The following is a 910,561-nucleotide window of genomic DNA, read 5'->3' on the forward strand; positions in this document are numbered from 1 at the left end:
CTGGGTGGGATGTCTGGTGAACTGGATTTATTCTTCATCAACCTGAGTCAAATACTTGAGCTTGGAATGAATTGCAGCCATGCCAGGCCACTTCCTCCACCTCCATTGTGATTCCTGAAGCTTCTACCCCCACTGCCAACTCACCCTGTCACCCCAGGGTTTCAAAAATGACAACAGTAAACATCATCTGGCCTGCTTAGATGTTAAAGCCCATTTGAAATGGATTAAATAAGTCAATGAAAAACCAGAAAAACACCCAAATTAAGTTCAAAGAAAGGCTGAAGAAAAAGCTTATTTACATCACTTGTTCTTTATCAGCCTCAAATGAAGCTACGTCAAAATCACAGCCCTGGCATGGCGGGCTGTCGGAAGCAGCAGGGAGCGGCTTGGTTGCAAAGCTTTTCTCGAGCGCTGGCACACCATTGGGAGGGCACCCCTGGAGGGCAAGGCATTTGCCATTCTGTCTGGTTATTGAGGTGCAGGCCCATGCAGGGCTCCCAGGATCTCAACTTCATTGGTGAGAAGATTTCACAAGAAACATCCTCCCAATTGAAGAAAAGCCAAAACTGATTTAGACTGAGAAAAACAGAATGTGGGGGAGTTTGCTTGGCATTGCCTGACCTAGCTGGGAGACAGGCAGAGTTCATCTCAAAGGGAGCTGGGTTTGTGATGTCTCCTGGTCGAAATGGGAGGCAAATACTTGGGGATTTGTAATCAGGAATCACGAGGCAGCAGAGCTAGTTGGACAATGGCTGATTTGTGGGTAAAAACTGGTTACTGCTAATTTGGGGATTGTCAAAATCAGACATTAGAAAAAGCCCCTCTGTGCCACTTCAGATCCAGACCAAGTGAGCCCATTCTCTGCAGGTCAACTGGCAAATGAATGTATTGTGTGGTTGGTCATTAAATCCCTTACTCTTCAGAAGTTTCCTCTTCCTTCTTAAAATTCATCTCAGAAATTCTAGGAAACAAGGATAGGGGATCAACAGCCCAGTGGTCACATAAACTGAGTTGACAAAGGGGAAGTTTGCAGTGCAAGGATCCTGGTTTTGTTGGACTCATAACTCACTAGGAAAAGGAAAAGGCAATTACCCAATTACTATTTATGGAGAGCTGGCTTGCTTTCCTTTTCTTTTCTTTGTAAAGAAAGGGTCTCACTCTGTCACCCAGGCTGGAGTGCAGTAATACAATCATAGTTCACTGCAGCCTCGAACTCTTGGGCTCAAGTGATCCTCTGACTTCAGCCTCCTAAGTAGCTGGGACTACAGGCACATGCCAATCACACCTGGCTAATTTTGGTATTTTTTTGTAGAGATGGGGTCTCACTATGTGGGTCAGACTGGTCTCAAAATCCTGGGCTCAAGCAATCTTCCTGCCTCAGTTTCCCAAGGAGCTGGGATTTCAGGTGTAAGCCACCATGCTGGGCCCATGGAGAGCTTTCTGGATGCCAGATATTTAACATATTTCTTTCCTAATCTTCAGAACCCAGGTGACTTGAGTAACATCTGTCTGAGAGATGAAACTGAAGCTCAGACAGGCATAGTTACTGTTTTTCTTTAACGACTCCACACAGTTAGTTATGGTATAGCCAGGACCCCACCCCAAACCTGCTGGGCCTGCTCTCTACTATATCCAGCAGCCTGATTATCAAATAATGTGTTTTTGCCACAATTAGAATAGGGTACTTTTATCATTTAAGCTTCCTGACAATTGTCAGTCTGGGGAAGCAGTGGGAAGCCTAAAGATCCCTGCACAGGAAGAGAAGGTAGGATGGGAAGTAGCTGGAAATGTAAAAGTGGTACTAAAATCCACCTGGAGGCAGTGCAGTGCAGAATTAACATTGTAGAAAATTTAATCTCTGATGGGGAAAGGACAGATGCAAGAGCTCTCCTAAAATACAACAGAAAAGAAGGGAGAGATGAAAACAATAGGCGTGAGAATACCACAGGAAAAGCAAAGAAAAATCAAACATTTATAGCTATTCCCGACGAAGAGAAAAGCTAAATTCAAACAGATTATTTAAAGATACAGTTGTAGAAAACGTATGTTCTAAAACAAAACAAAACAAACCCTGTGAATTGCAGCCTGAAAGGAAAGCATTTACCACGTTCTGGATAAATATGAAAGCAAAGAGGCCCCATGGAAACGTATCCATGCATAACACATGCATTTGTGTCTTCTCTGTCACCAAGTAGCAGGAGCCTGAAAATCCGTGTGTATGGGCCATAAAACATGTTTGGACTCCAGTGCATTAAGAAAACAGCCTTTACAAAAGGTGGCAATTGCAAAACTTGAAGCCATAATTTTTTTTTTAATCTAAAAGATTTCATGTCATATTAGCAAAGGATGCTTAATTCCAAAGCATTAGCTCAGATAGGCAATTTTGGGTGGAAATGTCCTGGAGGTATTTTTGGTGACCTGACTTCTCTGATCTTTTTTTTTCCTAACTTACCCTGTGTTTTCTCACTTTTTAGGGTAAGCTCTGAGCCAGAAAGCATGTTTGTTTGTTTGTTTGTTTTAGTAGAGACTGAGTTTCGCCGTGTTGGCCAGGATGGTCCCAATTTCCTGACCTTGTGATCTACCTGCCTTGGCTCCCAAAGTGCTGGGATTACAGGCATGAGCCACCGTGCCTGACCAGAAAACACTTCTTGAGACTGCCTAGCTAGCACTGCTGGTGACACTGGGGGCCAAGTGACCTTCTTTGTGCATCGTACTGCAGCAGGGTAGGATAGGAGGCCAGAAGCAGGGTCCTTGCAGGTGACCTGATGCATCTGTGAGCATCTGGCAATACGGTGGCAGCCAGAAAATCTTACATGACTGTGGGAGGGAGATTCCAGAATTGTGGGAGAGAAGAATCTAGATGGGCAGGGAGTAGCATTTGGGCACAGGCCCAGTGAGTCAGGGTATGCAGACCAGAGCCCCTAGGCTTGAGAACCAGGACAGTAACATGAGGCCAGCATTCATAGACCCAGAAACCTTGCGCAGGCAGGTCAAGGAGCTGGGCTTGCGGAGGCAACAGGAGGAGACCAGGATCGATCAGAGTTTGGACATCTTCACCTTAGACCGTAACTCAGGGTAGATGTAGGCAGGACTGAGACCACAGCACAGCTCGGATGACAGTTCAGGCCTCCAGAATCCCATTCAGTTGAAATCAGTTTCTGAAATCTGTAAACCATTCTCCTTCCCTAAGAATTTCAACTATCATTCATGCCATCATATCATCCAACAGTGACAGTGTATTTTTCTGTCAGCAACAAATAGGATAAACTAGTCCAGAACCCACATCTACTCCCCTTTGTAGTAATGGGTTAATTCAGTTGGGCAACTTCCTGTTTTCTAAATCTTCCTTTAGTAGGATGTTGCTTTGTGTAGTTATAGCTGGATATGGGCACACTTATTTCCTACAAGATAACTGTAGGCACAGGAGGGTACTGGATTTCTTTTCCCCCCCAACACAGAGTCTTGCTCTGTAGCCCAGGCTGGAGTACAATGGTCTAATCTCTGCTCACTGCAACTTTTGCCTCCCAGATTCAAGCAATTCTCCTGCCTCAGCCTCCTGAGTAGCTGAGATCACAGGTGCACGCTACCGTCCCTGGCTAATTTTTGTATTTTGAGTAGAGACGGGGTTTCAGCATGTTGGCCAGGCTGGTCTTGAACTGCTGACCTCATGATCCACCCATTTTGGCCTCCCAAAGTGCTGGGATTGTAGGTGTGAGTCACCGCACCCGTCCTGTACTAGAATCTTACGTCTTCCTAATTATTAGTGACAAGGGGGTACTTTCCATTCATTCCAGTGAGAAGCACTGGAAACTTAAAATTTCAGAATTGCATGAAAATAATAAAGATCACCCAGTTAAATCATATTTTGTTGTTCAGAAGCAAAAACTGAGGCTCAGAGATAAAACGTCCCGTCCAAGGTTACACAGAAAATGGTGGGAAGAGATGAGAAGTTTCTCAATAATGCCATGATTGTTGAGTAATAGGAACAAAAAGGAGATGGATCCTTACAATAGTTTAACAATATAAACCACATGGAACATTTCAAGAAAGAGTTAAACAATGATCTGTGTTTCAAAGCTAGCTCCACCTGGCATAGTATCTCACATCTGTAATCCTAGCACTTTGGGAGGTTGAGGCAGGAGGATCACGTGTGGCCAGGAGTTCGAGGCTGAAGTGAGCTGTGATCGCACTACTGCACTCCAGCCAGGGTGTCAGAGCAAGACCCTATCTCTAAAAATAAACATCATCCTCTTTCTCATTAGAACACACATGCCAACCATCCCCTTCTCTGTCAGTGCTGGATGCAACCAACAAGCTCATAACCACACTGTTGTATCATTCTGCTTTTATTAAAAGGCAATGTAAAAGAGTGTTGACCTACAGAGTTAGGCCAGAGGTCCTAGCCAATTTCCATCCTCCCAGAAAAATGATCTCCAGTGGCTCAGAGCCACCTCAGTCCCTGTCCAGAGTCCATTCCCGGACTGGGAGTGGACCAAGGTGGGTGGGGCGTGCAGCAGGGCATAAGATTCCTGATAGGACAAATACATGTCCCAGGGCTAAACAGAACTGGCTGGAATGTTTTTCTTACCTCCCATTTCTACTTCATTATGAAAATGGTGGACTGGGCAGCAATTAATGGGTCAATCCTGTGTGTCAAGTTATGTAATTACATAAACGACTGTATTAGCTTTCTGGTGCTATAGTAACAAATCAGCATGAACTAAGCAGCTTAAAACAACAGAAATTTATTCTCCCGGTTCTGGAGTCTGGAATTCCAAAGTCAGGGCCATGCTTCCTTCTGAGGCTTGGGGGGAACCTGTCCCATGCGTCTCTCCTGGCTTCTGTTGGTGGCCAGCGATCTTGGTGTCCCTTCCCTTCTGGCTGCATCACTCCAACTTGCCTCTTGTCCCCTGGTCGTCTTCCCACTGCATTTGTCTCTATTATCAAACCTCTCTCTTCTCCTGAGGATGTAAGTCATTGGATTTAGGGTCTACCCTAATCCAGTGTGACCTCATCTTAACTTGACTATATCTGCAAAGACCCTATTTCCAAACCAGGTCACATTCACGGGGATGGGGGTTAAGACTTCACTATCTATTTTGGGAGAACACAATCCAACCACAAGTAGCATCCAAACAGCCTGCTTATTCTGTTCTGGTCTATGCACTACTGATAAAAAATAAAAATAAAAATACATGTGCAGATGCTTTGTCCTTTTGGTGCACTCTAGAGCCAGGGGAGGCCAGGGAAGCTGTGGCCCCATTCTCTAGAACAAGAAAACAAACTCAGTGACGTGTGCTCACTTTCCTGCAAGTCCATCTGTATTTTTATGCATGTTAAGCCGCTCATCCTATGTTTTAAAACTTCTCATTCCATTTACATTCATGACTTCTGTTTTTCTATGTCTCTCGTATCCTGGTTCCAACATGTACAGTAAGTGAGGTGTGTTTTAAGCATCATCTCAGCCAGGAAAAGGTTGTTTTTTTTTTTTGTTTTTTTTTGTTTTTTTTTGGTTTTTTTTGCCAGCATTCCAAAGCCAGTGTGAAACTTGACAGGCCCCTGAAACCTCCCGAGATGATACAGAGGGAGTACAGGGGTCATATGATACTTCACAAAGATACTGGTTTTCAAGTACACCTTCATTTCTAAAAGGTTTCCATTTCTTCGTTTGTTTTATATATATCATTAAGGTCATACCCTTCATGACAGATGCTTGCTGAAATTGAGACTCTTCTCCCTTTACTTTTGGAGTGAATATGAGCAGAGGTCATTTTCTCTTGACACTGAATTCCAGTATTTGTGCAGAAGAGAGGTGTCAATGAGGATTCCATGGACGCTTTCAGTTGATCAGTACTGGCTCTGCCGCAGGGTGCTTTTGGCTTCACACATAAATGTTGCGGTGGCGTTTGTCCAGGGGAAAACTCAGCTGGAGGCTGTAGGATGACCCTGATGGAGGCTGTCACTCAAACAGCTCCAGGTAGTCAGGCAGCTGGTCCTGCTGACCGCAGGGATAGAGGAGGAGCTCCTTTCCCCGGGAAGTGATGGGTTCCTCCTGTCAATCAGAAGGCACAGGGTCAAACAGTGTAAGTAGCAACCACATGCTCTTCCTACTTCCTCAGAGGACATCACTAGCTGCCTAGCCAGGATTTACACAAAGCTTTCGTGGTTTATGATCATCTTAAGAGGCATTTTTCTTATCCACATGTGGCCAGGGTACTCTCTTTCCCTCCAGGGCTTGAGTTCTAACTTAAGACTGTTCTCATAGGTCAGGGGTCCCCAACCTCAGGGCCATGGACCTAGTACCAGTCTGTGGCCTGTTAGGAACTGGACTGTATAGCAGGAGGTGAGCAGTGGAGTGAAGCTTCATCTGTATTTACATCCGCTCCCTGTCGTTCACATTACTGCCTGAGCTCTGCCTCCTGTCAGATCAGTGGCAGCATTAGATTCTCATTGGACACCAATCTTATTGTGAACTGTGCATGTGAGGGATCTAGGTTGTGTGCTCCTTATGAAAATCTAATGCCTGATGATCTGTCACTGTCTCCCATCACCTCCAGATGGAACCGTCTAGTTGCAGGAAAACAAGTTCGGGGGTCCCACTGATTCTATACTTGATTGAACTGTATTATTATTTCATTACATATAACAATGTAATAATAGAAATAAATGCACAATAAATGTAATGTGCTTACATATCCTGAAACCATCCCCCAACCCCTAGTCCGTGGAGAAATTGTCATCCATGAAGGTTAGGGACTGCTGTCATATGTGATCCATGTGGCTACAGCTTTTATTTTTTCTTTTCTTTAGCATTTCCTGTATTCTCTGCCCCAGTGGGGTTCCCTGAGTATTTAAGGAAGAACTAGGTTCTAAGATAAATGAAACGCAATTAACAATCCTGATTATCAGGAACAATTACCAAAGACAACCCCCCCGCCCCACGTACTTGTCTCAGTCCTTTTCCTTGTCATTGTCATTCACTGTTAGAGCTGCTACAGGACAGTAACTCAGAAGGCAAATTAAGTTTATGCATTGCTTCACCTTGTGATATTCCACCAAATCCGCCAGGGTGGCGTGCTGCAGCTGGTCCACGCCCAGGAAGCTGTAGGAGTCTGCAGAGGCATCGATGAGGAAATGTTTACAGCTGTCCTCTGACAGGTGGGACAGGGCATAGCCTTTGATCCTTTCACTGACTCGGATGAGAAAACTGCCGGGCATGCCTGTGCTCAGAAGAAGTTCATTTGCTTTCTTGAGTGTGAGAATTCCTGTGGCAAAGCAAAAAAAGGCAGGTATTTCAGCCAAATCATTTCCCAAACTCTCCTCTGTTAAATCCAGTTGCATGGATAGTCAGTGACAAATAAGACACAGTAAGCGCAATTTTAAGTCTGTTTTGGGCTTCTTAGGAATATGGAATATTCTGCGGGTATTTGCTAATTAGACATGAATAGGTTACAGAGGCAAACTGTATAAAAACCATGTATGGAGGTATACATGAGAGCTTAAATGTCAACCTTAAGAGGAACATATTTCCACTTTATATACCCATTTCACGCAGGTGTTAGACAGTTTATGAGGGTCTAGCGGGATGCATTGATGCTCATCCTGGGAATGTTTGATCTGGGGGGGGGATTTTAAGATACTCTCCCTAGGCCACCTCAGTTTACCAACAAGGACTCAATGGCCTGGGGCGTGATTTGACTTGGTCTAGGACAGTGGTTCTCAACCAGGACAGTGTCTGAGAGAGACCTTTGATTGTCATGGATGGAGGATGCCACTAGCATCTAGTGGGTAGAGGCTAGGGATGTTGCTAAACAGCCTACGAGACAAAGAATGATCCAGCCCCAAATAGCAGTAGTGCTGAAGTTGAGAGTCCCTGGTGTGGGAGGCGCAGCAATTTAGTGACAGAGCCAAGTCAGACTCAGTTCTGTAAAGTACCTTAGACTGTAGCTACTGCTGAATGACACTACACTGGCATTTAAAGGAATAAAACTATATGTGTATCTTCATATACATATATGAAGTTATATATAGACATCATGAATTCACACTCTTACTCCAGACCAGCCTTTTCCCCAGTTAGTCCAAACTCATGAGGTGTGACTCATGTTCCAAATTTTTTATTCCCATCATAATTCGTCGATGAATAGATAATGCTGTAAAACTCATAGAAAGTGCAGAAACGCATCTTGGAAAGATGGGGAAGTCAATGAATTATTCAGTGAGCTGTGATCTGGGAGGGAGGAACAGCGTTCTACGCGTGCCCTTTTTCATTTCAACAGATAAAACTCTTGCCTTGTTGGCTCCCTGTTGATACTCAGTACCTTATTATTAGGAAAACAAAACAGTAACAGAACCACCTTAGGAAAAGGCAATCGGCTCCCAGAGCCCTTTTGTCTTGTTAGTACAGTTAATGGGGAAGTGAACTCCCTCCAGAGTAAAATAAAACCATTTCTGTTCTCTCTTCTATAAACAGACCTTGAATGACAGGAGGATTTTAAAAATTGTTTTCTCCTAGCCAAGATCATCCGACCAGCCCTTCTCCTGCCTCCTCTTCTCCTGTTTCCTATTTGGGAGGACATAGACCCCAGATGTCCCACTGCAGAGTCCCCGTGTAGGAAGGTCAACCCAGTGTGAGCTCCAGGTAAGAGCTGGGAGTGGATGAAAAGGCCGGTCTCCCCGACGTGCAGATAGTCAATGTCCTTGAAACAGACCAGGGCCTTGCTCCTAGGGGCTCTGGCTCTATTATACCCATTCCCAGCAGATGACTGATGCACATGCCTTGTACCCATCACGTCCAGTGGCTTTTTCACCCCTTCCCCACTGAGACAGACCCACTGGACACTGCAGGCACCACGGACACTGAGGGAGCCTCTTGGTTCAGATGCTCCACTATCCACATGAGGTACTCAAATCATGGCTATCTAGTTCCATCAGATACGGGCTGCTGCTTCTGTGTGTCTATTTCCCCTTCCTAAGCATACCTGGTCCCACTGATAAATTACAAATGACAACCATACATTGAAACAAGGCACCAGGTACCAGCCCATGTGGGGACTGCACATGGCAAATCTCTGAAGACACTGTATGAGGCTGTCTCTGAAACCCAGGGATGCTTTTCAATGACCCTGAAAAGTGCCCTTCAGAAACAAGAAGCCACGATTGGAGGAGAAGCAGCATTCTGGAGAAAGATTAGTCTCTCCTCCTAGACTGATGGCTCACTATGAAATTCCAGGTTGTTTCAACAGATGGGGCAGATGTTATAATTTATGACATCTGGAAATTATCCAGATGAATCTGAATTCCTAAAATAAAAGCTATTCTGGAAAATTATCACCAAACCTGGGCTAACTAAGGTCAAATGCCTTTTAAGATGAGGTCGTAGTTACTATAACTGAAACTTTCCAAAAGCCTGTTAGCCTTACGCACAGATCTTGGTGCCACCTAATCTCCTGGGACACCAGGACCCAATCAAACGTATTGGTGGCAAAGCACAGGTCATAGCAGAGACTCCTTGTACACCATGGGATTGGGCAGGTTCCAAAGGGAAGTGCCCTGGAGACTAGGCTTTGAATGATCCAAGAGGTAGTTTGTCTTTGCTTCTTTTGCTTTGTAAGAGGATTACTATTCCTTAATAGCAAACCAGCTTGGTGCAGCTAAATACACAGGTCAATGTACAATCTGTCATGAATCCATCAGGGGCAGCGTGTGCATTTGGGGTGTCCTGGTTGTGATTACTGGCAAGCAGTTAGGTTTATCTGCTGGGATAGGGAATTCTTGAGCACAAAACCAAAATCCTAGGTTAGATACTGATCACTGAGGACTCAATCAATGTTTTCTTTTTCTTTTAAACAATCACTCAAGCTGCAGTGCAGTGGTGCGAGCTCAGCTCACTGCAATCTCTGACTCCTGGGTTCAAGCGATTCTCATGCCTTAGCCTCTTGCGTAGCTGGGGTTATAGGAGCCCACTACCATGCCCAGCTAATTTTTTGTATTTTTAGTAGAGACAGGGTTTCACCATGTTGGCCAGGCTGATCTCAAACTCCTGGCCTCAAGTGATCTGCCCACCTTGGCCTCCCAAAGTGCTGGGTTGGCCAGGCTGATCTCAAACTCCTGGCCTCAAGTGATCTGCCCACCTCGGCCTCCCAAAGTGCTGGGATGATAGGTGTGAGCCACCGCACCCGGCCTCAGTCAACCTTCTCATGGTACTTATCCCCCAAGCTGCCCTTTGCACAACTCTAAGAATTCTGAAGCAGGGGTCTTCCCCCCAGCCCTAAAGGCCATGACATTGGTGCTGCTTCCCTCTGACCTGATCTCTCTCCACACAGCTTAAAAGAACCAAACCTGAGGTCCTAGGAGGATTTCTGTGCTAGTGAAAAGGGATAAATAATTTTTTTTTAAGACAGGGTCTTACCCCATTGCCCAAGCTGGAGTGCAGTGATGCGATCATGGCTCACTGCAGCCTCAACCTCCTGGGTAGCTGGGACTGCAGGCACGTGCCACCGTGCCCGGCAAATTTTTGTAGAGATGGGGTTTCGCCATGGTGCCCAGGTTGGAATATTTTAGTCCATCAGTTTAGTGAACCAGATTTTCACCCAGGCAACAGTCTGTTGATTTTACAGTTGAATCCAGGCCGGGACTGGCAGACCTCTGGCAGCCCAGAAGAAAGCAGATGTTACTGCGTGAGGTCTGATGGGCAGCGTCTGGCCCTCAAGAGCCTGGGGCAGAGCAGGAACTGAAACTCCTGAGAGCCTACACAAGAGCACCAGCACAGGGGTTCGTCACAGCTGGAGAAGGTCCTACTCTGCTCTCTGTGTGATAATGCAAATAGTGCCACATGTGCTACTGAGCACTGAAATAGGGCTTATTTCTGATTCATTTTGATGTCAAAAGCCACCTGTGTTTAGGGGCTACCCTAACTGGATAGTGTAGCTCTAAACCTCTCTAGAATGAACATTTTGCCCAGGTAAAGGCCCCAGGGAACTACTTTTTGCATAGGAGAGGGTAAACATACCCAAGAACCTGAAAGTAACTCAAACTCCAGTAGGCTCCAGTTGGAAATCCAAGTGGTAATAACTGCCCCACAAAGCGGTTCAGTGGTATCTTTCTCCACAGCTTCCTCCTGGAAAACTCCTACTCACTCGGCAAGCTTCAACTCAAGAGCATGACACGTCCTGATCCTAGCCTGGGCAGTCAGTCTCAGTTTCTCCTAGACCTGCTGTGCACCTGCTGCCACCTCCATCTGAGCACTCAAGTGGTCAATGCAGGGTCTCACCTGTACTGATCTCCATCTGTGTACTCAGCTAGTGTTCGCTTCTATCCAAGAATTCACAGAACTTTCTGCCATAACTGTCCTGCCCTCCCCGACTTCCTTGTGACCTCCTCGAGGCCAACTACTCCATCTTATTTATTTTTACACACTCAGCACCTGCCACGTAGAAGATGGCCAGAAAAGGGTTTAATGAATGCTTGTGTCTGATAATCAAGTCAGAAACTTCCTTCTCTGGGACACTTCGGTGCAGTCACTTCCTATAGTCTAAGAATTGTGATCACAGGGACAAGAGATGCATTTCGTCTTCCTATGAAGTGCCACCAGGTCTAAATATTATTTGGGTACATTTGTACAACTCCTGTGTCTGGAAAATGTGTGTTTAAAAATCAAATGGAAGACAGCCAAATAAAGCTTGTATTACTTCCTTTCATCTTCACAGCAACCCTACATAGACATATTGTTATTATCCTCAAATAATGGATGAGAAAACTTGCATACCCTGCTGAAGGTCATTCGGGTAGGTCAGGAGAAGCACTGGGATTAGACCCAGGCTGGCTGACCTCAGGGCCCACGCTGTCACCCATTCTCTCAGACAAAACATCTGCTTTGCACTGGCGTACCATACTGTTCAGCGTGCTTCCACTGTATTTTAGAGTTGTTTTCTCTAAAAAGCAGAGCTGATGTTATCATCCTCTCTATTTTATAGATGAGGAAATTAACGCAGAAAAGGCAAGTACCCAAGCTTGCAGGATTAGCAAATGACACTTCCAGGGTTTTTGTCTCCTATTGTAGGGTTTTGCTTTTTAACCCACCAGGCTTATGGAATTTCCGTGGAACGAACTGAAAATAAAATGGGTCTTTATTTCACAAAGCAGTGTTCATTTCTCACCTTGGCAACTTAAAGAAGATGCATTTTTCACTGGTTACAGATGTGTAGTATGCCTTGCTGTGGGGACAGTGACTCTTCCAAAATCTAAGCTTAGCATTCATGCTGCTGAGGACTGAGAAGCTCCTTAGTAAGTCAAGGATCAGAACTATTAGCATTATTCATCCTCACTTCATTATCTTAAATGGCTAACACTTGTTAACTAGGGCTTATTATGTGCCACACAGTTCTTCATGCTTTACAAATATTAACAACAAATTACATCCACATACTGAAGCAGGAACAACCCCTAATGATCTGCATTATACATATCAGGGACAGAAGGAAACAGTCATGTGACTGCCTGAAGCCACACAGCTAATTAACGGGGGAACTCAGATTTTGAAGCCAGGCACTGTGGCCCCAGGGACATGCTCTTAACCACTATTTACTTACTTTCCCTTGGCATAAAGAAGTGAGGTGGCATCACCTGGCTGTGTCAGAAGAAACTGTCAAGAAAGCATGTGATAGTACACAAATAAAAATTAAGGCATTTGATGGTCATGGCCAGGTGCCCTGTCTCACACCTGTAATCTCAGCTCTTTGGGAGGCTGAGGTGGGAGGATCACTTGAGACCAGGAGTTTGAGACTAGCCTGGGCAACATGGCAAGACCCCATCTCTACAAAGAAAAAAACAAAAAATATTAGCTGGGTGTGGTGGCACACACCCACATTCCCAGCTGCTCAGGAGCCTGAGGTGGGAGAATCACCTGAGCCCAGATAGTCAAGGCTGCAGTGAGTTGTGATCACACCATGGAACTCCAACCTGAGTGACAGAGCAAGACCTTTTTTTTTTTTTTTTTTTTTTTAAAGCATGTGATGACAAAAGTTTGAAGACAAACACATGCCTTTTAAAATACTAAAACAGTAGAATCCCTTTTCTATTCAAAATTCCAGGTGAAACCCCCAAAACAGAATCTCTCTTCTTAGGTTCTCACACACCCACTGTACCTGTCCCTTGCCACTGAGGCCCCTTTAGGCAACCTCAGGACTCCAAGAGCACGACAGGGAACTAGAAGGGTCCAGTCCTGGGTGTGTGTAGTGGGAAGCTTGGGGCTCCCAGGCACAGCCACTGCCATCCTGTCATAGTGTCAGGATGAGGACTCCAGTGCATCATCGGCAAAAACCCAAGGAAGAGCTTGGGGCCAATGGGCTATTCTCCACATTACTGGCAAACATAGTGGCATTTTTGCAGGAAGCCTGCTGCACTGAGTAATTTATGAGAAAAGTCAGGTTCTTCCAGGAAAAAGCCAGCATTGCAAAGAATGTTCTGCAGAAAGCTAACTCTTCCGAAATCCAAATTAATGTGTGTAGTTTTAGCCTCTTTGTTTCATCTTCTCCAGCTGCTTTACAATCTGAACAAATACTAAGCAATTTTACAGGGGGACGATGGAGAATAATTTGGACAAAATGTGCTTTGCTTTAATGACATTAATGTAGGTGAAGCCTTCATGCCAAAAGGAGCCCTGCCCGGGAATGGACTTCCAGCTGTCCTTCTCCGCCACACACAAGCAGTGATATACTGTTGCTGGCCACAGCCTATCTACTCCATAAAATGTGTGAATCATCCATGTAAATGAGGCAGGATATATATGTCATCTGAGGTTTAAGAACAAAGAGGCTTTAAGAAATCACATAAATAACTACTTTGTGCTCGGTGAACACAGAAGCTTGAAAATCCCTTTGTGACAGGTGGGCAGAATATTGATGGCCCCACAATTAAGAAATCTCCATTCTTCAGCAAAATAGTCAAAGGACAGATGATCACTGAGAAGCTCCTTAATAAGTCAAGGATCAGAACTACTGACTCATAGGTCTGCTAAGATCTTAGACTGAAAGAAATTTTGGGAAGCCTCCATGAGCCCTTCTTAATGCAACCTATTGAGTGATATACGCTCTGTCTGGGGTGGTATCTGTCCCCGTTTTGAAGGAGCTGTGCGTGACAAACTGTCAGGAGTAGAAGGGAAGTGGGGAGGAGTGGGACACAGGATTCTACCTTAACAACCATCTGTAGGGAACAACAATTCCAGAGAATAACTACCTCCAGGAGGTTCAGAGTAACCCTCTAAAGAGTCAGTGGAATGTATCAAAAAATGGAAGAAATCAAAATAGCTGGAGTGTGGCCAGGCGTGGTGGCTCAGGCCTGTAATCCCAGCACTTTGGGAGGCTGAGGCGGGTGGATCACTTGAAGTCAAGTTCGAAACCAGCCTGGACAACATGGTCTCTACAAAACTTAGCCAGGCGTACAAAACTTAGCCAGGCATGGTGGCACATGCCTTGTAATTCCAACTACTCCTGAGGCAGAGGCAGGAGAATCGTCTGAACCTGGGAGGTGGAGGCTGCAGTGAGCTGACATGTCACTGCACTCCAGCCTGGGTAGCAGAGAAAGAGTCTGTCTCAAAAAAAAAAAAAAAAAAAAGCTGAAATGTGAACTATATTGCTATTCCACCAAAGTAAAAAGGATGTGCTTGCTAAGTAGCTTAAAATATATATAAAGTACTGGTGGGACCAAATCACCAGGAGGGCAGGTTCAGTTGTATGCCATGACAGCAAAAGACAGCTAAAAGAAACAAATCAAGATGGAGAGATTTCATCAAAAATCTAATTACATCTACATTTGAATAAGAGTGTTCATTAAATTTCAGAGGAATAATGATCAACTATTGATACATAAAGCAAATGTGTACAATTTTGTTTAAAAATTGTTTATAATTGGAAAATTTCTAAATCATAAACTTGTTTATACACAGATTTCTATCTTTTTACCCATCTTCCCACTCCCAGTCCCTGCCAGTTTCTCGGCTCCAATATATTGCTTTATTTTTAGCAGAAATAGGAAAATGTTGATAGAATGAAGAAATGAACCTGTGGTGTTCCGGACAGAACTTCAGATCTCAATTTTATTTATTCTTTGGCCCTGTCTTGGGGAACTTTAAAAGCATATTAGTGGGTAAAATGAATTATGTATCTACATACTTTGGAGACTCATAATCTGAAGCCAGAATAACTGGGATGACTCTTCAGTCAGCAGGATGTTAAGTTTGGCCAGAAGGACTTTCCAACATTATTTACTTAGTTTACAGATATTACAGACTATAAGGTCTTTCTTAAAGAATGTTGGAATCTGGCTATCAGATGCAAGAACCAAATGAATAAAACAAGCATTGCATTTGAAGGTCAAGACAGTCCCGACCTGAAAAAATGGTCGTTCAAGGACAACGGGATAAGAAGAGATAAAGGATGACAAAATTAGGCAGATTTAAGCAATAACAATATTTAGAAGATCACAAATCCAGAAAATGGGAGCTATTACTTTAGAAACGCTAACACTAACCCCCGTCTCTTTGCGCCTTCCCTCCCAAACCCAAGCTCAACCTTAACCTGCAATGTCCTGCCAAACTTGCCCAAAAACCTTCTTTCTCTGTTGGTGAGGGTGTTGACCCTCTGTCCTTCCAAATTACTGTTTGCTTCTGAGGTGGCCTCCTAGCTTTTAAAGCCAGGCCCCAAATAAACACTTGTAGAAATAGCATAGGGCAGTTTTTGCAGTAATTACAATCTATTTTATTGAAGTGCTGCTTACTTACACTGTTACTCAAAATGATAGGAAAAGAAAGGTAGGGGAACAGGAACGATGAACTTAAACTGCACAATTCTGATAAATCAAAATAACAAACACCAGGTATTAGGTACTATTCCAAGCACTTTACATAATATTAGCTGATTTACTTTATAAAAACAACCCTATGACATAGATTAGTATTATCCTCCTCATTTTACAGAGAAGAAAACCCAACTCAAACCTAGGTAATCTAGTCATTACATTTCAAAATCCCTCCCCCTTAATTTTTTCCCCCTTTTGGGAGCCAGACACTAAAGACTAGGACATTCAAAAATAATTGCATATATGGAGAAAATCACAACATGACTATTCATGGCCATGGAAAGGTACAGGCTCAAAAAGGAGCTGTGAAGACCTTAAGTTTGTATCTCAGGCTGATCCTTAACATAGAGAAAGCCTATAACAATAGAAACAAAAAAATAGAAAGAAAAAAAATAGTAAGCCTTGGGGAAGAGGAAGAATCAGATTCCCAGAGTTACCACATTATTACATTCAAATACCCAGTTTTCAGCAAAAAATCACAATGCATGAAAATCCAAAGAAAAATATGGCCCATTCAAAGGAAAACAAATCAGAAACTGTCCCGGAATGAAAAAGGCCCGATGACAGATCTACTCAAAGACTATGTATGCACAAAATGTAAATATAAAGAGAAAACCTTAAAAAAAAAAAAAAAGGAAAAAATCCTAGAGCTGAAAGTATAACTAAAATGAAAAATTCGCTAGAGGAATTCACAGGCAGATTTAAGTGGGCAGAAGAAAGAATCACTGAACTTGAAGACAGGACAATGGACATTATCGAGTTTAAGGAACAGAAAGAATAAAATGAAGAAAAGTGAACACAGCCTAAGGCACCTATGGAACGGCATCAGATGACCCAATATATGTTTTGTGGAACTATCAAAAGGAGAAGGGGGCAGAGAGAATATTTGAAGAAATAATGAAAACTTCCCAAATTTGATGAAAGACATTAATATAAATATCCAAGAAATTCAATGAAATCCAAGTGAGATGAACTTAAAAGAGACCCACACTGACACACGGTACAATCAAACTGTCAAAAGACAAAGATTGGCCAGGTGTGGTGGCATGTGCCTGTAGTCCCAGCTACTTGACAGGACTGAGGCAGGAGGACTGCTTGAACCTGGAATGTCGAGGCTGTAGTGAGCCGAGATCATACCACTATACTATAGCCAGGGTTACAGAGTAAGACTCTGTCTCAAAAAAAAAAAAAAAAGAATCTTCAAAGCAGCAAGAGAGAAGCAACTCATCACATACAAGGGATGGTCAATAAGATTATCCCCAGATTTCTCATCACTAGTTTTGGAGAACAGAAAGCAGTGAGCCAATAAAGACGCTCCTCAACTTATCTTATGATGGGGGGTTTACATCCTTATAAACCCAGCATAAGTTGAGAATATTGTCAGTCAAAAATTCACTTCATACATCTAACTTACTGAACATCATAACTTAGCCTAGCCTACCTTAAACATGGTCAGAATATTTACATTACCCTACAGTTTGGCAAAACCATCTAACACAAAAACCATTTTTAAAGTGAATATCCCATGTAATTTATTGAATATTGTACTGAAAGTGAAAAACAGAATGGTTGAACAGGTACTTGAAGTATGGTGTTTACTGAATGTGTATCACATTCACACCATCATAAGGTAAAAAAATCGTAAGTCAAACCATTGTAAGTTTAGGACTATCTGCATATTCAAAATACTAAAAGAAAAAACAACTGTCAATCAAGAATCCTACTGATTCTTGATTCTTTTGGCCAATCCTGGAAAAATTGTCCTTTAAAAGTGGGAGACAAATTAAGACATTCTTGGGTAAACAAAAGCTAAGGAAGTTTGTTACCAGTAAACCTGCCATGCAAGAAATGTCCAAGGATGCTACATGGTGAAATGAAAGGATGCAGACGGTAACTCAAAGCCAAATGAAGAAACAAGTAACTCAATAAAGGTAAACACATAGGCAATTATAAAAGATAGTATTACAGTAACATGGTTACTATCAAAATTAATGCAGCAGCATATCAACAGGATCATATACCATAACAAGTAGGATTTATTCCTGGAATGCAAGATGGTACAATATATGAAAATTGATCAGTGTCATACACCGTATTAACAGAATAAATGAAAAAAATACATGCTCATCTCAGTGCAGAAAAAGTATCTGACAACATGCAACACCCTATCATGATAAAAACTCAACAAACTAGGAAGAGAAGGAAACTACCTCAACATAGTAAAGGCCATGTATGAAAAACCCACAGCAAACATCATAGTTAGTATTGAATGACATTTCTTCTAAGATCAGAAATAAGGCAGGGATGCCCACTCTCGCCATTTCTATTCAACTATTCCTGGAAGTTCTAGCTACAGCAGTTAGATAAAATAAATAAAAGGTATCCAAATTAGAAAAGAAGAAGTAAAATTATCTCTGTTGTCAGATCATACAATCATCCATGTAGAAAACCAGAAAGATTCCACAAAAAACTGTTAAAACTAATAAATGAATTAAGTAAAGTGGCAGGATACACAGTCAATACACAAAAAATCAGTTGCATTTCTATACACTGACAATGAACACGCTGAGAAGGAAATTACAAATCAAATTCCATTTACACTATCATCAAAAAGAATACTTACGGCTGGGCGCCATGGCTCACGCCTGTAATCCCAGCACTTTGGGAGGCCGAGACGGGCGGATCACGAGGTCAGGAGATCGAGACCATCCTGGCTAATACAGTGAAACCCCGTCTCTACTAAAAATACAAAAAATTGCGGGCGCCTGTAGTCCCAGCTACTCGGGAGGCTGAGGCAGGAGAATGGCGTGAACCTGGGAGGCGGAGCTTGCAGTGAGCTGAGATCCGGCCACTGCACTCCAGCCTGGGCGACAGAGCAAGACTCCGTCTCAAAAAAAAAATTAATTAAAAAAAATTTAAAAAAAATACAAAAAATTAGCCGGGTGCAGTGGCGGGCGCCTGTAGTCCCAGCTACACGGGAGGCTGAGGCAGGAGAATGGCGTGAACCCGGGAGGCGGAGCTTGGAGTGGAGATCGCTCCACCGCACTCTAGCCTGGGTGACAGAGCGAGACTCCGTCTCAAAAAAAAAAAAAACCAGAAAAAAAGAATACTTAGAATTAACCAAGGAAGTGAAAGACTTATACAATGAAAACTACAAAACACTGATGACTGGGCACAGTGGCTCATGCTTGTAATCCCAGAAGTTTGGGAGGCTGAAGCAGGTGGATCACTTGAGGTCAGGAGTTCGATAACAGCCTGGCCAACATAGTGAAACCCTGTCTCTACTAAAAATACAAAAATTAGCCAGACATGATGGTGGAAGCCTGTAATCCCAGCTACTTGGGAGGCTGAGATGGGAGAATCGCTTGAATCTGAGAGGCAGAGATTGCAGTGAGCAGAGATCACACCACTGCACTTCAGCGTTCCAGCCCAGGCACCAGAGCAAGACTCTGTCTAAAAAACCAAAACAAAACAAAAAAAACAGCAACAACAACAACAAAAAAACCAACCACAAAACATTGCTGAGATAAAGAAGACATAAGTAAATAAAAACACATCCCATGTTCATGGATCAGAAAACTTAAGATAAAAATACTATTCAAAATGATATACAGATTCAGTGTAATCCCTAACAAAATCTCAACGACATTTTCTGTAGAAGTAGAAAAACCCATCTAAAAATTCACGTGGAATCTTGAGACCCCAAATAAAACAATCTTGAAAATAGAAGAAAAAACTGCAAGACTCACACACAGTCATTTCAAAACTTAACACAATGCTATAGTAATCAGAACAACGTGGTACCAGCATATACACAGACTTATAGACCAATAGATTATAATAAAAAACCCAGAAGTAAAAATGCTTAGATGTGGTCAAATGAATTTTGACAAAGGGGCCAACACCATTCAATAGGGAAGGGGCAGTCATTTCAACAAATGGTGCTGGTAAAATTGGATAACCATGTGTGAAAGAATGAAGTTGGACCCTTATCTAACACCATATATAAAAATTAACTCAAAAGGGATCAAAGACTTAAATGTAAGACCTAAAGCTGGAACACTTTTTGAAGAAGACAGAGGGTCAAATCTTCACAACATTGGATTTGGCAGTGATTTCTTAGATATGACACCAAAGGCACCAGCAACACAAGAAAAAAATAGGCACATTGAACTTCATAAAAATTAAAGCATTTTATACATCAAAAGACACTCTCAACAGATTAAAAAGGCAACCCATAAAACAGGCAAAAATATTTTTAAATTAGATATCTAATAAAGGATTGATACCCAGAATATACTGTATAGAGAACTCTTATAATTCAACAAGAACCCAATCCAAAACTGGGCAAAGAGTTCAAGTAAACATTTTTCAAAGAAGATATACAAATGGCCAATAAGCAAATGAAAAGGTGCTTAACATTACTAGTCATTAGGGAAATGTAAATCAAAACCATGACAACATATGACCTCCCATCCTCTAGGATAGTTGCTATGAAATAAAAAAGAAAAAAAACAGTCATAGTGACTCATGCCTGTAATCTCAGTTCTTTGGGAGGCTGAGGAGGGAGGACTACTTGAGGCCAGGCATTTCAGACCAGCCTGAGCAACAGTGAGGTCCTGTCTCTACAAAAAATTTAAAAATTAGCCAGACATGGTACTGCAGGCTTATAGTTCCAGCTGCTCAGGAGGCTGAGGTGGGAAGATCACTTGAGCCTAGGAGTTCGAGACTGCAGTGAGCTATAACTGTGCCACTGTGCTCCAGCCTAGGCAACAGACAAAGACCTTGTCTCTTAAAAGGCTCACGCCTATAATCACAGCACTTTGGGAGGCCAAGGCGGGTGGCTCACTTGAGGTCAGGAGTTTGAGACCAGCCTGACCAACAGGGCAAAACCCCATCTCTACTAAAAATACAAAAATTAGCTGGACGTGGTGGTGCACACTTGTAACTACAGCTACTCGGGAGGCTGAGGCAGGAGAAATGCTTGAACCCAGGAGGCAGAGGTTACAGTGAGCTGAGATCACGCCATTGCACTCCAGCCTGGGCAACAGAGTGATACACTGTCTCAATAATAATAATAATAATAAAAACAAATCTCATCCAAAAAATTTTTCCCAGAAACATCCAGAATAATTTTTGACCAAATATCTGGGACCATGGCCCAGTCAAGTTGACCCATAAAATTAATCATGGAGGCATCTTTCTTGGTGAGACTGTGCTGGTCTGCTTGCAATAGACAACATTGAGTTGAGCAGTTAGTTGTCTCCTTAATGAAGCTAGATTGAAGTTCTCAGTGTAATCAGGCAAAATAATCTCAGAAATCCTCAAAACCACAGGCATGAAAGAGATCATACAAATTTTAATTTTTTCCCTTCATTAAAAAATGATTTTTCTTATGAAATATTTTAAACACAAAGAAAGTACCAAGAAAAATACAACACCAGTGATATAACAAATGTTATATCTATTCTCCAGGTACAATGAATATTAACAGCCATATTTACTTCCTATCTGTTTTTCTTAAGAAATAAAACTTGCCAGGGCAGGCATGGTGGCTCATACCTGTAATCCCAGTGTTTTTGAGAGGCTGAGGTAGGCAGATCACTTGAGGTCAGGAGTTTGAGACCAGCCTGGCTAACAAGGCAAAACCCCGTCTCTATTAAAAATACAAAAATTATCTGGATGTGCTGGCAGGCACCTGTAGTTCTAGCTACTTGGGAGACTGAGGCAGGAGAATCGCTTGAACACAGGAGACAGAGCTGGCATTGAGCCTAGATGGCGCTACTGTACTCCAGCCTGGGCTGGGCAGCAGAGTAAGACTCCATCTCAAAAAAAAAAAAAAAAAGAAAATCCTGCCATATAGAATTAAGGCCCCCTTTGTTACTTTTTGATCCCATTTCCTTTCCTTGTCTCCTTCTCCAAGGGTGAACTTCTCTTCTGAAGCTGTGATTTCCATCTATATTTTATGCTGTAAACGTATATATTGTAATGAAAACATACAGTATTGTGCTTAACATTTAAATGGGATCCTGTTACATGTAATGTTTTCTTCCAACGTTGTTATTGGGATTTGTCCTTGCTTGTACATATAGACAAGCTCATTCATTTTACCTATCATGCGGTATTTTATATATATATATATATATATATATGTATACGTGCATATGATGCACATGTATCATTATTCATCTCTTCTACATTTGCTGTAACTTTTTTACTATTACAGAAAATGATGTGGTGTACACCCTTGAACATGTCTCGCTGTAAACATGATCATTTCTTCAGAGTATATATCTAGAGGCAGAATTACTAGGAGGTAGGCTATGTGCATCTTTAATTATACTGCATATTGCTAAATGCCCATGAAACTGATTATACCAGTATATACTCCTACCAGCTGTACTTGAGAATGTTTCCCTGTGTACTTGCCAGTTCTTGATACTGCCAGATTTTGATTTTCCATTCCTCTTATGGGTGCACAGTGGAATCTTATTTTAATTTGTACTAATTTATAGTGAGATTGAGCTCATATTTTACTGGCTGGATAAGTAGGTCTTCTGTAATTACTTACACAGATCTTTTGACCATTTTTCTAGTGAATTGATTTTTTATATTGACCTGTAGGATTTCATATATTGTAGATACTGATCCTTTGTCAATTATATGAGTTACATATGTATTCTCCTAGTTTGTGACTTGTCTTTTGACACATTTTAAGGGAGAGGGGTTTTTCATTTCAATGAGGTTAAATTTAGCTATTTTTCCTTTATGGTTTTTGCTTGTTGTGTCATGCACAATCCACCCATAATTTATTTTTGCATATAATATGAGACATGGAGACTTTATTATGTAAAAGTATGTACTATATAAAATTTACCACCTTAACCATTTTGTTGTTATTGTTTTGAGACAGAGTCTCACTCTCGTTGCCCAGGCTGGAGTGCAGTGGCATGATCTTCGGCATACCGTAACCTCTGCCTCCCAGGTTCAAGCAATTCTCCTGCCTCAGCCTCCTGAGTAGCTGGGATTACAGGCATTTGCCACTAAGACTGGCTAATTTTTGTATTTTTAGTAGAGATGGAGTTTCATCATGTTGGCCAGGCTGGTCCTGAACTCTTGACCTCAGGTGATCCACCCGCCTCGGCCTCCCAAAGTGCTGGGACAACCATTTTTAAGTGTACTATTCAGTGTTAAATACATCCATAATATTGTACAATTGGCCACTTGTGGTGGCTCCCACCTATAATCCCAGCACATTGGGTGGCCAAGGCAGGTGGATCCCTTGAGGCCAGGAGTTTGAGACTAACAACTCAAACCTGGCAAACTCCATCTCTACAAAAAAAAAAAAAAAAAAAAAAAAAAAAATTTGCCAGGCATGGTAGTGCATGCCTGTAGTCCCAGCTGCCTGGGAGGCTAATGCAGGAGGATCACTTGAGTCTAGGAGGCAGAGGTTGCAGTGAGCCAAGATCACACCATGCACTCTAGCCTGGAAGACAGTGCCAGATCCTGCCTCAAAAAAAAAAAAAAAAAAAAAAAAAAAAAAAAAAAAAAAAAAAGTTGTACAGCTATTATCACCATCCATCTGCAGAAGTTGTTTCACCTTGTAAAACTGAAACTACCCATTTAATAATGCTCCATTCACCACCAACCCCCAGCCCCTGGCAACTACCACGTGCTTTCTTTCTCTGTGATTTTGACTATTCTAAATACCTCATATATGTAGAATTGTACAGTATTTGTCTTTTTGTGACTGGTTTATTTCATTTAGTATCATGTCCTCAAGATTTATTCATGTTGTCATATATGTCAGAATTTCCTCCCTTTTTGAAGTAGAATGATATTCCATTCTATGGATGGACCACATTTTGCTTTCCCATTATCTGTTGCTTCCGTGTTTCAGGTATTGTGAATAGTGCTGCTGAGAACACAGTTGCAGAAATATCTCTTGGAAAGTCTGCTTTCAGTTCTTTTGGGTATTTACCCAATGGAATTGGAATTTCAGGATCATAGGGTAATTCTGTGGTTTTACTTTGTAGAAACTGGCCATACTGTTTTCCATAGTGGCTATGCTGTATTATTTTACCTTCCCACCAACAGTGGCTATGCTATACGATTTTACCTTTCCACCAACAGTGCACAAGAATTTCAATTCCTCCCCATCCTTGCCAGCACTTGTTATTTTTCTTTTTCTTTTCTTTTTTTTTTCTTTAAGGTCTTAAAAGAAAAGGTCTTTTCTTTTAAGAGACAAGGTCTTTGTCTGTTGCCTAGGCTGGAGCACAGTGGCACAATTATAGCTCACTGCAGTCTCGAACTCCTAGGCTCAAGTGATCTTCCCACCTCAGCCTCCTGAGCAGCTGGAACTATAAGCCTGCAGTACCATGTCTGGCTAATTTTTTAATTTTAACCTGGCCTTGGATGAGATTTAAATGGGAGGACTTGGAGTAAAGCAGATTACCCTCCATAATGTGTGTGGGTTTTGTCCAGTCAGTTGAAGGCCTTACTATGACAAAGGCTGACCTCCCCTGAGCAGGAAGGGACGCTGCCAGCAGGAGGCATTTGGATGGAAAAGGCCATTCCTCCCCACATGTCCAGCCTTCCCTCCTACCCTGTCAAATTCGGGACTTACCAAGCCTCTATAATCACGTGAGTCAATTCCTTAAGAAGTCAGCCAAAGGGAGGCATGCAGGAAGAGCAACTGCAAGAACCCTAAGGTAGGGACAATGTGGTGTGTCTGCGGGATGGAAGGGAGGCCTGGAGAGGTGACCAAGGCAGGGACGGTGGCTTAAGATGGGTCTGGAGCAACAGACAGGGGCAGATCAAGTAGGCATTGTGGATCACAGGGAGGAGTTTGGAACTTTTTCATTGTAAATCTTCAATTTACAATTGTGTAAGTTTATGGGATACCAGGTGATGTTATGATTTATGAACCCAATGTGGAATAATTAAATCAAACTAATTAACACATCCATCACCTAAAATACTTAGCATTTTTTTTTTTTTTCTGGTAAGAACATTCAAAATTTACTCCTTTGGCACTTTTGAAACATACAATACTCTATTAACTACATTTATCATGCTGTGAAATAGAACTCTCTGTTCTCTTCTCTGCTTCCCTAACCCTCCCCATCCCCTATGTTCCTTCTCTCCATTGATAGCCCAGCCACCTTCTTCCCAGCCACAAAAGCCAGAAGTCCAATAGTCTTCAATCCCTTTGTCCTCTCCTACTCACTCCCATCCTTATCTCGAGCTTAATTGAGAGAAAAAGATGAAAGTATAAAACTTTGTGGGATGAAAAATTAGGCAACCAAAATAGCATCTTACGAAGGGTAATTCATGGTGGATGTGACAAAGGAAAGAAGATAATAAACCTACAAAGGGCTACCATTTTAATATTTCAGAATAGGTTTCCTGGTGATAATTATATTTCAAGGAGATAAGATGTGATGCATATTCTCTTTATCCTGAAAATGTGAAATTGTATCTTCTTGAAACTGAAAATAGAGATGTATACTGACTATGTGGCTATGTCCTAGTTATTAATTATATAGTTTTTTTTAATTTTGCTTATGACTGAAAAATATGTGTATAAGTAAAAATAAATCAAAAATAAGCACACCTGAATGAGTTACTTTATGTAAAACTCAAGAGTCATATTTTTTAACCAAAGCTCCAACTCGATTTTTAGTCTGTGTCTTCCTAGCTTTCAGCCTTTCGAACAGAACTGCCTGTTAAAGTCCCAGGGTTTTTAATAACAACTGACATTTTCCATTTCTTACTCCCTGCTGTTAAAAAACTACCAATCTTATAATCAGAGATGACAGCCTCTTCTGTCCAAAGACACAGAAACTACAAAGTGGCTGATTTCCTCGGTGCTTATTTTAAAAAGGAAAGCAAGGCATTATCAGACAGCTGAGACAGCCACGGCTAATGCATAATTGCCCCACGTTCTTTTTGTTCATCTCTGACACCATCATCTCTTCCCCAGTGTCTGAAAGCAGAAAGGAAGGAGGCTTGCAACTTCATCCTGGGAAGGAGAAGGGACTCCTCTGGGATGGACACTTAACGAAGTCTGAATCGCCAGAGAACAAATACTTCCAAGAGAAGCCAGACAGTTCCGCTGTGACGGCAGACAGACAGTTCCGCTGTGACGCCGGACAGACAGTTCCGCTGTGACGCCAGACAGTTCCGCTGTGACATTCTGACCTCACAAGCAGCCCTTTAGGAGAAAGCCTATCACAAATAATTATTCCTTTTAGAAAGTTTCCCATGCTATGTGTTTGGGAGTTTACTATTGTGGTATATTTATGTGTGAGATGACACTACTTCAAGGAAAGATGTCTTAAACATAATTCAAACCAAGACATCCTGAGGACAAACATAACTCTGGGAGGGGACCGTATTTTTGTTTTAAAGCACCTTTTGTTGCCATATAGCCAATTAGTCCAATTCAACCATGGACCTTATGGAAGTCAACTGAGCCAAGAAGCCACTCACTTTTCTTGAGATCCAAGAAACAGAGAGGTCCATGAAGTATCCGCTAGGTGGAAGAGGGGCGTGAATCAAGTTTCTTGAGTCAAATACAGAAAATGTTTACTAACTGGTATCTGCTCAGGATCCAACCACCTATGTTGCACACTCAGCTACATACTGGAAACAAGGTGATCAAAGCCAGTTTTCACTTACAAGACCACAAAGTTCAACTCCTTCATTTAACAGATGGGGAAAATGAGACTTAGATAAATTGGTTTCCTACAGAAAAAAACAATGATTTGTTCAAGGTTGCTCAGCCAGCGTCCTATCCAGCTTCCCACCCCCATAACTGTGTCTCCCTCAATGGAAGGAAAATGTGGCCATTTGATGGAAGTTGCAATCAAACAACCGAGTGGTAAGTCACCAGGAATATCACTTTTCCCTCCCGTCCTGTGGGTTTTATTTGTGGCGATAAATCTATCCCACAGTGAATACAGTGCCCGTGAATGCTGACTGCCTTCTAAACAGTCATGAGAATGCAGCTTACTGAGGCGTCTTTGAAACACTGCTTTGTGAAAATAATCTGAAAGACTCTTTTTGGGCAGCACCAATAAATGGAAGCTTTTATTCTGTCTTTCTGGTGGATTAGCACAGCTTCATCCGCCCTGAGACGAAACACCATTGAGGAAATCTCTGCACTCACCATGGAACCAGGGGGCTATGGTGTCTGAAGTTTTCTGGTAGCCTGCTCGAAGTGGTAGCTGCTCCTCTTTAAACCACCGGATGATGTCCTCTTGGGCAGAGCTGGACACTGTCCTCACCACTCCCTGATTTCTGTTATTTATAAAAGTTTTTCAAGTTAGATTTAACTAATTTGAAAATAATGCCCTCAAAAGTCATATATATATATGTGTGTATATGTACACACACACACACATAGACATGCATATATATACATGCATGTCTACAGACACCAGAGGTGCTTTATACTTACAAATATATATACATGCAAATATATATACGTGTGTGTGTGTGTAGAGAGAGTGAGAGAACGGGAGGGAGAGATAATTACATACATTTCAAGATCTAATTCAATGACCTCAGCTAACAGGAGGCTGGACCCCCTACACACCACCATTATACACCTCCTCAAGGGCAGAAGAGGAAGGAATATAAATCTGTCACTTGTCCTTCCAGTCTTAAAGGGCTAGTTATAAGAATGATCCACTGCTGTGTTAACACATAGATTTAAATTCATTTGTATAGGAATTAGAAGCTCCATTAACTTTCAATTAACATCTGAAAAAAATAAGCATTAAAAGGCAAAATACACTTTTACCCCAGCACATTTTCCTGGAAAGCATGTATTTGCAAACAAAAGAAATCAAATGCAGTAAGACAGATTTCTTTCCTCATGTTTGCATTATTTGATTCACTCTTGTTTCTCTTTCCACTAACCTCCCTGACTTGCTTTCTCCTTTTCCACCCTTTGATGACATTTAGTTCTGCTAAAAAAATAAAGAAAGAAAGAAATATAAAGTAAAAGGAAGAAGAGTATTTGAAGTTTGGTAAGACAAAGATACAGGCAGCAGAATCATTCTGAAATAGATTCAGTAGCAGAACTTAATTTCTAGGATGTAAGTCAATTTCTACTACAAAGAGTAGCCTTACAATGTAATAAACAGACTTCCAAGTCCTACTCAACAACCTACTAATTTTGAGCATAATTCAATTTAAACACAACACAACCACCATTGCAGTCAGTGAACTATCCTGTCTGGAGAGGCACCTGCTGGGAGACAAGCGTCTATTTGAGCCAATGAGATGGGCTCTCCAGCCACCCTCCATAAACAGATACTGAGGGGGTCCAGTATCAGCTCCATCCCCTGACACTGAAGTCAAGGAACTACCCATTCCCTGCTGGGATCCACTAGGAGACTAGGAGACACACTTGTCTGCGTCATTAAATCAGTCTTCTGTACTGGAGTCCCTGACCAGCTTCCCCACACAGCCCCTGTACCCTCCTTGAGTTCTTCCTCAGGTCCATCAAGGAAGGAGAGCTGTGTAAATCATAGAGCCCTTGGGAGACTGGCAGCAAGCCTGGGCTTGGAGCGCCCTCTAGCGCTAAGATGGCTGCATTGGTCACAGGCTCAGGAAACATCAGTCGGCTTAGAATTTCTGGAAGGGCCTCTGTAAGACAGGCACAAATAAAGCCAGGCTGTGGAGAGTGGAATAAAAGCCTAATCCTTAAATGTGCAGATATTGTCACACATACACAAGCATCAAGAAGATTCAAGAAAATATGACCTCACCAAATGTACAAAATAAGATACCAGAGGTTGAGCCTAAAGTCATAAAGATGTGTGACCTCTGAAACAATTCAAAATAGCTGTTTTAAGGAAGCTTAACAAACTTCAAGAAAGAACAGAGAGTCAATTCAAAAATATATCAGGGAAATTTAGCAGAAAGACTGAAGTAATTTTAAAAAATCAAATCCTGGAGCTGAAAAAGGCAATGAATAAAATGAAAAATGCAATAGAGGGTTTCAATAGCACACCTGATCAAATGGAACAAATAATGAGCCAGAAGACAGGCTATTTGAAAATACACAGATCATAAAAAAGAAAAGAATGACATGAAGAAAGCTTCTGGGGTCTGTGGGGCAACATCAAAAGAGCAAATATTGGAGTTATTAGAGTTAAAGAGGGAATTCAGGAAGACAAAGGGGTTAAAAGCTTATGCAAAGAAATAACAGAAAACTTTCCAAACCTGGAAAAAAATTAATAGCCAAGCATAGGAAGGTCAAAGGTCACCAATCAGATTCAACCTACACAGGAATACCCTAAGACATACTATAATGAAACCCTCAGAGTGCAAAGACAAATACAGGATCCTAAAAGCAGCTAAAGAAACAAATAACATTTAAGACAGATCCAATATACTCGATAGCAGACTTCTCAGAAGAAACCTTACAGGCCAGAAAGAAGTAAGATGATACATGCTGAGCACTGAAGGAAAAAAAAAAATGCAACCAAGAATACTGCACACAGCAAAGTATTCCTTCAGAAAAGGAGAGATAAAGATAGTTCCAGACAAACAGAAGCTGAGGGAATTTACCACTACCAGACATGTCCTATAAGAAATGCTAAAAAATAGTTCTTCAAACATAAACAGGATGCTACCATGATTTTTGTTCTAATACTATCATCATGATGTGTAAACCACTTATATCTTCAATATGAAGACTAAAAAGTGAACTACCAAAAATAACTTCAATAATTTCAGATACGTAATATAAAAATGTAAATCATCACATCAAAAATACAAAATGCTAGGAGAGAATGGAGGTAAAGTATACAGTGTTTTTGTTTCTTTCCTTCACAAAGTTAAGTTTGTAAGTCTCTAAATTAACTTGTTATAACTATAGGATGTTTTCTGTAAGTCTTATAGTAACCACAAAGCAAAAACCTATAACAAATACACCAGAAATAAAAAGCAAGGAACCAAAACGTACTACTAAAGAAAAGTGCCTAACCACAAAGACCATAAGAGAAGAAAGGATCTACAGAATAACTAGAAAATAAGAAAGAAAATAGCAATAGTAAACCCTTACGCATCAATAATTACCTTGAATATCAATGGATAAATTCTCCAATTAAAAAGCATAGAGCAGCTAGATAAAAATAAAACAGGACCAAATTATATGTTGCCTACAAGGGGTTAACTTCACCTGTAAGGACATGCATAGTCTGAAAGGGAAAGAATGGGGGGAAAAAGGTTGTATGCAAATGGAAACCAAAAGACAACAGGAGTAGCTACATATATATCATATAAAATAGACCTGAAGCTGAAAACTGTAAGAAGAGACAAAGAAGGCCAGTATACAATGATAAAGAGTTCAATACAGCAAGAACAGTTATAAATATATATGTACTCAATTAACATAGAAGCACTTAAATTTAGAAAGTAGATATTAATAGACCTAAATTGGGAGAAAGACTGCAATACAACAATAGTAGAGGACTTCAATACCCCACTTTCAACAATGAACAGATCATACCAACAGAAAATCAATAATTATACCACACTCTAAAAGGTGCCTAACAGACATTTACAGACTATTCTGTCAACCAGCTGCAGAATACACAGTATCTCAACAGCAAATAGAATACTCGCCAGGAATATATTAGGCCATAAAACAATTCTTAAATTGTTTTAAGTTAAAATTTATCAAAAAATCAGTAATAGGAGGAAAACTAGAAATAAATATGTGGAAATTAAACATGGTCCTGAACAACCAATGGGTCAATAAATAAATTTCAGAAACCAAAACTTTTCTTGAGACGAATGAAAATGGAAACAACATACCAAATCCTATGGGATACAGCAAAAGCAGTTCTACGAGTGATGTTTATTCCAGTAACCACACATATCAAAAAAGTAGAAAGATCTCAAATAAGTATTTATTGTCGAACCACAAGAACTAGAAAAACAAGAACAAACTTGACACAACATTGGTTGAAGGAAATATAATAAAGGTCAGAGCAAAAATAGATAAAATAGAGACTAAAGAACCATACAAAATACGAATGAAATGAAGAGTTGGTTTTAATAAAATCGACAAACATTTAGCTACACAAAGAAAAAGAGATGACTCAAAATCAGAGATGAAAAAGGACACATCACAACTGATACCACAGAAATAAAAAGATCACTAGAGACTATTATAAACAACTATATGTCAACAAAACGGAAAACTTGGAAGTAAATAAATTCCTGGACACATACAACCTAGCAAAATTCAATCATGAAGAAAAAGACAACTTAACAGACCAATGATGACTAATGAGATTGAATCATTAATAAAGTATCCTATCAAAAAAACCCCAGGACCTGATAGATTTCACTATCAGTGTTTTTGTTTCTTTCCTTCACAAAGTTAAGTTTGTAAGTCTCTACCAAATCCTATCAATCATTTAAGGAAATACTAATACCAATTCTTCTCAAACTATTCCAAAAAACTGAAGTTGGAGGAATTCTTCCAAACTCATTCTATGAAGTTAGCATTACCTTGATAGCGAAACCAGACAAAGAGACAACAAAAAAGAAATCTAGAGGCCAATATTCCTGATGGTGATGAACACAAATACAAAAATCCACAACAAAATACCAGCAAACCAAATCCAACAGCACATCAAAAACATCATTCACCATGATCAAGGGAAATTCATCTCAGGGATGCAAGGATGGTTCAACATAAACAAATCAATGAACATGACACATCACATTAACAGAATAAAAGACAAAGACCACAAGATCATCTCAATAGACACAGGTAAAGCATTTACTAAAATTCAATATCCCTTCATGATAAAAACCTTTAAACACATTAGGTATAGAAGGAATGTACCTCAACCCAATACAGGTCATATATGACAAAATCACAGTTTACATGCTGAAAGAGGAAAAATGGAAAGTTTTTCCTTTAAAACCTGGAACAAAACAAGAATGTCCACTTTCATCACTTTTGTTCAACATAGTACTGAAAGTCCTAGTCACAGGAATGAGTCAAGAGAAAGCACTGAACACATCCAAATTGGAAAAGAGGAACTCAAATTGTCTGTTTGCAGATGACCTGATCTTACATACACAAAACCCGAAAGCCTCCACCAAAAAACTCTTAGTCCTGATAAAATTCAGTGAAATTGTAGTATATAAAATAAACTTACAAAAATCAGTAGCATCTCTACACATCAACAATGGACTAGCAAAAAAAAAAAAAAAAGCAATTTTATAATAAAATAAAATAACTAGGAATAAATTTAACCAAGGAGGTGAAATGTCTTTATAAGAAAAACTATAAAACAGTAATGAAAGGAAACAAAAAAATAGACATCCCATGTTCATGGATAAGAAAAATTAATATTATCAAAATGGATGTACTACCCAAGAAGATCTGATTCAATGTGATTCCTATCAAAATACCAATGATATTTTTCACAGAAATAGAAAAAAACTTTAAAAATTTGTATGCAACCAGAAAAGACTACTACAAATTGCTAGAGCAATTTGTAGCATAAGGAACAAAGCTGGGAGGCATCATAGTAAATGACTTTAAAATATACTACAAATCTATAGTAATCAAAACAGCATGGTACTGGCATAAAAACACACACATAAACAATGAAACAGAACAGAGAACCCAGAAATAAATCCACACATTTACAGTCAACTGATTTTCAACAAAAGCACCAAGAACACATACTGGAGGAAGGACAGTCTCTCCAATAAATGGTGCTGAGAAAACTAGATAGTGACGTGTATAAGCATGAAACTACCTACTCTCGCTAGGTAAAAATCAGCTCAAAATGGATTAAAAACTTGAATGGATGAGACCATGAAGCTACCAGAAGAAAATATTGGGGAAACACTTCAGGACATCAATCTGAGCAAGGATTTTTATTTTTTATTTGTTCATAGAGATGAGTGTCTCCCTATGTTGCTCAGGCTTATCTCAAACTCCTGGCCTCAAGCAATCCTCCCACCCCGGCCTCCCAAAGTACTGGGATTATAGGTGTGAGCCACCATGCCTAGCCCCAGATTTTTTAAAAAATAACACCTTAAAAGCACAGGCAACCAAAGAAAAACAAACAAATGGGATTATATCAAGCTAAAAAAGATTTTCCTGCAGCAAAGGAAACAATCAACAGAGTAAAGAGACAAGTTACAGAAAGGGAGAAAATATTCATAAACTGTATCTGACAAAGCATCAATATAGGAACTCAAACTCAATAGCAAAAAAAGAAATAATCCAAATAAGAAAAAACCTCAAGAGGCATGCCTCAAAAGAAGACATACGAATGACCAACAAGTATATGAAAAAATTGTTCAATACCACTAATCAGGGAAATGCACATCAAAACCACAATATCACCTTGCCCAGTTTTGTATTTTTGGTTATCAAAAAGACAAACAAAAAACAAATGCTGGCGAGAATCCAGAGAAAGGAGAATTCTCATAGCCTGTTGGTAGAAATATAAAATAGTATACTATTATAGACAACGGGATGAAGTTTCTCAAAAAAATTCCAAGTAGAACAAAAGCTCCAACAATCCCACTACTGGGTATATGTCAAACGGAAATGAAATCAGTATGTCAAAGAGACATTTGCACTCCCATGTTTATTGCAGCACTATTCACAATAGCCAAGATATGGAATCAACCTAAGTGTCCAATAATGAATGAATCAAGAAAATGTGGTGTATATACACAATGGAATATTATTCAGACAGAAAAAGTATAATATCCTGTCATTTGCAATAAAAAAATGCTGGCGAGAATCTGGAGAAAGGAGAACTCTCATTGCCTGATGGTAGGAATATAAATTAGCATACCATTATAAACAGTATGAAGTTTCTCAAAAAATTAAAGGGAACAAAAGATCCATAAAAAGAATAATACCCTGTCATTTGCAACAAAATGGATGAACCTAGAGGACATTATGTTAAGTGAAATAAGCCAAACACAGAAGGACAAACACTGCATGACCTCACTCATATGTGGAATCAAAAAGGTTGATCTTTTTTGTTGTTGTTGAGACAGAGTCTCGCTCTGTCATCCAGGCAGCCTTCGCCTCCTGGGTTCAAGTGATTCTCCTGCCTCAGCCTCCAGTGTAGCTAGGATTACAGGTGCGTGCCACACCAGGCTAATTTTTGTATTTTTAGTAAATACGGAGTTTCACCGTGTTGGTCAGGCTGGTCTCGAACTCCTGACCTCATGATCCACCCACCTCGGCCTCCCTAAGTGCTGGGATTACAGGCTTAAGCCACCACACCCGGCCAGGTTGATCTTATAGAAGAATAGAACAGTGGTTAGCAGAGGCTGGGGAGAGTAGGGGGGATGGTAAATGAGGAGAGGTTGGTCAACTGGCGCAAAGTTACACTGATACAGCAGAAATAAGTTCTGCTGCTCTACTGCACAGCAGGGTGAACACAGCCAACAGTAATGTACTACATACTTCAAAACAGCCCAAAGATAGGATTTTGAATGTTCTCACCACAAAGAAATGACAAGTGTTTGAGATGATGGCTATGGAAGTTATCCTGATTTGATCATTACACAATATATATATGTATCGAAACATCACACTGTATCCCATAAATATGTACAATTATTGTGTGTCAATTAAAAACAAAATACAATTTGTGAAACACAACCACCACAATCAAGTTTGGATGAACTACTAGAATTTCTTGTAATTAACTTAACGGTTCTTTATGCTTTTTCTAACACGTGCTTCTGAGTTATGTGTGACATACTGTCAGATATACATATATAGATGTACATATGCATGTATGTGCATATATTATCCCTAATGATTTTCAGAGCCTTTTGGAGAAAATATCCTATAATATTTGACTTCCCTGGGAGGCAGACACTGCACACATACGAAGTTATATTATACATTATCTTACTAGCTGCCAAATTAGGCTCTTTTTTGGGAAGTCCTTGGAGATGGAGCAAAACTCCACAGACACTGGAGGGGCTGGTCTCTTGTCTTTTCCTGGGGTGGCTCCGAGGTGACCTCTGCCATCCCTGTGTCAAGTTCCAGCTCTAAAACCACCCAGTCTGACTCACAAAAAGCACTTCATGCATTGTCTTAAGTTGCAAAAAATGAGGAATTGCCTTTTTTTTTTTTTTTTTTTTTTTTGAGATAGAGTCTCCCCCTGTCGCCCAGGCTGGAGTGCAGTGGTGCGATCTCGGCTCATTACAAGCTCCGCCTCCCGGGTTCACGCCATTCTCCTGCCTCAGCCTCCGGAGTAGCTGGGACTACAAGCGCCCGCCACCGCGCCCGGCTAACTTTTTGTATTTTTTAGTAGAGACAGGGTTCACCGTGTTAGCCAGGATGGTCTCCACCTCCTGACCTCGTGATCCCCTGCCTCGGCCTCCCAAAGTGCTGGGATTACAGGCGTGAGCCCCCGCGCCCGGCCAGGAATTCCTCTTTTTTAAAGACCACCTTCATTGCTGTCAATCAAATATACTACGCTTCAGAATGCTGTGGGCAAGGGACATCTATCTACAAGTCGTTTCCATGCTACCCTTGGAAGAGATGGAGAACAGGAGTTAGCTGCGAAAACATCCCTGCCGAGGCTCTGTCACCAGCGCGCACACAGACAAGCGCCAGCGCTTAGAGGGCCGTGTGCACCTTTGTCGCCTGTTCACACAATTAAGGAGACTCCTATTTCCTGACTACATTTCTTGCTTTGTTGTCGATAAGAAAAGAATCATTACCCAAACCATCACTTTGGAGATCACGGTCTTTACTGTAATTATTTCCACTTACCCCACTGAGTTCCATGTTGGTTCCCATTTCCCAAAATGGGACTTTCCAGTAGGGTAAGTAGAAATAATTATAGTAAAGAAAAAGGTCTGCCTTTGTGTTTCTCCTGAGGTCATCATTCCTGTTTAAAGAGAACCTTGAAGATAACTATGACTGCAAGCAGGGGAAGAGTCTCGTTTTTGATTTCTCCATAATCTTAAACCGAGAAGTATTTCCAGTTTTTTTTTTTTTTTAGTTTTTATTTCAGAAGGCAAAGCTTTAGACAATTCTGTTTCTTTCAATCAAAATTTGATTTTAATACTTCTTTCTAAATACTAGGATGTTAAAAATAAGATCAATACCAGAAAAAAAATTATAATCAGCAAACATCAGGGATGGGGATTTCTGTCATAGCATCATTGCACTTTTCTGCAGAGTTTTTCCAGAACAAATGGTTCTTCCTAATTCTTCCATAGCCTAGGAGACAATGGGATCACCACCACCCAATAGACAATTCACTAAAAACAGGAGCCTTTCCAAATTCTCAAAAGATGAACTGGGCTATGTATCCCAGAATGAGAATTACCATCAAACCTTCAATCCTTGGCAGTGAAAATGTCCTGTGAAAGTCAGCAAGCCTTTGGGTTCCTACTTTGATCATCTTTGACTAAGGGGTGATCTTGGGCATTAGTGAAACCCCACTTGTTTCCTGTTGTCCCCTCACTGGCTCACCAGCCGCCTTTGGGGGGTGAAAGGGAAGAGGTGCTTAGGGGCATGGGAAATTCTCTTACTCCATGCACAGCTTTACTATTTCACTGGGTATACTAAGTATAGCAGCTACGGATATTTGACAGCTAAGAAGGGGAGGAATGCCCGACCAGATAACCCAGGAAGAAGGCTTAGACAGGAGCCCGAGCTGCTTACACAGGCTGCCAGTTGGCCCTCCACACCCCATGGCAGCTCATACAATTTGCCTTTAATTTCAACGCTTATTCAAAGCCCATTGCAATACTGATGCCTAAACCCATCTGTGTGGCTTCTTACCTAAGAGGTTTTTGAGGATACGCCGCCGGGTTTAGGAACTGAGGCTTGGGTGGAAGGGGAGGTCTTTTGGGTTTCTGTGGAACACGCAGAGGGCTTTGCAGCCTCTCACCGCCTCGTCCTTTCTGGGCCCCGAGGGATAACCTCTTGTAGTCTTCTCGTGCTTGTTTAGCCAAGGAGCGTCTCTTCTCATCAGCTGCTTTGGATTTTCGCACTAGAAAAGCAACGGGGTTGGACAAAACCCTCATCAGCCCACAGAGCAGGTGAGAAGGCTCAGCATTGCACAAAGGGCAGCAGCGCAGGTTCCCAGCAGTTTGTTATCTGCTTGTAATAAGGAACAATCATTATCAACACCTAGGATCCAGGTCATTAGGGCTTGCCCAGCGTTCGCTGCAGGATTCCTCTGTTCATACAGGAGTGGGGATTTTCTGAGGGAGAGAAAAGGAAGAGGAGGAAGAAGGGATGAGAGAGAAGTAGAGAAAGTGTGCAAGAATTTCCCGCAGTTGGCAAGACCAAGTGAGGCGTCCCCGCCTGGGCATGGGTTCAAGCTGGCAGGGGTGCTGAGTAATAAGAGACAATTGTCACATCCTGCGTAGACTCATGTTCAGATGCAGTGTGCGTGGCTCACTAGCAAAGGTCAGGACTACTCAGTGGCACGGGCCTGTGCACAGGGTTAAGGAGCAGGGAGCAGGACGAAATGAGAATCAGCCCGACAGGCAAAAGATTAAAGGGATGCTTAACCACAGGTAATTATAGAACACATTAGTACACGAAAAAGTACCCCAAGCCTGCCTTTAAATATTACAGTCACATAATGAGAGGAATATGTTCTGAGAAATGCATCATGAGGCAACCATAACACAATAGTATTTGTGTATCTAAATACCCCCAACATAAGGCCGGGCACAGTGGCTCATACCTGTAATCCCAGCACTTTGGGAGGCCAAGGTACATGGGTCACCTGAGGTCAGGAGCTTGAGACTAGCCTGGCCAACATGGCAAAACCCCAACTCTACTAAAAATACCAAAAAATTAGCTGGGTGTGGTGGTGGGCGCCTGTAATCCTAGCTACTAGGGAGGCTGAGGAGGGAGAATCTCTTGAAACTAGGAGGCGGAGGTTGCAGTGAGCCAAGATCATGGCATTGCACTCCAGCCTGGGTGACAAGAGGGAAACTCCATCTCAAGAAAAATAATAATACCCCCAACATAGCAAAGGTGTGGTTAAAAATATGGTATAGAGGACCAAAAAAACGGTGCCTCTACATAGGGCACTTACCGTGAATGGAGCTTGCAAGACTGGAAGTTGCTCTGGGATGAGTCAGTGAATGAGTGCTCAATGAATGTTAAGGCCTCGGACGTTACTACACACTAACGTTAACTTTATAACACTTTACACTTAGGCTACACTATATTTTTAAAATGTATGCGACCCATTATTTTGGGGTTTTTATGATTTTTTTTTTTTTGGTTTTGTGTGTGTGTGTGTGTGTGTGTGTGTGTGTGTGTGTGTGTTTTGAGACTGAGTCTTGCTATGTTGCCCAGTCTGGCGTGCAGTGGTATGATCTTGGCTCACTGCAACCTCCGCCTTCCTGGTTCAAGCAATTCTCCTGCCTCAGTCTCCTGAGTAGCTGGGACTACAAGTGTACACCACCACAACCAGCTAATTTTTGTATTTTTAGTAGAGATGGAGTTTCACCATGTTGGCCAGGCTGGTCTCGAACTCATGACCTGAAGTGATCCACCCACCTTGGCCTCCCAAAAGGCTACGATTACAGGAGTGAGCCACAGTGCCTGGCCTAAGAAATATATGCGACCCATCATTGACCAAAACATCATTATACAGTGCATAACTACTTTGTAAAAGAGAATTTTTCATTGTAGCAATGAGACTCTAATGCAGAATGTAAAAATGATTTTTATTGAGGATATTTACACTTCAGGCATTATTGGTCAAATCCTGTTATACTTGACTTCAAAGAGATACCCAAAATATTCCCTTATACCAGGATTTCACTGCATAGTACAAAGAGGCCACTGGATCTTGCAAATATTTTCATTTCACAGTAGTTGCCATTTAAATAGCATTGGTTATAATGTAACTGCAGATCAGTGTGGGATCTCAACATCCTGCAAATATAGCCATACCTGCTGTCTTCCTCAAGCTACCTCAGGATGATCTAGCAGTTCAGACTTTTCTGAGTCAGATGGAAACACTAATTCTTTCTCAAACCTAATCCTTCTAGCACTCTGGAGCACCCTCTCCTCTGCCTTCAGTTGTATGGACTTATTCTTCCCCTATGAGCTTTCTCTCCAGCTCTGCTAACTCAAATAGGAGTCAGGGCTGGGTCACAGGCATAAGCTGGATGCTAACACATCTGGCCTGGTAATCCTGTGTGCTTCTGATTACAAAGTTAAAATGTATTCACTATCAAAAACTTAGGGGAAAAAATCCAAAACACAGTATTAAATTATCAGAAAAGCATTCAAATAACTAATCTTGAATCTCACCTCTCCAAGAAAACTAATGTTTACATGTTATTATAACCTTCCAGTTCTTTTCCTTCAGATATTTAGACATTTCTAAATAGCGAAGCTTTTCATTCTATTTCATGGTGTTTTTTCTTCCCCAAGCTAATGACATGTAAACATAGTCTAAGATCATTAAACACTCTTCCAAAACCTATTTTCCATAGCTATATATCACGCTATTTGATAAATTACATCATAATTTTGGTGATACAGAAATGGAGAACCAGTCCACTGTTCAAAAGTAACTTGTAAGCATTTGAGTAATAAGTTAGTAATAACATTTGAGTGGTCACTTACTGTGAAGATCTCTCTCAACAACCCACATTAAGTGCTTTCTAGATTGATCACATTATTAAGTGAGAGAATCAGCTGAGAGCCTGGAAGGTGCTACGGAGACCTCTGGGTACTCACGAGATGCCTGCCATTCCGAGTCTTCTTTCCAGTTCTTACAAATCTGCTTCGTTCTCTCTTCGTCTATTTGATTTATTTCTTCTTCTTGTTTTTTCTTCATGGATTCTTTCTTCTGTTTAAAAACAAAAACAAAAACCAAACCAACGAAAACGAACCTTGGTGAGCAAATCCAGCAGTTTCCTGAAGGACGGGGGTACCCGGCACAGCTGATTTCTAACTAACTCTCTGGCCCACTAAGGAGGATCAAGTGTGGACTTTGGAGTCAGTAAGACCTGAAGCTGGATTGACCATTGCTAGCTAGTGTGTAACTCCAGGAGCAACAGCTGAACCTCTCTTGGGCTGTTTCCCCATAAGAAAGATGAGAAGAAAATATTTCTCAGGGTTATACTGAGGATTAGATAACTTAAGAAGTCCCTGGCACAGAGTATAACATATAATAAGAAAAAATATTCCTTTTCCTCACAGTACTTAGCTGTTTCAAATGGACTCCCTGAAGAAGCATGTAAACACACTATTACATAGAGCCAGCGTCAACCTACTTTATAGTAGCTGACAGGCCCCATGGAAGAAATGCACATTTCCAGAGCAATCTCAGCTCAGCTGAATCTCTCCCCTCGAATCATGTGTCCCAGAATGTGGTACTTACCACATGATTTTACGTGGTTTAAAAGAAATATATATTATTATTTTTTAAAGACGGAGTCTCACTCCATCGCCCAGTATAGTGGTACAATCTCGGCTCACTGTAACCTCCCCCTCCCAGGTTCAAGTGATTCTCCTGCCTCAGCCTCCCGAGTAGCTGGGATTACAGGCACGTGCCACCACACTTGGGTAATTTTTGTATTTTTTGAAGAGGTGGAGTTTCACCACGTTGGCCAGGCTGGTCGCAAACTTCTCACCTCAAGTGATTCACCACTTCAGCCTCCCAAAGTGCTGGGATTACAGGCATGAGCCACCACACCCTGCCAGAACATGTATTTTTTTTGTTTCAAAAAAAAAAACAACCAGAAAAATATTTTTCAAAAGCATCTTTTGAGAAAGGGAAAAATATTTTTAAAATGTGAATATTCCTTTAAAAGGCGAATTAGGTTTTTAAAAAAATTGCAGTAAAATTCCATATAACAAAAGTATACCACCTTAACCATTTTTAAGTGTACTGTTTTCCGGCATTAAGAGCATTCAAGGAAAATCATTTTAAACGAAAGAGAAATGAACAAACCAAATCACTTAGACCTGAAAAGTACTCTGTTTATTTGGACACAAGCTTCTGAGTGCTCACAAGAAGACTGAATTTACAACTTGGAGAACTAATAAAAGCCTTGGTTAGCTAAGTAATAAAACAAACTGAAACAGCCAGGAACGGCTGCCTGTGCCCACCTCTCTTATCACGAGTGACAGGTTTTTTTCTTTTGTGCTTTCCCATAGAAATATAAAGACTTCCTTGCTCTAATGTCACCACAACGTAAAATATAAACGTTAATGTTGTGAAACTTGTTTCTGATCGCTGTGGGCAGTCATAAATCGCAGTTTAAGTAATCATCATTCATAAATTGTGCTTCACTGCAGATGGAACTAAACCTCTGTGCATTTACTGTTTTTATTTTTTTCCTTACGTTGTTTTCCTGCCTAGAGCTAGCTCCTTTCGTTTGCCAGCATTTTAAAATCCAAAGGACAGCTTTGATGTTTGAAAGGACTGTTAAGATTTGCCATCCTTTGATTGAAGCTGTCTGCAAGCCCAAGATACATAAATGTGCTGCTAGCAATTTCTAAGCTTAAACAGAAGAAGCTTAAAAGTGGAGCTTTGTTCATCCTTCCACATGCGTACGTGTTTATTTTTAAATGATTAGGAAACATATAGTGAAAACATCAAGCTATGATCATCACAGATATTGTTGCTGAGGATCAGCAAGAAGTTTGGAACATGATTCCACTAAGAAAAAATATTAGTAACAGATGTAGTACTTGGTTGATGTTACTCAAATGTCTAACAGTGCTGTATTTAATAAATCTACTCCTTTAATCTGCATGTAATTATGTACAGGCACAGTGGAAAAGAAGAAAAATTCATGAGTTTCACAGAGTAATAGCAGATGACATCTGCTGTTACTCATCTATATACGGCCCTGACCACCGTATTTATTCAAGAAAGCCAGAAAACGTAAGGAACTTGTCCTGAGTCCCTCAAACAATTTGACTTTTAGCAAAATCTGTAATGCTTTACTTTCTCTATTCAGAAGACCATCATTTCCTTTTCAGCAGTGTTTTGCTGGAAGCATGCTGGTCCAGGACTCAGGACTCTGAGCCAGGCATGGGGAAATCCAGGTGATGGCTTGAAGTGGAGGGGTAGAGGGGCCAAGGCTGGATGCTAATCCAGATACCCAGGGTGGAGGGTGTGGAGACCCAGATGTGTGGTGTGAGCTATGAAAATGTGCTCAGCTAACAGGACCAGAAAATGAGGCCACGCCGGGCCCATACAGAAAGCCACGGGGCCCATACAGAAAGCCTCTTATCCAGCCTGTTGATGGAAGCACTTAGAGTGACTCGCTACCAATTCCTTCATCAGAGCCTCACAACGCCTCCAAAGCAGGATGGCTCTGTTTTATCACCGTTGTTCTACAGAGAAGCAAGGTGGCTCATTCATTCTCTCAAATGATCAGCCCTTTCCTGACCATGCCAAGTGAGTTCCTGCCTCTGTGTCTTCGACTTGCTGTTCCCTCTGCCTGGAAGAGACGTCCACATGGCTTAGACATCCACATTGCTCCTTCCCTCTTTCCTTCAGGTCTCTGCTCCAATACTGCCTTCCCAGAGTGGCCTTCTCTGACTACCTGTCCCATCCCAATTCCACCCTCCCAGGATTCCTCAGTTCCCTGGTACTGCTTTATTTTCCTCTGCAGCGCTTATGATCACCTGACCTCACAGATATGTTTATCATCTCTCTCTCCCATGAAGAATATAAGCTCCCTGAGGGCAGGAATTTTATCTAATTTTTTCATAAAATGTGTCTCCAACTCCCATAATAGTGCTTAGTGTATAGTAGATACTCCATAAATGTTGCTTGGATCAATATACGATCCTTTGTCTTCCTCAGCTGTCCCCATTTAAAACGACATAGTGAGATCTAAGCAGAATTAATGAAAATGTCCTTTAGATCGCCTATTGCTGCTATTTTAGAAAGAAGTACATATTATATCAGCAGTATGCATACAAGGACTACAGTTCCACAACTTCGTCCTGATTTCTTAAAGTCTCAAAAAAGCAAGTTCATGCATGTCCCTGCAGAGGAATCATGGAATTCATGACATGGTCCACAGGAAAACAGGTCCCTGGGCTGACCTCCGCTGTAGCCCGATCTCAGGAACCTTCTCTTCACAGGCTCACATCTTACAATGCTGTTTCAGACTCTCTGTAGGTCAAATCCTACTACAGCTTCCAAGTACCAGTCTATGCCTCATTTATTTTGAGCAATTTATGACATGATAGCAAGCTCACACGATGGAGGAAGCAGGGGTTGGCCTGGAGGAACAATGTCATATCTGGATGGATGTGAGAGAGGGCTGAGTGCCAGAAGGGGTTCCAGGAGTGGTGGATGTGGAGGACACAGCAGCTGCTCACCCTCAAGGGACAGGTTCAGAAACAATGAGCACAGAAGTGACTCGATCTGAATTCACTCTTTCTGCCAAGTTTAATGCTCCATTTATCACTGTCTGAATCAGTCTTCCCTCCACGTCTGCAGCAGCCTGGGATGCTGCCTCTATGTTAGATCTTCTGGGAGGAGTTTAGCTGATACATCTTGGCATCTCTGTTCTTTCCATGACATTCAACACTTCCCGAACTCCAGATAAATGGGTAAAGATGAAGAACTGTGTTTGCATCTTTTAGGACAGATTTCCCATTCTGCTGCTTAATTTCATTTCTGCATGAGATTAATTAACTAATCTGTGAAACGTTAATGGAAATGCCTAGGTATGCAGCCCCCGGAGGACAGAAGGGAAGTCTTTTACCTGGTGAAATCCATGCGCCTTCATACGATTGATTGAATCTGCCAACATTTGTTGAATATTTCTTGAAGAACTGGAGGGTGACTAAAAATTAAACACGAAACACATTTATGGCATTTGGACCTACAGTGCAGTTTCATAAGATAATCTGTCAACGTTTCCCTGGTTTCAACATTCCCTAATGCTGCCCCCACCCCCACAGCTGGATCCACCCCCAGACTCCCACTGGCACCTGAGTTCCTGGGCTGATCCTGACTACAGCAACGGGCATGTGAATCCTCAGTATTCCCACTCAATAGGGTTTAAAAAGGAATTGTTGCCCAAGAGCCAGGAGCTGGTGGTTTGGTGTATTTTGCTCCCATCTGGTTGGCCCTGGAGAGCCCTGGGATCACTTCTAGACATCAACATTACCCCCTATTTAAATTCTCTTCTTGCTTAATCTCTGCATACCCTGTTTTAGTGCAGGCCAAAGAAATGCCTTAGTCTCCAGATTTAACTAAATGATGTCTTGCAGACACACCTGGAGCACCAGTTTGGTGCCTGGGACCCCACCCAGTTTCCCTGCCTGGGCTACACTTCTCCTCTCTTCCCACCCTTGTCACCCGGTATCTATGTTTCTGCTGCTCTAGATGGATTTCCCACGAGGCAACTTCCCCAGTGGGGCTCCCAGATGTGTTGCCTAGATTCCCTGGTGTCATTCCTGCCTGCCACCGGCCAACCCTCTGGCACTGCAAGTACGCCAGCAAATCACAATGGGTGCTTCTTAAGACACAGGCCCCCATCAGTCCCTGGCTGGAGTGCAGAGCCTAAGCTAAGTCCCAACATGGGTAGTCACATGCCCTGAGTAGCAGGATATACCTACCCACAACCCATATTACCACCAAGTGTATGCCTTGTGTCTGAGTTCTTAATTTTGGCATAGATTGGAAATTGTCAGCAAAATTTCAACAAAAGGTTGGTGCCACCATTCAGAAGGAGCACAAGGGATCATGACTACGCCATGCAATAAACCAGTGGCTTTCTTGGTCTTCCCCTTTTCTCACAGCAGGTGGCATGTGGCCACTCCGCTGTACTGCATTTCCCAAATGCCCTAGCATTTGTCTCAACGTAAAGCGGGTGACAGCAGGCATTGGCCATTTCTCCCCAGGCCCACTCAAAACCTCCTTCACACACCCCTCCAGGCCACTTCCACCTTCCTTTGGCTGGAACGGTGACAGCAGCAGTGCTACTACTAAAGATAGCAGACACTTAGACTACAAAAGCCTGAATCCCTGACTGACTATGTGCAGCAGAGCCCTCCTGAACTAGAACACCTATTCTGGACGGTCGGAACACAAATACATTAACTTCCGTTGTAGTTTTGGCCATGGCGTTTGGGGTCTATTTGTTTCAAAAGTTTAGCCTATCAGCTGATCAAACTGGTCACAACAGTTGCTGGTGGCATGTTTCAAGCTCTCTGCTGAGGGTTTATAATTAATCACAGGTGGTGAGATTAATGCTAATTCCACTGATGAGCACTCCTGAATACCGAAGACATATTATGACCCGGCACTATGTTAGTGTCTTAAGTGTTATTTTCACTCCACACAACACCTGTGATGGACGGGAAACATACTGGGCAATTTTCAGATGAAGAAACCAAGTCTCAGACGAGTTGTGGAGCTTGCTCAGGACCAGACAGCTGGTTTGTGCCAGAGTTTATGCTTTCTCCACTATGTCGACATTGTAGTGATAAGAAAATGAGATGCGAGTCAACAGATATCTAATACTTATTACTTGGCAAACTAATGAATAATGTAGGTTTCACAATTGCTACTGACCATATTCTCATTTTAATATTATAAAAGTATGCTTTGCTGCTCTGCATCTAAACTTAGAACAGGAAACAGTTCCTCTGTTTGGGAACAGGGTGAACCGTTCCTACAGGTTTCATGTAAGCATCTCTGCTCAAAAGTCCAAGATGACTTTGAAAGTCTCTGAGTGCATTTCCACCACCAGGAATGAGAGCTTTAAAAACAGGCCCACTGTCCCTTTCTTTGATGATATAAGATCTTTGGGGCATCGTTTTGCAAAAAGGATCAGTTTCTTATATTTGAAAATTAGGAGGCAGGTAGCCCTTCTTTCTTAATACTTCCTCAAGTATTGCGGAGAATGTTTCAAATATGCTGTGTTTATTACTTGGCAAACTAATGAATCCTGTAGGTTTCACAACTGCTACTTATCATACTTTCATTGTTTTCTCATTTGAATATTATAAAAGGACACTTTGCTGCTCTGCATCTAAAACAGAACAGATGCAGAGCAGCTGTTCCAGAATCAGACAGATCTGGACCTGTCAGACAGATCTGAAACTGGAGTTCTGGACCGAGGTTTTGTCAGCAGCACATTTGCTGTTCTTAGACTTTGAGCTTTTAAACACACTCTTACTTGTGTCCTGAATTAGCATTAGGCGAATAGGCATCTGATGGTTATCTTCTAATCCACATATTCAAAAGTGTTGTCTATTTTGTCAGTTTCCCCTTAATCTCCCCCCCCGTTACTATCATCTGCATGGGTACAGTGCTTTGAACATAATGTATGAGTTACCCTCCATCCCTCAGTTATTCCTTCAACCGAACAGTTCATCTCATGTACACATGAACAATGTTTTTTTACTACTTGCTTTCTTTAAACTATCTTATACTTTTTCCTATCATCATTGTATGCCTTTTCTTACTAGTACTTTCATCATGCTCACTGCTTTTGCATTTGTCACATCTGATGCGGTTATGAATTATGTTAAAACAATAAGACGCACAGACACGTGCTTCAGACAGTGTGCATGGAAGCGATGCCACTGGGCACTAAAGTGACTGTGGTGTCCGCCAACACCATCCACTCATGGTAGTTGGAGTTGATGATCTTTCTTTTCTTTGAAATTTTAGGTTTTGTCTTTAGTCTACCAAAACTCACAAGCTTGTTCTGGAGTAAAAGAATTTTAGCATAAAAACTCATTAGGCCCACACATGATGGCTCATGCCTGTAATCCCAGCACTTTGAGAGGCCAAGTCAGGCGGATCACCTGAGATCAGGAGTTCGAGACCAGCCTGGCCAACGTGGTGAAACCCCGTCTCTACTAAAACTACAAAAATTAGCTGGCATGGTGGTGCGTGGTGGCACATGCCTGTAATCCCATTTACTCGGGAGGCTGAGACAGGAGAATTGCTTGGACCTGGGAGGCAGAGGGTATAGTGAGCCGAGACTGTGCCACTGCACTCCAGCCTGGGTGACTGTGAAACTCCATGTCAAAAAAAAAAAAAAAAATTTAGCTGAACAACCACTCCAGAGATGAATCCTTCTATTTAAACATTTCTAGTCAATGTGTCTAAAACATACTGTAAACTCTAAAGCTATTCACACATACTAAGAACCACATTTATAAAAATTCTACTTTTCATGGTGAACCAAGATTTTGCCATTATTCTAACATGTTAAAATAACATGAAAAGCTTAAAACTTGCAGAAAGCAGGCTCATTTAGATACATTTACACGTTCTACAAACCCATGAAATGCACAAGTAGAAAGCAATAGACTGAAAACAGTGGGATCCAAAAGGTATTTTCCTTATGTTAAAAAAAAAAAAAAAAAAAAAAAAAAAAAACAGCTAGAGGCCAGGCGTGGTGGCTCATACCTGTAATCCCAGCACTCTGGGACGCTGAGGCAGGCAGATCACAAGGTCACGAGATCCAGACTATCCTGGCCAACATGGTGAAACCCCATCTCTACTAAAAATACAAAAATTGGCCGGGCGTGCTGACATGCACCTGTAGTCCCAGCCACTTGGGGGGCTGAGGCAAGAAAACTGCTTGAACCCAGGAGGCAGAAGTTGTAGTGAGCCAAGATCACACCACTGTACTCCAGCCTAGGTGACAGAGCGAGACTCTGTCTCAAAAAAAAACAAGAAAAAAAAAAAAAGAAAAGCTAGATGATTAATGGCCTCAAAAGTGATGATTTATGATGGCGATATCAGAGGGGAATACCTCAGCGACACCACTGCCTCTTTCAAGCGCTCCTAGAGGCAGGATGAAGAGGCTTTTCAAAGAGGGTACCACGCCCTCTCTGAAGCTTCCATATGCTGCCATGACCCAGGAAATACACTCTTTAGTTATCTCTATACCAAAGAAGGGAAGAAAATGACCCTCCTACCTGTATAATTTTTGCTTATAAAGCACTTTGAAGTCTAATACATCATTTGACCTTCATATCAGGTGTCAAAATAGGTCTTATCCCTTTACCAAAGAGGTAACGTGACCTGTTTTATTGGTCGTTGTGTTTTTGTTCTTGAGACAGAGTCTCGCTCTGTTGCCCAGACTGGAGTGTGGTGGCATGAACAGGGCTCACTGCAGCCTCGACTTCCTGGACTCAAGCGATCCTCCCGCCTCAGTCCCCCCAAAGTAGCTGGGACTACAAGCGTGCACTACCACACCTGGCTAAATTTTTTTTTAATTTTAGTAGAGATGAGGTCTCACTATGTTGCCCAGGCTCATTTCAAACTCCTGAGTTCAAGCGATGCCCCCCCCTCAGCCTCCCAAAGTGCTGAGATTATAGGTGTGAGCCGCCACAACTGGCCTAAGTCGACCTGTTAATAGGTAGGAGGACAGGGATTCAAACGCATGTCATTTGCATGTCTGAAGCTTGCTCCTTCCTCAGGGTCTCCCAGAGAGAACATATGTATGCTCTCACGTGTAACAGCCACTGCGGTCATCATCCATCTGCCACATTACAGAAATTCTTGCAGCTGCTAGAGCTCTATGAGCAGAGTTAAAGCAATCTTATCTGCCTCATATCTGCTCTATTTAAACATAAAAACTGCCATGAATATTTATGCAAAAGTTTCCAAAAAAGAAAAACTGAATGCTAATAACATCAGAAGCTAGTGGACTTCCTACAGACATCGAGTCAGAATAACCCTCTCTAATCAGTGAAGATCCCAAATACATCTGGGGGTGTAGCGTATCTGATTGGCCAAAGGACAGTATGAAAAATAATAGCTACAGTTAAACTTAGAAGTATGGCAGTTCAAATCTACATAAGCAACTGGGTTACGACAAGATGCTGCTGACAACATCAGTATTAATTACATGGTTGCAAAATACGCTTCCTCCAAAGTCTATCTGTCGTACGAGAAAAATTATTCTAATTATGTTCACTTTTTAAACTGGTTTGAGAAACAGTTGATTCTAGCTTCTAACTTAATATTCCCTTTGTTTATAAGTAGGGTTATAGGCCAAACGCGGTGGCTCAGGCCTGTAATCCCAGCACTTTGGAAAGCTGAGGTGGGCAAATCACCTGAGGTCAGGAGTTCAAGACCAGCCTGGCAAACATGGTGAAACCCCACTTTACAAAAATACAAAAATTAGCCAGGCATGATGGTGGGTGCCTGTAATCCCAGCTACACAGGAGGCTGAGGCAGACGAATCGCTCGAACCCGGGAGGCAGAGGTTGCAGTGAGCCAAGATCTCGCCACTGTACTCCAGCCTGGGTGACAGAGCAAGACTCCATCTCAAAATAATAATAATATTGATAATAATAATAATAATAAAAGTAGGTTTGTACAATCAAATAAATGCCAAGTGTCTTTCATTCCCAATAAACCAGAAAGCTCCAACAAACAGAACATTGTCAGGACTCAATTTTTACGGTAAAGATGAAAATGAGGAATTAACAGCATAAAATCAAGAGTTGTTTTTTTTGTTTGTTTGTTTTTGTTTTTGTTTCTTTTACAGAGCTTGCTCTGTCACCCAGGCTGGAGTGCAGTGGCACGATATGAGCTCAGTGCAAGCTCCACCTCCCGGGTTCACGCTATTCTCCTGCCTCAGCCTCCTGAGTAGCCGGGACTACAGGCGCCTGGCTAATTTTTTTTGTAATTTTAGTAGAGACAGGATTTCACCGTGTTAGCCAGGATGGTCCCTATCTCCTGATCCTGTGATCCGCCCGCCTCGGCCTCCCAAAGTGCTGGGATTATAGACGTCAGCCACCATGCCCAGCCAAGAGTTTATTTTTTAAAAGAAACTACTAAGTATTGACTCATCCTGTTCTCTTATACCTCTTAAACCATGGTATTCCTGAATAGAATGACAGAATAATAACCTCGATGAGGGCAAAGACCATGCCAGCAAATTCACCACCATCTGCAGCAAACAAAACAGTGACTGGCACTTAGTAGGCTTCCTAAATATTTGTTTTTGTTTTTCAGACAGAGTCTCGCTCTGCCGCCCAGGCTGGAGTGCAGTGGCGTGATCTCTGCTCACTGTAATCTCTGCCTCCCGGGTTCAAACGATTTCTCCTGCCTCAGTCTCCCCAGTAGCTGGGATTATAGGCGCCTGTCACCACACCCAGCTAATTTTTGTATTTTGGGTAGACATGGTATTTCACCATGTTGGCAAGGCTGGTTTCAAACTCCTGGCCTCAAGTGAGCCACCCACCTTGGCCTCCCAGAGTGCTAGGATTACAGGTATGAGCCACTGCACCCAGCCAGTAGGCTTCATACTTATTTGGTGAATGAATGAACACACAACAAATTCATGAAATACATTCTAAATCATTAAAAGATACTCAATCTAGTTTCACTTTTTTTTTTTTTTTTTTTTTTTTGAGACAGAATCTTGCTATGTCACCCAGGCTGGAGTGCACTGGCGCTATCTTGGCTCACTGCAAGCTCTCCCTCCTGGGTTCATGCCCTTTTCCTGCCTCAGCCTCCTGAGTAGCTGGGACTACAGGTACCCGCCACCTCACCTGGCTAATTTTTTGTATTTTTAGTAGAGATGGGGTTTCACTGTGTCAGCCAGGACGGTCACGATCTCCTGACCTTGTGATCCGCCCGCCTCGGCCTCCCAAAGTGCTGGGATTACAGGCGTGAACCACAGCGCCTGGCCGAGATCTAGTTTCACTATTAATCAAGAGAGACTGAATTCAAATACTCTGAGAATCAATGGTCTATAACTCATCCATTTTGCCAACCAGGTCATTGAAATAATCAGACCAACCTCTTTTCAGCCATTTTAAACAAAAAGGCAATTTCCCAATGATGACTATAATATTAAGTTTCCGAGCATACAGGGATTTAGCTTTTTGCTTCAAAAATAACGGGAGAGGCAAAATAATGGAACTCTGCTTCAATAAAGTTAAAAAGCATAATAATAGAGAGAGGAGAGATTTTCCTAAGGCCAAGGAGACTAACAAGATAAAAAGCGGGACAATAAATTTTATTGCTAAAAATATGGTACAAACTCCATGTAGAGTGATTTTACTGACACATGAATGAGGACAATGGAGACCCGAGCAAATCTTTTCCTTATTTTCTAATATTGTTCCAAGCAAAATCCATGCAGAGACTACTGAATGCCCCGACTTGAAAGTACAGCAGACTCTAACATGATGTGAGATTTTATGGCACATCTTTCACTAAACATTGTCAGCTGCTGCAGTGGCTCAGACCTGTAATCCCAGCACTTGGGGAGGCCAAGTCAGGAAGATCGTTTGCACCCAGGAGTTTGAGACCAGCCTGGGCAACACGGTGAAACCCTGTCTTTACAGAAAATACAAAAGTTACCTGGGTGTGGTGGTGTGTGCCTGCAGTTCCAGCTACTCAGGAGGCTGAGGTGGGAGAATCACCCGAGCCTGGGGAGGTCAGGATTGCAGTGAGCCACGATCTCGCCACTGCATTCCAGCCTGGGAGACAGAGTAAGACTCTGTCTCAAAACCAAAATGAAACAATAAAGAACAACAACAACTAAAAACATTGTCTTTGGTGTCCAAGTTTATTTTGAGCATGTTAGAGCACAGAACGTCAGTCATATTAGATGAACAACATGCTCACTCCTATTGCACCATCCCCTAAAACACCATTAAGCAACGCACAAACAACAGAACTGGGCAGTAACATCTTTGGAAAATGCAGTGATGCAGAGCTGGTGTAAGTTGCTAGGGCAAAGCGTTCACAGGTGAGAGAGTTTCAAAGGCCACTCTTACATTCTCACCCAAGGAGATGACTGAAACAGGATCCATGAAGAAGTAAAAGACAAGCAAGAGAAATAAAGGAATTGTGAAATATAAAGTGTAAACATAAAATAATAAAGGATTGTTTAGAAAATATTCAAAGAGTCTTAAAAACATGATTTAAAAAATGATTGATACAGGAAGTCCTGATGAAATGGAACATAGAACTACAAATAATAATAGAAAAATAATAGACGGGGGCAGTGTCTCACGCCTGTAATCCCAACACTTTGGGAGGCCAAGGTGGGCAGATCACTTGAGGTCATGAGTTCGAGACGAGCCTGGCCAACATGGTGAAGCCCCGTCTCTACTAAAAATACAAAAGTTAGCCGGGCGTGGCGATAGGCACCTGTAATGCCAACTACTCAGGAGTCTGAGGCAGGAGAATCACTTGAATGTTGGAGGTAGAGAGTGAGACTCTGTCTCAAGAAATAATAATAACAATAATAGAAAACGATATTCATATCATACATCCTTTACAAAACACTTTTATGTGTATTATTTCATTTGATTCTCACATTAACCCAATGACATGTAGCTACTTTAACGTCTCTTTTATAGATTGGGAAACTTAGCCTCAGAGAGATTGAACGACTGACCTTGAAGTGGTCAACACGTCTCCCGACTCAGGATTCTAGCATACTACTTTTAATGAGTTCAATAAGTGAATCAATGCAAATATCTCCTGCAATGAAGTTATACACTATGAAGTTGGTAACAAAATTAAGTTGAGTAAACACTTATGACTAGAAATCTGTTTTTCTCTTTTCTAATTTATATTAAGCTTTTCATTTTAGAAATTTTGATTATTTGTTTGCTTTTAAGAAGCACAACAGCTTAAGTGAATTTTAAGGTGCTAGTATTTCGTGATTCTATCTTATATAAGATTTTATTCTACAAATTACCTACCATGAAATTCTATTACAGTTATGCAGAAACTACTTGGGGAATTGTGTAGCCCTCTGATTAGGGCTCCACTCTTGAATTAATAAGATATGCACAATTAATTCATTATCTGTTTTTACCTGGCATGTAAAATGCTTTATCTCTCATAAAAATTACATTGAAATGCTTCCTTCATGTGTACTAGAATGGAATATACGTCAAGGCAAATGACTCCTAGCTTGGAATAGGATTATTCCTCTTTCGTCTCTATATCCAATTTAAGCCTCAAAATTCTAGCTTGTGTTTCGGAAGCACATGTTCTCTACTTACCATGGTGGTCCTTGATCTAAGGTGTGAACCCCCTTGCCTCCCAGAGACTGGTGACATGGCTGTCTGCAGCCAGGAATCAGGCAATGCCACGCTGGTTCCACTAACCCCAGGCATGAGGTATCTACTCTGGGGTGGGGTGCACACTTCGCGACCCAGCCTACTCACCAAGCTCAGTACTCACCTCCGCTTAAATCACATGAAAGCGTTATGCTGCTAATACTGCTTTTCCCCCTTAACCTGAGGCACAAGTGACAGAAAACCCAGAACTTTTGTTGCTATGCAATAGCACTTTGAGATGAATGAGAATCCCAGAAATAATTCAGCATATTCTTTTCTATTCTTTTGAAGACTTGTTCGGATCTCAGTAACTCTCTTCCGAATCTCTCCTTTATCAAGGCAAACCACTGAAGCCCAGTTTTAGAGAACTGATCATTTCAGAGTGGACAGCACTCTTAATTTTAGTTTGAAAGAAAGGTATAGAAGAAGGAAAATCTAAGTGGAAGCTTCATATTATATCTTAAAATCATTTTACAGGTAGCTACTTAACTGTTCTCTACTCATGGAAACATAACACTATGAGTTACAATAACACTTAAAAATAGAAGTGAACTGTAATCTCAGCACTTTGGGAGGCAGGGGCAAGAGGATCACTTGAGGCCAGAAGTTCAAGACCAGCCTGGGCAACATGGTGAGACCACTGTCTCTACAACGAATAAAAAATTAGCTGGGCTTGGGAGCATGCATCTGTAGTCCCAGCTTCTTGGGAGGCTGAGGCAGGAGGATCACCTGAGCCCAGGAGTTTGAGGCTGTAGTGAGTCATTATTGCACCACTGTACTCGAGCCTGGGTGACACAGCAAGATCCTGTTTCTAAAAAAACACACACACAAACAACTAAAAACCACCATAGTTTTAGTGTCAAGTTTACAACTAAAATGGACGTTTTAGTGGCATGGTTTTGTGATCATTAGTTGTTATAGAAAAATGACAGACTTAAAAACAGGTATCAGAGCCTTGGGGCAGTGTGGAAAGCATGCATATGTGTGTTGTGTGCGCATGTATGCATGCAATGTGTGGCATGTGTGTGCCTGTGTGGTGGAGGTGGAGAGGTAAGAGGCCTCATTTGTAACTCCACCTGGTTAAAGAATATATCACAAGGAAGACTTTTGCTCAAGGCTCTTTAATCTGCCAGCTACAAGGTCTTCTTCTTTTGTGTGTGTAATGCTTTGAATCCCAGATGTTTGGTTGTAATTTTTTTTAGCTCCTGTTTTGCACTGTGGCCCACTCTGAAGGCCATTTCTGTAAAAATAATGAAGAATTCTCTGGAGATAAAATCTAAAAGTGAGCAGATATAGTTTCATTCAAGGTCCTCTTCAGGGGCAAGGACAGTTGGTACTGATTAATGAGTTCCAAGCCTAAAAATTACATACAAGCGGAGAAACACAGAGGAGCTTATCTTTGAGTTGGCAGAATCTGCCATTCTCCCAACCAGGCGCGGAATGACTCTGACTGGGGGCGGGGGACATCACTGCATTTAGATGGCTGTCCACACAGAGGGTCCCCTAAGGGTCTCTTCAGCTGCAGGGGACTCGCAGTTCATACCCAAACTCCCCTAGGTAGGGTGAGTCTGTTCACACAGCACGCCACTGTCTTTTTCTCTGAGTCCCATTAACTCCCCATGACATTCATCGTTAACTGGGAATGGCATCTGCTCTGAACCTGCATGTCTCAAAACGTGGCAGAAGGACAGAGAAACCCAGCTATTCCCCAGCACCTCCAGTTCAGTGTAGGCACCCAGTAACCCTGCGTGTTCGCTGTGATCCATGGAGAACCACAACACTGACTCGGTATTAAGCAGAGCATCACTTCAGAGGTTCCTCAGCTGCATCACCACTGCCAAAAAATAAGGACAAGCCAGCGATTTTGCAGAAGGCAACAGCTTTGCAGAATAAAAACCATATACTCAGTTCTAATCTAGATGTTACTTCAGCCTCCTCAGCTTGGAAAACGCAGCCAGACAGCCTTCTTTGGCCTCCAACTCTTCATCTGAAGAATGGGAAGGACCAAGCCTGGGCTCCTGATAAGAACATCTTTTATTGCTCTACATACTTGCCAGAGGATGTGGGTTGGGGGTGAGAGAACGGCATCCTGTAATTCAAGGACTTCAGGAGGCAATTGTTGCTGCTTCCATCAGACAATACTGGGCAAGCTGCTTTCTCCTATTTATACATTTTATCAGCTTCCTTTGTAAAGGGTCAGTGTTGCTAAATTTAACATCTACAGAAGAAACTGATCCCCAGTCCCCCGCTTTTTGGCATCGGGGACCGATTTTGTGGAAGACAATTTTTCCACAGATAGGGGGCGCCAGAGGGATGGCTTTGGGATGATTCAAGTGCATTACATTTATTGTGTACTTTATTTCTATTATTATTACAAACTCATCATAATTCACAATGCAGAATCGGTGGCTTGCTTTCCTTCAACTATAAAGTCCCATCCGAGGGTAATGGAGGCAGTGACAGATCATCAGGCATTACATTCTCATAAGAAGCACACAGCCTAGATCCCTCACATGCGCAGTTCACAATAGGGTTTGTGCTCCTATGAGAATCTAATGCTGCTGATGATCTAACAGGAGGCAGGGCCCAGGGAGTAATGCTCGCTTGCTTGCCTGCTGCTCACCTCCTGCCATGTGGCCCGGTTCCTAACAGATCACAGACCAGTGGTACCCCAGGGATACAGGCTCCTGCCTTACAGGATACTGCCCCAAGTCTCAGAGCTGCCTGTAAGGACTGAAACTTCCATTCCCTAACTAGAGATCTTCTACTGTGTTGGTGCTATGGTTTCCAGGTATCTGGTACTTATTCAGGCCGTCTTACTTTTGGATATTTTTTTGGTATAATAAAAATTTTAAACCAACAAAAATGTATCCTTAGAAAATCTTTTGTAAAGACTGTCATGCACGTGTAGAAAGATACTCTGAGCCTGGACCTTAAGGTTTCCAAAGCCTGTAGCAGCCACCAAACAATTCTCAGATTCTCAAGATTTGCTTGTCATGGCTCTCAGGGTGAAGCAGAAACTCTTCACTCTTAGAACTGGGGCAAGTCTTCCCTTGTTCTGTAAGGGATCTCCTTGAATGAAGCCATTTACTAATGAAGATATAACTTGGGTTACGTTGGTATAAAATCATATCCAAACGCAAACCTACAGATTGGGTGGTTTGGTGTTCTGGTTAAAACTATAGAAACTGTTGCATGGCAGGAAGGTACAGCTCTCTACATTTTTGTATGTGAGAAGATTAGCTGTTACCCAGGCGGACCAAAAGATATGTTTTGAGTCTTGGAGGGGAGGGCTGCAGTGAAAACCAGCTCAGGAGAGGAATGCCACTTGTCCAAAGAATACATCGTTTGTGCCTTATTTACAGAAATAAAATTGAGTTGACCTTGCCACATACCACCGGCTTTGCCTATCACACCCCTGCCTAACTGCTGCTCGAATACAAAAGTCTAGACCTTGTGGTGTGGCTTATTCCTTGAAACAGTATGGCAACCCTCCTTAACAGCCAGTAGTGACAGGAAAAAACATTCTTCCTGTTGTACAGGCATCGACTGTTGCTTTAAGATCTGCATGTTTAGAGCTAGACTGAAACTTCTGAGAAATCATCTCAGCAAACAGAGTCCATCTGTGCCGTTAACTCCTAGGGCTCCATTTGGCTGCCTGCAGCCCTGTTGACAAGGATGTGAGGTCCTGTCCTGGCTCATCAGGAGAGAGTGCTGCGATTGATTAGTGATGTCTCTCCCAGGGGCAGCACTGGAAGTACCTGCACCTGGGCTCTATCGTCACTAAACAATTTAAAAGTCTCTCATTTTATAGATTACGAAAACAAAAGTCCTGCAGAGACAAAGTCAAAATGAAAATCCAGTTCTTTTGACCACTTGCTCTCATTATATTACCATAGCTCAAAAATGGACTGGAGGCCCACCCTCCCTTATCAACAATTCTAAAATCCAAAAAGCTCTGAAAATATGTAACTCATATCAGGGAGGATCCTAACTTGAACATGAGGCTATTTACAGTATTTACAGCATTTGTTTACAGAGTATTGCCCCAGACCTTGCTGGGAGGCATTATATATTACATAGTACCTGCTCAGTATTTCTTTTATAAAATCTGGAAAAAAGCTGAAATCTAAAGCACGTCTGGGTCCAGATGTATTGGATAAGGGGTGGCAGGCCTGTACTACTGACCCGACAGCCTACAGGGGTGTGGTAGGTGTCATGGCTTTAAAAGATACCCACGCCCTAATCTGGAACTTGTAAATCTGTTATTCCTCAGACATTAATTACTAGCTATGGACCTTAAAATGAGATTATCCAGGATTAACTGTGGGCCCATTCTAATCACAGGTGCTCTTCAAAAGCAGAGAACTTTCTCCAGCTGGAGTCAGAGAGAGACAGCAGAAGAGGAAGTCAGAGAGAGTTTTTAAGCAGGAGAAGGACTCAATCTGCCATTGCTTGAGGGACCACCTGGAAAGCATAAGGAATGCAGGCGGCTCCAGGTACAAAGATTGGCCCCTGGTTGATGCCCAGTAACCAATCAGGGCCTTCCGCTGGTTCATTTGGCCAACGACGTGAATACACCTGGAAGCACATTCTTCTCCAGGGCCTCCAGATGAGAGCCCATCATGGCTGACATCTTGATTTCAGCCTCATAAGACCCTAATCAGAGAACCCAGTCCTGCTATGTCAGATTTCCCACCTGAGGAGCTGGGAGACAATACATGGGTACTAGGGTAAGTCATGATGAAAACTAATACATGGAACAAGCCTGACTCTTCTTCCATAAGGTGTCCTGTTAGCATCTCCTCAGACTTACCTTTCTGCATCCCAGTCAAAGCCCTTTACCCCCATCAGACTGTTCCCCTGCATCCTCCCTCCCGGACACACGAGGCTTTGCACTTTCTTACCCATGACATTTCACCGGCCAGGACTGCAGAGTCCTTTCCCCCAGGCCTCTCTGCGTTTCTCTGCCACGCCCTCCAGCCCTGCCTTCCACAAACCAGTGAACAGGCCACTGGCCTCCTGGAATGGGATTCAATCCTGCCCTACAGAGCACTCACTACCGCTCTTTTCAGGGCCTGAGACTCTTGAAAGATGAAAACCTTGTCTTATGCCTCCCTCGTGGCGCCGTAATGCCTGTCATTACACAGATTAAACCTTGATGGATATTTGCTCAGAGATGCAGCCCAACAGCGCTGGGCACTGAAGTGTGCAGCCCCTGGGTAGGAGGCGGTCACACAGGGGAGGGGCAATCTCTAGTGTTCCTAGTTAAAATAACCCCTTAGATTTGTACTGGGATTTGCAGTTTTCAAAGAATTTCCAAACATATTATCTCATGTCATTTTTTACTATGTCAACTTTTTTTTTCACCAAAAACCCATGACATAAACAAGGCAAGTCTTTTTAAATTCCCAGTTTTTGCTTGTTTGAGACAGAGTCTCTCTCTGTCGCCAAGCCTAGAGTGCAATGGTGTGACCACAGCTCACTGACGCCTCAATCTCCCAGGAACAAGCGATCCTCTCTCCTTGGCCACTGGAGTAGCTGGGACTACAGGTGTGCACCACCATGTCCTGCTATTTTTTTATTTTTATTTCTGTAGGGACAGTGTCTTGCTATGTTGCCAGGGCTGGTCTCGAAATCCTGGGCACAAGTAATCTACCCACCTTGGCCTCCGAAAGTGCTGGGATTGCAGGCATGAGCCACCACACCTGGTTTTAATTCCCCGTTTTGACAGATGCAAAAACAGAGGTTCTAGAGGGTTATGAGATTTGCACAGTCAGCATAGGTAACAAACCCAGCAGTACAGACGCAACCCTCTCGCAGTGCAGGGCAGAGAAGCTGCTCTAAAAATCCAAGGCACACAGACAGGAGCAGCGTGCTAGAGCTGTGAGCTCTGCAAAAACACCACCCAGGTGAATGAGACTGGCTCAAGGTGTCCAGGAAGGTAGATTTAATCCTGTCTGTTTGTCCAAACCCGACTCCCTCCTCTTTCCCCTTCTCCATGTTTTCCTAAGGAAAAAGCTTTTCTGTTTAATTTAAAGCCAAGAATATCTGGTCTAAAGTATCACTGCTAGTGGAGGGGAAAAGCCCAAAAACTCTAATCCCAGCAGTGTGATCATTAAGATGCAGACGAGACTACCTTCCCTGGGGCAGATAACAAGAAGGACCTGAATAAGGTGGAAGACCCAGCTCCACCTGGGAATCAAACCATTGCCCTGATCTCCCCACTCGGAACAGGAATAAAAATACCTGTTTCACACCTACAGTTGTGAGGATGAAGTAACATCGCGAATGTATATCTCTCCAAATGTGTACGGGGCTACCTATATCTAACCACTATCAATGACCAGCACTAAGGCAAATCTGTCTGTTTCACCAAATAGCATCCGGGTTCCCAGCTATCCTCTTACCACGTATTGCTTTCTTCCCTCGAGGCTGGCCTCGGCATCCTATTAACCTGATTTCATCCTATTCAAAATACTAGTGAGTAAAGAGGAAGGATAATGAAGAAGTAACTGTAGGATTTACCCCAAGTTCTACATAAGCTCAAAGGGGACTCTGACTACATGTTTGCGTCAATCCTTCCTTCCATGAGATAATCACAGCAGAGTTGAAAAAACACTACTGATACAAATGCAGAAATCCAGTGTACCCTGACGTGCATAAGACTGAATACTCTCATGCCCAAGCCCAACCCCGATATTTTTCCATTATTTGGACTTCTTCAGGCAGCAACTGATAGATCAGTACAAATAAAAAGGGTCCCTGTTAACCAGAAGCACTACCTCCTAAAAGAAACTGACTCCTCCACAAGAGAGTCTACAATGCTGAATACACATCAATATTTGGGTTGAATTTAATTTTCACCCATTCTCCACAGCCCTCGGGAGATTTTAGATCAGACTGGTAAGAAGTGCATTCTGATTCAGGTCTGGAGTATTTTATTGGAAAATGGGGCACAGTTTCTAGTGACGATCTTTTTTTTTTTTTTTTTAAGACAGGGTTTTGCTCTGTCACCCAGGCTGGAGTAGAGTGGCGTGATCATAGCTCACTGCAACTTCCGCCTGCCCAGCTAAAGTGATCTCCCATCTCAGCCTCCCAAGCAGCTGGGACTATAGGTGCACGCCACCATGCCTGACTAATTTTTGTGTTTTTTGTAGAGACAGGGTTTTGCCATGTTGAACTGGTGTTGAACTCCTGGCTTCAAGTGATCCATCTGCCTCGGCCTCCCAAAGTGCAGAGATTACAGGCGTGAGTCACAGCACCTGGACTCTAGTGATGATCTTTCATTGGAAATTTACTACAAATCTAACAAGACAGCTTTACTTTAATAAATTTATAGCTGATTTCCCTTGGATATTGTTGATAATCCTGGAAGACTGATTGTTCTTTAAATCCCCCCAGAGTTACTCAGATAAGGATTATGGTCACTAACTTCAATAAAAACTGCTTGAAGATTTTTTTTATAACAGATGTTGGGCCTTGTGTATACAATGCAATTTTGAAGACATGACAATATGCTTTTAGATATTAGAGTTAAAATAAATTATAGCAGAAATTTGGAAATCTTTAATCCTTACTGTGCAAAAATCTGAATTGCATTTTGGAAACACGTGGGATGCGTCCTAAAGCTCCAGTCTTGGTTTCTCACCAGAAACCAGAGTTCCCTTCTAAAGGAGAAGGCCTGGGGGCAGTGATGCATTCTGTTTTAAATACATCACAGTTACAATGAGAGTGGAGATTAAAGTAGACATACAAAAATGAGGGCATTCTAACTGTAATTTTGGGGTTAATCACTTAATCTCTTCGAACATTTGTTTCTTCATCTGTACAAAAGAAATGGTAATGTATTGTCTGTTTCACAGGAGTGTTGTGAAAAGACATAACTCGATGAGAAAAAGTGTTGTGAACTCTAAATCACATGTATAAGATCAGCCTGGCTGGGTGCAGTGGCTCACACCTGTAATTCCAGCACTCTGGGAGGCTGAGACAGGAGGATCACTCGAACCCAAGAGTTCAAGACCAGCCTGGGCAACACAGTGAAACTCTGTCTCTACAAAAAATTTAAAAACTAGCCACGCATGTGCCTGTAGTCCTAGCTACTCAGGAGGCTGAGGCTGAAGGATAACCTGAGCCCAGGAGTTGGAGGCTACAGAGAGCTTATGATTGTGTCACTGTATTTCAGCCTGGGTGATAGAGCCAGCCCCTGTCTCAAAAACAAGAAAAAGAAAAAGAAAAAAATCAGCGTGTATCCACCACGACTACTGCTGCAAGTAGCCTGGGAAATCCTGATGCATCTCAACTAGAATAATCTTCTCCTTTAACATCAGCTCTTCCTCCAGACACACCTGTCCATCCTGATGACACCTCATTCTCCCAGGCATCTAAGCTTAGAAACCTGGTCATGCTACCTTGTTCCTCCACCCTCCCTGATGCAAGAATGATCCCTCGTTTTCAAAATATAAACCTGATCAGCTCAACCCCTTGCTCGATAATCACTGACAATTTCCAATTGTTCTTGAAAAGAGTCAAAACACGTAAGTCGCCCCCAAGACCCTGTCTTGTCTGGCCCTGCCCTCCCCCCACAATGCTTTCCCTGCTTCTGCACTCCAGTCACACTGGCCCCTTTGGCTCCTCCAAAGCCCGCTTTCCCGTCAGCTATGGAGCCTTTGCCACACTGTTCCTCAGCTGGAACTGCCAGCCCTAGGGGCTATGTCCTCTGCAAAGCCATCCTTGGCTTCATGGAGCTGCCCAAGTGCTAATGTAACTGGTGTGAAGAGAAACCTATCCCTCATGTCGCAGCACTTGTTACTGTTTGAAATTATATGTTATGTGATGTCTCCCTCTCCCTCCCCAACTAAAACGTCATGAGAGCAGTGATGCTGTTTTACTCCAGTATCATAACTTCAATACTTAGCACCTATTGGGTACTCAAAATATGTTATGAGTAAATCAGTCAACCTTGGGATCCTCTCCTCACTGTCAATATATTTAAGCTAAGAAAAATATATAAGGGCCGGCCACAGTGGCTTACACCTGTACTCCCAGAACTTTGGGCAGCTGAGGTGGGAGGATCACCTGAGACCAGGAGTTTAAGACCAGCCTGGGCAATGCAGCAAGATCCCATCACTATAAATAATTGTTAAAATTAGCTTGGGGTGGCGGCCTGTGCCTGTAGTTCTAGCTACTAGAGAGGCTGAGGGAGTATTGCTTGAGCCCAGGAGTTCAAGGCAGCAGTGAGCTATGATTGTGCCACTACACTCCACCCTTGGGGGAGAGTGAGACCCTGCCTCAAAAAGAAAAAAAATAATAAAATGTATAGGGAAGAGGAAAGTGAGCTAACTAAATATCTGATATGTGTTTGGAGGCACTGAGATAAGTGCTCAGTATTTAATATCTGTGATGGTTAATAGTGAGTGTCAACTTGATGGATTGAAGAATGCAAAGTATTGTTCCTGGGTGTGTCTGCGAGGGTGTTGCCAGAGGAGATTCACATTTGAGTCAGTGGACTGGGAAAGGCAGACCCACCCTCAATCTGGGTGGGCACCATCTAATTAGCTGCCAGCATGGCTAGGATAAAAGCAGGAAGAGGAACATGGAAGGACTAGACCTGCTGAGTCTTCCAGCCTCCATCCTTCTCCTGTGCTAGATGCTTCCTGCCCTCAAACATCGAACTCCAAGTTCTTCAGCTTTTGGACTCTTGGATGTATGCCGGTGGTTTGCCAGGGGCTCTCAGGCCTTCAGCCACAGACTGAAGGCTGCACTGTTGGCTTCCCTACTTTTGAGGTTTGGGGACTTGGACCAGCTTCCTGGCTCCTCAGCTTGCAGATGGCCTGTTGTGGGACTTTACTTTGTGATCGTGTGAGTCAATACTCCTTAATAAACTCCCTTTCATATATACGTTTATCCTATCAGTCCTGTCCCTCTAGAGAACCCTGATTAATACAATACCTCACTTACTCATCACAAAATCCTAGCAGATTGTATTGGTTTTCCACTGCTGCTGTAACAAATTATAATAAACTCAGTGCTTTTGAACAACACAAATTAGGATACATTTCGGTAGGTCAGAGACCCAACCCTAGGCCAACATCAAGGTGTCAGCAGAGCTGCGTGCCTTCCATAGACTCAAGGAGAATCCGATTCCTTGCCTCTTCCAACTTCTAGAAGCTGCTTCCATTCCTTGTTTCATGCATGGTCTCTTCCTCCATCATCAAAGCCAGGAACATCACATGTCTCTTGTCATTATCCTATAGCCACATCTCCCTCTGACCTCAACCAGGAAAGAGTCTCTGCTTTAAGGACTCATGCGATTAGCTGGGCCTGCCTGGATATTCGAAGATAATCTTCCATCTCAAGGTCCTTAACCTCGGTCCCAGAGGCAGAGTCCCCTGTTCCACGTAAAGTAACGTGTTCGTGGGTCCTAGAGATCTAAGTGTGGATATATTTGCCATTATTCTGCCTAACAAATAGATGGTTTATCCCCTTTTTATAGCGGGAGAAACTCAAGAGCTAAAAGCTACAGCACGAGGAGGTGAGGGATGCAGGATTCAACTTTTTTTTTGGTTTTCCAGAAAGCAGGTCTGTCTCTCTAAAATGGTTGCTTCTCCATTTTAATAACTATTTAATAATTAGGGTAGCATAATGAAACATTTCTGAGAAAGTCAATGAGAAGTAACTGCATTCACTATGCAGGGCTGCTGCAAGGAATGGCCATAAACTTGGTGGCCTAAAACAACAGATATTTACTCTCTCACAGTTCTGGAGGCTAGAGTCAGAAATCAAGGCTGGGCAGGGCTGTGCTCCCTCTTCCAGCTCCTGGTGGCTCCCATCTTGTGGCAGCATAACTCCACTTTCTGCCTCTTTCTTCACTCGGCCTTCTTCCCAGTGTTTCTGTCTGATAGGGCTTGGTTGTGTCCCCACCCAAATCTCCTCTTGAATTACAACTCCCACAATTCCCATGTATTGTGGAAGGAAGCTGGTGGGGGGCGGTTGAATCATGGGGGCGGGTCTTCCCCACGGTGTTCTTGTGATAGTGAGTGGGTCTCATGAGATCTGATGGTTTTATAAAGGGGAATTTCCCTGCACAAGCTCTCTTCTCTTGTCTGCTGCCATGTTAGACGTGCCCTTCACGTTCCACAGTGACTGTGAGGCCTCCCCAACTAGTCCAGTAAGCCTCTTTCTTTTGTCAACTGCCCAATCTCGGGTACGTCTTTATCAGCAGCGTGAAAACAGACTAGTACACTCTCTCTCACATTTCCCTTGGCTCTCCTCTTATAAGGACACCTGTCGTGGGATTTAGGGTCCACCCTAAATCCAGGGCGATCTCATCTTGAGATCCTTTACTTTAATTACATCTGGAAAGATCTATTTCCAAATAAGCTCACATTCTGAGGTTCTAGGTGGACATGAATTTCGGGGGATAAATATTCAGGCCACTATAGTGACATATACAGAACTTACAATAAAAATGTAAATGTACCATCGAGTCAATTGTCTAAGAGGTAGCAGACACCTCTTTAAATGCTCACACTAGCTGTGAAGATCAGCTTCCTCGCTGCGTGGCCCGCTGTCACAGTGAACTTCAGCAAATATCACAGGAGCCCCTGACAGCATCTTCTCTGACACAGGGAAAGATAAAAAGCAGAAATATAAAAACCTGTCACCCATCTATTTCTGTATTCCTTGTATCTAATTGTTTCTTTCTCCACTGCCCCCATCTCCTTCCATATGACAGTTTAGCAGGCACCTAAGGAATGGAACAGTGCCACTCTCAATATAATATTTATGAGATGGTTAAAGAATAATAACTGTGGTATCTATTTTAATTTCCATTTTAATCTTCTGTCCTACTTTTGAAAAAAAAGATCTAAAAAAGTACTGTAATTCAAGCACAGAGATAAGCATACACACTTAAAACTTTCTTTTTTTCTTAAGAGTCAGGGTATCACTCGGTCGCCCAGGCTACAGTACAGTGGTATAATCAGAGCTCACTGCAGCCTCAAATTCCTGGGCTCAATCGATCCTCCTGCCTCAGCCTCCTGAGTTGCTAGGACTACAGGCATAAACCACCATGCTTGGCTATTTTTATTTTATTTTTTGTAGACATGGGGGTCTCACTATCTCTACAGGATTGTGCCCAGGCTTGTCTGAAACTCCTGGCCTCAAAAGGGATCCTCCTGCCTCAGCCTCCAAAAGCACTGAGATTACAAATGTGAGCAACCACACTCAGCTCCATAATTAATACTCTGGAAGGAGCTTTCTTGTTGTTCTAGCTTTCTTGTTGTTGAGCTATTGTTCTTGGTTTTATGGGTGTGGAAAAGGGAGCCGTGTTGGGGGAGTCTGGTGTTACGCATGCTGAGTGCAAAGCATGCCTGGGGAGGCATGGAGGCCTCACTGAGGATGTGGGAAGCATGCCCAGGGCTGATCCTGAGAGGAAAAACCAAATTTAGAATTTTTTCTTCTTAAATATTTTGAGCCTCATATTTGTAGCCCTTCATAAAAAGCTTCTTCATAGCCCTCATATTAAAGACACAACCAAATACGAGAGTTAAGAGTTAAGGAGTTAATAGTTAATATTTAAGGAATAGCCTGGGGGTCCTGCAGACCTCGGTTGGAATAAGACCTTGGGCAGGTTGCTCAACCACACCTAGCCTCAGTTTCCCCAGCTGTAAAATGGACAAATGTCTCTAGTTCATGTTATTGTAAGGATCACATGAGACACTCAGCAGTGTGCTTTGCTGTGGAATAACCCCCTGACCGTGTTAGTTATCAGAGTCTCACTAGGCCCTAGAAGGAAGCAGGAGATATCTGTATTCCCATTTGATAGCCTCAAAGAAGTCAAAAGCACACACAACCAGTGCTGCAGGGCTGGAGACACGAATGGAAATCAAACAACTGTAAATCCCTGTTAATTCTCAGTTGTAATTAAATTCCTGGCAGAATAAGGTACTTCATAATATAGTTTTATTGTTCTCCCAAACTATAATCCAACCAGCAAATTATGTTTGAGTTTTTTAAACCACCTGAACCATAAGAGAATTCATACCAATTCTGAGCATAAAATTTCATTATGTTGGGGAAGTAACTGTCCCCACAGTCACAGGCAGAGCCAATGAAGCCAAACGAGCACTGATACTTAGAGTCGGCAACAAAAAGGTGGAGACTCGGTAGAAAGTAATCTACATCGTGAACAGGCCAGATCTGCCCCTCTGCCTGTCCTTGAAAATAAAGTTTTATTGGAACACAGCCATGATCATTCATTTGTGTATAGCTGTGAGAAAGACGGCATGGCCCATAAAGCCTAAACCATTTATTATGTTGCACTTTACAGAAAATGTTTGCCAACCTCTGCTGTAACGGAAGACATATAATGGGGCAGCAATGGGGAGAACCTGAAAATATCTTAAAATGCCAAGTTGCATTCCTAGCGTTCTCGCCTGGTACTTTCAGTCTCACGAAATAGGGGTGCTTTATTTTTCACGAAGTAGCAGGGAAGGTAAATCCCCCAAGGGACATGAGCAAGAGGACCTTAAAGTTAGGAGGAATTTCTCCCAGCAAAGCCAGTGGAGGATCCTGACACTCGGCCACAGTGGTCTCAGTGGCCTCAGTAGCTTTTTCTCCCCCGTGATGAAATTCCGCACACCTACAGACAGGAAGGACTCACTCGGATTTTCTCATCCTCCAGGGTTGGGGATGGGCTAGATCCTTGCTCCAATTCCTCCTTCTCTGTCACTGTCTTGCAGATGTCTTTAGTCTGCTGGTTATCTGGAGGCTGCAGATCATGGTACTGTGATTTTGTTTTCAAGCTATTGGTGAATTCTTCAGAGTGAGTTTTTCTGAAGAGAGACAAAAGTAACATTCTCAAAAACCATTCTGCAACAGGAAGAGCTTTTACAAAGCAGATGTTGACATTCAAATTACGTGAGAACCAGTAACAGACACCACTTACTGAGTGCTTCTAACATGCTGGGCCCTGTGCCATCACCTGCCTCAGTTTCCCTCAGTGTAAAGACGTTAACTTCATCCTCATCACAACCCTATGAGGAAGGCATTGTCATCCTCACTTTGTTATAAGAGCTCCAAGAAATTTTGTAATTCACCCAAGACCACATAGTGGTATAGCCAAAATCTGCATCCTGGTCTGCCCAACTCCTGGTTTACAAGTTAACCTATTAGAACATACCATCTCCTTCCAATCGATCATTAAATAATTCCTTTATCTTCATATGTCCATTGATAGTTTTAAAGTTACAGGCACTAGTGGGCAGCATCCCAGCCCTTGAAAGTCCAATGCACCATCCATTGTGCCACAGAGTCGGCTTTGCATCCCTAGCCCTTGGGAACCAAACTGTGGTCCTCATGTCTGTCCCAATTTCCACTTCAGCATCTCAGAGTAATGCTGTCAACATCACTGTGCAGAGCCAGAGAAGGACACCCAGAGCACCCCAGCTACCCAGCAGAGGAGTGCCATCACCTGCCTCAGTTTCCCTCCGAGTTACCTTCCTACATCTGCAGTTGATATCACTTCTCTATTGAAAACCCTCACTGTCCACAGAATAAGGTCCAAACTCCCAAATCTGGCCTCTGAAGCAGTTACCCAAGGGTATTCCAAATGCTCAGAAGATCTCATCATTCCCCAAAGAACCATTCGTAGTCAAGTCTAGGGGCCTTGGTTAAGCCCTCTGCCTGCACTTTCCTTCTTGGCCTTCTGTAGCTAGAAAACCACTCCTTTCAAGGTTTGGTTCAGATTTCACCTCGTCTGTGGATCGGAATGATAGGTTCCCACCTATGCTTGGTAAACTCTGTTTATACCTTCATTATAGCCAAATCACAGCCTGCACTGCCCGTAGTGAGCTGTGCATCTGTCTACTTCTCCTCCTAGACTGGAAGCTCCCTGTTTCTCTTTGAATTCCCAGTACCTTGCACTGTGTAGGCACCTAAAGAGCCTGATTATCCAGCCGCCTGTATCTGAGTGATCTCCTTGAAAGACCTGAAGCTTGCACAGTCACTGCATTTCTCACATATGTTCCAGATACTCAGCTGCGTCGGCCTGCACTGCTCTCACATGACTCTAGTGCAGCCACGGGTGATCACTGGGGAACTCACACACTCATACAGATCAGAACTGGAATGACAAGCAGGCAGAGGAAGCAGCGGATTTGACAGCACTAAAGACTTTCATGAGGTCTTTAGTGCTATCAAAGACTTGAGACCAAAAGCCTAAATCAACCTTCTAAAGAGATCCAAAAGGTCTTTAGACCAAAAGCCTAAGTCAACCTTCCAAAGAGATCCAAAATGACTTTCGTGACCCTCCAACCCAACCCCACTCTCCCACCAGATACTGGGAACAAGGGGCGTGTTTGCAATGTTTTCTAACGTCTGGAGAGTCTTTAAGTCTCTGGTTGGTTTGCAGATCGCATACCTGAGCTCTTCTGCCTCCTGTTCTGCCTTCAGCCGGGCCCTCTCAGCAATAATTTCATCACAGAGCACATCATAGGGTTTATCTAGATGGTGTTCGCCCATCACCCACACCCAGACTTCCTTATCGGCTCCCAGCTTCCAATGAACGGATTTGCCATTCTCTGCAAACAAACACACACACAAAAAAATTCAGATTGGACAAATAACTTTAGTCATAGATTACTATTTCCCTATATTCTCATCTAATATATATATATATTTTCAAAGACCCTAATATTAGATGAGACAAGGAACTTCCAACTGCTCAGGAACATCTGTAGGTGGCAATGGCAGTGGTGGCAGTGAAAGGCAGCTTCAGTGAAAATATTTGTTTTAAAAATATTAGGGGTATGTTTTTTGCACGTGCTTTTTTTTTTTTTTTTTGACACAATCTCGCTCTATTGCCCAGGCTGGAGTCAGGTGGCATGATCTTGGCTCATTGCAACCTCCGCCTTCTGGGTTCAAGCAATTCCCTGCCTCAGCCTCCCAAGCAGCTGGGATTACAGGTACCTGCTACCACACCTGGCTAATTTTTGTATTTTTGGTAGAGACAGGGTTTCACCATCTTGGCCAGGCTGGTCTTGAACTCCTGACCTCATGATCCACCCACCTCAGTCTCCCAAAGTACTGGGATTACAGATGTGAGCCACTGCACCCGGCGGCACATGCCTATTTTATAAATGAAGAAACTGAAATGGAAAGAAATCATTCATTGTTTGCATTACCCTTTAGGGTAACAGAGCTAGCACTTCACACCATAATCTCTTAAATCTAACAATCTCCCTGTAACCCAGAATTCCATAGCTGCTCAAGGGTGTGGTATTTGTAGTATGTTCACAAGCTTCACTGGTGGGTAAAAAGCAGGTTTTATCATTTTATTTTACTTTTATTTTTATTGTATTTTATTTGTATTTATTATTTTATTTTAGAAATAGTGTATTACTCTGTCACTCAGGCTGGAGTGCAGAGGTGAGATCATAGTAGTTAGGACTAAGGCATGCACTACCATGCCCAGCTAATTTTTAAAATTTTTTGTAGAGACAGGGCTTTGCTTTGTTGCCCAGGCTGGTCTCAAACTTTGGCTTCAAGCAATCCTCTTGCCTCAGATAAAGAGGCATTTTAGATTCAGACCAGCTTGAGTTCAAATCCTAGCCCTGCCACTTATGAGCTATGTGACTTGGACAACTTATTTAAACTCTTTAGATTCAATTTCCTCATCTGCAAAATGGGAATACCAGTATCTACTACCTAGGGTTGCTGTGGGTAGGCAGGTTCCTGTGCCAAGTTCTTCCCCCAGTGCCTGCCACATAATAGGAGTTCAATAGAGGTTAACTGCTATCATTGCTAGCCTATTATTTACTTATATGGCTGCCTCAGAGATTCACACCAGCCTGTGAGAAGATAATACGACCAGGTAGTGTGATACTTGGTGAAGCTACTTAAATAACCCTTGTTTACAATTGGCCTTACAGGTTAGATTACACCCTAGTGCTCTTGAAATGCGGCCACATGGGTCATGCTCCCTTAAACCGGAGGCAGGTGGAGCATACCTAGGAGAGGCCAACAGAGATCATCCCTGAGTCTGTCAGGCCTACCCAGGGCAACTGTGGGCCAAAGGTGGACCTCTAGTCAAGACCCCAAACTAGCAGTGGTGCTGACTGCATGGAAGAGGGCACCTGGCTGGTGCATGTGCTGGGCCCTGTTTGATGAGCGAAACATCCACACTGGGATTGTGTCTTGTCCTCTCACACTAAGTCAAAGGAAGTTTCCAATTAAGGTGTCTTCTGTCCAATGTACTGTTGACTTTTGTACTGTGGCATCGGAATACATTACCAAAGCAGGCTGCTCAAAGCCAGGCTTGTGCTTTCTTTTGACCCTTTCTACCCTTCTTGGTACAATGGATACTCCTGCAGTATGTTCTAAACAGAGATACTGGGCAGAGGGAATAGACTCAGACTCTGCACTACCCAAGAATTCCCATTTATTGAGTTCACTGTGAAGAAACAGCGAATGTGGCTGCCAGGTAAGGAGGGGAAGGTCAATCCCTCCATGCCCAAATGGGGCTGGGCACCAGTGCCAGCTCCTGGCAAGCTCGTTGTCTGTTTGACGTAATGCCAGATGGTTCATTAACTTTAGAAAGCTGTCATACCTCATAAAACTCCCTTTATTACACTCTCTCAGGCCAACTAATAATATTTTTATGGTGTCAGCCTCTCAGCCTTCACCTAAGTAGTTCTCTGTCGGTATTTTTTTTTTTTTGACAGCAAGAGGAAGATGCCCAGAAAGGATGGCAGGTGGCACTGTGCCAGGGGAAGAAAAAGGATGAGCAGAGGGATTCCAGCAGCTCAGCTAGGACAGCCCAGAACAGCCTCCAGAGAAGCCACAGCCTACAGGCAGGGCAGGAACTCTTAGGGAAAAGGGGCATGGCTATAGGTGGGGAGAGATACCCTAGAACTGCATGTGAACAGTTGGGGCTTCAAAGCCAAACACCAAGAAGAGAGCAAATGAGAGGAGCAGAGTCAAGAAAGCTTTAAAGGAGGGAACGGAGGGAACATGGTGACCATAAAGAAATAGTGGCTCTTGGCAAGAAGAAAGAGAATGAGATGTGAAATGTCAGAGTTAGCAAGATGCTGAAAAACGGGCTCTTGACAGAGTGGCACTGACAATGGTCTCTGTGCTGACTCCTCACCTCTAAGAGCTCTTCAATAAACTCAGAGAGCAGGGATACTGGAGGAGCTTCAAGTGGTTCCATGGAACTCCCTGAAGCTGTAGGAGGAGGGGGAACTTGTTCTAGTATAATGAGTGTTAGCTGGGATACCCTTGGCTTCACACCAGATGAGGAGATGACTCTCAAGGCCTTCAATGTAGTTCATTCTACAAGCCAGAAAATGAGTTTTTGCTATTAGCAAGATGTAGAGCTAGATGCTGCAGGTGATACAGGAAGGAAAGGGATGAAAGAGATGTGCCCATTCTCCTGCAAGTAACCTAGAGTCTACAAGAGAAGGAGCAAGACATTAGGTGATTCATTTGATGAATTTTCATCACAGATCTGATACGTGTCAGGCACTGAGGTAGACACAGTGTATTAGTCCATTTTCACATTGCTGAGAAAGACATACCCAAGACTGGGCAATTTACAAAAGAAAGAGGTTTAATTGGACTTAAAGTTTCATGACTGGGGAAGCATCACAATCATGGCAGAAGGCAAGGAGGAGCAAGTAACGTCTTACGTGGATGGCAGCAGGCAAAGAGAGAGTGAGGAAGATGCAAAAGTGGAAACCGCTGATAAAAACCATCAGATCTCATGAGACTTATTCACTACCATGAGAACAGTATGGAGGAAACTGCCCCCATGATTCAATTGTCTCCCACCAGGTCCCTCCCACAACATGTGGGAATTAGGGGAGTACAATTCAAGATGAGATTTGGGTGGGGACACAGAGCCAAACAGGTGTCACACAGGTGAACACTTAGGACAAGACAGCCCAGTCCCTGTCCTCAGGAAACTAACATTCTAGTTATGGGAAGCAGACATGGATACTTAACTAATTATAAAATTATTAGAACTTCCAAAGGTGGTAGGGTGCAGTGCTAAAGGATGCTACGGGAATGCTTAAAAAAAGGAATTAAGTCCCTGCAGGGCCAGGGCAGCATACATTATAACCACAGGGGATTTTCTACTAAGTCCAGTGACGATTCAGGGGATGGAGAGATTGTTCTGGAAAGACAGAGGAGAAATAAGACAAGTTCTTTGTACTGAGTATGGGAGGATGGATATGGAATTTAGACAGAGAGCAAGGGTGTGTTTGACACTGGATGCAAAGAACAGCGTGACAAAAGAACAGAGAAGGGAATCAGCAGGCAGCCATGGGCAATAGGAAATGAGGGTCTCCACCAGGACTGAGAGGGACACCAGAAGTCACCTGCACGTGTGTGGCATAGGCTGACCATCACACAGGGGAGCAGAGGGCCACGTGGCACAGGGTCCCACACACCTGGCTAAGGGACTGAAATTTAGGCCCTGTACTGCAGTTGAGCCAGAAAGCTATAGCAAGATCCCAGTTTTACCCTTGACAAGTTATGAGACCATGCATACCTCAATTTATGTCTCCAAGCCTGAGTCCTTCTATAATAAACAGAGGTAAGAAAGTCCTACTTCACATGCCTGCTAGGTAACAAATGCTCAGAATGTATCATTTCCACATTCTTTATCTGGGTGGCCAATGAAGAACGCATGAATATTTCTGAGCAGATGGTGCCAGGATCAGAAAGTGATTGAGGAAGCTCTGCTCCGCATCTCGGTATATACAGGACGGACCAGGGTGGCACGTGGTGGGTGTTCAGTCAGCATTTGGAGAGCGAATGGGGAGAGACTAGGGGTGAAAAGACCAGGAGTGAGGCAGTCAGGTCCTAAACAGGGCAGGCATAGGAAAGGACAGTGTTCAAGAATATAGGAAGGTTCAGGCCACTGGATTTAAGGAAGGACTCAAAGATGATGCCAGAGTCCTGAAACTCACTAACTGGGAACACAGCAGGGGACAGGCAGAAGTAGTGACAAGAAAATTAATTTGCTTAAGGAGTTAGAAAAAAAATGAGCTGTTTTGGAAGCGTAGACTATGTCACTTTTACTCTTACTAGAAATCCGTAGGAGGACATTCAATCGACATCTAGAATCCAGAACTGGAGTCCAGAAGTGAGGCCGAGATCAGCCACGTAGACGTGGGAATGACTCTATAGATGGCTTCACTGAAGCCGCTGATACAGATGAGCTCATAGAGGGAATGAAACCAACAAGAGAACCTTGGAAAAGCAGGTGCTTTATTCAGAGGGCGGAAGAAAGGGGAAGGAAAAGACAGTCCTGACTGACAATAAACAAATGAAAAATGGAGGCTTCTGATGCCCCAAATAACCAAACAGTGGAGGAGACCAGGGAGAACGTCCTGCCATGTCGCTGAGACAGGAAAGGGACAGGGCAGTGTCAAGCTCTGCTGAGATGAAGGGGAGGATGATGCAGACTGAGAAAAGTCTCAGGCAGCCTCGGACTTCAGAGAGACTCATTCTAGGGACACTGGTGGGGACAGGCGACAAAGGCGGGATGGAAGAGATGGTGAGAATTGGTGCCGGCAGTCAGCGCGTGCTCTGGAGTTTATTGTGAAGAGGAAAAGGAGGATTCCGTTATTGGTTCAGCAAGTATTTACAGAGTGTCTGCTACATTCCCGGCACTGCTCCATAGACCTGAGGAACAGAAGGAGCACTTGAAGAGCACAGATAACTGAACGATTTATTTAAATGGGGGAAACACAGGCAGGGAGTATACTTGGGGTGTGGGAAGAGGTGAGAGAAAGGATGTCAAGGATGATGCCCAGGGAATGATGGACAGAAGGAGGTGCAGGCGAAGAAGAAAGTGTTGACAAGGAGGTGAGGGAAGCTCCAGTCTGGTAAGAGAAGTTGAAAATGGAGATACACAGAAGCACATTTCTGCACGCAGTGTACCTCCTTAAGTGTGCTTCCTTAGGGTACATTTCAGGGAGCCTAATGGGACACGCGCGTGTCTGTTTCTACTTGAATACCGCCCAGGCCTTCTGGATTTTCTGTCTGCTTCACCTTAAAATTACACGCACTCTTTAATCAGAGGTGAGCGAAGGAGGGAGCTTTTTATAGCACTTCCGTTTAATTAGAGGGTTTTTCTTCCCAGTCCTTGAATCATGTTTATACACTGCAGGACTCTTCACGTTTGCTATCTTGGGGGTTTCTTGAAGAGTTTTTCTAAAACCAACTTTTCTAGAAAGGCAGGTCAGTCCTGCTCAGAACCAGACCACAAAGGGACGGCCAAGTAGAGATATATCCAACTTCATTCTGCAGAGAAATCTCTAAGATCTGAGAGACGTTTCCCCCTGGGGCCTCCTATAACTAGGCAGTGTTGAAAAACATCAGATAAAAGCGGGGTGACACATGTCCCCGGCAAGGAGATGGCCGGGCTTGGTCCAGTCCTAGGCTGCAGTGTGATGCCACTCACAACACTGTTGTGTTGGATTAATTCCCAGGTGATGGGTACGACAGGGGCGCCTGAGGGGGAGACGTGGGCATCAGTGTGGATTAGCTCCTCAGGGGCGGTGAATGCCAGCCTTAGACTCAGCTAAGGTGGAGATCAAGGGCTAAGACTCACCTTTGCGGAGTCAGCCCTTGGTCTTCACCCCCACTGGATACAACCTGAAGGACAATCATAGTAAAAGATGTATGTGCGAGAGGGGGGAGAGGCACACACACACATTGTCACACATACTATACACACACACACAGACACACACACACACACACACACGATGCAGGGAGAGAGAACAGAGAGAAAGCGAAGGAGAATCATGTACTTTATCCCCACAAAGAGAAGACCAAGGACTGAGCCAACAGCCGCAAAAGAGAATCAACACCAGGGCCTCCTATGAGGTAGAGGGGACAGTGGGAGCAATGTTCCCTATTAACTACAGCGGCGTCTCATCAGGGCTGATGGAAACAAGGTGCCCACCAACACCAAGGTTGTTACCATGCTGGCAGACTCCCAGAAACCACGGCCACATTGTCCCAAGTGGATCTGCCTTCCCTCTGGCCTCTCCTTTGGAACACCCCAGTTCCCCTCAGCTGACCCAGAAACCAGAAGACAAATGCCTGACTGGCAGGGGCCACATCCCTTCCAACTGGTTAATGCCCAGGCCCTATCAGTCACTAAATATCAGCTCAGGTGATTACTCACCTATTTTACAATGAGGAAGTTGAGGCTCAAGGAAGTTAAATAACTTGCCCAAGATCTCAGAGCCAGTAAACACTGAGACCAGAATTCAAAACCGTTCTGCATGAGTGATGGCAAGACCTGTTTCGGCCAGCTTACCTCGTACAGTCCAAAATGAAATGCTTTCGAGGGTGAAAATGGAGCAACTGAAAAGGGACGCTGGGGTGGCAACCACACACAGGACCCCACTGGGCAAACGAGCATGTGAAGTCGTCATCATGTACTTTCCTGGCGCCACAGAGCAGCGGGGTGATGAAAACGCTAGGTCTAGCCCTGTATTCATTTTAATGAAGGCCAAGGCCGATTCCTATCAGAACTTCCTGAAACGATTCAAACTGTTGCTTTCCCCATTATTTCCTACATTTGTTAGCATAGGTAACAGTCCTGAAGTTATTAATATCAAACTCAATTTTTAAACATTTTAATAAATGTTTATGCTTAGAGACGAGGACAGAAAGAAAGATGGGGAACTTGCACGGCACTACAGCCCAAGGAAGCAGGGGGTGGCATAGAAACGAGAGAACCTCCATTGGAAAAGCAGATGGAAGAACTAGAAAATAGAGAGGAGATCAGTGAAGCCTGCGGCTCAGGGAAGGTGAAAGGGTTCTGACAGTGTTACCCAAAAAAGATGTTCACCACGCAGCTAGGAAGTCTCCCAGTTAAATTATAAAGCCCAGGGTTGGGAAAGCAGAGAAGTGAGGCGCAGGGCCCGTAGTTCGGACAAACTTGGAGTTGAAGTGGACCTGAGTTCAAATCCTAACTCCACCACCGACTCACGCAAATTATGTCTCTAAGTATGTTTCCTTATTTGTAACAATAAAGGGGGCAAAATTTACCTGACCAGATTCTTGTGAGGATTAAATGAAATCATATGAATACAAAACTTATGCTTGGCACATCCTAACAGACCAGTATCTTGGTAGCGGGAAATCGCTATGGAATGGGACAGATGAAGCAAAATCCAAGACATCAGTGACTCGGCGGGTGGGTGAGGGTCAGGGAGGAACCAGCGTGGCTCCTGGAGTTCTGGTTTTGGTGACTGGGAACAGAGCAGTACCACTCATCATCACACAGAGTAAAAGGCAGGACCAGCAGATGCTGGGGAGAGCTGGAGTGATGCTGCTGAATTGGGTTTGGCATCAAGCTTGTGCGGCTTACAGGTCTTCTGAACGGAGGTGCTCACCAGGCAACCGACACTCCGGTGAGAGGTCCGGCTTGGCAATCTGGGTGTGAGAGTCACTGGCATAAAGGTGATGTTTCACCTTTAAAGGTTAGAAGAGTTGCCCTAGGAAGATAGTAAGAACTTTCACCTTACCCTAGGATCTGTGAACCCCTGAGAGTCTACGAGCTTCAGGGAATCGTGAACATTGTGAGATTATACACAGAATGGTGTCTCTGTGCATTTTCCTAGCTCTAAGCTTTCAGTAAACTTTCAAAGGCATCTATAAGCCCCCAGCCTCATCTCAAAATCACAAACCACCAGTGCAGTGTGAGGCACCCCCTGGGAAATACAGACATTCAAGGAGCAGGCAGAGAAGAAAAAAAAAACAGGAGAGAGCAAGAGGCTCATGACTGAGCAGCAATTCCAAGAGAAAGACACCAAGAGACATCATCTAGATCAGAGGCGGCTGAGGAACTGATCAAGATAAGGATGGAATCCGGCAGCTGACGTCCTTGCGCTACCAGCCCTACTGCAAGCAGTGAGTTCAAGAGGGAAAGGCAGGGAGGCAGACACTGTCAATGGCACGAACCAATGGCTTTAACATTATTTCACAAAAATGGAGGGAAGCCTTTACATAAAGGATCTGCCCCTTGGAAATAATGAGAATGCAGCAAACAAAGCTGTATGAATCCAAGTCTGTTTCAAGGGCACACAGAGGAGCCACTTCAGCACCATGCACAGCAACCAGATCCCAGCCCATCGCATTAGGTTTCCATCAACTTGACACAGACCCCATGAAACAAGTGCTGGGAAACACGTTGCTAAGTGAAGGCGTCTTCTCCTTGTGTTACCCAATAAAATCACCCAAGAAGAAGGCTCTGTGGCAGATTCCCAATGCGAGCATGTTTTAGATGTGTGCAAGGCACCTTCAGATAAAAGTCACCGTCATTAAGCTCCAGTGAAGTCACCTTCAGACAAAAGTCACTGTCATTAAGCTCCAGTTAAGCTCTACATGTAGTTGATTTGTTAACAGTGCAGGCTTTGGGAGAATCAGATCCAGGATCTATTCTAGCTCTGTCACTTACTGTTTGCCCTGGCCAAGTTAATGAATGTCCCTGAGCTTGACTTTCCTCATCTGTGAAATGTGAATAGCAACACACACTTCAGGCGTGGCTGTGATTATTTAATGAGATAATATCCTTAAGCTCAATGCTCAGGGTCTGATACCCAGTTAAGCGTATTGAATGCTGGCTGATGCTACCATTATAGCACTGCAGAAACGTGTACCATATCCGTAACTATCACTTTTCTAGTAGCCACATTAGAAAAAATCAAAAGGAGGCCGGATGCAGTGGCTCACACGTGTAATCCCAGCACTTCGGGAGGCCGAGGCAGGTGGATCACCTGAGGTCAGGAGTTTGAGACCAGCCTAGCCAACATGGTGAAACCCCATCTCTACTCATAATTGCAAAAATTAGCCGGGCATGGTGGTGCACACCTGTAATTCCAGGTACTCAGGAGGCTGAGAAAGGAGAATCGCTAGAATTCAGGAGGCAAAGGTTGCAGTGAGCTGAGACTGTGCCTCTGTACTCCAATCTGGGTGACAGAGCAAGAGACTCTTGTCTCAAAAAAAAAAAAAAAAAATCAAAAGGAACAGATGAAATTAATTTAAATATTTTACTTTACCCAAGATATACAAAATATTATTTATTCCATATATAAGGAATATACAATTATTAATGTGGCATTTTCTTTTCCTTCTACCAAATCTTTGAAATCTGGTAGTTTACACGTATAGCACACCTCAATCCAGACTAGCCTCATTTTCTATGATCAAGAGCCACATGTGGCTGGTAGTGACTGCACTGGACGGTGCGGCTGTAGACCTCTAGCTACCCCAGCAAGCGGAGTAGGTCCATAGTTCTCTCCCTAAGTATCACATTCTCCCACTACAGAAATCAGAAGTGATCTTCTCATATAGAACTAAGTTAAATTCACTTGCTGAGAGTTTTTCAGCCCCTTCTACTTCAGTCTTCAGATTACTAAAAAGTAGACAAGCTGGACGCGGTGGCTCATGCCTGTAATCCCAGCATTTTGGGAGGCGGAGGTGGGTGGATCACTTGAGGTCAGGAGTTCGAGATCAGGCTGGCCAACATGGTGAAACCCTGTCTCTACTAAAAATATAAAAATTAGCTGGGCATGGTAGCAGGTGCTTATAATCCCAGCAAGTCACTCAGGAGGCTGAGGCAGGAGAATCGCTTAGAATCCGGGAGACGGAAGTTGCAGTGAGTTGAAATCTCGCACCACTGCACTGCAGCCTGGGTGACAGAGCGAGACTCCGTCTTTAAAAAAAAAAAAAAAAAAAAAGAATATAGACAAGTTCCTGTGATGCACAATATACGACCATTTTAGTGAGGATCCCTAAACACTAAGCACAGGGGTCTGTGTATTTATAGTGAAAAATGACCAGATGGCAATGAAAGAACTTCTAAGTGGTAAGGTAGAGGGTGTCAAGAAATGACAGGGGTGGCATATGATGCTTTTAATGAAATGAACAACCTTCAAAACCACCGTGTGGCTAAGAACTGCTAAGGAAAAGCAGCACTTAGCCCAGTACTAGCCAGAAAGACAGAAGAAGGGAGGCAGGGAACACAAGCCTTCAGGGAACAGATGCACAAGTGACCTCTCAACCCATAAGGGTCACAGGCTTAGCAGGTCTGCAGCACAGATAAGCACCTCTGGCAGCACCAGCCATGACAGCATTGCTTTGGACGGTCTATGGCTTTGTATTCAAAGACCGCGCAAGATGAAAGAGAAGTGATGTGATTTTAGGGGAAGTGGGAGAAACTTTTTCCTTTTCTGTAGTCAGAAGAGGAACTAATTTAATGCAAAATATATTTTTCCAAGTTTTCAATTTAAGGGGGTAATACACCTTTGACGTGAGATATTGATAGAACTTTCACCACGTATATTAACATACTTTTCTCATGATCATTTGACTAACAAAGTTAATATAGGGTTTCTGAGAGGTAGATTCAAAACTCTACAATTGAGAAATTTAAACAAAGAAACTGAAATGATTATTTTAAGTTATCACAAGGAGACCAATTCAGCAAACACGAGAATTCCAAAGTCTAACAGAGTCTGAGTCATTGACTCTAGTGGCAAGCACCCTTTGGCTGCCAGTCCCCAAGGTCACCCCGTCACACTAATATATGTTATGTTCACAATAATCATGGTGCCCAGAAGAGACCCAATTATATCTGAAATACTCTGACTAGGGAATCCAAGAAGGTGCATAAACCACTTCAGAAAGACAAAAGAGTTATGTTTCAGTTTGGCCATGTTATTTGTTGGAGGAAAAGTTATATTTTGGATAGTGCAGAGTAATGTAAACTCCAACAGAACTGGGCATCTATTGGTGGTATAATCTTGCATATATTACTCAACTTACCTAAGTTTCACGGCCAGGCACAGTGGCTCAGGCCTGTAATCCCAGCACTTTGGGAGGCCCATGTGGGTGGATCGTTTGAGGTCTGGAGTTAAAGACCTGCCTGGCCAACATGGTGAAACCCCATCTCTACCAAAAATACAAAAATTAGCTGGGTGTGGTAGCACATTCCTGTAATCCCAGCTACTCAGGAGGCTGAGGCAGGAGAACTGCTTGAACCTAGGAGACAGAGGTTGCATTGAGCCAAGACTATCCCACTGCACTCTAGCCAGGGCGAGAGAGTGAGACTCCATCTCAAACAAACAAACAAACAAAAACGAACTTCTCGAAGTTTCATCATCTATAAAACAGGACTGTCAATGTTGACTTTGCAGAAGTTTTGTGACGGTTAGGTACTATGTACATAAACGTGCTTCATATACTGTCTGAAACAGGAGGTGTTTCATAAATAGTTGTATGGATCATAACAAGAGGAAATGATACATTTATGTTTATTTTCTTGTCACAATAAAGGCATCACTGGAAAAAAGTTTTAATAAAAGACAGGAAAAGGTAAAGGATATTACACTGACTTCCTTTTTGAACCTGGGCATATACCAGGCATGCAAATGAGATTCATTTTCTCAATCTTTGAAACCATATGTGAATTTAAAAAGTTTTATTTGCCTGGTTTAATGAAACATGAAAAGAGATTGGTCTTGGATGCCTCTGCAAGTGACCTTGAAAAGTGTGCTGTGTTTTCACAACTTCGGTATCCACCCATGACAGATTTGGCATGTGAACAGCAGGGCGGGATGTGGGGGTTAGTGAGCATGCAGTGAGGGAGGTGGACAATGTGTGTTTTTCTGTGTCTATATGTGTATATGCTTTAAGTATTTTTTTTTTTTTTGAGACACAGTCTCACTCTGTCACCCAGGGTGGAGCCCAGAGGTGTGATTTCAGTTTAGTGTGGCCTCGACCTCCTGAGCTCAAGCAATTATCCAACCTCAGCCTCCCAAGTAGTTGGGACTATAGGCATGTACCACCATGCCCAGCTAATTTTTTATTTTTCCTAGAGAAAAGGTCTCACTATATTGCCCAGGCTGGTCAGAACTCCTGGGCTCAAGTGATCCTCCCACCTCGGCCACTCTAAGTGCTGTGATGACAGGCATGAGCCACTGTACTTTGTCTGTTCTAAGTCTTAATGTACAAAGATTTCCTCCCTCATGGTCTCAAAAGAACTCTCTCAAACTACCAGAGATTCCTTTGGTAATGAGGAAAAGTTTACATCTGAAAAACTCATTCACACTAAAAAAAGATAGTATTATGATTATTTTCCTTACAGCAGTTCCTTACATTTTAAGAGAGGGTGTTCCCTAAAAAGATACCTCAAAGAAAAATCTCTGAGGTCTAAGAAATGTAAACACAATTGCTATAAATATATTGATATAAGAACTTTGTGTTCTGGTAGTAGAATATAAGGAATCAGTAACAATAAAGGAGATAGAAACCTTTCTTAATACCCCTCAAATCAAACTCCATAGGTGACTTTTTACTACAGCTTCAGGTTAGTCTCATTTCAAGTAAGAGATTTCCTCACAGTTATGCAACTCCATGGTGAATGCTGTGTGTGTGTAGACTTCAAGCAGATATACTGCACTACTGGATTCTCAGTAACATTTAGGATTCATCTACCAAACTGGAACTTGCACTTGCTTTGCTTGTGATTAGTTTGAAATTGTCAAAGCCAGCCAGGAGTTATTCTACCAACACGTTCACAAAAGAAACGTGGCTAAGTTTACCTTTCTTTGGTCTGGGTTTCACTGGCAGGGACTCCTTTCTTTCCATAGCTGCTTCTCTTTCTTTCCATCGTCGGATCTGTTCCTCTCTCATCTTGAAGAACAGGATCTGTTTCTGTTCTTCGCTGAGCTCTGCCAGTAGATCGGGATCTATGTACATCTCCGACAGTATCTGTTTCAGCATCTTTGCAGTTCTGGAGTCTTTTATACCTGTGGCAAAAGTTCCTGAAACTGGCCTCCAGGTGTCCCTCCACCTGTGCTGGCACTTGGGCGTGTCCACAAAACTTCCCGAACAGCTCACAATCCTGGCTGACTGGGGCAATAATTCAGCAAACTGGCTCCTGAGACCTGGCACCAAATGTCCGGTCCAAAATGCTGTTCACTGAACCTACAGAGAGAAAGAGCCCGCATTCAGGTGGCATGTTAAAATGTGTGGACGCTGGCTAGGACGGGTTAAAAAAAAAAAAAAGCCAGGAGGAAATACAGTATCACTTTTCATTTCAGGGAGAAAACAGAAAAAGAAAACCTGAGGCACACTTTGTTAAGAGTTTGTGTAACTTCTATCCTATAATTTCTAAAGATACTTTGTCAAAAAAAAGAAAACAAACCCTAACTTTCTACAGGTCAATCTCAGGGAAACAAAAAAAGTTCACAGAGGTTTGTCCTGCTCCCAACTAAGCAAACACATGATTACCCCAGAGCCTAACAAACCACCAACTGTGTGGCTGAAAAAAGAAAGGCAAAAAAAAAGGTCACAGGAAGAAATTAAAAGGCTCTCTGCAAAGTACCTATTTCAAAAGAAAATACCATTTTTGAGATGTCACAGAGTAACTCACCCCAAACCAAACCAAAATAGAGCCATGTTCAAGGAAGAAAAAGGAAGAAATAAAAACTAGACCACCATGCAATTTCTGCAATTTCCCTCAAAAGTAGCATTAAATAAACATAATTATGTACTTTCCTCTTCACAAAAGGATAATGTAATTTCCAGGCAACCTACTAGAGCCATGAAAATCAGGGCAGGTGCAAGAGAGAACATCCGTCTACATTCTGGAAGGTCACCGAGTTTTAGGTGTGCTTTTACTAGATAACCTAGTTTAATAAAATCTAAATGGACAGACCAGATAAACTAGCGGGATGAAGAGGTCATTAGGTTCGTAACAAAGGATCCTTGATTTATATGAGTTTACTGCATGGCTCCGTGAAAGAGAAACCATAAATCGAGTGTGCACAGTGGCCTCCTAGAGGTTCTCCTGAGGTTGGAAATCCCACTGAGGTTTCATTCTGCTTTCCACATTTCTATTTGGTTGGCTTAAAAATATTACCACACTGTCATACTTTTTCTCTCTATTTTTAAACAATTTCTAAGTCTCATAAACCATCATACTTTTGTAATCAGAAGGAAACTATGTAAATATTTCTATTCTGGAAAACAAGACTTTGGATTCGATGTAGTACGATGTAAGAAAAAAAACTTACTACAACTTTTCAGAATCACATGTGTCCTAAGAAATTCACCAATAGACTAGGCATGGTGGCTCACGCCTGTAATCCCAGCACTTTAGGAGGCCGAGGTGGGTGGATCACGAGGTCAGGAGTTAGAGACCAGTCTGACCAATATGGTAAAACTCCACCTCTACTAAAAAAACAAAAAATACAGAAATTAGCCAGGCATGGTAGTGGGCACCTGTAATTCCAGCTACTCGGGAGGGTGAGACAGGAGATCGCTTGAACCCGGGAGGCGGAGATTGCAGGGAGCCGAGATCGCGCCACTGCATTCCAGCCTGGGTGACAGAGACAGACTCCATCTCAAAAAAAAAAAAAAAAAAGAAAAGAAAAAATAAGAAATTGACCAATAATTTGTTGTTTACAGTAACACCTCAATAATCTTACCACCTTGCCATGTGCTCTCAAATATCTTGTTTCTCCATACTATGTTCAAACACTCTTAAACTTTAGACAAGTCACTTAGCTATATTATGGCCATCGTAGTGTTGGTTTCTCTTCATTTACCTTGTCATTGATACAGCTAGATTTGTAATGCTTCTCTCACCACCTGGGGGCCTCCTTCAGCTTCGTGTCTTCCTCCTCTTCCTTGCAAAGTTGTTCCTTGATGTACATCTGTCTTTTGAGACGAGCACGCTCAATAGCTAGGCTACCACAGAATGGTGTGCATACGCAGCACTCAGATTCGCTGACTGTTCATTGCAAAGCCAGACCCTTGATGAAACTACACCTATCCCTACTGACTGCAACCTATCATCTCAGCAGCATTCAACCACCGGAATTCAAATGGAACCAAATATTAAGAGAAAACTTTTAAAGTACTAAAAGTAATGTCACGCCCCCTGCCAGGTCCCCTTGCTAACTTTGTATTTTGCATGGAGATACCCTTAAAGGCTTGAACAGTCAAAAAAATGGATGTCTTGTAATGATTTCTTGACTGTTTCTAGCAGCTTCTGAAGGGGTGGAGCCAATGAAATCCACAAGCTCCAAGATAAAGTGGTAAGAAACGACACGGAATGACTCCTTGACATTCCAGTAAATGTCTTTATGTTCTGTGGTTGGCTTTCGCAGAAATCACACATGGCAGAAAATGAACAGTTCAGTTAGGGTTGAGACTTCCGCTCTGTTCCCCATTTTCAATGTGGTGAGTCCTATTCAAGGCGTGGGTAGAGCCTAAAATCTAAAACCCTTAAAGCGCCAAAGTCACATTCCTACTGTCTTCCCCACCCTGCATATTCCTGATAACACAGCTAACACTTCTCGTACCAGGCACCATCTTAATTAAGCACTTTACCTGTGTTAACTCGCTTAATCTTCATAATAACCCTTCGAGTCCAGCCCATCACTGTGCTCATTTCACAGATTAGGAAGACAGAGCACAGGTCAGCAGCTGGTAAGCGGCAGAGCCGGGCAGTCCAGCTCTAAGTCAGCTTCACTGTAATCCACAGCACAGAGGCCTTTTTGTGAGTTTATTTGTGTGCCCAGAATCAGAACAGCAGGATGTGGCGCCATGTATGAAATTTCAGAATGGAAGCCAGCAAATTCCTGCAGGAACAGAAATGCTGAACTGATGGTGCTTGACACAGGGCAGAAGCCTCCTCCTGGTCCGCTGTAGCTAAGCTTAGGGGACGCCAGGTGAACACAGCCCAGCCAGGAAGGCCAGAAAAGAACCGACTGCCACACTGGCCCAGGTGTGGACATTGTTTACCCACGTATTCACCAGACACCTAGTCCCCTCCATTTCCCCTTGCACTTAGTCATCCACTTCGTCTCCACAATTTCCCCTTCCAAACAAATACTAAGAACAGTGCAAACAGCACAGCCTCTCACATGTGCAAGGAGGTTCACGGCACCTCTGTGATGAAATGCTCATATTGTTTCCACTTTTATGTTGTTTTGTTTTGCTTTTTATAGCAAACGTGGATTTCTAACATTAAAATTAACTAGTTCATCTTGAAGGAAAGACACTGGCTGGCTTCCTTGTGCCTCCCAGAATACTTGGGAGGCCCAGCCAACAACTATCTGTGGTCAGGTCGTTGAAGATGTGACCATTCTGCGGCTGCTGAATGGTACTGGTGTAAATCACCTGTCCCCTCACCCCCAACTCCCATCCCCTAACCCCCACCCCAAGGCTTTCTCAGACTCCAACTCAAGCTCAGCATAGTGCACCCGAGACACCCAGAGGCACTCCAGCCTCAACTCCTAGCTCCGCCTCTAATGAGCAGTGTGGCTATCACCTCGCCTTCTCGGGACTCAGTTTCCTCATCTGTGAAATGAGGGCTGGTTCAGTCTGTGACTCCTAATGCGTCGGTATGTGACATAATCTACTGTGAAGTGAAGGAGACTGGTGGAGCCACGGTAGAAGAAATAGAAATGAGGAAATTAACTAACCAGGGTTTTCCCACTTTCATTCCCTGACGAGAACAAATAATCATTGCTGATACGGATTCAAATGCTGAGGACTTTCCCATACTATATCAAGGGCAGCAAACCTCCAGTTATTCAAGATCCAACAAAGGAATAGCTCAGCTAACACAACACCTTTCTTAAAAGAGAGAAATGATAAGAAGCAAGCCCACACCTGCGATTTATTCTGAACAGCAATTGCTAAAGGATCAGAGAATCTGTTGTTTTCCATGATACCATAGATTTGACCTGATTCTCACACCTTCACACTGTTCTACCATACAACTGTCTTTTGGATAACTCTGATACCTAAACAAAATAAAAAATTTTAAAGGCCTAAGATACAGCCTAAATCATAAAAATAGTAGGCCAGGCACAGTGGTTCAAAATGTAATCCCAACACTTTGGGAGGTGAATGTGGGTGGATTGCTTGAGCTCAGGAGTTCGAGACCAGCTTGGGTAACATGCCAAAACTCCATCTCTACACAAATATAAAAATTAGCCAGGTGTGGTGGCCCACACCTAGAGTCCGACCTACCTGGGAGGCTGAGGTGGGAGGATCACTTGAGCTGGAGAGTTTGAGGCTGCAGTGGGCCAAGATCGCACCACTGCACTACAGCCTGGGTGATAGAAGGAGACCCTGCCTCAAAAATGAAAAACATTAGGTCGGTGCAAAAGTTATTGTGTTTTTTTATGGCCTAAATAAATAAATAAATGTGGTTTTTGCCATAAAAACCACAACTACTTTTGCACTTACCCAATAAAATAAAAAATAAATAAAAGTATTGTGGTATGGACAGTGTAACTATAACATTAACAATACAGCTTGAATTCTAATTCTTTTAAAACAGCCAGCTCTGTGGTCGAGCTTTGTTTTCTTATTCAAACTTTATCTTATTCATCTACCAGCAAAAGAGCTGTTTTTGAGGATGAAACAAATTACCAGAGATGACAGCAATTTGGCAAGTTTTGTAAATATATACTATTCTTCAGAAATTTGAAGTTACTGTACACACAGATTTAGTATACATAGAAAATTCCACTCCTATGCCAAATCTATGCCCCTGTATGCTTTCCACTTATTTATTCACTATTTTAAAATAATGGTACCCAAGTCGTTGTTTCCATTAAACCAGCAATCAAATAAAAGCCTTTTGGGCGATGAGGAGCATCTGTTTGGAAGGGGGAGGTGCCACGCTTGCTGTTTCTCTAAGCTCCCTGGGAAGGGAAAGACAACTCAGAAAACCTACAAACTGTAGCTCCTTCCGGTGCCCGCGTAACCCCCGAGTCCAGGAGCGGGCAGGGGCGCCGCTTGGTTGAGCCCAGTGGGCACCCGGTCTGAGTCTGGGCCAGCCCCGCCGCAGCAGCCCCTGGGAGGCGGCGCTGCACGGGCCTCCGCGCGCGCCCTGACCCCACTTGGGGGCGCCCCTGGGTGCCGGCGCGCGGGGAACGCGCTGCCGGGGTGCTGCGCCGGCTGCCACTGTTTCCCGGGACTTCCCTCTTGGAAGATCTCCAGGCGCAGGTCCAGGACGTGCTCCTGCTAGGAGTCTAGAAACTCCAGTCCAGCCCGGACCCTCCCGGGGCCTGCACTCCCTGCGGGTAGAAGCACGCGCCGCGTGTCCCCGCCGGATCCCAGAACTTCCCCGAAAGTCCTCAGCTCCGGCAGACCCTCTCCCTCGAAGTTCCCCCCGCCACCCCTTGCAAGCCCCCAGACCCCGGGGACAGCCGCTCACCTAGCCAGCGGCTCCAGTCACCGGACACCGGACACCGGACACCGGATACCCGCCGCAGCCGCTCTATCCGCCTAACCCCGCACCTGAGCCCGCCCCGGGCGGCGCGAAGGGGTGGAGGCGGGGGTGAGGCTTCCGCCCGCCCCCTCTGGCCCCTGCGCCTCCCATGCACCCCTGCAACCCCCGAGGAAATTCCCTTCCCCCTACTCCCACCCCATGCACACTCTCGCCAAAGCCTCTCCCCAACCCCAGCACCTACCAGTACTGGGCGCCCCTGGGCAGGGTGGCCCGATCACCCGCCACATCCACTTGGCCGCCAGAAGCCGTCAGGGAAGGGAGGGAGGGAAAGGCAGAAGCGTCCCAAGCGGCGCAGGCGGGCTGAGCAAATACTCTGACCGGGACGCCAAACAGCTCCTGCAGCCGGCCCGCCCGCGCCGCCCCGCCGCGCCCACATGCCGGGTGACTGGCGGGGCGCGATCGCGGCCCCACCCGGGCGCCTGGAGGCTCTCCAGGGACAGTCGTCGGCCAGGCTGCGTGGCCTGCGCATCTCGGGCCGCCTGGTCTGCGCGCTGTCCCCGAGCTGCGGTAGTCCGGGGTAGCCTTGCTCCTCTCCTCTCTTAGTTCGTGGGACTGGGATCTGCAGTCTATGATCTCTTGGGGACTGCAGGACTTAGATTAAATCAGCAGGTCTGGGCCTTTCCATGTTTCAGAGTTCGGGGTTCCATGCGAGGTGGAGGGTGGGAGGGTGCGCGGGCCCCACTTGTTCACTCGGCTTGGGTGCCGCAGGCCAAGGCGACTCTAGAGCTTTTTTTTTCTTTCTTTTGTTGACATTAAGTAAATGATCAAACTCTTTGGCACTTGTCGGTACAGGTGTGGCTTTGTAGGACAAGATGAAGGACGGAAAAGGCTGAGAAGGAGACCGCAGTCAACACAGACCAGGAGAAAATGAAAGAAAACTGGGGAAAAAGTTAAGATGCTGAAAGGAGTCTTGTGGATTGCAACAAGAACAGGTTGGGTTGGGGCCTGAAGACATCAGGGAGGAGCTGGCAGTCCACAGTTAGAGGAAATCTTGGAGGAAAATTCAGCAGAAGCAGAGTGGAAAGGCATTTCCACTGGAGGGCATTTTCCATCCTAGAGGAGTATGTGGAAGAAAACCGCCTGCTTTGGTGAACCCCAGATTTTATGTGTTGGGAGAGATGTAATAAACAGCAAACACCAGTAGTCCTCTCCACAGACTACCTGACCTCTTCAGGAGCCTGACCTGCTGGGTTCAAACATAAAACGTCATTCCCCGCCTTTACAAACGGCAGAAGCTATGCAGTCACATCAAGCCTCGGGGCAGGCGGCATTGTCAGGAAACAAGACCCAGCTATTTAGGAACCATTCCAGGGATCCCTTCAGGGAGGAATTTCTGGTCTAAGGCTTAGTTCCTACTGCAGTTTAAATGATAGCCTATGGGGTGCTTTAGGCTGGAGTGGGATTGGCCCCTGGAAAGCTACTATGGCGAGGTCGAAATGAATCCTAGCCCTGCATGGATGGATCGGTTAACTATACAGGGTGGTTTATCTGGAAAAATCCCACAGGACACTGTGACAGCCACTTACCTTTCTCATACCCAGTCTCTCTCCAGGTCCTGACAAGTCCTTCCTTATAATAGCTCTGTCACTGTGCTACTAACCTCTGTACCTCAGTTTCTTCTCTGGATAGAGAGTCTGCCTCCGTAAGTTGTTAAGAGGGTTAAATGAGATACCGCATGCAAAGGGATTAGAACAGCTCTTGGCATGTGGTGAGTGTTCAAACACATTTGCTCAGATCAGTTCATATCACATTAAGGTACTATAATTCCAGGTTCCTGCTATCTCACCCTAGGCTATGGGTTCTGCCCACCATGCCACTTACATTCCAAGTCATTCCCAGGGATCCCGTCTTCCTGTTATTCACACCCTTGCATAGCTCCCCGCCACTTTGTAAAGGTTGGTTTGCTTGACCAATAGAACCCGGCAGAAGTGATGATGGCATGCCACTTAGGAGATTAGGTAAGGAAACATCTTGGAGCTTCTATCTTGAAAGAATGTTAACAGCCCAAAGGAACACACACTGTACACAAATAGCACAATCAGCTCAGAACCCAGACTCTTCCCTTTTCTCTCTGCCCCTTTCCATCCTTCTTGTCTCATGCCTCTTTCCTGTATTTGGCATGATCTCTTCTTCTCTTATTTCTATAGTTTCTTCTCCATCATCTTTACTTGGTCTACCCTCGCCTCTACCACATTCTCTTTTTGTTCCCTTTCTCCTGACTCCTGGAATTTCCTTTTAATTGGCATGGTCTGGAAGAGAAAAGCTCGATGTTTTTCCCTTAATTTCAAAAGTAGACAATAAGAATTTGTGTGTGTGTGTGTGTGTGTGTGTGTGTGTGTGTGTGTGTGTGTGATGGAGTTTCACTCTTTTTGCCCAGGCTTGGAGTGCAGTGGTGTGATCTTGGCTCACTGCAACCTCCGCCTCCTGGGTTCAAGTGATTCTCCTGCCTCAGCCTCCTGAGTAGCTAGGATTATAGGTGCCTGCCACCACTCCTGGCTTTTTTTTTTTTTTTTTTTTTTTTTTCAGTAGAGACAAGGTTTCACCATGTTGGCCAGGCTCATCTCGAACTCCTTACCTCAAGTGATCTACCAACCTTGGCCCCTGCAAAAATGCTGGGTTACATGCATGAGCCACTGCGCCCGGCCAAGAATGTTTTATAATCCTCTAAAAAGAATCGGGTGGCCTATTACTTGTGGGACCCTCAGTTACTTTTTCCCCCGCTTTGGGCCAGTACGCTCAGAAGAAAACATTTCCCCCCTCCATGATGTAGGATGTGTCATAGGGAGGAATGTGAGGAGGACTACTGACAGGGGCTGACTACTCACTACTCACAGACATGGAACGTGGTGGCACTAACACATGTGTTTAGGAATGCCCTGGTGCAGCGTTCACTGCCAGAACTCAAAGAGAAAAGCTAAATATCTATTTATCAGTTACTAATATTTTTAATTTGTCATTTACTCGTAGTAATGAATACCATGAAACAAATAGCCTACATTTTAATGGATGTGTTCCTTGGCCTTCGTTTTAGAATGTTGCTTAGGAGCCCTGCTGCCCAGGACTGTCAAGGAAAATGGCATAGCATGGCACTTGTACAACTATGGGTGGGCAGAGGACAAGCGGGATATCACTATGTGTAAGGTGCCCCCTGGAGTTGTGTAGCACTGCCAGCCCTATTGTTGCCAGAAAGACAAGATAATCCACTTTACACTTTTTCTAAGTTAAAGATTAATCTTTAAGTTCTACAGACAATGAAAATTACCTTCATATGTTTTCTTTATAAAATAGAATATTTTTCCTGTCATATTTTATGATCAGCATCAGAAACCTCAACCACTTTTTAACTGTTAAAGCAGTTATTTACTTGTTCCACAATGAATGTAATGTACATATGAAAGAAAAATACAAAAACATTTAAACTCTACTAAAAACTGATCCAATCTCAAAATAAATCTCAATCAGTTCATCAATCATTAAAAATATATTGAGGGTCTGCTATGTTTTCAGCTCTCTGTGAGCAGTTAGATTTGATTTTGAACTATTTTCATTTGTGTATGGTTCTGTATGGGCCTTTATTTCTTCATCTTCATAAACACCAAAATAAATTATTGGTCTTTACATTCATCTTTGAATCAATTACATTACTGTAATTTTTAATGTTTTTCTAAGAGTTACCTTTATGGAGTTCTTTCTTTAAAATCCACACTCTGAGTTGCTAATTAGACATTTCTGGTTTCATATATATATATATATATATATATATATATATATATATATTTATTTATTTTAGACGGAGTCTCACTCTGTCACCAGGTTGGAATGCGGTGGCACGATCTCGGCTCACTGCAACCTCCGCCTACCGGATTTGAGTAATTCTCCTGCCTCAGTCTCTCGAGTAGCTGGAACTACAGGTGCGTGCCACCACACCTGGCTAATATTTTTGTATTTTTAGTAGAGACGGGGTTTCTCCATGTTGTTCAGGCTGGTCTTGATCTCCTGACCTCGTGATCCGCCCACCTCAGCCTCCCGAAGTGCTGGGATTACAGGTGTGAGTCACCATGCCCAGCAGTTTCTTACATTTCTGTAATACAGTGACAAGCAGCCTGTGGCTCAGAGAACTGCTGACTTAAAACTTACAGGTGAAATTGGACAGTCACTATCCAAATGATATGGGACATCTGCAGTGGCCTATGGTAACCAGTGCTTTTTGACGGGTCAAAGCTCCGAGAAAGGAGCAGAAGCAAACTTTTTCTAATATTCTGGTGTTCCTCGGATCTTCCCAGGCAGTTTTGAAAAGGTCTACTAGACTCATAAAATCAAATTTCATCTCTTTCTTGGACCAGATTCAGAAATGGGTTTCCATTTCCTAGCTTCTCTCTTATATGAAATCTTTGCAAAAAGTGCACAAATCCCATTTAGTTTTATAAGGAATTTTCCGCAAATGAGTACAGCAATTCTCAAGTACATATTAAAATAATCCAGGGAGATTTTCTTTGTAACATTTGCCTCTTTGTCTGCTCCTCCAAGGAGTTATTTGATTGGGATGGGATGGAGCGCAGATATCAGCATTTTTCAAAGCATCCAAGGGGATACTAATGTGTGGCCAAGGTTGAGAGCCACTAAAATATATGGAAATAAAGTTATTTGGCTATGAGAAATGTTGAAAAAGTAGTAATAGCACTTCCTGGACTTGACTGAAACATACATAAGGCTAGATAGTCATCTTCTTGGTTCTGGTCTTTGAGTGAGTTCCTGAAGTTAGTCTGAGATGGACTTTCCACCAAACCCAGCCTGTCATTTAATAGGATTGGAATGAAGTGAGATGCATAAGATGACAGTGTCTGGCTTATTATTGGAGGCCCAACATATGTAAGTTTTGCTTCTTTCCTTCCTTTCACTTCTTCCTGGTTTTGAAACCCCCAGCATTCCCTCTGGCCCTTTAGTTGAGGAAGGCATTTCCTTCTTTGGTACCAAAGTCTCGCCCACTCCCACATATACCCCATGCATGGCTCCAAGTGTCCTCCAGATTTCTCTAACTGAAAGTTGAAGTTCATTCTGCCCTTGGGTAAAGTAAGACACTTTGTCTCTTCCCCTAATTGTATGTTTGAATAAGAGCCAGCTTATGGCCTCTTTGATAAGTGCCATTGTTTAAGTTTGAAAGAGTTGGTTTTGACTGGTGTGTTGATATTTTAAGGATAATTAAATGTGTACAACCCCCAGTATAGTTTCTAGTGGAAGGGCATGGCCCATAGGTGACTGATCATTCTATACAAATAGAGAAATATGAAAGAGAGTAGCTCCCTGAACCCTTTGGAGAGAGGGTTCTAGATTCATAGAAATTATATAGCCACATTCACCAATTTAAACATCACAGAACTAGTCAGTGGCATACAGAATCAAAATAAATACTTTCTGATGCATAATCTTTACATAGTTACTACACTACATTCAGTTAACTAGTTCATTTACCTTACTGAATTCGGGAATGAAAGTGAAGCAAGCCACCAACAGATCTCTCCCCTAACAGACAGCACCTATGTCTCCTGATGGAGAGCAGATGGGAGCTACCTCCAAGGCTGCACTGGTTCGTGGCTGGCTGGTGTACAGGACTCAGCTCTAGTTTCTACTCTCAGTCCTGGGCTCAGAGTTGAAGACCTGCAAGTCACACACAAGCTTTTGAGCCTAAACAAAGCAACTCCTCTTCTTTTTTTTTTTAAATTATTTTTATTTTTTTTTTATTTTTAAGACAGGGTTTTACTATATAGCCCAGGCTGGAGTTCAGTGGCTTGATTACTGCTCACTGTAGCCTCAACCTCCCAGGCTCAAGGGTTCCTCCCAAGTAGCTAGGACCACAGGCATGTGCCACCAGGCCTGGCTAATCTTTTATTTTTTGTACAGATGGGGTTTTGCCATGTTGGCCAGCCTAGTCTTGAACTCCTGGCCTCAAGTGATCCTCCCACCTCAGCCTCCCAGAGCACTGGATTACTGGTGTGAGCCACCACGCCCACTGTGTGACTCATCTTAAGTACAATAAGAAGGTATTGATGGAACAATCAAACAAATTCCAAGTGGTTTTTTTTAGATCAAATTCTGACCCAGAGAGGAAACATAAAGAAAAAAGGAATAAGAAAATGAGAAGAGACAGAGGAATCAATACCAGTAGGATAAAAAAGAATAGAGGACATATTAAAAAAGAAATGTGTAAAATAGTTGATTTTATAAGTGAGCTTCACTTTGGTACGTTCCTGTGGAGTCTCAAATCCACACTTCTTTTTAATGGAGAAATGGTTCACACAAGAGAGAAAGGAAGAATGCCTCTGGGCTTCAGAAATTATCTTGAGAATCTTCAGTGAAAGAATTCCTGCCCAATACTGAACTTAAAAGCATGAATTTTATTGTTAGTTTTGCTATGTAGCAAGCAGCGTTTTCAAATTGTTGGAATAAACAGTCTCATTAAATGCCCAGGAACAAAAGACTCCAATCTTACTTTTTTTTTTTTTTAAGTCAATATTTCCTAGTTAGATTCCAAGGAAGAAACATGTCACTAAAGATTTAGATGACACTTAATGCTCCGATACTGTTTCTGGTCCTCTGAGTGAGCTATAAATGATAATGACACCATAAATCTGTGCAGATTAACTTTGCAAAGAACTTTCAGGCTATTACTTCCTTCTGTCCTCATAATACGTTTGGTGAGGTGGGCCCTTGTGATCGTCAATTGACACACAAGGACACTTGGGTACAGGGAATATCAGTGACTTGCCTAGGTTTACATAGTAACTTGGGCAGCGAGGGAACCAAGGTTGGGACTCACGACCTCTGACGTGCAGTCCAAGGCTCTTTCTGCTACACCATGCTGTCCCCAGCACACCCTCATTTCCCCAGTTACACTGCGTGTATCAGGAAGGCTGGAACTTAACCTCATTATCTTTCTGTTCCCAGAGCCTAGCTCGGTGCTTGGTATACAGTAAGTACTTAATATATGTTTGTTGAACAAATTAATGCATCTAAATTTGGGTTAGCCCAGAGAGAGCCAGAGCCTTCCTGATTAACTTGAGTAAGCTCATTTTTGGAAATTAAGCCTAAGTGGCTTTGTAACTTAATAGCTATCAATATGTTCTATAGAATACCTTAACTTCAGGCATGGTTCCTGTAGCTTAAGTGTTCTGAGATGAGATGCTATTCTGTATGAAAGGAGGAGGTGATTTCATGGAGATCAGGTTATTATCCTGTCACAGAATCATATGCTTTTATTTTATTTTTATTTTTATTTTTTTTGAGACTGAGTCTCACTCTGTTGCCCAGGCTGATGTGCAGTGGCACAATCTTGGCTCACTGCAACTTTTGCCTCCTGGGTTCAAACAATTCTAATGCCTCAGCCTCCCAAGTAGCTGGGACTACAGGTGTGTGCCACCATACCCAGCTACTTTTTGTATTTTTGGTAGAGACAGGGTTTCACTATATTGGCCAAGCTGGTCTCAAACTCCTGACCCCAGGTGATCCGCCTGCCTTGGCCTCCCAAAGTGCTGGGATTACACACGTGAGCCACCGTGGCCAGCCTGAGCCACTATGTCCTACCTATTTTTAATTTGTCTTGAAGTTTCATTATTTTTCAAGTTATCATTCATTACATACAGTGATATATATATCTTTTATACCTAAAATGTGAGTGATACTGATTTGAGTAACCATTGTGTTGAAATATAGCATTTCTAGAACTCTGACGCAGTGATTAGTGTTTACATGATTCATCTTACAATTTTAGTAATATACCATCTTGAATTATTATTTGGTCGTTTCATTATTCTTGATTCCCCAACTAGATTGTAAGTTATTTTAGACCAAGACTGGTGTATTTATTTTATTTATTGTATATTCCCCTCATGCCTAATGAAGGACTGACTGCACAAAGATGAATTTCTGAGTGTCTAAATCAAAGAATGTAGAATTCTCTTGACGCTTTAGAGTAGTTTGAAAATGTTTGTAAGAATTTTCTTTTCAGTTTATATTGATCCAACTTAGCAAATACTATAGTTAGAATGAAATGTTTTATTAAATTCTTCATAGTCTTTCATAAGAGTAATATATATACATACACATATATATGTATATGTGTGTGTGTGTGTGTATATATATATAGAGAGAGAGTTTTGGTTTTTTTGCTTTGTTTGAGACAGAGTCTCACTCCTGTTTCCCCGCTGGAGTGCAGTGGCACAACCTGGGCTCACTGCAGTCTCAACTTCCCAAGCTCAGGTGATCCTCCCACCTCAGCCTCCCAAGTAGCTGGGACCACAGGCATGTACCAATAGGCCCAGCTAATTTTTGTACTTTTTGTAGAGACGGGGTTTCACCGTGTTGCCCAAGCTGCTCTGGAACTCTTGAGGCTCAATGGATCTGCCTGCTTTAGCCTCCCAAAGTGCTGAGATTACAGGCATGAGCCACCGTGCCCGGCCAATAGTTACATATTTTTATAATAACACTTTTTTTTTTTCCTAGGGCAAACAATATTGGCAGAATTGAGGGTGCTACTTCTAGGATGTTTGAGTTAAAAAGTCACACGTGGCTCTCCTTTTCCTTCCCTTCCTGCATTTCTTCTCTTCTAGCTTTTCATATCTTCCTACTCACATGATATGCTTGGAAGACACAGGGGTGTAGTTTCCATGGATAACGTGAAAGGAAAATGAATGAGTGCTTCTACTTGTTTATCAAACATGAGGTAAGCCTCTGTCAGTGCTGGGGGGAAAAAGAAAGGAAATAGTCCCTGATGGCAGCGAGCATAATATCTAAAAAGGTAAAATGTCATGAATGAAAATAATTATAATGCTTTAAACAAAGGAGTAGAAAGTATAAGTGCCACAAAGGCCACAGAGACAAAGTTGTGGGCATTCAGAAGAACGGAGATTACATCAACATGGAGGGATCGGTAGTGTTTTCATGGAGGATGTGGTATTTCAGATGGGTCTTCAAGGAGGAATCTGACAGAGACAAGCAGAAATGAGACAAAAAGGCATTCCAGGCAGAGATATTCTAAGAGCAAAGTCTTGGAGGTAAGAAAGGCGGCCTTATATGGAGAACTGTGATTCTAGGGTGATAAAGAGGAGTTAGGAATGATAGGACCAGTGGAATTCTTTGAGATTAGACTGAAGGGAGCCAGGAATGCAGGACCAAAATTACACACTTTTCTCATTGACTGTCGGTGAGCTTTTAGAGAGGAGTACTGTATCTTAGGAAGATTAATCTGGCAGTATCTGAACAAGGAGAGATTGAAGGCAAGGTGAACAAGTTCAAAACAAGGACTTAAATTCCAGTGACCATAATAAAAAGGAGGAAGAAAATTGATTAATTTAGGTATTTGTCCCCACCCAAATTTTACGTTGAATTGTAATTCCCAATACTGGAGGTGGGGGCTGGTTTGGATCATGGGAGTGGATCCCTCATGACTTCGTGCTATCTTCATGATAGTGAGTGAATTCTTGCATGATCTGGTCATTTAAAAGTGCGTGGCACCTCCCGCATCACCCCACTCTCTTCCTCCTGCTTTCACTGCCATGTGATGTGCCTGTGGTCCTACTTCACCTCCACCATGAGTAAAAGGCTCCCTGAGGCCTTCCCAGAAGCCAAGCGATGTTGGCACCATGCTTCCTGCAACGCCTGCAGAACGCTGAGTCAATTAAACTTCTTTTTGTTAAAAATTGCCCAGTCTCAGGTATTTCTTTGCAAGAGCGGTCTAATACAAGGATACAAAATAGATCGATAAATAGAACTGCAGTGCTTCCATACTAGTGAGGAATGGTGAGCGAGGGCCAGTGCTAGGAAGACCACAGAACCAGTTTCAGCTCCCATACTTTAAGTTAATATGGTGGAGAACTCTACTACAATACCAAAGAGCCGCTGCATTATCTTGTCATTTGGGCTTATGGGAATCATTGAAGGCAAAACACAAGTGAGCTGGCCTGTGACCAGCTGCAATTATGTCTCCTTCTTTTGCCTGAATTTCTAATTTCTTTGTTGGCTGGTGAAACCATCTCCCTCCAGAACATTAGGGGCCTCTTACAAAGCTACTCGATCCTGTATCAACGCTATTGCTAAATTTTTTATGTAATCCTATGACCGCTGTTTTCCAACTCAGCCATCTCACTTATGCAAACGCAGAATAGTCTCAGGGGTCCTAGAAAATCCCAAGGTCAATTGAGTCAAACATCACAGAGGCTGGCATGGGGAGAGACCAGTGGAGGAAAATGGAGCCTCAATTAGAAGGTCATTTTATGTATCTGCTTGTGCTCGCCTTCTTTGAGTCTATGACTGAAACCTCCACTTCAACTCTCCAAATACACAATGTTCTGGAAGGAAATCTAATCTGTGCACCAAAAGTTGTCCTGACATTATATTTTATGGCCTCTTCGTCTTATAAATGGTAAACTTAAATGGTTATCATAAAATTTATTTTAAATTCCCCTTCTTCACATACCTTCTTATGGGAATGGGAGAAATTCATGGGGCAGAGTCACAGAGTCACAGAGACAGTTGGGGTTGTGCATGAGGCTGAACACATACAATTTTAAGGCTCTAGGATCTGGGGAACTTTTAATTAGAACTTTTTAGTAGTCTGCCTGATCTTTCCAACTTGGACAAGTCATCGTTTGCTGCATTACAAACACTCAAAACATAGTGGCTTTAAATGGTAACACTGCACTGTTTCTCATGAGTCTATGGGTCATCTGAGTGGTTATTCTGCTGGTCTTGCCTGGGCTCAGTTCCGTAGCTCCGCTAGAAGCTGGGACAGGCTGGAATTATTGGGCCATTCCCTGCAAGTGGTCTTTCATTCTCAAAGAGTCCAGACTGGCTTCTTCATATTTTCACATTGTAGTGGCAGCATTTCAAGAGGACAAGCCCCAAAGCAACACATGTACCAACGTCCTCTTGACTGAGGCAAGCCATGTGGCCAAGTCTAGAGTCAGTTAGGAGAGGACCATATAATGACATAGATGCTGAAAGGTGTGATTTATTGAGGCCTGTTGGTGCAACAGTCTGCCACACAGTCTAATATAGAACTCCCCAGCATTTGAACAACATGCCCTGGGATGCTCAATTTTTATAAGAATTTATTCTCCTGTGTCCTGGGATGATTTTTTTCTGCAGATGTGGAGTGTCTAGACAACTCATAAATTAGACAAACTATTGTGGGGCTTTCTGCAGGGATCTGCCTATTCTTCTCCTCCCTTCCCTCCCTCCCTCCCTCCCTCCCTCTCTCTTCCCTTTCCTTCCTCCTTTCCTTCCTTTTATTCCTCCTTTCCTTCCTTTCCTTCCTCTCTTCCTTCCTTCTTTCCTTCCTCCCTTCCTTCCTCTCTTCCTTTCTACCTCCTACCCTCTCTCCCTTCCTTCCTTCTTTCCTTCCTCATTCCCTTCCTCTCTTCCTTCCTTCCTTTGTTTTTTCCTTCCTTCTTTCCTTACTCCCTCCTTTCCTCTTTCTTTCTCCCTCCCACCCTTCCTTCCTTCCTTCATCATTCCCTTCCTCTCTTCCTTCCTCCCTCACTTCCTTCCCTTCTTCCTTTTTTCTTTCCTTTTTTCCTTACTCCCTTTCTTCCTCTCTTCCTTTCTCCCCCCTCCACCCTTCCTTCCTTCCTTCCTTCCTTCCTTCCTTCCTTCCTTCCTTCCTTCCTTCCTTCTTTTCTTCCTGTTGGTTTTTTTTATGGAATCATTTGAATATTTGAGCCAAGTTATTAGGTTTAATCCCTCAAATGCTTTATTTGACAAATATACAAAATGAGGACCAAGAAAGCCATGACTTGCCGGGCTAATTTAGGGGACATTAGTGACTAGAATTCAGGTCTTTCAAGCATCACTCTAGTGAACTTTGCACAAGTAAATTACCTCCCTCTTTACATCCTGTGCATACCTGATCTCCAGTTATCTTTGTTTATGTTAAATTATACATCTGAGGACTTCTTATCTAATGTTTCTAATTAGTTTTCCATGTTTCTAATTATTTTATTTGGCATTTCCTCTACTTCTCAATACTGAGAATGATCCTTTGTTAGTTCATAATTTTGAAATAATTTCATTTTTATCACTTCTAACATTAAATTAACTAGTGGAGACACTAAAGGGAAATGGCCCCAAACCTGATTTTGTAGCACTGAACCAGCTGTGTTCCGAAAACTATGTACCTTCCTGTTTATTATTAACTTTTATTTACCTTGTTTTAACTGCTATTCTGACTGCAAGACTGTGGTCTAATACTTGATAATTTAGGATTTTTTTTTTCCAGGAAAAAAGTTATCAGTTTGCATCAACCAAACCTCAACTTGTAACTGTAAGTAAATTCAAAGTAGCATTTTTTATTGATTTTATTTTTCATCAAGCCTAAAGGTATAATTCAACCAACAATGGAATGCCATATAGGAGCTAGACTTTTAAGTTCTTCTTTCTGCTGTGTCTTTTGTATGAGTCAGAATTTCCCAGTACATAAGACATTATGTGGGAATAGGTTAGCCATCTTTGGTAACCACATCAACACCCTTAGCTTGTGCTACCAAATTTAAAGCAGGAAGTAACCTGGGCATTAGAACAGCAGGTCTCCGAATAAGTCATATATTTATATACATATATGTACATATACATATGGTTCAGGTTGAAAACAAAACAAAACACCCTACTTATTACCTACCTCCTGAGTGCTAATGCTAGTTCCATGAGGAGCCTGTCACCCACAGTTTGCTTTGAGTTTCATCATGATCAACATCATCATTGATATTGTTTGAATATTTGTCCCCTCCAATCTCACGCTGAAATTTACCCAGTGTCGGAGGTGGGGCCTGGTGGCAGGTGTTTGGGTCATGGAGGTGATCCCACATGGCTTGGTGCTGTCTTCACAATCCTGGGTTCTAAAGAGATCTGGTTGTTTGAAAATGTGTGGTACCTCCCACCGCCAACATCTCTCTCTTCCTACTGATCTCATCATGTGACATGCAAATTTCTGTTTCACTTTCCGCCTCGTGTAAAAGCTCCCTTAGGCCTCCCCAGAAGCCAAGCAGAAGAAGCTTTTGCCATGCTTCCTGTCTGGCCTGCAGACAGAACTGTGAGCCAATTAAATCTCTTTTCTTTATAAATTGCCCAGTCTCAGGTATTTCTTTGTAGCAATGCAAGAATAGCCTAGGGCAATCATCATACTCATTATTAGCCACAGAATTCTCCTTGTCATCAATAACAACATTTTTGTTCAGGCACAAGTACATTTGAAGGGAATGAAGAGAAGAAAGGGGGCTACACTCAGAGTGATGTCAGGGTGTTTCCTTGGCTCGCCTGAGTCAATTTCAACTCATAAGAAATAAAGGTTGGCTATTTTACCATGTTCTCCTTACATCTGATTATCTTTGGAAAATTGTGCTTCATTTTGAGTGCCACATTTTAAGATGACATTGATCATAGTGACTTCTTATGAGACCTGGTTGGTTGAAAGTGTGTGGCAGCTCCCTCTGCCAACACCTCTCTCTTGCTACTGCTCCCACCATGTGACGTGCAAGCTTCTGCTTCGCCTTCTGCCATGAGTAAAAGCTCAAGAAAAAACAATCAAGTGGCAATTTTTTTTTTTTCCAGAGAAGAATGAATGAGTGAAGTGGGGGATAGTTAAAGGAACTAAGGGTGTCTAGCATGGACGAAATAAGTCTTGTGGGTATGTGGGGACATCTCCAAGTATCTTAAGGAGTCTCATGTGGATGTGACTTAGTTCATTTTTGCTCTACAAATTCCTTGGACAAAGTTAGGACATTGGAGATTTGAGACCAGTTATTGCTCACCAAGCCTGTCTTCTCACTTTGAGGCGGTCATTACCTAGCAAATGAAGGACAAATGAGGACCACACTGCCATCTTCACCCTCTCCTGGCCCTGCACTGAGTTTTACCATCCTTAGCTATTAGTGTGCCTTCTTTCTAGATCTTTTCACCCTCTATGAACCACTGCTGCTTCTAGTCTATCACTATTGAACTATTGTACTAAAGCTCATTCTGTGATGCATTTGAGACCAGCAGGCTTTGTCATTCATTTCCTTCACCCACTGCCACCTGCCTGGCTCCCAAGCACTGTCCCTCACTCAAAAACTTTGCCATCTGATACTAAATCTTCTTCTCTCCAACTCCTACCATCATCCTAAGAAATTTCACCATCCATGTTGATGAACAACTAATCCTACATCTTAGCTTAGAGGTTCCTGAGTTTATTTAATGCCAGAGACATTCTTTACCCCCTTGAATCTCTTCAAGACCAGGATCTTCTCTACCTCTAAAATATAATATTTGAAGATTACAACTTCTGAAGACAGTCTCTTATGCTCTCAGCTTTCTCATGAACTCACTCATACTACACTTGCTCTTTTAATGCAAATGTATTTTTAATCCCTTGATTCTTCCCATTTTATTGGCTTATCAGCTCACTTCTGGCCTTTCCTTCTTTTCTCCCCAGAATAGACCTCCCTGGTTGATTTCTTACTGTCATTTTCACTTCCCTTCCTCCCCTACCTAATTATTCTAGGAAAAGAAAATCAAGCAATCCATGAAGATAAAGTCTACTGCAGATTCATGGGTCTAACTTCAACTTGACCTTCAGTACCAGACCCTTGGGTTTCCCATTAATTCTTCAGTTATCTCTGGGTCAGATTCCTCTCCCAGTGATTTCATCAGTGACTCCAACCCATTATCATTCTCTTTATGCCCTTTCCCTCTCAATTTCAGCAGATGACCTTGCCTCCCTTCTTGAGAAAATTGATGCCTTTACACATGGTTGCTGTATCAGTCAGCATTCTTCATAATGAACAACAGAACCCAGTCTGCTGGCCGAATGCCACAGTTGTTAAAGGAATCTCCAGGAAAGCCAGAAAACCAGCTTGGGAGCTACCCAGCCCCAACCATGCCAAGAGGGCTGTTGTAGTGAGCACCACTGCCAGAATCCAAATATTCGCTAGAACCATGCATTGCTGATGCTTAGAACTGGAAACCAGAAGTTCTGTCCCTATTGTGTCTGAACAGAATATGGAGTTTCCATGCACCTACCTCCTCACATTGCTCCCTTCCAAGTCAGCATCTCATGCAGAAGCATCTGACTGATGGAAGTGAGCTCACATGCCTGCACTTTAGTGGCAAATGATGCCAGGAGAATGAGTTCTGGTTTCTACCTTGGGGAATCAGGATTCATAGTGTGGAAAACTCTTCAAATATAGGAGGAGTGTTCAAGAGATGTTTCAGAGCTACAAACATGATAAACGTCCCCCATTATCTCTTAGCTGCTCATTCTTTGGCCACAAACTTTATCTCCTGCATACCCATTCCTGCCTCCTTTCCTCTCATCGCAATGCCTTCTACTTTGAAGTTCATCCTCTTAATTTCTATGCTTAACTTCATCCCTTTTGGCTTTTGTGTCCTCTATCCTCTCACTACTATATTCTGAATCTTTCCCCATTTTGACATTTCTTAGTTTATGAATATATTCAAGCTTCTCCTATCCTAGAAATCCCTCACTGGACTTCCTTGGTACACTCTCATTTGCTTCTCAAGTGAACTTCTTAAAATAATAGATTGAACTAACACTGTCCACGTCTTCATCTATAATTCACCACCAATCCATTGTTATCAGATTCTGACCCATGATTCAGTGTCCCAAACCTGTTCTACACTGAAACTGCTCTTACTCTGGCAAACAAATGACCGTCAGCTTGTCACATCTAATGAGCATGGATTAATTCCTCTAACTCACAGTGCCTATCTGCTTGTTTTGACCCTGGAGATGATGCCTGTTTCTTGAAACTTACTTCTCCTTTAGCTCCTGTGAGTGCCCACTCTCCTGGTCTTCTGAACTTTTCTAATCAATGCTTAATGCTTCTTCCTGGAATGCTCATCTGCCTCTTTACCTTTAAATACTGGAGTTCCTAAGAGTACTACCCTCCCTCCTGACTCCTCTGATTGTAATGACTCTACGAACTCTGCTTGGGTGACTTCATCTGCACACATTTTTAAAATCCACATGTCAATGCCTCCTAAGTCTTTACCTTTAGTCCAGATCTCTTCTATGAAATTGTGACTTGGATAATGAATACCTGATCATATGTCCACACAAGCATCCCATATGAGTGTCGACTCAACACAGCACAAACAGAATTCATATTTTCTCTTTCACTCTAATCTCTTTTAGTTGGTTAATACTAACCAGCCCCTTAAGCTGTTCTTGGCTTCCCCTCCCCTTCACTACCTGCCATCTCATATCAATTCTGACTGGGTGATGTGAATTCTAATGGCCAAATATTTCTTGAACTCTTCCCAGCCTCCTCAGCTTTGCTGTCATTGGACCAAGGTCTCATTATCTATTGCTGAATTTCTAACTTGTATGGTCTCCCAACTGGTCTCCCTTTTTTCATCTTATCCTCTCCAAATCCATCTTCTACAGAGCCAAAAAGAATATGCTTTAAAAAAAAATGTTAAGCCAACTGTGTTTACAGCACCTCAAAACCCATCACTGAGAGAGTAAAGTCAAAGCTCCATAGCCCCAAGGCAAGCTCTTGTCTCTCTCTCGAGCTTCATCCTTTAATCTGTCTCTCACTTTTGGCTTCAAAACACTAAATAATGTATCCAGTTTCTTGCACCTCCATGCTATTTTTGGCTTCTCTGTCTTTGTACATACTGTTTTGCCTTGAATCCTCTTTCCTTTTTCCTTTCTACACCGCCACCCTCACTCCACAAAGCAAAAACAAAACACGAGCTAACTCCTTCTCATCCTTTAATACTCAGCTCAGTCATCAGCTCCTCCACAAAGCCTTTCCTGACCTCTTTTCTCCTCCCTGTAGAGATATGCCCCTTTTGAGAGCTCCCATGGTACCTATTACGTACTCTTCAAAGTACTTACTCAATATTGTATAACATCAAGATATAATAGGCCTGTATGCCCTATTAGACTGTAAATGTCTTTTTTAATGGAGTGATTTTATTATATTATTTTAAAAATTGACACATCATAGATTTACATATTTTCCAGGTATCTGTGATAATTCAGTAAATTCATATGTAATTTATAAATATCAAATCAGTGTAATTAGATTATTCATCACCTCAAGTATTTGTCTTTTCTTTATATTAGAAACACTTGAATTAAGACTAAATTTCTTATGAGCAAATTTTGTTTCATTCCTTGTTGTAACCCCAGAACTCGGTAAAGTACTCGGCATCCAGTGGACACTTTATGCATGACTGACAAATCGATAAAATGATAGATTAGCTTTACAAACCCTGGAGTCTAATTTTGGTACCTAGATGCTGATCCTCTCAGGGTCTCTTGTATGAAAAATGGCTCTGTCATTTAATAACGTTGTATATATTTAAGACTCACAAGGCCACCAAAACACATTTCTAATAGCACTTTAAAAGGTGTTTACACAGTTGTATCATCAGTATCAGAAGCCAAGCACAGTGAAGACTACCCTTTATCTAAAATTAAGAAGCAGCCCTAACACTGACCCATGAGCCCCACTGGATGGATGATCAGAGCATGTCCAAGGTTGGAAGGCAAAATGAGAAGAAAGACTACACCAAGAGAAAGTCAAATATCCAGCGCGTTTGCAATCTTTGGGCTGAAATTAGAGCTAGTGAGAGTTTAAAAGATCACTTATTAAACTACAAGATAAATGAATCATTAGGAAGGGAGAGCGGAATAAATAGTACAGTGAAGTAAATAGATTTTCTTTAGACACCCAAAAAAGAAAGAAGCTCTTATTGCATGCAATGAAAATGGCACAACATTTAAAGTCTTGTAAGTTCCCGGAACTGACACGCTCAGTCCTTAAATGGTCTAACCCTTAGTTAAGGGGCCATTTTGAAATCCACTTGTAGGCAATTGCTAAGCAGAGCTGAAGGCCACTATGTAAGTTGCCAGGATGCCAGTATACCAAGTAGGATTCACAGGGACCCACGTGTTCCTTCCTTCTGTGAAGTGAAAATGGGACAGTGAAGACCACTTTATCAGCTGCTAAACAAAGTACTGTCAGACCCCCGAAAGGGCCAAATAGCCAGAAACCTTGGGAAGTTACTTGTGTATTTATTTTAATAAAGGAAAGTTTTGAGTTCATGTTCATTAATTGTCTGTATTCATGCGAGTCCCCAGGGAAACTTCTCCCAAAGGTAGAATATGGGTTCTCAGAGCAAATGCCACCAAGTAAAAATATTTTTTTCCTCTTTATTTAATAAACTGTCCCCTTCCACAGGCTGCAGGCTATAGACATTACAGCGTAACGAAGATGACAAAAATGTGTTACAGTGCAGTAGCATAAATTTTTGTAGGCACAAATGCTAGGTTTGAATAACAAGCATATAATTGACTTTCATTAAGATAGAAAGGCTTGGTGGGCTGTTTTTATTTCTGAGTTGTGTAGTTCATGATAAACTGGTCACTCTCAATGAGAGCCAAGGCACTACCCATGAGCCCACAACTGAGGGAATCCTGTGGTCTTTCTAGGACAGCCTATGGACTGGTTCCTGCTGTTCTGTTAACTTTGTTGGAACCCCTGTCCTGGGAACTGCTGTCCTGGGTCATGCCAGCTGTTCGCCTGAGGCCACCTTCCTCTCCTGCCTGCACTGTCAGGAGATCCAACCCTGTACTCTTCCTGGCCAGGGATCCTCCCCTTCCCTATGTGGGTCTCAGTGTGAGAATAGGCAGGATCAGGACTGGTTTCTGTTCTCCCACATTTAGGGGGTGGCTGTGTTTTTGGCAGGGAACTAACTTCATTAGAGAACAGAAGAAACTTTTTCGCAGCTCCATTTTTGGAAGTGGTGAATTAGTCATGAACTAAAACACCGATGGTTCTGGAAGTGAGTCCCTGTAAGCTAAACACAATTATCTTGTAGAGATGGCCTGGAATTGAAAGATGGGTGGCTGTTTGGAACAGAACAAAGAATACTTGAGGAAAGGGAAGAGGAGTGAGGATGCCTGGAGGCTATCTTGGCTCTAACAGAACAAACAAGGGGCTCAGTCACTCCTCTCTCCAGCCCCAATGTCCTCATCTACACAATGAAAAACTTGCAAGGAAAAGAATCTAAAAGTCCAAAATTCTACCCTTCCATGACTCTTGAGAATCAGACAAAAAATTAGCCTGAGAATCTGAGTTATGTGTGATTAAAATCATATTCTATACATTTCTAAATTCCAGCAAATATTTACATTTATAATAAAGAACAAATGAGAAATGAAAAAGAGCAATAAATGAGAAAGATTTTAACAATGCCAACACTCTGGTTTTTCCAGCTCCTGACAAGGTTTATCCAGTCATCAATCTATGTATTTTAATCTCTCACAAATTAGGCACCTAATGGTTTGAGGTTTAAGGGAGAAATGACTCAAGACTAAAAATTCTGGTTCTGTCAGTTGAACTACAGGCATTTTCCTATAATCACTTAACTTTTAATTTTCATTCTTAAAGATCAATCTGAAATCCACAGGCAGGCCAGTTATATGTAGCATCGATGTGTCATGGTGATGGCAGTTTGCTGGAGCCTCACAGGAATAAGGATCTATCTAGCCTGGGCAATGTAGTGAGACCCCAACCCTACAAAAAATGTTCTTAATAACCAGGTGAGGTGGATCGTGCCTGTAGTCCCAGCTACTGGGGAAACTGATGAAGGAGGATCACTTGAGCCCAGGAGTTTAAGGCTTCAGTGAGTTATGATTGCACCACTGCACTCCAGCGTGAGTGACAGAGCAAGACTCTGTCTCAGAAAACACACACACACACACATACACACACACACACGCACACACCCCCCAAGGGTCTGGAAGGATATAAATGCCCTCCTGTGTTTCTCATGATGCAGCATCTAGATGAATTTTGAAACTGCCTTGCAGTCTACCAAAGGTCAAATGAGGTCTGACCCACTGCCCATCGGCCAGTGGTGATTAGTGAGAGCTGACGCGGAGGAGGCTTTGGAGATTAGACACGGTGATGGGAGTCAACACCTGTGCAGCCTTCCCAAGTCCTTCCTACATTCCCAGCTTGTTGTCCAGCACTCTCTAAATAAGTATTACAAATGCATGAGCACCCATGTAGAGCTGAAATGTTTGAATTTTTTCAGTGACAAGTTTCTAACATCAAATTCAACAGTAAAAAAAAAAAAAAAAAAAATACATGTCGAGTGCTAGTATGTTCTAAGCACAGTGCTTGGTCGGGGAATATGTAAAAAAGCAAGACAGAGAAGCTTCTGCCCTCAAGTTTTTAGTCCAGTGGGTAAGGGACTAAAAATCGATTGATCAAGCAAAGATTTTAATAGGTTTCTCCCAGGCTCCGATTGCAGAACACAAGGATTATTAAGGCAAAAATATCACTCAGATGTTAAGCGTCCTGCCCATCACCTTCTCTCCCCAAAGTGGTTACCTGAAACCCCACACATGACAGGGTGGATTTAAACACTCAAAACACGAATGAGGTATCCTCTTCCCTTGTCTCCCTGGGAGTCTGCTCCCTCTTCTCTCTTTGCCTGGCTCTAATTTTGTCCTCTGATTACTGTATACTTTGAAATTAAGAAAATGAACAGAATGGGCCAGGCGCGGTAGCTCACGCCTGTACTTCCAGCACTTTGGGAGGCGGAGGCAGGCGGATCACAAGGTCAGGAGACTGAGATCATCCTGGCTAACACAGTGGAACCTCGTCTCTACTGAAAATACAAAAAAAAAAAAAAAAAAGTTAGCTGGGCGTCGTGGCAGGCACCTGTAGTCCCAGGTACTCTGGAGGCTGAGGCAGGAGAATGGCATGAACCTGGGAGGCAGAGCTTGCAGTGAGCCGAGATTTCACCACTGCATTCCAGCCTGGGTAACAGAGTGAGACTCCGTCTCAAAAAGGAAAAAAAAAGAAAAAGACAATGGACAGAATGATCATAGTTTATTACCTCCAACCACAGTTTATTACCTCCATCTGCCTTGAGATGTAGGCGGTTCCAGATTCCATGTAATAGACAACACAATGTCGGCTTAGATGCAGGTGTAAGTGACATGTAACTGGTGTGCAGCACATATCCACATGGACTTTCTCATTCCTCACCCTTTTTTTTTCTCTCCAGCTGCTTCATACAACTGGATATGGGATCGAGGAAAAGAGTTCAGAGACCACTGCTCTATGTGAATTGGTGTATCCTTTAAGAAACAATTCAAGACCGGGTGCGGTGGCTCACACCTGTAATCCCAGCACTTTGGGAGGCCAAGGCATGTGCGTTACCTGAGGTCAGGAGTTTAAGACTAGCCTGGCCAACAAGACAAAACCCTGTCTCTACCAAAAATACAAAAATTAGCCGGACATGGTGGTGCCTGTAGTCTCAGCTACTCGGGAGGCTGAGGCAGGAGAATTGCTTGAACCCAGGAGGCAGAGGTTGCAGTCAGCTGAGATCTCGTCACTGGACTCCAGCCTGGGCAACAGAATGAGTCTCCTTTTCATGTTGGGAGTGGGGCAAAGAAACAATTCAAGTAGCCTTCCGTGAAATGAAAAAAGCTTACATTAATTGAACACTTACAATGTGTTGGACACTGAGTATCTTATGTTTTAATTCACTTAACCATCAAAGTAAACCTTTTGTTATCTCTGTGTTACAGATGAGGAAACTGAGGCAGAGCAGTTACGTGCCCAAGATTACACAGTTTAAGAATGGAAGCGCTTGGATATCAATCCAGGTTGTTAGATTCACATGTTTGTGTCCTTAACCATTAAGCATTCCGCCTCCCTGGAATGAAAAATGGATTAGGAGTCTTCTTTGTCACATTTCACATTCCTCTTGAATTTGTGTCAGCCAAGTTGCAATCCTGAAGTATGCTCGGCGTCCACAGAATGTAATCTATTTGCAAAGCTGGCCTCCCTGCCATGAAGCAACAGCATATCTCTGAGTCACTGTTGGCGTGAGCATCTGGCTAGCACTTACCGTCTTCAAGCCAGCATGCCTGTCTGAAAGTGAAGCTGTCTAACTGGCTTTTCAACTGACGTCTCATGGGGAAATAACTTTTCAAGGCGACTCTTTACTTTTATAACTTCCTTGGATAGTGGTCTTGTTTGAATGCTTATGAAACACAACTTGAAAAGTATTCTTTGATTTAAACACTTAGAGATGTAGTGAATGAAGCATATCTATTTTTAGTCATTGCAAAATGTTTTGCCTTCATCAGGTGTGCTTCATAATTTGGATTGTTGAATGGTCAATCAGCATAATGCTTTTGAAAGGGAAACCATTCTCTGAAAATCATAAGCATACTTATTAATAGTAATCGTTTCCTGCTTCTTGACCTTCATGGAACGTAAATCTATGCTGTCTTAGGTCATTTGATTGTTTCACATGTGTAAATCTTGCCTGTGCATCTAGATTTTAAATTCCTTAAGGACATATCAAGACAGCTAGGCACACAATAAGTGTAAAACCTAATAAATATTGTTGCTAAACTGAATAGAAAATATACAGATACTGGCCGGGCGCGGTGGCTCAAGCCTGTAATCTCAGCACTTTGGGAGGCCGAGACGAGCAGATCACGAGGTCAGGAGATCGAGACCATCCTGGCTAACACGGTGAAATCCTGTCTCTACTAAAAAAAAAATACAAAAAACTAGCCGGGCGAGGTGGCGGGCTCCTATAGCCCCAGCTACTCGGGAGGCTGAGGCAGGAGAATGGTGTGAACCCGGGAGGCGGAGCTTGCAGTGAGCTGAGATCCAGCCATTGTACTCCAGCCTGGGTGACAGAGCGAGACTCCGTCTCAAAAAAAAAAAAAAAAAGAAAGAAAGAAAGAAAGAAAATATACAGATACTAAATTATCATTAGGTGCTAAAAATTAAATTTGGTGTTTATTGTTTTGTTTTGTTTTGAGACAGGGTTTCACTTTGTTGCCTAGGCTTGAGTACAGTGACACGATCTTGACTCACTGCAACCTCTGCCTCCTGGGCTCAAGTGATTCTCCTGCCTCAGCCTCCAGAGTAACTGGGACTATAGGTGTGTACCCCCATGTCCGGCTAATTTTTGTATTTTTAGTAGGGACAGGGTTTCACCATGTTGGCCAGGTTGGTCTCAAACTCCTGACCTCAGGTGATCCACCTGCCTCGGCCTTTCAAGGTGCTGGGATTACAGGTATGACCCTCTGTGCCTGGCCTAAAAATTAAGTTTTAAATGAAGAATAATGTTTCAGAATTTATTTTGGAAAAAAACTCTTTAATCCCCAAGTGAGTGCAGCCTCCTTTTTTATTTCTGTTGTAGTTAAAATTAAATGACACATCTTCATGAGTATAATGGAATAGTTATATTTAAAGGGCATTAAAAAAGGTATAACATGAGTTTCTGAAAGACATTCAATTCCATAAACAAATATACTAGTCTTTCTTACAGCAGAATTTAAAATAAAATTCTCAGCCTCTATGTTTTTTAGATTATTTTCCAAAGAAGGCCATTTCTATCCCCACCCGTGTTGCAGCCTCGCTTCCCAACCTCTGTGGACCTGGAAGTCTTTGAGAGTGGCCTTTACAGGAGGAGTGTCTATATCCAATCCAGTTCCTGTCCACAGCCTTACAAAGGGGCAGACCTGCAAATAAAATCTAAATCTTTGAGCCAGAACCATCGGTGATCACCTTCTATTATTACTGAATCCAGATCAAGGGTTTTAATTTGGGGGATTTTGGTGTGATGTCTGGCAATATTAACACAGATGATAAACAGTTTTATGTTTTAGTATTAGTTTTTTTGTTGTTGTTGTTTGTTTGCTTTGAGAGAGAGAGTCTTGATCTGTCACCCAGACTGGAGTGCAATGGCACTATCATGGCTCACTGCAACCTCTGCCTCCGGGGCTCGAGTGATCCTCCCACCTCAGCCTCCCAAGTAGTTGGGACCACAGGCATGTGCCACCATGCCCGGTTAATTCTTGTATTTGTTGTTGTTGTTGTAGAGACAGAGTCTGGCTGTGTTGCCCAGGCTGGTCTTGAACTCCTGGGCTCAAGCAATCCACCCACCTCGGTCTCCCAAAGTGCTGTGATTCAGGCATGAGCCATTGTGCCCAGCCAGTATCATGTTCCTAAACAGTGCTTTTCACATAACTGGACTGGATGGCTGTGGAAAGACAAGGGCAAAAAGGCCAAAAAGGCAATGAATGTTTTATATAATGACCCTCTCAAAACAGGTGAAGAGAGGCTTGAGATGAAACATACAATGCTATTAGGGAGTCCAGGCTGGGTGCCAAGAAGTACATTCTCACCAGTGTGCAAGCAAGGTGGTGAGGATATAGGCACGGAGAGGGACAGAAAAGAGGCGCATGACAAGCTAGCAAGAGAGGAAGGACATATACTCCCAAGGTAACCTAAAGAAGGCTACTCCGGGCAAGTCATCTCCCGGCCTCAGTTTTCTTAGCTTCAAAATGAGAAGAGTGGATTATTTCTCAGTTTTATAGCAACCCATAGAAACTAACTCTAGCCGGCCACTGCAAAAGAAAGAATGTACTGGAAAGATTCTGGAGCACGTGGAATCCATAGAGAAGTGGAAAACCAGGCCTCAGAAGCAACAGAGACCAGGAAGCTCCAGAAAGTTCAGCAGCTGAATTTGTGGGGTTTCTTTAGAGCACCTTGCTTTGCACAAGATTCAGTCACAATCCCATTCCCTCCCTCCAATTCCCTTCCCTCCCTCCAATCCCCTTCCCTCCCTCCAATCACCTTCCTTCCCTCCAATCCCCTTCCACCACCTCCAATCCCCTTCCCTCCCTCCAATCCTTTTCCTTCCCCCTGTGTCTTTCAACTTGGAATTTTCAATTTCTGCGACAGTTACCATGCTCAGCCCAGGGTGGATCTGCTGTTCACACCTGGATTCATCACTATGACCAGGCAGATTGGATCTTCAAGTACAGCCATAGCTGTTGGCTCGCTCTGTGTTTTGGGTAGGAATGGAGCTAGGTGACAATTTCCAGAGAAAGGCAAATAGATGAGATCCAGGTGGCCATACCAATATGTTTTCAGTTCTACCTAAAGTTCAAGTAAAAATAATGTAGTTATGAAAGTATTTATAAGTAGGTAAAAGAAATGCTTTAATGTATGACTAAAGCTGAATAAGGTTGATCAGGAAGGGGTTCTTGGAAGCAAGAGGGTTTACGAATGGAAACTTAAAGTTTTGATGAGTCACTGTCTATTCCAGGTAGAGGGGAACAAAATGCACACAGACTCAGAGAGTCATTTTTTGGGGAGAGCAACCACTTTGCTTGAGTAACCCAAAACATTAAAGTCAGAGAACAAAGAGCTTTAAAGTTAATTAGATTAGAGGTAAGATAATTTGCAAGGTCTTATAGTTGGGAGACAACTCAGAGGAGCAGCATGTTATAATGGAAAAAGCATTTTAATAACATCCAGGAAGCCTGGATTCTGCCATGAATTAGCAGTTTCTGTTTGGGTGATCAAGTTCCCTTGGCTTCAGTGTGGTCACTTGTAAAACAAATCTGTAATTCCACCACTGTCAATTGCATTTTATTTGTTTATTTAAAAAATGTTCATTGACAAACTACTACATGCCAAGCAGAAAAAATTCAGCAATGAAACAAAACAAGCTGCTTTCCCTCTTGCAACTGTATTGATACCTAATCAATAAGGTAGTGATCATAACAATGATTAATTCAGACACGTGATGATCATGAGTCTTGACTTATTTTCTTTTTCCTGCATTTCCTGTATACACTTCCTTTCCAGAGCCTCCTCTTGGGGCTACATGATTCTTTAGATAGCTGTCTCCCTGCTCTATCAGATGGTAGTTTCGTCATCACAAAATACTTGCCAAAATCTTAAATTGGAGCGCTTGAGGTGTCCCCCCAAAATAGTGCACTCTTTTTATTCCCTCAAGTTCTGAACAAATTGAAAACTAACACAAGAGGAAAATATTTTGTTTCCAAGATGGCGGATTGGAGACGTTGTTAGTCTGCCTCTCCCCTTGGAAAGACAAAAGAGTGTGTAGAGATTTATGCTGCGAACTTTTTTCCAAGAAGCAACACAAGAACTTAACAGAAAAACTGAAAGAAACTACAGATCCTCTGAAAGCAGCAGCAGGCAGCAGCCTACACCATGAATGAGCCAGGCAGAAAACTGAGTCCCCACAATGTGAGGCGGGAGATGCTGCCTCCATGGTATTCACTCCTACTGGGGGTCCTGGAAATCCAGGCCATGGGGGGAGGCCTTGACCCTGCCCAGTGCTGATTTTGTAAGCGGTAGGGAGTGTATGAGAAGGAGCAGCATCGGGATGTGCTTTTTGTGCATTCCCAGACTCCAGCAGGGACAGAAGGAAGCCATTCCTGATCCTACCTCATAGGGGACGTTGCAGAAATCGCTAGCTAACTCAGGTGGTGGTCACAGGTTGAGAGAAGCTCCCAACTGAGATTTGTGATATGATCTTGAGTGGTGACGAACCCCCTTGGCCAGAACTGAGGCACAAGCAGTATGTGTGCTATAGCCACAGGTGCAGGAGCTGGGTGCGCTGATTCACAGGCAGACCAGGAGAAGTGTAGTTGGAAAACCTCCGTTTCTGTCTGGATAGGGAAGGTTGACAGCCTGGGGCAGTTTTGAGTTCAGAGTACAGGCTAACTGGAACCCAGCCAGCTGCTGCTGGTGGAACATTGCATGTGCAAGAGCTGTCTTGCCACATGCATGGGAGCTGGGTAGTGCTTACTGCTGCCTGCTACTCCCCACTCCCTGTGCAGATTCTTCTGTGCAGCAGATGCAGCTTTGGTACTCCTGGATTATTACCCCAGTGGCCAGGGAACTGCCCTCCAATCTCCACTGGGGCCGCTGCTTGCAGCTGTACATGGGAAACTAGGGTACAGCCTTGCCTGACCCAGTGCCACCTGACTTTATCCCTCTACCTACCCTGGTAGCTTAATTAAAGGACAGGTACTTTTGAGAGCTCCATGGTAGCACCCATTGTCTGAGACACAAGAATACCTCCCCTGGATAACATAAGGCAAGCACAAATCCCACCAGTACCACTGCAACTGGCATTCTTTGTAAACACGAAGCACCTCCTAGCTGGAGGCCAACCAACACATTCTATTACAATGCAGGCACAGTAACACAGTGCCTATGAAGGAGAAGACTTTTGCACAACCTTAGCTGTTACCCAAGCCTGCATCACCGTGCCTAACCAGGAAGTCTCGACTCTGTCTACATGACCTGTGCATTACTACTACAGCTGGCATTTGAGAAGGCCAACACACTAAGGTGATTTATAAGGAAGGAAATCTCACAGAGTCTACATCATTCCTATTCCAACACCATCAGACCTGTTGCTGGTACCTGATGCTGGCTAGAAGAGAGGTCACATCACTGGATCTTTTGTGGACATCCTCTAGCACCAGCCTGAAGTGTGGCAGACCCACTGTGCAGTTAGACCCAGAGAAGCAGCAGAATTCACAGTAGTCCGGCTCTCAGAGATTCCTACTTCTAGGGGAAGGGAGAATGCACCACATAAGGGAGCACCCTGTGGATAAGAGAATCCAGACTGTAGGCCTTGAGTCCTGGAGCTTTCTGTTCACAGAATGTTTCAGCAGAGGCACAAGTGGAATGCTGGGCTCAGTGGGGAAAGTCTGCAGCTCTACCCCAACATTCAGGCAGCCCCAAGGCTCATGAAGCATCTTAGCAAAGGAGACTTCTTCTTCCCCTCACCCACCACTGCAGACACAGCGGAGGCTTTGCCCATGCGAGCTCAGCATGGGTGCACCTGTAGACAGCCTTTCTGTAACACTTCAGGCTGACTGCATCATCATAAGAGGAGTGCCATCCAGGTTTAAGCTTGCATGAGGGGTAGAGTACAAGCCCCCTCCAAATGGAACATTGGCATTCCTGCAGATAAAAAGAGGTGCCTCTTTGATTTGAATGGCTAGAACACTGGGTAAGAAGTGTGACTGAGAAGTGGATCACCTTCCTGCTCACCTGGTAGGGGAACTAAAGTGGCTCCCATCCTTCCCCCAAAAACGTCTCAACACATGTCACTGAGAGCTTCCCCAGCTGCCTCTGTCAAGGCTGGGGCCTCTGCCCACCATTGGGTGTTGTGTTTACCCACCTGCTTTAGCCGCAACTGGTTTTTACCCGTGGAAATCTCCTACTGGCCTGAAGCCTAAACTATTCAACCCAGTGAAGAAATAAGTGGGGAAAAATTAATAAATAAGTGCACACCACTGGGGAATGAGATAAGCTTCATGAGACTTCTGCCATTCCAGCCTCACAGGAGACAGTGAACTCACTCACACACAGCATACATTGTTACTACAACTGGCACCTGAGAATGTGATCACACAGTGACTCTCTATAGCCGAGGAACTCATACAGAACCTTTGCCACTGAAAACACCCAGAGCCAAATTAGGTTACAATAAACTATAAATATTAAAGCCACATCCTTAAGGGAAAAAAAACCTGAATTTTTTAAAAGCACAGTCAAATGAAAAATAAATTCCAAAATGATTAGAAGAAATAGTCTACTCAAATGAGAAGAAACTAGAAAATTAATTCTGGCAACATGAAAAAATAGGGTTCTATAACACTCCCCAAAAGATCAGCAATGAATCCAAACCAAGATGAAACCTTTGAAATACTAGATAAAAAGTTGAAAAGGTTGATTATTAAGTTATTCAAGGAGATAGAAAATAAATGTGAAAACCAACATAAAGAAATTAAAAGAATTCAGGATATGAATGAAAAATGTTCTAAAGAGATAGATATTTTAAAGAAAAACCAATCAGAACTTCTGGAAATGAAAAATACATTTAGAGAATTACAAAATGTAGTTGAGTTTTAACAATAGACTAGACCAAGTAGAAGAAATAATTGTAGAGCTTGAAGACAAGGCTTTTGAATAAACCCAATCAGACAAAAGAAAGAAAAATTTAAAGAAAGAAATAAAGTCTTCAAGAAATACAGGATTATGTGAAATGGCCAATTCTAAGAATCACTGGTGTTCTGGAAGGAGAAGAAAAAGCAAAAGGTTTGGAAAACGTATTTGAAGGAATAATTGAGGAAACCTTCCCTTGCCTTGCTAGAGATTTAGACACCTAAATATAACAAGCTCAAAGAACTACTGAGAGAGTTATGCAAAAGGACATCACCAAGGCCTATAGTCATCAGATTACCTAATGTCGACTTGAAGGAAAAAATTCTGAGAGCAGTGAGACAAAAGCATCAGGTAACCTATAAAGGAAAACCTATCAGACTGACAGCAGACTTCTCAGCAGGAATTGTATAAGCTATAAAGGATTGGGCTCCTGTCTTTAGTCTCCTTAAACAGAATAACTCTCAGCCAAGAATTTTGTATCCAGCAAAACTAAGTTTCGTAAATGAAGGAGAAATAAAGTCTTTCTCAGATGAGCAAATAGTGAGAGAATTTGTCACTACCAGACTAGTCTTACAAAAAAAAAGTGCTAAAAAGAGTTCTAAATCTTGAAAAAAAGGTTCACATGTGCTGGAGTATAAACTCTTGAAAGCCTAAAATTTACAGGGCCTATAAAACAGTAACAGATGAAGAAAACAAAGTAACTAGATAAAAATCAACATGATTTTGGGAACAATACCTCACATCTCAATATTAACAGTACCTCACATCTCAATATTAACAGCATTAAATGTAAGTAGTCTAAATGCTCCACTTAAAAGATACATATGGCAGAATAGATTTTAAAAATCACAAACTTAATATGTGCTCTCTTCAAGAGACACATCTAACACATAAGAATTCTTACAGATTCAAGGTAAAAGAGTAAAAATAAATTCTATGCAAGTGGAAATAAAAATGAGCAGGAGTTGCTATTCTTACATCAAATAAAAGAGACTTTAAAACAACAATGGTGAAAAAAAGACAAAAATTGACATGACATAATGATAAAAGGATCAATTATATGGGAAGATATAATGATAAAAGGATCAATCAAACAATGAAATAACAGTGGGGGACTTCAACACTCTACTGATGGCACTAGACAGATCATCAAGGAGGAACGTCAGCATGGAGACACTGGACTTAACCTGTACTCTGGGACAAATAGACCTAACAGATATTTACAGAACATTTTACCCAAGAACTGCAGAATATACATTTTTGTCATCAGCACATGGAACATTCTCTAAGGTAGGCCAGATGATAGGCCACAAAACAAGGGTCAGTAAATTTTTAAAAATCAAAATTATATTAAGTATCTTCTCAGTCCACAGCAGACCAAAACTAGAAATCAGTTCTAAAGGAAGCCCTCAAAACTATACAAACATATGGAAATTAAACAATATGCTCCTAAATGATTTTGGGGTATGAAATCAAGATGGAAATTTAAAAAATAACAGTGAGGCAAGTTATCAAAACCTCGTAACATGTAGTTATAAATGTCTACATTGAAAAGTCTGAAGGATCACAAATTAACAACCTAATGTCATACCTCAAGGAACCAGAGAAACAAAAACAATCCAAACCCAAAAGTAGCAGGAGGGAGGAAATAACAAAGATCACAGCAGAACTAAATGAAATTGAAACCAAAAAATATAAAAGATCAATGAAATGAAACATTGGTTTTTTGAAAAAATAAACAAAACTGATAGATTATTAACTAGATTAACCAAGTAGAAACAAGATGTAAATAAGCTCAATTAGAAATGAAAATGGAAACATTGCAACTAAAACCATAGAAATGTAAAAGATCCTTTGAGACAAATATGAACACCTTTAGGCACAGAAACTAGAAAATCTAGAAGAAATGAATACATTTCTGGAAACATACAATCCTCATAGCTTGAATCAAAGAAAAATAAAATCCTGAGTAGATCAATAACAAGTAGTGAGACTGAAACAGTAATAAAAAATTTGCCAACAACAAAAAAAAGGCCCAGGACGGATGGATTAACAGCCAAATTCTACCAAACATTGAAAGAAGCTTGGGTATCAATCCTACTGAAATGAATCCAAAAGACTGAAAAAGAGAGAATCCTCCCTAATTCATTCTATGAAGCTAATATAACCCTGATACCAAAGCTAGGAAATAATATAACAAAAACAGACAACTACAGACCAATATCCCTAATGACCATGGATGTGAAAATCCTCAACAAAATACTAGCACAGTGAATCCAATGACACATTAAAGAGATAATTCACCATAATCAAGTGGATTTCATCTTAGGAAAGAAGGGATGGCTCAATATACACTATCCAACAAATACGGTCCACCACATAAACAGAGCTAAAAAAAAATCCGTCTGATTATCTCAATAGACACAGAAAAAGCATTCAATAAAATCAAGCATCACTTTATGATAAAAGCCCTCAAAACACTAGACATGGAAGGAACATGCCTCAAAATAATAAACGCCATGTTTGACAAACCCACAGCCAACATCATACTGAATTAAGAAGAGCTGAAAGCCTTCCTCTTAAGAACTGGAACAAGACAAGGATGCCCACTTTAACCACTTCTATTGAACCTAGTACTGAAAGTCTTAGCCAGAGCAGTCAGACAAAAGAAATAAACGGCATCCAAATTGGAAAACAGGAAGTCAAACTATCTCTGTTTGGTGATGATATGATCATATACCTAGAAAACCCTAAAGACTCCTCCAAAAGACCCTTAGATTTGATAAATGAATTCAGTGAAGTCTAAGGCTACAAAATCAATGTATGCAAATCATTAGCATTGCAACACACCAACAATGACCAAGCAGATAATCAAATTGAGAATTTAATCTCTTTTATATTAGATACAAACAAAAACAAAAATAAAAAAAAAACAAGCCTAGGAATATACTTAACTAAGGAGACGAAAGATCTCTACAAGAAAAACTACAAAATACTGCTGAGATAAATCATAGATGACACAAGCAAATGGAAATATATCCCATGCTCATGGATTAGAAGAATCAGCATCGTGAAAACGACCATACTGCCCAAAGCCATCTACAGATTCAATGCAATTCCTATCATAATAACAACATCATTTTTCACAGAACTAGAAAAACGATACTAAAATTCATATGGAACCAAAAAAGAGCCTGAATAGCCAAAGCAATCCTAAGTAAAAAGAACAAATCTGGAAGCATCACATTTACCCAACTTTAAATTACACTACAAGGCTATAGTAACCAAAACAGCATGGTACTGATATAAGAGCAGATACGTAGACCAATGAAACAGAATAAAGAACCCAGAAATAAAGCCAAATACTTAAAACCAGCTGATCTTTTAAAAAGCACACAAAAATATAAATCGAGGAAAGGACACTGTATTCAATAAATGATTCTGGGAAAACTGAATAGCCACATGTATAAGAATGAAACCTGATGCCTATCTCTCACCATGTACAAAATCAACTCAAGATGGATAAAGACTTAAGTCTAAGACCTGAAAGTATAAAAATTCTAGAAGGAAACCTAGGAAAAACTCTTCTAGACATTGGCCTATGCAAATAACTTAGGACTAAGACTCCAAAATCAAATGCAACAACAATCAAAATAAATAAATGGGGCTTAATTAAGCTAAAAAGCTTCTGCACAGCAAAACAAATAGTCATTAGAGTAAATAGACAACCCACAAACTCGGTGAAAATATTTGCAAACTATGCATCCGACAAATGACTAATATCCAGAATCTACAGTGAACTCAATCAAATAAGCAAGAAAAAAACAAATAATCCCATTAAAAGTGGGAAAATGACATGAATAGACATTTCTAGAAGACATACAAATGGCTAAAAAACATATAAAAAATGCTCAACATCACTAACCTACAGGGAAATGCAAATTAAAACCACAGTGGGATACCACCTTACCCCAGCCAGAATGTCCATTATTAAAAAGTCAAAAAATAGTAGATGTTGGTGTGGATGTGGCAAAGTGAATATTTATACATTGCTGGTGGGAATGTAAATTAGTACAACCTCAGTGGAAAACAGCATGGAGGTTTCTCAAAGAATTAAAAGTAGATCTACCATTCTATCCAGCTATCTCACTACTTGGATATCTACCCAAAGGAAAATAAGTCCATCATTACAATAAGAAAGACACCCATACATGTATGTTTATCACAGCACAATTCACAATTGCAAAGATATGGAACCAACCTATGTGCACATTGACTGACGAGTGAATAAAGAAAATGTATATATACACTATGGAATACTATTCAGACATAAAAAAGAATGAAATAATGTCTTTTGCAGCAAGTTGGAAGGAGTTAATTATTATCTTAAGTAGAGTAACTCAGGAATGGAAAACCAAATACCATTTGTTATCACTTACAAGCGGGAGCTAAGCTGTGGGTATGCAAAGGCATATAGAATGGAATAATGGACTTTGGAGACTCAGAAGTGGGAAGGGTGGAGAAGTGAGGGATATAAAACTACCTATTGGGTACAATGTACACTACTCTTGCAACAGGTACACTAACACATCAGACTTCTCCACTGTATAATTCATTCATGTAACCAAAAACTACTTGTACCCTTAAAGTTACTAAAGTAAAATTTTAAAAGATTAGGCAAGAGGAAGACAGATGGAACACCTAGATGACTCTTTTATTACTGATAAATGCTAGGGCCCAGTTTGTATCTGCTGAGCAGAAGGCATTTGGGCACTGAGCCCCTGGATCAGACACACCTACACCTCAGTTCAGTTCAGGCTGTCCACGTGGCAGCCTTCCTTATACTGTTTCCTGATGGAGGAGAAGAGCTGATTGCCGGCTTCCTACAGACAGCTGATTCCTAGGAGGAGGAGAAAGCCCATCCTGTGCATGTTCAATTCCCCTTCCTAATTCACTATCGGCAGGTCAGTAGCCCCCAGGAACTTACAGGCTACTGTGATATTGTTAGCTTGCTGCTGAATTCTTTGCTATTGGGATGAAAGGGGAAAGTTTTGTTCCACTTCTCCTACAGAAACAGGGACCCCATGAAATAGTTTCCTGTGTAACACTGTTCTCTTGTTTAACTAACACTGTCTTAAGTATTGTCATGCAGCCCATGCTGGCAAGTTGCTTCACGTCTCTAGGCAATATTGTTGTAATTCCTGGGGGCTACAGTGAGTTTTCCACCAAAATCTTGGAAATTAGGAAGACTGTTCCCATAAATGACGAGACACAGATATGTCATTTGAAGGAAAAATAACTACCGGGTCAACAGTACTTGACTGATGACATGGCCAGACCTGCATCATCTAGTATGGTGGCCACATGTAGCTATTTAAAATAAAATTGAGTAAATTTAAACAAAGTTGAAAATTCAGTTCCCCAGTCTCACCGGTCACATTTTAAGTGTCCACTAAAAATGTGGCTAGTGGGACAATGTAGATCGAGGACATTTCCATCATTACAGAAAGCTCTGTTGGACGACACTGCTCAAGGAAAGCACTAGTTAATTCATAGACAAGTTGGTGAGTTGATTAATCTTTGAAGCACAAACAATGGAAAGTCCTCAAGTCAATCCCTGGCAGTGACATTGCATCAGTCTGGGTGCTGGTAGAAAACAGACAGCACACTTAAAGGTGAATTGAAGCGTTTCATAAGGAGGTTATTAACAAAGATGTGGATAGGGCTAAGAGAACCAACAAGAGATGGTGGAACCTCGAAGGCTTTTGCACAGTTGGGAGCTATCACCTCCTCTTCCACTGCCCCAAGCTTGGAAGGATAAATGACATCGCTGGACCTGGCTAGAGAAAGCTTGGCTGTACATGAAAATAACCACCGCCAAATTGATGAGCCTGCAGTGGGAAGTTGGGGAAATATCCCAATTCCTTCTCTTACTGTTCGTCGACTGTCCTGCTGGTGCCTCCCACTGGTGTCTGACCAGAAGTCAAAAGAAAGGAACCCAGGAAGCAAGCTGTAAAGGCCGGGGTCTTGGGGCACAGAGCAGTACAGAGAAGCATGGAGAATGAAAAAAGGAGCAAAGGAGATGAATCAGCTCTCTCTCCAAGCTCTGCCCAAAGCAGAGGGAGCTTTGACCTGGGCTGAGCTTTGGGTGGGAGAGTCCTAACGTAGAGATGAGTGCTGGAGGCTTGCGGTGGTTCTGTTGTTGGGTTGGCTTCCCGTGTGGGTCTGACTTCACAGAAAGGAATATACTCAGCACGTGGTGTCCATGTCTGTTCATTGGGCAGTTTTATCTCTCACTGTTAATGAATACGTTGGCAATCTGAAAAGTGTTTCTGAGCCAGCAAGGCCAAAGACCACACACCGTGGTCCAGAGTAAATTTACCAGAGTGAGGAGCACTACCCTGTGAAACCTTCTGGGAAACATCCAACCGACCTTGCCCTGATGAGGACTCTAAAACATTGCTGTGGGCCCAAGGACACACATTGTAATTCCTACAAATAACATCTGCCTCATGGACTCGCCAAGAGCGTTCAAACACACATCTTACATAAAGCGCTTCGCACAGTGCAAGAGAAGCAAGAGGCAATTAGTTCATTCATTTGAGAAATATTCAGGAATGCCCACCATGTGTTGGTCACTGATCCAGGCTGTGGAGATGTAGCAGTAACAAAGCAGATAAAATTTCCTGCCTTCAGGAAGCTTTTATTTAAGAGACGAACCAGGATAAAAAGCAATATGGCTAAGTAAATCATGCATTATCTTAGACAGTAGTAAGTGCTGACAAAAATAGAGAGTGGGACTTGGAAGGGGAGTTGCAAGTATAGATAGGGTGGTCAGGGAAGGCTTTTCTCAGAGGGTGAAATGTACATAAAAGCCTACAGGAAGCGAGAGAGAAGTCATATAGACATCTGGGGAAGAGCTTTCAGAAAGGGGAGAGCCTGAACAGAGGCCCTTGGATGTGAGCCTTCTTGACATGCTCCAGGAACAGGGAGGTGGCCAGAGTGACTGGAGCAGAGGGAAGGGAAGGCAGAACTGGAGGAGATTAAAGCAGAGCTGATGGTGGGGGCTGGGTGGCAGATCAGGTGGGGCTTGCGATCAATATATTTTAATGACTTTCCTACTCTCCAGCTTGAAATTATTCACATTGCCTCCTCATGCCGTTATTGAACTCTTTTGTTCTTACGTAAACGTTCTGTTTGATCTCTGTGAGGTGCTCATTGCCAGCATCCTGGAAGCAGGCCTCATGTCATCTGTATATATCTCTTTAACTCGCCTTATTTAGCATAACACCTCACATCAAGTTGATTCCCAATGGATGCCGATTGATTGATGCAGAAATTCCCATCTGGGTCTTCAATTTGCTGCAACAAAATTCAGTGATGTCCCTGTCCCAGCATCGTGTGAGCTGATAAAAAAAAAAGAAAGCACAGCTTTCTAATTTGACAGCAGAGTGAAATAACCTTAGCTCATCTGCATAGCAATAAAAACCCAGGCCATACCCTTCAGGAATAATAACTCAGTTCATCATTCAAGCAATGAAAAACAGAATAATTTCAGTGTCTGTTTAAGCTTTCACATAATCTTTTGACCGGTACCTAAGCCATATTCAGCAGCCTCTAACAATAGAGGCTGAATGTGCCAGCCAAGGACCAAGATTGATAAGCTTAGTAGCTGCCAGGGCAGCCGCAAAGCCCAGCACGCGGAAGACCCTGCGTCAGTTGCACCCCTACATCACCTGTCTTTTTTAAAGGAATGACAGCCTGAGTACTGTGCTGTGCTAAGAGACTTGATTGAAATTTCTCAGATAAATCAAAATGAACAAGATGTGTTGCACTTGAATCAAAATGAGGTTCCCCAGTACCTCAACCAGAAAGCAGAAATATGAAGCCAAACCAAAACTCAATTTATTTCATAGTGGTGCTATTATGTCTTACGTGTTCTGTGGTCCACAAGGCAACCTGTCTTCCTTGGGATGTCTTTTTTATTTTGGTATCTCTCCCAGACCTACGGTTCACTGTTCCTTCTCTTTTCTTTTCTTTTTTTTTTTTTTTGAGATGCAGTTTCACTGTTGTCGCCCAGGCTGGAGTACAGTGGTATGATCTCTGCTCACTACAACCTCTGCCTCCCGGTTCAAGTGATTCTCCTGCCTCAGCCTCCCAAGTAGCTGGGATTACACGCACCCACCACCGTGCTCAAATAATCTTTGTATTTTTAGTAGAGACGGGGTTTCGCCATGTTGGCCAGGCGGGTCTGGAACTCCTGACCTCAGGTGATCCACCCGCCTCAGCTTCCCAAAGTGCTGGGATTACAGACATGAGCCACTGTGCCTGGCCTCCTTCATCTCTTAATTTACCTTCATATCTCAAGGCCCCATTTCCCCCCATATCTCCCTGACTAAATGCTTGGCTCTTGTGTGAGAGGCACCATGTCTGAGAATTCTAACTGCTCACCCCTCATCCCATATGCCTTCAATAGTGCTGCACGTAGAGTTGATTCTCATGTTGTTTTAATCTGTTTTATTTATGTAGATAATCATCTCGTTCCAATATAAATTTCAGATGGCTTATAGAAATACACATAGTTCAGTAGGATATTAAACCAATGTCCTAATGGAGAAATTGTAGGGAAAGGGTGATATGGTTTGGCTGTTTCCCCACCCAAATCTCATCTCGAATTGTAGCTCTTAAAATTTTGACGTGTTGTGGGAGTGTCCCAGTGGGAGGTAATTGAATCCTGGGGGTGGGTTTTTCCTGTGCTATTCTGGTGAGAGTGAGTAAGTCTCGTGAGTGCTGATGGTTTTATAATGGAGAGTTCCCCTGCGCATGCCCTCTCTTGCCTGCCACCGTGTAAGATGTGACTTTGCTCCTCCTTTGCCTTCAGCCTCAATTGTGAGACCTCTCCAGTCATGTGGAACGAAGTCAAGTAAACCTCTTTCCTTTTTAAATTACCCAGTCTTCAGTGAATATGTCTGTATTAGCAGCATGAGAACAGACTAAAACAGGGAGATTAAAAACAGTGGCCTTTATCCCATTTATGGTTCCTTCTTGGGTTCTTCCTGTACTGTGTCCTCTTGTGATGCAACAAAATCACACATTACATGGGCCAGGTCTCATTATAGACACTGCCCTCCACTGAGCCCACTCCAGGACGAAGCCAGGTTGGCCCAGCAGCTTGACTAACTGCCAGTAAAGTGTGCACCCTGGCCGGCTCTGTGCAGGGGCCACTTTGAGATAAAATATTTATTGTTGTGTAATTGGTTTAGTTTGCAGGATTAATTCTTTTCTTCTTAGGGACTGTGTCCACAATTAAGGAAAAAGGCTACCAGGTGAGTGATATTTGGCAGGTCAAATATGGGATGTGGTTAGTTGCGTCACAAAGAATAAAGTACACCTTTCTAACTCAGTTTTGTTCTACATTTTACTCGTCTCTTATTATAACAGGAAAATTACAGAATATTTAGAAATGAAAGAAGTTACTTACTATCCAAATCAAAGAGGCAACTTTTAAAAACATTTACTTCTACGCTTTTTGCCAGTTATAACCATAGAGACTTATGTTGTACTTTGTTCCTCAACATTATTTTCTGTGCGGTAATTTTAATATCTGCATAATATCCCTTTTATGTTTTTCCATAACCATTCTCCATTAGTTAGCATTTAAATTCCTTCCAATTTTTCATTATTAGAAGTACCGTACTGAGCATCTATGAACATATGGTTTTTTAAATATTTTGAATTATTTCTTTAGGACAGATTCCCAGAGGTAAATTATGGCCAATGGGTTTTCATATTTTTATTATTCTTTACACATATTTCCAACTTGGCTTTCCAAGTGTTGCACTGATTTATGAAGCCACTCCTGACGTAGCAGATAGTTTGCTTCCTAGAGCCTTTTCCAGCTCTGGGATTGTGTCGAATCTGTAAATTGAATTGGAAGGAAAATATATGTTACTCTATTCAGTCTTGCAGTTAAATGTATCTATTGTTCTATTTGTTACTACTGCAGTTATTATTTTGATATATACGTATACGAATTACAGGTATTATACATACCTACCTATATAAGTTAGATGCAAGCAATAAGAGGATTCCTTAGGCCACAGCACCCTTTCTTTTCTCTTTGCTTTTTATGTTCTCCCTTACCTGCTTTTCTGCCTTCTCCCAGCCCGGCATACCCTCCAGGCCTCATCTGCATGTACACCCACATAATATTTTAAAAATTCACAAAGGTAATAATAAAACACAGAAACTGAGTGGCAGAGATAGCAAGTGCACCAAGGCTGGAATAAAACTCTGTGCTAGAGACCAAGTCACTGGATTCACATGGGTGTCGATGAGATCACATCCACCTTGGAAGTAGATTAATGAGGTTGCTGACCCCCTGTCCACTGGCCGATGGTGAGAATTTTGAAGTGTCCTTAATGAGGCTGTCACGTAGAACCTGAAAAGACTCTCAGTGCTTTCACTTCCTGTGTACGTGTGCGTGCGTGCCTGTTTGTGTGCGTGTGTGTGTGAGTGTGAGCGGCTGAGAGGGGCGTTCCCAGCACCATTCTTTGGCACCATTCTCTAGTTTTAGGGGCAAGTGCAGTGTGTACTGTTTGCTGTTTGCACAGTGACGCTTCACTGCTCCAGGGCCAAATGATGACAGAGGTAAAGTTTGAGATGCTTCGACGCTGCTCCCATGTCCCTGTGCTGTGTCCTGGCTCTCCTCTCTTGCTCCCAGCCATTGGTAGAGGCTAAATGCCTGGGTCTGAACTGGTCCCAACATCTGAACCGTAGAATCTCAGAGCTGGAAGACATCCCGAAAGTCACCTGGCCCAACCCTTTCTTTTTCTATACACAAGGGAAGTGAGGCCAAGACAAGTATAGTGGCTAACTCAGGTTGGTTTGTGGTAAAACTAGCACTAGAACCAAGGTGTCGCCGGCAAAAGGTTAAAAGATGGGGCCACTGGCCCTTATCTACCTTGCGGGAAGTGCGTAGATTTGGATAAGTCAGTCACACAAGCTTTCTCATTAACATACTTTTTAAACCACATCAGCCTATCCAAAGGGCCACTGCAAGGAATAAATTGAAAAATGGATGTGAAAGAGGGCTTTCGAGACTGTGTTCTGCTCGTGTTAGATGTTTAATATTCACAGTCAGTAATGGACTAAGGATGGGACAGTGGATACCACCAGCTTCCTGTGCAAACAATAAGAAGCTGTATTATCTGTTGAAAATGTAAAAACAGTTATAAAACCGACTAAAAATTAGGTTGCTTTTTGTTATTGTTGTGTTTGGCAGTTTTAAATCATGTCAGTGATAAAATACTCTTTCCTGAAAAATTATTTTGTAGGTCACCATTGCAAACAATTGTCATGGTTACTATTGAATTTTAACGATATGTGTGAAAGCTTCAGCTTAACACATTGTTGTTACTTAACCTCTAATAAGCCTTGTATTCCACATGAAACTTAATTCCGAGATCTCCCAGCTAGAGATACCAGATTTAACAATAAAGATGAGATGCCCAGTTAAATTCGAATTCCAGGTAAACTGCAAATGATTTTTAGTATAAATATGCCTCATGTTTATTTGGGACATACTTATACCAAAAGAAACGTTGTAGTTTGCTTGAAATTTAAATTTAACAGGTGTCTTGTATTTCATCTGGCAAGTCTACTAATTATACCTGAGAATACAGCCACATGCTTTCATTCAGGGAACAAGTTTATCACAGTTGTGAGTGATTTGAACTGACTTGAGGCGCAGTTTGTGTCTACAACCTTGGTAGTAATACACTTATTTGAATTTAAACAGTAGATTCAAAATAAAGCTAACATAGGAATTGTAAGGACAAAGAAACGGAATGTGTCCTTCAGTTTTGTCATTCTTCAAGTGGCCACCTGAAGATTTTATATGGTTTTTTAAAAAATTTAAGATTGAAACAGAATATGAGGTGCAAGGTATCATATTTTTGTTTGGTAAGAGCATGTTTTAGTTCACGTGACACATGACATATTTTACGGAATGCTATGGGTTCAATGGTGGTTCCCCAAAAAGATATATTGAAGTCCTAACCCCCAGTACCTTCCAGTGTGACTTCATTTGCAAAGAGGACAATTGCAAATGTAATTAGCTACATTAAGATGAGCTGATACTGGAGAAGAGTGGGTCCTTAATCCAATACGGCTGGTGTTCTTAAAGGAAGAGGAGAGACACCCACAGGTAGATGAATGCCAGGTGAAGACACAGGCCGCAGAGACAAGGCCATGTGACAGCAGAGACAGAGATTGGAGCGACGCAGCTGCAAGCCAAGGAGCACCAAGGATTGCTGACCCTCACGGGAAACTAGGGAGAGGCAAGGAAGGATTCTCTCTTCCAAGTTTCAGAAGGTTTCTCCCAGGTGGGTTTCCCCTGCTGACACTTTGATTTGGGACGTCTGATCTCCAGAACTGTCAGAAAATCAGTTTCTATTGTTTTCACCCACGCAGTTTTTGGCACTGTGCCCAGGTCCACCATCTACTAATTGTATGACTTTGCTTATGTTTCCGAATCTCCCTGAAGCACAGTTTCCTTATGGATAAAAGTGGGGCTAACCATGCCCACCTCAAAAGCTGTTGGAATATAATGAGATAATGCACACAAAGGGCTCAACACTGTGCCTGGCATAAGATAATGATATGAATGTGCAAATGATATTAACTTCTCTTCTTATGCTGCTGCTATTATAATGGCACCTTCAGGAGTGGTTTTGCTAGGAGTAGTGCCATGTGATAACGCTCCCTGGAAGACCATGTTCTCCAGATGCAGAAGGAATGACTCTCTGAGGGCTGAATTTTAGGCTTAACAGAAAATTTCTACACATGGAAGCCCCTTTTCAGAAGGTGTATTTAATTCCCAGCCCCTTGTCAGCCACCCCTGACTGCACAGATAGTAGCTTCAGTTCAATTTCAGCCCTCAAACTCCCAGTCTGTCCAAAAGACATTCCACACATGGAGCAACCTTGAATAAACATGACTTTGTAGGAGAGGGTCACTACCTGAAGAGGGCATCCTCTAACCACAGGATTCTTTTTATATGATTGATTGACTGATTGATTGATTGATTGATTTTGGGATGGAGTTTTGCTCTTGTCCCCCAGGCTGGAGTGAAATGGCATGATCTCAGCTTACTGCAACCTCCATATCCCAGGTTGAAGCGATTCTCCGGCCTCAGCTTCCTGACTAGTTGGGATTACAGGTGCCTGCCAACATGCCCAGCTAATTTTTGTATTTTTAGTAGAGATGGGGTTTTACCACATTGGCCAGGCTGGTTATGAACTCCTGACCTCACGTGATCCACCTGCCTTGGCCTCCCAAAGTGCTGGGATTACAGGCCTGAGCCACGACACTTGGCCATATGCTTTCTATTGGGAATCCCACAAAACCACTTATTGGCAATGGAGGAAGCTCAGAACAGTGATAGATGCCACTGCCCTCAACAAGATTGATTACTACCTTTGGGAGCGACCTGAAATTGGTGACTCTGGAGCCAGAAGCCAGATTCTAGAATAACGTAACAATCAGCATGAAGCCAGAATAATAACGCTAGTAATAACACCGTGATAATGAAGATTGGAATTTAAACAGCTGGCTTTAAGTTTTTACTGTGTGCTAGGTACTGTAAGATGTGCTTTTTTCAGCTTATAGTTTAATCCTATAAACAGCTATGTGAAATTGTTATCCCCATTTTGCAGATTAGCAAACTGAGCCTCAGGGGGGTTACTAATCTGCCCGGGATCTCAGGGCTGGTAAGTGGCTGGGCCAGGGCACAGATAGCACAGAAGCTACTGCCATCCTGAGTGGTCAGATACAAAGTAAGCAACAGAGTTGCCCAGGGCCTGGCTCTCTCTGCTTATCCACATGCCTGGGGCCAGAGGATCCATTCGATAAATATTCATGCAATGCCTACCATGTCCCACACATCGTGCGAGGTGCCAGAAATGACATTGAGGATGCAGGTGGTACGGTGCAGGTTGTGAGGTCCCATCCTTCATCATCGTGCTGGGCCTTTCAAACATTGTTCTTTTGGAGCCTCAGTCTTTCCCCCCACCTCCTAGTGGCTGGGCTGGTTAACCCATGCAGGGCAGAGGCCAGGTTTTAGGGCATTTAGGTCATTTCCACCCTAGAAGGTGGGAGAAAAGCACTGCCAAGTTCTTCCCTCTTTCCGCATGAACATCTCATCCTCAGCACCATGGTCATGCTCATTCTCTGGGTTCCTCCGAGGACGCTGGCACCAGGCTAAGGGGATCACACACTTGCTCATTTCTTTTCTACAACCTCTGAGGAAGAGCCTATGAGATAGGCCCGTTGTATTCCTATTTTATACATGAAGTAACCAATGTTCAGAAAGGTTAAGGGCTGGGTGTGGTGGCTCACGCCTGTAATCCTAGCACTTTGGGAGGCCGAGGCGGCTGGATCATGAGGTCAGCAGATTGAGACCATCCTGGCTAACATGGTGAAACCCCGTCTCTACTAAAAATACAAAAATTAGCCGGGCGTGGTGGTACACGCTTGTAGTCCTAGCTACTCAGGAGGCTGAGGCAGGAGAATCCCTTGAACCCGGGAGGTGGGGGTTGCTAAGGTGAGATTGTGCCACTGCACTCCAGCCCGGGTGACAGAGTGAGACTCCGGTCTCAAAAAAAAAAAAAAAAAAAAAAAACGTGAACTAAGTTTGCCTATGCTGCCCAACTGATACATGGCAGAGCTGGGATTGGAACTCAGGTCTCCCTGACTTCAAAGCTCATGTTCTGTATATTGCCCAAAACCGACTTTTAGAACCAATTAGGCTGAGAGTGGCAGAGGAAGGAAATAAATACAATTATACATAGAGTCAACTTTTAAAGTTGTTTTCAGCCATCTGCCCTGGTCTTTTCTTTCAAGGCTGGAATTGCTCTCGCAACACGACTAAATGTCCTCAGATGTTGCGTGATGCTGAAGAACCCAAGGGAGATTCCAGATCCTTCTAAACGAATCAGATGGCTTACTCTTTGAGGCAGGGGACATTACAGAGACAACAGGAACTTTAGAGGAGTCTCAGTCTCTGACCCTTTTTCTAAATAACACTTCACCTGAGGAGCCTTTATTTTATTTATTTATTTATTTATTTATTTATTTATTTATTTATTTATTTATTTTGAGACTGAGTCTTGCTCTGTCACCTAGGCTGGAGTGTAGTGGCGCAATCTCAGCTCACTGCAATCTCTGCCTCCTGGGTTCAAGTGATTCTTGTGCCTCAGCCTCCCAAGTAACTGGGATTAGAGGCCTGTGCCACCACGGCCGGCTAATTTTTGTATTTTTAGTACAGAAGAGGTTTCGCCATGTTGGCCAGGCTGGTCTTGAACTCCTGGCCTCATGTGATCTGCCCATCTCGGCTTCCCAAAATGCTGGGATTACAGGTGTGAGTCACTGTGTCCAGCCCCTACGTGAGGAACCTTTAAAGGACCATTGAAGGACTTTAGACTTTCCTGGTGTGTCACTGAAAGCCAAAAATCCTTCGTTAAGGAAACATCTATTACAATATTCCCTTCCCTAAGCCACTCCATTCTCAATGGCATGATCAGTCTTATCTGTAGCAATTTTGTTATTGTTGTTCTACTTAGAAAATCTCTGCTACTGAGAAGAAAAAACAGAATGAGTGACTTTATGAGATGTAGGATGAGAGAGTCACATGTTTTCAGTTTTGAAAGGTAGGTTTGAACCTTCCTATATCTATACCTATACACAGAATAATCATTGCCCAAAAAATCTGCTGTGGGTGGCAGTGGTGGTGACAAAGGGGCTTAGTGACCCCGGGCCCCACACTGGGACTGATACCAACTTTTACTTATGTTCAGAGAACTGAAAAACTGCAGCTTAAAATACCCAGGATCTTCATTTGTATGTTATTTATGGTTTCTGATGGATCCCAAGATTAAAATTCTCCTGGGTATAAAGTAGCTGTGTTACCAGGCTACCCTCCTGAAATAGTGTCTTTCTATCCTCCTTGTCAAAACTTGCCAGAGCCCTTCATATGTGCTTCTAGCTGGAGTAGTTCCTAGGATCCTATGACTTCCTTGTAGTTATTTGACGGAAGACCTATTGAGTTGAAAGTTGTTTTGATTGGCTTAGAGCCCGTGTTGGCATACAACGTAATATTTATTCATTGTGGATCAGGTCCGTGGGTTCTCATATCTTGCTTTTGCTGTTTGGGGGTATATGTTTTCCATATGATATTGATATTGATATTTCTAGGCATCCCATAAAGCTGCCCCGCTGTGCATTGGCTTAGAGATAGAGTGTGTAGGGCAGCTAACCAGGTGACTGCCTAGCCGAAGAAGAGCAACTTATTTTTTCTTCCTTCCTACTTCCCTCTCTCCAGCCCTCTCCTCCCTCTCTCCTTTTTGCAGAATCTCCCTTTGGGGTGGGCCTCTATCTGCTGACAATAAGGGAACATGAATTGGATGGCTTACAGCTTTTGTCTTTTTATGAGAATTTCCAAGTTTCCCGGGTTCACCGCTTTCGACCTAGTAAAGTTGCCTGAAATAAAACGTTCTTCCAGCAGGCGGCACTGGAGGCTTCTGGAGGCTCTGGAAGCCACCGGCTCTGGGAATACACAGAAGTCCTCGGAGGACTACAGTCAGAAAGGAGACCTGCTTTCTCAGTTTGTTCAAGGACAGAGAGGCATGCCCAGGATTTTATCCTGGAATCCAACAGCGTTGTCATATGATCCTTTTACAGACAAGACTCAATTGAGGCCATGCAGGAAATTGGTGAATACAGCCTTCTTAAGCACTGCAATCCTGTATAAATAAGAATGAGTTCGCCAAATGCATGCATTGAGAATAAGCCTGGCAAAACTCCAAATGTTGGTGGTTTCAGATATGCTGTGTTAACAGAAACTGGGCTGACTAAAGGGGAGAAAACAAACCAATGAACCAAGTAAACCAAACAATTTAAGTATAAATAGAGCATTTGATGATACAGTGAAATTCTTTTTTTTAAAAAAACTTTTAAGTTCAGGACTTCATGGGCGGGATGTGCAGGTTTGTTACATAGGTAAACATGTGTCATGTGTGTTGGTTTGTTGTACAGATTATTTCATCACCCAGGTAGTAAACCTAGTATGCATTCATTCTTTTTTCTGATCCTATCCCTCCTCCCACCCTTCTCCCTTTGGTGGGTCCCAGTGTGTATTGTTCCATTCTATGTGTCCATATGCTCTCATCATTCAGCTCCCACTTATAAGTGAGAACATGTGGTATTCGGTTTCCTGTTCCTGCATTAGTTTGCTAAGGATAATGCCCTATGGCTCCATCCATGTTTCTGTAAAGGACGTGATCTCATTCTTTTTTATGGCGGCATAGTATCCATGGTGTATATGTATCATATTTTCTTTATCTAGTCTATCATTGGTGGACATTTAAGTTGATTCCATGTCTTTGGTATTGTGAATAGTGCTGCAATGAACATACACATGTGTGTGTGTCTTTATAATAGGAGGATTTACATTCCATTGGGTATATACCCAATAATGGGATTGTTGGATTGAATAGCATTTCTGTCTTTAGGTCTTTGAGGAATCGCCACACTGTCTTCCACAATGGTTGAATGGTAGGATTTACAATCCTACCAACAGTGTAAAGCATTCCTTTTTCTCCACAACCTCGCCAGCATCTGTTATTGTTTGACTTTTTAATAATGGCTGACTGGTGTGAGATGGTGTCTCATTGTGATTTTGATTTGCATTTCTCTAATGATCAGTGATGTTGAGCTTTCTTTTCATGTAACTGTTAACCATGCGCATGTCTTCTTTTGAGAAGTATCTGTTCATGCCCTTTGCCCACTTTTAAATGGGGTTGTGTTTTTTTTTTTTCTTGTAAATTTAAATTCCTTATAGATACTGGATATTAGACCTTTGTCAGATGCATAGTTTGCAAAAATTTTCTCCCATTCTGTAGGTTGTCTGTTTACTCAATAGAGTGGTTCTTGATCAGAGATACGCATTAGAATCATCCTGGTTTAAAACAGGAAAACATTCCTCGATCCCACTTTTCAATGTTTGGGTTGGTTAAGTCTGAGTAGGATCTGGGAGTCTGTAGTTTCTGAAGTTCCATAGATGAATCTGATGCATTGTCTTAGCATCTAGTGTAGAGCTTTGTATTACTCTACCCTCCAGTCTGTGTGATGCAATGGGAAGAACAGGTCATATTTATGTGAGCTTTCGTGTTTCTGAATCAGTTTGCTCATCCGTAAAATGGGCCAAGTTGCAGAAATGGACTAGTTTTCCTAATCCAGTGTCCGAACATTGGCTATGACCAGATGCCCAGTCTCCCTACATCCATGCATTCCCTCCCTGGCCCTCCAAAAAGTGCATTGTGACTATGCTGAGTGGAAAGACATCAGTATTCTTCACATCTTTGCCTTTCCTCAGTAATCACTTATAATATAGTCAGGTCCTTGCCAGGATTAACTTGGTCCTTTCCCTAAGGTTTATAAGTGTTAGGAAATTGAGCCTCATTCATTTTGTAGTCTAAGAAGTAGCAAATGAGTCTTAAAACAGTGCTCAATCCAGTCACTAATTATTTAATGATTTGGGAATCAGAGACTTCTCAAAGGAATAATTAAATCTGTTTAGGAGAAAAGTAATATATGGATGTTAGTGATTTCATTTACTTTTATTAAGAAAAGAGACTACTAGAAGAAAGACTCCCCAAAAAGACATTGAGCCTCTGAACACTCAGGGTAGACAGTCTCTTAGGGAACACCCAACTGACATCTTGTCAAACATGACAGCCCATCCTTCCACTAAAACTGGGCACCTCTGTTAAGCTCTAATAGTTCCCTGCCTTCCCTTAACTCTCCTTACCTGACACCCTCCTCCACGCCCTTCAAGAGGAAATCAAACGTCGGCTTCTCTGTGGTGCCTCCATGCCTCCACCTCCTCCACATTTTGATACTGCCTTTCAGGTTCACTTATGCTATGAGTATCTGTCTTTCCCTTAAAGTGTGAGCTCCCTGGAGTGGGGACTCTGGCTCACTCGAAGTAATTTGAATATCTGAATGAACTAGTTAGTGATGCAAGATTAACATACAAATAGAATTTTCCTTATCTGCAGGGAATATGGGTGGTCACTTAAGGAGTATGTGTTGCAACACACCAGACCTCCCCCACATCCCATAGATCACTCAAGCAGGTATTTAATTTTACCAATAATTTATTTCATCAGCTTAAGTATTGTCCATGCCTAAGGGCCTCTTTGACAATATGAACATCCCTAAGCAGGGTGGACCAGTCCCCTTAAAATAAGTGTGATAGCCAGATATTTTCTTCCTGGGCAGGAAGGAGTCAGAACAGCTCTATGAACCATGCCCTGGGAACTCAGGGTGTAAAAGACAGTGTCACCTCACAATTCTGCAGAGGACGACCCCTAGGCAAAAATGTTCTACTAAATAGGACAGGTTTGAGTAGAAGGGAGCACTGGGTTACGAACTAGTAGAATGTCCAAGTTGGAAGAAAATCCAACCCTTCCTTTTGTAGAAGCCGCGGCAGAGGCCAGGGGCGGGAAAGGTTCTTGGCCAAGGTCAATGTGGGGACTTCATAATCCGAATGCAAAATGGTTTCAGTAGTGACATAAACAATGCCCTTGTGTACTCCCCTGTGCAATTGTCAAGGCCACATTCCCCGAAGCCACAGCTTTGCCCAGCGCTCAGCTGGCTGCATGTCAAAATCCTCAAGAGGTCTTTTTTTCAAAACAAATGGACTGTATTTTGAACACAAACCTGCATTTTTATCAAGTGTTTGAAGGTGATTCTGATGCATAGGCAGGTTTGGGAAGTACCTGGTTATCAAGGTTGTTCGTATAGATAAGCATAGAGGGATTTTAGTGCTAAATAAAAAAGACCTTAGATATAGTCTGAATCCTCATATTTTCTTCCTTTTTAATTCAAGCGAAGTTATACATAACTAACTACACTCTACTTTCTGAAATAAGTACAGAAGCCAAAAAAAAAAAGAGAATAAAAACAAAAACAAAAAACCAGACTATGTAAGAAAAAATAAGCTTACTAATGCTTCCTCTTATTGTTCATGACCCTTGAAGGAGAAAACTAGACCTAAAGAAGTCAGTGATTTTTCTCAAAGTCACATAGGTCATTTGCGGCAGAGCTGGGACTGAATCTGGTCTTTCTATCACCACTCCCTGAAACACACGGGTCTGCAAAATATAAAGGAAAAGGCTGATGGGGAAAAAGACCGCACTGTTCCCACTGGTTAGCGCTGGAGACTGGGATGACCGCCCTGGGCAGGAGTACGCTTTTCTTTTATGCCCATCTATGTAGCTAGAATTTGTTCCAGTTACATGCAACAGAGAAGGCAGGATTACCTGAAAAATCCTCCCACTTCAAGACTTTTACAATGCTGTTTGGTATATTCCAAACATCCCTTTCAATGCTGAGCTGAGGTTGCGGGAATAAAAGGGGGAAGTAATCAGGTGCTAAGAATTACAGGGGTGCTGAAAGCCAGAGCAGTGTTGCCTGTTGCCACAGCTGCCTTGGGGTCCGAGGGTTGGAGAATAAGTGAGCTGCCGTGCGCAAACCAGGTTTGGGGAGGGTCGACTTCACCCGGGAAGAGATCAAGGACATACATGGTTTCTGCTGAGGCTCTGGAGATGAAGAGGGAAAAGAAACTGTCCCTGAGAACTTGCAACTTGTAATTTATTCAAGTAGAAATTGTAGTTTACTCAGTAAAATTAGACGTTAGTCACAAAAGCGTAACTCTTTTAAAAAATCCCGTATGTTGGATATCCTATGTTCTCACTCATAAGTGGGAGCTAAGCTACGAGGATGCAAAGGTATAAGAGTGACACAATGGACTTTGGGGACTCAAGGGAGAGGGTGGGAAGGGGATGACGGATAAAAGACTACAAATTGGGTTCAGTGTATACTGCTGGGGGGATGGGTGCACCAAAATCTCACAAATCACCACTAAAGAACTTACTCATGTAACCAAACACCGCCTGTTCCCCAAAGCCTACGGAAATAAAAATTTAATAAATCCTCCATATGGGAAGATTAAGTAAGTCTTGATTTTAAGGGGAAAATCAAGTAAATTAATAGATGCTTATAATTAAAGGATAATGATAACATTATATGTCAAAATGTGTGGAACCATATAAAAAGTAATGTTAAGTAAAATTATAACTTTAAATATATTTAACAGAAAATTTTTAAATGTCAGAAATGACAAGTTTAACTCAAGGGTTTGGGAAAAGAGTGACAGAAGAAGCCAGACAGGAAGAATGGCCAGTGCAAAGGTCCTGGGGAAGGAAGGCCCGCATGGCTGGAGCAGAGCAGAAGATGCAGAATGGAGGAGGAGTAGGTGAAGTCAAGGATGTAAGAGGGCTCTGTCCACCAAGGACCAGATTCTGCAGGAGTACATAGGCCATTAAAAGGAAACGGCTTTTAGTCCCAGTGATGTGTAGCCACTGAAGGGTTTTGACTCATATTTTGCATGAATCACTCTGGCTACGGTGTGGAGATTCGCCTCTAAGAGGGCAAGGATAGAAGTGAAGAGTTAGGGTGACTCTAAGGCTTTGGGTCACAACAACCAGAAGGATGAATTGCCGTTTACTAAGATGGGAAAGAGGCTGGGTGCAGTGACTTACACCTGTAATCCCAGCACTTTGGGAGGCCGAGGCGGGTAGATCACGTGGTCAGGAGATCGAGACCATCCTGGCCAACACGGTGAAACACTGTCTCTACTAAAATACAAAAAATTATCTGGGCTTGGTGGTGCGAGCCTGTATTCCCAGCTACTCTGGAGGCTGAGGCAGGGGAATCGCTTGAACCCGGGAGGCAGAGATTACAGTGAGCTGAGATTGTGCCACTGCGCTCCAGTCTGGGTCTCAAAAACAAACAAACAAACAAACATACAAAAAAACGGGGAAGACTGTGCGAAGAGCAGGCTTGGAAGGAGGAAAAGAGCAGGGGTCCGGTGTGTGAGATCTGTCAATATTAGGCATCCAAGCAGTGATTTCCATGGGCAGGAGGACATCACAGCTTGGAGCTCAAGGGTGAGGTCTAGGCTGGAGATGTAAATGTGGCAGGAAAGGGCAAACAGGTGGTATGTAAAGCTATGAGACTACTGTGAGTATTGTATCAAGTAAATACACAGAGAGAGAAGACGCAAGGTCAAGGGCTGAGCCCAAATGACCTCCAATGTTAAGAATACCAGGCAGAAATGAAGGAGCCAGTAAAGATGACCAAGAAAGGCAGGCCACTGGGGGCCAGGCATGGTGGCTCATGCCTGTAATCTCAACACTTTGGGAGGCCGAGGTGGGCGGGTCACTAGAGGTCAGGAGTTGGAGACCAGCCTGGCCAACATGGTGAAACCCCGTCTCTATTAAAAATACAAAAATTAGCCAGGTGTGGTGGTGTGCACCTGTAATCCCAGCTACTCGGGAGGCTGAGGAAGGAGAATTGCTTGAGGGAGCGAGGCAGAGGTTGCAGTGAGCTAAGATCACACCACTGCACTCCAGCCTGGGTGACAGAGTGAGACTCTGTCTCAAAAAACAAAACAAAATAAAACAAAAAAACAGAAAGGCAGACCAGTGGACTCAGAGGAAAGTACACCACTTCCTGGAAGTCAAGTGAGGAAAATATTTCTTAATTTTCATTTTAATTTTAAGGGCTGTAATATGTTATCCTTTTACAGGATGTTTGCTCTTCTTTTTTGTTAATCTATATCACTTTTATATATTTCTTTTGTTCCTACTTAGAGTTTTTATTTGAAATTACCACTGGATTTTATCAAAAGCCTTTTTAGACCATGTCAATATTGTTTCTGTTGATGTAATTCGTTGATGTAATACATTTTTGTCAATGATTTCCTAATAATACCCTGGAATAAACCTTTTCTCATCATGATGTTTTATTATTTTAATATATTATAGGGTTTGCTTGTCTAATATTTTATTTATAATCTTTACATATATATCCTTGAGTAAATTTAAGTTATGGTAGGTTTTTTTTTCCTCTATTTGTCAGGTTATGATATTAGAATTGTTGACTTTTAAAATGAATTGAGAACTTTCTTACTTTTTTCTTTTCTTTTCTTTTCTTTTTTTGAAACATAGTCTCACTCTGTCATTCAGGCTGGAATACAATGGTGTGATCATAGCTCACTGCAGCCTCAAACTCCCAGGCTTAAAGCCAACTGTCTGCCTCAGCCTTCTGAGTAACTGAAATTACCAGCCATGAACCATCATGCCCAGTAAATTTTCAAATTTTTTGTAGCGGCAGGGTCTCCCTATGATGGCCAGGCTGGTCTCGAACTCCTAGATTCAAGGGATCTTCCTGCCTCAGCCTCCCAAAATGTTGGGATTACAGGTATGAGTCATCATTGGCAGCCCATAGAGCTTTCTTTTTTTATGAGCTGAAAGAGTTCAAACAATGTTGAAATTATTATTGCAAAACTAACTGAAGGTGCCTTCATTTTTCTCCAGCTATTTGTTCAACTTTTCTGTGTCCTTTTGAGAAAATTTTATTAATTTATTTATTCTTACAAAATGTTCCATTTCTTATTGGTTTCTCTTTATATTTCTGGAGTCGATGTAATAGTTTTTAACAATTTTTTTTTTTGAGATGGAGTCTCAGTCTGTCGTCCCAGCTGGAGTGCAATGGCGCAATCTTGGCTCACTGCAGCCTGCGCCTCCCAGGTTCAAGGGATTCTCCTGCCTCAGCTTCCTGAGTAGCTGGAATTACAGGAATGCTCCACCATGCCTGGCTAATTTTTGTGTTTTTAGTGGAGATGGGGTTTCACCATGTTGGTCAGGCTGGTCCCAAACTCCTGACCTCAAGTGATCCACCCGCCTCGGCCTCCCGAAGTGCTGGGATTACAGGTGTGAGCCACCGCACCTGGCTGATAGTTTCTCATAATTTTTCTAATCTTGTTTGAATTTGCAGGCATACCTTTTCTCTTTCTCAAAGTTGATATATTTGTATTTGCTTTTTCATATTTTTCATTAATGAGATGTAATGGGAATTATCTATGCAGATAAAAAAGATTTTGGTTCTATTACCCCTTTTACTAGTTTTGTTTTGTTTATTTTTAATCACTTCTGCCTTTTATCCTTTTAATTTCCTGTATGTACTGTCTTAATGTTTATTTTCAGTGTTTATTTCCAGTGGTCACCAGGGGCATACTTAATGTATTTTTAGTCTTCCTTTTTAAATAAAGCAGCAGATAGATATAAATCTGAGTCCACAACTCAGGCATGTGAGAAATATAATGATTTTAAAAATAAGTCAACTTAATTTCCATACCAAGCCTCCTTTCTACCAGGGAGCAGAATCTTAATCTTTATTAATTTGGAGTCTTTCTCTTCCCAGGGTTATCTGAGTTTTAGAACTCTTTTTTTTTTTTTTTTTTTTTTTTTTGAGTGGGAGTCTCGCTCTGTTGCCCAGGCTGGAGTGCAGTGGCGCGATCTCGGCTCACTGCAAGCTCTGCCTCCCGGGTTCATGCCATTGTCCTGCCTCAGCCTCCCAAGTAGCTGGGACTACAGGTGCCCACCACCAAGCCCAGATAATTGTTTGTATTTTTAGTAGAGACGGGGTTTCTACTAAAACCAGGATGGTCTCCATCTCCTGACCTTGCGATCCACCCGCCTCGGCCTCCTAAAGTGCTGGGATTACAGGCATGAGCCACCGCGCCCGGCCTAGAACCCTTACATCATTAAGTTGACAATCGTGTGGTTCTCAGTGGAATCTCACCCTGCAGTGATCACTGGATGTAGAATTTCAGGCTTACTCTTATTTCATTTCAGCATATTGGAGACCGTGAATTCAGGTCTCAAACCATGGAAGGCTGGCTTGCAGTTCTGAATTACCAGAAAGATTTTGTTTGTTTGTTTGTTTGCTTCTAATGAGAACCAAGATCAAGACAAGCAAGATTCTTCCTCTTGCCTACTGCATAATAGTTTTATTCTTCACCATTACGTGGAGAATGTAACCTTTTAGGGTCCCTGGCCCCTGCTTTATACAGGAATCTCCTTTAGGATGTCCGATCTCAAGAAGGCTCTGGGGTTGCTGGCTTGCAAGAGCCCTCAGATGGTTCTTTAAGCTCTCCAGAGTTCAGCCCCACTGCCTAAGGCCGTTGTTTTCCTCTTGTTTTTAGGCCTCTGTGGAATCCTTATTTTCAAATTGTGAGATTCATTTAAAAACATGTTTGTTGTTATTTTCATCAGGAGGGTTTTTCTGGGAATTCAGTCCATCATAAATATCAGAAATAGAAATCTCACCCATCCCTTTAGTTTTTTCTGACTCTTGTAAACAATATAAAACTAGATTTCGTTTATTTTCCTTTCTAATGTGAGACTTCAGGTTTTAATAGAGAATTGACCCCATTCACACTTTTTTGGTGAAACGAGTTCATTTTGGTTTTATTTCATGTTTATTACATTAAGTATATAATTGTTTCCTCTTGCCTGTTTTCCTTATTTTTGCTAGTTTGATATTTTTTCTTTTTATTCCCTTCTGCCTTCTACCAGTTATAATTTCTATCATGCCTCATCAACTGTAGTGGTTATGTTATCATCTTGAATCTATGTTTAAACCTCAAACTTACTACTAGCATAAAAACTAATAATAAATATTAACTGTGCTCTTTTGCCGATATGTTTTACTCATCTACAGTGCCATTTCCCCCACATCAGTACAAGACCTTTGGATGTTCGTATTCTCAACTTCCAGCTCTCTCTGCTGTACCCACCTGATATGGTTGGCTGTGTCCCCCGCAAATCTCATCTTGAATTGTAGCTCCCATAATTCCCACCTGTCATGGGAGGAGCCCAGTGGGAGGTAATTGAATCATGGGGGTGCGTCTTTCCCATGCTGTTCTCATGATAGTGACTAAGTTTCACGAGATCTCATGGTTTTATAAAGAGGATTCCCCTACACAAGCTCTTTGACTGTCGCCATGTAAGATGTGACTTTGCTCTTCATTTGCCTTCCACCATGATTGTGAGGCCTCCCCAGCCATGTGGAACTGTGAATCAGTGAAACCTAAATTACCCAGTCTTAGGTATGTTTTTATTGGCAGTGTGAAAACAGACTGATGCACCACACCACCCCTATCTACCCACCCCATTCCAGGATTTTCTGAGAGGTTTTTTTGTTTTGTTTTGTTTTTTAATGGAGTCTCACTCTGTCATCCAACTGGCACAATCTTGGCTCACTGCAACCTCTGTCTCCTGGGTTCAAGCAAATTTCCTGCCTCAGCCTCCAGAGTAGCTGGGATCATAGGCATGTGCCACCATGCTCAGCTTATTTTTGCATTTTTAGTAGAGACAGGGTTTCACCATGTTAGCCAGGCTGGTCTCAAACTCCTGACCGCCAATGGGTGCCTACCTTGGCCTCCCAAAGTGCTGGGATTACAGGCGTGAGCTCCCACACCCAACCAAGAGTTTTACTGAAGATGTTTTTGTTTGTTTATTTAGTCTGTGTTTTTCTTATTACTCAAAGTTCATAGTTTACTTTAAAGTTCACTTTTGGTGTTGTATATTTTATGGGTTTTGACAAACGTATAATGACATGTATTGTCCACTGAAGTATCATACAGAATATTTTCATTGCCCTAAAAATCCATGGTCTGCCTGTTCATTCCTTCATCCCCTCTACAACTCCTGGAAACCTTTGATCTTTTTACTATTTCCTTTTCCAGAGGACCATATACTTGCAATTATACAGTATGTAGCCTTTTCAGATTGACTTCTTTCACTTAGTAGTTAACACGTATTTAAGATTCCTCTTTATCTTTTCATGGCTTAGGACTCATTTTCAAAAATAGACTTTATTTTTTAAACCTATTGAACCTATGAGTTGAAGAGTTCAACTCTTCAATGGGAAGTTGTATTACAGAGAACTCCATCTCAATAAAGAGATAGGGCTGATGTTGGAAATCGTTAGAGTCCGATTCACAGTGGAAATCAGGAAGTAGCCATTAAGGTAGATGAGAATAAAGCTAAGGAGGAAAGCTGTTTGAAAAGAATTACAAAAAGAAGGGAGGAAAGTCACAAGACTATAATTGTCAATAGTATCAATAGTATTTTTTAGAATGATTTGTAAATTCACAGCAAAATTGAGCAGAAGGTACAGAGATTTCCTATAGAACCCCTGCCCCCATGTATGCCCAGCCTGCCTGACTATCAAAATCCAGCACAAGAGTGGTCGTTACGTTACAATCAATGAGCCCGCATGGACACATTATTCTCATCCAAAGTTTGTAGTTTACAGTAGGGTTCACTCTTGGTATTGTTTTAAAGACATTGTATGGGTTGTGACAAATTAACAATGGCATGCATCTGCCATTACAACATTGTACAGAGGGGTTTCACTTCCTAAAAATCCCTTGGATTTTGCTTACTTATCCCTCTATCCCCTTTAACCCATGGAAACCACTGAACCATTTATAGTACTGTTTCCACAGTTTTGCTTTTTCAAGAATGTCATATGGTTGGATTCATACAGTACGCACCCTTTCCAGACTGACGCCTTTTACTTAGCAATATGTATTTAAGGTTCCTCCATGTCTTTTCATGGCTTAATAACGCATTCCTTTTCACTGCCAAGTAATAGTCCATTGTATGGATGTACCAATGTGTATTTATCCATTCACCTACTGAAGGTCCTATTCATTGTTTGCAACTTTTAGCAATTATAAATAAAGCTGCTGTAAACATTTATCTGCAGGTTTTTTGGTGGACATAGTTTTCAATGTAGTGGTAACTTGTTTTAATTTGCAATTTCCTAATAACATATGATGTTGAATATCTTTTTATGTGCTTATTTACCTTTATATCTTCTTTTGTTAGTATCCTAAGGTGAAAGCTTAGATGGTTAATTTTAAAGCTTTTGTTTTTTCTAATATATGCATTCAATGCTATAAATTTCACTCTAAGCACTGCTTTCACTGTACCCTGCAAATTTTGATAAGTTGTATTTCATTTTCATTTAGTTAGAAGTATTTTAAATTTTTTCTTGAGAATTTGTCCTTGACCCATGTGTTATTTAGAAGTATGCTGTTTAATTTCTAAGTATTTTGAAAATTTTCAGCTATCTTTCTGTTACTGACTTTCAGTTTAATTCCACTGTGGTCAGAAGGAGAATATATTGTAAGATTTATGTGTTTACATTGATAATTTGTGTTTTATAGCTCAGTATGTGGTTTACATTAGTGGATGTTCTATGTGAGCTTGAGAGGAATGCGTACTCTGCTCTTGTTGGATAAAGTAGTTGATAGATGTCAATTATATCCAGGTGATTGATGGTGCTGTTGAGCTTGACTATGTCCTTACTGATTTTCTATCTGCTGGATCTTCAGCTATAAGTATGAATTTATCGATTTCCCCTTGCAATGCTATCATTAGGCTAGGCTCTGGTAAAACAGCTTCTCTTGAGGGCAGGAGGCCTTGTTAACAACAAAGCTCTGTTGGATTTCAAAATGGCGACCTGCCCTCCCTTCCTAATGGAAGCATGAGGGATTTTTCTTTGATCTTCACTCTGAGAACCTGATAGATCTCCTGATGTAAAACACACAAAAGCGTGAGAAGCTGTCCCGGGACTGGGTCCCCTGGAGTTTTTAACTTTCAGACTTGTCCATATTAAGCTTCCTATAATTCATAAATTACAGTTCAGGTTTTCCTACCCCAGTACTGGTTCCAGTGAGGGTTTCTGGTTATGGGTTTCCGCCTCAGTAAGTTGTGAATCTCTGTGTCTAGCCTGTCTGTCTCTCTAATTTTGAGGATAGTGGTTTGCCCTGAGAGCTCACTTTTGTAATGAATCTAAGAAAAATTGTTGGTTTTCCAGTTTGTTTGGCTTTATACGTGTTGTTGTGATGGAGAAATGACTTCTATACTACTTACATGCCCAACTGGAAACTGGAAGTCTCCTGTTCTTACTATCCTAATACATGTGTTTAACATCAAGAAATTTTACAGTCATTTCCTTAGATGTAGCCACAGGTACTATAAAATTCAATTCTCACCAGTGTTTCTTTTACTCTTTAGCTTCTCTATTTTCTGATTTAAGGTCTTTTATTCTGATTTTGTGTGTGTGTGTTTGTGGTTAGGTTACTTCCTGAAGTGCTTTAGTTGGATAGGATATGTGGACAGTGTGCTTTCTGAGAGCTTGAAAATGTGTAAATGTCAAGAATTATGTCTTCACAATGTATAGGACTTTTGGACTAAGCCCCATTCCCTTGGCAGCCTAAAATAATTGTTCACTCTTAGCTTCTGATACTACAGAGGAGAAGTTGAATCCACTTTTCTTTAGAGTATTCTGCTCTTTTTGGCTGGAAGCTTTACAATGCTTTTAAAATCAACGAGGTTCAGAAATCTTGTATGTTTCTTTCCCTCCTGCCCCCAATCCTACTTGAGACTCTGCTCCCATTCAATATAAGTTTTTGTATTTTTATACTTGAGAACATTTTTTCCTATGTTTTCCTTTATTGTTACTTGTCTGTTTGTTCTGTTGTTTCCTGAAAATTTTATTTGCATAATAGGTTTCTTAGGTTTGCCTTTCAAGTCTTTTACAATTTCTCGCACGATTTGTAATTGTTTGTTTTTACTCTGTGTTGTGTGTTGAAAATTGTTTATCCCTTTCAGTCTTGTGCCATCAATTTAGTTCTTACCACAACCATAATAGTTTTTAGTTTCTTGTGAACTTTTGAACCCAAAATTGTATTTCGTACTTATAGTGAATCTTAAAAAAAAAAAAAATCTAATTGTATCTATCTGAGATTCTAATTTTTAGTAAATTTTCTTCTGTCTCTTTCAGTGTTTTTGCAGTGAGATGCCCTCCCCCTTAGACTTGACATTAATTTTCTATCACTGCATAATAAAGTACCCCAAAATATAACAGTTGGAAATACAAGAATTTCTTATCATACAGTTTCTGTGGGTCAGGAACCTGAGAGTGGCTTAGCTGGGTGGTTCTGGTTTAAGATCTCTTACAGGCTACAATCAAGATGCTGGCCAGGGCTGTAGTCATCTCAAAACTATGGGAGGATCTATATCCAAGCTCACTTGCGTGGCCTTCTCCACAGGACTGCCTTAGGATCTGGCAGCTGGCTTCCCCCAGAATGAGGACCCAAGAGAGTGTAAGAAAAAATACCTAAGGCAGAGCTACAGTCAATTTATAACTACTTCAGAAGTGATAACCCATACTCAAGGGGAGGGAATTACATAAAGATGTGAATACCAGAAGGTAAAGACTTTCCTCCCCTAAATTATTGAGAACCCTCCCACCCCTTTAGAAAGAGTGGTGAGTTTCCCTGCCTATTCATGAATATGGTTTATTGCTAAGCCTGTTCACGTCAAGTTTATGAGGTTCTCTTGGGCACTGGAAAAGTGAAGAGGTTAAAGACATTATTGTCTTTGTTCTAGAGGCTACAGGCAAATAAGCTGTCCCTTAATTTTGGTCAGCCAGAAATTTTGGTCTCCTATACAAGAAGACTAGAGCTGTCTGATGCCATACGAAGCCACTACAGAACAATACGACCAGATTTGCTTTTAATGAAAAAAATTGCTTTAGTAAAGATACAGCGAGTGATTTGCAGAAGAGGTAGAGGATTCGGTTATGGATCGTTGGCAATAATGCAGGCAGGGGATGATGTGGGCTGAATTAGAGCAGTGGCATTTGCAATGAGTAGATTTGATACTTAGAAGAAAGCGTTTACTAAATCTGATTCTGGATACTGGGATTCAGAGAGAAAAAAATAATAGGATAACTCCCAATCATGCGGCTTTAGCAGTTATAGAGGTTTAAAGGAGCCATTCCATAGAATTAGGAACTATAATTAAGGGAACTTATTTTTTGTTATAGGCTGTGGGAAAGATAAATTCAGTTTTTTAAGTGCTTTGCTTTAGGTGCCTGTGGGACATCCAAATGGAACTCTTCAATAGGAAGGTATATTACAGAGAACTCCATCTCAAAAAAGAGATAGGGCTGATGTTGGAAATCGTTGCAGTCCGATTCACAGTGGAAATCAGGAAGCAGCCATTAAGGTAGATGAGAATAACGCTAAGGAGGAAAGCTGTTTGAAAAGAATTACAAAACGAAGGGAGGAAAGCCACAAGAATATAATGGTCAATAGTATCAAATATTGAAGGTGTTCAGTGAAATCAAATTGGGAAAGTATCTGTCTGACTTGGGATGGTGAAGACTGTTGGTGGTGTGTCAGGGGAGTGGTACAGGGGCAAGACAGACTGTAGTAAGTCGAGGAAGTAGATGGGAGGGAAGGACAGAGAGTCATGCTGCTATGGTTTCAGTACTTGTGTCTCTTCTCAAATTCATGTTGAAACTTAATCCCCAGTACAGCAGTATTAAGAGGAGGGGCCTCCTAGAAAGTGACTAGGCCATAAGGGCTCACCCTCATGGGTTGGTTTAACACTCTTATAAAAGGGAGTGAGTTTGGTCCACCTTTTTGCCTTCCATCCCTGCCACCAGGTGAGGACACAATGTTTGTCCCCTCCAGAGGACACAACAATAAGGCACCTTCTTGGAAGTAAAAATCAGACCCTCATTGGACATCAAACCTGCTAGTGCCTTAATCTTGGACTTACCAGACTCCAGAACTGTGAGAAATATATTTCTGTTGTTTATAAATTACTCAGTTTGTGGTATTTTGTTACAGCAGCATTAATACACCCAGACAGATGATTAGCAGGGAAGAGGGGTCTGAACTCAAAGTATCTGAGACAGGTCTCAGTCAATTTTGAAGGTTTATATTGCCAAGGTTAAGGACATGCCTGTGACACAGCCTCAGGAGGTCCTGATGACATGAGCCCAAGGTGGTCAGGGCACAGCTTGATTTTATACCTTTTAGGGAGACATGAGACATTAATGTTTGTGAGATGTATGTTGGTTTAGTCTGGAAAGGCGGGACAACTTGAAGTGGAAAGGGGATTTCCAGGACACAGGTAGACAAAAGACATTCTTTTGAGTTTCTGATTAGCCTTTCACTGAATACATAATTTACAAGAATAGTCACTTATGCCTTAGTCTGGCTTAGTGAAACAATAGGGCAAAGGAAGCAATCACATATGCATTTGTCTCATGTGAGCAGAGGGATGACTTTGACTTCTGTCTGTCTTTGGTCCACAAGGAACTTCCTTGTGGGTGAATTGTGAGGGAGCTATGTAGCCAGCCAGCCTGCCTTCCTTCCTTCCTTCCTTCCTTCCTTCCTTCCTTCCTTCCTTCCTTCCTTCCTTCCTTCTTTCCTTCCTCCTTCCCTCCCTCCCTCCCTCCTTCCCTCCCTCCCTCCCTCCCTCCCTCCTCCTTCCTGCTTGCTTGCTTGCTGTCTTATTCAGGAACAGAATGGGAGGCAGGTTTGCCCAATGCAGTTCCCAGCCTGACTTTTCCCTTGGGCTTGGTGATTTTGGAGTCTGGAGATTTACTTTCCTCTCACAGGGGAAAGGAGGGAGAGGGAAGGCAGAGGATGATGCTAAGAATTTGCTTCAGCTGGGACAGCAGTTGATATTATTATCATCATTACTATTCCTACTATTGACCCTTGTTGAATATTTATGTGCCAGGCATTTGTGTTAAGTACTGTTATTATTATATAACATATGGCAATGTCAGTAGAAGAGTTTGAAGATATGGCAATGAGAAGGGCTGCTTCATGAGTTCAACTCTTAGGAAGGCCAGGAAGGGATATGCAGTGTAAGTATGATAAGGCTTTGTCTGTTGAGCATAGTTTTGCTCAAGAAATGCCACTTTCCCACCTGGTAAGGCTGTCACTCGCATGTCCCCACTTCCCTCTCCACTCTCTGAATCCTGGGATGAGCACTTGACCCAGGGTAGCTGCCCATTTTCTTGGTGATGAGATGGATGTGTGACTCAGGTTTGGCAATCAGAGTCCTTCCTGGTGCTTTTGTTTCAGTTACCAAGAATATGAAATTTTATTTCCTGTGGTGTCATTATTTGTAAAGACAACAAAAGCTAGAATTGCTGGTGGCAATCTTCACCATCCACCTGGAGGTGACCTTCCTTGTGCTGAGGGATGGAGGAAAGAAAAGCTCAGAGGGAACAAGAAAAAGGCAAAGTCCTGAAAAACGAATTTGAACTCTTGGAACTGGTTGTGGTTAAAACCAGTCTCATCCTTGGGGTTATTTGCCTATGTTAGTTTGAATTAGGTGTTTATCACAACCCAAACTATCAAGGATAATATAGGGGAGACAAAACATGCAAGGAGGGAATTAAAATAGGATGGGAGTTGAGATGTCACTTCTATTGAGGCAGAAAGGAAACAGTGAAGGAGGGTAGAGTAAAGTCGATGGAGGGGAACCACAATTTATAAAGGTTCTCCTATGATTACTTCTGTTTTCTCTATCATAAATAAGGCTATGTTACCTTCAAATTGTGATGGCAGAAGTGGCAAAATCTTCAGAAATGTGAGAAAAATGTAGTCACTCAGGAGGAAGAGGAGTAGAAACTCACCAAGAATGCACACCAAGAATGGCCGGGCATTGAGAAACCATAGATGTGTGTGGCAGCATTCATGTTTTTCTTTCTTTCTTCCCTTTGCTTTGCCCTACAGCACAAGTGTAAGAATAGAAAAGAGAGATCACTTGGCTCATCTTGAATTTTATAGAATGTGTACAACGAGTGGACAATAGGTTAAGGAAATTAGAGTTAAGATATTACAGAGAAAATAACTGAAATAATAAGCTGTGGAATCCAGGCAATACATAAAAAGAAATAAAGCCTGAATGAGACCTAATAGCCCAAGAGAAATGAAGATGCCAAGGTTATTGTGACATTAAATAGATACATGGTATAGTGGTACCAAGTGGATGAAAATTTGAATGATAAAGGACTATGGTTAGAGAGTGGGATATTGGAGTTTAAATTTCATAAGTAGAATAGATGTAGAGAAGTCAAGATATGAGTTTAGGAAGTGAGTGACTGAAGTGAAGAAGAAGGCACTTCTTGAGCCCTCCTTCATAATACGTCAATTATTTTTTATTTCATTAAATTTATTTATTTATTTATTTTTGAGATGGAGTCTCACTCTGTCACCCAGGCTGAAGTGAGATCTCCACTCACTGTAACCTCTGCCTCCCAGGTTCAAGTGATTCTCCTGCCTCAGCCTCCCGAATAGCTGGGATTACAAGCATGTGCCACTATGCCCAGCTAATTTTTTGTATTTTTAGTGGAGATGGGGTTTCACCATGTTGGCCAGACTGGTCTCGAACTCCTGACCTCAAGTGATCTATCTGGTAGCCTCCCAAAGGACTGGGATTACAGGCATGAGCCACTGCGCCCAGCCCCTTCAATTGCTTTTTGTTTAAATCCACAAATATCAAACTGGCCTTCAACACTCTTAGGTAATCCTCCTCCTTTGCTGTAGTAAATTTGCCTTTTTACTTTTTAAGATGATTATTTGACATTTTCTCCTTAAAATTCTCTCATCTCCTCTCTTCATCATTCAATTTCTACAGAATTCTCTTCTATTCTCTCTCCCTTCCTAAGGACCATGTTCTACAAGTATGTCATTTTTCTCTTGCATCATCAGTTTCCATTCACTGGGTCATTCCTATCTATGTATACATATATCTCAATATCACCCATCATTGGAAAAGATCCTCCATGATCTCGTCTCCCTTCAGCTGTCACCATATGTCTCTATTTCTTTTCACAACAGAATTCCCTAAAAGACTTGTATTCCTGGCCGTCTCCACTTCTTCGCCTCTTATTTTCCACTCCACCCACACCAACTGGGCTTTTATTCCTACCACTTCTCTAAAATCCTAGGCAAGATCACCAGTGACTTACATTTCTCCAAAGCCAATGATGAGTGCTGTCTTCCTATTTCACTCACCCTCTCAGCAGCATTTTGCATGATTGACCATCCTTTTCTTCTTGAAAGACTTTCTTCTCCAGACTCTGTGACACTGGTTTTACATTTATCACATCAATAAATCTGCAAGCCCTCCATCTTTTCTAGTATTCCTCCTGTTAACCTGGCTTCCTTTCTTTGTCTGTTTGTGACCTGCTCTTCTTCCCATCTTCCAAATAATCTTTCTAGTCTGAAGGCTTCTGTATGTATGCTCTGAATCTTGGAAAAAGAGGAAACAGGGAAAATATTTATTTATTGTACTTTTTTGCCCAGATTAATGAATGGACTCAGGGTTTTATTTTATTTTATTTTTTTGAGACGGAGTCTCACTCTGTCGCCTGGGCTGGAGTACAAATGGCACGATCTCGGCTCACTGGAAGCTCCGCCTCCCAGGTTCATGCCATTCTCCTGCCTCACCCTCCCAAGTAGCTGGCACTACAGGCGCCCACCACGATGCCCGGCTAATTTTTTGTATTTTTAGTAGAGACAAGGTTTCACCATGTTAGCCAGGATGGTCTCAATCTCCTGATGTCATGATCCGCCCATCTCGGCCTCCCAAAGTGCTGGGATTATAGGCGTGAGCCACCGCGCCTGGCCTGGGGACTCAGGGTTTTAAAGAGAGCCTTTGTCTGCAAAGATAAAAGAAAACAAGAGTTACATTTGAAAATGTTATTAGCATATTTAAAAAATACATTCTCTGTATTTAAGATATTTAAAATCCTTTAGATACCCATTAATTTTCAGTTTATTCTTACCTTATGACCTGAGCTCCTGACTTCTGTAGCCACTGCCACTTGGATGTCCAGTAGTCATTTCAAACTTAACTTGGTCAAAACAGGCCTACTTATTTGCCTACTCCCCCATTTCCATGTCTTTTTAAGTTTAAATGTGCCTATTTAAGAAAAGGGCATGAGAAAAATAAGAACTGGTTCCAAGATGGCCGAATAGGAACAGCTCCGGTCTACAGCTCCCAACATGAGTGATGCAGAAGATTGGTGATTTCTGCATTTCCAACTGAGCTTTGAAGAGAGCAATGGTTCTCCCAGCATGGAGGTTTAGATCTGAGAACAGACAGACTGCCTCCTCAAGGGGGTCCCTGACCCCCAAGTAGCCTAACTGGGAGGCATCACCAGTAGGGGCAGACTGACACCTCACACAGCCGGGTAACCCTCTGAGACGAAGTTTCCAGAGGAACGATTAGGCAGCAACATTTGCCATTCAGCAATATTTGCTGTTCCACAGCCTCTGCTGCTGATACCCAGGCAAACAGGGTCTCAAGTGGACCTCCAGCAAACTCCAACAGACCTGCTGCTGAGGGTCCTGACTGTTAGAAGGAAAACTAAGAAACAGAAAGGACAACTACACCAAAACCCCATCTGTATGTCACCATCATCAAAGACCAAAGGTAGATAAAACCACAAAGATGGGGGAGAAACAGAGCAGAAAAGCTGAAAATTATAAAAATCAGAGCGCCTCTCCCCCTCCAAAGGAACACAGCTCCTCACCAGCAATGGAACAAAGCTGGACAGAGAATGACTTTGACGAGTTGAGAGAAGAAGGCTTCAGACAATCAAACTTCTCTGAGCTAAAGGAGGAAGTTTGAACCCATTGCAAAGAAGCTAAAAAACTTGAAAAAAAGATTAGACAAATGGCTAACTAGAATAACCAGTGTAGAGAAGTCCTTAAATGACCTGATGGAGCTGAATAACATGGCACAAGAACTACGTGACGAATGCACAAGCTTCACTAGCTGATTCAATCAACTGGAAGAAAGGGTATCAGTGATTGAAGATCAGATGAATGAAATGAAGTGAGAAGAGAAGTTTAGAGAGAAAAAGAGTAAAAAGAAATAAACAAAACCTCCAGGAAATATGGGACTATGTGAAAAGACCAAATCTATGTCTGATTGGTGTGCCTGAAAGTGATGGGGAGAATGGAATCAAGGTGGAAAACACTCTGCAGGATATTATCCAGGAGAACTTCCTCAACCTAGCAAGGCAGGCCAACATTCAAATTCAGGAAATACAGAGAACACCACAAAGACACTCCTCAAGAAGAGCAACTCCAAGACACATAATTATCAGATTCACCAAAGTTGAAATGAAGGAAAAAATGTTAAGGGCAACCTGAGAGAAAGGTCCAGTTACCCACAAAGGGAAGCCCATCAACCTAACAGTGGATCTCTCGGGAGAAACTCTCCAAGCCAGAAGAGAGTGGTGGCCAACATTCAACATTCTTAAACAAAAGAATTTTCAACCCAGAATTTCAAATCCAGTCAAACTAAGCTTCATAAGTGAAGGAGAAATAAAATCCTTTACAGACAAGCAAATGCTGAGAGATTTTCTCACCACCAGGCCTGCCCTACAAGAGCTCTTGAAGAAAGTACTAAACATGGAAAAGAACAACCGGTACCAACCACTACAAAAACTTGCCAAATTGTGAAGACCATCGATGCTAGGAAGAAACTGCATCAATTAACGAGCAAAATGACCAGCTAACATCATAATGACAGAATCAAATTCACACATAACAATATTAACCTTAAATGTAAATGGGCTAAATGCTCCAATTAAAAGACACAGACTGGCAAAGTGGATAAAGAGTCAAGATCCATCAGTATGCTGTATTCAGGAGAGCCATCTCACGTGCAAAGACACACATAGGCTTAAAATAAAGGGATGGAGGAAGATCTGCCAAGCAAATGGAAAGCAAAAAAAGGCAGGGGTTGCAATCCTAGTCTCTGATAAAACAGACTTTAAACGAGCAAGGATCAAAAGAGACAGAGAAGGCCACTACATAATGGTAAAGGGATCAATTCAATGAGAAGAGCTAACTATCCTAAATATATATGTACCCAATACAGGAGCACCCAGATTCATAAAGCAAGTCCTTAGAGACCTACAAAGAGACTTAGACTCCCCCACAATAATAATGGGAGACTTTAACACCCCACTGTCAACATTAGACAGATCAACGAGACAGAAAGTTAACAAGGATATCCAGGAATTGAACTCAACTCTGCACCAAGCGGACCTAATAGACATCTACAGAACTCTCCACCCCAAATCAACAGAATATACATTCTTCTCAGCACCACATCGCACTTATTCCAAAATTGACCACATAGTTGGAAGTAAAGCACTCCTCAGCAAATGTAAAAGAACAGAAATTATGACAAACTATCTCTCAGACCACAGTGCAATCAAACTAGAACTCAGGATTAAGAAACTCACTCAAAAGCACTCAACTACATGGAAACTGAACAACCTGCTCCTGAATGACTACTGGGTACATAATGACATGAAGGCAGAAATAAAGATGTTCTTTGAAACTAATGAGAATAAAGACACAACATACCAGAATCTCTGGGACACATTTAAAGCAGTGTGTAGAGGGAAATTTATGGCACTAAATGCTCACAAAAGAAAGCAGGAAAGATCTAAAATTGATAACCTAACATCAAAATTAAAAGAACTAGAGAAGCAAGAGCAAACACATTCAAAAGCTAGCAGAAGGCAAGAAATAAATAAGATCAGAGCAGAACTGAAGGAGAGAGAGACACAAAGAGCCCTTAAAAAAATCAATGAATCCAGGAGCTGGTTTTTTGAAAAGATCAACAAAATTGATAGACCACTAGCAAGACGAATAAAGAAGAAAAGAGACAAGAATCAAATAGACACAATAAAAAATGATAAAGGGGATATCACCACCGACCCCACAGAAATACAAACTACCATCAGAGAATACTATAAATACCTCTATGCAAATAAACTAGAAAATCTAGAAGAAATGGATAAATTCCTGGACACATACATCCTCCCAAGACTAAACCAGGAAGAAGTTGAATCCCTGAATAGACCAATAACAGGCTCTGAAATTGAGGCAATAATTAATAGCCTACCAACGAAAAAAAGTCCGGGACCAGACAGACTCACAGCTGAATTCTACCAGAGGTACAAGGAGGAGCTGGTACCATTCCTTCTGAAACTATTCCAATCAATAGAAAAAGAGAGAATCCTCCCTAACTCATTTTATGAGGCCAGCATCATCATGATACCAAAGCCTGGCAGAGACACAACAAAAAAAGAGAATTTTAGACCAATATCCCTGATGAACATCGATACAAAAATCCTCAATAAAACACTGGCAAACCGAATCCAGCAGCACATCAAAAAGCTTATCCACCATGATCAAGTGGGCTTCATCCCTGGGACACAAGGCTGATTCAACATATGCAAATCAATAAACATAATCCAGCATATAAACGAACAAAAGACAAAAACCATGTGATTATCTCAATAGATGCAGAAAAGGCCTTTGACAAAATTCAACAGGCCTTCATGCTAAAAACTCTCAATAAATTAGGAATTGATGGGATGTATCTCAAAATAATAAGAGCTATTTATGACAAACCCACAGCCAATATCATACTGAATGAGCAAAAACTGGAAGCATTCACTTTGAAAACTGGCACAAGACAGGGATGCCCTCTCTCACCACTTCTATTCAACATAGTGTTGGGAGTTCTGGCCAGGGCAATCAGGCAGGAGAAAGAAATAAAGGGTATTCAATTAGGAAAAGAGAAAGTCAAATTGTCCCTGTTTGCAGATGACATGATTGTATATTTAGAAAATCCCCTTGTCTCAGCCCAAAATCTCCTTAAGCTGATAAGCAACCTCAGCAAAATTTCAGGATACAAAATCGATGTACAAAAATCACAAGCATTCTTATACACCAGTAACAGACAAACAGAGAGCCAAATCATGAGTGAACTCCCATTCACAATTGCTGCAAAGGGAATAAAATACCTAGGAATCCAACTTACAAGGGATGTGAAGGACCTCTTCAAGGAGAACTACAAACCACTGCTCAACGAAATAAAAAAGGACACAAACAAATGGAAGAACATTCCATGTTCATGGATAGGAAGAATCAATATCATGAAAATGGCCATACTGCCCAAAGTTAATTTATAGATTCAATGCCATCCCCATCAAGCTAGGAATGACTTTCTTCACAGAATTGGAAAATCTACTTTAAAGTTCACATGGAACCAAAAAAGAGCCTGCATTGCCAAGACAATCCTAAGCCAAAAGAACAAAGCTAGAGGCATCATGCTACCTGACTTCAAACTATACTACAAGGATACAGTAACCAAAACAGCATGGTACTGGTACTAAAACAGAGCTATAGACCAATGGAACAGAACAGAGCCCTCAGAAATAATACTACCCATCTACAACCATCTGGTCTTTGACAAAGCTAACAAAAACAACAAATGGGGAAAGGATTCCATATTTAATAAATGGTGCTGGGAAAACTGGCTAGCCATATATACAAAGCTGAAACTGAACCCCTTCCTTATACCTTATACAAAAATTAATTCAAGATGGATTAAAGACTTAAATGTTAGACCTAAAACCATAAAAATCCTAGAAGAAAACCTAGGCAATACCATTCAGGACATAGGCATGGGCAAGGACTTCATGTCTAAAACACCAAAAGCAATGGCAACAAAAACCAAAATTGACAAATGGGATCTAATTAAACTAAAGAGTTTCAGCACAGCAAAAGAAACTACCATCAGAATGAACAGTCAACCTACAGAATGGGAGAAAATTTTTGCAATCTACTCATCTGACAAAGAGCTAATATCCAGAATCTACAAAGAACTCAAACAAATTTACAAGAAAAAAACAACCCCATCAAAAAGTGGGCAAAGAATATGAACAGACACTTCTCAAAAGAAGGTTTTTATGCAGGCAACAGACACATGAAAAAATGTTCATCATCTCTGGCCATCAGAGAAATCTAAATCAAGACCGCAATGAGATACCATCTCTCACCAGTTAGAATGGCAATCATTAAAAAGTCAGGAAACAACGGGTACTGGAGAGGATGTGGAGAAATAGGAACACTTTTACACTGTTGGTGGGACTCAAACTAGTTCAACCATTGTGGAAGACAGTGTGGCGATTCCTCAAGGGTCTAGAACTAGAAATACCATTTGACCCAGCCATCCCATTACTGGGTATATACCCAAAGGATTATAAATCATGCTGCTATAAAGATACATGCACACATATGTTTATTGCGGCACTATTCACAACAGCAAAGACTTGGAACCAACCCAAATGTCCATCAATGATAGACTGGATTAAGAAAATGTGGCACATATACACCATGGAATACTATGCAGCCATAAAAAAGGATGAGTTCATGTCCTTTATAGGGACATGAATGAAGCTGGAAACCATCATTCTCAGCAAACTATCACAAGGACAAAACAACCAAACACTGCATGTTCTCACTCATAGGCGGGAATTGAACAATGGGAACACTTGGACACAGGGCGGGGAACCTCACACACCGGGGCCTGTCGTGGGGTGTGGGGAGAGGGGAAGGATAGCATTAGGAGATATACCTAATGTAAATGATGAGTTAATGGGTGCAGCACACCAACATGGCCTGTGTATACATATGTAACAAACCTGCATATTGTGCACATGTACCTTAGAACTTAAAGTATAATTTAAAAAAAAAAAAAGAAAGAGAAAGAAAAGGGCACATCATTCACCTACTTGCTTTGACAACACAACTATGCATCATCCTTGATTAAACCTCTATCATCTACTCTTTCCATCATTATTAGGTGATAGTTTTGCCTCATGCATTACGTTAAAAATAGACACAAATGACAACTAATCAATTTCCTTATCACCAAACCCAGTAACCTACTTGTAACTTGATCCACTTACTCTTCTTTCTTTCCTGATACAAAAGTCTCTCATTCATACCCCACATTTGTTTTATTTCCAAAATATGTACAACCCTAGTCCAAGCTGCCATTATGTCCCCTGGTCTCTCCAAGCAGCCGCCCAACTGGCATTTCTGCCACCATTTTTCTCTCTCAATATGCATCTGCTCCATCTTCCACATCTCAGCCAGAGTGAGCTTTTAAAAATTTAAGTGGTGCCTCATGCCAGCACTTGGGGAGGCTGAGGTGGGTGAATCACCTGAGGTCAGGAGTTCGAGACCAGGCTGGCCAACATGGTGAAATCCGGTCTCTACTTAAAATACCAAATAAATTAGCTGGGTCTGGTTGCGGGCGTCTGTAAACCCAGTTACTCGGGAGGCCGAGGCGGGAGAATCACTTGAACCCAGGAGGTGAAGGTTGCAGTGAACCGAGATTGCACCACTGCACTCCAGCCTGGGTGACAGAGCGAGACTCTGTCCCAAAAAAAATAAAAAATAAAAATGTAAATCACATTGTCAACTTCCTGCTTAAAATCCTCCTTTGGCTTTCATTATTCCTAGAAGAAAATCTGTCTCGTTTTCTGCCTCAAAATTTGCTACCTTTTCTGTCTGAAAAAGTGCTTCTTCAGCAAGTATTTATGAGGCTTTCACCTGAAGGTCCCAGCTTAAGCAGTCCTCCACCCCAGGTTCTTTACTTTACCCTGTTTTCTTCATCATAATGATCAACACTCATGTGAAATTACTTACTTATTTGTTCCCAGGTTTATTCTTCTAGTTTCCATCCCTTCCCTATACCTACACACTTGAATGTAATTTCTTTGAGGGTGGGGACTTTGTCCTAGTCGTTCTCATATCCCAGAAGCCTGCACAGGATCTGACACATAGGAGGCACTCAATAAAAGTTTGTTCACCGACTGACTTTGCCTCCATTCCTCCCTCCTCACAAATATGTACCAGGGAAATCACACTAAACTGTACATCATATTGTTTTTCTCCTTGCATGCCTTCACCCTGCTTCTAAGCCTAGAAAAATCCTGATTTTTCTAAACTTAGCTCCAAGTCCTACCACTGGAAGATTCTGAATTCAGACAGTAGTATCCTTAATGGAATCATCTTTGCTAAATTACATTAATGCAATATACTTGGCTTTTATCAACAAATGTTTTAAGAAACTGCCATATCAATTTTTCTATTATTTTGTTACAGGAAAATAATTGTAACAAAATAATAGATTTTGTTACAATTGTAGGGGACATGGTTTCTACTACAGTTCTCAGTAACAGTAATACAACTCCCTCTTGAAAATTTTATTTTAGAACATACTTCTAAGGAAGGCTTGTTTTCTTCTGTGATAAACTGGTTTGCTTTTTCCTTTATGACAATAAACATGCAATTGAGCTTGACTTGCTTTTCTCTTTGACTACCAGAAAGTTCATAGCAAAATTAGATGCTAAAGCATGGTGTAATGGTGTAACTAAGCTATTCTTTTTTTTTTTTGAGTTGCAGTCTTGCTCAGTTGCCCAGCCTGGAGTGCAGTGGTGTGATCTCGGCTCACTGCAACCTCCGCTTCCCGGGTTCAGGCAATTCTCTGCCTCAGCCTCCTGAGTAGCTGGGATTACAGGCGCCCACCACCACGCCCAGCTAATTTTTGTATTTTTAGTAGAGAGGGGGTTTCACCGTTTTGGCCAGGCTGGTCTTGAGCTCCTGACCTCGTGATCCATCCACTTCAACCTCCCAAAGTGCTGGGATTACAGACATGCGCCACCGCGCCTGGCCAACTAAGCTATTCCTTTAAGAAGAAATTTACTTTTCCTCTGGTTTTGATTTTCTTACAATATTTACATTTTCCCTGGGCCTGACTCCTTATTTCTCTTTTATCATTACTTTAATGCATACTTCTCCGAGTGTGAGCTGTCCTGATTCCTTTCCAAGAGGTAGGAGTATATATAAATAAGGAATAGAGCAAGATTGTCTCTGTGACACCGTTTCCCATGTCCCCAAGCTGAATGAATTGCATCCTTTCTGTTCCTGTAGACTTTGTTCCATTTCCAGTACAGCTCTCTTCACAATATCTATATAAAATGGTGGTTAAGGAAGTAGGTTCTGTAGCCAGATTGTCTGGATTCCGTTACTGATTTATTAACTGTGTGATCTTAGAAAACAACCTCTGTGGTTCAGCTATAAAATGAGGATACTGATGATACTATCTAATAGGTGTGTTGTGAGGATTAAATGCATTGATATAAAATGCTTAGAACGGTGCCTGGACTATATGAATGGGCTAAAAAAGTTAATGATCGTTATTATTATTATTATATTATAGCTACATTTGTGTTAATTCTCCTGATGTGTCATGAACTCCTATAGTGCAGGGACTTTGTCTTATTTATTCCTAGTACATAGCAGTGTCTGGGATCAACTAGGTGCTCAATGAATATTTATGGAAATGATTCCAATTGAAATGAGAATTTACTCAGGATTCTGGAGCTTTAGGAAGTGAATTTAGAAAGACATGGTGGAGCTGGATTTTGAAAGGCTTTGAAAGCCAAGTAACAGTTACATTTAATCTCATAGCAAATACGATCCACTGATAGTTTTTGGAAAACAGGTATGGAAAAGCACTTATGGAGGACGATTATTCTTTTTTTTTTTTTTTTTTTCCTCTTTCTTTTTTTTTTTTTTTAATTTATTTATTATTATTATACTTTAAGTTGTAGGGTACATGTGCATAACGTGCAGGTTTGTTACATATGTATACTTGTGCCATGTTGGTGTGCTGCACCCATCAACTCATCATTTACATCAGGTATAACTCCCAATGCAATCCCTCCCCCCTCCCCCCTCCCCATGATAGGCCCCTGTGTGTGATGTTCCCCTTCCTGAGTCCAAGTGATCTCATTGTTCAGTTCCCACCTATGAGTGAGAACATGCGGTGTTTGGTTTTCTGTTCCTGTGACAGTTTGCTAAGAATGATGGTTTCCAGCTGCATCCATGTCCCTACAAAGGACGCAAACTCATCCTTTTTGATGGCTGCATAGTATTCCATGGTGTATATGTGCCACATTTTCTTAATCCAATCTGTCACTGATGGACATTTGGGTTGATTCCAAGTCTTTGCTATTGTGAATAGTGCTGCAATAAACATACGTGTGCATGTGTCTTTATAGCAGCATAATTTATAATCCTTTGGGTATATACCCAGTAATGGGATGGCTGGGTCATATGGTACATCTAGTTCTAGATCCTTGAGGAATCGCCATACTGTTTTCCATAATGGTTGAACTAGTTTACAATCCCACCAACAGTGTAAAAGTGTTCCTATTTCTCCACATCCTCTCCAGCACCTGTTGTTTCCTGACTTTTTAATGATCGCCATTCTAACTGGTGTGAGATGGTATCTCATTGTGGTTTTGATTTGCATTTCTCTGATGGCCAGTGATGATGAACATTTTTTCATGTGTCTGTTGGCTGTATGAATGTCTTCTTTTGAGAAATGTCTGTTCATATCCTTTGCCCACTTTTTGATGGGGTTGTTTGTTTTTTTCTTGTAAATTTGTTTGAGTTCTTTGTAGGTTCTGGATATTAGCCCTTTGTCAGATGAGTAGATTGCAAAAATTTTCTCCCATTCTGTAGGTTGCCTGTTCACTCTGATGGTAGTTTCTTTTGCTGTGCAGAAGCTCTTTAGTTTAATGAGATCCCATTTGTCAATTTTGGCTTTTGCTGCCAGAGGTACAAGGAGGAGTTGGTACCACTCCTTCTGAAACTATTCCAATCCATAGAAAAAGAGGGAATCCTCCCTAACTCATTTTATGAGGCCAACATCATCCTGATACCAAAGCCTGGCAGAGACACAACAAAAAAAGAGAATTTTAGACCAATATCCCTGATGAACATCGATGCAAAAATCCTCAATAAAATACTGGCAAACCGGATTCAGCAACACATCAAAAAGCTTATCCACCATGATCAAGTGGGCTTCATCCCTGGGATGCAAGGCTGGTTCAACATTCGCAAATCAATAAACATAATCCAGCATATAAACAGAACCAAAGACAAGAACCACATGATTATCTCAATTGATGCAGAAAAGGCTTTTGACAAAATTCAACAGCCCTTCATGCTAAAAACGCTCAATAAATTCGGTATTGATGGAACGGACGATTATTCTAATAATGGGGAACATAAAAGAAATGAGGTGGGATGAGGTCACTAAGCAAGTTATATCCCATTTGTCAGAAAACCCACTAGTACTATCCTTGGTGTTTCTGGAGTTCACTTTTTTGATCCCTTAACTCTATTGGCAAAGACTTGGCTATAGAGTACTAATTGTGATGCAAGCAAGTTCTTTTGCCAATGGCAACCAGCAGAGCTTCCCCAGAAGATTGGAGGGGATGAGTCAGGGGCAAGGAAGGATTAACAGATTCTGCATCAAGGCCTGTTGAACCAAGTCCTCTCCCCAAGACAGACACATACTAGTCAAATAAATTAGATTTAAATCATCACCTGAGGCAATCCTGAAAGAGAAAAGCAGTCCTAGAAAAGAGTGGAGGAAAAGAGGACAGCCCCATTCTCTTTGTGACCACGAAGACTGCCGCCATGTGGATGGGAGCCACATGACTGCTTTTAGCACCAGCTGAGATTCTTCTGCCCTGGAACTAGTTCCTCCGAGTTATTCCCAGGCCTGGAGATTTAATTCCTGCACCTGGAAGGTGAGGAAAGCGTATGGACAAATGAGCTATGAACTTAACAGGCTAACATCCCAGCTCCACAGGGCTGTGGCCAGAAAGGAATTCTCCCCTTTCAAAGCTGACTCTGGATTGTTTAGAGAAAGAAATGAATAATCATTGAGTCAGAATGAGAAGTCCTTCCTTCCTCCTCAGGAGGATGTCCTGTTAGCAACCTCTTTGGACACAAGGAGGAAATTAAGAAGCATCATTACTGTTAATATCAGTTTCTTTTCCAGAACGTTAACAGCCCTGATATCATGCAAAGTTTGATAAACATACGTTTCGTAAGTCAATTATTGCATCATAATTCAAAAAAAAGTAGCAAACGTTGTTTAGAAACCAGAAATAAATAATAATCACTCGGATATAATTTCCCCATAAATTAAAGCATATCCCATTGTATGATATCTGAGACATAACAATTCTCCAAAACTTTCAAATATAAGCTCTATTACAGCATTGGTTTTTTAAAAAATCACTGATTATTTTAAATGTGTTAATCAAAGAAAGCAGCAAATGAATTTTTTTAATCCATTGATTCTTTTATCAGGCATTCAAATAATTCAGAAAAGACGTGTTTCTAACTTTTACGTTAGAATAAAAGTAAGCATTTTCTTAAGAATCTTGGGGTTTTGGCTCATCAGATTACTAGACATGTTTAGATGGTTCTTGTCATTATGTCCTCATAAATACAAATTGCAACTGTGGTCATGAAAAGAGATTCCCTCCTTGTTAGAAAATAGCAATATCCATTAGTAAAAGTCTGAGGCTTGTTGTAACTGACAAACAAAAGAAAAAAAAATCAGAAGTGAATAAGAAGCTTTTTAAACTTTGGGAAGCCTGAATTCTTATGGGGTTCTCTGGTGCATGTGAAGTCACTAACCGTAAATTCGGAAGTTAGTGGGTTCTCCAGTAAGTAAAATAAGCATCTATTTAAGTGTATTCATGCTTTATGAAATTTACCACTCAAAAATTTGCTCTAAGACGGAGAGCATGTCTCTATTCTCCCTACCACTCTAAAATCTTCCGAACAGTGCTGTTCACACTGGAGCTTTCAAACAAATGCCTGATTTATTGAAAGAATCTATAGACTAAGAGGTAAACACACTACAGGGCCAAATTCCCTGGCTCATTGTGTATGTGTAGTAGACCTTATATTGTGAAATCATTTCAAGCTTGGTATGCAGAACAATTAAACAGAAATATGGAAAGGGATAGAGTCTATTGTTCCCCATAATGGATAATTAAGAGCAAAATTTGTAGAGTTTAGTGACAAACCCAAACATGAAATCTCCCAAATGTAACCTTAAAGCTAAATCTTTAAGGCAAAAGTGTCCAAACAGAAGATGACTCACATTCCAATTATTAAATTGGTCACACAAGACCAGGTGTGATGGCTCACGCCTGTAATCCCAGCACTTTGGGGGACCGAGGCAGGTGGATCACTTGAGGCCAGGAGTTCAAGACCAGCCTGGCCAACATGGTGAAACCTCATCTCTACTTAAAAAAAAAAAAAAAAAAAAAAAGCAAAAACAAAAATTGACTGGGCACGGTGGTGCACGCCTGTCATTCCAGGTACTCAGGAGGCTGAGGCATGGGAATCACTTGAACCTGGGAGGCCAAGGTTGCAGTGAGCCAAGATCATGCTAATGCACTCCAGACTGGGCAACAGAGCGAGACTCTGCTTCCCCCCCTCAAAAAAAAAATTGTCACACAAGCAAAAAGTCCATTGCTTACCTCAGTTTTCCCTAGTCTTATGGTTCATTTTCCTTAAGACTAGGAAGTCTTAGGAATACTAAGACTAGGAGTTCCTGTATTTCCTTGGAAAATACAGGTATTCCCTCTTCATCCAGGATTTGACACCCCTGTTAAATGATAGTTCTGAGACTCCCTCTTTGAACAACCAGAAACCCTCATCAGGCAGTTTGAAGACAGTAGACACAGATTTTTCTCTCTGAGTTGAAGATATATGCTAATACTTGGTATACACTCTTATGTGGTACGCTTTTTTTTTAATTTTTTTATTTTTTTATTGAGATGGAGTCTCACTCTGCCACCCAGGCTGGAGTGCAGTGGCATGATCTTTGTTCCCTGCAAACTCTGCCTCCCGGGTTCAAGTGATCCTCGTGCCTCAGCCTCCCAAGCAGCTGGAATTACAGGCTACCACCAACACGCCTGGCTAATGGAGCCCTTGTTATGTTTCAGATGCACTGCAAGGACCCAGTTTCAATGGTAGCTTGGCCAGGCAACAGAGAAAATATGGTTCGGATTTTCTCTCCTTTTCCTTTTAGTAATCATGAAGGGTATCTGTACTTAAAGAACAATTTAATTCAAAAGCCATTACATTGGACCATAGCTGCCTGTATTTTTTAGAAGCAACTAACTTGCCTGTGTTTTTATAATAACATGTATCCTTTATCTACACTATATAATATCAACAGTTTCAATAAGGTACTTGGCCTTTTAAACATGCCTTTGTCTCGTGTAATGTAGATAGTTGATTTTTATTAATAGCAAATATTAATATATTAACTTATTCATAATTTTGTTCTTGCACTTCTGCTAAAAGATGAAAGGAAATACGACAGAATATTTTTCTCTTGTCCATGCTTTAGTTATAAGGAATTCTCACATTATCCTTCTATCTAAATACAGGTCTCTGTGTATCCCTCACTTCCAAAAAACAGCTTTTAAAAGTAGCAGTGATGACAACTCAGTTCATGCATTTATTATAAAAACAAAATCTAAGATTTTAGGAAAAGGATAAAATGAAATTATTTAAGGGATATTAGGATATTTTAAGTATTTAAGATAAAACGTGTGTAAATTTGGAACGGGTTCCTTTCCTTATACTGGGTGACCTGATAAAGACAGTGAATGAATGGGAGAAATAACATGCTTTTATCTTTCTCTTTTTTTTTTTCTTTTGAAATGGAGATTCACTCTGTTGCCCAGGCTGAAGTGCAGTGGCGCGATCTCAGCTCACCGCAACCTCTGCCTCCCGGGTTCAAGCGATTCTCCTGCCTCGGCCTCCAGAGTAGCTGAGACTACAGGTGTGAGCCACTGTGCCCAGCCATGCTTCTGTCTTTCTAACTGGATCTCTGATTCTACCTCAGCACAGCACCCAAAAAGGACCTTTGCTTTGCATTTTTAATTCTGACACTCACGTATCTTTAGTAAATTCAGTAAAAATCTTAGAAAATCTTTCCCCCCAGTGAAAGTCTTATGAAGGGCTCCATACAGTTATTGGGAACTGTAGTTAAGAGCTGAACCCCCAGTAACACTCATACTCCTTGGAAAATGCACCATGGCCACATGTCTGGACTAAGATTTGTACAGTGGAACACTTGTCTCCAATATTGCACCATACCACATGATACAGCAAATGTTCCCCTGACCATTAGACAAAAGATATTACTGAAAAGTCTCTCAAATATGTTTGTTTTGCAACGAAGCTTCCTGGCATTAATTTCATTAAAAAGTTGGCCGGGTGTAGTGGCTCATGCCTGTAATCCCAGCACTTTGGGAGGCCAAGACAGGCGGATTACCTGAGGTCAGGAGTTCGAGACCAGCCTGCCCAACATGGCAACACCCTGTCTCAATTAAAAATACAAAAAATTAGCCAGCCATGGTGGTGGGCACCTGTAATCCCAGCTACTCAGGAGGCTGAGGCAGGAGAATCACTTGAACCTGGAAGGCAAGGTTGCAGTGAGCCAAGATCATGCCACTGCCCTCCAGCCTGGGCGACAATAGTGAAACTCCGTCTCAAAAAAAAAAAAAAAAGTTTTAAAAAAGTTGCATCTAACAGAAGTACTAAATTATAAATATATCATTACAAAATAGGTAGAAGGAGAGAAGGAAGAGCATGTCGGATGGTATTTCTTCCACTGTCAAAAAGGAGTTTATTAACAAACATAAGACCAAAAGTAACTATACACTGTATATAAAATTGTTATATACCAATTTTATAAATGAACAGGAAAGATTTTTTTCCTACCATAAGGTTTATAAAGCAAAAGTGACACCATGGTCTTTTCAGTTGCCAGAGCGAAGGAAGCAAAAGCATCCATTATGAGATTCACCAGAAGGGTATGACCAGCTTTAGAAGGAGAATCCTGGACAACAACACACGCAGCTGTGAAGGCCACAAGTGTGACACCCAAAGCCAAGTGAAATGGAAGGAATGTGAAGATGCTGTCATAAACATTTCTACCTCATATGACAGCTTTAACAATACTTTCAAGGTTGTCATGGGTAAGAATGATATCGGAAACTTCTTTAGCTATATTTGTTTCTGTTAATTCCATTGCAGATCCAACATCTGCTGTCTTTAACACTGGGCCATCATTAGGACCATCACGAGTAACTGTTACAGTTTGCCTCTGTCTTGAAACTTTATTCATTACACATTTTTACTGAGTAATATTATATTTAACAGTAAGGCCAGTGTACCAGTCGGGGTTCTCTAGAGAAATAGTAGCAACAGGTTATATAGGAGGAGATTTATTATAGGAATTGGCTCACGTGATTATGAAGGGTGCCAAGTCCCACAATTGGCCTTCTGCATGTTGGAGAACCACAAGAGCTGGCAGTGTAATTCAGTCTGAGTCTGAAGATCTGAGAACCAGGAGAGCTGCTGATATAATTCCTAGTCCAAGAAGGCCCGAGAAGTGCTGATGTCTCAGGGCATTAGAATACAGATGTCCCGGATGAAACAGGGAGAATGTATTCACCCTTCCTCTGGCCCTTAGTTCTATTTGGGGCCTCAAAAGATTGAGTGGGGGTAATCTTCTTTAGTCTACTGATTTAAATGCTAACAGTCCCTCCAGAAACAGCTCCAAAGACATACCCAGAAACAATGTTTCTACCCGTTAGCTGGGCATCCCTCAGCCCCGTCAAATTAACACAGAAAATTCACCATCACCAGCTGGATCTTGCAAGTACATGAAATTTTGATCATCCCTTGTTTTTGAGCCTTTGGTTTTTTTTTTTTTTCAAGTTCTTGATTTTCATTTTTATGCATTAGTTTCTTGAAATCTGTACCCTCTAAACATGGGTAACCTTTGGAACCTTTACAATGCTGTATTTCAGGGCAACAGCCCTTACAATGTGGAGATTGTCGCTAGAATCACACACGCAGTGAATCTAATATGCTGGCATTACGAAACTGCATTTGGTACCTCAGGTGTTGAGGGTTGAAATAGGTCTCCCAAAAAGATGTGTTCAAGTCCAAACTCTGGTTCCTGTGAACATGACCTTATTTGGAATAAGGTCTTTGTAAATGTAATCAAGATGAAGTCACATTAGACTAGGGGGGCCCTAATCCAGTAAACTGCTGTCCTTAAAAAAAGAGAGAAATTTGGACACAGACATACAGAAGACAGACGGCCATATGAAGATAGAAGTTCCAAGTCAAGGAATGCCAAAAGTTTGCCAGCAACCACGAGAATCTCTGAGAAAAGCAAGGAAGATTTTTTTCCTAGAGCCTTCAGAGGGAAAATGGCCTCTGGGACCTCTGGGCTCTAGAACTGGATAAAAATACATTGCTGTTGTTTCAAGCTACTCAGGTTGTAGAGTTTTGTTGAAGCAGCCACAGGAAACTTATGCCTTGGGTCTTATAGCATCTTCAATGCCTACAAAAGCAATTCATGCAAGATCTGTAGTAATATCTTACACATTCTCAGCCGGGTTTGTTGTCAGTATCTGCAGAATTTCTGAATGCCAGGCACGGTATTCTTAGCCCTGCACAAGCCATTGGTTTCACACCACTTTGGAAAATACAGGTATTCCCTCTTCATCCAGGATTTGACACCCCTGTTAAATGATAGTTCTGAGACTCCCTCTTTGAACAACCAGAAACCCTCATCAAGCAGTTTGAAGACAGTAGACATAGATTTTTCTCTCTGAGTTGAAGATATATGCTAATACTTGGTATAAACTCTTATGTGGTATCCTTTTTTTTTTTTTTTAATTGAGATGGAGTCTCACTCTGCCACCCAGGCTGGAGTGCAATGGTATGATCTTTGTTCCCTGCAAATTCTGCCTCCCGGGTTCAAGTGATCCTCGTGCCTCAGCCTCCCAAGTAGCTGGAATTACAGGCGACCGCCAACATGCCCGGCTAATTTTTGTATTTTTAGTAGAGACGGAGTTTCACTATATTGGCCAGGCTGGTCTCGAACTCCTGACCTCAAGTGATCTGCCCGCCTTGGCCTCCCAAAGTGCTGGGGTTACAGGCATGAGCCTATGGTATGCTCTTTCCCTTCCTTCTCTCTCTTTCCCTTCCTCCCTCCCTCCCTCCCTTCCTTCTTCCTTCCCTCCTTCCCTCCCTCCCTTCCTTCCTTTTTCTTTTCTTTCTCAAAATCTATTCTTAAATGATGATGAAATCCCAAAAAGGCACATTCTATTATATTGCCAATCTGTTGGGGTGGACCCTCAACAACTAAAATATTGTTATAATTATAAGAACAATGAACAGCAATACTTGTCAAAAAGGTATTTCAAAATGGGTATGGGAGTTATACAATGAGCTTCATCAGTGGAAGCCTGGACTCCTGGAATAGTAATGTGCTTGCTTTATCAGAACAAAAGACTGTTGCATTTCCCATAGTTTTACAAGCACCCAAATGTCTCACAGAGTGATTATCTTTCATTTTCTTTACAGAATAAGCCAAGGAAAGGGGAACTGCAAAAGAAAAGCTTTCAGGAACAGCCACCACCAAGATTGTTATTCTGATAACGAAAAACTGAATAATACATTTGGTATAAAGTGTAATGCAATCTAAAGTTCATTGGTTGCACCAAGTCCCAAAAGTCTGTATTGCCAAATTTGTCATTAAGGAGACAAAGTGAGGGTAATAGCCATAAGCCAACGACACTTGCCAATCATTATGGATAATTTTATAAGTTTGTCTTGTAGAATTATTATATTTTTTGGTGTATGTTTGAATCGGCCGCATTTTGCTTTCACCCTCTCGGGCTGTTGTGTCCACGCTGGTCCCGTGAGAACCTGTTTTTGTTTTGTTTTAACTCCCTCTGTTCTTAGTTTCAACAAAAAAATCAGCAGAGACACGATGAGGCCTGCTTGTGAGTTATAACCAGAGCCCTCCCTTGCCTAGGATGCCGACGGCAGGCTGGGATCTGAGGTCAGCGCCTTCCTCCTCTTCTCTGATCCTCCCTGAAAATGCCGTGGTAGCAGGCAGCATGGTACCGTGGGGGATCTGCGCCACATCGCCACCACGAGGTTCACCAGCCGGACTTCCTCCCCTTGGCCGCCCGGCAGCTCGCAGATGTCCTCTGGTCCTGGCTAATGCGCTTCTCCAGGCCGCATCACTATTTCTCCCTGCTGCAGTCTTGACCTTGGTGTCCTGCACCAGCTGGCAGATCTGGCTCCCGGGCAGTCCTCGGGCACGTAGCACAGGACCAGTAGGGTGATGGCGGCCAACTCCGTCGAGCAGGTCACCACCGGCTCCGCACAGCGCCCTCCCGCGGTTCGGCTCCCAGGGACAGCCGCGGCCAGCGCCCCGGCGCTCTCCAGGCGGGCACGGCCCGGCTGCCTCCACAGTCACCGCCATCTCAGCGGCCGGGCCGGGGAGGACCCACCAGCCGCGCACATCCCTTGTTCCCGCGGCCGGCGCAGGGGACCGCCGCAGGGAGGATTTCTTTGCTTCCTTCCTCCTTTCTCCAGCTACCTCCACCTCCTGGCCTGAGGCGTCACCCTGGGCTTTCTACTTGCACCCAACTCCTCCCACCGAACTGGAAGGTGCCCCCTTTCAATTCCAGTTCCCACCTACCCAACCCCACCAAGGGCGAGGCCGCCTTCCATCACAGTAGGCAAGTTCCCGGTGTGCTCCACAGACACCCAGGTGGAAATCCACCAGGGCCACCGTAGTGGGAGGCTGTTTATTCAGAGCTTGCGGTGGCAAGACTCAGAGGCAGGCCGCGGCGTGGGGACGCTTCATCGTGGAAAAAGGAAGGCTTCAAGGTGTGCCCCGACTGAAGGCTGCTGGCGTCTGGGACCTGGAGGCAGGTATCCCATGTGATTAGGTTGGTAAACGTATTTGGCTTTCTTGGGTTGCTCCTGAGTTGGAAGGGGGAAAGGGAAGGGCAAACCTTAGGGAAGTTTGTGGTTATTGATCAAGTCCTGACACTGTGGGTCAGGTTGCTGCAGGGGTCATGGGTCAGAGTTCTATTTTTATATATGGTCTGGCCGTGATGGGTTTGTATATTGTCACGGGCCGGTCCACCTCTCCTATTACCTCTGGACACATACACCTTTCCAGGAGAGAGCTGCCAATGGGAGTTCTCAATCAGATCTAACCTTCCAAGGTGCTGGGTTTTAACATTATGTTTGTGAGAAGTGCTTCAGGTGGGAGGCATCTGCTCTGGGCAGCCTGAGCCCAAGGCTGCGCCTTTTGGGCCCTCAGCTCTGTAATGAAGACGGCAGCTGAGCTCTTGGATTTTAAAATTGTGAAACCAGCTTCCTCAGCCTCGTCTTAGTTCCACACAGTGCGGACGGCTAGTAGTTACAGAAAACCATACAGAGTTGGCCCTTGAATGCCCAGGAAGTTAGAGGCAGCCTCTCCTACCCCCACATCCTGCCACCCTCCTCGAAGTGGAAAACCCAAGTATAACTTTTGACTTATAACTGTTGTTATAACAGTATAACAGTAGCCTACTGTTGACTGAAAGCCTTATGAAAACATAAACAACACACATTTTGAGTATACAATACTCTATTCTTATAGTAATGTAAGCTAGAGAAAAACTATTTAGAAAATCATAAGAAGAGAAAATATGTTTACTATTTATTAAGTGGAAGTGGATCATCACAAAGGCCTTCATTCTCTTTGTCTTCATGTTGAGTAGGGCGAGGAGGAGGAGGAAGATAAGGGGTTGGTCTTGGTGTTGCAGAGGTGGCAAAGGCAGAGGAAAATCCAGGGTAAATCCGTGTCTCGTCTATGTATTCACCATATATTCTCATGAAGAGTAACTTAAAAACTGAGTATATACCTCTTGCAAGGCTGTATGTTACACAATGGATGAAGCAGGGTGTGGTAGACATGCTGTGGCCACAAATTTGGTATTTATCTGGTGTCTGTATTCACATAGCCCTCCAAATTCATTTTTGCTATGGCTTTTCTCTCTTCCTGAATTTCCACTACAGTGTAGGAAAATAGGCATCGCCCTGATACCCAGGGCTTTCAAGTATCTTTGCAAAATCTTCCCATCAATGGGGAATGATGGTTTGGGCCCATTGTCGCTCTCCCTGAATTTAGTTAGCAGTTGAACGGTCCCCTGGTGATTCACTGGATGCTGTTTAGTTTGTTCCGTCAGCTGTTTATTAATCTGTAACTTCCTGTTAAGATGCAGGGTGTGCTTTTTAAAGAAGCCTTACACAGCATAAGTTTTATTTTGGGACCGGACACACTATTATATAAAGAGGATCTGTGAGCATTACTTGGTCTTGTAAGCTATTTTTTTTTTTTTCCAGCAAAATGTTGTGAGCACCTACCATATGCCAGGCACTGTTCTGTGAACTGGTTGTACAGGAGTGAATGAGATCATCTTAATTTTGAGAAGTTTATCATCTACTCAAGGGAAACACGTGTAATAAACTATGGTAAGCACAACCATAGATGTACAAAGTATGGGAGGGTGCAAAGAAGGAAGTGGAAAATTCCAGGCCAACAGAGGAGTGAGAAGGTTTTCATGAAAGAGACTCTAGAACAGAACCTAGCATAGATTTTCAACTGGTGGGTGGTATAGCAAACATGGCACATTTTGGTGACAGTGTGGGGAGGACAGATTGGACAATGAAGAGGCTGGAGGTAGGAGAGTTATTTGAAGGTTATTTAAGAGGCTGTTGCAAATGGTTTAGGCAAGAAATAATAGAACCGAAGAGAGGGGCAGAAAGAAGGTTTGAGGTAATTTTCACAACAGGATGGGACAGGGGAGGTGAGGAAAATGAGTTGATGAAAAGTTTCTGGTTTGGAGTGCTTGGTAAATGGTGCTGCCGTTAAATCAAATGGAAGAAAAGAAGGAGAAGCAGGTGTGTTGGGTGAGGGCTGTGGAGACCTTGTTTGGACCTAGTGAAGTTCAGATGCTATGTGAGGACATCGTTCAATCAATAGACATTCAAGTTGTTGGAGAGTGAGGTCTGGCTGAAAATACCTATTTGAGTGACATCTAATGATTTGGAAACCTTATTAAACAGATTGTGTTTTGGTTTATGGTGCTTGACAAGTGACTGATGCTCCAAAAGTGTATAGATGATAGATAGATATAGATAGATAAATGTTTTTCAGGTAAAATATTAGTGCTTTTCAGATCACAGCATTTTACTTTAATGGTATCAGCTTTTATGTTGGTGACCGGGAATGTCAGGGGAAGAAGGTGGTATAAATTGAATACCATTGACAAATTGACCTCTTGGGAGTTAACGTTGACATTAAAGGTGTTGCTTGCCTTTTCTGTATTAGAGATTTAAAAAATACTCTGATCAACTCTGGAAAACTGTATAGTTGTTTCTAATTGCGGAATACTGTAAAATAGGCATTCTACTACAATGGTGTTTTTGCTAGTTCCAAGGAAATAGGCAAAAATGTGGACGATGTGTTCTTTTACCATACAAAGTAAAATTTGCAAGAATATCTTTTATAAAAGTGCCCTTTGTGTCCTGGAATCTAACTTAACCCTAACCTTAACACTAACCCTAACTAGTATCCTTGAGGGTAGAGTTAACACAAACACCCTAGCATAAATGCGAACCCTAAGCCTCAACCTAAATCTCACCATCATCCTAAACTGCACCCTAACCCAACACTAACCATAAACCTAATCATAACCTTAACTCTGAACCTAAAGGTATTGCTAACCCTAACTCTAGCCTTATCCCTGTCTCTTGTCATTAGTCCTAATCTTTACCATAGAACTTTTTTCAGAGTAGGCCTGTTAGGAAAAAATATTCTTTAGGACTCTAGAAACTAGATAATTAAAGCTGAGAAGTAAATTTCAAATTAAATGAATAATCTATAAGCAGATCATCAGGAGACCATGTTTAACAACGTATCAAGATTGGGTAGTCTGACCCTTCTGATTGGGGTAACCAAAGGCTGGGTTAGATGTCTGAAGGATATTCTTGCTTCTGCTTTCCAACAGTAAGCATGCCTAATATGGGTTGCTATAAAAATTCAGTGAATATATCCAAGAAACCCAATCTAAATTGAGAGTACATAGACTTCACAAGGTGTATGCTAACCTTAATCCCAGTCTTCTTGGACTACTGAAGTGTAACACTTTTCTACTTCAGAAAAATTCTGGAACACTGATGCCTCACTAACTTATCCACTTATATCTAAATCCCATTGTGACCCCATCCAGACCTTACCAGCTAGGACTTATCTAGATTAGACTATTAGTCATTACAGCAATGCCCCGGTTAGGGAGGTAGTATTAGATACTGTATTTTACACTGAGAGACTTCACAACCAAGCTGAGGAAAAATGACTAACATCCATAAGACAATGAGAGAATGTGATGGGATGGAACATAACTCAGTGCTGTGTTACATGTTGTACAGACTTGGATACTGAAATGGTTTAAAGTGACAGCTATGGGTGGACACGGTGGAGAATATTGTCCCTCATTTGTATACCAGTTAGTAGCTCACCAAAACTTTGTAATGCATATCCAATCCTTCCTAGGATCTTGGGAGGTTGATAGGACAGGTATTACTGTAATTATTCTTATTTTTCGTATGCAGAAATAGGCTCAGCAGAGTTAATTATTTGCCCCCACATTTTCCAGTGAAAGTGGTTCATTACAGACTAGAACTCAAGTCGAACAATTTCAGACACAGTGGGAAGTTCATTCTATTTCATGGAATATATGAGACTCACACTGGGCTTTAGAGGACTGCGTGAAGTTAAAGAGATGAGGAGGAACAAAGGAGTATTCTGATTGGTTAAGAAATCTAAGGAGAAGGCTGGGTGTAGTGGCTCACACCTGTAACTCCAGCACTTTGGGAGGCCAAAGTGGGCAGATCTCTTAAGGTCAGAAGTTCGAGACCAGCATGGCCAACATGGTGAAACCCCGTCTCTACTAAAAATACAAAAATTAGCTGGGAATGGTGGCATGCACCTGTAATCCCAGCTCCTTGGGAGGCTGAAGCAGGAGGATCGCTTGAACCTGGGAGGTGGAGGTTGCAGTGAGCCAAGACTGTGCCACTACACTCCAGCCTGGGCAACAGAGCGAGACTTTGTTTCAAAAAAAAAAAAAAAAAAAGAAAGAAATATAAGAAGAAGGATAGGGAACAGCAGACAAGTGGGAGTGGATGAGGAAAGACTGAAGGGAAAAGTGGGGCTTTGGGAGTAAGGCAAGTTGTTTATATTTCATGCAGGGTTTCACTAAGCGGTCAATGACATTTTTGAACCTGATAGTAATATTAGGAGGATAATCTGAATCACCTGATAGTGGTATGCAGGGCAAATGGAAAGAGGGAAGCCCTAGGGACCAGGCAGGTGGCTTTTGGGTGGGGCTGCAAGGAAAGGATGGGAATGCAGTGGCAGGAGTTGTTATAAAATGGAATGAAACTGGTTTTAAAAAAGACAATTAAAAAGCCTAGGGTTTGATCATGATAGACAAAGAAACTGAAAATATCAAAGAACTCCACACTTCCAATAAGTAGTTATATGGCCTCAGGCAAGTCATAGAGTCTCTCTGGGCCCCTCATTCCCCCTAGGTCACTGAAATTATGTGTATAGAATTACTGGAATAATCAGTTTCTCTTAATGAAGAAGGATAACTTGAAAATTACAAGAAAGATGCTCTCAATAACATTATTTAAAATAATGAATAACTGGAAAATAAATGGGGGAAGAATGAAACAAATTATAAGTATTATGTAGAAATTAAAATCACATTTAAGAATATGGAGACATAAATGCTTATAGTGGTAGGTGGAACAGGACACAATGCTATCCAAATATTACTAAAAATAAATATGTGAATAGGAAAAAAAGAACTGATTGAGAGAGATTATCTCTGGCTGATGGTAATGTGATCTGTATTACCATTTTTGTACTTTGTACATTTCTGGAATTTCCAAATTTTGTACAATAAGTCTTTATCATGAAAAAAATTAGGAAAAAGGAAAAAGACATGAGATTACTACTACTTAAAATCTTTAGATGTGTCCCTTATAACTGTTGCAAAATAAAATATCACAATGAAGAGAGACGTAGCATCCTTCTCTATCTGACTTAGAAAATATCAGAGAAGTGGAATAGATTCTGAGACATGGCTAAGAGAGAGAGGTGACCTTCATCGAAGAGAGAGAGCAGAAAAGAGAGAAGAGGAAAAAATACGGCAATAACAAAGCAGAGATAGCTGCCTTAACTGAACGGAAATCAGAGTCCTTGTCAGTGAAGTAGGCTGACTTTTGGGAGCTGTTTATATATAGCTCCGATAAATACAAAATCAACTCAGGAAGTAGATAAGAATGAATTTATGTCACAAATGAAAACAATGTTCTATTGTACAAAATATTTCAATTAGGTTTGCTAACTTCAAGGAGACCTTTGCTAGGATTCCTCTTGGTTTTCCATTAGGACTGCAAAATGTTTTCAATGAATGTGTATTGAGGCATAAATGAAGATCCACCATCCAGTGACATTATGAAACATCCATGTTTTGAGAAATTTTCATGAATTTATATAAAACTACATAAAATATAGCTAGGAAATGAGACCACAAATGTGCGCTTGAGGAAATAATAATTAAAAACTCAATAGAATAATTATCTTAATATCTTGATATTGATTCATGGTCATTTGTTTTTGTGCTTAGACAGCAGATAATATAACACAACAGGCCTACTCGTTTGAGGAAATATGGAATAGTAAAACTGCCTTTGACTCAGTTCCTTGCTAAATGTATTTTTCACATAATTTTGTACTATTACTTAAAATGAAAACCATGGGAACTATCTTTAACAGGTAGTTTCTGGCAAATGGAACCTTCCACTTTACTTATCTTTGATTTTATTCTGCTTTTACCTGTGTGTTATTGTTGTTATTCCACCAAATATATGCTACTCAAAGTTCAAGAAACTCCCCCCAAATGTTTTCTTTTTCCTCCCTTCAATTTGCATTGACCTTGCCCAAGTTCACCATCACCGTCTGTTCTGGGTGTTACCCCACCTTATCACGAGATGAAGCACACTAGAGGTCTCTGCAAACCCAATAAATACCAAATCTGGAAAGAATCAGGGTGATAGAGGCAGAAAGCAGAGAAATCCTAGGCAGACAGGAGTGGTCAGGTCCCCAGTGAAACCCCACCTTCAAGTCAAAAATAATTTAAAGCCTGAAGGCCAAGCTACAAGCCCAATCCACGGACTGGGTTGAGAACCTGTCTTCCGTTTAGCATACTTTCCTTTGACTGAGCCCCGGCCTTCAACTATTTTACATATACCTACCCTTCCCTAATTGTTTTTACACTGTGCCCACCTTTTACTGGTGCTTTTGTTTTAACCTTTTTTTTCATGCTCACAAACCAATCAGCATGCACGCCCCTAGCCCCAGATTCAGCCACATCAAGAAGAGATGACCTGACTTTGGCAAAGACAACGTGACCTTACCGTCCCCTCTCCAGTTCCCCTCTCTGCTGAGAGCTGATCTGTCACTCAATAAAATTCTCTGCCCTCATCACCCTTCAATAGTTAGTGTGACCTCATTCTTCTTGGACACTGGACAAGAACTTGGGACCCACCAAGCATGGGTACCCAGAAGGGCTGTAACACTTGCCCTTTGCCCTCGCTGGTAGAGGGCAGCCACCCCACACAACAGAAGCAGTGGCAGGGCCAAGACAGTCCCAGAGCCATGGGCCAGAACGAGTCAAAGGGCCGACTGAGCTTGCTAACACACCACAGTCTGTTGGGCTTCAGATGGCAGAACTAAAAGAGCTAATTAGCAAACTAAAACCTCCTCTGGCACTTTGGAGTCACGGGGCACCCCTGCCTGGGAGCCACTGCGTTCCCCTCAGGGTGATACGCCTGGTCTGGCCGTGGGCCCTGCATGGAGTTTGCTCCGTGTCAGCACTCAAAGCAGCCAACTGGGCCCTGCACTCACTCACTCACATGCTCCTTCCCGCCAGGGGCTGAGCACGTTAGGCCAAGTAGATGACACTCCCCCTGCTGCAAGTCTGACAAAGGGGCCGAGAAAAATCCTGTATCAAGGGTTCAGTCTTTCTGTCTGGTTTTCTTGAGGATCAGCTTGTCATTAGTCTTTGGGTATACCCACATGTGCTAATTTCCTTGGCTGTACTCATATTTGTAAAAACGGCGTAAAAGAAAATAAGTGGCCGGGCGCGGTGGCTCAAGCCTGTAATCCCAGCACTTTGGGAGGCCGAGACGGGCGGATCACGAGGTCAGGAGATCGAGACCATCCTGGCTGACACGGTGAAACCCCGTCTCTACTAAAAAATACAAAAAATTAGCCGGGCGAGGTGGCGGGCGCCTGTAGTCCCAGCTACTCAGGAGGCTGAGGCAGGAGAATGGCGTGAACCCGGGAGGCAGAGCTTGCAGTGAGCTGAGATCTGGCCACTGCACTCCAGCCTGGGCGGCAGAGCGAGACTCCGTTTCAAAAAAAAAAAAAAGAAAATAAATGAACATAGTACTTAGAGGAAGAACTTGAGCTTCTCATTACCCAGTGTCTGTAATTCTAGCCTATATTGTATGTGCCCAGTGGGCAAAACTGCTCCCTACAGAACAGGAGGATTTTTCCCAGTTGTAACATGTTTGTTCAATACTGATTATGAAAATAAATACTGTAAGATTGTTTGCTTATATCAACGTAGAAGAAGCCAGAAAACAAAAATTTCCATTTTGATACAGAATTGTTAAAGATGAACCTTGTTAAAATATGTTTGCATCTTTAAAATAGGAGACGAAAAATAAACCGTGCTGGGAAGCAAGGACAGAGGATAATAATAAAATGAGACCTTTTGACCTTGTTTATAGAAATGAAACAATTAGGCCTAAAATGGCTTTTCTCTTGCACCCTTCTCATCTCGTGTTTTAACTTGAATGACTGTCAAAATAAACTGCAAGTTTCTGTACCATAAGTAATTGATGTGACATCTGGGGCTCCATCAGAGGCCACTGTTTTTCTAACTTTAGCTAACCAGTGCACTTCCTGTGGCGTGCTTTGGATCAACTGTCAGAGCCAGAGTCCAATTACCCTCTGGCACCTTTTCGAATCTTCTCCTCTTCTCTCTCTCTGTTTGACTTGCAGAAATGTCCCTTCCTGTACTTATATCATTCCTGCACTGAAAAAGCTTATTCTCTTGCCAAATATATATAAGCAGAGAGCTCATAGGGTTAGCTATGTCTATTTGAAAAATTTTAAATCATTTTGCAACTGTCAATTCCTTGTTTGCTTGATTACATGTACATTTTACACCTTTTCCTTAACAAGTGAGCCAAGATCGTGTGTTTTTTCATCCATGGCCTGGAGTCTAGGAGAGAAGGAGGATGAGGAAGAAAATAACTTGAAGATTTTACAGAGAGAAGGGATTGAAATTTTCACTGGAATGGAATGACTGGAATAAACAAAGTCAATCATGCCGGACAGCTTAACTGAAAGTATTTTATATTTTAAGTTTCAGACATAACCCCTCAAAACCAAAGCAAAACCTCTTCAAAGAGCTGACAGATGCAAGCCTGGTAAGTCACTGCTTAGGATTTAAACTTCCATCTGAAGCGGAATACTAGCAAGAATATATTTTAGGAAAAAGTGTTTGGGTCCTTCAAAATTCTGTCTTTGTTATATCCATAACTGTGCAAAGGAAATTCTTGCATAATAGCAGAGGTAATTTGGGGTATTTTGCTAGGCGGCTTTGCGGCATGTTTTCCTTTGGAGGCAGGAGAATCAGGAAAACTTTTTTTGTTTCACCATCTAAACCTACTCTAGCATAAAATCAAGTGACCAGTGGCACAGTATTTGAGGACTTAGGCAGGTTAATGACCTGTGAGTTATGCTTTCTTTCAATATATTCTGAAATATTGGCTGGTTGAATACACAGTTTTCATGAACATACATTGAGGGATGATTTTTTTTAAATAGAAAACTCAAGTTTATCTTGATTCAGATCTAGTTCTGTTTTAATAAAATGGAATAGAAACTTTGATTTTTGCCCTTCATTTAATATCTCATGGTTACAGAGATGGAATCATGGCAAAAGCATTGAGTTGATGACAAATGGATTTCAAAGAAAATTGTGACCAGTAAAAACATTAAGATGCCATGTGTTTCCAAAGAAAGGCTGGACATTGAAACTTCGAAAGACAGAGTTAGAAAAAAAGACCTTTTATTTTCCACTTATAAAAATCTCCTTTGTTTTTGTAATCAAATCTACTAACTTAGCTTCTGTAGAGCCCTTTGCCCTCAAGTAAGTAGGGAACTACCTGAATGTGAAATCATTGCAGTTTATTAAATGTGAAAGAGAGATTTGTTGACCAGACATATTAGATAACCAATTCCATGCAGAGCAGTTGCTAACAGAAAATGTCAGTGTTCCCTTTGAAGGCAAATGATGACCACACAGAATGTGAAAGTTTATAAATAATTGGAAAAAAAAAAGATTAGAAAGCATGCAACCTCATGTCATGCTATACATTCTTAAAGAGCATAAACGTTACAGTTAGTGTCATTAATAACAATGACCAAATATCAGTGTGTTAGAGACTGGGTGGAATGTAGACACGGTTTCAGCCTAATTCCATCATCACAATTCTGTTAATGAGCAGGATATAAGCTAGGAGTGAGATTTTAAAAATGAATGTGGGCTGGCAAGGGTGGAGGTGACGAGGTCATAGGACTGTCTGGGGAATATTTGATGTACTTTTGTAGATATGAAGAGATAAGCGTCTCAGAATAACTCCTTCAGTCATGAGAATGGGATATGTTTTGGGGGGGTGAGGGGGAGGTGGGGTGTAGAGAATAGAGAATTCTACTTTTTTTCCTTACTCATAACAGGATATGCTAAGCCTAATAGTTTCGATTTTGCCAAGGATCAAGATGTGATTTTCCCCCGATCTCTGTCCTTGGAATTTCATTTTCCTGAGATGGGGAAAGGAATGGAGCCTTTCCACCCTCTTCTGGGTGCTCGTCTTCTCTCCAAAAAGGAGAACATGAAATCCCCATGAAGAAATTCTGGCCAAATCAGAGAAACCGTAAGATGTCTATGGGATTTTAAAAGATCCCTCTTTGGATGGGTCTAAGAAAGCCTGTGAACTTCCTGCAATATTATGCAGACTCGCTAGCTGAGGAACCACTTCTTGCATCAGTAGGCTGTTGGAAGGAAAAGCATTGGCTCAAGAGAAGGAGAGAAAAGTCTTTGAACTAAGACTGTCTTTGAAACTAGGGCTGCTTCTGTTCCAGGGCTTACACCCTGTATCTCAGGATATTCATGAACAGAGCCTTTCTGCTTGTGCTTGGTAAAGGGTGTCTGTGTTTGGAGAGAGGGAGACTTCCCTCCCTTAGTAAACAAATACAGGTCAGCCAGGGAGATTTCAGAATGTGGTAACTGGGTTAGTCTTGCCCAGGCTGGGGTAGGGAGTGTCTTGGCTGTGGAGGAACTGAGGTTTTCTGGGGTGACTCTGGTTGGATCCAACAGGGATGAGATGAAGACTCAAGTGGAGAATCAGAACCCTGGACCTTTACAATCATAGTAGGGAAGAGAGATGTGTGCAGAAAACCCAATAATCAAGGCAAGGAGAGAAGTTGGAAGCCAGAAGTAAAGTTGGTACTAAAAGAGTCAGAAGCAAAATGAGGCAAGTTGAAAGGAAGGAATGGCCTTGAATGACTCTGACTTGGCTTTGCTTACAGAAAGTGTGTACAGTACATATTGGGGGAGCTAAGCATAGCTATGTTGGCCTAACGGTGCTGCTGCAGCAGATTGGGCAAGTCATTCTCCTGATACCGTGGCTGTGCAAACTCTGCCTAAAGTCTTTTTTTTTTTTTTTTTTTTTTTTTGGAGACACCTCACTCTATCCCCCAGGCTGGAGTGCAGTGGCACAATCTTGGCTCACTGCAACCTGCAACCTCTGCCTCCTGGGTTCAAACGATTCTTATGCCTCAGCCTCCCAAGTAGCTGGGATTACAAGCAAGTGCCATCACGCCCAGCTAATTTTTGTATTTTTAGTAGAGATTAGGTTTTACCATGTTGGCCAGGCTGATCTCGAACTCCTGACCTCAGGTGATCCACCTGCCTCAGCCTCCCAAAATGCTGAGATTATAGGTGTGAGCCACCGCACCCGACCTAAAATCTTGTATTATGGGCTAAAAGGTATCTATGAAATCTTCTATTCCGACTCCCTCATTTCACACACACAGAGAGTGAAACCCAGGTATTAATTCAATATTTAATAAATAATAAGGGACAGAGCCGACCAGACTGTCTCTTTCTCCCTATCCATTAAGTAGTCAGCTTTGCCACCAGTATCCAGTATCCATCTTGAAACCTTCATGCCCAACCTCACTGGATCTTTCATCCTTGTTTGTGTCTGTCATCACGAGAAGCCCCAGATCCCTGGGTCACCAGTTATCTCCTGTAACTGCTCACCATATAGTTTTGCACGTCTCTCTTTCACCTCATCTTTCATTCCTCCCAACTCCTAAAATCCTTCTACTGTGTGCCCTTGGAACTCACAATTCATCATCAGCTGACTTCTCCATATCCTCACAGTGTTTTTCCGAATGCTCCTTTCACTGCTTAACTCAAGTCTGCATCTCCTTTGAGGGCTCTGCTTCTCCTGCACCTGTCTCACATTGTGGGTGGGGAAGGTGTCCTCTGTGCCCTCATTACTCCTTGCACACTTTCTCCCTTACCCTAAGATCTCCCACTTTTGAAGTCCATGCCATCAGACTGCTTTAAATCCCATGCCATCAGACTGTGTCACCCACCACCTCTCGTTGTTGAAGTCATCAACCTCTGTCAAGTATATTGTAAGGTGTAAAATTTCAAGTGCTGCCTTGATGTCTCTGAGTCTCACAGGGCCCCAAAGGCCTGACCATGAATGAACTTACTTTGACCAGATATACCCCTCCCCCAGTGGGAAAGGTTCCCCATCCACCTAGTTCCCTTACCAGCCAGACAGCTGCACTCCACCTGTTCAACCTTACAAGTTTCATTTGCCTGCTAGTCTGTGAAGTGATTCAAATAAACCAGTTATGTCCTCCCATGAGAATAAAGGGGTACCTCATCCTTCTGTTACTACAAAACTTGTCTCCCACAGTCTGCTGGTTCACTCAATTTCTGAGTGCGACCCCTGTGTGACCCTGTTCTGGAAGGCATGCAGTGTCCGGCGCTGTGAGTATATGTGACGGATAAAGTGCTACCAATTCCATCTGTCCAGTGCTGGGTATCTGGTGTTCAGTCACCTCACACTATTTAAGGCAGGAGAGCCCTCTTTCATCAGTGGAGTGAATAGGAGGTTATCAGAACAGTCAAGCTCCCCTATTTTTGGATCACTTTTAGCTCCTGAATCACTATCACTCTTTTGAATACTTTTCCTACATTACTTCTTGTTGATGTCAATATATGCATAGGTGATTCTTGCAATGTCCTGGTTTGTCAGTACCTTTAGTTACTGGTCTTGTCCTCAGCCCTGTCTCAGCCATTCACTTCCATATTGTTACCAACAAATCCAGATCTCCATGTATCTCACACATGCCATTCTCCAACCTCCACCTCCTGTGTTTCTAGTTCACTCCTTCTAGCACCTTCATTCCAAAGTGAAGACCCCCCAGTGAGACCTCCATTCCATTGATTTTTGTCACCTATTCTCTTCTTTATTTATTCCCATCTTGTCTTCCCCACCAACTTACCCAATTAAAATTCTATGGCTAGTTGTTACAATCACTCATTTGCATAAAGCCTCCTCTTCACTTGCGTATTCTTCTCTTTATTCATCTTATTTATGAAAATCATAAGTCTGGCTAAACACTCCCATCACTCTACTCTGCTCCTGCATTTGTGCAGCTGAGCCTGGCTCACACATACTCACATTACACGGTCTCACTTTAAATTCATGACCACCATCCTCAAGCAGGCCTTTAATACTACCGGTCATTATACTGTATTTCCCTAGTTCACATATTCTCCTTCTCTCCTACAGAACTGTTTCCTGCCTTTTCTCTTAAAACCTTCATTTTTTTTCCCCTAAGCTATCTCTCAGTTGATGGCCTTGTTTTCTGTATTGCTGGAAAACTGAGGCCAGTAGCAGAGACTTTCTGAAATCCTTCTACTCATCTAACCGGTAAGCATGTGAACCCACACTCCTTGCTCCATGAGGTCCCCATGCTTCTTTCTAAAGATAACACCTGTCCATATGAAGTAGATCCTATTACCTACCACCATTTAAAGGTATTTCCACAGAAATTATTCTCCTCTTCTCCAATTTCACCACTATTCTTCTTTACTGAATCCTTCCCATGAGAAAACAGGCTTTATCTCTCTTGTTTTAAAAAATCAATTCTTAATTGACCTCATTTTTTCCTCACCAGTTCTCTGATTTTCTTTACAAATTTCTCAAAAGAATTATCTTCTCCAATCCTTATCCTATGTCCTCTTGAAGTCTACTGCAATCAGACTTTTATTCATACCACTTCAGCACACCATTCTTGAAAATATCAGTAATAACCTTGGTATTACCAAACACAGTGATCAATTCTCAGTCTTACTCAACAGTTGGCAGCATTTGACCCAAGTGATCACTGCATCCTCCTTGATACACTTTTTTCCCTTTACATTTTCTGTACTCTTCCAATTTTCCTTCTATCTCATTGGCTGTTCTTTCTCAGTCTCCTTGGCTGTTTCCTCCCTGACATCTTTACTACGAGTGCCCCGGGGCCTGGTTCTTATACCTCTTCTTCTGCTGCTTATATGCTCTCTCTTTGGGTGACATAATCCAGCCTCATGTCCTTAAATACCAGTTATACGTTGATAACTCTCAAATTTATACATCCAGCTGGAAACTTTCCCTTGAACTTAAGACTCTTTTATCTAGCTACCTACCTGACATCTCACTTGGATGTTGTATTGCTTAGGGTTCAATCAGAAGATCAGAACCACTATGAGTGATAGGAAGTGAGGGAATTAGTTCAAGGATTAGAACCTATCTAGGTGTCAGGGGTGCTGGAGAAGTTTATGAGAAGCTATTGGCTTGGCATCTGGTGGTGGACCTGAAGTTGTTGTAGGTCACCTGGACAGGTAATTGAGAGGGAGGACTGGACCTGAAGTTGAAGAAAGCAGGATAAACTGGAATCCACAATGATAAATGATAAACTAAAACCACATTTGTCTCCCTCTGCATCCATACATGGATGACCTGTCAAACTCACTGGGGACATTCCAAACTTAGAGCTTTCATAAGGCTGTTCCATCTGTCTGGAACTCATTACCTCAGCTGCTAACAAAACTTTGTCTGTCACCTAATTCAGGACTTTGCTTAATAGCACCTCAGTAAAACCTACTCTGACTACTCCATTTAAAATTACAGTTTCCCTATTCCCCATGCCCCAGCTAGCCCTATTTCCTAACTAGCTGCATATTTTTTCAGTAGCAATTACTACATTTTAAGATATGCTTTACCTATTATTATGTTTATGTCTGCTTCCTCCAACTAGAAATGTAAGCCCAACAAGGGCAGGGGTTTTGAAGATTTTGTTTCACTGATGTATTTCAGTGGCCAGACCCTGGCAGAGTAGATGCTCAATAAAAACTTGTATGAACTGAGTGTTATCAGTTTATGCCTCCCCATTAAGTTGGAGAAAGAAGATATTGAAAAAGTTATGTTGTACATTTCTTCATTTATTGGAAGCAACTCTTTCTTCATCATTCCAGGGAATTTCTGTAAGGAAGATAACCCTCTCCATTGTTTAAAGCCTTTGGTCATAGCATGTTTTCTTTTTACCTAACTAAATTTTAGCTGCAAGTTTTCCTTCTTTTTAGTCACCCTGGGGGCATATATGTATTGTAAATCTAAAGAGATTTATTGGTCCACTTTCTCAGCCTTGGAAATGCTGTGTTCTGGGTTTGTTTAACCTAATTTACAGTTTCTAGAGTTTCTAGCCCTTGAGAAAGGTTGTGAAGAAGGGAAAGGCAATCACTTGCAGGAGAAATACTACACTGTTTTCTATCTCTGTAACAGAGAGGTTGGAGGAAAGAGAACAACTGCAATTTATTGGAACAAGAACTTCCTAGAAAGTAAGACAAGCAAGTGCTAATGATCCCTAGCAATAGTTGCAAATCCCAGAGACAGTATCTGATATGGTTGGCTCTGTGTCCCCACCCATATTTCATCTTAAATTGTAATCCCCATAATCTCCATGTGTCAGCCTGGTGGGAGGTGATTGGATCACGGGTATGGTTTCCTCCATGCTGTTCTTGTGATAGGGAGTTCTCACGAAATCTGATGATTTTATAAGTGTTTAACAGTTCCTCCTTCACATGCTGTCTTGGCTGCCACTACGTAAGACATGCCTGCTTCCCTTCCACCATGATTGTAAGTTTCCTGAGGTCTCCTCAGCTATGCGGAACTGTGAGTCACTTAAACCTCTTTTCTTTATAAATTACCCAGTCTCTAGTAGTGTCTTTATAGCAATGTGAAAATGGACTAATACAGTATCCTTTGTCAGTGGAAGGCACAATGAGGACAGGCTTATTCGGGAGAGTTTGTAGCTGAAATCACATGTTATTAAAGCCACTTAAATATATCATATGACTATCCCATGGCGTGTTGCATCACATTATACTCTAGTGACTTATGTGACTGTTTCTTTCACTAGACCAAATACTCTCCAAAGCTGGGATGAGGTGTTTTTTCCTCTTACCCTCCCCATGCCTGGCCAAGTACCAGCACCTGGAGGCAACTCAGCAGGGACCTATTGGGTGAACAGCAAATAAATAAAGTATCTCCTTGATTAGCATTTGGCAAGAATTATCCATTATCATGCAACATGATTCATTCAACTAGGACAAGGAAGGATGCTGGAAAGGGAAAATAGTATTTTTTGAGGGTCTATTGTGTTATTCATGTAAAATAGCTTGCATGGTACCTTTTGCATGCCTGGAATTCTTTACATGGTGGCTGTTTTTATTTTCTTATTTAATTTTTACTAACTTCAAGAGGTGGGTGTTATATCTCCTTTTTGACAAGTAAGGAAATGTTGGCTCAGAGGAAGGATATATCCTTTAGGGCCGCTTAACCAGGGAGCATCAGAGACAGAATTCAACCCCAAGGTTACGTACTTTCCCCAATCCTATTGTTCCTCTGTGGTCTCCAGGAGGGACCATGGGGAGCACATGACAGATGTGTATGTGGATATGTGAAATACATATTATACATACGTGTAGGCAATATTCACAATAGACATGGAAAGGAAATGCAAAAACTCATCTCTGGTATCTTTTCACTTCTTATGACCCAACTCCTGGGTCCTTCGCCTTACTTCTGGACACCTGGTGCCTCATCCTTTTCTGATGTCCTCACCCTCAGCAATCATTCCGTTATTCAACTTCTCTGAGCTTCAATTTTCTCATCTGCAAAATGAAAATAATTATATTCCCCTCACAGATTCATTGTAAAGACTAAGTAAGAATAAAAAGCTAACATCTATTGAGTGCTAGTTATATACCAGATGCTATTCCAAGCATTTATAAGGACTAATGTATTTAGTTTTCACAACAACCCTGTGACTAGCTGTAATTACTGTCATCATAGTCACTTAATGAGTGAAGGAGCTGAATGCCAGAGATTAAGTGACTCTCCAAGGCCACCTAGCCAACAGAGCAAAGATTTGAACCTGGGCAATCTGGCTCCTTGGGTCATCATACCATTTCATCTATGCCGTATTAATTAAAAACATATTCTGTCTCTTAAAGATAGCCTCTAAGATAATAATAAAAATAGCTATCATTTACTGAATGTCAACTTAGGCCAAACATGGTGCTCACTACCACACACGGGTCTCCCAGTAGGTCTCCAGTTTCTCACAGCATGATTATAAGTGTTAAATGACATGAAAAATACCCACATATAACAGGAGATTAATATATACTAGGTCTAATTTCCACCCAGAGATAACCAGTATTAATATGTTTTTATAGAAACTTCTATAAGTTTTTCTATACCTATTTACAAATACGTGAAAATAGATTATTTTGTATGCTCTAGTTTTTTTACTTCCCAAAATACCATGAATGTTTTTCCATGTCAATATTCATCAACAACATGCATTCTCAATAGGTTTCATATCATCCCCAAGTTGGCAAAAAGGTATTGTTTGGGGTGAAAAAACTTAGATATTACAATGATCTGTGGCTCCTCCAAAGGGCCATAGTACATAACAGATATATATTTGTGGTCTTAAAATTTCATGGGGAAGAAGGGGTTGGTGGGTGACAATTAGGAAAAAAAGAGTCCAAAAAGGCTCAGATATGGTTTGGCTATGTCCTTACCCAAATTTATCTTCAATTGTAGCTCCCATAATTCCCACATGTTATAGGAGGGGCCTGGTAGGAGGTAATTGAATCACGGGGGTGGGTCTTTCCTATGCTGACTCCTGATAGTGAATAAGTCTCACAAGATCTGATGGTTTTATAAAGGGGAGTTGCCCCGCACAAGCTCTCTTTGCTTGCCTCCATGTAAGATGTGACTTTGCTCCTCATTCATCTTCCACCATGATTATGAGGCATCCCCAGCCATGTGGAACTGTGAGTCAATTAAACGTCTTTCCTTTATAAATTACCCAGTCTTGGGTATGTCTTTATTAGCAGCATGAGAACAGACTAAACCAGGCTCTTTAGAGAGATAATAATTTTTAAAATTTTGAAAAACACTGATCAACAACATCATTTTACATAACAGGGCAGCATTCATTTGGGATGAATACACTATGATTTATTTATCTGAAATTCTGTTATTGAAAATTGAGGATGATGCCAATTTATAGCACTGTAAACAATACTCCAATAAACATCCTTACAGTAAATATTTGTTGCATCTTTTCAGTTATTTCATTAAGAGCAATTGCCGAAAGAGGAATTGAAGGTTGAAGGATGTTTCAAGGCTTTCAGTATGTAGTCAGGCCTCTAATTCAGGCATTTTTCAGAGAAATTTTCAATTCTAGTTATACTTACAACTGGAGAAAAGAGAAGACATTTTTTCATACAACCAAGGTTAATAAATTCACTACTAGTGTGAGATTGTACTTTAAAACGCCACTACAAACAACTGTCTCTCAAAATGCTTTTCTCTGGAATGTTCTGAAATATCGTCACTTAAAATATTGCATTATCAGTAAGAAGAACTTCCTGTCTCACATAACCTGATGGTGATATATTTGTGCGTTTTTGTTATGTAACCAGAGCCTTCAGTACGCTGAACTCAAAATGATTCAAGCTGAAAACAACTTGATCCTTTCCACCCACTGTATCCTTCAAACTTACTGTTTCTTCCCAGAAACTTGCAGACTCAGATGGATCCTACAGCTTTTCCATGCCCTTCTATTTTTCAAGAACAAAAAGTCTTCTAAAACTATTAGTTTCCAGGACAGTCTCATGTCAGTAGTTGATTGTCTCATCTGACAGTCAAATCTGAAGCCTCATTCAAAGGGGTAGCTCCACCAAGATGGTGCCACTGCACTCCAGCCTGCCTGACAGAGCAAGACTCTGACTCCAAAAAAGGGGGGCTGGGTCTCAGTTGGGGGGAAAGCTTCTTATTCTCCTGAGCCTGCTTCATCTGGAAAGCCTACATTGGGGTGGCTTCCTGTTAGTAGGGTACCAGGATTTTGATTTACTCGAGTATGATAAGATGTGCAGATGCAGACATGACTGTCAGGCAAGAGGAAGTGTTTACTCTCAGTTCCCCAAAGGCAGGAGTCAGGACAGGCCATGCCAGGAAGCACCAGGGTTGGTCCGAAGGCAGAGGGAGCGAAGGAAAAATGTGGACAAGCACCTTTGTTCTAGTTTCTGTGGAAATGGGCAAGGCAGGGTGGGCAGGCTTAGGCTGGCTGGTTTGAGCAATTTCTGAAGGCTCTGGGGTGATGAAGGCTGTCTCTAGTTTTCTGGACCCAGGCCCTGGCGTGATTAGGGCAAGGGCTAGTGGCTTGGAGTGTGAAAGTCTGATAGAGAAGGTGATGGGCTGAGGGCTTTGGATTGGTTGCTTTGCACATGAAAGGCACGTTCCCATATGAGTCATTTACTATCTTTTTGTTGTTGTTGTTAGACAGTCTGGCTCTGTCACCTAGGTGGGAGTGCAGTGGAGAGATCATGGCTCACTGCAGCCTCAACCTCCTGGGCTGAAGCGATCCTCCTATCTCAGTCTCTTGGGTAGCTGGGAATATAGGCTTGTGCCACCATGCCCAGCTAATTTTTGTATTTTTTGTAGAGATGGGGTTTCATCATGTTGCCCAGGCTGGCCTCAAACCCCTTGGCTTCCCAAAGTGCTATGATGACAGGCATGAGACACCGCACCCAGCCTCATTTACTATTTTTAGGAATTGGCTAACCCTGGAAGAGGCAGTCAGCAAGACCCCTGGTATCAAAACATCAGAAATCTAGATGAATGCACGTCTGTTCTTTGTTCCCATCTTGCTGTCCTGCTTGATCCCTGCCCAGACCCCTGACTCCCCCCACCCTAGACAGCTCATCACTTTGGCCCTGGGAAGGGGAGATGAGGCACAGCACAGCTCCTGGTGGCCCAGCCCCAAGCTCATCCGTGTGAGCACTCTCTGAGTGTGGTGGATCCCCACAACCCACTCCTTTTCTGAGAGGTAGGGAGGCTTTTATGAGTTTTTAAGGAATCCCCTTTGGGTACCTCCAACTGAATTCCTGCCAGATGAGGTAGATCTTGACTTTCCTGGATGGCCAGTTTCAACCTCTTTTAACCCTGAGTTCCTTTGACAAAGGTCTACCTCCAGTCCTTTCTGTGGGGGGTGCTAGGCTTGCCCTGGATGAAGGCCTTTGAAAAGCATCCTTCTTTGTAAATGACAATGTCCAGCTGTGGGCTATCCCCTTGGCCCAAGGGAAGAATGTGTTCCTGAGCCCGCCACTGGTGGAAGGTACTGTACACCAAGGCACCATGTCAGGCTGACCTGGCCTTGCCGTTGCGACCCACTCCTTATGCTTGTGCCAAGCTCTCCACCTGGTTCTGATGCAGAGCAGGAGAGCCCCGAACTTGGGAGGCTTCACCCTGGAAAGAATTCAAGGGTGAGCCAGTGGTGTTAGGCAGCAAAGTTTATTGAAGCGGCAGTGTGCAGCAGCAGCAGAGGTCCTGCTCCTTGCAAAGCAGGGCTGCTGCATGGACAGTTTCTCCAGAGTAGCACCTTAGAGGCGGTTCTGCAGTCATACTTATACCCACTTTCAATTATATGTAAATTAAGGGGTGGATTATGCAGAAATTTCTCCAAAAAGGGTGGTAACTTCCAGGTCATCAGGTTGTTGCCATGGAAAGGGATCGTAACTTCCAGGAGTTGCCATGGCAATGGTAAACTGAAATGGCATCCTGGTAGGAGTGCCATGGAAAGGTACTTCTGCTTCCTCTCTGTTTTAGCTAGTCCTCAATTTGGTCCGGTGTCTGAGCCCCACCTCTGGAGTCAAATCCCACCTCCTGCCTCAGCTCTACTGCAGCTGCCTTCCCACTGTGGTGGGGTGAAGCCCCCCTCCCCCACCCGCACGTGGGACAAAGGTGGGAGGGGAGGCCCCGGCACATCCCCACATGGCCCAGAGAAATCCTCCCTCTCTTCCTCTTTGCATTCAGTCCTTTTGCAGCTCCAACTGGCTGAAGGTTAAACTTTGTAAAAGCTGCCTCTGGCTCTTACATGCCTTGTGTAGGTGCTCTTTGGAATTTGACAGTCCCTGGAACCCCTTATTTCTCAGTCTTTGAGGCAATACTGAAACAAAACAGGTCACATCCTGATATCCTGTGAAAATTAAAAATAAAAACCACTAAAGAGAAAGGGAAACAGCCATTAAATATGATGAAATGTGCTGAGACTCCCTAAGCTTTCAGAGGAAAACCACATTTACCATCTAAAAGGCAAGTCAAACACTAATTTTTCAATAATCAAATTACAGCAGCAGTTATGCCTCATTGGCTCAGTAATTCAATGCCACACCTACACTCACCAATCAGCTTAGATAGCTCTTCTGTATCAAAAGTATATAACTCAATATTTTTATTATTGGTTGCTACTTCAATCAAGGCGAGAGTTTGGTGTTATTTATTGGAAATCGTATCCAATGGTGATGCTTTGGGCCTTGGCAATATCAAATGATAAAATTACGGTTTTCAAATGTCTTTCAAGTCCCAATTTTCTTTAGATAAATTTGATTGTTCAGTTGTTCTTAAAAGGAACACTGTTTTGACTCACAGAGTAATTTCTATCCAATGAGTTCTTTGACATTTCCATTTAGAGCCAAGCTACAACAACTGATGAAGAACTGAGAATCGCAGCTCCATTTTTATTCCCAGAGTGTGTTTGCTTCTGGTAGTATGGTTTTTTATTATTATTATTATTGATTATCTTCACTTGTAGCGACTAGATTTTTTAAAACCTGGATTAATTTCATGGAAATTCTCGTATTGGTTAAGTAATTGTTGGCTAAAAATGCAGGCACTGTGTCTCGTTGTTACAAATTACAGTATAAAGAGGCAGCCAGGTAACTTGAAATTACAAATGATTTGTATGAAATTAAACAACATCTCTTGAGTTCTAGAATTCATTTCCAAAACTTAAACTGTTTTTCAACTGCTATTCCTGAGTTTCTTTTTGAGTTACATTCAGTAGGAAATTAGATTTTTTTTCACTTCGTAAGGATCGAAATCAGTCTCAATTATCTATTGTTGCATAACGACCCCCAAATGGTGTTTCAAAGCCACGACTGTCATGCAGTATTCCTCTTGGTTTTTGTGACCAGGAATTTGGAAATGGCTCAGTGGAGTATTTCTGCCTCACCTTCGCTCTGGAGGTTGTAGTGTGATGGTGGCTGCCGTGGGATCAGCGGTGTGCTGGCTGGCGCATGCAGGCATGGGTGAGGCATGTCTCTCTTGGTGTGGTCTCTCTTCCTGATTAGTTTCTGTTTCCTCACAAGCAGGACAGCCTCAGCTTCTTACATAGTGGTTCAGAGCTCCAGAGGCTACTTCTTCTCAATCTGAAGACTTGCCAGCTAAAGAGACAATTTATCTGCTCTCACATGTGCAACCTGCAATAGGGGGGATGGCATAGGATAGCTGCTATAGATGCCACCATTCCAAAAGGCAGTCAACCAGGAGTGGTGGTTCACGTCTGTAATCCAAGCACTTTGGAAGGCAGGAGGATCGCTTGAGACCAGGAGTTTGAGACCAGCCTGGGCAATATAGCAAGACCCCATCTCTACAGAAAATTTAAAAATTAGCCAGATGTGGTGGCATGCGCATGTAGTCCTAGCTACATGGGAGGCTGAGGTCTGCAGAAGTCTGCGGGCCCAAAGGTCTCATTTTAGTTTATAATGTTTCCATCCTTTTCTGCCCCAGTTGATGTTTCTGCTAGCACAATTCATCTAAAAACTCTGTGACTGTGTAATAAACCATACTGGGATACTCAGTATGGAAATGCAAAAAAGTCCTGACATATATGAAAAGGAGCTTACCTTTGCTCAAAGTAAGAGAAAGACACTTTACAATTTACTAAGAGAGCCTGTAGGAGGTTCTAGATGTCTGATAATTTTCTGTTTCTTCATCAGTGTGCTGGTTACACAGATGTGTTTGGTTTGTGAAGTTTCTATCTGTGCGCATATATATACTTTTCTATGTGGATATTACGTCCATAAGAAGTTAAAAAAGCAAACAACACTGAGATACCATATCTCTGCTTATCAGATAGGCAGACATCCCAAAGTTAGATAACATATCCTCTAGAGGAGGCAGTGGGGAAACAGGAACTCAAATATCCAATTTGCATAACCCCATACAGTGGTATTTTACAATATCTAGCAAAATTATATATACATCCATCCTTTGGCCCAGCAGCCCCACTTCTAGAAATCTCTCCCAGACACATGTGCAAAATTATGAAATGACCGCGTGCCCAATGCTGCTCACTGCTGCACTATTTGAAATAGCAAAGGACTGTAAACAACCCAGTGTCTATCAATAGCAGTCTGATGACTACAACTTTCACAACAAGGATTATTACGTAGCCATAAGAGGAAAGAGAAAGATCCTGTACCCTGCCATAGAGTTCTCTCTCCTGGATATTGCAGAGTTTAAAACTGCGAGCTGTGGAATCGTGTTAAAAGAGGAAGCAAATGAAACTCAGATGAGTTAATTCACAGTTTCAAAAATAAACAGATGAAGAATAAATAAAACCAGTAAAAAATGGTTACCAAAGGGAGGGGAAGGAACGGGATAGAGAGGACAAAGGTGAATCTTGTTTTATAATCTTCAGAAATATGAAAACAGTGATCGTAACATTTGTCATTCTAACTGGGACACTTCTGAATGTGAAAGGAGTGATGTTAATAATTACTCCAGGACAGCAGGTGTAAACTGGATGGACCTGGGCCAGCCAGGACCTCTGACTACCATAGGTTGGATGTTATTAAGGAATTACTCGTAATTTTGTTGGAGGTAGTAGTATCAGTTATAGAGGCTGATATAGAGGAGTTTTCACAGATGAAAACTCCATCATGTGTGGAATTTGCTTTCAAACTTCACTTCTCAAACTTGTGCATGCATCAGAATCACTTGGAGAGCCCGTTAAAACACAGAATACCAAGTCACACCCCCAGAGGTTCTGATTCAGAAGGTCTGTAGTGGAAATGAGGATTTGCATTTCCAAAGGGTTCCTGCTGCTGCTGATGTTGCTGGGTTTCAGACTGACCTTGAGTAGCGCTATTTTAAAACACTGCACTTCAAATCTATGTGTGTATGCCCCCATATACAACTACACATATGTATGTAGGTACACAAACACACAGACATACATGGACACGTATGGTCTCTGCCTCCATCTGTGTGTGTGTGTGTGTGTGTGTGTGTGTGTGTTTAAATAAGGGAATAGCTGCAATGAGACTGGCAAGGCATTGATCAATTTTGAATTTGAATGGTGAGTGCAGTCAGCGCTCCACTACTGCAGGTTCCGCATCTGCAGATTCGACCAACAGCAAATGGGAAATGTTCAGAAAAATTAAAAAATAACAATATAACAACAAAAATAATACAATTAAAAATACAACGTAAGAACCATTTACATTGTATTGGTGTTACAAGTAATCTAGGGGATGATGTAAAGTATACAGGTGTTCGTAAGTTACATGCTAATACCATGCTATTTCATATGAGCGTCTTGCGCATCCCTGGATTTTGGTATCCATGGACTGTCCTGGAGCTGCTCCTCCCTCATACTGGGGGGCAGCTGTACATGAAATTATTTTACTATTCTTTTTACCTTGGTGTTTATTTGAAATTTTCCTTAATAATAAATTTGTTTTGCTTTATTTTTTCAATTCAGGAGGTTGAGGTCCAACTCAAATGAGACCTCATATATTCCCTTAATCCCTTTGGTTAGAACAGAGTAAACAGTGTAAGTTTTCTTTATTTCCATAAGAATCTTATTTATACTTCCACTGCAGTGAAAGCCAATAAAAATGAAACATAAAAAATTTACCCTAAATATTATTATCCATGATCCAAATTTAATAATTATGCATACACCATTATGACACAATGTGATGAAAAATCTACAGAATTCGATCAGAGGGTGAATCTATATTTTAAAATAGATGTTGAAATTTGAAGATTAATATACAAAAGCTTTTCCCCTCCAACTTCTTATTTAATGTAGATGGAGCTCTTTTAATTGTTCCCTGGAACCACTATGCCTCTGTTATAACTTTCCTGAAGTTACATTCTCTTCCCTATTCTGGGCAGTATTTCTGTTCCTAGACCTCTTCCCTCCTCTTCTTCCTCATAATTTTTTTTTTTAACTTTTAGAGACAGATTCTCATTCTGTTGCCCAGGCTGGAGCTCAGTGGTGCAATCATGGCTCACTGTAGCTTCTACCTCCTGGGCTCAAGGGATCCTCCTGCCTCAGCTTCCCAAGTAGCTGTGACCACAGGTGCATACCACCACACCTGGTTAATTGAAAGAAAAAATTTTTTAGAGACAGGGTCTTGCTATGTTGCCCACGCTGGTCTCAAACACCTAGCCTCAAGAAATCCTCCTGCCCTAGTCTCCCAAGTGGCTGGTTTTACAAGCATGTACCACTACAACCAGCTTATTTTTATTTTTATTTTGTAGAAAGAGTATTGTTATGTTCCCCAGGGTAGAAATGGCCTCAAGCGATCCTCCCACCTTGGCCTCCCAAGGTGCTGGGATTACAGGTATAAGCCCCACCCCAAGCCTCCTTCTCTTTGATTGATTCAGCCCCTTTGTAGGTGCTTAATCTTTTACACCATCCTTTCTGCCTTTCTAAATATATATTTTATTACATTTGTGAGTCAGGTTTTACATCATCTGTTCTTAGTTTACAAAGTGATTGGGGTATTTTACTTTTCTTCTCTTGAAATTAATTTGAATTTATGTAAAGCTTTTAGATGGTCTTTTTAAATACGAGGTATGATCAGTAGATTTTTACAGAAAAAAAAAATCCCCACCATCAACATGGCAGACCCCATCTTTAAGCTTCTGTAAAGTTTCTGGTTTCTTACATGTAGTCCTGGTGATAGCTTGTCATTTGCTGGAAACATGAACTTTTACGATAAACCATGCAATTCCCACTTAACAGTTTCATTCCTCATTCCCCACATCCTGAAGACTGTATAACCCAGCACACTATGGTAAAATGTGGCACTACTTTATGATTGTTACAGAAATTTATATTTTGTGACAATTACAAAAGAGTGGACCATGACTCACAGTTTTTACTGGAGCCTCACTTCAGGGGAATTTATGAATAACAGGAACGAAGCAACATTTTGACATATGAAACCTCAACAGAAGCTTCTTAAGTTCAAGAGATCTATTTAGGAAATGAAAGCAAACATAAAGTTCCCCTACAGTTTCCATCTCATGTTCAGCTTTGCGGTTCGTTCTTTTCCAATATACATTCATATGTCTGAAGTTTTAATGGGAAATTTTTGGTTAATAGTAATCCCTACACACATTTAAACAAGGAGTTTAATATCTTTACAATGCTGGCTTTCACATGACTTCTCTGAAAAAGAAAACCACATCCCACAGGTTTCCTAGGCAGAAGATATAAGCCAACTATCAGAGTAATCAATCATTATTTGCTTAATCACTCCTAAAATGACAATAGCAGCAGCTAACATTTCTACACTACTTGCTTTCTCATAGACACGTTCCTAAGTGTTTTATATTACATGTAATTTATTTGACATTAATCATGTAACTTTCACAACTATCTTTTGAGGTAGAGACTCTAAATAATTATCGGAGATAAAAATAAATAAATTTGGAGAGAAATAAACTTGCCTTAATATGCTCATGTGTAAAATGAGTATTTCAGCTAATCTGATGGTGAGACAATAATGGAAGGCATAACAAAATACCTTAAATTTTTTTTCTGAACAGATTTTTTTTCTATATCGTTTATTTTTTGAATGAAGAAACTAAAGGTTGCTATGGTTATATAACCCACTGTAAGCTCCAAGTGGCAGAGATAGGTGCCTCGGCTCTGATTCATTAATTATTTGGCCACTGCCATATTTATGAATCTACATGTGCTTTTTTAACAGCACATGTCATCAAAAGCTGAGATCACAAGATTTCCTGCCCATTAAAATCTCAGAGTGAATGTATTTCCTAAATTGGCTTTTCATAACCTTCTATTTGTGCCTTTTTCTTTTCTTTTCTTTTCTTTTTTTTTTTTTTTTTTTTGAGATGGAGTCTCGCTGTGTCGCCCAGACTGGAGTGCAGGGGCACTACCTCGGCTCACTGCAACCTCTGCCTCCCTGGTTCACGCCATTCTCCTGCCTCAGGCTCGCAAGTAGCTGGGACTACAGGTGCCCTCAACCACGCCCGGCTAATTTTTTTCTATTTTTAGTAAAAATGGGGTTTCACCGGGTATCTTTTTTATTTTAAGTTCCGGGGTACATGCGCAGAACATGTGGGTTTGCATAGCTAGGTAAGCGTGTTACATAGGTAAATGTGTACCATGGTGGTTTGCTGCCCCTGTCAACCCATCACCTAAGTATTAAGCCTGGTATGCATTAGCTATTTTTCCTGATGCTCTCCCTCCCCCTACGACAGGCCCCAGTGTGTGTTGTTCCCCTCCCCATATCCGTGTGTTCTCATTGTTCAGCTCCCACTTACCAGTGAGAACATGCGGTGTTTGGTTTTCTGTTCCTGCAGTATCTAAACAGATATTTTAAGAAACTACTGTATTGCTTGGCTAAAAACACATATTGGGTGTGACATGATCTCAAAATATTCAGGAATAAATGGTTTCACCCATTTAAGAAGTCTCTTAGGACTAAAATTTACAATGTTAAGCAAACAAGTTATTTGATGCCACATAAAAATTGAAGTTGAGGGAAAGCATTCAAAGGAAGTAACTGAATTGCAACTCTTTCATGATAGAACGAAAGGAAGACATGTGAAAATGCAGTTCGTGCCATGGTTTTTATCCTTTTTTTTTTTTTCTGCTACCCATAAGGAAGAGAGCACTTAAAGTCTTGGAGCACAGAGGAAGAAAAGTAGCTTCCTCCTACAGCAGAAGATTCAGGGAATTCAGAGTCCCGGGGTAATGAGAAGATAGAGAAAGAGGAAGTCCTAGTCATTAGAGTAAGGAGGTAATGAAGGGTCTGACAGCTAAAGCAAGCCAGGTTATTCTGTATATATAATGTATATATATAATGTTTCCTGTCAAGTCAGATTGTTTTGTATAAATAATGTATATGTCTGAGATAGTTTCTGATCTTTAGGCTTAGTGAGTCTTTTCTTAAAAGCCAGAAATAGTAAGCATGAATTCTACCAAAATATAACCTGGGTGTTTGAGTTTCTTCAAGGCTTTCTCTATATCAGATTTTTAGTTATGCTTTCATATAACAAAGCTTTTTTTTAAAAAAAATAATTACAATTTTTATTTTAGATTCAGGGGGTACATGTGCAGGTTTGTTACCTGGGTATATCGGGTAATACAGTGTCTATTGTTGTCAGCTTTATGTCCGTGAGTACCATTGTTTAGTTCCCACTTATAAATGAAACATGCAGTACTTGGTTTGTGTTCCTGCATTAATTTGCTTAGGATAATCAGCTGCATCCATGTTGCTACAAAGGACATGATTTCATTCTTTTTTATGGCTGCATAGTATTCCATGGTGCATACATACCATATCTTCTTTATCGAATCCACCACTGGTGGGGGCGTAAGTTGATTCCATGTCTTTGCTGTTGTGAATAGTGCTGCAGTGAACATATGAGTGTATGTGTCTTTTTGGTAGAATGATTTCTTTTGGATATATCTGTAATATCCAGTAATAAGATTGTGGGGTCTAATGGCAGTTCTGTTTTAAGTTCTTTGAGACACCTAAAACTGCTTTCCACCATGGATAAACTGATTTATACCCACCATCAGTGCATAAACATTCCCTTTTCTCTGTAGCCTCACTAGCATCTGATGTTTTTTGACTTTTTAATGCTAGCTATTCTGACTGGTATGAGATGGTATCTCATTGTGGTTTTGCTTTGCATTTCTCTGATGATTAGTGATATTGAACATTTTTTCATATGTTTGTTGGCTGCTTGTATGTATTCCTTTGAGAAATGTGTTCATATCTTTTGCCCATTTTTAATGAGGTTATATGTTTTTCACTTGTTCAGTTTACTGATAAATTCTGAATGTTAGACCTCTGCCAGATCCATAATCCGTGAATATTTTCTTTCATTCTGTAGATTATTTGTTTATTTTTATTATAGTTTATGTTGCTGTGCAGGAGCTCTTTAGTGTAATTAGATCTGATTTGTCCATTTTTGTTTTTGTTGCAATTGCTTTTAAGGTCTTAGTAATAAATTATTTCCCAAGGCTGATGTCCAGAATGGTTTTTCTTAGATTTCTAGATTTTCTTCTATGGTTCTTACAGTTTTAGGTCTTAAATTTAAATATTTAATCCATCTTGAGTTAATTTTTGTATGTGGTGAAACTTAGGGGTCCAGTTTCAATCTTCTGCATCTGGCTAGCCAGCTATCCCAGCACCATTTGTTGAATAGTGAGACTTTTTCCCATTGCTTATTTTTGTTGACTTCATAGGAGATCAGATGGCTATAGGTGTGTGGCTTTATTTCTGCGTTCTCTGTTCTGTTCCATTGGTCTATGTGTTTGATTTTGTACTAGTGCCATGCTGTTTTAGTCACCATAACTTTATAGTACAGTTTAAAGCTGGGCTATGTAGTGCTTCCAGCCTTGTTGTTTTTGTTTAGGATGGCTTTGGCAGTTCAAGCTCTTTTTTGGTTCCATATGAATTTTAGAATAGTTTTTTCCTAGTTCTGTGAAAAATGACATTGTTAGCTTGATAGGAATAGCACTGAATCTGTAGATTGCTTTGGGTAGTATGACCATTTTAACAATACTGATTCTTCCTATCCGTGAGCATGGAATATTTTTCCATTTGTTTGTGTTATCTATAATTTCTTTCAGCAGTGTTCTGTAGTTCCTTGTAGAGATCTTTCACTTTCTTGATTTGATGTATTCCTAGGTATTTTATTTTATTTTATTTTATTTTATTTTATTGCAGCTATTATAAATGGGATTCCATTCTTGACTTGGCTCTCATATTGAACATTGTTAGTGTATAGAAATGCTAAAATTTTTGTACATTGATTTTGTGTTCTGAAACATTACTGAAGCCATTTATCAGTTCCAGGAGCCTTTTGGCAGAGTCTTTTGGGTTTTCTAGGCATAGAATCATGTTGTCAGCAAAGAGAGAGAGTTTGACTTCTTTTTCTGTTTGGATACATTTTCTTCCTTTCTCTTGCCTGATTCCTTAGGCAATGACTTCCAGTATTAGGCTGAATAGGAGTAGTGAGAGTGGGCATTGTTGTCTTGTTAAAGTTCTTAAGGAGAATGCTTCCATTTTTACTCATTCAGCATGATGTTGGCTATGGGCTTGTCATAGTGGCTCTTATTATTTTGAGGTATGTTCCTTTGATGCCAAGTTTCCTGAAAAAAAACTTACCATGAAGGGATGTCGAATTTTTATCAAAAGCTTTTTCCTCGCCTGTGGAGAGGATCATATAGTTTTTGTTTTTAATTCTGTTTATGTGTTGAAACACATTTATTGATTTGCCTGTGTTGAACCAAAGTTGCATCCTAGGAATAAAGCCTAACTTTTTGATGTGCTGTTGAATTTGGTTTACTAGCATTTTGTTGAGGACTTTTGCATCTTTGTTTGTCAGATATTTTAACATGCAGTTTTCTTTTTTGTGTCTTTACCAGGTTTTGGCATTAGAGTGATGCTGGCTTCATAGAATGAGATAGAAGTTTTTAACTGTTTGCTTTGTACTTCTTATTGCATGGTTGCTTTATAGGGTTTGTGGGCTATGTACTTAAGTGTGTTTTTGTGGTAACAGGTATCATTCTTTCATTTCCATGTTAGACCTCCCTTAAGGATCTCTGGTAAGGTTGGTCTAGTGGTAACAAATTTCCTTAGCGCTTGCTTCAGTGGAAAAAATTATTTGTCCTTTGCTCACGAAGCTTAGTTTGGTGGAATGTGAGACTCTTACTTTGAATTTCTTTTCTTTAAGAATGCTGAAAATAGTCCCCCAATCTCTCCTGGCTTGTAAGATTTCCGCTGAGAAGTCCACTATTAGCCTTGTAGGCCCTTGTGTGTGATCAGACCTTTTTCTCTAGGTGTCTTTACAAATTTTTTCTTTAGTGTTGACCTTGGACAGTCTGATGGGTGTATGCTGTGGTAATGTTCGTTTTGTATAGTATCTTGTAGGTGTTCTTTAGATTTCTCGTATCTGGATGTCTACCTCTCTAGCAAGATTAGGGATATTTTCTTGAATTATCCTCTCAAATATGTTTTCTAAGGTTGTTCTTTTTGTCTCCATCTCTCTCAGGAATGCCAGTAATCCATTCATTTGGTCTCTTTACATACTCCCATTAAATTTTTTTTTTTCCGCCAGGGCGTGGTGGCTCACACCTATAATCCTAGCACTTTGGGAGGCCAAGGTGGGTGCATGGTCAGGAGATGGAGACCATCTTGGCTAGCACGGTGAAACCCTGTCTCTACTAAAAATACAAAAAATAAGCCAGGCGTCATGGTGGGCGCCTGTAGTCCCAGCTACTCGGGAGGCTGAGGCAGGAGAGCGGCGTGAACCCAGGAGGTGAAGTTTGCAGTGAGCTGAGATCGCACCACTGCCCTCCAGCCTGGGCAACAAAGTGAGACTCCGTCTCAAAAAAAAAAAAAAAAAAAAAAAGATTTTTTTTCCCTTTTCTTTTTTTTCTTTTTTTTCTAAGATGTTTATCTCTTCCTTCATTTCCTGGATTGCTTAAGAAGTTTCTTTGTGTTGATTTTCAACCTTGTCTTGGATCTTGTTCAACTTCCTTGTAATCCATGCTCTGAATTCTTTATCTGTCATTTCTGAGTTTACATTTTGATTACAGACCGTTGCTGGGGAGCTAGTGCCATCCTTTGGTGGTGGTGCCACATTCAGATTTTTCATGGTGCCAGAATTCTTGCACTGGCTCCTTCTCATCTGGAGATGTTGGCAGTTCTAGTCTTTGCAGTTATTTTCATGCGAGTACCATTTTTTTGTTTTTTTATTTCCCTATATATATTTTCTTCTTTTCCTTTCTTTTACCCCTCCCTCCCCCCAATGTGACTGTAGAGAATGCTGGATAGCGTCTTCTGGTTTTGCTTCTATAGCCCTGTGCACTTCTGTTGACAGGATTTATATTTAACCAATGCTTTCATATAATCAGAATTTCATGGTTATGATTTTCCTGTGTTAATATATTGCTAGTAAAGAATAATTGGCTAAATTTTGATTATTAGGTGCTTGCCTTCTTAGCTGGAGAGTATACACAGTTCACTTGTGTATCCAGTCTTCAAAGCATCACTCTGTTGGAAACATAATTAGCGTTTTAGACTGATGTTTGTTAATTTAAACATTTTGGAGTATCCCCCATTTTTGGCCAACAATTTTACGAAGAATTGTTACATATTGGGTCAGTGTAAGCTAAATATTTTCCCATTTCTAATAAAACTCTAGTTTCTTAGAACTTACTGTTTTCTAAACTTGGGAAGCCACCAGAAAGCAGTCTATGTTACTTGGTGCTCTGCTGATGCTATTTTATTTCCTTCAGCTCCCAATGTTGTTTGGCATTGCTTTTCTCTTGCCTTGACAGATGCTGGCAACTAGAGCTGAGGAAGCGATATAAATGCAGCATTTGGGGTAACACTCTGCTTCCCCCTTTTGTGCCAAACAGGCAAGTCAGGGACACCTGGGGTTATGAAGGCACCTCTCAACAGTTCTGCCTGAGAACCCAAGAATGAAAGTAATAATTACCTTGCCTTGGGCTGCTGCTACCTTTCTCCTTTATGAGAGCAACTGACATGCTCCGTGTTCAGATCTCAGGTACCAGTCAGCTGTACTTTCTCTTTCAGACAAAAGTGGTGCCAATGTTTCTACCACTGCCCGAGTATCACTCCTTATCTTCTTATTTTAAAGTGCTATTTTTCCTGGAAGTGTAATGGTTAGAGAAGTGACTGCAAATAAGTAGGAATTATTATTCCCTTTTCTATGCTTCTGTCCTTAGAGACCAATTTGCATAACATCTCTGGAAGTCTCCATGTAAAATCAGTCCACTCTAATTCACATCTCCATTAGTTATGTCTGGTTTTGGCAGAGAGCCTGGCTTCCCAGGTTATTCAGAAGAAAAACCTATGAAATATCTTAATGCCTCCATTTCCCTGTTGTCCACTTTCAGAGTTACCATATATTCATCCATCTTTTCTCCCTCCTATCTGAGGGAGAAGGAATCTACTTTATTCAAAAATCAATTTTTTTCAACTTTGCTAATGATCTTCCTTCTTTTCCACCTTCTCTGGGGGTTTATTTCGTTAATTTTTCTACCATATTTCTCTCTTCTCTTTATTCCTTTCTTCCTTCCTGTAATCATGCACAAATATTACTGTCGTATAAAAACCTTCTCTAACGTCACACTCTCCACCAAGTTACTTCCCTTTTCTTCTCCTCTGTTTCATTGACAAGCTTCTTGGAAGAACTATTTCATCTCTCACTTAGTTCTCAATCCTGGGAAACGTGATTTTAGCCCTCACCAGTTGGTCGAAATTGGATAGAAGAGGTCATCCATGTCCTAACTGCCAAATTCATTATATTTGGGTGGTCATCTCACAGAACCTCATTATAGGCCTCTCTTCTGGGGTTCCTCCCTTGGGTTTGTGAGACAGCCCTCTTCTCCTTGTTCTCCCACTCCTCCTAGTCTCACCCTCATCTTTTTAAATGTAACCCAAGGTTCCTTCCTGGGGTTGATGTTAAGCAGGGCTGGGGAGGTGGGGTTGGCGATGGCTCCATTATATTCTCTTTGGTGACACATGTAGACATGGGTCATCACTTGGTTTTCATTTTCCCCTCTTCCCAAGAGCATGAGAGAAATTAAAATGCTTCAAAATACCTGAAATTCAAGTGCAGAAATTGCCATTTTTGTTTCCTGTCTTAGTCCATTTTTTGTTGCTGTAAAAATACCTAAGGTTGGGTAATTTATAAAGATAAGTTTATTTGGCTCATGGCCCTGCAGGCTGTATAAGAAGCATAGCATCAGCATCTGCTTCTGGTGAGGCCTCAGGAAGCTTCCACTCCTGGCAGAAGGCGAGGGGAGCAGACATCACATGGTGAGAAAGGGAGGAAGAGAGAAGTAGGGGTGTCTTGCTACTTTAAACAACCCACCCTCGCATGAACTAATAGAGCAAGAACTCACTAATTACCAATGGGATGACACCAAGCCATTCATGAGGGATCCTCCTCCATGCCCACATACCTCCCACCAGGACCCATCTCCAACATTCAGGATCACATTTCAACGTGAGACTTGGAGGAGACAAATATCCAAACTATATCATTTCTCTTTTTGCCTTGTCCTAATAAAGGAAGGAAGTTACTTGTGGGGATAAAGGCCTTGGTTTTCACTTTGTTGTCTGCTGCCTGTTGAAATGGGTCAGAACATAAAAGGGTTTTTCTGAGAAAAGGTAAATGCTTGGAAAAGTGCTTGTTACTGGGCCTGTTCGATTAGTTCACAATGAGAATTTGAGCTACACTGTTCTAATAGAGTCCATGACCCCCTGGTGTCTCGTCTCTCAGTAGAGGACAGGGCAGCATATTCCACTCCAGTGAGTCATTGTATAAAATATATTTGAAGTACAACTCTCATTACAAGGTACACAATATATCTTTAGTGTGTCATTGAGAAACATCCAGGAAATCACTCAGAGAAGCTTTCCTGTATTCTCTGAGCATATTCCCTTTAAAGGCTTCTCAAAGTCAGATGACTCATTTATGCTACAGATTTGTGTGTGGGGACCATAGTTACTTGCCTACTTCTCAAATTAGCCAAGTCTTTCTTCCTTCCTCCTCCTCCCCTTCTTCTTCTCCTCCTCCTACTTCTGCTTCTTCTTTCCTTTTCCTTTCCTCCTTCCTCCTCATGTGACTATTTATGGGAAACTATTAATAACTCTTGCAAAATTATACATTCAACTTTCTTCTAAAGAAGAAAAGGCAGTTGTACAAATACTGGACTGAAGAGGAAAAACTTCTTGAAAAGTAGCATACAAGCTGGAAGTAAGACTATGTGCATCTCCAGACCCTGAGGGAGAAGAAAAGTAGAAAATGCATCAGAGAAGCCCTGGTAGCTCCAAAGTCCTTTGTGGTCCCCATGTTATCTATAAAGAAAGAAACGCAGCAACCCCAGATAGGTAGTTGAGAGTTGACAGTCTTAAAATTAATTTAATGTGCTGATCACATGTCTTAGTGAAGTTTATTTCCAGTACTTATTAAAAGCCCAGTTTACTGGTTTCTTTTTTTTTTTTTTTTTAGCAGAAGTAAATATTTGAATTATATAAGGCTTAATGCTCTTTGGTTTTCCTTTTTGTAGACTTAATTTTTAGAAAAATGTGAACCCTTGATAACTTTCCAAGGAGCATGTACTTAGTCATGCTTTTAGGTTTTAAGAGATTAATCTGAAGACTCTTCCCTTGCTTTGCCTTGTTTTCTACTTTGTGTATTGGAGATGATTTCAAGGGTTTACAATAGAATAAAACATAGCTCTAATTTAAAATGGAAGTGCCTTGGGTGGGAACGGGTGGGTCATGTTAATGATATTGTATAGTGTTTGTTCTTTCCATCAGTCTTCCAAATATTTCTACCCGTTTATATCCAAACATAAAGTTGTTGTTTATTTCTTTGTGTTTAGTTTTGTTTCACATCCCTTTTTTTGGTCAGAGCACTCACTAATTGCTGTGGGAATTTAACTTACCCAGTCTAGTCAAATGCCCCTGAGAGTCTGAAGCCACATAACATCCATCCTTTAGAATAATTTACAATGTCAACAACATAGACGCAATGTCTTTTTTTTCCAGAATCAAATATTTCTTCAGAAATTGGTGGCAGACAGCAGAGAATTTATCCTTTCTGAGTTCTGTTTTCGGTGGAATTAATTTAAGATTTATGTTTTAAATACCTGTGGACATAGCAATTTCAAAATTAGCTATCTTGCTGAATAGCAGATCTGAGAACAGACCAAAAAAAATGTAAAATTTGGTGGTTTTCGTTTGCTTAATTTATAATGATGTTACTGTAATCAGTCATAAATAATGACAGTGTTTTCTTAAACTTGGCCTTGTATCAGCATTGCCTGGAGGGCTTGTTAAAACACAGATTGCTGGGCCTTGCCAGAGCTTCTTAGTGGTTCTAGGGAAGCCCGATAATTTGCATTTCTAACAAGTTCCCAGGTGGTGCTGATGCTGTGAGTACAGAGATTGCATTTTGAGAACCACTATTCTAATTACAGTGTTACAGTGTGATAATTATACAAGGTGCTTTAAATCAGTTTCTGTTTTCATTCTCTACTTCTGCAAGAGAAACTGAAAGATTAATGTGGAAATTTACAGTTTTGATAAAGAATATGTACTGAGAAAAATTAGATTTTTAAAAACCTAGTATCTCCTATGACTTCAGTATATCCAATACACCTGAGGCTAAGAAGCCAAATCATCTTTCGCTCACTGACATGCTGCTAGAGGATATATTCTTGGTTTCACCTTTGCTAATAGACCGAGAGATGGCTATTGCTGAGGCTGGAGGCGTTGATACACAATCAGGAGTCCAGTTGCATCTTCAGTCTGGTGGGTCTATTTAACATCACCATATTTAATGAACCATCATCTACCCCAATGAAAGGATTGCATCAGTGCATTCTGCTCCAGCTAAAGTATGGGACACTATGTGTCTTTCTTGGACATGTTACCTTTGGAATTCAAACACAACTAGGATCCCCTGTGTCACTATTTAAAGAAGCAGTGCCAGAGTGACCCAGAATGTGTTCTTGGTTTGTTTGTTTGACTTCACTTTTTAAAAAAATGTTAAGTATTTATGGCTTTCAAAGTACCTTAAAGGTGCCAGTCTTCTTTTTGTTGGGAGAATGTTAACTACAAACAATGTTTCAGCTTTTTCTTAAAAGAGATTAGAGATTTAGGAGCTGTCCCAAGTGCAAGCTCAAACACAATAAAAAGAGAAAGCAAACAGTGCTGCAATAAACGTATATGTGCATGTGTCTTTATAGTAGCGTGATTTATAATCCTTTGGGTGTATACCCAGTAATGGGATTGCTGGGTCAAATGGTATTTCTAGTTCTAGATCTTTGAGAACCAACCCAAATGTCCATCAGTGATTGACTGGATTAAGAAAATGTGGCACATATACATCATGGAATACTATGCAGCCATAAAAAAGGATGAGTTCCTGTTCTTTGTAGGGATATGGATGAAGCTGGAAACCATCATTCTGAGCAAACTATCACAAGGACAGAAAACCAAACACTGCATGTTCTCACTCATAGCTGGGAATTGAACAATGAGAACACTTGGACACAGGAAGGGGAACATCACACACTGGGGCCTGTCGTGGGGTTGGGGGAGGGAGGAGGGATAGCATTAGGAGGAACACCTAATGTAAATGACGAGTTATTGGGTACAGCACACCAACATGGCACATGTATACATATGTGACAAACCTGCACATTGTGCACATGTACCCTAGAACATAAAGTATAATTGAAAAAAAAAAAAGAAAAAGCAAAGACAGCATCAGTGTAATTGAGCCAAAGGGTGTGGCTGTGGATTGCCCATCAATCAGTCTGGTAGCAGCATGTAGCAGTAGGAAGATGTGTCACACCTGTCGCATGTTGATTAAGCAACTTAAGAAATGACAGTGTCACTTCTGGCACTTGCCTAACTGGGCTGATGGACAACAGTGGAGCTGGTTTGAATATGAAATGCACACAGCAGCAGATGTACTTAAATATAGTTTTTTCCGATCATTTTCTGTCACATAATCTGTAACAAGCGTTTAAAAGAGCGGCGTAGTTCCTGGGTCTATGGTAGCAGAGTAACCTGAGGTAAAACTTGGGGAAACAATTCAATGTTATTACATTGGGTTATGACTGTCAAGCATTTTCCTTCTTTGACCTGCCCCATCTGGATGGTTTTCTTTTATTTTTCAAGTAGGAATTGAGTGCAAAGGTAACAACTGTCCTCAAGAAGAAACAACGCAAAGGAAGTTATCTTAACATTATTCTCTTTTCTTCATCTTTTAAATCTCTTTTGTTCTGCCTTCTAACTCTTCCTTTCACCACCTGCTTCCTCTTCTAACATAGAAAATGACTACAAAGTCATACACTGCTCAAACCACAAATAAGAAACAATCCTTTTCTTTTATAGCTATCATTAGAATGGATGTATTCTCAGTGTTTTCCAGGCTTAGTCTCTATCTTTTTTCTTTTTTCTCTTTTCTTTCTCTTCTGTTTCAAACTGGACTGTTCCACAGTTTTCCAACACACTCCCAGGTTACTTTCTTTGTTATACAACTGTGTATGCTCAAATAATGTGACTGTTAAAACTAGCCTCTCCAAAACATAATTTAAAAGTTAAATTATCTACAAACATTGCAAACAAAAGCCAATACTTGTGGATGATTTTCTTTTCTTTTTTCTTAGAGACAGAGGTTTTGCTCTGTCACCAGGTTGGAGCACAGTGGCACAATCATAGCTCACTGTAATGTCCAACTCCTGCACTCAAGTGATCCTCCTGCCCTAGCCTCCTGAGTAGCTGAGACTACAGTCATGCACTGCCATGCCCAGCTTTTATTTTTTTTAACTCTGTTTTTAGAGATAGGTCCTCACTATGTTGCCCAGGCTGGTCTCAAGCTCTTGGCCTTAAGCAGTCCTCCTGCCTCAGCCTCCCAAAGTTCTGGGATTACAGGTGGGAGCCACCACACCCAGCCCTCCTTCTAGTTTAATGTAAAAACTGAAAGATTGTGAGTGTATTTTTACATTTGTTCTTAACCCAACGCTTTATTTAGTAAACCACATTATAACAATATTTATTGAGCTTGACAAAAGGATAAATTATTTTTCCTTACAAGCTCTAAGGCTACGGTTTTGCAATTTTTTTAAAACAACATCCTTTGAGTGTGCCAAGACTAAAAACTAGTAAACAAAACCAGTTGAAAACTGAAATAACATGGATTTGATTTGTTAATAAGCTATTAACAAATAGAAAATAGCCACCAGCTCATACATATGGGCTTCAAGTAGGAAAGACAAGGCAAGGAATTCTCTTTCTTTTGTAAGCATTTATATGTGGAATTACATAAACATCCCATGACAAATTCAGCTTGTCGCCACATAATCTACAGTTCTGTTCTGGCTTGACGTGAGACCTAAACAGCAAATGTGTAGAAGTAATTACTCAGGAAGGAGACCAGCCGTGGCTTTCTATCCTGTTCTGAAAATCACTCTGAACAATCACTGTTGGGCAGATGCTTCTCCTAAGACACACTGCGGGAGGTGCAGGTGGTGCCGTCCTCTGTGGCCAGTTAAGACTCATGTCACACTCTCCCACGTGGTAAAGGCATCCTTCCCACGTTTGTGGAAAAGGGGCTCCTGAGAGCTCTGAAAGGTGATGGAGGGCAATTTAGGAATAGTTGGAATTTTATAGAATATATATTTTGAGGAAACAGGCTCTCTCTCTATATGTGTGTGTATGTGTATACACACATCTATAACTATCAACTATATACACACACACACACACAGGTGTATATATATACACACACACACACACCTATAAGCTATATATAAACCTATATATACCCATCAGCTATATACACACACACATACACACACTCAGGTATATATATGTGTGTGTGTGTGTGTGTGTGTGTATATACATACCTGTATATACCTATCAGTATATATATATATACACACACACACACACAGATACATATAGATACACATACTCACACACACTGAAGTGTATATGTAGGGCTCAGGGGTTGAGATCTTTTGAGCAAGTCTTTCTCCAGTCCTGCTGGCTTAACTTAGAAGGCACTGCTTGTCATGCCAGCCTTTTGGGACACTGGCTTGAGATCTTCATAACTTTGTATATAACTTGTCAGAAAGAGATAGCATGGTGGCAATATATCAAACATGAGTTTTTCAATAGAAATAAAAATGAGAGGTGTTTTTTCAGGGGTGGGGGACACACACAATTACTCAACAATGACATATTGATTGATTTAAATGTAACTTTTAATCAAAAAAAAAAAAAAAAAAAAAAAAACCAGGCTGGCCTGGTGGCTCATGTCTGTATTCCTAGTGCTTTGGGAGGCCTCCTAGTGCAGGAGGATTGCCTGAGGCCTGCATTTGAGATTGGCCTGTGCAACATAGTGAGATCCCGTCTCTACACAACAAACAAACAAAGTTAGCCAGGCATGGTGGTGCATGCTTGTAGTCCCAGCTACTCAGGAGGCTGAGGTTGGAGGATCACTTGAGCCCAGGAGTTCGAGGCTGCAATGAGCCATGATTGTACCACTGTACTCCAGCCTGAATGACAGAGCAAGACCCTATCTCTGTAAAAGAACAAACAAAAAACTGCGCCATTGCACTCCCGCCTAGGCAACAATGTGAGACCCTGTCTCTAAAAACAAGTTTTTAAAAATCTAGCATTCACTGGTTTGATGGCTACTTCAAAATGGAAAAATTAGAAAACCTGTTTTTGTTTTTGTTTTTGTTTTTCTGTGGACTTAAGAATTGGAAGAGCCTGTGGGGCAGGCTGGTGGTAAGGAACACAGAAGGAACCAGGTAACCGAAGAACCCCAAATCCTTCAGAACATTCCCATTCTGTTTACCTATAATGCAAATTTCTGATACTGAGAAATACTGAGGGTGGAAAGGAAAGAGCAGATATTACACACTCACCATGAGAGAATGTCACAGACCCGGAAGCTGTGATACCTGCTATTTCACAGGCAAAGAGCAGCTGTAGACTCCAGCAGGGAGGCAAGTGAGGTTCTCACCATTGGTGCCACCTTCCAGGAGATACCAAAAAATTCAGTCATCCAGATAAATAATATTTTAACAGATGTAAAATATATTTAAGAGGGTGATGAAAACCCTCGTCATTCTTCTTTATCTTGACGACTAAAATTTTTGGCATGCCCTTAAATTCTGTGTCCAAGGCATATGACTCATTTGCCTCTTCCTAGTCCCATGGATGGACTCTCGACATGGATTGGACTCATGAGAAGAAGAGAATTAATCTACTGTGAAGAGGGTTATAGAAAGCAGCATTCTCAGACCGGGCACAGTGGCTCACACTTATAATCCCAGCACAAAAGCCTGAGGTAGGCGGATTGCTTGAGCCCAGGAGTTTGAGACCAGCCTGGACAACACAGCGAAACTCTGTCTCTACAAAAAAATACAAAAATTAGCCAGGTGCAGTGGTGTGTACATGTGGTCCCAGCTACTCTGGAGGCTGAGGTGGGAGAATCTCTTGAGCTTGGGAGGTGGAGGCTGCAGAGCTGAGATTGCACCACTGCCCTCCAGCCTGGGCAACAGAGCAAGACCTTGTCTCAATTAAAAACTAAACTAAACTAAAATAAAATAAAAGCAAAGCAGAGTCCTCAGAGAGGGGCCAGAGAGGCTGTCCTGAACTGGTTTTTAATTTGTACTGGGAACATCTGAGGTGTAATTATGTCAAGTATAAGTGACTCACAGGATCTTTGAAAATGTAAAACAGAAATTTCATACATTCGAAAATATGACTAGGAAACGTAAGCTTGACTTTATTGTGGATAGTGGGTGGAAGGGTGGCCTCCAGAAAGATACGTCCATGTCCTAATTCCTGGAACCTGTGAATGTGATCATATTTTTTAAAAAAATACTCTTTGCTGGTGTGATTGAGCTAAGGATCTTGAGATGAGGAGATCATCCTGTAGGGCAGTGGTCTCCAACCTTTTTGGCACAGAGACTAGTTTCCCGGAAGACAATTTTCCTTGGATGGGGAGGGAGATGAGGGGATGGTTTGAGATGAAACTGTTTCACCTCAGATCAGGCATTAGAGTCTCATAAAGAACACATAACCTCTATCCCTCGCATGGACAGTTCACAATAGGTTTCACGCTCCTAGGAGAATGTAATGTCGCTGCTGATCCGACAGGCGGTGGAGCTCAGGCGGTCATGCTCGCTCACCTGCTGCTCTCACCTCCTGCTGTGCGGCCTGGTTCCTAACAGGCCATGGACCAGTACGAGTCCTCAGCCCAGGAGTTGGGGACCCCTGCTATAGCCTCTGGGTGGGATCTAAATACATTGACAAATATCCTGATAAGGCTGAGACAAAGGGAAGTTACACAGACAGAAGAGGCGGTGGCAACATGACCTAGAACATGGAGATTAAGATGAGGCTCCAGCAAGCCAAGGAATCCCAGTGGCCACCAGAAGAGCAGATGCATAGATTCTCCCCCAGAGCCTCTACAGGAAGGCCATGCCTTGGTTTTAGACTTCTGGCTTCCAGAACTGTGAGCAAATATTATTAAATGTCGGCTGTGTTAAGCCAGCAAGTTTGTGATAATCTCTTATGGAATCCATGGGAAACTAACAAAATATGGCAATGAATTGGCAAATGATAGCATGGATATTGTAACTTTGACGTTAGTGATGGTACTGCTGCAGAAGTGTTGTCATCTCCATATTCCAAAAGTCCTGAAGATGAGACCGAGGCTGGGCCTTATGTAGGATTACCATATATTTTATTGACCAAATCAGCACACTTTTGAGAAAAGAAGCAGGGAGTACCAATGAATACACCTGGACCGCCCGCACAAACCATGCCTCTCCTAGGCCGGCTGCCCTGTGTGATTAACAGTAAAAGCCATAAATTTTCCACAAATTAGCCACCACTGGGAGTTAGTATTGGAGCCACAATCTCAGCTTATTAATCATAGATATTCAAGGAGTTTGAGTGTATGATGCAGACTTTTCATGGTGTTTTATTAAAAGAATCAATTAGAAAATTGAATACTGAGTGGCCTTTGAAGCAAGGATTTTGTGTTACACTCATCACCTTCCTGAGATATTAATAAAAGCAGTGAATCTGACTGCTGGGGAAAGAGAGCTATGGAAACCTGGAGGAGCGGCAGTGTCTGTTTTGGAACTTTGGCCGTCACTGTTCATAATCAGGAAGCCAACTCGCCAGTTTCTTCAGAGATGGCATAACTAACACACACGTCCACATTTATCATTAGCTGCAATATTTGCCATTCACTCTTAAGTCTCATGTTGTTTTAATTATTAAACAGGTTGAAGAGCCTTTGCATTTGAGTAAGAAAAGTAGAACAAAAATACATTTTTCTCATATTGAGGTGTACACAAGATCTTTAACTGAATGAAGTAGGAAAGAATTATAACTTCATAATTATACAGTAGTCTATATTTTGGCTATGACATTCCTAAATAGAGCAGTTAGCTTTATGTTTTGGTATAGAAATCTGAGTTCGTCACGACAGTGCAACGCTGGAAACTTTGATAATATGTCTGGTATTTCTCTGGCTTGAACTGTGCTAAACATGTAGCAATGAAAAAAAAAAGCTTTCTTTATTTCTAAGGGATATCAATGAGCAATATCTAAGATTCAGCAATTCAATTAAAAATATTTCTGTGCACCAATGATGTGGTTGACATTCTGCTGCATGCTGGGAATGCAAAGATGTGGGCACATTCTCCGTCTGTCCCATTTCTGCCTCTCCCTGCTCTGCACCCAAGGGGGATGACGCCACTGACGACTCCCTTGCCTTCTGATTTCCAGTCAGCATGGACCAGCAGACAGGAACTCCTAGCTGGGGATCTCATGGCCTGGCTGCACCCTGTAGACAGGTGTCAGGGCCAAAGTAACTCCATCTTGGATGTTAATCCACCATGTTGATTTCTGGTTAACCCCAGTTCTGGGAATCTTCTGAGATTTCCAGTTTATCTGTTCCTTGTGTAAGAGCAGGTACTCACTGTAAATCCTGCCCTTAGGTCAGACAACCTTGATGTTATTGTACTTCAATTGTCCCAGGCATCCCTTCTGAATCACCCTTGCCCTATGGTATATAAGCCGTGGGTCTGAGGGTTGATAGCACAGGAATCCACCATCTTGTCTCACTGCCACCTGACACACAAACATGGCTTCTGTCTATAAGTTCCTAGTAAATATTACTATCTAAGAATGATTTGTCAGCCTTTTTTTTTTTTTTTTTTGGCCTCTTAGCTTCCTTGGACTGTAGGAATAGATTTGCATAGACCTGCTCACTGCGGAACATCAGGGCTCATCTCCTATGGTTAGCAGAGCCCCATCCACCCTGCTTTTTGTGATTGTGGAAGGGTTCCAGTAACTGCCTAGGTCTTGAGGTTGGTAAATAGGTGGGGGTCAGTGGGGCTGAGGGACAGGTGAGAGAAGGGAAGGGAGAACACTCTATGATTGCTTTCATTTTCCTAATCCCAGCTCACATCTTTGTAAATAGTCCCTTTATTAAACTCTCTCCAAATTACTAATGTGTGGGTGCCAGGACACTAACAGATGAAGAAGACATGGAGATGATATGAACTCAGCATCCAGGAAATCAATTTCTAGCTGAAAGAGACAGCCATACGAAGAACCAACTGTAATACAAAGTGAAAACTTTACAGTAAAGGCCTGTGCAAAAAGATGTCGGAGCACCAAGGAAAGAATAATGAAGATGTCCTTGGAAAGGTAGCGGTGACAAGGGACAGAGTAACCTCCACCTAAAAGGTGGCGTTTGGGCTGTTGGGGATGTTGGAGGGGGTGGGATTCCCTTGCATCTTTGTAGATCTCAAGACCTCAGAGATCTTGGGCTGTTTAGGTGAAGATGGTGGCACAGGTTCAGGAAGAAAGAAGAAACTCCTCGAAAACCCTTTATGTTGGAGTTCCCACTTTTACTGTTTTAAAATAATGTTACCAAATGAACTGAGCCATGAGCCCAAGTCAGAAAGCTAGAGAGCCCTGAAGTTCTCACCAAATGTACAGACATAGACAAGTTTCCTCATCACCTCAGTCTAAATCACCTCATCTACCAAATGGAGAGGATAATTCTTACCCTTCCTCTTGTAGGAGGGCTTTGAGGCTCAGAATGAAATCGCATTTGTGAAAATGTCGCAGGACTACAGCCCCATATCGGTGTGGAGCATCAGGTATAGGTAAAGATGGAATAAAGGCCAGGCATGATGGCTCATGCCTATAATCCCAATATTTTGGGAGGCTGAGGTGGGCAGATCACTTGAGGTTAGGAGTTCAAGACCAGCCTGGCCACCATGGTGAAACCTTGTCTCTACTAAAAATACAAAAATTAGCATGGTGAAACCCCTTCTCTACAAAAAATAATTAACTGGGTGTGGTGGTGCATGCCTGTAGACCCAGGTACTCAGGAGGCTGAGGCATGAGAATCTCTTGAACCCGGGAGGTGGAGGCTGCAGTGAGCCAAGATCGTGCCACTGCACTTCAGCCTGGGTGACAGAGTGAGACTCTATCTCAAAAAAATAAAAATAAAAAGTAAAAAATCCTATAGACCATTCGTTTGTTTTAAATGTCCTTCAATTTAGGTTTGCCTGATGTTTCTTTTTATTCAACTCAGGTTATATATTTTTGGGAGGAACACTGAGTGATGTTGTGTCCTTCCCAGTGCATCTTATCAAGAGTCATAGAAGATCTGTTTGTCACATTATTGGTGATTAACTTTACTTGACTAAAGTTATTTATGCTAGGAAAGTAATATTTTATCTTTGTTATCAATAAGCATCTCAGCCTGGTCAACATGACAAAAACCCATCTCTACTAAAAATACAGAAATTAGCCAAGTGTGGTGGTGGGTGCCTGTAGTCCTAGCTACTTGGGAGGCTGAAGCAGGAGAATCACTTGAACCCAGGTGGCAGAGGTTGCAGTGAGCTGAGATGGCACCACTGCACTCCAGCCTGGGCAACAGAGCTAGACTCTGTCTCAAAATAAATAAAAAATAAGCATCTTGTGGGGAGATAATTTACTTTCATATGTTTTTGGATTTATAAAATGGGGAAGGTGGAGGTCAAGAGTTAAGTTTTATACAAGTTAAATTTGGAATTCAATAGGCAATCAGATGTATCAATTTGAAGCTGAGAGAGATTCTCTAAGATAGTATGGTATAAGATAGATGACAGATTGAGTGAGTTGAAGAGAAAATAGTAGGTAAGGAAGTCAAGACAGCCTTTGTAAAAATTTATAGATTTAAGTTGTGATAAACAGCAGAATAATGGGATTAGTAGCTGACAGAGGGTGTAAGGTCAAGAAAGCATTTCTTTTAATGTTGGGAAATACAAGAGCATTATGATATGCTGATAGGAATGGTCCTGTGGAGAGGGGGAGGTGGCTAGTGCAGCAGAGAGAGAAGCACAGAAGCAGTAGGACCTCTGAGGCTCATTGTACTGTAGTGAGGGTGGATTACTGGCATCCAACCCAAGCTCTGCCACCTCCAAGGTTACCTGTGTGTCTTTGGTAAGTCAATAAAACTCTTTGTACCTCAGCTACATTTGAAAAGGAGGACTGTCAAGAGGATTAAGTTAGATGACCTTTGTAGAGAACAGGACAGAGGCTGCCCACATAAGTGCTGTGTAAATGTAAAGTTAAATATGATCTTGAGCTCACTGTCATTTAATATCTTAGAATCCTTTCGTCTCTTTGAACTGAATTCTGGGAGATTTCCTCAGGTCTTTCTTCTCTTTAATTGGATGTAGGTCTGTCATTTAACCCATCTTCTGAGTTTTTAACTTCAATAGCTATATTTCTATTTCTAATTCTGTACAGATTCTCCTTTCTTTACTGGCCTGATTTTTCATATTGATTCTATTCTCTCTCAGAATTTTTAATCATTTAAATATAGTCCTTATGTAGGCCCCTTTTAATAGTTTCTAAGAAACTAGATTTGTCAGCCTTGTTTCTGTTCTCTCTCAGAATTTTTAATCATTTAAACATAGTTATTATATAGGCCGCTTTTAATAGTTTCTAAGAAACTGGATTTGTCAGCTTTTTCTTTGGCCTCTCAGCTTCCTCAGAATTTGGGGGTAGATTTGCATAGACCTGCTCACTGCAGAACCTCAGAGCTCATCTCTTGTCAATCGGCACAGCCCCATCTGCCCTGCTTTCTGTGATTTTGGAAGGGTTCTAGTAACTGCCTACATTTTGGGGTTGGTAAATAGATGGTAAATAGGTGGTTTAGACTGAGGAAGTGAGGAAACTTGCCTATGTCCATACATTTGGTGAGAACTTCAGGGCTCTCTAGCTTTCTGACTTGGGTTCATGGCTCAGTTCACTTTGGAACATTATTTTAAAACAGTGAAAGTGGGAACTCTGACATAAAGGGCTTTTGAGGAGTTTCTTCTTTCTTCCTGAACCTGTGCCACCATTTTCACCTGAACAGCCCAAGATCTCTGAGGTCTTGAGATCTACAAAGATGCAAGGGAATCCCACCACCTCCAACATCCCCAACAGCCCAAATATTTCAGTTTGGTGGGGAGCAGCTATTTTTTTGTGTATTTTTGTATCTGCTGACTTCCCTTATGTGGTTCAGTTTTTTGTTTGTCTTGTGGTTTATACGTTTTTTACTGTGAGCTCATCCTCAATTGAAGTCGTTTGTTCCTGTGGGTGTCCCAGGAGCCTGGGCAGGGGAAATGTCCGTACAGATTTGTTTCGCATTTTCTTTTGCCAAATGTTCTGCGGGTTTCACTGGTTTGGGAACCATATTTGTGTGAACTTTGCAGCTATGATTGAGTAAATCAGGACTCTACAGTTACAAGTGTCTTGAAACTGGTGTTTCACTTCTGTAGGATAATTTTTGTTTGTTTGTTTATCTGATGTTTTACCTTTAAATCAGAGCCCTAATCAGTGATGGGCTAATAATAGCTTTTCTAGTCCTTTGTAGGGACTTAACTGCATACAGAACTTTCCAGTCTCAGTTCCCTACTTTGCAGAGGCCTGAGATCACACCAAATTCCCCTCTTGACATATTAAAATCTCACCCTTTTGGATCTGTATTGTGGTTCCATGTCTCCCTGGGCCACGAGAGGTGGTCAGTAAGCCTAATCCCTCTGCCTGAGATCTTTCCTGCTGTTGGTGACACCTGGAGACTGTTCATCTGTTCTTTCGATTTTGACTATGTGTTTTAATTTTATGTGATATTTTAAATGTTTCTAGAAGGGATGGAGTCCAGTTTAGTTCAAATAACCATGTTGCTGGAGCCAGAACTCTGCTACTTAATATAGTAGGTATAGATCTATAGATATTGTAAAGAGACCCAGCATGGATATTTTCCTGAAGAATATGCAAACCATCCTTTTGTCTACAGTCTCTGAATTCCACTCCTAGCTTAAGCCAGATGAAGAGCTGTATACCAGGAATGCATCTCCCCAGGGCTCTGGTAGAATTGCTTTTCCTGACTTGCAGTTTGGCACAATAACCTCAGCTTATATAGGCAGATTTTATAAGAAATAACTCCATAAAAATTCCCTCTTGGCCTTGGGAGTAAGGATATTGAAGACGACATTATGCCATTTGTCAAGACTACTCCCAAGTAACTGGATTGTTTTTATTTTATGGAAACTCTGATTGAGTAACTACTGATGTTTTCCTCTTTGAATGGACTTACAGCCAAGTTTGTGGCCAACTTCTAATAAGAGTATAAGATTCTTGGCATGTGTTAGTGGATTTCAACCCCAGTCTTGGCTTCATCTCATTTTACTATGCTTATGCTTATTTTCTCTTTTACTCTCATATACTTTAAGTGTATGTTCTCTTGCTATATTTTGTTTATCTCTGTAAACCATTTAATGTCTTTGACAGGGTGTGGTGAATGATGTGGCTTTGAATAAATGACATTAATGTGCAAAATATGAAGCTAGCTGAATGGCAAATTGGCTTCTATGAGTATCTTCTAGGGGCGGAAAACAATTTATAATCCAAGTGCCGTAAGAGAGTTATAAATATCATAGAATAACAAGCAGCCATTAAAAATTACATTCTTGAAGAATGTTTAAAGAAATGAGACAGATGACAACAGCAAGCTATTTCTATAAGACTCCTCCATCACATACACCCCAATAGGAGATAACGGGTCAATAATGGTGATCTTTTGGTAGGATTCAGGTTGATTTTTTAAAATGTATTCTTTATTTTCAAAAGTTTCCACAACAAACATGTATTTCTATTATAATTATAAAATGGAGAGAAGGATGAATATTGCTATGTCTCTGAGTCTCAGGAGGAAACATTCACCCGAAAGACTCAAATGAAGAGGCTTGAAGGATGGGATCATTCAGGTGTGTGCTGGGTTAAAGAATCAACAAAGGTTGCTCAGGTGCCCAAAGATTAATGAGAAAGGGAACTATTACCATGGTAGCAAATGAATAAATAGAGCTGGAGCCTGCAGTGGGGGCTGTTCCACTGGATCTGTCATCCTAGAGAAACATGGCCGCTTTCGGAGATGCTGCACCCAAAGCAGGGAGGCAGAAGGAAAGAAATGCTGAGACCTTTCTGTCCTTTACCCTCTGTGATGACTAATTTTATGCAGTAACCTCATTGGGCCATAAGGTGCCCAGATATTTGGTTAAACATTATTCTGAGTATTTCTAGGACGTATTTTTACCCTCTGTGATGGCTAATTTTATGCACTAACCTGATTGGGCCATAAGGGGCCCAGATATTTGGTTAAACATTATTCTCAGTATTTCCAGGAGGGTGTTTTTGGATGCAATTAACATTTATATTGGTAACTGAGCAAAGAAGGTTGCCCCCCCCCCTTTTTTTTTTGAGACAGAGTCTCGCTCTGTTGCCCAGGCTGGAGTGCAATGGCGCGATCTCTGCTCACTGCAAGCTCCACCTCCCAGGTTCATGCCATTCTCCTGCCTCAGCCTCCCAAGTAGCTGGGACTACAGGCGCCCACTACCACACCCAGCTGATTTTTTATTTTTTTAGTAGAGATGGGGTTTCACCGTGTTAGCCAGGATGGTCTTGATCTCCTGACCTCATGATCTGCCCACCTCGGCCTCCCAAAGTGCTGGGATTACAGGTGTGAGCCACCGCATCCGGCCCTAGAAGGTTACCTTTTCTTATGTGAGCAGGCCTCATCCAATCAGTCAAAAGCCTGAAAAGAACAAAAAGTTGGACCCTCCTCCTAGTAAAAAAATATTCTTCCTGCCTGATGACCTTTGAGCTGAAACATCGATATTTCTACTACCTTTGGACTTGAACTGGGATATTGGCTCTTCCTGGGTCACTAAGCTGCCAGCCCTCAGCCTAGAAATCCACCATCAGCTCTCCTGGGGTTCCAGCTTGCTGACTTACTGTGCAGATCTTGGGACCTGTCAGCCTCCATAATGAAATGAACCAATTCCTTTTAATACATCTCTTCATACTAGTTGTGTTTCTCTGGACAACCCTGACTGCTACATCTCTAATCTCCGGCTGGTGCCTCCCAGCCAGCAGGGGAGCCTGGGGAATGTCACTTCCTGGGGCTCAGAGCAGAGCAGAGGAGGAGAGGGTGTAGTTCCCAGGGCTGTGTGTGTTAAGTGGGGGAGAGGGAACAAACAGAGGCAAATTCAGTGCTGTGGTAGTTCAGAGAAGGAATAGATGAGAACCAATGGAGAAAATTGTATGTAGAGGTGCAGTTTAAGCTATTTTTCTGAGGATTAAGTGGAATTATGATTGAAAATTATTTAATAGCTATAAACTTCTATAGTATGCCAGCTCTTATTAAGACTAAGCTATATAGTACTGCACACTATAGCATGGTGCTACTTACACAATAAAAGTTATAATAATTACATGAATGGTTAACTGTACTGAACGCTTACCATGTGCCAGATACTGTGGTAAGTGCTTTACATGAGAAGCTGGATGTATCCTTTTTGACTATTGGATAACGACACAGTAACACAGACCCCTTCACAGAGGCCTAGGTATATACGTGCAAATCCAACAAGCTTTGGAAGAATAGTTGCTGTTTTGCTCAGGAACTCTGAAAATAAGAGGCTCTAACTCATTTATGCTTGAGGTTGCAATTTTTTGAAATTTTGCAATCAGACCTTGGCGATGACCTTGAGCAGTAGGATATAAATAACTCCCACATGTTTAGTGTTCCAATAATGGAACACTAGGCATAAGTGGGCCAAGGATGGAGAGGACCACGCTGCCGTATTGAGTTTCATGTTCATTTGGTACAATACCAGTTATTGCCAGAGCAACACTGTCCTTGTAGTCAAGCCAAAGCTGCTTCATGTATTAAGAAAACAATGTCTGAAGTTTTGCACCAGGAATGGTGTATATCCTTGCAAGAGGGGAAAAGCCGGGCAGCATCAAACTCCTCCCACTGGGGCAGCCTGCTGAGCATCTCCCTGGCCTTGGCCCTTGGCCATGGCACACAAGTAAGTAAAACCAAGAAGAAAATTTAGAAGGGTGTATGACTAAACATGTCAGTCCCAGAAAGAAGACAGGATTTGCTCGGCTTTCTGCTGATGTGAAATTCTGTTTTGTCTGGGTCTTGATGAACCTTAAGGTGGTTGTCATCAGGCTGTCAGATGTCCTTAGGAGCCTTGATAGGAAGAGGGGAAAAAAAAAAAGCACAAATGAAAACAAGTCAAGTTGAAAGGGATTAGATTGTCCTCTGCAAAGTGATCATGCCCAGAGCAAGGCAGCGGAAGCTTCTCTTTGCTGTCCCTGGGCCTCTAACAGGCAGAGCAAGGTCAAGGTCAGCCTGGGAGGTACCTGACACCAGAGTCTGACTCATATCTGCCCTTGGCTGGCTCTTGTTACCAACAGACCGGAAAGGAATATTGAGGCTCGTTCAGGGTTCTCTAGACCCAAGTCAAGCATGTTTTGTCTTATGGCTTTTACATCACAAAGAACACTGTAGCCCACATGGGCTTTGATGGGGCATTTCAGGAGCCACCATTGTTGTTATCTCCTGAATTAAGGTGTCCAGTGAGCCACTGATCCTGAAGAACAAGAGAAGACTGACCACAGACCCCAAAAGGAAGCAAGAATACAACCTTTGAAGTTGGTGGCCAACAACAAGTCAGCGATTGACAAGTACCCACACAGCTTTAAGACTAGTATCATGTGGCTACCCAGGACCTGGGAGCAGTGCTGCAGAGCAGGAGAGAAAGGGACCAGCTGCTCCCACAGAACTTCAGGTCACAGGTCTGGGAGCCAGGGGGCCTTGGTTCTAGTCCCGAGTCTCCCTCTAAGTTGTCTTATGGCCACGGATGGGTGAAATAGCTTCTCTGGCCTCAGCTTCCTCATAATTAAAATGACACGGTTGTGCCAAATGGCCTCCAAGAGCGTTCTCAAAATCCAGAGGGTACAGTCATAACCTTCACAGACTAAGAGAGAGGGCCCTTAAACATGGCTTCCTAGTTTCTTTGATGCTGGCGGAATCTTTTAAGGGAGGAGCAGAAAGCCTCAGCTCCAGGGCTGTGTCTACGCTGCCTGGGGCCTCTTGGATTCTGATGAGTCTGTGGTTAGCTGACCTCTAGCTCTGGTCTAAGAGAGTTTTGCAAATGGCACACAAGTTGTTGCTGGCTTATCCCACACCATAGCAGACATCACTGATGGATCATGACATTATTTTCCTCAAAACCCTTCTCCCCTCACAGCCCCGAGCAAATGCTATTAACTAATTAGAGTAAGCTTACTAGATGAAACCTGTTTTCCCTGCTCTTGTCTCTTTCTTTCCAGTTTGACGGGCTTCATTGTAAGCATCAAAATGAATTGGCTTTTATGGGAAATTCAGTTATTCTATGAGATGACACATTTTTTTTAAAAAAAAGTAGGGCTTTAAGTGATTGAACTCTTTAGGCAATAGTCTTTGTTTTTAAGTATTATATTAATGACGAAATTTGTGCTCATAATTTAGCATTGGGTAAACAAGGACCACAGAGAAACAGGAAACATGTGTGGGCCTCCGGTTAGTTCCCTGGAAGAAGCATCCTGAAGTTACTCATAACACGTTCAGTGATAATACTATTTTCTTGGTTCTGAGTAATGATGTTACTTGCATCTCTTCTGGGAGATTTCCATAGCCTAATGGAGTTTCACAACATCTGGCTCTCATTATCTTTTACTTAATTCGACTTAGTTGGTTTAATTTAGATTGCTTTGCGCCCAGCTACCTTATTGACTCCATCCTTGTAGGTACACATAACAGTTATTGAAAGGCAGCTGTCACATCCCCACCCAAACTGAGCTAAAAATTCTTCTGGGTTTGTAAGTCACAACTGGGTTAAAAATTCTCCTGGGTTTGTCTTACGTCATCAACTCTGATGTTTTGATACTCCTTCCAGAATCCGTTCCAAGTTATCCATGCTATAATTAGCATAGCATCCTATACTAGGATGTTTTTCTATCACTGTCAACATACAAAGTTTTGTGTATTCGTGATTCCCATTCACTGCCACTTTGATTTTTGCCTAATAAAACTGGTTTAACTTTTCATATTCTTTACTCACTCAAAGATAGTTTCTTCTATAAGTCACAGCAAGGAACCGAGACAACGAGAAGTAGGGAGTACAGGTGAGGAAGCCTTGTCTCAGGAGGAGACAGGTTTTCATGAGGACGCAGCAGATCATCTGGGAGAAATTGAGAATGAGGAAGGACTTGATAAGAGGGCATCTCAGTTCTGCTGAACACTCCTGAATAAAGGGGAGGCCACAAGTGCCCACATCTGGATAAGGAGCCTAGTTGGTGGGCATGGAACAGACCTTGACACAGAAGAGAATGGAGATATGGGGGCCATGTCCTGGAACCCTGGCTTGGTGTTGAAATAAATTAGAAGCTGACTTGCTGTGCAGCTGATAAAGCTTCTATTTCAGGGCCCTTCAGTTGCGTGGGCCTTTCCCAAGACCCCAGGAAAGAGCTTAGCAATGTGCTCACATGGTCTGATGTTCTTAAATGCAAACAAGTTTTTTAGAGATATCTTAAGCATGATTGCTTAACACCTCTGTCTCTGTCCACTTCTGCCTTACCTCCATCCTTCTTCTTGCCTTGAGTGTGTTTGGAGATCATGGGGGTTTTGAGGCTCTATCTAAGAGGAAGTTAAATGAAGGATCCAGTTAGCTGGATTTCATGGCATATATTTGTGGGGTTCGCAGTCACTGTTGTGTAGGGTTAAGGTACTGCTAGCTGTCCCAGTATGGAGTAGATTCCAGGAATACTCCTGTGGCCCCCATGCTGACCTGCCCTGCAGTGATGTGATTGTGCAGGGCCAGGTCATGTTGTGATCAGGACGTGGCCTGTGTACTGGCACTGTACGGCTGGATAGTGGAAGAGAAGCTAGTATACAACATGTGGAGACCAAAACTGGTCTGTGGAAAATTCTCCCTATCATCAGACATGTACAAAGCTAAGTAGAGGATTCTATTTTCAACAACTCCTGCTCAAAACGGAAGAGCTCCCCTGTCAGTAGACTCCATCCCATCATCCACTGTCTAAAACAATAAAGGTCCCATACAGTATTTTTCTTTGTTAATGGACATCAGTGAAATGACTTGTTCAGGCTTCTCGTGTGTGTAGAGCACAGACCTATGCCAGTACTACAAACAGGGAGTGAGTCTGTGTGCAAAGTTATGTGCCTTATGGCCGGGCGTGGTGGCTTATGCCTGTAATCTCAGCACTTTGGGAGGCCAAGGTGGATGGATCACTTGAAGCCAGGAGTTCGAGACCAGCCCGGCTAACATGATGAAACTCCATCTCTACTGAAAATACAAAAAAAATTAGCCTGGCGTGGTGACACGTGCCTATAATCCCAGCCACTAGGGAGACTGAAGCAGGAGAATTGCTTGAACCCAGGAGGTGGAGATTGCAGTGAGCCAAAATCACGCCACTGCACTCTAGCCTGGGTGACAGAGTGAGACTCTGTCTCCAAAAAAAAAAAAAAAAAAAGTCATATGCCTTACACAACTTAGCACATTGCATTGTATCTCAGAATAGCTTAATTCATCTTGTCTTAACAAAGTCTGGTGGTTCCAGAGGAAACAATGTGCAAAATAGTTACTGACACAAATGATCCAGTGATAAAAACTCCTGAGCTCGTTCATAATTAGTCAAGGTGTATAGCAGAAGATTTGATTAAGTGGTAATGCAGCTTCGTACAGCACTGCAACATTGTAGCCATTTAAATACATTCAAATCGCTCTTCTGTGTGCCTTAATTTCAGATGAATTTGGGATATTTCTTCAGATCTATGTTCATGTTAAAATTCAAATAATAATAAGGAAGTAGCCTAGTGGAAGCTCAAATTGTAAACCGAAAGGGATAAGACTGGCAGAACTGAAAATGTCCCACACTCTCCTATATGTCACAGTAGAAACTTGAAAAGCCAAAACAAACACATAAAAACTCTGCTGGTTAAAACTCATGAGGATACGGAAGAAAGTGAAGAATGGCAAGAATATGTAGGTAATCGAAATGACACAGAAGAATTTAAAAAGATGATGATGGTCAGGACACTCTTAAATGGGAAAGAAAAATACCAGAATAGTAAATATTAAAATAAAAGTGAAGTAAGACACAGTTTGTACAAACAATACGCAGAAGCCAATAGCAGCTTCATTGGACGAATTCACGTACCTTGATAAATACTGTGATCTCTCTTTACAGCTTGTTACACCATTTAATGAAAATATGGTAGGTTTTTCCCTCCAAAATTATTATCCCAATAATACAGAAAATTAAACAACATACAGGCATATTTTTGAAAAGAAGTTTTAAAAATAGGTATTCTGGAAAAAAGAAAAACTAACTAAAAATGATCAAACTGTGATGATCTTCTGGCTGGTCTATACCAAGATAGCCTGTATGATTTTTGTTTGTAAGTGGTTTTCAATGAGCCAGATGTCTATATGAGGTCAGTTTTTAGATTGGGTGAATATGTGGAGAACCTTCAAAAATCCTAAAGCGTAAGATGGCTATGTGTACTTGGATCACATATCGAACAAATAAAAATGTACTAGGCCAAAGTGTTAAAGATCAGACAAAGAAATATAGTATCATTTTGATTGCTAAAAAAGAGTTGTGTTTATTAATCTTTTTTAGTGGAAGCTTTGTCTTTCTGATGTTACAATGAAGACTTTCTTCAAATAGAAATTTCGTAGGAATCATTTAGCCAACTACTGAATGCAGTTCATTCTTGAGTGAGCAATTAGGCATTTTAAAACAAAGTTGCGTATGTATCCAAAACAGCTTATAAAATAGTGACCAAGTAACTGGGAACTGTACACAAAATGAGTTAGACCATCCAAACAGTAAACCAGATAGTACTCCATTATTGTAAATCTACATTGGATATGACAAATGCTTGTTTGTTGGTGATGACTGTGCATTACTTTTGTAACAGAAAACCCTATGCATGGTTTTAACTTTTTTTGCCAATTGAAAATCATCTATGTGTGAATTTATTCAATAAAGTTAAACAAGTGGTCAATCATATGATGACACAGCCATTATGAAAGGTGAATGCAGAAGGCTGCAAGCACTCTTTCAAAACATGAATAATTACATTCTCTAATCTCTTCCAAGAAAAACTTGTCTCCACAGTACTGAAGCTGTTGATTACTATAGTATTTCTAAAATAGTTAATATGTTTGCTTTTCAGACTTGTCTAGTATAATAGAAATTTAATGTGAGCCACCACTTTCTACTAGTCACACTGAGACAAATAAAAAGAATTAAAGAAAGAAATAGGGCCGGGCACAGTGGCTCACGCCTGTAATCCTAGAACTTTGGGAGGTCGAAGCAGGCAGACCACCTGAGGTCAGGAGTTCAAGACCAGCCTGGCCAACATGGCGAAACCCCTCTTTACTAAAAATTCAAAAATTAGCGGGCATGGAGCTGCATGCCTGTAATCCCAGCTACTCAGGAGGCTGAGGTAGGAGAATCATTTGAACCTATGTGGCAGAGGTTGTAGTAAACCAAGATTGCGCCACTGCACTCCAGTCTTGGAGACAGTGAGACTCCGTCTAAAAGAAATAAGTAAAAGAAAATGAAAAGAAACAGTTTAAATTAATTTTAATGATACATTTTATATCATCAATAAAAACATATTTAAATAAAGTATATTTAATTATTATATTTAATTGTATTTTGCACAAAATTCAGTGTGTATTTTATTTCATGGCACATCACTTCTTACCAGCCACATTTTAGTATCTGCTGAAGTCAAATAAAATATAGAGATGAATCTTTAAATTTAAACCATTTTACTTGGGAAGCAAGAATTGCAATTCAGGGTATATACACAGACCAGTGGTCCTTATTTTGTCTGAAGAACAAAGAGAGGGTTGGAGATTTTATAGAAAGGAGAAATGCTGTGTGTTGTTTTGGAAAAAAGTTCGTTGGCACCAGGCAAGTTCTGGGAAGCTGACAAGTCCTAACTGGTGAGCGACTACGGTGGCGGATAAAAGTAATCTTAGAGTTGTAGCAGGTTGTTTCAGTAGCTGTCAAATAAAACTGGTTTCCAGTTACAGCAGGCAGTTTCAGCAGCCCGGCTTGCAGGCAATTACATCCTTGGAGCCACGTGATGTGCACTGAGTGCCTGTTCCCCTTGGCCTCTCAACTCTGCTTTCCTTGGATAAGCCCAGAATGGCCCAGTTCGTCGGATCAATTTTCAGATGTTCAGTAGCCACATGTGGCTTGTGGTTACCACATTGGACAGTGCAGGTATAGCAGTCTGTGTGTTTTAAACATATATACCAACTTGGATTTTTCTTTAATGGACGCAAATGTGGTGAAACAGTTTGCCTATTATAAAGTTGTTCAAACCTTGCCGCAGGGGTCCAAGCGAATAATGAGCTCAGTTCAATGCAGGGCCCAGGCTGACTTCTGGGCCTGCACCACTCCTGTGTCACTTGAGGAGCCACATGTGATGAAGATGATCAGGAAAGTGTAGCTCGTTGGTGCCCTCAGAGGGGTAGCCAGGCAAGAATAGCAGCAGTGGCAGTGGTGAGAGCTGGTGACCAAGCCGCTGAGCTGCAGGCTCTTAAAGGGGGCACCCTGAGCAAAGGTTACAAGACTGTAGAGGAGACGTCCAAAGCTCATGAGGGAAAAGAGGGGCCACTGAGGCCATAACTAGCTTTACTGAATGCCAGTGAGGGTGTCCCAGCACCCTCTTGATGCTCTGTATAGGCGTGACAACTCACCAAGCCTCAGAACAAACCGCAGGTTAGGTATCATTATCCTGAATTTACAGACAACTCCAGAAAAGCACAGAACAGCTGAGTAATTTGCCTGACATCACACAGCAAGGAGTGCAATCTGAATTGAAGCCCAGATCCGTGCTGCTTCAAAGCCTCTACACTCCACCCTGTGCCACAACACCCGTTTCAGAGAGTGTGGTGTTCCAGTGGGGGTCTCAGGAATCAAAAACACGAAAATGACTCCCACACTTTGATAAGCACATCCTCACTTCTGGCATTGCCTGAAAAATAGAGGGTTTTCTTGTTACCACCGTGCTTTGGATCAAGAATGGCCTGGGAAATTAAGGATTACCCTGTGGCCGGGTGCAAACAAATGCGAGAGCAGCTGCTTGGCGGGCCTTAGAAGGATTCCTGTCATGCTCTGGTTTCTAGAAACGCATTGCATCATATCAGCGGGGGCCACCTACATTGTTCAATATTCCTAGATTCCATTTGAAGCAGCACAACTCTTACTTCCCGCTGACTTTTTGTTTCCAAGAGCTCTCCTAAAAAATTAAGTAGGTGGAGTTTATGAATCTTACCTTTTCTCTCTCTCTGGTAGATAGGCTTCTTAAACAGGAAAATGCTTCTTAATGTAACTAAGAGCCCAGGTAATTATCTCAATTGGAGTGAACAGTATGTAAGTAATTAAAAGCTGATTATCTCCTCCTGAGTCCTTCCATTTCTGAGCATTTTAAACGTTTTTTCTTATCACTTAAATGTTGACTTTTCTCTAAATGTTATGTCAATTTATCATTAAAAATAATCTGGCCGAGTACAGTGGATCACGCCTGTAATCCCAGCACTTTGGGAGGCCAAGGTGGGTGGATCACCTAAGGCCAGAAGTTCAAGATCAGCTTGGCCAACAAAGCGAAACCCCATCTCTACTAAAAATATAAAAATTAGCTGGGCCTGGAGGCGCGCACCTGTAGACCCAGCTACTCAGGAGGCTGAGGCACTAGAATCACTTGAACCCAGGAGGCAGAAGTTACAGTGAGCCCAGATTGCACCACTGCACTCCCACCTGGGTGATACAGTAAAACTCTGCCTCAAAACAACAACAACAACAACTAAAAAACAAAACTCAAAATTTAATCCATTCCACGCAGCCTTCATTAGTTTACATAGATGACTTAAAAATAAAGTCAGAAATTTTTAGCGTGACCATTAGTCGCTGCTCTATATGGCCACTGCTGGCGTGGCCATACAGAGCAGCTTTAAGACATTCTCTAATTGTACCGCTCACTGCTAGTGACTGGTACATCATTATCTGCATTGCCCAGAGACAGAGACCCGGGCCCTGAAAGATCACGCTATTTTGCTCGAGCCCTCTCATAAATTAATAGCACAGCCAAGAACTGACTTAGATCCGGACTTCTAATGTGAGTTTCCTCCATCGAGCATGGCTTGGTTCTCAGTGCATGGAGGGAAATCTTAGTTCACCAATATATCAGAGATGGCAGCTGATACTGATAAGCAGTTTTGTCCTGTTGTAATAATTATATGATAAATATAGTCAACATTTCTTAAGCAGTAAAAATGTACCAGGCCTCTGTTAAGTGTCTTATATGCATCAGCCCACACAATCCTCACACGCTGTGAGATAGGGCTAGTGTTTCCCCAGTTTTCTCTTGGGGAAATGGGGAAAGAGAGAGGTTAAATAACTTGGTTCAAGTTCACTCAAGTAGTGAGTAGCAGAACTGGGACTAGATCCAGTTTTGTAGACAAAAAGAGCTTTTACCACTGGGAGCTGCAGGCTGGACATGCAACATCCTAGTATCACACGGGCCCTTTAGTATAAAATGGCAAACGTTCCTATTAAAAAGTTTATTTCAGCTCCATCTCACCGTCTTTGGAGACCTGACTCTTGAGTCATTTTTTTTTTCCCCAGGAGGTCATTTTCGTACTTGAATGTTACTGTTTGGGATCATAAGAATCAACTCTGGGCTGGGCATGGTGACTCATGCCTGTAATCCCAGCACTTTGGGAGGCCGAGGAGGATGGACCACTTGAGCTCAGGAGTTCAAGACCAGCCTGGCCAACATGGTGCAACCCCATGTCTACTAAAAATACAGAAATTAGCCATGCATGGTCGCAGGCACCTGTAATCCCAGCTGCCTGGGAGGGTGAGGCATAAGAATCGCTTGAACCTGGGAGGTGGAAGTTGCAGTGAGCTGAGATTGTGCCATTGTGCTCCAGCCTGGGTGAAAGAGTGAGACTCTGTCTCAAAAGAGAAAAATATAAACTCTGAGCATTCATTCTTTAATTAACACAAAGGGTCTAAAGGTGGAGAGCCTGGGTTCACATCTTCGCTCTGCCATTTACCCACCATGCCAACCTAGGCACACTTAACCAGTTTGAGTTTATTCAGATGTAACATGAGGATTGTAATAATGTCCCACCTCATAGGGTTTTCTTAAGGACTGGATAAAATAATCGATATAAGTGTTTAGTTTATTGCCTAGTACATAGTAAATACTCTATATCCATTAACTAGTATTCTTTTTATGATCAGCACATTTTTGTTGAGCACCTATTATGTCAGGCATTGTTAGTGCTACTCAGTATGATGCAGGAGATATTTGAGGTGACATTCTGGGTTTAGGGAGAAGAGGAGGCAGAAGACTTGTCTTAAAGCTGGTCTCTATAACGTTCTGTTTGAGAAACATCAGTTGAATATACCAAAGACTTGTGAGGGTAGACTGATGGAAACCATGGAGGGGCTAATGCCCCTCTTAATCCATCCCTTGTGGCCACAGCTGTAGGTTAACAGGCAATGCAAATACATGTCTAGGTACCTGGCATTGTGCTAGTAAATAATAGGATATGACACCACCTTTAAGAACCTGACCATTTAGCTGGAATTATGGACATGTAAATGCCTCGTGTGGTTGGAGACTTTCTGATGGAAAGACCCTGCCAAGCATTGTGGCGACACGGGAGAGGGAGCTGACAATGTCTTGTGGAGTTGGGTACCACTTCATAGATATCATATGTGAGCTGGGTTTTGTAGGATATGTGAGACCATGCCAAGCAGAGAACCGCTTCTGCTTCCCCTCCCCTGCCCCACCCCTCCCTTACCCCTCTCCCTCCCCTCCCCCTTCCCTCCCTCACCCCTCTTCCTTCCTTCCCTCACCCCTCTCCCTCCCCTCCCCTTTCCCTCCCTCACCCCTCCCCCTTCCCTTCGTCACCCCTCCCCCTCTCCTCCCCTCCCCTCCCCTTCCCTTCTCCGAGCAAGAGGCTCCCATGTTGGCCAAGTCTGGAGTGCAGTGGCCTAATCACAGCTCACTGCAACCTCTGCCTCCCAGGTTCAAGCGATTCTCCTGCCTCAACCTCCTGAGTAGCTGGGACTGCAAGCAATTGCCACCATGCCCAGATAGTTTTTTCTTTTTGTATTTTTGGTAGAGACAGAGTTTCAACATGTTGGCCAGGCTGGTCTCAAACTCCTGACCTCAGTTGATCCACCTGCCTCAGCCTCCCAAAGTGCTGGAATTACAGGTGTGAGCCACCATGCCAGGGCTTTTTCTTTTATTTTACCTCCTTTCTTCTGTATTCTCTCATTTTAAACTTAAGCAGTAATCATTTGCATTTAAAGGCAACTTGTTTTATTTGAAACAAATCAGAGGTTCCTCTGTTTATTCTGGCAGCAGCTCTGTGGGGTTGACACCTAGCATTTTAATTACTTTATGTTTTGTACTACACAAATGAAGAACAGAAAATACCAGCAAAATATTCCAATTTCTCAGTGAAACTAACACTAGACTCAATCAAGGATCTGAGGCTACAGGTTGGACAACTGCCCAGGCAGGCCGGGGAGGCGGGCTCCAGGGAATGGGGGTGAAACTTGGCTTTGGGAGTAGAGCTTGGTTTTGGGGGTGGAGTCTGGCCTTGGGGGTGGAGCCTGGCCTGGGAAGTGGAGCTTGGCCTTGAGGGTGGAGCCTGGCCTTGGAAGTGGAGCTTGGCCTTGGGGGTGGAGCTTGGCCTTTGTGGGGGTGGAGCTCGGCCTTGAGGATGGAGCTCCGTGGCTGAGCACAGGCCACTGTCACTGCCACCAGGATGGAGGCAAAATCAGGATGCAGCCAAACCAGGACCACTGCCGCTCTCCCAGGTTTACATTTCTTCCTGTATATTCAGGGCTGAGAGCTACATCTGACTCCTCAACTCTCTGGAGAATATTCTCTTTCATCTGCCCATGACTTAATAATGAAAAGAATTATATTTGATTGTTAAGAATCCCATACTGATTTAAATACTTTTACAAAACACTTCATAAGACATAATGGATGTTAATTTTGTAGTATTTAGCACTGTGACTCTAGTCAGCAGCGAGCAGCAACATTATCTGAACAGACATAAAGATGAGCACTGAAAGGACCAGAAGTTTGGGGCTTGCAAAATGATTTGCAATGACCGTGAATTATTTCTCTGTCTAAAACAGCTCAAGATGGTAACTTGTGGTTGTGCAGTGGGCATTCTTTCCCTCTGCATCATTGCAGAGTTACTCAATCGTTCTGATTTTCCAGCTGTTTCTAATCAAGTTAAATGCAAATTTAAAAACATGCTCTGAACTGAACTCACACCATCGCCTGACATCATTGTTCTTGCTTTAAGCAGCCCAGGGGAGCAAAATCTTCTTGGTGCCTGTTTACAGTGCATATTTTGTTCCTCACAGAGAGGGTAACTACCAAATACTGTTAATTAAGTCAATCTGCTCTCTTCTCTCTCCAGCTCCCGTCCTTTGTAGTCTCGTTAGAGAGACTGTGTGCCAAGCCAGGGCATTTAGTCCAGTCTGGTGTTTGACACGGGCCAAATATGATAACTAAGGTTTCAGATGACATCACCAGGTTCTGAATATTAGCCAGAGCCCAGAAGTTGTTCAAACTACCTACAAATTGTTCAAACTACCTGCAGACTTCCTCCAAACTGTACTACATTCTCACTTCTGACCATAAGTGCAAACATCCCAAGTAAAATGCTAGCAAAACTTAATCTACAAGATAGTAAAGTACTGTTAACAGTCGTGTCCCATGTGAGGGAATATAGAATAAGTGTAACTGGTAAGAGCCCAGCCTCTAAAAAAGGCAAACTCATGTCCAATTTTAACTCCCACTTACTGCACAACTAACTTAACCTCTCTAAATATTAATTTTGCCATCTGCATAATGGAGAGACTATGTCTCTGATTGGTTTGTTGAGTGCCTGGTTCAAAATCAGAGAGGAAACTATAGGAAAAAAAAATTGCTCACAGTCAGTGAAGAATAGAACCAGGATTCAACCTCACCTTCATTGGACTCAGAACCTGAGTTCTTAACCTCTAAGCTGTAATGGAACCATGAGGCAGATATAAAAAACCATAGTATTGCTTTTCTGAGCAGTCCTTATATTACATAATAATGTAAGGAAATGAAGAAACTAGAAGGAAACCATGAAGGAAAGAAAGTGTATAGACTTGGCCACATATTTTTTTTAAACTTTTCATATAAAAAGCAGTTTAAATACATTTCAGAAGTAAATAACACACCACACTGAGCAAAATATTCACAACGTATTGCCAACCTGAATCGCATAGACTCTCTAAAAGAGGAGTTGTTACTTAAGAATAGAGCTCTACAATGGGAATAGGCATGTCATAGTAAACTATGTGCGTATTCAGGGAGGTAAAGACAAAGGTTTCCAAAGGGAAGAATGAGGAGGATTACATAATTGTTTTGAAATCATTACCCTTGGCTACAAAAATCAATAACAAGGGTGACGCCAGTCTGAGGCTGGAGAGGCCAGTTGCTGGGCAGATGTTCTCGCAGAAGTATTTTGTGTGTGTGTGTGTGTGTAAGGTTGTGATGGCCTTTGTGCGAGGTTATGGTTTTATAGTCTTTTTTGTTATCACACACTCAAGCGTGAGAACCCACTCTCCAGGGCCACCCCTGGCTCTGTTTCTCAGGATTTTCTTTTCTTTTCTTTGTTGTTTTTTTTTTGTTGTTGTTGTTGTTGTTTTGTTTTGGTGTTTTTAGATGGAGTTTTGCTCTTGTTGCCCAGGCTGGAGTGCAATGGTGCAGTCTCTGCTCACTGCAACCTCCTCCTCCCAGGTTCAATTGATTCTCCTGCCTCAGCCTCCCAAGTAGCTGGGATTACAGGTGTGCACCATTATGCCTGGCTCATTTTGTATTTTTAGTAGAGATGGGATTTCACCATGTTGTCCAGGCTGGTCTTAAACTCCTGACCTCAGGTGATCCACCCACCTCAGCCTCCCAAAGTGTGGGGATTACAGGTATGAGCCACCATGCCCGGACTTTCTCAGGATTTTCTTAACATTTGTCATTCCATTTTGATTCCAACAACTTTCATGATATATCAGTTAATATTTTAATACAAAAACATCTTTAAAGGTGTTTTAAAATATGAATATTCAATGAAAAAAGACAAAATTGAAAATTCAGAAAATAAGAAATACAAATGTGAAGCCAATAAAAGTGAGGAAAATATTCAAAGAAAGAAAAATTAATCAGAATCATTAGATCGAGGGAATGGCCATGCTGTAGGGGTCCTTCTTTGGCCCCCTTTTTCCTCTGACTCCCATGTCTTCCTGAGCTGGGCATGCGAGGCCTGTCAGAACCCAGCCTCTGCTGACCTGCCAGCCTCCTTTCCTCCTCTTCTCCTCCATACCGCATGGTCCAGCCCGCAGGACATGGTAGGCTCCTTACATTCCCAGATTTCACTTTCCTGGTGTTGGCTATATGTGAGCCGCTCTGCTGAGACTTGAATTCACATCACAGACATGTGAGGGGTATGAGCTGTGAGTCATCCAGCTAGTGAGTGAGCCTAACTGGCTTCAAGCCTTCCCAATGGACTGAACCTTATTGTTTCATATTCATTGTTAGAGCATTCTCATAAAGTAATAAAAGGTATTTCTTTTTGCAAAGTGGCCATGAAGTAGAAGTTAAGTCAAAGCACAGAAGTGTTAGAAAGTTTTGGTTCTCAGCCAGAAGAAAGAAATCTTAGGTATCAAATGTGCTATGCTGCAGCAGCCATAGTGGCATTCACAAATAGAATATTCTAGCAGCACTGCAGATGAATCCCTTTGCTTGTTAGGCGTCTACTGCCTTGCTCTTCCCTGCATGCGTGTTCCTTGAGGGTTTGCGCTTTTGCTCCTGTTTCTCACCCTTTTGCTTCTCTTCCTTGTCTCTGAGGCCAAATCCCTAACAGTGCTTCCTCTGCAAATGGCAGAGTGGGTCTTGTCATCTTTGTATTGCCTCCATGCTTTGTCTGTGCAATGTGTAACACGGAGGTTAAGAGCATGAACATGAGAGCCAGATTGCCTAGGTTCAATCCCACCTCTGTTATTTATCAGCTATGTGATCTGGAGCCTGGTTACGTAACCTCTCTGTGTCTCAGTTTCCTCATCTGCTAAATTGTGATGATAATAGTACCTGTCATAGGGATGTTATAAGCCTTAAATAAATTAATAGCTATAACATGCTGAGGACAGTGTCTGACATATAGGAAGCAGTGTTTTGTTATTCTACGACAAACCTTCCCATGCTTCATTATGTTACCAGAAAGGGGTCTCAATCCATACCCCAAGAGAGGGTTCTTGGATCTCGTGCAAGAAGGAATTCAGGGAAAGTCCATAGGGTAAAGTGAAAGCAGAGGAATAGAAGAATGGCTATTCCATAGAGCGGCCCTGAGGGTTGCTGGTTGCCCATTTTTATGGTTATTTCTTGATTATATGCTAAACAAGGGGTGGATTAGCACCTCCCCTTTTCAGACCATATAGGGTAACTTCCTGACTTTGCCATGGCATTTGTAAACTGTCATGGTGCTGATGGGAGTGTAGCAGTGAGGACAACCAGAGGTTACTTTTATTGCCATCTTGGTTTTGGTGGGTTTTGACTGGCCTCTTTACTGCAACCTGTTTTATCAGCAAGGTCTTTATGACCTGTATCTTGTGCCAACCTCCGATCTCATCCTGTGACTCAGTGTCTTAACTGTCTGGGAATGCAACCTAGTAAGTCTCAGCCTTATTTTACCCAGCCCCTATTCAAGATGGAGTTGCTCTGGTTCACACTCCTCTGATAATTGTTAACAGTTTTTATATACAGCAAGACTTTTTTTTTTTTTTTTAAGTACTACCATAACTCAGTCATGTAGGAAAAGTGTAGTTCCTTTAACTTGTTAGTAGTTGTTCTGGACTTCCTCATGAATTGACAAACTACCACCTCCATCCTTCTTTCTCTGAGAGATAAAGTAACCAAACTTACTTTGGCTTTGCAAACTGAGTTTGTTCCAATAATTTAAGCATCTCATTGACAACATCCAGTCTTTGGGATGTTTGCTTACTTGGATGCCCCCAATTCTACCCTCTGGCGTTTACAGAGACAGGGAGGGAGGATGGCCTACCTCTGATGGAGGATTGCAGTGTCCTTTAATCCATGCCACACTCTGATTCTCTGTTTGCCCAGCTGAGGGGATGTGCCTGCATTCTACTGGGGCCTACGACCACTGACTCACACTTAGCTCTTTCTCAACTCAGGAATCATGTTCTTGCTAATTTAGTCCCCCACGGTGTAGACTCCTCCATGCCACTGTATGTTTTCCATTCTGCCCCCTATTCCAGGTGGTCTACTCCCAGCTCTCCTGCAATGATGCTGGCCCTAACTTAGCATCCCTGCTGTATGACTTCTGTGTGGGAAGCCTAGGAGGGCCAACTGGAACCTTCCTCTGCCCGAACTGGCTGCTCTGCCCTTTGTTTTATCCTGGGATACCTAAGTTGTCCCAGGACCCCCCGCCAAACTCCTAGGTCCTCCATCCCCCGGTATTTCGCAAGTCCATCACACGTACAACCATCTCTGCCAGCCATCTTATTCCCACAATCCCTTGGAGGAGAAAGGGACTTTCCTCCTCTTCTCCCTGACTGGCTGTACTGTGAAGCTCTGTGGTCTGGACAGCCAAGCCCGGCCCGTTCTTTCCTTCACATCACATCTCAATAGTGCCTGGCTCTCAAGCTGATTTTGTAATGAAAAGTTCTATTTTGAATGTTAGAATTTGACTGCTAATGTTTTCTTGTTTTTGGCAATCATTTCTTTGGCAACAATGCAAATCTCCTCAAGGCAGATGAAGAAAGAAGGTTAGATACGGTAAATTCCCCAATGCACCTACACACAAAATACAAAATATTAGCCCTGTTGTTTGAGTTTGTCTCCGATTTAGCCTTTGCACTCAGCAGGGGTGGGACTTTCTCCCATTTAGATTTGAATCCTGGCTCTACCACTTACTCTGTGATCTTACACAAGTTGCTTAGCTGGTCTGTGCCTCTTTTTCTTTCTTCTTTTTTATGTGTAAAATGCAAACAAAAATAATACCTCGTGTGATTGTTTGGAGAGTTAAATGACTTACTGCATGGAAAATTTTCAGAACAGTGCCTGGCATGTAGTAAGTACTCAACAAATAAGGACGATGATTTTTATGAGGTCAATCCTTGTATTTTACTCCATAAATGTTGGTTGAAAGATCACACAGTGAGGGTATAGATCAGGAGGTCTGAGGATCAGCATAGAAATATGAGTTTAATTGCATCATTTCCTAAAAAAGAGATCACTTGTAAGAGCAACACTCCCTGCCTATTGCAATCATAAGTGAAATTGCAATAATAATAGTAGCTTAGGGAGGTGAAAAGGGTATGTTCAGATGAGCCACGTGACCCTGGATAAGCCATGTCACTCTTCCAATCTTTCTCCCATGGTTTCATGAGATGTCTAGGTTTCTTTCAGTAAACAATTGTATTCCTTATGTCTCTGAAGAAAGAGCATGTAGCTGTTTGACTTATATTTGTGGAGGAGCATCCACCCAAAACCCCCTTGGATGATTGAGTCCTGTTTTAAATGGGTCTCTTGTACAACAAGAAAACTTCAAGCCAATTTTTCTTGAACTTTCCACAAAACAGTATTTTTCTTAGATCTGCTGAAATGGAGTATGCAAATTAAATATACCTGATTACAATGTTGCACACCTGTAGTCCCAGCTACTCAGGAGGATAGCTTGAGCCCAGGAGTTTGAGGCTGCCATGAGCTATGATTATGCCACTGCCCTCCGGCCTGGGTGACTGAGTGAGACTCTGTCTCTGAAAAAAATAGAAAGAAAGAAAAAGAAAAATCGGAGTTGTCTCAATGCATACACTTTGAACTCTTTACCTCAAGTTATTTTGTTTAAAGACATTGGTGGTTTTAAATGTGAAATCCCGTACGAATAAACCAATAGCAGCAAATGTTTAAGCACTCTTTGAGAAAGCACTTTCTTAAAAAATAAAACCTTAAAGCATTACATTCATATTACATTCATTTTTGTTACTGTGTTTACTCATAATGTAGATGCTTCTAGTGAAACTTCTCAAATTTTCTTCAAAGTATTCAATATGACCCAGATTTTAATACTTTAAGAATCTTGGCATAATTGTTTGACTATCATTTTTAAAATAGTTGATATCTGTAAGTGGTAGTAGCTAATCTTTAATAGAAGTTTGTTTATAATCTGCATATTCTAAGTGGATGGACCTAGGAAAACTATTGTTGTGAAGCAAAGTTCAAGAATCATCTTTAGTTCCATTTTATATTATTATGTTAATTAATTTATATATGTATATGTTGCCTAACAACTGTTCGTGTGTTAATTTAACTGTCTTCCCTTTGAGAGTGTATTCACAAATTATTTAAATACTGTAACCGCATCGTCCTGGGCTAAATAAATGGCCAAGACGAGAATAAATATAGTAACATAGGTTTCAGCCAACAATGCTGATGAAAACGATATTCACACATGAAATTTTTTCACTTTATTTTTCTTGAGTACAATCCTTTGTTTGGACTAGTAATTTCTCATTTTCCATTGTTTACTTTCAGTTCTGCAAATTCGTCCCTTTCTTCTTCCTCTTCTTCTTTTCTTTTTCTTTATCTTATTTATTTATTTATTTATTTATTTATTTATTTATTTATTTATTTTGAGATGGAGTCTCCCTCTGTTGCCCAGGCTGGAGTGCAGTGGCACAATCTCAGCTCACTGCAACCTCTACTTCCTGGGTTCAAGTGAGTCTCCTGCCTTAGCCTCCTGAGTAGCTGGGATAACAGGTGTGCGCCACTATGCCTGGCTAATTTTTGTATTTTTAGTAAAGATGGGGTTTTGCCAGATTGGTTAGGCTGATCTTGAACTCCTGACCTCAGGTGATCTGCCTGCTTCAGCCTCCCAAAATGCTGGGATTACCAGCGTGAGCCACCGCACCCGATCCCTTTCTTCTTATTTTCTATTTACTTTTAATTTTAGATCATATTCTACTGCTAGTTGAATGCCTTTCTCCATTCAGATTTTAGAGGCTGTAAAATTTCCTTTCATGGATCTTTTAAAAATCATTTTATTTTTCTTTCTGGTTCTCTCTTTCTTCTCTGTAATGTTATGGTATTCCCTCCTGGCATGTCATGTTTTTATAGGATTTTACTGATTGTGATTGTTTTCTGAGCTCTATATTTAGCAATACTGTGTTTGAAAGCAAACTATCAATGCTATAAACTGCTCTCAAATGCTTATGTATCTGTCAATAAAGCGGTATGGAAATAAATTAGACAATGGTTTATAGTGAGCAGTCTCTCCTGGAATATGCCCGTTCTCTTTCAAATGGAAAATCATGCTTTCTCCTTCCATGGGATAATACTTTTCTTTTCTGAGTAATCTGTAGTCCCTTGCCGTCCCCAAGGTAGAGTTACTTGATCTAAAGTCTGCATAGGATGGTAGAATTCCTGCAGCATTGACACCCTCTTTGTGCATGTAAGTATAAAGATCAATTCTGAATCAACCTTTAGGAAGATGAACAAAATGAGCTCTGATGGACTTTGGTCAAAACACGCACTATTAGGAGGAAAAAAAATGTTAAATTCTAAAGGACCTGCCAAGCTGTATATCTAGAAGTTGCATGAATAAAAAGTAGAATCAAATGGTGTGAAAGCTGGAAAGGGCCTAGAATCATCTAGGGGTTCTCTCTCTCTCTCTCGCTCTCTCTCTTTTTTTTTTTTTTTTTTTTTTTTTGAGACAGAGTTTTACTCTTTTTGCCCAGGCTGGAGTGCAATGGCGCTATCTTGGTTCACTACAACCTCTGCATCCCAGGTGCAAGCGATTCTCCTGCCTCAGCCTCCTGAGAAGCTGGGATTACAGGCATGCGCCACCACGCCCAGCTAATTTTGTATTTTTAGTAGAGACAGGGTTCTCCATGTTGGTCAGGCTGGTCTTGAACTGCCAACCTCAGGTGATCTGCCCGCCTTGGCCTCCCAAAGTGCTGGGATTACAGGCGTGAGCCACCGTGCCTGGCATGGGGTCCTCTTGTTTTAAAGATGATTAAATAAGGTTCAACAGCCAGAGGGGTTGCCCCTCATTTCCTAAGCCTCACTGAGCGTGATTGGTAGGACCAGAAGTAGCACCTGGCTCATTGCAATGCCCTCACTGGAGTTTGTAGGAGATGCCAATGTCTCCTTAAATCCATTGCTGCAATGAAATGTACTGCAACCGTCTAGAGATCTAACGGTTATGCTAAAACCTAAAGAAATGGGAGGATATATTTGCCTAGTGTTTTGCTTTCATAAAGATTTACTTAAGTAAAAGTTAAATTCAGACTGTCAAAGCTACACCACGGTTTTGAGCCTTTTCTTGTATATGTGGACTGCTTTCTGTGGATTTTGCTATAGGCACATTCCGTTTCCCCTTATTTTACGTGTATTTTTAAAATAAGAAGGAGTTTGTGGTAGGGCTGTTTTAATAGAAACATTTGGGAGGAAATTCCACATTTGCAAAGCATACCATCAACATGGAAAAAAACAAATGTGTCGATTTTTCCTTTGGGCTTGATGTTTCTGCATGGGTCTTAGTCATAGTACAATATATGGAAAACTCATAGGACGTTATTTTAGCAAAGGGAATGCAATAGAATAGTTATCTAAAGAAACAAGACATCCAGGCAGGAACCCAAGCACCTGGCTTTCTAAGATACCTAGCCTCATTTGGAATTGCCGCTCCCTTCCTGTGTGTGCAGTATGACTTTTATAGGCACAGACTTAAGTATGCAGAAATCTGCCTATATTTTTCTATAGTGAAACCTAAAGCCTATCTTAAACCTCCATTCTTCCTGAAGATAGAAAGTCTATCCAGTTCTAAGCATACCTATCACTGCAAGGGCTTTCCAGTCATTTTAGGATTTTCCTTGCCCCCTTTTTCTTTTCCCTGAAAAATGATATACATTCCAGGGGCTTGTCTAGCACCATAGCTGGGGCAGGGGTGGCACGGGTGAAAGTGTGTATTCTCCATTTGTTCCCTTTCATGCTGTGGTATCCAGTGAGAACAGTCCTATCTGATCCCTGAGTGTGGTTCTCTCTGGACCTACTGGGGGTAAATTCATCTCTTTCTCTCCATGGGCTGCCAGATGCATACCCTTATCTTGACCAAGAGATACTTCATATGTCTCTAAATCAGAACCCTGGCTTTTCTCTAAGCACATTTCCCCATTTTCTCTATCTATCTATCTTTTTTTTTCTTTCTTTCCTTTTTTTTTTTTTTTTTTTTGAGACAAAGTCTCACTCTATCACCAAGCTGGAGTGCACTGGTGCGATCTCGGCTCACTGCAACCTCTGCCCCCCAGGTTCAAGCTATTCTTTTGCCTCAGCCTCCCGAGTAGCTGGGAATACAGGTGTCTGCCACCACGCCTAGCTAATTTTTTTATATTTTTAGTAGAGACAGGGTTTCACCGTGTTAGCCAGGATGGTCTTGATCTCCTGACCTCGTGATCCACTTGTCTCAGCCTCCCAAAGTGCTGGGATTACAGGCATGAGCCACCATGCCCAGCCATTTTTTTTTTAATTTATCTACACTCTTCCCTCTATTTGTAAAGGTCCTCCCCACCCCAATAATCTTGTCTTGAAACAACATCTGAATTGAAAAGTATCCTAATTTCTGGTCACGGGACCCTTCTGCCTCTGCAGCCACAGTCTGTCCAAGTATACCCACAGCTGCTGTCTTTGGTCTAGGCTTATAGAACTGTCTAGACCCTGTAGACACTTGTGACATGGGCCCTGAACTCCTCACTTTTACATTCTGTTTTTAAACTGAACTTAGCACAAGGCAAGGCGCAAATATATAGTGAGGGATAGACTGATAGGTAAGTAGATATCTATCTGTCTAACTTGCGCGCTCTCTCTCTCATTATAATTGTTAGAAATAAAAGTAAGAACAGGATAGAGAATCAAGAGGCCTGCCTACAATCCCCACGGCTGCCACAAACAGCCTGTGTGACTTTCAGAGAGTCCCTCAGCTTCCCCAAGCCTCTATTCTTCACCAATATAATGATGGGGTGGGATCAGGGTATGTGAAGACCTCTTTCCATGCTGAAATCAGGTGAGACAGTTTCTGATGGGCCAGCCTCCCCTCTGGACTCTGCCCTCAGACAGGCTTGTTTGCATGGATGTGGACTTGATGGATCTACTTGCCGTGCAGCACCTCCGTGCTCAGGGTGAAGTCATTCCGTCACCCCTGCAAGCACGGCTGGTGTGAGCTTACCTTAAAAACAAAACAAAACTAAACGAAACTAGTTTATCCACAGATAATTAAGATGAAAAGACTTCTAAACAACTGGAAATTTATGGTACCAATAACTAAACATTAGAGTTCAACTTGTGAGATGAATCAGGTTGTGGATTATCTTCCACACATGATTTTTCTCTCTCCTGGCATGAGTATAAAGCACATCTTTTAAGTGCATGGTGCTGTGCTAGTGCTTCACACCATTCCTGGCGGTGGGACGCGGACTTAGAAAACCAAGTTCTAGCATTTTAGGAGCTTAGCGCTGAAGTTGTGGTTATTAGGTTCACCACCTAATTCTTGGTTTTGTTTTGTTTTGAGAGGGAATCTCGCTGTGTCGCCAGGCTGGAGTGCAATGGTGCGATCTCGGCTCACTGCAACCTCCACCTCCCAGGTTCAAGTAATTCTCCTGCCTTAGCCTCCCGAGTAGCTGGGACTACAGGTGTGTGCCACCACATCTGGCTAATTTTGTATTTTTTGTAGAGACTGGGTTTCAGCATGTTGGCCAGGATAGTTTTGGTCTCTTGACCTTGTGATGCACCTGCCTCAGCCTCCCAAAGTGCTGGGATTACAAGTATGAGCCACTGCTCCCGGCCCACACCCTGTTATATAAACAACATCAAAATGGTAGAACCGTTACTGAGTTTAAGTTCACATGAAGAATGTGCTTTAACAATTCCCAGTACTATCAGTATTGTGAAATAATTCCTCTGAAAGATAAGAATCACTGGCTTCTATGCGCTTCTTTTCTCTCCTCATCATGTTCTTTTACCCTAGTTTCCTTACATTTTTTAAAAATTGTTTCAGAGTTGTTTTATTTTAGTTTAGATTGCGAGACAATTATTAAGTCAAAATTAATTCATCCAATACCCTTTTACTAGAAGTTTTATTAGAAAATATATCACATTTTAGTTTTTCTTAATCCAGTTCTGTAAAAATGTCTTATATTTTATTCATGTAAAATTGTGGTTACTTGAATTTTCTTTTAAAAAAACATTGTTTTTGACTATGAGAGTCAACATGGCAAAACATTTTTGAGGTGATGACATAGCATGTAGTGAAACAGCCTAAGAATTCCAGAAAAAAAAAAAAAAAAAAAAGAAAACTGGGTATAGGCTTTGCTCTAGATAACACTGAATTGGACTGAGTTTAACATTAGCTAAAACTGCTTTGAGTGGTTTGGATAATTAAGAGATTGCCATTTTTATCTTGAAAGAATAGTGGTAAAACATCCAAGAGCACTAGAATTGTGATAAAGAATTTATGAGGGTTGGTGGATCCACGGCCACCCCCCCACCTTCCTATGATGACGTATCACTAATAAATTCTGGATATTTAGATGTTATGCCAGCCATGTAATCAGATTTATTTAATTGGGCCAGGCAGGTGTGTATTTACTTTAGAAAAAATGAAAAAGACAGGGTTTATGAGAAATATTTGAAGGCAGTACCCTCTGATCACTCTTATGAGTTGGTGTTTCTACAAGTTCCAAAGATTTTAAGCCTGATTTACTAGACCTGGGAATTTTCAATGTGGTCTAATTATTTACTTGAAGACATAGACGTGAAAATTTTAGGCAACCTTCTAAACCTTTTTCACCATGGATGGAACTATAACTTAGAGAATAATACTTAGAAGGAGTAATTGGAAATCAGAGTTTGAAATAAAACTTGGACCACTTTGCATACACTCTTCTAACCTGACATTTTAGCTACATAATATGTACTTTAAGTATAACATCAACCTTTAACAAATATTTAAAGACAAAGAAACTACATGAACAAAATACTAAAAGGCTCATTTTATATTTGTTTTAGATGTTTTAAATAGTTGCAATGGATTAAAAATGATGATTTGAAATGTTGCTTGTAATACAGTTTTGCCTGCTAAATTCTCCACATTTTGTAACCTGTTTTATTTCTTTGGGTGTAAAGGGTTTTTGCTTAGTATTGTGATATTGTACCTATTTTGTCCTAGTTGTATAGTAATGTTTCAGTCCATCATCCAGCTTTGGCTGCTGAAATCATATAGCTGTGAAGACTTGCTTTTGTTTCTGTTAGACTGCTTTTCAGTTCTGTGTTGAGTATCTTAAGTACTGTAGAAAATATGTTACTTTTTCCTTTTTTTCTTTGTGCGTGCGTGTGTGTGTGTGTGTGGTTTTTTTGTTTGTTTGTTCGTTTGTTTGTTTTTTTGAGGTGGAGTCTTGCTCTGTCCCTGAGCCTGGAGTGCAGTGGTGTAATCTTGGTTCACTGCAAGCTCTGCCTCCTGGGTTGAAGTGATTCTCCTGCCTCAGCCTCCCTAGTAGCTGGGACTACAGGCACCCGCCACCACGCCCAGCTAATTTTTTGTATTTTTAGTAGAGACGGGTTTCACCACGTTAGCCAGGATGGTCTTGATCTCCTGACCTTGTGATCAACCCACCTCGGCTCCCAAAGTGCTGGGGTTACAGGCGGGAGCCACAGCGCCCAGCCCACTTCTTCCTTTAAGGGTGTTTTGTAATATATATAAGGACTGGAATTGTGTTTTTAAAGAAAAGCATTCAAGTTTGACGATATACTATCTGTGTTTTCACTATTCAAAGTGCTGTTTAGTAGTTGAAACTTAAACTATTTAATGTCATTAAATAAAGTGACAACAATTTTTAAAAAGTTACCTTCATCTTGGCCGGGCACGGTGGCTAAAGCCTGTAATCCCAGCACTTTGGGAGGCCGACACAGGCAGATCACGAGGTCAGGTGATCGAGACCATCCTGGCTAACACAGTGAAACCCCGTCTCTACCAAAAAAATACAAAAAACTAGCCGGGCGTGGTGGCGGGCACCTGTAGTCCCAGCTGCTCAGGAGGCTGAGGCAGGAGAATGGTGTGAACCCGGGAGGCGGAGCTTGCAGTGAGCCAAGATTGCACCATTGCACTCCAGCCTGGGTGACAGAGCGAGACTCTGTCTCAAAAAAAAAAAAAAAAAAAAAAAAAAGTTACCTTCATCTTATTCTAATATATTGTTTGTACCCTTATACCTGTGTACCTTAATAACTAGATATGTTGTGTTAAAGTGTATTATTTTACTTTCTATCTACATATGACTGCATTTTCCTCATCTAAAGTAGCTGATTATAGAATGAACAGTTCAGGAGTAATATATATATACTGTTTATCCATATCTTTCTATATATATGTATAAATCTTTAAGATTCCACCTCAAATGTCACCTCTTCTAAGAAGCTCCATGATTCCTCCAAGCCAGAAATAATCTGTTTCTGTGCCAAACCTCTTAGTGTACTTGATTCTCTTATATCACTCACCACATATTTTGTATTTGGGTTACTTGCGTCCTTTTATGTCTTAGTTTCTAGACTGCAAGTGGCCTGAGAACAGAAGACATTCAGTCTTATTTATTAAAGAACAATAATAGGATTTGAGTGTATGAATGCTCGGAATATGTTTTCTGAAGGAATACAATGATTGTGTTAATCAGCTTTCACTACGATAATGTTGTGTTTTAAGAGAAAGTTCAGTGGCTTGCAGCAATCAGCGTTTATTTCTCCCTTGGAGGTCACGAGCAGTCTGCAGTAGCGCTGCTCCAGGCTGCCTTTGGCTTCACATATGCTTCCTGTGTCTTTAGTCTGGGAGTCGGGCTGACAGAGATACCTCTATCTGGAATGTGCACTTTCCATAGTGGATGGAAGGTCGGTGGAAAATCTCCAAGAATCTTTTTCTTTTTCTTTGAGAAGGAGTCTCACTCTCTCACCTGGAGTGCAGTGACACGATCTCAGCTCACTGCAACCTCCGACGCTCTGGTTCAAGCGATGTTCCTGCCTCAGCCTCCCGAGTAGCTGGGATTACAGGCATGCACCACCATGCCCAGCTAATTTTTGTATTTTTAGTAGAAACAGCGTCTCACCATTTTGGCCAAGATGGTCTTGATCTCCTAACCTCGTGATCTGCCTGCCTCAGCCTCCCAAAGTGCTGGGATTACAGGCGTGAGCCCCCGCACCCATCCTCCAAGATTCTTTAAGCCTGCAAGTAGCAGTAGTCACTGCTTCCTTCATTCCATTAGCCACAGCAAGTCAGCCAGCCTCACGCAACTTCGCTTGAAAGTACATTCCTCGTGGGGGTGGGGGCAGGACAGGCTCAGAGGGGAGAGGAAATACTTGCAGAAAAATAATACAATTCACCCCAAAGATAATGAAGAATTTGGAGTGGAAAAGAAGCAGAAGCAGAGAGGAGACTCAGTGCTGTAGCAAAGGTGCCACCAAGCTAAGTGGCTGCCCTCCAAAAAAGTGTTCACATTAAATTTCCATCCTTATAAATGCTCTAATTGGAGATTTGTCGTCATCCATGTAGCTTCAGCCTGCTTGAAAAATATACACAGGTGGAGGAAAATACAGATCAACTATAGAAAAGCATGCAGGCTTAAAACCTTAAAGAAAAACTAGGCAATACCATTCAGGACATAGGCATGGGCAAAGGCTTCATGACTAAAACACCAAAAGCAATTGCAAGAAAAGCCAAAATTGACAAATGGGATCTAATTAAACTAAAGAGCTTCTGCACGGCAAAAGAAAGTATCATCAGAGTGAACAGGCAACCTATATAGAATGGGAGAAATTTTTTGTCCCATAAGCACTGCTGACAAAGTGGTTGCCCCCTTTGTCAGTCTGTCCATCTGGCAAAGGTTTAATATCCAGAATCTACTAGGAACTTAAACAAATTTACAAGAAACAAACAACCCTGTCAAAAAGTGGGTGAAGGATATGCACAGACACTTCTCAAAACAAGATATTTATGAGGTCAACAAACATATGAATAAAAGCTCATCATCACTGGTCATTAGAGAAATGCAAATCAAAACCGCAATGAGATACCATCTCACACCAGTCAGAGTGGTAATGATTAAAAAGTCAGGAAACAACATGCTGGCGAGGCTGTTGAGAAACAGGAACACTTTTACACTGTTGGTGGGAGTGTAAATTAGTTTGACCACTGTGGAAGGCAGTGTGGCGATTCCTCAAGGATCTAGAACCAGAAATACCATTTGTCCCAGCCATACCATTACTGGGTATATACCCAAAGGATTATAAATCATTCTGCTATAAAGACACATGCACACGTATGTTTATTGCAGCACTATTTACAATAGTAAAAACTTGGAACCAACCCAAATGCCCATCAATGATAGACTAGATAAGTAAAATGTGGTACGTATACACCATGGGATACTATGCAACCATGAAAAAGAATGAGTTCATGTCCTTTGCAGGGACATGAATGAAGCTGGAAGCCATCATTCTCAGCAAACTAACACAGGAACAGAAAACCAAACACATTGATAAGTAGGAGTTGAACAATGAGAACACATGGACACAGGGAGGGGAGGGAGAGCATTAAGACAAATACCTAATGCATGTAGGGCTTAAAATCTAGATGATGGGTTGATAGGTGCAGCAAACCACCATGGCACATGTATACCTATGTAACAAACCTGCACATTCTGCACATGTATCCCAGAACTTAAAGTAAATATGTATACACATGTAAAAATATATATAAAAAATAAAATAAAAATAAAAATGGAGTTGGTATCCTTTAGTGAAGTGAACCAGGAGAAATGAAAAAGAAGGCTAATCTATTTGGGATCCATGTTTCCTGAAAGATAAAGACAAAGTAACTCAGAGATGACATCAACAATTTCTCCTGCTGACAGTTTCCAATCAAAAGCAAATAGCACGCGCATATTTGTCAGGGTCGTTGGCAGTGGTTCTCCAAATCTTTCGCCCCTTATCATACTTCATTGTGCATTTTTCCTTCCTGCTCTTGCTTTATCTATTTCCTGCCCCTTCTCTGAGCTTTCTTTTTCTTCTGTGAGTTGCCGCACCGTTAAGAGGTGGTGTTAAACATGCTATATGGCTTGATACATTATTAATAAATGGAAAATAAAAACTACATTTCAGGATGTTGGTTGGGGTTGATAACAAAAAAGAGAATAAAATGCAGGCTTTTCCCCAGGGGACTCAGAATGGGCAGCTCTTTTCCCCAGCTGACCCAGGCTTAGGGAAGAAATGGAGGGGGCAATCTTAATGGAATAAAAGTTTCTTCTTAAAAATTTTAAAAGAGCTTTATTGGGATATAATTCACACGTCAGAAAAGTCGCTCATTTTGCCAAGACCAGCTCAGTTGGGGAGACCCTAACCCAGCAGCTCTAGAGGAATTAAAGACACATACACACAAATACAGAGTGTGGAGTAGGAAATCAGGGGCTCACAGCCTTCCGAGCTGACAGCCTCGAACAGAGATTTACCTACATATTTGTTGACAGCAAGCCAGTGATAAGCATTGTTTCCATAGATTATAGATTAACTAAAAGTATTCCTTATGGGAAATAAATAAAGGGATGGGTCTGGCTAGTTATCTGCAGGAGGAGCATGTCCTTAAGGCACAGATCACTTATGCTATTGTTTGTGATTTAAGAACGCCTTTAAGCGGTTTTGCCCCCTGGGTGGGCCAGGTGTTCCTTGCCCTCATTCAGGTAAACCCACAACCTTCCAGCGTGGGCATCATGGCCATCATGAACATGTCACAGTGCTACAGAGATTTTGTTTATGGCCAGATGTGGGGGCCTATTCCCAACACATTTAAAGTGTACCAGTCAGTGGCTTTAACATATTCAGAGTTGTGCAGCCATCAACACCATCTAAATTTATAACATCTTCATCAACTCAAAAAAAAAAAAAATTCTGTACCCACCAGCAACCTTTCCCTATTAACTAACCCTAGGCAATCACTAATCTACTTCTGTCACTATAGATTTGCCTATTATGAACTTTGCATAAAAATAAAATCATGGAATATGTGCTCTTTTCCAACTTCTCTTTCCCCTAGCCTATGTTTACAAGACTCATCCATGTCATAGCGTGTGTCGGTACTTCATACTTTTTTTTTTTTTTGAGACGGAGTCTCAGTCTGTCACCCAGGCTGAAGTGTGGTGGTGCGCTCTCGGCTCACTGCAGCCTCCACCTCCCAAGTTCAAGTGATTCTCCTCATCACCCTCCTGAGGAGCTGGGATTACAGGCTCATACCACCATTCCTGGCTGATTTTTGTATTTTTAGTAGAAACAGGGTTTCACCATGTTGGCCAGGATGGTCTCGATCTCCTAACCTCGTGATCTGCCTGCCTTAGCCTCCCAAAGTGCTGGGATTACAGGCATGAGCCACCATGCCCAGCCAGTACTTCATCGATTTTTATGGCTGAATAGTATTCCATTGTTTGGCTGTACCGCATTTTGCTTATCGATTCATCTGTTGATGGACATTTGAGTTGTTTTCACTTTTTGGCAATTATGAATACTGTTGCTATGAGCATTTGTGTACAAGATTTCTTGTGAACATGTTTTCATTTCTCTTGGGTATACACCAAGGTGTGGAATTACTGGGTTGTATGCTAACTCTATGTTTAGCCTTTTCAAGGACTGCCAAACTGTTTTCCATAGCAATGGCACCATCTTATATTCTCATTAGCAATGTGCAGGGTTCTGAATGTCTCCACATCCTCACCAACATTTGTTATTATCCGTCTTCTTGATTCCAGCCACCCTAGTGTAACTGCCCAATGCGTTCACCTTGCCTGCTGCCTAGTGGGAGCCGGTTTATCAAGACAGGGGAATTGCAATGGAGAAAGAGTCATCCAAGCAGAGCTGGCTGTGCGGGAGACCAGAGATTTATTATTACTAAAATCAGTCTCCCAGAACATTTGGGGATCAGAGTTTTTAAAGATAATTTGGTGGGTGGGGCTTGGAAATTGGGGAGTGCTGATTGGTCAGGTTGGAGATGGAATCATAGGAGGTCAAAGTAAGTTTTTCTTGCTGCTTCTGTTTCTGGGTGCCATGGTAGAACTGGTTGAGCCAGATTACATTCTAGGTGGTGTCAGCTGATCCATCCAGTGCAGGATCTGCAAAATATCTCAAGCAATGATCTTAGGTTTTACAATAGTGATGTTATCCCCAGGAGCAATTTGGAGAGGTTCAGACTCTTAGAGCCAGAGACTGCGTGACCCCTAAACCATAATTTCTAATCTTGTAGCTAATTTGTTAGTCTTGCAAAAGCAGACTGGTCCCCAGGCAAGAAGGGGGTCTTTTTGGGAAGGGCTATTATCAAGTTTGTTTCGGAGTCAAACCATGAACTGAATTCCTTCCCAAAGTTAGTTCTGACTACACCCGGGAATGAACAAGAACAGCGTAAACCTTAGAAGCAAGATGGAGTTGGTTAGGTCTGATTTCTTTCACTGTCGTAATTGCCTCACTTAAAATTTTGCAAAGGCAATTTTGCTAGTGCTACATCCTAGTGGTTATGATTTGCATTTCCCTAATGATTAATGTTGGGCGTCATTTCATTTGCTTATTTACTGTTTGTATATCTTCTTAACAGAAGTTTCTACTCAAAGACTTTGCTCATTTTCAGTTAGGTTATTTGTTTCTTTATTATTGAGTTGTAAGGGTTCTTTATGTATTCCGAGTACCAGCCACTCATCCAATAAGTGATTTGCAAATATTTGCAGTATCATAAATGGCATGGAGGACACCCACCCCAGCATGTCCCATTCTGTGGGTCGTTTTTTCTTTTTCTTGATGATCTCATAGAATGAAGTTCTTCTGTTGTGTTACTTTTTTTTTTTTTTTTTTTTTGAGACAGGGTCTCATTCTGTTGCCCAGACTAAAGTGTGCTGGTGCTGGTATGATCATAGAGTTCACCGCAGTCTTGAATTCCTGTGCTGAAGCAATACTCCTGTCTCAGCCTCCCATGTAGCTGGTACCACAGGCGTGTACTGCCACACTTGGTTAATTTTTAAAATATTTTTGTAAAGACAGGGTCTCATTTTTGTTGCCCAGACTGCTCTTGAACGCTGCGCTCAGTTAATCCTCCTGTCTTGGCCTTCCAGAGTGCTGAGATTACAGGCATGAGGTACCAAACCCGGCCTGTCTTAGCTCTTGAAATTGACTTTCTCATGGCACTGCCTCTGTGCTGCTTCTGCTGCACTAAGCTGCTGGGACTGGGGCTATTGAAAGTTACGGCCTCACGTGCCTTTGTCCCCAAATCTTGACTTCTGTGTTCAGTTTGTCAGCATTAAGGAATTAAATTAGCCCTGACTGTGACTGTACCTCCACAAAAAGCAAAAGCAATCCCAGTTTCTCTGTTTGTATAGCAGCTATAGTCCTGGACAAGTCACCAAGCAATGAGTCAGCCCAGCTGTGGCCTGGCCGGCAGCCTTTGGGGCAATTTGTGCTTCACTTTGATGGACCCCTTTGTACCCCAGCTGGAGCCAAGGTTGCCAAAGCCTTTCAGATTAAAGTAGAAGCACGAGTGCTCCTTCTTCTCTGGGTCACATCACCATGAGTATTTGTTTTGTGTTGTGCTAAGAAATTATTTAACTCTTCACATTTAGTCTCAGATAATCCAGTTAGAAAAGGGTTGTCAGGCACCGTGCACACTATACTGTACCGACTTTAAATCAATTGTCTCTCTTGGAGTGGTTTCAGACATACCCCAGAAAGCTCCATTATTTCCAATTAACGTTCCATGACCATACCTGCACGCTCTCAGTCCTCCCTCTATACGAAATGACCTAATTGAAAATGCTAAACCCATGAATTCCCAAGCATGAACATGCCTTTGTAGACCTAAAATCTCTGGAGATCCCTTTGTTTTCAATATGTGAGAGGGCTTTGGTGTGCAAAGCCTGTTCAGTTTCAGGCAGTCACTCAATTAGCAAATATAAGCGTATAGGGAGCTATTAAAGGTCAAATGTTCTTAACTTCATTATTAAAACTGACTCAAGGCACACAGAAATTAGGAGCCGTTTATGGAGTTCTCAGAGCTGTCAGGCCTGCCATGGACAGACTTACAAATATTAGTTTCACCACTCTCGAAATTCTGTGCAGTCGGGCGGACTCCATGGATGATGACACCACCTACTGTCTTAAGTAGGTTTCTGGAACAGGTCCTGAGACCCATTTTTTGATAGTGTTCTGAGGAACCACATCTGTAAAGGTGTGCAGGTTCCAGGCCTGGGCACAGAAGGAAGATGAGCTGCGATGTAGTTGTTCAGAGGCCTCAGTCAACCCCACAGGCAGTGAGCAGCTGGAAAAGCCCTTCTGGTTATCCTTCATCAGGAAAGAGAGTTGAATCTTTGTACCTAGCATAAGCCAATCATTGAATGTGGGTGGCCCTGTGGTAGGTGCTTGACCTTGGGCTGGGCAGCAGCTAGGCAGTTCCTGCGGAGAGACTCAGTTGGAAGCTGCCACTAACACTTCTGGCAGCTGGGGGCGTGGGTACCTTAGTCCCCACAGGGACACATGGACCGCACACCACTCTCCTGCACACACTGCGTCTGTCTCATGTTGTAGGCTGCCGTGCCATTGATGATGTGCAGGATTCCCACTGCAGCATGTCTATTTCCCAAGCCTCTTCATTCCCTCCTCTATCATCTGCCATGTTTTTTGTGGTTTTTTTTTCGTTTTGTTTTTATTGTTCATAGCTAGGTAAAAATTTTCCCTGAACAAAAGCACTGGGTTTTGACCTGTTATGTTTAAGCCAAGTGTGGTGGTATATACCTGTAGCCCCAGCTACTCGGGAGGCTGCGATGGGAGGATCACTTGAGCTCAGGAGGTGAAGGCTGCAGTGAGCTATGATAGCATCACTGCACTCCAGTTTGAGCAAAAGAGAAAGACCCTGTCTCCAAAAAACATTTTGTTTGATTTAAAAATAAATTAATTTTAGCCTAAAGCTGCCTCCTTATATATTTTAAGTTCAGGCTAAAAGTTTTTCCACATGGTGTTCTGTAGCCTAATTGAATGTTTGAACAGCCTGTAATCTACTCTTGTGCCAATCACAGAGTTTCAACCAATCACAGGTGGCTAACTGTTCAAATCGTGTTCAAATAAGGCAAACACCGAGCTGTAACCAATCCAGCTGTTTCTGTACCTCACTTCTGTTTTCTGTACCTTACTTTCCTTTTTTTGCCCATAAATCCTCTCCAATCCCGTGGCAGCACTGCAGTGGCTCTGAACCTATTCTGCTTTGGAGGACTGCTCAATTCATAAATCATTCTTTGCTCAATTGCACTCTGTTCAATTTAGTTAGTCTAAAGTTCTTCTTTCAACAGCCCAGAGGAAAGGGCCAATGGCAGCTGGTGAAAGAGATGGTTCTCAAAACTACATTAATAACTTGTAAATGCAAGCATCTATTATTTTTGTTTTAGGGTCCAACATTTATTCTCAGAAGTCCTCTTTCATGATGATTAACATTCATTCAACAAACCCACATCGCACACAGGCATCTACTGTGGGTAACTGTGTAGTTCAATTTGCTCTTTAATGTTTCATTGTGCCTCGTTTCCTCCCCATTGCTGCACACGAACCTTGTCTGTGACAGCCCCCACTACCTCGGCCTTGGCCCACAGATGAGGCCATCATTGAACTTCACAGAGAACCTGGTACACTTCCGTCAGCACACTCCTGATGACCTTGGTAAGGTTGCAGCTGGGTCTCCTGCAGAAACTGATCACCTATAGGTCTTTTGGTGTTACCTAGTGTATGCAATCCAGTGTTTCTGCTTCCCCAAGTCTCTCCATCTCTTTCTCCACCATCTGCCCTGGCGGTTCTTGCATTTCAACCTCATTACCCCGGGCCATCACCTCTTCTGTGCTTCTAGAAGCCATTTTAGTAGCCAGCTCACACCATCTCTAGGAGGCCTTTCCAAGATGCTCAATTCTCAGTCTCGAGAGAGCACTCTCAAACTTACAACCTTTCCTTCATCCAGTCTTATGTTCTGGCCCCTTGATCATCACTTTCAGCATCGAGTCTCTTGCTTGGTCCTCAGGCTGTGGCTGGTGCATGGGCCAGGAGGTCCTGACTGTCCCCTGGTGTATAATCCCTTTCTCTCTTTATCAGGCCCAGCACATCTTCGGCTAGGGGCTAGGTTAGGTAGCAACGTAACTGTATTCACAGGCCTAAGGGCCAAGAGAGGAGGTGGGGGACACATTTTGTCTTATGGCTAGAGGCTCCCCACACTGTCTTCCAGCAATGGGGATGAAGTATTCTTACCTTCTTACTAGGGAGGAGTGGCCCACCTCTGCAGGCCCAGAAGATTCAGAGAATTAGGAGTTCCCAGATTGGGGGAATGAAGGTGCTGAAATCAACCTGGATGTCCCCATCCTAGTATCAGGGTACTGTTCTTTCACACCAGTGTTCTGACCTTGCCATAGCAGATCTATCTTGGCTGGGAGTTTAGCTTTCCGTGGAGCCCTGCTGTTCTGACAGTTAGGTCCTAAGGCTGGCGGTCAGTTTTCTCTGCCTTTGCCTAGGAGAGGAGAGCCTCTTTCTATGCTGCAAGAAGGCCCACTGGCTTCTCCACATTTGATTCCCCATGGCCTGTAAATTGCTGTTGGGTTTTCATTATATTTTCTAAAGTATCAGACTACGTTAAGGCAGTAGGATTGGATTCCGTTGTCATTATAGGCACTGATTCTTCCAAAGTTTTCAAATATCTAATACTTTATACCAGCCACTGCATTTCCTTCTGCTACTATGCTATCTCCTTTTGCCACTGGTGAAAGTTTTAAGAACTAAGTTGTGTACTAATTTCCTTGCACAGTCTGTTCATAAGAAATTACCACAAATGTAAGTGGATTAAACAATAGACATTTAATATCTCATAGTTCTGGAGGCTATAAATTTCAAATCAAGATACTGGCAGGGCCATGGTCCCTCTAAACGTGTGAGGGGAGAATCCTTCCTTACTCCTTCCTGACTCTGGTGGCTTGTAGCATTCCTTGGATTGTGGTTACATCACTCAAACCCCTGTCTGTGTCTTCATAGGGCCTTCCCCATGTCTCTCTGTCTGTATGTCTTCCTCTTGTCTTAAGGATACCAGTCACTGGATTTAAAGCCCACTCTAAATCCAGAATGATTTTATCTCAACAACCTTAACTAATTACATCTACAAAGACACTATTTCCAAACAAGTTATATTCTGAGTTTCCAGGTGGACATGAATTTTGGAGGGATACTATTCAACCCAATATAGATGGTCACTTTATGTCAGGAGCTATTTGAGCTCAACTTACCACCAGTGATGAGATCCTTATTGCCAGCAAGGTGGCAAGTGACCCAGTTCCCAAGCCTCACATTACCTTTTCACCTACCCAAATTTATCAGTTGATCTCTCCAAGAAGGAGACCCTGAGACTGTTGAGCCTGCAGATTGTTTATCAGGAAATGCTCCCTGCGTCAATACCTGTGGAAGGCCAGGGGGTGATGCTAAATTGGGCAGTGGGAGAAGAGAAGCTGCAGCCACCCCAGGCAACCCCAGAGGGAGCTTTGGAGCTAAAATCGCTGGTTAGAACTGACCTGTGTTGGGCCAAAATGGTTGGATGTTTATTCACTCATATCTGTCAGTCACCAGATATGGGATGCCCTGGGAAGGGCTTGACCTTGTACTAGGTGGCTCTTTGCAGACGGGGTAATCCCTGAAGGCACTGACAGATGAAGGTTGTCTGCTGATAGTCCTTCCAGAAATAGGCAAGAAGTCCTTCCTTGATGGGGATCTGTGTGGCATGTCACCATGTCCAACACGAGGACTTAAAACACAGAGATGAGGCCAATGCGGTGAAGGTGAGATTGTATTTCGGTGCGCACTGTAGACATTCCACATTCTGAATCTCATGACACAGGACCCATTTGGGGCTCCACTAGCCAATAATTAAGCCCACAAACCTCAGTCAGGAGTTGTTCAGTAACAACGATGTTGAATATATAGCAGAGAAGCCTTTGTAGAGTTAGAAAACACAACAGCTATCTCCCTCTGAATTTGAAATTAATGTTGTTATTTTAGAAAAAAAATAAACTATTATTCTGGAAAAGTTAACTGGCTTGCCCAAAGTTACCAGCTATGGACATGAATATCTATTTTGTTAATGGTTTTTATTTTTTTCATTTTTAAAACTTACAAAATTTTTAAATTTTTGTTTTATTTATTTTTGTTTTAAAAATAGAGATGGGATCTTGCTATGTTGCCCAAGCTGGTCTCAAACTCTTGGCCTTAAGCGGTCCTCCTGCCTCAGCCTCCCAAAGTGCTGAGATTGCAGGTGTGAGCCACTATGCCCAACAAAAAATTATGAAAATCTTAAACATACATAAAACTTTGGAGAATAATTTAAGTAATACCCAGGTGCTCATCACCCAACTCCAACAAGTCTTGGTATTTTGTTGAATTTGCTTCAGATACTTTCATTAAAAAAAAAAACAACTTAATAAATAGACCTCTTTTTACATTGTTCTGAGCCTTGCTTCCTCCCTTTCTTTTTTTTTTTTTTTTTTTTTTTTTTTTTTTTGAGACGGAGTCTCACTCTGCCGCCCAGGCTGGAGTGCAGTGGCCGGATCTCAGCTCACTGCAAGCTCCGCCTCCCGGGTTCACGCCATTCTCCTGCCTCAGCCTCCCGAGTAGCTGGGACTACAGGCGCCCGCCACCTCGCCCGCTAGTTTTTTGTATTTTTTAGTAGAGACGGGGTTTCACCGTGTTAGCCAGGATGGTCTCGATCTCCTGACCTCGTGATCCGCCCGTCTCGGCCTCCCAAAGTGCTGGGATTACAGGCTTGAGCCACCGCGCCCGGCCGCTTCCTCCCTTTCTTACAGAACGAAGTAGTACCATAAATTTGTTGGTTATCATTCCTATGACTTGTTTTTTCATACTGTGTATGAAAGTAGTATAAACAGTAGATAATATTATTTGCATGTTTTTAGGCTTATGTAAATGAATCATGCCAAATGTATCATTCCATAACTTGCTTTGCTCGTGCAACATTGTATTTTGAGATGTAACCATGTCAATACATGTAATTCTAGTTTATTCATTTTAATTATTGTATAGCATTATCCCATGAATATGCCATATTTATATATGTGCATTCTGTTGAAGACATTTGGAAAATGGGAAATGTTTTCCATTTTCACTTTTATGAACAATGCTTCAATGAAACTCTTATTTATATCTTGTTCATATCTCTTGGAAGAGGGGTGAAATAATTTGTAGGTATATTAATATATATTATATATATAGAATTATTGGTTTTTAAGTTACTTGCATCAGAACCAGGACCAGGATAAGGCAATCAAAGGCACAGAGTGCAATATTTAAGGAGGATTTCCCTCTCAGGGGGCAATCCTACACTTGCGTGACCCTGAGAATGAGGGCCTCCTTAAATGTGAAGGCCCAGGCACCTGCTTGACTCATCCAGCATATACTTTCAACTTTAATAATTGCTGCACAAATTGCCCCTCCACATGTCGGAACCAATTTACGGTCTCATCCGCAATGTATAAGAGTTCCAGTTACACTTAACATTAAGTGTAATGGAAAACTTGAAAATTTTTGATAATCTTATGGATGTGTTGGTTTAATGTATAGTTCACTTATTACTAGTCAATTTGAACACGATATTATTAGCCATTCAAGTTTCCTTTTTTGTGAATTGTCTTTCATATTCTCTGTCAATTTCTACTGTATTGCCTATCTTTTTCTTGTATGTAAGAAATATGTATATATACACACATATTTGTATATACATAAAATGTGTATATATATAAACATACATTTAAATATACATATATATATTTAATGTATAGACAGGATCTTGCTGTGTCACCCTGGAGTGCAGTGGCACAATCATAGCTCACTGCAGCCTTGAACTCCTGGGCTCAAGCAATCATTCCACCTCCACTTCCGGAGTAGCTGGGACTACAGGCATGTGCCACCATGCCTAGCAAAATTTTTTTTTTTTTTTTTGTAGAGATAGAGTCTCACTGTGTTGCCCAGATTGGTCTCAAACTCCTGGCCTCAAGCAGTCTTCTTGCCTCAGCCTCCCAAAATGCTGCTATTATAGGCAGGAGCTGCTGTGCTTGGCCCATTTTTCTTATTGATTTATGAGATCTTATACTCAGAATCCTCACCTTTTTGTGTTATATAGGGGTCTATATATAGATATTATTGTAGGTATAGTCTCCCAGTTTTTGTTTTGTCTTTTATAGTCTTTTGTTACACAAAATTTTACATTTTAATATACTCAAATTATATCTCTTATTACCTTTTTTATTGTATTTTCTCTATGCCCTAACCAATGTTGTACAAAATATTTTCGTAAGTTTTATTCTAAAGTTCAAATATTCTAAAGTTCAAATTCTAAAGTTCAAAATTGCTTTTAATTTTTGAATCTTTACTCCAAACATACTTTTGTACATGGTATAAAGCTTTCACATGAATAACATTTCCGTAAAGATAGAAAAAAGTTTAAAGATTATTTATAAATTTGGACTCAGGAATTACACTTATTAAAATTTATCCCAAAGAAAGGAGCAGAGGTGTATGCACAGACTTACTAGAGTGATGATCACTTCATCCTATTTATATGGATGAATTGCAGATACTCTAAATATTTAACAGTGGGAAGATGGCTAAAATAAATTTAATTATAGTTACATAATGTAACAGTTTAAAGCTATAAAATAACAATACATTTGAAGAAAATTTAATGACATGGAAATAAGTTAATGATAGATCTTAAGTGGAAAGAGCCAGTTAAAGCAGTGTGCATAGTTTAATATTATTTTGTGGAAAAATATATAGATATACAACCAAAAAAGGTTGAAATGCTATTTATTAAGCTGTTAGTGGTTGTTATCTCTGTGTTGTGAAATGATGGATGGATGATTTTCTTTCCTTTCCATATCTATATTTTCTTCAATGAATATGCATTCCTTTTTTTTTTTTTTTTTTTTTTTTTTGAGACAGAGGCTCGCTCTGTTGCCCTGGAGTGCAGTGGTGCGATCTCGGCTCACTGCAGCCTCCACTTCCCGAGTTCAAGCAGTTCTCCTGCGTCAGCCTCCTAAGTAGCAGGTATTTTGAGAGCAAAAATGGAAAGTTGTTTTAAAACACTCATTCCAAGAAATGAGGTTAACAGAGCTCTCATGAATGCTTAAAATGGAATAAATCATCTTTGTCATCTAGTACTGTAGTTAGAAGGATTGAAAGCCCAGAATCTTCATGACAGAACTGAAGTCAAACATTCTGCCTGATGGTCCTCTGTGTTTCCATGGTCCCCTGTCCCGATTTGGGATTCAGAAAATATGACTATCATACCTAGGTTGTGGATGCCTGCTGAAACCTCATGGAGGCTCGGTTCCATGTCTTCATCATTTTAATCCCGGTTTATTTTTACAGAAGTAGGAATCAAGTTTGTGGTCCAACAAATACAATTTAGTGAGACAAATGTAGTCATTCTGGTAGTTATGAAAAATGTTGCCTTCTTTGAGATGAGGCAGGAAGCCTCTTATCAGCCAGGGGATATCATACATGACTGGAGGATGCTTGCTATTGAAATCCTGTGATTAGTAGGAAGTCCAAAATTTTCTCCCAACCCAAATGAGCCAGGTTTTCTCAAACACCAAAAAAAACCTGGCCTTGGTTTGACACTTTTGAGAAATGCTTTCATTTCTTTTTCCATCACCAGTATGCTTTATGTAAAAAATATAATCCTGAAAAATAAGATGAAACAGAATTTTAATTTTTTACATTTTGAAAAGATTGTAAAGCATTCAGAAGTACTAAGATTAATTTAATAGATACACTGGACTGGGCTCAGTGGCTCACGCCTGTAATCCTAGCACTTTGGGAGGCTGAGGCAGGCAGATCGTCTGAGATTGGGAGTTTAAGACCAGCCTGATCAACATGGAGAAACTGTCTCTACTAAAACTACAAAATTAGCTGGGCATGGTGGCGCATGCCTGTAATCCCAGCTACTCGGGAGGCTGAGGCAGGAGAATCACTTGAACCCAGGAGGCAGAGGTTGCAATGAGCCAAGATTCTGCCATTGCACTCCAGCCTGGGCAACAAGAGCGAAACTCTGTCTCAGGAAAAAAGAAAGATACATTGAACCCATTGGTGTGCTAGTCACTGTTAGTTACTAACTCTCCAGAGGAAAACACAGCATTTACTGGTTTGTAGCACTGGCTGATTTCTGTGGTGTAAATACTTCCACCGTGGCTGACTCCAAGCCACCTCCCTGACACCATTGAATGGGGAGATGGGAAGAGGTACACGTGATCAGCTTGCCTGGTGTGATCCAGCTCCAGGCTGGAGTGCAGTGGCACGATCTCGGCCTACTACAACCTCTGCCTCCCGGGTTCAAGCAATTCTTCTGCCTCAGCCTCCTGAGTAGCTAGGATTACAGGCACGCACCACCACGCCTGGCTATTTTTGTATTTTAGTAGAGACGGGTTTTCACCACGTTGGTCAGGCTGGTCTCAAACTCCTGACCTCAGATGATCCACCTGCCTCAGCCTCTCAAAGTGCTGGGATTACAGGCGTGAGCCACCGTGCCCAGCCGGACATTTCTGGTTATACTCAATAACCATAAATAGTAAATGTTAATAATTTAGCAGTTTTGCATGTTTTTTTTTACAAAAGAAATAAAACAGTAATAATGCTGAAGTACTCTGTTTCTCTCCACAGATTCATTTCCTCACCTTCCTTACCCAGCAACAACCATTATTAAGAATCTGGTATGTATTCGTTTAGACCATGTTTTCGCACTTTTCCTACATGTATATGTATGCAAAAGAATACATAGTTGTGCTTTACATATTTTAAATTTTTATCTAATGCTTTCATGTTGTACATGTTCTTCAACTTCCTGTCCCCTTCAATATCATGTTTTAAAAATCTGTTCATGTTAATACCTACAGATGCAGTTCATCTATTTCAACTGTTGACTGTACTCTATTGTATGAAAATATGACAAAGTATTCATCCATCCTCTTACGATGAACATTCATATAGTTTCTAATTTCTTGCTAATACAAATGATGTTGTAATGACCTTCAAGGTATGTCTGAGTATGTAAAGTTACTAGACCTAGAATTGAAATGAATAGGTTGCAGGGAATACTTATTTTCTACTTTAGTAATACTGACAAATTATTCTCCAAGTAGTTGTTCCAATTTACACTCCTTCCAGAAATACATGAGAGTTTCTCAGGTCCCATATCCTTGTCAATTCCCAATATCACCAGGCTTTTAAAGTGTGGCCAAACTTCGGGTATGAAATGATATCTGTTTTAACTTTCATTTCCCAGACTGCTAGTTAGATTGGCCATTGTATTCATTAATGTAAAAGCTAAGCAGCTGTAACAAAGAGACCTCCAGACTTAGTAATGTAGGTAAGAATTTCTTTTTTTTTTTTTTTTTTGTGAGACGGAGTCTCACGCTGTTGCCCAGGCTGGAGTGCAGTGGCGCGATCTCGGCTCACTGCAAGCTCCGCCTCCCGGGTTCACGCCATTCTCCTGCCTCAGCCTTCTGAGTAGCTGGGACTACAGGCGCCCGCCACCGCGCCCGGCTAATTTTTTGTATTTTTAGTAGAGACGGGGTTTCACTGTGGTCTCGATCTCCTGACCTTGTGATCCGCCCACCTCGGCCTCCCAAAGTGCTGGGATTACAGGCTTGAGCCACCGCGCCCGGCCAAGAATTTCAATAAAAAAGATATTTTTCTTACTTAATCTTATGTTGGCCGGTCCAGGCTGGTAAGAGGACTCCGCTCTACACAGTCACTCAGGCATCCTTCCGTTTGCTACCATGCTATCCCTTAGGTCATCAACCTTGTCTTCCCGGTTGAAGTCAGGTTGTTGCCACATACCAGCTTTTGGAAAAAAAGACAAGCTCAGGGAAAGCAATTTCCTTGCAGACAAATAAGACAGAAGTGCACACATTTCTTCCACTCACATTTCATTGGCAATAATTCAGTCTCATGAATAGGAAATATATGTGTCTGGCTAGGCAGCCATGTCCAAGAAGAAGGAAGGAATGGAGAAAGTGCTAGCATTCCTTCCCAAGCAGATGTTTGTTGACTTTTTGGATTTCTTCTTCCATGACTCAGCTGCTAATACATTGTGCCCATTTTAATTTTGCTTTTTTCCTTATTGTTTCATAGGAAGCCTTCATATGCTCTAGATTTGATCATTTATTTATACAATAATTTTGATTGTTTAAATATACCAGTATATATACCTCAATAAAGCTATTTTAAAATATTCTCATTTGTGATTTAAACAAGCCGTATCATATTCTTTAGATAAATTAATATTTCTTTTGTAAAGTGAATAAAATTACCCCCATCCCGATTTTCTCTTTTCTGGAAATGTAATTTTACCTAGTAACTTAATCAAAATTATAGTTTCATGAAAATTTCTTTAGGCTAATGTAAGCTGTTCAAAGTTAAAACAGAAACAAAAAATGTGGTTTCCTCGATACTATTGAACCCTCCAGAAATATCTGACAATCTGTATGACATTGTGGTAATTTTTTTGACCACTCTGAATTTCCGTTTTCTCAACTGTAAGTATGCTATTATTTGCTCTGCCTGCTGCATGATATTGTTATAAGGAGCAAGCAAGATAATGCAGATAAAATGCTCTGTGGAATGCAAAATGTTTAAGTGTTAGGAATTAGAATTACAAATAGTATTTCAATAGCATGCAGATTTCATTTGAAATGTCCTAAGTCTTGTTTCCAGTTTTACTGTTATATTCTATATACCATTTACACAGATATTCCATACTCTGTATCAGGGGGTGATCTTTGGCAGTCACTACCATCTCTGGGTGTGTGTGTGCGTGTGTGTGTGTATGTGTGTGGTTGGAATAACAGCCATGTGCCCCACCACATCTGTGTGAGTCAAGACTCTCCTGAGAGCTGCCTTTATTTTGAGCAGCTCCGTTCCTAATGGCAACCTGGGAGGTTGGCTTTCCAGCCTGTTTTCAAGCAGTGCTCAGCTAAGCCACGTCACTGCAAGGTATGCCTCAGAATTTCTATCGCTGTTTCAGGCCACCCCAGCTTGGCATGCATCACTGCCGTCCCCCGGCTGTTCTCAGTTTCCTGCAATGTCTCATCCTGCCTGTCACACCCAGTGACAGCCTGTTATAGTCGGGTGGGCAGTACTAAGTGGCTGCTCCCTGGCTCAGCCCTATCCGTCAGTGCCTTTCCCCAGCATCTCTGCTCCAGCACCGCCCTTCATGGGGAGCCTCAGGGTTGGCAGAGGAAAAAGAGGGCTGATAGAGACAGAGAAAGAGAGAAACAGGAATGCCCTGGGGTGTGATTTTTACTTTATTGGTGATAAACCAACTGTAAAAAGTTAGAAAGGAGAGTTTTAGCAACATGTTGAAGAAGGGAGTTCTTTAAAGGGAATATAGGAAAAGCTTCATAATTTTATTGATATACTTGAATTTAATTTTAAAAATAAGGACAGTAGTGCTCTTGCATCAAAATGCAGGAGAATTATTTCGTGCTGTGTAGCCCAACCTTGGAGGTGTTAGGAATACCCCAGTGAGGAAGAGGAAGTGAACTGAGGTGACTATGTGGTGGTCAAGGTCGGGAAATTAGCAGAGATAGGGTCTGTGTCCTCCCTCCTACCCAGGAAGGGATTAGCAGTGACTCATTTCATAAACATTTATTTAGCAACTTCTATATACCAAGAGTTATCCTCCATGCTGGGATGTAGCAGAAGCTGAAACAGATGAGGCTAAATCTTTTATGTCTGGGATTTTACTGCTTTCATGGAACTTAAATTGGATTGGTAGGGCATGGAGGAGGTTAATGGCCAGAAACAGAAAGACACTTGATAATTAAAATAAATAAATAGTTACATGTCAGTTACTGGTAAATGCTAAGTGTTATAGTCCACTTTGTGTTGCTATAACAGAACACAATAGATGGTAATTTATTTATAAAGTAAATTTATTCTTCACAGTTCTGAAGGTAGGGATATCTGGTGAGGGCCTTCCTGCTACATCATCTCATGGCAGAAGGTGAAAGGTCAGAGAATATGAGAGTGCAAGTGAGCGAGAGGGAGCCAAACTCGCTTTGATAACAAGCCCACTCTTGAGATAACTAACACACTCCCGTGATACTGACATTAATCCCTGAGGACTCTCCCTTCATGACCTCATCATCTCTTACTCAGCCCCACTTCCCATCACTCTGGCATTGGGGATTACGTTTACTACACATGAACTTTAGGGAACACCTTTAAACCATAGCACCGTGTAATGATTTTTAAAAAGTGATGTGAAAGCAACTGAGGTCATTAAAGAATATCTTTCTGAAAAAAATAACATATAAGCTGCTATAGATCGAATGTTTATGATCTATAGCACCCACCCCCCCACACACAAATTCATATATTGAAATCCTAACCCCCAATGGAAGGGTGTTAGGAGATGGAGCCTTTGGGCGGTGAATAGGTCGTGAGGGTGGAGCCTTCATGAATGGGACTAATGTCCTTCTAGAAGAGACCCCAGAAAGCTCCCTTACTCCTTGCACCTTGTGAGGACTCAGCAAGAAGACAGCCATCTGTGAACCAGGAAGAGGACCCTCACCAGACAGAAAATCTGCCACCACCTTGATCTGGGGCTTCCAGCCTCCAGAACTATGAGAAATAAATTTCTCTTGTTTGTAATTCTCTATGGTCTTTTTGGTATAGCAGTGTGAACTAAGACATAAGTTGAGACCTGTATGATAAGAAGTAGCAAATCATGGTAGTTAGGAGGACAGAGTGCATTGAGCAGAGGCCGCAACTAACATGAAGGACCAAAAGTACGACCAAGTTTAAAAGGTCCCAGTGGAGCTAGGAAGAAGGCCAGTGGGCCTAGAGTGGGGCGAGTGAGGGCAGAAGGCAACGAGGCATGTGTGGAGAAGTGGCTGACCCTGGATCACACAGCTCTGTCAGGTGGGGTTAGGATCAGGAAGCACAAGTCCAAGGGTTTAGCCCAGAGATCCCCTGCTTGGGGCATCTGGGGCACTGAGGAAGCTGTGGCTTTCAGAATCAGGTGACTGTCAGATTCAGGGAGCTCATCTGGGTTGGCTCAAGGACCAGTGTTTGGTGGTGGAGGGCAGACATTGAGGAGGGAGGAGCCATTAAAAAAAACAGGGTCCAGCCCTGGAAGAATAGCCTAGTGGGTATTGGATGAGTTGGTGAAGGTTTCTGCTGAATGCAGTGAAATCCTATAACAAGACAGAACAGAGAGGCATGCTTCTGGTGAAGGCTGAGTGGGGACACTGCAGGTCTTCACTCATGCAGGCATCTGGGACTCAGTTCAGCCCCTGGGATCCATACCATGGACTTGGGACCGCAAACATCTCCAGAGCCCACTTGCTCATACAATGGGAGCTCCAATGTATTAAAAGGTCAGATTTCCCTTGCCTTAAATACTCACCTGGGTGAGCGTAAAGATGGCAGGTCATTTTGCAAGCACTGAGAGAGACAACCAAATGTAAAGAATCTTGCTTTTGATGGTTTAGGATCAAATTTGGAGCTCTGTGTCTTTGAGTTTGGGCACCCCTCAAGCCAAATCTTTAACATTTTTTTTTTCTACATTGTAAAGCAACCAACTGATGAAGGAATAAAGGTGAAAGTTCACTGTGGATAAGACTTGATTTTGCAGTCCAAAGACAGATGTACCCTGGATTAGGTTAGGTACAAATTGAAGCTTTGTGTGACAAGTAACATCTCAGGATAGCAGAAAGTGTCCCTGTTTCTAAAGATGCACCATGTCAAACCGTAGTCTCTCGTTTTTTGTGGCAAGGAAAAGCTTCACATGGCCCCAAAGTCCATACTCTTATAATTAGACCATGCTGTCTCCTAGTAAGCATATTTTTTTAAGTTTTTGTCTATTGTAGTCAAATTAGACCACAATTAAGTGGAATTAAAATGAGGCATCATTCATGGAGATGTACTAAATAATGTTAAATTAAAATGTATGTGCCTGTTTGCTGAATTGAAACCATATAGATAGATAATACACCTGACTAGATACAGCATATGAAGTGCTTTTTTTTTTCTTTCTTTCTTTTTAGACAGAGTCTCACTCTTACTGTCAGGCTGTAGTGTAGTGGCACGATCTCAGCTCACTGCAACCTCCGACTCCCTGGTTCAAGCGATTCTCCTGCCTCAGCCTCCCAGGTAGCTGGGACTACAGTCAAGTGCCACCATGCCCAGCTAACTTTTGTATTTTTGTAGAGACAGGGTTTCACCATTTTGGCCAGGATGGTCTCGATCTCCTAACCTCGTGATCTGCTCACCTCGGCCTCCCAAAGTGCTAGGATTGCAGGGGTGAGCCACCACGCTTGGCCGTGGAGTGCTTTCTATAAAAAGATAACAATGAAGCCATCATTATTTTCACTAGAGGCGTTCATTTCTTCATGCCTTTTTGCAACGGTCCCCAACATTTTTGGCATCAAAGATTGGTTTCATGGAAGAAAGATTTTCCACGGACTGGGGCGGGTTGGAGGGGGTGGTTTCAGAATGATCAATTGCATTACATATGTTGTGTACTTTATTTCCATTATTACATTGTAATACATAATGAAATCATTATACACCCACCATAGTGGAAAATCAGTGGGAGCCTTGAGTTTGTTTCCCTGCAACTCAGTCCCATCTGGGGGTGATGTGAGACAGTGACAGATCATCAGGCATTAGAGTCTCATAAGGAGCATGCAACCTAGATCCCTTTTGTGCGCAGTTCACAATGGAGTTTGTGCTCCTATGAGAATCGAGTGCTGCTGCTGATCACACAGGAGGCGGAGCTCGGGCAGTAATGTAAGCAGTGGGGTGTGGCTGTAAATACAGGTGAAGCTTTACTCACTTCACCAACGCCACTTAGCTCCTGCTGTGTGGTCCAATTCCTACCAGGCTACGGAATAGTACTAGTCTGTGACCCAGGGGTTGGGGACCGCAGTCTTACTGTGTCCTAGGACTAAGCTGAGCAAATTTTACACGATCTCATTTCCCTTCTATTACGCCATTGTTTCTAAGTAAGAGTCATGTACTCAACAAATGTCCGGGCTTGTGGGGGGGGGGTCATCTGGTCTGACTTACATCGTTTGACTTACAGCAGATTTTCCGTTAGTATATCTTCTTCACTTCATGAGACTTGAGAAATCACTTATTTGAACTTCCTTTTTTGTTTTTTTCTTGCTACAATGAAGGCAGTAATACATTAACTAATTCAGGTTGTTAACAAAGGAAACTGTGGTCTTTGCCATTAAAAGTAAATGGCAAAAACCGCAGTTACTTTTGTTACCAGCCTAATAATTACTTGGTTCATAAATATCGTAGTGAGAAAGAACCTTGAGAGGCGTGAATGAGGCTTCAGCCTTCAGACAACTGGGGCTGTCTCTTCACAAATAGAAAGACGTGACTGGTGAAGTCACCTGCTCAAGGCCACACAGCTGGAGAAGGGCACAATCAAAACCAGCGTCCTGGTCTTCTGTCTCCTATTAAGATCTTTCCTTAAGCTGAGCTTCAGGTGAGAGCAAGAGTCAAGGTGTGTTGGAATATAGCACATGTCTGCCATTGGTTCTCCCTGACCAGTTGTACCTTCAAAGCATAGAATGAAAGGGTGAGGGTGGAATAGAACATGGTTCCTGTGAATGGCATATTGTGCTTCTAACTGGCCAATTTATGAAAAATTTAGGAAAGGCAGCTAAAACCAAAAACCGAGGCTCAGAATAAATAAGCATCACTCCAAGGAAAAGGATCACAGCCTTATAACAACATTTTACCCAGATGATGAGATCCACATGCCTTCCTCCTGCCTCACATATTCTGCTGGGAGCACGACTGCTCCATCCTTTCTACCTGCCAACATCCCAAACCTCAGCTTAGTATAACTCCAGTGTGCAAGACAGGATTTAAAAGAGGGAAGATGCTGAGGGGACTTTTTTTTTTTAAACAGAGTCTTGCTTTGTTGCCCAGGCTGGAATGTAGTGGTGCAATCTCAGCTCACTGCAGCCTCTGCCTCCCGGGTTCAAGCAATTCTCCTGCCTCAGCCTCCCAAGTACCTGGGATTACAGGCGCGCACCACCACGCCTGGCTAATTTTTGCATTTTTAGTAGAGACGGGGTTTCACCATGTTGGTCACACTGGTCTCGAACTCCTGATCTCAGGTGATCCACCCGCCTCAGACTCCCAGAGTGCTGGGATTACAGGCATGAGCCACCACTCCCAGCCCTGAGGGGACCTTTCTGCCAGGCTCCAGTCATTTTTAAAATGCAGAAGTGACAATTAGCACAGAGGCTCAGTTGTGTGTGCGTGTGCATGCGTGCATGTGTGTGTGCATGCGTGTGTTTGTGCATGCATACGTGCGTGTATGTGTGTGCGTTCTTGTGTGTGCGCGCATGTGTGCATGTTGGTGCATGTGTGTGCATGCGTGTGTGCATGTGTGTGCATGTGTGTGCGTGCACGTGTGCATGCATGTGTGAATGTGTGTGCATGTGAGCATGTGTGTGCATGAGTGTGTGTGCGCGCGTGTGTGCATGCATGCGTGCATGTGTGTGCACGTGTGTGTGTGCGTGTGTGTGTGTGTGTTGTCAGGGAGCACTTTCTTCATTATGACTGCACCTGAGAGCCAGTAATTCCTGACCCACTAATGAGTTTCCTGAAGGGCAGAGAAATCACCCCTCCCGCAATGAAAAGAGCCAATTGCAGAAAAATCTCTAGTGAGACAGGAAGATCTGAACAAGCATAAAATGGACATTGATTTAATGCAGATGCTGGCACCACGCAGGAGACAAGGAATAAAAGGCAATGTTTGGGGAGAAGCAGGAGCATCTCTTGAAAGGAAGGAGAAAGCAAAGAAATACATGAAAAGACCAAGAATTGGCAGCAAGGAATTTGTCTTATAACAGACATAACCATGTCAACCTAAACATGTAAAGAAATGACTCTGTAAGCAAAGGCCGGGCACGGTGTTTCACACCTGTAATCCCAGCATTTTGGGAGGCTGAGGTGAGTGGATCATCTGAGGTCAGGAGTTCGAGACCAACCTGGCCAACATGGTGAAACCCTGTCTCTACTAAAAATATAAAAACTAGCCGGGCGTGGTGGTAGGCACCTGTAATCCCAGCTACTTGGCTGAGGCAGGAGAATTGCTTGAACCCAGGAGACAGAGGTTGCAGTGAGCCAACACGGTGCCACTGCACTCTAGCCTCGGTGACAGAGTGAGACTCTATCTCAAAAAAAAAAAAAAGAAATGACTCTAAGCAAAAGGAAAAACATGAAGCTTTCACAGATGATGAAGAACCCAACCAAAATCTGAAGACTGCTTCCCAAGTTGTAAAACTCTCATCTCCCTGGTGAGGAGGGATTAGAACTTAAACTGTACCCACCCTGGCATAATTTATTTACAAATAAATTATATATCCACAATTAAGCACATCAATTTAACAGAAGTGTTTACTCACAAAACTGCCCATACCATGCCTGATGATTTATTCTTATGTGGCCCCTTTGCGTTTAAAGTATCATTAGGGAGCTGAGTAACAAACATGGCTAAATTTTGATGGGATTGGAGGCTGGGGAAGAGCGGAGGAAAGGATAGGGGACCCCAAGAATTAGCTGGATTTTGCAGTGTGGCTCTCACAGCAAAAGACCATTGTAGATTAGGCGTCTCTGTACCTTTACCTACTTGCCAGGGAGGAGGGTGTGATGGAGCTAATGACCCGAATGAAAATTTCCAACAGCAGATATAGGGTGTGCTAGGGGACTGAGTCAGTGTGTGAGTCAAATCCCGCTCCACCCAGGAACAAAATGACAATGGAGTCTTTCAAAGCATGGGTGTGAGTCATGCCAGAGCATCAAGCCATGCCATGTGACACCGTGACATCACTCCTACAGTCTCCTTCTGGGCCCACAGAGCGGCTGTGGAAGCGGTGATTGGATTTAAATCAAATTCAACTCTATTAAGTTAACCTTTGCAAGCTCAACATCTGCTAGTTGCTTTTTGGCCAGGCAGCAATCTTGACAATGAGTGTGGATGGCTTCATTAATGAGGTTTGATAATAGAAATCTGGGTCCTGATTAGATTGTGTGCAGCATATGTTTGTGGACTCCAGTGGATTTTACTGGGTTTCTCAGAGTTAGTCGTGTGTAGGGAATTATAATAGCTAATGTATTTTTAGAAAGTCTGAACTGGCCAAGCGTGGTGGCTCATGCTTATAATCCCAGCACTTTGAGAGGCCGATGCAGATGGATCACTTGAGGTCAGGAGTTTGAGACCAGCGTGGTCAACATGGTGAAACCCTGTCTCTACTAAAAGTACAAAATAAATAAATAAATAACCGAGTGTGGTGGCTCGCGCCTGTAGTCCCAGCTACTTGGGAGACTGAGGCAGGAGAATCGCTTGAATCCAGGAGGCAGAGGTTGCAGTGAGCCAAGATCTCACCACTGTACTCAGCATAGGCAACAGAGCATGCAGAGCATGAGCCTATCTAAGTCTCGCCATATTAGCATTAAGTACGTACGTGTGTGTGTGTGTGTGTGTATGATTACAAAGTGCTTACATGCACAAAATTGTTCAAACTGCATATATGCTTTTCTATTTTTTAGACAGAGTCTCGCTATGTCACCCAGGCTGGAGTACAGTGGCATGATCATAGCTCGCTGAAGCCTCATCTTCTGGGGTCAAGGAGTTCTCCTACCTCAGCCTCTCAGGTAGCTGGGACTACAGGTGTGCACTACTATGCCTGCTAATTTTTTTCATTTTTTAAAGGAATAGTGCCCAGACTCATCTGAACTGCTGGATTCAAGCAATCCTTTTGCCTTAGCCTCAAAAGTGCTGGGATTATAGGCATAAGCCACCATGCCTGGCCCATGGAAACATTTTCGTTGCAACAATAAATGTCCAATAATAAGTGCCTAACTGTAGGATATTGTTTAATTAGATTATGGTATGCCTGTATGATGGGATATTATGAAGCTGTTGACAAGAAAAAGGTATATTGATATGTATATGAGCATGCATGCCATTATAAAATACTATTATTTTTAAACATCTTAAGATGTGTAAGTGAAAAAAATGTAGTAGAAAAATATGTAGTAGAATCCCATTTATGTAAAAATAAGATAGACATAAATATAAGTCTATATTAAGGCCTAGTCTCTGGAAAATGGAGAAATAGCTATTAACTGGATTAGGCTCAGGAGAGGAACTGGTGGTCTGGTAGAAATAGAGTGGTAGAAGAAAGAATTTGTTGGTTAAAATTAGTTTTCTTCTAAATGCATCTTTTAACATATGTCAGACATTAAAGACATAATAAATGCATTCAATATTCAGAAACCAAACTATCATTACTAAGTCACTGGCTGCTGAAAATACACTTTTAAACTTGTTCCAAGTTTCCATAAATAAGGATTCAAGTGCCCCAAAGCGATTTCACTGTTAGTGTTTCTATACTTCCATATTTTCTCTTTAGCACAATTTCAAGGAATTTGGGGGCATTTTCTTCCTAGATATTTCCTTTCTCAGAAATTCAGACAATCATTGATCTAATAATAAAAAGGAAGCTATTAGAGACTCTGCATGCCAGATATTACTCATGCGTGATAAATTGCATGCCCAAGGGAATACAAAAAAAGCACATCAACAAAAATAGAATTTTATTCTCATTGATAAAAACAATATGTGCCAAAGAGTTCTTTTTATGGAAGAGGAGACATAGCAACGTATGTCAAGAAATCTAACCACTGAATGAAGGAGATTATGGCCCCCATAGGTTTCAACTATTAATGAGCTTTTCTTGATTATGTATTTGTATCAGGCATCTTGTTGAGAATTACTAGCATGGCAGTATGGTAACAGAAAACATAAGTGTAAATAACCATTACAGGCCGAGCATGGTGGCTCATGCCTGTAATCCCAACTTTGGTAGGTCAAGGCAAGAGGATCACTTGAGGCCAGGAGTTCGAGACCAGCCTAGGCAACATAGTGAGACTTTTCACAAAAAATTTAAAAAGTTAGCAGGGCTTGGTGTCACGTGCCTGTAGTCTCAGCTACTCAGGAGGCTAAGGCAGAAGGATTGCTTGAGCCTGGGAGTTTGAGGCTATAGGGAGCTATGATTGTGCACTGCACTCCAGCCTTGGAGACAGAGTGAGACCCTCTCTCAAAATGCAAACGTACACACACACACACACACACACACAAAATATCATTGCAGTGCACTTCAGTAAGTGATAGAGGCCAATAAGAAAATGCATTGCAGCACGTAAAGAAGAGGAAGCGGCTTTTAAAGGAGAATGTATAAACTGGCATGTAGACATGAAAGAATGAGATATGCAGCAAGAATGTTGCAAATCCTAGGTGTAGAGGATACATATATCAAACTGCCTATTTAACATCTCTATGTGGATATCTAATAAGTATCTCACACTCAATGCATACCAAATTGAGCTTCTTATTCCTCCATGCCCCGCACCTATTGGCGCCTCCCATGGCCTTCCTCATCTCCGTTCATGGCAAGTGCATCCTTCAGACCAAATGCTTAGGAGGCTCTATTGACTCCCGTCTACAGTGACAGCCAAGGTGTCAAGGTGTCAGCAAATCCTTTTGGTTCCACTGAATGGATCCAGAACCCAGCACATCTCAGCAGCTCAGAAGCTTCCACTGTGGTCCAAGTCCCCCTCATCTCTTGTAGGGTTGCCCCACTTCAATCTGTCCTTGATGTAGCAGACAGTGTGATCTGTTTGCATAGCAGATAGAGTGATCCATTTATACTGCAAGACAGATCATGCAATTCTCTAGCTGAAACCACCCCTCCAGCAGCCCTCATTCTACTCTGAGTAAAAACCAGTCCTCACTATGGCCAACAAGGTCTTGCCTGACCTGGCGCTCCCCTCCCTAATTCACCTTTCTCCCTCTACACCTCCCTCTTGCCTACCTCTGCATCCACACTGGCCTAGCTTTTCATCCAGCCTCCCCAACTCACTTGTTCCAGCCCCTACAGTCTCTAAGCAATGATCCTTCCTGGTATGCATCCCTGACCCTCCTCCGTAAAATGGAAGTCTCCCCCTTACACCCTATCCTGTTCTCTATTATTTTTGTCAAATCACATATCGCTATCATGTACATTCTATATTCTATGTGTTTATTTTATTATCTGCCACATAGAACCCATCCCTGGAGTATAAACTCCAGAAAGGTAGAGATTTTTGTCCGTTTCGTTCACTGCTGCGTCACCAGAACCTAGAGTAGCACTCGGAATGTTGTAGGTCTTCAAGAAGTATTTGTGAAATTCATGAATGAGAGACGTCTGAATGGGATCTGAAATGACGGAAGTTGAGATTAAAGGGCTACACTAGGGCCCAGCTCCTGAAGGTGTCATAGTAAGAACTTTGGACCTTATCAGACAATAGGAAACTGTGGGGAAAATATAGATATAATATACATACATACAATATAAAAATATATACACATCATAAATACTGCATGGTGTGAGGGGAGGCAGAAAAATGAAAAGTTAAAAAAATTATTTGCATTGATATTTGACTATGAGGATGGAGAAAATGATGCAAATTCCACAGACATCATAGAGTAGAATTCATGAAACTTGGTAGCTAAATTAATGAGGAAGGTAAAGGAGAATAGCAACCCAAAGGTAACTCTCAGTTTGTAGCCTGGGTGTTTGGACACATATGGATGCCATTAAATGAAGTTAGAATGTTTTTGACCTCAGAGGAAGCTAGAAAAGCCAACGGTGGTGTCTTCCAGGAGGAAATGCGGACTGGCTGGCTTCCAGACATTATAATCGATCTTATGCTGTGCGTCTATTTTCAAATCTTGCACGAGTGGTGTCCCGCAGCAGATGGTGGACATACTAGCTATGACCCAACATTCAGTTCCTTCAAGGCTCTGTCTGCAGGATGCCAAGACATCTGGATGAAAACGAAGCACTCAGCACATCTTTCGTGTGTTTACGTGACACCATGCATCTTGAGAGCGACCACATCTTTTGGTTTCTGTCAGGGCGTTTGATGTTTGGGAAATGTTGCCTTGGGCTCACTGATGAGGTTCCAATTATGAAATTTTAAAAACCACTACCAGTGTTAAGCATTTTAATATGGATTTAAATATAAGCCTGCAAATATGGGGAGATAAAAATAAGCAATTCATACTTAGATTGGAGATACTTGGAACTTATTAGATAATACTGCAAAATTATAGGATAGAGTGCTCTAAGATCACAGAGAAATTTAATGAACATAAAAGCAATTCATACACTGCTAAACAGAAGAGAGGAAGAGAAATAAATAACAGCTAAGGAGATGCTGACATAATACTTGCTAACGTTGTATAACATATTAGAGTAAGAATCACAATTATTCAGGCTGAATTTGTTCTATAAAAGCATCCTAGGACATATGCTTTGAACACAGATAGACTTTATTTGAATCCTAATGTAAGAATATTCTTAGCTTCTGTAAAGAAATACGCTTCCTCTTGTTTATCCTGAGTCATGTGAGCCTCTCAGTATAGCTTTTGTTTTTTAACTTGTGATAGAATCCTGAACCCAAGAAAAGTTTCATTCTTTTCTTGGTCCCATCACAAGAAAAATTCCAGCGTAATGAAATGGAGAAGCAGGTCCAGTGATCAATGGCAGCTGTCTCCTGGTCCCCACCACAGATCATAGGCCTGCTGGTTGTGCTTCCAGGAATGTCAGTACAGGCCTACCAAGAGAAGCTGGAAATCCAGGTTTTCCTACAAAATCTCACTTTTGAAAAGGTTAACAGGCAAGTAAGAAGCTGGAAACCCAGGTTTTCCTACAAAATCTCTCTTTTGAAAAGGTTAACAAGCAAGTAAAACATGTTAAAGCTCTGTGCGGGCCAAGAATAGACACAAAAACTAAACACATGTGTGGGCTTGAGTCTAAGTTGGAACCTGTTTTTGAGTTCGCAAAACTTGAGCCTCAAGTCCATCATTCTCTCGCTTGACTTCCTAACAACCCAGTGACATAGCCACTCTTACCATCTTCCCTTTCTAATATTGTAGTGATCTCAGAGAGAATGAAAGGCTTACCCAAATTTCATAAACCCAAGTCTTCTCCAATCTAAGTCTCCCAACCCAAATTTTGATCTAGAATTTGAATATAGATGCATCTGGTCACAGAGCCTACACACTACCTCAATTCTAGTGTCCACATTGGAAGCACTTTGCTAGGTAGTATTAGGAATCCAATTACTATGCAATGATTACATCCAGACTCTAAAAATCATATTGAATGGGGAAGGGTAAGAGGGAAAGGGAATGTAGGCAATGTTGCCTAGGCTTTTCTGTAATTTAAATAAAAGAGAAACAGATATAATAAGGTATTATTAAGTAGGATATAATAAGGAATCTCACTAGAACCTATTCTTCATTAGTAACGGTTACGGGTTGAATTGTGTCCCCCACAAAAGATGTTTTCAAGTCCTAGCCCCTGTTTTGTGGCCTTATGGGAGATAGTGCAATTAGTTAAGATGAGGTCATACTGGATTATGGCAGGCCTTTCATCCAGTATGTCTGCTGTGTGGTACACGAATTATCCCAATAATTGCATACATGCCTTTAGTTAGGCATTGATTTCACCTCGAGATAGTGACGTCAGAGTGTGAGTGGTCAGCCTTGTTGATAACTGCTTACTGGAAGCTCACTCACCACTCCCAAGCTTACACTTGGTCCCTACCCAAGGATGTCCTGTTTGGTGTTTGGTGGTCACTTGAGTTCAGCTTATAGCCTTGTAATGGCAGGAACCAGTGACCTCATGAACTAGCTTGTTCTTCTTTAGTAACCCTAATTATTAGGAAGTTATTTGATTGAGTAAGAATGTACCTCCTTATAACATCAACTTATTAGTCATTATGATATCTTGCCCTCTGGAGCCACACAGGCTGAGTTCATTGTCTCTTACATATGACAACTCATATATCAGTTGAAAATAGTTATTCATTTTCGTTCATTTTCTCTTCCCTGGGACAAACTCTTTCTGTATCTTTACTCATTTCTTGTGCATCATGGTTTCTGGTTTGGTACGACCCCTCTCAATGTACAGGATCTGGAACTCAATCCTATTGCCAAATGTGATCAGTGACTCAGAATGGACCATCAAATCTTTCTTGTTTTGAATACTGTGGGAGAGTTGAAACAGTGTGTTAAGCACTAGGCTAGAGTTTTTGGCCATGAAAAAAAGAATGTACAAAGCTTACTTCTTACTTCCAAAGTGTGATGGACTTATCTAGAGCCTCTGAAGGAATTGAATGTACATCAAAAGTCTATCAATGTATAGACTTTCAGTTCAGTGGTTCTCAAAACACAGTTTATAGACTTCTGTGGAATCTCCAAGTTCCTTTCAGAGGATCCCGTAAGATCAGAACTATTTTCATAATAATACTAAGACATTATTTGCCCTTTTTTGCTGTGTTGATCATGGCACTAACGGTGCAAAAGCAATAATGGTGTTAAACTACCGGCACATTGAACTATGATATGGCACCAAACCGTATTAGTTGTTGTACTATTCCTCACTACCATGCACTTTTAACAAAAGAAATGCTAATTTTACTTAAGAATGTACTTGGCCAGGCGAGGTGGCTCATGCCTGTAATCCCAGCACTTTGGGAGGCCGAAGTGGGTGGATCATCTGAGGTCAAAAGTTCGAGACCAGCCTGGCCAACATGGTGAAACCCCGTGTCTACCAAATGCAAAAAATAAATTAGCCAGGCATGGTGTCACATGCCTTTAATCCCAGCTACTTAGGAGGCTGAGCAGGAGAATCACTTGAACCCAGGAGGCAGAGATTGCACCATTGCACTCTAGCCTGGGCAACAAGGGTGAAACTCCATCTCAAAAAATAAAATTTACTTAATAAAGCAATAAGAATTATTAATTTTATTAAATCAACCCCTTGAGCACATATCTTTAATATTCTGTGGGACAAAGGGGAAAATACACATAAAGTTCTGCTGCCTACCAAAAATGTACTTGTTTGATTCTCAAGGAGAAGTACTTGTATGATTATTTAGGTTGCAAGGTAAACATGCCACTTCTTAAAATGGAGCACTATTTTTACTTGAAACAAATGACTCACATACAAATTATGCTTATTTAGACTTGAATATTTCACAGATAGTTTCTCAAAAATGAGCAAAGTGAGTCAAGCAGATCACTTAGAGCACACCAATGGACAATATTTGTTGCCAATAATAATATTTGAGGTTTCAAGTAAAAATTAGCATGTTAGGAAGCTAGTATCTGCCACCGTGCGTTTGATAGTTTCCATACATGAAACTTTTTGGATGAAATCAGCAGTGATGTGGACTAATGAGATTTTTCAATGTTATGTAATGAAATGTGTCAACATGTAGAAATGTTTCTGTAATGTAGCAAACAAATATTTTCTAAATGGCAAATGATGAAACAAAATTATGAATGGATAAAAGAGCTACTCAAGGTACAAGATGTACCGATGGGTTTCATTGTAAAGAGATTTAGAGGCAACCCGCTCAGATCCCCTTTCACGCTGTGGAAGCTTTGTTCTTTCGCTCTTCACGATAAATATTGCTGCTGCTCAAAAAAAAAAAAAAAAGAAAAGAAAAGAAAAGAAAAAGAAAAAAGAAAAAAAGAGAAAGATTTAGAAAGTTTATTGATATGATTTCAGATTTTGCAAGTTACTTTACAAAAGTACCACTTGTTCAGCTTTGGTATAAAATTAAAAAAGAATATTCCCAATTATCTGAAAAGGCTATTCATATGAGTATGAGGCTCAATTTTTTAAAAACATACCTTGGCAAAAACGGTGTGTTGTACATAACAGAATGTGTGCAGAAGCTGATATCATAATTCAACTATTCCTGTATTAGGCCCGACACTAAAGAAATTTGCTAATATGCAAAACAATGCCTATCTTCTTAGTATATTTTTTGTTTTGCAAAATACAGTTATTCTTTATGAAATATGTTGCCTGTGTTAACATGTAATGGGTTCGTTATTATAGCTTTTAAATAAACTAAGATTGTAAAATTTTTTCAGTTTTAATTTCTTTTTTCTTTTTTTTTTTTTTTTTTTTTTTTTTTTTTTTTTTGAGACGGAGTCTCGCTCTGTCGCCCAGGCTGGAGTGCTGTGGCCGGATCTCAGCTCACTGCAAGCTCCGCCTCCTGGGTTTACGCCATTCTCCTGCCTCAGCCTCCCGAGTAGCTGGGATTACAGGCGCCCGCCACCTCGCCCGGCTAGTTTTTTGTATTTTTTAGTAGAGACGGGGTTTCACCGGGTTAGCCAGGATGGTCTCGATCTCCTGACCTCGTGATCCACCCGTCTCGGCCTCCCAAAGTGCTGGGATTACAGGCTTGAGCCACCGCGCCCGGCCCTCTTTTTTCTTTTCTTTTTTTTTTTTTTTTTCAGATGGAGTTTTGCTCTTGTTGTCCAGGCTGGAGTTCAATGGCATAGTCTCAGCTCACTGCAACCACCACCTCCCGAGTTCAAACAATTCTTTTGCCTCAGCCTTCCGAGTAGCTGAGATTATAGGCACCCGCCACCACGTCTGGCTAATTTTTGTAATTTTAGTAGAGACGGGGTTTTACCATGTTGGCCAGGCTGGTCTCGAAATCTTGACCTCAGGTGATTCGCCCACCTCGGCCTCCCAAGTGCTGGAATTACAGGCATGAGCCACCACGCCTGGCCCAGTTTTAATTTCTAATACAGTGAATATTGGTAGTTATAATCTACATAAACAAGTTCTTTGGCACCCTCAATGATTTTTAAGAGCGTTAACGGGTCCTGAAACCAAAACATTCGAGAACTGCTCATTTTAGGTAACTGAGTTTGCAAGGAAACAGGATTTCAGGAATATCTGCAGTGTTTTGTCATTGGTAAGATTACATTTCTTTCTAATCAGTATGCATCTTTCAGTGAAATCAAATGGGTTTCTAATAAATGCTTATTGTAACTATTGTAAAATAATCATAGCTAACACCTAGTGAATACTGACTCTGCATCAGTCTCTGTGCGCGACAGAGAGGATACAGTAGCATTCAGACACTGTCCCTGCTTGGTGGAGCTTAGAGTAATGGAAAAGACAGACAATGAGAATCTGCTGGGTGGGAGTATGAGTCAGTACTGTCTTCAGGATGCTAGAAGGTGTCGTAGTTCCTCCCTGATCCGAGGACTGACACTGGAAACCTGAGAAGAGGATGGGTTTAAGATATATTTGGTGGGATTTGGGGACACGACTTGTGATTAATTAGACATAAACATTAAGGGCCGGGCACAGTGACTCAAGCCTGTAATCCCAGCACTTTGGGAGGCCCAGGCAGGTGGATCACGAGGTCAGGAGATTGAGACCATCCTGGCTAACATGGTGAAACCCCTTCTCCACTAAAAATACAAAAAATTAGCCGGGCATTGTGGCGGGCGCCTGTAGTCCCAGCCACTCGGGAGACTGAGGCCGGAGAATGGTGTGAACTCGGGAGGCGGAGCTTGCAGTGAGCCGAGATCGCCCCACTGCACTCCAGCCTGGGCGACAGAGCAAGACTCTGTCTCAAAAAAAAAAAAAAAAAAAAAAAAAAGGAGAAGAGGGAAGGGTTAAAGGATTACTAAGCCTGGTGGTTTAAGTTCATTCAATCATTAATTCAACAAGTGTTTGTTCAGTACCTACTATGTGCCAGGTGTTCTAAGTGTTGAGAGGAGAGTGCCAAGCAAGAAAATGCATGTTAGTGAGACAAACTGGTGAGAGGAGGGGGCAGATCATCAAACAATTGATCAATCAGTCAATAAATTGTTAAGGGATGACTGCCGTTGCAAAGCATTAAAATAGGCAGATGTAAGAAAGAAGGACTGGGAGGTCACTTTGGATTGGGTTAGGGAAGCTCATCTGAGGAGATAACATTTAAATTTAATTTTGAACAACAAGAAGCAGCCAACCATGCAGAATAGGAAAAAGAATGTTCCAGGAAGAGGTACTAATTGATGAAACTATTTGAGGCAGAAATGAGCTTGGTGAGATGAGAAATAGAGTTGCCATATTTAATGAATAAAAATCAAGGCACCCAGTTAATTTTGAATTTCAAAGAAGCAACATTGTTTTAAAATATGAGTATGTATGATACACTATTTGGTACATGCTATACTAAGAAAAGAAAACTTTGTTGTTTATCTGAAATACAAATTTAACTAAGAATATGCAGAAAATTCCAAAGAACAAATAAAACCTCTTAGAACTAATAAGTAATTACATCAAGAGTACAAGATACAAGGCTAATACACAAAAATTAGTTGCCTTTCTATATACTAGCAATGAGCAATTGGAACTTGAATTTTATAACACACCACCATTTACATTAGCACCAAAAAAGGAAATACTTAGGCATATGTAAATCTAACAAAATATGTACAAGATCTATATGGGGAAAGCAACAAAATTCTGATTAAAGAAATAAAAAATATCTAAATAAATAGAGAGATAGTCCATGTTCCTGGATAGTAAGACTCAACATTGTGAAGATATAATTTATTTCCAACATGTTCTACAGATTCAATGCAATCTCAATCATAATCTCAGAAAGTTATTTTGAAGATATTGGCAAACTAATTCTAAAGTTTATATGGAGAGGCAAAAGACCCAGAATAGCCAACTCAGTATTGAAGAAGAAAATCAAAGTTGGAGGACTGACACAGCCCAAATTGATTATAAAGCTACATTAATCAAGACAATGTGGTGTTGGCAAATGAGTAGATGAACAGATCAATAGAACACAATGGAGAGCCCAGAAATAGACCCACATAAATATATTTAACTGATCTTTGACAAAGGAGCAAAGGCAATTCAATGAAAAGAGTATAGTTTTTCAACAAATAGTGCTAAAATAATTGGGCGTTCACATGCACAAAGAAAAAACAAAAAGCAAATCTAGACAAAGACTTTACCCTCTTTATAAAAATTAACTCAAAATTGATCATAGGCCTAACTATGAAACCACAGAACCTAAGCCGTAAAATTATAAAACTTCTAGAAGATAACATACGAGAAAAACTAAGTAGCCTTGCATTGGTGATTAAAATTAAAACTTGTTTTCTGTGACAGATACTGTTAAGGGAATGAAAAGACAAGCCACATACTGAAAGAAAGCGTTTGTAAAACATATATCTAATAAAGAACTTGTATCCAAAATTTTACAAAAGCCTTAAAACTTAACAATAAGAACCCAAACTATTTAATTAAAAATGAGTAAATGATCTAAACAGCCACTCATTAAGGAAGATTTACAGATGGCACATGGCATGTGAAAAGATGCTCAATGTCATGTCATCAGGGAATTGCAAATTAAAACAAACTATATACCTATTAGAATGGTTAAAATCCAAAATACTGACAACACCAAATGCTGGTGAGGATGTGTAGCAACAGGAACTCTCATTCATTGCTGGTGGGAATACAAAATGGTACAGCCACTTTACAAGATATTTTGACAGTTTTTTACAAAGCTAAACATAGTCTTACCATATGATCCGGCAATCACATTCTTTGCTATTTATCCAAATGAGTTGAAAACTTATGTCCATACAAAAACCTGCTGCTATGGTTTGAATGTTTGTTCCTTCCCAAACTCATGTTGAAATGTAATTGCCATTGTAACAGTATTAACAGGTGGGACCTGTAAGAGGTCATTAGGCCATGAGGGCCTCATGAATGGATTAATGTGGTTATTTTTGGAATGGGTTTGTTCTTACAGAAGTGGGTTCTTTATAGAAGGATGAGTTTGCCCCCCTTTGTCTCTCTCTCTCTCTCTTGCCCTCTCTTTGCCCTTCCACCATCTGATGTCTTCCACCATATAATGATGCAGCAAGAAGGTCCTTGCAAGATACTGTCACCTTGATATTGGACTTCCCAGCCTCCAGAGCTGTGAGCCAATACACTTGTTTGTTATAAATTACGCAGTGTCAGGTATTCTGTTACAGCAGCAAAAGCAGACTAAGACACCTGCTCATGAATGTTTATAGCAGCTTTATTCATAATTGCCAAAACATGGAAGCAGAAAGATGTCTTTCGATAGGTGAATGGATAAACAAACTGTGGTTTGTTCATACAATGGAATATTATTCAACAACAAGAAATGAGCTGTCAAGCAATTCACAAAAAGACATAGAGAAACCTTCAAAGCATATTGTTGAGCAAAATAAGCCAGTTTGGAAAGGCTATATGCTGTATGATTCCAACTACAAGATATTCTGGAAAAGGCAAAACTATAGAGACAGTAAAATGATCAGTGGTTGCCAGAGATTGGTGGAGTGTGGGAAGGGAGTTGAATGAGTGGGGAATTTTTAGGGCAGTGAAACTATGCTGCATAATACTATAATCTCCAAAGAAGATAAACAAACTGCTGATAAGCAAATGTCATTACACATTTGCCAAAGCTCTTAGAATTGTACAACATAAAGAGTGAATCCTGATGTAAATTATGGACTTGAGTTAATAATATCGTGTCAATATTGGTTCATCGGTTGTAACAAATGTACCACACTAATGCCAAATGCTAACAGTAAGAGAAGCTGTATATGGATTGGGGAGGGTAAATAGGAACTGTCTGTACTTTCTGCTCAGTTTTTCTGTAAACCAAAAACTGCTGTAAAAATAAAAGTCAATTAAGTGAACAAGGGAACTGTTTGCATGGGGAAAATTATAAATTAGGTTTTCAACATGTTGAAATTGAGATGCTTGTGAAAGACCTGAATGGACATGTTGAGTGGGCAGTTGGATATTTTAGTCTAAAACTGTGAAGGGAAGTCTGGCCTGCAGCAAGATAGCACTTGGTAGTTGCTGGTATATCAGACACAGTTTGGAGCTATGGGGTTGAATGAGGTGACGTCTTGAGGAGTATATACGTTGTCATCATTTCTACAGCAGAATGGCATGGAACAGGGGTAAGCATTCTCTCAAGGCTGCCTATTTGTCACCCTAGGCTATAATCCAGGTCTTCTCTCCTTCAGATCCTCAAATTTTAAAAAAGATTTCACTGGGCACTCCCAACTTCTTCTGGAGGATGGAGATGGGGGCAGAGCACATGGTCCATACACTACCTCTTTTTTTTTTTTTTTTTTAAGACAGAGTCTGGCTCTGTCACCAGGCTGGAATGCAGTAGTGCAGTGGCATTATCTCGGCTCACTGCAACCTCCACCTGCCTGGTTCAAGCAATTCTCCTGCCTTAGCCTCCCGAGTAGCTGGGATTACAGGCGTGTGCCACTATGCCCGGGTAATTCTGTATTTTTAGTAGAAACGGGGTTTCTCCATGTCGGTCAGGCTGCTCTTGAACTCCAGACCTCAGGTGATCCACTGGCCTTGGCCTCCCAAACTGCTGGGATACAGGCGTGAGCCACCGCGCCCAGCCACTACTTCTAATTTTATTCCTCCTCCTAGTCTCTCTCTCCTGCAATCTTAGAACTATTTAATAAGTCAGAGGGGTGGGAAGGGGCCTGTTCTACATAGTCACTGTCACTTTGTGCCAGACTGTCACTGAAATAAAACTTAAAACTTGCTTTATTTCTGTGGCCGGGTGCGGTGGCTCACGCCCATAATCCCAGCACTTTGTGAGGCTGAGGCGGGCGGATCACGAAGTCGGGAGATCAAGACCATCCTGGCCAACATGGTGAAACCCTGTCTCTACTAAAAATACAAAAATTAACTGGGTGTGGTGGAGCATGCCTGTAGTCCCAGCTACTCGAGGGGCCGAGGCAGGAGAATCGCTTGAACCTGGGAGGCAGAGGTTGCAGTGAGCCGAGATCGTGACACTGCACTCCAGCCTAGCGACAGAGAGAGACCACGTCTCAAAAAAAAAAACAAAAAAAAACAAAAAAAAAAACAAACTTGCTTTGTTTCTAAAAACTACTTTTCCCAGGGAAAGCGCTGCTCTGTGTCACGTAGTCTAAGTTGGGTTAGAGTAGGAGACCCCTACTCTACTCTTTAGACCAGCGTATTTTTTACTTTTTGGTCTAAGGACCCCTTTATACTCTAAAAACAAAAATTACTGAGAATCCCTAAGCAATTCTGGCTTTTGTTTATGTGAGAGCTCACAAGCTAGCTAGATATATGAGATACGTATGTATATTAGATGTAGATATGTTATAAATTAAGTCTGAGAATGTTGTGAAACGTACGAATTCACAAGTACACATTCCATGAGCTGATAAAACAATGACATCATGGAAAATTCTGCTGCACACTTATGATTAAAAAGAGAAATAATGACAAGTGGTGCCGTGAAGTTGAAACGCTCATACATTCTTGCTGGGATTTTGAAATGGTAGTGCTGTGGAAAACAGACTGACATTTGCTCAAAAAGCGAAACTAGAGTTACCATGTGACCCAGCAATCCCACTTCTAGGCACATAGATGAGAGAATTGAAAACATATGTTCACACAGAAACTTGTACACAAATGTTCATAGCAGCATTAGTTCAAAATAACAAAAACAAAAACAAAAACAAAAAGAATTCAAATGGCTATCAACTTGGGAATGGATAAATAAAATATAGTATATGTATAAATGAAATACTATCCAGCCATAAATGGAATATTATTCATGTAGGAATGAAGTACTGATTCATGCTACAACATAGATAAATTTTGAAAACATTACCTAAGTGGAAAAAAAGACACAAAAGACGACGTATTGTATGATTCTATTTATATGAAATATCCAGAATATGCAATCCACATAGACAGAAAGTAAACTAGAGGCTTCCGGGGGATGGGGGAAGCAGGGAATGGAAAATGACTGCTCACAGGTATGCAGAGGTTCTTTTTGGAATGGTGGAAATGTTCTGGAATTATATGGTGGTGATGATTGTACAACACTGCAAATATACTAAAAACAACTGACCATACTAAAAACCACTTTAAAATGGTGAATTTCATGTTATATGAATTATATCCCAATTAAACATCATCACATAAAAAGGTATCCTCCAGAAATTATTATTTGGAGCTTTAGAGACAACTTTGTGATCCAGAAAAATAAATGGATAAAGGAACCTGTACTGCTGATTTCTGTCGAGGAGGAATGCGCAGAGGATTGCTGTTGCCAGACTGAGTGGGCCTCTCAGATAAGCAGAGTCGAGCTGAGTTCTTGGGACCCTGCGCTCCCCGGGCGATGGCTGACATGCTCCATGTTTGCAATTGCAATTGTTCAAGCTGAATGAACACAATGTTGTTGTGGCAGAAGAAAACCCACAAGAAAGTATAGATAGGCCAGTTTAAGGGTGCCTGTGTTAAGGCAGAACTTTTTTCATATGTTCTTGTAAAGCTCAGCCACAAATAAAACTAGCTAATAGAAAGAAGGAAACAGGCTGGGTGCGGTGGCTCACTCCTGTAATCCCAGCACTTTGGGAGGTCGAGGCGGGTGGATCACCCAAGATCAGGAGTTCGAGACCAGCCTGGCAACATGGCAAAACCCCCGTCCCTACGAAAAATACAAAAATTAGCCAGGTGTGGTGGCCCATGCCTGTAATCCCAGCTACTTGGGAGGCTGAGGCAGGAGAAGCACTTGAACCCAGGAGGTGGAGGTTACAGTGAGCAAAGATCATGCCACTGTACTCCAGCCTGGACAACAGCATGAGACTCTGTCTCAAAAAAAAAAAAAAAAAAAAAAGAAGAAGAAGAAAATAAAAGAAATAAACAGAACCAAAACAACAGTATTACAATAACAAAACAAAAAAGCACGTGGGTCTCACACATCATGAACAAATTATTTATTCATGGAGTACCTTTTTTCTGGTCGTTCATGGAGGTTTAGGATAGATGACTCAATTAAACCAGCCCTCATTTGAATTCACTCCCAAAAGAAGAATGTGGTAAGAGAATCAAATTGAATGGCAAAAAGATGACATTTTCAAAAACATATGAGCCAATTAAAAGCTCATTATCCAGAAACCCGTCTGATGGTGTGAGATGGTTTAAGTGTTAGAAGAGAATGTCTGATGAACCTTTTCTTGAAGCTGCTCCCAGATCTACTGCTGGAGGAAGAAGCGCTGATGGAGACGGAAGCAGTGGAAAACTCAAGCTGCAGGTGGAAGCTCAAAGGGGAAAGTGAGACAGACCTGTCACAAAGTCAAGGAACCTTCAGAAAAGTGACTCTCAACACACCAAGCAATGGGATACAGTCATTGGCCATTGAAAGTGGAGCGGTAGCTTCAGGTGTCCCCTTCTTCGGGGAACGTGGCATTTTCAAGGGACCCTGAGCATGAGGGAACCTCATCTGGATTTTCAAGTCATGACTCAGATGGTCCCATGGGGGCAGAAGGAATGAGGGTGTCCCAAACAGACTGGTATGCAGAAATTCTGTGTGGTATGCAAGATTTGGAAAGTACATGACGGCTTGTGTATCACGTAGGCTGGCTATACTAGAGTTCTGAACTTATACGAAAGCAATAGTACTCAGAAGAAAATACTAATTTGAAAGACATTTGAATATAATTACTGCATATTGAAAACTATATATAGAGTTACATATTTCACTCACTCTCAGAAGAAAAGGAATGGGATTTTTCTAAGAGACAGGAAATTATACATCCTTTTCATTAGTTTTCTCATCTGCTAGCTTTATGCAAAATGAAATTTAGGTCCAAAGGGCAGTAAGCAGTAACAAATATGAAACATCCATCTGGAATGGTACGTGAATAGTTACTAAGGAAAGGTTTCCAAGAAAGAAATCATAAACGCTCTCACCAAAGCCAGATAATTAGAAGTGTTAAGGAAATAGTGTAGTTTTTTTTTTTAACGTCCTAGTTACGGTAAATCACATCTAATTACATTTTTAGTTGCCAATTTCTACCCAGATCCTTGAAATCTTTCAGGAAAATGAATTAAAACGATAATTCTTAGTAGGAAATTTGAGGACAATCAGACTTTCTTAATACCTTAGAATGTTGCACAGTTTCTCAAAATAAGTTATAATCTTAAACATAAACACATCTTCACACATACTACTCTCTTTTCATAATTCATGGAATTCATTTTCTCTTTACAGTTATACTAAAAAGATTCTACATATCTTCTTTCTGTGTTAGTAGATTTGGAGAAGGTAAATCTAATTACTATAATTGTACATAGACTTGCAAAGACTGGCCCACATCACAGAGAGGCAGTATGCGTTATCCTAGGATATCTGAAACATACCTGGCAACCATTACAGCACCCACTGAGTTGTCTTCGAGTTAGGGCATGATTGTGTGAATAAGCAAATAAAGCACAGAAGGGAAAAGGTAACCTTTGGGAAAGTGGCTCAGAGCAGCATAAGTGAGTAGATGAAGAGCCCAGTTCCTTGCCTTGCCTCCCAAGCTGTGGCAGCCCACAGGCAAGGTTCCAACCCTGTATCTGAAACTCACGGGGTCAAGTGTGTTTCAAACTCCCAGGGATTTTGGACTTCAGGAAGATGATTTCTTAAGAGACTCTGCCCACTTCCTCCTGCAGAAAGGGAAATCCCTTCCTAGGCTGTCATTGGAAAATCCTCTCCAGTGTCTTCTTTGTCCTCTGTCTCCCCCACAACCCTTCATAATAGAGCATGGGCAAGAGACAGCAGCGCCAAACAGGAGGCCGCTACCTCTGTGTGGTGCCCCTGACAGTGTGCCCTGGAAGACGTGGATCTGATGTTTAGTCAAATTAATAGATTCTTGTTAGGAACACGCCCAAGAGAAGGAGTGTAATTACTGTGGGATTTGGTGAATCATGGTGAATATGTGAGTAACCAAGTAATTACCCTGGGGAATCTTTTCCTCTATCATCCACCTTTACCTAAATTATGTTAGCATCTAAGTAGTCCTCGGTAATCTGATGATTTAAAATTAATTTCCTAGTGTATTTAAATGGGCGAGGTATCCATGTCTTTTCCCCTTCTCTACTCTCTTTCCCATCCCACTGAACTTTGTGCCCCCAAATCAAGTTAAATGAAATTAAAAGTATGAACAAGGCCGGGGGCAGTGGCTCATGCCTGTAAACCCAGGACTTTGGGAGGCCTAGGTGGGCAAATCACCTGAGGTCAGAAGTTCAAGATCAGCCTGGGCAACATGGTGAAACCCTGTCTCTACTAAAATACAAAAATCAGCCGGGCATGGTGGTGTATGCCTGTAATCCCAGCTACTTGGGAGGCTGAGGCAGGAGAGAATTGTTTGAGCCTGGGAGACAGACAGAAGTTGCAGTGAGCCGAGATAGCACCACTACCCTCCAGCCTGGGTGAGAGAGCTAGATTGCATCTCTTAAAAAAAAAAAAAAAAAGAAAAAAAGAAAAGTGGCTGGGCTTGGTGCCTCACGCCTGTAATCCCAGCACTTTGGGAGGACGACGCAGACGGATCACCAGGTCAGGAGATTGAGACCATCCTGACTAACAAGGTGAGATCGAGACCATCCTGGCTAACACAGTGAAACCCTGTCTCCACTAAAAGTATAAAAAATTAGCCGGGTGTGGTGGCGGGCGCCTGTAGTCCCAGCTACTCCGGAGGCTGAGGCAGGAGAATCGCTTGAACCCGGGAGGCGGAGCTTGCAGTGAGCCGAGATCGCACCACTGCACTCCAGCCTGGGCGACAGAGCCAGACTCCGTCTCAAAAAAAAAAGTATGAACAAATTCCGAAAAGCCTTATTTTGGGTACTGAAAATAACTAACACCTTGTCCTAAGCATAGTAAAGGTAGTCCAAATGAAGTAAGACCGGCCGGGCGCGGTGGCTCAAGCCTGTAATCCCAGCACTTTGGGAGGCCGAGATGGGCGGATCACGAGGTCAGGAGATCGAGACCATCCTGGCTAACACGGTGAAACCCCGTCTCTACTAAAAAATACAAAAAACTAGCCGGGCGAGGTGGCGGGCGGCTGTAGTCCCAGCTACTCGGGAGGCTGAGGCAGGAGAATGGCGGGAACCCGGGAGGCGGAGCTTGCAGTGAGCCGAGATCCAGCCACCGCACTCCAGCCTGGGCAACAGAGCGAGACTCCGTCTCAAAAAAGAGAAAAAAAAAAAAAAAGTGAAGTAAGACCATCTTTTTGGCTATGGACCGATTTTTAAGGTAAGACTGGCAGATCTGGCAGTTCTTTGTCCCCATACCCACGAAATGAAGGAAAATGATGACTGGTACTTAGTTGGAAGCATTAAGGGCTGTATCAGAAAGGACTCACTGGGCAGGTGCAGTGGCTCATGCCTATAATTCCAACATTTTGGGAGGCGAGGCAGGAGGATCGCTTGAGGGCAGGAGTTTGAGACCAGCCTGGACAACAGAGGGAAACCTTGTCTCTATATGAAAGAAAAGAAAAGAGAAGAAAAGAAAAGAAAAGAAGAAAGGATTTACTAAGGCTGTGTGGACCAGTGCCATTCCATAGAAATATAATGTGAGCCACATTTATCATTTAAAAGTTTTTAATAGCTACATTTACAAAAGTAAAAAGAAACAGGTAAAATTAATTTTGATAATATATTTTAAACCAATATATATGCAAACCATTAAGATCCCAATATATAATTAATGTAAAAATTAATATTTTACATATTCATTTTTTATACGAAGACTTTGAAATCTAATGTGTGTTTTACACTTAGAGATAATCTCAATTTGTACTAGGTCCATTCCACGTGCTCAATAGCTACGTATAGCTGTTAGCTACCTTACTGGAATGTTCATGGCGTGTGAAAGTTTAGAAAGCAGAGCTGGCGCCCAAATCCTCAGCAATTTGTGATTTTTCTGGGAAAAGAATGGCCTCTACTTTGAAATTTTTTTCATATTTTTTCTACTATATATAATAAGCTGAAATAAAGACCATCCATTAGTAAAAAGAATTTTATTTTTAGTACTTTCAGTATATCAGTAAAATGTACTGGATTCACGCTGAGAATTGTACATCATTCCTTAGTTAAATAGGAGTCACAATTTGAATCCAAAATTTGAGGAAACTAAAAACAGACGCATAGACCAATAGAACAGAATAGAAAACCAAGAAACAAATCCACACACCTACAGTGAACTCAGTTTTGACGGATGCCAAGAACAAACACTGGGAAAAGACAGTCTGTTCAATAAATGATGCTGGGAAAACTGGATATCCGCGTGCAAAAGAATGAAACTAGACCCCTAGGTCTCACCATATACAAAAATCAAATCAAAACGGATTAAAGACATGAATCTAAGACCTCGAACTATGAAACTACTACAAGGAACCAAGAAATACAAATGGCAAATGGGCATATGAAATGGTGTTCAACATCACTGAGATCACCAGAGAAATGCAAATCAAAACCACAGTAAGATATCATCTCTTCCCAGTTAAAATGGCTTACTACAAAAGACAGGCAATAAGAAATGCTGACAAGAATATGGAGAAAAGGGAACCCTTGTACACTGTTAGTGGGAATGTAAATTAGCGCAACCACTATGGAGAACAGTTTGGGAGTTCCTCAAAAAACTAAAAATTGAGCTACTATGTGATCCAGCAACCCTGCCATTGGGTATGAATCCAAAAGAAAGGAAATCGGTATATAGAAGAGATGTCTGCACTCCTATGTTTGTTGCAACACTGTTTACAGTAGCTAAGATTTGGAAGCAACCTAAGTGTCCATCGATAGATGAATGGATAAAGAAAATGTGGTACATATACACAATGGAATACTATTCAGTCATAAAAAAGAATGGGATCCAGTCATTGGCAACAACATGGATGGAACTGGAGATCATTATGTGAAGTGAAATAAGCCAGGCACAGAAAGACAAACATCACATGTTCTCACTTATCTGTGGGATCTAAAAATCAAATCAATTGAACTCATGGACAAAGAGTAGAGGGATGGTTACCAGAGGCTGGGAAGGGTACTGGAGAGTTGGGCAGGGGGAGGTGGGGATGGTTAATGGGTACAAAAAAACAGAAAGAATAAATGAGATGATTTGCCAGCACAATAGCGTGACTAGAGTCAATAATAATTGTATATTTTAAAATAAAGAATGTAATTGAATTGTTTGTAATTCAAAGGATAAATGCTTGAAGAGATGGATACCCCACTCTACATGATGTGCGTATTTCACATTGCATGCCTGTATCAAAATGTCTTATGTACCCCATAAATATATATGCCTACTATGCACCCACAAAAATTTTTAAAAATATAATTAAAAATTGAAAAACAAACAAGAAAATGGGAGAAAACTGCAATTAGAAAGGGTTTGCCCATCTATCTTTTTGAAAAGACATTTGCAGAATCATATATATTCTGTTGACTTTAACCCTGAAATCCTGTTAGTAGCAACTTAAATTGCTCTAACGAAAGCACAATGCATGAAAAGAGATGCTAGGAAGTGAATGTTGAAATGATTCAAAAATAGACTTCAAGCTTGTTTAGGCAATTAGACTGCTTCCCTGCTGAAACCTGGGAATTTACATTTTACAATCTTGTTTTTCAGCAATCATTCTGCATCTAGAATTACTCAACTAGAAAATGAGAAGAATAATAACAACAGCTGGCACTTATTATAGGCATTGTTCTCAGTGTATTACATTTGTTGATTTGTTTAATCCTCACAATAACCATGTGAAGACGACATTGTATTTTATTCCCACTTTAAGAAACTAAGACCGAAAAGGTACAGTAACTCACCCAAGATCGCACAGGGAGGTATAAATGCATCTGAATTCAAACACATGTTAATAACCATTTCACTCTGACGTTTCACCCATTAGCTTTCCAGAATGAGGTCAAAAAATATAATACAATGATATTTGATTATTTTAAATAGAAAGCATAGTATAATACATTATTAATATTAAAGATAACTCTTGGCTGGGCATGGTGGTTCATGCCTCTAATCTAAACACTTTGGGAGGCCGAGGCAGGTGGATCACCTGAGGCCGGTAGTTCGAGACCAGCCTGGTCAACATGGTGAAACCCCGTCTCTACTAAAAATAGAAAAATTAACAAGGCATGGTGGCAGATGCCTGTAATCCCAACTACTAGGGAGACTGAGGCAGGAGAATCGCTTGAACCCGGGTGGCAGAGATTGCAGTGAGCCAAGATCCCACCACTGCATTCCAGCCTGGGAGATGGAGCAACACGCCATGTCAAAAAATCAAAAAAAAAGGCCGGGCGCGGTGGCTCAAGCCTGTAATCCCAGCACTTTGGGAGGCCGAGGCGGGTGGATCACGAGGTCAGGAGATCGAGACTATCCTGGCTAACATGGTGAAACCCCGTCTCTACTAAAAATACAAAAAACTAGCCGGGCGTGGTGGCGGGCGCCTGTAGTCTCAGCTACTTGGGAGGCTGAGGCGGGAGAATGGCGTGAACCCGGGAGGCGGAGCTTGCAGTGAGCCGAGATCACGCCACTGCACTCCAGCCTGGGAGACACAGCGAGACTCCGTCTCAAAAAAAAAAAAAAAATCAAAAAAAAAAAACTGTTTGAGAACATGACTTTTATCAAAGAAAATCCAATTTTGTTTCATGTTTAAGTGATATATAGTGTGTCTCATGTTGTATCAAGACAGCTAAAATTTAAACTTATTCCTTCATATATTCTGCTCAAATATCACCTGTCAGTGAGGTTTTCCCTGATCACTTAAAGTAAAATAGCAACAATCTTGCCCGGCCCTTGGTAAACTCAATCTTCCTTACATATTTCATATTTTAAATGTGCTTAAATACTTGTGCTTTGTCTTTTTCCTTCCACTATAATATAAGCGCCACATAGGTGAAATATTTTTCTCTTTTGTTCATTGTTATGTCCCAGTACTTACAAAACAATGCTTAGATCTTTTACTATTGTTTATAATAAACGTATTACTATTATAAACCCTCAAGAAATATTAATGTAATTAGAGGAATTTTGTATTTATTCATTTATGCCAAAACAACATACATAGCAATTATGTGCATGGGCTTTGGAGCAAGACACACTTGGGTTAAAGTCACAACAGCCATTTACTATTTGTAAACTAAACAAATTGCAATAATTGTATTGACCTTGTAAGGTTGTTGGGAAGACTAAAACTGGCAAAGGGGCTGGCATAAGGCTATGCCCCATGAATGTTATTGCCATTATTTTTATACATTTTTAAAATTACTTACTCATTTGTTAAATAACTACAGTATCAAACACCATGTTAATTGCTTAAGAAGTTTAAAAATTTTTTAAAAATCTCCTTTGAGACAAATGACAGCTTTTAATATACTGTAGGACTCAGGAGAAGTAAAGGAAATCTTCGAGGACTTTCTTACCCCTACAGCTTGTAGTCCCCATTTCTGGTGCAAACCAGGGAACTCCAAAAGGGACTTTAAAAGTGCCCGTTTCAGTAACAGCAAAAACAGGCACAAGTTCTCTTTTTAGAAATCGGCATCATTTGCATGGATTAATATCAAGCGAATATGAGTTCACAGTCAAAGATCAGCAAAAACAAAGAAACAAGTCAGATTGATGAATAAGAAGAAAATAAACTGACTTAGACCCCAAGCTGTTCAGATTTTAAAATTATTAAAAGATATAAAATAATTAAGTGAGAAGTATTTGTAGAAATAAAGAATGGGATCATAAACTTGATCAAGAAACCAAATGGTAGGTAGATTTACGAAAGAGCCTAATGGAACTTTCAAAAATGAAAATTATAGCCAGGCACAGTGGATTATGCTTGTAATCCCAGCACTTTGGGAGGCTGAGGCAGGCAGATCACTTGAGGCCAGGAGTTTCAGACCAGCCTGAGCAACATGGCAAGACCCTTATGTCTACAAAAAATACAAAAATTAGCCAGGTGTGGTGGCTTGCACTTGTAGTGCCAGCTACCTGGGAGGCTGAGGTGAGAGGATCGCTTGAGTCTGGGATGTTGAGGCTGCAGTGAGTCATGATCATGCCACTGCACTTCAGCCTGGGTGACAGAGGGAGACCCTGTCTCAAAACAAAACAAACAAACAAAAACCCAAAACTAAACAACCAAAAACAAGGACGAGAAAGAAAAAGAGAGAGAGAGGGAGAGAAAGAGTGGGGGAGGGAGGGAGGGAAGGAAGGAAGGAAGGAAGGAAGGAAGGAAGGAAGGAAGGAAGGAAGGAAGGAAGGAAGGAAGGAAGGAAGGGGAAGGGAAGGAAAGGGAAGAGAAGGGAAGGGAAGGGAGGAAAGGAGAGGAGGAAGGAAGGGAGAGGGAAGGGAAGGGGGAGGGGAGGGAGGAAAGTAGGGAGAGAGGGAGAGAAGGAGGAAGGGAAGGAAGGAAGGGAGGGAGAGAGGGATTGGACAAGCACAGAGTACAAAAAAAGTGAGAAATATAATTGTTAAAATAAAAACTCAATGAACAGATTCAATAGTGAATTAATGGCAACTGAAGAGAGACTATATCAACCTAGACATAGGAACTATGTGGAAGGAATATGGAGGATGCAATGATGAGGCCTACCGTACATATAATCAATCAGAGTCACAGAGGTAGAGAATAGAAAGAACAGAGGAGAGGTGGTAACTGAAGAGCAAAGTGGGTTTCTGATGAAAAACTTAAATGTGCAGAAAGCTTAGCAAACAAGATCAACAAAAATAAAACTCTACCTAGATTAGCGCTAGTGAAATTGCAAAATATCAAAAGCAAAGAGAAGATCTTAAAAGCAGACAAAGGAAAAAGGTGGAGCACTTATAGAAGTATGACAATGAAACATGGAAGACATGTCAACACACACAGAAAGGAAGCCAGAATGATGTGTGCCTGTTGTGCATCAATAAAATATTATAAAATAAAAGACAAAGTCAGATATTGTGGAACAATATCATCAACAGCTGAATGAAAACCCAGAAAAAACTCAAGAATGAGAGTAAAACAACAACCGTTTTAGATAATGAAAGGCTGGGGAAGTTGCCACCAGCAGACCTTTACTAAAGAAACTTCTGAAGACTCTACTTCAAGATAAAGGGAAATGATTTTAGAAGGATTGTATGATACGCAAGTAGGAATGGTGAGCAAATATATTAGAAAATATGTAGTTTATTGGCCAGGCATGGTGGCTTATGCCTGTAAGTCCCAGCAATTTAGGAGGCAAAGGTGGCAGAATTGCTTCAGCCCAAGAGTTCAAGACCAGTGTGGGCAACATAGTGAGACCCCATCTCTACAGAACTAAAACAATTAGCCAGGTTTGGTGATACATGCCTGCAGTTCTAGCTACTCAGGAGGCTGAGGCTGGAGGAGTGTTTCGGCCCAGGAGTTGGAGGCTGAAGTTGCAGGGGGCAACTGCACCTGCAAGACCATCCACCACTGCACTCTAACCTGGGCGATAGAGTGAGACCTCATCTCTTAAAAAATGAAAAAAGAAAGCATGTTGTTTATAATAAAAATTATGATGTCTAATTGTGGAATAAAATATTCTAAGGTTATTTTAGTTTGAGGAGAAGACTAAGATACTGGTTACACTTGGGCTTTGTTTACTTAAGTTTCAAGGAAAGTAACAGAAAAATAACAATAGAATATTTAGCTTCCAAACCAAAAGAAAATAAAAGAAGCCAGAGAATTTTTAAAAAATGAATAAAAACCTTGTTAATTTTTTTTTAAATGCAAGGAAGATGACAAAAGAGGCATGGAAAAAGTAGGACAAATGAAAATAATCAGTTAATGTTTTATAAACAAGTCTATATCAATAAGCACAATGAACGTAAATTATATCATTTTACAAGTTAAAAGCAAAGTAAACCATGAGAGAGGGAGATTGTCACCACTGAGGAAAAAATTCCAGCTATATGCTATTTATGAGACACACCTAAAACATAACATCGAAAAGTCGAAATAAAAGAATAGAAAAAGGTAAAACGGAAAATGTTAAAATAAAATCATATTAAATAGCTCTCTGAATGGAGAAAACTGCCTCCAATCCTACCAGAATTACTTTCATTTTAATAAATTATCTTTTGTCACAAGCTTCCATATTTTTGTATTACTGTATTTGTGATATACATTTAATTTTAATTTTTTCCTTTTAAAATGTATTTTCTTTTAAATATAATATAATTATTTAATTATTTATATTATTTAAAATATAATCATTTCCCAAATTTTTAGGCAGTTTTTGTTTTTTAATTTGAGATAATGTCTTGCTTTCTTGCTTTGTTGCCCAGGTTAGAGTACAGTGGTACAATCGTAGCTCACTGCAGCCTCGACCTCCTGGGCTCAAGCAGTCCTCCCACCTCAGCTTCCCAAGTAACTGAGCCTGTAGGCGCACACTACCATGCCTGGCTGATTTTTGTATTTTTTGTAGAGATGGGATCTTGCTGTGTTGCCCAGGCTGGTTTCGAACTCATGGCTTCAAGTGATCCTCCAGCCTCAGCCTCCTGAGTAGCTGAAACCATAAGCACATGCCACCATCCCTGGCTAGTAATTTGCATCATTTCATAATAGATACTTAAAGAATGATTGTTAAATATTTCTGACCTTTTTGTAATTCAATTATATTTCCTACGGGCACTGTGGCTCATGCCTGTAATCCCAACAATTTGGGAGGCTGAGGCAGGAGGACTGCTTGAGGCCAGGAGTTTGAGGACCAGTCTTGGCAACATAGCAAGACCCTGTTTCTACAAAAAAAAAAAAAAAAAAAAAAAAAAACAAATTTTAATTAGCCAGGTGTGGTAGTGCATGCTTATAGTCCCAGCTACTCAAGAGGCTGAGGCAGGAGGATTGCTTGCGCCCAGAAGGTTTAGGCTGCAGTGAACTATGATCGTGCCACTGCACTCCAACCTTAGCAACAGAGCAAGACCCTATCTCTAAAAATTTTTTTTAATTAAAAAATGTATATGTCCTACATGACCATTTCAGTAGTTAATTTTTAAGTTTATTACCTACTATCTGAAGTAAGAAATTCATTTTGTCTTAAGCTCTCAATCATTAAACTTCAGAGTCCACTTGTCATCTGAATACCTGTAGATTTAGGGTCTACCCATGTTCATCTTACGCATGCCATTCAGATTTGATAGATTTTGAACATGACGCTGTTTGGTCTTCTTGCAGGCTCAAGTGTTCTTCTCTTTTAGCATGTCTTCACATATCTTCGCCTATCTGGCTGATCATTTTATCTGATCATTTTCATGTTCCTTTTGAAGAGGGTAGAAAGAAAACAGCTGCTCTGTTAGGTAGGACTTAGATTTGGGGGGTACAAGACCTTTGAACAAAACCTCAAGATGGGGCACAAGACTGAAGTGGAGGTGCTCAAAAATATGAAGAGCCAACACCATCAACAATAATGATAATAAATGATATTGACATAGGACTTACTATATGCCCTGTGGTATTTAATCACATTATATAACAGTGCTTAATTATGAGTCCACAAGGACCTTGAATACCTGTTCTTCTCTTTCTCTTCACTCCCTTTGTTCCAAAAGAAATCAGAGTCAAATGCTAGGAATTTGGGCACATTGCCTATGTGCAGAAGCTGTAAAGTTGGCAGCGGTACTCCCATTCATCTGCCTCTCTTCTGGGTCAAGAGGGCATAATGACAGTATAGATTATTAAACAAAGGCTAGTTAACTTAGGGGCAGGAGGCCAAAAAAATTAAATTCCAAATAAACAAACCATAAAGGTCAATGCTAATGAGCGAAGAACGGGCTTGTAGCTAACATTCTCCCAGGCTCTGAGGAACTTAATAAAATTGGATTATATTTCAATGATTGGCATCAGAGCAAAGCTAAATAGTAATCATCACACAGTTAGCACAGTACATACAAATTATTTTTGTACATAATTACAGATTTATGCAAACTAATGAAACACATGAACTCCTCACTTGTCTCTGACTGCAAACTTTTGTTTCCCTTTTGGGAGTTGAAAAAAAGTCAGTGTGTCAGCAATTCATCTTTTTCTGCCCATTGGATCATCATGCAGAAATTAAATGAGGTGCCTAATGTGAAATTAAATATCAACATTCTGTTGAACTGTAGGACGATGTACTAAAATGTTTAGTTTGCATTGCATTTCAACACATTTGTGTCATTCTGAGTTTGTTAATTTTGGATGGTGAAAAATGAAAGTTTTGCATAAATCTAAGTTGTACTAAGGGCACTGTGCCAATATATTTTTCATATTGTTTTGCAGAAAGATACGCATCAATCTGTTCGATCTCATCTTTTAAAGTCTTCTTTATAGGCTGCAGGAAGCAACTACCTCTTTAATCTCAAACATATAGCCATTATATTAATCTTTTGAACAGCTCCCAGAAAGTGTAGTAGCTTTATCTGGCAAGCTAAGCATTTGACACCAGTGTTATCATGATGTATTAAAAACCAAACCAAACCATAACAAAGCAAAAAAGCAAGGCTCATGTTGCCAATCAGTTGGTTAGTCTGTGCTAGAGTCAATCCTAGGCCCTTGCTCTTGCCTCCTGACAAATGGTCCATATCTGAGAATAGAGACTGGTTAGACCCAGAGCTGTAGCCCTCAGCCATGGACCTGAGTCTATGTGAGTAGTCCCATGCCAACTGATAATGACAAAATTTCTTATTACAATTTAAGCAAAGTGAATGTGCAACACGATATTAAATATTACACATATAAACAGCCTGTAGTGTGTGCTGAATGTTGGCTCACTTATGTAATAGCTGATCTTAAAACTGGCTCTTTATGTGGTGAATGGCCCTCACTACCCTTTTAACTATCATCACCATCCTCCCAGTCTAGTCTCAGCCCTCATCATGCGGACTTAGGTCACTGTAACTCTTCCCTCACTTTCTTGCCTTCAGTTTCATCCCATTTAAACTGCTCTCCGCAGTAAAATTAATCTTCCTATAATAGTGCAACTATCATGCCATACTCAACTAAACAAACTAGAGTGGCACTCAAATTGCCTATAGAATCAGACTCAAGCTCCTCGATCTAGTGTTGTTATCAAGCTTCTCTTCCTTCCTTCTTTTCCTCCTTTCCTGTTTTCTCCCTCTCTTTCCTCTCTTCTTCCTTACTTTTTATTAAATTATAAAACATATAAGAAAAAGTGTACATAGAATAAATGTACAACACCTTAATGAATTTGCACAAAGTGAAATACCCAAGTAACGCCCAGATCAAGAAAGAGAACTTTACTATCACTTCAGGAATTCTTTCTTTCTTCTGCGACCCATTCACCCTCAAGGAAACCACTAACCTGACTTCTAACAGCAGAAGGTAATTTGATCAGGCTGAACTTTGAATAAGCTTCTCCTACATGCCAGACTCAAGAGAAGGCTCTGACATGGGGGACATGATGCCTCGGGCCCTCCAAACCTGGCAACCTATGGCAGCAAGTCTAATTCGAGTGCATGCAGCTGATGGATCTGAGTGTCCTGAGATCTCATCTGCTGTAGCCAGAATTTACTCAGGAGCTGCCAGCTAGAGGTATCAGGGTGACAGCTGATGAGCATTGGGCAGGGGGAGACTGGCAGTGGATAGAGTTTGGTGATGATGATCTGAAGCTGATATCACAGACTTCGCCTCCCTCCCATTTTCCACAGCTCTGCTCCTTGGCCATGTCTTCAGCTTCCCACTCACTGCATTTTGATAAAGGCACCTGCAGCTGTGTCATTCAACCCTAAAGTCCCCAATTAATACTCGGGGCCTTTTGGATGCCGACTACAATGTCCCCCCCTGTGGGAGGGCTTCTGGTGCTGCTCTGCCCTAAAGAGCATTCTTTCTGTGTTCCAGGGGCAGAGCTGAGAAAAACACTTTCTATCTGCGATTGTTTTTAACAGCAATTAAATGAATGCTATTATGATAAAGTTCTTATGTTGACTTTATATAACAAGGTGCCTTATTCTAAAGTGGAGAATTTCCTGAAGCATTTGTACTGAAAAGGTAACATACAAAAAAGGAAACTAGTGTTTGAAGAAAAGTCAGGGGCCATTACTCATCATCTGAACCTAACTCTGCAACTACTTTAATTTTTGCATATTATCTCCCGGGTTGTGTCCATATGGACTCCAATTTTTACACTATGGTTATTGTAGAGTTCATATCAGAAGAGTATTTTTACATGGCCTTGTTTATACAAGCTCTTTGCAAAAGGAAAATGACACTATGGATTCATAAAATCTTGCCTTTCTTTTCTGCAAGTTGTCACCTTAGTGGCAGACTCTCATTCTGTTCCTTCAGGGGAGCGGCACAGCTGAGGCTAAAACAAATGACAAAGATACCCATACATGAAGTAGCCTGAATTTTTGCTTCCTCTGTCAGTTGCTATTTAAGTAAATATAAAGAAATCACCTTAACCTTGTTATACTTTAGAATCTCCAGGAGTAATGTATGAAGTTACTCCTGGAGATTCTGAAGTATAACAAGGTTGAGGTGATTGACCTACTAATATAGTCTGGATGTGTGTCCCCGCCCAAATCTCCTGTTGAAATGTTATCCCTAATGTTGAAAGTGGGGCCTGGTGCGAAGTGATTGGATCTCAAGGGCAGATTTCTCACGAATGGTTTAGCGCCACTCTCCTTGGTGCTGTTTTCAGGATAGTGAGTCTTTGTGAGATCTGGTCGTTTAAAAGTGTGTGGCACCTCCCCCTGCCTGGCTCCTGCTTTCACCGTGTGAGGTGCTTGCTCCTGCTTCACCTTCCAACATAATTGTAAGTCTCCTGAGGCCTCCCCAGAAGCCAAGCGGAAGCCACTATGCTTCCTATACAGACCACAGAACCATGAGCCAATCAAACCTCTTTTCTTTATAAATTACCCAGTCTCAGGTATCTCTTTATAGCAATGCAAGGATGGACTAACACATCTGCCTATCTCAGAGGATAGTCTACTAACTCAATACACTTATTTGAGCATCTACCACATATGCACAAGGCTCCTTGCCAGGAACTGGAAAGCAGCTGAGCCAGCAACTGCAGCTTTTGTAAGGCACCATCTGTGGACAGGTGAGGGCTCTGGTACCGATGAGTGATATTCACTCAGGAGAAGATTAAAGTCAGGCCTCGGATCTGGGTTCTGGTTTTGTACAGTCCCTGCTTCTTTTCCCTCACCCTAGAACTTTCTAAGAATGGGCTTCTATGGCCCCCTGGATGGCTGCTGGCATCCGAACACTCCAAGCTCAGATCCCCTCTGCCCATTTCCTGTTGGCTTCTCAGATTCCCTGCAAACAGCTTCCACCCACACTCTGTTTAGGCTTCCTTCACCAAAGCCTCATTCTCTGTCTCTTTCCTAATCAGAAATTCAGGGGTCCCTCAAACTACAGTCCCCTGCTTCGGGAGGCCGAGGCAGGAGGATCATGTGAGCCCAGGAGTTCAAGGCTGCAGTGAGCTGTGATTGCATCACTGTACTCTAGCCCTGGGCAATAGAGCAAGACCCTGTCTCAAAAAAAGAAAGAAAGAGAGAGAGAAAGAAGAAAGAAAAGAAAGACAAAAATTAGAGCTCTAACCCTTGGCAACACAACACAAATTCTGTTTAGCCTTCCTGGAAGGGAGGTTTGGGGTCCTTAGAACTACAGGGACCTCCCTTCAGCATATAACCGCTGCCTCAAAAATGCACATAAAAAAAGTTTTCTGCTGAAGAGGGAAAAAAATGTCTTAAAACATCCCATTTTGAATTGCATATCCCACTCCACTTACATAAATTCAGAAGCGGGAGTAGTGGTCTCTGATTGAAAGGATCTTGCAGGATGTTGCAGAAAGAGTGACATTTGTGTCAGGCATTAAAGACAGATGGGACTAAATTAGGTAGCACTAGCAGGTAAGAGCATCTTGCATGGAGGAGCACTGGGGACCAAGCTCAGAAAGGGGAAAATCTAGAATGTGTTGGAGGACTGCGAGGACATGGATCCAGCAGGAAGATATTCATGCAGGGTGTCCCAGGGGAGCTGCCACCCTGGACTACATGGGCAGGACTGTGGTCCCAGACCACCAGAGCCAAGCCTCCTGTAAGAGGCCATCAGGCCAAATCTAATTGTGCACATCTCCCTTTGCCTCAACCACAGAAGAGGTCCCAAAATCCCATCATCCGCTGTCACCAGAGCTCTCATGCTCACACATCTCTGTTTACTCCTCTTTGACCAAGTTCTCCTTCTATTCCACTATAAAATGTTTCTGCCTCACAGCCTCCCCTTGTAACATTCTCTTCACCTGCATTCTGAAATGTGGTGGTTTTCTGAAATCACTTCTCCCATGGCCACCAAAGGCTGTTTTATTTCCCATACTCCATGTAACCATGTAAGGTGGGTGTTTTCCTTCCTTTCCTCGGTCACCACCAGACCATCGTTCCCCTGTTCCTGCAGAAACTTTGCCCTTTGGGGTTCGTGTGACTTGGATACACCATCTTCTTTGTTGCCACCATCTCCCCACCCACTCCTCTTCATTCACCGAAGATTTTAGTTTCTGGTTCCCTGTCTTCCTCTCCACCCCAAATTCTGTCATCACTCTTTGTAACCTCAGCATTCCGAGGAAAGGTCATTTCAGTCCCCTGGCATCTCAGTTTCTTCACCTCCTTATCTCAAGTGATCTTTTATTTCTGTCTACTTCAGTCACCCACTCCAATAGTTACTCCGTGGGCCATTGCACCATCTCTAAAATCTTGAAGGCCAACATCAAGGTCTTGGGCCATTCCATAACCTTCTAGTTTATTTGTTCAAGTATCCTTACTAGAAAAGTCCTTCAATTTCTTCATGGCCTCCACTCCATCCATTCTCTCACTTTCTCACTGTTCATTGATATCCTCATAAATGCCTCCTTTCTTGCCTAGTTTCAGTTCCATATTCCACCATTCTAGTTACTTTTTACAGAGACCATAAATTCCTTTATCTTCCATAGCTTCAAGGATAAACTCAGCCTTCTGCTTTCTCTGTGCATGAGCACAACTGCAGAAAGTTACACTATTTCTTTCATTCCCAATTCATGACTTTAGACTTCAAGTGAGCTCTCAGTTGCTTGTCGGTGCTCTTCTACTTCTCTGGTAAGCTCAACTTCCAGTTCTCCTGCAGAATCAATCTCCCTCTCTTTACTCAATCAGTCTTGGCGTAGACACACATTCTAGTATCTCCCTCCTCAAACCCCTTAAGCTACCACCTATCAAAGCAGAACTTCTCTAAAGGATTATCTGTCTACGATCCTTCTATTCCTTGGTTTCTCATTCACTCCTCCACCAACTCCAAACTGTTTTCTGCCAAAATTGTATTTCTCATCCCAATGTACTCCAGGATGTCAAATCCAATGGTGAGTTTTCAAGTCAGTGACTGTGGTGGGCTGCATAACGCCCCTTGCCCTGAGATGTTCCTGTCACACTTCCCTCTGCTGTGAATATTCACTTTACATAGCCCACGTTGCAAACAGGTCTGATTCAGAGGCTTCACACATGCTAGTCCCTCTGCCTGGAATGCACAGTCCATGTTCCACCATGTAATCTTTTTAGAGAAGTCCTCCTTGATCTCTGGTGAAGTGCCTTTCCCCTGTGATTCTCTGTTACGGCATGTGCTTCGTGACACTTCTCACAATGAATTGGTATGAATTGGTTTTTTTTTTAATTCTATTATCTTCTCCTTTAGTGACTCGAAGGAAAGCTACACAAGACCTGGAGACATAACTCTTTTATTCACCAACATTAACCTGACACTTAGCAAAGTTCAAGGCATGTAATATAGATGCTTAATAAATATTTGCTGAGTGTTCATTATTGAGAGGAAAATAGCTGAAATAGTAAAGTGTTATTAGAGGCACACAAAGCTAGAAAATGAGAGGCCAGATTGTGGGGAGTACTGAATGTCATAGTGGAGAGTTCAGACTTTATGGATAATAGAGAAACATGAAATATTTTGACCCCAAAAAAACAAATTGTTTGGATCCGTGTTATGGACAAATATCTCTAGCAACAATACAAGGGATAGATTACATTAGAAAGAAATTGGAGGTGCTGGGCATGGTGGCTCACACCTGTAATCCCAGCACTTTGGGAGACCAAGGCGGGCGGATCACTTGAGGTCAGGAGTTTGAGACCACCCTGGCCAACATGGTGAAACCTTGTCTCTACTAAAAATACAAAAATTAACTGGGTGTAGTGGTACAGACCTGTAATCCCAGCCACTTAGGAGGCTGAAGCAAAAGAGTCACTTGAGCCCGGGAGGAGGAGGTTCCAGTTAGCCAAGATCGCACCGCTGCACTCCAGTTTGGGTGACAGAGTGAGACTTTGTCTCAAAAACAAACAAGCGAACAACAACAACAAAAATTGGAGGCAAAGTTTCTGGAAAGATAAAATGATTCAGCAGATGTATATATTTTGAGAAGGAAAAAGGATTGTATAAAAGTATAGTTGCACTAAGTTATATATAATAATTTTTTATTAAGAATGAACATTATTAGACTTCATCTAATAGTTCAGCCTTGGGTTTGTTGTGTCCAGATTATTATAGCTTTGGAATGAATGTCCCAGGTTATCTCAGGATATATTTATTCCCACAAGCTATAAAGCATTTATAGTTTGTGGTTTGGGGGCTAATCAGACCTAAAGGCGTCTCTCCACAGTAACTGGAAAAAGCCTCCCATATTCAACTATTTTTAAACACAAACAACCATTCACTCCTTCCAAATCTGATTGCTGTAAACTTGGTGAGCAAGCCCTCTTCTCAGGTCGTGTGTGTGCCAGCTCTGAGTTCTGAAGCGTGGTGCCTTCAAATTATCTGGATTGAAATAGTGCCTGGAAAATGTGATTAAAGTAGATGATGAGTTTTGAAAACTTAGAAAATAGCCATACAGGTTTTAAAGATGGGTTTAACACGAACCAAACAAAAACGAATTCTTCCCAAAGTACTTGGGGAAACAAAGGAAGAGGCGAATAACAATTTTACTCTAAACACCAGGAGAAATAGGCAATGGAGAAAGAAAGGTGTTGACTTAATGCCAAGAGACCTTCTTGAAAGCAAGGGGCTTTAGAGAGACGTTTTTTCAGATGCTGTCTTTAAATCCAAACATTTTCAGAGGCGCGAACACAGTGGATGTGTTTGGTTCCATGTCAGTAATGCATGAAGAGGCAACGGGGTGAAAGTGGGTCTGCTACCTGCTGAAATGCCCTTGCAACTCAGGTACCTACTTCAGGGGCTCTGCAGGTGGGGGGGACCTCCCTGATTGTCAGCCAGCACAACTGTCACCCACCCTCAGCTGGCATCCCCAGCACAGTAGAAACCCAGAGAAAATGTGGGGAAACAAAATGGAAACTACTGGGAAAGGCAGCTGAATTTCAATAACTTCAGTTTTCACTGTTAGTGTAGAAGGTTTTCTATTAATCCCTAGGTAGTTCTGGGACTGGAGTGATTTGTCTTGAAGAAGCAGTGTGGGCTGGGTGTGATGGTTCATGCCTGTAATCTCAGCACTTTGAGAGGCTGAAGCAGGATTGCTTGAGCCCAGGAGTTCCAGGCTAGCCTGGGCAACATAGAAAGACTCCTTCTCTACCAAGAAATTAAAAAAAAAAAAAAATTAGCTGGATGTAGTGGCACATACTCCTGGTCCTAGCTACTTGGGAGACTGAGGTAGAAGGATTGCTTGAGCCTGGCAGGTTGAGGCTACAGTGAGCCATGATCATGCCACTGCACTCCAGCCTGGACAACAGAGCAAGACCCTGCCTCAAAACAAAACAAACAAACAGAAAGAGTGTAATGAAAAGAAAGGAAATAAATAATTCAAGTAAAAGAAACTTGACAGATTAAAGCCAATAGGCATTCACAATGTGAATTTCAGTGATTTTATGCCAGTATTTTTTAAATGTATTAATGACATACATCTGTCACGTACTTGAACCTCTTGGATTAAGACTACAGAAAGGAAGATACAGATAGTGACGAGCCAAGGAAAGGGTGCTCATCCGGGTATCAGGGGACTTGAATGCTAGCCAAATCTCTGCCTCTTACTAACTCTCCAACCTTGAACGGGTAGCTTCAGTCCTCTGACAATTATTCTCATCTTAGACTAGAATGTGGCTTTCACTTTAGAAAGCGGGACCAACATCTCAGGGACTGGCAGGAACAGAGTCTGTAGATATAGATGTGTGGGAGTGGAGCAGAAGTCTGGCCCCCAGCTTGGATGTCTCCCTTTCTACAGGGGAGGTGGTGAGTTCATCTGTGGAGGGGAAGAAGCAATAGCCTGTGTGAAGAGGAGCTGGGGAAGGATGTCTTTGGCAAGTGCACAGGACATCAGGAAACGCTGGCGAAGCCACAGTGATGCTTACAAGCACAGACTTGTAGTGAGCTCACTGATGGCCCCTCATGGTCCTAGCATTCCCCAGTGTGTGGAGTGAGAATATGGAAATCCTGGAGCAGTGGGAGGGCGAGAGGGAGTGAGGACCAACAAAAGGTCCTGGCCAGGCCTGGGGGCTCACACCTGTAATCCCAGCACCTTGGGAGGCCCAGGTAGGGGAATTGCTTGAGCCCAGGAGTTCGAGAGCAGCCTAGGCAATAGAGAGAGACTCTGTCTCTACAAAGAAATGTCTTTTAAAGAGTGAACTGGGTGTGCTGGCACTTGTCTGTGGTCTCAACTTGTCAGGATGTTGGGGGGTCGCTTGAGCCCAGGAGTTCGAGACTGCAGTGAGTGGTGATTGCTCCATGCACTCCAGCCTGGGCAACCGAGTGAGATGTTGTCTCAAAAAAAAAAAGTCCTGTGGTCAACGGTCTTGAAGAAACATCCCAGAGTACTTCCTTCTTGAAGATTTGTGGTTCATGTTAGCATACTAAAGGCTCTGACAAGTCCTGCAGTAGAGAAACAGGGTTAACTATTTATGTCACCATTCTAGAACCTGCTTGACTAAAGAAACTTTTTAAAAAGATATGTTTGTTAAAATTTCACTGAACATAATGGATACAACATCATTCTAGGGTATAAAATTCAAGCTCCCTGAGAAGGTATATAATGCCTCTAGGATCAGGCTCCTGCCACTTCCTACTTCAAACTTTATAATTAGTTGCTATGGAGCCAAATGCCCTGGGAGCTCATCTCTGCCCACCCCTGCTCACCCGCCACCCCTCAAGTCTGCATGCCCCAGCCTGCCCTGCAGATTGCATGCTTCGTGGTTTCTTTGTATGTGTGTTTTGCTCATGCAAAACCTAAGTGCTCTCTGTCTTCTTATTTAACTGTCCAGTTCCTAATTATCCTTTAAGATTTACGTTACTCACAATCACCCTAAAGGGCATGTTGTCATGGATATTTTGTGAGCTTGAGTCCAGCCGTTTGTTCAGAAAAATAACTCCCTTGTGCATAGTAATCTCCATTCTATAAACTGCTTTCTTACATACTGTCTTGCTTAGTTCTTCCTTCAGTTCTGTAAAGCAGACTGTATTATCATCATTGTTTTATAAGTGAGAAAATGAGCATTATAGAGCCCAAGTGACTTGCCTAAGATCATCCGCTCAGGAAATGGCAGAGACAGGCCGTCTCCACTTTCAAGCCAAGCCCTGCCCATTCAGTGGGTATATGACTCACGAAGCATAGAAGGACTCAAAACATTTGAGCAGCTTCTTTTAAAACAAATAAGCTAACCATTTCTCCCTCCCATTTCTTCCTCTGTCATTGTCACTGCCAGCACCGTCACATCTGCCTCTCAGATGGGGCTCTGGTGACCGGGAAGGAGAGCATCTGGAGTGAATGAGAAATCGTTTATAACTCCTGCACACATTTCTTCTGACAGCTGCTGCTCTTCCCAATTTTCTGCTTGGATGATTTTTTTAAAGCCTGTTAACTGTTTTTTTCCTATTGCAGAATGGAAAACAAACAGCACAGCCACCTGTGTGTACACACACAAGTATATTTCCTTTAGATGCAAGTATTTGCTATCACAAGGAGCTGGAAGCGATGAAGCCTGTTTTTAAAAACATTGCTACTTCATTTACTGTATTTCTAAAGTAGAAAATGACCAAAGAAAAATCCTCCAACTGTAATTGTGAATGAGCTCGGTAAACCTGGGCCACCACAGGACTTCATCGTGAGCTGCCTGCATTCTTGACTTCTGTTGAGTTCATGGAGGATGTTGAGTGCTGCTCAGCTCCCTCTTGGCCTGCCCTTGGCCCATTCTCTCCTCCTTCCACCACCACCCATCTTCAGGAGCTGCTGGACCTGACAGTGTAGAAGGAAGCAGCCTCAGAAAACCACTTGAAGCAAGATATTAGGGATAGAGGGTTTTCTCCTCCCACAGTAGCTAATATTTTAAAGGAGAATCCACTCTTACCCCTCAAGACAATGCTTAACCCAGAGAAGTTAATCGGTAAGGGTAGAACTCTTGGTTCTACGGGTCTCTGATGGGTGCATTTGCACCATATGAAAGAACTGTTTCCTCTCCCACTTACACGGCTTTTTCACTAGAGGGGAAAGAAGACAGGTTGAAAAACAAACTCACCTGCATGTATGTGCTCAAGGGAATGAGCAATCATTTGCCATCATGAAGACCTAAGAAAAGCCTTATGCTTCAAACAGTTGCTTTTTTATTTTTGTGTGTGTGTTTTGAAGACGAGGTCTCCTCTGTCACCCAGGCTGGATTGCAGTGGCACAATTACAGCTCAGTGCAGCCTGGAACTTCCAGGCTCAAGCAGTCCTCTCACCTCAGTAGGCATGCTCCACCACACCTGGCTAATGCTAACTTTTTTTTTTTTTTTTTTTTTGAGATGGGATTTTATCATGTTGGCCAGGCTGGTCTCAAACTCCTGGACTCAAGTGATCCATCTATGTTGGCCTCCCAGAGTGTGGGGGTGATAGATATGAACCACCGTGCCCGGCCATGGTTGTACTTTTAAGTGTTGCTTTCCTCCCACTACGTGTCATACTTCATCTACTTGGTATGACTTTTTAAGATAAATAAGGACATTCTTCCACTATTGCAAGATTTGCTTCTGAAAGGCATAGAGCATGTGAGCTGAGCACACGTGCTCCTATCCCACTCATACCCGGCCAAGGTTGTCCATACCTCCAGGTCTGCCAGGCAGAGGGGAACCAGATCACGGTCCCACTCAGTGTGACTGCATTCCCACCCAACCTGAGTGCCCCACCCTGGGCATGGATGGTACTGAGGGGCCTTCCAGTGGAGCGACAGGACTTCAGAGCCCCAGGTTGGAGTTAGGACAAAAAAGGTTGAAGTGCTGGCTTTGCCTCTTGTTAGTGACCTTGGGCAAGTTGCTTCAGCTCTCAGGCCTCAGTTACTTCACCGCTGTAGCCTGGGGAGGATGAAATTGAGTAGCCAATGGGAACTGCTTGTCTCATAGGGACACTAGATACAACTGCAGGCATTACCAAGGTCAACAGACATGAGCTGACTACTTAGAAAATGCGCTCTTAGAAGTCATTCCTATTCATCTAATCAAGGTTTTGTGAAGGCTGCTTCCAGTAAATGCACAACACTGTGAGGATGACCTCACTGAGGAGCAATGAGAGGGTAAGGGGAGGATGTACAGCCCCTCACTCCTCACACTCAAATGGCATCTACCACAGCTTCCCACTGACTTCACAGGGTGGAACTTGAGCCCTGCGTGGCTAAAAGACCCTGTCTCTCACTGTCCAGCACTCTTTAGTATAAAGGGCTTCAGAAACTATGAATAAGAGAACTGGCCGTCTGGGCTTGACACAGAACAGGACATTCAAACTCCCTGTGGCTCAGTACTCTTGTCTGCTTTTTCCATTTACTTCAAAAGCAGTCTGCCTGTGTGATCAGCTGCCAAGGTAGGCACATATCAACCTAAAATACAAAGAGGCGCTCAGAATGTGCCAATGTGTGCATGGGATGGGGGTGGGGGCTGGAAGGGAAATAGAAACAGGATGGAAATGAAAGACTCCTTCTAATTAGAATGTTTCCCAAGCTTTCCCATCTGGTTCTTCCAGAAATAATAATCACAAGGGGAAATATCTGACACGGTGTCATCTACTGAAGAAATGAACTGGGCTTGCTTTTCAGGGAGAGGCAAAAAATGGTCACCAGGGACTCAGTCTGGAAAAAGCACGAGTTTAAGGAGTTGAGAGGATGATGGGCCCTGGTTCCTGGAGAGGAGGTGAAAATGTTTTCTTCTTTTCTTCCCCTCTCCAAATCTCAGGTCTTTATCTATAAAATAGAGTTATCTCCTAAATATACTAATTAGGAAGCAGCCTGGCATCATGGAAACAGCGTGGACTTTAGAGCCTAAACGACCTGGGCCCGTATCCACTCCATTGCTGTCACTTCAGGGAAAAGTTTCACTTCTGCAGACTTGTTTCCACGTCTTTGAGACAGAGATTCTAATATTTACTTTGTTCTAAAGATTAGAAGTGACATATGGAAAATGTTGAAATCTTCACCTCTCCAGGGGATGATATTAGGATATCGAGCCTTTGGGAGGTGATGGGTCACGGGGGCAGAGCACTCATGAATGAGATTAGTTCTCTTATCAAAGAGACTCCAGAGAAACCTCCCACCCCTTCCACCGGTGAGGTTGGAGTTAGAATACCACTGTCTATGAGGAAGCAGCCCTCACCAGACCCCAAATCTGCTGAGACCTTAATCTTGGACTTCCCAGCCCCTAGAACTGTGAGAAATCAATTTCTGTTGTCTGTAAGTCACCAAGTCTATATTATTTTGTTATGTAGCAACCTGAATGGACTAAGACAGTAGCTATAATCATCATCATCATTGCCAATACCAATATTACATGAAGCTCACATGGACAGAAATTTCCTTATAATAGTGGAGAAAGACTAAAGCTCTGACTCTGAAAATGTATTTCTAATTGGTAGATAGAATATCCTAGAATGTTTTGAAGCTTTATTTGTTGAGGCATGCGTAGGGATGGTCAGTGCTAGTTCTTACCATTGCTGTGATTCTCCTAGGTCATCTCTCAGCTCAGTCCCCTCATCTATGCCCTTAACACACACTCCCTTAACATGCTCATGCCTCGCTAGCTATTCAGGTTTCAGTTCTGCCAAACTCTCCCTCAGTCCCATGTCCCATTCCAGCTGTACCTTGTCTCTCATTTTTTCTTGACTTAAGAATGCAGGTCATTTTCCAAACGCAATTGTTACAGCAGGAACAGCTAAGATTACCACATTTTTTTCTTCCTATCAGGCTGTGAATGCCCACCAGGTCACAACCAAATTGGGCACAGTGACCCTAAAGAGCTCTGCAAATAAATGCCAGGGACAGAGAGTGGTAGACTCCATCATCTGGGAGAATGAATGAGAACTGAGAGGCAGGTTGTGCCTCCTTTGACCTAAAACTCTGAATAGAATATTTCCAGGAATCCTTGGGATTTCCTGGGTCTTAAGCCTCTAACACTTGTTCTCTGGAATCATCATTCCTTTGAGATAATTGGTTTTCTTCAATTCAATCAATGGTGTTGATAAGGTACCATTTTTATGCAGTCTTGAATCACATAAGTTCTTAAAAACATTAGGGAAAAAACATTAGAGATGGTAAAGCTCCCTGATGAGCAAAGGGAGCTCATGTAGGGTGGGTGGATCTTTCTTGGGAGCCTGGGCTTTGGGGACAGGAAGTACAGTCAGGCTGGACATGCTGTTTACATTAAGTCCCCCAGTCGTAGAGAGGAGAGGGAAGAGCCAGACCTGTATACACACCTCAACCACTGTTCTCCCTAATGGCATCACCTTCTACCACCTTCTCAATCTCCCCCATTCTCTCTTTCTGCATTTGCAAGCGGGGGATCATGCTGCCTACTTCTTAAGGTTGTCGTAAGGTTTAAGTGAGAGAAATTGGTGCTCTGGTGTCTCCTCCTCCTAATAACGCTGTGCCCGCACCCCTTGTCACCATTGTTAGGATTCTAGAATGTTCTTTTTCTCTGTAGAAGTGATGAGAAGATATCACTAGCACAAATAAAGTATAGTTTTAATGATCTGTTGTTTGCATCCATAGTTTATGAATCTTGAAGGTCTGTGGTGCTAGCAAAAAAATAGGGCCTCACCTTAGCACTATTTCGGAGCAAGAACCTTGAGACTTCAGAGAAATCGCAAACAATGAATAGTTTAGAATTACTGTTAGTAATAATATTATTATTATAACAACATTCTTCACAATTCAAGGATCTAACATACACAGTCATATGTTGCTTCACAACAGGTATATGTTCTGAGAAATGCATCCTCGGGTACTTTTGTCTCTGCTGAACATCACAGAGGCACTTTTGGACACCTGGATGGTATAACCTACACCTAGGCTTTCTGGTCTAGCTTACTGCTCCCAGAGTACAAACCTGTGCACCATACTGCTCTACTGAATACTGTTGGCATGATCATACAATGATCAGCATTTACATATCTAAGCATATCTAAACATGAAAAAAGTACAGTAAACATACAGTATAAAAGATAAAATATGGTCCACCTGGCCGAGTGTGTAGTGGCTCATGCCTGTAATCCCAGCACTTTGGAAGGCCGAGGCAGGTGGATCACTTGAGGTCAGAAGTTTGAGACCAGCCTGACCAATATGGTAAAACTTCATCTCTACTAAAAATACAAAATTAGCCAGGCGTGGTGTTGCACGCCTGTAATCCCAGCTACTTGGGAAGCTGAGGCAGGAGAATCACTTGTACCTGGGAGGCAGAGGTTGCAGTGAGCTGAGATCACGCCATTGCACTCCAGCCCGGGCAACAAGAGCAAAACTCAGTCTCCAAAAAAAAAAAAAATAAGAAAAGAAAAAAAGGTCCACCTATATAGGGCACTTACCATGAATGGAGCTTAAAGGTCTGGAAGTTCTCTGGGTGAGTGAGTGAGTGACTAAGTGGTGAGTGACTGTGAAGGCCTAGGATATTACACTACTCTAGGCTTTATCAACATAGTTCGCTTATGCTCCAACAAATTTATTTTTTAAAATATTTTTTCTTTCTCAATAATAAATTTACCTTAGCTCACTGTAACAGGTTTACTTTATAAACTCTTTTATTCTTTTAACCTTTTGTCTCTTTCGTAGTAGCACTTAGCTTAAAACACAGTTTCCAGTCATAGAAAAATATTTTCTTTCTTATATACTTATTCTATAACATAAGCTTTTTTCTGTTAGCATTTTTTTCTTACTTTTAAAACTTTTTTGTCAAAGACAATGGCACAAATACATACAACTGCCTAGGCCTACACAGGTCAGGATCATCAGTGTCACTGTCTCCCCGCTCCAAATCCTGTCCCGCTGGAGGGTTCTTCAGGGCTAAAAGCAAGCATGGAGTGGTCCTCTCCTAGGATAGCAATGTCTTCTTGTGGAATACCTCCTGAAGGACCTGCCTGAGGCTGTTTTACAGTTAACTTTTTTTTTTTTTTTTTGAGATGAAGTCTCACTGTCACCCAGGTTGGAGTGCAGTGGTGCAATGTCGGCTCACTGCAGCCTCCGCCACCTGGGTTCAAACAATTCTCCAGCCTCAGCCTCCTGAGTAGCTGGAATTACAGGCGCCTGCCACCACGCCTGGCTAAGTTTTGTATTTTTAGTAGAGATGGGGTTTCACCATGTTGGTCAGGCTGGCCTCAAACTCTTGACCTCAAATGATCCACCCACCTCGGCCTCCCAAAGTGCTGAGATTACAGGCGTGAGCCACCATGCCTGGCCAACTTTTTTTTATAGGTGGAAGGAGTACACTCTAAAATCATGATAAAATAGTAAATACATAAACCAGTAACATAGTCATTTATTATCAAGTATTACATACTATACATAATTGTATGTGCCTGGCTGCATAGTGGTTTGTTTACACCAGCATCATCAGTGATGCACTGTGCTATGACATTATGACAGTGATGACATCACTAGATGATAGGAATTTTTCAGCTCCATTATAATCTTATGGGACAACCTATCACTAGCCGAAATGTCATGTGGTGTGTGACCTTATATCAGTTTTATGTGTATAAAGTATTCCTACATAGATTATCCCATTTGACCGGCAAAACAATTCCATAAAGTAGGAAGGGCAGAAATTTACTTCGTTGTGTTAAAACAATGTCCACGGAGGTTCAAACCTGCTGTGAGTCACAGCTAATGATTAGTTACTTCAGAACTCAAACCCATTTCCCCTGACCCCAAATCCATTCCTGACCCTCCCACATCCCAATTAATTCCTCAGCTCTTAGGTGCTTTCCCATCAGACAGGAAGCATAAAAACATGCATGTAATTACCTATTGCTGGTTAAAAAAATTATATATTTCATGAAACAACTCAAATTGTTCTGTTGGGTGAACAAATTTTCTCCAGGATAACATGTGGGTCTCAATTCTAAAAGTAACTAACATTTATTATACAGAACCGATTAGGTAACAGGCACTATGCTAAGGAAGCCTTTTGTACCTACACTTAATTTTCACAACAGCCCTTGAAAGTAGCTATTTTTTTTTTTAACTTTTAAGTTCAGGAGTACACGTACAGGTTTGTTATATAGGTAGACTTGTGTCCTGGGGATTTGTTGTACAGATTATTTTGTCACCCAGTATTAAGCCTATACCCAATAGTTATTCTTCCTGATCCTCTCCCTCCTCCCACTCTCCATTCTCCAATAGGCCCCAGTGTGTGTATTTTCACAACAGCCCTTGAAAGTAGCTATTTTTTTTTTTAACTTTTAAGTTCAGGAGTACACGTACAGGTTTGTTATATAGGTAGACTTGTGTCCTGGGGATTTGTTGTACAGATTATTTTGTCACCCAGTATTAAGCCTATACCCAATAGTTATTCTTCCTGATCCTCTCCCTCCTCCCACTCTCCATTCTCCAATAGGCCCCAGTGTGTGTTGTTCCCCTCTATGTGCTCATGTGTTCTCATCACTTAGCTTCTACTTACGAGCGAGAACATGCAGTATTTGGTTTTCTGTTCTTATGTTAGTATATGAATACATTTCAAAAGAAGACACACAGGTGGTCAACAACTATATGAAAAAAGCTCAACAGCACAGATCATTAAAGAAATGCAAATCAAAGCCACAATAAGATACCATCACACACAAGTCAGAATGGCTATTATTAAAAATGAAGTAGTTATTATTACTTCATCTTAGAGAAGAGGACCTGATTGTCAAAAAGGCCAAGTAAATTGTTGATATGGTTTGGCTGTGTCCCTACCCAAATCTCATCTTGAATTGTAGTTCCCATAATCCCCCACGTGTCACAGGAGGGACCCAATGGGAAGTAACTGAATCATGGGGGGTGGGGTTACCTCCGTGCTGTTCTCATGGTATTGAGTGAGTTCTCACAAGATCGGATGGTTTTATAAGGGGCTTTTCCCACTTTTGCTCTGCACTTCTCCTTGCTGCCATCATGTGAAGAAGGACATGTTTGCTTCCCCTTCTGCCATGATTGTAAGTTTCATGAGGCCTCCCCAGTCCTCCAGAACTGTGAGTCAATTAAACCTCTTTCCTTTATAAATTACTCAGTCTCTAGTACGTCTTTATCAGCAGCATGAGAGCAGACTGATACACTTGCCTAAGGTCACATGGCCACACAGTGGAAGTAGGGCTGAGAAATGTCTGCGTGGCACCAAAGTCTATGCTCTCAAATCACTCTGCTGTTTACTTGTGTTTCTCTGGCACTTTCCTCCACATCTCATACAGAACTCCCATCCCCTAAATGTGCCTCCTAAGACTTAAGGGTGTCCCAAGAAAATGTCTTACATGAATCCTCCAAGTCAGCACTCCTGTCAGCTCTCAAGTGTCATCCACCATTTCTTTACCCTTCTCCTATTTCAGCCCGCACAACCCAGAAATGAAATGTTGGGCAGTAATCCCCACTGTGGCGAGCTTGCAAATAAAAAGAAGAGAGAAGTGCCCTGGACATGCTGCCCGCACCACCATGGTTTCCTTGATACTTTACTTCATTTGGTTTAGAAGTTGGATGTTTGAAATGGAAAGAGGTGAAGGAGTGAAACTTCTCATCTGACGGCTCTTTAAAGCCCCTGCCTACTTGGGGCAGTTGTGCCTTCCCTGAGCTTCACATTCCTTAACTGCAACATAGAAATCATGCCACCTACTTCACAGGATTGTGCTGTGTGTTGAATGAAATACACTGTGCAAAGCACCTGACATCATGGTTGGCACCTTCGGAAGCTAAAACAAAATGCTGGTTTCTTCTCACCCAAATTCCTGTTCCATATGAACACACAGCTTCCTATGTTTTTGGCAGTTAATCAGTCAACACACAGTACTGTTTGTACAGTGATTGCAATGTTCAGACAAGTTCTTGTATAAGAGAGTGTGAAAATTACCTATAGAGGACTGGACATCACTTATGTAAAATGTTTTATGAGCATTAATGTAATGAGATCAACCTACAATTACACTTGGACATATATGATTTTGTCAAAATATTCTCTGTACTGGTATTTGTGATAAAAAGGATTATAGCAGCCTGTGCCTGGCCTAAACAGATTTGAGCATGTTTCTAAATGAGATGTAGATTGAGTCACTTGCCAGCTATCTGGAAACGTGAGCAAAACCTCCTTAACCTTTGGTGAAAAAAACTGTGTGAAGATGTTTAACAAGGAAAACTATCATAAGACTCCAACCGGGCATCCTGGCATCCTGAGAATTTCCAAGGATTCAGCCTGGCCTGCCGTGGTCAGCCAGGGCCACTGGCCCCTGATGCCCCAGGGGTGCTGCCCATGTGTGGGGATGCTGAGGAGTCAGGGAGGGAGAATTCACCCAGACTTGACACGATGCTGCATGCAGAGCAAGGAAGTTCTAGACCACATGCTCATTTTGTTTTGGAGGATGATTTCCTGGTTCCCTTTTAGTCAAGTTATGTCACATTGATGAAGACTGGAGCTTTCTCATACCTGCCTTCTTTCCTCCTCAGGTACAAGGTCAGCATGACTCAGAAAGGTTCCTTTCCCTCTGAGAGGTACTAAGCCTATAGAAATACCATGAATGTGAGTGACTCAACTGAATTTTAAGGTGATTTCTTTTCTTCTTCCTTTTGTCTCATTTTTTATTTATTATGCTTTTCAATTACCTGTTACAATTTGCTAGAAATAAATGATCTCCATTTTTAAAAAGCACTACCATGTTCTCACAAGTTAAAAGGTTTAGATTATTTTTTTCTTCTCTCAATTAGGATGGGCTAAATTATATTTAAAAACAACAACAACAACAAAAAACCCTTCCAGCCTGATTTGTTACCTGGGTTTTTTTTTTTTTTAAATCTTATTTCTTCTTTCTCTCTTATGTTTTTCTTTTTTCTTAATTTTTTTCTTTCTTTTTCTTCCTTTCTTTCCATCTTTCTTTCTATTTCTCTCTCTTTCTTTTTCTTCCTTCCTTCCTTCCTCTTTCTTTTTTCCTTCCTTCCTTCCTTCCTTCCTTCCTTCCTTCTTTCTTCCCTCCCTCCTTCCTTCCTTCCTTCCTTCTTTCTTCTTTTCTCTCTCTCTCTTTCTTTGATGCTAAGTGTCTTCTGCACAGCTGCAACAAAATACCACTTTCTTTTCATTTTGGAGGGTGAGTTAATACCAAGTTTCTTTCATGCTGCTCTAAGAAAATGCCATAGACTGGGTAATTTATAAAGAAGTGAAATTTGGTTTCTCTCAGTTCTGGGGACTGGAAGTATCTGGTGCCTTGTCTGGTGAGGACTATGTCCTCTGGAGGGGAGGAATACTGTGTCCTCATTGGGTGGAAAGCAGAAGGGCAACCTACTGCTCAACAGCTGTGTGAAGATTCTTTTATAAGGGTCTTAATCCCATTCATGAAGGAAGCACATTCAGGATCCGATTGCCTCTGAAATGCCACCCCCCTCTTCCTACTATCACAGCACCAGAATGTTGGAGGGGACACAAACTATGACACCAAGTATTTTGATGTGAGACCTCTCCTAGAGAACCCATAAATGACCACAGGATTTAAAGCGCAAATTCATGACAATATTAAAGTTGCTTACAACTGTCTGTTGTACACTTTATCCTAGAGGCTTAAAAGTATTTAGTAAAAATAATGCAAACAAAGTAGATGAAAAGTACACTTCAAAGTTTATTGGAGGCTTCGTTTATAAAGCAGTGTCTCACAGGTCAGTCACCAAATCACAAGAATAGCTAACACAGAATTTAGGATTAAACTCTGAAATGAATAGTGTTTTCATTTCAAATAAGAGGAAGGAGGCAGTGAAGAAAAAGTGATTCCATTTAGATACACAAAGGCAAGAGGGAGCCGACTGTGATGGCTCAAACCTGTAATCCCAGCACTTTGGGACGCCAAGGTGGGGCGGATGGATCACCTGAGGTCAAGAGTTCAAGACCAGCCTGGCCAACATGGCAAAACCCCGTCTCTACTTAAAAAATACAAAAACCGGCCGGGCGCGGTGGCTCACGCCTGTAATCCCAGCACTTTGGGAGGCCGAGGCGGGCGGATCACAAGGTCAGGAGATCGAGACCACGGTGAAACCCCGTCTCTACTAAAAATACAAAAAATTAGCCGGGCGCGGTTGTGGGCGCCTGTAGTCCCAGCTACTCGGGAGGCTGAGGCAGGAGAATGGCGGGAACCCGGGAGGCGGAGCTTGCAGTGAGCCGAGATCGCGCCACTGCACTCCAGCCTGGGCGACAGAGCGAGACTCCGTCTCAAAAAAAAAAAAAAAAAAAAAAAAAATTGGCTGGGCATGGTGGCGGGTGCCTGTAATCCCAGCTCTTCGGGAGGGTGAGGCAGGAGAATCACTAGAACCCGGGAGGCGGAGGTTGCATTGAGCTGAGATCATGCCACTGCACTCCAGCCTGAACAACAGAGCCAGACTCTGTCTCAACAAAAGCGAAAACAAAGGTGAGAGGGGTTGTCTTGGCTGTCCTCACTGCCACCCCTCACTTGTAGATTATTCTCCACTACTATCTTTTCCTGCTTCTGCGATATAGGCCCAGAGTCCAGCTCCATGCCCACAATCATTATCTGACCCCCCTAGTTTAAGACTTCCCCGGAGCTGAAGACTTGCTGTTTGCTTCCTCAGGCTGTCGGTGGAACCATGGGGCTGAGTCACGTCTGCCCACAGCTGCTGCTGTTCGCATCCCTGGGCACTGAGGCCTGAAACTCCACCCTGGCAGGGACCAGCCCGACCCCCCTGGAGGAAATGGCTGGGCAGTTTCAGCAGCAGCAGATGAAAACTTCCTTCCTCTTCATCCAGCTGCGGGCTCCTCCAGCCTGCGCTCTCCCCGCCCCGTCTCCAGCGGCAACCCCAGGGGGCCTGGAGGAGGGACACAGTTTCCCAAGTCCCAGGACAGGCTTCTTGGCAGGCCGGGACCTCAGGCGCACACAGGGCTCAGCTGCCCCTCCTTTGAGGCTGCTGCAGAAGGCAGGCCCTGAGACGGAGGAACCAGCTGCTTTCACTTGCTCTGCTCCAAGGGAAAAGAAGGCAGGGAGGAAAAAATCCCAGGATCCGGATGTAAGCAGGGGTGGCGATTACAGATCCCCACATTACAGGCATTGCCAGGCCCCTGCCTTCAAGACGCTGGGCTGGCTACAGCCCCGGGCATGGAGGCTTCCTAGCCAAGCTCCCGTCATGAGTGATGAAAGCAGCAGTCCCTCCATGGGCTGGAAGCACTGGCCAGTCACTTCTGCCGCCCAGGACCTGTGGGGCATGGACCCCCGATGCAGGGATAACTTGGGATGCTTCCCTCCAAGGGCTGTCCTGGTCCACACTGCAGATGGAGAGGAAAAGAATGTGCTGAGGAGAGGTGCCGAGACCTGCCAAATACTCCCTGGGAGCTGTAAGGAGGCCACAGGTCCCGCAGTGCAGGCGACAAGGGCACGGCTCTACAGGTACTGTCCAGCCGTGCACACCAGCAAGGGCTGCCCAGCCCCGCCTGCCACTCTGCCTCTCAAGGTAAGAACTCGCATGGCCTGAAACCCAGCAGAAAAAAGGGGGCCAGGGGACAGACATGCCACCCTGGCCCCCAATTTCTGGCATTGGTTCTCTCCTCTGCTTGAATGAGCCACACCTTGACAGCAGAGGTACCCACGAGCCGCAGCCTTCCCAGGCCTGGCATTGGCTCTGTCCTCTTCCACCTTCCAGGCTGAAAACGTTTCGTTTAGAAGGAGGCAAGGATCAACTATTTCCCAAGATTTCTGCCAAAGATGGGAGAAGAAAAGTCAGGCATACTTTATGGGGGAACACCAGAAGGAAGGACAAAGGAGGTACCCAGATATTTATGGGGCTCTGTGATGTGCTAGGCATTTTCTCACATCCCATTACTCCTCTTAACCACTTTGAGAAATAGAGCTCCACAGCTCCAGTTTCAGAGGAGGGGATGGAGACATGACTGGGCAAATACCCTCCCCACCCTTGCAGAAAGACAAGGGCGAAAGCAAAGTCTGTTCTCCAGAATGGGCATTGGGAACAATGGGGGAGGCTCCAGGGAGCTGTGGAGGTTTCCAGAACTGGAGCACAGCCTTGGAACTCAGCCACACCCTACTGTCATCCATGAACACCTGACTTTCTAGGGCTCCTATCTGCCTCCCATTTCCCAAACACACCTAGACCACCACCACCCAATGGATGTGCAGCCTAGGACAGGAGCCTCCGTTCCCCATCTGGAAGAGGAAGGCAGCCCTGTGTGGCCTCCAGGGTCTTTTCCAGCTTTGTGGGCTCCTGTTTCCAGCTCTATGGGCTCTGCCTCTGATCACGGCCTTGCCTGCCCTTGTTAGCATCTCACGTTCCTCACTTCTGGCCCCGCCTTCCGGTCGTGCTGGTGTCTGCAACCCACCTTCTCCCCCAGCTCAGGGGCACTGTCCTCAACATGGGTGGACAAAAGTTAAAATGATGCATTCAGCTTTATTTTCTCACAGTGTGGACATCTTGCTATCCTTTACATGTGTGTGAGCATGAGGGTGGAGGGGAGGAAGGGTGTGGAGGGTGGTGGGATGAGATGGAAGGAAGAGGGGGTCATTGGAGTGTTGAGGGTTAGCATGGAGAGGAATCTCAGGGAAGTCACAAAAGAAATTAATGAAATTCACAGCATCTGGCAGGGGCCTCTCATGGGCTTGGAGGGGGTGCCGCTTCATCTGAACGCCATGCCCTCTCCTGCAGGCTTCTCACGGCACCCCTCCTTCCCTTTTCTAACAAGGGCTTGCATAACCACAGTTAAGAATCGGGGAGAAAGTTCTCTCCAGAGTAGCACTGTTGGAGGAAGAGATGCTAGCATGCTTCCTCAAGAAATAGTTTACATTCCATCCTAATTCTTGCATCTCTTATTTCCTACCGGGATTTAGGAGGAATGACAAACCCCTGCGTCAGAGCCCATCTCTGTACGTGGGGTCACCCAGTCATTGTTTGTGTACTTCAGTGCTGGCCTGATGACTTGAAAACCCCATCTTTTCCCACTCTCCCCTCCCGCCTTCGGGGGATAAGCTGAAGCCTCAGAGCTGTTGCCATTTCTCTGGGGAGAGTCACTTTGAGAATTGGTCCAAGTGTGTGGATCTCACCCTTGTCCGCCTTATTCAGACCCCTCTGCAAATGGGCCCCCGACATCTGCTCCGTCTGAGTTAAAGGTTGCAGGATTCCTGGCTAAAAAGTTAGAAGCCCCAAGTCCGAGTCCTTGTTCAGAGCAAGCCACCAGAGCTCTCTGAGGCTCAGTTTTTCCATCATGAAAACACTGATGATGTCCCCTGCCTCACACTGTGGTGGAGATCTGTGGGCTAAAGCGAAAGGGGCCCTCAGTAGTCCTAAGGGAGAAAAGAGGAGAAGCCAAATCAATGAGACACCAGGAAGGACCAGGGAACCCATGGTCAGACTGTGTGATTCCCTCTGCCATGGGGAGAGAGGGGAGTTGGGAAATTAGCACCCTCAGATCCTGTGGGTGCGCTATGGCTATCACTGCCCAGGGTTGGGTGTTAGACAAAGCAACACAATAGTTTTTCCATCTGTCCAGCCCTGGACAGATTAAGGTGCTATCTAGACTTGCAAGATGAGTGTGTGAGAATTACTCAATCCTTTCATGTTTTGGAATGTAGCTATATGAGTTGTAGCAAAGTATCAAAAAGCTGATTAAAATATAGTATCTTCTTGACCACTGTGGATGCTAGCACCATCAATCCCCCACAGTGGAAGCTTTCAGTCAATGAACTCAGGGAAAATGTGCTCAGTTATGTTTATTAAAGGGAAACGTCAGTTGCAGGGAAGGAAACTCTATTCCTACACATGTACAGTAGAGTTGAGGTCCTAGTATCAACTTGGAAAATCCTGGATCTGAAGAGTAAACTTTCTTCTTTGCAGGATTTGAAATGGCTCAATTTATTCTCTCAATGATGAAACATCACAGGCTCCAGAGTAAAAACTGTTGGCTTGCGTCTTTCCAAGTATTGTAAGGAACGAAGAACAAATCTTCATTGGTTGGTTCTTAGTTTATTCTATGACTAGGCTTTAGTAAAAATAATCAGAGCATTCTGTGACCTGGACAGCTTCCATTGCACTATTTCCTCTTATGAAAATCTCAAAATTCTGCAAGGATGTATGTTATTATCACCCCACTTCACTGGTGAAGGGACAGATGCTTGCGGATGGTAAGCAACTCCATGGGATTAGGACGAAGCAGCTCGGGCCCAGCCCTCAAGTTGTCTACCCCGAGGCCAGGGCTCTCTCTGCCTTCTTTCACTGTCTTTCTAGCTAGCAAGATTTCCTTGGAAGTAACCCTACATTTCCTGAGGCCTGGTGGTCTGTACTGTACTAATTCCTCTAGTGGAGAGGGTGGGAAAAAGACCCTCAGGACTTTAGGTCTAGTGACCTAACCTTGTGCGAATGAGTCCAGCCAGCTTTCTAGAAGCAGTGAAGGCCTAGGTGTGGGGGACGTGGAGTCTCAGCTCAGGGTGGTGCCAACGGAGGGCTCTCACATTCGCGTGGTGAGTCTGTCAGTGTAAATCAGAGAATGTTCTATGGGTGGGGGCCAGAGCCTGCCCTAACCATCTCCTGGGCCTCGTGTGCTGCTGCCCCTCTGTGGGAACCCAGGGAACTGTTCACATTTGATTTGAACTTGGGACTAAAGGTAAGAAGATAAGGAAAGCAGACCCAACTCAAAAGAGAGGGGGGAAAAGCTTTGTCTCTCATCGTTACGGGACATTTCCACATCTTAAATTTTTTTTGCTAGGTCTTCATATTTTACATTTTATGTCTTAAAATAGCAGTGACTTTTGGTATATAAACAGCCTTAGAAAATTAGTGGTAAATATGTTTTTTAATGTCCCTCATTTTTACTGACCTCAATTTTATCTATGGCTTTAAATTTCCAAAAAAATTGACTGCTCTATTTTGGTCTTCCTTTCTCCCTTCCTCCCTCACCATCGGTCCTCAAAATCAATCCACTTTTTGAGCTTTGATCGCTAGCTTGTAAGAGTGTTCAGGGTTTAGGAGACAGTGAGGAAATGAGCATACCAGGCAAGGAGCCAGCAGGGGGTTTGTGTGAGAGTGAGACAGGCGTTGGGACATCATTCATTTATCTAATCAATGGAAATGTAGTGGAGGTCTATTTTCTTGTTTGCAGACACTGTCTAGCAGACTAGGAAAAAGACTGTGAACTCCCTGTCTTTGATTGTTATTCCTTAAAATCAAACTAACGTCTGAAATGTAAATCTATAAAGTACATTGCATTTTGGGTAGAAAGTTTTTGTTTAATTTACAAGATGAAAAAGAAGCTCTGGTTTTGCTGGCAAACTAGCTCTGGGGCCTCTGACAACTCACTGAACAAAGCTAGCTTCTCTCATTTTCTCCAGGAAATCTTTCCACCTCAAGAATTCTATAATACCTGTGCATCTATGAATACAGAAAGGGAACAAAACTCTTTAAGGAAAGATAAGTATTAAAACAATTTATTTTGGCCAGGTGCGGTGGCTTACGCCTGTAATCCCAGCACTTTGGGAGGCTGAGGCTGGCAAATCATGTGAGGTCAGGAGTTCGAGGCCAGCCTGGCCAACGTGATAAAACCCCGTTTCTACTAAAAGTATAAAAATTAGCCAGGCATGGTGCCGGGCACTTGTAATCTCAGCTATTAGGGAGGCTAAGGCAGGAGAATCACTTGAACCTAGGAGGTGGAGGTTGTAATGAGCTAAGATTGCACCACTGCACTCCAACCTGGATGACAGAGCTAGACTCTGTCTCAAAAAAAAAAAAAAAGAAAAAGAAAAGAAAAGAAAAGAAAAAGAAAAAGAAAGGTATTTTCATCTATCTCAGCTTCTCTATAAAGATTCATTATTTTGTCAAATGACTTCACTACAGGAAACTTACATACCGAGTGAGCTTACCTTTCTTAGGGAGAACTGGGATTTCTATGAGGCGCCAGACATTCAGAGGTATGAAAGGGTCAGTGCTTTCTTTGAACAGTAATGCAAATTCCCACCACAGAATTTGCAAACTGTCTGTCCTGTAATGGTTCCAGTTAAATAAAGTCCCTTTCTACAAGTTGAACATTGACTCCCTGGTCTACTTAACCCCCAGGAAGCAGTCACTTACCTCATTAAAGGTAAACCCTTCATTACTCAAGCCTATTCGACTTTTCTGGTCTGTCACAAGTTTAGAAATTGTTTTTCTCATAAAATAGTATTCTAGATCATTCTGTCTTTATATTAATTCTACTTGGTGAGTCATTTAGAATTTTATAAAAGAAACTAGAACAAAGAAAGAGCATGGACAAAAGCTCATATAGTAATTTTAACAGAAATATAGATTAAATGTGCAGTGAAACATCCATTTTAAAAGATTCTGGTATTTAGGAGGCAGTATTGATGGGATTGAAAAGGTTATCTTTAGTTCATTGTATGCTTCATTGGTTTTGACACAGATGTCTTGATTTATTACTTGAATAAATAAAGCCTGAGATAGCAGAATGGGTTTCAATCCTTTTTCATCTTGTGATTTGCCTTGGTGTTCCCATGACAACGTTCTCTTGCTCTTTTTCTCTCCTTACCCCATCCTTCGTTGTTCACACACAGGAGTCCTGTGGATCGCTGTATAGGGGCAATCCTCCTGGAAGTTCAGCATCTGGATCCACCTATAGGAAGCAGAGGGCCAAGAGTGCAAGGACACCTTTACAGCTGTGTCCCTGCAACATGTTGAAAAGCAACTGGATTGGGAGCTGGGACACAGGGGCTCAATGCAACTTCAATATGTCAGTTGTCTTGCTTTTCATCTCTCCTCTGCTATCTTCTGCTTGCCCGTTCTTCAGTCTTCTCTGAATCCCTCTTTGTCTTTCTGCCCATCTGCTTACTCATCTCCCTACTCCACAGGGAGGAATTTGACCCACACCACTTCCAGGTTTACATCTCTTCTCCTTAGAAGACAATCCAGGCTAAGACTGAAATCTCTTAGGCCTGCATCCCTGGGAAGAGACTTTTTGGTCTGATGTGGGCTGGTACCCACTTAGTCTACTATGGTGGCCACAGAGGTAGGTGCGGCTCGCATTGTGCTAACAGGGTTGCTGAGATCCTGAAGGTGGTTATGCCATGGAGGTCTGGGAGAGGGACGACTCGTAAAAGTTGACAGGGAACAGAGAGCAGAGGAGGAAATACAGACAGCCAACCCAATCAATGCCCAGAAACTCTTGCAGATAATTGTCAGCTGAGAGTGTAAAGCGATTGCTTCGTTTAAATGTTCTATCTGAGTTGTCTCCAATTTTACATTTTGAGATTAAATTATAGGTTAATGTATAATTAATATAGAATCTATAAATGTACTATAAAATTATACATTTTATAGCCTTTGGGGAGATTTTTAAAAACAGCATCCTTGAACTTTGTCATATAGTAGAATAAAATCATTACCTGATGTCATTTATAAATAGATTTGCTTCCACAATCTGCTACTGGTTATGATATAGTAAAAAATTTTCTCTTGAAAGACTTTTTTTTTTCCCTGGCTTGGCTCGGTGGCTCATACCTATAACCCCAGAGCTTTGGGAGGCTGAGGAAGGAATCTCAGTTGAGCCTGGGAGTTTGAGGCTGCAGTGAGTTGTGACTGTGCCACTGCACTCCAGCCTGGGCAACAGAACAAGACTCTGTCTCAAAAACAACAAATTTTTTTTTCTTGTAGATTTATAGAGACTATAGGATGCTATGAGACTTACAAAGACTTAGTGCAAGCAGGTTGTATGGCAATCAAATGACTATTATGGATTCTGCATGTGGTCTCTTCAACTTTACATCAGTTCTCTGGGATTCCTGACCCAGTATTCCAGAAGTCAGAACCCCAAAAAGGTGGAGATAAGCCGCATCCCCTGAATTGGGTTATACTGAACCTTGAACTGTACCATATGATTTAGCGTGTCTATTAAATAAGCATAAATAAGCAAATCTATCTATAAATCACATCACACAATGATTTGATTCCAATATATTACAAAGTTCAAGGATGTTGTTTTTAAAAATCTCCCAAAAGCTATAAAATGTATATTAGCTTCCCTAAAGTTTGAGAGAGCTCTGATAGAACATTTATACAAAGCAATCGCTTTACACTCTTAGCTGACACCTCTCTGTAAGTGTTTCCAGGCAAATGAAAAAGGTGGGCAAATGAAAGAATGTGGCTACATGGAGTTGACATTGTCAGATAATGGCAGGGCTGCATTTTTTTTTTTAGGACATCCACTTTCCTTCCTTCTAAAGTCATCAGCAGCTGTGACTCTTTTTTGGCTGCCCTTCATGTTGTGCTTATTTCCTGTGATTATATTTAGTCAATTTTAACTTTTTGGAATTTAACTTTCAATTTTCAGGATGTGTGACTTTGCATTAACCTTTCAATAACCAGTTACAGCAGATTACGAGGTTTAAAAGCTCCAGGGAATTATTCAAGCACTTAAAATATTATATCATCGAAAAATCTCATTTTATCTGCAAGGAGCTTGGCTGCTCTTCAATGAGTTCTCACTGACTGTAGGATGCAGTATCAATGAAAATGTTAAACCATTTATCTCATGTCACAGATATCTCAGAGAAGTCTCAGGAGACTTTGTTTAGATAGACTCAATCTTCTCCATAAAGCATTTCCAATATCCTACAACAATAGCACAAATAATAAATAAAAACAATGGTGAAAGGAAAATGGTAATAAACAATCAAGTCTAGGAAATCTATAAATAAAAGTCAAGGTCAAGGAAAGACGAGGTTGAGATTAGAAAAACAACCCGAAAGTCTGTCCCATAAAGTCCTACAGAACTGATATGTTTGACATGCAGACTTAGCTCTGTGCTTCCTAGCTACCCAAGGTCAAAGAGTCGCATGGGTAGGTATATAGCGCTAATTGTCAGAAGGGTGAGGAGAGAAGGAAGGGAGGGAGGAAGGGAGGGAGGAAGGATGGGGGTTCTTTTAACATGTCCCACAAAAATTCTCTTTAAAAAACAAATTTTGCTTGACCTTTAAAGTAACAACTTAAAAACATTTTGGATAAAAACTTCTCTAATGAGCATTTAATATTCACTGTGTTTCTGTTTCATTAAACATCATACACATAACATAATTTAATCTGATAATGTAAGTAATCACTCTAGTCTTGCTGCTGATACCCAAGTATTGCTTGCTGGTACCCTTAGGTCTTTAAGACTATTTGCCCTTATATTTAGTAAAATTTTATATTTGCCCCTGTCCCGCTAGTACTCTGTTCTCCAAGTTATTTTTTATTTTTAGTAGTTTTTCAGTTTCCTCTGTTCTGGTCTATCTCCTCTCACTATTATTCCTATGCCTACCTCTAACATCCTTTTCTAAATCTACTACAGGCCAGGAAACTAGAAAACATATTTGTTTCCATTGTAAGGCAAGTAGATCCAGCTCTACTCTATGCTTTAAACAACCTATAAAATAAATATTTTCACCTGAAGTAAATCATTTCTACTTTTCTTTTCATGCCATTTGAGAAAGCTCATAGAAAAATTCTTACTTTTCTCATCCTCACTCTTTTTTTGTAAGTGAACTTTTTCTTAGCATACTCTGCAAATTGCTCTTCCACCCTCTTTTTTATTGAGAGCATCCTCCATAACTACCTATCTTTTTATACTGTTTTGTGAACTGCTTCTGGCAGGCGCCTGCCTTTTCTTCATTTATTAGGTTGCCTTGTGTTTGTAGCCTGTGAAGCTCTTTGGAGAAGAAGTATTACATAAATCCAATTAGAAGCTATGTATTCAAAGTGAATGCAGGAATTAAATTGTTGATTACGTGTAAGTTAACATATGCATTATTAAATTACTTATTACATGTTTCTCTGGGTCCTTTATAATATATACAAGGGATTATTTTTCTGCTTTCTATAAGCTTTTAGGGCAGATAAACATACATGCAAAGAGGCATTTTAAAACATACAGCAAGAAACACTGGTAGTGTATTTACAAAGGTTTAATACTTTAATCGGTGCAAGCCTACAATGGGGTAATTACTGTCCAAGTTACTATCTGCACATCATAATTTGAGGAAAAAAATCACCATTTATATTGCATTGAGTCAGAGGAGAGTCTCGGTAGAGATGCACTTCAGGGGCCATCAGAGTGAAAGAGGAAAAACCTTGCTGAATTGAAAGAATGTAAAGAGGATTTGCGTTTTGGACTTCTCCTGAGTTCATGTGTGAATTTCATAATTCATTAGGAAAGAATATAGCAGCGATGTGATCATAGACACAAGGAGTGAATTGGTCTGAAACCTGAAAATCAAGATTAAGGTTTATAGGCTAGGTGCAGTGGTTCATGCCTGTAATCCCAACAATTTGGGAGGCCAGAGTGGGAGGATCATTGAGGCCAGGAGTTTGAGACCAGCCTGGGCAACATAGTGAGAGATTATCTCTACAACGAAAACAAATCTATTTTAAAAATTAGTGATTAATGGTCAGGCATGGTGGCTCATGCCTGTAATCCTAGCACTTTGGGAAGCCAAGGTGGGCAGATCACTTGAGGTCAGAAGTTCGAGGCCAGCCTGGCCCACATGGTGAAATCCTCTGTCTACTAAAAATACAAAAATATTAGCCAGGCATGGTGGCCCACGCCTGTAATCCTAGCTACTTGGGAGACTGAGGCAGCAAAACTGCTTGAACCTGGGAGGCGGAGTTTGTAGTGAGATGAGATTGCACCACTGCACTCCAGCCTGGGCAAAAGGGCAAGACTCCATCTCAAAAAATAATAATAATAATAGTAATTAATTTTCAAAAATATTTCTGAGTTATAAAATAATACCCTTTATTCAAAGGCATAAGAATAAACTAAAAATAGTAAACTACATGTATGGAAAACAATACAATGTCATGAAATGAAGTACATATTTCAGCATTAAAAATATGCATCATTTAAGACAACATTGGAGAATTTGAAATCCAGTTTAGAAAATCTGGATTTTCTAGATTGTGTGTCTGTACATCAGAGAGTGGTGGCATCCCCTGGACCTGGGAGATTTTTCCTCATCCTGGAAGATTTCCGTTCCCAGGTGCCAGACAGTGATGGCAACTGAATAAGGCCACCCTGCAAGACGTTGCTAAGAGACAACAGAAACACAGCAATGGGCTCTGTAAACTCGATCCAAGCCAGTGACTCCGAAGCTGTTTGCTGGTCAGACCGTGTTGGGAGTTGGGGAGCTGAGGTTGGTTTGAGGATGCTGCTTTGGATGAGGCTCCCAGTGCAAGGACTGCAATCTTGATGCAGCACGTAAACAATTCTGATGTTCGAATAGCAAATCAGAGCAGGTGATTCAATTGAGAATGAGAAGGCCATGATCCCTGAACAAAAATACCATTTGGAAATTTGTGACCCCTCTTACAACATGTCAGTTCACAACAGTCATGTACAGATTGACTTTTCTGCCTTTTTCCCTCTCAGACAAGACAATTATTAAGACCTCTTAGACCTATCTTTTTTTGAGAGAGAGAGATAGTTTCACTCTGTTGTCCAGGCTGCAGTGCAGTGGCACGATCTCGGTTCACTGCAACCTCTGCCTCCTGAGTTCAAGTGATTCTTGTGCCTCAGCCTCCCAAGTAGCTGGGATTACATGGATGTGCCACCATGCTGGGCTAATTTTTGTATTATTTGTAGAGATGGGGTGTTGCTCTGTTGGCCAAGCTGGTATCAAACTCACGACCTCAAGTGATCCACCCACCTTGGCCTGCCAGAGTACTGGGATTACAGATGTGAGCCACCGTGCCCTTCCAGGCCTGTCTTAATCATGAAGCCTGACCAAATACTGTATAGCATTAATTCCCCACCTCATCCCTTTTCAGGTTTGCTTGGCCTTTGCTGCAGGTGGAAGAGTCTGTACCTTATGAAAAAAAAACCCTGGGTTATCATTCTGTTTTGAGGCAAGAAAAAGAACAAAATAAGTTATTCATGAATTACAAGCATAGCAGATATACAAATCAACGTTTTCAGATAATTAACTATTTTAATATCTTTAATAAAATCTAGTCCCAAATCCTCATCCTACTGGACCAGCAAGGAATTCAGTCTTGGATAGTCTCAGGGTTTCCTGTCCTCTAAAGTTGGGCCAAGCGCCAGGAAATTTCTACGGTACAAAAGCGTTCAAGCAATTTTGCATTCGCTTGGGTCCTTCTGCATGAACTCAGCATAGTACAGACTTTAGAGCCAGATGGAAAATAAGGATTACGTGAGTTATAATATGTAAAGAAGTTGGAATTGAGCCTGGCACAGAATATGCAGACCCTGGAGAGCCTCCCTGCTTTGATTGCCAGTCCTCCATCCACCCTAATTTTGGCTCAACTGCCTCTCACCCTAGGCTGCATGCTTTAAGGTCCAACAGCTCTACTGCTTCTGTGTCCTGGTTGTATTTGAGCAGCTGGGAGCCCGTGGCCTGAGTTTTCTGTCTTTTCTCCATGTCTGAATAGAAATGATTTTTCTTACCCATCTCTCCCATCTTGAAATAGAAAGACAAAATGTATTATTTTCAACTAATCATCATTCTGTGTCCTGTATACCTGATATCTTAATTCTCCATAAAGTAATCATCCACTGCAGTTCAGAACAAATGAGACTCTGAAAACAAGAATATTATTGAGGTTTAGAAATGTTCAGAAAACTGTCTGAGCATGGTGGCTCGGGCCTGTAATCCCAGCATTTTGGGAGGCCGAGGCGGGTGGATCACTAGAGCTCAGGAGTTCCAGACCAGCCTGGCCAACATGATGAAATCACTAGAAAGTTAACTGGGCGTGGTGGTGGGCGCCTGTAACCCCAGCTACTGGGGAGGCTGAGGGAGGAGAATTGCTTGAACCTGGGAGATGGAGGCTACAGTAAGCAGAGATTGTGCCACTGCACTCCAGCCTGGGCAACAGAGGGAGATTCCGTCTCAAAAAAAAAAGAAGAAGAAGAAGAAGAAGAAGAAGAAGAAATATTCAGGAAACCAAGAGAGCTCTGTAGAGTTGGAAGAGTGAAGTTAAATGCATCAGGGTCCTCTAACAAGGTTAAGAAGTAGGAGGCAGACCAGGCACGGTGGCTCACGCCTGCAATCCCAGCACCTTGGGAGGCCAAGGCGGGTGGATCGCCTGAGGTCAGGAGTTCGAGACCAGCCTGGCCAACATGGTGAAATTCCGTTTCTACTAAAAATACAAAAATTAGCTGAGTGTGGTGGCAGGCACCTGTAATCCCAGATACTCGGGAAAGTGAGGCAGGATAATCTCTTGAACCTGGGAGGTGGAGGCTGCAGTGAGTCACTGCACTCCAGCCTGGGCAACAAGAGTGACACTCCATCTCAAAAAAAAAAAAAAAAAAAGAAGAAGAAGTAGGAGGTAGACATGTGAAAGCCTGTAAAATTCTGACTAATTCTATAAAAGTCATCTCATAAATGCACCCACCCTTCTTTTATTTCCGGGTGCTGCCTCTGGGCAGCCCCCCAGGTTCATCAGGGTTGTCTTTCTCCCCTCTTTCCAGGCTCAAGTCAAGGCCCTCTCCCGCCTCAGGCTTCTCAACAGCCTTCCCATTTCTCTTCTTCTACCCAGAACATTTCTAACCTCTTCAATGTCTTCTGCAGAAGGGAAGCATCCTGAACCATAAACAGGGCAGAAGAGGGTTAGGCTTGAAGAGAGGGGAGCTGGTACCCCATAAACATATACAATTATTATGTACCCACAGTAATTCATTAAGAAATAAAGAATAAAAAAAGATTAGGAGGCCGAGATGGGAGGATCACTTGAGGTTCAACACCAGCCTGGCCAACACGGCGAAACCCCATCTCTACTAAAATAAATAAATAAATAAAAAATTAACCAGGCAGGGTGGTGCACACCTGTAATCCCAGCTAACTGGGAGGCTGAGGCATGAGAATCACTTGAACCCAGGAGGCGGAGGTTGCAGTGAGCCGAGATTGCACCACTGCACTCCATTCTGGGCAACAGTGCAAGACTCCGTCCCCGCAATTGCCCGCTTCCAGAAAAAAAGAGAGAGAGAGGACAGCTGACAAAAATGATCAGGAGAAAATCCACAAGTTTGTAAGTTATCCTGACACTCAAGAACTGTTTGAAGAGGGTTTAAAAAGAAAAATAAAACACTAAGCCAGGTCTGCCTAGCCTAACTAAAGAGTTAAAGAAAATTTGAATTTTACACAAATGGATGAGTACACCTAGATTGATGCTCTGCATTCAATGTCCTGGATTCAACTTTTCTTAGTTAGTGCTGAGTTCCAGTGACTTACAGAATCAACCAGAACGCCGTGGGTCAGCAGTGTGGAAAGTGAAGTGTACAAGACAATGTACTAGGTACTGAAAGAAAATAGTGCTTCTGGCCGGGCGCGGTGGCTCAAGCCTGTAATCCCAGCACTTTGGGAGGCTGAGACGGGCGGATCACGAGGTCAGGAGATCGAGACCATCCTGGCTAACACGGTGAAACCCCGTCTCTACTAAAAATACAAAAAACTAGCCGGGCGAGGTGGCGGGCGCCTGTAGTCCCAGCTACTCGGGAGGCTGAGGCAGGAGAATGGCGTAAACCCGGGAGGCGGAGCTTGCAGTGAGCTGAGATCTGGCCACTGCACTCCAGCCTGGGCGACAGAGCGAGACTCCGCCTCAAAAAAAAAAAAAAAAAAAAAAGAAAATAGTGCTTCTGTATATATATCTATATATCTATATCTATATCTTATTTTATATATATATCTCTGTCTTATTTTTTGAGACAGAGTCTCACTTTATCTCCCATGCCATAGTGCTGTGGTGAGATCTTGGCTCACTGCAACCTCCATCTCCCACATTTAAGCGATTCTCCTGCCTCAGCCTACCATGTAGCTGGGTTTACAGGCGTGTGCCACCATGCCTGGCTAATTTTCTTGTATTTTTAGTAGAGATGGCATTTCACCATGTTGGTCAGGCTGGTCTTGAACTCCAGACCTCAGGTGATCTGCCCACCTTGGCCTCCCAACTGTTTATATTTTTATATCTTGCCTCTCTAGCTTTATTTTTGTGGAGTTTTGTTGCACATGACCTACTAATACAATAGTATAAATATATGTCATAAATAAATATGCATATTTTGGAAGTGCATGCTCCAAATTTTTTGCTGATGGAGTGTAGGAAAATAAAAGGTTTAAACCTTGCTAGGTGTATCACATTAAAAACAAATTCTATCTACAGGACATTTTTCTCTAAGTCTTATGCCTCTCATAGCCATAACAATTCATCTGAAATAAGGATTGAGTACCCAGAACTATGGGCAACAGTCTATTTTGTGACACTGCTAACCAGCAGAAACCACTCCTAATCCCAGCTACTCAGGAGGCTGAGGCAGGACAATCGCTGAATCTCTGAAGGCAGAGGTTGCAGTGAGCCAAGATTATGTCACTCCACTCCAGCCTGGCGACAGAGGGAGACTCTGTCTCAAAAAAAAAAAAAAAAAAAAAAAAGTTTATATATATAGATATAGCTTTTTAAGATGAGAGTTTGTGTAAAACTGACAGATTTCACAATAAAAATAGCAATATTGGGGGCATACTTATTCTCACAAATGATTTGTTGTTTATCTGAAATTCACATGTAACTGGTGTCCTCTATTTTATCTGACAGCCTTAGTTTAGAGTCAGTTCTGGTTTTAAAGTCAAGCTAGCTGAGTGATTGAGGGCAAATTCCTTAACTTCTCTGACCCTCACTTTCTTTGTACTCTTTAGTTGTTGTGAACATTCTTTTTATAAAAGATTTGAAGCCCTTAGCATACTTCCTGCACATTGTAGAAAACGTTCTCACTGAATCGTTGGTATTATCTTGATGATGACCCTATCACTTTCAACACAGTTTGAAGTATTTATGTACCAATCTTTTTTTTTTTTTTTTTTTTTTTTTTTTGAGACGGAGTCTCACGCTGTTGCCCAGGCTGGAGTGCAGTGGCGCGATCTCGGCTCACTGCAAGCTCCGCCTCCCGGGTTCCCGCCATTCTCCTGCCTCAGCCTCCTGAGTAGCTGGGACTACAGGCGCCCGCCACCGCGCCCGGCTAATTTTTTGTATTTTTAGTAGAGACGGGGTTTCACTGTGGTCTCGATCTCCTGACCTTGTGATCCGCCCGCCTCGGCCTCCCAAAGTGCTGGGATTACAGGCTTGAGCCACCGCGCCCGGCCTTATGTACCAATCTTATCTCCTTTACTAGAAAGGAAGATCATGTTTGCACAGATGTATATGTAATGGGTGCATAATCTGCTAACTTTTGCATAAATTCAGCTTCTGCCCAAGAACTTTTAGAGTCTGGTTGACTGGCTACTTGGCTGGCCCCCTCTTCCAATTCTATTCCTTTTCCTTTCCCTTCCCCCACTGGAAGAATGGTGTTTTGTTCTGAAGTTTTTTCAAGCAAGCTAAGCCCTTGTGGAAACTGCCTTACTCAGCTTTTATAGGCCAGCGGATCCCACAACACGAATAAGATTTATTGTTATATTAAATTTTAAAACTCCCCTGTGTAATTCTTTGAAACTGCAGATGAAAATGAATGGCATTTATGAGAACCATTGTAAAGATTTAATGACATTTGCATTCAAGCTGCTGAAAGTAAATAATTATCGCACTGGGTGGCTATTCTTCTGCTGAATTTAGACAGTTTAAAACAACTTGCCCTATGTTAGCTTGACATTAATTTGAATAGCCTCATCAGAACTGTGAGTTGGGTGTGATGGAAGCTGAGGTATTTCTATAGAATTGTGAAGCATAATAAGGATTTGGGGGAGGGGAGCCCAAAGACAGTGACAGGGAATGGTAGAAGGGACTTGCTGGACTGTTCACCTTTCCAGGCCACCCCTCGAAAGGAAGCAGATGTGGGCGACAAAGAGCACCTCCATTTTTCACACAGTCAGAGCCAGATCAGCTGCAGATGGCCTGTACATCACAGCACCAGGCACATCCCTGTTCTAACGTGTCAGTTCTTTGTCCTGCCACCCCTTGCTATCAAAAGGGAAGAAGAGGCTGAGCATCATGGCTCACACATGTAATCCCAGCACCTTTGGAGGCCAAGGTGGAAGGATTACTTGAGGTGAGGACTTCAAGACCAGCTTAGACAACGTAGTGAAACCTTGTCTCTACAAAAAACAAACAAAATTATCCAGGCATTGTGGTGCACGCCTGTAGTCCCAGCTCATCAGGAGGCTGGAGCTGGAGGATCTCTCAAGCCCAGAAGGTCGAGGCTACAGTGATCCAGGATTATGCTATTGCACTCCAGCCTGGGCAACAGAGTGAACCCTGTCTCAAAAAAAAAAAAAAAAAAAAAAAAAAGAGGAGGAAGAGTAAAGTGAGAAGAAAGGCCATCTGAGTTTAACTGTTTTTGTTAAGTCTCCAGCCTCAGCATCCCCCATGTCAATTCCACCATCACTAAGGATCTCATGGGGCTGTGTCCTCTTCTCATGAGATCTGGAGGCTCTGGCAGACATCACCTCTATGCAGGCTGCAGGGGAGCCAAAACCAAGGGATTGTGCAGCCAGTTCTGTATTCCCAGCACACAGACCTGAGCTGTGAACGGATGAACTGGGTTGAACTTTCGGGCATATGGAAAATCATTCTCTCCCACGTCATGATCAGAAATCACTTCCCATGTGCCTGACTGATGGAAGGATTTTCCTTTGTACCCCCAAGGGTCCCACGTTGGAAAGCTAAAAGGAGAGAGCTGCGGTCAGCTGAAAAGATAGAGCGCATGGGTAGATATGCCAGGAACATTCCTCCAAGGTGGCCAGAAAAAGGCCCAGAGGGCTGGGTTTGATAAGCCCAGTAGTCACCCAGTTGGCTCCAGCGGGAGGAAATGAGTCATGCAGAGGCAACTGCTGTGGGTCTCTGGAGAACAGCTCCTGCCTGCCTCGTTGATCCCTGCTGTGGCTCACTGCAGTTCATAAGACAACAACTCCCATCCTGAGCCTTGAATGACACCCCTTGCTGCTGGCTTGTGACACCCTGGGAAGCCTCTGTGCCTGGGCCACCCAATCGTGGTTCCACCTTCTGGTTCTACCAGCCCACTTACGTTGGATTGCCCATCCTTTCACAAGCTGTTCGAGTTATACTCAGAGAGTTATGATTCAGACTTTTTTTGTTCAGAGAACACATGGTCAGAGTCCAAGGGCTGTTCCGGTGCCTTCTGTGGGAGGCGTCTTGGAGCATGCAGTGACTCTTGGTGCAATGATGTCTTTCCATTTCCTTATCCCTCAAATGAAGCCTTGGAGGAGGTGACTCTTGAATTTCTTCCCAACTCTCAGATTCGGTGAGCCTGAGCTGGAATGGTAGATATGAATGGTGCAAGAGGGCATGGAAATTTCAGGGAGCACTACCATAGTTACTATTAGTTACTATTACTATCATATTTTACTCTGACTTACCTCACAAACGAAGGCAGAGCACAGTACTGATTTCTCTCAATTTACAGTTCCTGCAAACTGATCAATTTTTTAAAATGAGAGTCTGCCCAAAGAACTCATCAGTCTTACATCTTTGGTAATTAGCTTTCACTCATTTGATAAATATTCATTGTTAGGTTCTGTGCTAGACCCTAGGATTATAAATAATAATAATAGTCATAAGGCTTTTCTTTGAGGTGTTTATAATCTGGCTGAAAAGACAGTTATTGGATAAATAATTAAAAAAGGATGAGTGTCCCCAAGAATGTCAAGATTCTATGGAAAGGAATAGTTGGGGCACCCAGCCTGGTTTTTCGTTTTTCTTTTTCTTTTTTTTTTTTTTTGAGACAGAGTCTCACTCTGTTGCCCAGGCTGATCTCGGCTTACTGCAAACTCCGCCTCCCGGGTTCCCGCCATTCTCCTGCCTCAGCCTCCCAAGTAGCTGGGACTACAGGCACCCACCACCATGCCCGGCTAATTTTTTGTATTTTTGGTAGAGACGGGGTTTCACCGTGTTAAGCAGGACGGTCTCGATCTCCTGACCTCGTGATCCGCCCACCTTGGCCTCCCAAAGTGCTGGGATTACAGGTGTGAGCCACTGCACCTGGCCCAGCCTGGTTTTAATGGTTAGGAAAAGTTTCCTGCTAGAAGCGACTTCCAGGCTAATAGTATAAGCTACCATTTATTGAGCATTTATTATGGGTGGGCAGGCATGTTATATGCATTATTTCATTTAATCTTTGAAAGAACAACATCAGATAGATTCTATTATTGTTTCTACTTTATAGACAAAAGAAATCAAGGCTTACGAAGTAAAAACATCCCCAAGGCTCACAGCTAGTTGGAGAAAACCTCTGAATATTAGTACAGGTAGCTGCCCACCAGGCTCTGTATTGACTGTGGAGTAGAAGAGAAGATGGATGAGTCTGGAGATAAAGACTGAGTCAGACTCTGCAGTACCTGATGTACTGTGCAAAAGCACCCTGAAAGAAAGTGTCAACTGGTTGTGTGAATTTGGGAGGGCATTTCTTGGTTGACCGTCTGCTCCTTAAGATACTAGTGTATTGACGAAAGAAAAAACAAGCTACTTTCTAACTAAAAATAGAGGGAGACAAAATGGCTTATATCCAGCCAGAGGTATAAGTGTTTGTTAGAATTAAAATTTCTTTAAAGAAAAATTTTCTCAGACCTGAGATGGATTGTGTAACCAAATTTTCTAATAAGTCCTAAGTTACAAAACTCTGTAATGGTTTTAATGATGTTCTATCTAGTATCTACCAGGTGGGAACTCTTTTTAAAAATTCAACAAATTTAGTTTAAAGATCCAGTTGGTTTTTATTAGCAATTCATGAATTGGGCAGCATCCCATCTAAGGATTTAGAAAGATGCTGCCATGACTTGACCAAAGGAGGTGGGTTTTTGTGTTATCGTGAAATATTTATTTGGTCTTCAAGCCCATTTCCCAGCATACAACTCCTAAAATCTTTAGAATTTCCAAAGTGGTCTTTTTGTATGCTAACAAGTTGACTCATGGCTGGTAGCTTCAGACTGCAGGCGGTCACCAGAAAGATCAACACAGGATTAGTGGGTTGAGACTTTCAGCCCCACCCCCCAACCTCTGGGGATGAGAGAGGGGCTGAGGGTTAAAGTGCTCATCAATGACCAGTGATTTAATCAATCATGCCAATGTAATGAAGCCTTCATAAAAACTCAAAAGGATAGGGCTTGGGCAACTTCTGGATAGCTGAACACACGGAGGTTCCTGGAGGGTGGCATGCCTGGGTAAGGGATGGGAGATCCATGCCCCTTACCACGCGCCTTGCCCCGTGCATCTCTTCCTATGTATCAGTTGTAATACCCTTTGTAATAAACCAATGAACGTAAGTGTTTCCCTGAATTCTGTGAACTGTTCCAGCAAATTAATCAAACCCAAAGAGGGGATCATGGGAACGCCAACTTGAAGCTGATCTGTCAGAAATTCTGGAGGCCCAGACGTAAAACTCGTGTCTGGTGACAAGGGTCAGCGGGTGCAGTCTTGTCAGACTGAGCCCTCAAGCTGTGGGATCTGATGCTATCTCCAGGTAGATAGTATCAGAATTTAATTGGAGAACACCCAGCTGATGTCCACAGCAGAGCTGATTGCTTGCTTGGTGATGGGGAGAAAGAGGAGAAACTTCCCACCACACACACGTTTGGTGCACAGAAATCTTCTGTATGGATTATTATTGTTATGCTAAGAGCAGGAAAAAAACCCTAATTTGTGTTTTTTCCCCTCAGAGTTTTATAGGCAGAAACAGATGGAAGAAAGCAGACACAAGGAACAAAAAGTAGACTGGTCATTACAAAGTTACTTTCCTTATAGGGTTAAAACAGAGAGGACTTCCTTATGCTGGCTCAGGTAAACTGGACCCCTTCCTAGTGGTTTCTGTGAATTTCCTATTTTTTGGAAAACTAGCCCATTTTAAAGTTTAGTTTAATTATGTGGCACTTAGCATGAATGACTCCATTTTGGTTTGGTCTGTTTTGTTGGGACCTAGTGCAGGAGCTCAGTCCAAAACAATGGCCTCCTATAAAGTTTATTTAATACAATGAAAGTAAATGTTCACTGCTTTACTTCAAGATAAAATTACAAGAGCATTGATTCTAGCAAGTTCTTGTTTTTAATTCCTGGAATTTCATGTTTAGAGCAAATAATGAGGCAATACTAGGATGTTGAGTGGGAAGAATTTTATTCCTAATATTTTTAAAGCATAACTCTGAAAGATTTATCTTGAACATTTTTTGCTAGGGGGGACCTCATAACATTCAGGAGATTAATTTGCTGAGCAGTGTTTAGATTCTCTCGGTAGTATTAGAATGTTTCTACCTTTACTTCAAAAGAAGCTATTGGAATGTCCCTAACCCAAAGAAATGATAAATGCTTGAGATGATGAGTACCCCAGTGACCCACATTTGATCATTACGCACTGTATGCTTGTATCAAAAGTTTGCATTTACCTCATAAATAGGTATGACTGTTATGTAAATAAGTTAAAAATAAATAATTAAAATAACATAGTTAAAATAATAATTACAAATATTTTTAAAGAAACAAGTCAAAAAAGAGGAAAAAAGAAGCCATTTAAGCATTCTCGTGTCTAATATTACTCTATTTAGATACATGCTAGAGGCGTCTTTAGTTGTTAGGAATTACATGCTGTTAAAGCTTAATTAACTAGAGTTCAGCTACCTGCAGTTCTCAGTTTACTTGAATTTCTTTTGTTGTTGTTGTTTTTTCTTTTTTTGAGACAGAGTCTCACTTCATCACCCAGGCTGGAGAGTAGTGGCACGATCTTGGCTCCCTGCAACCTCCAGCTCCCAGGTTCAAGTGAGTCTCCAGCCTCAGCCTCCTGAGTAGCTGGGATTACAGGTGTGCACCACCACACCTGGCTAATTTTTGTATTTTTAGTAGAGCTAGGGCTTCACCATGTTGGTTAGGCTGGTCTCGAACTCCTGACCTCAAGTGATCCACCCACTTCAGCCTCCCAAAGTGCTGGGATTACAGGTCTGAGCCACTGCGCCCGGCCTTGAATTTCTTTTTGTGCTGTATCTAAGGCTTCAGGGAAATTGCCAGATTATAAAATGCTAAAAATAAAAAAATAAAAAATTAAGAAACAACTCTTATTTTAATACTAAGGAATGCCATTCTGACTGTGCACCTTCAGGCCAGGATTCTGTGTCCTCCAATTCTGCTGCACTATCACACTTTGGGAAGAAGGACATGAACTTGGAAACCAGGTGGAACTGGGTAAAAGTCTTTACTACACTCGCTATTGATCTCCAGATATGCTATTAATATTTAATTTCTTGATAGCTACATTCATTCATCTCCACAACAGGGATGGTAATACCTGACTCACCATAATGTAGTGAGAATCAGATGGGGTTGTGTAAGGAAAACAGAGGGCCAGTCCATGATAGGCGCTCAGGAAATCAAAAGCATTTAAAAATCTAGATTTAGCCTGAGCCACCGCAATATCACAAATATCCAAAGAAATGTGACATTACATGTGCTATTCTATACTACCTCTGGCAGAAAATTATGCTTTATATTTTCAAAAGATGTTTTTAACAATGACAGTTAAAATTGAAATATTCTGGTTAGCTAATAAATTAGTTAGCTCTTGGTAAGCTACAATTAAAATCAGCTAACTACAGTGCCCACTTTAGAAAATATTCAGATTAGGCCGGGCGCGGTGGCTCACGCCTGTAATCCCAGCACTTTGGGAGGCCGAGGCGGGCGGATCACAAGGTCAGGAGATCGAGACCACGGTGAAACCCCGTCTCTACTAAAAATACAAAAAATTAGCCGGGCGCTGTTGTGGGCGCCTGTAGTCCCAGCTACTCGGGAGGCTGAGGCAGGAGAATGGTGTGAACCCGGGAGGTGGAGCTTGCAGTGAGCCGAGATCGCGCCACTGCACTCCAGCCTGGGCTGGGCGACAGAGCGAGATTCCGTCTCAAAAAAAAAAAAAAAAGAAAAAGAAAAAAAAAAAAAGAAAATATTCAGATTAATGAAAGCTTGACAGTCCTGTATTCAGAAACTACAACGTTTTCTCTACAGAGAAATAGGTGCATCTTTCAGACTCAATGGAACCGTCAACTCTGATTTTAGCAAATTTGAAATAACAGTTAGAAACTAGTGCTGTTTTTCTCTGTCTTTCTACACGAATTAAATCTGTATTTTTCAAGTCCAACTGTCTCACACATGCCTTGTAATTAATTTCTTCATTTTGTTTATTACCAAATACCTATCGGCACCTTCACTTTTGAGGAGACGTTTTTTCTTGACTAGTTTTTAACAGTCCTGAGTTTTCTTTTCTTTTGCATTTGAGGTGAAACAGATCATATTATATAGATATGACTTCTGCAAAAAGATTAATTTTTCATATGTGAGTGATCACACATCTGTAGTAACATCTTACATGATATGCGTGCTAATTTACCTGGTTTGGGTCAATATGGATTTTGATGTAATGCAGTGTTTCCCAAAAAATGTGGATTTAAAGTGATAACACAACTTCTATTATTTTTATTTTAGAAGTTATGCATCTAAAGCATATTAGTGTGCATCTTTTACTTATAGAAAATAATACTGACTTTCCATTCATTAATAATAAATCTAAAGATTCCTTTTCAAACGATTTAAGTAGAAAAAGCATTAGGAATTGAATGGTTGTTATTCATCTATGACAAAAATTGTGTAGATGGTGTGTCGTGGAGTTAACTGGGGAAACAGTGGTCTCTTGCTGGTCTTAACTGCATGAGTTGAACAAGTCTCTACTCTTCTGAGTTTCAGTTTCCTCATCTGCAAAATGGAGTTTGAACTTGACGATCACCCCATCAGCTGCAAGCATTCTAAGGGAACACACAGCATTTTATTCATCTTTCTATTCCAACTGCAAAACACATTGAGAGGAACACCAGTCTGGCTCAATGTATGACTGCCAGGATTCCATAAATTAACTGAGATCCCTCCACGTCTGCTATTTAAGCATCCCTCTAATTCTACATCCTTAGTTAGCATTTTTGTTCAGTTGCTTATTGGGAGGAATACATTGTGTAGCCACCGGCTTGAATATTTAAGCCATTGATTGAGTTTACTTGTGTCCTGGATGAACTAGGTGCCATAAAGGAAGTAAGAGAAGTCTAGGCAATGAAGAACGGCCTCAAAGAGTTCACAGTTTCATTGCAAAGGCACTTGGAGGACAATTTTGCCAGACAGATAATCAATACAATTGGGTGTAATAAATTTGACCCAGATGGGGGATGGAAAGTTGTCAGGAAGTTTGGGTAGAAGATAGGACGTGACCTTGAAGGAAGATGAGCTAAAATAAGGACAAGAAGAAGAAGGAGAACATTCTAAGCCAGGTTCATCATGTGTGTAAAGTCTGGGAAGTGATTTTTTTTTTTTTTTTTTTTTTAGACAGAGTCTCACTCTGTCGCCCAGGCTGGAGTGCTGTGGCACGATCTCAGCTCACTGCAGCCTCTGCCCCCTGGGTTCAAGTGATTCTCCTGCCTCAGCTTCCTGAGTAGCTGGGATTACAGGTGTATGCCACCACGCCCAGCTAATTCTTGTATTTTTAGAGAGTCAGGGTTTCACCATGTTGGTCAGGCTGGTCTTGAACTCCTGACCTCGTGATCCCCCCCCAGCCTCGGCCTCCCAAAATGCTGGGATTACAGACATGAGCCGCTGCACCTGGCCAGGAGGTGATTTTTTTTTTTTAAATGCATGATTTAACAAATTCACCAGCAAACAAACAAGATAGTAATACCTGTCTGCTCCTGATTCAAGCACAGTATTTGCAATCGACATACTTGTGGGTTGAGTCATTTTGTTAATAATAGTGTATTTTGTTTTGTCTTGTCGCCAATGATTAAATTTTTCACCATGTCCTTTTTTTATTTCCCAAAATATTTTTATTTTTATTCCTAACTATAAGGATCTTGACCAAGTGAATGACTTCACCTTTTTTGCTTGTTTGTTTTCTTTTTTTTTGGGGGGGGGAGACTCCGTCCCCCTGGCTGGAGTGCAGTGGCACCATTTCGGCTCACTGCAAGCTCCGCCTCCCGGGATCATGCCATTCTCCTGCCTCAGCCTCCTGAGTAGCTGGGACTACAGGCGCCCGCCACCGCGCCTGGCTAATTTTTTTTTGTATTTTTGGTAGAGATGGGGTTTCACCGTGTTAGCCAGGGTGGTCTTGATCTCCTGACCTTGTGATCCGCCTGCCTCGGCCTCCCAAAGTGCTGGGATTACAGGCATGAGCTACCGCACCTGGCCTGCTTGTTTGTTTTCTAAATGCGGTGTGGCTGTGTGTGTGTGTACATGAGTGTCTGTGCTTATTTTCAAGGAGTTGTCAACTACGATTTTTTAATATTTCTTTTTAAACAGTCTGTGTAGTTATAGGAAAATGGGAAGGGGTGAGGATAAATGAGGCACAAGCAGATGCTGCTGGTGGAGGCTGGCACCTGGCTGATACCCATGGAGCATGCCAAGGCTGTGAAGGAAACCCTGGCTAATGAATGTGCCCCACTGTGTTTTGTGGCTGGCTGAAAGAAACCAAAGAAAGGGCTGGTCAGAGAAGGTAGAAGCCAGGAGCCTTCAACAAGGGGGCTGTTGTTACCCTGCCAAAGAAGATGCCTAGATAACCAGGGATGGGCACCGTCGAAGCCACTTGCCATTTTTAAACCTCATGCCCTTGCATGACTTGTTGCTTCCACGTCTCATCTTTCAGTTCCTTCTTTCCCTCTCCAGCTAACTTTATAATTGAGGGAATCATAAAGAAGAATTCCATCCTGTCAGTGGAAAACAGGTATAACAGTGGAAGAATTATTGATTAGACTTTGGCATGGAAGCATATTTCACACTGCCAAGATCTATTGACATTTATTGCTTTTGTTGTTGTTTGAGATGGGGTCTCACTCTGTTGCCCAGGCTGGAGTGCAGCGGTACAGTCATGGCTCACTGCAGCCTTGAACTCCTGGGCTCAAGCAATCCTCTAGTCTTAGCCTCCTGAGTACCTGGAACTATAAGTGTGTGCCACCACATCTGGCTAGCTTTTTATTTTTTGAAGAGTTGGGGTCTTGCTATGTTGCCCAGACTGAGACATTAATATGTTAGAGTAGAGCTATATATAAGATCTATAGACCTCTGTGGTTACAGATATAAGGAAATCAGTAATCCTAAAAGTAAACTATAGATCCCTCTATATTGGTAATCAGGAGGTATTGATAGCAAAATCTCTCCACAAATATTCCTAAAACTGTTTCTTGTAAACTCATTTCATTTTAAAAGTTTTATCTCTTTTTCAATTTTCTTCTGTTACCTGAAACCACATAATCCTTAAATTCCAAAACTTTGAAATGTATTCATTTCCTTCAGCTGTTGTTACTCACGAGTAAGGAAAAGGAGAAACTGCATCTCAACAAAAAACTGGATTTTCCGAGTTGGGGCCCTTCCTACATAATACAACATAAAGGCTGTCATTTGAAAGGTCAATGACATTTAAGGGTGGACTTTTGTCAAAAGCACTTATTTCAAGCCCAGATTTGACAACAGCCTGTGCAGGCTTGCTCATCCATCGATTCCCAGCTCCTGCCCCATTGCTGGGGATGCAGGTGTCTGCACAGAGCAAAGCCGGAAGTTCCCATGGTTATAGGAGACAGAGCCTGGTAGGTGCCTGGAGAGGAGGCTGGGCAGATAGAGCTGAAGGGCACCCTGGCAGGTTGGGAAAAGAGAATGGCCTCGAACTTTCTGTGAATTGTTTGTTTCCTGTCTCCTTTATCTTTATCAGTGCTTTACAAACACATATACTTTTTTAAAAAATTTCTTGAATAACTGATAGCAAACGTTTGTTCTCATAATCTCCCTGTCTAGGCACAGGGAGAAGGAGGAATCTGATCTTACCCAATAAAGTACTTCAGTCCCACCTGATAGTGGTTTAAATCTTAGACTTTTCTAAAAGTTTAGATTGCTCGGGCTAGTGTTTTGTTCTGCACCAGCTGCTACTGGTGCTGCTAGAAATAGCGTGTTGCAGAGCTTGGTGTGCCCTGCTTTCCTTGTGCTTCTCATGAGCTCTCATTTTTTTCTTTGGGTTGCATCATCTGCAGAAGTAGCAACAGAGCTGGAGGCTAGAGGGACGTCTTCCTACGCAGGTAAAGGGGGTCTGAGGAATTGAGAAGCCTGGGTGTGGTCACTCCTTTGCTGGCCCCTGTTGTGGCACCATTTCCTGGTCTGATTCCTGGCACTGTGAACCAGACTGACCCACATCTGGGTGTTATTTGGATGGAGAGGCTTTCCCATGACTTCGATTCTGGTTATTCTGCTTTTCATGTCTCTGCTAAACTGTAGATTTCAGTGTAGATGGCATACGGAATTTCCATGGGCAGCGTTCAGCCTCAACACAGCTAACCAGCCCAAAACATCACTGGGGGACAGTCCAACTTTCCTGTGGCTCTTGCTAGCCATATATGCTATATCTCTTCAGGTTGGGCAGCCCTGCTTTGCAGAGTGAGCATGAGGGCCAGCTCTGGGTGCCCATCCTTCAATTAACCTCATCTGGGTCACAGAAACCGGGTGAATATTTGCCTTGATTTCCAAAGCCATGGAGAACAATGGCAACATCCTCACTTCTGTTTCCAAGGTGCTCCACGTGATGGCTCCCTCTCACCCTACAGGCCTAGGTATTGATGAGCCACTAACCATCAAAAATATCTAGATAAGGAGCTGGCACTGTTTTCTAATTTCCAGAAACATCTCCAAATTTCAAGGAACTTTTCTACAATGTGCTTAATCACCCAATTCAGGGAAAAGGAAGGGATACAGGTAGAATTTAAGTTGGGCCTAGCTGGTAGGGTAGACAACTTTTAAAAAAAAATTACCATACGGTAAAATTGACTTGTGTCTGTGTGTATGTACAGTTCTATGAATTTTAACATATAAAATATAAATGTATATAAATTATATATACTTGTATATGCTATTATATGTTATGTATTATAATATATCATATAATTTTACATTATAGATTATATTATAAATATATTTATATAAATTTGTACAACTACCACCAAAATCAGGAAACAGAACTGTTATATCACCCAGAACAACTCATTAATGCTATCCCTTTATACTTATAATTTCTCCTCACCCATAATCCCTGGAAACCACTGATCTGTTCCTCATCACCATAGTTTTGTCTTTTCAAGAATATCAAAACAAATAAAACTGTAAAGCACATAACCCACTGAGACTTGTTTCTTTCACTCAGCAAATTTTGATGATTTTGAGATTCGACCAAGTTATTTCATGTATCAATAGTTTGTTCCTTTCTACTACTGAATATTCCACTTACAGGTGACCCTTAGTTGTTTACTCATGCATCCTTAGAAAAATATTTTAGTTATTTTCAAGTTTTGGTGATTATGAATAGAGCGCTGTAATAGTCACGTACAGGTTTTCGTGTGAATAGAAGTTTTCAGTTCTCTAGGGAAAATAGGAGTAGGATTGCCGGATCATATGATGAGTGTATGTTTAACTTTTATAAGAACTGCCAAACTGTTTTCCAGAGTGGCCCTGTCATTTTGCACTCCCATCAGCAATGTATGAGAGATGTAGTTTCTCTACATCCTTGCCAGTATTTGATATTTTCTTTTTCTTTTTTGCCATTCTAGCAAATGTGTTGTGGTATCTCGTCATGGTTTTGGAATTTAGTTCACTAATAGCTGTCCTTATAACCTATTTGGGGTCCTGGAGGCCCTCTGCTTTGGGAGCATAACTCTTTAGTTGCTAGATGAAGCAAATGTTTAGCAGGGTCCCAGAGAAAGGGCCAAGATGGGAGGAGAGCTGGGGTAAGGTGGCTCAGTATGGTAACTATTTACAACCAAGATGAAGTATTTCAATATTTTAACAACTGGTATAGCCAAACTAGTAGAGACCAGTTGAATATAAGTCCTGGATCTTGCAAAGAAACACAGAAGGTGTGACTAGAGTGGTAGGCAGAGGTTTTTGTGTCATAGAAACCTGAAGGGTTAATTGTGTTTCATGCTGCCGAGATGAGGCCATGTGGAGACCTTGACAAGAGGTCAAGAGAAACTTCCATGGAAAGATGGGGATGAAACCAAATTCTAGTAGGTTGAAGAGCAGTATGTGTATACCACTCTTGGAGAAATTTGGTTATGAACAAAGAGTAGAGAAATGAGGCAGTCGGTGGAAGAATGCATAAAGAGATAGTAAAACATGTTCATATGCCAGTGAGAGCCGTACAGGGAGTATGTGCTGATGATGCAGGATTGAGGGGTTAACGAAGGCGACCCAGTTTTGAGAAGGAAAGAGATGAAGTAGCATCAAGAGCTCATCAAAAGTTAGCTAGAGGCAAGCTGGCATGTAGATTTGGTGATAGCAGGATGAAAGTTCATACCCTTATCAGAGAGCTTCTATTTTCTTAATAAAGTGTAAGCTGAGCTCATCACCCACAGCCTGGGAGATTAGGGGGAATTTTTAGAGCGGAACAAGCTTCTACCTAACCTCTTGTGAATTCTTACACAGCGAATTCTTTTATTGTATTCTTTTTATCTCTATTTCTTTTTACTTTTCTCTCTGTTCACTAATTTTGAATTCGTGCCACTGAGGAAGGGGTCAGCAAAGGATATTTGGATGTATTTGCACCAGACATATAATCAGGGTTTGCTTAGCTTTCCAATATGGAACCTAGAAAACCAGTGACGGAGTTTGGAATAGTTGATGAAGGAGCCAGACTGATAGCGGAAAAAGTGCACAGACATAATATGTAGTCTGGAGCCTTAATGGAATGTTTGCTGCCCGTTGAAATTTGGAAATGATAGCAACTGCTTTGCTAATATGATTTCTACTTAGACATATCTTCATTTGCCCATGCATTTTTTCATGCTAATTAGATTGTGTACATGGAATTTATCCATGCTTTCCATCAGGAGCCTTCTTTTTTCTTTATAATTGTACAATGTGTCAAAACTCTGACTTCTCTTCTACTGAAAGGAACAGTTTCAAGAATTTTTTTTAAATTAAATCCACATATTCAGTCCCAATTATGTTATAGGAGGGTCAGTTTTATTTGCAAAGCTGCAACCGCTAACTGCCTGGAGGACATGACAGGTTTCTTTTGTGGATTTTTTTTTAAAGTTATAGATTCTACATTGAAATAATATATTTTGTCTGCCTGTATTTGAAAACGATCAAAGAAAAGGAAGCTATCCCACAAAGAAATTACTGTAAGTGATCGCATTTAAATGAGGTTAAAACTCAAAGAACAGCAACAAGGGGCAAAGTATTTAATACTAAGGAGAAGAAAAGAAATCAAACTGACTTAAAGATTTTTCAATAGAGTTACGTTACAGCAGAATGTGTCTTTTAGGAGGCATGTAGCAGCACTTTTAGTAAGACAGCAGATAATCTGGGGAAGCGGTATATTCTCTTGATATATGCGTCAGCAAGGCTGAGTGTTGAATTGCATTGATTTCTGTGTCTACCTTTGGTGGAACAGCTTTCCAATCGAGTTTAATGTAATCTGAATACAGGAAAAGGAATCACTGCCAAGATGAAATCTCTGTCGCCACAGGTCACAGCAGGAGGTGTGAATTCAGTGAGGTTTGAGATTTCAATGCACCCATCTTAATTGTGTAACTTTGCTTTGTCAGCACTCTGTATCATGAGCACCAACTATACTTACCCTTTCTAAACCTTTTGCCTATTCTTGATATCTTGACCTTAAAAACCACAGCTTAGTCCTTTCTCCCCAGGACTAACGATGTAGACCAGTGAAAAAAAAGTCTACAAATTGGCCAGGCGCGGTGGCTTATGCCTATAATCCCAGCACTTTGGGAGGCCGAGGCGGGTGGATCACCTGAGGTCAGGAGTTTGAGACCAGCTTGGTTAACCTGGTGGAACGCCATCTCTACTAAAAATACAAAATTAGCTGGGTGTGGTGGCGGGCACCTGTAACCCCATCTACTTGGGAGGCTGAGGCAAGAAAATCACTTGAACCCGGGAGGTGGAGATTGCAGTGAGCCGAGACCATGCCATTGCACTCCAGCCTAGGCAAAAAGAGTGAAACTCAGTCCAAAAAAAAAGTACAAATCATCTAGGAAGTAAATGTGTCATTAGTTTTGTATGAACTGCCTATTGGGTAACCATCCTAAATTAAGGTAAGCAAGACTATTCTATGGCAACATAGCAACACTTGACTCTCAGTGGCTTAACACAACAAAGGCTTATTTCTTGCTCATGCAACTCAAGTAAAGAGAAGAGAGATCAAGAAGGAGATGCAGAGCTTTTCACTGCCTCTGCCCAGAAGTGACAAATGCATCTCACATTGTCTAGGACGAGTCACAGTGCATTGTCTACTTGTACAGGGGCGAACAGGTAGTCTTCCCTATGCCCAGGTGAGCACTAGAAGTTTCTATCACAAATTTTCTTTCTGCTGGTAATATATAATAACATATATGTCTATAGTGTATAATGTATATGATATTCTAATTTTCTAATTGACTTAGTTTAAAGGTTCTCCAAGCCTAGAATTGCAGGTCTATCAGGATTAAATATTGTTTGTGCTGTTAGATGTTATCAAGGGATAAATTTGTTATTATGATCCTGTTTGAGAATAGTTTCTTTAATCTCAGTTTTACAAAATAGTTTTAGCTCACAGGTATTATGAAAATGAAGTTTACCAGAAATATGAATTCCTTGGAACAAATCTGGCGGATACCCAAAGGAAGATTCCTTACTGCATTTTCGGCATATAAAAAATTAGGGGAGATGTGGGGGAGACAATGGAGATGGTAAAAATAAGTAAATAAGTGGAATCCATGACAGGATGATTATAGAGCTCTGGGAATATCATTTTCTCATTCCCTTCCTCCTTTCCTTTCTTTTTTCTTTCCTTCCTTCAACAAACGTTATTCAGTCTCTGACATATGCTACAAGTTCTTCCAGGCACCAAAAAGATGATCATCAACAGGATAGCCATTGTCCCTGTATTAGTTAGGGCAACACTGGATACTGTCACAGATAAACTCCTAAATCTCAAGAGCTTAACACAATGGCCGTTCCTTTTACTTCCTGTACAGTCCAAAATGTGCGTTTCTGAGCTGTGGGAGGACGTTTTCAATTAGTGATTCAGGGGTTACACTCCCTCACTTACATGACTTCATCAGTTCAACATGTAGCTTCCAAAGCACTGGGTGGCAGCAAGCCCACGGCAAGAGAAAGCCCCTAGAGGATCCCATAAAGGGCCGTCTCATGGGCCTGGTCTGGCAGTGCTGTACATCAGGCCCAAGTCCCAATACAGGTTAGGGTCAGAGCGCAAGAGACTTAAAGAACAGGGAGAAGTAAGCTAAAGGAATCCTTTTTTGGCTTAACTAACCACTATGGTGAAAGCCTACCAAGTAAGCAGTCTTGTAACTCCAAGACTGCAACCTTCCTTAGGTGAACAAAAATCGAACTTACTTTCATTCATTTGTACAAATAAGTATTGAGTTCCTTCTTTTCCGAGCACTTTTCTAGGTATACAGGATACTGCAGTGAAAAAAACAGAAAAAAAAAAAATCCTTCCCTCATAGATCTAGTGAAAAAGTTTAAAATACCATTAGTATGTTACTTTTTTTTTTTTTTTTTCTTGAGATGGAGTCTCACTCTGTTGCCCAGGCTGCAGTGCAGTGGTGTGATCTCAGTTCAATGCAGCCTCAACCTCCCAGGATCAAGCGATTCTCCTGCCGCCGCCTGTTGAGTAGCTGGGATTACAGGTGTGCACCACCAGGCCTGGCTAATTGTTGTATTTTTAGTAGAGACGGGGTTTCACCGTGTTGGCCAGGCTTTTCTTGAGCTCCTGACTTCAAGTGATCCGCCCGCCTCAGGTCTCCAAAAGGCGCCTGCACCTCCCAAAGTGCTGGGATTACAGGCATGAGCCACTGCGCCTGGCCAATATTTTAGTAGTACATACCAAAATTCTGCTTACAGGCCCAGGACCTTAAGAAAATATTGCATTTGTATACTTGTACATAAGGAACTTTGTACAAAATGTTTATTACATTATTGTTTGTAAAAGCAAAAACATTGGAAACAAGTGTCCATCAATAGGAAAAATGGATAGGGTATATTCATTCAATAGACTACTCTCAAGCAAATAAACTGAATAAACGAGCTAAAATTATCAACATGAATAAATCTCAAAAACATAATATTACATGAAAAAGCAAATTTCAGAATGATTACTGCTAGACCAGGGCTACATTTAAGTAAGTTTTAAAAACTTGAAGAACAACACTGTGCGTTCTTCATGGATGCAAATGCTAATATATCAAAAGTTGAAATGGCCAAGCACGGCGGCTCACACCTATAATCCCAGCACTTTGGGAGACCACAGCAGGAGGACTGCTTTAGCCCAAGAATTTGAGACCAATCTGGACAACATGGTGAGATTTTATGTCTACAAAAAGAAAAGAAATTAACAAGACGTAGTGGCACATACCTGTTGTCTGAGCTACTTAGGAGGCTGAGGTGAGAGGATGGCTTGAGACCAGGGGTTTGAGGCTGCAGTGAGCCATGATTGTGCCACTGTATTCCAGTCTGGGTGACAAAAAGAGACCTTGTCTCAAAAAACAACGCACCAACAACAAAAAAGTAAAAACATGCATGGGGATGATAAACATACAATTCAGAATAGTGGTTATTAATCTCTGAGAAGGAAGCAATATAGGGAAATCAGATATACAGGGGGTCTTAGGTGGATGTATAAAATATAATTTCTCTTAGAAAATTTTGAAACATGGCCAGGAACAGTGGTTCACGCCTGTAATCCCAGCACTTTGGGAGGCCGAGTTGGGCGGATCACTTGAGGTCAGGAGTTTGAGCCCAGCCTGGCCAACATGGTGAAACCCCGTCTCCACTAAAAAATACAAAAATTAGCCAGGTGTGGTGGCAGGCGCCTGTAATCCTAGCTACTCAGGAGACTCAGGCAGGAGAATCACTTGAACCCAGGAGGCAGAGGCTGCAGTGAATCAAGATTGTGCCACTGTACTCCAGGCTGAGCGACAGAGTGAGACTCTGTCTCAGAAAAAAAAGAAAAAAAAAATTCGAAGCAAATAAAGTTTGATTGGATAAATTTGGACTAAGTATATACTTGTTCAGAATATCATACTGTATTTTTGTTATTGTATTTGAGATGTTGTTGGTACCTTCTTTAACTAGACATGTTTCCTCCTATGCTCTTCTGACATGGTTTGGCTGAGTTCTCACTCAAATCTCATCTTGAATTGTGGCTCCCATAATTCCCACATGTCATGGGAGGGGCCCAGTGGGAGATAACTGAATTATGGGGGCAGGTCTTTCCCATGCTATTCTTGTGATAGTGAATAAGTCTCACGAGATCTGATGGTTTGGTTTTATAAAGGGAATTTCCCCTGAGCACACTCTCTTGCCTGCCGCCATGTAAGACGTCCCTTTGCTCCTCCTTCGTCTTCCACCATGATTGTGAGGCCTCCCCAGCCAAGTGGAACTGTGAGTCCATTAAACCTATTTCCTTTATAAATTACCTAGTCTCAGGCCGGGCGCGGTGGCTCACGCCTGTAATCCCAGCACTTTGGGAGGCCGAGGCGGGCGGATCACAAGGTCAGGAGATCAAGACCACGGTGAAACCCCGTCTCTACTAAAAATACAAAAAATTAGCCGGGCGCGGTTGTGGGCGCCTGTAGTCCCAGCTACTCGGGAGGCTGAGGCAGGAGAATGGCGTGAACCCGGGAGGCGGAGCTTGCAGTGAGCCGAGATCGCGCCACTGCACTCCAGCCTGGGCGACAGAGCGAGACTCCGTCTCAAAAAAATAAATAAATAAATAAAAATAAATTACCTAGTCTCAGGTATGCTTTTATTAGCAGCGTGAGAATGGAGTAATACATCTTCCCATACCTCTCTGCCCCAACAGACATCCTGCATATTTCCTTACTAATACTTCAATTGCTGGTCCTGCCAAGGGGAGACATTCTCCCTCCTTGTCTCTTAGGTGATGCACCTGAGGTGGTGAGTAAAGGCTATAGTGGGAGAGATGGGAGCAGAGCATGGGCCTCAAGCTCCCAAGTGGGGAAGGAGTGGTAGGTAGAGACAGGTTCAGGACAGTTTAACTCACCTGTCTCTTTTGGCAAAGACTGCTACCAAGCAGGTCTTTGGTGTACGTCTCATGCAGAACCCAACTCCCAGGACCCTTCTATAGCTCTTCTAATGGGAAAGGACCCCCATTGCTTTTATTATTTTGACAAGAATTCAACATACTCAAACTTTTGTGGCTAAGAGTAGCAATGCATGTGCTATCTAACTTTTCTCTGGACAGATGCCAGACTCTGTAAGTCACCTTGGCCAAGCAGGCTAATTCTTATAACAGTAAAACACTTTCAATGGCACAAGTTTGGCTTCCTGATCCCTATCATATAACTACTCACTGCTAGTGCTAAACCTCCTTGAGCTGAAGACATCAGAAGCACAAGCAAGGGAACTGAGTTAATTGTGTGGGCAAATGTCCTTTCTACCAGCTCCAGCTCCAGCTCCAGGCATGTAGACCTAAACTAGGATAGACACGGTGATTTTTGGTCCAAGATACCTCTCAGTAGCATAGCCCGTAGGTTATATTCTCTCTTTTTTTTGAGACGGAGTCTTACTCTGTCACCCAGGCTGGAGTGCAGTAGTGCAATATCAGCTCACAGCAAACTCCGCCTCCTAGGTTCAAGCAATTCTCCTGCTTCAGCCTCCTGAGTATCTGGGACTACAGGTGCCCACCACAACACACCCAGCTAATTTTTGTATTTTTAGTAGAGATGAGGTTTTGCCATGTTGGTCTCAAACTCCTGACCTCAAGTGATCCGCCTGCCTTGGCCTCCAAAAATGCTAGTATTACAGGTGTGAGCCATCACACCCGGCCTATGTTCCCTCTTGATTATGCTTTAGATGTTTTTCCAAGTTCATCCGAAGTCTCTGTTTCCTTATTCATCTCCTCATTTGATAAGAAACGAGGCTTTCTCTAAATCACCCTGTCCCAGTATTCTGTCCCATGAGATTTCACTTCATTATTTTTCTCTTTCACGAAGAGAAGAGTGGGTGTGTGCAGCAGGGGACAGGGGACACAGTGGGGAGGGATGATTCTGTCCTCAGCACTTGTTCCAGAGCCACTACGCATCCCCATTTGTTCCCACCACCTGCCTTTAACACATTACTCCAATCATCCCCTGTGCGCCATAGACCCACTTTCACCTTCCTAAGATGACTTTAACCCTTGGGATTTCTTTCTGCTTGAATTTATAATGAACCACTGTGGTGAAAGCCTGCCCAGTAAGTCATCTTGTCACTCCAAGACTACAACCTTCTAGCCACTCACTCTCTTAGGGACTGTCCCTAAATTCACCTGTGTGGCCGAAGCCCTGGCTCCAGGATGCTCATCTCCTGCCTGACCTTCCATAGTGTGAAGGCTGGAGGTGGGGAATTTGTCATTCTCAGTAGGAAGACCCTCAAGCAGGCCCTCTACAAGTCAGCCTGGGCAGCTTAGCTGGACTTCGTCTACCTACTCACATTCAAAGCTGTACCCAAGCACCTGCCCCTCCCCAGTGCGCCTGATTTTCAAGTCCTGGAGCACCTGATGGAGCCACCCACCCACAACTTAGGGGGCTCAAGTCCTGACCCTCAGCTACCACCATGATTGGCAGCAACTAGACGCCTTCCCACTATGCGTAGACAATCTGGCCCATTCTGATGTTACCAAACTCCTTTCCGAACTTGGACTTCTGAATTAGCTGAATTAACAACCAAGCCTCCACCCCATTCCTCAAGCTCTGAATTTAGGTAATGAAGCACAGCTAGAGAAACTGCAAGAAACAGTTTCTAGACTAAACCATTTCTCAGCTCTTGACACTTTGCTTTGCTCATTTTCTGTATTTCTCTCTTTTTTTTTTTTTTTTTTTTTGAGACAGAGTCATGCTCTGTCACCAGGCTGGAGTGCAGTGGCAGGATCTCAGCTTACTGCAACCTCTGCCTCCTGGGTTCAAGCAATTCTCCTGCCTCAGCCTCCCGAGTACCTGGGACTATAGGCGCATGCCACCACACCTGGCTAATTTTTGTATTTTTAGTAGAGATGGGGTTTCACTATGTTAGCCAGGATGATCTCAATCTCCTGACCTTGTGATCCACCCACCTCAGCCTCCCAAAGTGCTAGGATTACAGGCATGAGCCACCGTGCCAGGCCAATTTTCTTTCTGACTTTCTCATCGCAGTGACTTTTCTGGACCATCCTTGCTCTCTTCCAGCCTCCATTTTTGCTTCCATCCAACCTCACTCCTCCCTGCAGACCTTGCCGTGGAAAGCCTGAAATTGGGCAAATTTTGGGCCCTGGCACAAATGCCCCCTTCCTTATTCCCCATCACCTTGATCTATTTTTATTTCTACATCTGTTCTCTCTCTCTTTGTCTTGTAGTATCAGAGAAAGAGATTTTCCTATTCCTTCTTGGAGTTAATTAATCTACCTGTGCTCTGAATTTCTTCACACCTGAGCTAAGAGATCTTCCTCCTGTAGCCTGTCATTTTTCATTAGTTCTTTGTGTTTTTCTCCCTAAAACAAATGTGTGAGTTCTTGCACTGTGATAGATATGGTGGATACAATGATGAACCAAATATAACCCCTGCCAGCAGTCTAGTAGGGGAGATGGTAACATGCTGATCCCCCTACTATGTTTTAAATCAGCATGACACAATGACAAATCGTTCTGCAGGTAGTTACTGGAAGGAGCAATTATTCTGATTGGGGATTTTTATTTCCTCTACTGCCTCTGAGCCAATTTCCGCATTCCAGCAGCAGGAAGAATAGAAAGAAAGAAAATTCACGCCAACACGCTTATTAAAACATTCACCCATTCAGAAAATAATGAGTCCCTACTACGTGCCAGCACTATGTGAGGTGATGGAGACACCCCAAGAAACTGCACTCATGGAGTTTATGGATAACTGAAGATGACAAGTTTTGATAACACAAATAAGTATAAGCTAAAAAGGGGCAACACTGAGTCATATGAGAGTGTGTAACAGAGAGTGTCGTCTGTTTTCAGAAAGCAGGAAAGCCTTCTCAGACCCTGGGATAATGGAACTGAAACTGAGAACTGAAGGATGAGCGCTGGTTATTGAGGCAAGGATGGGAAGGAATGAGCATCCCCCGAGTGGGACCAGAGGGAGGAGGGCCTCTTGGACCAGCTTAAGAAGCTCTGTGTTTATTCTAAGAGCCATGGAGCTGCTGAAGGTCTTTATGCAGAGGTGACACAGGATCAGATGTGCACTCTAGCTGCAGTGTGGAGAGATTTAGATAGACTCTGGGGAAATCAAAAGAGCACTAGAGTTGGAATCTGGAGTCGTATGTCCTAACATCAAATCCTATGAGCCCAAAGATCTTAAGCAAACTCTCTTTCCTTTCTGAGGCTGTGTTTCTGCCTCAGGACGCCATGACAGTTGGCAGAGAATGTGAGTGACTAGCTCCTGGCTCACGGGAGGTCTTCAGCCGACTTGTTTAATTCCTTATCTTTTTTTGTATTTTCTAAGCCTCATAGCCATTATTTCCTTGACAGGTGGGGATATAGGCATGGGTATAGATTGTGAAACCCACGGCATTTTTGTGGCTAGTTCTTTTTCTGCTCAAAAAGGACATTCTGGCACACTTCCAAGGCCCAGAAATGACAGAGTCATTTTAATTAGAACACTTTCTTTTTTCTAATTTGCAAATTGCAGTCCTCAAAGACTAGCTCAGCAGAGCTGCCATGGCCTCCTTGACCTACATTATAAGTAATGAGCTCTTGATCTAAGAATTAATGCAGGCTCCATCATGAGGTGATTGGCGTGTTTGAACAGAAGTGTTATGTTTTCAAAGCTCTGGCCTATTCAAGACTTTCAACTTTCTGTTGAAAAGTGGTTGGAACTAGAAATTTTAATTGCTCCATTCCTTCCCTTGTCACGATTGGTTTTTATTAATGGGTTTGTCAATTAACAGGTTACTGTAAATGGCAGGGATGGGGTTCCAGTCAGGGAATCTGGCTTCAGACTCGACTTTGCCAGGCATGCTCTGTGTCTCACTAATCAATGCAGGCTCAGGAGGCCGAGGAGAGAAAATAACCTATATTTTCACCTTTTCATTAGAGGAGAAAATAAAGACATCTTCACTATTGTCTTTTTTTTAAATTTTATTATTTTTTATTTTTTTGAGACAGGGTCTTAGTCTGTCACCCAGGTTAGACTACAGTGGAGCAGCTGTAGCTCACAGCAGCCTCAAACTCCTGCGCTCAAGCGATCATCCTGCCTTAGCCTCCCAAGTAGCTTGGACCACAGGCATGCACCACTATGTCTGGCTAATTTTTAAAACTTTTTGCTATGTTGCAAAAAAATCTTGCTATGTCGTCTGGGATGGTCCTGAACTTCTGGCCTCAAGCAATCCTCCTGCCATGGCCTCCCAAAGCACTGGGATTACAGGTGTGGGCCACTGTGCCCGGCACATCATCCCTTCTCATAGATTGTAAAGGCACATGAAGGTCTTAGAAGCACAGGGAGGTCATTCAAACATATGGCTTAGATTTAAGGGATTTCTGACCTCTTCCTTGTGTGTAGGACTACGATGATGGGAGATAGTCTCCCCTCTCCACCTTCCAAGATATCACCTCCTTTTGGAGCCTATTATGGGATGACTTGTGTCCTCCTCAAAATTCATGTGTTACATTCCTAACCTCCAGTACCTCCAAATGTGACTGTATTTGGCGATAGGTCCTTTAAGGAGGTAATTAAGGTAAAATGAGGTCATTAGGTAAAATTAGAGAGGGCTTTAAAGAGGTAATTAAGGTAAAATGAGGTCATATTGGACCCTAATCCAGCATGACTGGTGTCCTTATAAAGAGATCAGGACACAAGCAACACAGAGACTGAGGGGTGACCCTGTGAGGATAGAGCAAGAAGGCAGCAAGCCAAGGAGAGAGGCTTCAGAAGAAACCAAACCTGCCAACACCTTAATCTTGGCCTTCTTGTCTCCAGAGCTGTGAGAAAATCAGCTTCTGTTACTTAAGTCACCCAGTCTGTGGTGTTTTGTTATGGCAGCCCTAGCAAACAAATACAGAACCTAAGGAGCTCTACCAAATCCATGTAAAATGAGGAAGCTTGATTAAGATTCCTTGCTTCCCTGCTCACATAGAATCCATTGGATTCTGACAGTGACAGTTCTCTCTGTTTTGTGAATGAGGCTGCTTACTGCTTTATAAGCAAAGTGTATCTCTACGGCTGTCAATTCAGCATTTCACAGTTCTCATGTTTATTGGCCATCTTGATAATCTGGAGTCTCCTTCTCCCTTTCTTCCCTCTCATTTCTCTTCCACGGATATGCAAGCTAGCACTTTGGCAGTTAAACTGCGCTGAGTACATAAAGTATTAATTCAGCAGCTGAGCCTCCTTTCATTATTTTATCCATTTATTTTTGCAAGCTTAATGGTTTTTACCATTTACCATGCTCAAGGCTGTAAACCATTTCTCCAGGAATCTGACTTTCAAAGGTGCGAGCTTTAAATGAGAATTGCCCTTGTAAAAGGATCCCATAAAAAACATCTCTAGGTGTTCTTAACCACCAAGTTGATATGTTGGCCAGGACTCTGCAGCCTGTAGGAGAGGGCGGGGCCACCTCTCTTTAAAGAGCCAAAGAGGTTGGTTCCATTGTCCTACCAGGCTCCCTGGCATTCAGATTTATTTCAGCCCCAGGGGGCAGCCGTGAAGCGTGGCCTCACCATGGCTGCCAACTGTGGCAGAGGCTCCAGGAGGATGAATTCAAAACTGTCTCCCCTGGCTCTCTGAAGTCTTTGGATGTGCACATACTCCTTGTTTCTAGGTTTGGACAAGCCAGGAATTACGACAGGTTGGTCAGTGGAGCTGCTGAAGACGCAAAGGTAGAAGGTGAATTTTCATGCTGCTTCATTAAAAAAAAAAAAAAATCTAGCCTAGATACACTCAATAGTCAAACCCAGCTGTGAGGAGGCATCACCTGACAGCAGGGGCTTCTGACTAAGAGGCCCGCCTGGCCACTGCATCAGGCTCCCGCACAGCGTGAGATGCTAGCTTCTGCCTGGGGGACAGACGTCTTGTTGTCCTTGTTCTAATGAACACCCATTCTTAGGGAGGAGAGGGATAGGTGTCTGCTTTGTTCATTCACATCATTCAACACATCCCTACTGAGTGCCCATGTCGTGCCAGGTATGACATACGGTGTGGCAGAACAGCAATGAACAAACTTGGTCCCTGACCCTGGGGCTTGACAGTGTAGTTGTAAAGGAAGCAAAGGTTGTGTTTCCCTCCCCCAAAACTCAAAACTCTATAACTCCCTCTTCTTTGTCCTTTCCTCCATTCATTTATCCCCTACACACTCCTGCTTCCCAGAGGTTTGCATCCTAGAAAGAAGGCTGCAGGAAGAGAGTGCATTTATCCTAGGGCATGAATCCTTAATGGTAGAATTTTATCATCTGACTAGAAGATATTTTATAATAAATGAGCATCTTGTGGCCTCTCCAAGGCAGGGATTCTGAATCCTTTGCTTGCGGTGAAATCTATGCAATGCATTACTGTACCCTGGAGGCCGCATGGAGGCCACATGAAGGCTGTCCCAGGGCACAGAGAACTGCAGAGTTAGAAAGGGACCTCCAGGCTTGCAAATCAGCAGTACATTTTTTCATTAGCAAATCAACAGCTGAGTGGCACTGACTTTCTCTGCCGAGGCTCTTAAGCACCTAGCTTAGTTCCTGCTTCCTGCAAAGAGATTTATATCCCTGTGTAACAGAGGAATAAGAGGCCTGCTGGCAATGAGCCCCAGAGAGGGAGTGGGGTTTGCAGAGGATACACTGACAAATGTAATTGCTGGAAGCTGTTGGTCCCAGGGCTGCCAGCCCTAAGATTTAACCCCTAACTCTCCAGGTAGCGTATGGTACAACCCACTCTTGATGCGAGACAAGTGTTCACCTGAGATGCAAACTTGAGAATTTTGCTGCTCTCACTACCCATTTTAAGGCCTTTTCTTCCACCGCAGTACAAACTAACCATTTCACTTGCCAAGACTTGAATGATGTAAGCTTCATTATTAAATACTGTTTAGGAGTGTCGACAGTATTTCTTTGAAACTTCTTTTGTCAGCTTTAACAAAACCTCATCAGATCCTACCGAAAGGATTGGCATCTGGAGCTTTATTTGGTAATCCAACATTGCATCAACTCGGAAGACAAAGGAGCTTGAACTTGTCTTGGGAACTCAAGGCAAAGTTCTACTTGGGCATTTCAAAAGGAAGAAAGAAATGGTAAGGAATACAGTGCCAAGATTGAGTAAGAAGTAGGCATGGCCCTTTGTTGAGCCTGACCTCAGCCAGATGCATGATGCTGGGAACTTAACTCATTTGTTGAATGAATAAGTAATGGCCCAATAAAGGAAATTGGTTGGTGCTAAAATGATAAAAAGGTCAGAAGTATAACATCTAGTTACCGGCCAGGCACGGTGGCTCAGCCTGTAATCCCAGCACTTTGGGAGGCCGAGGAGGGCAGATCATGAGGTCAGGAGTTTGAGACCAGCCTGGCCAATATGGTGAAACCCCATCTCTACTAAAAATACAAAAATTAGCCAGGTGTGGTGGTGTGTGCCTGTAGTCCCAGCTACTCGGAAAGCTGAGGCAGAAGAGTCGCTTGAACCCAGGAGGCGGAGGTTGCAGTGAGCTGAGATCTGGCCACAGCACTCCATCCTGGGCAACAGAGCGAGACTCCATCTCAAAACACCACAAACAACACAATATCTAGTTACTTCACCTTTGTTCTATACAATGTTTTCTTATTTCCTATTGTGCAATCCCTATAAGAGTTTGCTTCCCCAAACTTAACTTGAAATTAATTTCAACCATCCTTGGTAATTATCTGTTGGGGCAGAGGATAAGGGATGATGGTGATAGCCAGAAAGGAGACTTAAAAGAAATGACTTGAGAATCTAGTAATGATTAGACATAATGCAGGCACTGAATTCAACTGGGAATAAAAACACTTACCTGACAGGTTATTGTGAGGATTAAATGAGAATATTTATAAAGCATCTAGTGGAATGCTAGGACCTAGGAAGTGACCCACAGATGTTAACAGCATCTTCTCCACCCTCCCAACACTAGGGAGGGTGTTGGTTTTTGGCTAAATCAGATGGCTGGATTCTTTTACTTCCTTCCATTTCTAGGGTTTCCTTCCCCTTTAAATGGAGAAGGTGTCCCTGAAGCAAGGGATAATTACTTACTGTCATTCTATAAAGAGATTTAATCTTTGCCAGAGCAAAGAATTTCCTAATCACTTGGGTAAACTTCTGTAGAATCAGTCCTAGAAACCAGCTACTTAGAACTGCTGCTTTCAAGAGATCTGTGCTGTTGCTTAGAAATGCTTATTGTTTGTCCAGGAAAGAAGATTGGCTGTGTTCAAGGGAGGTTGGCTACTGTCAGTCTCACCTCCCTTAACGGTTTTGTTAAATTCAAAATGAGAGATATATGAGAGGGATATACAGGTCCCTTGGCAACTTTTTCTATTGTATTGTGAATCTCTTGGTTTCATATCATATTCTCCTTAAAATTTTCCCTTTATTGACTGTAAGAAATGAAGTCCAAACATTCAAGGCTTTCACAATTCAGATATTACTTTATTACTTTTCTTTTTCTTTTTCTTTCTTTCTGGGTTTTTATTTTTGTTTTTTTAGATGGAGTCTTGCTCTGTCACCCCAGCTGGAGTGCAATGGCATGATTTTGGTTCACTGCAATCTCTGCCTCCGGGGTTCAAGCAATTCTCCTGCCTCAGCCTCCCGAGCAGCTGGGACTACAGGTGTGCACTACTACACCCAGCTAATTTTTATATTTTTAGTATAGAGTTTCACCATGTTGGACTGGCTGGTCTTGAACTCCTGACCTCAGGTGATCCACCCACTTTGGCCTCCCAAAGTGCTGGGATTACAGGTATGATCTGCCATGCCCAGTTTGGACATTACTTTTCTTAAAAGTCTCATCTTCATCCCACCTTGGAACATGCTTAAGTCTTCATATTTTTCTATATAATCTTTCCTGTCTCTCCACCAAACTCCTATTCATCCTTGAAGAATCTCTTCTGTAAAGCTTTATGGTACCACTGAGCAAAGTTCTCATAGCACTTCCATAGTTCTTTCAATTTCACAGTACGTTTGTGTTTTAATTATATTTGTATGTCTTTGTTCTCATTAGACGACAAACTCCTAGAAACAATTACCTGGTGTTAAAAGTCGTGGTGACTAGATTAAGGACTGTGGAATGACTTATAGTGAAAAAGAACAAAAGATAGTTTACATTCATTTAATATCTGTAGTAGATGCTCTCTAGGATATAATTGATATAATCTTATTTAATCTATTCAACAATCATGCAGGGATTAATGCATTTACAGATTAGTCAATGGGCTTAAAGATAGAGTGATTTATTTAGACTAATTAAGGAAAAACCTAGAATTGAATCCTATCTGATGCTCCAAAGCTCAGGCTCTTGCATTATACCAGGCTGCCTCAGGAAAGGGCAATTATATAATCAAAGATGCAGGCTGGCATTAGTAAACAGTGTGGATTGGGGTGAAAAAGCAGCTAGGAGACTGGAACAGTAATTCAATTGTAAGACAGTGAGGGCCTAAATAAGATTAATAAATAGAGAACAATCAATGAAAGTGATAGATATTGATAAGGAGGAGCCAAATGGAAAGGCCATGCAAATGAAAAGCAGATTCATAGAGCTCATCAGTGTAGCACAGCATCTTACTTGCTTTTGACTGTGGCTGAACCAGAGTTGAGGTGGGTGGCTCTGAGGCCTGTGCAGTAGGGGCAGGCAGAACACAGTCCTGAGGCCGGACTCCCTGAGGAAGGTGCTCTGGACCCCAGGGCTGGGATTGCTGCCCAGCAGCTTTTTGAGCAGAAAACAAAGACTCAGATCCTGCAGAAAATATCATAAAGCAGTTAAAGCCTGTCTTAGTCTATTTTGTGCTGCTATAACAAAATACTACAGACTAGACAATTTATGTTGAACAGAAATGTATTGGCTCACCATTCTGGAGGCTGGTAAGTCCAAGACCAAGGGACTGGCATCTTGTAAGGGCCTTCTTGCTGTGTCATCTGTGGCAAAAGTAGGAGCCTACTCTCAAAAGCCCTTTTATTAAGGCATTAAATCCACTTATGAGTGTGGAGCTCTTATTGCTTAACCACCTCTTAAAGACCCCATCTTCCAATACCATTGGCAATTAAACTTCAGCATAAGTTTTGGAGAGGACAAACACTCAAACCATAGAAATGCCTATTCAAGACTTCATACAATATGTGGTCATGGTATTCCCCCAACAACTCTAAACCTAAAGGTGACCTGCAAAAGTAATAGATTGGACCCCAATCTACTAGTTTCTTTCCCAGCCAGAATTTGTCAAGTTCACAGGGGATATTGGCACATCAGCCCTCCAAAAACACTAACAGGTGAGAGAGTTGTTTGTGAGCGCTGTTCAGCTGAATGTCATAGTATGTATGGAAAGGTTTTTGACCTTGAACTACCACTAAAACTGTCTCAAAATCTGTTTACATAGCATGATACTACATGTACAAATTTTTACCACAGCCATTTTGGCCAAATATCCTATTTTCCAGTCCATCATATTTGGCAAAATGTGTGGTCTGATGCTAAACATGGAATTGATCTCTTGGTTAGTATGCTTCAAGTCTTGGGTCTTTACAGGAATTCTACTCTTTTCTGTTCTGCCCATTTTTTATAAACCTCTTCTTTCTGTAAGGTCAAAGTAGTTTATGGATAAGAAACAGATTACTGGGGAAAGGAGGTAGGTTGAATTGAGGAACATTTCTTTTTGTCAGTACCTCCAGCCTATTTGTATTGTTGGCCAGCTTACTGGTACAATTAATCTTTTTGATCTTATAATGATGGAAGTTATGTTTAACTGGAGATGAGGGCAATTAATTTTTTTCATATAAAGTTGTGCTTTCTTTTCAGGAAGTACAATTTTTCATAAGTAGTTCAGTTTAAAAAGGGAGAATGAATTGAACTGTTGGCAGCAAACTCAAACATTATAAGTAAAATTAAGATGCCCAAGTCTGTGCTCAAGATCGTTGTATGGATTTATGATATGCCTTCAAGCTCTTCATGACTTCAGTTATTTTGAATTCCGTTGTATTTCAGTGACCATGAAAAAAGCATTTTTCTGAGATGCTTTTTGTTTATATCCCAGGATTTTATTTTAAAAGAAAACTGCACAAATTTCATTGGTATCCAGACATGGTCAACTTTATTGAAAAAAACAAAAAACAAAAACAAAAAACAAAAACCCTACTTTGCTAGCACAAAATGTAAGGTTTTTGATATTTCAATCACTAATATTCTTCTGTTACATATCATTTTCTTTACTTTCTATACAACAAACCTAGATTTAGTGTATCTGTCACTTTGGTTTTAAACCTGTGCCTGGGTTTGCTTGGAGAACATGTTGGGGACTTATCCTCCTGTGGAAGCCATCACCCCACATTTCACTGAGCCTCTGGAAGGGAAACGATTTTGCAGAATGTAATTCTAGAAGCTGGGTCACCTGTGAAATCACATTGGAATTTGATATCCTTAAGAAAAAAAAAAAAAGGAGCCTACAGGGACAAAATGTCATATGTGCAATGTAGGACTCCAGACCTTTCCCTTCCCTTTTATTATGTAATGTTTTAAAAGCCACATGTTCATTCAGCTGTTTCTCATCAGTTTTGTTTTGTTCCCATATAAACACATACACACAAAATAACAACAATTTTAATTAAGAGAAATTCTTCTCTTAAAGTTTCTTTGATGGTGGAATTCATGTAAAGCTCTGAATTATGAAAAAGTTTTAAAAAATCCAAAACAGAATTTAAAACAAAATACAGTTCTGATTGTGTCTTTTGTCTTGTCTCCCCTTTTCAAATATGTTCCTTCATTCTTTTAATCCTCTGTAAAGCCACATAGGAAAGGCACAATTTTGAAATAATATTAGCAATCAAGGTTTCTGGTTTCTTTTTAACAAGGATAAATAATGCATCAGAAAACTTTAGGATATGAGCTAGGCCAGCTGCAATTAGCTTTGTTCTTCTCTGAGTTAATTTATTTCCCAGTTTGCCTCTGGTTTACAGGAGGTAGTGGGCCATAAAACTAGATTAAGAAGGTTCTATATAAAATGGGATCAAGGTTGGATGTGGTGTCTTACAACTGTAGTATCAGCACTGTGGGAGGCTGAGGCAGGAGGATCGCTTGAGCCCAGGAGTCAGAGACCAGCTTGGGCAACATAGTGAGACCATGTCTCTATTAAAAACACATTTAAAAATTAGCTGGATGCGGTGCACCTATAATCCCAGCTATTTGAGAGGCTGAGGCAAGAGGATCACTTGAGCCTGGGAGTTCAAGGCTGAAATGTGCTATGATCGTGTATCTGCACTCCCGCCTGGGTGACAGAGTGAGACCCTGTCTCAAATAAATACATAAAATAAAAATAAAATGGGATCAAGCTTCACAGTGTGTGGAATCTCAGAGTAAGAGACTTTGGATAACCTGTGGTCCAAGAACAACTTATGGACAATATTCCTGATTTCCCCCCTTTTCTAAAGGGATATTATAGCTCATCAGTTAGCTTATTCAGTAAGCTTATCACTGGCACCAATATATTCTGGTCCAAGCCACTGTGATCTCTCACCTGGCTGATTGCAGTAGATTCTGAATCATAAGCAGTCTTCCTGCTCTCACTCTTATCCTGCCCCAACACCCGTGCTTTATTCTCCACAGGGCAGAAAGTGATCTTTTAGAATGTAATCAGGCCAAGGTATCCCATCACAGTTAAAATCTAACTCCAGGCCAAATGCAGTGGCTCATGCCTATAATCCCAACCCTTTGGGAGGCAGAGGCAGGTGGATCACTTGAGCTCAGGAGTTCAAGACCAGCCTGGGCAACATGGCAAGACCCCGTCTCTACAAAAAAATACAAAAATCAGCCAGGTGTGGTTCCACATGCCTGTGGTGGCCCCAGCTGCTTGGAAGGCTGAGGTGGGAGGATCACTTGAGCCCAAGAGGTTAAGGCTGCAGTGAGCCAAGATCATGCTGCTGCACTCCAGCCCGAGCAACAAAGCGAGAGCCTGTCTCAAAAAATAAAATAAATAAAATAAAATAAAATTTAACTGCAAATGCCGTACCATGGCATCTAAGGCCCAAGGCCCTGGCTCTTGCCTATCTTTAACCTTAAGTACTCTGCACTGACCACGTGGATGTTCTTGCTATCCTTCCGGTGTACCAAGCTTGTTGCCATTTCGCAACCCATGCCGTCTGTTCCTTCTGCCTGAAAGGCTGTTTCCATTCAAGTTTGTGTGGTGCATTGCCTCATTCATTTAGGTCAGTGCCCAGATATCATCTTCTTACACCATCCTAACTAAAAGAAATACCACCCGACCCTTGAGTCAGTCATAAACCCTTGACCTGCTTCATTTTTCTTCACAGTTCTTATTGTTCCTTGATACCATATATGTTTATTTGTGCAGATGTTTACTGTCAGCCTCCCCCACTAGACTGTAAGCCCCATGATGGGGGGAATTTTTCTCCTTCGTTCTCCACTATTTCCCAGTGTTGTCGCATAGTAGGTACTCTGTAAATATATATTGATGAGAGGAATACATTAATTATTAGAAAAATTCTCTTTCCATTTGAAGGCTGAGTTTATGTGGGGTGAGAGATGACTGTAAAGCTCCATCCCTGGGTAATTGAAAGAAAGATGGAAATGGGACATCAGGAGCCACAGGACTGAAGGGTTGGGAAGCACGTGATGTTGTCCAGTAGACCCCCTTAGCCTAGAGAGAGGATTTGATGAAGTCCTCTAGGTCATATAGCCAGCATATCAGGGACTGGAGTCCATGTCTTCTGAGTTCCCTGGCTGGTGTTCTTTCCATGACATCACAGCATCTCTAAGAGTCAGGAGGAGGAGATGAAGTCAGAATACAGAAAAGTAGTTAACAGAAGATGATAAATTCAGCTTAGGACATGCTGAGCTTGAGGTGTCACTGTGACATGCAGATTCAGATATCATGTGCTGTTAGAATGAAAAACTGAAGCCCAGAAATGAGCACAGATACATGCACTGATTTTGTAATTGAAACTATGGAAAAAGATTTTCAAGGGTAGATAAATAGGAAAAAGCAAGAAAAAGAAGGGTGGGGGGAAGAATGCAAAGACTCTAACCTTTGCATATGAAAGATGTTTGCAGAGAAAAAAGGACTCCCATGGTCTCACAAAGCCAAGGGAAAAATGGTCAGTCGAGGAAAAGTCAAGTAAGACAAGGACTAGCGGGAGGAAAGCAGTTTCAGCAGTGTGGAGTTAAAGGTCAAATTGCTGGGGATTAAGATAATGAAGATGAGGGGGCTTAGTGGTTAAGAGCTCTGGAGTTGAACTGTCTGGATTTGGACCAGCCAGACTTCAACATTCGTTGTCTGTCCTTGGGCAAGATTTTAAATCTATCTCTACCTGATTGCCCCATATACTAAATAGGAATAAAACTAACACCCGTCACATAAAAGTGTTATGAGAAATAAATGAGATAATCGTTTTTAATTGCTTAGCCCGGTGTCTAACACATAGTAACTACTCAATAGATTTAGGGATTATTTCTCTTGATAGAAGTGTGGGATCTAAGGGCCAGGCTCACACCTTCACAGCACCTTAGGAAGCCAAAACGGGAGGTTCACTTGGGCCAGAAGTTTGACACCAGCCTGGGCAACATGGCGAGACCCTGTCTCTAAAAAAAAAAAAAAAAATTAGCTGTGCATGGTGGTACACGCTTGTGGTTTTAGCTATTCAGGAGGCTGAGACAGGGGGATCGCTTGAGCCCAGGAGGTTAAGACTGCAGTGAGCCCTTTGCACGACTGCACTGCACCCTGGGCAACAAAAAGATACCCTGTCTTAAGTAAATAAATAGATAAATAGATAAATAAATGTGGGGCCTGGGGGAATAGAAAGGTAAGACATAAATTTGAAAGATTAACAGGGTCAAGGGAAGACTTCTCTTGAGTGATAAAAGTCCTGTAAAGAAAGAAAGAGGGACCCCAAATTCAGGCAAAGTGGTTAGTTTTAAGGAAAAGAAATTAGACTGTAAGAGAGGAACATAAAACAGATTATAGGGATGAGAGGAGCTCTGGAAAGTTTGATAAAGAGAAATGTATTCTAAAGTCACCTTGTTAGATCCGTTCATAGCCCAGTTTATTAAGAGCTTTTGAGTGCCTCTTTCTGACATGCCACATAATGGCTGATAATTCCAACAGTCTAAGATGATATGGTTTGATAAGCACTGCACAGGGCTAAGGATAGATCAGGATTCAAGGATTAGTCAGGGTTTCCAAGAGAAACAGAACCAACAGAATCAATAGGAGATTATATATATATAATCTATAATATAAAATTTTCTCCTAAAATTATATATATACTTTTAATGTGTATATAACTTTAATGTATATTAAACTTTTATAATATATATTTTTTATAATATATATTTAAACTTTAATATATATTAACTTTTATAATCTATATGATTATATATTAAACATATATACAGAGATTGTGGGAATTGTCTTATGTGATTATAGAGGCTAAAAGGTCCCACGATCCACCATCTGCAAACTGGAGAACCAAGAAAGCTGGTGGTACAATTCAGTCCAAGTCCAAAGGCCTGAGAATCAGGAACCCATGGTGCAAGTTCTGTTCCGAGCATGAAGGCCCAGGAACCAGAAGCACTGATGTCCAAATGCAGCAGAAGAAGATGTCCCAGCCTAAACAGAGATGGAACTCAACCGTCCTTTGCCTTTTTGTTCTATTCAGGCCCTCACCAGATTGGATAACGGCCACTCATATTGGTGAGGATGATTTTCTGTACTCAGTCTACCAATTTCAATATGAATCTCTTCTGGAAACACCCTCACAGACACCCAGAAATAATTTTTTACCAGCTATCTGGCATCCCTTAGTCCAGTCAATTGAATACATGCCATCAACCATCACAAATCCTTCCAGCAACCGTAAGAAAGCCCCTGTAAGTTGCCACGGCTCTATCATTTCACACAGTCTAGAATCCCAGGGTTGGAAGACGTCTGAAAGACCATGTGGCCCAATGTCACCCAAATTCCCTGGACAGCCTCTCCAGCAGCCAGTTTTGTATCAGCTATATATGGACAGTGCCCCTGACTGGTGGCAGTCGGCATCTTGCAAGCTGACCTTTCTTTCTCAGGTCAGATTCTTCAGCATAGAAAGTTCTACCATTGATCTGCCGTAGGACCTGAAATTGCCAATTTTCAATCATTCCTCAGGCTTAAGGGATCGAAATATGCCTTTAAACCACAAATATGTTACCTGGCAATAGAGTAAGGACTGTAAAAGAGTCCTTTGGCAGTCACATGGGATGACCCCAAGGATAGGTAAATTCTAATTAGTGGTGGGAGTAGGGGCTAGGACACAGGGGATGATGAAGACAGTAAGACACGGCCGAAAATGTCAATTCCAGGGAGTTGCAACATGAATACACAGGATATTCAACAGAAGATTAATGTTGAAGTCCAATTCATTCTTCTTCACATCTTTGGTCTCTTCCAGCCCCAGATGAGTATTGAGGTGAACTAGCGTCTAAAGAAGAGCCCTGGGCCGAGTGCGGTGGCTCACGCCTATAATCCCAGCACTTTGGGAGGCCGAGGCAGGTGGATCACGAGGTCAGGAGATGGAGACCATCCTGGCTAACACGGTGAAACCCCGTCTCTACTAAAAAATACAAAAAATTAGCTGGGTGTGGTGGCGGGCACCTGTAGTCCCAGCTACTTGGGAGGCTGAGGCAGGAGAATGGCGTGAACCCGGGAGGCAGAGCTTGCAGTGAGCCGAGATCGTGCCACTGCACTCCAGCCTGGGCGACAGAGCGACACTCTGTCCCAAAAAAAAAAAAAAGAAGAAGAAGAGCCCTGGTTGGTCTGATTCAGTACTACCACGTACAAGAGGACATTTCAATGACTGGCAATGAGATAGTCCATTTAATTCATTACAGAGTACCCAGCCTGGGGTTCGTGAATGTGGTCTAAGTGAGGATAGCTGAAGGCATTCTCAGTCTACCCATGGATAAGATTTCCAACTCAAGCCACATAACCCTACCACAATCCAGACAGAGTCCAGCCCAGTTCACTCCATCTGCTGCACTCTCTGAGCTCAGCTGGTTTATCTTTGTGTTTCTTTAGTACTTTGTGTTTCCTTATCTGTAAAATACCTTACCTATTAGAATACAGAGAGCTGGATTAGAGGATCTCTGGTGGGTTTTTCCAATTCTAAATTGTATGATATCAGCTATGGGACCTCCAAGACTTGAGAGGTCAATGACAGGAGGCAGGTCTAAAGGAGCTTCAAAATTTCAACCTAAGACAGACTTATGGCTGGAGGGGAAGGCAGGGACTGGGCATGGAATTGCATCCTCCTTGCAAGCAGCTGTTTTTACTGAGATTGCATAAGCATTGGGGGCCGCTGGGGATGTTGACAAGATTTGGGGAGATCTAAAGCTCTCCACAAGCAACTCCTTGAGCCATTCTGAAAATAGTTCCTGGTGGGTGATGTGGTTAAATTCCTTCATCTCTGCATTGCTGGCAATCTCCGTCCTCCTTTCTGTATTAGGAAACTAAAAGGCTCAGCAGTGGTAATTTGAACATTGCAACGGCCACTAGAAAATATATCTTTTGGCCGGGCGTGGTGGCTCAAGCCTGTAATCCCAGCACTTTGGGAGGCCGAGACGGGTGGATCACGAGGTCAGGAGATCGAGACCATCCTGGCTAACACGGTGAAACCCCATCTCTACTAAAAAATACAAAAAACTAGCCGGGCGAGGTGGCGGGCGCCTGTAGTCCCAGCTACTTGGGAGGCTGAGGCAGGAGAATGGCGTGAACCCGGGAGGCGGAGCTTGCAGTGAGCCGAGATCCCGCCACTGCACTCCAGCCTGCGCGACAGAGCGAAACTCCGTCTCAAAAAAAAAAAAAAAAAAAAGAAAATATATCTTTTTCGGCTGGGCATAGTGGCTCATGCTTGTAATCCCGGCACTTTGGGAGGCTGAGGCGGGCAGATCACTTGAGTCCAGGAGTTCAAGACTAGCCTGGGCAACATGGTGAAACCCTGTCTCTACTAAAAATACAAAAATTAGCCAGGCGTGGTGGTGTGCACCTGTAATCCCAGCTACTTGAGAGGCTGAGGCAGAAGAATGGCTTAAACTTGGGAGGTGGAAATTGCAATGAGGTGACATCGGGCCATAGCACTCCAGTCTGGGCAACAGAGTGAGACCCAGTCTCAAAAAAAAAAAAAAAAAAAAAAAAGAAAGAAAGAAAGTATACCTGTTTTCATTGGGATATTTTGGTCATCACCCTATGCACTCGTATTCTCTTCTGCCCGAGTGTATAATATTGGTTAAAACTTGGCCAAAAAACCCACAACTTTGGGAGGCTGAGGTAGTAAGATTGATTGAGGCCCAGAGTTTGATACCAGCCTGGGCAACATAACGAGAACCCACCTTTAAACACAAAAAACATAAAAGGGAGACTAGACAATTTTGTTTTGTTTTTTTTTTTTAAGGCAAAAGTTTTTAACAAATCCTTTTCCTAATTCAAAGATGAAATTATTACTATTAATGGAAAATAAAGTGGTTTATTTTGTCCATAAACACTGTGCCATTTATGATAACACTAGCATTAACACTAAACACTGTGCATCCATTAATAGCAGTTTTCATGTTCATAGTGCTTTACCAACAACTAATTAAACAAGCCTATTTTAATTTGTTGCCATGGCAGTAAATAGAGATACACAGTAATGGCTGTATCCATCAAATTTGTTCTTAATTCCTGAAACATAATTCAGTCTGGGCAATAAATCATTATTTTGTAGTGCTATAATGTGTTTAGGATGATAATTACTGTGTTCGTAATGAAAAGATTTGCAAGTATACATAGACACGTGCAACATCAAATATTTATGGATGACAATTTTTATATTTGTTACCCAGAAAAGATTTCCCTTTACTGAATCTGATAGTCAAAAATAAACATTTCATCTGCAATCATTACTCCGTTCATATCTATTATGTTTGCTCCTGGGCATCCATCTCTAGAAGAGGGGCATTACAATGAAAGAGGCCTCAAAAAGATTTGCCTCTGAATTAACAGGGGGATCTGTTCATGGTTAGCCTGGGAGGAGAGTGGTTGCAGAGGGAGGGCAGAGAGAAGAGACAGTCACTATCTTCAAGTTTCTGGAGGGCTTTGGAGTGGAAGAATGGGAGTTGTGGTTTGTCCTCTGGGATCCAGACCAGAGTGAACATGTGGAAGTACAGGGAGGCAAGTGTGATTCAGCGTGATGTGAAGGCCTCATCTGGAGTTAAAAAGACTGGGCCCACATCCAGACTCCATCCCTTCTGCAAGTCTGGCTACCTAACCGCTCTAAGCCACAAGCCTGCTGCAGGGGGTCATCTGGGAACTACCAAAATAACACACCCAGTAAAGCACTGAGGCCTACACCTGGTACCTAGTGAGTGATGCATGACTGTCAGCTCTTTCTGTGATAGTATTTGTCTTTAAAGGGATGTTAAATGTAGAATGACTGCTTTGCAAGGCAGTGACTCACTTCTCTGGCACGGGAAGTAATGAAGCAGAAACTGGATGGCCACCTGTTAAAAATATTGTCTAAGGGTTTCCTGATTTGAGGGTGAGGTTGAAATCAATGATTTCCAGGTCCATATGATTCCATGAATTTTGCAGAAGGAAGGGAGAAAGGACTTCTATTTTAATCCTTTAACCTTTTCTATATTGTATTCTTGCTATAATGTGATAGCTGGGGGATCTAGGCTGTAACACCATGTTATTGGTGAAATGGTATTATAGAGAGCAAACTTTTCTCTTGTAAACTTATATCCTGAACTAGCCTTAACTCTGGGAAAAAGATCCACGAATTCTGACTCCCCTGTCTCTGCCAGGTTTTCCTCTGAGATCCCTTAGATCCTCTACAAATAGAGATTTTTTTTCTCAATTAGCTTTCCTAAATCTGTGGCTCATTGTGTCTTAACATTACAAACTATTTCCTTTCATATTCAGAATGTTCTCTGTATATAATCACATTTCCCCAGATATTTATTTATCTTTACCTTGTCGCTTAACCCCTCCGTCAGTGAGAAGGCAATGAACCAATCCAGATTTAAACAACGTGACCTTCCTTCTCAGGTTTCTTTCTTTTTCTTTAACATTGTATGATGACCAGGTTCTGCCCAGTTGCTGAATGTTTGTACAGAAACCACTGAAATCCATACAGTTATAGACTTGTTTGTGGGGCTGTGGTATCATTTCCATCCCAAGCACTTATGAGACTTCAATTCCTTGGAGTGCTGCAGTCACTATGATAATTGGCTAATAATGGCAAGGAACCCACTAAAAACCTTAAAGCAAAGCTGAGAGTGAGCCAAGGGAAAAGGAAATGAGAAAATGAGAAAAGGGAGGTAATCAATGCAAGGGTAAAAGGGCTAAATATAAACGGTACAAGGGGAGAAAAAAAAAACTTCTTTAATAAAATAAGAAAAAGAGCTCAAAGCAGAGAAGGAAGGAAGAGAGGTTTTAAATTGTCCTGATTTTCACATTATATCTACATAGTTCTTGAGAGAAACACTATTCTTAGAATAAAAATTAAACTTTGAAAAATAAAATAGGTAGTAATAGACAAAAGAAAAATACCAGTTTGCTGTTAGCTGTTCTACAATCAATCATTTACTAGGAGAACTATAACAGTAGAGGCAGAATAAACTAGTATGTCCGGTATGGGCACTTCCCATGTGAAAAAAATTAAAGTAGAAAACCTCGCATAAAAAAAAATCTTGGTTGTGTACCTTTCTCTATGAAATAACTTTTTAAAAAAATCACATAACGTCTTTTTTTCTGAACCAAATAGATTCAAAATAGGCCCCTGGGTTTGTCTCTGTGTGTGTGGTTTTGTTCTGTTTTTTATTTGTTTGTTTGTTTTGAGATAGGGTCTTGCTATGTTGGGCTTGCCCAGGCTGATCTTGAACTCCTTAGGTCAAGGGATCCTCCCACCTCAGCTTCCCAAGTAGGGATTACAGGCAGGTACCACCATGCCTAGTTAGTTTTTTTTGTTTTTGTTTTTGTTTTTTTTTTACTGGTGACATTTGTGTGGAATTTTCCTTAAATAAAGCATTTTTGACCATTAAACTAGCCCTCTTAATGTTAATAGTTTCAGAAGTTATTTAACAATAATATGAGCATATTCAACTTCTATTCACAAAAAATGAGATAGAATTTCTACACTCTTACATTAATGTTGAATATTCATCAGCGATAAGTTACTAATATTTTCTTTGAAAATATTTTCCTACCCAAAAAACTTTAATAGCAGATCAATATAGCTTACATTATAAAATAAATCAACTTGGATTTCTGTCTTTCTTTCTTTTTTTTTTTTTTTTTTTGAGACAGAGCCTTGCTATGTCACTCAGGCTGGAGCGCAGAGGCGTGATCTCAGTTGACTGCAGCCTTGGCCTTCCGGGTTCAAGCAATACTCCCACCTCACCCTTCTGAGTAGCTGGGACTACAGGCATGTGCCACTGTGCCTGGCTAATTTTGTTTATTTTCTGTAGAGATGGGGTCTCACTACCAGTTCAAGACCCAGGCTGACCTTGAACTACTGAGCTCAAGCAGTCCTCCCACTTTGGCCTCCCAAAGTGCTGGGATTACAGGAGTGAGCCACCACACCCAGCTGCTTTCAATTTTAATTTGTTTCTAAATATTGTATTTAACATATGAACATGAGGGATAGGCAGATAAACCACATCTCACCATGTGTGTGTGTCTTGGGGGGTTGTGCAAGTGGATGAACTGTTAAACTTTTAGAAATAAAAATTCCTCAACAAACTTTATGTCTTTCATATAAAATAAAAGGAAATTATTTTTTAATGTTTGACAAATGAAGACAGTGTTTAGAGTAAAATGACTAGGCAGGGCCCATTGGTTTCAGATTAGCATCCTGTGTTGGTCCCCTCCCTCCAGGCGTTCAGAGGCCTGAGCACCCCATTCCCAAGTCATGTTCAGTGTGTAGAAAGGATTTCTCTAAGCAAGCCATCATTTCTCCAAAATAGAAGAGATCGTGGGATGCGTCTAATTAGGAAATTTTTAAAGTAAAATATTATGATGTTTCTATCCAAACAACTGTATCATGGAGAGTCTTTAAAAGGGTTTTCTCATCTATAAAATAAAGAGATTGAGTTAGATAATGTCTAGTGTCTCTTTTAGTTCTGTTTCAGTTCAGTTCTATGAGTCTGAGTGTTTTGCTTATGGATTTATTTTTCTGTCCCTATTTAGGTAACATACATAAACAAATTGATCATTAGAATGTCACCCATTTTCCTCTCAAGTAGCAGCCAGCAGCCCTATGATGAATCAAATATAGCTGTTGTTAATGGATTTTCATCCTAAATCTCCTTATTAGAGAGCCTTTTAGTCCATTTGTTGGGAGGGAAGGGAACACCCTCACCTACATATGTGTTTGATACTTTTTCAGATTGTTCTTGACTTTGTCATATCAAAAAGCAGAGGTCAACTCAGCAGAAAAGATTATAGGAGGACTTTGCATTTACCACATTAGTACTCTGTTTCCTGTGTGATTTTTCTCTGCAAAGTAGTATGCCAAATGTTATTAAACTGATAAATGCTTTCAAGACACTTGATCTGCATTTCTTTGAACAAAAGAATTCTCTTCTAGCTTTCAAATGGATTATAAATAATATGCTTATTATTGATACTTTTTTGAGTGTAGTTTGGGCTAGGTATTAGTCAATGGAAGTAATGGTCCCACTTTAATAGAAACTCTTAAATTTCAGTACCTGAATGCAATAGAAATTTATTTCTTGCTTACTTCACAGAATATGTTGGTGAATGTCCTGGTTTTGCTGGACACTGACAATCCTAGAGCAGACAGAGAAGAGAATGCAGAGGCTCTCTTGCAGATTGTAGGTGCTAGGCATGAAGTGGCTTCTGGTATATAGTCCATTTGCCAAAACTGGCATATGCCAGCATAGCCCTACATAGATACAATCAGACTAGGAAATGTAATCTTCCTTTGTGCCTAGGAGGAAATTGAGATGGTTTGGGAAACACACAGGACTGTTTCTGCTATGATCTTCTATAGCAAGGAGTTATGTTTAGAAATGAGTTGAAGAAGAGGGACATGAAAGAGAAAGCAGCTTATCCAGGTATATTTTTCATAACCAAAATTAGGATCACTCTCAAAGGCTGTGACAAAGACCATGTTGAATTCCTTGGATGATCTAGAAATGGAGTGGTAGAAAGTTAGAAATTAAGTTGATATGGGGATGGAGAGGATAAATGATAATTCATAAATGATAAATGATAATTAAAAAGAGGTTTAATTGGTTCACAGTTCTGTAGACTGTACAGGAAGCTGGTGCTGCCAGATGCTTGGCTTCTGGAGGCCTCAGGAAGCTTATAATCATGGTGGAAGGTGAAGGGTGAGAGGACATGTCACATAGTGAAAGCAAGAGCTAGAGAGAAAGGGTGGTGGGCAGAGGTGCTACACACTTTTAAGTAACCAAGTCTCATGAGAACACACTATCAGAAAGATAGCACCAAGCTGTGGATCATTCACCCCATGATCCAAACACCTCCCACTAGGCTCCACCTCCAATGGTGGGGATTACAATTCAACATGAGATTTGGGTGGGGACAAATATCCGAACTGTATCAGCAGACTAATACAGTAGTACATTATGATCAAATAGGGTTTATCTCAAGATGTAAATTTGGTTTAACATTTGAAAACTAATCAGTGTAATTCACCAAAATTGCAGCATAAAAAAGAAAAATCATATGAGTATCTCAAAAGGTGCAGAAACAGGATTTGACAAAATTCAATACCCATTCATGATGAATAACTTTCAGCAAAGTAGGCATGAACAGGAACTTCTTCAACTTGACAAAAGGCATGTACCAAAGCTAACATTCTCCTTCATAGGGAAAGACTAAATGCTTTTCCCCTAAGATCAGAAACTAAGCAAGGATGTCCATTCTTATCACTCCTGTTCCATATTACATTAAAATTCTTGACTAGTGCAAAAAGGCTCTTTACAGAGAATAAAACTCTTTATTCACAAATGTCATGATCAGCTATGTAGAAAATCATTATTAAGATTTTAATTTAAAAACTAGTAGAAATAATAAGTGAGTTTAGCAAGGTCACAGAATGCAAGATTGACATACAAAAATAAAATTTGTTTGTTAGTGAAAATTTTGAAATAAGAAAATAATGCTATTTACAGTAGCATCAAAAAGCATGAAAATACTTGGGTATAAACTTAAAATGGTTTGGCAGTGTCCCCACCCAAATCTCATCTTGAATTGTAGTTCCCTGTGGTGGGAGGAACCCAGTGGGAAGTAATTTAGTCATGGAGGTGTTTACCCTCATGCTGTTCTCATGATAGTGAGTGAGCTCTCACGAGATCTGATGGTTTTATAAGGGGCTTTTCCCACTTTTGCTCTGCACTTCTCCTTGCTGCCATCATGTGAAGAAGGACATGTTTGCTTCCCCTTCTGCCATGATTGTAAGTTTCCTGAGGCCTCCCCAGTCATGCTGAACTGTGATTCAATTAAACTCTTTCCTTTATACATCACCCAGTCTTGGGTATATCTTCATTAGCAGCATGAGAATGGACAAATACAATGTGCAAGGACTATAAAATGAAAACTAGAATATTGTTTAAATAAATCATAGCAAATATAAATAAATGGATATAGAGTATTCATGTTTTAGAAGACAAATTGTTGAGATTTTCAGTTCCCTCCAAGCTGACCTATAGATTCAGTGCCGTCCCAATTGACATCGTACTGGACATTTTTAATGAAACTAATAGACTGTTTCTCAATTTATTTGTATACACAAAGAACCTAGAGGAGTCAAAACAATTTTTTAATGGGAGAACAAATTTAAGATACTTACACTACTTGATCTCAATATTACTATAAAGCTAGTAGTGAAGACTTTGCATTAATGTAAGTACAGAGACATAGATCAATGAAGTAGAAGAGAGAGTTCAAAAGTAGTTCACATATATAATGGTCAATTGATTTTCAATAAGGTAAATGCAAAAGGATAATCTTTTCAAGAATGGAATTAGAACAACTGGATATCTATCTGGGAAGAAAGGAGCCTCTATCCTTAACTCATAGTACATGTGAAGATTAACACAAAATGGCTCATAAATGTAAACATAAGAGCTAAAACTGTAACAATTCTAGAAGCAAACATAGGAGAAAATCTTTGTGGCATGACATTAAGTAAAGATATCTCAGGACACAACACAGCACAAACCATAAACAAAAATGGTAGATTGGCCTCATTTAAATTTAAAACATTTGTTCTTCAAAGACACTCAAGAAACTAAAAGGTAAGCCAAAGCCAGAGAGAAAACATTTACGAAATACATATCTGATACATAAATTGTATCCAGGATGTATAAAGAATTCTTACAATTCAGTAATAGTACAAAAAATGCATCTTAAAAAATGGGAGTTGGGCACAATGGCTCACATCCATAATCCCAGTGCTTCGGGAAGCCAAGGCAGAAAGATTGCTTCAGCCCAGTGATAGCTTGAGACTGCAGTGAGCTATGATCATGCCACTGCACTCCAGCCTGGACAACAGAGAGAGACTCCAACTCCAAAAAAGGTAGATTGGCTTCACAATCTACACAATCTTCACAATCTTCCAACTCCAGGAAAAAAAAAAAAAAAAAAAGAGCGGGGAGGGGTGGGAGGAGGCATAAGATTGAAACAGGCACTTTACGAAAGAAGACACACAAATTGAAAATAAGTACATGAAAGGATGGATGCTCAATATCATTTATCATTAAGATATACCAGAGAAACTACAATGAAATACTCAAACAGCTAAATGTTTTTTAAAAGTTGACAATACCAAATGTTGGCCACAATATAGAATGCTGGAACTCTCATACATTGCAGATGGGAATACAACACAGTATTAATAGCATAGCCGCTTTGGAAAACTGGCAGATTTTTTAAAAAGTAAAGTTAAACATTCATTAACCATATGTCCCAGTAATATCACTCTAGGGTATTTATCCCAGAACAAACATGTACGTACAAAAAATTAAACATAGATGTTCAGTGACAATATCAGCAATATCACTCCAAGGAATTTATCCAAGAACAAACATGTGCACACGAAAAATTAAACATAGATGTTCATAGCATTTTATTTGCAACAGCCAGAACTGGACAGTACTCAAATGTCCATCAACTGGTGAGTGGAAAAACAAATTATGTATCCATACAATGGAACACTGCCCAATAAAGAGGAATGAACTAAAGATCCATATGAAAACATGGATGAATCTCAAAAGCATTATGCTATATGAAAGAGGGCAGAAACAAAAGAACTCATATAATAGGAATCTATTAATACAGAATTATAAAAAAGACAAAACTGAAGAGAACTAAAACTCTGTCAGCGTTGCTGTAATTCCAGCATCCACAGGGATGGGATTGCTGGCATAGGGGTGTGGAGCTTTGCAGGGAGCGAGAGGAGGGGGTGAAATATCCTAATTGTGGTGGAACTCACACAGCTCTATACATTTGCCAACTCTCATTGAATTGTACACAAAATTAATGAGTTTTAAAATATGGAAATTATATTTCAATAAAGCTGATTTTGAAGGTGAAAATTTTTCTCTGGGGTTTCTGACTGTGGATTAATACAAATCAAAAAACCAAACAGCTGGGTTCCCAGAACTTAAAAGTGAAGTGGCTCAAAAAGGTCTGCTCTGTCAGAATTCAGCCCTAGAAATTTGTTACCTCTTGCAGGTAACTCAGCAGTTATGTCCAGAATGATAGCCTTTTTCTTTTTCTTTTTTTTTTCCTTAGAGAGCTCTGTTCTGACAGAATGAGAGTCTTTAATAGGGAAATTGAGAGAGATCTGATAGATTTCCTTCCTTTCAGAAACAAACGTACAGAGATTTTCCAATGTAAGGGTTCATAATGCGTGTATTGTGCGATGAGAATTCTATTTGAAGTCCTCTTACCAACTTTGTTGACAATATAACATTTCTCTCTTTAGAGCCACTGAAATCAAAGGAATTCTTAAACAACATACTATTCTTGCCCAAAATAAGAAGAGAGAATTCATTCACTCACTCATTCATTCAGTAAACATTTTCCTTTCTTTGTTTTGTTTTGTTTTGTTTTTTGACAGGCTCTCACCCTATTGCCCAGGCTAGAGTGCAGTGATATGATCATGGCTTACTGCAGCTTCAAACTCCTGGACTCAAGCGATCCTCACACCTCAGCCTCCCAAGTAACTGCAACTTTAGGTGTGTGCCACCACACCTGGCTTTTTAATTTTTTTTGTAGAGATGTGGTCTCACTATGTTGCTCAGGCTAGTCTCAAACTCGTGGCCTCAAGTTATCTTCCCACCTCAGCCTCCCAGAGTGCTGGGATTATAGGCGTGAGCCACCACACCTGGTCTTCTTTGGTGGATATTTATTAATCACCTCCTACATGATAGGCAATATACCCAGTGCTGGAGACTGAAAGTAAATATAGAAATAAGATGTGGTCTCTGTCTTCTGGAGAGCTCTAACTTCTCTGAGTTTTTTGGGGTCACAATTCAGAACATTGAGAGTCAGCTTCTGTGATTTGTCCTTGTCAATGAAAACTTACCAAAAAAAAAAAAAAAAACCTCTGAGAATCATGGAGATAAAGACTGCTTTTAATAAAGCTCTTTAATCCTAGAATGTTGGAATTTGGCAGTCAAAAAGGCCATCCTTCCCGTTCAGAGAAAAGAAATGAAAGCCTAAGAATATGACAATCCTATGGGATATGGTTTGGCTGTGTCCCCACTCAAACCTCATCTTGAACTGCAGCTCCCATAATTCCCATGTTTCGTGGGAGGAACCTGGTAGGAGGTAATTGAATCATGGGGGCAGGTCTTTCCCTTGCAGTTTTCATGATAGTGAATAAACCTCACGATATCTGATGATTTTATAAAGGGTAGTTCCCCTGCACCGGCCCTCTTGCCTACTGCCATGCAAGACGTGACTTTGTTTCTCCTTCACCTTCTGCCATGATTGTGAGGTCTCCCCAGCCACATGGAACTGTGAGTCCATTAAACCTCTTTACTTTATAAATTACCCAGTCTCAGGTATGTTTTTATTAGCAGTGTGAGAACAGACTAATACACCATGGTAAAAGAAAACGGTTTCTCTATTCACACTACACTTCTGACACTAAATGTGTGAGTATTTTCCACACCAAGTATTGTCCAATTCTCTGCAGATGCCAATTGAGAATCCTAAAATTATGGCACTACCTGAAGTTTGCGTCATACCCACAAGTTAAAATCCCACAAGACTTTCCTCCATTCAGATGCCAACAGTAAGTCTGGGGTTGCCACCAATACTTCTGACCAAGTGGCCATAAATCAGAGGTTCCCATTGACCTGGACAAGTCAAGGAATTCACCGTCAAGAAATTCAAGGACACCGTCAAGAAACTCAAGGATGAGTCAGAAAATAGTGAAAGTCTGGAGCTTTGTGGCAAAGTGAAAAGACACACTCAAGAAAGGGGAGTGTGTGTGTGTGTACTCAAGAGAGTGAGTCATGCCCAGTGGGGTTTGGAGTTTCTACCTTTATGGGTTTCTTTCACCAAGGGGTGGAATATTCATGAAGATTTCTAGAAAAAGGTGAAGATTTCTAGAAAAAGGTAAAGATTTCTCAGAACTGTGGCGTCATCCATGTCTACATCAAACATGGGTGTTCCATGAACTATTAAGGCACTAGTGGGTGTGTGATTTAGGGTGTTAATGAGTGTGTAATGAGTTCCTAGGTGAAACCTATGTCAAATCCAGCACCATGTTGAGTCTGGTTGGTCTTAGTCAGCTTGGCCCTCATGCTGGTTTTCACGGTCTTATTGGTCCCTAGCATATGCAGCTCTTTCAACAGCTCCTTTTTGCTAGTGATGAGACTGTTGCTTGGAATTTTCTGTTCTCCTACGACCATCCTGTCTCACTGTGACCCCTTTCTCAGGATTGATAATTTACTAGAATAGCTCACAGAACTCAGGCTCACAGACACTTTACTTATGTTTACCGGTTTATTACAAAAGCTACAACTTGGGAACAGCCAAATGAAACGAATGCATAGGACAGGGAATTAGGGATAGTTCAGAGTTTTCATGCCCTCTCTGGGCACACCACTCTCTCAGCACCTCAATGAATTCATCAACTCCTAAGCCCATAAGTCTCCCGGTTCAAGACCTTCTATAGAGCTTAATCTCCAGACCCTCTCTCCCATTCCTGGAGGTTGGCTGTAGGGCTGAAAGTTCCACCCCTCTAATCATGTAGTCTTTCTGATAACCACCTCCATCCTCAGGCTGTCTAGGGGCTCCATCCTAAGTCACCTCATTAACAGAAGCTCAGGTGTCATCATAAGTGGCTTCTTTATGAATAACAAAGGGCTCAGGAAATTCCAAGGGTTTTAGAAACCAGGACAAAGACCAAATATATTTTGTATTATCCCACACAGTTAGACAATGAGTTAGTGGGACCCTTTCTGTCTTCTGACTCTGATTCAACATTCCAGAGGTCCCTGGAATGGTCTTCATTGTCTCCCTTCATCACTCCCTGCAGAGCAGCGGTGTCTCTAAGCCCTGTTGTCCTCTTGGAGACATTCCAGGGTACTTTAACAATCTAAAAACATGCAAGCATAGGTAATTTCCACAGGTTATACGTGAAATAACGTATCCTGGGGAAAAAAGATTGTAAGTGAAATGCTTAGTTCAGCAAAGGAATGTTTTCTGTGGAAACCCCCTTCGATAGAAATATTGATTTTGAAAACATTTCTTTTCATTCTTGGAATAATTCTGAAAAAGTGATTTATTTGTGCTCTGAGGGAAATAGGGACTTTCTCCTCAAATATTTACAGGAATTATTTTGATAGTAAGGCATTTTGTGATAGAGTAGGAAGATGATAAGTTTTCAAGCAGGAACCAGAAAAGCAGCTGCAGCTATGTACTTAGGAAAAGGTTTGGTTTTTGTTTTTAATGGTCAAATCAGTACAGTACAGTACATAGCGCTGTAAAAAGCTTTACACTCACAGAAAAATAAATCCGTGCAATCATGTGATACCTTGGGACCAAACTTCCATTTGCCTTTTATCCGGTGTATTCCATGTGCCAAAAACCATGAAGCAGTGCTGTCAATAGAATTCTTTGTGTTCATGGAAACGTTCTAGAGCTGCACTGTCTAAATATAGTAGCCATTCTCAATGGCTCACACCTGGAATCCTAACACTTTGGGAGGCTGAGACCGGAGGATCACTTGAGGCCAGGAGTTCCAGACCAGCCTGGGCAGCATAGTGAGACGTTTATCTACAAAAAAATTTTAAAAAAATATAGTGGGGTGTGGTAATGCATGTCTGTAGTCTCCAGCTACTCAGGAGGCTGAGGTGGGAGGACCGCTTGAGTCCATAGGAAGTTGAGGCTGTAGTGAGCTATGACTGCACCACTGCACTACAGCCTGGGTGACAGAGCAAGACCTTGTCTCTAAAGAAATAATAAATAAATAAATAAATATATAAATATAGCCACCACTAACCACTTATGGCTACTGAACACTTGAAATATGGCTAGTGACACTGAGAAATGAATTCTCAGTTTAATTTTCTTTTAATCCCTTTAAATTTAAATGGCCACCTAGTCTACTAGCTATGGAATTGGACAGCACAGCTGTGAGAAATAGGAAATACAAAGTGCCTCAGTATTCACAATGTGTTTGTAAATGATTGAGCTAGATGTGGATGGAGGATTGTTTTCAGCAATATCTATCCACAAAGGACATCTCTTCAATCTTTCAGAATCATTACCTTCAAATATAAGACTCTATGATGGAGGTGATTAACTTGATATCCTATGTGCACATATATCTATAGTGAGTAAACAAAATGCTGTGAGTCTTTCAAGCTAAGAAGTATGAGAAGATGGTAGAGTGGGACCCCTTCTGTCTTGGGTGCTACTGATGTGACAATATAATACACAGCAAAGTATGTCCAGGTGGATTTGGGACAACATCTACCCCATGTACAGATTAAAAAAAAAAATAGTCTTGAGACTTTGTTCCACAATCTTGGATCCCTTATCAGTCAGATCAAAACTATAAAAATAAGTGCTAATAAGAGGAGAACATGAGGAGATGGTGATGAGAGCTGTTGCCTGACTCTGCTCTCCATTGGAGGAGAGCTGGGTGCTACTCTCTAGCCCCAAGCCTAGTAAAAGGAGTTCGAAGAGACATTTTGGAGAAATCCCAAATGGTTCCTGGTAACTGGAAAACACTGAAGATGGTAGCCTCATTCATGCTCCATAAAGCCAATGGAGACTGCTTCTTCCCATGAAACCTAGAGTGAGAGAGGGTTGACCAACCACTTTGGGAGAAGGACTAGGGAAGCCCTTGCTCTGTGGTTGGGATCAGCCCACACTCCCAGAGTGGCTGAGGCAAGGGGCATGTGTGAGTGTTTCTTGTGGACCAGATGTGGGCCACGTGCAATAGAGTCGGCATAGAGTCTATCTTCTTGGGGTCCACCCAGTAGGGTGGGTGGGAGAGGGAAAGGCTCAGCAGGAAGAAATGTTCCAGTGGGTACACAAGACTGAGGAACAGGAATAGAGGACCCCCACTTAACATGGTTTGAATGTTTGTCCCCTCCAAATCTCATGTTGAAATGTGATTCCCAGTGTCAGAGATGTGGCCTGGTGGGAGGTGACTGAACCATGGGGGCAGATCCCTCATGGATGGCTTAGCACTATCCTCTTCGTGATAAGTGAGTTCTCACTCTGAGTTTACATGAGATCTGGTTGTTTTAAAAAGTGTGGCACCTCCCCCCGACCCTTCTCCTTCTCTTGCTCTCACAATGTGACATGCCTGCCCCTGCTTCACCTTCTGCCATAATTATAAGCTTCCTGAGTCTCACCAGAAGCTGAGCAGATGTTGGTGCCATGCTTGTATAGCTTGCAGAACCTTGAGCCAATTAAACCTCTTTTCTTTATAAAGTAACTAGTCTCAGGTATTCCTTTACAGTAACAAAAATAGATTAATGTATTACCCACCCTCTCTTTCACATTGCACTCTTCCAGTTGAAGCAGAAGAGAAAATTTAATGCTAAGTCAAGTTGAGACTAAGGACTGCATAGTTTAATTACTGAGTTGACACTATGCTCAGAGAACCTACAAGTGATCTGAATAACTGGGCCTGCAAAGTTTTCACATAATGTCAGGGGAAAGTTTCTGCCACTGAATAAAAAGATCACAGCAGACACTTTTGGTCAACCAGGAATGGAACTTATTCAAAATCCTGGTTATGATACTTACGTGGATTTCATTAGATTTTCTCTTTACAATTCCAAGAAGCTATGTTTTTGTTTTTTGTAACAAAAAAAAAAAACAAATAAAATATAAGTTAATTTCTGTCAGCTTGGAAACCTGTATATTAACCAAATCTGTCTTTTTAGTTAATTCCAGAAGTAACTATTTATGCAAAAAAAAAAAAAAAAATCGGGAGTATTAGTAACACTGGGTTGGGCATAAAACATAGCTTGAGACGACCTGAAATTGCTAGAATTACAGGCATATAGCACTATCTCTTTCATTCTTCCTGAAAATAATAGAACAGTTTTGATAAAAAGAGAAGTGATGATTGCAGGAGGTAGGGAGAGAGCAGAATGCAGACACTGCTGATTGAAAACTGTAGAAAGGAAAAGGTTTCATGTAAAAATAATCTGAAAATATTCCATTAAGGAACATTCTTTCATTTTCCTCCTACTTCACTGACTGCTCGTTTCAGATTCCTCTGCATGTTCTTACTCATCTCCCTAATTTCTTAGCACTGGAGTGCATTAGGCTCTCCTCTTTTCTGTCATCCACTCCTTTGGTGATCTCATTCAGTTTCACAGATGTAAATATCTTCTCTGTTACAGCTCCCACTCCTACCTGTCCCCTGAAGTCTGGTTTTGTATATCCAGTGGCTTGCCTGGCACTCCTTTGCTGAATGTCGAAAAGTTAACTCTAACATAACATGTCCAAAAATTAGAGTCTGATCTCCCATCCTAAATCTTGTTACTTCCACAGTCTTCCCCAGTTAGTTAATGCAACTCCATTTTTCTGATAGTTCAGTCCCAAACCCTTGAGTCATCTTTGACTCTGTTTTATAATGTACATTCTCCCTTCAGCAAATTCTGTCAGCTCAGTCTTCAAATTATGACCAGAATCTCAACATTTCTTACCTCTTTCTTTGCCACCACCATCATCTCCTGCTTGGATTGTGTAGCCTCCTTATTCACCTCCTTGCTTCCAACACATAATAAAGGGTGATTCTGGCAAAATGTAAGTCAATCATCCTACCCCTCTGCTCAAAATCTACCAAGGGCAGTTAAGGATCCTTACGACAACCTATAAGGTCCCACTTACGACATCTCTGACTACCTTTCACCTGGCTCACTCAGCCCTAGGCACACTGACCCCTTGCTGTGCTCAAAACACACCAGGCAAGACCTCAGGGACTTTGCACTTATAGTTACATATTTGCATGGCTTCCCCCCTCACCTCCTTTAGGTGTTTACTCAAATTTCACGTCTCAGTGAAGCCTTCTCTCAATATCCTTTGCAACCATCTACTCTCCTGATGCTATACTCCTTATGGCTTATCCCTTTCCTTGTTTTGTTTTTCTCCAAGACACTCAGCACCATATAACATCATATATATTTACTTATCTTGCTTATTTTCTGTCTGCCCAAGCTCCATGAGGGAAGGGGTGCTTTGTGTTCCGCTGGAGTCAGTAAACTATTCGTAGCACATGGTAGATGTTGGAAAAATATTTGTCACATGAATGAATGAAAGAATAACTACCCATAAGAAGGATAATAAAAAATAAACTGAACCTTTATTATAGAGACTTAACCTAAGTTATTTGGGTCTTGGGGGTAAGGTGAGCTGAGTCTACCTTATGCCATGGACCACCCTCTGGTCTAACATTTCTTGTGCACTTACTACACTCCCTCCTTAGTTTTCCTCTTTTCTCCATTCTCTTCCATCTGCTAAGCACATGAACCACCTTTCTTCTCTGTCCTTCTTGTCTCCCATCCCTCTCATCCACCCAGCATATACTCAGTATTCCGTCGAGTCCCACCAGGCAAATGCCATGGTGAATTTTGTGTCAGACATATTCTCTCAGCTTCATCTTGAGCTTTTGAAATCCAAGCACATCATGATTTTAGGTATGTTGACTATTTCTGCCTTGGGTAGTGGCTAATTTTATTCCAAAAATTATTTGTTGAGCCTCGACTACAGACCAGGCACAGTTCTGGAAGCTAGGAATACAACAACAAATAAATAAGACCGGCACTTATGTTCTCTATTCTAATATATCAGTGGTTTGTATGCAGTTATTATATGATTTACAAGGCATCCTATCTGTGCACTTAAGCAGTTGTAGGCAGCCCGCTTATTGAAAATACTGTAGAGGTTAGAGTTGCTTATGTATTTAAAATAAAAACCCTTTTCTTTAAATGCATATTTTAAGACTCTTGGATTGTTTGGGAATTGATAATAAAGAGGAGTGAGCCATAGATCACAATGGAAAAATACTTAGTTTTTTTCTTTTTTGACGTGAAATGACTCACATCTGTGAAATGGCAAAACTCATATTAGAGATTTTAAAAAAATGAGTTGATGAGTTTTAAGTTTAAAGCATTAACCTGAAGCCTGGGGAACTCATCTGTTTTCATGATTCCTTCCATCTCTGTTTTTTTTGCTGGGCATTTATTTCCAGAGCTAAGTAAATTCCCTAGGCTTTCACCGGGAATAAGAAACTTATCTTCTGGCTGGGCGCAGTGGCTCACGCTTGTAATCCCAGTGTTTTGGGAGGCCGAAGTGGGCAGATCATGAGGTCAGGAGATCAAGACTATCCTGGCCAACGTGGTGAAACGCCATCTCTACTAAAAATACCAAAGTTAGCCTGGTGTGGTGGTGTGCGCCTGTAGTCCCAGCTACTCAGGAGGCTGAGGCAGGAGAACTGCTTGAACCTGGGAGGCGGAAGCTGCAGTGAGCCGAGATTAAGCCACTGCACTCCAGCCTGGGCGACAGAGCAAGACTCTGTCTCAAAAGAGAAAAGAAACTTATCTTCTGACTCTCATGAGGATAGACTTGGGTAGTCAAGTTTTAGATGTTCAGACACACTTGATTCAAGAAAATGTATTTTCTCTGGTTTTGGATCAACACCTCTATCTTTAATCCCCAAATTCCAAGTGGCTCTCCACTTCTACCTCTTGCAAGATGTTCTCAGCTTCAGATTTATTAGTGCCTGCATGCTTTCATGCACACACACATTTACGTATCTCTTAAGCTTTCAGTCTAAAACAATGAATTGACTATTGGAACATTTCTCTTGATTCACAACTTTAGGTTTTTTCTTTTACTGAGGTAAAATTTATATACGAGCAATGCACAGGTTTTAAGTGTAAAATTCTATGAGTTTTGACAAATGTAACATCACCCAAATAGAACACTTGTATCATCTTAGAAAGATCCCTTATGCCTCATTTTTTTTTTAAAAAGAGCATTTAATATTAATCATTGCATGAAGAAACTTGAAATGCACTGAAATCCTACAGTTATATGTGAAAGAAACTTGAGAGGTCTTCTAAAATTTGAAAACATATTAAAAATGCAGATGTTATTATCAGTAATAAATGTGATGGGACTTTTCTGAAATGTCAGTAACAAAATTGTGATCAACCATGCTAGAGAAAAGACTGGGCTATCTATTCAACCCATAGAAAATGTTACAAAATCAATCTACCACTTCACACCCACTAAGCTGGCTGTAATCAAACACAAAAACAATAATCAGTGTGGGTGAGGATGTGGAGAAATTAGAACCTTCATACATTGCTGGTAGGAATGTGTGGTGGTGCAGCCAGTGTGGAAAACAGTTTGGAAGTAAAGTTAAACATACAGTTATGATATAACCCACAAATTCTACTCTAGGTAGAATTGAAAAGAGAAATGGAAACATAACATCTACATGAAAACTTGTACATAAATTTCTGTAGTAGTGTTATTCCTAACAGCCAAAAAGTAGAAACAACTGAAATGTCTATCAACTCATAAAGGGACCAATAAAATGTGGCCTATCCAAACAATGCAATATTATTTAGCAATAAAAAATGAAGTTCTGATATACGCTACAATATGGATAAGCATTGAAAACATGATAAGTGCAAGAAGTCAGTCACAAAGACCACATATTTTATGATTCCATTTATATGAAATGTCCAGAATAGGCAAATCTGTAGAAACAGAAAGTAAATTAGTGTTTGCCAGGGACTGAGGGGTTTGGAGGGAAAAGAGGAGCGAATGCCAATGGGGATAGGTTTTTTAGGGGATGATGAAAAATTTCCAGAATTGACTCTGGTGATGATTGCACAACTCTGTGATGTGAATGTGCTAAAACACATTGATTTGTACCCTTTAAATGGGTGAGTTTGTAGTATGTGAATTGGATCTTGATAAAGCTGTTTAAAAAAAACCTTTCCAATGAGATGATCAAGAGTATGTAGCTAAGCTGGGCATGGTGGCTCCTGCCTGTAATCCCAGCACTTTGGGAGGCTGAGGCAGAAGGACTGTTTGAGCCCAGGAGTTGGACACTAGCCTAGCCATATAGGGAGACCCCATCTCTACAATAAATAAATGAAAAGTTAGCCAGGACTGGTGGTGGTGCTTGTAGTCCCAGCTACTTGGGTGGCTGAGGTGGGCGAATTACTTGAGTCTGGGAGATAGAGGCTGCATTGAGCTGTGATTGCACCACTGTACTCCAGCCTGGGCAATGGAGTGAGATACTGTCTCAAAAATAAATAAATAAATAAATAAAGAGTATGTAGCCAAAACACTTGAAGAAAAAGTATAGCTATAGCTTGAATGTCCCTGCCAACATTCATGTTGAAATTTAATTGCCACTGTAACAGGAGTAACAGCTGATTGGGTCATAAGGGCTCTGCTCTCATGAATGCTGTTATTGAGAGAGTAAGTTAGTTATCCAGAGAACAGGCTTTTGACAAAAGGATAAGTCTGGACCCCATTTGCTTCCCGTCTCTTGTGCTTGGTTGCTATGTGATGCTTTCCACCATGGAACCACCCTCGCCATGTGCTGTTGCTGTGCTCTTGGACTTCCAGCCTCCAGAACTGTGAGAGATTCATTTCTTTTCTTTATTAATTTCCTAGTCTGTGGTATTCTCTTATAGCAGCAGAAAACAGGTGAAGACAAATATTACTGAAGTGTTTTAGGAAGTTTAATAATAGAAAATATTATGAGGGCAGTAGATAAAACTATTGTGATTTTTCTGGATTTGGTAATGTTTGTGGGATTTGTCAACTCTTAGAAATTTGTATTTGAGATTTTTGTCATTCTAAAGAAACATTCACGTTGTACTAAAAAAATAAATATTCCATAATCTGGGCTTTTCAGTGAACTTCAGAAATAAGAAGGATTAACTGTATGCATGAATAATACATGATGGAATTTCATCTTCCTTTTCATTTCTTCTTTTGACCTGAAGTATTGACCTGTCTTGCCTACTATATAGTCTTTCTTTCCACACCATATACATTAGGGCTCCACACCATATACATTAGGGCTCATGGGAAGAGGTGGGGGAGAAATATGTTATTGGGTAAATATACACTAGCCCATGCCTAGGTGGTCTGTGTGCCTCCTTTCTCTTTTTACCAAGGCGGGAGCTTGTGTATTCTCACACTGAACTTGAACACTGGGGGCTATGGTAGCAGAAATGGGGATTCTTACTTCATTTTTAATATTTCCAAAAGCCTAACAAAATATTTACACACAAAATACATGCTGGCAAAACGAAATGTCAATGTTTATTTGATTTGCTTTAGGCTTCATTGCCTTAGTAGTGGTAACACTGGCTAATTTATGATGATCAGAACCCCTAACCATTTTACCTTTATTTATAACAGGACGAATGAATGATTATTTAATACATGTGATCAGCTTTATAAGTACAATTTTAAAATATTTTGGCTTCAGGGATAAAACCAATTAAAAATTCCCTTTGCAATGAAAATGGGAAACACATTTCTGTGGCTTAGCTGTTGAAATGCTCCTTTATTGAACATTCACTATAAGCCAGGAGCTTTCTATAATTTATCATGCTAATAACACTTCTGTAAGGCATTATCAACCCAATTTTATAAATGAGGAAACAGAGGCTCAGATTATAGATGTCTATGCCCAAGTTCCTTAACTAGAAATATCACGTAAATCTATGTCCACCCTGCCTCCTATATGATTAGTTATTTTTTTTTTGTTTATGAGTTGGTTAATTTCCCAGGTAAAGGCCATTAGGCCAGTGGTCAAGCCGCAGGGTAGCAACTACATTCTGTACTCGGTCTTACTTTTGATGCTTTGCCAACAAAACCATCAGACCCCAAGGTTCAAGGAAGGCAGGAGTTGACTGGGAATAGGCACACCGGGACTGTCTGTAGGGTATGTACGCAAGGGTAAAGGGAGATCACAAACGAGAAATATGCCTGTATTAGTCCATTTTCACACTGCTGATAAAGACATACCAGAGACTGGGCAATCTTCAAATGAAAGAGGTTTATTGGACTTACAGTTCCACATGGTTGGGAGGTCTCACAATCATGGCGTAAGACAAGAAGGAGCAAGTCACATCCTACGGGGATGGCAGTAGGCAAAGAGAGAGCTTGTGGAGCAAGCTCTCCCATTTTTAAAATCTTCAGATCTCGTGAGACTCATTCACTATCACGAGAAGAGCCCAGGAAAGACCCGCCCCCATAATCCAATCACCTCCCACAGGGTTCCTCCCACACAACTGGCGACTGTGGGAGTTACAATTCAAGATGAGATTTGGGTGGGGACACAGCCAAACCATATCAATGCCCAAGTGACTGGGGTGCTTCCAAACCTACACATCTGCTCACACTGCTGCTCTGGCAGGGGGAGCACGAGCTGTGGACGTGTTTCTGAAGTTGGAGTGAATTTGTATAAATGCATATACTCCCTCATGCTGGTTCCTCTGGTGGGTGTCCAGGGCTGCCTTTGATAGATTCAGATGGGGCAGCCAAGGCAAAGTGGGTGACTCGTGGCCTTGGTGCATCTCAGCTATGCTCACTGGGCAGCCCATGCTGACGTGGTGGGTGGGATCGTGGGGTCACCAGGGAACCTGACTCCACTCCCATCTCTAAGCTTGGCCAAGTCAGTCACTTCTTGTTATTGGGGCATCTTCTACCTGTCACTTGAAAAAGACTGTTCTTTGGAACAATAAGGCGGTAACACATACACGGGACCACCCTGTAGCCGGCCACACAGTTTCCGCCTCCAGGTGCTTGGATCCACTGAACGGACCTCCCAGGAGGTAAAGAGGGCGGATTTGAGGTCTCTCCGTCCCTCTACCAGGGGAGGGCGCCGTTCCAGCCCTTGCCTCTGTGGCCCAGATCAAAGGACGGAGGAAAAAAGGTGCGGGTCCGCGGCACTAATGATCGAAAATGTAGTTTTAAGTGACCTCTCCCAGCGCACGCACTGTCGGTGGGGACAGTCCCGAGGCCGGGCTGTGGGGCGCCTGGGGGGACTCGCCTCAGGGGGAAATGGACCTTTCAGGGCTCGACAGGTCCCCGAGACTAAAGGCTCCGGCCGAGGCTCGGTGCCGGGGGAGCCGGGTCAGAGAGGCCGGGACCCCGAGGGACGCCTAGGTGCGTGTCCCGAAGCCCGCGTACCTCCAGGGCCCCGGCGAGACGGCGCCCAACTCGCGGCTCCAGTCACACGGCCCTTCCTGAGAGGAAACACCAGGGAAAGCACCTCTCACTTTTCTCAGGGTGGGAAAACTGTGAAGGAAGAAGACAAAGCAACAGGCAGGTTTCCGCTCGCAGGGTGGAGGCCGGGCCCAGGGCGGGCGCGCGGCTGCGGGAGGCAGCGGAGGGTCCAGGCCGATCCAGGGCTGCACTGCGAGGGTCGGGGTCGCCTCCAGCCTCCCCCGGAGGCTCCGCCCTACCCTGGAGACACCGCCTCCGCCCCGGAGGCCCTGCCCCCTCCCCCTCCCCGAGGCGCCGGCCCCGCCTCTCCGCCCTCCGCCCTCCGCCCCCCCGGGCCCGCCACCACCGGCCCCGCCCGCGCCGCCTTAGCTTTGACGTTACTGGGGGCCGGGCGGGCGACCGCCGCGGGCTCGCAGCCTCGCCAGCCTCCGCCAGGGTGCGCGCGGGCTGCCGCCGCTCGGCCGTCCCGGGAGCCCAACAAAGAGCACGCGGCGCTGGCCGCCGGCACTCGCGCCCTGAGGCTGCGGCCCCAGAGCGCCCGGCGGCGGTTTCGGCGCGCAGGCGGGCGGGCGATGGAAGATGGAAGGAAGGAGCGCCGCGGTGAGCTCCGGGGCCGGGGCGCGGGCGCGGGGGGCGTACGCGGCTCCGCTGTCCGACGTGGGGTTTGTGTTGCTTTGTCGCCGCTCTGTCCCCCAGGATCCCGGGGCCACCTGGGTGTCTGCTGTCTCGATAGGTGCTGGGTACGATTTTCCTCTTCGCGCTTGCTTGCTTTGTGTTTGTTAGGAGCCCAGCAGGGTCAACTTTGTGGTCTTAAGATTTAGGGGTTTTAGTTCATCCCTCTGCTTTGAAAACCTCAGACGTGGGAGAAAAGCTATCAAAAGAAGGCAACATGAAAGAGGACCTCATATGTCGATCTTCCTCTGCCCAGTCAGCTTGTATTTAGGGACTATCACGTTTGTGTCAGAAAAAAAAAAACAAAAAACAAAAAACAAAAAACAAACAAAAAAAAAAACAAACAAACACACACGAGAAAACAAAACCTAAACTAAACAAACTTGAATTGAGCGAGCAAACAGACAAGGGAAGATTATTCGGTGCAATTCCCAGGAGCTTTTACAGATGTTTAAGTCATTCTGTTTTACATGCATTTAACTTTATCCGCTGTTTTCAGCTTTCAGTTCTGGCGAAAGATGTTCTGATTTTTTTTTTAAACACATTAACACCTATTAGAGAACGTGGGTTTAGAATGTTGTTGGTGATCTAAATAATAAATGTTTCGTTTTGCCATTCCCCTCTATGTCAAAGGATGTTAAACGCCCACTAGGCAGAGAATGGAATGGGCACCACGATTGTATTTTCTAGACACTGGTTCTCCCGACAGTGGGATCCAGGATTTCCGCTCCAGAATAACTCTTGAGTGGGTCCAGGTGTTGGTGTAGGGAAGACGGAGATCTGGAAAATTACTGTAAGTGGGATTCTGGCGACAAATGCCTCAATGCATTCGTTGTAATTGAGTATGTGCAAAGGATTTTGCAAAGCCCGGTAACCAGGTGAGCAGGATAGGATTTCTGCTTTCAAGGAGCGTGCTTGAGAGCTTGCCTAGGAGAGACTTATGCGTAGGCTACCATGGAGGATCTCAGAGGAAGCTTCTGGCCTCCGGGCTTGGAAGTTCTCAGAGAGAAGCTGGCAGTTATGCTGGACCTTGAAAGGGAGGGGTTGGTTGGATTTTTGTGAGATGTGAGGGAAAGGATGTTCCCTGCTGAAGGAAAGGAAATTCACTTTCTACCCTTTTGCAAGAAATGATCCTTTCTTTTCTGAGAGTATTTACAAACCGAGAGATTTTCTTTTAAAAAAGTCATGAAATTCCTCTTCAGCAGTTGAAAGTGCAACATGCTTAACATCACCAGTAAAGCAAATGCAGAATAAATTAGCACCTTTTCAACCAGTTTTTAGTGGCTGACTGGATGTCCTTCCACAACTTTTTTATATCCATCCACAAGTGATTTGTCTTGTTAGACATTTCATTAATAGAAGCTGTTTGTACCAACAGGAGTAGAGTGGTATCAAGGAAGAGACTTGGATCAGTAGGTAGGACACCTAGCTTAGAGGCTTTGCCACTGACTGGGTGCGTTTTTGCCACAGTCTTGGGCAAATTATTTAACCTCTGTCGTTACAGTTTCCTGGAAGGGTGAGGGGATTAGGTAGATGCTCTTTCAGAGCCTTCTAGCCCTACCATTTGATGTTTCTACGCCTAGACACGTTTTATGTATTACTTATTCAGTGATGTACCCTTAATTTCACATTCTAAATATCTGTTTGTGTGTTCTGTGAATGGATCAGCACTCTTATCCTGGCCATTGAATGTGAGAGAGTGATTACAACTACAAAGCTAAAATAACCTTATTAAGGCAAAATTCCATGGTTGAATTTTTTTTTTTAATGTGAGCATAAGAAGCTTGATTTGCCAATCTTAATGTGTGTTTTCTTTAAAAAAAAGTTTTGTTGACACTGTTCATTTCATTTGTGACCAAAGAATAATATATACCTTATTATGTACATTGCACTTAAGCAATTGAATTCTGCTTTTAATTAGATGCTAGCAATTTAAAAAATTTGGTAATCTTGGAAATTCTTAAAGGCTAGTAAATCTTGGGGATTTGGAAATAAAAAAATGAAATATGATGAAATTAGCTCATTGAAAAAGAAAAATTTAGAGGTACTTTCTATCAATGGCTCTGCCCTCTTTCTAAAATCTTGATATTTACATACTTGTTTGCCAACCCCGATGGAAAATTATTTTAGTGGAATTTAGCATGGCATTACATTGAAAAAAACATGTCCATGGTACTACTACTTTTGGAGGTGATTTTTTTTTTCTTTTATAGAAATTCAGGAGTGATGTGTCATGCATTATTCAAAAACTAAGACACCAATGTGGTGATGGGTTAATTGCAGTCTTGGTTAAGAGATGCTGAGGCAAAACCATGCGAATATTAAAATGTGTATCTGCTTTGGCTTCAAGACTGGTTTGTTTGAGGTTTACATGGGGTAACGTCATTTGGACATTACGAAAAGAGCATGTCTTTGGGTTTGGGTTGGATTGGGGGAGGTGAGTTTTGGATAGTGATCGTTTCCAATTTTTGGAAATGAATTCTGACATGACTGAGGTTGAGTCAGACTGTAAAAAAATAATCTGGTGACCAAAATCTGTGGAGTTTAGTATGTGAATCAGGCTTATAGGAGGCTGGGGGTCTAGTCTGACCTTGAATTACTGCTGTTGTGATTCTCACCATTTAGGGGTTCTTCCCGGACCATCTGGGCCAAGCACAGAGGTCCTTGACTTCCCTTTGCTAAGGTGGAGGTGTTTTCACTTTGAATATTGCCTCTCAGTTCTTCCTAGTTCTTTTACAGTTAAACCAGCCTGGCTTTCATTTGGGAGAGTACAGGATCCATGTGAAATTCTCCAGAGCGTTTGTTCGGAGTGCCCGTATCTTGACAGCTTGTGTTGTTTGTGATGTTGTATGCAGACTTAGAGATTTGCTGGAAAGAATTTAAGTGGTGGCATTATTTTTCCAAAGAGTGTTTCTGAATTACTTTGACCATCTTTCAAGGACATTTTTCACAAGCTCCAAATTAAGTAGTGTTGTAGTGACCGTTGCAATTTACAATGGAGAAAAAGGATAATTTGCAGCATGTAGTTAACAAGTTATTCTTAATTCCAAATTACCAAATGTCCATGCCGCATTTGAAAATAAGGCATAACTCATAACATTAATAATGAATCTTTGCTTGTGCTATCTTATTTATATAAAAAAAGCACATGTCCCTGCAGTGCTTGTTTGCCCTACCAAAAGAAATGTTTTTCACTGCACCCAGAAGGTCAACAAACTTGGGCCCAGTTGGTGCCTAGTGGGCAGGGACTTTGTTGACACTTCAGGGCACAGAGGTGGCAGAGCATTTTCTCTCTTGGTGACACCTGTGGTGTGAGGGATCCGCCCGCTCTTCTCCCCTTCCTGCATGTCCGAGCCAGGCTGTGGCCATGGAAGACCATTCACTCCTTGAGGCTTACTTTGCAGCAAACAGCCATACAGTTTGAAATTCCCTTTCCTCTGAGTATACATCAGTGAGATGAATCAGAATAATTTATACATGTTGAAGGACATTTTTAAAAGATTATTATTGGAGTTAGGGATTTAGGATAACTGGGAAAATTAACATTTTGACCTAGGCTGGTGTTCTTTTCTTACATAGTATTTTCATGTGGATCTTCTGAGAAAGCAGCCTTTTCTTTTAAGTTTCCTGTTAAGTCCTGATTTTGTTTGTTGTTGTTGTTGACACAAGATCTCACTCTGTCACGGAGGCTGGAGTGCAACGGTGCGATCTCAGCTCACTGCAACCTCTGCCTCTCAGGCTCAAACGCTTCTCTGGTCTCAGCCTCCTGAGTGGCTGGGACCACAGATACACGCTACCGTGCCCAGCTTAATGTTTGTATTTTTAGTAGAGACGGGGTTTCATCATGTTGCCCAGGCTGGTCTCGAACTCCTGAGCTCAGGTGATCTGCCTTCCTTGGCCTCCCAAAGTGCTGGGATTACAGGCATGAGCCACCATGCCCGGCCAAGTCCTAACTTTTGGAAGACGCTTGTTTTAAGTGATATTTTCCAGGCATGAGGCATTTTTACAATCACAGCTAATATTTATTGAGTTCTTACTTGGGTTGTCTCCCTTAGTCCCCATGACAGCCCATGAGGTCAGTACTGTCATTATCTCCATTCTGAAGTCGGGAGAGGTTAACCTACTCAAGATCCCACAGTGAGTAACTGGCAGAGCTGAGACTTTAAACTCAGGTCGTCCAAGTTTCTTAACACTGTTCTGTTTTTATGTCTGAAAGTTAGCACTGTGTGTTGCAGAAACTGAGCTCTTTGGCTCTAATATTTAGATTCTTTGAGTCTTGGAATCTGAATATTGGATGACTAATTCATCATCAACCATTATTTTATACATTTGTTGGCTTCATAGTGGGACCAGATTTGTTGTTTGGCTCAAGAGATAGAAATGGTGTAATTAAACAACAACAACAACAAAACCCCTGGGGTGTCTAAAAGGATCGCTATAGGACCACATGTGAGGAGTTCCACGTAGTTATATGTCATTAACTGGAATTCACAATAAAGCAGATCAACAAATTAAAATGGAACGTAAGGCTCACCTATTTTAATTTCTAATTGCATCACCTTAGAGAAGTGATCTCGAGGCTTCAACCACAGTGGGTGTTGACACAGAGAAGACTGCTTTTCCTTGTTATTTCTTCCCATGAGCTGGGGCTTAGAGGTTGTTGAGAAAAGGAGCTTGAAACAATAAGGAGGAGGATGGGGAATGAGCCCAGGGCATTCATAAGATCAGGCGGCAGCTGCTCCCTGTTTCCCTGGCCTTCTGTTCTCAGACCTTTGCTAAGAAAAAGTGAATTATAGAAATGGAGCAGCTTGGTTTTCTTATGCCTATTTGGTCTGTGGACAAGAGAAGTAGAAAATTGAAATGGAAGCAGCTATAGCTTCTTTTGTTTGGCCTCTAGGAGATTACTGGTTAAGGGCCAGTGGAACTGCTTTTCTCTGTATATGGAAACTTACATGCTTTTTTGAATGTAGATTTTCAAAAATGTACTTTCCAAGAAGTTATTTGATAGGCACAGTTTTAGATTGAGTCATAGGACACTGGGAGAGGGGAAATTTAGGTTTAAGAGTGATGGCACAGACGATGCCATTAGATGGTTGCTGTCTTTGTGACTGTATTATTTTCTGGCAAAGTTATATTGGAAAAATGCTGAGAAATTGACAGCAGGCTTTGTGATCTTCCAGAGTGTCTCCTTTGGCTCTGCCTTCATGTCCCTACAAGGTGCAAGTAGTGAGTGTTTCAAGAAGCAAGATATTTCTTGAGTCTGAAACTTTGTTTGAATATCAGAGTTCCTTTTGGGCAGATTTTGATGTTTTGCCGATTCATTTCTAGTGGCTACAAAAGGTCTGAGAGCCGCCTTCCCCACCTACTGATGCTTATTTCTCTCTATAAAAATCTCCCTTGGCCGGGTGCCGTGGCTCACGCCTGTAATCCCAGCACTTTGGGAGCCCAAGGCGGGCGGATAACCTGAGGTTAGTGGAGTTCGAGACCAGCCTGGCCATCACGGTGAAGCCCTGTCTTTACTAAAAATACAAAAATTAGCTGGGCATGGTGGCAGGTGCCTGTAATCCCAGCTACTTGGGAAGCTGAGGCAGGAGAATCGCTTGAACCCAGGAGGCGGAGGTTGCAGTGAGCTGAGATCGTGCCATTGCACTCCAGCCTGGGCAACAGAGCGAGACTCCCTCTCAAAAATAAAAATAAAAAATCTCCCTTGAAGAAAAGTTAACCATTGCTTTCCATGAGCTAATATCTGAAAGTATCAAGGCAGAGACTGAAGTACAGATATTATTATGCTATTCATTTGTTCTTTCAGCAAATATTAAATGCTTACCATGTGCTGAGCTCAGTGTACGCTCCAAAAAACCTTGTCCACTGACCTTGGCAAACCTCACTTGGATCATACTAGTGTGAGTCAAACTTCACAATCAGCAAATACTGAAACTGCAGTACCTAGGGACTCAGAACTTGTGAACTTGGTAGAATCGATGCAGTTATTGCCTGAATCAGCATTGTTCAATAGAGCTTTTACTATGATGGAAATGTCCCATATTTGCCCTGTCCAATAAGATAGTCAGTAGCTACATGTGGCTACTAAGCATGTGAAATGTGGCTAGTGAGATTTAAGAACTGAATTTTAAATTTTATTTAATTTCACTAATTTAAATAGTTTCAGGCAACTGGTAACTACTATATGAGACAGTGCTACTTTACAGCAAAAGTGCTTTTTTTTTTTTTTTTTTTTTGAGACGGAGTCTTGCTCTGTTGCCCAGGCTGGACTGCAGTGGCCGGATCTCAGCTCACTGCAAGCTCCGCCTCCCGGGTTTGCGCCATTCTCCTGCCTCAGCCTCCCGAGCAGCTGGGACTACAGGCGCCCGCCACCTCGCCCGGCTAGATTTTTGTATTTTTTAGTAGAGACGGGGTTTCACCGTGTTAGCCAGGATGGTCTCGATCTCCTGACCTCGTGATCCGCCCGTCTCGGCCTCCCAAAGTGCTGGGATTACAGGCTTGAGCCACCGCGCCCAGCCAAAAGTGCTTTTTTAATAGATGGCATTATCTGTCCTGAGCTGTCATTTCTCTCCCTCTCTTTATTTATTTATTTTTTTTGAGACGGGATCTCACTCTGTCGCCAAGGCTGGAGTGCAGTGGCAAGATCTTGGCTCACTGCAACCTCTACCATGTGCTCAAGCAATTCTCCTGCGTCAGCCTCCAGAGTAGCTGGGACTACAGGTGTGCACCACCACGCCTGGCTGTTTTGTATTTTTAGTGGGTACAGGGTTTCGCCATGTTAGCCAGGCTGGTCTCGAACTCCTGACCTCAGGTGATCTGTCCCCGTCAGCCTCCCAAAGTGCTGGGATTACAGGCGTGAGCCACTGGGCCCGGCCGGTTGTAGTTGACTTCTTGTTGCAAGCTGTGGATGGTTCCCTAATTTCTAGCCCTCTTTGAATCTGCCTAGCATCACAGTGAATATTCAGGTGGGCAGTGCTGCGTATCAAAGCTAAGGTGTTTTGGGGACACCTGCAGGGCTGTCTGGGAGGCCCAGTTGATTTTCACTGTAGATGAAATTGACAGGAAAAATGCCTGAATAGCATCTATATTGGCAAGGATTGTGCTAAGTTTTAAAGATAGGTAAGTGAAGGTGCCTGTGTCCCGTGGTTAGAAATAAGGAACACTCTAATAAGGCAGTGGAACGGAGACAAAGGTCATACTCTTTATCCCCAAATACTTTGTCGTGACAAGTCTGGAAGGTAGACAGTCACATTCGCAGGCTCCAGGATTTCTTCAGAGTCAGCCATGTAGGAGTAATCTTGAGGATAGCAGTGTGAAATTCTCATGGTTAGACCTCTGTTGAAATACGTTTTAATTTTGAGTTTTGTAATTTGTGGTGGAAACACAACAACATCAAGGCATAAAGACAACATAAAAACACAACATAAAAACATCAAATGCAAAAGCGTGGGGATAGGAAGAGGAGAAAGAATGACATCTATTTAGTATTTATTATGGGCTAGGTACTATGTGAAACATAGTATGTGTGAGTGTGCGTATGTGTGCATCTGTATGTATTTATATATTCTTTTTTTACTTTTTTTGAGATGGAGTTTCGCTCTTGTCACCCAGGCTGGAGTGCAATGGTGCGATCTTGGCTCGCTGCAACCTCCGCCTCCCGTGTTCAAGTGATTCTCCTCCCTCAGCCTCCTGAGTAGCTGAGATTACAGGCATGTGCCACCACACGCAGCTAATTTTTGTATTTTTAGTAGAGACGGGGTTTCCCCATGTTGGCCAGGATGGTCTTAGACTCTTGACCTCATGATCTGCCTGCCTCAGCCTCCCAGAGTGCTGGGATTACAGGCGTGAGCCACCGTGCCTGGCCTATATATCCTTTATAGTATTGAAAGGTAGGTGGTGTCTCCATTTTCAGAGGATGAAATTGAGGCTCATGGAGATAAAATGGGATCCTTTTTTAAAACAACTTTATTGAGATATTCACATACTATACCATTCACCCCTTTAAAGTGTACATTCATTGATTTTTAGTATGTTCATTGAGTTGTGCACCCATCACCATAGTTAATTTTAGAGCATATTCATCACTTCAAAAACAAAGCCCAGGCCAGGCACAGTGGCTCACACCTGTAATCTCAGTACTTTGGGAAGCCAAGGTAGGAGGATCTCTTGAGCTCAGGAGTTTGAGACCAGTCTGGGCAACATAGTGAGATACCTTTAATAGCAAAAAAATTTAAAAATTAGCTGAGCGTGGTGATGCGTACCTGTAATTGCAGCAACTCAGGAGTCTGAGGCGGGAGGATTGCTTGTGCCCAGGAGGTTGAGGCTGCCGTGTGTCGTGATTGCATCACTGTGCTCTAGTCTGAGTGACAGAGTGAGACCCTGTCTCAAAACAAAACAAAACAGAACAAAAGCCCCCAAAAATTCCGGTCTCATAAGTTGCGACCTCTCCCTCTTGCTCCTGTCCCTCATAACAGGCAACTACTAACCTGTTTTCTGAGTCTGGATTTTGCTGTTCTACATATATCATGTAAATGAAATAATACAAAATATGGCCTTTTGTAGCTGGCGTTTTTTCTCATGTTTTCAGTGCTCATCCATGAAGTAGCATGTGTTAGTACTTCATTGCTTGTTACTGCTGAATAGTATGCCATTGACTAGGTGGGTCACATTTTATTTATCCATTCATCAGTTGATGTGTTGTTTCCACTTTTGACAGTTGGAAATCATGCCATTCTGAACACAAGCCTACAAGTTTTGTAGCCATTCTAGTGGGTGTGAGGTGGTATCTCATTGTGGTTTTGCTTTTCACTTCTCTAATGACTAATGATGATGAATATAATTTCATGTGCTTATTGGCTGTATTCGTCCATTTTCACACTGCTGATAGAGACATTCCTGAGACTAGGCAATTTACAAAAGAAAGAGGTTTAATGGAATTACAGTTCCACATGGCTGGGGAGGCCTCACAATCACGGTGGAAAGCAAGAAGGAGCAAGTCATGTCTTACATGTATGGCAGCAGGCAAAGAGAGAGCTTGTGTGGGCAAATTCCCATTTTTAAAGCCATCAGATCTCGTGAGACTCATTACAATCAAGAGAACAGCATTGGAAAGACTCACCCCTGTAATTCAATTACCTTCCACTGACTTCCTCCCACGACACATGGGAATTGTGGAAGTTACAATTCAAGATGAGTTTTGGGTGGGGACACAGCCAAACCATGTCATTGGCCATCTGTGTATTTTCTTTGGAGAAGTGTCTATTCAGATCCTTTGACTGTTTTTAAATTATGTTATTTGTCTATGTACTGTTAAATGTTAAGCATTGTTTTTATATTACGGGTTCAAGTCTCTTATCAGATATATGCTTTGCAAATAGCTTCTCTCCTTCTGTGGGTTGTCTTTTCTCTTTCTTCTTCCTGACCTTCGAAATAAGTGAGGTTCTTTATCTTAAACAGAGCACCAGAGGGCTTAGCACAGTTCTGGGCCCTCACATATTTTCCAAAGTGAGTTAAGAAAACTTTATGTATGATGACTTGTGTAACAAATATTGTTTTTTAAATATCTGGTTGGAAGAAGGATGGAGATTTAACCTTTGCCTGAGCTATTTGAGAGGGACCAGAAAGCTCTGAGGACTTGAGACTCTTATGTATACTGAAAGGAAATTTTGGAAGCCAGTTCTCTGAAGACTTTTATGTATAGAAAATAGTGTTCTCCTCCTGGATTAGACAGAGAATTGCTTGAAAGAAGGACACTCTACCTAGAAGACCCTTCTTGATCTTTTTAGGTACTGTAATGTCATGATCTAAATAGTGTTTCCCAAACTTGTCTATCAAGAATTACCTGGTTTCAGATTTCTAGGGCTGCCCGAAGATTCTGGTACAGTGGTTTTGAAGGAGCAGTCTTCATAATCACCCCATGCGAGTCTTAAGATCGGAATGTTTGGGAAACTGATCTTACCTGGTAATAATGATGACCTTAGTGGTTGCCCCTAGAGCTTAATTAGTTCTCTTTAGTGGGTGTGGTCTCCAGTTGACAAACATCCCTCATCAGGGAGATTACAAGGAGCTGATCAAGCCAGTCTGGCTACGTTGCTTACCTCATCACTGGGTCTTGATCCAAGACAACCCAAGTCCCCCACCCCCTCACCCCCTGCCAATGTGGTAGAGATGGTTCATAAAAATTTAAACCAGGCTCACAGACATTTTCAAGTTTTAAGGTTGCCACCACTCTCTTGGGAGGAATCCTCCCTCCTTCTTCCCTCCTCTTTTAAAATGTGTTCATATTTTCTTACCATTGCTGAATCTCTGGACGCCTCCCATGGCCACTCAGATCTCCATGAAACTCAATGGGGAGAAAAGGGCATGGAAAGAAAAATAGACATCTTACGTAATCGCTACACTTTGCTTGTTTTATGTGGTTGATTAGGGTCTCCTGAAGAATTTCAGGAGAGTGAAAAGTGTGGAGTTGGGAGGGGGAGACTCACTTACCTGAGCTCTTTATTTTTATTTTTTTAAAGACGGGGTCTTGCTGTGTTGCCCAGGCTGGAGTACAGTGACTACTCCCAGGCACCATCATAGCTCACTGCAGCCTTCAACTCCTGGCGTCAAACAATCCTCCTGCCTCAGCCTCCCAACTAGCTGGAGCTACAGGGGTGCTATTGTACTTGGCCCTGTTCTTCTCTTAAAGGATATTCTGTGTTACTAGGAGGCAGTGCAGCATAGCGGTTGGCGTGTGCCCTTGAACTGGACATTCTGATTTGCTTCTATCTGTGTCACCTTGGGCAAGTTATTTTAACATCTCTGTGCCTCACTGCATCATTGTCCCATGGAATACCTCACTAACATTTAGTGGTTGGAAGGGGCTTAGACAGTTTCAGAAAGACAGTAAGTAGGCAGTAAATGTGACCTGGATGGTAGGTTATACTTACCTGAGTGGGAAGTGGAATTATTATTGCCCTTCTTAAAGTCACACACCCATTAAATGGCATAACTGGACTTTCTTGTATCCTAGACTGTGATTGCCTACAGGTGTGCTTTATGGAAGCCAAGAGAAAAATTCTAATACACTCAGCCGTCTGTTTCTGTGGGTTCTGCATCATGCATTCAGTCAACCTCAGATCAAAATATGCAGAAAAATATTGTGTCTGAACATGTTTGGACATTTGTTTCTTGTCATTATTCATATAGTATAACAACTATTTACATAGCATTTACATTGTATTAGGTATTTTAGGAAATCTAGAGATGATTTAAAGTATATGGGAAGATGTACATATGTTATGTGCAAATGCTACACCATTTATTGTTTTCAACTTTTAACTTTCAGTGTTTTTCTATAGAAGAACTGCACATAAGAGAGTAAAGAATTCATGCAGTCATGCCACATGACCATCACAACCAATCTTGATGGTACTCTTCAGTAGATACTGGTACTACTAAGTTGATAAATGCTTATTCCTTAAAAATTGTACCTCATCAAGGTGAAATAAATGCGATAATAGGAACAATAAGAACCATGTGTTTGTAAGTGCCTCAGGTCAAGCTCTTACATTTAGACCAGAAAGTTACACACCCTGGAACACCAGCAACTCACAAGGAAGATGGGGGAGTTGTCGCCCGCCTTCCTTGGAGGTCTTTAGGCTGGAAAAGTTCCATGTAGGTGTGGTTTGCTGAAAGATAGAGATACACACTTTATGAGCTCCCAAAGTCACTTTCTGGCCAACAGCGTTAGCAGTTCTAAGAAGGAACAGTTTCATTTTGCTTTCAAGGGCTGTTCCTTTTCTGTGTCCTAAGGCGGGGTGATCAGTTAGTGAGAGAGGATGATGTGTTTGCACCAAGCTGCTAGCGGAGGTGAGTGGGGCTCAGCTCCAATCCTGACCCTTCTCCCCTTGTCTAGTGAACCTCAGCCAGTGCAGGGTACCCGGGGAGGGTCACTGGTAGTCGGCCTGAAAGGCAGTGTTGGTGGCTCTCAGATATTCAGGCGTCTTCTTGTGCCTTGTCCACAGTTTCCGGGGGCTGCTGGGGACACCGCAGGAAGTACTGCCTGTCAGCGATAGGGAGGCTTCTGCTCCTTGGTGAATGGTTAGATACTCTTTGGTCATCCTGAGAGGTCTGAATCCTGTCATCTGAATACCTTCCTTCTCTGAGCCCAGGGCTGCTGCCTCCACCAAGGCTGAGGCTGGAGCTTTCATTGAGATCCGAGACACTGGAGCAGTCAAAGATTTTTCCATGTGCTCGATTCTTCCTATACAGATTTGATGCTTTGGGTTCAGAAATCTCCACTTGTTAGCCAATCAGTCAAAGCAGAGAATTTCTAAAGGCCTTTGTACCAAGCAGCGAGACCAGGCAATAGGGTCAGGCAGTGAGATAACTGCCACTCTTCCAGAGACGCAGTAACTAAGGTCTAAATACGATCAGTGTGTCAACATAGGCGCATGGACTGTAACAAATGTACCTCTCTGGTGGGGGTTGATAACAATGGGGGAAGCCGTGCACGTGTGGGCACAGGAGGTGTATTGAAAATTTCCTCACCTTCAGCTTGATTTTACTGTGAACCTAGAACTACTCTAATAACTAGTCTGTGGGCCTGGGCAATATAGTGAGACCCCACTTCTGCAAAAAAGAAAACATTTAGCCAGATGTGGTGGCACGAGCCTGTAGTCCCAGCTACTTAGAAGACCAAGGAGGGAGGATTGCTTGAGCCTAGGAGGTCAAGGCTGCCATGAGTTGTGATCACATCACTGCATTCCAGTCTGGGTGACAGAGCAAGATCTTATCTAAAACAAAAAGAGTCATTTTAAAAAGATAATACATGTGGAAACATTTAGCCCCGTGTTTGTGTGCAGCAAGTACTCAGAAAGTTTGCGCTTAGTTCCTTCTTCCTCATTTCACCACTTTATATAAGAGATTTGAGCACCTTTGAATCCCCAAATCTATGACCAATCCCCACTTCTTCCCCACTTTACCGAGGGATGACTATATGTGGTGCTTTGGCCCAGGGTACTCATTCAGTATGTTTCTTTAGTGAATGAGTTAAACCCCACAGGCTGTTACATACCTAAGTACAGGAACCCTGCTAAGAATATACGGGCAGAATAGGTGCTCTGACATTTAGCCTCGTCTGATGGCAAAATATAATTTCCTGAGTCAGCAGGATTTCTGGTCTGATCACTTTTTTTGCTATTGGCTTCACGGTGGTTTCGTCTCCTATTTTGGAGACATGGAATTTTCGCCATTCCCTGGGCTGCTTTTAGAGCCTCAGGTCTGTGACTTTCATTAATAGCTCCCTTGCAAATGGCAATCTAGGGCATAAAAGATAAGAGTAATGTGTTACTGTGGATTTCTTCCTCCAGCTTTTCCCCTTCTGGCAGAGACTTCTGACAGAAGTAGATAAAGGTGTGGGCTAGGTTCACCTGGTGTGATGTAATGGTCTCAGAGATCTGTTTCATTCATTCTTTTGATTTTATCAGGGTTTTTAATCACTCTTTTTTTTTTTTTTTTTTTTTTTTTGGGACAGAGCCTTGCTCTGTCAGCAAGGCTAGAATGCAGGGGCATGATTCTAGCTTACTGCAGCCTCAAACTCCTGGGTTCAAGTTATCCTCCCACCTTAGCCTCCCAGGTAGCTGGGACCACAGGCACACACTAACATGCCTAGCTGTTTTTGTATTTTAATTTTTTGTAGAGATGGGGTCCCAACATCTTGCCCAGGCTGGTCTCAAACCACTGGTTTGAAGGGATCCTGTCATCTTGGCCTCCCAAAGTGCTGGGATTACAGGTGTGAGCCACTGTGCCAGGTCATATTTTTTCATTTTGGGTGCAGTTCTTCCTACCTTCTCAGTGTGGCTTGTATATCAGTTGATGGCCTCTCATGTTGCTGTATCCTGCTTCGGAAAAAAAGTCTAATAAAATATAATATCATATTCTAAAACTGGAGCTTATGTAAATATAATATAGTTTATAGATTTAAAAGAATTTGATAGGCCTAGAGGAATTAAAGCCAAAATTTTAGAAGCATTACTAAAACAAATATATCTGTGATTAGTCGGTGAGAAAATTTTATCATTTATAAAATCATTAAGTAATGATTCAGAGGAAAGTTCAGTAAGATTCAGACGGGAGTTAGAAAGATAATGGTAATTCCATTTTTTAAAAAAACTTGGGTGGTGTAGTATACAGAGGTATTTCCTCCATGAATATTTTTATTTTATAAATACTTTGTAAAGTTTTATTTTGCCTCTATTTAGGAAAATAAGTTTTAAAATAAAAAATTTGTCAGTAGAATTCTCTTGTGACCATTTAATGGCTTCTTTCTAAAGCATTCCATTTAGCAATACACCTCTCTCTCATTATGCCTATGTTTGTTTTACATAATATTTAAGTTACATAATTTTGGTAGCAAGTACAACCAGCACAAATCCATTCGGGTGCAAACACAACTGAATCTTGGTAATCACCACCTCAATCTTGTGGGCAGAATTTCATGAGCTTGCTGTAGTCTTAAGACTTGAGCGCCAGGTACTGATTTTTTAATTCTGTTTCTTTATGTGTTACCAGCGGCGAGCAGCAGACATGAATAGGCATCAGCCAGAATGTCTTACAGGGTAACTTGTGTCACCCTGTGAGACATCCTGGAGTTGGTTAATTGGAGGGTGGTTAAGAATTTCTGCTATATACATAACTTCAGAAACGAAAGCAAAGCTGTTACGGTCTAAGAAATAAAAAGGGATATTATAAGGTAGAGACATTAGGACATTCTTTCCATTTTGTTCTAAAATCACTTTTGGCATTTATCTGCCTCACATCACTTAGGTTGTGTACGAAGTTACTTCCTTCCTGAATAATTTATTTCTACATCTGAAATGTTTGTGGAAATTATTTTGCTTTCCTTTCACCTGGAAGATAATTTTAGGTTTTTAAGAAATATGGTTTATAAAAATAGAACCCACCATATCCATGTACTGAGTGAGTGAATTACTAAAGTGTAACACAAACATTTTTTCTGTCTTGTACTTGAGTCCAGAAGTTCACTGAAAATGGGTTGCACCTGGAATTTATGTATCATTACAACTATGAAGTGCTTTGTACTTTGCATCATAATTTCTCTTTCATCTAAAGAAATCAAAGTCCATTATATTAGCCTGGCTGCTTTCACCTGCTTGCAGAAAGGGTAGATGTTTTGGGACTCTTTTTTTTTTTTTTTTGAGATGGAATCTCGGTCTGTCGCCCAGGTTAGGGTGCAGTGGCGCGACCTTGGCTCACTGCAACCTCTGCCTCCCACATTCAAGTGATTCTTCTGCCTCAGCCTCCCGAGTAGCTGGGACTATAGGTGCATGCCACCACACCCAGCTAATTTTTTGTATTTTTAGTAGAAATGGGGTTTCACCATGTTAGCCAGGATGATCTCAATCTTCCAACCTTGTGATCCACCTGCCTTGGCCTCCCAAAGTGCTGGGATTACAGGCGTGAGCCACTGTGCCTGGCCCAGGACCCATCTTTTAAATGAGCTCTGGTGAAGCAGGGTTTAGGGTTTTGAGAAAGCCTAGGACCCTTGGAGTGTTTCAGGGCATCTCTCAGTTGAGAGAGCTTTTTCTTTACAATGGGCCAGGTTTTGTATATGGTTAATTTAATTATCAAATTGGAGCAGCTTTGTCCTTTCCACGATATCTGAATATATGTGCATACCAAGTGACTTATTTAAAATACAACTCTTTTAAAAGGCGACAGGGCATACTGTAATAGGTCATATGCAGTTCTGTGTCACAGTCACTTTTCCTTCATTCATACATCCATTCAACAAATAGTTTTTGAGTGTCTTCTATGAACCAGACATTATTTTAGGTTCCGGGGATACAGTGGTCACCAAAACAGACAAAAAAAAAAAAGAAAGAAAAACAAATCCTTGTTCTTACAAGGTAAGACAGACTGTGTATGAGTTGTATATGTGTGTGTGTGTGTGTGTGTGTGTGTGTGTGTAGTGTGTTGATAGTGTGAAGCCCTTCAGGGAGAAATAAGGCGGAGGAGGGAGTTTGGGAGGGGTGCAGTTGCAGTTATAAATGGGTAGCCAAGGATGACCCTGTTGAGGTGTTACACGAGGAAAGACCTGAAGAAAGAAGGTAAGTAAATGCACTGCGAAGAGGGCACAGCAGGTGCAGAGCCCTGAGGCAAAGCCTTGCTTCCTCCTTTCCAGGAACAGGGAGACCAGTGTGACTGGAGTAGAGTGAGCAGTGGGGTCGGACGCTGTCGCCAGGTCCTGTGGGGCCTTGTTGCTATTGCAAGGGCCTCGGTTTGGACTGAGAGTGAGCAGAGAAGCCTGTTAGAGAGTTTCGATTAAAGATGGGACATGATCTGGCTTATGTTCTTGGAGGACATGCTGCTGCTAGGTCTCATGAGAATAGACTGAAGCGGGGAAGGGTGGAAGCAGGGAAACCAGTTGGGAGGCTCTTGTAACCTAGGTGAGCGAGGGTGTTGGCTTGGACCACCATGGTATGTTTTGAAGGTTGAGTGGGATGGATTTTCTCATTGTCTGAATGTGGGATGTGGGTGGAAGAAAGCATGGGTGACTTGCAAAATATTGACCTGTGCATCTTGAAGGATGGAGGTGCATTCACTAAGATAGGGAGAGGCTGATTTTGGAGGAAGGATCAGGAGCTCAGTGATGGAGCTGTCTGGTAGGCAACTGGATATATTTATCTGGATTATAGAGGAGGGGGCTGGGTTAGAGGTAAACATTTGAGAGTTGTCAGAATATACAGACTGGATGAAATTCACAGGGAATGAGTGTCAACAGAAAGGAAAAGAAGTTGAGGGCCAAACCTGGGCTACTTCCGCACTGAGATTGAAGAGATGAGAAGGAACCAATAAAGAAGAATGAAGGAAAGCAGTGAATGAGGGAAATAAAGAGAGTGCAATATCTTGCGAGCCAAGTCAAAAAATCGCTTCAAGCAAGATGAGTCAGATGCTCCCAGGAAGTAAAGTAAAATGAGGGGCAAATGACATTTGACCCAGGGATTTAGCGATGGAGATGTCATTGGTAAGGTTGATAACCAACTGGGATTATGGTGGAGTAGTGGGGACGAAATGTTGATCACTGAGGATGTAAGAGAGAGCAGAAGTAGAGAAACGGAAACATCAAATGTAGAAAAATATTGCAAAGATTTTTGCTGTAAAGACAATGTGAGAAATGTAGCTGCAGGGAGAAATGGGGTCAAGAGATGTTTTAAAAATGCAGGAAGTAACAGCATGTTCGAATACCAATGGGAAAGACAGTAAAGAGGAAAAAAATACGATCCTTCATGTAATAACATAATTCCCAAAGCACCTTTGGTGTAGTTTAAAACAGCCAAAATCATCTAGCTTACTGTTGTAAACACTAATTTTTGTTAATGCTGTTGATTTTTTCAACACAAAGTCCTTATCTTCCTATCTCCATCAAAAATAAAAACTTTTTCTTTTGTCTGAGCCTTTAAATAAAAGTCTTTTGGGTATGAATTGTGTCTGCTCATCTTGTTCCACCCAAGTGAGTCCCTAGTTGTGTTAATAGTTATGCAATATGGGCCGGGCGTGATGGCTCACACCTGTAATCCCAGCACTTTGGGAGGCCGAGGCGGGTGGATCATGAGGTCAGGAGATCGATACCATCCTGGTTAACACAGTGAAACCCCGTCTCTACTAAAAAAGTACAAAAAATTAGCTGGGCGTGGTAGCGGGCGCCTGTAATCCCAGCTACTTGGGAGGCTGAGGCAGGAGAATGGTGTGAACCTGGGAGACGGAGCTTGCAGTGAGCCGAGATCACACCAGTGCATTCCAGCCTGGGTGACAGAGCAGTCTTGAGGGGGAAGAAAAAAAAATAGTTCTGCAGTATGCATGGATCTGAGGTACACTCTGTCCACATGTTTTCAGTAACTGATGACTTCTTTAGATCTCATCTGAGGCACAGATTTCCCACCGTCCATTAAGCATGTATAAGGTCGCATTTTCCAAGAATTTATTCAGTCAACTAAATGTTCATTGCATGCATTAAACATAAAAGTCCCCGTGTTTCCAGGTAGCAACCACAGGGCAACAGATGGGTTATAAGAGTAAGAATTTAAAGATACTGGTGTCCTTGGATCTTGTGTGGATGACCAGTTGTTTCTCAGACATTACTGTGGAAATCACCTGGGGACATTGTTGAAATGAAGATTCTGATTCTTTAGTTCTGGAATGGGGCCTGAGATCTGCATCTTTAACAAGCTCCTAGGTGATGCTAGGGATGCTGGCTGATACAGTTTGGCTGTGTCCCCACCCAAATCTCATGTTGAATTGTAGCTCCCGTAATCCCCACATGTTGTGGGAGGGACCTGGTGGGAGGTAATTGAATGGTGGGGGTGGGTTTTTCTCCTGCTGTTTTTGTGATAGTGAGTAAGTCTCACGAGATCTGATGGTTTTATAAAAGGCAGTTCCCCTGCACATGCTCTCTTGCCTGCCACTATGTAAGATGTGCCTTTGGCCCTTTGCTTTCCTCCATGGTTGTGAGGCCTTCCCAGTCAAGCTGAGCTGTGAATCAATTAAACCTCTTGCCTTTATAAATTACTGAATCCCCTGTAAATTACTGAATCCCCGGCATGTCTTTAATAGCAGCGTGAGAATAGACTAATACACTGGCACACCTCATTTTGAGTAGAAAGGGATCTTAGGGTAATACTTCCTGGCTTATTTTTTCTCCTTAGATTTTGCTTCTGCTCTTCCTCTACTTCTCTATTATTGCCACACTGGGCCTTTTCCAGCAGGAACTTTCAGACTCAGAACAGCAATACATTGTTGTAGCATTTGTTGATAGCATTTCAGTATCTTTGCTTTCCACTCTTTACATTTTTATTGATCTTTGCAAAAAAGCTACTGGCGTCTGGGAGTTTTGTTTAGTAATTAGATAGCTGAAGAGACTCTAGGCCAAGTTTCATTTGCATTATGTAGGGAAGGCCAGACTTCTGGGTCTCATTTACATCCCAAGGCCATGTTTGTCCTAGACCTCTGAGTACATGCTTTGGAGCTGTAGGCAAAGTCCCAGTACTGGGGCCAATTTGCCAGTTCAGTTGTCAGCTTTTAAATTCTCTGGATTCCTACTTGCTAAGGCTAAATCTCTTCAGTAAACAGCTCCCTTGCTGGAGGGCAGTCCTTTGGCTTTGTTATAAATACATTTTGTCAGCTTGTGGAAAATAGAATAAACCTTTGAAAGTCACCACTGGCTAATAAAAGCTTCTTAGATGGCTCTAGATGGCAAGAGGTACTTAAAAGCTACCTATAAAAAGATATATTTTGGTGGGGGTTGGAGAAGAGTTTGAAATTAATTATATGAACTCTGAAAATTCCTGTAAATTCTACATTTACTTTCTGCTGTACTTTAGACCATATATCTTGTCCTGAATTTAATGAGGCATGCTTTTCCAGATCTTCTGTATCGGTGCTATTCAATAGAAATATGATAAGAATTTCACATGTAAGTTTAAATTTTCTAGTTGCCACATTTAAAAAAAAGTAAAAAGAAATGAATGGAATTAGTATAGGTAATATATTTTCTTTAACCTCCTGTGTCCAAAATATAGTCATTTTGACAAAAGCTTAGTGATAATTTATATGCTTTGCTTGTACTTAGAAATCTGGCCTATATTTTACACTCACAGCACATCTGCCATCTTTCAGGTGCTAAATGGCCCCATGTGGCTGTCATATTAGACAGCACAGGTGTATATGCAGAGCAGCTGCAGGTATGACAAGCGCAGTTTTATTTATTTCTTTATCTCATAATTTTCTGTTAATACCAACACATGATTTGCTATAGTGAGGCATATATGGTTAGTTAAGTATTAAAATAAAGATGTAATCTTAAAATCAACCCTAAAAACAAATGGATACTTGAAAAAATAGATAATTATAAATATGCAGAGAATACTAACATGTTGATTGACTTCAGCAATGGCTAACAGAGGTGAGGACCTATAAAAATTGAAAATGTCTGAGACTTCCAGATAATACATTTTTAGCAACATTATTTAAGATAATTTACTGCTCCCATAGGGTAGGTAGGTCCTGTCATGACTCACATTTTATATATGTCATGCCTGAGACCAGAGAAGTTAAGTAATTTGCCTTAGATCACACAGTGGGTAAGTGGTAGATCTAGGATCCGAATGCTAGTCAGTCTGGTTCCAGAGCTCACTTCGTTCAACTCTGTGCCAGAGTGCCTTCTCAGCACATGTCAGTGATACATACATTTGCTTCATCTTTTAAATGGTATGATTGAGGGATAGCGCTCTTTAGTTGAAAAAAGTGATTGATATAATCAGATTATATTGATATAATCAAATTGTTTCATTGATATAATCAAATTGTTCTGGAAAACTGAGGATAAATTAACTCCTTAAATAAATCATGTCCAGTTTGTCATTAATTTAAGTCTTAATTTCAGAGTTACTTTATCTTGGTTTCTGATTGATCTTCAATTTAAACTGAGCCTCAGCATTTTTTCTGCCTATCCCTGATGTGGGGAAAAACAGCTAATAATGTATAAGGCAAACTTTCAGTGTTATTGAGAGCTAAAGTGTACAACTGAATTGGGGAGATAAGCTGTAATACTCATGAGATAGTATTACAATTTACTGTTACTAGCAATCACAGCAGCAGTAACCATTTATTGAGAGGTTACTATCTGCCAAAGCTTGTGTTAAGACTTTACATTCATTATCTTATTTAACTGTAAAAGCAATGCTGTAAAGTTGGTTTTATCTTCATCAATAAATAAGTGCCAGAAACAGTGCCACTATACTCTGAAACAATGAGACGCTGAGAATTATTTTATTGGATTCTGGGTGTCACATTTAAAGGGGGACATTAACAGTGAACAGGTAGGTGAGTGGTCAGAAAAATCATATGATGTTAGGAGAGGTCATAGAACTGTGATCTTTAACCTAAGGAGAGAAGACTTAGTGGACGTAATCGTTATCAGTAAGTATTTGGAATAAAGAATATGATCTAAAGAGAAAACCGACCCTGGCAAAAGGAGTACACTCACTCTGTCTTTCTCTGAGGAATACAGAAAAGAGATTTGCAACATTTTCTTCCTTTGGATTTTCATCCGAAATCAGAAAGAATTTTCGAACAGTTGTTTGAGAAACTAAACCAACTTCCTATCTTGATGCGATGGGACAGAGACTAGGTCACTCCCTGGATATTCTGGATTAAATGATTGCATTTGGAAGATTTGGATTATACGAGGAATTAGGAATTGACCATTGGATAAGTTGTCCATGTCTGATTTTGTAATAAATTGTGTCCTTTAATCAGATTATTTTTATGATAGAAATAATTATTGAGTTGTTTTGTAAATTAAGTTGGAGATTGTGATTAATAGTACAATAATATAATATCAGAGCTCAGACAGACCTTAGAAATCTTGAAGTCTAATGTCATTTTACAAATCAGGAAACAGAGAGAAAGAAAATGAATTAAGGACAGAGTTGGACAAGTACTCAGGTGTTGACTTCAAGTCCACTACTTAAAAAAAAATTATAATGGGTAGATGAAGAAGACTACATCATTTCTAGTACATTTTTAAAGGTCCTGTTGAATCTTCTCTAGAGTTAACAGAATGAAGTAGCCTGAAGTTCATTTGTTCTAATTAAGGCACACTTGAGTCCTTTTTGGTTATCTTATCTGAACTTGGAATTCAGTGATTTTCCTAAAGAAAAGCTTTCAGTTTGTCAACTTCTTTTATTGTTAGTGTTTTATTTCCCTGGAAACTGCATCTTTTTATTGAAAGGATAAGAAAGGATATAGTGGCTCTCTGAATTTATCCATTCATTCAACAAGTATTTACTGAGGTGTGTGCCAGACACTTCCAAGCACAATTATAGGGTCATTAGCTTTTACTGTGAGATGAGAAACCATCAAATTGTTTTGAACAGAAGATTAGAACATTTTTTTTTCTTCCAAGTATCACTAACAAGTTAAAAGGATTCCCTGGGAGTTTCAGCAAGCTATAGTCCCACTTGCCTTGATTTAATGAGACATACCTTTTGATCTCAGCACACAATTGGGATTAACTGCAGTTTGAGGTCTGCTCCTTATTAGTTATATAACTAAATTTACAATAAAGCCTGCAACTTTTTCCATAAAAACAGAGTATAAACCTGTTAAAAATGTTCTACCATATACTGATTTGAAAACCATTCTGAATTCATGATGGAATTTGAGTGACCTAGGTTTGATGGACAGTTTCACTGATGTTTCGATTTTGGGCAAAGGTATTAATTTTTCTGAGCCTCAGTTTCTTTATTAGTACAATGAGGGTAAAACTTGTTACACAGGAGTGTTTTTGAGGGTTGAATGATTTAAGGGAAATCATGATTGTGAAATGCGCAGACCCATGTCTAGCGCATTGTAAATATTCAATAAAAGCACAGCCATTATTATGATAATTTAGTCAAGGGGCTGTTAAACATGGGTAAAAGTTGTTTTGAAGCTAGATTGAGGGTTCTAATTCAGAGCCTTCATTTATTTTTAGTTTAGAGCTCAGACAAAATGTCTTTAATGCCTTTGTCTAAAGGTCCCGACATTGAAACAAGTATTAAAATGACACCTCTATCTTAATTAACACTGTTTGTTTTGCATGTGTATGAATTAATCCTTTTAAATGTCACTAGCTGTTTGGGTGGTGTCACAACTTGACAAATGCTGCCTCCCTCATTCCACAGGTATTACCAATCTTGGACCAATTCTGGTGGTTCAGCTATCAATTAAAGCAGTCAGAGAAGGCCCTGCCTGTAGGTCACAGTTGACCCTAGCCACAGGACACTCAGGGAAGTGGTGCACTGTGAAACCTCCCAGGGAGTGTCAGGAGTCTGTGTGTCGTGTGTGTGTGTGTGTGTGTGTGTGTGTTGAGTGTGTGTGTGTGTTGAGTGTGTGTGTGTTTGTGTTTTCTGTTTGCCAAGATTATTGTCCTCCGAGAGAGTGAACACATGACCTTATGACTCTGTAGCCAAGTTCACTCCTGTAATATCTTTTTATTTGCATATTTTTACTACTGGAAATTTAGTCTGAGTTAGTTCAATACTGTATCTAGACCAGTGTCTGGTCAAAAGTTTTAAATTTGACTTGCTCAAATTTCAATCTCCATGCGAGATGAGGGGGAGACCCTATGTAAAACTGAATTGGGCTCATGTAAAACCCGTGTTTCTGGTGCCCTGTTTTCCTCGGGCTATGGCTGGCAGCTTCTTCTACCCCAGTTTTGTATTTCACTTTCCTGGGGCTGATGTCAGCTAGCCAAGCTGATAAATTTATTTGGATTCATAGGAGAGAGTTAGAAGATCATGTGGTCCTTTTAACTGTCTTTGGAGGCAGGATTTTGCTTTCCTCACTCCTCAGTTATTTGAAAGCACTTTGGCAAAACTGAGATCACTGCATTACTGTTAGTGTAACATTGCAGCTTCGTTGATCTGTTAGTGAAGGTGATCATCGGGGAAATTACAGATCATGGGAAGATGAGTGGAGGACAGGCCTCTGGAGAAGGTATTCATAGGCACAGGCAACCTTTTTCAGATTGTGTAATTACTTTAAAATATTCTGTTCAAACATTTTTAATTAAAATTTGTTTCCTTAGTACCAAAAGTACCCTGGTAATTGTAGATTGCCTGGGTGGGGACGAGGAGAAGTTGCCAGTTGAAGCCAGACCACGTGGAGTGAGAATGAGGGAAAGGTGGCTTCAGGAAGAAAAGAGGTTTTCTGTTACCAGAAGAAGGAGTGCTGGCCAGGCAGGAACAGCAGATGTCCCTGGCAGAGGCAATGGTGCTGGCCGGAGGAAGCATATGCCGTACAGAGGAATATCGAGCACAAAGGCCATGGGCAGAAAAGAGCGTCGCATATGAAGAACTGAAAGAAGGCCAGGCTGTGGAGCCAAGTGAGGAAGAGTGGGTGGAGCTATAGGAATGAAGGAACGGGATTGCAAAGACAAGATGGGGCCAGATCATGCAGGGCCTTATGGCTAAAGGAGGGTGCCTGGATTTTTATCCTGTGAAAATGGAAGGTCATTGAAGAGGTTTAAGCAGTTTAGCCTTTTAAAAAGATCACTCTGGATGCCCTGTGGAGAATGGATTGAAGAGGGCAAGAAAGGAAGCAGAGGGATTAATCAGGGAGCTTTTGTAGGTGAGAGATGAAGGTTTCTCGGACAGGGATGGTGGCAGCTGTGATACAGACAAGTGGAAAGATAAATGAGCCACATTTTGTGTAGATCAACAGAACCTGATGATTGATGGGGTGTAAGGAAAGGAAGAATGACGTAGATTTCTGCCTGGATTAATGGGGATTCATGGAGTTGCCATTTATTGAGATGTAGCACTCTTGTTGGATATCGCTTTGTGTTACTCACATCCTTCCACCTCGACGGTAAGCTTCTTAGATCAAAGATAAGGCACCATTTCATCTTTCTTCACCATTGATTCTAGCACAGTGCTGAGGCATTAGAACAGCCACTGAGTTGTATATATATTGGGTGGGTAGTTGATCCAAACCCCACTTGCAGGGTGGCTCTTGAGAGACGGCTTAAAGGAATAAAAACAAGTGGCATTTGTTAGGATATTTATTGTTGTTGGTTTTTAGATTTCTTTAAGATGATGCAAGTTATGTAAGAAGAAGTTACTATGAGCATAGAAAATGTAATCAGACCTCACAGCTAAGGAGATTTGCCCAAGATAATTTATTGATAGAGTTGGGACATTCTCTAATTCCTAGTATTCTCATTAAATCATCTAACCTATACTTGTTATTTTGGGTAATTTTTGTTTCCTGACTAAAATCTGTGTTTCTTTTTTCTTTGCTCTTCTACATGTTAAAAATAAAACAAAATACCAAATTTCTTCACCTTTGATGCTTTGAGCTTCTCAGTTCCTTCTGGTCTCTTTTTTTTTTTCTCCTTTCCAAAACTGATTCCGAAGGACCCGTGAAAAGAGAGTGAAAGCAGAAGAAATCTGTCCAGTCACTCAGCAACACCCACCTGAGGTAATAGGGCCAATGAAACTGCTTCAAAAATTGTTCTAGAACAAAAAATGGCTTCTAGAACATTGTGCAGTATCTAGCTCCAGTGCCCAGGAGGTGCTCACTGATTACTGAGACTCAGCCCCGCTACCTTGTGTTTTTACATCCATAGCCTTTGTCATCTCTGGCATGCTCTTTATTTCTTCCTAAGAGAATTTTAAAACCTGAGGAATTGAATACAGGCTGTCTGAAAAAGAATGCTTACAGAACCCAAGTTATCTTTACCTGGAGTCCTGACCATGCAGACTGCTGTTTATTAGAACACAGACAGTCACATGGTGGGCTCGGCCCTGGCTCGCAGTCAGCTTTGAAGCCTCCATGGCAAATGGCAAGCTCCATTCCAACAAGTGCTCACATTCCTGGGCAAACACAAACTTTTTATTCTATGTCATTTTCCCATTGCTGTAGACTTGTGAAACAGTGATTAAGAGAATTTCAGAAACCAAAGTTATTTTCCCTGCTCTTATTTGCATATTTCTGTTCCTTAGAAGTTTCTAAGGTAAAAAAGTCCTCAAAGTTTGGGGACTGTCTTCCACACCTTCAACACTTTTTAAACATGTGATAGTGTCATTAATGTTCTTGTGAATAATGGCTTAAGTAGAGTGATTGGAAATAGAGCTCTGGAGGAGCTTGGCATGGGGGTTGGGGGAGCATTGCTGAGTTGGGTAATGAGGCAGCTACAACCGTGTAGAACAGAAGTGATGATTAGACTAATTAGGAGAGCCATTTCATAAGTGCTGTGGTAGACCCAAGGGCAATGGCCTAGAAATGCGGCCTTCCCTGATTTATTTGATTGATGAAAAGCAGGTTTTCCACTTGCGGGTTTATTTACTTTTTAAATTAGAGATTTGTTTGCCTCATTTTCATCTGTTACAGTTTCATTTCCAAGATAACAGAGAGGCAAAAGTGTCTTATTTGCAGTTTGGATACAGGGCTTTCATGCTTTTGCTTTCATTCACTTTACTACATGATTCTAGAGGAGCGGATTTATCAGGGCACTTTTAGTCAAATCTTTGCAAAGGACTCACATGTTTTATTTAGTCAGAATTCAATCCAAGCAGCTTTTCTAGTGACAGGCCGCTTTCTGGTCGCCTTTATACACCTAACTTTTTCATGTATATATATATACACACATATATATATATATATTAACATTCATTGGTGCTTACTGTGTTCCAAGCACTGTTAAATACGAGGGATTCAAAGCTATCTAGCTGTAAAGGGCTTTGTTTTGTTCAGTGTTATTGCCCCAGTTGCTAGCATGGTGCTTGGCTTATGGTAGGTGCTATGTAAATATTTGTTGAAAGAATGAGCAAATTAAAGGCTAGGCCCTTGTTTTGTATTTTGTGTGTACACTCAGATTTAGCTTATGTAATTGCGGCTCATTTTGCAAAACGGATTTATTATTTTTTCTTTGTTTTTCTTTTTTTTTGAAACAGGGTCTTGCTCTGTTGCCCAGGCTAGAGTGCAGTGGCACAATCATGGCTCACTGCTGCCTCAACCTCTTTGGCTCAGGTGATTCTCTCACCTCAGCCACCCACGTAGCTAGGACTATAGGCACATGCCACCACACCTGCCTAGTTTTTAAAAATTATCTGTAGAGATGGGGTTTCACTGTGTTGCCCAGGGTGGTCTTGAACTCCTGGCTTCCAGTGATCCTCTGCTTTGCCCTTTCAAAGTGCTGGGATTACAGGCAGAGATTTTTGGGAGGCTGAGATGGGTGGATCACAAGGTCAGGAGATCAAGACCATCCTGGCTAACACGATGACACCCCGTCTCTATTAAAAACACAAAAAATTAGCCGGGCGTGGTGGCGGGTGCCTGTAGTCCCAGCTACTCAGGAGGCTGAGGCAGGAGAATGGTGTGAACCCAGGAGACGGAGTTTGCAGTGAGCTGAGATTGCGCCACTGTACTCCAGCCTGGGCAAAAGTGCGAGACTCCGTCTCAAAAAAAAAAAAGAAAAAAGAAAAAAGAAAAAAAATTTCTGTAAATAAATCTCATTTATTTCCTGGTAGTTTTAAAGTTTAAGCTAAACCTCAAACAATTTTCTTCTAAAACATAATAAATAATACCAAGAGTGTTGTATATCTTTTAAAAATAAAAGTGTGGAGTGAAAATGTTTTGCCAAATTATCAGGTATAGTTTGCAAAGCACTATTATGCATAGTATGTTGTTCGCCTCTCTGTGACAATACCATTAACCTATTTGTGCTGGAGGTTGCAAATTATTTTGTAAAAAAAATCAGACCTTGACGATGACCTTGAGCAGTAGGATATACATAACTTCCACAAGCTTAGCGTTCCAATAATGGAACACTAGGCATAAATAGGTTAAAGTAGGCCCACAGTGTGTGAGGTCTGGAAAAGTGAGTTGATTTTCCTCAAGTCCTCATGGATTAGCCATGGGAGCAAGTTCCTCATCTGCCCACTGCTGCCTTTGTTCTACCTCATCTTGGTCTTCCCTTAATGGAGGACTCTCTTTTGTACCCAAGTTTGCAAATGGCTACATTAGCCCCTTGCGTTTAAAGAATCCTTTAAGGGCATTTAGCGATAAGTGAAGTGTCTAACTCTTCAAAAACAGCCATAGTAATATATGTGCTAACCGGATAAAGAAGTACAGCATCATTAAAAAAAGGCTTGTGAGATTTTTTTTTCAAACATTGAACTTCTTTTTTTTTTTTTTTTTCTGAGACCATTTTATTTCCAGAAAGAGCTTATGGACTTCATGAGAATGTGTAGTGAAGCAGAAAAAGCCAGAGCGACCTTATTGAATTCTCTGATCCTTGAGTGTATTTTTCTGATACAAAATGGGGTAATAATACCAACCTTGCAAGTGTGTTCTGGGAATTAAATCGGAAACAGTACAACTCATATGAGGTACCCAGTATTTGATAGTAAAGACAAAATAAAACCACAAGCAAAAACAAGTAAAAAACTTAACACCAAGGGGTGAAAACAATCCATGTGCCTTTGAAAACTTGATAACTGAAATTCTAATTACAGTCATTTATATCTATTCATTAATGCAGTTTCTCCAGGGACCTCTACTGTTAACCCAATTTCAGTTATTCTCTGTATGTGAAAGCATCAAAATTATTTTCTTTTTAAGATAAAAGTCCTAAATTCATTTTGAACCTGCATAATTAATCTAAATTAATGAGGTTTTGTTACATTGTTATCCAATGTGTATTTTAAGGTTCTATTGCTGTGCTACCCTACATTTTGTGACCTTGAAATTTTAGATACAACTGTAATCTTGGTCTTTAAATAGAGCTTTGAGTAACAAAGTGAGGTGGAATATTGACAGCAAACTTTGATAATAAAATGTAATTACAATATAATATTATTACTTTGGAGTTAGAAAGTGTCCATTAAAAAAAGTATCCATCAATGTCAAAATTAAATAGGAAATATTTAATTGGCTTCTAGGAAAATGAAATACATCATTCTAATATTTTAATATTTAGAAAGAAAAGATCTCATTACAACTTAAAAAATGATTTTTTTCTGATAACTACCATTGACTTCATTTAAATGTCTGCTTTTAGTAGTCAAGTCCCAGAAGAAAATGCTATTTTTAGGAGTATGTTTAACTGAAAAAGCTCATATTTCTATTCAAGTTTAGGCAATTCCTCTTGACAAGACAAGTAAACTAATGTTTCATGATTAAGTCCCCAAGTATCTCAGACTTAAGCAAAGACCCCAAATCATAGTTCTCAGCTTTCTTTCAAAATATGTTTTATATCATCTATTAACTAGGGAATTCCTGATGCCTTCCTATTAGGATAAATAAGCAAGAAACACCATAGGACAGTGATTGTATTCTTAAGTATTAGGGAGTTTAGAGCCCCAGATATTCTATATGCAGACCTCTGTGCTTATGTTTGTTCATTTTAATGAGACTCCAAAGACTCACAATTCTATAGGGGTTATAGTGTTTCAGTTTCAGAGCCAGGTAAAGATAGGGCAGCCCTCTGTTCTATAAAAGCGATGTTCTCACTCATAGGTGGAAATTGAACAATGAGAACACTTGGACACAGGAAGGGGAACATCACACACCGGGGCCTGTCGTGGGGTGAGGGGAGGGGGGAGGAATAGCATTAGGAGATATACCTAATGCAAATGATGAGTTAATGGGTGCAGCACACCATCGTGGCACAGGTATACCTATGTAGCAAACCTGCACATTGTGCACATGTACCCTAGAACTTAAAGTATAATAATAAAATAAAAAAATAAGCGAAGGATGACCGGGCGTGGTGACTCTCACCTGTAATCCCAGCACTTTGGGAGGCCAAGGCTGGCAGATCATTTGAAGTCAGGAGTTTGAGACCGGCCTGGCCAACATGGTGAAACCCCATCTCTACTAAAAATATAAACATTAGCCAGGCGTGGTGGGGGGCACCTGCCATCCCAGCTACTCTGGAGACTGAGACATGAGAATCACTTGAACCTGGAGGGCAGAGGTTGCAGTGAGCCAAGATGGTACTACCATACTCCAGCCTGGGCAACAGAGTGAGACTCTGTCTCAAAAAAAGCAAGAAGAAGAAGAAGAAAAAAAAAAGCGAAGGGTGATGGGTCGGGGTTAGGACTGTTTCCTGGTGACATTGAGCTGGTTAAGTTGGTGGATCTATGAGGGCAAACTTGGAAGTGTTGGCTGCCTTCACGGCCTCCAAGGTCTTTGCCTTGTGCACTGGGGCTTGGCAGTACTACCCCACGGTCAGGTTGATAGGAGTGTGATCTTTTTTGTCTATCTTATGAGATAATAATGAATATTTAATTTTATTATTTGGATAATATTTTCAAATAACATGAAAAATTAAAAAACCTCAACACTTTTTATAGCCACAATTAAGGAATTAAAATACAATTTGGTAAGCCTACAAAATTCACAAAATTATATTATGGCCTCGTTTTAAAAACTGAAAGTTTGTTTTTTCCAATGCTCAAATGGTTTCTTTGATAACATGTTTTGAGAGCATTCTTTAAAAAAATGTGTTACTACCCCATTTTTTTGATATTTTTAATGCATGCACTTAATCCTGTTTAAGTTTTTAAAATAATTCTGGTTGATTGTTTTCAAATATTTTAATGCAGTGATGTCTTCATGGGCTATAAATTTGTACCATAATGTAAAGACATTATGTGAGGATCATTTTAATGCATGAATACCTGGGCTTTAAGTAAGGATCTGTTGAGAGTTGTGTAGTTCAGTCATGTGTTTTAACAACTAGAGAGTCAGCTCTATTGTAAACATATAGGCATAGCTTGTTTTATTGTGCTTTGCAGATATTATAATTATTATTATTTTAATTGAAGGTTTGTGACACCTCTGTGTTGATCAAGTCTTTCAGCATCATTTTTCCACTGTGCTCACTTTATGACTCTCTGTCACCTTTTTGTAATTCTTGCAATATTTTAAATTTTCTCATTATTATTATTATATCTATTATTATGATCTGTGATCAGTGATTTTTTTTTTTTTTAATAATGAGATAGTGTCTTGCTCTGTGGCCCAGGCTGGAGTATGGTAGCACAATCATATTTCACTGCAACCTTGAACTCCTGGGCTCACGTGAACCTCCTGTCTCAGCCTCCTGGGTAGCGACAGCATCTGGCTATGTTGCTCTGGCTGGTCTCCAACTCCTGGACTCAAGCAGTCCTCTTGCCTCAGTCTCCCAAAATGGTAGGATTACAGGCATGAGCCACTGTACCTGGCCAGTCAGTGATTTTTGATGTTACTCTTGTAATTGGTTTGGGACCTCAAGAACTGTGTCCATGTAAGATGGAGAACTTAATAAACATCGTATGTTTTGACTGCTCCATGACTGGTCCTTCCCCTGTCCCGCTATTCCCTGAGACACAACAATGTGAAATTAATCCAATTCATAACTCTATAATGGCCTCTAAGTGTTCAAGTGGAAGGAACAGTTGCATGTTTTTCACTTGAAATCAAAGAAATGATTAAGCTTAGTGAGAAGGGCATGTTGAAGCCAGGCGAAAAGCTAGGTCTCTTGCACCAACAGTTAGCCAAGTTGTGAATGTAAAGGAAAAGTTCTTGAAGGAAATTCAAAGTGCTACTTCAGTGAATATGTGAATGACAAGAAAGCAGAAGCCTTATTGCTGATATGAAGCAAACTTGAGCCATCTGAATGGAAGAACAAATCGCTACAACATTCACTTTAAACAAAACCTAATCCAGAGCAAGCCTCCAATTCTGTGAAGGCCGAGAGAGGTACAGGTAAGAAAGCTGCAGAAGGAAAGTTGGAAGCTAGCAGACATCGGTTCATAAGGTTTACAAGGTTTAAGGAAGGAGGCCATCTTTATAACATAAAGGTGAAGCAGCATTTGCTGATGTAGAAGCTGCATCAAGTTATTCAGAAGATCTAGCTAAGACCATTGATGAATGAGAGTTTCAATGTAGACAGAACAGCCTTCTATTGGGAGAAGATGCCGTCTAGAACTTACATAGCTACAGAGAAGTCAATGCCTGGCTTCAAAGCTTCAACAGACAGGTTGACTCTTGTTAGGGGCTAATGCAGCTGGTGACTTGAAGTTGAAGCCATTGCTCATTTACCATTCTAGAAATCCTAGGGCCCTTCAGAATTATGCTAGATCTACTCTACTTGTGCTCTATAAATGTAACTACCAAGCCTGGATGACAGTACGTCTATTAGCAGCATGGTTTACTGAATATTTTAAGCCAACTTGAGGCCTACTGCTTAGAAGAATATTTCAAAGTATCCCTGCTTTTCAGCAATGCACCTAGTCACCCAAGAGAGCTGATGGAAATCTACAAGGAGATGGATGTTGTTTTCATGCCTGTTAACACAGCATCCATTCTGCAGCCAGTGGATCAAGGAGTCATTTTGACTTTAAGTCTTATTATTTAAGAAATATATTTCATAAGTCTGTAGCTGCTATAGATAGTAATTTCTCCAATGGATGTGGGCGAAGTCAATTGAAAGCCTTCTGAAAAGAATTCACCATTCTAGATGCCATTAAGAATATTTGTAATTCATGGGAGGATGTCAAAATACTAACACGAATAGGAGTTTGGAAGAAGTTGATTCCAACCCTCATGGATGACTTTAGGGGTGAGTTCAAGACTGCAGTGGAGAAAGCAGCTACAGATTTGATAGAAATAGCAAGAGAACTAGAATTAGAAATGGAGCCTGATGATACGACTGAATTACTACAATTTCATGATGAAACATTAGTGGATGAGGAATAGCTTCTTATGAATGAACAAAGAAAGTGGTTTCTTGAGATGGGATTTACTCCTGGTGAAGATGCTGTGAACATTGTTCAGATGACAACAAAGGATTTAGAATATTCCGTAAACTTAGTTGATAAAGTAGTGGTGGGGTTTGAGAAGACTGACTGCAGATGTGAAAGAAGCTCTACTGTGGGTAAAATGCTGTCAAACAACATTGTATGCTACAGAGAAATCTTTTGTCTTAAGAGACCGTTGATGTGACAAACTTCATTTGTGTCTTATTTTTTAAATTGCCACAGCCACCCCAGGCTTCAGCAGCTACTACCCTGAACAGTCAGCAGCCATCGGTATCGAGGCAAGTCCCTTCATCAGCACAGAGATTACAACTTACTGAAGCCTCAGATGATTGTCAGTATTTTTTTTTAGCAACAAAGTATTTTTTAAATCAAGATGTGTACATTGACATTGTTTTCTTTTTAGATATAATGCTCTTCCACAGTTAATAGACTGCAGTATAGTGTCAACAACTTTTATATTCACTGTGAATCACTGGAGTGATTCACTTTGTTGTGATGTTTGCTTTATTGTGATATTCGCTTTATTGTTGTGCTCTGGAATTGAACCCACACAGTCTCCAGAGTATGCCTGTATATATGGAATCTTAACAGGAAGTATTCTGAATACTTTCCAAGTGCTAGCTTACTTATTCCTCAGGTTGTTATAACCTGATGAGTTTGTTTTATGGTTATCTCTATTTTCCAAAGACACAGGGACGTTAAGTACCTTGTCCAAGGTCACCCACTAGTAAGTGATAGAATCTAGACTTAAGTTCATTTGGTGTGGCACTGGAGCCTGCATTGTTTAAATCACCGTAGGAGTCTTTCTGCTTCAATAAAGTGGACCTTTTTTTTGGGGGGGTGGCGGGGGGGTGACCTGTGGCTTTCCTTGCTTCTTTCCTGATTTCTATATGTCTTGAAACCACTATGTTTCGTTCATCTCTTCATTCAACAAATATTTATTGAGTATCCATTATGTGGTGCTGAGGGCTAGCAGTATCCAGGTGGACCCTGATGTGTTACAGCCTCTGTGCCCAACACTCACTGACTGTTGTAGCTTAATGTCTAGGAGGGAAGACAGGCATGACAAAGGGAAACTCACTGGGGAGGGGGCAGGGACAGGGGAGCCAGGGTGCAAAGAACTCTCTGAAACTAGGACCTGAGAGGTGTAAAAGATTTAGCCAGGTTGGGAAGGGGGTGTGAGGAGAAGAGGGTGGTATTCCAGTTAGAGGGAGTAGCTAAGTGCAAAGACCAGTGATCAGAGGATGTGAAAAGAGTTCAGAGAACTGAAAGAGGTTTACTGTGGCTGAAGCACTCAGTGTTCTGAATTAGGAGTGGGGATGGTGAAGGGTGTAAATAGTATTAAAGTGTTCTAAGATCAGGCAGTAGGGTTAAATAACGGATTAACTTTGCACTTTGATCAGTTGGATATATTTATTGTAAATTTCTAGGATAATAAAAGCCTTAAAGCAGAGTGTATAGCATCTAAACTTGTGTGTGTGTGGAGGGAGAGAGGGAAAAATAAAAACAAGACTCAATCAAAAGGAGGCAAGAAAGGAGAGAAAGACAAAATAGAGGAGGTGAATAGCACAAATAAGATGGTAGATGTAAACCCTAATGTATTTGTAATTATATTAGATGTGTATGTTCTAAAATGTACCAATTAAAAGATAAAGATTGTCAGACTGATAAAACCCAACCAACCAATCAACTAACCCAACCAGCCATCCAACCAACTAATCCAACTAGGTGCCCCTTTCACCTGACAGAGAGGGAATACCTCCAGGAAATGAGAAATGACAAGAGGTGGCCATAAGATAAGCTACCTCCATCTCCTTCCCTGTCTGTCTACCCTGGAAGCCACCACATTCTCAGGAAAGCCACCGGGTTTCCCACTATGAGTGCAACGGAGGTGGTCCTGGGAGGTTAGCAGTGTCTGGGTTACTCAGGTCTGGCTTTCCCAGCAGCTTGTGAGGAACTTTTTGGCAGAGGTGCAGTGTCACTCACATCCCTCGTGCCTTCTTCCATAGTGTTCGGCAGGCGGTAGCCCTTTAAGTAGCATTTATCATGTGTGTACATTTGATTTCCATATGAGATTGTAAACTCTTTGCAGGACAGAGAACCTGTTATACCTTTGAGTTTTCCTCATATCTACTACAACATAGATCAGTGTATAGTGAGTGATTCTTACTTAATTCTGTCAAGATGAAAGCTGATTTCTGTAGAGGGATACTGTTCTACGTTTCAGCGATTTGGAGGTTTGTTTCCACATCTTTCTTTTAGTTGTAGCAAGAATTTCTATTAAACTCCATTCATTGGGTCAGAGACTCTTGTGGTGTTAGTGAATAATTTGTCCCTTGCGTAGCACCCTGTCTACACTTGTGAGTTCATTGGCCAGTCAGTGGCTTCAGCTCCAAGCTCTAACAAGAAGAATATATTCTTTTTTAATTTTAAAGAGCATGATTTATTTAGCATAAAAATAAATGCTTCACTCATATAGAAGCTGTAATGAGATATTAGTAGTAAAATAATAAAAATATTTTCCTTGGAAGAACTGCTGGGCAGACCATATCAAAACAGCAGTTTCTGTTTTTGGAATGAAAGATGCTATTGATTCTATTAATCCAAATGCCAACAGTTCTCTGGTTGAGTAAGAAAGTGCTGCCTAAGAGAAAACTCACTTGGCGTCCTGTAAGAGCTGCTTATTATGAATAGAAAGAAATTACATAATCCAAAGTAAAAGCAAGTCATTCTGCTTTTAATTACAGTGTATAAACTTTAAAACATGGGCCCAGGGTCTAGTTGGATATACTTCTTTGCAGTAGATATTTTGGAAGCACACAGTGAAAAATACAACAAAGATGGCTATGTGCTGGCCGCCCCCCAGTGTGCTGGTGGTTTCACGTTTAGTGACTGCATTCAGTTATTGTGAAATCACAGGATTTTAAAGCAGGCAAAAGACCTCAGAAATCTCTCCTTACCCATTTGTCCCCCACATGAGAAAATAAGCCCCCAGTGGTGAAGGGATTTTACTGAGGTCGTATAGCGAACTCTGGAAGGAACGCAGGCATTTGGACTCCTGTCTGGCTTTCTTTGAGACTGAGCTTCTTTGCTGCTGCCTGGAAGCTCTTCTGTGGTTGTGGCCTCTTGCTGGCTTTAGTGTAGTGATAAGGGGATAGCCATGAGGGTAGAGGGTAGGTGGAGGAAGGGAGAGAGGTTGAAAGAGAGAATGAGTCATTGTCATTGAGAGGGATTGGGAAAGAAGATGATAAAGAAAGAAGTATGTCTGCTTTGCTGCTTCTCAGAAGTGGTACCAATAAAGCAGTGCTCTGGGGCAGCGTCTGGTGCATAAGTGAGCTGCGGAGCCTGGCAGTGGTTGGGGTGTGGGAACATTCTATACCTGCCACTGGCTCCTCCTCATTCCTGTGCTGTAAACCCCATTGTGAGGTTACTGTGTCTGTTCTTGTTGCCTCTAATCCAGTCCAACCATACACGTAGCTGTCTCAGGTTATGGCGAGATGTTAAGGAGAGAAGGGGCAAATTGAAATGTGCATATTTTAAACTTTGTTCATTTTCAGATTTTTTGAATCTTAGCACAAGGACTTTCTGAGCATAACCTCACATTTCTCTTTCTATTTGCAAATCTGAACAAAATCCTATGACCTTTGTTGCTTACTCAGAGCTGGACATTGTAAGAGAAGTCATAATGCAAACTGATTTTCTGAAAGTATTTTGAATGTTTTAGTTATTCTTTCCCAGTTCACTCAGAGTCCGTTATGGATTTGCTGCTGTCAGAAAAAGTGTTGAAACCCAGCGTGTGGATGTGCAGTGTTGCTTTTAGCCTTGCAGGCAGTGCCCTCTGGACTTCAGCAAACTTCAGCTCTGACCCGAGTTACCTGCTTTGGCTCCTATTGCATTTACCTGGGGCCAGATTCTGGCTTTGAAATCTCTCCCTGAAGTCAGGTGGGAGCCTGGCCCAATGGAGAATGGCAGTCTTAGGCACCGATGATCAATTGCTGTTTTCCTTGCTAGCATCATGATATCGAACGTACGAGTTCTCAGTAAATCATGTATTGTTTACTTGTTTTTGCTCAAAAGTCCATCTCTGGTTACATCATTGGAAGCCTCTCAGTTTAACCTCTTCCTTTGTAGCTTCTATGGTTGGAAATAAATTGCGACAGTTAAAATCTTACTGCATGAGTAATATGTGTTGATTTTAGGAAAATCAGAAAATAGGGATAAGTAAAAAGAAAAAAATATGAATAATTTATAATCCATCTGCCAGAGAGACCACTGGTAACATTTTGGTGGTGCATGTGTAAATTTTTAATGTACACTTATTTACATAACATTAAATATATTTTAATAAAAATGACTTTGGGCTGTATATATGATTTTGTACCAACATTTCTCATATGACACGTTCTATACATCTCTCATATCAGTAAATACAATTTTGTATTTTCAAAAGACAAATCTCTCTATCTTTTTAAATACAGGTACGTATAAAGTAAAAAGGCCTATTATCTCTCAATCCATGTGACATGTTAAAGTGATTAGTAATAAAGCAAGTAACATTATTTGGTTGCTGACTATATGCCGGGGACTGTTTTATTTATAAGATCCTTTAACTCCCACAAAAGTCATCAGAAGTAGTTGCTATTATTAATCCTGTTTTACAGATGAGGATACTGAGGCTAAGTGTTTAAGACAATTCCCAAAGCCATACAGCTAGTAGGAAATGAGCTCAGATAGTCTGGCTCAAGAACCCTTTTTCTTTTCTTTTTTTTTTTTTTTTTTTTTTTGAGACGGGGTGTTGTTCTGTTGCCCAGGCTAGAGTACAGTATAGTCTAGGCTCACTGCAACCTCTGCCTTCCGAGTTCAAGCGAGTCTCCTGCCTCAGCCTCCTGACTACCTGGGATTACAGGTGTGTACCACCACACCCAGCTAATTTTTGTATTTTTAGTAGAAATGGGGTCTCACCGTGTTGGCCAGCCTGGTCTCGAACTCCTGACCTCAAGTGATCTACCCACCTTTTCTTAACCACACACATACGGTTAGACTTTAAAAACAAAGTCAAACAATAGTCGATCTCTATTTTTTAAGAAATCTTTCTCGGCCGGGCACGGTGGCTCAAGCCTGTAATCCCAGCACTTTGGGAGGCCGAGACGGGCGGATCACGAGGTCAGGAGATCGAGACCATCCTGGCTAACACGGTGAAACCCCGTCTCTACTAAAAAATACAAAAAACTAGCCGGGCGAGGTGGCGGGCGCCTGTAGTCCCAGCTACTCGGGAGGCTGAGGCAGGAGAATGGCGTAAACCCGGGAGGCGGAGCTTGCAGTGAGCTGAGATCCGGCCACTGCACTCCAGCTCGGGTGACAGAGCGAGACTCCGTCTCAAAAAAAAAAAAAAGAAATCTTTCTCTATCAGCATGTATTGAACTACTTCATTCTCCATAACAGCCACATAGACGTCCTTCATATACTTTGGTTTAACTGTCCCCTTCACTACTGATGGACAATTTGATTGTTTTCAGGTATTTGCAATTACAAGCAATGCGGCAATATTCTTATACTAATGGTACTGTTTATTGAGTGATAAAATCAGCTACTCTGTGTAAATGCATAGAACAGTGCCTGCTGCATAGTACGATCAGTGATTTCTATTATTATTAGTAATACTATGTGCCATGCGCTATGGTTGAATTTAATTGTCAAAATATCCCTATGAGGTAGATACTGTTATTATCCCTGTTTTACGTTTGAAGACGTTAAGACATAACGAGGTTAAACAGTTCTTGTGTCATGTAGTAAGTGAAATCTGTGATTTGAACCCTTTTGGAGCTCGTGGTCTTGATTACTCCTATTTACATATGCCCAGCTTCAAGGGGATCAGAGATGGAGGAGGCCCTGGTATTGGTAAACATTAGTAATGTCCACATATTCTCCTACCACAACGGTGTGAAATTGCCTGTGTCTCTATACCTTTATAGTCCTGTGTATCACAGATGCTACAGTTTTTAATTGGTGAAAAATAATATTTCAATGTAATTTGTAATTTATGGGCATTTGTAGTTCTTTTTTTGTAAACTGTCTTTGTTCATGGTTTTATTGGATAGTTTTATTTTTAACGATTTTTATGAGCTCTCTGTAAAATAAAGAAATTAGATTTTGAATTCTCATATGCATTGCTATGTCTATAACCATTTTAATGACTATAGTTTACATTTTATGGCGATATTATAGTTTATGTGCATGGTGGGAATTTTGTTCCTTCCAGTTTTTCGTTCTGTTGCTGTCAAGAACATCCACTTATTATTTTCTTAGGAAATTTCTTAGAAGTGTAAATGGTGGATGGAAGGGAATATACATTTTTAAGGCATTGACTCATATTTTCTGTCTCTCTAGAAGAATGATAAAAGTACGTTGACCATCAGGGTATGACAGGGTGCCTGTTTCTCAATAACCAATGATATTGCATAATATTATTTTAAAAAGTCTTGGCCAATGTATATTTTTTTGATTATGAGTTAAGATTGAGACATTTTCCATATGTTTATTTGCAGTTAGTATTTCTTCCTTTGTGAATTGCCTGTTCATGCCTGAAGAAGGATTTTGACTATATGTGCAATTTTTAAAATTTTATCCAATCAGTTATCTAACAGTGGAATGAATCTTCCCAACACTGATTGTGTTAGAGCAAAAGATACTGGAACTGTCTGAGGAAAGGCATGAATGTTTATTAATTTACTATCATAAGGCAACCTTTATACTTGTTATCTCTTTTACTCTTTCTATTTTAATGTTATAGATAAAGAATAAGGGACTTGGGTAAGCCAAGTGACTTATCTATAGTTCCATAGTTGTAAATGGCAGAAATTGGCTAAAAACCCTCTTCTGCCTGACTTTTAGCATATTCCTTCCATGCTGCCAAGTATAGCCTTCTACTCCTGAGCCATACATAATCACATTAGTAGTAAGTTAGCTGGTTGAAGCCTATGGTACATATTGGCAAAAAAAAAAAAAAAAAAAAAAGAAAAAAGAAAATTTCAGAAAATGTTTATCTAGAAATATTCTGTGCATTTCAGAAACTTGATGTTCTTTTATTTTGATTTTTCTGCAACTATTTTATTAAGTACCCTGATATATTAGGGATGTAGAAAACGGGGGGCTAGGCAGAGACCTTTTCCTCAATGGCTCTGAGCTTTTCCTCTTCCCCACCCTTCCAACCCTTGTCCCTTTTGAAAAGCTTTTGCTTCCCGCCTGCCACCCAGCAGGCCTCAGCACTGCAGGGCGTGAAACCTCTGCCCGCCTCTTGTCCTCTCCTCACTGTTACGTTTCTCTTCATATTCTGGTACTTAGAATGTTGCTTTTTCTATTTCTCCAGTGCCATGGCAACAGTACATGGTAACTGCTTCCCTTCTGGTCAAGGAAAAAGATTTTGTATTTTTCTTTCCCTTTGACCTGTTTGTAATTAGCACTGCAGTCCACGCTTTCCTCCAGTGAAAAGCAAGGAAGTACCAGGCTGTAGTCAAGACTGCAGGACCTGCTGGATGTATAGCTAGGGGGTCTTCTGTGCTCCTTCACAGCAGTTTAAACCCAGGCCCACCCTGATCATTGATTCTGAAAGAGCACTCAACCCTCCATCCCTGTTCCTCTGCCCCTTCACTCTCTGTTATTTTATTTTTATTTTTTTTGACTTGATGTGTTATATTGGAGGTTGGTTCCTTCAGTCTCCCTCCACTAGAATGTAGGGCCCAGGGGAGTGGGGTTTCCTTATGCACGTTGCTGTGTGTGTTCCCTGGGACTAGCGTGTAGCGGGGCTCCATAAGTTCTTGCCGAATGGCCACAGGACTTGGTAGTGGAAAGCCTGATTTCATTTCGTAGGATTTGCTCTCCTTGCATCTTTTTCTCTCTTAAAGGCAGTGTTTGGATTCTATGTGGCCCTCCCTGGGAAATGTGGTCAGCTTCAGAGGATTTTGAAATCTGTCAGATCCCAGGGCCTGAGCCAAGTCAGAGGCTAGTTGGAGTGGATTGTAATTGACATAAAAGTTTTGCATTTGAAATAACTCAGAGGTTGGTTTGAATCCTGTTCCCCACATGTTTTTAGTCGCAGTCTGAGTTTGAGGAAGGCTTTTTGAGCCTTTTTCTTTATCTGTAACATGGGCATAATAATGCCTACCTTGGCTTGAAGTGAAGATTAGCTCTGACAATCTATGGAAACAACTGGTACATAGAAAAATAAACAATGGTGGTAATATGGTTGTTAGTATTTTAGTTTTCTTCTGTGTGATTTTCTGTTGGTAAATGGAGTTGTTTCCTCGTTTGTGTTGTAGGCTACTCAATGGTGAAAAGCTAGATCGAGTGGCTTTGGAGTTTGATGGTCTGGGATCCTGTCCTTCTGCCACCTAACAGCAATGTGACACTATGCAAGAGCAAGCCTCTGTTTGTAAAGAACAATAAATGGTCATAATAGTAGTATCTACCTCAGGACAGAAAGATTTGATCAGCACAGAGTTTGGTTCATAGTAAGTCCTTAGTAACTTATATTCTATAGTTTAATAATACCAGCAGAATGAAAGAAGCTTAAACTTCATCTAGTCCAACTCTAGCACTCCCACTTCATGTTTAATTCTGCCATCTAGAGCAATAAAGATCAAATGGGTGTCCTTTTCAGATGCCGCCTTTCATACATTTAGGATTGAGTCCTGTTATGAACTGACTTGTGTCTCCCTAAAATTTACGTGTTCAAGTCCTAACCCATAGTGTGCTGACTATATTTGGTGGTAGGGCCTTCGAGGAGGTAGTTAAGGTTAAATGGGGTCATAAGGGTGGGCCCTAATCCAGTAGGACTGGTGTTCTTCCAAGAACAGGAAGAGACACCAGAGTGTATACACACAGGAAAGACCGTCAGAGGACAAGAGCAAGAAGGTCCAAGCCAGTAAGAGGGCCGCCGCCAGAAACCAACCCAGATGGCACCATGCTCTTGGACTTCCAGCCTTTAGAGCTTTGGGGAAAATGTCTGTTGCTTATTCCACTCAGTCTACTGTCTTGTTATGGCAGCCTTATCAGACAAATCTAGATCCTTTTCTTTTCTTATGTCATCATCCCCATCTTGAGGGGGTTTTCAGATGCCTCTGCATCATGGTCCCCCTTGTCTCAATACTTTAACATGTCAGTGTTCTTTTTAAAATGGGAAACCCAGAGATGAATTCAGAGCTGCCAGGCGGTCTGAGCAGTTTGGGTGTTGGACACTGCCCTTACAGTGGAATCACAGATTGTGTGAGGTAGTCCATTTAATAAACCCCCAGGACTCAGGTCCACTTTATCCTATATTGAGTCTATGATTTTTGTCTAAATTCAAAGTTTTATCTTGTTAATTTCAGCTTTTATTTGTTTCAGACTCTAGAAAATCATGTTTTTGGAAATCTAGTTGGACAGGACCTTAGAAGGGTGGCCCAGCCAGCCTACCCACTTGCCCAGTGATGCTTTCCATGCTGTGTGTCTTCGTTCGAGCTGCTGTAGCAAATTATCATACACACGGTGGCTTAAACAACAAACGCTTATGTCTCACAGTCCTGGAGGCTGGAAGTTGGAGATTAGGATCCTTGGTGAGTGTCCTCTTTCTGGTTTACATGTGTCCTTACATGGTGTAAACAGAGCTACCTAGTTTTCTGGCCTATTCTTATGAAGGCACTGATCCCATTCATGAGGGCTCCACCCTTATGACCTAATTACCTTACAGAGACCCTACCTCCAGATACCATCATACTGGGATTAGGATTTTCATGTATGAATTTGGGGGGAACACGTTCAGCCCATTGCTCTCTTCCTAGCAGTGGCTGCCTCCATTGGTAGAGGTACTGTTTTGTTGTGAAACTTGTTCCGGGGTTGGATTCTTTCAAATGTTTGAATGAATTAGCTGAGTTATGTTCAGAGGAATGTTGAGTCAAAATCTTGACCCTGTGATAACTGCTGCTCTTTGATCACATCTGTATGTTTGTTATTCCTGCACCTGGCAGTCTCTTATAGACTCCCTGCTCCCCTCCTGTTATCTGCTCTGAACATTATAACAGCGTTGTGTTTAGTATCGTTGCGGAAAATCAATTCCATTTTCTTTTCACAAGCCAAAATTAGACAAATGGATCTAGAATTACATAAATAAAGTAGGAGCCTAATTGACAGAGAGACATTCTATTTGGTTTGTTTTAATAAATAGCTTTCATCAGATCATACTCTGTGAAAACAGATTGAGGAAATAGGCTATTCATTCCTTATTATTTGAATTAGTAAGATTAATACCTTTCTTTTCTGTTTAGGATGATAGGCATTAAATTTTCATCTGAACTCTTTATAGTATTTTATTTATTTTTATTTTTTTGTGACAGAGTCTTACTCTGTCGCCTAGGCTGGCATGCGGTGGTGTGATCTCGGCTCACTGCAACCTCCACCTGCTGGGCTCAAGCGATTCTCCTACGTCAGCCTCCTGAGTAGCTGGAATTACAGGCACCCACCACCATGCCCAGCTATTTTTTATATTTTTAGTAGAGACGGAGTTCCACTGTGTTGGCCAGGCTGGTCTCGAACTCCTGACCTTAAGTGATCCACCTGCCTTGGCCTGCCAAAATGTTGAGATTACAGGTGTGAGCCACTGCGCCTGGTCTCGTTATAGAATTTTAGAACTGGAAGGGACTCTCCGAATCCTGTCTTCCACATCCCTCCGTGGCAGAATTACCTTTTTCTGTGCCAGGTCCCCTTCCTCTTTGAGGGACTCAAAGGCAGATGTGAGGCTTGGGACTCAACCTCCTTGTGCTGAAGCCAGGGGGCTTCAGCCTCCCTCCCCCTCCTCTGGCCATCAGATTGGGCATGTGATCTGAGCACAGTCAACCCCACCCATTCTGGTATTTTCTCAGGAGAGTGCTTCTGTTTGTGAAGACTCTTGGAGCCAGCTAGGCCAGTTGATGGGGCATTGTCCTGATGACAGTGTTCAGGGTCCAGAGCCCAGGTCCACGGGAGGGGATTGTCCACTGAGGGGAGGCCGTGGTGGCCACAGTGGCTCGGGCAGCCTGTGGTATGGCAGGACCTTGGCTGAGCTTTGCCCTACTTGCTCCCGCTTGAGCCTGGGTGTCTGGCCCTCCCAGAGACAGGGAGCTTCACCAAACCTTACCAGTAAGCACACACCTTTTCTACCTAAACTAACTTGAGTCCGTTTTGTTTTTAACTTGTCATCTACATAGGAAGGTCCTTGTTTGACTGTTTTCAACTCGTGGCCTAGGACTCTGGGGTTTATTCATTCCTGCCTAAGCACATGTGAGGTCTGCATGGTCTCATTAAGGAATGCACTCCCTGGCGTGGATAATTGCTATTTATGTGGCAGTTAGGAATTTTTTTGTCTTTTTTTTTTTTTTTTTGAGACAGAGTCTCGCTCTGTTGCCTAGGCTGGAGTGCAGTGGCGTGATCTCGGCTCACTGTAATGTCCGCCTCCTGGGTTCAAGTGATTCTCCTGTCTCAGCCTCCCGAGTAGTTGGGACTACAGGTGCACACCACCATACCCAGATAATTTTTGTATTTTTGGTAGAGACAAGGTTTCACTATGTTGGTCAGGCTGGTCTCAAGCTCCTGATCTCATATGTTCCTCCCACCTCGGCCTCCCAAAGTGCTGGGATTATAGGCATGAGCCACCGCATCCAGGCCTCTTATCTTTAACTGATTGATTTTCAATGGACTATTCTAGGAAAGATTAAATGTTTTCGATTTTTCAAAACAGGTGCTGTTAAGAGAAGGACGATGGATGGGGAGCATGCCAGGATGTTGGCATTTAGGACATGGGAAGTTGTATAAAGGTGAAACTATGTCTGATTGTCTGGTAGAAAAATTACAGTCTAATTAGAAATCCTGAAGTTTTTCCAGACCTTTAGGGTATTCATCAAATTGCAAATAAAAGAAAATAAGGAATGTTGGTTTGCCAGGGATTAGATACATTGGGGGAAATGAGGTCCTTTCTTGTTTTTCCTTTTACCTAGCATTTATTTCTTTCTTCAAAATACTAGCTAGTGTTTATTAATTTTACTGTGCAAGAAGGAATATACATAAACTTTAAAGATTCTTAAAGCTATAGGTATTTTGGGCACTGTTTTAAAAAATCCCTTCTGGGGAGATTTTTTAAAAAATATTTTTATGGAGACCATGTATATATTGTGTCTACAGACCCATAATGATGGAATCATCATTTGCCCCTGAATATTTGCTCCTCGTGGCTAGAATTTTTGGGCTTTGAACGATCCTTGGGTTTACTTTAACTTACAGGTATGGTTACAGGAATTCAGGTCTGTGGAGTATGATAGCCAGGACTAATAGTTATGAGAGATCCCATGTAATAATTTGAATACTGAATTTACCTAAAGATGAACATTCAAAAGATCAAGGGCATTTCATTAATGTGGTCTTAAATTATTTTGCTAAACAAATAAGGTATAGTAACTTCTCTTAGAAATGGCCACTAATAAAAAGCTGTTGGTGTAACGTAATTTTTTTAACAAGAACTAAAACATGCATACATTGTCTATCATTACAGAGTTCCCTGTTACCCAGAAATTTTCTGGTTATTACCACAAATTTATAGTGTACTGTGGATTTCTATGCAATTGAACGTTAAGTTAATATTATAGTCATTTTATTGCTGGCTGCTGTTGCATCGAAATTTAGATGTCTTATTTTCAGGATTGAATTAAGACAATGTGCTTTGTAGGACACTTTAACAGTCAATGAATATTTGTGGGAGAGGGGTTTTTAAGAGAATGTACGGTTATGATGTGACTGCTTTGCACTTTACTGCTGTTATTAAAGTAGATTCCAGTAAGGTAAGCCATTCTGGAAGGCATTGCTGAATATTACTTCCTTCCCCTCAAGAAATGTTTATTAAGTTAATATATTTTATGCTGTAATTTAAAGATTTAAAAGAATATTTTCCTTTTAATAGTAGACACTTTGGAAGGCTATATACTTATTTCTGTGATGTTGCAGTAACTCAACACATGCTCTGAATCTTTTTTCTTTGGAATTGTCTTCATATCCCCCGCTGCATTTTAAAAACATAACCCCAATGGTGTTGGGCCTTTAAATTTTTGTGGGTGGATTTTTTTTTTTTTTTTTTTGGAGACAGAATCTTGCTCTGTTGCCCAGGAGTGCAGTGGCGTGATCTTGGCTCACGGCAACCTCCACCTCCCGGGTTCAAGCGATTCTCCTGCCTCAGCCTCCTGAGTAGCTGGGGTTACAGGCGCGCTACCACACCCAGCTAATTTTTTGTATTTTTAGTAGAGATGGGGTTTTACCTTGTTGTCAGTGTTGTGGGAAGTCAGGGACCCCGAACGGAGGGACCGGCTGAAGCCGCGGCAGAAGAACATAAATTGTGAAGATTTCATGGACATTTATTAGTTCCCCAAATTAATACTTTTATAGTTTCTTACGCCTGTCTTTACTGCAGTCTCTGAACATAAATTGTGAAGATTTCATGGACACTTATCACTTCCCCAATCAATACCCTTGTGATTTCCTATGCCTGTCTTTAATCTCTTAATCCCATGTTCTTCATAAGCTGAGGAGGATATATGTTACCTCAGGACCCTGTGATGATTGTGTTAACTGCACAAATTGTTTGTAGACCATATGTGTTTGAATAATATGAAATCTGGCCACCTTGAAAAAAGAAGAGGATAACAGCAATTTTCAGGGAACAAGGGAGATAGCCTTGAGCAGCCTTGGACTCTGACTGCCGGTGAGCCGGATGGAACAGAGCCATATTTCTCTTCTTTCAAAAGCAAATGAGAGAAATATCCCTGAATTCTTTTTCTCAGCAAGGAACATCCCTGAGAAAGAGAATGCACCCTGAGGGTAGGTCTATGAATGGCCCCCTTGGAGGCGGCCATCTTTTATGGTCGAAGCCTAAGAGATGAAATAAGCCCCTGTCTCCTGTAGTGCTCCCAGGCTTGTTAGGACGAGGAATTTCCCGCCTAATAAATTTTGGTCAGACAGGTTGTCTGCTCTCAAACCCTATTTCCTGATAAGATGTTATCAATGACAATGCATTCCTGAAACTTCATTAGCAATTTTAATTTCGCCCCATCCTGTGGTCCTGTGATCTCGCCCTGCCTCCACTTGCTTTGTGGTATTTTATTACCTTGTGAAGCATGTGATCTCTGTGGCCCACACCCTATTCGTGTACTCCTCCCCTTTTGAAAATCGCTAATAAAAACTTGCTGGTTTTACGGCTCGGGGGAGCATCACAGAACCTGCTGACATGTGATGTCTCCCCCGGACACCCACCTTTAAAATTTCTCTCGTACTCTTTCCCTTTATTTCTTAAACCAGCCGAGATGCTTAGGGAAATAGAAAATAACCCACATTAAATATCGGGGGTGGGGTTTTCCCTGATAGGTCAGACTGGTCTCAAACTCCTGACTTTGTGATCCACCTGCCTCGGTCTCCCAAAGTGCTGAGATTGCAGGTGTGAGCCACTGTGCCCAGCCCAGGCCACAACATTTTAAAGTGTGCTCTGCAAGCTAGGTGACAGCAAGCTGGGAAATAGTTTTTCTTTAGTCATGAGATGTCTATAAAGAAGCTTGCATCATGTGATGTGAAAACTGGTTTCGAAGGTTCTTTCAGAATAGGAATTCCAAATGATTTGCTCAGGATTCCTGGAAATAACGTGTGTGGTTTTCTAAGGTGACCATTTGAACGAGGACAATTGATTTAGATATACACATTCTGCTTTTCAAATAAAGTTTAAAGTCCTCTTGTAAAGTTTATGGTCTCCTTGTAAACTTTGCCTCAGTGTCAGAGAATCCTGATGAGTCAGAATTGGACTTGCTGGGAGGTTTTCTGAGTTGGAGAATCTCAGTTACTGGGTAGAAACATAAGGTGTTCTTGATTGAGGCCAGTGGCTGCCCTGAAGTGGTGCACAGTTGTGTGTGCGTGTGCAGAATTTCCTTCTCTGGCAATTTCAGGAACTGTTGGAACCGAACTGTCGATTCCCTCCTGGGCAGGGGTCGCCGCGAAGGATCACCGACACGAGATTCACAGCAGAGAGTTATTTATTACTAGCGCGCTAGGGTCCCAAGCTCTAAGTTGGCCCTGGGACCCCGACTGCTTGTTACAGGCTGTTTATATAGGCAAACACAAGTTCAAATACAGCTTATGGCGCGAAATTCAAACAAAGCTTAAGGCGCAAAATGATTGGGTCTAGCTATGGCCTGAGCAAGGTGTCTTATGCTAATTGGTTAGAGCAGGACCTTATGAGGTTTTTTCCTGGAGTTGTTGATTCCGGGAACTTCGAGGCAGGGTGGGACCCCTGGAATTGGCAGGGTGGGACCCCATGAGGTTGTTTCCCGGAATTGGCAGGGTGGGACCCTATCAGGGTGGGTCCCTATCGAGGCAGGGTGGTCCCTATCCAGAGCCACCTGGTGTTAATTTTTTCTATATGAGGCCTAGTTTCTAAGTTTTATGAGGCCTAGTTTTAGAACTATAGAAATGTGGACATAAATTTCCATTTATAAATCTGGAGCCACCCTGAGGAGCTTGAAATGAATGTCTCCCGTGGTCAGAGTGCTCATTGAGTTCCTCAAAGCAGTTACTCAGTTTGGTTTCGGTGGTTTAGGTTTAGATCTTTTGCTAGGCTTTTGTGGAACTTGGATATTGGAAAAAATTCTCGCAGCTCCCAGGAATATGTGAATGGGCCCTCAATACCTAATTCTAATTCTGAGCATTTGGAAAAAGTCCTTGTTGGGAGAAGCCTGTATCTGCCATCAGCTGATTTTCCTGGTAACCCCTGGGTACCTCCTACACGTCTCCATTTCTGGTTTCCAACTTTATCATGTGACTCTTTTGGCAGCTAGTGGATATTTTGAGTAAATATAAAGGAATTCCTCCTACCAACATCTGAAGTCATTTGCCTTTCCTCCATTTTCTAATTTTCTGGTTGAAATAGTAAGGAGAACCCTGCCCTGATTGTCAAAGGTGCTAAGATGTTTTGTGGAGCAGCTCATAAAGGCCTTTAGCAGGGCAAATCTGGTATCTGCTGGGCTTTCTAAACATACTTAAGTGAGTCAATAGGTAGCTTTGATGTTGTCAGGGTTTAATATGCAAAAAGCATTTTACTACTAGTAATCTTAAGATTCTTTTATGGAAAATCCTGGCCGGGTGTGGTGGCTCATGCCTGTAATCCCAGCACTTTGGGAGCAGATCACCTGAGGTTGGGAGTTTGAGACCAGCCTGACCAACATGGAGAAACCCCGTCTCTACTAAAAACACAAAATTAGCTGAGCATGGTGGTGCATGCCTGTAATCTCAGCTATTTGGGAGGCTGAAGCTGGAGAATCACTTGAACCTGGGAGGTAGAGGTTGCCGTGAGCCGAGATCGTGCCATTGCACTCCAGCCTAGGCAACAAGAGTGAAACTCTGTCTCAAAAAAAAAAGAAAAAAGAAAATCCTAAGTGGGATTCCACACTGATAGGTCTTACAGCCCACGTGAAAAGAAAGCCAGGTAAAAGCTTTAATGGGAAGATGTGTTCCCGTCTGCCTGAAATGGTTTGGACCAGGCAAGCACATTGGAATTGTTTTTCCTCTTAAGTGGCTGTGTTCTGTTTTTGGACATGTTTTCCCTGAACTACACCTAATAGCAAAGTGCAGCTAACATCCTTCTTCTCCTACCTCAGCTCTGCTTGTGGGTGTGTCCTAAAGCAGCATGCTTTAGGGTATCGTTTATTTTAAGACTAATTTGAAAATGTCATGACAATTTTGCATTTCATTTAAAAAACATATTTGAATATCAAAATCAGATTTTAAATGACCATCTGTTCAAAGTGAGCCCCAAGATGATGTGCCCGTTGGTCCGGAAATGTTGTGCCCTCCTGGGGCACACTGGTTTGTAACCTTGGGGATCTGAGGAGTCCCGTTTGAGAAGTTGGAGGGCATAACCTTACAGTTGTAGGGCGTAACTGGCTGCAGGTCTAGGGAAGTATTTTTTAAAACGACTCTATTTGTGTGTGTGTGTGGTTTTTTTTTTTTTTTAGAGACAGAGTCTCTCTGTCTCTTGCCTAGGCTGGAGTGCAGTGGTGCAATCTCAGCTCACTGCAATGTCCACCTCCCAGGTTCAAGCAATTCTCCTACCTCAGCCTTGCGAGTAGCTGGGATTACAGGTGTGCACCACTACACCCAGCTTATTTTTGTATGTTTAGTAGAGATGGGGGTTTCACTATGTTGACCAGGCTGGTCTCGCACTCCTGACCTCAAATGATTCACCCGCCTTGGCCTCCCAAAGGGCTGCGATTACAGGCCTGAGCTACTGCACCTGGCCTTAAAAATGACTGTCTTTGACTGTCTAGTACAGGTGTGAAAACTCTGTGAGAAGCGGAATGGCAATCCACCTGGAATGTATGTGGTATACAGCTGCCTAATTAAGAAACCCATCTTAGTGAGCAGCATTTTCTTTAAAATAGCCTGGTGTAGTCAACTCTTTACTGAGATCCAAGTCGACTGTTTCCCTGAGTGCCAGCTGTAATCCTGGGAAAAGTTATACAGCACATTGGTGATTTTCTTTCTCCATCTTATATGGGAGATTAAAATATTTGTTGCCTACTCCCCTCATCAGGTGTTGTGAGGATTAATGAGATCATTTTAGTAATGTGCCTTAAACTTGCAGGAGGAAATGGGCATGAAAAACCCCAGGTGTTATATTACCAGGAGCTTAATTCAAGCCTGGCATTTACTCTGCTCTTACGTGTCCATTTATTTTGTTCATGTGTTGCTTTTCGCATTACAGCTCTGTATTAAGCTTCAGATCGAAAATATCCACGTGTCAAAATGAAGAGTGGGCCTGTTGGCTTCACATGTTTTCGCTTGCCATCCATCTCCAGAATCTTGCAAGCTTGACCTACAGCTTGTTGAATTGGACACTTTTTAGGTACACCAATGACTGGATTTTGCAGCTTCGAGTCTATCTGTGGGGACTCAGCGTTTTCAATAACTCTAGGCTGTAATTTTTGAGAGCATTGTTTAAACCTTGTGCTCTACTTGAGTAGTAAACGGTCATCTTGGCAACCGGGCATGTGTGCTTTCGCACTAGTGTGTGAGATGCTTGCTGTGACTGTCACCCCCGCTACGCCGATTAATGGGATGAGACAACAAGGCCTTACCAGCACAGCCTGTGAATGACTCAACAATGGGGACGCTGGTTCCTGAAGGGCACAACCTGCTCCCCATAGGTAGATCTCCCCTTGATTTCAGCTGGAGAAACTTCTGTTGGGCCTTGGCATGATGTGCTCATACATCTTTAGGTAGCCAAAACCTGACTTGTATAACTGAGTATGAAAGTCAGTTGCCAGAATCTTCAGAAGGACATTATTTCTGAGTGACCAGTGAATGAGGTTATTGTCATAGAAAACAGCAAAGTTTAAAATAATGTTGATATTCGGGATGGCAGAATTGGTGGGGGAGGAAATGAGATGGGAGAAATAGAATTTTAAACTGTAAAAAATCCAGTGAAGTATAATGCTTAATTGTTAGCGTATTCTAAGCAATGAGTTAGCCGCATTTAAAAATAGCTTTTTAATATGAATGAACCTTTTTATGAGCTGAGATTCAATGAAGAATAAGTTGGTATTGCAAATGATGTTTTAATAGTTTGTATTAAATATTTTAGGGCTGGGATTTAAACAAATAACATTTTAGAGCTGTAAAAGCAAAAAGTCTGACCTGAAAGCAACACAAATAATTGTAGTTTCTGAAATATAGCCCGGTGAACAAATCTATGTCACCTTGTTTATAATGTACTTTCTTTGAGTTTCAGAATAAGTAAAAGAGTGGCTTGGATGTACAATGGAGGCCACTGGCTTTGAGTGAGTTGAGAGCAGTGGTAGACACAGGAGTCTTTTGTGCCTCTCTGGGGAAAATTAGGCGGTTCAGAACCACTCAGGACATTCCAGCACCTTTGGAGATCACGGAAGCCCTCTCCATAAAGAAGTCAAGAGTAGCTGGTTGTTCGTGAGGTCACACTTTAAGGAGATAATCATTGCCTGTCTTGTGAATTGGTTCTGAAGCAATGCCATCTTTGAAGTCAAAAAATAAGTGCTCAAGGTTTTAAGGAGTAAAGCATTAGTTTTGTGCAAAAAGAGTCATTAAGGTTATTAGTTTTGTGTAACACGAGTTATGAATGGCCAGGCAAGGTAGCTCACACCTGTAATCCCAGCACTTTGGGAGGCCTAGGTGGGAGGATCACTCAAGCCCAGGAGTTTGAGACCGGTTTGGGCAACGTAGTGAGACCCCACCTCTACACAAAAAAGTTGAAACAATTAGCCAGTCATGGTGGCACATGTAGTCCCAGCTACTGGGATGGGTGAGGTGGGAGGATCACATGAGTCTGGGAACTCCAGGCTGCACTGAGCCATGATCACACCATTGTACTCTAGGCTTGGTTACAGAGCAACACTCTCAAAAACAAACAAACAAAAAACCGAATTATTAATTAGATTTAGAGAGTGATATTTCTTATAACTCTTACTTTAATTGAGGTATTTTGCCTGTAAATATAGGCAAGTACATGCAGAAACTATGCATGTGTGTGCTGTCTTCTTACTAAGATTTACATTATTTCTTCTCTTCATGAAGAAAGCCAGCCTACTGAGGCTAATTTACCTGAAACAAACACTGTCATTCACAGAGAGACAACAGATAAGCAAGATAAGCATAGAATACATAGGGTGAGTGACCCACCTGATCTCCTGGGGCAAGTATTATCCCTCTCACTCTTTTCAATGACATCTTTGCTTTGTATTTCGATAATGTGGTGTCTGCATTTTAACTATGAACAAGGTCTTAAAATATTGCTATTTCATTAAATTTGGAGTCCTATTAATAAACTGTTTATACCTGAAACATGGCAGTTGGCCATTCATTCTCTGCCCCCATTTCTTATTTTCTCCCAGTTAGTGTTATATAGCAGAAATTCTTGCACAAGACAAATGTAAGGAACTAGTCAGTGGTTCTAATTTTTAAACATTGTGATGGTCTCTGCTTACCCCTCTGAATCGTTTCAAGAAAAGAAAATTGGGGCCGGGCGCGGTGGCTCAAGCCTGTAATCGCAGCACTTTGGGAGGCCGAGACGGGCGGATCACGAGGTCAGGAGATCGAGACCATCCTGGCTAACACAGTGAAACCCCATCTCTACTAAAAAATATAAAAAACTAGCTGGGCGAGGTGGCGGGCGCCTGTAGTCCCAGGTACTCGGGAGGCTGAGGCAGGAGAATGGCGTGAACCCAGGAGGCGGAGCTTGCAGTGAGCTGAGATCTGGCCACTGCACTCCAGCCTAGGCAAGAGAGCCAGACTCCGCCTCAAAAAAAAAAAAAAAAAAAAAAGAAAATTGGATTTGTCTTATTGATGCTTTGCATTTTAGTTGGCAAGCCGGGTATGGATAAAATAAGAAAAAAAGAAAAAAATGCTAAGATTCTTGAGTGGGAATCCATAGTCCACAGAAACCTCAGAGGCTCTGGTATTTGCACGAGAAAAGTTTTGAAGGAAATTTTTAGTTTAGAAACAGAAATTCAGGAGGTCAAATTCTGTGGTTTGTAGTAAATGGAAATACATATGGTGACATGGTTTGGCCCGGTGTCCCCACCCAAATCTCATCTTGAATTGTATGCCCATAATTCCCATGTGTTGTGGGAGGGACCAGTGGGAGACTGTTGAATCGTGGGGGCGTTTCCCCTATACTGTTCTCATGGTAGTGAATAAATCTCACGAGACCTGATGGTTTTATCAGGGGTTTCCACTTTTGCATCTTCCTGTTTTCTCTTGCTGCTGCCATGTAAGAAGTGCCTTTCGCCTCCCACCATGATTCTGAGGCCTCCCTAGCCATGTGGAACTTTTAAGTCCAATTAGACCTTTTTTTCTCCCCAGTCTCAGGTATGTCTTTATCAGCAGTGTGAAAGCGGACTAATACATATGGTGGGTAGGTTGAAAGAACTCTGCCAAGGACCATGGCATATCTTGGTTCCACCAATGGCCCAGTGTGACCTTTAACCTTTGTGTGTCTCCTTATCTGCAAGATAGGAGTGACAAGAGAACCTAGAATGGTTGTGAAGATTAATGTGGTGAGATAAAGTTCTTAGCCCGGTGCCTGTCTCATAGTATATAGTCATGCATGACTTTTTTTTGAGAAAAAAAAAAAAATTAAAACAACAAAAGCTCTCCAGGCAGACTTAATTCTTCACAGTGGGAGGAGGTATTTAAACTTCTGGGCAGGATGCTGTGGAGAGAATTAGAGCTTGATAATGAAATGGAATAACTCCAAGCCCCTTGTCAACCTAAGACTGATCTTTTTACCTTGTAAAAAAAGACATTTTACTGGAGATACATTAGCAATATAGTTTGCCATTTTTTCCCCAAAGTATTACCACCTCCTCCCACCAAAAATACCTTTTGCTGTGTGTGTATGTGGTCATATATTCCCCAACTTTAATGCAAGCCAAAGATTTCTAAGTTTTTTAATGTTGAAGAAATTTTTAAAGGCAATTCGTGGTATTTACAACAAGCTATTAAATTTATTTCATCAATTATTTTCCTTTTCTTAACTTTGGTCTACGACAAGATTTTAAGAATTGCAATGAACCTATCTTCTTTTCTTTCTTTTTTTTTTTTTGGAGATGGAGTCTCGCTCTTGTCACCCATGCCGGAGTGCAGTGGCACCATCTCGGCTCACTGCAACCTCCGCCTCCCAGATTCAAGAGATTCTCCTGCCTCAGTTTCCCAAGTAGCTGGGATTGCAGGTGCCTGCCACCATGCCCTGCTAATTTTTGTATTTTTAGTAGAGATGGAGTTTTACCATGTTTGCCAGGCTGGTGACAAACCCTTGACCTCAAGTGATCTGCATGCCTTGGTCTCCCAAAGTGCTGGGATTCATTATTTTTAAATATAAAATTTTTGCAAAGTGAAAGTCAATGTCATAGATTTTACATAGTTTTTGCAGGAAAGCAAGCCATCGATTACTGATGTCCTTTATGGGCTGGAGGGAGTGAGTGCTGTGTAGTGAAGGAAGCACGTACTCTGTTGACCAGGATTTAGGAATAGTTTTGTTAGGCAGTATATCTGATTTATCATGTTCTTGACTCAGGACAAATAAAATATCTTTATGGTAATTTTAAATACCTCTTTAGAGGAATATTTATATCTACAAATACCTTCTGCATTTATTTATTTATTTGTTTGTTTGTTTGTTTATTTATTACAGAGTCTCGCTCTGTCGCCCATGCTAGAGTGCAGTAGTGTGATCTCCGCTCATTGCAACCTCTGCCTCCTGGGTTCAAGCAATTCTACCTGCCTCAGCCTCCTGAGTAGCTGGGATTACAAGCATGTGCCACCATGCTCAGCTAATTTTTGTATTTTTTAGTAGAGATGGGGTTTCACCATGTTGGCCAGGCTGGTCTTGAACTCCTGACCTTAGGCGATCCACCCACCTCAGCCTCCCAAAGTGCTGGGATTATAGGCGTGAGCAACCGCGCCCAGCCTGCATATATTTATTTTTTATGGCTCTTCTGTTGTTGTTGTTTTTTTTGTCCTCCTTGTCTTAAGTAGCTTAGCTTGTAACCTTCTCTGTGTACTATATTGCTGTGTCATTATGTTTGTAACTGTGGACTCCTAAGTACTGAGTTGTCAAAGTAAAAGAGTATTGTTTCCACCATCACTTCATTAACAATGATTCTGCTTAGAGAGTTCTTCAGATGTAGCTAAAATTTCTGTTACTCAATGTCTCTGGTTTTCAGTGGAGTAGTAAACTAATTGTACCTTTTGCTTTCATCACTAGTCTTTTTTTTGTTTTGTTTTGTTTTTGGAGACAGGGTCTCACTCTGTCACCCAGGCTGGAGGGCAGTGACTGTGTTACTCACGGCCACTGCAGCATCGACCTCCCTGGGTTCTTGTAGATCCTCCCAGCTCAGCCTCCTGTGTAGCCGGGACTACAGGTGCTCACTGCCACACCAGCCTCGTTTTTGTATTGTTTTGTAGAGACGGGGTTTTACCGTGTTGCCCAGGCTGATCTCAAACTCCTGGGCTCGAGTGATCTGCCCCCTTGGCCTCTTAAAGTGCTGGGATTACAGATATGAGCCACCGTGCCCAGCCTGTCTTAAGAGTATGAGTACCCCTCAGAATTAAATAAAGAAATAAATAAATTGCTGTTTTCCTCCTTCCAGAAGCCTCATTTCCAGCTCTTTAAATTGTCTTTGTTATTCTTTTCAGTTAGGATCTAATTGGGATCTGTTGGTTATACATGGAAGGTATAAAAATGACTTACTACTTCCCATCTCTAACAGCCCTGTTGTGTGAGCAATGTCACTAAGCAGCAGTTTACTGTCAGCTGGTGATCTTTTGTGACCCTTTAGTACATTTATGCATTTCCTCATTTCTTTTCTTGATGTGTTTCTATTCAGTTTTTTGTTGTTCCATTACTTTATGATTTCTGCTTTATTACTCTGATATTGAGAACCCTTTTCTAAATCACATCTAAATAACTAGTTTTCTTTATTGCTGTTTCTCTTGTCTTGTGTCTGTGTCTTGTATTCTAATCAGACATGCCATTGATTACTAACCTTTAGAAGACACTTCTTTGATTATGCATTCTCTTTATTAAGATTCCTTCTCAGCTATTAAAGACCACACTCTGTATTCTGACATTCATAATTTTTCAAAATTAATATAGTTGAGCATCATCTTTGTTCCGAGCATGCATCTAAATGATGAAAATTCAGAGAGCTAGACAAGGACTCGGTTTTATCTTGATAGAGAAACTGCTATCAGTATACGAGACATTATTGTAGATGTTGAATCAAAAAGTGCCCAGGCATTCGGTTCCATAGGAATTCCAAGGAATCGATAATGTGTAATTTTGCTGGGGATGGAATGATTTTTCAGTTTGGAGTGGGACTTGTACTGTGCTTTGAAAACAAGGATTGAATATTAGTGAAGGAGCCTACATTTCCCTGGCCTCATGTTTCCAGCCTGAGGGACCACAGTGGGAAGAGTGGCTTATCTGATTGGTGAATTTGTAAGAAGGAGATCCTCAGCTCAGCACCTGCAGGGCCTCTCTGTTTGGAATTGTTTCTGTACTACAGCCTTTTCTGCCTTGTATTAACAGACCTGGCCTTGCTGGGGTGGCCTGAGGTTGTCTAGCTGTGCCAGTCACTGGCTGGGGAAGCTTAACTAATTCTTGTCACTAATCTTTAGCCATTTTCTCTAGTCAGTTTCTGTCAGTAAGAAAGGTGATGTCTTGATTCCCAGTTCTCTTAGTTGGATGCGACAGTGGGTAGAAAGGCAAGTTAGGTGGAGTCATAAGGCATTAAATACTGAGGACATGAACACCAAGGAGGTGAGCACTGTTGCTTAGTGTTGTGAGCAATGAGAGAGAAAGCTGGAATAGGAGACTGGAATCAGATGTGCAGAGCTGGAGTGTAAACTTTATTTTGTAGGCTGAGGACCCACTGAAGGTTTTAAAACACTGTGAAGTGTACACCAGGTTGTTTTGGTAGTAGGAATCCAGTAGTGCTGGAGAATGGATTCTCCAGGGCTTCTTCATTTGGAATTCATGGGTCTTCTGGCTTTGGAAGTTCGGAAGGGAGGTGGATATGAAACACCCTTAAATGACACGTAAGATGTTTTAAAGGGATCATCTTTCAGAAAGGGATGAAGAACCTCTACTTAGGCTGGGCGCAGTGGCTCACGCCTGTAATTCCAGCACTTTGGGAGGCCAAGTTGGGCACATCTCTTGAGGTCAGGAGTTCGAGACCAGGCTGGCCAACACGGTGAAATGCCATCTCTACGAAAAATACAAAAATTAGCTGGGCGTGATGGTGTGTGCCTGTACTCCCAGATACCTGGTAGGCTAAGGCAGAAGAATCACTTGAATCCAACAGGCGGAGGTTGCAGTAAGCCAAGATCATACCATTGCACTCCACCCTGGGCAACAGAGCAAGACTCCATCTCAAAAGAAACAAAACAAAACAAAACAAAACAAAAACACCACGTAACTCCTCTGTATCCTGTTTGTCTATAAGGCTTATTGGAACAAAATTTCTCTGTTAAGTATGATGTTTATTCTGGATTTTTAAAATAGTGCTTTAAGCCAATTTGTAGAAGTTCTTTGTATACCTTGTTCGCTAAGGTTATTTTTAAAATGATAAATTGACATTCAGATTTATTGCATGTAATTTTCTGCATGTATTCTGATAATCCTATAGGTTTTCTCCTTTCATCTGTCAGTATGGTAAATTATATTGATTGAGTTCTAAAATTAAACCAGCTTGGCATTCTTAGGATAAAGCCAACTTGGTTATGATGAATTATCTTTTTGTTGTTGAATTAACTTTGCTAGTGTCTTATTTAAGATTTTTGCATTTAATGTTGCTAGGTTGACCTGCATTTTTCATTATAAATGTTTTCTGTAATTCCTTGAGTGCTCAGAAAGAATCTATGCCCTGGGAACCCAAAAGTAAATAAATATAGATATTCCCCCAAAAGAAAGTAAACAAAAAAGGGAAATAGTAATACATGTGTATGATAAATAAATAAAATGAAAGGGCAGGAGTTATAAAACAAAGGCCTTTCTCTTACCTCAGAAACCCAGTTCCCCTAAGGCAATCTCTGTTACCAGAGGATAGCCTGTGTGTTTGTGTGCCTACATAATTATATAGATGGTACATTATATGCATACATTATTATATATGTAATAATATATCTTGGAGGTAGTTTCAGTGTAGCACACAAGGTTTTTCTCATTCTTTTTAAATATCTACCTTATATTTTATTATATTTTCATATATTAGCCAGGCCCTTGATGACATTTAAGTTCTTACATTTTGCTGAAATGAACATCATTGTACCTTCGTCTTTGACGTGTGTCTGTGGAATAAATTCTTATGAGTTGAGTTGCTGGATAAAAGGGCATATGCATTTCAAATTGTGGTAGAAATAGCTAAATTATCTTCCAATAAAGTTACACCTCCGTACACTCTTAACAGTGTATGAGCATGCCATGGCAAATGTCTGAAGTGTTCTGGCCAAGACTCATTTCCCACAGCCCAGGTCATTTGAAGTCTCAGTCATGCTAGCTGCACCACACTTCACCCCACCCACAAGTGCATTCATTATTAACTTGGTGATCTCATGAGCTTTGGCAAGCAGTGGCTTCCTGCTAGAGAGCCTCATAAGAACCTTGGAAACTGCTGTGTTCTAGATGAGCAGGAATGAGAGAATGTCGGCAAAATGCCCAGACACAAGGTATTCAGGCCGTTCTGCCTACCTTATTCATGAGTCTTTTTTTTACAGCCCTCCCTTTCTAGGCCATAATGAAATACAGGGAAGAATTGTAGCAAATGCTGGCCATCTTCTGTCATCTTTCCAATACTAATAATGACTGGAGGGAACAGAGATGGGTGAGAAGATGTGGAATTAGCTGTTGGGCCCGTGGATTCTATCTAGGGTGTTTTTACCTTTCACTGTTTGCCTGAGTTGAAGTCATTGCTCACATTGTACAGTCACTGTTGTTCCCTGTGTGATTGTTTACTTTTTTTTTTTTTTTTTTTGAGTCAGAGTCTTGTTCTGTCACCAGGCTGGAGTACAGTAACGTGATCTCTGCTCACCATAACCTCCGCCTCCAGGGTTCAAGTGATTCTCCTGCCTCAGCCTCCCAAGTAGCTGGAACTACAGGTGTGCACCACCACGCCCAGCTAATTTTTGTATTTTTAGTAGAGATGGGGTTTCACCATGTTGGCCAGGATAGTCTGGATCTCTTGACCTCGTGATCTGCCCACCTCCACCTCCCAAAGTGTTGGGATTACAGGCGAGAGCCACTGCACCTGGCCAATTGTTTACTCTTAAACCCAGGTGTGTCGAGGTGATAGATGCCCCAAGAATTGGCAGTCACTGCTTACTGAATAAGAAGAAGTTAAGATTTCATCTTGGGAGAGGAGAAGTAGTAGGGGCATGTAAGTCTTGGTTATCCCTATGTTATTTTTATAAACAGGACCCCCAACTGGAGTCCTGGTTGCCACCAGATACAGTAAGAAGGCAACACCCAGGAGCTTTGGGTTGTGGCCTCAGCTGATTAGGTCAGAGGAGATTAGGGATAGGGAGGCAGGGAAAAGGCCAGCCCTGGATCCTTTGTCTGTTAATTGTCTCTTCTGTTATTGATAATCATTTTTTTAAAATTATACTTTATGTTCTAGGGTACATGTGCACAACGTGCCGATTTGTTACATATGTATACATGTGCCATGTTGGTGTGCTGCACCCATTAACTCATCATTTACATTAGGTATATCTCCTAATGCTATCCCTCCCCCTCCCCCCACCCCACAACAGCTGGAGACAATCATTTTTAAGCTAGAGAGGGATATATGTAAAGCACTGAAACTTCGCTAAAATAGCCTCAAGGTTGTGTGCTGTATTAATGAAAACTGAGAAAACATTAAAGTGACAAAAACAAAACAAAATAAGTGATCCTCTAAGCAAGACTTGGTTGGTAATGTATATGGAGATTTTTATTAATCTGATTTTTTTAAGGTGATTAGGTCTCCCTTGCTCAGAAACCTTCATCACACCCCTTTCCTTAAATTGACTACCAAATAAATATACTCTAAACTCTTTGGGCCTGACATTGGAAACCTTTTAGAGAGAATCTGCCTATCCAGTGTGTAATCATCTACTTTCTTAACGATTTGGGGTGCAGTTCATGGACCAGCAGCGTCACCATCACCTGGGATCTTGTTAGAAATGCAGACTGTCAGGCCCCACCCCAGACCTGCTGGATCAGAACCAGAGTTTTAGCAGGGTCCCAGGGTTGTGCATGCCCACCCCGGTTTGAGAGGCCCTGATCTCTTATACTTCATTCTTCTCAGCCTTTGTTCATGAGATACAATCTGCTGAACGGGCCTAGCTCTCATTTTCTAAGCATGTTTTACACTTCTCCAGCGGTCTGTCTTTCCTCAAATCATACGACTTCCTCAGAAATGTCTTTTTCTTTCAGCTTCCTTCTTCCTTCCATTCATTCAGTTGATTAGGTGTCTAAAACATAGGCCGGGCATGGTGGCTCATCCCTGTAATCCCAGCACTTTGGGAGGCTGAGGCAGGTGGATCACCTGAGGTCAGGGGTTCGAGACCAGCCTGGCCAACATGGTGAAACTCGTTCTCTACTGTAAATACAAAAATTAGCCGAGGCGGTGTCATGCACCTGTAGTCCTCGCTCCTTGGGATGCTGAGGCTGGAGAATTGCTTGAACCCAGAAGGCAGAGATTGATGTGAGCCAAGATCTCGCCGCTGCACTCCAGCCTGGGCGACAGAATGAGACTCCGTCTTTAAGAAAAAAAAAAAATATGCTAAGGGCGATGATTTGGCTTGAGATTCAGACATGACTGAAAACACAGTCCCTGTCCACTCCTGGGACAGTCTCTGTGGAGGATAGCTCAGCAACAAGTATCAAGAATATTGAATATGCATTTCTTTTGATCTCAATGTTTTCTCTTCTAGGAGATTTTCATAAACGAATAATCAGAAAAGGATGTGAAGAAATGTGTAGAGGATTGATTGTTGCAACACTATGATAGTAAACAATTGATAAATGAATAAATTATGTTATGCATAAACTTTTATATAGTCAAGAAATATATGTAACTGAAGTGAAAATATATCAACAATAACAATTATATTATTAAAATAGACAAAGGCAGGCCCTGTGGTGCGCTTATAGTCCCAGCTACTCAGAAAGCTGAGGAGGGAGGATCCCTTGAGCCCTAGATTTCAAGGCTGCGTGAGCTATGATCGTGCCACTGCACTCCAGCCTGGGTTACAGAGTGAGACCCTGTCTCTAAAAAGACAAAAGAGAGAAAATGTATGTAAAGTATCTAGTGTAGTGCTGCCCCTTCAGCCTAGATTCCAGAATGAAGGAGATGCTGGGAGCTTTTTCTTCAGCCTATCCACACCTGGAGCAGAGCCACAGTTGGCCCTCAGCAGCCACAACGTCTAAGCAAGAAATAAGGCTTCACTGTAAGCCACTAACATTTGAAGGTAATTTGCTAGTGCTGCAACTAATCTAGTGAAAGCTGACTAGCACATTGTGTACTCTGCTTATTTGACTCCCTCGTTATCTGCATGCACCTTGATGTTATCTGTTTTTGTGGCGTCTGTCCATCCTAACCTGTCGTCACGTACAAAGTTGACGCAGTTCATTGAACTTGGGATGAGGGTGGAAAGATTAATGTTGTAATTCCCTTGGATTAGAGCAGTGTTTCTCAGTGTGTGGTCCTTGAACCATCTATGTCAGAATCTTTGTGGGGTTTGGCAGGGATACAGAATCTTGAGCCCCCACTGCAGGCCTGAGAAAACAGAATAATTGGGGTGAGGTTTCAAGGAATTCTCAGTTACACCCAAGTTTGGGAACCACTGGACTTGAAACTAGACAAATACTTCATCAGGATGTTACTTTGTGAATCCCCTCCACCACTAAAATTGGAGTATGATAGACACTGTCCCTTGCAGTTCTTCTCAGACCAGAACGCTTTTTTGTGATGGATGGATGGATGGATGGATGGTTGGATGGATGGATGGTTGGTCGGTCGATTGCTTCTGGGTTAGGGAATTGGTCATCTTTATGAGAAAGTTTTAGCCAGATTTGATTCAAGAACTGCGTAACACTTGGTAAGTAGAATGAATGAGTATCTCAACTGACATACTTTCTCCATACTACTCTTTTTTTCTCTTATAAAAATTAAATTTTAGTTACATAATTAATTCATGAATACATTTTCGTAGAAATTTAAAAGCATTACTGACGAGGTCAAATTCAGCATTGTACCCCTCCCCAAATCTTGGGCCCCTCACATCAACTGTGCCACAGGTATCTTTTGATTTTTTATTTTTTCCAGATTTTTTTTCTATGTATATTTATGTGCATTGTTAATATTTATGGCCAATACAGATTGTCCTTAAAATGGTTCGACTTAAGATATGTTTCAGCTTATGACGGGGACGTAGTCACATCATAAGTTGAGGAGCAAGTGTATGCATTAGATGGCCTGTACCAATACGGCTGGTATCCATTCTGATTGAGCAAGCATCTGCTGAAACTACTCAGAGCCCTGTGTCACTGGTTGTTTGATATTTTGAGTATCAACCCTGCAGTTTATACTTGTACTATGTATGTGTGTATGGAGTGTATACATACGTATATGTGTGTGTCTTAAGTGCCATACTACACATGTTTTTTTCAGTTTTTTAAAATATATGTTGGCATACATCCATGTCAATATATGCAAGTTTACCTCATGTTAAAAAATTGCTCCATTGTATTCCATCCTATAGTTTATTTAGCCATTTCTTTTTCTTTCTTTTTTTTTTTTTGAAATGAAGTCTTGCTGTCATCTAGGCTGGAGTGCAGTGGTGCGATCTAGCTCGCTGCAGCTTCTGCCTTCTGGGTTCAAGCGATTCTCCTGCCTTAGCCTCCCGAGTAGCTGGGATTACAGGTGCCTGCCACCACGCCCAGCTAATTTTTGTAATTTTAATAGAGACAGGGTTTTAACATGTTGGCCAGGCTGGTCTTGAACTCCTGACCTCAAATGATCCGCCCGCCTTGGCCTTCCAAAGTGCTGGGATTACAGGTGTGAGTCACCACGCCTGGCCTATTTAGCCATTTCTACATTGATGGACAGATTGTTTCTAGTTTTTGCTATTACAAACAGTGCTTCCATTGACATATATGTTGCCTTGAGTATCTGCTCAAATGTTTTAAACCCTATGTATGTACACACACACACACACCGTACACACACACATACGGAGAGAGAGATATATATGAACATGCCAGGTCACCATTAATTTATACTCCAACCGGGAGTTTATCAGTTTCCTCATAGCCTTTCAAAATTGATGGTCAGTCTTTTTAATCATTGCCAGTATTGTGGGTAAAAACTGGTGACTTTTGTTTTAAGTTGTGTTTCACTGATCATTAGCAAGATTGAACATCATTTAATGTGTAGTTGCCATTTGTATTTCTGTTTCTTAAATGATCTGTTTTTATCTTCTGCCTGTTTTTCTGCTGGGTTGTTGATGTGTTGGAATTTGCTATATATTAGATATTTAAATCTATGTTGCAGATGTTTACTCACAGTTGATACATGTCTTTTTATCTTTGCTTATGTTGTCTTTTATCATTTGTTTTTACTGTCAGACTTGTGGTGGTCATTCTCGATTTTATATAGTACCTTCTGGCCATTAGCCCTTCTCCTCAATAAGTTGTTTGGATTCTTACAAGAATTAGAAAAATAACTAACTTTCTCCAGATTGTCCATATGTAAGAGCTTTGAAGGGCTCTCCTGAATAAAGTGTATTTAATTGCATGGACTTTTAAACATGTATGCTTTGGCCACTCTGAAAATCTGCTTTCTGTATTCCAAATATGTTTGCTGGATTATTGTGCTTCAAATAATGGAAGTATTACTCTAATAATCCCACACTTTATGTATTTAATTCATTTGTTCTTTTTAGAAGATGATTTGTTCTCAGCTCCTCACAGCACAATTAGGGATTTGTCATCAGAGTCATATCAATAGTCTTTGTTTGTAAATTGATGTAAGCTGTTAACCGCATTGAACCAGATTTTACTATCATGTGTATCAATAAATTGTATAGGTGATCTCTGCCTTTCACACGTGAATTCCAAAAGTTTACTTATAATTCTATTATTTGGATCTCTGTTATATTTCCACAGACACGAGTCCATTTTAGGTCCCTGGCAAGCTCAAACAAGCATTCTTATAACAGTTTATCACATTATTTTTATGTTCCAATTACGGATGTAAAGATAGAAAGAATAAGCCCGTAATCTTCAGAAGCTCTGGAGATTAGAGACTGTGGGGTCGGCGTGTGGGTAGGGGAACAGTAGGATGTAGACCTCTGTAAAACTATGAAATTGAAGACACCTCTTGGTGAATCATTTATTCTCCAGTGTTCTGTATTTAAGAACAAAGGTAACTGGCATCGACCCATTATTCTTCAGTTCATGCATTGTCTGTTGAAAATACAGTATTTGTGAGACTCATTTGTGTTTTGTAGCAAGGAACGTTTCCCAGTATGGTTTTTTTTTTTTTTTTTTTTTTTTTGAGATAGAGTTTCATTCTTGTTGCCCAGGCTGGGGTGCAATGATGCGATCTGGGCTCACTGCAACCTCCGCCTCCCAGGTTCAAATGATTCTCCTGCCTCAGGATTACAGGTGCCCACCACCACACCGGCTAATTTTTTGTATTTTTAGTAGAGCAGGGGTTTCACTATGTTGGCCAGGCTGGTCTCAAATTCCTGACCTCAGGTGATCTACCCAGCTGGGCCTCCCAAAGTGCTAGGATTACAGGCATGAGCCACTGCGCCTGGCCCATTCCCCAGTAGTATATTCCTTGATTGCTTGGGTCCAAAAGCAACTTCATGGCTAATGGCATTATTTTCACTAATTGCACAAATTTGAAACCATTGATAGAAGCAACTAACAATGTTAACGTCCATTGTAAAATACCCTCAAGAAGCCAGAAATCCTAACCTGTCAGTGCATTTTTCCAGGTACTTCGTGGTTGTGGTTTGTGTTGTAGGGATGGTGGATGTGGCCCAAGAGGATTGGCTTTTGTTCCTTGCTTTCCACTGCCCTGCTGTTCCTTGGTCCTTTTTAGTTTGTTTTTTGTTTCCTTGAGACAGGGTCTTGCTCTGTCCCCCAGGCTGAAGTGCGGTGGTGTGATCATACCTCATTGTAGCCTTTAATTCCTGGACTCAAGCGATTCTCCCTGCTCAGCCTCCTGAGTAGCTGGGTAAACTACAGGTTACAGGCATGTGCCACCACACCTGGCTATTTTTAAAATTTTTTTAGAGATGGGGTCTCACTCTGTTGCCCAGGCTTTTCTTGAACTCCTAGGCTCAAGCAGTCCTCCCACCACGGCCTCCCAAAGTGCTGGGATTGTAGGTATGAGCCACCATGCCCTTCTCTTTTTGAGGACTCTGTTGTATACTCACGTAGCTCCAAAATGAATACTCAAACTTCAGCATGCCTAAGAGTCACCTGGAGGAGTCAAGTCAAAACGCAGGTTCTGCAGCTCCATTCCTAAGAATCTGATTCAATCTAGCAATCAGCACTTTATCCACAAACACCCCAGGTAACCCATTGCAGCTTGGCTGTAGACCAACAGAAATACTGTGTCTCCTATGTTGTCTTTCTCAAGTGCACGACACAGGACAATTCTTGGATCACTTGTGTCTGGTGAGGCCAATAAACTCTGTCAGGGCACCAGGGAACAACCTGGTGTTCCCCAAGAGGTCATTGACCAAATAGGTCCTGGAAGTCTGGAGGAATTATTTCCTTAAAAAAAATACAGATACAGATATAGATAGATATAATATAGATACAGATATAGATATAATATTTCATATTACATATATTTAAATATATGAATCATAAATTGACAAGTTATAGTTGTATATATTTATGGGATACGAAGTGATGTTATGAAGTGAAATAAGGAAATAAACTGGGCATAAAAGGGCAGATACTGCATGTTCTCACGTGTATGTGGGCTCTGAAACAATTGAACTTATAGAAGCAGAAAGCAGAATAGTGGTTACCAGACACTGGAAATAGGGAGATGACGGTCAGAGGGTGCAAAGCCTCAGGTGGATAAGAGGAATATGTTGTTTCTTTCTTTCTTTTTTTTTTTCTTTTTTGAGTGCTATTGCAGAGCACCGTGAATATAATTTTAATAGTAGTGTATTATACATTTTAAAGTCACTGAGAGTAAATTTCGAATGCTACCACAAAATACAAAAAGTATTTGAGGTGATGGATGTGTTAAATGGAAAAATAACAGAGTTCCTCAAAAAAACTAACAAAATAACCACTTGTAATATGCTTCTGTGAACAATTCCTTTCTGAGAAGTTTATTCCTTTCACTTTTTAACGAATAGTTTGTGTCTTTGAATATTCATTAAAAATAAATAGTTTGTGTCTTTGTAAAAGTTAAAAAGGCATAATGGGAACTTTTTCATATTGCAGGTAGAATGAGTATCCCGATAATGCTTTAGTTTAAATAATGGAGATCTTCTGAGATAAAAATCCAGGTACTTTGTCAGTTTCTCTAGTGTTTCTTCACCTACTGACTGCCCTCAGGACCTCCCTGAAGCTGGGATGTAAAAATTTCTCAGTGGAAAGTCAGGCAGTTAATGCATCGTGTCTTGTCAGGACATTTTGAAGAATGACTTTACTGGTAATTGACAGGAGTATTAAGGACCCATATAATGTATTTTACTTTCCTATCTCATTTTAAATTAAAATTTAAAACATGATGAAAAAAATTTATCAAGACCAGAGATAGTGTTGTCTGAGAAGTGATGTGAAAGTTTTTGCTAAATTTATATTTTCAGGATCTTATGTTCACTTTGGTGCCCCTTTTTACCTTGATCTTACAGACATGTGTTTTCTAGATGCTCTTAGCTCGGTTTATGGACAGTTCTTCATAAAATTCATCTGCTAACAGCCAGGGATGAAATGCTTGGTGTCATCTGGTCATGATTTATGTCCTATACACAGAACCAAAAGCTTTCCACTGGGTGATCTGGCTTCTGATTTTCTTTGTGATATGAAACGCATGATCATTTGTTTGGAGATATTTAGCTTTGATGAAATTTAGGTGGGCCATGTATTTTCTTACAGAAATGAATGCAATGGTTACATTATTTTCAATATTTCACGTGTTATTTTAGTGTAAATCACAACATGGATTTCATGAGTTTCAGAATGTTTATATTTGCCTAGGAGATTATTTTTTTCTGCATACATGTAGGTTGGGTAAATGATTAATACTGTGTAAGTAGAAAATAATATTGGTTTAATTTGTTTGATCACTCATATAACTCCTTGGAAGAGAAGAAAACTAGAACTATATTCTTATCTTAATCAAAAGCAATCTTTTGCCTGTCTTATTTGTAAGGTGCAGTTCTAGGTATTACATGTTTCATTGAAATACACAGTAGCCGCCGAGAGATCACTTTCAAGTTAAGGGAAATAGAGATATAGCAAACTAAGTTGAGAAGACGCTTACTTCTCGTGATTCCCACCTTAAAATCACATTTAGCACCTGTTTTTCTCTTTGTCAAAGTGACAAATTATGTTTTCTAAAAATATAGAGTGGGTTTCATTTTGTTTCAGAAGTTAGTGGAACTTCTGAAATGACCGAAGATACCGTGATGTTTTCAAAGCAGATTTAGGTGACTGAGGCTGATGCTTATGTAATTTCTTTGTAGGACTTCTTCCTAACCTTTTCCAAGATTTCAGGGTTTATTTTTGGGGGGGGGGATTTCCGAGTTTATCAGCATTCAGGAAAAATATTTATTGAACATTTTGTGGGAGCCTGTAGTCTCTCCTTTGCATAGTACTTGTTTTGATTGTTTTCTGTATCCTTTTTTTTGAGAAAGAAATAGAGGAGCGTTTATGAATGTTATTTATTCAGTCTGGTTGATTTCCTCATAGGGATCCCGATTATGCTGGGCTGACTTTTAAAGTTCTCTGTAGTCTTCAGCTTTTCCTCATGTGACCCGACTTAAATCCTGAAGTGCTCTCCCAACGTGGCGAGCTCCATCCTCCTGTTAAGAATCTGGAGTCTGTAGCCAATAAGATGTATTCAAAGGTTTAACAAGGTTTTTATTTTTTAAATGCAAATATTTATACTGTCTGCTTCATTTGTGAATTTTAAACATCAGAAGCACACAGGTCCAGAATCTGAGGAAGGCAGAAAACGTCAGGAACAGGTAGGGGGAAAGGTGAAATGAAGTCTTGAATCACTGGGTTTATTGTTTGCTGTCCAAGGCCTCTCGTCTTCTCAGTGTGTCATTACTGATTGTGAGATAGTGGGAAAGGCGGAGGATATGCTGTGAACTCCTAATAGTCGGTTGTTAATTTTCTTTCAGATTCTGTCATTGAAGGTCTCTAGCTCTTTAGTTACTGCTGTCTTAGTGAAGGAGTGTGAAGAAGACTTGATCCTTCTATCCTACTTTGGTTTTATGGGAGGCTTTATTACAAATGAGTGTTTACCATCCTAGCTTTCCAGCTCTCAGCTTTCTACATCACACTTCAAAATAAATAAATAAATAAATAAAATAAAATAAAGCAGCTATCACCATTGGTAAGAAGCCCTGGGGTATTATGAATTCAGAGCCTTGCCCAGGACAGGCATGGTTCCTAGAAGGGGAATAGAATCTTCCCATTTGGTTAGAAGACAACTAAAATGGGTCCCACATGAAGTTTACCAAAGGAAGATTCGTTTGAGCCTGTTAAAGGCATGCTTTTGTGTCCTTTCCTCTGTCTTCACATGTGTGTTGATGGAAGCCAGCTCGTGCCACTGTGGCTCTTCTCTGGGCCCCCCGCCACCCCATATGGCTGCTGTGCCCTGACTCCATGTCTGGAGGAGCAGCAGAACCCCGGCTTACCCTTGTCCCAGGGGAGCGTGCTTTCACCCTGGAAATGGACAGAGTGAAGAGAGCAGCTGGTGGAAAAATGAGAATGGACCTCCAAGGGCTTTTCAAAAGGCCATGTATTCAGCTCTTGGTCTTGTGCTCACACAATTAAAAACAAGCTGGCAGCGAGGCTTGCTTTTTGCCAATGTCTTTCTCCTTAGGCTGGTGGTCCATTTCCTGCTTTACCCTTTGGTTTCCATGCTGTTTCTAACCTTCACAAATTAAAGATTGGGCCTTTCAGCTTCCTGGTTTGTCTCCTGGCTGTTTTGGGCTTCTCTCTACTCTTGAGAGGCTTTCTGTCCCAGTTTTACTTTTTTACTTGATGTAGTTATTGACTTTTGGAATATCTATCCGGTTAGTCTGTGAGGGGACGAGGGACTGGTTGTAGGGAATACGTGGGCCATCCCCTTCGGCCCAAGCACGAGTATCTTCCCCATTTGTTTATGTGCAGGTGTATGTCAAATATGTATTCATATTTTATTATTTGATTTTATTTTATACATTTTATTTATTTTATTTTTTGAGGTAGAGTCTTGCTCTGTCGCCCAGACTGGAGTGCAGTGGCACAATCTCGGCTCACTGCAACCTCCGTCTCCCAGGTTTAAGCAATTCTCCTGTACCAACCTCCTAAGTATCTGGGATTACAGGTGCTCCCCACCACACCCAGCTAATTTTTTTTTTTTCTATAGAGACAGGGTTTCACCATATTGCTCGGGCTGGTCTCAAACTCCTGACCTCAGGTGATCCACCCACCTCGGCCTCCCAAAGTACTGGGATTATAGACATGAGCCACCATGCCTGGCAAATTTTATTTATTCTATTATTTAATGTTATTATTATTATTTGTTGAGACAAGGTCTTGTTCTGTGCCCAGGCTGGAGTGCAGCGGCACAATCATAGTTCACTTGCAGCCTCAACCTCCTGGGCTCAAGTGATCCTCCTGCCCTACCCTCCTGAGTAGCAGGGCCTATAGTTGCATGACACTATGCCTGGTTTGTTTGTTTGTTTGTTTGTTTGTTTGTTTGGACAGGGGTCTGGCTATATTGCACAGGCTGGTCTCGAACTCCTGGCCTCAGGCAATCCTCTGAATTTGACCTCCCAAACCATTGAGATTACAGCATGAGCCACCGCGCCTGGCCTCAAATATATTTTTAAAGGAAAAAAATGCTACATATGCTAGGACTTGAATCTTCCTCTTTATTGCCAGACAAACTGAGGGAATGGATAGTTTTCTTTGTTTTTCAGCAATACGAAATTTTTAATTATAGTGGAAAGCCTGAATTATAGAGGGAGAGCAAAGTGTGTTTGGATGAACTGTGCTAACAAGGAACAGTACAGGTGGAGTAACAAGTTACATATTAGTCTTGTGATTGTCTCACTAATGACTCATTTGTACTTGAAAGCAGCAGAAATACATTTATGGAAAAATGTGAATGTGGATTAATGGTTTTTTTTTGAAGATGGAGTCTCGCTCTGTCACCCAGGCTGGAGTGCATGGTGCAATCTCGGCTCACTGCAACCTCTGCTTCCTGGGTTCAAGCGATTCTCCTGTCTCAGCCTCCTGAGCAGCTGGGGTTACAGGCGCACGCCACTGCGCCTGGCTTATTTGTATATTTTTGTAGAGACGGAGTTTCACCATGTTGACTAGGCTGGTCTCAAACTCCTGACCTCAAGTAAACCGCCCACCTGAGCCTCCCAAAGTGCTGGGATTACAGGCGTGAGCCACCATGCCCAGTCGACTTATGGGTTTTTATTAGATAAGGTAGATATAGAGATAATGTAGATATAAAGTGTGTATTTATGTATATTTCTGTTGATCTGTATTGGTTTTCTGTAGCTGCTGGAACAAAGTACCACAAACCTGGTGGCTTACAGCAACAGAGATTTATTCTCCTAAAGTTCTGGAGAGCAGAAGTCAGAAAGTCTTAGGGGCTAAAATCAAGCTGCCAGAGGATAATCTGTTTCTTTGCCATTTCTAGACTCTAGAGCTGCATTTCTTACATTCCTTGGCTCACAGCCCCTTCCTCCATCTTCAAAGCCAGTGTTGTAGTATCTCATCTCTGGCTCTACTTTTCTATGCTTCTGTCTGATGACTTTCTTCTCTTCTGCCTCAGATCTTCCTTTTCTTCCCTCTTATAAGGATACATGTGATGGCATTTAGGGTTCTGGCTACTCCAATATAGCCCTCCCATGCCCAGAAATTTCATCACATCTTCAAAGGCTGTGCCATGTAAGGTGACATTCACAGGCTCCAGGGATTAGAATGTAGACATTTTGTCGGCGAGGGCCTTTATTTAAGTGTACCACAGTGAATGTGTATGTGTATGTGTATGTGTATGTGTATGTGTATGTGTATGTGTATGTGTATGTGTATGTATATGTGTGTGTGTCTGTGTGTGTCTGTGTGTGTGTGTCTGTGTGTGTGTCTGTGTTTTTGTGTGTCTGTGTGTGTGTGTCTGTGTGTGTCTGTGTGTGTGTCTGTCTGAAATTACCTAGCTGACCTATGAGCAGCTACATTCCGATAACAGTAAGCACAGCTAATGTTGAGGTCTTGGATCTAGAGAATATTTTGTATTGAAAGGAACTGGTTTTGTTTTAAAATAAAATGGCTCATTTTAGGGCAGATGGAAAACGTAAGAGAAGCATGAAGCATCTGTGGCGTAAGAAAGTAAAGAAATGCTCAGAGAATAATGGGGACATGTCAAAAGACACAGAAGCCAACTTGAAGAGGCTTCTATCGGTCCCAAGTGGGCAATTGGAGCACTGAAATAAAAAAGCAATAAATTCAGCCTGTTCTGATAAAAATAAATAAAATTATAAATTGAAAGTTTGATGTAAAACAAGATATTTACATAGTTCCTAAGTGCCTTTCCACAGCATAATAATTAGTTACTAAGAGAAAAAGTTTTTTTTTTTTTTTTTTTTTTTTTTGAGGCGGAGTCTCGCTCTGTTGCCCAGACTGGAGTGCAGTGGCTCAGTCTTGGCTCACTGCAACCTCCACCTCCTGGGATCAAGTGATTCTCCTGCCTCAACCTCCCAAGTAGCTGGGATTATGGGCATGCGCCACAACACCTGGGTAATTTTTGTATTTTTAGTACAGATGGGGGTTTCACCATGTTGGCCAGGCTGGTCTCAAAAACACCTGACCTGAGGTCATCTGCCCGCCTTGGCCTCCCAGAGTGCTGGGATTACAGGCGTGAGCCACCACTCCCGGCCGACTTAAACTTTTTAAGTCAACTTAAAAAGGTTTCTCAGTGGAGGAACCTGGCAGATCAAAGCGAATGTGATCTGTAATTGGACAAATTGAAGTCATGTGCCACTGATAGGGTGCAAAGAGAAGAACAGCATCGTGAAACATGACGATAAGCCCAAGTTGAAGAACATTCTGTAAAATAACTGGCCTGTGGCTTTCAAAACCACCAGTCATGACGGTTAAGGAGTACAATGTGATATAGTATTGGGGTGTTAGAGCCAAGTGGCAGCTCTAAGCCTCACTGTAGGAGGATCTGGTTGAGTTATTTACTAGTAGAGTCCTGACTTAATTTTGCACGTTTTTCTTCTTGGTCTGGCTGCATTCCCTGGTGAAAACTCTTCAGGTCTCCTGCTTGCAGGGTGAAGTATAGGGTGACATAATTTCATTAGCTTGGTAAGTGAAGAAATTTAAGTATCTTAACATCCAGCATACAAATCCCAGTTTCCACTATGGTATCTTTAACTTCGATAGTTTCTGGTGTCCCCCAGGCCAGAGTGCTCTCTGAAAAATCTCTCTAGTTAATAAAACTGTTGTTTTACCTGAGTAGGGTAGGGGCTGTCGCCCAGTGCAGTAGGGGCAGGGATCTGAGGACTTAAGTGCTTGATGACCATTCCTTATGAATAGTCCTCTGTATCTAAGCCACTCCCTTTTCCTTCACTTCAAGAGTTTACCAGGCTCCCTTATTACCTTGTCCTTTGGATGTCTTGTGGGGTGTATTGAATTGGTTCTTTGCTTTCCCCAGGTTTTCCTGTGGTCTCCTATGTCAGTTATCACTAGATTATTTGCTTCAAAAATGTTGTCGTTTTTCTTATTCTATTTCCTGTGGGTTTGTGCTTTTATAAGAAAAATCTCTTTACTGTGCTTTTAGTAGTTTTGGATGAGAGCAAATGCAGATGTGTAGATTTATTTTGCCATCTTATCCAGAAATAAACAACAGTGATTTTTTTAACTTTTTTTTTCTTTTTACATTGGATGTCTCTCTTCCCCATAAACCTGATACAGAACCTGAATCTTTAGAACAGAAATGGAGCTACGGTGGTTGCAAAAGTGGTGTGGGGTTGAGTAAACAAGAGTCTTTTTCGCCATGCCTCCCTTTGTTGATCTTTGCAGCCACCCTGTCTCTATACCCAGGCAGCTTCTTTGAAACTTAGGATTCTCATGTACACAGCTGGGAGAACCACTGGATAAGAGTATTATACTTCGCTATTTGTGGCTAGAATGAATGATTCACCTCCTTTTACAACTTTTCATGTCTTCAAACTCGCATTCCCCCTGTGTGGGCTGGTGCAAGGATATACCTTCTCACCCAGACCCTTTTGCTTATTGAAAGGGAATAGCGGGAGGCTGAGGCAGGAGAATGGCGTGAACCCGGGAGGCGGAGCTTGCAGTGAGCAGAGATCGTGGCGCTGCACTCCAGCCTGGGCGACAGAGCAAGACTCCATCTCAAAAAAAACAAAGGGAATAGCAGGGGGTTGTTACCTGTCATCCTGAAGAATTTTCCTTTTGCCCTCCAATCTTTAGCCTTTCCTAAAGTAATAGTTAACTAGGCTGCTGTAATAAAGTACCATAAACAGGGTGGCTGAAACAACAGAAATTAATATTGTTACAGTTCTAGAGAGTAGAAATTGGAGATCAAAGCATTGGAAGGGTTGCTTTATCCTGAGGCCTCTCTCTTTGTCTTGCAGATGACCACCTTCTCCCTGTGTCTTCACATGGTCTTTTCTCTGTGTGTGTCTGTCCTCAGCTTTTCATATGAGGACATCAGTCAAGTTAGGACACACTCTACTGATTTCATTTTAATCAAATTGTCTCTTAAAAGACCTTATCCCCAAATACAGTTACATTTGAGGTCCTGGGAGTTAGGACTTCAACATACGAATTTTGGGGGAACGCCGTTCAGCCCGTAACACCCAACTGTTGCCCTTTGCAGCATTAGCCTTGAGCTTCTTGTCCCTGCCTGCACTTGAGCTGTTCGTGGCACCCTGCTTGCATGGGCCTGGCTTCTGCCGGGCGATGGGAGCAGATGGGATTGAACAGGATCAAGTGCAGAGTGTGACTGTTGAAATCAAGTGTTAATTTTGAGTGAGTCATGAAATAACATTTTATAGTCTTTAGTGTTTAATTTTTTCTTTATAATACTCACTGGCTGACTTGGAGGCTTTCGGATTCTCTCAAAATCATACTGAAGTTGAAATAATTAAGGAAATGAAGGAGCATGCCACCTTTCTCAAACTCTACTGTTAACCTTTTTCTCCCTCCTCCCTCCTCTGGCCCCATCATTCCCTTCCCAAATCAACTGAAAACTACTTTTACTTCTAGAATTTGCCTGTAGCTTTCTGCTTTGTCTTTTTGATTTTTTTTTTTTTTTTACAGCTAAACAATTAATTAAAAGAATCATTCTAGGCTGGGCGTGACGGCTCACGCGTTTTGTAATCCCAGCACTTTGGGAGGCAGAGGTGGGCGGATCACCTGAGGTCAGAAGTTCGAGACCAACTTGGCCAACATGGTGAAACCCTGTCTCTACTAAAAATACAAAAATTAGCCAGGTGTGGTGGTGCATGCCTGTAATCCCAGCAACTCTGGAGGCTGAGGCAGGAGAATCACTTGAACCCAGGAGGCGGAGGTTGCAGTGAGCCAAGATTGCACCACTGCACTCCAGCCTGGGTGACAGAGCGAGACTCTGTCTGGGAAAAAAAAAAAAAAAAAAAGTCATTCTACATCGGTAGTGTCTGTACCAAAAATACAAAAATTAGCTGGGCCTGGTGAAGCATGCCTGTAATCCCAGCTACTCTGGAGGCTGAGACAGGAGAAACTCTTGAACCCGGAGGCAGAGGTTGCAGTGAGCCAAGATTGCACCATTGCACTCCCGCCTGGGTGACAGAGTGAGACTCCATCTCAAAAAAAAAAAAAAAAAAGAAAGTTATTCTGTATCAGTAGTGCTTATCTTGTGTCTAAAATTGGTAATTATAATCGGTAACATGTTGCCAGTTGGATAATGTGAGTGTAATTCTTTGTAAATGTGAAAAGCCATACCAAATGTAAGGTTGAGATTTCGTTTGTCTCATCCATTTAATGGTGGGCTTGCACCTTTAAATAGGGGGTCTGTTTTGGGGATCATGCCATTGTAATTTTATCACAAGGAAAAGATGTTACTGCTCTGTAGTGAAGTGTCTGTGAAGCTGGTTCAGAAGTGGGAAGAATCATTGTGCTTCAGAATTCAGAGAGACCCGAGAGATAAATTTGAGTAACACTTTATCAATTGGGAAGCCGAAGCTCAAACAGGAAGCATTTGTGTGAGACTGAGTGATACTATGAGAGCCGAGATTTAAGTTCAATCACCTGACCATCAGTCCATCTGCTAATGTTTCGTATGCCATGCTGCTTAAGGAGATTTATGTTCCTAAAAACAACTGTGATGAAACAAAAGAATATATTTTATTCAGTTAGTAATGCCAAAGGAAATAATAGTCTGAATTATGTGGGTCTTTCATTAATCTGATTGTTTTAACAAAGACCTGCATAAATTATTGGAGAGATCAGTGAAGACTTATAAGAGTTGCCATGGGAAGAGGATGTATCGGTAGGGGCTCACAGCTTCAAGAATAACTAATTGTTTGGTAAGAGTAACCCACCAGCGCAGGTGGAGCTGAGAAACCAACGCAGAAGGCAGACAGCTCCAGGCTGTTGTTATAGGGTGATTTTATTGGGGAACGGACAGACAGACGTGTGGTTTTGGGCAACTACAAGAAGGGTAGATCTCCATGCCCTTATGCCCCAGACGCAGGGATTATATCCCATAGGAAAGGGGCACACAAGCTTCAGAGGGAATAGGTAGGAATTTGATCTAAGGGCAGGATTTACTATAAGTATGTGCTATTACGCAAGGAGCAGTAGATAAATTGGAAATCTCAGAGGCATTCCCAGAACTGGGGTTAATCAGAAGTCAACATGGCATATTAGCTCCCAAGACAGAGTTACTTTAGCCTCCACACAAATGCAAGCAGAATGAATTTTATGTTGTTTAGCAAGGTGGAGTATGTTAATGGAGCACTTTATTAAGCAGAGCTCTTTAGTGAATTTTACTTCTAGGTAGAGCAGCCCTTTTAAAACAAAGTTTTGCTTTTGTGGTAGTCTGAGTGTGCTTTGAACACTGCTTCACTCTGAAGCCTTAGCGCCTTCAAGCCTTGCTCCTCAAAGCTGGTCTGTGGCTCAGGGTCACCTGGGAACTTTTAGGAATGCAGAGTCCCAGGCCCCACCTTAACCTGCTCGGTTTATGTTTTAACAAGATTCCAGGTGATTCATATATACAACGAAGTATGAAAACCATTGGTCTAGAGCAGTGGTTCACAAAAAAGATGGTTCCTGGACCAGCAACATCAGCATCACCTGAAAAATTGTTAGAAAATGCAGATTCTCAGGCCCCACCTCAGACCTACAGAATCAGAAACTCTGGGATGGACCCCAGCAGTACGTGTTTTAATTGGTGCTGTAGGTGATGCTAATTCGTGATAAATTTTGAGACCCACTCTAGGGTAATGTGTTTCAAACAGTTTAGGTCATGCACAACCTTGAGAAATACACTTTTAATCATGACTCAGTACACACACTCACATGCATGTGTGACTTAGACATTCCATGAAACAATGCTTATCTTACAATGTGTTTTCTGCTCTGGTATTTTTACTTTTATTCTATTAAATAGATATCTGTGTATAAACTTATCTATATGAAAATATGGTCATGATCCGCTAAAGTGATTTTACAAGCCACTAATGGGTCATGAGCTACAGTTTGAGAAACAATAGTCTTGAGCAGGCCCCTCTTGATAGTCTGATAAAATTCTAGATCTTTTGTCAGAATAATGCATTTCAAATGCATAGAATAATATAGATAGAATTGCAAAAGAAACCAATTTGATTGGCTACCAAAGTATTACACTTGTGGTATGATAATATATGTATCCCAGCTTCTCAGGAGGCTTAGGCAGTAGGATTGCTTGAGGCCAAGAGTTTGAGTCCAGTTGGGGCAATATATCTAGATCCCATCTCTAAAAAAACAAAAATGCCAAGTTTCTTTATTGATAACAAGATTTAATGGTGAGTCTGGTAACAATGATCATGTCAAATTAGGGATGAGTATAAATATTTCAAGATATCTGCAGTAACTCTTACATGATATGAAAATGATTGATTTCTACTGATGACAAGTTATAGTTATTGCTACCAATACTCTGGTTTGTTGCTTACATTTGTATTTGAAACATGCTAAATTTCATCTCAAGGTAAATGCAAGTAAAGATGTAAATCACCCCCTCCCCAGCTTCATACTTCCAGAATTCTCTTGATGGGCACTTCCTTCCCCATGGACCTGAGGTTAAGAATCCTTGCTCAAGGGGAACCTTGCTTTAGAAAATAGTTCTTGGCCTTAAAGTTGAGATTCTAATCAAAAATTTATCTTCTTGGAATTTCTTGAAACTTTTGCTTTATAGATCTTTTCTTGTTTTCTAGCACCCTGGTAATGGATTCCTTTATTAAAACATTCTTTTCTGATGTTTTAGCGAGTCCTTGGGGGATCACTTGGAAGCCCAAATGCAGGCTATTGGTACTGTTTCTTCTGTAGTCTTCCCATTCTCAGTACATGCCCCTGGTTGTTCAAGCCAGATCCCTGGGAGTCATCCCCAGCGCCAAGCGTTCTAGATTTGGACTGCTTGGATGTGAATCTGGGATTCATGTATCTTTGGAAAAATTGTTTAGCCTCTCATTGCCTCCTTTTTCCCACCTATGAGATGGGGATGACAGTAGCCCCCACCTCATAGAATTGTTCTGAGCATTAAATGAGATATTCCATATATTACGTTAGAACAGTGCCTGGCATGGAATAAGTGGTTAGTATCTATTATAGTTATCCTTAATCTCTCCCTTTGCCTCTTTGTTTTTTTTTTCCCCCTTTTCTGAGACGGAGTTTCGCTCTTGTCGCCCAGGCTGGAGTGCAGTGGCGCCATCTCGGCTCACTGCAACCTCCATCTCCCAGGTTCAAGTGATGCTCCTGCCTTAGCCTCCTGAGTAGCTGGGATCACAGGTGCATGGCACCACGCCTGGCCAATTTTTGTATTTTTTAGTAGAGATGGGGTTTCGCCATGTTGGCCAGGCTAGTCTTGAAGTCCTGACCTCAAGTGATCCACCCACTTCGGCCTCCCAAAGTGCTAAGATTAAAGGCATAAGCCACTGTGCCCGGCCCCTTTCCCTCATTCTTTAAATCCAGTTTATCAGAAAGCTGTGTAATTCTTCCTACAAAATATATTGTAATTCATCCAAAATTTAATTCATCCAAAATTCATCCAAAATTTATTTAAATTTTGCCTACTTCCTCCAAGCTTCCCTGTTCTCATTTGGATTTCTAGCTGGTATCTCTGCTGCTTCTTGTCTCACTCCAATTCATTTTCCATATAACACCCATATGATCTTTTGAAAGTGTAAATGAATAATCTTTTAAAATGCAAATGAATGACTGTATCCCATAAAACCCTTCAATGGCTTCCCGTCAAACCCATCAAACTGCTTCATCTTTTCCTTGACCTACACTCTTCATCCTGCAAGTCTTTAAACTTGCCCGCTCATCCTCTCTTCTGTGGCCACATTGGCCTTCTCTGAGTTATCTGAGTAACCTCATCTGTCCTTCCATTCCTTAATGCCATGCGTATGGCCTTCCCGCCAATATGTTGCTGACCTTCCCCAGCCTGTCATATTTCTCATCTCTGCACCTGTTAGTTTCTCAGAGAGCTTTCCCTAACCACCTGCCTAAATTAGGGCACCTTAGGTGGCAGCCCCTTGGCTAGGTTCCTCTTTTAGTTGCCTGAAGCTCCCCAAACATATCACAAAATTAATATTTCCTCTCTATTGGGGAAAAGGATAATTAACAACCTGTGATTATCAAACACGTAACACCAAGAGGAGTATGCACCTTTTCAGACTGATACGTTTGACGCATTATGAACATTAAGTGGTAGTGGAGCTCTTTTAAGAAATTGCTATCTGAATGTTGTGCACACTAGCTCTTTGCTATTGGTGTTGAAGAACAAAGTGGAGTCTGCCCCCTGAACCTGTCTCCAGTGGGGTGGTGGAGTTGTGGTAGGGTCCTCCTACTATTGTCAGTCATTTCTGCTCCAAAGCATAGAATAGAAATACTGACGTTTCCCTCTTTGAAATAGTTACTTGGTTGCTGATAAAAACCCTTCACGCTTCTCTCCCCCAAAGTGAATGGTCAGTCACTGATCAGACATGAGAAAAGACGATGTCTCATAACCAGTGGGTAGAAACCAGTATGGGTGATAATCTGTATCCTGGTTAATGTTCAGGTTCAGAGTAAAGAGGCAAAAGAAGGTCCGCCTGACTGGGCTAGGTCAAATTTCTTTGTGTCTTGAATTTTTTTTCCATGCTACTTATTTTTAATTAGTCTTCAGCCGGAGAATAGAGGCACTCCTGGGTTTTGAGAGTTGCCTGAAACAGTGAGGAAGGAGGTCTTAGGAGTTCAGAGAATGTACCATTTTCACCATCACCTTTGTAGTTCTTGTTTCAAATAAGGGACTTTAGGAATTACACAGGACCCTGGGACAGATGTTGAAATGTAGGACAATCGGTATAAATGGGATGCCTGGCAGTTCTGTTCCATGCCCTGTTCGGCTGAATGGTGTTCCTGATTATGTAAAAATGGCATCTCTTTTGGGGAAAGACTGTTTTTTTTTGTTGTTGGTGTACTTTAACAGAAGCCACACAAAGAAATATTCTTGTTATGGACTGTGGGTAATGATAATCACTTGGAAAATGATGTGTTTAAAAACAAAATACAGTTTTCTTTCTTTTTTTTTTTTTTTTTTTTTTTTTTTTTTTTTTTTTTTAAGATGGATTCTTGCTCTGTCAGCCAGGCTGGAGTGCAGTGGCGCGATCTCGGCTCACTACAGCCTCTGCCTCCCTGGTTCAAGCGATTCTCTTGCCTCATCCTCCTGAGTAGCTGATATTACAGGAACCACCAGGCCCGACTAAGTTTTGTATTTTTAGTAGAGATGGGGTTTCACCATGTTGGTCAGGCTGGTCTCGAAATCCTGACGTAGTGATCCACCCACTTTGACCTCTCAAAGTGCTGAGATTACAGATGTGAGCTACCACGCCCAGCCAAAATATAGTTTTCTACTTGCAGAAAAGTAACATTAATTTTTAAAAAACCTACCATAATTCAGCCTCCCATTCAAGCCATCCTTTTTATTTTCCGCTGACTTCCCTATAGATGTTTATATGTGTACATTTTTATATAGTTGTAATAATGCAGTGATAGTTTGTATTCTGATTCTTTTCATGTTGTATTTTTCATGTTTCATTTTGAATGGTTAGATAGCATCAAGTACATATGCCATAATTACTTTACCAATCCCATGTTGGATAATTTGTTTTATGATGTATTTTTTTATGATGTATTTTAAATGTGTCTTTGTTTTGTTCTAATTTTGCAGGCAGAGACATTTGTTTGGGTGAACAATGCATCTGCACATTCCCAGAGTGTTGCTAAGGCCAAATACGAATTTTTATTTGGCAGAGCTGAAGGGAAAACTCCAGATACTAGTAAGTATTTCCTGATATCCCTCTCCCAGGTAAAAGGTAAGAAGAGCTGTGATTTCACAGTGATTTTTCTCCACCTGCATTACTTTCTTCTTACCTCTGTGAAACCTGCTTGCTCTAATTATTCATCAAAACAATCTTCCCAGGATGTAGAATCCACAAATATTTCATGTAATTCTTGTGGCCTATTCTTGGTAATTTCAAGTCACGTTCTTGGTTTGAAGAACTCTCAGCTTCTGATATTTGAAATTCCAGAATTAACCAATTTTCATAAGAGTTTTCCATAGTTACCATTGTTGTATATATTGACTAATGTGTTTTTGGTGGTTTTTTTTTGAGACAAAGTCGTGCTCTGTCATCCAGGCTGGCATGCAGTGGCATCATCCTAGCTTACTGCACCCTCAACCTCCAGGCTCAAATGATCCTTCTGCCTCAACCTCCCAAGTAGCTGGGACTACAGGCACATGCCACCACATCCGACTAATTAAAAAATATAATTTTTTTTTTTTTAAGATACAAGGTCTGGCTATGCTGCCCAGGCTGGTCTCAAACTCCTGGCCTCAAGCCGTCCTCCTGCCTCAGCCCCACAAAGCACTGAGTTTACAGATGTAAGCCACTGTGCCCAGCCCTTGGTGCTTGTTTTTCACTAACAAAATATATTATTAGGAAACATTTCCACAATGATTTTCAGACACTGCAATCTTTACTTTGGAGGTTGTTGTAGCTCTTGCTTATTTTTAATACTTTTTAATATTGGCCTAATCTAGTCAGCAAACTTAGTATTCTGGAACTAGAAACAACATTCTTCGATTTGAAACAGGTAAATTTAGAACAAATAGAACTATTACTAGTAACAATATTAGTTAACCTACTACATTACTTACCGTGTGGTAAGGCACTGTGCTAATCATCACAATAACCGTATATAAAAGTTGGTACTGTTATCCCCATTTTCCAGATGAGGGATTGAAGTAATCTCCTCCCAATCACAATCACTCACACAGTAGAGCCAGGAGTTTAATGCAGGTTTGTCTCACCGCAGAGCTCATCCTGTTAAGGCAATACTTTTTTGAAGGCATTTTCCTAGAAGGAGGTACAAGATAAAAATGCAAATAGCTTTGTATAGAATTTCAAAACATTGAACTTTATCTATGGAAAACTGATGATAAAGGGGATATTAGCATATCTTGAGAGTTAGATTGGAAAAGGCCATTGCATGTGGTTAATATTCTCTGAGTTCTGGATCTAGACTTCTTGAATTTGAACCCTGGCCTTGTATCTTACAAACTGTGTGACCTTGCAAAGTTATCCAACTTATTTGTGGCTCAGTTTTCTCATCTGTAAAATGCAATTATAGTGACATATGTCTTAGAATTCTTTTGAGGATGAATTAAGTTTACATTTATAAAGATCTTAGAGTCATGTCCCGTCTCTACTAAAAATACAAAAAATTAGCCGGGCATGGTGGCGGGCACCTGTGGTCCCAGCTACTCGGGAGGCTGAGGCAGGAGAATGGTGTGAACCCGGGAGGCGGAGCTTGCAGTGAGCCGAGATCACGCCACTGCACTTCAGCCTGGGCAACAGAGTGAGACTCCATCTCAAAAAAAAAAAAAAAAAAAGATCTTAGAGTTATGCTTGGTATGTAATAAGTGCTATAAAAGTGTTTGCTGCTATTAATTGTTGTGATAACCATCACCATCATCATCATATCCCTGACCTTTGAGGCTGATATTATAAGTACAATCCTTACATTTTTCAGCTCTATCATTATCTGACACTGATTTTTGTTTTGGGAAGACCAAGAATCTGACTTACTACAGCTGTTGCTCAGTTGAAGAAAGCCAACTATGAACTACACATTTTTGACTCACATGTTAGATGGGATAATTTAATAACTCCACAGTATTTGAGGATACCAAGAAGGCAGTGGATACACAGCCATATAATAACTTCTTTTAGCTTAAAAAGTGAATATTTATTAGATATCTTAATCATTGGGAACTCTTAGATACAGTAAAAAAAAATAGCTAAATTATTTTTAAAAATCATTTGGCTTTTATCACAGTGTCCTAATTTAGAGGAGAATGTGTTTCATAGTGTATCTCTTATACTTAACATGTATTGTAGCCATTTATGCTGTTTGTCATGTATCATAAATACCTAACTATTCTGGGCTTGAAGTTTGAGGTACCTAATCATCTGTTTACTCGTTCCCTGATGGGGGTACTGATTATAGTTATCCCAAGGCTTTTAAAAACTCTGGCATTGGCCTGGCATGGTTGCTCACACCTCTAATCCCAGCACTTTGGGAGGCCGAGACAGGTGGATCACCTGAGGTCAGGAGTTTGAGACCAGCCTGGCCAACATGGTGAAAGCCTGTCTCTACTAAAAATACAAAAATTAGCTGGGCATGGTGACATGTGCCTGTAATTCTAGCTACTCGGGAGACTGAGGCACAAGAATTGTTTGAGCCCAGGAGGCAGAAGTTGCAGTGAGCCGAGATCATGCCACTGCACTTGAGCCTGGATGACTGAGTGAGACTCTGTCTCAAAAAGTAAACAAAAAATTTAAAAAATAAAATAAAACTCCCTGGCAAAGACTTAACTTCGAATGTGACATTGTGATTTTTTTGCTAATTAAGCTTTTTTTTTTGACTATAATAAAATGGATTTTTACTTAACTGTATAGAGATAATACCAAATGTCTACATAGTTCTCTGACTTATTGGTGAGTGAGTTTGGTTCTTCCTTACTCATGGGTTTTGAGTAGTTTTCCCTGTATCAGCAGCTCAGATATATCATAGCCAAGGCAAATCAAAATGACACTTTAAACCTTTTGTTTCTTATTTGCCTTGGTAAAAATGGTCGGTGGTAGTTACTGCTGGTGTGATGTTATTCTGTAGGTGTGAAAGGATGCATACATTATTGAACAAATACATTTAATGAGCACCTATGCACAGGTTACTTGTGTTTGGCACATTGAAGGTGCAGAGACGTAGAAGATGTGCTTCTTACTCATAAGTTTCTTATTCTTTAGCTAAGGAGAAACAATATGTCTCCAAATGACAGCAAGAAAGAATGATCACTTTCAGTTCATCTGGTGATGACTCTATAGAGGAGGTTGAAGTTGAACTTAGTCTTGAAGGATGACTATAATTCTGAATAGTAGAATTTTGCAGGAAGAGCATTTCAAATGGAAGAAATGGCATAAGCAGGAAACAGAAATTGTTTGAGGAACTGGGGAAGAGTAGCCCAGTTAGTCTGCAGACATCATCATTGAGAGATAAATTCAGAAAGATTACCATTTAGAAAAGGGCCATATCATGTAGTGCCTCCTTAGGCAAGGTGAAGACTTTACAGACTTTTAAAAATAAGTAGGTGAGGAAAATGAGCTTCAGAGGTATTAAAGAACATGCCTAAAGGCACACAGCTGAGATGCTTTAGAATCCGGTTAAGAATCGAGTCTCTCTGATGGCCTATGAGAAGTCTCGGCTTCAGTGCAGTCCTCTTATTAGGTACAGCATGCCAGTAATTGGACGTTATTTGATGTAATGAGGTAAGATAGGCACCTTCATGGTTTACTCAGTTGTTTGGAGAGTTGTAGAACTTCATAAATGGTCCTAAACTTGCTTTTTAGAGTTTGTGTGGGTTTTTGGAACTCTCTGACTGTAATTACTCCTCACAGCTGTCTGTGGCTGGAATAAAGCTGTATCCTGTTCCTCCCACTTTACTGAATGCAGGGTGCCCGTGGCAGCAGCAGCGGAGCCTGGGTCCCAGCCTATGACAGGGGCCTGTGGATAGGTCGCTGAGCCTCCTCAGTTTCTTCATCTGAAAAATAGGGATAATGGTAGTAACTTCTTCATAGAGTTGTAGTGGAAATTGAATGAGATTGTGAATACACAGCTCAAGGTTTGGCACATAGTACCCAGTCAGTGTTTAGCTGTTAGGAAACTAGTTTATATATTGAAGTAGCAGAATCCTTATGTTGGAAGAAATAGTAGAAGTTCTTTTGCATTTTATAGATGAGGAAACTGAGGACTCGAGAATGAATTAATTGGCCCCAAACTTGTTGGTAGGTTTGAGACCATGATCCAGGTTCCTCGGTTCTGCATCCTGTTTGAAATGTGACGTCATCTGTTCCTGTGGGAAAACCAACTCTCAGGTTGGAAAGATGTAAAAGTCACCTCACCCCACTCTCCTGAAATATGCTATAAATGTGCTGTGTTAGAATGGCAACCAGGATCAGAATACACAGGCTCTGAGGGAGGCCTTCGGGGACTTTTCTGTTGGGGAAGGTACCTGATGACTAGCGGAGGAAGGAGGAGAACTGTTTTCACATTGCCTCCCTGCTGCCATCACCTGAACTGTTCGGAGCCCATCACTAAAAGAAAAGAGTTGGGTAGGGCTAGTAGGGGAGCCATAGGAAATGTGTTATACTTTTAAGGTTCTAGAGTGATTGTGTAGTGAGAGCTTAGCTGCTTGGAAGCCTCTGAAAGACATACCAAAATTTTATTAAAATGTTAGTTTTCTTTTAGTTGGAACTCATTCTAAATCATATTGTCTAAGCAAATTTTCTCTTTATGGTGATTTATGGTCAGAAGTATGAATAGGTAAGGTACTTGCTGGACTTAGATGTAAATGGATTCTGTAGCATATGATTTTAAGAAGTATCTCATGTCAGTTTTTTAAAAATTGCCTGTTTTATTTTTAAAGGTAAAGTGAATCATGTGTAGATACATGACTCCTTGCCGTGTAATATGGTTCTTTTCAGCAAAACTAACTAGATCAGGGTTTCTCAGCAGTTTGACCATGGACGTTTTGTGTTGGAGATCCAACAAAGGACTTGTATCTAGAATACATAGAGAGCTCTTATATCTCAGTGAGAAGAAGGCAAACCCCCTAATGGGAAAAAAAAAATGGGCAAAAAATTGTAACAGATATGGATGGCAGGTAAGCACATGTAAAGGTGCTCAACATTGTTAGTCATTAGGGAAATGGAAATGAAAACCACAATGAGATACTAATAAAATCTACTAGAATGGCTAAAATTAAAAAGACCGGCCATATTGTGATTGGTAAGAAAGTGGAGCTGCTGAACTCTTACACACTGGTGGTGGGAATGTAAACGGTCCAATTGTTTAAAAACAGCTGAAGGCCGAGTGCGGTGGCTCATGCCTGTAATCCCAGCACTTTGGGAGACCAAGGCGGGCAGATCACGAGATCAAGAGATGGAGACCATCCTGGCCAACATGGTGAAACACCGTCTCTACTAAAAATACAAAAATTAGCTAGGTGTGGTTGCACATGCCTGTCATCCCAGGTACTCAGGAGGCTGAGGCAGGAGAATCGCTTGAACCTGGGAGGCAGAGGTTGCGGTGAGCTGAGATCGCACCACTGCACTCCAGCCTGTGACAGAGTGAGACTCCGTTTCGGAAAAAAAAAAAAAAAAAGCAGTAGAAACAGTTAAGAAGTTAAAGATACACCTTTTGTACCACTAGGCCATTCCATTTCTTGATATTTACCCAAGAGAAATGAAAGCGTATGTGCATGCAAAGACTTGTACGTGAAAGTTTACGGCCCGTCTCAGGTTTCACTGTTTGGGAAATCAAGCAGATTTGGAATCTAAGTTTATGCTTCTTATAAAAAAAATTAGGTAACGAAATGAGGAAATGAATTACAAGTGGTAGAATTTGCATGGTGCATTTCAAAATATTTAAATCCTTTAATCCCTTCTTTTGCTTTAATTTATTGGCTTAATTGGCCTTTAATCGTAGTATGCACAGGAGTCTCTTCTTTTAAATGTAAAGACCTTTGAGATCTCACCTGTGGGTAATTGGCTCTTTCTCTATGGACAGCTTTCAGGGCTCTCTTGATCCCTCCCCACTCACATTTCTGGAAGTGTGAGTCTTGTGTTCTTGCTATATGGTGCATGTGGAACCCTTTCAGTCATGTCTTTCCTTAGCTCTGAAAATATGTGTCCTCTCTACTTTTTAAGGATGATTTTTACTTCTGCAGTTCCTATTAGATGGATGTTGGTTCTCCTGGATTAGATCAATCTTCTATGTCTTTTCATTTTTCTTTCCTATTTTAAAGCATGATCTTCCATTCTTTCTAACAACATTTTTATAGTTTTATTTATGATTTCAAGAGTTATTTCCCATTCTCTGGTCACTCAGTTTTATTGCAGTCTGCTTTTTTATGGATGCATTATTTTGAATCTCTCTAAATAAAAAATTAGATTTTTTTTTTTCTCCCTGTGATTACCTTCTATTTCCTGGATTTCTGCTTCATCCAGGGTCGGTTCTGTTTCATTAAATCTTGGAACTTCTTTTGAAAGCCACTGTTAGTCCTCAAATGTTGGAGTTTGCTCATATGCATGAATGAAAGTTTGAGTTCCTAAATGTAGACAGGTAGAGTTTCTCCGGCTGTGTGGAGTATGTGTTCTTAGCAGGCCTCTTCCCTTCATATAGAAGAGGGCTGGAATGGGTTTCTATGAGGTGGGGTGTATGGACTGGCACAAGTGCAGGTGGGATTAGACCCATGCTGAGTGCCTTGCTGCAGGCAAGCCTCTAAGTAGGGGAACAGGGTGGGAGGGGCTAGGATGGGAAGCTGTTCTGCAGGTAATTTTTCAGTTAATCATGGTGACATATGTTCTGCTTCCCATTCCAGGTCTGCAGACCTGCCAACTCTGGGGTTCTAGCTTCTCTGTGGCTCTACTGTTAGGATAAGTGTGGGTTCTGGGCTTGTTTGGGGTTGTGACTTCTGTCTATGGTTATTTTGTCTATGGTTATACTCTTTTTTTTTTCTCAGCACTGTTATCAATTTATTTTCTTTTGAAATTGGTTGTTGCTGTTTTCATAGGGCTTGGAGAAGATTAAACGAATTTGTATCCTTGTCTGCCATAGTGACCCAGAAGGCTGAATACTTTAAAAAATAACTTTGTTGAGATATAATTTGTAAACCATACAATTCATCCATTTAAGGTATAAAATTCAGTGGCTATTTAGTGCATTCATAGAATTGTGCATCATCCATTACCACAGGCCACTTTAGAACATTTTCATCATCTTAAAAAGAAAAGACTTGCTGGTGACTCCTGCCTGTAGTCCCAGCTGCTTGGGAGGCTAAAGTTGGGAGGATTGTTTGAGCTCAGGAGTTCAAGTCCAGTCTGGGCAACATATTGAGACCTTGTCTTGAGCAAGAGGAAGAGGACAAGGAAAAGGAAGAGGAAGAGGAAGGAAGGGAAAGGAAGGAAAGGAAAGGAAAAAAGAAAAGCAGAGGAGAGGAAGGGAGAGAGAAAGAGAGAGAGAGAAAGAAGGAGGGAAGGAAGGAAGGAAGGAAAGAAAGAAAAAGAGAAAGAGAAGGAAAGAAAAAGGAAGGAAGGAAAAAGAGAGAGAGGAAGGGAGGGAGGGAGGACACCCACTGGCTGTCACTTCAGGCAACCACTAATTTGCTTTTTGTCTCTAGAGATTTTCTTATTCTGGACACTTCATATAAACAGAATCAATATTTACCTCTACTTTTTTCGTGTGGAATAATAGTCAGTTATATGGATAGGACACATTTTGTCTGTTCACCATTTGAGGGAAATTTAGTAAATTAGTCCGTTCTCACGCTGCTAATAAAGACACACCTGAGACTGGGTAATTTATAAAGGAAAGAGGTTTAATGGACTCACAGTTCCACGTGGCTGGAGAGGCCTCACAATCGCGCTGGAAGACGAAGGAAGAGCAAAGGCACGTCTTACATGGCACCAGGCAAGAGGGAACTTGTACAGAGGAATTCCCATTTATGAAACCATCAGATCTTGTGAGACTTCTTTGCTATCATGAGAACAGTGTGGGGGAAACTGCTCACATGATTCCATTATCTCCACCTGGCCCCACCCTTGACATGTGGGGATTATTACAATTCCAGGTGAGATTTGGGTGAGGACAGGCAAACCATATCATTTAAGGGTTGCTTTTCCTTTTTGGCTTGTGTGAGTAATGCTGTTAGGAGAACTGCTGTACAAGTTTTTGAGTGGATGTATGTTTTCATTTCTCTTGGGTATATAGCTAGAAGTAGAATTGCCAAGTCAAATGGCGATTCTACATTCAACCTTTTGAGGAACTTCTAAATTGTTTTCCACAACAGTTGTACAATTTTACATTCCCACCAGTAGTATATGAGGATGCAATATTGTGAAATATGTATTTGGTTTTTGTCCCCATTTCCTGGCGTACACCTCCTAAAATCCTTAGAATGTCCGCAATGATGTTTTCTTGTGTGCTCATATGTTGACTGATGGCTGTCAGCCCCTAGGTAGCTTCAGGACGGGGCTGGGCACCAGAAGGACACAGCGGGATTGGAGGGTTGGGACTTTCTCCTAAGTGTGTTCAGGGAAAGTAAGCAGCCCAGAGCCCCTGGGTCAGTGGCTACACAGCAGCAGTGAGCAGCATCCTGGCAGGAGAGAAGAGCTGAAGGTTAAGTTGGCCAATGATTTATTCATTCATTCCTGTGTGATGAAGCCTCCATAAAAACCCAAAAGGGGTGGCCGTGGTGGTTCTTGCCTGTAATCCCAGTACCTTGGGAGGCTGAGGAGGGCGGATCACGAGGCAGGAGCTCGAGACCAACCTGGCCAACGTGGTGAAACCCTGTCTCTACTAAGAATACAAAAATTAGCCAGGAGTGGTGGCGTGAACCTGTCATCCCAGCTACTTGGGAGGCTGAGGCAGGAGAACTGCTTGAACCCTGGAGGTAGAGGTTGCAGTGAGCCAAGGTCACGCCATTGCACCCCAGCCTGGGCAACAGAGTGACACTCCATCTTAGAAAAAAACAAAACAAAAAATAGAAACAAAAACAAAAACGAAAGGACAGAGTTCGAGAGCTTTCGGATAGCTGAACACATGGAGGTTTCTGGAGGGCGGCGCCTGGGGAGGGCTTGGAAGTTACGTGCCCCTTTTCCCATACATACCCTGTGCATCTCTTCTTCAGCATCCTTTGTCATACCCTTTATAATAAACCAGTAAATGTAAGTAAATGTTTCCCTGAGTTCTGTGAGGCACTGTAGCAAAGTGAGCCCAAGGAAGGGGTTATGGAATACTTGATCTAGAGCCTGTCAGAAGCACAAATAAAACAACCTGGGGCTTTAAACTGGGATCTAAAGTGGCAGGGGTGAGGTGGGGTTAGGGCATGGGGTTAGGGGTGGGGTGGAGGGACCAGGCCCTCAGCCTGTAGGACCTGATGCCGTATCCGGGTAGATAGTGTTGGAACTGAATTGCGCTGGAGAACACCTGGCTGGTATCCTCTGCAGGACTGATTGCTTGCTTCGTGTGTGGAGACAATCGCCTACTCCTTGTGGTGTGAGGGCAGAGGAAAAATTGCTTGTCTGTGTGTTTTTCCACACTCTTGCCAATACTTGTTATTCTCTGTCTTTTTAAATTATAAGTATCCTAGGAGATATGAAGTACTATCTCATTGTGGTTTTGCGTTGCATTTTTGTAATGACTAATGACATGGAGCATCTTTTCCTGTGCTTATGGCTTATCATACAGGTTAAGTATCCCATCATGTTAGGACCAGAAGGAGTTCAGATTTGGGATTTTTTTTGGATTTTGTTGAATTTTGGAATATTTTCATATACATAATGAGATATCTTGAGGATGAGACCCAAGTGTAAACATGAAATTCATTTATGTTTTATAATTATATGTTTATAATTATGTTTGTAATTATAATTATAAATAATTTTATGCATGAAACAAAGTTCATGTATGCTGAGTCATCAGAATGCAAAGGTCACTATCTCAGCCACCCATGTGGACAATCTATGGTTATGTGGCATCACCCTCATTCCTGCCTCTGAATTTATATACTTCTGAGAAGCCATCATTTTCTAATACTGATTCACACATACATATTTAACTGTAAAAAAATAGAATATACCCTTAATACGGTGAAAAAATAAATGTGTTCAAGGTAATTAAGCAGTACAGTAGCATCACTAGAATACCTAGACAACGGCAGGAGCGAACAACGGTAGGCTTTCCATCCTCGTCTGCCGTGCTGTGTTTTGATTAAAAACTCACTCTATCAATTCTAAAATGAGGTTATAGAAAAGAAAGAAAAGTAAAAAAGAAGAATTCGCTGTACGTGGTTTTGTTTTTTGAGTTGAGAAGAAACACCAGTCGCAGTTGAGGGACCTGAAAGTGAGTCCTCTAAGGATGAGGAGGCATTCTGCTTGATGGCTTTTTAAATGTGTTCTCCAGTCACCTTCCTCGTTAACAGTGGTTTTTGACTTCGACTTCTCTCTCGAATTTTATAAACTGGCGTGATTTCTTGTTCTGTTATGAATGTACCCTGCTGTAGTCCTTGAATAAACCCATCACACATTTTCATTGTGTTGTCTATGGGCACCTTTTTGTAGTGTTAATTAATGTCATCATCCACTTGTGTTACATTGGCACTCAAACGTTTCAGGTTTGGGAGCATTTTGGATTTTTAGATTTTCGGTTAGGGATGCTCAACCTGTATATCTTTAGAGAAATGTGTATCAGATTCTTTGCCCATTTTTTAACATTTTTCAAAAAAAACTAGATAATTTGTGTGTATATGTATATATATATACACACACACACACACAAATTCTCTACTTTTTTTTACATATATGTATACACACACACACACACACACATATATATATATACACACACACACACACACACACACACACTTTTAGAGACAGTTGCCCAGAAGTGTGGTAGCACAATCATAGCATAGCTCACCACAGCCTTGAACTCCTGGGCCCAAGTGATCCTCCCACCTCAGCTTCTTGAGTAGCTGAGACCACAGGTGTGCACCACCATGCCTGGCCAACTTTTGTATTTTTAAATGTTTTGTAGAGATGGGGTTTGGCTGTGCTGCCCCGGCAGGTATCAAACTCCTGGCCACAGCGCCCAGCTGTGTTTTTTAATTGGCTTATTTGTCTGTTTATGATTGAGTTAAAAGAGCTCTTTCTATAATCTGTATGCAAACTGCTTTTAATTATATGACTGCAGATACTGTCTTCTATTGTATTCGTTATGTTTTCACGTTCTTAATAGTCATCATTTATAGTACAAAAGGTTTTAATTTTGGTGAAGTCCAGTTATCTCTCTCTTATTTTGTTGCTTGTACTTTCCATGCCATGTCTTAAGAAACCATTGCCTAACTTAAGTGAAGAAGATTTACTCCTGTATTTTCTTCTATGTTTTATAGTTGTAACTCTTACCTTTGTGTCTGTGGTCCATTTTGAGTTAGTTATTTTTTGTTTTTAGTGTGAAGAAGAAGCTGAATAATTCTGAATAACAGATAGAATGTGTTGGGTGAATGTTGAGCGTCTGCTTCGGGTAGACACCTCACCGTACACGCAGAATTCCTGGAGAGCAAGACATGAAAAAATTAACATGGTAGCTCAGCCGCTACTCGTGCCTATTCAGATCTTTGCATCTGGCTGCAGGACCCAGGAAACCTACGAGTCATTTCTTTAGGAAAAATGTGGGCTGGGATAGAAAACCACAAATAAACAAAGGAAGAAATGACAAATCCACTAATTCTAAGGTTTTCTGTTGAGTTATTTTCTTGTTTTCACCATGGATGGAAGTTGGTTTATAATTTTGTGGCTAGTCCTTTAGTAAATCTTCTTTGTTTGGCAATTTTTATTTCTTTTGCTCCTTCCTTTCCACTCCCCAGCCTCCTTCCCACCCATTATGGAAAGCAGAAAAATGATTTTACAGTCTAATAACAAGTATGTGTTAGACTTGCTCACTGTTCCTTGGCCCTTGTTAAATTGACCATATGTTCTCCATTATTTTAGCTATGCCACAGTCTCTGCTTGAGAGGCAGTAGTTTTCAGTGGTCTGTTTTGGCTTGACGAAGTGGGCCAGGAAGTGACTATAACTTTCTCTTTGGCTAGGGGTTTTGGTATAATAAGTCAGAGGTTCCATCTTATTCCACACTGGCCCACGTATCTGTAGAATGGGCTGTGTACTGGTAGCCTTAACTACTTTATTGGAGTTGGTTGGTGTTTTATATACTAAAATAACTAAGAAGTGTTGCAGAAATCAACCAGGAGAGCATATTGAAAAGCTTATTTCTACTGTCTTTTCAGTGCAACATTTTATTTTTGTCTACAAGATCAATTTTTTTTTTAGATTGGTGTTTAATACACACACACACACACACACACACACACACACACACGTATATATAAAGTAGCTGTCAAAAAGCTGAAGGATTTGACTTTTTTGAGAGTAGGATCAGATCAGCTTTGGAACAGCAGTGGACATCACACCTAACACTGTGAAATATATACAGCCATGTGTCACTTAAAGAAAGGGACACATTCTGAGAAATGTGTCGTGAAGTGATTTCATCTTCGTGAAGTGCAAACATCATAGAACGTACTTATGCAAACCTAGATAGTATACCTACTGCACACCTAGGCCATATGGCTTAGCCTGTTGTTTTCTAGGCTACGAACCTACACAGCATTTGCTGTATTGAATGCTGTGGACAGTTGTAACACAGTGGTCTTTGTGTATCTAAACATAGAAAAGGTACAGTAAAAATATGGCATTATAATCTTATGGCTCACCGTCCTATATGTGGTCACTGGTGAGCCACATGTCATTATGTGGCACATGACTATATTTGGTCTTCCCTCTGAGTTTCCTGTTAAAATTTCTAGGATTTTCAAAGTGGCATGTCTTTTTGTGTGCGAATGAATTAACTGATGCCTGGCAACCCTTAGGTGGCTTTAGAACGGGGCTACCTTGTCCAAGCTTAGAGCAAGCTTATGCAGCCCACAGCCCATGGGCCACGTGCAGCACAGGATGGCTTTGAATGTGGCACAGCATAAATGTGTAAACTTTCTTAAACATTATGAGTTTTTTTTTTTTTTAAAGCTCATCAGCTGTTGTTAGTGTATTTTATCTGTGGCCTAAGACAATTCCTCCAGTGTGGTTCAGGGAAGCCAAAAGATTGGACACCCCTGGATTAGAGGGTTTGAACTTTCAGTTCCATCCCCTAACCTCCAGGGAGGGGAGAGGGGTGAAGGTTAAGGGGATCACCAGTAGCCAGTGATTGAGTAAATCATGCCCACTAATGAGGCCTTCATAAAAACCCAAAAGGACAGGGTTTGCAGATGGAGGTTCCGGGAGGGTGGGGTGTCCAGAGAGGGCATGGAACTCTCTGCCCCTTCCCACGTGCCTTGCTCCATACCTCCCTTTATTTGTATCCTTTGTAATAGCCTTTAGCATAAGCTGGTAAACAAAAGTTTTTCCCTGTGTTCTGTGAGCTGATTTAGCAGATTAATCGAACCCAAGGTTGTGAGAACCCTGATTTATAGCCAGTCAGAAGCACACACGAAACAACCTGCGGCTATAGATGGGCATCTGAAGGGAAGGGGCAGTCTTGGGGACTGAGCTCCCAACCTGTGGGATCTCATACTATCTCCAGTTAGATAGTGTTGCAGTTGAATTGAATTCCAGGACACCCAGGTGGTGTCTCCTGCAGAACTGATTGTTTGCTCAGTTTGTGGGGAAAACGTTTGGTCACAAACGTTATTTAGGACTTCTGTGTAGGTTGAGTGGGAGAATAGGAAAAGCACTTTCGTTTAGTTTATTCCTGTATTCTCAGAACGTCACAATTAGAACTGAGAACTTTAATCTCCGCAGACTTGCTGCACCGGATGTAATTGAGGTCAGACTTTTTTTCACATGCTTGTTAGCCATTTATGATTCATTTTGAAAGATTTTCCTGTTCATGAGTTTTATATTGGAGAGCTTGTCTTTTATTGACTTATAGAACTCTTTGGGTGCAGTTAGGATGTGTTAGAGTAAACTTAGGTCCTTGAGATGTGGCAGAATCCCTGAACAAACCATTTTTTCATTGTCAGATGTATGAACTGCCTCACAAACTATGTTTTCAGCAGTCTCCCTTCATGGATCCTTGAATAAACCATCTACTCTTCAGTTTTATTTTTAGGTAGGAAGTATCTTTTCTCTTCTATAAAGCAGAAGTGACATACTGGCATTTTTAACTCATGATTTATTTGGTTTAGCCAATGTTTTATTAAAAAATTGAGCTAACTTTTAAGAACTGGGAGATTTCATGTAAAAATCCAGACTTGAAGCTTCTCTTGAATTGGAGAAACGCAACACTGCGTGTGCATTAGCATTGACACGACATAGCTGGTGCATTCAGAGCACAGGTACTCGGTCACCTCTCCCTCCTGTGTTGTCTCATACCTTGCCTGCCTTACTCATTTATATTCTCTCCTGAAGCCCATGGACATTGGTCTTATGGCCTCTGCACACATAGTGTATGACTTTATACTTTTGCCCATGTGTTCCCTTGTGAGTTTCATTCTGTCACACTTTGCAACCGCAAGTAGCATCCAGAGAGGGATTTACTATGAAGCCAGTGCAGGAAGCTTTCCCAAGGCTCCAAGAGACCTGCCATTTTTTTGTCCTTTTTCTTAAAGAGACTCCCCGCCACTCCCTGCCCAGTTGTATAGGTTTCAGGACCCACAAAACCAGATCTGCCTCTGCCAGCATGAGGATCACCTGTAGACCTTTTAAAAAATAATAAAGGTTCTTAGGCTCTACCTAACCCACGCCTGTGCAGTTAGAATCTGTGGGCAAGAGATGGCCCAAGCATCTCAAAATTTTAAGCATCTCCCCTGGTGATAGTTATGACGCACCTACAGGCTTGAGAACCATTGTGTTTTCAAAGATAATTTACTTGAGCTGTTTATAACCATTTTAACACTAAAAGGATGCATTTTGGAATCATTTAATACATTTAAACTGTAGTTTGATCTATTTTACTGACATGCAGAGCTGAACTGCTTAGGAACCACTGCCAATTGAATATTAATAGTGAGAAGATAGCTCTGAAATTGAAATATGTCAACAGGAAAACGCGATTTGATTGTTTAAAAAAATGTAGTTTGCGTTTGTTTTTTCGAGAATTTCTGAAGAAGGTTTCTCATATCTGTGAAATTCTCATTCCGTTCATGTAGAATTTCACCAGCAATTTCTGTTATGGTAGAATTTATGCAAATATTTGCTTTTGAAAATATTGTAAGTGTAGGTGGAATCATGTAGAGATTCTAGAGTCACTATAATGTATGATAGTGTCACAAGGGAAAATAATAATATAGCCTGACACAGGTACCTCTGTTCATATTGTTTGGAGAGGTTGAATGGTTGGATATATTTTTAATTATCACAGTGATTGGGGATGGAGGGGTGGGTGGCTACTAGCCTTTAATAGGTGGTGACTAGGGATGCTAGACAACTGTTAGTCCCTGGGATAGTACCACAGCAGGAAGAACTATTCTACATTCTGCATGGCCTCGAATGTCCTGTTGGACATTCATGTAGGATAAAAATATGTTTCTAATTATCTGGCATTAGAATATGTCCGTACAATGTTTTTTACGTGGTTTTAAATATCAGTGAGTTTTCTCGGACTGTAAGTACCATGTAAATCAAGAGAAGATTATACTTTGTCTTCTTTGCAAATTTACTAAAAGTTGTTTACTATTTTCAAAGTGTCACATCCAAGAAAGCAGTGCTCATGCTCCTGAGTGACCATTTCAGTGCCCCTGTATCTGTCTATACTCGGACCTTGCTTTCAGCATGATTCTCCTTTAGGTACAGCAGGTGTCTGACTAATCTGAGCATTTATGTAATGAAAATCATTTTAATTTTGTTTCCCCTTAGTGTTATTTAGGACTTTATATGGATTATTTTGAATTTTATATTTAGGCAGTTATATTGTTTATGAATTTCACTTTAGGATAATAAAGGAGGCATTGCAAAATGTTATGAAAAGGTATTTTTGCCCTTAAAGAGTTGAGAATTGCTGTTTTAAAGCGATGGTGTTTAAGCATGAGGGCATATTAGATTGTCCTGTAGAAGTTTTGGAAAGGATCATTGTGAACCTGCCCTAGAAACACTAATTTAGTAGTTCTCTAGGAAATTCTAGAAACTCCATGAAACTTTTTTACTTCAAGGGGCATATAGAAAATTACAGTCTTTGTGTTGCGCAGGGAAGCGAAGGAAAGCAGTGGTCTTGGGCTGCGGGTGACAGTTTCTGGGGATCCTGGCTGCCCCAGTCCTGCCCTGCCCCACCTGGCAAGCAAAGGATCTATTGCCACCTTGGATGCTTTCCATGCTTGTTAAAAATTCAGATTTTTGAACTGCACTCCAGTGATTCTGATTCTGTTTGACTCAGAAATCTTGTATTGAATGAGCTCCTCAGATGATTCCGATTCAGGTAGCTCTTGGATGGCACCTTGAGCAATCCTGTTCTCACGGGTCAAGGGCAATAACTGTGTGGTGTCTGGAAAAGAAAGAGAGCTAGGAAAGGTTGGGCTCCTGGCTAAGGGTGTGTGAGGTAATGCCAACAGATTTCTGAGATAAAGCAGAGATACGAAACTCCTTCGTGGCTGGCGTTTCTCTATCAAGGAGCACAGTCACCTCGTTTGAAGGGGTAGAACGAACACTGCTAGAAGAAACTGAAGCCCAGGAAGAGATCACCTGGCTCCTTTTGTATGAATTTAAACTCTGAGGGATAATATCCTAAGAAGCTGAACATATTTGCAGGTAAATTATATATCCACTCTAGATATTCTGTGAAAATCGTGAAGACAGGGACTAGTGCTAAAAAAATCCAAGAGGCAAAACCTTAATGTGTCGAAAGGAGAATGAAGGAAATTGTAGAGCCTGGTGAGTTTCAGAGCAGTCGTTAGCCAAACTAGAGGATTATTAAAAATATTGCAAGATCAGATGGTCTTCACCGGGTCTGAACTGGCATGAATGATGGCTGAGTGGTGGGAACCAGGGAAAGGGGCACCACGCAGGCAGAGTGCCCTCCCTCCGGGTAGAAGACCAAAAGGGTGAGGTCAGAGGCTTTGAGGGTGGTGGGAGTTTGACAGGTTAGTGGAACTGAAAGCTGTGTTGCATGGCTGGAAACCCACACATTATTCACATTTTCTGAATGGATGTTATTGGAACACAGTTGGGGAAATGCTGATGTACTGGAAACAGGCCTGGGCAAAGAATCAAGAGGCCTAGGTTTTCGTTTATTAATATGTCAGGTACCAGGTGCCAAAAACTTCCTTCACTACATTCCTGGAAGTACTTACTTTTTCAACATGCGTTCAGTGAATACCTATAGTTGCTGGGCCAGAGACAGAGAGATGAAGCCTACAGCCTGACTGTGAAGTCTGGTTGGAGAAACAGGCAAGTCATAACATGATTTAACACAGGATGATGCCTGCTACAGTAGAGGTAAGAACAGAGGCTTTGGCAGGCTATGAATTTGTACCCCAGTCAGGATGGAGAGAAGGCTTCTTGGAAGAGGTGACATCTGAGCAGAATATTTGAAGATAATTTAGAATGGGTGCTGGGAAGCAAGATATTTTGACGGTGGCAGAAGCACATATAAAGCTGTGGTGTTGTGCAGACGATGGCTTGGTCAGAGCAGCTGGTGTCAAGAGGGAGCAATGAACGAGAAGATTTCAGGTGGGCAGGGACTAGGTTATGAATGGTCTTACATGCCATGCTAAAGCATGCTGTGAGTGTGTATTTTATTAATTTTTTTAAAAAAATCATGGATTGATTCTCCACATTTAGGGTTTAGGAAATCAGCCTGGAAGCAATGTAGAGATAGATTGTGGTTTTGGAGAGGTGAGATTGGAGGCAGTGAACCTTGTTAGGATGCATGACTACATACACACACATACGCCCGCCCGCCCACACCCACACACCCGTGGCTTAGACAAAATAAACGTTCTCCACCATGGAAGGAATCCAGATAGATGAATCAGAGCTTGCATGTTGGTTCCACAGTGTCCCAGGTCCTGGCTGCTTTGGGCTAGTTGGTCTGCTATCCTTGGAGATTTTCTCATCTTCTGGTGTGGTTGCATGAGCTCCAAGTTCCTGAGAGCAGGAATGCAGGGGGCGGGGTTGGGGGTGAGAATCACAAGAGCAAAGGGGCATGCACTAGCTGTAATATAAGGATACAGTAAGTCCTTAACATCCTTGATAGGTTCTTGGAAACTACGACTTCAAGCGAAACTTATAGGATGTGTAACAAAACCGATTATGTTATCAATATAACAAAACAGTGTTATTTGAGGACTTGCTGTAGGTCGTTTTGCTTAAAGTCTTGGTTTCCAAGAACTAATCTGCAATGTTAAGTGAGGACTTGCTTTTATGTTGGAGAAATTGTCACGGAAGACATCTAGTTAGAGCTCATTGCCCCTATGTCGTGCCATGATCACTTTTAGCTGTAAGAGAAAGGCTGAAAATATAATATTTATTCAGCGGCCGTGTGCCCCACTAAAAATGGAGGAGTTCTATCAGTAAGGGAAGAGGACAAATGGATAGTGGGGTAAACCATCTCCATCTCTGCCTGAAAGTAGTGCAGGAATGCAAGGGACACATAAGGAAGACCTGAACTGAGGCAGTGGAGATTCGGAAGACGAGACATACTGCAGGGATAGCCGATATTGGGAACTGATTAGATATGGGAAGAAAGGAAGGTGAAGACATTGAGGGTGGTTTCTGCTATGGGCAGCTGGGTGGACCGAAGTGCCTTTCAACATGTAGTGCTTTGAGGGAGGAGTGGATTTGGGGATGAGGTGGAAGAATGCTGACATTTTGGGACATGTTGCGTTGGAGATTCCGATGGCACATTCAGATGCAGATATTCAGCGGGCCGATGGGTATTCAGGTCTGGGCTAGAGGGAAGAGATTTATTTTTTTATTTAAAAAGAAATGTTAAAGAATTATCTCCCTTCTTTTCTTTTTTTAAAAAATTTTATTTATTAAGATATAATTGACAAATAAAAATTATATAGATTTATGTCATAAAATGTTATATCTTCCTACATGTATTCACTGTGATATGATTAAATTAAACTAACTAACATATTCTTTACCTTACATACTTTTTTTTTTGTGGTGAGAACATTTAAGATCTACCCCTTTAGCAATTTTCAAGTGTGTAATGCATTATTAATTATAGGCACTGTGCTGTCTGACAGATCTCTAGAATTTATTCATCCCGTCTTACTGAAATTTTGTTCCATTTGACCAACATCTCCTCATCCCGCTCCCTGCTGTAGCCTGGGTAACTGCCATTATACTCTTTGCTACTATGAGCTCAACATTTTAAGATTCTGCATATAAATAAGATCATGCAATATTTGTCATTCTGTGCCTGACTTATTTCACTTAGCGTAATGTCCTCCAGGTTCATCTGTTTTGTAACAAATGATGGGATTTTCTTCTTTATTTTTAAGACTGTATAGTATTCTGTTGTGTATATATGTATGCCACTTTTTTTATCCATTCATCAATCCATAGACACTGAGGTTGATTTCATATCTTGGCTCTTGTGAATAAAGCTGCAAAGACTATGGGAATGCAGGTATCTCTTTGATATACTGACTTCATTTCCTTTGGCTAAATACAAAGAAATGGAGTTGCTGGATCATATGGTAGTTCTATTTCTACTTGTTTTTTGTTTGGTTTTTGAGTCGGAGTTTCGCTCTTCTTGCCCAGGCTGGAGTACAATGGCACGATTTCGGCTCACTGCAACCTCTGCCTCCTGGGTTCAAGCGATTCTCCTGCCTTAGCCTCCCAAGTAGCTGCAAATACAGGCATGTGCCACCCATGCCCGGCTAATTTTGTATTTTTAGTAGAGACAGGGTTTCTCCATGTTGGTTGGGCTGGTCTCTAACTCCCAACATCAGGTGATTCCTCCTGCCTCGGCCTCCCAGAGTGCTGGGATTACAGGTGGGAGCCACCATGCCCGGCCCTATTTTTACTTTTTTAAAGGAACTTCCATACTTTTCCACCAACAGTGTACAGAGTTCCCCTTCTTCCCACATGGCTCCAGCATCTGGTACTTTATCTTTTTGATATTAGCCATTCTAACAGGTTCGAGGTGATACCTTATTGTGGTTTTCATTTACTCTTTCTGGATGATGATTCGTGATGTTCAGCATTTTAAAATGTATCTGTTGGCCATTTGTATGTTTTCTTTTAGACATGTCTGTTTCAGTCCTTTGCCCATTTTTAAATTGGGTTATTTGTTTTCCTGCTATTGAGTTGCTTGACAAATAAAATGTATATATATTGATATTTTGGATATTTACTGCTTATAAGATACATGATTTGCCATGTATTTACTCACTTCTGTTGGTTGTCTTTTCACCCTGACAATTGTTTCATTTGCTGTGTGTTAGCTTTTTAGTTTGACGCAATCCCATTTGTCTGTTTTTCCTTTTGTTGCCTGTGTTTTTGGTGTTATATACAAAAAAATCATGACCTAGACCAATGTCAAGAAGCCTTTTTTCCTGTGTTTTATTCTAGTAGTTTTGTAGTTTCAGGTGATACATTTAAGTCTTTACTCCATTTTGAGTTGATTTTTGTATGTGTTGTAAAATAAGGGTTTGATTTCATTCTTCTGCATGTGGATATTCAGCTTTCCTAGCACTATTCATTGATGTTCTTTCCCCATTGTGTGTCCTTGATACCTTTGTCAAAGATCAATTGACTATAAACTTAAGGGTTTATTTATGGGCTCCCTATTCTGTTCCATTGGTTTAGGTCTGTTTTTATGCTAGTACCACACTGTTTTGGTTAGCATAGTTTTGTAGTACATTTTGCAATCAAGTAACGTGATGCCTCCAGCTTTGTTTTGCACCAGATTGGTTTGGTTATTCACGGTCTTTTTTGGTTCCATATGAATTTTAGAATTGTTTTTCCATCTCTGTGAAAAATGCCATTAGAATATTTGTAAGTGTTACATTGGATCTGTAGATTGCTTCAGGTAATAGGGACATTTTAACAATTCCTTCAATCTTTGAACATGGTATATCTTTCCATTTATTTTTGTCACTTCAACTTTTTTCATTAGTGTTTTATAGTTTTCAGTGTACAGTTCATTCACTCTCTTGGTCAGGTTTATTCTGAAGTATTTTGCTTTTTGTAAGTATTACAAATGAGATTATTTTTTGATATCTTTTTTGTATAGTTATTACTTTATAGAATTGCTGCTGGTTTTTCTGTGTTGATTTTGTATCCTACAACCTTACTGAATTTATTAGTTTTAACAGTTTTTTGGTGGTATCTTTAGGATTTCTATGTATAAAATCATGTCAATTGCAAAAAGAGACCATTTTACTTATTCCTTTTCAATTTGGCTGCCTTTTGTTTCTTTTTCTTGCTTAATTACTGTGGCTAGGAATTCTAATATTATGCTAACAGAAGTGATGAGAGTGGGCATCCTTGCCTTGTTTTTTAAGAGTGTGATGTTAGTTGTGGGCTTGTCACATAGGGTCTTTATTATGTTGAGGTATATTCCTTCTTTACCTAATTTGTTGAGAGGTTTTTTGTTTGTTTATTTATTTGTTTTTTATCATGAAAGGGTGTTGAATTTTCTGAAATGCTGTTTGTGAGTCTATTGAGATGATCTTATAATCCCCCCTCTGGAAGGGAATGTGTGTGGGCTTGCTATGGGAGCCTTTGGGCAGGCTGGTTCCTGGCTCCACTGGGGTTTGCTTAGAGCCTGGATTTTCAGGTTCAAGTCTGGAGCCTGGGTTTACTGTGGTGGGCCTGGAGCTTGTGTCTGTTGAGTTGGGCCTAGAGCCTGAGTTTGTGAGGATAGGCCCAAAGTCTGGATTTGCAGGGGCCAGCCTGGTGCTGAGATGGGCTTAGTACCTTAGATCCATAGGGATGGGCTAGGAGCCTGAGTTCACAGTGGCTGACCTGACATTGGGGTGTGCTTAGAGCCTGAGTCTGTAGTGGTAGAGGTAGGGTCCTTAGTTTGTGGGGACCATCCTGGTACCTGGGCCTGTACGGGCAGTTCTGGAGCCTGGGTCCATGAAGGCCAGCCTGGGGCTTAGACCCTGGGTTCACTGGGGGCATGCCTAGATCCTTAGTCCACTGGCACTGGTCCTGCCTGGAGACTGGGTCCCTAGGCCTGGGTCCTGGGTTCGTGGCAGCTTGTGTGGCCGCAGGGTCTGCTGGAGCAGGCCTGGATCCTGGGTTCTGTAGAGCATGAAGCCCCTGAGGCTGGCCTGGCTCCTGGGAGGCCTGAAGTCTCTATCTGCAAGGGCCAGACTGGTTTCTGGGTCTGTGGGTGCAGGTCTGAAGCCTTTGGCCATTGGGGCTTAGAAGACATTTTAGAAGTGGGTATGACTGCCCGGGAATCATGTGGAAAATGACAAGAAATATGAAGTTTGCACTCTAAAGAAAAAAAAATTGAAGAACAGGCCGACAAAGTAGTATTTAGAAGAAATTTAGGAGGATCAACCAGGGATAGAGAAGGGAAATTTTAACAGGAAGATATTTGGAAAATGAGAGAGAGGATTTTCAAAAGGAGGCAGTAATTGCAGAGACATGCCATAGATGAGTCCAGTCCGATAAAGACTGAAGCATCTAGCATTTAGGAGGTAATTGAATGCATTGAAATAGGAGAAGGAGGGTGTGTGTGTGTGTATATGTGTGTGTGTGTGTGTGTATGTGTATAAAGTTGTTTAGATTAAACCATTTTTTTAAAAATGGTCACACGATTATTGGAATTACTCAGGGTAGACGGTGGCTGTTTCTTAAGGATCTCTAGGAGTGTACTCTACATCCTCTAGGTGCCTTGCCCCTCAGCAGCCCACCTGGGGCTTTTGTCACTGTGACAGCTTGGTAACTGTTTCTCTCAAGCTAAAATTTAGGGTGTATTTCCTGCTGCATGAGAATGTTTTTTGGGAATAGTGGGTAGATATTTAATACAATGGCCATCATGAACTAGCTTGAAATTTGTGATGAAGCATTAGGGTCCCACCTGTCACTGATCACCACTTTCTCATCAGGCTGCCAATGAGGAGGAGGGTTCTGGTTGGGACTGAAGCAGCCCTGGTCAGGTTGTGGAACTAGGTGTGATGAGTGTCTTCATTTCTTTTAGGAGAATCCTAGCCATAGAGATACGATGTATTAACAAGCACAAAATGATTTAGAGAAGTGGACCATCTTTTAGGTTTTCACCTAATTAAAGATATCTCAATTAAACATTTCTACATTTTCCTTCAAAGAGTATAAGTTTTTTTTTCCCTCTGAAAGCTTACAAAGAAATTTTTAGAAAGTTGTATTCCTTTTAAGAGCTCAGTTCTGTTGCTAGTTAGACAACACTGCCCCCTCGTGGACTGAGCCTGCAACACTTTTCAGTAGCAGTTAACCTTGTGAAGTGCTGTTGGAGTTCCTGCTAGCAGATTTCCTTCAGATTTGTTTCGGAGTTAATACTCTTTTGTTCTTTCTCCTTGATTTAATTTGGAGGTGTGTGTGCTTATACCATTCATATAATTGAAGCCTCCAGTCAGAGTTTGTTCATTTGATAAGACAGTGGTGTTAATGGGGCCACGGTCAAACCTTAAGGGACAGATAACCTTCATTTCTGTACATCAGGAGCTTTGCAAGCTATTTTACAGAAATATTTTTGTTGGTTTTAGGAAAACCCAAGCAAATTAATAGGAATGGCTCAATGCGATATCCAACTACACTAGGAAAAAGCAACTTAGCGTGTATGCCCTTCTGATGATGGATTGTTAATATCTGAAATGTAGCTCCTTTAGTTACCCTTGGAACAACTGTCACAGTGAACTTTGACATAGTAAACACAGTAAACTTTGAGTTGGTTGAAGTGAATAGAATTAAAGTAGACTGAGACCCTGTCCTAGTTTTCTATTTAAAGTGAAAATGACTAGAGACTCTTTTTTTTGTGTGTGGCTCCAGGTTTCCTAGAATTTGTCGGGAACTGAGATTTGTATAGTTTTTATTTTAATATTTAGATCGTTTTAAAAAGGGGAGGGCAGGAAAAATGACATTTAATTTCTACACATATTTCTGGAGTATTTGCTGTGTACCCAGTACTGCTAGTCATTGCTTATAAGGAGATAATGAACTTACACGCAAGTCAATATTCATACGACGAACCATTGAATAGAAGATGGTATGTAATTAAGTGCCAAATGAATAGTACAAATCTCATGAACAGATGACTCATTTCATGCTAAAGATCCTGCACAGAGACAGACATGCACTTTCACGAGGAGACAGACTATTTGAGATGATGAAGATCAGAATGGGAAGTGAGGGATATGTGGTTATCACGTGGACAGGAGGGGAGAAGCAGCGCAGGGTGAAAGGGGTCATCAGAGGCTTTTTACAGGGATGCTCATTTGTTCTTTGCCTCGGAGGGTAAGTAGTATTTGAATAGATGGAAAACATGGGGAGAATTTGGTTCTAGAAAAACATGAGACTGAATACAGGATGTTGTGCAGGACAGTAGAATATTGACTCAGATGGAGAAGTAAATTAAGATATGATCATGGAAAACCTTAAATATTCGTCCAAAAAAATGGTGATTTAAAGTATATGTTTCCAAAAGTCTTACTTAATTGCTTAATTTGGGTGACTGCCCTCTTTCTGGGGGGCCTCCACTGTACCTTAGCATTTGCCTCTATTGTTGAAACAGTCATTCATTCTGAAAGGCACAAATTTATAGATTTTTCTTTTGCCAACAGAGATGAAACTACATCTGGTTATCTTGATTGCTATTTGGCTAGTTTTGAAATTCTGTATTAATTTACCTGTTATCAATTCTGCATCAGTTTACCTACATCCATCAATATACGTACATTCTACAGATAGTTTGATTTTAACCATTTCACGTCGAATAGTTAAAATTTAGGGTTTTGTGATATATTGCTCTCATTCTTGTGTGCCAAGTGCAAAAGATTATAAAAATTAAATCCAGCTTAGCAGTACGTTTAATAAATTCAACTTATTGAAAAAAGTTTAAATGAAAGGAAATTAAAATGTAGCAACTATGATCATTAATGTTATTGTTTGTTATTTGTCTGTTGTTGTATTCACAGGGTTGTTACTCTGTTGATACAGTCGTGTGCTGCTTAATGATGGGTATATGTTCTGAGAAATGGGTCATTAGGCGATTTCGTCCTTTTGTGAATATCAGAGCGAACTTGCAGAAACCTAGATCATATGGTATTTGATACACACCTAGTCTATATGGTATAGCCTATTGCTCCTAGGCTCTAATCCTGTGCAACATGTTACTGTCCTTAATACGGTAGACAGTTGTAACACAATAATAAGTAATTGTATGTCAGAAAATGTCTAAACATAGAAAAGGTACAATAAAAATGCAACATGACAGATAAAAGGCCAGGTGCAGTTGTTCATGCCTGTAATCTACGAACTTTGGGAGGCTGAGGTGAGAGGATTGCTTGAGGCCCGGATCTCAAAGACCAGCCTGGGCAACACAGTGAGACCCCCATCTCTACCAAATAAAATACATAAAATAAAGTAATGAAAAGACAAAAAATTGTACCACCGTATAGGGCAATTACCATGCATGGAGCTTATAGGACTGGAAGTTGCTCTGAGTGAGTCGGTGAGTGAATGTGAAGGCCTAGGACGTCACTGTCCACTATTGTAGACTGTATAAACAATCAACACTAAGGCTACACTAAATTTATAAAAAACATTTTTCTTTCAATAACAGCCTTAGATTACTGTAACTATTTTACTTTGTAAACTTTTTAACTTTTTAAAACTTTTGGACTATTTCGTAGTGATACTTAAAATGCATGTACATTGTACAACTATACTAAAATACTTTCCTTATTTTCTTATTCTATAAGGTTTTAATAATTTTTTAGTTTTTATTTTTTAATTTTAAGCCTTCTGCTAAAAAACGGAGACACAAAAACACACATTAGCCTGGACGTACACTCGGTCAGGATCTTCACAATGTCACTAGGCAGTGGGAGTTTTTTGCCACCATTGTAATCTTACGCGTATGTATCTAATTAGGTATATAATCTTTTGTATATGCAGTTAGTCATTGACTGAGATATTCTTAAATGGCACATGACCATATTTGTTTTTATTTGGAACTTATTTGTTTTTATTTCTAAATCTGAGTTTTAAACAGATATTACAATTACTTTCTTATGCTAATTTTTCTTAGTTCGATTTATTGTTTTAGAATATGATACTACCACTTCTGATTTGAAGGTATGAAGTTTAGCGATAGGATCATATATGTTGCCCCTACCAAACCTGCGTTGGTGCCCCTTATACACGTGGCAGGGTCACCAGGCCATCAGAGCCTTCCTAGCAAGCAGTGACATGACACTGAAATCTTTAAGTCTTTGGTAATATTCCTGCTCTCCCCTCTCACCCATTTGCTCTTAACTATGAATTTCCCCATTTCCATTGTTTATGATCTTCGACACCTTCTAATTTGGGTATGAATTTTAAAAATATGATCATATCTTGTTAGTGCATTGAAATTTCTTTGAATGTCTTGAGTTAAAAGGAAAATTTATTAGGTGAGTTACAGCTGTGAGTAGCTAAGATGAGATCCTCTCAGATGGGGTTTCTTAACTTTAGGGCGTCTGGAGCACCCAGAGATTTGATGAAAAATTCATATAAATATCTGATTTTTTTTTTTTTTTTGTCAGGAGACAATATCTTTCTCAAGGATGTCTTTCTCAATGAGAACCACTTTTCTGAGACTTGAAGAACAGAAAAATCAGCATGTTATATTTTTCCTAGTCCTTCAGATACAACTGTTAACCTAATTCAATCACACTAACATGATGTTTACTATAAAATAATCTAAGTAGTTCAATCACTGAATATATATTGTTATAATCGTTTTTGCAAGGTATATCTCGTTCTAGAAAGATCAAAGAGACCAATTTATACTTTGTTTCCTTTTTCATCTTGAAAAATGATATATTTACTGTAAAGAGAACACTTGCTTTAATCTTAATAAGTATGGGGAGCGGCAAATACTATTTTAGGCCTATATTCATGGATTACCTTGTATGTTAATATCATCTAGTCAAAAATAAGGAATACCTTTTAACTTCAGAACACTATGATAGGTATCTAGGATCTAGAAAATGTAAGATAAAAAGTAAGTGGGGAAGACAGTATGAAATTATGAAAATATAAGGACCCATAGAAAAGCGTAGGCAATATGTATTTTAAGAATAAAAGGAGAGGCCAGGTGTGGTGGCTCACGCCTGTAATCCCAGCACTTTGGGAGGCAGAGGCAGGTAGGTCACCTGAGGTCAGGAGTTTGAGACTAGCCTGACCAATATGGTGAAACCCCATCTACTAAAAATACAAAAGTTATCCAGGTGTGGTGGCATGCACCTGTAGTCCCAGCTACTCAGGAGGCTGAGACAGGAGAATTGCTTGAACCTGGGAAGTGGAGGTTGCAGTGAGCTGAGATCTCGCCACTATGCTCCAGCCTGGGCGACAGAGTAAGACTCCATCTAAAAGAAAGAAGAAAAGGGAAGGAGATGTCACTGAGAGTCGGTGAGGCATGGAGAGATTCAGTGAGAGGTGAGACTGGAGCTAAGGATATGAAAGATGAGTAGGACATAGTTAGAGGAGGAAATAATTTTTTTTTTTTTTTTTTTTTTGAGATGGAGTCTCGCTGTGTCACCCAGGCAGGAGTGCAGTGGCGCGATCTTGGCTCGCTGCAAGCTGAGAGGAGGAAATAATTTAATGAGCAGAAGTACAGAGGTGGTCATGTAACTTAGGGGGCATGCTGAGTTGACCAATGGAGCGGCAGCTTTTTGTAATGGCTAACAGCATGGATTCTTCGTCCAGCTTCTAGTCCTGGCTATAAGCTACTTAAAACCCTCTATGCAGAGCCAGGCGCGGTGGGTCACGCCTGTAATCCCAGCACTTTGGGAGGCCGAGGTGGGCGGATCACAGGTCAGGAGATCGAGACTATCCTGGCTAACACGGTGAAATTCCGTCTCTACTAAAAATACAAAAAATTAGCTGGGCATGGTGGCAGGTGCCTGTAGTCCCAGCTACTCGGGAGGCTGAAACAGGAGAATTGCTTGAACCCGGGAGACAGAGGTTGCAGTGAACTGAGATGGCGCCATTGCACTCCAGCCTGGGCGACAGACTGGGCAACAGAACGAGACTCCATCTCAAAAAACAAACAAATAAACAAACAAAGTACTCTATGCCTCAGTTTTTTAATTTGCAAAACTAGTACCTTTCTTGTAATTTTATATGATACGTGGTTGCTATATTTAAAAAGAAAAACCTAATACACAGTGTCAGCAAGATAGCAGTAGGGAAATAAGGTGAGGAGTTAGTAGCCAGATTGCAAAAGTTCTTGAATGACAAGTTAAAGCAAAGTTTGGCAAACTAAGGCCCTTGGGCTAAATCCTATTCCTCTCTTGTCTTTCTAGATCACATTTTATTGGAAAACAGCCTTGTGTTAATATACTATTGTCTGTGGTTGTTTTGGTTGCAATGGCAAAGTTGCCTATTTGTGTAGAGACCTTATGGCCCAGAAAGCTTAAGGTATTTACTATCTGGTCCTTTACAGAAAAAAATTTGCTGACCTTGAGTAAACAGTTACAGCTGTAACATAATTACAGAGGATCTACTTAACATTTTTATTTTGTTTTGTTATTTACCTCCAAGATACAATGGTAGTACAGGTATTGGGTACACATTCCCATTTCAAAAGGGAGACATCAGCCAAAAGAAAGGGGTAGTAGGCCCCACACAAGTCTGAAACCCAGCACAGAAGACATGAAACCTTTAAGTTCCAACATAATCCTTGACTCCATGTCTTGTATCCTGGGTACACTGGTACCAAGGGTGATCCCCTGAAGCCTTAGGCGGCCCCGTCTTAATGGCTTTCTTGGGTGCAGCCCGGGTTGGAGTGCAATGCCTGCAGCTTTTCTGAAGTTCACAGGGCACACTGCCACTGACTCTACAATCCTGGGGTCTACAAGGTAGATCCCTCATGAGTGGCTTGGTGCCCTCCCTGAGGTAATGAGTAGTTCTCACTCTGTTAGTTTATGTAAGAGCTAGTTGTTTAAAAGAGCCTAGCCCCTCCTTCTCTCTCTCTTGTTCCCTCTCTCACCTTGTGACATGCCTGCTACCCCTTTGCCATGTACCATGAGTAAAAGCTTCCTTAGGTCCTGACTAGAAGCACATGCTGGCACCATGCTTCCTGTACAGCCTGCAGAACTGTGAGCCAAATAAACCTCTTTTCTTTATAAACTACCCAGTTTCAGGTATTCCTTTATAGCATTGCAAGACAGAATAATACACTTCCCCATGGGGCCAGCAGAAGTACAGCCACATCACCTACCCCTCTCCCCGCCTTCTTGGGCTGAGCTGAAGTGGTACCTTTCTCCTGGGGAAACAGTACTTTGGCCACTCAGAGAAGTCACATCTTCCCTGAGCCTAAGTTGGAGGAGTGCCACATCCCCAAAACGGTGCCTTGGCCCCCCAAAAAGATCCTGTTATCCTAGTACCTAAGCTGAAGCAGCAGCCTGCATCCTAGGGAAACTGTGCCTGGGCCATGCAGAACAGTCAAGGCCCCCAGGCCTGAGCTGAAGGAGCACATTGGTCCCTGGGGTATCAGTGCCCTGGCTGAGGTAGTAGCTACACATCCCTGGGCTGAACTGACATAGTATCCCATATACCAGGGAAGCAGAACAGTGGCTTAGCTGAGACACACCACCGTATAGACCAAACAGCTCTTGTATCCTGCTTCTGTGGAGCCGGTCTAGGCCCTAGAGTCTGAGCTATTGGGACACATCTGTTCTTGAGGAATGGAATCATCACTGTTCTATTCCCTGTCCCCCACACTCTTCACCCGACGATGCTGCAAAAAACAGCTATTCTTTGCCATTCTCAGGTACTTGCTGCCACTGTACCTGGCCTTGCAGAGGCTCAGATGCTGACGATCACCACCAACCCAGGATCTAGAGTCACTACCACAAGGTGACTCATACCCTGTGACCCGAGTTGCCCTCTGGTCAAGTTGCCAAATCGCAGTCATACCTTGCTCCTTGAGCCTAAACCTTCAGAGTATCACTTCCCTGGAGTTGGGTGAGTATTTTACTGTATCCCCCAAAAGTAGAATCACAGCTACAACCTGGCCCCCTGAGCCTGAGCTGCTAGGGAGTAGCTCTGAGTCACAGATCATGGTTCTGGGGGCAACTTATATCCAATCCTTTCACAGACAGCAAGTTTGCACCCCAAATGCAGGTGCCACAGTAGGTTCACAAGACTCTGAGCCTAGGACCCTGGCCCCCCAGCCACTCCGGGCAGCTGCATCTAGAACTCAGTGCTGTTGCAGCCACTTGTAGGCCACGTCAGACCTGACACTGAGAGAAATTCCCTCATCTAAGTCTCTCCATTGTGTGGAAAATGAGAATAGGAGGACCCCCGAAACTCTTGGGACCGAAGACATTAACAGCCTATGCCACTGCCACCACTGCCACAAACATCTACAGCATATGCCACTGAGGCACCCACAGTTATTGCTAACATTGAATGCAGATGAAGAGTCTGCACAGAGACTATACTATTGCACCTGTCTGGAAGCAGTCAACACACTCTTTCCAGCCAGCACAGTAAAACCCAGCTGAAGGTGAAAGTCTTTCTGTACAAAAGCCTGTCTAGTGTTTGGAAGAGGCAACCGTTCCACCAGACATCAACACACAGATATCTACCACACAGACATCAACACAGGGAGACAAGACATGAAGAGGCAAGGAAATATGACACCACTAAAGAAACATAACTCTCTAATAACAGACCTCAGTAAAAAAGAATTCAATGACTTGCTGGACTATGAATTCAAAATAATAATTTTATGGTAATTCAGTGAAATACAGAAAAGAGAGACAATTTAATGAAGTCAGGAAAACAGTTCACCATTGAATGAGAAATTCAGCAAAGAGAGAGAAATTATAAAAAAGAATTAAATAAAAATCCTGTATTTGAAGAATTCAATCAGTGAAATAAAAAATACAACAGAGACCTTCAATAGAAGACTTGATCAAGCAGAAGAATCTCTAAACTTAAGTTCACTTGAAATTATGATCTGAGGAAAAAACAGAAGAAAATAAGAATTGAAAAAGTGAAGAGAGCCTGTAAGACTTGTGAGACACCATTAAGTAAATAAATATTTGTGTTATGGGATTTACAGAAGGAAAAGTGAAAGACAGAGGCATAGAAAACATATTTAATGAAATAATAACTGAAAACTTCCCAAGTTTGGCGAGAGATATGGACATCTAGAGCCAGGAATCTCAAAAGTCCCCAAATAAATTCCACCCAAAAATTTATTTTTTTTTCCTTCTGAGACATATTTATGTCAAATTGGCAAAAGTCAAGGACAACAAGGAAATTCTAAAACAGCAAGAGAATCAAGTCACATGTAAGGGAATCACCATTAGAGTAATACCACATTTCTCTGCAGAAACCTTACAGGCTAGGAGAGAATGGGCTGACATATAGTCAAAGAACTGAAAGAAAAATACTGCCAGCCAGGAATACTATGCCTAGCAAAGCTATCCTTTAGAGATGAGGGAGAAATAAAGTATTTCCCAGACAAACAAAAACTAAGAGAATTCATTACCCCTAGGCCAACCTTACAAAAAATACTCAAGGGAGTCCTGCATCTGGAAGTGAAAAGATGAAAATCACTATCATGAAAACAGGCAAAATTATAAAACTCACTGGCAGAGCAGATACACAAAGGAGAAAGAGAAAAGAATCAAAACTTACACTACAGAAAACCACCAAACTGTATAATGATAGACAAAAAAGAGGAAGAAAGGAATGAAGAGAGGAAGAAAGGAACAAAAGATATACGAACAGCTTAAAAAGCAATTAACAAAATAACAAGAGTATGTTCTCGCCTATCAATGATACCCTTGAATGTCAATGGATTAAATTCTCCACTTGAAAGATATAGACTGGCTAAATAGATGAAAAAGCATGACCCAGCTCTACGCTGCCTGCAAGAAACTCACTTTACCTGTTGATTATTGAACAACACAGGTTTTGACCTGCACAGGTCCACTTATATGCAGATATTTTAATCAATAAATATGTTGTTTAATTTTTTGGTAGATTTGCAACAATTTGAGAAAACTTGCAGACAAACCATGTAGACTAGAAATACTGGAAAAATAAACAAGAGTTATGACATGAATTCATAAAATATATGTAGATACTAGTTTATTTAATCATTTACTACCATGAAATAGATACACGTCTAGTGTAAAAAGTTAAAATTTATCAAAACTTATATACACCAGACTGCACATGGTGCCATTTGCAGTCCTGAGAAATGTAAAGAAATATAAAGATGCAGTATTAAATCATAACTGCATAAAATTAACTGTAGTACATACTGTACTCTAGAATAATGCTGAAGCCACGTGTTTTTGCTATTGCAGTGAGCTCAAGTGTTGTATCTGCTTAAAACGCTGTGTGATGCTAACCAGCTCCATATGAGCAATTCATCTGTCCAGTAAATTATGTATTGTATTAAAAAGTGATCTCCGTGGTGGTGCACACCTGTAGTCTCAGCTACTTGGGAGGCTGAGGTGTCAGGATGTCTTGAGCCCAGGAGTGTGAGCTATGATTGTGTCACTGCATTCCAGCTTAAATGACAGAGCAAGACCCTGTCTCCCCCTCTAACCCCAAAAAAGAGGTTTTTTTCTCATGGTTTTCATGTATTTTTCATCATGTTTAGTTCAATACTATAAACCTTTAATAACACCATGGGATCCATACAAAGTACTGCTAGTGATGCTGGAAGTGCTCCCAAGAAGCAGGGAAAATTCATGATATTATAAGAAGGGTGAATTGCTTGATACGTATCATGTGGATTGAGGTCTGTAGCTGTGGTCACCTGCCATTTCAAGATAAAAGAATCTAGCAATGTAAGTACTGTTGTAAGAAAAGAAAAGGAAATTTGTTGTCACTGCAGCTCCCTCAGTAGGCACAAAACCTTGAACTTTTTAATATTGAAAATGTACCTGTTATGTGGATGCAGGATACCTATAAGAAAGGCACGCCTAGAGACTCTATAATGATTTAAGAAAAAATGAAGTTAGTGTATGACAACTTAAAGCAAAAGGAAGGTGTTAGATCTAAACTTGGAGAATGTAATGCCAGCAAAAGATGGTTCCATAATTTTAGAAAGAGATTTGCCTTAAAAAATGTCAAGATAACAGGAGAAGCAGCAGACAGCCAAGAAGCTGCAGACAAGTTCCCAGACGTCATTAAGAAAATCATTGAGAAGAATGGGTATCTGCCTGGCAGTTTTTTTTTTTTTTTTGTAGAGAAAAAGTACCCCTTTTCTGGAAAACATTTCCACAAAGGACATTTATTAGTAAGGAAGGGAAGTGAGTACCAGGATTTAAGGAAGGAAGGGATAGGCCAACTGTACTGTTTTGTGCAAATACAGTTGGATTTATGATGAGGACTGCCCTTGTCTATAAATTTCTAACCCCTGAGCCTTGAATAGAAAAGATAAACACAGATACCAGTCTTTGGGTTGTATAACAAGAAGTCCTGGACAACAAGAACTCTTCTGCTGGATTGGTTCCATCAGTGCTTTGTCCCTAAGGTCAGGAAGTACCTTGTTAGTAAGGGACTGCCTTTTAAAGTTCTTTTGATATAGGACAATACCCTTAGCCACCCAGAACTCTGTGAGTTCAACAGTGAAGGCATCGAAGTCGTCTGCTTGCCCCCAAACACAGTATCTTTAATTCAACTTCTACATCAGGGGGTCATAAGGACCCAAACACAGTATCTCTAATTCAGCTTCTACATCAGGGGGTCATAAGGACCATTAAGGCTCACTACACACAGTGTTTTTTGGAAAGAATTGTTAGTGCTTATGGAAGAGAACCCTGATAGAACATAATGAAAGTCTGGAAGATCACATTATTGAAGATTCCATTGTTGAAGGAAAAGCTTGTTAAAGGAAATCCTTGAAGTCTGAAACAATAAGTTTTTGCTGGAGAAAACTTTATCCAGATGTTGTGCATGACTTCACATGATTTACAATTGAGCCAATCAAGAAAATCATGACAAGAGATTGTAGATATGGGAAAAAAGGTGTGGGGGGGGGGGTGGTGAGGAAGGATTTCAAGATAGAGATATCAGAGAAATTCAAGAGCAAATAAGTATCACACCAGAGAAATTAACAGACGATGAATTGCTAGAGATGAGTGCTTCAAAATCATTGCCAGATGATGAGGAAAAAGACATGGAAGAAGCAGTTCTAGAAAATAAATTGACATGAGACAGTCTGGCAGAAGGGCTCCAGTGATTCAAGACTGTTTTTGACTTCTTTTATGATGTGGACCCCGGGCACTGAAACTAAAGCAAACAGTGGAAGAAGGATGGAAATGAAAAAGTTAAAAAGTCAGACGGAAACTATGATTATTTCTATAAATTTACATTGAATGTGCCTGCCTCTCTTGCTGCGTGTTCTTCTTCCTCTACCTTTTCTGCCTCTCTTATCCTTGAGATGAGGACAACTCCTTTCTTCTCTTTAGCTTATTCGATGAGAAGTTGAGGATGAAGACCTTTATGATGATTCATATCCACTTAATGAATAGTACATACATTTTCTCTTCTTTATCATTTTCTTGGTAACATTTTCTTTTCTCTAGTTTATTATAAAAATAAAGTATATAATACATACACGATACAAAATATGTGTCAATTCCCTATTTATGTTATCAGTAAGACTGCTAGTCAATAGTAGGCTAACATATTAGTAGCTAAGTTTTTGGAGAGTCAGAAGTTATGTGGATTTTCAACTGCATGGAGGTGGTGGCCCCTAAATCCCATTCAAAGGTCAACTGTAGACTGAATGTGAAAGTATGGGAAAAGACATTCCATGCAAACAGAACCCAAAAGCAAGCAAATGTAGCCGTTCTTATATCAGATAAAACAGACTTTAAGTAAACACATGTAAAAAGAGACAAGATCATTATACATTGATAATGGGATCACATTCAGCAAGCGGATGTAACAGTTATAAACATACATGTACTTAATACTGGAGCACCCAGATAGTCAAAGCAAATATTATTAGATTTAAATTGCACTTAAACAGTAGAATAATAGTTGGGCAGGTAAACACCCCTCTAAGCATCAGATAGATCATCTAGACAGAAAATAAACAAAGAAACATTAGATTTAAACTGCACTTTAGTCAAACTCTCAGCAAGTTAGGTAAGAAGGAACATACCTTGACACAGTCAAAGCCATATATGCGAAAACCATAGTCAGCATTACGCTAAACTGGGGAAAGTTGCAAACTTTTCCTCTAGCTCTGGAACAAGACAAGAATGTCCACTTTCTCCATTTTTTTTCAAACGTACCAGAAGTTTTAGCCAGATGAATGATCTTATATAAATAAAACTGTGAAAGCTTCAAAAAATAAAAACCTTTGAACTGACAATCTAATTCAGTAAAGTTGCAGGATACAAAATCAACTTAGAAAAATCAGTGGTGTTTCTATATACCAACATTCGAATAGCAGAAAGAGAAAGTAAGAAAGCAACTGCAGGTACAGTAGCTACAAAAAGTAAAATACTGAGGGAAAAAATGTAACCAAGGAAATGAAATGTCTCTATAAGGAAAACTATAAAACACTGATGTAAGAAATTGAAGAGGGCACATGCGCAAACAAAAACACATTGCATTTTCATGAATTGGAAGAATTAATATTGTAAAAATGGACATACTACAAAAAGCAGCATATACGTTCAGTGCATTCCCTATCAAAATACCAGTGTCATTCGTCATAAAAATAGAAAAAACAGTGCTAAAATGTGCACAGAACCACACAATACCCTGGATAGCCAAAGCAAGAAGAACAAAGCTTGAGACATCACACTACCGGACTCCAAAATATACTGCAAAGCCATAGTAACCAAATAGTATGGTACTGTCATAAAAACAGACATGCAGACCAACGGAACAGAATATAGAACCCAGAAAAATCAATCTCATATTTATAACCAACTTATTTTCAACAAAGGCGCCAAGAACATTCACTGGGAAAAGGACAATTTCTTCAATAAGTAGACACCTCACATCTCAAAAGAAGACATATAGATGGCCAACGGGTATGTGAAAAAATACTGAGCATCAGTATTCGTCAGGGAAATTCAAATCAAAACCATAATAAGATATTTCTCAACCAAGTTAGAATGGCTGTTGTCAAAAAGACAAAACATAAAAAATTGCTAGTGGAATTAGGAGAAAAGGGGAACTCTTACACACTGTTGGTGGGAATGTAAATTAGTAAACCCATTGAGGAGTCTGGGCATGGTGGTGCACGCCTGTAATTCCAGCACTTTGGGAGGCCGAGGTGGGCAGATGGCTTGAGCTCGGGAGTTCAAGACCAGCCTGGGCAATCTGTTGAAACCTCATCTCTACAAAAAATACAAAAATTAGCTGATCGTGTTGGTGTGCGCCTGTAATCCCTGCTACCTGGGAGACTGAGGTGGGAGAATTTCTTGATCCCAGGGGGTCAAGGCTGCAGCAAGCCAAGATTGCACCACTGCGCTCCAGCTTGAGCGACAGAGCGAGACCCTGTCTCAAAAATAAAATAAAAGTATAGCCACTAAGGGAAAACAGTATGGAAGTTGCTCAAAAACTAAAAATAGAGTTCTCATATTATGCAGCATTCCTACCACTTGGTATATATCCAGAAAAAAGGAAATCAATATGTTGAAGATCTATGTGCTCGCCCATGTTTATTGCAGCACTATTCACAATAACCAAGAGGAGGAATCTACCTACATGTCCATCAGCAGATGAAAGGGTAAAGAAAATGTGGTATATACACACAATAGAATACTCTTTTGCAGTAACAAAGAATGAAATTCTGTTATTCATGGCAACATGGATGAGCTCGCTTGGGGACATTATGTTAAGTAAAATAAGCCAGGCATAGAAAGATAAATACCGCATGTTCTCACCCATATGTGGAAGCTAAAAAAGTTGATCTCATAGAAGTAGCATAGAATAGTGGTTACTAGAGGCAGGGAAGTGTGGAGGGAAGTAGGGTATAGCCAAAGGTTAGTTAATGGATACAGGATACAAAGGTACAGCTAGCTAGGATGAATAAGTTCCAGTGTTCTATAGCAGGATTGGGTGAGTATAATTTACAGCCATTTATTGTATATTTTAAAATAGCCAAAAGAATGGACTTTGAATGTTTTCAACACAAAGAAATGATAAATGTTTAAGGTGTTGGATATGGTAATTACTGTTCTTTGATCATTACACATCATATACGTGTGTGGAAATGCACTGTATCTTATGAACATGTACAGTTATTACTTGTAAACTAAGAGTAATAATAAAAGCCCCCAACACACACATTTCTTTTGTGCTTTTGTCAGAAATTTAAAAAAGGAAAAATGCTATAGGAAAATTCATCTGGCAAAATTGCTTTGAGTGGATTGGAAGATATGAACTAGGGCTGAGGAGCGGAAACTTGTTAGGATTGGCAGTTAATTCCGAAACTAATCATATGCACTGTAGAGAAGAGAAGCTGGTAGCAATATAAATGCATAAATGCATGAGACTTTCAGAACGTCATCATAGTCTTGGTGACTGCAGATATGGGGAGATATGATGACTCTGAAGTTTGGCAGTAAAGTGACAGGAGATGTTAATGATGCATCTGAAATAGGAATTCTCCACCATGAGCTAGTTTTTCAGGGAAGGCAATCACTTTTTGACATGTTAAATGTGTGACGTGGGGTATCTGCCAGACAGTTAGGAATTGTTGACTTTTTGCTTTATTCTCCTTCTCTGGACGTGCCCAGCTTTCCAGGGGATGATAGGTGCAGGGGCACAGTTCAGAGAGCAGGCTTCCTGGATTGCCAAGAGCCCATACAGGATCTCAGGAAAGTGAGACTCTGTCCTCAGTGCAGGATTCCTGTTTTCCACTGGTGTCTTTCAAAGGGTGGGGTGGCCTTCTGAGATAATGTAGATATGTAACAGCATGGCCTGTCACTGGCGATGACTTGACCACTGTCTGTGAGAGAAGCACAGGACAGAGTATCCAAAAGCCCTCTTGAGAGCTTTAACACTCCATACAAAACTCAGATCCTTCCCTTTTATTCAAAACATGAGATACTCGTCCCTTCCGGATGTCTCCTCAGACCTTCCCTCAAAGTGAGCTAACTAGACTATGTGTGAGCTACTGCTGGTTATGGTTTGCTCTCATTATGTTATTATCATAGGGTGGGAGTTCCGATTGTCAAGACAGATGGGAATGTAGCTTTGAGATGGTTAACTCTGCTTGATAAGATTTCTTTTGTATTTGCCTTTCTTCACTCTTAGAGTTAAAAGAATACAAGCTGATCTACAGTTATCTTGCTTTCATCTCTCCTTGTTCTGTGATCCCAGTTCAAGTTTAGACCCTTGCCTCAGATGTCTGTTCTGGCTGATTGACATAGTTGCTTCCGAATGGATTAAATTACTGACATCTTTTGCTTTTCCTATGTGATAGTTTCTATTTGGTGATTCCTTCTCACATCAGAACTGTGAGGTAGCCTGAAGCCTAGGGGAGACGTCAGGTCTGGACACATGAAATTATCATCATAGAGCTGTGGAATGATCGATGTAGAGCCTTATATTTAGTCATTTCGAGGTTTTCACGTGCCGTTTCATGTGACTTCTGTCATTTTAATCTTACAACAACCCTGTGAAGTAAGCATCTTGTTCGCCTACAGTGATTGCTTGAATTAAGTTCAAAATTAATTGTACCAAAGCCTGGGAGTACAAAAGTACTTTGTAGTGAGTACAAAAGGCTGGAAAAGAAAGGCAGCATTACTGGCCCAAATCACATGGTAATGTAGCAAAGGCCGATTCCCAGCACTAATAGTAATAACAGCTAATTCTTACTGAGTATTTCCTATGTGCTAGACACTGTTTTAAGCAATTTCTATCTATTGACTGACCTAGGGTACTTTTGCCACCACGCCAGTTTGTTGATTGGATGATAGAGATTGCTTCCAAGCTCTTGCATTTTGAAAGGCGAACAATGTGAAGTAAGAAGAACAGCAGGTGAAAAACTAATCCCTGGGATTCCACCTATAACTAAAGGGGAGTGGAAAAAGTACAACAGGCCAAGGAAATGGAGCAGAATGGCAGCCGTGGCAGAACTGCAGCTGGGAGGGCTTGTTGCCTGTGAACCAGTGAGAGAGAGGGATTCTAGAAGAAATCCTTTACCTTGCCTTTCCATTAGTTGGCCAGACTGTGCCCTGCTCCTGAGCCTGGGCCTGGAGTTCTGATCCTGCTTCCCTGCCCTCTAGCACATCAGTACCCTCGTTCACTGGGCCTGGAGTTCCAATCCTGCTTCCCTGCCCTCTAGCACATCGATGTGCTTGCTCCTGGGCCTGGGCCTGGGCCTGGAGTTCCAATCCTGCTTCCCTGCCCTCTAGCACATCAGTACCCTCATTCACTGGGCCTGGAGTTCCCATCCTGCTTCCCTGCCCTCTAGCATATCAGTACCCTCATTCACTGGGCCTGGAGTTCCAATCCTGCTTCCCTGCCCTCTAGCACACTGATACCCTCATTCATCCCTACGGAGAGGTGGAATGATGCATTTCACTTTACTTGATACTTGAGACAAACTAGAGTGTTTGAAGAAAATCTTATACTGAAAGAAAGAAAAAATAAATAAAAAGAAACGGCTTAGAGTTACAAACCTAATTTAACCAAAGGCTAGCTGCAAATCGACTCCATAAGTACACTTTATCGAGCCCTTCTGGATGGTTCCTGCTGCCCACTTAGATGCCATTTGGATGCTTAGTGACTTTTCTACTTTTAGGGGGATTCAGTTACCCCCAGAACTTGCTCTTGCTTTTTCTTTGGAGGTATATTGTGTAAACTCCCTCAGGTCAGCCCCTTAAGCCCGAGCTCTGTTTGCTTCCTGCTCCCATGCTGTCCCCGTACCCTTGGGTTCTGATTCCATCCCAGGCTCAGTACATGGCGAAAGCAGTTTCTCAGCTCACCATCAAAGTTCTTCTTGCCCAGTAAGTGCGACAGTGTTTTATGTCATCTTGACCTTGCAATTTGGTGTTTGTACTTTCTGGGGTTCTCAGTGACATGAGGATACAACAGTCCTCAAAACAGATACATATCACTGACTTCTTGGACATTTATTTCATTTGCATCAGTGGGACTCATATTTTGATTACATTCTGAACTGTATTATCCAGTTGTCAGTGTAAGAATTTACTTAGGGGCTGGGCACGGTGGCTCACACCTGTAATCCCAGCACTGTGGGAGGCTGAAGTGGACAGATTATTTGAGGCCGGGAGTTTGAAACCAGCCTGGCCAACATGGTGAAAACTCATCTCTACTAAAAATACAAAAACTAGCCAGATATGGTGGTACATGCCTGTAATCCCAGCTACTTGGGAGGCTGAGGTGCGAGAATCGCTTGAACCTGAGAGGTAGAGATTGCAGTGAGCCGAGATCACGCCACAGCACTCCAGGCTGGGCGACAGAGTGAGGCCCTGTCTCAAAAAAAAAAAAAAAAAGAATTTACTTAGGATAATATTGGAAATAACTAGAAATATCCAGACTACTCAACAATGACTACATTGTATAACTAAGGATACATTGTGTGTTCATTAAAAATGTTTATTTGGTTTATATTAATAGAAAATAAAGTTGTATGTGTATATGATTGTCAATAAGTGACTGCAAGTAATCAATAGGGAAAGAAAGGTTAAAATCCTCCAATTGTGCGAGAAAAAAAGATAGTGCAACATAATGTAAAAGAGTGGCTTTGTTTATTCTCTTCTTCTCTTCTGTACATTCACATGTGGGCTGCCAACTAAATGCCCCTTTCCTAAACTTTGGTCTGAGGGATGCTTCTTATTCTTTTCCCTATGTGTTGGGTTAACTTTCTCTATATTCTCAAGGTTGCTAAACTTTCTCTATATTCTTTGTTTGTAAAAAGGAATGAATACTCAATATATCCCAAAGTTAGGGAGAAGAAGTTTTTCTCAAAAAGATACCAGAAAAGAGGGAGTGGTCTTACATTAAGTTCTTAAAGTGTTCTGTATTAGGGATCCTCTTTTGATTATTTTGATTAACAAAGAATTCTTTGGAGAAAACATATGAGCTTGAAATAACTACAGATAATATCAGTTTGGAATGCTTATGGAGATCACTAGAACAGGGTAAAAAGAGGGAGAAAACAAATTGAACACATGTTTAGTAGTTATTTATGGGGAAATGGTCTGAGAGGTGCAGGTGTCGGATGTTGGATAAACTAGCTTCTTGAAGATGACTTTTCTAGGTCATACATGTGGTAAGTGATGTTCAGATCACTGCTAGTGAATGGATACTGTAGGTTAGGATAGAGTTTCCATCACACATTAAAAAAATTGCTGTATCTGAAATAACTTAGACAGAACTGAAGATGCAAGATAAGGAGACTCTACTGGTAGCAAAGATCCTTACGACAAATTGCACGTGAAAAGCTTGAACAAAATCATTTCCTGAAGTGGAAGTGAACGAAAACAGGCATTTATTTATCGTTTTAATGTATTATGTGATTTTTATATAAGCACATTAATGTAATAAAATATTATAAGGAGCCATGTGATTATTTCATCCATCCTAAAAATTTAAATATTCAATATGGCCAATAACTTTTTGCCCCATTGGAATTTATGGACTACCTAATAGTTATTTAGAATTGCCTTATATTTGGGTATACCCGATACTTACCTGGTAGGGAGGTTTTTAAGGATTAAATGAAACAATTAGTTGGGTGTCTACAATGTAGCAAGCATTGTCTATAGTAAGCTCTGGGTTAACAGGGACTGACAGAGTCCTGCTATGAGATCTGCTTCCTGCTCTTCTTTGATCTTTCCTTTCTATCACAGGCTGGGTTAGGGCACAGAAACTGGTAATCGAGAGTTTCTTAGAAGGTGACAGGGGACGCTTGAGAGGTGAAGAGCATCTTGCTTGGCCCCTGGAAGACAGGAATCTCAAAATGTTCATTGTGACTTTCTGATAGTCGACCCTTTTTCTCTTTGTTCCCCCCTCCCACCCTTACTCCCAGTGCAGTTTGCAGTGCAGGGAACACACATCTCTTCTGTTCTGAGAGGGATCACACTCAGTAACTCAAGACAATGAGCTTAGCTAACTTTGTTCTTCTGTCAAGTAGCTCTAGGACAGTTGTAGAGCTTTGCAGGTGACTTGTAATGACCTCTTTATTACATGTAATGTTTCCAGCATGCAAACGTTTTATTGTGTGTGTTTCCCAATGAGCTTACCAGGAGGGTTGTATGTATACCCTTTATAAGTTAAATTTCACTTTTGAGGTTTTCTTTTCTTTTCAAAACAGCATATTAGGGTACAGAGCTCTGGCATGACTATCATTATTGACAGGTTTTGGTTTTTCACCTCTCTCCTCTCTGCTCACTTGGATTTATTTCACATAATATCTTCTTGGAATTTGATTGTCTCTCTAGATTAAGCTGAAACATTTAAATGTACCTTGTAATGGAGACAACAGACTAAAATACAAACACTCAATTTTTATAAGCCTTACATTGGCATTGAATTTTTTTTAAGATCTAAGAACCAGACTGAAAAAGTAAATAAATTTGAGCTAGGAAAACTGATTTCTTGTTTACTGGAACTTGCTCAGTGAAGGATAAGTTATTTCACTTTAGGAATTATTGTTACCAGTTCCTCCAGTAATCTTAGTGTCTCCTACATGGATCCCGTGGTTTAAAAAGGTAACAGTAAAACAGAGGATGTTGTTTTACTGTTAAAATAATCCTCTGTTTATTATCAACAGAGGATGTTGATAATAAAACTCGGTATCATGCAGTCAGTCTAGATTTGTGAAAAAGTTGTATTTCTGAAAGTCTTATATCAGGTTGGATGATAATAGTTAGCTTGCTTGCCTGCTTGTACTACTTCACTTGAAATTTTTGAGAAATAACACATTATATCAAATAAAAATTTGTTTCCTATAGTTTGTCATTTCCAAACTAAACAGCCAAAGTGCTAGTAACTTTAGAGTCTGGAAATACATTGTACATTTGAAATTTTGTTCCTGATAATTAGTGAGTAATCATTTGTTCCTCTTAAAATTTTGTTCTAAAATTTGTACATGGGGTTTTAAAAAAGTCAGTTATGGTGAGACATCCAGACATGGAAATGACTGTTAGGAAAGAGGTCATACTCACAGATCCCTAGACACAGGAGGCCCGGTACATTGCATAGGGCCATGCAGGAAACAGTACATTGTGCGGGGCCACACAGGGAAGCACCAGGTTGGAATGGGAGCCAGAGATGGAAGATGGGGGAGCATGGCCCAGAGCCTGTATTGGTTTTTTTGCAGAAGGGAATGGGCAAGACAGGGTAGCCAAGCTGGGTAAGTTTAAGATTGGCTAGTTTGAGTAATTTTGGCAGGCTTTGGGCTATAGGGATGGTCCCCGGTTGTCCAGGACCTGGGCCTGGGTGATTTAGGACAGGGGGAATATTACCTTGCTGTGGCTCTGGATTGGTTGGTTTGTATATCACAGGCACGCTCGCACAGGGGTCTTTTCTATCTCTAGGAATTTGCCAGCCCTGGGAGGAACAGTCTCTCCACAGTCAAGGCCCCAAATGCCAGAGTATCAAGAACACAGAGAATAAGAGAGTATAATCAATACAAACAAAACAAAACAATTGAGGAGTTCAAGATGGCACTGCTAAGCAGGTGCTGTTTCTGTGCATGTTTTTAAGAAATGGTGCTGTAAAAGACTAGAGAACATGTAAGTAATTTATTTCTGAGCTTTACATTTTGAAATGGTGTTTTAGGGGGTTAAAGAAAGTATTAACTAAAACCAACGCGATACGCTAGACATTTGGAAAACTTGAATTCAGTAACTTGACTCATGTAAATTTTTCTCCCATGTGAAGATGGGGGCAGGGGTAGGAGGTCTGTGGTGCATATGAGGTGCTTTCTGCTTGGCCCCGCTAGCTTATGGGATGCTCACAGTTTTGCAGGGCTGCTTCACTTCTAGCTCTGTCTTCTGAATTCCAGGCATAAGGAAGAGGGAGAGCAAAAGGGTGCTTAACCGTCTTTCCTCCCCTTAGAAGGAGCAGTCTTAGAAGGCTTGCCCAACAATTCACCTTACATCTCATAGGGAATTGGTGATTCACTCATTGGTTAGTGTTTGTATGAAGCCAACAAAGGTTGTCCTTTCTGCTGTTCAAATCAACTCAAAAAATAGCTCTTCTTTGAGAGCATTTTGAAAAGAGAAGCGGGTAGGTTTTTTTCGTTTGTTTTTTTTTTTTTTTTTTGAGACGGAGTCTCGCCCTGTCACCCAGGCTGGAGTGCAGTGGCACTATCTCGACTCACTGCAAGCTCCGCCTCCCGGGTTCCCGCCATTCTCCTGCCTCAGCCTCCCAAGAAGCTGGGACTACAGGCACCCGCCACCACGCCCGGCTAATTTTTTTTTTGTATTTTTAGTAGAGACAGGGTTTCACCATGTTTGCCAGGATGGTCTTGATCTCCTGACCTCGTAATCCGCCCACCTCGGCCTCCCAAAGTCTGGGATTACAGGTGTGAGCCACGGCGCCCGGCCAGAAGTGGGTAGTTTTATAAGAAATGTAATCATAGTGAAAGTCATGGTGATTATAGTAACAGTAATAAAACCTTGAGCTTTTATTCTATACTGGCTGCTACTCTGAGTGCTTTATACATTTGTATGTATAGTCCGTTTAGTCCTCAGAAAGCTCCATTATTATTCCCGTTTTTTTTCAGATGGAAATTGAGGCTCACAGAGGTTACATAACTTGCTCAAGGTAACATAATTGGAAAGTGCCGGAATCCAGATTAATAGCTGAGATTGTGTGCTTTGACCACGTGGTTATACTGATCTGTAATTTAAACACCTCTAGCTCAGAGATAAGCAAGCTAAAGCTGGAAAGTTTTAAGGCATTGGCCCAAGGTCACACCGGTAGTCGGCACTGAGCTTTTGCTTCTGGGTTTATTTCCACTACGCTGGTGTGCTTTCTCTAGGTGCACACTCTCATCTATATCCTCTTATATTTGGGCCAGCCTTCTTGAGAGGTGGCTATTTTTGGCTTGCTATGGTTCTGAATCCTGAACATTAGATTCTTTCTTTAGACTTCTTTTACTTGGCAAGGAATCCCCCCAGAGGCACTTTAGCTTAGGGGTAGGGAGGGCGGACTTTAGAGGCACATTGCCTGTGTTTGAATCCTGCTTGTGCCAGCATTAGCCATGTGATCTTGGACAAGTCACATACCTCTCTTGAGTTTTAGTAGTCTCATCTATAAAATGGGTTAATCATAGTAGCCATCCCACAGGGCTGCCAGTAGAAATAGATGAATTAATACAATAAAACTGCTTAGTGTAGTGTCTGACACATAAGTAATTACTTTCTATCCTGATTATGTGATTACTTGTCAGAAACATTCTCCAAGTTAAACCTAACACGTTTCCCAGCACCCTGTTTGGCACTCGGTAAATGTAAATGGAATGAATGAAAGCAACTGTGAAGTGGTTTATATTGTCAGCCCATGCGTCTCATACTGGTTGGAAATATTAGGGTTGCAGAAGATTGGAATGTTCATGTTATTTGTAATATTTGTATTAATAGCCATTATCACTATTAAGGATCGATAATATTATAGTATCTTACTCATCTTGTGCTATTTTCCACCTCACTTCACTTTTCTCCTGTATAAAACTATTAGTTTTTACATTTGGTGCTTTTACTGAGATTGTGTTGAAAGGCATTGTATACATTCAAGGTACTATAAGTGATATAAAAGTTTATGGCTTCATGTTTAAAAATGGATGTTACTGGTTTTGAATCTTTTCATGTCACATTTCCAAGTAACGGCAATCACCCATTAAATATTAATTTAATCACAGGAACAAGATACAATCGTCACTAAAATGACTTTAAATGGCAGCATCACTTAGCAGTGAGATAAGGACTGGCAAAGCAGGATTTGTGTCATTCTGCCGCAGCTTTTAAACAATGTATTTGCATTTCCCTTGTCTGTTAAAATAATACAAGAATTAATACCCTTTTAAAGAGAACCTACCCGTCTCTTTCCCATGTGTCATTCCTGCATCAGAGAAAATGCTGCATAATACTAAGATGACAGTCCCACCTCTGATGTCACCCGGGATGGTACAATCCTCTCCAAGCCTTTGCTGGGCTTCCTGCTGCTGCACTGGGGGACATGGTTACATTAAAGCTAACTCCCGGCATCTCAATTATCTCCTTGGAAGTAGTTTTCACAAATATAAAAACGCCCTACGGTGGCTGTTTTCGGTAAGCTACCAAGGTAGAGAGCGGCAGAGGCAGACAGAGGGAGAGCAAACGGGAGAACAGGCTGCTTCCGCCTTTGTGAGAGGGACTGAGGCAGCAGCTCCTCTCGGCTCGGGTTCCAAGTGCTCAAAGTGCTTCCATTTACATCACCGTGTGCAGTGCAGGGCAAAAGGGGCTGCCAGGAAATCTGAAACTAATTTGCTTCCAGTTGACTAGAACAGCATATTTTGAATTAGCTTGCTTCTTTTTAAGCTAACTTTTCTCAAGCGTTAAACTGATGAACTGGGCATTTTCTATGATCAATGGGTAACTGCTGGAGCTACAGTAATCTCTGTGAGTAACCTCTATTTGTAGGTCTATGCAGGCAAATATATTTTTATATCTCTCTTTCTTTTCAATGCTGCTGTGAAAGTATCCGTCTGTATTATTGAGTGCTTTTGCTTACTAGTCTTGTCTTTCGAGCGTCCCAGTAGGAGACCCCTGGGGCTAGACCGGGTTCTGCTGAATCCAGACATAGAGGAGAGCATTTTGGATTTATTCAGGGATGCCCACGCCAACCATTCTTTAATTCCCAGTCATCAGAGAGATGCCACCTGCCCTCTGAATGCCTATGCCCAGCACCTCACCTGGCTTTACCTGGAATGTTGATTTCAGCATGTGACATTGAATTTTTCAAAATTTTTATTTTTAGATAGAAAGCAGAATATTATTCTTACCTGTAATCTTACTTCCTTTCATTTTTTTTTTCCCACCAGCTTTCCTGGGAACACACAATTCTGTCACCCTATTTCTGCTCCCTGTTTGTGATATATTATATAGACAGAAAGAGAGAAAACAGCTACCCCTCCGGTTTTAGAAAGACATAATGTAGTGCTGGATGGGAATAGGGGAGGAGTTTCTCTTAAAGAGCTCAAACTGCTTTCCATCTGTGTGCCTGAAGTACAGCTTAGTATCTGAATAGCCTTGAAGGGAATAAGGTTAGCTCAAAGGTAGCACCAAAAATGTGCTGGAAACACGGTAGTTGAGACTGAGATAGAATCTTTACTGGAAGTTGGTGACAGGTATCTCAGTTTACACACAGGGATGTGTTTTTCCTGTTTGTTAAAAGTGTGGCTTTTATAGTAATTCAAGATTTATTTCTCTCTCACCATGGAAACTGACTTTCAACTCTCTGTAAAATTTGCATTTCTAGATATACTTGGGATAATTGTTTATGTCAGATTGTAGCCTGAATCCTTAGTGAAACTGTGGGTCTCCTATTGAGCATGAAAACTGCTGGCTGCAAATGTGGATCAGCTGAGTCCTGAGTCGGCTACACACTGGAGGCTGAGTGAGGTGGCATGTTTACCACTGCACCTAACATCTGTCTTCATAGACAGCAGTTGAAAGAAGTCCACAGCTGCAGTCGATCATCACTGCTAAGAACTGCAGCTGCTTGGCATTCATAATTATTTTTAAAAAGAATTGTATCATTTTTTGAAACATCAAATTCTTAAATGTCACAATATTTCCTACATATGTAAGAAACAGTTTATATTAATCTTACCATATCTGTGTTAATTTTAGCAGAAGAAAGCTTGCTGTGAGCCAGACTGCAGGGTTATTTAAAAGTTTAGTTTAAACTTTTTTTTTTTGGCTTTTAAAAATAAAATTTAAAGAGTCAGTAAAGAGAGAGAAGTTTTACAATTGGATTTTTAAAAACATGGATTCCCCAACAGAGAGTAGAAAATGGACAGAATGGATGAAATCGGAGGGGCATCTCTGATCAGAAGGTAAAAGGCTGAAAGGAGAAGCACAAGATGTGGATGTAAAAACCAGAAGTTATGACAAAGAGAGGCAGAAAGAGTGGAGAACTCCACTGGTTAAAAAAAGGAAACCAGCTTTGAAAAACATCGATTTTAAAGATGAGCTCAAATTCAGCTCTCACAGCTTAGTGCTGCTTCTCCGTAACAAGTTACAGTGCCCTGCACAGTTGCAGAGACTTGAGTTTAAAATTAATGGGCTGTTCCCTGTCTCGCTCAAGCTTCCCTTTGGTATGCTGTATGGGGTGCCACTCCTTAGCTCACAGAGCTGCCTCTGAAATTGACTGAATGGTAAACCAGTATCATTTCTCTAGGGATTAGAGCTGATTAAGAAAAATTGGGTTCTGAATCATTAGTATGTGAAATTTAGTTTGCCGTAAGCACAGCTGTAACTATTAATCACTGGGGAAAGAGTGTCCAGTTAATGGGATAGTTTCTGTTTGTGTGCACATGTTAGAAGCTTGTGTAGTGGTTGGCAGGCCTTTTCCTGTTTGTTTTTTTTTTTCCAACATATAAACAACTCAAATATCTGTGCCTTTAGCATTATCAGCATCCAGACAATAGCCAGCATCCTGGATTACATACCGTAGCTTTCTTCAAAACGTGACTTTTCTTAGGGCGAAGAGTGTGTCTCAAAACATAATGTACTTAGATTACTCATTTAGTAATTCTCATTACTCATATTCATTTTTCAGCTGTTTTTATCATACCAAATTTATTTTCTATTGCTGGGCAAAATGGGTTAGATTATCCTCTTGTTTTATGTTAATACACATTTTACTATTGCATTGCAAATTTGAGTCATGTATCACTGTGTTGCTGGTGAAGTTTATTGATTATTAAACGTAAAAACATTGATCATGGCCGGGCGCGGTGGCTCAAGCCTGTAATCCCAGCACTTTGGGAGGCCGAGACGGGCGGATCACAAGGTCAGGAGATCGAGACCATCCTGGCTAACACGGCGAAACCCCGTCTCTACTAAAAACACAAAAAATTAGCCGGGCGAGGTGACAGCGCCTGTAAACTCCCAGCTACTCGGGAGGCTGAGGCAGGAGAATGGCGGGAACCCGGGAGGCGGAGCTTGCAGTGAGCTGAGATCCGGCCACTGCACTCCAGCCTGGGCGACAGAGCGAGACTCCGTCTAAAAAAAAAAAAAAAAAAACCAAAAAAACATTGATCATTATTACAGTTAAGGATTATAGTTACTTATAGATGAAATGCATTTGAGATTTTTTTTTTTTTTTTTTAACTCTGCAAGGGTTGCTCTTTATATTTGTTTTGTAAATTAAGCGTTTATCTTCCAATCTTACAGATTTATGAAATTTCACATTAAGGGATCAGAGTGGTCACTCTTTCCTGCCCTCGTCTTGGGAACTGAATTCCTTTCTGACAAGTCAGGGGAGTGTGTTTTTAAGCTTGCTTCTATAAATTTTCAAGTGTTAAAATAGCTTGCTGATTTATAGTTTTCTTATATTAACATAATATTAACATAAGTTTTAAGGTGTTTACTAACTGATATTCATTAGGGAACAGAGAACACCAAAGGTGTTATTGCATTTATGAATATCATATGTAGAAAGGAGGAAAAACAGATTATTAGTGGCTGGGTTAGCCATAATTTATAAAGGATTGAAAATCCGATGAACTATGCTCATAGGAAATAGATTATAAGACCCTTAGTGCATTCACCATAGTACCTTATCAGACGGAATTTCCCCATACATTTCTATTTTACAACCAATGTATCCAAAGATATGAACATTAAAACCTTGGGAAAGTATTCTGGTTTTTAAAACTTGAGAAGTCTTTGCGCTTCCCTGAGCCCATTTCTTTAAGCTCCAATGTAATTTTTTTAAGCCTGTGTACAAATAATAATATACAGGTTTTGACTAATGGTCAAGTTTACATTTGCAGTTATTTCATGATCTTTTTGTGTAAGTAGAGAGTCACTGGCCATTCATTGTGAGAGAAATTTACTATGAGCTATAAAATCAAGAGGGGGTCATATTACAGCAGAGGCAATTCTCTTCCTCTCTTGGAAAGGGTCCGGGGGCACTTGCTAATTCGAGGGTAAACCCAGACCAGAATGATCAAGTGTTTCTCTTTGCAGGAATGAGATTGTTTTCTTGGAACTTACTTTAGTTGACGTCTATTTGATTGAACAGTTGGACCTCTGAGTTAGGAGGCAGGCAGTTGTGATCTCTTTTAAAATAAAAAAGTAGGCATTAAATGTAGTCAGAATGACTTGTAGATATTGTTGTAGTTTTCTGGAGCAGTGTTTCTTATCCTGTAACATGCAGACGAATCCTCTGGGATTCTTGTTAGAAACCAACCGTGATTGGGAATGTCTGAGGTGGTGCCTGAGAGTCTGAATTTCTAACAAGCCTCTTTGGTGGTATCTATGCTGCTTTCTCAAGGCCACACTGAGTAGAAAGGCCCTAGGACAGCACTTTCAAATAGAGCTTTCTGTGATGATGGAAATGTTCTCTGTATATAGATAGACATATAGATATCTATATCTCTGTATAGTGGAGTATGGTAGGTTTTAGCTACATATGGTATGGAGCACTAAGGAACTACATTTTCAATTTTATTAAATTTTAAGTAACATAAATGGAAATGGAAATAGGCTTATGTGGATATAGCTACCAAATTGGACAACACAGTGTTAGAAATCCATTGAGAAATTTATACTTAATGGTGATAGCTCATGTAGGATCATGCTGAATTCTAGAATAGGCCGAGATTATCTCCACTGAAATTTACCACTGCCTGAACTTTGTTTGTGATCAGACAGTATATACAGATGGAGGTGCTGGATTGTAAGCTCCTTGATGACAGAGGCCAAGTTGCTCTTGTTTGTTGGTCTTTTCTCTGCCGCTTGATGCATTCATGGTCCACAAGAAATGTCTGCTGAGTAAATGAGAGAAAGAGCTGGCTCTCACATCAGGAAGCACCCTACTGTTTCCCGAATCCTTTTCAAGCCTGGACTTAGAAGCAGCGGGTAGGACTTGGGTGACAGTAACATGTAGTATTTTGCTTGTGTTTAAGGAGGCTGTTTTTTTGCTTCTGTCTTAAAGTTTTTTGTTTGTTTGTTTGTTGAGACAGGGTCTTGCTGTGTTGTCCAGGCTGGAGGGCAGGGGCACAATCACAGTTCATTCCTGCCTCAACCTCCCAGGCTAAAGCAATCCTCTAACCTCAGCCTCCCAAGTAACTGGGAGCACAGGCACACACCACCACGCCTGGCTAAGTTTTTAAATTTTTCGTAGAGATGAGGTCTCCCTGTTTGCCCAGGATGGTCTTGAACTCCTGAGCTCAAGCGAACCTCCTGCCTCAAACTCCCAAAGAGTTGGGATTACAGGCGTGAGCCACCTCATCTGGCTTTCAGCTTCTATTAATTGGTGTCCTATGGGTTCTGGGACATTCATAATTGATTGATTCAACAAAAATATCCATTTTGCTAGGTAATATTGTTATAGGCTCTGGAGATATAGTTGTAAAGAAAGCAAATAAAGTTGTTGCCTTTTAGAGTTTATATTTTTGTGGCAACAAAGCAATACAAGACAAAACAAAAACCTTTTTCTAAAAAATGGCATGACTGGTCCCAGGTTCTAGAAAATATATGTACATAGAATCCATAATTGTGGCTCTCCTGAAGAACCTAGGCATAGATGTCACTGTCATAGGGTCTTGGAAAATGTATGTCCTATTGCTGAGAATCCCTCATGAAAACGGTTTTATCTGGTTCAAATTTCAGCTTACAGTGACCGAGTCTACAGTAGATGGGGCAAATAGTTCTTGTATTTTGTTTTTCTTCAACTATATTGTCTTTTAAGGAGTTTGCTAGCCAGAGTGGAAGAAAACCTGTTTGATTTACTGCTTCTCAAACAGGATAATTCTCAGAAAGGCCATGGTTTTTCTGCAGTCAATCTTACGGAGCAGGCTTATTTTCTCACAATTTGAAGAAATTTCTTTCTATCCCATTCCATTTTATTACGGCTCTGTCCCTGTGTTCCAGAAACAGATGACTACTTAATATATAACCCAAAGCACTCCTAAAATTCATCCTGTTAACATTCAAATGTATCTCATTTCTTTCTCATTATATTAAATCAAAAGAAAAAAGGTCTTAAAAAAATCAGTGGATTTATATGTCATTGCAGGAAAAGCATCTTTGCTAAACAACACGAAACACGATTTGTTAGGAATCTGACCAGATACACAAAGCAGCAGATAGAGTCTCCGATAGAAAAGTGTGGCTTCTAATGGAGTATAAATAGATACCTCCAAAAAGTACATGTATTTCACATGAATGTGAAAACTCTTCTTCTCTCTTCCCTCCTCCACACTCTACACTACCTTTTTCATTTCTTTAAGGGGAAAAATACACGCAGTAAAGTATGAACTCTTTATTAATTCACATTCTACTAGTGTGTGGTTTATATTTAGGTAAGTGCTAAAGTTCTTTTTTTATATTTAGCAAGTCCCTAAGTCCCTTTGTCACACATAGGAGACCAAATTCGGGTAGGACTAATTCAGGAAGGCTCGCTGGAGGGGAAGTGTTTTTGGTGGATTGTTACATTAGTAATAGATGTCGACTGAAAGGGAAAGCGTTAACACGTTTGGTGTAAATGCTCACAGCAGTTGGCAGAGGCCATGTTGAAGCTAGAGGGGACTGGGGCAGAGGAGATGAGGAGATGATGGGCACGGATGCTGGTCCAGGTAGAGTGTCGTGGGAGATGCAGCACCCCTTGCATCTTTGTTCCTGTCTATTCTGCCTGCGTTCTGGCTCCAGCACTCACCGTCTCTCACCTGTACTATTGCCAGAAGCCTGCGTGGTTGTTCCTGAGTCTATGCTCGTACCCTCTCTGCTGCACCTCCTTCACATTCTACCAAGGCGAGCTTTCTAACATGCCAAACAGACGTCTCAGGTTCTGAAAATACTCACTTTTGAATCCCCTGTGTTTAGTACATAGCAGGTAATCAATATTTGCTGAATGCGTGAATGAATTTTGGAAACAATGGGCATTTAATAGGAAGTATCTATGGCCCTATTTTAAAAGGGAGCAGCTTAAAAAAATCTTAAAAGAAGAATTTGGTCTTTTTTTAAAAAAATAATTATCTTAGCATATAGTCCCAATTTTTAAACGTAAGGAATAAATCAGAAATTCTAAGTAAAAGGTCAGGATTGATACTCTGCCATATTTTGTGTGTTGTTAAAGATAGTCAAGTTGCGATAACCAATACAAACAGCAAAAATAAACTGCTTGTGGGGTGTGACAGAGGATGCCTTATTTGAAAGGCAATTCTTGCTGTTATGCTGAATTCTTAGGGACATGATGATTAAGGCTGTTTCTACCCAGAAGCTACAACTAAAACATTTCTGGTTTTATTCTTCATTATATTTGTTAACATTACTGCTCTTAGAAATGATGGTCTTGGCTGAATGCATTAGTTCATGCCTGTAATCCCAGCACTTTGGGAGGCCAAGGTGGGAGGATCACTTGAGCCCAGGAGTTCAAGACCAGTCTGGGCAACATAGGGAAACCCTGTCTCCTCAAAAAAATAAAAAAATAAAAATTAGCCGGGCGAGGTGGCACATGCCTGTGGTTCCAGCTGCTCCAGAGGTTGAGGCTGGAGGATCACTTGAGCACGGATGGAGGTTGAGGCTGCAGTGAGCTATGATCGTGCCACTGCACCCCAGCTGAGCAACAGAGTGACACCCTATCTCAAAAAAGCAAAAAAGCGATGACGAATGATGGTCTCTCACAGTTCAGTGTCCCTGAGTTGCTCCCAGGCTTTTCCTCCTGAGAGACAGAAGACTAGAAATTTAGTCCTGACTTACAGTTCCAAAACAGTACTTTACTGAACATCATTTTACTGACCTTGGTTAGGTCATTTCGCCTCTCAGAACATTTGTCTTCCCTCGTCTATTCCAGTTCTTAGAACAGTAAACATAGACCAGGAGAAACTACTCAAATATTTAATAATAAAGCGAGCAGTCTGTCATGCAGGGCTTTGCCTCGCCCTTTCTCCCTCTTATCTGACCTCATTTTCTTTGACCAGTTGCCAAGTTGTTAGATCAGACATCACAAGCACTTGCCCACAATTGTTGCATTTGCCGCCCCTTTCTGAGGGACATTTCAATGAAAACTGCTAAAAATAGGGTGAAGGAATGATCAGATTTCTCTGAGGCCCCTTGATATCTTTTGGTCACTTCTCTTGGGGCCACTGTTCAGTTGTGTTTTTTTTTTTCAGAGGGAAATTGAAACTGTTAAAGCAAAGTGGGCTCCCGAGTGACTAAGTTTCACTTTTCTTCCCTTTGTTGAATGGATTTCACTGTAATATGTATTAGTGCTGTTGATAAATACCGCTTCAGCGGCCACTGTGGTCAGTTTTCTTAAAACATTTCATGATGGGTTAAACATTATTGCCTTTGGAAGCTTTAAGGTGTGAGTAACATTATGCTCATTTGTTTTGTATATTTACACTGTATATACCATACAGCGAAAGTCTTTTTGACTTTTATGTATGCAGAGGAGAGAACTTTTTTCAAGAGTTGGTGAGCAAGAGAAGGCTTAATTAAAGGCAGGGGATTTGGCTTAGGTCTTGAAATGTGAAAATAATCTGATTTATGTTGAAATGGAAAGAAAAAGTATGTCAGGTAGAGAAAAGAAGTTGAACAAAGGCAAAGGAGCATGTGTATATCTACTTATTCAGAATGGATGTATGCTTAAGCTTATTTCCAGTGTGTATTAGGATTAGAAGAAATCTTTTCAGGGTATTCATGGGCTGCCCCCTCCTTCAGTTTCGAGGCAGTGGTATAACATGTGAAAGGGAGTTGAGAGAGACTAGATTAGGAAAGATGGATTGGGATTGTAAAGGAAGAAGTAAAGCTTTTATCCACAGACAACATGATCTGGTATGTAGAATCCTGAGGAATCTACAAATATGTTATTATATGCTCCAAGTTAAGCAAGATTGTAGGATGTAAGATTCACATACAGCAACAAATTGAATTTCTATGCACGGCTAATGAATGATCTAAAGAAATTTGAAAAGCAGTATCAAAAGAAATAGAATCTTAGGGGAATACATTGAAAATTTGTACATTTAAAATTATAAAAAAAGCATGGCTGAAAGAAATTAAAGAAGATTAAATAAATGAAAAGACAGCCCATGGTCATGGAACAAAAGATGTAATAGTAATACTGTTAAGAAGCCGATACTGTATAGATTCGTTGCGGCCCCTGTCAAAATCACAGCTGTCTGACGAGTTGATTCTAAAAGTCATGGGAAATTCAAGGGGCCCAGAGTGACCTAAACAACCTGGAAAAGGAAGAACAAGGTTGGAGGAGACTCACACTTCCAGATTTCACTTACTGCAAAGCTACGGTAGTGAAGACAGTGTTATTCTGGCGTAAAGATAGGCATCTAGCCAGGTGTGGTGCTTCATGCCTGTAATCCCGACACTGGAAGGCTGAGGTGGGAGGGATCACTTGAGCCTAGGAGTTCAAGACCAGCCAGGACAATGTAGTGAGACCCTGTCTCTTAAAAGAATGAAAAATTGTCCAGGTAGGGTGGTGCACGCCTCTAGCCCCAGCTACTCGGAGGCTGAGGTGGGAGGATCACTTGAGTTCAGGAGGTTGAGACTGCAGTGAGCTGGGATTGCACCATTATACTCCAGCCAGGGTGGCAGAGTGAGATTCTGTCCAAAAAAAAAGATAGGCATCTAGCTCAATGGAATGGAGAGTCCAGAAGTCAACCTTTGCATATATATTAATATATGTATACGATTGAGTTTTGACATGGGCACCAACACTTTTCAATGGGCAAAGAATAGTGTTTTCAACAGATAGCGCTGGGACAACTGGATATCCACATACAAAATAATGAAGTTGGATTTCTACTTCACATCGTATACAAAAATTAATTCAAATTGGATGAGAGAGCTAAATATAATAGCAAATACTGCAAAACTCTTAGAAGACAACGTAAAAGTAATCTTTGTGACCTTGGTTTAGACCATGATTTGCTACATCTGATACAAAAAGCACAAGAGACCAAAGGAAAAACAGATAATGTAGATTTCAGCAAAATTAAAAACTTTGGTGCTTCAAAAGACACTATCAATTAAGTGAAAAATGACCACTCACAGAATGGGAGAGAACATTTGCAAAGTATATATCTAATAAAGAACTTATATCCAGAATAGATAAAGAACTCCTACAACTCAGTAATAAAAAGACAAATAATTCAGCTATCAAATGGGCATGTCTCTAAAAAAGATGCACGAATGGCCAAAAAACACATGACAAGGTGCTCAACATAATTAGTCATTAGGGAAATGCAAATGAGAATCACAGTGAGATACCACTTCTCGGATGTCTGTAACAATGAACAGACAATAATAGAATCTTAGACATTGCTTGTAGGAATGTAAAATAGTGCAGTTGCTTTGGAAAACTGTTCAGCAGTTTCTTAAAATATTAGACATAGATTTACTATATGATCCAGAAATTTCACTTCTACGTGTATACAGAAGAGAATCAAAAATATATGTAGACCAGATGCGGTGGTTCATGTCTGTAATGCCAGCACTTTAGGAGACCGAGGCAGGCGTATCCTTTGAGCCCAGGAGTTTGAGAGCAGCCTGGGCAATGTGGTGGAACCCCATCTCTGCCAAAAAAAAAAAAAAAGAAAAGAAAATTCGCCGGGCATGGTGGTACATGCTTGTGCCTGTAGTCCCAGCTACTCATGAGGCTGAGGTGGGAGAATGGCTTGAGCCCAGGAGGTCAGGGTTACAGTGAGCCGTGATCGTGCCACTGCACTCCAGCCTGGGTGACAGAGTGAGACCCTGTCTCAAAGAAAAGAAAGAAAAGAAAAAATATATTTAGACCCTGAAACTTATGTACACATTTTTTATTCATAGCAACAAGTGGAAACAGCTCTACTATCTCATCATTTGATGAATGGCCAAAGTAAAGACTGTTCGCTTACGATGACATATTATGTGGCAATAATAAGGAATGAAGTTCTCAGCCAGGCTCAGTGGTGCATACATGTAGTGCAGCTACTTGTGAGGCTGAAGTGGGAGGTTTGCTTGAGACCAGGAGTTTGAGACCAGCCTGAGAACCATAGAGAGACTCTGTCTCTCTTTATAGATATAAAATAATTTTAAAAAGGAAGAAAGTTCTGATACATGATACGACATGAGTACACCTGACAACCTTGTCCTAGGTGAAAGAAGTCAGACCCATAATGCCGTATATTGTATGATTGCATTTATATCAAGTGTCCAGAATAGACAATTCCATAGAGACAGAAAGTGTATTGGTAGTTACCAGGGGCTGAGAAAAGCTGAAATAGGGAGTGGCTGCTTATGGATACAGTTTTTTGGGGGGAGTGATAAAAATGTTCTGGAATTAGATAGTGGTGATAGTTGTACAGTTTTGTGAATATACTAAAAATGACTGAATCTTAAAAGGTGGAACCATGAAAAGACCTACTGTGTTCCTTACTGAAAGAAAGAAAATGTCAATATTCCACCCTAGGAAGATGGTTCTTCATTGTTTTTAGCTATCGTCTTTTTCAATTCATTGTTTGAAAAGTCGCTTCCTTTTCAGATGTAAGCAAGCTACAGTTTATTAGTTCTTTCTTCCGTAGAAGGTATTATAAGTACTATCACAGAGAAGTGCTTGTTAGATTCCATCAACACTTGATTCGAATGTAATTTTAAAAATATATTTCAGGTCAGGCATGGTGGCTCATGCATGTAATCCCAAGGCCAAGGCAGGAGGATCATCTGAGGCCAGGAGTTTGAAACCAGCCTGGGCAACATAGTGAGACCCCATCTCTACAAAAAATAAAAACGTTAGCAGGGCATGATGGTGCACATCTGTGGTCCCAGCTCCCTGAGAGGCTGGTGTGGGAGGATCACTTGAGCAGAGGAGTTTGAGGCTGCAGTGAACTATGATCGTACTACTGCACTGCAGTCTGGATGATAGAGTAAGACCCTGTCTTTAAAAAAGAAAAAAAAAGTGTATATATTCAAATTATTTTACAACATGGAATATGAAGCAACATATACTCTCAGATGTATTGCTATTTAACACACTGGGGGATACCGTGTGTTAAATAGCAATACATCTATTATTAGTAATTGCATCAGTAATTAATAATTGTCAGTTATTAGGATAACTGATGTTTCCAAGTTACCTCATTTAGTGCATGCCTTGGAAATCAAATTTTTTTTTTTTTTTGGAGATGGAGTCTCACTCTGTCGTCCAGGTTGGACTACCGTGGTGCAATCTTGGCTCACTGCAACCTCTGCTTCCCAGGTTTAAATGATTCTCGTGCCTCAGCCTCCCAAGTAGCTGGGATTACAGGCAGAATCAAGTCTTTTTTCCTTTTTTTCAGCCATTTCAGTGTACATATTACAGACATTTATCAAATATTTCACAAAATAGGAAGGTTGTAACTCTGCAGTAGTTTAAAAATGGTCACAATGGCCAGGCATGATGGCTCATGGCTGTAATGCCAGCACTTTGGGAGGCAGAGGCGGGTGGATCATGAGGTCAAGAGATCAAGACCATCCTGGCCAACATGATGAAACCCCATCTCTACTAAAAAAAAAAACACAAAAATTAGCTGGGCGTGGTGGCACGCACCTGTAGTCCCAGCTACTCTGGAGACGGGTAGGAGAATCGCTTGAACCCAGGAGGTAGAGGTTGCAGTGAACTGAGATCGTAACACTGCACTCCAGCCTGGAAACAGAGTGATATTCCATCTCAATAAATAAAATAAAATAAAATAAATAAAAATGGTAACAACTAATGTCCTCTTTCATAAAGTAGAAGTGAGTACACTGTATTTCCAGCATTGATGAGGGTTTTCATGATACAAAGTAACCAAAACTAAGTTCAGGAGAAGACTGGATACTGGGACTGATAGGACTATAACTGCTCTCCGTAAACCCCCAATTTAAAGTTTTGGTTTGTCAGAATGTCCCCATCTTCAGTTCTCACTGGCTATCATTTTAACAAGAAAATATTATAAATTTGGTTCAATATAGTGAATATATACTAATTAAATACTGTTTACTTCATATATTGTGGTTCTTCATAAGCTGCCACTAAAATTTTATGCAGGTGGTGATCTTACTAATATATAGAATCTAAAATGTTGAACTCTTGGAAGCAGAAACTAGAATGATAGTTACCAGGGACTGGCAGGTGGTGGGATTGGGGAGGTGTTGGTCAAAGGATACAAAATTGTAGATAGATAGGAGGAATAAATTCAGGAGGTCTGTTGTAGAACATGGTGACTATAGTTAATAACGATGTATTGTAAACTTGAAAATTGCTAGAAGAGTAAGTAGGTTTCAAGTGTTTTCACTACACACCAAAAATCTGAGGTAAAGTCCTGGTATGTTGTTGTTAATTAGCTTGATTTAGCTACTCTACAAGTGTATGTATATATTAAATGCATACATATACACTCATGTTGTATAATATATATATAAAGTTTATATATATAAACATACATGTGTATATATATAAACAAACTATTGTCAATTGAGAAAATAAATGAAATGAGAACAATGCATTTTCTGTAGTTGGGATCCTGGAAATCTTGATCAGCGCAGTAAGTTTCTCGTTCCATGTTGGCTTCATTCTTATTTTTCAGGGATGTTTTGAAAGCATTTTTTCCCTCCACAGAAACCCAACAATGAAGGGCAGACTTCTGGCAGAAAAAAATACTGACTGAGTGTAAATAGATGCTAAGTGTTTTGCAGAGGCTGTCTCAGAGACTGCACTGCACAGATATTGCTGGCTGGGTCATAGGGCTCTTTAGTGCTATGTCCAATGTAAATATTTTAGTTGCTGTTTTATAAGTGGTATTTGGAAGGTGGTACATATCCTTATTGTAATCCCTTTTTGCAAATGAAGCAACTGAGTTACTGAATCCTCACGTATGGGACACCAGAAGCAAAGTTAAATAGGGCAGGTGTCATTAGACTGCCCTCTATACTGAAAGCTTTGTGGTTATACTCATGTAGGCTGAGTAGAATGGGTCACTGCAGTGTCATGAGAAGTATGTGTTATAGGGTGGTGGGAGGACAGATATAATGCAGCAATCAAGTGAATAAGTATTACTGAGTGCCTAATCTGTGTGAATATGCATCGTTACCTCCTGTGCCCTGTCTTTCTACAACAAATCATGCGTCCATTGTGTTCTTTTCACAGGTGATCATGGAGGAAGCACTTTACTCCCACCAAATGTCACAAATGAATTTCCAGAATATGGAACCATGGAGGAAGGTGGAGATGGCCTAAGGGCTTCTCTGGTGTTTGATGGTGAGACTCTGCCATGCCACCCGCAAGAGCAGCATGGTGTCCAGCCTCTTACTGGCTGCCACTCTGGGCTCGACAGTGTTACAGAAGGACCAAAAGATGTCAGAGAGGCCCCCTCTCAAAGTCACCTCAAGGAACAAAGTTTACAGCCCATTGACTCTTTGATTTCAGCTCTGAAAGCCACAGAAGCCAGAATCATTTCCGGAACATTACAGGCTACAAAGGTACTGGACCAAGATGCTGTTTCTAGTTTTTCAGTTCAGCAGGTGGAAAAAGAGCTGGACACTGCCAGTCATAAAACACAGAGAGTCAACAAACTGCTCCCTGCTGGCCAAAAAAAAGCACCAGAAATACCTCTTTCAGCTGAAGTAACGACGGAGGAAAGTTTTTATTTGAGCATCCAGAAGGATCTGACCGCGCTGTTAACTGGAGACACTCAGGCAGAGCTTTCCCAGATAATGAATAATGGGAGGAAGGGGGCGCTCTGTGTGCAGGAGCCATCTTGTCCTGTGGCCTCCCTCGGGAGCTCAGCGGTGACCTGCCACTCGGCAGGCAGTGTTGGTTTCTTAAAAGAGCAGAGGTCTGCTCTTGGGAGAGAGCACCCAGGGGGATGTGATCAAAGCAGCTCCATGGGACGCCCAGGCCGGGTCAAACATGTGGAATTTCAAGGAGTGGAGATCCTGTGGACAGGAGGAGATAAGAGAGAGACCCAGCATCCTGTAGATTCTGAGACATCACTGCAAAGAACAGCCTCTCCTGAAAGCAAAGAGTTTTCCAAAGTGCCGGGCCGTCTCATCTCATCAGCTGGTTTGTGTCATTCAAGTCGTTTAACTGACCATGTTTGGGATGAGTCCTGGAAAGCTCCTTCAGAGAGGCCTGGCACTAGCTCGAGGACATTTTCCCCTGTGCGTCTTGATGAGAGTGGAGAGGATGAAGTCTTCCTAAAGGAAAACAAACAGCGTCTTGAGAAGACACCTGAACCAGAGAGAGACAAGGAAAGGTGAGCTCCCAGAGTAGCTGTCTGAGATGCCTGGTACTTACCATAGAAAACCGTTATCCTGTGCCTGATAGGAGAACTCAGTCACAAAACGTTGGGTCCTTGTTATCATAGAATATAAGAGGAGCTACTATAAGCTAGGTCCTTCTAAGCTAAGATTCCTCCTGAGCTTCTCAGGTATTAAAGTGATCTCGTTATAAAGTCATCCATTAGGCATGGACCAGGGAAACAGAGTTCTGAACAGACTGTGAACACTACACTGTGAATTCTTTTCTGACATTTTCTTAACATTTGACAGATTTCAAGTTTTCCAACATCAAGGTAACTAACATACCCCACCGTAATCTTTAGTAATATGAAAAGGTTTGGACTCTTTTGACACACCCTATGTAGCTGGTACTTCCAACCTTGGCATTTCTTCTGGGTATAACACCAATGCCTTCAGTCCAGCCTACATACATGTATGTACACAGAGGTTCTGGGTCCACTCAATTTCCTTTGTTTGTTTGTTTGTTTATTTATACAGAGACAGGGTCTCGTTCTGTCGGCTGGAGTACAGTGCTGTGATTATGGCTCACTGCAGCCTTGACCTTCCAGGCTCAAGAGATCCTCCCATCTCAGCCCTCTGAGTAGCTGGGAGTACAGATGTGCACCTCCACGCCTGGCCAACTGTTGTCTTCTTTGTAGAGATGGGGTCCCACTGTGTTGCCCAGGCTGTTTCAAACTCCTGGCATGAAATGATCCTCCCACCTTGGCCTCCCTAAATGGTGGGATTACAGGCGTGAGCCACTGTGTTGGCCGCTTCCTATGTTTAGAAATGACATCTCAGGGGTTCAGAAGTGGATTTTATAATTCAGTTTATCCTTGGTATTCACATGGGAATTTCTTCTTCTCACAAGTAGCATATATTTTGATTTATGGCTTTTATTATTATTTTTTAATTATGCTTTAAGTTCCGGGCTACATGTGCAGGTTTGTTACATAGGTATACATGTGCCATGGTGGTTTGCTGCACCCATCAACCCGTCATCTACATTAGGTATTTCTCCTAATGCTATCCCTCCTCTTGCCCCCCAACCCCCTGACAGGGCCCGGTGGGTGATACTCTCCTCCCTGTGCCCGTATGTTCTCATTGTTTAACTCCCACTTATGAGATTTATGGCCTTTATGAGTGAAACTTGGCGTCATGTGGTATTTCCTGGTCTTTCTCTGCATTTCTGACATCTACACTAGCTTAGACTCTGGATAAATGGCAGACATGACCCATCTTTCTCCACTCCCTTCAATCGTAGTCATTTGTTGTGTACTGTACCTCTAATTGGTACCATCTTTTCTTCTGTCAGTCGTCATGACACCATGTTTTATAGTTTATACAGGAGAGCATCTGTGTCAAAGCCGAGGGTTGTTTCTTGTTTTCTTGTTCGGTGTAAGGAAATGCCTTTTCCTCTGCAGTTAACAAACCCATTGAGAGTGTTGCTTCTTTGGGATCGCTGGCAGGATCCTTCCCACTCCCCTCCCCAACCCATCAGCTCTCCAGACTTCCCTCCAAAGCGGCCTTGATATGTGGCATGTGGCCCAGTGTTTATATTCCCACTGGAATATATACTTTTACTGTTGTTCAGATTAATAATTCATTCCTCTTTTCTTCCCACAAATATTTTTCGGTTGTCTCCTATGTCCTGACACTGCAAGATGCTGGGCATAAAAGAATGTTCAAAATAGATGCGGCTCACGGTTACTGTCCTCATGGAATTTATCGCTGAAGATAAACATTGATCACATAAACATGCTAATAGGTATAGGATCACAAAGTGTGCTAGGTTCTGTGAAGGAAAAGAACAGAGACCTACGAGAAAGAATAATTTGGATGGAGGGGAGAGGCCAGTTCAGTTGATGGCTTGGACAAAGCTTTTCTATGGAAATGGAAATTAAACTGAGATATGAGGAAGGAATGAGTTTGCCAGGCAGAGAAGGGGTAGGAAGAATATTCCAGGCAGAGGGAACAGCATGTGCACAGGAGGCTGCCGAGCTCCCTGACTAGTGTGTGCTTCCTGCAGATGTGTGAAGCCAAGGCCTGTGCCAGGCTTGAAGATTTGAAACTCAACCTGTGTGGCTGATGCCTGAAGAGCAGGGGAGACTGGGCATGGGGGCTCACACCTGTAATCCCAGCACTTTCGGAGGCCGAGGCGGGTGGATCACCTGAGGTCGGGAGTTCGAGACCAGCCTGGCCAACATGATGAAACCCCGTCTCTGCTAAAAATACAAAAATTAGCCAGGCGTTGTGTTACGTGCCTGTAATCCCAGCTACTTGAGAGGCTGAGGCAGGAGAGTCACTTGAACCTGGGAGGCGGAAGCTGCAGTGAGCTGAGATTGCACCAACACACCCCAGCCTGGGTGACAGAGTTAGACTGCATCTCAAAAAAAAGAGCAGGGGAGAATGGGGTGCCGTGAGTGTGGAGAGGTGGAGAGGAGCATCACCTTAGGAACGGTCCAGTTTATGCCAAGTGCAGTGGGAAGCCATTAAGAACATAGCATTTAGTCCATGGCTGACCTTCAGTATTTAAAAACAACAAACCAGTTGCAATGTTGAATGTGGATTCCAATAATACCTGGGAATGTGGATGACTTATGAGATGCTTAATAGATAATTCCTATTTCTATTTTATTCCTCTTTGTAGGAATCTGAGGCTCAGAGAGGTTAAGTAAAGTTGCTTCAAGTGATATAGCTGGTAATTGAGATAGCCAAAGTTCAGCTTCCGGTTTTTCTAACTCTTGACCTCTTGCTCTTCCTAGTTATCTATCTCCCAAGTTTTTTTTACTTAGTTATCCTAATGTTCATTTTTAATATTTGAAGAACATGCTGCATATTAATTGTTCACATTTGTGTGCCGAAGTGAATGCCCCACCCTGTATATTGACTTTTGAGCTGTTTCTAATATCTCAAGGCTTTGGTTAGCCTTGGCTTCTGTTGGCTTTTGTTAGGCTGTTCGTTGGCTATCTAATTTTGGACCTGAAATCTCTCTGCAGTGCTGCTGTGTTGTCAGCAGGGGGCAGCTCTTGGCTTCTGATGTAGTCATCTGCTTGAGAGCATTTGGCCTTATTTAAATCAGAAAGTATTAATCAACTGATGAAAGTTTGGTGTATTTTTACCGAAATTTTGCCGTATCAAGTTTACATGATATCTGATTCTGTTATAATTAGGAATGCTGGTAGTTGCAAATAATCTGAATGTGCACGGTATAGTTGGCTAAAATGAGAATTGAATATTTTATTCACATATTCATTGGACCAGATGTATTCACACATTAGGAAGCTAGTTTGAAACTTTATTAAATTATTTATAGTGTCCTAGCCACATATATGGTGAGACTTTTTCAACCTGATTATGTTTCATAGCTTCCTTCCCAAATATGTTAAGATATAAGTCAATGAATAGAAGAGTTAGATCTTCAGAATGTTGTCCTTTTTATATGATTGAAGGGGGAAAAATAAAGACATTAACCTAATCTTGGAATTCCTCACTCTTATTTACTTTCCAGGATCACTGAACAAGAGGAGCACGTTAAGGGGGAAGATGAAGACATCCTCGGGCCTGGATATACGGAGGACTCCACTGATGTGTACAGCTCCCAGTTTGAAACCATTTTGGACAACACTTCTTTATACTACAGTGCGGAGTCCCTGGAGACATTATACTCAGAGCCTGATAGCTATTTTAGCTTTGAAATGCCCCTCACTCCAATGATACAACAGCGCATTAAAGAAGGTGGTCAGTTCTTGGAGAGGACATCAGGGGGAGGACATCAGGATATCCTGAGTGTGTCAGCAGATGGTGGAATCGTGATGGGCTATTCTAGTGGGGTCACCAATGGGCTGAATGATGCCAACGACTCCATCTACACGAAGGGCACCCCGGAGATTGCTTTCTGGGGAAGGTACTCGTCCCATTCTCATACATTTCATACTGGTGGTTTTTGTAGGGTTTCTTCTTTGGGAAATCTGAGTGTGGAATATATTTTTAAATCATTTGGCCAATTTCTGTGGATATAAGCCAATGATGTGAGTGAAAAGTAATTTGAGTTTTAGGGCAGGAAGGACACACCTTAGTGGTTTGTCAAATTGGCAAACTGTGATCATTTTAGTCTGTGGTATTTCCTGGATGACTATAAATTGGATACCAAACAAATATTTGGGGATGGTGAGTGAGATATCAGCTCCGACAATGGCAGCGACGTGGTGCTGTGAAAAGAACACTGAGAGATCGTAGCTTTAGTTTGGCACTGAGGGTGGTTGATGACTTCAAGAAGGTTATTTGATTAGCTCAGAGATTCCTTCATAGGAAACTAAAGCGGTGGACTATGCAGTCAGCAAAGTCTCTTCCAGTCCTTTGCTCTGAGAGGTCCTATTCTGTCCTCCTGTTCCAGACATGTTGAAGGAAGGATCCAATTAGACAGATGCTTGAGAGAGCTGATATCTTGGTCTAGGCTGTGTATTTATTTTCTCTCTCTACTTTAGGATTTTAGTCTATCTGGGAGATAAAATGACACATTTTGTACGTTGTATGCACCTTGCCTGTCATCTGGAGATTCCACATCTATTTATGGATTACCCAGCATTTCATTTCTTCATGCTCGTCATCCTCAGGTTATCTACCTGTGACAATTTTATGAATTTTGTTTTGATATATTTTGTGTGTGTGTGTGTGTGTGTGTGTGTGTGTGTGTGTGTGTTTGTATGGAGCTGGTGGGGGGTGTTAAATGGTGATCAACTATTTTAAAACTGTTGAAAGCTATATGAAATAATACCAGTGCTTTTTGTTTAAAAAAAAAAAAAAGCTAGTAATACAGGTTTTCAATGCACCTCTCTTTTTGGGCAGTCTGTCCTGTGCTGAGCATTTTCTATAACCAATTTGAAGGTTAATAGTTCATTGGATGAGCAAATTCAGGATTGGCACCTTGTGACACTGTAGCAATGCATTTCCTTGTGAAAATGGATTGGGGGATATCGGTTGTCTTATTGGGTTACAGTGAGAATAAAAAGAACAAGGTGTCAAAACAAGATTTTGGTCTGAATTACTTGAGCAAGCCACTTATTTTCTCTGAAAGTTGATTTATTTATTTACGAAATGGGGTTAACGATCCAGTGTGTTGTGAGGCCGTGAGATTTAAAGGGTTAATAGAGACTAAAGCACCTCACACAGGACATGGTACAAAGCAGAGCCTGGGTAAATGTGTGCATATGAACTGGTTGCCTGGTTAGTCCACATCTAGACTTCCTGTATCTCTGAGATCAGAATGTCTGTCAGTGGAAGAGTCCTGGAGAGGAAGCATCCCTGAAAACAGTGTCCCTGCAAGGCGGTGCTCCTCGGCGGAGGGTGCCACCTTAGTCCTCCCCTTTCAACGTCATCTCTGAGGACTGCAAATTGCGATAAAATGCTGTAGGAAAGGTTTGCAGATAATTTCATGGAAATCCCAACTCAGTTTTCTAGGGTGAGTGGAAGTTGTTTATATTACAGACCAAACATGGTTTGGGGAACTGAAGAGTTTTGGGCCGAGAGGCTTCACTGCAGAAGCTACAGGGAGTGGTCGTAAGTGAAGCCAAGAGATGAACATCAGTGAAGGAATTGGGTGAAAGGTTTGTTAAATGTGCGGCTTGTGCACTTAGAATGGGAGGTTGTCATCGTTTGGGCCAGCATGGGTGCCAGTCACGAGGATGGACAGAGTTAAATAGTTGGGAGAGAGTATTGGAGTAGGTTATAGTGTTTTAGCATCTCAGATTTAAACAGTGGTATCCTTCAGGCCGTGTTGAGATAAAGTTTCAGCTGTGTCCCTTCATTGTCAAACCAGGAGATCTTGTCTAGTAGTAAAGGACCACATTCTAGTGCTGAGTGACAAGCACCTTGGTGACGTGCCAGCTCACTTCTGCCCGAGCCCGGGCACTCCTCCTGTACAATTCCTGACGGTGGTCATCCTACCATGCGCTGAGCACTGCCAGTGGCTTGGACAGACAAGCTTGGTGGGACCCCCCATTTTGTGTTATTTGAGGTTGGCATATGATAATACGTGGTTATAGGTGGAGGAAGCTTTATTTTCTGATGTATGCCTCTATTCAAGGCAGGTTTAATGATCCTAAGAAATTTTAAGGAAACTAGAAAACTCATATTTTTCTTTACCCCTTCTGCCTTCCTTGGTGATTTGGAGAAGCTGCAACCACAAAAGAATTGTGTTAGTATTCTGGGTTAGAGAATTAGGACATTTTACTACTTGAATGGGCCTCAGATAGCTTTTTAAAAAAAGTTTTTTAAATAATATAGAATCTGTATTCCAGTTTGGTGGGATATATTACCCAAAGCCACGTGGCTGTCTTGTGACAGATACTGTACTAGAATTCAAGTCACCTGACTCCTAGGCCAGATTCATTCACTGTGCTAGGTGTTGGTTCTCTCATATTATTATTCTTCTTTTGATCTGATTTCTCTCATGCCATGTGTCGATAAAGCTGGAAGTCTGAGATGATCTGTTTTCAAGAAACTAAGGTCTCAATGTAGAGCTGCTTTTGGTGGTGGTGGTGGCAGTGTATGCGTTCAATTTGAGGGAAAATTTACCAGGTCAATAGTAAACATATTTCCACATATTTTTAAAGCAATCCGTGAGCTGGCCTTTTAAAATTTCATCTATGTTGAAATATCCCTCTGCGGAGGTAAGGAAGTGGACATTGAGGTATTAAGCCTGTCCTTCAGCCAAGCACTGGGGGCCCAACTGTTAGAATTAAAGGAAAAAAAAAATTTCAATTGTATTAATATGTTTACAAAAGAAAAGTGATAAGTAAAAGCAGTGCCCATGCCTCCATTCCATCTGTGTTCACCTGCCTTTCCTGCTTCCTTGCTAGAGGTGGGGGACTGAGCACATGGGATAAAGTGAGCTCTGAGGAAGGCACAAAAGACAAGGAATAAGACTAATGAATTCTCCCCTGATCACGCCTTCTTGATATTTGGGAGATGTGAACCAAGGAGATTAAGTATTGATTTTAATGTATAAAGTGTTAGTCGTTAGCTTGTAAAAAATATTGCTTTAGCTAGTCTCTGAATATAATTGTGTGTCATATGTAGCCCATAGGTTTTATTTATTTAGTAAACACATGATGTTTGGTTCTCATCATGAGCTAGGAGGAAGAAAGGAACTATTAGTGTTCTAATTTTCCAAATAAGGAAACCGAGGTGCAGAGAGGCTGAGTAAGTTGCTCAAGGTCACACAGATGGTGAGTGGCATGCTCAGCCCTCGAACACAGGCAGTCAGCCTCCAGAGCCCGTGCTCTTCCTGGACTGTGCTGAACTGGACCAAGTGATAATGATTTCATGGTAGATCTAGAACAAGACCAGGTATCTTCAGCAAAACAAAAATGTATTTGCTTTGGTATTGCCTCGATTTCCTTTTAAATCCTTTTCTGTTTCAACATCTGTCTTTACTTTGTCATTAAAGATTATTTCAGTGGCAGTATTGGACAGTGATTTTTTTCTGAACACAGGATGACATTGTTCTCGGCTGAACTGCTCGTTTAAAGAAAGGTGAGAGAGGTGGGGAAAGCTGACTGGGGTGTTGTAGCACTTAGTTCTTTCCCTCAGAAATGCCTTCCAGGCTTGGGCTCAGCCGTCCTTTGGTGGCCAGAGGGACATTGTTCATCCCTGTTACTCTCCCTACTCAAGTCAAAGAAGAAAATATTCCAAATCTATAATATTCTAGTATCCAGCTGGGAAAGACTTTTTTTTTTTTTTTTGAGTGCCTGTCTATTTGTCTTTAAAAGTATTAAATACCTTTGTGACATCAAGCAGCTCACTCTGTGTAAGGTGAAAAAGCCTCTTAAAATCCTGGAATAAATCTGGACGGACTATGAGGTTGCCACAAACATAATTAAGGTTTTTGTCATTACTTTCAATGGCAAACTGCAATTACTTTTGCACCAGCCTAATACATTCTCCCAGGTGCTCTGCCTGCCTGTTGATCCGTGAGCCACATGTCAGCCAGAAACAGCTCACCCTACGCATGGAACACAGTATTTTAATGAAGAAGCAAAGAGAAGCATCCCCTCCCTGTGTGGTCCAGCTACATGGCACTCAGGCTGACCAGGGCTCAGTGGTGCTGTGTGAAGTCCTGTCACATGGCTCCAAAATTAGAAAGGATAATTAGAGACTTACAGTTACACCCGTTTCAATGGGTTCCTTTGTGTCTGGGTGCTTCTCGCTCGCAGGCTTATCAGCAGATGACCACAACTCCAATCAGTAAGTTCTTAAGGCACAAATGTCACTGTGACCATCAACAGAGCTGAATATTGTCCATTTCCATTGAGCTTGGGTTTGGACAGGAGAAAAAGAAATAGCAAATACAGTGACATGGCAGAAACTTGTTTTTTTGGTTCCCTGAAATATATGAAGCTGGTTTTTGAAATAACCTTTGTAGTGTGATAGATCTATTTTATATCTTAGCTTCCTAGTTTTCCTTTCAGATCTTGCTCAGGATACCAACGGTACGGCGGAACAGGTGAATTACATCTGCGTGCAGCTGATCTGCCTGAGGGAAGCACTTCAGTCTGTCTTCAGCTCACTCTGAATTTAATATTTGTGGGGACTTTTTTGTCTTGCTCTTATTTTTTTCTCCCCTTTCTCAAATGGAATGCAGTGTTTGGAAATTATTCTCTTTCTTCCTCAGTTTTTCTCTATCCATATTGTTTGTCCACTTAGGAAGAATTCATGTGAAAGAAGAAGTAGAAATTTGTTGAAATGTGATTTGAAAAATTGTTTCAGCATCCCAGTTTAAACTTGAAGCCACTTTAATATAATATATAAATATAAAAGAATAAATTAAAAATAATGTGACATTAGTGAAGCTGGTGACAGAGAACAACATTTTGATGTTGTGAAATTGGAGAGATCTGGCTGCCCACGGAGCTCCCGGCTTCTCTTCTGCCATTCGTGGTGGGAAGCTCTGCTGCCTCGTGGCTTCATGAGCTGGTTGCTGTTGCTTCAGTAATCTCTTTAATCCTTTTCTTCTACATTTTAAATTTGTTTGGTCAAAAAAGAGGCTCTCATTTTTCTCTCTCTGGCTTCTTTCCACAGTAGTATAATGCTGACTTGATTTTATTTTTTTAAACCACAAAGGAGTTCCTGCTCAGTGATGTGGGTTAGGGGCTCTTCTAGGTCTCAGAGCCAGTTATTCCTGGTTTTGAATTGTTTCACTTTCTAGGTGTGTATTTATGAATAAGTACGTAAAATCCGAGGCCCTTTCCAAGTGTAAAACGAAATTAATAATACCTGTGTTGTAAAGGAAGGAGGAGCAAATGAGATTAATCAGATGGAACAAAAATGAAGAAAAGAAAGTCAAGTGGCCTAACGATGTCTGGTACACAGTAGGAGCTCATTAAATACAAATGAATACCAACGACAGTAGTAACCCAAAGAAAAGTTATCCTGCCACTTGGCCATGGACAGAAGCCCTGCACCAGACACTTACTACGGGGCTTCCTGAGAAATTACCTTCTTTCTGTGCAGCGCAGCGCACTGTGGTAGGTGGAATAGACCTGGAGAGTTGACACAGAAGACAGGAGGGCGAAGCCATCCTCTTTCTTGGCAGCTTGATCTCGGGCAGGTCTTTTCATTCGTGGAACTTCTGATTGCTTATTGGTAAGATGGAAATAGCCTTATCAACCAATTTACAGTTTTGTGGTAAGACTTTGCTAAGTTCTAGTTTGTGGATATTTAGTTTAAACCTATTATGGGTTTTGCAGTAGTTTAAGAGTCTAGGGAACAATAAGAAAATAGATAAGAAACAGCCTGGTAAAAAGAAAGATGCAAGGATTTGATGAATGGTTGACTCTAGGACACGTGGGGCTGAGTCAAAATGATTGTGAGAGTTCAAGCATGGGTGACTGGTTGGAGCAAGAAACCCTCCACTGGAGTTGGGGGAAGCAGCAGCGTTGGTAGGAGGACACCTAGTGGGATCAGATATAAAGAGGTCGAATTGGAGGACAGAGAGGGTTACTTGTGTAGGGCTGATGGGAATATGGCACTGAAGGTCACTGGAGAGACTTTGGAGTCACCCTTGTAGACGTGACACTTGCAGCTGTGGGCATGAGAAAGCTCTCAAGGGTGAGGAGTGGGCTGAGGGTGGGACTGTGAGGGGCTCACACAAGAACACTTAGGTTTTACTTATGTGTCCTTCTAATGCCATCTCTGTAGAAAATGTGCCCTGTAAGGTCAGTTTCCTGGCAGCTCTTCTGTGCTTTGTCCCTTCTCCAACAGTGGGTCGATTGTCAGGGAGCCCAGGAGGGAAGCTAAGTGCACTGTGGGTCCTTGGTTGTTCTTTCCGTGCCCTTCAGACAGCCCTCACCCTATTGGTCTTGTGCCCTCCCTGTTTGGTTCCTCTTTTATAAATTAGCGATGACCTCAGGAAATGGTCCTGGATTTGAAATAGCTATTCCTGGAGACATTCTAACTCTGTGGTTTAAACCTTAAAACAAACCGAAGTCATTCCCTGGATATTGGTGGCTATTGGTGTGAAGAGCATGGTGGGGTGCCTGTTACTTAGATGAGCTTTGATCAAAGAATGGCATCAAATGATAACGGACATTAGAGGTATGAGTGATTACAAGGAGAATCATAGGTCTAAATAAAAACTGGAATGGTGGTTAATACTTTAATTGATCGAGATGATACAGCAATATTTTTATTCCTGTATCAGTACGCTATTTAACTTTTAAAGGAAGCGATATTCATGTTAGCAGAGGTCTCTTAGCACCATATTTGCAACACTGGATGTTATCCATCGAGCCTTGGTTTGGGGAGGAAAAAAAGACACCGACTTTCCTGAGTAAATCGTTCTCTGAAGGTGTTTTACACAGGAGTACAAATTTGCCTGAACTCCAAAGGGGCTGGTTTACAGTACTTTAATCTTGTTTTTCACTTTATAAGCTTGCTGTAAACTGAAATACAGAGCTACAGGCAAACCTCATTTTATTGCACTTAGCTTTATTGCTCTTTGAAGATACTCTGTGTTTTTTTTTTATTCAAATTACAGATTTGTGGCAGCCCTGTCTCACACAAGTCTGTTGGTGCCATTTTTTCTGGTAACAGGTGCTCACTTTGTGTCTCTGTGTCACATTTTAGTAATTATCTCAGTATTTCGGGCTTTTTCGTTACTGTTAAATCTGTTATGGTGACCTGTGGTCAGAGATCTTTGATGTTACTATTGTCATCGTTTTGGAGCACCACAAACCATGCCCATATAACATGGCAAACCTTATCAGTTAGTTTTGTGTGTTCTGATTGCTCCATGAAACCAACTGTTCCCGCCCCCCTCTCCCTCTCCTCGGCCCTCCCTATTCCCTGAGACACACAATATTGAGATTAGGACAGTTAATAACCCTGCAATGCCTCTAAATGTTCAAATGAAAGGAAGAGTTTCACGTCTCTCGCTTTAAATAAAGTTCTAGAAAGGATTAAACTTGGTAAGGAAGGCATGTTGAAAGCCAAAATACGCTGAAAGCTAGACCTCTTGCACCAATCAGCCAAGTTGTGAATGCAATGAAAAGTTCTTGAAGGAAATTAAAAGTGCTACTTCATTGAACCCATGAATAATAAGAAAGAGAAACGCCTTATTTCTGGATAGAGAAAGTTTTAATGGTCTGGATAGAAGACCAAATCAGTCACAATGTCTCCTTAAGCTGAAGCCAGAGCAAGGCTCTAACTCTCTTCAGTTCTCTGAAAGCTGAGAGGTGAAGGAACTGCAGCCAGAAAGCTGGAAGCCAGCAGAGATTGGTTTATGAGGTTTAAGGAAAGAAGCCATCTCCATAACATAAAAGTACTAGGCGAAGCAGCAGGTGCTGATGTAGAAGCTGCAGCGAGTTATCCAGATCTAGCTGGAATAATTGATAGAGGGAGCTACAGTAAACAACACATTTTCAATGTAAACCAAATAGCCGTCTATTGGAAAAAGATGCTGTCTAGGACTTTCTTAGCTACAGAGTACGAGGCATTGCCTTTTCTTAAAGCTTGAAAAGACAAGCTGACCCTTGTTAGGAGCTAATACAGCTGGTGACACTAAGTTGAAGTTAGTGCTCATTTTCCATTCTGAAAATCCCACGGCCCTTCAGAATTATACTTAAATCTACCGTGGCCTGGCGTGGTGGCTAACACCTGTAATCCTAGCACTTTGGGAGGCCGAGGCGGACAGATCACCTAAGGTCAATAGACCAGCCTGACCAACATGGTGAAACCCCTTCTCTACTAAAAATACAAAAATTAGCTGGGCATGGTGGTGGGTGTCTGTAATCCCAGCTACTCGGGAGGCTGAGGCAGGAGAATCACTAGAACCCAGGAGGCGGAGGTTGTGGTGAGCCAAGATGGTGCCATTGCACTCCAGCCTGGACAGCAAGAGCAAAACTTCGTCTCAAAAAAAATAAAATAAAAATCTACTGTACCTGTGCTCTAGAAATGGAACTACAAAGGCTAGATAACAGCACATCTGCTGACAGCATGGTTTACTGACTATTTTAAGCCCACTGTTAAGACCTACTGCTTAGGGGGGAAAAACGGAAAAAAGATTTCTTTCAAAATACTACTGCTACTCATTGACAAGATGCCTGGTCACCCGGGAGCTCTGATGGAGCTGTACAAGAAGACTGATGCTGTTCTCTTGCCTGCCTACACAATATCCATTCTGCAAGCCGTGGATCAAGGAGTAATTTTGACTTTGAGCTTTTCTGGAAGGAATGTATTGTGTAAAGCTGTAGCCACTATAGATAGTGATTCCTCTGATGGATCTGGGCAAAGTCAGTTGAAAACCTTCTGGAAAGGAGTCACCATTCTAGATGCCATTAAGAACATTTGTGATTTGTGGGAGGAGGAGGTCAGAATAGCAACATGAATAGAAATTTGGAAGATGTTGACTCCAACCTTCATGAATGACTGAGTGGTTCGAAACTTCCAGTAGATAAAGCAACTGCAGATATGGTGGAAATAGCAAGTGAACGAGAAGTGGAGCCTTAAGATGTGACTGAATTGCTGCAGTGTCATGATACAACTTTAATAAATGAAGAGTTGCTTCTTATGGGTGAATAAAGAAAATGGTTTCTTGAGATGAAGTCTACTCTTGATGAAAATGCTGTGCACCTCATTGAGATGACTACAAAGGATTTGGAATATTTCATAAACTTAGTTAATAAAACAGTGGTAGGGTTTGAGAGGATTGACTTTAATTTTGAAAAAAAAAAAAAGTTCTGTGGTGGGTAAAAGACTATCAAGTAGCCTCACGGGCTACAGAGAAATATTTTATGAAAAGAAGAGTCCATTGATGCAGCAAACTTCATTTTTGTCTTGTTTTCAGAAATTGCCACAGCCACCCCAACCTTCTGCAACCACCACCCTGATCAGTCAGCAGCCATCAACATTGAGGCAAGTCCCTCCATCAGCAAAGATTAGGACTTGCTGAATACTCAGATGATCATTAGCATTTTTTAGTAATAAAGTTTGTTTTTAAATGAAAGTATGTACACTGTTGTTTTTAGACATAATGCTGTTGCACACTGAGAAACTACAGCGTAAACCTAACTCTTATCGGCACCAGAAAATCCAGAAATTTGTATCACTTGCTCTATTGTGCTATTTGCATTATTGCAGCATTCTGGAATTGAACCAGCAATATATCCAAGGTATGTCTGTCTATTGAATTGGCTGAAGCTGTTAGCAGAGCCTTCATTTTTTAGCACTTGAGACAGACAGTGGCCATGGTGCAAAGGAAGGTAAATATGTGTCTTATGAATGCTAATGAGGATTGATATTAAACTATCCTGTGTAATGTTAGATAAATGCTTCCATTTCGTTATCCCCATACCTCATATGCTGTTTCTTACGCTTGTGCCTGACGCTCTGTTTGCAGGTATTCTACTGGTCTCTGAATCTAAAATTAAAAGAAAGGAAAGCCTTATAAATCACACACTGAACTCCTGCGATTTTCTGATGTTTTTACTCACCATCTTGCCACCCAACAGCATTCACTTGGGAGCTTATTAGAATTGCAGAGACCCGAGCCCCACCCTGACCTGCTACATTAGAATCTGCATTTTAACAAGAGGTCCACGTGGTTTCCATTCACGGGGAAGTTTGCAAAGCACTGGTCTACAACAGTGGTCCATGGAGCAAACCTGGAGTAGTAAAGCTGTAGTACAGTGGTTCTCAAACTTGATTGCTCATTAGAATCAGACAGGGAGCTCTGTAAGCTTCTCATCTCCAGGCTTCACCGTCAGAGATTGTATTCGTTAGAGTGGCACCTGGACATGGAGAGCGTTAAAAGCTTCCCAGGTGATTCTGATGTGCAGCCTAGGTTCTCAACCCCTTGCTGCTCCCAGGTGTGGGCCTCAGATTAACAGACATCACCTGCGCCTGGTTAGAAACGTGTCTCAGACATAATCCCAGACCCGCTCGAGCAAAATTTGCATTTTAACACATTCCCAGGTGATCCATGAGCACGTTGAAGTTTGAGAGGCATTTACTGGAAGTTGCTTAGAGGCAGAATGCAAAGTCGAGCCAGTCCCTCTTCTCAGCGGGAGTGAGGCTGTTAAAGGTAACTCTGCTTTTGGAGAGGACGATTCCCCTGATGGAGGTTTGTAAGAGTGAGTGCTCCTGGCTGTGAACCTGGAAATGATTTCTTCTGTTGTTTTTGGTGTGGTGGTGACAGGGAGTCCATCCAAATGACACCAGCAGAGGTTGCTTGATTTTCCTGCCTAGGAAACAGTATGGTTTGGTGGTGAAGAGTGTGGGTCCTTAAGTCGGAGTGGTTTGGTTCAAATTTTAGTCAATTCTCTCTCTAAATCATTTACTGGCACTTCATGAGAACTCAATAAATGTTGGCTATTATCAGTAATAACAGTGCTGGAAACATCTTTAAAACCTCTTCAAAGTCGCCTAGTATGAAGGGACTGTGGTAAAATCGAATCGACTTGAGATGTTGTTTTTCTGTAATAATAATTCTAAGAGCCTTCAATTCCTTGACTGTGAGGAGGTTTAATGATAGATTCTTTTATTGTCTTTGTAATTACTCTATTTAGAAGCCCACCTCAACGCAAACAAGGGGGTATTTTCTTGTCAAGAGTAATATTATAAAGTCTTTAGTATAGAGAAAATAAGATGTATTGAATAGTTACGATTGTGAAACAGTCCTAAAAGTTCATTATTCATAGTTGACATTCATTTAGCAACTGTTTGAGGATTCAGCACATAGTATTAAAAGTATTATACTTAGCTACAGGCCTATACTTCTGTTAGGCCGTGGTCTTCTCAAGTTCTACGTATTGGGACTTGGAGAACCCCTGGCATAGTGGCAAGCACATATTGGGCACTCAGTTTTTGTTGAATGAAGAACTTAATGAGCAGATGCTCTATGGTAGATATTAAGGTGTCTCTCAAACAGGCAGATCCCATAACTTCAGAAATTATTCTAGTGCCGAGCGCAGAGAGCCAGGCTGTACGGTTCCGAGGTGGGGGCTACTTGCATCATGGGATGTCATGGAGGCCCTTGTGGGGGTGCTGCATTTTGAGGTGGGCTGTGAAGGATGAGTTGGCTATGTGTACAGGGTTGTGGGTGGCATGGAGCAGGGTGACGTGTCAGATAGAAGGAGCTAAACTATGGCAGAAGGAGTAGCAGCTGCTTGGATTTGGGGACTTGAGAGTGAAGGGAATTGTTAACCTCTTTGCCTCCTGTTCTGTTAATCGTCCAGACTGAACAGGTGTTGCTACACTCAAAGAGGTTGTAACCTTGATGCGGTTGGCTTTCTAAAGCTTCTGTAACATTTGAGGCATACCAAAAAGTGTACACAATAATAAACCCCTGTCATCTCATCATCCCACTTAGGACATAAGAGCATTTCAGATGAATTGCAGACTCCTCTCCTCTTTATGCCGCCAGGCCCCATTCCTCTGTTTCCTTCCCTAGGTAGTGCAGTAACCATGAGCTGTGAACCTCATTGAGCTGCTGACGTTTATCATTCCTTTAGAGATGTGCATCTGTAATCGTGACACAGTGTTGTTTCACACGCTTTTCAACTCCATACACATGCTCTCTTGTTTCCTTTTGTGAAACTGGCCATTGTGTCTCAGTTCTTTAATGGGTGCAGGTTGCCTTTGCCCAGAAGTGGTGGCTGCTTTTTGAGGACATACCTGTATTTCTAGATTGTCCGTTTTTCTCAATATTCGAAATTCATTCTTATTGACTCGGCCCTAGTTCAGTCGGTTTAATTGCTGTATAGTATTCATTATGTGAACATACTATAACCTGTTTTTTTCATTTTTCTATTTATGGGCATTTTGACTGTCTTGTTATGTCAGACAGCGTGGCGATGTGCAGAGCCTTCACGTGGCCTTTTGGGCACACGTGGAAGAACTTCTCTAGGCTGGGTATATATTTAGGAATAAAATTACTGCATGGTAAGTATAATCATTTTCTGGTGAACCAGAACATTCTTGAAAGGGCATATTACATGGTCTTTGAGCGTATAATTTTTATCCACTTCTGTTTAGAAGTGATGTCGGTGAGTCTGAGGCCCACATCTGGGAGTAGCAAGGGGTTGACAACTTAGGCTGTATATCAGAATCACCTGGGAAGTTTTTAAAGCTATCCATGTCCAGGGGCCACTCTAACATATAGAATCTCTGACGGTGAAGCCTAGAGATGAGAAGCTTACGGAGCTCCCTGTTTGATTCTAATGTGCAATCAAATTTGAGAACACTGTAGCTTTACTACTCCAGGTTTGCTCCATGGACCACTATTGTAGACCAGTGCTTTGAAAACTTCCACGTGAACGTAAACCACTTGGACCTCTTGTTAAAATGCAGATTCTAATGTAGTAGGTCAGGGTGGGGCCGGGAATTGTTTAGACCACACCCTAAACTTCTGTTTAGAAAATAATTTTGAGTCTTAAATCTCCAGGTCCTGATAATCCCCATATCCCAACAAAAATAGCAGGAGCTCAAGGAAAAGCGTGGAAAAGGGACTGAAGTGAGGCTGGTCTTTCTCTGTTAGGGGCTGACACACACTCTGCCATCTATTGGTTAGGTCTGGCGACCACGGCTTCCAGTGGCTCTCAGCTCCTGCTGTCCCTGGTTTCTCGGATGCTTCTGTGGCAGTTGTTGCCTGTGTCTGACAGCTGTGAGTGTCGCCTGGCCACTTACGTGTCTGAAGCAGGCTTTGGACAACAGGACAATACATATTTTCACATCCACGAGCAGAAAAACCAAAACTAGAAATGAAAATAGAAAAACACAAGTTACATAAGATTAAGTGTGAATTTAACAGAGCTGAATTGTGTATAATATAAACGACTTAAATCTATTTTGTTGTCTATTTCAGTCATTTCTTTGGGACCAGGCTGTGTGTGCTTTAGGAAACTGCAGTCTAAAAAATAGTTGTTCCAAAAACTTCAGTGCTGTTAAACCAAATCAGTGCCGAAGTTACTTTGTTTTGAACGATGCTGGACGCATGTCTCCTTTCCCTTAAACAGGCAACCACTCCAAATAAGCGTAGACAGTCGCCTTTTCTGCCTGCTGTCAGCTTGCTCTCTGGCTCTTAAAGAGTTAAACTGGAGTTTTGTGAGGTCATGAGTGACTTCACTGGGTCTGGACTTTTGAAGCAGGTCTCTTGGAGGGAAGCTCTGTTGAGAGAGGAGGCTGGGAAGAGGGGGACGTCCTCCTTCAACTTCTTTCAAGTTCGTATCCCTGAGCCCCTGAGGGATCCAGTGGCATTCTGGGAGAATGTCACTGTGGAGTCAGTGTGTAGCAGTTTGTACTGGCAACAGAAGCAGCTTTAGAAGTACATTAAAAGAGCCCGTGCGGAAGATGAAAGTTTGCTGAGCAGATGGAATGGGAGAATGCTCTTCAATGCGTGACAGAATTATGGGCAGACTGTTTGCTGACGGAGGTAACTGGAATTTGGTTTATTGCCTTTGTCTGGTCCTAGGCAGTACTGGATTATGTATAATTGTAATTGTGTAGACTTCCTTAGATTTGAAAATATTTCAAATGAAAAGCATTATAAGGTGATCCTAGGGGAAAGACTTAGGAACATGATCGTATGTTAATTTCTAAATAAGGATGACAAATGAAGAGTATGTTTATTACAGTGTCTACAATGTTTGGGCAAAATGAGATTTTTCCCTAATGGAGTTGTGCTGCTCTTTGAGGTGTTTAGACATAGCTGGGTCTACCTAGACTGCATGTGGACTCCAGCTACCCTTTGTGAAACTTCATCCGGGCTGTGGAATGTCACTAATTTGAGCTTGGTCATGTAGTGAGGTCCGTAATGACTACTGCAGAAGGCTATCGTTCTTATTTTGGTGTATCACTGCTCTGAAGGGAAAGTTAGCTGTGCTGTGAGTATGGAAGATGATTCATCTTAGAATTCAATGTTATGCCTGAAACTTCAAAGACTAACCAGTTATCGAATGAAGAGGGCATAGGGAGTTTTTTTGGTTTTTTCCCCCCTTTGGAGTTGAGGGAATTTCAGCCTCAGGATTTGTTTGTGGGAAAGTTTCTGTTGTTACGTTGAATAGGCAGGGGATAAGTGAGGTCAAGGATGCTAAAGAAGGGGAAGTGAGCCTAGCCCACTGACACTATGTCCATTTTCAAGATGCCTGGAATTGAAGAGTAATTCATGACCATCCAAAACCCAGCAAGAACTCCAGGACTTGAACTTCCAAGGTAGTCAGTGATTGTAACAGGCATATTTGTGGGTATGCATTGCTAAAATTGGCTTTTCTAGCCTTGACTACGGATTTGTAAGTTCCTATTTCCAGTATTTTATAATGCCGTTTGTCTGGCTAGCCCATCAGTATAACAATTTTGCCTCTTCTGTTTGGACATTTTGTTTCATAACTTTAATAAGAAATGACAGAATACTTGAGGGAAAAAAAGGCCATTAAACATATTTTATGAGAGGCCTAAGCAGGGTGGCTGTGAGTCTGATTTAGGAGTCATAGGCCCATAGGCTTAAGTTTTACTCCTTACAGTTTGGCCTCTAGCAAGTTACTTAACCACTCCTGAAGTTCAGCTTCCTCATAAATGAAATAGGAATGATAATAGTATCTAACATGAGGGGTGGTGGCTGTGAGGATTAACTAGTGTGTAGTGCTTGGGAAGCAATTACCATAGTTGTTTCTGCTCTAAAAGAGTTCAGTCAATGTTAATGATCATTGGCTATTGAGATGTTTACATTGTGCTTATGTCAGGCACATGAGGACTTAGATGTTAGAGCATGATGTTGATGAATTTGAAGCTGTGGGCAAACTCATACTGTAAACACATCAGGCTTCCTTGTGGCCAGGTTCCAGAGTAGCACCTCTGTTCTCATCTCAGCCGGGCCTCTCTCAAATGCAGGCTTCAGTGGCACTGGGGGCTGGGAGAGGAAAATGGGTGGATTAGTGCAAGTCCATCAGCACTTTGTGAAAACATCTGTAGTGGGGAGGGCGTGTCAGTTTCATCACAAACGTGGGGAGCTGCATTGTGTACACATGTACCCCATAGGCAGCATGTGACCCACTGGAGAAAGGGCTGTCAGGACCTGGCCATCGTGTCTGGGTTCTTCCGTAGGTGCAGGTTGCCTTTGCCCAGCAGTGGTGGCAGCTTTTTAAGGACGTGCCTGTATTCCAAGATTGTCCCTTTCTGTCTTTACACTTTAGAGTTGGTAGCTCCGCAGCTGTGTGAAGGCTGCTTAGCTTCTCTGAGTGCCTGGTCTGAGTTTCCTGGTCTGTCACTTGTGGATATTATTTTTATTCCATGGTTATTGAGATTAAATGAGATAAAATATGTGAAAATGCCTAATAGAATAAGTACTAAAAACTTTTTTTTTTTTCCTGCCTGAAAAATGGCTCAGTTTCTTCTGTTACAGCCCAGGGAAATTTTTGTAAAATTTGCAAATAGGAATCTTTGTTCTACTTTATAAAGTTCTTACGTTTAATTCAGTGTTTCTAAAGCTCTTGTTGAAAACAGTTTTCTTGTGTGATTAGTTTACATCATCTGGTGTCCGTTTCTTTTTTGCCTTCACCACTTTCCAGTGTAAGCTATCATCCTTATGGCTTTTACACTGAATTTTGATCTAGTTTTCAAAAATATTATGAAAGGAATATGATGCCGATGGTAAAAGTTCAATTGGAAGTTGCTTCGGCCCCACTCCCCAGAAGGAATCTCCACTGTCAGTTTCTAGTCTATCCTTGCGAGGCAGCATCTGCGTAGCTCTTTGGGATCTGATTTGAAAGTGCCTTATTGGTGCAGAAGTACAGATGTGGTAGGGAAAGTTCTGTCGGGCTTGCCAGCTCCCTGTGCAGCTCGGTCCCTCCCTGCAGTTCCGTGGCACAGTGTCCAGAACGTCTGGAGCTCCCTTGATGGGAACCGCCTGCACAGCTGGGTTGTGTCACCAAGAGCTGAATGTGCTTGACAGGTCTAGCTCCAGCCATGCTGTTGCGGGGCGTGTGATGAACCTACAGTTCCTGTAGGAGCTCGAAGAGCTTGCCTCTCAGCCGAGGGCTGGTCTGAACCCGCTGTGGAATCCTGTCCTGAAGTCCTGGGGAGGCAGAGCCTGCGTTGGGTTCCAGCTGGGATTTTAGTCATTGTTTAGCTGGCTGGAGACTGTGGTTCCGTCGGCCCTTTGGTCTACTGTTATATTTGGCTTTTTGTCATGAATACCATTGGGTGGAGATAGAATAGAAGGTGCTGAATATGGAGTTGGAAGATGTAGGCTCAACTTCCCGCCTTATTGTTTACCAGCTGTGACTTTGGGTAAGACTTCTTTGGTCCTCAGTTTCTTTACTTGCAAGGTGGGACTACTGAGAGGATGAAATAAAATAACGATGGGAAAGTGCTAGACGGACTGCAGAGTGCTCTGTGGATTTTGTGGTTTGTTTCTCTTACTGGTTATTCAAAGGACAGCGGTTTATTCCTCTTACCTGTCGAGGTAGACTGAATTGCTGATGCGTCGGAGGCCAAGAACAGTTGTAGCTGTCTGGTGTTCTGGTGTCCTTGCACTTTGTCTCACTTTTGTGGAGATCTTGTGTCCCCTCTGTTCTTGGATGCTCCTGGTATGCATAAGAACCTGTATGCAGAAGGGAGGGGGGCAATAGTGTCTGTGCCCAGCATGTTCTTAAGGAAGCCACTCCCTTTTGTTGATTCAGCTGGTCCTTTATTGAGGCCCTGCTTTTCAGCAGGGGAACCTCGGTTGGTCCAACTCTGCTATTGATGGTGAGACTTGGGAAAAGTCGCGTCCTCTCATGACCCCTCAGTTTGCCCATCTACAGAAGGGATTGGGCTACAAGACCTTTTGTGCATGGGGAGGAGAGATAATGACTATCTTTCTTTTGTACTTCTCCTCTACCTTGCTGCATTCATCGTCTTACGGGGCAATTTTTGGTCCTTTTAAATAACTTAGGACAATTGTCTTAGAAAAGATAGGGCAAGTGAGTAATGAAGCTGAACGTCAAGCTGAGATGCCATGTTGACTTCTGAGAACTAAATAAATGAAAATCTCTTAAGGGTGACAGGGTATGAAGGGTAAGTATCGAATTGTCTTGCCTATAATCTGCTGACCTTGACCTCACTTTGTTTTGTAATCATCCAAAGCTGACCGTCTTCGGTCAGGGCTTCTGGGTCTCAGATCCATTGTTACAGGAGCTGCGAGTACCTGAAGGGAGCCAGGGAAAAAGGATGTCATGACAGCTGGTGGCTGAAATAGAGATGCCACCATGAGAAGACATGGAAAATGAATAATTCTTTCAGCACGAGGCAATAATGCCTTTGGGACAGGGGAGGGGCCTTTGCCAGGCTATGTGGGAGATGTTTGCATTGCTGTGGTTCTGGTTTTCAATGGTTTTCATCCATCCTGGTTTCCTCAAACTCTTTATTATCTATCTCTTGTTGAACAGAGGAGTACATCTATCCTGTGTGGACATTTTAGTCTGGCTTTCCCATGGCAAGACCGAATTCCTAGATGACAATAATAGGATAACATTTGTATTTCTTGAGTGTTTTGCTGCTGAAAAGATAAACAAGAAGAGTTAAATCTGTCTGTGCAGCTGACTAACCAGAAGGCTTATTAATAGCCCTAGTAGTGGGAGACAGTCACTGGCTGCTAGAACTTAAGCATCTAGCATGTTCCTTGGGGAACTCAATGGCTCGGCCAAGTGTTGGAGACCCATAGAAGATGTCCTTCTGGATGAAACGGTTTACCTTAGATATAAGGAGAAAAGTTTACCTTAGACATAAGGGGAATCATAGTTTCAAAAGACAAGGTCAGTAAGAGGAAAGAGTCCACTTCAGAGATTCATTGCATAGGGTCAGTTCCAATAGATGGCATGGCCGATAGTAGATTTGTAATTAGTGTAGCGCCTCCGAATGATACCTGGCCTCATGTGAGCACATAGCCTATGAATGCTGTTGCCATAGTTGTGAGTAGGAGGACAATGCTGATATTTCAGGTTTCTAGAAATGTAAATGATCCATAGTATAAACCTCGGCCAACGTGTAAGAAGAGGCAAATGAAAAATATGGAAGCAGCATTAGCATGAAAATAGCAGACCATTCAACCGTAGTTTACATCTCGGCTGATACAAGCCACTGAAGAGAAGGCAGTTGAGGTGTCTGATGCGTAGCGCATGACCAAAAGTAGTACTGTAATAATCAGGAGGGTTAGACAGGCACCAAGAAGTGAGCCGAAGTTTCTTCGTGTAGAAATGATAGATGGTGTGGGAAGATCAATGAATGAGTAATTGTCTGTGATTGGGATTCTCTGTTTTACTCCCTTTCACTTGGAATGTAAGTGAAAATTCTGTTGATTTAGGATTTGCCACTTTTGACTAAATCCCTTTACCTTGCATAATTTACTAACAAGTAGATGAATACCTATGTAGATGCCAGTTGTGTAATTGCTGCTTTGGGACTGCAGGTGGGATATGGCCAACAGGTGTAGAAGATAAACCTAAGGGTGATGTAAGGTGATTTTGGCCTTGCATTTTCTGACATCTTGAGAGCAAATATGTCTCATCTTGCATTACGGCTTTGAATTCATCCTTGATTGACTTCGTGGAAATTGCATAGCTGAGCATTTCTTAAAAGCTTAAACATGAGGGAACTAAGAAGTATCCACTTGAAATATAGCCAAAGAATGGCAGTTGCTACATTTTTATGTGACAATAAACAACCTAGGCCATAATCCCCACCATCTCTCCATTCCTCCCCAACCTCAGGTGAGTTTACTGGTCATTCTGGGACTCCTCTGTGAGTGAGCAACATGGATTTTACAACCCAGTTTTTTCATAGTAATTCCTTTCTTTAAAGGAGAAAAACATTTTTAGTAAAACGATCTTATTGGGAAATTTAGGTTGAACAAAAACAGGTACCCACCACTACACATTCAAGACTATTTCTAGAAGCATCCCTACAGAGAGAGAACATACAGCACTTAAATCTGAGCCGCAGTCTATTAAGTGTTTAAAACGTAATCACCACTGCTACATGCTGCTTCTCAGTTGCATGCCTGACTTGGCTGCCTCTCCATGGGAGGTGGCCACCTCCTGAGTCAGCAGTATCTCTTCCTGTGGCACCCAGTTCTTCTTGGGAGGTCTCAGGGCCATGCAACCAGGGGACCAGCTCTGGCAAGAGGCTGAGAGATTCATCTGCAGATGCTCGGTTGCCGGCCAAGGGTGGGGTTGCCCTACCCTGTATGTATTAAGTATCAAAATCCACATTTCGTTGGCTAGGGTAGAAGTTGTGTTTATCTTGTGTTGCATTCACTTTTATGAAAACACATCTGAAGACTGTCTGATGTAACTGTACACCAACGTGGTTAAACACCGAATGCCTTCTTTTAGAGAAAGTTACTTCATTGTAAAGGAAGTAACAGGATTTAGGAATTTTTTTTTTTTTTTTTTTTTTTGACTCTCGAAAGCTTATGTATCATGTGACCGGTAGCTAGCTTTTCTGTGGTCTGATGCTGTTCTTTTCGCCTGCTTTGTTGCTGGCACATGTTCCTTCCCCTCTTTTCTTTCTCTTCCCTGCTTTTACAGTCTGCTTTATCTTCAACATTCTTTGGGTTATCATGGTTCTTTTTCTTCCCTGAATCTTTAACCAGGCTCATGTCTCCCCTATTGTTTCTGCAGCCCACATTCTATCTTGCTGAGTCTCACTAGTCATTCATGGAGGAGGACTTTAAGTTGTTAGGTTGCTGTGGCCATTGCACACCCAAGGATAGCGTGATTCTGATCCCAGGGTTGATGTCCGTAGTAGCCTTGTGTCTGTGGGTTGCACAGAGGGTCACCAGAAGAACATTGTGCTGGCAGTCAGGAGACTTTGGCTCTGGCCCTGCTCTGTTTATACCTAAGTTCTTCATCTCTCTCTGAAGCTTTCATTTACTTACCTGAAAAATTGAATTTGATTAAATAATTCACATGGTGTATACCACCTCCAAAAACTCATTACTTGACTGTATGAAATCATACGAATTCTGGCTCCTTAGATTAGTTCTTTGTGATCAATTAGGGTCTTGCAGGTAGAGTATACCAAAAAAGTAGCAACAGTGCGCATAGCTTGCCCAGTGATTAAGACGGAGCAAGGGGAAGGAGGGAGAGAGCGCTTCCGGCTGGTTTGCAGTCTTCTTGGGCTGCCTCCGCGGCTTGACGTTTTGCCTTGTTCTTTCATGGAAGTAACATCCACTGGTTATCTTAGTCTGAGCTGACTGACTGGAGAGACTTACTTTGAAACCCCAACTGCACCTTTTCCAGGAAGGGAAGCACCAGGACAGTAGGAGATGATATTCCAGTCTCTTTTCCTTGGCTCAAGTGACTGGCTGATGGTGCATCTTCTCCCTCCCTTTTCCGAAGGGCGTGGTTTCTCGCATGAAAGCAGAAGTGTGCGTGTGCCTCAGCAGCCGAAGTGAAACCAGCATGCAGGAGGTGAAAGGCAGTGTCCAGGCCAAATCGGGAGTTTCTTGACTCTTGCTCATCCAGGGCATGGATAGTGTAGGCTCAAATGGAGGAGAACTTTTTTTCCCTTTAGAGTTAAAGGAGCATGGGATTGGCAGTGTGGGACCTGGGGTTTTCCTGGGACTTCACATTAGCTCTGTCTTTGGCTGTGTCACCCACCCATTTCTGAGCTGGCCTCATCTTCAAAATGAGGTGGTTGGGCCAAACCAAACAATTGAGGGTTTTTTCCAGCACCAACCTGCCATCATCCTGTAATTTCCCTCTTCATGAGCAAGACCCCTGGAGATGTGGGAAGTGAGGGGAAAGGGAGTTGAGACCAGTCGGTTTCGCTGATGCGTCCTGTGTGTCCTGCAGCTTCTCTGTAGGCAGATGCTGTCTTTTAATTTTTGCACAGCACTAAGTCCAGGTTACCACTAAATGTTTGAAAATCGATTGTTCCTTTGGTCAGTGTACTGATGTGTTGGCATTTTTTGATCGTTTGTCAGCAGTCTGTGTCCCTCTCTGCTTGGAACACAGCCTCCCAGAGACGTTCATGACTTCCCAGTGTGAGTTTCCCCAGGAGTCGCAGTAGAACCTTCAAACTCCCTGTACCTTCACAAGGAACATGTCTCCCTCCAGGGCACGGGAGAAACTTGTACCGATAGTTTCTGCCCCCTACGTTTTTGTTCATTTGATTTTTCTTCAAAAGTCTCAAAGACATTCATAGCCCCACAGCCTCTATTAAATGTTGGCATTCAGGTTGAAGGGGCTGCTTGTGCCCTTGAGCCCTGGAGTTTGGTTTAGCAGGGAACATCACTGTTTCTCTAGAGAAATATTACCTTTGCCTTCCTGGTAACGATATCCCAATCAAAACATTTGTATTGCTACCAATATGGTCAAACACATGCGTTAAAAGGCTTATTGAGAATGTTGTTTGATCATGAGGGAATCTGAAAATCTTTCTTCTGTCTCTTTTCTTTCGCTTCCACAGGGTAACTGTGCAGTCAAATTGATAAGCGTTTAAAATACATCCCATCTCCGCAAAGAATACCGCTCTAGTTACTCCCAGAGAATGGAATGCTTTCGCTAGGCTCTTACCTTTGACTTAAGTGAACAGTATCGAGTGGAGATTATTACAAATGCATTTAATTATTCGTGCTCCTGGTTAAGAGAGATAAAGGATTTCGTTTAGATGTGTTTATTTTCTTCCAAACAGTAACTTCAGTATTCTTTCCCATTAAATCCTGAGACTAAGTGACTAGTTTGAGTTCCCTTCTTCTGCCATTTATTTGAAGTTTTTTTTTGTAGAGGTGGCGTCTTGCTATGTTGCTCTGGCTGATCTCCAATGACTGGCCTCGAATGATCCTCCTGCTTAGTCCTCCCAAAGTGCTGGGATTACAGGTGTGAGCCACCACACCCACCCTCTTCTGCTGTTTCTAACTGATGCTGTGATGGGCCTGTGAAACTCCTGCTGTGGGCAGCAGGGAGGGAGAAGAGGGAGTGAAGGAGCTGCAGCAGCCCTCATGGGTGTGGCTGACACTGCTGACAAGGTTTCGGTGGGGGTGGCCCCAGAGCGCACTCAGTGTGGACGCACCTGTCTTCCGAATGCCCCGCTGTGCACCTGGAAGTGACGACTGATGGACTGATGAGGGAGTTGCCACCCTGCTAATGTCACTAAGTCTGAGAATGCAGACAGGACCATGTGAGTGGGACAATGCAGCTGCCAAAGGCCCAGGGGATGCCGTCCACTCCAGGAAATGTGGGGTTTCTTTGGCTCACTGCTGAGATGACAGCTGTTCCTCTCGCCGCCTCTTCAAAATCATAGCTATGATCAATACCCTTTAACTCATAAATTACCTATAATTTATGCTGCCAGCTTCTAGGAGTAACAGAATCTCAAATCAGAATGGTAACAATGAAATACACTTTTTACTTCCAAAGCAATATTCTCATAGACAAGATACCATATTTTTACCTCATGTTTTGCCTTTAGGATATACTTACCCTCAAGTTAAAATTTTACCCTCTTTACATAACAAGATTTTAGAAAATCTAGGCCAGTGTGAACTCCTGTGACGCGCTTTGAGCCATCCATGGCTGTACATTCCCGGAGTTAGTGCAAAGCCTTTCCCACCAATTTGGAATGAACTGATCATTGTAACCAGCTTTGTATGAAACAGTTGTTTCAGATCCCAATGCTGTAGTGATGTCATTTTCTTTATACCCAAAGTAAATGCTGTGCAGACTAGCTTATTCTGAAATTTGACTGTACAATTCTTCTCTTGGTTAAAACCTTCTATAGCAGAGGAGCCCTGCTAAGTGAACAATCTCCTTTATACATTGGTTTTTGTACTTCTAACTAACTTTTCTAATAATCTTATTTTTCCCTAAGAAAGCAGTCCATCCTATTTAATGTGGAGTAGGGGTAGGAATTGAAAACAAATTGAATATGTTCTGATTTTTTTTTTTCCTTTTTAGCATCAATGTGTTTTCAGTAGAAGTGATTCAATCTTAATGTGGTTTGCGCTCAAGGGTACAGAATGATAAGAGCTGTAATATAGTAGATAGGAGGGGGATCGTGTTTAGTCAAGATAAAGTTGTTTCCATGTAAGACCTTGAACTAAGAAGAGAAAAGGTGTTAGATCTCCTAGGAATCTTTAATAGAGTTTTTGAGTTTCTGATGGAAGGTATAAGTGTCTCTCTCATATTATTTATATATTAATGAAATACAACAGGGAAAAGATGAATTTGTAAAAAAATTTCACCCTCCAAGGCCGGGTGCGGTGGCTCAAGCCTGTAATCTAAGCACTCTGGGAGGCCGAGGCAGGTGGATCACGAGGTCATGAGATCGAGACCATCCTGGCTAACACAGTGAAACCCCGACTCGACTAAAAATATAAAAAACTAGCCGGGCATGGTGGCAGGCCCCTGTAGTCCCAGCTACTTGGGAGGCTGAGGCAGGAAGGCGTGAACCCGGGAGGCGGAGGATGCAGTGAGCCGAGATTGTGCCACTGCACTCCAGCCTGGTCCACAGAGTGAGACTCTGTCAAAAAAAAAAAAAAAAAAAAAATTCACTCTCTTTAGAATTCTCAGAGGACCCCAGGGAGAAGGCAAACTTTTTCTTTCTTTCCATGGTACCTTCATATTTGAAGACTAATGATCAGAACTGCTCTAGTTTTTAATCCTGGGGAGATACAGCTCTTAGATAATTATAGGTAATTTATGAGTTAAAGGATATTGATGGGAGTCTTTCCATAATTACGCTAAAATTTGGAACCCCATAGAGCTAGCTGCTGGGCATCTGTCTTACAGGACCAGAACTCAAAACCTAGTGGGCAGAACCTTGTGTAGGGTTAACCTTGTTTTTTTAAATGAGGATATTTGTCTACATAGCCCAGCTAGCCCATTTCCTGACAATATTGCCTTGGGTAAAAAAAAAAAAAAAAAAAAAAAAAAGTCTGTCTTATAAAGTGTTTCTAGTAATACCTACTTCCTAGAGATATTGTCAGGATCAATTGATAAAATGCTTATGAAGTCCTTAACATGGTGCCTGGAACCAGTAAGTGCACAATAAATGTCAGCTGTGAATCATCACCACGACCCCCACCATCATCAGTACTTGAATATACCTCTATTTTACCATGCTTTTTATATTATTTCCCTTAATCACAAAGCCCAGATTAGCAACAGATAACAGTATGGCCCACTCATTACTTTTCTGCTTCTCTGTTCTTTGTACTGTTTTTTGATGCCCTTGGGTCAGGTGTGTTAGGTGAGGACTGAAATTGTATCTCAAAGCTGTTATTAGAAGAGGAAAGCGTGTTATAAACCCAGAATACAGAGTGCTCTGATGTATCTTTCCCTGGAGGAGGGTTTCCTAATACCTGTTAGATTACTTCATTATGTGAAGGGAAAGGGAAGAAAATGGAGAAATTAAAATATTCTTTGAATATTGCTCAGATTTGTAGGTATGGTGATTCTGATTCCTCATGCTGGAACTTGTCTACCTAGAGCAATAACTTTTGCTACTGGGCTCCTCTCATCCTACTGATGGTTTTGTTTTTTTATTAACAGCTATAGCAAAGACAGCCTTTTAGAGTGGTGCATTGACTGTGGAAAAAGTAACACGGAAACTGAATTTCTCTTTATGAAAGTTAAAATAATATGAAAATACATGGGTTTTTGCTCAAGGAAAGTCCATCCCTGGTTCTATGTGTTCCGGCAAGAGGGAACTTCTGAGAAAGGCTTCTTCTGTACCTTAATGTTGCGTGAGGCTCTGTTTAATCAGTGCATTCATCCCTGATTAGATGTTTATCTAAAACCTTTGCTGAGGAGCTCTTCTTCACTGAATATTAATAGTCTGTATACTAGTAAAGTCATATAACTTTTTTTTTTTTTTCCAAGATGGAGTCTCACTCTGTTGCCCAGTGTGGAGTGCAGTGGTGCCGTCTCGGCTCACTACAAGCTTTGCATCCTGAGTTGATGCCATTCTCCTGCCTCAGCCTCCCGAGTAGCTGGGACTACAGGCGCCGCCATCACACCCGGCTAATTTTTTGTAGTTTTAGTAGAGATGGGGTTTCACTGTGTTAGCCAGGATGGTCTTGATCTCCTGACATCGTGATCTGCCTGCCTCGGCCTCCCAAAGTGCTGGGATTACAGGTGTGAGCCACCGCTCCCGGCCAAAGCCATACAATTTTGTGAGAGCTATTTATCTTAAATTATCCAGGTTGCTCTCAAAGAGAACCAAAAATGTTTTTCCCATGTAAACCCTTTATGAGAGCATTTTTTATGTCTTACTAAGTAGTCTCTACAATACAAAAGGGTTATAAAAAGGCATGTAGACTTTGGAACTGTGCAGTGTTCAGCTGCCTTGGGTTTATGGGAATTCACGTAGTGATGCCACATAGAGTAGCTGTGGCTTTGATCTAAGCTGCTCTGGCTATGGGCCAAATGCTAGTTGGTGTAATCCTCAGTCAGCAGACTGGAGGCTCATTATGGACCCAGCATTAGGCTTCAGGTACTTTTTGCTTCTCAGTATTCCAAGACTTTGGAAATCCTGGTTAACGTCGGAAGATGGTGAGGTCTGAGTTTTTGGCCTTGGAAAGAGCAGAACAGGGCCGTCCACTGCCTTTCTGCTCCTGTGACACGTGGGCAAGGCTTCTGGTAGCTCTTCCTTCCCTACCTCTTCACTGGTCTGAAGTATTCCGTTTAGAAATAGAGTAGGTTTTATATTAAAGGTCTAATTTTTTTTTTAAAGACTTGATTGAAGGAGTTAGGGCGTCTTTACTAGCTAACGTGTTGAGATTGATTTTGTCATCCTCATGTGTTCAGGGCTTCTGCCCCAGGTGGAATGGTGTAGAAGAATCTTTCTCTGCCTGTCTTTCTGAGGCTTCCTGAAGATAGTTCATTCATGTTAGCCCCAGATGAGGGTCTCTTGAAAACTCAAAGAATTTTGGCTATCTTCATTAGAGTGGAGTCGCCTAGGCATGACTGGTTGATACTAGCTGGGCACAGCCTGGAAAAGCCCACACATTCACCAGCGTCCTGCCTCTTACCCACTTCAGACAATGCCTGCTCTTCTACATGGGACCTAGAGAGCCCTGTCTGCTCTCTCCATGCTAGTGAGTGTTAAAATTCAGTGTGTGTGTGTTTAAATAGCAGACACTCTTAAAGTATTACTAAGAACTTCCAGTTGTACCAGCTGTTTGAAAGTACAGCTGCCAGGCTTGTCAGAGCCTGAGTGAGGAGCTGCTGAGCCCCACTCTGGGCCTCCCCAGCACTCCCAGGTTGTCGTTTTTTAGTGGGCTGCCCTCTCTAAGAAGATACAGCAGACTTCTTTTCCACGCAGTGCCTGAGCATGCATGAATATTGGCATACACACTAGCCAGCCACAATGAACACAGCAGTCTGCTAAGCCATCCAATTAGTGTGGATGCTACCTAGCTGTCTTAGGCCTGAGTTGTCAATGCTGGTCACAGGCTTAGCAGGTGGTTTGGGTTGTAAACTTGATTTTTACCCAACAGAAATCACGGGACTTTCTTCTGCTTTCTATCCTCTACTTAGATTCTTGTTTTAGTACTTTTAAAATGGAGCATAGTATTCTAATAACCTTACCAGGTATAGTAGACTGTAGTAGAATTTTAGAGGTGCAAGGTACATTCATCTATCGAGAGAGAGAGAGAGAGAGAGACACACACACACACACACACACAGATGAATGTACTGATCTCAAGGAATTGTGGCAACTTGCCCAATGTCACACCATTAATAGTGAAATTGGAACTAGAATTCTCTTTATATATTCTATATTCCAGAATATTATCATCATGTGCCTTTCCAGTCTGACCGCTGTCTGCGAATCTGCTATCCCACACTGACCTCACAGACCTCTCCCAGAGAGGCAGGATAAGCTGTAGTTCAGGGCGTGGTCTCTGAAAGTCAAACTGCCCGGATAAACATCCCAGCTCTGCCGCTGGACTACCATGTTATGGGAAACCTAGCACTTGTGCCTTGTTTTCCTCATCTGCCAGGTGGACATACTAATAATACCTACTTCGCAGGATTGTGAAGATTAAATGTGTTAATGCCTGTAAACGTCTCAGACCAACCTGCAACATGGCCAGGGCTTAGTAAACACTGACTATCATTTTTGTCTGAATGCTTTGAATGGCAGTGGAGACAAATGAAAGCTCTTGATGGATCCCACTGAAATGTTTTTCTCAGCCTGAGTAGACCAACTAGGATTCATTTAAGGGTAGTAGAATGTCTGTACCAACCCTACCAGCCCCCTCAGGTCATCTTTGGGAGGGTAACATGGTCATCACAAGTGTTTGAGACATTTTGGTTTAAGGCACCCCCCCCACAACCTCCCCACCTATTACTCAGAGTGATTTAGGGCTTGAGGCTTAGCTGCTTAGAATGATGTGGGGGGGACATTTTCAGGTGGGTGGTAGTTCTCACTAAGCAGTTGTGGCTTACTCACTTGGCAGTCACGTTGCTTTGATTTACTGTGGAGTGATTTTGCTCAAGACCTAGAGAACAACACTATCAGCTGTTGGATTCTTAAACGTCTGTGGAATGACTGCTTTCTACTAAGCACAAGCCAGTATTTGGTTCCTCCATGTAATAACGTAAGTTACTATGTAGGATTCAAGTGTGTGGGAGGAGAGGCGTTTTTATGGAAGGGTGGCACTGTCTGTCTCTGTGAATGATGTGGGTGAGATAACCACAAAGTATTGCTAAGTAACTACCACATTTGTCAGTCCAGTGCCATCGACTGTGTGGGAGGCAGGGAAGACAGTGTGGAGCTCATTTGTGTCATCCCTGTGTCATGGGAGAGTTACAGCCAAGCCCAAGTCTCGCTTTGCGTGATGAGTAAGATACTTGGAGGATAACTCTGATTTTACTTGAGTTCCGCGTTGAGTTGACTTACTCTGGTGATGCTGATGGTGAGTGGTGTGTTCTAGAACTACTGGAACTGCGAAACCTTCTGAGGAAACGTGTTTTTCGCAGGGGGTGAGTAAACCTGGTTCCTGCTTACATCTGCAGAAGTGTTCCTCCTTAAGGTAGGCCGCCTCTGCGGCTGCCCGGAACAATCATTCCCCTTGGCTTGGCTGCAGCAGACTCCACCTTTAAAGAGCTGAGGAGCTGTGGGAGGAAAAGCAAATGGGAGGTGTTCTGATGTTGCAAGAGATGCCAGGGCAATTTACCTTTTGACAATAGATCTTTTACAAGGCAAACTTGGCCCTCGTGTTTTTGGTGTTTATCCTCTTTCATGCTTAAGAAAATATTTTCCTATAAAAACATAGAAACATTCAGCTAAGTTTGCGTCTAAAAGTTCAACGGAGAAAATTTGGACTTGAAACGTCTCTGCTGTCCATGCTGTGTGTTGGTAATGCCAGAAACTGATGAACTCACCACACTTACGCTTGTAAATGGTGTGTCTGTGCTCAACTTAGGTCCTGGGAAGCTTTTGCAGCTCTTCTGGGTAAGATGAGCTGCCGCAGCCTGGCTGTTTGGGAGAGAGCCGGGGGCAGGAAGTGGTGTTTGGAGCTTTAGTTCCTTTTTTAAAGGCCTCTCCCTTCTGTTTATTTTAAAGTTGGTTTTCAGTTGTCTGTCATTCCATTTGTATGATAAGCCTTTTCCTCAGGCTTTTCATCTGTTTAATATTCAGAGAGTGATTAAGATGATTGAGAAACAAATAAGACCCAGTGACAAAACCTTTTGAAATGCAGCTAACTGGCTTGTCAGCCCCTGAAGTCTTACTTTTTTCTTGAACATTATTATTATTATTATTATTTAAGACGGGTCTTGCTCTATGGCCCAGGCTGGAGTACAGTGGCGCGATCTCGGCTCACTGCAAGCTCCGCCTCCCAGGTTCACACCATTCTCCTGCCTCAGCCTCCCGAGGTAGCTGGGACTACAGGCGCCCGCCACCACGCCCGACTAATTTTTTTGTATTTTTAGTAGAGACGGGGTTTCACCGTGTGATCCAGGATGGTCTTGATCTCCTGACCTCGTGATCCGCCTGCTTCGGCCTCCTAAAGTGTTGGGATTACAGGCGTGAGCCACCGCGCCCGGCCTGAACATTATTTTTAAAAACAGAACTTTTGGCCGGGCGCGGTGGCTCAAGCCTGTAATCCCAGCACTTTGGGAGGCCGAGACGGATGGATCACGAGGTCAGGAGATCGAGACCATCCTGGCTAACACAGTGAAACCCCGTCTCTACTAAAAAAAAATACAAAAAAACTAGCCGGGCGAGGTGGCGGGCGCCTGTAGTCCCAGCTACTCGGGAGGCTGAGGCAGGAGAATGGCCTGAACCCGGGAGGCGGAGCTTGCAGTGAGCTGAGATCCGGCCACCGCACTCCAGCAAGGGGGGACAGAGTGAGACTCCGTCTCACAAAAAAAAAAAACAAAAAAAAACAAAAAAAACACAGAACTTTGGTTTGCACATACTTAGTTGTCCCAACTTCATTTATTTATTTTTAAAGAGGATAGGATACATTTACTGAGTAATCTTTAGATTTATGAAGCACAGAAATGCTTCTGTAAAGCGGAAGACACAAAGAAAGGAGGGTCGGATGATTTCCTTTCATGGAAACCCATTTGGTTCCCTTGCCACGCGTGGTGAGGCGTTACTGACCTTTAGGTAATTTTTTGTACTTAATGTTTCTTGATCACATCATAAAGCCATGACTCTACATGAAATCAGAACTAAAGTGCTACTGTCATTGGCAGAATATTGTTTTAGAAATTAAAAGCACCTCTCAGGGTTATAAGGTGAATACAGGTGTCAGCTGTGTCAGATGGCATTATATAATTTCACGAATTTTTAACGAGTTAAGCCATATGATTCATTTGATTGAGATAACTTAAAACCTTTCATAATTATGCTCTTTAGTAGAGAAATTAGAGAGCTGTGTCTGTACAGGACAGGTATTTAAACAGTCCTCTATCATTTCATCCCAGAGTGACTCTCCCCTTACCTACTGGCCATCTGCCTGATAGACGACATGGCATCTTCAAGATCAAACAAATCATGGGTCTGATTGAGGTTAGTGAATAGCCATCCTTGTTCTTTTTTTTTTTTTTTTTTTTTTTTTGAGACGGAGTCTCGCTGTGTCTCCCAGGCTGGAGTGCAGTGGCGCGATCTCGGCTCACTGCAAGCTCCGCCCCCTGGGTTCACGCCATTCTCCCAACTCAGCCTCCCAAGTAGCTGGGACTACAGGCGCCCGCTACCACGCCCGGCTAATTTTTTTGTATTTTTAGTAGAGACGGGGTTTCACCGTGTTAGCCAGGATAGTCTCGATCTCCTGACCTCGTGATCCACCCGCCTCGGCCTCCCAAAGTGCTGGGATTACAGGCTTGAGCCACCGCGCCCGGCCGCCATCCTTGTTCTTAATTCAAGTGGAGAATTACTTGAACATCTCAGAGATGACTAGTGCTTTTATTTTTTTTTTGACACGTTTAAATTGTAAATATATAGGGATGGGGTCTTGCCATCTTGCCCAGGCTGGTTTAGAACTCCTGGGCTCAAGTGATTCTCCTGTTTGAGCCTCCCAAAGTGCTGAGATGGCAGATGGAGCCACCATACCTGGCCTAGAGTACTTTTAGAGTTTAGTCTCATTTCAATTACTATCTACATTTATCATCTTTTGCCAGTTAGTATTAAAACATCAAGAACTAGGCCGGGCGCGGTGGCTCACGCCTGTAATCCCAGCACTTTGGGAGGCTGAGACGGGTGGATCACGAGGTCAGGAGATCGAGACTATCCTGGCTAACACGGTGAAACCCCGTCTCTACTAAAAAATACAAAAAACTAGCCGGGCGACGCGGCGGGCGCCTGTAGTCCCAGCTACTCGGGAGGCTGAGGCAGGAGAATGGCGTGAACCCAGGAGGCGGAGGTTGCATTGAGCTAAGATCCGGGCCACTGCACTCCAGCCTGGGCGGCAGAGCGAGACTCTGTCTCAAAAAAAACAAAAAAAAAACACAAAAAAAATCATCAAGAACTAAATGATTTGACCTAAAACCTCCACTTAATCCCAGTTACCTATGAGGATTACACTATTAGAACAGAGAGCAGAAGCATGATGAGTTTCTTTTAGAGCGCACTCTGATTTTTATTGAACTTGTTCCTCCTCCTCTTGAGCTTGGCGTATGCATATGAATGTTTATTTTACCTGTTTTAAGTGATGTTTACTTGGAAGCATTTGAGTAGTTTATAAATACATGGTGTCATACTATTGGCTTGTGTCAGGAAGATGTGTTTACCACAAAGCAGTGAAGTGTCAGTGGAGAGCTGGTGCCTGGTCTAGTGAGTGACCCAGAGCTGGGTCATCGCTGGTTCAAGAGCATCTCGCATTCGCTGTCTGTCCTATAGTGTCTGGATGCTGAGTTTTTGCATGTGATACACCATCCACTTTTTGGTAATATATGTGCTGTCTCTGTCGCTGCTATCTGGGATTCAGTTTCTAGTTTCTGACCATAGCTCCTCACTCCTACCTTGTAGACCCCTAGCCCAGTCCCTTTCTCTCCTTCTGAATGTCTAGTTAAAAGCCTTGCCATCAGATCAAACCAGGAACAAAACTTGATTTGACAAGTTTTGCATGTGTGTTTAAAAGAAAAAAAAAAACACTTAAGAAACTTGAACTTTTTTTAGAAGCAAAGTACAGTCAGCTCTTCCTATCTGTGAGTTCCACATCTAGTTAAACCAACTGTGGATCAAAAATATTGGGGGAGTCAGGGGAGGATGGTTGACTCTGTCCTGAACATGCACAAATTTTTTTTTGTCATTATTCCCTAAACACTGCAGAAAAACAATTATTGTCATAGCATTTGCATTGTATTAGTTATTATAAGTAATCTAGAGATGATTTGAAGAATACCGGAGGATGTGTGTAGGCTATATGCAAATACTACAGCATTTTATATAAGGGTCTTGAGTGTCCATAAATTGTGATATCCAGAAAGGGCCCTGGAACTAACCCCTCATGGATACCGTGGGACAACTGTATATATTCATTGAAAACAACTTGAAAAGCACAAAGAAGCAAATAAATCTATTAGTCCATTATTTAAAAATTAGTATTGTTACCATTTTAGTGTTAATATATGCATGTCCAACCTTTGTGTGTTTGTGTTTGAGTTCGCATGTGCACAGATAAATAAAATCCACGTAAGTTAATGTCCTTTTGGTATTCTATAGTATCAAGGTATCTGGTTTATTTAAAGTAAGGAATTCCAAAAGTATGTTACAGAAACCATTGATGATATTTGAGATAATTGTAGGGAACACCTGAGCATGTTTGATTTTTAATAATTACATATTTATTCTATGTGTATTTGAAATTCTAACTACTACATCAAACATGATTTCAGAGTTTCGGTTACTTTGAAAGCCCTTTAAATGGGGGAGTCTCCAGCATATTTTCAGCATCTCACTCAGGTGATTTCGCTAGGTCTCCAGTATTCAGCATGTCGCCATTTGGTCAGCTCTACCTTCAAAATATACTCATATCTCAACTGTGTTAGCACTCCGAATGCCACTCTCATCCAAGTGATCCAAGTGACCACGGTTTGTTCCAGTATCTTTGCAACTAACGCCCTGCTTTAGTCTTTTCTCAATTTGTTGACTTCTCAATCTCAGAGTCAAAGCCAGAGTCTTCACCGTGACCTACAAGTCCCTACACGATCCGCCCCCCCCATCTACACAGCATACGCCACTCTGTGGCCTCATCTCCTCCCACTCTTCTTGCTCACTCTGCTTCAGTTGTATGGGCCTCTTTGCCCGTTTCTGAGCACACCGGGAATGCTTCACCTCGGGGCCTTTGCCTTTGTTTTTCTTTCTTCTTGAAATGTTCATCCCCAGAACCCTGCTCTTCCACTTCACATTTTTTAATGGTTCTCTTCTGTTGGGCAATTACTAGCTGCCTTTTCTAAAATTATGACTCTTTAACTCGCAAGTTCTCATATTCTCCTTGCCTGCTTCCCCCCGCCGCCCGCCCCTTGGCTATATCACCAACATACTATGTATTTTACTTATCATCCGTCTGTCCTCTAAAATGTGGGTTCCATGAGGGCAGGGATTTTTGTTTTGTTTTCGTCACTCCTGAATCTAGAAAAGTTCCTGGAAGGTAGTAGGCACTCAATAAATACTTGTTGGAAGACTAAGTTAAATAAAAATCATGACCTGACTTAATAATGGTAAATCAATACATGAGGTGTAAGGATCTGTAAAAGTCATAAAGGTGATAAATAATGCCTGAAAAACACTGATAGGTTTTAAGTTTGTTTTTTTGTGGTCTTGTTGTAATTATCACTGCAGTAAATACCCTTAAGTAATTTTAGGGTATATTTATGATTCTTTTCTTCAAATGAATACTTAGAAATATAATTGCTGGTTCTTAGGATATGCATATTTTAAGAGTTATTAGACCTAGATCATATATATCAGATTGTATTTCTGCCTTTAATGTATGAGTGCCTGTATTTCTTCCCATGCTTCAATGTCCTTTGTCTAAGTGCTTTTTTATCTTAACCAATTTAATGGCTGAAAAAGCTATCTGAGTACCTTAGCTTGTATGTCTTTGGCATGGATAAGCTTTATTTCCACGTGTCCAATTCTTATCTGCTTAGCCTTTTTTTATGAATTGCTTGCTCACATCTGTTTTGGTCTAGACTCTGGTTGTAGTGGACTGAAAGCCTACTTGAACTAACTGTATTGGATGGATGTCACAGGCGTTGGGTTTATATCCAAGAACAGGATGCAGGGGACAGTGAGACCTCCTGGACGCGAGAACTGGAGGGTCTCCCTCTCTCTGCCATCTCTGCTGTCCTGCTTTGCTTTGCATGCTGGATTTCTCCCTTTTTTCATGGCATCTTTGTTCCCCTATATAACTCTTCATCCTACCTGGCTTTGATGTGCCGTGCCACTTAGTTCAGCCCCTGCTTTATGTGACCTTGCAGTTCAGGTACCCAGTCATAGTCTAAGTGCCATGGGTGTCCGCGGCCCAGATTTCTAGAGTGAGCAGTCTGTTGGATCAGTTTTATCAGCTGGTCACTCCTGGTCCATTCAGCTGAGGTCAGCATAGAGAGCTGAGGCTCTTGGGGTCTGTTCCTTCCAGGGGCTGTGGATGAATTGGCTTCTCTAGCCAGGACACAAGGACACAGTGGTTAGAATGCTCAGTACAATGTATTTTGCCCATTTTTCAATTTGTTGTGTTAATCTTTCTCTTGTGGGTACCCGAAAGTCCTTTCCATTTGAATGATAGTATTGTGTTTTGTATGATGGGTGCTTTTCTATCCATTTATCATTTTAATTTTGCTTGGTGGTGTTGCCATGTAATCAAGGTTATCAATTAAATCATGATTTCTGCTGGTTTGTAGGTTAGAAATACCTTCCCTATGAGGAAATTATACATTCAACTATATTTTCTTCAAGTTCTCTACATTCTTATCTTTCATGTGCTCCTTAAATTGGATTACATTTTAGAGGGATTAGTGAGAGAAATATCTTGACAATGTTTATTGCAAGAGCATATTGCTTCTTCAGTTGTAATTCACTTCTCAGCAAAATTTTGTACTTTCCTTACTTTAGTTTTCTTAAGTTTATTCCTAGCTACTTCATGAATTTTATTCTTGGCAGAATTTTTTTCAGTTAGGTTTTCTAACTGGTCCCTCATGATTTATTAAAGCTATTGTTTTTATATTTTTATGACTGACTACCTTAGTAGTTGTAATTTTTTGCTCAATATTTTTGGGCTTTACATGTAAACAGTTATATGCAAGGAATTATTTCCACCTTTTTCTGTTTTTTGTTTCTTTTTCTCAATTTATTATGCTAGATCTTTGAGAATGAGGATAATCGTAATGGCATGTAGTACATGTCTTACACTGTTGTATTTTTTAGTGATAATTATTCTCACTAGATAACTAAATGCTGACTAGATAACTGGAATGCTCTGGTACGTTACACAGCAACTACAGGGAATGAAAGTAGTGGAAAACTCATTTTAACCCCAAAGATTTTCTCCACTGGCTTGTCTTGGAGCCTGAAAATTTCACTCATTTATCACTCTTTCTGATCAAAGCATTGCCTCCACAAAGTTCCTGTTAAAATGCATGAACGTGTTACACCTGCTAAGGTGGCACATCACTGATTATTTTCTAATAAATGGTACTGGCCTATTATGGGAAATTGCAAAATGGACGTCAAGCGAATAGAAAAGTGTTTTGATGGTGCTGTCAGTGTGAGCCTTCATAATGAAGCAGCTGTCCACCTCCAGCTTCATCTTCTGCCTGCTCTGTGTTCTTCACTCCGTCTCACCTCCACCCCATAAGCTTCAACCTGAGTGAACGTCTGTTGCTTTTTAAAATATGTCTTGTTCTCTTGCCTGGGGCGTTCCTGCTCCTGGTCCTCAGTGTCAGTTTCACTGTCACTTTCTCTAGGAAGGCTGATATCCTTAGACTAGGGTATGTGTTCTATTGCATACTCCTTTAAAGTAACATTTGAAATCTTTAAAATAACACTTTAACCTTTAACATAATTGCTTTTTAAAAATCGTCTCTCATGGCTGCTCAATTATAACCTCAAACTGCAATGCCAGAGAGCATATCTGCCTTGTTTACTGATACTGTTTTGCTGTGTCCCCACCCAAATCTCTTCTTGAATTGTAGTTCCCATAATCCCCATGTGTCATGGGAAGCACTCGGTGGGAGGTAATTGAATCATGGGAGCTGTGCTGTTCTAGTGATAATGAATAAATCTCACCAGGTCTGATGGTTTTATAAAGGGCAGTTCCCCTGCACCTGCTCTTTTGCCTGCCACCATGTAAGACATGCCTTTCCTCCTCTTCTGCCTTCCACCATGATGACGACACATCTCCAGCCATGTGGAAGTGTGAGCCGGCTAAACGGCTTTCATTTATAAATTGCCCAGTCTTGGGTATGTCTTTATTAGCACTGTGAGAATGGACTAATACGTTGACCATTGTGTCTGCCACACAGTAGTCACTCAGTGTTTCCTAAGTTAATAGTTAAAAAGGGGTTGGAGGGTAATGTTTGACATGTTATTGGTGAACTTGAGCAACCTCAGTGAGCTGTACTGATTGGCAAAAGTAGTGGCATAGGGAAGTTGGAGTTGAAAGGAGTATGGCCAGTGAGCCTGTACCCGAAACGTCTGAGTTTTATCCTGATCCGAACCTATGCAGAACTGAAGGGAAAGCCTGTCTTCTGTTTACTGGAGTTGTGCACTAGCAGTCTCCAGCACTATTTTGAGGAATTTGGGAAAAAAAAAAAAGCAGTTTTATATATAGATGACCTCTGTGCAACCTTGGATATGAAGCAAGATATAACCCTATACTTTATACTTTTATCCTTTAATTTCCTTACTCTTCTGGGTTGCAGTAATACATCCACTGGGCTTTTACAGCATCTAAAATGGCAGGCTGGCTCATAAAGTATGAGAACTCCACCTATAATAAAGACCATATTTCAAGAGCTAGAGAGAAAAAGGCAGTAGGAGGAAAACACAGGAATGTATGTGAAAGTATTTGGTGCTGTTTTGTTGGCAGCGGAGAGGAAGGTTTTTGCTTTTGTGAGCCTGGATGGTTCCACTTTACGAAAATGTTTTCAGAAGTGAATACAAAGACATCGTTTCAACTTTTCTCAAGTTACAGTAAACTTACCTTTCTTCCTATACTTTTTCTGTGTTTTTTTGTTATATTCTGTTACTATAAATTACTAAACTCAGAGCTGAATATGAATAGCAAGACCAAATACATTTTTGGCTATTTTCTATAGCTTGTTTATGTGCAATATGTCTTCATGAGGGAACCTGTTTGATGTCATGTTTGTTGTTTATTTCATTTATTTATATTTTGAGATGGAGTCTCCCTTTGTTGCTCAGGCTGGAGTGCAGTGGTGCGATCTCAGCTTACCGCAGCTTCCGCCTCCCAGGTTCAAGCAATTCTCCTTCCTCAGCCTCTCAACTAGCTGGGACTATAGGCAAGTACCACCATGCCTGGCTAAGTTTTGTATTTTTTAGTAGAGACGGAGTTTCACCATGCTGGTCTCAAACTCCAGACCTCGGGTGATCCACCTGCCTCGGCCTCCCAAAGTGCTGGAATTACAGGCATGAGCCACGGTGCCTGGCCTGACGTCATGTTGAACTGAGGGTTGACCTTGGAGAATTGGAACTAAAGATATGGTGATCAAACTGATTTTATGTGAAATTACTATATGACTAATAAAACTAAGCAAGTTGATACTGCTAATCCTGGCACATTGATTTATGTAGTACTAAAGTTCAGAGTCATTCTAGAGCTGTGGAAGGGTGTGTATTTAATACTTTCACTTTACAGATGAGGAAGCTGAGATTTTAAGTGACTTGCTTGAGGTCATACAGGTGTTTAGCTTTAGAGCCAGATTAATAGCTGCCCTATTTTATGTACTTGAGTCATGCAGACTCCTACCCCATTTTATAGATGGGCAAACTGAGGCACAAAATTCAAGTAACTTGACCGTATTCACACAGCTAGCAAATGTCAGAGTCAGAATTTGAACCAAGGTGGTCGGTGTCACAAGTCCTTGCTTTTAACCTCTAAGTTGTTTTGCCTCCACCTTGCTTTCTGGACTGGCAATCCATTATTCTCTGACCTTAACAGTGTTGCCACCTAGAATGAATGGTTTCAATGAAGTGCTTTCCCCAGTAAATGGCTATTGTAGGTATTTTCCATAGCTGAAAATGATATTAGCCTTTCCCCAAGATGCTCTGTTCTCAGAGATGGTTTAGGTTGAAAGAATCCAGTCTGTGATTAGAGAACCCGGAAGCAGGAAGCAGATACCTCCATGCCTACCTTGCCATGGGAGCAGTGCACCCAAAGGACAGCTGCGCCTTCTGAAGGGGCGGAGTTTGGGTTATGCTGCAATCTTTTTATCTCCTTTCTCAACCGTGTTGTTCTTTAGGTAACTCATTCTTAACAAAAGTTTGCCCAAAAGCCAGCAAATGAAAGTGATTGATTGAATAACCAAAGTGTACTTTGATACCTGATATCTGTTCCTCTGCTTTGAATGACAGAAGATAATTTCTGCTGTTCTTTTAAACAAGTTGTATTATGCGTGTGTTCCATGTCCTCCTGGGAAATGACTAAAAGAGATGCCCAGAAGTTTTGGTGTATAAAACCTGTTGTAAAGCAAGAGTCACCCACAGTGAGTCTGGTTTAGGTGTGGTGTATTGGAGTTTAATTGGGAACACCAAATATAACCTGGGCGCATTTCAGCAATAGCTCTTGGAGGATCTAAAGGCTTTAATGTAGCAAGGTCCATGGAGCTTGAGAACTCAGTGGGATCTGGAGACTCTTTCATTCAATAGAAAATTATTGGCCGGGCATGGTGGCTCACACCTGTAATCCCAGTACTCTGGGAGACCAAGGCGGGTGGATCACTTGAGGACAGGAGTTCGAGACCATCCTGGTCAACATGGCGAAACCTTATCTCTATTAAAAATTCAAAGATTAGCCGGGAGTGGTGGCATATGCCTGTAGACCCAGCTACTCGGGAGGCTGACACAGGAGAATTGCTTGAACCCAGGAAACAGAGGTTACAGTGAGCTGAGATTGCACCACTGCACTCCAGGCTGGCTGACAGAGCAAGACTCCATCTCAAAATAATAATAATAATAATAATAATAATAATAATAAAATTACTAAGATTTGGCATTATCAGAGCTTTTGGGGGGAAAAAAGTATGGATGTGATTTTTTTTTTTTTTTTTTTAACCATCAGGCCCTGTGAAATGGTTGTCTTTTTAAAATGTCTTTTTACAAAATTGTAATAAAAATCCCTCAAACCGTAGAGTATCCTTTAATTCATCTCACGTATTTCATTTCAAGACAGTTAAAGAAGTACCCTATTAGAGGCTTAACAAAAATGCTACAAGATTGTGAAGTCATGTCAGTCAAGGATTTCCGTAGGTTCATGGAGGCAATTGATTTGAGCCTTGCAGGAGGAGTGGATTTGTGTGTGCTAGAAGGGAGAGGACACCTGAAGCTAAGGAAACAATAACATGAGCCAAAGACCATGTAATGTACAAGGGAAAAATTTAGTGGGAAATGAGGCTCCAGACTTGGTCAGCCAAATGCAGCAAATCTAGCAACACCATGCTAGGGCGTTGATGGATGGGATTCTGTAGGCACTGGAACATTTTAGATAAAGGGAATGACATCCATTCTAGTTACAGGGGAACTATGGAAGAATTTGGGTGTATCTCAAGATTCTTGGGTCACTAGATAACCTTAAAATGTTCTCCTCTGTGTGTTTTTTAATGAGTTTTTAGTTTTTCTATGGTATAGAGAACCTGCTTTTCAAAATGTAAATGTTAGATAATTTGCCCCTTTTTAAAAAAATTTTCTTGGAGACAGTGTGTCTCTCACTGTTGCCCAGGCTGTGCAGTGGCATTATCACAGTTTACTACAGCCTCTACCTTCAGTTGATCCACCTATCTCAGCCTTCTTAGTAGCTGAGACCATAGCCACATGCCACCATGCCCGGCTAATTTTTAAATTTTTAGTTTTTTTTTTTTTTTTTAACGGAGTCTCACGCTGTCACCCAGGCTGGAGTGCAGTAGCAGCAACCTCAGTTCACTGCAACCTCTGCCTCCCAGGCTTAAGCCATCCTCCCCTCTCAGCCTCCTGAGTAACTGGGACTACAGGTGTGTGCCACCATGCCTGGCTAAATTTTGTATTTTTATTTTTAGTAAAGACAGGGTTTCACCATGTTGGCCAGCCTGATCTCGAACTCCTGGCCTCATGTGATCCGCCTGCCTCAGCCTCCCAAAGTGCTGGGATTACAGTTTGTTTGTTTATAGTAGAGAGAGAGTTACGCCATGTTGGCCAGGCTGGTCTCAAACTTCTGGCCTCATGTAATCTGCCTGCCTCAGCCTCCCAAAGTGCTGGGATTTCAGGCTTGAGCCACCATGCACAGCCCCAGCTAATTTTTGTATTTTTTTGTATTGATTGATTGATTGGTAGAGATGGGATTTCACCATATTGCCCAGGCTGGACTTGAACTCCTGGGCTCGAGCAATCTGCCTGCCTTGGCCTCCCCAGGTGCTAGGATTACAGGCGTGAGCCACCATGCCTGGCCAATAGTTTGACTTTTCATTGTAAAGAAAAATACCTTTTGTCAAGAGAACTAAAAAAAAAAAAAAAATTGTGAGTAAGATGGCTTCCTAGTATCGAAGCTTGAATGTGGTCACTTTGTTGTTGCTGTAACTTATAAATGAACTTGAGTCTTAAGTGTTAGTGGGCATTTCCCGTTACTAATAAGGAGGTACAACAAAGCCTTCAATGGAAGAACCAGCAACTATAAGACTAAAGTCATTTTTTGGATGGATTTTTGGCTGCTTGCTATACTTGGCTTAGGAGAAAAAGTAGAAAGCTGGGGTATGAGGATGATACGTTTCCTTTGGCAAATCTGTGACATGGAAATAACCATGAGCCAAGGAGTCAGAGGACGTAGCTTATAGTTCTGCATTCTGCAGCTTTTAATTACGCAATTCAGGGAATAGCTCATTAACCTCAGTCATTTTTTTTTTTTTGTAAAAAAAAAAAAATATATATATATATATATAATATATATATATATATAAACTGGCTACCTTACATGGAGTTTATGAAACCCAAGTGATTTAAGTGTGAGAAATACTAGATTTTGCTTCTTCTTTAAAAATCTGCCTCCTTCCTAAAAGTCTGGCCTATGTTTATGTTGGTTAAAGGTTGGCTAAAGGCACTGTGATTCACCAAGGTGTTCGAGTGAGAAATCTGAAGTCTACCTTGAGTACTCTCTTTTCTTCATCTCTCATATATAATTGGCCTCAAATTCAACCATTTATACTTTTTTACTCACAATTCTGCTCCATCTGCTCGGTATTGATACCTTAACATGGGGACCTTGTCATCTGTCACCTTGACCTTTACAGGAGTCTACTAACCGGGACCACCCCCATCTTCAGTCTCACCCTCTTAAAAAACACTCTCATAGCACTTACTTGCCAGATACTGTTCTAAGCACTTTAGAAATTCCAATTCATTTAATCTATCTAATCCAGTCACCTTCCATAATACCACCTAGTTATCGCCCTTAAATCTGGTTATTTTTCTTATCCACTTAAAGTCTTTCCCTCGCTCCCTTGCCTAAGCATTCCATGCTCCTCTCTGACTGCCCCGTCTTTGCACCCTGTAGTCTAGTGACATTGGCTTCTGCACTGCTTTGGACAAGCCATGGAGTCTTACACGTCTGTGACTTGTATGTCGTATTCCGGGTGCTGGGAGAACTATCCACCTGGTAAATGCCACATTTTGGTTCAGGGTTGTATATGATGTAACTTTTCCAACTGAAGCACTAGTTGCTCCGTTATTTCTGTCTTGCTTATAGTTATCTGTGCAGAGTTTGTCTTCCCTCCCTAGACTGTGAAGTTCTTGGTATGGAGAGCTGTATTTTGTTCTTCATTCATATGGTGCCCAGCAGGAGTTGTGAATACATGCTTGGTAACTGATATCAGTGAGGACTTTGTTTTCCTCTTAAGCTGCTGCTCTTAACTGTGACATTCATATTGGTACGAAACAATGTGAGAACCATCATACCGTTCATATCACTTTGGTATGAGCTGATACTAATTATACTATAGCACTTAAGGCCCAGAACTTACAGTACATTTGAAAGGTAGAAAGTGCACTGCCTCTGGCTCTAGAGATACTCACCTCAGTGTTGAGTACAAAATGAAAGTTGATTGTGGGTGTGTAGAGCCATAATTAGATTTTTAAAAATCAAAAACAAAACCTGCAAACATTTCCAAAGGGCCTTTGCCAAGCTACCGAGGCTGACACGCATTCTTCAGACTTCAAAGATAACACAGTAGATGTTCCCAAATCAGCTGTACGTGATATGACTCTTTCCTTCTTTGATGGTAACATTTCTATTTATTTTCCCAAGGGAAGGTACAAAAGATCTTGAGGAATGATCTTATTTACATCACAGGGAATATAAGGTAATAATAAAGTAATAAAACGTGCTATTGGATGAGCCATATGGGAAATTGGACTTGGCAAGTCAGAAGGGAAATTGCTACTGATAAAATTCTCTTTGGGTCCAAGAATGGGACTAGTTCGTGTAAAGAGAGTAGTGTAATTGTAATAGGATTCTCCAGAGAAACTGAATCAATAGGCGCTATCTGTCTTGAGATTCATTATAGGGAATTGGTTCAGGTGATTACAGAGGCCAGAAGTCCCACTATTGGCCATCTGCAAGCTGGAGACCCAGGGAAGCCTCTGGTGGTGTTGGAAGGCCTGAGCGGTGGAGAGCTGATAATATAGATTGTAGTCTGAGTAGAAAGGCCTGAGAACCAAGAGCTCTGAGAGCAGAAAAGAGCAATGTCCCAGTTTAGCAGTCAGGAAGAGATTGAATTCAAACTTTGTCTACCATTTTGTTCATTTAGGCCCTTGGGCTTTGGATGATAACCACCTACATTGGGGAGGGCCATCCACTTTACTCAGTCCACCACTCAAATGCTCATCTCTTCCAGAAGCACCCTCACAAACACACCCAGAAACAATGTTTAACCAGGTGTCTAGGTATCCTGTGGCCCAGTCAAGTTGACACATAAAAAATGAACCATCCCAGGACCTTTTTGCTGTAGAGGGAAATATGGAAGAACTTGATTCTGACCAAATGAAGAGACTGTGAGTCGACTACATAGATCCCTGTGGGATGTACTGATTTTGCTAATGCTTTTAAAGCCAGCAATGAGTTAGGTGTGCAGGCTAGGGAGGAGATCAGATTTTCACAGATTGTTCTCAGTCCGTTGAAAACATTGATCAGTTAAAGCAGTAGTGTTGAAAGTATGAATCATAATTTCTTAAATCATCCCCTCCTTTGAGCTGGAACTGGAAAAAGAAGAAATCATCTTAATTCAAAATATTGAAACCCTCTGAGTTAATTTGTACCAATGAACAGGACTCTCTTCTCCTCAACACTCATATCCCTAATTGTTGTTTATCCTCTATTAAAATACAAGGTAGTTACGGTGAGGATGCTTATAGCCAGTGGACACTGAACTCCTGGTTAGACCATTTGTGATTCTCAAACTGGGTTGCACCCCAGAACCTGTGAATCTGACTGTTGGGGGTGGCGCCAGGCAATGTGCATTTTTAACAAGCTTCCCAGGTGACTGTTACAGACATTGAAAATGAAGAGAGACTGGTGGTCTTCACAGCTGACAGCTCTAAAACCTGGTGCAGTCGTTTTCTAAATTTGTGTAGCACTTAGGATGCTTTTCAAAATATAACTAACTTTTGGATTCTCAAACTTTAGGTCTGAGATGGGACTGGAAAAGTTGCCTCTGTAACAATTTCCCAGGTAGTTCCAATACACACATAAGTTTGAGGGTCTGCACTTAGTATAGTATTGCAGAAAGGCAGGGTTTTTCAAATTCTATTGAGGTACAAAATGATTCATAGTCAAATAAATCTGAGAAGTGCTAGAAAGTTAAAACATTGTATGTGTGTATTTTTTTATAGCTCTGATTTTTTCAGAGCCTGGAGCACACTAGAGTTTTATAGAATACTGTTTGCGGGGGACTTAAGGAAAGAAGGCAATTCTTGTCCTGTTGTTTGTTCAAATACTTGACTAAAAGGGTGATGCTCGATGGACTAGTGTATGCCCTGGCATGCTGGCTGAAGTACTGTGTATTACTGATACTCTGCCTAGGGATTTAACTTGACTCTTCTAGTTACCTATATTGCAGTCAGGTATTGAAGAAAGCCATCTTGGTCTCTCTTTTTATTCACTGCTTCCCCCAAACACTACACATTTCTTTGTAGCATTTACCGTAGATAATAAGATGTATGCCTTAGCCAGTGATAGATGACCCCTCAATTTATTCTGGAAATTGGGTAGAGTTTAATTTTTTTTATTTCTATTTTGTAAAATCAAGAATTCTAAGAAGCAGAAACGATTAAAGTCTTAAACATCTGAAGACTAATACGTATTTTTGAGCTACCAATTTTGTCTAATCCTATAGTAACCCTGTAAGGCAGGTGTTCTGATCCTCATTATTTACAGATGAGGAAACGAAGGGTGAGAAAGGTGACGTAATTTGGAGCTGAGACCTGAACGTTGGTCTGCTTGAGCCTCCAAATTTATAATTTCTTTTCTCTTTGCCATGTTGCCTTCCTTTCAACTGTATTTAAGGTCTATATCAGGGCAGTGGAATGTTGACGGTGGAAAGTACTCTAGGACTGAAGGCAGATACATGTGGTTAATTCTAACTTCATATCCAAATAGCTTTATGTCTTTGGAAAAGTTACGTAGCCTGGGTCTCACTTATAAAAAGTTATTTATTTTTTAGAGACGGGGTCATGTTCTGTCACCCAGGCTAGAGTGTAGTGGCATGATCATAGCTGATTGTAGCCTCAAAGTCCTGGGTTCACGTGTTCCTCCCGCCTCAGCCTCCCAAGTAGCCAGTGCTACAGACATGTACTGATATGCCTGGAAATTTGTTTTATTTAGACAAGGTCTCACTGTGTTGTCCAGGCTGATCTCGAACTCCTAGGCTTGAATAATCCTCCTGCCTCAGCCACCCAAAGTGCAGGGATTACAGGCTTGAGCTACCATGCCTGACCTCACTTTTTCTCCAGTAAGTTTATAGTGCTTTCTAGCCCACCTTATCAGAGTATTAGGAAACACTTGTGAACATGGATTGGGGTGTGTGTGTGTATGTGTATGTGTTTAAGATATAGCACCGTGTGTAATTGTAAGGGGAGAGAGGCGGTATGACATCCTCATTTTCCCACAAACTTAGGCAAGTTTTAAATGGTATCGTTGAGAGTTACTTCTGCAAGTATTCTAGTTACTATGGAGTGACTAGCATGTGACAATACTGTGTGACAAGGTGTAGAAACGTCATCTTGCTGGTGATATTGCAGAATTCAGTGATAAGTTGTGGAATTCAGGATCTCTTGTGACAGGGCCCAGAAGCCGATTTGATCATCAACAGGACAGGACTTTTCATACCTCTAGTGAGTTAAAGGGTAGGGGAGAATTCACACCTTTGCTGTTATTGCCACTTAACTTGTACTTCGTTCTTATTTTGAGTGGCTAGGGTAAAGATCTTTTAACTGATTTAAAGTAAGTTTAGTTTTTATTTTATCAGCCCTAGTTCCACTGATAGGAATTCACAATGTAAAACTAAGACTGTCTAGATGACTTGACTATAGTTGAAGGAGAAATTTTAAAGTGAACTTAAAGAATGGTGCCAAAGTGCATTCTGTTTTCTACAGACTCCGAAGAAAGCAGTGTATCCCCTGAGGGGAGGTTCCAGACTGGTAGGTCTATTTTGGCTTCAGGTATGCTTTTCTAGCTATTGAAGTGATAAGGTTTTTTTCTCTCTCTCTCTCCGTTCTCCCTTTTCCTCCTCCTTTATAAAACCAGATTAATATTATTTATTATATACCTTAGAAATAAAATTAAAGAATGGAGCTTAAATGGAAACTTCAAGAGCTGATTGATTGGATTGGCTTGCTGTTTTTGGAGTCAGCACATACGCTAGATGGGAATGAAGTAGTGCCAGGACCTACGAGAAGCACCGTTAAGCAAATACTCTTGCACTGTAAACTTTAATCTGAACCTGGTCACCTGACATATTTTTTTATTTGAGAAGATGAGATGTGCGTGGGGTTAATATACTAGGGAGGTCAGCATATTACTTTTTCATGATGAATTTCATTCTGAAATGTCAGTGTTCTCTGAAAGTCATAAAATGGGAGTGCAAGCTGTTTTCTGGGTTCATCTCTGATACACAGCTTCTTGCAGCAGATAGTTGGGTATTGCTTAGTGGTTCACACTGATAGCTTAGGTCATTAAGGTCAGGAGGCAGAGACTTTCACTAGGGAGATACTGGTGTAGGAGGGACGGCTTGACCCAGGACATCACACCCGGGTCACAGACTCTTGCCATTTTAAGATTTGAATTTGAGGATGATTGTACTTTATTATTGCACCAGGTGGAGTATTGCTCTTAAGAGTATGTTTGTCCAGCTTACAGGGTGGCGAAGGGGGGTACTTGGAACACACTCCAGGGGATGGACTGTACTACTACTAGAGGAACAACACAGATTGGATCTGCTATCAAGTGATGCCTGAATGATGTCCTTTGCAGAACTGGACAGGACACAGGACAGACTTTATTTAGGGCTATGCATCGTACTTCTTAGAATATTTCTTTTTGTAGCATGTACAAGACCTTCCCATGGCCCCTTCTCAACCAAAGTTTCTGTGGTAGAAAAAAACCTTATTGTGTAAATCTAATAGCTTAGCAAAAGTTGGAATGCCTGTTTCACAAAGAGTGTGTTGCATGTAGAATAGATAGAAAGTAAATAGGAAGTAAACAAAAAATTATCAAGGTAGTGAAACAAAGAAACTTTTTTTTTTTCCTGAAGGACTTTAATGCCTTTATTGTCTTTACTACAGGTACTAATGTGCATGTGACTCTGCAGTTGGGGGCGTAGAAGTTAAAGAACTCGATTCCTTGCCAGTCTTACTTTTTCTTAGGATGGAGGTTGTCCTCTAAGCAACTGTGTGTGTGTGTGTATGCGTGTCGGTGTTCCCTTCTCGAAATAAAACATTTGAAGTGAGGGGCTAGATTAATTCTCAAAATCAAAATTATTATTTGAAGCCATGGGTATAGAAGTTTAAGTGCGCCCTGGAATTGAAGCTTTGTTATTGTTGTGTGTGTGTGTGTGTGTGGTGGGGGTCAAAGTTTTGGAATTAAAATGACATGACTATTTAATATTATCTGTAACAGTGTTTGAATTAGCTAGAATATTGTTCATTTCCACAGAAACTGGTCACAAATGAGAAACAATATTATTCAGTTTTGTTAGGAAAAACTCAGCAGCTTTTAATTTTGTTTGGCATTGATTATAGACACTGGTCTTAACTAATTCACGCAAATTTCATGCAACTTGTATTTTTTTTTCATAAGGAATAGTTACCTATCTCAAGGTGCAACTTTTTGGAACTTGGTATTATGTGTTTTGGAAAATGGAGAAGTAAAATTCTAATAATGATCTCAAAAGTGTTCTTACTGCACTCACAATAGCAGTGCTTTAAAATATTCTCATTTGGCTACATTGAAAAATAGCATTTTAAAAGGCATTGAATAGAGATAATTTCTGTAACTTTTTGAATGTTCTTGCTTGAAGAATTGGCCATAAACCTTTAGAATTAAATGTCAAAAGAATTTCAAAATAACTTGTTTTGCCCAAAACAGAAGGAAGAGAACAACAAAAACTTTTATGCCATCATTGTTTGAATGTCATGACCTATAAATGAAAAGAAACAGAAGAAAATCTTGTTTTAAAAAATTGAACGTTAGGCTGGGTACAGTGGCTTCACGCCTGTAATCTCAGCATTTGGGGAGGCTGCTTAAATCCCCAACTGCTTAAATCCAGAAGTTCGAGACTAGCTTGGGCAACATAAGGAGTCCCCGTCTCTACACAAATTGTAAAAATGAGCTGGGCATTGTGACTCATGCCTGTGGTCCCAGCTACTTAGGAGGCTGAAGAGGGAGGATTACCTGTGCCCAGGAGGCTGAGGCTGTAGTGAGCTACAGTTCCACGACTGCACTGCAGCCTGGGTGATAGAGCAAGATGCTATCTCAAAAGAGATAAAACCAAAATGAAATGTCACTGAAGTTTAAGGCAGCTGGATACAGCCAGATCTTTTTATTTGTGGGTTTCACATTGGCAGATTCCACCAACTGGAAATCGATAATACTTTAAAAAAAAATAGTTGCATCTATACTTAGGATGTACATATTTTTTTCTTGTCATTATTCCCTAAACAATACAGCATAACAATTATCAACTTAGCATTTACATTGTCTAGTTATTAAAAGTAGCGTAGAGACGACTTAAAGTATATGGGAGGGTGTATATAGGTTACATTTAATTATGAAGTGCCAGTTTATATCAGGGACTTGAACATCCGTGGATTTTGGTATTGGTGTGGGAAGGTCCTGGAACCAGTACCCCACAGATACCAAGGGATGACAGTAGTAGTGAAAACAAACAGCATAGAACTTTTTGAATCTAAGATACTATTGATTGGGAGATAAGTCAGTATCTTAATTTATTATATTTTATATTCTACATATTTAAAAGTATCTTTTTATGTATTTTCTGGTACTATCAGAAAAGAATATGCCATCTCACTTGGAGAAAATGAAGGCATTAAATACAAAACCAAAAAAAAAAAAAAAAAGGGAAAAAATGCCAGCAATTAACTATAGCACAAGCATTTTCTTGCAGTTTCTAGTAATTCTTAAACTTACAGATGTTTACATAAAAATTAATTTGGCATGTTCTCAGTGCTTGTCTACATAAATAATACTTTTGTCTCAGTATCTTTTATAGCGTGATCTTTTTGAAGACACTGTAAACATCAGTTAAATCAAGATTAAACCAACAGTATAATTTTGCATTGTGCACAGGTAATAAACATCCGATAGCCACCTGGCTGCCGGGGTTCACACTGGTTGATGCAAAAGAAAACCATTCTGGCCGGGCGCGGTGGCTCATGCCTGTAATCCCAGTACTTTGGGAGGCCGAGGTGGGTCGATCACGAGGTCAGGAGATCGAGACCGTCCTGGCCAACATGGTGAAACCCCGTCTCTACTGGAATTACAAAAATTAGCCTGGGGTCGTGGCGGATAGCTGTAATCCCAGCTACTCAGCAGGCTGAGGTAGGAAAATCGCTTGAACCCGGGAGGCGGAGGTTGCAGTGAGCCGAGATCAGGCCATTGCACTCTGGCCTTGGTGATAGAGTGAAACTCCATCTATAACAAAAAAAAAAAAAAAAAAAATTCTAAAGACTTTGAAATATGAAAAAAGTGTGTCTAGGAACTAATGAAATATGATATGAATTTGTATTTACATAGTTTTGCCAAAAACAGCACTTTTGCCTTATCCCTCTTGAAAGTTTCAGGGGAAGAGTTTGGGGAGGACTTTTTTTGTTTCTATTGAGTAGCATCTCTGGCTGCTTCTGGCCTCATCCCCTCCCTTCATAGGAAGGCTCATGATCTGGTTCCGAAGGATTCTTTTTGGTGCTTCAAGCTGGTTTGTGCTGCCTCTCACTTTGTCCTCTCCTTTAGACTCTGTCTTTTTTAGTTGGCTTGAAAAATACTTGTCAAGGTGTATTTGTTGACCAAACCTATCCTCTGGGAAGGCCAGCTTTGTCAACAGCTATTTCCCTTGTCATCTCTGCTCTAGACAATGGTGCAGTGGACAAAAAGTGTTGGATTTGGAGTCATGAGTTCTGTCTCTGGGCACCAGTTGTTTTCATGTGAACAGTCGTTAGGTGGTCTGTTGCTGGGAAGTTCTGCAGCTCGCTTTCTTTTCTCTGCTTTTATCTTTTTTTTTTTTTTTTTTTGAGACTGAGTCTCGCTCTGTCGCCCCAGCTAGAGCGCAGTGGTGTGATCTCAGTTCACTGCAGCTCGCTTTCTAAAGTCCTTGTGGCCTAGAGGTAGGTGCTTGTCCAGCTTACTCCACAATTCCTCTGGAGCACTTGAAGGGTCTTTGATGTAACAGGCTGACATGCCCTGAATTCTGCTTGTTTACCTGTGAGCCCTGACCGGGATGCCCGACCCCTCTGCCCCCATTCATCTGTCCAGGGGATTCCTTTTTAAAATTTACTCTATCAGTCTGCTGGGAGGTTCTGACTGTCACTAATATAAGATAATAAATGTAAAGGCCTTGTCACACTTTAGAAAGCCAGAAAATGCAATGCTTTTCTTCCCATCTGATTTTAAAGACTCTTCATTCTTTCTTTCCTTTTTTGGGGGCAGCGGGGGAGAGGACATTATTCACTAAATTTGCTGTCTATTGGGTCTCTTTAATTCTCAGCTTATTTGCAGAGCAGGTTGTCCTGTCTTGTGCCCAATAACTGAATCTGTTCCAGCTTATGTCACTAAACTTTTTACCTCCAAAGCGCCATGATTTCAGTCTTAAAACACCAAACACTTTGAGATCGAGGTAGAAGGCAGATAACGTCTAATTCACATTAAAGAACACAGGGCTCACCCTCCTCGCCTTACAGGTAGCTTGGTTTTAGGAGGTGCTAGTGTGAAATCAAAGGGCAAAGTAAGATCATGTATAGCTCCCTAAAAGTGTGGTAACTATTTTACAATATAATAAATGAAGAGAAGGAAAAACTAGTTTGAAAGTAATGCCTAGGCGCATGCAAAGCTTCGAAACTGACCATGATACTTTTCTTTCAAAAAGCTAATGTAGGCCGGACGCAGTGGCTCACGTCTGTAATCCAAGCATTTTGGGAGGCCGAGGCGGGTGGATCACCGGAGGTCAGGAGTTCGAGACCAGACTGGCCAACATGGCAAAACCCCTTCTCTACTAAAAAAAATTAGTGAAGCGTGGTGGCGGGTGCCTGTGGTCCCAGCTGTGCGAGGGAGGCTGACGTGGGAGAATCGCTTGAACCCGGGAGGTGAAGTTTGCAGTGAGCCGAGATCATGCCACTGCAGTCCAGCCTAGGCAACAGAGTGAGACTCAGTCTCAAAAAAATCAGAAACAGAAACAAAAAAACCTAATGCATATCATCTATTTAGTAATCATGGTTTTAGTTTTCTTAGGTTAGATATTAAGAGCTGAAGACCTTCCCCTCTTCACCCCTGCGTTCTGTCCACTTTGATTTTTGCCACTTTTTGAAGTTGCTCCCCATTTGGGAACAATAAGGGATAACCATTAAAAGATCTGCAACTGGCCGGGCGCGGTGGCTCAAGCCTGTAATCCCAGCACTTTGGGAGGCTGAGATGGGTGGATCACAAGGTCAGGAGATCGAGACCATCCTGGCTAACACGGTGAAACCCCGTCTCTACTAAAAATACAAAAAACTAGCCGGGCGAGGTGGCGGGCGCCTGTAGTCCCAGCTACTCGGGAGGCTGAGGCAGGAGAATGGCGTAAACCCGGGAAGCGGAGCTTGCAGTGAGCTGAGATCCGGCCACTGCACTCCAGCCTGGGCGACAGAGCGAGACTCCGTCTCAAAAAAAAAAAAAAAAAAAAAAAAGATCTGCAACTTAAAGAGAGCTCATTGGCAGATGATTTCCACTGATCAGAGTCTCTAGATTCCATAATATGGTAATTACTTACAACACAACTCAGAAACATTCAGCTTTGTATACAGATTCATGAAAGAAAGCATTTGAATTATTGCTCTTGGGCATCTTCCACTCACGTTGATAGCTGCATTGAGACGAGTACACAGCCATTTGACTTTTCCTTTAAGCTTCCTGCAATTTGATTTAGGACAGTTGTACTAAGCATATGTTAAATCCTAGCCATTGTCCAAGGTGCTGCGATAGAAATTTCATTAAGATATGGATTCAGAGAAAAATCACAGACTAGCCCTCGGGACACAGTGCTGGGGAGAGGATACTCTGAATCCGTGACCTACAGGATGAATTAGGTGACTGATGGAGTCTGGACCCTTCGATGATGGGATGGTCGTGGAGAGGTACTGCAGAATTAGAGGAGGAACTGAGAAACAGCCCACGAACTTTGGAAGCTAACTTGTGTCTAAAGTATATATATGATACTAATAACCGTTTGTAAATTGCACCTTCTCCGATCGTGGATGTTGGAGAATTGGCAGTTAATTTTGAAGCTTCCGAGTGATTGACTACTTTGAAATTGCAAGTGAATTCAGGCCTTCCTTGGGACCTCTTTAACTCCTCTTCCCCTTGCTCACTCCTGTCCAGCCATGGAGGCTCCTCGGGGCTGTCCCTTAAACTTACAAACGCCATCCTGCCCAGGCCTGCATTTGTTTGAAATGATCTGAAGATACTTTGCAAAGTCACATCCTTACTTCTATTTTCTACTCACGTGGTTCTTTCTGAGTGCTGTGAATAAAACAGCAACCTCTCCTTCCCCTCTTGCATACCTGGTTATATTTGTCTCCGAGGCACTTACGAATGTCACTGTTGGAATGTAAACTCCATGAAAGCAAGGACTTCTGTCTGTTGATGCTTTATTACACCTAATACTTACCTGGAACGGTGTGTGAGTTGTAACATATTCAGATATTTGTGGGAGGGTGCAAGGTAGGAACGGAGGGAAAACTTTTCCTGTATTTTGTTGTTTCTCTCTCTTATTAGAAGGTAAAAGTCCACAAGGGCAAGGCTGCACCCCTAGTACTTAGAAATGTGCTGGCACATAGTCGGTGTTTTAATAAATAATTGGAGAGAAAATTTGTGCAGGCTTGGTTGTGTATACTTAATTATGCAACCATAGTAAACACATATAATCATACAGATGTCCTCTAAAAAGTAGAAGTGTTTGTTCCTATATACACAAAAGTTATGCATGCAGGATAACCTATAGTAATATAGCGTAGAAAACCACATAGCATATTAGTTAAGAGCCTGAACGCACAACTGCAACCGCCTGTGCTGAGCTCCAGTCCCAGCTTTACCTCCTACTGGCAGGATGGTCATGGGAAAGTTATTTAACTGTACCGTACCTCAGTTTCCTTTTCTGTAAGATGGGAATGATAGAAGTACCTATCATAGGGTCAAGGGCATTAACTGAGTTAATATAAAGTGCTTAACATAGTGTATGAAGCAGAGTAAACATTTGGGAATTCTTCATAAAAATACGTTAAGACAAAATATTGATATTATTACTAATTCATTCATATTGGGTAGTAGAGTAGAAAAGTCCCCTCTTAATCCCATAGCCACAGATGAAGATGACTCCTTGGATCTGTATTCAGAGGAGCTGGAATATTTTAAAGAGATGAAAGCAGGAAGTGACAAGAGATAGAATTTTATTTCCTAAGGGAAGGGTCTTACTGCTTGTATTCTTGCCAGGGTGCTAATTTTTTTCCTTTTTAAAATTGCACACAAAATGAAGTGAATCCAAGAAAACCTTCCCTAAGTCGCATAGAGCAGCTTTCAGTGTAGTTGTAGTAGGTAGCACTTAGGGGAAACTCAGTGTAGAGAGGGTATGTTGTCAGGCTGCTGTTGTAGAAACTGCTTGTAGTGTGCATGGAAAGAAAGCAGAAGTTATGTGCGAGGTGCGACTGTATGGCCATGTCTTCAGTGAGTGTGTCAGCAGGAGAGGGACACTGCAGAACAGATACGCAGTTCCAAGCACGCCAAAGAGAAACATAGCAATGCCTGTGCTATAGGACAGTGGAAAAAGTGTCGTAAGAATTTGAAGGGACTGGGTGCAGTGGCTCCCTCTTGTAATCCCAGCACTTTGGGAGGCCGAGGTGGATGGATCACTTGAAGCCAGGAGTTCAAGACCAACCTGGCCAACATGGTGAAACCCCATCTCTACTAAAAATACAAAAAAAAATCAGCCAGGTGTGGTGGTGCGCACCTGTAATCCCAACTACTCAGGAGTCTGAGGCAGGAGGATCGCTTGAACCCTGGAGGTGGGTTGCAGTGAGCCGAGATCACGCCACTGCACTCCAGCCTGGGCAACAGAGTGAGACTCTATCCCCCCCACCCGCCCCCACTCCCCCCCAAAAAATGAATTTGAAGAAAGGGTAGAATGTACCCATAGAGATGGTAAAATTTGGACATAATATAACCATAGAAAATATTTGTTCAGCCTCTTGTATCCCAGAAGATGGAAGAGTTAGAAGAGAAAAGGGAGTGGGAGCAATGGGAGGCCAGAACTTCTCTCATGTCCCCTGGCTAAATTGTAGCATTTATTACCTAATCAAGAAAGGAGAGTATTTGATCAAACTAAATTCATATTTGTAAGTGTATTTTACCTGTATGCTAGACAGGAAGCGAGTATTCTAAGGACTAGTGGTATAGTTACCCAGTTGTTTAACATAAACACTAAACAAACTGTTTAAGATATGAAAATTGTAGTTCTTATCCACATAAGGAGTGTCTACTTCTTATCTATTGCCAGTTAAGTTAGTCAAAGGTCCTGCATTCCTTCCCTGGCCAGTCCCGGACCACCTTCTGCCAGCTGCTTTGTATCTTCTTTTGCTGCCCAGCTTCCGATGTCTAGTGCATATACACTGATACTAATTCAACCTGACAAAAATGCGGACAGAAGAGAATGTCCGATGGCATCTTAAGAACACTCCAGAGAAATGAGTCGGTCAGACTGTAAGTAAGTGAGTCACTCTTCCTTTCTTGTCCACGGGAATTGGGGCTCACTGATCCTACTTTGCACAAAGAAGCTTGTTTGCAAATAATGAGCATACACATGTGTTTGCATCATTTTTAAAACTTTTATTTCTAAAGCTGGATATCTAGTAAGTTTCTTTGCAAATTATTCATTTGAAATGGTTATAATATGGGTTTATTAACCTTCACTTGATAATATTGCACATACCACATTCTCATGTGAGAGCTATCCCACAAGAGAGCAACAACTTAGTATAGGGAAGAAGAAGAAAAAAAAACTAAAACAACAGAAAGTGAAAACCCACATCATGCCCCTAGAAACGTTTGAACCCCTTCATGGGCGAAAAGTACAGTTGTTATGTTGGAAGCCAGTGCCTCAGGAGTGAATGCAGACTCCCCACTCATACAGTGAGTTTGGGTCAGTTTCCATGGCACTGCCTTGCACGTGGTGCCCTCTGCTGGAATACTGAAGGCAAGACTGAGAAAAAGGAGTGAGACTTGAAAGGTATGCTGTGGGTGGGCCGGGGGCAGAATCTTTATGTGATGCTTTACTAAAATTTTTTATTGGTGAAGACTGAATTTTGTCTTCTGTGCTGAACAGAGAAATAGCTGTTAGGAGTAACAACAATGAGGTTTTGTGTGTTTCCTTTATAAAAAGTCTTAAATCATCAGAGGCTGTCCCTTCCAGGGAATGTATTCTATGTAAATGTTGAAAACAGGTTCATTTGAGGCATTTGTCCTGAAGTATTCCTAGTGGGCGCTAACTAACATTTGTATGGAGATTTATATTTAATAAAGTGCTGTCATGTATGATCTCATGTCATCATCATAACCTGAATGATGCTGGTGGTGGTGGTGGTGACGAAGACGCATCTGGTGACAGGAGCAGGCGTTTATTGTTTACTGTGTGCCAGACATCTTACATGCCAAGCATCGTACATGAATCTTCTCATCTGATCTTCATAACAGCTTGTAAATATGATACTATTATGTGTTTTATAGCTAAAAACCTTAAGGTTTACAGAGAATAATGACCTTACGTACCTAACGTCCCACAGCTGGTGACCACAGGAGCCAGTATTGGAACTTGGGCGGTCTAACTGGAGTTCTCCAGCAGATGAGTGCTTTTGGCATCTTCTAAATTAATCATCATTACTTGCTGGCAAACTGAACACTCGCAGGTAGACTTTCTTTAACGAATGAAGAGAGACCCCCGGATTCTTCTGCTGTGGTCGAATTCAAATGAATACACTGCTGTTAGACATATTTCTTTGGCACACTTTGGTGCTTTTTGGTCATACTGAGCAAACTCTAGCCTCTCCCAGGTGATTCCCTTCACCAACGTAAAGGTGACTACTTCACCTCTACTGAATTCTTGCAGATAGGGGATGGTTGTTCTTGCTACCAGACAGCTCTGCCTGGTTAACCTGTGGGCACCTTGTACCTACCGTTCGTTTGAACCAAACTCCTGGTCTTCCACAAGTGCTCGTTTCTTTCCATGTGCACACACTGTTACCCATTCCCTCTTCTTCCTCTTGTGTTCATTCTCCTGTTTGGTGGCATCGCCTTCCACCAGGATTAGTCTTGCACCCACTCTCTGAACACAGCTCCGTGCACGTCTTAAGCCACTCACCCTGTTCTTCCATTTTACCTTCTAAATAGCTTTCAGAGCAGGCTTTTCGTTCATATTCACAAAGACTCGCAGTTTGGTTTCTCGTCTCTTGACCGTACTATTCGGATACCTTTTGTAGTTGGTTTTTCTGTCTTCAGTTTTGTCTCCCTGCAGTTTTCCCTCCACACTGCAAGCAAAACTGATTTTACCAATACCCAGGCCTGATTATTATTCCCTTCTTTAGATCTGTAGTGACTTCCCGTGTGTTAGATGGGTAACTCAAAGCTCTGACAGTGCATTAAGATCATCTTGGTCCTTAAACAGAAGAATGCCAGGGCCCACCGCAGGCCAGCGACTGAGAATTGCCTGCAGTGCACCCTGGCACGTGTCTTTGCTGAAATCTCCACGTGTCCTCACATCCTACGTGGATAGCTAATGGATATCTAAAGGTGAACACATCAAAAATCTAACTTCTTTTTCTCACAACGTGTGCTAACTTTGGTCTTTCGTAACTTGGTCGATGGTAACCCCACCCTTGAAGTTGCTGAGGCCTAAAACTTAACTACTTTTCTCTCAGCCTCCCAAAGGACTAGTCGGCAGGTCCTCCAGGACCTACAGCCCCTGCTCCCGCCCAAGCTAGCTTCTCCCTGACACACGTGGTACCCCTTGACTGGTCACCCTGCTGGCACTCCTCCAGTCTATTTTCAAAGCAATACTTAGAGTGACCCTTTAAAAATATAAATTAATCTTAGATCTTCACTCAGAACCCTTCAGTATTAACCATTTCACTCGGAGCAAAAACCCCAGTCTCCGTAGTGGCCCACAAGGCCTTTGAACCACAAAGTCATTCCCAAACTCTGCAGAGGTGTCCTAGGGCATTGCAGTGAGCTCACAGGTGTTTCTTAGGATATCTAAAATTTCAAGGGAAACACAGCTCTTCTCATCATCTGTCAAACACCATGTGAATGACTGGTTCAGTGTCAACATCAGATTGTGCTATATTCCTTCTGATGACATAGCTTTCAGCTGGATTTTCACCAGTCATTGTGATAAAAATTAAGTGCTATGAGAAAATGAGTGGCAGTGTCCAGTGTGATCGGAGATTTAGGGAGTCATATGGCCCAGAGGTACACACATCCATCAGTAAGCGATCGTGGTTATTTAATAATAAAAATAATATTTCTTTCAACGTATGTGTATTTTTTCAAATGACTAAATTGTTGGGTCCAAACTTAATAAGTACTTGTACACTATTATTCTGTTACTAAATGGAATATATTTCCTTTGGCCTTGGAGCGTCATAAGAAACTTACACATTAAAGACTCTGAATGGAGGAAATGTGGGAACCTCCACACCACAAGCCCATTGCTCTATGGGTATTCTCTGTTCACTGCCTCTGCCCCAGCCACGCTGGCGTTCTTGCTTGCTCTCACACATCTAATATGCTCCAGCCTCTGGGCCTGGAATGCTGTTATTTTATCATAGTGCCAAGGCTAATCTCCTTTACGTCTTCATCAACTCGTGTCTTCTCCATGAGGCCTCCCATGACCACTTTGTAGAAAAATGTTTCCATCCTCATCCCCAATTTAGGGTTCCTCTTCTCTATTTGCTCTATTTTTTTTTCCAGAGCAAACGTCATCTTCTAATATGTAGAGTTTACTTATTATAATTATTTATTTTTAGCTCCCCTCCCCACCCAGGGTAGAAGTTTTTAATTCTGTTTTGCTTACTGTAGTCTACCAAGCACCTAAAATATCTGGCACATTGTAGGGAATTAAATACGTATTCGTTGAATCAATGAAGACAGACATACCAGGAGATGACTGGTAGGAGCAAAATGGATAGTAGTAAAGCTTGTAAAAGTAGTATAGCATTGGAGTCTCACCATGTCCAGCTCCTTGCCTCAGTTTTCCCATCTGTAAAATGGCTTATACTATTGCCTGTTTCATAAGATTGACAATTCAATCCCTAGGAAGCAGCCCAGAGTCTGCCACATAGTGTCTAACCATTGATAACCTATTAGGTTTATGGCACCACGGCAGGTGCTATGGCTGTTCTGAGTAACTTCTCATTTACGTTTCTTTGAGAATTAGATGATGTGCCCTCTCCACAGTGCCTAGGAAATAAATGCCATAGATAATGATGGCCAAAATGATTTTCCTTTCACTTTTCAGAGATAATTTAGGATTTAGGGTTTTCCTTAATTTTTGCTTATGGTATACTTAGTCTTGACTTTCAGCCCTGAGAGCTGCGCGTTTGTACTGGCCCTCTTGTCTGTTGGTTCCAGTCCTCTGTGTTTCCGTGTCATCAGCCTGAAGAATGGCAAAGGGGTCATGTTGTTCCCCCTCGTCCTTTTATTCCACTTGCAGCTGAAGTCATTTCTTCTCCTTGAGATTCTTCTAACTTGCCTTTGCCTAACTTACGTATAAAAGTCAACTCGACTAGGTGGCTGTTATTATTTTCTATGTATAACACTCGGGGTACACTTTGTAAATACAGGGTGGTGCAGGGAGCTCTGACACCTTAGCCTAACTTGTTTTTTGGTTCTAGTTTTATTGCCACAATTACATAAAAATTTAAAGAATTTTAAAATTTAAATTCAAAGTATACTATTGCCTGTATGAAATGGGCAATAGTATACTGTTTATTAAAGTTCTGGGAAAAACTGACAGTAAAACAGTATACTATTGAGTATATTGTTTTATACAGGCAATAGTATACTACTGATGTCAATTATATTCCAGAACTTTCCAGGATTAGCTACAGTGAATTGGAAAATTAGTGCCACATACCATTACTGATAGCATAGCATGGAAGACCATGGAAGAAGTAGATATGGCAGATGGCTGGGTTCTTGCATTCTCTTAGCAGATAGCTGTTGAGTACCTTCAGCTGCCCTTTGTGTTGAGGATTTGAACTGGAATTCAAGACAGTGGTAGGTGAAAGCGATGAGATTTTTAAATGGTAGCGCTAAGAGTTCACAGAATTTGGGATGGTGGGGTTGGGGGTAATGAGAGTGGCAAAGGGAGGTCGGGTGCACTGGCTCACGCCTGTAATCCCAGCACTTTGGGAGGACAAGGCAGGTGGATCACCTGAGGTCAGGAATTCAAGACCAGTCTGGCCAACATGGTGAAACCCCGTCTCTACAAAAATACAAAAATTAGCTGGATGTGGTGGCAGACGCCTGTAATCCCAGCTACTCGGGAGATTGAGGCTGGGAGAATTGCTTGAATCTGGGAGGCGGAGGTTGCAGTGAGCTGAGACCGCGCCAGTGCACTCTAGCCTGGGTGATAGAACGCGACTCTCTCTCAAAAAAAAAAAAAAAAAAAAAAAAAAAAAAAATGGCAAAAGGAACAACATACGTAACAACAGCTTGTATTTGTGTGGCTCAAGTAGGAGGGAAATAGTAGAGGGCAAGTCAAAAAGAGAAATTGGGGTCAGCTTGGGAAAAGGGCCTTAGGATATGCTACAGAATATGGTTCTTGTGTAGGATTTGTGTAAAGTGGCCACATTATCACATTGGTGGTACCATGCAGGTCAAGAGAGAAGGATGAAAACACAGAAGAGGGTGTTTGTTTGTTTTTTTATATTTAGAGGACGTTAGAGAAGAATCAGTAGATTATAGGCAACAAAGTCTTGATAAAACTGTTGCCTATAATCTACTGATTCTTCAAAAACTGTAGAAAAATAGTAGGAACAAAATCACAAACAAGTGAAAAAATCGAGAAGGATTCTGATTGTGAATAAGCTACCAGTTGACAATCATGGAACACCATTATTGAAATTCTTTAAATAAAGTTTAGAAAAAAAACATTTCAGGAAGTTTTGCCAGATAAAATATAAGATGCCTAGTTAAACTTGAATTTCAGATAAATGATGAATAATATTTTAGTATAAGTATGTTCCGTGCAGTATTTGGGACATACTTATAGTAGACACTGTTTTTTGATGTGAAATTCAAATTTAATTGGGTACCCTATTTTTATTTGGAAAACCTGCCAATCTTAGTATGATTCAAAAGGTTGTGAGAAGGCCTGGTGATCAGACTCAATGATCTGGTCCTTCATTTGATGATGGAGTGTTTTGATGAGAGAATATTACCATGTTCACTCGGAGGTCAGAAGTAAAGGGCCCAGGAAAGCATTTTCTGGAACACAGGGAGAAGCGTTTGGGAAGTCTCTTACACATTTAAGTGACTGGTAGGGATTTATCTTACTAGGTTGTAAAGTGATTTGATCAAGAAAAATAGGGAAAAGTAATACTGAACTATAGAAAAGAGAAAATCCAAACTGCAGAAAGCATCTCATGCTCAGCAGACTAGAGCTGCCGTGTCTTGTGTATTCAAGGAAACAAAATGGGGTGTTATCCCCTCTGAGAGGGATCGCTGAGTCGGCTTTATCAAGTGTGAGCGAGACTGGGCTCACTGTTTCTTATGTTCTTGATAGACAGTGGCCCTTGTGTTCTGGCTCCTGTTTTTATTAGAACTGCAAAAACATTACAAAAACCCCAACAATGAACACTCAGCTGAGAATGTGAGGTCATAGCAGTGTGACCTCACAGGGAGTCAGGTTCTTGGAAGGCTGTGAGGCTCGGCAAACACTGAACTTGGGAGCTGAAGAATACTGGACGGGGCTTCAGAGAGGAAGGATGGTCCAGGCTCACCCCAGGGGTTGTGATGGGCTCTTCTTGGTGTCTGTATGGTTGCTGGTAAGTTTGTATTGCCATCGTATTGTCAAGCTTTCTGATTTAAAAGGTGCAATTTCGGTTCTTGTTCAAATAATCTCCTAAGTTGTGAAAAGGATAGAATGAAGCCATCTAGGGACAGGGATATTTATCCTTTGTTCTTTATTTTCTCCTTTTACTGAAGCCTTTTTGAAGAAGATCCAGAAAGTCTGACACACACAGATATTGCAATTATATCGTTTTGGTGAATGTGAAGAAAATTAGGTGAAATCACCTGGACTGGGCAGCATAGTAGAAAAGGGGCAAATATGGAGGATGAGTAACATGAGGAATGGAATGATTTTGAGCAGTAAATTTTTAAAATGTGTTATCATTAGAATGAGAACTTGCATTTGAACAAAATTGGGCCAGTATTATATATGTGGTATAAGTACATTGTTTGCACAGACTGATTAAATAAATGCCATGAATTTTCCCTGGGAAGTGAGCAGTAAGTAGTGGTTTAATTAAGAAGAAAATCCTTTCTTTGACATTTGTTTTTACTACATGATAGGAACAGCACGCATGGAAACACAACTCCAAGGGTTTTGTTTTGTGTGTAATTATAAAAAGTACTTGATTGTAATTAACATAGTCCTCGGAATAAATATTTTACATTTCTTTCACTTGTGTGGGAAAACACAAAGTAACCATGAAGAAATTTCTACTATGAGTTTTCTCATGGGTTATACTGTCGATAATGATTATTCAATTTCCTGATGGGATAGATTTCACAAAACTGAATGGTAGTGTTAAGTCTCTTTTTAAAAAAATTTTTTACGTCGTAGTTCGGGGGGTCTCACTGTGTTGTCCAGGCTGGTCTCAAACTGCTGGGCTAAAGCAGTCCTCCTGCCTTGACTTCCCAATGTGCAGGGATTACAGGTTTGAGCCAGCACACCCAGCCATGTAATGTTAAGTCTGTAATGGAAGATGTGGGATGAAAAAAATCATGCATTTAAAAATGCATTTTCATGGAGATTTTATCATAATGAAGCAGTTTAATTTAACTGGTGGGTGTGTCTGTTGGGAAACTGTTCAGGGTGTTGAGGGTTACCAATCATCTTAGTTTTCTTGGGTCAGTTCCAGTGATTGTCTGCTGTTCTGCCATTGATATTGACTGTGGTTGGGTATTTGACTTAGAGTTTTAATAAGTGAACTGTTACCACTAATAGCTATGGTGAAATAAGTCGGCATGGGTTTGGTAGACCTAGCTTTGTATTCCCAGCTTCTCCCATGGTGTCATCTGGGATTGTGTCATTGACGATTTTACACAGTTGACTCTAAAAGACTCTCTCTCTTTTCCCTATTCTTAGAGCTTCATTTCAAGGGCAGGAAGTCGGGTGCTTGCCGATAAAGTGTGCTTGGAGAAGAGTTGCTAGGGACAGTTAACTCCTTCTAATCCTGTGGTGGTTGAAGGGAGTATGAGACTCTGCAGTTACTTGTTACACCAGCTGGTTGTCCAGGAGCCCTGGCTGCTTTCTCAGTGACCTTGAAGCATAAGGCCAGCGCTTCCTAGGTAGAGCAGTGGGAAAAGGGAACTTGTAAATGCGGTAGAATAAGTGGCAAGATAGAGCAGTTCTGCTTAGAAATGCATTTATTTTTGCTACAATGGTTTTTGTCATTCAGTGATATAAGTTTACAACTTATTTTTTAGATTCAGATTTTTAAAAACATAACACCTTTGAGATCATTGAAATACTATATCACTTACTATATTAAAGTATAAAATCCGGTGGTTTGGGCATATTCAGAGTTGTTGAGTCATTACCACTGTCTTAAGAATGCTTTCATCACCCCAAAAGAAAAAATGCCCATTAGCAGTACTACTTTTTTAAATTGATAATGCTTTCTTTATTTTGTAACGATTGTAATAGCATGTTTCCCCTTTAGAGTGTCCTGGTTTAGACAGTAAATGGTTATTCTGCTTAGTGCAAGCCAAGTTAAAGAACTATGGGATAGAGCAAGGGCAGATAAACTCCCATCCATGGGCCCAGTTCTGCCCAGCCTGGAATGGCTCTTAGGTTTTTTAAGGTTGTGACAAAACAACAACAGCAAAGCAGCATGTATGACAGGGGCCACATGTGGCCTGCAAGTCTACGATATTTATGATTTGGTCCATTATGGAAAAATTCTGACCGCCCTTGGTTTAGCATCTGTGGTAAGTGTGTTCGAAGGCCGTTTAAGCACATTTTATCATGAGCATGTCTTACTTCCAAGTTAAGATAAAGATTTGGAAATTAATGTATCCTCATTAGTTTCAGTGTTACAAATACATGGGAACCATCTATAGCTGACCACAGGCTGTAGTCTTTAAGCCCTATCGCAACATGTTGCCTGTGGAGCTTTCTTCCTTCAGTAGGTTTGTGAGATCAAAATTATGGTACACTAATTACTACAACATTATTTTTCTTTTTCACTGCATTGATATCGTATGGTACAAAAACAGCAGTGGGGGTTTAGCAGAATTTCAGGCAGTGGCACCAGACTCTTCCAGTCATTGTATTCTCCACTGTCATGTGCTCAAAATGAAATTAAAGGCCAGTTTCACCTTTTAAAAACAATCCTTAATGAAACCAGTACAGTTTGTTTATTTCATTTCAATGCTTGAGTTCATGTCTTTTTAATTATGTGTGTGATGAAATGGGAATAAAGCACTTCTGTTCCTGATAGTCTCCGGGAAAGATATTCATCTGTCATTTAAGTTGAGGTTAAAAAATAGTCACTTTTTTAATTAAATGTCATTTTTCCTTGAGAGAATGGCAAACTATGGTTATTGGCAAACATTTTCTTGAAAATGGAGTAAGTCTATTACTTTAAGGAAAACGGCTGATAATATTTTTAGCAAATGATTACATTTGAGCTTTGGAACCAACGTTGTAATTTTGGAAAACTTGTATCTGCCACTGAAGGTTTGGCAGCTTCCCAATATTTAGACTTTTCATTAATCGTGACATTAGTGAATGTGATTTTTTTTTTAAGGTTATATAATGAAATGTGTCAACACATGTTTTGCAGATAACAATTGTGTGTGTTATAAAATCTTGTGTTGGTTAAAAGATCCATTCAAGGTATAAGATAGATTTTAATATAAGAGTACAAAAAGTTAATTGACACAAATTTAGATTCCATATTGCAAGTAAGAATATCCTTTGAGAAACTACCACTTATCTCATTTTGGTGTTACATCAAAAAAGAATATCCACAGTTATCTGAAAAGGATATTAACATATTTCTTTTTTTTAACGAAAGATGAGTGAGGGCAGATTTTCTCAGTGTGCTTCAACCAAAAAACTGTCCTCTAGTAAGCCAACCATTAAAGAAATTTGTGTTTAAAGACAACGGTGAAACACTGTGATTTGTGTCACTAAATTTTATGTTCTTTTGGAAAACATAGTTGTATCTTTATAATATTTGTTATATATAACAGATTTATTTTTAAGTGAGTTAAAAATGTTTATATTTTCATTACTACTATGGTAAATATCTGTAGGTATAACCCACATTAGGGGAAGCTCTATGGAATCCTTCTAAGAATGTAAAGGTCTAGAGACCAAAACGTTTGGGAACTGCTTGCCTAAGATTTAGGCAATCTTTTCTTTAGTTCTTAAAAACATGGTAACTGAAACTACTTTTATGAATATTTAAACATAAAATGATCTCATCTAAGATAGTGTAGCCAAACTAAAAGAAACTATCAATATTTCATCAGATATTTTCCTTTTTGCCATGTAAGAAATATCTATTATTTTCTCTATCAATTATCATAGCAATGCTGGGGTGAAAACAACACGGCTAGAAGCTCATTCCGAAATGGGGAGCACTGAAATTTTGGAAAAGGAGACCCCAGGAAATCTCAGTAATGGTACCAGCAGCAATGTGGAAGCAGCGAAAAGGTTGGCCAAACGCCTTTACCATCTGGACAGATTCAAAAGATCAGATGTTGCAAAACACCTTGGCAAGAAGTACGTTCTGACCCATTGCTGAAATCTGAATTCTCTCCTGTTTTGTGTGTGTTTTAAATAGTTTACCTTTCAATAACCAAGTCTATTCTGTTTCCTTATAGCAATGAATTTAGCAAACTAGTTGCCGAAGAATATCTGAAGTTTTTTGATTTTACAGGAATGACGCTGGATCAGTCACTCAGGTATGACTAAGCCTCACTGCTGCTCTTCATTACCTTCAAACGATTAGTTCTTAGAGGAGAAAGTAATGCCTTCTAGCTAGAATCTTATTTTTTTTTTTCTTAAACCTCCAGCTATAGGTGGAGTATTCCTTCTCCAAAATGTTTGGGACCAGAAGTGTTGTGGATTTTGGATTTTTTCAGGTTTAGGGATGTTCGTGTTATACTTAACCAGTTGAACATCCCAAATCTGAAAATCTGAAATGCTTCAGGAGCGTTTCCTTGGAGCCTTATTTCAGCACTGAAAAGTGTTGTAGATTTTGGAGCATCTCTGACTTTGAAGCATTTTGGATTTCTGATTTTCGGGTTTGGGATGTTTAACCTGTACTTTGTGAACTTAGCTAAAATTGTATTATAGATTTTAAACACAGCAAGGAGTAAGAAAAATGTATGCATTTAATGAAATGATACATGAACCGATATTCTGCACCTAATGGGAGGCCTGAGTTCAGATAGTAAACAATTGGTAGCATAGCAAATCTGGATAAAAAATGCCATCTGTAGGAATTTTTCTGTTTTTCATTTTTTTATTGTGGTAGAATACAGATAGCATAAAACCTATCATCTTACCAATTTTCAGGTATACGGTGAATGGCATTAAAAACATTCATAATGTTGTCCAGCCATCACCACCATCCATCTCCATGATTCTTGTAAAACTGAAGCTCCATACTCTTTAAACAAGGATTTTTTTCCTTCCCCTCTTTTCCCCCTGCCCCTGGCGAACGCTATTCTACTTCTCTTTTCGATGATTTTGACTACTCTAATGTAAATGGATATATACATTATTTGCCTTCTTGTGATTCATTTAACTTAGCATAATGTCTTCAAGGTTTGTTCCTGTAGCATATGTCAGAATTTCTTTCCGTTCTAAGGCTGCGTAATAGCCCATTATGGGGAATATGTAAATACCACCGTTAGCTTCAAGAGACACTTGGGTTGGTTCCATGCTTTTGCTACTGTGAATAATGCTGCTATGAACATGAGTGTACAAATATTTCTTCAAGACTCTGTTTTCAATTGTTTTGAGTAGGGAGTTTAGTGTTTGAATGATCAGCTTAACACACACACACACACAGAGTTTATAGACTGTAGAATTTTTTTCCTATAGCCCAATAGCCTGTTTTTTTTTTTTTTTTTTTTTTTTTTTTTTTTTTTTTTTGAGACAGAGTCTCGCTCTGTCATCCAGGCTGGAGTGCAGTAGCACCATCTTGGCTCACTGCAGCCTTCATCTGACAGGTTCAAGCAATTCTCCTGAATCAGCCTCCCAAGTAGCTGGGACTACAGGTACGCACCACCATACCTGGCTAATTTGTATTTTTAGTAGAGACAGGGTTTTGCCATATTGGCCAGGCTGGCCACAAACTCCTGACCTCAGGCAATCCACCTGCCTTGGCCTCCCAAAGTGCTAAGATTACAGGCATAAGCCACCCTGCCCAGCCCCAATAGCCTTTTAAGGTGATACTTTGGAATTAACTCTTCAGTGGAATAAAAATGAATGTCAACATAATCAGTAGAAAGTATCTGTAAAAATGTTTCCAGCAATACCCTCTTTCTCTGACCTTTTCAAAGGAAGACGTCGAAAACTCACTGATTCTCACTTTTTACATGATATTGTATTGCAAGTTTCTAAGAGTAGCTGAAGATAACACCTAGTAAGCATTTAATTTTAAACACTACTTATAAAATGTCAGTGTCTGGAAGAATTCTGAGATCAGCTAGCGTAACCCTTTAATTTTACAAATGAAGAAACTGAGGCCTGGGAGGTGAAGGGAGGGTGTTTGGACTGGAGTGTAGTACTCCAGTGATTTATTGCGGGACTCTTTTTGTGCAGCAGAGGTACTCAGGCTTTCTGACAAAACAGTTAACAGTGGCTGAGAGATGTATATTTTTGCCTTGCATTCTGATGTAGTTTATGAAAGTTAAGAAAAATTAAAGTTTTGTCAATATATAGTTTGTTAACCTTAATTATATCTATAATAAAGAAGAAGGCAAAATTTTCATAGAAATGAAGCTTATGGTGTGTTTCTTACAACAGTAAGATTTCTTAGACATTTTGAATGATTTTTTTTTTCCTTCCTATCTCATGTTTAGGAAAATGGATCTACATTGTCAATGGAGGGTCATCTGGATTAATCTCAAATAAACAGTGCTCTTAGTGACTCTGAGTAGATTAGTGTGTGGTTTTTGGCACACTTCCTATAACTTAAAGATATTTTTATACATAAACTGATTTCATTATATAAGGAATAAATTACCTATATCTCCCGATTTCCTCCTCCCATAACAAATTAATATTAAAATGTGATAATACACAAAATTCATAGAAATCTCCTGTGTACAAAGCAATGTAAGTTATAGTGGCTTTAATAGAGATGACAATCATGTAACAAAATTACAGAAGCACCCTGATGCGTGTAGAGTTTTAAAACCTAGCCTTTATGATGATGTATTGAGTCTTAAGTGGTCTTTTTTTTTTTTTATCTGACCTTTTAAAATTGGCTACTTGACACGTGGTCATAATGAGGAAATTATCTACCTTCCCAAGGCTTTCTTGATGTATTGACCACTCTGTTATCACCCTGTCATCTTTTAAGTTGACTTTTTTTTCCTCTTCTTCTTTTGAGACGGAGCTTCACTTTGTCATCCAGGCTGGAGTGCAATGGCATAATCTTGGCTCACTGCAACCTCTACCTCCTGGATTCGAGTGACTCCTACCTCAGCCTCCTGAGTAGCTGGAATTACAGGCGCCCACCACCACGCTCAGCTAATTTTTGTATTTTTATTAGAGGTGGAGTTTTGCCATGTTAGCTGGGCTGGTTTTGAACCCCTGACCTCAAATGAATGCCTGCCTTGGCCTTCCAAAGTGTTTTATAGAATTTAAATCCTAATACAAATTTATATTGAATGGCTAGCTAGTAAATGATTTTTTTTGCAGGCAGAGAATAACTTTATAATATCTTACCTTGTATAATTAATATCTTAGGTTTGTATAAATTGACTTTTAACTGTCAAACAGTGTGATAGCATTTTCTAAAATTTCACTTTTTAAATTTTTAATTCTCTTGTAGGTATTTCTTTAAAGCGTTTTCTCTCGTGGGAGAAACTCAAGAACGAGAGAGAGTTTTAATACACTTCTCCAATAGATATTTTTACTGTAACCCAGATATTATTGCTTCACAAGGTAATCTGATACAAATCCTTGAATTTCTTTTTTATATCAATGGTTATTTTCCTTATCATGAAAGTTAAATTTTACTATGAGAAATTATGTAACTTCAATTAGCTAGTGATAACTACTAACACTTCTATTTACTTCATTCTAGTCTGTTTAATACTTAATGTCAAATTGGAATTAGAGTTTTGTTTTTATCTGCATTTTCTTTCATTGTGAGCATTTTCTCATGTCATTAAATATTCTGTAAAAGGATAATATTTAAGGACAGCATGTTATCCTTTACTCTTACTTAAATTATTTTGTTTTCCACTTCTCTAGTATGACAGCATACTTGAAATGTTCGTGATTTGTCACTCTAAGATTTTATGTAATAAAATTTCAGTTTTCTTATTTCTTATACATTTGGTCTCTACATTTCTTGTTGAAAGCTTATGTATCCAGAGTTTTGGGGTTAGTTTTGGAAATATGAACAAATCTCACTAGTGGTTGCACTGTGCCTCTAGTTTTTTTGCTTGATATTAATTATAATGATACCACAAACTTCTGTTGATGATTTTAATAAACTATGAATTTATGCTTATTATACTATTTTTACAAAGTAAACGACTTAATTGTAAACTGTTTATTTGTGGACCCTCCCTTGTTGAAGAGAGATCTTTCCTCCATTTCAATTCCTGCAATAAAGCACACTTTTCAGTGTTCGAAGTGAAGCACTTTGACTTTCAGTTGGAAAATCTTTCATAAACTTAGAGATTATGGAGTAAATCACTGAGACTAGATTCACAAGAAATAATAATTACCTCTTAGCTTCAGTATTGCCGATTAACCTCGATAATGTGCTTGGTACTGGCCAAGGTGCTTGCCTCTACCTTCTCTCCGTCCCCCAGGCTGTAGTCAAAGTTAATTCATCACCTGATTAAGGCCACATTCCTATCGGTAAACTGATGCTATTTGGACCAGTTATTCACTATCTCTGTCACCATTAGCCCTGACAAGAGAATAAAAGAGATAAAAGCAGGCCATTTTTATGAGAACTTTCTGCAAATCTAAGAAGATGTTTACATTCTTGGATAAAAAAAGAAATACAGATTCGTGTACTTAATTGGCTGTTGATAAGGATATTTGAGAGTTGGCTGCTGAGTTCTTAAAATACTTTGGAGAATTTGTTTTAAATATATGTAGAACTTGTGATAATAAAATGGTACTAGAATAAATACACTTTTAGCCATTTGGTAGCATCTACTAAGAGACACTGATAACAGAAATCACCTACTATACTAAAGAACTTATCTGTTAAAAATACCCTGCCTTTAATATATGAGTGCAGTGATTAGACCTTTCTAATTTAGCATAAATTGGGAAGATTTTTACTGCATCTGAAACTGCTATTATCTACTGTACTTGTAGAGAATTAGTAGAGTGAGACTAAGGAGAACAACTAATTCTAATGTTTGGAAATGAGAATCTTTACTTGGAGAACATTTTTATATGACTTCAACCTAACAGAAATGTGTCTTTAGAGGATCATATTTACTTGTCTTCCATTGTAAGCAATGCTTGTCTAGATATCTTTGTACTATGTATAGATCCTTAATTATTGCTGTAGCGCAAAACCCTAGAAGCCAATTTGTTGTGTCAAAAGACACTGTTTCAAGGCTTTACATGTGTACTACCAAATTGTCCTCCAGAGAGGTAAGAACAGTTTATCAACAGTGGAGTCCAATTCTGTGCATTGAGGTTCTTTCTATATGGAAATTATTCTCATCCATTTTTTGTTTCTTAAAACAAGTAAGCCTGTACCTAGCACAGTACTGTTTTCATAGGTTCTGAATGTATCCTATTAATGATAACAAGGTGAAATCCAACAGTAAAAAGCGAATTCATGCTTTCTTTTCTTGTGTCTTTCTTCAGATGGAGTCCATTGCCTTACCTGTGCAATAATGCTTCTTAATACAGATCTACATGGCCATGTAAGTATGGATTTGTGAAACTTAGATCCAAAACATGTCGGGCTTATCTCTACTTTTATGTTTGTACACATTTATTTTCTGCCTCCCTGTTCCTCATTCTCTACATGGTTCCCATGGCAGGTGAATAAAAAGGAACCTTCGAAAAAAGAAAGAATTTTTTTGTTTCACATGCTAGCACAGAGTATGATTTTAAATGCATGGTCTTGGTGCCTGGAGTTGTTTTAGGAGTAATGTGTGTGTTCTGTATCTTCTTTGTCCAGTAGATGGCAGACAGAGCTTTTATTTGTTATTGTTTTTTGGTTGAGAATTGCAGTTGATAGGTAATAATGGAGAGAATATAAGTTATATCTGAAAATGTGAATCGTGTTTTCACTACATACCATAGTGAGTCGAATAACTCAGGCTTTCTTATGGTCCTCAGTTTACTAGTCTTTTACTAGTTGAAATAATAAAATAATGTAATCATCCTCTCATCATCTACTTAAGATAGAGGATAAAGTTTTACAATGTATAATTGTACATACACTTGCAAGTTTTGTAGAAGTAGAATTTTAGCATTTACTCGAACTCTTCATAATACTCTTCAAAATAAATGAACCTGGGACTATGAAGTAATTTTTGCTCTAAATAAATATAGATTAATCCATATTTAACAAATTCTCATTTTATTTTGAAGAAAAAGTCAGATGTCCGCGTAGGGTATATGATCCCTTGATTTGCTGTAATATATCTTAAAATTTTAAAATTACATATAAAGAATTGATATTTAGATATTCTGCTAGTCACATAATTTCCTTTTTTCGAAAATACAGTGTTCCCCTTTAAAAAAGGCATCATGGAGCTCTATGGGACCATTAAGTTGGACTAGCTGTTAAAAGAGGAAGGGATTCAGGGGAGAAAGGGTTCCGCCACCAGAAAGCAAAAAGGAGACAGAGTGATAGAATCCCAGTTTTAACATCATTTTAACATATCTCAAAATACTCAACTAGAAAGTTCCTTTTGCCATTTATAAGAGGTGAATTTAGAATCACTTGTAAACGTATGTAGCACGTGTCCAGAGACAATACAGATTAAGAGAATATAGATCCTTTCAGGAAGCATTCTTGGGCAATAGCACTGCTAATATATCATGTGGAAATGCAGGCATTTCACAGTGTGAACATTGATGTGGGTACCACAGTGTAACGTTCATCTAGCTTGTTAAGGGGATGGCCAGTCAGTGGATTGTCCTGACCACTCTTTGCCTTTTACTGGCCAACCAAGTTTTCACTGCTTCGTCTGCCTGTTTGGTGATAGCAGTTGCTCTTTGCACCCTTCTTTCCCTTAACCTTTCTGGGCAAAGGAGATAATGTTGACTGTGTTTGGCCACATATAACATTGATCCGAATCAGTTATCACCAGCATGAAGAATTCTCTTCACATTAGATATTTTGAGGTTTCATCAACATATAAGAGTTGTATGTTTAGCATCTGTTAACTGAGAAAATGTTTAATGATGGGAGAAAAAAATTCAGTAATATTGCGATTTCTGTTTAAAGGTTGCAGATCTCTTAGAGCTTTTGTCACATGTTTGATGATTTGTTTCTATTAAATCCTTGATTGCGTTTTTTAAAAGCTAATAGCTTTAATAATACTTTTACATACACATGTATCTTACTCATAACTTGAAATGCAGCAACCAATAAAGATGTTATTTTTTATTAGCTATCTCAGCTTGCATGATGGCTAGATAAACTGTGGACTCCCTAGTGTCAGTAGCTACAGGTTTATTGCTGCAAATCTAGGACATTTGCCCTTCTTTACACTTACAAGGAATTCTAAGGAGATTAGATGAAGCATCCTGCTTCTTGGCAACTGGGATGGAAGACAGTTTATATAAATTAACATTTTAATATTATCTTGAATTAGGCCAATCACAGATAATTAATTGGCAATAGTAGCAAAATTACTGACAGAAGAGGGAGAAAAATTATCAATAACAGTGAATCTCTGTCATATTCAGGATCATGTGTTTGGTGATGCGTAGTTCTCTGTTATAAAAATGTGTGCGATATACTTGGGATTGCCTGTTTACGTTTTCTGTATTAGTTTTCTATAATGCATGCTGTTACAAGTCTGTCGAATACAAAGTAGCTATCATAAGAACTAACCGTGTAAATGTGTTTCTTCTATCTTTCTCCTCTGGATTCATTTTAAAAATAAATTATTCTTCTAGGTGGTAAGTTTTTAATCCATAATTCTGGATGTAGCTTCTCTTGCATCATGATTGCCTGATTTTTTTTTGTTGTTGTTTTAGTGTCTGTTTGACTTATTAGCATGACCCCTATGAAATCGAATCATACAGGAGATAAAATGAATTATTTCTACTGCTCTGCTCCTTTTCACCTTCTCCTTAATGCTATGCTACCTAGAGTATGACCACCCATTACTTGATCCAGTGCCAGAATAATCTTCATGGGGAGTACACTAATAATCCATTTTTCTTTTTTTCCTTACCATTGTGTTGTGATAGCAATACTGCAGCATGATCTGTCTAAGAAGTGCCAAGACCAGCCTGTCCTCATATACTTTCAATAGGGGAGGGCTGACTCCCCTTTTGGGAGGTTAACTTGTTTTGGCTGCTCTTGGTGAACCTTTTGCCTTCACGGTAAGGAATGATGTACTGAAAATGCATTGATATGGGCCTTGGTTTGGCCTGCTAATTTCCTTACTAATAAAATAATGGAATGTGTACTAACATTATACTTACACTTAGCTACTGTGACATGTTGAAATGCCTCTCTTTTTCTAATTTTCCCCTTCAACAAACATATATATATATATATATACACATACATATAGTGTGTGTGTGTGTGCCTCCTCCTTTCCATACTCTTCGCTATTTGGGTAAGGATTAGAAGTGAGTAAGACAATGTTCATGGCAGCCACATGTCCTCTCTGATGGAGTTGGCTAGGCTGACCTCATTAGGTTTCACTGAAGACATGGTAGCAGGTTGCTGAGGTGCTATGATGGGAAAACACTGGGAAGGTGTTTTAATTTCATGTTGGATTATATTAAACCTGTCTAATTAGGCTCGGTAAAAAACAATCTGAAGTATATATAATATTTGGGGGGAGAAATTCAGTACCTGCTTTTAAAAAAATGTGTGACTGATTGATCATTTTCCTAGCAATAGTATCTACTTGCTTTGACTTGTCTGAAAGAAGTTTATTCCCTTAAAATTGTAGTGATGTGGCGAATTTGCTATATAATTTGTTTTATTTTCAAAATGCCTCTATCTACAAAATACGTATGTAAATTAAACTTCTGTACATACAGATACATTTCTCTTAAACTCTAGGGTTTCTTTCTTTGCTATATTGGAAGTAAGTTTTATTGAATATTGCTTGAATTATCAACAAGGAAAGAGTTGAAAGTCTTTTTCTTAAACCTTGTTTGAAATGGTATGAATAAGATTTGATATGTTAGAATAAGTTTATACTTACTGCTTGTCTGGACAGATCTTCGAATGTGTTTTATTTGTTACCACTAACTAGCTTGCTTGTACTTCAGTCATAGTTTTAGTCAGGTTCCTACCATGCTGGCAGGATTATCTCCCACGGCTGGTGTTCTAAGGTAGTAAGAGGGTTAAATATAGAATTGCATAGCACTGAGGAGTGAGATAGATCGGAGCATAGTCATTTGGCCAGTTTCACAACTGGAAAGTCAGAAGAGATACACAAGTCAGTGGCTGGCCAAGGTCAGGCCATTGTAAGAGGCAGTAGCCAGGGCATTATTTGAATCAAGATTTTTTGACAAAATGTACCTTTTAACATCAAGACTCGAGATTTTCAGTAGCAGTTTTATCCAGCGTCCCTCTGTTCTCCAGTATTGGCAGGAGCCAGCCCAGCATGTAAAATTGGTATAAGAGCCTGGTTGTGGTTCTTAAAGGTGGCTCTCTTTTATTGGGCTAGGCCTCCTACGTATACTTTGCCCTCGACATACTCAGAGCGTGTTGAGTATCATGCCCCCTGTGGTCTGAGTTTAATGTATGAGGTAGGACCTTACTAATGTTTTTAGTAGTGGGTTATAAGTTTGATAAGGGCTAAAACCATAGCTAGTACAACTTACTGGTAGGGAGAAGAATATAGTCAAGGAAGAAAGTATATTTAGGTTTTGTAACAGAACAGTGTTAAAAAAAAAATATGTGGAGTTCAGTGTGAGTTAGATTGTAGGATTTCATTATTTCTTTTCCAATCTATAAAATTAATTATTGCATTGGCTTTCTAGGAGCCTAGAATCTTAAATACTGGATAAATGTTTGGTTTATTGTCAGTAGTGGAAAATGACTATTATAAAAATTATTTTAAAAATTGAAAGTTTCACATTGTGCTATTTTATATTTTCATTGTCAAAAGCATCACAGACTTCCATGAAGTTGATGAACCTTATAGAGTTAATATCCTCAAGAACTCTCTGCATCTGTAATGATCACTATTGTAACTGGCAGCTGCCTTAAGTACATTTGCATGCTGTCCTCTCATCTCCGTGCAGGATAATATCTTCCCTGTGGATACCTCTTCTGTCTGTGCTTCTCTGTATCTGTGACGCCCTCTGCCATGAAAGCTATCATTGGCATTCTATTTTCTCTCTGAGCTTTCCCCTGCTTAGATTCCAGCCATGGTCATAATTGTATTGTGCCAGCACTGCCTTCTCCTTTGGAGTCCTCTCTCCTACCTCCTTGATGCCGTGTCTGTCTTGTCTTTCCTATTTTTCCCCCCTAAATTATTATTTGCAAAGATCTTTTTATTTATAACTTTATAAGGTCAGGGGTACATGTGCAGGATATGCAGGTTTGTTACATAGGTAAACAAATGCCAATGTGGTTTGCTGCACAAATGATCCCATCACCCAGGTATTAAGCCTGGCATCCATTAGCTATTCTTCCTGATGTTCTCAGTCCTCCCACCCTCCACCCTCTGACAGGCACCAGTGTGAGCTGTTCTGCCCCATGTGTCCATGTGTACTCATCATTCAGCTCCCACTTAGAAGTGAGAAAACATGGTAATTGATTTTCTGTTCCTGCCTTAGTTTACTAAGGATAATGACCTCTGGATCTGAATGGGAGAAAAAAATTGTAATTTATCCATTTGACAATGGTCTAACATCCAGCACCTACAAGGAACTTAAATGTTCTGCATAGCTTTTGCTATGCAGAAGCTCTACAGTTTAATTGGATCCCATTTGTCAATTTTTGCTTTTGTTCCGATTGCTTTTGACATCTTAATCATGAAATTTTTGCCCTTGCCTATGTCCAGAATGGTATTACTTAGATTTTCTGCTAGGGTTTTATTGGTTTTGGGTTTCACATTTAAGTCTTAAATCCATCATGTCCCTGTAAAGGACATGATCTCATTCGTTTTTGTGGCTGCATAGAATTCCATGGTGTATATATACTACATTTTCTTTATTCAGTCATTGATGAGCATTTAGGTTAATTCCACGTGTTTGCTATTGTAAAAAGTGCTGCAATTAACATTTGCATGTGTGTATCTTTATGACAGAATGATTTCTGTTCCTTTGGGTATGTACCTAGGAATGGGATTGCTAGGTCAAATGGTATTTCTGGTTCTAGGTCTTTGAGGAATTGCCATACTGTCTTCCACAATGGTTGAACTAATTTACACTCCCACCAGCACTGTAAAAGCATTCCTTTTTCTCCACCACCTCACCAACATCTGTTGTTTTTTGACTTTTTAATAATACAGCCATTCTGACTGGTGTGAAATGGTATCTCATTGTGGTTTTGATTTGTGATATTGATCAGTGATATTGAGGTTTTTTTCATGTTTCTTGGCTGCATCTATGTCTTTTGAGAAGTGTCTCTTCATGTCCTTTGCCCACTTTTTAATGGGATTTTTTTGTGTTTTCCTTATACATTTAAGTTCCTTGTGGGTGCTGGATATTAGACCATTATCAGATGGACAAATTACAAAGTTTTTCTCCCATTCTGTAGGCTGTCTGTTTACTCTGATACTTTCTTTTGCTATGCAGAAGCTCTACAGTTTAATGGGATCCCATTTGTCAATTTTTGCTTTTATTCCAATTGCTTTTGACATCTTAATCGTGAAATTGTTACCCTTGCCTGTGTCCAGAATGGTATTGCCTAGAGTTTCTGCTAGGGTTTTATTGGTTTTGGGTTTCACATTTAAGTCTTAAATCCATCTTGAGTCGATTTTTGTATGTGGTGTACGGAAGGGATCCAGTTTCAGTTTTCTGCATATGGCTAGCCAGTTTTTCCAGCACCATTTATTAAATAAGGAGTCCTTTCCCCATTGCTTGTTTTTGTCAGGTTTGTTGAAGATCAGATGGTTGTAGGCATGTGGTCTTATTTCTGGGTTCTCTATTCTGTTCCATTGGTCTGTGTGTTCATTCTTATACCAGTACCATGTTGTTTGGGTTACTGTAGCCTTGTAGTACAGTTTGAAGTCAGATAGCATGATGCCTCCAGCTTTCTTCTTTTTGCCTAGGATTGCTTTGGCTGTCTGGATACTTCTTTGGTTCCATATGAATTTAAAAGAGTTTTTTTCTAATTCTGTGAAGAATGTCAATGGTAGTTTAATGGGAATAGCATTGAATCTATAAATGACTTTGGATAGTACGGCCATTTTCATGATATTGATTCTTCCAATCTTCCATGAGCGTGGAATGTTTTTCCATTTGTGTCATCTCTGATTTTTTTGAGCAGTGGTTTGTAGTTCTCCTTGAAGAGGTCCTTCATTTCCCTTGTTAGCTGTATTCCTAGGTATGTTATTCTTTTGTTAGCAGTTATGAATGGGAGTTCATTCATGATTTGTCTGTTGGCTTGACTGTTGGTGTGTAGGAATGCTAGCAATTTTAGCACATTGATCTTTGTATCCTGAGACTTCGCTGAGGTTGCTTATCACCTTGAGAAGCTTTTGATCTATGCTTTTACCTGACTTGGAGCTCCCCAGACACAGTGGCCCCAAGGCTGTCATCCCTGGAGCTTCTCAGTGATCCTAAGAGAAGAATCAGGGCTAGATATCACAGTTTCAGAGGGTTTCTAGTAGGGTCTGGCATTCATTTTCACCAATACTCTTTCTGTGTGCACAACAAGGATATGGGGAATAATAGCCTGAGAACCTAACCATTAGTTGTTGAAATGTTTTTATAGAAAAAGACATGATTTAAAAATGTTGAATTGTAAAATGAATTTTAGAATATAATTTACTATCATATTACCAAAGGTCTAGACTTTAATAGGAATCCTTATCTAAGTATGCCATAGGTTAATCTTACACTGGTCAATTTTGTTGGATTCTATGACCTCTCAGAATGAAAGCCTTCTTTCCTTTTTTCCATCCTCTGTTCCTTCACCTGTCCCCTTTCCCCGCCCTCTAGCCTCCCACTTTTGGTAGTTTTGCTTTTTTTAGAACAGATTTATATATGGAAAATACCTCAGGGTAGCTTTAATCAGTTGTGTCACTGGGGCTCATTGAGGGACCTCATATTATCTAACTTATACATTATTCAGTCTTCTTATCATTGTAAGCTTTTTACATTGGCACAGTTCTGTTATAGAACGTGATAAGGGAAAGCAGGTCAAATTCTAAGTCAGTTTTGCTCTTTCTTACTTCTTGCAAATTGATTGTGGAGGAAGGAGGAAGGAGTGAGGATGAGAGTGGCTGCAACCCCTGACTCTTCTTTCCAATTCTGTTGCTTACTTTAATGCCTGTCCTGCTACAGCAATCAAATTAAAAATTGTTTAGTTAGTCTTTGTAATTTGACAGTGAGTTAGGTGTGTTTATCTTCTCAAATGTTAGGGGAAGTGCTTTCTAGGAAATATCAATAGAAATCTGATATTTCAATGTTCTCAAGCTTTTTGGTCCCAGGATAGCTTTATACTCTTAAAATGTTTGAGAACCCCCGAAATCTTTTGTTTATATATTAATATTTATCTGAAACTAAAACTGGTAAGATTTTTAAATTGCATTAAATCATTAAAAACCCATTAAGTGAATAACACATTTATGAATAGTAGTTATACTTTCCTACGTGAGAAATATATTAAAGAATAGTGCTTATAATTGTTGCTCATCTTTTTATATTTGGCTTAGTAAAAGATGGCTAGATTCTCATATCTGTTTTTGCTTATAGTTGGTTGCAGTGTATCAGAAGTCATGTATCTTCTAGAAAACTCCAGTGTATATCTGAGAGAATGAAAAAAATGTTTTTAGTGTTACTGTAAAAATAGGGTTGACCTCATGGACATCTGGAACAGTGTCTCTGAAACACTTTGAGAACCATTGTGCTGAGGTACTATTTTTAGTTCCTTTTTTTCTTTTTACCACTCTGGCTCCTTTTTCAAAGGCAGGATATTATAGGACAGGTGGGAAAAGTCCCAATGACATATCAGATACTCCTAAATGTTGAGCTTTTAGCACTTAAATGAGCTCTGTGATTAGGGTTTATGAAAGAGCACATTGAATATCTGCTGTAGTCCTGGTTTGAAAATTTACAAGGGGTCCTCTTTTGCCCACCAATCATATATTTAAAAAGAAATGGACACCTGAGGGCAGCATGACATAATCAAACTTACCTGATAGCAAAACATACAAAATAAAAGCAAAACAGGAGCTTTCAGCAGAGTCACATAACCGAAGTAATTACCAAATCAGTAGTATGCCTTTCCACCATTTATTGTAACATGTTGGAGGAGGTGGAATTGTCATATGGGAGAGTATGCCTGCTGTGTTTTTAATATCCTGAGATTTATGAAGCCAGATTTTACCAATGGATGAGGAGGGCTTTTAGTTTCTCTGAAAGCATGTTTTCCACAAAGCTTCCAGACCTGACACTATTAAAAATGAAGAATTTTAGAATCATTATGCTTAATTCTTCAACCTCTGAGTCCAAGTATATGCTGTTGTCTGCTTTCCTGGTGAATACCTAATTGACACAGCTGGCCTCTTCACAGCTCTCCTAGGGCTGATTTTTAAGTTAGCCAATGGTCAGAGCTTTGTAGAAGGTTCCATTGCCAGGGATGGCACGCTCAGGCACACTCAAAGAGTCTTGGTCACCCATATGCTGAGTGTGGTGCCGGAGCTTGTATATGGTTTCTGACTGCTCCTGATATGAATAAGATTCTCCATCTTCACTTGCCCCTTTGCTCTCATTATTGCCACAGAAGTTGGGAGCTGCTTCTCTGTTGCGGTGGGGGGAAAATGCCCTTTGTTTTAACAAAGCAAAAACCTGTGTTTGGAGAATAGAATACATTAGGTTGCCTAACCTGTTTGCCTGCTCACTCACAATGTTGTCCTCAATACCAATACCACTTCCTTCTGGTTTTCTTTAAGACAAGGGGTGGACAAGTTATGACTCATAGGCGAAATCCATCTGGGGCTTGTTTCTGTAAATCAGTGTTATTGTAAATAGCCATACCCAGTTGTTTACATCTTCACACCAATTACAGTGTTGAATAACTGTAACAGAATATATGACTTGGAAAGCCTAAAATATTTACTCTCTGGTCCTTTATAGAAATTTATAGAATTTGTCTGTTTTGGACTCTTGCCCTTAGTTCATGAAACCTGCTAGAGCTTGGACACTTGTTTCCCCAAACTCTTTACTAAGAATTGTATGTGGGAATGTATTAAACATATCGAGGATAATAAGTTTTTCCAGAAATGATAAATTTGTCAAGGAACTTTCCTCTAAAGGGCGTTTAATGTGTCTTTAAACGAACACAGAGAAAACATCTTTTTATCGTAAGAAAACATTTGAAAATTACAATATTGTCAATACAGAGAGTAGCCTTACATTGTCATGGGATGACATAAGCCCCCGTTACAGAGAGTATTTTGACTTTTGATTAATATTTGCTCCCATTAAGGATGATACCTTGATTAGCTAAATATTTAAGAATTGGGCCTGCCTGGAATTTTGGGATTCCAAATAGAATTCTTTTATTTATTTTCCATTTTGTCATCTATTTTGTTATTTGATATTTTTTAAGTTTGATTGAAATGCCTACTGATTTTAAAGGTAATGATCCAGAGCTTCATCTTTAGTTGCATCTGTTTTGATCGAAAATGTATTGATTTCAAGGTACCACTTCTGTGCCTCTCAGTGCATCAGGAGGCATTTTCAAATCTCCATGCTTTATTTATTTAACGGGAAGAAATTTAAAATAGGAGAAAGTACTATTAAAATACTTCATTGGCATGCAGCTGGTCAACATTTGTTTCAGAGCAGAACTACTTTTATGCAAAGTTATCCAAAACTAATTTGGGAAGAAAATGAATGGAACTATGTCAGTGTATGAGCTTCTCTTGGATACTTATGAATCCTTGAGACATAAAATCACTGATTAGAATCCACTGTATTTACTGAGTAGTGTTTGCCTGAATAATAGTATTTTAAAATAATTGATACAGCTTGGTACATGACAAGGAGAAAAAAATCCAGACATCACGAGGAGTATTTCTTGATGACAAAGACTTCATTTTACTTTTACTCCCTGTGGAAATGGTATAAAGGCCTGAGTGGAAGGAAGGTGTTTAAATACGTGCCAGTAAGCAGCAAAATGGACTGATCTGACTCCTCACTTTTTGTTCCTAATAATTTTTGCCTAGAAGAATTATCGATGAGTCAAAGAGTGCAATAAACAGATGTAAGCAACTTCAGCTAGTCAAACATTCAAGAAGTTGTTGGACATTTTTAACACATAGACAACCACATCTCTTGGTCATCTTTATTCTCTGCATCGGTAAGAAAAGGCACAGTCTATTGGATGATTGTACTAATGCTTACTTACTGTGTAGGACTCCAAGTATTTGAATCAGCTTTTGTTGGTCTGAATCTGTATGTCCATCTTGCCCACCTAACTGCCGTGTTTCCTAATGGCTGTTTCAAAGTCCACGTGAGTCAAACTGGTATCTTTATGCTGACATAGATAATGGTATGGTCACTGTTGAAACTGGACAGAAGGCAGTGCCAACTAAGCAGTTAAAATAAATCTGAATTTAGGATGAAGTATGATTTCATAGACCAAAACAGCTTAATGGACTTAATGTTTTAAAATGTTATGAAATATGACAGTTATTACTTAAATGATGTTTTCATTTATTCCTTAAAGTAGAAATTAATGGTGTCCTGAAAAAACCCTTTTGACCCTGTAGCCTTTAAATATCTTGTTCCTGAATCTCCCAAAAGAATTTTTTAGAGATAGTATCTCTTCTTCAGGTTTAAAGTTGGAAACTTTTTCTTGTAAGTTTAAGTATAGGCATATCTCATTTTATTGTCCTTTGCTTTATTATGCCTTGTAGTTACTGAACATTTTTCCTAACAAAGTGAAGGTTCATGGCAACCCTGCGTCAAGCGAGTCTATCAGTGCCATTTTTCAATGAACCATCCCCATGTAAGATGGCAGACTTAATTGATAAATGTATATGTTTTGACTGCGCCAAAGACTGGCAATTCCCCCATCTCTTTCTCCTCAGGCCTCCCTATTCCCTGAGACACAACAGTATTGAAATTAGACCAATTAGTAGCCCTAGAATGGTCTCTAAGTGTTCAAGTAAAAGGAGGAGTTTCATACCTCTCACTTTAAATCAAAACCTAGAAAGGGTTAAGTTTAGTGAGGCTGAGATAGGCCAGAAGCTAGGCCTCTTGCACCAAACAGTTAATAAAGTTGTAATGCAAAGGAAGAGTTCTTGAAGGAAATTAAAAGTACCATTCCAGTGATCACAAGAATAAGAAAGCAAACCAGCCTTACTACTGATTCAGGGCAAGTTTTTGTGGTGTAGGTAGGGTATCCAACCAGCCACCGTATTCCCTTACACCAAAACCTAATCCAGAGCAAGGCCCTGAGTCTCTTCAATTCTGTGAAGGTTGAGAGAGGTGAGGAAACTGCAGAAGAAAAGTTGGAAGCTAGCAGAACTTGGTTTATGAAGTTTTAGGGAAGAAACTTAATAACATAAAATGCTTGGTAAGGCAGCAAGTGCTAATATAGAATCTGAGGCAAGCTATCCAGAAGGTCTAGGTAAGATATTTTTTCCTAGAAACAAGGAAGAACATTTTATAATAGTCAATTCATCAAGGTGATAAAACACTTCTAATCAATATAAGCCTCTGTGATACTATGATAAATAAGAAATACAGATTTGATCTCTGCTCCTGGTTCTTGAAATTAACGTCCTGAGTGATAGGAGTTCTGACAGAGCTCCTAAGTGCCTTGGATGATGATAGGAGCATCGTTTATGCTAATGAGGCAAGCCTTGGTGAGCTCCTAGATAAGCTCAGCATGGGGACAGCTTGTCTGGGGAAACAACCATGTGATTAGAGGAGTGGAATTTTCAGCCTCTCCTCCTTCGTCACACACCCTATCTCCAGTGAGCAAGAATACGCTGAAGGTTTAGTTGATACCAATGGCCATTGATTTAATCAGCAATGCCTGTGTTATAAAGCCTCTGTAAAAACCCAAAGTATGAGGTTTGGAGAGCTTTGAGGTTGGCAAGTACATCTATGCACTTGGAAGGTAGGCATCCCAATATCACAGGGACAGAAGTCCCAACACTAAGGATCTTTTCAGACCTCACTCCGTGTATCTTTTTATCCCACTGTTTATATCCTTTGCAATATGTTTGGTATTAAAGGGATAAATGTTTCTCTGAGTTCTGTGAGCCCCCCCTAGTAAATTAAACCCAGATAGATGATCCTGCAGACCCCCATTTATAGCTGATTAGTCAGAAGTATAATTGACAACCCACTACTGCCAATTGACATCTGAAACTTGGGGTGATCTTGTAGGGCTGAGCCCTTAACCTGTGTGATCTCATGATATCGGCAGATACATAGTGTTATAATTGAAATATAAAACACCCAACTGGTGTCTGCTGGAGAATTGGTTGTGTATGTGGAGAAACCCCACATACTTCAGTGACTATTGTGTTGAGGGTTGTGTGAGTGTAGGGACAAGGTTTTATTCCTTCTGAACACATAATAAGCCATGAAAGAACAATGGACAGAATTGGAGGGAGAAATAGTTTTATTGAGAAATTAGTACCATACTTTAAATAATGCTTAGAATCACCACACAGGATATCAACAAGGAAATAGACTTGAAAAACATAAAAACCAACTAGATCTAAGAGATACCTAACAACAGGAGATTAATCTTTAAAGTATACGTGGAAAATGCTCAAGGACAGGACAGAAGTCTCAAAAAGGGATTGAAAACATATAAAACATGTTTCTGGACATAATAGAATGATATTAGAAATCAATTAAAAGACATTTATTAAGGTAGTCATACAATATACTCCTAAGTAACCAATGGTTCCAGAAAAAAATTGACAAGAGGAACTAAAAGATAGTGATGAAAATAAAAATGTTAGCCAGTTGCATTGGTTCACACCAGCAGTTTGGGAGGCCGAGGCTGGCAAATCACTTGAGGTCAGGAATTCTAGACGAACGTGGCCAACATAGTGAAATGCCATCTCTACTTCAGAATACAAAAAGTTAGCCAGGCGTGGTGGCATGCACCTATGGTCCCAGTTACTCGAGTGGCTGATGAGGGAGAATAACTTGAGCCCAGGAGACAGAGGTTACAGTGAGCTGAGATCGTGCCACTGCACTCCAGCCTGGGCAACAGAGTGAGACTACATCTCAACAATAAAAAAAAGCAAAATGAAAATACAACATAAAAAACTTATGGTATATAGCTGATGAATTGCTGAATTGCAAATTTATTGCTCTAAATTGCTGTATTTTAGAAAAATGTCAAATTTACAATCTAACCTAATGAAAGAAACAAAAGCAAACCCAGTCCAAAGAAAGGAAAGAACAGTCAGAGCACAGATGAATGAAATAGAGAATGGAAGAGTAATAGAAAAAAAGCAATGAAGTCAGAAGTTTATTTTTTGAAAAGATCAACAACTGACAAAAGTTTAGTTAGACTGACCATGAATAAAAGAATCCTCAAATTACTAAAATCAGTAATAAAGAGGGCATTACTATTGGCCTTATAGAAATAAGTATTGTAAGTGAATATTGTCAACAGCTATATATCAACAACTTAGATAACCTAGATGAAATGAACAAATTCTTAGAAAGGTAAAAACAACTGAAACTCAAGAGGAAACAAAATCTGAATAGATCCTTAGCAAGTGAAGAGTTTAGTAATCAAAAAACTTCCTACAAAGAAAAGCCTGAGATCAAATGGCTCTACTTGTGAATTGCATCAACATTTAAAGAAGTTTTAACATCAATTTTTTTACACCCTTCAGAAAAAAAGAGGAACACTTCTCAAATAATTCTATGAGGGCACTTTTAGCCTCATACCAAAATGAGACAAGTCATAATAAGAATATACCTTATGAATATTTCTTGCATTCAAAAACAAACCTAATTCAGCAAAATATAAAAAGGATTATATAGCATGACCAAGTGAGACTGCCACTGCCCTGCCTACAGCCATGTGCCACTCACCTGCGTGCCACTTGGAGGCGTGGTGGTGACCACTAGGCCATTTGGCACCCAAATGGTGTACCAGTTGGCACCCAAAGCTGTACCTTGGGGCCCCAAGTTAGCCCTCTGTTGCTGTTGCAGCCACAGACATTATGCATGCCACCTAAGGGCCTGAGGACCCATTTGTTCAGCCCATTGTTGCCACTGCTAGCACACAGATAATCCACTTGAAGGCCAAGGATTGATCTGACTGACCTGCTTTTACCAATATCCACATGTGTTGACCGAGGTCCTGCATATCCATCCCACAGTTGCCATGATTGTTACCTAAGAACTAGCCTGCCTGGTGTCCCTTTCACTAGCAAAGTCTCACTACAGCCTTTTCTAAGAGCCACAGCTTTATCCACTGAGGAACTCATAGACACCACTGATGCTAAAGATAGCCAAAGAAGTCATATGGAGACTGCACTGCTTCTCCCACCCAGAATCAAAGCCAAAATGCATTACCCAAACAACACTATAGATAGCTCTATAGAAAAAAATGTCTTTCCCTTCGAAACCCAATCCATAGAGTTGGATGAAGCAAATGTTACACCAGATGCATAGATATAAATGTAAGGACACAAGAAGCATGAGAAATCAAGGAAGCATGAAACCTTGAAAGGAACACAATAATCCTCCAGCAACAGATGCCAACATTTAAAAAATCTGAAATACCTGATAACGAATTCAAAATAATATTTCTGAAAACCCAGGTACTGCAGAAAACAGATGAACAATGAAAAGAAACATTTCACAATCTGTATGAAAAATTCAACAAAGATGTCAGAAAGAAATTAAATAGAAATCCTGAAACTGAAGAATTCAAAGAATAAAATAAAAAATATAATCATGAGTTTCAACAACAGACTCTAGATCAAGCAGAAGAATTTGTAAACTTGCAGACAAGTCTTTTGAAATAACCTAAGCATATAAAATTTTTTTAAAAAATCAAAGCTTATGTAACACATACAGTGACCAAATATTGGAATTTTCAGTTTTCCTGGGAGAGAACAGATGGGTAAAGGCATAGAAAACCTATTTAACGAAATAATAGGTAAAAGCTTCTCAAGTCTTGGAGGAGATACAGACATCTAGATATAGGAAGCTCAAAGATCTTTCCAGTATATTCTACCCAAAAAATTCTTCTCCATGCCACTTTATAGTCGAACTGTTAAAAGTCCAAGAAAAAGAATTCTAAATACAGGAAAGGGGTCAAGTCACATAGAAGAGTATCCCTATCACACTAATGGCAAATTTCTTAGCAGAAACCTTACAGGCCATGTTCCACGGTGGAAAAGTCTATACAACCCTACCCCCAAAGTTCAAGGAATATGAGAGGCCAAAGAGGCTGACAGATTCAGTTTCTTAGAAACATTTAATAGGGACTTAGGAACATTTAATAGGGATTGTATCTTGGGAGGTACCTCAACAAAGATGGTGCATCCCTGTGCCTTTACTCCCAAGACTGAGGGCTTGTATGCCATAGAAAAAGGGTATGCGTGCATCAGAAGGGCTGTGTAGGACAACTGCTTAAGAGCATTTTTTATAGCAAGTACAATAACATTTAGATTGTTTTGACCTAGGAATGGGATTTACGGTGAGTACGTGCTCTTAAACAAGTAAAAATAAACTGGAAATCTTAGAGGCCTTCTTGGAACTGGGGTTAATGAGAAATCAACGTGATCGATGGAATTACTTTGGCCACTACAATGCAGGAGAAAATGAAATGATAAATCCAAAGCAGCAACAACAAAAACACAACTGTCAGCCAAGAATATTATACCTGGAGAAGATATAAAAAATGAAGGAGAATGGGCCGGGCGCGGTGGCTCAAGCCTGTAATCCCAGCACTTTGGGAGGCCGAGATGGGCGGATCAGGAAGTCAGGAGATCGAGACCATCCTGGCTAAACCGGTGAAACCCCGTCTCTATTAAAAAAATACAAAAAACTAGCCGGGCAAGGTGGCGGCGCCTGTAGTCCCAGCTACCCGGGAGGCTGAGGCAGGAGAATGGCATGAACCCGGGAGGCGGAGCTTGTAGTGAGCTGAGATCCGGCCACTGCACTCCAGCCTGGGCGACAGAGCGAGACTCCGTCTCAAAAAAGGAAAAAAAAAAAAAAAAAAAAAAAAAAAAAAGATGAAGGAGAATGAATGCTTTCCAAAGCAAGGAAAAACTGAAGTACATCACCACTCTACTGGCCCTACAAGAAGTGCTCAAGGGAGCCCTGCATTTAGAAGATAAAGGACGATATCTGTCATAATCAAAATACATAAAAGTATAAAACTCTTGGCCGGGCACGGTGGCTCACGCCTGTAATCCCAGCACTTTGGGAGGCCAAGGCAGGTGGATCACGAGGTGAGGAGATAGAGACCATCCTGGCTAACACGGTGAAACCCCGTATCCACTAAAAATACAAAAAAATTAGCCAGGCTTGGTGGCAGGTGCCTGTAGTCCCAGCTACTCAGGAGGCTGAGGCAGGAGAGTGGCATGAAACCAAGAGGCAGAGCTAGCAGTGAGCCGAGATCGCACCACTGCACGCTCCAGCCTGGGTGACAGAGCAAGATGCCATCTCAGAAAAATAAATGAGTGAATGAATAAAAGGAGTCAAGTGTTACTACTACAGAAAACCCGCAAACCACAATAAGAGAACAGGATGAGAGGATACATAAAAGCAAAAAATAATTCCCAAAATGACAGGAATTAAGTACTGAATAATCTTGAATGTAAGCAGTTTAAATTCCTCACTTAAAAAATACAGATTGACTGAATAGAAAAACAAACAAAAAAATGACTTAACTATATACTGCCTATAAAAAACTGACTGTAGTGGTAAAGACACATAGACTCAAAGTGAAGGGATGGAAAAAGATAATCCAGGCAAATAGAAACCAAAAGCAAACATGAGTAGCCTAATATCAGATAAAATAGACTTTAAGTCAAAAAGTGGCAAAGGAAGTAATTCTATAATGATAAAAGGATCAATTCAGTAAGAAGATACAACAATTCTAAATATTTGTGCACCCGACGCTGGAGCATGCAGATATATAAAGCAAACATTATTGGCTCTAAAGGAAGAGACTGACTCCAGTGACATCAGATTAGGTGTCTTCAACAACTGACTCTCAGCCTTGGACTGATCATCTAGCGAAATCATCAACAAAGAGACATTGAATTTAAACTTCATTTTAGATCACATGTGCTTAATAGACATTTACAGAACATAGTGTCCAAACAGCTACAGAATACATATTCTTATCACATGGGACATTCTTGAGGCTACTGTATTTGTTATACAACAAAAGCAGTCTCAACGATTAAAAAAATAGAAATAATTTCATGTATCTTCTCAGACCACGATGGAATAAAACTAGAAATCAACAATGAGAATTTTGGAAATTGTACAAAAATGAGGAAATTAAGCCACAATTATGAGCCATCATTGGATTTAAGGAGGAATAAGAAAAAGTTTCTTGAAACAAATGAAAATGGAAACACAACATAACAAAATATGTGGGATACAGCAAAAACCATGATAAAAGAATGTTTAAGAGTAACAAATACTTACATGAAGAACGTAGAAAGATTTTAAATAACCTATTGGTGCGCCTCAAGGAACTAGAAAAGCAAGAACAAACCAGATACAAAATTCACGGCAGGAAATAAAGTCAGAGCAGAACTAAATTAGAGGTGAAAAAAAAAACTATACAAAGGTTCAATGAAATATGAAGAGTTGTTTTTTTTTTTTGAGAGAATAAACAAAATTCATAAATTGCTGTATAGACTATCCAAGATTAAAAGAGAAGACACAAAATCCCCACCAAAAAAGGAGACAATAAAACTTATATCCCACAAAAACAGGAGATTGTTAGAGACTATCATGAACAACTATCTGAACAAATTGGAACCTACAGGAAACAGATACGTTCCTGGACATGAGATAACTACCAATATTTGGCCATGAAGAAATAGAAAACTTGAACAGACCAGTAACAAGTAATGAAACTGAGTCAGTAATAAAATGTCTTCTAACAGAGAAAAGCTTGAGCCTAGGAGATTTTTACTGCTGAATGCTGCAAACTTATAACGAAGATCTAATATCAGTTCTCCTCAAACTGTTCCGAAAAATTGGAGAGGAGGGGTTTTTTCCTAGCTTGTTCGTTCCATGAGGCCAAAATTACCCTGATGCCAAAACCAGATAAGGATACAACAAAAAACACTATGGGCCAGTATTCCTGATGAACTTAGATGTAAAAATCCTCAGCAAAATACCAGCACTCCAAATCGAACAGATCAATAAAAAGATCATTCACTATGATCAAGTGGGTTTTATTCCAGGGATGGCAGGATGGTTTATTATATGTAAATCAATAAACATGATACATCACAAAAAGGTCAAAAATTACATTTTTAATATGTATTTTTGCATCTCAAATGCAAAAAAAGGTTTCATAAAATCCAGCATCCCTTCATAATTAAAAAAAAAACTCAACAAATTAGACATAGAGAGAACACATCATAGTAAAGGCCATGTATGACAAAGCCACAGCTAACTACATACTCAGGCAGAACTGAAATCCTTTCTTCTAAGAGCTAAAACAAGATAAGGATGCTCACTACTGGAAGTCCTAGCCAGAGGAGCCAGGCAAAAGAAATGCATCCACATTTGAAAAGGGGAATTCAAGTTGTCCCTTTTTCAGATAACATAATCTTATATCTAGAAGCACCTAAAGACTCTACCTAAAACTCTTAGATCTGATAGATGAACTCAGTAAAGTTTCAAGGTAGAAAATCAGTGTACACAATTCAGTAGGGTGTCTATTCTCTAATAATGAACTAGTTGAAAAAAAATCAGGAAAGTAATCCCTTTCATAACAGCTACAAAAGAAAAAATCTAGGAATAAATTTAACCCAGCAGTAATTTCATTCGATCCAGCAACCCCACTACTATGTTTTTTTTGTGTTTTTTTTTTTTTGATTTTTTTTGGGAGTCAAATATTTATTGATAGTTTACCTTACTTTTATAAAAAATTCAATGTTTCCCAAATTTAGACACTTAAGAATATATCTCATGCTTATTAGCTCTTGGGAAATTATTATAGGAGTGTGACCCAATCAAAAATTCAGAGATTAATAGTTGTTAATAAGCTGAATTAAAAGATGTACTTCTGCTGTTATTTGGTTGGTTCTTATGGTATTATTTGTTTATTTTTTATTATACTTTAACTTCTAGGGTACATGTGCATAATGTGCAGGTTTGTTACATATGTATACTTGTGCCATGTTGGTGTGCTGCACCCATCAACTCGTCAGCACCCATCAATGCGTCATTTACATCAGGTATAACTCCCAATGCAATCCCTCCCCCCTCCCCACTCCCTGTAACAGGCCCCGGTGTGTGATGTTCCCCTTCCCGAGTCCAAGTGATCTCATTGTTCAGTTCCCACCTATGAGTGAGAACATGCGGTGTTTGGTTTTCTGTTCTTGCGATAGTTTGCTGAGAATGGTGGTTTCCAGCTGCATCCATGTCCCTACAAAGGATACAAACTCATCCTTTTTTATGGCTGCATAGTATTCCATGGTGTATATGTGCCACATTTTCTTAATCCAGACTGTCACTGATGGACATTTGGGTTGATTCCAAGTCTTTGCTATTGTGAATAGTGCTGCAATAAACATACGTGTGCATGTGTCTTTATAGCAGCATGATTTATACTCCTTTGGGTATATACCCAGTAATGGGATGGCTGGATCATATGGTACTTCTAGTTTTAGATCCTTGAGGAATCGCCATACTGTTTTCCATAATGGTTGAACTAGTTTGCAGTCCCACCAACAGTGTAAAAGCGTTCCTATTTCTCCACATCCTCTCCAGCACCTGTTGTTTCCTGACTTTTTAATGATTGCCATTCTAACTGGTGTGAGATGGTATCTCATTGTGGTTTTGATTTGCATTTCTCTGATGGCCAGTGATGATGAGCATTTTTTCATGTGTCTGTTGGCTGTATGAATGTCCTCTTTTGAGAAATGTCTGTTCATATCCTTTGCCCACTTTTTGATGGGGTTGTTTATTTTTTTCTTGTAAATTTGTTTGAGTTCTTTGTAGGTTCTGGATATTAGCCCTTTGTCTGATGAGTAGATTGCAAAAATTTTCTCCCATTCTGTAGGTTGCCTGTTCACTCTGATGGTAGTTTCTTTTGCTGTGCAGAAGCTCTTTAGTTTCTTTAGATCCCATTTGTCAATTTTGGCTTTTGTTGCCGTTGCTTTTGGTGTTTTAGACATGAAGTCCTTGCCCATGCCTATGTCCCGAATGGTATTACCTAGGTTTTCTTCTAGGGTTTTTATGGTATTAGGTCTAACATTTAAGTCTCTAATCCATCTTGAATTAATTTTCGTATAAGGAGTAAGGAAAGGATCCAGTTTCAGCTTTCTACTTATGGCTAGCCAATTATCCCAGCACCATTTATTAAATAGGGAATCCTTTCCCCATTTCTTGTTTTTGTCAGGTTTGTCAAAGATCAGATGGCTGTAGATGTGTGGTATTATTTCTGAGGACTCTGTTCTGTTCCATTGGTCTATATCTCTGTTTTGGTACCAGTACCATGCTATTTTGGTTACTGTAGCCTTGTAATATAGTTTGAAGTCAGGTAGCGTGATGCCTCCAGCTTTGTTCTTTTGACTTAGGATTGTCTTGGAGATGCGGGCTCTTTTTTGGTGCCATATGAACTTTAAAGCAGTTTTTTCCAATTCTCTGAAGAAATTCATTGGTAGCTTGATGGGGATGGCATTGAATCTATAAATAACCTTGGGCAGTATGGCCATTTTCACAATATTGATTCTTCCTATCCATGAGCGTGGTATGTTCTTCCATTTGTGTGTGTCCTCTTTGATTTCACTGAGCAGTGGTTTGTAGTTCTCCTTGAAGACGTCCTTTACATCCTTTGTAAGTTGTATTTCTAGGTATTTTATTCTCTTTGAAGCAATTGTGAATGGAAGTTCATGATTTGGCTCTCTGTTTGTCTGTTACTGGTGTATATGAATGCTTGTGATTTTTTTTTTTTTTTTGAGACGGAGTCTTGCTCTGTCGCCCAGGCTGGAGTGCAGTGGCCGGATCTCAGCTCACTGCAAGCTCCGCCTCCCGGTCACGCCATTCTCCTGCCTCAGCCTCCTGAGTAGCTGGGACTACAGGCGCCCACCACCTCGCCCGGCTAGTTTTTTGTATTTTTTTAGTAGAGACAGGGTTTCACCATGTTAGCCAGGATGGTCTCGATCTCCCGACCTCGTGATCCGCCCGTCTCGGCCTCCCAAAGTGCTGGGATTATAGGCTTGAGCCACCGCGCCCGGCATGCTTGTGATTTTTGCACATTAATTTTGTATCCTGAGACTTTGCTGAAGTTTCTTATCAGCTTAAGGAGATTTTGGGCTGAGACAATGGGGTTTTCTAAATATACAATCATGTCATCTGCAAACAGGGACAATTTGACTTCTTCTTTTCCTAACTGAATACCCTTGATTTCTTTCTCTTGCCTGATTGCGCTAGCCAGAACTTCCAACATTATGTTGAATAGGAGTGGTGAGAGAGGACATCCCTGTCTTGTGCCAGTTTTCAAAGGGAATTTTTCCAGTTTTTGCCCATTCAGTATGATATTGGCTGTGGGTTTGTCATAAATAGCTCTTATGATTTTGAGGTACGTTCCATCAATACTGAATTTATTGAGCGTTTTTAGCATGAAGGGCTGTTGAATTTTGTCAAAGGCCTTTTCTGCATCTATTGAGATAATCATGTGGTTTTTTGTCTTTGGTTCTGTTTATATGCTGGATTATGTTGATTGATTTGCGAATGTTGAACCAGCCTTGCATCCCGGGGATGAAGCCCACTTGATCATGGTGGATAAGCTTGTTGATGTGCTGCTGGATCCGGTTTGCCAGTATTTTATTGAGGATTTTTGCATCGATGTTCATCAGGGATATTGGTCTAAAATTCTCTTTTTTAGTTGTGTCTCTGCCAGGCTTTGGTATCGGGATGATGTTGGCCTCATAAAATGAGTTAGGGAGGATTCCCTCTTTTTCTATTGATTGGAATAGTTTCAGAAGGAATGGTACCAGCTCCTCCTTGTACCTCTGGTAGAATTCAGCTGTGAATCCATCTGGTCCTGGACTTTTTTTGGTTGGTAGGCTATTAATTATTGCCTCAATTTCAGAGCCTGCTATTGGTCTATTCAGGGATTCAGCTTCTTCCTGGTTTAGTCTTGGGAGAGTGTAAGTGTCCAGGAAATAATCCATTTCTTCTAGATTTTCTAGTTTATTTGTGTAGAGGTGTTTATAGTATTCTCTGATGGTAGTTTGTATTTCTGTGGGGTCGGTGGTGATATCCCCTTTATCATTTTTTATTGCGTCTATTTGATTCTTTCTTTTCTTCTTTATTAGTCTTGCTAGCGGTCTATCAATTTTGTTGATCTTTTCAAAAAACCACCTCCTGGATTCATTGATTGTTTGGAGGGTTTTTTTGTGTCTCTATCTCCTTCAGTTCTGCTCTGATCTTAGTTATTTCTTGCCTTCTGCTAGCTTTTGAATGCGTTTTCTCTTGCTTCTGTAGTTCTTTTAATTGTGATGTTAGAGTGTCAATTTTAGATCTTTCCTGCTTTCTCTTGTGGGCATTTAGTGCTATAAATTTCCCTCTACACACTGCTTTAAATGTGTCCCAGAGATTCTGGTATGTTGTATCTTTGTTCTCATTGGTTTCAGAGAACATCTTTATTTCTGCCTTCATTTCGTTGTGTACCCAGTAGTCATTCAGGAGCAGGTTATTCAGTTTCCATGTAGTTGAGCGGTTTTGAATGAGTTTCTTAGTCCTGAGTTCTAGTTTGATTGCACTGTGGTCTGAGAGACAGTTTGTTATAATTTCTGTTCTTGTACATTTGCTGAGGAGTGCTTTACTTCCAATTATGTGGTCAATTTTAGAATAAGTGTGATGTGGTGCTGAGAAGAATGTATATTCTGTTGATTTGGGGTGGAGAGTTCTATAGATGTCTATTAGGTCTGCCTGCTGTAGAGATGAGTTCAATTCCTGGATATCCTTGTTAACTTTCTGTCTCGATCTGTCTAATGTTGACAGTGGGGTGTTGAAGTCTCCCATTATTATTGTATGGGAGTCTAAGTCTCTTTGTAAGTCTCTAAGGACTTGCTTTATGAATCTGGGTGCTCCTGTATTGGGTGCATATATATTTAGGATAGTTAGCTCTTCCTGTTGAATTGATCCCTTTACCATTATGTAATGGCCTTCTTTGTCTCTTTTGATCTTTGATGGTTTAAAGTCTGTTTTATCAGAGACTAGTATTGCAACCCCTTCTTTTTTTTGTTTTCCATTTGCTTGGTAGATCTTCCTCCATCCCTTTATTTTGAGCCTATGTATGTCTCTGCGTGTGAGATGGGTCTCCTGAATACAGCAGACTGATGGGTCTTGACTCTTTATCCAGTTTGCCAGTCTGTGTCTTTTAATTGGAGCATTTAGTCCATTTACATTTAAGGTTAATATTGTTATGTATGAACTTGATCCTGCCATTATGATATTAACTGGTTATTTTGCTCGTTAGTTGATGCAGTTTCTTCCTAGCCTCGATGGTCTTTACATTTTGGCATGTTTTTGCAATGGCTGGTACCAGTTGTTCCTTTCCATGTTGAGTGCTTCCTTCAGCGTCTCTTGTAAGGCAGGCCTGGTGGTGACAAAATCTCTAAGCATTTGCTTATCTGTAAAGGATTTTATTTCTCCTTCACTTATGAAACTTAGTTTGGCTGGATATGAAATTCTGGGTTTAAAATTCTTTTCTTTAAGAATGTTGAATATTGGCCCCCACTCTCTTCTGGCTTGTAGAGTTTCTGCCGAGAGATCTGCTGTTAGTCTGATGGGCTTCCCTTTGTGGGTAACCCGACCTTTCTCTCTGGCTGCCCTTAACATTTTTTCCTTCATTTCAACTTTGGTGAATCTGGCAATTATGTATCTTGGAGTTGCTCTTCTCGAGGAGTATCTTTGTGGCGTTCTCTGTATTTCCTGAATTTGAATGTTGGCCTGCCCTACTAGGTTGGGGAAGTTCTCCTGGATGATATCCTGAAGAGTGTTTTCCAACTTGATTCCATTTTCCCCCTCACTTTCGGGCACCCCAGTCAGACGTAGATTTGGTCTTTTTACATAATCCCATACTTCTTGCAGGCTTTGTTCATTTCTTTTTCTTCTTTTTTTTTTAGATTTCTCTTCTCGCTTCATTTCATTCATTTGATCCTCAATCGCTGATACTCTTTCTTCCAGTTGATCGAGTTGGTTACTGAAGCTTGTGCATTTGTCACTTATTTCTTGTGTCATGGTTTTCATCTCTGTCCATTCGTTTATGGCCTTCTCTGCATTAATTATAATGGTTATCAATTCTTCCACTCTTTTTTCAAGATTTTTAGTTTCTTTGCCCTGGGTATGTAATTCCTCCTTTAGCTCTGAGAAGTTTGATGGACTAAAACCTTCTTCTCTCATCTCGTCAAAGTCATTCTGCGTCCAGCTTTGATCCGTTGCTGGCGATGAGCTGCATTCCTTTGGAGGGGGGGATGCACTCTTATTTTTCGAATTTCCAGCTTTTCTGCCCTGCTTTTTCCCCATCTTTGTGGTTTTATCTGCCTCTGGTCTTTGATGATGGTGACGTACTGATGGGGTTTTGGTGTGGGTGTCCTTCCTGTTTGTTAGTTTTCCTTCTACCAGTCAGGACCCTCAGCTGTAGGTCTGTTGGAGATTGCTTGAGGTCCACTCCAGACCCTGTTTGCCTGGGTGTCAGCAGCAGAGGCTGCAGAAGATAGAATACTGCTGAACAGCGAGTGTACCTGTCTGATTCTTGCTTTGGAAGCTTCCTCTCAGGAGTGTACTCCACTGTGTGAGGTGTGGGGTGTCGGTCTGCCCCTAGTGGAGGATGTCTCTCAGTTAGGCTACTCAGGGGTCAGGGACCCACTTGAGCAGGCAGTCTGTCCGCTCTCAGATCTCAACCTCCGTGTTGGAGTTGCCTGCGTCTGCAGAGGTTTCTGCTGCTGTTTTTTTGTTTTTTTGGTTTTTTTTTTGTTGTTGTTGTTATTGTTTAGCTGTGCCCTGTTCCCAGAGGTGGAGTCTGCAGAGACTGGCAGGCCTCCTTGAGCTGCTGTGAGCTCCACCCAGTTCGATCTTCCCAGGGCTTTGTTTACCTACTTAAACCTCAGCAATAGCGGGCGCCCCTCCCCCAGCCTCACTGCTGCCTTGCGGTTAGATCGCAGACTGCTGTGCTAGCAATGAGGAAGGCTCCGTGGGTGTGGGACCCTCCCGGCCAGGTGTGGGATATAATCTCCTGGTGTGCCCGTTTGCTTAAAGTGCAGTATTGGGGTGGGAGTTACCCGATTTTCCAGGTGTTGTGTGTCTCAGTTCCCCTGGCTAGGAAAAGGGATTCCCTTCCCCCTTGCGCTTCCCAGGTGAGGCGATGCCTCGCCCTGCTTCAGCTCTCGCTGGTCGGGCTGCAACAGCTGACCAGCACCAATTGTCCGGCACTCCCCAGTGAGATGAACCCAGTACCTCAGTTGATAATGCAGAAATCACCTGTCTTCTGTGTCGCTCGCGCTGGGAGCTGGAGACTGGAGCTGTTCCTATTTGGCCATCTTGCTCCGCCCCCCTCCCCACTACTCTGTTTTTATCCAAATGTAAGGAAATTACTCTCAGGGTTATAGGGCATTCCTGTATTTATTACAGTACTATTCTTAATAGCCAAGATATGGAATTAATCTGTGTCCATCAAACTTATGAATACACAAAGAAAATGGGGCACATATACATAATAGAATATTACTCTTCCATTAAAATGAAATCTTGTCATTTATGGTAATGTGGATAAAACTAGAGGTCATTATATTAAGTGAAATAAGTCAGGCATTGAAAGACACATATTGTATATTCTCCCTCATGTGGGAGTTTAAAAAGTTAGTATCATGGACGTAGAGAGTATAATGATAGTTACCAGAGGCTGTGGATAGTGGTGGTGGTGGGACAAAGGGAGATTAATCGAAACATATAGTTAGATAGAAGGAATAAGTCCTATTGTTTCATAGCACCAGAGGATGAATATAGTTTATAATTATTGAATATTTCAAAATAGCTAGAAGATTTGAAATCCCAACACAAAGAAACAGTAAATGTTTGAAGTGATGGGTATCCAAAATATCCTTATTAGATTATTACACATTACATGCATATTTCAAAATATCACATGTACTGAGTAAATATAGTTACTATGTATTAATGTTTTCTTAAACTTAGATTTCAGATGAACAATCTAATGAAACACTGTAAAGAACTAGAAAAGCAAGGTAAAAAAACTCAACATTAGTGGAAGGAAAGAATAAAGGTCAGAGTATAAAAAGTAAAGTTCAGATTTTAAGAAAGAATTTAAAAGGTCAAAAAAAAAGTCAGGTTTTTTGAAACATAGGCAAAATTGGCAAGGCACAGTAGCTCACACCTGTAATCCCAGCACTTTGGGAGGCCGAGGTGGGCGGATCAGGAGGTCAGGAGATCAAGATCATCCTGGCCAACATGGTGAAACATGTCTCTACTAAAAATACAAAAATTAGTTGGGCATGGTGGCACATTCCTGTAGTCCCAGCTACATGGGAGGCTGAGGCAGAAGAATCGCTTGAACCCGGGAAGCAGAGGTTGCAGTGAGCCAAGATCGTGCCACTGCACTCCGGTCTGGGCAACAGAATGAGACTTCGTCTCAAAAAAGGCAAAATTGACAAACTTTTTGCTAGTCTAAGAAAAAAGACCAAAATCAATAAAAGCAGAAACAAAGAGACAGAACTACTGATACCGCAGAAATACAAAGAAATATGAAATCATTAGAGACTATTATGAAAAAGTATTCCCCAACTACTTAGAAAAAACAAGAAGTGGAGATATTTTTGGAAACATACAAACTACCCAGAAGGGTCAAGAACCATGAAGCTCATTGGGAACTCTGAAGAATGAAAAAACTTCAACAGACCAGTAATGAGTTATGAAATCAAAGCACTAATAAAATGATCTCCCATCCAAGGAAAGCTCATGACCTGACAGTTTCACCGCTCAGTTCTAGCAGACATTTAAAGAAGAACCAGGCCAAATGCAGCGACTCAGGCCTGTAATCCTAGCACTTTGGGAGGCCAAAGCAAGCAGATCACGAGGTCAGGAGTTTGAAACCATCCCAGCCAATATGGTGAAACCCTGTCTCTACTAAAAATACAAAAATTAGCCAGGTGTGGTGGCCTGTAGTCCCAGCAACTTGGGAGGCTGAAGCAGAAGAACCGCTTGAACCCAGGAGGTGGAGGTTGCAGTGAACCGAGATTGCGCCACTGCACTCCAGCCTGGGCAACAGAGGGAGACTCCATCTCAAAAAAAAAAAAAAAAAAAAAGGCCAGGCACAGTGACTCATGCCTGTAATCCCAGCACTTTGGGAGGCTGAGGCGGGCAGATCGTGAGGTCAGGAGATCAAGACCATCCTGGCTAACGTGGTGAAATCCCATCTGTACTAAGAAATACAAAAATTAGCCGGGCGTGGTGGCAGGCGCCTGTAGTCCCAGCTACACGGAAGGCTGAGGCAAGGAGAATGGTGTGAAGCCAGGAGGCAGAGCTTACAGTGAGCCGAGATTGCGCCACTGCACTGCAGCCTGGGCGACAGAGCCAGACTCCCTCTCAAAAAAAAAAAAAAGAAAAATATGTATATATATATCATATATAATACTATATGTGTTTATACTATTATATATGTTATATATAAAGCCATGGTAACCAATATAGTATGGTACTGGCATGGACCTACACATTGGTCAGTGGAACAGAATAGACAAACCTAGAAATCTGTGCATTTATAGCCAACTTATTTTTGACAAAGTCTCCAAGAACATACTTTGAGGAATGCAGCATTTCTTCAATAAATGGTGCTCAGAAATCTGGATATACTTATGAAGAAGAATCAAAGTAGGCTCTTAACTTCCACAATTTACAAAAATCACCTCAACTTGGATTAAAGACTTAAATGTAAGACCTAAAAATATGAAACTACTAGAAGAAAAGATTGCGGAAACACTTTACCATGTTGGGATGATTAAAGATTTTGCAGGGGGTTGGGCTGGGGGGAGGGCGAGACCTCTAAATTATGAGCAACAAATGCTAAAATATTCAGACACGGTGTCCCATCAAGTGAAAACACTTCTGCCCAGTAAAGGACATAATCAACAAAGTGAAGATACAACCTACAGAGTGGTAGAAGATATTTTTGAGCTCTCCATTTGAAAAGGGGTTAATAACCAGAGTATATAAATAACAACAAATGGTCAAATAACTCGATTTTAAAATGGGCACAATTTTTGATGGAATAGATATTTCTCAAAAGAAGACATAGAAATGGCTAACAGACATATGAATATATGTTCAACATTACTAATCATCAGGGAAATGCAAATCGAAACCACATTGAGATATCATTTTACCACAGTTGAAATGGTTATCAAAAAGACAATAAACAATGAGTACTGGCCAGGATGAAGAGAAAGGGAAACTTGTACAGTGTCTGAAAAAGTATGAAAAAGAGTGTGAATGCTCATTGAAAAACTATAGAACTACCATATGACTCTGCATTCCCACTGCTTGGTATGTATTTTAAAAAAGGGAGGTCTGTATATTGAAGAAATGTCTGCACTTCCATGTTGATTGTAGTACTATTCACGTTAGCCAAGATATGAAATTCACCTAAATGTTAATCTATGGATGAGTGGATATAGAAAATGTGGTACATAAATATAAGTAGAATATTATTCAGCCATAGAAAATGATGAAATTATGTTATCTGCAGCAATGTGGATGGAACACAGAGGTCATTACGTTAAGTGAAATAAACCGACACAGAATGACATATACCATATGTTCTTTCTCAAATGTAGGGGGTTAAAATGTAGATTTCATGAAGGTAGAGAGTAGATTGGTGGTTACCAGAAGCTAGAAGGAGGGAGGCGGGGGCACAGGGGATTTAGAAAGGATTTTGAAAGGTTGATTAATGGGCACTTTTTTCTTTCCCTTGGGGCATTTGGCAGTGGTGGTGGCTTTTGCAGCCATAGCCAAGATTAAGGCCCAGGATCTTTGAGGCAAGGAGGAGGAGCTGCTAAGATAGCTGGACAACCTGAAGGTAGACCTGTCTCAGATGTATTTTGCCAAAGTGACAGGTGCCTGACATTCCAGTTCTCTTAGATTATAGTCATTTCCAAATCTGTTCCCTGTGTTCTCACTGTCATTAGCCAACTCAGAAAGCAAACCTCAGGAAGTTCTACAAGAGCAAGAAATACTAGTCCCCAGATCTGTGGCCCGAGAATACTTGTATCATATGCCACTGGCTCAACAAGCATAGGGAGAACCTGAAAACTAAGAAGCAGCAGCAGCGGGAACAGGCTGTACCAACTACAGAAGTAAGAGATGTAGGCATGAGCATTGCTGAGTCAAAATTCAAACTGGAATAAAAAAAGATGTTAGGTTAATGGGCACAAAAATACAGTTAGAAGGAACACGGTGTATTGTTCAGTACTGCAGTAGAGTGACTAATAGTTAACAATAATTTGTATATTTTAAAATAACTGGTGGAGAGCAATTGAAATGTCCCCAGCACAAAGAAGGGGTTAATTTTTGGGGTGACGGATGTCCCTTTTGCCCTGTTCTGATCATTATACGTTACATACATATATCAAGATATTACATATACTCTAAAAATATATATAGCTGTTATGTTTCAGTTTTTAAAAACTCTGTTTATATGTGGCATAATAAAATATTTTGTGTCTTTAAAACAAAAAGGAATAACTAAAAGAATCTGTATGGGAGAACTGATCTTATGTGTAGAGGATCTTCAGGACTCTACAAAAGAAAAAACCTATTAGAACTAAAGACGTTCAGGAAGGCTGCAAAATACAAGTTGAGCGTGTACAAAACAATTGTATTTCTATATACTAGCAACGAACATTAAAAGTGAAATTAATTTTACAGTAGCCTCAAAAAGATCAAGATATTAGAGAATAAATTTAGCAAAATTAGTTCAAGTGAAACTATAAAATACTGAAAAAAGAAACTGTAAAAGTGGAAAGATTTTGTAGTCATGTGTTGTAACTTTATTGTTAAGACTGAAGTACTCTCCAAACTGATCTTCAGATTCAACATAATCACTGTGAAAATCCAAGTTGACTTTGTGTATGTATGTAAAGAAATTGACAGACAAATCCTGAAATTTATGTGGAAATGCAAAGGACTCAGAATAGTCAAAATGTAGAAAAAGAGACAAAAAATTGGAGGACTCCTGATTTCTCCATTTCAAAAGTTATCAAACCATGCTGCAGGATAATAAGATACAAATAAATGGGGAAATATTTCATGTTCATGGACTGGAAGACTTAATTTTTTAATATGTTATACTGTACAAAGTAATCTACAGATTCAACACAATTACTATCAAAATGTCAGTAACATTTATCCCAGAGATGGAAAATATTCTAAAAATTATATGAGAGCTCAAGGTACCCCAAATAATCAGAACATTTTGAAAAATAACAGAGTTGGAGTACTCATATGTGATTTCAAACATATTACTAAGCTACAGTAGTCAAAATAGTGTGGAACTGGCATAAGGACAGGCTAATGGAATAGAATAGAGTGCACAAATCTTCAAATCTTTAACAAGAGTGCTAAGACCACTCATTGGGGAAATGTCAGACTTTTTAAAAAATGGTAGTGTGAATACAGTATCTTTATGCAAAAATGAGAAGTAGGACCCTTATATCACACAGTGTGCAAAAATTATCTCAATGTTTTAAGACCTAAATGTAATCCTGAAACTATAAAATCCTGAGGAAAAAAACATAGGGGAAAAGCATCACATTATTGTATGTGCTGGCAATTTCTTCGCTATGACACCAAAAGCACATGCAACAAAAGCAAAAATGGGACTACATCAAACTTAAACTTTTGTGTCTTAAAGGGGCGTGTAAAGGCAACCTACCGAATAGAATAAAATGTTTACAAATCATATACCTATAAGGAGTTAATATCAGACTGTATAAAGAACTCCTGTATTTCTACATCTAAAAATCAAATATCCTGATTTTAAAAGGGGAAAAATACTGTAATAGATACTTATCCAAAGATGGTCTAGAAATGTTCACAAGGGCTGGGCGCAGTGGCTCACTCCTGTAATCCCAGCACTTTGGAAGGCCAAGGTGGGCAGGTCACTTGAGGTCAAGGGTTCAAGACCAGCCTGTGCAACATGGTGAAACCCCATGTCTACTAAAAATACAAAAAATTGGCTGTGCATGATGGCAGGCACCTGTAATCCCAGCTACTTGGGAGGCTGAGTCAGGAGAAACACTTGAACCTGGGAGGCAGAGGTCACAGTGAGCAGAGATTGTGCCACTGCACTCCAGCCTGGGCCATGAGAGCAAAACTCCATCTCAAAAAAAGAAAGAAGAGTTCACAAGCATATGAAAACATACTCAACACTCTCTAATCTAGAAATGCGAATAAAAACTACAGTAGGGTATCACCTGATACCCACTAGGATCGTTGCTATCAAAAAAATAGAAAATATTTTTGGCAAGGATGTAGAGAAATTAGAAACGTACTGTTGTAGGAATTGTAAAATGGTGCAACCACTATGGAAAATAGCTTGGAGGGTCCACAAAAAAATGAAAAATATAACTGATATGATACAGCAATCTCATTTCTGCATGTGTATGTATATATAAAATTTAAAGCTGGATTTTGAAGAGATACTTGCCCACCCATGTTCATTTCCACACTTTTCACATTAACCAAGAAGTAGAAGCAGACCAAATGTTCATCCACAGATTTATATATAAATAAAATGTGGTCTCTACAAAAAATGGAAAATCATTCAGCCTTAAAAAGGAAAGAAATTCTGTCACATGCTACAACATGGATGAACCTTGAGGACATTATGCTAAGTGAATGAAATAAGCCAGTCACAAAAAGAAAAAATATGATTCCATTTATTTGAGGTAAGTAAAGTTGTTAAAATCATAGAAACAAAGTAGAATGTTGGTTACAAGTGGTTGGCATGAAGGGGAAAAAAAAAGCTATTTAATGGGTATAGAGTTTGAGATTAGTGAGATGAAATGGTTTTGGAATTCTGTTCCACAACAGTGTGAATATACTAATGTGAAATGGTACTGAACTGTATGCTTAAAACTATTAACATGGTAAATTCAGTGCAGAGCCTCAGTAATCAAGAATTATGCTGGTATAAAGCTCAACAGCTAGATCATTGCCGTATAATCAAGTGTCTAAAAATAATCCCTTACATTTATGGTCTGTTGATTTCAAAAAGAGTTTCAAAGCAATTTGGTGGGGAAAAATAGTCTTTCCAGTAAATGATATTGTAACAACTGAATATCCACATGTAAAAGAATAAAGTCAAATCTCTGCTTTCTGTCAAAAAAAAATGAACTCAAAATGGGTCAAATATCTAAATACAAGAGCTAATGCTGCAAAATTCTTAGGAGTAAATCTTTGTGATGTTGGATTAGGCAATGATTTCTTAGATATAAAATGCACAAGTAATGAAATAAAACATAGGTGAACTGGATTTCACCTACTAATTAAAACCTTTTGTGCTTCAAAGTGATAGGAACAGGAGGCAGGGAAATTCTGGGCCAAAGAGGATGGGTTGCCAGTGAGGGCTCCACCCTCAAGCTGAAAAGCCTGATACGGTGGCCCAAAGTGATAACTTACATCCCTGATTTCCTGCTCAAATGTTGCCTTTTCGAAAGCCACCCATGGCCTGCCCTGTCCCCCATTGCTGTGCCCATAAAAGCCCCAGGCTCAGCCAGCAGAGAGAGGAGAAGCAGCTGGACATTGGAGACTGCAGCTAGATGTCAGAGAGAAGTGGGTTGACTTCAGAGGGACAGTTTGACAGTATAATTTCTGAGAAGAATCTGGCCAGAGACAGCCAGACTTCAGTGGAGTTTACCTTCCCACTCTGTCCGCTTTCCAGTTCCCCTTCCTGCTGAGAACCACTTCCGTTGGCAATAAAATGTCTCGAATTTACCATCCTCCAATTTGTTTGTACAACCTCATTTCTCCTGGATGCTGGACAAGAGCTCAGGTGCCACAAGTGTGGTTGCAAAAGGCTGTCACACTGACCCTTTGCCCTTGCTGGCAGAAGGCAGCCACCTCACACAAAAACGCAGAGGATCCACTGAGCTGTTAACACTTAAGCCATAGCAGACAGCCAAGCTAAAAGAGCACCCGGATACTTCCTCTGGGACTTCAGGGGTCACAGGCACCTGAGGCACCTCCCCAGATGTTGCTGTGGGGCCAGTACAGAGTTCACTCCTGCTGGTGCCCGAAGGCATTCACCCTAGCTGCCGTACCCACTCACCTGTGTGTTCCCTCCAGCAAGGGGTGGAACACAGCAGGTTTGAGTGAGTGGAGTGGCTGACTCCAGTGCTCATATACTCCCATTTCTGCCCATGAAGGGGTCAGGGAAATATCCTGCTGAAAAAGGACATCATCAAGAAAATGAAAAAAGTGAAAAGACACCCACAGAATGAGAGAAATATTTTTAAAGTATATATCTGATAAGGAAATTATATCTAGAATATGTAAAGAAGTCTTACAACTGAATAACAAAAATATAAATATCCCAATAAGAAAGGAAAATAGGATTTTAACAGGCATTTCTCTAAAGAAGATATACAAATGGCTAATTAGCACATGAAAAAAATGCTGAGGGTCAAATGCAAATCAAAACCATGGCATACCCATTCGTACCCATAACAATACCTAAAGTAAAAGGGACAGATGTTAGTGTTCGTGAGGTTAGAGGGAAATTGGAACCCTCAGGCACTGCTAGTGGGAATGTGAAATGATGCAGCCACTTTGGAAGTGAGTCTGGCAGTTCCTTAAAAGAATAAACAAGATTACAATAGGATTCAGTAATCCCACTCCTAAATCTAGGAATGAAAGCATGTTTACACAAAAACTTATACATGAATATTTATAGCAGCATTATTGATAGTAGCCAAAAAGAGAAAATAGTCTAAACATTCATCGATTTATACATGAAGAAACGCAATTGTTATATCCATACAATGGACTGTTATTTAGAAATGATGTTAAATACTGATTTATGCATCAACATGGATGAACTTGGAAAACATGTTAAGTAAAAGAAGCTAGTCATAAAAGGCTACATTTTATATGATTCCATTTATTTCAGATGTCCTGAGTAGGCAAATCTGTTTAAAGAAAATGCAGATTTGTGGTTGCCAGATGATCCCTAGTGAGGGTGGTGGAAGAGATTTGGAGAATAACTGCTGGTGGGTGTCGAGTTTCTTTAGGGGGTAAATGTTCTGAGTGTAGATAGTGGTGGTGATTATAAAGGTAAACTGAGGCTGGAGCCGAACCGGGAATGAAGACACAAGGCAAATGGCAGTGAGAATAGCCTTTTATTAGGGCTTGCGGGCGAGGTTCCTCGGTCCAAAGGCCTGGGCCGAGGAAGTTGCGCTGAGGGAGGAGGGTAGGGGCTTTTTATAGCCCGAGAGGTAGGGAAGCTGGTTGTGCAAACAGGGCCTGGGGGGTCTTGAAACTACTAGGGCAGGAGTTGAGTAAGGGTCATGAGGAAGGGGTCTTTGGAAACTGTCAACCGAAACTGCTGTTTACAAACTTGTGGAATGCAGGTGAGCTGCAGGTCATGGTGGAGTGTGGTTGCCCAGCCAGAACTCTGACGCATGTAAGTCTGCGGGTATGTACAAGTGTGAAGGGAGTCTTTAACAAAAGGCCTGCTACGCCGGGTAACGCCGCCATGTTGGGTCTAGATTCCTGCCTAACAGTGATTGCACAACTTTATTAAAAATCACTGAAGTATATGGTTTAAAAGAATATACTGTGAATTGTATTTTAATGAAGCTGATACTTTTAAAAAGTTATAGTAGTTGATACTTTATCATATTACACAATTAACACTTTTAAGAGAAAAATTTTCCTTTTTATACTGGTATTTTAGTGTACTTTTACAAAGAAGTTTATTAACAACTAAAGCAGATAATGTTACAAGCAGTTGAATTTTGTAGATCACATATCAAAAAATTGTTTTGATGATTAACTGATAATTAAATTAGACTTTTCCTCAATTTCATTAAAATAATTAAACACCACCTGACTTGGAAAAGGATCTGTTACCTAGTCATTATTTATTCATCTTCTCAAATCCCCAGAACATATCTAAAAAGGCATTGCCAAGTTGTATCACAATGACTGTTCATTGTATATGTTTTTTTTTTCCCCTTGAGACACCTTGTTTGGCCGGATACACTTGAAAAAGATTGGGAAAATTGAGTTATTGTCTTCTTCAATATACTGTTGCAAAACAGTATTTTTCACTGAAGTTCCTTTCTGTGCTCTAAACTAATTATCAACGAAACGTTTGAACTGCAGATTTAATTTATTTAACTTATGAGAAATATCTATTAAATAAGTTAGCTGACAAAGCCGCTTCTGTCAAACCATTTTTTTCAGTGTTTCATACAAACTCTGTGCATTCTTTGCTGATGAAAGAGTCAAGGTTTTTAACAACAACAACAAAAAATGTCAGCACTGTCATTGTAAATATTTAGATAGCTTGAGTGGGACAAATTGTTTTATTTTGTGAAACTGAAGGGTGGCTAGGAAAGGGGAGGTGGGAAGTGATTACTCCCATGGCACACGGGTGTATGTTCTCAGGCAAATCTGTCTTTGAATTTGAGGTTGTGCATACATATTCCCTTAAAACTATGCCTGTGCATCTTCTTGAAGGTCTTTCTGTGTCACCGGGACTGGAGTGCAGTGGCACAATTATGGCTCACTGTAACTTCAACATCCTGGGCTCAAGTGATCCTTCCACCTCAGCCTCCAGAGTAGCTGGGACTGCAAAGCGTGCGTCTTCACACCCAGCTAATTTTCATATTGCTTGTATAGATGGGTGTTACTCAGGCTAGTCTTGATCTCCCGGGCTCAAGGGATCCTCCTGCCTCGGCCTCCCCGGCAGTGCTGGGATTACAGGCATGAGCCACCATGCCTGGCCTCCTTTATATTTATTTATTTTCCGAACTGGTCTCTCGCTCGATCGCTCGGCCTGGAGTGCAGTGGCACAATCTTGGCTTACTGTAACCTCTACCTCCCGGGTTCACATGGTTCTCCTGCCTCAGCCCCCTGAGTAGCTGGGATTACAGGCACCCGCCATGACGTCTGGCTTTTTTTTTTTTTTTTTTTTTTTTTTTCATATTTTTAGTAGAGATGGGATTCCGTCATGTTGGCCAGGCTGGTCTCGATCTCCTGACCTCAAGTGATCCGCCTGCCTTGGCCTCCCAAAGTGCTGAGATTATAGGGGTGAGCCACTGCTCGCGGCCTCTGCCACTTTTTTAAAGTCTATCTGGAGAAGTCTGCTTTCTCGTTTTGAATACTGTAGGTATTCAAATGAATTTAGTAGGTGCTGTTCTACCCTACTGTTAGTCTTTTGTGAATGAATAGCATGACCTTGAAAAGCATACCTTTATGCATAGTGGTAGTGTATACAGGTACATTTATTTATTTGGTTGGGTTTTTTTTTTTATTTTTTATTTATTTATCTATTCTGAGATGGAGTCTTGCTCTTGCTTCCCAGCATGGAGTGCAGTGGTAGGATCTCTGCTCACTACAACCTCTACCTCCCGGGTTCAAGCAATTCTCCTGCCTCAGCCTCCCGAGTAGCTGGGATTACAGGTGCCTGCCACTGCACCCAGCTAATTTTTGTGTTTTTAGTAGAGACGGGGTTTCACCATGTTGGCCAGGCTGGTCTTGAACTCCTGACCTCATGATCTGCCCACCTCGGCCTCACAAAGTGCTGGGATTACAGGCTTGAGCCACCATGCCTGGCCACAGGTATATTTCGATGCTGGTACACTTTGTATTCACTTGGACTACATTTTGCTAGAGATACCTGTGACACTTGTCTGTGCTCTGCTTTCCTCTCCTGCACTTGTCACAGATGTATCTTGCTGTGTTTATGGAACCTAGGAATCCTCCACAGCTGGCAGCTTCTACTAGTTGTTTGGAGCTAGAATAAGAGGCGATTCTCTGTAATAGCGATTTTGTTAGTTTTCTTAGTTTGTATCTTTGCTCTTTTTGTAGTTTGGGTTTTCTAATTACTTTATTAATGTGATTTCCTTTTGTTAAACTTTATTGTCCTTAAACCAGCTTTGAAGACGTGCTGGAAGATAATTTTCCATGGGTCTCACACTTTCCTGTGTGTTTTGTGAACAGAGGCTGTGGCTGCCTTTGTTCTTGTCTATCTTTTCAAGATTATTTCTATATACAGTGAGTAGCTTTGGAAGATGCTGTAGTGACTTCATAGTAGCGGTCAGGTTTGCATATCTCCCTGGAAGGTAGAGCTGGTGTCTCCTGCTAGTGCAAAGGGATAGGCATCTTTCCCATGATTAAAGATTCCAGCTTCTGAAGTTCAGGGTTTTCTCTCCTATAATGCAACACATTGCATGTGCAGGTGGCATGTGGCCCTATTCAAGTTGCTCTGTGACAACTGGGGCTCAGGGAACTAGAGCCCAGTGGTCACAAGGTAATGTTGATATTCTGGCTACCCCTGTTATTGTAAGTAAAAATACCTTGTCTCTCACCCAGGAGACTTCTATCCTCTGCCAGCATTTATTAGCTTGTGACAGGCTAACATGTTGACTTGAAAGTAGTGTAAATCTCTGATCCTTCACAGGTCTTGACAGTATGTAGGTAACACAAATAAATGTATAAACAGCTATCTGGGTTCAGCTCAGAAATGTCAGTTTTTACCCATGATTTTTATTAAAAACTATATTACATATTGTTTAAATGTAGCATCGGTTTTTCAAATTTTTTTCTACATTATAGTAAGTTTTTGGTATAAGTTTGCTATTTATATTTAATGAGAATTTTAAAAGCATAATAAACCATGTTTTTAGTGCACTAAAATTGTATGTATGTTTATATAAACTTGTGTTTGGTTTGTTTTTGTTTTTTGAGATACAGTTGCACTCTGTCATCCACGCTGGAGTACAGTAGTGCAATCTCGGCTCACTGCAACCTCTGCCTCCGCGGTTCAAGCGATTCTCATGCCTCAACCTCCCGAGTAGCTGGGACTACAGTCACCTGCCACTAAGCCTGGCTAAATTTTGTGTTTTTAGTAGAGACAGGATTTTGCCATGTTGGCCAGGCTGGTCTCAAACTCTTGACCTCAAGTAATCCACGCACCTGCACCTCACAAAATGCTGGGATTACAAACATGAGCTACGAGCCACTGTGCCCAGCCCTGTGTTTGTAAATACATGTCTAGTTATGATTTTGCTTTTTTGGGTTTTTTTTTTTTTTTTTTTTTTTGAGGCAGAGTCTCGCTCTGTCATCCAGGCTGGAATACAGTGGCGTCATCTCCGCTCACTGCAACCTCCGCCTCCCGGGTTCAAGTGATTCTCCTGCCTCAGCCTCCCTTGTAGCTGAGACTACAGTTGCATGCCACCATGCCCAGCTAATTTTTTGTATTTTTAATAGACACAGGGTTTCTATTAAACATGTTAGTAGTAGACGGGGTTTGTACTAAACATAGCACTATGTTAGCCCGGATGGTCTCTATCTCCTGACCTCGTGATCCACCCACCTCGGCCTCTCAAAGTGCAGGGGTTACAGGCATGAGCCACCGCACCTGGCCTAGTTATGTTTTTAAAAACAAATTATTGGTCTGCCTCATCACATATTTATGAATCAGTTTTAATTCCATGAATGTCATAGTGATGTACTGTTTGCCTCTATTTCAGAATATTGGAAAGAAGATGACCTGTCAGGAGTTCATTGCCAATCTGCAAGGGGTAAATGAGGGTGTTGATTTCTCCAAGGATCTGCTGAAAGTAAGCATGGAACTATTGGTTTTTAATGTACACTTATGTTTCTATGTGCTGCTTACAGCTTAATCCTAAGTAGGCTAAGGATCACTTTATTTTGCTTTTTGCTTTTAGTTTTACTCGTGATGTTTCTTTTAAGCCTTGTCCTTGATTTTTCATGCTGCAAAATACCTTAAGTTGATAATTTCTAGAGGTCTGCATTATAATCAATAATACTGAGGTAAGTAAATTTGGAATGGTTGGTGATACAAATAGTGAGTGGCAGTTTTTGTTTGATTTATCTGTAAATAGACTATCAGAATTTGAGAAAGGTCACAAGGGTATATGCACTATGGAAACAGAGAAGCATTTGCAGGCTATAATGGAAACACTTCCAACTGTGTTCAATCCCTAGTCTCAGAACCACTCAGGTTGTCTCTGGAAATAGATTAAATTCAATTCTCAGTAATTGTAGGGTGCCTGAACTATTTGCATTTGGCTTTATTATTGGTAACAATCAGCATGTTTTTCCCCATCATCAGATTGTTTTCAAGGAGACAACAAAATCAGCTTTGGAATTCATGCATGCTCCAGCATGGTGAATGAGATGGGCATTTGATTGAGTACGAAATAATGGTAATATGAATATTTTGGGAGTTGTAGGATAAGATGTGTACATTGAGAATGTGGTTTTTATAGATCTCTATTTGATTCTAGCCTTTTTAAAAACTTAGTACACATATAGGTTTCTTTTGGAATCAATTTCTTTAAATGAATTTTCGAGAAAGGTGACATTTGAATCAGCTGTGGTATGGAAATATATGACATGATATGGAAATGTTGAAAGACATGTCCTTTGTTATGTTTTATGTAACTTTTAAGCTATATAGAATAGAGTTCTGCCAGATTTGGAAAGACATATCTACTATGGTAAACGAAAGAAGCCATTACGATGCAGTAATATGACATTCTTAGTCTTCCTGACTTTATTTGCAGCACATTACAAAAGATTATGAAAAAAAAGGCAGGAAGAAAAGTAGCTTTAATTTATGGAGTAAAGAAGGCATTTTTTTAGGTCCTTCATAGAGCAAATGCTGCCATTTCTAAAGGTATAATTCCAAATGGGAGCGGGAGATAAACGGTGCAGGATTGTGACGTGATAAAGATGTTTTATAGCTTCCATTAAATCCGGATGGTGTTAACAAGACTTTTTTCAGTCTAGTGGTATTTGCGTGGAAAATTACGGAGTCTCTCCAAGAGAGGATTTGTGAGGCTTTTATCAACTTATGTCAGAAATGAAAGTTGACAGGAAAATTCTCATAGTGAAGTTTTTAGAATTTAGTGGTAGGCTTATGGTAACCTGCATGACTACTGGCAAATTATTGGCTAATTTACAGCATGGTTGGTGGAGCTGTATTAAACCATGTATGGTTAATATGCAGTCCAGAGGCTACTGTTCACTTTGAGTGAATGTGTTCTTTGACTTCATCTACCAAGAATTTGCCAGATGATTTGTTGCTGTTGTGCAATGGGATTACGTTTGTAAACCTCGGGGAAAATGTGTATTATTTGTTTTTTTTGTTGTTGTGAGAAGATGATAGTGAAATGATACTGAAAATGGAGGTGTTTAGCATGGATATTGTCAAGTGAAATACTGATTCTCTTCCATAACAAACCCCAGCCGCTCACCCATCCAAGATGGTTTTCCATTTCAATAGGAATGGGTTTTATTGAAAATTTCAGTAAGAAAAGGTTTTCTTTAAACCATGTTTGTTTCATTTCTCTATTCTGTGTGCTGTTCATTTTTCCTTCCCTTTCCTCCCTTTCTTCTTGACTTCCTTTTGTCCTGGTTTCTTTTTGTCTTTTCCTTTCTCTTTGGCTTTCTAGTTTTCTTTTGGTATCTTTTTTTCTCATTCTCTTTGTCTTAGGATAGCTATCGCTGGATTCCCTGCTGAGATAAATTACTAGGTGGAATACGTACTTGAATTTTGGGGGAAAATACTGTTATATATGTGTTACACAGATACATACATACATAGAAACTTTTCAATGTTTGGCGTCATCTTACAGGTTTTTTAATATCCTGGTCATTCTCTCTTTCTTTGCCACCTTCCCTATCTCCACGTGACAGGTGTGTGTGACATTCCGTTTATTTTTTGTGAGATAAAAGGAAAAATTATGACCTTTATTAGGTTTCCTCATAATCATATATAGAAACTGCTAGATTCGATATCAAAAAATGCTTAAAGTTACATAGATTAAACTGAGTTTTTCATTGTTACATATTGACCTTGATACTTTTAGATTAATTTGGATCAAAAGTAACATTTGGATTTATGTCTGTTCAGATTTCTTTGACCCGGAAGTAACATTTGTACTTTTATGTCTGTTGTTGTGTGTTATTTTGTAGTTGGGAACATTATTGAAGGTCTGCTATGTGTTTACTAGGTGTTGTGGGATTGGAGAAGATGCTGAAACCAAATGGGCACCTGTCCTCAGAGATCACAGACTACTGAGAAACACTGGAGGGGTCTGTCTCCATAAAATGGACAGTTATTCCATGTTGAAATAAAAGTATAAGCCAAATTCTGTTTTGTTTTCTGAAGAGAAAGGGTTAAGGTCTAAAAGGTCTAAAAAATAGACCGTGACATATTTAAATGTATGAGAAATGAGAAACTTGTGTTAAGTCCTTTAATTCAGATAATTTAATTAATATTTTGCTTCTGAATTTGCCTTATACTCTTTTGAAGGGATGGATGATACATTGAGCCCTTTTTTTTGGTTTAAAATTCCATTGCAGTTTTCGTTGTTTAGTCAGTTAACCTAAACCGGTATTTGACTTTTTTCCCCTACAAGGTGCTTCGAGTATAAGATATGGATATCTGTGATAAAAGTGAAATAAGTTGGATATCAGAAGACAACCAGTGATAGGATATTATTTACGTTCTTCAAAACAGAAAGCTGGGAGGAGGTGATGTTTGAGATGGTATATTAGTCCATTCTCCCACCGCTGTAAAGAAATACCTCATACTGAGTAATTTATAAAGAACAGAGGTTTATTTTGCTCATGGTTCTGCGGGCTGTACAGAAAGCATGATGCTGGCACCTGCTTGACTTCTAGGGAGGCCTCAGGAAACTTAAAATCATGGCATATGGGAAGGCAGGCACATCTTACATGGCCAGAGCAGGAGGAAGAGAGGGAGGAGGGAGATACTACACACTATTAAATAGCCATAGCTCAGGAGAGCTCACTCATCATCATGAGAACAGCACCAAGGGGATGGTGCTAACCCATTCATGAGAACTCTGCCCTCCTGATCCAGTCACTTCCCACCAGACCCCATATCCCGTACTGTGGATTATTATCCAACGTGAGATTTGGTGGGGACACAAACTATGTCAAATGGCCTTTTGAAGTATAGGTAAAAGACTTACTTGTTATCTTGGTTATTATTCCATTGCACTTCCTGCCCCTTCTTTCACCCAAACACATTCTCCTATGTACCCCTCTCAACTACATGATCAAATCAAGACAGTAATTCATTTAACAAAATAGGCCAGATCACCTGGTATGATTGACATAGTACAGATAAACACAAAAAAGTCTGTTATTGTCTTACAAGTTTCTGAATAACACTGTGAACATGTTTCTACGGGCTCCGCCCATCCCAGCGGTTGGATGTGGTTTGCATTCAAGCATCCTTGGGGACAATGTGGAAGAGAAAGGGGAGGTTCTGATTTGGGTCTGACAGATTTAGTAAAACATTCCTAAGGCTCTAATAAGTATTACAGCTGCTAAGGACATGAATAAAGAGGGATAAGAATGGAGAATGAGGGCTAGCTCTGTATTGTAGGCTGTGTTTTGAAGGACAGTATAGTATGAGGATTGAGATTATGATTTGAGAGCTGTACTTGACTGGGTTCTAATACCAGGTTCTATCTCTTAATAGTCAGGGGACTATGTCAAGTAAATGCTGTATTTCAATGTCCTCATCTGTAAAATGGGAGATTTTATTAGTACCCATGTCATTTGGTTGTTTCAATACTTGAATATATATATATGTGTGTGTGTGTATATACATACACACGTGTATGTATATATACAGCTTTTAGAGTCCTCACATGTAGTAAGTATTGTCTGTTAGCTATTAAAACTTTTTATTTTTGATATTATTTTACTTAGCCTAAAGTGGGCTGGCATGGGACCCTATCCTTTCCTGCAGGTACCTGGGTTTAAGATTTTTTAGAGGCAAGTGAGATTAGTGGCAGTAGTCAAAACCTCTCCCCACCATCCCTTTTTAGCTTGCTGCTTTCCAAGGATACATATCCTCTGCTCTTTGAAAGGAACCACCTGTGACATTGACCTGAAAATGAACCTTGCTTAACCCTTACCTTTTTACCTTGTTAACAGCCTCTTTCTCCTGGGTCTATCCCTCTTCCCCCATTTTTATACCTTATATTTGGTTTGCGTTTTTAGTGACTTCCGTCTTTGATGCTGCAAGAGGGGAAGTACTTAGGGTACATTGGCTCTTGGACTGGTCCTGGAATTTTGAAGAACCTTTGAGGAAGCAAACTAGTTCATACTCTCCTAAGATCCCAAGATGATCCTAGGATATTGGAGATGTGAATTATTTGAAGTGATTGAAATATCCCTGGGGGAAACAAGGGTTGCTAGAGATCTGCCTTCCAAATGGAGAGGCCTTGGTCTGAAGGATCAGGTCCAGGAGTTGTTGGGATTCTGCTTTGTCTCGCCGCAATTTTTATGGACTGTGTCAGCCTGGGAACGTCTTTCACTCAGTCCATCGGTGGCTGATACCAGTGAGTGAAGTGTTAGCTTTTGATTATGTGCATATTTCTGAAACTCTTCACTCTGTAGAATAACCTTTGAAAATTCATAACAGCCTAGATATGGAATCAACCTAAACGTTCATCAGCAGATGAACGGATAAAATGTGGTAGATGTGCACAGTGGAATACTATTTGGCCTTAAAAAGGAGGAATTCTGTCATTTGTGACATCGATAAATCTGGAGGACATTACACTAAATGAAATAAGCCAGGCACAGAAAGACAAATACCGCATGATCTCGCTTACAGTGGAATCTAAAAAAGTTGATCTCACAGATTTAAGGAGTAGAATGGTGGTTACCAGGGTCTGGGGATGGCGGGGATTTGAACAAAGGGTACAGTTTCCTTTAGACAATATAAATAAATCTTGGAGCTCTGTTGTATAGCATGGTGACTGTAGTTAATAACATTATATTGTTTATTTGAAAATCACTAGAATAGATTTTGAATGTTATCACAAAACAGTTAAGTATGTGCGGTGAGAAATATGTTAATTAGCTTTATTTAATCATTGTACAGTATATATGTATATTCAAAATATCACATTGCATACCATAACTATATACAGTTTTCATTTGTCAATTAAAACATTTAAAAATAATAATTTTCCTGAAAGTTCCTCCATCTTGTGTTCAAAATGCAGTGTCTTGCTCCTCTGCCTTTCTGTTCCCTGAATTTTATTTCTTCTGAGTTTCATAGGAAACCCTTGTTCTTGATTGTAACAGAAAAGCTGCATTTCTATCCTCTGTCGAATCTGCTCTGCGTTTCTATCCTCTATCGAATCTGCTCTGCGTTTCTGTCCTCTATCGAATCTGCTCTGCGTTTCTATCCTACCCTCTATCGAATCTGCTCTGCGTTTCTATCCTCTATCGAATCTGCTCTGCATTTCTGTCCTCTGTCGAAGCTGCTCTGCGTTTCTATCCTACCCTCTATCGAATCTGCTCTGCGTTCCTGTCCTCTATCGAATCTGCTCTGCGTTCCTGTCCTCTATCGAATCTGCTCTGCGTTCCTGTCCTCTATCGAATCTGCTCTGCGTTTCTATCTTCTGTCGAATCTGCTCTGCGTTTCTATCTTCTGTCGAATCTGCTCTGCATGTGTAACTCCAGTGGTTGATAATCCTCCATTTCTTATTATATAGGGAAAAGACACATGGCCTTTCAGTGATGGTCACCAGGTATTTATATATTTAGAGATGAAATGTCCGTTTGAAAATGTATTTACTTGAAAGAAGGGAAGAAACTGAGAAAAGACAAGGAGATCCTGGCAAACGGGGTAGGAACGTGTAGGGTGGAAGGTCAGTTATTGACTGTCCCATAATTTCATTCTGAAGAGACATCTAGACAGTAGATTTTGACATGACATGAACCCAGTTGTTTTCTATCCCACTTTCCCATTGCCACCTACCATTTAATACTCAGATACTGCTCTCCTTAGTATTTTTATTCCAGTCATTGTTAGATTTTTTTTTTGGGGGGGGGGAAGCAGTTAAATTCAGTAAGTACCAAGGGACAGTAGAAAGAAATTAGCTGAAACAGTTTCTCCTTTAAGAATTTTTATATCAACTTATTGATGGAGAAAACAGAAGCAACAAAAAGTTCCATATATTTGCAAAGTAACTAAATATTTGTGATGAAACTGAACACAATTTGCAGAATGTTTAAAAACATACCTTGTCCAAAAAAAAAAAAAAAAATACCTTGAATGTATTTGAATACACAGGTAGCTCTAAGAATAATTTTAGTTACAAGGCAGTGTTACTGGAAGTAATTGAAAAGGTAGGAAAATCTTATAGAGACCAATGAGTATGACAGTGTTTAGGTTATTGCTTACTATTAGATGTTTGACATTAAAATATTCTTTAAATATTTACTTTTTTGAATAGAAATTGCTTTCCTTGGGAATTTATGAACTTTAAAATTAGCATGTCTTCACTTAAGGGAAGACCAAAAGTTTTAATGTGGAAGAGAGTGTGTGTGTGTGTGAAGAAAGGGTTAGTTAAATTGAAAGGATGTAAATCAGTATGCTTGGCCAAGCAGGATTTATAAGCTTCATTCCATGAATGGAATGATTAAAAAAAAAATTGAATTAAATTGTTACCTAGTCTATTGGTTAGAATCCCAATAAAAGTTGTCATTCAAATGCATTTGTTTTCCCTTGCTTTCTCAAAGGACAGAGTTCAGGCAAGGTTCTTTTAGGAGAAGGTTCCGAGAATATGTAGGATACCTCCATCCGGTTTTTAACCTATCTTGTCAGCTGAAAGGATTATATATTTTGCTTTAAACATAATTTTCTCGTTTGGTTTTCTTAGGGGAAAATAATTTGTGAAAGTGATGGAGGAATTAGCCAAGAAGATAGAATTTAAACACACTCAAAAGATCAGCAAAGATAAAACACATTTTAAATAAAGATTAATGCATCTTTTTGGACAAGGAAGAAACATAATTAGGAAATATAGTATGATGCTTTCAGATTTGTAACCATTAGGCTTTTTAATCAGTTACAGCCATATATAAGGGTAAATAACAACAAATGAATCATCCATTAAAAATCTAGAGATAAGGAATTTTTGTAAGTTCAAACCACAAAAAGGATCAGTTTACACAGAGTGACAGCAAGAGCTGTAATGATTCTTCTTTGAAGAAAAAAAAAGAAAGAAATACAAGAGCAAAACTGACCCAGCTTTCTTTCTGAGTTCCATCAACCCCTTTCAGCCAGGGAGCAGATTGGAAATTTAGCCCTGACAATTGCCCTACTTTTTAATATTTTCTACCAGAAGGCTTAACCTAAGCAACAGGAAGTCTTTTTTCCGTATTTCATCTTCCCATCCCCATTGTTGCTCTCTCCTCTCTGATCTTTACTTCCTGATTAACACTGAGTACAAGTATAACTGGAGACATCAGAATAAGACTAGGTTTTATTAATGTCACCATTCTAGTTTGTGCTATCATACTATAGTTTTGCAGATGTTACCATTGGAGGGGACTGGGCAAATGGCACAAGGACTATGTTCTTTTCTTAAAACTGCCTGTGAGTCTGTAATTCTTTCAGTAAAACAATGACAAAAATAATGAACACGTCCACTCTAAAAAAAAAAAAGGGGGGGGGTAGTTTGTCTATTCAGCCAGAGGTTTTAGGCATCATAAAAATTGGCTTAATGAAATTTTACTACTCTTGGTCATTCTTTTAAAGTACTGAGTATAGTATAATGACCAACAGTTCAGGTATAACTATATAACAGTATTAAAAACACTGATGTTTTAAGAAAAAGACAATGGGAATTGTTTTGAAGAATTGAAAGCTGGAAAGTAACATGATCCTATGTTTATTATCATGTTTTACTCTGGATGTTTGAAGAATTGTTTAGGGAAGTGGAAAGACAGTAAAATTGCAGTTGTCTATGTGAGAAGGATGGTGACTCGGATGCTGGGTGGTGACAATATTGAAGGAAAAAGTATTTAATTATTTTGAGCTTACTATTAGAGATTCTATTGCTAGACTGATTCCTGATGGCCCTTACCTGAATGAAGTAGAAAAGAAACAAAAAGTAGAACCTGAATTTTCTCTTCCCAGTTAATGTTTGTTTGTTTGTTTGTTTGTTTTTGCAACACAGTCTCTATTGCCCAGGCTGGAATGCAGTGACATGATCTCTGCTCACTGCAGCCTCTGCCTCCCAGCTTCAGTCGATCCTCCTGCCACAGCCTCCCGAGTAGCTGGGATTACAGACATCCACCGCCACGTCCAGCTAATTTTTTTTTTTTTTTTGTATGTAGAAATAGGGTTTTACCATGTTGACAAGGTTGGTCTTGAACTAGTGACCTCAAATGATCCACCCACCTTGGCCTCCCAAAGTGGCATGAGCCATTGTGCCCAGACCCCAGTTAATGTTTATTTGACCTGTTAGGCTGAATGTCATGGAAGGCTGTGTGGCAGAGTGAAATGAGTAGTTAAAGATCTGGAAAGTCATCCCAGTATCTTACCTTGGCCACACAACTTAATCCTTTTCCGTTTTCTCAGGTATGGCATGGAATAAAAATACCTTCCTCTAACAGCGATTAGAATTAAATACAATAAGGTGTGTTAAGTGGCTAGCATTGTGCCCGTGTGGAATACACTAGTTGTTCTGACTGGGTTATGAAAGTCCCTGGGCTCTAAGCCTGTCTTAGTGTTGCTCGCGACTAGTGGCGGCACCCCTGAGTGATCATTTCACTTTGTGCCTGCGTTTTCTCATTTGTAAAAGAAGATACTTGGCCTGTGCCCATAGTTTTCAGGTTTTCGGTTTAGTCTCCTGGAGCCTGGGTCCGGGGTTCACCCTTCCCTGTCGCCACTCCCCTTCCGCTGCAGAAGTTGTTCTTTTTCTGTCATGTTCTAACTTCCTCAGGTGATGTCTTTTGAGCAAAATATTACACGGCAAAAAAGAAGTTGGAAAAACTTCACAGGGCGATCTTGTAAGGATCATTTCAGTCTAAGTGCTGGGCATTTTCTCAACATTGTTTTTTTTCTTTGTGAATCCAAATCACATTTCTTAAGTTTTAACTCTCACCTTGTATTTACTGGTTTAGACAAAGAGGTACATACTTAGTAATAATGGAACCAGAGAATGTTCAGATCTAAATCCAAGAAAATTGCTTTTGTCATCGCAGCATTTTCAAAAGGTTATTCCCAAAGGACTATACAAGAGGAAGAAGCAGACCTCAGTCGGAAAAAGGTCTGAACTTTTTATAAAGGAAAAGCCTGAACTGAATTCTCAAAAATACTTGATCTGAGTTATATTCGGAGTATGTAGCTGAAAATAGGAACTTATGGGTGGTATTTAAGTGTAGCTAAAAAAAGAGCATCAACTGTTGCCTGGAGTAGGTGAGTTCTTTCCAAGAGAAGGTCATGGAAACCTGGTAGCAACAGTATCCATGGAGGAAGAGGGCTTGGATGCCTGTCCTGTGTAGGTCGGAGAGCCTTTTAAGAGAAAAGCTAGGTCTGCAAGCTTTTTGAGAGAAAAGCTTTAAAGGTTCTGGCTTAAAATACGGAATATTGCTGCTTTCTTCAGTAAAGCAAATCAAGCTGAGTTACGTGATGAAAGGTGGGTGGCGTGTTTCCGTTTCTGCCCTTCCAGTGCAGGTCTGGCAGCTTGCTTTCACTTTCAATCACATGCTCATCATGGGCAGAATAAGGATGCTGCTTTTGGTGTGGTTCAGACCGTGAATGAAAAACGGTGATGATAATGAGGGTAATACTTTGAAGTAACTGAAGATCCACAAATCATGTTCATGCGTTTTCTTAAAAAAAAACAAATTTACCAAAAAGAAGTCTGTTAGAACGTTTCAACAGAACAGATACTGCTTAAGAGTACAAACAGATTTTTAACCCCCCCAAAAAAAGAAAAAAGGAAAAAAAGTTTGAGTGTTAGTGGTTGTAATCATTAAGGGTACTGTAATGGAATATTAATGATTCCCAGTGGATTTTATTTTCAATTTGATCATGAAGAAGTGCCACAGAATTTCCTATTCAGATGTATCCATAGACGTTTAAATGTTTGTATGTTTGGAGCATTTTAATTTTTATTTATTTCATTTTATTTTTTATTTTATTTTATTTTATTTTAATTTCATATTTTATTTTATTTTATTTTGAGACAGGGTCTCACCCTGTTGCCCAGGCTGGAGTGCAGTGGCACGATCTCGGCTCACTGCAACCTCTACCTCCTAGGTTGAAGCGATTCTCTTGCTTCAGCTTCCCGAGTAGCTGGGATTACAGGCGTGCACCACCATGCCTGTCTAATTTTTATATTTGTAGTAGGGACAGGGGTTTCACCATGTTGGCCAGGCTTGTCTCGAACTCCTGGCCTCAAGTGATCCGCCCACCTTGGCCTCCCAAAGTACTGGGATTACAGGCTTGAGCTGCTGCACCCAGCCTTGTTTGGAGCATGTTTAAAGTGTCATAACAGTCCAGGATTGCTGCCCCTCTCGCTAACATGAACATGTATTATGGATATGAATGTAACTGGTCACATTGTGAATAAAAACCACCCTCTTTTTGCTATGATATATCAGGAGACTGAGGAGCTCCTTGGGATTGATGCCCCACTTTCAGCAGACCAGCAGTGCAAGGATAACTGGAACTATCATGACAATTATTCTATCCTGCACGTGGTATTTACATAGCCAATAAGGACACAGAAAAATTTTATTTTAAAGGCATTTGTAGTTATACAGTCAAAATATCCCATAAAGGAAAACGATTTGTTATTATAGTAATGCTTCACTTAGCTAAAGGTCAATCGTTTTTTGAAAAAGACTCAAAAAGTTGAAAACAAGCAAAAAAATAAAAATAACTCTCAACAGCCAGAATAATTAGAATCCATGTATTAATAACTGACCTCACAAATTTCACACAGACCTTAATTTAGATCCTCTTTTTTAATAATACCCACAATTAGTTTTCACTTTGAAATGTTTGGCCTGTTCCTTCCCCTGGCGTATCATAATCCCATGGGCCTGTAGACATAGGCGAATACCACCATACAAGTCCCTGCTGACCATCACTGAGCCAGCTCTTCAGTTAATAGCCACATCCAACTGATTTTAATAAAATGAATTTAATAGAACACAAACATTTAGATTATTACATCAATTTTTAAGTTGAAATTATTTATTAATTTTGAGATGCAGTCTCACTCTGTCACCCAGGCTGGAATGCAGTGGCATGATTTCAGCTCACTGCAACCTCTGCCTCCCAGGTTCAAGCGATTCTCCTGTCTTAGCCTCCCTAGTAGTTGGGATTACAGGCACCCACTACCACGCCCTGCTAATTTTTATATTTTTAGTGGAAACAGGGTTTCACCATATTGGTCAGGCTGATCTGGAACACCTGACCTCAAGTAATCCACCCACCTCGGCTTCCCAAAGTTCTGGGATTACAGGCATGAGCCATCGCACCTGGCCTAAGTTGAAATTGTTTTAAAGAAACAATTGTTTTCTCAGTTTGGCCATGAAGTAGAAGAATGGAGTTCAAGGAACTGATGTCCCTCAGATAGAGGGGCAGTAGCAAGAAGTGATGTGCTAATGAGATAAAGAGAAAATGTTGAAACCTTAAAGGGCACTAGGTCTCCAAATGGGACAGCTGGAGTTACTTTGAAGAGAGGCGTTCAAATCTGTGTAGTCAGTAGCCTCTCAGAATGGCTGCATTACAGCACTGCAAAGTAATGGATGTACTTAATGAGTCATCAAAAATGTTACATTTTGTTTACTTAGTTTGATTAAGGAGACAGTATGAAATAGAGTGGAAAGATTGCCAGTAAAAGTATTTTTTAAAGATTTTTTGGCATTTAAAGAAATTAGCTTCAATCAGAAAACTCACTAATGTAGGATAATTCATTTCTCTATCCAAAACCATTCTGGAACTCTGTTCCCTGTCAATGTTGGGTTTTTACTGTTATTTTAAGCATTTTATTTGCTCGTTTTAATTGTTTTAACGTTTACTCTTCCCTTAAACTCTCCATAGATAGCAGCATAGTTTTTGTGCTAAATTGTTGTTTTCTCAGAAACACCAGAAGCCACATTATCCAGATCTTGCAACGAAGTATTTTCTGGATAATGCAGGTACGTGGACCTTCCTCTTCACAACATACCATCTCGTCAGAGGGAGTTCACACATTGTTTTTTTTTTTTTTTTTGGAGTTAGTCTCGCTCTGTCACCCAGGCTGGAGTACAGTGGTGTGATCTCAACTCACTGCAACCTCCACCTCCTGGATTCAAGCGATTCTCCTGCCTTAACCTCCTGAGTAGCTGGGACTACAGGCGCGCACCACCACTCCCGGCTAATTTTTGTATTTTTAATAGAGATGGGATTTCACCATATGGGCCAGGCTTGTCTCCAACTCCTGACCTCATGACCCACCAGCCTTGGCCTCCCAAAGTGCTGGGATTACAGGTGTGAGCGGCTGCACCCGGCCCACACATTCTTATAGTTCTGCTTATCTCCCCAGACTGTCTGTTGAGAAGAATCGTGATACCTTTACACTTTCTCCCAGAAAAAATGAACTGCGCTGTTCATTTGGAAACCACTGCCATTTGTAAAAGACCACAAAGGGAAGTCAGTTCCTGCTCCTGGGGAAAATCATTTCACCATGAAGTTACCTATTCTAAAAGCAATCAGAAGCAATTATTCCTTGAGATTGCAAGATAAGTACATTGTTACTCTTTTTGCCTCATTTCCATGTTCTTTCACTCCCAAAAACAGAAATGAAAGGCAAATATGTATACTCAAAATAGTATCTCGAAAGGTTATTTGCATTTCAGGTTGTCATATGGTATAGACTTAGACAAAAATAAATAAATAAATATATATATATTTGAAAAGAAAGTTAGGGATTTTGAGAACATACTGATTAGATGGTGGTATTGCTTATCACTTGCATTTGATCTTCCTTCCTTCCAGTATTCTTTTTTTTTTTTTTTGAAACGGAGTCTCGCTCTGTCGCCCAGGCTGGAGTGCAGTGGCCGGATCTCAGCTCACCAAGTGCCGCCTCCTGGGTTTACACCATTCTCTTGCCTTGGGAGGACAAGAGACCCTCTTGTTGGCCACAGGATGCCTCATACCTAATGTAATTTTTAGAATAGATCAGATACTCAACACATACTCGTTAAAGAAATAATTTCAGTTTTCTGTAAAACACAGTGGCAGTGATTCATACAACTTGATATTGTATGTAGAATTGTTAGTGTGTTTAAGTATATACATAATTTTGTATTTTATTTTTTGAGAGGAGTTATACCTATAATCAGATATTCAGATGGACGTTTGTTTCCCAGAATATTAAGAGCCATAAGCTAGGATTTCTGAAGTGTGCAGATTTTTACACTAGTGGTTTAATTATAATAAACAAAAACATTAGGAGAACGGAGACTTCTTCCCCCCAAAGCACGCTTTTATTCATTAAGGCCCTGCTGTGTGTCAGGCTCTATAGCTGGGTTACAGGTGCGGCTCTTATTATTTAGGCCATGCCATTCATCTGTTTCAGAATTTAGTAGATAACAGGTATTGGACAACTACACAAATGATGAACTGCTTTACTCAAAATTATATATTAAATGTGTAGGTACAGAAGGCATGCTTAATAGATTTGCCGTATTTGGCAAAAGTCAGAAGCTGTATCAATATAAAACTTAATAGGATTCCTGAGTTCTGGCTTTGGTAAAGGCTGCACTAAATATATTGCAGGGAGCAAGGATGAATAAGACGTGAATTTTGGCCAGGTGCGGTGGCTCACACCTGTAATCCCAGCACTTTGGGAGGTCCAGGCAGGCGGATCACCTGAGCTCAGGAGTTCAGGACCAGCCTGGCCAACATGGTGAAACCCTGTCTCTATTAAAAGTACAAAAATTAGCTGGGCGTGGTGTTGCACGCCTGAAATCCCAGCTACTCGACAGGCTGAGGCAGGAGAATCACTTGAACCTGGGAGGTGGAGGTTGCAGTGAGCTGAGATGGCACCACTGCACTCCAACCTGGGTGGTAGAGACTCCATCTCAAAATAAAAAATTAAAAAAAAAAAGTCATGAATTTTTCCCTGAAGGAATTTTAATCTGGTACAGTAGTTTTCAATCCGGTTACATATTATAATCAATTGGGGCCAGAGGGATAAAAAGTAGGAGGCTGAAATACTCTGAGATGGAAAACTGTCAGGATGGCACAAACATGTTGGAGAAAGGTCTGGTATGTTCTTACAAAGCTAAACATACCTACCCTATGAACCAGTCATTCAAGAGAAACAAAAGCATCTGTTACAAGAGTAATCACAGCAGATTTATTGCTAATAGCACCAAACTGGAAACAACCCAAATATCCACAAACAGGTGACTGGATTAAGAAGCTGTGGAATATCCATTCAGTAGAATATTACTCAATGATGAAAAGGAATGAACTGCGGATACACACAACATCATGAATGAAAGAAGCTTTACATGAGAGTAAGAGTATGCACTACATGATTTTGTTATTTGAAGTTTTAGGATAGACAAAAATAATGTGAGAAAAGGTCAGAAAACAAAGGTGCGCTTCAGGGATGTGAGGACGGGAATCCTCTGGAAACACATGCAGGCACTCTCTGGGTCATGCTAATATTCATGTTGGGGACAATATCATGTGGGGAGATAAAAGCAAAAACTTGCTATCTTCTCCCTGCTTTTCCTTCCCCCTCATCAATCTTAAATGTCTGGGAATGACACCGTATGTGTTTTCACAAAGCCCCTCAGGTGATTCTCATACTCAGTGAGATTGGAACTGTTAAATAGGATATAATACGAAGGAGAGTGTGCTAGTTTCATATTGCTGTCGTAACAAATCGCCACAAACTTAGTGGCTTGAAACAACACAGATTTATTATCTCATTGTTCTGTGGGTTAGAGGTGTGGGTTTGCTTGGCTGGTTCTTCTACTTCGGGTTTTTCCATTCCCAAATCAAGATTTAGGCAGGACTGTGTTTATTTCTGGCGGCTCTGAAGGTGAACCTGCTTCACGTTCATTAAGCTTGTTGGCAGGATTAAGTTCCATGTGGTCACAGGACTGCGGTCCCCATTTTCTTGTTGGTGGTTGGCCGGGATCCTTCTCAGCTTCTAGCGGTCACCTTTAGTCCTTTGCTTGTGGTCAGCTACCTCCATTTTTGAAAGCTAGCAGAGATGACCCAAGTTCTTCTCACTCTCCGGTCCTGTCTGTCCTCCTCGCCCTCCTCTTTTCGCCTCATCTCTATCTGGTTTCCTCTTCTGATGCATCTTCTGAGTGACTGTTCTCCCTTCCTCTTTGAAGGTCTTGTATGATTACACTGGGTCCACCCGGATAATCCAGAATAATCTCCCTGTATTAGGGTTAGTTGATTAGTAACCTTAGTTCCATCTGCCAAGTCCCTTCTTAGCAGTGGCTAGATGAACATTTGATTAAATCATCAGGCGATGAGGCTCTTAGGGGGTCAGCATCTTTAAAATCCTGCATAAATGTCGAATTACATATAAAATTACTGTGGGATTGCAGAATAACGAGAAATGAGTTTCAACTGGACAACATCTGGAAAAGCCCTTTTGAGATGGTAGCATATCGTTGTCTTTTGAAAGGTGGTTCTGATGGGGCTGTAGAGCTGGAGTAGAAGGGACTCTAGTTGGGGTTAACAGCTTAAATGCTAGTGTGGAGACAGGAAGGATGACAATGTGTGGTCCACTTAGAGCAGCCATATCCCTTGAATGTACTCCATGTGTGTTAGTTACTATTTACAGAGGTATTCAGGCTCCTAACGTCAGATTTTTCTAGATCAAAGTGGAAATAAGAGGAATGTCAAGAAGTTAATCGACACTTAGCATGCAGAATCCTTCTTTTAAAAGAACTAAGTCAGTTGTGTGGTATGGTTGTTGTACCACCTTCTCTCTGGCTGTTAGAACTGAGTAGAGTTACACATGAAAACATAAAGTCTGATTTTCTTACTTCTAAACTCTTGAAAGCTCCATATCTACTGACACAAACCAGAGAATGTGGCCTTTGGGAAAAGTCTCCCACTCTCCTTCTGTATTGCCCCACAGAGCTTCCCTCTGTGACCATTTTTAGTGGGCTTTGTACCCTACTTTAGGTGGATGATAACATCAGCACAGTCGCAGCTTGTGTGGAGAGATGACGAGGTCATGTTGGCAGGTCCTTGGTGTCTCTCAACATTACTGCCATATTATAACTGATTTTTTACAACAATTCCACAGAGAGGAAAATCTTTATTAGTATTACTCTCTACCACTTCCCTTCCTTTTCACCTAATTTACTTATAAGCTTTAAAAAGTGTTATGTATACCTTTTTATTTTGAAAGCATTCATCTATACAAAGGAGTCACAGAATACTTGCTGCCAACCTTTGAAAAATACAAAGGATGTAACTGCCCACAGTTGCTTTTATTCAGCCTTCTAAAGTGTGTATACATAAGGGCTAAAATAACAAAACCAGTGCAGCTAGCTGGTCCTTTTTTCGCATGCTGCATATGAGAAATAGGATTAAAAAGGGAAGTTACAGTGGCAGAGCCAAAGGGTCTTTTACAAGAGATCGACAATTTCACTTGCCTTTGGTGACTCATATTTTGCCCTTAAAGCTTCTAGTACATACTAAGCCTTCCGTAGTCTTTCCAGACATTTCTTCCTCTCTCTTGCCAGTGTTTGTTTTCCTTCCTTCTCTTCCCACCTTCCACCCAAACCTGAAGTGCTGGTCATGATGATTAGAGGCCTGCAAAAGGAAACTCGTCGTCTTCTGTGTTTTTTTTACTCACTTTGAGAAGAAAAATAGCTTTTTCTTGGAGTTGCTCTCTGCATTCTGAGCAGACATCGGTACACCTGTAATTCATATAATAGTTAATTGGCACCATTTAGCAGCTGGAAAGGAAGCACTAGCTTCCTCACCGTGTGGCAGTCTCATTCTTGTCACCATCCAGCCATATTCTCTGCTGGTGTCCTGATTAAAGTTTTGTGCTTTCAGACTCGGAGACACTGGGAACTGTTTCTGATTTCATCTTTTTCCATTCATTTTCCCACTTTAATATGCTAAGGTATATTTTCTGATAGCGGTCGCTTTCACCTGTAGTTTTCTCTTTCTGTTTCCACAGTGCGTCTCACTTTGAAAATACTTTGCTTTGCCCATCTATTATGTCAGTTATGTCTGCTTCTGGTTTCTTTTCTCTAGGGAAAATTGATTTTTTAAAAAGGAAACCAAGCCTTTAGAAACTCCCTTAGGTAATTTCTTCCAGCTCTCATGTTCTTATATTTTCCTTGTTTGTAATATCTAATTAAAAGCTTATTATAAGGATCCTTCCAGTGACGTTAACTTCAAGTAAACTGTGTCTGTACTCCTGCAGGTACCCCCATACATTTTTATGAAAAGGGCACGCTCCAATCTGTGGTACGTTTTTAAATCATTAGTATTAATAACTGAAGATTTGGGGGCATTATTTGCATTTGAGAACCCCTTTGCAACCTTAAAATCTATAGGTTTCTAAGCTTCACATTATCTCATATGAACAAAGGTGACACTGCCATTTAAAAACTGAGGCTATCCATACAGAGGTACAGAGAGAGAGAGAGAGAGAGAGAGCAAGCAGGCAGATGGATGCGAGCACAAACACGGTGAGAAAATATCCATGCCTAAGGGCATTTCTTTCAGTGCCTCACTGAATGTGCCCTTCTACTCATTTGCTACGTGAAATCACAACCCTGGCATTTGCCTTCTTAGGATACAAATTAATAATTAAGACCAACCAGTCCATGAAAACTCAAAGTGGAAAGTATAAACAGTAACACATGAACCTAACTGTATTACAAATTAAGTATTTTGTAATTTACACTAAAGGGAATGGAAAAGGAAAGACCTAACATAAATAGTTTTGAAAAACAGTATTTTAACTGGATGCCGTGTGGCTGAAGACAAAAAGAGCAATACAAAAACACTGTACTCTGGTTAGTAAATTTGTTTTTTACGGGGGTAAGAGCTGTTAATTCTGAAACTATTACTGATGCAGAATTTTTCTTCTCGGTCACTTTGCAAGCTGGGGACCCCTGGCCAGCAACAGCCCACCTGGGCCTTGGCCACACTGGTGTGCCCCAGCTTACCTGTGTGATCGCTTGTACCCTTGTTTGGTAGTTCCCGAGCTCTTAGACTGCACTCGAGAAGAATGAGGACATGCGGGGCATGGAAGGGTGGGGAGGGCAGAGAATAATTTTATTGAGTTATGAAAATGGCTTTCAGCAAGGGAGGGAGGAGGTTCCCCTGTGTGGCTGGGTCTGGCACCCTTTATGGACTCAGAATGGGGAGTGCATGCTGATTGGTTTGTAAGTATGCAAAAACGATTAAAGCAAAAACACCACTCAAAGGTGGGCAGGACAGTGTAGAAAAACCAACTGGGAAAGGATAGGAAACCAATTAGGAAAGGGTATATGTAAAATAGGTGAAGGCTGGGGACCAGTCAGAGGAAAATACGCTAAAGAGGAAGACAGGTTCTCAGTTCAGTCCAAGGACTTAAGTTGTAGCTCAGCTTTCAGGCTTTAAACTGTCTTTGGCTTGGAGGTGGGGGTTTTGTGGGGCACCTGCCACTGTCTGTCTAGGTGTTTGTCTGCCTCGGCATTTGTCTGCCTCTGTCATTACTTTATGTATATACTAGGATGTGCAAATAAGCAAACATACTACAGATGATAAGAGGCAGTTTTCTCTCTATGGAAGAAAGAAATTATGAATAAGGAACCCTGTAGTATTGGATTCCAGTTGACGTTATTAGTATGAACTCATAATTTTTAATGTATGGATTGATGCATGTAAATATACACCTGCATATATTTCTTAGCTCTGCCTGCCGAGGGGATCTAGAAGCACTGATATCTCAATACCAATGAGCAGCGTAGCTTCCAGACCTTGGTTTCTAAATACTGGTCACCAGTAAAAGGAATCAATGCTCTGTGGAGAAGTGGTTGGTTTTAGTCCTGGGGCAGGGAAAATACAAGATGAGCCTGGAACATCTTGTGATGCCAGAAAGTAAGTAAGTGCTCAAAAGAGGAGGGTGGTGTGCCAGAAGGCCAACCTGGAGTAGCTCCTAACAGCCAAAGCTGGAACAATTTAAGCAAAAATGTGGTAGTATTAGATTATATTCACAGGAGAAAATGAATATCCATTGAATACATTTTTAAAATTGTGGAGAAGGGACAGCTTTTTATTACTGTTAGGAAAAATGAACAACTGTAAAAGCAAAGAAGGAAATGGCAAATATCATGCTAATTATTGTGGCAGATAGATCCATTGAAGGATACTAAATTTAGCAGATGAAAGTTAGGGAAGAAACAGGATATCTGCATAGTCTCAAAGTATCTCTCCCAAGATATTTATTCATTTTGAGGGGAAAAATAGTAACTTTACAATATAGACAACCCAAGATACCAGCTTAACCAAGTGATCAAGGTTAACATCACCAGTGACAAGACATCTCAACATCATGAAGCCTCTGATGCTCTAAGGAGAAGATAACATAACTTACCTTCCCCAAAATGCCTGACTTCATTGTAAACATGAGAAAACAGCAGCCAAACCCAAATTGCAAGATATTCTGTAGAATAACTGGTGCATCTTCTTTTGAAGTGTCAAAGTCATAAAAGACAAGGGAACACTGAAGAACTATCACCAATTGGAGGAGACTGAGAAGCCATAACAACTGAAGGCATTGTGGGTTCTAGAGAGGATCCTGGAATAGGACAAGGGCAGTAATGGGGAAACTGGTGAAATTTGAATAAGGTCTATAGTTCAGTTAATACTATACCAACATTGACATCCTGGTTTTGATAATTCCACTGATAGTTATGTAAGATGTTAACATTAAGGGAAGGCTGGGTGGAGGATTTACAGGAACTCTTTGTACTATTTGTACAACCTTTTTGTAAGTCTAAAATTATTTCCAAAGAAAAAGGAAAGATGCTGGATGGTTAAATGTACAAAGGTATGTGTACAAGGACATTAATTGCAGCATTGTATGCAATAGCAAAAAATTGAGAATAATACAAATCTCGATCATTGAAGGATTAGGTCAGTTATACTTTATTCATGTAATTAATAGAGTTGTTAAAAAGACTATGTAGAGTTATGAGTAGTGGTTTGGATGTCAAAGTGAAGAGAAGGGGTTAAGAGTATAGCTTCTGTATTCATGCTGCCTGGATCCTCTGATACTTAACACCAATTCTGTGACCTTGGGGAAGTTATTCCTCTATCAGCTTCCTCATCTGGAAATTGGAAACAGTGAATATACCTGCTTATGAACCAGCAATGAGGTTTAAATGTGAAAATCCATGTAAAGCACACAAGATGATACTTAACACATAAAGAATACTTCATAAAGTGAGGACCTAATTATTATTTTCAAGGTATTGATGGTGGGAAATGTCAATACAAAATTAAGTATGGAAGGATACCATTTGTGTTAAAATTCATATGTGAGAATCTTGAAGATTAATGTGTTAATAGTGGTGATATCAGAGAGCAGCATATTAGGGAACTTCTGGTTTTTGGTTTTGTTTTTTTTTTTCGAGAGAGAGGGTCTGCACTTTCACCCAGGCTGGAGTGCATTATAGCGATGCAACCATAGCTCAATGCAACCACAAATTCCTGGGCTCAAGCGATCCTCCCACCTGAGGCCCCTCCCAAGTAGCTGGGACTACAGGCATGTGCCACCAAGACTGGCTAATTTTCTTACTTTTTTTGTTAGAGACAGGGTTTTCCTGTGTTGCCCAGGCTGGTCTCAAATTCCTGGCCTCAAGTAATCTTCCCTCTCGGCCTCCCAAATAGGAACTTCCACTTTCTAAGTGAAATATTTTTAAATTTATTTTGCATAAAGCATACTGAAGGTACCCAGGGAACTTCACTCCAAAATATGACTCCGTGGTATAATAGGTATTTTGAATGAAAGGTTCTTAGAGATCAGCAAATGTGGGAAGAGACTTTTCCCCTACCCAGGTAAAGACTGGACCCACCAAGGAGAACAATTGGTTTTTCCTTTGCCTCCTTGTTATCTCATTATCTATTGCAACAAAGAATACTGAAGTATGTAAGCATGCTGGAATATTTTCTAAAGAGGGCCATTTACAGATTCATCTCTGTTTTCCCATCTGTTCATTCTCCTTGGTAATCATTGATTGCCCTTTGACAGAGTTCCCTGCCTCCGCTATCTCCCCTCTCCTCTATGAAAAGAAGCTGTAGGAATATGTCGGCCCCACTGGAATATTGGGGAACCACTCTGTGATTGTCCCTTGTATATGTTAATAAATTGTATGCCTTTTTTGCTGTTATTCTGCCTTTGGCCAGTTGATTTTCAGTGAAAAAGGGCAAAGGGGAGGTTTGCCTTTGTTCCTGCAATACACTTAAAGAAGTATGCATAGCAACTTCAAAGAGAAGCCTGCTGTCAATATTTATTAAGTAAAACCAGCCATGAAAACTGTATTTCTGAAGCTAAAGGCATCACATAGTGTCCAAGGTCATATGATTTGTCCCTCACATTGGAAATTATGAGACCTGACTCTGCTCTCAGCCACTGAAAACTAGTCGATGTCTACAGTTCTCTGAAATGTGGATCTTAACTTGGAAGATTAACTAATTACTGTGTAATTCTAGGCTGTGAAAGGTTATGGATAACTGAAGAAAGGATGGGTTTGACTAGCCCTTTGTCTTTATGAAAAATAAACCAAATGGCCTAAACTGTAGCATTTTGCCAGTAATAAATAATTCCTGACATTGTTATTAAAATGATTAAACCCTGGAGTTGAGCACCAAAATGGTGATGTAATCTCCAGGACTAAAGTGAAAAACAGGAGAGAGATCAATTGCTTTTTAATCTTTAGGTGGTGGTGGGCCACCTAAGTTACAGGGGGATCCAGAATTCACTAATACTTGCACAAAAACCATCTATGTTTATGTACAGTATAGGTAAAATATATATGGAAATAACTACGTGTTTTCAAAGAATATACTTATATTTATATTTTGGATATAACATCAGTTTGTTTCACGATTATAAAGATTTTTTTTTCCATGCTTGGTTTGATGCCTGTGTCATTCTGAAGTTCCGCATAGTGCTTACTAGGGAACTAAGCCTGACTATTCTAATTTAAATGTATACAGGTTGCATAGCAAATTTAAGGCCCATCTGTCTTTGTGGTGTTGGTGATACTAGGTTGGTTGGCTGGTTGGTTCTTTCTCTTTTTTCTTTTTTTGCTAGATCATATATAAAACAAAGTATACCAGGTTTCTTAAAGAAGTGTATTGCAAGGAAATAGGAAGATGATTCTGAGAAATTAGAATAAAAGGTAAAACTTTCTTCTGTACTGTTCGACTTGTGATTCCTTTTTATATCTTCCCTGTTACAGTCCTTGGCAATTTGAATCACCAAAGCTTTCCAAGGATAAAATGAAAATGTTGAAAGCATTATTTTCCTCATATTACTCCTGGTAATGTTTTTATACATTTTTTCATCCTGGTTTCTTAAATACTTTTGTTTAAGGATACATTACTGGTTGACCAGCTATTTTTAAATCTTTTAGATCTCATTTCAGTTGTACTTTTTTTCATCAGGCCTCCACCTGCTTTTTTATCTGTTTGCAACAGTCACTATTTCATTTGTTGGTAACCATATGGCAGAGCATTTTTTTTTTTTTTTTTTTTTTTTACAATAAAATTAGATGCAGTGTGTTGAAGCCCATATTGTTGTATCACAGTCTCTGGAGAGCTTAAAGTAGGTGGGAGAGGGCATCCCAAAATGCAGCATGCCGCTGATAGGACGGATAATCTTAGCACAGGATTGGATTTTAAAATACTGCATTTCAGAGGTGCCGACATATGTAGCTAGTGCCAGGACAAGAGTAGAGTCTATAGATGAACAGCACAGCTGCAGTGTTGGTGGAGTTTTCCCTCCTATTTCCCAAATACTTTGGTTTCTTAAATTCTAGGACTTTTTTTAAAACTCCTCTTCCTGCACACTGAAATTGTAAGATTTTTCATATGATATAAGCTACTCCCGTGGACCACTGTTGTGAAGTTGAGATCGTCATGGTAACAAACTCTAGGGAAAGATCCATGGACTCTTGGAGTCACATCATCTTGGTTAAAGTTCTGACCCTGTCACTTACTGGCATTGTGACATTGGGCAAATTAAGGAGGCTTTCTGAGGCCACTTTCTCTAATCATAAAATGGAGATGACATCGCATCTTGTGAACAGTGGTTATAGTAGGAAATGAGATTACGTGTGTTACGTGCTTCATTCGTTCTCTGTACTGTAACTTGTATCTGTAACTGTCCTTCCTTCCTTTCTCCCCACCACTTATTCTCATCTCCCTCTTACTCAGTTTTGTGTTTGTCTAAGATTTAAAAAACAGACAATGGAAAACATGATTTTAATCCCTTTTTATGTTTGGACTTGAAAATCTTTAGATATTTCCTTTCTCCCTTTCATTTCTTCCTTCGTTGTTGGCTTTGCACCAGGACTTACTTCTTGATTGTCAGATAAGCCCTCTAACCTCAGGGAGGCACGCAAGTTAATCCACACTCAGAAAAGCCAGAAGTCACTGGGGAAGTCAAGTGGAAGTGCTGAACCCGGAAGCAACTGGAAGGTAGGGGAAGTGAAGTCGGCCTCACAGAGCTGACGTTCAAGGGACATTAGGAGGAATAGGAGACAAAGTGGTGGGACAGAGGGAATCATTTGTTCATTTGAATGTGAGGATGAGTGAGAGAGAGGATTTCCATGTGACTTCTGGGATTTAAGTACCTGATAGGGTCATTTCACTGAGATTAGGAATATAATTAGGTTATTAGAAATGGAAATAATCTTAAAAGATTTTCTAGACAGTCTGATATTCCTAAATTTTTACACAATGAAACCGAGGACTGTCAAGGTGAAGCTCAAACCGCAGTTGAGATTCATCCAAGGTCACTCAGACTCCCTGTGCCAATAACGGAGGCAATAATGTGACTGCTAAACAGGCCCTTAGAGAACAGGACTGAAGGTGTGATGGATTCTACTTGAGAATTTTGCAAATGAAACCCAACACAGTTTTCTCTTTGTAGCTAGGGAAGGTCACTGCAAGCTGTCAGAACTGAGGAGGAGAAGTGAAGTGGAACAAAAAGGGTGGAGTTAAGGTTAGATTCCGAGGAGAGAGAGAGAGTAGGTTGCCAAAATTTAGTGCTCGTAAAGCAGTGTGGGGGTGATCCAGGCTGAGTTAAGACAGCAGGAGCTGTCAGTGTGGAACCGGTGTCAGTGTCCAGTTTTGCGGGCCAGTCGGAGATGAGACCTGGAAACAGAAGACAGGGAAGCAGTGCCATGCTAGGGGAATGTGGAATGGGTCCAGAGCAACTCCATGGACAGCAGCTCCTGCTCCTGGAGGCTGGCCAGCCAGCCTCCACTCTGGCTGATAGGAACATCTTGCAGTTTTGTTTCTGTGAGCTGGTCCATGCACAAGAAAGTTACTACACAGTCTGTTATCCCAGAGTTGATATTATTTGTGAGTTCTTGACATTTCTTTTGGAAATAACTTACCTTGTAAAGATAGCTGATAATGTTGCTTTCATCTAATTTCTAATATTCTTTAAAAAGATTAGACTGACTGATAAAAACAGATACTATACTTGATCTTAGCCAGAAAGCCAGGTCAATTTCAAATGTTCTCACTGCAAAAAAGCATTTGAGGTAATGGGTATGTTAATTTGTTTGGTTTGATTATTTCACATTGAATTTTCAAATCGTGTTAACACTTTGTATCCTCATAAATATATACAATTTTAAGTTGTTGATTTATAATAAATGTGGTTTTTTTTTTGCTACTATAAATAGGATAAATTAGAGCCCTGTGACCATGCTTGTTAATAGTGATGCCGTATTTATAAAATGAATGTCTTATCTTTAGCTATTAGACACATGAAAAATGGAAATTAGAAAATAGATTTCAAAGTACATATTATCTTCTTCTTTATTTTCAACCCTATAATAAAACAGATGTTTTAGAACAGTTTCTGGTTCTCTATAGAGTTCAGACAAAGGCACTGTATTTACATGTGATGTTTTCCAGGTTTGCCCAGCCCCTTGTTTCTTTAAATACTCTTGGTATTTCAACAGCGAGTTTATAACTAATAATTAAGCATGGGAACACCTATTTTTCCCCTTAAATAGCTTACTCTTTTTCTTCCACGAAGATCTGTTTATTGCCTACAATTCTATTTTTTTGTGGGAGAATCATCTGCTTCCTTGTTACTGGTTATAACTGGGAAGCATTTTCAATTTAAATTAATTTTCAGTTGCTTAATATTCTTCCTTAAATATATTTATTACTAAATTTTCATCCATCTGAATTTTTCCTGGTTTTCCTTATGTGCCTTCCAAAATGATTTTTGAACCACAAACATGTTTATTAATTAAATCACTAGAAGGAATCAGCCTTTAGTCCAAGTTGTTCGGAACAATCTGTGATACCTAAGAGCCTAAGGTTCTTTTTAAAAGGAAAAGAAATCATCCTTGTGGTATTTTTTTTTTGTCTTTAAAATATATTAAAAGATACATTTCAGAACAAAAAAATGACTAGAATTTTTTCTAGAATATTCTTTGAGATGAAGGAATTTTTTTGGAGGGGGAGTTATAGCTTACTTTTTAGCAATCCAAGAACAGCATTTCTGGAAAGTGATCAGTCAATTCAAGCTATAGTCAGCCCTACAATGTGTATGATGTTTATATCTCTCTCGTGGAATTATCAGGTGGCTAGTATGAGTTTTCAGTGCTGAGAATAAGATGCCAGTTTGATATTCAGCCTACTCGTGTTAAGGTTTAACCTGTGATGGAATTCACATTTCTGATCATGATTACCGTATTAAAAATTTAACATGTGATATGTATGGTAGATCCCTTTTATAATATGGTTACTGTGTGGATTCTCTTTGGCATCTGGTAGATTCTGTCCACAGGAAAAGCAACTGTTCACAGTATAAGCATCAAAAGCCAGCCCTGTCCATCTTGACGATGCAGATGTTATCTAATCATAGAACATTGTAATTCAGAGTCACTCTTGAGATGATCTTGATGAACCTTCTCATTTTATAAATGAGAAAAGGGAGTTTCAGGGAGATAGTGAGTTGTTTAAGGCCCTAATTAGTGTGGATAAAGACAGAACAGAGAGAAGGACAGCTACTTCTCCTTCCCACTGCTATGGTTTTCCCACCTGCCAGGAGGCTTCTAATTTGAAATGATATGCAAAATTGGTCACCAGAAAGTCCTGGTAACAGTTTGTGATGTAGAGGCTGAGCTGTGGAATTAACATTCAGTTCTGGGCTTGCTCTTCTTTCCCTGGGACCCCATGTTAGCCATTCAGATTGCCTGATTTCCATTCCTTTGCCCTTCTCCCAATTTCACACTGATTAAGACTTTTAAAATCTAGCAAAGATAGCTTCTAGCTGGTATCATCTGCAAGCAGAAAATAATTTATAAGCATTTTCTCTTGATCACGAATTGAGTAGAAGGAGCCCGTGCCTCTTGCCTGTGTGATAAGGATCTGTGCAAGGGCATACTTGCTCAAACGATAGGAAATCAGGCTCACGTAGGTCAAAATCAAAGTTAAAAGTCAATCCCATGATACAAGACTAGTTTTGTGTGTATTTTCTACTGAAGTTCAGTGAAATAAGTCTTTAAAGTTAGAAAGTGATAATAGACTAGAGAACAGTCTGTACCCTTGGGGAAATAAATGAAGTATATACTTCCCCCCCCCAACCTATATTTGCAAGACTGATTCATAGCCTTATGCGTTCATAAAGCCATAGACTTTATGAGTTATTTCGTTTATTGAAAATAGCGTAGCAGCCAGGCGTAATGACTCACACATGTAATCCCAGCACTCTGGGAGGCCAAGGCAAGCAGATTGCTTGAGGTTAAGAGTTTGAAACCAGCTCGGGCAACATGGCGAAACTCCATCTCTACAAAAAGATGTTTAAAAAAGTAAGTCCTACCTCTCGGGAGGCTGATGTGGGAGGATCACTTGAGCCCAGGAAGTCGAGGCTGCATGAGCCATGAGCATGCACTGCACTCCAACCTGGGCTACAAGGTAAGACCCCGTCACACACACACACAGACACACACACACACACACACACACACAATAAATAAATAAATAACACAGCATAGCACCTGAGTTCAAATTATAATTCCATTATTTTCTAACTGTGGGCCCTAGTTTTCTCATTTGTTAACTAATGCAGTGTTTCTCAGCTGTGGCTATATGTTAGAACTACCTGGGACAATCACAAAGACAAAACAAACAAGCATAATAGTGCACAGCATCTACCCCCAGAAAGTTCTGATTTTAATTGATCTAGGATGAGAATAGTATTGTTTCAGATGCTCCCCAGGTGATTCCAATGGACACCTAAACCACAAAAGCTGATGACTCTTTGAAGTCCTTTTCAAATTTTAATATTCTACAATTCTGAGATTTTTTATGTCATCTAGTCCAGCCTCACACTCAGCATAATCATCTCTCCGTATTTGAAAAGCAGCATTTTGTTTTTAATGTTAGCATTCATTTGGAAAGAATGCTCGTTGCCATCAGAAAGCTTTGATTTAAAAGTTTTTTTGGATCATCAGCCAAATTTACCTTTGGAAAAACAAAAATAATAAGTCTAATTACTGATTTAATTGATGACCATTCTGGTATTTGAAGATTACTTCTATGATTCAGCAAAGTTATCTCTTCTTAGGTGAAACCTTTCCAATTTTTTTCGTCTCTTGTTTTTGTGCACCATTATTTCCATATCTCAACATGCTATTCTGCTCTGGGGGTAATCTCTTTTCTCTATAAAATATTTCCCTGGAGTTGAACTACAGCCCCACTGATGATCAAAGGAGGGAACTTGGAGATTTTGGGTAATTATTCCCTTCTCAAACTCTTAGTGAATGTAGGATTAATAAATAGACCCTAGTTTTAGTAAACAGTTTAGTAAATGCTGTTTACTAACACATACTTGTCTATAAATATGTATACTAATAAACACGGTAGATGATAAAATTCCCAGAATTTAAAAATTTTCATGGTGTGCCAGGCATTCTTCTAATGTTTAAATATATTAACACATTTGATTCCTGCAGTAACCCTTGAGGGTAGGTACCATGATTATCTTTACTTTTTAGATATAAAGAATAAACAAACTAAGGAGCGGAATAGTTAAGTGTCTTGCCTTCAATTTCACAGTAAGTGGCAGAGCTAGAATGTTGATTGGATAATATAGGGCATCTTATTCCAGAGTTTGTAAGTATGGAAGTTGAGGGTTATAGAAATTATGTGAGGTATATAAGGTTTATCCTTATACTCAAATAGGTAAACTGTAGTATAGGAGATGTGCTCAAGTTTGTTGGAATTGTTCATTAAGAAACTTGAAATTTCTCAGAAGCTGCCTTCCATAAAAACAATTTATAGTTAGCATATCAATTGTTTTTATTTATTCTTTATATTTTTAATGAATTCTGCTGGACAATCTTTGCTCAATTTGCAAAATAAGTTTCCTAAAACCTAATTTTACTATTCAGGTGCCTGTTTCTTAGTTGACTTGAACAGAAAGTTTCTGGTGCTGTATCACTAAAAAATTACTTAAAGAACTGTGGTTGGTATCCAGTAATCCTTTGTTTTCTCATCGTTTCATCAGCCTCATAAATTTGTGCTGATTCTGTTTATGATCATTATTTCTTAGTCCTTGTCTGATTCATTCTGAAAACTGAAGCTTTTTATGTAAGGCTTACCCACTTGAGGTTGCCAGTAAAAACGTGTCAGAGAAAAACTGTGCTTGTAGAAGCTACCCTCCACTTAACTGCTATAGCCTTAGCTATGTTTGTAGGGTAAATAAAGAATATGAAGTATAAAGGCAGCACGGAAAGCATCCTATCCCCTGGGAATCTTACCCTAGGGAGTGGTGTGTCGTCTTGCGTACATTTGTCATCCATTGGCCCTTCAGTGTATTTCTCCGCTTGTGAGTATTTCAATGACCATTCTGATAATTAAAGATTACTTCTATGATTCAACAAAGTTATCTCTTCTTAGGTGAAACTTTCCCAATTTTTTTCACCTCTTGCTTTTGTGCACCATTATTTCCATTTCTCAACATGCTCTTCTGCTCTGGGAGTAAGTAATCTCCTCTTATCTCTATAAAATGTTTTCCTGGAGTTGAGCTACAGCCCCACTGATAATCAGAGGAGAGAACTTAGGGATTTTGGGTGATTATTCCCTTCGCAAACTCTTACTGAATGTAGGATTAATAAACAGACCCTAGTTTTAGTAAACAGGTTCTGATTCTGTATGCTAAGGCATGGCTGGTCCTTTGCATATGTGCCAATATTACTCTCTGAATTATTGGTTTCAAGGGGATAAAGGGCACAGTCTTTGATGTGAAGACTTGATTTTCCCTTTAACAGTAGAATTTTAAGTTTTCAACTTAGATGAGGACCGTTCGTTTTTAGTACAGAAAGCCTTTGTAATGACATTGCTGTACTCTGGAAGCTTTTGATTTCAGCTTGAGAAAGAGTGGTTTAACACCTTACAAAACATCAGAATGAGAAGTTGTGATCTTCCTTCTTTTCGTTGACTTTTATAGTTACAGTTCTGGGTTCACAGGCTTAAACCTGGAGAGGGTCTTGAAGATATTCTAACCCAGTCACCTCATCGTATAGAACACACTAGCCAACACTGTATATTCGTTGCTTTTAGGTCTCCGCATGAGTTACTAAGTTCCATAAGGGCAAGGACTTTATTTGCCATTTGCCATGTTTACTGTTAGTGCCCCAAACGATACTCAGGTTTGCAAGCAAATAAATGAAATGAAAAACCTAGGACTTGGGAAGAGAAAAGACTTAACCAAGATCATCTTGCCAGGAGGAACAAAATGTGACCTAGCACCGTCATCTTCTGACAACAAATTTTGTGTCTTTTCCATGATTTAAAAAAAGAAAAAGGACTTTTACTTGGAATTCTTAATCTGCATTAAAGATCAGAATCATACACAGTTTACATTTATTAGATACTGTTTTTCAGACATACAAACAAATTTCATTGAAAAGTTATAGTAAACTCTTTGAATGAAGGTATTTTTATCCATATTTTTATAGATGAAGAAACTTGGGCTTTGAAACAAAAAGTAATTTTCCAAAGGCTATACATAGAGACAGAATTTAAGTCTGGTTTCTGCCTCCGAGTTTAGTGATATTTTCTACTTTTGTCTTTTACGTGGGGACCAATGTTTGTCAATATTAAGAATCATCCAGGCCCATAAGTAACAGTCACTGAAATTATTTTTCTAACATCTTACATGTTATAGACTTTAATACCTGCGGATGTGTTAAATAAGGGCTGCCTTTGCCTAGGGGTCTGTATTTAAAAGGCAGCAAAAAACCCCACAGCTTCTCAGTTCCTTTCATCTATGGTTTTGGCCTTCTGTGTGGTCTGATTTGAAGGGCTTTTCTGCTCTTTTTCATTTTTTCATTTTCCCATAATTGGACTTGGATTTCCTCCTTTTGGTCCTAAATGATTTGCAGGCTTCAAAGCCTTTCTACTACATTGCAGACACTGCCAGTATGGGATGTTATTAAAACTTAGTTGAGGATTAACATCTGTAGCTGGAAGAAAGATAATTGCCTTTTTTTTGGTTTCTGTTAAGGGAGTGGAAGGAGAAATGATGATAAACCAGGACATGAGTGGAAGCCATTGTGACATGGCACATTTGTCTACGTTCTGTGAAAGTAAAAAGCCTCTTATCCAGTGAAATTCTTGTCCAGGCCCAACTGGGCTAGTTTCGTGGGGACTCAGAATAATCTCATCACATCTCCACTTTGCTATGTAAACCCATCTGCCAGCCACTTTTTGGCAAAGGTCATGCATGAGTAATACCACCATTTTCTATTCCCAAAGAGTCAGGATTTCAAGAGGGGGATGGCCTTCCGCAGCACTGCACGGTAGAGCAGGAAAAAGGATGCTGTCTGTCCACAGGATCTACTCTATTACTACCTCCATTTATCAGTATTCTTTTTCACCTGTGGCTGTTCTAGTGTTTCTTCCAGAAAGATACGCTAGAAACATTGAACCTATACAATTATGACCCTAAAAAGTAGAACCTCCCATTTTTTAAAAAGGAACTTTTCTTTTTCCCCCCAACAATTTATATATTTTTTACCTGGTACCAAATCCTCATAGCATTTCTTTTTGTGTAAAACATACATTGAGCCAAAAGTAGTAAGAAAAAGCAGTAGGTAAGTGTTGGTTCTAGGTTCTCATTCATTTGTTCTCTTGCTGTGTTTTTAAAGAAACCTAATAAGATGTTGTAACCAAGGTTGCTATCTGTGATTCTATAGTCTGCATTGCACCTTTCGTTCTGGTCTCTCTTTTCTCTCCTTCGTTGGTTGAAGAGTCACAGGCCGAAGATGGTGGTGATGGGGAGGGGGTGTGTATAGGAAAGGCAGTTAGTCCTGGTCATCTTTTCTTTTTCCTAATTTCATTTTATATTATCGTAGTTCACAATAGTGGGGTTTGTGTTAGAATATCTGAAAAGAAAGAAAGAAATTACCACTTGTAGTTCTTCCATCCCTGTATGAATATGTTGTTCCATTCATCAGGAGTGTAGAATCTGTTTCCCCTCCCCCTGGAGTCTGGGCTGGCTTGTGTGACAGAATGTGGCAGAAGTGGTGCTGTTCTAACTGCAGGCCTTAAGAGGCCTGGCAGTTTCAGAGTCACCATGTATGGAAGGAAGCTCAAGATAGCCTGCTGGAGAGAGAAGCCACGTATAGGAGCATCAAGGCGCTCCAGCTTGCAGCTGGCACCATGCTCATACGCTGGACTGGGTCATCTTGGATCCTCCAGCCCCAGGTCAGCTTGGCCAGTAGCACATGGGGCTGAGACATCCTGTTCTCACTGAGTTCTGCCCCAAACTGCATATGTGCAGAATCTCCAGCAAATGAAATTGTGATGATTTAAAACCCCTCACTTTTGGGGTACCTTGTTACAGAGCAATAAATTACTGAGACAGGATTTGTAGCTTCCAAATCTTCCTTCTTTTCTCATATCTGCTTACTGTGTATCCAGATAGTTCTGTGACTCCGTATGTCCATCTACAATCAGTATTGTGTTTTAGTACAAATTCGTTAGGCATTCTTTAGTCGCTATTTCTTGCTTTGTAGTTAGTGGGGTTTTTTTTTTTTTTTTTTTGGTGGGGCGGAGGGTGTGGCTTACCAGCTTTATATTTGTCCTCATTTGGAGCAGGTGACTCTCCTGAAATGCTCCTAGGGGGACATTTGTCTGGGGGGCACAGTGATACCAATTTCTTATACATGAGAGACAGAAAATTACTTCTCTCTCTCAAAAGAAAAACAGTGGAAAAAATGACTTATTTTCCCTAAAGAATATTTCCTACTACCAATTAAACCATACCGACCTCTCAGACTCCTCGAATAGCTGTGCATCTTACTCACTGATGGGCAGAAAACAAAGCAGAAGGATCTAGGTTAAACATTTTTATTTAAAAGCGAAGACCCAGACTATTCAAGGAGAGTTTGCAATGTATATCTTCTGTTGAAATGGCAAGTGTTCCCAGAAAAACATAGAAGGTAGTTACCTAGTTTTATTTTTGATTTTCTGAAAGGATCTGAAACCCTTTTCAAAAATACAACATATATATAAATATGTATATATACATATATATATAAATATATATATACATTTATATATATATATGTGTATATATATATATATTTTGAGACGGAGTCTCGCTCTGTCGCCCAGGCTGGAGTGCAGTGGCCGGATCTCAGCTCACTGCAAGCTCCGCCTCCCAGGTTTGCGCCATTCTCCTGCCTCAGCCTCCTGAGTAGCTGGGACTACAGGCGCCCGCCACCTCGCCCGGCTATTTTTTTGTATTTTTTTAGTAGAGACGGGGTTTCACTGTGTTAGCCAGGATGGTCTTGATCTCCTGACCTCGTGATCCGCCCGTCTCGGCCTCCCAAAGTGCTGGGATTACAGGCTTGAGCCACCGCGCCCGGCCAAAAGTACAACTTTTAATTTCCTGAGTAGAACGCATGACTGTTCTGAGTCCTGGTTTCAGTTTCTATAAGCAATTTCCTTTGAGCACACAAGGTAGTATTTTTCTCATTTTGTTGTCAGTTTTTTGTACTTAAAAGATTTATTGTATCTCCTGTTGTCTTTCTGCCTAGCAATTCCTTTCCTCAAACTGTCCTAAACAGTTGATTAAAAAAGAATTACTGAGATCATGTTTGATACAGGGCAGTAAATTTTAAGTATCAAATAGATAAAAGGGGAAGGGTACAGAGAATCTAAGTTGCCTTTCTTAATTGGCAGAATCGTCCAATCTCACCTTAATGATTTGTTTGCTGTTTCCATCCTTCCAGTCTTGATTTATTAACACTGACTCTATGGGTTCATTAGTCCATAGTCAGAATAAATGTTTTGCCTTGTGATGAAGAATTTTTGTTGTTGTTTTTTATTTTTTGTTTGAGACGGAGTTTTGCTCTTCCAACCCAGGCAGGAGTGCAATGGTGCAATCTCAGCTCACTGCAACCTCCACTTCCCGAGTTCAAGTGATTCTCCTGCCTCAGCCTCCTGAGTAGCTGGGATTTCAGGTGCCCGCCCCCAAGCCCAGCTAATTTTTGTATTTTTATTAGAGACAAGGTTTCACCATGTTGGCCAGGCTGGTGAAGAGTGCTTTTTTGTCGGGGAGGTAAAGGGGTGGATTTTCTAGACAGGACAGATTGGAATGGCTTCTAGAAAGAAATTATCTTTTTAAAGTTTTATTTAAAAATAAACATTATTTTCGAACTGAGGTAGGTACATGTGATTTTTTTTTTTTTTTTTTTGGTAGCCATCTTGCCAACCCTAAAATGTTATTACAGGCTATTTATTTGTTCAATGTTTTCATGCATTTCAATTACACACATCTTGTCTTTCAGTTATATCTTAAATTTTTGAAAAACAGTGACTACAGACTCTTAAACTCTTAAGACAATGCTTCCCAAGGGACATCCGGCAATGTGTGGAGATGTATTTGGTTGTTACAGCTGAGGCAATTAGGTGCTATTGGTATTTTAATGGATAGAAGCCAAAAATATAGATAAACATTGTACAGGGTACGGTATCTGGCACATAGAAAGTGATCAATAAATACTTTTTGAGTGGATGAAAGGCCAGTGAATGTCACAATGGATATAGTGTATCTTTTGTTCTTTATCTTTCCTCAAAGGTATTAAGGGTCGACTTTGTTAAAGATCAAATTGCTAGTTCAGCTATAATGCATGATCATCTCGTTAATATTTATAAAAGGGTTTTTGTATTTCCCAGTGACAGGTCAAAGCTAGATCATGTTTTAGTTATAACGTGGGGTGTGTATGTTTGTTCATATTGGACAATACTTACCGCTTGTCAGCTGGAGAAAGAGATTTTATATATTAGCAGATAAGAATTGGTGGCAATGTTGATGATTGTGCCATGGTACCTTCATACCTAGAAGGTCAGGTCCTCATTTTATTGTTGTGTGGTTGTGGAATAAATGCGGATTTTTTTTTTGAGCTGTCCCAAGGAAACAGTTCGTATTCAAAATATCTCAAAAGAAGTGGTGCCTTGGGAAAAACACAGCATACTACTTGTCATTAGAAAAAGGCAATACTTCAGCATATTTCTTATTTTTGAAAGTCAATAGCTAGTATGCCGTATGACATTCCTCTTTCAAAAATGGGGAAGCTTTTCTAGCTTTACGATGCTTGCTTTTCCAGTCTTTATGGAATGCAGGCTTTGCTATTCTAATTAAAGTGGAAATAAATGAATGTGATAAGTAAGTTTTTACTGGGTGGAACTGTTTAGTGCATTGTAGCAGCATTGCTAAGAGAAATCGAATTGGTAATTTCCTCAGTGGAAGGTTTAGCATGAGGATTTATGTCTTTCTCCTGTGTAGTAGGTTCGAGATAGGGGTGTGAAGGATTTTCCCCCAGAATGGCATTTGTAATTTCTCATAGTGGCCTCATTTCATTCACGACCCAGAGAGACTGCAAGCTATTTAGAGAAAGAAGAGTTTTTGAAGGTAATACATGAGACAGATGTTGGGTATCTTTCCTTGATATGCAATTACTAAACATTATCCAGTTAAAATCTATACCTAACCGTTTTTTTGTCTTAGAAGCTTTGATCTTTGTTTATTCTTTTCATAGTTGTTGCACGCTACTTTCATTTAATGTGGTGGCATGTTCTTAGGAGAACTGCCTACGTCTAGATACAACCCTCTTCATCTTGAAATAATTTTGAGTAAGACAGCCTTACACAAGGTCCCACACTGGACTAGAAGTTGTTACTGAGTATGGACTAATGTTAGACCCTGCCGTGAATTAAAGGAGTCCGTTAATCTGATGCAACAGGGAAACTGAAATCAGAACCACTTAGAGCTGTTTCCTTAGCTCATTACTTAAGCTTTTACAGAATGCATAATTATGAGAATTTATAGGATTGTGGATTGTGGGGGACGTCTGGTTCAGAAATCTCTGCTGACTAGTTCAGAGTCTCAAAGGGAAGAAAATTGAAAGGGACATAAGGTTCTTAGAGTTGATGAAGTCTCCAGCATTTAAAATTGCTTATTAGTCTCTGTTAGTTGTTAAATTTTACAGCTATTCTTTTTCTTTGGGAAAGGAGCAGGAAGAATGAAAGTTTTCAAATCAACAGGTTTTCTTGTGAATACCACATTTTTTTAACATTTTGAGATACAGAGAAAGCCTGAAACCAGGTCTCTGCTTTTCTTCCAAGAAATCATCCAGCATAACTGAGAAGCAGAACTGACATGTGAGGCTTCCGCCCTTTCTCTGTCCCCTTCCCCTTCCCAGCTTCCCTTTCATATTCATTTTCATAGCTTTTTTTTCAAAAAAAAGTTTTAATTGACATATAAAGATTATATTTATCATGTACAACATGTTTTGAAATCTGTATACATTTTGGAATGGGTAAATCAAGCTAATTAACGTATGCATGACTTCACATAATTCACATTTTTAACTCATGCTTCATAACTCAAGGTGACTGCTTGGCCCTTCGAAGTCTGGTCCTTGCCAACCCCAGCAGCTTTGGTTCTTTCCTGCCCACATACTCCAGCACCACTGAACTTCCTTCAATTCCCAAACACTTTTCCTAAGCACTCTCTCTTGCCTCTAAGTCTCCATCCATTCTGTTTCCTCTGCCTAAAACACTCCTCCTTCCTTTTTGTCTGGCTAACTCATACTCACCCTTCAAGTCTTCCCTTTCCCTTCCTCTGAGAAGGCTTCCCTGTGGTCAAAGTCCAAATTAAGTGTTCTTTCTATGCGCACCTGTGGTAATTGGTTTTTAATTGACTTTGTTGAATGTTTCTATGAGACTGTAAGTGTGGAGAAGGTATAGACCATGTCTGTTGTGCAGAGTTCAGTGGATAGGAGCTTCTCAACTCTTGATGGAAATCTTGCAATGAGTATTTCAGTGCTCAACTGTATGGTGCAGAAATTGCATGGAAAATCAGAGAAGAGAGAAATCAGTGAAGGTTGAAGAGATGAGTGGAAGTGGGACTTGACCTGAACCTATAATGATAAACTCCTTTGTGAAGTTTAACACTCTCTCTTCTACTTCCCTTTCTCTGTTTTTTTTTTCTCTTTTTCTTAAAATCATTCATTCATTCAGCAAATATTGAAGGGTCCAGTATGCTTCAGGCATTAATCTAGGTGGTGAAGATAGAACAGTGAAAAATCCCTGCCCTCATGGAATGTGCGTTCTAATGGACTAAATGCATAAAAATGGGTTAAATATAAGTCTAGAAAGTAGCTTAGTAGACTAGTAGGGCAATGAGGAGGCCAACTTGATGGGTGGGATATGTTACAAACTTGGACTTTGAATGGTTTTCCTTAAGAGCATAATTTTACTTGGGAGAGTAGGTGGGTAATGGGAAAGTATAAATAACTTCTGAGCAAAAGAGACTTTTAGTCTGTAACTGGTATGCAGACACTGAAAGTAAAAAGGCCAGCTTAGACAGGACTGCCAAAATATGGGTAACGATAGCCAGCCTGGAATAGTGGAGTAGGGTTGTGGCAGAGAGGTAAAGATGAATAAGAGGGGTGTGTGTGTGTGTGTGTTTGGATTTTTTTTTTTTTTTTAATTTAGCTATTGATTGATTGAGATGGAGTCTTGCTCTGTCGCCCAGGCTGCAGTGCAGTGGCGCCATCGTGGTTCACTGCAACCTCCACCTTCCAGGCTCAAGGAAGTCTCCCTGCCTCAGCCTCCCAAGTAGCTGGGATTACAGGCACCCGCCACCATGCCTGGCTAAATTTTTTTTTTTTTTTTTTTTTGAGACAGAGTCTCACACTGTTTCCTGGGCTGGAGTGCAGTGGTGCGATCTCGGCTCACTGCAACTTCCACCTACCAAGTTCAGTCGATTTTCCTGCCTCAGCCTCTAGAGTAGCTGGGATTACAGGTGCCCGCCACTATGCCCAGCTAATTTTTTTGTATTTTTAGTAGAGATGGGGTTTCACCATGTTGGCCAAGCTAGTCTTGAATTCCTGACCTCATGGTTCACCCACTTCAGCCTCCCAAAGTTCTGGGTTTACAGGCATGAGCCACCGCACCTGGTCTGCCTAGGTGATTTTTATATTTTTAGTAGAGATGGGGTTTTGTCATGTTGACCAGGCTGGTCTAGAACTGCTGACTTCAGGTCATCCTCCCACCTCAGCCTCCTAAAGTGCTGGGATTACAGGCATGAGCCACCACACCCAGCCTAGCGTTTTATTTTCTAAAGAAAATTTCCTGGATGGTGGACTGTCTGGATAGTGGAAATAAAGGACAGAGATGAGTTCAGACTATCTAAAGTTAGAGCCCAGAAGTGCAGTTGGAACATTAAGACAGTAGTTGTGGTTTAGTTGGAATGAAGGTATTTTGCATAAACTGAATCTGAGATTTCATTAGACCTAGGTTCGTTCAACTGATACCTGTTAAGCATGCTCCAGGGGTTATAAAGATGCAACAGAACAGACATCGAGTTCATGTCCTAATGGATGCTAAGATGAGAAGAGAGAATTGTTTGGAAATCTTTTGCCATGAGCATGATTTAAAGTCATGGGAATGGATGGAGATTTGGGCCTAGTTCTAGGTAGCAGATAATCCTGTAGTTTATTTAAATCTTTATATCTAGGGTTTGACATCATAACATATTGATTATAATCAGCTATACAGCAGTTGTTATTAAAATAAGGTTACAAGAGCATATTGGGGAATTACAGTGGTTCTTTTAAGCAGCTATGTTCCTTTTCTGTATGTGGAAGACGGTAAAAGACATTTCTTTGTCTTTAAATTCTAAGCTGTCATTTCATTAAAGTTCAGTAACTTAGTGTCTCTGGCTGCTTATTACTCGGCAATATCTCACTAGCTCATCGATGTCAGTGTAGGCTGGTCTACAACAAATGCATAAAAGAAACAGAGGCCAGTGATTCATATGATTTTTAAACCGATTTGGCACAGGAGTGCCTTTCTGGGTTTAGGGAAGTGGTGGACAAGGCAAGAGAGAACCGCATTCAGCTTCTCCTGTTGTGTTTGTCTTCTGTCTTTCAATAACGTCCATGAACTGTGAGGTTAGTGCCTTGGCTCAGAGATAAGCCTGGCTTGGCATTGATTCTTCTGTTGTTACCTCAAGCTGTTTTCTAGTCCTCAAGAACAGCACTCTCAGTGGGTGTGGAAGTGGGCGGGACATGAAGCAATGGTTTTACATTGCATTGCCTGGCTACAGCTTGGCATTTCTTTCCTTTTTCTTTTTCTTTGCGTCATTGCCATTGGTGCCACTAATTTTGCTTCCCCTCTCTTTTATAACTTGTTTCTTTGGGAGTTGCCTAGAGTCTCTGCATTATATCTTCTTTGGTATTGTGGCAGTGTGTTCTTGGCCAATAACCTAAGAGATGATACCTGTTCGTCTTACAGGTTTAATGCTGGAGGAGTTCATTAAAAATAATAATAAAATAAAAAGGAAAAATAAAACTTCCTCTCAGGGGGTCTTCTTCCTCTCCCTGGCTGTCCTTTACTTTGGGACATGTACTGACTCCATTCTAGATGTCCCCGTCTCTCAAAAGAGGAGAGAGCGGAACATGAGGTGGGAGGGTAGTAGAAAGGAATGCCAAGCCCATTCATTGTCCCCAGTGGTTCCAGAAATCAGAAGCTAGCCTGCTTGAAGGAAGTATAATGGATTTCTCCCCTTTAGGACAAAGTGGGATTGGAATAGTTTGTTTTTCATCTTTCTTCTGACCCCAACCAAGGAAATCTATAATATTCTCTTCTTTGAAGATTCGATCCTACTTATATTTTCTCCTTTAGATATTTCTGTCCCTTGTCTGTTTGTAGCCCCTCTTCCCAAAGCTGACTGCAGAAAAAGAGAAAGATTACTGTTTTCTAAGTTTCCTAAAGAAAAAAAGAGTTCTTGGGGGCTTTCGTTGAGTTAGACCTAAAAGATGGATAGAATTTGGGTGGACTGGAGTGGAGACTTACTCCAGGCATGGGTTACATAGGAAATATGATGGGGAGCCCCAGTACCTAGAACCCGTTTGCTGCACTGAAAACTTTAATGGAAGATTATTTGGCAGAAAAGAACTAGGAAATTAGATTTGCTCAATGATTCCCAGCATGGGAGAATTCTGTTCACTTTGTCCTTAAAATCCTTTCACATGAGTTTTCTTTTTCTTTCTTTTCCGAACCAGTAATTTTGCCTAAGCCCATCGGCCCATTCCACATCTCCCAATGTTCCCATCTAGTTGTTACAATTGTTCTTTGTTAACATGTTTCTCCTTATATCCAGGGACACAGGCTGTTAGTTAGTTATATGTTATCTCCTTGCTGCTTTTATTCATGCCTTCATTTATTTCTTCATTTATTAATAAGCTCATTTGTTCTTGAATCATTTGTTAAGCCCATTTATCTTTCCCAAGTGAGGAATTACGTGCCCACATTAACTCTCTACACATCCCCCACCAGGCCCCACCAGCAGAAATAATTATTTTGTGTTTTTTATTTTTTATTTTTTTAGAGACAGAGTCTTACTCTGTCACCCAGGCTAGAGTACAATGGAGTGATCATAACTCACTGCAGCCTCAGACTCTGGGCTCAAGTGATCCTCCTGCCTCAGCCTCTTAAGTAGCTGGGATTACAGGTGCACACCACGACACAGCTCATGTTTTATTTTTTGTTGAGACGGGATTCTCGCTATGTTGCTCAGGCTGACCTTGAACTCCTGGCCTCGAGAGATGCTCCTGCCCTGACCTACCAAAATGCTGGGATTACAGGCATGAACCACCACATCTGGCCCAACAGTAAGAACTCTAAAGAGATTTCTGGCTTTAATATTACTGCTATTTTTTTGGCTGCCCAATATGATTTTGCCTCATTTTTCTTCTTCCATTTACAGACTGCTGTGTAATAGCCTTGGTGACAGGCATTACCCCTCTGCTTGTCCTGATGCTGAGATCTCTATCCACATGATTCTTCCACCCCTACCTGCTTATAAAGAACCCAAACTCTAGGCTCATATATTCTTCTTCTTTTTAGTACTTTCATTCTTATGTCTGTCATTAACCCTCGAAAGAATAATTTCCTGTATAACTATAGACTTGTAAGTTGACGGATCTTTGCTTGAGTTCATATGGCTGTGATAGTATTTCACTGCTGTGGCTACAGGAAGCTTCCTTAGGTCTTCTGATGTGTATAGATAAGGAAGTTGCCAATCACATTAAATTAATTTCTGCCTCAGGAAACCTGAGAGATTTAAAATCAATAAATGATTTTTCAGTGACAGTGTCTGGGAGAATCAACTCTTGTAGAAATTTATGTCAGAATTAAAAATGTATTATTATAATGTATTTATTTTTCTGTACTTGGCTTTCATATGATTGTTTATTTTAAAAAGGCTACTGTACTTTGCTGTGTTTATACTTACAAATGTCATTATTCTATAAACAGTGCAGTGCCACTGACATATTCTTTGAACTATTAGTGTATAGAAGGCCTTAGGAAAGATGGTATTGGAGATATAGAAGGAACAGGGTTTTTTCCCCCCTTCAAAACAGAAAGGGAACTCTGTCATATGTCTTTTAGTATTTCTTTCAGGATGTCGCTCTGTGCTAAGCATTTAATTGATCTTCAGTAGAGAAACGCCTATGGAACTAACTTAGATTATATTAAAATAGCTACTGAAGATCTTTTTAATGACTTTCTATAAAATGAGAAAGTGCACTGGATGATGAATGCAAAAATGAAAGAAAAATTAAATCCATATATGCACAAAGGCATTTGCAGAATTTGCATGACAGCTCATTCCTAAGTACTGCTTATGGCACTTAGCTTTCTGTGCAGATGAGTAACAACAACAGGAATATTGGTCATTATACCTGGCCTTTTCAAGGACGCTGCAACACACGTGTCACCTGCAGCCACATGTCTTTCCTTTGCTCCTGGGTTCATGCACTGCCCGTGGAGGAAACATTGTGGGTCACTCTTAAGAGGCATGAGTTCTGCTGTGTTAATTCAGTGGAGCATGGTTGGTTTGTTTGCTTGTTTTTCTCAAGCACCTGTTTGTCCGTTTGCATGCCACTATTATGAAAAACATTTTAAAAGCCTGAGTTAAGAATCTTCATCTTCTAATGGTTTAAATAGGGGAACAAAACTGATAACATGTAAAACAGCTAGCAAGGGACATAAGCATTCTGTAATTGTTGCCCATTGTGGGGTTCACATAATGGGTGCTGAAAGAGTTCAGAAAATTCGAGTTTGGAGGATCTATTGTAAGAAGGGGGTGCTGGTCAGAGGCAGCCTCAGGGCATCCCAGGCTGAAAAGGTCAGTATGGTTTTCTCACTCATCCATTCTTGCTGCTGCTTTCTCCTCCTACTTGGCTTCATGCTCTTGGAAATGAGATTGACATCTTTCTCTAGTGATTATATTTAGATACATTAATTCACATCTGTACTTCCTTGGGGTGGGAATGAAGGGGGAGGAAATGGAGAGAAAGAATTAATGTTTTCTATTTTTTAAAGATTAAGTTTATTCTTAGTGTGGATTACCTGTTACTCACTTGATGGGAAGCCTTTTACAAGGCCAGCTAGATAAGAGAAATCTCAGCTTATCAGCTGTGATTAGTGTTTTCAGCTGCTCTGGAAACAGAACATATAAGAACATGGATATTTTTAGATTCTGGTTTAACTCTTTTATTCTCTTTGCCAGCTCTAAAAAGTAGACTGAGCAAAGGTAAGGGTGAGTGTTGCTTCTTTAAAAAAGGGAACAACCAGCTTCTTGTCGAGTTAGGGAATCTCTTAAGACTCTGTCACATACATTTTAGTCCCACTGACATATTACTCCTACATCCTTGTGGGTAGTAAAGTTAAAATGTTTTAAATGTTCTTTGATCTTCCACCCACTGATCTAGTAGACGTTTAAGTTCAATACTGCAGCTGGGAGAAAGGGGAGTTGAAATTCAATTTTTACTGTTAAAAACAAGGCTCAACAATCATAGTCTGTATGTCTGCACTAGTTTAGAAATTGTAACAATAAATTGGTTTCCGCTTTAAAATGTGTTGTTAGTCATCACACTTTAACTTATATGGCATTACTATGTGTGACCTACTTAAAGATGGTAGTCCCTTCATTGGGAACAATATGTGTGCAGCCATTGGGTGACTCGTAGGCCTTTTAAAGAGCTGTCTTTTAATGCAACGTATTTTGAACATCACATTAAATAAATACTGACTGTGATTCTTTACAGGCTGGATTTTATTAGGTAAAGAAGTGTGATGAATCTATCTAGGGAACAATTTAGTAAACAGTTAAACCAGCAAATGCCTCCCTCTTGTCCTGTGTTAATAGGACACATATTCCAGAATGATCATCTGTTTATACAGAGTGGTTCCTGGAGCAGGAGTCCAAAGACCCAGGCCCATCTCTCGTCTTGCTCTTACACAGCTTCATAGCCTTGGGCATGTCACCTAACCTTATACAATATCACCTTCCTCATGTATAAAATGAGACATTGCATTATTGTCTCAGTAAATATCAATCTTTTTAACTTCTAAAGCTTTTACGGTCCCAGCTATGCTATAGAACTTCAAAGAAAAACAAAAGGATAAATACAGTGGTTCCTGGTCTTGGGCGACTCAAGCACTTGGTCCTAGTTCCTTGGGATACAGTTAGTTCATTCTGATAGACATTTGTAGACATACTTCAAAATGAGTCTTACATAGCACCCCAGGGTGCCTTCCCCACCCCTTTGGAGCCTGTATTGGAACATTGGCAAGTTTTCTTTTTATAAAAAAAGAAATAATTAATCCTTAAAGAGAAAGCAGTATTTGATAAAACAGTATCAGAAATTGCACACACCTTGTTTTGCTAGCCAGAAGTGAGTTTTGAGGGGGCGTCCAACGGGACAGATGGCAGTGACACGATTCACTAGGGTTCTTGGGGTGAGAAGGGCCTTTGCTCCAAGTGGGGTGTGGATTGTGGGCTTTTCTGCAGAGGCTTCTTTCCCCAAGAAACAGTGGAAAGCTAGTGATTTAAACTCCTTGTTCATACTGACGGACGAAGCTTTCTCCTCAGTGTGAATTTTTTTTCTTTTTCTTCACCTTGTCTTTTTAAATATAGGCTTATTTTTGCCCTCAGATTCTGGGGTTTGGGAGAGAGTGATATCAAATAGGAAAAAATAAAACCTTTAAGACATCACTACAAATAATAAATCACTGCTTTGGAATGTGACCCTTTAACCTCATTTTATTTTCCTGAGGACTTGCATTGTTGTAATTATGTGTGTGTTTAAAATGCATTGAGCAAGTGCATGCTCGCTCCTGCGACTGGCGTTGTATGCCATCTGCAGAGCACTGTGGGGGTGGCCAGGCAGGGAGGAGGGGTTTGTACTAAAGACTGGATTTTTCTTTTAATTTTACTGGCATATTCAGTATGTACTTCTTTAAAAACCAATTTTCATTTCACTTTTTGGTCATTTTGCATGTATTTTGTATTTATATCCCACTCAAGATCTTCTGATTCTTGCCAGTTGTTAATTGCTGTAAACACATATAATTCCTGGTAGTCTGAGGATATGGATAGAGGTTTGCTGCTGCTGTTGTTTTTAACTCTTGTTTCTTACATTGCTCATTCTTTTCTTAATAAAATTATACCCTTTTCTCAGATATTTTATTAAAATGTGTTGTCAATCCGAAGAGTCACCTTAAGAGGCTCAGAGGATGCAATTGTGCTAAATGTGTAATCCAGTAAACATCTGGTGGTTCATGTTGCTAGGAATGATTGGAATGTGCCTGGTACTTCAATGCCTATGTTAACAAAATATGGTTACGATTTTGGATTCAAAGCAGGAGCTTTGAGGGTTTTTTGTTTTCTGTTTTTGTTTTACAACCTAATTCTCAACTTGCAAGGGAATATCTCTGCAGATTTTCTCTGCATATATGAGTTTCCCATACATTGGATATGGCAGCAGTCCCTGATGAGTTGGGTCAGAATGGGGCAGCCATAACTGCCCATGGAATTTTATTTTACATTTTGGGGCATTAAGGGCAAGAAAACTTATGTATCTTTACTTTTTTGGGTTTCGATATGAGAAATATCATGCATTTATCACTATGAACACAAGAGGCCTGGTTTGTATTGTTTAATACTTTGTGTTTAAAGATCATGATATACAAAATACCTATTATCTGGAAAATCTTTGACAAAGCAAAATATACAGGGTTTTGCTATGTAGATATATGCGGTATTCCTACAGAGCTTTCTGGTTAAAATGAAACCAGCTCTAAAGAGTAGATTTCGGTAACTTGAAGATTAAAAATAAACTAGAACAAGCAAGTCAGGCTTTCTCAAAGTTGGAGGTGTCCACGGATAGATCGTACTATCTCGGGAAATAGTGGGTTCCTTGACCTGCAAATGTTCAAGCATAATTGTACAATTAGAATGTTGAACAAGGGGCTCCGCTAAACGAGTATTTGGACTAAATGATTTTTAAAGTCTTGTTCAAGTGAGATTCTATAGTATCTGTTTTGTTACAGTTTTATACGTATATGAATATTGTTTTAAAGCAGTATGAGTAGTAGCACATAATAAAGATAATGCCCTTGACCTGCCTTTTGCTTCTGCCATGGTTGTGTATGTGCCTTGAGAAAATTCTTTTTCTCTGGAGTTCTCTAAAACATGGAATAAAGCAAATGTCTGGATTTAGTAGTTTGTTCAAGCCAGAAACTCAATTTCAGATTTTTAAAATTTCAGTTAAAAAGTCGAAGTGAAAATGCAGCCTTGTTTAGAGGCACTTTGTGTATTGTACCCAGGAAACTTTTCACTTTGACAATCTAAGTGGCGTCCGCTCATACCCATCTTCCAGGGTACCTTCTAGACACCCGTTTATTGGCCAAACAGAGCAGAGTGCTTCTGAAGCAGGCTGCAGGACTGTCAGAAGTCACCACCACCTAATTTTCTATCTCTGTCTTAGCTCTTTCCTTTGAGCCTCATTCTCCTGATCTAGGATAACTCTGTTATCACTGAGATTCTTTAATCCTTTGTTCCCACAAGATCTCTACATCACCTGGTTGACAGCTTCACAGAGACTTGTAGCAGTCGAGTGGAGACCGAAGGTCTGTGATGTCTTTTTTTGCACGTTGTCTTGGCCTTTGTGCTGAACTCTGCTCTCCCCATTGCCTCCTTTTTGTAAAACCTGGTTTTCCCATTTTAGTGGGGTTTTGTTGCACCAAACCCCTTTCAAACTCATTATATCTCTAAATTGTAAAATTTCCTTGACTTCCTACTCTCTTCTGTCATCACTTCCTGCTTTTCTTGTACCATATGTCATCTCCTAAAGGTTTTTAGCGTTTTTCTTCAGATGGTATGACATTTCGGGTCTTAAGAGAGCGCTATGTTCAAAAGCATGGCTAATACATGAATACATGTGATACTTTTTGTTAATATTCTTCTGATTATAAAGTGTATTAAACATTTGTTTTAGCAAATCTGTATTTAAAAATGCATCAGTATTCCCAAAGCTGAGATAACTGTGTTTGAATATTCCCTTCCAGTCCTGTGTATCTGTCTGTGAAGCTAAATGAGCTAACCTCTTTGTAATCCCTGTCTCTGCCTACTTCATTGCAAGAACAAACAGAAACCAAAGCACACACACAGTAATATGCTAAATCTACAAATCTTCTTTTCTAATTCCCTATGGGGAAAAGTAAAGTTAATTTGAGCATGTAATGGATAACATGGGAAAATAGGTAAATATTGCTGTGATTCTAGATGAATCTAGATGAATGGAGGAATTAATAAAATAAAAGATTGTGAGGGTAGAAGACTGTTACATACAAGGTAACCTTGTTGAGAGTGTTGTTTTAGGAAATGGCGACAGGGTAGGGGTGTGGCAGCTGCTCCAGGAGGTCAGATACAGTCAAAGCATCAAGGGCTCACTAGGGCAGGGCAAAACTAATCCCGTTTCTGCCAAACGCGCTTGAAGAAAGGCTGTTAAACCCTTGGACAGAAGTGGGAGGCAATACACAAGCACATAAGTCCCGGAGGCAGGCCGCTGGGTACCACCTTGGAAGCTGGCCATCACCAGTCCCACTGAGCCAGCTTCAGCATTTAGTCTAATCCTATGGAGCATTTTTTGTGTTCTTCGATTTACCAAGTCTCACCGCGGAGAATTTAATGTTCGTAAGGGAGCTAGAGCAGGCAAAAGTGTGTGAAATACAAAGGAAATGAAGAGTTCAGATTTATGTGTGAAAAGAATTACAAGGCAGGCTGTATGGAGAGAACGCAAAGAAAGCATTTTCTTTTGCTTTTTTTATCTTTCTGACTGAGTCAAAATGGCGGGAGTTGACTCAAGTGGTTTTAGTGTGACCCTTCATCAAAGCCAGTATTGTGGCTACTTTGGAAAGTAAAAGAAATTAAGTTTAACATACAAACATGTAAAATACATAATGTAGCAAATTTGTTTAAAATTGATTCCCCTTCTGCAGTTTTGCTTCATGGTTTTTTTTTTTTTTTTTTAATTGGAGCAAAATATGTTTGGGCTGAAAAGCTTGAAACGTTAACATTGTAAAAAGAAAAGCAAATTAGAACATTCAGACCACAGTTATAATGGGTGACCTCATAACAGTAATAAATGCTCCTGGCAGAAGCATAATAGTTGCTAAACTAGGCATGTACTTAAGGCAGGAACTCCTCACTCCCATTCTGGAACAATTTTTAAATTGACATTTTCTTTTAAGTGGTTCCACTCCTTAAAAAAGTGGCCCATTGCAAATAGATGTTAGTATAAAATGCTTACTGTTTGAAAAAATAAAACAAACGTAATTTGGTTAATTTTATTTTTATTTCATTCTCATGTTTGGGTTTGAAATGTTTTTGTTTTGAGTTGCATATTGGAGGAGGGAACAAAAAAACCTTTAACACGAAGACTTTAAAATAGGCTGATTTCGGTGCTGGAAGCTAATTTCGTTTTTGTTTCTAACTAGGAAGAATCTCAGGTTTTGTAAGTCCAGAGGTCTGAATTTTGCTTTTTTTAAGAAAAAAACTTACCCTTGATTGACCACATCTTCCTGGAGCGCCCGGCAAGGGGTGGATGTTCAGGCTTGGGCCTGCTGCCTTTGGCTACTCCTCTTGGTCTTAGAGAAGGTGGAGATGATCATGCTTACACATGTGCTGTATCTGTGACAGAGTTATAGACTGAGAAATATTACCTTATAGGTCCTTTTTATTGAAAAAGTTACTTCATACAAGATCAAATGAAGTCACTTTAAAATTGTACATTTTTAAGCCATTGATGTAAATTAAGCATGGAGAACAGTTTATAGAACTAGAATGGTCTATTAAAAAAGTTACTCAAATCATATTATTCCTCTGCTTAAATCCTCATCCTATAACATCCTTCTACACTTAGGAAAATGCATGTAGACTCCTTATCAAAGCTTGCAAGACTGACTTGATCTGGGTCTTGAATACCCTCCCTGCCTCATCTCTCATTATTTTCTCTCTCACTCCCCAAGCTTCAGCCATCCTGGCCATCTTGCTGCTGTGTGAATACCCCAGGCTGATTCCCGCTCTCAGCTGTTTGTTTCCCACACCTGGAACACTTCTTTCATTGGCTCCTCATTAATCAGGGGCCTGCAAGAATCTTGTGTTTTCATAGAGGCATTTTTCCATTTATTCCACTGCAGAGCCTGGAAAGGTAAAAACTGTATTTCCCTCTCCTCTTGCTGCTCAGGTTCTGGTTGTGGTTTGGTGCCATATGAGGTGTGTGAGGTGAGTGTGGACCATCAGTGGCAAGTATGGATGTGGGCGTGTTTCATAGACGTTCAGCCTTGAAGTTTTTCTTTGGCCTTTCCAGCAATCAACTGTTTAATACCTGATAAATCATGTTTTAAGCTAGGTAAGTAGATTTTCTTCTCTGTGCTCCCACCCTGACCAATACTTGGGCCATGGCCGTCCTCTTTGAAATAGCACTTACCCACTCCTGCCGTTACTCTCTCTCCACTCCTGCCATTATGTTCTGTCCTCTTACCCTACTTTTGTTCATTAAAGCATCCAGAGCAACCTGAAACAACCAATGTATTTGCTTATTCATTTCTTAGCCACCTCCCTCACTCAAATCTATGTTCGATGAAGTTAGATGCTTTGCATTTTTACTGCGGTGCCTGTCTTTACCTAGAACAATGTCTAGCACATAGTAGGGACTCAGTAAATATGTGTTGGATGTACTTATGTGCTACAGTTTTTTGGTAGCTGCCTGGAGGGTTGGAGTAAGAATAAATTGCAGACTGCAATGGGGTTCAATAAATGAGCAGTATTAGTCGTAAGTGGTATTTGTCATAGGTTCTAGAGCTGCAGAGCCCTGTTGCTATGCCTGCCATAGATTATAACAACTGAGGCAGGGCATTGATGCCTGTGTTTGAGAAACACTTCCAAGTGATTTTGCTTTTTTAAAAATTGTGTTTTATTTAGCTCCTGAGATGAAATCTAAAGCCTTCTAGTCTGTAGGAAAAAAAATTCCATTTTAAAATTGCTGTCAGTTTATCAGTCATTAAGTTAGAGTTTGTAGAGCACTTATTCTTGAATAATTTGAATGAGGATAATTCAAGGAATAGCAAAATATTGGCTTTCCTAAAAGTGATGAATTTATAGATGGATAGTAAATACATACGAATACATTAATAATATGTTTCTTAGATCTGCTTAATCTAGGTCAATGCTTTTCAAATTGTAGATTGTAACCCATTAGTGGGTCGTTATGTTAATTTAGTGCTTTGTGAGTAGCATGTTTCTTTCTTTTAATTTTACATGTGCAGGATGTACAGGTTTGTTACATAGGTAAACATGTGCCATGGTGGTTTGCTGCATGCATCAACCTATCACCTAAGTATTAAGCCCAGCCTGCATTAGCTATTTTCCCTAATGTTTCCCTCTTCCCACCCCCTACATGCCCCAGTGTGTGTTGTTTCCCTCCCCGTGTCCACATGTTCTCCTTGTTCATCTCCCACTTATGAGTGAGAACATGCAGTGTTTGATTTTCTTTTCCTGCATTAGTTTGCTGAGGATGATGGCTTCCAGATCTATCCATGTCACTGCAAAGGACATGATCTCATTCCTTTTTATGGCTGCATAGTATTCCATGGTGTATATGTACCACATTTTCTGTATCCAGTCTATCACTGATGGACATTTGGGTTGATTCCATGTCTTTGTTATTGTGAATAGCGCTCCAGTGAACATACACGTGCATGTGTCTTTATAATAGAATGATTTATATTCTTTTGGGTGTATACCCAGCAATGGGATTGCTAGGTTAAATGGTATTTCTGGTTCTAGGTCTTTGATGAATCACCACACTGTCTTCTACAATGGTTGAACGAATTTACGTTCCCACCAACAGTGTAAAAGCACTCCTCTTTTTCCAAAGCCTCACCAGCATCTTTTGTTTCTTGGCTTTTCAATAATCACCATTCTGACTGGTGTGAGATAGTATCTCATTTTGGTTTCGATTTGCATTTCTCTAATGACCAGTGATACTGAGGTTTTTTCCCAGTAAGTTTCTTGGCTGCAGGTATGTCTTTCAAGAAGTGTCTGTTCATGTCCTTTTCCTGCTTTTTGACGTGGTTGCTTGGGTTTTGTTTTTTTTTTTTCTTCTAAAGTTAAGTTCCTTGTAGTCTCTGGATATTAGACCTTTCTCAGATGGGTAAGTTTGAAACATTTTTTTCCCATTCTATAGGTCGAATGTTTGCTTTGATGATAGTTTCTTTTGCTATGCAGAAGTTCTTTAGTTTAATTAGATCCCATTTGTCAATTTTTACTTTTGTTGCAATTGCTTTTGACATTTTCATCATGAAATCTTTGCCCATGCCTGTGTCCTCAATGGTATTGCCTAGATATTCTTCTAGAGTTTTTCCAGTTTTGTGTTTTACGTTTAAGTCTTTAATCCATCTTGAGTTAATTTTTGTATAACATATAAGGAAGGGGTACAGTTTCAATTTTCTGCATATGGCTAGCCAGTTTTTGCAACACTTTTTATTAAATAGGGAATCTTTTCCCCATTGCCTGCTTTTGTCAGGTTCGTTGAAGATCAGATGGTTGTAAATGTGCAGTCTTATTTCTGAGTTCTTTTTCTGTTTCGTTGGTCTATGTGTCTGTTTTTGTAGTAGTACCATACTGTTTTGGTTACTGTAGACTTGTAGTATAGTTTGAATTCAGGTAGTGGGATGCCTCCAGCTTTGTTCTTTTTGCATAGGATTGTCTTGGCCATACAGACTCTTTTTTGGTCCCATATGAATTTTAAAATAGTGTTTTCTAATTCTGTGAAGAATGCCAGTGGTAGTTTGATTGCAATAACATTGAATCTATAAATTACTTTGGGCAGTATGGCCATTTTCATGATACTGATCCTTCCTATCCATGAGCATGGAATGTTTTTTCATTTGTTTATGTCTTCTGATTTCCTTGGGCAGTGGTTTGTAGTTCTCCTTGAAGAGGTTGTTCACTTCCCTTGTTTGCTACATTCCTGGGTATTTTATTCTCTTTGTAGCAATTGTGAATGGGAGTTCATTCATGATTTGGCTCTCTGCTTGTCTATTGTTGGTGTATAGGAATGCTTATCATTTTTGCATATTGATTTTGTATCATGAGACATTGCTGAAGTGACTTATCAGGTAAAGAAGCTTTTGGAGTGAGATAATGGTGTTTTCTAGATGTAGGATTTTGTCATCTGCAAACAAAGACAATTTGACTTCTCTTCCTATTTGAATACCCTTTATTTCCTTCTCTTGCCTAATTTCCTTGGCCAGAACATCCAATACTGTGTTGAATAGGAGTGGTGAAAGAGGGCATCCTTGTCTTGAGCCTGTTTTCAAGGGGCATGCTTCCTGCTTTCTCCCATTCAATATGATACTGGCTGTGGGTTTGTCATGAATGGCTTTTATTATTTCGAGGTATGTTCATTCAATACCTAGTTTATTCAGAACTTTTAACGTGAAGGGATATTGAATTTTATCAAAGGCCTTTTCGGCATCTATCGAGATAATTGTGCGGTTTTTGTCTGCAGTTCTCTGTATGTCATCAGTTACGTTAACTGATTTGTATATGTTGAACCGGGGATGAAGCCAACTTCATCCAGGTGGATAAGCTTTTCAGTGTACTGCTGGATTGTTTGCCAGCATTTATTGAGGATTTTTGCACTGATGTTCACCATGTATGTTGGTTTGAAGTTTTCTTTTTTTGTTTTATCTCTGCCAGGTTTTGATACCAGGATGATGCTGGCCTCAACATGAGTTAGGGAGGAATTCTTCCTTTTCAATTGTTTGGAATAGTTTCACATGAAATGGTACCAACTCTTCTTTGTACCTCTGGTAGAATTCAGCTGTAATGCATCTGGTCATGGGTTTTTTCTTTTCTTGTTTGGTTGGGACGCTATTTATTACTGCCTCAATATCAGAACTCAGTGTTGGTCTGTACAGGGATTCAACCACTTCCTGATTCACTCTTGGGAAGGTGTATGTGTGTATGTGTCTAGGAATATATCCATTTCTTCTAGATTTTCTAGTTTATTTGCATACAGGTATTTATGGTATTCTCTGATGGTTGTTTATATTTCTGTGGAATCAGTGGTGATACCCCTTTATCATTTTTATTGTGTCTATTTGATTATTTTTTCTTCTTTATTATTCTAGCTAGTGGTTTATCTATTAGTTTTTTCAAACAAACAGCTCCAGGATTCACTGATGTTTTTTGGAAGGATTTTTCATGTCTCTATCTCCTTAAGTTCTTCTCTGATCTTGGTCATATCTTGTCTTCTGCTGGCTTTGGGGTTTGTTTGCTCGTGGTTCTCTAGTTCTTTTAGTTGTGATGTTAGGATGTCAATGTCAGGTCTTTCTAGCTTTTTGCTGTGGGCATTTAGTACTATAAATTTGTCCCAGAGATTCTGGTACATTGTGACTTTGTTCTCATTAGTTTCAAAGAACTTCCTGATTTCTGCCTTAATTTCATGATTTACCCAGGAGTCATTCAGAAGCAGGTTGTTCAATGTCCATGTAGTTGTGTGGTTTTGTATGGGTTTTCTAATCTTGAGTTCTGATTGGATCACTCTGTGGTCTGAGAGACTGTTGTGATTTCAGTCATTTTGCATTTGCTGGGGAGTGTTTTACTTCCAATTATGTCATCAATTTTAGAGTAAGTGCCATGTGGTGATAAAAAGAATGTATATTGTTTTGGGGTAGAAGGTTCTGTAGATACCTGTCAGATCTGCTTGATCCAGAGCTGAGTTCAGGTTCTGAGTATCTTCTGTCTTGATGATCTGTCTGATATTGTCAGTGGGGTGTTAAAGTCTCCCATTATTATTGTGTGGGAGTCTAAGTCTCTTTGTAGGTCTCTAAGAGCTTGCTTTATGAATCTGGATGTTCCTGTATTAGGTGCATATATATTTGGGATAGTTAGCTCTTCTTGTTGAATCGCACCCTTTACCATTATGTGAGGCACTTCTTTGTATTTTTTTATCTTTGTTCGTTTAAAGTCTGTTTTGTCAAAACTAGGATTGTGACCCCTGCTTTTTTCTGTTTTCCATGTGCTTTTCCTCCCTCCATTTATTTTGAGTCTATGTGTATCTTTGCATGTGAGATGCATCTGTTGAAGACAGCACAGCGGTGGGTTTTGACTCTTTCTCCAGCTTGCCATTCTGTGTCTTTTAATTGAGGCATTTAGCCCATTTACATTTAAGGTTCATATTGTTATGTATGAATTTGATCCTGTCATCATGATGCTGGTTAGTTATTTTACAGACTTGTTAATATAGTTGCTTCATAGTGTCATTGGTCTGGGTACTTCAGTACGTTTTTGTAGTGGCTGGTAACCATTTTCCCTTTCCACATTCAGTGCTTCTTTCAGGAGCTCTTGCAAGGCAGGTCCGGTGGTGATGAATTCTGTCATCATTTGCTTGTCTGAGAAAGATTTTATTTCCCCTTCACTCATGAAGCTTAGTTTGGCCAGATACTAAATTCTAGGTTGGAAATTCTTTTTTTTTTTTTTTTTCCTTTTTTTTTTTAAGAATGTTGAGCCCTGGCGCAGTGGCTCACGCCTCTAATCCCAGAACTTTGGGAGGCCGAGTCGGGCAGATCACCTGAGGCCAGGAGTTCGAGACCAGCCTGGTCCAACGTGGTGAAACCCCACCTCTACTAAAAACACACAAAAAATTAGCTGAGTGTGGTGACGGGCACCTGTAATCCCATCTACTCAGGAGGCTGAGGCTCACTTGAACCTGGGAGTTGGAGGTTGCAGTGAGCCTGAATCACGCCACTGCACTCCAGCCTGGGCAACAGAGAGAGACTCCATCTCAAAAAATATATAAAAATAAATAAAGTTGAATATTGGCCCAATCTCTTCTGGCTTGTAGGGTTTCTGCTGAGAGGCCCACTGTTAGTCTCATGGGCTTCCCTTTGTAGGTAACCTGGCCTTTTTTTCTCTGGCTGCCTTTAACATTTTTTCTTTCATTTCAACCTTTGCTGAAGATAAGGTATCTTAGAGTTGATCTTCTCATGGAGGATCTTTCTTTGGTTCTCTGGGTTTCCTGAATGTGAATGTTTACCTGTCTTGCTAGGTTAGGGAAGTTATCCTGGATGACATCTTGGAGTATGTTTTCCAACCTGGTTCCATCCCCCCTGTCTCTTTCAGGTACCCCAATCAGTCATAGGTTTGGTCTTTTTACATAATCTCATAGTTCTCGAAGGTTTTGTTTATTCCTTCTCATTTTTTTCCCTCTAATCTTGTCTGCCTGTCTTACTTCAGCAACATAGTCGTCAAGCTCTGAGATTCTCTTCTCCACTTGTCTATTCGGCTGTTGATACTCATGGTTACATTATGAAGTTCTCATGTTGTGTGTTTCAGCTCCATCAGGTCATTTATGTTCCTCTCTCAACTGGTTATTCTGGTTAACAGCTCCTGTAGTGTTTCATGATGGTTTTTAACTGCTTTGAATTGGGTTAGAACACACTCCTTTAGCTCGGTGAAGCTTGTTATTACCACCTTGTGAAGCTTACTTCTGGCACTTCATCTATCTCAGGTTCAGTCCAATTCTGTGCCCTTGCTGGAGAGGTGTTGCAATCATTTGGAGGACAAGAGGCACTCTATTTTTTGTTTGTTTGTTTTTGAATTTTCAGTGTTTTTTCTTTGATTCTTTCTAATCTTTGTGAACTTATTTACCTTGGATCTTTGAGGCTACTGACCTTTGGCTGGGGTTTTTGTGGGGTCTTTTTTGTTGATGTTGTTGCTTTCTGTTTTTCTTTTAATAGTCAGGTCGCTTTTCCATAGGGCTGCTGTGGTTTGCTGGGGGTCCACTCCACACCCTGTTCGCCTGAGTCCCTCCCATAGCTGGAGGTATCACCAGGGGAAGCTTCAGAACAGCAAAGATGGTTGCCTGTTTCTTTCTCTGAGAACTCTGTCCTGGAGGACTCTGTCCTAGAGTTTCTCTGAGAACTCTGTCCTAGAGGGACACTGACCTGATGCTAACCAGAACTCTGCTGTATGAGGTGTCTGATGACTTCTGTTGGGAGATCTCACCTAGTCATGGGGCACAGGATCCAGGAACCCACTTGAAGAAGCAGCCTGGCTGCCCCTCGGCAGAGTAGGTGCACTGGGCTGGGGGGATTCCCACTTTTCTGAGCTGACCAGACTTCTCAGAGCCAGTAGGCAGGAGAGATGAAATCTGCTGAACCAGAGACAGTGGCCGCCCCTCCCCTCAGAGGCTCCATCCCATGGATCAAGAGCTTTGTCCCTAAACCCCTGGCTGGAGTTGCTGGAATTCATATGGGGAGGCCCTGCCCAGTGAGGAGGGATGGATCAGGTCCCACCTAAAGAAGAAGTCAGCCCACGATCTGCCACAGTCACTGTGCTTCACTGTGGGGAATTCCTCCTGGTCTAAACTGCCCAGTCTCCCTGGCATGAGCAGGAGAAAACGGCCAAATGGAGCCACAGTGATGGCAGCCGCCCCTTTCCCCAGGAACTCGGTCATCTTAGTCTCCAGCCTGCTACCATGTCCACAACCCGAGCAGCTGCTGAGGGTCCACACAGCTCCGTGCTTGGGACCCAAGGCCCTGGTGGCGTGGGCTCACCAGGGGATCTCCTGATCCGCAGGTTGCACAGATACTTGGGAAAAGCGTGGTTTCCCTGGTGGGGTAGTACTGTCACTCTTCACTTCCCTTGACGGGAGATGGGAGTTCCCCTTACCCCGTATGGCTCTCAGGTGGGCCATTGCTCCACCCTGCTTTTTCTTGCTCTCCATGGGGCATGTCAACCACCTCGTTGGTCCCGGTGAGATAACCTGGATGCCTCAGCTGAAGATGCAGGATTCGCTCACTGTTTTTGTTCTTCTGGGTGGGAGCCGCAGAGGAGAGCTGCTTCTAGTAGGCTATCTTGACCCCTTTCTTGACTAGCATTTCTTTAATTAAAATGCAGTAGAAAATAGAAGATATTATGCATATTTGCATCTTATAGGTACTGGGTCATGATGAAAATGTTATTTGTTACAGAAGGTTAGAGTAAAAAATTTTGGAACAACACAGAGAGATAGTTGTATGGTCTGTAGCTCATAAGTGATGGCTCTACTCAGAGGTCCTGCTAAGACTGAAAGTTAGAAATTTTTCTATGGACAGATTTACCTAATTTTTTTTTTAATCCCAGGCCTAGAGCTGCCATGAGATGCTATGTTCAGTATTCACATAGGTGGAAAGTGGAGAGAGAGCAGTGAATCACCCCTGTGTTGAGCCGGATGCTTTACCACAGTCTCTTATTTAGGCCCTTCCATGCAATGTAGAGGAATTACTGTTACTCTCATCCTTAAATCATAAGAGAAAGGAAGGCTTTTCTGTTATCTTTATCCTCATATCCTCTTTGCCATATGTGTAAAGGAGGAAGAAAGAGTAAGTCTGAGGTTTAAAGTGAGCCCCATTAAAACTGTAAATTAGACAGGATTCCTCTCTCAGTTTTCCCTTTCTTCCCTGTCTCCAGGATCAGACTGGGCACCTCTGCCGAGATTGTGAATAAATATTCCTTACATCATTAGCCACCATTTATTTAAAAGCAAGGTGGTTTATTACCTGGTACAAGAGCAGAGGAGGAGAATGTAGGTGGCAGTGCCTAATATTTCCCTTGTTGCCCTGAGTAATTCAGCTCTAGCCCCAAACTTTGATGTCCTACTTGGCCACATACTGCAGTCACTGTGACCTGTCATCTGTAGATGACATTAGTGTCTGTCTCTTTCATTCAAGTTTGCCTTTTTGGGTCTTTTACTTCCCATCCCAAACTTTTCAATCTCACACTCTACTCTTTGCGGAAGAAGTATAAGAATTTTTTCCTAGCTTACTACATTTCTAATGAGTCTTATTTTATTATAATGAGCTAAAATTGGCAGGAGGTAACAAACATGGGCTCTGAATCCCAGCTGTGCCACTTATGACCTCAGGAATGTTATCAGTCATCTGAGCCTTGCCGTCTCGTCTGGAACATGGGAGTGATGATAATGTCTATCTCATAGTCTTGCACTTTCTGTTTTTATAAGATAATTGATTACAAAGTGTTCAGAACTGCCCAGCAGTAGTAGTAAGTGTGTGTGTTGTGGGGCTGTCCACTGTAAATCCCAATCCTCCAGTCTGCCAAGATAAGTAGGATAAGCCCTGCCCTGAAGCTGTTGGATTAATTTGGTCAGAAATCAATTTCATGAATATTTCTTGAGAATTGGCTACTCACCTGTTGCTGTGGGGTATGTATAGAAAACTTCAAGGAGCTGATAGTCATCTCGAAAAGTCTCAGACTTGACACATGAGCGGAGCAGTATAAAGGGGTAGTGCTGTCGTTGTGAATTGATGGGTAGGTTTTCTGGAAAGGGGAGGGTGGTGAGCTTTGAGGCGTTTTTGAAGGATGGGTAGTATTTGGACAGGCAGAGAAGAATATACAAAATCAGCAAAACAGGAGAGTAAGTATGTGATGTGTATACGTGTGTGGAGTGGAGGCTGAACGGGAATAAGAATAATAGGAACATGGAATTGCAAATGAGAAGTAGTCAAGATTGCTTTGGATAGAATGCAGTATGGAAAATCCTGATTTCCTAAATGAGAATTTGACTTAATAGTCAAGAATCTTTGCCTATATCTTCCCTCATTCCCTTATAAAACTTAAATTTAAATGCCAGTTTATTAATTTAAATAAATTCTGTCTAAGCTGATTTAAGCAGGACATTCTTTCCTAATAGGTAATTGACAAACTATATAATATGGTACACTCAGAAGGTTGCTTAGCTGGTGTGGCATCAGGACAAAGGAAGCTAGAGGTAGTGACTGTTTAATGTCATCAAGTTTAGGCAGCTTGATATAGCAATTTCCAATGAGGATGAATTTGCCAAAGGGCCACAAACCTCACAGTTCGTTAGATACAGCTTCTATATCCATCTCCTCGCTAGGTGATTGCCAGCTGGATGAAAAATATATCCAAGCCCATTAGCTAAGGCTTTTTCTCCCCTGGATTGTGCATGGATGGGCACCTCCAGTGCTCTTTTGTATGGCTTTTTTGCTATTCTTCTTTGGCCTACAGATAGTGAACAATAAGTATTTCTTTGGATATTGAAATGACTCAGTCAAGTCAGAATCAATTCCTTTTAGTTTGTTGACCTATCCAGTTGTTTTGGGTTTGTTGTTGTTGTTGTTGTTTTAACCAATGTGTGTTTGTGTAATACAGAGCTACAATAGAACAATTAGGAAATATAAAAAAGCAAAACAAGAAAAAATTCTTCCATGATGACAATTTACAGAATAATACTGCATTATGTATTTACTAAACAGCTTTTCTCAGTAACAAAGAACCCTAAAATCTTAATGGGTTGAAACAGTTTTTTATTTCCCTTTTCAATTACTTTTTGGTGGCTATGGAATGGCTGTGGCAGAGCTCTGCTTTAAGTGTCTTCTCATTGGGAGATCCATTTTGAAATAACAGTTTCTCAGTGACAAGACCTTCCTGTGGTGGAAGGGAAGAACAGGACGCTGAACCAACCCACACAGTGCATTTAAAGTTGCTGGAATGGGACATGGGCCCTATTTGTTCATAGTCCATTGGCCAAAGCAAGTTACGTGGCTATGGTCAACATCAATGGAGTAGGAAACTTTCCTTGGGAAACCTTAGGAGTAGGGTGTGCAGTAGATATTTGTGAAAAGTAGCATTTTTGATACTCTTGATGAGAAATATTCTTTCTTCACAAACAAAATACATTTGTATGTAGCAATACAACAACCCCATTCCACTTTCTTGATCACGAATACTCATTCCCCTCCAAAGGCAGAGTATACTCAACTCCTCCCCAAAGAAGAGTTATCCAGACATAGCCTATGTTGCATTCTTTAAGATATATATAGATATAGATGAATACATATTTAAGGGTGGTCTTTTTTACCTAGTAATATACTAAAAAGATCTTTACATATCAATATGGATTTCAACAGAATTTTAATATTTACGCTAGATTTCATTTTATATGCCTTATATTATTTAACCAATTTTTTTTTTTTTTTGCTCGAGACAAGGTCTGGCTCTGTCACCAAGGCTGAAGTATAGTGGCACGATCTCAGCTCACTGTAACTTCTGCCTCCCGAGCTCAAGTCATCCTCCCACCTCAGCCTCCCAAGTAGCTAAGACTACAGGCACACAACACCACACCCAGCTAATTTTTCTATTTTTTTGTGGGGGCAAGGCCTTACGCCATGTTGCCTTGGCTGATCTTGAACTACTGAGCTTGAGCAATCCACCCGGCTTGGCCTCCCAAAGGGCTGGGATTACAGGCATGAGCCACCACGCCTGGCCTAGTCCCTCATTTGTAGACATTGTTATTGTTTGCAGTTTTTGTTATTTTCAACAACTGCTTAGACTAAACATTTTTTCATTTCCTTAAGAATTCCTGAGTTGAAGAATGAATGCAGATGTTTTTGTGCTTTTTATTTGTATTGTTAATACAATAAATTGTTGTTTAGGGAGGGTGTTCCATACTATTTCTGGGCCAGTTTGACTGATGAAAATAGTATCTCATTGTCTCGATTTGCATTTTTAGTACTAATTTTTATTTTTATTATGTTTACGGAAAACTTGCTTTCTTCATTTTGGGGTTGCCCATTTATTTTTTCCAATTTTTAAATTGAGATATTCATCGTTTTCTTAATTGATGTCCAAAACCTTTTTATTTTTATTTTGAACATTATTATTACCTTTGTCGTATATGCTGATTATATTTTTGCTGGTTTGTCTTTTAACATATTTTTCTACTTTCAGTTTTTAATCATAAGCTGGACAAAGACATGAACGTTGTAGGAAGGCAGAATGAAAAGCACAAAGCAATAGAACTAGATAGGAAGTGTCTCAGCAGCTTAGCAGAACTGAGATGGAAACTCAAAATAAGGTTCTGTTATCGGGGCCAGGCGTGGTGGCTCATGCCTGTAATCCCAACACTTTGGGAGGCTGAGGCAGGCAGATCATAAGGTCAAGAGTTTGAGACCAGCCAGCCTGGCCAACATGGTAAAACTCTGTCTCTCCTAAAAATACAAAAATTAGCTGGGTGTGGTGGCGCGTGCCTGTAATCCTAGTGACTGGGGAGGCTGAGACAAGAGAATCACTCGAACTCAGGAGACAGAAGTTTCAGCGAGCCAAGGCTATGCAGCTGCACTCCAGCCTGTGTGACAGAGACTCTGTCTCACAAAAAAGATTCTCTTTTCCTTTATACCCAGAGTTTAAGATCCCCATTGTCTAAGTTCATCTTGCTAGACCAGGTTCTCTAGTAAAGGAAGATACTTCATTTAGAGTCTAGTAAGAAAAATAAATGTCCAGAATAAAGCTTTACATTTTTATTTCAGTAAAGTAAAGGGTTGTATGAAGCTATGGCATTTTTCTTACCCTTTAGTTGCCAAATGGCCTAAAAGTACTAGTGTTTTAAAGAGAGGAAAGAAATGTATCTGTTTTCAGTTGGGAAGTAGCATTTTGGTACATTATGCTTTGGTTCTTGCTTTTTCATCTTTTTGGCATTTGTTTTAAAGATCTTACCTGCCAGGAAGTTCCTTTTTTCTTTTTCTTTTTTTTTTTCTTTCCTTTTTGATGGATCAGCTGCTTTTTGGAATAAATGCTACAATTTTAGGACCAAATCAGTGATGTTGCAGTATTTTCAGGGTTAAAGCACTTTGGTTAATGTGAAATTCATTGTCAAATATACTTCAGGACAAATTACGAAAATGATAGCATTGATTCAACTGCATCCATTTTTATTCATGGCTTAATATTTTCAGGCTTAGTGTTATATATTCTCATTAGAAACATATTCATGTTATTTTACTTATTTAAAACAATAAACAACTAAAGGTTAGCAACCATCTTCTCAGCAATATTAATAGCATCCGTTGTACTGCAGTCATCCAGTCTTCTGTGGAAGTCAGTTGCATGTTATTTATTTTAACAAAGAATTCCATGTCCAAGGGAATTCTCTATATGGGATCTCTTTCCTGTGGGTGATTTATTTTCACTGGCAAAATGATACGTTTCTAGATGTTTGTGTGCTTACGAGTTTGGTTTAAACTTTTCCTTGAAAAGTGAATGCTTAATCCCCTCAGAGTCCAACCACCTAGTAATAATGAAGAACTGAAGGATAGTTGTTTCAGTTTCGATCTCTTGAAAGTGCTTAATAAGCACCTTTTCATACCTTTGAGGGGACCTCTCGGTGTAAGTCTCTGCAGGCCCTTGCTGAGCCATTGGTTCAGTAGCGGCAGGTTCATTTGCATCTTGGTCCCTGAGCTTCAGTGTCTATTACAGCTGCAGAATGCACTGGAAACTTCTGCCCTTGGTAGACTATTAATTCATCGAAGAGAAGAGCCTCGTGACAAGGCAGTGGCATCTGCTGGTGTCGTTGCCTTCTTTTTCTTGCATTCCTTTTTTAACCAAGAAGTTAAGACATTTCCTCCAGCTCTCGACACTCTCAAATAAGGAGAGTTCCTCCCATGAGGATTTCTCACAGCTCTTGCCTCACAAAAACACAGAAATCAAGATAATATCAGAAAAGACACGGAGAAAGGCATTTTAGGAGGACATGAAAATGGCTGTAGCAAGCACTATACAAAACAGTAAAATGCCTCTTATAGAGAGTACCTACAGCTGTCCGGGCGCGGTGGCTCACACCTGTAATCCCAGCACTTTGGGAGGCTGAGGCGGGTGAATCACTTGAGGTCAGGAGTTCGAGGCCAGCCTGGCCAACGTGGTGAAACCCATCTCTACTAAAAATACAAAAATTCGCCAGGCATGGTGGTGGGCACCTGTAGTTCCAGCTACTCGGGAGGCTGAGGCAAGAGAATGGTGTGAACCCAGGAGCCGGAGCTTGCAGGGAGCCGAGATTGCACCACTGCACTCTAGCCTGGGCGACAGAGCAAGATTCTGTCTCAAAAAAAAAAAAAAAAAGAGTACCTATAGCTAGAAGAGAAAAATTGTTAATGCTCCTACCCACCACAAACCAAAGATAAATGTTTGAGGCGCATATCCCAATTACCCTGTCTTGATCATTGCACATTGTTGTATATATGTGTCAAATGAACACACATACCCCTAAAGTATGTACAACTATGATACACCAAATAAAAATACAAAAAGGGAAAAAAGAGTACCAATTAAGGTGAAGATATGCTACCAATAAGCTAACATTCTATATGATTTCCATCTTATAACTCTTAGAACAACTCATAAAGTAGGTTACCTACATACATATACACACACCAAAAAATTTCCTCCATCACCAGAAACAGTTGATGTTTTCAAGTCATCCAGAAGAATGTGGATCTGAGAGATAGAGACAATTCCAATCTATTTCAAGATGATCTTAAACACGTAGAAAGACCTGTCGGTTACAAATTGATTATTTCAGCCTTCCTCTACAGATGGACAAGTTATTGGTGTAAATACATGGCAGCCGTAAATATCAGTCGGAGTATCTGAAGTCAGTCCCAGGACTCCTGGGAAACATTCTGCCTTGGGAAGTAAAATGCTGAAACTAATGGAGTCTTAAAGGGGTTTTGTTTTTGCCTTTTTTTGTTTTCATTTCTTTCGTGTAATTTCACATAATTTTCACATAATTTGTAGGCAAAAATCCCAAGAGCCATAAATGGTCCTGTGAACATAGTATTTCACACCAGTGACATTTTCATGTTTTTTTGTCAGACTGAAAAGAGCTAAGATGAAATATTGTTCATAAATCTCCACTTTGTAAGGTTTTTGCTCCCTCGGGAAAGCTGATGGCTATGCAATTGTAAAGGTCTTATATTTGGCAAATATTAAAGCAGATATTCAGTTAAAGTCATACTCCAAATACTACTGCATAAATCAGTGCACCGAAAGAAAGTTCACATTGACAGACACATGTGTATATCCTTTAAACATCTTGGAACTTACTCTGCACTACAAGGAAGCCACTTTTTTGTTGCCTTCGATAGTGGAAGACTTCACTTAAATGATGGGACTAGTACATACACATCTGGTTTAACTGGACTGCACTATGAATGATCAGCTTACCCTATTGATAATCAATGTGATTTTTCTGTGCTGTGTAAAAGGTTTCTTGATACATAGTATGTTTTAAATTGTGTAAGCTTCATAAAGCGGCTTGTTGAAATAGGCTACTGTATATGAGTTTAAAATTTATAGCAAGCTGAATGAGACTCATATTGTCGTTGAAATTATTTATACCAACTCAAGATACACAGCATTTCTTGTGACCCCAAAAAACTATTTTACTTACAGTATGCAAGATAAAAATGTTGCATGTGGCCAGGTGCAGTGACTTGCACCTGTAATCTCAGAATTTGGGGAGGTCAAGGCAGGAAGATCACTTGAGCCCAGGAATTTGAGAACAAGCTGGACAACATAGAGTGATCCTGTCTCTACGGGGGAAAAAAAAAATTGCAATTAGCCAGGCTTGTTGGAACACACCTGTGGTCTCAGCTACTTGGGAGGCTGAGGTGAGAGGATCACTTAAGCCAGGAGGTTGAGGCTGCAATGAGCCATGATCACACCACTGCACTCCCACCTGGGTGATAGAGTAAGACCCTGTCTCAAAATAAATAAATACATAAAATGTTGTTTTATGCAATTACAGAGTTTTAAATTTCCGAAGACATTAGAGATTATAACATCAGTACAGATATATAAACTGAGGGCTGGAGATGTAAAGTGACTCTTCCCAGGTTGGATCACAAGATGGTGGCATTGTGTCACCTTCACTCCAATGTTCTGAATCTCAGTCCAGCATCCTTTCTGCTCTAGTATTTGCTCACACCTAGACAGAAGGAAAGAAAGAAAAGACCAAAAGGAAGAAAAAGACTGAAGAAAAGGAAGGTGCAGTATTCTATGTATTGGTCTTTAGTGTGATGGTGTGAAACCCATTGGTCTTTGAGTTGAGAGGTCTTGAGGCTTGGCTTCCGTTACTGGTTTTCCCCCAGCATGTCTACTAAGAGGCCAAGTTGTGCTTATGCTTGTTCTTAGCTCCAGAAGCAAATTGTTGATTTTCTGAAATACCGTTTTCAGGTTAATTAGAAGTGGAGCAGAAAGGTTTAAGCATGGGAGATAGCCTCTCACCAGTGTTCACAGTGTTTCAGCAGTATGTTGTATCTTTAAAAGCTTGATCCTGAAGAAACAACCATACTCTAGAAAGTATGTCATTTTTTCCTATTACTAATAATGTATGTGATAACTTATTCATAGGAATCTGTAAAATATTCTTATTTCTGGAAACCGATATGATAAATTCTGGACTTCATGTACCTTTTAAATTACATCTAAGTGATTATGAGGTCTGTTTGTAAAGGGAAACAGGGAAAGTTGCCACATTATTGTCTGGGTTTGGTTTTTACAATGTATATTATCTTTAATGTTAATATAACAGTCCCAAAAGATGATAGCTAATTTCAGGTTCCATTTCTCTAGTTCTTGGCCTAGGAAAATGAAAACAAGGTTTGACTGAAATAAGATTCTGTTCAAATGCCCTTATAAATGAGGAAGCCTCACATGATCGGTTTTTTTTCAGGGATTTTATTGTTGATTAACTGCTAATGGGGGAGAATTTGTAGTTGAGAATAATTTCTAAAAGTTAGTCACTTACCAATGGGCTTAGCAAAAAAAGGAAAATATGGGAGCAGAATCTATAGCTTGATTTTTTTTGAAGGGCTTCATTATTGTCTGTACAATGTGTTACTGGGAAAAACCCTAATGAACTTTGGCTTAAATACTGGTAATAACTAAAACTGCTCATTCTCCCAGTCTGACCACCCACCCATTCCGTAGCCTACCTTGCCTATCCTAAAGTTTACAATGAATTTATTTTTATATCATTTGAATTATTTATCCTGTATTGCCCAGCAGTCTTTATGCTACCTGAAATTTTTACCAGAAATGACAGACATTCCAGCAAATATTTTCTAAGGGCACTGTCCTTCATATAGAGTATTCGACCAAGTGAGTAGAAGGTTAGTCAAACTCATTAAATACAAGTCCACAGTTTTCACTACACTCTATGAATTTTTATCAGCATGAAAATAAGTTCAAGAAAGAAATGTTAGGTCATCTTGCCTCATTGTGACTAGGTGTCTTCATTTGGGTAGGCTACATTCCTGTAGTAAATGGTCTCAAATTGTTGGCTGGCTCAAACACAGTGTAAGTTTGTTTCTTGTTTACACGGTTATCAAAGCTAGATATTCCTGGTGAACAGATTGCTTCTTTTTGCAAAAATATAGCAGCCTCTTTCCATTTTGTGGCATCATCATCTTTGGGGACTTACGAATTTTTCTGTATTTGGCCTGTAAAAGTAAAACGAGTACTGGTTCTTAAAAAGCTTGGCCTGGAAGTGGCACACATTGCTTTCACTCACATTCCTTATTAGGAATCTAGTTGCAAGGGATGCTGAGAAACAGTCTCGGTGTTCTCAGCACCGAGAAACAACCCTGTACCATGGGAGGAAGAAGGGATTTCGGTGGACAAACAGGCATCACTGCTGCACCAGGTAACCTTTTCAGTCATTTCCTTATGAGCCTGGTTGAGTGGGGTTTCATCTTTGGGTCTTCAGATGGATTGATATTAATATGGTTTTACTATCTCTCATTAATGTTAATTTTAAATGATAGTGTTTCTACATATTTTCTAGAAAAAGCTAGTTTTTTTTATTGAAACTTATATGTTATTATCGTTCCCATATATAAAAGCTAATACAGAACTCCTTAATCCTAATTAAACAGATTAGTTTGAAATCAATACACCTACTTCTGACAAAGAAGCAACATAGATACACCATCTTGGATGTTACTTGTATGATTATAGGTATATCTGTTTGCTATTGCTGCTGTATCAAATTACCATAAACTTGTTGTCTTAACACAAATATATTAGCTCATAGGCCTGAAGATCTCAAGTCCAAAATGGGTTGGCATGGCTGTGTTCCTTCTGGAGGCTTGAGGGGAGAATCTGTTTGCTTGTCTTTTCCAGCTTCTAAAAGCTGTCTGTATTCTTTGGCTCATGACCCCCTTTCTCCTTAAAATCTCTTTTTCCCTTCTGCTTCTGTCATCCCATCTTCTCTGACTGTGAACCTCCAACCTGTCTTGTTAGAACCCTGTAAGGCTGAGCATGATGGCTTGTACCTGTAATCTTGCACTTCGGGAGGCCAAGGCAGGAGGATCACTTGAGCCCAGGAGTTAGAGACCAACCTGGACAATATAAAGAGACCTCATCTCTAGAAAAATTTTTTTTAAAATGTTAAAACTAGGTGGGCGCAGGGGCGTGTGCCTATAGACCTACCTACTTGAAAGGTTAAAGCAGGAGGCTCAGTTGAGCCTAGGAGTTCGAGGTTACAGTGAGCTATGATTGCACCACTGCACTTGAGCCTGGACAACAGAGTGAGACCTTATCTCTAAAAAAAACAAAAACGAAAACACATCCTGTGTGCCCACTGAGACAACCCACAGTAATCTCCTCTCCTTAAGTTCGTTAACTTAATCAAATCTGCAAATTCTCTTTTGACATATAATATTCACAGAGTAATGTAAACATCTTGTGATCCGGGAGTTAGGACATGGACATCTTTAGGGGGACCATTATTCAACTTTCCACAATAAATAAATGATGTACAGACTTTTTCTCAGAGAAAAGCGATGCAACGATGAAATGGATTTTTGGTTGCTTTTCAGAAAACAATTTGCTGATCAGACTGTGCTGTGCAATGACAAAATGTTGATGCCAGAAGGAACTGTAGAGGTTATTTCATCCAAGACTCACATTTCCTGGATGAGGAATCCAGGGCCCCTAAAAATTGATAGATTCTTGCCCAGAGGTTGTTCACCCAGTCACAGGCAGAGCTTTGGGACCGTCTGGGGATTTTAAGATAAAGTTGGAGAGAAGGTGCCATGTTCTTTTCTTAAGGCATTTTTTTCTTTAAGTAACACTAATATTCTAGAATACAAAATGTTCCCAAGTCGACTTCTGATAGCAAGGAAATGTTTTAGTGAATCATGGACCTCAGACCTTAATATCGTATATAAAATAAATAATTCTGTATAATGTTCTGCAAAGCACTCTTGTTTAAATAGACTGTCAGTGAGATGTGCTCTATATATATGTGTATATATATATGTACTTTTTTTTTTTTCCTGACATGGAGTCTCGCTCTCTCGCCCAGGCTATGGGCTCTATATTTAAGAGAAAATGTTTTGAGTCTTACCACCTGTCAAGCATGTTGTTGGCTAGTCGAGAGTGGATGGTAAAAGTACTGGAAATTCTCTTATCTCATTCTCTACCCTCTCCCCCTTGCTGTGCTACCCAGTATTGTAACCAGGTGGCTATCGAGCAGTTAATAACTGGGTAGTCCAAACTGATATATTCTGGGAGTATAAAATATACACCAGATTTCAAAGACTCCGTACAGAAAAAAAAAAAATGTAAAATATCTCATTGTTTTTATTGATTACATATTGAAATAACTTTTTTAAATTTTGATAAAATAGAAATAAAGTCTTACTCTGTTGCCTAGGCTGGGCTCAAACCCCTGGGCTCAAGTGATCCTTCCACGTTGGCCCTGCAAAGTGCTGGGATTATAGACATGAGCTACCATGCCTGGCCTGAAATGGTAACATTTTGGATATATGGGGCAAACAAGATACATCGTTAAAGTTAATTTTACTTGTTTTCTTCTTACACATTGTAATGAGGTTACTAGAAATTTTAAGTTATTTTGTGGCTTTTATAGACTTCTATTGGACAGTACTATTCTACACTTTTCCCCAGCTCTAATGATGTTCTGATTTGAGGCACATTACTGCTTCCTTATCCTATGAGAATCTTAGAACTGGCACAGTAAAAATAGAGTATTTCTTATTTGTATTGACGAGCTAGGAAGTTCATCGTATCTTGATGAGTGACTGTGATACTTATTATAATGTAGTAAGACCTTGATAATTCTGGGGAAAATGCAATTAGTAATACCTGAATTAAAGAATAATTTAAAAGAAATGCACTTTTATTTGCTCCTGGGAATGTATCTTAACACAAGCTGAGCGATGTGCTGCTTAGTAAAACAGGCCATGCAGAGTAATCAAAAGAGCCCAGTCTTGAGGATCCGAGTAGATTCGACATTGAATCCAAGCTCTTGTCTTAGCTGAAAAGCTTTAGATAAGTTAACTACTTTCTCTAAAACCATCTATAAAATGAGACTGATCATATCTATTCAATAGTGTTTGTCATAAGTATTAAATGAGATAATGTGAAGTTTCCGGCCTATAGGAAATTCCCCGGGGAACAGACTGAGTCGTATGGAGGTGAGGAGGAGGTAGAAAGGAAGCACGACTGGGCACAGAGGAACGGACGGTTATGCTGTCTCAACAGAGGCCTCTGTGATCCTTGCAGAGCTCCGAAACCGGAGGTGGGTGGAGAAAGAGAGGCATCGACACATCCTCAGATGCAGGTCCTCTCTCCCATGACCCTGGGCCAGGCAGCTTTCTTCATCTCAGGGCAGTTCTCAGAGACAGCTGCCAGGTGAGGCTGGATGAGCCCTTCATTCCTGAAGGGGCGTCTGGGCAGCTCAGTACAGAGTCTACCCAAGAATGTTCATTCCCCCCACTCCTGTTACCAGCTTCATTACAAATGAGTCCAGGGCACTGTTCTGGTCACTTGAAGTTACCATTGTTAATTTATCCATTTGACTTGTTTCGTACTCGTTCTTGTTACAAACAGTATTTTTTAACTCGTCCCTTTGAGTTTCTGTCATGGTCTTTCTAGACTATTACAGACTAGGTCTGTATAGTCTTTCTAGACTAGAGTCCTCAGAAAAGAACTGTTGAGGGTACAAGGTAGATAAATTCAACTTTACAAGATAATGTCAAATTATTTTCTGGTATGTGTATATACCCAGGAGGAGCAAACCAGTTGAGATTGGTGTCCTCAAAAGTTTTAATGGTGATGGTTATGTTCTGTTTCACATATGTGGAGGAACGTTTAAGGGTGTTTTTTATTATTTCTAATATCTTGTGTAAATATTATATGTATTGTTTTTTATGTGTCATTTATTACATAATAAAAATGCCTCTTAAGGGGGAATAGATCAAAGTTATCCATAGTCCTATGGAATCGTTCAGGGGTCTTTTGACAAACACAGAAGAAATCTAATAGCTTGTTTCTAAAGTATTTGGTATACTACTCAGTTTGGTTTATGACATACAACAGGAGGCACGAAAGATGCTGTTATCTTTTTACTTCATGCATGCACTTCCCTGTCTGCAAGGCTCATTTGGGGCTGGCAGGTATCAATGACTGTTGTGTCTGCAGTTTCCTCTAAGAGAGGTTAAGATTTCATTTAGATTGTCAGCCTTCACCTAGCCAGCCCAAGTTGTGATCTCAATATTACTGTAATATTAGCTCTCATCAGGCCTTTGTCGTTGCTGTTCTTTGCAAGGAAGCGTTCTCTAGTCTATTCTTTCTTTAGTCTTCTAGACTAAAGATCCCTAGGAGAAGGGGAAGGGGTAGTTTTACCCCTACAGAATTTGGGAATTTCACAGCCTGACTCTGGTCCCTTTTTGTCTTCGAGTCTCTTTTTTTCCTTTCCATTTATTGTTTCCTTCTTATATACAAAAATATATTCCATTTTTTAAAATATCTAAGAGTTAGTATTTTTATGCTGTAATTTTCCTCCATACCCTTGGCCACCTCCAAGGACCCCTTGAATCAATACTACCGCATGAAAACAGTTCCATTTATCAGAATAATTTTTTTTTCTTCAGTAGAGATAGGGTTTTGCTGTGTTGCCCAGGCTGGTCTTGAGCTCCTGAGCTCAAGTGCTCAAGTGATCTGCCTATCTTGGCTTCCCAAAGTGCTGGGATTACACATGTGAACCCACTGCACCCAGCCTATCAAAGTAGTAATTTGAATTTTTTTTTTTTTTTTTTTTTTTTTTTGAGGCGGAGTCTCACTCTGTCGCCCAGGCTGGAGTGCAGTGGCTGGATCTCAGCTCACTGCAAGCTCCGCCTCCCAGGTTTATGCCATTCTCCTGCCTCAGCCTCCCGAGTAGCTGGGACCACAGGCGCCCGCCACCTCGTCCGGCTAGTTTTTTGTATTTTTTAGTAGAGACGGGGTTTCACCGTGTTAGCCAGGATGGTCTTGATCTCCTGACCTCGTGATCCGCCCGTCTCGGCCTCCCAAAGTGCTGGGATTACAGGCTTGAGCCACTGCGCCCGGCCTTGAATTTCTTATTTAAGAAGTGAAAGAAGTTTCCATCAAGAGAAGGAACTTCACTTTTTCTTTTTTGTCACCCAGGCTGGAGTGCAGTGGCGCCATCTCTGCTCACTGCAAGCTCCACCTCCCGGGTCCACGCCATTCTCCTGCCTCAGCCTCCCGAGTAGCTGGGACTACAGGCGCCCGCCACCACACCTGGCTAATTTTTGTATTTTTAGTAGAGATGAGGTTTCGCCGTGTTAGCCAGGATAGTCTGATCTCCTGACCTCGTGATCCACCCGCCTCGACCTCCCAAAGTGTTGGGATTACAGACGTGAGCCACCGCTCCTGGCCGGAACTTCATTTTTTACTTAGTTCTGTGGACTGTCTTCTCCAGAGGCTTAGGGAACACTGTGGTGGTAGCAGATGAGGAGAGTTGGCAGGCAGGTTAGGGCTCAGGTGGTGTGGTGGGCAGGTGTTTAAGGGACCAGGAACATTTTATTGATGATTATTTACTGTTTGGTGCCTCAGGCTTGAGTAGGTACCAGTGTCGTCTTAATCTTTGTCACTGAAACAAAACACTGGCTTGAGGTGCTTTAGTTACCTTACTGTTTGATGACGCTTGGACAGGACTATTTTCAGATCCCACATTCACAGATCTTTCCTAGCATTCACGGTCCGGTGTTAATACCCATGGTCACAAATATGCTTCTTACCTATCAGATACCATGCTAAACCCTTCATCTTTGTTGGCCCTCCACCATCTAATATAAGTCATTGGTAATAGCCAGGATTCCTGCTCCAAAAACATGGAAACTGACCTTTAATAACCAAAGAGTAAAAAGGAATCTATTGAAAGGTCATCAGGTAGTTCACAAAACGGAGGAGCAGCTGTTTTGAGGATCATAGTAGAAAAAAAGACATGAACCAAGGAGGCTCACTGCAGAGGAAAGTGCCACTTTGCTTCTGTAGGAAAAGTACGGGGCTAATAGCCTGCAGTTGCCACCATAACTGCAACGGGGATTTGTCACTGACTGAGTCTTTACGCCACTTTTTTGAGAGCATCAAATGGCCAGGCTTAGGTCACATGGCTTATACCTTTGTTGCCAGCTTACAGGGATAAGGGAGTATCTGAAGATTTCTGCTAAAGCAGGATATTGTTCTGGTGAGTAGCCTAAAATCAACAAATTTTAATACAGCATGTTTCCCCCTGTTTTTAAGTGAAATACAGAGAATTTAAGGAATATACTCAACGTCACTGACCAGTCAATGACGAAGCCAAGATAGGAACACAGATCTGTCTGGCTCATAGCCATTGCACTTTGGTGCCACCTTACGTGCTGTTGACCTGGTAGAAACCACGATCTGGGGCTTGGCCACACTGAAATTTGAATGAGGCACAGTATTACATAGCAAATCTGTTGGGTTTGTTTGTTGTATTTAAGGTCGTATGTGTCAAGCTGGTCTGATTCATAGAATCCCTACTCATTGAGGGGTAGCAGCAGTATAACCAGCAGTTGGGGGAAACGTGTGTGAAATAGCCCTGTCTCCTCCAAATTTTGTCATGTTCTGCTCTAATTGAGAAGTTCATCATCTCCATGTTTTATATATATAGCCTGGCCCTTACATATTTCAGAATCTGTTTCAGATTTTTCTAAACCCTTCAGGGATTTACTTGAGGCTGAGCTAATACCAGTCCAAACTCCCACCTGGACATTCTACCCCCAGCAGTGAATTTCTGCCACCCCAGAGCTTAGCTTTGGTATTAAAATTTGAATTTTAATTGTTCCCCAACTATCTATTTTCCATCCTTTAATTCCAGAGAGACCTTACCCAGTGAGGAGTTAAAATAACATCTATGTAATATAGGTAGTTTGGTTTACTGCCCTTTTGAATATAAAGACCAAAAATACATTTGGTTACAGAAAATGTGCCCAAAGTAACAATTCTTGCAGCTAGCCCAAACATCAGTTACTGGGAAGAAAAAAAATGAATAGTCCCCTCAAAATTCCAATCAGATTGTGTTACTACTTTTTTTGGGGGGCGGGGAAGCGGAGTCTTGCTCTGTTGCCCAGGCTTGGAGTGCAGTGGTGTAATCTCGGCTCACTGCAAGCCCTCCCCGGTTCATGCCATTCTCTTGCCTCAGTCTCCTGAGTAGCTGGGACTACAGGCGTCCACCACCAAGCCTGGCTATTTTTTTGTATTTTTAGTATAGATGGGGTTTCACTGTGTTAACCAGGATGGTCTCGATCTCCTGACCTCATGATCCACCTGCCTTGACCTCCCAAAGTGCTGAGATTACAGGCATGAGCCACCGCACTCGGCCCTGTTACTACTTTTTAAAGTCCCTTTGATAGCTTTTCATCATCCTTAAGAAAGCCTCTCATCATCCTTCTTTTTTTTTTTTTTTTTTTTTTTGAGACGGAGTCTTGCTCTGTCGCCCGGGCTGGAGTGCAGTGGCCAGATCTCAGCTCACTGCAAGCTTCGCCTCCCGGGTTTACGCCATTCTTCTGCCTCAGCCTCCCGAGTAGCTGGGACTACAGGCGCCCACCACCTCGTCCAGCTAGTTTTTTGTATTTTTTATTAGAGAGGGAATTTCACCGTGTTAGCCAGGATGGTCTCGATCTCCTGACCTCTTAATCCACCCATCTCGGCCTCCCAACATCCTTCTTAAATGTATTTCTCAGCTCTCGCTCCATTATGGCCTCACTGGTTTTCTTTTGGTTGTTCCTGGTTTTACCTTTTACCCCTCCGTCACAGGGCCTTGGCACAGACTGCTGTTCCCTGTTTTCTCCTGTTCATTCTTCAGATCCTGCCTCGCTTCCTAAAGTCCTCAGGGAAGCCTTCCCAGACTTCCTTAAGGTCAGGCCCATTCCGATTGCTGTCAGAGACTTCCAGAGCTGCAGTACCTTGTGATTCTCTCCTATTGTATTGGCACAATTACTGTTTTACATTTATTTGGGGGATTATTTGATTATTAATTACTGATTGATTAATGTCTATCTCAATGTCAGCTCAGTGGGAACAGGAGTCTCTCTGGATTTGCTTAATATTTTATTCCTCATGCCTGGCACAGTGAATGAGGGAAATTAAAATGTTGAACAGAACTTAAACAGATGTTTTGTCTTTTGCAGTATAGAGCTTACAAGTTACTCTTACATTGTACCAAATGGTCACCTTTTTTTGGTGAAACGAAATATGGCTTGACATTATTAAGGACTGATAGAAATTCATAAGTGCCCCAGACTACCAAGCAAACTAATCCAAGAAATGAAAAGTGAAATGTTGGTGATTTTAGAGGACTTTTGATAAATGAAAATGAGTCAGCAAAAAGTGGCTCCCTTTCTGTCTCTGTTTAAATAATCTTTTTTGGAAAAAATGCAACTAGGGTCATGTACTTTGATCAGCATTGTTTTTTACTTAGAGGATAATTTGTCTTTGATGTGAAGCACAAAGGCAGGGATCTCTGATCATTGAATTCCCTCCTAGATTCAATGATTGGCATGTATTAGGCACTTAGGGAATATTTGTTGAGTTGACACTAGATGTTAGAGATAATTATGGACGGGCTTATTGGATTAGCTTTTGGAACAGAGTATTTTCTCAGCGCTCACCCTCTCATATACAATTATTGGTTTACTCATCTGGATGAACAGCTTTGGGGGCTGTGAAATAGCATTTCTGTATTTGCATTTTGTATTTACTTTGTGCTAGAATTAAGACTACCTTCTCATAGCACAGAAAGAAGAGTTTATAATGCCTCAGGTATATAGGATAAGTTTTTCTACTCTCCAGAAGGCCCTGTAGCTTCATGGTTTTCTGTTTCTTTTCCATATGATAGTTGGAAAAGTCTGAGCTGACTGTGGCATTGTCAGCTATACAGAGTTAAGTGTATGAACACACAGAGGCCGTCTTTGTTCTGCATTGTCCGTACTTCTAAATAGCAAATCTTATGCGTGACTCTGGTCTAAAACATCTTACATGACTGGTCTTGTTCATGAGGGGGAAAAAATGAGGTTTTTTTTTTCAGGTTTGAAACTATTTCACTTATACGGGTGTTCCCCCTGCCTAAAGAATGTTATTCCATTCGAAATGTAAGAAGGTTCTATTTAAAGATTTTTTCCCCCATCCTGTTGCTTTGTATGTTTAAGGAACAGATGGAACCAAAAGCATGTGATGCTCCAGGAAGATTGAAGGCTGCTGGAGTGAGGTGATGTGTCCTTATAGGTTGTACAAATCATAGGATTTTGTTTTGTTTTGTTTTTTTACTTCTAACCGCCACTTCTTCTAGTGGTTGTTCATTAAGATTGATTTAGGTTACATTCTAGTGATGCCTTACGGACTAAGGAAATCCGTAGCCCCACTGCTAGAAAAAACTTTGCAGTTTTGTGTCCAATTGAGATGGGTAAAGACAAGCCTTATTGGACCTTTCTGAAAAGGGGCAGGGGAAGTAAAGGGAAGGGGCTGTGAAACTGGCTCAGCAAGCTGGGATTGAAGGATAAGGGACCAGACAGCGAGGAAGAGGTAGCCCGGCACTGTAGGCCAAGTGTTTATTCTGGGAGAAAGGGTCTGAGTCCCGTTTAGGAAAGCAGTGGTGTGTCCATCAAGGTGGTAGGTTAGTGACACATGGCAGCAGGATTCTGGTGCAGACTCAGATGTCAGGCGGTGGAGCCTGTGTCAGGCCTCATGTGGCTGGACCATCTGGGGAATAAGAATCTAGTCCTGGGTTATAGAGTGTTAGAAGCAGCTAGGCTGCTACCATCTGCTAGGGTTCAAAATAGATCCCTAGACTAGAAAAGTATTAGCTAGGAAGGCCTGGAAGGAGACAGGAAAAACAAAGCAGTAAGTTTTGATCTATTGTATCTGTTTTCCTCATGATTATTTGTGTGTTTATGTATCCTTGACAGTAGTAGCTATCATTCTCTGTAAGATTAACTTGCTTTGTAGTCATGTTACTGCATGGAAAGGAATAGCACTGAGAGAATGGAAGGATGCGTACCTCACTCCTGCTAGGTCAAGGATGGGGAGCTGTCACATACTTTTCAGGACTCCAAGACCAGTTCCTACGCTATTGGTACAGTTGATTTTTTTTTTTTTTATGTCTCCTTTTCGTAGTTCTTATAAGTAGCTGGCCTCTATGTCACTTCTAGAGTCAGTCTCCCAGCCTTGAACTTTCCATTTCAAGATAACCTTTCCAGCCTTAATGCAGTCTGAAAAGATGTGTGTTCATGGAATATTTAGCTTTCAAGAAACAAATAGCATAGAAGGAAAAAAAAAAAAAAAAACTTCTGTATTGTCAATTAAGAAACCTGGGCACAAGTCTCAGTTTGGTCACTTCATAGTCATGAGCGCTCCTGCACAAGTCACTTTGTTTCTGTGTCTCAGGAGTCATCTATAGAATGAAAAGATTGAAGATTATTCTTTCTGAGGCCTCTCGCAGCTCTGATCATAAGTCCAAATGAATGGTCTAGAAAAGAATTAATCATTAACATCTTTATAACAGCAGCACTAGCCTCTTGAATATGTCGGGCCACGTGACAAACATGGACAGAAAATCTTGGTGAACCCCTGCCCTCTCACTCCCAAATCAGCCTTCTGTCACTTTACTGTGTTTCAGTACAAGCAAATGTAATCTGAGGAACCTAGGGAAAGTCATGAGAGCCTTTTGAAATAACTGAGTGTGACAACCGCCATTCTGTTCTGAAAATAAGCTGAGGCTGAGTTCCTCTTGACGCCTCATGCCTCTCTTCCCTCCCCGGTCCTTCTTGGTATCCTGCTAATTGTACCTCTAGACAACTGGTATTTATAATTCATTTCCACTTTAGCTTCTCTGCAGAGTTTATACCTCAGTCTTCAGCTCTTTCTCCTAATTGTACTATGACATTTTCTTAGCAAAGAGGGAAGCATCTGCCTGGGTGCCGTTTGAGACTATCCTGTTGACTTCACTTGGGATCTGAAAGCCTTTCAGTTCATTGATACTCTGAAGATATTCATCATTATAATCACGGCAACAGCATTTCTTGTTCTTTCTGCCTCCCACCCCTGACTGAATGTGAGCTGCTTAAAGCTGGGGGCCTGATGGTATTAGCGTTGTGTGTCCCCAGCATCTGGTACCTAGTAGACACACCAAAAAAGTGTATTGAGTTCATTTCTCTGGTACTCTTTTGAGAGGCCGAGAGAGTTTTTCTGATGACCATAACCAGGTCCCTTGTTAGAAGCCTTTCAGGGCTTATCTACCAAATGGTGTCCTTAGAGAAAGCATCAGAAGGTGAAGCACCAGTTTCCAGCCTTCCACTTAATTAGTTTGCTTCATTAAATTTCTCCTGCTATTTTGATGTGTTATGGAAGTCACCTTCACTTTCTGCTAAAGCTTTTGTGGAAAGTTATTTTGTACATTTAAACAGCTGCTTCTCTCCAGGAAGCCTGCTTTTATTTTACAGCAAGCAGGCTCGGCTGTCTCTGTACAGGCTGGCTCATGTCTATCAGTGGTCAAGGCCTCAGAGCCAGATGGGGCAGGACAGGGTCATCCAACACGTCTTTGAAGTGATTATTTCATATTGAATCTAGTTGTGAACCCCATATGTACCTAACACCATGATTGTGGGTGATAAGAAATAATGTAGGAGGAAGAAAATAAGACTTGTTCAGAAGACAATTGGAAAACCATATTGTTTAAACGTTAGGATGTGATACATTGCAGGCACATTATTCACTGCATCATTATTGTAGCAGAAGATTGCAGACTAAATGTCCAATAATAAGACCCTGATAAAATATGATACACATCCACATGCTGGAATACTATGCTGCTATTAACAAGAGTAAGGTGACTTCGTATGTGATAATGTAACAGGATTTTGATAAGGGATAAAAGAGCAAGAAATAGCAAGAAGGCCAGGTACAGTGGCTCACACCCGTAATCCCAGCACTTTGGGAGGCCGAGGCAGGAGTATCATTTAAGACCAGGAGTTTGAGACTGGCCTGGGCAGCATGGCAAGACCCTATTTCTACCAAAAAAAAAAAAAAAAGCCTGACGTGATCATTCCAGGTGCATGCCTGTAGTCCTAGCTACTCGGGAGGCTCAGGCACGAGGATCACTTGAGTCCAGGATCTTTGCTTATAGCTGCATCACTGCACTGCAGCCTGAGCAACAGAACAGGACCCTATCTCCAAAATAAAAATAAAAATAGCAAAAATAGACCAAGCACAGTGGCTCACTTTGGGAGGCAGAGGAGGGCGGATCACCTGAGGTTAGGAGTTTAAGACCAGCCTGGCCAACATGGTGAAACCCCATCTCTACTAAAAATACAAAAATTAGCCAGGCATGGTGGTGGGTGCCTGTCATCCCAGCTACTCGGGAGGCTGAGGCAAGGAGAATTGCTTGAACCTGGGAGGCAGAGGTTACAGTGAGCCAAGATCATGCCACTGCCCTCCAGCCTGGGCGATGGAGCGAGACTCCATCTCAAAAAAAAAAAAAAAAAAATAGCAAAAATATATATCATGCTTCCATTTATAGTCCATGAGAAGAAAAGGGATGGGCGAGTGCACACACGCAAACACACACACACACGTGCACACACACACACATGTGGATGGATTATCATTATCTCTAGAAGGGTGCATAGGAAACTGGGAACAGTTCTTGTTTCTGGGCAGAGGGACTGAACGGGAAACTGGTATGGGAAGGAAACAAATTTCACTGCATACTTTTTTTGTATAGTTAGGGAAAAAAAATCATTCTATATTTACTCATTTTTTCGGGAAAAAAAAAAAACTGCTCAATTTTCTTTTTTTACGACAAAGTCTCACTCTGTCACCCAGGCTGGAGTGCAGTTGTATGATCACAGCTCACTACAACCTCAATCTCCTGGGCTCAGGTGATCCTCCCACCCCAGCCTCTGGAGTAGTCAGGACCACAGGTGCTCACCATCATGCCCGGCTAATTTTTGTATTATTTGTAGAGATGGGTTTTTCATTGTGTTGCCCAGACTGGTCTTGAACAGTTGGACTCATGCGATTTGCCCGCCTTGGCCTCCCAAAGTGCTGGGATGACAGGAGTGAGCCACTGCACCCGTCCTCAATTTTCTTTAAAAGAAAGTTGAATGACATGAGAGCCGATAGAGAAGGGAAACTTGCTGTATATTTAAAGTGGTTTCTTTATTTGACAGGTGATCATTGAGCTCCTGCTCGTTACCAGGTTCTGTTGTGGGCTCTGAGATGCAGGTGATTTCAAACAGCTATGAGTGCCCTGAAGTCACAGAAGTAGGGGTTTTGGTGGTGAATGAATGGTTAGGGTGGAGCAGGGCTGCTGTTTAAGGAAGGATAGTTAAAGAAAGTCCTTTTGGGAAAAAGATATTGAGCTGACTGCTGAATGAGGAGAAGCCAGCTTAGTAGGGAATCAGGATGGGGCAACAGAGTTCCGGACAGGATGATAGCAGATGGAGGGTCATTCCGGAAAGCTTCAGAAAGGAGGCAAGCTTGTGTTCTATGCATCGGCTGAGTGGAAGCTAAAGTCCCATGCAGTCATGGGACATACTCAGATATGTCACAGGCGTTATCTGCTGTGAGACTGCTAGCAGCATTGTAGGGGTTCTCTTCACTCTGTCCATGTAGAAATATGTGTTCTGGAACAGAAAGTAAAAGGCAGGAGCAGAAGAAAGCTTTCTGTCCCTGACTTGCAGAAAAGCTCATGGCAGGTTTAAAAAAGACAGGGCAATGCACACAGCTGTACTGTGAGGGACACGGAATGGCTCCTTGTATATCATGCAAGAATGTGAATGCTGGCTCCGTGATAGCGTCCTGAACCCACCTTCCTTGTCTGTAAAGTAGGGATCGCAATACTACCTCAACCCACTTCGCAGAATTGTCAAGTTGAGAATCAAAACAAGAGAACAAGTAGCTTCCGTAAAGTATTAGGTGTTAAACAGATCGATGAAAGTGGTTATTAGTGGAGACAATACAGGAGTAACGTCAGTTGCGTCAGTTGCGCAGTCTTTGGGTAGAGATGGCGTCCTTCTGCTAAACCTCCCAGAAATGGCATGTATCAGATTCCATTTCTGTACATGCTAGCATGTGGTTTTAGTTTTTGTTGTTGTTGTTTGTTTGTTTGTTTTTTAATCTAACCGTTTTGGTGGAGAAAAGAAAATAAAGTTTATCAGGAGATATTTTATAACTCCTCATTGTGATGACTGACAAATATCTGAAGGACTTGTTTCTTTTAAACCCGTGCTCTGTCTTTATCCCCACACAGAGGCAGGCGCTCATGTCTTACACCGGACTTTGTGAATTTTTCTCTTGATTATGGTACTAGTTTCTTACTGGGTTCCACCTGAAGCTTACTTTTGTTAACTGGAGATCTTTACCTGTAGAATCATCATCTGCTTAAGTTAGAAAGAACTAAGTCTATTCCAAATGATCAATTTTACTTAACTGCTATGGTACACCACGTTTTATGTCTTTGGAACATGCTTTGTAAAATACTAACTTTACAGCGTTTTTCTTAACTCTAAGAAACAGTTATTTAGTAGCTTTGGTTTCCTGAGAGAGGAAAATACACCTCAAAGGACAGGAGAGTCCCCAAGATCTTCCAGAACCTATAATCTATTATTATTTTAGATGGTAACATTTTACCAATATTAATGTCTTTGTCTTCTTTATAGCACAGTAGAAGCACCAAGTGCTTTAAAAATAGGAAATGAAAAGTAAAAATTATAAAGGAGGTGGGAAGAAAGCCCCTGTCATGAGGATGCAACAAAACCCAAGGCTCAAACATCACCCTCTCCTGGGCCTGTTGACAGTAGAGGGAAACAGTTTCCTGGCTTTAAAACATAACTTTAGTCATTATAGTTTAAGAATTACTTTAAAACATCTTTAAAAAATTAATTACCTCAAATAATGCTCAAGAACATCAGTGTGTTGCAAAATGTGAACATTGGTACATTGTAAAAACAAAGTGTATAAATTCTTGAGTTGTAAAGGAAAAGTTTAAATGTGAGGGGTGGGATGGATTGAGGCCAACCTTTTTTCCCAGAGTGGTCTTTATAAACGGTGTTTAGATTTTGTTATTTATACTAACATGAAAGCCTCCTTTATCTGGAGAACACGCTTATGTGGCTGAGCCTCTGTCCCTGGGATGCCAGATAGTGAGGCGTTGCAATCCTGAGTAGTATGCTGAAAATTCACTTCATGTGTCAGGAGCTAAAATGGTCTTGTTTTCTAGCAATCTCCAGTTTGTGAGTCGTACTCAGAGGCTTGCATGTTGCTGTGTACACTGAGAGAACGTTGATGGCTTTTGGAAAGGCTGCTCGCTCCTTACTGCCCAGAGTTAGTTTTACTGGTCTCACTCTGTGCCATATTGAAAGTTAACCTGTGCTAACCCCCTAGTCATTTTCTCAGTCTCCCAGAGAGGTAGCAGAACATCTTTATTCTGGATTTACCATCCACACTGACATAATTCCTGTTTAAATATCTGGCTGTCGTAGTCTAAGGTCATAAGAGACATTTAATTCTTCAGAATGGCAGTACAATTTGAATTGCTGTCAAACAGTGTGTGACCTGAAACGGGAAAGAAAGGAAAATTATTGATCATTGAGATGCCTTTGTGTCTCGCATCGTTTCACTAGCCTGTAATTAATTGAGCCTTTTGACGTCCATCCATATTTTTTTTTCCTCCTTTTGGAAATTCAGCTGCGTTCCCACCCCACATGGTGCCTTAGAGATTACTTGAGACTTTTATTTGTGGTATCTCTATTTTGTTGTTGGCATTAATGAGCTTACTGCACAATATCACAAGAGAAATAGTGTTGCTATTTGGAATGTTAATGAATTGCTTGCCTGGCCAATTGCCATTTGTTCCAGTGTGTGAATATAATGGTGTGTGTGTGTGTGTGTGTGTGTGTGTGTGTGTGTGTGTGTGTGGAAAAGAGAGACGAGTAGCAGGGGTGGATTGCATTTTTTTTCCTCTTTGCAGCCAGTGACGTGAGCTGTGCCTGGAACAATCAGACTCGCTGCAAACAGGGTAGTTGAAGATGCTGGGGGAGGCAGCCTGGTGCTTCTTAAGCTAACGCGGATCACGGCGCTCAGGAGCTGCTCAGGCACAACCCCGCAGAGTTCCTCCAGCGTGAGAGCCTTGGAACGGTTGGAAAGTGCCTTTTTATTTCTCCAAACCCCTTCCTTAGTTGACCTTCGAAAATGATTGGCGTGAATAGTGTCCAGAGTGCCAGCAAGGTACGGGTGAGGACCTCAGGTTCCGTGAAATACTCCCGAGAGGATTCTATCCGGCGGCAGTCTCACAGGTCAAAGTCCATGAAAATTTCCAACTCCTCAGAGTTTTCCGCTAAGGAGAACAAGGTAAAGAAATACCACATTCAACCTTATTGACAGCTGTGTGGCAGGGCAACAGAATTGGATAGTCTTTGGCAGTGTCTAATGTGCGGTGACAGACGGAGAAAGTAACGAGGAGTATAAAATGGCTCTATGAGAATCAGGTGCTATCAGGTGAAAGGGATGGGACCTCAACTCCAGATACAGAGATGTTGTTGTGGCGTGGGTCAGTTTTGTAAAGAGCGAGTTTGTGGAAGAGATGGGTGAAAGCTGTGCTCAAAATGAGATGACTGTGGGAAACTGTTGTTTGGCACATCGATCTTGTTTTTGGTCTGAGAAAGGTTGCCTTGACAAATGATTTTTCAGTGCAGGGTATTTTTAGAACATCAGGAATATAGAGATACTGTGTGTATTTTATCTTTCAGTTAGTTCCTTTTGCCTTTCCTCCCCTGGTGTCCCCCCAACCCCCAGTCTGTGGAGCTGATGTACAAGTGTGACCCTGGTCCTGTTATACTACATTCATGTCAGGTTTAGAGTTGTTAGCCCCAGGAATATGTAATGAAGAGAAATTTCGTCTTTCATGTTCCTTACACATATATGTGCTGATGCTATGCTGCCATGAAACCACTCGTGTTTTTGCAGCTGTCTTGAAGATAATATAATCTTTGTTCGTGTGAAATGTGAAGGGAGTGATTACGTAGTGAAGTGGGCATTTACTACATGCAACATATTCTTGAGATTCTTCCCACCACCATCTGTGTGAGCAGGGTACTCAGAAACACTCCCACTCCACAGGTTTAAAAATGGAATAATAGAATCATAGGATCACAGAACTCCAGGACTGGAGATGGAGATGATTAGAACGGAGATTCATGGGCTCGATAATGTGCAGAGAGAGCATCAGGAGATGGATCTCAGTGTCATTTCAGCCCTCTCGGGGTTATATCTAGACCCACTGAGGGTGACATCAGGCTTGCTTCACCCTCCCACCATTCCCCACTGCCCTCCTCCTCTGCTACCTCCCCGTCCCCTGTGTGACATAACATGATTGAAAGACTTTGGCATTAACAGGTTCCCCTCAAAATATGGCAAGGGGACAGGTGGCAAAATACCTTAGTGTGACTTTAAGAAATATATTGGCTTCCTCTTCACCCCCTTACATTATGACATAGTGGAGTCTGACCCCCTCCATCATTAGCAAATTGCCTGGCTCCAGTAAGTCTTCAGATGTGGCTTTTTACTCCTCACTGTTTTTAAAAAAGCTTTATCTTTAGAAGGAAACATGTCTTCAAAGTCCTTTAATGTGACCTGTCTAGAGATGTGTTGGCTTCTACTGAAACGGTTATGAGTCCGCCTGTGGTGTGATGACTGTGGTCTCCTGCTGAAATAGACCGGAACGGTTTATCATATTCCTAAATAAATAAATGTATGTGAGCATGTATGTGATTCTCAACATGGCTATAAAATTGGCTTCTGTAAAGAGCACTGAGACATCTCTGGATTTTGTTTTGGATGTTTTGATGTGAAGTGTACCTATACTATGCAGTCAGAGGCTATGGGAAATTAAGAGGTCATCATCCTTAACTCTGTTGTGGTCCTACTACCTATCATGATAATTTAAACGTTGTAATATTAGTGGGTTCACCCAGAATTATGGTTGTGTAGTGTAATGTTGGAATCTAGGATAGATGCCAAATGAAAAGATTCTCTACTATCCTATGTGTTTGTCACACAGTACAGGTACTCTTACTTGATATGTATCTGTGCAAGAGAAGGCCAGGCACTTTTTTTTTTTTTTTTTTTTTAAATATTGCAAACAGTGCAGGAGTTAACAGTATAAAAGGCCACTGGAAGAATTGTAGTCAGTAGACCATCACATGATACCTTGAAGATAATAGTCAGTTTTTAAGAGATCATTAGTATTTTTTTGAGGCATATGTGGAAGGATCTAGCCAAGCTCTCAATATCTCACAAGAGATTTTTTTAGGATTATCTGGTTGCTTAAAATTGAACACTAGAGCTAAGAGAAAATCAGTAGAATAGAAAATTCGATCAGAGTGACCCTAATCATTGACTAGCAATTTATATTCCCTAAATGAAATAAACTGAATAATACGATAGGCTTGTACCCTAAATTACTGAACTTAATTATACTATAATAGACATGTGTAAAATGTTGATTTAGGTGTCACTTCTCCCATTTTTATCCACAGTTACACATTTTACTCCAATTTTAATCATAATTTTCATTGATCTTATATCTAGTAGTATTTTTTAGCCCTTAAATCATTGTTTCTTCTTCTTCTTCTTCTTCTTCTTCTTCTTCTTCTTCTTCTTCTTCTTCTTCTTCTTCTTCTTCTTCTTTCTTCTTTCTTCTTTCTTCTTTCTTCTTTCTTCTTTCTTCTTTCTTCTTCTTCTTCTTCTGTTTTTTTTAAACAGAGACAATGTCTCACTGTTGACAAGGTTGGTCTCCAACTCCTGGGCTCAAGCAGTCCTTCCACCTCTGCCTCCCAAATTGCTGGGATGACAGACATGAGCCACTGCACCCGGCTGGTGTTTCCTCTTGCTAATCATGTAAACAGCATTTTTGATTATCTGACTCTTTCATCCAAAATGCAGGATGTCTAATCTGATGATTAGAAGTTCCCCTTGCCACCTCTCTCCACCCCCTCACCTCATCTTCCCAACCAGTAGGAAATAAGATACCATTAACTCATGGTTCGCTCCTGGGATTTAATGTTACCTTTCTAGAACTCTGGCTCTTTCTAGAATAGGTGTAATAATTGCTTCTCCTGGTCAGAGTTGGAATTACATGTTTTGTATTCTTTGAAACTTACATCTTTGATGTTTCCACCTTGTTTTCTTGGCCATTAAATACATAATGGTTTATTCAAATATTGGTTATCTGTAGTCCTCACTTGTTCTCTGATTTATATACATTCATTTGAAAAAAAAAAAAGTGTTAAAGGACTGTTGAAAGGATTAGAAGTTTTGCCTTTGATTTTAGTGAAATACCTTATAAGGCTTTTCTTGATCTAATTATTTTAAAGTAAGAAAATTGAATTTTCCAATATTTTGTGGATCATATTGACCTCGTCTAAAGAATATTTAACCTACTAAAATTCAGCTTATAGATGTTATTTTCTTTAAAACCCCCTTCCCTGTGTTGACTTTTTTTCTTTATTCTGTGTTTAAATATTACTATTTCCTCTAGAGAGAATGTGGCTTTGTCTTTTTCTCAATAATAATGTTTGTATCAAACTCTGAAGCACATAATATGGGCAGGATGCAAATATGAATATATTTGGGAAGAATATGTGTGTGTTTTGTGGAGACCAGCATTCATTATTAAAATTAATTAAGTCTGACTGAGCTCGGCTGTTCATCGGGTGTCTGGTGTTGGAAGAGTTACCAGCAAGGCTTCCGGCCACGAGGGGGCAGTGCAGACCTTCCTGCTGTCAGATCCAGCTGGTTGCTCTGCCTTTGACAGAAGTAACATTTTAGAATCAATTAGATTCTAATTGATTTCTAATTTAGAAACAGTTTCTTAAAAGTAGAATACAGTCAGCCCCAGGTATTCGGGTGTCTGCGGGGTTTCAAAACCCATGGATATAGAGAGCCATCTGTACTCCAGAATTTGGGATGTGCATTATTAGAAAATGTTGATTTAAGCCTTGCTTCTCCCAGACGTTTCCACAGTCGTCTTCTGAGTCTAAATATTTGTTAAATATACATTATTTTGGTATTAATTTTTAACTTACAATTTAAAACACAAATCTGTAAAAGTTCATGTTAATAAACACTTTTTTCTTCCCCATCTCTTGCCAAACTACATGATACCATTTAAGTGAGGGGGAATCGCAACCAGTTTTTGTTTCTTTATGTTGTTGTAGGTGAATGTCACATGAGTGGATTAATATAACATGCGTGGCTGAATCCTTGAGGCATTTTTTTGAGGAATAAACATGATGCTAGAGAGTAGATCAAGAATTCTCTAGTTAATAATGTTGATTCAAGTGAACCATTTAAAGCTTTTATTCAGTAATATAGCGAAGAAACCAATTTCTGTGACAACGAAATTTCAGGAACTTCCAGTAAACTACTGGTACTTTGGGTTGTGCATAGTGAAACGTTGGCCTGTTGGTTTCTCGGTCGGGATGCTGCATCCTGGCGGGCTACCCTGGTTTTGCTTCCTAGGTAGCAGTGTGCACCTAGAGAAGTTACTTCATCTCCCCAAGACTCATCGTAAAATGCAGGGGTTTGATAAAATGATATGTTTGTTCTGAACAATGTTAATTTTAGAAATCTTGCCAAGGTTGATGGGATTATTTCCTCTGTAGAAGGAACCTTAAAGACTGAGCTAGATGCTAGATTTAACAAAGGTGAGTTTTATATGTATTCTGAGTAAATCTCTTCCTGTACTAGGAGATGTTAACCATAAACGTGTTAAAGGAAAATGGAAGTCCTTACTCCAAACCTGTGCTCTGCTAAGTGCCTCATCCATTGCTTTTTAAAAACGTGTTGCAGTAATGTTGAAAGGCACCATCAACTCTATTCTCCCCATTCTACTTAGGCTTTGCTTGCTGTTTCCTTCACATTGTCAGATAAATGCTAATCACTGCTTCCTCTGTGACTTAAAGCTATACACAAAGAAACCTGAAGAAATCATTATGGTGGCCCTTTGCGACCTGAAGTTTTCGTGGCAGGCTTGCAGATCGTTGTCATTTCTTCCTAGATTACTTTTGTTCTTCAGACTAAGGCGAGAGCCTGGGAAGGAGATTCTGGTCAAACAGGACATTCATACCTGCTTATTTTAATTAAAATGGAGAAGATTCTTAGTCATAATATGAAAATTTTTCTGCAAATGTCTCTATATGTTTTTGTTATGCTTAAGTTGAAGGAGAGCATTTTTAACCTCATAAATTCATCCTTTACCTGAATAGACTTTGTTAAAAGAAAAACTTAACCACATACACATTTTCAAGAGTTTGAGCATTCAAGGATGCATAAATTAGGATTGTACCAGACCACAAGGGGCTGGGACTCTGATGAGAGGTGCAAGAAGGAAAACTTTTTTTTTTTTTTTTTTTTTTTTTTTTTTTTGGAGCCGGAGTTTCACTCTTGTTGCCCGGGCTAGAGTGCAATGGCACAATCGTGGCTCACTGCAACCTCTGCCTGCCAGATTCAAGTGATTCTCCTGCCTCAGCCTCCCAAGTAGCTGGGATTACAGGCATGCGCCACCACACTCGGCTAATTTTGTATTTTTAGTAGAGACGGAGTTTCTCCATGTTGGTCAGGCTGGTCTTGAACTCCCAACCTTAGGTGATCTGCCCGCCTAGGCCCCCCAAAGTGTTAGGATTATAGGCATGAGCAGCTGCACCCTGCCGGGAAAACTTTTATATAGTATTTGCAGAAGCAAGACAAAGAGAACAGTTTTGATTGGCTGGAAGTTAGTTAGTGGAAAGAATGATACACAGAAAGAAAAATAATGTTTTTAAAGAAGTTGATGGCTTCTGATTGGTATATTTTCTAGTTTCCATTTACTGTTTACATTGGCTTTTGGTTTGTTCATGTAAAACTTTAAAATGCCAGAGCTACCTCAGTCTAATGAGCTCCCAAGGAGAATTTTGTTTAAACAACTTAAACTATTAGGTCAAAATATCAGCATCTTCCTGCACTAGTTCTAATCCTGGCATATGAAGGAATTAGGGAGGCGGTGTCTTGAACAAAGTAAATCTGGTAGTGCAAAGATAAAAACAATTTTATCTCCAGAAGTGTATTTTTCTTTTATTGGCTTTTGTATGTTTACTCTGTACTTCTTGTGTTCCAGGAAGTTATACTTTGCCTCCAGGTATTATTCTGCCAGACTAACATGTTCTAATGTTTTGAGGTATTTTTGGTTTTTGTTTGTTTGTTTGTTTGTTTTTGAGACAGAGTCTCGCTCTGTCGCCCAGGCTGGAGTGCAGTGGCCTGATCTCGGCTCACTGCAATCTCCACTTCCCGGATTCACACCATTCTCCTGCCTCAGCCTCCCGAGTAGCTGGGACTACAGGCACCCGCCGCCATGCCCAGCTAATTTTTTGTATTTTTAGTAGAGACAGCGTTTCACCGTGTTAGCCAGGATGGTCTCGATCCCCTGACCTCGTGATCCACCCGCTTCGGCCTCTCAAAGTGCTGAGATTAGAGGCGTGAGCCACTACGCCTGGCCAACGTGTTCTAATGTTTTAATGTGATCGTTAGCCAAAGAAGATCTTAAAAAGAGACCTGGCTTCTTCAGGGACATAGTTTTACAGAGAATCATTATCTGTATTGTTTTCATCATCCATAGCTATTTATTCCCTTAAGTGGATGACTTGAGTCAGACTTGCCCCAAAATAAAATCTTTCACTCCTGGCCGGGCGCGGTGGCTCAAGCCTGTAATCCCAGCACTTTGGGAGGCCGAGACGGGCGGATCACGAGGTCAGGAGATCGAGACCATCCTGGTTAACACGGTGAAACCCCGTCTCTACTAAAAAAATACAAAAAACTAGCCAGCCGAGGTGGCGGACGCCTGTAGTCCCAGCTACTCGGGAGGCGGAGGCAGGAGAATGGCGTGAACCCGGGAGGCGGAGCTTGCAGTGAGCTGAGATCCGGCCACTGCACTCCAGCCTGGGTGACAGCGCGAGACTCCGTCTCAAAAAAAATAAATAAATAAAATAAAATAAAATCTTTCACTCCTTACACAATATTGTTCTGTCTCCTAGGCCTGAGTGCAGTGGCGTGACCTGGGCTCACGGTAACCTCCTCCTCCTGGGTTCAGGCGATTCTCATGCACCACCACACCCAGCTATTTTTTTTATTTTTAATAGAGATGGAGTTTTGCCATGTTGACCAGGCTGCTCTTTAATTCCTGGCCTCATGTGATCTGACCTCCTTGGCCTCCAAAAATGCTAGCATTTAAGGCGTGAGCCACTGCGCCGACCTGGTTTTATTTTTGTTAGGAAAGCTAGCAAACTGACACTGGTTTTTGTTACTGGGTTGGTTTGTTAGCACTCCCCCTTGCCCCCCACCTCTTAATTTCCCTCCTTTCTCTAGTTCTTCTGTATCTGTGAATTTCTCAAATCCTGCTGGTACTTTCATATGAATAAATGTCTTTTTTAAGGTTGTTCAAATGATTATTTAGGAGTAAATGTTGAGCAAACTATGGTCCTGATAGAATGATATTTCTTGACCCTTGAATATAATTAACAGCAGATCTTCACCATCACTAATTACCCATTTTCACTTGAGTGAAGTGTAGGTGATGTGTTTCGTTTGGGTGTCTCTATTACAGACCGTAGGCTCTTTGGCTTCCCATGTAATGGAAATTAACATGGAGCCAAGCCGATTTCCCAGACAAGCCTTTTAAATCAGGGCTTGTGCTCAAGCACAAGGGAGACAGCGGAGGTGGGGCACAGGGTTCTCTGACTGGCTCTGCAGGGAGTGGCGGGGGGAAGCTGGTAGAGATTTTTTCATTAGGCAGAGCACAGATACTGTTATCAGAGCTAAAGTATACGGGCTGGGCAAAGCACCAAGAGGGGTAGGGTGTGCAGGTCAGCGTGTCTGGTTGTAATAGTTATCTCGAGTGATGGGTTTCTTGGTGCTCTGGCCAGCAGCAATAAGGCTATAAATCAACTGTTCGGCATTTCCTACTCAGGGTGGGACACTCCACAATCTTGGTTTTCGTGTTAAATCTCCTAAGACCAGTTTCTGGAATTCTCTAAGTGAAAGACATATTTAAACATTATGAGAGTAGAGAAGAATGGCTATTTTCTTTGTGTGGCAAAATTCCTCAAGGTTAGCGGGTATAGCATCAGTGAGGTAGAGGTGTGGGTTTTGTGAAGAGAAGAAGAAAAAAATATATGAAGGAGAAGCCGCGTCCCACTCCTGTCCTGTGTCATCTCTAACTCCCAATGCCGTACTGCATTCTTGCTGCCCTCCATTTATGAGTAGACTGTATTTGAACACATTCTTCTGGGGAAGGTGTACGAAAGCAGGTGTTTGAGAATTTCCATGTGGTATTTGAACATTGTAGATAAAATGCTGGTCCATGCTGTCATTCCTGGCAAGCTTAATGTAATATTGTTTTCGGAATCCAGGGAAAGGAAAAAGAAAAATCTATGCAATAATGATAGGAGTTGAAAGAGAAAAAATACATACACTTGCATTTTAAATATAGTCACTGCCAAAGATCAGGGAGTTTCGTAGCGTCATGATAACCTGAAGTTAACCATAAGGAGCTTCTGTGTGGGAGTATGTATGGTGACAAGATATTCCGCAACCCGTTGTTAGATCATGACTGGTTTGGAGCTTAGGGATTGCCTTCAGCTTACAGTCTAATAGGAGATTTTTGGAAAATATTTTTTATTTACTCATCCATAGTGATGCAGAGACCAGGAGTAGCTGAGCAAGATGGCTTCCTGCTTGTTAATTTATGATACTAATTTATGATGGAAGTTACTCTTCTGACATTAATTTTAATTCAGATTCTTAAGCTTTTGCCTTAACTATCATTCAAGCAGATTTTATTTTATTTTTTAAATCCACTGTACCGTGTTCTGATGGTACCTGTTTGGGCACGTAGATCACCTGATATCAGTGGAATTTGTTTTTCTAGGTAGATTCTTTGAAATGCTTCGTGTCACAATTTTTCCGAATGGGCTTCCTGAGGCTGTAGCTCTAGCCTGACTCCCCGTATGACATGCCATTGTTTGTAGCCTGCAGTTAAGTTTTACAACATGAAATGCCACCCAAGACACTGGAAACGTTAGTGTACTCATTATTGCCACATTCAAATCGGGTGAGCCAAGTGTGTGTTTGATTACAGTAAATAAATTAGATTATGTAGCTATCTCAAACAGTCTAATCTCCTTCTTGCACTCAGCTGCAGTTTAGTGGTGTCAGCGTCAGCTCTACTCCTCAGAAATCCACTGGGACAGGCCGAGGTGTTTACAGGAAGCAGTAAGACCTTCCCTGGATCCTGGTACCCCAGTGACTCATGACAGGGGAACGAATCCCTGTTGAGTTTTTCATTACAGTTTTCTTCTAAAATCTCCCAGCATAAGTAAATCTAAAGGCTTGGGGTCCTACCTAACTAGACATACAGGTACAGGAAAGTACTTTGAGAGAAGCAGCTATTGACTGTCACTCAGAGGGACAGATAAAGTACCAGCAGATTTGTATAGATTTATGACACTTTTCTTTACCGTTTCTTTTTTTAATTTTTTTTTTTTTTTTTTTTTTGAGACAGTCCCGCTCTGTCACCCAGACTGGAGTGCAGTGGCGCGATCTTGGCTCACTGCAAGCTATGCCTCCCGGGTTCATGCCATTCTCCTGCCTCAGCCTCCTGGTAGCTGGGACTACAGGCACCTGCCACCACGCCCGGGTAATTTTTTGTATTTTTAGTAGCGACGGGGTTTCACAGTGTTAGCCAGGATGGTCTCGATCTCCTGACCTCATGATCCTGCTGCTTTGGCCTCCCAAAGTGCTGGGATTACCGGCGTGAGCCACCACACCTGGCCTATTGTTTCATTTTTTTTTTAATTGGAGGCAGGGTCTAACTGTGTCACCCAAGCTGGAGTGCAGTAGTGAGAACGTAGCTCAGTGTAGCCCTGAAATCCTGGCCTCATATAATCCTCACGCCTCAGCTTCCTGAGTAACTAGCACTATAGGCAAATGTCACCACTCCTTGCTAATATTTTAATTTTTTGTAGAGACAGAGGACTTACAATGTTGCCCAGTCTGGTCTTGAACACCCGACCTCAGGTGCTTCTCCCACCTTGGCCCCCCAAAGCGCTAGGTTCACAGACACGAGACGCTACATCTGGCCACACTTCTCTTTCTTAATATACCCTCTTAAAAACAGGTAAAATAGAAAGGCCATTCGCAGTACTCTTACTAGGGTTGGGCAGTGTTTTGAGGAGATTTTCTGTGCCTCATCAACCCCCTGCTGTGTTCTCTTAGACTGTGATTAAGTGGTATTTGGATACAGCAAAAAACTTAACTCTTAAATTAGAGTTTAAGCTAACAATGTACTTTTATCTTTACACTCACCTAAACTCCACTAAAATGACAGTAGGACTCATAGACCTTCAAGGACACAAAGAATGAGAGAGGATTTTGTCAAAACATCAGCAGACTTTGAAAGATGGAAACCAGATAGACGTGTTGACTATTTTAGTTCCACAGAAAAAACTGGACCCCACATACCAAAGAAAGAAATAGACCAGTTTGTCCCCACAGAATGCAGAAAAGGCCCAGGAACTGGGGGCCACTGGCTACCTCTGAGGGCAGTGAGTTGAACGAGGACAGCCCTTTAAAGCCTCTAAAATTAGTAAATCGACCTTCTGAATGCCCTCTCCTGCTTTGATAGCCGCATACCCTTCCTGCCACCATTTTCTTTTCTTTTTTAAGACAATTTTCACTCTTTCATCCAGTCTGGAGTGCAGTGGCATGATCACAGCTCACTGCACCCTCAACTTCCTGGGCTCAGGGGATCCTCCCGAGTACTCAGCTTCCAGAGTAGCAGGGGCTACAGGCACACACCACCATGCCTGGCTAATTTTTTAATTTTTCTTTTGTGGAGATAGGGTCTTGCTTTGTTTCCCAGGTTGGTCTTGAACTTCTGGGCTCAAGCAGTCCTCCAGCCTTGGCCTCCCGGATTGTTGGGATTACAGGTGTGAGCCAGCATGCCCCGCTGCCCACCCTACCATTTGCTGTTCTTTCTCTCTGATGAGTTTAACCCAGAGGTTTTGAACTTACTAAATCAGGCTTAGTTGAGATCCCCACATTGAAAAAAGCAGGATTCAGTGAAAGGGGTAAACGTTCCACAGCAGGGAGTCTCCTCCCTCTCTACTTTCTCATGTACTTTTTCTCAGTTACTTGAAGAAGTGCAAGAGAAGACATGGTGTCCAGTGGACAGGAAATTTAAGAGCAGAGAGGGAGAGGGAATCCCCAAGACGATGGCAAGGGAAACCCTGGGACAACAGCTGTGCCAGAGATAGAAACCAGCCGGGTTAGAGGAGTGGGGGCAGAGACGATGCCAAGAGACATGCTTCCTACCATGGCACTGACGGAATGCCTGCTGGAGGGTGTGAAGTTGACGTAGAGATAGATTCGTAGAAAACCGAGTAAACAACAACAAAATAAGATGATGATGAACTCTAGGGAAATAAAAAATCTTACAGAAAATGGAAACATAGCCTAGTGTTCTGTCCCATGAATAATATCTATGTAGTTATAATAATATGACTGAAAATTCATCAACATCCAAATTGTCATTGTGGTATGATTTTAATATGGGAGTGGAAGGAAGAGAAGGGCAGGGTATGTGGGTGTGGGTGGGTGGATGGGAGTGTGTGTGTGTTAAGAGAACTAAATAAATATTCTCTTTCCAGAGTTCAGCAATAGAAAGTCAGTAGTTCATACTGAAAATAAAAAAAACAAAAAGAGATTGAAAGAGGTTACTTTTGAGCAGCGAGAATCAGAGGTGAAGTTAAAAGATTGTTTGTATTACATACCTTTTAGTAATTTTTGATTATATAAATGATATACATATATTGCCTTGAGAAAATTTTTTAAATGAATCAGAAGGAATATAGACAGCATATATAGGTACATATGAGACTGGAATAATTCCCAGTGACTAGAATGGCTTTTGTTTTTCTTAATTAACTTTGTGTTTAACAAATGCCAGGTAATAGAGACTACTTTTTAAGAAAAGCAAAAGGTTTCATCTCTTCTAAGACTATACTCTAGCAGTTATCAGACTTGACCTTGTTCTGCTGCTAGTTGCTGTCAGAGTTTCTGTCTATAGCAAAATATCAGTGAAAGACTGGTCCTTTCTTGAGAAACAGTTGTCCATGCAACTAATTTTTATGAGATTGTCCATGCAACTTATTTTTATACAGCAATACTGATAGTAGTTCGTGCTTTGTTTCTTTAAAAAAATTATTTTCTCACTTAAGCAAAACGAAAAACTGGCAATTCTGTGTAGTTCCCTAAAATTTTTTTTGCAAATTTTCCTGTTTATGAAATTTGAAGCCTGCTATCCACTGGATAAGATTATTTAATTTGTTCGTATTGATCGTTTTGAATAAAACCTATTTCCATTTGATTTGTCTTTGTTGCTTTGTCTAATGCATGGAAATGGCAGGGAACAAATGCCAGGCCTGGCATTCTCTCTAAATGTCAAAGTCCCCCAGGGATTGTTTTTTTTTACAGGCCATTTATTTGAAAGGGCTCTGCTTATTACCCAGCAAATTTTTTTTTAATAAACTGTGCACATTTACTTCATCATGTCTATAGTCATTAAATATAATTGATCATTTTTCTTGGGTATTTAAAAAATACTGCATATATTTACAAGGTCACTTTAAATTTTTGTTTTCCTTATGCTCTCATATAGCATTTTTTATTATGGTACATTCCTGCTACTTTCCAACAGTTAAGGCTTACCAACAAGAGGGACATAAATTTCAGCAAGTGCATTCCAGAATCTTTTTTGAAAATACTGGTAATGATTATGTTTTTCATTGATATGGCTTAGCTGTCTAAATTAGCCAAGTTTCTTTATAAATTAATAAATTACAGTTTCAGAGGATCAGGGTATAAAAGTTAAAAACAAAATCAGGAGATGACTATGAACACAATGGCTTTTAGAATGATGGTGCTCCCACAGGAGAATAGTTACATCTGCTGAAGAATACTTTGGACGTTAACCTTTAATTCGTTTTATAAGGAAGAAAGTGATTCACTCAGACCTTAACTGCATAACCTCTTTCCAAGGTGTTAGGCTCTTGGATTTCTGCATTAAAGCACATTCTTATAATGTTTTTTAGATGGTTGTATTTAATGTCTACCTGAGATTAAAGAAAGATGAGGGTGCTTTGATAATGTATGTTGCTGTCTTCCTATCTGTACGTCAGTGAGTTCAATGAGAATACCTTTTCTTCGTGGAATACGTAGACTTCTGGAGAGGATTTTGATGTAGTCATGGCAAGTCTATGTTGGGAAGGACATGAAAAGAGTGTAAAGTCGTGAATGAAAATATGGGCTCTAAAGTCAGTCCGTCATCTATTTCAGTTGTGGCTGGCGTAGGGTTGCCAGATTTCACAAATAAAAATACAGAACACCCCGGTAAATTTTAATTTTAGACAAATTTTAGTGTGTCTCAGGTAAAATTGGAGGGCATGCTTATGCTCAAAATGTTACTATTTATCTGAAGTTCAAATTTAACTGAGCATCTTGCATTTGATCTGGTAACTTTCAGCCTACACCAAGCAACAATATATCTAACCTCCAGCTCCTAAATCAGTGAAGTGGAGTCATCCTAGTTACTTCCTAGGACGTAGAAGGAGGCATGAATCCAGGTCTGCTGCTTTCTAGCTCGTTGTTCTTTTTTTCCTGCCTTTGCTGCCGCCCATCATAATTGTGTTATACAGCATCATCCTCACTGAAGCCCTTGCCTTCTCAGCACATGAAACACTTGCTGTGGTCAAGACAACTTATGAAGCATTATGGAGACTGAAGGGAGATGGAAGACTTGATCTCATCTGCAAGGAGCATAAAATCTAGTGTCATCTCTATTTTTCATCGAAGAAGCAATGTGTACACTGTGTGGTCAACATTCAAATTGTCCAGATTATACACTGAAAATTCCCCCCACCCTGCCACTGAGTTGCTGTGTCAGAGTTAGTCGTCGTCAGTGGGGTTGTGTGTATCCCCTCAGAAATGTTCTATTCATGCCCAGATACTCACATTTTTCCCCCACAGAATGGAAACATACCATAACAATATTTTGCACCTTACTTTTTTCCTTCATCTCTTAATGTATTTACCTCTTCCTTAGCTTAAATAACTTTAAATATTCATGGATAACAGTATTATTTCTGGTGCCACTGTTGAAACTGTTCATCGTACCCAATTTTTTATTTGTGCTTGAGGTATTTGAAAATGGTACAGCCTTCTCCCGTAATTTAGAAAAACAGCCTGATCCATCCCAGATCCACCACTGCCTGCCATCACCCCAGTCAAGTCACCTCACCTGTCACCCGGATTCCACCTGTCTCACTGCTATTTCCCTTTCTCTCTCACGATCCTTTCTCCACACAGAAGTGGGGCCACCCTTTAAAAACATGAATTACAGCAGGTCACCCTCCTGCTTAAAATCCTCTAGTGGTCACCTGGCCAGCACAGAGTAAACCCCTAACTTTTCTGGCTTAAAAGCCCTTCAGGACCTGCTTCCCCATTTGCCCTTGTCTCACACCACACCTGGGCCCACGTGCTCCAGCCTCACCAGCCTCGCTGGGTGTCTCAGACCTGCCCTGCTCAGTGGTGTTCAGGAGCTGCTTACCTCGCTCCCCACACGTTTGCGTGGCTGCTTCTGGTCACTCATGTCTTAGGTTTCCTTGCCAAGAGGCCTTCTGTGACCATCCAGGCTACGGCTACTCTTTCCAGTGACTTTATTTTAATCACCTTAAAATAATTATCTGGTAGCCTACCAGAAAGTGACAGAATTATCGTCATCTGTTATTTTTCTTTTTTATTATCTGCTTCTACCCCACTCAAATCTAAGTTCTGTGTCTGTTGTTCACCACTGGATTCACGATGCCTAAATAAATAACTGTTCAACTGAATATATGAATAAATAAACGAATGGTTTTAAGAGATTTATTTATACTATTGTAAGTGTTACAAATGTGAATTAGTCTTCTAGCTGTTATAAAATACTTTACTGTATTCATACTTATACCATATGCTATACTATTACAGTATTCAAAATAAAATTTATTGCTGTGAGAGTTCAGTGAGATCAAGTGAAAGTCAGGCTCTTAGCAGTGTCACGTAGTGGGGCCTCATTGATAGTTTTATTATTATCAGAGGAAGATCAGTTATTTGAAATGGCTAGAACATCATCACAGCTTCAGAAATACCAGGCGAAACATCAAATATTCAGAAGTTTGTCTGTAAATCAAAAATTGGAAATTTTGCCATGTTTGTTCAGCGATTCTTACTGTTTCCTCCCTACAATTTCTAATCGTATCATTCCAATCTGTTTCAAAATTGGTGTCCTCTTCGACAATGGACGTGCTTGTCTGACCCACGGTAGCTTACCTTGCTCTCTCTGTTGCCACACTTGAAAATTTACCAGCCTTGAATAATTGGTGCTTCTAGTTACTTCTCAAAAAAAAAAAAAAAAAAAGCAATAGTGAAGCTATATTCCCAGTTTGTTGAAATCAGGCTACGGCTGAGTACTAGCTTTCCTTGTACATGGAGCTTTCTCTAAACCTCCGGAGTCTCTCCCAGGCCTTCCTGACTTATCTATTAGCTGCCTATTTCTATAGATATTTGAGTTGTAACCCTTAGTTTGTTTTTTGATGATGAACCAGCATTTGGACTTAATGTTCTAACCAGTTCATTAGATGTTTACGGTTGTAACTAGGGGAAAAATTCTTTAAACAGGCAGACCTTGGAGATATTACAGGTTCAGTTCTAGACCACAGCAATAAAACAAATATCGCAATAAAGCAAGCCACAGGAATTTTTTGGTGTCCCTGTGCATATAAAAGTGATGTTTACACGGCTGGGTGTGGTAGCTCACGCCTTTAATCCCAGCACTTTGGGAGGCCAAGGCCGGCGGATCACCTGAGGTCAGGAGTTCAAGACCACTTGGCCAACATGGTGAAACCCTGTCTCTACTAAAAATACAAAAATAAACAGGACTCAGTGGCATGTACCTATAATCCCAGCTACTCGGGAGGCTAAGGTAGGAGAATCACTTGAAGCCGAGAGGCGGAGGTTGCAGTAAGTAGAGATCATGCTACTGCTTTCCAGCCTGGGTGACAAAGACTATCTCAAAAAAAAAGTTCTATTTACACTTTACTTTAGTTTATTATGTGTGTCATTGCAGCCTTCAGCAGGTTGTCATCGTTTTGCTTATGGAGGGTGTCACCTTGATGTTGATGGCTGCTGACTGATCAGGGTAGTGGCTGCTGAAGGTTGATGTGACTGTGGCAATTTCTGAAAATAAGACAATAATTAAGCTTGCTGCATCATTAGTTTTGTTTGTTTGTTTTTTAAGACTGGGTCTTGCTGTGTCACCCAGGCTGAAGCGCAGTGGCACGATCACAGCTCACTGCAGCCTTGATCTCCCAGGCTCAAACAATCTTCTCACCTTAGCCTTTCAAATAGCTGGGACCATTGGCATGCACACCACACACGCCCAGCTGTAGACTCTTTCATGAAAGATTTCCGTGTAGCATTTGATGCTGTTTGTTAGCATTTTACCCACAGTAGAACTTCATTCAAAAATACAGTCAGTCCTCTCAAACCCTGCTGCTGCTTTATGAACTGTATTTATTTAATATTCTAAATCCTTTTTTGTCATCTTAACAGTGTTCATAGCATCTTCACCAGGGGTAGTTTCCATCTCAAGAAACGACTTTCTTTGCTCATCCATACAAGTCCTCATCTGTTCAAGTTTTACGCTGAGATTGCAGCAACGCAGTCATATCTGTAGGCTCCACTTCTAATTCTAGTTGTCTTATTGTTTCCACGACATCTGCAGTGACGTCCTCTGCTGAAGTCTCAAACCCCGCAGAGTCATTCCATGAGGGTTGGAATCGACTTCTTCCAAACTCCTGTTGATGTTGATATTTTGACCTCCCATGAATCACAGATGTTCTTGAAGGCATCCAGAATGATGAATCCTTTCGAGAAGGTTTTCAGTTCACTTTGCCCATATCCATCAGAGGAGTCACTATCTATGGCAGTTACAGCCTTGTGAAATGTATTTAAATAATAAGACTTGGAAGTAGAAATTACGTCTTGATCCTTGGTCTGCAGAATGGATGTTGTGTTACCAGGAATGAAAACAACAGTCATCTCCTTATACATCTCTGTCAGAGTTCTTGGGTGATGAGGTGCTGTCTTAATGAGCAGTAGCATTTTTAAAGGAATCCTTTTTTCTGAACAATGTATCTCGACAATGGACTTAAAATATTTAGCAAACCATCCTGTCAACAGATATGCTGCCATCCTGGCTTTGTTGTTACATATTAAGAGCAAAGGCAGAGTGAGGGCCTAAGGATTTTCAAAATGATACATGAGCACTGACTTCAGCATAAAGTCACCAGCTGCACTGCCCTTAACAGAGAGTCAGCCTGACTTTTCAAGCTTTGTAGCCAGGCATTGACCTCTCCTCTCTAGCTATCAAAGTCCTAGATAGCATTGTCTTCCAATAAAAGGCAGTTTTGTATATATTGAAAATCTGTTGTTTAGTATAACTACCTTCATTGGTGATCTTAGCTGGATCTTGTGGATAACTTTCTGCAACCTCTCCATCACCGGTTGCAGCTTTACCATGTACTTTTATATTATGGCATCTGCGTCTTTCCTTAAACCTCATGAACCAACCTCTGTTACCTTCAAACTTTTCTTCTGCAGCTTTCTCACTTGTCTCAGCTTCTGAAGAATGAAAGAGAGTTAGGGCCTTGCTCTGAATTGGGCTTTGGCCTTAAGGCAATGTCGTGGCTGGTTTGATCTTCTATCCAGACCATTTAAACTTTCTCCATATCAGCAATAAAGCTGTTTCGCTTTCTAATATTTTGTGTGTTCACTGGAGTAACACTTTTAATTTTCTTGAAGAACTTTTTCTTTTCATTTACAACTTAATTAATGGGTGCAAGAAACCTCACCTACAGCCTAGCCTTAGCCTCACTAAGCTTAATCATTTCTAGCAGTGAGAGACACGCAACTCTTCCTTTTACTTGAACAGTTAGAGGCCATGGCAGGATTACTGATTGGCCTAACTTCAATATTGTTGTGTCTCAGGGAACAGCTGGTCAGTGCAGTGCTCAGAACACATGACATTTATTAAGTTTACCATCGTATATGGACATGGTTCCTGACTTCCCAAAACAATGACAGTAGTAACATCAAAGGTCACTGATCGCCATAGCAAATATAATAATAATGCAAATGTTTGAATTGTGAGAATTGTCAAAATGTGACAGAGATACGAAGTGAAACCATGCTGCTGGAAAAAAAAATGGCACCAACAGACTTGCTCAAAACAGGGTAGCCACAAACCTTCAAGTTGTAAAGCAATATAGTATACGTGAAGCTCAGTGAAGCAAAGCACGATACAGTGAGGTATCCCTGTGCTTAAAACCTTTGCTCTACAAAGAATTTAGCAGCAATCTTAATGTTTTGTTTACATTTGGAATAGTGTTATTCATACTAGCATATTTAAGATCCTTTCTCTAAGACACAACAGCCAGTTCAATAGAAGGTAATCTCAAGGTGAAGCAAAAGTAGTTTAGGAGGAATGTGCTGTGTTTGAATACATCTTATTGATCAAGTCCACCCCAAAAATAAATGAATGAATGCATACACACATTAGTAAAAGTTTGAAGTATTATGTTAGTACAAAAGATAATTAGCAATTACATTTTTTTCAGTTTCTTTTTTCGCTTTTTGTTTTTTTGAGACAAAAGTCTCATTCTCTCTCCCAGGCTGGTGTGCAGTGGCATGATCTTAGCTCACTGCAACCTTCACCTGCCCGGTTCAAGCAATCCTCCTGCTTCAGCCTCCAAGTAGCTGGGACTATAGGCACGTGTCGCCACACCTGGCAAATTTTTGTGTTCTTAGTAAAGGCTGGGTTTCCCCATGTTGGCTAGGCCGGTTTTGAACTCCTGGGCTCAAGAGATCCACACTCCTCGGCTCCCAAAGTGCTGAGATTACATTTGTGAGCCACTGCACCCAACCTTCACTTTCAGGTTTGATTTTGTGCATCTCCAGAAATGCTGGCCATATTCTTTGGCAGGAGTGTTTAGTTAGTATTGTCTTTGGCTACCTTATTTTTCTTCAGTAATAATGAAGGAATGGAGGTTCAAACTGTTGTAGCTCAGAAAGGTGCATTTGACAAGAGGCAGTCGGAGTCCCACTGCTCCCCTTCTCCCACCTCTTAACATTTCTCTGGCTTTCTTACTATAGCTCCCACTCCCTCTCCTATTCTTGTTTGTTCATTTGCAATTTTAAGATATGCATTTATTAATCTATAAAAGCTGTGCTTGGGATTTGAGAGCAGGTAGTGATGTTATTGATCAAAAACCATGGCAAAAAAAAAAATACTTAGTGAGGAACACAGGAAAAGGGAGCAGAGAGTAAAGAAAGGACTAGTTTGGGAGTTTAGCTGAGTGATAGCTAAGGTCTTTCTGAAGTAGAATTGTAAAATAGTAGATCTGGAAGTGAGCAAAGAACGCTAACTTCATGCAGCCCTCTCCTATTGCATATAAAGAAAATGAGGGCCAGATCAATTGATTTGTCTTAAACGTGCAAGTCCATGACAGGTGCTCCACCCACGCATTTCAAATTCTTTGCTCATAAGGTTGGATCTTTTCTCTCTTTTATTAAATTTTTCTCTCAAGAAAATACGTATAACATAATGTCGCATATTAGATACTGTGTGTGAAAGTGTCTCGCACATTGTAAGTAGGAAAAAAATTAGTTGACTCCATTAGCTGACTAATTCTTCACTAGGTGAAGTTCAGTCAGGGTGAGCAGCACATTTTGTATTCCTTATATAAGAGGCCTCTGAAGGCAGAACAGATTAATCCGTACCTAGCATAATGCCTCCCTAGCCTCTAGGATGTACTTAAAAATGATTACATGATGAATTATACATGTTAATTATACTTCAGATTCTCTTTCAATAAGATAAGGGCTTTGAAATTAATTTTCTAGTGTTCATTAATATGAATTTGTGCTGGGACATGTATTCACGGTGAGGTGCTTTTGCGACTGTGACTGGGTTTGGAAGTGTATCACAACACAAGATTAATTGTCCAAGACACAGATTTCAGCTCTGTTTACATGTTAACTCGATTCCAAAACTATGTCTGACCATAGAAGTAAAAAAAAAAAACAAAAAAAAAACAAAAAACAAAAAAAACAGAAAAGCAAATTCAAGCATGTTCTGTCACCCTAAATAAGAACTGAAAAGATGAATGTTAACCAGGTTGCTTATGAATATACATTCTCTAATGTGGTGCTCTTTACAGTTGGGTATATGAAAACTGTCCAGTGGGTATGGGAGAACACAGATAGCTTAAAGGGAATCAATTTCCAGAAACTCATCTTCTATATGTTCTTCTCCCTAAAATGGATCTACCTTTGAGTTCTCTTGTGGTCAAGCCTTCAGGCTATTTCTCCTTTTGCACCTCTGCTTAACAATTGCCCTTTGCCACTTAAGGGGGGGAAAAAAAAAACTCACTTATGACCTTATTTGGTACATCGCAAGGTGTAAGACCCCCACTGGTCGGGAGGGGGCAAAAAAAGAGTCAATTCCAAATACTAGTTTTGGAGAAGCTTCCTATAGTGAGAAATAGTGCGGTTTTTCAATATTATTTTAAGGCATAGACAAGACAATAAAAGTTGAAGACCGCTGCAAAGTATTTTGAGCTTTTCTAACCGTTTTGATACTCATCTATTAACTGGTTTTATCATTAATTTTTGACCAATGTCTTTTTTAAACATGCTTTTTCTCTGATAACACTGCCAGAGTGGTACATATTTAATTCTATACTTAACAGTCTGCTTGATCTGAGTGTCTGCATGAGAGCCAGCATAGCATTTGAAAGAGGGAATTGTGGTATGGATGGTGTCATAATTCTTTCTGAGTACAAATTCCGCTGCGGTCACTGTCAGTTTCACTGAAAGTGGAAGCTGTGATATCCTCCATACTTTTCATAATGATTCAGAGACCGCAGAGAAAAAAATTAATTGGAGTTTAGAGATTTTTGAACTAAAATACACGGATTCCATCAGCTGTGCACAATATGTTGGAGAGAGAAAGAGAGAGACTCACGGTTACACAATGCATGGTAATGTAGAAAAGCTTCAGAGAACCCTGTGTGGGCTGGCGATGACGGCGCTAAAGCCTTGAATAAAATTGCATTTTATCTTCTCTGAGAAGCAACCAAAAGTAAGGAACAAAGACTTAAAAGTAAATTTAGACCAGGATACGTTTACCTCTGTAATTTAAGCAATTTCCTTTGCTTTTTCATTCTTAAAAATGATGATCTTCAAATTCAAAGAGTCGTTCTATCCTGGTTAGTGTCAAGAGAGGTGTGTGATTGTTATCTGGCTCCGGGGTTAAGTTACAGAAATTGCAGTTGGATAAAAGATTGGTAAGCTTGCAAAACAGTGATTTTTTTTAACCAAGGCTTCCAATCAGAGTTACATGTGGAGCATTTAGAAATATTCACGCATTTTCCTCATCCAAGGAGCTGATTTGGTAGATCTAGGACAGGGCACAATAATCAGTGTTTTAAAAAATTCCTCAGTCGATTCTTGTGTGCACTGTCACATGTTTAGATAAGACCACTGTGGTGAAAGACTATTTGACCTAGGAACTGACCCTGGAACTATTTCTTAAAATCCATCTGTGGGTATATCATCATTCTTTGCTAGGTATCTGCGTTTCTCTTGCACCCTGGAGTACTGGTTTCCTTGGGCTGCTGTAACAAATTACCACAAACTTGGTGTCTTAAAAAACAGAAATGCATTCTCACAATTGCAGAGGCCAGAAGTCTGAAATCAAGAGGTCGACAGGGCTTTTCACCCTCTGGAGGGTCCAGGAGAAAAATCTCTTCCTCGCCTCTTCTAACCTCTGGTGGTCGCCAGCATTCTTTGAGTTATGTGTGTATTACTCTAATTTCCATATTCCTCTTCATGTCGCCTTCTTTTCTGTCTTTCTTAAATCTCCGTCTGCCTTCTTCTATAAAGACACTTGTGATTGCATTTAGAGCCCACCCACGTACGTTCCCCATCTCAAGTTCTTTAACTTAATCACATCTTTAAAGTTTTTGCCATATAAGGTAACATTCACAAGTTCTAGAGAATGGGACCTGGACATCTTCGTGGGGGGCATTCTTCTTCAGCCTTTCACAGCGAGTTATCGCTTCACTGTATGTACTGATGTGGGCTGTCCTGTCCCATTAAGGTCCATGTGGTAACTTGCCCCCCTTATCTCTAACTACCAGTCCATAGCAGTGTTTCCTCACAAACCCTGCCGTCTTGGGGCCAGGCCAGATAACCCCTGGCAGAGCTGCATTTAAGCAGATAAGTTGTTTTTCTGAGCCGTAGACTATGCCTCCAGTTTTAACCATTTTCATGACAAATGCTTTGGGTCCTAAATGGACTGAGAGTATAGGATCAGTGCAGCCAGCCCATCTTCCTCTGTGACAAAGGCACTTCAAGCATGTGTCCTAGCAACGGTGGCTCTTTAAAGCTCATCTTTTAAGAATAGAACATTACCAGATTATTTGAATATATTCTAAGAGAGGCACAAGTCTTATTATCTTTTCAAACGGGCTCTGACTTTGGCCAGGCATGTATGATGCCATAAGGTTTGGTCTTAGGAGGAGAGAATGTAGTTAGTTGATATAAACATGAAGTGTTATTTACTTGAGTCAGTGTTTGTGACAACCAGCTATGGGACGTGGAGAGAAGTTAATTAACTTGGGATTTCATTTCCTCATCCTTGTAAGGAAACCTCTGTTTCGTGATCTCCGAGTTCAGTTCTGAAATCCCATTCTGTTGGTTCTTCCCTTACCATCAGAAAGGAGAAACAGGTGCTAGTACAGATGCATTTTAGAGAAGATGGCAAGAACCTCATGAATGAAGACCCTGCTGAAGCTTCAGTTGATGAATATTCAATGGCATTAATTTGTTCTGTTGTTTAATTTTCTCTAGTAGTCCTGAATTAGTCACATACAAATTGGGGAGACCGCGAAGTTCAGTGCTACCGCTCATTAATACCCACCTCCCCGCAACCCCCCAGTCCACTGGGCTTCAGAGATGGGCCGAGTCATAGAACTTTATCTCCTAGCCACACAGATCCGTCCATGGGAGGGATGGGGAACTAAACCTCTCCTGGGGCCTTTCATACTGGAGCTGGGAGAAAGAACTAGTTTGTTGTTGTTACTATTGAGAGAGCCAAGCTGTGAAAAGGTGTTGCTTATTTTGGATGCATTTCTTGTTAGTGGAGAAACAAGGACTGGAGTTGGTTGGAGTAGAAAGAGGAGAATTGAGATGAGAGAGAAATTCCTGGACCCCTGAGGCTACTACATGCATACTTTTTTATGATCTGACTACATTAATTATTAGACCTCCTTACCCTTAAGGCAGTGTTTAGGTATTTGACATTTGAAAGTAAAAGAAATCCTAACTAATCTGTAGGATTTTCATATGGAGAAATCAGAGCAGGATTAATCAAGAGTTATATAGGTGTAACCACAGCTACTCAGAAGGCTAAGGCAGGAGGATCCCTTGAGCCCAGGATTTTGAGGCTGTAGTGAGCTATGACTGCACCACTGTACTCCAGCCTGGGCAACTAAGCAAGACCCTGTCTCAAAAAAAAAATTATATAATATCTATTAATATTTTCATGTACAGCAGCAGAACAAAGAAGTTGAAGATATTAACTAGACTGGTGGAAGTGAGAGACCATGATGTCTAGGCTACACGGGAAAGGAAGTAATGACTGTCAGGCTAGAGATAAAGAAGAATCAAGGGAATTCATTTCTTAACTAGGCTGAGTAGATAAAAAGATGGGAAGTTGTGTAGAGAGTGTATTTAAGTTTTGAATGCATTTGTAAAGTGTCTTTCTTTTATTAAGAAAAACAGTGAATCGTGATAAAACACTACAAAGAACGAGGAAAATTCTTTTGCAATTTTGCAATTAAAAAGAATAGGGATGACATCCACTGTTTGGATTCGGCATGCTACAATAAAAAAAAAAATCTATTCTATGTTGTTTACACAATGAGAGGACTTGATCTGCACTACTGCAAGTCTGTGGAATTCGGCAAGATGCTTTGTAATAGATTATCTTCATGAGCTATCTGGCTGATTGAATAGCAAGAATTTTTAAATTTAGAATTCTACTTCTCTTTAAGCAAAATATTCTTGAGGGCAAAAGTATTGGAAAAAATTTGTGCTAGAACAGGAATGAATGTATTAGAAAAATTTTAGATGTTTAGCTGTCATTTCAACCATCTACCTTTATGAACAGATTTTTAAAAAAATCTTTGCCACATTGTGAATTACTCTGTCTAATATTGAGTATGATAGTAGTATCTAAAGAAACTTTAATGATCTCTTTTCATTAGTAGTTTCTCAGCCCACTGTTACTTGTGAGTTCAAAATGGCTCATGCAAGTAATATAATTCATTTAAAAGGCGTTTGTCCAACAAAAGCCCTGCTGAGACTTGAGCTAGAATTCAGCTCTCTCTGCGTTTCCATAGGTGTTCAGCCTCCTGAGACATTAACTGTATCATAGATTGGAGCTCTTCAGTAAACCTGAGTTCTTCAAAACGAATACCCAATTTATAGCATGGTCTTTGTGCCTCAGTATACTCCGTATTTTAATTGTGTGTTCTATCCCTTTTGTGTTTGAGAATACATACCATGTCCTGCAAAATAAAAAATGTGACCTGGTTTTTATTAGCTACTGTAATTTTTCAGTAGTTGAATTGACCATTGCAGCCACAATGGAGAATTTTTATGAAGTTTGTCAAGATACTGGCTAAGAATACATGTATTGAGTCATAAATAATATAAAATCTGCATCTTAAATAAATTTACACTGAATTTGGAAGTATTTTGCTGAAAAGTGAATTCACTATTGGTGTGCAGGGTTTGCTTACACACATGTAAACGCTTGAGTGAGACAATGTTAAGGGCCAAAGGATAGAAATACAAGGCAATTCTGCTCTGCTGTGCTGCTTGGACAACTTTCTGAACCTGCCTTTTCTTGTTTGAAAGATAAGAGGTTAGATGACATATGATCCCCCTTTTTTCTGTCTCAGAGTAAATGAAGTCTTGGCTAAGCCTTCAAGTTCTAATTGATCCAAGTCATTCTTGGAGGAAAAATGTTCCAACATCATCATAATATTGTTATGCATACAGTTTTTTTGTTGAATATAATTTGCTCTTGTGGTTTTGTATCTTAGAAATGCATTTGTGTGTTGCTTATAACATCTTACTTAAAATGTAAAAGTAAAGCCAGACACTGTGGTATGTGCCTGTAGTCCCAGCTGCTCAGGAAGCTGAGGCAGGAGGATCACTTGAGCCCTGGAGTTTGAAGCTGTTGTGCACTATCATCATGATTGTGAATAGCCACTCCACTGCAGCCAGGGCAACATAGCAAGACCCTGTCTCTTAAAAAAATGTTTCTTGGTAGTTGTTATAGTGGAACAAGCTGACTACAAGGACCTTTGTAATGCTAGAGCTGGGAGAATCAGGGTGGCAGTCTTGTGCTGACTTAACTATACCATTATTGTTACCAAGGGTCTAAAGAAGCTTTCTGTCCAAGCTGCCACAACCACACACACACCACAATGTAATACTTAACTGTAAGGCAGAATTGGGATGTTTCATTGGTAAAAACTGCTTAAGTTAGTGGTATGGAAACTCTAAAACAGTTCTAAGATGCTTTTCCATGTCTGGCTTCAGTCCCCCTACCATGTATCTTACTCTTTAATTTACCGTGAAGACAATTCTATTTCTTTCAGTAATGAAAAAGGAAAAAAAAAAAAAAAAAAAGGGCGACCAGGCACGGTGGCTCACACCTGTAATCCCAGCACTTCGGGAGGGTGAGGTGGGCGGATCACCTGAGAACAGGAGTTCAAGACCATTCTGGCGAACATGGTGAAACTCCGTCTCTACTAAAAATACAAAAATTAGCCAGGTGTGGTGGCAGTGCACACCTGTAATCCCAGCTACTTGGGAGACTGAGGCAAGAGAATCACTTGAACCCAGGAGGCAGAGGTTGCAGTGAGCCAAGATTGTGCCATTGCACTCCAGCCTGCGCAACAGAGTGAGACTCAGACTGACAAAAAGAAGAAAAGAAAAATGTATGAGTACTCCACTGGCCAACTGAGTGAAACTACAAGACCATGTTTTCAATATGAGAAATAGCATGCACAGTGTAATTTTAATCACATCCTAATATGTTACGATAGCGAAATGTAGTACAGTACTGTGCCTTACTGATAAAGGACAGTTTTTGTTGTTGTTGTTGTTGTTGTTGTTGTTTTGAGACGGAGTCTTTGCTCTGTCACCCAGGCTGGGGTGCAGTGGCGCGAACTCGGCTCACTACAAGCTCCGCCTCCTGGGTTTACGCCATTCTCCAACCTCAGCCTCCCTAGTAGCTGGGACTACAGGCGCCCGCCACCTCGCCCGGCTAGTTTTTTTTGTACTTTTAGTAGAGACGGGGTTTCACCGTGTTAGCCAGGATGGTCTCGATCTCCTGACCTTGTGATCCGCCCGTCTCGGCCTCCCAAAGTGCTGGGATTACAGGCGTGAGCCACCGCGCCCGGCCCGATAAAAGACAGTTTTAACTTTGTGAAAGTCTCTTTGTTTCATGAAACGTTCACCCAATGCTCATTTGCCTCTCCATGTATTCACCTTTCTAAAGCCAAGATGGCTGACGGGGGGGGCTTCGCGCCTATCCTGTTAGGAAGGAATTACTTGGTCATTTGCTGAATTCAAAATGTGGAACAGAATGGAAAGAATAATTTGATCTCATTTTCTCTCTTTACAGGCTCTGTACAACTCAATCAAGAATGAGAAGCTTGAATGGGCAGTGTAAGTGTGCTGGACTTCAGCCTTTAATAATGAACTACTCACTTTTTTCCTACTGTCTTTATGCCTTGGAAGTGATCTTAAAGGAGGATTAAATATGCATTGCCAATTCTCATTTTACACCAAGTGTCTTACCTACTTTGGTTTTATATAAGTAAACCCAGATACAAGTAAAACCTACTTTGGTTTTACACAGGTAAAACCAGAGTATACTGTGTTTTTTTTTGGTACTCAGTGTGTTCCTATTCTGTTTTTAAAATGATTGCTGTACCTGTAGGTAATTAATTATCTTTTAAATTTATCTTGTAAAAAGTAACAGTCTAAAAGAAAAATATGCTGGTGAATAGCATGTATTCCAAAATTTAATACAAATGGTTTTGGTATCACCCACTTATTTTAATTATCCCCTTTCTATCATCATAGATCATGGCTTCCCAGGTTTATTTCCTATGGTACTAATCATACTGGGACATTGATAGATACTAAGCAGAAAACAACAGCAGCAGCAACAAAAAAGGTTCTGTGAATAGAATAAGCTTGGGAGATTATGGATTGAATAAAGCTATTTTATTTAAACTGCAGAACTTCTAGGAGCTTATCCAATGCCAGTGTGTGTTATCAGTCCCCAAGAGAGGAATAGAACGTGTAGTATTTCCTGACTCTCTTTGGCAGTAAAATGTAGTGTTTCAGGGTACATACTTTGGGATATGCTATTAAAGATGAGCTACATCTAAGTCTACGTAGAACAATACCACTCTTGTTAAAATTTCGCTAAACAATAGAGCAGTTCAAAGTTTTAATTTTTTAAAAAATTATGGAAGAATATGAAATTTTTAATCACATTACCAGAAAATTAGGTCAAAATGTGTTTTTTGTAATTACAGTTTTGTGGATTTTATTTTTTGCTTTTACTAAGTATTCATAAGTATTGTTTTACCACGTGACCTAACACAGCCTTCTACAATGAACTCGGGTTCACAGAATCATAACTTGGGAGATAAAACTTGTTCTATCATCGGCACATTGGAGGAACATGGGTTAGTTGTTGACTATGTATTACATACAATGTGCGGGAATGAATTTTTAAAGTATCAGCACCACTTGAATTGCTTCCACTCACTGTAGAGTCATATGGTACTATTGCAAGTTAGGGAGTCAAAAGTTAAGAATTTAATATTTGCATATATGTATATATATATGGCTTATGTGTCTGTATGTATATACATGATGAGACTCATTTAAAGGCAGCGTTCCATTTCAGTGAAAACAGATTATTAAGAATTCATGGTCTGCCATCAAAGGTGATCATTCTTCTTTGGGCTTATTTCTCATGAACAAAAGTGGGTTTCATAGAAAAATTTTTTGAAGGATATAGTCAGAATCTTGCTGAAATGCAAAAAGGACATCCTGACATATGCAGAATATGCAGTCTAGAGAAAATAAATAAAAATGGCATCATTGTATTCACTCTGGGCAAGAGAATACATTGAAAATTCTTTTATGAAGTTATTTTAAAAAACAAATACATATACTCTTGAGGACCTCTTTTGTAAATCTAGCTTTTTTTTGAATTTGTTACAGCAGATTTTATTTATTCATTTATGGGTAGTCAGAGTTGGATGCAAGAAAGCTGTACCTTGCGTGTGATCCAAGGGTGGAGGGGCGGGAGTTTATCCAGTAGCTGGCTTCTTCTGTGGCCCTCTTGTGAAGTTAGCAGAGCATCTTATTCAGGAGCCTGGATTTCAGAGTCAGATAAATTCTGACGTGAATTACAACTTTTTCATGTAGTAGCTGGTTCACTGACCAAGTTAACCTGTAGCCCTCAGTTTCCTCTTTTGCAAGACTGAGCAATTATTGAGCCTTGTGTAACCTTCCGGATGACACTGTGAAATGTTCGAAAACACTGAACATAAAGCAAGTTGCTCTTCAGTTGATGCCTGATGCTGTAGCTTTCAAAGCCTCAATTTCTTTTTCTTTTGTCTTTTTTTGTTTGTCTCTCTTGTTCATATGCATATACATGTACTACATTTTTATGCTTTATCAAGAATTAGGAGAAGACACTATAGTGGTTGTCCTATAATTAACTTTCTGTCTTCAGCTATAAAATGAAGGAATTGGATGAAATGATCACAAGCATTTTTTCTACTTCTAATATTCTGTAAATTTCTGAGTTTTATCATATATCAATGTTTCCTCCTGTGGAAAAAGTACTACTCTCTCAAGCAGATATAAAACAAAGGGATTATGGGACACCTAAGTCTTGGAATAAATGCTAACTCAAACAAAATTAAACAGATCTGTAACCAGCCTGTTCAATCGATGTCCATCTTGAATTCCTGCAGGAGAAATTTGAATTTAAAAATCTGACGTACATCTTGAATTTCTGTAGGAAATAAATGACCAATACCCCAATTTATTAAATCACTGAGTCTTATTTTTATCTTAAAGCACCTTTTAACATCTAAAACTGGTGTTTTTTATTTAGAACACACTTCAGAGAACCCTGACATATAACAACGTATGTGATCCTTTAGAAAAGGAACTAAGCAGCCGAGCACGGTGGCTCACACCTGTAATCCTAACACTTTGGGAGGCTGAGGAGCACGGATCACTTGAGGTCAGGAGTTTGAGACCAGCCTGGCCAAAATGGTGAAACCTCATCTCTACCAAAAATATAAAAATTAGCTGGGCGTGGTTTCGTGCAGTTGTAATCCCAGCTACTCAGGAGGCTGAGGCAGGAGTATTGCTTGAACCCAAGAAGAAGAGGTTGCAGTGAGCCGAGATCGTGCCACTACACTTCAGCCTGGGTGACAGAGTGAGACTTGGTCTCAAAAAAAAAAAAAAAAAAAAAAGAACCAAGCTTTTTCCTTCATAAATGTGTACGTACATGGATATAATTATTTATGACACTGTGCTCTCCCGGTTCTCCCATGCCTCCCTAACTACACTTTTTCTCTGACCCATTTTCCTCATATTATCCCTTAGTGTGAGATGGACACTTAGAATTGTCTTCTTCCAGTGTAGCCTCCTCCTCAGCAATTGCAATTCACTCTTAAAACTTCTTCTGCCGTTCTCTAAAAAGTCTTCCTATATATATACAGCTCTGACCTCTTTCCCAAGTTTCAATTCAGTGTTTGCATTTTCCTGCAGGATGTTTCTGCTGGCGCTTAGCACTCATCGTCTGTCTCCAAACTTGGTCGTGTGTGCTCCATTTCTATTAATGACACCAGCATTTCCGGCTTACCTGGATTTTAGCCTTTACATCATCTTTGACACCCTCCCACGCCACCACTTCCAACCCCTGCAGAAATGGCTCCAAACAGCATCTTTCCTCTTCACTCCTGCCATTCTTTTGTTATTCAGGCATTTATACTGTTTGCCTTCTTAACAAGGGCTTCCATCTCCAGTCTTTCCTGTACTTCAACCTCTGTGAAGTTCCCATGTGCTGTAAAACTTTAATTAGGCCATTCACATTCTGCCAGTTATTGATTTTGTTCTCCATTTTGTCTTCACACAGCCCCCATTTCAACTAGGCTCATAGTAGGTATAGCTACCCATGCTAGACCCATCGCTGCCTGCCTTTTTGCCAGCGTTCGTGAAGTCACCTCTGCTGGGAACCTGTGTCCCATAATCTTTTTATGTTCAAAGCCTACCATCCTTCACAGTCCAGCTCCTATTCCATCTGTTTTCTTGAAGTTTTTTCTGATCTTGCTAACCAGAAGTATGATCCCAGCCTTAAGCTTCCATTTTACTTTATCCAATGACACCAGCAGTTTCTACACGCCATTATGGTTGTTTGTAGTAATGTACCGTTAGATTGTAAGCTCTTTAAGGAAATGATACATGTCTGGATTTGCCCCTTTATCTCCTCTGTTGCTGATCATAGTGTTTTTATGTAATGAAGCCTCCGTAAAAGGCTATAGAAAGGATGTTAATGGTATTGAAGGAACCGCATTTCTTAAAAGATAAGCCTACAAGTGGGTAGTTTAGAAAATAGTTACAGGAAAGATAGTGATGCTGCAAAATTTATAGGATAATGCGTAGAAGACTTGCACAGGAGGCGGCATCTTGATGTGGATGTTAGAACCTTAGAGGAAATCACGGGAGGATTGTTGAATGTTAGAACCGGAGAATGTTATAACTGTTATAAACCTTACAGGTTTTTATATCATTGGTTTTCTGACTGGGTTCAGTGTAACCTTGGGTTACAGGGAGATGTCTCGGGGCCTCGCCTGGGGGTGTGAGTGAGGGGAAAGAGGAAAATTGATGGGGACCCAGTTCTGCTTCCCATAAGTATTATGCCTAGTTCAACTGATGAAAACAGCTCCGCTTTTATCTCTTTTGCATACATGTACAGGGTTCTGTTTAATATTTTTAAGGTATATGTTCTTTAAAAAAATTTTTTGAAAGGTACTTTTCTAGTCCAGTGTTCTTACTTTATATATGAGGAAAACTAAGTCAAGTAGTGTTCATCAGTAGGTCCAAAGTCCAGTATAGTGGGAAAGCCAGGATTGTTCCCGCTGTTATGGCCTCCTATGGCACCACCATGCTGCCTGGCATCTCTGTAGCCACACAGTCTTACAGAGTCTTTGAAGAGCAGGGATTGAGTCTGAATGTTTCTATGCCAGCCTTTGATACAGTGCACATTAAGAGAATTTTATATCAATTTGCTCGTCTCATTAAACGCTCATAGAATTACTAGAGTTTTCCCCTTAAGCCAGTTAGTAGCAAGGATCATTCATTTATTCATCTATTCCACAATCTCTACCCAGCTTCTCCTGTGCCTGGCCCAGTGCTGTGCCCTAGATACAAATATGAATGAAACACAGATCCTTGCCTAATGAGAACACAACATGAGATTGAGGGGAGAGGGAGGACTTTACAAAGATGCAAATACAGAAATTGTAATGAAGAGAGCAATGAGTCAGATTGACTTGTGGAAGGTCTCAGCTGCTTCATACAGGACCATGACCATTTGTCTTTCCAAGTTCCTTTGCTCAATTGTTTATTATTAATGAAGCATCTATTTGTTGAACTATTTGCACCATGCAGCCTGCTGATAATTTGGGGAGAACAAAAGTATACAAGGCATTGAGGCATTTTTCTTGGCTTTAAGAAATTTCCAGTCTAAGTGATAAACAAAATGAGTAATTACTCTTTCTGAAGGTGGGAATGGCGTAGGATGAGGTGAATTGAGGTGGATATGGGAATTTATATCTTATATTGGAATTGTTTAAAATGTATCTGCATGAGGATCTTCAGAAAATACAACAATTAACACAAACAGGAAAATAAGTTCAGTATTGTCTGTTAGGAAAATTAATGTTCTTCTCTCCCATCCTTTGACTTTCATGTTTATTGCTGCTTTCTACAACAGTGTTTACAAATTGTAACAGATCTCTCCTGTTTTAGTCTGTTCTTGCACTGCTATAAAGCAATACCTAAGACTGGGTAATTTATGAAGAAAAGAGGTTTAATTGGTATGCAGTCTGCAGGCTGTACAGGAAGTATGATGCTAGCATCTGCTCAGCTTCTGGGGAAGCTTCAGGAAACTTTCAATCATGACGGGAGGCAAAGGGGGAGTCGGCACTTCACATGGCCAGAGCAGGGTGGGTTGGGAGTGCCACACACTTTTTAAACAACCATATCTCACAATAACTTACTCACTTTCATGAGAACATCACCAAAGGGGGTAATCTTCCCCCATGATCCAATCACCTACCGCCAGATCCCACCTGCAACAGTGGGGATTACAATTCAACATTAGATTTGTGGGGGGCACACATCCAAACCATATCCTTTCATCCCTGGCCCCTCCAAAATCTCATGTCCTTCTCACATTGCAAAATACAATCATGCCTTTCCAACGGTCCCTCAAAATCTTAACTCATTCCAGCGTTAACTCAAAGTCTTATCTGAGACAAGGCTAGTCCCTTGTACCTATGAGCGTGTAAAATTAAAAACAAATTAGTTACTCCCAAGATACAATGGAGGTACGGGCATTGGCTAAATACTCCTGTTCCAAAAGGAAGAAAGCAGCCAAAGAAAGGGGTTACAGGCCCTGTGCAAGTCCAAAACCCCAGCAGGGTAGTCATTAAATCTTAAAGCTCCATATTAACCTGCTTTGACTCCATTTCTTATATTTAGGGCACACTGGTGTGAGGAATAGGCTTCCAAGGCCTTGGGCAGCTCTGCCCCTGTGGCTCTTCCAGAGTTCAGCACCCACCGTTGTTCTCACAGGCTGGCGTTGAGTGCCTATGGCTTTTCCAGGTGCAGGGTGCAAACTGCTGGGGGCTCTACCATTCTGGGGTTTGGAGGATGGTGGCCTTCTTCTCACAGCACCACTAAGTGACCCAGTGGGGACTCTTTGTGGGGTACCAACCCCACATTTCCCTTCTGCACTCCCTTAGTAGAGGTTCTCCATAAGAGTTCCACCCCTGCAGCAGATGTCTGCCTGGACATCCAGGCTTTTCCATACATTCTCTGACATCTAGGCAGAGGCTCCCAAACCTTAACTGTTGTAGTCTGCATAACCATAGGCTTAAGACCATGTGGAAGCCACTAAGGCTTATGGCTTGCACTCTCTGGAGTGACAGCTTGAGCTGTACCTTGGCTCTTTTAGCCACAGCTGTTGCTAGAGTGGCTGGGATGCAGGGAGTAGTGCAGGTCAGTGAAACTTTCTTGGGACTGGCCCATGAAACCATTGTTCTCTCCTAGGCCTCCAAGCCTGTGATAGGAGGGGCTGCTGCGAAGGTCTCTGAAATGCCTTTGAGGCATTTTCCCCATTTCCCCATTTTCTTGCTGTCAGCACTTGCCTGCCTTTTAGTTATGCAAATGTCTTCAGCCTGCTGCAAATTTTCACATGGCCAGGCTGCAAATTTTTCAAACTTTTAGATATAAGTTCCAGTTTTATGTCATTTATTTGCTCGCACATATTAGCTGAGGTTGTTAGAAGCAGGCGGGTTACCTCTTTAATGCTTTGCTGCTTAGAAACTTCTTCTGCCAGATACCCTAAATTATCACTCTAAAGTTCAAAGTTCCACAGATCCCTGGGGCAGGGGCACAGTGTCTCCAGGTCCTTTGCTTTCGCATAGCAAACATAACCTTTGCTGTAGTTCCCAGTAAGTTCCTCATATCCATCTGATACCTCCTCAGCCTGGACTTTATTGTCCATATCACTATCAGCATTTTGGTCACAACAGTTGAACAAGCCTCTAGGAAGTTTCAAACTTTTCCTCATTTCCTGTCATTTTCTGAGCCATCCATACTCTTCCAGCTTCTGCCCATTATCCAGTTCCCAAAGTTGCTTCCACATTTTTAGGTATTGTTATAAGAGTGCCCCACTTCTTGGGACCAATTTTTCTGAATTTGTTTCTTCAGGCACTGCCATAAAGGATACCTGAGACTGGGTAGTTTAAATAAAAAGAGGTTTAATTGGCTCATGGTTCTGCAAGCTATACAGGAAGCATCATGCTGGCATGTGCTCAGCTTCTGGGGAGGCCTTAGGAAACTTTAAATCACAGCAGGAGGTGAAGGGAGAGCTGGCATTTCACATGGCCAGAGCAAGAGGAAGAGAGAGAGGGGGCAGGTGCCCCACACCTTTAAACAACCAGATCTCATGCTAACTCACTCACTCACTATCATGAGAACAGCATCAAAGGGGGTAATGCCTTTATGATCCAGCCACCTCCCACCAGGCCCCACCTTCAGCGTTGGGGATTACAGTTCAGCATGAGATTTAAGCAGGGACACAGATCCAAACCATATCACTGTTTTATCCTGGTTTAAAAAAAAAAAAAAAAAAATCATGTATTGCCTCATTTTAATAAAGTCAGCAAGAAAACAGTTTTAAATAATGAACTTCTGGGTTCCCCCTATGCTCGTGCTCCCTCGGTGTTTTAGTTACAGCAGCATTGGCCTTGCTCGTCGTTTAGCACATTTGTTCTTTTTAACTCTGGATAAGCATTTTACAACTTTGCATCGTGGAATAACCTTTGCTGCCATTTCATGTTGCCCTACATCTCATTTTATAACAAGAACAGTTTAAAACATTAGCTGTATTTGCTAATGAGTTGAACTATTTCCTGTCTGCCCTCACATATTAAATTGTCCTGGCTAATTAGGTGAGGTGGTAGCACGTTGGTATCTTTCTGTCCTTCCAGTCATGTGTTATGATAGCCCTGAGCTTTAGAAAGTTTGATTTTAAATACCAGCACTTTGTAGTTTGTCTTTTCTTTTCCTTGTTGCAAATTTAAATCATGACGGGTCTTTTCAGGAAATCAGTGCTGCCTGTTTGTTGGCTGATTTGCTGAAATTAGGAAGTAGAGAAAACTTTCCAAAGATGTCCTCCCACTTCTTTGCCGTTATGTTTAACACTGCCTGTGAAGGTGTGAGCGTGTGCATGTACATCTCTGTGTGTATTCTTGGGGGATAATAGAGGCAATGGGATTACTATTACCTGTTTTTTTATGTGGGTACCTTGATTCTTCTTTCAACCCAAGGGCCTAAATATGAAATTGATAACTACTTCCAAAGTCTCTTTGTTTTGTGAACTCTTAAGAAACCTCTTTTTCCAAGAAAAGAACCCTTCTAGGGCTCTTTTACTTTGATTGTTTGATTCCCTTATCATATTTCACTTAGCATTGATTCTCATTTCATTTTAGATAATAATACATATTAATAAAAATGTAATCTCAGTTGTTTCTCTGTGGGAGATGGTAATCTCATAAGGACAAATAGTTTTATTTTCACCCAAGAGTTTTTCTATTAGTTTAGACTGATTTAGTTGTACCACGTTATACTTTTTAATATAATTTGTTGCCTTTCACTTAAGTTTTTCATTTTTTTTTTGTTGTAATGCTTCATTTTGTTTATTTGCCAACATTAGAATCAGCCTTGAAGAAAAGTAGAAATTCTTTGTGTGTACTTTTTAGAATTGAACTTACATGCTAATGAAAAGAATACTTCCTAATTTTAGTTAAAATATTTTTTACCTTGATATAAAATTATTTGATTTTCTTGAAAAAAGATAACTCATGGTAATTTCCTTTCTTGCAGTGGCTTACTATGTTAAATCACTATCCTTAATCCCTAGTGAATGTAGATATATAAAATTGTTAATCAGAGTAGTGTTTCTTAATAGTAGATGTAGATAAATGAAGGAAAACTTTTTTGCTCGAATAAGTTATTTGGGATGAAGATATTTTTGAAGGAACTTTAAAATGAAAGTAATTTTCATTTTAAACTTCAAAATAGCCATCTACGGGTTGACAATCATTACTAACAAGAAAACTAAGGCAAGAAGAAGTTGCTGCTGTGCCTCTTGAAATACTAGAATAACATTCCCAGTGTCATTGCTATCTGTGGGACTCTACTCATATTCCTAATATGGCAGATACTACAGCACACTGGACTCTTGGTAAACTAATAAGCTGGACAATGGTATAGATAAAACAGATATTTTAAATATATAACCAAAAATTTAATTTGAGTGTGTGCAGAGAGAGGTAGGGAGCTTGGCATTTAGGGTCATAAGTAAAGAGAACTCACCATGGAAAAATTTAAAAAATTATTTGCGTGAGATACTTGACTATAAAGAAGAAATAATGCATTCATTTATTGTTGGGAGAAACAGAAGGAATAAAACTCAGTTCTCCGTTTGAGGTGCTCATACAATTAAATGTCTTTTCTAGATACTCATTACACCTCATTGAAATACTACAATGAGATTTCATGTTCTTATTGTCATTGCTATCTGTTTCACTCAAATTCCTAACATGCCTGATACCGCATCATGCTGGACTCTTGGTAAGATAATAATGCTAATATTAATACTGGCAGAACAAACTTACAAGACAATCTATATGAAGAATAACTAAGATTAAATCGATATATGTATAGTGATTATGTAAAGGATATTATTAGTTTGATTGTTCTATTTATGTTCAGTGAAGACACCGTGACTGTAAGAAAAGAAACAGAAATGCTATAGTTAAGAAAAATTGACCATTAACTTGAAATACTGAACTAAAGAATTGAGATCACTTAATTTTGTTAGCTATAGATTATTAGAATTTTCTACAATAAAGTATTTTTAATTAAAAAAATTGTTAGCTAAAAATGATATTGAACATGGATCAATCTTTTGGATTTTGGTATTTAAAGGAAAAAGATTTTCAGTGGTTAGAATTAGGGAAGACTTGCTATGGTTTCAGCGTGTCTCCAGAGTTCATGTGCTGGAATCTTAATCCCCAATGCAAAAGTGTTAGGAAGTAGCACCTAATTAGAGACTGGTATGTCATAAGGGAAAAGGGCTCTACAGTAATTAATGGATTAATGTTTTCATGGGAGTGGGTTAGTTATCATGAGAGTAGTTTTGTTACAAAAGCAGCTGTGATCCCCGACTTGCTCTCTTGCGCTTTCTTGACCTTCTGCCTTACTAGGAGAAGAGCAGCAAAGTCCAAGAGAGCAGGTGGGGGTCAGAGAAGATCCCAGCAAGAAGACCCTCACCAGATGCCGGCCCCTTAGTTGGCTTTGAACTTCCAGCCTCCAATACTGTAAGAAATAAATCTCTGTTCATTTCAAAGTATGCAGTTCTTGGAATTCTGTGATAGCAACCCAAAACACACGACAACAGAAAATTGGTACTGAGAACTAGGGCTGTTGCTATAACAATAAGCTGAAAATGTGGAAGGAGCTTGGAATTGGGTAATGCATAGAAGCTGGGACAGTTGTGAACTGAATGCTAGAAAAAGCCTAGATTGCTGCAAATGGAGGACCCCTGGCAGTTCAGTGAGGGCTTAGAACACAAGAAATTTAAGGACCATCTGGAACTTCTTAAGTTACATTACTTAAGTGATCATTATTGGAATGTTAGTAGAACCATGGACAAGAAAGTCCATTTTGATGAGGTCTCAGGTAGAAATGAAGAACAAGGTGTTTGAAACTGGAGTAAAGACAGTCCTTGTTATAATGTCACAGAGAACTTGGCTGAATTGAATTCTTGCCCAAGGGCTTTGTGGAATGCAGAATTTATGAGCAAGGAGCTAAGATATCTGGTGCAATAAATTTCAAAGCAAAATATTGATGGAGTTAAGTAGCTACTTTTAACCACATAGAGTAAGATATGAGAGGAATGACTTAAAGATAGAATGATAATTAAAGGAGAAGCAGAACAAAGATTTTGAAAATGTTCAGCCTGGCCTTACAAAGAATGATAAAGCATGTTTGGGAAAGCAAACCACAGTTGTGACCAAGCAACCATTTGCAAAGGATATTGATGTGGATACAAGAGATCAAGACAATGGGAGAATAACCCCCAAATACATTTCAGAGATCTTTGAGGCTGCCCATTCTATCACAGTCCCAGAAGTCTAGGAGGGCAGAATGGTTTCAAGGGATGGGCCCAGGGTGCTCTCCACCAGAGCCCCCTCAGTTCTCTGTTCCCCACATTCTGGCACAGCATTCCTTGGCCGCCCTAGCCGTGGTGTATGCAGGCCTAGCTACAGCTCAGCCCACTGTTCTAGGAAGTACAAGCCGTAAACCTTAGCAGCATCCACATGGTGCTAATTCTGCAGGCACACAGAATGTAAGGGCTGTAGAGGCATGGCTTTTTTTAACTAGATTTCAAACAATGTCATGGGGTATTCCATGAGAGCTGCTGGGTGGTCTGAGCCCAGCAAAGTCATAGGGTTGGGGCTACCTGAGGCCTTGGGGGCCCAGCCCCAATTCCAGTGTTCCCAGGATTTGGGACATTAAAGGAAACTATTCTCCAGCTTTAAGTCTTAATGTTGTTTTCCCTATTTGGTTTTAGAGTTGAGTTTTGTTAATTCTTTCTTCTTGCCTATATCTCCCTTTTGGAATGGGAGCGTCTATATCTGTCTCACCATAGTATTTGAAGTAGATAACTTGTTTTGATTTCAGAGGCCCACAGCTGGTGGGGAATTTGCCTAAGGATGAATCATGCCTCGAATTGACTTGTATCTGATTTAGGTGAGAGTTTGGACTTCGGACTTCTGAGTTGGTGCTAGAAAGAGTTAAAACTGGGGTCATTGTGATGAAATGAATGTATTTCAGAGACCACAGGCAGAATACTATACTATGGTTTGAATATGTCCCCCAACAGTTAGGCAAGGCTTCATAAGAGGTGATGAGGTCGTAAGGGATTTGAATGGATTAATGTTGTTATTGCAGGAGTGGGTTTCCTATAAAAGCAAGTTCACAGCCCTCTTGCTCTCTCACACTTTCTTGTGCTTGCACCTTCCACAATGGGATGATGCAGCAAGAGAGTCCCTCATCAGATTCAGGACCCTCGACTTTGGACTTCCCAGTCTCCAAAACTGTAAGAAATAAGTCTCTGTTCATTATAAACTACTCAGCCAGTGGAATTCTGTTTTAGCAACACACGGTGGACTAGGCCAGCTCTCTCATATAGCTCTGTGAAATGTAATTTTATCAAGAACCTGAATCATATCTCATACTTAACATTTAATCTGAGCTCACACTTAACATTTAAGTACGTGTTTTCTCAGCTGAACTCAGGTGTATAGGAAACTGGAAAGATTTGACACCCAGTTCTTAGCTTTAAAGGCCAAATTTTTAAAATAAATGACAATACATTGTTTGCTTCATGTCTAAGTGGCATCTCTCTTGATGACGAGATTGAGATGGATACTTAAAAATTTTAAGGGTTTTATTGTGAAAAGTTTTAATATTTCTAAATGTGAAAGTGATGTACTTTACAAATATTGTTATCTTCGTTTCACATTATCTTCAACTTCAGAATATTCAGAGCAGACAGGTTGGTGAGCAGATGGAATGTGATTATGTTAGTAGCCTACTTGTCCTAAAGCATTTTTAGAATCACTGAGGAGCAAAGAATTATGGAGGCTGGGATATAAAGAAAGGATTTTTCTTAGTATGCGAAGGATAGAGTTTTATATCCTCTATATCAATTGCTAAGTGCTTGATGTTTGATGAGGAGTGATGCAAGATGAAATATAATAAATACAGTTTCTGAATGATTTTTAGTATGTATATGAGGAACATTTTAGACAGTAGTTGTTTCATTGAGCATTTACGTACTCATACATTATATACATATATGTATATTTTTTAAAGGTGAGAAAATTTAGCCAGATCAAGAATACTGACGGAAGCTATTTTTAGTTGCCCATTAAAAATTTTCCAGTAGATCTTTTGGAAATACCTAACATCTGGCTTGACCCCAGTGTATTTTCAGAAACTTGTTAACCATTGGTTAAGTTTGTCTTGGTTTGGAAAGCATACTACAATCATTGTACATATGGTCAGATCCTTTATTTAGAAAACCAAGTTACTAGCCTACATCTTTCTCATATCTGGCAGCATTTATCTTAGTATTAAAAGGCTAGTGATGAAGCCTAACATTTTTAATAAAAGCATAGTCTCTTTTTTACTTTTAGGATTCCTGTGTCAAAATAAAGTATTTTTAGAGAATAGAATGTAATTCATATTTTCAGCAGAATTTTAAAATTTAACTACATGCTTTCTTTTTTATTTTTGGTAAGTGACAAAGATCCATTTTAAACTCATCCTGCCTCGTGGTATAATGTGATGTGGTATGATAGAAACCCCATGATAACTCAGCACATTTTTTTATAAGTTCATTCTTCACTTTATTTTCCTACAATCATCTGATCACAGTATTGAGATGTGAGCCACCTTAGTGTTCTGCCCCTGCATTCAGCCACCACCTTTATTTTATAAACTGCTTTATTGAGGTATAATTTTTATACCATAAAATTCACCCACTTAAGTGTACCAATTTTATGGTACACCAGTGTTTGTAGCTTTGCACAGTTGTGTAACAACCACCATAGTTTATCACCCCATTGCCATCATCCAACAAGGATTTCTTGCATTTATAATTTAGCATATTCGATACAGACTCTTTCCTCCTCTCTGATCCTATACTGCTTTGTAAACAACTCTGTGGAGACGTAGAGTATTTTATAAAAAATGTGTTACCCAATATTTTGTGTATCTTTCCCCTACTGGATGGTGAACCCCTCGAGGAGTCTTAATCATCATGATATCAGCACTGCCTAGCACACACTGCCTGGCACCTTAGAGCTCCTTTTCATCACTACTCAGCTGGCCCTGATGCCCAGGAATACCAGTTCTCAAGCATTGCTTCCTGGAGGAGAGCAGGGATATGGTAACATCTAGCTTCTAGGCTGGTTGTAAGGTCAGGAAATTAAGTTACAGGGATCATGGTAATGGTTGCCAGTACAAGGTGGAGTTTGGGACCTGATTTATATCCCCTACCCTTCTGTAATGTTCTGGCTAGAGGAGTGTATACACAGAGCAGAGTGATGAGTGAAATGAAGTCAAGCCTCTGCTCTGTAATGCAAAGTGCAAGGCACCCGCAGAAAGTTATATTGAGAATGTGATTGGGACCTGAATGGCCACCAGACCTGCTGAGACTGCCAGCCTAACCGTATTACAGGCTGTGCAATCAGAACTAAAGGAGCAGAGGTGAACTCTGCCCCACTGGGTTTGCCACACAGTAAGGCAAAAGGGATAGAGTGCTTTGCCTGATGCTAATGAAGTAGTGGGGGCAAGTGTCAAGTTTCCCTTTTGAGACACTCAAAGGTGGGTCAGTGGGGCTAATTAGTTCTGCTTCCTAAATAGGAAAGAACAGGGGTTTATTCTGCCATCTTCCCTCCAGTCTTACTAATGTGTTAGTCCATTCTCATGCTGCTATAAAGAACTGCCCAAGACTGGGTAATTTATAAAGGAAAGAGGTTTAATTGACTCACAGTTCCACAGAGGTGGGAAGGCCTCAGGAAACTTACAGTCATGGCAGAATGGGAAGCAAACACGTCCTTCTTCACATGGTGGCAGGAAGGAGAATGAGAGCCGAGTTGAAAGGGAAGGGCCTTATAAAATCCTCAGATCTCAGGAGAACTTAATATCACGAGAATAGTCTGGGAGAAACTGCCCCCATGATTCAATTACCTCCCACTGGCCCCTCCCATGACACGTGGGGATTACAGGAACTACAATTCAAGATGAGATTTGGGTGACATGCCAAACCATGTCAGTTAACAATGTATGCAGTTTAGTTGCTGTGGAGGGTTTGCATGGTAAAACTTGGGGGTACCTGCTCTATTTCATAGGGGAGAGGCTTTTTTGTAGCATTTAGCCTAAACTTAATCGGGATAGGTTTCCATTTAGGGTCAGTGCTATAGAGACACACGGGATCTCCTGATCTTTTCTTGTGGTTATTTATTGGTCTATATCAACAGAGTTCTACAATCATGGAATACTAGAACTAGAATGGATTCAAGACTACAATCTGCTTCTGAGAGCTGTTTTTTGAAAGTGAATCGGGATTCCAGAGACCTCTCTACTCATCCTGGGCTCCCACTCCATGGACAGGCTTTGCATGGCTTGTATTTACTGACTTAGAGCAAGCTTCAAATTTTACATATGAGGAGGCCGAGATCTAGAGAGATGCTGCAGCTTATTCAGGATCACAGTGAAGTTTATGGAAGAGCAAGTACTGAGACACAGTTGTCCCAGTTTTTCTTCTCTAGGGCACACTCCCATCTGCAAAAGTGATAAAATTAATCTGAAGCTATGGTGAGGTAGCATCTAAGTATATCCATTTCCTTTGGCTGCCATAACAAAATGCCACAAATGGGCTTAAAAAACACAGATTTATTGTCTCATGGTTCTTGATCACTGAGATCAAGGTGAAAATAGGGTTGGTTCCTACTGAAGATCATGAGAGGGAGTCTCCTCCATGCCTCTCTCCTCGCCTGTGGTAGATTCAGGGTCTTCCTTCTGTATGTGTATATCTGTGTCCGGATGTCTCCCTTTAATAAGGACATCAGTATTGTTGGATAAGGGCCCACTCTAATGACCTCATTGTAATTTAATCATCTTATTTCCAAACAAGGTCACGTTCATACGTGCTGAAAGTTAGTACTTTAATTTCTCTTATGGGGACTGAATTAAACCCATAACACTAAGACTAGAGCAATAAAAGGGAAATGGGGCACAATGGTGCACTAGGAAGCTCCAGGCCCTTGTTTTCTTAGGGAAACATTCCATATAACAAGTAAGACTATCTGAAATAACTTCAAATGTGCTCTGAAAACCAAAGATGTACAGCAACCAGGCAAACCCTGAATTTAAAAAAAAAAAAAAAACAAAAAAAAACCACACATTTAAAACAGTAGGAAATTCCAAAACAATGTTACTTATCCTTGCCCAACTCCCTCCACAGCATGGTATAGCATAGTCCTAAAGAAGCAGCCCAATTATTTACTCCCTCTCTTGGGATGCAGGGAAGAGAGTGGGACTTGATTACAATATTCTGGCCTGTCTGTGGACTGCCCACGTGACTGGTTTCTATTTTGCCTAAAGTAGGGATCTAAGAGGGGATGGTGGCATATTTTGGATCTCAGACTGGCATAAGCCACAGAAGGCAGTGGTCGATGCCATGGCACCTGATGCTGTACTTTCCCTATTGTATGTTCTTGGAACCTTTCCCAGAAATCCAGTTGATCATAGCTACTTGGGATTTTTTCTTGCCTTTCTGTTTTTAATACCAATATCATGCTGTTTTGATTATAGTAGCTTTATATTTTGCAGTCAAAAAGTGATGCCTCCAGCCTTGATTTTTTGCTCAAGATTGCTTTGGCTGTTTGGAGTAGTTTCTAGTTTCCTACAAATTTTAGTATTTTTTTCTATCCCTATAAAAAAAGACATTGGAATTTGGTTAGTAGGTATATTTTAACAATATTAATTCTTCCAGTTCATTAACATGGGATTTTTTTTTTACATTTATTTGTGTCTTTTTCAATGTTTTATGGTTTTCAGTGTACAGTTCTTCACCTCCTTGCTTAAATTTATTCCTACTTTTTTTTTTAATGCTTTTGGAAGTGGGATTGTTTTCTTAATTCTTTGAGTAGTTAGGGTACAAAAATGCTACTCATTTTAGTGTGTCGATTTTATAATCTAAAACTTTACTGACTTTAGCAGTTCTAACAGTTGTTGGGGAGGGGTAGTTTTTACGGTTTTTCTATATATAAGATTATGCCAGCATCAGAGACAGTTTCACTTCCTTTTTTTTTTTCCTTGCCTAATTGCTCTGTCTGAAACTTCCAAAACTATGGTGAACAAAAGTGGTGAGACTGGGCATTCTTGTCTTGTTTTTGGTCTTAGAGGAAAAACATTCCATCTTTGACTGTTGAGTATGGTGTTAGCTGTGGACTGTAACAGTACTGTATTTTTTTTTTTTTTTCTTTTGAGACGGAGTCTTGCTCTGTCACCCAGACTGGAGTGCAGTGGTGCAATCTCGGCTCACTGCAACCTCCACCTCCTGGGTTCAAGCGATTCTCCCGCCTCAGCCTCCCAAGTAGCTGGGATTACAGGCACCCGCCACCACACCCACCTAATATTTGTATTTTTAGTAGAGATGGAGTTTCACCATTTTGGCCAAGCTGGTCTTGAACTCCTGCCCTCGTGATCCACCCATTCAGACTATAACAAAGGAGTATGTTTTCCACCTAAACCTTGTGATGAGAGTGAGAAAAAAAGAGCTGACCCATAACTTTGGAAACCAGTGTAAGACAAAAGAAATGTACACAAACACTGTACTCTAGGAGATAAATTCGTTCCTCACATGGGTATAGGCTAGCAATATTGGAACTCTTTTATATGTTTACTAGGATTGAACAAATCAATATATTGCAGATCATGAGAGCCAGGTTTCTCACTGTTGAAGATGTACAGATAAGCAAGTAGGGGAAGGCTGGAATGAACCTTGTGCTGGCTTCAGTTTGGTGGTGTTAATATGAATTAATTAGGATAGATGGATGGATACACAAATATAGATGTGTGTATATATATGAGTATACTTATATATACAGTCATACATCACTTCATAACAGTCATATGTTCTGAGAACTGTGTCATCAGGTGAATTTATCATTGTGTGAACATCATGTGTACTATATGGCATAGCTTATTGCTCCTAGGCTATAATCCTGTATAGCTTCTTACTGTGCAAATACTGTAGGCAGTTGTAACACAATGGTACTTGTATATCTAAACAGAAAATAAACAGTACCAAAAAAAATGAACAGTAACAAATATGGCATTACAGATTTTTTTTTTTAAATGGTAATCCTGTTTAGGGCACTTTACCGTGAATGGAGCTTGCAAAACAGGAAGTTGCTCTGACTGGTGAATGGATTTGAAAGCCTAGGACATTACTACACAGTACTGTAGACTTTATAAACACTGTAAGCTTAGGCTGCAGGAAATTTATTTTTAAAAACCTTTTCTTCAATTATAAATTAACTTTAGCATACTGTAACTTTTTTACTTCATAAACTTGTCATTTTAACTTTTTGACTTTTTGTAATAACAGCTTAAAACACATTATACAGCTGTACAAAAACATTTTCTTTATATCTTTATGTTTTCCTATTTTTGAAATTTTTGCCATTTTTACTTTTAAAAACTTTTTTTTGTTAAAAATTAGAACACATTGGATTTATAGGCCAAGAGTTCAAATAATAAAAATAATTAGAACACAAATATACACACTAGCTTAGGGTCACACAAGGTCAGGATCATCAGTATCACTGTCTTTCACCTCATGTATTGTTCCACTGGAGGGTCTTCAGGGGCAATAACAGGCATGAAGCTGTCATCTCCTATGATAACAAAGGCGCTTGTTTTTTGTTTGTTTTTAAGTTTTGGGATACATGTGCAGAACCTGCAGGTTTGTTACACAGGTATACATGTGCCACGGTGGCTTGCTGTACCTATCAACCTATCATCTAGGTTTTAAGCCTGCATGCATTAGGTATTTTTCCTAATGCTCTCCCTCCCCTTGCCCTCCACCGCCCCAGTGTTCCCCTCCCTGTGTCCAAATGTTCTCGTTGTTCAACTTTCACTTATGAGTGAGAACATGTGGTGTTTGGTTTACTGTTCTTGTGTTAGTTGACTGAGAATGATGATTTCCGGCTCCATCCATGTGCTTGCAAAGGAAAGGAACTCGTTCTTTTTTTATGACTGCATAGTATTTTATAGTGTATATGTGCCGCATTTTCTTTACCCAGTCTGTCATTGGTGGGCGTTTGGGTAGGTTCCAAGTCTTTGGTGTTGTAAATAGTGCAAAGCCTTCTTTTGGAACACCTCCTGAAAGACCTGCCCGAGGCTGTTTTACAGTTAACTTTTTTTTAATAAATAAGTGGGATACTCTAACACTGAAAAGCATAGTATAGTAAATACTAGACAATGGGATTTTTTGGATACATTATAATTTTACAGGAGCATATTGTATATTGTATGCTGTCCATCGTTGACCACACGTTGTTATATGATACTTGACTATATCTGCCTAGCTTTCTCTATTGAGAGGACCCCAAAGCAATGAGCACACCTAGCCCCTAGATTCGGTTTCTAAATACTCTTGTCCATTAAAAAGATCCAAGGCTCCTTGAAGAAGTGGTTGATTTCTGGGCCAGGACAAGGGAAATTTAAGATGAGCTTGGAGGCATTTTGTGGTACCTGAAAGTAAAGAAGTACATTAGAAGATGAGGCGTGTTCACAGGATGTGGGAGCACTCTTTATTATAACTCCCAATGGCCAAAGCTGGAAAAATTTAAGCAACAAATTAAATAACAATAGTATTTGTATTTGATTATAACCTAAAGAATAAAACAGATATCCATGTGTCCATACTTACAGAAGAATTTCAATTAATGAATGTAAAATATATGAGGGAACCATTAAAACACCATAAATAATAATTGTTACAAGATCCCCTAATTAATGTTAAAGTTAGTGAGTAAAGGAGAATCAGAATATTTGCATAGTTACAAGATATCTCCCCAAAAACACTTACAAAGTTAAATAGTAACTTTACTGTGGAGAAACCTGTGGGACACTACCTTACTCAAGTGAGCATGATTAATTATAACCAGTAATAAAACTTGTATCCCCTGGACCTAATGCACTGAGAAAGGTGTATCACCTGTATGGAATCTTTCCCACAAAATGCATAACCTCTATCCAGTCATGAGAAAACATAAGAAAAACCTAAACTGAGGATGTTCTACAAGATAACTGACCAATACTCTTCAAAGTGTCACGGTCATAAAGGACAGGGAGAGACTGAGGAGCTGTTACAGACTGGATGATGCTAAAGAGACCTCAGAATGCGCTGTGTGGTCATGGATAGGATCCTAGAATAGAAAACGTAAACTAATGGAATCCAAATAAAGCCGAGTTTAATTCATTGTATTAAACTCATGTTAATTTTTTAGTTTTGAAATTTTTTGCTATAGTTACTAATATATAAGATGTTAACATTAGGAGAAGCTTGGCATAGGGGAATTCTGTCCTTCACAAATCTGAAATGCTTTCAAAATGTAAAACATCAGTTTTTTCTCAGAGTCCAGTTTTATTTTCACATACCTCAAAACTGCTGATAAAATACCAATAGAGGGAACAAAAGGTTGTTTTTCTCTGATCACTATCATTATCAAACACTTCTGGTTTTGTGACATATTTAAAATATATTTTGGTTATTTGCAAACTATGAATCTGACAAAGATCTAATATTCAGCTTCTATAAGGAACTTAAAGAATTCAACAAGCAAAGAACCAAATAACTTCACTAAAAAAGTGGGCAAAGGACGTGAACAGATTCTTCTCAGAAAAAGATACACAAATGGCCAACAAACATATGAAAAAATGCTCATCAGTAATCATCAGAGAAATGTAAATCAAAACCACAGTGAGATACTATCACATACCAGTCATAATGGCTGTTATTAAAAAGGCAAAAAGAAAAAAAAGATGCCAGTGAGGCTGCAGAGAAGAGGGAACATTTAAACATCATTGGTGGGAATGTGAATTAGTTCAGCTACTATGGAAAGCAGTTTTTAAGTACCTTCCTAGGTACGTAAAAAAGAACTACCATTCAACCCAGCAATCCCATTACTGGTTGTATACCTAAAGAAAGATAAATCATTCCACCAGAAAGACACATGCACTCATAGGTTTATTGCAGCCCTATTTACAATAGCAAAATCATGGCATTAACCTAGGTGCCCTTCGATGGTGAATTGGATAGAGAAAATGTGGTACATAACACACCACGGAATACTCTGCATCCATAGAAAAAGAATGATATCTTGTCCTTTGCAGCAACATGGATGCAGTTGAAGACTATTATTCTAAGTGAATTAATACAGGAACAGAAAACCAAATACTATACCTTCTCAATTATAAGTGGAATCTAAACACTGAGTACACATGGACATAAAGATGGGAACAATAGATGCCAAGGACTATTTTTATGGTGGTTGAGAAAGTAGCAGCTATCACATGCGAAAGCACTGTGCGTGGCACCACCATTCTAATCCATAGTAGCTTTGTCTGGGGTCTTAATATTAGGGACTAGCATGGTTGTTTGGGAGATGTTGTTTACTGTTGTCCGTTGGGCTCACTCTAACACTTTTGCTGTTTTCCGTACACCTAGTTCTATGCTAGTCCCTGTAGAAATACGTAAGTCAACATCATGATTCCTGCCAATAAACTCCGATTTGTTTGAAAGAAGAGAAACATGAAAGCGTTGTAAAGGGTGAAAAGACCGGTGACTTTAGAGATTTTGTGATCATATCTTCACTGTCTCTTCATCACTAAATCTGTGGCCTTGTATATTTATTTAAACTCACTGAATCTATTTCCTTATCTGTAATAGAGGATATTAATATCAGTCTTACAAGATATTGCCATGAGCATAACACCTGGCACATAGAATACATTTAACAAATCGTGCCTGTCATTACCATGGTGGTGGTTGTAAAAAGTGATAGACCGGCCGGGCACGGTGGCTCACACCTGTAATCCCAGCACTTTGGGAGGCCGAGGCGGGCGGATCACGAGGTCAGAAGATCAAGACCATCCTGGCTAACACAGTGAAACCCCGTGTGCACTACAAAATACAAAAAAAAACTAGCCGGGCGAGGTGGCGGGCGCCTGTAGTCCCAGCTACTCGGGAGGCTGAGGCAGAAGAAGGGCGTAAACCCGGGAGGCGGAGCTTGCAGTGAGCTGAGATCGCACCTCTGCACTCCAGCCTGGGCGACAGAGCGAGCCTCCTTCTCAAAAAAAAAAAAAAGTGATAGACCATTGGAATACAACGTAGTTTTTTACAGTAAGTAACTTTTTTCTTTGAATATTATGGTACGTGTTTCACTCAGTCTTTGTGCTTTCTCCCTTTTAGAGATGATGAAGAGAAAAAAAAGTCTCCTTCAGAAAGTACTGAGGAGAAAGCTAATGGAACACATCCAAAGACCATCAGTCGTATTGGAAGTACTACTAACCCGTTTTTGGACATTCCTCATGATCCAAATGCTGCTGTGTACAAAAGTGGATTCTTGGCTCGGAAGATTCATGCAGATATGGATGGAAAGAAGAGTAAGTATCATGTGTTGTCATTTTCTGTTTCATTTATTTCATCTTTATGCTCAAAGTGAATTTATCTGAAAGTCAAGGATGAAAAAAATGTTTGTCTATTAGACATATTCTTGAAATTTGATATAGCCTCTAACCCTAAATTAAAAATCCAATGTGGCACCTGCTCTTCTCTAAACAGAATTATAGAACTTTAGAAATGGGAAACTTCTTACAATTTATTCATTCTCTATCCTTTCATTTATTTAGTCATGGTTTCAACAAATGATACTGACTATCTGCCGTGCCAGGCACCAGAAATACAGTGGTGAGCAAGAGGGACAAGTTTTCTGTCTCCATGAAGTTTACATTTCTGGTGGTTGAGGGAAAGGTTGAATTTGCAATGCATAGAAAAATTAATGGTGTAAGGTCCCAGAGACAAGGGATGGAGGGAGAGAATTCGTATCCAGTGCATATGTGGAATGACTGGCCTTTGAGAAGGTGGACAAGTGAGATGTAGGAGAGCATAGTATAATTAGCTTTGGGAAATTGAAGGAGCCCAATTGGATGGGTTCTGATATCTCTATGAAGTATGAGGCATGATTATCTTGATAAATGATGGTGTTTGGAATTTGAGAGGAATGGAGCATGCTTATATAGTTAGAATAATCTTTGCAGAGTGACAGCAATTTTATATACTTGAACAGAGTAAGATAAGGTGACATGTTTGCTCAGAATTATCTTTGGGGTGAAAAGATGGATAGTACCACTGCTTCTATCTGTGGCTGGATCCTTTTTCTTAATGTGTTAGCATGTTCTATTAGCTTACAGTGGAGAGAAACATTGCAGTGGAGTGGCTTTGACATGGACTTAGCAATGCTGAACAAATTTCTTAATGTTCCCAAGTTCTTTAAGACTACATCCACCATATCTTCTGGGCACCTTATATACTGGGTTACTAGACTACTTAATTTTATCTCACAACATCATGTCAGAGTTCATACAGGTGTAAGTGACAGCAAGTCAATCCATCTTAGAAAAAGGGCACACCTGAAGATGGATTGTCACCCGGACGTACTCTCCACTTCTGTCTCTGCGTGATTTTTTGTGTCAGCATTATTCTTTGGAATGAGGTCCTTTATACATGGTTATTAGCAGCGCTATAGATCGTGTGTTTAATTTTGACACCAAAGAGGATTCTTCTTCTTCCCTAACTTCTAATGTAGTCTGGTCTAGGACAGGATTCTGACTTGTATCACTGAGAGGTTGGAATATTATGATTGTCAGCCCCCACTCGCATGCAATGGGAAGAGGAATGAGATACTGGTCTCACAGAACAGGAGTTGTTGGCACACAAAGCAGTAGATATCCATTTCTTTCTTTCCAATGTGCACACACACCCTTCTTCATACATTGAATAATGCGTTTGCCAAACATTGCAATTTTCCTTTTACAACCACAAATATACCATCTCTCTGTAACATGCCTGTCCAGCTGCGGCTTCTGTCTCCAAGGCTAAGATTTGTTGATTGTGTTCATTCCCCTCAGTCGGGTATGGATGGCACTTAAATCTATAGGCTAAGTGAAAAATATGAAAATCCAGTTGTCCGTTAATATCTGTGGAGGATTGATTCCAGGGCCTCTCACAGGTACCAAAATCCAAGGACACTCAAGTCCCTGATGTAAAATGGCATAGTATTTGCATGTAACTGATGCATATCCTCCCATATACTTTAAACTATGTCTGGATTACTTATAATATCTAATACTGTGTAAATAGTTGTTATGTTGTATTCTTTGGGGAATAATGACAAGGAAGAAAGTCTGTACATATTCCATATAGACACAGTTTTGGGGGGAATATTTTCCATCCACTGTTGGTTGAATCCACAGATGCGGAATCCACAGATGCGGAACCCACAGATACGGAGAGTTGACTGTATCTGACGTACCTCACATAAAGTACTAGAGAAAAAGAAAGAATAATTTCAATTCAAGAAAAGACAAAAAGGGGAAGTATAACAACTGTCACTTATTTAGAGTGTTTACTACATGCTGCTAGACAGAGATAGCAAAGTTAACCCATGCGAGCATCTTTTCATTGACTCATTTCCTAGCAATGGATTGACTTAATTGGTTAGTGTATTCCAGAGTCCCCAGATTCTACTGATGAAATTTTCCTTGTCCACTGTTTTCCTGGACCGAGTGGCCCAGGAAACCTCCTCTACTGGAGGATTCTCCTGGTGGAAGCTCTTCTCCCTCAGCAGCCTAGTACATGTGAATATAGATAAAGAACCTGAGGATTGCTTAGCAGTTGAGACATCACAGACACCTTGTACCAGACCAGAAGTTTTCCTGCCAGTATATCTCCTTTGAAGCCTTAGTTAACTGTCTTGAGAATTTCTGGTTGGTCAAGTCAGTTGTAAGTGTCATAGGGCTTTTGTCTTTGTAGCAAGTTAGGAAGTTCTTCCTGTTTTCCAAAGGAACCTGCCTCAGCTTGTTTCTATCTCTATTCCTGCCTAAGAACAAAAGGGAAAATGTATGGATAGGTTAAGATGTGCCCATCTCCAGGCTTCTTTCCTGTCAATTGCTTTATCACTGGAGGACTTTTAACCTGTTTTTCATGGGGCTATCAGGAGGAGCCTGGAAGTTTCAGCTGACTTTAATTCCTCAGGCTTTTCCTGGATTTCCCTATTTCAATTTCCCATGGTTTCCAGATCACATTAATATTAGCAGATAATTCAACCTTACAATATGGAGTGTGCATGACTTCTAATAGTTTGCAGAAACTAAAATTCATCAATTTAGAGTATATAGTTTGAGTTTTGAAAACTGTATACGGTTATATAACCATCAACACAATTAAGATAAATAACATTTCCTTTACCCAAAATAGTTTAATTATACTTTTTGCAGTAATTGCTTCTCCTCTTACTCCCATCCTATGACAATTATGACAGACAATTATCTGTCTTTGGGTCCTATACTTTTGCCTTTTCTAAAACTGCAATAAATGGAATCATAGGACTGCTTTGTGTCTGGCTTCATTCACTTAGTGTTATTCTTTGCAGATTCATGTATAGTGTTAGGTGTTGTGTGAATTAATAATTAATAGTTTCTCTCTTCTTATTGCTTAATAAGTATTCCATTATTTGGATATTCCATAGTGTATTGATTTACCAGCTGAGCATTTGGGTTGTTTCCAGTTTTGAGCTATTATAAATAAAACCCCTGTGTACATTCACATATAAGCTTTTGCATGTACATATGATTTCATCTTTTTAGAAGTTACCTAGGAGTAAAAGAGTAAGATTGCTGCACCATATGCTAAATGTATCTTTATAAGAAATTTCTAAAGTTTCTATGTCGCTTTGCATCCCTTATACCTATATATATATTATGTCTTCCTGATGATTTGACACCTTTGTCATGAAGTGACATTCCACATCCCTGGTTATATTCCTTATTTTGGAGTCTACTTTGTCTAACATTAATATAGCCACTTTAGTTTCCTTTTAGTTTCTACATGCTATACACATTTTGTTTCTATCTTTTTATTGTTAATTTATAACTGTGTCTCTAAAATTGCTTTCTATTATATGGAATATTGGTGGGCCTTGCTTTTTATTCTAAATCACAATATCTGTCTTTTAATTAGAGTACCTATACCATTTACATTCATAGTAGTTATTGGTATAGTTGACTTTAAACCTGCCATCTTACTGTTGGTTTCTTATTTATTCCATCTGTTATTTTCCTTTCTTGTGTAGGATTATTTTTTGTGTGTGGTTCTGTTTTTTGTCACTGTTGGCCTATTTGCTATACTTCTTTAATTATTTTAGTATTTGCTGCAAGGTTTACAGTATACATCTTTAACCTGTCACAGCTCACCTTCAAATTGTACTGCTTCATTGATAGTTTGAGACCCTTATAGCAGGTTAATTCCCCTTATCTCTTCCTAGCCTTTGTGATGTTGTCCTGTATTTTAATTCTATGTTCTAAAACTTAAAGTAGTTCATTGTTAATATTTTTGCTCTAAGGAGAAACCTCTTTTTACTTTTACCCCCACATACCTGCTGTCAGGAATTTTTCTCGTGTTTTATCAGTGTGAAAATATCTTTATTTTCACCTTAATTTTAGGAATTTATATTTACTGGGTATAGAATTCCTTGGCAAGTTGTTTTTCCTTTCAATACTTAAAGATGATGTTTCATTTTTCCCTGCCCTGCAGGATTTCAGACAAAAAAGTCTGCTATCATCCTCATCTTTATTCCTCTGTATCCAAGATGGCTTTTTCTGCTACTACGAATGCTTTCAAGGTTTTTCTATCTCTGGTTTTCATTGATTTTATTATGTGATGCCTTAGTGTGATTTTCTTTAGTTTTCCTTATTTGGTGTTTGTTGGGGTTCTCGCCTTCATAGGTTCGTATTTTTTTCAGCCATTATTTCTTAAAGTACCCACTCCTGTTAGGGGATTTGGTTTCTCTATGATACTCAGTGCTATCTCAAGGGTTTACTGAAGCTTTTTCCAATATTTTTAACTCTTTGTCCTTTCAGTACTCTATTTTGATAATTTCTATTCTTCATTTACTTCGTTTTTCATTTCATAAACAGCATGTTTATCTTTGAAGTTCAACATGGGTCTATTTTATATCTTACATTTCTCTCCTTACCAGGTTGTTGTTTTTCTTCATGTCCTTGAATATATTTATTCTGTTTATAATTGCTTTTTTAAGGTTCTTCTCTTTGATTCCCTTCTTTTCTGTCATTTCTGGAACTGTTGCATTATTTTTTTTTCCTTTTTCTTTGCTTTCCTTGTGATTTTTATTTGAGTGCCAGCCATTGTGAATTTTCCATCTTTCAGGTGCTAATTTTAGTTGTATTCATTTAAAAAAAAAAAAAAAAATTGAATTTTCTCCTGGTGTGCAGGTAAGTAACTTGTAGATTAACTGAATTCTTTAGAGGCGTACCTTTACCCTTTGTTCTGGTGGATCCAGAGCAGTCTTTATTCTGGGACTTGTTTATTTCCATTAATAAGGCATTCTTATTCTTCTTCATCCTCTTTCCAATGCGCCATATATTACAAAGTCTGTCCACTCTGGCTTAAGAAAACATAAACTCTTCTTATCCCTGTGTGAACTCTTGAAACTGTTCATCCCACAACTTTATTTTCCCCATGCCTTGAGTTATTTCCTTTCACTTGTGCTAAGATTGATGCTACAGCCAAGATCAGAGTATCCTCTGCAGGTCTTCAGAGCTATCTGTTTTTGTAATTCTTCCCTCTCTTTTATGCGGCTCTACAAATTCTAGCCCTCTCAACATCACTGAACTCCTTTCTTATCTCCTCAACTCAGCATGACTCGCAGGCTCTGTTTAGGTACCCTCTTCCACCATTGGAAGCGAGACGCTTTCTCTAAGCAGCAAGCCATTCTTAACTCATTTGTTTCTTTCTCTTCAGAATTATAATCCAGTGTTTTCTGTTTTGAAATTTCTAAAAACTTTTGTTTTATATACATACATAGACTTTTTAAAGTTATTATAGTAGGGCAGTTTCTATAGCAGTTACTGTTTCATGGGCATAAGCAGAACTAAGCTGATTTATGATCCCTTTTGTTAAAAAATGTCTTTCCAGTTGCTTCCTGCTTTAAGACCTACTATTTACTGAACTACGAAATTAATAAGGAATTCTAAGCATTCAAGTAAAAACAAACTGTTTAGTTATATATTTGGAGATGTAGAAAAGCTTTTGTTTCCTTCCCATCTAATCCTGTCCCCCGACAACCTCATTTGTTGAATTTTCAGTCATGTCTGATTGAACAGGTTTATCTAAATGTTTGGCTGCTGCTCCTGCTTGGAAACCTACTAGAATGCCTCAGTTGTTTCTGAATGTTTCTGCCTTCTTCTTTTGAGAGATGGTCACTATAAACAAATTAGAAAAATGTTTTATAGTAAGGACTTATATAATGTGCTATGAAACACATCACTTTTTATTTACATTACATAGGAAAAAAAATGAAAATAACAGTGTAGCTTTCCTGGAATAGGAGCTTCAAATAATTCTGAGAATCCTACATGCTGCTTTTTGGACACAAAAAGTAGTACTTATTTTCTAAATACTTATTTTGATTAAGCATGTTCACTATAGCTAGAGCTATATTACGTTTTTACATGTATGTAAACATGGCCAGGTGCTCTGATGACAAATACTACAAAAAGTGTTTTATAAGTGAAGATTTGAATCAAAGCTGTATGGAAAGGTTATTTTCTCTTACATGCTGATAAACTTCTCTCAAATGGACCATTTATTTCACTCGAGATTTGGTGTCTTTTTTTTAATCAACTTGAAAGATTCAGTTTGTCAGACTGCATCCTTATTTTTAAACCTTGGAGGTTTTCTTCATCTTTTTGCCTTTTAAAGTTATGCTCAGTTCAGAAATTCTGCCTCCAGGAGACAAATTGTTGTACCTCTCTGAGAAGTATATATTTTTACCAAGACCTATTAAATCTGACATTAAGGGAAAGCTTTGAAAAGTCAAATTTGGAAAACAAAATGCATCTTCTGAGTTTTATCAGATAGAATAAAAAACAATATTCAGTATAAGCTCCTAGTTTTCTCAATCTGATGTAACATACTTGTGGAAATCAAGAAAGAAACTGGAAACAACGTAACCAAAATATAAATGATGTACACGATAATAATAGTGATAATTCAATGATTGCTAAATATTAGAGCTTTATCCTAAGCATTTAATGCATTAATACATTTAATCTTGGTCCTACAAAGCAGATATTATTATTATCCCCATTTTATAAAGACCCTGATCTTAAGCATCTTAACCAAGGATATAGCAAAGAATAACAGTGTATCTGGTGGAACAAAAATCTGATTATACCAAACTAATAGTAGCATATTGTTAAAAGCAATTCCGATGAGAACATATGTTTACAAAATGTTTAAATTCTGCATTTTTTGTGTGGTTGGGACAGTCTGTCGCTGTGTAGCATGTACTTCGATAACTAGAGGTCTCAAGCTAGGGACAGTGAAGCCTGAACATTTGTTTTACTTGGCCAACACAGTGCTGTTTAAACATTAAATTGCATGGATATAGGCATTTTCTGGTTGACCATAGTTTTCACAGCTCCCTGTAGCCTTATACCAAACCTCCTCCTACATTAATTAAGGGGGAGAAGTACAGAAGGGCCATGATGACATTTTCCCAGATAACAATACACAGATAGGATGATGGGTTGGAAAAGAGAACCCAGAAGCAGCTGTCTCCAGTGCTTATAAAAATTTGATGGATGATATATAAAGTACGTCAGATAATTGGAAGCAAAAATGCTTCCATAATTTACATTGAGAAGTGTGTGTGTGTGTATGTATTCCCCACCTCAGTTCTAACACAAAAACCAGTTTCACGTAGATTAAAGATAAAAATTTGAGAAACAAGGTTCTCAGATTTTTAGAAGAACATGTGGGACAATAACTTCGTGCCCTTTAGGTAGAAAGTAGATTCTTAAGATTTACAAAAGCAGCTGGGTACAGTGGCTCATAGCTGTAATCCCAATACTTCGGGAATCCAAGACAGGAGGATCACTTGAGCCCAGGAATTCAAGACCAGCCTGGGCAACATAGCAAGACCTCGTCTCTACATAAATATATGCATCCATATATATATACATATTCTCAAAAACAGTAGAAGAAAATATTGATACTTAAAATTACACCGAAAGTAATGACTTTATATTAAAATTATATTTAAAAACAAAAGACAATTCATGGATTAAGAGAAGATACTTGTAGCATATTACTAATAAAGGATTAGGATTCTTGGTAATATTTATAAAGAAATTTTAATTAGAAAAAAGACAACTTAGTAGAAAAATGGGCAAAACTGAATAGGCCATGCTGCGAAAACGAAACTCAGAAGATCAATACATATATGAAGACATTTTCAACCTTATTGATAATTAAGGATATTCATTAAACATATAGTAAAATGTCATTTCACATGTTACCTTGACCAAAATTAAAGGTACCAAATGTTGGCAAGGATTTGGAGCAATGGGCCTCTTCTACACTGCGAAAGTATTAGTGGTATCATTTGTACTTTGGAAAGCAGTTGGCAATAATAAAGTTGGAAATGTTTATTCTTATACCTCAGTTAATTAGTCGTAAGTGTGTATATACCTACAGAAACTCTTAGTTTTACAGAAGTCATGTTTATAGCAACTTTGTAATAGCTCAAAATTTAAAAACTTCAATGTCCATTAATAAGTGATTGAATGGGTTTTGTATGTCCATATGATTGAAAAGGAAGGAACTAGAGTTCCCCGTATCAACCATGGAAGAATCTCACCAGTGGTAATGTTGAATGAAAAAAAGCAGCTTGCAGAAGAATCTGCATATAAGATAACATTTGAAAGCATGCAAACCACTACTATTTTTAGTAAGAATGCATTCATATATTGAAATTATTAAACAAAGAATGGTTGTTACTTCTGGAAAGGAGAATAGCAGGCAGTCAGTGACGGGTACTCAGTGGTTTCACTATATTGATAATATATATTTTTTACATTTGGCGGTATAGTATATGTATACCTACTGTATTACTCTTCATAACCTTTTGAAGTCTTACATGTTTTACATTTTTTTCTTTCTCTTTTTCTTTCTTTTTTTTGAGATGGAGTCTCACTCAGTAACCCAGGCTGGAGTACAGTGGTACATGCAGTCATAGCTCACTGCAGCCTCAGACATCTGGGCTCAGGCAGTCTTCCTACCTCAGCTACCCAAGTAGCTGGGACTACAGGCATATACCACCATGCCCAGCTAATTTTTTTTTTCCTTTTTCTTTCTTGTTGTTTTTTTTTTTTTTTTTTTTTTTTTGTGGAGACAAGGTCTCACTATATTGCCCAGACTGGTCTTGAACTCTTGGCTTCAAACAGTCCTCCTGCCTTGGCTTCCCAGAATGCTGGGATTACAGGCATACGCCACTGCTCCTGGCCTATAAATAAAATTTTTAAAAATAGAACATCTGATTGCATGGAAAATTTGGAAACATATAAGGATGTTTTTCTTAAAATCTGCACAGGAAAAATTACAGTTAGAAAACTCAATAAACAAAAATTAGTAGTGAGAGAAAACGTTGACCAGACACAGTGACGCATGCCTGTAATCCCAGTACTTTGGAAGGCCAAGGCAGGAGGACCGTTTGAGCCCAGAAGTTTGAGACCAGCCTGGACCATATGGTTTTAGCCATCTCTACAAAAAAATGTTTTGAATGAAAATTGAAAACAAAAAATGTCTTCGTGATTGCCATCATTATAGCATAATTAATAATTTAAAATCTTACCATAATAATAGAATTTTGGTTATTACATTTAGACATGTGAAAGATTTAATTGTGGCACACATTAAAATATGAATATTGTGCAACTTGATCCCCTAAGAGTACAGATGATAGAAGGTGGGAGGTCAAACTGGATAGAACTAAGAGGGAACAGGGAGAGAGATCTGTTAAGCTCCTTGTACAGAGAGGAAGTTAGAAGATGCTGCCTGTACTGGGGAAAGAAGAAATAATGTCAGAATAATGTCAGTTATTATTCGTCAAATAAGTACATAAGAAAGTGACAACTATGTGAGATGAAAGGTATGTCAATTAGTTTCATCGTGGTAATTATTTCACAATTCATTTATAAAAACATCGAATTGTACACTTATGTACAATTTTTATTTGTCAATAACACCTTACTAAAGCTGGGGAAAAAATTTTTCACTAAAACAATAATAATATTATGCTCCGTAAAGCTACACAGGTAATCAATACAGATACAAATAAAAGCTATGTAAGTATATTGGGAAGATGGAATGGCATAGTTAAGTTTGTTAAATTCTCATCTAGCACAGCACAAAACTGAGAGTGTGTTTACAACCTATTATGACACAGTGGTAGAAGCACATTGTTTAGGGATATAATGACACTTAACGACTGCGAGAAGTAATTTGTTTCAAAAGGATTTTTGGAAAATGGGAACAGAGGAGCTGAGAAGAAATGAATCAAAAGAGGCTAACTGTGTGGACGTATCACTTTAATAATTTTAAAATATTTTAATCACATTTTTCTATAGATTCTTTAGTCATTGTACAGCCCTGGGATTAGTTCTGAATTTGAAATATTAAAATAATTCATCGCTTTTTAAGGAGGTGAGAACTATGTGTGGTTCATCTTTTCAGTCTCGTTAATACTGTGGATTTAAAGAGTGGTGTGGAGCACGTTGACAAGGTTGGAGAGGTTCACTCACTTTAGAGGTATTTACACATCTGCCTGTCATCAAAAGTTTAGAAAATTTAGTCCTACATGTCAAATTTGAGAAAGTAGATGCTATTCTGAGTCATCCATACTGAAAATAGTTTATAATGGTAATGCAGGCAGAATTCTTTGCTATTGTATAACATTGGGAACAGCGACACTATAATTAAGAGATAATGAAAGTGAAATTTTTTTTTCCCAAAAGACAGTTGTCTCCTTCTGTTAGAGAAAGACTCTTTAAGTACAGGCAAAGCCAAGCAATTATTTTAAAACTAGGCTAAGGTTTTCCCTTCCCTTGGCATTTGGCTGTTCTCTGGCAGCAGGATGTGTAACGGAGCAGTTTAAGTTGTTAATACAAGGCCGAACAGCAGCACTGTGAGGGCAGCCATGTGGACGCACAGGAGCACCTTGTCACGTGACACCCTAGATTTAATGGAATATTGGCTGTTTTAGATAGGAAATACCCCATTCACAATTCAAAATTTACACTAACAGTTTAAGTTCTAGGTTTTTACATTCCATAATGATGGCTCATGTCTTTAAAATCCATGCTTTCTGGCAATAAAGTTGGTTGAAATAGGTCCTCCCACATCTTTCTCATCAGGAGCAATACTCTTTTTTCTGAGATGGTGTCTCACTCTGTTGCCCAGGCTGCAGTGCAGTGGCGCAATCTCAGCTCACTGCAACTTCTGTCTCCTGGGTTCAAGCAGTTCTCCTACTGCAGCCGCCAGAGTAGCAGGGACTACAGGTGTGTGCCACCACGCCCGGCTCATTTTTGTATTTTTAGTAGATACGGGGTTTTGCTGTGTTGGCCAGGTGGGTCTCAAACTTCTGACCTCAGCTGATCTGCCCATCTCAGCCTCCCAAAGTGCTGGGATTGCAGGTGTGAGCCACCGCGCCCAAGAAGCAATACTCTTGACTAGGAGCAATGGAATATAAACTGCCAATCTTACAGCACTAAAAAATCTGTGTTCAGAATTTCTGAAGTATTTTTTCTGAAAGAGGAATGTGCAGTTTTCTCTGTGCCTGTGACTTTAAGACGTTTTTCTATTTTCACTGCTGACTCATTCTGTTTACCATTTCGGTTTAATTAACATTTAGGAGAATGAAGAAAATCATTCTTGCATCCCTGTTATGGTAATTTAATGCAGTGTGTCAAATTCTTCAATAATCTGATGAAAATTTGAAATTAAAAATACCATACTAGTTTCCTAAAGGAATGAATCATGGGGATAAGAACGTATATGCAAAAGGTGTTATCACTAATGTTAATGGAAATATCAAACTCTGCAAAATGTTTTCTCTTTTTTTGTTTTGTTGAGACAGGGCCTTGCTCTGTCACCCAGGCTGTAGTGCAGTGGTGTGATCTGGGCTTACTGCAACCTTTGCCTCCCAGGCTCAAGCATTCCCCCCCACTCCAGCCTCCTGACTAGCTGGGACCACAGGAATGTGCCATCACACCCCACTAATTTTTTTATTTTTTATAGAGATAGGATTGCGCCATGTTGCCCAGGCCGACCTCAAACTACTGGGCTCAAGTGATCCACCCGACTTGGCCTCCCAAAATGCTGGGATTATAGCGGTGAGCCACCATGCCTGGCCCTCCAAACTCCGTAAAATATCTTAGAGGTTTATTCTGAGCCAGTGTGAATGACCACAGCCTAGGAAAAAAAAAAAAAACACAAACCCAAGAACCCTTGAGTAAGTGGTCCTGAGACAGTCAGGTTACAGTTTGGTTTTATACATTTTAGGCAGACAAGTTACAGGTAAAGACATGAATCAGTACATGAAAGGTATCCATTGGTTCAGCCCCAAAAGGTGGGCATCTTGAAATGGGGGTTAGAAGTCATAGGTGGGTTTTAGGGATGGTTAATTGGTTGAGAGAGTTAAGCTGTTGTCTGAAGACTTGAAGAATAGGAATGCTTGACTTGAGGCTGTGGGAGCCATGGCCCTTGACCCTTGTAACGTAGAAGAAGCCTCACGGGTGGCAGCCCTCAGAGAAACAGACTATAAATGTCTCTTTTCAGACTTTTGAGGTGTTGGGCTCTCAGCTAATCTCTCCTACGTCTGGGAAAGGCCTAGAAAGGGAAGGCCTGGCTGCATTAATGGTGATTCTCCAAAGGTGTAAATTTCCCCCACAAAGGATGGCTTTGGAGGGCCATTTCAAAATAGGTCAAAGAAATTTATTTTGGGGTAAAATATTTTGATTTCTTTCAGGGTCTGCTATCTGTCATGTGATGCTATACCAGAGTCAGGTTGGCAAGTAAGCCACATTATACCAGGTTAATACAAATCCATTTAATAAAATTTTATGGTTAGGGTGTGACTTCACCCTTGCCTCACATGGCCACATGGCCTTAGGTCTTTTTTTTTTTTTTTTTTTTTTTTTGGAGATGAAGTTTCACTCTTGTTGCCCAGGCTGGAGTGTAGTGGCACTGGCTCACTGTCTTGGCTCACACTCACACTCACAGAGTGTCTTGGCTCACTGCGACCTGTGCCCCCCAGGTTTAAGCGATTCTCCTGCCTCAGCCTCCCAAGTAGCTGGGATTACAGGCATGCGCCACCACACCTGGCTAATTTTGTATTTTTAGTAGAGACGGGTCAGACCATGTTGGTCAGGCCGGTCTCAAACTCCTTACCTCAGGTGATGCACCCACCTCGGCCTCCCAAAATGCTGGGATTACAGGCATGAGCCACCATACCCCGATGGCCTTAGGTCTTCTTTCTAATCTGGTATCTTATTGCCACACAGTCTGTTTTGATCAGTCTTATGATCTCCATTTTAACCTTAATGCTGGTCAGTTTGGCCAGCTGAACTTGAAAAGGAAGTGGATATGAGGAGGTGCATCTGACCTCCCGTCCCATCATGGCAGGAATTCAGTTTTTTAGGTTTCTTTTGGCCAAGAAGGGGTCCATTCAGTTTGTTGGAGGGCTTAGGATTTTTTGTTTCTTTACACTACATAGACCTAAGAATTTGAGCTTTGAAACAAGATAGGTCATTATTTTTTAAAAAAACACTTTGAGCTCAAGCAGTATGCCAGTAATATTCTTGCTGAGGAGGAGTGGAGATAGAGGATATGCCTGAATAGTTGTTACTCAGCTGAGAACCGAATTACAAAAGGAAGGTCCGTGATATCTTTGGACACAAAGGTCATGGATAAGCGTATTCCACCGCAGCCTGAGCGACACAGTAGGACCCCGTCTCTACAAAGTAAAAGAATAGAAAGTTAGCCAAACGTGGTAGCATATGCCTCTAGACCCAGCTACTTGGAGGGTTAAAGTGGAAGGATTGCTTGAGCCCAGGAGGTTAAGTCTGCAGTGAGCCATGATTGCACCACTGTACTCTGTCTTACCAGAAAAGAAAAGAACATTCCATGAGAGAAAAAAAAAATGCAAAAACCTTAAGGTGAGAGCAATCAAATGTGGCGAATACCTGTTGTAGTGTGTAGCACACTGCCTGGTACATAGAAGGAACCCAGTTGTTATTTTAGTTACAAAATAACATCATTTTAGAAACAGTTTAATAGCCAATAAAATGTTTAATAAGTAAAATAAGATAAATACAGCAATACAGTTTCATCATTCGCAGTCATTTTTTTGTTGACCAAAAAAAAAAAGCCAGACTCTCTAAAATATTTGAAGAGGCTTATTCTGAGCCAGATACAAGTGACCATGGCCCAAGACGTAGCCTCAGGATGACCTGAGAACATGTGCCCAAGGTGGGTGGGTTATAACCTGTCTGTACACATTTTTGGGAGAGCAGAGTTACAGGCAAAGACATAAATCAACACATACAAGGCATACGTTGGTTTAGCGTGGAAAGGCAGGACACCTGAAAGGGGGCGCTTCCAGGTCATAGATGAATTCAAAGATTTCCTGATCGTCAGTTGGTTGAAAGAGTTAAGCTTTACCTGAAGAGTTATAGTCAGCCTAAATAAGTATTTGAGTTAAGTTGAGGGGGTGGTGGGAAGGAAGCTAAGGTTCTTGTTATATAGATGAAGTCTCTAAATAATAGACTTCAGAGAGAATAGATGTCAAATGTCTCTTATTGGACCTTAAAAGATGTCAGACTTTCCAGAAAAGATTTAGCAAGGGAGGGAGATTCTCTATCAAATGCAGATTCCCCCACTAGAGACAGCTTTGCAGAACCATTTCAAAATATGTCAAAGAAAATGCATTTTGGGGTGAAATACTTTGATTTCCCTTAGGACCTGCTATCTATCATGTGATGCTATATTAGAGTCAGGTTGAAATTGGTATCTTATTGCTACTAAGAGTCTGTTTTGTCAGTCTAAGGATCCCAATTTTAATGTTAGTGCTGGTCAGTTGTGCCTAAACTCCAAAGGGAGGAGGGCGTAATGAGGCATGTCCAACACCTCCTTTCTGTCATGTCCTAAACTGGTTTTTCAAGTTCCTTTGGAATCCCCTTCACCAAGAATGGGGTTCATTCAGGCAGTTTGGGGATTAGAATTTTATTATAGGCTTACAACATATGATACATAAGTAGAAGAGGTTTTTTGTTTGTTTTTGAGACAGAGTTTTGCTCTTGTCACCCAGGCTGGAGTGCAATGATGTGATCTTGGCTCACTGCAAACTCTACCTGCCAGGTTCAAGTGATTCACCTTCCTCAACCTCCCAAGTAGCTGGGATTATAGGCATGCACCATCACGACCAGCTAGTTTTGGAATTTTTAGTAGAGGTAGGGTTTCACCATGTTGGCCAGGTTGGTTTCGAATCCCTGACCTCAGGTGATTCACCCACCTCAGCCTCCCAAAGTGCTGGGATTACAGGTGTGAGCGACCATGCCCAGCCAGTAGAAAAGTTTAAAATTAACAAGTATAATATCTCAGTTTGTTTTGCATCTGTGTACATAGTAAAATGATTTAGAAGGGTATATACTGTAGGGGCCATCCAGGAAAAAACTTCCCCATCGCCCTCTGAAGGTTCACTGAAAAATCAACTCACCAAAGGCAGATTAATTGGAGAAAAAGTATACAAATTTATTAACATGCACACAGGGGATAATCATAGATTGATTACACGACCCTCAATGGAGTAGAGAAGCTTTTACCTTATAATTGAAGTTACAGAAAGAGTGGGGGCTTGGATCAAAACAGGTTATGAAAAGAGAGGAAGATGAGCCTGGGTAGCAAAGGTGTTCCTGTCATGTAAATGAAACCTCACAAGTAGGTGGTAAAACCTAGGCATGATGAGAGAGAGAGAATAGACGGCGAATGTTTCTTTCAGACCCTTAAAGATGTCAGACCCTCAGTTAATCTTTCCTAGACAAGGGAAGGCCTCAGAGAATGCCTGGCTGCCATCAATACAGATTCTCTCTACAGATGCAAATCTCCCGCACAAAAGATAGCTTTGCAGAGCTACTTCTGTTTGCGGGGCTTCTGAAGGGCCATGTCAAAAGAGATCAAAGAAATGTATTGCAGGATCGTGTATTTTGGTTTTCTTCAGTGGAGAGCACTTGAACGCACTGCAATGTGATAAATGCAAGAAACGTGGTCTGAGTTGGGAAAAGTTAAAAGGCCATGGTGAGGTGGCGTCACCTCAGGTGCAGTCTGTGGCAGAAGACTGTTTTCTGGCTCCTGTGCGTGAGTGGTAAGCCAGAGCCCTCGCCCTGTAATGAGGGCCGGGAACACCTATCGGTAGGAAGAGCTTGAAGTCACTTTTGGAGCTCCTAGCTTGGGGAAAAGCAAGTCAGACTGTTGTCATATTCCTTGGAGAACAGATTCTGTCTGGAGGCTGCTCATCAGCCACTCTGAATTATTTTTATTGACCTTCAGCTGCTTTTGCCCGGGGGCATTTTAAAGGTGCCAGTGGGCCTTGGGCTGTTTTACAATTAAAATAGCTTATTTGAATTGCTAGTTGTAGAAATGCGTGCTCAGCAGGGTCTTCACTCTGTCCTTTCCTGGTTTCTATGGTGCTTCTGAAGTTGACGAAACCTGATTTGGTGTCACTTGACAAGCCCACTTGTCTGATTCAGCAGTTACCTTTCCTTCTCAGATAGACTGCAATGATTTAACCTTACGTTTATTTTAACACCCTGCTCTTAAAAGATTTATAAAGAGGTGTACAAATTGCTCTAGATATTATGAAAAAAAAATCATAGTATGCTTGATTTTCTTGATCAATGTTCACACTTTTCACATAAACGAAGTTATTAAATGTTGTATATAAAGTTTCAGTGCCACAGAAGAAATAGCACTCGAATATAAAATTTTCTTTTTAATTCTCAGCAAGGCAAGTTACTTCTGTATAGAAAGGTGCACCCTTACAGATGGAACAATGGTGAGCGCACAGTTGGACAAGGGAGGGGAAGGGGTTCTTATCCCTGACTCACGTGCCCCCCCTCCATGTCGTTCCCCTATTGGCTAGGGTTAGACCGCACAGGCTAAACTAATTCTGATTGGCTAATTTAAAGAGAATGACGGGTTGAGTGCTTTGGTGGGAGTCAGGGCAGAGCAGGTAGCAGGTAATTGGAATGAGTTAGGGTGGAGCATGTGATTGGAATGAGACAGGATGGACTAGGTAATGGAAAAAGGTTGCTATACGAGGAAGTTAAGTTTAAAAGTAGAAGGCAAAGAATTGAACATACTGACATATTCTTTGAAAAGAAATTTAGAACTCATATCTAACATTGAATTTCAGGAACTTTTCGTTATACCTAACTTTTTGAAGTGATTATTAAAAAGAGCAAGTTCTCCAGCATATTCCTTCAGTCAGATATACTTCATAAGAATTACGAGGCTTGTGCGGTGGTTCACACTTGTAATCTCAACACTTTGGGAGGCTGAGGCAGGAGGATTGCTTGAGCCCAGCAGTTCGAGACCAGCCTGGGCAACATTACAAGACCCTGTGTCTATGAAAACCAAAAAAAAAAAAAAAAAATTTTTGACAGGCATGATGGTACACGTAGTCCCAGCTTCTCGGGAAGCTGAGGTGGGAGGATTGCTTGAGCCTGGCAGTTGGAGGCTGCAGTGAGCTGTGATCGTGCCATGAATTCCAGCCTGGGTGACAGAGCAAGATCCTGTCTCAAAAGAAAAAAATATATATGTATATATGAAATGTTATTTGTTTGCTAGAAGTTTAAAGTCACTTGTCACAAATGCTCATTCTTTGATTAACCCATGAAAACCCACAGTAACTTATTAAGCCTTATTTGTTCCTTTTGAGCTTGGGTGTTTACTGATAGCTTATTCCCATATTCAATGTCTTATTAGAATAATTGACCAAAATTTTATTCTACCTCCCCTTTTCTCTTTAAGCAACTTGAGTTTTACCTAAATGATGAAGCACTTAAAAAAAATATATTGCTGGTAATAGTTGTTGAATCATGCCATCTACATACCTGTTTAGGACATCTGATTTCTTTTTTGTTTGTTTGGTTGGGGGAGGAGAAGGGGTTAATCTGCTCTGTGGATGCAGCAACAAACCAAACAAAGTACTTGCCTTCAAGATTTCATTCTAATGTTGGGGAAGTTTAATAAAACTATGTGATAATTCATACAAGTGTTAAATGACCCAAAGAAAAATAAAGTCAAGTTTAGGAAATACTGAAGGAAGTGTGCAGGTCCTATGTTGCAGAGAGTGATTAGAGGAAACCCCTGGATGTGGCACGTCAAACAAGAGGGGGCGACAAACCAGACCGCAGTGCTGTGAGACAAGACATTGGGCTCTTAGGAATTACGATTCAGGAGAGACAGATTTGGTTGTAAGCCACATTGTGTTCCAAACCAAGTGAGGGTTTTTCAAAGGAAGCTAAGGGTGATTACACACGTTGTTTTGAAGGAAATACCATGGGTGGAGGCGGCCGGCTTAGCACAAGTCCATAGTTCATTTATGGTTGCTGTTTAGGAGTTGCAGCGCTGGCGAAATTCAGCTGTTTTTCAGGATATCGTGGTTGTGGTGGTGAGGTGCCCTTCAAAGATTCAAGGCAAGGTACCGGGTTATTCCGCTAGGTTGCCAGTGGTGCAGGCCGTCCTGAGAATGGATTCTGCTTTAGAGCACTGAACTATAGTGATGCCATTTTGTATGTTTCACAGATAACATTTGAGCAGAGACCTAACTGAAGTGAAGGGGGCCAAGTCATGGTATCTGGGAGAGGAACATTCTAGCCATAGAGAATGTGAGATATCATTCATTAAGATCTAAAAAATAATTCTGTGACTCTAGTGTTGCAGGGAAAAAAAAAAAAAAAAGGGATTCTTGTCACATGACCAGGAAAGATTAGGCTCACAGACGCACAGAAGGGTGACGAGCGGAATTTATTGGGCAAAAAGGAAAAAGGAAATATACATCAGCAAAGTGAGATAGAGTCCTGCTAACAGGCTCTCCATCTCACAGATTAAATCCCACCTTACCACACAGAAACAAGAGAGGCCAGGCTCCTCCCTACCGTAAACAGTGCAAACTTCCCAAGGCCCCACCCCCTCCTCCAAATGTGAAGACGGGTGTTATTCAGAAAGAATCATTTGGGGAAAAGGGTGGGCTTCATCCAGACTGGCAGTCCGGTTTTTCATCCCTCATGCTGTTTTAGGCTTGAAGGCAGGATTTCGTCAGGGGTTGGGGGCAGGGGGGGTCCTTGGCTGCCTCCTGTCTCTATCACTGGTGTTTATATTTTTCCTGAAAAACATGATGTAGTGAGAGTCATATTGGGATTTGTTGCTTCCCACACGTGTTTCCGATAACCCTTAGGTAATGATGCTTGCTCTTGTTGTGTTCTGACCTCTTTTCCAACCTCAGCCCAAGCCATGTAAATTCTTCCTGCACTTCTAGTAATGGCTGCCAGTGAAACCATCTCCTAGCCAAGTGGGGAAAGATACTTGTTTTTGAGTTATATTTGAGTGACTCTGTGGCTCATCATTTGGATAGAAAGCTCTCCAACAGCTTTTGTCTCTTCTCCTATTATCTACTTTTATTGTTTGCATTCATGTTTGATATCTCCAATGTCAATACAGGGCTTGGGACAAAATGGAAACAATAAAATATTGATATTGGTAAATGTGTCACACTTAGCTCTCTTCCGAGTTACGGGTGGTATGTGCTAAGTGTGCTAAGTAGTCCCTTTCTGTCAAAAATGCATCAGTAGGCCGTGCGTGGTGGCTTATATCTGTAATGCCAGCACTTTGGGAGGCCGAGGCAGGCAGATCACGAGGTCAGGAGATCGAGACCATCCTGGCCAACATGGTGAAACCCTGTCTCTACTAAAATACAAAAACATTAACCAGGCATGGTGGCAGGTGCCTGTACTCCCAGCTACTGGGGAGGCTGAGGCAGGGGAATGGCTTGAACCCAGGAGGTGGAGGTTGCAGTGAGCTGAGATCACGCCACTACATTCCAGCCTGGCAACAGAGCAAGACTCCATCTCAAAAGGAAAAAAAAAAAAAAAAAAGAATGCATCAGTAACATTAAAGGCGTGTTCTCAAACATTGACTAACAAAAAAAAAATTCCAAATACTTGAATGAAATGTCAACCTGAAGTAATTAAAAGCATCAGAATCCAGTTTTGAAGAGTTTATTCAAGCAAGAATCTGGGAAACATGGACTCCAGAGAAATGAGACCAGTGCTCTGAAGTAAAAAGTTAAGGTCTTCCTTATGTATGGGCAGAAAACAAATTTAGTAGGATTATAACTTTTTTTATGTAAGGATTCTTTTGAGTTGTAATAATTATTTTTCTTTTCTGTGCGGCTTGTTTTTCTTCTTTACAGCTTGTTATCATTTCTTTCCCAATTTAAGAGAGTTCATTTAACATTCCACCTTAGATAATGTGATAGTCATCAAGTCTGTGTGTGAGAAAGCTAAGAGGGAAATTAATCTGTAATGAAGATGAACAGTTAAGTGAGAAGGGGTCTTCCCTGGTGCCTTTTAGTCATTTGCAACTTTTTACAAAACAGTGTAGATAAGGGAAAAAGACTAATCTGTAATCAGACAAACAATCAGAGAAACGAAGCTTACAGCTTCCTAGGTTACAGCTGCCTGTTAACATGATCCAGGTCCCATAATCACATTCCCTTAAGGCTCTAATATTTTAAAGCTCCAGCAACTTAGATTTAATTTAGTTATTTTCACAGAAGTGAGAAAAAATGTCTTTGTGTTTTAGCATGAAAATTTGATGCATTTTCTTTAGTTTTAGCATGAAAATTTGATGCAGACAAATCTTTTTCTTTAGCAGGACAGTATCTTTAAAAAAAAAAATCCAAAGGACTTGCATATATTAACTCATGAAAGTCTCAGAAAACCTGTGTTTTTTACAGGATGAAAGTAAAGCATAGGACTGGCTAAGTGACTTGCCCAAGGTCACTCAGGTGAAGCCAGTATCTCAAACCAGGTTCTCTGGTTCTAAAATGTATCCTCTTAAAAAATAAAAAATCATCTGTTGACTGTTGTTCTCAGGTTGTCTTGCTAAAGGATGATGGTAATTTGCAGTGTTAATGAGACTTCCAAAATTAGGATCCACATTTTGATTCCATGTCTTCCTGCTAACATACTGCACAAAAGGTGAAGGTTAAAAGAAAAACCTATGTTTTTTGTTTCTGTTTTTAAAATCTTACATTAAAGTACACCCTCATTTAAAGTGTTCTCTAACTTCTAAATCCTATTCATAAGCAGAATAATTACTTCCTCCTCATTTTATAGGAAAATATAATATACTCCTGCTGGAGTCCCCACTGTGATTGTCTTAGGTTACTGCCATGCTATCATTTAGTTTATACAGTTTATCTTGTTAAATTAACTTTCATTGTTAATGTTACTTCCTGTATATGTAAATTCTTTAGGGGTTGGGTCTGTGTCCTAATAATCTTATGTGCCTAGATTAACTCAGCAACATTATAAAGTAATTATGGCACCTTATATAGATTTTTAACCAGAGATGTTTAGATTACTGGTCCAAAAGCAGAGAAATAGTGGGCGTCATGGTGTGAAGAATATCTAAGTGCCTAGCTCCCAGTTTGTGATACTTTCTGCCATTTCAGAACATTTTAGTGTAAAAGTCTTGAGACCTCTTACAGGAATAGAGCCATACCCAGAATGAATATCACCCCACTGGGGGACACTTTGGATAGAATATTCTTAAAATTCTCTTTGTTTTCATTTTCTATTCTCTATCAAAATACACATTGGTTCCTATTATATAAAAAAGGAGATAATTTTCTGGGGGAAAAAAAAATAGGTGTAGGTTCTGTTAAAAAAAAAGCTTCAGCCCAATTAAATTTAAAGGAGTTTAATTGAGCAATGAATGATTCATCAATCAGGCAGCCCCCAGAACCACAGCAGATTCAGAGAGACTCCAAGGATGCCTCATGGTCAGAACAAATTTATAGACAAAAAAAAGGGAAGTGGCCTACAGAAATTAGAAGTGAGGTACAGAAACAACTGGTTTGGTTGCAGTTCAGCACGTGCCTTATTTGAATACAGTTTGAACACTCAGCAGTGTATGAGTGGTTGAAGTACGGCCGCTGGGATTGGCCAAGACTCAGGTATTGTTACAGGTGCATACTCTTCAGTTAGGTTTTCAGTCTTGTCTGTCTATTAAGTTTGGTTGCAGTCCATCCACAAGGACTCAAATATAGAAGTACAGAGTCCTTCTTAGGCCATGTTTAGTTTGCTTTAACAGGCCCTACAAGGCTGCCCTATTTTTTTCCTTTATAAAATAAAGTTGACAAAGCATCCTTTTATAAAAGAGAAAGACTATAAGGATTAAGTGATTTTTTGTAATGTGTAAATTGCCTTAAGTGTTTCAGAGATAAGTGATTAGGAATATATAGTAGTAATAATACTGTTGTAGTTCCTTCCACTCTGCTATAAACCAGGGATAATTAATACTATCTCTTGCTGAATATTGTGTGACTCAGCTGAATGGTGAATTTTCCTGTGCTCGGCTTGGACTTGATTGCTTCAAGCCGTAATCTAAAAGTGCCTGAGCTGCTCTATTAATTAAGATTTAATAGAATGTCTTGTGATGCCTGAGGATATTTTGTAAAAGAAAGTTAGAGGTTAATATACAGGATTACCCTTAACTTCACTTAGTCATCTGTGAGTCTGTCATCTATGAACTGATTTAAATTCTTCGCACATCAATCGCGAAAGCAGACTCCTCCCTGCGTGAGTTGTATCTTCAACTGTGTCATTGATTAGAACTTCAGAACTCCCTTCTTACCAGGGTAGCCTGTTTCTTCATGCTTTAGGATACATACTTTAAGGATTTTTTTTTTTTTTTTTTTTTTTTTTTTTTGAGACGGAGTCTCGCTTTGTGGTCCAGGCTGGAGTGCAGTGGCCGGATCTCAGCTCACTGCAAGCTCCGCCTCCCGGGTTTACGCCATTCTCCTGCCTCAGCCTCCCGAGTAGCTGGGACTACAGGCACCCGCCACCTCGCCTGGCTAGTTTTTTGTATTTTTTAGTAGAGACGGGGTTTCACCGTGTTAGCCAGGATGGTCTCGATCTCCTGACCTCGTGATCCGCCCGTCTCGGCCTCCCAAAGTGCTGGGATTACAGGCTTGAGCCACCGCGCCCGGCCTAAGGATTTTTGTTTTAAAGATTTAAGTTGTTTAGTTCTATCACTGGGAAAATAGAACAGTCTTAAAAATGCCTTGTGCTTTTTACAGCTAGTATAGATGATGTCTCATTTATATTAGTACAGAACTTCTGCTGAGTATATCTTTGTTTTCAAGTTCATCAAAGTGCTGGATTTATTTTGGAATGCCATCATTGAGATTGCTTTATATTATGAATATCTCTCCATTAACCTAAGGAAATTCAAGATATTTTGCATTAGAACTACCTCAACCCCACATACCTGTTTCTTGGCCTGGCAGGATTTGTGTTGTCAGCCTTCATGCCAAGACATTTCATGAGGCCCTGAAAAAGAATTTACTTCTCGTTAGTGTGTATATGGCTACCTCTCTCTCTCTACTCTGAGGGGAATAAAATGGTATTTTTGTCATTTTAAGTGGCACAATGGGAGAATATTTTCAAGACAACAGACAGGAAATAAAGATTAGTGTATTAAATGAAAAAAATAGGCACTGTGCATACTACGTTTTTCTGTGTGTATTATGATTTTCTGATATTAAACATGAGGAAAAGGAAAATAATAGATGATTAGGGAACCTAGGGAGATGAGTGGTCAAAAACAGGACAAGATTTTGATGTAGGAACACATATTCTGCCATTTGAATGAAGTAGAAAATTGAAACAGTAAAATATTAAACACAATCCATTTCCAGTTCAGTTGAGAAGAAAAGTTGGAGAGTGTAGCATGCAAATATAAACTTCTGCATGATGCTTATACCTTTTGGTGGATTAAAAAAAACAAACTTTTCTGGCATAAATCCATCATTACTCTTTACTGAAAATTTTATTGTTTAGAAATATTTTATACCTTCCTCTTTATGAAGGAGGGGTGACACTGTCCTTTCATTCCCCATTCAGCATTTCACTATTTTACAAGTATCGGTGGTAACAATTGAAGCCAAAATATTATTCACTGTACTTTATATTTCCAAATATGTTTCTTCAAATTGGTAATAAACAGAAAATAATAACTGGTTTGTGATATTGAACATTCAGTGATGGCTCCAATATCACCCATCTTTGGAGGAACTGCCAATATTTTGTTACAGAAATGTGGTCCTCATGTGTATGTGAGTGTGACTCAGAATAACAATCACAGCAGCTTGTTGGTTTTATTCATTTTTTATTTTCATCCATCGTGGTCAGGAAGCAGCCCCTAAGCCAGAGCTGATACTCAGAGACCGTGTACTGGTACAGACCATTTACTGTGGATATCCCTTCAATCTGACTGGAACAGTGCTTTTCCCAATAGCTCAAGGTCGCTCCTGAATCAACTCAAATAATTTATTTTTTTTGAGACAGGGTCTCACTTTGTCACCCAGGATGGAATCCAGTGGCACGATCATGGCTCACTGCAGCCTCAACCTCCTGGACTGAAACAGTCCTCCTACTTCAGCCTCCCAAGTAGCTGGGAATATAGGCAGGCCCCAGCATGCCTGGTGATACGGTGTGGCTGTGTCCCCATCTAAATCTCATCCTGAATTGTAGTTCCCACCTGGTGGAGGTAATTGAATTGTGAGGGCCATTACCCCCATACTGTTCTCGTGGTAGTGAGTTCTCCTGAGGTCTGATGGCTTTATAGGGGGCTTTTCACCTTTTTGCTCAGCACTTCTCCTTGCTGCTGCCATGTGAAGGACATATTTGTTTCCCCTTCTGCCATGATTGTGCATTTCCTGAGGCATCACCAGCCATGCTGAACTGTGAGTCAATTAAACCTCTTCCCTTTATAAATTACCCAGTCGTAGGTATGTCTTTATTAGCAATGTGAGAATGTACTAATACACCTGGCTTTTTTTTTTTTTTTTTTTTTTTTTTTTTTTGGTAGCAGCGGAGTCTTGTTATGGGCTGGGATTACAGGTATGAGCCACCATGCCCAGCCTCAGCTCTTAAATAATTTTAATATCACTCCTCTATCCCAGATTTATCCAAGACATTGCCTCCCGAATCTGGTTTAGCTGGCCTTTCCCTGTATGGCAACCAGAGTGAAAGTGCCCAGTGCTATGGGGAAACAAGAGGTGCCAGTTCGTAGAACGTGGGAGGAAGGTGGTCATAGATTCCCCATCTGTGAGATGGAAGTTATAACCTTGGATCCCTCCTAGACTTAGGGCTTGTGTTTATACAGGTCAAATATTGGAACAGTACTTAAAACAGTATGTGTTCAGCAATCATTTGCCGTGCTATTACTACTACTGTAATTATTATTAATATTAGATAATTTTTCTGCAGAAATGTCGAGCTGAGAGCACCTGAGAGGGCAGGCACAGAGACTGTGCCTCTGTTCTGAGATCTGTAGTCATGAGCAGGGATGCCTTTGAAGGTCCTATAGTTGAGTGAGATTAGAGAAAGTACCTGGTTCCTGCCTTCAGCACCCACCTCACAGGAGTAGCAGACTGACCACTGCAAAGAATTGTCACCTGGATATTTTCTACTTAATGTATCCTTAGAACATGTTTCCTTAATTATCCTGTACAGTAGCTTTGAAATCCTTAGATGGGTGGCTTCCTTGGGAGCATACTCTACCTTTCAGAATTGCAAATATAGTTAATAATGGGGACATAAAGAGACAATAATACCTACCTGAAAAGATTGTTTGGAACACACAGAATGTATGTGTGTAATGCTAGCCCAACACCCAGAGTGCTGCAGTGTAGGTGCTCAGTTAATGTTAATGCCTTTCCCCTTTCCTTCTATTTTATCTTAATTTATCGTATGCCTCTATTCATGTTCTGGCCTTTTTCTCTTATCTCACCTATTGTAATAATTTCCTTTCTGGTTCTCCTTGTTCCAGTTTCTCTCCTTGTTCTCACCCCACAATATCTCCTGCATCCTGCTCCAAATGAATTCTTCCTAGATAACAAAGTTTGTGAATAAATTCTTCCCTTTTTATAAAATGAAGGAAAGAAGAATGCAATAGAGAATCTATTTTTGCAATGCAATGGCCTACAGATTCTGAAACTCTCCCATAATAAAACATCTAAAAATGATAGATGAAATATTTTTAAATAACTTTTATCTGAATGGATAAGCCTGTAACAATGAAAGGGAAATCCTGTTAGGCCAGGAATAAAGCATGAGTACAAATGTGGGGAGGTGGCTAACCCTGGGAATGCTAAGCCTTTAGGGCATTTTTGGATCTAGGTGGCCTGCCAGTACCGGAGATAAAATTACACAGCATTTAGCACAGAAGTACAGAGAGATGGAGAATATGAAAGAGTGGATAAGTCACAAGTGGAATGAAGTGAGAAGTTAGAATGGAGTGTTAAGTTACAATCATGAAGATGATAGAGGAGAGACAGCATTCAAAGATATGTCTACAGGTTTTTCAGAATAATATACAGGAAGGTCAAAGAACACCAGTCTGTATAAATTAAGAGAAACCCATGCTTAGACATAGCACTTATACTCAGGGTAGAAATCTGTATTAGTCCGTTCACACATTGATCTAAAGAAATACCTGAGACTGGGTAATTTGTAAAGTAGTTTAATTGGCTCACAGATCCACAGGCTGTACAGGAAGCATGATGCTGGCATCTGCTCAGCTTCTGGGAAGGCCTCAGGAAACTTACAATTATGGTAGAAGGTAAAGGGGGAGCACCACTTCACATGGCCAGAGGAGCAAGAAAAGGGGGGTGCTCCACACTTTTAAACAACCAGATCTCATGAGTACTCATTCACTATCGTGAGAACAGCACCAAGCGGGTGGTGCTCAACCATTGTTGAGTCATGATCCAATTACCTCCCATGAGGCCCCATCTCCAATACTGGAAATTACAGTTTAACATGAGATTTGGGTGGGGACGCAGACCTAAACCGTATCATTCCACCCCAGGCCCCTCCCAAATATCATGTCCTTCTCACATTGCAAAATACAATCATGCCTTCCCAACAGTCCCCAAAGTCTTATTCCACCATTAAGTCAGAAATCCAAAGTCCAAAGTATCATCTGAGACAAGGCTAGTTCCTTCCACCTGTGAACCTGTAAAATCAAAAACAAGTTAACTACTCCCAAGATACAATGGGGATACACACATTGGGAAAATATTTGTCTTCCAAAAGGGATATGTGTGCCAAAAGAAAGGGGCTACAGGCCCCACACAAGTCTGAAACCCAGAAGGCCAGTCATTAAATTTTAAAGCTCCAAAAAATTGTCCTTGGGCTCCATGTCTGACATCCAGGGCACACTGGTATGAGGGGTAGGCTTCCACAACCTTGGGCAGCTCTGCCTCTGTGGCTTTGCAGGGTTCAGCCCCTGCAGCTGCTTTCACGGGATGGCATTGAGTGCCTGCAACTTTTCCAGACATACGGTGCAAGCTGTCAGTGGCTCTACCATTCTGGGGTCTGGAGGATGGTGGCCCTTTTCTCACAGCTCCAGTAGGTAGCACCCCAGTGGGGACTCTGTGTGAGGGCTTTAACCCTACATTTGCCCTCCACACTGCCCTAGTAGAAAGTTCTCTATCAGGGCTCCACCACTACAGCAGTCTGTACATCCAAACATCTGTACAGCCTGTACATCCAAATTTTGCACATATCTTGTGAAATGTAGGCGGAGACTCCCAGGCCTCAGTTCTTGCCCTCTGTGTAGACACAGGCTCAAAGCCATGTGGAGGCCACCAAACTTTATGACCTACATGTTCTGTAGCAGCAGCCCAAGCTGTACCCAGGCCCCTTTGAGCCGTGGCTGAACCTGGAGAGGTTGGGATGCAAGGAGCAGTGTCCCAAGGCTTCACAGGGCAGCAATGTCCTGGCTCTGGCCCATGAAACCATTCTTCCCTTCTAGGCCTCAAGAGGGGCTGCTGTGAAGGTCTCTGAAATACCTTCAAGGCCATGTCCCCATTGTCTTGGCTGTTATCACTTGGACCCTTTTTAATTTGTGCAAATTTCTGCAACCTGCTTGAATTCCTCTTCTGAAAATAGGCCTTTCTTTTCTACCACATGGCCAGGCTCCAAATTTTCCAAACGTTTATGCTCTGCTTCTGTTTTAAATATAAGTTCCAGTTTTAGGTCATTTTTTTGCTCACACATAGGAGCATAGGATGTTAGGAACAGCCAGGCCACATCTTGAGCACTTTTCCTACTTAGAAATTTCTTCTGCCAGGTACCCTAAATCATCACTCTCAAGTTCAAAGTTACACAGATCCCAAGGGCAAGGGCACAATGCAAGCCATGTTCTTTGGTAAGTCATAACAAAAGTGACTTGTACTCCAGTTCCCAATAAGTTCCTTATTTCCATCTGAGTCCTTGTTAGCCTTGCCTTTGCTGTCCATGTCACTGCCAGCATTTTGGTCATAACCATTCATCTGGTCTCTAGGAAGTTCCAGAGTTTCACTCATCTTCCTGTATTCTTCTGAGCCCTCCACACTCTTCCAACCTCTGATTGTTACCTAGTTGCAAAGTTGCTTTCATATTTTCAGGTATCTTTATAAGCAATGCCTCACTTCACAGTACCAATTTTCTGTATTAGTCCATTTTCAAACTGCTGTAAAGAAAACCTGAGACTGGGTAATTTATAAGAGGAGGTTTAATTGGCTCATGGGTCTGCAGGCTGTACAGGAAGCATGTTGTTGGCGTCTGTTCAGTTTCTGGGAAGGCCTCAGGAAACTTACAGTCATGGCTGAAAGTGAAGGGGGAACAGCACTTCAAATGGCCAGAGAAGGAGCAAGCAAAGTGGGGGAGGTGCTACACACTTTTAAACAACCAGATCTCCTGAGCACTCGCTCCCTCATTGTCACGAGAAGGGGATGGTGCTAAACCATTCATGAGAAACCACCCCCATGGTCCAATTATCTCCCACCAGGCTGCACCTCCAACACTGGGGATTACAGTTGAACATGAGATTTGGGTGGGCACACAGATCTAAACACTAGCAACACTGCAACAGTAGTGTTAGCCAAAAGATAGTGAAATAATATCTTCATAAGAAAAAGCAATTATCAACTTAGAATTTTAGTGAAATAAGGACATTTATTATGCGAACAAAAATAGAAGAAGATTGACCACCAGAAGACCCTCCTCACTAAAGGAACTTCCAAGGGTAGACTTCAAGAATTAATTGAAAACGGCCTCCAGAAAACAATCTGAGGTACAGAAAGAAGTGATCAATAAAGATAAAAGTAAACATCAAACTGACAGTAGCATGTTATAGAAAAACAATGATGTCTGTTTCAGTAGCACTAAAACAAACACCAAAAAAAAAGCTAAAGTAAGGATAGAGGCAGATTATTGGAGTCAAAATCCTACAAGGTTGTCGTATTTTCAAGAAGGAGAGCAATTGATTATCTTCGAAGCATGCATAGTAAAAACTGCAGTGAAAAGATGGGCTCACATGTAAAATGGTATCTTTTAATCAAACTCAGTAAACACTTTCTCATGGAAGATACCTGGATATTAAAGGATGGCAGCCTACTGATTCCCCACTGCCCTTGTAGTTACACCCTGTCAGTTGCTGCGTTAGGTTTCCTGTCGTTAATCTTCTCACTCTTCGTCTCACCAAGTTCATTATATGCAATCACAACTCTTTACGGAGCTCTGTGTGTTTAATAACACACGTGCTGTGAAATCACTTTAACTCTACAGTCCTCATGATGAGGACCAGTGCTTGTGATTCATTAATGTCCAGCTCCTTGTGTTTTACCTGAAGAGCCTCCCCAAGCGTCTGATGGCAACAGCGGCACTGTATGTGTGGTTGTCAAATCAGAGCAGTCGCACCTGCTTTAGAGGGCCTTCCCAGCCTACAGTGCACGGTGGTCCCTTCTTCCCCTGAATTCTGCTTGTTGGCACCCATCTGTCTTGTGTAAGATGGAAGTATCAATAGTACCTTACTCTTATCATTATGGTGTGAGTTAAATGGCTTAATACATGTCAGAGCACTTAAAGCAGTGCTTTTATAGCACACCAGCTAAATATTGGTGAATAATTGCTCCCTAGTTATCTTTTTGGGAGGATTATAGGTTGTTTCATCCATGTGTTAGATAACTAAATTGTAACTGGCCAAAGATAAGGTTAAGTTGTATACTTCTGTGGGAAATAGAAAAGTAGAGAGTACAGTAAGTGAGTACAATAAGTCAGTCAGTTACTAAGTAACTGACTTAGTGAGTATTAGTCATAAGTGACTTTTAAAATCCCATTTCACTTGGAGAGCTCTTTGGAATCTGTTTCTAGTAGGCTTAGTGTAGTAATGAGAAAGAGCTGTTTAAAATTTTGTAAACGTGTATTTGGATTCATAGATTTACTGCAAAAGTAGAAACTTAGATGTATAGATTTTTGAACTAAAGGGATCTCAAGATGCCAATAAATTAGCTTTAGGGCTCGGGGAAAGCCTTCATACTTCAGGACCTATGGCTCCTCTATTGAAAACAGAAAGAGTTTCTCTAGGTTCCATGTCAGCATTAACCAGTGCTTTGCCTTAAGTTCTAGGAATTACCCACATTTTAAAACGAAGTGAAAGTACAGCTGAAGTACAGCGCAGTAGAGTGACTTGTTAGGGGCTGGTGCGGGGGGGAGGATAGGTTTCAGACCAGGTGAGATTGTGAAGGGTCTGGAAACCAGCGGGTCTGCTTTCAGGTCAGGTGCCTCCTGCACGCTATGCCGCCTGGGGTCCTGCTCTGCAGCAGCCCTCTCGGCCCTGGTCCCTTCTGTGTGCACGGTGCTCATGTGAGCAGTATCAGAATTTCACATCTGTTGAACAATGTAGTGAATGTTTATATTACACATGATGTATGGTTATCTTTTTTGTTGTTGTTTATGTATATTTTTAGTATACCTTTAAGCCTCACCTAGTGAAGACAGAAGGGATGATATTTATTATCTCCCTTGCAAACCTGCAGGGCGGATATTTTGACTCCTTTCTTGCCAGGTGGATATCTCAGTATGGTGTTGGCAGGATTGCCTGTGTTCTGTAAGTGGCTATTCACCTAGTTCCAAGTCTACGAATTCTTGAGTATTCAGTCAAAAGAGATTTAAAGGATTTGGTTAACAATAATGTGCTTTCTAATGTAATCAGGTATCCAAGTTAAAGACGGACTACAGACAGCCAAGTGTTTGATATAGAGCATGAGTAAATGGCTCTTCCTGTCTGTTTCGGCAGACGTGTTTAGAAAAATGACATTCAAGCAATAACATTTTCCAGTTACAGATTTTAATTTTATTAAGATAATAAATCCTATACTGTTTTGCTAATCTAATGCTTTTTACTTTAGGACAATTTGTAAGAGTTTATGTAAAACAATAGAGAAAATCTACTTTATATCCAGGAAAATATAAACAGAAGAAATTTAAAGATTTCTGAAAGAATTAATTAATTTGGAGAATTTGTATGATTGTGTCATAATGTCTGCCTTGCGCTGTGCCAGGTTTAGTGAATTCTAAAGATGAAGGATACCTCCTATCAAGACATTCATAGTCTAATGAAAGACATTTAGACAGAAATAGTACATTACAGCAAGATTCTCAGTAGAGATATGCACAGGTTGCAATAGGAGTAATAATAATTAAACTTGCAGTCTGGTTGAGGGAGGTGTGGGAGAATTGCCAAAAGCAGTCCTTTCATATTCTGAGACTACTTTATGATTCCTAGAACGTTTGAAGAAGCTATAAAGCACTCTGGTACATGAGCTTTTTAAGCTTTCTCTCGGATTGCTGTGTATATCCAGTATGCCTCCGGTGCTTACCCAGGCTGTAGTCAGCCATGCTACCTGGCTTTTCAGCCTTCTCCTCTTCCTCGTTGTGGGACCATTAGCAAGTTATTGCCCTGTGTTTCAGTTTCGTAAGAAGAAGAAAGAAATAGTACCAACTTGGTAGGATCATTGTAAATATTAAGATCGTATATGGAAAACGTTTTAGAATGCTGCCTGGTATACCATAAGGCTCAGAAAATTTTAGTTCTTATTGTTGTCAGTTTTAGTAGCTAGGTAGAATATTGAAACACTGTCACCATGTTGATCATTTAGATTCTCTTTCTAAAATGCTGATGTCAAATAAACTTGTACATTTCTCCCCCTTTCTAGCTCCAAGAGGAAAACGAGGATGGAAAACCTTTTACGCTGTGCTGAAGGGAACGGTTCTTTACTTGCAAAAGGTAAAAGCAAAGCGGATAAATCCACTAAATGTGATGAAGTAATTAAACGAGGTCCAGCATATGTATATACAGTAGTCTCCCTTATCTGTGGTTTCACTTTCTGCAGTTTGTTTGCTAATGTTAAAAAATATTCAATGGAGAATTCCAGAAATAAACGATTTTAAATTTTAAATTGCATGCTGTTCTCAGTAGCATAATGAAATCTTTCTCAATCCTGCTCCATCCTGACCAGATGTGAATCATCCCTTTGTCCGGCGTAGCCATCCTATATTCGCCTATCCTTTAGTCACTTCATAGCCATCTCTGTGATGAGATCAGCTGTCCAATTATGGCAGTGTTTGTGTTCAAGTAACCCTTATTTTACTTAATAATAGCCCCCAGAGAACAATGATGGGGGCATATTGTTATCATTGTTCTATTTTATTATTAGTTATTGTGGTTAATCTCTTACTGTGACTAATTTATAAATTAAATTTTATCTTAGAAATGTATAGGAAAAACATAGTATACAGTCATCCCTCCATGCACACACGGGATCGGCTCCAGGACCTCCCTTATATACCAAAGTCCCCACGTACTCAAGTCCTGCAGTCAGCCCTGTAGAATCCACATATAAGAAAAGCGGGCTTCTGCATACTTGGGTTTCATGCCCCACAAGTGCCGTATTATCAGTCCTCATTTGATGGAAAACAATCTGCATTGTAGTGGATCTATACAGTTCAAGCCCATTTTGTTTAAGGGTCGTCTATATATAGGGTCCGGGACTATTCAAAATTTCAGGCGTCCACTGGGGGTCTTAGAACGCATCCCGCATGGAGAGATAAGGGGAGCCTACTGTAGTACATATTCTTTATTCATTCTTCAGTGAACACTTAGATTGTTTCCACCTTTTGGCTATTGTGAGTAATGCCATAATGAACATGGAGTGCAAATACCTCTTCAAGATCCTGACTTCATTTCTTGTGGATAAATACCCAGAAGTAGGACTGTGGGGTCATATGGTTCTGTTTTCAGTTTTTTGAAGAAACTCCATATGGTTTTCCAAAGCAATGTAGCATTTTATATCTGAACAACAGTACTTAAGGGTTCCAGCTTCCCCCCATGTATGTGTTGAATTTATCTGAGCTCTGTGTTCCATTCTGTTGGTCTATGCATGTTTCTGTCTTTATGCCAGAACCATATTGATTTGGTATTGTAGCTTGGTAATATGTTTTGAAATCAGGAATGCGAGGCCTACAGCTTTGGTCTTCTTTTTCAGTATCGTTTATGGCTTATTCAGAGTCTTGTGATTACGTATAAATTTTAGAATTTTTCTTCTGTTTCTGCAAAAAATCCCACTGGGATATTCATAGAGATTTTATTGAATATGTAGGTCACTGTAGGCAGTATGGCATTTTAATAACGTTTAATCTTTGAATCCCTGAACATGGAATGTCTTTTCATTTATATGTGTCTTCTTTAATTTCTTTCAGCAGTGTTTTATAGTTTTCAGTGTATATGTCTTTTGCCTTCTTGATCAAGTTTGTTCTTAAGTATTTTTCTACTACTTTTTGATGCTGTTGTAAATGGTATTATTTATTTCCGTTTCAGATTGTTCGTTGTTAGTGTATAGAAATGGAACTGATGGTTAATTTTGTATCCTGCAACTTTGCTGAATTTGTTTATTCTAATAGGCTTTTGGGGAATCTTTAGGTTTTCTACATATAAGATCATTTGAAACTGTTTCTCATTTGAGGGTTTTTTTTTAATCGTGAAAGGATATTGAATTTCATCGCTTTCCTGCATCTATTGAGATGTTCGTGTAATTTTTATCCTTTGATCTGTTAATATGTTTTATCACTTTGACTGATTTTCATAGTTGAACCACCTTTACATCCCAAGGACACATCTCACTTGGTCATTGTATATGATCTTTTTAATGTACTGTTGAATTCAGTTTGCCATCATTTTGTTTAGAGTTTTTGCGTTTATGCCCGTAATGGATATTGGCAAGTAGTTTTCTCATAGTACTGTTTTCTGGTTTTGATATCAGGGTCATGCTGGCCTTGTGAAATGAGTTTGGAAGGGTTCCCTTCTCTTCAATTTTTTGGAAGAGTTTGAGAATGATTGGCATTAGTCATTTAACTGTTAGGTAGAATTCACTGGTGAAGCCATCTGGTCCTAAACTTTCCTTTGTTGGAAAGGTTTTCATTACAGATTCAATGCACTTATTATTATAGATCCTTTCAGATTTTCTAGCTCTCCATACTTCAGTCTTGGTAGATTATAGGTTTCTAGTAATTTACCCCTTTCTTCTAGGTTTCCCAATTTGTTGGTGTATAATTGTTCATAATAGTTTCTTAGAATCCTTTTAGTTTATGTAGCATCAATTGCAATTCCTCCTGTTTCATTTCTGATTTTTTTTATTTGAGTATTCTCTTTTTTTCTTAATCTAGCTAAAGGATTGTCAATTTTGTTCATCTTTTGAAAAGAAATTTTTAGTTTTTTTTTTTCATTTCTCTACTTCATTTATTTCTGCTCTAACCTTTAATTAGATTTTCATTTCTCTATTTCATTTATTTCTGCTCTAATCTTTATTGTGTCTTTCTTGTGCTAACTTTGCATTACTTTGTTCTTTATCTGGTGTAAAAATAGGTTGTTTATTTAAATCTTCCTTCTTTTCTAATGTGTTTCTTGCCATAAACTTGCCTATTGGTACTGCTTTTGTTTCCTTCCATAAGTTTTGGCATATTGTGTGTCCATTATTGTTGGTCTCAAATTATTGTCCAATTTCCTTTTTGATTTTTTTTTTTTTTGACCCATTGATTGTTCAGGACCATGTTGCTTAATTTCCACATATTTGTGAAGTCTCCATTTTCCTTCTGCTGTTAATTTCTACTTCGCTTTCTTTGTGATTGGAAAATATGTTTGCCATTATTTCAGTCTTCTTAAATTTGGTAAGATTTGTTTTGTAACTTTGAATTTTATCCGTCCCAGATTATGTTCCATGTGCACTTCAGAAGAATATATATTCTCGTGCTGTTCAGTGGAATGTTCTGTATATGTCTGCTAGGATATTTGGTCCACTGTGTTTTTGAAGTTCTCTGTTTCTTTATTGATCTTCTGCCTAGAAGTTCTGTACATTTAGAGAGTGGGGTGAGGAAATATCCTACTATTGTTAATTTCTACCTTCAGTCCTGTCAATGTTTACTCTATATATTTGCGTGCCGTGATGATGGCTGCATGTGTATTAATAATTGTTATGTCTTTGTGATGAAGTGACTCATCATTATATGTCATTCTTTCTCTCGACAGTTTTTTACTTATTTTGTATAATATAGGTATGACTACCTCTCTGCTCTTTTTATTACCAATTGCATGTAATATTTTTTCCATTATTTGACATTCAAGTGTGTGTGTCTTTAAATCTAAAGTGAGTCTTTTGTAGACAGCATATACTTAGGTGTGTGTGTGTGTCTCTCTCTCTCTCTCCCTCCCTCTCTGTCTCTGTCTCTCAATACATTCAGCCACACTCCCAGCTTTGATTGGGAGTTTAATCCATTTATATTTAGAGTAATTATCAATACAGAAAGACTTACTCTTGCTATTTTGCTATTTATTTTCTTTTCTATCTTGTCACTTTTTTACTTTACTCTTATGAGTATTCCTTTCTGTTTCACATTTTTTTTTTGTAATAACCTTTATTTCTTTCTCATTTTCTTTTGTGTGTCTTTTAGGGGTTTCTTTGTTTGTTTGCTTACCATGGGGTTTACATAAAACAGTTAAAATGATCTATTTTAAGCTGATAATGATTTCAGGTCATATGTCAAAACTGTACTTTTACTCCCTCACAAATTATATCCTTTTGTATTGTGTTCCCACTAATGTATATTTATAGGTAAAGTATTTTAATACTTTTTGAAAAATTTCTATACCAGAGTTAAAAGTCATTTACACACCACTATTACAATATTAAAGTATTGTGTATTTTTCCTACATATGGTCAGCACTCCATATCAGTGATTGCTGCATTTGAATTCAACCAACCTGAGATTGAAATATTCAGAAAAAAAAGTTCCACAAAGTTTCAAAAAACAAAACTTGAATTTTCCACATGCTGAGTACTATGTTGAATCTATGCCAATGTAGTGATATGTAGGCCTTTTATTAGGTATCATGAGTAATCTAGAGATGATTTAAAGTGTACAGAAGGATATACATAGGATATATGCAAATACTGTGTCATGTTATATAAGCAACTTGAGCATCCGTGGATTTTGGTATCTATCAGGGATCCTAGGACAAATCTCCCATGGATACCAAGTCCTGTCTTTGTTTACTTTTGCCATTGAGCTTTATACTTTCATGTTTCTGTTCAGCATTCTTTCATTTCAACTTGAAGAACTCCCTTTAGACTTTCTTGTAAGGCAAGTCCAGCAGTAATGAACTCTCAACTTTTGTTTACCTGAGAAAATATTATCTTTCATTTTTAAAGGGTAGTTTTGCTGGATGTAACATGCTTGTGTGGCAAGTGTTTGTGTGTGTGTGTGTGTGTTTTGTTTTTTGTTTTGTTTTTTTTTGGTTTTTTTGGTTTTTTTTGGAGCACCTTGAACATATCATCACAGTCACTTCTGGCCCTGGATCATTTATGCTGAGAAATCCACAGACAAATCACTTTTCTTTTGCTACTTTCAAGGTCTTTTCTTTTTCTTTGACTTTTTATAATTTTGTCCTTGGTCCCAGTTTAATTTATTTCCATTAATCCTGGTTGTCATTAGGCTTCTCGAATCTAGATGTCTGTTTCCTTCCTCAGATTTGAAAAGTGTTCTGTAAAGAAGCTTTGTGACTTCTTTGTTCTTTCTGCTGTTTCTTGGATTTCCATAATGTGTTGGTCTGCATAATGGTGTGTACCATTAATGCCTAAAGCTCTCTTAACTCTTTTTCATTCTTATTTATCTTTGTTCTCTGAGTGGATAATTTCAAATGGCCTGTCTTCAAGTTTGCTCATTCTTTCTTCTTTGTTTTCTGCTCTTGAGCCTCTCATCTGAATTTTTCAGTTGAGTTATTGTATTCTTCAGCTTGAAAATGTCTGTTTAGTTCCCTTAAATATTTTCTCTTTGTTGGTATTCTCATTTTGTTTATTCATCTTTTTTGTTTAGCTTGTTGAGCATCTTTACACCGGTTATGCAGGTAATTCGTACACCTTTGTTTCTTTAGGGTCTATTTCTGGAAATTCATTTTGTTCCATTGAACCATGTTTTCCTGTTTCTTCCTGTCTCTTGTAGCTGTATTGGGATCTGCACATTTGAAGAATCAGCCACCTCTTCCAGTATAGAGACTGGCTTGCTAGAGCAGAAGCCCCTCACCAGTCATCTTTGCTAGAGATTTTAGAGAACTCTGAATCCTTTTTCAGGAGCCCATAATCCTTGCACCCTCTGATGTCTGTCTTCAATACTGCAAGTTATCTGGTTTTAGAGCCGGAAGCTAGCCAGCCGTCCCCTGTTCTAAGCAGCCACCAAGCCCTCAGTGTATGCCATCAGTGCCCTGAATCAGGAGAGTCAGATACCACTCCCTCAGACAGCCCTCCAAAAAGCCAGAATGCTGGATGCATACTCTGCTGCACTCTCTCTCTCCCAAGGGAAAAATCTCCAGTTGTGTGCACCTCCCAATTACGCTAAGCTGTGCCAGCCACAGCAAGCCACTTGTCTCTCTACTCTGTTCTAAGTGTCCTTCAGGCATCCAAACTATGCTAGTTCTGTTAGGGCTCTGAGTGAGGTGAGACAAATTATTCCCTTGGGACTAAGAAGAGCTGGAATGAGGGCCACACAGTCTACCTTTCTTCAGCCTTCCCAAAGTAGAAGCTTCAGGCTGATCACCTTTTCTCCCAATTGCATCAAGCTGTGCTGACTACAGCGAGCCACCCACCACTTTGCTTTGTTCTTAGCAGTGCCCAGGTATCCACACTATTCCAATTCCATCAGTGTTCCAAGTGAACCAAGGTAAAGCCATTATCCAGGCAGCCCTCTGAAAAGCCAGAATATCAAAGACCTCTTTACTTTCCCCTGTGAGAGATGTCAGGGGCCAGGGCGTTCTCTTCTGGTGCTGAGGCATGCCAGCTTCAGGGAGGCACTGATATGGGTAACATGAAATCACTCTTGTGACCTGTTTCAGTGTGGGTTTCTTGGCTTTGTGCTCTTCTAGGGTACTACAACCTCTTAACTGGATTTTGGCATTCTCTTAGTAGGTATTTTGGTCCATAAATCATTGATTACTCAATATTTTTATGGGGGGATGAGAGCTGGGACTTCCTGTTCTGCTCTTGCTAACATCACTCCCAGGAAAAGACTGTTTAAATCTATGTGGAATCAGAATATAACACAGTTTTGGCATCTTATTCTTTTCACTCTCTATATTATAAACAGTTTCTTATTAAAAGGTTTTTAGAAACATTTTTGCTTTTCATCAGTCTGGTATTTGGTGACTGTGAAAGGATATATAATTATGGTTTTGTTTCTTCTGTCCTTAGATCATTTATAAACATACTCATTTTTAAATGCTTGTAGTATTTTTTGTTAAATAGATTTCTCATAATTTAGCCTTTTCCCCACTTTCAGACATACTTTTTTTTAGTTTTACATTCATAAATAACACTACACACACACACACACACACGTGCACATATCTCTTTATTTTCTTAAGATTCCTAGGGGTGTCATGGGGCACATGGTAGGAACTGTTTACAGTTCTGAAAACATTTTTCTAAATTACCTCTAGAAAGATTATACCTAATTTCATTCCTTACAGAAGTTTGTGACAACATGTCTGTTTTCAGTATATTATTGACATACGGATATTCAGAGGAAAGGATCTGAAAGGATTCATTTTGAACTTTTTGTTTTTGTGTTTGTCCACAAACACGTCCTTCCACGCTTTCCACACTACTGTAGTTGCCTTTCCACACCTGTGTTTCTCTGGGAAAGAGGCCTCCCCTTTGATTTACCATCCACAGTACTGAATCAGATGGTGACCCCTCATAGTATGCACACTTGCACCGCTGAGATGATCAGCTGCTTTGGAATGAAGATTGGGAAGGAATACATTTGATTTACTGTTATTTTAAATGTTTCAAAATATTATAATAATGCCATACATAAGATTGAAAGAATTACTCTTTTTTAAAACTAGCCTTCCTTAGTCTACCCATATCTTTATTTAAAGGACTTTAACTATACTTCAACTATACTATATCTTTTTTGCTTTTGTTTGTTGTTGCTGTTGTTGTTTTGTTTGCTTGTTTGTTTTTGTTCTTTACAAAAGTTTATTCTTAAATGTTCAACAGGTTCCAACACAGCACTTCATTTTAGCTGTAGGTGGCAAAAGATACTATGGCAGGGAATACAGATGCTTAAGAATGGAAGGCAAGGGTCACCATCACCTCAGACACAAAGAACAACTTTTGGCCAGATTTCTTAAATCAACGTTTTGAGCAGGGGACCCTTGCCCACAGCCTTTGCTTTCAGCTCCTCGAATGTCTTTGTCTTTTCTTTTTTTTTGTTTCTGCTTGGAAGCCTTTTCCTCCTCATTCATCTCCTTGGCTCATTTTAGGACTGCTTCTTGCCACTTTCATGACTGGATCTGGTGCCTCCCACCCCTTCTCCAGACCCTGCCACTGGAAACCCGTATCTTTCATTAACATTTTGCATATTACCAGAGCAACTTTGTAAACAACACTTTTTAATTATTTCTGGGTTTTTTTGTTTTAATCTGAACTGTTTTCAAGTGTCCAGATTAGGAAGGACCATATCTAACACAAACCCTTTTGTCATCTTCCTTTTGGAATACATCAGGTAAGGAATATTGGAGCATGGAATGCTTTACCTTGGACCATGATCTCTTTGTGGGAAAATAGCCTTTGTAGAAAGAGGTATGGAGTTAGTTGAAACCTAAAGATCACAAAGTAAATGATTTGCCGCATCCTTCTAAAATTCTCACATTACTTTGAGGGTCATGACAAGGGAAAAATGGAGGCAATTGTTGATACTTGGAGATTATCCATGCTCTTAGGTGGCTGGATATCTTGTATTGTCTTTATTTTCCTATGGAGTCGGCACAGCTTCTAGTTTGTAAGTCAGCTACTCTTCCCTCTGCCAGATCAGCATGTGTGTGCATGCTGGGCCCACACTGGTCCTTTTAGCTGCCCTTGTCTCTGCAAGGAAGAACCCTTTGAAATTAAATTTCACATATCACAGCTGTTTCCCCAGCACAAATTCCATTCTCTTGGCTCACTTCTTTATTTTGTCTAAAATCTCTGGAAGGGGCATAGCTGTCTTTGGCAAAACCATTTCTCTGAATACCTAGCCACCGGATTTCCACCCACTCCGTCTCAGGGTGGGCCTGGGAAGAGAAAACTATTCTCACATTCAACATTTGAGAGGAGTGACGCAAAGGAAGATGCTGTTTCGAAGTTACCAGCTCTTTCTACATCACTGTCCTCTTCCTCAGATCAATGTATTGGGAGTTTGAGTCATCAAGATAGAGAATGGGTTAGTATTGACAAGGGAACAACTTTGTAAACTTTGAAGCTTCAGCATCAGCTTGGATTAGAGCTCCAAGAAGGATGCTTCTCTAGATTTATGATAGCTCTGGAGTGTGGCAAATGTGCGTGTGGAGAAAGTTGGGTGAAATTGCTTTTCTAAAGAGAAAAGCCTGGCACTAAGGAAATTATACATTTATGAAGAGTGAAAAGTAGAATCATGGGCTATTGTTCAGGTTGCTATTTCAGTTAAATCATAAGAATGCTAGCATAGCTGTACTGTCTACTTATGATGAGAATAAGCCTGCAAAAGGGTGGCCATGTTTGATAACCAGTCTCCACTCTCCTCTTCTTGTTGTTAATGCTCTTTTTTAAAAAATCAGAACTAATATCTATTCCTAGAAACTTTGCACAGATCCTAGAGACTAATTCATCAATCAATGGAAACTTGAACTTCACAGTTCTGGGTCTTGTATAGCTATATCTACCTGGTTGTGTAGTTTCTACCTGATTCTATAGTTTCTTCCTAATTTGTGAAACTAAAAATTAAAAAGGTAGGTAGACTGTACAAGAAGGAAGACCTTATGGGCATCAACATCTGGAAATGCCACTCCCTGTTAGGTTAATAGAGTACTGCCCACTGTTGAGGAGAACTTTGCATCAGAGCGTCCTTTGGAGTATTGAGCCATCCACCTACCTCAAGCAAGAGTTTGAGGTAGTTAAACTTCTTCCCCTTGCCCAGATTGTAGCATGTGTTAAGGGCTAATCCTGGTGATGTGTGCATCCTGCAGTGGGTTACTAATGTCACATTGCTAATTAATCTTTCCCCCTAGTTGGAAGCCTAACCTACCAGCACGTGATAGCAGATGCTACACGAAAAGTAAATTGTATGATTGCAAGCTGGTTTGGGGTTTATACAGTTTGGGTTTTATATCCTGCCAAAGCTATTTATCACATCAGGTACTGTGCAAAATTCTAGGCTTCCGAAGATGACTAAGATACAATCCCTGGCTACGTAGAGCTCACAAAACAGGAGGAAACAGATAGACTGAGCATTCAGTAAGCAATGAGATGAATTAATAGAGGTGTGGAAACATCTTCCTGAAGAAGGCCACCTAAGCATACTTACAAAGGTCAGAGGATGCATCCCTGAGGAGTTAACATGACTTGAACTGACGCCTGAAGGATGAGCAGGAGTTTGCCAGGCACGCAGGCGAGAAAAAGCATTTTAGCCAGAGAAGGGTGAAAATAGCAGATTTGAGAGAATGTGGCATATTCAAAGAATGGCAAACTACTTTTTACATTTGCATTATAGGCTAGAGGGGTAGTAGCAAGCAGTAGAACGATGATGAAAAATTACGTTTCAAATGATGAAGATATCATGAAAATTAAAGAGGTGGTATCATAGTGTCTTAAACTTTCCCTTTTACAAAAGAAGCTGTTTTCTTCCCTCAAGGAATTTCAAGCTCTTTGAGTCAGAGGTCACTGCCCCTCCCACCTATACTCAGGTACTCAAAGGACTTAGATGGCATAGTGTCCCCCATGCTAAGCAGCCCTCCTCACAGAACCTGTGTGGGGCATGTGCCCTACAAGTGCCACATGTTCTCCCCTGTGTGCTCTTAGGATGCCAGTATTTACACTCCTAGGATTCTGGTATAGCAGAAATGTCTCTCCTTCTTCTTCTTCCCTTCTTCAGCCAGTCCCCCACTATTTGGGTGAGGGGAGAGGAGAAAAAGCCCTGGCCCGAAGTTCGTGTAATTCAGTTTGACAAAGGCTCACTCATTTAGCCTCTTACGTAAAACAGGGGCTTTGCCAGAGATGGCGATGCACAGATCCCAGGATCCAGCTTCTGTCCTTAAGGGCCTCACTAGCACACTCAGGTTCTAAATCCATTCTCTCTTTCTCCACACTTTTCTACTCCATATACATTTCTCAGCATCAAGGATTCCTGACCGAGGGCTTCCAGTTAACTTCCTTCCTGAGTGTCCTCCATTTTCCCTCTGCAGCTGCCAGTGTCTTGGCCTTCGGGATAAATGAGGGGTAGCATTGCCTGAGACAGAAGGTAACAGGGCCTCTGCTTCCCTGTTTAAATGAATCAAATTGGTCTTCGAAAGAAATCATAATGGCTGGCAATTCCAACCATTCCATAAGTCCATAATGGCTGGCTTTAATGACCACTTTCCCTTGACTGTAAACACATATATACCACACACATACACAAACCACCCCCTCAGCCACTGGAATAACATTCTCTTTAGGGCCTCATTTCATTATCAATTGCTCATCAGTTACTTTAAGGCTTTCACCAAGACTTCTCAACTATATAATAGCGTATAATGATTTTTACCCATATAGAGCAATTCAAGAATAATTCAATTCGCATTTCCTCATTACAAGTAGAGAGTAATAGTAAAGGCTTTCCCGTCCAAAACACAAATAAACAAAAAAAGTCACAATAGTCATCAGAAGGAAAACTAGGCACAGCTGAAATTACACAGGAGAGAGTGCCAAGTCCTCATGGTCTCCATTCGCTCAACCTCTTTCCTCTTTCACTACTCCCATCCCATCCAAAGTGGCTCTTCAGTACTCTTCCAAAAGAACAGTCACACGTTGAAGACTGCGAAGAGTCATACTCCAGGAAGTAGACATGCCTTGTCAAACTCCAAGTCTGTCACTTAACTAATTGCTGATTTGGAGCAGTTAATTATCCTCTCTAAGCCTCAACTCATTTATCTATAAAATGAGGGGAAATGATGTTGCATAGTTGATATAAAGAAATGATTAAATACATGAAAACACCTGTTGCTCAGTAGGTTAATAGTAAATATTGGTTCCCTTCCTGATGACTCTTATAAGAAATGAGAGTATTTTTTCTTTTAGTCCTTTCCTGATTCTTACTCATCTCATAAGGAATAAAGTGTCTGGTGTGACTGGGCACAGTGGCTCACACCTGTCATCCCAGCACTTTGGGAGGCTGAGGTGGGTAGATTGATTGAGCCCAAGAGTTCAACATCAGCCTGGGCAACACGGCAAAACCCCATCTCTACAAAAAATACAAATATTAGCCAGACATGGTGGTGCTTGCCTGTGGTCCCAGCTACTTAGGACGCTGAAGCAGGAGGATTGATTGAGCCCGGGAGGCAGAGGTTGCAGTAAGTCAAGAGTGGGTCATTGCACTCCAGCCTGGGTGACAGAGTGAGACCTTGTCTCAAAAATAAAATAAAAATAAAGTGACTGGCTTTATTCCGACCTTATTTTCCTACCTTTTCACACTCTTCCTACAACAGTTTGTGTATGAAATGATTAAGAGTTAGGCCTTCTCAACCATCCAAAAAAGGGCCTGTAGTTTCCCTGATACCTTTAATGAAAAATAAGTAATTTCTTCTACCTTTGTTTCCACTTCAGATCGGAGACAAATGCCTCTATAAATCCTCCTAGCAATAGTGCTAGGCAAGGCAGAGGGTTTTGTGTTCTGGAGCTAGAGATGCGGCATAAACACTGGTCAAAAATACCCTCTCCCCCCTATTCCTCATTCCTTTACACATTAATTATATATATGACATGACTTCTGCATACTTGGCTTCTAGTTGGAGGAATTTTACCAAAAATCAGGCACATGCCTCCTCTCCCTCTCCCTCCCACCACCTTAACCCTGGAGATTTTGATACTCCCTTTATGAAAAAATAAGCCATAGACTCTGTATACCCATTCCATATGGCAAAAATATGAAACAAATAAACACAAGGAGCCCCCCCACCTTGTTGAAGAGACATTTAAGAGCCGTATTCCTGTATTAAAGAAAGCCCACATAGCCCTGCAGATCATTTCTGTATATTTCATATCTAAAAGAATAACCACTCCAAGATCAGAGCATTATACATCACAAATGTAGGAAATGGCTTGGCACATTGCCTGAGCCAGCTTGCTTCATTGGCCATTTAACCAGAAATAAGACTGGTTTGTTAGTGTAATAGTTTGTAGGTTACTTCTTGCATCTGAGCTTCACAACCTTATTGGAGGATACTGTTCCCATTTTTTAAATTAAAAGCCTGGCATTCTAAAGTTCATTAACCTACTCGGTATTGTAAGGATGGTGCTAGCCAAGCTAGTATTTTTTCCGTTAGTCTCTTCTTGAGTAAATATGAACGCTCTAGTGTGAGACCCTTGCAATTACTGGAAGTTTAAAATGCTGTTGTGGGGGCCGGGTGTGGTGGCTCAAGCCTGTAATCCCAGCACTTTGGGAGGCCGAGGCAGGCGGATCACGAGGTCAGGGGATCGAGACCATCCTGGCTAACACGATGAAACCCCGTCTCTACTAAAAAAATACAAGAAACTAGCCGGGCGAAGTGGCAGGCGCCTGTAGTCCCAGCTATTCGGGAGGCTGAGGCAGGAGAATGGCGTGAAACCGGGAGGCGGAGCTTGCAGTGAGCTGAGATCCAGCCACTGCACTCCAGCCTGGGCGACAGACCAAGACTCTGTCTCAAAAAAAAAAAAAAAAAAAAAAAAAATGCTGTTGTGAGGAGAGGTGTCTGTTACGGCTTCGCCCAGATTCAACTAACTTGGCCACTGCACAGCAACTGTGCATTAACCTTCCCTTCAGCTTCTGACCTGAGTAAAGACTGATGGGTTTGTCCTCACTCTGGTTGCACTTCCCTGACTCCAGCCACTCTTTCACTGCAATATGAGACTTTCCACTCTTTCACTGGAATATGTCTTGTATCTTCTATTATTTGAATAGGTAAACTTTGAGATTTTCTAACATAGACCTTTCTCAGGTGCGTTGTTCCCAGAAAGCATGAAATATGCGGAAGTGTTGGCATCCTGTTTTATATCTCTCAGATTGACACTTAAAATGTGGCTCAAGTGTCCGATATCGGCTGAACTTTGGCTAGTAAACTACCTTTCTGATACAGAGGGCCATAAATTTACGTAGGAAGCAAGTCAGTCATGAGTGCATATATAAGATCAGGACTTTGCCCGCTTTTCAGAATGTTATACACTAGAGATGTGATTGTGAGCAAGGTGCAGTGCTCAAAGGAGCTCTCTTTATTCTGAAGAAATTAACAAATAAAAGGCCAATTCAGTGCAATTGGAGAAATGCTGCGAAGAGAGGAGGGTGCCATGGAAACACATCTGGAAGGGCACTTAACATGAGCAAGAGAGGGGAAGATCGTGAAAGAGTTCATGAAGAAAGCACTGTTTAACCCCACACTTAAAAACACAAATAGATGTTAGTCATATAAGGGAACTCAGAGATAAACCTGTATGGATACTTAGATGTGATATAGCGTGTATGGGGAACTACAGGTTCAGTGGTGTTTGGGGTGGAAGAGCCTAGAAAACCATGTTAAAGAGTTGAGACTTTATCTTAGAGCAGTTGGAGCTATCACATATTTTAAATGGGGAGTGACATGATTATTTTACTTGATTTTTTTTTTTGAAACTAGGTCTCTGTTACCCAAGCTGGAGTGCAATGGCAGGGTCTCGGCTCACTGCAGCCTTGACCCCACCCAGGATCAAGCAGTCCTCCAACTTCAGCCCCCTGAGTAGCTGGGACCACAGGTGTGCACCACCACACCTGGCTAATTTTTCTATTATTTATAGAGATGGGGTCTCACTTTGTTACCCAGGCTGGTCTTGAATTCCTCAACTTAAGCGATCCTCCTGCCTTGGCCTCCCAAAGTGCAGGGATTATAGGCATGAGCCACCACACACAGCATCCATATTTATATTTTAAAAAGATCAGTCTGGGCCAGATGCGGTGGCTTATGCCTGTAATCCCAGCATTTTGGGAGGCCGAGGCAGGTGGATCGTGAGGTCAGGAGTTCGAGACCAGCCTGACCAACATGGTGAAACTCCATCTCTACTAAAAATACAAAAATTAGTCAGGTGCGGTGGCATGTGCCTGTAGTCCTAGCTTCTCAGGAGGCTGAGGCAGGAGAATCCCTTGAACCTGGGAGGTGGAGGTTACAGTGAGCCGAGATCTCGCCACTGCACTCCAGCCTGGGTGACAGAGCAAAACTCTGTCTCAAAAAAAAAAAAAAAAAAAAAAAGATCAGTCTGGCTGCAGGATGGAGAATGACTTAGAAACAGGTTCTATCAAAGACGTAGAGACCAGATTAACTTGAACGAGAGCAGGGGTAAGATGGAGGGAGAAACATAGTTCTACTTGGAGAGTTTAGTTTGAGGTGTTGAATTCAGGGTGTGTGAAATAATAAATGGATGTGTCCAGTAAGCAATTATGCATACTCTGATCTGGAGCCAATCAAGGGGCCAGAAATGCAGATCTGAACAGTCATTAACAGTGAATTGATAATTTAAGCCATGCAAGTAGATGATGTCACTCCAAGAGTGAGGAGAAGATAGAGGACAGAGCCAATGGACCAGATGCTCATATGTGCCCTTGGAAGAAGAGACAGGGGAGGAGCCTGTGTGATAAGTCATAGAGAAAACGGGTACCACAGACGTTAAGAAATGTTTGAAATGTGCCCTGTCATGAAAAGGTAAGATAGGGAATTGGAGAGTGCCATGTGAATTCAGCAAGTAGGATGTTGTCGATAAAGCAGTTTCAGTGTGGTGGTGAGTATGGAAGGCCAATTGGAGAGTTGAGGATGCAGAGGCAGAGAGGACACAGACAACTACTCTCGAGAAGCTCGCCCAGAAGTTTCCAGTTTGATCCACTCCACTCCTCTTTTTCTCATATTCCCCTTCCTGTGACTTTTGAAAGTAAAAAGTCCCCAGCGTCTGTCTCATTTCCACTGAATCTCTTTTCTTTCCTGATATTGCTTTAACTCCAAAGTAAAATAAGTCCTTGTCTTTGTTCCTTTCCCCCAGACAGTTTCTTACATTATCCAGAACTCTTGTTTTGCTTCTCCGGGTTACACACAATCTGCCTTATCACCATTTGCCTCATTTTCTTTTCTGGCCCCTTACTTAATGTTACTTACTCACATTTGCCTTTCACTTTCAAGCAAAGAGTAAATCCACAGAGCATAATGATAGTCATGTCAGATCCCTTTACAAAATGTCATGTTGGGAGCTATGTGAGAAATAAACATAGCATCTAGTCCCTGAAAACACTTGTCCTGACAGTGTGGAGGAGAAGACCAGTATTATGCAGTGAATGGCTAGTGGACTCTTAAAATCATCTCATGAAAAAGCACCAGTTAACATGATGCAAACCAAGTGTATAGGTGAGGGTTGGAGAAAACACTGGGTAAATGGAATAAACTTGGGTGAATAATTCTTTCTAGTTTCTGTAACTCTCTGAGATAGAGCTCGTGATATACAACACCAGTATAGGGGATGATTTAAATATTTGCATATTTCAAAACTGTTCCAGAGTCCGGGTATCAGTCATGATCTGGCATAATAGAACATTTATGGTACAGTGTTTTTGTCTGTTCTATAGCTAAGTAAGAACACACTCCTATCTGTGTTTTCTCTATTGCTTTCAGTGCCCCTGAGCCCAAGAGTACCTAAAACAATGTATGCCCTATTGGTAGTTAATTATTACTATAGGAATGTAAAGTGCTCATGGAAGAAAGGACAAATATTATTTGAATGTAATACTCATAGTTCATATGTGCTTTGAAAATTAGAAATTGCTATGAATTGAGTGTGCGTTTTAATTGACATTAAAATCATGAAATTCCTGTTGGTTCTGATGATCCATCATTGTTGACATTTGGATAGTAACTTCATATCCACTTTGTTACTGAGTGAGTCATCTGCCAGCCAAGTGCTTTGACAAGCCTTTGCTATGACACAGCTTCAGAAGTTCTCTCTCAGTTTCTGTCATGGGCTTTGTGTCTGTCCCTGCCAGTCTCTGCTTCTCTCTTGAAAGTATTTTTGTAAGGCTTGTGATGTTATTCTTGTTCCAGTTCTGGCTGTTACAAAACTGAACTGCCCTGGAGATGATTGATGGAATGGTTCAGAGCAATGGGTGTAGGTGGCTGGTTAGTGCATGACAGTGAATTACTTAGAGTTCACCTCCTGATGATGGCAGTCTGCAGACCAGGCTCTCTAGAATCTCTCATGTTTTTTATCTTTAGAGCCTAGGAAACAACTGTTCAAACCTGAATTTCTTTACCTTTACCATGTCTTTAGAAGTGAAAAATCAGTTCATTATCTAAAATGTACATTTGCTGTCACAGATTAGGAACTGTGTCCTTGGTGCAGAATCATCTTTATTCTTTGGCTTACTCAGAAGAGAGATTTTGTTCCAGCTCCCTATATGTGGTTTTTGGTTTTTGTGTTTTGTTTTGGGGAGTTGTTTGTTTGTTTGTTTGTTTGTTTTGAGACGGAATCTCGCTCTGTCGCCCAGGCTGGAGTGTAGTGGTGCAATCTGGGCTCACTGCAAGCTCCGCCTCCCAGGTTCACGCCATTCTCCTGCCTCAGCCTCCGGAGTAGCTGGGACTACAGGCGCCCGCCACCATGCCCGGCTAATTTTTTTGTATTTTTTAGTAGAGACGGGGTTTCACCGTGTTAGCCAGGGTGGTCTCAATCTCCTGACCTCATGATCCGCCCGCCTCGGCCTCCCAAAGTGTTGGGATGACAGGCGTGAGCCACTGTGCCCGGGCTGTTTGTTTTTTGCCACAGATTCGCACTCTTTCACCCGGGCTGGAATGCAGTGGTGTGATCACAGTTCACTGCAGCTTTGACCTCCCAGGCTCAACCAATAGATTTTTTACAAGTTTAATTGGAAAAGCAGTTTTTGCAGTGTTGGTCGCATCAGGGGAGGGCTTGGTTCAGGCAGAGAAGGAAGCCACTGAAGAGTCAAGGCCTCCCAGACTGTGATGACAGCAACGACCCCGGAGCTGATGTGCCCAAGACTCTGGCACTCAGAGCAGGCCCGTCTCTGTCCTGGTCTCCGGTTGCCCCTTCTGCTTTCTTGTGAGCTCATGGCGTTTTTATTTCCTTTTGTGAAACTGCTGGTTCTGTGCTCTTTTACATGTTGAAATAGCTATTAGGACGAAGCCGAATGATTTTTAGAAAGACACTTAATCAGACATACTTAGCATTTTTTTAAAAAGATAGTCATCAAATTATGAGAAACTTTTTTTTTTTTTTTTTTTTGGAGACAGAGTCTCGCTGTGTCCCCCAGGCTGGAGTGCAGTGGCGCGACCTCGGCTCACTGCAAACTCCGCCTCCCGGGTTCACGCCATTCTCCTGCCTCAGCCTCCCGAGTAGCTGGGACTACAGGCGCCCACTACCGCGCCCGGCTAATTTTTTGTATTTTTAGTAGAGACGGGGTTTCACCGTGGTCTCGATCTCCTGACCTTGTGATCCGCCCGCCTCGGCCTCCCAAAGTGCTGGGATTACAGGCGTGAACCACCGCGCCCGGCCCGAGAAACGTTTTTAATGCCATTTTCAAAACCATGAATTAATAGACAATTTAGGACCCAGCTTCCTTTAATTACTAACATTTTTATTTATTTCCATGTAGCTCCAAGTAACAATGTGGTCTCCCTTCCCCTTTTTATGTTCTCTCAGTGGAAATCAAGACCATTTCAACTTTGTTGAAAATTGTTTTAATTACATGTAGCTATTTTGCCTATTTAATGAGGCATGAAGTAAATAATATATTGAAAACTGGAGTCTTGAATATGCTTTTCAAATTGATAAGAATTTTAATTACAATTTGGTCATTTTCCAAATTGTAGTTTATCTTACCTGAAAGTACAGTTTTTCAGACTTGATGCCAATTTTTTTGTACATATGTAGATGATTTTTATGTTAGTGTGTTAAGATTCCACTTCACAAGAGGTTTAATTAACAAGCTTCTTAGGGAAAAAAAACTTTGTATTTCATGCTTTAAATAAATTTAAAATAAATGGCATTGTGAAATCACATTCTTGGTGCTTATTGGGACGGTGGAGTGATCCGATGAATCCTATTACATAAAACGATGTAGATTGCAGGGAACACGAAAGAGTAACATGTTTTTAGTCATCAGTTTCACCCCTCATTTATTTGAGAAAATGGATAGTAATTAGATGTCGTGGAGCATTTTCTTTTCTTACAGAAAACTTCTTGATTGGATTTATCTTGCTCACTCTTTCACATTTAGTTTGCACAGCAAATAGTCCTTGTTTTGAAATGGTTTGATTACAGTAATTTATCCCTTATTTCTTCCTTCCCAATTCTACCATTTAAACACTGTCTTCTCCTTCAGTGAAAAATGAAGATGTCAGAATGAACTTGGTAGGATAAAGTCATTTTTTTAATCCAACTGTCAACCCTAATGTTGTGTGTGTTGTGTGTGTGTGTGTGTGTGTGTATGCGCAGTTGGAGCTTTATTTTTCTAGTAGGAATTCAATATGCTGAAAATATTTTAAAGTTTGTATTTTGCCTTTTTAAGAAAAAATGGTAAAATTGTATTATCAGCTAGAAAAGTGGAAGCTTCTTAGACTTAAAATTTTTCAACTTCAGTTTAGCCCTAATTAAATAGATCCTGTCTTCCACTGATGCCCCATGTAGTGTTTTCCTTCCAATGTAAGGTAATCTGGCAGTGTATATTAGAGTTTTGGAAACTACCTTGGAATAGAGTCCTCTTTTAAAATAATTGTACAGTTCTTCCAAAGTGACAATTACTGTTAGCTTTTTCCTAGGTCTGTAATAAATGTTGCATTAAAATTTTTTTTTGCATTTTTAAGAGCAGTCTAAGAATGTCATCCTTTGAGCTTGGTTTTAAATGAAGATATCAGCAGATAATATATTTGAAGAATATTTATAGTGGCTCCAAATGAGACAGTCTAAGTCATTCAATAGTAATAGCTACCAATTGATTTTGTGTTTCGTATTCACCTATAGCAGTTTGTTAGACATTGTGATATAAATGTGGAGTTGAAACCATCCCAACGGTTACACAGAAGGGCATGCAGAACAGGGGATAGCAAAGTAATGACCAGAGAGGTAGGAGAGAAACCAGGAGAATATCATGACAAAAAGCCAAGGAAGAATTTCAGAAATCAAGGAGATGTAAAAGAATTGTAGGTTGGCACTGGATGCAACCATAGCTGGAGACCTTAAATCCGTCTTAGCTACAGTCTGCACAAGTATGTTTATTACTTTTGTCAGCAATTATCAACCCAAGTAATGATCACATAAGGGAGAATAAGGGTGGGACTTTTTAGTTTCAGACTGGATGGATAAGAAAAGTAAGGCATAACCTAGCAAAAAATCCTCAATTCTAAGATTAAAGGAAAACCTGTATGTGATTCCTAGGAGAAAAAACAAGAAAAAGAGAAAATAATCAGATTGGCATTGGACTTGTACTAAACTGGAAACTAGAAGGTGGTAGAATCTCCAGACGATAAGTTAAACAAGTGAAGAAGGCTGCAGCCTTATGTTCTATATCCAGTTCTATACCTATCAAAGAAATGAAAGATACTTGAGGATAAGAATAAAACAGTATACCACCTACCTAAAGAAAATACTTCAGAGAAGAGAAAATAGCATAGTTATGAGAGGAGAGAGGTCAAGATGGAAAAAAGAAAGAAGCAGGTGAGCAAGGAAACACAGATGCGGTTAAATATATGAGGGGAGACTCAGAATGTATAATCTAAATTCAAAATAAGGTTTCTTGAAACAGAAAATGCATAACACGATAATTTTAGTAAGATTGCAGAACAAAACATTTTTCAAAGTCTTGTTGATGTGGGTGAGGAATAGATAAATAGAGCATTTTCTTAAAAGAAAGACTCTTTTAAATTTCCATCGTATATGACTAAGCATTTAACAGGATAAAGAAGAACATTTTAAGTAATAAGTGGCACATGGTTATAAGGAAGGTGATAGTTATAAACCTAAATGCACCAGACAACATAGCAACGAAAATATATATTAAAAAGCTATCAGAAATGCAACAAGAACTTGAAATGGAAACAGTTAATATACTTGTCTGAAGGGGATAAACTAGTAGAAAAAATGCTGTAAGGGCAGAGGAACTGAGTCAGTAAACTTGAATATAAATACACATTCATCCCTCAAAGAATAAATTTTTTGTATGCTTATGCAACATTAACAAAAATCAAACATGTGATTGGCCACAAGAAAAACCTTACCAAATTTGGGAAAAATAGATTTTCTAGACCATATTCTCTGGTCATAAACCAATAAAATTATGAATATATAATAATATATAACTAAAATTTTGCCTTAAATTTGAGAAACACATTCTTTGAGGTTGCTAAGATTAAAGAAGGGATAAAAATTAAAACTACAATAGGCCGGGCGCGGTGGCTCACGCCTGTAATCCCAGCGCTTTGGGAGGCCGAGGCGGGCGGATCACAAGGTCAGGAGATCGAGACCACGGTGAAACCCCGTCTCTACTAAAAATACAAAAAATTAGCCGGGCGCGGTGGTGGGCGCCTGTAGTCCCAGCTACTCGGGAGGCTGAGGCAGGAGAATGGCGTGAACCCGGGAGGCGGAGCTTGCAGTGAGCCGAGATCGCGCCACTGCACTCCAGCCTGGGCGACAGAGCGAGACTCCGTCTCAAAAAAAAAAAAAAAAAAAAAAAAAAATTAAAACTACAAACTATCTAGAAAGCATTGAAAAAATACTCTTCATTCCCAAACTCTGCTACGCAGTGTAACCCATACTCAGAGGAAAAATTGTAACCTTAAATTCTTTCTTAACCGAAGGAGAAATATGGAAAATAAAAGAACTAGGTAATCATCTTAAGAAATTCAAACAACAATAAAATATTAATTCAAAGAAAATAGGGAAGAGGAATTAAGATAAAAGCTTAAATCATGGACCTAGAATATAAAAAAAAGGTACACACAAATTTCTAGGCTAACCTTTGTGCAAACTCAGTCATTTGTGTGTTAGGGGATCAGTATGCATGGAAATAGAGGTGGCATATAAATTCCCTAAAGTGATTTTGGCCCTCATCATTTCTCCTCATTCCAGTTATTTACCTACCTCATGTTTTTGTCTGGAATGTAAGTTACACCACATGGAGAGCCAGATATGCAGGGTTCTGTTATAGCGTAATTATAAGGCTGGAGGGGTTTTGTAGTCATGCTACCTCTAGTTGAAATTCCTACTCTAATGAAAATTTCCCTGGAAGGAGATTTGTGAATATTTGGAATGCTAAATTACTGAGAAAAATCTCATTTAAAAAAACGACAAGACAGATCTTAAAACGTAACTAGATTATAGTTTTATGAATTACTGGGAATTATGTAACAGGTACATATAAATATCTTGTATTTAATTTTTTAAATTCTCCTTTATTCATCATACCGCTCTAGAAGACTGTCATTGTCAATAGCAGTTCTTAACCTCGGAGGCTTAATAAAGTAAGACTTGTTGCAATCCCAAAGTAACAGTTTTGTCATTTAATATTATAAATGTGGATAATCTTTATATTACAGCTGGTATTTACATCTTATTGTAGAGGGAAAACCTTTGCCTCAGAGCATTGTCACATTAAAGATTATTTTTGACTCGGTTTGAATTGATGGCAGTAGTACATTTGAACTGCTCGTTTTGTGGAGGGGATAAATGAAAGGGAGGGCAATTATGGAGGACTACCATTGTTTTTCTGAAAATTGGTAAAAGCAGACTGATAAGAAATCAGACGATGTCTTTCTGTAGGTGTTTACTGCTAATTAGAAGGTGATGTGGTGTGTGTGTTCGGGGGTACATGTGTGTGTTTTACAGAAGAAATCCAAGTTTAGTGTCATATCTTGTTTTTGATAAAATATGGGAAGGAGGAAGGGGGGCCTTAAACTCTAGAAAATATCTAACAGTTTGTAGCATATGCATTTACCTATTTTTCAATTTTATGATAACAAGCTAAGCTTTCACCTGATTATTACATTGATTTTCCTCTTTTCTTTCATCAGAAGAGCTGGAGTAATCATTTTACTTTACTATTCATTTTTCTTTTGATAGTATAAGTCTAAACAGGCCAGTCACAGTGGCTCACGTCTGTAATCCCAGCACTTTGGGAGGCCGAGACAGGTGGATCACCTAGGTCAGGAGTTTGAGACTTGCCTGGCCAACATGGTGAAACCCCGTCTCTACTAAAAGTATAAAATTAGCTGGGCGTGGTGACACATGCCTGTAATTCCAGCTACTTGGGAGGCTGAGGCAGGAGAATCATTTAAATCTGGGAGGTGGAGGATGCGGTGAGCCGAGATCGTGCCATTGCACTCCAGCCTGGGCAACAAGAGTAAATCTCCGTCTCACCAAAAAAAAAAAAAAATTAGTCTAAACAGAAAGTAACAGGTAGTATCTTTAGAGCAAAGAACACAATAGCATTGTTTTTACCCTCTGTATAATTCTGTTGACAGTTATCTGTAAGGTGTTGCTTTTATCCATTTAATCCTGAAACCAAATCACACTGTTGGTCCAAGTCTCATTTCTGTTCACTATAAAATGCGTATGATAGATATTTCTGCCTTTGGCCTTACTTAGTTATTTACCTCGATTATTATATATCAGTTTTTTAAAAATGCCTCTTGGGTAGATGTACTTTCTCATTCTCAGCAAATTTTTCAAACAACATGATGTTCTATAGCATTTATAAGGTTATTTTTAATCACCATTCGTTTCACTTTTTTCATTCACTTACTTGAATTTTCTAAAAACTTTTTTTTTAGTTTTTGCTTTTAAAAATTTAAGTTGAAATCTGATCGTGATTTTTGCCTTTATTTTCTTTGTATCCATCTGTAGGACGAATACAAGCCAGAAAAGGCCTTGTCTGAAGAGGACTTGAAAAACGCTGTGAGTGTGCACCACGCATTGGCATCCAAGGCCACGGACTATGAGAAGAAACCAAACGTGTTTAAACTTAAAACTGCCGACTGGAGGGTCTTGCTTTTTCAAACTCAGTATGTTTTGTTGGTTTTTATTTGATTTTGTGTTTTAGTTCACTTAGCACCACTTTATACCAAGGAATAAAATCAAGTTCTGCATGGGAAATTATTTGAGTTGGAATCAAAGTCATGAACTGCTTTCATTAGCGAAGTAACTGCCCAAGATGATTAGAATTTAAAAAAAAAAAAAAAATAGAAACCCAGGATTTACATGTTTGTCTGTTACATAGTAGCCCTTTGACTTTTAGTCAGCCACTTACCATCTCTAGAATTCAGTGTCCTCATCAATAAAATATGAGGGTTTTAGTAGACAAGTTCTATCACAAAATGAGTAAAATAGACCTGGAAAACACCATTTCTCTAGCTCTTTCTCCTACCACATAGTTTAACCTCTGAACCTCGGCTCGTCACTAGTGGAGGGGATAACGTTTATCTTACAGAGTTCTAGTGAGGAGTCCGTGAGATAAGTGTATATAATACCTCACACAGTGCTTGGCACATAGGAACTGTTCAATAAATGTAAATGTTTATTTTATATTTTTGTTGCCCTTCTGAGCTCCAATAGTCCATAATTATACTAGAAGGAAATGTCATTCTACTGTGAGCAAGGAAATGGGATGAATTGCCAGTTGTAGGAGGAAGTTGTAAGGAAACAAGTTGCCCCGGGTTTTTGAGTGTGGGAATGGGACGGTTAACATCACGCAGGGACCCATAGCTGGATGTATAATTGCAGCTATTAGGCATGAAGAAACTTTCAAATTATTCTATTCCCTGATTTCTTAAATCAAAAATACCAGATGTAATAACTAAGGAGATCTAATTACTTTGGACAGAATTGATGCAAAAAACAGTCCATTGAAATAATAATGGAGCCAGAGAGATCAGCCTAGAGAGGGTGCCGTGAGGAGCTGACATTTACCGTGGTCACAGGTTAGTTAGTGTGGTTTCTCTCAGAGTAACTGATGAAGGAAATGACTTTGGCTTTTTTTTTTTTGACTTTTTATTTATTAATTAGGTGTATGGTAGATAATCTGTCCTGATTCATGATCATTTCTACCATTCATTTATGAGTTTACAAATATTTATTAACTGCTGTGAATCTTGGGCTTTCTGGATATAATGATACATAAATTAAAAATATCACATCAGATGATTTTCACCTCCTCTCAGGTGGGTTTTTTAAACAGTCTTATTGAGGTATGCTTTACATACCATAAAATATCACCAGTTTTAAACGTGCATTTCAATGATTTTTTGGCGTATTTACAGAATGGCTCAGCCATCACCACAATCCAGTTTTGAAACATTTCCATCACTCCAAAGAGATCCCCATGTACATTTTGTAGTCACTTCCATTCTCACCTCCAGCCCCAGGCACCCACTAATCTACTTTCGGCCTCTATACTATTGCCTTTACTGGACAATTCATATAAACAGACTAATATATTATGTGGTCTTTTGTGTCTGGCTTCTTTTATGTAACATAAAGCTTTGAAAGTTTATCCATATTGTAGTGTGTGTCAGTACTTTATATTGCTAAATGCTATTCGGTTGTGTGCATTTACCACATTTTGCTTATGCATTTACTGGACAATTTGGATTGTTTCCCTTTTCTGACTCTTAGTAATGATGATGCTATAAACACTAACATACAAATCTTTGCGTATCTGTATGTTTTCTTTTGAGAAGGAGTCTCGCTTTGCCACCCTAGCCTGGAGTGCAGTGGTGTGATCTCTGTTCACTGTAACCTCCACCTCCCAGGTACAAGCGATTCTCCTGCCTCAGCCTCCCAGGTAGCTGGGACTAAAAGTGCCCACCACCATGCCCGGCTAATTTTTGTATTTTTAGTAGAGATGGACTTTCACCATGTTGGCCAGACTGGTCTTGAACTCCTGACTTCAGGTTATCTGCCCACCTCGGCTTCCCAAAGTGCTGGGATTACAGGCATGAGCCACCGCGTCCGACGTTTCTATATGTTTTTATTTCTCTTGGATAGCTACTTAGGAGTAGAATTGCTGGGTCATATGATAAATGCATAGTTAACTTTCGAAGAACCTGTCAAACTGTTTTCCAAAGTAGATAAATCCTTTTACCTTACGTCTACCAATACATTCCTCAGTTAGATTTTAAAATTAAACAGTACAATTAAAAGAGAGGAGTAAATTTTATAATTAATTTTTGGCCTAGCCTCATATCAAACAGAAAGAGTTTAATAAATATTTATTGTCAAGTGTTACTCGTTTTTCCCTTCTATTTCCTACGGAGAGAATCACAGTCTTGCACTGTGATGATCATAGCTTCCACACCTCTATGGTGATCGCCTAATGACAATGTTCGTCTCTAATGAAGTTTCGTCAGGGATTAGTTGTACCAGAAGGAGTAAATGATTTTCACATGCCATTGCAAATCAGTAACGTGAAATAGGCAAAGTGTGATGCACTTAGACATCGCAATGTCCTAATATAAACGTATCTGTTTCTCATAGGAGCCAAGAAGAAATGCAAGGGTGGATAAACAAAATTAATTGTGTGGCAGCTGTATTTTCTGCACCACCATTTCCAGCAGCAATCGGCTCTCAGAAGAAGTTTAGCCGCCCACTTTTGCCTGCCACTACGACAAAACTGTCTCAGGTAATCATCTTGATAGTGCTTTGACCTTGGGAAAAAGTACTTTGGAAAGTAATGTGATAAATATTTGTCTTTGGATAGTACTCCTTGTTTTGGGGGCAGATGAGAGACCTTGCCCTGTGATAGCATATTGTATAAATGGGGCAGAAATGGAGTACGCTGGGTTTTACACTTCGTGTGAGAAGCTGATGTAATTGAGTCTCAGTTAGTAGGACATATACTTTGATTTAGTTTCTAAAGTTTGTATTGGTTCATTATTAGCCATGCTTGATGTTTTGTTTGTTTTAACTACCAGCTCATAATCTGGCTTGGTAACACGCTTTTCTTTCATTCATTTATTAGCTCATTTTTATTGAGCATTTACCATATTCCAGGATGTGTTTAGTGCTAGGAATACAAAAATATTTTCAGGAATCCACGGTTCATAGTACAATGGGAAAGGGCCTGCCCTACCCCTCAGAGCGGAGCTGAATGGATCATTTGGATTTTCCAAGCTAATAAAGATAAAGTGTACCAGAACCCTGCTCCAAGTGTGTTTACATAAGCCTCCTTCTGTTGTCAGATTAATCTTACTAAAAGCCGTATTTTATCAAGTCCTTTTTCACTTAAAATTCTTCTAAGGACACTGCCTACAAGCCAGGTTTGCTGATTTTAAATCTGTCTGCAGTACCCCCTTGCCATTGACTAGTTAAAGATTTTGGAAGCTACTTTTGATGCCTTTGTGAATTTCTCATTACATAGAGATAGTTTTATCTGACTATGATCGACTAAGTCTTGGTATTAACTAGCTCCCTACACATCTTTGATGTCATAAGATGTGTCCCATGGCAAGAGAGGGAGCGATTATCAATGATAATCCAGCGTGCTCTGGAGGTTCAAGGAAGGGACATTATCTAGCCTGGCCTTGGAGGTGAAGGAGGAAATGTGGTACCTCATGGGAAGCTTAAAGGATGAGAGGCAGTTAGGTGAGATGTGGGATGAGATAGGAGAATGAGCCAGCAGAGGAACGAAGGCCTAGAGAAGAGAGCACTGGATGGAGGAACCACACACAAGTTTTTAACTGTGACATGAGCACAGTGTTGAGAATCAGCAAGAAATGCACCTCTGCAGAGGTCAGCAAAGGCCAAATCATGAAAGGCCTCTTTTGTCGTGTGTAGGATTTAGGATGCTTCAGTGGTTCCCAGCAGCCTCAAAATAATAGCTTTAAGGCCGGGCACAGTGGCTCACGCCTGTAATCCCAGCACTTTGGGAGGCCGAGGTGGGCAGATCACCTGAGGTCAGGAGTTCGAGACCAGCTGGCCAGCATGGTGAAACCCTGTCTCTAGTAAAAATGCAAAAATTAGCCAGGCGTGGTGGTGGATGCCTGTAATCCCAGTGACTCAGAAGGCTGAGACAGGAGAACTGCTTGAACCCCGGAGGCGGAGGTTGTAGTGAGCCGAGATCACGCCACTGTACTCAAGCCTGGGCAACAGAGCAAGACTCCGTCTCAAAATAATAATAATAACTTTAAGCAGGAGAGTAATTTGATCACATTTTTGCTTTAAAAATTATTCTCATTACAACATGAGGAACTGTTAGAAGACGACACTGGTATAAACAGAAAGGCCGTTTTTAAAGGAATTTTCAGTAATCCAGAGGAGATATAACTAAGATAGCTGTAGAAGAAATGGATAGTAGTGGAAATGCTTGAGAGACCTTGAAAGTATGGAATGGACAGTTCTGGTGGCTCATGGAAGTAGAGGAAACAGGCTGTCATTGTGGCTTGGACAGCTGGGGACTGTGGTGTCTGACTTACTTCTGGAGCCTCACCTCGCTGTCTCCTGATTTCCCCTCTTGCTTCTTAGACTCCTTTCTTGGATCATTTTCTTCTTTCTCTCTCCAAATGCTGCAGTGACCAGAGCTCAGAAGCAGACTAAGGCACTTGATAAGCAATTTTCCAAAAAGTTACTTAGATTTAATACAAACAGGGAGAATGTTGTGCCAAGAAATGGGGGAAAAGGTCCAGTAAAATTTAGATTAAAAATATGTCATATTTAGTGGCTGGGAGGTCGTTGGGTGTCTTAGTCCATTTTGTGTTTCTATAAAGGAATACTAGAGCCTGGGTCATTTATAAAGAAGAGAAATTTATTTGGCTTACGGTTCTGCAGGCTGTGCAAGAAACATGGCATCAGCATCTGCTTCTAGTAAGAATCTCAGGAAGCATCAAAAGGTGGTAGAAGGGGAAAGAGAAACAGATGTGTCACATGGCAAGAGAGAGAGGAAGGGAAAGTGCCAGGCTCTTTTTAACAACCCACTTTCACTTGAGCTGATAGAGCAAGAACTACGTTATCATCCTAAGGGTGGCATCAAGCCATTCATGAGGGAACTACCCCCATAACCCAAACACCTCTTACCAGGTCCCACCTCCAACATTGGGGATCAGATTTCAACATGAGATTCGGAGGGAACAAGCATCCAAACTATATCATTGGATAACCTTAGCAAGACCAGTTTTGGTGGAGTCATGTGAACAGAAACCACATTGGCTTCTTTGATGGGGGAATGAATGGAAGGTAAAAAGGAAGTGGAGGAGGGGAATCTGCTCAAGTCTTGCCATAGTTATAAAAAACAGAAATACTAGTAGTAAGAAGGAGGAATCTGTGGTTTCAAGAAAGATTCTTCTGTTTTTAATTGATAATTATCATTAAGATATATTGAATGCTTACATGTAAGCATTACTTTTACTGTACAGTTCATACAGGACACAATGGCATTTAATTTTTAAGGATAATAAGTACACTACGACTTTAAGAGAAAGGGAATACTCTTATTGATGACCAGAAGATATGTTGGTGGACGTCTCCATCTATCCAACTAAAATATGAACTCTTAAAGCAAATGCATTTCTCTGCTTTAAATGTGGGTACTTAATATAAACAGCATACCACATAAAGCATATATCCTATAAAAGGTAAACCATATTACAGGACATAAGGGGAGGGAAAAATTGAGTAACTAGATGCAAAAGAATACCTTCCAAAATTGAGTTTTGCTCTATTAATTTTACAATGGACTTTCCCATTGTTCTTTTTCAGTAGATTGGGTCTTTCTCACATTCAGTTCTATAAAAGATCCAGGGGAGAAGGTGAGTTGAGGGCTGTTAATAAGCATGTCATTCGTGGAAGATGTATGTAGCTTAGAGCAATATATGAGTGTTTCCTTGATTTTCGCTCACTGAAATATCTACAGTTGTTTACTTTATACTTTAAAAAATGTACTGCTTTCCTGTTTATCTAGGGACTGTATACTAGTAAGTGATATGCACATGAAAATGAATGTGTTCATCTGTTGGCGTGTTTTTACCAGAACAGGCAAGCAAACACATTTATCAGGGCAAGCACTCTTATTTCAAACAGATGACTTACCCTGGAACCAAAAATAGAATGCATAATTTTTTCAAACGTCTTCCTTCATTTTGGACATAAATCCACAGAGATACCAAAAAATGCATATGTAGTATCATCAGAGTTCTGGATTGAAGATTTTAAATAAGAAACTAATAACCAAAAAGAACTAGCCTCCAGTATCATGTAAGACGAGGTCACCATATCATTTCAGGAATTTAACTTATTTGGAAAGAAATGAGATGATCCCCACCCCCCCAATCCCTCCCGCCACCCCACTGAATTACATCACCCAGCACTTGCTTGGTGGGCCTCAGTTCTCCATCCAGAAAAATGAGATGGTTCTAGAATGTTTTTAAGGATTTTTCTATCAACAGCTCTGTATTATTTCTTTGCCAAGTCATAATGATTGTTTCTAAAGAGAACATTTTTACCTTTGAGAAACACATATGTAAAATGAAGCGTGTATTTGGAGTAGCCCCTGAGGCTCTTGGGGATATCTACGCTGGGGTCATAGTGCGCCTCCAGCAAATCCTGGAACGTGTCTGGCTGCCTTTAGGCTTCCTCCAGTACCGCAAAGACTAGCTCCCATCCTTTAACCCAGGCGTGTTCGACCGCAGCAGCATTAACGTTTTGGTGTGGATAATTCTTTGTCGTGGGGGGGCTGCCCTATTAATTGTAGGATGTTTAGGCATGTCCCCAGCTTCTACTCACTAGATACCAATAGGAACCCCCCAATTCTAACAACCAAAAATGTCTCCAGACATTGCCAAATACCTTCTGGGGTCAAAATCCAACCCACTCCTGTTGAGAACCAATGCTTTATCCAGTGGATCTGAAGCCATAAGACCAGCTACTTTTTTTTTTCCCCCATACCCCCACAACCTGGCTGACTCCCCTAAATGCCAGAACTTTTTGGGTAATTTTACTTTACACATTACAGGTATAAAAACGTGAGTGCCTTGCTGGAAACGCTGATAAAGATAAACAGTGTTGGGAAAAAATTAGACATTCAATTAAAAGATTGTTTGGTGCTTTTGCAAGACAGAGTGTCACTCTGTCATTTGTGGGCTTTGCTTTAATTTGTTCTCGTCTTTTATGCAAAACACATTAGCCTTAATCATTGAAATTGATTATTGCCAGTGCAGCGTGGTACTTTCTGAACAACTCTGCTGTGTGGGAGGAGTCCCTTCTTTGTTTTTCATGACAGTGTTGCCAGAGCACATTTTTCTTCTGTTGGGGGTGGAAAGACTAGCTTGAAAATACAAGTTTTGCTTCTCCTTCTGGTGTAGCACTCCACACACAGAACTGCATGGCTGGCCTTGTTCACAGTCTGCTCACGACCTCCCTTTCTGCCCACCAGAGAAGTCATTTCAAACTTCAGTGTGCACAACAGCTGTGTGAGGACTTGCATCAAATGCACATTTCCCAGCCCCACCAGGTCATTCAGGTCCAGGCTGGGGCCCAGGGACACATGTGTGTTTCTCTTCCACTCCAGGCCGGCAGGTGGCTCCACATCCCACTTAGACACTACACTGTAGGAACCTCTGCCTCCCCTAGGTCTTTCCTTGCTTCTTCAGAGAATGGTGCCCCAGGACGTCTTCATTTCCTGATATCTAGGCCTGTTTTCTTTGAATTCCAACCATTCTCATATAAATAAGTTTGAATCCATGGGTACTAAATACTCTTTTGGTCAGACTGGAGATGGACACTGATCAGAAGCGAAGCAGTCCTATGCTTGATTCTCACACTGAAGTAACCCCCACCCCTCCTTTTGTCCTGTGGTGTGACCACAAGGCAGTGGTGCTCAGAGTCAGGTGAGTGGAGCTGACCTTAGGGGCTGTGGGATTTCAGTGGTGGTCATTCTTGTAGTTACTTTCTTCACCGCACTCCCACCCACCCTTTTCCACACTTTCTGTCATAAAGTCCTGTCACCTCTACCTCCTAAATATCTTTCTTTTTTCTTTTTTTTTTTTTTTTTTTGAGACAAAGTCACTCTGTCACCCAGGCTGGGGTACAGTGGTGCTATCTTGGCTCACTGCAACCTCCACCTCCCGGGTTCAAATGATTCTCCCGCCTCAGCCTCCCAAGCAGCTGGGATTACAGGCGTGCACCACCATGCCCGGCTAATGTGTGTATTTTTAGTAGAGCCAGGGTTTCATCATGTTGGCCAGGCTGGTCTTGACCTCCTGACCTCAGGTGATCCGCCTGCATCGGCCTCCAAAAGTGCTGGAATTACAGGCATAAGCCACCATGCCTGGCCAATATCTTTCATATTCTACACCTACTCCTTCAGATTTTCGTCATATTCTACCTAGATCACTGGTCTCCTCGGTTTTTTGACTATTCACCTCATCCCAATACTAAATATTTCAGCAGATACCTTTTAATATATGATACCTTTTTAAATAAAATAAACTGCATTTTCTACTGTCAGTCCCAGTAGGAACTATTAGTAAGCCTTAACATTTTATAGTGCTGAGATTTAAAAAAATTAAAAGAAAACTTTAAATTTTTTCCCAGTGCCTAGGGATCTATTAAAATTTTTGAAAACTCATAAATGAGTTCAGCACAGTTAGACATGCAAGAGTGTTTTCATGGTATGTTAATTATATCTCAGTACTGATTTTAAAATTCTCCCCAGTGGGTCATTTTGCCTGCGCTACACTTTGGAATAATCTGACCCAGATGATTTCTATAACCACTTGTGCTCTCTCTTCCACTAATATTATGTCCTTCTGATCCATCCTTTACAGTTCTGACTAAAATGTGATTCTAATTATGTCACTTACCCTTAACTGACTCATTTTTTCACATTCAAACTCTCTGATGTGGTCTTAATTGGTACCCACAGTTTTCCAGAATGGATAGATTTTTTTAAATTCATTTCTTAGAGATCTGTATTTAATACATATTAAGTACCCAATAAAACAAGTAATTAAATCATGTGGAAGCTATTTTGCTTATACTCAGTAAACACTGCTTAAGGTCTAAAGCTGTGTTAAACTTGAAATTATGAAACAGTCTTTTGGATTGAGCCTCCCTCAAACTGACTGAAAGACAGGTGTTCTGTATTCTAAATTCTGTACCACTTCATTTTGAGAAGGTTCCAGTGTTTAGCGGTTTGACTTGTAAGTTGCCCTGGAGATCCCTAAATATATTATTACCCTCAAAATCATCTGTCTCCTTTAAGACAGCACAAAGGAAACAGTCTAAACCCTCCCCTCTGTACCTTCACTTAAAAAAAAAAAAAATCTGTTTGTTCAGCTACTGTTTACCGAAGATCCTGTATAGCAGGTACTATGTTAGGTTTTGTGGGCATTATAAAAATAGGTGAGACAATGACCTTCGCCCTCAACTTCTGAGAGCTTAAGGTATTTATTAATGTTAGGCAGGTAATGTCTATAAACCAAAAGCTGCCACATACTGTCTCTCGGCTCAACACTTCACTGGATGCTGGAGGATTTAAGAGAAGGAAAAAAAGTGACCTTTTTTGCCTTTCTAAGAGTTTGTCATCGGTAAGGGAGATAAAACTCACACACAGGTCAGGGTATATTTTGTGCTAAGCATATGAGATAGACATTTAAGTGCTGCAGTGCTGCAGAAGAGGAAGAGATGGTGCCATCTGAAATAACACAGGTTTGGTTTGGTTTGGTTTGGTTTTTCTTTTTCTTTTTCTTTTTCGTTATCTAGACAGAGTTCTCACTCTGTCGCCCAGGACGGAGTGCAGTGGCGTGATCTTGGCTCACTGCAACCTCTGCCTCCTGGGTTCAGGCAGTTCTCCTGCCTCAGCCTCCTGAGCAGCTGGAATTACAGGCTCATGCCACCACACCCAGTTAATTTTTGTATTTTTAGTGGAAACAGGGTTTTGCCATGTTGGCCAGGCTGGTCTCGAACTCCTGACCTTCAGTGATCTGCCGGCCTCAGCCTCCCAAAGTGCTGGGATTACAGGTGTGACTCACCAGGCCCAGCCTGTAACACAGGTTTTGAGTGGAATTTGGAGCAAGGCGAGTAATCCTTAGTCTAGCCTGCACATTTGAGAGCTATAGCAGAGGAGACCAGGCAGCAGTGGAGTTCACCAAGAGCTCTGAAAAGCTGAGTTCAGGATTGATCTGTCAAGTAAGAGAATGTGCTGAAGCTATGTTGTTAGCAGCCCTTTGGATTTTAGAAGGCTGTTCCGAGGTGGCTTGATGATAGAAATTGGGAGAATGTGGCTTCTGCCACTCTGTCCTTTTGTCTGAACTGGAGCAACTGCTGGAACTCTCTGGATCTCCATCTTCTCTAAGACAAAGAGGGTAGAAAGGACAGTGGCCAGGTTCTGTTCCACCTTAGAACATCGAGGATTCTGTATCCCACAGCTTGAAGGAAAAGACTGGTGGCAGCCACTGTGGCTGTTCGCTCTTCTTACTCCCAGCACCTAGCACGGTGCTTGCTGTAGTGGGCGCTCGGTGAGGTTCACGGATGGATAAATGGATAAAGGTGTTCTCTGTTCCCCAGTTCCGTCTGCCTTCTCTCTCATTCTTCCTCCTTTCCCTCTTAGAGCCATCTGCATTTCTATTTTACTGTTTCCTTTAAGTTTTCACAGCTGTTCTGTCATCCTTCTCCCCATGATAAGTACTGTGTAAGTCTTATACTTGGTATAAAAAGATAAAAAACTGATTTCTGGCCCTTGATCCTGGGCTTTGCATCAGGGGAGAAGGACTGTAACTCCAGGTCAGCCCTTGACTCACACTGCAAGGTCTTCAACAGCCAAGTTGCCTGTTCCCATTGCCTCATCAGTTAAGCAATACTGTCTTCATAGAGATGAAATTAGAGCTTAATATTTTAAAGGAAATTATGAAGTTTTTCTCGCAACCCAAGTACTGTATAAATAGGAAAAAATGAAATACTTTTTAACAATTGTAATTGACCATATCATAATTATATGTATTTCCAGGTGTTTTGCTATATCACTTTTGTATGGTAAGAACAGTTAAATTCTACTCTTTGAGCAAGTTTGAAATACACAGTGCATTATTATTAACTCTAGCCACCATGATACACAATAGAACTTATTCCTCCTGTCTGACGTTTTTCATCCTTTGACCAGCATCTCCCAAGTCTTTCGCCCCCAGCCTCTGGTAACCACCATTCTCCTTATTTCTATGAGTTCGTTTGTTTTAGATTCTATGTATGAGATCATCCACTATCTGTCTTTCTGTGCCTGACTTCACTTAGCAAAATGTCATCCAGGTTTGTCCATGTTGTCGCAAATGACAGAATTTCCTCTTTTTTAAGGCTGAATAAGTAATATTCCATTATGTATATATACCACATTTTCCTTATCCATTTGTCAAAGGACACTTAGATCTCTTCTAGATCTTAGCTATTGTGAATAATGCTGCAGCCAAGAGCTGTTCCCTCTTCTTGAAGAAGATACAGCATGGTCTCACCATGAGAATGCCACATCTTTTTGAGATACTGATTTCATTTCTTTGGCTACATACTCAGAAGTGGGACTGCTAGATTATTTGGTAATTCCATTTTTAGTTTTTTGAGGAGCTTTCTTACAGTTTTCCAAATTTTCCTCACAGTATTTGTGAGAACAAATGTATCCTCACATGACAGAAGACAGAGGAGCAAAACAGGGCCTGACCTAGATCCCTCCAGCACTTTGATTAAGACACTAATCCCTTCATGAGGGACTCAATCACTTTCTAAAACGCACCATCTCTTACTACTACACAATGAGGATTAAGTTTCAATGTGAAGTTTGAAGGGGATACAATGAAACCGTAGCAAGGTCCTTTGCCCATTTTTTAATCACTCTGTTTTCTTGCTATTGTGTTGTTTGAGTTCCTTATATACTTTGGGTATTAGCCCCTAATCTGAGTAAATGAAATCCTAAGTGACTTCAAAAACTTGCCTTTTAGATAAAATGTTATTGTGTATAATATGAAAGATCTTAATGATTTAAATCTATTGACATATAACCACAACAACAACTTTTCTTGTATCTAGTAGTTTCAATTTAATTTTTTTCTAATTGTCACTTCCTAGCTTAAAACAATTTTATGAGTTTGTTCTATTTTCTATCTCCCTGCCTTTTCTTTGTCAGATATAATATTTTTCTGCCATCTCTGAAATCTCTTTTGCTAGTATTGTCTTATAAAAACAGTATGTATGCATCCCTAAAGAATTGTAAAAGCAAAGACAAAAGCGGGGGAGGGAAGCAAATTCCTACTTTGTCTTTCTTCATCATGTCTATGACAAAATGTAATTGTCCTGAGTCTGAGAATGTGATAGCTCCATGGCTGCATCCTCTGTCTCCCTTTGTTTTTTACCGTGTGTGTGTGTGTGTGTGTGTGTGTGTGTGTGTGTGTGTGTGTGTGTGTGTAAAATCTGTATCTTCCTTACCATGGGATTCTAGCACTGGAATAATTTGCATGGTCAAGCTATGTCCATAGGAGCCACTTGGCATTTTTATTTCACTGTTCAAAATGGACAGATTTAAGGAAATGTGATTTTAAAATGCTTTGAGTTTACTTTATTGACTCCCGCCCTGTGAAGGCAGTGAAATAGTCATGAAGCATTTCTCATTGAACATCAGCACTTTTCGATTAGTTCCTTCATAAAAATATAGCCTAAATGACTAGCCCTTTATGCTACTGTAGAAACAAGTTTATGAAACATAACTTGGTAACAATGAACAAACCCTGGCAAGTCCTGGTATGGGGAGGAAAGTGAAAAACATAAGGTGTTGTGCATATTGTCACTCTAGCCTGTATTCCTCATTAAAATAAGTAGAAATTGGGATTTATTCAACAGAAAAAGAGGCATTTGCATATTCAAGATTGGAAAGCCTAAATCTAAAGCTTTTAGAAGTAGCAAACATCTAAAAGCATATTTGCATAGATCCAAAGTAAAAAAAAATAGAAGTTTGTAAATTCTTTTACCAAATTACCTAAAATCTTATTTTTTAAAAAATAAACTGGATTCTATTATTGGATTCTAATTATTTCTTAACCAAAAATATAAAGAGTTTGGGTTCTTAACATACATTATAAATACCTGTTGTACTGATACGAATCTATTTTTTCTTTTTTTTTTCTTTTTTTTTTTTTTTTGAGACGGAGTCTCGCTCTGTCGCCCAGGCTGGAGTGTAGTGGCCAGATCTCAGCTCACTGCAAGCTCCGCCTTCCGGGTTCACGCCATTCTCCTGCCTCAGCCTCCCAAGTAGCTGGGACTACAGGCGCCCGCCACCTCGCCCGGCTAGTTTTTTGTATTTTTTTAGTAGAGACGGGGTTTCACCGTGTTAGCCAGGATGGTCTCGATCTCCTGACCTCGTGATCCGCCCGTCTCGGCCTCCTAAAGTGCTGGGATTACAGGTTTGAGCCACCGCGCCCGGCACGAATCTATTTTTTCAAAGGCAAACGACCCAATAGGAAAATGGGTCTGGTAATTCACAGAAGAGGAAATCCAGTAAACCTGTGAACAAAAACCTCATCCTCGCTCATATTCAGGGAAATGTAAATTCAAATCATGGTGGTTTATTTCTTACCTATGAAATTAGCAAAAATTTACAAGTATAATAACATCACATTTTGACAAGGATGTAAAACAGAGAAATTTCAGACCTGCTGTGGAAATGTAAACAGATAAAAACACTTTGGAAAACAGTCATCTTAAAGATGTGCATATTCGAAGACCCAGAACTGCCAACTCTTGGTGACACACTATAGAAAAACCCTTGTTCAGATTCCCTAGGAGACATGCGTAAGAATGTCTGTTGCAACATCATTTATAACAGGGAAAAAAATAATCCCAAAACAGGAAACCTGAAAACAAACTAAATATCCTTAAACAAAATTGTAATGTGTCCTGCAATGGGGTACTACACAATGATTAAAAGACAGGAACTAGAGCATACATGTAGATAAATCTTAAAAACATGTTCTGTGAAAAAAAAGTTTAAAAAGAAAGCCTTTCATTAGTTTTTATGTAAGTGTAAAACCTAGAGAATATACTTCTGGTTTTGTTTTGTTTTGTTTTTTTGACATGGAGTCTTGCTCTGTCACCCAGGCTGGAGTGCAGTGGCGCGATCTTGGCTAACTGCAACCTCCACCTCCCAGGTTCAAGTGATTCTCCTGCCTCAACCTCCTGAGTAGGTGGGATTACAGGCATGTGCTACCACGCCCGGCTAATTTTTGTATTTTTAGTAGAGACGGGGTTTCACCATGTTAGTGAGGCTGATCTCGAACTCCTGACCTTGTGATTCGCCTGCCTCAGCCTCCCAAAGTACTGGGATTACAGGCGTGAGTCACTGAGCACCCGGCTACACTTCTGCATTTTTATGGTTACATACCTTTGTATATGAATAACAGTGAAAAGGAATGAGATGAGCACGTACATGTGCAGAGAATTTCAATTTATTTATATTTTATTTCTTAAATTTTTCTTAAAGTCCTATGTTAGATACATGTTTCTTACATATCATTCAATATGACTTTATATATAACTGAAATTTTTTTAGAAAAGAAGAAAAATACATCATGCTTTTATTTTTTGAAGTGGTCTAGTCACTAAATAGCATTTGTCAGGAAGTCTATTAGGTAGTTTACATATTGCAGTAAATACACAAAGGAAAACAACTTTGAAAGAAATAAAAACTTTCAATATAGTTTGTCTTAGCTCAGGCTACCATAACAAAATACTATAGATTGGGTGACTTCAATAGCAGACATCTATTTTCTCACAGTTCTGGAGGCTGGAAATCCAAGATCAAGGTGCCAGCAGAGTTGATGTCTGGTGAGGGCTCTCCCCTAGGGCTGTGGATGGCCACCATGGCCTTCCCTTGGTACTTGCATACAGTGTCTCCTCTTATAAGGGCACTAATCCTATTGGATATATGCACCACTCTTGTGACCTCATTTAACCATTATTACTTATTTAGGAATACCATTTTCAAGTACAGCTACACTGAACGTTAATTTTGAGTGGACATATTCAATCCATAACATAGTTGATAGTCCCCTTGGGTAAAAGTAATAGCTGAGTAAGAAGTTGTAAATAAAACTACCTGAAGCATTTTTGACATTCAGCATTATCAGTACACAAATAATAGGTTTGGAGATGTAGACGCCTTTCTAAAATCTCAAAATAGGTTTCTTTTCTCCTTCCTTTTCTGGGACTTCTTGGAGTGTTTCTAGCTGACGTTTAGAAATGAATCTTGTCATTTTTAGATCACTCCACGTGTTCATGCCACTTTTCTTGTTCATTTTTCCATTCGTGTACTCTGCTTTTTACTTGTCATTGTTTTCTTCTATTTTGATGGTTTTTGACTTGGAATTTGTTTTTGTTGTTTGGCTTTTAATTATTACAAAAGACTCCAAGATATTACATATAACACTCATAATTTCTGGACATCTTTTTTTTAATTTACGATAATGTTATATAATCTTAATATAGTGTCCATAGTTATCCATTTTCTGGTTTTGTAAAATATTATTCCCCTCATTCTACAAGATTTTTGTATTCTGCAATTACATTGGTGTTATATGAAATACATTTATCACCTAATTTAATCAGATCTGTTTCATTTGCCTTCACCCATTTGTCTTATTGTACGTGTGAAATTTGGATAATTTGCATGTGAAACTAGAACAGTAAGGAGTCATACATTTTCAAGAATGCAAGAGAATTCCAAGAATGTTTTTAAAATGCTGGCAGAAGGTTCGGCAACATATCTTTTTAGGTAGCCTATTGCTAAGGTACCCTTAGAATGGAAGTCCTTTGACGCAGGATCAACCATATTGCATTGGTACATGGTACCTATAATAATGCTATTAAGGCAATAATTGCTAAATAGGTAGATACATTTTAATTGATTTGCTGCTTTGAGTCAATAAAGTTGAAGGAACTAAGAACTCTGCTGCTTTGGAGAGAAGCAAGATAGCTGCATTTTTTAGAATACCATCTGATAAGCTTCAGAGAAGAAATATTTCTTCCTAGCTCTGCTTCTTTCAAAAAGGAAAAAAAAACTATGCACATATACAGTTCATTCATTGTGATGAATGGAAAAGCTGGCAGCGTTGCTGAGTGGGCATGAAAAGGGGAAGCCAAGGTGTGCAGCTTCCATGCTAGGTGCCTAACTGTTCAGCTGGTGACATACCTGTCGAGGTATCTCTTAAGGCCTGGTCCTAACTCAGGGGCAGTTACACCGGATAAAGAGCTCTGAAGCCATTTGGTTTTATGACAAGGGGCCTAGTTAAAGAGGTTGGCCTTGATTGCCATCCTGGGAAGGAATATAGGAAATATGTGGACACTGGTGGGAGAAAGCTGGAAGGATGTGGCAGCAGAGGCACACTGGGTTGTTTTAGTGAGTTCAAGTCATTCAGCACAAGGGATTTTTTGTAAATATGCTGTGCGTTGTTACTGACTTGCTTTTTTGAACACTAAATGGCATCACGATTTCCTGCAGGAGGAGCAACTGAAGTCGCATGAAAGTAAGCTGAAGCAGATCACCACCGAGCTGGCCGAGCACCGCTCATATCCCCCCGACAAGAAGGTCAAAGCCAAGGACGTCGATGAGTACAAACTGAAAGACCACTATCTGGAGTTTGAGGTGTGTTGCACCCAAATGTTAGTAAATGCTGATTTCTGAGTTATCTTAGGATCTGTCCGTGAGGCGGTGTCTTTCTTTGCAGTTACTGTCACCGAGAGAGGCGTGCCTTGCCCCTGGCTCTAATTTGGGAGCTCCAGGCAAGGTCAAAGTGGTCCCTCTTGTTTGTGATTCTGTTTAAGTGCCAAACAAACATCAAAGAGTAACTGCCAGTTTATACACTTAAAAGCAAAGAGCCTGCCTGGTGGGAATAGTGTGCGCCCGCTGTGAGGGGAAGAAAAAGCACAGTAGAGGGACATGCCAGGGTAGACAGCTGCTTTCTGTGTCCCTGTGTCTCTTCCGGCAGAATCGGAGTCAAAAAAAGCACAAGGGAGGAAATGAGCCACAGAGGGATGTGAGGCATCAGCTTTTCCCTGCACATTCTTGGTGTTCGGCAACAACATGCATTTTTCTTCTTGCCACCCACTGCCCTTCAGAAGGGGGCTGATAAATTAAGTTGTGGCACATCCAGCTATACAGTGAGTGTGCTTATTAAAAAGAATGGTAAGGATCCATATGCTCTGGCCTAGAAAAGTGTAAAATTTAAACACACATTGAAAACAATGTATTTCCATTCCAAATATTTCCGTGGCTCACTTTTCTTCCAAATTAATATCAGGGTTACACCGCCTTAGCCTCTACCTTCAGACATTTGAAGGTTTTTTTTTAAAAAGTGGGTAGCATGCAATACAAAATCAAAAGAATTAATTATTTTGACTAATTTGACCTTTTTTGTTTTTTTTTTTTCTGTTGGGTGTGCTGAATTTGCCTTTAGCCGTTCTTGTTCACTGTAGCTCTGATCCCTTTTACTTCTCATCATTCCTCTCCTTTGTTTTCATCTTACCATCTGATTTCCTCCTCAGGCTTGAAATTTAAAATCTGCTAAGTGTCCACATCCTAGCGATCAGTCTTTGCGGCGTCTCACACCTGTCCCTTCCTTGCGTTGCTTTATAACTACTTCCTCTGCTGAGCCCTGGCCTTCTTCTCTCTCACTCTGCCCTCCTTTCTTCAGTTCATCCTAAATCCTTTGGCCAGTTGTTTTTCTGAGGTTCAACCCAGATGACTGCATTCCTCTGCTCAACAGCTGCCTGCGGCTTCCCCCATTCCCCTCCCCCATTACCTCCTGAAGAAAGTCTCATTCTTTCATAGGAGAGGATTTGGCGTCTCCACATTTCCACGACCTCCGTCTTTCCCACACCGGCCTCCCTACGTTAGTCACATTTCTACCCACTCTCCCCAAACACACGTTTATACCTTTGTTCACTTACTTTCTTCTGCCTCGGATGCTCTTCCTATCATCTTCATTTCTGAAAGTCCTGTTCGTCTTTTGAGGTACAGTCCAAATTCCTCCTGTGAAAAACCTGATCTAGATATACTAGCTGGGATTCATCTGTTACAGTACTTGCCACAATTTGTTTAAGCTGAGGTTGTTTTCACCTGTCTTTGTACCTGTAGTGGATTCCATAATATCTCCCCCTACCCAAAACTATGATCCTGAGTTCATTTCCAGCCCTTGCTCTACGTGTGCTTGCTGAGTTGGATACAGTTTCATAGAAGCCTTAAAAAGTCTCTGAGTTATAATATTTTTGTTATCAAATGTAGCATTTGATTCAAAAAATGGCACTTCTACTACAGATCCATGTACTAGTTTTCTTCATGGTCAAGCAAATCCTTGCTCTGGGCAGAGAACTATACTAAGAGAAATATTTATTTTGGTAAAGGTAAAAGTTTCTTAGCAAAAACTGTACAAGTCTTACCAGCAGAAGACTTGAAAAATTTCAAAAAATAAATAAATGAGGAAACCAACAACAAAAAGCTAGGCAGCTCATCTTTCCCCAGGCTTGTTCATTCTTGGGAAATGGGGGTTCTCAAAAAGCCATTATTATTCTTCACACTTCTGGAGTGGCTTTAAGCCATAGGCCCTTTTTGTTTCACACACGCTAATTAAATTTCCCAACACCTCAGTCCCTGCTTCCATCACTCAGCACCTCACTGGAGCCCTTCATGCCAAAGGGGGAAGAGCGTGTCCCCAGGAGGTGGGGGGTGGCTGCAAGGCCATGGAAAGGTTGCCATAGCTAGGAGCCCTCCCTACGTTTGAGTCTACAGCACTACCTCGTTTCTGAAAATGTAACCCACCAAGAGCCAGCATTTTCAATCCCTGACGTGAAGTTAGACCAGGTTTTGCAGGGATTAAGTCTTGCTTTCATCAAATCGTCACCTCAGCGAGCATGCAGACTGCATTCCAGGACTCATTAAAATCAGAGCCATATGCTAATATGTCAGGCAGGTTGGCTTGTCTGTCAAGCTCCTTCACCTGTGTCTATCAGAAAGGCGCAAGGGTACCTGACTTGGTACAGCTGATATTTATGTCATGAAATAGGGAAAATTTCAGCTGTCAATTAAAAAGGGTTTTGTAAAAGTAGTGCTTTTTAAAAAGTGAACAATTGTTTTTCACTAATTTAAATTAACATTGAAGTCATATATCAGATAGAGTCCACTTTGCTATCATTGCAGCCACCAGAATTTGTCTCTTGTGAGTGCTTGCAGAGAGTCTTTGCACAGCATCCTTTGCTTCATAAGCAGTATTCCCTGAACAGGCGATATGAGAGTTATTGACCATTTTTCCCAGCTTCTAGAACACTGACTAATTGATGCACATTTGTTGACAACATGCATGAACTTTTATTATTGTATATAAAAGATAGCATCAGAGGAAGTAATTCTCTGAGAAACCTTAGTATTCATTATTTTAACAGGACCAGAAGCTCCCATGAACACAAACCTGGTGTGTGTTCTCACCCAGGTGAGAGCAGACAGCAGTGTCTGCAGTTCAGTGGGAGCCCACAGATGGGCAGTGACAAGAAGAGGGACTTTAATCACCAGGGAAGATCACAGGCATGAATGGGTGCTCTCACCTCCTCCTATGGTGGGTCCTCCTCAGGGCCTCCCTTGGTTTCAAAGCAATTCTTAACAATTTTCACAAGTCTTCGTGTGGAAAAAACACTTTTATTGTGGCAGAATATTAAGCTGTTAGTAATAACACCAGGAGTGTTCCTAATTTATGCATTTCAGTTGTTTAAATCCCAGGTTGCTTTGAGTACAAACAATGCTTCATGGTGAGCCAAATTTACCGCTCTTTCTATGCCTTAGAAACTGTCCAAACACTGACAGTAAATAATTAGAAATTCTGGTAAATGCATAGGTTCAGGGTTTAAGAAAAAATCTACAGAGAGCAAGGAAGCTTCCATCTTAGCCTGTCAGAAAAAAGATTCACTTTTACTTACAGCAGCAGACTTGACTCAGAATGGCCTCTCTCCATTGTCTGAACTCTAAGGTGAAAGCAGCAAACTTGACTCAGAATGGGCTCTCGCCATTGACTGCACTCTAAGGTGAAAGCAGCAAACTTGACTCAGAATGGGCTCTCGCCATTGACTGCACTCTAAGGTGAAAGCAGCAAACTTGACTCAGAATGGGCTCTCGCCATTGACTGCACTCTAAGGTGAAAGCAGCAAACTTGACTCAGAATGGGCTCTCGCCATTGACTGCACTCTAAGGTGAAAGCAGCAAACTTGACTCAGAAGGGGCTCTCGCCATTGACTGCACTCTAAGGTGAAAGCAACAAACTTGACTCAGAATGGGCTCTCGCCATTGACTGAACTCTAAGGTGAAAGCAGCAAACTTGACTCAGAAGGGGCTCTCGCCATTGACTGCACTCTAAGGTGAAAGCAGCAAACTTGACTCAGAATGGGCTCTCGCCATTGACTGCACTCTAAGGGAAGGCGTGTCTTGTTTTCGACTGAATCTGTAACCTCCAAGCTGTGGCTTGAAATCTAATCTTACTTATGAAAGAACCTTTAAGCATGACAACTCTACATTGAGAAACTCACCATCATTTCCCAATTTCAAGAAATAAATATCAGAAATAGCCACATTTCCTTATAAATTAACTTTTCTCTGTTTTATTCAGTTCCCATTTTACTGAAAAATATTTAATTGATCCCTGTGCTTCTGGTATATTGGGAAATAGATCAAGTTCTGGGGCAGATGGATGTTTTGTGTCAGATGTAAAAATTTACAAGGCTCCAAACAAAGCACAGTTGGTTGAGCTGTTCTGGAAAACACCTGGGCCCCTTAAGACACAGAACCATTAAAGAAATTCCCTTGACAGCAATGCAGTTGGCCCTAATGTTTCGATTTTGTGTTTCTTCAGCTTTAGAAACAACAGCTAGAAGAAGATGATGCTGTTTATTTCAAGATATTTTTCATACAACATTTGTTACAGATGCAACATTTAAGATGATTACAGATGTTAACATAACCCTTAAGTAGAGCTGGACCTGAGTAGAGAGAGGAAGAAGATACCGCATCCCAAGTCTATTAAAACCATGACTGGGCTGCAAGAGATTTACTACAGAGGAATTGCTGAAGGTCGGGTTAGTAGCTGGCTTTCAGGTCGTTGTAAAGCAAGGTAGAAAACCAGCCGACACAATGCCAGTGAATTTTATGTTGCCAGCCCACCTAATGTCAACGTGTTTTCTTTGGCCGACCTAATGTTGTATTTGTTTTAATTGTAATTTAAATGTGTTTAGGAAAGACAGGCCTTGTCCTTCCCACCATTCCCTGTTATTAATATATCACATCTGATAGCTTTCTACAGTTTGTGGCATTGCTCTGGTCCCTGAAGGCTTTTGAGTTTGCAAACCCTGTACTAGAGGCTGCAGCCAGTTTTATATGCATTAAGTATGAGTTAGATCTTTGAACATGGGCTTGGAATTCATAGTCCCTTCAGTCTCAGAAGGAAGATACTTCCCCGTTACATGTGTTTTCAGGTTCCAATGCAGCAGAAAAAAAAGAGAATGTCCACTTCCCTCATGACTGAAACCAAAGACTTAGAATAAAGGTCATTTGACTTAATGGACTTGAATTCAGCTGAATACCCACTCCTGAATTGCAACCCAGAGTAGCATATGCTTATGGCTTAAGACAGTTAGGGCCCACACCGACCACATGGCTGGGAAATTCAATTTTAGAAACAACAAATGTCCACTATAACAAAACTTATAAATTTCTTGGGATAGAATATTTTCTTAAAAATCTAGGACATTCTTGAAACATGATACACCTTTTTCTGAATTTCTATTTCTTGGTGACGTTTAAAACAGCCTGATTCCTTCCAAAATTGATATATTTGCAAAAAAAAAAAAAAAAAATGCGTTCCATTCAAAGTCATTAGGAAAGCCCAAAACCATTCGTATCTGGAAGCACGGATAATATAAATTTCAAGTTGTAAACCTTTCGTTTTACTGTTGGGTGTCATGTTGCATAGTGAGTAGTGTTGGGTGGTTTATTTCCTTTTGAGCACATTTTCTGGTTGTGCTCCTAGCCTTATTCCTCAGATTGTTTATTTGTATTTGTCAACATTGGGGAGTAATTTTTCACGTTAGGGGTCATAATCTAGATCAGTTTTCCTTTCACAGGAGCAGTGCAGAGGCATATCTCAATACAGTGCCAACTGTCACAAGGCAAACCCACCCTCTGAAACAAAATTTTCTAGCTATTAAGCTACAGGGGGTCTGGATCATAAAAGTGCAAAGATAACCATTATTTCCCTTGTTCTTCCTAGTGAAAACAAGGGAGAAATTCTGTTAACCTACTTAAAGAAGATCAGTAGCAAAAGTCTGAATCTTAGTAAGTCACTCTAGCCTGGAATCAAATGCTGTCTCCTTCACAGAAGACATGACAAAGGTGATTATATGTCTGGATCTGAGGAATTGAGATAGTGTAGGTTAATAGACTTCTTGGGGAAATTTAAGACTTTTCTTTTTTTCGTGGGATGCTAAGTACAGATGGTTCCCAAATTAAGATGGTTTGACTTACAATTTTTTGACTTGATGCTCGTACAAAAGTGGTATGCTTTGAGTACAGTATTTAGTATATTACGTGAGGTGTTCAATATTTTATTATAAAATGGGCTTTGGGTTAGATAATTTTGCCCTCCTGGAAGTTAATGTAAACGTTCTGAGCACATTTAAGGTAGGCTGGGCTAAGTTACAATGTTCAATAGGTTAGGTGGTGTGAATGTGTTTTTGGCTTACGATATTTTCAACTTAGAATGGGTTTATTGGGATATAACCCTATCACAAGTCAAAGAGATTCTGTATTACAATCATGAATCAAAAGCTAGAGATGTAAGATCAACAGTTTATGTATACCCTGAGTCCAGTTAATAATACAGACTTGATCCTCGCCTTGTCATTTGGAGTTGCATTTTGTATTACATAATGAAAGAGGACTAAGAGCTCTGAATTTTAATCTTTAAATGATAACAGCTGTGTTTGAAGAGAAGCGGTGCCTGGTAACAGGATTCTTTGAGCCACATTTTTAGTAGATGATTGCAAAGAATTAGGGCGATACCTGAGAAGGAAGAATAAGCAGCCAATCATGTGATCTGAAATGACTCCCTGTCCTTAAATCCCTCCTTCATCAATCGTTTACTGTATGCCTGAAACACCTGCTCTGATAACGGTCACTCTTTTGGGCGAAGGTATTATCTGCAGGAAAAGGACAAGTGAGCTGAGAGATAAAATCATAAAATTTGAAAAAGGACTCGATTGAGAATCCATGTTAGTCTTGTCATTGGTGTATGTGGCATGATGTTATCCTTCGTAAACCTCAGTTTCCTGCTTATAGAAATGAGATGGGATTAGGTGAATTAGCTGATAAGGCCATTCCAACTGTATATTTTCAGGAGAATGACAGATTAACACCAATTTGCTTTGGATTATGTCACCTTCACAAAGATTTCTAAGAGTGTTAAACATAGAACAAAAATATTTCCGTTCAGGAATGTCAGGTGATATAGACCAGTTCCTTTCATTTGAAGTAAATGTAAACCACCTATATGTGAATTTAAATTTTCTAGCAGCTACATTTAAAAATGGAAAGAAACAGGTAAATAGAGTGACTTCAGCAAGATGGCAGAATAGGAGCCTTCCGTTGTCATCTTCCTGCAGAAGCATTGATTTAGACAGATATCCACAGACAAGAGTACATTTGTGGAAGTCCATGAGTCCAGTGGAGAAGTTTAAGCACACCATTAGATTATAAAATCTGAGAATAGGGCCAGGCGCAATGGCTCGTGCCTGTAATCCCAGCACTTTGGGAGGCCGAGGTGAGTGGATCACCTGAGGTCAGGAGTTCAAGACCAGTCTGACCAACATGGTGAAACCCCATCTCTATTAAAAATACAAAGAAACCCCATCTCTATTAAAAATACAAAATTAGCCAGGTGTCGTGGCACATGCCTGTAATCCCAGCTACTTTGGAGGCTGAGGCAGGAGAATCACTTGAACCCAGGAGGTGGAGGTTGCAGTGAGCCGAGATCGTGCTACTGCACTCCAGCCTGGGCAATAAGAACGAAACTCTGTCTCAAAAAAAAAAAAAAAAAAAATCTAAGAATAGACAGAATAATGAGTAGAAGAAGAACAGTTTCACTTCACCTATGTCACCCCTACCTCAAGGCAGAAAGGTCACTGCCAAGAGAGCCCCCTGCAGCCACGACCTTCAATTTCTTCCACTGGAGAAAGTGGGAGTATAATGAGTGAGTGTCTGGCTCCCCAAGACATGCTGCCTAAAAGACCAAACTGTTTCCCACTGCACTCAGAATATTAAGGCAATCAGCACAGCTGAGTGGTTGAGAAAGATTGAAAGTAGGGAAGAGAGACTGGAGGCTTCTAATTGCTCTGTAGACCTCCATCAGAAAGTTCTCGCCAAGCTGCATGGGATGCCTCACCTACAGACCCCTTCCCCCAGCTGGTCCACAGGCACTCCAAATGCTCCATGCACCTCACAGCCGCATCCCCACCCCAAGCCAGCTCCCAATGCATGTACAAATCATCTCTCATACAGTCACTGAGCTCAACTCTATGGGATTCAGAGAGGGCACACAAATTTGAGCATCACAGGACACTGGCCTAGGGCATGCAAATGGGAGGCTCTCAGCATTCAGTCTTGCAGGATCAAGAGAACACATACAATGTAAGAATTACCCGCTAATTGGAATGAGAAGTATAGAGTAGACATGTCCATAGAAAAAGGTCTGAGAGAGCCTCAAAATCCCTAGCTCAGCTATTTGGAGAAAGTATTTCTCACCCAAAGACAGTAAAGACTGAAGATAACTGCTTCTTCTAATGCAAAAACAGCAGTGCGAGACGTTAAGTAACACAATTCTGTAAAAATCAAAAAAATTCAATAATCTAGTAACCAATTTCAAAGACATGAACATCTATGAGTTGCCTGAAAAAGAATTCAGAATAATTATTTTAAGAAAACTCAGTAGGCCACAGAATACAAAGACAAGAATACAAGAGTTCATTGATTCCTCAATGAAATCAGGAAAACAATACAAGAACAAAAGAAGAAGTTCAATTAAGAGAAATTATTTAACAACCCAAACAAAAGTTCTGGAGCTGAAGCATATACTGAATGACACTTTAAAAATGCAATAGAAAGTGTCAACAGCAGATTTTATTATGCATAAGAAAGAAGCTGTGAACTTGAACACATGTCAGTTAAAAATATCTAATCAGAGGAGGGAAAAAAGGAAAAAGAATGAAAAGGAAGAAAGAAATCTACAGGATTAATGGAAAACACCATCAAGGGAGCTAATTGCTGCATCGTAGACGGTAATAAGGGGGAAGAGAGGGAACGTGGCAGCAAGCATTTAAAAAATACTTATTTAAAGACTGAATACTTCCTAAATCTGGAGAAAGATATGAATATCCAGGTACATGAATCTCAAAGACCTCCAATCAGGTTCAACCCAAAGAGGAATTCACCAAGACATATTATAATCAAACTGTCAGAAATTAAACACAGAGAGTCTTGAAAGCAGGAAAGAAAAGGAGTTGAAAAGTGATATCTGCAAGATGGCTTAGACATACCTGGCACTTATGCCTCTCACAAAAACAACCGAAACTCAACTAGAGTGTCAGAGGGAAAGCATTAGAGTGCAGCAAGGGAGTGGTGAGATCCCTCTAGTGTTCAGAAGCCCAGGAAGGCAGCATAGTGAGGGTGATCGGGCACCCTGCCTCTGCCAACTCATGTTCCCTGCTGAGATTAGCTTGGAGTCAAGAGGGATTACCCTTTGAGGGCAAAAGGTGAGCAAAAGATCCCCATCAGCTTCCATTGCCACTGAAGACACCTGCAGTTCTTACTGCAAGAGTATACCACAGCCATAGCAAGCCCTGAGCCTAGTTTGGGGAGCTGCCTGTAATTCACACAGCTACATTGCTTCCGATTAGGAGCACATGTTGCGCATCCCTCACTTTACCCTCTATGTAAGCTGCTGCAGTATGGTACCACCTTAAAACCAGATCCACTGCTAGAGTATGTCCTGCTGTGAGGGCCAGTGGCCTCTGTGCACCTCCGATCTTGGGTCTCCACTGTCATTCCATTGAGCTTACATGGGTGGGTGCCCAGCACTAGGGCCCAGGAACAACTGCGGACTCAGATCCTGCACATGAGACAAATTAATCCCAGGCTGGCTTAATTGCTGCAAGCTCATGCCCCTGGCTAGAGAAACAGCCCAGATGACTCACCAATGGCAGACCTGCTCTTGAGCCAGCAGAACCACCATGTTCCCTCACCTCCAGCTGGAGGTACAAGCCAGCAAATATGTCCCTGGCATTCATATCTCCGAACCATGGAGCAGTTGTAGCCTATGTAATTTAGATGTGGAATCTAAAAATCTCAAACACAAAGAAACAGAGGGTAGAAGGGTGGTCACCAGGGGTTAAGGTGGGGGTTGGAGGGAAATAAGTAGATGTTGTTCGAAAGGTGCAGATGTACAGTCGTAAGATGCATAAGTTCTGGAGACCTAATATACAACATGGTGATTGTATTTAATAATAACGTATTATATACTTGAAATTTCCTGAGGATAATAGATCTTAAATATTCTCAACATAATGAATAAATAGATGAAACAGGTGAAATTAATTATAGTGAGATTTTTTTAAATTTTACATAAAATGTCCAAAATATTTTACTTTATTTTTTCCATACAGAATCTTCAAAATCTAGTGTTTGTTTTACACCTACAGCATAGCTCAATCCAGTCTAGCCCTATTTGGCATGTCTCATAGCCACACATAACTTGTGACTCACTGGCTGCTTGGGTTGGAAGGTACTTCACCAAGACGAGCTCAGAATTGGACACGGACTCGTAAGATGACTACTTATGGTACTTCCCATTTAAAGGATCACTTAAACTGGAAATTCAGAAAGTTTAAAATTACTTCAAGGCTGGGCATGGTGACTCACGCCTGTAATACCAGCACTTTGGGAGGCTAAGACGGGTGGATCACCTGAGGTCAGGAGTTCGAGACCAACCTGGCCAACATGGCGAAGTCGCTTCCCTACTAAAAATACAAAATACTAGGCAGGCATGGTGCCAGGCACCTGTAATCCCAGCTACTTGCTGAGGCAGGAGAATTGCTTGAACCCGGGAGCTGGAGGTTTCAGTGAGCCGAGATTGCACCATTGCACTCTAGCCTGGGTGACAGAGTGAGAGTGCATCTCAAGAATAAATAAATAAATAGACTATTTCAGGTCCAAAAGGAATAAGTAAATGTTGGTGATGAAATGTCTTAGGAGATCACTGGGGAAGGTAGTTTAGATCATAGTTCCTTCTGCTACTCCTCAAATCACACTGTAAGGATTTCCTGGAAGGACTGACCCTGTCCCATTAAGCCTGGCGTTAGCCCTTCTAGAGCTGTGAGTGTGACACACAAGCTGTCATGGAAAACTCTGGGAACATACTTCTAAGGGATACCCGGTATGACTTCAGGGAATTCCAGTACAATCAGAAGGAAAAGCAAAGTGTAAACCAAAAGATTAAGCATGTGCCCTATATTAAAATGTCGCCATAACAAGCTCCCTTTTTTGTTTTAGAAGATATAAGTTACACAGGGAAAAATTTAGTGAGTGACAAACTTTTATCCTTAGGCAAAATTTAGTCTCTTACCCAGATAGCAGTACTTCTTTAGCCCAGATTGCTTACCTTGGGTAAGTAGAAGCTTAACCTTCTATCCTTGTGTTTCAGAGGCTTTTTTTTTTTTTTTCCATTTTGCTGAACAACAAACTTGGTAATCCTGTTAATCCAATCAGGGTGTGTTTTCTTTCTCAATTTTATACTCAGCTATAGTCAAAACCATCACAAGGCCAAGCTGGGTAGGACCTTTGGGAATAGCCAGAGCCAGAGGCCTTGTGGGTGGCAGATCTTCATAAGGTTGGTCTCTTTGTGGGTTGGAACCAGGCAATTTGTTTCTAGAGTTTTCCACCTAGAAAATAAAATGTGTGATGTTTTCTAAGTAAGCTTTGTAGACTTACAGAATGTTGATTTTAGTTTTGAAAAAGAGATGAAAAGCTGAATACTTATACAGACTGAGTTGAAAGAAAGAATTTTGAGAGCTAGAGAAACGGTGTAAAGAATTAGAGAAATCATAGTATTTTTAAGTTAGTTTTCAGCAGAAATTGCATACTCTTCTTAACAACTCACTTCTCCTCCTTCTCCACAAAGATGACAATGTTGTTATTCAAGGGTAAAAGCACCTGCTTTCTACTCCTAGTCTTGGCGACTGATTGGGCCCTGAGGAAAGGAATAGCAGGGCCTGGAGGTGGGGAGCGTCTACTGGTGGTCACTCAGCTCTCCTTCCTGTCTGAAAGGCAGGAAACTCCAGGAAACTCCACAGGGGCAGTGAAGAGTAAAGTAGAGCTGAGTCCACAGTCAAGAGCAGATTCCTATGAGAGCTTCATGGGGCAGGGCCTAGGAACAGAACACAGACAAATGAAGCTCTCAGAACACTTTCTGCAGACCCAGGTCTCCTGGACTGTTCTAATGTTGAGCTCTTGACTTCTTCTGATTGTATCATTGTGTTAAAAAGTCAGCTTTTTAATTTGTAATTTAAAAAAAAAATGAAAGTCACAGAGTTCATTTAGAGAGCAATAGGGTAGAAAGGGAGAATGAATCAAAAGAATGGAATTCACACTTTCTTTGGATTTACCAGAAAGCCATGAACACAAACTATATAAATAAAAATGTGTGGTTATTTGCTATATTTAGGTAGTAGGTTACTACTGTATTCTGAAGCCTGATAAGGGAGTAGCATAGGGAGGGGAAAAAAAAAAAAAAAAAAAACCCTGAACGTTTTCTTTTTAAAAATGTAATTTCCAGCATAGCTTTCATGTAGGAACTCTGTTTTGCATGCAGTTGCTTTCTTAAGTCAGTAGGTAGTGGTGGGTGGGCCACCTGGTCAAGGAGAAAGTCTCTGCAACTCAATTCTGCCATCATCCTGTAGTACGCCGAAGGAAAATGAACAGTCCTTACTTGAATAAGCAGTTCCTTCAGAAGCTCCTTGTTTTGTTGGTTTTTCTTTTTTTTTTTTTTTTTTTTTTTGTTTATTTCTTTGTTTTCCATTGTAGAGATCTAGGAGCAAACTGTATTGCTGTGTATATGACATTATTGCTTTTCTGCTCATTTTGTCTTAAGATGACCTTTTGCCCTGTCTGCATGAGAAAATGAAATGTCAGGAGGAAATGTATTCAGGATTTGATTGCTAGAGCAGTGAGGTCTGAATGCAAATAGGAGCAGTAAGTTAAAATTGCAGCCCAGTTGTATTTTCATTCAGGTGGTTACTATCGTATTCATGTATCAGAGGTCAAAAGAAGACATTTTTCTATTAAATGGGATATAAAATGGTATGCAGGGCTCTGGAGAGAAACTGTTCAGTGAGATCCATGTAAATATGTGTGTGGATATGATTAAACTACTTTTCAAAGAATATCAATAGTTGTAATTTTTTTCAAAACGCAATTAACATTCACCCCAAGTAGCAGCTTACATGGTCTTAGACACGTCAATTTTTATTTACCCCTGGTAGGCATTGATGCTAGTGAAAAGGGATTTTTTTCCCTACATATTTGGAAAGTATTTATTTATTTAATTTTTTTTTTTTTTTTTTTTTGCGGGGACAGAGTCTCGCTCTGTCACCCAGGCTGGAGTGCAGTGGCACAATCTTGGCTCACTGCAAGCTCCGCCTCCTGGGTTCAGGCCATTCTCCTGCTGGACTACATGTGCCGGTCGCCACTCCCAGCTAATTTTTTTGTATTTTTTTTTAGTGGAGACAGAGTTTCACCGTGTTAGCCAGGATGGTCTTGATCTCCTGACCTCGTGATCTGCCCGCCTCAGCCTCCCAAAGTGCTGGGATTACAAGTGTGAGCCACCGCACCTGGCCATATTTGGGAAGTACTTTTACAGATAATTGAAGATCAGCTTAATAAATACAAAAAAAAAATTGTAATAAGGAGGGGTCACACACCGAAGAAAGAATTTTACTTTAGTAGACAAAGACGCCATTAAACACTTGAGTTGCCTTTGGCTCTTAGTGGTCACAAAAGGCTTTATGAAAACAGCAAATTGTAATTAAGACAGAGAGCCCACTGAATGGGCCAGGTCCAGGAAAACAGTACATAGATGCTTGTCAGCAAAGATTTGCCGTTGCAGTTGTATTTGGTAAAATCCCATCCCAAGTTGTTTTTGTGATAGTGCAGTTATATTATGCTTATACTGCTGGAACTGTGTTTACCCTGTTGGAGCACTCCTGAGGAAGGAAGCTGAGTGTGCAACTCTGAGATTATTTAGAATTGACCTGAGAGTGAATCTGCAGAGACGAAGATAAAATCTTTAATAACATAACCAAAGGTAGCAAAACTGTCCCTGAGGCACACTATTTCTTTGCAACTGTCTGCCCTGGTAAATGAAAGACGCATACCTGAAAGGGCTACATTACGAAGACTGAACAACAATTTGGGAGAATGAATTAAGGCGACTCTTACTAGTTAGAGGCATTGTCAACAGCAGGCTACCTGACTGCACGACTCTTCTTTTTACGGCCACCATGCTTTCCATGGACTCATTGTTACACATCCCATCTCAATTTGAATGTGCCATATCTGGAACTATGTTAACTTTTGTGTAGTGATTACTTTGTGGCCTGAAATTATATTAGTTAAAGCATCTTTTTGTTGTTTCAGCTTCCCTTTTCTACCATCTGTCTATAAAAAATTATCAAAGCGAAGATATAATACTTGAATATTGTTATTATTTGTTTAGTACTAACAGCAGATCCCCTCCTGAATTCATATTGATGAGGCTAATATCCTCTGACCCTGGGAACTTAGAATCTTAGGTTAGTATGGAATTATGTATCCAAAAGGTAAATGAGCTCCTGATACATTACATGTCAATTTCATGTGAGAATGATCAGGCAAGTAGATTCCAGATATAAATAATCCTTCACAAATCCTTATGTTTTTAATGTATGCTTTTAGAAGACAAATGTAGAGGCTTCATGTTGTAATGAATTGTAGTGAGACCTATTAATTACCCAAATGAGGAATCACTGGAGACTACATATAGTGGTCCAGTTTCTCACTTTATTTTGAAGCTCAAAGTGGGCAATAAAAACTATTCTTCATGTATTACTACTTAAGAGATTCTCAGGACTGGGCAAGGTGGCTTACGCCTGTAATCCCAGCACTTTGGGAGGCCGAGGCAGGCAGATCACCTGAGGTCAGGAGTTTGAGACCAGCCTGACTAACATGGAGAAACCCTGTCTCCAATAAAAATACAAAATTAGCCAGGCGTGGTGACGCATGCCTGTAATCCCAGCTACTTGGGAGGCTGAGGCAGGAGAATGGCTTGAACCCAGGAGGCAGAGGTTGCAGTGAGCCGAGATTGCCCCACTACACTCCAGCCTGGGCGACAACGGTGAAACTCCATCTCAAAACAAAACAAAACAAAACAAAGATTCTCAGAAAATGGGTCTGTGTTTTAGGGACCTCGAAAGTGTAGTATAACCTAAGTTTCTCTTTAAAGACAGAGAAAAAGCCCCAGTCCTAAGAAAGACAGGCTGTACCTCAGTGCACTGTTGAGGATCTGCCATGTGTGGTATCTTGACAACAGAGGTCAAGAGGATGTGAAGCAGAAGTGGACAAGCCTTGGCCATGTGGTGCCTTACGAGCTTCAGTACTGACAGGGTCAGACCTTAGCATTTTTGTGAAAAACATCATTGGAACAGTGGGATACTGAAGATAAAGGTGTGTTCCCAGAGGATCCTGAATAGGGAATACATCAGGCTTCTACCATCAACGTATATATCCATGTTATTTTTCTTTTTCTGGATTTGCCATATTACGGGTTCAAAATATATTTTCTACCGTATATGGAAAAATGTGTTCCTCCTCTTTCTGTTCATGCAGTCAGTGGTGCTTATTCTTTGTCCACTGTGTGTTCTCGGCCCTGGGGATATATTAGTAAATAAACGCAAAGTCCTTGCCCTCATGTGATGGTATCTAGTATTGGGGGGCAAAGGAGGAAATCAAAGGTTGTTTTTTTTTTCAAGTAAAATATAAGGCTGTCAGATGGGGAGAAGTGCTAAGGAAAAAATAAAGCAGTGAGAGTAGGTGTTCCAGTTTTAGATTTTGATGGCCAGGAAAGGCCTCAGTGTCACGGTGATGTTAGAGTGAACACCTGAAAGAGGTGAAGGAGGGGAGGGAGGAAGTCCTGTGGGCTTCCGGAAGAAGAGCTTTTTGGACAGAGAAAAGCAAGTTCCATAGGTCCTTGAATAGGGGTGTGTGCCGTGGAGGCAGATGCAAGCCCAGGGACAGAACTGACAGATTGGGCCAGGGGAAGGGGGTGACACATGGGTTTTCTAGGCCATTTTAAGGATTCCTGGTTTAGAAGGATTTTAAGGATGAGAAGCCATTGGAGTATTTTGGGCAGAGCTGACACACTCAAACGTTTCAACAGGACAGTGTGTTTTGAGAGGAGTGCACGTGGAGGGCAGGGAGGGAACAGGGAGAGCAGTCAGGCGACTGTGGGAGGAACACAGGCACAAGATGATGAGCTCGGTCCAGACTGGAAATGGGGGAGGTGGTGAGAAATGGTGCAGTTCTGAAGACAGATGGACAAAACTTGCTGACCGAAAGGATATGAGGCATTAGAGAAAAGAAAGAGTGAAGGAGCAAAGCTTTTATTGTCGAATTTCCTTCTTCACCACTTAAGAATTATTCCTAAGCTTTCTTCTTAAGTACTATCTAATCATTTCCTAGAACCTAAAAGTGGTTACAGAGACAGGCATATCTGAGATACTGCAGGTTCAGTTCCAGAGTACTGCAGTAAAGCGAATATCACAAGCAAGTCACCCAGATTTGTTTCCCAGTGTATATACAAGTTATGTTTAAGCGTACAGTCATCCATTAAGTGAACAGTATGTTTATGTTTTCAAAAAAAAATGTATGTACCTTAATTTTAAAATACCTTATTGCATACCACCTTCTATCAGAATAGCAAAAGAAGCTGCTTTCATAAACTGTCCTAGCAGACTTCTATTTACACGTCAGGGGCCAAATCTATAACACAGGGCAGCAACGGAAACTAACAGAGACAGAGTCACGCCTGCTTTAAACTATAATTCCTCTCATGGGGCTGGGCACGTTGGCATTCTTAATAAAGATCAAAGTTCCCTTAGCACGAAAGAAGTGGCTGTTCAGGAAGCAGGACACACTGTCTGCCACAATATGATTGATGAGCTTCTTGGGTCCAGGTTCACCACTTGAACACTGATGATCGTTTTCAGTCTCTGAGCTGGTGCGTCAAACCTTTAAAAAGTAATTTACTGGCTGGGCACGGTGCCTCACACCTGTAATCCCAGCAGTTTGGGAGGCCGAGGCAGGCAGATCACGAGGTCAGGAGATTGAGACCATCCTGGCCAGCGTGGTGAAATCCCGTCTCTACTAAAGTACAAAAAATTAGTCGTGCTTGGTGGTACGCACCTGTAGTCCCAGCTTCTCGGGAGGCTGAGGCAGGGGAATCGCTTGAACCCGGTAGATAGAGGTTGTGGTGAGCCGAGATCGCGCCACTGCACTCCAGCCTGGAGATAGAGCAAGACTCCGTCTCAAAAAAAAAAAAAAAAAAAAAAACTAATTTATTAATAAACTTCTTGCTGCTGCTTTACTTTTTCTACACACCAGCTTTCATTTAAAACTTAAATTTCGCTGTTGGTCTTAGGAAAAAAGATGCAAATCACATCTTCTCTGAAAGGAAGAAAGGAAGTGTAAACCCTCCCGATTATGTTGTTGCGTAATTGAGAAGTATGACCTACCTACTGCCCAGAAAGAGAATACAAGGAGAAATCAATGAAGAGAGAAACTTTAAGTTATGTTTCTTGCCGCTGCTCTCCAGAGCATCATTCAGAGTTATTTTTCTTTACTCTGAGACAATTTTATTTTGTCCTCAAATCCTCTGGACGGCATTAACTTACGTGGCTGAGTCTGTAATCCTCTAGAGACTTGGCTAAAACTAATACCTGCTGAATAGTCCTGAGATTAAAGTTATGTTTTCCTAAAATGTTTTGAAGAGGAATATTTGGTTTGGTTCAGTAAAATGTAGACTCAGAGACTGGTAAAATGCAAAGCTACATTACTGGGTTTTTTGTAGCCTCTGCCCCTATAAGCCTGTTTTAAGTTAGAAGTGGAACACAGTATTTGCAAACCCATCAACCCTCGAAGGCTTCCTTAACAACAGGGCAGGCTTTGTCTTCTGACTCCCTTTACCCCCTTTTCTCTGCTTTGTCTCTTCTTCTGGTCTGATGACTCATGCACTGCCACACCTCTGCTGTGCCTTTTGTTTGGTGATTGACACACCGATGTAATTTATTTCAGACAATAGCTTTGCAGCTGGAGCTGTAAAATGAGTGGATGAGGTGGCTTTCCTTCATTTATTTTTCAGGTGGATTTTCCCAGTAGTATCAGTTGCTTCAAAGACTAGTGGGAAACTGTCCCTATCACCTTCTCTCCTTTTGTCCCGTTTCAAGTGATCTAAAAATTTTCTTTTCGTTCTCTTTTCATTGTGTAATGCTCCAGCTTCATGAAATTGTATGCCTTACACTGGTTTCCTGAATCTATTTTTATACTACCTTCAAACTATGTTATTAAACTTTGTTTCTATTGGGGGTAGTTCTTTTCTGTATGTTAATCTTGCCACCAGGCAGTTTAGGAGTAGATTAATTAATAAATTCATAAAATGAAAAGGAGTTTAGAATATTTATGTCCTGTGAATGTTATCTTGTTCAGTCCTGTCATTTCACAGTGCATGTACTGACGTGTGATACTGATGACATTTTTTGCTAGCGAATGCCCGGATGAAGCCATCGTGTAGCCTTCCGAGACAATGCTTAGCATGTTATTCTTTATTTTGTTACTTCTTCATTGGAATTAGAATGTGTATTTAGTAATGCTTTAAACTGCACATAACAATACTTGATAAACAGTGGTTTAACCCACAGGATATTTATTATTCATACTTAACATGATTCCAGAGGGAGTAGCCTTAGGGTTGGATCCAGCTCATCATGTCAACATGGCTGTCTCCGTCTTTCCATTTTTCCTCAGGCGTAGCATGTTGTCCTATTTCCTCATATCTACTGCCCAAGTCATGGGGCAGCAGCTTTAGGATTTGTGTTAAGGAGGAAATAAAAATAAGAGGCTAGGCCAGGTGTGGTGGCTCACGCCTGTAATCCCAGCACTTTGGGAGGCCAAGGTGGGTGAATCACCTGATGTCAGGAGTTCGAGGCCAGCCTGGCCAACATGGCGAAACCCTGTCTGTACTAAAAATACAAAAATTAGTTGGGCGTGGTGGTGTGTGCCTGTAATCCCAGCTACTTGGGAGGCTGAGGCAGGAGAATTGCTAGAACCCGGGAGGCGGAGATTGCAGTGAGCTGAGATCACGTCACTGCACTCCAGCCTGGACAACAGAATGACACTCCATCTCAAAAAAAAAAAAAAAAAAAAAGAATGAGAGGCTAACCCCAGTGACTTCTCCTTAAAGTTTGTCCCTTTTATCAGAAAGCAAAATCACTTTCCCAGAAGCCCCCCAAAAAGACTCTTCCTTACCTCTTACTGACCACAATATCACATGGCCCAACTTAGCTACAAGAGAAACTGGAAAAGTAAGTATCTCTGGTTTTATTAGTCTTTGTAGTGAAAGGCACCTAAGAGTAGAGGGAGTTGAGAATGTCCTTTGACTGGCCAACCAACAGTGTCTGTCAGAGTACTTATCCTAAAATCTGTATACATATAATCTGTATTTTCATATCAGTGAAGCTTAACAGCCATGGGTTTTGAACTCAGATTGCCTTGGTTCAAATCCCAGTTTCATTTCTTCCTTTGACTTTGAACTTCTCTTTGCCTTTGTTGCCTTAACTGTAAAGCAGGGATGGTAAGTTATCAGTGTATGAATATTGTGTGAATGACCTGTTCTTAGCATGTTGGCACTCAATAAATGTCATCGGCAACCAACGCTCACACCCCACTTGAATACTGGCCAACCCCGGAACATACTGAATGTCTAGCAGCTTTTTCCCATTGTTAAACCAAACAGCTTGAAAAGGTAGCACTTCTAAATTACTAACTTAAAACTGACACATACAAAACCCAATTTGACTAGAAAAATCCCTAAGATGGATGTATAGTCAAAACAGAATTTGCCTGCCTTTGTTGGGACAATTTATAACTGACATGTTCTTTGGTTTAGAAATAAAACACTTGAAACTTTCTATAAATTCTTCATGTGTTGAGGCAGGATGGTGGAATACTTATTTTGACCAGAATATATCAAATTAAGAATCTAAGACCTGTCTATAAGTTGCAACATATATGATAGTTCTATATATTGATTGGGATAGAAACTAGAAAAAAAAAAAAGTGCCAGAGCTATGGAAAAAGAAAAAAATCTTAGAAATTCAAGAGACAGAGGAATCAAGGAACTTTTTGAAACATAGTAGGTACTCAGTACATAGTTGATGATAAATATTGTTGAGTGAGAAAAGCATCAGAAAATAACTTGAAATTCTGCAAACTTCATACCGTTCATAGCAGCAACTGTTCATAATAACCAGAGAAGTGGGTAATCCTTGCAGAAAAGCAATACAGGGAAACCCAGAGCAGCTTCTAGAAAGTGGTATGGTCTCATCGGGGACTGTACAGGAGAGTCGCTCGCCATGGAGTGATCCCTCAAGATGAGCCTTTCTAGGGTTACGGGGAGTCAGAAAAAGAGGAAACAACCATATCTAAGCCAGTTTCATACGAGGCCTGGATTACCTGGGGAGGCTCAGGTGACTTTAGTACAGAGCCACAAGAGCCATGTAGCCGCCGAAAACCAGAGGTGACAGCTCCTCCAACTTAGACCTTTCTCATGCCTGAGTGTTCTAGATTCATGGTGTTCCATCTGGTAGCCAGTAACTCCAAGTTGACATTCCCTCAGAATCTAGAACAAATGAGAACTAAAATTCTAACTTAATTTCCTATCTAGATAATTGAATCAATCAGTCAGTCTCTGTAGTTGCCTCTCATGTGCCCAGTAAGTGCCCAAGTAATTTGTCAGTTTGGGAAATGAAGCGAAGTCTTCAACAGCCGTTCACATTCTCCAGGTGGGTAATGCACTAGGTGTGCTGCACACGTGCATTTTGAACAGTTTTCTGACTGCCGTTGTTCTCTGGCTTTGCCTTCAGAAAACCCGCTATGAAATGTATGTCAGCATTCTCAAGGAAGGAGGCAAAGAGCTCCTGAGTAACGATGAAAGCGAGGCTGCAGGACTGAAGAAGTCGCACTCGAGTCCTTCGCTGAACCCGGATACGTCTCCGATCACTGCCAAGGTCAAGCGTAATGTGTCAGAGAGGAAGGATCACCGACCTGAAACACCAAGCATTAAGCAAAAAGTTACTTAGAGTCCGTCTGCGGCCAGGAAGTGCTGGTCATGGAGCAAAATAGGGTTTTTCAAGATCTTTCTGGTAATCCGTGAATATATTTAAAAAAAAAAGTCTGTGACAAAATGGTGCATTAGTAATTTTTTCTATTGTACATTTTTGTTAGTTTCTGTACAGATTGTCTTTGCTCTTGATTTCTTTTGCTTTGATGATTTCTGCAACTTGATAGCTAATGCACCTTTTCTGTGAGGAGGAGGGGATCGTGATTTCAGAATGAATTATGTATCCCTTCTCTTTTGGTTTTCTCTTGTTTGCAGTCTGCTCAGTTGTTTTATGTATTCTCAAATCAACTGTTACACTTTTTTTAAGGTTAAAGAATTTAATCCATTGTGAAACGCTTAACTGGACAAACTGTAGTTTTAGTAAATTCTAGCTGGAGTTAATATACGCCTTTATATGTGAAACCTTGCCCAGTCACAGAGGTAGAATTGAGCACTCACAGATGCTCCAGTAAGAATCGCAGTGCTGGGAATCTAGATGCTCCAATATGAGGCAGCTGCGTGTGCAGCTTAGCACTTCCTGTTGAGATCGGACCCTGCTGGAAGCAGGGAGAAGGAGCGTGAAGATCATAGGATTGAGAACGTAGGGAAGCACATTAGCTTGCTTGAAGTGCTGATTCCATTTCAGCCAAGCAAGGGAAAGAGGAATTGGAGTCATTTTGCGTTTGAAGGTTGAGGAAAGATTGATACCCAGTTGATTTTGTTTGCTAAAGGATGGGGGCAGTAATCGGCCCTTGAGGAGCTGCAACAGTAGGCATGTGCGCAGTCTGCAGGAAATTGTTACCTCACTCCCACAGGGTCTAGACTAGAAATCCATCATCTCTATCGTTGATATCCTTCCATACAGGAATAGATTCTTTCTTACTCTACATATGTGTGTGTGCGTGCGTGTGTGTGCATGTGTGGGCATGGGGTTGTGTCCTGGTCATGATGTTGGGGTCTTCCTTCCTAACAAAATAATGCATTTTAAAATGAAACCGCTTTTGTTCTGTCCTTAAGACAAAATAAGGGAGGAAAAAGTAGCTGCAGTTGTCCACAATGGATATTGGTTCTTTAAAATATGTGGGAAAGTAATAGTCGGAATGAATTGTGGTTGGAAAACTGAGGGATCCGCTGGTTGCAGGTGCAAAGTGACTTTGTTCATTTTTGTCTCAGTCTCCTTGATAGCCACTTCACTCTGCTACTACTCAACTTTCTCCTAAAAATACTTTATCTATTTTCAGTCCTTTCTTTCTGTCTACTCAAAATGGTTCTATTAACTTTGCAGTCATGAGCTTGTTCCACTTACAGTCCCTTTGAAATTCAGGGTGATAAACAGAATATTCTCCTGTAGAGGAAGAGAAAGGAATGAAAGTTTAGCCCACTGAGACCTAGAACTTTGTGATTTCCTCACCTTGAAACTCTAGTCCCTAAAGGTATAATCTCCACAAGTGGCACAACTGCAGAACTAATAGAATCACTCTGATGATTCTTTTACCTCCCTTAGAAGTGTTCTGTAGTTCTGCAGTTTATTTGTTGAAGGTACTATGACCAAAGAATCAGCTGCTCTAAGTGAATAGCATGGTTCCAGTGAATTAGAGAAAACCTGCTGTAAAACCATGGTAGTGTCTAAGTGGTATGTTATTATGATATACTAGCATTTATTTACAGAATTATTTATTTAATGTTTACTTCCTTCCCCTCTCTAAATGTCCATACTTGCTGTTGCCCAGAGAAGGGTTACCCCTCTCTAGGATTGCAGTTGCTTTCTTTGTAATAAGTATTTTGCCACACCTTTAAAAAAAAAAAAAAAAACTCACTTTTAACTCTCTGCCTTGTTTGGGTAAAGGCAGTAAGTAAGTTTATGTTTCAGAACTGCAAAACAAACAGGATAGTTACCAATATGGCCCATGTATCAGATTGACTTTTGTAGCATTCTCACTGAATGCAACATGTCCACAAGCAAGTTGTCTATCTTTCTACCTGATAATCTAAATTATCAGGGTATTTGTTTTCTGCCTAAATATTTACACTAAGCAGAGGGGAGAGAGGTACCTAGACCATGTCATCTATGAGCTTCAGTAACTAAAGAAAAAGGAACTTACCTGAGTGGCTTGAACGTGTTTGCCCACAGTCTATGTCTATGTATATAGAATGTCTGTATGTATTTTACTTATTTAATATACATTGAATGGTACCTTGCTACAGTATTTCTGACATTTGGAGTATTGAAATACTCGGCTAGCATCAGCATCACTATAGCACTCTCCGTGTCATATGACTCACTAATATTAACTCCAGGGACTGCTGGATAGGCTCATAGATCATTGGATACAAAGGGCTCTTTTGAAGCTTCAGTATACCATGTTTGCATAGTATATCTTTAAAAACAACTTTAAAGGTTCTTCTGTGAGCCAGGGTCTCAGACTGCCATAGCATGATGCGGTCCATCTTTAGCGCATGGGCTGAGAACACCTCTTCCCTGAGGCTTCTGGAAGGTTGCTGTCAAGAGTGCATGAAGGAGGCCAAGAGTTTATGCTATGGGAGGAAACAGTCACTGATTTGCTTAGATTCTGAGAGTCTGGCCCATAGCCAACCACATTTTCTTTTGGGATAATTTCTTTTCTGTGGTATCTAGCCAGAAGAAATTGAGGATGTTTCCTTTCATAGCTGCTCCAAGCCTGTTGCCCAATTCACGGTACAAGGGAGGACCCCTTCCCTTTCTTCTGAAGGTACGCCACCCACCTCTATCCCCCACCCACCTCTGTCCCCCACCCAACTCTGTCCCCCACGCACCTCCATCCCCCACCTCAGCACCCAGGAGCCTTGGGACTTCCTTCCATATGATAAATCATTCTTGTTCACATCAATATACTTCATATTGATTTCTAGTATAGAAAATCTTGATAGCCATCAGAATACCTTGGTCATAGTCTTGTTGCAAAATTGACCATACAGGTGGCCCATGTATAAAATCTGTACTTTAAAGGTTGTTCCCACCTCACATGCTGGCTTTTACAGGGAGGTGTCTGGGATTCCTCTTTAGCAATCAAAACTTAATTACTAGGATGCAGAGTCCTTACTTTATCGCCAGCCCATAGGCATTTCTGAAGTGCTCTTTTTTGAAATGTCATTTTGCTAACTCTCAGCAGTGTCTAATTAAACTGAGCAATACTTTTGTGAATTTTAATTAATCTCAGTAAAACCATGTTGGGAGAGAGTCCTCTGATGGAAATGTACTCCCTGGATTATGTGTAACCTTTTTATTGCTCTTAGATGTAGAGGATAGAAAGCATTTTTTGGTGCAGTGGTCTTGTGCCAAACACAAGACCCTCTATGCTTCTCCAACTGTTATCCTAATCTAGCAAATGAGGACTGATCCCTAGGCAGAAGTGGTGTGAGGAATTAACTCTGGAAGAGGAAAATCTGGCTGGCTTTCCAATGCTAAGATAGGTTTGTATTTCACCCTGTGGCCAAGCTACAGAAATTCTGAGATTGTGGAAGAATTTATGCAACCAGCAGGGGAAGAGGCCTTTTATTGCCTAAACACAAAGTTACACTGAGTTTGCTCCTGTCCTTTGCCTGTTGCTCCCTCTATCGTGTAAAGATCTGGGAAGGATGAAAGGCAGAGACTGCTTGTCATGAGCTGCACTCTTCTCTTTTTAACTAATCATTGACAATTGGAAGAAAATTGACTTTAAAGAAGTTTCTCCATTGTCTTACTATCAAAACCTTCTTGGGTTTTGTTAATCGTCCTTGAATTTGAGTTCCTTTGGCATTTTTCCTTGTAGTCATCCGTTAAGCTTGTTGCATCCTGAATCCACAGGAAGTTTAGCCTTGCAGGTTTGAATCTCTGTAATTTAACTCCTGTGGACTTCGTCAAGTTTTCAGCAGGTTGGGAGCCACATCTCTTAATTTCAGCAGTGAGTCATCCCTTCACTTTTCAAATGACAGAATTTTTTCCAGTTGTAAAATTAACATTGTAAAACAAAGAACCAAAGGTGGCATCCGAAGAGTCGTTAAACCTAAAGTCTAGTTTATGAGTCATTGTCCAAGCTGGAGTTTAAATAGTATCTGGCTTTTGTCTCAAAGCATGTAAGTTACTCTGACAGAAAATGGGAAGTCAGCCTTGCAGGCACATGTGCCTCTGGGCCTCCTACCTTTCTCCACAGCTTTCTGGCCATCTTTTCTCCCAGGCCATGCCACTGCTCTGCCACAGGTCAGCAAATTTCTTTCCACCAGTCTGATAGCATCTTACATGATCAAATCATCACAGAATAGCCCCGTGATAGACTATTGATAGCAATAGGTGCTTTGTCACTGATTTTTCTCTCAGATTCCTTTTCCATCTCTCACCCATAAAGGAAGGACTGAAATCCAAAGGCATTCTCCTTTTGTACCTACAGTATCCAGAACCAGTGTGGGCAGCCTTCTGCTCAAGACAATAATTGGCCCATTGCATGCAGAGAGAATGTCTTCATAGAGAGAATGTCATTAAATACTTGAATCTGCATGACAGTTTGACTTGAATGCAACAGCAGGAAAATTTTGCAAGTTACGTAATTGTATATACAGTAGGTTTTCTTCAGTCTCTTCGGTTTATCCTTTGTAATTTATGTGTGTATCTGTAGTATTGCAGGCTTTTGGAGAATATTCTTACAGATAGTATGTCAGTCATCAAAGAAAATGCTGTCACCTGCCATTGTTGTATTTGTGGGTATTCATAGTTGTATGTATGTAAATGCATTAGTGTGTAGATTGCGTATCAGTATATGGTACATGTACATCAAAATTATTTTTGTCCTTAATCAGTGTGATGTGAAAAGCGAGAACAACCTCATAGGACTGATTATGTAATGAAGTTGTTGAGAGTATATATAGTGGTATTGTTTTATTAAACTTAAATTCAAATAATATTTTGATTAAAATTTTTAATAAGACTTTATGCTAGAAAATTCTGTCTTTGAGCTTTGAATCACCAGGGCAAAAATGACTTTGAACTAACCTTGTGAATCTTTTGCAGTGTACTGTGTGCAATACCAAGGGCATAGCTCCCTGTAATTTGGGAAATACAGAAAGAAAAGAAAAAAAAAAAAAAAAGGCAGCCTGTGCAGTCTTAGTAACTTTAGTATTAAGAGCACTTAAAGTCAAACTGACAAATTTGGGCTTATTACAAAATGTGATGCTTTAAAGCACACGTTCTTTATTGTTGTTGTAATTAGTCCATAAAAAATATAGCTTTCAGAAGAATTAAGTACCCACCATATCATTTATGTATTTGTGTATATTTTACGGGAGATCAAACCACTCTCGTGGTGCCGCATCCGTACTCGCTTGACTTGGAAGAAATATCACAAGCACTAAAGTATATCAGGGCATCCCAGGATTGGGTACTGGATCCTAGGTTTGCAGTTGCACAAATTAGCATCTAGTGTCACAGGTAAAAGAATTTCAGGACCAGGTTTAAACTTTGTTTTAAATATTTTTATACTTAGGTCTCTTTTTCCTGCCTCTCCCCAAAGAAGAGCCACTGGCCTTAGTTGTTTGAGCTTACTGCTTATATTATAGAGTGTAAATAGATAACTAGAGACTAAACTTTTATTAACTAGCATGTTTGGTATATTTAAAGCAGTGACTGAGTGTGTTTGAGTGAGCGGCTGGGGGCAGTGTCTTTTGTTTAAACACACTGCCTCGCATCTTTGCAGCTGATTCAGAGAGTTTGAATTGTGCGATGGGAAACTCCCTTCAGCTCTAGGCTGCAGTAATGTGTTGGTAGTTACACTTGAGGTGTTTTGTTTTTTTTTTTTTTTTTTAATTAACTCTATAGTCTCAAACTATTTTTGCAAATAGATCATTTTTCCTAGTTGGTTCTTGACGTGCAGTGGACTGGCTCTGTGAATGATTGGCAGGGTCTTAGTTTTGCAAGAGTATTTCCTTCTAAGAATTATTGTGATCTGCAGAAACAGCCGCTCGATTCAAAAATCATGTAGAAAAGGAGTAGGAGAAACAAAACGTTTCATTTGTGGGCCTTAACCATTTGAAATGTTTGGACTTTAACATAAAGCCATGGAGTTTATAAAGCCAAGTAACCATTTGACATGGATAATAATATCCACTCTAGAGAGAGTATATATGCATATTGATTTTTAATGCCGTTAAGATACTTTTGTAAAACTGTAGGAACAAGAGTAATTAGACCAAATGGAAGCTTAGGGGACAGTAAACTGGTTGCTTTCCATATAGAGTAACCATGCATGTGGTTAGTCCTCTACTCCTGAGATTCAGAACCAGATGACTGTCCCCTTAGGTGTATAAGGAGAAAAGTTGACATGTCTGGGACCTCTGACATGTGTACACATGCTTGCACACATGCACACACGGTGAATGTTTTAAGTTATACAAACATAAGACCTTAAGATGAAAAGAGCCAGAATATTCTAAAGAGGTGATGAACAAAGGGGATGGAAACTGCATCACAGATGTTTTCCAAGGGCCAGGGTGGAATTTGAGCTCTAGTGTCTGACTTTGAGATGTGTTGTATTTTTAACACATAAATGAGGGGATCCATATCACATTCTTTCTTGTGGACCACCAAATTGAAAGCTTTCTTGTAACTCACAAGCAGCAGCTCTCCAGCAGCTCTCCATAGCCTGGGTGAAGTCCCAGAAGCTGGTGTGCATCATTTTCCAAGGTGGTAGAGCTGCTTGCTCTGCAGATCATTCCTTTGAGAGAGGAGTACAAGTGAAGAAACAAGGAGGCACTTCCTATAGGAGCACTGATGTGCCTCGTCCACACTCCCCTCTGGGCTTGACTGAACATGCTGAGAGAGCTCCAACTGAACATGCTGAGCAGTTGAGCACTTTTCCATCAGCAACAACAGTGAGGATGGAAATGGAAAGGAACTGAACTAAAATGCATTTCCCTTTGCAGGGCAGAGAGCTAAGCTCTTAGGAACAGTGTTGTAGAAATAAGCACCCTAACTTCAATTCCTGAAAATGTTGGTTAATGGAGAGAATTTTGGAGTTTCACTTAATTATTTTCCCATCAGTCGACCTAAATAAGTCTTCAGACTCTTCAGACTCCTAGAAGAGTCCCAGCCCAGCTCTGCAGGTCTGAAGCTCACTGCTCTGAGCTCTGAATACCAGAGCCCTGCAGAGGGTGGTGATAACGCATCATCTCTGCAAAGAGGAGCCTCTGCCCCGGCCGCCACTTCACTCAGGCTTCTACTGAGCAGCAAGGACAGCCTGGGTTCCAAATGCCGCTTCCCCTGCTTTAGGGATCCGGGTGTCCTGATAACGTGACCGTGCCGAGGCAAGGTATCAACTCCAAGAGTGAATGAGTCACTGAGCGTGGCACATGAATAAACGTCATGACAAAGATTCTCTGAGTGAGGCTAATGCCACGTATTTTACCTTTGCAAAAAATCAACTGGCACACTGAGTTCTAACCACGGATGGATGATATCTTTGCCTCCACAACCCAGATTCCTAGAAATGGCTAACGTTTCCTTTCTGGGGGAAGGGTGGAGGAACACTCAAGTGCTAGCTTAGCAGCTTTGCTCAGTCCAGGTCAGAGCTGTAAGGTAAAGGCCTAAGCACCTCCCTGCAGTCTCTTCTATCTCAAGTTTTAGGAACCCCTTTCTAGAACAGAAATGTACACTAGCGGAGAATTTACATTGTCAGCCTCGATTACCATAGGACAGGCAGAAAGGTGGTAATTTTTTCTTTTAATATAAAAGAAGCTTTTAACTTTTCCAGCCTATTATAATAACTGGGTTATATTCACTGTGACTCAAGCTAATTGGCATTGTGGAACATTTCTTTACCTTCAAAGTTTTCTCCACCAATCATTTCAGTTCTATTGCAGTCCTGGTGCCGTATGTCCCCTGCAAATTGTGAAAGTAATTAGTGACAAAATAGCAACCTGCTCCTTTTCGATGGCCAAACTGTCAGCATTAGCAGATTTGGGTAAGCTCGTGGTACTATAACACGTACTGGAAACCTGTTCCTCATCACCACCTACCAGATTCCGGAAATGCCATCTTCTAGAAAACGGTGGCATTTATGGTGGTCTTCTTTTGAATGGAACAGTAATTTGTGTGGATATTGTTAAAGTGTTTAAAGAATATTTTGACAATTAAGTTTACATTTTACAATTGCTTTATTTTTTATTAAAATAGTTGTATATAAATATTACCCTATTTCACTGTTGTTCAAGTAAACCTAAACCTTGTAGACAAGTGAGTCACCTGATATGTATAGAAGCTGTGACATATAGAGTACATTTATTGTGTAAATGTTTATGAATATAATTGTTCCTGTGTTTTTATAAGTTGGGGATATTTTGTTGTTTTACAACAACAAAATTTATTGCATTTAAATGGTTTTTATGTAATAGAAATCATGCAAAATAGTGAAGGATTTAAAATATGTATATGATATATGTAAATGTACAAACTTTAGAAGGAAATAAATCCAACAAATTTCAATCATTTGGGGGAATGTTTTTATTTGCTTATTTAAGCAACTGTAATAATACTTTTAAAAATCAAATAAGATCACACTCTGCCTGCCTCTGTAGAAAGACAACCACAAGCCCCAGGTCGAAAGATGTGGCCAGAGTGGTTGAACAAAGTGGTGAGAAAATCAGACTAACGCCGACTCACCTGCGCGCATTTCTGTCAAGATTTGTGTGTGAATACTTCAGAGATCTGTGGTCTTCATTAAGGGGCTTTGAGCAGGGGAGGAGGAAATAAACTTTTTGAAGCAATTTCAAGAGTCATTTGCATTCCCATTTATTTCTCATCAAGGCAAAGAGACCATGCAGCTAGTTATTGTCCTAAAATGCAAATGCTGATATGCAAATCACTGCTTTTTTCTGCCCCGTATGTACCTTTGTGCTCTTTTCATCAAACCTAATGTTAAAAGTAAGATCTGTTGACTTGGAAAATGCAAAATAAAACACCATCCTAATCACTTCTAAATATTAGAAAGGATGTCTTACGTTGGGGGATTTGGACTTTTTGAAACAAGGTCACTGGTTACAGCCTCTTCCACACAAATGAACATGATGCCTGGCAGAGATCAAAATTGCTATGAGGTGTAAATCTCAAAGAAATCAAAGCATTGTGGGAATTGGGAGAGCTCTATCCTTTACCATCCCTTCGCTTTCACTCCAGCTCCCTGTTTGGAATGTGAAATGTGCCTAAAGATCACCAGGATGGCTGAATAGTAGAAAGGAGAGCTTTATTGGCAATATCAGTTTGCAAACTGGGAGAGACGGTCTCTGATGTGTACAGAAGGTCCTCTGTCTTCAAAGAGGGAAGGGAAGGTTGGTGTTTACCCCTCACGGAGCCTGTATTACATAATAGAGTCATACATATTCAGCAGCGGGTTTGGAGGAAAAGCTATCCATATGTATGTGGAGAGCCGAGCGCATGTGCACTAGGTAAATATATGCATAGCATACACCCCACGTTCATTTTAGGGCAAGGTGTTAGCATGAAGATGAGGTGTAATTTAGCTCTTTATGTTAAAAGGTAAACTATAGGATACTAAGTTTGTGCACAGTCCCTATAACCTGCTAAGACTGGTTTGAGCTCTGCAGTTTCTTACCAGGAAAGAATATTCGCAAGGCCAGTCTTCTTTCCAATCAGCATTGTAGTGGTTGTATTAATAATTCAGAGTTAGGAAGGGTCAATTTGTCTGTAGCTCTTACTGTTAGGGAGTTTATCAAGAATGTGGTTTTTCTTGTAGCCATAGGAATTTAGGGCCGTGCTAGTCAAGCCCTGAAGCCTCCACCGCAGGTAACTTTTGTTCCCTTAACCTCAGGGTTCATCTTAGTTAGTAAAAGAGTATCTATTTCAGTCTCTCAGATCACAAACTCAAATATGAACCCCTCCTTGTCAGCTGCCTGTCCTCTGGAGGTGCGGGAGTTTGTATCTTGTATTCTCTGTGTTGCACAGTTAATAACATTAGCACCAGGGGGACTATAGAGATATTTAGTAACTCATAGGAGGAAACTAAAACCTAGAGCAAATTAAATTGAATAAGGAATAAATAGTATAAGGATATAACAACTCTAAATGTCTCATCTCTAGTTCAATTCTATTCCACAGAACTGAGATGCATCAATAAGACTGCTCAATCACTGTCAATTTTTATTGATAAATTATAAGCAATAGGAAATACTGCAGACAGGCATACATCTTTCTAATATTAGTGGAGAAGAGTGTGAGTTCAGTATGCTGTAGATTAGTGAGTCTGATATTAATTCTGGGCATATTTTTAGAGTAAATTGGAAGGGCAGCAGCAATTATTGGAAGCCAGTGTGGGTTCCCAAAAAGAACCATTTCAGACTCCATCTATTCCCTATTGCATAAGACTAACCTGTAGATTAGAAAAATGCAGGAGACAAAACATCTGAGCCATAACAAGCGATTTGGCAAAGTCTTTAATGAAATATGTCTGGGCAAAATGCAGAAATATTATCTGGACATTAGTAGAGTTGGTGGGTGTGAAACCACTTGAACGAAACTAATTCAAGGATATGTATCAACTTGGAAGAGCATTTCTATTGTCCTGCTGCAAAGCTTGCCTTTTGGCCCCATCCATTCAACGTTTTAATTAATAACTTGATGGAAGCTACAGAAGGCAAGTTGATGAAAAATGGGTATGTCATAAAGCTGGGAGAAAATGATTACGCTAAATGACAGAATCAGGATTCGAGAAAAAAAAAATCTCATCAGGCAGAGAAATGGGGCAAATTAATGCATAATGCACGAGGGTGTCATGTCTTACACTTCAGTTACAAAAAAACAATTATACAAGGTCAGGATAGGACATTGTGTCACACAGAATAGCAAGCAAGTGGGAAAGAAAGCCTCCAATTAAAATCCACAGCAAGCTCGATGCACGTCAACAGATGATGCAGCCGCCAAAAACACTGGTGCCATCTCAGTGTACACTGATGTATGTATGGCTTCTAAAACAAGGAAGGTGAGTCGCAGTACCCTTGACACCAAGACTAACCCTGAGTAAATTGCGTGAGACTTGGCACGTACACAAAACAGAGCATGTGCAAAAGCAGCCGCCAGGGCTCCCCCAAAATGGGAGCAATTGGGAGGAATATGGAAAACGTATGACCTGGAAATGGTTAACCTCTGCAGAACCAGGGAAGACTGGGCTTCAATGTCAAAATGAGTCTTATGTGGGAGGGCAATGAGAACTGGCCTATAGCCATCTAAAGGGTTTAACTAGATTACTTATTAGAACTTACAGAAAATAAGATGGCAGCTCAACAGAAAGGAATATTTCCAGTATTCCAGGCTGTCCGCGACAAGTTGTCAGCCAGCGGAGCAGTTCACGTGTGCTTGGGCATCCTCGGGCGGAAATACTGAGAACTGAGTGAGGCTTTGGGTAAGTAGTTGGATTATTATGATGACAGACAATATTATTACACATATTTTCTGAGCTTGGCACTGTGCTGAACACTTAGCATGAATTTCTGGCATAATCTCTTTGCGTAAGTCTGATGCAGCTCTATTGTTTACCCCATTTTACAGAGAGGAAAAGCCTGCATCAGGCTCCCCCTCTTCAGATGTTCTGCAGCATTTGAACACACCTCAACAGCTTCTATTTTGAACTACAGAAGTCAGAGCTCTGACCCACCAACTTTGTAACTTCAGATTGGAAAACCAATGATTCCACTCACGGGGACAGGATGTATGGGTGTCATCCAGGAAGAACTGGCAATAAAAATAGCCCCTTTCACTCTGCATTGGAATCCCGTGGATTTAAAAATCCAAATGCTTGTGTCCCACTCAAGAAATTCTGATTAAATTGTTCGGAACTGTGGCTGAAGTGAGCTCTGTCACCCAGACTGGGGTGCAGTGGCGACATCATACATCATAGCTCGCACAGTCTTGAACTCCTGGGCTCAAGAAATCCTCCCACCTCAGCCTCCCAAGTAGCTGGGACCACAGGTGCACGCCACCAAACACAGATAATTTTTAAATTTTTTTTTTAGAGATGGCATCTCACTAGGTTGCCCAGGCTGGTCTTGAACTCCTGACCTCAAGCGATCCTTCCACCTTGAGCTCCCGAAGCGCTGGGATGATGTGTGAGCCTCCACATCTGGCTTCTGTGGAAATGTTAAAAGATCCCCAGGTCATTCTAACATGGAGCCAGGACTGAAAACCAGGTCCCTAGAGCTTGGCAACTCACTGCGCCTGCTGAATCTCTGGGAGCATGCGGGAAAAGAAAAATCTTCTGCCGTTCCCAGACCTAGGGAGTCAGATAGATGGGCGTTTTAACTTGCTCTCCAGGTGATGTGTATGCACATTCAAGTGTGAGAAGCCCCACTTTAAAGCATTCCCAAGGTGTGCTCCCTGAAGCAACAGTAGCAGCATCACCTGAGAACTGGTTAGAAATACTTTGCAGTCATAGAAAAGAATGAGATCATGTCCTTTGCAGGAACCTGGGTGGAGCTGGAGGCCATTATCCTTAGCAAACTAACACAGGAATAGAAAACCAAATACTGCACGTTCTCACCTATAAGTGGGAGCTGGATGATGGGAACACACAGACACAAAGAAGGGAACAACAGACACTGGGGCCTACTTGAGGGTGGAGGGTGGGAGGAGGGAGAGGATCTGAAAAAATAAATATTGGGTACTAGGCGTAGTACCTGGGTGATGAAATAATCTGTACAGCAAATCCCTGTGACACGAGTTCACCTGTGCAACAAACCTGCACATGTACCCCTGAACCTAAAAGTTTTAAAAAATAAGAACAAAGAAATACACTTCTCTACCTTATCCCAACCTACTGAACCACAAACTCTGGGGATGGGGCCCAGCCATCTCTGCTTGATCAAGCCTTCCAGGTAATGCTGATGCCCATAAAGTTTGAGACACACTGTTGAGAGTAACTTCCATGGCTACAGAAGCCCTTCATGCTCACAAAGGGCAACAGGGAGTTTTCTGCCATTTTTGTTTTTGGTGCAATGCTGCCCATTGTCTCTTGGATCTCTTAACTATCCTTGTGAAGAAGGGAGACCGGGATATCCCCACTGTGGAATGAAATGTTAACTGGAGAGTGCTACTTAGATGGCCAGAGGGCTTCCCTGTATGTAGGAGTGAAGGAGACGCAGCCCTGGCCCATTCTTCCCTTCTAGAAGTAGGCCTCCCTCTCAGCTTATCCCCAATGGACCCACCTTGAGGCACCTGGCCTGGCCTGGCCCTCCTGAAATGGAATGTAATGCATGTTCCCACTCATGCTTTAAGGACAACCCCTTCCTCCTTTCTAGGCAACCTTCCCTGGCTATTTACGGTTGTCTGCTAAGCACACCCTTTACAGAATTCTGGCCACACCGCTACAATTTGCAAGAGGCACTCATGGTCTGGAAGAGTATAACCAGGGAACGCTTACCCGGTAGTCTCCTGGGAATACAGCTGTGATCAAATACAGCATGGCCAGTCACACTTAAATTTCAGATAAAGAGAACACTTTTTTAGCAGAAGTATGCCCCATGCAATGTTTGGAACATCCTTATGAAAAAAAAAAAAAAGTACTCATTGTTGATCTGGAATTGAAATGTAACTGAGCATCCTGTATTTTATCTGGTAGCTCTAGCCAGGAGGCCTCCTAGGGTAGCATCTCCACATGAATTCTCCCTTTCTCAGCCAGAAAGGGGATACTGGCAATATCTTTGGTTATTCAGATTTACGGAGGTGTTGGGGCTCAGAAAATGATACCCTAAAATATGGCGATTTGACAGACTGAGTACTTTGAACTAAAGGAGATTGGAAGGCCTCAGAAGCGGCCTCAACCCAAGTCTCTCTTACCTCCTGCCCTGCTGTTTCTCACCCTGACTCTCCCCCAAACTGCGCCATAGAAACCAGAATTCCAGATCACCCCATTTCCGCCCCTAAAGAAGCTTCTTCATGCTGACCAAACTCAGAAGGGATTGAAGTGTAAAGCTACATGCCAGTAATGGATGTAAAACCATCACGTGGCCCGGAACACAGGTATTGTGATAACAAACATTTTCTCCTTTAGGCAGATACACAGTGGAAGTCAAATTAGAATTAGAACAGGGATTTTGGAGTCCAGAGAAGCTGCCTATGACTCCCCATTCTGCCACTTAGGGACTAAGTGATCTTGGGCAAGTTATCTAATCTGTACCTGTTTTCACATTTAAAAACGAGAACACCTAGCTCATGGGGTTGTTATGAGGCTTAAATGAGGCAGTGCATACAAAACAGCCCAGCACGTGGCCCTTAGCAAGTCCTTGCTATAATAATGATAAACAGTATTAACTCATATTACCCTATTAACATCATTCATCCCATTAATGGTCATTGTCAGCTGGTTTTCTCCTGCTTCTGGCCCAGAAAGAACTTTGCCTTTAGCACATACCTGGGCTCATGCACTATGTGCTGATTTTGTAATTTAACTCAGCAGAATTTTGGAAAAGGCTGCTTTGCCAACCCTTAGCTTGCACATAGAGGTAAACATTATTATTTATCATTTATATTCTCTATTTTTGTTATTATCTTGATCCTCTAGAAAATTATTGTCTAGTATGGTAGCCACTAACCACATGTGACAGTTAAAATTCAAGTCAGTTAAATTTAATTTCTGCAACTCCTATTAAGTGTTTATATCGGCCAGGCACGGTGGCTTATGCCTGTAATCCCAGCACTTTGGGAGGCCGAGGCGGGCGGATCACGAGGTCAGGAGATCGAGACCATCCTGGTTAACATGGTGAAACCCCGTCTCTACTGAAAATACAAAAAAATTAGCCGGGCATGGTGGCGGGTGCCTGTAGTCCCAGCTACTCGGGAGGCTGAGGCAGGAGAATGGCATGAACCTGGGAGGCGGAGCTTGCAGTGAACCGAGATCGCGCCACTGCGCTCCAGCCTGGGTGACAGAGCAAGACTCTGTCTCAAAAAAAAAAAAAAAAAAAAAAAAGTGTTTATATCAGCAAGGGTTATTACATTTTGTTAAAGCTTTTTATATACCAGTGGAGATAATTATGTGATTTTTTTCCCTATAGCTTTACTGACATGGTGCTTTAAATGGGCAAATTTTCTAATTTTTAACCATTTTCTATTTCTAGGTCTAACCTATGTCAAAAGACATAATTACAGCAAATGTAGTTTAAAAATCTAATTGGCTTTTGTTTGCCATTTTAGAACCAGGCAGCATTTCTTTCTATAGAATGAGTGCCCAACTGGGCATGACAGAACAGTTGGTTTTTGGAAGGTGAGAACAAGGAAACAGAAAAAAGTGGATTGGTTACCAACAGGTTACTTCAGGTTATTTTTCATGTAAGGGTTAAAGCAAAAGAGACTTCCTGTCTGAGGTTGACTGGGCCCTCTCTGATTGGTTGCCGTGAATCTCCTATTTTCAGGAAAAACAGCTCTGTTTGTGGATCTACCTGATTCCTTCAAGTTTCCGTTTGATTCTGTGGCACTTATTATGAGTGACTCCATTTTGGTTTGGTTTGTTGGTACCTAGAGCAGGAGCTCAGTGCCAAACACTGGCTTCCCATAATTTTGTTTAATAGGTGGACAAAATAATCCAATTGGTCATTATTCATTATTTTAAAATGTGCTGTTAGATTCTCTTCGTTAATTTTTTTTTAATTTTGCATCAATATTCATGAGTAAAATTGGTTTGATTCTTTATTTGTATTTATTCATTAGCGTTATTCTTGCATCATAAGAAGAACTTGGAAGTTCCTAGTCTGAATTTCAGAAATTTAGAATTATCTAGACTTTGAAAAGCTCTCCCTTTGAACTATCTGGGTCCAGTAGTTCTTTACAGAGTTGATATTTAGTAACATCCTCTACCTTTATGGAAATTGGTCCAATATGGTGTGTCCATGTCTACTAGGGTCAATTTTGATTAATTGTATTTTCCTAAGAAATTATATACTCCATCTACATTTTAAAATTTATTTTATATAAAGTTGTGCATAGTAAGCTCTCATGGATTTTGTTCAATACCCTGTGTTTCAAGGACAAGTATTGGGGCTCAGAAAGTGATATGCCAAAGTGTGGCTCTTAGAAGCAGCCTCAGAACCAAGGTCTCTCTGAACTCTTTCCCTCCTGGCTCTCTCCCCTCATTCTCCCCTAAACTGAGCCATAGAAATCAGAATTCTTCTTCCCCAAGTTGGGTCATAGAAACCAGAATCCCTCTTGCTCAAAGCAAGCCAAAAAATCCTAGAAATACGTCTCTACTCTTCCCCCACCTTTCCATAAAGCAATTCTCTGACCTACCTTATCTGACAGTAGATCATAAGACCCTCATTCTGGAAGGGGTCTTGCCCTACATCCAGGAGGAAGAAATGCTACCCAGGGAGTCAAAGAAGAATCCCAACAGGGCGTGCTGCGTTTTCCCATCAGTCTACTGTTCTTAGATAATACCCGTTCTGTCCAATCACACTGCTAGCTTCCATTGAACCAAAGTATAAAAATAGACAGCTTTCTCTGGGCCTTTGGGTCTTTGTTTCTGAAGTATCCTGCATCCCCTAAAATTTTAATTACATAAATTTGTTATGCTTTTTTCCTTTAACCTGTCTTTTGTTACAGGAATGTTGGCCATGGCCTTTACAATGGGCGAGGAAAGGTATCACACCTTTCTGCCCCTACACTAGTTTCCCCACGACATTTCTTATTTGGAGTATTTGTGGATTTTTCAGTTTTTCCATAGTTAAGTTAGATTCTGGTTTGTATATTTCTCTGCTTTTCTGAAAGGACTTGCATTTTGATAAAGGTTTTCATGTTAATTTCTGTTTTAACCTGTATTTTTTTTAATGCTTTCTTTATATAGGATTTTCTTTTTCTTGCTTTTTGAATTGGAAGTTTAATTCCTTTACTTTTATTCTCAGGCATTTAACATTATTTATTAAGTGTTTTATAATAAACATTGGTTATTATATAATGTATTAAGTATTTAATATTTTATTATATAATTTAGTAATAAATATTATTGACTTTTTCTCTAAAAATTTATTTCTTTTAATAGGTGAGTCAACTGCATTTTAACTGTGAAATGTAGTGGTTATATCATGTTTTCATTCTTTTAACTGAAAAAAAAAATCGCAATTAAGGTTTCCATTTCTGCTTTAACCCAAGCTTGTTTATTAGAGATATTTTTCATTTCTAACTTGAAGGGCCTTGTTCAATGTTTGTTACTGTGGGAGACCAGAATATACCACCCCTAAATATGACTCTAGGAGACTAGAATATGCCACCCCAAAATAAGCCTCTTTAGCATGATGATTATTTTGAGCTGATTATTTTGAGAAACTGCAGACAGAGGAAAAGCTCCAAAAACAGGCTAGAAGTTACCGTTTTGTAGAGGAAATTTACATGTACAAAGGAAACCTTCATTTGTAAGAGTGTCTCCCTCTGTACCAGGAAGAGGAGAATCACTAGAGAGTCTTCTCAATGGAGAAAACATTGATTTGATCTGCATAATATACCTTACCCTCATTTGCCAAGCTTGTCCTGGGCACTTATCCACAATGGCCTTTCCCACTCCATTCTTTTTTTTGCTCAATAGACTAAGATAGTAAAACCTGAATTCACAGTGACATGACTTGGCTTTGTGTCCCCACTCAAGTCTCATCTTGAATTGTAATCCCATAATCCCCACATGTCATGGGAGGGACCTGGTGGGATGTAATTGAATCATGGGAGAAGTTTCTCCTCATGCTGTTCTCGTGATAGTGAGTGAGTTCTCACGAGATCTGATCATTTTATAAGGCGCTTCCCCCTTCAGCCAGCACTTCTCTTTCCTGCCGCCATGTGAAGAAGGATGTGTTTGCTTCCCCTTCAGCCATGATTGTAAGTTTCCGGAGGCCTCCGCAGACATATGTAACTGTGAGTCAATTAAACCTCTTTGCTTTAGAAATTACCCAGTTTAAGGTATGTCTTTATTAGCAACGTGAGAACAGACTAAGACACACAGCCACCACTTTGAGATTTACTCATTTCTCTGGGTATCTCCTGTGAACCCAAAAAGTATCTGAGACAGGTCTTAATCAATTTAGAAAGTTTATTTTGCCAAGATTAAGGATGCACCCATGACACAGCCTCAAGAGATCCTGATGACATGTGTTCAAGGTTGGGGCAGAGCTTGGGTTTATACATTTTAGAGAGATATGAGACGTCAGTCAATATGTGTAAGATGTACATTGGTTTGGTCCCGAAAGGCAAGACAACTCGAAGCAGGGGCTTCCGGTTTAGGTAGATAAGAGACAAACAGTTGCATTCTTTTGAGTCTTTGATCAACCTTTCTCTGAATAAACAGTTTACATGTAAGAGGAGTATAGAAGAATAGTCAGTTATGCCTTACACTGCCTCAGTGAATCTGCATTTTTCCATGAACAATAGGGTAGAGGAAGCAATCAGATATGCATTTGTCTTAGGTGAGCGGAGGGATGATTTTGAGTTCTGTCCTTTGTCCTGCACCTGTGAAAATAAGCTATCAATTTACATTGCCAAAATGCAATTCAAAAGATCTGTTTTAGGGGAATTACTTTGTGGGCAAATTGTGAGGGAGGTATGTAGCTTATCTTTGTAGCTATCTTATTTAGGAATAAAATGGGAGGCAGGTTTTGCCTGATACAACTCCAAGCTTGACTTTTCCCTTTGGCTTAGTGATTTGGGGGTCCCAAGATTTATTTTCCTTTCATATTCCCATGTTTACATGAAGTATACATGCTAATTAATGTGTTCTTCTCCTCTTCATCTCTTTTTTGTTACAGGGACCCATTACAACTAAGAACTATTAAAAGTACAGAGAAAATTATCTTTTCCTCCTCCACAGTATTAATGTCTTACTGGAATGTGTTGTGATCAGAGAAGGTTGTTTATGTTATATCTATTTCATGTATCTATTTCATAGATTATTGATGTTCCTTTGTAACACGGTGTGGATAATCATGAGTGTTCTGTGTGCTCCTGAACAGAAGGTATGTTCTAGAATATTAAGGTTTAAAGTTGTACCTATATCCATAGATTTTACCTTAGAGATTGCAGGCTTGTTTTGGTTTTTAGGTCTGTAAATATTTAAGTATTTTCCATTAGCTTATTCTGCCTTGGACTGAGCGTTGCACATTCAAATCTCCTATTATTTGTGTGCTTCTCTCAATTATTAGTATAGTTTCTGCTTCATGAAGGTGATTGCTATTTTACTGGTGTATAGGTAATGATAACTATTAAATCTTCATTCTGAACTTTGAACTTTGTCATTTTTCATTGTTTAATAGTTTTCCCCTGAATGCTACTGTTTTCTATAGGAATAATAACATTTTTTTCCTTAATGTTCATATTTGTCTGGGTTACCTTTGCATAGACCTTTATTTTTAACCTTTCTAAATAACTTTGTTATAGGTATGTCTCTTGTATGCATCACAGAATTGGGTTTGTGAGGCACTTTTGAAAACTTTCTTTTAATAGATGAATCAACTCTATTTATACTCATTGATGTGACTGGTGTATTTGGCTTCAAATCTGTAATATTTTCTAATGTTATCTTTAGCATGTGTATAACATTATGTATTTACTGTGTTTTTCTCTATATGTGATCTGTTTCGTTGGATTATTTCTATCCCTTTTAGAAATTAAAAACAAAAACTAAAAAAAAATTGGCAAGTGGTACTGGTAAATGAAAAAATAAATAAATTTTTTTTTAGAGATGGGTCTTGCTGTGTTGCTCAGGCTGGTCTCCAACTCCTGGCCTCAAGTGATCCTCCCACATCAGCCTCCCTAGTAGCTGGGATCCTCACGCCTCAGCCTCCCTGGAACTGCCACACCTGACTTTTTACATTCTTTAATTGCTTTGTTAAATTGAGATGAAATTCACATACCATAAACTTAACCATCTTAGGAGGGTGATGTCAGCAAGGTGACATAGTAGGAGATACCAGCCTTCATCCCCTCACAAAAGGCAACAATTAAGCAGCTATCCACCAATGATAAAAGCCTTCAGAGGGCTCAAGGATCCAATTGAGAATGTGCCCAGCAACACAATGGAACAATGAATGGAGAAAGACCCCCGCTGAAGGATCACTGGAGAGTGGAGAGACAGCCTAACTGTGGCACATCGAGATGGCTAGGAACAAAGAAATTGGGAAGGGCCATCATTCAGTCATGCAGTGGGTTCTTTCACAGCCCCCAGTGGCCTGCTTTGCAGAGGATAGCAGAAGCTTCCGCCACTGATGTAACCAACAGTCATCACTGCCATGAACTCCTCAGAGAGGGAGATGCTGCTCTTCACCTTCCCACAGAAGTCAGACACTGTTGTACCACTGGGGACCAGGACTGCCACCCACCCCTCCAAGTCTCTACCCATCCCAGACCCCAGAGCTGTGGCTGCTCTGTGCACACCATGCTCCAGACCCCACCTCCACCACTGCACCATGAACTCCTGTGCCTCAGACGTCAGAGACAATGCCACAGCAAGCACGCCTCAGTCGCTGGAGCCCCTGGCCCCATGGCAGCTCTGTGAACAACTGCACCACAGACACTGGAGCCACCACTCCAAAAGGCATGTCCCTGGAACAGCAGTAGCCCTGCTCATGCCTGCACTCCAGAGCCCAACTCCACAGCCACTGTAAGAGTACCCACACCTTGCATACCATTGCCAATGTGGCAGTGAGGGCTCCTGCACCCCAGATGCTAGTGCCACTGCCACCCCAAAGCTTGGAGCTGTGGTCCCCCCACATATGCCTGCACTCAAGACTCCAGCTCCATGGCCATTCCACAGGCACCACTCATTGACACCAATGCCACCACTGCTGCCATAAAAAGATTTTCCTCCAAGATCAGGAACAAGACAAGGATGCCCACTCTTACCACTTCCATTCAACAAAGTAGTGGAAGTCCTCGCCACAGGAAACTGACAAGATAAAGAAATAAAAGGGATCCAAATAGGAAAGTAAGAATTTAAATTTTCTTTCTTTTACTTTTTTTTTTTTTTTTTTGCAGATGATATAATCTTAAGTATAGAAAACCCTAAAGAACATCATAAAACTGTTAGAACTAATAAATAAATTCAGTAAAGTTGCAGGATGCAAAAGCAACATACAAAAAATCAGTTGTGTTTCTATTCACTTAAACTATCTGGAAAAGAAATTTTAAAAAACTATGCAATTTACAATAGCAACAAAAAGAGTAAAATACAAATTAAACCAAGGAAGTGAAAGATCCATACACTAAAACCTGTAAAACATTAGTGAAAGGAATAGAAGAAGACACAAATAATGGAAGTACAACCTGTGTTCATGGATCAGAATAATCAAGATTATCAAAATGCCCATAATACCAAAGCAATCTGCAGATTCAATGCAATCCCCATCAAAATTCCAAAGAGGCCACAGATATCAACTCTGAATAAGAAGAACAAATCTGGAAGCATCACATTGCCTGATTTAAAATTATATTACAAACCAAGAGTAATAAAAACAGTATGGTACTTGGTATAAAAACAGCTACACAGACCATTGGAACAGAATAGAAACACCAGAAGTGAACCCACACATTTAATTAATCCTTAACAAAGGCACCAAGAAGACACAATGGAGAAAGGATAGTCTTTTTCCAACTGGTGCTAGGAACACTGGATATCCAAATGCAAAAGAAAAAGAGAAAGAAAGAAACTGGATCCTTACCTTATAGGACCTACAAAAATTAACTCAAAATGAATTAAAGATTTTCAGTGTTTAAGAATGTAAACTAGGCCGGGCACGGTGGCTCACGCCTGTAATCCCAGCACTTTGGGAGGCCGAGGCGGGCGGATCACAAGGTCAGGAGATGGAGACCACGGTGAAACCCCGTCTCTACTAAAAATACAAAAAATTAGCCGGGCGCGGTGGCGGCCGCCTGTAGTCCCAGCTGCTCCGGAGGCTGAGGCAGGAGAATGGCTTGAGCCCGGGAGGTGGAGCTTGCAGTGAGCCGAGATCACGCCACTGCACTCCAGCCTGGGCGACAGAGCGAGACTCCGTCTCAAAAAAAAAAAAAAAAAAAAAAAAAAAGAATGTAAACTATGTCAAACTAAAAATATATGCACAGCAAAGGAAACAGTCAACAAAATGAAAAGGCAAGATTTCTTCCATAGAATGGAAGAAAATAGTCACAAACCATGTATATGATAAAGAGTCAATATTGAAAATTCATACAACTCAATACCATGCAAACAAATAGGACAATTTAATAATGGGCAAAAGACTTGAATAAACATCCCTCCAAAGAATATATATAAATAGCCAAGTGGTATATGAAAAGGTGCTCAATATTAGTAATCATCAGGAAAATGCAAATCACAACCACAGTGAGATATAACCTTACTCTAGTTATAATGGCCATTATCAAAATGTCAAAAGGTAACAAGTGTTGATGAGGATGTGGAGAAAAGGGATCCTTTATAACCTGTCGTGGGAAACACTGTGGAAGTTTCTCAAAAAATGAAAAACAGAACTACCATTTGATCCAGGAATCCCACTACAGGGTATCTATCCAAAGGAAATGAAATCAGTCTGTTAAAGAGTTATCTGTACCCCCATGTTCACTGCGGCATTATTCACAATAGCCAAGAGATGGAATCAACCTAGGTGTCCCTGAATAAAGAAACTGTGATGTTTACACACACACACACGAATAATCAACTTAAAAAAAAAAGCGGTGTGGGTGCCAGGTGCAGTGGCTCAGGCCTGTAATCCCACCACTTTGGGAGGCCGAGGCGGATGGATCACTTGAGGTCCGGAGTTTGAGAGCAGCCTGGCCAACACGGTGAAACCCTGTGTCTACAAAAAATACAAACATTAGCCAGGCATGGTGGCGCATGCCTCTAATCCCAGCTACTCGGGAGGCTGAGGCAAGGGAATCGCGTGAACCCGGGAGGTGGAGGTTGCAGTGAGACGAGATCACACCACTGCACTCCAGCCTGGACGCCAGAGTGAGACTCCATCTCAAAAAAAAAAAAAAAAAAAAAAAAGAATCCTGCCATTTGCAACAACGTGGGAAAACCTGGAGGACATTGTTCTAAGTGAAATAAGCCAGATACAGAAAGACAAATACACGTGATCTCACTTTTATATGAAATGTAGTAATGTAGGACTCAAGGAAGCAGAGTAGCACAGCAGTCACTCCAGGGGCTGGGAGGTAGCGAGAACGGGGAGATGTTGGTTAAAGGGTACAATCTTGGAGTTATGAGATGAATACGTTCTGAAGATCTCACGTACAATGTGGTGGCTGTGGTTAATAATGTATATGTAAAATTTGCAGAGAGAGTAGAACTGATGTATTCTCACTACAAAAAAAAAGTAGTGAAGTGATGGAAATGCTAATTAGCTTGATGGAAATCATTTTACAATGTACACGTATATCAAAACGTCACTTTGTATACGTTAAATATTTATATATTTTACTCGTCAATTATACCTCCATCAACAAGACTGAAAAAAAAAAAAACTAACCATTTTAAAGTGAACAATTGAGTGGTATTTCACCCATTCACCGTGCTGTGCAACCACCTCCTCTATCTCATTCCAAAATGTTTTCTATCACCCAGAGAGAAAACCCTGTACCTATTAAGCAGTTGATCCCCATTTTCTTCTTCCCCACAGCCCCTGGCAAGCGCCAGTCTGCAATCTGTGTCTATAGATCTTCCATTGCTTTTCTGAGTGTGTGGTAAAATACATATAACGCCAAATGTGCCATTTTAACCCGTTAAGTGTACAATTCAGTGGCATTGATTACATTTGCAATGTTGTGCAACCATCACTATTATTTCCAAATCTTTTTCATAATCCCAAACAGAAACTCTGTACCCATTAAGCAGTAATTCCCCACTCTCTCCTCCCACCAGTTCCTGGTAACTTCTATTCTACTTTCCTTCTCTATTAATTTGCCAATTCTAAATACTTCATAGAAGTGGGATCATACAATATTCGTTCCTTTGTGTCTGGCTTATTTCATTTTGCACAGTGTCTTCAAGGTTGATCCATGTGTAGCCTGTATCAGAACTTCATTCCTTTTTATGGTGAAATATACCATATGTATTCACCATATGTTGTTCAGCATTCATCTGTTGATGGATACTTGAGTTTTTTCCACTTTGGGGCTATTGTGAATAATGCTGCTGCTATGAACATTCTCATACAAGTATCTGTTTGAGTCCCAATTTTCAATTATTTTGGGTATGTATCTAAAAGTAGAATTGTTGGATCATATGGTCATTCTATGTTTAACTTTTTAAGGAACTGCCAGACTGTTTTATACAATGGCTGCACCATTTTACATTCCCCCCAGCAATGTATGAGGCTTCCAGTTTCTCCACATTCTTGCCAACACTTGTTATTTTCTGTGTTCTTGATTACAGCCATCCTAGTAGGTGTGAGGTGTAATCTCATTATGGTTTTGATTTGCATTTCTCTAAGAACTAATAATGTTGAGCATCTTTTCATGTGCCTATTGGCCATTTCTATAAGCTCTTTGGAGAAATTTCTATTCAAATCTTTTATTTTGTTGTTTGTGTTTTTGTTGTTGAGTTGTAGGAATTCTTTACATATCCTGAGTATTAAACCTTTATCCCTTAATCAGATAAATAATTCGCAAAAAAAAAAAATTCTCCTATTCAGTGGATTGTCTTTTCACTCTCTGGAAAATGTGTATTTTTATATTTATGGTGTTTTTTATTTTATTCTACTACTGTTCATTATAAAGATAAGTCACCACTCCCCTTCCTTACTTGCACATATTCCATGTGATTTGTCAGCTGTAAGTCGTATGTTTTAATTCTATTTTCTATTTGGCAAGTAGTAAACTTATTTTACACTGACTTTCCTCTGTCTCTCCCCTCCCAGGTTTTCAGCTTTGTTGTTTCTTTGAATATGTAAGTTTCATATATTCCTCCATTCTTGTCTTTATGCTTGTCCTAGTCTTTAATAAATTCAGTGCTCACTAAGGATGTTTTGTTAACGTTTCCATGACTTTCTCTTGGTTGGATGAAACTCATGTTCAAGGAAATTTCTTAGGTGGGACTCCTGAATGTTGTACTTATGTCTTGCATTTTCAAAATGTTTTCTATACCTTTAATATTGGAAGGACAGTTTGGCTAAATATAAAATCCTTGGCTCACATTTTCTTGAGTTAGAAAAAAAAATGCTTTACTTTTGTTTTGCTTTGGATGTTGCTGTCAGGCTAATGCCAAGCTGATTTCCTTTTTTGTAACAGTTTGCGTTTTAACCTTGAGAACGAAAGGATTTTTTCCCCTTTATCAAGTCTAATTATTTTACTGAGATATCTCATGGTTGGCTATTCTGATTCAATATTTCCAGGTCCACAGTAGATCCTTCCAATATGTATAGTTAGTTCTTCAATTTCAGAAATATTTGTTTGGATTATATTTAAATATTAGTGCAGTTCTTTTTCCATTTTCTGAAACTTCAATTATATATATGTTGAGTCTCTTTTGCTGACCTTCTATATAGCTCTCTTAAATTCTCTTGGATCCCTTCACCTCTTTCTTATTTTCTTTGTTTTGGCTATCTTTATTTCTCTATTCAGTGTTCCTTATATTTTTAGTCGGTATTTTTTCTTATAATCTAAATTTTTGAGATGATTTTTCTTTTTTTCTCCTTAGTTTGGTCAACTTGTTTCACAAGTGTTTTTTGTACTTCCCGATTTCTTGGAACATCTTGAGATGTCTTTCATATCTTCAAATGTTTGTTCAAGTCGAGTTATGATATTTGATGCTGGTTGAAAGGTGAGTCTCCCCTGCTTTTTGTGGGGAGAAGGAGGAGGAGGACTAGAAAACTTGAGTCAAATTTTCACGCTGTGTTTTCTTCTTACAGTAACTTTGTATGTATATCAGCTGTAATTTTCTGTTATTTGAAATCCATTACATTATTTTTGTAGACCAGTAATAACAAGTGATTATTTTAAAGGTAAGTGTAAAGAGTTTGCATGGCTTACTAGGTGTCTTTTTCTTGTTTTTTCTTTTCTATTTTTATTTATTTTTTATTGTGACGGAGTCTCGCTCTGTCGCCCAGGCTGGAGTGCAGTGGCGTGATCTTGGCGCATTGCAACCTCGGCCTCCCAGGTTCAAGCAATTCTCCTGCCTCAGCCTCCTGAGTAACTGGGATTACAGGAGCGTGCCCGCACATGCGGCTAATTTTTGTATTTTTAGTAGAGATGGGGTTTTGCTATGTTGGCCAGGCTGGGCTTACTAGGTTTCTTAATTCAAGCACTTTTTTTCTCAGCCTAGTAAGGTACAATTTTAAAAATAAATAGTGCCTCTGGGAAGGGAATGTTAACTGATTCTGTCATTTTTTTTTTTCTAAAGGCCCCTTAATTTTTGCCGCGTGGTTCTTCCTTTTCTTTCACCAACAAGCATTCTGCTCCACGTTGCCTCCCCCTCTTCCAGAAGTGGTGCTTTTCCAAAATTGCCATCATGAATTCTGAGCACTTTCAACTCCTTTCCTTCTAAGTCTCCTTTAGCCAGTGCTCTGCTCTACCAGCCCCCAGATCTGTTTTCAGAATTTCTTCAGAGTGGGACTCCGTCTCTCTGGGGGTGATTTTCTTCAGCGTTTTGTACAATTAGTTCCCCACCCCCCACCCAGTTATTCTCGTCTCTTTTCTCTGTACTTTCATCTTTACTTTTGCATGAACTTTAGAATTGGTTTGGCTCATTTCAGATATTTCTCTTCCTACTTACATCTGAATACAATTTTAGGACTTTTTTTCTCTTGTAGAGAAAAGCACACTGTAAACATATTTGGGGTAGTTTAACTTGCGCTTTTTTGCTGATTTGTGTAGTTTTCGTAGGATGTAGGAACGTAGGAGATATTTCAGTCTAGACTGCTGCTGTTATTCCATGAGAATCAGGAAGTTTCTGTACCTCAGAGCTTTTATTTATTTATTTATTTATTTTGAGATGGAGTTTTGCTCTTGTCCTCCAGGCTGGAGTGCAATGGCGCAATCTCAGCTCACTGCAACCTCCGCCTCCCGGATTCAAGCAATTCTCCTGCCTCAGCCTCCCCAAGTAGCTGGGATTACAGGCATGTGCCACCACACCTGGCTAATTTTTTATCGAGATCCGGCTGGTCTCAAACTCCTGGCCTCAGGTGATCCACCACCTTGGCCTCCCAAAGTACTGGAATTACAGGCGTGAACCACCTCACCCGGCCACTTTTGTCTTAAGACAAGGGTGTGCAGAACTTACCTCCCAGTGTCATTTTTAGTACCAAGTGAGTTAATGCATATGGAACTCCTAGCACATGGTAAATGCTCAGCAAATTTTGTTGTTATTGTTATTCTGATTCATGTTGTGAGTCTTCCCTACATTGGATGCTGTCACAGGATCTTCATGCATCAAAAGTCCCCTGGCAGGGGCAGCTCATCTGAGTTTCAGTTCTAGATTCTCTCTTAGTAGCACATATACCAGACCTATTTTACTTCCCAATTCAATTTGAGTTTGACAAGCAGTCATTTTTATCATTTCTAGAAATCCTTTTTGTAATATTCTGATCTTTTCTCACTGAGAATAGGTGCTTCTTCAAAAGCAATTAATCATAGAAGCAGATGGCGTGGTAATGGTTACAAATGCCTTATGGGTCCCAGCAGGAGGGCTGGGCTGGTGGCTCTGCCTCTCACTCAGCCTGTGCTGCCGGCATGTGGTCGCTGTGCCATTTGGTATTTTATAAGATTCATTCTTCCAAATGGAGCTGCTTTTTCTTTTTCCACTTTGCATTTTTCATTCCCCTTTTTCTGATATCTCATTCTTCTCTTGCACCCTCTCTCTCCCTATTGTTACCATCTGCCCTTTCTTGCACCCTTGACCACAAATAGGTGATTACTCTAGGGTGTGTAATTTGAATGGACAGCTTCCATTTAGAACATCTCTCTTCCCAGATTGGAGTTAATATACGTCCCTCATTCAGTTTCTTCTTTTTTCCAGCTGCACTTACTAAACCATCACCATCTCCGGTCTGGACTATATAACATACGACAGAATGTAATATATATATGTAATGCATTCTGGCCATATGACTCACTTTGGATGAGGCACTGGGAAAAAACTGATCCTTAGATCTCACGCCTTTAATGAACAATGTTCATTCTTGTATCACCCCTCAAGCAATGGCCTATGCTATGCAAGGGGCAATTGTGGCAACACAGAAATGAAAAATACTCAAGTGTTATTGCTCAAGAATACATGAAAGTCATTCCAGTCCAACTTCCTACTTTTGCACAGGAACTGTTCTTTGTATCTCTATTGCTCTAGTTTTCAAAAGAGTGCCTACTATATGAGTTGCTAGGCAATGTGGTAGGCTGAATGGTCCCCAAAGATATTCGGGTCCTAATCCCTGGAATCTGTGAATGTTGTCTCATATGGCAAAAGGGCTTTGCTGTTGTGACTAAATTAAGGATCCCAAGACAGGAAGATAATACTGGATTAGATGGGTGGGCCGAACATAAATTCAGGGATCCTTATGAGACCGAAGCAGGAGCTCAGAGAGGAAGTAGGACATACAATAATTAAAGCGGAGGTTGGAATGAGGAAGGGGTCAGAGCCAAGAAATTCAGGTGGCCTCCAGAAGCCAGAAAAGGCATGAAACAGATTCTGCTGTTGAAACTGATTGAAACTCATTTTGGATTTCTAGTTTCCAGAACCGAAAAAGAATAAATCTGTGTTGTTTCTACACTATGTTTGTGGTAAATTTTTTACGGCAACAATAGGAATAGGAAAGGAATACAGGCAACAGCACTAACCTCTTTACAAGATTTATTTGCCCTTCACTTAACTTTTATTTTCATAGAGACAGGGCCTCACTGTGTTGCCCAGGCTTGTCTTGAGCACCAGGCCTCAAACGACCTTCCCACCTTGGTTTCCCAAAATGCGGGGAATACACATGTGAGCCATCATGACCAGCCTTCACTTAACATTTAACTCCAGAGTTAAGGGATTCGCTCAAGTTTGCAGGGATGGTTAGAGACAAAGTGGTCATTAGAACTAGGGAGACCATATGTATCAGTTAGCTTCTGATACATAATAACCTCAATCTTACTAGTTTAAAACAAAAATGTATTTAGCTAACGATTCGATGGATGATAAATTTGAGCTAGGCTCACGTGGATAGTGTATCTGCTGTTGACTGAGTTCATCTAGGCATCTGCAGTCAACTACCAGGTCATCTGGGGGTCAGCTGGCCTCTGTTGGCCTCAGCCAGTAGGATTTGTTTGTACTCCACATAGTCTCTCAGGCTCCAGGAGGCCTGCTCAGGCATGTTCATGTGGCATTTGGAAAGACTTCCAAGAGAAACAGTAAAAATAGGCATGGTATGCGGAAGCCTTGGCTACGGACTAGCACATCATTTCCACTATGAGTTTTTTGTCATTTTTTTTTTTTTTTTTTTTTTTTTTTGAGACGGAGTCTCTCTCTGTCACCCTGGCTGAAGTGCAATGGCATGATCTTGACTCACTGCAACCTCCACCTCCCAGGTCCAAGTGATTCTCTTGCCTCAGCCTCCCAAGTAGCTGAGATTACAGGCATGCACCACCACGCCTGGCTAGTTTTTGTATTTTTAGTAGAGATGGAGTTTTGCCACATTGACCAGGCTGGTCTTAAACTCCTGGACTTAAAGTGATCCACCTACCTCGGTTTCCCAAAGTGCTGGGATTACAGGTGTGCATCACCACACCCAGACACTTCCACTTAATTTTATTGGCCAACATGAAGTCATAAGATGAGTTCAGATTGAAGGCAGAGGAAAAAGATCCCACTGTTGGATGAAGAAGCTGAAAAGTCTCATTGAAGAAGATGCTGATTCAGAGAGGAGGAGCCATTTTTGACTTATTCCCTGTCATATGATTCACTTCTTAAACTGGTTCACTTCTGAGAATGAAAGGAGATGTTACTTAGAATTACATCAAGCCAATGCATAGAAACTAGGACTGTCCCAGGTGTTAGGGTATTAGGACCCATGTCTCCTGACTGTCAGCCCAAGGCTTTTTCTACTTTCCCACACTGCGTTATGATGCTACTTTCATGACATTGGGAAGCCACCACAGAAACTTGCAGAAGACAGAGCTCAAATCCAAGTCCAAACCAAAGATTAGCATCAATGATACTCCTGGTGCACAAGTAAATACCCATACATAATTTGTTTTCCCATTTCTCTCTGTTACCCAAGTATCTTCTTTAAAACCCTTCCCTGAGGGCTTTTGCACATCTAAGCAGTGGTCAAATGTGTCATTGCCAACAAAGATAGGTGATGCTCTAAGTTTGGCTAAGTTTGGTGCTAGCTGTATAGAGTGTGTGTGTGTGTGTGTGTGTGTTCTATGTGAACATGCATTATATATATATACGTAAAATGAAAATAATTTCCAGAGCTCCCAACTGAAGCCTTTCATTTAAGTATGTATGGATGGAGTTCACCTCTGTGACATTAAACCTTGTCATAGATTTCTGTTGACCCGAACTGCAGGGCATCTGGCCTCCTTTTCTAATTTTGCCAAGCCTCCCAAAAGCTTATTTCAAAAGCTTATTGTATAGCTTGGTTTATAAAAAGCACTATTTTTCTTTCAAATAATATAGTGTTTTTGAAACAGAATTTCTCCATCAACTTTAGAAACTTTTGTACTATGGTTTAAAGTCATAAGCTGGGGCGTTTTGGAACTTATTTGAAAACCTAGAAATCCTAATATATGTGTGGTAGCTTTTTAATAACATCCCAGGAGGCAGGCCTGTGGGCGTTTTCTCTGTTCTTGGAGAGACCACTCAGTTGAGAGTAGCTAATATATTTGGTTTCACCACTTCCGTTTAGCATTCCCAGATCAAATCTCCATTGGATCAGTTTCCCCATTGATGAAGTCTAGAGACCTCCGTTTAACTTTGGAGTCCCTCTAGAGCCAGGCCTTCCTTACCTACATGCTCTGCCTTATCCTTACAGCTCTGAGATATATATCATCTGCCAGCCCATGAGCTTCATTCTCCTACTTTGCCCTAAACATGCAGTTCCCGATAAACATGTCTCATCCCTCCTCTGATAGTAGAAGAAAGAGAAGAGCGCACATGACAGTGACAAGGGAGACTACAGCTACACCGTCACCAGGTGGGATGGTGGTGGGCAGCAGGCAGCAAATGCCTATTGTTCCTGTTCAGGGTGGCTAGCATGCAAGGTCACATGCTCTGCAGTAAGAGACCTTCCAAGCTGCTCTCAGTCAGCCTGTGCCCTAACCATCTGCAGTGCTGTGCCTACCCTTAATTATTTCTTTGGTTCATCAGCTCTCTCCTCACCCTCCATCCCACCCCTTGCTGCTGCCAATTACAAGCATGATTGTCCTACCCACTCCCCAGCCTCTTATTTTTGCACCCTTTAAAGTATAATCTATATACAAAAAGTGCCCACATCGTAAGTGTACAGCTCCATACATTTTTATGGACTGAACAGGTCCGTGTAACCAGCATCCAAAATGAGAGGCAGAATATTACTAGCATCCCTTAACTCCCACCCTGTGTTTCCTTCTATTCCCCCACCTCCAAAGGTAACTATTATCCTGACTTCAAATACTATAGATTAGTTTTGCCCGTTTCAAACTTCATAATGGGAAATCACACAGCGAATACCTTTCTGTGTCTGGTTTCTTTTTCTTTTTTTCTTTTCTTGAGAGAGGTTGTCACTCTGTCACCCAGGCTGGAGAGCCGTGGTGCCATCTCGGCTCACTGCAGTCTCGACTTTCTGAGTTTAAGCGATCCTCCCGCCTCGGCCTCCGAAGTAGCTGGGACCACAGGGGCAAGCCGCTGCACCCGGCTGATTTTTTTTTTTTTTTTTTTTTTTTTTTTTTGAGACAGAGTCTCACTGTGTTCCCCAGGCTGGAGTGCAGTGGTGCAATCTCAGCTCACTGCAAGTTCCACCTCCCGGGTTCACGCCATTCTCCTGCCTCAGCCTCCCGAGTAGCTGGGACTACAGGTGCCCGCCACTTGGCCCAGCTAATTTTTCTGTATTTTTAGTAGAGATGGGGTTTCACCATGTTAGCCAGGATGGTCTCGATCTCCTGACCTCAGGATCCACCTGCCTTGGCCTCCCAAAGTGATGGAATTACAGGCATGAGCCACCACACCCGGCTGCCCTGGCTAATTTTTTAAAATATTTTTGTAGAGTCAGGGTCTCGCTATGTTGCCCAGGCTGGTCTCAAACTCCTGGGCTTCAGCGATCCCTCCCATCTTGGTCTCCCAAAGTGTTGAGATTCCAGACCGGAGCCACCACACCTGATCAGGCTTCCTTTGCTCAATATTATGTTGTTGAGACTCAGTCATGTTGCTTCATGTAGTTGCAGACTCTTCACCCTTTTCACTTCATGATATCCCTTTGTTTAAAGATGCCATGATGGGTTTACCCACTTTGTTGTTGCTGGGCATTTCCAGTTTGGGTATTTTGAAAGTAGTGCTGCTGTGAGCATTCTTATAGATGTTTTTGGTGAAGCTATATATGCATTTTTGTTGGGAGTGTGCCTAAGAGTCAAATTTCTAGGGCCATGTGGCCTAGGCCTGTTCAGTTTTAATAGATACTGCACAACAGTTTCCTAGGATGGAAACGGTTATACACAGCGGTGTGTGAGCTTCCTGTTTGCTCCACATCCTCGTTAACAGTATTTTCTATCTTTTCACTTTAACTATTTGGCGGAAGTGTAGTAGTGTGACTATTGTTTTCATTTTAATCTCCCTGCTGACTAAGGAAATTGAGAGAATTGGATTTTTTTGGTTTTTGGTTTTTTTTTGGGACAGGGTCTCGCTTTGTTGCCCAGGCTGGAGTGCAGTGGTGCAACCATAGCTCACTGCAGCCTTGACCTCTTGGGCTCAGGCGATCCTCCCACCTCAGCCTTCCAAGTAGCTGAAATTGCAGGCATGCACCATCACATCTGGCTATTTTTTTTTTATTATTTTCTGTAGAGATGATGTCTCACTTTGTTGCCCAGGCTAGTCTCAAACTCTTGGGCCCAAGCAGTTCTCCCACCTTGGCCTCCCAAAGTGCTGGGATTACAGGCACAAGCCGCCTCACCTGGCCAGGATTGGGTTGTGTCAGCCCGCAGCCCAGGGCTCCCGGGGTCCCACGCAGACCCAGGTAGTCTTCCACAGAGGCCTGGCCCTTGCCTACTCTCTGTGGACTTTGGGGCTTCCCACCCAGGCAGCCTCGTGGGAGTGGAGGGGCTGTGATCTGCAGAAGAGCACATTTACTCCTGATGGACTCAGCTCTCAAAATAGTCAAAAATTCATGGCTGTCATAAAAATTTAAACCCTATTCCCCAGCTCTCTGGAACTTTGATCAAAGATGCTAATATTTGACTGATGTGCTTGGTGCGGGATTGTTCACCATCGGGACAAAGAGCTTATGAGCAACGAATTTGCCAAGATAAAGCTGTGCATTGGGTTGTGGTTGGAGAAACCCATACTCACATTGCACACCTTGGGCAGACCCTGAATCATCTGACCCTTCCTGGCAGGCCACTATTCCTGTGGTCCCGGAAGGGAGGAAGACCCAAAGGCCATTCCAGAGAGACACTAGCCACCCCAGCACAGTTATCCTCTCAAGTTTCTTACCCTCCATGAGTCCTGTGGACTCAGAGCGTCTTGGTATGGTCATTTTTGTATGTGCTGCTGCTGACTTTTTCCCCAAGTAAAATCTTTTTCTTTGGGTATTGGGGAAAGTGGTGCAACATTTGGAGGGAGGGCTTCTACAGAAGTAGTTAGATGTTATCTGCATTTTCCTTTTTATTCTTGACACAATTCTAATCCCCCCACATTTTTTTCTGGACATCTCCTTCCACACTGATGGTGAGAATTCCTTAAGGCAGAACTTAATAGCTGTGTTGCCGGTCTTCAGCTGTTGCGGTGTGGGTTCCTGGGAATAGCACATTCACTCTTATGGAGTCAGTTCTCAAATCTGTCCAAAATTCATGGCTATATTGAAAATGTAAACACTCTTCCCCGGCTCTCTAGAACATTCATCAAAGATGCTAATATTTAACTAATGTACTAGGTGCACGGTTGTTCACCATCAGCATAAAGTGCTTGTGAGCAATGCATTTGCCAACATGCAGGAAAGGAAGAGGAAGAAAGGCAAAGTCTAGATCATTCCCAAGTTCAGCATCAGCCCCTGAACAGTTGAGAGTTAACTGCCTTCGCTCTGTATTTTCCCCTTAGTTTCAGTAGTTTTTGTCATTTTTCAAAGGCATAACCAACCCCCCCGGTTGGGCCCACAGTGATTGAGAGTGCATCTATCTCCCTTACAAGAAAGAGGGCATGGTGCCAGGGCCTCGTGACAGCCCCAGCTTCCACTCCCCCACTCCCAGGCTGGTTTCATTTCTCTTCTCTTTGCCCTTTGGCTTTTCTCTTCTTCAGAAATTTCCATTTTCCTTGCACCAAACGTATTAAAATTTAACAGTCACAGCATCTCAGTGTGTGACACGTGATAGCTGTCCCGATAACTTCATTTTCCTCTGTCATTGAAGAGGCCATTTTCAAAGTCACCCTGAACCGTGAACAATTCTCACATAATGGCTATTTGATTCTGTTTGTACACTGAAATTTTTGTCCTTTTGTCTCCCCGAGTCTGCTTTCCTTGGCCTACTACTACTAATACTATAATATGGGAAATAATAGTAATGTAGGACAGTTTTAATTCTCTCCTCTAAGAAGTGGCCAATGCTGGAGAGTAAATACTTGAGTCTCCCCTGTCCCCATCCCAGGCCACCCCATCTCTCTCAATTCCTCATTAAGTGGCTTCCAAGGATGGAGAATGAGGATGAGAAGACCAAATGTCTGGCATCTGCCTTGCAGAGTGAGCTATGGCCATTGGAGGTGATCTGAGGAACTGTGTGCGGGGAGAGGGGGAAGAAATATGGGGTAGGTTTTGGTGGAAGGGTCTTCAGGAAATGAAGAGAGATGTTGAAAGAAAAGTTCTGTGAGATTTTGCTATCCAGTGTATGATTTCCTGATTTCCACCCCACTCCAGCCCTGCCAAATCTCTTGTTTATTTATTTATTTATTTATTTATTTATTTATTTATGAGATGGAGTCTTGCTCTGTTGCCCAGGCTGGAGTGTGGTGGTGCGATATCGGCTCACTGCAAGCTCCACCTCCCGGGTTCAAGCAGTTCTCCTGCCTCAGCCTCCCAAGTAGCTGGGATTACAGGTACCTGCCACCACACCTGGCTACTTTTTGCATTTTTAGTAGAGATGGGATTTCACCATGTTGCCCAGGCGGGTCTTGAACTCCTGACCTCAGGTGAACCGCTTGCCTTGGCCTCCCAAAGTGCTGGGATTTCAGGCGTGAGCCACCATGCTCGGTCAAATCTCTTGTTTAGTTTCGTGATTAATGTGTAGCAGAGTGAGGCACCTATTCTAGGGAAATGGTTTAGTGCCAGACGTGACTTCAGGGTGAGCAGAGACCATGAGTGGAGGTGAACTAAGCCCCGCCCCAGCCTCTCTGCTCCAGTTAGTTTAAAATCGCCTCCCTCAACGTGTGACCAGGGAACATAAAGTGCTCTGGGACTCTGGGATATAGGAGTTAGTCTAAGATGAGAAAACTACCACCATCTCCTCGGGATCTCATCTACACAGGGAACCTGTGCACTCTCCGGTCCCCTCAAGCCCAGGTGCGCTGTGAGGTTTGACAGGTGTCATCTCTGGGGTTTCTAAAAGGCTCCCGCTAAAGGATGCTTTGTGAAAAGCTGGTTTTCCTTATCAGACATGAATCACCTAAGTCTCTCCTTGTACCCAGATGGCTAAATTTGGTTTATATGATCTCGCTGTGACCTTCTCTTGAACAGCTCTGAGCGTGCTG

At 40.9% G+C, this 910,561-nt stretch overlaps 2 protein-coding genes, 2 long non-coding RNA genes and 1 other non-coding gene across 22 annotated transcripts; 2 read left to right on the forward strand and 3 right to left on the reverse strand.

The window, feature by feature from the left end:
- Window positions 1-4,320: 4,320 nt before the first annotated feature.
- LOC105482128 (SH2 domain containing 4A) lies at window positions 4,321-87,292 on the reverse strand. Its single transcript, XM_011742083.3, has 10 exons — window positions 87,216-87,292; window positions 81,574-81,958; window positions 68,358-68,517; window positions 66,600-66,771; window positions 43,627-43,707; window positions 39,626-39,737; window positions 36,689-36,899; window positions 27,029-27,159; window positions 7,042-7,265; window positions 4,321-6,052 (listed from the first exon to the last, which is right to left on the reverse strand). The coding sequence occupies exons 2-10, from the start codon at window positions 81,752-81,754 to the stop codon at window positions 5,960-5,962; spliced, it is 1,365 nt and encodes a 454-aa protein (XP_011740385.1). The 5' UTR covers window positions 81,755-81,958; window positions 87,216-87,292; the 3' UTR covers window positions 4,321-5,959.
- Window positions 87,293-170,414: 83,122 nt separating this feature from the next.
- On the forward strand, window positions 170,415-880,826 carry LOC105482130 (pleckstrin and Sec7 domain containing 3). Of its 18 annotated transcripts, XM_071068564.1 has the most exons (22): window positions 170,415-170,545; window positions 171,993-172,121; window positions 179,159-179,222; window positions 261,540-261,589; window positions 317,550-317,647; window positions 319,671-320,543; window positions 475,371-475,479; window positions 535,823-536,930; window positions 540,467-540,862; window positions 605,724-605,918; window positions 606,020-606,100; window positions 609,208-609,320; window positions 611,226-611,284; window positions 650,681-650,770; window positions 680,182-680,262; window positions 759,366-759,409; window positions 781,704-781,897; window positions 813,769-813,839; window positions 837,043-837,200; window positions 839,671-839,815; window positions 853,655-853,798; window positions 874,465-880,826. In XM_071068564.1, the coding sequence occupies exons 6-22, from the start codon at window positions 319,791-319,793 to the stop codon at window positions 874,678-874,680; spliced, it is 3,957 nt and encodes a 1,318-aa protein (XP_070924665.1). In that variant the 5' UTR covers window positions 170,415-170,545; window positions 171,993-172,121; window positions 179,159-179,222; window positions 261,540-261,589; window positions 317,550-317,647; window positions 319,671-319,790; the 3' UTR covers window positions 874,681-880,826. The 18 variants fall into 18 exon arrangements, with proteins under 18 accessions (XP_070924665.1, XP_070924652.1, XP_070924655.1 ...); XM_011742086.3 differs by lacking the exon at window positions 680,182-680,262 and having other exon boundaries at window positions 170,531-170,545; XM_011742089.3 differs by lacking the exons at window positions 170,415-170,545; window positions 171,993-172,121; window positions 179,159-179,222; ... (2 more) ...; window positions 319,671-320,543; window positions 680,182-680,262 and adding an exon at window positions 394,496-394,636.
- LOC112426716 (small nucleolar RNA SNORA62/SNORA6 family) lies at window positions 429,329-429,482 on the reverse strand. The gene has a single exon (XR_003018123.2). It is a non-coding gene; the product is annotated as a small nucleolar RNA SNORA62/SNORA6 family (small nucleolar RNA).
- Window positions 550,805-554,503, reverse strand: LOC139355903 (uncharacterized). Its single transcript, XR_011607178.1, has 3 exons — window positions 554,423-554,503; window positions 554,140-554,207; window positions 550,805-550,873 (listed from the first exon to the last, which is right to left on the reverse strand). It is a non-coding gene; the product is annotated as an uncharacterized lncRNA (long non-coding RNA).
- Window positions 688,290-711,252, forward strand: LOC139355904 (uncharacterized). The gene is made up of 2 exons (XR_011607179.1): window positions 688,290-691,475; window positions 691,571-711,252. It is a non-coding gene; the product is annotated as an uncharacterized lncRNA (long non-coding RNA).
- Window positions 880,827-910,561: the final 29,735 nt, after the last annotated feature.

Source organism: Macaca nemestrina, chromosome 8 (assembly GCF_043159975.1).
Source record: "Macaca nemestrina isolate mMacNem1 chromosome 8, mMacNem.hap1, whole genome shotgun sequence".
Lineage (NCBI taxonomy): Eukaryota > Metazoa > Chordata > Mammalia > Primates > Cercopithecidae > Macaca > Macaca nemestrina.

Excerpts from the sequence above, each read along its gene's own strand:
- LOC105482128 (XM_011742083.3), bottom strand. The coding sequence starts at position 81,754 with ATGCTGAAACAGATACTGTCGGAGATGTACATAGATCCCGATCTACTG. Across the intron at positions 66,772-68,357 it reads CAGGAGGCAGAAGAGCTCAG|AAAAACTCACTCTGAAGAAT; the intron begins GTATGCGATCTG and ends GTCTCTCTTCAG. Across the intron at positions 43,708-66,599 it reads TGGAGGATGAGAAAATCCGA|TCACCCTCCAGTTCTTCAAG; the intron begins GTGAGTCCTTCC and ends TTTAATTTTTAG.
- LOC105482130 (XM_071068564.1), top strand. The coding sequence starts at position 319,791 with ATGGCTGGGCAGTTTCAGCAGCAGCAGATGAAAACTTCCTTCCTCTTC. Across the intron at positions 540,863-605,723 it reads GAGATTGCTTTCTGGGGAAG|CAATGCTGGGGTGAAAACAA; the intron begins GTACTCGTCCCA and ends CAATTATCATAG. Across the intron at positions 605,919-606,019 it reads GCAAAACACCTTGGCAAGAA|CAATGAATTTAGCAAACTAG; the intron begins GTACGTTCTGAC and ends GTTTCCTTATAG.